General features: G+C 42.9%; 14 protein-coding genes, 1 non-coding gene and 1 pseudogene across 21 annotated transcripts; 8 read left to right on the forward strand and 8 right to left on the reverse strand.

Moving 5' to 3' along the window:
* The first annotated feature begins 34110 nt into the window (after nucleotides 1–34110).
* Nucleotides 34111–76373, forward strand: LOC119659308 (probable multidrug resistance-associated protein lethal(2)03659). Of its 2 annotated transcripts, none has more exons than XM_038067322.1 (11): nucleotides 34111–34394; nucleotides 57170–57253; nucleotides 57309–57394; nucleotides 60123–60285; nucleotides 64262–64628; nucleotides 64687–65104; nucleotides 68486–68786; nucleotides 68839–69660; nucleotides 74434–74930; nucleotides 74998–76193; nucleotides 76253–76373. In XM_038067322.1, the coding sequence occupies exons 2-11, from the start codon at nucleotides 57177–57179 to the stop codon at nucleotides 76280–76282; spliced, it is 3957 nt and encodes a 1318-aa protein (XP_037923250.1). In that variant the 5' UTR covers nucleotides 34111–34394; nucleotides 57170–57176; the 3' UTR covers nucleotides 76283–76373. The 2 variants fall into 2 exon arrangements, with proteins under 2 accessions (XP_037923250.1, XP_037923249.1); XM_038067321.1 differs by lacking the exon at nucleotides 34111–34394 and adding an exon at nucleotides 45969–46159.
* A 6088-nt stretch (nucleotides 76374–82461) lies between these two features.
* LOC119659438 (crossover junction endonuclease MUS81) lies at nucleotides 82462–88803 on the reverse strand. The gene is made up of 3 exons (XM_038067520.1): nucleotides 88305–88803; nucleotides 82934–83354; nucleotides 82462–82881 (listed from the first exon to the last, which is right to left on the reverse strand). The coding sequence occupies exons 1-3, from the start codon at nucleotides 88769–88771 to the stop codon at nucleotides 82516–82518; spliced, it is 1254 nt and encodes a 417-aa protein (XP_037923448.1). The 5' UTR covers nucleotides 88772–88803; the 3' UTR covers nucleotides 82462–82515.
* Nucleotides 88804–88882: 79 nt separating this feature from the next.
* On the reverse strand, nucleotides 88883–89324 carry LOC119659540 (probable 26S proteasome complex subunit sem1). Its single transcript, XM_038067684.1, has 2 exons — nucleotides 89150–89324; nucleotides 88883–89093 (listed from the first exon to the last, which is right to left on the reverse strand). Exons 1-2 carry the CDS (start codon nucleotides 89232–89234, stop codon nucleotides 88957–88959), a joined length of 222 nt encoding a protein of 73 aa, XP_037923612.1. The 5' UTR covers nucleotides 89235–89324; the 3' UTR covers nucleotides 88883–88956.
* Nucleotides 89325–89681: 357 nt separating this feature from the next.
* On the forward strand, nucleotides 89682–110020 carry LOC119659788 (formin-binding protein 4-like). Its single transcript, XM_038068055.1, has 9 exons — nucleotides 89682–89826; nucleotides 98471–98659; nucleotides 98718–99120; nucleotides 99175–99253; nucleotides 99588–100334; nucleotides 100441–100574; nucleotides 101394–101596; nucleotides 101655–101698; nucleotides 109612–110020. The coding sequence occupies exons 1-9, from the start codon at nucleotides 89823–89825 to the stop codon at nucleotides 109894–109896; spliced, it is 2088 nt and encodes a 695-aa protein (XP_037923983.1). The 5' UTR covers nucleotides 89682–89822; the 3' UTR covers nucleotides 109897–110020.
* Nucleotides 110021–118818: 8798 nt separating this feature from the next.
* On the forward strand, nucleotides 118819–212780 carry LOC119660387 (relaxin receptor 1). The gene is made up of 11 exons (XM_038068911.1): nucleotides 118819–119290; nucleotides 182195–182413; nucleotides 182469–182566; nucleotides 186985–187061; nucleotides 187192–187476; nucleotides 187710–187781; nucleotides 195702–195773; nucleotides 206189–206260; nucleotides 211111–212099; nucleotides 212168–212335; nucleotides 212445–212780. The coding sequence occupies exons 1-11, from the start codon at nucleotides 119203–119205 to the stop codon at nucleotides 212510–212512; spliced, it is 2208 nt and encodes a 735-aa protein (XP_037924839.1). The 5' UTR covers nucleotides 118819–119202; the 3' UTR covers nucleotides 212513–212780.
* A 43941-nt stretch (nucleotides 212781–256721) lies between these two features.
* On the forward strand, nucleotides 256722–257327 carry LOC119660386 (annotated as a pseudogene).
* Nucleotides 257328–258733: 1406 nt separating this feature from the next.
* On the forward strand, nucleotides 258734–260720 carry LOC119660052. Its single transcript, XM_038068431.1, has 3 exons — nucleotides 258734–259791; nucleotides 259867–260635; nucleotides 260694–260720. Exons 1-3 carry the CDS (start codon nucleotides 258734–258736, stop codon nucleotides 260718–260720), a joined length of 1854 nt encoding a protein of 617 aa, XP_037924359.1.
* Nucleotides 260721–300279: 39559 nt separating this feature from the next.
* Nucleotides 300280–801728, forward strand: LOC119659140 (uncharacterized protein CG43427). Its single transcript, XM_038067074.1, has 13 exons — nucleotides 300280–300947; nucleotides 315125–315145; nucleotides 506014–506081; nucleotides 595935–596005; nucleotides 631849–632529; nucleotides 650438–650644; nucleotides 690493–690638; nucleotides 717383–717524; nucleotides 754164–755468; nucleotides 785315–786125; nucleotides 793775–794870; nucleotides 800665–800837; nucleotides 801322–801728. Exons 5-13 carry the CDS (start codon nucleotides 632404–632406, stop codon nucleotides 801507–801509), a joined length of 4194 nt encoding a protein of 1397 aa, XP_037923002.1. The 5' UTR covers nucleotides 300280–300947; nucleotides 315125–315145; nucleotides 506014–506081; nucleotides 595935–596005; nucleotides 631849–632403; the 3' UTR covers nucleotides 801510–801728.
* LOC119660629 lies at nucleotides 357536–357683 on the reverse strand. The gene has a single exon (XR_005250462.1). It is a non-coding gene; the product is annotated as a U11 spliceosomal RNA (small nuclear RNA).
* Nucleotides 801729–837742: 36014 nt separating the features above from the next.
* LOC119659173 (transforming growth factor-beta-induced protein ig-h3) lies at nucleotides 837743–883896 on the reverse strand. The gene is made up of 8 exons (XM_038067129.1): nucleotides 883442–883896; nucleotides 861516–861589; nucleotides 861288–861450; nucleotides 845770–845958; nucleotides 845423–845690; nucleotides 844792–845296; nucleotides 838494–839203; nucleotides 837743–838431 (listed from the first exon to the last, which is right to left on the reverse strand). The coding sequence occupies exons 1-8, from the start codon at nucleotides 883519–883521 to the stop codon at nucleotides 837961–837963; spliced, it is 2460 nt and encodes an 819-aa protein (XP_037923057.1). The 5' UTR covers nucleotides 883522–883896; the 3' UTR covers nucleotides 837743–837960.
* A 35004-nt stretch (nucleotides 883897–918900) lies between these two features.
* On the reverse strand, nucleotides 918901–944615 carry LOC119660053. Its single transcript, XM_038068432.1, has 5 exons — nucleotides 944440–944615; nucleotides 930250–930382; nucleotides 929746–930170; nucleotides 919469–919601; nucleotides 918901–919389 (listed from the first exon to the last, which is right to left on the reverse strand). Exons 1-5 carry the CDS (start codon nucleotides 944613–944615, stop codon nucleotides 918901–918903), a joined length of 1356 nt encoding a protein of 451 aa, XP_037924360.1.
* A 337-nt stretch (nucleotides 944616–944952) lies between these two features.
* On the forward strand, nucleotides 944953–945727 carry LOC119660054. The gene is made up of 2 exons (XM_038068433.1): nucleotides 944953–945034; nucleotides 945224–945727. Exons 1-2 carry the CDS (start codon nucleotides 944963–944965, stop codon nucleotides 945725–945727), a joined length of 576 nt encoding a protein of 191 aa, XP_037924361.1. The 5' UTR covers nucleotides 944953–944962.
* Nucleotides 945728–981335: 35608 nt separating this feature from the next.
* Nucleotides 981336–982566, reverse strand: LOC119658868 (rRNA methyltransferase 2, mitochondrial). 4 transcript variants are annotated; one of them, XM_038066628.1, is made up of 4 exons: nucleotides 982458–982545; nucleotides 982234–982292; nucleotides 981816–982163; nucleotides 981336–981757 (listed from the first exon to the last, which is right to left on the reverse strand). In XM_038066628.1, exons 2-4 carry the CDS (start codon nucleotides 982234–982236, stop codon nucleotides 981380–981382), a joined length of 729 nt encoding a protein of 242 aa, XP_037922556.1. In that variant the 5' UTR covers nucleotides 982237–982292; nucleotides 982458–982545; the 3' UTR covers nucleotides 981336–981379. The 4 variants fall into 4 exon arrangements, with proteins under 4 accessions (XP_037922556.1, XP_037922557.1, XP_037922554.1 ...); XM_038066629.1 differs by lacking the exon at nucleotides 982458–982545 and adding an exon at nucleotides 982374–982392; XM_038066626.1 differs by having other exon boundaries at nucleotides 981816–982292; nucleotides 982458–982566.
* Nucleotides 982567–982595: 29 nt separating this feature from the next.
* Nucleotides 982596–1004435, forward strand: LOC119658867 (serine/threonine-protein kinase/endoribonuclease IRE1). Of its 2 annotated transcripts, XR_005250293.1 has the most exons (10): nucleotides 982596–982873; nucleotides 982959–983073; nucleotides 994526–994969; nucleotides 995033–995255; nucleotides 995322–996385; nucleotides 1002122–1002312; nucleotides 1002369–1002527; nucleotides 1002592–1002906; nucleotides 1002969–1003704; nucleotides 1004159–1004435. XR_005250293.1 is itself a non-coding variant. In XM_038066625.1 (9 exons), exons 1-9 carry the CDS (start codon nucleotides 982805–982807, stop codon nucleotides 1003533–1003535), a joined length of 3147 nt encoding a protein of 1048 aa, XP_037922553.1. In that variant the 5' UTR covers nucleotides 982596–982804; the 3' UTR covers nucleotides 1003536–1004435. The 2 variants fall into 2 exon arrangements, 1 of the variants encoding a protein (XP_037922553.1); XM_038066625.1 differs by having other exon boundaries at nucleotides 1002969–1004435.
* Nucleotides 1004436–1044613: 40178 nt separating this feature from the next.
* On the reverse strand, nucleotides 1044614–1049390 carry LOC119659439. The gene is made up of 5 exons (XM_038067522.1): nucleotides 1049342–1049390; nucleotides 1049217–1049283; nucleotides 1048813–1049154; nucleotides 1045616–1045739; nucleotides 1044614–1045554 (listed from the first exon to the last, which is right to left on the reverse strand). The coding sequence occupies exons 3-5, from the start codon at nucleotides 1049071–1049073 to the stop codon at nucleotides 1044737–1044739; spliced, it is 1203 nt and encodes a 400-aa protein (XP_037923450.1). The 5' UTR covers nucleotides 1049074–1049154; nucleotides 1049217–1049283; nucleotides 1049342–1049390; the 3' UTR covers nucleotides 1044614–1044736.
* A 50820-nt stretch (nucleotides 1049391–1100210) lies between these two features.
* LOC119660288 (sodium-coupled monocarboxylate transporter 1) lies at nucleotides 1100211–1133160 on the reverse strand. 2 transcript variants are annotated; one of them, XM_038068760.1, is made up of 11 exons: nucleotides 1132961–1133160; nucleotides 1112278–1112861; nucleotides 1110894–1111053; nucleotides 1105875–1105940; nucleotides 1105760–1105811; nucleotides 1105616–1105683; nucleotides 1105121–1105275; nucleotides 1104810–1105059; nucleotides 1101152–1101532; nucleotides 1100777–1100940; nucleotides 1100211–1100645 (listed from the first exon to the last, which is right to left on the reverse strand). In XM_038068760.1, exons 2-11 carry the CDS (start codon nucleotides 1112538–1112540, stop codon nucleotides 1100378–1100380), a joined length of 1827 nt encoding a protein of 608 aa, XP_037924688.1. In that variant the 5' UTR covers nucleotides 1112541–1112861; nucleotides 1132961–1133160; the 3' UTR covers nucleotides 1100211–1100377. The 2 variants fall into 2 exon arrangements, with proteins under 2 accessions (XP_037924688.1, XP_037924687.1); XM_038068759.1 differs by having other exon boundaries at nucleotides 1132824–1133160.
* Nucleotides 1133161–1153433: the final 20273 nt, after the last annotated feature.

A 1153433-nucleotide genomic window follows, 5' to 3' on the forward strand; every position in this document is an offset into this window, starting at 1 on the left:
AGTGATCCTGCTGCTTTTATCTGGCCTCGCACATTGGTCACGGCCAGTCTAGTCAGTCTTACCAATTTCTTCGGGATACCGAATTCTCCCATGGCCGTGTACAGTTTTACCCTGGCTATGCTACCACAGGCTTTAAAGTCAATGAAAAGATGGTGCAACTGATGTCCATATTCCAACAGTTTTTTCATCGCTTGCCACACAGAGATAATCTGATCTGTAGTTGATTTGCCTGGAGTGAAGCCTCTTTGGTATGGGCCAATGATGTTCTAAGCATATGGCGCTATCCGGCCTAGCAAGATAGAGGAGACTATCTTATAGATGGTACTCTGCAACGTGTTATTTCTATAATTGCTGCACTGTGTGATATCTCCCTTTTTATGTATGAGACAGATAATGCCTCTTTGCGAGTTCTCAGCCATAGATTCGCTGTCCCACATCCTGAGCATAAGTTGATGAACCACTTGGCGTGACTGGTCGCCTCCATATTTAACCAATTCGGCTGTAATTGCATCGGCTCCTGGCGACTTATGACTTTTAAGCCGAAGAATTGCATGGACTATTTCTTCTACACTTGGTGGTGGCAGCATTAGTACGTCGTCTTCAGTTGGCGGGACCTCCAAATCGGCGATGTTCTGGTTGTTCAATAGTTCATCAAAGTACTCAACCCATCGCTCTAATATGCCCATTCTGTTGGAAATCAGATTTCCCTTTGTCTCGCCAGGATGAGCGCCGAGGTGTGTAAGGCTTCCTCCTGCTGACTTTTCGGTAAAACTTTTGCGCCTGGTGCGGTTGCTCCTTGTAGTTTTCGAGTTCACAGACTTGTTGGTTCTCCCAGGCTTCCTTTTTTCGTCTGTGAAATCGCTTCTCCGCTCACCGGAGTTCGTGATAAGTCTCTGCGCGTGCCCGAGTTCTTTTCGAATTAAACATTACTCGGTATGCAGCATTCTTCCGTTCCGTATCTAGCTTACATTCGTCATTAAAGCAGCCGTTCCGACTCTTTTTGAGGCTGGGGCCAAGCATGTTTGGGGCCGTATTTATTGTAACGTTCTTCAGGTGATTGTGAAGATCATTAGTTGATGCTTCATCTCCAGGATCTCTGTTGACTGCGGTTACTGCGGCATCCATTTCCCTCTTATAGGTGTGACGGAGGTTGTGCTTCAGTGTTAACTCCTACCTGATTTTCAGAGGGGATTCTCGGAGGTGTTGTTATTCGAGCTCGGAGCACTATGCCAATCAGATAGTGATTCGAGTCTCTATTGGCCCCCTATATGTTCTGAAAATCATCAAGGCTGAGAGGTGGCGGCGTTCGATCCGATCAATTTGGTTGAAAGTGGTCCCGTCTGAAGAGGCCAACGTGTGTTTGTGAACCGCTTTTCACGCAAACCATGTACTTCCAAAAACCATTTCGTGTGACACTGCTAATTGAATAATCCGCAGTCCGTTATCATTTGTATTCTGATGTAAGCTATGGAAGCCAACGTATCGCCTGAATATGGGCTCCGTCCCTACTTGGCTGTTAAAATCCCCAAGTATGATTTTGGAATCATATCTGGGACAGACTTCGAGGGTTCGTTCTACTGCCTCGTAGAATGTATCCTTCTCCGAATCTGCAGTCTCCTCTGTAGGGGTGTGAACGTTAATGAGACTTATATTTATAAATTTGCCTCGCAAGCGCAGAGTGCATAGTCCTTCGCTTATGCTGTCAAAGCCGAAACAGCAGGTTTCATTTTTTGGCTGAATAAGAAACCTACTCTGAGCACATGGTTTACTGGATGACCACTATAATATATGGTGTAGCAACTCTGTTCCAAGAAACCGGCCCCCGCCCAACGCATCTACTGCATCGCTGTTGTATCAGCCTTATATTGGTACAGGGTATCGGCTAGCTGTTCAGCAGCATTCGGTCTGTACAGGGAGCGCACGTTCCATGAGAAAATGCGCAAATCGTTAATCCGTTGCTGTTGCCGGGTTCGTCGTTGTAAAGTCCATCCTCGCTGAGGCTCCTTCCGTGACTTCGTAACATCGGTTTTCCGTGTAGGGTGGTGAGCCCTACCCAACCCCAACCCCAACCCAGTTGGTACATTTTGTCTCGTTTTTAGGTGCGTGAGACTCGCCTTCATCCTTCACCGTCTGCAGTTTTACATGAAGAAAGAACTCCCAGCGATCACCACGTGGAAGTGGAGATAGGGTTTGGTAGTAGAGCTGTTGGTTTTGGTTCAGCAGACGTTTCCCCGGGTTTTTTTCTCCATCATGGGTACCAATCCACTTTTCGCCCTGGGACCTATACTACTCTTTGACCACCACCACCACCATTCTACTCAACATCCATTTTAAATTCCCCCAGTGAAAGGAGCTGTTGTAATCCATTAAAACAACTTATTTCGTATCATTCAAAATTTGCCAATATTGGCGTGAAATAAGAAGCACAAGAACATCTGTAGGTTGAGTTCACCTTTATGTTTTCAAAAATCCGCAAAATCTATGAATGCACATTGCCTTTGTACCACTTCAATTCCAGCCGGACCCTTACTTTATCTAGTGAGGATTGATCCTTTGATTGCAAGGAACGCCTCAGGCATTTATCTTCTCCTTATATTCTCCTTTGTCCCTGTGAGTCGATCTGATAACAAAGAAATTTGCTACTTTTCAGACAACAATGGCCCAAGTGGTTTCGATTTTTTTTGTCCCATGTAGTGTTGAATAGTTCAAAGAACTGCTTCAACGACTATGCGTTTTTAGAGTTTCGATGATCGGATTCTGTTCAAGGAAATCAGATAATAATCTTTATCTCATTCAATTCATATTGGCGAGATTCGTTTTTCGCTTCAGACAATAGGCAGAATAGGAGAAATGTGAACATGGATTTGCACACACACAGGTATCTCGCATTTTTTTTTTCTACGTTTTTGGATGACTTTCCGATAGTATAGAAGGAAGTGAAAACAATTATACAAGAAATACTCTTTCTATCTTCTCTAAATCTGTGGGGATTTAAATGAATAAGGTCATGCTAGTGTGATGTACATACATGCTGATATCCTTCCATCCTTCGTATCTGTTATATAACATTCAAATTGGACAACCTTTTTTGAATTTCAGATTTCCCTACGTCGGTCGTCGGCTTGCCCCTTTGCTACTTTTGACTACTAGTGAATTTGCATACCGTTCGTGTAAGCTCACAAATAAATATATAAATTCCTGGATTTACCTGAGTTTCTAATCGAAATTGCCTCGTTCTTCAGGTAATAGAGTTTTATCCGCGTTCGAGACCTACAAATGTTTACCTCCTTGAACAAAAGAAGAAGGATTCCGCGTACCAACAATAATAATCAATTCATCCTTGTCAGTGAGCAAAACTCATAAAACGGAAAAACAGTAAAGTCAGTCGATAAATATTTACCTGACCAGGTGACACCTCGGCTCTTCTGGATCCGACCACGTTGCGTTCTCTTGGGTTCTGTTTGCGAACTCAATCAACACCTCATTGACGCTGGGAATGATGGCCACTTCTTGTGAACAAAGTCGCCGAATGGTCAACAAAGCAGCACTTTGGGCCGGCCCCGTAGTTCCGTGGAACTGGTAACTAGTCGAACAGCTTGAACACGAGCAGGTGTGAATATTTTTAAGTAGTTTGTCGTGTTCTACACGAAATGTTAGATTGAATTAAAACGACATTAGTTACAATTTAATCGGAATTAAGGTGACATCAATGTTTCCATTCGGAATCAATTTTATGTGGGCTGCAGGAGTGTGGCTGAATCTAGAGGCACTCGTGCCAATCATTTGTAAGAGAGTTGGGTGGCTGGGATTATTTAGAATAAGCTATGAAAAAATTCCAACTCCATTCAACCAGATTTACTATAGAAACGCGCATGGACGTTAGTTGAGAAGATTCTGCACTATACAAGTTCGGGCGTATTCAAGCATCATCCATTAAAAATTGACATGCACATTTCGGTGTATTCTGAGAATTGATATGACTTTTCAAGTGTTTGAATAATGATTTGGCGTTATTTTAAGGACTAAATCAAAACCCACTCAGCATTCAGTCAAGGATAAAGCAGCATAAGACATCGGATTTAATAGAAAAGAATCTTGAAAAGCTCCAACCACAGAAATAAAGTGAATGATTAGGGTAGTAGAGAGAAAATTCGGGCCGGAGTGAAAATTATGAGAAAAACCTGAGTCCTGGGTGAAAACTGTGTTGCTACGCTATTGTTCCTTTTTGAATTGAAATATCAGTAAAGGTAGATCGTTCAATCCCATTCCCGGAGGTGGTGAGGAGTTAGTGGAAAGTAAGGGGGCAGGACTCCAATCTTCAAACCCGATGAAAACTTCCGCACCAGCGTAGGTGGGGAACTGGTTGAGGAACAAGGACACAGTCGGCCCTTGTAACCTCCCTTGCACATCGTGATGATGAATGCGCGGCCATGCTCAGGAGAGTGGAGCGAGGATAATGTTAACCGCATTGTACTTTTCCAGAAAGAAGAGCCTATGTTGGAGCTCAATAAATCCAAGGATGTAACGGCGAAGAAATTCTCGCCTCAAATAACAGAGTTCTTAAGACATCATCAACATCATTATCATCATCTTTAAGACATCATCATCATCAACGGCGCAATAACCGGTATCCAGTCTAGGCCTGCCTTAGTTAAGAACTCCAGAAATCTCGGTTTTGCGCCGAGGTTCACCAATTCGTTATCCCTAAAAGCTGTCTGGCATCCCAACCTACGCCATCGCTCCATCTCAGGCAGAGTCTGCTTCGTCTTCTTTTTCTACCATAGACTTACCGGACTGGATCATCCTCATCTATACGGATTAAGTGACCCGCCCATCGTAACCTGTTGAGCCGGATTTTACCCACAACCTGACGGTCATGGTATCGCTCATAGATTTCGTCGTTATATAGGCTACGGAATCGTCGGATTCTTTTGTAGGTAGGTGAATGCATTTACGCACATAGTGTTGGACTCCCGGTTAAGTACGTTGTCGGACTACCAACTAAACTCCTCCCCATCGTCAGAGAGCTAGCCTGGAACCGTTTTTCATATTATTATACTTCGGCCTAGTCCCTGAACTTTTCCGCCTTCCGGAGTCTTCAAACCAGGGAATTTCTTTCACCAGCGGAAGGTGAGAAGAGGAAGGGAACTGTCACTTCAAGGAACCCCCTGCCATCCGGCTCCTCCACCGGTCGAGTTCTAACTTCTTTGCAACGAGAAGGACCCGAACGAAATGGGCAACACGAATCCACCTATCAACACTCCCCAGCATCGCTCCGATAATGTTGTCTGGAGAGAGATCCCATGTGTTTAAATAGAGCTGCTGACGAACCCCATCCCACCTTTCACAGGAAAAAAAAAGTGTGATATACGTCGTCCACAACTCCATTGCAGAACACACAATCTGGAGATCGCGTCTTTAAAATTCTGTGCTGGTAAGACAGAAAACCTCCATGCCTACTTAAAAATTGGGTAAGGAAATAGTCAGTATTACCATGCTTCCTATTCAGACACGCACCTAAGTTGCCGATGAGACGTGCAGTCCATCTGCCTCTGGTTCCATTTTGTCAAACGAGATGCCACTCGTCTACAGCGCGTTGCCGTTCTTCACGAGCAGCAACCTCTCTTGGTTCATCTCCCTTGCGCTTGTATATGGCTTGGCGCTCCTTAGCGAGAAGGGCAACGTGGATTACTCCCGCGATCACCATTACGGCCGGTTCAGAGACAGTTCGGTACGCAGACGCCACCCGCAAAGCTCCCCGTCTCTGTACTTGCGCGAGACGTTTACGATATACCTTCTTGCCAAGAGCGCCAGCCTATACTTCTACGCCGTAGAGCAGGGCAGACTGTGTTGAATTCATCAGGAGACTTCGCCTAGTAGACGTAGGATCCCCCAATGTTTGCCATTAGCCTACTTAACGCCGAAACTCTAGCTAAAGCCTTGTTCGCTGCTGCTTTGATTTGCTAAAAAAAGCACATCTTTGAATCAAGAGTCAGTTCAAGGTACTTTACAGCTGATTTTAACTCGATTATCGACTCGTCGAACGATATGGGACGCAGGGTCGGAATTCTCTTTTTAGTCAGGAGGACTTCTTCCTTTTTTTTCCAGTGCAAAGTTGAAACCATCCTTCCACTTATCTGTCGCATCAATATGCTGAGTCTGCTTTGCGCCTGTTCGACAGTGCGTCCAGCAACAAGCGATGTGTGAAAGGCTGGAAACCAAAATTTTTTCTCCCAGAAATCTCGTGACTGCTTCACAGAACTTAACTTTATTTATTGTCTTCGGGCCTAGTTCGACTAGGACTCCACCACCCTTCGTTTTATGAATGGAAGACACTTCTGCTCCGTTGTCTTCGGGTTTAATCTTGTAACGAATTTCACTGAGGACTTCCGCAAAACATTTTTGTCTTCCATCGGCTTAATAAGCAGATCTGGTGATCTAGTCCTCCTTCGTCTCCCCACCTTTTATTTTGGTGCTCTGTTCTTCGTGTTCGCCTTCGTCAGGAGGTGCGGTTGATTCTGCTTCCTGCGGATTTTTTCTTACTCTCCATGTCCGCCTATAATATGAAATCCTGTCCAGGAGTTTCTCCAGTTCCATTAGCCCGTTTTCCATTCCCTTGCCGACGTTTTTCTGGAGGAACGTCGCAGATCGCACGCGCTTCACAATTGCCGCGCATTTCTTAATAAGCGTTTCCTCTTCAGATTGCGCCAGAGTAGTCGACAGCCCTCCCACTCGGTTGATATTCGAAACCATTTGGTTAGTTTCGGCAGTTTCCACTGTGCCTCTTTTTACAATTGTAGTACTCTGTGGTATGGTCTGGGCCCCTGTCTCCGTTGCAGGTGCCGCATCACTTTGCGAGTCCTTCTCTCCGTCTGCGCGTCCCGATGTCTCGTCGGATATTTCAGCCGTTGTTGTGTTCTTCACTGGGCGTTGAGGCGAGCGGCGCAATTGTCGTGCTGCAAATAAACGCAGTCAACTCACTCTCCACTTTCACTATCTCCCCGTTTGATTTGTTTTTGTTCGCCATTTAAATTGTTTACCAAGCGTATCGTGTGCAAGGGAGCGGGCCGCAATAGTCAGGAACGGGTATACCCTCGGGGACAAATCCATTACGCTTAAGAATTATGCAAGCTCTTGGTTTTTCACAAGAGGAGTCCCAAATTACCTGCATGCTTCCTCCTTACAGACTGCGAATCTGTCCCCGGTACACCCAGGGCTCCTGAGCCAACACTATTCCATTGTTCTCCTTGGAACTTGCCCTTGCAATTACCGCAGATGCAGCTTTCGCATGGTGCAGGTTTATCTGTTCTATCTTAGTGCTGGCTATTGGCCCCGTTATTGTTTGAAGCTCTTCTCCACTGTCGGATATCGCCCTCCTCCTCTGACATAGCGCTTTCTTGCGCGTCGCTGTCCACCTTGAACCCTAGGGGTCCTAGGTCTAGATCATCCAGCTTCTGCTCTTCACTGGGCAGCAGGTCTACTTCCTTGATTTATCCAGTCCTTTCCACCTCTATGGTTTTCGAGACTTCTTCGGAGGCCTCGGTATGCTTTTCACCCCGTGTCTCCTCCGAGGTGTCTTTCCTCGGATTTTCCCTGTGCATATGCACGGGTATGTTACCAAATCGGTAGTTGATAATGGCAACTCCGGCGTTTGATTGCCTCCAGGGATCGGTCATCTACCCCGGTCGTGAGGAGTTTACTCTTTCGTTTCGCATTGCTTCTGAAGACTCTCCATAGTCGCGTATGGAGATCCTCATTCTAAGCAATTAGGAGGCCTATAAGATCTTCCGTTTCTATTGTCGCGGCTTTTGGGAGAAAAACTGTCACCTCAAAACTGTCAACTGGCTCCTGGTATATCATGCCCAGCACGTGTTTACAGTCCTGCCCCTTCCCAGCCTGGCAATTTAGGAACTATGGTTCTAATCCACTCTGCAGTGCCTTCCGGCGCGCAGTCCACCTGTATAAGGCCTGGTCGAAAGCAAATCCCGATGAACATAAGTTTCGAAGTCCATCCCTTACAAATGTGCCTGACGACAAGGTCTTCAATGATTTCCTGCTCCTCACGAGTGAGTATTTGCTCCGGAAACATTTTTGGCAGTATGACCAGTCGAATATCCTTGGCCGCACTTGTATAGCTAATAGCGGGCTTCCTGAGTCCTGTCTTTATCCCTGACCTGCCCGGGTATTCTCCCCCCTTGGGTTCAGGTTTGGATGTTTTTGGAAGCATTCCCTTCATGCGGGCTAATCTCTGCTGCTCCCCGCTTTCTCGGCACCGGTAGAGATGCCTTTGGTCTATCCTAGGCCTTCTTAAGGGCCTCTTCTCGTTTCAGGTCTTTCTTTATGTAGCGCAGGTACCATTTAGCACCTGCGTCACTGAGACTTGTCTCCTTTCTGACGTTTGATATATTTATCTCAGACGTGCTTTTGCTGATCCCCGCTTTTAGGCAATGGCGCTTATGGGTTGTTGTTCACGCAGTCTACCAATATTAATTTTGGATCCACTGCTTGATGTCCCAACTTCTTGGGTGTAATCAACTCACAGTATTTCGAAGATGTGCCTCCATCTGATTAACCAGTTTGTGTGCGGTACGGGGCCCCGCTTTATTAATAATAATAATCGTTGGCAAACAATCCATATTGGATCAGGGCGGTGAAGTGTGTTAGACCACTTCATTCAAGACCGTAACGGTACGCTACAGTACACTGTAGGAGACAATGTGGTCAGCATTGCGCTCGCCTAAGATTATTACCCTGATTTGATTCAGGCACTCATTCACAGCTAAGTTAACTGGTATCCGACATCCGGTCACGACAACATATCTTTCTGCCGCTAGTGGGATTTGAACCGTGACCTTTCGCTACGACAGCCCAGCGCTCTAACCACTTGAGCTATCCGGACACTTTATTGGTTTTCGATTTTTTTTATTGTTAGTACTCATTTGATTCCCAGGAGTATGAGGGTTAGGTGGTCACTAAGGCGACCAGGTCTCAGTGAGGCTCGTTTACAGTTAGTTACCCGCGACTGCAAACTATTCAATGGGCACGGTTCGCATGACACCCTGGATTAGGGGAGGTATTTTTCGAATTCCCAGTCTAGATCCGTAGCGTTTTGTTAATAGTAGGGTCACTTCGTACAGGGTATGGCTATCACCACTCACTAACGGTCTTGGTAGACGAGAGGCTTGGTCCCTGAAAAGCCACGCACCGCCCTAGAGGAGAGATAGCTCATCCTCAGAGAAAGATAAGTTGGCCTCAGGGAGCTATTTTCCGCGTCGGGCTATCCTGCAGTGCACTGCTTGACCCCAAAAGTATCTAACCCTTCCCCACTTCCGTCAGACTTTCAGGTTCCGAAGGTCACGCGTGAACGACAACACGATGAAGTTCGGTAACTACGAAAAAAAATTGTGATTATTGCGCTGCGCCAATGTGGGAATATGTTGAAAAAGATTCATAGTTCGTTAAAAAAGCTGCCGGTAAAGGAACGATTCATTTTTAGAACATTAGCTCGATACGGCGAAACAGCTGATGTGGTTAACAGGCCGCGGGAGGGCGCCCGCGCTGTATACGTCATACGTGCATGCTGTGCGTGAGCTATATGTTAACGCCAAAACTGAAAGAAATACCGCGAACTCGGTGTGCTGTTTTTTTGCGAAGATTTCCCGGTAAAAAATATGGCAAAATTCTATATTCCGATGAAAATTGAGGAAAAATTCAACCGACGAAATAATCGAGTATTAGCTCACAATTGTTATGAAGCCAAAGGAAATGTTCCGCGAGTCCAACGTCGTCACCATCCGACTTCTGTCATGGTGGGGCGTCTTATATCACAGAGTAACTGATATTCATTTCTGCGAGGCCAGCGTCAAAACCAATGCGAGCGTGTACGAAATGAAGTTAGAGGATGTAGTCGAACCGTTGAGTGAATCTCTATTTGCTGAAAAGCCATGGACCTTCCAGCAGGACTCGGCCCCCGCTCACAAAGCCAAAATACGAGTAATTCAGCAGTGGTTAGCGGAAGATGTTCCTGACTTCATAACCGCGGATGAATGGGCCTCATGCAGCGCAGATTTGAATCCTGCGGACTACAGCCTTTGAGTGAAATTAGAGGAGAGTTTCAAAGCCAGCATCGTGTGTGCAACTTGAGAAATGCCGCTTCATGTCGCGCGTGAACGGATCGACGCATGGCCTCACAGACTTCGGGCTTGTATAGCTGCTAGCGGCGGCCATTTTGAATATTTTTTTTTCTTGTTTGAAAGCTCTATGTTTCCCTTTTCTAATGGTGTACTTTTCGATTGATTTGGTTTATTACTTCGAGAGAAATAAAGAGAACTTATAGCTATACTATATAGTATGTATGCAAGTTGATCTTAATCAGTGCAACGAGCGCTAATTAAAGTGGTGGTTGAAATAAGACGCTCTAAGATTCCTTCTTGTTATTGGTACATATGAATATTTGGTATAATGTAACGCCCATGTTGATAAGGTGGTAAGTACCGAGGGTTCTCTCTTCCTATATAAAAATCTGTATAATGTACTGCATATTTAGCCGAACATGTAAATGTATGTATATGAATATTTATGAATTCTCCCATTTACAATACAAATTTCAGAACAAAGCCTGTTGAGCTTGGCGTTGCTATTGAGACCAACCCAACCAGACTCCAGACCGCAGCAAGCCGCAACCAGTAGGAGCCAGGTGTGTGCGCATTTATTCGTCTTCTCACCCTCAAAATTGATGATGAATTCCGGTGAATTTCATGCGTCGTCGATTTTGTTGAGTCAATGACTGACGACGCAGAGGCTCCTTCTTGGTTGCACAGAATTCTCAGAATTTTTTCACTTGACCGCAGGCACTTTTCGTATACTTTTTGCATTCACATTCTTCATATTGTTCCTTTTTCGCTGGTATTTTGTCTGCAAGAGGAGCTCAGAGTCAACGATTCCCTTTGATAATCTCCAATTATGTACTGGAAAAGTTGAAAGCAAAAGGGTGGATGGTTACCAGACCGGCCGACACAAAGAGGAGCCACAAAAAATCATGGCTTGTTCGTTGTTCGGATGACCTCTTCTCAAGAAATTGCTTTTGGTAATTTGAGAGGAGCCATGCATGGAGCAAAAGTGGTTTAACGTTCTGAAACATGCACAATTATTCCGAAAATTGATAAGTCAGTGCACTTCTAGATAAGTCTGCACTTTAGATCTCATGAATGTCGGGAAAGTTATGCAAGTTACAATACTCGCCCAGTATCAAGTGATAGCCCGCACAATTCAAAGCGAGAATCCTTTCACTTATCAAATCAAGTTTAACTTCTTTTCTCCCCTAATTGGTATATGTGCGGACTCCCTTCTGAACTGTTCTGAAAGTGGTTCCTCGGGTTTTTCTCCTCTACATATTTCAGCATTCGCCTGTCTGCAATTTGATATATTTCCGGTATTCAATGGAAACATGCCTATCGTATAGCGCATACATAGCATGGATGGGCACAGGTAAGCCCCTATAGGTAAGTAAGTTTATGTGCTCAAATATATTTACACAGAACTTGCATAAATACCTACATATGTACATATGGGATGGACTTTTACTGATTGTGCAAACATTTGAATTTCGAAAATCCTCTTCCCCCAGAGTTGCGATTTGGCGTCAATACCACAGATCGTATCACCTTTTCCATTCTATGGGACTTCACAATGGACACACGTTGTAAAGTAGAATTTTCAATCAAAGGATTATTTACTCCTTTATGGCTTTTCTATAGAAATGAAATATGTATCTCTGGGCAGAGGGCAATCTATTTTGAATATTTAATTAGGAACATTTCCAACATTCGGGGATTAAAATTTTGCAGAATTTCACTACATATTAACTAAAAATAAAAATAAATATTATTTTTCAAGCTGCACATATAGAAGCCGGAGAGAGAGCAAGAAATCATAACCCAATGTTCATGACACTTTTTCAGCAGTAATATGTTAAATTATGGCAATTAAACGTTGAAATAAGCAAATCAGATTTTTATGGGTGACAAAAACCCTTATATGGGTCATAGCGTGCCAAACATTACGCACCATTATTGGTGGTTCCTAGAACTCCTCCATATTATTTACATTGCATGCTGGTGTTACGATGAGAGCTTACTTGACAGCTTTGCCAGTCGAGATAATATTTTGAGTCGGCCAGAGTTCTTGATTCAAAAACATTATCTTCTTGTCAGGACACATGTGCCTTGACTCAATACTCAAACAACTAAACCCACCCGAGGTAATCCACTATAGTAGAGTATCGAGGCGGGCTGATACCACTGAAAATTTTTCTCTCAGGGGCGAAAATCTGCCTAACGGTCTAACAAGGGAGGGGAAAAATTGCAAACAAAAACCAACGCGCAGAGGGATCGATGGGGAAGGATTAGCCCGAGTTGTTTCTCTTGCCTATGCGACTACTAGCCTCCGTCTTCCTTTCTTCTTCTTGGAAGCCCAATGACACCCACCTAAACCTTAATATTCGGCCGCTGCCGTTTCAAATATAATGGGGGGAACCATAAATATCTGGGAGGACTGAGGCTTTCCGGGAAAGGGTTAAGGAGAAACAAAACCTCAGTTCAACGCATGATTTTAAGTTAGATTGCCTTCTATAGTGAATATAGAGTGGTGGTCATAAAAATACCTTGATTTCAAAGTATCGACTCAGTTCCGCGTTTATTGTGAAAGTTGAGAAATGCATCATCATCATCAACGACGCACCAACCGGTATCCGGTCTAGGCCTGCCTTAATAAGGAACTCCAGACATCCCGGCTTTGCGCCGAGGTCCACCAATTCGATATCCCTAAAAGCTGTCTGCGTCCTGACAGGCACAGTCTTTGTAAGCTGAAATAGGCTCTGTTGGTTGACAACAACCGTGCGCGGATTTCATCATCGTAGTTGTTATCGGTTGTGATTTTCGACCCTAGATAGGAGAAATTGTCAACGGTCTCAAAGTTGTATTCTCCTATCCTTATTCTTGTTCGTGTTTGTGTTTGACCAGTGCGGTTTGATATTGTTGGTTAATTCGCCTTCGGTGCTGACGTTGCCACCATATATTTTGTCTTGCCTTCATTGATGTGCAGCCCAAGATCTCGCGCCGCCTGCTCGATCTGGATGAAGGCAGTTTGTACGTCTCGGGTGGTTCTTCCCATGATGTCCATATCGTTAGCATAGGCCAGCAATTAGGTGGACTTAAAGAGGATCGTACCCCTTGTATATACCTCAGCATCATGGATCACTTTTTACAGGGCCAGGTTAAAGAGGACGCATGATAGGGCATCCCATTGTCATAGCCCATTGTTGATGTCGAATGGTGTTGAGAGTGATCCTGCTGCTTTTATCTGGCCTCGCACATTGGTCAGGGTCAGTCTAGTCAGTCTTATTAATTTCGTCGGGATACCGAATTCTCTCATGGCCGTGTATAGTTTTACCCTGACTATGCTATCATAGGCGGCTTTAAAGACGATGAACAGATGGTGGGTGCAACTGTTGTCCATATTCCAACAGTTTTTCCATCGCTTGCCGCAGAGAGAAAATTTGATCTGTTGCTGATTTGCCTGGAGTGAAGCCTCTTTGGTATGGGCCAATGATGTGCTGAGCGTATGGGGCTATCCGGCCTAGCAAGATAGTGGAGAATATCTTATAGATGGTACTCAGCAAAGTGATACCTCTATAATTGCTGCACTGTGTGATATCTCCCTCTTTATAAATTTGGTGGTGGCAGTATTTGTCCGTCGTCTTCAGTTGGGGGGACCTCCAACTCGCCGATGTTCTGGTTGTTCAGTAGCTCATCAAAGTACTCAACCCATCGCTCTAATATGCCCATTCTGTCGGAAATCAGATTTCCCTCTTTGTCTCGGTAGGATGAGCATCGAGGTGTATAAGGTTTCATCCTGCTGACTTGTTGGTAAAACTTCCGCGCCTGGTGCGGCTGCTCCCTGTACTTTTCTAGTTCACAGACTTGTTGGTTCTCCCAGGCTTCCTTTTTCCGTCTGTGAAATCGCTTTTCCGCTCGACGGAGTTCGTGATAAGTCTCTGCGCGTGCCCGCGTTTTTTGAGAATGCAACATTACTCGGTATGCGGCATTCTTCCGTTCCGTTGCTAGCTTACATTCATCGTCAAACCAGCCGCTCCGACTCCTTTTGCGGCTGGGACCAAGTATGTTTGTGGCCGTATCCATGATAACGTTCTTCAGGTGATTGTGAAGATCATTTGTTGATGCTTTATCTCCAGGTCCTCTGTTGACTGCGGTTATTGCGGCATCCGTTTCCCTCTTATAGGTGTCGCGGAGGGTTGTGCTGTGGATGGCTTCAGTGTTCACTCTCACCTGATTGTCAGAGGGGATTCTAGGTGGTATTGTTATTCGAGCTCGGAGCACCATGCCAACGAGATAGTGATCCGAGTCTATATTGGCCCCCCTATATGTTCTGACATTCATCAAGACTGAGAGGTGGCGACGTTCGATCAACACGTGGTCAATTTGGTTGAAAGTGGTCCCGTCTGGAGAGGCCCACGTATGTTTGTGGACCGCTTTCCGCGCAAACCAGGTACTTCCAACAACCATTTCGTGTGACCCCTGCTAATTGAATAATCCGCAGTCCGTTATCATTTGTTTTTTCGTATAAGCTATGGGAGCCAACGTATCGCCTGAATACGGGCTCCTTCCCTACTTGGCTGTTAAAATCCCCAAGTATGATTTTGATATCATATCTGGGACAGGCTTCGAGGGTTCGTTCAACTGCCTCGTAGAAGGTATCCTTCTCCGACTCTGCAGTCACCTCTGTAGGGGCGTGAACGTTTATGAGGCTTATATTTGTAAACTTGCCTCGCAAGCGCAGAGTGCATAGCCGTTCGCTTATGTTTTCAAAGCCGATAACAGCAGATTTCATTTTTTGGCTGACTAAGAAACCTACTCCGAGCACATGGTTTACTGGATGACCGCTATAATATATGGTGTAGCGGCTCTTCTCCAGGAAACCGGTCCCTGTCCATCGCATCTCTTGCAACGCTGTTATATCAGCCTTATATTGGGACAGGGTATCGGCTAGCTGCTCGTCAGCTTCATCTCTGTACAGGGAGCGCACGTTCCATAAGAAAATGTGCAAATCGTTATTCCGTGTTCGTTGTCGGGTCCGTCGTTTTAAAATCCGTCCTGTCCGAGGCTCCTGTTGTGACTTCGTAACAAGTTGTTTTCCATGTAGTGTTGTCAGCCCTACCCAACCCCCAACCTGGAGGACCAGTTGGAACAATTTGTCCCGTTTTTAGGCGCGGGAGGCTCGCCTTCATCCTTCTCCGTCTGCAGCTTTTCGTTAAGCGGTCACCACGTGGAGGTGGAGATAGGGTTTGGTAGTAGAGCTGTTGGTGTTGGTTCAGCAGGCATTTCCCAGGTTTTATGCTCCATCGTGGGTACCAATCCACGTTTCGCCCTGGGACCTATACTACCCTTTGACCACCCTCAGAAATGCATAAAAAATCTAAAATTAGAGGAACAATCGGAAAAGCTTATTCAGTTCTCTATCTTCTTTTTCTTCAGCTTTTGTTTCGTTCACAAGCGGGGGTCGGCTCGTCGCGATCGGTTTCGTCATTTGGCTCTATCATGCCTGATCTGGATGCAATCTCGGGGCTTTTAAATCAACATCCAGCACACCAAGCCACCGTTGTTTCGGCCTGCCTTTTGGTCGTTTACCATCGACTTCGATGCCCAGACCAATCGAACCATACCATCGAAGACACCTCTCTCGCAGTTGTGATCAAACTGTGTTACGCCACTAGTCCAACGCAACATCTTCGTCTCCATCACCGCAAGACGCCGTTCATTGTCTTTTATAGTCGGCCAACACTCAGAACTATAGAGAGCGACAGAAAAGACTATATTACGGTAAATTTTAGATTTGAGAAGTTCGTTGATACGTCCATCACAAAGAACATTAGTTGTGGAATGCCACTTCATCCAGGTTGCGTTAATGCGTGGAGCAATTTCGTTACGTAGTTCTCCATTGGCTGATAGCATTTACAAGAGATATTTAAATCGCTCAGTTCTGCGCAGGTCATTGTCGCCTGTTTCATCGAGATCGGTCGTCAAAAACTCAGTTTTATTCAGATTCAATTTGAGACCGTGTTGCATGAGACGATCATTCCATAAATGAGTTGCTGGAGATTATTTTTGCTATTAGATACTATCATAGTAAAACATCATCTGCTTAAAGCAGTGTATAGGACGCTGGACGTTGGATGTCCCGTGTTACGGTGTCTATAACAATAACAAAGAGGAGATGAGAGGGCGCTTCCTTGATGAACACCAACAGATACACGAACGCGGTTTTGATACACCCACCATACTTCGAACTTTACTTTTCGGATCGTGACAGAGCGATTGAACCCAGCGCACGAGTTCTTCTGATACTAGGGGTTGTCGTAAAGCATACCAGATAAGTTCGTGTGGTACACGGTCAAACGTTTTCTCTGGATCCAGAAATTCAATTTAAATAGGCTTCGTCAGCTTTTGTGGCTTTCCCCGATTTAATTCGTTTTATGGCCTCATTGGCTTCAGTTGCGCTGACAGGTGGAATTGCTCCAAATGTCGGCAATGATTGTGGAAGTGGAGGATGAGCAAATTCTTCTTACCATCTATCCGTTGCGGCTCAACGGTTGGTAAGCAAAGTAGCTTTCTTGTCATTCGCAACAGAGTGTTCGATATCCTGTGTACGTTCGCTACGGCTTTTAGCAAGTCGATACAGATCTTTCTCGCCATCCCGAGTGTCCAGTTTATCATGAAGACTTTTGTAATGTTTCGCTCGAGTGACAGCAACTGCTTTGTTTGCTTCCCGGTTGGCATTCTTATAAAGTTGCCAATTGGCCGGTGTTTTATCGTCGAGAAATTTGTAGTAGAGGCGTTTCTCTTCACGGACCTTCATTTCAACACCATCATTCCAAAGCCAAGTATTTGGGTTGATGTACCGCTTATCCGGCTTGGTGACCTCCAGGGTTGCAGGAGCCGGTTTGTAGATCGTGTCTTTCATTTGGTTCCACGATTCTTCCACCTTCGTAATTAACACTGATATGCAAATAACTAAAACAAGCCGGGAAACCGGAGGCTGGACACTTCAGGTATGAAAGGTTTTGTGTATTTCTTTTATTAAAACATTTGAATGGACATTTTTCCCACTAGAACTTAGCACGTAATATATGCATATGTTATGTGAGAATATTCGTTTTCCCGTGATACTGGCATTCAAAGGGTTGAATTTGCACAGAAGCCACAAATTTGACCATTTGTAACTTTGTTAAAAATCGTCAATAATACCAAACTTGGTGGGATGATGCTCTGTATTATAGCCTATATTGCAGATAAGATAAATTTAAGGGGGTTTTTACAGTCAATTACTAAAAAATATAGTAATATACTATATTTTTATGGGTAGTTTCTGAGAATGGTTCCATAAAATAAATGATCACTTTCCTCCCCCCCCCCCCCCCCCCATTCCCCACCTTTCCAACAAATATCAAAACTAACATCGGCTTCGGAAAGTACTAACCAAGACCTTCCATTCACCCCCATTTTGCATGTATGGGGAGGAATCTCGGAGAGGTGCTGGTACCCGAAACTCTGGTGCCGAAAATGGTAGCACGTCAAGAGAATTGGGATGCGGTCAACTCGATGATCGCTTCTATCCAGAATAAATTGCGAGAGGCAGAGGAGAGAAGAAGCGGAGAAGACTCCGCTCCTTTTATTTTATGGTGGTTCCGCGGGGCAGGGAGGGAAGTGGGGTGGTTTTAGCGGGTAAACAACCCACATACTGGTATGTCCATGCTTACATTTAATATAGATGCATCACTGTGGTTTTTTTTAAAGATTTTTCGCTTAGATAGGTTCTGAAAACGAGACCTGATTCACTTTTTGGGGCACACATTTTGAGCCCTATCTCCCCTGTGTTTTACCCAATATCAGAAATAAGGTCAGTTTCGGGGAGTACTAATCGATACCATTTGATACTGCACATGGCTTTATTCTATGAAAAAAAAATGTCGATCTCTTTTTTGGATGTATGAAGTGCCTCCCTTCAAACTCAACACAAAATGGCGCCACTCGCTATATGTAAGAAGATACACAGACTACATGTATCTTACCAGGAGGATTGGGACGCGATCAATTCCATGATTGCAGCAACCCAGGATAAATTGCGAAAAGCAGAAGAGGTGAGGAAGACGTGGTTACAAACCCCGCGGGTAGACGGAAGGAGACCTAGCTAAATTAAGCAAACTCCGCCCAATGATGTAATAACTGCAGGTAGTTTCACGGAGGGGGGGAGTCGCTAGTGGTTTTACTAGGTAAAAATTCCACACTCTGGAGTGCCCAGGCCAGAATCTTTTGAAGATTTCCACCTCCTTACAAAAAAAAAATACAGACAGACAGACAATGAATCGATTTTAATAAAGTTTTGTTTTCAACAAAAACAAGTCGGAAAACCGGAATCTAAGCGTTTGAGGTATGAAAGGTTTTCTGTATTTCTTATATAAGCATTTTTAAGTGAGCACATGTCTCATTTGTACCTAGCTCGTAATGTTTATGCATTTCGTTTGCCAAACCACTCATTTCAGTATGACACTGACATTCAAAGTTCTGTGTGACAACTTCCACCAAACTTGGTAGTTTTATCCTTTGTGGTATAACGTATATTACTGTTATTCGTTGATGATTCTGGGATAAAGTTAAGGGATTCCCATTCAATTTCTCGAAAATATATCTATAAAAAATATTCGTTAATATATTATTATTTTTATTTAAACAAGTATTGGTATGAAGAGTATTTTGAAGCCTAGATACCATGTGCATGGACAATCATGTTTCTCTTCAGATAGTTGGGTTGGGTAGTTTCTGAGAACGGATCCTTCAAGTAGCTGGCCCTTTTCGGACCCCCGTACTACTCCGCTTTGCTGCCCCACATGACTATACTTGGTGAGAAAAAAAAATACGCACCCCTTTTGCATGTATGGGGTACAGCACTAAACAGGTGGCACTAGAGATAACTCTAGGGAATACTCTAATGAACGGGATGGTCAGGAATTGGAGCGTGTCGGATGAACCCTCTATGTTTGATCACAGGATAATCAGATTCGACATTGAGGGTAACTCCGAAATAAAAACAATAATAAGGAATCCCAGGAGAACGGATTGGGAATCCTATGCAACGCCCTTGAGCAACAACATTGTCCATCTTCAAGGGGGCAGTGACATCAGGATCGAACTGGAGCTGGAAACAGTGGTGGAAAGCCTCAACACAGTCGTCATTCACGCTTATGAGGCCAGCTGTCCGACTAAGACAGTTAAGTCATCAAGGGATGTACCATGGTGGAACAGGAACCTGGCCAGAATGAGAACAGAGATACGAAAACTCTTCAACCGGGCAAAACCAACCCGGGACTGACAGAGGTACAAAAATGCACTGACTGCGTTTAGCAATGCGACCAGGGAAGCAAACCAGAATAGCTTCAGGGCATTTTGTGAAGGGATTGAACAGAATACAGGCTGTAGCCAAAGCCGGGGGAATATCCTCTATCTGTTTGAAGAAGGAAGATGGGACATTTACCGAGAATGAGGAGGACAGGGTACACCTGCTTCTCGGAACTCATTTCCCAGGGTTCTACCCCAATGTGGCAGGCGACAACATTCTGCCTGACATCCCAACAACGAATCAAAGTAGAAAAAAGAAGAGCTGCAAACTAGCAAAAGAGGTATGCTCAGAAGCTAGCCTAAGGTGAGTAATGGGAACTTTTGAACCACTGAAATCTCCCGGAGTGGATGGCATTTTCCCAGCACTAGTCCAGAGAGGATGAGGATGGTAAGCGAAAGTATAGCACTGGAATACATACCAATGGCATGGAGATGGACAAAAGTGGTCTTTATTCCGAAAGTAGGTAAAAAGGATCCTTTTTACCTTAAATCTTTCAGACCAGAAGGTCTGTAGTAGAACTAACGTTCTAAAGCGTAATCCCTTACTTCAGTGTCAACACGCTTACCGGACAGGACGGTCAATCGAAACTGTTCTGTATCAACTGACGGATGTATTACGGGATGCCATAGAAACAAAAGAAATTGCACTGAGTGCGTTTTTGAATATCGAAGGAGAATTTGACAACACATCGCCCTGGCTTTCTGGATGGGCAAAATGCTAGAGAGCAGCAAATAGAAGTACCGACAGATACAAATTCAATTGCCATGAGCAACACTCAAGGCTGTCCATAGGGTGGGGTACTATCGCCACTGATGTAGAGTATGGTAGTGGATGAACCCCTGGACGTGCTAACAAATACTGGAATGCAAGTCCAGGGTTACGCGCACGACATTGTTTTCATCTGTAGGGGCAAATATGAAGATACCCTATGTGATAGAATCCAAATTGTACTAAGGGTTACTAGTGCCTGGTGCAGGAAGGTGGGACTGCGGATCGACCCATCCAAAACCATCATAGTACCATTCACTAGGAGACATAAACTTGATCACCTGAGAGCCATAAGATTACATGATATGGAGGTGAAACGAGAAACAGAGGTCAAATATTTGGGAATTACGTTAAACCAAAAATTACTCTGGAAGACATGTGTCTGAATCACTTGTCGGAAAACCACGAGGGCTCTGTTGCCTTGTAGGTCCATAACAGGAAAAAAATGTGTTGCAGTCCGAAGATACTACTTTGAATATATACTGGAATAGTAAAGCCAATGATTACCTTGGGAGCGGTAATCTGGGCAGAAAGAATCGAACTCAGCACACAAGCCAAGGAATTACACAAACTCCAAAGACTTGGCTTGCGTGGTATTAGTGGGACAATAAGGACATGCCGAATGGCATCCCTCGAGGTCCTTCTGGAATTAACCCCTCTCCATCTACACATACAGATGCAGGCAAGGAAGCAATATTCAGGATACCCGGGGGTATTAGTGAGGCAGGATGCTGTCGCAACCGAAGGAAGATTGATATTCTTTCTATGCGGCATCCCGAATTACTGATACCACGGGATAACATGAAAACGAAGTTTTACTTCGATAAGAAGTTTGAAACACGTTGAAATAACAAGGCAAACTGGAAGAGCGTGGCTGCGACATACGGCTTAAACCAGCAACTGATTACTTGGTACACTGACGGATCCCTCACAGCAGAGGGAGCGGATGCCGACGTCACTGGTCCAAGGAAAATGTACTTCAAGCCAGTGGGTAGGTACACTAGCATATTTCAGTCAGAAATATACGTCGTAGACAGATGTACCTCCTTTAATCTTGAACTACAGAGGGCAGAACATTGCTATTCGCTCCAACCAGGTGAACTGTAAACTGGTAAGGGAATGCCTTGAGAAACCAAATACACTTGGCGCGTCAAATAAGGTCTGGATACTCTGGGTTCTAAGCCATGCTGGGTTGGAAGGCAACGAGGCAGCGGATGGACTAGCCAAGAAGGAAGCAGGGACGCCTTTACACGGGCCAGAACCCTTCTGTGGAATCGGAAACGGTTTCATGGCGATGACACTAATAAATGAAGAGAAACAATTGAGGGAACTATACTCGGCAGGCCTTACAGGGATGGAGCATTCCAGGGTGCTTATTGGGGGATACGGACCCATGCGCACAAAGGATTGCTTAAACCTCCCCAAAAAGAATCTCCGAATCATAGTAGAAATTCTCATTGGTCACTGTCGGCTAAAGTATCGGCTAGGGAAGCTAATGATATCTACAGACGCTGCCCGCAGGTTTTGTGCGGAGGATGATGAAACCTCTACACACGTCCTGGAACAGTGTCCGGCACTTGTGCAAAGTAGGTCGATGCATCTGGGAGAATAATTAATACCAGATGCAAAGTTGAAAGATCTGTAAGTAAGGAATATACTCAAGTTCCTGACGGTTATAGGCTTGCTTGAGATACTATGATTAATAGGTACAATATAACCAGTAAAAGGGGCACAATAGTTCTTTAAGGACGCGGTGCGAATCATAAGAAAACTTTTCTAAGCGTCTCCAAGCATGTGCAAGTTTATTGACGTAATAGCACAGACTTTCCATTTTTTAAGCTCCCTTTTTGTTTCTTTTCAATGTTAGTGAAACTTATGCAAGTTAGTTCTTTGACCTGTTTTGTTTCAGGTTCTCTGAATTCTAATTCAATTGGCTATTTCAATGTCAAAAATTCTATTGTGATTTTGATTTCGATTTGGCTACCGACTGGAGTTCCTTTCATTGAATTCCTAAGGAAAACAATTCCCAGTATATCATTTTATTTTGTTTAAGGTGTGGCATGTTCAGTCATTGCATTCGATTCGTATTCCATTCTTGGCAGACGTTACTGAGAATTCTCGCCAAGCTCCCTATTGATATGCCACTGTTAAGGTAGGGAATTATTAAACCCGACAAATGTCGATATGAACTGAAAGTCACCTGTGGATATCCAGAAGAATGATTGCAATGCAACGCTATGCCCCTTTCTAAAGATAGAGTATATATATATATGCAAAAGTGTATTCTTGCAAGCCATGTAGGAGGCTTTGATTGTGGTTTGTCGACTGGTGTGGAAATTTTGTTGTTGTCGTTCACGCAATAAAAAATGAAGAGTGTCACTATTCTGTCAAAATGCAAGGCATATTTTGCATGCAAATTAATATCTGCTTACCCCCAATCCAGTAAATGTTTGAGGTTTTGTTGTAGGTGCGAACTTAAGTTAGATTCATTAGATTGGAAAAGAAACAAACCCATCGTGGCTCCCAGTCATATGGCATGAAGTTACTACATACGCAATATATATGAGAGAATATTATTGGCACCGGATAGAGGCAGGAGATTGGACTCCCCCATCTTCATTTAATTTCAAATAATTATATGATAAAAACATACAAGACCCTAATTTTCATATCCTGGCAAGCTTAACAGTTCTTGGAAACTATCTTAAGCGAATTCATTGTTTCTAGAAGGAATTAAACGTCTCAGAATCATCTACGTAAATGGTCGTTCGTCCCTGGGGTTATTAAAAACTTCAGCCTCATTTAATCATGCAACGTACATTTATTCGCCTATCTACCTTTCGAAAGGCTTTTGGTTCTCTTGAAAGTATTTTCGGCTGCCCACAATTTATGCAAAACAGACTTTCCACTTTTATTCGCTACTGTTGATTGGCGAATTAATAGAATTGCCAAAAAAACCTCAAAATTACAATGAAGGCAATACGTGCCATACATAACACATGAACTTGACTGAAGACCTAGCAGATGGTATCATAGTTATGGTGTTGTCGGATATCTTATCTTAAATTCATTGCCAAATTGGCGATTGTAAATTCAAGAATAAGCGATTCTCGACGTATATTTATAGATTTATGCCCGTGAAGCATATATACATGCACATATATTAAATGTGATGGATCGTGAATTACACGACCAAAAAGGCTCAGACCTGGGCTCATAGAAATTCCTCCAAATCAAAACAAATTTTAATTTAGTTTTAACTTTCCAACAATTTGCTGGATGATGTGAAAAATCAATAATTTTCTGAGACTTCAGTTCTCATGTTCCTGACAAAACCTTATCGCCCAACATACATAAGTGATCTGAATGATTAGCGCCCATTGTTACTATCATCCTGATCATCAACGGTGCAACAACCGGTATCCGGTCTAGGGCTGTCTTAATAAGGAACTCCAGACAACCCGGTTTTTCGCCGAGGTCCACCAATTCGATATCCCTAAAATCTTTCTGGCATCCTGACCTACGCCATCGCTCCATCTCAGGCAGCGTCTGAATCGTCTTCTTTTTCTACCATAGATATTGCTCTGGTGGTGGTCAAAGGGTAGGATAGGTCCCAGAGCGAAACGTGGATTGGTACCCACGATGGAGCATAAAACCTGGGAAATGCCTGCTGAACTAACACCAACAGCTCTACTACCAAACCCTATCTCCACCTCCACGTGGTGACCGCTGGGAGCTCTTTCTTAACGAAAAGCTGCAGACGGAGAAGGATGAAGGCGAGTCTCCCGCGCCTAAAAACGGGACAAATTGTACCAACTGGTCCTCCAGGTTGGGGGTTGGGTAGGGCTGACAACCCTACATGGAAAAAAACTTGTTACGAAGCCACAACAGGAGCCTCGGACAGGACGGATTTTAAAACGACGGACCCGGCAACGAACACGGAATAACGATTTGCGCATTTTCTGATGGAACGTGCGCTCCCTGTACAGAGATGAAGCTGACGAGCAGCTAGCCGATACCCTGTCCCAATATAGGGCTGATATAACAGCGTTACAAGAGATGCGATGGACAGGGACCGGTTTCCTAGAGAAGAGCCACTACACCATATATTATAGCGGTCATCCAGTAAACCATTTGCTCGGAGTAGGTTTCTTAGTCAGCCAAAAAATGAAACCTGCTGTTATCGGCTTTGAACATAGCGAACGGCACTCTGCGCTTGCGAGGCAAGTTTAGAAATATAAGCCTCATAAACGTTCACGCCCCTACAAAGGAGACTGCAGAGTCGGAGAAGGATACCTTCTACGAGGCAGTAGAATGAACCCTCGAAGCCTGTCCCAGATATGATATCAAAATCATACTTGGGGATTTTAACAGCCAAGTAGGGACGGAGCCCATATTCAGGCGATACGTTGGCTTCCATAGCTTACATCAAAATACAAATGATAACGGACTGCGGATTATTCAATTAGCGGGTTCACACGAAATGGTTTTTGGAAGTACCTGGTTTGCGTCGAAAGCGGTTCACAAACACACGTTGGTCTCTTCAGACGGGACCACTTTCAATCAGGATGCTGATCGAACGCCGCCACCTCTCAGCCTTGATGAATTTCAGAACATATAGGGGGGCCAATAGAGACTCGGATCACTATCTCATTGGCATGGTGCTCCGAGCTCGAATAACAACACCACCCTGAATCCCCTCTGACAATCAGGTGGGAGTTAACACTGAAGCCATCCACAACACAGTCCTCCGTCACACCAATAAAAGGGAAATGGATGCCGCAATAACCGCAGTCAACAGAGGACCTGGAGATGAAGCATCAACTAATGATCTTCACAATCACCTGAAGAACGTTATCATGGATACGGCCACAAACATACTTGGCCCCAGCCGCAAAAAGAGTCGGAACGGCTGGTTTGACGATGAATGTAAGCTAGCAACGGAACGGAAGAATGCCGCATACCGAGTAATGTTGCATTTTCAAAGAACGCGGGCACGCGCAAAGACTTATCACGAACTCCGTCAAGCGGAGAAGCGACTTCACAGACGGAAAAAGGAAGCCTGGAAGAACCAACAAGTCTGTGAACTAGAAAAGTACAAAAAACTGCACCAGGCGCGGAAGTTTTACAAACAAGTCAGCAGGATGAAGCCTTATACACCTCGATGCTCATCCTGCCGAGACAAAGAGGGAAATCTGATTTCCGACAGAATGGGCATATTAGAGGGATGGGTTGAGTACTTTGATGAGTTACTGAACAACCAGAACATCGGCGAGTTGGAGGTCCCGCCAACTGACGACGACCGCCAAATACTGCCACCACCAAGTTTAGGAGAAACAGTCCGTGCAATTCATCGGCTAAAAAATCATAAGTCGCCAGGAGCCGATGGAATTACAGCCGAATTGGTTAAATATGGAGGCGCCCAATTACACCAAGTGGTTCATCAACTTGTGTTCAAGGTGTGGGACAGCGAATCTATGGCTGAGAACTCGCAAAGAGGCATTATCTGTCTCATACATAAAAAGGGAGATATTATACAGTGCAGCAATTATAGAGGTATCACGTTACTGAGTACCATCTATAAGGTATTCTCCACTATCTTGCTAGGCCGGATAGCCCCATACGCCCAGAACATCATTAGCCCATATCAAAGAGGCTTCACTCCAGGCAAATCAGCAACAGATCAGATTTTCTCTCTGCGGCAAGCGATGGAAAAACTGTTGGAATATGGACAACAGTTGCACCATCTGTTCATCGACTTTAAAGCCGTCTATGATAGCATAGCCAGGGTAAAACTGTACACGGCTATGAGAGAATTCGGTATCCCGACGAAATTAATAAGACTGACTAGGCTGACCCTGACCAATGTGCGAGACCAGATAAAAGCAGCAGGATCACTCTGGAGACCATTCGACATCAACAACGGTCTACTGCAAGGGGATGCGCTATCATGCGTCCTTTTTAACCTGGCCCTCGAGAAAGTGATCCGTGATGCTGATTTAAATGCAAGAGGTACGATCCTCTTCAAGTCCACCCAACTACTGACCTATGCTGACGAAATCGACATCATGGGAAGAACCACCCGAGATGTACAAACTGCCTTCATCCAGGTCGAGCAGGCGACGCGAGGTCTTGGGCTGCACATCAATGAAGGTAAGACAAAATACATGGTGGCAACGTCAGCACCGAAGACGAATCACGAAGAAGAAACACGAAGAAGAATAAGGATAGAAGGGGCCAAAAATTCTGCGAAGGATTCTTCTCTCGAACGCGACCAAGAGTTCGCAATTTTTTTTTGCTAAAAACCCAAGTCTCCCAGGAATACATAAGGACTGGCAAGATCATAGTCTTGTACAGTAAGAGCTTTGACCCTATGATGAGACGTTTCGAGCGAAACCGTTTTTGTAAGCTGAAATAGGCTCTGTTGGCTGACAACAACCGGGCGCGGATTTCATCGTCATAGCTGTTATCGGTTGTGATTTTCGACCCTAGATAGGAGAAATTTTTAACGGTCTCAAAGTTGTAGTCGCCTATTTTCATTATTTTCGTTTGACCAGTGCGATTCGATGTTGTTCGTTCTTTTGGTTTTGGTGCTAACGTTGCCACCACATACTTTGTCTTACCTTGCTTGATGTGCAGCCCAAGATCTCGCGCCGCGTGCTTGATCTGGATGAAGGCAGTTTGTACGTCTCGGGTCGTTCTTTCCATGATGTCGATATCGTCAGCATAGGCCAGTAGTTGGGTGGACTTAAAGAGGATCGTACCTCTTGCATTTACTTCAGCATCACGGATCGATTTCTCGAGGGCCTGGTTCAAGAGGACGCATGATAGGGCGTCCCCTTGTCGTAGACCGTTGTTGGTGTCGAATGGTCTTGAGAGTGATCTGTTTTTATCTGGCCTCGCACATTGGTCAGGGTCAGTCTATTTAGTCTTATCAATTTCGTCAGGATTCCTAATTCTCTCATGACCCTGTACAGTTTTACCCTGGCTATGCTATCATAGACCGCTATAAAGTCGATGAAAAGATAGTGCAACTGATGTCCATATTCCAACAGTTTTTCCATCGCTTGCGCACAGAGAAAATTTGATCTGTTACTGATTTGCCTGGAGTGAAGCTTCTTGGTATGGGCTAATGATGTTCTGGATATAGATGGTTATAGATGGTACTTAGCAACGTGATACCTCTATAATTGCTGCATTGTGTGATATCTCCCTTTTTATGTATGAGTCAGATAATGCCTTTTTGCCTGTCATCAGGCATTGATTCGCTGTCCCAGACCTTGAGCACAAGTTAAAGAACCAGTTGGTGTAATTGGTCACCCACATATTTAACCAATTCGTCTGTAATTCCATCGGCTCCTGGCGATTTTTGATTTTTAAGACGATGATTTGCATGGACTGTTTCTTCTATGCTTGGTGGTGGCAGCATTGGTCCATCGTCTTCAGTTGGCGGGACCTTTAACTTGCCGGTGTTAGTTCATCAAAGACCACATATTCTCACCAAATTTCGTAACAAGTGATTCAGCCATTTTTGGGTAAATCGGAGCAGACAGACAGACATCGAATTCATTCTAGTAAGGTTTTGTGTAAAACAAAACGCGAGTTAAAAAGTAGAAAGGGAGTCGAAAGCTAGTGCAAGATGGGTAATGAGAACCTTTAAATCTCTGAAATCACGCAGAGTAGATGGTATTTTTCTAGCACTACTCCCGAGAGCCCCAAAAATCATCTTCTGATCTCTCCTAAAAATGGTAAGAGTCAGCATAGCCTTTGGATATATGCCAAGGGCATGGACGGGGACAAGGATGCCTTTCACCCTAAATTTTTAAGACCATTTTACGAGCTATTAGATCATAAGGCATGGAGGTGAAACTAGGAACAGATGACAGATGGGAGTATTAGTGAGCAGTGGAGATAAGAGATTAGATATTGTCTGCTATTTGTAGTTTAACCTAAAATTGATGGATCAGTAGCTTCCTCCAAACTACAAATTTTTATTTTTCAATGTAGATATATATTTCGGGAGCAACTCACCTCCGTCATCAGTACAAAGCTACAGTGGAGCTGCTTGAATCGAAGAAGATTAATATTCCCAACTACTAGGGATAACATGCAACGAGGTTTCATTTCGATAAGAGGTTTGGAACTTTGGAGCAGCGTGAGAAACTGGGAGAGCGTAGCGTTGACATACGGCATAAACCAGCAACTGGTACACTGATGGAGAGAGAGCGGGCGGCAGGGACATTCGTCCAAGGAAATCGTACTTTAACCATATTCTGAGTTCCGGGCCACATTCGGTTAGCCAATATGATATCTATGGTAACTGCGTGAAAGCCTCCAAGAGACAACACTCTCTTGCATTCATCAGTGAACTGGCGGTGGGAAGAAATGGGTTCTTGGTTACAATGCTAAAAGCGAAGAGGGCTGGGGGAACCGCACAGGGCGAACTTATCAGGAATGGAACAGTCTATGGTGCCTTTCAGGTGGATACGAACCCAAGCGATCGAAAGTTTATTTAAAACTCAGCGAAAAGAGCCTCCGGATCATAGTATGAATACTAACTGGTCATCGCCGGCTGAACTATCGCCCCCTAGCTGGCATAATACTTGCGTCCTAGGTAGTAGCCTCGAGAAAGTTTCTCGGTGAAGAGCGAACTGCTAATGACCGATACAAGCCGGAACACACTGGGAGTCCCCGGAGCCGTCGACAACTCCCTGTCGACGTCGATGGGGTGATGTGAGCCTAGCTCTGCCAAGGTGGTGGTTGTGGCGTGTATCAGGAGCCAGCCCCTTCGGGACCCTGGTCGGGTAGTGTGCATTGAACCGGTGTTAGTAGACCGCGTTGCCCCGAGCGAGCGCTGATCCGTCCGTGAATTCCGGGATCAGCTAAGCGTAGGTCAGGCCTCAGGGAACTGGGATAGGGGATGTGTCCCCGAGGGTATACCCGTTCCTAACTATTGTGGCCCGCTCCCTTGCACACGATGCGCTGGTAAACAACTCAAATGGAGAATAAAAACGAACGAAACGAGGAGATAGTGGAAATGGAGAGTGAGCTGACTGCGTTTATTCGCAGCACGAAAATGCGCCGTTCGCCCCAGCGCCCAGCGAAGGACGCAACAAGGGCTGAAATACCCGACGAGACATCGGGACGCGCAGACGGAGAGAAAGACTCGGAAAGTGATGCGGCACCTGCAACACAGATAGGAACCCAGACCATACCGCACAGTGCTGTAATTGGGGAAACAGGCACAGTGGAAACTGCCGAAACTAATAAAATGGTTTCGAATATAAGCCGAGTGGGAGGACTGTCGATTACTCGGGCGCAAGCTGAAGAGGAAAGACTTATTAAAAAATGCACGGCAGTTGTGAAGCACATGCGATCTTCGACGTTCCTCCAGAAAAACGTCGGTAAGGGGGTGAAAAACGGGCTAATGGAACTGAAAGAGCTCCTGGACAGGATTTCAAACTATAGGCGAACATGGAAAGTCAGACAAAATCCGCAGGAAGCAGAAACAACCCGAGGAGAACACCACGACTACCAAACGGATCGCTGACAGCCCATTGCAGAGCGAACTTGGTAAAAAACGAAAGGAGGAAGGGGCATCTGAAGGAGACTTCACTCAGGTACTCTCCAGGGCTGAAAAGAAGAAGGGGAAGAGGATCAAAAGACAACAACACGTCGCGTCATCAGAAAAACCTCTACCTAAAACTAAGGCGGACACGAAGGACGGAGTGCCAAAAGAAAAGGTGGGGAGACGAAGGAGGACAAGACCACCAGCTTTGCTTATTAAGCCGACGGAAGGCAAGACTTTTGCGGAAGTCCTCAGCGAAATCCGTTACAAAATCAAACCCGAAGACAACGGAGCGGAGGTGTCTTCCATACGTAAAACGAAGGGCGGTGGAGTCTTAGTCGAACTAGGCCCGAAGACTATAAATAAAGTCACGTTCTGTGAAGCAGTCAAGGGGCTTCTAGGAGAAAAAGCTTTGGTTTCTAGCCTGGAACCCACGTGTGCTTTAGAAGTCCGAGACCTTGACTGTCTCACGGAAAAGAACGAGGTAGAAGAGGCCATCAAACGCGAATGCCCGGAAGTAACCAATGTCCGGATTGGTATCACCTCCGCAAACTCCCGAGGTCAAAAACTCGCTGTGATGGAAGTTGCCAAGCAATACGCGAGGAAGCTTCTAAACAGCGGGAAAATAAGAATTGGTTGGGTAGTGTGTAGGATACGAATTCGGGCCGCCCCAACCAAATGTTACAGATGTTTGGATTATGGGCACACATCTGCAAACTGTCGGGGACCTGACAGAAGGGCAACATGCCGTAAATGCGGTCAGGCAGGCCATAAAGCGAACAGCTGCAATAAAAAGGAAAGCTGCGTCCTATGCAGGGACCGTCGCGCGACTGATGAGAGCATTGCGCACACTGCGGGATCGGGGCGGTGTCCAGTTTTCAGAGCAGAACTGGAAAGAGCTAGGATACGGTCAACATGATTCGCATCCTACAAATCAATATGCACCGGAGTGCAACCGCTCACGAGTTGCTAGCGCAGTTCGCTGCGGAGACCAAAGCTGACTTAGTACTCACCAGTGAGCAGTACGGAAACAAGGGCCCAGTTTCATGGCCCCCAGACATATCAGGTACCGCTGCCATCTGGGTTCGGGACGGCACCCTCCTGGGGGTTCTTGCCCAAGGCCGAGGGGACGGCTTTGTCTGGATTCGGTGTTCAGGGATAACGTTTTTTAGTGCTATCTTACGCCGAATGAGACGATGCCGGACTTTCGTCGGAGGCTTGATGCTTTGGAGGACGCTATCTTAAGCACGGATGGGCGGATCCTGGTCGGGGGTGACTTCAATGCTAGGGCACTTGAATGGGGCATGCCTCACACAGATTTCAGAGGGAAACGAATTCTGGAAATGGCGGCGAGAACAGGACTGGTAGTTCTAAACACCGGATCACCCCAACGTTCCGGCGCCCGGGCTGCGAAGGAAGCATTCCAGACGTAACCTTCGCGTCGGAATCACTGGTGTCGCTGGTGGACGGGTGGCAAGTTCTGGAAGACTTTTCGGCAAGTGACCACCAATACATTGCTTTCGAAGTGGTGGACACAAACTCTCGGTGTGCGCCACCCCAGCGATCTTTCTGTGTATGGAACGTCGCGAAAGTGAACACCGGGAAGTTTGTCGAAACTCTGGGAACAGGTGGGGTCACGCTGAATGGTACTCCTGGGTGCGGTGGCGCCGCGGCTGACACTGTCGTAAATTCAGTTATGAACCTGATAACGACGGTCTGCGGAGCCTCCATGCCCAGGAAGACATGGAGGCGCGGCAAACCTTCCATGTATTGATGGACAGTGGAAATCGCAGAGCTCCGGAAGGAGTGTCACAGGCTCTAAGCGGCGGAGCCACAACGTCTAGGCGACCGGGGGGAGTCATGTACCATAATGATGGAGTACAAATCAGCCAAAAGGAGACTCCGCAGCGCAATAAACAAGAGCAAAGCTCGCTGCTGGCAAGATCTGATCGACGAGGTGAATCCGTGGGGACTTGGTTACAAACTTGTAACCCGAAAAATCGGGGCTCTGCGGAAACCCTGTTCACTTAAGGCCGAACAGATGGACCGCATTGTGAGGGCACTCTTCCCTGCACACCCCGTATGGGATGGTGACGTCGGCGCGGAGAGCGCAGAGGACTGTCCACTTTTCTCTATAAAAGAATTGGAACAGGCAACCCTCTCTATGAAAAAAAGAAGGCGCCTGGACCCGATGGTATTCCAGCAGAGGTATACAAACTGGTAGTCCAACACCGGCCAGACCTACTGCTCGGCGCATTCAACGCTTGCCTGAAAGAGGGCATTTTCCAGTTTGGTTTTAGGGCAGGAAGATCGACAATTGATGCTGTCATGCAGGTCGCGGACGCCGTTCGAAGAGCAGAGGCACATAGCCGCCGAACTCGACGGGTGGTGCTCCTCGTAACGCTTGATGTCAGAAACGCCTTCCATTCCGTAAGATGGAAAGACATTCTAGGCATACTAGACAATACCTTCAACGTGCCGAACTATCTCTTACGGATTTTGAGGGACTATCTGAGGAACCGCTCCCTGCTCTATGAAACACTAGAGGGTCAGGGTGGATGGAGGTCACGTCGGGGGTAGCACAGGGATCCATCCTAGGGCCGGACCTCTGGAACGCTACCTATGACAGTCTGCTTAAACTCGACATGCCAGAAGAGTCGCGCCTGGTCGGCTACGCAGATGATGTCGCAGCGCTTGTTGTCGAACAGGCGCAAAGCAGACTCGGCACTGCGGCAGGTAAGCGGATGGATGACTACTCATGGTTTCAACCTTGCACTGGAAAAAACCGAAGTAGTCATCCTGACTAAAAAGGGAATTCCGACCCTGCGTCCCATATCGTTCGGCGAGTCGATAATCGAGTCAAAATCAGCGGTAAAGTACCTCGGGTTGACTCTTGACTTAAAGATGAGCTTTTCTGAGCAAATCCAAGCAGCAGCGAACAAGGCTGCGGCTGGAGTTTCGGCGTTAAATAGGCTAATGGCAAACATTGGGGGTCCTACGTCTAGTAGGCGACGTCTCCTGATGAGCTCAATGCAGTCTGTCCTGCTCTACGGCGCAGAGGTATGGGCTGGCGCTCTTGACAAGGAGGTATATCTTAGACGCCTCGCGCAAGTACAGAGACGGGGAGCTAGCTTTACGGGTGGCGTCTGCGTACCGCGCAGTCTCTGAACCGGCCGTGAGCCAAGGGAGGTGGTTGCTCGCGAAGAACGGCAACACACTCTAGACGATTGGCAGCTCTCTTGGCAAAATGAAACTAGAGGCAGATGGACTGCGCGGCTCATCGGCAACTTAGGAGCGTGGCTGAATCGGAAGCATGGTGAGACTGACTATTTCCTTACCCAATTTTTAAGTGGGCATGGAGGTTTTCAGTCTTACCTGCACAAGATTGGAAAGGCGCGTTCTCCGGATTGTGTGTTTTGCAATGGAGTTGTGGACGATGCCCACCACACTTTTTTCTCTTGTGGAAGGTGGGATGGGGTTCGTCAGCAGCTCTATTTAAACACACGGGATCTTTCTCCAGACAACATTGTGGAAGAGATGCTGGGGACTGCTGACAGGTGTGTTTTACTTCTGTATCCAATTTTATCAGTGCCAAATTTTCTTTTTTTGTAGTATGTGCGCGATAAGAATCCATTCATTACTTTCGCTCAACGTTTGTGCTGTGCAGGTCGATTTGAACGGCTGGTCGGTATTTGTGAAACAGCTGAGCTCGGGTCTAGTATACTATTTTCCCCAGATATGGTAGCGCTGACCGAACTGTTATCAGTCTAGAGTCTAACTTGTATTTAAATGTTATTTCTATTAATCATAGAATAAGAGAAACATTGAATTTATTATCGGGTCACTTCAGACAAATTTATACTTGCCCAAGCCCCTTCTTGCAAACTTAGGGTGCACAGGAATGGCGGGTTTCATATATGTGAAGTGTTGTGGAATCCAATCTCCAGCACGTTGTTGTAAATGCCGATAACAGTGTCCAATTTAGAAACTGAAACCAATTCGATTTGGCTTCAGTCCATTTTATTTTTAGCACGATTGCGTTTATTGTTATTACTAATATTGAATCCCATTATAAGCGCGTGATATTCTAATCTAAGCCCGCGCTTCCGAATACTTACAGTACGATGGCCTTGCATCAGTGTACTTTTATATTTGTAGTCGACTAGCAAATATCTTTATTGCACTTCATATCACACTTTCCAATCAAAAGCACACAATTGTGCCTAGTGATCATTCAGTTCTTTGGTCGAGAGAGAATTCGTGCTTTCACTGAAGAAATTTCGGTACTGTTTTAGCAATTATCAGTAAGCACACGGAACAAATAAAAGATCTTGAAAGTAGCATCTCTGATAAGCCCAGAATTGGTTGCCATTTTGCTGAGAAAAGTCGTGGAGTTAAAAAACGCCATTGTTTCTCGACAGTTAATCTATTAATGGAGTTCGGTTAAATGGTGTCTATTATAAATTAAAAATCCGGTAGACCGTGTGCAATAGTGATTTAAGTGAAGATTGTGCATTGTACCGAAAGCTGGGAAGGAATTAGCGTCCGAACTTGGCAGACTGCTGGTTCCCTTGATGTGTGGATAAACGTAAGTTTATCGCAAATCTACTGATTAATAAATTAAATTTACGATCTTAAACTGATATAGTCAGTCAATTTTTTAACGGTTGACTCATTATGGTCTTCGCGGCTAGCCAAGAAGACTTCTTCATGCGGCTGCCTTGAGCAAATTTATTGTTTGGTATGGGCACCATTATCGTACGAGTATGTCAGCCATTATGGTGATGAAAACAAATAAGTTTGGCAAATTACCTGAAATGAATTAATTTCAACTGGTCAGTTTATTCCATAATAGAGTTTCCCGAGATTTCTCGGGAAAGCAATCAGCAAGCAATCAGCGCTCAGCATCTTCCATTCAGCTATAGATTGAAATTGGTTTAAGAGTTACTAAGCCATTTATCCCTGTAAGATAACATACACTTTGGAACAGGTTCCATTTTAAAGAACTGTACGAAAAGCAATATTTTATCAAAATTAATTAAACACGCCATTCCGACAACTAATACGCTAGGATTATTCTTAACACTAACATATTTACTTTTATCAAATTATTCGTTGTTTCAAGAATGTGGATATCTTTTTGTGCAACATATAATATTAAGATGTAGGAGGGACTGGGGCAAAAAAGTAAATTTTCAGCATTTATTTTGTTCCAGATATTAAATGATAATTTACACACATACATATTATTATATTTATAAGTTTAAACGCTAGCGCCAAAACTTAGTCGCACAACACTAACGTTTATACGACCACACACGGAGAAGGATTTCAGTGAATTCGGCACCAACCGAGGACGGGCTTGGGACGATAATGTCCGCCAAGAGGACCAAGTTAGTGCTACCGGATGAAATTTCGTCCGAAGAGGAGGGAACCACGGGCCCTACAACGATGATGGAGGGGAACTCGAGCCTCCTCATGCGAATTGCGAAGCTGGAGCATGAAAAGGCCGACATGGCCCAGCAGTTGGAGTGCCAGTTGGCGCTCATCAAGGAGCTACAGCAGCAGATGGCTGAGATGAAAGCAGCCAACATGGCCGCGAAGCAGCCGGTCCATCATCAGCAGGAGCAACAGCAGCAGCTAATCATACAGCAACAGCAACAACAGCAGGAGCAGAGGTGGCAGCAGCGACAACAGCAGCAGCAGCAGCAACGACAACAGCAGAGCGAAGATGATGGCATGTGCCCAGAAGTCATCATCGAGGAGGAGGAAGGAGACCCCTTCAACTTTGTAGTGCGGAAGAAGAAGGCAGCCAATAGGAATAAGGTTAGTGCCACTAGTATAAGTGCCCACCAGCCACCCCACAGTCCTCTCCCCAAGCAGCTACTCCCAAAAAAATTAAAATCCCCCCGATAACTGGGTACAAGCTGAATGTACCATAGTTCTTAAAACTTGTTAAAGAAAAAGGGTTGAAAGCAACCCTGAAGAACGCGAGGGCTGGCAAGACCCTCATCTTCGCCGAGACGGTTGAAGACCATGCCGCGATTTTCGCTCTCATAAGAGAGAAAGGGCTTCACGCGACCACCAGCACCCCACCGACCCTAAGAACCAAGTCGCTGGTCATTCGCGGTCTCCACAGGGAGACAGATCCAGCGGACATATTGCGGGAGCTCAACGAAGATTACCCGCAATTAAAATTGAAAACCGTGGCCAACTTAGTCACGCGAGCAGATAAGCTTCTGCACAGCCAGAACCCGGCACTCCCGATGAGGTCACAATCGGGACTATTCATAGCCACCTTCGAGCCCTCCCAAGAGCTCAGTGAAGTACTGAAAATTAAATATATACCTCACCAGAAGATTTCGCTTGAGAAAGTCAAGCCAATTGAAGAAGTGCAGTGCTACAACTGCCAGAATTTCGGCCACATCGCCCCTAACTGTTCGATTGTGCACAGGTGCGTGAAGTGCGCAAAAAAACACGTCCGCGGGGAATGCCCCACACCATCGACAAAGGCGCCGCATTGCTGCAATTGCGGCCAGACCGGACATCCTGCCAACTACCGCGGATGCCCGGCATACAAAGATATGGTTGCCAGAAGGGAAGCTGGCAGGGCGAGAAAAAATGCAGAAATGGCGAGAACCAAGCAAACGGTGACACAGATGTCACAAAGCTTGTCCCGGCCAGGTGTATCGTACGCCCAAGCAGCTAGGAATACTCTTCCTAGAGCTGCACCTCAAGCTCCACAAGGCAACAAACTGGCCTTCAAGAACTTGGTCGAAAGCCTCGCTTCCGCCCAAACGAATGAGCAGCGGCAGATTGCCGCAATCCAATTACTGATGAATTTATGGAGTTAAATATAGTCACATTTAACTCCGCGTCCCTGGTCTCACACGCCCAACGTGCCGCTGCCCAAGCGTTGGTTGATACTCTGAAAGCAGACATATTTTGCGTTTCGGAGACCCACCTAAACCACAGACATAATGTCAATTTCACCGGATATACCACTATTCGGCATAACAGCAACACGGGCGCTGCCATTCTAGTCAAAAAAGACTACCATTTTGAGGAAGTCGTCATCGAGGGTTTACTAGTCTGTTCCGCTGCAGCGGCAATAGTTAAAACTATCGATAATAAACGGATTTTGGTAGTTTCCGTTTATTTCAAATACAATTCTCCAAGTGAGCAACTGGGCCATGACTTAAAAGTCTTGGGTGATCTCCAGTTAAAATCAAAATATCTTATTTTCGGTGGCGACTTTAACTCACGGCACAAATCCTAGGGCGATAAGGCAGAAAATTTAAATGGGAAAACCCTGTATAACTGGATCCACGACCCTTTCACGCCAGCCAACCTTGAGGTGGTCTCGCCGGATTCGCCGACAAGACCCACTATTCAATCCATCATTGACTTTTTCCTGCTGTCTGATGAAACCAAGCAAAGTTTTCAGGTAACTTCCTGTAAAACCTTGCCAGGCATGTCCGACCATTTTGCAGTTGAACTCAAAATGGCCTCAACTTCACAACTGCAGAAGCGAGTTAAGGTAACCATCAGGTCATTCGCCTACACTGATTGGGACAAATTCAAGTCAGATTTAGCACCAAGGCTGAACTTGAAGAAACTCGCTACAGATCGCAATCTGTCGGACAAAGAAATCGACGAAGCAATCATTTTGGCCACGGACGCCATCAATACTGCTACACGCAGAAATACCAGGCTGATCAAAGTCGATGAGTTTGTATACAACAAACTCCCGCATGACATCATGCTATCATACATATTATATAAAGGTCAGACAGATTTGGCGCAGGAACCTCAAGCGCAACTTCCATAAAAATGGAAATAAAGTTAATGCTGAATACAAAGCATTGCTCTCCCGGATTAATTGCCTGAGTACAATTATCCGGGAAATGGTGGCGCAATTCCGCAATAAAGAATTAACCCGTAATCTCGCAGATATTAAGTCCGGGTCAGATATGTTTCAACATATAAATAGGCTAGCGGGGAAAAATAAGTCCCGTAATTTCGTTCTTACCAAGAACAAGGAACCAATCTGCGGAGACGCCAGAAAGGCGCAAGTCCTTCCGGAATCATTTGAGCCTCAGCTCAATACCCCTCCGCTTCAAAGTAACCCGGCAATAGTGTCGATGGTTGAAACAACTATCGCCGACTTTGTTTCTAGGCATTCAAATAAATTAGTCACATTCTCCCAAACGAACTCCTCGGTAAAACCAACGGATTCGCAACAATTCCTGAGTTTATCACAACTCACCGCCTTGACCTCAAACCTAAACGGTAAAAAATCAGCCGGACCTGACGAAATTCCTAATTACGTAATTAGGCAACTCCCCGGAGTCTCCATCAAATTTTTGCTGGCAGTATTTAATAACTGCATAAATAATGGCTACTTTCCCACCACGTGGGAAGCAGCTAAAATAATTGCGATCCGGAAAAAGGCGGCTCTACTATGCCTAAAAATTTTAGACCCGTTTCATTATTATCGAATTTAGGCAAACTCTTTGAGAGAGCATGGACAATCAGGCTAGTCCAATATTGCAATCTCAAAGAGATTATACCGAACCATCAGTTCGGGTTCCGCAGCAAGCACGGAACTCAACATGCACTTAGCTACCTTCACGACACCGTCGTAGCAAGACTTAAAGTCAATAATAAACCGACCGTAGCATGTGCATTAGACTTAGAAAAGGCCTTTGACTCCGTATGGGTAAACGGACTAATCTACAAACTGATAGATCTTGAGTTCCCAATTCCGATCATTAGAATTGCACTAAGCTTCTTCGAAGATAGGTATTTCTACGTCAGCTTGGGAAATGAACTCTCCGATCTCTTGTCGGTAACATCGGGAGTACCGCAAAAATCCATTTCTGGACCCACATTTTATAATATCTTCACGGCTGACGTCCCAACTCCCGAGCCCGGCACCGAACTTATTCAATATGCCGATGATACTCTCATCTTCGCTTCAAGCCTCCACCCCAACAGGGCAGCCAAAGCGGTCGAGAGATACTTGAAAGACCTTGGCAAATATTACCTGGCATGGGGCATTAAGATTAATGAGGCCAAAACGCAATTCTGCACCTTCCGGAGGAAAGCTAGATACCTAGGTTCTAGAGGAATCCATAGAAAAGCTAAACGCTTGAAAATGAAGATCGGAAACACTATAGTGAGCAACTCCCAGACCATCAAGTACTTAGGAGTTAAACTTCACGAACTCCTTAAGTTCAAGCCACATCTTGAGCTCGCTATCGGTAAGGCACGCGGTGCATTCAGTAGGATCTGCTTCCTTCTTCGAAAGAAGGTAGGACTCAGCACCAAGGCCAAACTGACTCTCTACAAGACCCTGATCAGACCCATTATCTGCTATGGAGCGCCCACGTGAATCACTTGCTCCACCCGAACCATGTCCAAATGTGAGGATCGAAATCCACTAATCCGGCAACTCTACCAACAGGGTAGCACCTTCCCATTGGCCAACTTCCTAAGGCCCTGCCAAATAGTGAGCGAAGCTCTTAAACCCGCCATCCTTTCCCTATATGATTCTCCCTGCCTGGTAGGGGTACATCGAGGCTAAGCACAAGACATGTAATGTGCTATTGTATATAGTAGGTTAAGTATTTATTGTTAGATTAAGTTTAGACTTAGTTAGTTTTAAGTATTTTAAGTAAGTGATGCCTTCTGGCGCTTTTAGTGCAAGCGCAGTCTTTAAATAATTTAGTTGCATACAAAATAATTGTGAAGATTTATGTATTAAAATTAATACAGTTAAAGTAATAATTTACACAGAAGGCCGGATAGGCCAAACAATTGTAATAGCCACCCATTGAAATAAAGTTAAGTTAGTTAAGCTTAATATTTAAGCTAGAATTAATCAATTATGTATTAGCGTAAGTCACTATGATGAATAAAAAACTTAAAGCTAAAAACACGGAGAAGGCAGTACAGGAGATGACTTCGAGCTGCAAACATCGTGAAAGGCCTCACTCATAAGATTGATTTGATTGTTAATAACTTGGAAAATTAACGACAATTGTATTGATTTAGTTAGGCGATAAATTGTTATGTTTGTAAAGTAAGATTCCGTAAATAAATGTAAATATAGTTTTGAGCAACTACATATTACGTTGTTTGATTTTATAACATCAATTAATCTCCTGGTTAAGTTTCTGATCTCGAAACTTACATATTCATTTTGTAACGTAATCTGTCCTCTATGATTTTTGCTAATATTTTTTTCCAAAGTGTAAGTTTTTTACCATTTTGCCCCACTGTGGGGTAAAATGGTAAATGGGTGGGGTAAAATGGTAAATCAAGTCTGCAACCCTCGAAAACAACTTTTTGAGCTCAAATAAGTATGAAAAAGTTAGAATGTGCATCAATGAAGAAATTCATTACAAAAAACCGGATAGCTGAGTGGTTAGAGCGCAAGGCTGTCGTACGGAAGGTCGCGGTTCAAATCTCACTGGTGGCAGTGGAATTTGTATCGTGATTTGACGTCGGACACTAGTCGACTCAGCTGTGAATGAGTACCTGAGTCAAATCAGGGTAATAATCTCGGGCGAGCGTGATGCTGACCACATTACCTCCTACAGTCTACTGTGGTGTACCGTTACGGTCTTGAATGAAGTGCTCTAACACACTTCAAGGGCCTCATCCAACATGGATTGTTGCGCCAACGATTATTATTATTATTATTACAAAAAACGTCCATATTTAATTCAATACACAGCAAAACGAAAGTGATTACAGAGTCTGACTTTGCGTGGACGACCGTGTTTTTTTGGGAGCAGTGGTGCATCGTTTTCTCGGATTAAATGGGGCACGTTGTACCGCCTTTTGGATAAGGGCGAATTGATTCAAGAGCCCTTTCGAAGTCAGTTTTTTCTTCAATGCTTGAATCGATTTTCCACCTCATTGCTCAATCCCTCTTCTTTAGATGGTCCTTGCTGGTTCCTCAAAGCCGTAGATCAGCATGGGCCAGAGCTGACTGTTCAGTTACTTCAGAAGGCATGAAGTCGATGTCGTCAAAAATATATTCATTCATTGGCCAAATTCCTGTTCATCTGAAGCCGGAAATAATGTTGCTGCGTGTCACTCCAGCATCCATAGCTGAAGAAGCAATTCCAGGAATGTCGTATATTGACGTCGAGCGTCCAAGATTGGCATTAATACATCCATCAACAAAGTAATTGATAGCCTTCTTGAATGGGCCGAAACTGTTCTATGGAGCGGTTGGAGCCAATGACTGCACTGAGGTGGGAGAGAGAGGACAACAATGCCATTTCCAATGCAAAATTTTACATTGTCAATGGAAACGTGCGATTCGTGGTTGTCGAAAATGAGAAGAACTGAATTGTCTGTGGTTGATCCGCAATGTCTTTGAAAAGGTATTCCGCATTCATCTATCTTAAAATAATGCGAGTACTTGTAACTTCCAGGAACAATGATACATTCGAAAAAAATGTTACACTTAAATGTTTCAATTTGCTAGAAGGATTTGCAGCTCCTGCGTAGCCTTGCGGGCCACCGTTCAAAAAATGAGGCTTGAATTGGACCCGTGGAAAGATGAAAAATTATTATTTCCCACTGCGCTTACCGCCAGTGCCATCGTCACCAGTGTGCCACGCTCATTCGATGTTATACGTCCAACTTGCTTCTGCCCTTTACGACTTATGACTCGGTTAGGGCTTCAAATCGTGGTAATACCGGTCTCGACAACATTCCGAATGTTTCCAGGTTCAAAATGATAGCTCTCTTACAGTGTTTTCAAATGTTTGAAAAACTCTCCAACATTAGTTCGGTTGAGCGCTGTCGCTCGTTGAAGCCTCGTCGTTTCCAGTTTCCGTATGGCGAGCGTAGGATGACGCTTTATTAAATACCACAACCATTCTATTTTACCATCCAGGAACAGCAATTTGCAAACACTTGGCATATTGAAACGCCAGCCATCTCACATCCCTCGAAGCAAATCCAAAATAAAGATCGGTAAATTTGAGCAAGTATGCCATTAGAGCCAGCTGCTGTTCCTTAGAAAATATTGTTATACGTTCAGCCGACTTCAACGTAACTGGTATACTAGTGGAAGGAGTGGGTGAAGTAAAATGTGTATCTTTTTCCGGGGATATAACGCTCTGTCATTACCTCTTCACAGGCATATGAGCAAGGTCGAACTCTTTTGCAGCTTTGAACACCGACCATTCCTCTTTGTGAACTGCGTGAACAGCCCGGCCTAGTTTTTTATGGTCTATGGAGTTATTTTTTAAGGTTTTGTGTAAAACAAAACCTTATGAAAATCGGTTTACTGTCTGTCTTTCTGTCTATCTGTCTGTCACACGCATTTTTTTCGTAGACTGTAGCAGCGATTGACACCAAATTTGGTGGACATACAGTGAGTTACATTCTTTTACGTCTAATTTAAGGGGGGGGCATACATGCAAAAGGGGGGTGTCCATTTTTTTCACCAAATATTGTCATCTCCTTCTTCTTTTTCTTCAGCCTTTGTCCCGTTCACAAGCGGGGTCGTCTCGTCGTGATCGGCTTCGCCATTTGGCTCTATCGAATGCCTGATCTGGGTGCAATCTCGAGGCTTTCAAATCGCCATCCAGCGTATCAAGCCACCGTTGCTTAGGTCTGCCTTTTGGTCGTTTACCATCGACTTCGATGTTCAGACCAATCTTGGCAAGTGAATTCTCGTTTGCACGAAGTGCGTGACCATACCATCGAAGACGCCTCTCTCGCAACTTTTCCACGATCGGTGCAACCCCATAACGATCGCGGATATCCTCATTTCGGATGTGATCTAAACGTGTGACGCCACTAGTCCAACGTAGCATCTTCGTCTCCATTACCGCAAGACGCCGTTCATTGTCTTTTATGGTCGGCCAACACTCAGAACCATAGAGAGCGACTGGACGGACGACATTGCGGTAAATTTTAGATTTGAGACGTTCGTTGATACGTCGATCACAAAGGACACCAGTTGTGGAACGCCACTTCATCCAGGCTGCGTTAATGCGTGAAGCAATTTCATAACGCAGTTCTCCATTGGCTGATAGCGTTGACCCGAGGTATTTAAATCGCTCAGTTCTGGGCAGATCACTGCCGCTGACAGTCATTGTGCCTGTTTCATGGGGATCGGTCGTCAAAAATTCAGTTTTGTTTAAATTCAATCTGAGACCGTGTTGCATGAGGCGATCATTCCATTTTTGAACAAGTTGCTCGAGATCTTTTTTGCTATCAGATGCTAGGAAAACATCATCTGCATAAAGCAGTGTGTAGGGCGCTGGACGTTGGATATCCCGTGTGACGGTGTCCATAACAAGAACAAAGAGGTGTGGTGAGAGGGCACTTCCATGATGAACACCAACAGAAATACGAAGCGGTTTTGATACACCCGCCATACTTCGAACTTTACTTTTCGGATCGTGGTAGAGCAATTGAACCCAGCGCACGAGTTCTTCTGGTACGAAGTGTTGTCGTAAAGCATACCAGATGAGTTCGTGTGGTACACGGTCAAACGCTTTCTCTAGATCCAGAAAGGCAATATAAAGAGGGCGATGCTTCTCACGGTGTTTCTCCATGAGTAACCGCGCAGCGTGTATTGCGTCAGTAGTTCCGCAGTTCTTGACAAATCCGGCTTGATTCACGGTTATTTCAACGATTTCGCGAATACGGTTGTCAAGAAGGCGTTCAAAAATCTTCATGGTATGGGAAAGTAACCGGATCGGACGGTAATTTGAACATTCTGCTGGACTACCTTTCTTTTTCCATATTGGAACAGTGGTACTTTCTTGCCAGTCAGATGGTGTTCTTCCTTCCTGAATAACCCGGTTAAAGAATTCACTGAGCCACAGTGTTGGGTCCTAGCTCTTCGCTTTCCAGAGCTCAGATGCGATGTCGTCAGGTCCTGTTGCTTTCCCCGATTTCATTTGTTTTATTGCCTCCTCGACTTCAATTGCGCTGACTGGTGGAACTGCTCCAAATGTCGGCAATGATTGTGGAAGTGGAGGATGAGCAAATTCTTCAGTTGAAATCTGCTCGAAGTATTCTCGCCATCTATCCGTTGCGGCTCGACGGTTGGTAAGCAAAGTACCGTTCTTATCATTAACACAACAGAAATGTTCGATATCCTGTGTGCGTTCATCACGGCTTTTAGCAAGTCGATAAAGATCTCTCTCGCCATCCCGAGTGTCCAGTTTATCGTAAAGATTTTTGAAATGGTTTGCTCGGGTGACAGCGACCGCTTTCTTTGCTTCCCGGTTTGCATTCTTATAAATTTGCCAATTAGCAGGTGTTTTATCGTCGAGAAATTTGTGGTAGAGGGGTTTCTTTTCACGGACCTTCATTTCAACATCATCATTCCAAAGCCAAGTATCTCGGTTGATGTACCGCTTACCCGGCTTGGTGACCCCGAGGGTTGCAGAGGCCGCTTTGTATATTTTCATGTAGGGTATCAAATGAAAAGTTTCGGTCAGTACAGTCAGTGCAAAGCTTGTCTTAGTTTGTTGGAAAGGCGGCATGTTCGGGGGGTCGAAAGCTATTATTTTTTTAACGGGGACATTCTCAGAAACTGCCCAACTGAAAAATCTGAAAAAATCACGGGGCTGCCAGTATATGGTGCCTAGGCTCCGAAATACCATACCCATATCCTTTAAAATGAAGTTAAAAATAGTATATTACTATAATTTTCAGTAATTGGCTGCAAAACCCCCAATTTAGCACCACCTAAGCAGTAATATAGGCTATAATATACAGCTTGATCCTACCAAGTTTGGTGGAAATCGCATCATTACTAACAAAGTTATAATAGGCGAAAGTTGTCACTTCTTTGGAAATTCAAGATTTTGAATGTGAATATCACCCGAAAGTGAATATTACGTATATTACGTGTTAGGTGCTAATAGGACAAATTCACGCTCAAATGTCTTTATAAAAAGAATAGCGTCCAGCTTTCTGTTTCCCGACTTGTTTGCTCATATTCACGGACCATTTTTGCGAAAAATATGGAAAAAAAAATAATTTTTAACAAATTTAGGATTTTTCAATGAGTTGAATGACTGAAATCTTTTACTTCTTCATTTCTTACTGTTCCTATTATATATTATTATACTTTGATATCCTATACAGAACATCAATATTTTCACTCTCCAAAATTACACTCCCCTCATAGTATAAACTACCTTGTAAACACCCCACAAAAATAAAACATCCAAAACCAGCATATTTTTCCTATTTTATAAACCTCAAGTGCATAAATAACCCAAAATACGAAATAAAAAACACTGAGTAAAATAAATGAAGAAAACTTTATAATCAAATAAAATCTACCTGGAAAAAACGACTTTGATGCCCAAAAAACATGAAAAAACCTTTTCAACTGTCAAATTACACTCCCTAGGTACCTAGGTTTTACCTAGGTAGGTAAAACTAAAAAAATACCCCATACCTACACATCCCACAAAAATTAAACCAAAATAGTCATGTGGGGTATCAAATGAAAGGTTTCGGTTAGTACTTTTTGAAGCCGGTCTTAGTTTTGACATTTGTTGGAAAGGTGGGGAGTGCGAGGGTCCGAAAGGGAACATTGCTTTAGCGGACATATTCTCAGAAACTACCCAACCGAGAAATCTGAAAAAAATGAGGAGGCTGCAACTATACTATATGGTGTCTGAGCTCCGCAATAACTTTCATACCGATGTCTTTTCAAATAAAGTTAATAATAGTATATTACTATAATTTTTAGTAATTGGCTTCGAAACGACCCTTAAGTTAATCTTAGCACCACGAAATTTTGCAGTAATGTAGGCTATAACATGACCTTACGGAGTTTGGTGGAAATCGTACTATTACTATCGAATCGCGGCACCACTGTTAAAATACACTTTGGACTATGTACACCCCAGTTTTCAAGGGAGCAATTCACAACTATCGCCAATCATTCTTGGTACCCAAAGCCCCCTCAGTAGAAATTTCACGTCGGTAACTGTTATCGATCGAGAAATAATGCAGGTTATTGATTTCGACAATTTACCATTTTGCCCCAGTCTCCCCTATATAATAAATTTTATCAATACTTCGTGTGCATTTAGCACTTCTGACATTGATCAAACATTTGAAAACGCTAGTATTATTTAGGGTTGAAGTGAAAATTGCATCACGGACGGAAAAGATAACTTTGATGGATTTTGTTTAGTATCTTTTTTCGTTGGTGTGCTGGCGATATTGAGCTTCTTGTAAACCAGCTTCTAATTTAGTACCGGGCAGTATTCCATAGGGTGTGCGTATATGTCAGTGTTGCGAGTATAAAACAAGTCTGACACCGGGAGCTCGCCGCTTCAGGTATGAGAAGTTTTGTGTTTATTTTATCTATATAAGATATAGAATATTTGTGTGTCCGGATGGCTCAAATGGTTAGAGCGCTGGACTGCCGTAGCAAACTGACCCGGTTCAAATCTCACTGGTGGCAGACGGATTTGTTATCGTAACTAGATGTCGGACACTAGTCGACTCAGCTGTGAATGAGTACCTGAGTCTCACGGGCGAGCGCAGTGCTTATCACATTGCTTACTATAGTGCACTGCAGTGTACCGTTACGCGATCTTGAATGGAATGGTCTAACACGCTTCAAGGCCCTGATCCAATATGGATTGTTGTGCCAACGATTATTATTATTAAAAATATTTTAGGCGAACGATGGGTCCATCATATACCGTAGTGTACATTTAGTACGTGACTCAGACTATTCACTTTAACATGATACTTATAATCTATGCACATATGATGTCATAATATGGTTGCCATAACGCGTCAACCACGCCTACGTGCTATCATTCGCGGTTCGCTGAAATGTCTTCCAGTTCGTTCCAGGACTTCCCGAGACACTTGCACTCATCCTCCACTGTTCTGCACCCTGTGCTTCTAGTGTGGCCCACTTTTTGACCATCTTCGGATAGTGAATTCCACGGCATGGCGTAGCCAGCGATGGAGTTGTCCTCTTCCTTAATGTGCGACTTATCTATTGTTATTTCCGCCTTCTCGCCGGTAACTGGCCTCTACGGTCGGTCTACGCGGTCGGTAACTGGCCTCTGCGCGATGAAGTTCTTCGTTCGAAATTGTATCAAGCCAGAGTACTCCGTAACACTTTGCAGACAAGGGTTGACGAATTCGAGTAACACTGGTAGTCATTTTCCATGTGCTACTCCCATATAGCAACACAAAGAACACAACACATCCCGATACATTTTTAAGGGGGTGTAAATTTTTTTTCACAGAATATAGTCGTGTTGGATATCAAATGAAAGGGCTCAATTAGTACTTTTCGAAACTGATGATATTTTTGATACTGGGTGAAACATAGGAGAGTGAGAGCTCAAAATATGTGCCCAAAACGTGTAACCGGTCTCATTCTAGAACCCAAAAAAAAAGAAAAATTAAAAAAAAAAGACAATGGTGCATCTATAAGAAATATATGTACCAAAATACATCTCATTCTGATACCTGGTTAAATAAAGTATACTATTATTAACTTATTATTATTACCATACTTTAGAAATTTACCCAAAAACCAAGGAGGGTTTCAGTTCATTCTATTATAGAAGTAGAAAATTTGGTACAGTTATAATTAATAACATAATGCAAAGTTTGAGAAGTCTGACAAAAATCCAACCATTATTAGTTATAGAGCGTTAAAATTGTGTATTTTACTCTAAGAGGTGCATGCTTTCATCATCATATAAAGTGAACTCATACGAAGGGCATCAACTGATGCTCAAAGTATGGGACAGCGAATCAATACGTGACGACTGGCAACGAGGCATAATCTGTGTCATACATAAAAAGGGAGATATCACACGGTGCAGCAATTATAGAGGTATCACGTTGCTGAGTACCATCTATTAAATTTTCTCCGCTATCTTGCTAGGTCGGATAGCCCCATGCGCCCAGCATATCATTGGCACATACCAAAGAGGCTTCACTCCAGGCAAATCAGTAACAGATCAGATTTTCTCTGTGCGGCAAGCCATAGAAAAACGGTTGGAATATGCTCATCAGTTGCACCATATTTTCATCGACTTTAATGCCGTCTATGATAGCAAAGCCAGGGTAAAACAGTACACGACCATGAGCGAATTCGGTATCTCAATTAAATTGATAAAACTGACTAGGCTGAGCCTGATCAGGCCAGATAAAAGCAGCAGAATCACTTTCAAGATCATTCAACATCAACAACGGTCTATGACAAGCGGATGCCCTATCATGTGTCCTGTTTAACCTTACTCTGGAGAAAGTGATTGGTGATGACCATGTAAATGCGAGAGGCACCATTCTCTTCAAGTCCACCTAACTATTGGCTTACGCTGACGATATCGACATCATGGGAAGAACAACCCGAAATGTACAGTCTACCTTCATCCAGATCAAGCAAGCTGACTGGGCTGCACATTAATGAAGGCAAAACGAAGTATATGGGGGCAACATCAGCGCCAAACCAAAAGAACGAACAACACCGAATCGCACTGGTCAAACGAAAACAATGAAGATAGGAGACTAAAACTTTAAGACCGTTGATAATTTCTCTTATCTTGGAAAATCCGCGCACGGTTGTTATCAGCCAACAGAGCCTATTTCAGCTTACGAAAACTGTTTCGCTCGAAAGGTCCCACCATAGGGTCAAAGCTCTTACTGTACAAGACAATGATTTTGTCACTCCTTATGTGCTCCTCGGAAACTTGGGTTCTTAGCAAAAAAAACTGCGAACTCTTGGCGGCGTTCGAGAGAAGAATCTTTGGCCCCTACATAAGGATGGACAATCCCCTAGCCTACATAACGACGAAATCTATGAGCGATAGCACCACCGTCTGGTTGTGGATAAAATCCGGTTCAACAGGTTGCGGTGGGCGGGTCACTTAATCCGTATGGATGAGGATAATCCAGCCCGGAAAGTCTATAAGGCAGGTCCTGCCTAAGATGGAGCCATGGAGTAGGTTAGGACGCCAGAGGTATATCGAATTGGTGGACCTAGGCGCAAAACCGGGATATATGGAGTTTCATATTAAGGCAGGCCTAGACCGAATACGTGTTGTTGATGATGATGATATGAACGGCGGAGTTGGAGTTTCGAAATACATATGTATATCAACGAATATTTTGAATTGAAGTATACGCGAATGGGAAAAAGTGGCATCCCGATTCTAGTATTCCGACTTGTTTGATGTGGTATTCGGTTCTGATTCGATAAACAAGATGAATCTCCCACTTTTGAACGGGATCTGAGTCATATAAGTGATGTTAAACTTGGGTGGTTGAAGCTCTCTAACCCTGCTAGAAGCGCCGGTAGCAACACAGGAGCGAACGTAAGTAGTCATCGTTCAAGCCCGACGATGCCAGCGCCTCTTTTATTACGCTCGCCTAGAAAACAACTCCTCAATTACTGCTGATCGCAAGTTGGTCAATTTAATTAGTCAAGCGGTGTCGGTCAGTCGAAACCCAACTGAACTAATGGGAAGCTCTCTATTCGAACAGAAACCCACAAACCTCTTACCACCATCATTACGTCTGCTAAGAAAGTGCTTTCCGATCACATATTAGCGCAAGAAGTTGTCAGAGCCCATCTTGGCATTCAGAGCACCCATCACGATGACAATGTTACCTGTCTCCTGGATCGCAGTCACTTGTTCATAGAAGTCGCCTTTTACGACAAGCTGGGGAGGGGAGTGGATGGATGTCACACAGTTATTCAAACTATAGTGACTCGACCATCCTCCTTTAACCAAACGGGCTTGGGACTGTCTTTGGGGGAGTTAAGTTTATTTAATGGGGTTTTCTCCACAACCAAGCGATCGTGGATTTCATAAATTTCATCTTTATATAATTGCCCGTCCGAACGGCCAAAATTCTTCGGAAGATTTTTTTTTGAACGCGGCTAATAGTTCGCGATTTCCTTGCTAACAACCCAGGTCTTTAAGGAATACATGAGAACCATGAGAACTACCAAAATCATTGCCCTGGTGAAACGCTTCGAGCAGAATAGTTTTTGTAAGCCGAAATACACTCGATTCGCTGCCTGCAACCGTGAGCCGATTTCGTCGTTATAGCTGTTATCAGTTGTGAATTTCGACCATAAATAGAAGAAGTTTTCAACGATTTCAAAGTTGTATTCTCCTATCTTTGTTCTTTTGCTATTTGATGTTGGTCTCGAGAGCGATCCTACTGCTTCTATCTGATATAGCATATTGTTTAGGGTCATCCTAGCCAGCCTCATTATTTTTGTCGGGATACTGGATTCTGTCATGGCGATATGTAGTTTTATCCTGGCCATGCTTGAGGGAATCTGATCTATTCCTGCTTTGTCTCTATAATATCATAGCTTTCTACGATGATCTGGACGGATGGGATAGCTGAGACTATCTTATAGGTATTCAGCAACGTGATTCCTCTATAATTGCTGTACTACATGACATCTCCCTTTTTTTGTATGGGACAGATAATGTTTCGCTGTCCCAAGTCTTGATTTACCGCTTGGTGCATTTAGTCGTATCTATAATACATTTAATTAGTCCGCAATAAGTTCATCGGCTCCTGGCGACTTATGCTTCATAAACCAATAGCCCTAACTATGTTAGATTTAAGACACTTGCAAAGCTGTCGCACATTTGTCTTAATATGATTACATTTGCTGTCAAAACTTGACGGCAGCTGCGTTGACTATACAGACTTAAGACCTCAGTTTTTTTTTGGGAGTAGAGGTAGGTAAATGCGTTTATCCACAAAGTGTTGGTCTCCCGCAAGAGTACGCTGTCAGACTAAAAACTAAACACCTTCCTGTTATCAGAAAACCTTCTAGCCTGGAAGCATTTGACACATTACTTCGGGCTAGTCCCCCTGCTCTCCCGGCTTTGGGAGTCTTCAAGTAAGGGAATCCCTTTGACCACCGGAAGGGGAGGGGGGGAAGGGAGCTATTAGTTCAGGGAATCCCTTGTCATCCAGTCCCTCTACCGGTCGAGTTCAATTTTCTTTGCAATAAGAAGAGCCTGGGCATAATGTGCAACATGACTCCAGCTGCCGGGCGTTGGCAGGATGTCTCTGACAATGTTGTATGGAGAGAGCTCCCCTGTGTTTGCATAAAGTTGCTGACGAAACCCGTCCTACCTTTCACAAGAGAAAAAGGTGTGTTTAGCTTCGTTCGCCACTCCATTGCAGAACACACAATCAGGAGATTGCCCTTTCCTAATTCTGTGCAGGTACGAGTGGAAACCTCCATGCCTGCTTAGAATTTGGGTAAGGAAGTAATCAATCTGACCATGCGTTTAGTTCAGCCACGGATCTAAATTGTCGATGAGCCACGCAGTTTATCTGCCTCTTGGCTCATTTTGCCCAGATAGTTGCCACTAGGTAAGGGTGCGTTGACGTTCTTCACCTTTCTTAAGCTTTCACTCTCACGGCTGGAGATAGCTTTACGCTCCTTGGTAAGGAGGCCAAGGAGGGAGTTTCCGACTTTTTTATTCAGCAAAACCTTTTTGCCGCGACCAACGGTTGGCATTGAATTATGGCAGATTGCGCACTAGGAAAAGTCTAGAAAATACTGGTGGGATTAGAAATTGATTGAATGAAACCGAAAGGATTATAATAGAATCAGTCATGATATGATAAGCGTGTATGGTGTGTATTTATCTGAAGTTTTGAATGCAATGTAAACCACTGGCATCAACTGACCAACAGCACAACACTAATGTATTTGTTAGATAAAAAAATGTATAAAATCGATATTTAGGTAAGTACATACTGTATCATGTAATTAGAACGACTTGATAACGAATGGAATTTATTACTACTGCTGTATATTAACAAATTGTAAATTCGTATGAAGTGATTAGTCACAGGGTGCCTGGGAAGAAAACTACGATTTGTTTTATTAAAATCAGTTTCGGTCTGTCTTTTTTTTTTTGGAGGAGGTGGAAATCTTTAAAAGACACTGACCTGGACACGCTAAGGTGTTGGATTTTTACCCACTAAAACCACCCTCGACTCCTCCCAAAACCCGTGGAACCACCATAAGGGATTACATCACGAGGCCGAGTCAGCTCACTCTAGCTTGGTCCTCTTTCGTCTCTACGCGGCGTACGTAACTGCGCTTTTCTAGCCTCCTCTGCTAGCATTCTTCGTACCAGTCTTTCTGGCAGGAGCACCTCTCCTAGAGTCTCCTCTAATTTCTTCCTCCTTCCACAAATCTCGAACAGTGAAGAAATACGTGCTCTGGGTCCTCTGTCCATTGTAGTTTGGACAATTGGGGGAGGTATATAGTTTAAACCTGAACAGGTACTGGCGATATCATGCATAGTCCGTGAGAAATTCGGTATGATTATAATTAATTTCACCGTGTCGTCTCTCCAACCACTCCTTGATAGGAGGAATAAACCTGTGTGTCCACCGACCCTTTCCCGAGCGTTCCCAATGTTCTTATCACCTATTTAGAGATCTCTCACTTTCGGCGTTCTTCGTCTGCGATAAAAGAGAGATTGGCTTCGCATGGTATATATTCGTCATCTCATCTGCCAAGATGTCAATGGGCATCATTCCAGAGACAACGAATGCTGCATCATCTGCGACAGCCCTGAATGCCAAGCATAGCCTTAGGGCTGTTCTTCTGTTGACTGCATTCCGTTTGTAAGTATTAAATATAACCTGCAATGCCTTTCCCCAAATTGGAGCTGCCAGCGAGTAACCATTTTGATGGCATCAATGGTTGATCTGGCTTTACGGAACCCGTACTGTCGATCTGAGAGGCCTCCCTGGCTCTCATCAACCGGGAGTAGTCTATTATAGATTACTCGCTCTTGCATTTGCCCCACAGTGTCCAAAAGGCAAATAGGTCTGTAGGAGGTTGGCTCGCCTGGAGGTTTGCCAACCTTAGGCAGTAGCACTCACTTCGATCGCTTTTATGATGCCCCTCAGATATGCACGCTTCGAACAACCCAGCGAACATGTCCGGTCTGAATTTCACAGCAAATTTAAGGGCATTTGGCACGCCATCCAGACCCGGAGCTTTGTTATCTCCTATTATATCACATTGCCATCACTTTCAAGGTTGCTGGAAGCTGTCTGTGCCGTCATCTTGCTGGGGGAATAACCCCTGGATAATTTATAACAAGAGTGAAGATAAATTTTATCAAGAGTGATCGGCCTCTGAATCGCCTCATCACGATTCTATAGGCGTTCCCCCACGGGTTTACGGCCGCTTCCGAACAGAGCTCCTTAAAGCATGCTCCGTTGGATGGCGAGCTTGAGGGTTTTGCGGGCTTCCTTATAGGCGCGCTCTTTTTTGCCCTTGGTTGATTCTGCCTACGAGCCGCTGAGCCGCTCTTCTGGCTTGGTGATAGGTTGATCGAAGGCTGGCCAGCTCAGTATTTCACCAGTAGTTTGATCTTCTATTGGAAAATGAGCACATCCTAGGCATGGATCGGTCACACGCTTTGGCGATGCATTGGGCCACATGGACAGCTCTTTCCGTAGAGGCGCCTACTTTACTAGGTTAGTCTAGCCACACCTCTATGATGGTCCGCTCATCCAGAGCTTTAGCAGATCAGCCTGACATCTTTCTCGGTTTCAGACTTAATGGTCTTCTGCCCGGTGACTCCACCCATAACCCAAAGAAGATTGCCTCGTGACCACTGTGGGTGTAGACCTTGCTGAGGCACCAGGACATACAACGTGCCAGTGCAGGGCTGACGAAAGTTAGGTCTATGATTGAGGCAGACCCCCCTTTCTAAAAGGTATTTACATAACCTTCGTTGGCCAGAATTATATCCAATTGTGCAAAAGCGTCTAGTAGACTGCGGCCCTTTGAATTTGCCTCTCTGCTACCCTACTCACGGGCCCAAGCATTGAAGTCACCAGCAATCACCCTTGGACTACGACTCCTTGCGTCGGGAACAAGACTGTCAAGCATTTCCTCGAATTCGGACAGTGTCAGACTTGGTGGGGCGTAATAACTGTACACATATACGCCGTTTATTAAAACTGTAGTATGTCTGACTCCCAGATTCAGAGCAATACAAATTTCTCCTTTCGATGTCACTTCATTGAGATCCTTGCATTGTATATAGATCTCAGGTTTTTGGACACGCACCGCGGCATTCTCCCCAAGTGAGTTTTTGACTTGAGTGCGAAAGTCATGAGTTTTGCCCACGCTAGATCTTTTCAGTTCGAACATGAAATCCCTTTCGGGGTTCTTCGGATTCTGTTCAGATTTCCGCTTAGATTTATTTAGGTCCTGATCAGCTTTGACTTTTCTGAGTATCTCTGCGTAGGACAGATTGCACTTACTGGGGATAACAATTGCATCTGGACGAGTTCGCACTTTTGCTTTTCCTTTCGCTTTTTTGCTGGTAACTTTAGTCCATCCATCGTTTTCTTTCGTCTTGGGCTTCGCAGCGCTGGTCGACTTTCCTACATTCGCTGTATGTTTTGAGTTGCTGGTGCTGGTTTTCAGAATGTCCTGTCCGCCTTTTTTTTCTCTAAGGTGACTGTTGATTATTTAGAGGATCTCCCTCTTTTCCACGTAGTCGTTTATTTCGCCGTGATTCCATGGTAGATCGGTTAGGCGTCACTTGGGTCGCTTGAACACTGTTAGAACAACAGAGTTCGGCGTATCCTTAGTGTTCTTTCCCCCATCTGCGATCTAATAGCCCTCACCATATTCTTTTTGGTTTGGTGTATGTTGTGCTTGTCCTTGATAAACTCGGACAGCTCAACTATTTTTGCCCCAAGCTGGGTGAAGAGTAATTCCTCCGGATCCAGACTCTGCTCTCTATGAGCCCGGACAGGGTTACTCCTTTTATACGCTTCTTCACTTTTGGTGTTTATTGACCATGCCTGTATCTTATCCTATACTGTCTTTGATATTTGTGGAGATCTCATAGCCGATAAGCTTCTTTTAAATGAATCCCTTTCTTCGTCCTGGAGTGCCTCTTGATGTCGCGTATCTTGAACATATGTGGTGGGTGTTATAACAGTTTTTGTCGTCCAACAATCTGCCTTCGGTTCATCTTTGTTTGATCTTGTTACCGGTGTTCTCAGTAAGGTCGTACTTCGCTTGAACACCTCCTTCTCCGGATCCAAATCACTTGTAACATCATATGCCAAGGTGGCCAAGCTGTCCACCACCGAGGCACTGCGGTCGAGGGATATCGACGGCAGGGTGCCCCCTTGCTCACTCCAAAAAGCCGATACTGGTGTTCCGAGCCCCTGCACCGTAAGTTTCCTCCTTCTCTCGTCTTCCATGGTGGTTTTATGTTCTGGGTATCCTTCCCATAGCCATTTTTGTCCATGCACCAGAGATGAGCAAGCACTAGCCCATGCACAGTCAGAAAATAAAGTGCATGAATACATATTTACATATCAATAGGTATGCCCTTATCTGCCAACTGGGGTCGCGTCTGATGGGATATCTGGCAACTCATCTTTCTCCCTGTCTGTCCGTCACGCTCATTTTCCTCGAAGATGGTTGTAGCGATTCACAAGAAATTTATAGGAAAGGTGGAAATTGTGAACCCTCACGCATACAGTGAGTTACATAATTCTACCCCGAATTTAAGGTGCAAAAGGGGGGTGTACATTGTTTTTTCATCAAATATAGTCATCTGGAGTATCAAATGAAAGGTCTCGATTAGTACTTTCCGAAGCTGATTTTGACATTTGTTGGAAAGGTGGGGAATGCGAGGGGTTGAAATTAATCATTTCTTTAACGGACCCATTCTCAGGAACAATGTGCTCGGAGTAGGTTCCTTAGTCAGCCAAAATGAAACCTGCTCTTATCGGCTTTGAAAATATAAGCGGAAGGCTATGCACACTACGCGGGCCGCGCTTGCCCTCATTAAAGTTCACGCCCCTACAAAGAAGACTGCAGAGTCGGAGAAGGATACGTTCTACGAGACACTTGAACGGACCTTCGAAGCTTGTCCCAAGTATGATATCAAAATCATACTTGGAGACTCCTACAGTCAAGCCCGAGCTCGTATTCAGGCGATACGTCGGCTCCCATAGCTTACATAGGGATACCAATGATAACGGACTGCAGATTATTCAGTTAGCAATATCGCACTGAAATGGTTGTTGGAAGTACCTCGTTTGCGCGGAAAGCGGTTCACAAACATACGTGGGCCTCTCCAGGCGGGACAACTTTCAACCAAATTGACTATGTGCTGATTGAACGCCACTACCTCTCAGCCTTGATGAATGTCAGAACATATAGGGGGGCCAATGTGGACTCGGATCAATATCTCATTCGCATAGCGCTACGTGCTCGAATTGCAACACCACCAGAGTGAATACTGAAGCCATTCACAACACAGTCCTCCATAACACCTAGAAGAGGAAAATGCATGCCGCAATAATCGCAGCTAACAGATATCCTGGAGATGAAGTATCAACAAATGATCTTCACAATCACCCGAAGAATGTTATTATAAATACGGCAGGAGACATACTTGGCCGCAGCCCCAGGAAAAATCGGAACTCTTGGTTCGACGATAAATGTAAGCTAGCAACGGAACGGAGAATGCTGCATAACGAGTAATGTTGCATTCTAAAAGAACGCGGGCACGCGTGCAGACTTATCGCGAACTCTGTCGAGCGGAGAAGAGAACTAACAAGTCTGTGAACTAGAAAAGTACAGGGAGCAAGCGCACCAGGCAAAGAAGGCGGGAGTTTTACCAACAAGTCAGCAGGATGAAGGCTTACACACCTCGATGCTCACCTGCTGAGACAAAGAGGGAAATCTGATTTCTGACAGAATGGTCATATTGGAGCAATGGGTTGAGTATTTTGATGAACTGCTCAACAACCAAAATATCGGCGAGTTGGAGATCCCGTCAACAGAAGACAACGGACAAATACTGCCACCACCAAACATAGAAGCTTTTAGGGATATTAAATTGGTGGACCTCGGCGCAAAGCCGGGGTGTCTGGAGTTCCTTATTTAGGCAGGCCTAGACGGGATACCGGTTGTTGCGCCGTTGATGATGATAATTCTCAGAAACTACTCAACCGAAAACTCTGAAAAAAGTCATATAGGAGAAAGTATCGACCTGAAATGTTTATAATACTAAACGGATCAAGAGATATCCATATAAAAAGCTTACATTTATCTTATGACTCTTAGGTCATATTACCAATTTCTCATTAAACAGTAATGGACTTACATTTTGGGGGAAAAGTATTTCTCAATAAATAAATGCTTATTACCAGTAAATTGCAAACAATATTTTACCCTATCCAATCAGAGAGAACATCCCAATAAAAATCACAGCATAAATTTCTAGTTAACGCTTTGGTTTTTTATTTTTTTTGTAGTTCAACAATGGATTCACACCAGCCAGAAGAACTTCCTGTAAATCCGCGTGAAAAAGCGAACCTTTTATCTAATATATTTTTCTGGTATGCATTTTTTAGTAAAATTGTGGGAAACCAAATTAATTGATATTGCTTTCAGTTTCACTATACCTATATTCTCCAAAGGGCGAAAGAAAGATTTTGGAACAAAAGATCTCTATCAACCCCTAAAGGAGCATCGGTCTGGTAAGTCAAAATATTAAACAGATTTTATTGGGCTGAGAAATATAGTCGACGAACACGAGCGAAGATTTCAGCCAGAAAAATCAATGATTGCTGAAGCAAATAATTAAAAAATGTTGGAAATACAATGTTATATGGGTGCCAAAAGCCTCTTTGCGAACATAGCGTGTCCGCCACATCCACACGGAAAAATGTTTCAGCTCCCAGGACGATATTCCGAATAGCTTGCACTCTTCCTTGACTGTTTTGCAACCCGTCTTAAGACATGTAAATTCAGAGGGCTATCCCCGTTCCCAAGGTACCAGTATACGTATAGTACCAGTAAGGTTTCTTAACCTAAGCAAATTCAGATGAGCCTTCGTGCAGATTCGGGTTTGATCGCCTATATAAGCCTCGAAGCATTCGCCTACTGCTTCACGGCCAGCAAACTAAAGTGAGTACAGCGTTTCCTGGTGCCACCTCGTGGAGGTTTTCCTCGGCCACTTGGTTTTGATTTGGCAGACAGGGTTGCTGCCGCGTCTTCCTCGTCACTACCTCAGAGCACCACGTTAATGTATATGAAATACTCGGAATGTTCAGGTGAGCGTACGACAGTCTAGCTCAATTTACACTGTTTAAAAAGCTGAATAAATTTGGAGACTTCGTTCATCAGAATTGACATGTGTCATATGAAGGTGGGAATAACCTCGGATTGAAAAAAACATTAAACAACTCCTAAAAATATTCAGTGTTGCTGTCGAGCACATTATCCGAAAGATGCCGAAAGATGGCAAAGCAACGTTGAATCAAGTTGAACTAGTATGAGAAAAAAATCATGAACCACCCCCAAAAGTGACACAATCAACTTCTGGAGGAATCGGCGGACCGGGTGAAATCACCTCTTTCTCGACCACCTGGTATATAATATTCACTCACATTTTACCGCTTATATTCGTATACCCATAATACTTGTAACTCTGCCGGTTTGAGAAGGAAAGCAGGGCAGAGTCATTATAGTCTGAATAGCCCTCGGGCGTCTCACGAAGTAGGTATGGCCTTTTGAAAGGGTCTTTAACATTAATCTACCACGTCATTTTATGGTGAGGATTAAGAACTCTGTCAAAGTACTCGCTGCTTGTCGTAAAATTTGACTTTTCCAATAGAGCATGAGTTCCAGCGTTACAGGCTAGATATTTTGGGGTTGAGTGAGGTTGGATTGTAGCACTGTGAGGAGTACTCCACTCCCTCTTGCGATACTGTGTTCTGGTACTCCGGGAAGCCTGGCGGGAATAAGCGTGAATTAATGTTTATGGTAACCTCTAGGCACGCCTTGGACCCTGACTACACCTTACTTAGATAGGTGATGAAGAACCACGGTTTTAGCGATCGTAACGATAATGATAGGAATTTCGTGACGATAATGATAGGAAGTTAATGAATTTCTGCAGATTCCACTGTCTCGTCATTTGTTGCTAACATTGGCCTCGAAAGGGATCATCATCTACTACATACTACTGGAGAGCTTCGACCCCCAAAGTTCAAAACTGAAAGAGCTATCTTCCTTCCTTGTATACCTGGGAATATTGGTGGTACTCAGGTTTCCGGTAACGTCCCTGACGGGCATTAAACATCTGGCTGATTGCAGAGTCTTGCAGGTGGATCGATGAACGCCAGATACAGATGCTCTTTGAATGGTCTTATGAAGGGTGTTAACCGTTGACTCCTAACTTCTAACGATGATGAGCAGCTAAAGAACTGGAAAGAACATTTCACAACGGTTCTTAACCGTAAGACGTCCGTAAACTCCGCTTCTTGTGGATGAGATGACTAGTCACCATAACATGCGGATACGGGTTGCGTTCTGTATCTGGACCCGAGACTGTAGACTCACCGGGAATGAGTTAAGATCTAAGCTTCACCTGCTCCTCATTGATTTCGAGAAGGCTTTCGACAGCGTGAATAGGGAGTGTATCTGAGGTGCCCAATGAGGGGGGGGGGGACATTCCAGTTTCTCTGGAAGCCAGCTGTTTATCAGGGTGACATATTAACGATATTAATTCTTCTTGTTATCGGCGACGTTCTTTATGCTGCCATGTCTCGAGGACGCGGTAGATTTCCATGGACTCTGCCATCTTTTATCAAACACCTTCACTGTGCTGATGATATCTGTTTACTCTCCAACCGACTCCCCATAACCAAATAGCTCTAGGTTTGAAAAGAGAAGCAAGTAGAGTTGCACTACAGATAAACACCAGCAAAACCAAGGATCTCTGTCGGACTATTCACCACACTGTTCCCATGTCCTTTAATGGGCAGAACATCGAAAGCGTCGATCTATTTGTATATCTAGGAAGCATGGTTTTTGGCGACGAACTGTGAACGAACCTACAGTATTAATTTATTAGTGTTCCTTGTGTAATTGCACCCCGCGTACTTCAGCTGAATCGTCATGGACGAGGGCATGACCAAGCGTAGTTTGTGTGCATAATTACTGCGTGGACTTTTCGCTACGTAACCTCTTACGAATTGATGAAAAGTTTACCCACCTGTCAACCAAGATGCCTAAGTATGCCTAATCTCGAAAAATGTATAATTGAATAAAATAGAAAAGCCTTGGCCTGACCTGGGAAAACTCAGAAAAACTCAAAATAGACACACTTCCCGATAAATCGACGATACTTTTACTGTATATGTTTCAATGGGATTCATTACTTTCATTTCTTAATTTATACTTTTCCTATATTTCACTTAGGTCACTTAGGAGATGCACTTTCTGCAGCTTGGGAACAAGAAGTTGGTAAGGATCGAAAAGACGATGAGAATGGGATGATGATTCTTAGAGCTATACTGAAGGTGTTCGGTGGTGAAATTACTATGTTAGGAGTAACAATATTTTGCCTGGAATTCTGTGTGAAGTAAGTTTGGATTTTTTTAATTTTTTTTAGATTATAATAGAAAAGGTAAGTTATAATAATAAGAGATCCTATAAACAAAACAACCTGACAAGCTGAACGCCTTCCCTTGTTCATCATTATCATCAACGCCGTAACAACCAGTATCCGGTCTAGGCCTGCCTTAATAACGAACTCCAGACATCCCGGTTTTGCGCCGAGGTCTACCAATTCGATAGTCGGCGTCCCGACCTACTCCATCGCTCCATGTCAGGCAGGGTCTGCCTCGTCTTCTTTTTCTACCATAGATATTACCCTTATAGACTTTCCGGGTTGGATCATCCTCATTCATACGGTTTAAGTAACCAGCCCACCACAACCTCATGTAGGCTACGGAATCCTCATGTAGAGGGCCAAAAATTATTCGAAGGATTCTTCTCTCGAATATGGCCAAACGTGCGTAATTTTTTTTGCTAAGAACCCAAGTCTCCCAGGAATACATAAGGACTGGCAAGATCATAGGCTTGTACAGTAAGAGCTCTGACCCTATGGTGAGATGTTTCGAGCGAAACAATTTTCGTAAGCTGAAATAGGCTCTGTTGGCTGCCAACAATCGTGCGCGGATTTCATCGTCATAGCTGTTAGTGGTTGTCATTTTCGACCCTAGATAGGAGAAATTATCAATGGTCTGAAATTTGTAGTCTCCTATATTTATTCTTTCCGTTTGACCCGTGCGGTTTGATGTTGTTGGTTAGTTGGTTTTCGGTGCTGATGTTGCCACCATATATTTTGTCTTGCCTTCATTGATGTGCAGCAACTACTGAGTTGGGTGGACTTAAAGACGATTGTACCCCTTGCATTTCAGGTCCAGGTTAAAGAGGACGCATCATTAAAGAGGTCACATCCCCTTCTCGTAGATCGTTGTTGATGTCGAATGGTCTTCAGAGTGATCCTGCTGCTTTTATCTGGCCTCGCACATTGGTCAGGGTTAGCCTAGTCAGTCTTATCAATTCTGTCGGGATACCAAATTCTCTCATGGCCGTGTACAGTTTTACCCTGGCTATGCTATCATAGGCGGCCTTAAAGTCGATGAAAAAATGGTGCAACTGATGTCCATATTCCAACAGTTTTTCCATCGCTTGCCGCACTGAGAAAATCTGATCTGTTGCTGACTTGCCTGGAGTAAAGCTTCTTTGGTATGGACCAATGATGTTGTGGGCGTATTGGGCTATCTGACCTACCAAAATAGCGGAGAATATCTTATAGATGCTACTCAGCAACTTAATGCCTCTATAATTGATGCACTGTGTAATATCCCCCTTTTAATATATGAGGCAGATAATGCCCCTTTGCCAATCGTCAGGCATTGATTCGCTGTCCCACACGTTGAGCATAAGTTGATGAACCATTTGATGTAATTAACCGCCTCCATATTTAACCAATTCCGCTGTAATTTCATCGGCTCCAGGTGACTTATGATTTTTAAGCCGATGAATTACACAGGCTGTTTCTTCTACACTTGATGGTCGCGGCAAATGCTGCGTCGCCTTCAGTTGGCGAGACCTTCAACTCGCCGCTGTTCATCAAAGTACTCAACCCATCGCTCCAATATGCCCATTCTGCCGAAAGTCAGATCAGTCTCAGCAGGATGAGCATAGAAGTGTGTAAGGCGTCATCCTGCTGACTTGTTGGTAAAACTTCCGCCTTCTTTGCATAGTGCGGTTTGTCCCTGTACTTTCCGAGTTCACAAACCTGTTGGTTCCTTTTTCCGTCTCTGAAGTCGCTTTTCCGTTCACTGGAGTTCGTGATAAGTCTCTGCCCGTGCCCGCGTTCTTTGAGAATGCAACATTACTCGGTATGCAGTATTCGTCCGTTCCGTTGTTATCTTACATTCATCGTCAAACCAGCCATTCGGACTATTTTTGCGACTGGGACCAAGTATGTTTGTGGTCGTTTTTATGATAACGTTCTTCAGGTGATTGTGAAGATCATTTGTTGATCCTTCATTTCCAGGATCTCTGTTGACTGCGGTTTTTGCGGCATCCATTTCCCTCTTATAGGTGTTGCGGAGGGCTGTGTTGTGGATGGCTTCAGTGTTAATTTTCACTTGATTGTCAGTGGGGAAACTAGGTGCTGTTGTTATTCAAGCTCGGAGCACCATGCCAACGAGATAGTGATTCGAGTCCATATTGGCCCCCTATATGTTCTGACTTTCATCAAGGCTGAGAGGTGGCGGTGTTCGCCCTGCACGTGGCGAATTTGGTTGAAAGTGGTCCCATCTGGAGAGGCCCATGTTTGTCTGTGGACCGCTTTCTGCGTAAACCAGGTATTTCCAACAACCATTTCGTGTGACACTGTTAATTAAACAATCCGCAGTCGGTTATCATTTGTATTTTGATCTAAGCTATGGGAGCCAACGTATCGCCTGAATACGGGTTCCGTCCATGTTTGGTTGTTAAAGTCCCCAAATACGATTTTGATATCATGTCTGGGCCAGGTTCGAGGGTTCGTTCTACTGCCTCGTAGAAAGTATCCTTCCCCGATTCTGCAGTCTCCTCTGTAGGGGCATGAACGTTGATGAGGCTTGTATTTCTAAATTTTCCTCGCCAGCGCAGAGTGCGTAGCCGTTTTCTTATATTTTCAAAGCCAATAACAGCAGGTTTCATTTTGTAGTTGACTAAGAAAGCTACTCCGGGCACATGGTTTACTGGATGGCCGCTGTAATACAGGGTAGGCCATTTAATGTGGGCCCATTTGTTTCTGAAAAAAAAAACGTGGAAAAAAAATTTTTTTGCTGTTCATATTAAAAATTATTTATTTTAGTTCAAGAAGATTTGTTCCAGCTGTTTTTTGAAAATGATACCTTTTAAATGTTTGCTTTTGGCCTTGATAGCCAAATATGCCGTTTTTTAGCGTTTTCCATCATTTTGGCCAATGTTTCGGCCAATGGAGTGGACTACTCCATGCTATAAATCGACTTGGACTGATGCTTCGAACGCGGTATGTCATTAGTCAATCTGACATTCCTGTCAAAAGTTACAGGATTGCCAGATATGCCACATTATGGCAAACTTATAGTAGTTCGAACTTAGCAATTTCGCGCGAATTTACTGCTTCCAAAGCCAAGCAAATAAGATGCTGACGTCATAATTAACAAGAATAATTGACATTCGAGTGAAATATTTAAATTCCATTCATGAAGAACCTACTTCTCCCCAGCCATTATTAAGGTTTTGTGTAAAATAAAACCTTATTAAAATCGATTCACCATCTGTCTGTCTGTCACACGTACTTTTCTCCAAAACGGCGCATCGGCCTTTGTCCTGTTCACAAGCGAGGTCGGCTCGTCGTGATCTATTTCGCCATTTTATTTTATCAAATGCTTGATTTGGATGCAATCGCGAGGCTTTTCAATCCCCATATAGCATATCAATCCAGCGTTGTTTCGGTCGGCCTTCTGGTCGTTTACCATCGACTTTGATGTTCAAACCAATCTTGGCTAGTGAATTTCCGTTAGCGCGAATTAGGTAACAATACCATCCAAGACGCCTCTCTCGTAGTTTTTCCACGATCGGTTCAACCCCATATCGATCGCAGATATCCCCATTTCGGATGTGATCAAAACGTGTCACGCCACTAGTCCAATGCAACATCTTCGTCTCCATTACCGCAAGACGCCATTCATTGTCTTTTATAGTCGGCCAACACTCAAAACCATAGAGAGCGACAGGAGAGATGATATTGCGGCAAATTTTAGATTTGAGACGTTCGTTGAGTAAATGTAAATGTCTCGAGTCAATGCTATCAGCCAATGGAGAACTGCGTTATGGTACTCACATAGGAAACACATAACCTTTTATACCTGAAGCATCAACTTTCCAGATTTCCGACTTGTTCATCATATTTTTATCTTTCTGCTCTCTTTTATAGCACTACTATTTTCCCATAGAAGAGAAGTTAGTTATTAAACAAGTACAATCAAAACAACTTCTAATTTCAGAGTCACTCAGCCCCTGTTTTTGGGAAGCCTCGTTGCGTTTTATTCGAGAAAATCTGGTAGCATTTCGGACGCATACTTATATGCTGGAGCAGTTGTCATGTGCAGCGCAATTAACGTTTTGGTATATCATTCATACATGCTGAACCAAAGGCATTGTGGGATGAAGCTACGGATTGCATTGATAAGTATGATCTACAGGAAAGCTCTACGTTTGACCACAACTGCATTGGGAAATTCAACGACAGGCCAAATCGTGAACCTCCTCTCAAACGATGTTGGCAAAATGGATTTATCTACGATATTTCTCCATTACTTATGGCTCGGACCACTGGAAACAATTGTGATTACATACTTCATGTATCAGCAGGTAAACAAGATGGAAGCATCGTGTGAATACTTTCTAGGAAAACATTAATCTATTATAGATTGGAAGCTCGGCTTTTGTTGGCGTTGCTTTTCTCGTACTATTCATCCCGCTGCAAGGTTATCTGGGAAAAAAAACTTCGATATTACGAGAAAAGACTGCAGTCAGGACGGATGAGAGAATTCGATTTATGAATGAGATTATCAAAGGAATACAAGTTATTAAAATGTACACTTGGGAGAAACCGTTTGGTCTGCTGGTGGCGAAGGCTCGAAAACGAGAGATAAAGATGGTTCGCTACGGCACTTACATTATTGGAATAATAATCTCATTTATGATGTTCGTAACAAGGTTCTCGATTTTCTCGAGTCTTGTGGCGTATGCTCTTCTAGGACAAGTTCTAACAGCTGAGAAGGCATTCGTTATAACAGCTTACTGCAATGTTCTGCGAAATGCTATGACAGATTTTTTCCCAAAAGGTTCGTAAATGTTATATGTATTTCGTCTATTATATCTATGCATGTATTATGCAAATTTAAAACGATGCGGTCACATCGCTTCCTTTTATTGGATTGCTTAGCATAGGATCATACCCGAATTTGTAAGGGACTCATCTAAAGTGGCTCTTGCCGTGAAACCTTACCGGAGGTTATCTGGTACCATGGGTACTGAAATGGCCTGCTGAGAGCATAAGTTCCGGGAGAATTCCTGGAGCATGCGCTCTTGGCCCGGTTATTTGCGATTGGCAGATGTGAGAATTTTATGGTAGTTGTGCCCATATCGCGGGCAGAACTTCTTTGGGCGTCGTACCTCTTAGCTGTGAGAGAGATGTTAGATAGGCCCCGCAACCACTAATATGAATGCTGAGCCTGCAGCCAGTATAAACCTGTACCGTAATTTCTCTTGAACCGCCTACTTTTTTCGGAACAAGAAGAACCCGAACATGACCGCTCCTCAGCATTTCTTTGACAATGTTGTCTGCAGGGAGCTCCCTTGTATTTGCATTGAGTTGTAGGTGAATTCTACTCCACTTTCCACAAGAAAAAAATGTCTGATCGGTGCCGTCCACAACTCATTGCAGAATACACAGCTCCATACCCACTTGGAAACTAGGCAAGGAGAATAGTCCCGATTCAGCCACGTCTCTAAATTTCTAAGGAACCGTGCAATTTATCTGAGGAAGGACAACGGGAATCACTTCCACGACCACCATCCTGACCAACTCAGAAGCAATAAGATTGGAAAATCCCCACCGTAAAGCTCCCATCCCTGTATTTTCGCAAGGCGCTTACGATACACCTCCTTGCCAAGAACACCAGACGTGCCGCAAAACAACAGATTGCGTTGTACTTATTAGAAAACGTCGCTTGCTAGATGCAGGATCTTCAATGTTTGCCATTAGTGGCCGAAACGTCAGACGCACCCTAAAAAAATCCCCGGCAGCACCCTCCGCTTCAGCGAGTCTCCTTCTGATGACCTCTTCGAGCACTTTCCTGGCCGAGTCAAGTATAAAAAGTAGTAGTAGTAGGCACCTCAGACTCCCCTTCCTCTTTGCTAATAAGCGCAAGCCTCGCCAACTTCCAACGTTCACTTTCAAATAAACAATGAATGCGTCGAGCAATAGGTTTAGCCAATGATAAAACACCAGTTTACATCAGTTTACATACCTTTGCCGGGATACTATCGGATCCCAGCGTCTTCTTTTCATAGAGGCCTTTTTCAATTCTTTAATTTAGAAAAGTGAGCATCCGCGGTATCTTCCACGTTGCTATCATCAAAGCATTGCTATCATCAATACGGTCCATCTGTTTGGCATTAAGTGGACAAGGTTTCGAGCTACCAGTTTACAGCCGAGTCCCCATGGATCCTCATGCACTTCGTCAACTAGATCCTGCCAGCAACGAGCTTTACTTTTGTTTATCGTGCCGAGGACTCTTCTTTAAGCTGATCTGTACTGCATGCCTCCTCCTGGTCAATCAAACATTGTCTCAACCGGCGGAACTTATGACATACTTCCCGGAGCTCGGCAATTTCCATCGTATACCAATAATTAGAAGCTTTACCATGTCTGGGTGCTCTCCGAGTATGAAAGCCACGCATAACTGAATTAATTACTGTGTCAACTGCAGCGCCACTATTTCCCGCAGTGTCCTCCAGAAAGACTCTCCCTATTCCACGAGCTTCGACAAATCTCCCACGATGCTTCACGCACAAGGCGAATAGTGGGTTAGTGCACATCTAGAGGTAGCGCCAACCACATTGAACACGATGTATTGATGGTCGTATGCCGAGAAGCATTTCAGAACTCGCCACCCATAGACCGGGCGAGGCATGCCCCATTCGAGCACCCTGGCTTTGAAGTCACCCCAAGCAGGATGCGCCATTCCGTGTCGAAGACAACGTCCTCCAGAGGATCAAGCCTGCGTCGAAAGCCCGCCATCGTCTCATTCTATGTCAAATAGACACTGAAATCATAAATTCAGACAAAGCCATCCCCTCGGCTTTGAGCAATATCCCTAAGGCAGGTGCCGTGCCGAACCCCCGGTTGCGGGTCAAAATAACATGAGCGATAAGCAAATACCTGGCCCCTTCAACTAGATGGCAAGTACGAGTACATGTTATACCGACCAGATTTATGGTTCCCATTGAAATCTGCATGGCATATAGGACGCCAATCAAAACTACGTGCTCCATTTTGGCACATTTAGTAGCGTTGTATGCCGCACACATCGCAGATACCATCCCAGCTCATGCTGTCTAAAGCTTTCTAAAAATCAACGAAGAGCAAGTGAAGCAAATTGATGAAAACCTCACGTTGTTCCATAAGGATCCGAAGGGTGTTAATATGGTCACTACAGTACAATCTAGAAATACTTACCTTGTTCTTTGATACATTTTAGTTGGTGCACGCAAATACCTCTACAGTTGCCACGATCATCCCCTTCCATTCACTTTGTAGGAAAAGCAAGCGTTAAGCTCCATTTCAGCTCATTGATGGCATGAATGCTGGTAGTTTTATTCCGAGACATACTTTGTATCTGGATGTTGCAGTCACTAGCCATGCCATCCATGAGAGGTAGAATTTCATCGATTGAGATTCGTGGGGAAGCGGTTCTTCCAATATTTAAGTTAGTCATTACTGTAGATGAGATGGTTGACAAAAAGAGCCAGGCACATGGCCAGCATCCTCAGTCGCGCTAGGAAATAGAACATACTTGGTTATCACTATTCTCTGGAGGACCCTTTGGGACAACTGCCGTCTGATCAGCGAAATAGTAATTCCACAGTCTAAAGACAGCTAGATCATGCAAGCGATTTTTATTGTTTGATATTACGCTATAAATCCAAAACCTATCACAAATCGTTCATTATCTCTTTAGCTCTGGTTCCGAGTGTTGGACAACACACAACGACCCAGCCAGCCAGGGTTTGCCTCGTCTTCTTTTTCTACCATAAATATTGCCCTTATAGACTTTCCGGGCTGGATCATCCTCATCTATACGGATTAAGTGACCACCGTTACCTGTTGGGCCGGATTTTATCCACAATTTGACGGTCATGGTATCGCTCATAGATTTCGTCGTTATGTAGGTTACGAAATCGTCCATCCTCATGTAGGGGGCCCAGGAAAAAGTGATCCGTGATGCTGTACGATCCTCTTTAAGTCCACCCAACTACTGACCTATGCTGACGATATCGACATTATAAGAAGAACAACCCCTTTTAAGGATATCGAATTGGTGGGCCTCTTTGCAAAACCGGGATGTCTGGAGTTCCTTATTAAGACAGGCCTAGACCGGATACCGGTTGTTGCGCCTTTCTGCTTTGCTATGTTGTATCGCTTGTTGTTAACATTGCAGGAATCTCGACTCTTGCCGAAACACTTATTTCCTTTAAAAGGATTCAGAAGTACATGCTGTATTCCGAAACCGAACTCGAAGCTGATGAGAAACAAGCGAAATACAAAGCAAAAGTGGTAGAACTTAAAGAGATAAAATCTAAAAAACAACCTGAGGAAAATCAAATATCTTTGGAGTTAGCGAATGTAAAAGCTAAATGGGATCCTAAACATTCTGACTACACTCTCAGTGAAATCTCCTTCCAAGTGAAATCTGGAGAGTTGGTTGCTATCATTGGACCAGTTGGTGCCGGGAAATCTAGGTATTCTTTGGATTTATGGTTCACTATCACAGTCTTCATTTTGGAGTTTAAGTATTTTTCAGGCAATTTTAGGAGAGCTTCCTATTGAATCAGGTAGTATTCACACATATGATTCGATATCATACGCATCTCAGGAGCCATGGCTTTTTGGCAGTACCATTCAACAGAACATACTTTTCGGTGAAGCCATGGACCGGAATCGATATGAAGCTGTTATCGAGAAATGTGCTTTAGACCGAGACCTCATATTACTACCAGCAGGGGACCAAACAATCGTTGGTGACAGAGGAGCATCCCTTTCAGGAGGACAGAAAGCCCGAATTAGTTTAGCTCGCGCAGTTTATCGTCAGAGCGGAATTTATCTTCTTGATGATCCTCTGAGTGCTGTAGATACTAATGTCGGAAAGCATCTTTTCAATCAGTGCATCCGAGGTTTGTTAAAGGAAAAAGCAGTCATCTTGATTACGCATCAACTTCAATATCTGCAACAAGCTGATAGGATCATTATAATAGACCATGGTAAAATAAGTGCTACCGGAACCTATGAAGAATTGCAACTATCTAAAGTGAACTTTGCGCAATTGCTATGTAGTCCTGAAGAAGATGCTATGGAAGAAGTCAACAATCCTGCGAAGGAAATGACTGTTGTTCGGAAGGAAGCCCATATTGGGACCAAAAAAGCTAATGGAGCGGAAACTGGACCAGACACACGAATGTTGGTTAAGGAGACACAGAAGACTGGATCGATAGGGTTTCAATTGTACATTAAATATTTCAAATCTGGAGGTGGAGTTGCTGTTTTTTGCACAGTTATGTTTTTCTGCATTGCAGCTCAAGTACTGGCTTCAGGAAGTGATTATTTCCTCGCATATTGGTGAGTATTTAAAACACATAAATGTATACTCAAGAGGAAGTTATTGGTCAGGGGGGGATTATCCCGATTATCCCGTGCGTCGGATTCGAGGAATCGACTTTTTCTTGACGTCAGTTGTATTTAGATAATGTGTAAAATATTTTGGCGAAGTGATTTTTCTATATTCGTAGTCGTGCGGAAATTACAGTGTGAAACAGGTAAAATGTCGTGTGTCAGGTTGACGTCGACCGTCGTAATGAAGTGCGAATTTACATGTCCGAATGACTTCGCTAAAAGAGCGAAAATTCAGTTCATATGTTTTTTAAGAAACCGAAGGTTCATTGACTAGCTATAACAGATTAATGATCAGTTAAGATTTTGTGGCTAAAAATCACATTTTACTTTTTAAATGCGTTTTTCTCGAAATTGCATGTTGAAAATCTGCAACCACTATAGCCCAAAATCTATCCAACGAAATTCAAAAATTCAGTTTTATTCAGTTTCAATCTGAGATGGTCTTGCATGAGGCGATGATTGGATTTTTGGACAAGTTGCGCTGGATGAGGAATTGTAAGAGTTCGCTTGCTTAACCACACTTCGAACTTTACTTTTCGGATCGTGGTAGAGCAGTTAAACCCGGCGCACGTATTCCTCTGGTACTAGGTGTTGTTGTAGTGCATATCAGATGAGTTCGTGTAGCACACGGTCAAACGCTTTCTCTAGATCCAGAAATGCACGTCTGCAGGTCTCACGGTGTTCCTCCATGAGTAATCGCGCAGTGTGTATTGCATTAGTAGTTCCGCAGTTGTAATTCTTGGCAAACCCAGCTTTATTCACGGTTGTCTGAACAAGTTTACGAATACGGTTGTCAAGAATGCGTTCAAAACTCTTCATGGTATGGGACAGAAACCGGGACGGACGGTAATTTGAACGTTCTGCTGGACTACCTTCCTTTTTCCATATTGGAACTGTGATACTTTCTTGCCAGTCAGATGGTGTTCTACCTTCCCCAATAACCCGATTGAAGAATTCGCTGAGCCAAATTGTTGGGTCCTAGCTCTTCACTTTCCAAAGCTCAAATACGATGTCGTCAGACCCTGTTGGTTTCCTCGGTTTCATTCGTTTTGTTACTGCCTCGATTTCAGTGACACTGAGAGTTACGCCTCTGGTGATTAACGCGAGCACCTGCCCAGTGGACCTAGTCCCTCGGTCCTCTTACGACTCGGTTTGATTTCGTGACCACAATCAGAGCCCTGCTGAGATAAGCACAGCGGTACACTGAGTGCATGGCTTAGCATTCATACTGGTGGATATAGGCCCTACCTAAATCTCTACCGAAGTATGGAGTACGGCACCCGTGTTGAAACGTAACACCACATCTGAAGCCCGAAGGTCTCTGTTTCCTTGAACGCAGTCACAATCTTCACTAGGACAACAATGGAACTGAACGCACATACGACAGAAATTCTCCAGAAGTATGTGAATTCGAGGGCTATGCCGATTCCCATGGTACTAGTATACCCCTGGTAAAGTTACGTGACCTACTGCCACTTTAGATGAGTCCCTGTGCAAACTCTGACCGCCCTAATTAGGCCTTTGGAGCATCCGTCTAATGTATCACGACTGGCAAACTAAAGTGATACAGCGTCTCCCGGTACGACCACTATGGAGGTTCTTCTCGACCACTTGATTTTAGTTTGGCCGACAGACTTGCCGCTCCGTTTTCCTCACCGCCACCTCTGAGCACCCAGTGACACTAACAGGTGGAATTCCTCTAAATGTCAGCAATGTTTGTAGAAGTGGATGATGGACAAATTCTTCAGTTGAAATTTGCTCGAAATATTCTCGCCGTCGCGGCTCATCGATTGATAAGCAAAGTACCGTCCTTGCTATTAATGCAACAGAAGTGTTCGATATTCCGCGTGCGTTCATGTCGGCTTTTAACAAGTCGATACAGACCTCTTTTACCATTCCGAGTGACCAGTTTACTGAATAAATCTTTGTAATAGACCGTTCAGGTGGCAGTGATCGCTTTCTTAGCTTCCCGGTTTGCAATTTTGTAAATTTGCCAATTGGTCAGGGTTTTATCGTTGAGAAACTTGTGATAGAGGTGTTTCTTTTCACGACCCTTGATTTCAACATCGTCATTCCAAAGAAAGATTACTTTGGATGATAAGCCACTTACCTGACTTCGTTTCTCCTCACGAAATCGCCACCATTTAATGGATGGCGGACTAGTGCGTTCCTCACGATATTTTATCGGTGGCTTGATTGGCAAGACGGCAATCAACGGTCAACGTTGAGGTGCTATGGTCTCATAGGAAACGGATCTGTAGTCAGTGCCGGTGGTAAAATGTCGAAGTCTTATGAGCTTTATTATTATTTATTTATTGCCCTTGGATCTCTCTTAGACAGCGGCTATTCTCCGCTTCCTACTGTTGGCCCTCGTCATCAGACCTGCACTTTCCTTCCTTCTCACATTTTCTTGTCAGGTGCTCTTTTTCGCCTCACCCTCTGCATCAGGTTTATTGAACTTGCTGCCGCGCAATCGAGCTTGACCATACCCCAGATATCTTACGCAGGTAGCGGGAGACACTTTCTTGACTTTGCCAGCCTTCAGCAACTTCCACCGAAAATTGCTTACGTTGGCTAAATTGAGTTGGTTGCCCCTGCCGGCGAAACTGAATTAAAAAAGTGAGTATTTGTCCAAAAAAGAGAGGCTCTGCGCTAGAATATAGGAGGCAGTTACTAATCGGACATGCTAATCACCATCAAGCTGGTGGACTCAGGTGCGCGTGCCCGCGTTCTTCGAGAATGCAACATTACTCGGTATGCCGTATTCCTCTGTCCCGTTGCAAGCTTACATTCATCGTCAAATCAGCCGTTCTGACTCTTTTTGCGGCTGGGGTCAAGTATGTTTGTGGCCGTATTTATGATAACGTTCTTCAGGTGATTGCGAAGATCATTTGTTGATCCTTCATTTTCAGGATCTCTGTTGACTGTGGTTATTGCGACATCCATTTCCCTCTTATAGGTGTTGCGGGGGCTGTGTTGTAAATGGTTTCAGTGTTAATTCTCACCTGATTGTCAGTGGGGAAACTAGGCGCTGTTGTTATTCAAGCTCGGAGCACCATGCCAACAAGATAGTGATTCGAGTCCATATTGGCCCCTTAGATGTTCTGACATTCATGAAGGCTGAGAGGTGGCGGTGTTCGATCAGCACGTGGTCAATTTGGTTGAAAGTGGTCACGTCTGGAGAGGCCCATGTTTGTTGGCGGACCGCTTTCTGCGCAAACCAGGTACTTTCAACAACCATTTCGTGTGACACTGCTAATTGAATAATGCGCAGTCCGTTGTCATTTGTATTTTGATGTAAGCTATGGGAGCCAACGTATCGCCTGAATACGGGCTCCGTCCCTACTTGGCTGTTAAAATCCCCCAAGTACGATTCTGATATCATATCTGGGACAGGCTCGAGGGTTGGTTCTACTGCTTCGTAGAAGGTATCCTTCTCCGACTCTGCAGTCTCCTCTGTATGAGCGTGAACGTTAATGAGGCTTATATTTCTAAATTCGCCTCGTAAGCGCAGACTGTATAGTCGTCGTGCATAGTATTTGGCTGACTAAGAAACCTACTCCGAGCATATGGTTTTCTGGATGGCCGCGATGATATATGGCGTAGCGACTCTTCTCCAGGAAACCGGTCCCCGTCCAATGCATCTCCTGCAACGTTGCTACATTAGGCCTATATTGGGACTGGATTGGCAGCACCATCTCTGTACAGGGAGCGCACGTTTGGCAATAGAGCTGTTGGTGTTGGTTCAGCAGACAACAATAATCCGAAGGGTGTTGGTGCAGGAGGATTCAAAGTTTTCGAGGTGTTTTTTGCATGCATTTTAGGATGATTTTAGCTAATACCTTTGCGACAGCGCGACGTGCTCATTATTTTAACAGTTCTCTAGGGATTGCTACTTGGTTTCTTGTAGAGTTTTTTTCTTTGGGAGTAGGGTAGGTAAATGCGTTTACGCACAAAGTGTTGGACTCCTACTGCAGTACGCTGTCGGACTACCAACTAAACACCTCCTTGTCATCAGAGAACTAGCCTGGAACCGTTTGGCACATTACTTCGCGGTAGCCCTCCCGCTCTTCGGGCTTTGGGAGCCTTCAGGTCAGGGAATTCCTTTGACCAACTGGAGGGAAGGAGAAGAAGGGAATTGTTAGTTCAGGGAACCGCTTACCATCCAATCCCTCCGCTCGTCGAGTTCAATCTTTTTCGCAATAAGAATAGCTCGAATATAGTGCGCAACACGATTCCAGCTGCCAGCGCTCTTCAGTATCTCTCAGTCTGCATAAAGCTGCTGACGGAAGACGCCCCACCTCTTGCAAGAGAAAAAAGTGAAAGTTAGAAGTTGGGTAAGGAAGTAATCAATCTCATCGCGGGTTCGGTTCAACCACGGGTTTAAATTGTCGATGAGCCGTGCAGTTCATCTGCCATTTTGCCAAGAAAGTTCCACTCGGTAAGGATGCGTTGACATTCTTCACGGCAACCACCTCTTTAAGTTCTCACCCTTACGGCAGTAGATAGTTTTGCGCTCCTTGCTCCTTGTCTCCTTTACCCTTGCTGATCAGCGCGAGTCTAGCTACTTGGTTTCGTGTAGAGTGGCTTCTCAATAGGAGTACATACATGTATTTCATCATGACCTTAGTTCATTTCATTTAGATGGAAATGTTTTTTGATCAACTTAAATCGTTAAACATTTGCAGGTTATAATGAAGGTATTTAATTCATTTTTAGGGTCAACAAGGAAAAACAAGTCAGCGTGAATACCAGCGTAACTAACAACACAACGCACCAGCCTGATCCAATGACTGCACCTACTGAAAGAAGCACATGGGATATCTGGGTCTTCACCGGCTTAATTCTCGGCACCATAGTAGTAACGTTGAGCAGAAGTTTCCTGTTTTTCCACATTGCAATGAAAGCCTCAAGGAACCTTCATAATGCAATGTACAGCGGGGTCGTGCATGCGACCATGCTATTCTTTCACACAAATCCGGTAGGCCGAATACTAAACCGATTTTCCAAAGATATGGGACAAGTTGATGAACAACTGCCAGCTGTTATGATTGATGTGATACAGGTTTTCCTTTCGCTGGTAGGAGTTGTGATTGTCATTTCCATAGTCAACCCTTGGTTTTTAATACCCACTAAAATGATGATTTTCTTTTTCTACAAACTACGGAACTTCTACTTGCAAACAGCAAGAAATGTTAAACGAATGGAAGCTGTAAGTAAGTATAGTACAGTAGTAGTATTCTGAAGGGTACAAAAATCTTAATCATGATTTTAAATTCACAGCCCGGTCACCAATTTTCTCTCATCTTTCCGCTTCCCTGAGTGGTCTGCCAACTATTCGTGCTTTCCAAGCGCAGAAAGCCCTCATTAGAGAGTTTGACATACATCAAGATTCTCATAGCTCCGTATTCTTCGCTTTCCTTGCTACAACACGTGCCTTTGGGTTTTGGCTAGACTGCATTTGCGTTGCCTACATTGGGATAGTTACCCTCAGCTTCTTTACAATGGACAAAGAAACCGGAGGAAACGTGGGACTGGCCATCACCCAAGCTCTGAGTATGACGGGCATTGTCCAATGGGGAATGCGACAATCTGCAGAGCTTGAGAATTTAATGACTGCAGTGGAAAGAGTCATTGAATACGAGTCAATTGAAGGTGAAGAAGATGAAAGCCTGTCCCAAAAACAGATACCACCAAAAGATTGGCCCCAAAATGGTCACGTTCAATTCAAAAATTTATCACTGCGATACTTTGCTGATCCCGATTCTGACCTCACCCTCAAGGAACTTAATTTTGAGATTATGCCTAGTGAGAAAGTTGGAATCGTAGGACGTACAGGTGCTGGGAAAACCTCCTTGATCAATGCTTTGTTCCGTTTAGCGTATAACGAAGGAGCGATTATCATTGACGGAGTCGACACAACATATCTGCGACTAAATTCATTACGTGCCAAAATTTCAATCATACCCCAAGAGCCTGTGCTATTTTCGGGCTCTATCCGCTATAACCTTGATCCCTTCGCAGAGTATTCGGATTCAAGAATTTGGGAAGCATTGGATGAAGTTGAGTTAAAAAAAGTCGTTACAGATTTACCTCATGGATTACAAAGCAAAGTGACTGAGGGAGGAAGTAATTTTAGCGTTGGACAAAGGCAACTATTTTGTTTGGCACGTGCAATATTAAGAGAGAACAAGATCCTTGTTATGGATGAAGCCACGGCTAACGTAGACCCGAAAACTGATTCCTTAATCCAATCTACAATAAGGCAAAAGTTTAATCTTTGCACAGTAATAACAATTGCTCATCGTTTACATACGGTTATGGATTCTGACAAAATTTTGGTAATGGATGCAGGTCGAGTTGTAGAATATAACGAGCCTTATGTTCTTCTGACGGGAACTGAGTCGAACATATTTCTACAAATGGCCAAGGAAACTGGAAAATCAACTTTTAATAATTTACTAAACGTAGCCAAGAAGGTGAGTTAATATGAAATCTGGAAAGGTCGGTGATCCTCATTTATTTCCATTTCTTTCAGGCTTATGACGCGAAAAAGAAGAATAAATAAAAAGAGATTCCGCCTCGCGTCTATAATAATTTACAAATTTACAAAAAATGTGATATTTTTACTTAAATAAATATTTTCTGTTGTACATTTCCATTCGTCTTCCATCTTTCTTAAGGTTTTGTTGAAACAGTGTGTCTCATCCGCTAGAAGATCCAAGGGAATCATCCTCGCGGTTGCACACACTGCCTCACCAGATACCGTGCTATATGTATTGCACACCCTCAGCACGATTGGCCGGTATGCCGAACTTACCCTTCCCTGGTTCACTGTGTTATCCAGTGTGCAAGCCCATACAGGAGCCGCGTATAGCAGGAGTAATTTCACCACTCCTGCGATAAGCAGTCGGCGACTAGATTTTGGCCCTCCAATATTAGGCATCATCCTTACTAGAGATGGGCTAATCTTTGTTGCCTTTTCGCACGCATAGTCCAGGTGCCCCTTGAAGCTCAACTTGGCATCGATCATTGCCTACAGGTATCTAATGATCGATTTTGAAACGACTTCGTGATTACGAGCCCGGATTTTGAAAGTATTATTTTTCCTGCAATTGGTAATAAGGACCGCCTCCGTCTTATCTTCCACCAGGTCCAGTTTCACCATTTGAAGCCATGTTTTGATGCATGAATGCTTTCACTTGCATTCAGCTTCATGTCTGGTCATGTTTCGCAACTGCTACCACTACCAGGTCGTCTGCAAAACCAATCAATGTTGCCTCCTTTGGCACGCAAAGGCCGAGCACTCCGTCACACATTATGCTCCGCAGCAGGGGCCACAGCACAGAACCTTGGGAAACACTTGCTCCCACAACATATTCCTTCGGCCCGTCGTCCGAAGCCTCTCCGAAAAGTAACTCTCGATTATCCGAGCTAAGTAACCAGGGACACCCAGTTTAACCAGGGTACCCTTAATCCACCCCAGTTAGCCGAGTTAAAAACATTCCTGGCATCCAGCGTTACCACCGCACAGCACTTACCAGCGGCCGATGCCTGCCAGGCCAGGCCTACGACCGTTGCAATGGTATCGAAACCCGTACTGTCGCTCCGATTGACCACCGGCTAGCTTGACGAACGGAAACAGCCTTTCGAACATATTCCCCATAGTGTCTAAAAGACAGATAGGGCGATATGAAAAGGGTGAACTAGGTGATTTTTGGGGCTTCGGTAGCAGAACCAACCTCTGCCTTTTTCACTGAGCGGGAAACACTCGTTTGATCATGCAGGATTCAAATGTATTTATGAACCATTTAATAGTTAACTTCAGCGCTTTGTTCGGAATCCCATCCAATTCCGGAACCTTATTGTCCCGAATTCGTCCACAGATCTCCCGTAGTTCCTTCTCGATAACCACTAGTATTGTGAAGACGTCCTGTTTTGGCCGTTGCATGAGGTCCACCTTCTTCTTGTTGTGGGAAAAGAATTGAGATTATTTTGAACAAGAGTCACTTGGGGTGATTTTTGTCCACGAATCAGGGTTCGTATTTGCCTCAAGGCACAACTGTAGCAATTCCGCTTACTTTCCCGTATAAGCTTCTTAAGGCTACTTCGAAAATCGCGTTATTCCTTCTTCGACTGCCGAGGTTCTGGCTTTACTCTGGTCCTTTGGCAAAGCTTCCTCTCTCGCGGACATGACGCTCTTAAAAGCGCGATTTCCTGGTTCCACCAGTAGTTTGGTTTCCTTATGTAGTGAAACTTCCGTCGCGGCGTTGTAGAGTCGCATGCTTCAGTTACCCGTTGACATAACTGGCTCACTTTTTCCAGCGCCGTTCTCTTCGGGTCATAATCTCCTTCTAAAGCCGCGGGGAATGTGTCTTCTTCAATAGCTCCAATGGACCACCAGCTATCCCTGTTTTTCCGCTTCTGCTGCGCTCCTGATGTCGAGAAAGATGGCCTGGTGGTCACTGTGGGTGTAGTGTTCATTCACCATTCCTCTCGCCAACGTGGTACTGAGATAGGTTAGATCAACGATTGCAGCGATTGGAACATAACAGATGTAGATATGGACGCCGTTGACTTGCGGTCCCCATGCCCATATCGCCGCATTTCCCGAGGAGTCTTCAACGTAATTTCGGTAAGGTTCCCATATTACTGCGGCGTCCACATTCGACTCTCGAATGGTATGCCTCGCAATGGTTGAGGTTGATTTAAGTCAACCTCATTTGACCCCACGATTCAGCTCCATCCTATATGCCGGGCACCTGCCACCACCTAGAAAGTGCCGTTCGTCCAATCCCTTTTTCCTTTTGCACAACATGCATTGTGGTCCCTGTATAGATCGAATGCTGATGTAACAGCGTTACAAGAGATGCGTTGAACAGGGACCTATTTCCTGGAGAAAAGCTACTACACCATATATGCTCGGAGTAGGTTGCTTAGTCAACCAAAAAATGGAATCTCTTACCGGAATACCGACTTTGAAATATAAGCGAAAGACTATTCACTCTGCATTTGCGAGCAAAATTTATAAATATAAGTCTCATTAACGTTAACGCCCCTACAGTGGAGACTGTAGAGTCGGAGACGAGCCGGTGAAACGGACCTTCGAATCCTGTCCCAAGTATGATATCAATGTCATACTCAGAGATTTTAAGAACCAAGTAGGGGTGGAGTCCGTATTCTGACTATACGCTGACTTCCATAGCTTACGGTCCACAATCAAACGTGGGTTTCAACAGACGGGACTGCTTTCGACGAAACTGAACACATGTTATTTCAACGCCACCACAGCTTTGATGAATGTCAGAACATATAGGGGGGCCAATATAGACTGGGATCAGTATCTTGTTGGCATGGTGCTCCGGGCTCGAATAACAACATCGCCTAGAATTCACTCTGACAATCAGGTGACAGTGAACACTGAAGTCACACAGCCCTTCGTAACACCTCTATATAGGAGAAATGGATTTCGCAATAACCGCAGTCAACGGAAATCCCGGAGATGAAGCATCAACAAATTATCTTCACAACAATCTAAAGGCGAAGACCATTCAATTTTGAAGAAGGAACCAGTAAGCATCGTTCCGCCAGCTCGAGACATAATTTGCTCTAGCCGGTGTCACGATGGACACCACACAGTTTAACCACGTGCTCGTCGGGCTGGATGAGGAAACAGTTGAATTTGCCCTCCACGTGCTTGAGAACTGCTCCTACAAAATGATGAAGGGGTAGCTCATTAAATACCTGATGGTGTGTGAAACGGCTAAACTTAGTTACTCACGGCAGAGCTAACGCTTGGGGACCGTGCGCCAAGCTGACTCCTACGCGAAATAAAGTAGTTGGTTGGTGGTAAAGTCGGAACCGAGCTGTTACAATCTTTGTGGCTGCAGAGACTTCCGGAGAATACATAGGCCATCCTGGCATGCGCGGATTGCGGGGTGTTTGGACATGTTGGCCGCCACCGCTGATAAAATGCACGAAGTTCACGAGCGACCCGTCGTCGTTCTCTGAGCTCGTTAAGCATGATGTTCAGCACTACATCAAGACTACTGATTCCCATACCTTTTCTAAGGCGCGTCCATTAGCGCCGAAAAAGCATGCAGTTGCAGGGAAGGAGAACTGCTTAGGTAGGGTATTTGCGAACCTTCAGACAACTGTTGATCCTCACCATTTCATATGGTTCCTAAACTCAGTGGAGACCTTGTGGCCAGACGATTTCAGACCAATACTACCTTTCTCTCATTTACGACTTTGCGCACTCTATCTCAGACTGCCATATTTTGACTTAGTCGAGGCAAATCCCTGCAGCTCCCGAAGGCATTTGAAAAACGGCAATATGCATACCTTTTGGACTCTTCGAGTTCACTAGGATGGCATTTAGACTTTGCAATGCAGCGCAAACCTTTCAAAGATTGATCCACTCATTTTTGTTTTGTTTATTTAGATGATGTTCTGGTCGCGTCTTATTGAAGCCAGTCTGTTACTCAACGGTGAAAAATACAAATTCTCGTAACCATAGGTGAGATTCCTCAGCAGTCGCTGTCACCCGAGCGAACCATTACAAAAATCTTTACTAAACTGGACACTCGGGATGGCGAGAGAGATCTGTACTGACTTGCTAAAATCCGTAACGAACGTACACAGGATATCGAATGTTTCTGTTGCACTAATGAGAAGAACGGTAGTTTGCTTACCAACCGTCGAGCTGCAACGGATAGATGGCGAGAATACTTTGAGCAGATTGCAACTGAAGAATTTGCTCATCCTTCACTTCCACTATCATTGCCGACATTTCGACCAGTTCCACCTGTCAGCGCAACTGGTGCTCAGAGGTGGCGGTGAGGAAGACGGGGCGGCAACTCTGTCGGCCAAACCAAAACCAAGTGGCAGAGGAGAACCTCCATAGTGGTGGCACCGAGAGACGCTGTACTCACTTTGGTTTGCCGGCCGTGATGCAATAGGCGAATGCTCCAAAGGACTAATTAGAGCGATCAGACCCGAGTCTGCACGGGGACTCATCTGAAGTGGCAAATTGGTCACGAAACCTTACCAGAGGTATACTGGTACCATGGGAATCGGGATAGCCCCCGGACTCTCATACTTCGGGTGAACTCCCGTTGTATGTGAGTACAGCTCAGTTGTTTGCGGTTGGGTCCCCTAGTGGGAGTTTCATGGTGGTTGTGGTTGTGCTCAAGCGAGAAGAGAACTTCGAACCTCGGCGTGGTGTTGCGTTTCAACACGGGTGCCGTACTTCTTAGTTCGTTAGAGATTTAAGTAATTCTTGCATCCACCAATATGAATGCTAAGCAATGCACTTGGTATAGACTGGTACCGTTGTTGCTTATCTCAGCGGGGCTCTGATTGTGGTCACAAAATCAATCTGTGTCTGAAACGTACGTAAAATACTCATGGGCTTAACTGTCAGCGCAACTGAAGTCGAGTCGCATCTGGGCTCAGTGAATTCTTTAATCGAGTTATTCAGGATGGAAGAACACCATCTCACTGGCAAGAAAGTACCACTGTTCCAATATGGAAAAAAAAGGTAATCCAGCAGAATGTTCAAATTACCGTCCGATCCGGTTACTTTTCTATACCATGAAGATTTTTGAACGCATTCTTGACAACCGTATTTGCGAAATCGTTGAAATAACCGTGAATCAAGGGGGATTTATCAAAAACTGCGGAACTACTGACGCAATACACGCTGTGTGGTTACTCATGCATTTCTGAATCTAGAGAAAGTGTTTGACCGTGTGCCACACGAACTCATCTGATATGCTTTACGACAGCACTTAGTGCCAGAAGAACTCGTGCGCTGAGTTCAATTGCTCTAGCATGATCCGAAAAGTAAAGTTCGAAGTATGGCGGATGTATCAAAACCGCTTCGTGTCTCTGTTGGTGTTCATCAAGGAAGCGCCCTCTCACCACTCCTTTTTGTTCTTGTTATGCGCACTGTCAAACGATATATCCAACGTCCAGCGCCCTACATAGAAAAAATGATCTCGAGCAATTTGTCCAAAAATGGAATGGTCGCCTCATACAATACGGTCTCAGATAGAATGTAAACAAAACTGAATTATTGACGACCGATCCTCATGAAACAGGCACAATCACTGTCAGCGGCAGTGATCTGCCCAGAATTGAGCGATTTAAATACCTCGGGACAACGCTATCATCCAATAGAGAACTGCATTATGAAACTGCTTCACGCATTAGCGCAACCTGGATGAAGTCGCGTTCCACAACTGGTGCTCTTTGTGATGGGCATATCAACGAACGTCTTAAATGTAAAATTTAGCGTAATGTCGTCCGTCCTGTCGCTCTCTATGGTTCCGAGAGTTGGCCGAATATAAAAGACGATGAACAGCGTCTTGCGGTAATGGAGACGAAGATTTTGCGTTGGACTAGTGGCGTAACACGGTTTGATCACATCCGAAATGAAGATATCCGCAATCGTTATAGGGTTGCACCGATCGTGGAATAAGACGAGAGAGGGGTCTTCGATGGTATGGTCACGCAATTCGTGCTAACGAGAATTCACTTGCCAAGATTGGTTTGAACATCGAAGTTGGCGGTAAACGACGAAAAGGCCGGCCGAAACAACGGTGGCTTAATACGCTGGATGGGGATTTAAAAGCCTCGAGATTGCACCCATATCAGGCATCGGATAGAGCTAAATGGCGAAACCGATCACGACGAACCGACTCCGGTTGTGAACGGGAGAAAGGCTGAAGAAAAAGAAGAAGATAATATGATAAATAATTTATTGTGTCACACTCAATAGAACGTTTATACATTTTCCTAATCGCTTAAGTTATTATAGAATTGATAAATAATTTTACTAATCACTGGCCCAATTGGACGCTTCAAAACGCCTCCACGAATGTTGCTTAACAATTTCTCTGCTTCGTCAGTACTGTTACAGGCTCTGTAGGCAGCTAATAATGAACTAGGTGTAGGATACATGGCAGTTATTGCCAATGCCTTATCAACCGACAACGACTTCAATTGCAGCAACTGCTTGATGAAAATTTCTCTTACGGTGAAGCTTCGTGCTTTCGACGATTGTTCGTTGAATTCTTTAAATTTCATAAGTCCAACGAAGTTACTGTCTGTGATGTTAATTGGCTTAATGTCCTCCTTTGGAATTCCTAGCAGCACTTTATTCTGAAGTGACGAAAAGGTAATTTATGAAATATTTATGAAAATTTCAAATTACCTGGAATTGATCAATTAAAATTTTCGTTAGGGTTGCAATATACAACAATGAATCACGATGACTGTCCGTGAATTTAATTTGAAATCCGCTATGAATCTGGGTGTTCGTTGCTGCTTGTAATAAAGTTGTCATGGGCAATCCCACGTGCTGATTGCTCCCATAGCTTTCAATTAAATAAATTAAATTTTGTATTTTACTTTCACGCAAACGAAATTTTTGTTCGTGGAAGCGGCCATCACGAATACTGCTGGCGAAATCATCCATACGCTTTCGTTCGATTATATAAGGTAGAAGAAGTTCATGCTTAGCACTATCGACGCAAATCCAGCAGAAGTCACCAGCACCAAGTCGTCTTACTTCATATTTGATTTTATGGGAATCCAGATATAAGAGTGTTTCGTCAAGGGTCTTTTTGTTCTTCCTGCAGAACAGTAACACAATAAGAATTGTAATTAGTTTAGAGGTAGTGTCAATTATTGAACACTCCAAATTGAAAGGGTATGCTAGCTTTTCAAAATAATGTTTGTTGTCTTCCAAAGACTCTGACCTGGACACGCCAGAGCGTGGGATTTTTACCCACTAAAACTACTCCCCTCTGCTTGTGGATCCATCATTAGGTATTACATCACGGGGTGGAGTTAGCTCACTCTAACTAGATCTCCTTGCTTCTATCCGCGGCGTTTCTAACCACACCTCGCTGACTTCTTCCACTTTTCAGAGTTTATCCTGAATTGCTTCGATCATAGAGTCGATCACATTCGGTTCATAGGCCACATATTCTTACCAAATTTCGTGACGATAGAGGACGAACAGACGGACAGACGTAAGAAGTGAAAAGGAGTAAACTTACGGTGCAGCGGCTCGGAACCCTAGCCAATATCCCTCGACCGCATTACCTCGGTGGTCGACAACTTGGTCACAGCGGCATCTAATGCTACAAGTGTTTTAGATTTGGAGATAATGATAATAATAATCCTTGGCGCAACAATCCATATTGGATCAGGGCCTTGAAGTGTGTTAGAGCACTTCATTTAAGACCGCAACGGTATACTACAGTACACTGTAGGAGGTAATGTGGTCAGCATTGCGCTCGCCCGAGATTATTACCCTGATCTGACTCAGAAGCTCATTCGCAGCTGAGTCGACTGGTATCCGACATCTAGTCACGATAACAAATCCCTCTGACCTTCCGCTACGACAGCGCAGCGCCCTAACCACTTGAGCCATCCGGACACTAGATTTGGAGATGGTGGTGTTTAAATGAAGCACAACTCTGCCAAGAACATCAACTACAAAGGCAACGAGTGATGGGCTTAAAGGAGATAGCTGGCCAACAAGGCGATTTCGACATCCACCGCATCTGCTCAAGAGTTACTCCCGACCAGGAAATATATCCAGTCAGGAGAACCAATATCAAAAACGGCAGAAGAGAAAACTCATGGGAGCTCAGCAAATGATAAAAGTGAAGGAATTTATAAAAGGAGAGATCCGGCCAAGACTCACCGAAAAAGAGCCCTGACCCAAAAGAACCACCTTTCATGCAGCTTGGAGCTAAAATAGTTGAGCTGTCAGAATTCATCAAGGGTATGCACAGCGTGCGCCAACCCATTAAGAACATGGTGAGGGGTGCTTTATGATGGGTAAGAAGTAAGACGTAAGGAACCCCAGGGGAATCTCAGAAGTGACACAAGTCACCCCAGGTGATCGCAAAGCGTAAGTCATTGATCTCTGATCAGAGTCAGAGACAAAGAGGTGGAAGCTTTAGGGAATCAATAGGCACCAAAAATGAAAAAAGGCATCCTGGGTAGTCCAACAAACGGAGCTAAAAGCTCAGAAGGAGGAAACATGTGCTCAAAGTGGGAATGTCGGCTAGCGAAGTGAAGCCGAAGGAAGACAAGTCGGGAAACTGGAAGGTAGGTATAAAAGGTTTTGCATTTCCCTAGATGAGGAACGGTGAGTACATAACAGTTCCTTGTGTGCATAGTTAAAATTCAATTGCTCTCAATTTTTTGAAAACCCATTTACATGAATAATTTGATTTGGAAAGCACTGTATGGATAATAGTCAACCTCATACGCTACATATTAGGAGTTCAATATTATTAGCAAATGTGAAGAAGTTAACCTACAAGAGATACAGGGGGGAAGAAGTATATTCTTCATGAATGGAATTCCAATATTTCACTCGAATGCCAATTATTTTCATTAATTATGACGTCAGCAATTGATTTGCACGACTTAAGATGCAGTAAATTCGGGCGAAATTTATAAGTTTGAACTGCTGTAATTGGTGTTCTGCAGATTGGTCTGGTGTTGTAGGAATACGATAGGTAAGACCTGGGGATATTCACCAAACGGATACACTGGATGTATACATCCATAATAAAACCCATTTTTTTGTATGCATGCATTGTCCGGTGGTCGAGACTTAACTAACAGCAGGAAGCGGCTAACACAGATTCAAAGGGTTGGTTGCCTAAGTATTACTGGGGCAATGAGTACTACGCCGAATTCTAGGCTAAGCTAGGCTAAATCTATCCCCTCATTCACTTGGAGGTGAAACGGAAAGCAGCCAATGATGCATATAAACTCGATACCATTGGAAATTCCTTGGCAAACATCCGGTAGCCCTGATGTCGTCCGATCATATGGTTTCCAGATTTATCTCTGAAAAGACATATACTGTCGTAATCACCGAAAGAGAAGAATGGCCATGAGTTTTTTCAGATTACAGTCAGTCATGCAGGGCGGATCACAGGGGTGTTCTCGGGGAATCCGATTATAGAACTGGCCCGACTCCTTGGAATAATGATGACCATATTCCAGGCGGAGATATATGCCATTTCATTGGCAGCAGAAGAATGTCTGCGACAAAAATGGAGGGGTCGCACCATTTGAATCTGTACGGATAGTCAGGTAGCATTATCAGCACTAAACAGCAACGACATATCAAGCCAGTTGGTGTTAAGTTGTCATCAGGTGCTGCTGAAACTTGGCCGACTGAACGAAACATTCCTAATTTGGGTGCCGGGGCACTCTAGCATCGCTGGTAACAAGGAGGCTGACAGACTGGCTCGCCGAGGGTCCGGATCCACAATGGGCCTGAACCAGCTCTTGGAATCCGACTATCTATTGTCAAGTCTACTTTGAAGGAAGGGTAAAATTACAAGGATTCACGTAGCCGAGTGGAGAAATTTGAACTCTTTCCGGCAGACGAAAATCCTTGTGAAAGAACCTGGGTTCGCCAGAGCGGCATTTTTGTTGTCCCATAACAAGTGGGACATGAAAACCCTAGTAGGGCTTTTAACGGGATACTGCTCCTAAAACTACCATATGGAACAGATTGGGCTGGTGGTTTCGGCTATGTGCAGCTAATGTGAGGAAGAGCTGCCTGGCCTCCTCAGATGTCAGATAAAGACACCTTGGTAACTTTGGAATTTTTTTGACGACCGATCCCCATAAAACAGGCACAATCACTGTCAGTAGCGGTGATGTGTCCAGAACTGAGCGATTTAAATACTTCGGGACAACGCTATCATCCAATGGAGAACTGCGTTATGAAATTGCTTCACGCATTAACACAACCTAGATGAAGTGGCGTTCCACAACTGGTGTTCTTTGTGATCGGCGTATCAACGAACGTCTCAAATCTAAAATTTATCGCAATGTCGTCCGTCCTGTCGCCCTCTATGGTTCTGAGTGTTGGCCGACTATAAAAGATAATGAATGGCGTCTTGCGGTAATGGAGACGAAGATGTTACGTTGGACTAGTGGCGTGACACGTTTTGATCACATCCGAAATGAGGATATCCGCGATCGTTATGGGGTTGCACCTATCTTAGCGAGAGAGGTGTGTTCGATTGTATGGTCCCACAATTCGTGCTAACGAGAATTCACTTGCTAAGATTGGTCTGCACATCAAAGTCGATGGTAAACGACCAAAAGGTCGGCCGAAACAACGGTGGCTTGATACGCTGAATGGGGATTTAAAAGTCTCGAGATTGCACCCATATCAGGCATCCGATAGACCTAAACGGCGAAACCGATCACGACGAGCCGACTCCGCTTGTGAACGGGACAAAGGCTGAAGTAAAAGAATGAAGCTTAATAGGATTCAAGGAACCGCGTGTGCAAATGCTACCGTGGCTCTCTTGTCCGGCAGAAACTTTGGTGGTCTGTAGAGTCGGTGCGGGGGTTGTTGTTGTACATTCGTATGGGGTCCCAGGTTTCGAAAATGTATTCCAAGTGTAGGTACTAGCGATACTGGAAGGCTGTCGATGACTAGGTCATAATCCGAGCCCCAAGCAGGCAGTGCAGAAGCGCACTGAACGGTCTCGCCAGCAAGCTAAAGGTCACCCTTCTCTGGGTTCCGGGTCATAGGAATAAGCAGGCTGATGGATTGGCCAGGCGAGGCTCTGCTCTTGGCAGCCCTTCGACGGATACAGTCGGTGCCCCGCTGGCGACTGTCAATGGCGGAATCTACTCGCATTACTTAGCATCTGCGGACCTCAGATGGCGAGGGCTCACCACCTGTACTAAGTCAAGAAGGATTTGGTTCGCTTATAAAAAAACCGATCATGAGAGCTCCTGTGCCAGACGCGCGTAAATGCATACAAGACTAAAGCGATCTATACAGGCCACTGGCCCATAGGCTCGGCATACTTTATAATTCGCATTGCCGAAGCTGCGGAGAAGAGAAGGGAAACCCTCAGGCACTTCCTTTGCGATTACCCAACTCTGGCTTAAGTCAGACTATGGACACTGAGTAAACTGTTCTTTGGGAACCTCAGAGAGATTTGTAGCTGCAGGGTGGGAGGGCTGCTTTACTTGATGAATTCTACGGGCAGCCTCAGGAGATATGAATTTCTGCTTCTCTGCTCTCATAACAGCGTCACGGTCTTAGGAGTTTGTGGTATCAAACAGCGCTAATTGGGCTCCTCGGAGCGGGCACTGATACCTACCTACCTAAATTCATTTAAAAACAAAATTGTATCAAAAATTCAATATCTCACTCAAAAGCTTTTCTCCTGTAAAAAACGATCAGGCGCAGCCTTCCTTACCGGATCATTGACTGTGAAGCAGTGGCACGTCGTTGGGAGATAGTGTCACCGCAGAATACTACTTTCACCTCCAAGACTGGCGTTGGCGAAAGCTTAGTTCTTTCAAATGCCAGTCCTTAATGTCGGGATGAAAATAGCCGTGATGATATCAAACTCGATGCCACCGGGATGAGGGAAGGTTTATTTGATCGAAGTACAATGACACGAAGAAAGAGCAACCATGCCATTAGCATCATTGAAAGACTACATTTTTGGTAATTCATTTTTAGCTCATTTTGTAATTCTTTGAGGAACTTTAAAAGAAAACCTTACCCAAGGGTCTCCTGAGTGTCCACCAGTAACACAACATCAAACGAACCAGGACTCATCAAGACTTGCTCGTCTGCGCTGCAGTCTTCCGCGATGTTCTTCTTTCCTTGGGTCTTGGGTTTGGCTGGGCGTGCATCTTTTCTCTGCTTCTCTTTAACCTTTTTCGCAACTTCTTTGATCTGTTCACCGAAATTCACGCTCTTGTTGTATTCCTCGAGATGCCCTTCCTTATATTCTTCCAATTTTTGATTGAGGAGCATGCACAGTTTCGGTCCGAAACCTTTCAAAATCGCACAATCGCGGCCTGACTCTAACGGAAGTGGATACTTTTTTAACGACTCGAGTGCTTCGCGCAACGCGTACTGCGACTTGAGGCCCTTCTTTGCGGCTTCGGATTGCCATTCTTTTAGCCATTTGGTGAATAATGGGTTTGGGTCTTTAGGGATCACTTCGATACGCTGACCGGTCATTTGGAGCGTTGAAACGACAGACCCAGGTTGATTTGTGGTTATGTTTACGTAAATGTCATACCGGCTGACACCAAATTTTGGTATAACACCATGAAAACAACCTTAACATGATTAGTTTCCAAAATATTTATTCGAATAAGAAAAGCAAAGACATTACATTAGTAGAGTACGCTAAACTAAGAAATTCACGTTTCCATTTTCTGTTTCTCAATGTGGGCTCTGAGTTGTTGATTGAAGTCGTCCTCGACGTTATCGTCGTCCCAGTTATCTTCCCAAACGTTCACGTCGTCGTCCTCATCGCCTTCGGCCTCGAGAACCCAATCTGGATGGGAGAAATGCGTTCAATTTCGAAAAACGTAGAAACCTCAAATAACAAACCTTCGCATGGGAAGTCCTCGAACTCATCGTCCTCTTCCAGGAGGCCCAGGTCGATCTTTGACTTGTCCTTGTCTTTATCTGCCATTGCTCTTAGTTAATAGACGGAAGAAATCGCGACAAAATAATTCAGAGAAATCTGCCTTGACAGCCGCTTTGTCAAATAACAACAACCTGGAATGACAGAGCAGTAATGAAGTGTCGTTTTCGCGACTTGCCGCAGGAGGGATGCTTTGAAGTTTTGAAGAATCTACGTCGAATAGGGTTGGAACAAACAGAACTACCGCTTAATTTAATTTTCTACAGTTACTCGGCTGTAGATATAACGATTTGTTAAATCTCACAAAATTTGTTGACGAAATTAATTATAATTAGTTTATTTTTTAATTCGTCATTTTAAACCTTGTTTTCGCGTATCAAATCTCGATAATTTACCTTGTTTAACCGGAATTAAATCGCGGATTCTTTCGATTGTGCCTAAATTGGTTAGATGTCTCCGTGAGCAGCAAAATGATTTTTAATAATGTCAATTGGATGCGTGTGTGCGTGGAGAACATTTTCTGCAGGTGATAGCGTGATTTGTTTACGGTTTACGTTCGGAATTGAAATGCAGGTCGTGATTGTGTGTTTAGAACGTGATTTTGTTTAGAAATTTAAAGGAACCACCGCAGACAATATGAGTGAGTATGTTTGGAGTAACATTCGCCTTGATATCTCTACTCAGGCGGTCTCGTATGGAAGGCACCGATTTGACACTTCTGAAGGATGTCGTCGATTCCCCTAGAATCCGGGCCTTGCAGGCGGACTTCTATGCAAACATTGGAATTCTAGAATTAAAGTGATAAAATATTGTTCAGAGGCAATTCCGTCAAAGGTTCATTGTTTTATAGCGTTTCGCCACAGAAGATGTCGGACTTGAGATTTAGAAATATTGTGGGTGGGTTTATTTAATCTCGCGACGCACCGGCAAGCTAACCACGATCACGAAGGTTTACAATACCTCGGGCTATACGAATGGGAGGCAGTAGGCTCCATAAGATCATCATCATCGTCAACGGCGCAACAACCGGTATCCGGTCTGGGCCTGCCTTAATAAGGAACTCCAGACATCCCGGTTTTGCGCCGAGGTCCACCAATTCGATATCCCTAAAAGCTGTCTGGCGTCCGGACCTACGCCATCGCTCCATTTTAGGCAGGGTCTGCCTCGTCTTCTTTTTCTACCATAGATATTGCCCTTATCGACTTTGCGGGTGGGATCATCCTCAGCCCAATTAGCCCCATCCATACGGGACAAAGAGGGAAATCTGATTTTCGACAAAGTGGGCATATTGGAGCGATGGGTTGGGTACTTTGATGAACTACTGAATAACCAGAACATCGGCGATTTGGAGGTCCCGCCAACTGAAGACGATGGATAAATGCTGCCACCACCAAGCATAGCAGAAATACTCCGTTCAATCCATCGACTTAAAAATCATAAGTCGCCAGGAGCCGATGGAATTACAGACGAATTGGTTAAATATGGAGGCGACCAGTTACACCAAGTGGTTCATCAACTTGTGCTCAAGGTGTGGGACAGCGAATCAATGCCTGGCGATACATAAAAAGGAAGATATCACATAGTGCAGCAATTATAGAGGTATCACCTTGCTGAGTACCATCTCTAAGATATCCTCCACTATCTTGCTAGGCCGCTTACCAGAACATCATTGGCCCACACCAAAGAGGCTTCATTCCAGGCAAATCAGCAACAGATCAGATTTTCTCTGTGCGACAAGCGATGGAAAAACTGTTGGAATATGGATATCAGTTGCACCATCTCTTCATCGACTTTAAAGCCGCCTATGACACCATAGCCAGGGTAAAACTCTACACGGCCAAGAGAGAATTCGGTATCCCAATGAAATTGATAAGACTAACTAGGCTGACCCTGACCAATGTGCGAGGCTGATAATTTCTCCTATCTAGGGTCAAAAATTACAACCGATAACAGCTATGACGATGGAATCCGCGCATGATTGTTGGCAGAAAACATAGCCTATTTCAACGTACTAAAACTGTTCCGCTCGAAACGTCTCACCATAGGGTCAAAACTATAATCTGAGGGTTGGGCTCTTCGCAAAAAAAAAAATTGCGAACTCTTTGCCGCGTTCGAGAGAAGAATCCTTCGAACAATTTTTGGCCCCATATATGAGGATGAAGCAATACCATGACCGTCTGGTTGTGGATAAAATCCGGCTCAATAGGTTACGGTGGGCGGGTCACTTAATCTGTATGGATGAGGATGATCCAGCCCGGAAAGTCTATAAGGGCAATATCTGTGGTGGAAAAAGAAGACGACGCAGACCCTGTCTAAGATGGAGCGATGACATAGGTCAGGACGCCAGACAGCAACAACCGGTATCTTAAATACCAGTTGTTGCGTCGTTGATGATGATGAATTTTAAAAACTAGTGGGATGATGATCAGAAGAACGTCCTGAGCGGCCGGAGACCACAAAGAAGGGAGAGCTATCTGAGGAGAGGTCTGTCCACAAATATTGAAACTTCACTGAAGCATTCAGTCGACATGCGTTTGTTAGCCAGGTTCGGGAATGCGGGGACCCTTTGAATCTTTTAGTTTCTCACGAGTCATTTAAGAAAACTTCGCGAGTCCTTTTACTGATGTGTCGGTCAACACTGAAAATCAAACAACCATGGGATATCGTGCGGACGAAAGCTAAGGAGTGACCAGTGAGAATTCCCACTATGATTCGGAGGTTCTTTTTGATGAGATTTAAGTAATCGTTTGTGCGCTTGGGTTCGTATCTCCTAATAAGCATCCTGGACTGCTCCATTTCTGGTAGACCCGCCTAATATAGTTCCTTCAACCGTTCCTCTTAATTTTCTAACGTCAGTCATGAACCCCTCTCCGATTCCATTGAAGGGTTCTGGCCCGTGTAAAGGTGCCCCTGCTTCTTTTTCGGCTAGTTCTCCCTCGCTACCTAGTTAGTTTCAAACCCAACATTGCCTGCAACAGAGTATCCAGACCTTATTGAACGAGCCGAGCGTATTCAGTCGCTCAAGGCGTTCCCATACTAATTTAGAGTTCACCTGGTTGGATCTAAGTGCCTTGATCGCTACTTGGCTGTCAGTCAGAATAGCTATATTTCCTTTGGAGATTAAAGGAGGTACATCTGTCTATAGCATATATTTCCGCCTGGAATAAGTTAGTGTGCTTACCCATTGGCTCCAAGTACATTTTCCTTGGACCAATGACCCGGCCGACAGTTTTCCTTGTTACCCCAATGCGTTTCAAACTTCTTATCGAAGTGAAACTTCGTTGTCATGTTATCCCACGGTATCAATAATTCGGAGTACGCAAGGTCGCGGTTCAAATCTCACTAGTGGCAGTGGAATTTGTATCGTGATTTGACGTCGGATACTAGTCGACTCAGCTGTGAATGAGTACTTGAGTCAAATCAGGGTAATAATCTCGGGCGAGCGCAATGCTGACCACATTGCCTCCTAGTGTACCGTTACGGTCTTAAATGAAGTGCTCTAACACACTTCAAGGCCCTGATCCAACATGGATTGTTGCGCCAACGATTATTATATTAATACTCCCGGCCATCCTGAAGATTGCCCTCCTTGCCTGCATCTATATTTGAGGAAAGGGGTTAATTCCAGAAGGACCTCCAATGATACCTTCGGACATGTCCTCATTGCCCCACTGATACACACGCAGGCCAGTGTTTTCTGCCCAGATTACCGCCCCATAGACAATCATTGGCCTTATTATTGCAGTGTATATCTAAAGTAGTATCTTCGGTTGCAGCCCCCTTTTTAAGGTTTTGTGTAAAACAAAACCTTATTAAAAGCGATTCAATGTCTGTCTGTCTGTCTGTCTGTCACACGCATTTTTCTCCAAAACGGCTAAACCGATCCGAACGAAATTTGGTGGACAGATGGGAACTATGAAATCTCACGCATACAGCGAGTGGCATAAATTTAGGTGGAGTTTAAAGGGGGGCTCCCCATACATGCAAAGGGGGGATTCAACATTTTTTTTTCACCGGATATAGTTGTGTAGGGTATCAAATGAAAGGTCCCGATTTGTACTTTCTAAAACTGATATTAGTTTTGGCATAGATTGCAAAGTGCGTGAGTAAGGAGTCAAAATGTACGCACTTGAAGTGAGACAGGACTCATTTTCGGAAACTACCCAACCTTAAAATCCGAAAAAAATCAGGGTGGTGCGCCTAGATGAAATCTAGGCCTCAAAATATGTCCCATTCCGATATCTGCTCAAATAAATTTAGAAATTTACTGAAAAACCCCCCTTAAATTCATCCTAGGACTTCCGAATTTTGTACCAGCATAGGGGACAATATTTCGTATATATGTGCTAAATTTCATGGAAATCAGGCAATTAGCGCCAAAGTTATAGCAGTTCAAACTTAGCAATTTCCCGCGAATTTACCGCTTCCAAAGCCATGCAAATCAGATGCTGACGTCATAATTACCCGGAATAATTGACATTCGCGTGGAATATTAAAGTCGCATTTATGAAGAATCTGTTTATCTGCAGCCTTTTTTAAGGTTTTGTGCAAAACACTTATGCGAAATCTAATCTTCGAGAGATGTCCCATTACGGTATCTGCTCAAATAAATTTACTAATAGTATATTATCAACTTTTAGAAATAGACTAAAAAACTCTCCTTAAGTTCATCCTAAGTGCACTAAATTACGACATAGAGGACAGCCTTGTGCATACACATGCCAGGTTTCATGAAAATCCAACTATTAGTGGGAAAGTTATAGCAGTTCAAACTTATCAATTTCGTGCTAATTAACAGCATTCTAAGCCATACAAATAAGATGCTGACGTCATAATTAACGAGAATAATTGAAATTCGAGTGAAATAGTAAAATTCCATTCAAGAAGAATCTAATTCTCCCTAGCCCTTTTTTATATTTGATGTTGGTTAAATTGTTTTTATTCGCTAATAATATTAACCTGAGGGCGTGGAGCGTATGAGGTTGACTATTATCAACACAGGGCTTTCCATCAAATGATTTATTTAAATCGTTTTCTAGAAAATAGAAGGCAATGGAGTTTTTAGTTATATTATACGGAGCTGTCGTGCACTCGTCGCTCCTCACATCTTTTTCTTTTTCTTCAGCCTCCAGTTCACAAGCGGGGTCGGCTCGTGGTGATCGGTTTCGTCATTTTATTTTATCAAATGCCTGATCAGGATGTAATCGCGAGACCTTTAAATCCCCATCCAGCGTATCAAGCCACCATTGTTTTTGCCGGCTTTTTGGTTGCTTACCATTGCTTTCGATGTTTTGATCAATACTGGTTGTTGAATTCTCGTTAGCGTGAATTACGTGACCACACCATCGAAAACGCCTCCCTTGCAGCTTTTCCACGATCGATGCAAACCCATATCGATCGCGGATATTCTCATTTCAGACGTAATCAAAACGTGTCATGCCACCAGTGCAATGCAACATCTTTGTCCCCATTACCGCAAGACGCCGTTTATTGTCCTTTAGCAGATAGCATTGACTCGACATATTTATATCGCTGAGTTCTGGCAATGGCAGTAACCTGCCCTTCGATATATTTAAATCGCTCAGTTCTGGCAATGGCAGTAACCTGCCCAGAACTGAGCGATTTCAATATCTCGGGTCAATGCTATAAGCCAATGGAGAACTACGTTATACTCCTCACATAGGGAAACACAAAACCTTTTATACCTGAAGCGTCAAGCTTCCGGTTTCCCGACTTGTTTCTTACTATGGACGTACAAGTCAACAAAGCCCTTGTAGTTTTCCAACAACCTTATGGCTCTCAGGTGATCAAGCTTACGTTTCCTAGTGAATAGTCCAATGGTGGTTTTTGCTGGATTGATACGCAGTCCCCCCTTCCTGCACCAGGCACTAGAAATCCTTAATCCAGTTTTGATTCCTGATCTTCCTCTTTTTCTTCAGCCTTTGTCCCGTTCACCAGCGAGTTCGGCTTGTCTTGATCGGTTTCGCCATTTAACTCTATTAAATGCCTGATCTGAGTGCAATCTCGAGGCTTTTAAATCCCCATCCAGCGTATCAAGCCACCGTTGTTTCGGCCTGCCTTTTGGTCGTTTATCATCGACTACGATGTTCAGACCAATCTTGGCAAGTGAATTCTCGTTAGCACGAATTGCGTGACCATACCCCCCACACCAGAGGCATTTCTTTTCACGGACCTTCATTTCAACATTATCATTCCAAAGCCAAGTATCTCGGTTGATGTACCGCCTACCCGGCTTGGTGACCCCGAGGGTTGCAGAGGCCGCTTTGTGAATCGTGTCTTTCATTTGGTTCCATGATTCTTCCACATTCGTAATGGTCGGTAATTGTGTGAGTGAGATCGTTTCTTCTTTCTTCTCACCAAGTCGCCACCATTTAATGCGCCGCGGGCCAGTGCGTTCCTCACGCTGTTTTATCGGTAATTGGCACGACTGCAATCAATGGCCGATGTTGAGGTGCATTGGTCTCATAGGGAACGGCTTTGCAATCAGTGACAGTGGTGAACTGTCGGCGTCTTATGAGAATATAGTCGATTTGCGTTTTACTGTCCAACTATAAAATGTAGGAAGATGAGATCTTCAGGTGATTGCAAAGATTATTTGTTGATGATTCATCTCCAGGATCTCTGTTGACTGCGGATATTGCGGCATCCATTTCGCCCTTATAGTAAGAGCACGAATGAAGGGAACAAGTGGTTCTTGAAATAACGGTATTTGCAAGACCAATAAATAACACCACTGAATAGAAAAAGCAAGTTTTAATTATTTCGATTTACCGATATGAGCCGCAGGCAATATCTGATAGTTCTGCTTACAGCATGTATTGGGGCCGGCAAGATCTAACAGGTCGTTCAGCGTATAATATTGATATTGCTATCCTTCATAATAGCAACATTGAACGTAAAAGCGTGGAGAAGAAGGTGAACTATGAGCCACTGACTCGGGAAATGAAAGAATTTGGTGTCTTGAGAAAGTGGTTGTAGTTCCCATAATATTGTCAGCTACAAGTGTTGTACCTAAATCCATTACAGTTTCCCTCGAAGTCCTGGGACTCTCACACAGTCTGGTTCAAACCATGCAGAAGTACACCATTCTGCATACGTGCTCGATGTTGCGAGGAGTCCTCGACCACAAAAGCTTCTTTATCTTTTAAGTGGATAGGGTCGTCCAATTCTACATGCTTGGCACTTAGTGCTAGGATAGCTGGATAACGCGGATAACTTTTTGTGTTTGGAGGTTTGTGTGCCTGCCATGCTCTTCTTAATTTGTTCGATTTGGCTGTTAGTTTTCTACGTTTATTCCTTCTTATAAGTACGTTTGCAAGTTTCATAATTACGTGCAAGTGGTCTGAAAATAGCTGATAACATAGTTCGTTCGTTATCAGCTCGGGCTTCAGGATTCCCTGTAAATTAAGTATCGATTACTGCACTCATTCTGTTTCACTACATACTTTCCCACTGAGTTCCATTTCGTTGTTACATCAAGTAGCAGCGACTTACTCGTTTTGAGGTAGGTGGGTATTTGTTTGTCAGTTTCTCGGATTTTTTTAAAAGCTGCTTTCATTGTGCAATTTGGTCCAAGCAATATCTAACTTTGGTATAAATAGTGCATGGAGACTTTCTGAAATCCATGTAGTTATAATAAGTGGTATACATTGGCTTCTAGCAATACATTGGTATTGTCAGGGATCGTAGGTAGGGTCAGCTAAATCCCTTAAGTTCAGTTAATGAAGTATTTGGACTTCGGGTCTTCCCCGCAAGGGCAGACAGTGACGATGCACGGTATGATGCGGGCGAACATATTGAAGCTCAGATTACCCTTTCTTGCTTTAATGCGGAAGAAAATTTGATTTCGCATTTGCACTGACGATTTAATGCCATGTTGTTTATATTGGGTTGGGGAAAAAGAAATGTCGTATTATGTCAATAGTTGGCGACACTTAAACATGTCTTGTGTTGTACTTATCGCATCGGGTCATATTATACGGCGATTCAAAGACGACAATCTGTGCTACAAGTGTCTTTTTGACAGTGTTGTGATCATACGTTTCAGTCTCGCGTCAAAGATGGAGTCCACCAAGCAAGAAATTCGTCATATTTTACGTTTTCACTATGTGAGATTTAAAAATGCAACGAAAGCGGCCGAAAAAATTTGTGATGTTTATGGGCCCGATACTGTAACGATTCGCACAGCACAGCGTTGGTTCGATCGATTTCGTTCTGGTGCAGTGGATGTCGAAGATACACCCCGTACTGATAGGCCAATCGTCGTAGAAACCGATAAAATCGTCGAAATCATCCAAGTAGATCGGCATGTGAGCATTCACTCGATTGGCCAGGAACTGGGTATAGATCATAAAACCGTTTGGAACCATTTTCAGAAGATTGAATTCCAAAAAAGTTGAATGTTTGGCTACGACAAGAGTTGACGCAAAAAAATTTCTTGGACCGAATTAACGCTTGCGATGCACAGCTGAAACGGAACGAATTCGACCCATTTTCAAAGCGGATGGTGACTGGTGATGAAAAGTGGATCACGTACGATAACCTCAAGCGAAAAAGATCATGGTCGAAGCGCGGCGAGCCGACCCAAACCATCCCAAGCACGGATTGAGGGGCAGGACGGTTTTGCTGTGTGTTTGGTAGGATTGGAAGGGAATCATCCACTATGAGCTGCTCAACTATGGCCAGACCCTCAATTCGATCTTCTACTGTGAGCAACTCGGCCGTTTGAAGCAGGCGATTGACCAGAAGCAGCCAGAATTGGTCAATAAGAATGGTGTTGTGTTCCACCAGGACAACGCTCGGCCTTACACATCTTTGATGACCCGCCAGAAGCTCCGGGAGCTCGGATGGGATGTCCTATCGCACCTACCGTATAGTCCGGACCTAGCACCAAGTGACTACCATCTCTTCCAGTCCATGCAAAACGCTCTTGGTGCTACTAACTTGGCCTCAAAAGGGGCTTACGAAAACTGGCTGTCTGAGTTTTTTGCAAATAAGGCGGGGGAGGTTTTATAAGGGGATAATGAAGTTGCCTTTTGAATGGCAACAAGTTTGCGAACAAAACGGTGCACGTTTGATTTAAATCGGATAATTCTAAGTATGTTAAATAAAGGGTCAAATTTCGATCACAAATACATTTCTTTTTCCCCAATCCAATATTAGGAAGGTTATGTCTATTTGCTGGGTATCTAGTGCCCATGTAATAATCAGCAAAGTTTGGAATAGTTCAAAATAAAGCCAAAACTATTCAATTAACGTTTCAGGTAAACCAGCTAACAATAAAACAAACAGTCTGTCAACCCTTCTCGGTCAGTACATGTCCGACAGTGATAATGAAGAGGACCAAACATTGAAAACCTCAACTTTGAATGCCGTTGCTAACGAATCATCAAAAGGGAAGGGGTCTGAATGCAGGGCAACAAGCTCGGCTCAACGACCGCAGATGACTACATGTAATAGACACTTTTAAAATCTGATGAATCATTCCTTTTCATTTGCTTTTTTCTTAAGTTTGGACAGAGTGTCTAGACCAGGCTAGTGGCCATCCATATTATTGGAACACAGAAACTAAGGAAGTGACATGGGAAAAACCTGAACAATACATCAATTACCTAAACTATATGAAATCAGTCTACACAGTTCTACCAGAAGATTGTTGGAGCGTGGGCTACAGTGATGACACTCAAATTCCATATTATGTAAATGAGATCACAAGGGTCGTTTCGTGGGAGAAGCCAGCCAATTTCAAAGAAAACCCTGCGAAAGAAATGCTTCCAGCCAAGGGTACTTGCACAGATCAGACTAGGTCGAAGGGTGGAACAGATAAGAAAGCACGAACAAGCCGTACACGGAGTAAAAAGACAACAAAAAAATCGTTACCCAAACACCTCCAAGCAACTGGCAGTGATGATGAGTAAGAAATCATGCAAGACATTTTATTGGATTTTGTATTGTAAAAATTTTCTAGGAAAATTGAAATTATTTCTGAATATGTTGAATCAGAGAATACAAGTTCGGACGAAGGATCGCCTAACAAAAAACCGCGGGTAAGTCATCAATCCATGTTTTGCAAACCTACTGATCGGTGAGGACAATCTGCGCCCTGATCATGAACGTATGAATGTTTTCTTTTGGGAAACAATTCAACATATTGGTGTGATGGCGAAGTTTTCAATCTGAGGTCATTTAGCTAAAGTTGTGATGAAAATCGTTTGCTTGAGTCCTTATCTTCGTCCTGGGTCTTGCTGTTTATGACAAGACTTTTTAGGGATGAAGAATTTGTTGTAAGCGATTCGCAAACGTCTGACTCCCTTAAATCGATTTCTTTACCAGTGACCATGAGTGTTAGGCTTTCAGAAGAATATTTCTATTTTTTTGCAGGAAAGTAAGAATAACTCGGAAAAGTCATTGAATCTTGTAGCTGCTTATGATACAGACAGTAATTCTGATGGTGAAAATGATGCTGGAAAAGTTATCAAACCAGTTTCCGGTGATGATAATCCCAAAGTATTGGAAGAGCCTATCGTTGAGGGTTTAAAAGAGAATAACACAAATGTTCCCAATATTAATACGAGTTCGTTTGCCAGTATCATAACTGGCGGCAAAACGGACGGCATAGACATGGATGAGGAACTGAACAAATTCAAGGAAGAATTGGAGAAGGATTTACAAATGGCTGCTGCCGTGGAAAGTACTCAGGGAAGTCCAAATGAAGCAAAAGAACAAAGTTTCGATGAGAAGACTTTTCAACGCAAGCGACGTATTGAGTTCAGTGCAAATATGCCCGGTAAAATAGCTCCAGATGAAAGCCGTGAAAAATCTGGAGTTGACACTGAAATGGAGTCGAACGCAGGTAGTGCAATATCAAAAGTCAAATCGAAATTTATTTCGTTTCAAAAGAGTCATGTGGAATTTGAGTCGCGAGCATCACCAGAAATGGTGGTGTATGGTCCGAAACCGCAATCCCCGTTACAAACAGACGCAACAGAATCAGTGTCGGTGAATGATAGGACAGAGAAAAAAGCTGAAATCGATGATCTGTGTGACGTGATTAGTGGTAAAGTGAAGTTTCTTTCTGTTGGCAAACCAGAAGTGTCGGCCGTTCAGATTATGAGTATTCAGTTGGAGGTGAGTCTCATACCGAAGTAGTTGGTGGCGTATGATTGATATATTCGCCCGGACTGTCTTTGAGCTTCTTGCATTCTTAAATCTTTGTTGTTTTCCATTTCTACAGGCTCTACAGGTAGCTTTTCGGGCATCATGTCTAGACTCTGACTACTTTTTCAAATGGTTGAAAACCACTTCGGATGACCTCCAAACTCTCGAACAAAACGCAGCGCCCGAAGGATGGGAGTGTAAATGGGATAGGTACGCATCTGTTTCTATTTATGTATGGTTCACACTTGTAGTTAAGCGATCTCGTTACATAGTCAACGAGCTCACGGCATTTCTAATGATCGATCATTTTATTCATTCCTACTATTATTATTGCAATTATATTCTGTACTATAAACAATTATTAGCGATGATAGTGACTATTAATAAATTTGATGTTCCACCTGAAAGCAGATGGCTTGCGAAATGTCGTATATTATTAATTTAGATTTAATTTGCGTCCCCGAAAGTTCCAAATAGATGGTTTATAGACAACTTGGTTGAGAATCATGTCCGATTCTCGCTAGATTGACTTTTGTTGTTATTTACTTTTACTTTGCTGGTGTCTTGGGTCCCGCAGGTGGACAAAATATGTTGCTATATTGCCTTGCAGGTCCTCCTAAATTTTAAGTAGATTTATTCTGAAAATGCCGAAGATGTGTGACGGATGCCATTTATTGAATTGCGTCTAAAAAACAGATATTATGTATGATTCACATTAAACCGAGCGTTCAGGACGTACGGGGTAAGTACAAACACATTTTCAAAGAAATTGAAATTTTAGCGAAATTTCTGGAAATATTCCGAAATGGTTGTAACGAGAATTCTCTACATGACGATCTTAGTCTATTAAAGGCGTTTGGAGAAGCGATTGGCTACATCCGTTCCCATACTTGCATATGGAGTCGCAAAAGACACGACCAACAGTTATATTTCGTTTCGCACCACTCAAACAATGAACCCCTCAAACCCTTTTGATTTTCTCCTGGACGCATATTGTACGGTTCTATTTTTTCTTCTCCCTAATTGTAGAGACAATTCGCAGTACTGCTACAAAAACCTCCAAACCAACGAGACGCGATGGGAATTTCCCTGCGAGACCCCTGTTATTGAGCAAAAGGTAGAAACTGCGAATAGCAATGAAAAGGTGGAGAAGCCAGTTGTAGTTGCACATGACGATGACGCAATGGATATTAGCACAACCCCACCGCCGCCCCCGTCACCACCGCTAATGGGTGCGTTAAATTTCTAAACTTAATTTCAATGAAATTGTTACATGCGATTCTCTTACAGCCGGAAACGATTGGACCTGGGATCCAGGGAATTCAGCTATTCAGGTAAGCCAGAGGTTTTAGTTTCTATTTTCATTCGTTTGTCTGTACCAATATTTGTCAGGATTTAGAAGTCAGATTAATTGCCGTAAATGTCAAGCCTACGTTTTAAAGGTTAGGTCTTCCTCCTTGAAATGGGAGGGTTTTGACGTACGTCTCCTATTTCCAATTTTTTGTCTTTCTACTTGATGGTGTTGAAGCTAACAACAGATTTCCTTCCGCCCACTGAAACCAACAGGATACGACAGACCGCCTAATACACACTGGGAACAACTCGAGACGATAGAATATTGTTTGGTATATTTGCAAGATATACATATTGAAAACACTATTTACGTTATGTCTGGCTTAGACAAATGTGGCTGGCTCCCTCAAATTATAGACAGACATATGTCTATGCCTGTTTCAGGCACCAGAAAGACTGCAAATGTCTGTGTGATGTCAGACGAATGTCTGTCTCCCATAGAAGTATGTTTTAGATAGACTTCTGTGGCAGACAAGCATTTGTGCTTGTACCACTCAAATGTCTGTGCTTGTGTCAGATATCCAGCAGACAAATGTCTGTCTCAGCTAGGTTAAAGTTCGTTTTTAGACAAAGTCTATGGCTGTGTCAAACGGTTATGGGCTCTTACCCAATAAAACTGCAAAAACCCAGGAAATTAACTAGATGAATTTTGAACCGTGACACGAAGGTGTTGCAAGGGCAATTGGGAAACTGTGAGAGCGGTTGATACCAATGAAGAGGCATGAGCTGACGAGTTGCTATCCTTTGAATACTTCAAAGCACCTGGCATGGATGACGTAAATCCAGCGATGCTAAAGGACGGTAGAGAGCAACTTCTAAAAAATATTTTTCAAGGATGTCTTGCTCTGGACTACGTGTCTACCTCTTGGCAGAAGGTTATTTATATTATTCTGTTAAGGGAAAGGCGCACCCCGTCCTTAAAGAACTATTGTGCCCCTTTTACTGGTTATAGTGTACCTATTAATCATATTATCTCAAGCAAACCTATAACCATCAGGAACTTTAGTATATTCCCTACTTCCACATCTTTCAACTTTGCATGTGGTTTTAGTGTTCTCCCAGATGCCTCGTCCTACTTTGCACAAGTGCCGGACACTGTCTCAGGATGTGTATAGAGGTTTCATCACACTCCGCACAAAACCTGCAGGCAGTGTCCGTAGATGTCCCTAGCTTCCCTAGGTAATAGTTTAGCCGACAGTGACCAGTGAGAACTCCTACTATGATTCGGAGGTTCTTTTTGGTGAGGTTCCTGTGCGCTTGGGTTCGTATCTCCCAATAAGCACCCTGGACTGTTTCATCCTTGGTAGGCCCGCCCAATATAGTTCCCTCAACCATTCCTCTTCATTTCTTAGTGTTATAGCTATGAAACCGTTTCCGATTCCACAGAAGGATTCTGGCCCGTGTAAAGGCGTCCCTGTTCCCTTCTTGGCTAGTTCGTCCGCTGTCTTCCAACCCAGCATGGCTTAGAACCCAGAGTATCTAGACCTTGTTGGACGAGCCGAGTGTATTCAATCTCTCAAGGCATTCCCACACCAGTTTAGATTTCACCTGGTTGGACCTATGTGCCTTGATCGCTGCTTAGCTATCGGTGAGAATAGCAATGTTCTGCCCCCTGTAGTTCCTTTGGAGATTAAAGAAGTCACATCTGTCTATGACGTATATTTACGCCTGGAATATGCTAGTGTACCGACTCATTGGCTCGAAGTACATTTCGCGTGGACCAATGACACCGGCACCCGCTCCCTCTTCTGTGAGGGATCCGTCAGTGTACCAAGTAATCAGTTGCTGGCTTAAGCCGTATGTTCCAGCCTCGCTCTCCCAGTTTGCCTTATTACTGCAAGGTTTTTCAAATTTATTATCAAAGTGAAATCTCGTTGTCATCTTTTCCCTTGGTATCAGTAATTCTGTTGTCCGGATAGCTGAGTGGTTAGAGCACAAGGCTGTCGTACGGAAGGTCGCCGTTCAAATCTCACTGGTGGAAGTAGGATTTGCATCGTGATTTGACGTCGGATACCAGTCGACTCAGCTGTGAATGAGTACCTGAGTCAAATCGGGGTAATAACCTCGGGCGAGCGCAATGCTGACCACACTGCCTCCTACAGTGTACTGTAGTGTACCGTTAAGGTCTTGAATGAAGCGCTCCAACACACTTCGAGGCCCTGATCCAATATGGATTGTTGCGCCAACGATTATTATCAGTAATTCGGGATACCGCCTAGAAAGCATATCAATCTTCCGTCGGTTTAGGCAGCTCCCCGCCTCACTGATAATATCGGCCATCCTAAACATTGGCCTCATTGCCTGCATTTGTATGTCCAGATGGAGAAAGGTTAGTCCCAGAAGGACCTCCAGGGATGCCGTTGGGCATGTCCTCATTGCCCCACTGATACACAGGCAAGCCAGTCTTTGTAGCTTATATAATTCCCTGGCTTGTGTGCTGAGTTCGGGTTTTTCTGCCCAGATTACCGCTCCATTGGCCTTACTATTGCAGTATACATCCAAAGTAGTATCTGCAACCCCATTTTTCCTGCTATGGACCTACAAGTCATCAGAGCCCTCGTGGCTTTTCGACATGTATCTTCCAGAGTAATGTTTGGTCTAGTGTAATTCCCAAATATTTGTTCTCTGTTTCTTGTTTCACCTCCATGTCATATAACTTTATGGTTCTCAGGTGATTAAGCTTACGTTTCCTAGTGAATGGTACTATGGTGGCTTTGGCTGGATTGATCCGCAGCCCCACCTTACTGCACCAAGCACTATTAGCCCTTAGTTGAGTTTGGATTCTATCACACAGGGTATCTTCATATTTGCTCCTACAGATTAAAACAATGCCGTCCTCGTAACGCTGAACTTGTATTCCAGTATTTGTTACCACGTCCAGGAGTTCGTCCACTACCATACTGCACATAAGCGGCGATGGTACTCCATTCTGTGGACAACCTTGAGTAGTGTTCACGACAATAGAATTTGTACTTGTCGGTACTGCTATTTGCCTGCTTTCTAGCATTTTGCATATCCAGAAAGCCAGGGTCTTTCCCGCTCCCTTGCGGCTCAGGGCATCTTGTATATCTGTGTGCGATGTGTTGTAGAATGCTCTTTTGATGTCCAAAAACGCACACAGTTCTATTTCTTTTGTTTCTATGGCATCCCGCAGTACATCTGTCAGTTGATACAGAACAGTTTCGGTTGACCGTCCTACCCAATAAGTGTTACGTTAGTTCTAATATAGTTCCCCTAGTTGGTCTGAAAGATTTATGGTGAAAAGGATCCTTTTTGCCCGCTTTCGGAATAAAGGCCACTTTTGCCCGTCTACATTGCCTTGGTATGTATCCCAGTGCTATACTCCCCCTTACCACCCTCAGAAGAGACTCTAAGATGATTCCTAGGATTCTCTCGATTAGTGCTGGGAAAATGCCATCTACTCCGGGTGATTTCAGTGGTTTACAAGTTCCCACTGCCCAATTTAGCCTAGCTTCTGAGCATACCTCTTTTGCTAGTTTCCAATTCTCCTTTCTTCCCCTTTTATTCGTTGTTGGGGTGTCAGGCAGAATATTGTCGCCTGCCACCGTGGGGTAGGATCCCGGGAAATGAGTTCTGAGAAGCAGGTGTACCCTGCCCTCCTCATTCTCGGTAAATGTGCCATTTTCCTTCCTCAAATAGACAGAAGATATTGCCCCGTCTTTGGCTACAGCCTTGTAAAGCCTGGTTGCTTCTGTGATCTGTTCGATTCCTTCACAGAATTCCCTGAAGTTGTTCCGTTTTGCTTCCCTGATCGCGTTGCTATACGCAGTTAACGTATTTTTGTACCTCTTTCCAGGTTCCTGTTCCACTATGGTACATCCCTTGATGACTTAGCTGTCTTAGCCGGAGAGTTGGCCTCATAATCGTCAATGACGACTGTGTTGAGTGTTTCCACCACTGTCTCTAGTTCCAGTTCGCCCCTGATGTCACCGCCCCTTTGAAGGTGGGCCATGTTGCTGCTCAAGTGTGTAGCTTAGGATTCCCAATCCGTTCTCCTGGGATTCCTTATTATTCTTTTTATTTTGGAGTTACCCTCAATGTCGAATCTGATTATTTTATGATCAGACTCATCCGCCCCGTTCATTAGAGTATTTCCTAGAATTATATCTAGTGTATCCTGTCTAGTGCTGGTCACAAATGTTGGAGTGTTCCCTAAGTTAAATATTTATAATTTATTGCCTTGGAACTTGCCCTTGCAATTATCGCAGATCCAGCTTTCGCATGGTGGAAGTTTATTTGGCCTATCTTAGTTCTGGCCACTGGCTCCATTATTGTTGGGAGCTCTTCTCCACTGTCGCCCTGGGTCCTAGGAGTCGTAGGTCTTGGTCGCCCAGCTTCTGCTCTTCACTGGGGAGCAAGTCTACTTCCCTGGTTGATCCCGTCCTTTCCACTTCTATGGCTTTCGAGACTTCTTCGGGGACCTTGGTATGCTTTTCACCCGGTGTCTCCTCCAAGGTATCTTTCTTCGGCTTTTTCCTGTGGACATGCACAGACATGTTGCCAAATCGATAGTTGTTATGGCAACTCCGACGTTTGATTGCCTCCAGGAATCGGTCATCTACTCCGATCGTGGGGAGTTTACCCTTTCCTTCCTGATTGCTTCTGAAGACTCCATAGTCGCGTATGGAGATCCTTATTCTGATCTTCCATCGCGTCGATAATCCACTCGGTAGTGTCTTCCGTCGCGCAGTCCGTCAGTATAAAACCTGGTCGAAAACGTATCCTGGTGAACACAAGTTTCGAAGTTCATCCCTTGCACATATGCCTGACGATGGTTTCCTGCTCCTCACGAGTAAGTATTTGTTCGGAAAACATTTTTGGCAGTGCGGCGCGTCAAATGCCCTTGACCGCACTAGCATAGCTATTGATGGGCTTCCTGAGCCCTGTCTTCACCCCTGACCTGCCCGGGTTTTATCTCCCCTTGGGTTCAGGTTTGGATTTTTTGGGAGCATTCCCTCCATGCGGGCTAATCTCTGCTGCTCCCCGCTTTCTCGGCTCCGGTAGAGATGGCTTAGGTTTACCCTGAGCCTTCTGAAGGGCCTCTTCTGGTTTCAGGTCTTCTTTCAGGTAGCGCAGGTACTATTTAGCACCTACGCCACTGAGACCTGTCTCCTTCCAGAGTCTAATATATTTATCTCAGACGTGCTTTTGCTGGTCCCTGCTGTTTGAACAGTGGCGTTTGTTGATCGTAGTCCACGCAGAATACCAATGGTAACCTTGGATCCACTGCTTGACATCCCAACTTCTCCCTTCTTGGGTGTAATTACCTGGCTCTCAGTAGTTCGGAGATGTGCCTCCACCTGATTAACCAGTTTGTGTGCGGTACGGGGTCCCGCTTTATTGATTTTAGTTTTTTTATTTTTGTTGCTGATCATTTGATTCCCACGAGTATGGGGGTTAGGATGTCCGCCGTGCCATAGCCCCGCGTAGCGCGGTAAGGTCTAACTTACTGAGGCGATCAGGTATCAGTAAGGCTCCGTTCAAATACAGTCAGTTACCCCCGACTGCAAACTATCCAATGGACAATCTAGATCCGTAGTGTTTTGTTAATAGTAGGGGTGTGGCTATCACCACTCACTAACGATCTTGGTAGAGGAGAGGTTTGGCCCCTGAAAAGCCACATATCGCCCTAGAGGAGAGACAGCTCACCCTCAGAGAGAAATAGGTTGGCCTGCAGTGCACTGCTTGACCCCTGGCAGAAGGTTAAGATAGTCTTTATACAGAAATCTGGGAAAGATGACTATTCAAATCCAAAGAACTCCAGACAACTCAGCTTAACATAATTTTCACTGAAATGTCATTTAGAAGAAGGTGCTAAGATCACACCCAATAAATAAAAACCAACACGATTACCAACGTGGAAAGTCCTGTGAGTCTGCTCCTCACTCTTTGGTTTCAAAGATAGAGGATGTCACTCTGAAAGGCGAGTGTACGATGGTATTTGACTGTGCGCTTTCCAAAAAACTTTGCGATAATTGTGAAGTGGGTGTCGACCGCTACCTAACAGCAGAAGGAACGGAAGGCTACCCCCAAGGAGGTGTGCTATCGATACTTCTGTGAAGTATGCTGATCGACTCACTACTACTACTGGGTAAAGAGCCTGGACTATAACCATTAGGCACCCTATATTTTATGTTTTTTTCTAGTTTAGAGTAAGAAATGAAACTCTTTTAGTAGTTTAGCCGATTGCGTTATATAATTCATGCAATATGATTAATATTTTGTTGGTTCAACCTTGGCCTTTATTACAGCAGCTATCATTTACGTTATACTCCTATATTAGCTTCGCAAACTGGTGAGCGCTTGTGGCATTCCATTCGTGGAATAAAACGTTTTTGAGCACTGTTGGATGTGGATGTGTTTTAGTGTGCTCCAAAGATTTTCGATGGGGTTCACATCTGGGGAGTGGACCGGCCAACCTAAAAAGACAATGGGATTCTCTAGACCAAGCCATTGCGGTAGCTGATTTGTAATCTTGATAGAATCAAACATCACTCGAGCCGGTGTTACCGCAAATATGCGTTAATGGAGGCATCAAACCAGTTTCTAACACATCTATATACTTTTCACTGTTTATCTGACCTTCGCAGAAGACCATGCCCCCCGATTAACACCCACACATTTTAACAGCATAAAACTGTTTCCTCCGTGCATAGCAGTGGCCGTTTCACAATCCAGATAATATTCTTTACCAACGCGACGTCTTATGAAAGTTACACTCGACGTTTTTTATTCCTGCGAAAAAACAAAAATCATGTGGCTCTTTCGTGATGGGGTATAAACTTTTGAAATCATTGCGTTCTGCGGAATGTTCCGCTTCCCTGACCAGCGCAATAGCAAATTCTTTCTGGTTACGGCTACGCTACGCTGAACTTCTCGGAATTTCGCTCGGTTTCGGAGTTCGAGCGCGTCACGCCCACCATCATTCGCACCGGTCAATTGAGCTTTCAACCCCTTCTCTTCGTCGATCTGCTTCCACGATTCCGCAGTCAGCCAGATCTCATGGCGCAGGGCGAGATAAAAGGGCATTTTTGATGGTAGCCTAATGCTCATCTATATTCTCAGGCGACTTACTCAGTATATTTGCCATTCGCTCAGCAAGCTAGCTCTCCCACTATCGAGCGACAGTTGGACTTTACAAACGCTGAGCTTGAGGGGTGGCAGCTCTCCAAACCTGAGATAAGTGGCGGCCGCAACATGCAAGCGAAGGTAAGCGACCATCAGATGGTGATCCCTTTCGAGGTCGCCTCTCTTAGTATGCACTTCCAAGAGACAACTCCTAAATCTACTGCTGAACGCGAAGTGGTCGACCTGATTGCTCGTACAGTGTCGGTCAATTGAAACTTAATCGACCAGGCAGGCCCTGTGCTGGAACATTGTTCCACCAACGACGAGGCGGTGAAAGTTGCAGAAATTCACGAACCTCCCACCATTATCATTGCGGTCGCCAAGACCGTGTTTTCCCATCACATGTACGAGCAAGTTGTTGTCAGAATCCACCTTGCCATTTAGATCCCCCGTCACGATCACAATGTCACCTTTAAGAAGCTTCCCCCCAGCTGCATAAATTTGCACCACTTGGCTTTCTAGAATACAAAAGTACATTGCCGCAAGAGGGAGAGGAGTACTTTCCAGAATCCCACTATCTTACTTCGCTTAGGTTCAGAATATTCAACTTAAATCGTTGGAATCCTCGCTCAAGTCGGCGAAAGCGAGCATTCTGAGGGCCCTCGCTACGGTTGTTGAGGCGTGTGTGCACATTCGAGAAACCATTGCCCTAATTGGATTCATTTATTAGCTGTTTCTCCCCATATTTTTATTTTATAATCATAAGATTCCAGTTGATACATATTTTTTAACTTTAAATTCACAGATGGATGCATCTCGTCCGGCGGATATCAGTGGGGAATTGGCCTCATTCTACTCGGATATTGCAAGTATTGATCCAGCAGCGTCTAATATTCTTCAAAACGACAATGAGCCCTGCGCGGATAAATCTAAAGGCGATGAAAAAGTATCACTTGATGAGGTTTCACAGTCGACGAAACGAGGGAAAAAACGGAAAAAAGTTAAGGTTCCAGGCCTAGGATCGAAAATGCAAGAGGTCTCTACGATGGTAGCCAATTGGCAAAAAGCACAAAAGGAACTAGGAAATTAATATCCTCACGCAGGCGAATTGGTACATACAGGTTTAAATTTCTACAGTGATAAATAAGTTTACAATTATGGTTTAATGTTCAATATCATGGAGCAATTGTAAATATATATAAATATGCATAATATATCATATAATCATTCTTTAAATTGGATTCGATGAATTATTTTTTTAATTATCTAATCACCCGCTTTTCGAAGTGTTAAAGACTATTATCATATTTTATAATGCGGGAGTAATCTATTCAGTTTTAAATGATCATCATCAACGGCGCAACAACCGGTATCCGGTCTAGGCTTGCCTTAATAAGGAACTTCAGACACCTTGATTTGCGCCGAGGTCCACCAATTCGATATCCCTAAAAGCTGTTTGGCGTCCTGACCTACACCATCGTTCCACCTTAGACAGGGTGTGCCCCGTCTTCTTTTTCTATCATAGATATTGCCCTTATAGACTTTCCGGATTTTATCCACAACCGGACGGTCATGGTATCGTTCATAGATTTCGTCGTTATGTAGGCTACGGAATCGTCCATCCTCATGTAGGGGGCTGAAAATTCCTCGGAGGATTCTTCTCTCGAACGCTGCCAAGAGCTGGCAGTTTTTTTTTGCTAAGAACCCAGTGCGATTCGATGTTGTTCGTCCTTCCAGTTTTGGTTTTGGCGCTGACGTTGCCACCATGTACTTCGTCTTGCCTTATTAATGTGCAGTCCAAGATCTCGTGTCGCCTGCTAGACCTGGATGAAGGTACACTGTACATCTTGGGTTGTTCTTCCCATGATGTCAATATCCTCAGCGTAGGCCAGTAGTTTCGTGGACTTGAAGAGGATGGTACCTCTCGCCCTTACATCGGCAACGCGAATCAGTTTCTCCAGGGCCAGGTTAAAAAGGAAGGATGATGGGGGATCCCCTTGTCTTAGACCATTGTTGATCTGGCCTCGCACATTGGTCAGGGTCAGCCTAGTCAGTCTTATCAACTTCGTCAGGATACCGAGTTCTCTCATGGCCATGTACAGTTTTACCCTGGCAATGCTATCACAGTCGATGAAAAGATGGTGCAACTGATGCCCATATTCCAACAGTTTTTCCATCGCTTGCCGCAGCGAGAAAATCTGATCTGTTGCTGATTTGCTTGGAGGGAAACCTCTTTGGTATGGGTCAATGATGCTCTGGACGTATGGGGCTATCCAGCCTAGCAAGATAGCGGAGAATATCTTACAGATGGTACTTACCAACATACCTTGAGATATCACGCAGTGTAGCAATTATGCACTGCGTGATATCTCTCTTTTTATGTATGGGACAGATAACGCCTCCTTACAAGTTGTCAGGCATTGATTGGCTGTTTCATACTTTCAGCATCAGTTGATGAATTGCTTGGTGTAATTGGTCGCCTACATATTTAACCAATTCGGCTGTAATTCCATCGGCTCCTGGCGACTTATGATTTTTTAGCCGATGAATTGCACGGACTGTTTCTCCTAAACTTGTTGGTGGCAGTATTTGTCCGTCGTCTTCAGTTGGCGGGACCTCCAACTCGCCGATGTTCTGGTTGTTCAGTAGCTCATCAAAGTACTCAACCCATCGCTCTAATATGCCCATTCTGTCGGAAATCAGATTTCCCTCTTTGTCTCGGCAGGATGAGCATCGAGATGTATAAGGTTTCATCCTGCTGATTTGTTGGTAAAACTTCCGCGAGTGGTGCGGTTGCTCCCTGTACTTTTCCAATTCACAGACTTGTTGGTTATCCTAGGCTTCCTTTTTCCGTCTGTGAAATCGCTGCTCCGCTCGACGGAGTTCATGATAAGTCTTTGCGCGTGGCCGCGTTCTTTGAGAATGGAAAATTACTCGGGATGCAGCATTCTTCCGTTCCGTTGGTAGCTTAAATTCATCGTCAAACCAGCCGTTCCGACTTTTTGCAGCTGTATTTATGATAACATTCTTCAGGTGGTTGTGAAGATCATTTGTTGAGGCTTCATCTCCAGTATAGTTGACTATGGTTATTGCGGAATCCATTTCCCTCTTATAGGTGTTGCGGAGGGCTGTGTTGGGTATGGCTTCAGTGTTAACTCTCACTTGATTGTCAGCGCGGATTCTGGGTGGTGTGGTTATTCGAGCTCGGAGCACCATGTCAACGAGATAGCGAGTCTATATTGCGCCCCCTCCCCTAAATGTTCTGATATTCATCAAGGCTGAGGTGGCGGCGTTCGATCAACACGTGGTCAATTTGGTTGAAAGTGGTCCCGTCTGGAAAGTCGTACGTTTGTTTGTGGACCGCTCCCCGCGCAAACCAAGTACTTCTAACAATGATTTCGTGTGACACTGCTAATTGAATAATCCGGATTATGGGAGCCAACGTATCGCCTGAATACGGGCTGTTAAAATCGCCAAGTATGATTTTGATATCATATCTGGGACAGGCTTCGAGGGTTCGTTCTACTGCTCCGTAGAAGGTATCCTTCTCCGACTCTGTAGGGGCGGAGTACATAGCCGTTCGCTTATGTTTTCAAAGCCGATAACAGCAGTATTCCGAGCACAAGGTTTACTGGACCGGCTGGGTGTAGCGAATACCAGACATAGTACTTCTAACCCGAAACTTTCAGCGCCGTTGGATTCCTAGAAAGTGAAAACCGTCGGTCGCCGGAAACCGGCTAAGAAGCGAAGGTCCACTGGTGTCCTGCTCAAGAGCCAATACCAGAAAGCCATGCATATTCTCAGGAAGATTTCTAAGAATAAGGAGGCCGGTATTGTCGACGAGCGGGATGAAAAAGACCTCGCTAAATACCAGGCGATTGTTGACAAATTCAATAGCAAACGGCTGGCTGATGAGCAGAAGGCGAAGTTCATCGCTCTGAAACGCAATCGATCCCAAGCCGAGGTCGAGCAAGATAAGAAGCGGAGCAGAGCGCAGACGCTAAGAAACATCCGAAGGAAATTGCGTAGCAATCGTCAGCCGACGAGCCACGAACTGTGAAGCCCTTCAGCGACGTGGCCAGGAGCCACTTTCGTGTGGCGCTGGCCGATGATGATTCTATTAGCGGTAAACTAGCGCCGGAGGTGTGGACCAGTGTTGAGGCCAGGCTGTCGGACATGGTCTATGAGTATCTTCTGGACACCGAAGGCAAACACGTGGGACTCATCCCCCACTTTGATTCCTCTCAGGTGGCCGGTGGGTTCCACGTAATAACTTGCACTCTCGGTTCGTATGTCGCTAAGATCAGCGACGCCTGGGAGGGCGTACATCTCAAGGTCATCCCTTACGACGAGATTCCCAGGAGACCGGACGCTCGCATCTGGTTGCCGAAGATCCGCATAGATAAAGATAAGCTCATCCGAATCCTGCGCCTTTACAATCCCCGGATTCCCATGGACGACTAATCTGCTTGTCTTCCTCTTAGAGGAAGACATCGACATCGCACTAATACAGGAGCCCTGGGTCGGAGGCGACCGAACCATCAAAGGGCTCCAAAGCAAATATTTTAATTTATTCCACAGCACAGGAGACACTGATCAGGATAGACCTAGAGCATGTATTCTCGCGAGGAAGAGTCTGCACGCTTTTCTGTGTCCGGACCTGAGTTCCAGCGACCTAGTCGTGGTCAAGCTGGAGCAGGCAGGGGCAGAAAACGTGTATATTTCCTCGGCTTACATGGCTCACGACCGATCAGCTCCGCCAGAAGAACCAGCTCGGAAATCAACGAAAGAGGTGAGTCATTCTCTGATTTTATTATTACTTCAAATCTATCGGTGTGTAACAGGGGCAGTACACTAACCTTCCATTTCCCCTGCTCGGAGAACTGTGACGGTTGCCAGAAGGTCCTTGATATCACCCTAATAGCCGACAATGGGATTCTTAGGGTGGAGGACTGGAGAGTGTCTGACCAGATCCTTCTCGGATGACAGTTGGACACTTTTCAGTCTTGATCTCGCCGCAGAGGTCTCCAAACCCTTTAGAGAGCCCAGGAGGTCAAGGGGTTTGGTCAAGTAATTGAGAACAAAATCTCCGGTGCGCGAATTGGTAAGATTGACACGAGAAACGAACTGGAGTTAAAGGTCGGGGCTCTGGAAAAGGCATTCGATATCGCCTTTAAAGTCTCGTGCCCTACTAAGTACAGCAAAAAGACCCTGCCACCGTGGTGGAATGAAGACCTCTCCACCGTCAGGAAGCTGACCAGAGAAACCTTCAACATCTGCTACAGGCAAAAATACTGGCAGCCATACAAAGACTGCCTGAAGAAGTACAAGTCGGCCATCAGGACCGCCAAGAGGCGGTCTTGGTTGGACTATTTCAGAACATCGAAAGCACCAGTGAATCCGCGAGGTTCAGTAAGATTCTGTCCAAGGAACATAAGAGCCCATCCTTTCTTAAAAAGTTGGAAGGCTCCTGGACGAAATCTTCTATCGAAAACCTGGAGCTGCTGGTTCAAACGCACTTTCCCACCAGCGAGGAAGACTATGAGTCAGAACCTTGCTTGGAGGCTTTGCGGCAATCACAGCTTTGCGCGACTATCAAATCGGTAATCACCGAGGATAGGATCGGCTGGGCTATAAACAGTTTCTCCGCATACAAATCTCAGATGGCATAATGCCAGTCATGCTACAGAAGCAGCTAGAAAGGGTTGTGCCGTGGTTTGTTGAGATTTACCGGAGCTGCATCTTTTTAGGATACGTACCACAGTCCTAGAGGCGCGCACAAGTGATTTTCATACCGAAAGGCGCGGTCATGATTCCGGGAAGAATTTTCGACTGATCAGCTTGACCTCTTTCGTGCTGAAGACCCTAGAACGCGTCCTGGACATTCACTTAAGGATAATTATGGAGAGAACGCCTTTCTCTAAATCTCAGCATGCCTACCTCAAAGGAAAATCCACTGAAACCGCCCTCCACGAGGTAATTGGCACAGTTGAGCGATCGCTGCAGTACAAGCAGTATACCCTAGCTGCCTTCTTGGATATAGAGGGAGCTTTTAACAACGTCAGTACCAACGCCATCAAGGAAGCCTTGACCGGTATTGGATTGGAGGGGTACCTCACGCATTGGATTATATATATTATATACTAAGTACCTAATTGGTGATATTAGTATCAGGGATGTTTCTAACCATTATGAGCGACATCATGGAAGGAGCGTTGCGAAAGGTGTGCCTGTGGGCCGCAAGATGCGGACTCAGCATAAACCCAACCAAAACGCAACTGATGCTATTCACCACCAAGACAAGGATACCTGAATTCCATCTACCACGGCTGAATGAACAAAGATTGGTTCTCTCCTTTAATGTAAAGTATCTGGGTGTAATCCTGGATTCAAAGCTAAACTGGAGATTGAACATAGAGTTGAGGGTTTAAGAGGCCTGTATAGCCTCCTATGCCTGCAAGAGAACCTTTGCAAAGAAATGGGGTCTCCGGCCAAGGATGTTTCTCTGGATGTACACCGCTGTAGTGCGTCCGATTCTAACGTATGGCTCTATTGTATGGTGGCAGGCTTTGAAGAAAAAATACAATAGGATGAAGCTTAACAGGATTCAAAGAACCGCGTGTGCAGGTGCTACTGGTGCTCTACAGTCCTGCCCGGCAGATGCTCTCAATGTACTCCTGCATCTCCTCCTAGACCACCACATTAAATACGTTGCAGCGTGCAGTGCCGTCAGACTACGTGAGACCGGATGCTGGGCAGCGAAGTCCTACGACCGCAGAAACATCCTAGATGAAATACCTCGGGAAATCTGGACATTTCTCACGGACTATGTCACACGCAAGCTGAACTTCATGAGAAACTTTGCTGTGGATCTCTTCCAACCAGGGCAAAGTGGAAGACCGGTGGCGTGTTGCAAGGTTATGACACAGTATTCTTTATAGACGGATCAAAGATGGCCTGTGGAGTTGGCGTGGGGGGTGTTCTCGAATACACACAGTGTATCCAAGTCGTATGGTTTCTCAAGTTTCGCCAGTGTATTCCAGGCGGAAGTACTGGCGATATTGGAAGTCTGTCGATGGCTAAAGTTAGATTCGAGCTCCAAGCGCAATATAGCCATTCTGGCCGGCAGCCAAGCGGCCATCAAGGCCTTGTACTCAGCGACGACATCTTCCAGGCTGGTGGGCATGGCAGAGACGCGCTGAACCGTCTGGGCGGCATGCTAAAGGTCACTCTCCTCTGGGTTCCCGGACATAGGAACATAAAGGGGAATGAGCGGGCTGACGGATTGGCCAGGCAAGGCTCTGCTCTTGGTAGTCCTTTGGCGAATACAGTCTGTGTTCCGCTGGCGGCTGTCGAGGGCCGAGTCTACTCGCATTACATAGCAGCTGCGGGCCTAAGATAGCGAAGGCTTACGAGCTGTGTCAAGTCAAGGAGAATTTGGCCTGCTTTTAACATAGCCCGATCACGAGAGCTCCTGTGCCAGGCGCGTGCAAATGCATTCAAGATTACGGCGGTCTACACGGGGCACTGGGCGCTAGCCTCGGCATACCCTACAATTCGCATTGTTCGAAGCTGCGGAGAAGGAAGGGGAACCCTCATGCACTTTCCCGGCGATTGCCCGTTTCTGTCTAGAGTCAGGCTGCGGACACTGGGTAAACCATTCTTTGGGGACGTCAGAGAAATTTGTAGCTGCAGGATGGGAGAGCTGCTTTCTTCCGTAAATGCTACGGGCTGGTTCTGAACATCCGAGCTGGCTGGACTCTGCCTCCCTGCTCCCATAACAACAGTCACAGTCGTAGGAGTTTGTGGCATCAAAACGGCGCACCAAAGCGCTAATTGGGCTTCCCTACTTACCTACCTCGTAACCTACATAACGACGAAATCTATATGCGATACCATGACCGTCAGGCTGTGGATAAAATCCGGTTCAATATGTTCGGGTGGGCGGGTCACTTAATCCGTATGGAAGAGGATGATCCACTCCCGAAAATCTATAAGGGATCGATGGTAGAAAAAGAAGACGAGGCAGACCCTGCCTGAGATGGAACGATGGCGTAGGTCAGGACGCCAAACAGCTTTTAGGGATATAAAATTGGTGGACCTCGGCGCGAAACCGCGGTATCTGGAGTTCCTTATTAAGGCAAGCTTAGACCGGGTTGATGCATAGTTGATGATGATGAAAATTTTGACGAAAACGACAAGAATGAAAGTGATTGCTTTATGACAACTTGGGGTTAGTGTTAGTCAGAAAAATGCCACTGGACTCACAAAATCATATGGGATATCCGGAAATGGATCGAGCGACCCCACGGCGAAGTAGGTTTCGATCTAACTCAATTCTTGAGCGGACACGGAGGCTATCGCGCATATCTGTGTCGATTTGGACGTGATGATTCGCCATATTGGCCAAAGTGCCCAAATATTGCAAAGGACGCAGAACACGTCTTTTTTCATTGGCCCAAATTCGAAGCCCAAAGGGCTACAACCGGGAAGCACTTTACACTCGAAAATATAATGGAACTTATGGTGAAAGCAAAGGGGATATGGACCGAAGTAGAAAAAGTGATTGCAGCCATCGGAAAGAAGCTTAGGCAGGAAGAAGTCATCCAAAAGAATGAACGCGAGAGAAACACGAATATTAACATGAGCGCAGACTAAATTCTAATTCAGCCCCGCGACGTAATACCAAATGGAGGGGGGAGTGGAAAGAGAAGGAGGTAGTTTTAGTGGGTAAGAGTCCCGCATAACCGTGTTGCAGGAGCCTGCGGTAGTTTTTGAAGCTTTCATTCCATCGGCAAAAAAAGACAGGCAGACAGACAGATATTGATTAAAAAAGAAACGAAAAGCATCTCTAAAAACTTTGAGCACGTTTTTTTTCCTGGAACTATTGGTTCAATTAGAAACTTTTCATTTGAAATCGGATGAAGTGGTATTCCACAACTGGCGTTTCTGGTGATCGACGCATCAACAAACGTCTCAAATCCAAAAATTAGTGTCGTTAGTCCTGCCGCGCTATATGGTTCTGAGTGTTGGCTGACTATAAACAAGATTAAAGAGAGTTTTGCGATAATGGTGCCATGATAACCTCCGAAATGAAGATATCCGTGATCTATATGGGGTTGCACTTAATTCGCCCAAACGAAAACTCATTTGCCATGATTGATCTGAATATCGAAATCGATGGGAAACGACCGAAAGGCCGGTTGAAACAATGGTAGGTTGATACGCTGGACGCTGATTTGAAAGCCTCGCGACTACATCCAGATCAGAAATTTGACAGAGCAAAATAGCGCGATCAAGATGAGAACCCATTCAGAAGCGGAATGGGGCAAAGATTGAAGAAGAAGAGGAAGGATAGTGGTCGTATCTTATTTCACAACTAGTTCTTAGAGAAGAACGTCTGCTGCGGTGGTCTCCACTCGTTCAAGTGATACTCCCTGCTCTGTACTACTTTTATTGCAATGAAGGTTTTTTTTAAACGTCCTTATCAATGGAGGCGTTCCTAAATGGTACCTAATGGCGATGTTAATGTGAAGAGTAATATGTTAAATATCGAAAAAATATACATTATTGATATGTCAATATACAGATACATTCGAACTGCTAATAGCAGAATTTATGTACGTACTTGTCGCAGATATAGTACGCTCTTGGTCCACCCTACTTTGAATATATTGAATAGGAGCTAATATGCATCCAAACACTTTTTCACTTATCACTTTTCGCATAATCACGCTATTTTACATTCTTTTCAAAGGAAGCGTGAATACTTGTGGTGTCTTTCTTGAGATGGGCTCCAGGCACAGAGCGCGAAGTTATCTGCTTGGTGTTCATCTTGCAGTGCTTGATCCTTGTCCTTGCGTTCTGTAACATGTAACACTGCTCATCGTTGCTGACGTAGCTCCCTTTATAAGAGCCTTGTTGGAGGTATCCTTCGCTTCAGTTGGATGCTGAACATAGTCCTGAATGGTTCAGACGCTGGAGAAATCACATCCTCCGTCGTTTCGCTCCTACCAAGAAAGCATTGTTTTTTACGACAATAACGTGTGGGAATTTGAAGTGATTTCGCGGTTTGACAACAGTGAATAGTGGTGGTCGGTGGAGTATGGTGTTAGTAGTGCTCCTCGTCTACCACGGATAACAAAAAGAAAAGTGAAAGTTTGAAGTGTGTAACAGAATAACGGTCGGTAGTGGAGAAAGTGGTGTTTTGTGTCCTCCTTTCAGTTAGTTTGCCTTACAAGATGTTTTGTGGTCAAAGCTGAGGCTTAGTGTTGTGAGAATGTGAGACTTTTGGGGAAGGATATTGTGATGCTGTGTTGCTCTTTTATCACTCCTCAGATTGGAAGGTTGGATAAAGTAACGTCTGTGCTCGTGTTTCGCTGTGTTTCGCGCCAAAATGAGTTTCAAGCGGAGCATCCTAATCGGAGGACTTCTCGTGTCGATAGTACTGCTAGTATCAGGATTAACATTCTATATGAGTCTGGGTACGTATCCTTTGGTCTTCTACTCTACCTCTGAAACCGACGCTCCTTGTTTAGATTATTTCGCTCCGCTAGTTGGAACGTGTAAGACTATCTGGAGTATTTAGCTCGAATCATTGAGCAATATCGATACTTTACTTTAAGTAATTTGCGTGTGGTCAGGATCTAGGGTAATGTGTGTTGTGCAGGCGGTACAATCTCTTTAATGGCTTTTATTACCACAAATTGGAAACTATTTGGAGGATAGATTACAGATGTGTAGTTGATTGTAAGGAGGTAGATAGCCGAGCTCTTGGTAAGGACATTTTTCAAAGTCAAGTTTTATCTATGTAGATCCAAGTTTTATATCCCTTTGTGAAGAAGGATGAATGTTTGTCGTTTTGGTATTCGACCTTTGTTCATAAAAATTCCTCTTGTACGTTTCTGTCTCTCCATGTGTGGTATGACGATGGATTGAGTGGAATATATTACAACGGAATGGGCATTAACAGACAGATCATTAATCACACAACATACATAGCTCTCCTGATTTCTTCGTGTAAAACTACAATGAAGATGTTTTCGATGGAATCCGTTCTCTGGGAAATTGAGATTTGGACTTAGAAAGCTGTTCTGGATTCAGGATTGGTAGAAAGCATGTTTCCCAACTCAAGGAGGACATGTATTACCTGTCTGCCGGTGAGAATATAGTTCGGGGATGCTTAAAATTCAGTCGGCGAAATCGAAGACTAGCTATTGCGAAAATGAATAAGAAAGAACTGAGACGCCGGCATTTTTTATGTAGATGTTTGTCTGTGACGGGAAAGTTGGCCTTTGGGAAAATCAATGCATTTTTTCCTTGTTAACTTCCGTTCTGATGTAGCACGTAGTGGTTTTATTCTGAGATTCGAGTCTTTCTGTTCCGAATTCTAAATGTGATTTATGCTCTGAAGATATATTATGTGAAATTAAGTAGGCGTAAGTAGCTCGTTTGGATCTACGTGTGAGAAATTGATGCAAATGTCCTTGATTTCCTTCAAGACGTAGTAAACATATTTATTCGTAAAGAAGTGATGCTGACAAAGTGTTATGCATAGAAAAAAGTGCAAAAATTTATGATCAAGTTGCTGAAAAATGACTTGATTTGAAAATTCAATTTGATTGGATTAAGGAATTTCATTTATTTTTCTGTGTTGATTGAGAATTCTTTGGAGAAACAGTAAATATTTAGTGTTAATACAAACGTCTAATTGTAATTTGGTAACTCAAAATTTGATGCTTTTTTTGGTTAGAGACCCTTTTTGATATTTTCTTTGAAAAATGTTCCTATGTTTTTTGGTACATCTCAGCAGCCCACTTTTAGTGGTTTAACGTACTGAGATGGAGAATATTCTCGATTGTAGAGAATAACTAACTAATAACCTGGTTTCCAAGCAGAAATAGGAGTCGTTTTTGCAACCAATAGGATTGAAGTGAGTTGTCATTGCTACTGACGATCAAAGCATTTTCAAGAATGATTTACTAGAAAAGCGTTGATCGTCGGGATTTCGCAAAAAAAGATTTGTTTTAAGATAAATTCCTCACTGTCTTCTTTCTTCTTTTCTTCAGCCTTTGTCCTGTTCACAAGCGGGGTTGTGGAACACATTTCAAGGCCCAGATCCAATTGAATTGTTGTTATATTATTTTGGTTGCTCATCATCCATTTCGATATTTAGACCAATCTTGGCGAGTGAATTCTCGTTAGCACGAAGTACGTGACCATACCATCGAAAACGACTTTCTCGCAGTTTTTCCATGATCGGTGCAACCCCATATCGAACACGGATATTCTTAATTCAGATGTGATCAAAACGTGTCGCCTCCATTATCGCAAGACGCCGTTCATTTAGTGTCTTAGTCTTTTAAAGTCAACTAATACTCAGAACCACAGAAGGCTACAGGGCGGAGAACATTGCGGTGAATTTTAGATTTAAGACTTTCGTTGATACGCCTCTTCATCAAGTTTGGGCTACTACATGAAGCAATTTTATAAGGCAGTTCTTCACTGGCTTATAACATTCACCCGAGATATTTAAATCGTTCAGTTCTGAGTAGGTCAGTGCGACTGACAGTGATTGCGCCTGTTTCATGGGGATCGGTCGTCAAAAATTCAATTTTATTCAGATCCAAACCGAGACCGTGTTGCATGAGACGATCATTCCATTTTTGGACAAGTTGCTTGAGATCATTTTTACTATTAGACGCTTAGTAAACATCATCTGTATAAAGCAGTGTATAGGGCGCGGGTCGTTGGATGTCGTGTGTGACAGTATCCATAACCAGAACAAAGAGCAGTGGTAAGAGGGTCCTTTTTTGATGAACACTGATAGAGACACGAAGCGGTTTTGGTATACCCGCCACACCTCGAACTTTACTTTTCAGATTGTGGTAGAGCAATTGAACCCAGCGCATGAGTTCTTCTAGCGCTAAGTGTTGTCGTAGAGCATACCAGATGAATTCGTGTGATACACGGGCAAACGCTTTCTTTAAGATCCAGAAATACAATGTAAAGAGGGCAATGATTCTCACGGTGTTTCTCCATGAGTACCCGCGCAGCGTGTATTGCGTCAGTAGTTCCGCAGTTTTTGACAAATCCGGCTTGATTCACGGTTATTTCAACGATTTCGCAAATAGGGTTGTCAAGAATGCGTTCAAAAATCTTGATAGTATGGGAAAGTAACCGGATTGGACGGTAATTTGAACATTCTGCTGGACTACCTCTCTTTTTCCACATTGGAACAGTGGTACTTTCTTGCCAGTCAGATGGTGTTCTTCCTTCCTAAATAACCCGGTTAAAGAATTCACTGAGCCACAGTATTGGGTCCTAGCTCTCCGCTTTCCAGAGCTCCGTTGCGGTGTCGTCAGGTCCTGTGGCTTTCTCCGATTGGTGGAACTGGTCCAAATGTCGGCAATGATTGTGGAAGTGGAGGATGAGCAAATTCTTCAATTGAAATCTGCTCGAAGTATTCTCGTCATCTATCAGTTGCGGCTCGATGGTTGATAAGCAAAGTACCGTCCTTGTCATTAACGCAACAGAAGTGTTCCATATCTTATCTTAGCAAATCAATACAGATCTCTCTCGCCATCCCTAGTGCCCAATTTATCGTACAGATTTTTGTGATGGTCCGCTCGGGTGACAGCGACTGCTATTTTTGCTTTGCATTTTTATAAATTTGCCAATTGGTTAACGTTTTATCGACGAGGGACTTATGATAGCGATGCTCGTGTGATGGTCTCATAAGGCGCGACTTCGCTGCTGTAGGAAGTAGTGTACCCATGCGGCACATGGCAATACCGAATCCCTTACCTCCAGGAGAAATTTTTATTTTCCCTTTTTCCCCTGGTTTCAGCATTTTGTGTTTTTTTACTGAGATATAGTGTGTGTGTGTGTGTTTGAGGATAAACTTTTCAGTATGTTTGTTTGGTTCTAACAGGAAAGTTTTGTGTATCTAGCAGCATTAAGAGTTCGAACGGTTTCTACATTACTGGACGATTTTTGAAGTGATCAAAGTACTACACAATGTCCTCAATGCAGTTTGATTATCGCTACAGATTGCGATGCGCCTGCTCTTCAACTGCTCGTCAATCATCCAGATTGCCGCCCTTAAGATCGCATACACTTGAGCCTTAAAGACTGTTATGTATTGTCCCAAAGGAAAAGCCCACTTTTCGTTTTTATTCGAGAGGTAAACTCCTGCTCCAGATTCATTTTCTGTTTTTGAGCCATCGGTGTAGAAGACGTCAGTATATCCTGACACGCATTCTTCTGGTTCGTCCCAGTTGTCTCTTCGTTTCAAGATAACATCATATCTTCTACCAAACAGATGTATGGGGATCTGAGAATCGGAAGGCATTGCGAAAACTAGATTCCTTTCTCCCAATGACAATTCCAATGCTCTGTGCCCCCCATCCCATTCCAGACGGGACCACTTTCAACCAAATTGGCCACAAGCTGATCGAACGCCACCACCTCTCAGCTTTGATGAATATCAGAATATATAGGGGGGCCAATATAGACTCGCATCAATATCTCGTTGGCATGGTGTTCCGAGCTCGAATAACAACACCACCCAGAATATTCTCTGACAATCAGGTGAGAGTTAACACTGAAGCTATACACAACATAGCCCTCCGCCACACCTATGAGAGGGAAATGGATGCCCCAATAACCGCGTCAATAGAGATCCTGGAGATGAAGCATCAACAAATGATCTACGCAACCACCTGAAGAACGTTATCATAAATACGGCCACAAACATACTTGGTCCCAGCCGCAAAAAGGGTCGGAACGGTTGGTTTGACGATGAATGTAAGCTAGCAATGGAACGAAAGAATTCCGCATACCGAGTAATGTTGCATGCTCAAAGAACGCGGGCATGCGTGGAGACTTATCACGAACTCCGTCGACTTCACAGACGGAAAAAGGAAGCCTGAGCGAAGGAACAGGTCTGTGAACTCGATAAGTATAGGGAGCAGCACATCAGGCATGGAAGGCAGAAGTTTTACCACCAAGTCAGCAGCATGAAGTCTTACACACCTCAATTTTCATCCTGCCGAGACAAAGAGGGAAATCTAATTTCCGACAGAATGGGCATATTGGGGCGATGGGTTGAGTACTTTGAAGAACTACTGAACAACCAGAACATCGACGAGTAAGAGGTCCCACCAGCTGAAGACGACGGACAAATACTGCCGCCAACAAGTATAGAAGAAGCAATCCGTGCATCGGCTCATCGGCTTAAAAATCATAAGCTACCAGGAGCCGATAAAATTACAGCCGAATTGGTTAAGTATGGAGGTGACCAATTACACCAAGTGTTTCATCAACTTGTGTTGAAGGTATGGGACAGCGCATCAATACCTGACGATTGGCAAAGAGGCATTATCTGTCTCATAGGAAGATATCACACAGTGCAGCAATTATTGAGGTATAACGTTGCTGAGTACCATCTATAAGATATTCTCCTCTACCTTGCTAGCCCGCCGTCCGGATCGAGCCGGTGGCGCAAGATATTGGGCTGCAAATCAATGAAGGCAAGACAAAATATATAGTGGAAACTTCAGCACCGAAAACCAACCAACCAACAACATCAAACCGCACTGGTGAAACGAGAAGAATAAAGATAGGAGACTACAACTTTGAGACCGTTGATAATTTCTCCTATCTAGGACCGAAAATCATAACCGATAACAGCTATGACGATGAAATCCGTGCACGGTTGTTGACAGCCAACCGAACCTAAGAAGAAAAAATTGTCGTCACTTAATCCGTGTGCGTGAGCATGATCCTGCCCGAAAAGTCTATAAAGGAAATATCTATGGTAGAAAAAGGAGCTAAGGCAGACCCTGCCTGAAATGACAGACAGCTTTTAGGGAAATCGAATTGGTGGACCTCGGCGCAAGACCGGGGTGTCTGGAGTTCCTTACTAAGGCTGGCCTAGACCGGATACTGGTTGTTGTGCCGTTGATGATGATGATGATGATTCAGAGCTGCACCGTATGTGGTGCTCATGGCACCGGTAATACCCAGACACACAGTTCTTTGCAGCACCCCTCATCACTGGAAGGCAAACACCATTCAATTTCCTCCTTTTTGTAAATAATACTATTGTGATATGAGTAGTAGATATAGTATGGAGTAAATTATCCTGCTCCCTTATCTAAAAATATTATAAAATGGTGGAGTTTAGGAAAGACTATTGTTTGATTTCAAATTTGTTTTTTCCAACCCCTTAACTTCACTTCAAAACTGACCTCAAAACTAGACAGGTGCAGGACCAACAATACATCCTCGTAAATTATTTATAGATATATGTCTCCTCATTGTGCCCATTTCTAGAATTACTTTATCTGTATATAACCGATGTATCTACGATAACGCTTGTAGATTCATCACAGCCATATTACTGGCCATAATATCCGGCCCCTATTTCGGTAAGCACATCAACAGCCTTATTTTAACAGTCCACGGTAATTGGTTTCCTTAAGCTTTACGATGATGCCCGGATCGGCTTTCAATTGACCGTAAAAAAGGGAATAACTTCCTTATATATATCTGCTTTGATTGTTTCTAAATCATACTCCAGGGGAAAAAAATCGGTCAATTGCCCAAGGTGAAATGACTGCCTTTTTATCCTCCCTGGGAAAGTGTTTTTCGTCACTTGTGAACAACGATTTTCCTCTGGCTTTCAATATGCTCGTTTCGGCGTTTCTTTTAATTTAATGAATCAATTTGTTTTCAATTATGGCAAATTGTAGCCTCCTTAAATGGAGTGAATTTCTTTGAGTTATTTCTTTTTTACAATGCTCAAATGTTACATTGTCTAGATTTATTCCTTCCCAGATACGACTCTCTCATCTGTTCCTAACGTTCAGAAATCTAGAGTAGAACCAGTTTCACTATATCGACAGGGAGGGTGTGCTTCTTGGGGCGTAACAAAAACGTCGAATAAGGAAAGAATCATGTCAAAATTATGCAAAATAAGGCTTTAAATTTCTAGAAGTTCTGTCGGGGTAATCAGCTATGGAGACCTACTTTATTTCGATTTGTAATTTGGTCCTTTGGTCTGTTACTGCTAGCTTCCACAGCTCGCCCCGTCAGCTGAGAAAAAGAATCGTCGCAGTGTATGAAGCACGCATGGCACCCTGTGGATATCCGCCTTTGAAAAAAAGGTTCCTTTGAGATTGTAAAAAATTTTCCGAACAGTAAAAACAAAGAGAAATCCTAAGACATTATCCTGAATTTTATGGGTTGAATTACAGCCCCATCGATTAGAACTTTACGTTCAAGACCCCAAGCAGTCATTCCACCCTAACGTGACTAAATATGAAGCGAGAAAGGAGACTATCATATATCCACGAACATCAAAACTATAAATGCATTTTGCATTAGGATTTTTCCTTATCATTTGGTATTCTCCGATGTTATCCTTGGCCGCAGTAACTTTCTACGAGGATGAGACAATGTATTCTGAGTGAGATATCATCTTCCCGGGATGGCGATAAAAGCTTGTTGTAGTCCTGGGGTGGGCTAACAGCAATTTGGCAAATATCAACATGACGAGGGATAACCTAGCTCCCGATTCTATCCTTGGGCATGGGATGAATTCCCATTGAGAACCGTTAAAAGCCAGGCAAAAATAGGAGCGCTGGCTTGGGAAATCGGGTAAGGAACCAAATTGTAAGAGTCCTGGAGTGAAAGGATTTGATGTGTAGTGTGATGTCGTATTTATTTTTAATTTCCGACCAGTCCATATGTTGTCGGTACATATTTGACGTGCACTAGATTACGTCGAGTTTGACTCCTTTGGCGGTCACTAACCTCCTAGGTGGTTCGATGGGCCACTGTCATCAGAATGCTTTACATAGTTTGCATTATTGATGACTTCCATCAATTACTTGTGAAAGAAAGAAGATAGATTTCGTGTGGTGAATTTCCTGGGGTGGAGATTTAGTGGTTGACAAACTGGAAACTTGCACGAAATTTTAATAATTGATTGTGGAATGCTGGTTAGCAAATGGTTGCTGTCCGGGGGAGATTTTAGAAATTCACGATGGTAAACTGAAATTAGGGTAGGATACATCATAATTACTTTAAGTTACGGCAGTTAGTTTTCGTTGTCTACGCTAAGGAGGATGTGGTATGATTTAAATCCTGAGATTATTTATGATGGCCGAAAGTCTGCTCCTTGGTAGTCCTCAGCGTGTTTCGCTTGAATCATCCCTTAATTGAAAACATGTTGTTTTTTTTTTTTTTTTGGGGAATTTCTATTCAAGTTGAATTGTAATTCGTAAGAGGTAAATAAATAAGAATGAAATATCATATTTCTAATAAAACGCTCAAACAAGTGATGATCGCAGTGGATCCAAGGAAGGCCTGGAAGCATACATTTAATCAATTAGGAACAATGGTGTACCCCTTGAAGGTTATGATATCTAATCAAAAATCTGAGAATTTCACTTGGCCTCAAAAATCCACTCGGAATGGTGAACGTTGCAACTGAAAAACAAAGCGAGGTTGAATTTGACCCTTGTCCAATTTTGACCCAACTTTATTGTATTGATGAATGGGTATAAGACATGACAACTGCAACCGGACTGCAGTAATGCTGATGGTTAACAAAATTCGAAATCCTCGAAAGGGTCTAAATAATATGGAAACAGTTCTATTTTCCAAAGTGAGCTATTTATGTCGGAAATAGTCTCGAAAAAATTATTTTTGATTCTAAGTGCTTACCGTTCTCTGGTTGGAGTTGGGACATATAAAACCAATAACAATGATAATACCGCCGTAGCCGATCCCAAGTCCGGTTGTGAAAGGAGGTTGAATAGGTAGCTTCAATCTGAATGGCTGTATGCCACTGCAGCGTCTCAGGGGTATGTGAGAAAAGTGCAGGAACTTTGTAGATTACTCACTGAGGAAGCTACCACCACACCTGGAAGTTAGGGGTAAAATGCAAACCTGAAAATGAGGGGAAGGGAAAATTCGAGGTCCAGTACGGATAACCGGCGGGAGTCATCTGATTTGGTAACTGGAGCGGGCTTCCGTAATGGAGAATACGGCGTCGAAACTGCTAATCGTGGCGCGGTTCAACATCTAGGGGCCACGATGCTCAGGACCATTGCTCCGCTTGCTGTTGCTGTTTCGTCACAACCTGTCGTGGCCACTTCAGCAGGTTCTCGTAAGCAGCGGATGAAATGGACTGAGGAAATGAACCTCGTCATCATCCGTTCCTACTACGAAATAACGGCGGGGCATGCAGAAAATCTTACCGGACCTTATTGCACTAGAGATTCGCCGAGCGTTTCCCGCAATTCGTGCTTTATAAATCGCAGCGACACAATCCCGGCCATCATCAGGGAGCGTATTCAACTTGAGGACATCGCGGAAACTGGTGACCAAGAGTCGATGGGGGGAGAGGCGGCGGCATCAAGAACACCTCACCGCAGTGCAGGCAACTGTTTCAGTACTCGCCGAAGCACTCTTCTCCACCGTCTAGTTGAAGTTTCCGCTGAGGTTCGGGACGAATTCCAAAGAGCGTGTATAGAATTTTCAGAAATGGATATTTTTATAGACCAGGTATTCCCAGGCTCTTTGCATTTGCAGCCAATCCGAGAATTCTATTTCAAATCATATATATATGTGATATTGTATATGATATTGCATCTCGGCTGTCTGCTGATATGTCGCTGCTGCAACTACAATCACTTGTGTATTGTGGTGCAGTTTCAGCTGTCAGATTGCACGGTCAGAAGATTCGCTCTCGCGGTATTGGTTTGAGTGGCGATGCCAGCAGATGAGTGAAGAATGAAGTGCAGAGGGTTTACAGGAACTATGCTACCTCCAGTGAGATACCCGTAATTGAAAGTCTGTCGTACGCAGTCGGTTATGGCGGTATGGGAAAGTCACTTCAGACGTGTCCAGAGTGCAATATACGCGAGGAACCAGCGGAACTTTTTCAGATCACTCAACGAATACTAAAAGAGCGTCCAGACAGTGCAGTTTTCCGTGACGGAAGCGAAAGGATATTGGGGTGAATTATCGTCGAAGCCATATGCCTGGCATGAACTTTGCGGATGTTACCGAAGAAGATGTTCTGTGATCCATAAATAGTTCGAAAAACTGGAGGGATCAATGTCTGGATCGGATGCAGAAATTCTGGTACAAAAAGTTCACCAGTATACATGTTCAGTTGGCATACAACATAAATCAGGTCATGAACCTGCCGGAAAAATTTACACTTTCCTTACTCCGGGGTCCTACCTTATCTCTAAGAAGGACACGGTACAGAATCCGCCGACACAAGACCGATTACTTGCTTACCAACCCTCTACAACTCACAACGCCCATTATTAGTGGAAGGGTCAATGCGCACCTCGAGACCAATAACAGTCAATTCATTCTCGACTCGGTATTTGTAGGAAGCGCAATTGGAGGCCGAAGAAACCTCTTTTCTTGCTATATCGATTATGCCAAGGCTTTTGACAGCGTCCCATTCACTTGGCTAATCGATATCCTTCATCTGGTTCGGAATGATTCGAAACATCCTATCAGTACGTTCATCTGAGGGTACTAATACCTCAGAACCTATCCATATACGAAGGGGCATTTTTCAGGGGGGATCGGGCATGGTTTTGGAATAAAATATGGCCTACGTGCTAAGTGCGAGTTGATATACTTGATGTACTTAGATGACATCAAGTTGTGTGCTGGTACTGACCCCCTTAGAAGTCTGTCGCGAATAGTGGACATGTTTAGCCGTCATATTCGAATGGAATTTTGATTAGACAAGTGTCGAATCCAAGCCATCCATAAAGGTCATCATGAGCCGCATGCCGGACATAGCATTGGTGACCTCCACATCGAAGCTATGACCGAGATAGACTTCTACAAGTACCTACGAATTCTGCATGGAAATGCCCAGTGACGGATATGGACTACCATATCTGAATTCCGAATGCATGATCCAAACTGTGGAGCGGATGAGCCTGCCTCGTGACATTGGACATTGTGGGCTATCTCCACTTAACTTGAAGGATCGGTTTTTCGATCCTCTGAGTGGGCTAAATTCAGACAAAGAGTGGATCGATGAAATGAAGTCGAAGACAATGGGGGTGATTTCCCTGGTCACGTAGAACGGCCCCGTGAAGCCAGTTGGTAGACTGTGCCAATAACGTCAGCGATGTTGATAAGTTTGATTTTGGTTGGTGTGACTGCTATTAGATTATGTGTGCGTATTATTTTATGATCATGTGTTTACATTTCGGCCTGGTGTGGTATCACATTGATTTAGTAGCTGATGGAAGGGGATGTTGTTTCGGTTTCGTTTATGTCCAAAAAGTTGTTTCCAGGGTATGATTCAATAAACTGATGTATGCTGTGTGCTGTTAGATATCAACATTTGAGCCTTCAATGAAAGATGCCTGCTTAATTATATTCTCATGTTTCATGCCATTAGAAAGGTTAGCCAGATATTTCAGTTCTTTGAAGAGGGATTGCCGTGGGCGAAATTGCTGGAGTTTGATCGCAGTTGTCAGTGGTTGAGGTCCCTATCCTTGCCACGAAGACATTGTTGAGGGTGTGGTTGGTGACAAGGCGGTTAACTAATTTGATGGTCTCTGATTTAAGCTCTACCGTGGAGAACCAAGGCTTGGTTGGAGTTCGTGGAGATCTCGATTGCACGGGTTGATAATTGATGGCGGCTAACTCAGCAGTGGGGATCGAAGCTTCACGGAGATTGAAAAGTATGTGACTAATACGATTTCCTGATACCACCCACGATGAAACCAACAGGACTAGTGCCAGGCACTCAGGCTACGTTGCCAGGAACACACTTTCGTTATTGGCCAGACGGCCAAACGTTTATTTATCAAAATAGTATCTTTATCGTATAACAGTTAAGCTGTTGCAAACACATTGGTGTCGAAACCTTTCCGAGCAGGCTGAACAGGTGCTACAAGATTTTCCAAAGGGCGATATAAACACAAACTCACGCAATATTACCTGCTTCTACAAGCAATAGTATGGCCCATATTGCTCTAGAAATAGAGTCGGTAGCATCTCTGACGTCCCACTATTAGTTGTGCCCGAAGGGCTCAGAAGACAGCAAATTGGTCTGACTACAGTGTGGGTTTCGTCGCAACGAGGATTGAAAAGTAAACGTTTTCCAAATATAGAAACAAGTCGGAATATCGGAATCTGGAGCTTCAGGTAGAAAGTTTATGCAGTTATTTTGTGAAGAACTAACTAACAATTAAGATTTCAAAACATTTGTTTCCAAACTTTAAGATATATTTACATATTAAAGATAGAAATTGTGCTCATCCCAAACAAACAAACATTGCCTGTACCTCACACTGACGCATACAAATATGAAAGCAATGAATCAAAAGCATCTCAATATTTCCTCCTTAGTCCTCCTGAGTTATACATATGTGCGTAAATTGAATACCATTGGTATTGACTTCTATTCATCTTAATAAGATACTACCCGCAAATTTTAATTCATATGCAAATATATGTATGTATGTCTGTCTCTAATAAATGATACTGATACCGACAAATTGCTAAATAATTAAAAAAGGTTAAAAAAGGAAAAGTAAGATGTTCCTTTGTGACCCGTCGCTCATACGAGTCCATTTCATTTGATGAAGACACATACACTATAACTTTGTTAATAATAGATGGATTTACTTCAAACTTTTCAGAATGACGTTTTGTTTTATCAGTTATATTTATGCCAATTTTGTACTTCTAGGATGAACTTAAGGGGGTTTCTAGGTTGATTTCTAAAATATAGTAACATACTATTAGTGACTTTATTTGAGCAGATATCCAAATGGGATGTATTTTGAGGCTTAGATTATAGATGTAGCATTGCGATTCTTTTTTTGATTTTCCGGTTGGAGGAGTTCTGAGAACGAGACCTGTTTCACTTTTTAGTTCCCACATTTTAAGACCTCATTCCCCTATGTTTCAACCAATATCAGAAATAAGACCATTTTCGAAAAGTAATAGCTCTTTCATTTGATATCCAGCATGACCATATTCTGTGAAAAAATTTTACACTGCCCCCCTTTTGCATGTATAGAGAGCCCCCTTGAAACTAAACACAAAATGGCGCCACATGTTAATGGAGGAAGAAGAGAAAGGAATTCACAGACCATACTTTCCGCCAAATTTCGTGACAATCGGTTTAGCCGTTTTCGGGTCAATTGGGGGTGACAGATACACAGACGGACAGATAGACATTGAATCGATTTTTAACTTTAAAGGCAACAGCGCTGCCTGTGGAGCTAGCTGTTGATAGTGGAAGCTGCAGCATATTCTTGCCTGGATTTGATTAAGCTCCTATAAAGCATTAAGCTTTTGTTGGGATGGAGTCCACTTTTAATATTGGATACTGTTCGCAGAACGTTGGTTGGTTGGCTGATGCATTTGTAAAGATATCGTCAAAATGAAGTTTAATAGTGAGGGAGCTTGTTATCGTTCTGCCAAGGAATTTGATATGACTGGTATGTGAGATCAGCTAATCTGATGGTCCAAAACAGCGGCTTCCACTTATAATCAACACGTTTGGAATAGAAATGGCTGACTTACTTTTTTGTTTGTTGAAAAGAAAAACTACCCAATTAGGGCCAGCGACACTAACTAACAGAAAGTAAGCAGTAACAAGTCTGAAGTTGATAATTTATGTGTAAAAACCACATGTTGACTGCCGCTATCAGATGTGGAACTACAAAAAAGGAAATATAACACTGGAAATTATAAGCACTCCACTATAAACTTGTCAAAGCAAAGCAAAAGAAGAAACACCACGATCTGTACACAAAGGCGGCTGCATGACGATGTTCACCGCTTTGTGGGGTATAGCGTGTCAACCATACCTATGCGGCATCGTTCACGGCTTCAACTCAACCAGGATTTCCGGAAACGCCTACACTCCTCCTCTACTGTTTTGAGCCAAGTGCCCTTGGGGTGACCCACACGTTGGCCACGTTGTGGGAATGGCATGCATGTTACCTATCCATTGTCACTTTTGCCTTCCGAATGACGCTTTCTAGTGACAGTGGGGAGTTCTTTCCATGCGCTGCTCCCATAAAGCAACACAGGAGGAACATTAGCACTGAATAGTCCACACTTAATAATATTTCGAGATAACTTCATTTCCAGATTTTAGACAAGGCATCGAAAGCGGATCTATCGCTGATAACGCGTCGTGCAACATTCAGTTCGGTGCCACGCTTCCAAGATATTCAAATTGATCAACGCCTTCGATGCTCTTCCCATTAATGCAGATAGGGAGATGCAGATTTTCAGCTGAATGATTCTGGATTTGGAAAGAGAGACAAGTACTGTTTCCAAAGTCAGAGTCATTTCAACAAGAACAAGAAGAAATAATATCGGTGACAAGATGCAGCCTTGGCAGACTCCGCTTTGCACCTCCAATTCGTATGAGATTTCACTTCGATGTATTTCATTACATTTTGCGCCATCATATGCCGCTCCGATAATAACTATTCATTTCTGAGGAATGCCCATCCTGGGTACAGTACGCCAAATATTCATGCTGTCCAAAGTCTTCTCGAAATTGATGAAGAATAGGTAAAGTGCATATCTAAACTCAGCGTACTGTTCTAAAATGATCCGTAGGGTGTTGATATGGTTAATGCAGGAGGATCCGAAGCGGAAATCAGCGGAAATGTGTTGATTAAGCTTTTAAGATGTTCTTTGATGGGTTCAGGATTATTTTTACTAATGTTTCTGCGACGGCAGAGAGCACTCAGAGTCCCCTCCAATTTTTACACTCACAACGGGTGCCCTTCTTTCGGATCTTGACTATCATCCTCTTCTTCTACTCTCTGGGAAGGTGTCAGATTACTCAGATTTTCGTACGAGTGGAAGCAGAGATCTGCAGAAACTGTAGGCGCAGCGGAAAATAATTCTGCGGGGAGACCGTCAAGTCCAGTGACTTTGCTCCGTTAGAGTGACGGCCGAAACGATTTCTCTTCTGCTTAGAGTTTCGTATGTTACGATGACTACCCATTTCATTCGCATGAGGTGGAACTTTGCAGAATGTGACACCGTTAAAACAGTGGTGAAATGTTGCTTCCACATCTTCAATTGCCTGTCATCGAGGATGAGAAGTCAACCGTTAACGACCGTCACAGGACCTCATGCAGGTTCTGTCATGATGCGAATATTATCTTCGACTTCCCGGGACTTCGCACGGTATCGGAGTTTGAGTGTGTCACACCCGCAATCACTCGCAGCGGTAAATCAATACATTTCCACGATTTCGTAGTCAACCGGATCCTATACCAAACCTTCGGGACGTGACCGGCGGTAAAATAGCATTTTTAATACCAAGTTAATGCTCATCGATATTCGCAGGCGGGTTACCCAAGATATCCGCCGTCCGATCACTGTTCGACTGATCGACGTTCAACTTGGGAGGGGAGGGGCACACTTCTACGACCCTGTGAGCGGCCGATGTTATCGCCTCTTTTGTTACGGATATCCAGAAGACAACTACCAAATCTACAGCTGATCGCAAAGTGGTGAATCTGATTGTTCACATGTCCATTTGATTTTCAAAAATCCATACGCTTGACTGTTCGACAGGACTAACTGACAATTTATTAAATGCATCTGCTTGAGTTGGTTTTCAAAACTACAGTTTTGCTAATTTGTATCCCATATATCTTATGAGGTCTTAGTCCGTATTTCTTCCCTATGACCCGTTCTGTGGCTGTGTAGTGATACGAACTTGTAACATGAACCCTAACACAAACTTCAGTAAAACTAACCAATACTTTCGAGAGGAGGATATTGAGGACAATAATAGGAGAGGACAACCATGAGTTTTACCAAATTTTGACGACACTGAAGCCTCTAAATTATTCAAGCTTCGGAAACTACAATGGGCGACATTCTAATACCTAAAAGGGTATTCGACGGGAGAACAGAAAGACGAAGTTAGCGCAACTGTTGGAGGATGCAATCGATGAATCAAGATGGTTGAAGGAAGGATATCCTGCAGGCCAAGGCCTCAAAATGGTTGTAGAGCCCTTGACGACAACGACGAGATATATGGCGGGTAGAAGCCATTAATGGAAAGTTTAAGAAGCAGATTATGTAAGGTCGAAAACCTACCAGCCTCAATAGAAGTTTAGAGTACGTACATATTTGCAGCCTCATCTGCTTTCAAGTAGGCAAGTCAAGAAAGTACGTGTACCGGAGCTCTCAAAGCCGCAACGCAATAAACATGGCAAGATACTGTGAGACCCTTAAAACATTGAGAAGTACGATTCAGTATAAAAGGAGGGGGAAAGGCATGTTGACAAAGGGAATCTGCTTGCTGCACGATACTTCCAGACCTTAAATGGCCAACGCCGTGAAGAAGTGAGTGTGTATCTACAAATGTAACCATGAATTTTTTTGAAGTTGAGTTAAATTAAGTACACTTATATTCTGGACATTGTGCGTGCTATATTTGTAACGATTGTGATGCTTTTTTAGAGCCTTTTTTCTGTTCGTGGTGTTTAGTTTAAGGTAGAACAATGGCGAGGATTTAGTGGGTTCTAACAAGTTGAGCTTGAATTTTAGTTTAGATGGGATGAACATAAATCTCTATTTTTTTTTAACTAGTCAAACCAACTAAACGTTTAACTATCTTAGATATTTTAGATCTCCAATAATACTTCGCATATTCATACTACTCCCATACTGCTTTAGTTTCCACTCAACACAACCTGACGTGCACTTTCCAACGTAATCTCCGTTAAGCAACTCCATCCTGCATCATCTTATCAACCGCATTGAGTTATTATCGTGATATTGTCTGCGGTTCAGTCGCCATCCTATCTACAAGGATAATAAAGTGTTGTGAAGCTTTTCGGCAAGATGTTTCGTCCCTTGAGAGTAAGCTTATCATTCATCCCCATGAAATCTCCTTCACTTAGTAATTCGTTCAAGCTACTTCGCGCTTCAATTCTATTAGGATGGCATGAATGAAGAGGTCCTTGTCTGCACGGAATTATAAAACGTGCAGACGTAATCGCATTGTGATTACAAGAGAAGCGTTGTCATTTGCGCGCCAAAGTTTGCTTACGAAATCATATTTTACGTCATGTGAGTATTTTTGATGAGGGATTGATTAATTATCATTTGTACAGAAAGTGAGGGTTAGTTTTTATTCTCGATTAGGAGAGTATATTTAGGGTATCTATTTACGTATTCTTAAAGGACAAGTGATTGCAGATTTGTGGATGATGAATAGAATTCTCGGGAGGTACATCTGTTAGCCATCAATGATATGCTGAAATTAGCTGATGAAGTAGGTCATGGAGAAGCCTAGTTAGCGAACTAAATTGACTTTTTCAAGAGTTAAATGGGGGTCATTATTTTTTGGGGAAAAGACAATTGAATTTTATTAAAGTCGGTCGCAAGTTACTTCGAAAGAGGTCGGGAAGTAAGGGGGAAGCCACCATAGTTTGGATTAAAGTGAAACGTTTAGGCGTATCAATCGTTTTGGCCGCTTGGATTCCCAAGCAGAGTCAAATCGAAACGAGGTAAGAGGGAAGGATGTCTCCACAATTGAGCAAAGCGTTTACGATGCATCTCCTCGATAAGGGAGCAGCAGGGCGGACTGCGTTGCCCCCATAAGAAGACGTCTCCTGGAAGATACAGGGCTCCAATATTCGCTATTGGCCGACTCAAGACCGAGACTCCAGTTGCAGCCCTGTCCGCTGCTGCTCTGTTTTGCTTGAAGAAGCTCATTTTCGAGTCGTGCATTAAACCAAGGTAGTTAATCGCTGGTTTTCACTCTGTAGTTAACTTGTCGATCCATATGGGACGCAGGGTCGGGATTCTCTTTCTGGTCAAGAAGAACTACTTCGGTTTCTTCCAACCGTCCATCCGCTTACCCGTCGCATCAATATGCCAAGTCTGCTTGTTTAACTATGCGTCCAGCACAACGTCGTGCATAACCAACCAGGCGCGGCTCCTGTCGCACGTCGGGTCTTAGCAGACTATCGTAGCAAGCGTCTTAGAGGTCCGGCCCTAGGATGAATCCCTGTGCTACTCCCGACATGATCTCCATCCCCCTTTGGCAGGGAGCAGTCTTTCATATAATCCTGCAATATCCGCAAAAGTTGGCTTAACACGTGTAATGTGCTTTCTAATGTGCTCAACACATCTGTCCATTTTACGGAATTGAAGGCATTTTTGACATTTTTTTGACATCAACCGTTATAACGAGAACTATCCTTCGAGATCGGTGGCAATGTGCCCCGGCTGGATGAACCGCATCCACAATCTCCAGCAGCGCGGATGGCTTCAGCGACTCTATTCCTGATGAACTTTTCGAGCACTTTCCCCGCTATGTAAAGCATACACAGCGGTCGATATACAGACGGCAACTCCGGGCGTCCTTCTGGTTTGCTGATTAACATGCGATTTGCTAGGCAAGCGTTGGATGCTTCGAGCAGCATGTCTGGCCGTTGGCGGAACATCATTTTGTAAACTTCCGCTGGGATACCATCAGGACCTGGTGCCTTGTTGTTTTCCATAGTGAGAACTGCTACTTCGATACTTAGTACGCAAGGATTCCGCAGAACACCAATTTTCCAATTTTCACAAGTTTATAGCTAAGTTCCTATGGGTACTCATTCACTTCGTTGACTAGGTTCTGCCAGCTGGGAGCTTTGCTTTTCATTATCACACTGCGGAGTCTCCTTTTCGCTGATCTTCGCGCCTCTTCGCGGGTTTGTACACGTTGTGCCAAACGGCAGAACTTATGACACTCTCTCCGTAGTTTGGCAGGTTTCTGCCGTCCGTCAGCGCATAAAAGGCTTGCCACGGTTGGGGTCCCTTCCGCGTATGGAAGCCTCATACTCTATCGTTATGAGGTTCATCACTGAGTTAACGACAGTGTTAGGTTTAATGCTACCACCCCACCGGAGCGCACTCCAGCGCGACTCAGCCTGTTCCAAAAGGTTCGACAAACTTCCCTATGTTCACCCTCTAGACATTCCGCAGGGGTGAGGTGGTGTACGCCGACAAGTAGCGTCAACCACTTTGAACGCGATGTATTGGTTGTCAGTTGTCGAGAGGTCCGTTAGGACGTGTTTAAAACTACGAGCCCGGTTTTCGCCGCCATTTCCAAGATCCATTTCTCTCTGGAGTCTGGCTGAGACATGCCCCATTAAATTCAGGATTTGCCCCTCCGTGCCGAAACGCCGAAATTCCGGCATCGTCTCATTCGGCTTCAGGTAAACGCAAAAAACGTTATCCATAAACACCGAATCTGATAAGTCCAGATGCCATGAAGCCGGTTCCCTGTTCTGGTATTGCTCGCTGATTAGTACTTTATTAGCCTTTAACTGGTGAGCGGTTATACTCCGGTGCATGTTATTTTGTAGGATGCGAATTATGCTAGTCGCGCCCTAGCTCTTTCTATTTTCGCCCTGAAGATTGGACGCCGTCCCGAACCTGCAGTGTGTGCAACGCTCTCACCAGACGCGCTACGATCCCTGGATAGAACGCAATAAGGGTTTAAAGTTTTTCTGAGATTCCTCGAAATTTCAGCAATTTTCCTGGCAGTCAGACCCCCCAACCTATAAACCATTTTCAAGTTCAGACCCTCCCCCGATAGTAGTGATCACGAATTAAGCTCGTTTTCCCGAAATTCGCAATATCAACGAAGATATAAGCGTTTAAAGTTTTCCCCAAAATTCCTCCAAATTTCAGCAATTTTCCTGGCACCCAGACTTCCCAACCTATTTACCGTTTTGAAGCTCAGACCCTCCGCCGATAGTAGTGATCACGAAATGCTTTCTCGGAGACTCTCTCCGCGGCGAGTTTTTGGCGTGGAGTATTTACAGAGGTGTTTTCTATCCGGGCATGGGTTACCTTTGGAAATTCACGCTTTATGGTTTCCTCGACTTCTATCTTTTCTGAGAAGCAGTCAAAATCTCGGATTTCTAGAGAGCACTAGGCTGTAGACTAGAAATAAGAGCCTTCTCTCTCAATAGCCCCTTGACCGCTTTGCAGAAAGTACTCTTGCTAGTCGTCTTCGGACCTAGTTCGATGAAGGCCCCGCCATCCTTTATTTTTCATATGGAGGACACTTCTGCTTCGTTGTTTTTGGATTTCATCCTATAGCGAATTTCGCTAAGAACTCCGGCAATTGTCTTTCCTTCCGTCGGCTTAATGAGAAGAGCCAATGGCCTAGTCCCTCTTCGTTTCCTTGTCTTTTGAAAGACGGGTCTCTGGTGACGTAGCCAGTTGTTATCTTTTATCCTTCTTCGCCTTCTTTTTTTGGAAACTGGAAAATAATTGGATAAAGCCTCCTTCAAGCACGTCTTTCCGCATTTCTCCTAATTCGCTTTCCAGTAGGCTATCTGCGCTCCGTTTGGTGCATGCAGTGTCCTCCTCGCTGCCCCTTTCGCTTCTCGCTGCGGTGAGCGAGGCATTTTTGTGCTGGGCTCAAATGCAGTCAGTTCTTCCTCCTTTTCTGATTTTTCTTCGATCTTTTTTGTGTTATTATGATTATTCTCCACGGAAATTTCATCAGCGCATCGTGTACAACGGGGCCGCAGTATTCAGTAATATGTGTACATTCGGGGATAAAACCCTCCTCAGTTCCTTAAGCCCTGACCTACGCTAAGCTGATCTCGGAACTCATGGACGGATCAGCGTTTGCTTTGGGCAACGAGGTCTACTAACATCGGTTGAATGCACACTACCCGACCAGGGTCCCGAAGGAGCTGGCTCCTGATACACGTCATAGGCTAGCTAGGCCCACATCACCCCATCGTATGCCAGTCATTCGCAGTTCGCTCTTCACCGAGAGGCTTTCTCAAGGATGTTACCTCGAACCCACTGCCTGTGGGTCAGAACTACTTACTCCGGCACCTCGGGGACGTCACTCTTCGAATCATAAGCGGCCCATTAAAGATCGCTGAAGACCCCTAGACTTTTGAAGACGGTTTTGGAAATAGCAATCAACCCTGAAAAGTTATCATCTTTAGATAAATACTGCACATTATTAGCATTTGGAAAGTCATAGTAATTGTATTGGCTATATATGTATATATATTTTATTAAACAAAGATGTAAGCACTCGCATGTAAAGCCTTGTCTTCAGTATTTTTTTATCCCTATTTTAATAAACTAAACTCATTACCTAGAAAAATTTTGAATGACTGTTGAGATTTTTTCCTTGTTTCTGCTTTACTGGGCATCAAATATTTTTTGGTACATTTATCATTGTCCTTACATACAGTTGCAATGACGTGGATAACATAAGATCTTGTCATGTTTGTTCTGAATAGCCTTGGATGTTTGTTGGCATGCACATATAAGACTATCTATAAGGAAAGTGGTATCAGCAGAGCTTTGTAAAATAAATTTCATCCTTTTCATAAAGGTGGAATGTCGCAACAACCAGGTATTATTTGAACAATTTATCAGAACTCTGTGCCTTTGAGATAGTCTAGTTGTCAACCATTTTTTCATCTGTATATTTTCTCGGTAAATTAAAGATTTTTCCCTGTCAGCCAGTAGATATTACTTGAGAGCTTGTTATTGTAGAAATTTCCGTGGGTTTTTAAAAAGAAAGTATTATACTTCAGAGTACATATGTTGGAATATAATACAATATGTAGAAAATATATAATGCTTGTGTCCATGTAATATATATGTAGTTACGTTCTCGGATTAGTTGCCGTTATGTAAAAATTTGAAACTTTCAATGTTTATTTTATGCAACACCCCGAGGCTTTCGTAATCTGAATTCGTAATTCGCGACACTCGTATGAATTACACACAATATTTGCCAGACCACTTTGTGTCCCGCTGAATGCTTTGCAAAGGCTCTGCTCATTAAGCCGACGGAAGACAAGACATTTGCGGAAGTCCTTAGTGAAATCCAGTACAGGATAAAACCCGAAGACAACGGAACAGAGGTGCTTTTCATACGGAAAACGAGGAGTGGCGGAGTTCTCGTCAAATTGGGCCTAAAGAGGACTAACAAGAGTACGTTCTGGGAAGCGGTCAAGGGGTTATTGGGGAAAAAGGCTCTTGTTGCCAGCCTAAAGCCCATGTACTCTCTGGAAATCAGGGATTTTGACTGCCTTACATAAAAGATCGAAGTAGAGGAGGCGATAAAGCGTGAATGTCCAGAGGTAACCAATGCCCGGGTAGGTATCACCTCTGTAAACGCTCAAGGCCAAAAGCTCGCCGTGGTGGAAGTCCCCGAGCAATACGCGAGGAAATTCCTTAGCAGTGGGAGAATCAAAATTGGATGGGTAGTATGTAGGGTGTGAATCCGGATAGTCCTCATCAAGTACTACAGGTGTCTGGATTATGGACACACGTCAGCAGCTTGCAAGGGACCGAACAGCATGCAACAAATGCCGTCAAGTGGGTCATCAAGCGAAGACCTGCAATGAAAGTGAGAGTTGCGTTCCCTGCAGGGATCGTGGCGCGTCTGGGGAGAGCGTCGCATACACGGCGGGCTCGAACGGTGTCCAATCTTCAGGGCGAAATTGGAAAGGGCTAGGGTGAGAATGGCATGATCCCCATTTTACAAATTGACATGCACCGGGGTGCAACCGCTCCCCAGTTGCTAGCACAGTTCGCTACGGAAGTAAATGCCGATCTAGTGCTAATTAGCGAGCACAACAGAAACAAGGACCCCGTCCTTATGGCATCTCGACTTATCGGTTACCGCTGTCATCTGGTTTCGGGACGACGTTCGACTTCGGGTTCTTGCCGAAGGCCGAGCGAACGGGTTTATCTGGATCCGGCGTTTAGGGATAAATTTTTTTAGCGTTTACCTGACGAACGAGACGATGTCGGACTTTCGGCGCCGGCTTTATGCTTTGGAGGACGCCGTTTTGAGCACGGAGGGATGAATCCTGGTAGTCGGTGATTTTAATGCCAGGGATCTTGAATGGGGCATGCCTCAGTCAGACTAAAGCGGAAAACCGATTCTGGAAATGGTGGCGAGAACCGGGCTGCTAGTTGTAAACTCCGGATCCACGCCAACGTTTCGGGGCCCAGGCTGTGAAGTGGCATCATCGGTGGACGGGTAGTTCTAGAGAACTTCTCGGTAAGTGATCACAAGTACATCGCATTCGAAGTCATTGACGCTACTTGTCGGCGAGCACCAATGCAACGCTCGCCCTGCCGGTGGAATGTCGTGAGGGTGAACATCGGGAAGTCCGTCGAAACTCTTGGAGCAGGCAGGACCGTGCTGGAGGGTGATTCGGAGGATGGTAGTATTGCAGCTGACACCGTCGTAGATTCAGTGATGAGCCTGATGACGACAGCGTGTGAGGCTTCCATGCCCCAGAGGGGCCCAAGCCGCGACAAACCCTCTCTGGTGGATGGCAGAAATTTCCGACCTACGGAGGGAGTGTCATAAGCTCCGCCGTTTGGCACAACGTTTACATGCCAACGAGGAGGCATGTGGCATAAAGGCACAGTATAGATCAGCAAAAAGGAGACTCCGCAGCGCTGTAAATAAAAGGAAAGCTCGTGGCTGACAGAACCTTGTCATCGAAGTGAATGAGAACCCGTGGGAACTTAGCTATAAGCTTGTCACCCATAAAATCGGGTCTCTGCGAAGGCTCTGCATACTAAGTACCGACCAGATGGACCGCATTTTACTGGCATTATTCCCCAGACACCCTGTACGGGTTGATGTCAATAACGAAGAAAGCCTCGATGATTGCCCCCTTTTCACAATGAGAGAGCTCGAAGAAGCAGTTCTCACTATAAATCGCTCTTACTATAACGCGGAAGCGGATGGATGACTGCTCACAGTTTCAGCCTTGTGCTGGAAAACACTGAAGTAGTCATCTTGACTAGAAGGAGAATTCCGACCCTGCGCCCCATAACGATCGGCGAGTTGACCATAGAGTCAAAACCAGCCGTTAAATACCTTGGTTCAATGCTCGACTCGGACAGGACAGCAGCGGACAGGGCTGCAGCTGGGGTCGCAGCCTTGAATCGGCTAATGGCAAATGTCTGGGGCCCTATATCTACTTGGAGACGTCTCTTTATGGGAGCAACGCAGTCGGTTCTGCTCTATGGCGCGGAGGTATGGGCTGATGCCCTTGACAAGGAGGTGCATCGTAAGCGCCTTCCTCAAGTGCAGAGGTGGAGAGCTTTGCGAGTGACGTCTGCTTATCGCACCGTCTCCGAGCCGGCTGTGGTGGTGATCGCGGGTGGGATCCCCGCTGCCCTCCTTGCCAAGGAGCTCAAAGGTATCTACCCCCGTTAGGGCAAGAACTTAAGTTAGGTGGTTACACGTGAAGGGCGTCAAGGCACCCTTACCGAATGGTGGCAAAACGAGCCAAGGAACAGATGGACTGCGCGGTTCATCAACAATTTAGACCCCTGGGTGAACCGAACGCACGGTGAGATTGATTACTTAATTACCTAACTTCTAAGCGGGCATGGAGGTGTTCAGTCTTACCTGCGTAGGATTGGGAAGACGCGATCTCCTGATTGTGTGTTCTGCAAAGGAGTGGTGGACGACGCCACTCTTTCTTGCGAGAGGTGGGAAGGCTTTCGTCAGCAGCTTTATGCAGACACAAGGGAGCTCTTTCCAGACAAAATTGTCAGAGGGATGCTGAAGAGCGCTGGCAGCTGGAATCGTATTGCGCATTATGTTCGGATTTTTCTTATTGCGAAGAAGGTTGAATTCGACCGGCGGAGGGATTAGACGGTAAGGGGTTCCCTGAACTGACAACTCCTTTCCTCCCCTCCCGTTGGTGAAAGGAATTCGCTGACTTGAAGACTCCCAACGCCGGGAGAGCGGGAGGGCTAGCCCGAAGTAATGTGTCAAACGGTTCCAGGCTAGTTCTCTGATGACAGGGAGGTGTTTAGTTGGTAGTTCGACGGCGTACTGTTGCGGGAGTCCAACACTCTGTGCGTAAACGCAGTCACCTTCCCTACTCCCAAAAAAAAGGTTATACAAATACTTTCCTAGAAAGCATGGCTACTTGTGATTGCTGAAAATTTTAATACGTGCGTTGATTTTTCCCATGTGATTTTTGCCACATTATCCACCACCTGATCTTTTTCATCCCAAACAAGAACCGTTGCTATATGACTAGTGTTCTATTTGGTGCTTCGATTTCATTTCGTCCGTTTTGGTCCACTTTGTGTAATTCGATTAATAACATCATTAAATTTCTTGTTTTCTTCACACAACGAAAACGGAATAACGATTTGGGCATTTCACTACGGAACGTGGGCTCCCTGTACAGAAATGAATATAGGGTTGACGTAACCACGTTGCAGGAAATGCATTAGACAGGGGTCGGTTTTCTACAGACGAGTTACTACACCATATATTATAGTGACCATCCGGAACGGCTATCCACTCTGTGCTTGCGAGGCAAATTTAGAAATATAAACCTCAAAAACGTTTACGCCCCTACAGACGAGACTGCAGAGTCGGAGAAGGATATTTTCTACGAGGCAGTAGAACCAACCCTCGAAGCCTATCCCAGGTATGATATCAAAATTAGACTTGTGGATTTTAACAGCCAAGTAAGGACGGAGCCGGTATTCAGGCGTCAAAGTATCTCACATAGCTTCCATAAGGATAGCATGATCACGAACTGCGGATTATTCAATTAACAGTGTCACACGAAATGGTTGCTGGAAAAGCGGAAAGCGGCCCACAAACATACGTAGGCCTCTCTAGATGCAACCACTTTCAACCAAATCGATCATGTCTCGATTGAAACCTCTCAGCCTTGATGAATGTCAGAATATATAAGGGGGTCAATATAGATTCGGATCAGTATCTCGTTGGCATAGTGCTCTGGGCTCGAATAACAACACCACCCAGAATGCAGTCTGATAATTAGGGAAGAGTCCATAACACTTATAAGGGGGAAATGGATGCCACAATAACCGCACTCAACAGAAATCCTTGAGATGAAGTATCAATAAATGACGTGAATGTAAGCTAGTAACGGAACGAAAGAATGCCGCATACCGAGTAATGTTGCATTCTCAAAGGACGCGGGCACGCGCAAAGGCCTATCACGAACTCCCTAAAGTGGAGAACACCTTATTCATCTCGATGGCCATCCTGTTGAGACAAAAAGGGAAATCTGATTTCTGACAGAATGGTGGCAACGTCAGTACCGAAAACCAACCCAGCAACCACATCAAACCGCACTGGTCAAACGGGAAGAATAAAGATACTATGGTGGGTGGGTGGGCGGATGAGGATGGTTCAGCCCGAAAATTATATAAGGGCAAAATCTGTGGTAGAAAAGGCAGATAAGGCTGACCCTGCCTGAGATGAAACGATGGCGTAGACCAGGACAGGCAGACAGCGTTTAGGGATAGCGTATTGTTGGACCTCGGTGCAAAACCGGGATGTCTGGAGTTCCTTATTAAGGCAGGCCTAGACTGGATACAGGTTGTTGCGTCGTTGATGATGAAGATGAAGGTGGGGTCCGACTTGCACACACTCAATTGCATTTATGTATGTATATCATTCCCATTAAACTATTTCATAGAAAGATACAAATTAACAATGGCTTTATCTGAGATTCCTTTATAGTAGGTTTATATTGTTACCCAATACCTTCACTCTTTTTATGGTATAATGGGCGAATTTGACTCATGCTCGTATCCTTCTAATATTCTTATCAACCCTCATTACCTTTTACTCCGGAACATAACCAAGCAGTGAATGGCCAATGTACATTTACATTGACTAAAATGTTTGGAGTTTCGCATGCTAAAATTTGATATTAAAAACTATGTACACATCTTAGGTTTTATTAGATGGGCAATATCGGCTGTTCGCCACCTCGCTTCCTACTTATAATGTACCGTACTCATCTATGCAAATTTATTCCCGGACTCCTCATATTGCAAACCTTGTGACCCATCCCCTATCCTTAACAAAAATTTCCCAAAATTATGGAAAATTAGCAGCGCGTTAAATCGAAAACGCCACTGTAAGATGGTTACGGCTACATATATACTTTCTATCCATTTATGACTGTAACCGAACAACATCCTAAAAGCTCATCGGAAACATTAAACCACACAAAACTTTGAAATACGAACCCTGGCAGGGGAAGGATATACAACACAATAGTGGCAATGGTAGTGCTGGTGCCGTTAGGATGGCGCATTGGAATTCACTCAACTGGATATTTATTTATTGAATGACGGGTCAATATTTAACCTCATTCAGATGATACGCATTCTATTCAACCATATCATTCACTATGAGACGAAGCCGAAAACGGCCAAAGCCTGACCAGATAATGCCATGTGACAGACTACAATTGCCTGAAATTGGACTGGAACGATGCGATTATATCATTGTCCCTGTTCGGAATCTCTCCTAAATCGATGAGAATTTTTCTTTTTGATTTTTCGAAGTAGAGAAACAAACTGAACTGGCCTTCAAGAAAGTGAGTGAAAATATTTCAAGGAAGACAAAGTAGATTAAATGGAAAATGAACGGAGTGGTTTTTGGATTGTTTAGGATCCAATTTTTGATTTCGTCCATTTAATGAAGTTTTGCCCCCACCAGAAACATAGCTCAAAAGCAATAAACGTAATGAAGATTTTTGTTGAGTTACCAAAAATTCTATTGAAATCGTTTTATCTATTTCTAATTACCTGGGCCACAAAAAAAGCTTTCAAAGCTAGATTCCTGTTTCCAGATTTTTGTGGTAAGAAAATACAGCTAGCTATAGTTGTCATAGCAGCAAGATCCATTTATTACAATATTCTGCAACAACACAGAATTCAGGGTGAAGAAGGCTTGTATAGCCTTCTAAGCCTGTAAGAAGGCGTTTACAAGGAAATGGGGTCTCCGGCCAAGAATGGTTCTCTGGATGTATACACTCGTCGTTCACCCCATCCCAATGTATGGTTCTATTGTGTAGTGAGAGGCGCTAAGCAAAATGCACAATAGTATCAAGTTTAATATGATTCAAAGAAATGCGTGTGGAGGTACCAATGGGGCCCTGCAGTCCTGCCCAGCAGATATCCTCAATGTATAGTACTTTTGTATCTGCTCCCCTTGGGTTTCCACATTAAACACGTTGTAGCGTGGAGTGCTGTCAGACTATGAAAGTCCGGCCTTGCAGCCATAGTAACATCTTGGGAACTCTGGCATTCCCTACAGATTACGCCACACTCAAGCTGACCTTCACGAGGAACCCTGCTGTGGGCTTTCTAGCCAGGACAAAATGGAAGACCTTCGACGTGTTGCAAAGTTATAGCACAGTATTTTTCACCGACAGCTCAAAGATGGTCTATGTATTCGGAGTTTTTTTGCATACACACAACGTAACCGAGTCGTAGAGACTCCTAGGATTCACCACTAGATGCCTGTCGATGACTACGGCAAGTTTCGAGCCTCAAGCGTAACAGCCCCGATCGCGAGAGTTTCGATTACGGCGCTTTTTACGGGGCACTTACCTATAGGCCACTATGCTAACAGACTCAGCATTCCCTAGAATACGCCTTATCGAAGCTGCAGAGAAGAAAAGAAAATCCTCTGACACTTCCTTTTCAGCTGCCGTGTTCTAGTCAGAGCCAGGCTATGGACAATAGGTGAAGTATTCTCTTAGGACCTCAGAGTGATCTCTAGCTGCAGGATGGGAGAGCTTCTTTGTTTTGTGAATGCTACAGGTTTGTTCTGAAAATCTGAGCCGGCTGGACTCCGCCCCACGCTCTTATCACAGCAGTCGTGGTCCTATGAGTTTGTAGCATCAAAACGGCGCATCAAAGCGCTAATTGGACGCTTTGGATCACTATTATGTGCGTCCATATTTTCCAATGCCAATGTCGAGAAAGATAATTAATATCAGTAAGGACCTTGACCAATTGTCTAGATATCAGCCGAATAGTAGAAAGAAACCGTTCAGCAAATGCAGACAGCAGCAAACATTGTTTTACTTCCCAATTAGCTAATTATGTGTGTCATGTCAACAACTAACCTCACAATATTTACTTGGACAGCTTTGCTGTGTATTGCAGCCGCCTAACTCGGCGCCGGTTGTGTACAATAAATACTTTTGTTATCACTGTAACATCTAAGTTGAGTCCAAATAAAATCGTTAAAGTAAAGATGAAGTGTTTTTGATGGCAAGTGACCAAATAGACAGGTAAAGGAAAAATTCCAGTAATACTAACCCAGAAGGAGTGCCTCAAACGTTGGTAATCAGGACAGGGAGGAGGCGAGAAGGTAAATTGGTCAAGCAAGATTCTTTGATATAGCGTTTGGGACATCTACTTCGGCCAAACATAGTTAGCCGAGTCGGAAGGCACGTAAGTAAATTTTAATAGTGCGAAGTAACAGTGGCATGTTCTGCGATACGGCAATAGGTTGCCAAAGTAGTTTTAGTCGGGCTTTCGATCTTCTCATATGGAATGGTGACTTCTGGGTTACGGTTTTAAGGCCTAGGGTTGCTAATGTAGTTGCAAAGGATAATTGACGACCAGCAGATACCGATGGCGCAAGTTAAGGAGATAAGAGAGTCTCATTATAATTTGGGGTTCGAAAAAATCACAAAAGAATGGTAGTGCAGAAGGAGGCCATGGATATGGTGCATTTTCGTGGGGAGAAATTATCCATATGCATAAATTTTTGGTTGCCATTTACCTCTTGTTGAGGTTAGTGTGTCTTGGTGAGGCTAGTGTGTCAACGAAACCTGCGCTCCATCGTTTTCAATTATCTGAAATGCCTTTCAGTTCTCTCCAGGACACCCGCAGTTCTCCTCTACTGTTCTGCGCCAAGTGCACTTGGGGCGACCCACACGTCGGCCAACCAGGGAGAGTGCATTCCATTGCGTTAATATGTGGCCTATCCACTGCCACTTCCGCCTTCCGATCACATTCCGTACCAGACCTGTGCAAGAACAATTTCTTCGTTTGTTACAGTCTCAACCAGATCTCGCTATTGAGATAACTGCATTTCTAGATTTTAGACAAGGCAGCGAACGCGGATCTAGCGCTCGGGAAACATTCAGTTCGGTACTACTGTAGGCAGAAATCACGTTTCCTAGATATACAAATTGATCGACGTCTTCGATGCTCTGCCCATTAATGAGAATAGGGAGAGTGGGATGACCTATCAGACTGAGAATCTTGGTTTTCTTTATGTTTATCGTCAGCCCAATCCTACCTGTTTCTCTTTCCAAAGTCCATGACTAAATGAGAGAGCAAATATATGTGATCAGCATAGTCGAGGTATTTGAGGAAAGATGTCATAGTTAAATGAATTCCTCCACGTCCACTGGACAAGGCACCATGAACAATGTCAGTAATAATAAGAAGAAATAATCTCGGTGTTAGAATGCAACCCTGGCGGACTCTTCTTTGGACCTCAAATTCCCTGAAATTTTACCTCAAGGCAACACCTTTTGCACCATCCTATGTCACTCTGATAATAGGTATTAGTTTTACCTGAATGCCTCTTTTGCGCAAAGTATTCCACATACACTCTCTATTTACGTTGAGGAAAGTTTTCTCGAAATCGATAAGAGCAGGTGAAGCGAAGATTTAAACTCTGCGCACTGTTCCAAAACGATCCGTAGAGTGTTGATGAGGTAAGAAGAATCCAGAGCGGAAAGTAGGAAAGGATTATTTTAGCTATTATCTCAGATACCCCTTTTTTGTGATCTTAGTGATCATTTCCTTCTTCCACTCTGGAAAATGTCTCGGATTTCCAAGGATTTTGTACAAGTGGAGGCAGCATATCTGCAGTAATTGCAAGTACAGCGATAAATAACTTTGCGGGGAGACCGTCAAGCCCAGCGACGTTACTCCTCTTTAGTGCATTGATGGCTGAAATGGTCGCTCTTTTGCTTGGAGAAACAGTCTGTATCGCATGCTACGGTGACTAGCCACTTCATCCACATGAGAAACCGTGATGAGGGATTCTTCCCACCTCTTCAGTTGTGCATCATCGTGAATAAGAAGTCGAAAGTGACATCCTTCACAGGACCATCGAAGGATTTTCGACCACATTCAAGCCCTTTCGTGACGCAGTATACATTTATGAAATCATTGCGGTCTGCACCATCTTCCCCGTTCTTGACCAGCGCATTAGAAAATTCTCTCTTGCCACGTCGTACGTTATGGTGGATTTCTCGGGATTGCGCTCGGCATTAGACCAGATCTTATGGCACCCCTTCAGGAGATGGCCGACGATCTGTGTAGCCCCCGAGAAAAGGATATTTTTGATGGCAGCTCAATGCTCATTGATATTCTTAGGCGGGTTATTCAGTAGATCTGCCGTTCGATCAGCAATATCGTCAAGGGTCAGATGGGTCATTCAAGCAGTCGATATTGAATTTATTGGGTCGTAGCTCCCCAACCCTGCAAGAAGTAGCGGACATTGTTACGCACATCCCGAAGACAATCTACGGACGATCACTACGTGCTCCATCTGATTGCTCGTACGGCGTTAGTCAGCTAAAATCAAACCGACTTTACGGCAGGCTCTGTGCTCGAACAATGTACCATCAATAACGAGGTGGTGGAAGTTACAGAAATCTGGAAACCCCCACCATTATCGTTGGGGTCCTCATCACACGGCCGAGCCCGAAGGTTTTGTCAAATTCCCCTTGACATTCAGATCAACCATCACGATCACAATGTCATCCTTAGGAAGCTTCTCCTGAGTTGCGTATAATTTCTCGTAGAAAGCATCCTTCTCCACTCATTGTAATACTCCTTAGCCTGGACCGGAATCTTGCAGTTAGAAGTCTGTCAGAAACCGGCTCCAAGATTAAGAGAGCGCGCCTTGCGATAGCCGTGAGAAGCAACCAGACACCGGATTCGCGTCTGCTACCAGTTGGCTCTCCAGAGTGCAACAGTACATTGCCGCAAGTGGGAGAGGAATACTCTCCAGAGTCCCACCATCTTCGCTTAGGCCCAGAATGTCCAACTTATATCGCTGAAATTCCCACTTAAGTTGGAGGAAGCGAGGACTCTGAGGACCTTCGCTACCGTTGTCGAGGAGCGTCTAGAAACCGACCACAGTTCGTTTTCGATAGCCAAAGATCTAAGCCGTGAGGGGAGTCCCTATCCAAGGCGTTGTTGACGTTTCGGTAGCAATCAAGTTTCAAAATTTGCAGATTCCTAGCTGACAAATTTGTATCTCTTTTAGTCGTTTCTTACGATAAGCAGAGAAGGCTTTGAGTGTATTCTTAAGTCCCAACTCACAGGTCTATGTGGCTCTCTAAACTGTGGATTATCTTCAACGTTATAACAAATATTCGAATATTTTTATTACCCTTTTTACAGTGAAAAATGTGGGTGGAACTTTTCTGGCTTTATCGTTTTTTCGGGTTTTGGTATTGTTTGTTAGTTTAGAGATTGCTGGCAGCAACCACAGTATTATGTTTATAATAATTTATGATGCAACCCTATCTTAGCAGACTTACGATCTAATAAATTTTTAAGACGTGATTTATTTCGCTGACCCAGCAGCCAATAAGAGAGTCGGTCATTGTCACCATCATTATATTAAGCGATTTTTCCATTCTGCACACATTCAAATCCATTATTAATATCTTCCTGAGGCCATTAAACGAAGGGATCGCCCCAATATCAAACCACGCATATGTAAGTACCTCAGTGAATAGCATTCAACCTGACCCAAATTCAAAGCACTCCCAAAATACAAACTCCTGAATAAGTAATGGAACCGGCAAGCATTGCAAAACTCGTGGTATTAATACCTGCATTACGCCTTTCGTTTTTCATCCCTTCTCAGAGAACATTAATTCGCCGATGCCCCCGAAACTTTATTACCCTTTTATGTATGTGAATTCTGGCACATAGTCCTTTTCAGACCCGCATCCTGAAGTGCTATCATTGCGTATTATGTATTTAACTGTGAAGGATAAAATCTTTACGGCTCAATATCATGAGCTTTATGATTGTCATATATTTCTTAATGTTAAAAATCTCATGCCAACGTTCACACTTTACTGCAACTGAATTCCGTCAAATCTATTGCAGATTTTAGCTCCTTGCATTATTCAATTCCACGATGTCGGCGTAAACGGGTGTGATGGATGCATGTCATGTGAAGATGCAAAGGACCAAGCAGGGAAAAGTTTTCAAATGTTTTATGGAAATGCCAGACAGTCGTCAGACGAATTGCAATAATAGTTCTGCGATTTGATTATTTGCGAAAGTGGCATACAAGGACACCAAGTGTAAGACTGTCTATATTTAGCAGAACGTTGTTTTTATAGTCCATAAAGGTGGGGAAATCTGTCTGAAATTTTAAGTTGGAAGAAATGTCTGTCTTGAGCTGCGAGCCAGATGGGGACGCCCCGTCAGATCTGTTCAGCAGCATAGCAAACGAATTATTAGCTATAAAACTTACAAACTCTTAAAATCCGTGTGACAAAGTGTTTATTAAAAGTTTACAATTGTCGATAACCTTATGATAGTTATTTTGATAGCTTGACTGCTTTTAACGAACCTAGTGCGTTGGAGTGGCCAACGAGGAATGGGGGGAGGGAATCGTTATTCGAAGCTCTCAAAACTCAAATATTAGGCTCATTGTACGATTTTTAATCACCGACAGTCGTAATTATTTCTGAAGTTAAGGACGTTTCCTAAAGGCAGAGAGTGTGAAGATTCAGAAGAAAACCTTTTTACGTATTTTCTTATTAAGTCTGATTTTTCCGGGCATACGGTAAGGATTTTCTCCTCGTGATAGTTTGGAAAGAATATTGGAAACACAGTTTACGCATTACAGACAGAGGGGAAAGATATCAAAGCTTCCTCAGATTTATGAGTAGTAATTATTAGACTCCTTTTCCATACAATCCTTAAATCTGCTGTGGTAGCCGTATGTAGGATCCTTATCCAACCCCCAGTCTTCAGCGCATATCCTCGCTTTTTGGACTCACTTCTGTTCAAACTCCCTCTCTCCTTGATTAACCTTGGATAATGAAACATAACGTGCTCTGAAGCGATGCAAATATTCCCAAAAACCACCATATTCCTAAAGTATCTGCATTAGATGGTAATTAAGGTTTCCTCCTTTTTGTTTTACACATTTTTCACTATACGGTTTAGCGTACAGACGAGCAGCCTCTTTGGGAACAATTCCCACCGTTGCTGCTATCTTCTGTACAACTCTTTTCGGAAAGTCGCGTCACATCGGACGGTTTCGTCTTCCTTTTCAAGTAAAGATTGTGTGTGTTGTTGGCTAGAAGATCCATGGAGATTATTTGCACGATGGATGGAATCCAATGATGTCCGAAATATGAAGTAATTGACCGGTATGCCAAACTCAATTCATTAGTTTCCTTCGATAGGACTGGCCAAGGTGAATTTTCCCACTCTTACATTACACAGCTAGCGACAATACTTGCGATGTTAGTCATTATCTTTCGTAATCGAAGTTGGCTAGCATTTTGATTATGATTATTCGTCTCGAGGATGTCAAGCATGATCGCTTAATTATATCTCAGAAAATGGTGTTTACACTATCATCGCGAAGCTGGCACGCCGACTTGTTTGCTCGTCAACCAGTTCCTTTCGCGCCTGGAAGCCTTGACTAACTCAACCCTACATACGGACTTCGGGCTGTTATGTACTCTTGCATACGTACAACCTTTTCAGAGGTAGAGCAGCAAATCGGTACCGGGCCTACACCAGTCTGTCAGAAGAATCGAGTTAATCTCTTCTCTTGAGCCGCTTACCCGGTACCTCAATGATCTATTACATGACTGGAACTGATACGATGCCGTATCTAAGGACAATTTGAGGATTTCAGCAGTTGCCTTAAATCACAGCATTTGCTAGCTGTTCGGAATTCCTTAAAGGACGACAAGTTGGTAGAATTACAACGTAGTGGGCTGAAACTGGACCGAACGATTTGATGATCGGCTGATGAAGCTCACCATTATATCAGTTGATCGCAATATTCACTTCATCATCGCATACGCGCCACACACAGGTCGACTTGATGCCGAGGAAGATGCCAACTTTTCGATGAAAAGACTTGTCGCGTGCCTGCTGACGACTACATTATCATTGCCGGCGACCTTAATTGTCATGGGGTTGAACAGCAAAACGGTAACAGGTGCCATGGGGAAAGGTGTTCGGAGCGCGCAATGAGGGTGGCGAGCGTATAATTGATTTTGCGGACACCCATGACCTTTTCCTTATGAATACATGGTTCATCAAACGATTGTCTCATCTTCCTACACTTTATAGTGGGAACAGTAAAACGCAAATCGACTATATCCTCATAAGATGCCGACATTTTACCACTGTCACTGATTGCAAAGCCGTTCCCTACGAGACCATCGCATCTCAACATCGGCCTGCGAATTAAGCCACCGATAAAACCGCGTGAGGAACGCACTGGGTCGACTAGATTTCAACTGAAGAATTTGCTCATCCTCCACTTCCACAATCATTGCCGACATTTCGACCATTTCCACCAGCGCAATTGAGGTCGAGGAGGTAATAAATCGAATGAAATCGGAGAAAGCCACAGGACCTAAAGACATCGCATTTGAGCTCTGGGCAGCGAAGAGCTGGGACCCAACACTGCGGCTTAGTGAATTCTTTAATGGGGTTATTCGGGAAGGAAGAACACCATCTGACTGGCAAGAAAGTACCACTGTTCCAATATGGAAAAAGAAAGGTTGTACAGCGGAACGTTCAAATTACCGTCCGATCCGGTTAGTTTCTCATACCATGAAGATTTTTGAACGCATTCTTGACAACCGTATTCGCGAAATCGTTGAAATAACCATGAATCAAGCCGGAATTGTCAAAAACTGCGGAACTACTAACGCAATACACGCTGCACGGTTACTCATGGAGAAATACCGTGAGAAGCGTTTGACCGTGTGCCACACGAACTCATCTGGTATGCTTTACTATAAGACTTAATGCCAGAAGAACTCGTGTGCTGGGTTCAATTGCTCTACCACGATCCGAAAAGTAAAGTTCGAAGTATGGCGGGTGTATCAAAACCGCTTCGTGTCTCTGTTGGTGTTCATCAAGGAAGCGCCCTCTTACCACTCCTCTTCGTTCTTGTTATGGACACCGTCACAAAGGATATCCAATGTCCAGCGCCCTATACACTGCTTTATGCAGATGATGTTTTCCTAGCATCTGATAGCAAAAATGATCTCGAGCAACCAGCAAAAATGGAATGGTCGCCTCAGATAGAATCTAAACAAAACTGAATATTTGATGACCGATCCCCATGAAACAGGCATAATCGCTGTAAGCGGCAGTGATCTATCCAGAACTGAGCGATTTAGATACCTCGGGTCAACGCTATCAGCCAATGGAGAACTGCGTTATGAAATTGCTTCACGCATTAACGCAACCTGGATGAAGTGGCGTTACACAACTAGTGTTCTTTGTGATGGACGTATCAACGAACGCCTCAAATCTAAAATTTACCGCAATATCGTCCGTCCTGTCGTTCTCTATAGTTCTGAGTGTTGGCCGACAATGAACGGTGGCGTGACACGGTTCGATTACATCCGAAATGAGGATATCCGCGATCGTTATGGGGTTGCACCGATCGTGGAAAAATTGCGAGAGAGGCGTCTTCAATGGTATGGTCATGTAATTCGTGCTAACGAGAATTCACTTGCCAAGATTGGTCTGAATATCGAGGTCGATGGTAAGCGACCAAAAGGCAGACCGAAACAACGGTGGCTTGATACGCTAGATGGAGATTTAAAAGCCTGGAGATTGCACCCAGATCAGGCATTCGATAGAGCTAAACGGCGAAACCGATCACGGGGAGTCGACCCCGCTTATGAACGGGACAAAGGCTGAAGAAAAAGAGAAGGGCTGAATCCGAACGTTCAGAGGCAACTTCACTATTCTCCGGCCACTACGGTGTAGCACTGCGAACCAAATGTAGAGTTTTTTTTTCTGTTCAGCCTACAAAGGGAGTGGACATGTAGCGCATTTCAACATCTCCCCAGTTTGAGAACCGAAATTATAGGTTTGATTTATCTGATTAGTATTCACTCCTTGAGCGCGCATCAACCACATCTACGTGGTATCGAACTCGTTCCACTGAAATGCGCTTCAACTCCCACTAGAATTTAGCGAGACGCTGTACTCCTCCTCTGCAGTTCCGTAGCAAGTACTCTTGGGGCGTCTCGCAGGTCTGAGAGGTTTAAGAAGGAGGTAAACGTTATATGTCGGCCAATGCGGTCTGGCCCTGAAGGGGTCAACATTGTAGTTCCCGAGGGAACGGTGCTTGGGTTTCGACCAGAAGTTCGCTGACAGCAAGACAAAAGATCGCTTGTGTGCTCGTTACTTGCAGTGTGGCCATATACGTTCCGTGCAATTCCGGCTGGCATATGACACGGTGAATGTTGTGTCCTGTCAATGCCGCTAGGATGGCTAGGTTTAATGCCCGTCAGCGAGTATCATGTTGCTTCCTTTGGTACAGTTGAGATACGCTAGTGGAACAACCATGTTGTACGATCTCTGCTAAGACATTCATGAGTGCAACATTACCGTCTCTACGTTGGAAGAACCTCGGGCAGTCAATAGCTGCATCTGGGGTTTGCCCGCAGACATGTGGGTATTCACTGCTAGGGGTTCGGTCAAGGCAGCCGTTGTCATCAATGATACGCACTTAGATTGGGTCTATGTTGAGAGTTTCAATAATAAGTGGGGCGTGTGGGTCTCAATCATGAGGTCTTTGGGACGGACGGATACGGATACGGAGATATGTTACACGGTTTTGACCGACACCTTGCAGGTATTGCCGGGTGTTCCTCCTCTTAATTTAGTGGTAGTTTGGCGAGCTACGGCATACAGGATAAGGAAGTGTGTACCTGACTTGTTTAATGCTGATCAGGTGGTGGGGTTTGGACTACTTGTGATCAAAAGGCTGTTAGATGGGAGTGTAACATTTAAGTGACAGCTTAGATGGAACGAATGTGGAAAAGTTCAGGGCATATATAAGTACGTGAAATGTCTTTCTGCCAGGGATCGTGGACTTCGCACTCGATTTGGGCCTCCAGTCAGGGTTGTGTTCCGTGTCGGGTGTTTTTTTCCGGTGTGTCTCCCTGTGGGAGTTTCATGGTGGTTGTGCACATATTGTGGGCAGAGCCCTGAGTGGGCTCAAGCGTGGAGTTCCGCTGTACAACTCGGGGGCCGTACTTCTAAGTTGTGGTAAAAGTGTTAGGGCTGAGCCTGCACTTAGTATAAATCGGTATCGCTGTGCTAGGCATGGCGGAGTTCTGATTGGGGTGTTTGAATCAATCCGTGTCCGAAGAGGAAATTGGTATTATTCCTAGTCACTTTGACGTCAAACCAATAGGATCTTCATGCAGAGTCCCCACTCGTTTTTCTTCAAGCTTCAAGTTTGATGAAATAGAATTTACTAGGACTACCTTTTAATTAGTTGTAAGGGAACACTATCAAAGCAACTACTGTGGTAAGTCCTTTTATATCCGGTTCAATAATACCTATAAATATGTACATCTATGTATATACTTAGCAACCAACGTTGCTCTGCTGGAATGTAGGATTTGATTGGACCTAACGTGAGGAGAAGGCGCACATTCTGAAATAGAAAATAAAATTTCCAATATCATTGACAACATTCCTTCACTTTATCTGAAATTCAAATCCATTTATTTTACAAATTTCCATAAAAAAGGTTTGAGCGGAATTTTGAAATTTCTTGATGGTCTAAAGTAATACATCCACATCCTCTGCTACTTGCTATTACAAAATCTCGTTGTGACTCTCTCAGAGATAAATGTCCTCTTTTCTGCATAAAAGATGCTATCTGAAAACACAATCCAAATCCAAACCCCAACTAAATTTCTCTCCTGGGCACCGTAATTTATGCACAATGAGGATCCCTTCAAATTTCAATTATGGAAACACTCCACGATAGGAAAATCAATCGATAGCAGGATACACTGAGAGTATGTAAAATTTCTTCCTTAATGTCGGATAACGGACGCGATGAATATTTTGATCCAAGAAAGTTTTTCTCTTCTGATATATAACTTTCTCTGTTGCATGCATATTGACGCTAGAACAGACAGAATCCAAGTTTCCTGCGAAAATAAATTGATTTGGATAATCAAAATCATAAAGATTCACATTGACTCATTTTTCTCGTCCTACTTGGATAGGGATAAGATACACACATTTTCGTTGAGTAAGTAATAAGTTGGCTGCTTCGGTTTGTGTTGTGGGAATCTTTCGAAAAACCTTAAGAAGTTTTTGATATTTTCTTGTTTTTGCCAATATTTGCTATAATTTGCAGTAGAAATAATCCAATTTGACCTTTCGTAGGACTTAAACCCACGAAATTTTTTTGCCTCTGAAAAATTGATTCTTGCATTTGAGTTTTTAGGAGACTAGTCAAGGTAGGGTTTGGAATATGTCTGCTCACAGATGTAGGTTAAGGGGAGCTTATATCGATCAGTGCGAACATTCAAAAGCTTTCTTGATAATTGAGATAAACTGAAATTAAAGATACGCTAGTGAGAAACATTCCAGAATAATTAAATTAATGGCGCCTTGAAGGAGAACTAGCACGAAATAAATTTTAAATATTGAAAATTTATTGAATATTTCTTTCTTAGATAGAAATAGAAAAAAACAGTGTTGTAAGAAAATTCATCTTGATGTTTGTTTAGTCTGAATAGTAGTTACCGTGCATCGACAGGGTCGTTTTCGTTTTTCGATAATTAATTAGGCCAACCTGTGTTTATTTCTGCATTGGCTTCCCGTTCAAACCTCTCATCATGACTCTCTTGAACTGCTTAGTAACATGGTAAGTTTGTTGATTAATCAGCATCATCAATTGTTCTCACTTTTTTTAGTTTTTGTGGAAAACAAAGTCTTGTGAAAATCGGCTTACTGTCTAGAAAAACAAAGGGCAGACGACCGTTGGCCTTTCTTCAGGGAGGTGGAAATCTTCAAAAGGCACCAGCCTGGACACGCCGGTGCGTGGGGTTTTACCCACTCAAACCACCCCAACATCCACTTGCATGGAACAATAATCAGGTATTACATCACGGTATGGGGATAACTATTTACTTAGTTCTCCTTTCTTCTATATGTGACACTAGTAACTACCCTTTCTTGGCTTTATCTGCTCACATCGTTAGAGCTGCCCTTCTGTAGACCGTTTTCAATTTATGAGAGTTATATCTTCTTTTTCTTTCGACATTTGGCTTTATCAAATGCCTGATCTGGGTGCAATCTCGAGGGTTTTAAATCCCCATCCAGCGTATCAAGCCACCGTTGTTTCGGTCTGCCTTTTGGGCGTTTACCATCGACTTCGATGTTCAGACCAATTTTGGCAAGAGAATTTTCGTTAAAGCAGTGTATAGGGTCCTGGACGTTGGGTGTCCCGTGTGATGGTGTCCATAACAAGACCAAAGAGGAGTGGTGAGAGGGCGCTTCCTTGATGAACACCAACAGAGATACGAAGCGGTTTTCATACATCCGCCATACTTCGAAATTTATTTTTCGGATCGTGATAGAGCAATTGAACACAGCCCACGAGTTCTTCCGGCACTAAGTGTTGTCGTGGGACACGGTCAAACGCTTTTTCTAGATCCAGAAATGTGTAAAGAGAGCGATGCTTCTCACGGTGTTTCCCCATGGGTAACCGCGCAGCGTGTATTGCGTCAGTAGTTCCGCAGTTTTTGGCAAATTCGGCTTGATTCACGGTTATTTCAACGATTTCGCGAATACGGTTGTCAAGAATGCATTCAAAAATCGTCATGTTATGGGAAAGTAACCGGATCGGACGGTAATTTGAAAATTCTGCTGGGCTACCTCTCTTTTTCCATATTGGTACAGGGGTTCTTTCTTGCCAGTCAGATGGTGTTCTTTCTTCCTAAATAACCCGGTTAAAGAATTCACTGAGCCACAGTACTGGGTCTCAGCTCTTCGCTTTCCAGAGCTCAGATGCGATGTCGTCAGGTCCTGTGGCTTTCCCCGATTTCATTCGTTTTATTGGCTCCTCGACTTCAGTTACGCTGATAGGTGGAACTGGTCCAAATGTCGCCAATGATTGTGGAAGTGGAGGATTAGCAAATTCTTCAGTTGAAATCTGCTCGAAGTATTCTCGTCATCTATCTGTTGCCGCTCGACGGTTGGTAAGCAAAGTATCATTCTTGTCATTAAGGCAACAGAAGTGTTCGATATCATGTGTGCGTTCGTTACATCTTTTGGCAAATTGATACAGATCTCTCTCACCCTCCCAAGTGTATGGTTTATCGTAAAGATTTTTGCAATGGTTTGCTCGGTTGACAGCGACTGCTTTCTTTGTTTCCCGGTTGGCATTCTTATAAATTTGCCAATTAGCAAGCGTTTTATCGTCGAGAAATTTGTGGTAGAGGCGTTTCTTTTCACGGACCTTCATTTCAACATCATCATTCCAAAGCCAAGTATATCGGTTGATGTACCGCTTACCTGTTTTGGAGACCCCGAGGGTTGCAGAGGTCGCTTTGTGCATCATGTCTTTCATTTGGTTCCACAATTCTTCCACATTCGTAATGGTTGGTAATCGTCTAAGTGAGATCATATTAAATACAGAAGTTTATAGCCATTTTTGCCGCATTCGCGTTCAATGTTGCAGCTTTTGACATCAGACCATTGGGTTTCTTGGAGAGCGCAGATATTAAGCGCCTTTTCCGAAGGGCTCTTGCGACTTCCTCGGTCTTTCCAGTTAGGGTGCCAACATTTAACGTGCAGACACGTATTTGTTTTGTTCGGACTAACTTGCTTACGTTCTGACGTCGTCTATGCCTCAAGAACCCTTGCCCATTTCTCGACAGGGCTGGGGTTTGTCCGGCCATGTCGACTGAGGTGGACGCCCTAGCATTTTTCCGAGGCTTGTGACTCAATCCGATCATCTTGTTTCTAACGACATTGTCTGCATTTTCTTTGTCGACCTGTCGCGGGACCTGTTATCAAGAAAGATCTGGTAAGATTTAGCATAGTGGAATAACTCCAACTATACCCTATTCATGTCTTTCTCTGATCTCAGCATTCAGCATTCTCAGCCAGAAATGCCTCGGTCAAAAGATCGCTCACTAATTCAAGATGTACAGCCTTCGTGACCATACATACGAAAACGCAAACATACCCGTTCAAAGTATTGGAAGCTCGGCCTTTCGACATCCGCTTTCTAAGGGGGCCTTCTTAATCCAATTCACAGTGCATGAAGGGGGAGGGGCATCAATGCAGCTCGTTGCGAATCACCTTTAGATCGTTAAGGATCCAGTACCGCATCCTCAAATAGCTTCGAACAGTGGAAATGCCACCATGCAAAGTATTGCGACGAGCTTCCCGTATAATAAGGAAGGTGACATGATGATCTCTCGGCAAGAGAATCGGATGTTTATGTCGCCTGGTATATCTGCATTCTGCAGCGTGCCTCCAACCTTGAGCAAGCCTTGATGGTCAAGGAAAGGATGTAGGTTTCGTAACTTCTCGGTGATCGAACGGACCCTTTTCAATTCGTCAATTTTTTTGGCGAACTTCGTCTCATGTAGTAACCACAGGATCTTCAATCGACTTTCGTTGGCGCAAATTGGACCCTTGATTCGAGTGATGAAACGGGACATGTAGGCCACAACCCTCACCAGCCTTGAAAACGTTGAGTATCGCCCCAACAGATTTCCTTGGTCTGCAACGCCCATAAATCAAGCCACTTCCTCGGATACTCGTCCATTTAGAAGCCATGGCGGCCCTGCCACCATAATCGATGATTTAACAATTCGGTAGGGGAGATGCCTCTTGAAGCGCAGTCCGCAGGATTTTCTTTTGATCTGGTGTGACCCCAAACCCAGGATTGCTTACTTAGCTTGCGAATCTTAGCAACCCGGTTTGCAAGGTAGGGCTTTAGTTGCGAAAGCTCCTTCCTTATCCACGCCAATGAGATTGTAAAGACGAACCAGTGTTGACCTCGCCAATTGCATTAGTTCGGCGAGCAGCAAAGCATAGTTTCCAAGGCCGGCAGTTCCTCCTCAAGGTGTTTCCATTGAGTCAAAATCTCATTCGAGAAAATTTCATCCCCACCGATTTCTGACCGCCAAATTTTCTGCATCAAGACCTTGACCAAAACCGTCACCGGTGCGAGCCATCGAAGGGGGTGAAAATCCCTGCAATACTTGATAGAAGGCATCGCTTTGTCAGCTTCCTTACTTCAATAGTTTTAAGCGAAACTTCTCCTTCTTAGGGTTCCGTATCAGACCAAGGGTGGCCATCGTTGAATCTTGTATGCAACTTCATTCCCTTGGATTCCTTGGGAATCTCGCTCAAAAGGCTAGGATCATTTATTGCCCACTTGCACAGGTTGAATCCACCGGACCTTAACATATCCGACATCTGTTTGATGAGAACTCTCGCCTCTTGTCTCGTACTTGCACCACTTGCTATTAACATAGTATGCTATTCCCAAGCCCAGGTAAAGGAGGAGGGTTTGAGACAACGTACTTTATACTATCCTCAAGAGGTTCATTGCGAGACGAGGCCTGTGTTCTGAAATCTACAGTGATTACCTAACTAACTTTGTCGGAGCAAAAATTTTCAACTTGATTATGAAGCCTTGAACTTTTCATCAAGATCTTTTCGATCGGAATCAGCTTTGACCTCTTTCAATATCTGAACGTACAATATATGGCCTGTACATGGATTCGCATATTCGCTTCTTTTTTACCATTTTGCTCGTTTGGTTCTTCCACCGTTGTCTTTTTTCGTTTTTTTCCAGTACTTACATACATCTATATATCAATAGTTATGTTCCTATCCACCACCTCCGTTTACGACTACTGGGAGATCTAGCATTTGCTGATATACCGTCCGTCTGTCTACTACATGCTATTTCTTTACTACTAACTGTTTCTAAGGAAATAGCATGATTTTCTTAGAAACATCTATTAACATGAAATTCGGTGAGATGTTTGGAACGTTTATGGAAAGCAAGAGCCAACTTCCGCGAATCCTTGACAACTAAAGATACCTTGTAGTAGGCAAATTTTCCGTTGAGCTTATGCTTTTGGAAAAGTATTAACAAAGGCATCGCTTTCTTCAAACACTGAGTAAAAATCCTTATAACTCCATTCTTCCTTACAGTGCTTCTAATTACCTCTACAATATATGGTAATACCCCATACTCTCAAATATTGGCCATAATGATGTCATTTGTATTAATTACCGATTATATACATAGAATAACAAACTAAGTCTCCTCATCGAATTAGCAAACTCTCAACAGTGTCATATGTCTCTCAAAATGAACTTGTACTTCAAACGCAAACATTAACATCCTTTTCAGGACTCCCTCAGACAATATTATAAATAAACAACAGAATCTCGGATCCTTTACGTATTGTAAGATTTATACCGACTGTGAAATTAATTCCTGTGGACTTTCAAAGTTGTTGTAGAGAATTGAGATGATGCGGCGTTGTTATCCCCTTATCTAGTGACTGGTGCTTCTTTATTGTTCCCTGCAGTCTAACTTATCTTGTTTGTCCCTCCTGGTAATTTTTCTCTGACAATGAGGGCTCGAAAAGGAAAGAATTCAGGTTTATTTTGGCGGCTTTATGATGAGAAGCGTGTTTTTTTTTGTTTTCGTCCTTTTACTCCCTACGCCTTATTTTATGGGGCCTCTGTTTTTAAAGTCTTGCATACACAGATTAACGGTCCTATATGCAGAGTTAATAGTTACTGCGTTTCAACAGTTTCTAAGCCCTTCTATATATAATTAATAATGACAGAAGATACTATCTATATCAGGACTATGCAATTAAACACTCATTAGGATTTCTTCTACCTGAATAAGCGCTTTTTGCCGCCTCCCCACTATTCAGTAATTTTGTATGAACACTCAGCCAAAACTTACTAATCAGTGAACCCCGCACCCTGACCATAACATGTGCAAGGATTGCAGGCGGTATGAAAGGTATGAAAGGTTTTGTGTATTTCTAATATAAAAATTTGAGCATTTGTCCCATTTGTACCTAGCTCCTAATGTTTGTGCATTTAGTTTGTCAGACTATTCGTTTTAGTTGGACGAATTCTTAGATTGCCATAAATTTGCACAAAAGAGACAACTTTTGACTCATTATAACCTATACTCTATAGTAGGGCTTATACCACGGCAAAACTTCTATCATTCTAGGATAAACATAAGGAGGTTTCTAGCGAATTACTTTAAGTATGCAGCTAACCGCTTGAAAAAATACTAATCGAGACCTTTTATTTGATACCCCAAACGGGTACATTAGGTGAAACAATTTTACATCCCCCTTTTGCATCAACGGGGAGTCCCTCTTTAGACAGACAAACAGCGATTCGATTTTCAGGGCACTTTTGACACTCTGAGTGCAATTAGAGAGAGTGTGGGATTTTTACCCCCGACTCCTTCTTACTCCGTGGAACCACCTTTAGATATTACATCACGGGCGGAGGTAGCTTACTTTAGCGAGGTCTCCTTTCGTGCACCCGCAGGGTCCGTAACCGCGTCGTCCTCACTTCTTCTGCTTTTCGCAGTTTATCCTGGAGTGCTGCGATTATGGAATTGATTGCATCCCCCTTCTGGCAAGCTACTATTCCACGGACAAAATTTTCAGGTGATAGCACTTCACCTAGAGGTTCCTCCTTTCTTGCCCGAACCTAGGACATTGGAAGAATACGTGCGCCCGGATTTCTGGGACGTCGTTGTTGTTTGGATAATTAGGTGAGGTATCCAATTTAAACCTGTACAAGTATTGACGGTATCGTCCATGGCCAGTGAGAAACTGGGTGAGATTATAATTGATCTCATCATGCTTTCTCTCCAGCCCCAATGGAAGGGATCAACCTGTAAGTCCAACAACCCTTTTCTGACTAGTCACATCGCTGTTGCCATCTGCTTATGGATCTCTCCCTTTCGGCTTTTTTCACCTGCGATAAAGGAGAGATGGACCTAGTATTATATACATATGTTTATCATCTCAGTTGTCAGGGTGTCAATCGGCATCATTCCCGAGATGACGAAGGCTGCATTATCTAAGACCATCCTGAAGGCAGAACACACCCTTAAGGCTGTTTTTCTGTGGACCGCACTCAGTTTATGTGCATTGCCAAAAACATGCAGTACTTTTCTTCAAACTGGGATTGCATATAACAAGATAGAATTCACCAAACTCCGCCATGCTATTAACATAGTATGCTGGTCCCAAGCCCAGGTAAAGGAGGAGGGTTTGAGGCCACGTACTCTGTACTATCCTCAGTAAAACAAAAATAAAATGCTGAGATCAGGGAAAGAGATAAATAGAGTATAGTTGGAGTTATTCATGCCGACCCCGCTTGTGAACGGGACAAAGGCTGAAGAAAAAGAAGAAGGTCACTCCCAAATATTTGATAGCTGACTTGGAAGTGATACGATTCTCAATCCTAATGGAGGCTCAGGCTCTCAATCCTAATTGGTCGAGTTGAATGCATTCCTCACATCCAGGGGAATCACCACACAATATTTGCTGGTCCAGCCCCTTCCGTGAATTGCATTTTCGACTAAGGCAGTAACTATTTTGATGGCATCAATGGTCTTATATGGATCTGGTCTTATTGAACCCATTTTGCTGATCTGAAAGGCCCCTTGGGTCTAGATAGCCGGGAGTAACATATTATAAATTACTCGCTCCAGCATTGTTCCAATAGTGTCTAGAAGACATATGGTTCTACAGGAGGACAGTTCCCCTGGAAGGTTGCCACCTTCTGCCGCTTCCAAGGTACAGGATAGATACCCTCGGATATGTACGCTTGGAACAGCTCCGCGAACATATCCGGTCGGCATTTGACGGCAAGTTTCAGGGCTTGATTCGGTATCCCGTCCAAAGCCGCTTATTCGACAGCAGATCTCCAGCAGCTCGTCCCTGGTTACTATTAGAATCGGCGTCACATTCCAGGGGCGCTGGAAAGTGTCCTTGCTGGGGAAATAACCCCTGGATTATTTTCAACAAGAGCATAGGGCACGTGATCTGCGGACATGACTCAAAGGAGCTCCTTCAAACATTCCCCCTTACTCCGCTGGATGGCGAGCTTGAAGTTCTTGCGGGCCTTCTTACAGGCATGCTTCTTTTGCCCTTGATCGATCCCACCTATTGCCCTCTGAGCCGTTCGTCTGGCTCTGTGGCAAATCGATCGAAGGCTGGCAAGTTCACTATTCCATCAATAATTGGGTGTTCCAGTGGGGAATGAGCATCTCCTAGGCATCGACGGGTAGAACTACATCCAACTGGGCAAATGATTTTAAGAAGCACCGCCTCTTTGCGTTAGTCTCTTTGCTGTCCCACTCGATAGCCCACGCATTAAAGTCACCTGCTATCACCTTTGGACCTCGCCCTCTTCCGTCGTGAACAAGATCGTCTAACAGGTCTTCAAACTCAAGCAGTATGAGGCTCGACGGGGCATGGCAGCTGTATACGAATATACCGCTTATTTTTGCCCACACAAAGCCATTAGTCGCCTGATCCATACTATATTGTATGGCTTGACGACCGCACGCCCATATCGCTGCTCCACCAGTCGAATCTGTGAACCATACATCACCATAGAGATTTCTGTACGGTTCACTAATCATAGCAATCTCCATCGCCGATTGGTAAGTGGTCTGCGCAAGCAAATTTTGTGCGCCTCTGCAATAATTGAGGTTTATTTGTATTAACCTCATTTTTTCACTGCAGTTAACGCCTTTCGCGGCTGAATTCCGGGTATTTATCACTTCCGGCAATACGTCGGGTTTCCCGTTTCTCCTTTCCTTCGCACAAAATGCATTTGGGGTTATTGCACTCCTTCGTAATATGTACTTTCTCCCTACACCTTCGATATCGATCGAATCGATCAATGCTGCTAATGCATGCCTTCGCGAAGTGTCCACTGGCAGTCGCATTGTGGCCATTTGAGTACCATCATAAGCTTTTCTTAAGCTCACGATAGGCTCTTCCCTGAATTCCTCCAACTTGAATTGATTTTTCAAGGCAGTGCAGATCTCCTCCCTGGATGTTAACTCATTGAGATCCTCGCACTGTATATAGATCTCATGTTTTTGGGAACTTACGGAGAGATTCTCCCCAAATGGGCTCATAACTTGGTTACGAAAGCCGTCAGTTTTTCCCATGCTGGATTTCTTCAGCTCAAACATAAGATCCCCTTTCTGGGTCCTCCGGATTTTGCTGATGTATTCGCCTAGGTTTCTTAGGACGGGGTCAGATTTCACCTTTTTCAGTATCTCCGCATAAGATACATTTCCTTTCCTGGGGATTACAATTGTCTAGGCGACTTCGTACCTTTGGTTTCCTGTTCCTTTCTTTGTTTACGATCTTAGCCCCCTTTTGAACTTTTAGTTCCGATTGTTTGATTGGTCGAAAGGCCATTTTCCTAAAGCTCCCCCTCTTTTGAATGGATTGGATTTGCTCCTGAAGTACCTCTTGATCAGGGTGTCGAAACCGCCTTTTTTTGGCCAGCTATTTCCTTTCAGCCCATCATTCTTTGCCTTTGCAATTGGTGTTCTTGGCAGAGTTCTGCTTCGTTTGAACACCTCTTTCTCCAAATCTAAAACACTTATAGCATTAGATGCCACGGTTACCAAGTACCACTGCGATCGAGGGATATCGACGGCTGGAAGCGACGGCGTTGAATGTTCAAAATATTACCACCAAAAAGTCCAACAGGTTTCGTTCTCACACCCTATCCAACCAAAAATTCTGAAAAAATCACAGTGGTGCATCTAAACCAAATCTAGGTCTCAAAATACATCCCATTCCGAAATCTGCAAAAATAAAGTTAATAATAGTATATTAGCATATTTTGGAAATTTTGCCGGAAACCCCCCTTAAGTTAACGCTAGAAGTATCAAATTGGCAGTGGTATAAGGGATAGCATAACTTTGGAAAGTTTGCAGGAAATTCAACCAATATTAACGAAGTTATTGAAGGTGAAACTTTTATATTTTATGAGAATTTCGTACATTCGAAAACTTCTTACTTTTGACATTTGTTGGAAAGGGAGAGAGTGCGAGGGGTCGTAAGGTATCATTTATTTAACGGGCACATTCTCAGAAACTAGTCAGCTGAAAAATCTGAAAAAAAATAAGAGGCTGCCACTATATGGTGCCTAGGCTCCGAAATATCATCTATGCCGGTATCTATTCAAATAAAGTTAGTAATAGTATATTACTATAATTTTGAGTAATTGGCTTTTGGCTGCTTCATTCTAGCACCACCAATTGGATTGTAATTTATAACAATGTATATGACATAGAGCAAAGTCCTACTAAGTTTTGTGGGAATAATAGGTCAACGTGGTCGCTTTTGGACCAAACCAAACTAGAACTAACGTAATCGATTGAAAAATAGAATTTTTGCAGCGTTAAAAAAATAAATTTCAAATTGCCATATTTTTTTTAACTTTGACATTGGCAAAATGGCTTAATGTCAACAAACCTCGAAAATTCTAGCTTGGACCATGGGTGTTGGGATCATTTTCATAAAAAAAATTGTTAAAATCAATCCAGCAGTTCCTGGGAAAAAAGAGGTGAATGAGAAAAACGCGTTCAAAATTTCATAAGATGGTTGCGAATATTTACAATATAAAAACTTATTAAGTTTAAATGCAGGCTTTTGAAGACAGGTCTAGACAATAAAACAAAAAGGAAATATCCGAACAATCTTAAAAAGTGTCTGGAAAATGGTCGTGTTACATATACAATTCATATGAAGAATATGCTGTTAGTAGTGGCCTGCATGAAATTTTCTGGCGAAAGGTTTTTAAAACGCCAATCGGTAGCCTATCGATTGAACCCTCAGAGCTGTTTCAAGTCTACCTCAAAAGATGTTTTTCCCGGTCACTCGCCACAAACAAAACAAGCCAACATGAGTGGTACTTTCCTCGACCATTAGCCCTAAATTTTCATTTCATCCGCAACAATAATTTTAGCAGCATGCATTCAGCTGATTTAAAGCAATAGTTAAAAAAGCAAATGTTTCACAATTGCCAGAGACGGTCCGCTAGGCAATAACCCACTTGCGTTTACATAAGCATGTATATAGCCGAGCCATGTAGTTTGTAGGAAAAACAACAACAATAATCCCTTCTGGTATTTGGAAATTTTTATATTTTTGTTGCAAAAACTTGAAAAAGGAATTAAAGTTATTATTTTTATGTAAAATCATTCAAAGTACGTTAATGGTCTTGTGTAATGTGAAGTCAGGATGGAACTAAGCACGAAATGATGCTAAGTGATGTTAGATAGAGGGGGAAGAAAAACATCCGCATCCTTTTCATAATATGAGTGTATTTTCATGAAAAATGCAAAACTATGACTTGATGATAATCTGCGAATTACTTTTTGAATTCTGTAACTACTTTACCAGATCCTGTCTCAGGCGACTTTTTTGTTACCTAAGTAAAAAGTTTGCTGAGAGGACAGAGACTTTTTACGAATCAGAAGGTCATTAGCTTCGCAAATAACTACTTTGCAGAAAGTGACGCCAACTGCTAGTTGGAAAGTCAGCAGACTTAAAAGAAGACTATGTGCCAGAGCAAAGTAAAAATAAATTTAAAGAAAAAATACCTTGTTAGATTGTTAGGTCAGAAACTTTTCAGGTAACTCTCGTATATTTAATTATAAGCTGCAAGATTTCTGTTTTGACCTTTAGAATCTCGAGGTCAGATGTGTATGGAGTAGTATCTTGGACTTGCTATCACTTTATTCTCTGTTTTTATCCACTGACAAAACCGCAGAAATGAGTGGAATTAGTGACCGTTTCTCGAAGTTTTGCCAATTTTTCCGTCCTGATTTTGTGTCACTACCTTTTGCAAGCTTATTAAAATATTGTCCCTGATCCATCAATATCTGGCCATAAGGCTAGAGTGTCTTAACAGATTATCTAAATACTGTATATCTGAAGTTATCTAAACTTTTGAAGGAGAGTAAATCACCATATGTTCATTCCAGTAAAAGGTGTGAAGTTACTTGCCGATAGTTCCGGTAATAACGTTTTTTTGTGTAATCTTATTGGTATTTTCAGGTTCATCTTCCAACCCAGAATTAAAATATAGGTGGATGGACGTATCTCCAATCTATGCTGGTATATCCTTTACAGACTACAGAGTACCTGGGAAGGGCGTGAGAAATTGAATACAATGGCTAAGTAGTAAGAAAACAGAAATTCCAGAAAATAAATTTATTCCAACGTTCAATCTAAAAGTAGTACTTCCGCCCTATCAAACTATATATAGATCTAATCCAGTATTTTACTGACAATGAGATATCAATCGACATTCATTCGATTTTAGTGTAAATTGAGCAGAAGATTTGGAGTGAAATTTCCAGAACAGAACTTTTCATTCCCATTCGTTTTCCTTTTAGGAACTTCCTCAACATTAATTTCACACAAACAAGGCAGAAAATAAGGCTCAGCTGAGTTCCGATGGAGACGTTATATAATTGGCATGACCGAAAATTTAAGTGGCTCATAAAATTTAAGCTTTTTAAAGGCGTTCATACCGTCATAGACTTTAATGAAAATTCCTCTTTTATGACGCTATCAGGACCTTTCTTCAGAAATACAAGGTAGAGGATGGCAAATTGAAAAATTTTTCTTGGGAAAAAATGAAATGTGGTAAGAAGCGATAAGAAATTTAGGGAAGATTGATGATGCCATGGGTAGCTTCTGTCTTAAGGAAATCATAATTATACCTTCCAAAGGATATAAATTTGAGAATTATTGCGCGCGTTTAAAGAGCGGAGTTGCATGCTGCGAATTCTTCAGGGAAAATTATTATGCTATGTATGTAAATAGGATGGTTCTGAAGTCAAGTCATAATTATCTTACTTATAAGATATTGATTACCTTCAGAAGCTGACATAAGATTTATAGAAGTCTGTACGTTAATCTATTGTGATTTGTATTTATAGCATGTGTTGGATGGGAATTTCCATCTCATGGGGCTACCCAGCATTCTATAAAAGTTTTAAGAAAGTTATATATGTATGTGAAATGAGTGAATTATGATAATTAGATTCCATAAGTTTCTGGGTTATATGCATTCGTTATGATTACGAAATTACAACTGCGAGATAGCAACCAACCAAAACAATACTTTGAGAGGGGCTCAAATTTTCACCCTTAGTGGTAGAGAGTATTTGAAAGGTCGTGCTTCACGGGGAGAGATTTCCGGAAATCTATGGGGTGGGAAGAGTTTTGGTTTTGTAAACATTTGGAAGACAAAAAAAATGATAAATAAATTTTAGAATTTAATTTTAAATTAATTAAAAATAAATAAACCGTCGCTTCTGATGATATTCGATGATATTATGAAAAATTCAGGGACAGTATTCCGCGACAGTGTGGTATTCAACATCTAAAACTTTTTTAATCATGACAAAAGTGCATTGCGTCAAGTAAGTTTAATGATTTCTTTGAATTTTTAAATATACTTGGACTTATGACGATGTGAATTTACCGGGTTGCTTGCAGGCTATGATAGAGATCTAGACCCTGAAATATCTTAATACTCCTTAACCTCTGCACAGAAGAAAAGTTAATTGGTCGTAAATTGTTCAACTCAAAAAACAAAGTGGATCCTTGTTCTCACTAATTTCCATTAATCGCACAGTGCAGAATTATCCTGAAAGTCCACTTTTCATGCGTGCTCAATTAAAGCCTCGAGTGTTGGCAAAAGGCCTTTCTTATAGTTTCTATATAGGCTGTCTAATCCACAGTGCCTTCTAACAATATAATTTATCCAATACCACAGCTTGTAATTGCTTCCCCAGATCATAATGTGTAGAAAATGCTTTACAGTACTCAGCACTCATTCATCACTGTATCGTTCATTGCATATTCGTCGCATTATGGCTCACAAATTTGCTACTATATGGTGCCTAGGCTCCGAAATACCCCCCATACCGATATCCTTTCAAATAAAGTTAATAATAGTGTATTACTATAATTTTTAGTAATTGACTGCAAAACCTCCCTTAAGTTCATCGTAGCACCACGAAATGTAGACTATAACATAGAGCATGCTGCTGTTTAAGATTTTTCGGTTGGATAGGTTCTGGGAGCAAGAATTGTTACCCTTGTTGGGGCAGACATTTTGAGCCCTCACCCAGTATCGAAAATATCATCAGTTTCGAAAAGTACTAATGAAGCCTTCTCATTTGATATCCCACATGGCTATATTCGGTGGAAAACTACACCCCCCCTGTTTGCATGTATGGGAAGGCCTCCTTAAACGCAGTCGACAATGATGCTACCCATTGTATGTAAGATTCACAGACCACACGTGCTCACTAAGTTTCGTGACAATTGGTTTAGTCGTTTCGGAGTAAATCGGGTGTGACAGACAGACAGACGGACCGATAGGCATCGAATCGATTGTAATAAGGTTTTGTTTTACACAAAACATAGACGGTATATTTCTAGAATTGTCTGGTGCTCATGGAGGATGTTTTGCCTGATCCCATTCCCTCTTGTTTTTGGAGAATGGGTATACTAGCTGGTGGAATCTCCGAGGCATTCTCAGTGATCAAACCTTGGTTCAACTGTCGGACTTTGATCCCTGGCAACTAATCTGAAGCTGAACATGACAAGATCACAAGTCTCGCAACATTCGTCTCGGAAGATGGATACTGAAATCAGATTTGATAAAGCTGCCAGGGATTTGCCTAGCTGTATCAGCAATATTGAGGAAGGAGCTGATAGCTTGTTGCCCCATGAGAGCTTCTTCGTCAAGGGATCATCTTTCCAAAATCGATGCAGGCCATTGGCGAACGAAACTTTCCTAGAACCTTAGAAGCCTTAAGATATCTGCACTGGTGGGAATAGCGACAGGTGGGGCATGGTTACCAAGAGTACTTTAAGGAGGAGGAAACTACAGGGTAAGAGCCGGTTTCTTCATTTTTACAACTTGGACCGATAGATTCTGATACTGAGCCGTCCCCTCTTCTCTTCTTTAGATTTGATAGTATCATTTGCCGTTTTTTGAAAGTCGCTATTTTCTGATGTAGAGCGATTGAAATATCATTAAGCTGGGAGAGAGCGAATTATCAGAGTACTGAGAAAGCGGAAATCAAAGCGCCCTACTCTTCGCTGGCGTCTTTATTGGCGTAGCGTTAAGTGTACCCTGTTATTCTCGCTGGTCATCCCACCCAACCGCCTTAGGTCTGTCTTGCTTCAAACTATATATGAGATCGGAGGGAGTTAATGATGTCCTTATTCATCAAGTGTTCAGCGCAAAACTTGTATCTTGTACTTTAATACCAGTTGACGTTCTACCAACAAGCAAGGACTGTGAGTGACAGCTTCCCCTCCTTTGATACTGAGGCCTTATGTCGTACGAACTTAACCACCACCGCCAACGATGTCGAGACTCAAAACGCATCATCCCGAAACATTTCGCTGTCTCGCCTCTCCAGTCATGATAAAGCTGTCCTATTTTGACATTGACTGGATGCTGTCATTGGGGGTCGTTGAAGAGTCCCACTTAGCCGGCCTCTTTAAGGGTGAAGTTTGATAAAGTGTGTCTTTGTCCTAACGCTCGCAAGGTAAACACCGCCACCGTAGAGGACACTTACCCTCTCATCGTCGGAATTTCTAGGCGCTTTCCTAATCATCATCATCAACGGCGCAAGAACCGGTATCTGGTCTAGGCCTGCTATAATAAGGAACTCCAGACTTCCTGGCTTTGTGCCGAGGTCAAGAACCCGCGCGGGTTGTAGCAACGTCTCGTGCCTAACAACGCTTTACTGACTGCACAAAAGTGTTGCGGGGAAGCGTTTTTTGCTTGTTCAAAAAAAATTTCCTGGTTGTTTTCTTCCTTTGGTACCAATTCGGATTAGCGCTAAATCCACCAAACCTGTTGGAATTCATTCTGGCGAAGCTAATATAAAGCTGAAGCAGTGTTGATACAGACGACCGATAAGGAATGCAAATTTTCTGTAGCGTACATGTCAACAAAGCTTACTCAGCAAAACTACACAGTGACTAAGCAGGAATATCTGGCAGCGATAAAAATAGTACAGAAATAGTGTGTGTCCTGATATCCTCACCTAGCTGCGGCCGTCTTACAGTACCAGATTGAAGGTAAGAGGAAAAGCGTCATGTTGTCTCTATGTGCTTACCTTATGATTCTCTGTGCCCTCCACCAACGTAACAACTGAAATATTGCATCTTGTGGCGTATGCGGAAACAAATGGTGGAATGTTAATGAGTTGTGATGTGAATGTTTAACATATTTGTTGTGGAAGTAGCCAATGCAATACAGAAGAGAAGCTATTTGATTTCACTACTTCAGCTGCTCTCATATCTGCTGACATGGGGAACCTAGTTCGTCGGGCCAACGGGATGTGAAGTAATATACTTAACAATTTTTATGTCACAAATGTTACAGTTGGTTAGACGATAGTTGGTATTAGACGAACTCTCACTGTCAGTCCGCTTTTTCTTGGAATTTAGTCCTATGAGACTATTGCGTGCGAACTGATTATAATACAAATACAGAATCCTAGGAAAATGGGTTGACTAAAGTCGAATGGATTTGCAGGCAACAAAGTGCAATTGTCTAGGCGACTAAGCGCCCTTTGGCGATAGCAAATCAATTAGGAATACCGAATCGAATTCCTTTAGATACAAAAGGTAAGAGAATTGAAAGCATTTATCCCGCGATGTTAGAGGAAGGTACAGGACATTTAGAGAAACTTCTAAGAAATATTTTTCGAGCATGTTTTGCTCTGCACAACGTACCTACTTTCTGGCAGAAGGTAAAGGTAACCTTCATACGCATTACTGGGAAAGACGACTATTCAAAGAACTTCAGACAAATTCAAATTAAGTGGATCTCACGCCGATATTGTTGTGTCCTGAAGTAGTTGTTGATTGTTGCCTGGTGAGAGAAGGATCGAAGGACTACTCCAATGAGGTGTGGCGATATGTAAGTTGTGGAGCATGGTGGTTGAATCACTTTAAGGAGAACTGCAAGATCTATCCGTACACGCTCAAGCTTATACGGAATAAGTCCTGTGAATGTGCTCTCCATCCCATGGTTTCAAAGTTAGGGACCCAACTCTGAAATGCGAGTACGAATAGGGGCCTTCGTCACCGTGAAAACGCAAGGCTGCTGTACACGTTCAAGCTGAACAAGTGGTTGTGCAGTCGTTAATCCATATCTTGGCATTATTTACAAAAAGAAAGAAACTGGATGATATTCGCCTTCTAAAGATAAGAAGTACAATCCTTCAAGTATCTGAAGAAGTGAAAAACTTAAGAGTTATTTTAGACAAGAGGCCTTTTTGTAACAAACACGGTTTTGGAAAAAGAATCTACCTTTCAGATAAAAACAGAAAATGTTTTATTTTTCCTGATAAAATATACAATGGTGTCTCGGGGCTGAAATATTCACATACCATTCTAAGAGCAACAATCTAGATAATTGGCGAGTAATTAAAATCAAACGTATTACGATCTGCAGCGATACTCAGGTCCTTCGGCAAACTCAAAAATCATTCAAGAATGTTGAACTCTGCATGCGGATCCAATATGGTTGAAATACTCTAGGCACCTGATCACTTTAGTGAGGAGAGAAATGAAATTTCGGATGCTTTTGCAACCGGGGGCCTAACGTGTCCCATGCTGGGACCGGGAATCAGTAATTACAGTGTCAGTAGCATTGGTTACCGCTGCTGGTCAAAACTATTCGTAAACTTCCTATAAGGAGAGGTGGCAGAGCCTAAATGCTTAGATGCTTGGAAGAGTTAACAATTGAGATGATCGCACCGGGCAAACTGTCATCACTCCAGCTTTGACAGGAGAAGGGAGGGGGGGGGGGGGGGGGGAGTGGTCACATGTGGTTCAATTATCTAAGAAGGTATCTCAAGTCAAAGACTACATCACTATTTTGGAATGAGCAGAATGTAAAAAATTAAACGTAAACGTAAATTAAAGTAAACGCTCCAGCCTACAGGTAGTACGACACTATGATAGTTCGCTATTATTTTCCATTTGTTTGGAACCTCTGACTAGATGTCCTTAATCTGATACTGTGATCCAGTTCAGGTCCCCGCCGTTCAACGGATATCTGACGAAGTACGGGGTTACCCTCGCTACTCCTGTGGGGCCAATTCCCTCAAGTTCTCGAATAGGCTATTTGCCGCCAAAATCGAGTCTATTTTCAGGCCTATATTCACTAAAAATTCTTTGCAGATTCTTCAGTCGTTTCAGGATCTATTTTGGAAAGATATGTGTATTACCTGAGATATATTTTGCAAACATATTGCACACAATTAAAATGGTTTAATAAAAAGTTGTGATGTTAAAGTACCTCACGCGCTATTTTGAACCCATGTTGGGTACCAATTAGGAAAAGTGCTTGCTTCCTGATTTTTACCAATATAATTTGTCTAGGAAGTGATAGATTAATGAAATGGTTTCTTCTAAGGATCAGGATTGATGGGATATTTTATTTATAGACGCTGACACAAATAAAGCTACTGAAGCTGTAGTGCTAACGCCCAATTGAATTAAACGCGGAAGCTATTTATATCATAATTAACATAATCCTCCAGAATTCTACGAACGTGTGCACTAGCGACCCCAGCTTTTCGAAGTTGTGTACATACATTCTTCAAGACAAAATTATCTTTCTACGTATTTTGTATCTGCGTACAAAATTGATAATCCACCCAGAAGTTTTTGTGGTGTCGTGTAAAGCCAAACGACTGACAATCAATTAAGGACGAAGAGTTTGTATAAATAACGCAAAATAAGGGTAGATGTCAACGTGTCAAGAACTTGCGATTCGGAACTGACAATGACGGTTTTGGTCCAATAGAAAAGATAATTGAAAAAACACGGAGCTATTTTAGTGGGCGATTCACATCTTCAAGATAAAACCAATGAGGGTTGTCACTTTTCTGATTAGTCAAAGTAAAAGGACGTCTATGTTTTTCTGAAATATCTTTCTCTAAAAAATAAATAGGAAAAACAAATTGAATCTCTATACTACAATGTAATTATTTATTGCTTCTATAAGTTTATAAAGATACGAATATGCAACCAACAACGTATTCATATAGTCATAATGCAATTAACAACGCCAATCCAGGAGCTATCAAAGTAAATCTGGACAAGCAAGGATAAAAGATTTCAAGATGAGTTGCAAAGTCCTAGATACGTGAGTGCGGATTCTATCTGACGCGAGATCTTAGATTACGTCATACACCTATACGAGAAAATTTCATTAACTTGAATAAGACGTAAAACCTGGATCCAGACAAGCTAAACACTCCCGAAAAATGTTAAGGCCTGTCTGCTGTTATGCTAGACCTTATCCAATTAAAGTGTTACTAGCGAGAAGTTGATGATAATTAAGAGGATTAGGTCTTGTTCAATGTAAAGTGCAGAAAATCGAGTCAAGTACGTCTTAACGTCCAAACGAAGAAGATAAACTATCTAATATGAGAGCAAGGCTCCGAAACTCAAAATGAACAACCGGATTAAGTTTTGTTTTCCGACGAAAGTAACATTAGATAACAAGCACAGGCACAGCGAAGTTCGTGAGGAGTTTTCGGTGAAAGCGTTTCCGTTTGTACGAAGGATACTGCTTGGAGGACTCCAGCATCCACGAATGAATGCTCATTCTGAACTAGGGCATTCCCATTAATTACTACTGTCATACACTTTGAGAAATTTATTAGTTTACGTATATGCCCATTAATCCTGACATCTAAATTAGGACGTACATAGTCCGCAATGTGAAGAAGGAAAACAATTAAAGGATGGCTTGTGTAGACGTGAGGAAGTTGCTGAATCGGAGGAAGTGGTAGGAAGTTTACACATTTCATGAATGGTTTGTGGGAAAGGATAATGTTTTCGTTTGTCGGAGTCTCGTTTAACATTTCCTAGAACGAATGGAAAACAATTGAGATAAGATGTGAATAATAGAAAAGAAAAAAATAAAAGACAGGAAGATAACCTGAGGATGGAGTGTAGGAAATTTAAGTTGGTAACGTGATTCCATGATTGTTTTTAGTCCGTTTGTGTGATTCAGAAAATGTAGCACCTTTCAAGAATGTTCGAAGATAACTCCTTTTCAATGTGTGGGACTAAGCCTGAGGAAGAAGATATCTGATTCATATCAATCCTTTATAACTTTTTGGGGAAGGTAAAATGACCTCATATCTTGCAAACAGTTCCGTTTCTAGTCCGATTAGTCCTGATAGTACATGTGTATAATCAGGTGTTTTGAAAGTAGAGGATTTGGTTGGACATGTTCTTCGCATCATTAAATATGCCGGCACAATGCGAAGGATTTGCCTTTCCATGCGGTGCAGCCTCTCCACCTGATGAAGAGAGATGTTGGCTCAGAAGGTGAAACCAATAGTGATTAGTGCTTATAGCAGAAAATCTTGAAGGATTTTCATTAGGCTGGGTATGGGGACTTGCTTAGGAATATCTGTGGTAAAACAAACGAGAAAAGGATGCCGTACAGAACGGAGCCTTGTTTGATTCCAGCTAGAATGGTGTAATGAGAAGACAACTACTGAATCTTTGCTTAAGCTTAAGCTTTGCTTTAAGCTCTACTTAAAAGCCAAGAATTTGCTTGCAGAGCTGGAGGTGGATGAAGGATATTGTCTAGCTTATAAATCAGTATCCGGATGGCTCAAGTGGTTAGAGCGCTGGTGGCAAAGGGATTTGTTATCGTGATTGGATGTCGGATACCATTCGACTCAGCTGTGAATGAGCACCTGAGTCAAATCAGGATAATAATCTCGGGCGAGCGCAATGCTGGCCACATTATCTTCAACAGTGTACTATAGTCTACCATCACGGTCGTATATGAAGTGCTCTAACACACTTCAAGGCCCTGATCCAATATGGATTGTAGCGCAAAAGATTATTATTTCCGAGTTGTCACAATCTCGGCAGATGCCGGATTTTACCTAATGCTAGCACTAAGTGCCAAGTATTTAGGCTCGAACGATCCTACCTACTTAAAAACTAAAGGGGCGCTGGTGGTGGTGGCCGGTGGTAGGTCAATGGGAGAATCCGTCGAGAACTTCCCGCAATATCGAGCACGTATGCAGAATGGTGTACTTCTGCATGGTTTGAATCAGACTGTGCGAAAGTCCCAGGACATCAAGGGAAGCCGTCAGCGATTTAGGTACAATACCTGTAGCTGATAATATTTTGGGAACTACAAAAACCCGCTCGAGACTTCAAATTTCTTTGATTTCCCGAGCCAGTGGCTCATAGTTCACCTTCTTCTCCACGTATTTTCGTTCGATGTTGCAGTTATGGGTATAGCAACATCAATTATATACGCGAAGCGACCTGTCTTGTCAACTAACAGTACGTCAGACATGTTATGGAGTATGGCGATCAGTCAGAATTTGCTGGTCCCAATACATGCTGTAAGCAGAGCTATCAAGTACTACTTGCGGCTCATATCGGTAAACCGGACATGTTCCTGTGATCTGCTCAAGGTTGTATGTAAGGTTTTGATGGACAACCTTACATACACCATTATGCCTGGTGAAGCATTGCACCGGTGCCATAACAGTACAGCCAAAAATGATATGGTCCACCGTCTCTAACGCTGAACCACACATTCTGCACTGGTCGTTCTGCACCCGTTCTTTCATGATGAGTTTTTCATAAGCTCGGGTGGCGACCACGTCGTCGTGAATGGCACACATGAACCCCTCCGTCTCAGCAAGGAGCTCCCCGGCACACACAGTTGGCTATCTGTTCGACAAATGCAAATCGACAAACGGTTGCGAAAAACAATTGACGTGTTTACCGTGCATTGCCTTCGATTTGCATTCATCGACCCGCTCTTGGTCCGACTTCACCCCACTCAGAGGATTGAAAGATCAGTCCTTCAAGTTAAGTGGAGTCAGCCCACAATCTGGCTTACAGACAGCCGCATGCAAGGGACTCGCTTGCTCTTTGCTGTAAAAATAAGCGCGCAGCGAGTCGACTTGGCGATGATGTTGTGCCGTCACGTCAACCACGTCCCCACCTCCGATGTCACGAGGCAGGTTCATTCGTTCCACGGCAGACTTTGGATGATGCATTCGGAATTTGGACATAGTTGTCCGTATCCGCCGCTGGACGTTATCCAGATTGGTTTTCGCCCACGGAAATATTCCGAATGTATAAGCCAGTGAAGGGATAGCTTATACATTCAATGTGTTTATTTTATTTTTCCCCGAGATGTGCGATTTGAGTACCAGTTTTACACGTCGCAGAAATTTGGACAGCAGAACATCCTACACATCACCAACTCGAGCATGGGTTCCTTGCAGAATTCCTAGGTACTTATAGAAGTCTGTCTCACCATAGGGTCAAAACTCTTACTGTACAAGACAGTGACCTTGCCAGTTCTCATGTATTCCGCGGAGACATGTGTTCTTAGGAAGGAAAATTGTGAACTCTTGGCCGCGTTCGAGAGAAAAATCCTCCGAAGCATTTTTGGCCGCCTACATGAGGATGGACTATTCCGTAGCCTACATAACGACGAAATCTTTGAGTGATACCATGATCATCAGGTTGTGGATAAAATTCGACTCAACAGGTTACAGTGGGCGCGTCACCTAATCGGTATGGATGAGGATGATCCAGGTCAGAAAGTCTATAAGGGCAATATCTATGGTAGAAAAAGAAGACGAGGCAGACCCTGCCTAAGATGGAGCGATGGCGTAGGTCAGGATGCCAGACAGCTTTTATGGATATCAAATTGGTGGACCTCGGGGCAAAACCGGGATGTCTGGAGTTCATTATTAAAACAGGCCTAGACCGGATAGGCTCATTTATAACGGTACCACCTAAGTAACCAGACATAACCTTGGGCGTGTTCTAAATTAAATAAATTGGCCCAACAACTATAACCTGCACCTGAAATAATTGGATGTCCCCAATTAATTTCAAGGAAAATCTTTCCTCTTGGCGATTTATGGCAGAACACTTATTGGATTAAGATAATCCAAGAAGCAAGAAACTTCCCAGTTAATTCTACTTTGCTCTTTCACTATAAGTATCTGCAAGGGTCTATCTGTGGCATAAATAATTTTTAACAGTTTATCGCCCCAGGCGAATAAGAGAACATCCTACACCTGAATACTTGTTAATTCCATCTAACGAGTACAAATCACTGTAATCACCTTTGGGCCATTAACATTCACGACAGGTTTCGCCCAACAACCAATTGAAATTAATGTTCGTGTTACAAGCACACTTCGGAGATCAGCACGTGCTATTGAGAGTTTAACACAAGGACTAAATCGATAAACCGTACGAACATTCACATGCGAATTTGCCACCATGCACGAACGGCCCCAAAGTCCTTTTAAAATAACACCAGGATGAAATTCAATATCCTTGGGAAGTTTTCGGTTTACATACATTCTGTTTGGGTACCAGTGTAAAATCCGGAAAAAGACCTTATTGATGATGATATCGATGTTGTTGGAACTCTTCAGGACTTGATTTGACCTTAAGAGTAAACTTTTCTGTAAGTCATTGACTGGGCATTAGTTTTGCTCTGGACATGACTGACCCGAAAAATTTCTTCTCTATTGCGAATCATCGTAGGCCTCAGGATAAGCACAAGGACAACTTTGAGTGAAACGGGTAGAAGATAAACAATGTCACTTATGGTGAGGATTTATCCGTTTTGAGGCATTTCAAAAGTCTTACCGTTTTAAGATTTAAGTTGCTTAAGGTCTGTTTTTTCGCATCTAGGGTAAATAGATATCTGAGATACTTTTAGGGAAATGACAAGTAAAATAAGCTTAAGTAAAAGGCTGCATTCTTTAAGTTACTCCTCACATTCTTCAATAAACTTCAAATGGATTGTTGGTGAATAAATTTTTATTTTTGTCTGAAAGGGTAAGATTTATTGACAGGCTTAAAGTATGGGGTGGGGAAGGTCATCTAGGTGATATTTGCCATGCAGTAATTGTGTCCTACATAAACGTTTAATTGCCACTAGACTTGTTCCAGCCTTGAGGCAATGGATCTTTTTAGTATTTCGTTTGTATCTAATGTGAAGTAGTTACCATTGGAAAATTTCTTTCCATATTCTAGAAAATACGATTAATTTGACTTTTTCCAATCTAAACCTGGTGCTAGCAACTAGAAACAATAAATCACTTTGTTATCGGTAACACTAGGCTGATGATTCGCTAGCCCCTTCAATATCCATTTTTCTAGCCCCGTTTCCTTTAAGGATTATAGTTTTACGATGTGTGAAATGAAAAAAACGTGAGCCACGTCAATAATGCTCCTTTTATGTTTTTATCTATTACTTAACAGGGCCATGTCCGAGCGGAACATTTGCTTGTGACAATGGCACGGTTTGTGTTCCGCGACGTCAAGTCTGTGACGACCGTAGGGATTGTGCTGATGGTCAAGATGAGCATCCTGTAGAGTGTGGTATGTTCCACGGAAGTAATGAGTTGCTCCTGAAGATTGTATATCGTATGAATCAAACGAACGGGAGAAATGACGAGGAAGACAGTTCTAGTATGTGTGGTAAGTAAAAGTGGAAGCTTTCCAAGATATATAATTGATTTTATTACTATTTCAGATATTAAGACATATCCAAACGTTTGTGCATGTGTGAGACGTTCAATGCTGACCTGTAGTAACGCCGGGTTTCTGAAACTACCTCCAATAAGTACTGAGGTATGTATCAGCCATACATATTCAAATACGTCTTTAATTTAATAAATATTGAAGGTTAGAAGTTTTGAGCCCTTTTAGTTAATCTCACTGTTTATACATAAAACAGAAATATTCTTCTGGAAATTGTGGATTAACGGAGTAGTGAAAAAGTTAAAGGAAGACATTAGCACAACTACTACGAAGCCCTTGGTGATTAATCGAATATAGACATGGCACCCTACATCTTGTATAATATCCAATTCAGTGTCACCCTTCTTGAAAAGGAAACTAAGTTCTAACATAATAATCAGTGAGACTCCTCACATGCTAAACCAGAAGAACATCTCGTTTGTGATTATATGGAACTCGATTGCGGCAAGGGGTTTTAGGGTCTGTCGACATGGAGGGGTTTTCTCTCCCTAAAATTAATGTCTTCGTAACGGATTATTACAACATTGGAAACCCTCTGGTGTAATAAAACTGCAATAAGTAGGATCTCGGTATTTTCTTGCATAGACAGATAGGGGGGTTTGATCTTTGCTTATATCTATAGACTGGCCTACCTAAGTATTACTGGAGTAATGAGAACTACACAGTCGGCGACGTTATCTATCCTAAATCTTTTCATCAATGGCGCAACAACCGGTTTCCGGCCTAATCCTGCCTTAATAACGAACTTCAGACATCCCGGTTTTGCGCCGAGGTTCACCAATTCAATATCCTTAATAGCCGTCTGGTGTTCTGACTTACGCCATCGCTCCATCTCAGACAGGGTCTACCTCGTCTTCTTTTCCTACCATAGATATTGCCCTTATAGACTTTCCGGGCTGGATTATCCTCATCCATACGGATTAAGTGGCCCGCCCACTGTAACCTATTGAGCCGGATTTTATCCACAACCGGACGGTCATGGTATCGCTCATAGATTTCGTCATTATGTAGGCTGCGGAATCGTCCATCCTCATGTAGGCGGCCAAAAATCCTTCGGAGGATTCTTCTCTCGAACGCGGCCAAGAGTTCACAATTTTCCTTCCTAAGAACACATGTGTCCGCGGAATACATGAGAACTGGCAAGATCATTGTCTTGTACAGTAAGAGCTTTGACCCTATGGTGAGACGTTTCGAGCGGAACAGTCTTTGTAAGCTGAAATAGGCTCTGTTGGCTGACAACAACCTTGCGCGGATTTCATCATTGTAGCTGTTATTGGTTGTTATTTTCGACCCTAGATAGGAGAAATTGTCAACGGTCTCAAAGTTGTATTCTCCTATCCTTATTCTTCCCGTTTGACCAGTGCGGTTTGATGTTGTTGGTTGGTTGGTTTTTTGCCACCATATACTTTGTCTTGCCTTCATTGATGTGCAGCCCAGGATCTCGCCGGTCATTCATCCATCTAGACATTCCTGAGCAAACATCAGCTGCATTTGATGCCTGCTGATCATATGGTTTGAAGGTTTGTCTTTCACAAGACATATTCTTTGGCAATCGCCAAAAGAAAAGAATGGTCGACAATTGGCCACTAGTCTGTCGGGATTGTGGGCATAATAGTCTTTACGGACCCCTTGTCTGCAGAGATTACTATAAGTTATCGAACCAGGCTCAGGCTCAAAATGCTTTCGGAAAACCCGGTTGTGAAACTGACACGGCTTCCCAGAAAAATTGCGAGGCGGAGACATATGTCATTTTATTGACAGAAGGAATGATTGCGACAAAAAAGTTGGAGTTGCAACATTCAAATTTGTTTCAACAATCAAAGAGTGTTTGGAGTATTAAAAGACACCGTCATATCCAATCGGTTGGTGTGGAGCTGATACCAGTAACTGCTAGGATTAGACTGAATGAATAAAACATTTCTGATGTAGTTTTCAAAGCACTCGAACGCCGCTCATTAGAAAGCTGACAGGCTGGTTCGTCAAGGGTTGGCTTAAATAATGGTAGAATTGAAATCAACACGTAGCATCAGGCTATTCACTTCTTTGAGATGTGAAGCTCCTGGGACTTATGCAACTGAATGCAGAAATCTGAATTTCAACGAACAGGCGAAGAGATCAGATTTTCTCTCTACGGCAAGCGATGGAAAAACTATTGGAATATGGACATCAGTTGCACCATCTTTTCATCTACTTTAAGAACGCCTATGATAGCATAGCCAGGGTAAAACTGTACACGGCCATGAGAGAATTCGGTATCCCGCTGAAATTAATAAGACTGATTAGGCTGACTTTGACCAATGTGCGAGGCCAGACAAAAGCAGCAGGATCACTCTCGAGACCATTCGACATCAACAATGGTCTAAGACAAGGGAATACCCTATCATGCGTCCTCTTTAACCTGGCCCGAGAAAAAGTGATATGTGATGCTGATACAAACGCGAGGGGTGCGATCCTCTTTAAGTCTACCCAACTACTGGCCTATGCTGACGATATCGACATCATGCGAAGAACGACCCGAGACGTATAAACTGCCTTCATCCAGATCGAGCAGGCGACGATCAACGCGAAATTTTGAGCTGCACATCAATGAAGGCAAGACAAAATGTATGGTGGCAACGTTACCATCGAAAACCAACCAACCAACCCCATCAATCCGCACTGGTCAAACGGGAAGAATAAAGATAGGAGACTACGACTTTGAGACCGTTGATAATTTCTCCTATCTAGGGTCGAAAATCACAACCGATAACAACTACGATGATGAAATCCGCGCACGGCTGTTGGAAGCCAACAGAGCCTACTGCAGCTTACAAAAACTGTTCCGCTCGAAACGTCTCATAGGGTCAAAGCTCTTACTGTACAAGACTATGATTTTGCCAGTCCTCATGTATTCCTCGGATACTTGGATTTATAGCAAGAAAAATTGCGAACCCTTGGCCGTGTTCAAGAGAATTTTTGGCCCGCTACATGAGGATGGATGATTCGGTAGTCTACCTAACGTGAGGGATACCATGATCTTCTGGTTGTGGATAAAATCCGGCCCAATAGGATACCGGGGGTGGGTTACTTAATCCGTACGAATTAGGATGATCCAAAATCGGGATATCCAGATGTCTGGAGGCCTAGACCGGATACCGATTGTTGCGCCGTTGATGATGATGAAGATGAAAGATGAAACGAGCTCTCACAGCTTATGGGCTGTGTAGACAGACCTTTGCCTCGACATGGGAACTTAGGCCTCAGTTAGTAATATATATATGTTGCTGTCATTAGTCCGATGCTTGCATCCATAGTGTAGTGAGATAAGGTGGAGTAAAAGAATTTGCGCTGTAAATTAGCCACACTGTAAAGAACTGTGTGTCCGGGCTATTACCGGGTGCCAGGAGCACTACATCCGGCGCAGCTATGTATGCATTACTCAATTTGCAGTCCTTGGATTTATTTATTCAGAGTACTGCAATGCGAGGAGCTCATAGACTAATTCGATTGGATATACAGGGAAACAATGGACGTGAGGTGCAAGGTATTGGAAAAGCTATTGGAAGAACTCAATCCAGGTTTTTTCTGATTCTCGGATATCCATACATCTATTTGGTAGAAGATATGAGGTTATCTTGCAAAGCAGAGAAAACTGGGACAGAACAGAAGAATGATTGTCAGGATATTCTGACGTCTTCGACACTGATGACTCAAAAACTAAACAGGGTTCTGGAGCAGAAGTCTATCCTATCTAATAAAAAAGAATAATGGGCTTTTCCCTAGGGACAAAGCTAAAGGTTAAAATGTATGCGATCCTAAAGGTGGCAACCTGAATGATTGACGAGCGGTTGAAGGCAGGCGCATCATGATCTGTAACGATAATCAAGCTGCATTGAAGGTGTTGTGCAGTCTTTTGATCACTTGAAAAATCGTTCAGGAATACAGAAACCCTTTAAATTCTATTTCTTGATTCAATACGATGAGACTGCTTGAGCCCTACCTGGTCATTGTGGTGTAGAGGGGGAAATGGAATCTAAGGATGCCTTAGCAAAAGAGGGTTCAATTTCCCCCATTGCTGGACTGGAACCAGCAATTGGGATGTCAGTAGCATTGGGTAATGCTTCAGTCAAAAAATAATGAACTTTTCCTGTCAAAACCAAACAAACATACTTCAAAGTTTATCCTCTCGGAAAGCAGGAAGACTTGCAGAAATTTTATAGGCATTCTGACTTGACATAATTCACTAACTGGGCACATGTTCCAAATATGGATTCTTCAAGATGATACGTGTCCATTCTATAATGAGGAAACGGGATCCACGGAACATTTTCTATGTGTCTGTCCCAGCTGTGGATGTATCAGGCATCAGATTTTTGGCGCTGAATTACTCCAACTGCAGCAGGTAGCATCGCATCCACTAATGGAAATCCTGCCAAACATTGTCATTTTGACTTTACTAAGTTACCATACTTTCACATGCCCTGTTAACAGCATTTCTCATTTTCTTTCTTCTTCATGACTTCCAACAGGTTACTTACTTGCATCTTGTAGGGAATAATTTAACATTACGGAAAGATTCTTTCCAAGGATTCAATCTAGTCTATCTGTAAGTATTTTATGGACATACATTAAGAAATTTTATCTGAAATGAATGCATTATTAGAAACTTTTTCTTTTCTAACTATTAACGACATTTGCACTTTCCCACAAATTTTCTCTTTTTCAAAAAAAAACAGAAACTTACGAAGTAACAACATATCAACGCTGCCATCAGGGATTTTCTCAGGACTAAGTCGTCTGCAGAAGCTCTTTTTAGGTTTCAATCGAATACATAAGTTACCAACAGGAGTATTTAAAGGACTCTCATCGTTAAATTGGCTGTTCATCAATTCTAATGGATTGCACAAGTTCTCGCTGAGGGCGCTCAAGGAATTGAACAATCTACACTGGCTCAATCTCTCGCAGAATCACTTATTGCTGAAAAACGAAGAATTTCCACAACTGGAAAATCTCGTTGAACTGTAAGTATCTTTCTCTTGAAGGGAGGTGAAACTTCTCAATGCTGTTACCCCGATATTTCTTTCAAGACTTAGTTCTTACTATGCGTGGTCGGACTTTGATGATTTAAGATAGAGGATTTATACCAGACCACAAAGTAGAGACTCCCCTTATGCTGCACGGATGTTGTAATAGTTTCCGCCCGGTTTCTTATTTTTCCTTTTATTTCCATTTTTCTATTTGTGCAAATCTAAAGGACATTGGACCATAATGATATTGTTGAGGTATCGGAGAGTCTATTTTTGCAGCTAAGCGAATTGCAATTGTTGTAAGTAGAGAAATTTACTGATAGAATTCAATCGATTGTGTGGATGTGCATCTGAGTGGAAGGGATTGTTTGAAATTGATTATGTGTTTGTTTTTACGAAATAAAATGCTTTTCTTGGGATATAAAGATATTTTGCATTCACCGAATGGAAAAGGATATAATTCCTTGAGAACACTGGGTTCAAATTGATCACAAGGAAGAATTAGTCTACCGAGGGCATTTACGTAGCACTTCTAGGTCGACAACTCATGGCACTTTTAATTTTTTCATAAAGTAAATATGAATGTATATATTCAAAAAAAAGCCTTATTAGTTGGGGCTTAGTAATACACTCTAAGTCATTCCTGCTTGTCGTATGAGGCGACTAAAAGGGATACAAATTTATGGGCTAGCGACCTGCAAATTTTGAAACTATATTGCTACCAAAACGTTAACAATGTCTCGGATGGGAAATGACCTCAAGGGTATGAACTTTGGCTATCGAACACGGATTATGATTGGTGTCTGGAATGTGCGTACGCTCCTCGACAACATTAGTGAAGATCTGCAGAATGTTCGCTTTCCCCAACATGAGCAGGAATTCCAACAATATGAGCTGAACATCCTGGACATAAGCGAAGTAAGATGGTGGGACTGTGGAGAGTACACCTGTCCCTCTTCCGAACCTGTACTTTTATACCAACTGGTAGACGCGAAGTCAGTGTCGGTTTTTCAAAAACAAAAAAAAAATACCGAAATTCCACGCAACTGAACGGGAAGTAACTTATTTTGAAAATCCGACTTCCGTGTCGAACGCTTGGCCTTATCTAAGGAGACCGGTGAGCAATTCTTTGAAGCTTCAAATGCATTCTTTATCTCAGAGACGATTCTAAGACCATTATCGATTGTACCATGCTTCCCTTAAAAGCCAAATTGGCGCTGACCAATTGCTGTCTGTTTGTCTTTTTGTCATGGATGGAGGTGGAAATCTTGCAAAAAACTGTCGCGCCAGGTTGCAGCAGCATGTGGGATTCTCACCTATTAAAACCACCCCACTTTCTCCTTCTTTCTTCCCTGCGGAACCGTAGCAAAGCATTACTTCGTGGGGTCGACTGCACTTTAAGAGATCAAGCCTTCTGTTCTTCACGTCCTCCTTGCGCGCTCCGCTCTTCCAACTTCCTCCTGTATTCTTTACATTGCATAGTACACCGTACACCAGTTTCTCTCCGACTTCAACATTTCCCCGACAATATTCTGCAGGCTTAGGTTGTTTTTCAGGGAGTTTTCCAACCTCCTCCTCTCTGGGGAAAATCGTGGACAGTGAAATATAACATGCTCCGGGTCCCCAGCCTGAATTGGTGCAGATACTTCCTGTAACCATCATGTCCTGACAGGAATTGCGTCAGATGGTAGAGTTAATCTCGCCGTGTCGTCGCTGGACCCACTCTTCAATACGAGGAATCAAAGTATGGATCTAGCGACCCCTCTACGGGTCGACCAACCGTTGCTGTCCCTCCTCCAGCGACTCTCACCTTGCCGACTTTCGGTATTCTGCATCCTTTTCAGGAGAATTGATTTTCCTTTTCTCGTACAGGCAGCGTGTCTCACTTGCCAGAATGTCTATCCGGATCATTACCGCACTAACACACGCTGCGTCGCCTTATATTGTTCTGGAGGCGCTGCACACCCTTAGCGTCACTAAGCAGTAAGTCATATTTACCCTCCTCCGATTACTCTCACACGCTAGTGCTTCCTCCCAAGCTGGTGCCGCGTATAATAGTGTGGGGCGAACCACTCCGGCCACAAGTAATCTGCGACTGTATCTTGGGGCTCGAAAGTCAGGCATCATCCGCGCTAATGATATGCTGATATTTGCCACTTTCTCACAGGCATAGTCCAAGTATCCCTTGAAATTGATTTTAGAGTCAATCATCACCCCTAGGTATTCGATAATCGGTTTCGAAGTGATGATGTGACCACCAACATGAGCATTAACCGTGTTCCCCTTCCCACAGTTGGTAATCAAAACCGCCTCCGTTTTTTGTTCCACAAGGTCAAGCTGAACCATCTTCAGCCACGCTTTTATGGCGCTAATGCTTTCGTTAGCGAGCATTTTAACGTCTTCAGGTTGTTTCGCGACGACAACCACAGCTAGATTATCTACGAAACCCATTATCGTGGCCTCCTTTGGCACTCCTCCTTTGTACATGACGTTCCACAGGAGAGGACCCAACACTGAGCCCTGTGGTACTCCTACGGTGACGCTGTATTACTTGGATCCCTCATCCGTGTAGTTCCAAAGTGTCCTCTCCGAAAGGTAACTGTCGAGGAGTTAAGTCAAATAACGAGGGACACCAGTTTTAGTCAGTGAAGTTTTTATCCACTCCCAACTTGCGGAATTGAATGCGTTTTTGATGTCCAACTTCACCACGGCTCAGCATTTTTTAGACGACATCGCGTCTCGAGCCAGCTTCAAAGCAACATCTGCGGCGTCGATCGTTGAGTGGTTTTATCAAAATCCAAATTGTTGCTCCGATAGTCCATTTTTATATTCAATAATAGGGAGCAGACAATTATAGATGACCCTTTTAAGCATCTTTCCTGCCGTGTCTATGAGGCAATCGGTCGGTATGATGATGGGTATCCTGGGTGCTTATTCGGCTTCAGGAGCAAAACAAGTTTTCGCCTCTTCCACCGGTCAGAGAAAACTCCTCCTATCATGCATGTTTCAAAAACACTGATAAACCAGAAGAGCTCTATTGGGAACAGCGTCCAGACCGGGTGCTTTGTTATCACCAATTCTGCGACAAATTTGGGCAAGTTCCTCCTCAGTTACCGGTGGTATGGTGTAGATGCCCAATACCTGCTTGTGTTCATTACGCTCCCTTTTATCCGGGGGGAAGAGTGCCATCACGATATCGAGCAGAAGATGCGGGCAGGTCATTTGTTGTGTTCGCCCTCTTATCTTCTTCATAACTATCCTATAGGCTGTTCCACAGGGGCTTTGGTCTGCCTCTGCGTAAAGTTTTTTGAAGCAATCTCGCTTGCTGGTCCGTATAGCTTGCGTAAGCCTACCTCGAAGGTTCACATATCCTTGCCGTTTCTCGTCGAAGTCCCGTCTTCCTTTAGATCGTTGGCAGAAACTTCTAGCTCGGAAACATGCATCCCGTAACTCCGCGATCCCTTCATTCGACCAATATTTTGAGCGCCTTTTTGCGAGGACTCGGCATAGCAGCGTCGCATGCTCTCGTTATGCATCTCTTTAGTTGCTCTCCTTTTTCTGCAGCTTCACCACCGGGATTTTGGCCTCCAAATAGCATCTCTATGAATGCATCCTCTTCAAACTATTTCACGGATCAGCACCGGTTTCCAGCTCCGCGGAAACGCACATCGCCGCATGGCCCATATTCGATCTGGAGGAAAACTGCTTGGTGGTCGCTGTGAGTATAATGCTCACTAGTAAACCATACCATTCTCCACGCCAATGTGGTACTCACATATGTCAGATCGACTACTGAGCGCGACCCTGTCCCACGAAAAGTGGAAACATTTCTCGTATTGGCAAGCACCAAGTCTAGCTCCGCGAAAGCTTCGAGCAGGACACGGCCCCTTGTGTTCGTAATGCGATTGCTCCAATCCACGGCCCATGCGTTCAAAACACCCGCTATAATCTTGGGGTGTCGACTTCTTGCATCCGAGACTAGCATACCTAGCATCTTATTTTCGAAGAGATCGTGTTTAGTTAGTTTTTAGTTTAGTTTACGGAAGGGAGCCCCAGCTCCGAGCACTCAGCCCGTTGTTAAGCCCATTGTACTATCCCCGTAAATCACCTATTGACTCCCCGCCTACGGCATTCGCAGGCTTTAGCGAATCTGAGAACATTCTCCAGAGGCAGAGAGTGTGCAGATTCTTCATTGAAGAATACCTTGCCAAGGTGTCTTCGTCTGAGATCCTCTCCGGCCGTCTCCTCCTCCTCCTCACATTGGCTGCACATAGCCGGAATTACCATCCCAATCTCTTCCATATGGTAGTTTAAGGAGCAGTGTCCCCTTAAAAGCTCTACTAGGGTATTCATGTCCCCCTTCTTAAGGGACAACAAAAATGTTGCTCTAGTGACTCCAGGCTTTTTCACAAAGATTTTCGCCTGCTGACAATAGTTCAAATTTCTCCTCGCGTGAGTCCTTGCAATTTCACCCTTCAGAGTAGACTTGTCAGTGGATAGCCGGATTCCAAAAGCTGGTTCTGGCCCCACTATTGTGGATCCAGATCCTCAGCGAGCCAGTTTTCAGCCTCCTCATTACCAGCTACGTTTGAGAGCCTCGGCACCCACATCGCGAATGTTTTGTTCAGTCGGCCAAGTTTCAGCAGCACCTGTCATCACTCCACACCAACTGGCTTGATATGTCGTTGCTGTTTGTGCTGATAATGCTACCTGACTATCCGTACAGATTCGAATGGTGCGACCCCTCCATTTTTGTCGTAGACATTCTTCTACTGCCAATGAAATGGCATATATCAGCTTCCTGCTGTTAGCAAAGTTCAGTCTCGGCCATCAGATAATGTATGCATACATTAAAATGGGTTTTATTATAGATGCATACATCCAATGTATCAGTTTTGGTGAAAGTCCACAGGTCTTAGCTATCACATTCCTACAGCACCAGAGCAATATACAGGATTTCTGATATTGTTCCTGGATATAGTGCTTCCACGTTAAGTTGGTGTCGGAATGTACTCCTAATTATTTGACTGTTTGTGCCAGTTGGATTTCCGCCCCTGCTAAGGTGACTAGCGTATAGCTGTCCCACCTGACTTTCCTAGCCAACATAAATAGTCCAGTCTTCCTAGCGTTCACCGTGAGCCCATTGCGGAGGCACCAACTGTGGATTTCATTCAGACTTGCATTCAATCGGTCACATACTGTGTCCACAAACTTGCCGGTAATTATTAGGGCTAGGTCGTCTGCAAATGCTTGCGCGAAGACTTTTTGTCCTCTAGGAGGCACAGCAGGGTATCTATTACCAAGAGCTATAATAGTTGAGAGAGAACCCCTAAGACATCCTGCTTCAATAGGCTTCTGGTCAACCGATATGTGGATTTTTCTCCACTCTAGCATGTGAAGGATCCAACTGATTAACAGCGATTTGATTCCATGCTGCCTTTCCGCATCACAAATTACCGCGAATGAGGCATAATTGAAGGCATCTTCGATGTCCATGAATGCACCTGAGAAGTATTCTTTGTCGAACATCGCCATCTCAATTTTTGCCGTGGGTTCATGGAGTGCTGTCTCCGTGGATTTGCCTTTCTGGTAGCCGTGTTGCCTATGGTAAAGTGGCCACTTAGCAATGTGTGTATACCTTATGAAACGATTTACTAGTCTTTCTAGTCCTTTTAGTAGAAAGGAGATTAGACTGATCGGTCGGAAACTTTTTGCGTCTGTATAGGTGGGTTTCCCGGGTAGGTGAATGAATAACACCTTCGCATCACGCCAGTTAATTGGACTATTAGCGTGTGGTAGGCATGCGCGATATATATTCCGAATATGTAGACCCAGAGCATCCATTCCCCTTATTACTAGCGCAGGAAGGATACCATTTGGACCTGCAGACTTGTATCTATTATATGTATAGAGTTAAATGCCCATTTTACTCGCTCTAGTGATATTTTTTTGCATGCCAGGTTCCAGTCTCTCGGTTGAGGGCTGTATGCACCTGTCGGCTCCAAGATTAGATTTTGGATACTTCCTGGGAAGTGCACTTCAAGTAAATGGCCGTTTCTTCAGCGCTTTCTTTGTACCTCCCGTTCTGTAAACGTAAATAACCCAATTTCTGGTTACGTTCTTTAAACAGAATCCGCTTCAGTTTTGAGGCTGCCTCAAGAGAGTTAGTCTCTTCGCAAAAGTGTCTTCATGATGATCGTTTAGCCGATCTTATAATCTTCTCTTCCATGCTCATTACGAAATCAATGTGTCTGTGATCCGAGAGTGTGATATCGTTTGATACTCTCCGACAGGAGCCGCGATGTCAGCGGATGCGACCGTGATGTCGATGACCTCTCGCCTGATCCCGTTGAAGAAAATGAGTTCATTACCTAAATTAAGGATCTGCAAGTCGGTTCCGTTGACATGACATCCTGCTATTACCCCCTTACCACTACTTTTGGCATATTGGATAGCTCTGATGAATGTTCCAGTGGGAACGTCTTCTGCGTCATAAGGGAAATACGCAGAGTACCATAGTATTTCTTTATCTCACTGTTCACTTTTTATGGTTAGTTTAGCCGATGTGGTGTCGCCATCACATAGGTCTTTAACCAAATTGAGCTGGAAGTCTTTTGAGATTACCATGCAAGAGTGGGGTCAATCACTTTCATTGGCATACAATAGGTCAGCATGTTGGAAGTTTAGGCCCCTGACTATCCCACCAACAACCCACGGTTCTTGTATGAGGTATATAAAAGTCTTGCCGCTATTGTTCCGACGACTGATAAGTGCAGTCGCCGCTTTGCAATGCTGCAAATTTATTTGGGAAATGTGGGCCCTCATCTAGGTTTGAGATGAAGATACCGAGAGCTGCACGTCCCCTTAAATGGTTTTAGGAGCCGACACGACGTTCCCTAGCCCGTAGTAGCGTCGGCAACCGGATTTTTCCCGAACTTTCTTAACATCGGGTTCGGGAACGCCGATAGTGAGAAAAGTTTCCGGCCTATCGGTTCTTTCTCCTGTTTTGTTGCCTAGCAGAATCCAGGGGGAAGTGTTGAGCTTATTGTGCACACCAAGTTGTTCTAGAAGCCCATCACCATTCCGCTCTTCTTCTGGAAGCCAGAGGAAGCATTTTTTTAACGATGGTAGCTCAGAGACACTTTCCAGGGTTCGTCGCGCACCCTCCAACATACAGAGATCGTGTAGTGAAATTACAATAAACGAGTGGAGCAAACCTTATGGAGGATCTAAAAATTTGCGAATATACATACCGACCTACTTGCGATCTGGGTATACATTCTGCAGATTTTATCTGGTAGCAGTTACGCCTATTTTATACTAATACTGCTTTTTCCTGAAGGGTTCATAGGTATCATGCGCAATGATTTTAAAGCTGGGATCTTTCGTTTCGATTTTATATTTTTTAGTAGTAAGAGTATCTGCATACGCTGGATGGCAATTTAAAAGCCTCGCTATTGCATCTAGATCAGGCATTTGATAGAGCCAAATGGCGAAATCGATCACGATGAGCCGACCCCGCTTGTGAACAGGACAAAGGCTGAAGAAAAAGGAGTAGTCAGAGTATCTGCAGTATTTTAGTGTCACAGAAAATTACATCTAATTAGTAACCTGATTAAGCAGTGACCTTCCGAATATAGTTTTTATATGTTTTGCTCATCCTGGACCTCAATGTCTATTCCATTCAATTATGTGAAGAAAATATATCATTAAGAGGAACATCCTGTTTGTCTCGAAACAGAGAAGCTGGAAGACCCGATTGGTAACAAGAGGACCGACTTACAATGTCTCAAGGGATATCCTTTCCAGAGTATGTCGTACTCTATATCTATATGTGTGTATGGATAAGTAAGCAGAAATCAGTTTTCCTCTGCTAGAATCCATTCAATAAATCACTTTACTTTCCTTCGACACTATCACTCACTCCTCCCCATTCATATTCCCTCTATTAGGTTGGACGTATCTTAGTTATGGCGGATAGCAGATTCTCCCCAGACTTGTCTACTATTCTACAGTTTATTTGTGATCCTATTTGTCGTTTTGTGACACTATTCCTTTAATCTAGTTGGTAGTGAGTGTGTGTGTTAGGTGCGGCGTGTTGTGTAGCATATAAATTGGAAGTGGACAAAATAGAAAAAGTATTAATCATAATTTGATTTTTTCTCGATACACACATGTACTGGATGCACTTTGAACCATGAAATGATGTGGACATAAAGGAGTTTGACTCACAACCGGATCAAGACAGTACACCCACGAGCTTTCACTGAACTGCGAAAATTGCGAGAACTGTAAGTACTGAAAAGAATCTAGAGGTACTTAACCATAGTATATACAATATGAAGAAGCATAGATACATCTGAAAAGAAAAGCAAACATTAATCCCATTGTCTCCTGGTATTTAGTTTTACTGTTGTTTTACACTTCTTTTATTCGGACAGATATTTTACGTTTGTCTGCCGATTGTCTGGAGTTGGACATTGTCTTCCTTGCGAACAGCTTCTAATTCTTCTTAACTAAGTTTGAGATAATGAAATATAATTCATTTTTCGATGAGATTTATGGAGCAGACTATACCCTTCTGCCGGAGCAGATGCGACAGTTTTTATGCATAAAACACAATCAGATATGATACCCTCTCCAACGGGGGTGAATAATGTATGTGTCGTCATGAATTAAGCTCTGGTTTCAATGAATTTTCTTGCAGACCCAACAGGACGTGTCTGCTAAATGAGTTGCATAAATTTTCTCTGGAGCTTGTGGTAGTTTCTTGAAATTCATTTCGACTTTTATTACCAAATCTGATTTGTACAGTAAGCTCTAATCTGATGTTTTGTTAAATTTTTTTGTTTGATGACTTAGCTTTCCTTCCTCTTCACTAATTCGACATATCAAATCGGTCCTCGGCTACAAAATGGTTTTTGTTTGTTTAGGGTAGGTGAATGCATTTATGCGCGCAGTGTTAGACTCCCGGTTCGGTACGTCATCGGGCTACTAACTAAACCCCTCCCCATCGTCAGAGAGCTAGTCTGGAACCATTTGTCATATTACATCGGGCTAGTCCCCGAAATCTCCCGTCCTGCGAAGTCTTCAAATCAGGAAATTCCTTTCACCAACGGGAGGGGAGAGGATGAAGGGAACTGTCAGTTCAAGAAATCCCCTGCGGTCCGGCTGCTCCACCGGTCGGGGTTTATCTTCTTAGAAACGAGAAGGACCCGAACGTAACGGGCAACACGGCACCACCTGTCAGCACTCCCTAGCATCTGTTCGACAATACTGTCTGGAGAGAGATCCCCTGTGTTTAAATAGAGCTGCTGATGAACCCCATCCTACCTTCAACGAGAAAAAAAGTGTGAAGGGCGTCGTCCACAGCTCCATTGCAAAACCTCCATGCCCACTTAAAAATTGGGTAAGGAAATAGTCAGTCTCATCATACTTCCTATTCAGCCACGGGCCTAAGTTGACGATGAGTCGCGCAGTTAATCGGCCTTTAGTTTCATTTTGCCAAGAGAGCTGCCACTCGTCTCGGGTGCGTTGCCGTTCTTCATGAGCAACAACCTCCCTTGGCTCATCTCCCTTGCGCTTGTATTTGGCTTGACGCTCCTTAGCAAGAAGGGCAACGGGGATCATTCCCGCAATAACCATCACGGCCGGTTAGAGACAAAGCGGACGCTACCTGCAAAGCTGCTCGTCTCTGTACTTGCGCGAGACGTTTACGATATACCTCCTTGCCAAAAGCGTCAGCCCATACCTCTGCGCCGTAGAGCAGAACAGATTGCGTTGAACTCATCTGGAGACGTCGCCTGGTAGACGTAGGACCCCCAATGCATGCATTAGCCTACTTAACACCGAAACTCCAGCTGCAGCCTTGTTCGCTGCTGCTTTGAGTTAGCCCGAGGTACTTTACCGCTAGTTTTGACTCGATTATCAACTCGCCGAACGATATAGGAGGCAGGGTCGGAATTCTCCTTTTAGTCAGCATGACAACTTCGATTTTTTTCAGTGCAAGGTTGAAACCATGAGTAGTTATCCATCCGCTTACCCGTCGCATCAATATGCCGAGTCTGCTTTGCGCCTGTTCGACAGTATGTCCACCAACAATCGGCGCGACATCATCTGCATCTGACCAAGCGCGACTCTTCTGGCATGTTGAGTTTAAGTAGACTGTCATAGGTAGCGTTTTACAGGTCCGGCCCTAGGATGGATCCCTGTGCTATTCCTGACGTGGCCTCCATCCACCTTTGACCCTCTAGTGTTTCATAGAGCAGGGAGCGGTTCCTCAGATAGTCCCTCAATATCCGTACGAAATAGTTCGGCACGAGGAAAGTTTTGTCTAGTCTTTATATTTTACTGAATTAGAGGCGCTTCTGACGTCAAGCGTTACGAGGAGCACCACCCGTCGAGTTCGGCGGCTATGGGCCTCCGCTCGTCGAACGGCATTCACGACTTGCATTACAGCATCAACTGTGGATCTCCCTGCTCTAAAATCAAACTGCCGGGGAGATAAATTTGCCGCAGGGCGTATCACTTCTGATGAGCTTTTCGAGCACTTTTCCAGCAGTGTCAAGTATACATAGTGGGCGGTATAAATACGGCAACTCGGGGTCGCCTTTCCCTTTGTGGAACAGCGCAAACCTCGCCATTTTCCAACGAGCAGGGAAAGTGCCCTCTTTCAGGCAAGCGTTGAATGTGCCGAGCAATAGGTCTGGCCGGTGTTAGAATACCAGTGTGGCGCGGCAGGATTCGCAGCATTCGAAATTTATTTCGAATGTTGCGAATGCGAACAAATAGATGGTGCGGAACTATCCACTTTCCAGAGCTCGCCACGGGAGTGGAGGACTGGCGAGAAAAGTGTGCCATGAGTTAGGGGCAGAAAAAAAAACACATGAAGGAGATAATAATTTTCTTCTGCCTCTAACGAGCAAATAGTCACTTCACTTTATCTTCATTCTTTAAATAAATTATTTAATAAAGTCTAATTGTTAAATCTATCGAGTATTGATTGTAAAAACCCAGTCTATGTTTCGGTGTACCTAAAAAGTGTGGTTTGCAAAGAATTGGACTATTAAAGTTAAACCAGTTTGTATGCCTCTGCTGGAGTACCATCGGGTCCTGGCGCCTTCTTGCTTTTCATAGAAAGGACTGCCTGTTCCAACTCTTTTATAGAGAAAAGTGGGGAGTCCTCTACGCTCTCCGCGCCGACGTCATCATCCCATACGGGGTGCGCAGGGAATAGTGCCCTTACAATGCGGCCCATCTGCTCGGCCTTAAGTGAACAAGGTTTCCGCAGAGCCCCGATATTTCGGGTTACCAGTTTGTAATCGAGTCCCTACGGGTCATTCACCTCGTCGACCAAATCCTGCTTGCAGCGAGCTTTGCTTTTGTTTATTGAGCTACGGAGTCTCCTTTTGGCTGATTTTTACTCCATCATTATAGTACATGCCTCCTCCCGGGCGCTTAGACGTTGTGTTAAGCGATTTCCACCAATACATAGAAGGTTTGCTATGTTTCGATGCCTTCCTGGCCATGGAGGCTCCGCAAGCCATCGTTATCGGGTTCATGACTGAATTTACAACAGTGTCCACTGCAGCGCCGCCGCCCCCTAGGAGTACCCTCCAGCGAGGCCCCACCTGTTCCAAAGGTTTCGATAAACCTCCCGGTGTTCAGTTTCGCGACGTTCCATGCACAGAAAGACCGTCGGGGTGGCGCACACCGAGAGTTTGTGTACACCACTTTGAAGGCAATCTATTGATGGTCGCTTGCCGAGAAGTCTTCCAGAACTCACCACCCACCCACCAGCGACACGAGAACGCGAAGATTACGTCTGGAATGCTTCCTTCGCAGCCCGGGCGCCGGAATGTTGGGGTGGATCCGGTGTTTAGAACTACCAGTCCTGCTCTTCCTGCCATTTCTAGAATTCGTTTGCCTCTATAGTCTGTGTGAGGCATGTCCCATTCAAGTTCCCTAGCAGTGAAGTCACCCCCGACCAGGATCCGCCCATCTGTGCCTAACATAGCGTCCTCCAAAGCATGAAGGCTTCCCTCGAAAGTCCGGCATCATCTCATTCGGCGCAAGATAGACACTAAAAAACGTTATCCCTGAACACCGAATCCAGACAAAGCCGTTCCCTCAGCCCTGGCTAAGAACCCTAAGGAGGGTGCCCTCCCGAACCCAGATGGCAGCGGTACCTGATATGTCAGGGTGCCATGAAACTGGGTCCTTGTCTTGGTACTGCTCACTGATGAGTACTAATTCAGCAGCGAACTGCGCTAGCAACTCGTGAGCGGTTGTACTCCGGTGCATATTGGTTTGTAGGATGCGAATCATGCTGACCGTGTCCTAGCTCTTTCCAATTCTGTTCTAAGGACTGGACAACACCCCGAGCCGCAGTGTGCGCAACGTTCTCATCAGTCGCGCCACGGTCCCTGCATAGGACGCAGCTGTCCTTTTCATTGCAGGTGTTCACTTTATGACCTGCCTGACCACATTTACGGCATGTTGCCTTTCCGAGCAGGCTGCTGATGTGCGTTCATAATCCAAAAATTTGTAAGATTTGGATGTGCGGCACGGATTCGTATCCTACTCATTATCCAACTAATTTACATTTTCCCGCTGTTTAGAAGCTTCCTCGCGTATTGCTCGGCAACTTCCGCCACAGCGAGTTTTTGGCCCCGGGAGTTCTCAAATGATACCAATCTGGGCATTGGTTACCTCCGGACATTCATGTTTGATGGATTCTTCTACCTCGTTCTTTTCTGTGAGGCAGTCAAGGTTTCGGATTTCCAGAGAACACGTGGGTTCCAGGCTGGAAACCAAAGCTTCTTCTCCCAGAATTCTTTTAACTGCTTCACAGAACGTAATTTTTTTTATTGTCTTCGGGCCTAGTTCCACTAGGACTCCACCACCCTTCGTTTTACGAATGGAAAACACTTCTGCTCCGTTATTTTGAGGTTTAATCTTGCAACGGATTTCACTGAGAACTTCCGCAAAAGTCTTGCCTTCCGTCGGCTTAATAAGCAGGGTTGATGGTCTAGTCCTCCTTCGCCTCCTCACCTTTTATTTTGGTGCTCCGTCCTTCGTGTTCGCCTTAATTTTAGGCAGAGATTTTTCTGATGGCGCGGTCTTCTGCAAGCTAAAGAAATCCTCTTCAGGGTTAGGGTCACCCTTCCATACATCGTTTAATCATACTGATTGAGAACCAGAACTACAAACAATTAATGATCATATCCAAAAAAACTTTAAAACCAAGTATTTAGTTTCTATTCCTTTTTGAAAATAAAGGAAAATAGGAGAGTATGTACGTGCTTGTTTTCAGCCCCATTAAAATTTGAATGTAAGTACTTCGCAAACACCTTATTTCTAACAAATTCCCGCTGCCAACATACAATATTCGCTGTCACGAATCGCTAATGTTTATGACGCAGAGGGTGGCTTTCAGGAGAATTACGGTATTGTAACCAATTAAATCCCTCCATTAGCCACAGAACACGCCAAGTACACATTATGCCTGTATTCCACTTGCTCGGAAATTATCGCATTAATTACTCAATTAATAGAGTGTAAATTGCAAAGAAAATTCAATTTTAAGCACCGAAATTCAAGTCCATTACGAAGTGCTCCTCATAAAGTGGTATCAGAAAATTTACGAGAAATTGGGCGCAGTCCAAAACAAACAAGTCAACAAACGAAATATTAAGCTCCCTTAATTACCACCCCAATCAACTTCTGTATCCTCCTATTAAGAAAATCTTGTCCTGGAAATCCCTGCAAACACAATTTCGGCTCATTCTATCGCCTCCGTTTTTCGGATGCTTGATACAACCAGAAAAATTCTCTTCTCGGCGATGGAATGTGAATTATTAATTCGAAAAGGCTGGCTGACCTATTGCGGGCAGGACTAAGCCATTGGCAATCTCTTGGGTTCGTAATCATTAACATTTTAGCGAAATAAGCAAAACATTTTTTCGTCAACCCCGTTAAGGGTGAGGGAACTAGATGACGGCATTCTGCGCGAAAAGCAGCATCATGAAAAGGTTATCTGGGGAAGGACTCATAGGAGGTGTTTGATGGGTGCGTACTTTCGGACAGGGATCAAACCCTTGTACAAATAATAGTCAATATTATGGCCCTACTTGTCGACACGTTGCAAACAAATTGCCCGGAATTAATTACGTTGGGAACGCTACTCAACTAGGGATTAAGTTTTGTTTAATAAATTTATCGTCAATAAACTCAATGACACGTACGTGCAGCTCCAGGACGGAATAACATTACGACGAAGTATGAAACGATGACGTGAATTCTATTCAGAAAGGATCCCTAGTTGGCACTAATGCCATGTCAAATAGGCTGACAAGCTTTCTCCCACTGATGATAGGAGCAATTGAAATATGTGAAGCTATTTCGAAGATGGTCAGAAAATGTAGGATTCGATGTGATTGGGTTTGTGCAGAAATATGGCCTTGGATTTCGTAGTTATTACGCTCCCCTTTTCGTAATTGTGACAAATTGATAATCGATTGGACTGTCATTAACTTTTACTGTACTGAAAAATTTACACAGGAATGGGGATGAATATTGTATTCAATATTGCATAGTGGCAATTTTTTTGGTCCTAAGGGGTCGAGGCCATAGAACTTTCAACTAACAGCGTATAGTGTTTGAAGTATAAATGGTACGTTCCCATTATCTGTGGTGTTTCATGGACCTAAGTATATTTTCAATACTCATTCGCAGTGTGAGCGGGTGCCTCAAAAAAGTAAAGAGAAAATGGGTGCGTGCTTTACATGCACAGAATCTCGGTGGGGCTCCAAAACGAATATTATGGATATGACGAGGGGAAAGTCACATGGAAAATGTAGGTGATGCCTTCTCAATATAATCTCGAGAGGTCGAGAACATGTTGAATTCCCAAATAAGGGCCGGAAAAATTGGATCACCATCGATGGCTTATGTAAGATTCGCTTAAGAAAGATATCCTTGCTCATTTGAAAAGCAGCTCCGCGCTAGTAGTTTGGAATAAAAGGCTACCAGAAGCGAGACGGGTGGGGTCCGTTTATCCAAAGAGTACCGGGCGTCTTTTCTGTTACGCACTTTCGGCTAAACCTAAACAGGCACAATAATTGTCAGCGACAGTGATCTGTCCAGAACTGAGCGATTTAAATATCTCGGGTCAACGCTATCAGCCAATTGAGAACTGCGTTATGAAATTGCTTCAGGCATTAACGCAACCTGTTCTGTGTCTCAATTCTAAAATTTACCGTAATGTTGTCCGTCCTGTCGCTCTCTATGGTTCTGAGTGTTGGTCGACTATAAAAAACAATGAACGGCGTCTTCCGGTAATGGGGGCGAAAATGTTGCGTTGGAATAGTGGCGTGACACGTTTTGATCACAACCGAAATGAGGATATCCGTGATCGTTATGGGGTTGCACCGGTCGTGGAAAAGTTGCGAGAGAGGCGTCTTCGATGGTATGGTCACGCAATTCGTGCTAACGAGAAGTCACTTGACAAGTTTGGTCTGAACATCGAAATCGATGGTAAACGACCAAAAGGCAGGCCGAAAAAACGGTGGCTTGATACGCTGGATGGGGATTTAAAAGCCTCAAGATTGCACCCAGATCAGACATTCGATAGAGCCAAATGGCAAAACCGATCATGACGAGCTGACCCCGCTTGTGAACGGGACAAAGGCTGAAGAAAAAGAAGAAAGTAGATAAAAATACTTTGAGTGCACTATATTACCCAGTTCCAACTGCTCCAACTTTGCAGCATGGTTTCCATTAAGGTGTTCGGGAATACTTAATCCCCTTCGACAAAGAAGCGTTGGCATCCTAAGCGACCACGTTGCAGTGAAGCAAGTCGCGCAACCGCGATTTCACGATTTTGTGCAGGTTAGTCCGAAAATACTCATGCTCACTGGCTGAACCAAAGTCTTGTGTATAAATTGCGCCGTGCATCTACTTTATTTGCTCTCCTAGGAATGTTGCCATGCATTTACGTATGATTTCTTTCCTGATATCACTAATACCGTTGGCTCTGAAACAGTGGACTCACCAAATTCCTAAGCATCAGCCCATACTTTGCAATCGTAGAGAAGGACGGATATAGAATCTCGAACATAAGCCATTAGCTGCTAATCGCAAACTTTTCAGCTATAGATTTGTCCGTGATACTCCGAATCTGCTTTAACTAGCTCATTATTGAGTATGCCTTTATGCCGAGATATTTTCCTGCTGGCGTTGTTGTGATCTCCTCAACTTGTACAGGAAGGGCGGTTGGTATCTTCCATGGAGGTCAGAAAGATCACTTCGGTTTCCTCCAGTTCTAAACAGAACCCGTGTCCAGTCATCCATTTGTTGACTCGTATTACCATTGCCAGTTTACGCTGAGTATGTTTGGTGGCGTCCGGCAAACTGGTGCCCCAAAATCATCCATGTATCTGCTTAGATGCGTTAGACTGGAATTTCTGAAATTTCGGAAGTTGCTCATCTTCGGCTCGAATCTCTCTCTGCTGTGAACACCCGGAAATAGACCCCGGCCATACATTTCGGCCACCTTTCGCAAGGAAGTGATTCAAGCAGTTCATGACTTAGCGCATCCAGGCATCAAGAAGACAAATCGGCTAGTCACCGAGAATATTTCTGATCCTCCAAGAATAAGGACGTCAACTCCTGGGCCAGAGAGTGCATCGCATGCCAGAACTGTAAGGTAAAAAGGCATGTAAAAAACGAAGTGGGCTCATTCCCACGCACTACCATGCAATTTCACACAATACACCTCGACATCGTACACCCTTTGCGAGACTCGCACGGTTTCAAGTATTGCCTCACAATAATCGACAGGTTTACACGGTGGTCTGAGCCAATACCTCTGAAGAACATTACGGCGCAATCTTGTCCCGAAGCCCTCTGTCTAGAGTGGATCCCTCACTTTGGTGTCCTTGCGGTGATTATCACTGACCAGGGAATACAATTTGAGTCTCCCCTTTTTTCGGAGTTAGGCAAATTCTTGGGATTCAAACGCCAGCAGACTACTGCATACCACCTGCAATCCAATGGGATGCTAGAGCATTGGCAACGGACGCTGAAATCCGCCATTATGGCCCGCAACGATCCGTCCTGGACACAAGTCTTGCCTCTCGTCCTACTTGGCCTCAGAACAACCTGCCGAGAGGAATTTGCTGCCAGCCCCGCCGAGTTGGTATACGGGGAGAATCCAAGGCTCCGCCTTAAAACCACACTCCCCACCCGACACACATCCGCACCTGCCTGCGCTCCCAAGGAACTCGACTCGTGCACGCACGTCCTAGTCAGGACGGATGCTGTCCGGAAGCCGCTGCAACCCCCATACAAAGGCCCGTACCGTGTTCTCGAGCGGGGAGAACATTTCTTCCAGATTGAGATCGGGGGACACAGAAGGGCTATCTCCTTGTCCAGGCTGAAGCCCGTTTGCGCCCCAAAGCAACGTCGCGTTCGCTTCGCCGAATAATGGGGAACACAGTTCCGGCTTCGGTCACTGAAACCCCTAGGTTTCATCTGGGGGCGGAGTGATGTAGCGCAGCAGGGTTAGCAACATTCAAAATAAATTTCGAAATAAATTTCGAATGTTGTTAATTCGACTGACAGATGCCACGACCGGTGCTCTCCGTGGCATATTCGAACTCGCCACGAGGCCGATTAAAAAGACTAGTAGGCCTTTGCCAACTATTTTGACATTATATTAAATAATTGAATAAGGATTAAGTTGTTAATCATGGACCGGACTGGTCGACTTCATTTGTATTTTATCTAAAACTAAAATAATAATTGTAAATAAAGGTTGTAAAATGAATAAAATGTTTTAATAAAATGATCATTGAAAATTAAAATTAATCGTTAAAAGTTAAAGCTACAAAATGAAACTTAATTGAATGTACCCACGTGGAAGTAAGTAAGCAAGATTTCCTGTTTGATGCGAAAAATAAAAATCTTTCATTGAATTGAAAGCAATTTAATCCTGTCAAGGAAATCGCTTCTTTAATCAAAGAACAAATTGCTACCCCCAATGCAAGCATATTTCAGCAACCACAAATGTGTTATGTCCATGCACCCACTGCCGGTGAAAGCATAAATTCGCTCCAATATCACGCTGTGAAAAAAATTGGTGATCGGACGAGTTTTCCCATTCCAGGATCCTTCTTGCGTCTACATTGTACATCCATCCGCATTATTTAAACCGAAGTCCTGCAGATTATTCAAATTACGAAGCCATTGAGCCGAGAAGACGATAGAGTAACTCCTTGTAAATTTGCTTGTGCACAGTCACAGATTTACCACCACATTGTCCAGTGCGTTCTCGTCGTTGCTCTCTCCTGTTTGATATCCTGTTCTCTGGGTAATCGTTTTTTAACAAGTCTTAAAGATGACGCTTATACGTAGGGAACAACTTTTTAATGTTCCGCTCTTCCATTTTGCCAATGAACTTTTTGACTGTAACGTTTTCACATTATGCGTTCAGTGAACTCGATCTGGTTTTTATACCCGCAATGGTATTAGCGTCCTCCTGGAACGCACGAACATTTTCTTGATCCTGCGACATTTTTGTTTATTTTCAAGTCAATGATGTAGCGAGAACTCTGTATTACTTGGTTAGCTGGTGAAAGAGAGTTCATATCTCCTTTGAAAACGATTACTTTCCTAATAATTTGCGTTTACTTTCCACTTCCAGACGACTCACGAAGAACCCATTGAAGACGCTCTCCGGTCAAGCATTCACCAACATGAAGAGCTTGGAGGCACTGTAAGTATTGACGGTTAAGCAAGATTAGACAGAAAACTTGAAAAGAGTTGGGTTTTGTGAAGGAGTGAATTGCATGCTTGCTCCCTTTGTAACTTGGTTAACATTTCAAGCCCCATTAAATCGCAAATCGACCCCCGCATTTCAGTGTATGATGCATGCATTGATGGGGATGATTTTTGCTGTAGATAGCGTGCGTTTCTTCCTTTTGGTAAAAAGCGAATTTAAGTTGAGAATGTGAAAAAGTCTCATAAATAATTCAACTATAGTTTTCGAAAAAAGTGTTAGAATACTACAAATTGACCAGAGATAGTACAAGAATCACAATGTGTTCTTGTAACATTTCTTTCGTAGATAATAAGGTATGGTGTTACCACTGAACATCAATCAACTTTTTTCATAATAGAACTCCTCACCTGGAAAAGAATCGTTAGTAAATATAGAAATTTCCCATGGTTTTCTTTTAGCTTTAAATATGTCTTCTAGCATCCGTTGTTTTCACGACGTATGAAGAATCTCACAAATTCTATTGCCCCGCTCTGGGGTTTGTTGAAGTTAGGCTCATCCATGCCAACAGCATAGCATGTGTTGGATTCCATTTACTCCCAAATTCCTCTTCATCTATTAGGAATCTTTTTCCTTCCATTTCCAAAAAATGCCGACTTCACGATTATGGTGAATGGGACGGCATTCATAGTTAAGGGGACGTTAACCAAGATGGGCCCAAATTGTAACAACCAACTAAAAATCCAGTAATAGAGCGAATCCAAGATGTGAAAAAAGTCCGGTACGCAAAAGCGCCTAGGCTTATCAACATGGCTGAAAATGCCACTGCCTCTGTTCAAATCACAAAAATCCAAACCTTTTGGTTAAAACCCTTCATTCCTCAAAACTATGTCTATATATATTCTAACATCATTATCAACATCGGCGCAACCGGTGTCCGATCTAGGCCTACCTTAATAAGGAACTTCAGATATTCCCATTTGCGCCGAGGTGCACCAATTCGTTATCCCTAAATGCCGTTTGGCATTCTGGCCTATGGCATGGCTCCATTTCAGGCAAAGTCTGTCTCGTCTTCTTTTTTACCATAGATATTGCCCTTATAGACTTTCCGGGCTGGCTCATCCTCATCCATACAGATTAAGTGACCCGCCCATCGTAACCTATTGAGCCGGATTTTATCCACAACCAGACGGTCATGGTATTGCTTCATCCTCGTATATGGGGCCAAAAATTGTTCGAAGGATTCTTCTCTCGAACGCGGCAAAGAGTTCGCAATTTTGTTTGTTTTTTGCGAAGAGCCCAACCCTCAGATTATAGTTTTGACCCTATGGTGAGACATTTCGAGCGGAACAGTTTTAGTAAGCTGAAATATGTTTTAGTAAGCTGAAATGCCAACAATCATGCGCGGATTCCATCGTCATAGCTGTTATCGGTTGTAATTTTCGACCTTAGATAGGAGGAGTTATCAGCAGTCACAAATTTGTAGTCTCCTAGGGTTATTAGTCTTGTTTGACCAGGGCGATTTGATGTTATTGGTTGGTTGGTTTTTGGTGCTAGCGCTGCCACCATGTATTTCGTCTTGCCCCTTTGGATGTGCAGCCCAAGATCTCGTGCCGCCTGCTCGATCTGGATGCAGGCAGTTTGTACGTCTCCAGTTGTTCTTTTCATAATGGGGGCATAGTCAACGTAGGCCAGTAGTTGGGGGGACTTAAAGATGATGGCGCCTCTCGTATTTATGTCAGCATCACGGATTACGTTTTCCAGGGCATCCCCTTGTCTTAGACTGTTATTGATGTTGAATGGTCTCGAGAGTGATTCTGCTGCTTTTATCTGGTTTTGTACATTGGTCAGGGTCAATTTAGTCAGTGTTATCAATTTCGGATACCGAATTCTCTCATGGCGGTTTACAGTTTCACCCTAGCTGGGGTATCATAGATGTCCTTATAGTCGACGAAAAGATCGTGCAACTGATGTCCACATTCCAGCAGTTTTTCTACTGCTTGTCCCAGATAGAAAATTTGATCTGTTACTGGTTCGCCTATAGTGAAGCCACTTTGGTATGGGCCAATGATTTTCTGGGCGTATGGGGCAACCCGACGTAGCAGGATAGCAGAAAATATCTTATAGACGGTACTCATCATCGTGATACCTCTATAATTGCTGCACTGTATGATATGTCCCTGTTTATGTATGAGGCAGATAATGCCTTGTTGCTAACTGTCACACATTGATTCATTGTTCTATACCGTGAGCATCATTTGATGAACCGCTTGATGTAATAGGTCGCATCCAATTCGGCTGTAATTCCGTCGGCTCTTGGCGACTTTTGATTTTTAAGTCGATGGATTGCATGGACTATTTCTTCTCTTCTCTTCAGTTGGTGGGTCCTCCAACTCGCAACTGCAAGCAGTTCATCAAAATACTCAACAAATCGTTCCAATATGCTCATTCGTCTCCGCAGGATAAGCATCGAGGTGCATAAGGCTTCATTCTGCCGACTTGTTAGTAAAACTTCCGCGCCTGGTGCGGTTGCTCCATGTACTTTTCGAGTACACAGATCTGTTAATTTCCCAGGCTTACTTTTCCGGCTGTGATTGTGAAGATCATTTGTTGATCTTCATCTCCAGGACATCTGTTAGCTGCGTTATTGTGGCATCAATTTCCCTCTTATAGGTGTTACAGAGAACTTGTTGTGGATAGCTTCAGTACTTACTTTAACCTGATTCTAAGAGGGATGTGTAGGTCGTATTGTAATTCGAGCTCGGTGCACCATGCCAACGGGATAGTGATCCGAGTCTATATTGGCCCCTTATATGTTCTGACATTCATCAAGACTTAGAGGTGGCAGCGTTCGATCAACAGGTAGTCAATTTGAAGTATCTTTGTGGACCGCTTTCAGAGCAAACTAGGTACTTCTAACAATCATTTCATGAGATACTACTAAGTGAATAATCCGCAGTTCCTTATCATTGGTATCCTTATGTAAGCTATGGGAGTCAACGTCTCGCCTGAATACGGATTCCGTTTCTACTTGGCTGTTAAAATAGTCAAATAGGATTTTGCACCTGGGACAGGCTTAGAGGGTCCGCTCAACTGCCTCGTAGAAAGTATCATTCTCCGACTCTGCAGCCTCCTCTGTAGGGGCATGGATGTTAATGAGGCTTATATTTCTAAATTCACCTCATAGGCTTATGTTCTCAAAGCCCATAACAGCAGGTTTTATTTTTTAGCAGACTAAGCAAACTACTCCGAGCACATGGTTCACTGGATGGCCACTATAATATATGGTGTAGTGGCTCCTCTCCAGAAAACTGGTCCATGTCCAACGTATCTCCTGCAACACTGTTATATCACCCCTATATTGGGACAAGGTATCGGCTAGCTGCTTGGTAGCTCCTCCTCTACACAGGAAGCGCACGTTCCATGAGAAAATGTGCAAATCTTTATTCCATTACCGGCTTCGTCATTGTGTTGTCAATCCAGTCCGAGGGTCCTTTTGTGGTTTCGTAACAAGTTGTTTTTCATGTAGGGTTGTCAGCCTACTCAACCTCCGACCTGAAGGACCAGTTGATATAATTTGTCCTGTTTTTAGGCGCAACTTTTCGTTAACAAAGAGCTCCCAGTGGTCACCATGTGGGGGTGGAGATATAGTTTGGTAGTAAAGGTGTTGGTGTTGGTTCAGCAGGCGTTTCCAAGGTTTTATGCTGCATCGTGGGTACCAATCCACGTTTCGCCCTGGGACCTGTACTACCCTCACTTTACTAGCCTCATTAACTACTCCTCATATCGTACGACTTTTTTGATGGTATCGCAAGTACCCTCAGAGATGTCAATATCATCACCGTATTGAATGTGTTGGCTACCAAAATAGAGAAGTTTATAGCCATTTTTATCGCGTTCGCATTCTATGTAGAAGCGTTTGGCACCACACCATTGGGTTTCTAGTAGAATGCAGATATCAATGCGTCTTTTCCGAAGGGCTCTTGCGAGTTCCTCGGTTTTTTCAGTAAAAAATAAAATATTTCGGGTGCAGACAGGTATTTGTTTTGCTTGAACTAATTTACTTTACTTTGAGGACTCTTCCCCGTCTCTAGGCAAGAGCGGGGCCCGTCCTACTAAGTCGGCAGAGGTGAACGCCCTAGCATTTTTCCGAGGTTTAGGACTCGATGCTGCTTTTAACGACATTGAATGCATTTTCTTGGTTGACCTGTCGCGGGACCTGTCACCAAGAGAGATCAGGTAGGATTTAGCATAGTGGAATAACTACAACTATAGTTTATTTATATCTTTCCCTGATCTAAGCATTTTATTTTTGTTTTACTGAGGATAGTACAAAATGCGTTTTCACAGTGAATAGTATAATATGCTTCCTGAAGGGCCTGTGAGACCTTATTCACAGTTGATATAGAGATAACAGTTCTTCCTTTCCGACGCACTTATTTTTGAATGTCCAATTTCTTTGAAGAACTTATAGAAAAAAGATACGTAACATAAGCAATTCTCTCATACTTTAATCTTGTTGGAGTTTCATTGCATATCTAGATATTGTAGGCAACACAGGACCGGTTTAGTCTACGGAAGTCATCGTCAATAAGACAATATTTCTTTAAGTTAAGTTAGTTTAAGTTACCTTAAAAATTCAACAAACTCCCATATTTTCTGTCATCAATCATATGAAGCAAATAGTCACGTATATTTTGACACAAAACCCATATTCAATTCAAAATTCGTACACACTCGAAGCAGTTGACGTTTTGAATTCTTCCACCAGCTGACACAGTCTGAACTAATGAACTACTCCTACGCCACCATATCCATAATGTTATGAATTGATCCTTTCGTTTCAGATATCTCGGAGAAACACAAGTCACCATAGACAGGAATTTGCTGGGCACAACGAACGTGTCCTATTTAAATTTGCATGGTATCGGATTCAACAACATCGACTTTCAAGTGGTAGGCAATATTCCCGCTCTGCAATATGTTGTCTACGACAAGTTCTATTTCTGCTCAATGACGCCGCACATTCAGAAATGCAAGCCAAACAGCGATGGGGTGTCCTCGTTTGAGGACCTTCTCTCCAAGCCGGTCCTCCGCTATTCGGCTTGGCTTATGGCAGGATTAACCTTCTTTGGCAATATCCTGGTTCTGTGGGGTAGATTCATATATCGGGACGAGAATCGTGCTGTGACAATGGTCATAAGGAATTTGGCCGTATCCGATATCCTTATGGGCTTTTATTTATCCGTAATCGGAATACAAGATGCCCGCTACCGTAGTCGCTATCATGAAGTTGCATTGGATTGGATTACTTCCTGGAGCTGTGCCGCTGCTGGAGTTCTTGCAGTCACATCATCTGAGGTGTCAATGTTAATTCTGGCGTTTATGTCCTTGGAACGATTTTTGTTAATTGCCGATCCGTTCGGCGGTCATAGGAGATTAAATTCCAGGAATGTGTGCTTCTGTTTACTATCGATTTGGTTGGTTGGAGGAACAATAGCCGTGGCACCGGTAATCCTTTGGCGATCTAGCACCAGATTTTACGGAGCTTATTCAGGAACGTGCTTCCCGCTGCATATTCAGGAACGTTATCCAGTTGGCTGGGAGTATTCGGCCTTTTTATTCTTGGGGTTGAATTTGTTTTTATTGATTATGATTGCCTTGCTGTACACGGCCTTGCTGTTCTCTATCTGGCGGACGAGGAGCAAAACACCACTCGCCATGCTGGATTGCGAATTTGCTGTGCGGTTTTTCTTCATCGTCCTGACTGATATGAGCTGCTGGGCTCCGATTATCACCATGAAGATTTGGGCTTTTATGAGCTATGATATTTCAGGTATTTTACGCAAAGTGATAAGAAATTATGAGCCGAAAATTAAGGGAATATTTTCTTTTCTGTAACAGACGACACTTATGCATGGTTGGTGGTATTCATTCTGCCATTGAATTCGGCAGTAAATCCACTGCTTTATACTTTCACAACTCCGAAATACAGGAATCAAGTTCTACTTAGGGGATGGCATAAATTCACCTCAAGGCGTCGAACTGAGGGGTCCGGAAACTCTAATCCAGGTAAAGAACAAAGTAAACATTCATTAACCTTAAAGGTTGCGTTGGTTTTGTCGAAACAATAATTCGAAATCAAAGCTAGTATTGACACTTGGACAATTTTTCATTTCAGATGAGTCTCAAGGAAAGATAATCCCACTCCTCTACCAAACGGCCAACAACAGCCAGTGGAAAGGCTAGCATACGTTAGAGTGCCAATCATTTTGAAGAAAACTTTGATATTGGAACCCCATTTACAACCTTTATATACAATACGATATGTAAACTTAATCTAACATTTTTAAACGCTCGAATTTTTAAAAATTCTTCAAAAGATATTTTTAGCCTAAAATGGGATGAAAGTCGGCGTTTTGTATCTTCATCCCAAATTTTAAGATAACAGGAAAACTACTATAGCTAAAAGTAACATTGAATGTGATGAAACGTATTCTATTTACATTTATGTATAATTTAAGGAGGTTTGAAACAAAGAAGGATAATTAAATGCTCCATGTTCTTATATCTAGTGGCGGCAACGGTGATTTCTCGATGACAAGGTGTTATTTTTGTAAATTTATGTGACAATAAAGATGTTACTCTTTGTACGTGTATCACTGATCTCTTTCCTTTAGAGGGCTTTAAAGTCGCTACCGGTCATAGAAACGAAATAATGAAATTTCAGGTACAGTCAAATAGAGGTGAAGAAAACAAAACAGGTACGTCGTGCTAACAATAAAGTGTAACCATTTGTTGGCACTTTGGGAAGTAGATGGGACACAATTATGCAGACCAACTGTTAAATAAGGTGATCAAAAGGTAGTATAGGTCCCAGGGAGAAACGTGGGTTGGTACCCACAATGAAGCGTAAAACCTGGGAAACGCCTGCTGAACCAACACCAACAACTCTACTACCAAACACTATCGCCACCTCCACGTGGTGACCACTGGGAGTTCTTCTTAACGAAAACCTGCAGACGGAGAAGGATGAAGGCGAGCCCCCCGCGTTTAAAAACAGGACAAATTGTACCAACTTGTCCTCCAGGTTTGGGGTTGGGTAGGGCTGACAACCCTACACGGAAAACTGAAGTTACGAAGCCACAAAACGAGCCTCGGACTGGACGGATAACAGAACGACGAAACCAGCAACGACAACAGAATAACGATTTGCGCATTTTTTCATAGAACGTGCACTCCCGGTATAGAGATGGAGCTACTAAGCAACTAGCCGATACCTTATCCCAATATAGGATTGACATAACAGCGTAACAGGAGATGCGTTGGACATCATTACACCATAGATTATAGCGGCCATCCAGTAAACCATGTACTCGGAGTAGGTTCGGATCACTACCTCGTTGGCATGGTGCTCCGAGATCTAATAACAACACCACTCAGAATCCCCTCCGACAATCAGGTGAGAGTTAACAATGAAGCCATTCACAACACAGCCCTACGCAATACCTATAAAAGGGAAATGGATGCCGCTATAACCGCCGTCAACAGAGATCCTGGAGATGAAGCATCAACAAATGATCTTCACAATTACCTGAAGAACGTTATCATAAATAGGGCCACAAACATACTTGGCCTCAGCCGCAAAAAGAGTCGAAACGGCTAGTTTGACGATGAATGTAAGCTAGCAACGGTACGGAAGAATGCTGCATACCGAGTAATGTTGCATTTTCGAAGGACACGGGAACACGCGGAAACACCGGCGAGCGGAGAAGCGACTTCAGAGACGGAAAAAGAAGCCAGGGAGAATCAACAGGTCTGTGAACTCGAAAAGAACAGGGAGCAACCGTACCAAGCACAGAAGGCGCAAGTTTTACCAACAAGTCAACAGAATGAAGCCTTACATAGCTCAATAAATATCTTATCAGTCTTATTGATAAGACTGACTAGACTGACTTTGACCAATGTGCGAAGCCAGATAAAAGCAACAGGATCACATCTGGAGACCATTCAATATCAACCACATCCCCTTGTCTTAGAGATGCTTTACCATGCGCCCTCTTCAACCTGGCGCTAGAAAAAGTAATCCATGATGCTCAGGTAACTAACAATTAACAACATCAAATCGCACTTGTCAAAAGAAAACAGAAAAGATGGGAGACTACGACTATGAAACCGTTGATAATTTCTTCTATCTACAACAGATAACAGCTATGACGATGAAAACCGCGCACGGTTGTTGGCAGCCAACAGAGAGAGAGAGAGCCTATTTCAGCTTACAAAAACAGTTCCGCTCGAAACGTCTCACCATAGGGTCAAAGTTCTTTCTGTACAAGACTATGATCATGCCAGTCCTCATGTATTCCTCGGAAACTTGGGTTCTTAGTAAGAAAAATTGCGAACTCTTAGCCGCATTCGAGAGAAGAATCCCACGAAGAATATTAGCCCCCTATGGAAAGACGATTCCGTAGTCTACGTAATGACGAAATCTATGAGTGATACCATTGAAAGAACGGTGAATCAAGCCCAATTTATCAAAAACTGCGGAACTACCGACGCAGTACACGCTGCGCGGTTACTCATGGAGAGACACCATGAAAATCATCGCCCTCTTTACATTGAATTTCTGGATCTAGAGAAAGCGTTCGACGGTGTGCCACACGAACTCATCTTGTATGCTTTACGACAACACTTAGTGCCAGAAGAACTCGTACGCTGGGTTCAACTGCTCAACCACAATCCGAAAAATAAAGTTCGAAGTATGGCTCGCTTCATGTCTCTGTTGGTGTTCATCAAGGAAGCGTCCTCTCACCACTCCTCTTTGTTCGTTTTATGGACGCCGTCACACGGGGCATCCAACGTCCAGCGCCCTACACACTGCTCTATGCAAATGATGTTTTCCTAGCATCTGATAGCAAAAATGATCTTGAACAACTTGTCCAAAAATGGAATGATCGTCCAATATGGTCTGAGATTGCATCTAACCAAACTGAATTTTTGACGACCGATCCCCATGAAACAGGCACAATCATTGTCAGCGCCAGTGATCTGCCCAGAACTGAGCGATTTAAATACCTCGGTTCAACGCTATCAGCCAATGGATTATGAAACTGCATTATGAAATTGCTTCACACATTAACGCAACCTGGATGAAGTGGCGTTCCACAACTGGTGTTCTTTGTGATCGACGTATCTCAAATGTACCGCGGTGTAGTCCATCCTGTCGCCCTCTATGGTTCTGAGTGTTGGCCGACTATAAAAGACAATGAACGACATCTTGCGGTAATTGAGACGAAGATGTCGCGTTGGACTAGTGCGTGACGCGTTTTGATCACATCTGAAATGAGGACATCCGCGATCGTTATGGGATTGCACTGATCGTGGGGAAATTACGAGAGGGGCGTCTACGGTGGTATGGTCACGCAATTCATGCTAACGAGAATTCGCATGCCAAGATTGGTCTGAACATCGAAGTCGATTTTAAACGACCAAAAGGCGGGCCGAAACAACGGTGGCTTGATACGCTGGATGGGGATTTAAAAGCATCGAGATTGCATCCAGATCAGGTATAGAGCCAAATGGCGGAATCGATCACGACGAACCGACCCCGCTTGTGAAAGGGACAAAGGCTGAAGAAAAAAACGAAGATATCATGACCATCTGGTTGTGGATAAATTCCGGCTCAATAAGTTGCGGTGGACGGGTCACTTAATCCGTATGCATGGATATGATCCAGCCCGAAAATCTGTAATGGCAATATATGTGATAGGAGAAAAAAAAACGAAGCAGACACTGCATGAGATGGAGCAATGGCATTGGTCGGCAAAAGCATATTACTAGGAGGGGTTGCCGTTATCCAGCAGGCACCGCGGGGAGGTGACGGTTCGATTTTGCCTGGTTGTATATAGGTTATAGGTTGCCAATCCGCGGGCAGAGCTCCTCGTTGTCGTACCCCTTAGTGGCGGCAGAGGTGTTAGATAGGCTTCGCATCCACTGATATGAATGCTGAGCCTGCACTCAGTATAAACCAGTACCGCAGTCATGGTGGGGCTCTGATTGTGGCCCCCAAATCAATCCGTGTCCGAAGAGGACCGTGGGATTATGTCTACACGGCAGGTACTCACGTTAAACCCCCAGGACTTTCATCCCCTCCCCCTCCCTCCTTCTAAAACAGCCTAATTTCTTTATTTTCGTCGTTGGAAATACTATGGATAAAGAACGACCCTTTGGTCGAATTGAAAGATTGCAAATTAAGTGGAAAAGCAGTTTATATCGTATAATTCGAGAGCTAATTTGGAAAAGGCAAGTATTCTCGAATTAATAGATTCCGGAGATATTAAATAAGCCAGTCGACCATCAACTATTCAAAACTTCTGCATAAATAATTGGTTAATTGTGTCATCATTAATTCACCAAAAGATAATTGAACTTGAAATTTATGAAATGGTTGAATAGTTAAGGAGCTCGAAACTGATTTTCAAATCCTGTACCTTTATTCACAGGAAATGCTGTGCTATGCATATCTTCTCCCAGAAAATACTGTAAGAGGATCTCATATATCCTAACCAATTTCCTTCCCACATCTAACTAGGGATCTACTTGTCCAAGTCCTTAAACTTCACAAAAGAACAAAAACCCAAGTGTATTGAAAATTACATCATCCATGAAGTCGTTCCGAATCTCCGTAATTTGTTCAACTGCGGTATGCGGGAGTAAACAAGCAAATAGCGTTAAATTGCTCTATTTTACGCTTTCGCCTGTTTATTCTGTTATCCTTCAAAAAAATCCCCAAAACGTTTCCTAACGTATTTTCATCACTCATCATTACGGTCTGTTGCGTAAGATACTTTCGGATACTCTCACGTCCTTCATCATAGGGTTCTTGAAAATTACACTTTCGCCACTTTACCGACGGGAGTCTGATACGAATTTTACTGGTATCTCAATACAATCCATTCGGGGCTTTTCTAGAATTATTTATTACAAGCGCAGGTAATGGATGAGTTTTAGGGGAAGGAAGCAAGCGTGGAGCATTCAACCGTCGTCTCATTGGGGAACGTACATACATATGTATGTGCACAAGTTTCCTTTTGCCGTCCAAATACAGTAGTTGACCGCTTTTCCTGAAGGGTTGGAAAAGTTTTTTATTGCCAAAGTTGGATAAAATCTGCGCATATTGACAGGTTACCCGTGTCTCATGATATTTAGTTATACATTTCTCTTCTGTCATGGAAGATTGTTCTCAAATAAAGCCCATGACTGATGAAAAAGAGGAAAATATTATCCAGAGGTTTGAACCTCCATATAATGATATATGTAGGTGCAGATCCTTAGGTTTTCACGTTTTTTCTTTCAATTTAAAAATTTCACGATGTGAAGATGGAAGATTAAGGCTAGTATTAGGTCGCAAGGATGAGGTCTTTCAGTGCCTTAAGGAAGTGTTACTGCCAAATATACGCATACGTAAAGGGAAGAGAAATTAAATAGCGTATTATTTGAATCAAGAGGACAACGTTGTTTGCTTTCGTGTAAAATACAAACACTTTCTCTGACGATAATACGCCTCGTATTATGAGGACTCTCTCCAGCTGATATCTCTACTTTCTCACAATTTTTGACGTGCAGCATCGATGAGCTATCGCGTGAATATATATAACTGTATCTTGTTATGCTTAAGATATAAAATCAACCCATTGAGCCAGGAATATCAATCAATTTATTTTGTTTTATTTTCCGGTCACACGATAGTACAGTTATCGTAATAGGTGTAAGTTAATCCACCTGACTTTAAGATACCTGAAATTTCATAACCTCGCAACTCAACGTCTATCGTTTTATGTGCATTTCTTTTTGAACATAAATATTCCAGATGGCATCAATTGTTACCCGGATCGTGGACTGAATTTTCAAAACAAACCAACTTCGTACCTTTAGTTTCGACTGTCTAAAAACTGACCTGATCAATGGAAAACATTATTCACGGCATGATTACGGTTCGCGATTCCATAACAGATTGAAGATGCTATTTAAGTAATGGTCAATATTTGCTGCATGTGCCACGGTGTCGACGTACAACGAACCAGATACTACCTAGAAACCAGTGGCAAATATTTCCAATTCTGGAATTGTACATAATACAAAAATCTAGAATCAACCAAACAATTATTCAAAGATATTTTCATCTAAGTTGTTTGTCGACATAATTTACGTTCTTCAGCTCAGAAAGTGTAATGGACGGATGGATGACGCTTTGTTTTTGTATTCATAACCATAAGCGATATGAAAATATTTTTCAATTCGGGCCAAGACTGATTTCTTTCCAACCGAGATTCTGTCATGAATACCTTCCCGTAATAATGGCGGGTTTGCTGGACTTCTTTCGGCTCAAACTTCCCAATTGATTTCCACTTTGTCTGCGAGACTATCTCTCATTGATATTAATCTGTTCGCTTGATCGAATGCCTACTTATTTAGTTGAATATCAATTAATGAAGATATTTGCATTTTTAGTAAGCTTAGAAGACACAGGTGTTACAGGTGTGGTGAACCCGAGCGAAAAGCGAAGACTTGTGAGTCGGCGAGCTGCTGTCTCCTTTGCAGGGACTGACGTCTGCAGAAAGAAGATGTATCTCATGTTCCCGGTTCTGAGAGGTACCAAGTCTTCAAAGCCAAATTATAAAAATCGAAAAGCCAAGAACCATGATCCACAGCCGGCAAGCAAAAATGCATAGGAGTGCAGCGGCTCACGACTTAATGGAGCAGACGCAGGAAGAAAGATGAGCTGATTTATTGTTTTCAGCGAGCCGTGCCGAGATGGGAGCTCACTATCGTGGTATGCCGATATATTTGGTCGAGGAGATGGCTTCGTTTGGGTTCGCTGTGCGGAAGTGGCGTTTTTCAACGTTTACCTCACACAGAAGAAATCTATACAAGCTTTTTTGAAAAGGGGTAAGATTAAAAATATAGAAAGGAGAGTTCTAGTCGGAGGAGAATTCAATACCAGAGCCCTAGAACAGGGCATGCCTCAAGATTTTAGAGATAGCCGTCAGGGCAGTACATATTGTCCTAAATATCGGTAACACTCTGACCTTCCGATGCCCTGGTTGCGAGGACACTACCCCTGACGTAATCTTTACTACTGAGCCTTTAGTTTCAGCGGTCCAACGATAGAAGGTATCGGAAGATTTCACGTCAGTGATCATCAATACATTCCCTTCGAAGTGATAAACGAATCCTCCCAATGTTCTGACATCGAGTAAACACCTACCGGAGGGAACATCGGGAGAACCGATATTGTAAAATTTGTCGAAGCACTCTCAAGACGGGTAAATCAGCAGCAAGACCTAGGCGCAGGCAGAAGAACTGCGACTGAATTGATAGTTCATTCAACAATGAGCCTTATCATCGCAGCCTGCAATGCGTCCCAGGAAATTGCAAGCTTGCGAAGGAACTACCCCAGACTTTGGCGGATTGCTCAATGTGCATAAGTTCAAGACTAGGTGATCTAAGATCTGCAGAATATAATAGAAGGAAAAAGGAACCCATGGGAAAGAAGGCCCTGATCCAATTGGATTGTTGCGCCAACGATTTTTATTATTTTTCAAGAGGAACTCCGTCAAGAAATCAACAGACAGAAAGCATACAGTCACCACTGTCGTCGAGTGGTGCACCTTTTGAACCTAGACGTAAGAAACGTCTTTAATTTTGCGAGATGGTGTCACATGCTTGCGATTGAAAAATCGTTTTCATCCTCCAGGCTACCTATTCTGGATATTGAGGGACTATTGAAAGCGTCATGCCCTGCACTACCAGACTTGGGAAGGACAATGGAAAATGAAGGTCACATTGGAGGCGGCATAGGGATCTCTCCTTGTTCCGATGGTCTTCTACTATTCGAGATGCCTGATGAATGGCATTGGGTCGAATACTCGGATGGTGTTGCAGCACCAGTTCGCACACACGTGGTTGAGCAAGCTCAGCGCACATTGGGAATGGTGATGCGATGAGTAAACAGCTCTGGAAAACTTCGTTGTTCTACCCAGGTAAGAGTTCTCACAGTTCGCCCTATTTGGTGCTCAGAGGTGGCGGGGAGGAACACGGGGCGGCAAACCTGTAAGCCGAAACAAAATTAAGTGGCCGAGGAGAAACTCCATAGTGGTGGCACCGGAAGACGTTGTATCACATTGGTTTTCCGGCCGTGATGCAGTAGGCAAATGATCCAAAGATCTAATTAGAGCGATCAGACCCGAGTCTGCACGAGGACTCATCTGAATTGGCAATAGGTCACAAAACCTTACAAGGGGTATGCTGGTACCATGAGAACCGGGTTAGCCCCTGAATTTACATACTTCAGGAGAATTCGTGCTGTATGTGCGTTCAACTCTGTTGTTGCAGTTGGCCCCCCAGTGGGAGCTTCATGGGGGTTGTTGTTACGTTCAAGCGAATACAGGCACCCACATAAAACCATAGGCACGAGTCTTCCCTATTTATATTGGTGAAACAATGGTCTCGTCGAAGCCGACGTTGAAGTACATTGCCATCATGACAGACATGAAGACATGAGCTTCTTCGAGAAAATTCGCAACAGAGCGAATTAGGCTCTGACTAGAATGGTTTCGGTTTGCCCTTTGCTGTCCAATGTTGGAGGTCCCTTATCCAGCAGGCTTCGTTTGCTGGTGAGTGCAGTTCAGCCCGTCCTTCTTTACGGTTCCGAAGTATGGGCCAACTCCCTAAGGAAATGTACCGGAAGCGCCTATCGCAAGTACAAAAACGAGGCCTCTACGAGTTGTGTCCGCCTATCGTTCCGCCGCGGAACCAGCAATAACGTTAATAGTGAAATAAGGAAGTTATCGCTTATGAAGAGAGAGCCCGTACTCACTGCGCATAAAAGCAATCTTCGGAAAGAAAATGGTGGGGTAGATGGACACATCTCATCAAAGACGTCCGGCCGTGGTTCAATCGAAAGCATAGTGAGGTTGACTAACCCAACTGCTCAGCGGATATGGATATTTTCAATCTTACCTGTATGCAATTGGGAATTCACGGTAACCCGACTGCATTTATTGTAAGAATGTGGTGGATGATACCTGCCACACGTTTTTCTTCAGCAGAAGGTGGGAGCGCCATTGACATTACCTCTCGATGGAAGGATATCTTGCGTCCTTGGACACCGTGATTGAGGCCAGGCACTAGGGCAAGGACACAAGGAGCCGAGTGGCATGTTATGCTGAACGCATTCTTAAGGCGAAAAAGCGAAAAATGAAACCATGGGATTTTGCTCCTGTACTGAATAGGTCTTGCCTGAGCTAGGAGTCACACTGTACCGAGCTAGAGTCCTAGACGCGCCATGGGTTGTCTGAGACGATAGTCTGTCTTAGACGGGGACCTGGCACTTTGTGCATCAATGCATTCCATCTCCCCACCCAAAATGTTGACGTTACAAGTTCCATAGTTTCTTTAACTTAGTATTTGATCACATAAAACAATTGTCGGCGTCTTCAATGCAAAAATCGACCACAAGCAATGCTGGATTCACTCCCTTGACGATTACCTACCTTGTCGTGGTAAGAAAGTTCAGTATGGAGGATGCTCCTTGAAACCAGAGGTGACACCCGAAGCTAAGCGGTAATCAAAACCCCAAGCCAAGGTGTGACTACCGTGCCGAGGGTTGAATAGTTACAGGGGTTAAAATGTCGCCATCAACGGTCAACTCTGGAAACCAAGCAACCCCCAGTTTCAACTAGCCTTGTCTCGACAGAAAAGCGCTCCGCTGAAACCTACTTATTTTCCCCGGTAAAACAAAGGCCATGGGAGCCAACTATGAAAAAATTAAAAACCTAAAGCACAAAAGAAAGCAATAGCACTTAGATCATGATGATCTAACCGTGAACGAAGAAGCAACCCTGAGCTTATCGATGAAGAACCTGAGTCTTGACTCAGATTGACCACTTATTTAAATGTGAACCAACCCAATTGGAGCCCAGTCCTTGGCGAACGAACCGAAGTAGACCTCTTCTGTCAGCATTCCTGACCACGGGCTCCAATTGACGTCATCTGCTGAGGCTAAACTCTTGCCTACGGGTAAGCATTTGCCTTTCGGCAGCAAACAGCAATTCATCTTATATCTATTCTATTTCTATTCATCTTATATCCCACGGTTGCTCTGCCGGCTTTCGTGGCTGTCAACCCACTACCAACAGGAAGGCGAGCCACTCAGGCAGGTGAGTTTGATTTCGTGATGAATCACGCTACTCTGGTACGGAGCTCAGACGAACCTTCGGTAATCAATTCCACATTGCAGCGTCTCCACAAGCGTATTCCTTTAAATAGCGCAGATGTCATTGAGGCCAGTCTTCTTCCTGATGTCTGATATACAGATTTGCTGGTTGCTGCGTTTTGAGTAGGGACGTTTGTTCGTTGTGGTCTTCGCAGTTAGCCAATCTTGACCTTGGCAACACTAGTTGGCTTTTCAACTTCTAACTTCTTGGATGTGGTCCCCTGGCTCTCAGTAGTACGAAGATGTGCCTCCGCCTAATAGACCTCTCTTTGTGCGGTACGGATTCCGGGTTGTTTGTTATTGGTTTTTTTCTAAGTTTTTTGTAGGGAGATAAAACGGTTGCCTGCCAGCGAAATCCTGACATCCTGTAAAAATATATTTTCTATATTTTCTGCTATCTATGTTAGGTCTGACGCAAAATTGTATCGGAAACCTGATGTTTATGATTCCATTTTGAATTTGAATCACATGATTATGGAACTGTTCGCTTTCCCATGGCCACCAAAAGGCAGCAACAGGACCTTGCAATATTTATAGAGCATGTCACGTAAAAAGCCGCCAGAAACGTGTGACAAAAACTTGTCATATGTTGGAGAGAAGCCGAAAGGAGTTTATTGTTAAATAACGCTAACAGCTTTTCTAATGCACATTTCACTTGAGCACAATTTTCGAAAGTTAAATTTAAATTATCTGCGTTGTATCTATAATACTTATTTTTGGAATGTTTCCACGTTTCTCTCAGGGAAATAACAATATTAACATAAATCAACAATTTATCATTATTTCGTGATTTAAGTGCGTACGAAACATCCATGTTCCATGTTTGAAAACTACGCAAAACGTGAGATGTGCTTGAAAATATGTACGAAAAACTGAACTTTTGCCGCATATTGATTACATCGTCTTATTGTTATAGTTTCCTTCTTGAATACTAAACTTACTTGGCGGGGTTCATCCAAACAAAGCGGCATGTAATTCGCATAATAGGCGATACCTGCAAGATGGTTTTTTTACTTTCACACACCTTAGCAGTTCGTGAAATCACTTCCAATTACTTTAATTCTTTGAAGACTATAAACTATTTTACGGACTTTGGGAATGCTTCCATCCGCTTCGAAGTTGGATGCAGCATAATTCCACTATCGATTTTCTATTTTTTGTTGATTAGCCTCCACCTACTTTCAGGAATACCTTAATGCATACAGACAGGCCAATTAAGGCTCTCATATTCGCGATTACAGCATTGAATATTTCACTGCAATTGACTATAAACAATTTTCAATTTTACATCAATCTAACTACGATTGCCCAACGCTGCTTTGATAGATACTATTCCGTAATATCAAGACATTTGAAACTGGTTGTTAAAATACAAAGTTAAACATTTTATTGGGGGTCAAAAGGCGAGAATTTGGCCAGCAGCCATGCGACGCGCGGATGCTCAGTGCATCTTAAATAAAGTCTTGATTCGATCATAGACTTATGGAACCTTACGTACGCACGAGTACTTTCGTTTCATCGCTCAAACGACATTTTCAACTACTGACACTTTCTAGATTACGATGTTACCTAATACTATCATCTTCCATGCTCAAATAGATTGAAAACCATTCATCAGCCGTGAAAAATCAGTTAATCGGTTCCAAACTCCGCTTGGAGTTTTATTTTAACTTTGTCCTGCTTTTATCACACTTAACGTGATTACAATCAGTACTTGCAAAAGTAGATATTGAAAAGATGATAATGTGCAAGAATTTTGATTTGAAATGTGTGGAAAATATGATCGGAATGATGATGATAAAAATAGGAAGACCCTCTTTCCTCCTTACTTCATTGTCACATACTAAAGAGTAAACGACCTTAACTAATCAGCTAATTGCAAACATTTGTCGAGAAGATGTTGCACTCGTAAAACTGAAAATACCAACAGGAGTTTGAAAAGATGATTTTTCTTCAGAAAAGATACTGTAAAATTTCACTTTCCAGTCGAGGTTGGTGCAACGTTTATAATCTTTTATACTGAAAATATATTTTACGCTCAGCGGAGGATATACATAATATAAATCAGACATTAACCAACGATTACCCTGTAAGCTGGGGTTGAAAAATATACTCAAAGTCTTTTTTGCTTGTCGTAAAGGTGACTAAAAGGCATAGAAATTTATGCGCTAGCAACCTAGAAATTTCAAACTATACTGATACCGAAACGTCAACAACGCCCTATATAGAGATTGACCTCAAGGCCTAGACCTTTGGCTATTGAAAACGGTAGGAAGGTCCTCAGAATGCTCGCTTTCCTCAACAAGAGCAGGAATTCCAAAGACATAAGCCGGGGCTAATGGAAGTAAGATGGTTGAACTCTTGCGGCGCAGCAGGGTTAGCAACATTCGAAATTTATTTCGAATGTTGTTAATTCGACTGACGGATGCTACCACCGGTGTTCTGCGTGGCGAAGTAGGCCTTTGCCAACTCTTCAGACCACACAATCTCTCGTGTGTCTTTTGTTTTGGGGCCAGACAAGCACGCGTTCAAAACAGACTGGTGTTGGGCGGCCTTGGGAAGGAAGCGACGATAGAAGTTTAGCATGCCCAAGAACCTCCGCAAATCCTTACAGTTTTCGGACGCGGGAAGTTTGAGATTGCTTGCACCTTGTCTGGGTCTGACTGTATTCCGTCAGGGGAAATGAAGTGGCCAAAGAATCTCACCTGTGTCTGGATTAACGTTTAGGACTAAACCGGCCTCAAGGAGAGGTTGAAGAGTGCACTCGAGATGGGCTAAGTGCTCAGACTCTGAGGAAGAAGCGACCAAAACATCATCAAAATACACGAAACAGGTGTTGAGGTTTCGCAGGACCACGTGAATGAACCTTTGAAAGGTATGCGCCGCATTACACAACCCGAAAGTCATCTGTTTGAACTCGTAGAATCCAAAGGGTGTGCATATTGCCGTCTTTGGAATGTCTTCTGGAGCTACAGGGATTTGGTGATAGGCCTTGGTTAAATCCAAGGTCGGAAAGATGCGGCAGTTTGCGAGATGATGCGCAAAGTCGTGGATGAGTGGAATGGGATATCGATCAGGAACAGTCTGTGCGTTTAACCTTCTATAATCCCCACAGGGGCGCCTTTCGCCGTTTGGATTAGGGATCATATGGAGTAAGGAAGACCAGCAGCTGTCCGAAGGTCTGCAGATACCCTGTTGCATAAATTGTTCGAATTATTTCCGTGCAATAGCCAGCTTCTGGTATGGTAGGAGACGCACGTTCGAGAAGATAGGGCAACCAGTAGTGTTAATGTGGTGCTGCACATTGTGCTTCACTGGTTTAGAGAGACTACATTCGGTAGTAATCTGGCTGAACTTTTGGAGAAGTGCCCGAATATGAGAGTCAGTAATGTCCTCCAAAAGCACGGAAAGATTGTTGTTGGGAAGAGATGAGATTCTGCCTGATGAATTAAGGTTGGTTGTAGAGTCTATAAGGGACCTGATCTGCAAGTCCACTAGCAACCCATAGTGACACAAAAAGTCCGCACCTCAAATGGGGAAGCTGACATCCGCCTGAATGAATCGCCACGGGACCGTCCAACGCAAGCCAAGACTCATGTCCACTTGCCTGTATCTGTAGGTGTTAATGCGCGAGGAATTTGCCGCCGCAAGTTTCAAAGGTTGAAAAAGTAGCCGATGATGCCGGGGTACGGGAAGAACCGAAACCTCCGCACCAGTATCTACAAGATTACTGCGCCTGCTGAGAGGGTCATAAACTGTTAGGCGACGCGGCGCTACGTTCTGGGTGGCCGTCGCCAGGACCCTCCGAGGACCTAGTTTTATGAGGTAGGCGCGAATTTACACGGAATCGTACATCTAGCTTTTTCGCCGAATCTGCGATAGTACCAACAAATGCTTCGGTCCATAGGATGCGACCTGCTACCCGATCGCCCTTTTCGAGCAGTAAACTGCGAGTGAGCTCGCGACCTGCCGCCCGAATGCTAACCGTCCAGCGTCGCCCTCATCTCTGCTATGCTGACCACAAGAGCGACTATCTCACGCTTCAGCTCGCCTAATTCATCTGAAAGCTGCTGAGCGGCCGCTATAGTGGGACGTGCGTGCACCTCATGCATCTTGTCAGCCGCAGCTGCCAGTGCCTTCAAAGAAGCGGAGACACATGCAAGGATCGTCTGGAGGCTCTCCGGAAGTCGTCGCAGCCAGAGCGATTTCATCAGGTCGTCGTCGATCTTGCTCCCATCCAATTGCCTCATTTCGCGAACCAATTGGCTGGGAGTTCGATCGCCCATCGTAAAACCTATCAGCAAGTGATCCAGCTTAACTGACTCACTTACCGACACGCGCTTGATCAGCTCTGTTTCCAATAAGCTGTAGGAGGCCGACTTTACGATGTCCGCTACCAGGAGGATGGACTCCTCATACAGGCCCACAATGGCGTAGTTGAATATTGTCGCGTCCGCTGTGATTCCGGACATTTGCAATTGTGCCTCCAGATGGAAGAACGACAGCTCCGGGTTCCTTCGCCAAAAGAGAGGGACACGCACAGTGAGGGCGGTCACCTGAGGGTCCGATGGGCCTGCCGCATCTTTGTTGCCTAGCGTAATGGCAAAAGCTAAGTTTAACGACGCGAATTGATTCGAGGACGCGGCTGTAACGAATTTCAGCAGACCCTACTTTGACGACGGCAGACCGCACCCCCAAATACCCGTGCGAAAGAGAGAAGAGAAACCACCGACGCACTCCGGAGCAGATGCTTGAAGTGCAGACCAAAACAAATTTTAAAAAACTCGCCAAGAAAGCGGAACTCCAACGATGAGTTTTTTTAAAAAGAGTATCGATGTCGTCTCCTGCGGTGTTTGAACAATTATTATTAATTGTATCAAAAATGAAGTAATAAATAATAACAATAAGTACACAAAACTCCTTTTGAATTTTCCCTGCGGCGGCTTGCAGTGACAGCTTCCGCTTCTTAGAGGCTGGTGCTATCAGCTGGGGATCGAACTGCTACTGAGTTTCTGGCGGCAAGTCGTGTCGTCGGATTTCTTTCGAAGACTGCGCTGAGCTGACGACCTATATCCGGTTTCCGCTGTGTGGCTGCGGTCGGGTACGATGGAGCACTCGCACTTGCTCTGCTGGGACTCGAACGCGAATCCGGTTGCACGGCTCTGCCTGATCAGCTTCCGTTTCTCGATCGGTGTTCTGCCAACGCGGATTTGTGGGACAAATTGCGAGTTTACTTCAAACATGTAAACACGCGCACCAAAATCCTTCGTCTTCGCTCGGTTGCGGAGAACTCGGTCGGCCTTTGGACGTGCAATTGATCTTTGACGGCCGCTCAACGGATTGAACAATGATTTCAGCTCCCCTAGTCGGCGCTGATATGGGACGTCCTCGGCAGAATTCAACTACGGGACGGTCACGTCCACGAAATTAGTGCTGGACCTGGTTCTGAATTCCTTCTGTGGTACGGTTTAGCCATACGCGAGTCCTCCGGGGTCAGCAATTTAGGAATGTACCAATTTATTAAAATTTCAGGTTACAAATGGAAAGTTCCTCGTGAGCACTAGTCCTCCATACGACGTTCTAACGTATTTCTGTTTCGGATGTGATTCGTCAACTGACCCAAAAACATCCCCGGTGGTCAAAGGGTAGTATAGGTCCCAGGGCGAAACGTGGATTGGTACCCACGATGGAGCATAAAACCTGGGAAATGCCTGCTGAACCAACACCAACAGCTCTACTACCAAACCCTATCTCCACCTCCACGTGGTGACCGCTGGGAGCTCTTTCTTGACGAAAAGCTGCAGACGGAGAAGGATGAAGGCGAGTCTCCTGCGCCTAAAAACGGGGCAAATTGTACCAACTGGTCCTCCAGGTTGGGGGTTGGGTAGGGCTGACAACCCTACACGGAAAACAAATCGTTACGAAGCCACAACAGGAGCCTCGGACAGCACGGATTTTAAAACGACGGACCCGGCAATGACAAAGGAACAACGATTTGCGTATTTTCTCATGGAACGTGCGCTCCCTGTACAGCGATGAAGCTGATGAGCAGCTAGCCGATACCCTGTCCCAACATAGGGCTGATATAACAGCGTTGCAAGAGATGCGATGGACAGGGACCGGTTTCCTGGAGAAGAGTCACTACACCATATATTATAGCGGTCATCCAGTAAACCATGTGCTCGGAGTAGGTTTCTTAGTCAGCCAAAAAATGAAACCTGCTGTTATCGGCTTTGAAAACATAAGCCAACGGCTATGCACTCTGCGCTTGCGAGGCAAGTTTAGAAATATAAGCCTCATAAACGTTCACGCCCCTACAGAGGAGACTGCAGAGTCGGAGAAGGATACCTTCTACGAGGCAGTAGAACGAACCCTCGAAGCCTGTCCCAGATATGATATCAAAATCATACTTGGGGATTTTAACAGCCAAGTAGGGAAGGAGCCCGTATTCAGCCGATACGTTGGCTCCCATAGCTTACACGAAAACACAAATGATAACGGACTGCGGACTATTCAATTAGCAGGGTCACACGAAATGGTTGTTGGAAGTACCTGGTTTGCGCGGAAAGCGGTCCACAAACATACGTGGGCCTCTCCAGACGGGACCACTTTCAACCAAATTCACCACGTGTTGATCGAACGCCGCCACCTCTCAGCCTTGATGAATGTCAGAACATATAGGGGGGCCAATATAGACTCGGACCACTTTCTCGTTGGTATGTTGCTCCGAGCCCGAATAACAATACCACCTAGAATCCCCTCTGACAATCAGGTGAGAGTGAACACTGAAGCCATCCACAACACAACCCTCCGCGACACCTATAAGAGGGAAATGGATGCCGCAATAACCGCAGTCAACAGAGGACCTGGAGATGAAGCATCAACAAATGATCTTCACAACCACCTGAAGAACGTTATCATGGATACGGCCACAAATATACTTGGCCCCAGCCGTAAAAGGAGTCGGAACGGCTGGTTTGACGATGAATGTAAGCTAGCAACGGAACGGAAGAATGCCGCATACCGAGTAATGTTGCATTCTCAAAGAACGCGGGCACGCGCAGAGACTTATCACGAACTCCGTCGAGCGGAGAAGCGACTTCACAGACGGAAAAAGGAAACCTGGCAGAACCAACAAGTCTGTGAACTAGAAAAGTACAGGGAGCAACCGCACCAGGCGCGGAAGTTTTACCAACAAGTCAGCAGGATGAAGCCTTATACACCTCGATGCTCATCCTGCCGAGATAAAGAGGGAAATCTGATTTCCGACAGAATGGGCATATTAGAGCGATGGGTTGAGTACTTTGATGAGCTTCTGAACAACCAGAACATCGGCGAGTTGGATGTCCCGCCAACTGAAGACAACGGACAAATACTGCCACCACCAAGTTTAGGAGAAACAGTCCGTGCAATTCATCGGCTAAAAAATCATAAGTCGCCAGGAGCCGTTGGAATTACAGCCGAATTGGTTAAATATGGAGGCGACCAGTTACACCAAGTGGTTCATCAACTTGTGCTCAAGGTATGGGACAGCGAATCAATGCCTGACGATTGGCAACGAGGCATTATCTGTCTCATACATAAAAAGGGAGATATCACACAGTGCAGCAATTATAGAGGTATCACGTTGCTGAGTACCATCTATAAGATATTCTCCACTATCTTGCTAGGCCGGATAGCCCCATACGCCCAGAACATCATTGGCCCATACCAAAGAGGCTTCACTCCAGGCAAATCAGCAACAGATCAGATTTTCTCTCTGCCGCAAGCGATGGAAAAACTGTTGGAATATGGACAACAGTTGCACCATCTGTTCATCGACTTTAAAGCCGCCTATGATAGCATAGCCAGGGTAAAACTGTACACGGCCATGAGAGAATTCGGTATCCCGACAAAATTAATAAGACTGGCTACGCTGACCCTGACCAATGTGCGAGGCCAGATAAAAGCAGCAGGATCACTCTCAAGACCATTCGACATCAACAACGGTCTACGACAAGGGGATGCGCTATCATGCGTCCTTTTTAACCTGGCCCTCGAGAAAGTGATCCGTGATGCTGAGGTGAATGCAAGAGGTACGATCCTCTTCAAGTCCACCCAACTACTGGCCTATGCTGACGATATCGACATCATGGGAAGAACCACCCGAGACGTACAAACTGCCTTCATCCAGATCGAGCAGGCGGCGCGAGATCTTGGGCTGCACATCAATGAAGGCAAGACAAAATATATGGTGGCAACGTCAGCACCGAAGACGAATCAACCAACAACATCAAACCGCACTGGTCAAACACAAACACGAAGAAGAATAAGGATAGGAGAATACAACTTTGAGACCGTTGACAATTTCTCCTATCTGGGGTCGAAAATCACAACCGATAACAACTACGATGATGAAATCCGTGCACGGTTGTTGTCAGCCAACAGAGCCTATTTCAGCTTACAAAGACTGTTCCGCTCGAAACGTCTCACCATAGGGTCAAAGCTCTTATTGTACAAGACTATGATCTTGCCAGTCCTCATGTATTCCTCGGAAACTTGGGTTCTTAGCAAGAAAAATTGCGAACTCTTGGCCGCGTTCGAGAGAAGAATCCTCCGAAGAATTTTTGGCCCCCTACATGACGATGGACGATTCCGTAGCCTACACAATGACGAAGTTTATGAGCGATACCATGACCGTCCGGTTGTGGATAAAATTCGGCTCAATAGGTTACGGTGGGCGGGTCACTTAATCCGTATGGATGAGGATGATCCCACCCGGAAAGTCTATAAGGGCAATATCTATGGTAGAAAAAGAAGACGAGGCAGACCCTGCCTAAGATGGAGCGATGGCGTGGGCCAGGACGCCAGACAGCTTTTAGGGATATCGAATTGGTGGACCTCGGCGCAAAACCGGGATGTCTGGAGTTCCTTATTAAGGCAGGCCTAGACCGGATACCGGTTGTTGCGCCGTTGATGATGATGAAAAATTATTATTTGAATAAATGAGCATTAGCACTGAAAGATACTCAACTTGATGTGAAAATTGACATTATTGTACCAAAACAATTACAAACTCCTTTTTCCAACTTGAACTATATATAATCGTATTTATTGTAAGACGTAGCGAAACACGGTATACATGGCAAAACGGTTGTGAACTTTTTTCAATTATTTCTATTCTGTCAAAAATGGTTGGCAAAGGCCTACTTCGCCACGGAGAACATCGATGGTGGCATCCGTCAGTCGAATTAACAACATTGTTGCTAACACTGCTGCGCCACACGCTGAAGAAAATTCATTTTCCTCTTGCAACAATGTGTTTTTTACTCTGGAAAGCCCACTGGTAGCAGACGCGAATCGGGTGTCCGGTTGCTTCTGACAGCTACCACAAGGTGCACTCTCTTGGGGAAGGATGCTTCCTACGAGCAATTACAAGCAAACACGGTCTTGGTCATGAAATGGATCATTATCTTATGGTCGCTAACTTTCGCTTATGTGGTGCGTTCGCCGGTTTCTACAATTCAATATCGATCGCTCCTATGTCCGTCGATCAAACTGACCTTCAATAGTCCGCCTGAGAATATCAATGAGGAATGGGCAGCCATTAAAATTCCTTATTTTCCCGCGTGCTGCGCAGGCCGTCGGCCACTTCTTGAAGAGACCTAACAGGACTCACTATGGAAGCGGGCCGAAACACGTATCGAAGTCGAATATCTCTCTCAAACATTGGACAATTTGATGTCGCTCCGCCAGCTTCAAAGGTAGGGTCTAAAAGAAACAATAAATGCACTGCAACTGTATAAAATTTATTAAGGTTTTTTAGGAACTTGAATTATTACCGCCAATTCATTCCGAAGGCAAATGACCAACAAGCACCGTTGAGCGAATTTCGGGGCCTGTCCAAGGAGAAGGGCGTACAATACCCAATCAATCTAAGCCGACAAAGCATTCCGGCGATGTCGGGATTCGTTGCTCATTCATTTCTAACTTGATGCATCCACAGCGCTTATTACTGGAACTGACTTGAACGGAGTGAAGCTGTGTATATAAGATGTACGACACCAGTGTTCGTCATTTCAGACACTTACTTGAAGGCATTGATTTTGCAGTGAAATCTTATCATGAAATATTGATCTACAACTTTTTCATATGCAAAATAGGCTCTTACTTCTCAATTTAGGACGAGGATCTAGCATGCCTCTGATGAATCGACCATCATTGCCGAAGCTTTGCCCAGAATTGGATCCATCGAACGGAATTCAAAGATCCAGAGCTACAAGACTTTCTTTTATTAGATTTGACATCGTTGCTGTTATCACTAGTCATGTTGAAACATCTATTACAATAGTAAGACCGTTCGTTCACAAAGCGCTACGCAAAACCTAGTAGCCAAGTAATCGACAAATCCGTTAAAAAAGTTCATTAGGCCAAATATGTACCATGATGCGAAACTATAGTCTGACACCTGAATTAGCTGCAACGTTCAAAATTCGGAAGGCATACTAAAAACGACTTTCAGCAGTTTTGGGTGCCCAATTAACGTTTCCGCACCACGCTCATTTGGACATTGTCCGACTGCTTGTACTATCTCACAGGTTCAGATACGGTTTTACCATCCAGAACCAGCTCTCCCGTTCCGCAGAACCCATCCTTATTCCTGTGGTCATCACTACTGATCGAGGCCCACAGTTCGAGCCAGCTTTGTTCAAATGATTGTGCAAACTATGTGGGTGTAAGCAAACTACCACGACACTCTACCATCAAGCTTCAAAAGTTACGATCGAACGCTGGTATCACACTCTTAACTCGTCAATCATGTGACAACTCATTGGGTCATCATTCTACCTGCCATCCTACTGGGGCTTCGATGCAGTTTCAAGGAGGATCTCGACGCCAGAAATAGCTTTTGGAACAACGTTACGGCTGCCGAAGTCGGCATGGATGAAAGCACTCATCCTTACACTTTCTTCCAAAAAATTAGACAATATGTGAGGAAGCTTCGTCTGATAGGACTGCCTTTATACATAAGGACCTCCGTCCATGTTTCCACGTGTTCTTCAGACTAGATTCTATCAATAAGCCGCTAGCGCAACCAGATACGGTTCCACAACAATTGTTAGAGGCAAATATGGATTCATCGGACGTGTTCGCTACTTAGCCGTCTTCAATGATTTGACAAGTGTCAGATACTAGGAAAGACATCGAAATGACTCTTTTGGGCATGTTAGTTGTTGCAGTCGGGTATCTCACAGGACCGCCTAAATTGCGGAAATGTGGTGACAAATGGGTACTTTCATGGTCAATGTCAATGTGGCCACTATGACGTTGTTATTGAATGATATGTGTTCGACAGGACCAGGATGTGTTCGACATCCGCTTCAGGAAATGGGTGGTCAGGTAGCCGCGCACCGCACCCCACATCGAACTACAGCGGGTGTTGTTACCATCGCAAATTTAGAGGAAAAATTACTATATGTACCAGCTCATGTACGTTTACTGTGAGACAATAAAAAGACTAGGTTTGCTAAGCACGATATGCAATGTGTACCCAAAACGCATCCCCACGCCTCCTAAAAGTTTACGACCCACTTAACAGACGCAATTTCCTAGTGGACACGGGCACGAAGGTTTCGGTAATCTCCACCATCAGATGCATCAATTTGATTCCACAAAATTAGAGGCAGCTAAGGACGTGAGTCTTGACATGCGTAGGACTTTTCCATGGTGCTTCATTTCAGTAGACATTAGTATTCCCCCCTTATTATGGGCTGCTGGTAGCTATGCAGCGTAGATCCCTGATATACCCCACAACTTTTCTTAGGTCGTCAGGGAAAATTTAAACCCGCCAGAACAACATTCTTTCAATTATTTTTGAGAATGTTGCTGGTTCGCGTATTCGCACACTCTTCTAAAAATTCCGCAATATTACTACCGAATGTGGTATATCTCAGAAAGAATTTGCAGAACTCCATAAACCAGAGTATATGGTATGTAGATCTTCCAACAGCTGCATCTGCTCCCCAAGTCTAATGGTGAATAGCGACCTAGTAGATTTATAGATAGAACTTGACGCATTACTTAGCAAAGTATCGTATTTATATCACCAAATCCCGTAGCTTCCGAAGGTATTCCAAAAACAGTAATTTGTACACATTTGGGACGTTTCGAGGCCACATGGATGATTTTTGACCTGTGCAATGATTCGCAAACCTTCCAGGAATTCATCCACTCTGTACTACGAAACTTGGACTTCTGTTCCGTCTACTTGGATGATGTTCCGATCACCTTCTCCAAAGAGTCTAAGAATTTGGCACATCTCGAGTGCAATTTTCAACACTTCCTTCACCATGATTTGGTTTTCAAAAAAATGCTGGTTCCTCAACGTTATTGAGCATGAGATTTGATTCCAAGGACTTTGGAGCATGTTGTGTAAAACTTGTCAACCACATCTGTCTAAACGTCATCCGGGTGAATGATTGGACCATAGTTAACAGTCGAAATCAGCTTGTCTTCAACACGAGGGAGTAATGTAACAACACACTATTCACGTTGCCGTAAAATAACTTCGAAAGGCTGGTATGATGCGTCCTGACACTAGCATAGGTTTTCCCTATTCCCAACTTCTTTTTTTAGAAATATTCGTCTTTGAATTGCCTTCATGACTTCATTATAACTTCAGCTAAATACACTAGTTATGAATATCGTTTCTGCTTTCCTATTTTCATTTAATCTACATCTTAAACACTTTCTGTTATATACTTTTATAATTAAATCAATTTTATTAAAAGAAATAAAGTAATTTTTCTATTGTTATGTGGTTTAAAGCCCAAGCCAACTTCAGTACTTAGATTCCAAGGACTAATTTTAGCGCAGAATTTCGCATACATCACATTTTCGGGTATAATTTGTAACAGGTGCAAACAAGGAAATTTATTTTCATTAATTTTAATGAATGCTGTATTTCAAGCCTTAAATAATGCCATTCTTTATACATTTGAGATGGCACCAAGGACCTCTTGGTATTCTTTATCTTGTTGTTGATTTATGTAACTGAATTTGGCGAAAGGAGCTGTGTGTACAGGATAACCAGAAATTTGCTATTTTTAGAACAATCTCTTTATCTGTTGTATCTTTCTAAAATGGCAGTTAGCAAGGCTTAAATTTTATTAAGGTGCTAAATGGGGTCAATCGTATTCGAATACAAAGGGCAAAGTTGACATGCATTTGGGAAAGTATTTGAACTAAATCCGTCCCCATTTCTTAGCCTGCAGTTGTATAAGTATAATAGTGCCAATGTGAGTGGCAATCTTTTCGAATCCTTTTGAGACAGCCTCGCTATTTGGAAATACGATGAAAAATTTTTACACCTACGCCCAGCATCTACTGTAGGATTCCGCATAAGGACAAAATTTCATGTAAATAAATTTCAGGCTCATGTTGAAAATGAATAAAATTGGTAGAGCTGCAAAACTTTTAAAATCACCTGATTCTATTTCATGAAATGATGGCGCAAATACAAGGGTTAGAATTCCCTAATTTGCGTTGGTAATGACGATTCGATCGATTACATAATTATATACACATTCGAACTAAAATGGCAGTTGAAGGTTATTGTCAATGATAACACAACCGGTAAACTTGGAAGTTTAAAAGAAAATAGCAGAAAAGTTATTGTAACCGAAGATGTGTAGTAGCCGTGGCCTCGCGGCGGAAGCGGGATTTAATTCACCTTTTTCGGGGCTAATCTGATCAAATAATGGATTCTATAGTGTGCAATTACCTTAAATTTCGCCGCATATTGCACATTATTGTTGGCAAGATGAACTCTAGAAGCTCAAGGCCAGGTTTAGCGGAACCGGCTGATCGAGAGACAGCTGATAGGCAGAGGTGGTCATTTTTGGCTGTTGGTAAAAAAGGTGCAGATTTCGGACTTGCTAGAACTGAGTGTGATTTGACAGCTTCTTCTTTGTGCCGAAAAAACGAGGAGGTGGATTTTGACCGCGAGAAACCACACTTGAAAGTGAAGGAAGTGAAACGAAATCGGGAAATTTTATTGAGAAGTTGTAATTTCGGGGCGCATTTACTTTTTTGTTTCTATTTCGTACTTTTTTTAGATAACTTCACCAAAATGCGAAAGATTAGTGGGATTTGGTGAACATTTTCCGGACAGATCGTAACCGCTAAATTTCTATAAAAGCAACTACTTATTTTGGGTCGCTAAGAAGCAATTAAATCATCATCCTTTGTGAAGTCGAGCTCTCTAAGTTCTAGGAGTGGCACACTGGAAACGGGAAAAGGACTCCAAATTTGGAAACGATCGACTAGGCCTATCGTAGTCTCTTGCGGTTGCTTTTTGAAAAGTTATTGTTCTTCACGCGAGATCATTCACTTTAAAAACCCGCTGATAAAATTCAAAGATGTCCAGCAATATATAAGGAGGTGGGAAAAACGAGAAAATGAACGGAGAGCCTAGTGAAATGAAAGAAAAGTTGGTTTGCATATTAACCGATAAGTTTGTTTTCCTAGAAGTTTTCAAATAAATTTTCAGGTTTATTCCGTGAATCTGATTATAAACACAAATGGAATACGGAGTGTTTCTCAAGAACTTAAAATAACGAACCTCGTCTCCATTAGTTACCATTTATTGAATTAATCGTGCAGACCCAGCGTTGCAACACGCAGAGCTCTGGGTGAATCCGTAAGTTTTTAATTTTTTTTCTTAATTTTTTTTTTATCTATTTTTATTATTATTTCCGAGTTTTCACAATCTCGGCAGATGCTGGGTTTTACCTAATACTAGCACAAAGTGCCAAGCAATTAGGCTCGGGCGATCCTACCTACTTACAAACTAAAGGGGCGCTGGTGGTAGTGGCCGGTGGTAGGTCAATGGGAGAATCCGTCGAGAACTCCCCGTAACATCACAACACTCAGCAGGTAACCCCCAAAGTCCACCCCAATACTCTTTCGCTTCCGTTACCGAAAACTGCACTGTCGTTGAGAGATCTGAAAAAGCTCCGCTAGTTCCTCGCGTTTGTTGCATTCTGGACACGTCTGGAGTGACTTTCGCCATACCATCGTAGCCGACTGCATATGACAGAAAGTTTCTGCTTTATTGTGTCCAGAATTTCAACTACGGGTGTCTCACTGGGGATGCACAGTTTCTGTAAACTCTCTACACTTTATTTCTCACCCGTCGGCAGGCATTGCCGGTGCCGATTTAAATCAGTTTAGTGAGTCCCGCCGACGTTCCAGGCGAATTTCCATGGTGGATCTCTTTGGTCACTCAAACTAATAACACGAAAGCGAATCTTCTGACCGTGCTATTTGACAGCCGCAACTGCACCACAATACACAAATGACTACAATTACAGCAGCGACATATCAGCACATAGTTGATATGCAATCTGGTATATGGAAAGCATGAAGGATGAAGGATGTAGGTGACCAGTTTCCGCGGTGACCTCAAGTCGAACACACTCCCTGATGATGGCCGGGATTGTGTCGCTGCGAATTATAAAGCGGTACTGGTCTGCGACTCGCTATACAGTCACGTGCCCGAATTGCATGAAACTCTCGACGAATTTCTAGTGCAACAAGGGACGGTAAGATGTTGTACCCATCCCCACTGTTATTTCGTAGTAGGAACGGATTATGAAGAAGTTCATTTCTTCAATGAAGTGGTCATTCGCTGCCTACGCGAACCTGCTGAAGTGGTCGCCATAGATTGTGGCAAAAGAACTGCAGCATGCGGAGTAATGCTACTGCTCATCGTGGCGCCTAAACGTCGAACCGCCCCACGAATAGCGGTTTCGACGCCGTGCTGTCCATTACTGGAGCCTGACCCAGTCACCAAGTCAAACGACCCCTGCCGGTTATCCGTACCGGACCTTAAATTCCTTCTTCTTCTCATAGATGGGTTTGCATTTTATACCTAACTGCCAGGTGTGGGGATAGCTTCCTCAGTGGGTAATCTGCAAAGTTCCTGCACTTTCCTCACCTACCCCCTGAGACGCTGCGGTGGCGTGGAGCCATTCAGACTGAAACTATCCATCCCTCCGCCTTTCACAACCGGGCTTGGGGCCTTCTGAAATTCGTTTTTCATAGCATTATGTTAAAAATCTTTTATTGTTTTGTTTTAAATAAATCAACGTATGAACTTTAATTAAATTTGGAGCGATTTTGTGTAATTTTATTAACGTTTTTTTACGTAAAACTACCAAAAATAAAACAAAATTCAGTGCGGCTTCTTTTATCCTTCGGTGTACCTGTTTTTCTAGTTTCCAATTTTTTTCTTCCTCCCTCTACCTGTTATTGGGGAGTCTGTAGCTTTTGTATATTATAGATGTGTGTATGACTTTGTAGTTCTCCCATTGGGTTCCTATTTGTTTGTTTTGTTTGGTTGAAAAGTTTTTGGAGCTCTGTACACCAGGGTACATCCCTTGTAGATGTGATGTCCCAGCTGGACAGCTGGCTTCACATGCGACAGTGGGGGTTCTGTTGAGGTCTTTCACTTTTGTTTTGAGTTCCAGTTCTTAAGTGAGCATTATTCCAATGCAATGTTTGCATGGTAGAGGCTTACGTGAACTATCTTAGTGTTGATTAATGCTTGTAGCTTTTTTCCAATGTTGGAGTATCGTCCTTTCTCTCTGACATGATATTCCCTGTGTCTCCCTGTCAACCTTGAACCCTAGAAGATCCAGATCTAGGTCGCCCAGCTTCTCCTCCTCTATGGGCGTTAAATCCACAAGCCTGCTAGGTCCTGCCCTTCCGACTTTTCTAACCCTCGCGATTCCTTTGAGCCTTCACCCCCTCCCCCATCTGAAATATGTTTTCTTGGATTCTTCTTGCGCACATGAATAGGCATGATAAATCTATAGTTGATGCAGCATTTACGGTGTTTTCTTGGGATCTTGGGATCGGTCATCTGCTCCGACCCACCTTGCTTCTACAAACTCTTCACAAACGTCTGTAAAGATCTTCACTCTGAGCAATTAAGAGGGCTGGAAGTTGCTCCGTCTACATCGCCGCAGATTGGGAAGTTAGACTTTTACCATTTGTGCCGCTGATACAACGTTACCGGCACATGACGATATTGTTCCCTTCCATCCTGCCAATTTAGGGAATGTGGTCCTAAGCCATTCCTGTTACACGAAGTGCGATCTTTTGTTACTCACGCTATTCAATTGCAGGTTAGTTATGAAAGCAGTTGATAATTTTTAGGTGATTGGTTTCAAAAACGCCAATTGAATTTTCAATTGTTCCAAATTTTGATCAATCACTTTCCTTTAACGTTTTCCAGATGATAAGACGTGCTTAAATACAATAAACAGCAGCCACTCTTCACTGCTTAAATCACCACCATTTAAATTCATTCAATCGTATCTAAGGGGACTTTTCAATTGCATAATGTTTTGAGCACGCGAACGTCGATAGATACTTTGCATTCGCATCATCAAATCTTTAAAAGTTTGCTGTTTCATGGACACTTTGGATGACTCTCCGGAGAAAGAACTTCACTTTTTTCGATTTTGCTCTGTTCTTCAAAATAGAGCACGGATTGCCTATTCTGGTTCAAGTGCCAGCAAATTAAGAGTCATTTCGCGTAACTGGTATGTATCGTGTCTGTTTAGTTAGTGGTAGCACGTCCCTAAATAGTGCAACCATTCATCACATGCTAGATATCCGTAGGTGAAGATTACCAAGTTTTCATGGCACTAAAATATATAGTTGAAAGAAATGAACAAAAAGTATGAAAAAGATATCCAAAATGAAGACAATTTTTAAGGTTTTATTTGCAAAGCAAAACTTATTAAAATCGGTTCAACGTCTATCTGTCTGCCTGTCTTTTTTTTGGCGGGGGGAAATCCATTATGGATACGCATCTGGAATCTAGGACACGCATGCCTTACTCTTACCGACTACAACCTCCCATATTTTGTCCACACTCTCCCCGCGGGTCCACCGTTTCTGAACGAGCTGCTACCGCTTTGCGTGGCGTTAATTGCAATGGCTTCCCTTCTATGTCTCCGCTGTGCTTCTGCTGTTTTTAGCTGCTGGTGGATCTGTTTCACCATTGCGACTACCGCGCCCCATTTGTATTTGATTGCACCATGTACCTTATCAGATTTTCCACCGTTAAACGAGCTTTTAAATCTGGGGCAGGCGAAGAAACCGGGTTCTATTATATATTTTCGTGTGTACCTTCACACGTAGGGCAATCGGGCGATCATCTAGACCGAACCTATAAAGGTAACTCCTGTATCCACCGTGTCCGGTTAAGGAATGAGTCAGATCGTAACTCGTCTCACCGTGGTTCCGCATAATCCACATGCTTATGTCTGGGATACGCCTGTGGGTCCACCGGCCATTCTGCGCCTGGTCTCATGCTGTTTGGCATGCAGCCAGTGACCGCAAACGCTGACTTTGCTTGTTTAGGCTTGCTTCCTGATTTTCGTACAGACGACTTGCCTCATCGGTTAGAATATCTACCGGGATCATCCACGCAATCACGCAGTAGGCGTAACATGTTCGGAGAGCGTTTAATGGATATGCAGCTTGAAGCTGTCTGCAATTTTCTCTGATTTTTATCGCCGACGCCCATACTGGTGCCGCGTATAAGAGTACACAGCTGACGACTCGCGATAAGAGTAATCGTCCACTGTGCTTCGGGCCGCCTATATTTGGAAGCATCCTTGCCAGTGTTGAGCTGATTGTCACCGCTGGGCAGAAGCCCAATAAGTTTTAGATGGGGTTTAAAGCTCAGCTTGCAGTCGAATATTACTCCCAGGTATTTCAGCAATGGCTGAGAGCTAACAATATGTGCCCCGATGCATTGGATTGAATGTTATGACCACTCCAGCGTCATCTGCGAATCCGACGACAATGGCTTGTTTCGCTACTGGAAGCCAAAAATCGCCATTATACATTAAGTTCCATAGCAGAGGGCCCAGAACAGACCCCTGCGGAACTCCTGCCGTTATTACATACATCTTCGACCCTTCGTCCGTATCATAAAGTAGCTTCCGCTGTCGGAAGTAATCGAAGATTATATTTAATATGTATTTTGGTGTTTGTGCCGCGATGAGCGCTTCGGTGATATGGTTCCATCTGGCAGAATTGAACGCGTTCTTTTCTGGCTAGTTTAAAAACCAACCGCTGACTTAGCCTTCTCGAAGCCAAACTACCTATTCGATAAATAACCTCCACTATCAATTAATGGATATAACCGGTTAGAGATTACCCGCTTTTGCCGATTACCTATTGTATTCAGAAGACAGATAGGTCTATAGGATGTTGGATCACCTATCGGCTTACCTGTCTTCGGGATCAATACAAGCTTTTGTATTTTCCACTCTGCAGGGGAGGACCCTTCTTTTAGGCAGTCTGTAAATACCCGTGCGAACATGCTTGGTGCCATTCTCATTGCCAATTTCAGCGCTTAATTGGGGATACGATCCATGCCGGGGGCTGCGGCATCCCGAACCCTTTTCACTGCTTCCAAGACTTCGTCTGTGGTTAGTGGAGGTATGTCTTCGGCGCTCATTGGTATCATTGGGAAATTGTTCCGGATGTTGGGGGAACAATGTCGAAACTATCTCCCACAATAATCTGGGCCACATAATTGGAGGGGACCTTTTGCCTTTTATTGCTGACATAATGGACCTGTATGCTCATTTCCATGGATCTAAGTCTGCCTCATCACGGAGTCGTTTGAAGCAATCATTTTTGCTTTTCGTGATGGTCCAACTTTTTTCGGGCCTGTATATTTTCGGGGTACCGTTGCTCATACTCTGGAATGTTTCTTCGGCGTTGACTCTGCCTTCTGGCCTTCAAGTATTCCGTACGACACTTCGCTATTTCAGCGTTCCACCAGTAGTTAGGGTTACGCTTCCGAGAGTGTGCACGTCTTGGCATGGAAGCGTCGCATGCTCGGTATATCTGTTGGTCCAGCTACGATGCCTTTTCTATGGATGTTCCAGTAAACTCGATGTTCCACTGCAATACCTCGAGAAATGTATCTTCATCAAGTACTTTTGATGACCAACCTGTTTCTGGTTTCTTCAGGTGAGGATTTATTGTTCTAGGTCCCTTTTCAATAGTAACATATATCGCCTGGTAGTCGCTATGCGTGTATTCTTCGCTAACATGCCAGTGTAGATGCTTGACCAACGAGTCACTTACAAAAGTAAGATCTACAACGGAGCCTAGCTTTCTACGCCTAAAGGTGTTTACGCTTCCGATGTTTGGCAGGCAGGAGAAAACCTCGAGTAGGATTCTTCCCCTTGTTTTCTGGCTTCTTGTGGTTGCTATCTTTGGCGTCTCTCGCCAGTCTATCTAGCATGTTGCAATACTCTGGTATTGTCATACTTGGGCGGCATAACAGCTGTGTATGTAGAGGTCATCAATCTTAACCCTTATAAAATCGTGTTCGCGGTGCTTCATTGCTTGCTGTAAGGCTCAATTGCCGCAAGCCCACACGCCGTGATGGAGGCTTTTGTATTGCTCGCAGACAATAGCAACATCGATTTCCTCCTCATATACTTTCCGTGCTAGCAGGTACTGGGCGGTTTCGCAGTGATTTAGATTCAGCTGAATGACTCTCATTTACGTAGTGTACTTAAAGCTATCCTGTAGGCTGAACACCTGATGCTACCCTGTCTGTCTGTCTGTCACACGCACTTTTCTCAGAAATGGCTATACCGATTGACATGAAATTTGGTGAGATGGTGGGAACTGTGAACTCTCAGATGTGCAGTGAGTGATATTCTTCTAGGTTGAAATTTACGGGGGTCCCCATACATGTAAAAGGGGGGTGTAATATTTTTTTCACTGAATATAGTCATGTTGGATATCAAATGAAAGGTCTCGATTAGTACTTTTCGAAGCCGCTCTTAGTTTTGAGATTTGTCGGAAAGGTGAGGAGTGGAAGGGGTGGAAAGTGAAGATTTCTTTAACGGACCCATTCTCAGAAACTACCCAACCGAAAATTTAAAATTGAGTAAAACCCCCCTTAAGTTTATCCCAGAGTTATAAAAGTAGGTAGTAATATAAAATATAATATGAAGCATATTATTCCCAAGTGTGATCAAAATCATACTATTAGTAACGAAGTTACTGTAGCTCAACGTTGTCTTCTCCGTGTAAATTTACAACCCGAAGTACTAAATTTGACATGGTAAATGCATGTACAAAACGGGCTACGTACAAATGGAATAGTTCTACTCACAGAAAAAGCAAACAAAATCTGTCATACCTGAAGCCCACAGCTTCCGGTTTCCCGACTTGTTTAGTTTCTTAAAATCTTGGAACATCATAATCCATCCATCCGTCGTCAGGATTCAGTTATTTGGACACTTCCAAATAACTAAGCGCATACCATCTGCATTTTACGTTTACATACGAGTACTTGTAAAAATCGTCCTATTCATTACGTAACAGAATATTGGAACGTGCGCTTCATATTTAGGCCAAAATAATAATAAAAAGATTTCCAATAAATGACATTTATTGGGAAAAAACCATAGGAAAATCAAATTATTAACAACATTGCCCATTTACAAATTCGTTCACAATTCCATGGGATCCTCATAAAAATAGGCAATAACCACGCATTATTTGAAGGAATAACATTAGCAAATGGTATCAGCTCGTATTCTGCGTAGGTTTTATGTCCTTTATTCAGTGCCGTTATTCCAACATTCAACTGAGATATTCCAAATAATTTAAGACGAGCAATTGTGGATTATTGTGGGAAATGGTTTTCTGTGAGGATGGAAAATGGGCGCGCAAGGCATGCGATTTGTGGAAAGAAAAAGTACCGAAAAATATTTAATTTAAGATATTACCTGTTGGAAAAAAAACTGACTTTAAACGGAAAATTCCTGACATTGAAAGTGATTCTTGCACTGAAACAATTTAAAGAGTTTTCAACATTCAGTGCTGGTTGCATGTTATCAATTGACCCTCATTTGGTAGACACAATTAAAAGCTTCCACCAAAATTGAGTCTTTATTTGTGCCTTTGACCCAGCCACCCAAAATCACCCAATAGTTCACAAGTTAACCTTGATTGCTATATTTTACTTTGACTATTTATTTACATAAGTTCGTTTGTAACAAGATCATTAGTTACAATCAAATATGAAAAATGGCTTTATGAACACAACTCTCAATGGCATGTTGCACGACAAATAACTTATCTAAACACATCTTTGCTATTGTGCTCGTTAGTGTCGTCTATAAAGCTCCATCAATTTAACTAGAGAACAAATAGTAAATTGTTTAAACACTCCACCAGAAACTGCCAAATCATTCTCCATAGCCAAAAGAAGCTGCCATTAGGTCAGACTTTATCAGGAATATGTCAATTTTTTAACCATCAGTTGTTTGCCAATTGAACCAATTGGTGAGAGTAAATATGGAGAAAATTAAGTGCTATATCAATTTAGGCAGGATAGAGCTTTAGATTGTGGTTTCTATTTCACCCAATTATGAATACAGCGCAGAAAACCTGCTGTTGCTATATTTACTTTTAGCCAAATAGAGCCGAGCCATAAGGCCAAAATAAACCTTGATTTTGGAAAACAGATTTTACCTATTAAACCTTGGAACACTCACATCAATATGAAACACTAATTGTAGTTTTGGGGACTGCAAAGCATATTCTCACGATTTTAAACTTCTTTACAAACAGAAGAGTGCGACGAAGATAATATATGCCCAACGAAAGGAATGATTATTATACTTAAAATTCCATGTAAGTTCGTACTCGTATAACACAATACAACCCCTCCCCCATCCGCCACCGGCTAATTCTTGGCAATGCAACTTACGGCAATCAAAGAGTAGTATAGGTCCCAAGGCGAAACATGGATTCGTATCCACGATGGGACATAAAAACTGGGAGGTGCTTCCTAGAATAACACCAACAGCTCTACTACCAAAACCCTATCTCCACTTTTAAGTAGTAATCACTGGGAGTTTCTTCTCCTGAAACTGTACAGGGAGAAGGATGAAGACGAGCCTCCTGCGTCTAAAAACGGGACAAGTTGTACCAAGTGGACCAGGTTGGGGGTTGAGAATTTCTGACTGCCCTACATAGAAAACAACTTGTTAGGAAGCCACGAAAGGAGCCTCGGACTCGATTGACTACACAACAAAGAATCCGGCACCGAGAACGGAAGAACGATTTGCGCATTTTCTTATACCATAGAACGTGCGCTCCCTATTCAGAAAAGAAGCTGCTAAGCACCTAGCCGATACCATGTCTGAATATAAAGCTGATGTCACAGCGTAACAGTAAACGTGCTGAACAGGGACCGGTTTCGTGGAGAAGAGTCTTAAACACCATATTTTCTAGTGGCCATCCAGTAACCCATGAGCAAAAAGTGGTTTTCCTAGTCAGCTAAAAAGTGAAACCTTCTATTATCGGTTTTGAAAAATTTGCGTTTGTAAGGCAAAATTTCGAAATATAAGCCCCATTAACGTTCACGTCCCTGAAAAGCAGAATGCAAATTTAGAGGAGGATACCTTCTACGAGCAACTGGGAACGAACCCTCGAAATCTGCGTCAAGTATGATATAACAATTATATTTAGAGATTTTAAGACAAAGCCTGTAGTCAGGGAATACGATGGCTTCCACAGCTTACATAAAAATACCAAGTCGGGAAACGGGAACCTGAACGCTTCAGGTATGAAAGGTTTTGTGTATTTCCTTCATAAAAACATTTGCCCCGTTAGTACCTCGCACGTAATAATATGCATATAATATGTGAGAATATCCACTTTCACGCGATACCAACATTCAAAGTCTTGAATTTGCATAGAGGCGACAATTTTCACCTATTATAACTTTGTTAGCAATAGTGCAATTTCCAAATTTGGTAGGATCATGCTCTACGTTAAAACCTACATTGTTTCTTGATTCTAACATAAACTTAAGGGAGGTTTTGCAGTCAATCACTAAAAATTATATTGATCTACTTCCGGGTTATCACAATCTCGGCGGATGCCGGACTCTACCCAATACTAGCACTAAGTGCCAAGTATTTAGGCTCGGACGATCCTAACTACTTAAAAAATAAAGGGGCAGAAGGAAGGAAAGGATTTTACCAAATTATGGTAAAAGACAAAGGGGCGGTGGAGGTGGTGGCCGGTGGTAGGTTAGTGGAAGAATCCGTCGAGAACTCCCCGCAACATCGAACGCGTATGCAGAATGGTATATTTCTGCATAGTTTGAATTAGACTGTGTGAGAGCCCCAGGACATTAATGGAAGCCATGAGGGATTTAGGTACAATACCTGTAGCTGATAATATTATGGGAAATATAACCAGTTTCTCAAGACGCCAAATTTCTTTGATTTACCGAGCCAGTAGCTCATGGTTCACCTTCTTCCCCATGTATTTCCGTTCAATGTTGCTATTATGGAGGAGAGCAACATCAATAATATACCTCCGTCTCAGCAAAACAAATGTAAATCGACAAATGAAGGAAGGCACAACCGGTATATTGCCGGAAGTGGTAAATGTCCGGAATTCAGGAAGGTGTTTATTCAAATAAACCTCAATCATTGGATCGAAATACTTGAGTAGACCACTTATGAATCTCAGATGGAAATTGCCATTATAAGTAAACCCTACAGAAACCGTGACGGTACTGTATTGATCACTGACTCGACTGGTGAAGCGGCGATATGGGCGTGTGGTGGCCGAGCCATTCATGAGTCAGCCGGACAGTGGTTTCGTATGGGCGAAAATAAACGGTGTGAACGTGTACAGCTACTACGGCCAGCCAGTCTTACATTGTCTAAATTTGAAGACATGTTAGTCGACCTTGTTCTCGATGCAAGGACGAAGCTCAAAAATGATTGCAGGTGACTTCAACGCTTAAACCTTCGAGTGGGGAAGAAGGAGAGTAGCGCAACGGGCCGAAGTCTATTAGAGGCGCTTGTGCAGTTGGATTTAGTTTTGGCCAATGAAGGTGATGCAACCACTTTTCACAAAGGAGGTCTTTCTCAATCGTGAACCTGGCCTTTGTCAGCCTTGCACGTTTGCGAGGACAACATCAACAGCGATCACCAGGCAACTGAGAAGGCAGCCACAGGCTAGGGAAACAGGATACCTAAAGCCGAGAAGGGTATCAGGCTGATCTGCAAAAACACTGAACTAGGAAAGCTTCTTGGAAGTATTTTTTTTAAGGATTGCGGGGTCCTAAGTCCGCATCCACTTGGTCTCAAACTGTACCAAATGGGGAGCAACTATACAATTGTGATGGTATGTTTGAATCCCAACAGATCACGTGTCCTACTCTGTTGTTGAAAACCATGCAGAGGTTATTCCCCCAGTAAGACAGGGGCGCTGACACATTTCAGAGATCTCTGAATGTGACGGCAATTCGTGCAGTAACCACGGACGGCGGACGTCATACCGAACAGAGCCATTAAACTCGCCGTAAATTCCAGACCGGACATATTCGTTCAATTGTTCGGACCGTGCGTGTTCCTACAGCATGGGAGCGGCAGAAGCTGGTCCTCTAATCATCTAGCGTCGCATAGAGCAAGAAGCGGTTTCTCATACAATCCCTCAATATCCCTAAAAAATAGTTCGTCGCGTGGAAAGTATTGTCTAATTTTACGGAATTAAAGGCACTTTAAAGCGTTACGAGGAGCACAACCCATCGAGCTCGGCGTCTGTGTGCCTCTGCTCGATGAACGCCATCCATTACTTGCATGACAGCATCAACTGTAGATCTCCCTACTCTAAGGCCGAACTGCCGTCGAGATAAGTCTCCAGCAGTATGTATTGTATCAGCGGGGCTACTTCTGATGAGCTTTTCGAGCATTTTCCCGGCAGTGTCAAGCATACAAAGTAATCAGCATGAAAATGGCAACTAACGGTGGCCTTTCTCTTTCCTGACCAGCGAAGCTTCGCGACCTTTCAACGAGAAGGGAAAATGCCCTCTTTCAGGCAAGCGTTGAATACGCCGAGTAGTAGGTCTGACTGATGTTGGAATACCAGTTTGTATACCTCTGCTGGAATACCATCGGGTGCTGGCGCCTTCTTGTTTTTCATAGAGAGGATTGTTCCTTCCAACTCTTTTATGGAGAAAAGTGAGCAGTTCTCGGCGCTCTCCGCGCTGTCGTCATTATCCCGTACAGGGTGCGCAGGTAATAGTGCCCGTATAATGCGGCCCATCTACTTGGCCTAAAGTGAACAGGGTTTTCGCAGGGCCTCGACTTTTTGGGTTCATTCACCTCATCGGCCAAGTCCTACTAGCAGCAAGCTTTTCCTATTTATTGTGTCTCCTTTTGACTGATCAGTACTCTGTGATTATGATACATGTCTTCTCCCGGTCGTTTACATGTTGTGTCGAACGGCGGAGTTTTTGACACTTCTTCCCGAACTAAGCAATTTTCGCCGTCCACCACGTCTCAATGCCTTCTTTTGCATGGAACCTCCGCAGGTTGTCGTTATCAGGTTCATAACTGCATTAACGACAGTGTCAGCTACAGTGCCACCGCCTCCAGAGGTGCCCTTCAGTGCGGCCCGTACACCGAGAGCTTATGTCAACCACTTCGAAGGCAATGTATTGATGATATTGATGCCGAAAAGTTTTTCCGGACTTGCCTCCCGTCCAGCAGCGACACCAGTGATTCCGACACGAAGGTCACGTTGGGAATGCTTCCCACGTAACCTGGGATGAGTCGGGTATTTAAAACTACAAGTCTTATTCGCGTCGGCATTTCGAGAATTCATTTTCCTCTGCAGTCTGGGTGATGCTTGCCTCATTCAAGTGTTCTGGCATTGTAGTCACCCCCGGCCAGTATCCCCCCATCTGTGTCCAAGATAGCATCCTCCATTGCATCAAACCTGGGTCGAAAGTCTGCCATTGTCTCATTCGACGTTAGATAGACACTGAAAAACGTTACATCTAAACACCGATTCCATACAAAGCCACCTGCTCGGCCTTGGGCAAGAATCCTAAGGTGGGTGCCCTGAACCCAGATGGTGGCGGGGTCATGTCCAAGTGCCATTAAGCTGGGTTTTTGTTTGTTTGTTTGTTTCGGTCGAGCGCAATGCTGACCACATTGCCTCCTAGTGTACCGTTACGGTCTCGAATGAAGTGCTCTAACACACTTCAAGGCCCTGATCCAATATGGATTGTTGCGCCAACGATTATTATTATTATTATTTGTTTCGGTACTGTTCGCTGAAGAGCACAAGATCAGCTTTGGTCCCCGCAGCGAACTGCGCTAGCAATACATTTATCACACATTTATCTGTAAGATGCGGATCCAGTTCTGCTCTGAAGACTGGACACCGCCCGAGCCCGCAGCGTGCACAACGTTCTCATAAGTGTTGCTAAAAGTGTTGCCTTCCATTTGGCTAACAAGCAGAGTTGGCAGCCTAGTCTTCCTTCGTTTCCCCACCTTTTCTTTTGGTGGTCCATCCTTTGTGTTCGCCTTAATTTTAGGCAGAGGTTTTTCTGATGGCACGTGTTTTATTGCCTCTTGCCCCTCTTCGCGTTCTGTCTTTGAGCCCTGAAAAGTACCTGAATGAGTCTGAGTCTCCTTCAGATGTCCCTTCTTTCTTTTGGTTTTTCCCCAATTCGCTCTGCAAAGGGCTGTCTGCAATCCATTTGGCGTTTGCGGTGCTCTCAGCGGAGCGCGGTTGTTTCTGCTTTCCATTATAGACTTGCATGTTTTTCGAACCCAGTCCCCCAATGCCTTTGGGTAATCCAGAATGGCAGGAAGTCGATGTTTCATATATGTATGTACATGGATTTAAAATATTTCGCGTATAATTTTCGTTGAGTGTAAGGAAAATGTATTTGCCTCGAAGTAATAAACCGTTTTCCCAAGTTTTTAAATGCCTGGTCAATCCATAAAAATAGGACCTACTCTTACTCATAATTGTATGAGGTTTACATTCTTTGCTGCAGTCGCAGTCATGATATAAATAGAATTCTAAGCTTCAATCAGAAACAGCGAAAACTCATTATAAAAGGAACATGATTATGCCTGGTTTTCTCTCTCTACAGTTTTACAGAATATTCCGTCTAGACGTGATTTCGAATAAATAGATAGCAAACAAAAGGATTTTCATATGTATCGTGAAAGGACACTCCTTGGCTCCCGTCCCTTTCATTTTATTTTAATTTTTCTTCAAGGGAACTTTCACTCATAATCCAGGATAATTTCACTCAACCGTCTGTCCATTAACCAAAATTTCCATTAATGCATATTACCCTCAAGTGTAACATGGTGACTTAGTCTTTTGCCTCTACAAATTCCTTACTCGAAGTAGAAAATTATATTTTAAGGTTTACGTCTTGCCGGTCTCCTTGTTTTTCGGAGCAGAACATTTTGCTTAATTAGTTGGGTAAAGGGTAAATAATGGCTTAATCATGAGCTGCAAAACGGTACTTTGCATAATAACGAAAATATGAATTTTTCCACCCTCAGCTCATTTTCCTGCTAAAAAAAATCCCGAGCAAGTGGCTTTTGTTTGGTTGAAAATGCTAACATAAAGTGTGTCATCTTTCAGAGGGTGGCAAATAATTGGAATGAAAGAAGAAGGGAGTAGAGCAGTTCTATATGGAAAACTGTTGTTCAAAATATATAAAACAATGCCCTTTTTTGGTTGTCGGACTTTCCTACATTTATTTTTTCATGCTTTGTGTTAGACTGTTAGGACCATACAGTCACATATTACATTGGGACGAGGGTGACTATTAGGAACCATTTTAATTAGGGTTCCCTTCATTGCGTTTGTACTTTTCTGAAATAAAGTCACCGAATTTGTCTCCACACTCCGCCCAATACCTCCGCGACATCAGTCTGAAAGGGTACAAGACACTTACGCCTTCTCCTCACTTTTCCTAATTTCAAACCAGCTCCCAAGACAACATCCCACTACTAAAATTTATCAGTTGGTATCCATGCAGTATTCTTCTTCTTCTGTCGACTTTTTCCCATTCACTAGCAGGGTCGGCTCTGGTTCATTTGCCTGATCTGAATACTCTCTCTCTCTTGGCAATTCAACCCAACCTGTGAGTTCTTCTGCTCCTAGGTGTTGCCGCAGAGCATACCAGATGAGTTTGTGTGGCATACTGTCAAACGACTTCTCTTTCTCCAGGAATGTAATGTAAAGAGGGCGATGATGTTTCTACGTGAGTAACCGCGGAGCGTGTATTGCGTCAGCAGTTTCACAGTTCTTGACAAACCCGGCTTGATTCACTATTATTTGGACGATGTCGCGAATACGGTTGTCAAGCATGCGTTCAAAATCTTCATGGTATGGGACAGCAACCGGATCAGACGGTAATTTGAACATTCTGCTCAATTACTTTCTTTTTTTGCATACTGGAACTGTGGTACTTTCTTCCCAGTCGGATGGTGTTCTACCTTCCTCGATCGAAAAACTCACTAAATCACAGCATTGGATCCAAGCTCTTCGCTTTCCAGAGTTCAGATGCAATGTCGTCAGGTTTTTCCCGATTTCATTCGTTTTATGGCTTCCTCGACTTCAGTTTGTGGTGACAGCTACGTCCTTCGTGGTTTAAGGTGAGTACCTATCGAGTTGACTTAACCCCACGGTCCCGCTTTGACAAGCAACGACGGTACTTATCTATACTGAGTGTATGGCTCAGCATTTATACTGGTGGATGCAAGACATACCTAAATCTCTACCGATCTAAGGACTACGGTACCCGACTTTGAAAGCAACTCCACGGTTGAGGTCCGAAGATCTCTTTGTTCCTTGAACGTAACCACAACCCCTATGCAACTTCAATTAGGGGGACTAACCGCTATAACCGAACTGTAAGTACATGAACCAAGAACCCTCTTCAGAGACATGTAAATACAGAAAGCTATCCCACTTCCCAGTTTTCTGTTTCATGGGATTTATTACATTTAAAACAACAACAACATAGAAGTAGTACAATATACTTCATACAGAACCTTGCCCCCTTCTTTATAAAAAGGCTTCGAGCGTATATGATCTACAAAACAAAAACAAAATTTTGAACAAAATCGGGTTCTCGAGTAAATCTCATGTAAATAGGTCATTTGTCGACTTACACAGAGCAGACAGATGAAAATAGGTCAACGGAGTATCGCCTTAAGCAATCAACTTAACAGCAGATGATGGATGAACGTGTCTCAAACTTCGACCTGCAAAATGTGATCTTGGGCCGATTTAAACAGATACCATTCAACTCCCTATCTCTCATATTTTATGCATTCTCTCTGTTCTTAATACAGATGGAGACCCAAGAGAGCCAACTGCTTATGACCGATACACGTCAGGAGTCTCCGGAACCATCCAGAACTCCTTGCCGACATCGATGAGGTGATGTGAGCTTAGCTCTGCTTGGTAACTGTGGCGTGTATCAGGAGGCAACCCCTTCAGGACCCTAGTCGGATAGTAGGAACAAAGATAAAGTTGGATGCGTTTGTGCGCAGCACAAAAATACATCACCCGCTGTAGCGCCCAGAGAATGAGGCAGCAAAGGTTGAAATACCCGTAAGCACCGTAGCCCGTTACTGAGCGAAATGGAGAGAAAGCGAAAGGAGGAAGACGCATCTGAAGGAAAGTTCCTCCAGGCTCAAAACAAGAAGGTGTGGAGGGACAAACGACAAAAACATGCCAAGTCATCATAAAAGCCCTTTGCCTAAAGTTGAGGTGGACATGGATAGAGGAGCACCAACTTTGCTTATTAAGTCGATGGAAGGCACCACCTTTGCAGAAGTCCTCAGCGAGATCTATTATAGGATCTAGCCTGAAGACAATCAAGCAGAAGTGTTTTCCGCTTGGAAGACGAAATCCTCGTTGAATTAGGTCGAAAGACGATAAATTAATGTATGTTCTGTGAAGGGGTCAAGGGACCATTGGGAGAGAACACTATGGTTGCTAGCCTAGAAACCGCGTGTTTTCTGGAAATCCTAGATCTTGATTAATCATAATAATAATCGTTGGCGCAACAATCCAACTGGATCAGCACCTTGAAGTGTGTTAGGGCACTTCATTCAAGACAGTATCGGTACACAAGTACACTATGTTGCACTGTAGGAGGCAATGTGTTGTGCTCGCCCGAGATTATTACCCTGATTTGACTCAGGTACTTCTTCACAGCTGAGTTCACTGGTATCCGACATCAAATCGCGATACAAACCTCACTGCCACCAGTGAGATTTGAACCGTGACCTTCCGTACGACACCCACTGAGCACATCCGGGCAGATCTTTATTGCCTTACAAAAAAAAAACTGGAGTTGAACAGGCCATCAAGCGCGAATGTCCAAAGCTAACCAATGTCCGGATTGGTCTCACCTCGGCGAATTCTCACGCCCAAAAACTCACAGCGGAATTTGCCTAGTAATACGCGAGGAAACTTCTTAATAGCAGGAGAATCACAATTGGTTGTGTAGTAAAATTGGGACTGCCCCTATCAAGTATCACAGATGCTTAGATTATAGGTGCACGTTTGCAGCCAAGCACGGACCTAACAGATGGGCAACCTGTGATGAAGTGAATACCTGCAACGAAAAGGGGTGTTGCGTTCTATGCAGGGATCATAGCACGGCTGATGAAAGCGTTACACGTGCTGCGGGTTCGTGGCGGTACCCAGTTTCGATCCACATCCGGTAGACCAATATGCACTGGAGTGCAACCGATCATGAGTTGCTAACACAATTTACTACGTAGATAAAAGCGGATGTAGGGCTCCGTGTGAAGTAGTTCCACATTTTCCAATTACCTTCGTGGCAGGTTGCCCTCTCCCTCAATGCGCCCGGCATAGTTCCGACATAGCACTCTGCTCCAGCTGAAACCCAGGGGTTTCGGTGAGAGAGCCTCTGACGCTTTAATTTGGTTGCGTGTTCAGATCACGTCGGGGTCACTAGTTTAGTAATCACTCTAATTTAATATTACAGCAGGCATCAAGGATATACGAGATTATTTTTTAATATTTTCTCAAAGTGCCAAATGAGACGGCAAGGCCTACTACATACGATTACTCCGCGTGAAGTGGCTGGTAGTGGCTGGTTGTGCTCTGTCTCAGTGCGCTCTGTATGATTCCCCCACAAGACGGTACCTGGCTTTCAACGTTAATTGGACGTTCTGAAGGACTCTGCCTTGGGCACAGAGAAGTGGATCCTAGTTGGAGGGGACTAAAGTACCAGGCCACTGGAATGAGGCATACCTCACCCAGACTCTAGATTCGCACAATGGCAGCGAGAACAAATCTCATAGTTTAAAACAGCGAATCCATACCAACGTTCCACACCGAGGCTGCTAAGGAAACATTCCCAACATTGCCTTTACGTCGAAATCCCTGGAAAACTTATTGATCAATACATATCGCGTTCGAACTGGTTGTCGCTACCTCTAGGTGCGCCACAGCCCGGGGCACTTCTCTAGTGTGAAACGCGTGAAAGTTAACACCGGGAGGTTTGTCGAAGTCTGAAGCAGGTGGAGCCGCGCTACAGGGCACTTTGGGAAGTGGTGGCACTGATCCTGTCGTAAATTCAGTTATGAATCTGATAACGATGGCCTGGGAGCTTTCCAAGTCAAAATGGCACCAATACGTACCAAACCTATGTACTAATGTACGGCAGGAATTGTCGAACTTCGGAAGAAGCATGATGGACTCCGCTGCTTGACCGGGAGGAGGTAACAGAATACAGATCATACAAAACGAGACTCCACAGTCCGATAAACAGAAGTCGACAAAGTGAAAGGGGACTAGATTATGAAGTGGTAACCCGAAAAATCGGAGCTCAACGAAAATCTTGCTCCCCTAAGTCCAAGCAAATGAACCATATTGTACCGGCATTATTCCCTGAACACCACGGGTTAATGGCAGCAGTGTGGAAGGCAGCAAGGATTGCTTACTTTTCTCTATTAACGAGTTGGAAGAGGCAATCATCTCAATGAAAAAGAGAACATTCTTCCTTTCCGCTGAGAAGGAGCGAGGCTTGCGGTAATCGTGAGGGGAATCCTGAACTGCAGTCTCCATGCCGACCACTCTACATACTTAGCACAGACGGGAAGGTACTCGCAAACCTTATCAAGAATGGACTCGTTGAAGCATTGGAAGTTGACGGCGACATATCCGCAAGATAGTTCGGATTTAGAACAGGGAGATCTACGGTGGATGCTGTCATGCAAGTCGTGCAAGCGGTTAATCAAGCGGAGGCACACAGCCGTCGTTGTCGACGGGAGGTGTTCCTCGTAAGACTTCATGTTAGAAATGCTTTTAATTCCATATGTTGGTAAAACATTGTAGACACACTAGACAATACGTTTCTCATGGCGAGTTATTCCTGACGGACGTTATTGGAATATCTGAAAGACCGCTCACTGTTCTATGAGACGCTGAGGGTCAATAGAGGATGGATATTACTTCGGAGGTAGCACAGGTTTCCATCCTGGAGCCGGACCTCTGAAACGCTTCTTTCGATAGTCTGCTAAGACCGAACATGCCAGAAGAATTACACTTAGTCGGTTATGCAGATGATATTGCGGCATTTGTCATCGAACACTCCGTCGAATATAGCAGCCTTTGTGAGGAGTAAGCGAAAGGATGACTAAAAATAAAATTCCGGCCCTATGTCCCATATTGATCGGCGAATGGATAATTGAGTCAAAACCAACGATCAAGTACCTCAGATTGACGCTCGACCCAAAGATAAGCTTTTTCGAGCAAACCAAAGCAGCAGTGAGCAAAGCTGCGTTTGGAGTTTCGACCTTAAGTTGGCTTATGGTAAACATTGGGGACTCTAGATATAGCAGCCGACGTCTTCTAATGAGTGCCACACAGTCTGTTTTGCTCTACGGCGCGAAGGTATAGACTGATGCCTTTGGCAAAGAGGTATATCGTGAGTACGTTGCACAAGTACAGAGACGGATAACTTTGCAGGTGGCGTTTGCTTACCGCAGTGTCTCTGCACCGGAGATAACTCCCGTTGCCCTTCTGTCTAAGGAGAGTAAAGTCATGTACGAGGGCGGTCCGATAAGTACCTGGCCTCTCCGCCCGATGGCGCTACTATCGCAAGAAGTATTTACTGTCGTGTAGAACATTCTCGTAGACGGCTACTGTCAAAATTTTAGTCGAATAGGACTTGTAGTTTTGTTTTTAGCGCGTGTAGAAGCGGGCGTGCGGGCGAATTTTAGAAAAATGGAAAAAGAACAATATCGGTCGGTGATTCGATTCTTGTTTTTGGAAGGGAAATCGCGTAGCGAAATCAAAGAACGCTTGGATGCTGTGTACAGTGACGCTTCTCCTTCGATGGCGACCGTCAAAAATTGGTTTAATGAATTTCAACGTGGTCGCACGTCAGTTTTTGATGAGCCACGCCCCGGTGCCCCGAAAACGGCTACTGTGGAGAAGAACGTTACAAAAATCCATGACCTTGTATTGGCAGACCGCCGATTGAAGGTACGCGAGATAGCCGAGACAGTAGGCATCTCAAAAGACCGCGTGGGTCATATCCTGCACGAAATTTTGGGCATGAGAAAGCTGTCGGCGAGATGGGTGCCGCGTTTGCTCACTCTGGACAACAAGCGCAATCGTGAAACCACTTCAGAGCAGTGTTTGACGCTGTTTAAGCGCAATTCGAAGGAGTTTCTTCGTCGTTTCGTGACCGTCGACGAAACATGGATCCACTGGTACCCTCCAGAGACCAAGGAACAGTCGAAACAGTGAACTTTACCCGGCAAACGTGCTCCCAAGAAGGCAAAGACTGTGCAATCGGCAGGAAAGGTGATGGCCGCCGTTTTCTGGGATTCACAAGGTGTGATCTACATCGACTACCTGGAGAAGGACAAAACGATCACAGGGCTGTACTATGCCGAATTATTGAGCCGATTTGACGCCGAATTGCGGAAACAACGGCCGCATTTGGTGAAGAAAAAAGTGCTCTTCCACCACGATAACGCACCGGCTCACACTTCCGCCGTCGCCACGGCCAAATTGGTCGAATTGGGCTACGAACTGCTGCCCCATCCACCGTATTCCCCAGATTTGGCCCCGTGCGACTATTATTTATTTCCTAACTTGGAAAAGTCACTCGCCGGGCAGAAATTTGAGTCGAATGAGGAGGTTATAGCCGCCACGGAAGCCCACTTTGCAGACCTCGAGAAAACGTATTTTTCAGACGGGTTAAAGAAGTTGAAGCATCGCTGGAAGAAGTGTATCGAGTTAAAAGGAGACTATGTCGAGAAATAAATCGCCACTTTTCAAAAATTTTCGTTTTTTTTTTGGTAGGCCAGGTATTTATCGGACAGCCCTCGTATATGCGCTAGGGATAGGTCTCAAGGAACGCGGTTGCTTGTAAAGAACGGCAACGTAAGTAATAGCACAATATAAATATTTAGGGTATACATATAGAATAAATATTATTGGGTGCAGGCATAATGTATTTTATATTGCCTGTACCATAGTTGTAGACATATTCTTATCTTAAGATAATAACAGGACCTTGTTCGAAGAACGCATCTTGTTTTGTAACATGTGTGAACGGGCCTGATAATAAAAATGGTACAAGCATAATGTTATTTATATTGCTTGTACCCTATTTCGTAAGAAATGTGTCTTCATTAATGAAGACACTTTGACCTGCGCATTGTAAAATGCAATATGGACATGTGCGCGACACATGATAAAGATAGGATAATGTTTACAAGATAGGTTACTTTGTAAGAAATAGTGTAAGTAGTCTTTAGTCTAAATTTGGAACTTAAATAAAATGGTCATACGATCCTTTCCAAACGGACTCAAAGTGAATTTTATTTTAATTGGCGCCCAACGTGGTTTGAACCACAATCTTTAATCCTTGTATAAGGAGTCGGTATTAATTTCGTAAAAAAGTGTGTGAAAATTTAGTTATATAAATGTTCACGATCGTGCGAATTTAAAACGAAACAATAATCGAGTGAAGCGGCTGGCAGCGGAGTTTTCAGACGTACCTACATATTGCAACAAGTGACTGTGACTGGGTGAACGAGATATCTAATCAAAGCGAATCGAATCAACTGGTGGTATGCAAACAGATATGAATATCTGTACGAGTATTATGTATGTATAATTAATTTAAAAACATCCTAATATATTAAATTGAGAAATTTAAGCTTAAAAAGGGCCGATTACAGGGTTAACCGAATCGACAGTTTAAATTTTTTAAATCTCTTAGAAAAAAAGTAATAGAAATGTCTTTATCTGCCGAAGCTATTTCGAATATGATTGAAAGGGTTAACCTTTCATTAGCTGTTCAGCTTAGGAAGGAATTTCAAGACGCAATTGCGGAATTGAAATCTCAGCCAGGTCCGTCAACTCAAGGGAGTGACATTCACAGTGTTGTTTCTCAGTTAAGGCAGGAATTTCATTCTACCATACAGGAACTGCGAGCGTCAGCACCACCTGTTGAAAAACAGAGTGATATTAATGTGGTTGTTTCGCAATTAAGGGAAGAATTTCAGTCTTCTTTACAGCAACTGAAGACACCAGGTCCTTCTGTACAGAGGTATGAGGAAATTGCCATCACAAGTAGGGTTGTTGGTGGTAATATGAGGCTTGACTTACCAAAATCAATGCACGAGTTTAGCGGTGTTATGGATAAGTATCCATCATGGCGACAGTCAGCCAAAGCTGCAATAAAGCCGTATCAACCATATGTTGGTTCTGACATATATTATCAAGCTGTTGCTATTATCCGCAACAAAATAACTGGTTCTGCTGATATGGTTTTATCGTCGTTCAGTACACCACTGAATTTTGACGCTATATTGGCTAGATTGGACCATACGTATTCCGATAAGAGACCACTGTATTTACTCGAGCAGGAATTGTCTACTCTTAGACAAGGTCGTTTTTCTATTCCACAATTTTATGATATGGTAGAAAAACAATTGACTTTAATAACCAATAAAGCTATTATGCAATATGGCGATGAAAGCGTAGTTTTGAAATCCTTGAATGAAAAGTATAGAGACGACGCATTGCGTATTTTCATTTCTGGTATTAAAAGACCTATCGGTGATACTCTCTTTGCGAGTCAACCAAAGGATTTACCATCTGCCTTGGCTCTCGCACAGGAACTAGAGTCTAACAGACAACGCTATAATTTCGCCGCTGCTTTTGCTAATTCGAACTCTGATAGGGAACATACGAGTAATTTGGGTAAAAGTCCACATTATAAAGTGGTTAACAAAACTACCCGAGATGAAGCTCAATCTCCACCTGAACCAATGGATGTAGATCCATCAACGTCTCGATTTAGACAAAATTCGGGAAAAAATAATAATTTTCGTTCGAAATCATCAAACAATAATTTTTCAAAAAGACATCAATTGAACACATTCCGGGTAGAGAAATTAAAGGATAGTTCTGTTGTAGACATTTTACAATCAAAAGCATGTCTTCCATACGTTCAATACACTTTGTTAAACGGTGAGAAAATTAAACTTCTTTTGGACACAGGTGCCGAAAGAAACTATGTGAAAAATCTTCCATTTCTAGTTGGTGTATCTAAATTAAAAAACGATGAATTTGATGTACATTCCATTCATGGGGAAACACGTATCACCGCGAAATGTCAGATAAGCATTATGGGACGTACTTCTGATTTTTATGTATTGTCTGAAATAAATGATATGGATGGAATTATAGGTTACAGATTTCTAAAGGAAATCAATGCAATGATTGATGTCACTGGTAGTAAACTTTATTATATAGGTGGAATTCAAGAGGTTTTTCCTTCTAATAGCACACAAATAAATCTCCTACAGGATTTAGATTACAATTCTATTCCAGAGGAAGGTGTAGACGGGTTTAAGAAAATCGTTACGGAAAATCAAAAAGCATTTGCTGATCCAAATGAAGCATTGCCTTATAATACTAACATTGTGGCTACGATTAAAACTACCACTGACGAAGCAATATATTCAAGGAGTTACCCATACCAGATGACGGCAACTAAATTTGTAAATTCTGAGGTTGAAACTATGCTACGTGATGGTATAATCAGAAAGAGTTCTTCTCCTTATAATAACCCAATTTGGGTAGTTAATAAAAAGGGTGTAGATGAAATGGGAAATCCTAAACTACGTCTGGTAATTGACTTTCGAAAACTAAATGCGAAAACTGTTTCGGATAAATATCCTATTCCAGATACTTCAGTTATATTGTCGAATTTAGGAAAATCCAAGTATTATTCTACTTTAGATTTAAAGTCAGGTTTTCATCAAATCTTGTTGTCAGAAAAAGATCGTAAGAAAACGGCGTTTTCCGTTAATAATGGCAAATACGAATATTGTCGAATGCCATTTGGTCTGAAAAATGCTCCGAGTATCTTTCAGAGAGCGATCGATGATGTATTAAGGGACGACATAGGAGTCCGTTGCCACGTCTACATTGATGACGTTATAATTTTTTCTTCCGATATTCAGAGTCATTTAAAAGATATTGAAATAGTAATAAAAAAGCTTCGAGATGCGAATATGCGCATTTCATTGGGAAAATGTAATTTTTTCAAAACGCAACTCGAGTTCTTGGGTTTCGTTGTATCTGAAAATGGTTTAAAAACTGCAGATAGCAAAGTAAGTGCTATTCTTAATTTCAAAGAGCCAACTACTATTAAGGGCCTTAGATCCTTCTTAGGATTATCGGGTTACTATCGACGGTTTATACGTGATTATGCAAAAATTGCAAAACCTTTGACTCAATTATTGCGAGGAGAAAATAGTAATGTTAGTGCAAAAAAGTCAGAGAAAAAGAAAATTACATTGTTGAAGGATGCTCAAGATGCCTTCAACAAGTTAAAGCAGATTTTAGTATCAGAGGACGTTACTTTACGTTTTCCGGATTTCAGCAGACCATTCGAGCTCACAACTGATGCCTCATCGGTAGCAATTGGTGCTGTGTTATCTCAGGACAAACATCCGATTACTTTCGTATCACGAACGCTTAGTGCGACTGAGCAAAACTATGCGACCAATGAGAGAGAAATGCTTGCCATAGTATGGGCATTGCAGTCTCTTAGAAATTATCTCTATGGAGTAAACAATCTTCACATTTATACCGATCATCAACCACTAACATTCGCGATATCTGATCGAAATCCTAACACCAAGCTAAAGCGTTGGAAAAGCTTTATCGAAGAATTCACACCGACTTTTCATTATAAGCCTGGGTCTCAAAATGTTGTCGCAGACGCGCTATCTCGCCAGTATATTCAGAATCTTACTGGAAATGGTGAATCTAGCGGAAATTGCTATAACAGTGAGGTATCCCTATCTCAGGTCATTAGGACAGTGTCAACGCCTATAAATTGCTTTAAAAGTCAGATTATTCTTTCGGTGGGCAAGGATCTAAAAGTAACAACAATTAGATTGTTTAATGGGTACCTACGTCACGAAATTGATTTTTCGAACACCGAAAGTCTATATTCAAAGTTAAAGGAGATAGTTGACGCGAAGGTAGTTAATGGACTCCACTGTTCTTTGGAAATTCTTGGAAAAATACAGAATGATATTATCAATCTGTTTCCCTCGGTTCGTTTTAAGCATACCGAAAAGATTGTGATGGATTTAATAAATGAAAATGATCAGCTGGAAACTATTGCAATGGAACACAATAGAGCGCATCGTTCAGCGAAGGAGAACTATGACCAAATTCTGGATACATACTTTTTTCCTGGACTTCGTAAGGAAATAAAAAAATTCGTTAGTAATTGTAAAATTTGCGTAGAGTCTAAATACCAAAGACATCCGAAAAGGCAAATTATGAAGTGTACGCCATTACCCAAATATCCTGGTGAAATCCTGCATATGGATATTTACAGTACTCAGAATAACTACTTCCTTACGTGCATAGACAAATTTTCAAAATATGCTCTAGTGGAACAAATTGATTCACGTTCAATTGTAGATATTAAAATTCCTCTTACGAAAATAATTGGTTTCTTCAAAAATCCGAAAACATTAGTTACGGATAATGAGCCATCACTCTGTTCAAATGTTATACAATCCCTTATTAGGGACCACTTTGGTATGTCTCACCATAAAGTTCCAGCTATGCACAGTACAAGCAATGGACAAGTCGAGAGATTCCATTCAACTCTAGCAGAAATATCGAGAGCGATAAAAAAGGATATGCAACTAACAGATCTTAGTGAAATTATCCAATTAGCGTTAATAAAGTATAACAATTCTATACACTCTGTAACAAAAGCAAGACCTATTGACTTACTTTGGAACATCTCTGATTCAAATAAACTTAATACGGAAAAACTTTTGTTAAATGCCCAAAAAGCTCAAAATAATTATCACAACAAAAAAAGGGTCAATAGAAAATTTAAAAAGGGGCAAGAAATATTTGTCAAAAGGAATAAACGTTGTGGGAATAAGCTTTCGAATAAGTATGATAGGAAAAATGTGCAGAAAGATTTAGGTACTGCGGTACTAGTAGATGGTAAAGAGGTGCACAAAGATAATATTCGTTAATGTTTCTCTATCCAGATTAACATTGGTCACCACCGTCGCCGGTAAAATCTTTGACTATAGTTCATCTAATAATATATCATTACGAAAAGGGGACGTGGGACTGTACGAAGATTATATATACCTTATCCATAATATTGAATTTGAAAGTATAATAGGAGATATTAGTGATTTAAGATAAATGTTTTCAATATCGGAACAGAAGGAATCACTGGACGCAGATGCGAATGAAATGTCTAGATTATTGTCGTCTCTAAAGCTTCGTGAACGCAGGCATAGACGATCAATCGACTTCCTTGGTTCTGCTATCAAATTTATTGCTGGTACACCTGATCACGATGACTTTGTTTTGTTAGGAGAACGAGAGTCTAGGCTAGTAGGCACACAAAATCAGCAGGTAGAAGTTAATTCTGAGCTAACTGAGAAAATTAATGAATTGACAGAGCGCATAAATTTAATAAAAAAAGAGTATTATGATATCAGCGAACCAAGATTTCCTGAGTTATTTCAAATTATTACCATTAGAAATCAAAGAGTAATATCCTTATTAACGAACGCTGTCTACTCGGTTACCCTTGCTCAATTAAACATTGTTAATCCTGTCATTTTAACAGACCAAGGGGTCCTCTCAATCGTAAAACAGGAAGAAATGCCCATTACTATAAGTGAATTGACGTCATCTTCTACTGTTCAAATATATATTAGTAACAATGTGTTTAAATATTTAAAATATTTAGTTAAAGTACCAAATATAATTACTATTTGTTCTCTCATAGTTGTGTACCCTGTAATTCATAACAATACCATATTAGATTTAAGCAATAGGTATGTTGCCGAGTGCAAAAAAAAACACACAGCCACTGGTTAATTGTAAGGAAGGTAAGGGCAAAGCAGTCTGCAAGCACGATCGTTTTGATAAATGCCTTGCAATGATCTTCAATGGAAACGTCGCAACGTGTAAAACGGTCACTTCATATCACATCTCACCAATCGAAAGGGTTGATGATGATACATTGATCATTAATGATGCAACAGCCACAATAGTAGAGAAAAATCACTCGGTGACTGTTACGGGTACATTCCTCGTACAGTTTGAAGAGGATATTCTCGTCAACGACACACTGTACAAAGTTACAGGTAAGGTGTCATCAGTGGTTCCGCAAATTTCAAAGCAGTTCCAGCTTAATGTGTCAGCACATTCGACACAGCTGACATTGCCGTACCTGCATAAGATACATCTCCGCAATTTGGAGAAGATCCGACAATTTGATGCCGACAAAGTCAACAACAATGAGTATGCATGGTATGCATTTGTCCTCGTCGTGGCAACAGTGATTCCGGCTGGTATCATAGTAATGCGTAGAAAATGCCGTGGTAAGCCGACGATCAGACGACCTAACCGACCTGTGAATTTCGACGTCGAAAATGAAATCGAACGTATCGTACGCTACATCGCCGATCACAAACAGATTCGGGACGAATCAGCTTAAGGGGAGGGGTAGTAATAGCACAATATAAATATTTAGGGTATACATATAGAATAAATATTATTGGGTGCAGGCATAATGTATTTTATATTGCCTGTACCATAGTTGTAGACATATTCTTATCTTAAGATAATAACAGGACCTTGTTCGAAGAACGCATCTTGTTTTGTAACATGTGTGAACGGGCCTGATAATAAAAATGGTACAAGCATAATGTTATTTATATTGCTTGTACCCTATTTCGTAAGAAATGTGTCTTCATTAATGAAGACACTTTGACCTGCGCATTGTAAAATGCAATATGGACATGTGCGCGACACATGATAAAGATAGGATAATGTTTACAAGATAGGTTACTTTGTAAGAAATAGTGTAAGTAGTCTTTAGTCTAAATTTGGAACTTAAATAAAATGGTCATACGATCCTTTCCAAACGGACTCAAAGTGAATTTTATTTTAATTCGTACACTAAATGATTGACAGCTCTCTTGGCAAAACGAGATAAGAGGCAAAGGGGTGGCACAGCTCATTGGCAACTTAGGTGCGTGGCTGAATCAAAAGAATAGAGAGGCTGACGGTTTCATTGCCTAGCTTCTAAGTGCGCACGGAGGAATTCAGTCTTACTTGCACAATATTAGGAACGCATAATCTACTGACTGTATGCTTTGCAATCGCATTGTGGGGGACGCCGATCACACCTTTTTGTGGAAAGTTGGAACCAATACTTTTTTAACACAGACTAGTTCTCCTCAGACAGCATTGTCATAAAGACACACCTCAGTATCTGGCAGGTGTACCGCTCCAGATTTTCCCCAATATCTCGCATTACGGATGTCGGAGCGTCAAAATTCTTGCATTTCCTGAATTTGGGGCGCCTCCCCGTTCGAACGAGGTATCTCTCGTGGGAATCCGTCGGGTATCCTGCAAATTTTCAATTTTCCTCAATTTCAGCCAGACCCTCCAGCTCCAGATTTTCCACAACATCTCCCGGTCCCCTTGTCGCAAGGTGAAAATTCTTGGTTTTCCTGAAATGAGGGGCGCCTCCCGGTTCGAACGAGGTATCTCGCGTGGGAATCCGACGATTTTGCATTTTTCGCCATTTTTGCGACCCGGGTATCGTGGAAATTTTCAATTTTCCTCGATTTCAGCCAAACCCTCCAGCTCACGATTTTCCCCAATATCTCGCGTTCCGGATGTCGCAGCGTAAGAAATCGTGCATTCGCGGAATGTGGGACGTCTTTTTGTTCGAACGAGGTATCTCGCGTGGGAATCCGCCGATTTTGCATTTTGCACGTTCCGGAAAGGAGCGTAAAAATTCTTGCATTTTCTGAATGTGGAGCACCTCCCCATTCGAACGAGGTATCTTGCGCGGGAATCCGACGATTTGACATTTTCCGCCATTTTTGTAACCCGCGTATCGTGTAAATTTTCAATTTTCCTCGATTTCAGTCTAACCCTTTCTCTCCAGATTTTCCCCAATATCTCGCGTTCCGGATGTCACAGGGTGAAAATTCTTGGATTTCCTGAATGAGCGCTGGCAGGTGGGCCGCACTGCGCATTACGTTCGGGTTCTTCTTGAAGCAAAGAAGATAGATGAGGAGGATGAGGATGAGCCGAATGGCTAGGAGTTCTTTGAGCTAAGAGTTCTCTTTTCTTGTTCTCCTACCGTTGATGAAAAGACTTCCCAAACTTGAAGGCTCCCCAAGATGGGAGAGCAGAAAGGCCAACCAGAGGTGATGTGACAAACGGTTTCATTCTAGGTCTCTAGCGGGAGGGAGGTGTTTAGTTGGTCCTCCGAAATCGTACTGTCGCGGGAGTCCGACACCAGGTGCATAAACGCATTCACCTATCCTACAAAATAATTACGTTCAACGCTGTGCAAATTATAATCGTAAAAGACGGACATGAACATCCATGACGAACCAGGATTCAGACCCCAGATGACGAGATTGAGAGATTGGTGCCCATTCAACTCGACAATTGCACCGGCATGGAACAGGGTAAGCAAAAGTGGTCTTCAGTCCGAAAGCGTATAAAAAGGATCCATTTCAGTTTGAATCTATCACAACCGATTCGCCGGACAGCCTTTGTACTTAAAACAATTAAGGAGATCCTGAGCATGTTGAGGAGGAAGGGAGGATGTCCACTGTGGTTTTCTATTGACGCTGGTATAAGTTTAGGGAAGAAGACGGATATTTCAAACAGGGAAAACGTTGAGTAGAGCTAATCGACATGCATCCTTCCTTACTCTGTTTCGCTAAAATTTAATCCACTGGATGATGCAGCGTTTTATTCCTTCGTTCCCTCGAAGATTCCCCTAAAGAGACATATACTCGTACCTAATATGCATCAAAATCGAAGATGCAAAATGTACATTTTCTCAATCAATCTATTTAATGGAGTTCAGATACTGCAACGGTCTCGTGAGAAATTTCAAGGCGTAAGAGACTAAATTTCATTACGAATTCCAGAACTATACAGAATTCTGCACACTCCACCATTTCACATTTGACCTATAAACATATATCTTATTATTTGAAAGACATATTGTATTTTCCCTAGAAACCCATATATTTATTTGTTCCGAGGCACACATGCGGAATTTATCGCATCCATCCTAATCAGTCAGAATTTATGAATGAAACTAAATCTTCGAGAAATTGAATTAGTATTTCATAACATAACCAACAGTAATCCTTTAATTCAGCATCAATTGAGGCGGACGTTTGAATGTTACCGTTTTGGGGATGTCTCATTCCAAAGACATCAGCATCCCTTCTGGGAGATGTGTTTTGTCCTTTCAAATCCATAGAGTTGGAAAAAAGTCCTTTTTTGGTTGAAGGATTTTAGTTGAGGGAATGCCGTTCGTAAGACCGTCATCTCGCCGAAATATGTTTGTAGTTTCAACTTTAAAAACCACCTTAGCAAATTGACTACCAAAGAATATTTCTGGAACTATGTATGCTGTTCAAAGATGGATGCGGTAACATCGACCAAAACATCATATTAGAAAAAAAAGCAAGGACGAATGTGACATTTCTTATGGCTACCTTCGCCTTAGGCAGTATTATAACCGAAACATTGCGGTGAAGATGAAAGGATACTAAATAAGGACAACACGAGGGAAGGGACTAACTCATGTAGATCCCATAAATATATTAGATTTACATTCGTTCTTGGCAACATACTAATGGCTAGCAAATAGCCTGGGAAAGCAAAGCATGTCCTTGCGCATGTTTTTTAATATTTCATTCAACCGAATCCATCACACACGCCAAAAGATTAACCGAAAATGATAACACAAGATTTATGGGAATTTTATTTGCTTGGCGAATTCAAGAAGTTGCTAAGTTGGGATGATGCTGTCAGGATTAAAAGGATTTGATTACAGCTATAAACTGAACAAAATTTATGATTTATAGACATTGATCGATTTCTCTGATGCAGTGACGTGAGTATTGAAATTCGTAAAATGAAAGAGTTATCACTTTTGTTTAGTATTCAAGTAGTAACTCTCGGTACAAGCTGCCATTTTGATACCATATCGAGAAAAGGTGAAGAGGACATGGAACTTTATGATGTGATTTTGCGAGACGTTGCCTTGTCAAATGAGCGGTTTTATTACCGTTTTATTTTACTGTTCAGAATACTGAGAAGCCTTTATACTACGGGGCCAGACTTCTCTTTTGAAACAGTACAAGGCAGATAGGGTGAGCGTGCCGACTGTAACAAATATCTGGAGGATTGCCACAAATTGATGTTAGTTTTATTGCTATTCTTCGGTTCTCGCTAATTTTCCTATTTAGATACAGCAAATATTACAACGTTCCGCCTAATTAAACTGCAAGTAGTCCACCAAATCCCGACCATTTCCAACTTTATATTAAGTCCGAGAAAATTAATAACTATTATAGAAGCATGTACTTCTGCCGTTAAGCGTAGTCTCTACTAATCCACCTGATACAACAGGGTAGAACTAGGGTAGAACAGTCATAACTGCCCAAAAGCAAACTTCCATCCTCTCATTTAGAACTTTAATCTCAGAAGAACTGCAAGTCCAAGCTAATAATTATTCCAAGCTCAGCATACAACTTCACTCCTTCCGAACAAACATTTTCGTGTAAGGACTTCCACTGAGTATAAGCAATGCCAAATGACATAAATTTCAATTGTCCTAATACCACTTGGTAGTAACACTTATTTTTAATTGCATCCACAAACGGTAACAAAGGATTAGTTTGCTTGCAGTTAATTTCATGGCAACGTGTTGGCTTGTTATCAGGAGCAGGACACAATTAAATAGGCCGGGGGATGACAAGCATTACTTGGGCTATTAAAGTTTAATGGCCAAGGAATAGAGTTGTGATGACCACTAATATACGGAGAAATGGTCAGGTTCGAGGCGAATATAGATGTCTAAAGGAGTGAAAATATCTCTAAGTTTTTTTTTCTTCAGCTTTTGTCCCGTTCACAACCGGGGTCGGCTCGTCGTGAACGGCTTCGCTATTTGGCTCTATCGAATGTCTGATCTGGGTGCAATATCGAGGCTTTCAAATCGCCAACCAGCGTATCAAGCCACCGTTGTTTAGACGTGCCTTTTGGTCGTTTACCATCGACTTCGATGTTCAGACCAATCTTGGCAAGTGAATTTTCGTTAGCGCGAATTGCGTGACCACACAATCGAAGACGCCTTTCTCGCAACTTTTCCACGATCGGTGCAACCCCATAACGATCGCGGATATCCTCATTTCGAATGCGATCTAAACGTGTCACGCCACTAGTCCAACATAACATCTTCGTCTCCATTACCGCGAGCGTCGTTCATTGTCTTTTATAGTCGGCCAACACTCAGATCCATAGAGGGCAACAGAACGGACAACAATGCGGTAAATTTTAGATTTGAAACATTCGTTGATACGTCGATCACAAAGAACACCAGTTGTGGAACGCCACTTCATCCATAACGCAGTTCTCCATTGGCTGATAGCGTTGACCCGAGGTATTTAAATCACTCAGTTCTGGGCAGATCAGTGCCGCTTACAGTGATTGTGCCGGTCGTCAAAAATTCAGTTTTGTTTAAATTCAATCTGAGACCGTGTTGCATGAGGCGAGCATTCCATTTTTGAACAAGTTGCTCGAGATCATTTTTGCTATTAGATGCTAGGAAAACATCATCTGCATACAGCAGTGTGTAGGCTACTGAACATTCGATATCCTGTGTGACGGTGTCCATAACAAGAACAAAGAGGAGTGGTGAGAGGGAGCTTCCTTGATGAACACCAACAGAGACACGAAGCGGTTTTGATATACCCGCCATACTTCAAACTTTACTTTTCGGATCGTGTTAGAGCAATTGAACCCAGCGCACGAGTTCTTCTGACAGTGTTATCGTAAAGCATACCAGATGAGTTCGTGTGGCACACGGTCAAACGCTGTGTCTAGATCCAGAAAGGCAACGTAAAGAGGGCGATGCTTCTCACGGTGTTTCTCCATGGGTAACCGTGCAGCGTGTATTGCGTCAGTAATTCCGCAGCTTTTGACAAATCCGGTTTGATTCACGGTTATTTCAACGATTTCGCGAATACGGTTGTCAAGAATGCGTTCAAAAATCTTCATGGTATGGGAAAGTAACCGGATCGGACGGTAATTTGAATATTCTGCTGGACTACTTTTCTTTTTGCATATTGGAACAGTGGTACTTTCTTGTCAGTCAGATCGTGTTCTTCCTTCCTAAATAACCCGGTTAAAGAATTCACTGAGCCACAGTACTGGGTCCCAGCTCTTCGCTTTCCAGAGCTCAGATGTGATGTCGTCAGGTCCTGTGGCTTCCCTCGATTTCCTTTGTTTTATTGGCTCCTCGACTTCAGTTGCGCTGAGAGTTAAGCCCTTTGGTGTTTAACGTAGGTACTTGTCGTGGAGACTTAACCCTACGGTCCTCTTCAGGCACGGATTGATTTTGTGGTGCCAGTATACCCCTGGTAAGGTTTCGTGACCAATTTGCCACTTCAGATGAGTCCCCGTGCAAACTCGGGTCTAATCGCCCTGATTAGGCCTTTGGAGCATTCGCCTACTGCATCACGGCCGGCAAACCAAAGTGAGTACAGCGCCTCCCGGTGCCACCACTGTGGAGGTTCTCCTCGGCCACTTGGTTTTGGTTTGGCCGACAAGGTTGCCGCCCCGTGTTCCTCACTGCCACCTCTGAGCACCAGTTGCGCTGACAGTAAAGCCCATGGTGTTTTACGTAGGCACCTGTCGTGAGACTTAAATCCTACGGTCCTCTTAAGACACGGATTGATTTTGTGACCACAATCAGAGCCCCGCTGAGACAAGCTACAACGGTACAAGTCTATACCAACTGCATGGCTTAGCATTCATACTGGTGGATGCAAGAATTACCTAAATCTCTACCGAACTATGGAGCACGGCACCCGTGTTGATAAGCAACACCACGTTGAGGCCCGAAGGTCTCTTCTCGCTTGAGCATAACCACAACCACCTTGAAACTCCCACTAGGGGGGCCAACCGCAAATAACCGAGCTGTCCTCACATACAATAGGAATTCACCCGAAGTATGTGAGTCCAGGGGCTTTCCCAGTTCCAATGGTACCAGTATACCCCTGGTAAGGTTTCGTGGCCAATTACCACTTCAGATGAGCCCCCGTGCAGACTTGGGTCTGATCGCCCTGATTAGACCTTTGGAGCATTTCCCTATTGCATCACGGCCGGCAAACGAAAGTGAGTACAGCGTCTTTCGGTGCCACCACTATGGAGGTTCCCCTCGGCCACTTGGTTTTGGTTTGGCTGACAGGGTTGCCGCCCCGTCTTCCTCACCGCCACCTCTGAGCACCAAGTTGCGCGAGGTGGAACTGCTCCAAAGGTCGGCGGCAATGATTGTGGAAGTGGAGGATGAGCAAATTCTTCAGTTGAAATCTGTTCGAAATATTCTCGCCATCTATCCGTTGCGGCTCGACGGTTGGTAAGCAAAGTAAGTCTTGCCATTAACGCAACAGAAGTGTTCGATATGCTGTGTACGTTCGTTACGGCTTTTAGCAAGTCGATACAGATCTCTCTCGCCATCCCGAGTGTCCAGTTTATCGTACAGATTTTTGTAATGGTTCGCTCAGGTGACAGTGACTGCTTTCTTTGCTTCCCGATTGGCATTCTTATAAATTTGCTAATTAGCAGGCGTTTTATCGTTAAGAAAATTGTGGTAGAGGCGTTTGTTTTCACGGACCTTTATTTCAACATCATCATTCCAAAGCCAAGTAGAGGGTTGCAGAGACCGCTTTGTGAATCGTGGCTTTCATTTGGTTCCATGATTCTTCCACATTCGTAATGGTCGGCAATCGTATGAGTGAGATCGTTTCTTCTTTCTTCTCACCAAATCGCCACCATTTAATGCGTCGCAGGCCAGTGCGTTCCTCATGCTGTTTTATCGGTGGCTTAATTCGAAGGACGTCAATGAATACCCGATGTTGAGGTACGATGGTCTAATAGGGAACGATTTTGAATATGAGAATATAGTCAATTTGCGTTTTACTGTTCCCACTATAAAATGTAGGAAGATGAGACAATCGTTTGATGAACCATGTATTCATAAGTACAAGGTCATGGGTGTCCGCAAAATCGATTATATGCTCGCCACCTTCATTGCGCGCTCCGAACCCCTTTCCCCCATGGCACCTTTTACCGTCTGCCTTTTCACCCACATCACAATTAAGGTCACCGGCAATGATTATATAGTCGTCAGCAGCAGCACGTGACAAGTTTTTTTATCGAGATGTTGCCAGAAGGCATCTATCTCGGGATCAGGTCGACCTGTATTTGGTGCGTACGCGGTGAAGAAGTGAATAGTGCGATCAGCTGATATAATGGTGAGCTTCATCAGTCGATCATCGAATCGTTCGACTTCGTTAATGGCATCACGGAAACCCTCTAAGATGGCAATGCCAACCCCATATTGAGTGTGTGGGTTACCAAAATAGAGTAGTTTATAGCCATTTTTACCGCGTTGTCGTTTTATGTCGCAACTTTCGGCACCACACCATCGGGTTTCGTGCAGAGCGCAGATATCAATGTGTTTTTTCCGAAGGGCTCTTGCGAGTTCCTCCGTCTTTCCAGTTAGGGTACCAACATTTAGCGTGCAGACACGTATTTGTTTTGTTCGCTTTTTTCGGAGTAACTTGCTTACGTCCTGACGCCGCCCATGCGTCAAGAACTCTTACCCATTTCTCGACAGGACTGGGGCCCGTCCTGCCGCATCGACTGAGGTGGACGCCCTGGCATTTCTCCGAGGCTCAGGCAACTTATCATGTTTGTAACGGCATTGGATGCATTTCCTTGGTCGACCTGTCGCGGGGCCTGTCACCAAGAGAGATCAGGTAGGATTTAGCATAGTAGAGTAACTCCAACTATACTCTATTTACCTCTTTTCCTCATCTCAGCATTTTATTTTTGTTTTATTGAGGATAGTACAGAGTACGTTGCCCCAAACCCTTCTCCTTTACCTGGGCTTGGAATCAGCATACTATGTTAATAGCATGGCGGAGTTAGTGAAAATATCTATAAGTCTTCAGCAAATTAAGATAAAGGAATAACACTGAAAGTCGAGATACTGCCAAACCATTTAAAGATTTGTATAAATAAACATATTAAATGCTGCTTGAAAAAAAAATGTTCTCATTGCGTCCGCTTCATTCAATTTTTCAGACAACTTGAAGGGAACTCCCACGAGAAAGGCAGTCTAGTCATTCAAAACGTTAATTTTCAAATCATTGCATTTTCATTCACAGATTTTAACTTCGTAATCAAATTTTTAAAGGTTCGTTATGAGAGCGTAGGACCTCCCCAGTGCCTCTCCATTGTGACCTACCTTGGGTGATTGCCCGCGTTTCCATACAGTTGACACTGCTTGTCCTTAGTTCAAGAAGACTACATAGAAGAGGAGTAAATCAAGTTTCAAGGCGGCACGGAATGTCATTGCATAGATGCGGGTTAGGTACGAAGTTGCTAACTGACGCGTGTGTTGATGATGACTAGATGGTTTTCTTCAGGATTTTTCCTCATCCCATGCATCACATATATCACACCAACAACATCAAAAATGCAGTAATCAAATGCAATGGGAGAAAAGCAACATACAATTTCAAGCAAAACGCCGGGAGAAAAAGCTCGACCTCTCCAGCTCTTTCTCTCACGGTTCTTCTCTATTTTCGTGAGCCCGGATTATAAGTCTATCAATCATTGCATCAACTTACTTGACTGATAGGAGACTGTTCCTCTAATCAGGTTATATGTATTTCGAGTTATAACCAAACTTGTTTTTCATTCCCACTTGATTCAGTGCTTACTAGTCTCCGCATTGCACCAAGTTATATGGCTATATCCTCCATTATATAGACCCTGGTTACTTCCGTAGCAGCAAGGGGCGGGGTCCAATTATTCGCTAATTCCAGAAGTTCACATCATGCTCGTCAAAGTTTCGAGGCGATCTAAGGGACCTTCGGAACTATCATCGTGTTTTCCGAAGTAGGATGATCGCTTGCTACAGAATATTCAGCCCAACTGCGTTTGCTGGGAGCGGGGCAGCCTGTCCATGACGCTTGTATCCCCTTTCCGTTTCCAAAGCGACTTATCTTTTTTTAAGGTTGTTACGTTCACCTATCTCGATTTAGGCTCAAACCGTTTTCCAGTATTCTCCCAATGAAATTTTTCTGCACCTAAACCTTTAAGGTACTCAGCATTTATCCTTCCTTTGACCTTTCTAAAAGAAGGTCTTAGTTTGAATTGTTTGGTCTATTTTCTTGCCAAAAAAAAGTAAATCGAAAGATATCAATCTGCTCGATGATTCTAAACAATTTCGCTCAATTGAATATTTTTTACTTGTTTGCGCTTTTTCCCACAGAAATTTTATTTGAGTTGAGACAACTTCTTAGAAGTTCTGATTTGTCACTTAAACGAGGATAATATATTCATGTGCGAGTTCAACCAGTCGAGAAGAATTTTTTCTCCAAACTTTTGTAATAAACCGAAAGGACATATCAACAACAGGAGCTTTATTGCTTCCAGACGAATCCGCATTGTAAATCAGTCGCTCAATTTGGTTAAACTGTTCTTTTCCATGATAGCTTTTCGTCGATTCAAAGGTCATCGAATTTTTCCGAATCTTCGATTCGAAGTGTGTAGATTGAAGTCAGCTCCGGAGACACTTTAAGTTTATTTTATTAATTTGCTGCCACGTGCTTTCACTAGCGCCTAATAGTCCTGTTTTGATGATGATACCTCCATCCTGACCAAATGTGTTTCACGTGGTTATCTTGTGATAATCGATTTATTTGAAAGGAATCTTTATCCTTGTTCTGGTTTTCCATTCATTTTTCAACCACTAAAAAAATGTTCTGGACTCAATTAGAAAATGTATGAGAAGTTTTATTTTGGGTAGGACTCTCACCGGCAGTCATAAAAGCTGTTAGAATATCATACTGTATTATTCGCACATTAAGGACTTAAGTTAATACTTTACAGATTTTAGGGGTTTTTTTTTCATTTTCTGAAAGTATTAGCTCCCAGTCCTTAAGGATGATTAATTCTAGTTGGCCAATTTACAATAGGGCTTTATCATGAATTTTCTTTTAGGTCCTTTTTGGCAGATATACCATACAGAACCAGGTGACCTCGTTTGAAAGTTATTACTATTCTGGGTGTGCCGATCAGGACACTATAGACTAACTTTAATGACCTTTTTAGGGATTAGGGGTCTTAAGTCCCTATCCACTAGATACCGGGCCGAACTAAATGGAGAGCAACTTGCTCTCGCTCCTGATGATCCACGGACTCCTTTTTTTAGATTTACCACCCAAGTTTCCAAAATTAAAAGGGGGACGAAGACGGCTACGGTTTCTTACCCGGGCAGAGGCTGCCTCACCTCGCTTCGATCACGCTGCTCCTAGGGCAGAGGTGAGGCAGCGTCTGGAGAGTTGCCTCTGCCCTGGTAAGAAACCGTAGCCGTATTCGTCCCTCTTTTAATTTTTAACTTTATTGGTTAGCTCGACCCAAGGACAATTCCAAGATCCCATATACCTGCTAGATTTCTGCCTCTCACTAAGATAGAAAAAAATCATTAGCACATTTCGCAAGTTGACCCATAACATGACTTTTGAAGATCGAAGATAATACCCTTTTAAGGAAAAAATATGCCTTCGTTGAAAATAGTTTCATTTCAATTTCTCAAACTGAGACGTGGTAAGGACTAACAGAATTACTTTTCTTCAAACCACGAAGAAAAAAAAGTATTTAACGTTATTCCAACAAAAAACCCAAAAAACTTTTTCAAATGTCAAGCCAATATTAATAAGAAAGGAGATGGAAAAATGTCAAACCAAACGTATTCTCCGATAGGGGTCCTTTCGAGGGTGTTTGCACTGCCTTCGGTAGCAAGTCGTAACTATACGCTCAAAGTCGTCTCTGCTCGGATACGTCTGGACAACTATGCACATCAGTCAATGAGTTGGCGGAGAGTTGCACATCCTTAATCAGCTCGATATCCCCTATATGGAGGTCGAAATACGTCGTCGATGCTCATAGAGTAGTTATGTACTCGTCTTGCGAGCGTCGCCAAAAGTCCTGGTGAATTCGACAGTGCCACTGCCAATGGTTGAGTTGGTGGAATATGAAGCAGACAGTCGACTAAAGATAACGTGAACTTGTCGTCTGGATTATCACGTAGAGGTGTAAATAGCCTAGAGTTAAGCCAAGCCTCGAAGGGTTTGTAACTTTCCCAGCCAGAAAGGGGAGGTAGTCCCCACCAGACGAATTAAGTCCTGTTTGACTGATATGATCACTGCCTCTCTGAGGACCACGTGGAGCAATGACATGTCAGGTAATTCTTAAGTTTGCAATCTCTGCTGATTCTAGCAAGAATTAAAGACAGCCAGATCATGCTGAAGCATCCCATCCCTCCCGCTGGGACGACTTTAGTATATGCAGTAATGAAAGCGATCCGCAGTATCTACCAGCGTCCGAAAATTCATGAACATCCATCATACGACCAGGAGCATATTTGACCATAGTGGAATGCGTAGCTAATTGAGGTCACCCAGTCCATTCCGAAAATTAAGCCATGTTCGCGCCGTTGTATCCGGAAGAGGCGTATTTTAGTTGTTTAGTCAGTTGCCAAAAAGGCCAAACGATAATTTTGATCAATTATGGATGCCACAAAGCAAGCAGGATCAAAGAGCTTTACCACTTCCTTAGGTACTTGCGGTTTAGTCGGAGTTGATGTCAAGGAGCTGGGAGGAAAAGGCCGGATCTCATCATAAGACAAGTACCAACGTGGGGAATTAGACGATAGCCAACTCGTTCAACGCGGCAAAAATATTAAAAATTGCTTTCATCACTAAAATCCCATTGGACACCTACTTGCGTGCCTTGCTGAAAGGATGCCAACGATATCACGAACCATATGTATCATCAGCTGCTCAGAATCGAGGCTTATTAAGGGGTCGTTCACATAGAATGGTAAAGCGATAGCATCTCGTAGCGTTGCCACCCCTCTCAAATTTGTACTGATGCTGCAGTGGGCGTCAGCGCCGAAGCATTAAAGAGGAGTCGATACCTCTGTGGCACAGCAGGATGCGGAATGTAGTAGGGGACTGTTCTGGTAAGTGATCAACATACAACATGTTTCCGAATATCTCATACTTCCTCACGAAGGTCACATATTTATCCTGTATGTCGGGATTGAATACGAAACACATTCAAAGCGTTAAAAATGTCGTAAAGCTGTTTGCCAACAGTCACCCAAGTATGGAACCTCCATTCAAAACGGGATCTGGACGACACAGCTACTATTCATAGTTCGTCAATGGGTGTCTATGAAGACACGAGCACAGTAATGTTCTTCGTCCTGATTGCTAATATCAGGAAGCTTCTCCTGTGTGAAAAACTAGGTCATCCAAGCGTAGCTCATCGTTGATAAAATGCACAGTGAAAGACTGTAGCTGCGCTTGTGTGAGCGATGCCGCAGAATGTAAAATACTGTAAACTTATCCACTTTATCATTGCCTACTATGTAATATTTTCTCTAAAAATACTGTAAACTTATCATTGCCTACTATGTAATATTTTTCCTAAAATACTGTAAATTCATATGTACCGGCCTACTAAGTATAGGTAAAAATTGTATAAAATAGGAAATATAAATTAAAAATACGTAGTTCGTTGGAACTATCAAACTCAAGCTTAACGTGTTTTATTCTGTGGAGTCCAAGCAATTTGCTGCTCCCAAAATTTACACTGCTTGACTAGATCATTGTGGAGTTCAGGCAATTGCTGCTCCCATAGCTGGTTAGTCTGGAGTTTTGGCATTTAGCTGCTCCGACTAACCATAATCTAATCTAGAAAGAAAGAAGAGTAAGGTATTGCCAAGTGGACTGGCAACAATCACATAAGGTGGCACATCACAGGGATTGCCAAGTGGACTGGCAACAACCACATAAGGTGGCACATCACAAGAAGCTGTACCAAACACAAGCCAACCAAATCGAATTGCTGTGCACAGGGTTCACTGTGAGGTCCGAGTCTCACTATAAAAGCCCAAAGATCAGCTTCAAAAAGGATGTCGACGCCTGCTGATGCTTCGACTGTTGGATCCGCTAATTGTAGTCCTCGAAGACGCTGCCATTTCGATTGGAATAATTGCCGCCAAGACCACCACCAAATGGGTGGTGGTGTGTAAATTTTGAATGCAGTATATGGAGAACAAAACTGGTTGTGCCAAAGCAGGGAACAAGAGGTGTCAGCCCAACGCCTACCACATCCATATTTGCGTAATTTATTCATAGTTGAAGTTACCGTGCCAGTTTTAACGCAATAAAACTCGCCAGTAGTCCCGGATTGCAAAGTGATCAGACTGAATGTAGATAGTCTGACCAATAATGTAGGCGCCGTCATCGAATGGACTTTTGCCCTTGCCAAAGAAGAAGCCAAAAATTCCTCTCAGACTGAAGTACACTCCTTAGACGGATGGCCGGATGTAAGCTAGTTGACGCCCCACAACGCTTAGAGCCTCTAATTCAATGGGACCCTGACAGAAATGGCAAAACCCTTGGTCCCCTTGTGTCAAAAAAGTAGGCTTTATTTGCACTCCGTTGATATTATATCGGTTGATAATCCTACCAGTTGCTACAAAGGGCATTGCCTCAACAGCCTGAGTGTTTCCAAAGTTAAGCTCCATAAACCTCAACAAATCCGGAAACTGGGGATATCAGATGGAGATGCTTAAATGCCCCTAGCGAACAGTGCTAAGATTGGCAGTTTCGCTACGATATTTGAAACAACCAATGCATCCCTGTAGTCAACGGTAAACTTCATGATCCGCAGGGCACGAAATGACGCTTCCACCTCGTAAATTACCCCCTTTATCGATGTTAAAGAATTGCGCAATATGGATCTGCGCATCTCTCTCTGTCTCTAATGCAATAAAAGCAATAAAAGAGGCAACCGCGGAGAATTCCTCGCCATTGCAAAACCAAATTCCGTACTTACTACCTACCAATGACAACAAACCAAATATCCACCCGTTGCGTTGGCTCAGATAACAGCTCGAAATTCAAAAATATCAACGCAGAGCCCCGATTTTCCGGGTGACAAGCTTATGGCCAAGTCCCCACGGGTCATCATTCACCTCGTTGACAAGGTTCTGCCAGTCGCGAGGGCTGGAGTCTGCATTTTGCTGATCTATACTGTGCCTACATGGTACATGCCTCCTCGTGCTATAGACACCTTGCTAAGGCTCCTGGAAAACATAAAGATCTTCGCACACGCGTTTGCGGACAGGTCATCCACCGTACCAATTATCGGAAAGTTTGCGAGCACAGTATGTGACCTGAATACAATATTGTATAAGGCGGCCAATCATACGGTCATACGACCGACGGGTCAGCCATGAAAAACGGATCGGATGCAGGGGTGTTTTCGGAAAATCCAAGCATGAAACTGACTCGACCTCTCGGAAAAATAACGACCATATTCCAGTCCGGATAGCTCAAGTGGTTAGAGCGCTGGGCTGTCGTAGCGGAAGGTGGCTATCCTAATCTCGCAGGTGGCAGAGATTTGTTATCGTGACTGGATATCGGATACCAGTCGACTCAGCTGTGAATGAGTACCTGAGTCAAATCAGGGTAATAATCTCGTGTCAACGCAATGCTGACAACATAATCTCCTACAGTGTACGGTAGTGTACCGTTGTGGTCTTGAATGAAGTGCGCTAATACGCTTCAAGTCCCTGATTCAATATGGATTGTTGGACTTCTCAGTGATAGATCTTTAGTTTTTAAACAGGAACCGTGGGTCTCTGTAGCTATTCTTGCCGCCCCTCTTTTGCTGTCAAGAATAGACACCCTCTAGGAGAAATGAAATGGAATCATCAAAAACCGAATACTCACTGCCGGCTGCAGTTTTGGCTATCGACGAGGCTCAATTAGAGGGCACGTTTGGTTTGTCGTTCTCCCGATACTTTTGTTGTAAGTGCTGTGTCCGACTGGCTGTCATATAGGAGGTGCTGGTTCAAATCCCACTGGCAGCAGTGAGAAATTAGATTGTGGCGATTATTATTATTTGTTATTAATTTGGGAGTTCCCGGATGACGCTACTGGTTAGCAGATAAATTCAAAAAAAAGGCCTTGTATATAGTTAGGTTACCAGTGGACTTTTGCTAGGCCCATTGTACTATCCCCGGAGATCGCCTATTTATCGGCCGACAGCGTTTGCAGGCACTCGTGAATCATTCAAGACCGTAACTACACACTACAGTACACTGCAGGAGGCAATGTGGTCAGCATCGCGCTAACCCGAGATTATTACCCTGATTTGACTGAGGTCCGCATTCACAGCTGAGTCGACTGGTATCCGACATCCAGTCACGAAAACAAATCCTTCTGTCACCAGTAAGATTTGAACCACGGTCTTCTCCTACGACAACCCAGAACTCCCCACTTGAGCCATTCAAACACTGACAAAATATTACAAGAGCAACAAGTACTACGCCGACCACAGCACTCGAAGCTATCCTATCCCCTCTCTCTCCCTTCCCTCTCCTGTAATGGAAATGACCCCACCTCTCGGAAAAACGAAGGCGATATTCCAGGCGCAGGTACATATATGACACTTCATTGGCAGTGGAAGGACGTTTTGCCAGCAGCTCATAGACTAATTCGATTAGATTTTTGGAGAAAAAACGGATGTGGGGGGCACAGACCATTGGAAGAGTTACTGGGAGGACTGAATTCAGTTCATATAATGCCTTCCGATTCTCGTGTCCCCATACATCTATTTAGTAGAAGATATGAAGTTATCCTGAAGCGTAGAGAGAACTCGGAAGTCCCAGACGAAGTCTTCTACACCGATGACTCAAAAGCAGAAGAAGGTTCTGGAGCCGGAGTCTACCTCTCGAACAAAAAGCAGAAGTGGGTTTTTCCTTTGGGACAATATGCAACGGTGATGAGCGGTGGAAGAGCAGGCGCATCGCAATCTGCAGTGACAGTCAAGCTGCATTGAGGGCATTGAGCAGTCCTTTGATCACCTCGAAAATCATTCAGGAATGCAGAAACCGTTTTAACTCTATCTCTAGATTCAATACGGTGGAACTACTCTGGGTACCTGGTCACTGTGTCGTAGAGGGAAATGAAATCTCGAATACTTTAGTGAAAAAGGGGTCAATCTCCCCCATGTCGGGACCGGAACCAGCAGTTGGAGTACCAGTAGCTTTGGCTAAGTCTGTTTTCAAAAACTAGGAACAAGCTTTTCGCCATGACAGGGGGCAGAGCCTAAATGCTGCTCGACACACCAAACTTTTCCTACCAGAACCGAACATGCGTACCGCAACGTTTATCCTGTCGAAACGCAGGAGGACTTGCAGGTGTATTGTGGGCATTCTGAGAGGCCATAATTCACTAGCTCGGCATATGTTCAGAATAGGAATTACTCAAGATGATACGTGTCCCTCCTGTAATGAGGAAGAGGAGTCCACGGAGCATTTCCTATGAGAATGCCCCGCTATGAACGAATCAGGCATCAGATCTTTGATGCCGATGCCGATGTTCTCCAGTTGCGACGGGTTGCATCACATCCACTAACAGAAATTCTGCGATACACCAACGAATCCGGAATATTCCGTTAGACGGGGGTGGCGAGTACAATGGGCTAACAAGGCCTGAGTGCTCAGAAGCTGTAGCGCCTCCCCCACCAAGCACACATACACCCTCTCCCTTGCGGCTGAAGTTTCGTTCTGCCGGACCTTGCTCTCCAATTTTCTGGATGAATTAGGCAATAGTGTCACCAAACGGCCGGCCATAGTCAGGTTTCCACTTTTTTCATTAAGATCGTTACCGTACTATTCGCCACAGACACTGGATGCAGGCTTTCCACTGAAATGAAGAGCATGTCCACAGATTTCTCTGTGGGGGAGCATGAATCTGGTGGAGCCCCTAGATTCTCTATCTCTCAAAGTTGCGGGTAGATCCCTACTCCCTGCCCCTACTACACTAACTAAACTAAGGAAAAAAGAATTGGTTTAACTTCAATTTGTCTGCTTTCAGAACAGATACAGTGGTCAGCTCTTCATATCCAAAAACCTCTACAAATATACTTAATTGTAGCCAATACGCATCATTTCATCACCATTATGACCTAGATGGTCCATTGGAGTCTTTTTTCTGAGACTATTCAAAGTACTTAGAAGCCAAGTATGTGTAGAATGATCTGCTCTTTCTAATTATTGTAGCCGTTGACCTACAAAAACTAGTTACCTTCGATAAAAAGATACAGAAAGATACAGTGCAGATAGATCATTGAATGTCCAAGGCAAAGGTGTTGTGTATCTTCGATAGATGTTGGAGCTACAAACGACTCTTAGAGCAGATGTTAGATTGTCTAGTGACGCCCTTCACGAGCCTTACCTAACTTACACACGCTATTTACATTTTTCTGTAGCTTGCATAGATTATCTATGTATATATCTATCTGCACTTCACTTAGGTCTAGTAACTGTAATCATAAGAACCGATTATTTTTGCATTTTTCATGAATTACTAGCCAAGATTCTTTGCATTTCTCGTATGAATCCAATGTGTATGGAGAAGCCGGCTGCTGCGAGTCACGGTGATATTTGTGTAATTTGAAAGTTAGTTGGTTAGGGTTTAGCAGCAGGGGATTAACTTCCGATACTTCTATCTCAGAGTTAGGCAATGGTGGACATTTGTAGGAAATCACAGTCGAAGGGCCGTTAATTTGTGATAGACAGTCTTGGAGGATTCTAGTTTCCGGCCTTATTGCAGTAACAAGTAAAGCTTTTCGTCTTCGCTGAATCATATCTGGATTTATCTAGCCAAGTAGAAATTTAGGGAGGACTAGACGAGAATATACTGGTGAAGACTGACTCAACCCTGTTTTTATCAGTTTCTCATCTCAACTGATACTCAATAGCATCAAACGCCTGCGTGTGATGTTACAGTTCACAGGAGGTATGCAGTGCACCTACATTTCGATCCGCATTGGATTACCTGCAACCAACTAAAGTTGCTGGGCTGGAACGTTCGCAGCCACAGCTCCATCGGGTTGCGTAATCATGCAGCCTCGAGTTATTATACTTAGGCAGCCGCTGGAGAGCCAGCCAACAGTAGCTCACTTAGATATGAAAGAAAGATCTTATGACCGTTAGAAGTCCAAGTCTTTGGTCGCTTTATGGAATGAATGACTGATTATCGTCTCTGGGATCTAACTAATTATAAAATCTGAAACGCGCACACAAACATACTTCGGTACCGAGATACCTAGAAGAAGAAATGGGACAGATGAAATGCCTCCAATATCTTTGATTTGTCATTAATTAGGAGAGCTTATTAGGTAGATGATAAAGATAGCGGCCCTGAGAATTTCATGAATGCCCCATTCCTCATTCAATAAATCTCAAAAGCTGAAAATTTTAAATCTAATCAGAAACGTGCTCGAACGGCAAATATATGATAACGTATGCACATCGTTTCTTCAAAAGCTGCCTCTTATCGAATTGCAGGCAGATTATCTAACCACTTTTTATGAAATGAGCTCACACTCAATTAGCCCCAAGATATGGGTTCATCATACAATTATAATAATTAGGTGCCTTATAAAAAAAATTCAAAGAATTGTATCTAAAAACACTATGGGTCGCGAAAATAAAATATAAATTAACCGTGGACTAGCTTGTATCCGACGTGAACGATTCCGTCCCTATTAGTTCAATACATCTTACGCGCCAATAAGATCCTGGCTTATGATAAAAGGGACTTAAGGAGGCAGACTAACGATCTACAACTTTCAAATTATACGTACGCACTGGGTAGGGAGGGTAAAATGCATTTACGCACAAAGTGCTGGACTAATGTCTCAGCCAGACTACCGGCTAAAACATCCCCCTTGGAGCTTCTAGGATTCTGATCCGGAACCGTTTGACACATTACCCCAGGCCAGGCATACCAAGTCTAGGAGCAAAACCATATAGATTCAGGGAATCTCAGCTACCCTGGCATTTCTTCTATCCATCTCCCTTTTTAAGGTTTTGTGTACAACAAAACCTTATTAAAATTGGTTTACTGTCTGCCTGTCTGCCTTTTTTTTCAGGAGGTGGAAATCTTCAAAAGACACTGGTCTGGACACACCAGCGTGTGGGATTTTTACCCACTAAAACTACCCCCGACTCTCTCCCTGCCCCGCGAAACCACCATAAGGCATTACATCACAGGGCGGAGTCAGCTCATTCTAGCTTAGACACCTTTCTTCTATACGCGGCGCACATGTCCACGCTTTACACCTCTCCTCTGCCTTTCGCAGTTTGGTTTGGATAGATGCGATCATGATGTGCATCTCTCCTAAAGTTGCCTCTAAAGTCCTCCTTACTTCCACAAATCTCGAACAGTGGAAGAATACATTCTCTGGGTCCTCTGGAACTCCATCGCAATTTGGACAGTCGGGTAAGGTCTCCAATTTAAACCTGTGCAATTATTGGCGATATCCTCCGTGCCCCGTGGGAAACTGCGTGAGATTATAATTAATCTTACCGTGTCGTCCCTCCAACCGCTCCTTGATAGCAGGAATGAGCCTGTGAGTCCACTGACCCTTTGCCGAGCGTTCCCACCGCTCTTGCCATCTATTTATGGATCTCTCCCTCTCAGCGTTCTTCTTCTGCGATGTGGGAGAGATTGGCTTCGCATTGTATATATTCGCCATTTCATCTGCCAAGATGTCAATCGGCATCATTGCAAAGATGACGAATGCTGCATCGTCTGAGACAGTCCTGAAGCAGAGCATACCCTCCGGGCTGTCCTCCTGTAGACTGCACTCAGTTTGTTAGTGTTATCCTGTTATCCGCAACGCCTTCCTCTAAACTGGGATCGCATAGAGCATGATTGAGGCCACCACCCTGGCTACAAGCAACCTAGAGGTATGCCCTGGCTCTTCCACGTTCGGCATCATCCTCGACAGGGCCATACTAGCAGTTGATGATTTACCGCAAACATACTGTACGTGTTGCTTATAGCTTAGCTTCCTGTCTATCACCACATCCAAGTAAGGGTGCGGCAGCATAACTTCCTTTTTTAAAATGCGCGCCACTCAGTTAGTTGATGTCATAGCGGAGCGCTAGTGGTCTCGTTCAAAAGGGGATACTGTAAAGTTTTGTCCCGACACGGTTCAGTCGCCATCATGCGTTGGAATAGTGAGAAGCGTGCCTTTGCCGTTGAGGTTTACTTTTCAAGCGGATGTTCGGTTATTGCAACACAGCGTGCATTTCGGAATCGCTTTAATTTAGTCCCGTTGGCTCCCGGCCCAGACCGCAAATCAATTGTTACATGGATCACTACATTCAGACAAACTGCAAGTGCGACAAAAGGAAGAACTGGAGTCCCTCGGCTCGTTAGATCACCTGAGAACATTGAAGCAGTGAGAGCGTCAATGTTGCGATCGCCACGGCGTTCTGCGCGCAAACAAGCATCTGCCCTTGGACTATCCGATCGTTCTGTGAGAAGAATTCTTCGTGATGATCTTCATTTTCATCCCTATAAGATGGCGATAGTGCAGGAACTTTCAGAACGTGACTTCAATTCTCGGATGAACGCGTGTGAGCTTCTTCTTGATGTCGTTCCCGAGGGTGCTATTGTTTTTTTTAGCGAAGAAGCCCATTTTCATTTGTGTGGGTCGGTTAACAAACAAAACATGCGCTACTGGGCTGACACCAACCCTCGAGAATTGCATCAAAAGTCTTTGCATTCACCCAAAGTCACAGTGTGTTGTGCAATTTCCTCAGCTGGAATTATTGGTCCCTGGATTTTTGAGGAAAATGAGGTTACAGTGACAGTGAATTCGGACCGGTATGTAAACATGCCACAGAATTTTTTTTCCCACGGCTAGAAAATTTGGATTTGGGGGACACTTGGTTCCAACAAGACGGTGCAACAGCACACACTTCAAGAGCATCGATGGCTGTTTTGAGTGAACACTTTCCAGAGCACCCTATTTCAATTAGAGGCGATTTGGAATGGCCGGCACGCTCTCCCGATCTGTCCCCTCGTGATTTTTTTCTATGGGGTTTTTTGAAATCCCGTGTTTATGTGAACCGTCCAAGAACCCTACAAGATTTGAAGACCAACATCCAAAAAGAAATTGCCAATATAACACCTGCTATGCTAACAAGAGTCATGACAAACGCCAGAAATCGGTTTACGCAATGTATGGAGAATGGGGGACGTCACCTAACAGATTTAATCTTCAAAACAATGTAAATAAAAACTTTAGACATGTACCTACATTATAAAAAATAAATAAATATTTTCCGATGCATACAATAGTTTTTATTGAGTTTTGAAAAAAGGAAGTTATGCTGCCGCACCCTGTATTTGATGGTCGGCTTGGAAGTGATGATATGATTCCGGATTCTAATACAGGCGAAATTTCTCTTCCGGCGCTTAGTGATGAGGATCGCTTCTGTTTTTTCCTCCGCAAGTGTTAGACCAGAGCTCTCTAGCCAACTTTTAACGGCACTGATTGCCTCGCTTGAGTATAGCTCAGTATCTTCGAGATGCTTTGCAACAACAACCAGCGCTATGTCGTCAGCGTAACCCACCGCTGAACGCACCAGACTCTTCTGTCAGCGGTAATTTGCGCAAGAAGCATAAGACCAACACGTCTGTGGTGGGCAACATCCACGGGTCCTGTAGGGATCAGAACCGCTGTGCCGGGAGGTGCACAAATCAGCGAGAGAGATCTCAGTGAAGCTGGTCCCGGGAAGGAAGATGACGAATGCGCTAGCTGCAGCCTCAGTTCTGACTGATGCCGTGGGACTTTCATCCAAGGGTGAAAAAAACATCAGAAGGACAATTTATCATCAAGCGGGAATGCCTTTGGAAAAAATACTGGAGCCTGGAACGAAGCCACGATTTAACAATCAAAGTTTTCGCGATGGGCTTCTCAATTTGGAGTTCACTGATGGTTCCATGAGGTAATCCCGGCTTTGAGTTCTGGCGGTCGCCCAAGTTCACTATTGTGAACACTGAGCTGCACAGGGCAGAAGATGTCGGATGTTGGTTACCGAGCCCTCGAAGGAAGGCAGAGGACATTATCCGCATGTTCGGTGAGCAGAACCCGGGCATGAACTTTGGACACTGGAGGGTAAAGTTCATGAATGCCAAGAAGGACAAATCTACAAACATGGTGGATTTCAGCTTGGTATTCGAACTGAACCGAAAGAGTCTAAATGTGCTCAAGGGAAGTCACCATATGGTGCTCCACAGCACCCTGAGCTCTAGGAGTCCTAGGTCTAGGTCGTCGGGCTCCTGCTCCTCACTGGGCAGCAGGCCTACTTCTCTGGTTGATCCAATCCTTTCCGCGTCTATGGCTTTTGAGACTTCTTCGGGGACCTCGGTATGCTTTTCACCCGGTGTCTCTTCCGAGGTGTCTTTCCTCGGCTTTTCCCTGTGTACATGCCATCCCTCCATCTTGCTTCTGAAGACTCTCTATCGTCGCGTACGGAGATCCTCATTGTGAGTGATTAGGAGACCCATAAGATCTTCCGTTTCTATTGTAGTGGTTTTTGGGTGTGCTCCTGGTATATCATCCCAAGCACATGTTCACAGTTCTGCCGCTTCCCAGCTTGGCAATTTAGGAACTATGGTCCTAATCCACTCTACAGTGTCTTCCGTCGCGCAGTCCACCAGTATAAGATTTGGTCGAAAGCGTATCCCGGTGAACACAAGTTTCGAAGTCCATCCCTTGCCCATCTGCCTGACGACAAGGTCTTCGATGGTTTCCTGCTCCTCACGAGTGAGCATTTGCTCGGGAAACATTTTTAGCAGTATTGCCAGTCGAATGCGCTTGATCGCACTAGCATAGCTAATGGCGGGCTTCCTGAGTCCTACCTTTACCCCTGACCTGCCCGGGTTTTCTGCCCCCCCCCCCCGCCTTGGGTTCAGGTTTGGATTTTTTGGGAGCATTCCCTTCATGCCATGGTCTGTCCTGAGGGCCTCTTCTGGTTTCAGGCCTTCCTTCAGATAGCGCAGGTACCATTTAACACCGGCGCCACTGAGACCTGTCTCCTTTCTGACGTCTGTTATATTTATCTCAGATGTGCTTTTGCTGGTCTCTGCTCTTTGAGTAGTAGCGTTCGTTCGCTGTTGATTACGCAGTATACCAATGTTAAGCGTGGATCCACTGCTTGACGTTCCAATTCTACCTTCTTGGGTGTAATCAGCTGGTTCTCAGTATTTCAGAGATGTGCCTCCGCCTGATTAACCAGTTTGTGTGCGGTACGGGGTCCCGCTTTATTGGTTTTAGTTTTTTTATTGTTATTGCTGGTACTCATTTGATTCCAACGAGTATGTTGGTTAGGAGGTCCGCCGTGCCATAGCCCACCGTAGCACAGTAAGGTCTAACTTACGCACTGAGGCGACCAAGTATCAGTGAGGCTCCGTTCGAATACAGTCAGTTAACCCCGACTAAAAACTATCCAATGGGCAGGGATGACATGACACCCTGGATTGGGGGAGGTGTTTTTCGACTGCCCAGTCTAGATTCGTAGCGTTTTGTTACCTTGCGCAGGGTGTGGCTATCACCACTCACTAACGGTTTTGGTAGACGAGAGGCTTGGCCCCTGAAAAGCCACACATCGCCCTAGAAGAGAGGCAGCTCACCCTCAGAAAGAGATAGGTTGGCTTAGGGAGCTATGTTCCGCGGCAGTCTATGCTGCAGCGCATCACTGCTTGTGGATTTCTAAATTGAAGGCCGCGATCGATGAATCGAAATGGTTGGAAAGAGGACATCCTGAAGACCTGAAGACCGAAATAGGCTATAGAGCCTCGACGATGATAGAAACTATGTATGTATATAATGAAGTTAATTGCTAGCATAAGAGTAGCCAAGGAGTGACTATGGATATAAAAGATTGGCAATTACTAAATGCTATACCTACCCTGAGCTCACGTAGTATTCGCCTTCACTTAACGTTCATTGCATTACTGTAAATAACGATAAACCCGTACTAATTTCAAACAAAACATATTACGTAAACGATTTTGCAATTATCTCTAAGCACAAAGCATACAAAACTATAATTTTCTTGACACGCGGATATCACGCAAATTAAAGCTGAAATGAAACTGAAAACAGTTCTCGTCGTATCTGCGTAATAATATAACTGTCTGAATGACCGTGCATGCGTACAATTGCATTATGCACATTAGATAAAATGCATTGAACGAGCGCGAAGCACAAAGGAGAGAAACTCAATTATGACTTTCCAATAAAGTGCATTGAGGTGAGGTTCGACTTCATTCGAGCTGCAGAAAATGTCATAGTTTTCCTATCAACCGGCGAAAAGGCGTGCACTCGAAATAATTAGGTCCATGGTCACTACCTTTGAAAGATCGATCGTCACGACGTTTGCGTTGATGTGGCCATATTCGATTATCAACCCGCGCAAAGATCAATCGATGGTAATCCAATATCCAGAGAGCTCGACCGACCGATAACTTTACAATGGATGAGGAACTGACCATTGGAGTAAGATAAATTTACAATTGGAACGTTAACAAACTAAGTACGAACACTAATCTGTGCAACTAGAAGCCAATCTAGGATCTAACTATAAGTAGTTGTGTGTGTGTGTATGGTGGGGGAGAAGCTACAGCTTCTGAGCACTCAGGCCGTGTTGGCCCATTGTACTCGCCTCCCCCGTCTAACGGAATATTCCGGATTCGTTAACGTATCGCAGGATTTCCGCTAGTGGACGTGATGCTACCCGTCGCAATTGGAGAACATCGGCACCAAGGATCTGATGCCTGATGCGTCCATAGGCGGGGCATTCTCATAGGAAATGCTCCGTGGATTCCGCTTCCTCATTACAGGAGGGACACGTATCATCTTCGGTAATTCCTATTCTGAACATATGCCCAGCTAGTGAATTATGGCCTGTCAGAATGCCCACAATACACCTGCAGGTCCTCCTGCTTTTGGACAGGATAAACTTTGCGGTACGTATGTTGGGTTCTGGCAGGAAAAGTTTGGTGTGTCGAGCAGCATTTAGGCTCTGCCACCTGTCATTATGGGAAACTTGTTCCCAGTTCTTAAAAACAGATTTAGCCAATGCTACTGATACTCCAATTCCTGGCTCCGGTCCCGGCATAGGGGAGATTCGCCAAAGCGTCCGAGATTTCATTTCCCTCTATGCCACAGTGACCAGGTACCCAGAGTAGTTCCACCGTATTGAATCTAGAGATAGAGTTCAAACGGTTTCTGCATTCCTGAACGATTTTCGAGGTGATCAAAGGACTGCTCAATGCCCTCAATGCAGCTTGACTGTCACTGCAGATTGCGATGCGCCTGCCCTTCAACGGCTCGTCAATCACCCAGTTTGCCACCCTTAGGATCGCATAAACTTCGGCTTGAAAAACCGTTGCATATTGTCCCAAAGGAAAAGCCCACTTCTCGTTGTTATTCGAGAGGTAGACTCCAGCTCCAGAGCCCTCTTCTGTTTTTGAGCCGTCGGTGTAGAAGACTTCCGTATACCCCGCCATGCATTCCTCTGGGTCTTCCCAGTCCTCTCTACGCTTCAGGATAACTTCATATCTTCTACTAAATAGATGTATGGGGACACGAGAATCGGAATGCATTGTAAGAACTGGATTCAGTCCTCCCAGTAACTCCTCCAATGCTCTGGGCCCCCCACATCCGTTGTTTTCCCATAGATCTAATCGAATTAGTCTATGAGCTGCTCTCATTGCAGTGCTTTGAATAAATATATCCAGGGGCTGCAAATTGAGTAGTGCATTCAGAGCTGCGCCGGATGTCGTGCTCATGGCAGTTCTTTGCAGTGCGGCTAGTTTACGGTGAAAACCTTTTTTCTCACCTTAACCCATCACACTACGGATGCATATACGAACATCGGCCCAATGATGGTAACGTATATCCACATTACCACATGAGGCCTAAGTCCCCATGTCGAGGCAAAGGTCCGTCTGCACAGCCCATAAGCTGTGAGAGCTCGTTTCATCTTTACCTCTACATGTTTGTTCCAAAGAAATTTTTTATCTAGAGTGACTCCCAGATATTTCACTTCTTCGGAGAGTTGAAAGGTAGTACCCCTAATCTCAGGGAGGCAAAGTCCATCCAGTTTTCTCCTTTTTATGAATAAAACAATTGTGGTTTTATTTGGATTAACTGACAGACCATGTCTAAGGGACAAACTGTCTAACAAATCAACGACATGTTGTATATTCCTACACACCGTTGCAAGATCCCGATCAACAGCAAGTACAGCCACGTCATCAGCATAAGCTTGAGCGTGTATTGGCAAATTTTGCAGTTCGCATAGCAGTGAGTCGATCAGCATACTCCACAGAAGTGGCGAAAGCACACCTCCTTGGGGGCAGCCCTTCGTTGCTTCTGTAGTCAGGTAGCGATCGGCCCCTACCTCAGCGCACAGCAATCTTTGCGTTAGGATAGCATGGAGCCACTTAGTTAAAGCATCATCAACACCATGCGCTCTGGCGGCATCACAAAGTTTTTGAAAAGGATCACAGTCAAAAGCTCCTTCAATGTCCACGAACACCCCCATCGCATACTCACCATTCAAAATTGCATCCTCCATCTTTGTGACCAAAGAATGAAGAGCAGACTCACAGGACTTTCCACGTTGGTAAGCATGTTGGTTTTCACTAAGTGGGTGTGACCTAAGTGCGTTTCCACAAATGTGACGCTCCACCAGTCTCTCCAAACCTTTCAGCACGAATGAAGTCAAGCTGACCTGTCTGAAGTTCTTTGGATTAGAATAGTCATCTTTCCCAGGTTTCGGAATGACGACTACCTTAACCTGTTGCCAAGAAGAAGACACGTATCCCAGAGCAAGACATCCTCGAAAAATATTTCTTAGAGGTCGCTCTAAATGCTCCATACCCTCCTTTAGGATTGCCGGATAGATGCCATCCATGCCAGGTGCTTTGAAATGTTCAAAGGACAGTATGGCAGCTCTCACCTTTTCATGGGTAACAACCGCTTTCGCAGTGTTCCAATTCCCCTTGCAACACTTGCGTATTGAAGGGGTTGCAAGAACCGTCAACTCTCCCCTACCACTTTCCTCACCCGTTCTCTCGGGTGGTGTACTTCCAGGAGGGTCTGTACTGAATCCAGTCTGGAGCTCGTGAAAGTACCGTCGGGTTTTCTAAGAGAATCCAACTTGGCTGACTCATCCCTTTTGAGGACTTTGCACAGCCTTGAAGTCTCTCTTTCGCCTTCCAGTTCTTCACAGTACGCTCTAAAGGAGTCTCGTTTCGAACACCTAACTATATAAGTAGTTAGTATTACATGCAACTGGCATTTACTTTCAGCTTAGTACATATAGTAAGAAACGATTTCGATGGGGTAATACGGGTTGTAAAAGAAATGTGAATATAAAGGAAATTCCAATACATTTGGGGGTAGGTATCAGTGGCCGTTCCGATTAGCCGGATCACGTTTTGACACCACAAACTCCTGACACCGTGACTGCTCTTGGAAGGTCAAAAGGAACGGAATCCTGCTGACTCGAATCTTCCAGCCGGTAGAGTTCACAAAGGACAGCAACTTCTCAACCCCGCAACCAGAAAACCCAAAGAATTTTTCAGCTAATGGGGGTTGAATAGGTTCAGGGGGTTGAATAAAGTACCTGATCGCTTTTGACAAGGCAAAGGCCACCTCTCAGCCTCGATGAATGTCAGAACATATAGGCCAATATAGACAAGGAACACTATCTCGTTGGCATGGTGTTCCGAGCTCGAATAACAGCACCACCCAGAATCATCTCTGACAATCAGGTGAGAGTTAACACTGAAGCCATCCACAGCACAACCCTCCGCGACACCTATAAGAGGGAAATGGATGCCGCTATAACCGCAGTCAACAGAGGACCTGGAGATGAAGCATCAATAAATGATCTTTACAACCACCTGAATAACGTTATCATTGATATGGCCACAAACATACTTGGCCCCAGGCGTAAAAGGAGTCGGAACGGCTGGTTTGACGATGAATGTAAGCTAGCAACGGAACGGAAGAATGCCGCATTCCGAGTAATGTTGCATTCTCAAAGAACGCGGGCACGCGCAGAGACTTATCACGAACTCCGTCGAGCGGAGAAACGACTTCACAGACGGAAAAAGGAAGCCTGGGAGAACCAACAAGTCTGTGAACTAGAAAAATACAGGGAGCAACCACACACAGGCACAGAAGGCGGAAATTTTACCAACAAGTCAGCAGGATGAAACCTTATACACCTCGATGCTCATCCTGCCAGAACAAGGACGGAAATTTGACTTCCGACAGAATGGGCATATTGGAGCGATGGGTTGAGTACTTTGATGAGCTACTGAACAACCACAACATCGGCGAGTTGGAGGTGCCGCCAACTGAAGACGACGGACAAATACTGCCACCACCAAGTTCAGGAGTAACAGGCCGTGCAATTCATTGGCTAAAAAATCATAAGTCGCCTGGGGCCGATGGAATTACAGCCGAATTGGTTAAATATGGAGGCGACCAGTTACACCAAGTGGTTCATCAATTTGTGCTTAAGGTATGGGACAGCGAATCAATGCCTGACGATTGGCAACGAGGCATTATCTGTCTCATACATAAAAAGGGAGATATCACACAGTGCAGCAATTATAGAGGTATCACGTTGCTGAGTACCGTCTATAAGATATTCTTCGCTATCTTGCTAGGCCGGATAGCCCCATACGCCCAGAACATCTTTGGCCCATACCAAGCAGGCTTCAAATCAGCAACAGATCAAATTTTCTCTCTGCAGCAAGCGATGGAAAAACTTTTCGAATATGGACAACAGTTGCACCATCTATTGATCGACTTTAAAGCCGCCTATGATAGCATAGCCGGGGTAAAACTGTACACGGCCATGAGAGAATTCGGTATCCCGACGAAATTAATAAGACTGACTAGCCTGACCCTGACCAATGTGCGAGGCCAGATAAAAGCAGCAGGATCACTCTCAAGACCGTTCCGCATCAACACGTCTACGACAAAGAGATGCCCTATCATGCGTCCTCTTTAACCTGGCCCTTGAGAAAGTGATCCGTGATGCCGAGGTAAATGCAAGAGGTATGATCCTTTTTAAGCTTGATAATTTCTCCTATCTAGGGTCGAAAATCACAACCGATAACAGCTACGATGATGAAATCCGCGCAAGGTTGTTTGCAGCGAACGCAACAGAGCCCATTTTAGCTTACAAAAACTGTTCCGCGGTCAAAGCTCTAACTGTACAACACAATGATCTTGAGACTCCTTATGTCAGCCAACAGAGCCTATTTCAGCTTACAAGGCAAGAAGAATTGCGAGCTCTTGGCCGCGTTCGAGAGAAGAATCCTCTGAAGAATTTTTGGCCCCCTACGGACGATTTCGTAGCCCACATAACGACGAAATCTATGAGCGATACCATGACCGTCAGGTTGTGGATAAAATCTGGCTCAATAGGTTACGGTGGGCGGGTCACTTAATCCGTATGGATGAGGATGATCCAGCCCGGCAAGTCTATAAGGGCAATCAATATCTATGGTAGAAAAAGAAGACGAGGCAGACCCTGCCTAAGATGGAGCGATGGCGTAGGCCAGGACGCCAGACAGCTTTTAGGGATACCGAATTGGTGGACCTCGGCGCAAAACCGGGATGTCTGGAGTTCCTTATTAAGGCAGGTCTAGACCGGATACCGGTTGTTGCCCCGGTGATGATGATGATGAAAGGCCAGTGATGATCATTGTCCATGTCTGGATCAAATCGATTCACACCTCCCAGTGGTGGTCCTGAGTAACCATTAGACAATCGTCGTGTGGTGAACAAACGTGAGCGACGTTCCAGCGCACCCTCTAATACAGAGACCGCTGAGCCTGGCAAGAGGTATAAATTGCACCCACCCATATGTAATGGAACAAAACAATGGAGTATATACCCCAGGTGGCAAACCAGTTGTACTGGAAAATCCACCATTTCAGGAGATCGGTCCTACGGATTTTGGAGAGGACCTTTTATTGCATTTGATCGACCTTTTTAGTATTAATTCGAGAGTTACAAGATCACCACCATCGATTAAAAACGTAACCCAACTAACAAAAAAAATATCATTAACACAAAAGGAAGGAAAACTTAACAATATAAAACCAACCAGTAATATAGCACCAAAAAGTTAAAAGCCTCCTATCGGCAGTCATAATAAAGGAGTACTCGATAATTGCTCGAAACAATGTTTGGAATGTACATACTGTAAACGCAGATGACTACAGAGCCCTATCGAAAAGCCTGAACATGGAAAAAATCATACACGCATAAAGACAAGAACAACAGGCCTCTCAAGTTTATGACTAGAGGGCTCCACCCAACGCGCCAAAAAGGCGACATTGTAGAAGAGGAAAAGGGTTTTAAGATCCTAGACGCAGTGAATATATTGAAATAAGTCGGAAAACTTGGCGCTTCAGGTATAAAAGGTTTTGTGTTCCCCTATGTGAGGAGCATAATGCAGTTCTCCATTGGCTGATAGCATTGACACAGGATATTTAAATCGCTCAGTTCTGTTAACGGCAGTGACCTGCCCAAAACTGAGCCATTTAAATATCTCGGGTCAATGCAAACAGCCAATGGTCGTCCCCTCAGAGGTCGTTAGCGACCTTTAACGGGTCGCTTACGATACGGCGTGTGGCGTCCCCGAGGTGCCCGAGTAAGTAGTTCTGACCCTCTAGCTGGCAGTATACCTACGTCCTAGGTAGTAGCCTCGAGAAAGCTTCTCGGTGAAGAACGAACTGCGAATGACCGATACACGCCGGGGCACACTGGGAGTTTCCGCAGCCGCCGACAACTCTCTGTCGACGTCGACGGGGTGATGTGAACGTAGCTGTACCATGGTGGTAGTTGTGACGTGTATCAGGCGCCAGCCCTTTCAGGACCCTGGTCGGGTAGTGTGCATTGAACCGGTTTCAGTAGACCGCGTTGCCACGAGCGAGCGCTGATTCGTCCGTGAATTCCGGGATCAGCTAAGCGTAGGTCAGGCCGCAGGCAACTGGGGTACAGCTGTGTCCCCGAGGGTACACCCGTTCCTGACTATTGCGGCCCGCTCCCTTGCACACGATGCACTGGTTAGTTTTTAATGGAGAACATACATAAATTAATAAAAAAATCGACGAAACAACAGGGAAGGAGAAAGAACAGCGAAAGAGGCAGCGAGGGCGGACATACCCAATGTTACACCGGGGCGTCCAAATAAAGAGGAAACCTTATCAAGTGGCGCGACTGACCGTGGGGAGATGGCAACTCCACAGTACTACAGTATGTTCCCAAAGAAAACTCAGCCAGAATCGCTAGTCCTGAGCAAATGGATTCGGACACAAACCGAATGTAAGTTCAATCGATCGTTCTAGCTAGAGCCGAAGAGGAAAGGCTCATCAGGAAATGCGTAGCAGTGGTGGAGCGTATGCGGTCGGTAACGTTCCTCCAGAGGAACGTCAGCAATGGCGCCAAAAACGGGCCAATGGAACTGGAGGAACTATTGGAGCGCATCTCCTTCTATAGACGATAAAGCGTGAATGTTCAGAGGTAACCAATGTAATGTAAATGTTCGAGGCCATAAGCTCGCCGTGAATGGGGCATGCATCAGTCAGACTCCAGAGGGGAACGGATTCTGGAAATGATGGCGAGAACTGGGCTCGTAGTTTTAAACACCGGATCCACGCCAACGTTTCAGCGCCCAGGCTGTGAAGGAAGCATTCCTGACATCACTTCTACGTTGGAATCTCTGGTCCTAGAAGACTTCTCAGCAAGTGATCACCATTACCTTGCACGGTATAGATCAGAAAAAAAAAGACTCTGCAGCGCTATAAATAAAATCAAAACTCCTAGCTGGCAGAACCTTGTCAACGACGTGAACGAGGACTATTGGCTATAAGCTTGTCTCCCGGAAAATCGGGGTTTTACGGCCATTATTCCCCAGACATCCTGTACGGGTTGATGTAAATAGCGCGGAAAGCGTCGAGGATTGCCCCCTTTTCACAATGAGGGAGCTCGAAGAAGCGGTTCTCACTATGAAACGCAAGAAGGTACCAGGTCCTCATGGCATCTTGGCGGAAGTTTACAAACCGGTGTTACGCCAACGACCAGAATTGCTGCTTGAGGCGTTCAACGCTTGCTTGAAGGAGGGCATTTCTCCTTGTTGCTGGAAAGTGGCGAGACTCGCGTTGATCCGCAAGGGAAAGGAGACCCGGAGCTCCCGTCTGCATGCCGACCGTTGTATATACTTGACACAGCCGGGAAAGCGCTAGAGGAGCTCATCAGGGCTGCAGCGATTTGCGTTGCTGCTAACTTATCCCCAAGGCAGATCGGGTTCAGATCAGGGATATCCACAGTGGATACTGTTGTGGCGCAGCGGAGTTAATAAAATTCGAAATTTACTTTACTTTGTTACTTCATCCATCATCGGTATCCTCCATGGCGGCCCGCCGAGAGGAGTTGGCTACCAGCCCCGCGGACCTGGTATACGGGGAGAACCCAAGACTCCCAAGTGATCCGGTCTTCGACAGGAGATCGGGTCTCACAGATTTGGGATTGCTGCGGCTGCTGGAAGACAACCTCCGCCTCGGAGAACACCGATCGTGGCCGCCTGCCACACTGTTATGGAGGTGGTAGATGTCTTTCATCGAGCCGAGGCACACAGCCGCCGATCTCGAAGGATAGTGCTCCTCATAACGCTTGATGTCAGAAATGCCTTAAATTCCGTAAGATGGACGGATATGCTAGGCACAATAGAAAACTCATTTGACGTGTCAAGCTATCTCTTGCGGATATTGAGGGATTATCTAGAAGACCGCTCCCTGCTCTATAAGACGCTAGAGGGCTAAAGGAGGATCGAAGTCACGTCAAGAGTAGCACAGGGATCTATCCTGGGGCCGGACCTCTGGAACAGTCGCGGCCTTAAGTCGGCTGATGGCGAATGTTGGGGGCTCTATATCTCTACTAGGAGACGTCTTCTTATGGAGTTCTGCTCTATCGCGCGGAGGCATAAGCTAATGCCCTTGACAAGAAGGCGCATCGCAAGCGCCTTGCTCAAGTGCAGAGGCGGGGAGCTTTGCGAGTGGCTTTGATGGTGATTGCGGGAGTGATCCCCGTTGCCCTCCTTACAAAGGAACGCAAAGTATCTAACGCGTTAATATAAGAGATAAGAGATAAGTCTGAATGCCGAGGTACCCGTGAAGAACGCCAACGCACCCTTATCGAGTGGCAACTTTCTTAGCGAAATGAGCCAAAGGGCAGATGGACTGCGCGACTCATCGACAATTTAGACCCGTGGTTGAACAGAACGCACGATGAGATTTATTATTTCCTCACCCAACTTCTGAGCGGGCATGGAGGTTTTTAATCTTACCTGTACAGGATTGGGAAGGCGCGATCTCCTGATTGTGTGTTCTGCAATGGAGTGGTGGACGACGCTGAACACACCTTTTTCTCTTGCGAGAGGTGGAACGATTTTCGTCAACAGCTTTATGCAGACACAGGGGAGCTCCCTGCACACAAAATTGTCAGAGAGATGCTGAAGAGCGCTGGCAGCTGGAATCGTATTGGGCATTATGTTCGGGCTCTTCTTATTGTGAAGAAGAAGAAGATTGAACTCGACCAGTGGAAGGCTCGGACGGTAAGGAGTTCCTTAAACTGACAACTCCCTTCCTCCCCTCCCCACTATTTGAAGGCTCCAAAAGCCGAGAGAGCGGGGAGGATAGCCCGAAATAATCTGTCAAACGGTTCCAAGCTAGTTCTCTGATGACAGGAAGGTGTTTGGTTGGTAGTGCGACAGCGTTCTGTTGTGGGAATCCAACTCTCTGTGCGTAAACGCATTCACTTACTCTACTTCCAAAAAAACAACTTCATTAAGATCAATTGCAGCATATGATGTGAAAGTAGCCAAGCTTTCCACTACTGGGGCACTGCGGTCACTGGATATCGACGGCCAGCAACTCGCTTGTCCACTCCCAAAAACCGCCGGTACTTGGTTTCCCTGCACCGTAAGAAAAACTACCTTTCTCGCTCTTCATATTTAGTTTAATTTCTGGGTGTCCTTCCCATAGCCAATTTTTATCCACCTACTCGGCCTGCACGACCCATCGTTCCCTTATCCGCACGAATGATCGCACCTGATGGGAGATCTGGCAACTCTACACAGGTCTTTACCTGTCTTTGGAACCAGTATTCTATGTTCTATCCCTTGATATCAGTAACGCGAGATGACACCTGTAAAAAATATCAATCTTCCTTCGATTTAGGCAGCTACCCGTGTGACTGCTATTCTCGGACATTCTGAACATCGTCCTTCTTGCCTGTATCTGTATGTGCAGGTGGAAACGAGTCGATCCCAGAAGGACTTCTAGAAATGACGTTGTGCAAGCTCTTATTGGCCCACTGATAAATACGCAAGTCAATCCTTGAAGTTTGTGTAGCTCCCTGGCTGTTGTGCTCCATCCCCATTTTTTCTCTACTACGGATCTGTTTTCAATCTGTCTTCCAGAGTAGTTCTTAGTCTAATGTGATTCCCAAATATTTGACCTCTGTTACTCGTTTCACTTTCATGCCATGCAAACTAATTGCTCTCAAATGATCAAGCTCTCTAAGCCTAACCCGTGCAAATATCTCGCCCAACCACCAAAAAGCGTTCAATGAATATTTTTCTTGTAAGGGACTCCTCTACGCCCTTACATTGATGAGAACGTGACCCACCGATCTTTTTAGCAAGGGCTCTACTTGTAGCATCGGATCCAATGGTGGTCGTGTACTTCACAAACGAAAGACTCCAATCAGGGAACATCAATAGCCTGTACCCCTATTAGCCATCAACACCGGGACTTCCGTTCCGTTTTCAGCTCTATTTTCGTATTTACTTCCACCTTTTTTTGAATTTGATACTCGTTGCCATCGTGTCGCTACCGCAATAGAAACTTAACCTGTTCACTTTTCCGCAAAATTTCCCTCGAATTCTGATATATTTCCCACAAAATCTCGAAGCACTGGCGCCTGAACCACGAGCTGCCTCCATCGGAAATCGGTTTCTAGTGTTTTCGTCGCTACGCGAATTCAGCAGTTCAGCCGGCAGCTAGCGCCGCGGCGGCGGGGATTGTGCGCGCTGAATGGCGGCCGCGCAGCCGTGCTCCGACTGCACCTTTCGTTCAGTTTTCAGTTTTCTGAGTGCCGCTGAACGTGGCGAGAGTGTCGTCTGTTGGTTTCCTCGCGTGGATATCGTGCATTTGGATTTGTTTTTGTGCCGTTCTCTGGAGCAGAACAGAAATTCACACACGCCATCGTGGCGCAGTGGAATTCCCTTGTCGAACTCCTTTCCAATCACTTCGAGCTTTCTCGAGACGTTTTCTGGTAGTTTTGCCTCTTGTCGCGGTGGACTGTCGTGCGTGCAATTCTGTGCATTGGCTCGTGCACGGCTCCTAATCAGACCGAGGCGAGTGTCTAGTGTTCTCCGCCCGCAAGAGCGTTACGCGAATCACGGCCCGCAAAGTGGAAAATTCTGATCACGGAAGTGCACCCGCCGCTCTCCTGGCACGAAATCCAGGTGTGCGCCGCCGCTGACTTTGTCAACGGCCAAACGTCATTGTGCTCCCGTGGAAAGTGACAGGTGACAGGTGAAAAGGCAAAAGTCGTGAGTGTGGGAGGTTGTGATTTCACAGATAATTCCTCGCAGGAAAGTTGAAGTGGATTCGAGTGCGAAAATTGCTTGTGTCCTGCAGGAGTTGTGACTACTGCCGACGCTCTGTGGTGTTGTTATTGTTGCAAGTGTTGTCAGCCAGTGAGTGCTGCCGAAGGGACTACAGTTGATTCCCGGCTACTAGAACCCAGGTAGGACTCGACATTCCTTTTTCCAATATTTGCCTGGTAGGCGGTGGGATCACTTGCCGTCAACGCATTCACGTCCAATTGTATTGCCATCGAGGTAAATCTGAATGCCGAGGACTCTCCCACTGCCTTGAGGCAGTCAACGGCTGCCCCTTGACCCGCCGCGACCCTATCTGCTCGCACAAACGGAGCCGTTCAAGAAAACTCCACAATAATTCTGGGAAAATGTTCATGGATTCCGGTAGATTTACAATTTTGTAGCTGTTTGTGACCGTTTGCCTACCTGCTTGGTGCCGCAACCTCTACAGAATGAGGTCCGGTTTTTTGCGTAATCGCCCAGCGTGTTTTATTGTCACTTTTGGGCGAAATCCGAGACCGCTCACTGGGTGTTTTGTCGCGCATTGCTCGCTTATTGTAGCGGTGATTGCCCTGCCCGTGTCCACTCTGCCAGAAAATTAATTAGCATAAAAACTTTAATGTGGACTTGGTTGAATATTAGGGCTCGTATCAGCCACCACGGTCACGGCGTCTTTCCCACTTACAGATGTGATCTATGCAGCCTGTATTGCTCACCACACAAGGTACCTTTTTGGGCGATTATTTGCTTTCCGGGGCCACCACAGCCTCAGTCGGTGAGAAGACTTTTCCGTCGTTCGGTGGAAGTGTTGTCGCCACTCCAATTCGTTTGCTGGACTTGTTGCTTGCTCTGCGTCTCCGATTGTATTTTCATATGCAAATTTCTTGTTTTGGTCCCACAAAACCGGTCCGGGAAGTCACAAAGGGAGCAACCAACGGTATTACGTCAGAGGTCAGGCTCGACGAGGCCGAGGCACATTTAACGAAGGGCTCGTGAGGGACTCTGCGCAAGCGTTGCGCCTCCAAAGGGAAAATTGCATCGAAAATGACAACATGTGAATTGTAAACAAACAATGTTAAGTTTTCCATGGCATGAAGGCGTGCGGAGAAGAGGTCATCGGACGAATGATGGCCTTTGGTTGGGAGATATTGTGCCGTAGACTGCTTTCTTCTACTTGAGTTCAAGTGACTTCTTGTAGGTGGAAACACGAGGAATGTTGGAGGCACTTCTCATCGGCTGCATAAGGAGGCAAGTCTGTCAAGGAAACTTCAGATTTTTCACTTTTGAGTAAATTTGAGAGCTCGCGAAAACTTAATTAAGAAAAACCTTCGATCTCCTCATATAGTTCGCCTGGGTCTTTCTGTGTTTTTTTTTGTTTTCAGAAGAGACTTTCATGGTCTGTGGCAAGAAGAGAACAATTTTTGAAATTTTTGAGCACTGAATTCGAAAAGGGCAATATACCTAAGCGCCCCATCTCTTCTCAAGCGATTGCTGTTTTGGGAGCAGGGATTGCCTCCGAGTTAATATTGAATCTTGTGGTTTTGTGGGTATGTCAACACGACGAAAGTTTCCGCTGATTTGGTTACTGTTGTGATTTTGGCAGCTTTTGTAACAACTTGAACTAAATGTTGAGATGAATAACGTCAAAACAATTCCTGAGGTAGTGGATTCACATGGACGATTCAGAACAATTCTTCATAACCGAACATTTTGGTATTGTATTTGTCTGAGGGGGATATCATGCAATTGTGGAGGTATCACGTTGCTGAGTACTACCTGTAAGATATTCCCTGCTATCCGCTCCGAACTCAGCACACAAGCCAGGGAATTACATAAGCTCCAAAGGCTGGCTTGCGTGTGTATCAGTGGGGCAATGAGGACATGTCCAACGGCATCCCTGGAGGTCCTTCTGGGATTAATCCCTCTCCATCTGCACATACAGATGCATGCAAGGAGGGCAATATTCAGGATGGCCGGTAGTATGAGTGAGGCGGGGAGCTGCCTGGCAAATTGACATTGTTTCTAGGCGGTAGCCAGAATTACTGATACCAAGGGATAACATGACAACGAGGTTTCACTTCTATAAAAAGTTTGAAACACGTTGGAGTAACAAGGCATACTGGGAGAGCGTGACTGCGGAGTGTCTTGAGAGACTGAATACACTCGGCTCGTCCAACAAGGTCTGGATACTTTGGGTTCCAGGCCATGCTGGGTTGGAAGGCAACGAGGCAGCGGACGAACTAGCCAAGAAGGGAGCAGAGACGCCTTTACACGGGCCAGAACCCTTCTGTGGAATCGGAAACGGTTTCATGGCTATTAATCTAAGAAATGAAGAGGAACGGTTGAGGGAACTATACTGGGCGGGCCTACCAGGGATGGAGAGGTCCAGGGTGCTTATTGGGGGATACAAACCCATACGCACAAAGGGTTGCTTAAACCTCACTAAAAAGAACCTCCGAATCATAGTGGAAATTCTCACTGGTCATTGCCGGCTGAACTATCACCTAGGGAAGCTAGGGATATCTACGGACATTGCCTGCAGGTGAGGAGGATGACGAAACCTCTATACACGTCCTGGGACAGTGTCCGGCACTTGTGCAAAATAGGTCGAGGCATCTAGGAGAACACTTAATATCAGATGCAAAGCTGAAAGATTTGGAGGTAGGGAACATACTAAAGTTCTTAACGGTTATAGGCTTCCTTCAGATACTATGATCAATAGGTACACTATAACCAGTAAAAGGGGCACAATAGTTCTTCAAGGACGCGACGCGACTTTCCCTTAACAGAATAATAATAATAATCCTGCTAGGCCGGATAGCCCCACATGCTCAGAATATCATTGGCCCATACGAAAGGGGTTTCACTCGGGGCAAATCAGCTACAGATCAGATTTTTTCTCTGCGGCAAACGATGGATAAACTCTTGGAATGTGGACATCAGTTGCATCATTTTTCATCGACTTTAAAGCCGCCTTTGACAGTATAGTCAGGGTAAAACTCTACACAGCCATTGGAGCATTCAGTATCCCGACGAAATTGATAAGACTGACTAGGCTGACCCTGCCAATGTGCGAGATCAGATAAAAGCAGCAGGATCACTCTCGATACCATTCAACATCAACAACGAGCCAAGACAAGGGGATGCCATCTCATGCGTCCAGGTAAATGCGAGAAGCACCATCATCCTCTTCAAGTCAACCCAACTACTGGCCTATGGTGACGATATTGTCATTATGGGAAGAACAGCCCGAAGCATACAGTCTGCCATCATCCAAATCGAGCAAGCGGCGTGAGATCTTGGACTGCACATTAATCCTATACCCATCCCTCGTCATTACAACTTAACCCCGTCCCTCGGACACTCAGTGCCCCCGTTGTATTTTACAGGGAAAATCGCAGTTTTCACGCCCTCCTTAGTAATTATAGCATAATCTCGTCTCTAGGGCACTCAGTGCCTCTATGTATTTTGCATGCCAAACCCCTGTTTTTCATAGGAAATCTATGTTTTCCCACAAATATCCAAAAATAAAATTGTTATAGGGAGGTTTGCATGTATAAGATACAGTACAATTCAAATGAACTATAGTGTTTGAAAACTAAAAAAATATTTAAATTATATTATTTTATTTTTTTGAGAATTGTGGGGTTCTAAGTCCGCATCAACTTAATGCTGGACCGGACCAAATGGGGAGCAACTTACTCCCTCTTTTTTTGGTCCACCGACCTCTCGCTTAGGGCTTGCACCCAAACTTTACAAAAATGTCAGGCGATGACGGCTTCTGACGATTTGCCTCTGCTCTGGTAAGAAATCGTAAAGCCGTCATCGCCTGATATTATTTTAAAGTAATGATCGAGTGACGGTGACGTTTGATGTTGATGGCCGTTGTCGATCATCCTCGTCGAAATCATCACTTCCTCCGTCACTACCGCTTGGTCGTTACAAACATGGTGATGAACATATCATGGCCCCGGTCCTGCCGAGAAATGGGCAAGGAAGGGTTCTTGACGCACCGACGGCGTCAGGACGTAAGCAAGTTAGTCCGAACAAAACAAACACGTGTCTGCACGCTAAATGTTGGTACCCTAATTGGAAAGACAGAGGAACTCGCAAGAGCCCTTCGGAAAAGGCGTACTAATATCTGCGCTCTGCAAGAAACCCGATGGTCTAGTACCAAAAGCTGCGACATTGAATGCAAACGCTGTAAAAATGGCTATAAACTTCTCTATTTTGGTAACCCACGCACTCAATATCGTGTTGGCATTGCCATCTCAGAGGGTTTCCGTGATGCCATTAAAGAAGTCGAACGATTTGATGATGAAGCTCACCACTATATCAGCTGATCGCACTATTCGCTTCTTCACCGCGTACGCACCACAGACAGGCTGACCTGATGCCGAAAAAGATGCCTTCTGGTAACTTCTCGATGAAAAGACTTGTCACGTGCCTGCAGACGACTATATCATCTTTGCCGGCGACCTGTGTGTGGGTGAAGAGGCAGATGGTAACATGTGCCATGGGGGAAGGGGGTTCGGAGCGCGTAATGAAGGTGAGCGTATAATCGATTTTGCGGACACCCATGACCTTGTAGGTATAAATAAATGCTTCATCAAACGATTGTCTCACCTTCCTACATTTTATAGTGGGAGCAGTAAAACGCAATTCGACTATATTCTCATAAGACGCCAACATTTTACCACTGTCACTGATTGCACAGTTGTTCCCTTTGAGACCATCGCACTTCAACATCGGCCATTGATTGCCGTCCTGCGAATTAAGTCACCGATAAAGCAGCGCGAGGAACGCACTGGCCCGCGGCGCATTAAATGGTGGCGATTTGGTGAGATGAAAGAAGAAACGGTCTCACTCGTACGATTGCCGACCATTACGAATGTATAAGAATCATGAAACCAAATGAAAGACACGATCCACAAAGCGGCCTCTGCAACCCTCGGGGTCACCAAGCCGGGTAAGCGATATATCAACCGAGATACTTCGCTTTGGAATGATGATGTTGAAATCAAGGTCTGTGAAAAAAGAAACGCCTCCACCACAAATTTCTCGACGATAAAACGCCTGCTAACTCGCAAATTTCGCCAACCGGGAAGCAAAGAAAACGGTCGCTGTCACTCGAGCCTTACAATAAACTGGGCACTCGGGATGGCGAGAGAGATCCGCATCGACTTCGCATCTGAGCTCTGGAAAGCGGAGAGCTGGGACCCAACACTGGCTCAGTGAATTCTTTAATCGGGTTATTCAGGAAGGAAGAACAACATCTCACTGGCAAGAAAGTACCACAGCAGAATGTTCAAATTATCGTCCGATTCGGTTACTTTCCCAAACCATGAAGATTTTTGAACGCATTCTTGACAACCGTATCCGCGAAATCGTTGAAATAACCGTGAATCAAGCGGGATTTATCAAAAACTGCAGAACTACTGACGCAATACACGCTATATGGTTACTCATGGAGAAACACCGTGAGAAACATCGCCCTCTTTACATTGCATTTCTGGATCTAGAGAAAGCGTTTGACCGTGGGCCGCACGAACTCGTCTGGTATGCTTTACGATAACACTTAGTACCAGAAGAACTCGTGCGCTGGGTTCAATTGCTCTTTCACTATCTAAAAAGTAAAGTTCGAAGTATGGCGGGTGTATCAAAACGGCTTCGTGTCTCTGTTCGTGTTCATCAAGGAAGCGCCCTGTCACCACTCCACTTTGTTCTTGTCATGGACACCGTCACACGGGATATCCAATGACCAGCGCCCTACAGACTGCTTTATGCAGATGATGTATTCCTAGCATCGGATAGCACAAATGATCTCGAACAACTTGTCCAAAAATGGAATGATCGCCTCAGATCGGTCTCAGATTGAATCTAAACAAAACTGAATTTTTGACGACCGATCCCCATGAAACAGGCACAATCACTGTCAGCGGCAGTGATCTGCCCAGAAGTCAACGCTATCAGCTAATGGAGCGCGTTACGAAATTGCTTCACGCATTAATGCAACCTGGATGAAGTGGCGTTCCACAACTAGTGTTCTTTGTGATCGACGTATCAACGAACGCCTTAAATCTAAAATTTACCGCAATGTCATCCGTCCTGTCGCTCTCTATGGCTCTGATTGTTGGCCAACTATAAAAGACAACGGCGTCTTGCGGTAATGGCGACAAAGATGCTGCGCTGGGCTAGTTGTGTGATACACTTTGATCACATCTGAGGATATTTTCAATCGGTATCGGGTTGCACAGATCGTGGAAAAATAGCGAAAGAGGCGTCTTTGATGGTATGGCTAACGAAAATTCACTCGCCAAGATTGGTCTGAACATCGAAGTCGATAGTAAACGGTCGAAACAGCGGTGGCTTGATGCGCTTGATGGGGATTTAAAAACCTCCCGATTGGATCCAAATCAGGCTTTTGATAAAACAAAATGGCGAAACCTATCACGGCGAGCCGATCCCTCTTCTGAACGCTACAAAGACTGAAGAAGAAGAAGAAGAAGCTTTACTTGTGTGGTTAAGTGGAATTTCAAGAAAGTTACCGATGACAAGAAGAAATAATCAACCTCATCAACGATGCAAAAACCGGTATGCTGTTTGGGACAGCTTTAATAAGGAACTTCAGATATCCCGGTTTTTCGCAGAGACCCACCAATTAAATATCCCTAAAAGTTGTATGGCGTCGTGACCCACGCCATTGCACCATCTGAGGCAGGGACGTCTTCGTTTTGGATTATCTTCATCCGTGCGTATTAGGTGACCCGCCCACCGCAACCAGCCGAATTCTATCCACAACCCGACGGTCGTGATATTGTTATAGAAGCTACAAAATCATCCATTCTTATGTAGGGGCTAACAATTTTTCGAAGATTTTTCTCTCGGACGTAGCCAAGAGTTTGCAATTTTTCTTGCTAAGAACCCAAGTCTTCAAGGAGTACGTGTGGACTGGCAAGATCATTGTCTTGTACATGTTGATGAACCACTTGGTGTAATTGGTCGCCTTCATATTTAGCCAATTCGGCCGTAATTCTATCGGCGACTTATGGTTTTTAAGTCGATGAATTGCAAGGACTGATTCTTCTATGCTTGGTGGTGGTAGCATTTGTCCGTTGTCTTCAGTTGGCGGGACCTCTAACTCGCCGATATTTTGGTTGTTGAAATACTCAACCCATCGCTTCAATATGCCCATTCTGTCGGAAATCAGATTTCCCTGTTTGTCTCGGTAGGATGAGCATCGAGGTATATAAGGCCTGCGCGCCTGCTGCGGTTGCTCCCTGTATTTTTCTAGTTCACAAACTTGTTGGTTCTCCCAGGCTTCCTTTTTCCGTCTGTGAAATCGCTTCTCCGCTCGACGGAGTTCGTGATAAGTCTCCGCGCGTGCCCGCGTTCTTCGAGAATGCAACATTACTCAGTATGCGGCATTCTTCCGTTCCGTTGCTAGCTTATATTCAACGTCAAACTAGCCGTTGCGACTTTTCTTGCGGCTGGGACCAAGTATGTTTGTGGCGGTATCAATGATAACGTCCTTCAGGTGGTTGTGAAGATCATTTGTTGATGCTTCATCTCCAGGATCTCTGTTGACTGCATTTATTGCGGTATCCATTTCCCTTTTATAGGTGTTCTGGAGGGCTGTGTTGCTGATGGCTTCAGTATTCACTCTCACCTGATTTTGATATCATACTTGGGACAGGCTTCGAGGGTCCACTCAACTGCCTCGTAGAAGGTATCCTTCTCCGACCCTGCAGTCTCCTCTTTAGGAGCGTGAACGTTTATGAGGCTTATATTTCTAAAGTTGCCTCGCAAACGCAGAGTGCATTGCCTTTCCTTCTCCGCCTACAGTTTTTCATGAAAAAAGAACTCCCAGCGACCACCACGTGGAGGTGGAGATAGGGTTTGATAGTAGAACTGTTGTTGGTTCAGCAGGCGTTTCCCTTAGCACTTAGTAGGTATATATATTATGTGAGAATATACACTTTCGGGTGATACTGAGACTTGAAGTCTTGAATTTTCAGATTTTTCAGTAAGGTAGTTTCTGAGAATGGGTCCTTGAAATAATGATCAATTTCGACTTTCGCTCTCCTCACCTTTCCAACAAATGTCAAAACTAAGACGGGCTTCTTAAAGTACTAACTAAGACCTTTCATTTGATGTCATACAGGATTATATTTGATGAAAAAAATATTTACACCCCCCGTTCTGCATGTATGTTGATCCCGCTCACTGTATGCGTGAGCGTTCTCAATTCTCAATTTTCCACCAAATTTGGTGTCAACCGCTGTAACCATTTCCGAGAAAAGTGCGTGTGGCAGATACAGGCAGACATACAAACGGTTTTGTTTTAAACAAACAAAACTGCCGGATATTTACTGATTTTGCTCCTGATGTAGCCAAGAATGTCATCGGAAGAGGTCGAATAAACCAGTCTGAATATGAATGGTTGCTTTGGTGGTGGAACAACTAACAACAAGGGGTCGTTGCGGCAAATAGACAAGTCGGGAAACCGGAAGCTGGACGCTTCAGGTACGAAACGTTTTGTGTATTTTTTAGTACGTAGCATGTAATATATGCATATATTATGTGAGAATATCCACTTTCGGATGATATTGACATATAGTCTTGAATTTGCAAGGAAACAACAATTTTGACGTATTATAACTTTGTTAGTAATAGTTCGATTTCCACCAAACTTAGTGAGATCATGCTGTATGTTATACAGCACGAACACGCGAAATTTGACTATCCATCTTACTCTAGCGTCCGAACACACCTCCTTTGCTTGTTTCCGATTGTCCTTCCACCTCCTTTTGTCTATTATTGGCGTGTCATTCAGAGAGTTAATGCCATCCTCCACCGAATAGAATCCCGCGAAATGAGTATTGAGAAACCAATGTAGTCTGCCATCCTCATTCTGGGTAAATGCCCAATTTTCCTTTTTCATGCAGTCAGGCTACAGCTTTAAATATCTGTCGGCTAGTGAGTTTTCGGACGTCTGCTATCATTCTGGCTAGGTTCCTGTTCCATTTGGGTACGTCCCTTTATAGTTAGTTCCCCCCACTGTCGGATAACGCCTCATATCCAATGTCAGTTTGCTCTTGATATCATCCACATCTAGATGACCGGTTTTCGATGATTTCCCGATTGTCACCCTGTCTGTACCTAATATTGTATCCTTGGCAAATGTAGTTCTGCTCCCTCCCAGTCTGGCAATAGTCTTAAGCCATTCCACCGTGTCACCTTGAATTGTTATCGGTATGGCGGAAGAGTGTCTTCACCTCATGGACCAATTTTTGTGCAATATGGAGTCCCACTTGTTTATTGAGAGTTCACCAGTTTGTTATCCCCAGCAGCAATCTACCGTATATTATCGCTCCTTCTGGAGCAGCTTCCACCAGGTCTTCTTTTTCTACCATAGATGCTGCCACAATAGATTTTCCGCACTCGATCGAGCCTTGAAATAGGTGTAGTGTAACATTTTGAGACCTTTTGCAAGCTAACAAAAATTAAATTAATGAAAATTAATGACAGAATCGGCGCCCTTGTTTGTCCATATATCCAACCCAGCAGAAATGTCGAGAAGGCAAAACCTCCCTGCATCCAGAAACTTCCACACATGTTGTCTCTTTTCGTTTATGTCTCAGGGACAAGTATGAATTGGTAGATGATATAGTTGAAGCAACACGTTCTAACAAGTATTATCGCCACTAAGTAGAAGGTCAGTGACAGTTCCCAAAAGAAATACCAGTCATGGTACTTATGCACCTGGAGTGTCCAATTTGAATTGTTGTTTTTTTTTGTGAGAGCGAGTTTCATTCAGAATTGCATTATCCTTTGAGGGCAGAACAGCCACGAAAAGATGGGAGCTCGACTTTTTTTCATTCAGATCAGCAGAGAATTCTTGACGCACTAGAAAATGAGAACTATAGACTAAGGCTCTGAAATCGACTGACAGTGATGTGGTGTACAACGCTATACAACGAACTTGGTGAGCTCTTTTCTAGTTTTATTACAACTTCTATGTGCGACTGCAGTGTTTCTGTGGTAAGAAAGTGGGCTTCCTCCAACGTTATCCCTCGGCAGGTTTTCGAAAAGAATGCGGATATTTCCCGATCGATATTAATGCTACTGGTGTACAAGGCGAACATAAAAGCCAGTAAACAGGAACAGCACTTCTTTTACACACTAAGTTCGGTTTAGTTAATCGAGGGAAGACAAAATATATGTCAAAACATCAAGAACTTGACACGGGGCATTAAGTTGTCCTATATTAGGACCTTCTTCTTCATCTTTTTCTTCAGCCTTTGTCTTGTTCACAAGCGGCGTCGACTTGTCGTGATCGGTTTCGCCATTTCGCTATTATTAACTATATTTGTGCAGATATCAGTATGGAAGGTATTTCGGAGCCCAGGCACCACATAGTGGGAGCTTCCTGTTTTTTTTCAGATTTTTCGGTTAAGTAGTTTCTGAGAATGGCTCCCTTAAAGGAATGATCACTTTCAACCCCCCGCACTCCCCAACTTTCTAACAAATGTCAAAACTAAGACCGGCTTCGAAAAGTACTAATCGAGACCTTTAATTTGATACTCCAAATGACTATATTTGATGAAAAAAATTTACACCCCCCTTTTCCATGTATGGGGACCCTATTTAATTTCGACGTAAAAGGATGTAACTCACTATATGCGTGAGCGTTCCCACCTTTCTACCAAATTTGGTGTCAATCGCTGTAATCGTCTCCGAGAAAAATGCGTGTGACCGACAGACAGACATAAACCGATTTTAATAAGGTTTGCATTGCCATTATCGGTGGGACATTGAAGGGGAGACACATCGGAGTCGGTTTATCGTCAACTGGATGATTTGTGGTGGGACGCTAAATACGTATCGAAACGGAGTTGCTTCAGTGGCTGAGGAAACACCATTGCCCGATTGAGCAGTCAAGAGTAGTTGTGGGGCGGAGGAGGTTAGTAATCATGGGAATCATTTTTCATTGGTTGGCCATCTTCCAAATTATGGAGGTATGATGTAGCAGCTTGTCTAGTTGATTCCCCTGAAGTAAGTGTTGTTAGCGAATGGATGTCCTGGTGTTGCATTATCTCAGTGTCGAGTTGCACACTGGCAGCGTTGCCCGACTTGGTTTGGTTACTACATAGAATCTTAGCGGAGTGTGCATACTGCTAAGAACCCTACGAGCCTATATTAGTATTCATTGTTGTTAATGAGTTTACTCGAATTATATCCTGTTACGCGTAACATTGCCAGCTGTTTAAATAGTAAATTAAAGTCTGTTCAATGGCTATCTTCAAACCCTGCCACCGTGCTCGTCTAACAAACAATATTTCCAATCAAAACTCTATTAACGTGACAATACCCCCGAAATCAAAAAAGACAAATGGCCCAAATATTCTCTATCAATTCCTCATCAATTACTCAACACCAGCCGTTATCAGAGTCAACTTCCAAACAAACGCCACCAAAATACCCAGAAAACATGCCATCATCGTTGCTGTTGTGTTTTTCACCTTTCGCTGCCGCAATTTTTAAGTGCTAAATTCCATGACAGGAAATTGATAAAGTCTTTGTAATACCAGGCTCGCCTCTTCTATCAACAAACAACCACGTCGGCGTAAAAAGAAAAGACTAATCACACGAAAGTCCGATGAAAAATAGGAAAAAAAATATCTGAAGAATTGCTTTTTCTAAGTGGCTCCAATTTGCTTGTCATGTAAAAAAATTAAAATAGATTTCCGTGCCTGGAAATGGTGTGACACGGTGATTTCCATGGACGGTGCATCGCCAAAAAGTCATTACAGTAGTATTGCGACATCGAATCAAAAATCTTCCTAATTATGGCAATGGGTTGCAGCGATCAATGGCAAGTTTGTCCGCCCCCTCTTTGTGGATTCGTGTCTTTCAAATTAATTCGGCCGAAAATGGACCTGCTGACGGCTCTAATCCATGAAAAATGTCGACTTCCATTCAAGAACGCGCAATGTGTGTAAAGTGAAAGGGAAAATTTAGTTACGAAAAATAAATTGTTTTTTTTTTTTGCTTTCCTCGTTCCAGCGTGTTTCTGTCTTCTGATTTCCACCGTCAGACTACAACGTTTGAGTGCACTTCAAGCTCATTACCTTTGCCAGTTCATTACATTTCCCGGCCAATGTTATCACGAGTAGAAGACCAGATGAAACTCATACAGAAGAAAGTCTCTGAGGTTGGAAATGGGCGGACTACCTGTTCCCCTCAAAGCGGAAATTTTCCTTGAGATAGTGCAATTACGCCGGTGTGAAATGAACGCAATGTTTCCCACGGAATTGTGTTGGAGTGTTAGGTTTGTTGAGGCCCAGAAAAAATAGTACCTACACTGCCACCCGTAACAAAGGGCCCCTTGATTATAGGATTGTGTGTCAAGTTGCACGGAAGAGAAGATGAAATATTCAACTTTTAATTGTGTAAGATACAACCATCTTCTCGGAAACGATTGGATGTTTCACAAGAGAGTTTTCGAAGGGAGGATGGGGCTGTGATTGTTTACCACGAGAATTCGGTCCCAAACCGTCAATGATTCATCGAAGTGAGTGTTTGACGACATTTGCTTTTCTGCAACATCCGCACCTTTCTAGCATTGGAAAGGTCATCATCTCCGTAACAATCAGTCTGAGTTTCAGGCCATTCACTCACCTGATCCCAACCTTCCGTTCGAAAATACCAGCACGAATGGGTTGGTAAATTGCCTTTATACATATCGAAATCACTTGTACCATCTCACCTTCCATCAAACCTGTCTCCGGGAATGGTCAAAAGCATAACTACCTTAGTTCTAGGCTCTCCTCTTAGTACGTCTCAAAAGAACATTTCCATGTTTACTTCTTTCCGGCTAGAGTAAGAACTACCGTTGAGAATACTGTAAAGTACCGTACAATGCGTGTGCACCCATAGCGAACCTAAGAACGCCTCTTATATGTACATGGATCCCGCGGAGGCTTGACAGCCGACACACTATACTCTTCTATTTCCCCGTAGAGTTGAGGTAACTCATATTACAAGAATCGAAAATTACTGATGACTCTGCATTTAATGACATTTGTGTCCGGTTCAGCTCTTCACCGATCGACAATTTGACTAACCGTCCGGTCCCAACTTCAACCAGTCAACCGACGGGGGATCACCCCTCTTCTAAGTGCTGATTTTCAACGAGTCATTCACAGTAAATTAAACAAAACTGAGGAAACCTGAAAGACGTTTGGATATGCCTCGGAAAGTGTTGAGTCCAATGCATCAAGGCAGAGGCAGTGGTTCGAAGACTATTTGGCTTCAACCCGAACTCCAGGAAAATTGAAAAGCGACCGGATTATCTTATTGGTGCTTATCTACTCACTTTCTAAACAAATAAGTCCCAGCACCTCTTTCTCCCATAGAATCTTTTGAGAAGTGAACACACCTGCACCTATTTTGATCCCAGTGCGCTCCTACCCACCTCATCTCACACAGAACTGCATTCGTCGACTGCAGGTTAAGAGTCAAATAATCCACAAAGCAACATTAGCAATCTCCAAACTCACCATGAAGAACTCGTAATGGGATTCTACGCTCATACGAGGTCATTCTAGGTAGTTTGTTTCTAGATAATGGCCGTACCTAAACTCTCTAAGCCATCATCGATGAAACGAAGATGCCTGGTCTGGCTAGTTTTTATGTTTCTACATGGATGGATTCGTTAGGGCGCTTAAAAGTTGAAGAGCCAGTCTTGAACGAATTTCTTGATTTTATTTGCATTCCGTTTGAATTTGGTTTATATGCGCACAGGTAGAATGGGCCGGACAGCATGGTGGCACTGGTACAGGTGTGCAGCATCCGAAATATCCATGCACCTTGCATCGCCAAACTAGACAGTCTGCAGACGTGTTGCCCCTGAATTTTAAGAGGTTTATGGAGTCAGCTTTTGAGAAGTTTTGAGAGTCTGACCAAATGCATTTTCACATATGACTTCTTCCGCTCTCTCCTCTGACTATTGGCAACCGGATTTGTTTTGTTGTGATGTTCTGGAAGATCGAGCAGAAGACGCCTTGTTAGCTTTCTCACGTGCATTCGTACCCTTGATCCCATTATTGTGACTCATGTGACTTGGCGAAAAATTCCATTCTGGCCAATTTTTGCAGTATTTTCTCACACTTGCATTTTTTATCGACAACTGCTTCTAGAATTTGAATTAAAAAAGATCTTTTTATATAAATATCTTGGAAAAGATTTATTTCTTCTTTAGATTTCGATATTGTTAGATTCAAAATTAAAACCTGCGTTTTGTTTGTTCTCATTTCAGATCCATTGCTGAGGATTAAAGGTACGGGAGTGTACAACATCAACTGCTCATACCAATTAATCAATTAATAAGCCAGAGAAAAATGCGTGTGACGGACGGACAGACAGACAGTAAACAGATTTTAATAAGGTTTTAGTTTACACAAAACCTTAAAAGTCACAGGATAAATTTACTCCCATTACGAACAAAATATGGACATTCCCAACCTCTATTGGGTCGCATCTATCCTTGTGCACCATCTTAGATGTCGCCTTCTTCTTGATACTCTAAGTAATAGTTTGAAAAGTCGGAAACTCGGAAGCTCGGCGCTTCAGATATGAAAAGTTTTGTTGATCTTTTATATAGTAATATTCATAGCTCGTAGTGTATTTACGTTGAACGTACCCGATATTAAATTGGATGTGATACTGACATTTTACCTTTTACGAAGTACCAACTTGACGTAAAAGAGACAACTTTGTTAGCAATGGTAGGATTTCCACCAAACTTTCCAGTATATCCATATTGAAGCCTACATTAATGCAAAATCAGACGAGCTTCTGATGAACTTAAGGGAGTTCGGAATCTTCTTCTTTTTTTTTAGCCTTTGTCCCGTTCACAAGCGGGGTCGACGCGCCCTGATCGGTTTCGCCATTTAGCTCTATCGAATGCCTGATCTGGGTGCAATCTTGAGGCTTTTAAATCCCCATCCAGCGTATCAAGCCACCATTGCTTCGGCCGGCCTTTTGGTCGCTTACCTTGATTTCGATGTTCAGAGCAATCTTGGTAAGTGAATTCTCGTTAACGCGAATTACGTGACCGTATCATCGAAGACACCTTCCTCGGAGTTTCTCCACGATCGGTGCAACCCCATATCGATCAAGGATGTCCTCATTTCGGATGTAATCAAAACGTGTCACGGCACTAGTCCAGTGCAACATCTTCGTCTCCATTACCGCAAGACGCTGTTCATTGTTTTTTATAGTCGGTCAACACTCAGAACCATAGAGAGCGGCAGACGGGCGACATTGTCGTCGATCACAAAGGAGACCACGCCACTTCAGCCAGGTCGCGTTAATGCGTGAAACAATTTCATTACGCTATTCTCCATTGGCTAATAACATTGACCCGAGATATTTAATTCGCTCAGTTCTAATCAGGTTACTGCAGAAAAAACTTAAATGGAGAATTAAAACAAACGAAACGAGGAAATAGTGGAAGTGGAGACTGAGCTGGCTGCGTTTATTCGCAGCATGAAAATGCGCCCAGCGAAGGATGCAACAAGGGCTGAAATACCCGACGAGACATCGGCACGCGCAGACGGAGAGAGGGACTCGCAAAGTGATGCGGCACCTGCAACGCAGATAGGAACCCGGACGATACCACACAGTGCTATAATTGCGGAAAGAGGCACAGTGGAAACTGCCGAAACTAATCAAATGGTTTCGAATATAAGCCGAGTGGAAGGACTGTCGACTACTCTAGCGCAAGATGCAGAGGAAAGGCTTATTAAGAAATGCACGGCAGTTGTGAAGCACATGCGATCTGCGAGGTTCCTCCAGAAAAACGTCGGCAAGGGGGTGAAAAACGGGCTAATGGAACTGGAGGAGCTCCTGGACAGGATTTCGTACTATAGGCAGACATGGAAAGTAAGACAAAATCCGCAGGAAACACAAACAACCGACGAGAACACTACGAGTACCAAACGGATCGCTGACAGCGCATTGCAGAGCGAACTTGGTAAAAAACGAAAGGAGGAAGGGACATCTGAAGGAGACTTCACTCAGGCACTCTCCAGGGCCCAAAAGAAGAAAGCGAAGAGGAACAAGAGACAACAATACGTCGCGCCATCAGAAAAACCTCTGCCTAAAATTAAAGCGGACACGAAGGACGGAGGAGCAAAAGAAATGGTGAGGAGACGAAGGAGAACTAGATCCTCAGCTTCGCTTATTAAGTCAACGGAAGACAAGACTTTTAACGAAGTTCTCAGTGAAATCCGTTACAAGATTAAACCTGGAAATAACGGAGCAGAAGTGGCTTCCATTCGTAAAACGAAGGATGGTGGAGTCCTAGTCGAACTAGGCCCGAAGACTATAAATAAAGTCACGTTCTGTGAAGCAGGGGCTTCTGGGAGAAAAAGCTTTGGTTTCCAGCCTGGAACCCACGTGTTCTTTGGAAATCCGAGGCCTTGACTGTGTCATAGAAAAGAACGAGGTAGAAGAGGCCATCAAACGCGAATGTCCAGAGGTAACCAATGTCCGGATTGGTATCACCTCTGCGGACTCCCGAGGCCAAAAACTCGCTGTGGTGGAAGTTGCCGAGCAATCCGCGAGGAAGCTTCTAAACGGCGGGAAAATAAGAAGTGGTTGGGTAGTGTGTAGGATACGAATTCTGGCCGCCCCAACCAAATGTTACACATGTTTGGATTATGGGCACGCATCTGCAAACTGTCGGGGACCTGACACAAGGGCAACATGCCGTAAGTGCGGTCAGGCAGGCCATAAAGCGAACAGCTGCAATGAAAAGGAAAGCTGCGTCCTATGCAGGGACTGTGGCGCGACTGATGAGAGTGTTGCACACACGTGGGATCGGGGCGGTGTCCAGATTTCAGAGAAGAACTGGGAAGAGCTAGGACACGGTCAACATGATTCGCATCTTACAAATCAATATGCATCGAAGGGCAACCGCTCACGAGTTGCTAGCGCAGTTCGCTGTGGAGACCAAAGCTGATTTAGTACTCATCAGTGAGCAGTACCAAAACAAGGGGCCAGTTTCATGGCACCCTGACATATCAGGTACCGATGCCATCTGGGTTCTGGACGGCACCCTCCTTAGTGTTCTTGCCCAAGGCCGAGGGGGCGGCTTTCTCTGGATTCAGTGTTCAGGGATAACGTTTTTTAGTGTCTATCTTACGCCGAATGATACGAAACGAATTCTGGAAATGGCGAGAACAGGGCTGGTAGTTCTAAACACCGGATCCACCCTAACGTTCCGGCGCCTGGGCTGCGAGGGAAGCATTCCAGACGTAACCTTCGCGTCGGAATCACTGGTGTCGCTGGTGGACGAGTGGCGAGTTCTGGAAGACTTCTCGGCAAGTGACCAACAGTACATTGCTTTCGAAGTGGTGGACATAAAATCTCGGTGTGCGCCACCTCGGCGATCTTTCTGTGCATGGAACGTCGCCAAAGTGAACACCGGGAAGTTTGTCGAAACCCTGGGCGCGATTGCGCCGCAGCTGACTCTGTCGTAAATTCAGTTATGAACCTGATAACGACGGTCTGCGGAGCCTCCATGCCCAGGAAAGCATCGAGGTGCGGCAAACCTTCCATGTATTGGTGGATAGTGGAAATCGCAGAGCTCCGAAAGGAGTGTCACAGGCTCCGTCGCTTAACACAACGTCTAGGCGAGCGGGAGGAGGCATGTACCATAATGACGGAGTACAAATCAGCCAAAAAGAGACTCCGCAGCGCAATAAACAAGATTAAAGCTCGCTGCTGGCAAGATCTGGTCGACGGGGTGAATGGGGATCCATGGGGACTCAGTTACAAACTGGTAACCCAAAAAATCGGGGCTCTGCGGAAATCCTGTTCACTTAAGGCCGAGCAGATGGACCACATTGTAAGGGCACTCTTCCCTGCGCACCCCGTATGGGATGATGACGTCGGCGTGGAGAGCCTAGAGGCTGTTTACTTTTCTCTATAAAAGAGTTGGAACAGGAAGTCCTCTCTATGAAAATCAAGAGGGCGCCAGGACCCGGTGGTATTCCAGCAGCGGTATACAAACTGGTATTCCAACACCGGCCAGACCTACTGCTAGGCACATTCAACGCTTGCCTGAAAGATGGCATTTTTCCTGCTCGTTGGAAGGTTGCGAGGCTTGCGCTGATCCATAAAGGGAAAGGCGACCCCAAATTGCCGTCTTCATACCGCCCACTATGTATGCTTGACACTGCTGGGAAAGTACTCGAAAAGCTCATCAGAAGTAGACTTGGCACACTAGACAATATTTTCAACGTGCCGAACTATCTCTTACGGATAGTTCCGTCAGGGTCAGGTCGGGGGTAGCACAGGGATCCATCCTAGGGCCGGACCTCTGAACGCTACCTATGATAGTCTACTTAAACTCAACATGCCAGAAGAGTCGTGCTTGGTCAGATGCAGATGATGTTGCAGCCCTTGTTGCTGGACGCCCTGTCGAACAGGCGCAAAGCAGACTCAGCATATTGATGCGACGGGTAAGCGGAGGGATGACTACTCATGGTTTCAACCTTGCACTGGAAAAAACCGAAGTAGTCATCCTGACTAAAAAGAGAATTCCGACCCTGCGTCCTATATCGACTCAAAATCAGCGGTAAAGTACCTCGGGTTGACTCTTGACTCAAAGATGAGCTTTTTGAGCAAATCAAAGCAGCAGCGAACAAGGCTGTAGCTGGAGTTTCGGCATTAAGTAGGCTAATGGCAAACATTGGGGGTCCTACGTCTAGCAGGCGACGTCTCCTAATGAGTTCAACGCAGTCTGCCCTGCTCTACGGCGCAGAGGTATGGGCTGACGCTCTTAACAAGGAGGTATATCGTAAACGTCTCGCACAAGTACAGAGACGGCGAGCTTTCGCGTCTCTGAACCGGCCGTGATGGTGATCGCGGGAGTCATCCCCGTTTCCCTTCTTGCTAAGGAGCGTCAAGCCATATACAAGCGCAAGGGAGGTGGTTGCTCGCGAAGAACGGCAACAGACTCTAGACGAGTGGCAACTCTCGTGGCGAAATGAAACTAGAGGCAGATGCGCGGCTCACCGGCAACTTAAGTGCGTGGCCGAATCGGAAGCATGGTGAAAGACTATTTCCTTACGCAATTTTTAACTGGGCATGTCTTATCTGCACAAGATTGGAAAGGCGCGATCTTCGGATTGTGTGTTTTGCAATGGAGTTATGGACGACGCCCACCAGACTTTTTTTTCTTGTGGAAGGTCGGATGGGGTTCGTCAGCAGCTCTCTCCAGACAACATTGTCGAACAGATGGTGAGGAGTGTTGACAGGTGGAGCCGTGTTGCCCATTAAGTTCGAGCCCTTCTCGTTGATGAAAAGAATTCCCTGATTTGAAGGCTCCGCAAGTCAGGAGATTTCGGGGACTAGCCCGAAGTAATGCGACAAACGGTTCCAGTCTAGCTCTCTGACGATGGAAAGGTGTTTAGTTGGTAGTCCGACGTCGTACCGAACCGGGAGTTCACTGCGTGCGTTAATGCATTCACCTACCCTAACCCCCAAAAGAAAAACTGCAGTTGACCGCACTGAGCAATTTAAATATCTTGCGTCAATGCTATCGGCCAATGGAGAACTGCGGCATTCTCCTCACAAAGGGAACACAAAACCTTTTATAACTGAAGCGTCAAGCTTCCGGTTTTCCGACTTGCGGCGTTTTACGTCTGACTCCTTAATGATCTCTACTTCGACCTGACCCTTGGTTCGCTCGGAACGGTTACTTGGCGCTAATCTTTTCGAATCCTTACTTTTGATTGAAATGAATTCGTTCACTTAGGAGTAAGTTATAATAATGGCATTATGGTGTCCTCATTGCAGAAACAACCCTCTTTTTCATATTCGCTCATTTGGGTCCCATGATTTCTAAGCTATTTCAAACCGGGATCTGTTTCAACCCTGTGGAGAATATGAATCTGCGAAGCGAACTTTTTGCTGTTGTTATCAATGACTTGGCTTCTGAACTAGTTTGTGTCGATAGTTGTCCCGCTTACCTTTTTCTTAACTATGGTCCACTTCAGGCTGCGCCACTTTTAATGCATTGCGTTCGAGGCTGCTAATATTAATTGGCATCAGAAAAGACAGTTATTCCACGAGAAGAGAAATGAGTTTTGATGCTTTACATGTCATACTCTGGCCAAATCATACCAAGATACCTTTTTACACTTTGGTGAAAGCCCAGTCACTCCTCCCTATTTGAAACTCAATTAGAGTCCAATGGAACAAAGAACTCCATTGAAGCCAATCAAATACTAACCGATCTAACGGATCATTAAATTGTATTACCTATTATCATTGTAAATAAACCACTATCTCTTGTTGAGAAAAAACAGAAGTAGCCATTTAGTAACTTCTCCATCTTAACCGTTTCCCGCACTGTAGGGTTCTAAGTTGAACGTTCTAAGTTGTGAATTGTTCAACACGGGGAAAATTATCTTTTTCTTTTTGTTTAAAAAAAAAAAGTAGCAGCATAACAGTTCTGCCTTTTTTCCTTATCCATGCTCCTCTGTTTTTCGCACATTGCTAAAATGAGAACCATTCGGGACTGAGAAAAAGAATCAATCCCCGTCGATTCACCCAGAATGAAGCGAATGTAACGACCAAACATCCAAACAAAAAGATAAAAATTATGATGAGTTAGCTAATTTGAAAGTCATACAGCGCACAGAATGCGCTAAGGTAAACCACACTAAAATGTTCCAATGGCCGTTCTTGGAGCAACACTAAATTGCTGACTGTGTAGAAAACATGATAATGGATTGCCTGTTCCGTTACACCAAGATATCATAGGCTGATAGTAGTCATCACACGAGCAGCCAAGGAGGAATACGATTATAATATGACGAATAAAAAATATGCATAGATGTGTGTACGTATTTAAAATGCAAATCCCGAGAAGATAGGTTCGCTCAAGTTTCTGCATTTAACACTGCTTTCATAAACATCTGACGGGTTGCGGTGGTTCTGCTTCTAATTCCGTCTATTTTGCACGCTCATCAATCATACATTCTATTCTACTGGGCGGGGTACCATCTTCATATTAGTCGACCTGGTTTAGAAAATTGTGCAGGCGAAATGCCCTTAAAACCTAGTGGTTTTGGGGTTCTCGGATGTGTGGCGTTTTGTCTTTAGTTTTCCTCTTTGTTAGCGTAATCGGAATAGGTAGAAACTTGAAGCATTTAGAGGTAAGTTCTTGCCGGAGAAGAAGACTAACGAAGACAAGGTCGTGAACGAACAATGGTGGTTTACGACTCGTCGCCATTGGACTTTCTGATCAAGAGGAGACCTCGTTTCGAGATGTTTTGTTAGACTTTGTTTCGGTGTTCTGTTTCATTTGCTTAACATTGGACCGACCTCCATTTATTCTGATTAGGGGAGAGTTCTTAGAGTTTAGTAGGAAAACGGCCATAATTCGTTTTCACTGCGATTCCGATTCTGTAGAGTTGCATAATACCTCTTCTAGCCTAGTTTTATTTACGAATAGTAGACGAAAAGTAGACCTGTCCAGGTATTTGTCAACCTTCATTGAATTGGGCCTGTAGGCACAATGACTTCCCTGCAAGAGATTCCTTCTTCTTCTTCATCAAGGGGTTGACAAACCAAATCGGTCTTTGACCTTGATCCCTTCACTGTTCCTTTTTACTTTGGAGTTCCTACCTTTTCGCTATTGATTATCCGCCGTTTCTTTTTTTTTTATCTAAATTTCCCCATGCTCTGGAGCGTGGTAACTCTCAAATCTCTGGTGCAATACTAGTGGCCTTACACACCTCGATGTTCATCCTGCCGAGACAAAGAGGGAAATTTTCGACAGAATGGGCATGTTAAAGCGATGGTTTGAGTACTGTGATGAACTACTGAACAACCAGAACATCGGCGAATTGGAGGTCCCGCCAACTGAAGCCGATGGACAAATGCTGCCACTGTAAAGTATAGAAGAAACAGTCCGTGCAATTCATCGGATTAAAAATCATAAGTCGCCTAGAGCCGATGGAATTACAGCCGAATTGGTTAAATATGGAGGCGACCAATTACATTAAGTGGTTCATCAACCTGTGCTCAAGATGTGGGACAGCGAATCAATGCCTGACGACTGGCAAAGAGGTATTATCTGTCTCATATATAAAACGGGGGATACCACGCAGTGCAGCAATTATAGAGGTATCGCGTTGCTGAGTACCATCTATAAGATATTCTCCGCTATCTTGCTAGGTTGGATAGCCCCATACGCTCATTTGCCCATACCAAAGAGACTTCACTAAAGGCAAGTCAGCAACAGATCAGATTTTCTCTCTGCGACAAGTGACGGAAAAACTGTTGGAATATGGACATCAGTACAACCATTTTTTCATCGACTTTAAAGCCGCCTATGATAGCATAGCCAGGGTAAAACTGTATACGGCATGAGAGAATTCGGTATCCCGACGAAATTAGTAAGACTGACTGGGGTGACCCCGACCAATGTGAGAGGTCAGATAAAAGCAGAAGGATCACCCTCAAGACCATTTGACAAGGAGATGCCCTATCATGCGCCCTCTGTAACTTGGCCCTGGAAAAAGTGATCCGGGATGCTGACGCAAATGAAAACGATACGATCCTTTTTAAGTCCACCCAACTACTGGCCTATGCTGATGATGTCAACATCATGGAAAGAACGACCCGAGACATACAAACTGCCTTCATCCAGATCGAGTCGGCGGTGCGAGATCTTGGGCTGTACATCAATGAAGGCAAGACAAAATATAGTTGGCAACGTCAGCGCCAAAAACCAACCAATCAACAACATCAAACCGCACTGGTCAAACGGGAAGAATAAAGATAGAAGACTACAACTTCTCGTATCTAGGCTCAAAAATCACAACCGATAACAGCTACGATGATGAAATCCGCGCACGGTTGTTATTAGCCATCAGAGCCTATTTCAGCTTACAAAAACAGTTCCGCTCGAAACGTCTCACCATAGGGTCAAAGCTCTTACTGTACAAGACAATGATCTTGCCAGTTCTCATTTATTCCTCGGAAACTTGGGTTCTTAGCAAGAAAAATTGCGAACTCTTGGCCGCGTTCGAGAGAAGAATCCTCCGAAGAATTTTTGGCCCCCTACATGAGGATGGACGATTCCGTAGCCTAGATAACGACGAAATCTATGAGCGACACCATGATTGTCAAGTTGTGGATAAAATCCGACTCAATAGGTTACGGTGGGCGGGTCACTTAATCCGTATGGATGAGAACGATCCAGCTCGGAAAGTCTATAAGGGCAATATCTATGGTAGAAAGAGAAGACGAGGCAGACCCTGCCTAAGATGGAGCGATGGCGTAGGCCAGGACGCCAGACAGCTTTTAGGGATATCGAATCGGTGGACTTCGGCGCAAAACCGGGATGTCTGGAGTTCCTTATTAAGGCATCCCTAGACCGGATACCGGTTGTTGCGCCGTTGATGATGATGATGAATACTGTTGGTACTAATTTAAATGTAGTCCTCTATTGCCGTGCTCATGATTGACGTTGTGGCGAAATTCGGTCTTTTATTTTCCCTGTTTTTTAACCCTGAAGATCAATCATGCGGTTATGCACTTTTCTGGTTTACTGTCTTACAGGGGCTCTCTTTGTATTAAACTTTTCTCTTGATAAGGGAAATTAAGTGACTGGGTACAACAATCATCGCTTATGGCTCTCAATCATTTTCGCAGTGTTTCCCATTAGCTAAATTCACTGAGTCCCTGGCAGCCAAAGTAATTGGCTGAACAATTGTCCCTTTCCGTGTGCACATATTTCGTTTTGCAATAATGGCTGCGGTATTTTAAATGCCTAAAATAACGAGAAGCAATTTATTCAGACTGTCACGTACAGTCTAATGACTATTCGGGACTATTCATGAACAAGTCGGGAAACCGGAAGCTTGAAGCTTCAGGTATAAAAGTTTTTGTGTTTCCCTATGTGGGGAGCATCACGCAGTTCTCCATTGGCTGATAGCATTTACTTGAGATATTTGAATCGCTCAGTTCTGGCAATGGCAGTAACCCGCCCAGAACTGGACGATTTAAATATCTCGGATCAATGCTATCAACCAATGGAAAACTGCGTAATGAAATTGCTTCACGCATTAAAGCAACCTGCGTGAAGTGGCATTCCACACGTCTCAAATCTAAAATGTACTGCAATGTCGTCCGTCTCTCGCTCTCATATTTTGGAAAATATTTCAACGCCTAGATTTCATCTAAGCCCACCACCATGATTTTTTTCAGATTTTTAAATTGGGTAGTTTCCCAAAATGAGTCCTGTCTCACTTTAAGTGCGTAGATTTCACTCGCGCACTTTGTAATTCACGATAAAACTAATATCAGTTTCGGAAAGAACTAATCGAGGCCTTTCATTTGATACCCTACATGACTATATCCGTTGAAAAAAATTGTTGAATCTCCATATATCCATCTCCCCCTTTAAACTCCACCTAAATTTATGTCATTCGCTGTATGCGTAGGATTTCATAGTTCCCATCTGTCTACCAAATTTCGTTCGGATCGGTTTAGCCGTTTTGGAGAAAAGTGCGTGTGACAGACAGACAGACCGTGAATCAACTTTAATAAATTTTTGTTTTACACAAAACCTTAAAAATGGACGGTTTGCTCGCGACGAACAATTAACTCAAAGTCCTTATTGGTGCTTTGCTTTGTTCTATATTACCCGCGGGAATTTGGCGCCACCCTGGAACGGATCAGGGAACACTTCGAAACTTTGGTGAACAGAAAGCAGCTTGTTTGCCGCTTTGGATCCTCCTGCATTGACTACATTAACATCCTGCGGGTTATTTTGGAAAAGTCCGCCCATTTTGGATTTTCGATTCACGTGCTCTTCATAGATTTCGAGAAGGCTTTCGACGGCACCGGCAGGTAGTGTGTCTGACATCCTCTACGCAGGATGGGCGGTCCGGAGATTAAAGAGCGACAAATGATGGTGCAAAATGAGTTCCAAAAGGGAGTTCGTCAAGTTGCATCTTGTCACCGATATTTCTTCTTATTAACGGTGACATACAGCTTTGCGGAGGACCTGGAGGAGTTTAATGGGCCATGCTATCTTTCCTCTTGATGAGAAGGCGGAAGGTCACACATTAAGGAGGGCCGACATTTCTTGATTTCATTGCCTTAGTTACATCAGATAAGTAGATAGTATTTTAGGGGCGTTCGGTAATAAATGTGTTCAAACCATATGATCGGCCGGAAGTTAGACGCATGACCGTATGATTGGTCGCCTTTCTACGATTCAATTCTATCGAGTCTATATGCGTTGTTGGGTGCTTTCCGTTTCACCTCCAAGTGGGGCGTAGACTTAGGATGGCTTCAAGTGCCGCAGGCGACGTAGTACTCATTGCTACAGTAATACTTAGGCAACGAAGCCTCTGTTTCTACGATAGCAGCTTCTTGCTGTTAGCAAAGTTCAGTCCCGGTCACTAGACGATGCATGCATTCATCAAAATGGGTTTTATAATATTATGGATGTATACATCCAATGTATCCGTTTTGGTGAAAGTCCACAGGTCTTAGCTATCACATTCCTACAGCACCAGAGCAGTCTGCAGGATTTCTGATATTGTTCCTGGATATAGTGCTTCCACGTTAACTTGGTGTCGAAATGTACTCCTAAGTACTTGACTGTTTGTGCCAGTTGGATTCCCGTCCCTGCTAAGGTGGGTAGCGTATAGCTATAGGCCAACTCGACCAGCGCTTTCTTTCGTGACCTCTTGAGACCAAGAAGGATCGTCTTGGGGCATTATGGCAGCTTTCAGTTCCCTTTGCCATCTTTCAAGCGTCCCATTGGACTGCGGATGATACGGGGTTGTCCGGTGGCGTTTGGAACCGAGGAGTTTTCCCAACTGCAAGAAAAGGGAGGACACAAAATGCATTCCCTGGTCAGTGATTATAACTTTCAACACACCGGATCGTGGAATCCACTCTCGACTGAGGGCCTCAGTACACGATTGTGTAGAAATGTCTCTTAGAGGTATCGTCTCAGGCCACGAGGTGAACCTATCGATGATTGTGACCCAATAATTGAAAACGTGCGAGTCTCGCAAAGAATCAATTAAATTGAGATGGATTGTGTGGGAACACTTGGTGGGCCGAAGGAACACACCTACATCTTTGCTTGCATGTTTCATAGTCTTGAACTCCCGTCATGCGGTGCGTTGTCTGGCTCAAGAGTTAATGTTCTTGTTCATGGACGGCCAGAAATATTTTGCAGCCAACCGATTTGTTGTCCGGATGCATGGGTGCATTAGATCGCAAACAGTGTGAAATACTTTCCTTCCGAAATCGACCGGAATATATGGCCTTGCACCCTTGTCTGAGGTTGAGCCAAAGATAGGTAATTTCCTAAGCGTGTATTTGGAGTTGATTTTAAGTCTCTGAAGAACCACCTAGCCTTTCTCTACAACACTTGACAAAGCGTCAGGAACTACGTTTTTCAGACATGTATTGAATGTCAGAAGTGAACTGGTTGATAAAGCTCGGCTGTCGAAGTTGGTGAGGACACGCTTTATCGGGGTCCTGTTTCAAACCAAAAGTGATGGTCCGTGAAAACTGTAAAAGCATTAAACTTCGAGGTACGCGGCTAATAACTTACCTTTGTAAGTACTGCAGTTCCGTTGAGCTCGGTTCATTTGTTTGGATAAGAATCCCAAAGGATGCCAGATTTGGTCTATCTTGGCGTAGGACACGTACGGTGTTGTATCTTGCTGAGGGAATGTCGAAGTGTAACTTCCATCAGTTGTTGCTTAATGATCTCAAATGCTTGGATAGCCTCTGAAGACGAATTAGGCATGAGCGTTTGGACTTCGGCAATGACAAGTAGGCATTAAGGATAGAAAAGGGGTAGAAATTTAACATGCCCAATAGCCTTTTCAAATCCTTAATTGTTTTCGGAAGCGGAAAGCTCGAAATTACTTGCGCTTTTACTGGGTCCAGTTAGATGCTTTCAAGTGTAACCATGTGGCCGAGGAATCGCACTTACTCTCACTTACTTCTCGTTATCGAGTATTGGACCGTTTACAAAGATACGTTGAAAGATGCACTCGAGTTGCACTAAATGCTCGGACTCAGGGGTGATATCTTCTAAAAAAATTCCGAGTGTTTTTTGCTGCAAATTTTCCAGACTTCAATGATTGAAAAATGGAATAAAAAAGATGTCCGGAACGTCTTTTAAAGCAAAATGAACCTGAGTTCCCAACTGAACCATGTCTGGAATTCCTTATTAAGGCAGGCCTAGATCCGATACCGGTTGTTGCGTCGATGATGATGATTCACTGACGTTTTGGAAAAAAGAGCGAGCTCAGGCAACACTTCTTCCGAATTTCATCGATGATCACTTGAGTCGCTAATCGCAACTGTAAATGGAAACTACGTTTATGGGAATATTCTTCAAAATAGATATTTTGATTTTAGCGTCAAAGGCTTTAGGTTGCGAATATATTTCGAGCGCAAGGACAATTTTTTAATATTCTCTCCCTAACCATCCCAAATGCTCGCAATAAAACTCACTCGCCAATCTATTCGCACAATATTTCATTGCAACTTTTTCTCGGTAAAATTAACAGGTTGAATGGCGGTGATGCATTGGTGCGAGGAATTAAGAGGAGCGCAGTATCGTCTACGCGACGACAGTCATGAATGGTTAATATTAAATTTACGTAACACACTTTGAAATTGCAACTAGCACTCAACGTCAGGGTTAAAATTTCTAGAAATGGAAACATGGTTCCCATCAGTGTGATGTATCATGTCTCTAAGAAACTTGTTGGGATGGCATCCTATAGTGAAGGAACTTGAAAACCTACACTACGTCATTACAAATGTGACTTTTGTATCTACTTCAACATTTTCTCAATATCAATTTAGCACTTGACTGAAGAGACCACCAGCGTTGACCTCGCCGGACAACACCACGTAAATACTACCTCACACGTGGGTTTTTCTCTGTCCTCCTGAGTATCAACTTCAACATTCTCTCAATTCAATTTGACACTTGTTTGTAGAGACTACTGCGTTGACCTCGCCGTACAATACCACGTAAATACTACCCCTCAGTTGAGTTTTTCTCTCTCCAGCATCGTTATATGTCAGTGAAAGACCCGATCGCGATGACATTCTCTTAATGTCAATTTGGCACATGTTTGTAGGGACCACTGTCGTTGACCTCGCCGGAATATACCACGTAAATACTACCTCCCACTTGGGTTTTCCTCTCTCCACCCACCTTCTTTCTGAGCTTTTAGATACAACATAAGCATCGTTATATGTATGTCAGTGAAAGACCTGATCCCGTCCTAGTGATGACCATGCTTTGGATTTGGTTTGCCCTTGGAGGCTTATTTAGACTTTGTCTTTATATATTTTCCTGGTTTTAATTGGAGATAGCACTTGCAGTAGTAGGAGGAGGGATTATGCCTATACGGCTGATCTTGCTCCTTGTTGAGTCCTTGATCTTATCATTCTTAAAACATCCTTGAATCACAAGAGCAAAATTATTTATCAGCATTTAAATGCTTGCTTATTTGCTAACTGCACAGACACTCACCATATGAGTCATAATTCGATTCTTTGATTGCTTTTCCACTTTGTCTGTCAGCTCATTTGGGTATCTGCCTATGCGCCTGGCAAGTTATTTATTCTTCAAAAGATGACTTTTGTTCGGTAAATTAAAAAAAAGACCAAAAAGATGGAAAAGCATGCCTTCAGCTGGCAAATATTCGAGAGAAAGAAAATCCGGCAAAAAGTGTGGACAATCCGTTGATGATGACAAAAAATTTCTGAAACTTCAACCTTTACCTGGCCTACCGGGTAGGTCGAATTAGTTCATCTGTCATATGAACGGAACATAGTCTGTCATAGCTTCGGAAGTTACACCTGCATCGTGCGTGAATGTGAAGCACTCACTCTTCTAATACTCGACATTCTTACTGAGCGACACCGTACTTTGGCTGATCTTGAATAAACATCAATATGTACTCTTTGGTTTCGTTTTCCTTCTCTACTTTTTGAATAACTATTTCGCCTACACCATGTTGTCTTTCTTGATACTGGATGATTCAAGGCTTGGAGAAGTAAAGACTATACAAAATCAAAGACGTATTTAGACTCAATGTTAGAGCCTCACAGTCGCAACGGTCTACCAAACCAACAAAACTGAGGTTTCTATATAAACCACGTCTGTAAAACCCGCAGAAGGGACACAAGCCGCTGACTCCAGCAGACACATTCCAAGGAATCGCTACAATTGCTTATCCGTTTTCCGTTAAGATTATCCAGAATCTGGGCGTACTTTGTTTTGGTAAGCAGAAATGGTCTAGACTATTTGGTAACTCTCTGTGCCAGCATGCAGGTAATTTTAACATAGAGGAGTTTCTCCTTATTACACTGATGTGACTTACGATCTGCATCGAAAAAGGTGAAGTTAACCAACCTGTGGTGCCTTCGGTATCTCCATAACTAGATCTGCATATCTATGTCCATTACAATGGTTACCATATCGTCAGCATTGCAATGAACAGCTGACTTGTTACTTATCATAACATGCCTGCTATCTCTAAAAAAAACACCTCCTTCAGCATAACAAATTACCTTAATTTTATTTAAAATATTTTAATAAAGTGTTATGTATGAATCAGCGGACTAAATCTCCCAATATCGTGTTCAGCGCAAAATAAACAACACCCATGGTTCAAGTTTTGACAAGGGTGGTATATTTTTTCTGAACATCTCCGGCTGCCCAAAAAAACATAAGATTGAATCAAAAAATAGATAAAATACCAGCACAACAGGATGTTCTGAGTGCATTTGGTATCTTTCCTGTATTAGCTGGCGCTCAAGATTAAAATCACTGAATGACACTCTTGAAATATAGTCACAGGTTGTGCCACAATGACACAACATTTGACGGGAAATTACGTAACTTATTGCCGAAGAAAGATACAATAAACTGCATTTGAATGCAATCGGATTGTGCGCTAGTTTGTACGTATCTAATCGAAAATGATACTATGATGTGAAAGATATTAGCGGGGCATCACTTAGAATTAAGGGACTGGTTGCCGTTCAAGTTTATGATTTAATGATTGCAAGTGTTCATCGAAGAAATAGAATTTCAAAAAAGTTAGATAACAATCTGAATCGTATCTATTTATTCTCAATATATCTAATCCACCTTGTTATAGTATTTCAGAATGTTCCTATCAAGAGATGATCTCTTCAAATTGAATGAGGCTTGAATGCTCTCCGCCCAAGTTCATGACCTTATAAAGAATCACTTAGGCTATCGGCTTTCCCAAGCGTTTCTTCAAAAAAGTACTATCAGTATTAACCGTTATATGGTTGCATTAAATGTCATAAGTGCACTGATAGCTAATTGCGACCTCCACATAGACATTTGTTAATTGACAGAGACTATTATCAGCGAAACAATCGCTTCATTTAAGTTATTAATTGAACAAAGGGATTCCGGCAATGTTCTCATATTTTCCAAGCTATTTAGATAAGATTTTAATGGGCACTCGCCACGAGTGGGAAGACCTTATGTGGTGTTTCGAATGTCACCTTTGGTCTAGTGACAGAACGATTTATTGTTACTGTTTTTAGATAATGGTTGAATTTTTTGTAAATGACGAAGCTTAAGACAAAGACGTTTTATAGGTTATTGTTTTCTAAATGAATCCTTTGTTAAAGCAGCGCTTCTAATGTGAAGGAGATTTAAGTGAAATTAGTCAGCTTTCGAGTGAGAATTATACACAAAAGTGCTAAAATTTGCGGGCGGTGGAGTGGGGTGAGCAGTTTTGATATTTTTATTATTTCACGTTGTAATAATTTTCTTAGAAAGTTGTATGGCTTTCATTGTTTATGAAATATTACCTCTGTGTGATAAAGAAATGCAGAAGGTAAGTTTCAATTGCTGAGATTACCGTGCATGCCCACACTTCCACTTCTTCTATGGTGCCACAACCCAAATCGAGCCTTGTTCTCCCGAATGCATCGCCTTCAATTACCTGGGTCCAAAGGCTGCGTCCTCCCGTAAGAAAATCTTAGAATTTCTATGCAATCTGCATCCATTGTGACCTACCAACGTTTGCTTGACTCCCCTTTTGGTCGGCTACAATCCGCTTTCCCTTTCAATACTCGTTTCAGATTTTGACTGGTGTCCATACAGGCGGGTCGTCAAATAACTGATACAGTTCATGATTGCACCAGATTCGCCAGACATCTTTTTCCTTTACGGCTCCAACAATTTTTCGGAGGACTTTTCTCTCGAAGATATCGATCTGCATTTCCGACATTTGCATCAAGGTCCACGTCTCCCTTCCATACAGCAGCGGGGACGAATTAATATCTTGTAGACGCATAGTCTATTACGTATGCACTTTTCTCGATCTCATTATAAGAAGACCGAATAAAATGCTTTATCAGCAGTATTAATCCGCCTTTGGATTTCGTCGTGATCACTTTCCTGACGACGTATTCGAGCACCAGAAGCAGAAAGTAGGGCGAGACAATCCCCTTGCTTAAGTCCTGATATTGTAGGAAAGCTTTGTGCCAGTCCATTTTGGATTTTTACCTGGCCCTTAGTATTAGTCATTGTGGCTTTCACTAGCCAGACTAGCTTAGGTGGGATTTTTAGCTCGATAATTATTCTGTATCGATCATTACGATTTAAACTTTCGTACGCCTGACATATGTCATATTCCCAGTACTTTTCAAGCACATATTTAACTGCGAATATCTGGTCTGCTGTAGATCGTCCGGATCTGAAGACACGTTTATGTTCTCCGATTATGCCTGTATACTCTCTCAGTCACCGTCGTCAGTACCTTGTCGCATGTACACAGCAATGAGATCCCCCTGTTTTCTCAACGCAGGCGATCACATTTTACGTACACTGGATAAGTTACATTTTTCCCTGATGTCTTTAGGTATTTGTTCCGTTGTCCAGATTGTACTGATTAGTTTGTAGATTCGACTAGTGAGCTCTGTCTTTTCTTCTATTAAGGGCTCGGCTGGGATGCTATCTATTCCTGGAGGCTTGCGTTATTTTAATTTAAACGAAGTTGGCTCTACTTCATATAAAGTCGAGGGTGTGGGCACTTGTTCTTCGTTTGAGTTATCCGGAATGACAAAGGGGCGGGAATGTGTCTTCATTGGGTTTAGAAGATCTTGAAAATGCTAAACCTATTTTGCTTTTATTTGAGTCCCGTCGCTGATAATATTGGCATTCTGATCTCTGCAGAGGGTGATTCGCGGTTTCAAACCTATACTGATATATTTCACTGTGGTAAATGCTACTCGTATCTCGTTGTCAATTGTTCAAATTTTTTGTTGTTATTGAACTTTAGTTACTCTCGTCTGCAGATCTCTTTAGCATATCGCCTTAGTTCGTGATACTTGTCTTCTCTGGCACGGGTTCGTCTTTCGATTAGTAGTCGGTGAGCTTCATTTTTCTTGTTAATCGCTTTAAAATAGGCGTTTGTTAACCGGTTTGAAATCAGTTACCAGCAGTCTAAATGTGTTGTTACGAAAAAAGCGACACCGAATTCTCTATTTCCTCGCTTTTTGCCTCTAGTAAATATTGATATTGATATTTACCTCACCAGAGGGGGATGCTAATGTTGTTACGGGATACTTTCTGGAGAAGCTCCCGCAGTGCACCCGTTCGAAATAGGGATCACACATTTAGTGTGCCGTTTGATTCGTCCAATCCGCGGCTGTATCCGGAGCTCCTGGAGACGTTGATATTTAGATAGTGATAGTGATCAGCGCGTGGAGGTAGAGATGGGATTCGATAACAGAGCTGGTAAAATACAGGAGAGGTTTCACAGGATTTGTGCTAGCCGTGTACTAGATCACCGTGTCGCCCTGTAATTCTTACTATCATGTGGCCCTACCACTCACTAGGTTTCGCTATAGCTGACCTAGAGAGTGGGTACACTTTCCTGACAGACTCATCAACCATTTCGTTACCTACTATGCTGTTATGGCATAGTGCGTCAACCATACCTCTGCACCATCGCTGTTGGTTCCTGGCAATGTATCTCAACTCTCTTTACGATTTTCCTAGAAGTTTGCACTCTTCCTCCACTATCAGTAACTCGCCACAGAATTGTCATCCTTTCTCAATATGCGAATTCCAGTTACATGTAAGGTGCCTATTAACTCCCGCTCAGGATTACTACCAAAAAATTTGCCTTGGTTTGTGAGGATCAGTTTGAGGTCAATCTATCGTCCTTTTGGCGTTTCCTTAGTTTTCTGCGGATTGGTATTTCCTCCTTCTGCTGCTTGCTTGATTATTTTATTTAAAACCACTTTCAAGGTTCTAATAATATCCTCCTCTGTCCAGCGGGAATTTATTGATCGCAGATAGGACTACATCGTCTGATTGCGTCATGATTGCTACCATTCCCCTTCTGGGATATCGATTTTTTCCCTAAATGTACATTCATAAGATTGAAGTATTGAGATAAGCAAGAATTTCGTTCGTTCGTTCAAGTTCATTCGGTGAGGTAAGGGGCGGTTCGGAAATTTGCTCGTTCAGCAACGTTTAGCGATGGTTTCTAGGTCATGGGCATAGGTCGCATTGAAAGAAAGAAGGAATGATGCCAGATGTAGCCTGTTGCGATGGTGTGAAAGCGGATGGGGTCGGTGCCGATATAACTTCATGAGTTGTTTAGCGCTTTCATTGCCGGGTAAAAGTCATGCTTGGGTCGACGTATCGGCGAATGTCTCAAATCTTAAATTTACAGCAGTGTCGTCTGCCCTACCGCCCTCTATGGTTCTGAATGTTGGCCGAATATAAACGACAATGAACGACGCATCGCGGCAATAGAGGCGAAGATGTTACGTTGGATCAGTGGTATCACATGCCATTATCACTTACGAAATGAGGATATCCGCGATCGATATGGAGTTGCTCGATCGTGGAAAATTGACGAGAGAGGCGCCTTCGATGATGTGATCATGTAATTCGCTTCCAAGATTGGTCTAAACATCGATGAAAAAGGGGTTAAAAGGGCAGTCGGAAAAACGGTGGCTTGGTACCCTGGATGGGGATTTGAAATTTATCCCTGACTGGTACGGCTATAGAAAAAGCCACCAAGGTCACCCAAATGTTGCCAAAAGCATGCAACGCCACTATGCAAAGAAGTCGACTGTTCCCCAGTAGACAGCCCAACTACTAGTGGAACAACAAAATGTCAATTTTGCGAGCCGCATGTTTCCAGGCAAGAAGTTTTTTCCAGAAGCTCAAGAGAAAATCCGTAGTGATGATCGTGAACAGATGCAAAGACAACTGCGAGGCCGCTTTAAGGAAGCGATTCGCAAAACGAAAAGGAAGTGCTTTAAATAGTTGTGCGAAAATACCGACATAAACCCTTTAGGTGGGGTCTACATGGTGGTCATGACAAGGCTCTGAAGATCACGCCGGGTAACCTGTCTGTTTCCTCACCACGAAAATCCAGGTCATCGAGTGTGTGGTACCTCCAGTTACCGAGGAGGCGCTACGGGAAATATGTGGTAAGATAGATGATAATAAGGCCCCAGATTTGGATGGCATCGCCAACAGAGCCTTGAAGCTGGCAATGAAGGATTAGGCTTGACCTTTTCGCAAAAACCTTCGAAGCGTGTCTAAAAGAAGGAATAATCCCTGCCCAGTGGTAAAAGCAAAAGTTAGTAGAGGGTACCACAGGGCTCGGTACTGGCTCCCTTGCTGTGGAATGTCATGTATAATGGAGTGTTTACGCTTTTCATCACAGGCGAGGCTACGATTGTAGGCTTTGCTGATGACCTAGCTGTAGTTGTTGCGGCAAAACAACCAGCGGATGTTGGAGGTCTACGCGACTGAGACGTGAGAGCGGCATAGACCTGGCTATTTAGAGCCGGATTCACCTCGGCGGATGAAAAAACAGAACCGGCGTTAATAACGGACCATAGAAAAAAACACCGTGAAGGTGGATATATGGTCGTCTCTAAGCCGGCTATCAAGTGCCTGGGGGTGAAAAATTGATGCCAGACTGAGCTTTAGGAAGCACCTAGAGTATGATCCCAGTCGATATTCTGGTGAATGAAATGAGTGTGCTATACCATGCAAGATGTATGGAGGGGCACACCGAGCGCAGCAACATCGCAAGGTGGACGATTGAATTGTCCTGCATGCAGTGAGACACCAGGCGATATCGAGCATGGGTGCTTCACTGCCCAAGGTTCGCGATGGAGAGAAGGAGTCTGAACCAAGCGCTGGACAGGAACGTGACTCCGGAAAGTTGAGTTGCGGAGATGCTGAGTTCAAAGGAAAACTGCCTTACGGTCTGAAAAAGTATAGAATGAGCTAGCGAAGGAAGGAAGGAAGGAGAGAGGAAGCCCCAAGAAAGAGAATTGTGAGTCCCGCGAAGTAATACCTAAATGGTAGTCCCGGGGGACTGGGCCTGGAGAGACCGGGGGTAGTTTTTAGTGGGCGCGATTTTCCACCTTCGTGTACAAACAAAAAAATGCGGCCCCCATCTCGCGTAAGCACTAGTTTTTCTATTCATCAATTTAGAGTTAGACAATTGAACCGCTCCCTAACAAACGCAACCTATTTCAAGGCTGAAACATTTAAATGATTCTCTTGTTGCAAATACTAAAAATTTAGGCTCTCTTTTCCGATGCTGTTCAATTAACAGTTGGCAGCTTCATGACGGGAAAGTATTCTAGTAACCTCGAATTTGCTGCCGCTCGAATTTCACGGTGTAATTGAAATTTCCGCAATTCAATTTTCATTAATTATTTATCATTGGTATTAATTTTAAATCAATAAAAACATAATAACTTTCTCAAAACATACCCGTGGTCCCCTGGAAATAAATTCCTTTTTGAATAGAAAAGCTTGAAAAACGCTAGACATCGAATCGAATCATTTCCGTACCAACAATCAATTTTGAGTGAGATTGGCCGCGGTTATTTTCGGTAAACATTGAAGTCGGTCAGTAAGAACACTTCTCCGTTGTAATTGCAAGTAATTTTGCACCTACACAAAAAATATTTAGGTGTACAATTACTACATATTGCGTTACTCTGAAAACGAGTTCATGGAGTTGATTGCACAAAAAACGTAACTAGAGCATGGATGGACGGACAGAACTCTCTTGGCTCCTCGCTAATAAGTTGGATTTAGCATCTTAAGTTACACATGCGCCGCAATGTTCCGAACCAGGCATTCCTTAGCGAGATGGAAGATCGTGCTTGGCGGCATGGATCAATTAAATGATCACCATCCGAAGATACCAACCAGCTATAAAATATCGTTGATATCACATCTCGCATTGGTATGGATCTGATGCTGCTTGGCCAACCTTGAATGCCTTCAATTTGCACCGTTCCTCATTTGCGCCCCCCGGAAAGAAATTCCTCGAAAAAGAGAAGAAAAGTTGTTGACCTTACCACTTCTGGCTCATAAATTGAAAGGCCGCGAAAGATCAACACCATGATGCGCCTTACTATGCCATTATGTGCCACGACGCGCCACTAAGACTGAACATAAGATGATTCAACCTGGTCCCGGACTCTGCGAGATGTTGCTCTGGGTTCTTTAGAATTCCACTGACGAATTGTTCGATGCCCTTTGTATACTTCGCAGAAGAATCTTTTATGTTAGATTTTGGAGGAACCGGTAGACAACAAAAGGTGCGGGTAACATTGTGCTGGTGATGGCAAGTGAACTTTCCTTACATTTTAGACAATGCGGAGGTCAGGATTCGATGATTTGGGGGATTAACTAGAAATTTGGGAGCAATCGACCACTACCGCAGACTGGGATTATATTCTGTCCCTTGTCCAGGTCTGCGGAAATGATTTCATTCATTCCTTCCCATATCTTTTCAGTCGCAAACTTTCATCGAAAAACTTTATATAATTTTATCCGAGTAAATCCATCCAGGCCGCCGTCACTTAAGCTAAATTATTGGGGTCAATCGGGTTAAGACAGAGTTCATCTTTCCATCGAGTCAAAGATACTTAGAACGATGTTTGTCTGATCTGCTCGCCCGTCCCCCTCCCCTTCTTTGGATGTGTTTCCGACTGTTCAGACTTCATTATATTACACCAAACTTGGGGGCCATCAGCATAAGCCGTTTCCACTCTTGTGGTTTTAATTAAGCTCATCTTTTTTTTATTCTGAGATAGCCTTATAATGATCGCCCAGATATTTAAACACTATGCGCGCGGAGCATAATGGGTGCTTGCGGACAAAAAACAATGGTCTTACCAAGTTATTATGTGAATTTGTTGCCAGCCACCGCGAAACCATAACAAAGAAATTCGCTGAAGCTAGTTTGAATCTTTCTCTAGCGAAATGCTAAGAAAATAAATATTTATTTGAAATTGGCGATTCCTTAAGACAAAAAATTGTCTGAGAGTGCCAAATAATTAGCGGCGCCTTCTTTTCATTGATTCGGACTGCCTCAGAGAAATGATGTTGATTTTGTATGTTTTTTTCTAATTTTATAATTGATTTAATGACTTTAATTGTTAAACATAGCTAGCATGTGAAAAAAAATTGCCAGAGATACTTTATAGATCAATTTGATCAATTCCATTTCAAGAGAAACAAATTTTTATATTTGGTATTTCATAGAAATCATTAATTGAGCTTTCATCTTTTTTCTATCCCGTAATATTAAGCAGCATGCTGCTCGCGGGAGTTACTGGGTTCCTTCCAGGGAGTGACTTACTTTAGTTGAGAAAGCGTCTCGAAACTATTTCGTAAGAATTTTTGGCATGTCTATCGTTTACCATTGGCTACACGCCGCCATGTTTGGTTCAAAACTCATTTGAAAATGCGATATGTGAATATGGAAGGCAAGCCAGAGAAAAAACAATAGAATTCTTTAGAGCCGGTTTTATAAGGGCGAAAGTCAACGGTGTTCATATCTACAACTGCCACGCCCCTCCTAGTGCAATATTAGCGCAATATGAGGAGTCGCTAGTTAAAATTATTGCCAGCAATTTCAAGGCGTGGGCCTTGGATTGGAGAAGTCCAGTGAAAAGCACCAGGGACCAAATCTTACTAACCCGGAAACCCGGAAATTATATGAAGGCGCTACCACCCTTCCTGCGAGTGAGGAGCCTTTGCCAAAATACGAGAGGAAGCTAGAACATCGGCGAATGGAGAGAGAGTACCGTGATTTTTGAAGCGGCCTCAAGGAGGCCATACGGCTGTATGTTGAGGCAAATAAGAACCCTAAAAGGTTGTAATAAAGCAGATTTGTGGACACAAATCACCTCAAATGACGTGAACGCAACTTTTGTTCAAATCAATTGCAATTCTTTTATCACAACAGGAAAAAAGTGTACCTCAGTCAACGGTTAAACAGGACATCTTCTCGATCTCCGGGGTGACCGAGTCGAAACTGCAAGAGAGCTATGGATGAATCAGGGACAATAAGACTCCGCGGTTGGTCGGGATTCCGAACAAAGCCCTGAATTTGGCTGCTACAATCAGACCCACAGGGTTCATAACCACATTTGAATCGTGCATGTTAAAAAGAAGAATGTTTCCCAGCCAGTGGCAGACGCAGCAGTCGATTCTGCTACTGAAGCCCGCAAAACCGCCTCACACCCTCTTCATATCACCCTAACTGTCTTTTTGATACTATAGCGAATAATTTGGAAAGTATCATATGCAACAGGCCGCTTCCGTTCGTCGAGCTAGCGGGTATTCTATCGTTTCGGCGAGCCCGTTCTACAATCTATGCAATAGCAATGATCGTGCATCTGGCTACCGAGGCGTCAGCTGTTGATAAGTACCACGCAATGGTGGCGCCAGGTGTCAGGAATGCCCAGTTAGGGTTGAATTAAAGGCACTCTGGATGTCCCGGGCTACTTAACTCGGATAATTGAGAGACTTCTTTGATACGAAAGACTGGAAACATATTTGGAGGATCGGCATTAGGTCCCCGCTGTGGAACATACTGTATGACAGAGTGCATGGCCTTCGCGTTGCCATATGAAGCAATGTTGATTTGTTTTGTAGATAACCTGGCGGTGTTTGTAGTTACGAAGCATCCAGAGGACTTGGAACTTGAAAGAAGGGGAACCATTCATGCCATTAAAACATAGTTATGCATGGTTAAATTGGACCGGGCAGACGGAAAAACGGATGTAGTTCTTATTACCAATAATGGCTGGAAAAACAGTACTGTCAAATTCTGATTTGAAAATCACGATGTCGTTCCAAAATCGATCATCATATACGTGAGGATAATGATAGATGAGAAGTTGAGCTTCAAGGGCTATTCCCAAGAAAAGGTGGCAAAGGCTAGTTCATTTATGGCAAGGATGATACCTGATATGAGACGGACAAAATATAGTAACCAGCTGCTTCTCGCAAGGGTGGCAAAATCCATCCTGCTATACTTGGCTCTTGTTTAAACGGGTGCACTTAACAGCTTGGTGAACCAGAGAATGATAATTTCGGAATGCCGGTGTTTGGCGGTCATTACTAAAAATTATAGTAATGTACTATCATTAACTTTTTGAACTGATATCGGTACGGAAGGCATCTCGGAGCCTAGGCATCGTACGGTGGTAGTTTCGTGTTTTTTTTTTCAATTTTTCAGTTGAGTAAGTTCTGGGAATGGGTTCGTGGAAGAACTGAACAATTTCCAGTCGCTGTCCTCCGTCTTTTTGCATTAAATGTCAGAAGTGAGGCGGGCATGGAAATACAATGGGACCTTTCATGTGATACCCCAGGTTACCGCTGGAAAAAAAATTGACATTCCCCTTTTGGATAAGTTCCAAATAGAACGGTGTAACTCACTGCGTACATGGGGATTCACAGTTCTTCTTTTTCACAGGGGTTGTACCAGCAAATATTGTATGCTGGTGACCCTGGGCGTGATGAATGCATTCAGCTCGCCCAATTGGAACCTTATACGAAAGTTTCTTGCGACTATTGATGTTTCCACCTATCTTTCTATTATTTCCGATAGCTACTTGGGAAAGCGGATTCTTTGGTATGGCACCGATGATGGACCCAAGAAGTACGTTGTCTTCGTAGGTATCTCACAGGACCTCGTTATGAGCCCACTGTTGTGGAACGTCATGTACAATGATGTACTTAACCTTCCGGCTCCGGAGGAAACCACAGTGGTGGGTTACGCCGACGTCATAGTTCATGGTTATGATCGCAAAGCATCTCAAAAAAGCTGAATTCAAACGAAGCAATCGATGCAGTGAAGTCTTGGCTAGAGAGTGCTGGACTAACACCCGCAGTGGGGAAAGCGGAAGCGGTCATCGTCACTAAGCACTGGAAGAGAAATTGCGCCCGTTTTAAAATTAGGAATTATATCATCACTTCTAAGCCGGCCATCAAATACTTAAGAGTGATGATGAAAGAGAAACTCAATTTTAAGCGGCAGGTAGAGCATACTTGCGAAAAAGAGTGGTGAATTATATCTTTCTGTATGCAGTCCTAGTTTAGAAAAAGCGCTGCATGTTTTAGGCAATGTACATGAACTAAATGCGCTCTAAAGGTTTATTTTGCCTGCAAGACTGTCGTAGATGATGCAGCCTTCGTCATCTCGGAAAAAATACCGATACCGATACCGATACATCAGATCCATCTGTCCTTTATATTAGGTAAACAATTCGAAAGGGAAAGATCCACAACTGCGATGGGACCAGTCAGAAAACGGTCGCTGGACTTACAGGTTCATCCCTTTCTTCAGGGAGTGGTTGGAGCAGCATGAGGAGATCAATTATAATCTCACCCAGTTTTTCATCGTCCATGGAGGATATTGTCAATATTTGTATACATTTAAATTGGCCACCTAACCTGGTGTTTCAAACTGCAACGGGATCCTAGAGGGCCCAGCGCCCGTATTCTTCTATCCTTCTTTTACACAAAACCTTAAAAAGAAAGCAAGCAAGCGTATTGTAGTATTGTGTTGTAGCACAACCAACTTGCATGAAGAAAAAAAATAAGACGAACTACTGCGAGTAGAGCACCAGCCTCTCAATGTTGTTGCCCTAGGTAGGAATCTCAGTTGTCATGGATCCTTGTGTTCGTCTTGTGTGTGTCTCGCTCCTGTGAACTTATCCTTTGCAAAGCATTAAGTGTGATGACACTGAAATTAAAGCACTATCTCACTGAAAATGATGGGGGAAACAATAACAAGACTGTGTGCTCTATAATCTTCAAAGGAGTCAATAGGAGACATACAACCTTTAGTTATGCAGATGAGTATTATTTAGAATTAGTTTCTGTTCTATTCCCAAATTGATCCTCAAAAGCACTTTCGAAATATATCATATCTAAGAATGACATTGGAGACAGTCCAAGAGATTGAACCATCTCTTTTCCGTCAGCGTTGGTAAATAATGTTCTACTCACTTTCCGTCTTGACGAAGCTAGTGAATACTGATTTTCAGGAATCCATGCTTTAAGCGAAGAAAGTTTGGAAGGATTTAAGGATTTTGTTGAGTTGAACCAGTGTAGCGTTTTGGGAATTGTCGTCAGTATGCTAGTGGACTTGAGTCGCTTGGAGAGCTCTTTCGAGCTGAACAATCCCATGGCGTTTACAGTAAGTATTACAATAAAAGCTATGTATATCATAGGTACAGAATATGCTGTACTTAAATGGCAGGTGAACCTTCCGTATTAAAGATCCTCTTACCTTGAAAGGCCCATGTCTAAACAGATTATCGGACGAACTAATCAAAAACTCTCGTCTAAAGACCGGGGGAGGAGGTTGATGATGATTGATTTGATTAAAAACAGGATGGAAGCTGGTGTTTTCGTCCCAGGCAGTGGAATTTAATCAGACGCGGCCATAATTCTCCCCATTTCTGGAAATAAGTTGGGTACTTAGTCCAGGTTTTCTTCAGTTGGTCCGGTCTGTCATCAAATGGATTCCGGATTTATTACTTTCTAAATTCTTAAAGGGAAACTTGCTTAGGCCTGAACAAAGCTTGGTTGTAATTCGCACTCAAGTTTTCGAACTTTTACAGGTTGGTACAAATTTTAACGGTGGATAGGAATTTGAGGAAAATTGATCCATGGAATGGGCACTCTATCTTTTACCCATTAGAGGATTACAGCGTTTCTCGTGGATAATGTCAAATTGGATTTCGTCATGTCCTGCCTTTTAGTATTTTTCCACCTTAGCTTTTCGTACCTTTGGAGAAACTTATTAAAATGTCAATTTTTTTTTCGAACTTCAGCTGGAAACACAATTACGATGCGTGCGAGAGAAGCTGCGGACCGCACGTAGCATCGATGTACAATGAAGATTTCAGGTCGGCAATGTTTGCTTGACAAAGTGCTTTCTGATGACAGATTACGTCATTTGCAATTTGGCGGCGCGCTCCACCTTCGGCCGCTATTTTTGAATGTAATTAATTTGAATGAATTCGTTTTGAAAACTGCGGAAGCCCCTATTTGCGTGGCAATTGCTAATTATTAATGCCACTTGCATTAGTTCCGTCGCTTTCATTCGTAAGAATTGAATTTAAGACGGAGGTATGTTCACTCTTAGTGGCATTTAATTGTATGATTTTCATAACATGAAATATGCACGCAAGTCGATTGTCCGCGCTCAAAATTGTGGCATTGAATATAATTTTCAAATTTTTACAATTAGCGTATGCATTTTCCTATATTTTATTCATACAATTAAATGCCACGCAACGGGCTTGATGTATATTGCCTCATACAAGTCCGTGTAACTTCATTTGACAGCTCTCTCACACCGCACGCACTTAGTCATTCCGCTGTTGTGTTTGGGCCTTATCTATGTTGGACGATGATGAAAAGTGATTATTTGACATTATGAGAATGAGGATAGCAACCTAGAAATCAATGCTCCGAAAGGATATCCTAACATAGAGATTACCTGGTGATAGGTTCACTGTGGTCATGGTTATGTACAGATCGTGAAATGGGATTTCTATCACAAACGATGGATTTGGGCTCTCCAGACTTTATGACGAACCACTTAATTGCGGCGCAAGTAGAACCTAGGTCATGCCTCCACTAGAGTCCATGCTGAGATTGCATTCAATACTGATCGGTATAGTAGCGAAAATCATGGTACGAGTTTAATTGCGAGCTCAAAGTCTATCTTTGTCTGCGGACGAGTGTGGTATTATACGTTTTGGACATTCATTCCCCAACAGTACTTTCGTGCGCCTTATGGGCATGGTTAACAGTGCTATAAGGGTATGATGGTTCCATATGCGAAACCACTTAGTGGGAGAGGAGAGAATCATTCGTTGTATATTTTCAGCAAAACCTTAAAAATTGCGCACTAGCAAACACACAACCAATCAGAGGACGAGGCGTGGTTCGAGTCAGAAACGGACATAGTTATGGCCGTTGTTACTGCCACGCCACCTCCCTTTTTGGAAGGAAAATGCTGCTTTATGGTGCTATCAAATCTAAACGATTTGCACCGCATCAAGCATTACAAGTGAGCCACACGATGTTTCCGTATGTAGCATTATTCGTTAGTAACTCGAAGTAAAGCAAACTATACACGGAATTTAGAGTTAAAAATGTTAAACTGGTCGCCGATCCCTTTTCAAAAACTGCTAAACGAAGAGCTTAAAGAGGAAAAACCTTCTCTCTTCTTGGAAAGGTATCTCGCTGGAAACACATGCTCCAACGAAAACATGTGCAGCAGATACTACTGTTTAGTCAAGCAATAGAGTTAGCTGAAATCGTAAAACAGGCAAACGGTTAGGAAGCCATAAACTTGGATTATATGAATGCAAATACGTCATCGATAACCTGTATGCAGAATTCGAAACATCTGTGTTGACCTTAGACTTGGCTGCAAATTACCATGAGATTTCCATGTTAGTGATGTTTACAAGCTGATTATTGGTGCGGATTTCCTAGCCCACCATGACATTTTAGTTGGCCTACGAAACGAAAAGTTATAGACGGAGCTACAAACATGGAGAAGCTAAAACCAGCAACCGCCGGCATTTGGAAAGTAACTTCCGAAACGTCACAAGCAAAACTAAGTAGAGCATCGTACATCAAAGGCCAACCGGTTGAGGAGCCTTCGCGGCGCTTACCTTCCGACTAACTGCCGCTGGCTGGACGCATCTACAATGTGGGTTGACAGCGTTAAATTTTCACCATAATCCTAAAAAGAACGTAAAAACAAATCCTACTGACCGAAGAGGACATGAAGAAAACCGCGACTACAACACCTGTTTGAGTTTCCGGAGATAATATTTGCGGTCCAAAACGCTCGTCAGATCTTTTAGCGTTTTAGGCTGAACTTCGCGAAACGCTACACTGACACTACCTAGTGTTCTCAAGAAACGAAAAAGAGCACTTATTCTAGCTGCAATGAATGTATGGAAAATTCTTGCAAATCCCCGGAGTTCATATTCATAGACATCGATGCGCTTGCCTGTAAAATAGGCCATCGTTGTTCTCCTTTTGTGAAGTACTTTCAGTTCTCTTTGTGCGGCTTTGGTTGCGTTATTGTACTTTTCACTTTGTCTGGAATATACATCGGAAATTTAAGATATCTTGGATCTAAGTATTGATAATGAGAATAAGTTTTCGCCCTCGTAAAAGAGGTGTCGCTGCTGATACTATTTTGGTGTTCGCTCTAGTACCATACTTCTGATTTGATCGCAGTAGTTGACATTCACTTGAAGCGTAAATATCGTTTTTTTATCTGGCGTCAAAAATGTTAACGTTTGCATCGCATTTGGGGGAAGTCAAACTTCATTATTACCTCTCAAAGAAAAGTACGGCTGGATCGTATCCTACATTGAGCAACATTTGCAGTGATTACGCTCCATTAAATACAACTTATAAAGAGTGGTTTCGACGATTCCGAAGTGGCAATTTCGACGAAAGTAATAAACAAGTCGGGAAAACGGAAGTTTGACGCTTCAGGTATAAAAGGTTTTGTGTTTCCCTTTGTGAGAAGCATAACTCCAGACAGCATTGACTCGAGATATTTAAATTGCTCAGTGCTGTCAGCTTCAATAACCTGCCCAGAACTGAGCGAGTTAAATATCTCGGGTCAATGTTATCAGTAAACGGAGAACTGCGTTTTGAAATTTTTTCACGCGTTAATGCGACCTGGATGAAGTGGCATTCCACAACTGGTGTTCTTTGTGATCGAAGTATCAGCGAACGTCTCAAATCTAAAATTTACCCCAATATCGTCCGTCTGCCGGTCTCTATGGTTCTGAGTGTTGGCCGACTATAAAAAACAATGAAAGGCGTCTTGCGGTAATGGAGACGAAGATGTTGCATTGCACTGGTGGCGTGACACGTTTGGATCACATCCGGAATGAGGATATCCACGATCGATATGGGGTTGCACCGATCGTGGAAAAACTGCGTGTGAGACGTTTTCGATGGTATGGTTACGTAATTCGCGCTAACGAGAATTCACTTGCCAATATTGGTCTGAACATCGAAATCAACGGTAAACGACCAAAAGACAGGCCGAAACAACGGTGGCTTGATACGCTGGATGGGGATTTAAAGGTCTCGCGATTACATCCAGATCACGCGTAAAATGGAGAAAACGTTCACAACGAACCGAGCCCGCTTGTGAACGAGATAAAGGCTGAAGAAAAAGAAAAAAGATGTGAGGAGCAACGAGTGCCCGACAGCTCCCTGTCACATAGTTAAGAATTCAATTGCCCTCTAGCTTTTATTATAGAATAATAATAAATCATTTGATAGAAAGCCCTGTATTGATAATAGTCAACCTCATACGCTTCGTACCCTGAGTTTAATATTATTAGCAAATGCGAAGAATTTAACCTACGGCAGACATAAATATGTCGGAAAACAAGCTGGACGCTTCAGGTACGAAAGGTTTTGTGTATTTCTTAGTATGTAGCACGTAATATACGCGTATATTATGTGAGAGTATCCACTCTTGGGTGATATTGACATTCATAGCCTTGAATTCGCAAAGAAGCAACAATTTTCACCTATTATAACTTTGCTAGTAATAGCGCAATTACCACCAGACTGGTAAGATCATGCTCTATATTATAGCCTACATCTCTGCAAAATTTCGTAGTGCTAGGATAAACTTAAGGGGGTTTCGCAGCCAATTACTAAAAATTATAGTAATATACTATTATCAACTCTATTTGAACAGATATCGGTAGAGAAGGTATTTCGGAGCCCAGCTACCATATAGTGACAGCCTCCTGATTTTTTTCAGATTTTTCAGTTTGGTACAGGGTGCGGCACTCAGTTAGTTGATGTCATAGCGGAGCGCTAGTGGTCTCGTTCAAGAGGGGATACTGTAAAGTTTTGTCCCCCATCACCCTAATGTTTTTCGGATTTTTAGGTTGGGTAGTTTCCGAAAATGAGTCCTGTCTCACTTTAAGTACGTACATTTTGACTCCTCACTCACGCACTTTGCAATTCACGACGAAACTAATATCAGTTGTACTAATCGGGACCTTTCTTTTGATACCCTAGACGAATATATTCGATGATAAAATTTTTTTAATCCCCCCTTTTCGTGTATGGGGAGCCCCCTTTGAACTCCACCTAAATTTATGCCACTCGCTGTCTGTGTGGTATTTCATAGTTCTCTTCTGTCCATCAAATTTCTTTTGGATCGGTTTAGCCGTTTTGGAGAAAAGTGCGTGTAACAGACAGACAGACAGTGAATCGATTTTAATAAGGTTTTGTTTTACACAAAACCTTAATTATTGTACTTATTTCCTACAAAATGTGTATGTGCTTCTGAATTCAAATCTTTTGAACTTGATCGCTTTCGATATCAAAACAATATAAAACCATTTTAAGTATCTCCCTAGTTCCGTAGACTGAGCGTCTACTTTCATCTATGCAAAAGACAGATACATATTCCCTAACTATGCTTGATGCAAACCACACTCTGAGAAATTCAGTAAACCGCGCAGTTTTCATGTATCGAGGTGAGAGTCATGTAATTGAATACGTTACTCGTTTGATTCGAGGGAATTCTTTTGCAATTAGTGCCTGCAGTGTTTACGAAGGTATAAAAGTGAGAAATATGAAGTTTTTCGTAATGAAATTTGATAGAGCTCATTTTCCAGATGTAAAAACAAAAGTTTTCTCTCATTTTGCATATGGAGATATGGTCACATGTTTGTAACAGCTATTTTATATTTTATTTACTTTTATGGTACACAGATCCGTGCGCAAAAATCTACCCAGTGTGGTTAGAATTTATTTATTTGAATTTTGTTATTATGATATAGTGTATAATATCGCTCATGAGCTAAATTCTGCGGCTGTCGTCCATCTCCAGCGCGGGCTCAATGTTTGCATTGATATAAAACCGTTTTGGGATTTTTCTAATCCTACTTCCAGGATTTCAAAATTGTCAAACCAAAATCAGTTAGGTCCTGCTCCAAGGATGGTTCAATTATGGCAAAGTAGACTCGGGCAACTTGGAATGTTTCAGTCAGAAGCCTTAACGTATTCTCGAACCGGCTACTACAATGCAAGTGTATTAAGGTATTCCTGTAGAACTGCATCGTTCAGGCCCTAATAGTGGTGTCAACCAACTGTCAGTTTTTAAATTAGAAACCTATCTAGATGTTTCCTGTTCACGCTTTTGTGGAGCATACAATATTATTGCAACAGGTTTCTTCTTTGATTTTTAAGGCAACTATGCTCGAGTTCCCTTCAGCTCTAAGACAAGTAAAAAACTGAGTAGAATCATTCTAGAATTCATACTTTGACGTCGGCCATCGTATCGTCAAAGTAAAGAAAAAATCTTACATAAGATTAGATAAATAATAAATTCGTAAATAAAATGAGTTAGTTGAAGGACCGATCTTTCAATCCTCTGAGGGGGAAACCAGGTCAGGACCACCCACTTTCGGGCTCCTAAGAAGCTAATAATTAAGGGCGGATGGAAAACGACTAGTACAGAATGTGTGGCTCGACGTTAGAGACCTTGGACCGTCTTACTTTTGACTGGAGTGTTATGGCGCTGACGTAATACACGGATACTTTGTGCTGTATATAAAATGGACAATCAAAACTTTGCATACAAGCATGGACTGATCACGTCCGAGTTGGCAGATGGCACCGCATATATTATTGATGTTGGAGAAGAAAGTGAACTATGAGCCATTGGCTCAGAAAATCAAAGAAATTTGACATGTCGGAAGGGTGGCTGTAGTTCCCATAATATTATGAGTTATAGGTATTGTACCTAAATCCCTTATGAGCTTACCTACAGCTGCTGTGACTCACTATTCTGCTAAAGTGCCCCATGTTGTGGGGGTTCTTGACGGATTGTCTATGTATAATATATACATATTTTTAAGTAGGTAAGATCATCCGATCTGCTTAGTGCTACTATTAGATAAAATCCGACATCTATCGAGATTGTGACAACTCTCAAATAAATCAGTATTATATTATATTTGGAACAAAATTTACGTATTTTTTTAATTAAAATTAATTTCTTCCTTCCAGGTGAGCAAAGCAACTTGCCATTTTGAAGTGATGATTGAGCTTGTGAGTATAACATTGTTACATACATATCTAACATTCATCATCCATCATCATTATCAACGGCGCAACAACCGGCATCCGGTCTAGGCCAGCCTTAATAAGGAACTCTAGACATAACGGTTTTACGTCGAGGTCCACCAATTCAATATCCCTCAAAGCTGTCTGGCGTCCTGACCTACGCCATCGCTCCATCTCTGGCAGGGTCTGCTTTGTCTTCTTTTTCTACAATAGATATTGCCCTTATAGACTTTCCGGGATGGATCATCCTCATCCATATGGATTAAGTGACCCCCCCACCGTAACCTATTGAGCCGGATTTCATCCACAACCTGACGGTTATGGTATCGCTTATAGATTTCGTCGTTATGCGGACTACGGAATCGTCCATCCTCACATAGGGGGCCAGAAATTCATCGGAGGATTCTTTTCTCGAACGCGGCCAAGAGTTCGCAATTTTTCTTGCTAATAACTCAAGTCTCCGAGGAATTCATAAGGACTGGCAAGATCATAGTCTTGTACAGTAAGAGCTTTGGTGAAACGTTTCGAGGGAAACAGTTTTTGTTAGCTGAAATAGGCTCCATTAGCTGCCAACAACCGTGTGTAGATTTCATCCTCCTAGCTGTTATCGGTTGTCATTTTCGACCCTAGATATCAGAAATTATCAACGGTCTTAAAGTTGTAGTCTCGTTGTTGTTTTCGGCGCTGATGTTGCCATGCTTGATCTGGGTGAAGGCAGCTTGTACGTCTGGGGTCGTTCTTCCCATGATGTCGATATCGTCAGCATAGGCCAATAGTGGGGTGGACTTAAAGAGGATCGTACTTCTCGCACTTACCTCAGCATCACGGATCACTTTCTCCAGGGCCAGATTAAACAGGACGCATGATAGGGCATCCTCTTGTCGTAGATCGTTGATAATGTCGAATGGTTTTGAGAGTGATCCTGTTGCTTTTATCTTGCCTCGCACATTGGTCAGGGTCAACCTAGTCAGTCTAGTCAATTTCGTCGGGATACCAAATTCTCTCATGGCCGTGTACAGTTTTACTCTGGCTATGTTATCATAGGCAGCTTTAAAGTCGATGAAAAGATGGTGCAACTATATTCCAACAGTTTCTCCATCGCTTGCCGCAGAGAGAAAATTTGATCCGTTGCTGATTTGCCTGGAGTGGAGTCTCTTTGGTATGGGGCAGTGATGTTCTGAGCGTATGGAGCTATCTGGCCTAGCAAGATAACGGAGCAAATCTTATAGTTGCTATATCTTCCTTTTTATGTATGAAAGAGATAATGCCTCTTTGCCAGCCGTCAGGCATTGATTCGCTGTCCCGGACCTTGAGCACAAGCTGATGAACCACTTGGTGTAATTGATGGCCTCCATATTTAACCAATTTGGCTGTAACTCCATCGACCCCTGGCGACTTATGATTTTTAAGCCGATGTATTGCACGAACTGTTTCTTCTACAGTTGGTGGTGGCAGTATTTGTCCGTCGTCTTCAGCTGGCGGGACCTCCAACTCACCGATGTTCTGGTTGTTCAGTAGTTCATCAAAGTATGCAACCCATCGCTTCAATATGCTCATTCTGTCGGAAGTCAGATTTGCCTCTCTGTCTCGGCAGGATGAACATCAAGGCGTGTAAGGCTTCATCCTGCTGACTTGTTGGTAAAACTTGCGCGCCTGATGCGGTTGCTCCCTGTACTTTTCAAGTTCACAGACTTGTTGGTTCTCCCAGGCTTCCTTTTTCCGTCTTCGCTCGACGGAGTTCGTGATAAATCTGTGCGCGTGCCCGCGTCCTTAGAAAATGAAACATTACTCGGTATGCAGCATTCTTCCGTTCCGTTGCTAGATTACATTTATCGTCAAACCTCGGACACTTTTTACGCCTGGGGCCAACGACGTTTGCGGCCGTATTTATGGTGATTGTGAAGATCACATTCATTAAGACTGAGAGGTGGCGGCGTTCGATCAACACGTACTTCCAACAACCATTTTGTGTGACACTGCTAATTGAATAATCCACAGTTCGTTATCATTTGTATGTTGCTGTAAGCTGTGGGAACCAACGTATCGCCTGAATACGGGCTTCGCCACTACTTGGCTGTTAAAATCCGCAAGTATGATTTTGATATCATATCTGCGGCAGGCTTCGAGGGTTCGTTCTACTGCCTCGTAGAAGATATCCTTCTCCAACTATGCAGTCTCCTCTGTAGGGGCGTGAATGTTAATGAGGCTTATATTTCTAAATTTGCTTCGCAAGCGCAGAGTGCATAGCTGTTTGCATATGTTTTCAAGGCCGATAACAGCAGATTTCATTTTTAGGCTGACAGAGAAACTTACTCCGAGCACATGGTTTACTGGATGTCCGCTATAATATATGGTGTAGCGGCTCTTCTCTAGGAAACCGGTCCCTGTCCAACGCATCTCCTGTAATGCTGTTACATCAGCCCTATATTGGAACAGAGTATCGGCTAGCGGCTTGGCGGCTTCATATCTGTACAGGGAGCGCACGTTCCATGAGAAAAGGCGCAAATCGTTATTCCGTTGTCGTTGCCGGGTTTATCGTTGTATAGTCACTCCAGTCCGAGGCTCCTTTTGTGGCTTCGTAACTTCGGTTTTCCGTGTAAGGTTGTCATCCCTATCCAATCCCCAACCGGGAGGACCATTTTGTACACTTTGTCCCGTTTTTAGGCGCGGGAGACTCGCCTTCATCCTTCTCCGTCTGTAGCTTGTCGTTAAGAAAGAGCTCCCAGCGGCCACCACATGGAAATGGAGATAGGGTTTGGTAGTAGAGCTGTTGGTGTTGGTTGAGCAGGCGTTTCCCAGATTTTGTGCTTCATCGTGGGTACCAATCCACGTTTCGCCATGGGAGCTATACCACCTCCCAGATATCACTAAGACACAAAGCCGTGCAACTGGTGCCTTCAAATCCCTTTAATAATAATAATAATAATAATTAGCGCAACAATCCATAGCAGAAAGTCAAGCTGTTTTGCTACAAGCAGCTTGTCCGTCCCCTCCTCATTTTCGGATTCGTCTTCTTGTCCCTTAATAAATCGATCGACCCCGTCACAAAGAGCGCAGAATCCTACGCCACTGTTACAACATCTACAAAAACGAAGACCGCTCCAAATACATCTCCAGCCAGATCCTCTACAACTCCTGTCAAACGCCCCGCATCCACGCCGTCCTAGCCCGTCATCCCCTCAAATTCCTCAACAAATGCCTATCTCATCCAAACCCCCTTATCTCCCAGGACATGTAGATTAAGATCTTCGAAGAGAATCTCATCTGTTCCCTCAAATTCTCCTCTCTCTCCAGACCCGAAATCTCTTTTTCGACCCGACGGTAGAGTAATCTTCTACAACGGAATCTACTCCTCATCATAATTTTCAAAATCCGCCACCCAAACTTCGAAACGCCACTTCTAACTTGCTTTGCCGAATGCTCCCCATCCCAACCCACATCCTAGCTCCTTCCCCCGCCCGCCCGTTTTTATTATGTTTGCAAAACAAAACCTAATTAAAATCGGTTCAATGTCTATCTGTCAGTCTGTCCGTCTGTCTTTTTTTTCGTCGTTAGAATGAGGAAAGGTTCAAAATCTACTGCTGGCTCCTGCCATGCAGTGATGTGAGACTCCTACTCACTAAGATCACCTCCTTCTTCTTCCACTCTCCCTACGGGACTGCTATAAGCATTGCATCGTGGGGCTGGATCAGTTCTTAACTGCGGCGCATTATTGTTCGCTGCCTTTCTTGCTTTCTTCGCAATTCTTCATGCCTTAACTGTTGATGAATCATTTTCAGCTCAATTACCACTTGATTCCAAGCTTCCGTTGATTCCAACATAAACTCGACTATATTTCCAGGTGCTAAGCGCCTGTCTGCGATTGTCGTATCCAAATCGATGTAGATAAGCCCGATAACTTCCATGTCCACTTAAAAACTGTGTTAGCTCGTAGTTTAGTTCCCCGTGGCTCCTTTCAATCCATCTTCGACTGTGTGGAATGATACGGTAGGTCCAACGGCCAGTTTATGCCTCATTCCATCTCCTTTGCCATTTTGCGATGGATTCGCGCCGTGCGAGTTGCCGTCGAAATACAATAGACTCGCCAATTGCATAAATTTTGTCGTAGAGTCGCCGACCTTCATCCGCCAAGATGTCTATGGGGATTGTCCCTGCCAGTACATATGCTGCTTCTTCTGATGTCGTTCGATAAGCACTGCATACCCGGAGTGCACCTAGTCGATACGCCATTCCTAGTTTTCCGCAGTTTGATTTGTTTTCCAGAACGCTTACCCAAACTGCAGCTACCCTTGAAATAAGACGACGTTGACTTTCTCTTGGTCCACCAATGTTTGGTAGTATCCTCGAGATCGTAACAGCGATGGAAGATGCTTTAGTTGCAGCGCACTCAATGTGTTTTTTAAAGTTGAGTTTTTTGTCAATCATTTCTCCCAAATATTTAAGCGACGCTTGGGAGCTAATTGTTTTTTCACAAAATTTTTCACGGTTGTGTCTTTCCTTCTTTTGCTGATTAACACTAGTTCTGTTTTATGTTCAGCCAATGATAGACCGGACTTTTTCAACCAGGAATTGATCTCCCATATCGTTTCATTTGCATAGATTTCGATCTTGTTTAAGCGTTTTGCCACTATTGTTACCCCGATATCGTCCGCAAAGCCAATAGTTGTCACGCCGTTAGGAAGGTATAGCATCAGCATAGCATAGCATTGTACATAATTAACCACAATAAAGGACCTAAGACAGACCCCTGTGGTACGCCGCACGTCATTGGGAATAATTTCTGTCCATCGGACGAGTCGCAATACAATCTTCTTCCAAGAAGAAATGCAACAACGATGTGTACAATGTACTTCGGAGCCTGTAGCTTGGTTAGAGCCTCTACGATTTTCGTCCAGTTGGCGGTGTTGAATGCATTTTTTACATCGAGTGTCACCCCTGCGCGGCATTTGTCATCTTGTGTTGCAGCACGAGCCAGGTCAGTCACCATGTTGATTGCATCGACGGTTGATCTCCCCTTACGAAACCCGAATTTCTTGTCGGATAGGCCTCCTTTCTTTTCCGAAAGAGCGACCAGCCTGTTGTGTAATACTCGTTCAAATAGTTTATTGACCAAACATATCGGTCAATATGAGGAGGGATCTCCCAATGGTTTACCTGGCTTCGGAATAAGTATCAGCTTTTGCAGCTTCCATTGCTCGTGGAATTCTCCTTCTCTAAGGCATGCCGTAAAAACTTTGACGAACGTACCTGGTGCTGACCTGGCTGCCACTTTGAGGGCGAGGTTCGCTGAAAATAAGCCCCAGGGCCAGATAGAATCCCGAATATCTGTCTGTCTGTCACACGCACTTTTCTCAGAAGCAACTATACCGATTGACACGAAATTCGGTGAGAAGGGGGGAACTGTGGACGCCCAGACATGCAGTGAGTGATATCCTACGTTGAAATTAAGGGGGGTCCCCATACATGCAAACGGAAAGTGTAACATTTCTTTTCACTGAATATAATCATGTGGGGTATAAAATGAAAGGTCTCCAAGCCGGTTTTAGTTTTGAGATTTGTTAAATATATTATCAACTCTATCAAATTCTTCATTAGTGATAAGTTAGTTTAGGTAATAGTTCGTACCTTAGATTAAACCAAGCTGTTAAGGTAGTCCATAAGTTAGGTTAATTTAGTTTTGTAGTCATATAAGCAAATAAAAAATGTTGTCTTATACAATTCTTGTGTTCCCGCTAATTATCATTACTGTCGTCATTCATCAACGGTGCAACAACCGGTATCCGGTTTAGGCCTGTTTAAGGGGATCATCCCGTGTGTCAGCTTGGAGAAATCGACTTTTTTTTGCATGAATTGTATCTATATATAGAAGAGAGAATATGTGGGCAAAGGGATTTTCCGATATTCCGAGTCGTTCAGAAATTACAGGGTTAAACAGGTAAGCAGTTTGCAGCCGCGGCTAGATTACTCGATGAGAAAGAGCATCGAATCTTTTTTACCTGTAAGTTTTTTACCTAAGCCTTATAAATTCGAATATACGTATAAATATAAAAAGATGGAAAACCAATCAATTGTCTAAACTTATTTGCTGTTTGGAATAAAAAGGATAATTCAGTCTGGAGTGAGCACTGAAAGGCTTTCAAGCTATACTCAGTTATATTTTGTTGTAAGTAATGTGCTGTTTGTGTGTTCAGTGATTTTTTTAAATGGATCGTACGAAGGGAGATCGCTTTAACGTTCAACGTCATGCTCGCACTAAAAAACGAGTATTTCATGGGAATCGGTAGTTATCAGAGAAGAAAAAGGACTTCGCATCAACATCAGCAAAGAAACTTTTAGCAAGCATGAACATGGATGTTCCAGTTGCGACAAGTTTTGCATATTGTATATTGGATTTTGCTGGAGTTTCCTCCGGTATTTCTGCAAATACATAATAAAATATTCGTAGTAGTAAAAAAGGAATGCCTAGGACATGTCGAAAAAAGAATGGGAACGCGGCCCGGAAATGTAAAGAAGAATCACAAAGGCATTGGTGGAAAAGAGGCTGGAAAACTTACTGATAAGGTTATTAACGACATCACTACATTTTTTGGGCTAGCTATTCGTCGACACGCAAATTCGATAGAAGGAATGAAGCAAGAAATTTGGGCAACTTTCTTCCATAAATATTCTACAGACGAAATTCCTCAGCATCAAAATTGTCCAGCAGGCGAGGACAGTTGGTGCAAATGGCGCAAAGCGGAAGCTAAACGACAACTGGATAGTTTCCACCAAGAGAAGGCACCTTTGACTGAAGAAGTTCAAACAGTCATCAAACCAATCTACGAAGATTTGTCACGAGATGATCTGTTGAACAGATGTTTAGGAGCAGAGACCCGGAATAACAATGAGTCGTTAAATGCACTGATCTGGACTTTCGCTCCTAAACACCTTCATTCTGGGGCCATGGTCGTAGAAATAGCCACTTTTCTGGCTGTAATTATTTTCAATGAAGGATTCAATGTCAAGTTGGCCACATATGTCAGGTTTATGCCGACCGCCGTAATGAAGCGCGAATTTGGCGGTCCGAACGACGATCGACTGACCTCGCTAAAAGAGCCAGAATTAAAACCAGAGAGCAACAATCGTCCTTACAAGACTTTTTGAAGAAACGGAGGGTGCTCTCTATGGAATAGGTATAGCAGATTAATAGTGAGTTTAAATTTTACTGCTGATAATCACATTTATATTTTCAAATAAGTTTTTCTCGAAACTATATCTTGAAAATCGGCTGCCACCGTAGCTCAAAATCTATCCAACCAAATTCTTTGAAATTTTCACGACTTCTTTAATACATATTTCTACGGTCCGCAAACTAGGATAATTGCAATCGGACGGGTTGTTTTTTTTTTATTCATAAAAAAAGCCATAAAAAAACACCAAAATCCAAAAAATTCAGTTTAAAAGCCCGCCAAAAATTCACCTTTTAATATTTTCTAATTATCCTAGTTTGCGGACCGTGGAATATTGTCCACATTAAAATGCCGTTTAGTTTTTTTTCCTCAGATGAACACAGCGCCCTCCAGCGTGGCAGCAGAAAAACATCTTTTTTTGGAGATGGGTGCATAAATTGACACGTATTCCGAAAACTAGTTACGATATCAAGCTGATATCACATATACTAGAGATATCAATAAACATAAGGCGAAAAAATCACGTTTCTATCTTTATCCAGTCCTCCAAAATAATTTTTCAAAAAAAGCCAAAAAAAAAGGCCTTCACACGGGATGACCCCTTAATAAGGAACTCCAAATATCTCGGTTTTGTGCCGAGGTCCAATAATATCCCTAAAAGCAGGTCTGGCGTCCTGACCTACGCCATCACTCCATCGCAGGCAGGATCTGCCTTGTCTTCTTTTTCTACCATAGATATTGCCCTTATAGACTTTCCGGGCTGGATCATCCTCATCCATACGGATTAAGTGACCCGCCCAGCGTAACCTATGAGCCGGATTTTATCCACAACCTGACGGTCATTGTATCGCTCATAGATTTCGTCCTTATACAGGCTGTCGTCATTGCATTCAGTAATTATTCATTCATCACCATGAACACAACAATCTAACTCCCCAAAGTCAAATCTTATGAATAAGAGATAAGGAGCGTCCGCGCGAAAATAGCAGCCAACAGCCCCTTGTTCACAAAAATTATGTGCTGGATATGTCTTGATAGCCATACCCCACCGAAGCACCAGGAAATCCAAGCACTTCGACGCGCTATTGAGAGTAGTAGCGAGCACCCTTTTTAAACGCGCTCGCCCGGAATCTCGCACTTTATACCTCGAAAAACACAACATGGGTATGAATTATATCGAGGAGTAATTTTACTTTCAGCGTATCTCAGATACGTAGTGTCGTTCGCAAAGTATCTTAAGCGCTTGCGGTTCGAAACTGGTTTGGGTCTTGCACACACGTCAGCCATTCGAGATTTTTTCAAAGGAGATTCATTCTAAGAAGTTCAAATGTTATTTGGCAAATGCAATGATTCTTTTAGATTTATTTCGCAATCACAGGAAACTCAATTTCCAACCATAGAGGAAATAGTCAATTGCATTCCAATTAAAATGATATCAATCGCGATACATTGGTATATTGCAAAGTGATTTTATTACTAACTCCATCAAGAGAAAAGCTTGCAACTGTTCCATTATCAATCGCCATAATTTCTATTAAAAGTTCTCCCACTTCGGCACTATTTGATTATTAAAGCGTCGCGAAAGCAATCTGTAAACATTTTCAAGATAATAATAACAAATTTTTGCTTTAATTGAAACATCACGCGCCCAAACTTATCTGACGTCAGCTGGAAAGAATTTATGTCTGTTATATTATCCTTTTATTGTGCCAACGAACAGCAAAATACTTTTGTCTCGATTATTTGCGTTGATAGATACATTTTTGGAATGAGTTTTGTTTCTGGACTGTCAGATGTGTTTTTGTAATTATTTTGAGGGGTTGATAACGGTAACAGGGTAATACCAAACCAAATTGGTATCTCAACGGGGATGAACTCCTAATATTAGATTAGTTGTTTGCACATTATTTCTCTCTGTTAGAGACAAAGTTTATCCGCAGTGAGGATCGAATAGCGTTCCATAGTCAGTTAGTATTACTATTGTATCTTTTATTGATAAACCTGTACTTTAGTTATCTTTCAAACTAATGCGGTGCAACAAATAAACGCAAAAGAGCTTGGCAGAGTCAAAACCGCATATACCCGCATAATCTAGGTCAGGATTGTAACCGGAGACACCTGTACTCACGCGGATTAGGAACTGTTTTTGTATCCATACGCCCACTGCGCTTTCATGATACATCAAGAACATAAAAATATATAGAAATCTTGCAGCTGCTCCATGCCACCCTCTTCTATCAACCAGACTCCAATTTGCCATTGACAAGGTGAAATCTAAATAGTTACCAACGACCTTCCTGTTATCGTCCCATCAACGCTATCTACTTGTCTATATTTATTTTCACTCAATTGCGTTTCAACTGGGTGGCGATGATAAGTGTGAATATTTTGACTCAACATCTAATTAAATTAATGTGTCAGTTGTTGCCTTAGCTTGCGTAATTGTCAGTTCGTACGGTTTGGGAAAGTTACTTGGGGCTAGACTCTTTGTCGGCGGTCGATTGACTCATCAGAAAATATGCCCTCCGAGGAGGTCACCTTGAATCGTGAGGCAAGAACGATTAGTAAGCTAATAAGTGAATTAGATGTGGCTTCCATAATTCATAATTATAATTTGCTGTGAACATTTGATTAAAGGACTTTGCCTCGTAATGTGGGAATGTGGAGAAAACATTTTTGTATTTTCTTTGAAGATTTTGTTATCAGAATGTGGGTTGTGAGTTTGTTTACTCTATGCAAAGATTGTGTGGTAAGTAAAGGTAAACCATCTGAGCTAAGGTGGATGATGATAAGAGCGTTTGAATAAGACGCTTTAGATTATCGTCTGAAGAAGGGGTGCTTGTACTGGGATTATGAGAATTTTTTTTCTTTTCAGGTTTTGTGGTGGTTAAGAGTTGTTTCGATAACGAGAAGGGATACGATGGTCTTTCCTCTCCCATCGTTGATAGTCTTTCCATTTGCTCCAGTTGTAAGAAATTCATTGTTCAGAATGTCTTTCAGAAGGAACGATTGGGAAACATATTTGTTGCCACTGCGAATAGTGGGTCAAGTATCTTCTTTTTGTTCAGCCCTTGTTCCATTCACAAGCGGGGACGGCTTCGCCATTTGGCTCTATCGAATGCCTGGTCTGGGTGCAATCTCGAGGGTTTCAAATCCCCATCCAGCGTATCAAGCCACCCTTGTTTCGGGCTGCCTTTTGGTCGTTTATCATCGACTTCGATATTCAGACCAATCTTGGAAAGTGAGTTCTCGTTAGCACGAATTGCGTGACCGTACCATCGAAGACGCCTATCTCGCACTTTTTCCACGATCGATGGAACCCTACAACGATCGTGGATATCCTCATTTCGGATGTGATCAAAACGTCTCACACCACTATTCCAACGCAACATCTTCGTTTCCATTACCACAAGACGCCGTTCAGTATCTTTTTTAGTCGATCAACACTCAGCACCATAGAGAGCGGCAGGGCGACATTGTGGTAAATTTTTGATTTGAGATGTTCGTTGATACGTCGATCACAAAGAACACCAGTTGTGGATGCCTGTTTCATGGGGATCGGTCGTCAAAAATTCAGTTTTGTTTAGATTCAATCTGAGACCATGTGGCATGAGCCGATCATTCCATATTTGGACAAGTTGCTCGAAATCATTTTTGCTATCAGATGCTAGGAAAACATCATCTACATAAAGCAGTGTGTAAGGCGCTGAACGTTGAATATCCCGTGTGATGGTGTCCATAATAAGAACAAAGAGGAGTGGTGAGAGGACGCTTCCTTGATGAACACCAACAGATACACGAAGCGGTTTTGATACACCCGCCATACTTCGGACTTTATTTTCCGGATCGTGATAGAGCAATTGAACCCAGTACACGAGTTTTTCTGGTACTAAGTGTTGTTGTAGAGCATACCAGATGAGTTTGTGGGGTACACTGCCAAACGCTTTCTCCAGATCCAGAAATGCAATGTAAATGATGCTTCTCACGGTGTTTCTCCATGGTTAACCGTGCAGGGTGTATTGTGTGAGTAATTCCACAGTTCTTGACAAATCCGGCTTGATTGACGGTTATTTCTACGATTTCGCGAATACAGTTGTCAAGAATGCGTTGAAAAATCTTCATGGTATGGAAAAGTAACTGGATCGGACAATAATTTGAACATTCTGTTGTACTACCTTTATTTTTCCATATTGGAACAGTGGTACTTTCTTGCCAGTCAGATGGTGTTCTACCTTCTTGAATAACTCGATTGAAGAATTCAATGAGCCACAGTGTTGGGTCCAAGCTCATCGATTTCCAGAGCACAGATGCGATGTCGTTAGGTCCTGTTGCCTGCCCCGATCTCATTCGTTTTATTGCTTCCTCGACTTCAGTTGCGTTGACAGGTGGAACTGGTCCAAATGTCGGCACTGATTGTGGAAGTGGGGGATGAACAAATTCTTCAGTTGAAATCTACTTGAAATGCTCGACGGTCGATAGGCAAAGTACCGTTCTTGTCATTAACGCAACAGAAGGGTTGAATTTCATGTTTGCGTTCCTTTCGGCTTTTGCCAAGTCGATATAGATCTCTTTCGCCATCCCGAGCGTCTAAATTATTGTAATGGACCGCTCGTTGGATATCTTGGACAGCGATCATTTTCTTTGGTTCCCGGTCGGCATTCTTATAAGTTTGCCAATTTGCGAGCGTTTTATCGCCAAGAAAAATGTCATTTCCATATCGTCATCCTAAAGCCAAGTATCTCGGTTCATGAAACGCTTACCTGCCTTGGTGACCGCGTTCCTAATGGTGGGTAATCGCGTACGCGAGATAGTTTCTTCTTTCTTCTCACGAAATCGCTACCGTTTAATGCGTGGCGGGCCAGTGGGTCCCTCACGCTGTTTTATCGGTGGCTTGATTCGCAGGACGGCAATCAACGGCCGATATTGAGGTGCGATGGTCTCATAGGGAACGGGTTTGCAATTCGTGATGATGGTAAAATGTCGGCATCTTATGAGAGTCTTATGATAGTCGATTTGCGTTTTGGTATTCCCACTTTAACATATAGGAAGATGAGACAATCGTTTGATGAACCACGTATTCATAAGTATAATACAATGTATCCGTAAAATCGATTATACCCTCTAAGATGGCAATCCCAACACCGTATTGAGTGGACCAGGGCTCGTCCCACCGCGTCGAATAAAGAGACCCCCTAGCAAAAGTGTTACCCGATCCGATCATGTTGTTTCTAACGACATTGGGTGCAGTTTTTTACTGAGGATAGTCCAAAGTACGTTGCTTCAAAACCTCCTTCCTTTCCTGGGCCTGGGACCAGCATGCTATGTTAATTGCATGCCGGAATTGGTTTTCACGGATTAAAGTTTGCCACAGGATAAATATCTCACTCATGGCAAACTGTGTTTATACTGAAAAGAATCGACCCCACTTGTGAACGGGTCACAGGCTGAAGGAAAAGCAGAATAAAACATTGCTTTTTGGCGAAGAAAATACTGTTGAAGCCAAGATTTGGCTTGATAAACATTATTGGAGCTTTGTACCAGGACGATCGATCGTTGAGAAGTAATTTGTTAAGTTTAAACGAGGCGAAATGATCATCGAGGACGATGCACGGAGTGGACGCCCCAAAGAAGCTGTTATCGACGAAAAATCCATAAAATAATTTTGGATGACTGCAAAGTGAAGTTGATCAAGATAGCTGAGGCTCTAAAGATATCCAAGGAGCGCGTTGGACATATCGTGCATGAATGTTTGGGTATGCGAAAGCTCTGTTCAAAGTGGATGCCACGTGATCTCACAATCGACCAAAAACAACAACGAAATGACGATTCTGAGCAATGTTTGAAGTTCTCCCTGGATAAAAAACCTGAATTTATGCTTCGATAAGTGCAATGGACGAAACATGGCTCCATTATTTCAGACCAGAATCAAAACGATCGACATTTAAGTGGACGGCACGTGGTGAACCAACTCCAAGGCGTGCACAGACGCAACAATCTTCTGGCATAGTATAATAATCATCGATTATATTGAGAAGGGAAAAACCACCAACAGCGACTAACCCACAGTATTATTGGTGCGTTTGAAGGATGAGATCACAGAAAAATTGTCCCGTTCGAAGATAAAGAAATTGCTGTCTCCACACAGCCAAGCAAGGGCAAGTCTTACGTACTGTATAGGTCGAAGACTCTGTAGATGTTAACCATTCCATTGCATTATCAACTGAGGTAACTGCACTAGAGGGACCTCTTGTTTTATTAGTTACCGCACTCATCAAGATAGTAAATTAAAAAGGAGAAGGAAAATCAGTAGAAATAAGAGCCTTGTTGGATAGTCTCTCTCAAATCAGCATAATCACAGAAACCGTCGGGGATTACAGCCTACCAGGTACCAGGCAAGCAAAAGGTTACATTGTCATTCCAATTATGAATCACCAAAGAAAATAGATGCTATTATCTTACCATGAATAGGATTCTCCCAACCATAGCAAAGCCTGGATAGCAATGTTTGGAAGCTACCGGCGACATTCTGCTAGTCGATCCTCAGTTTGACCAAGAAGGACTCCTTGACGTACTTCTCGGGACTGACCTCCACTACAAACTTTTAACAGCTGCGCAGATACGGCTATCAAGAAACCCTTCACTATTGCAAAATACGGTTTTCGGCTGGGTAATTGCCGGAAGAGTTACAACACCTCGGAAACATGTTACTAATGGCATTCTCAACACCGATCATTCCAAGCTTAGCGAACAAATGTTACGTTTTTGGAAATTAGAAGAAACAGAATCTGCAGGAAACTCTGCAATGACAGCACAAAGTGAAGTGAGAGAATCGTTTCGCACAAACTACGAGAAAGATTAATAACGGTCGTTTTATTGTGAGACTTTCGTTCAAAGAAAATCCTCGGTGCACCCAAGCACATCGCTATGAGCTGCTTTCCCCAACTAGAACGGATGTTAGCACGCAACCTGGAATTACATAAACAATATAGTAAGTTTATGGACGAGTGCAAGAAACTAGGACATATGTCTGAAATCAATGTGAAAGGTATTCCGAACCGTCATGATTTTCTTCTATATTACGTGCTCAAACCAGGGAGCACAACTACCAAGGTTAGAGTGGTTTTTGATTCTTCCGCGAAAACTTCCTCTGCTTACAGTTTGAACGAGATACTTGCTCCGCCCAACCATCCAACCAGGATTATTCACCATTCTCGTACCATTCCGGCTTCCCTGTTTCGTTTTTACTGCTGACATCGAGAAGATCTATCGGCGAGTTATGATGTCGAAAAAAGACAAAAGATTTCAATTAATACTATGGCGAGATGAACTTAGTGAATGTGAGATGTTATCAACTGAATATGGTCACGTATGGTACTTTCGCTGCACCATATTTGGCCACCAAATGCTTACAAAAGTTGTCGTCACAAACAGTGCATAAATATCCATTTGGCTCAGCTGCATTGAGACAGGGTTTTTATATGGACGATGTGATCTGAGGTGCAGAAGCCATTGAAAAGCAACAGCAACAGGTTCGCAAATGGTGGTGGAAAATATTTCGATTGAACTCCAAGTGGACATAACGCAAGAAAAAGAGGGGAATATAAAGACACTAGGTTTAATTTGGACACCCAAGACAGATTATTCCAAATTAGATGCCCTTATGTAGATTCTGAGGAGGTTACGAAGAGGTCAGCACTCCTATCGCCCATCTATTAGATCCGCTAGGATTGATGGCACCAGTTAAAGTTACTGTCCAGGTCATCAATGGCGCGACAACTGGTATCCGGTCTAGGCCTGCCTTAATAAGGAAGTCCAGACACCCCGGTTTTGCGCCGAGGTCCACCAATTCGATATCCCTAAAAGCTGTCTGGTGTCCTGACCTACGCCATCGCTCCATCTCAGGCAGGGTCTGCCTCGTCTTCTTTTTCTATCATAGATATTGTCCTTATAGACTTTTTGGACTGTATCATCCTCATCCATACGGATTAAGTGACCCGCCCACCGCAGCTTGTTGATCCGGATTTCATCCACAACCGGACGGTCATAATATAGCTCATAGATTTCGTCGTTATGTAGGCTACGGAATCGTAGCCGAGGACTTCCTTCAGAAGCTGTGTAGCCTCAAAATGGACTGAAACGAAGAAATTCCTCTAGGACTACAGACGGAATGGTTGAAATATCGTAAGGTAGTGCAAAAGGTAAATAAAATTCGCATCCTTTCGACAGAAGGTACTTAAAAATATACAATTACTTGTCTTTTCGAATGTTTCGAAGAAGGCGTATGGTGCACCAGCATATTTACGAGTGCTTCATTCAAATCGAGCTCGCACTGTTCATCTTTGGTGTGCAAAGTCGAAGATGGCACCATTAGAAACAGGAACCCTCCCAAGATTGGAACTGTGCCGAGGAAGATTAGTGGCTGAACTCGTTCATTGGCTTAAACTTGACATTGAAATCCCTGAAAATGCTTGTTTCTATTGGACAAACTCCCAAATCGTTCTAAATTGGATTAATGCGGAAGCATTGTTATTCTATATGTTTATAACTACTCGGGTCGCTGCTATAAAAAACATCCTCGCCAAATCAATGGAGGCACGTTTATTCAAAGAACAATCCAGCAGACTTGGTATCAAGTGGTGTCGCTCCCGAAAGACTATAAAATTTGGCCTTCTGGTTCTACGGGCCTATACCATATTCTTCTGTGGAACGGAAGAAGGTTTGGCGGAAAGGTTTGAAAGTGTAGTATCAAACGTACGAAGATAATATTGGCAATGGTGCAGGACACAACCTCGTTTATTAATCGCAATTACAACGCGTTCTAGCATATGTGCTACGTTGCGTTAGGAATATACGAACACTAAACCACAAGGAACAGAAAAATCGCTTTTAACTATAACGGAAATAGAGCGCGAATGATAATCAAAGAAGCTCAATAGAATGTTTGTTAGGAGTCTGTACAACAACTGATATCTACCAAGCAATTAAACAACAGTGATCCGTTAAGTAGTCTGCATTCATTTTTGGAGGATTTTGGACTTCCAAGAGTTGGTGGTCGGCTCGAAGCTTCAAACTTAACCTATGATAATCATCCTTCGTAACGCGTATTACGTTGATTTTGAATGACCCGAATCATAAACATCTTGATTCCGGATCACAAGCGTTACTGGCGATAGCGAGATAAAAAATTTGGCTTATCAAGGGAAAGATAACCATCAATCGTGCAGAACTGTGTGACATGTGTGAGGGCTAAACCAAAACTCATGACACTGTGTATGTGAGGCCTACTCGCTCATCGAGGGCCACCAGCCAGACCATTCACATATTAAGAAATGACAACTTTGATAATCGAAATCGAAGCTATATTGAATTCACGACCATTAACGTTTTTATCAGCTAATGCCACGGACCTTACGGCTTTGACTCCAGGACATTTCCTAATCGGGGAACCACCAACAAACCGAGTAGATGTCTACGTTCAAGCAGTAAAATTTTGACAAAGATGATCGCGCGAATATTTGTCGGAAATGCAGCAACGCCAAAAATGAAGACCTAGGACGTTGGTGGTCATCAAGGAAGACAATATCCCTGCTCTGCAGTAGAAATTGGTACGAATAATAACGGGCATAAAAGATCGATGTGGTTTAGTATGGGTATCCGAAATTAAATCATCTTCAGGAGTCCTGCAGAGAGCGACTCATAACCTAGCACCGTTATCAGTAGAACCTGAAGTCAGAGAAGAAGTCTTCCAACAAGAAGCGTCAGCACCACCAGAAAAACATGCAGTATCGATGTCTAAAAACTAAGAAGGGAAAAATTCACGCTCCCAATTAAATTGTCTACTATGGAGTAGTTTAATCCTACCGGTTTTAGCCAATCCACCAAGGATCACATCTGCCCAACCTCCACCAGGGTTTTAATTGAAAGGCTTAGGAGCAGCTCATTTGATCGTAAACTTACTGGTATTGAAAAACTTCACAGTGTTTGTAATCAACTGCCCAACCGCCATTCCGGCTCAACTACCATATAGCAGTTTAGTCATCTCTAAACTGACATAGCGGCTTACAACGAACCATTCCGACCTTCCAAAAGCGAGATGTCACGAAGACATAAAAGAGGAGCTTGAAATATTGTTGGTAACCTTGCGAACTCACTCTTCGTAGTGTTGGATTCAGCCTATGCGACAAGGACGACAGAAACTATAAAGAGCTTAAAGGAGAACGACGAACATCTGCAATTAATGATTCCCGTCAAGACAATGTTGAATTTGGAGAAATCAAGCCAAAAAACAATGCAAGCGCTCAATGCCATATCAGTACAAAAACAAGATAGCCAGGGTAATGTGGGAGCAAGATGTGATGCAAACATTTTCATCAGCAGCTTTGCAATTCTTACTATCAATCAACCACTGTCAAAAGGTACAAACAAGTTTACTAGACATCTTTATTGACACACGTCATGGCAAATTTAACCCTGTGTTGTTGATACAACAACAACTACAAAAGGAGCTATCGAACATCGAAGGGGAACTGCCTGCTCATTTGCAAGTCGGGCGGCCTATTCGAAATGTATAATATCATGACTATTGAAGGATGTATCATAGCAGAGCACACTATCTTCCGATTAAAACTATCATTAATACCAGTGGAAACCTTTGAGGTCCAAATCGCCACCAATAGAATTGTCTGTATAACTCCAACCACGCTATGTTACCTGATCACTAGTTGGGATCGAAACCAATACTATCCGATGTCTGAACAGGAGGTGAAGCATTGCCATCGAACACAAAAGTTGAATTATCCCTGCAACAACGGCACTCCCTATATTGAATAGGATCAAATACAAATGCGTGTGAAATAAGCTTAATCAAGCACACTCCCTTCAGAGAACGGTGCAAAATGTTGAAATCAGATGACCCGCCATGATGGATCCAGTTGTTAACCGCAAATCTTTGGATTTATTATATAGAAGACAAGGAGATAAATGTAGGCTGCGGTAGAACACTTACTCAGATGAATCTAGTAGGAAGTGGTATCATTGCACTGCCTGATAATTGTGCTATAGGGGAAGAATTTGGAACTATCCAAGCACATCAAGTATTCTCGAGCCACCTTACGATTACTATATTTCAGTCACACCGATAGGAAATCTTACCAAATTCGTTGTACCATCACATCTTGTCAAGTCAAGCTACCACTAAAACATGGGTGAATCCTTTCTACGAAATTCGACCAAGTTGAAAGGTATGGCTTGCAGCACAAGCAGAAAAGTCTAGACGCAAAAATACTACTGAAGAACTACATTGGGCTCTGCAGTATCCTGATCCTAGTAATTTATCTTTACTGGAGACACGAACGAACAACATCCAATCCTCCAAAATTCACTGTCACGAAGCCGATACCCCTTTCGACTCTTTCGAAACCAGCCTTCCCGATTGTCGTCGATCAAGAATAACCGTTGATCTAACGCTCGACGGAGGGGAGGAGTTAATTTAAACCAAACAACGATATCTTTAATTTGTGAATTGATAGAAGCTTCCAGTCCTGAATCAAACAGCGCATTATAAAGAAATCATCCTAGAAAACCAAGTTGCTATAGTAAAGCCAATGCCTAAACAAAATGCTTCGAAGCGAACCACCTTACTGAAAGGCCCATCGGGTTATCTATTTTCCTCTTCTTAATTATGTCCGAAAAAATACTTAATTCTTGGATAGTCTAAGAATACGTTACGCTACGTACTAAAAAATAAACCAGTTCTAGCACTCCACGCCGCATCCCGACTGTGGTCTAGCCATGCTCGAAGCAGCCAAACAAAATTGGTGTCAAGATCATTAAGATCATGGAAATATGGAGCGCGTTGAAAGAAGTTGAACAGATTTGGGATGAAAACTCCACATGTTCCATTATATACCAGAAAATATCTTTAAGAGTCAAAATAACTTCCGTTCAAATCACCGGAATGCCAAATTTCATCAGACTTTGAGGAATTTGTGAATGGTCCAACCAATACTGCGAAGTACGCAGTAATGTTTGGCTTTACTGACAGAATTTACAAAACAATTTAAAAATTTCATTTTCAAGCAATAATTTCAATAAAAGAACATCCAACGAATGATGTGTACGTGTCCATACATAGGCCCCGGGAAAGGTCATCTAAATTTAGGAGACATACCAATCAGAATCCACAACTGTAGTAGGTTCTCAGTGGATGCTTTGTGTTTCTGCATTTGATTTTGTCTTACTTTTGAATTTCTTGACTACACAAGATCTGTGGATCGGTTGCTTTGTCGATGACATCGACTGCCCAGGGTACATGCAGAAACTGAAAATGTTCTGCTTCTTGAGAATTCTGACTTGGCGTATGTGCGCGTGCAGTTTACAGTACCCTTGAAAGATTACCATGAACAAATGACGCTGTTTCAGTACCGATATACACATGCAGGCATTAAGGAGGACATAAAAGAAACTTTGAAATTTACATACCAAACTGATGAACTGATCTGATGGCTTTGACTTTGTTTAGATTTTAAGAATTTATGTATTCACAGTTCAGCTTAGTATGGTACTTCGATGCTGAAGATAGTTTTGGGCGTTCAAGGGTAACTAAACGTGGTATATTTAGACTTCCGCGCATATGTGAAACTTTTTACGATCCAAGTTGGTAATTAAAATTTTCAATGGAGCTCGATACACTCTAGCAGAAATATTGAGAGAAGAACTTTGAACATCAAAGTTCAATTAGAATTAGTCTGAAGATTCTTCCCTGCAACACTGTAGTTTGCTTCAAGCCTTGGTCCCGGCTCAATGATTGCGGCGCCGCAGACAGTTGTTGGTTTCATCGCTTCTTTCACTTCTCAGCGAACCCAACACTGCAGAGTTTTCTCTTAAATATCGTTTGAGGGTCTATTTAGTTCGTCCGTTTCTTATATGTGGGTGACCCATAGAACCTTAGAAGTTTTATTGTTGCAGAAATTGTTGTGGGCTATGTGCGTATGTTTGTGAAATTTTTTGTTGTATTTTATTCACTTTCCATCGCCCTTCCGCGCTGCTCCAAGGATCAATTCCCTCAAGAGTGAAAACAGGCTTTTAGTGGCCTAAGTTGACCAATATATTTAGTTCGGAACTTTCATTCATTTCTATGAAAATGCATATTTGGTAGACCTCGATGCCAAATTCCTAGAACTTCTCCAGTGATAAAACTTTGATTACCATCAAAGGCCTCTGAGAATTTTCATCCTGAGTATTACTAACAAATAAAGAGCCAGAAGCCGCGAAAATCAACTGTACAACTCTGCAAGAAAAGGAGCTGAATATCGATACGTCGCACACTCTGTGTGCTAAAGAACTTGTTCTCCAGAAGGACTTTTTTGAAGACTACCGCGGCTGCCGGCGTTGTCGTGGAGGAGGATCACTTAATCTGTTCGATTCGCATTTTTTTGAGTTCATTTCTTCATTTTATCGTTACAATTACGGGGTTCAGCTTTTTAAAAAGATCACCCAATGGGGCATGCCCCAGTTGTCCCAGTCTTTGGGATGCAAATTTTAGTTTATTCGCCGCTTCCACCTCTCACCTGGGCTCACTCATAAATTGTTTTGTCTCAAATTTACATAAAAGCACAGCTTCTCATCTCCTATGACCTCTATAAAAAATTGGTGGAAAGACAGAAATGTTTTCTGAATTGAAAAGTAACGTATCTGTATCTGATTAAAAGTCCCCTGATATGATGACATCCGGTGCTTGTACAAGTAAATTTGCGCGGTTTGTCAGCACACATCTTCGGCATATCACACTGTGAGTGACCTAAGGGAGTACCTTTCAAGCAAGTTCAGTCTTACGTCCCTAAGTCGCTACTGCAAGGACTTCCTTCGCGATCACTTATAATATCGAGGTGGTTGTGGATTAATCAAACAGGACTGGAAGGAAACGCTATGGCACAGCTGGTGGAATAAAAATTTGGCAAATCAACGGAATGCGTCTCCACATTACTATAACTGAATATTCTGCCCTCTTGGGACATCGAACAGACCCGCCGGAGCGCACATAAAATATCAAAAACAGGTCCCAGAATTCTAGGAATCCTTTTCTAAAATAATAAATAAGTGGCAAAATGAACCAATTTTGAACAGCACGGCGAGTATCGCCATCTGGAAACTTTCATATTCGATCGCGACATTGTATAAGGTGAAATGGTGGATAACATTATTTGAACCTTATAAACGTCCTGACCCAGATGGTGTTTACCCCATTTTTCTTACAGCAGGAGATTCCATTTCTTGACCAACATCTAGTTAAAATCTATAAAGCCAGTGTTGTATTAGGCGATATACCCACGGCTTTGATCCTTTTCTTTTTAAAAAGCTAGGAAAACTGGTTGAGAGGCAGATGAGATTGAAGCAGATATGCTCCCCGCTGCATAGAGCTTGCATATCAATCGGGAGAATCTTGTAAGGCGGCATTTCACATGGTATCGAAAATTCAGACCGCTACAAACAACGAACAGAGGATGTTGCAGTCTTACTGGAAATAGACACCTTCAATAGATACATTCGCTTTGGAACAATAGTTTCAGTCAACTGGAGGCACGGTGTAGAGGATATGATAGGTAGGCTTCTACAATTATTGTTGGCTCAAGTACATGTGTGTTGTGAGGCTCTGTACGCTAACAATAACAACAGTCTTATCATCTTGACTCTGGAACCTTGTAGCGGACGAGCTGAACCTGAATATTATGCCGAGGGGTTTATCTGTGAAATCCGCATGGTGCTCAGAGGTGGCGGCGAGGAAGATGGGGCGGCAACCCTATCGGCCAAACCAAAACCAAGTGGCCGAGGAGAACCTCCATAGTGGTAGCACCGGGAGACGCTGTAATCACTTTGGTTTGTCGGCCGTGATTCAGTAGGCGAATGCTCCAAAGGCCTAATCAGGGCGATCAGACCTGAGTCTGCACGGGGACTCATCTGAAGTGGCAAATTGGTCACGAAACCTTACCAGGGGTATACTGGTACCATGGGAACCGGGAAAGCCCCTGGATTCACATACTTCGGGTGAACTCCTGTTGTATGTGAGGACAGCTCGGTTATTTGCGGTTGGCCCCCCCTAGTGGGAGTTTCATGGTGGTTGTGGTTATGCTCAAGCGAGAGGAGACCTTCGGGCCTCGACATGGTGTTGCATATCAACACGGGTGCCGTACTCCATAGTTCGGTAGAGATTTAGGTAATTCTTGCATCCGCCAGTATGAATGCTAAGCCATGCACTTGGTATAGACTGGTACCGTTGTTGCTTGTCTCAGCGGGGCTCTGATTGTGGTCACAAAATCAATCCGTGTCTTAAGAGAACCGTAGGATTTAAGTCTCACGACAGGTGCCTACATAAAACACCGTGGGCTTCACTGTGAAATCCGCATATTCATCTTAGGAAAATTCCTCCAATCTTTCTTTTTATGGCAGAAGGTGAAAATCTTAGAAAGGCATTGCTGGTCGTAACAGTGTCTGGTATCCTTACCCACAAAAACAACCTTCACTTTCCCTTTCTTTCCCTGGAATTTCCGCAAAGCATCAGTCCGCGAGGAGGACTATGCTTGAAACGACCAATCCTTCCACTCTTCACGTTCTTGCTAACTCCGCTTTCTCCATCATTCCCCCGACGGTCCCCTGCGATTCTATAATTGCCTGACTTTCAGAGAGTTCTTCAGGCTCCTTCTCTTTGAACAGTAGAACATAACATAAAATACTCCGGGTTCCAGGTGCGCAACCAGATTCTGGGGCAAAAAAGAATCGGTATAGGCGCTACCTGAAACCACTGGGTCGGGTGGTAGCTAATCTCGCAATTTCATCGCTGCGGTGAATCAATGTGTGACGCCTTTGCGGGTCATCCCACCGTTACTGCTACTTTTTTAATATCTTTCGCCTTGCTGCTCTTCGGTATTCTATTTCCTTTTCAGGTAGATTTATTCTCCTTTTCTCGCGCCACTAAGTGGTAAGTCATGTTTGCCCTCCTCGGATTACTCTCAGAGGTTAGTGATTCCTTTTAGATTGACGTTTTATTTTCCTACAAGTGGTAATCAAGCCCTCTTCACCTTTCATTTCGCAAGATCAAATTGTACCGTCTCCTGTCGCGCTTTTATGGTTCTAATGCTTTCAGTCTGATCATCCGGGAGACAGATTATCGTGTCCTTCTTCGGTACGGGAAGGTTACTTTCGACTAGCTTAATCAAGTAACTAGAAACTCCAGTGCTAGCTAATGATCTTTTTATTCATTCTAAGCTAACTGGCTGCATGAAGCATTTTTAGCGTGCAAAGTTGCCACGACACAGTGTTTATTGGAGGATACCACATCTCGAGCCAGCTTCAAAACTACGTCTATAGCGTTGATCATCTGTCGTTATGGATCTCATTATTTGTCTAACTGGAGCCGCACTATCGACATAGTGGTCTCTCAACAGTATCTCTATGAACGCGTCTCCTTGAAGTGTTTTCACGGACCAGGCTTAATTTCCAGCTCCTAATCCGCGGGAACTCACATCAGCGCAAGACCCAATTTCGATGATCGCTGCACGGATTGGGCAATAAAAACCAGGACCAATCTCCCTGCCAATGTCGCACTCATATATGTCAAATCGAATATTAGGTTCGAGCGTATCTCATTTAAAGTGGTTTGCAAGCATCAAGTCTTAGTCTGCGATCATTTCGAGCAAACTGCGCTCACGTTGAAATCACCCGCTATGATTTTGGGGTTGTCTCTTTTTGCATCCGAAACTAGCAGGTGTGAAAAGGTCGGGGCCGCGGTCTCGACGGATAAAATGGTCGCAATGATGCTGAAAGGCAATTTACGTCGTTCGCAATCCTTTAAATCGAACGGAGTATGGTTAAAATATCTAACGAAAATTGCATACTTGGAAGTCAGAATTATGGAGCGTTCCCGCTCATATGCCCGTTCTACTTTCATTTTCATGCATATGTCGAGGGGTTTTACGAGGTACGAATGTAGTCCAAGCAGGTGTGAACGGGATCTAAGCTGCTAGATTGAAATATGTGGAACTCTCTATTGTGTGTTATACCTAGGGGTCCCCTGTGTCCTATGGCTTTGCGGTGACGGGGTAGCGCAAGAAACTTCTCTACGTTTGTCAGCGAGTGGTACTGTTGACTCGTTTTCCTGTATGTCGCACTATTTCGACCGACGCCATGCAGGTCTCATTGGGTATTCCTCCTTTTGATCTAGAGGTAGTCCAGCGTTCCAGGGCCTACAGATTCAGAAGGGCGTATTATTGCTTCAAACGGACCTTATTGGGAGTAGTGAAGTGGAGGATCTAAGATCTTGCCTAGAATCTGCTTGCGATCAAAAATTTGTTAGAATAGAGTGTAACGTCTAAGTGGCAGCTTAGATGTAATGAAAGTGAGAAATGTTAGGTCACATATTAGTACGTGAACTTGAGCTTGAGAGGGGTTTCTCTTCCCACGGAAACTTGCCTCCAGTCAGGGCTGCGTGCTGTGCGGGGCAGCTGACATCCGTGTGTTTCATTGTGGTTGTGATTATGTCCATATCACGAACTCCTTGTGGACCCAAATTATGGAGTTACGCTTTACAACTCGAGTGTCGTACCCCTTAATTGCAGACGAGGTGTTAGACCTCGCATCCACTGTTATGAATGCTAAGCCTGCGCCAACCACATACCTCAAACCCAAAACCGTGGTGCCAGTCATGGCGAGGCTTTTATTGCGGCCTCCAAATTAATCCGTGTCGGAAGATGAGGGTAGAATTAAGCTCCCAAGACCTTCATCCAAAACTAGCATATCTAACATTGTGCTATCGTCGCGTCATACACAAGCTCAAATTTGCATTCCTTTTTGGTAAATAGTTCTAAGTAACAAATGTTGCAAAATATCTGGTTGTGATTGTGGATACAAAACTAAATTGGAACGTCCTTAATATGTATTTGAAAAGGGCGAACGGACATTTTTCGCCACAAGACATGAAGATATGAATAAGTGAGCGAATGAAACCATGCATGGTATTGAAGTCCCTACTTAAATATGGAACAATAACATGGTAGTCGAAGGTGAATCAGAGGCAAATGGGTCAAGAAACGGTCCTGATTCAAAGACTTGGCCGCCTCTGCTTTAAGGGTGCCATGTAGAGCACATCCATCATCGCACTGATGACTGTTCTGTAATTGCCCTCATCCTAACTCATGGTAAAAGGGGAGGTGAGGTTTGAAGAGTCCAAGCTGGAGTTCAATTGCATAGGAATGGCATATCAGAATTCACAATGTAATCACAAACCAAACCTGACAGGTGGGTTTGATTTTTTTTATTACAAAGTTCAGACTACAACAATTTCAGAGGACTGGAATTATTGGAATGATACAGGCATCTGAGCAACTACATACAACAAATAGAGTGGGGCTAGCATATATAGCCCTCTGTTCTGAGGAGGACATACGAAGGAAGTACGAGCGTGCTATACATTTTCCCCGAAATTAGGCGGTGTTAAGAGCTATAATAATAATACATTTTTCAGGCGGCAGTCCATTCGGACCAGGGGTTTGAAGCGCGTTAGCATTTCATTCAAGATCGTAATGATGCACTAGAGGATTACAGCAACCTTTAGGAGGCAATGTGATCAGCATTGCGCTCCCCGTCTTTGTTACCCCGATTTAATTCAGGTACTCATTCACAGCTGAGTCCACTGGTATTCTACGTCAAGTTTCGATACAAATCCTAGTGCCACCAAGGAGATTTGAACCGCGACGTTCCATACGAGAACCTACTGGTCCGCCGCTATTTGAACTATTGGAAACTGAGGTATTGGTAGAATATAGACGTAGCAAATTACCCAAACTCTTTATGTGTTTCGGCACGCTGGACGAGTTATTTCAGAATTTCGGACCTAATATGAAGTTTTCCTTTTTCGTTGGAGGGGTGTTGCATTTCGTAAACAGTCGCATAACTCCTTTCATGTTAGAACCAAGCTGGTATTTCTCAGTGATTGGTTTGCGTAGAGATCAAAACCTGGATAAGCAAATTCATCTCTTGTGGAGTGATTGTAGCAAACTCTTAAATAAAAAAAATCTCTCAAGTTCCAAATACCACATGTATCAACTGGATACATCTATCTTTTTATGGAATGAAAATTGTACTACAACTCCTTTGAAGGTCTATATTGACATTTTCCGGGCATAGTGGATAAGCTCGACCTTCATTTAGTTTCTGCGCTTGCTCAAACTTAAAACGCAGAGATTCATTCGATAGTATCTGGTAGTTTCTGCAATTTCTGAACCCTGGAAGCTTGTGTGGTTAGTGGCAGTCATTAGCAAATCTGTGCACAATTTTGGACCTTTCTCTAATTTGCATTGCGATAATTTCACCCACGTTAGATTTGATAACTAACACCTTCAGTCACAAACTGCTCTTACAAATGAAACAGTCATAAAACGCCTTCACTCTCCACTGTCGTTAACTAATATACAAATCCAATTAATTCCCCATTTAAGCTCCAAATTGTATCTTCAAAACGTAAAACGTCGATTTATAGTCAAAAATGGATGCACACTCAAACTCGTCGCATTCTTTGTTTAATTTAGTTCGATGTTTTCAATGGCATTCATAAAAGGGCTGAGAAATCACAGATCATCAATCAACACAAAATAAAAACACTTCAAACATTTTCACAAACTTTAATGCATCTTCAACCATTTTCCTTTATCATTCTCAAGTAGAGGGACTAATAAATAACACCACAAAACACATCACATTCCGCTGAACCTTCAATTTTCTCATCGATTTCTATGAATTGTTCATTAATCACAGCTCAATCAACAAAAGGTGCAGGGAAATTTAAAATGTGTTAATTTGCCTCCATATTTTTCCACTTTACCAACCTTTGATGAGACAAAGCCTCACAATACCACAACAGCGGAAAAATCAAATGTATGCCATCCAGATTAGATGAAAAAAAAACAAACATTGCAATCGATATTGAATGAAAGTGTAGAGAAAGTAATGCAGCAGCAACCAACTAACAATCAAGAGATTTGGTAAAAAAAGCAAGAAAAGTTGTAGAAATGATTATTCTAAATTACCAACAAAGTATACAATTGCTTGGTAATGTAAGAAATTGCGTGAGGCTATGTTGGACTGTGTAATGGAGAAATTATTTGGTGACCGGAGAATTTTCCAGGGCTAATAATGAATGTGAATGGCTGCAATTTAAAAGAAGGTCAAAAGACCAGGCAGGGAGGGTAATTTTAGAATTTGTGTAGATCTGGCCTTATTAGGTGTACCAAAGATTTGATTTGACCAAAAACTTTGCTGGAAACCTTGAATTAGTACTGGATGCTAAGCACTGCAATTTTTTTCTAGATTTTTATTCTCAAAAGGTGTCCGGATCGCTGAGTGGTTGGAACACAATGCTGTCATACAGAAGGTCGCGGTTTAAACTCACTGGTGGCAGTGGAATTTATATCGTGATTGGACGTTGGGTACCAGTCGACTCAGCTGTGAATGAGTACCTGAGTCAAATCAGGATAATAATCTCGGGCGAGCGCAATGCTGACCACATTTTCTCCTATAGGGTACTGTAACCCCCTACTGTACCGTTACGGTCTTGAATAAAGTTGCGTGGCCTATGGGGAGCTTGGTCTTTAGTATGCGCACTCTGAATACTTTGGGCACCTTCAGTTTCAAATAAGACTCTTACTGTGGTGGCCGGGCTAGCCAGAGTGGACATTCTTTCCGGACTACTCGTTGGACCAAGACATGGACTCAATTTTAAAAATACAAAGAACGACGATAGAAGAAGAGGGCGTGGTGCCAAGTGCATTTTCGGAAGACGAGCTGTTGGCATCCAGCCAGGAGACAGTAGTCGTACACTCGGTGCCAGCCACTGGTATGCTGAAACCAACCGCAGGGACCCCTCGAAGCAAGGCGGCAGACGGAGTAGTGGCTTCGTCTGGAAAAGGAGGTTATAGCTTGCGAGGATCAATTCTCTAGGGACTTTCTCGGTTCGTGCGTCACTAAGATCAGCGGCGCCTGGGGGGCGTAAAGTTCAATGTCATCCCTTACGACGAGATTCCCAGGAGACTGGTCGCTCGCATCTGGTTGCCGACGATCCGCATGGATAAGGACAAGCTCGTCCAAATCATCCACCTTCGAAACCTCAGGATTCCCATGGACGACTGGGTTGTTAACAAGGAGGAGGAACCTCAAACAAATAGCCAAACTTTTCTACTCGGTATAAACGAAGAGTGCTTGGAGGCACTGGAAAAGGTCGACTATAAAGTGTGGTTCGGACTCCTGACCGCCAAGGCAAAAGTTTTCACTCTGCAAAACCGAACGACAACCTAGACTCAATCTACGCCGCCAACGAGCTGTTGGAGGAGGTTACGATCGACGGTCCGACAGGGGCTGACGAACTCCCCACGTAAGCAGATCATGTTGAGCGTAACGCAGATAAATCTGCAGCACTCGAAGTGCGCTTCGACTAATCTGCTTGTCTTGCTCTTAGAGGAAGACATAGGCATCGCACTAATACAGAAGCCTTGGGTCGCAAGCGAGCGAACTCTCAAAAGGCTTCTAAGCAAATATTTTAATTTATTCCACAACACAAGAGACGTTGATCAGGACAGACCAAGATCATGTATTCTTGCGAGGTAGAGTCTGCACGCTTTTCTGTGTCCGGACCTGAGTTCCAGCGACAGTTATGGTCAAGCTGGAGCAGGCGGGGGCAGAGAACGTGTATATTTCCTCGGCTTACATGGGTGACGACCGATCATCTCCGTCAGAAGAACTACAACGTCTAATGAACACCATAGCAACAAGGAAGGTCAACCTGTTGATGGGCTGCGACGCCAATCTAAGGTATACACTTTGGGCCAGCTCAGAAATCAACGAAAAGGGTGAGTCATTCTTCGATTTTATTATTTCTTCAAACCTATCGGTGTATAACAGGGGTAGTACACCAACCTCCCATTTCCCCAGCTCGAAGAACTGTGACGGTTGGGAGGAGGTCCTTAATATCACCCTAATAACCGACAATGGGATCCTTAGCGTGGAGCACTGGAGAGTGTCTGACCAGAGATCCTTCTCTGATCACAGTTGGATACTTGTCACTCTAGATTTCGAAACGGAGGTGTCCAAACCCTTCAGAAAACCCAGGAGGATCAACTGGAGAAAGTTTGGTCAAGTAATTAAGAACAAACTCTCCGGTGCGCAAATTGGTAAGATTGGCACGACAGACGAACTGGAGTCAAAGGTCGGGGCTCTGGAAAAGGCATTCGATACTATCTTTAAAGTCTCGTGCCCTACTAAGTACAGCAAAAAGGCACTGCCATCGTGGTGGAATGAAGATCTCTCCAGCTCCAGGAAACTGATCAACATGTGCCACAAGCATAAATATTGGCAGCCATGCAAGGACTGCTTCAAGAAGTACAAGTCGGCCATCAGGACACCAAGAGGCGGTCTTGGTTGGACTATTGCCAGAACATCGAAAGCTCTAGTGAATCCGCGAGGCTTAGTAAGATTCTGTCCAAGGACTATAGGAACCCATCCTTTCTTAAAAAGTCGGAAGGCTTCTGGACGGAATCTTCTTGGAGCTGCTGGTTCAAACGCACTTTCCCGCCAGCGGGGAAGACTGTGAGTCAGAACCTTGCTTGGAGGGTTTACGGCCATCCCAGCTGTGCGAGGCTATCAAATCGGTAATTACCGAGGATAAGATCGACTGGACTATAAATAGCTTCTCCGCATATAAATCTGCAGGCCCAGATAGCATAATGCCAGTCAGGCTACAGAAGCAGCAGGAAAGAGTTGTGTCGTGGCTTGTTGAGATTTACCGGAGCTGCATCTCTTTAGTATACGTACCACACGCGCACGGATGATTTTCATATCGAAAGGGGGAAGGTGCGATCATGCATTCACGAAGGACTTTCGACCAATCAGCCTGACCTCTGTCGTGCTGAAGTCCCTAGAGCGCGTACTGGACATCTACTTAAGAACGATTATGGAGAGAAAGCCTTACTCTAAGTCCTAGTATGCCTACCTCAAAGGAAAATCCACAGAAACCGCCCTCCACGAGGTAATTGGCACGTTTGAGCGGTCGCTGCAGTACAAGCAGTATGCCCCAGCTGCCTGCTTGGATATAGAGGGAGCTTTCATTAACGATAGTACCAACGCCGTCAAGGAAGCCTTGACCAGTATCTTACGCATTTGATTATATCCGTGCAAAGTATCAGGATAATCCAGTTCGATCTGGGAGGCAACCACTTGACCAGAGCTGTGAACAGAGGCAAGCACCATCTCTCCGGTGCTCTGGTAATAGTAATGGACGAAATTTTACGAACATTGAACAGCAGCGCGGTGAAGGTGGTGGCGTATACCGACGACTTGGTGATATTAGTGTCAGGGATGTTTCCATCCATTACGAGCGATATCATGGAAGGGGCGTTTCGAAAGGTGTGCCTGTGGCCCGCAAGATAGGGACTCAGCATAAACCCAACACAACGCGGAACTGATGCTATTCACCACCAAAACAAGGATACCTGAATTCCATTTACCACGGCTGAATGAACGAAGATTGGTTTTTCCTCTAATGTAAAGTATCTGGGTGTAATCCTGGATCCAAGGCTAAATTGTAGATTGAACATAAAACTGAGGATTAAGAAGGCTTGTATATAGAACCTATGCAAAGAAATGGGGTCTTCGGCCGAGGGTGTTTCTCTGGATGTACACCGCTGTAGTGCGTCCGATTATAACGTACTGCTCTATTATATGGTGGCAAGTTTGAGCAAAAAATACAATAGGACGAAGCTTAATAGGATTCAAATAACCGCGTGTACAGGTGCTCCTGAGGCTCTGCAGTCCTGCCCGATAGAAGCTCTCAATGTACTCCTGCATCTTCTCCCCTTAGACCTCCAAATTAAATAAGATGCAGCGTGCAGCGCCATCAGACTACGTGAGTCCAGATGCTGGGCAGCAAAGCCCTACGTCAACAGCAACATCCTTAGACGAGGTACCTCGGGAAATCTGGGCATTCCCCACGGACTATGCCACACGCAAGTTGACCTTCACGAAAAACTTTGCTGTGGACTTTCCAACTAGGGTAGAGTGGAAGACCGGCCGCGTGTAGCAGGATTATGGCTCAGTATTCTTCACCGATAGATCAAAGATGGTCTGTAGAGTCGGCACGGGCGTTTTCTCGAATACACACAGTGTATCCAAGTCGTATGGTCTTCCAGGTTTTGCCAGTTTATTCCAAGCGGAAGTACTGGTGATATTGGAAGTCTGTCGATGCCTGGAGTGAGATTCGAGCCCCAAGCGTAACATAACCATTATGACCGACAGCCAAGCCGGCATGAATACCTTGTACTCAACGACGACATCTTCCAGGCTGGTGGGGCAGTGCAAAGACGCGCTGAACCGTCTGGGCGGCACGCTCAAGGTCACCCCCCTCTTAGCTCCCGGGCATAGGAACATAGATTGGCCGGGCGAGGCTCTGCTCTTGGCAGCCCTTAGATAACTACAGTCGGTGTTTCGCTGGCGGCTGTCAGAGGCGCAGTGTACTCACATTATCTAGCAGCCGCGGGCTTTAGATGACGAAGACTTACGAGCTGTGCCAAGTCAAGGGGAATTCGGCCTACTTACAACATAGCCCGATCACGAGAGCTCCTGTGCCAGACGCGTGCAAATGCATTTAAGATTACCGCAGTCTGTACGGGGTAGAGAACCATGCCTCCAGGCTCGGCATACCCAACAATTCGCATTGCCGAGGCTGCGGAGAAGGAAGGGAAACCCTCATGCACCTTCTCTGCGAGTGCCCAGCTCTGGCTAGAGTCAGGCTGTGGACACTGAGTAAACCATTCTTTGGGGACCTCAGAGAAATTCCTAGCTGCAGAATGGGAGAGCTGCTTTCCTTCGTGAATGCTACAGGCTGGCTCTGAAGATTCGAGCCGGCTAGGCTCTGCCTCCCTGCTCTCATAACAGCTGCCACAGTCTTAGGAGTTTGTGGCATCAACACGGCGCTAATTGGGCTCCTCGGAGCAGCCACTGATACCTACCTACCATTGACGTATTTGACCTTGGCATTATATGCATAGTGTATTCCGATTTTTTGATAGACGAGTAGATTAATAGATTTGTTTTGATAACACAGTTTCCTATATAAAAGCTAGAACTTGTGAATATAAACTCAGTTTGAAAAATGGATCAATTGCACCACGATCTAAATTTAAATATGTCTGGTACCTTTCTAGTAAATACTATTGAATCCATTAAATAAGTAGATTGAGGCTAATTGCAATTTGAGATATAAAGTAAGGAAAATATCTGTTGCTCATTCAATGGTAACCACATCTATTCGTTGGATATAAATCCAACTGAAACTGGCAAAAAAGATATATACAAACATTGTTATGATGTTTTTCAGCAATTGCTATATTTAACCTTCAATGGCTCAAATTAATTTGATTGGCATACTTTTCTCGACCCATACCGCCCGCTGTTGAAGCGAAATTAATAAATTTCGACCTAAACGGACGCAAAAACCCATTGATTTCCGTATGAAGTCTGAACATTGCAGTGAATTGTAATATTTTCGCTAAGATTTCTGAAAATAGCTTGGAAATTGATGAGATATTTACTATATCCTTGTCTTTGTTTTCAACTTTAGATACAGTCAGTGCATGACATTTATATCCGCCTAGTTTATTCTGCTCTTCTTTTGTGTGTGCACTTATGGTATTTATGGATTTTTGCAAGGCTGACGGGTTTCATCTGATTCACCTTTTCTACTTTGCAAGATAGCCGGAAGTTTACAGATTACAAGAAAGAATTTCAGATTAATTAAATCCACTAAATTTATATTCATTCGAATTTCATTTTTATTTAAATTTTTTATTTTTCTTTGATTTCAGGTATGTTCTGGTTTTGGACGAATCTAAGCTGCATTCCAGTTTTGGTTACGTCAACGCTAGTCGCAGTGGAACTAGTATGGTTGGTGCATGCGTAACCATTTGACGGAGATTTATTTATTTTGTTTCGCTAAATATCAACTGAAACAAGTAAGTTGAGCGCCTAATATGGATCAGGTTAGGAATGGGAATACATGCGATTGTGGTGCTACTTTCTCTTTATGTATTTGATCTGGTTTAAGGAGTAGCTTTAATTGGCGATACAAAAGTGGCAACTTGCTTTAACAACGAAAAGTTATGTAGTTATCAATCTCAGCAGTAGGTATACAATTTTCGACTATTCAGTCAATTTCTCGCTCGTAATTTTATCACAGAGTTCGGTGAAATTTATTTCTACGTTGCCAGAATGTTTAAATATCAGAGAATATGGTGAAATTGTTCTAGACAGTGCATTCCTCATTATTCGACTCCATCATAAGCGAATAGTTCAAAATCACAATGTCCATCTAAATCTAACTAAGCAATATTTCGTTTCGATGTTGAGCCGACTGAACTATAGATTCTGGTCCACATTCATTTCTCAGTGAACTTACAATAACTATATATAATTAGCATTTTGTCATCAGCTCATTCCTAAACGGGCTCTCTGCCAAAGAAAAAGAAGGTGAATTATCCACACGAAGTTGACGTCCTTGGCAACCCTTTTTTTGACTTGAAGGTGTATTCATCAAGCCATATAAGCGCCCTAATTCGCGGGTAAATTTCAGGGCATCCTGGCCGCCTCGCCGAGCTATATAACTGGATTCATGTTTACTGTCCGTCCGTTTTATCAGAACGTTAGGGGTTCAACTTATCCTGCTGAATCAGCACCATGCCATCTGTGTCTCCGAAACCTGGCTGGACGACGCCATATTAAACTCGGAGTTCCCCGAAGGATACTCCACTTTCCGCTGTGACAGGGTCCGGGATGCATCTCGTAAGTCCACTGGCGGTGGGGTCCTAATTGCAATAAAAGATATCCTCCCCGCCGAACTCATCTTCTCCTCCTTTGGCTTGGTTTATGATTGTGTTGCTCTTTGTGTTTCCCCGCCCAACTTCCTCCCGTTCATTGTATCTTGCGTATATGTCCCCTGTGCTTGCCCTTCTCAGCTGTGTGAAGAATTGTTTGACAGTTTCTCTGAACTCCTTAGTGTCAGATTCCTTTCCCTCCCTTTCTCCCTTTGCGGAGATTTTAACCTTCACATGCTCCACTGGCCTAATCATCCTAGTCTTAAATTCCCTCCCAACTACCTCTCTCATTCTTCCCTTCCACTTTCTTCCTTTATGAACATTTGCTCTGTCCTGAATTTTACCAAAAACTCCTTGGGCCGCAGTCTCGATCTCTTCCTTTCCAACCTCCTTGCACATCCCCGTATGTCAAAACTTTGGCTTACCACCCCGCGGTTGAATTTGAAGCGGTGCTCACCAGTTCAAAGTGCAAAACCAAGCGTAAATCCACTAAGTTCAACTTCCGCAAAGCCAATTTTGGCGGTCTGAACTCAGCTTTAGTGTCTTTCAACTGGGTACATATATTAAGCAACTCATGGTGTGAACAAGCTCTAAACACCTTTTTTTGTCCGATCTTCTCATCTTGGTTCACAATGAAAATTCTTATTAACATTCGCTTGAAACATACACTGCGGAAGTAGTTTCGGGCTTCTAAGAATAACGCCGACCTTGCTTACTGTTGTCTATGCCTTGCCTATGCGCTATACTGTGAAGTCAGTGCTCAGAAAACCGCGTAAAAGGTACTTATTGAGTGTCGAAGCCGCTCTTGTTCGCAGTAACTTAAAACCCTTTTCGTCTCACGCTCGCAATTCTCGTAATCCCACTCAATCTGTCCCTTTTTCTGTCAGTTTTGCTGACACCATGGCCAGCTCCCCACAAAGTTAAAGAATAATTAGCGAAACTCTGTCAGTCGAAAAACTTCAGAACTTTTTATAATTAGTTCTGCTTCATTGAAATAAAAAATGTTGAAATCCAACTTTTAACTTCAATTATTTTTCTCGACAAATCAAGGCCTACTTCGCCACGGAGAACACCGGTGGTGGCAACTGTCAATCTAATTAACAACATTCGAAATACATTTCGAATGTTGTTGACCCTGTTGCGCCACAACCCCAATGTCGGACCTGGCCCTGGTGCGTTTCCTAACCTCTTCCTCCTTAACTGTAGAAAACACATTTCCTTCTCCCTGAGTGACTCCCGCAACAGTACGGTGTCGGACTACCAACTAAACACCTTCCTATCATCAAAGAAATAACCTGGAACTGTTTGACACATTATTTCGCGCTAGCCCTCCCTTCAGGTCAGGGAATTCCTTTCACTTACGGGAGGGGAGGAAGGGAGCTATCCGTTCAGGGAACCCCTTACCATCCAATCCCTCCGCCGGTCTAGTTCAATCTTCGCAACAAAAAGAGCCCGAACATAATGCGCAATACGATTCCAGTTGCCAGCTTACTTCATCAAAGCGCTCCTGCAGTACCTCTACCGTCTGAACAACGCAATCATCGATAACTTTTTGTACTATTCTGCGTTGATAGCGCCGCTTAGAAACGAAAAACTGCCTATTTCTTTGGATGTTATGCATCCTCACATCATTACTGAGGGAGAATATCGTGCAGTTCGAACAACACATTGGGGGTGAAATCTCTCTCCTTTTCTTCTTCGCACTGGGAACGGACTGTCAGATCCTAGCAAATTGAATTTAGACTCATCAGAGAACACAACTCGCTGCCAATTGTCCACAGTCCAGTCACATCGTTCCAATGCCCAATTCAGCCTTTTTTCGAGCATTGCGTTCATTAAAATCGGCTTTTATGCTGGTCTTCGAGCTCTGAGTCCTAATTCATTCAACCGTCGCTGCACCGTTCTCACACCAACTGACATATTTTCCCCTTCCAGCAATTCACTACGTAATTGAGGAGCAGTTGCAAATCTATCTCGCAAAGATACTCGCTCGTAATCACCTGCTTCCTCCCGCTCCTTTGTTTTCGTCCCAGACTGTTTCACTCTCTCTCTCTTTCCAAATCTCTAAGCAAACTGATACTGAACTAAATCTGAATATGACAATCCTTTTAAGACACCAACATTTAACTTTCAATATCAAAACAGACATCATCAAAACATGTTTTTCATGATTAGAACCGCTTCTTCTAGCTCTTTCATTGTAAAAAGGGGGCAATCTTTGACGTTTTCCGCGCTGTTGACATCAACCAGTGTCGGGATGGCTGGCGAATAATGCCCGTACAATGCCGTCCATCTGGTTGGTATTTAGTATGCAGGGTTTCCGCAGCGCCCCGATTATCTGAATGACAAGCCTATAGCCAAGTCCGCACGGGTCCTCCCTCATTCACCTCGTTGACCAGGTTCTGCCAGCCGCGAGCTTTGCTTTTATATATCGCGCTGAGGAGTATCCTTTTTGCTGATCTATATAATAATAATAATAATCGTTGGCGCAACAATCCATGTTGGATCAGGGCCTTGAAGTGTGTTAGAGCACTTCATTCAAGACCGTAACGGTACACTAGGAGGCAATGTGGTCAGCATTGCGCTCGCCCGAGATTATTACCCTGATTTGACTCAGGTACTCATTCACAGCTGAGTCGACTGGTATCCGACGTCAAATCACGATACAAATTCCACTGCCACCAGTGAGACTTGAACCGCGACCTTCCGTACGACTCCTCTCTATACTCTGCCTTTATGACGCATGCCTGCTCGTTGGCGTGTAAACGTTGTGTCAAACGGGGGAGCTTGTGGCATTCCCTCCGAATATTGGTAATTCTTCCGTCCACCAGCACATAGAAGGCTTGTCATGCCTGGGGCCCCTACGGGGCATGGACGCCTCACACCCTGTCATTATCAGGTTCATCACTGAGTTTACGACAGTGTCAACTGCAACGATACCACCACCTGCCCTCCAGTGCGACTCTGCCTGTTCCAAGAGCTTTGACGAACTTCCCGATGTTCAACTCGCGGCATTCCACAGGTAGAGGAGCGTCATATTGGTTAACGCCGGTAAGTAGCGTCAACCACTTCGAACGCGATGTACTGGTGATCCCTTGCCGAGAACTCTTACACCCACCCACCCCGTCCACCAATGGTGCCAGAAATTCCGACGCAAAAATTATTTCAGGGATGCTTCCTTCGCAACCTCGACGCCGAAACGTTGGCTTGGATCTGGCGTTCAAAACTACGAGCCTGTTTCTCGCCCCAATTTCCAGAATCCGTTTTCCTAGACGTCAGGTAAATACTCCCATCATCCCTAAGCATTCCGTCCCCACGTACTCGAGGAGGGCGATCAGACCCGAATCTGCAAGGGACTCATCTGAAGTGGCTCTGCCACGAAGCCTCACCGGAGGTTATTTAGTACCATGGGAACCGGGTTGGCCCTCTGAGAGCATATGCTCCAGGAGAATTCCTGGAGGATGTGCTCTCGGCCGGTTATTTGCGGTTGGCCCCCTAGTTGGAGTTTCATGGTGGTTGTGGTTATGCCTACATCGCGGGCAGATCTTCTCGGAGCTCGAGCGTAGAGTTGCGCTGTACAACTCGGGTACCGTACTCCTTAGTTGCGGCAAAGGTGTTAGATAGGCCTCGCATCCACTGGTATGAATGCTGAGCCTGCACTCAGTGTCAACCAGGACCGCTGTGCTTGCATGGCGGGGCTCTGATTGTGGTCCCAAAATCAATCGGTGTCCGAAGAGGACCGTGGGATTATGCCTTCACGGCATGTACTCACGTTAAACCCCCAGGACTTTCATCATCCCTAAGCACCGAATCCTGACAAAGCCGGCCTTGGGCAAGAACATGAAATCTTTTCGGTATTGCTCGCTGATTAGCACTATATCAGCCTTTTCCTCCGCAGCGAACTGTGCTAGCACCTGGTGAGCATTACCCCGGCGTATGTTAATTTGTAGATGGAAACAATGATGTTGGAAGCAATTGGGAACGAGTGACGATATGTGGAGCATTCGTAAAACTCATCCAAGGGAACTGTATCCGTTCCTCTGTACGAAATGCGACCTTTATCGTATAGAATGGTAGATTCATTAAGCTTTAGGTGATAATCTAATCAAAAAGGTTATATCTCCGCTTAGATATTTGCTGCCTAAAATATCTTAGATATACTGTATGTTGATTAGAAATGACGATGACGAAGGCCACAATGTTGGTTCTGAGGTGTATTGCTGCTAACAGGACTGCATAACGAAGGGTTTCTTTGAATCTTTAAGCTATGCCTTAGGCTTTTGGGACAAGTCTTGGGCATGACCATTCCCATCAAGGAGGCACATTTTCCACAGTGATCACGCTTTGTGCCTTTGATCGCTTCCTTCCGTTTTCGTAAAGTTTTCAAGTGTGAAAATGACAGAGAAATTCTAGTGTTGCAGCATAAGTGAAGTGGTTGTCGCTCGCGACTTAAAATTTAAGATACGCCTTGCAATGAATAACACTCTCATGTCATGTCAAAATAAAATGCTGATCTGTGTAGTGCATGTGCAATTTTCAAAGCATGCAAGCGGTTACTAATAACCTATAGCATCTGTGGCCATCCAGTTCAAAAATGGTTCGAAACATGCAGTTGAGAAAGTTTTATCCGTTTGCCTCACCAATCTCTAATCTTTGAGCGAATTTAGCTTCTCAAATGGAACCTACCTCCTTAATTACATAGCTAGCATCTATCCTACTTGCCTAACATTACACTGATTAATGTTTTTACCACATACATTCTACGGTTGCCATATGAGTTATCTACGAAAATGGGTTGCTTACCAACCGTATTTATGTGCGAGTAAATTATATGTCTGAGCATTATGCAATATTTGAATTATTTATAGACACGAAATGGTTTCTACCAACGTCTCAATACCACAGATTACCCATTCAGACCCTAAAATGGATGGCATACCGTTTAAAAACTGTCAGTTTGCTTTATTTTATACAATTAATTAGAGAATCTAATGTGCATTATTTTCGAGAAATTTCAGATTCGAAAGACTGTGATCAAAATCCATAAAAGCGATAATGGTATTTTCTCGCACACTAGTATGGCCTTCATTGGACGCATTGCATCGTTATGAAAAATGCAAAAGCAAATAGAAAATGGATAATGGGATTTTTCCACATCGCGTAAAACGATACATCAGCAATTATTAATTAAAATGACTGAAATGTAGGTTCTTCGTTCATATATGGAGACGATTTGGACCGATACATTAGCGGCAAGCAACTTCAATGCAGCGCTTTATTATGAAGTATGGGTTATTAGCGAAAATTTAGCCCAAACAGGTAGTCATGCGTAAGACCTAATGCGCCTCTCGAAATTTCTCCACCTGTGCTAAAATTTCATTTTAATATCATGTTTGTGATTTTAGTCATTAAAAGTTTGTGACTAGCGAGTTAGTACGTAAATATGCACTTGCTGTCTGCTACTATTCAGAGTATGTACATGGCTACTTCGCTAGTTATTATATTTCACAAGACTACAATTTTCGCCGCTGGTGGCTGGCGTTATCTAGATTGGGACAATTTTATCTAACCTACAACAGCTTCTGGTTTTGCTGCCGTTCGTATCTTAAAAGGAGAATTTGCGATCCTCTTTAAGTTCACCCAACTACTGGCCTATGCTGACGATATCGGCATCATGGGAAGAACCACCCGAGATGTACAAGCTGCCTTCATCCACATCAATGAAGGCAAGGCAAAGTATATGGTGGCAACATCAGCACCGAAAACCAACCAACCAACAACAGCTACGATGATGAAATCCGCGAACGGTTGTTGTCAGCCAACAGAGCCTATTTCAGCTTACAAAAACTGTTCCGCTCGAAACGTCTCACCACAGGGTCAAAGCTCTTACTGTACAAGACAATGATCTTGCCAGTCCTCATGTATTTCGCGGAGACTTTGGTTCTTAGCAAGAAGAATTCCGAACTCTTGGCCGGGTTCGAGAGAAGAATCCTCCGAAGAATTTTTGGCCCCTTACATGAGGATGGACGATTCCGTAGCCTACACAATGACGAAATCTATGAGCGATACCATGACCGTCCGGTTGTGGATGAAATCCGGCTCAGTAGGTTACGGAGGGTAGGCCACTTAATCCGTATGGAAAGACGGAAAGTCTATAAGGGCAATATCTATGGTAGAAAAAGAAGACGAGACAGACCCTGGCTGAGATGGAGCGATGGCGTAGGTCAGGACACCAGACAGCTTTTAGGGATATCGAATTGGTGGACCTCGGCACAAAATCGGGATGTCTGGAGTTCCTTATAAAGGCAGGCCTAAATCGCTATACACTGCTTTATGCAGATGATGTTCTCCTAGCATCTAAAAGCAAAAATGATCTCGAGTAACTTGTCCAAAAATGGAATGATCACCTCATGCAACATGGTCTCAGATTGAATCTAAACAAAACTGAATTTTTGACGACCGATCCCCATGATCTATTCAGAACTGAGCGATTTAAATACCTCGGATCAACGCTATCAACCAATGGAGAACTGCGTTACGAAATTGCTTCACGCACAACTGCTGTTCTTTGTGATCGACGTATCAACGAACGTCTGAAATCTAAAATTTACCGCAATGTTGTCCGTCCTGTCGCTCTCTATGGTTATGATTGTTGGCCGACTATAAAAGACAATGAACGGCGTCTTGCGGTAATGGTGACGAAGATGTTGCATTGGACTAGTGGCGTGACACGTTTTGATCACGTTCGAAATGTGGATATCCACGATCGTTAAGGGGTTGCACTGATTGTGGGAAAATTGCGAGAGAGGGGTCTTCGATGGTATGGTCACGCAATTCGCGCTAACGACGATTCACTTGCCAATATTGGTCTGAACATCGAAGTCGATGCTAAACGACCAAAAGGCAGGCCGAAACAATAGTGGCTTGATACGGATGGGGATTTAAAAGCATCGAGATTGCATCCAGAGCAAGCATTTGATAGAGCCAAATTGCAAAATCGATCGCAACGAGCCGACCTCGCTTGTGAACCGGATAAAGGCTAAAGAAAAAGTGCTAGTTTACGCATTCTTATCGCTTTCGCTCATAAATTTCCAGCAAAGTACCATCCCCTGGATGGGTCGTATGTTTGGTATCCATGTTCTCAAATGGCAGTGGCTAGCAGGGTGCTCTTGACGGTCCGATGGCCGAGATCGTTGACCTTTCGGTCTCGTGTTTCAAGTTCAAATCGTTGTTGCATGTTGGACGCTAGGTTAAAGGCTGATGAGTACCCAAATGGAGATGATTATTAGATTGCAGTTGAATATTTTTCAATATAAACTTGCCGGACGCGATCCTCAGAGAAAGCAAGAAGACCAAGAATGCTGAAGAAAATAAATTCGAGGCGGTCACAGTATTGTATATCTAAGATTCTAAACGCCTATAAGTAGCTCTAACCAGGCTAAAATCTAGGACTAAGCGTTTTAAGAAGGTAATGACAACTGTTTCCTAGCGCAACAAAATGCGAAGAAAACTTATTTAAGTTCAAGAAAAGTCGAATAAATCTGCCAACACTATAAACTCTGTTAATTGCATAGGATTTGCTGGAAAAAATAGTCCCTTGGTAAATCATTGAATACATCATACATCTGCTCGTCATGGATATTTGTATTCATCAATGTCCTGTACGGTTGTTGTAGGCATCTGCACAAATGTGATTTTAATGAAACTGAAGTACAGTCTTATTGAAAACTGAGATTGTCTATTTGTTACTCTTGTTCTTCTGCGGTAGTACTGCGGGCCAACTTGTCTCCCACACCTCTTTGGGACATTGTTTCCTCGATCAGTTAACGGCGTCCTCCAGTTTATCATATTTAGCAGAGTTAGGCTACTTCCATCAATCAGGTTCTTTCCTCCTTTACCCGGCCTTTATTCTTTGAATACCTTTCGAGGTGTGACATCCATGGATAGTTTAATTGCTTCCAACCCATTGCCATTTGCCGACCTCAATTACAGTAGACGCTGAACTGCCATCAAAAAGTTTGTAAAGCTTAACGTTCCACCCTATTTTCCAAAAATTTGCGGGAATGATGGGCCGAGACATCTTCCAGACAAATTTGTCATTCGAAGGCGTAGATTGACTCATAACGATAAAGACGATAAAGACTATCGTTGTTAAAGCTCTTAACTCATTTTCTGCAGAAAATTTGGTTGCCGGCTTCCGCTGAGTACCTCGAAGAGAAAGCCCAAAAGGGTCCTATATCATCCATTGAAAGCAAAGATTTCATACAAGTGCTACTCCGTGTGCCTCTAATGTAACCGGACTCATTCACTAAGGAAACAAGCGTCTCGTAGCAAGAGACTTCAATGGCTGACTACGACTGTGACTGTTTCCTAAAAAGGAGGTCTTTCTGAGGACAAGAAGCTTAACCATCAGATCAGGTACATGGCTACCGACTGCTGCCAACGAAAAGCAACAGATTAATTGACTTTGGAATATCGAAATGCACATATCTTATGTTAATGCATAACAGCACAAATAATCATGCCTAACGAGAAGGAGACGGAAAAAGAATGATTTCCTCGGGCGGGAAGTTTTCGCGAGGGTCCAGAATCAGCACTCTAACGACATGTGATGAAAAGTGATTGGTCAGTTCGTTCGATAGGGATATGCGGTAGCGTCTCAAATGGGCTTTTGCGGGGCACACGTTTTCCGCAGTGTTCTCTGGACGATATACCCAGAGAAAAAATCACCCAAATCGCCCAATGGGTGATGGAGACGTATGATGCTACTATGCCCAAAAGGCGATTGCTCCCCAGTAAGTAACTATTGATGGCACCACGCATTTGTAACTTTACGGCCCGTATATTTTCGGACGAAGAGGATTTACCAGAGGCTTAGGGAAAACAGGCAACTGCGGATGAGCAAAAAAAAATGCTTCAAATGGATGTCCTGCCGCGCCGATATAAACTCCGTAGGGGGAGCTTGCAGGTGCTTTCTAAAAGAGATTGTTCTTACTCTGTTTTCTCATCACCAAAACAACGGAAGGCAAAGGTTGGGCCAGCACGACGAGGGCGTAATGCCTACCGTATCCAAGGAGGAGCTCATAAGGTAAGATCGCCCAAAACAAAGCTCCAGCTTTGTATGCCATTAGTAACAGAACTGGCAGTGAAGGCCAGGCTTCTTCGGTAATACCTTTAAAGTTTGCTCAAAAAAGGGATAATCCTTGGTTCTTGGAAAAAAAACTTGCTTTTGATTTCCAAACCCAATAGCCCAATAGCCACTTGGAAACCCAACATCATATCATCCGATCTGTCTGTTGAATACAATGAGGAAGATGATGAAGAGAATTATCTACAACAGACTTTTACCCATTGTCGAAAGCAGAAATGGCTTGTTGTAGCGCCAGTATCACTTTTGGGGTGACCACCCTACGGTGGATGCATAGTGGTGAATCTGACAAAAGACACGTTGAATTCTTGCGGCTGTTGTACCCTGTTGGCATCGGTCAAAAATGTCTTCAACTACATATTCGAACGTCCACTGGATCCGAATTAAATAGATGTTGGTTGACATAAATGCACCTGGATATTTGACAAATATGGTCAAGAATGATCTCTCAGAGAGAACTCTCTGGACATGTTCACAACGGGGGCAACACAGTGCTCGGTATTGGCTCCTCTGGTGTGGAATGTTATGCGTGGCAGTGTCCAAGGCTAGAATAAGGATGAATGGTGAGGAGGACCTTCCTTGATAAACCCTGACGTAGACGTGAAGTGGTTATGATATACCGTCGAATTCTATTCTCTAGGTCGCAGTCGAAAAACTTAATCTATCGGATAAGTTCACGAAACGGGAGTATGAGAGTACAGCAGATTTGAATAATATTTTCAACATTTCGTTTGGTTGACAATTTTCAATCACTGCGAGGAATGGGGTACTACCGTTAATTCTATAGCACTATGTATTAACGGCACAGAACGGGTTAGTATTAGAAAATGTGAGTGTGTGTGTCTTTGAGGTGGAGGGAGAGGCAAAGCCTCTGAGCACTCAGACCTTAGTGGCCCATTGTATTTGATTCCCCTGTCTAACGGAGTATCGCGGATCCGTTTATGTATCGCAGAATTTCCGTTAGTGGATGTGATGCTATCCGCTGCAGTTGGAGCACATCAGCACCAAAAATCTAATGTCTGATGCGTCCGTAGCCAGGGCACTCACATAGAAAATGTTCCGTGGATCTCGCTTCCTCATTACAGGATGGATACGTATAATCTTGGATAATTGCTATTCTGAACATATGCCCAGCTACTGAATTAGTCACAGTGTCCACAATACTTTTGCAAGTCTTCCTGCTTTTCGACAGGGTAAACTTTGCAGTATGGTTGTTTGGTTCCTACAGGAAAAGTTTGGTCTGTCTACCAGTATTAAGGCTTCGCCACCTGTCATTATGGGAAGCTTATTTCCAGTTTTTGATAGCAGCATCAGCCAATGCTACCGACACCCCAATTGCTGGTTCCGGTCCGGACATGGCGATAATTCAAGCCTCTTTTGCTAAGGCATCGGAGATTTCATTTCCCTCTACACCACAATGACCGGGTGCCCAGAGTAAATCCACCATTGAATTGAATTGAATTGAATTTAGAAACAGAATTCAACCGGTTTAAAGTGTTCAAAGTACTACTCAACGCCCTCAATGCAGCTTGATTATCGCTACAAAGTGCGATGCGCCTGCCCTTCAGCCGCTCGTCAATCATTCAGGCTGCCTCCCTTAGGATCGAATACACTTCAGCGTGAAAGACCGTTGTGTATTTTCCCAAAGAAAAGCCCGCCTCGCGTTTTTATTCAAAAGGTAGACTTCTGCTCCAGAACCATTTTCTGTCTTTAAGCCATCGGTGTAGAAGACGTTAGCATATCCTGACACGCATTCTTCTGGTTCGTCCCACTTTTTGCTCCGTGTCAAGATAACATCATATCTTGTACCAAACAAATGTATGGGGATCCGAGAATCGGAAGGCATTGCGAAAACTAAATTCAGTTCTCCCAATGACTCTTCCAATGCTCTGTGCTCCCACGTCCATTATTTTCCCCTAGATCTAATTGAATGAAGTCAACATTGAAATAAAAGAGTGGAAAGCAGACTCACAGGACTTTCCACGTTGGTAAGCATGTTGGTTTTCATTTTGGGGGTACGAATTTAGCGTCTTCTTGCGCATGTGACGCTCAACCAGTCTCTCAAGACATTTCAGCGAAAATGATGTTATGCTGTTCTCTGAAAAGTCATCTTTCCCAGGCTTTGGTATGAAGAGTACCTTCATCTTTTGCCAAGAGGAAGGTACGTAGGCTAGAACAAGACATCTTCGACAAGTATTTCTTAGAAGCTGCTCTAAGTGCTCTATACCCTCCTTTAGTATCGCTGAGTAGATGCCATCCATGCCAGATGCTTTAAAGTGTTCAAATGATAGTATAGAAGCTCTCGCCTTTTCATTGGTAACAACCGCTCTCGCAGTGTCCCAATTCCCCTTGTAACACCTTCGTGTTGAAGGGTTTGCAGAAACCGCCAATTCACTTCTTCCTACTTCTAAGACCTGTTCTCCCGGGTGGTGTACTTCACAGTGAGTTTGTGTAGACTCATCTCTGGAGTTGGTGGAAGTTCCATCCGGTTTTCTAAGAGATTCCAATGTGAACGACTCATCCTTATTAAGGACTCTGCATAACGTGGAAGTCTTCCTTCCACCTTCCAGTTCCTCACAGTACGCTCTGAAAGAGTCTCGTTTCGAATGTTTCACGAGCCTCTTATATTCACGCTCTGAGTTCCGGAAGTTTAGCCAATCTTCGTCTTTATTGCCTTTACAAGCACGATTTAGAAGTCGTCTGGTTGATTCCATGAGTCTGCTGTTATCGGTTCCACCATGGAATCGTTTTACCACGTTGGCCTCGGGAAATAGGACAAGCCTCTTCAGAGCACACTAAAAGTGTGCGATTCAGGGTTTTCAGTTGATCTTCAACTGCTAAGGGTGTTGTATCCTTAGTCGCCTAGGGCGCTCAACTTTGTCGCCAAGAAGTTCATTGAACTTCATCCAGTCCGTTTTCCTAGGATTCCGTCTTTATATTACAGTACTAGGAAAAGTAACCCGCCTACCTCATCGCATTCGTGGAAGTCTTTACCGCAATTGTTCCGGCTAGCTGCCGAGAGGGACAGCGTAACTCCCTATGTCGAGAATCTCCTAGAATGCGTATTTTTCGGTGTCGAGTAAACTTACTCATGACTTATGAGTCATGACTTATGAGTCATGAGTAAGTTTACTCGACACCGAAAAATACGCATTCTAGGAGATTCTCGACATAGGGAGTTACGCTGTCCCTCTCGGCAGCTAGCCGGAACAATTGCGGTAAAGACTTCCACGAATGCGATGAGGTAGGCGGGTTACTTTTCCTAGTACTGTAATATAAAGACGGAATCCTAGGAAAACGGACTGGATGAAGTTCAATGAACTTCTTGGCGACAAAGTTGAGCGCCCTAGGCGACTAAGGATACAACACCCTTAGCAGTTGAAGATCAACTGAAAACCCTGAATCGCACACTTTTAGTGTGCTCTGAAGAGGCAGTGAAGGAATTAATGTCGCTGTCATCTGGAACGAAAGGCTGTGAATCGTTCCACTTCGCAGATAAAGCAAACTCAGGACTGACAGTGCCAGTAGAGATATATTTCACTGGAGGCGACTAATTCGTGCGTTTTGACCAAATTTGATTCCAATAGAACAACTCAAAAGTCAAAAATTGAATCATAATTCAAATCTTAATATCCATGAAAATTAAGATCTTTACTTCCAGGAGTCTGCATTAAATCTCCAATTGGACGTTTACTCTTCGGTCCTAAATATTTGAAAGCTGTCTCAATAATCAAAACTTTTGACAATGGATTTCTCCTTGAATTCACGATTATATTTGACCTTGTCCAGGTTCATTAAATCTCCGAATTGGAAAATATGTCAAACCAAGCCCAATCAAATCAATCAAGTCAATCGTCTGTAAATAATCTTTTATATCCCACATGATTTATTATTGATCATATTCAACTCACGAGCAAACACAAAAATCTTCATAGATTTCAATTCAACATTTATTTCAATTTGAGCAAATTAGCAAGGAAAGAATTACGATCAACGTCAAGGAGCAACAATGAGCGGACCTACTTCTTCTTAAGACCGTCATATTCCCAACCTAATCCGATTAAATAATGACACGATCTCACAATCAATCTTTCTATTCTTCAGCCAATCTTTAGCAAGCTGGCTAGATAAATACCATTCTGTCGGGCATACAAGCACTACTGCTAGTGCTGGTGCTTCAATTTGCAATCTGTATTTGTTTGAGTTGATCTTTGATATGTGTTGTATCTTCTGTTGCAATAATCGAACGTTATCGATTACGAACTACGATACGGTTCCTCGTATACTGATCTCCCTCGAGAGGCAATTGAACTGTATGGTATGATGGTTTTTCAAACCAAAAATAAAGAAAAATCCACCGAGTATACACGTAATTCATAAGCAACTCGTTGCTGTTGGATACCATACAATACGATACGGTTACGCGTAGAATAGTTTCACATAACCGCAGATAAGCATGTGTAATAGATACAGTCATGCATGGTATAGGACATAACGCACGTTACACTTACGGCTTCTGTGCGATAATAGCAAAAAGATACAGACAACACAACGATAAACACAAGTGAATATGATCACAGATCGATTGGAAACTATAGATTTTTGCTGGAAAGATGCTGGAGTGAATGATACAGCAATGAATCTATGCAGCAAGTTCTTCGCATAGTAGGAAAAAAGTTCAGTAGCCTCTTGTAATGAGCGGTTTTCGCATGGTACGTAATCTGCGGAAGAAAGTAGCGTTCTTTCACAGATGTATCTGTGTCTTTCTGAGATTAGCATGTCCAGCCAATGTTAGTGTTTGGGGGATCTTTTATGCGTCCGCTCGGATTTCTCTCTTGGATTTACAGTGGCGTCATTTTGGCTAGACCAGATTAGGTTTACCGATCGTTCCCCTCAATATCACTGAGATTGTTGGCTTCCCCTGAGGGCGTGTCTACTTTTATGGGGTTAGTTGATTGAAGAATTTTTTGGGAAACCTGTGGTTGAAATACAGCTATCAAGCAGGTTTCATTAAGGGGGTGCAAAGGCAGATATCGTTACTATAGACCTGTAGGTGAAACATTGGGCGATTACTGTGCGTCATGTAGTTCTACATCACCCGATCGTCGATCACCCTGTAATAGTGGCTTCCATTGGATAGCACAACTATGGACTTGTCGCTCCTTTTTAGGCAAAATAGTGTTCATAATAATCGATATAAGAATTCTGTCAACTAGCGAAGTTTGCTATGTTACTTTTCGTAGATTTCAGTTTTTTAAAGCCTTTTAAGGGTTTTGTGTGAAAGAAAACTTTATTAGAATCGATTCAATGTCCACCATATCTGATTTATTCGGAAAGGGCTGAGGCTATTGTAACGAAATTCGGTGAGAACATGTGGCCTGTAAATCCCTTTACATACAGCAGGTGACACCATTTTCTGTTGAATTTAAGGGAGCGCCCCATATATGGAAAAGGGCGGCGTACATTTTTTTTTCACTATGGTCATGTGGGTATCAAATGAAAGTGTTCGATTAGTACCTTTCAATTCTAATTTCGTTTCTGATATTGGGTGAAATCACATCAAAAAGTGTAACAGGTCTGATTCGCAGAACGTATCCAACCGAAAAATCTGAGATAAATCACGAAAGTTAATAATAGCATATTGCTATATTTTATAAATTCGCCTGAAAACCCCCCTTAAGTTGATACTAGAACTACATAATTTGCGGCCGTAACAACTAGTAATATAATACATAATTTTGAATTCAACCTTTGTTAATACAAAGGTTCAGAAGGTCAAAATTTTATATTTCACGTGAATTTATCGCAATCTTAGACGTGTATGACGTCATTATTGTATAAAGTGAACTTGTATGAACGGGGCAGTTGAATACGTCAAGGAATATTTTGAACTTTTAGCTATACACGAATGGACAAATGTGAATATTTCACATAATATGAATGCAAGACCTTTATACCCGACGCGTCCGGCTTCCGAAATTTCGATTTGCTTGTCTAACAAGAAAACTTTATTAAAATTAGTTTATTAGTCGTATGTGTATCTCGCTCACTTTTTTCCGGAATTCGCTACATCTATTGATATTATCTTGTATAAAGCTTTAGCGATAGGTAGCTGCGGTGGGAAAATGAGGTTGACACAAATCAACTTCAATCGTTGAGTCACTCAAGAATTGCTTCCGTAGACCACCTCGGAGGTGCAAGTGCGTGTAACAGGTGAACGGCATGGGTTGCAAATCTTACAGGTGAAGCGGCTTTGTGAACATGTGGTGACCAAGCCATACACGAATGTATTAGGCAGTGTACAACTGGGATCTGGATCTACAGTCACTATATATTGTCTATAGTCAGATTGATCTTGAGCGTAAAAGGACGGAGACGAAAAGTCATTGCCGATGACTTTAATGCATGGGTCACATGGAGAATGTCACTCTCGAATGCAAGAGCGCGTCGTCTCGTGGAAGCCTTCGAGCAGTTAGAAATTATATTGGTTAATTATGGTCAGGTTAATATTTATCGGAGAGGAGGGTCCGGTTTGGTTGTGTACCTGACTTTTCTTAGTACTTTCCTAGCTCGTGATATATCCTAGAACGTCAGTGAACACTACAAGTCGTCAAGTGCAATCATCTTAGCCAATTGGAACCTTATGAGATGATCTTTGGCGATGAGGGTTGTACTCGCTTGTCAACAGCTATCTAACAAGACCCAGGGAATACATTATCTCGGCGGGTGTTCCACCGGGTTCTGTGCTGCCACCAGTATGGTGGATCGATGTTGTCAACGTTTCAGTTGGTAGTGAGACCACAATAGTGGACTACGCCGATGACATAGCAGTATTTGATGTTGCAGAATATCTCGCAAATGTGGCGTTGGATTTACCCGAACTAATTACTGTGTGTATTTGTGGCAGACAATACAAAGGCAACGCAAGGAAACGAATGCTCGTATCAGCGTGGGGAACCATAGCATCTCTGTTAAAATAGCAATATGAAATACCTAAATGGATGGGGGGAATTTGCAACATTTCTACTATGCTTACATCAAGGAGCTAACCCCAGTTTTTATGCCAAAAATAGGTCATTTAAATTTTTTAAGCTTTCTGAACTATCATTATATTATCTTAAAGTGCCCACATTGAACAGCCTTCAGAGATTTTTTTGTCGAAAAGTTGTGTTACAAATGACCGTCAAAAAATAATGTATTTTTATTTTTATCTTTTGCGATTACCAAAATAATGGCGAACAAGATCATCTAAACCAAAAAATGTGCATGGATTTAGTGAACAACTAAGTTGAAGCTAGTATTTGATTGAAGCGTTTAAAAAATATGCACTTTCAAAATGGTGGATAATTAAGGGCTCGCCAACCAGAAAATGGGCTGACCGCGCGGGCAAGGCGAACTTACAACTTGCAAGAAGATTATTTTGAGCTACTGTAACTTTATAAGTAATAGTACGATTTTGAGCAAACTTTATATTATAGTCTATGTTACTGCAATGACCCTAGAGTAAACTTAAGGGAGGTTTCTAGTCAATTTTCCAAAAGCATGTCCGGATAGCTGAGTGGCCACATTGCCTCCTACAGTGTTACTGTACATTCAAGGCCGTGTTCCAATATGGATTGTTGCTCCAACGATTATTATTATTATTATAGTAATATACTGTTATTAACTAAATCTTAGAAGATATCGGTATGAAAGGTATTTTAATGCCTGGACATCTTATAGGGACAACTTCGTGATTTTTTTCAGATTTTGCGGTTGGAGAATGGGTGCGTGGAAGAAATGATTATTTCCGACCCCCCGGACTCCAAATCTTTCCAACAATTGTCAAAATTAAGATCAGTTTCGGCAAGTACTAATCGATACCTTTCATTTGATCCACCCCACAGAAGATTTACACCCCCTTTTGCATGTATGATGACCCATTAAACTGTGACTCACTGCATGTATATATGGCCGTTCACAGTTTCCATTTTCCCATCAAATTTCATGTCAATTGGTACACCCGTTTCTGAGAAAAGTGCATGTAACGAACAGACAGACATTGAACCGGTTTTAATAAGGTTTTCTGTTATACAAAAGCTTAAAAACGGTCATTTTTGCGCTATAAAGCGGCCTTTTTTTCGAGTATGTGAAAAACGCCAAAAGGAAGGAATCATTGAGCAGGTAACACCAACGATGAGAACAGGTGGAATAGGCTCAATGGGCCCATAGATTGATTCTTCGCACCAAGATTTGGGCGCAGAGAGCGCATAGTGATATAAAATATGATCTCAAGAAGTGGTCTCAAGGGGTATGGCAGATGCCGTAAATTTCTGTATAGGTTTAAAATGGACAGCTCATTTAACTGTCCCAGTGGTGGAGCATGTTTTCCTCCATTGTCTTCCATGCGCAAAGGAAAGGAACCGTCTAGAGGAGATATTGGAAAGAACATTAGTCCCGCCGACATGGTGGGGCAGATTGTTGAGAGAGGTTGACAAGGAGTGAAAGGAGTGGCTGCTCTCCCGCTGTTTTTTTTTTTCAATGACCATCCAGTATTTCAACCGTCATCCTAAGGTCTTCGTGGTGAGGTTTAAACAATCCTACGAGTGCTGGATGATTCCATTCCCCAATATAATTCCTGTAGCCGTTTCTCTTTATGCTCTAGATCATAGCAATGAACCCCTTCCGGATTCCAACAAAATAGTTCTTGTCTGTAAAGCGGCGTTCCTCTTATTTTCCTGGCTAGCTCATCCACTGTTTCATTGGTTTCTATTCCATCTGCAGCCATCAGTATCCTCATAAGACCTTTTTGTGCTAGTCGCCTGGTTGAACACCTGGTGCTTGGTCAGAGTAGCAATGTCTAGCCCCGTAGAGTTCATTCAGAGGCTGAAGAAGGTACATTGTTCCTATATTTCCGCCCGAAATATGCTAATGTACTTACTCAGTGATCCATTCCCTTCCGTTGTGAGGTACCCGTCAATGTACCTGGTAAGCAGTCGCTGGTTTAAGTTTCTGTCATGTTCTCCTAGTTTGCTTCATTTTTTTGTCAAAATGTGGAGATCGAAGAAGAAATATGTAAGCAGTGAAGAATGATTAGAATTTCATCTCATTTGGGGAAAATGAGAGAACAATTTCAAACGGTGGAGGCAAGGTAAAAAGAAGGAACCTAGCCTTAAAAAGAATATTCGTTCAAGAAGAGACATAATTTGAGACGGTTAGCAGAACAATAAGATCACATTTGTGATTTGAATTTTAGATTTTGGACAAATTCGAATTGGAATTCCAATTCTTAGGCACTTCCACACAATAGAAGCTATAAGTATTGCCTGAGCTAACTGTGTGGGACTCGCCAACGTTGTGACGCTATTTTCGTATTTTCCTACCTTGCCGAAGCGGCTACATTATACCTGCCTTCAGCTTCAATAATTCATCATCTGAAATTTCATCGACCCTTTTCGTCTTGCTATACCCGATCAATCCATTTACGAACCACTGATTCGAGTCTATAGTACACACGATCTTGTTATAGTACGTGTACTATTCTCGCAGTAGGCGAACGCATTATAGAATTAATCATATGTTTTTTTTTTGGGGGTCTGGGAGGGTAGGTTAAGGCATTTACGCACTCAGTGTTGGACTCCCGGTTCGGTACGTCGTCGGACTACTATTGTCAGAGAGTTAGCCTGGAACCGTTTGTCACATTACTTCGGGCTAGTCCGAGTACCCTCCAGCGCGGTCCCGCCTGTTCCAAGAGTTTCGACAAACTTCCCGGTGTTCACTTTCGTGACGTTCCATACACAGAAAGATCGCACGGGGTGGCGTACACAGGGAGTTTGTGTCCACCACTTCGAAGGCAATGTATTGATGATCGCTTGCCGAGAATTCTTCCAGAACTTGCCACCCGTCCACCAGCGACACCAGTGATTCCAATGCGAAGGTTACATCTGGAATGCTTCACTCGCAGCCCGGGCACCGGAACGTTGGGTTGGATCCGGTGTTTAGAACTACCAGTCCTGTTCTCGCCGTCATTTCTAGAGTTCGTTTCCCTCTGGAGTCTGTGTGAGGCAAGCCCCATTCAAGTGCCCTAGCATTGAAGTCACCCCCGGCCAGGATCCGCCCATCTGTGCTTAGGATAGTGTCCTCCAAAGGTAACTAAATCGAGCTCACTCAATATCAAATGTGTCTTCCCTTGCATTTTCTGTCAACCAAAGTAGTCTGTTTGGTGCAATGAACATGGTATTACCTGGAAAGTTAAATATGCTGAAAGTTTTAAGAGTGACACAGCTAAGTGATCACGAACAGTCGATAAACTGTTCAGTTAATATCTAAATTTTGACTTACTTAGCTAAGAAATAGTATCTTATCCAATATATTCGCACATTTATTTGCACAAACTTCATCGACTCAGTGTAGTCAGAAAGGTCCGTATCACCAGCCATCACGCAAGTTAAACCATGGACATGTGATATAATTTCCAAGTACTCGCAGTTACTTCATCTGCCTCTCTGTAGCATTGTATTCTACATGGCGAATATTCATTTCCGCGTTTAATGTGAAATTTACGACTTATGCAAATTTCCCCGACTACTATGTTGCGCTCGGTGTCTGCAAAGTGATGAAAAACGAGCCTTCCTTTCGTAATGGCCATAATCTCCTGTAAAAAGATCTGTTGGGTGCGTGTTGTTTGCAATATTTTCTGATTGCAACAATACCGCTTTCCAAGATGACTATCAATGGTGAGTACAGATGCATTAGCTCGCATTTTATTAACGTTTATGATGAACAATCAATAAGATTGCGGGATGCATGTATCCACTCGTATATAGTGTGCATATGCATGTTATTTGAGTATGCATGGATTCCATAGGTTCTGAGGGGCTTCATCAATTGCGTGTTCCTCAAATCGTATGACTTTCTCATCTCCTCAAAGCATCCATCAATTAAAGCATCTCTGGACGTTCATTACAAACTCAAGTAATGTCCAGAATGCATCTCAAGATTACGGTTTTTACGACAATTCAAGTAATTTATTGCATCTGAAATGCCGATCATGCCATGGAAGATCTAATTCTAACTTTGTACAATGAATTTTACGGCACTCGAAGCTAGGCCAAAGTTTTGGGTTTGAATCCGTTTGGTCGATACTATGATCGATGATTGTGCCGGGTTTAGATAAGTCAATCGATCATTTAGATTAGATGTTAATGACGTGGATGCCTTTTATATGATGCGGCCTAATAAATTTATAGCTTTTCTAAACTAGATAAAATGTGACAATCTTTGCTGTGATAGATAATAAATATTAATTTATATTTGGATTGTGTCCAAAGATCACGGCAAAATGTTGGGAATTTGTATGCTCCGTTGCTTAGTAACGGAACATAGGACATTCACAAAGCCTCTTCAATCTTTTTTGTCTTCTTTTATCATAATAAATCGATGGAGCGACAGTTTAATTTAGATTTAAAGCTTGAAGTGTGTTACAGAACTTAATTTTGGGACCGTAACGACACACTAGGAGCAATGTGTCCTCATTTGACTTAGGGACTAAGATACAGTTGAGTAGACTGGTATTCGACATCCAATCACGATAGAAATTCATCTGCGAGATTTAAACTGGGACCATCCGATGCAACAGCGTTTTGTTCCAGTCGTCCGTTAAAATCGATTCAATGTCAGTCTGTGACACGCACTTTTCTCCAAAACGGCTAAACCGATCCGAACGAAATTTGGTGGACAGATGGGAACTATGAAATCCCACGCAGACAGCGAGTGAAAAGGGGGGATTCAAACAATTTTTCACCGGATATAGTCCTGTAGGGTATCAAATGAATGGTCTGATATTAGTTCAGGGTGCTGCGCTTAGAGGAAATCTAGGTCCCATCCCGATATCTGCTCAAATAAACTTACTAATAGTATATTACTAACTTTTAGAAATTTATTGAAAAACTCCCCTTAAGTTCATCCTAGGAGTATTAAATTTTGCACCGACATAGAAGTCTCGTTCATACACATGCCAAAATCTGACTATTAATGTCAGTTATAGCAGTTCAAATTTATCAATTTACGAATTTACTGCATCCTAAGCCATACACAAAAGATGCTCCCCACACATACAAAAGGAGAGTGTACATTTTTTTTCATTAAATATAGTCATGTGGGGTATCGAATTAAAGGTCCCGGTTAGTACTTTTCCAAGCCGGTCTTAGTTTTGACATTTGCTGGAAAGGTGGGGAGTGCGGGGAGTTGAAAATGATCATTTCTTTAACGGACCCATTGTCCTCCCAAGTCGACTTGTTTTTATTTGGTGTAGGTTAAATTCTTCGCATTTGTTAATAATATTAAACTCAGAGTGTGAAGCGTATGAGGTTGGCTATTATCAATACAGGGCTTTCCATCAAAAGATTTATTTCAATCGCTTTCTAAAAACTTGAGGGCAATGGAATTGTTAACTATGTGGCACGGAGCTGTCATGCACTCGTCACTCCACACATTTTCTTGTTTTTCTTCAGCTTTTGTCCTATTCACAAGCGGGGTCGGCTCGTCGTGATCGGTTTCGCCATTTTATTTTATCAAACGCCATCCAGCGTATCAAGCCAGGGTTTTTTTCGGCCAGCTTTTTGGTCGCTTACAAGTGAATTCTCGTTAGCGCAAATTACGTGACCATACCACGGAAAACGCCTCACACGCAGTTTTTCCACGACCGGTGCAACCCCATAACGATCGCGGGTATCCTCATTTCGGACGTGATCAAAACGTGTCACGCCACCAGTGCAATGCAACATCTTCGTCTCCATTACTGCAAGACGCCTTTCATTGTCTTTTATATTCGGCCAACACTCAGGACTAGAGAAGGTGGCAGATAGACAATATTGCAGTCAATTGTAGATTTGAGACATTCGCTGATACGTCGGTCACAAAGAACACCAGTTGTAGAATGCTATTTCATGCAGGTCACATTACTGCTTTAAGCAATTTCAAAACGCAATTCTCCATTGGCTGATAACATTGACCCGAGATATTTCATTCGCTTAGTTCTGAAATTAAATATCTCGAGTCAATGCTCTTAGCCAATGGAGAACAGCGTTATGGTTAGGGAAACACAAAACCTTTTATACCTGAAGCGTCAAGCTTCCGGTTTCCCGACTTGTTTTCTAATATTGTTTTTCAGTGATGACAGTGATGATGACTACGATCGGGGTTCAAACCCGGGGGACAAGAATGGAAGGCTTACAGAAGAACTACAGTTTGCTTATGATCACACTTAATGCTGTCCAAGCTGTAAAGTTACACCAGACAAATAGCCCAAAGATGAGTATAAATATCCAAGACCAAACTGGATTCGAACTCGGGCAAAGAGACCGATCGCACCGTCGGATTTGAACCTACTCAATTCTTCTTCCTTCATTAATAGTGTATTGATTTCTTCGCAAAATAACGTAAAAATGTCAAAATGGAGATAAATTGAATCACATTTATTGTTATTATTTTTGAAAAAATATAAAAAATAAGGTTTGATCACGTTGGATTTATCCGATAGGTCATGAGCAATGACTATCGAAAGAAAAACAGCTATCAACAAAGTGTTGGTCCCTTGATTGCCGTATTCTATTATAATATAATGGAGTAATAATTTTGGAGCTTATGCCTCATGTGTAGGTCCTGAGTGGGAGCCAGGATGGAAGACATGATTTTAATCAACTGCCCCAACTAGTAAATCTGTACGCTGTCATTTTGTGGAGATCCCTTCATATATTGGCGGACTTGAAAGTTCAATTTTCATGCCCGGAGGAAGGAGCATATAAGTCATATGGCATATTCCCAGGACTACTTCGGTCATACACTTAATCAAATCTGATAAATTAACTATCATGGCTCTAAAAAATAGATGCCAGATTTGGAAGATATCCTTGGAGAAGACTACTATGCGGTACTGCTAGTATAGCTTCCAAGAGCAATGGAAATAGGAACAGAAAAACAAGTGGAGCAGAATTTACAAGAGCTCGAACGCCAAGCAACCTCTGCAAGTAGCGAATCAATAACAGCGGCGCTACGTAGCATGCATTGCGAAACTTTTTAACGTCACTTATGGATGACGCTGGTGGTAGGAAATGTTGGCGGCGCATCTCGCGGGAACCACTTCATAGCATGTGGGAACCAATTCTCTAAGGACAGTGACATCTTTGAGTCCTTAAAGCTCAAAACTGTCCCTTACGACGAGATTTCTAGAGACCGGTGGTTCGCACCTGATTACCGAAGGTCCACAAGGATAAGGAGAAGCTCGTTCAATTTTTGTGTCTTCAAAATCGGCATAGACGACTGCGTGGTGATCGAGGATGAGGAGCATTTGGTAAGCCTTTTCTTTTTCTTTAGACTTTGTCCGATTCACAAGCGGAGTCGGATCGTCGTGATCAGTTGCGCCATTTTGTTCTATCAAAGGTTTGATCTGGATGCAGTCGCGAGGCTTTCAAACCTCCATCCAGTGTATCAACCCAACGTTGTTCCCTCCTCCTTTCTTTTCGTCATTGACCATCGATTTCGATGTTCAAGCTAACCTTGGGAAGTGAATTCTCATTAGCGTAAATTACATGACAATACTATCAAAGACGCCTCTCTGCCAATTTCCCCATGATCGGTTCGACCCTGTACGCAATCAAAGGTTTTAAAAGTAAGTATTAACACACCACGGAACAGCCTTAGAGAATGTATCCCCGCCAAAAGAAGCCTGCACGCCTTTATGTATTCCGACCTAAGTTCCAACAACCTAAATGTGGTTAAACTGGGGCAGGCGGAAACGGAGAACGTATATATGTTATCTCTTACATGGCTTCCGGCTGATCAGCTTCACCAGAAGAATTACAACATCCGAAGTCCATCATCTCATCGTGGAATGTCAATCTACTGATAGGCTGCGATGCTACTGTGTGGCACAGTTTTTGAGGCAGCGCGGAAATCAATGAAGAGAGTGAGTCTCTCTTCAATTTTAGTATTAACACAAAGCTATCGATGTATAACAGGGGCAATACAGTAATCCTCCATTTCCCCAGCATGGAGAATTATGACGATTGGGAGAAGCTCTTTGATATCATTCTATTTACCGATAATGGAATTGTCATGGTAGAGGGATAGAGAATGTCGGTTCAGAGATCTTTCTCAGATCACAGTTGGATACTTTTCACTTTAAATCTTGCTATAGAAGTGTTCCTGTCCTTTCTGATAATCTAAGATCAACTGATGGAAGTTTTGTCAAGTTATCCAGAGCGAACTCTTCGGTGCTCGCAATGGCTGCTTTGGCATGACATCTAGGAGGGATGAAGATCGGCATACTTTATCGAAACGAATACTGGCAGCTATGTAAGGACGACCTGAGGAGGTATAAGTCGGTCATGAACACTAACCAGAAGCGATCCTGGCTAGAGTGTTGTTAGAACATTGAAAGCATTAGCATGTGTGCGAGACTCAGTAAGGTTCTGGCTAGAGTTCTTAAAAAGTCGGAAAACTCCTGGATGGAATGCTAGTCCATACGCACTTTCCCTCGTTATGGACACATGGGTTAAGATTTAAAAATCTTGATTATGCTGCCAAATGGTGAACTTTCCTTCGATAGATTGGAAATTTAGATTTCTCCTGGTTTTGGATAAAAAATTGAAAGTTATTTTGGATTGTGAAGTTTTGAGTCATCCATTTGGCTAATCGTTGAGAAAGTGTTTCCCGCTTTTGCGATTCACGAGTTCCTCGCTTAGCATTAAGCACATAGTCTTTAAAAAAACGTGACTGATAATTTTGACAAGAGCAGAGGTAACTCATTAAACTCTGCCTCACTTTTGCCTTGAGGACGTACGCATGCGATAGTTGCTTTCCTTTATTCTTTTGAAAACATGCAACGGTTGCACATTACATTGGTTCAGGTCCAAATAGGTCGAAGAAAAGACATCATTTTGAATTTCGAGGAAACGCCGGTTTTCAGTTCTTTAAAATGTGATGATAAACCGAGAGAGCCAGAGACAAGAATAAGTGGGAGGTAGGCTCTCTCCAATGGGTTGGGTTTTTAACAGCTGGATGCAGACTCAAAACTCTTTGTATCCAAAATATAATTATGATTATTTCGGCCAACTTAGGCCCCAACTAGACAGTTTTGCCCTACTGTAATTCGCAGTCATTTTGCACTTTTGAAAGAAGATAAAGAAGCAATCAACATTTGGGTGTGATTTTGGCTCGCGTCGCTCACAGTACAAAAGCAATTTGCTTCAAATCTATCTATGAAAATGTCAGCTAATTTACGTGAGTTCTATGAACATCATACAAACTTTCCCGGGTCCTGGGGAGGAGGATGTATTGTTAGGTTTTTGGATAAAAGTTAATTTGTAACTTACAATTTCTACAGACATGAGGTTAGACCAAAACAGAAAATCATCTAAGATTTTATTTTTCTAACGTTTTGCCGGAGTGTCTCAGCATTATTAGGAATACTAAAAGTGTTTTTCCTCTTTTAGTATCCCTGATGATGCCTAGATAATTTGGGGAAACTTTGGAGAAATATATAATATATTTTTCTTAATTTTTTTTTCTTTTATCTATTTTGGACTAAGCTGTTGGTTTTAGGAAGACTATACATTTTTTGATTTTTCTTCAATAGGCAGACATTGCTTTGTAGACCAAAAAGGGAGTGGAGGCAGCTGATCACTTCTCCTTCTAAGTAATTAGTTTGTTTCCATAGCCCACCTTATTGAGGATTACTACTACGTTGCCGAGAGAGATTGGTAGGGATTCGCAACTCCAGGCTGGCTAGGTTTGGAGTGTCCTGGTGAAGAAGCCACACTTATTTTCAAAATTGGAAACTTCCTTCATGGCATCATTTTCTTTGAATGATTGAAACTATTCTAGAGACCTCACAATGTCAAAGTTATAGTGAGCAACATGACCATGAACAAAGAAATGTAGACTTTAAAAACATAGTGACAAATGGCTCAAATATCCGAGCTTCAATGCTCTACAGCTTCACAATTCAATCCATATTCAAAGTTTAAATCTGACTTACAACAACGAACAAACCACTCCGCAGTGCTAGACCAGTAGTAACCTCCAGCGAAAGAGGTACCTAGTTAAAAATGTGAACAACGCGGGGGGAATAAGTAATTACTTGAAAGTCATCCCGGTTAACGTAACATCAGTACCAATAAAAAGGGCGTCAATCATCTTGTCGGCCCAGCCAAGAGGAGTGTACAGTAAACATTTAAAGTGGATGCCGAATCCTTCTAAGAGCATAAGCAAGGCCTCAAGAGGTCTGGACCTTCTTTTCACGATATGGCCTTATGAAATTGTTGGCTTCAGATCACCAACACCACATTGCAAAACCAGTGTTGAAATATTTCATTTAGGTTCGAGTTTCCTATGGAATGATTTTTGGCACCGGGAAAGCGGGAAACTTGAAGGGAAAATCCAGTTAGTGGTTTTCTCCAGACGCCGCAAAACTGCGTTTACAGCAGATAGTCTCGTCATCAATGATTGTATTCTAATCAAGGTGAGAGCTGTCAGTACAAAAATCACTGTCCTTTTTAGGCTTCCCTTGGGGCAAGCATTAGCTTCTGATTCTCTTATTGCGCGTAATATCATAGGAGAATTGTAGTTGGTATCCATATGCAACTGATATCAATCGTTTCATCAGTGAGACGTGCAGTCCATCTAAAATGAGAGTGTGAGCCGACAACCTTCATTTTCTTTTGTCTTGCTGGGGGCTAAGTCTACGCACAATAACGAAACCGTCTTTCTCAGAGACGGTACATTGTACTTGTCGGGTTTTATTATGGTCTCCAATCTTACGTATCTTTCGCTCTCTCGTTTTCAATTCTTTGCTTTGATTAGTCCCCTTTCACCCTTTTCAAGCGAGACAATTCTTCCGCTGTTCAACGACCGCTTGATCGTCCAAACATTTCTTGTTGTACTGAGGAACCTTAAGTTCGAATCGAACATCTAGAAACTGTCACTGGTTTACTAAAGATATGATGATGCCAGGACGAAATCCACTTCCATAATCTCATTCAATTTATTATCTGCTCTCCAGAAAGCAATAGATTCCACCATGGATTTCATTATATTGCCCATATAAATTCCTGACTAGAATCAAGCTTGACAGATAGAAATCAAACACACATGCTGCCAACCGTAATTACCCGAAGAACCCGCTAAAATCAGTTCACTTATTACTTACACTTATTTGAATTCCATGCGCTAGGTAATGCCTTTACCTTGAATCTTTACTGCCAAGTGAGACAAGCTCATTTAACACTCTTAATCCGAAAGAAATCTAGATGAGATATATGAAACATGAAAAGTCGCACGACGTCCTATAAATGCGCAACTAACAAAAACCAACAACCATCGAGCAAGTGTGAATGGTATTGGGGGTATTAAGACTTCTGTGTGTGCATATAGTTGCTAATGCCGAGCCCAAGATAATTAGACTGTAACAATGCGAAAAAAGACCCACTGAAGCTATGCTGCTGTGACCTTCTTTTTCCCCAATAAACAACAAGTTCTTTTAAGGTTACAAGATAGCCAGTTTCTTTTCTTATGGCTGTGAATAGAATGGTTAGACTTAAGAAATATGTATGTCGGCTTCTTGATATGATTTCTATGCTTAATGACCTTTATAGTTAGCTGGATGAAAAGTTGCATAAATTCAGATGTTGCTTTTACGGGGGACGTTGTTGCTCGGAGATGTGATTCGAGATAAAGTCGCTGTAATGAAAAGTTGTTGATATCTGGTAGAATATGCTAATGTCAGCACATGATTAACACATGAAGAATCAGTGACATAATTATTAGATTTTGAATTTTTGGTAGCATAGGATATTGGGATGGTTCGAAAAACCAATAAAAAAGGCTCATAAGGACAACACGGCGAAAGCTAGAGAAACCTGATCCACGTTACCTCTAGGTGAGACTCGTGAAACGTCAATGTACAATTCACAATATCTTGCAGGAAATTAAAAAGTTAAGGGCTTCATTGAAATGTTGGGCAAACTCGCGGTATAACGAAGTATCCGTCTCTTCCGACGTGAGAACTCTGAATCCGAGCAAGCCAAAAAAAGAAAATGAGGCAATCCACATAGTAAAAGCTTCAAGAGCGAGTGAGTAACAATTTGGGGAGGAAGACCAGATCGTAGAAGAAAGATCTTCCTAAACAAGGAATGCAAGAGTTCTGACGGACGACTGGGGCGAGTTGAAAACCATATAAGAGGAGCGTAAGATAGAATCAAGTGTTCTGAAAGCATAACTGAACAGTTCAAGATGCTGGTAATCGAAATTGAACTTATCGTCGAAGCTTACCTCTGTGACCTCATAGGAGCTCAATATGATACACGGATAGGCCGAAGGAGAAAATGACAAGTTGACAAAGAGTTTTGACGAATATCATCCCGGGTGGCATTTAGAGATGGTTAATGCGAAAGGATGACTGACCATTCCATCTATGGTGAAATCAACTCATCGGACGCTGCCACCTTCGGAGCAGCGTAATCGGGAATGGCTACATATATGCGCCCCTTTATATAATAATTGCAAATACGGCGTGAATGCTATATGAGAAAGGCATTATTCAAGCATAAACTGAAACAGATTTTTTTAAGAATTGAGGGAATGTTGAGGAGAGACCGGACCAATTGGGAAGAAACTTTCTCTTGCAACTTGGTCCACAGGCCCTGGGAGAAAGTTTAGGATCACTAATTGTATTTTTTAGAAAATGTTCTTTTGGATGTCTGTGATGGACAAATTGATAAATTAGATAAGAACGCAGAAACTTTCACACACATCAATCCACACTTTTGTAAGCTAACCTTTAATTTTTTAGAAGGGCGAGTCCAAGTTAAATTTCAGCAACAACTGTCATCGCCTTCTTCAATATGCCGATGACCGCATTGTTTGAACCATCGTTAGGGCATAATACAGGGCTCATTTGAATTAATATAATATTTAGGCGAGCTCTATCGATACTACACTAAGTGCAAACTAGCCAAAGAATAGTATCAAAATGACAAACAATCGTACTTCAAGGAGAAATAAAGATGAAGCCGAAAATAGTTTCCGGTATCCGAAAACTGTTCTCAACTGTCTATGCGTCTCCCATCCCAATAGTCAACTAAGTCTTTACCTTGGTGTCACTATTAACCCAAAGCTGTCTAGCATCAATAAGACTCGAGTCCGCACAAACGCCGCCTTCAAATCGCTGCACCCCATACTCCGCTTTAGCAATCCCACTCCACCTAACGTCGAGATTTTCTGTTATAAGCAATTAATTAATTAAAATTTTATTTTAAATTAATTAATTAAAAATTAATTAATTAATCTCTAGTCACTTTCGATTTCATTCTCTGGACCTCTCCCTATCATACGGCTCAAAAAAATAAGGCAAATTCTCCGCTACTTTAGCGGCATATTAAAAATCGGCGATGGTAGATCCTCTATGAAACCCTCAAAAAACCCTGCGCTGATGCCTTCTGGGTGGGTACACGGTAAAGTTCCTTGAGAAGGGTTTGCCATTTCCAAAATTCCGTTCATGCCCTTTGTTGCTAAGTGTTTTAGGATTCAGATCAGCGAGGAAAACCTCTTCGTCTCGAACCAATTCTCTCAAATCTCCCTTTCTTATAAAAGCGGTAATCATCCTTTCGACAGATAAGGCAGAGTAATCCTCTACATAATAGAATGGCTCACACCTTGATAAATCCCTTTTGCCCCTTTCGCCAAGCTGTTGTAGTTCAGAGAACTTAACCATGGCCAAATCTTATCCTCTAATTGCAAGAGATCCATGTTCGGTTCCAGTTCGACTGTACCTCGACAGGGATATTACTGGTTTGAGTTTAGCACTTCATTGAATTGAAGGGAACTTCAATTGTGGCAATATTGCTAGTGTACAGTTCAATAACGTCTGCATTCTTTGGCTATATTCGCCTCCATATCACTAATTCTTTTTCTGTTTTCTACAGGATAATGCCTTTGTTTTATCCTCATTTATTAATTTATTCTACCAAGACTACCATTACGGGGAATCACGCTGTGAATTTTTGAAGTGTGTAAGTGTTCGCTGTAACACTCAAAAGCGGTCGTTAATGATACTGGGATTTCGAGACTGGGTTATGACCCTTTCGATCATGATTCAAACGTATCCTTTTTCTTCCTCTTCTTCAGCCTTTTTTCCGTGCGGTAGCTACTAGTCTGGAATGGGTTCGCCACTTCAGTTTCTTGCAAAAATTTCACGATGAGTGAGGTGTCATATCGGTCACGAAAGTCCTGATTACAAAAGTTATGAGGGGTTATGTCACTAATCCTTTGGACCAAAGCTTATTGATTTATGTAAACAGTCAGGTTTGAGCCAATGAAAAGTAACCTGATTTATTTTTTAAAACCTTGAAATGCACTCCCTCCTCGCACTTTGTCCTTTTTCGAAGAAATTGTATCTGACTGGACTCGGCAATCGTGCAAATTTGATTCTTCTGACAACAAGAGCATTTTCGTAGTTGCAAGCGAGCCAGTGATCTTCTTCCTTGACTCCTCTCAAAAAGTATTTGTCAGATTTTTATTGTATACGATTTGCTCTCTGGCAATCAACCTTATATCCAAAATGAACGCTTGAGTCTTTTTAAAGGCTTTCCTATCAAGTTTCCCGAATCGTTCCTCGTCTTGCTGAAATGTCAGCAGTCGCATTAACAAATGGCATTCAGCATCAAAGTGCAAGAAGGGGAATCCAGTTCTTTCAAACGACGTCGAAGTGGCCCAAAAGGGGTATGATGTAATTTGACAAATATTCTTGAAAAGATTTTCCCGTTATATTCTTTGTCGAAATTCGCGCAAATATCTTACCAGTCGGTCCTAAGAATTAACTTTTGATTTCAGGTTTTTGGATTACACAACACCCATTGTAGCGCTCCAGAGTTTAGAATTCTAGTGCCTCTAGCATCAATCTGAAGTCGTGTGACAGCGAAAGCGTCATGCCGGCAGTAGCTCCAAATTGCCGTTTATCGTGGAACATGTAAGGCTTTCGCATCAGTTCTGCTAAACCAGGAAAGGTATTCCATAAATAGTCTGGATAAAAAGTGTTCAGAAAATAATGCAGCGTAAATTCTCTAGTTCAAAATCAAAGTCCCCTAACATCCGACTTAGTAGCTATGATTCCCAAACAGAATCTATGAGGTCTCATCTCTTCTATTTTTACTTTCGAGCAAATCACCTCTACTTTCAAGTGCCCGGCGTAAATCCTTTTAATAATCGCGGATTTATTCAATATACTCAACAATCGAGTTCATTATTCTGATCATTTTGTGGTGTCAGTTTCTTATATAAAGCATTAAACTAAATTTAATGCCACCAATGAAATCTTGTGAAAGCACAGTATGGAGGGGAACGCCAAAATTACACCGTCCGGATTTATTCGACGACAGCGACAGGCCCTTTCTATTCTCCCACTGCAGACTCAAGGAAGTAGATTGTTGTATTTTTGCGGTTTATGCCAAAGATTTTTAGTAGAACTTCGTCACTTCTTTCTACAATATTTCAGGCACATACCCCAACTCTGCTGTATTTAGTTTGCTACCGTTGCCGGTAATATCATGGCAAAAGTAACGTGGGATTCAACGCAGGTTTGTTGGTTGAATATACGTGTCCTGACAAACATTCCAAAACTCTTAAATACGTAAATCTGAAGGAAAGTTGTAACAATGGCCGCAGAATATCAATCGAACTGTGCGTCGATTTCCTGCAAACATCACCACACAAAGATCCTGTTGTTCGTATTTGGTATCCAGTAATTACCACTTGTTTCTCAAGGTGAACGAGCATTCAGCGATAAGGCACTTTAGCTTCAATGATAAGCTGAAAGATGAGCTCCAACGTTTCTGCAGGAATATGACGACATCTTGTTTAACATGGGCATACGAAAACTGTCACCACCATCATCAGGGCGCGATAACAGGTCTGAGCCTGGTGCAAATTTTCAGACGCGTTGAATTTCTACTCCTAGTATGATATATTCCTGCTCCTGCTCGTCTCCCTCGTCGCTTTATGGGCTTCCTGGGCAGGGCCTTCCTTCCGTTCGAACCAAGTGAGCCACCACTAACCATGTTCATTCAAAACCAGGCCGAACCATATATGACAGTAGTATAAATTGAAATTATAAAAAAATCTTGTTTTTTCTTATTCGCTGGTGTTGATGTTTTTATTTTTGCAAATACCGATATTTCGGGAACCACTTGTTCCCTTCATCAGTGCTAACAAGTCTGTGTGTGTGTCTGATGAAGGGAACAAGTGATTCCCGAAATATCAGTGTGTTTGCAAAAATAAAAACATCAACACCAGCGAATAAGAAAAAACAAGTTTTTTTATTATTTCAAATAATTAATCCCTGGAAACACCGCATAATTACACTCAGATGTAGTATAATGCTCAAAAATGCCCACGTTACATAGTCGTCGAAACCTATGACTACCACAGCGCTTACAAGTCATTGATTATTTAGAAAAGTAGACAAATGTTCAGAGTTTTGTATATCTTAAAAATTAGGGGATCTTACTGTTGAAACTATCCTCTTAATATATTGACTAGTGGGTGGTGTTTAGTTAAAAGTACTCAGTTAAGAGAGGTTGCAGTCGACCTAGTTTTCAGATTACGAAGGGCCCCGGACAAGTTACTAACTTCATCCTATGTTCGGGGCCGATTACCACAAATTGTTTCCAGTAAAATGGTGAACAAACATTGAAAGGTGTGACTTATATGAACCTAGGAAAATGCTAAACGACCGGTCCAAATAAAGCCACTATCCCTGCCAGTGACAGTGACCTGCCCGAACTGATGAATTTAAATATCTCGGATTAATGCTATGAGCCAATTGTGAATTGTGTTTTGAAATTGCTTCACGTATTAGCGCAATCTGACGTCTCAAATCCAAAATTTATCGTAATGTCATTCGCCCTTCCGCCCTTTATAGTTCTGAATGTTAGCCGACTATAACAGACAAAGAACTGCGTCTTACGGTAATGGAGGCGAAAATGTTGCGTTGCATTAGTGCCGTAACATGACATGATCACGTTTCTAGTTAGGGCATCCGCGATCCATGTGGGGTTGCAGCGATCGTGGAAAATCGCAAGAGCGGCGTCTTCGGTGATATGATCAGAATTCACTTGCCGAGATTGGTATGAACATCGAATTCGATGGGAAACGACTAAAAGGCCGGGCGGAACAACGATGGCTTGATGCGCTGGATGGTGATTTGAAATTAAGCCTTCAACTTAGAGAAATGACACAACCGATCACGGCGAGCCTACCCCGCCTCTTAACTGGACAGACACTGAAGAAGAAGAAAACTGATGCCAATTTTCAAGGCAAACCATCCCATGCTATTCCTAAGATATTTCTTTCATTCTTGAAAGTATTTTCTGACACTGAACAGTCATACATGAATTAGGGAAAGCGCTGTTCCAGTCCTAGTGTCATTACCTCTAAGTACATAGGAAAGCGAAAGGTACAGCAAGTTCATAGATCAAATTGTTCGTCGAAGGAGGTTGACAGTATGTACGAACAGCACTTCAATGTTCGGTTGGACTGAAAGACACGGCCACAAGATAAAGAGAAGGGCTTGCTACAACTGAACTAATTTTCTGATGCTCGTGTTTTTCCAAAATTAAATATGATTCGCTTGTTTTACCATTAAAAGGCGGAAATATGTACATACATCAAATGTGCCCAAAAGATGTGATAACCATCCAGTAAGTTTGTGGGTATTCAGTTGGTAGTTGCTTTTTCGCTTCACTACTTACTACTTTTCTGATTCATAATTTTCTGTAGAGCGATAAATTACCTTTCCCAATCAACCGTTGCGATTTTCTTCATTGCGAACCCCCTGCAATCATTCAGAAATGCCAGAAATGCATAACTTCAGATATTTAACATTTATGACCTTATCCATCTAACAAAAATAGCATAAGATACATTTCTAATGTCCAAGACGAAGATCAGACATTTCAATACTAAATACCCCAAGTGCATTGTTCGTCGATCAAACGTATTGTGTGCTATTAACTGTCTATGATTAGTTGAACCTTTGAGACGGGTGGAAATTATAAGGTTACGCTGGGCAGTAATCTTTCATTGTTAAATCAACGTTACTCCCGAATGTTGACCTTGATGTTTTCAATTTTAAAATGATCACAATTATAGTTATGTCGGTGAGTATTGAATGGTTACTTATTGCATTAAAAAGTCATTGTTGTATATTGTTGATTTGACCATTGTTTATTTAATAATGAGATAGGAGTTGCTTACATAAGATAAATTGATATGTCGTTATCTGAATGGTTTGAAAGTTATGATATATAGTCTTGATGCTTGTTTTATTTGCTTTGAGTTACACCTTTCCCTCTTGAAACTATACTTGGCGTGACACTTGACATTTGTAGAGGAAAAAATGTGTCGAAAGGAAGTACTTGAAATTCCGATGATGCACAGATATTTATTGCGAAATAAAGATTATATATTGGGAGAAATTTTGAAGATTGGTTTTGATTTTCGCTTTTCATCGTAATATCATGCAATCGTTTTGTAACACTAGAATTGTTGACTGTTTACCATGTTTCAATTTCATTGATTTTGTATGTATCTTATTTACTCAAACTTCAGTTTGATTTCAATTCCACCGACTGCAAGTAATAAGCCTACAATAGCGGAACACGCCCAAAGATATACATAAAATCTGTAACCGCAACTAGGATTCAAACCTTGGGAGTAAGGATCGACAAAATTGACGCTCAACTGTCTCGACCACAGTATCGTCAATTCAATATAACACTGTGTCGTTATAACCATTAAAAAAGTTAATTTTTTTACTTCTCTATTTTGAACAAGGTTTTTTAACGATGTCTTATTTTTATTTCAGGTAGGTACCGCCAACGCTGAATGTAAATCGTGAGTATCCTGTCTGTATAAAGAATCAAACTTTCGCAATTGTTGCTGAAAAATTTATTGGGATAAACCAAGTGTAGCTGACAATTCCCTTGTACTTCAAGTATCAAGGTCAAGTGGCTGCTTTTCTAAGCCGCCGCGCAAGGTGTCATTGGCTTTGGTTATAGGAGGTGCTTTCTTAGGATCTTTTCCAACGGGTGGACGACGTTCATTGTTTGTCGACTGAGCAACGTTCAGAGCTTCTCATGAAGACTCCAGCACTTGATTTGTATTTTCATCCTTCAACGCTTATAAATCCATATCTTAAAATGTTTGTGAGTTTCCTAGATATATCCCGTCTTTTACATCAAAATCCCCTCTCTTGAAATTTTATGTCGTAGAGCATGTTCGCTATAGATTGCAACCAGCATCCAATCGTTTTGAGCACCCGTTCTCTTCGAAAGACAAGTCTGAAACCGGAAGCTTGGTGCTTCAGGTATGAAGGATCTTCTGTTTATTTTACGTAGGAAACTTTAGGGAAACAAAGCTAATATTTTCTTCGAAATTGATTTATTTACTAGGTTGAATTGCCTTTGGTATCGCGTGGGCTTTATTGCAATCTCATAACCACGAGTTTCTTTAACGAACGGGGGCAGTTTATTATAAATAGCCCCCTTCAACATTTTTTCCATTATGTCTAAAGGAAATTGGAATTTAAGTTGTGCAACATTTATCTTTAAAAAAAGACTCCTTTCCTTTATATAGGAATCAAAACTGCTAATACACTAATCGGGCTTGGTCTTAACACCCAGTTTAAGAACTTAATATCTCCAATATGACGTCCGGATTCCTGTAGTTCTCGTTTGATAACTGAAGCTATTGAGACGCCATATTTTTTATTACTTTGAGCAGGAGCCATGAACAGACAACTTAAAGTGACTTTTATCCACGTAAGTTATTCATAACTGCATACGCTGCATTTTGATACAGTTTCATACAGAATTCTCGCTTACTTCCCTACATTGCTCACATAAGGCTACTGTGAAGATTTCGGTAGTGTTTTATTAGTTCTTGGTACACCAACCCCTACCCGGCCTTTGAATAAAATCGTCTTGCTTCAGGGCAGAACCTTCATATCTCAATTTTCTATTTCTACCAGCATTTCGATTCAACTCTGGGGTCTTCCCATAGTAGCATGACAATCCTTTGCTAATAGTTGCGACAACTGTTCTCATTTTTTCGTTGGCTGTGCTTTCCGATCGGGTGCCTCCTTCCAAAGTTCCTGGAAATATATTGCCTTTGAAAGCCCTTCCAATTAACGAAGCGCGATGAAGGCTATCTTATGAAAATGCCTTGCGTCGCCGAGTCTTTCGCCTCGAATGCCAAGGGAAATGACATGGAGGTCATTGTGGGCGTGGATCTGATGTACGTTAGGTCAATAATCAGATCCAATTTCTTCCCTCTCCCAGTAGCATGTTTACCACGGCATTTTTCGGATATGCCCCCCACACTATTTTCTACTAAGAGGAACGTAATAGCTACAAATGTGAATGGATGCTGTCGATTTTTATCTCTACCAATCTGCCTTTTGGAAGAGAGATGGTTTTTTGAAAGGTATCTTACCAAAATGGCGTTATCATAATCAGTATTTAACTAGTGGATGTCAGTGGCTCTTGCTTTTTTTTTGGAGCGTACGCTGTAGCTTTTCAGCTTTTCTTCATGCCTCTAACACTTTTTCAACCTGTTTACCCTCTTGCTCCTTTTTAAGGTGTATAAAACATAAACTTATTAAAATCGATTTACTGTCTGTCTGTCTGTCACACCCATTTTTACCGGAAACAGTTACACCTCTCGGAACCAAATTTGGTGGGAAGTGTGTTACATTGTTCTACGTGGAATTTAAGGGGGGTTTCCATACATGCAAAAGGGAAGTGTACATTTTTTGCTCCAAATACAGGTCTCGATTAGCGCTGGTTTCAGTTTTGACATTTACTTCGCAAGGGAATAATCAGGAAGCTGCCACTTTATAGTGCCTAGGTTCCGAAATATTAATTGACTGCAGAAATCCCTTAAGTCCATCCTAGAATCATGAAGTGAAGTAACATAGGCTATGCTAACGTTGGTGGAAATCACACTATTACTAACAAAGTTACAATAGGTTAAAGTTGTTGCTTCAGTGCAAATTCTAGGGCTTTGAATGTCAGTAGCAGCACCCAAAAGTGGATATTCTGACATAATGTATGCATATAAATTACGTGCTAGGAGGGGGATATGTTTTTATAAAAAAAAATACACAAAACCTTTCATATCTGAAGCGTCCGACTTGTTAGTGATTATGTTTTTTTTTTGTTATACTCATTTCTAGTGGTCCTCTCGTCACAGCATAAACTAAATGCGCCAGCCTATGGGAGCCATCCATATTCCTTTTCGACGCTGGCAACAAGTTTTAGCTGCTAAAATCCATTGGCGTCTATTGACCTCATGAGCATGGAACTCCAGCATCTGGTGGGCATACCTATCGAGGCAGCTTTCATAACGAATACCAAATGGTGTAACTTTGAAAGTCATTTCTACCAAGGGGCAGACCAGATAATGACTTTAAAAACATGTTCAAAACAAATATATGTTAAAACAGTCGGTCCCTGTTTATACTATGCAAGCCTGAATAAAAGCGAAATTTAATCTGAAGAATGGGAATTAAACATTATGAATTACTGAATCGACAAGCAGTGGATCAATGAGTCGTTGGAATTTTAACATAGGCAACTATTCGTGGATTTGTACCAATATATCAACCTCGCACTTCTTCGAAACCCAAAGCAACTACTCACTCAACCCTAGAAAGAACTTTAGCTGGGCGTTCATTTGCGAATTCCTTATTTTTCTTATCGTGTTAGGAACCATATTGGTTCACCATATATCTCATTTAGTCTCAAATTCAGGAAGCTGCGGGTATAGTTCTTGGCCTGGGAAACCATTTTAGGCCGATAAAACCACAACCGCAGTTTACCCAAGGTTATACCAACCTTCTTTGATGGCGTTCACCTTGTCGGGTTCGGTACAATTCGTCCCATTACCGATGATGTGGCCCAAGTATCGAACCTCCTTCATGACAAACTTGCTCTTCCGAATGTTCAACGCCAAGTCAGAGCGTTTCAAGCAGAGAGCCCCTTCGCTTGAGAGCAGCGAATGCTGGTCAAAGGTCTCTGTGATGAGCAACAAGTCAACCAGATATACAAAGACTTGATGACGTAAGTGGGCAGGAACGACCTTGTCCATCAGTTGCTTCATGGTTTGAGGTGCATTGCAGAGTCCAAACGGCATGGTCAGGAATTGATAGAGCGGAAGTCCTGGAACGGTGGAAGTAGTCTTATCCTTGGACGCCTCACCCACAGGAATTTGCCAGAACGCCTTCTTCAGATTGAGACTCGTGATGGATCTAGCCTTCGGGAAACTGGTGTTGATTGTCGTCTCGATATGTTCGATGGAACATATGAAAGGTGCAAATAAGTGCTGTGCGAGTCTGAACTTGCGCACAAAATCAGCTCCAAGGGGGGGATAAGGAGGAACGACATCGATTCTGTGCGATCATGAAACGTGATGTTAACCGACGCTCTGCCTAGTCCCTTCGGTTGTCCTGAGATCGATGCATAATCTCTTCCAGTTGTACCGACCGTCGTTAATAATTTTTCGGGGAAGCAACTTACGGTGGCTCCAGTATCTATCAGTCCCGAAACACGTTCACCTAAGACTGTGAAATCCGCATACGGGGGAATATCATTGCTGGGCGGACTTGTGAGAACGGCATAGTAGTAGAGACGTCAGTTGCGCATTATTCGCCACCAAAATTGGACACTAAGTCTTAAGAACCAAAAGCATCGGTTTTCTCGAAATAATTGGTGGTAAGGTCAAATCCGGGTAAGCTTCAACACGGAAGGCGGACCGGGAGTCGGGGAGACTAGTGTTGAGGTGGCAAATGAGGTTTGCGGCTCCCTTCCTCGAGGGAACGAGTCCTCCAGTTTTTTTTTTGCAACGAGCAGCGGGGGCGTTGTGATTAGGAGTTCCATGGCCATACCAAAAATGACGTAACTCCCCCGCGCAATCGCGTCCCAGATCCCCACAGTTCCAACACCCCCTGGGCTGTACAGTTTCGACCTCTGCTTAGTCCATGTCATGGCGATCCGCACTGCCCCGTTCACAAGGTTTGGTTGCGTCTACTTCCGACAAATGACGCTTTGGACCGGAAAATTTAACCAGCTGACGTACGGCGGTCTTGCTGATTTTCAAAATTTTCGACCCATCCAAGTAATTTGTGAATTGTAGTTATGTGAATAAGGAAAATTGCCCGCATGACCTCGGGTCTCAGGTTCCGACGCAGAGTTTCGACCAGTTTAGCCTCCTTAGGCGGTTGCTGGAATCTGGACGCCAAATGTCGGATGTCTTTGTAAAATTCCGCGAAGGGTTCATGGGCTTTTCGGGTCCGGGTCCGAATCCGCTCCCAAAGATCGATATCTGGTAAACGATCCCGGAATTAATCCCGGAGATCGTCTCGCAGATCCGGCCATTGAGCATCCAGGTTGCCTTACCGATATTCTCAGTACCAGTCCACCGCTCCTCCGGTAAATTGTGTGTAGGCGTATTCCAACAAAAGAGAAAAATTCTTTTGCAGAGTCGAATGAGCTAAGGATTCGACTCGGAAAAGGAATCTATCTATTGGTAGAGATCCCTAGAGCCGTCATTAGGCCCCAAGGTTCATTACACGCTTTTATTTCGACCTAAAATATGAGAAACTCCGCTATATGAGGTAGGTGCAGAAAATAAGTGTACATCATATATGTATGTAGGCTTCAAAATTTTTTTTAAAAAGCATGGTTGCATCTTATGTGAACAAATGTAAGTTATTTTTTAACAATCCATTTCGATGCAGGTGGTGAAGCGGGGAAACAATTTTTAGGTGCCTCTTCGAAAAAGTCTCCCGCGAGCTCCTTCACTTCTCCCTTAACTTCTTCATTTGTTTGGGACCTTTTCCACTCATATAAACTTTCAGGAAAGAGGAAATATGGTAATCCGAAACTGGAGCTTCTCCCTTCACAACGAGGTAGTGGATCACGTCGGGAATTACACTTACCGGGAGATTGGATCGACATTTTTCGCTAGAGGTAATTCTGGGTAAAGGGTTTTCAACATAGTAAAAGACTTGGTTGGATTTTGAAGGGATGTAGTCAGGGTACACGCCAGTATTGCCAGTATGTCATGAAAATATTCTCTACGGTTGTGAGAGCCCCAGTAGACTTATATTCTGAACGCACTCCATTTTAATACGTTAAAATGGCAGGATTTCGACTAATTACTCTAATATTCACAGTTGTCTGAAGAAGCATTTACTAATGTTACCGCTTACAGGCCCCTTGGACTTCCTACCATCAATTCGGCGCCAATTTCTTCAGAGCACAGGAATGATAATTTCATGTTTCAAAGAGTTCTTTGAAAATATTTTTTTTATCGAAGCGCTCCCTTACATATGTACAAACCAAGAGATGACAAGCCTTCTGTTTTGAACGAGGTGTTTTTAGTGTTTCTTGAATACATGTTATTAGTTTGGGTCTTGGCTAATTTCACTTTTCTTTACACTCCATGTGTAAACAACCCTCATTACGAGACAGAGAGGGAAGAAGTAAGGAAGAAATCGCATATTATCGAACTCTTTCAGTTGGTCTGCTCATTGCCCTTGTATGAAATTTGCATAAACAAAAGTCTCATCGCAACTAGTGTGTGTTCTGAGCTTTTAGTTAGCTTAGTAGGTAGTGTGATATCACATTACTTTTTAGAAAAGTGATATTACAAAGTGATGTCACAAACATTACGTTCCATTACCCTAACTCATTCAGCACATTGTTAGCGTAAAATGTGCAGATGCGATAAGCCAGGAATGAAGTATGATGCAAGGCATATACATGTACATAAGTAATACATTCCATGGAATTGCATATAAAAGAAAACCACTTATCACTTAGAAGATATTTATATATTTATATTGCTTTGCTCGGCATTGCAAAGAATTCCTATAATTAAAAGCAATTACAGTCAAAATCGAAATTTCCTGGCCAAAAGAATCGACAATAATCCGCACTCAGCACTGGACAGCGCAATCACCATTTTTACTGAGAAGAACGGTGGTATTTGGTGTTGTTTTATAATCTTGTAATGAATCACATTGGCGCGGAAGTTGTGAAATATTACTTATCACGCATTATTATCACTTCTCTACTGATGCGGTGAAGTTGTGATTTTAGGTGATATTGTAATATTAAGTGATGTGATGATGTTAAGCAATGTTAAGATGTTTGGATCGGATTCAGTGATGTTAATGAGATATTGTACTTTAAAGTGATATTACATACATTCCCTGCACATCTTCAGTTATCATTCTATGTTAAATAGCGGATTTATGGGTGTTTATACTCCTGGGTCAAACTAGCAAAATCTAGGAATGTGCTAATAGAGTCGACTTTGAACTTAAGTAAAAAAAATAAATTAATTGAAGTATTATGTGCATATCAAAGAACTGTCGTTGTAAACAGTGGATTGCAGTTGGATCTTTAACTTTACCTAGTATAGGCGGGTTTATATAAGGTTCAGTACTACTTATATTTACGGGAATTTATCAAACAATCTATTCGTCTACATTAATATCTAAGTCTTTATTTCCATTCTCACAAAGGTTTATTAACTGACCACCAGATACAATCGAGAAGCAAAAAATCGATACGTGATGACGTAATCTTTGAACTAAGATAGACACCTCTTGTTTATAACATAATTCACCTTTCCTCGTTTAATAATTAACCACTTTGATGCCGGTCGATAATGGCCTTAGTTATGCAACCAGTATCTCTCAATATATCGCTTTTGTGCTATACTTTTTATTAGTTTCTTACGAGGCTTGAAAGGTACTTTTCGATTTCAATCTGGTCTATAGATACATCCATCATAGTTTCCGCCATTCTTTTATTAAAAAAAATTAATTAGAGCTCTTTTTAGATGCTTTTAGCTACTTGTTACAAATTACAACTCCAAGGAGAATTCTTATCCAGTCAAACTGGCCAGTTCCACTTCTTTGATGAATGTTTTCTTCTCCTCACTAGTCTTTTGCTTGGTGCTGAAACACATTTAGTTTTTTCGCGAATGGTCGCGAAAATGAAAAAAAGATCGCGAATAACAAACAATAGTAAGTCTTGTCGTGACCCATGATGACTTGCCGGTGGCGGGAACTGGCCAAATTACAACATAACGAACATTTTGAAAAATGGTTTTTCTTTGAATATTTGTTGTAAATATTTGGAAACTGTGAAATCTGCTCTTATTGCAGTAGCGCAAAATTTTAGCTTATCGACAAAAATATCGGTCAATTGTTGGGGAAACAGCAAAGTAAGATTGAACGACTAAATCCAATCTGGGATTTTGATTGTGAAAGACAGTAGCGGTGAAAAATTAAAAATAGAAGAAAAAGTGCGTATCTCTGACTCTGATAAATCTTATTGGATATGTAGAAACCAATTAATCATCTTACATCGAAGTAATAAGCCTCACATGGCCTATCATAGGGTATTAGGGTCTATTCGAAACCTTTTTTGTCAAAGCAAAATATTTTATTTTCATAGTTTCTGTTTGTGTATCTGACTGAGTACCAAGTATTTCCATTTTCTCTTGAAGGCAGAACTTTCACCGTGTTCACGAACTAAACTCGGACAAAGGGTTTCTTCGACAACTTCGACAGTTAGCCTACATCACCCAGTTAAGTCGAACATTCAGCATGTGTCTGGTAGAGATAGCGTAGTCGCTGATACATTGTCCCGGATTTCCGAAACCAACATCTCAGCCGCAGGCGATTTTTCGGCAATCGCTGTGGTCCAGAAGGATGAAGCAGCTCAGCAGAGTACAGTAGTGCAGTAGAACTCCAAGTACAAGATCAAGAAGTTCCCACCTTCGGCTCGTCTTACTTCCTCTATCTGCTGCGAGATCTTCAAAAAGGGACCTAGGCCATATATTCCTATCGCTTTTCGTAAGGAAGTGTTTCGCCTGGTGCACGATTTTGCATACCTCAATGTTCGGACAACGAATTGGTTAGTCTCCAGCAAATATTTCTGGCTGTCTATGAAGAAGGATGTGCATCCTTGTGCCAGAGAGTATATTGCATGCCAAAAGTGAAAAATCACTAGTCATGCTAGGAAGGAAGAAGGCGTATTCCCTAAGTCAACAAAGCGATTCCACTCCATACACCTCGACATTGTAGGCCCTTTGCGTTATTAGCACGGCTAACTATTGCCTCGCGATCATTGATCGGTTTACATGGTGGTGTGAGGCAATACCTCTAAAGGATGTTATAGGACAGTCATCTGTTGAGGCCCCCCACAGAGTAGATTCTGCGCGGTAATTATCACAGACCAGGGAGTGCAATTAGCATCTTCTCGAAGTTTGCAAAGTTCCGTGGATTCAAACGTCAGCAGATAACCGCAACGTTGACATCGGACGCTAAAAGGCTTGCCTTTCGTTCTGCTTTGCCTCCGTACAGCAGTCCGCAAAGAGTTGGCTACCAGCCCTGCTATTTAGTATACGAGTAGAACCTGCGACTCACGGCGACCTGGTCCTAGACAAGAGAGATGGGCTTGGAGAGACCGGATTGTTGCGCTTGCTACAGGAGGCCGCTCCCAAGTTGGAAGGAAAGGTGAACAACCAGCCATTCGACGGCGGCCGGGGTTCTCTCGCCGAAACTCCTTGGTTTTAGCTCGGCGCGGAGTGCTGCAGCGGGGTGATACTAATCACCTGCTCTATGGGGGACGGTTGAAAAGCGGGACTCAGCCAAACCGAGCAGGATCTCGCGAAATAAGAAGCCTTAAAACCGTAAGAATGGAGTTGATCCATTTCGGTGCTTTATTTTCAGCAACCTGAATAGTACAATATATTAAATTAAATTAGATTAATTTGTTTAAAAAGAAAGCAGAAACCATGCTTCCTAGATATATAAATTGATCAACGCTTTCGATGCTCTACCCATTAATGCAGATGGGGAGAGTATGTTGAATCTTCAAACTGAGGGCCTTAATTTTGTTGGTGTTTATCTTCAGGCTAACTCTACTTGCCTCTCTTTCCACACCCAGATCAATTTGTCCAAGGTCCATAACCCAGTGGAGAGAATTCATAGTCCACTGAGCTTCTTCACATCTTTCGAACAAGGCAGCATGAAGAACGTCAAGGACAAAAAATAAATATCGATGACAAGACAACAACCCTGCGAACTTCCCTTTGGACTTCAAAATAATAATAATAATCGAAGTGTATTAGAGTACTTCATTCAAGACCGTAACGGTACACTACAAGATTACAGAACCCTGTACGAGGCAATGTGGTCAGCATTGCGCTCGCTCGAGTTTATTACCCTGATTTGACTCAGGTACTCATTCGCAACTGCGTCGACTGGTATCCGACGTAAAACCACAATACAAATTCCAATGCTTCCACACTGCTTCCAGTGAGGTTTGCACCGTGACCTTCCGTACGACAGCCTTGTGCTCTAACCACTTAGCTATTCGGACCTGAAAATCCTTCCAGGTTTTTGCCCCGGTACAGCACGAGACATTTTGCGCCGGAATCATATATTGCTCTTGTAATAGCTATTAGCTTTTCAAGAATGCCCTTCCTCCCTAGAACACGTCAGGCGCACTCTCTGTTCACACTGTCGGAAGCTTTCTCGAAATTAATGTAGAGCAGGTGAAACAAAGATCTAAACTCCGTGCACTGTTGCAAAATGATCCATAGGGTATTTAAGTCGTCTGTCGATCAAACTATCGACAGGTTCTTTGATGCGTTACAGGATTATTTTAATTATTATCTTTACGACAACAGGGCGCACGCCGATACATCTCCAATTGTCACAATCAAAACGGGTGGCCTTCTTTTGAATCTTAACGATCACCCCCTTCTTCCACTCTCTGGGGAAGGTCTGAAATGATTTCTCTTCTGTTCGGAGGAACAGTCCATATTCACATGTTACGATGAGTAACCATTTCATCCAGAAGGCGAGGAACTTCACCGGATATGATGTAGTTAAGAACCGTGTAAAGTGTTCTTTCCACGTCTTTAGTTGTTCATCATCATCGAGGAGTCGACCGTTAACGTCCTTCACAGAACCATCGAAACGTCATGTTGTATACACTTCTCAGATTATTGTGTTCTGCGGCATCTTCTTCTTGTCTGAGTGTAATTATGCGATGTTTCCAGCGATTAATTATTTGAAATAATAAAAAAAAATTAGTTTTTTCTTATTTGCTAGTGTTGATATTTTTATTTTTGCAAATACCGATATTTTGGGGAACCACTTGTACCCTTCATCGTTGCTAATAAAATAAAAATATCAATACTAGCAAATAAGAAAAAACAAGTTTTTTATTATCTTCTTCTTGGCTGCTCCCTAGCATAATAACAAATTCCCTTTTGTCACGATGCACATCACGCTGAACTTCCTAGGATTTTGCTAGGTATCAGTATCTGAGCGCGTCACGGCTGCCGTCAGTCGCAGTGATCGCTGCGAGTGTTGGCAGGCGAGTCTTCAAACCTTTCGTTCATAGAACCATTTCCACGATACCGCAGTTTGCCAGAACTTATGACTACCCTTCGGGACGTGGTCACCGACCTGTGTAACATCCGAGAAAAGATCATTTTTGACGGCCTATCAAAATCCTTAGGCAAGTTATTCAGTATATATGCATTCACCAGATAGCTCTCCCACTGTCGGTGTTGAACTTGGGGGTTTGCAACTCCAAGCGAAAGTAAACGACCATCAAATGGTAATCCCTTTCGATGTTACCGCCTATCATTTTATATATATCCAGCAGACAACTCCTAAATCTACCGTTGATTATAAAGTGGCCGGTCTGATTGTATGCGCGGTGTCGGTCAGTTGAATCCTAACTAATCTTATGGTAGGCTCTGTGCTCTAACAATGTGCCATCAATGATAAGGCGGTGGAAATCGCAGAAATTCCTAAACTTCCCAAAATTTTTTTTGTTGAGGATGTGGGGGGAGTCCTGAGTCCGCATCCCCTTGATGATGGACCGAACCACTTGGGAACACCTCTGCCCTGGGAGCAGCGTGACCGAAAGTGGTGACAGGTGATGATGGTGGTGATTATTTATACATAATCGCTAACACGACATGAGTGCGAATTATATTGAAGTTCAAACCTACACCAGGTCGAAGTGATTTTTTTCTCCTTTGCTGAGGATGCTGGCAATCCTGAGTCCGCATCCACTTGATGACGGACCGGACCACTTGGGAAGCAACTTACTTGCGATTATATATAAATGGATCCATTACCACCTGTCGACACTTTTGGTCACGCTGCTTCCAGGATAGAGGGGAGGCAGCGTCTGATGAGTTGCCTCTGCCCTGGAAGAAACCGTCAGTCAAGATTTTTTCTTTTCTCCCAACATTATCGTTACGGTCGCCAATACCGTGCTTTGCCCTCACAGATCCGAGCAAGGTATTGCCATAGCCCACCTTGGTTGGTATTCAGACCATCCATCACGATCACAAAGCCACCCTTAGGCAACGCTCCCTGAACTGCATGTAATTGCTTGTAGAAAGCGTCCTTTTCCAGTGTGTAGGAAGTCTCCGTTGATGCATGGTGCTCCTTAACCTGGACCAAAGTCTTGAAAGCAGAAGTCTATCAGGAAACGGCTCCCAGGTCAGAATCAACCCCACCACTACGCTTTCCAGCGTACAAAAACACATTGCCGCAAGAGGGGAGAAGTACTCTCCAGAGTCTCACCGTCTTTCATCGGTTAATCAAATTAACTTTTTAGGAAAAAGTATTTCGAAACAAGTAGACTTCGCTCTGAAAATCAGTCTTACTAAATATAATAAAGAAATCATGATGATGGCTCCATAAGTGGTGAAGTAACGCCTCTGTTCACCATACAGGATATGAGCTATTTTGCCGTAACTGACCTGATTCTGGTCTCTGTTGAGAAAACATATTTGCAATTGTCTCGGTCGATTGTTGCCTCCCACTGGCTCTAAAATTCTAAAAATAGTTAATTATTATTGAAAAAGGGTCGGACCCTCACTTGGATTGATTGGGAGTGTTTGCACTCATCAAAACTTCAGCCAGATTTTCCTATAAACCCCCAACCGGAAATAGTGAAGCCAAAATGAGTATAACCGATCTTTGTGGCTAGACGTTGCGCAAGATCTTCTACCGGAACCGCCAGGAAGTTAGTCTCCTATTGGGTTACTGATTTTATTCATGCAAGTGTAATAGGCGAATCATGCTTTCAACGGGTATTGTCTGCCAACTGTGGGCTATTTATAATTCGTGCCGGACGGAAATCCATCAGATTACTCTTTCTAGTTTTGCTGAATTGAATTGCATTTTGATAAAAATTAAGCCACAAATATCTTTGTTGTGAAAATACTTAGAAGACTGATATCATCTAATTTTTAAGCAATATAGGAGAAATTGTTACATGTCATTATAGCGGAGAAATTATCCGGACACGATACGACTTCATAAACATATGTAGTGGACACATAGCCATCTGCAGCTGCCTAAAGTACTCCGAAACACCTCAGAAACCCACACAAACATCCGAATAATTTAAAAGTGATTTGGATTCATTATGTTCCGATGGCACGAAATAATTCCCAAACGCTTCTCTATCTGTTCAAGAGCATCTTCGGCCATAATTCAAAACCATCCAAAAGATACAGTTCTCGATTGCACGCTACCGTGGAAATAGATAAAGCCAGCACAGTAGTCAACTTAGAAGTTGTTGTTGCTGCATCTAGATCTTCCGCTTCTGCCGCTAATGCTATCCACTGTTGAGAACCTTTCAATTAAGCTGTGCCGTGTATATTCTTCACTCGAACGTACACACTCTAAATTGGGCAGAAGGTAAGAATGCATCGACTTGATTCCCTTGCGGCTATATATAGCAGCAAATTGTCTTATAACGAGCCCTAAATAACAAAATTTCTCCACTATTTTCTACGCCACAGCAACAACTTCTGTGCACACTATCTCACACTTTGATTTCTGATGTAGTTCACGAGATTTGTTGTTGTTCGAGTATCTTTCGTTATCACATTAGATACATCTTATTCTGGTTTGCACATTCTCAAAGCAATGACGACTACTATCGTTTTCAACACGTCATCAGTTGCTTGAGAAGAACAAAACTGAATACTATTTTTGGATTGAATGCAGTCTAATTTCGAGTTTTGGGAGGTGAATTTTTGGGAAGATTTTGGTGTAGAGGAAGGTGCAATAAATGGGTCTGGGAAGTCTTTAAAGTGGATGAGTATGTAAAAAAGTTTTGTAATCTGAAAATGAATCACCGTTATGTGTGTTCTACTTCCAAATTAGCTGGAGCTTCTTTGTTACTTTGCTATGCCTCTTACTTAAGATTCAAAAGTATGAAACCTCACGATTTAGTGCTGGGTTAGGTGAATGTAACAAACCACCCAAAGACCGGAGCTATGCGCGTGATTTCCTGTACCCTGGATAACTTGACCATGTTTGAGGTAACTGCCGTACTCTACACGAAAAACGGCGTTGAACCTGAGGGTAGTCTTACTGCCCACTGTTGAGCGAAGTTGCTGGAAACGTGCGCTACAGCCGCGATTTCCTTTTTCGATCGTAATATGTGAGAACCAGGTCGGACAGCATCACCTTTTGGAGCTGCTGAAAGGTTTGCTCTTGCTCCTTCTGCCAAACAAACTTAACATCTTGCTCATCCTTCCTTCATCGGTCAGGGTAAACTTTTGATTGGCTTGGTGTTATCGGGAGCCGGGCGAATTCCTTTTTGCATCGACGATGTGCCCACAGAATGGAATCGACGAAGTATTTCGTAGAGTTGCTTATTCTAGTCTCTGAAATCGATTCCGCAACAATTATATCGCCGATGTAGGCCAAAGTACCATCCACTTCAAACAGCACGGTGTCCATCCACTGTTGGAAACTGCCTGGGAGCGGCTTCACTCCCGGTTGCAGCCGATTGAACGTGAAGGGGTCACAATATGTGTTTTTTTATCAACTAATGTAAAAAATCAATTCTGGATCAGGATGCGGATATTAGTTAAGCCCAAGAATATCGTTAAAGCACATCGAGCAGTTAACGCCTTGTTGTTGTGCTTCCGGATGGCCACAGATAGTGCAACTAGTTGGGAGAAGTCGGCAGGAGTAATGATAACCAAATTCTAGAGACTCTTTAGGTGGGGGTACAAATCGAGCTTGGCGAAACACAGGCTTGGCTCTCTGTCCCCTTTTAGTATAATTTTTAAGTCCGTCAGCGAACTGTTACGAAAATTTCGTCTCGATTTCGGCTATAAATCTACGTTAGCGTTAACGTTATTGCAGGCTAGTGCATAGATTGGAACATCCCACAATCTAAGCAGCTGCAAGAAATTAATGCCCAGCAGATTGAGTCGAGTGGATACGTGGCATCTTCCGGAAGTCCCTGGGCCGCTGCACTCGAAGTACCCACAGATATCGGCAGTGTGCCCTGAAGCGCTAGTCGGTTGAATATGACAGAATTTGAGCTTTGGCTTACCTAACTTCTCCCAATTATCATACGAAATTATTGTAATCCGATGCACAATTGAGTGAAAGCTGGTCTTGGCTTTATTAATTTGCGTGAGGGCAAACTTTTATTCAGCATTGGCTAGTGTCTCGATGTCTTTAATTTGATTGACTTGACCTAGATCTTGGCTACCACGCTCAAAATTGGCCTGTTGAGTCTCCTTAAACACGGTTTGCACTGGAACAAAATCTGGTCTTGTGACTCATTTGCTTACAGACTTTTCAAGTTTTGTAAATGAAATCGCAGTCGATCACGAAATGGTTGCCCGTACAATATAGACGCAGCTGCCGTGGTATTCGCGATCCTCTTAATGGCTTCGAGCTCGAAATATTGCTCAAAATCGGTGAATACCGTTTTTTTCGGTTTGTTCTATGGCTTCTTTACTTGGACTGCCTTCATAGTTTGATGATGGTTCTGCAATGACTCAGTTGTCCTTTTTGAGGTAGATAAGGCGGTCGGCTTCATTGAAGCGACTCTGCAGATCGAGCGTAACAATTGATAGGACTTCCTCTGCGTCGGCCAGCAACGTGTGAGGCACTTAAATAGATCAAACAGTTTGAGTTTTGTCGGCCTTTGCGGTAGAATTGAATCGGCGAAATACTGGTAGTCAGCTTACGATAACTTCCCCATTAGAAGATAGCTCTTCAGCGCGTTATTAAGCTCCGGTGTATCAGAGTAGCCACCACCATCCACCATTCGAATATAAGGTTGCTATCGGACTGATATAAAAAATTTTCCATTACATTGTAAAGATCCTTAGTTGTTGCGGCTGTGTCCTTGTTGGAGAAGAAAACAGAGAACATCCGCTAGCGTCCTGTTCGTTACAGCACGTTTGTATTAAAAAGTATATACCGAACCCACTTCTGGTTGATATTGTCATTCAAAAAATGTGATAAGGAGGACTCGTGAGATTGCGCTATAATGCAATTATGGTTTGGGTAACTGCTGACCCTCACAATGCAAACATTGTGGCGCTAAACTCTTAAAGAATCTCGTCCCCTGCTTCAACGCAGTTGCAATAACTTCAATCTTAGCTTTCACCCCGGATTTTCCGGAAATCCACTATCAGTCCTAGGAATCAGTTCTTCTGGATGATGTCGAGAAGCACTAGTTAAGGTGCTTGGATCAGCTAGGAAACTATTTTGTGAAGAATGACCCGCTGCGTCGACAGTAGTGAAGTTCGCCACAACGGAAATACGGCTGCTGAGCTGCCTTTCGGTTCTGTCAATGAAAGTTGCCAACGGATCAGTAGTATCTCCAGAACCAGTACAGTGCTTTATATATAAACAGCATGTTACGATAATAGTACAAAATTCCCTGCCAAAGTGGATCGGGCAAAGGTCTTCACCTGAAAGGAAAATCCCTGGATAGGAATACGGAGACTGGCCAGAGAATTTGAAATTTCATTAGAGAATCATATGTAGCCACTGCACCATGGGGACGAGCTTGAAACACCAGAAGGACGGGCAATGTTGCGGTGGAAGTGCTAGATGTACTCTTAATTGCTGTCGGTGAAGAGCAATTAGAGAAATTTCCCCTAACTAGATCCATGTGCTGAGGAATAGTTGGAGAGGTAACCACTCTGGAGTCTTGCTGCCCGGCTGTGGATGGGAACATGGTGATTGATGGCGAACAATTTCTTCTACCATAGCGTGCAGTCAGTTAGTATGAACGAAAGGTGAGTTTTCACCTGCAGTGGTCTTGCAGCTAAGTCTTGTTCCTCTTTTCATCGATTGGTTTGTTGTTATATTTTGTTAGGAAAAATGAAGTTTTCAAAAAAAAAAAATTGAAAAGAAAACGGCCATGACCTATCGATCGACCCATTATTTAACTATCGAATTACTAACCAGTTGTAGGAAACAGCTCTGCGCTGAGCTTGCAAATAACCCCTCTCGCAATACGTTCTCTGCAATGTGAGCTGATTACCAAGGACGTAGGGGGCCAGGAGGCAGGAAAATCGCGCAATCAATTGCTTTATTCTTCTCCTTTTTGGTTCTGCATAGTGAAATTTGTTCCTTGTGTTATTGAGGGTCTTTATTAAAAATATTATATTGTGTCAGCGCAATGAAGTCGAGAAAGCAATAAAACGAATGAATTCGGAGGAAGCAACAGGACCTGACGATATCGCAATCGAGCTCTGGAAAGCAACGAGCTAGGACCTTACACTGTGGCTCAGTGAATTCTGACTGGCAAGAAACTACCACAATTCTAATATGGAAAAAGAAAGGTAGTCCAGCAGAATGTTCAAATTATCGTCCGATTCAGTTACTTTCATATACTATGGAAATTTCTTAACAACCATATTCGCGAAATCGATCAGATAACCGTGAATCAAGCTGGATTTGACAAGAATGGTCGAACTACTGACGCAATACACGCTGCAATGTTACTCATGGAGAAACACGTGCGAAGCATCGCCCTCTTTTCATTGCATTTCTGGATCTGGAGAGTGCATTTGACCGTGTGGCACATGAACTGATCTGGTATGCCTTACGACTACACTTAGTGTCCGAAAAGCTATTGCGATAAGTTCAATTGCCCTACCTAGTTCGAAGTTTGACGGGTATATCAAAACCGCTTCGTGTCTCTGTTGGTGGTCATCAAGGAAGCGACACCGTCACACGGGACATCCAACGTCCAGCGAACTCTACACTGCTTTATGCAAATGATGTTTTGATGACGTCCGATAGCAAAAATGATCTCGAGCAACTTGCCCAAAAATGGAATGACCACCTCACGCAACACGGACTCAGACTGAATCTGAATAAAACTGAGTTTTTTAGGACCGATCCCAATAAAATGGGCACAATCACTGTCAGTGGATATGAGCTGCCGAGAACTAAGCGATTTAAATGTCTCGGGTGAATGCTATCAACCAATAGAGAGCTGTGTTATAAAGTTGCTACATGCATTATCGCAACCTGGATGAAGCAGCGTTGCACAACTAGTGTTCTTTGTGATCAAAGTATCAACGAACGTCTCATATCTAAAATTTACCGGCATGTCGTCCGTCCTGTCGCTCTCTATGGTTCTGTGTGTTGGCCGAATATAAAAGAAAATGAAGCGGTGCCTTGCGGTAATGGAAACGAAGATGTTGCGTTGGATTAGTGGTGTGACACGTTCTGATCACACCCGAAATGAGGATATCAGCAATCGATATGGGGTTGCATCGATCGTGGAAAAACTGCGAGAGAGGCGGCTTCCATGATATGGTCACGCGATTCGCGCTAACGAGAATTCACTTGCCAAGATTGGTTTGAACATCGAAGTGGATGGTAAACGACCAAAAGGCCAGCCGAAATAACGGTGGCTTTATACGCTGGATGGGGATTTAAAAGCCTCGAGATTGCATCCAGATAAGACATTTGATAGAACCAAGTGGCGAAATCGATCACGACGAGCCGACTCTACTTATCAACGGGACAAAGGCTGAAGAAAAAGAAGAAGATTTCCTGCTGCACGTTTGTCAAATTAAGCCTTTTGTAGGGTACGCGAGGGTTTTCATTAGCGTTCACTTTTAGCATTTTAGTGTGATATTCGAAACAGGTGTAGATAGAATACCTTTCAGCATCATACATCGAGCAACTACTTGAAAAATGCAGATTAAAGTTTTGGTTTTTTCCGTAATGAATTAATCAATGCCATAAACATGTCGTTTCACCAAAAATCGATGAGATTTCGAAGAAGTTGGTCGATTTTCAGGGCATCCGTAGCTGTTGTTAAGTCCCTCAAGGTGGTATACAATTGGTGCGAAATTCGGAAAATGCGATACATGTTGAAACAATCAAGCGCTTGCGTAGCGGTTTAAATGTGTTGTGTCGAGCTAAGGCTAGCATTGTCATGAACCATTATTGCTAGGCCATTCCAATTGGACCCTTTTAGTTGAATATACATAGTTGGCCTATATGTAAGTGATTGCCTTTCAACATCTACCAGTGCCCCTTTTCAGTTTCATCAGATGTATATCATAGTGTTCTTTAAGTGATCTTATGAGTTTTGTGACTATCTCTTTCTAAAATTACCTCGAGACGATTCTTATCGAGTTTTCAAAGTTGTCCAATAGGCGGCGTACCGTCCAAGTCAAACGTTCCGAAAATTACGACGATTTTTCAAACCTTAGTCATGTATAAATCATTACAGAATTAAATCAATAGAAGTACCCTTCAAGATGACTGTCTCCGGTTCATTCGTTTGTGGAGTATAGGGGGAACACGGTCTCATTTTTCCCCCCATTCGCATTTCTAACAAGACTGTGTTCCAGTTCCATTATTCTCACACTTAGTGGACACCCATACAGCGAACCCCAAACATCCATGACGGCTGGTATCCGAATTCGAGGCGGAAAGACCGAGGGACTGGCCTTCAACCAACTTCATCATTGTACCTTGTCTTGAAGATGATCTATTTAATATTTTTAGATGGCAAGTCAGCTCTTACTATTTATGTTTTGTCCACCATTCTTCAGCGGAGTTAAAGTAAGAGGACTTTGCATTTTTCTCTTTCCATGCCCTTCCTATAAGTCTTGAGGCACCATACCCTTTTAAGGGGGAGAGATTGCCATACTTTCGGCGGAAAATTCACCTTGCTAATATTATAAAACCACACTTTGAGGCACCATCACTTTTGAAGGGGATGACCACCACGAGTTTTCATCAGAGTTGAAGAGGAGAAATCTCCCCATTCCACCTACAAAAAAAATCAATATTTACTTGTATTTATATAGCCTAATATCAAAATTGCATGCTTGAATTGTTGTGTGACCTTAAGCCTGATTTCTTAATTGATGTTGAACATTTTGAACCTTTTTTCGAAAAGATATTCAAACCCTTTTAGAATATATACTCTTTATACTAAAACTTCAATGGATTTTTTTTTTCAAATTTCATTTGTACTTAAGACCATATAACCCATAAGTTTAAATTTTCACTACGCTCTCGTATTTACAAATAAACACATTAGCCCCTACTTTGGAAATTCATGATCATCATCAACGGCGCAACAACCGGTATCCGGTCTAGGCCTACCTTAGTAAGGAACTCCAGACATCCCGGTTTTGCGTCGAGGTCCACCAATTTGATATTCCAAAAAGCTGTCTGGCGTCCTGGCCTACGCCATCGCTCCATCTTAGGCAGGGTCTGCCTCATTTTCCTTTTCTACCATAGATATTGCCCTTATAGACTTTCCGGGCTGGGTCATCCTCATCCATACGGACTAAGTGACCCGCTATTGAGCCGGATTTTATCTACAACCGGCGTAACCGTTTTTAAGGTTTTGTGTAAACACAAAACCTATAAGTTTTGTGTTTTGTGTAAACACAAAACCTTATTAAAATCGGTTTACTGTCTGTCTGTCTGTCCGTCTGTCTGTCTCTTTTTTTTTTTACGTTAGAAGGTGGAAAGGTTCAAAATCTACCGCTGGCTCCTGCTATACGGTTATGTAAGACTTTTACTCACTAAAATCACCTCCTTCTCCTTCGCTTACCCCGCGGGACTGCCATTTCGGTATTACATCGCGGGGCAGGATCAGTTATGAACTGCGGCTTCTGTCGTTATTTGTCATTTTCCTCCGGAGCTCCTCCCTCCTCAGCAGATTGTGGATCGCCTTCATTAATTTTTCCACCGCCCTCCAAGATGTTTCAGAGGCTAGCATGTAGTGCACGATATTCTCGGGTGTCAACCGTGCCTCGGCGTCAATTTCCGCCTCCGCTCTGTGTACGGCGAATCGCGGGCAGTTAAAAACAATATGCTCCGCATCTTCTGGAGTCATCACGCATGTTGGGCAATACGGGAAGTCATCACGCCCGAAGCGATAAAGGTATGCACGGTACCCTCCGTGTCCGCTTAGGAATTGAGTTAGGTGGTAACTAACCTCACCGTGTCCTCGCTTGATCCATTTAGAGACATCTGGAATAATCCTGTGTGTCCAGCGTCCTTTAGGTGAATCATCCCACCTTTTCTGCCATTCCAAAATAGAATCACTTCGTGCCAATTGCCGACGACTGGTATAAGACTCACCGATTGCATATGATGGGTGATACAGGCGTCGACTCTCATTCGCTAAGATGTCGATGGGGATCATACCGGCTATCACACAAGCTGCTTCATCTGAAGTTGTACGGTAAGCGCATGACGTACGTAATGCGCTCAATCGGTATGGGGCTGCGATTTGCTTTTGTTTGCTTTTACCTTCAAAGACGATGCCCAGGCTGGAGCTGCATAGAGCAAGATAGAGCTAACAACTCTCGAGATCAGGAGCCGACGGCTTTGCCTAGGACCACCTATATTTGGCAACATTCTTGCCAACAGTGTAGCCACTCCGGAAGCCTTGGTTGCTAAATTTTAAAGATGAGACTTGAATTTCAGTCTTTGGTCAACCATAATTCCTAGGTATTTAAGCGTTGGCTGCGACTGTATTATGTGTTCTCCTATCCTGATCTTTATCGACGTCTGGTTCCTTCGCTTTGTAATCAAAACTACCTCGGTTTTATGCTCCGCGATTGTCAGACCAGCTTCCTCTAGCCAAGACCTGATTTCAAAAATTGCCTCGTTTGTGAGTACCTCGATCTCATCAATGTCTTGTGCGACGATAGTTACTCTGATATCGTCTGCGAAGCCAATGATTGTCACTCCTTTGGGTAGTTGCAACTTTAGAATTTCGTCATACATTATTATCCACAGGAGAGGACCGAGGACTGATCCTTGTGGAACCCCGCAGGTTGTTGTATACGTTTTAGGTCCATCGCCCGAATCGTAACACAATATCCTCTCCCGGAGAAATTCCATGACTATGTGCACCAGATATTTAGGAGCGCCCAATTTGGTTAAAGCCGCAATTATTTTGTTCCATTTTGCCGTATTAAAGGCATTCTTCACATCGAGAGTAACTACCGCGCAAGATTTATTGGCCTCCATTGCTTTTTCCGCAATTTCCCTCACCGTGCTGATGGCATTGACAGTAGATCTTGCCTTTCGGAATCCGAACTGCCTGTCTGAGAGACCACCCTTCCTTTCTGTGATTGGTACAAGCCTATTGAAGATCACCCGTTCGAAAAGTTTGCCGGAGCCGTTTAGCAGGCATATAGGTCTATAAGACGAAGGATAACCCAAAGGTTTATTTGGCTTCGGAATTAGCACAAGCTTCTGTTTCCGCCACTTTTCCGGGAAAATCCCATCTTTGAGGCACGTGGTAAATGTTTCAGAGAACCACCTTGGAACTGTCTTGACGGCCACTGTCAGTGCTTTATTCGGAATGCCGTCTAAACCTGGGGTTTTATTTTCGGCAATCTTCTTCGCGGCTTCCAGGACTTCTGTCGTGGTTACCTCGGGAATTTCACCGGGATCTACCTGGACAGCGGGCAGGTTCGACTCACTTGAAACATATGGGAAGAGAGTGCTAATGATTTCCTGCAGCAAATCAGAGTTGGTGATGGGCGGTGAGCGCTTTCCCTTGATTGTTGCCATAACTGCCTTGTATGCACCTCCCCATTGGTCGAAGTCCGCTTCCTTGCATAATCTTTTGTGTTCAGTTTTACTTCTAGAGATGGCCGCTTGCAATGCTTTCCTCGCCTTCTTATATTGGTTGTGCAACTCTTGAGACTCAGACCGGTTTCTGCTGCGTTGGCTGTGTCTTCTGGCTTTACGGCAAACTTTACGAAGTTCTTCGATTTCGGCATTCCACCATTCGTTTTTTGAGCACCGTGCGGCGAGGCATGGAAGCGTCACAAGCTTTATGTAACTTTTCAAGGACCTGCGCCACCTTTTCTCGTGCATTTCCCACTGGCATCGCTTCCTGCAGAAGTATTTCCTCGAACATTTCTTCATCAAGTTTTTTGGAGGTCCAACCCGATATTGCAGTGTTCTTGATTCGCTTTGCTCCTGTCGTACGCTCCATCTGCAAGATGATAGCCTGATGGTCACTGTGCGTATATTCCTCGCTCACATGCCATTGGAGATCCTTAGATAATGAATCGCTAACAAAGGTGAGGTCTATTATCGATCCCATATCCCGTCTCCGAAAAGTATTGACGCCGCCAGTATTTGCCAGAACAACGTTCAAACGTGAAAATACTTCGAGCGATATGCAGCCTCTAGCATTTGTTTCGCGACTTCCCAATCTTCGGCCCAAGCGTTAATATCGCCAGCTATTATTATTGGGTTGTGGCGGCTTGCTTCGGAAGCTAATTTTTCCAACATCAATGCGAATTCATCTAACGTGAGGCTCGGCGCAGCTGAATACGTGAATGCCGCCTACCTTAGCTCGTGTGAATCCGTCTTCTATCCTATTGCTCGTATTTTCGATCGCTCGGTTTCCGCAAGTCCAGATTGCAGCTTTGCCGCTTCTGTCTGATACAAAGACACCACTGTTAAAGTCTTTGTAATATTCGCATATAATGGCAATGTCAATTTCATGTTCCAGCACGCTTTGAGAAAGCAGCTCCTGAGCTGCCTGACAATGGTTTAAATTCAACTGTAGGAATTTCATTTGCGAAAAGCTGAAATCGCCTTTTTAAACGCCGGACCTCGGTAACTGTCTGTGACATGATCGACGTTACCCTCCTGTGTTTCTTTGCCTGTCCGTCTGTCTGTCTGTCCGTCACACGCATTTTACTCGGAGACGGTTACAACGATTGACACCAAGTTTGGTAGAAAGGTGGGAACTGCGAACGCTCACGCATACAGTGAGTTACATCCTATTACGTCGAATTTAAGGGGGGGGGGGGGGGGGGGGGGGTCCCCATACACGCAAAAGGAGGGTGTAAAATTTTTTTTCATCAAATATAGTCATGTGGGGTATCAAATTAAAACCCTAAACGTTGGGAAAATTACCTGCTAAAAGCAAAAGGGTCGAAATCCTTACTAATTATAATAGTAAGTATGATGAGTGTCCGGATAGCTGAGTGGTTAGAGCGCAAGGCTGTCGTACGGAAGGTCGCGGTTCAAATCTCACTGGTGGCAGTGGAATTTGTATCGTGATTTGACGTCGGATACCAGTCGACTCAGCTGTGAATGAGTACCTGAGTCAAATCAGGGTAATAATCTCGGGCGAGCGCAATGCTGACCACATTGCCTCCTAGTGTACCGTTACGGTCTTGAATGAAGTGCTCTAACACACTTCAAGGCCCTGATCCAACATGGATTGTTGCGCCAACGATTATTATTATTATTAAGTATGATTTGAGGGTAATAATTATGACTTGACTTCAAATTTACAAGTGGAAGGACTTCCCTAAATGTTATTCCTTTTTCTAGGAAATGTGAACGCTCACGCATACAGTGAATTGCATCCTTTTACGTCGAATTTAAGGGGGGTCCCCATACATGCAAAAGGGGGGTGTAAAATTTTTTTTCATCAAATATAGTCATATGGGGTATCAAATTAAAGGTCTCGATTAGTACTTTTCAAAGCCGATCTTAGTTTTGACATTCGTTGGAAGGGTGGGGAGCGCGGGGGGTTGAAAATGATCACTTTTTTAAAGGGGCCATTCTCAGAAACTACCAAACTGAAAAATCTGAAAAAAATCAGGAGGCGGCCACTATATGGTGCCTGGGCTCCGAAATACCTTTCATGCCGATATCTGTTTAAATAAAGTTAATAATAGTATATTACTACAATTTTTTGTAATTGGTTAGAAACCCCCCTTAAGTTCATCCTAGTACCATGAAATTTTGCAGTGATATAGGCTATAATATAGAGCATGATCTTACCAAGTTTGGTGGAAATTGCACTATTACTAACAAAGTTATAATACCTCAAATTTGAAATTTTCTTTGAAAATTGAAGGCTATGAAGGTCAATATCACCCGAAAGTGGATACTCTGACATAATATATGGATATATTACGTACTACGTACTAAGAAATACACAAAACCTTTCGTACCTGAAACGTCCAGCTTCCGGTTTCCCGACTTGTTGTAAGCTGAAATAGGCTCTGTTGGCTGACAACAACCGTGCACGGATTTCATCAACGTAGCTGTTATCGGTTGTGATTTTCGACCCTAGATAAGGAAATTGTCAACGGTCTCAAATTTGTATTCTCCTATCTTTATTCTTCCCGTTTGACCAGTGCGGTTTGATGTTGTTGGTTAGTTGGTTTTCGGTGCTGACGTTGCCATCATATATTTTGGAAATTACCAGGCGAAATCATTTATTTATTCTATTATTATTCGAAAATACTCACCTCTTCCTTGAAAATACCAGTGAAAGTCATCCAATTCTCTAATGCCTATTCTGAGGGAAAAAATACAAGCCATTTGTGTTGCTGCTACTTTTCTCTCTCGAATTTCTAATAAATCTCTTTGGTTCATAGAAGGGGTAAAGATTTTTTTATCAATTGTAAATATCAGGTTTAAGTTCCCCAAAATTCAGCAATTTTTGGTCAATTCACGGCAATCTTATCTTCAATATTCCTATCTGCCAGCTCAATAAATGACGCAAATATAATTAGAGCCCAATCATGCCAGCTCAGCTCTCCTGTACTCATCTAAGTTTTCGATTAGCTTCTACGAAATCGATTCCAATCTGCATCGGAATTCCAAACACTATACACAAGCGCATGACTCTAGAGTAATATCAACGCAACATTCTAGTGAGCGTAATCACTTCAGACATCCCTAATTTATAGGGAAAACACTAGTCAATTCTATAGCGCATGCATAAGTATAGTAGGTTCTTGGTCCTAAATTGCTTCGATTCCCCATCTCGCGCTAATGGAAGGAACTACGACTGCAATATTTAGGAATTTCACTCTCGTTTTCACTAATTTTCTCCCATTTGAAAATAGCAATAGCATGAAATGGCAAGACGACAAACGACATTAAAATTAGTTCTTATGTTTTTGCATCATTCGAAGTGCTCAGGATGCACTATGCCAAATTGTTAGCGTCTTTGATTTAGGAGACTACCAGATTTATTTTTGACAAATTAATTAGCATCGAAAATTAGTGAAATCTATGTTTTCAGATTGAAATCAAATTGGGGAGTGAAATAATTATAGATTTAGTGCGGTACTTAAATTTTGAGTTAGGGGGACATAATGTCTATTTTTGAAATGCTATTTCAAATACGAATAGTTTTGTCGGAAAAAAATGGAACATTGTCATTGTAAGGAGATTTCCTTCTTCTTTCTTAATTCTGGAATGGGTGTAACCGGTCTAAGGGGGATGTTGTATGTTTTGTTTAGACTGTGCCCAATAAATAGATTGCCATTCTGAAAGGTAATTTGAGGTGAATTTTATTAACTTTTCACACTCTGGTTCACCTGTAATAAGGACATTCAATTTCGGCTCATCACTTCTCGATCCCGATTGAATTACCAAGGCGAGTTGAAAAGTAGGGACAGTTATAATATATATAATATCCAGAATGTGCCTGCCTTTCAGAACAAATAAGATCATGCGGTATGAAAGGATTACTGGAAAAATGAGATCATAAGGTATGAAAGGGTTACTGGAAAACTTTTGGTGCACACCCGGCACGGAAGAAGGTAACAAGTTGTTCCCGAAATAACGATATATGCCGAATAAAAAATGCTACTAACAATAGCGACGGCGTTGAGTTTTAATTCCTAAAAGCTTTTGCGATCATATTTCTGAAGGGAAGTCCGAAATCACATTAGTCTGGAATAACCCACATTTGATAATTCCTGCGGCCTTGTAAGTTGTATCTATGCTGCCAGCTGTCACGACCGAGCGGAAGATACTTCAATTACATATGTTCGATCATCAAGATGTTGTCCTTTTTTCGACAAGATACCATTGAAACCATTTGTGCCATCACGATCGCTGTTTCCTCATATATTGCTTGGTAAGCGCAACAGCAGAGAGCAAGTTCTATTTCTTCCTTCTTTGTTTTTTCTCCAGGGCTATTGCCTATAATAGCGTTGCATCAGTATGAATGAGCTCTGCCTCCGGCCCCTAAATTTTTGGTAGGATTTTCATGAGTTCTCTTACGGTAGAACTTTGGTTATCGTACGTTTCAGGTGTAGTTTGAAGATCAGCTTCTGGTTCATTATTATCCCTAGGCATTTGAACGCAGGTTGCGAATAATCAGTTTATTCGATAACTTTCATCTTTATAGATGTGACTCCCTTTGTTTTTAGTACTGCTTTTATCTTACGCTCAGTTAGCGAAAGATTATCTTTCTCCAAAACGTTCACATAAATTGGGATTTTTCGGATAAGCATACAACAACTACCCGTCCATACTATCAATACTCATTTATACATAATTATCCAAATGAGTGACCTAGACAGGACACTTGTGGCGTACAACATGTTGTCTGGTATATTTTCATTTTTTCATCTGAATGTGTTCATGGCCGATATTATCATTTGATAACATTTCTTCTTCTTGGAGTCATATTCAGCTATGTTAGTCAACATTTTTACCGAATCAGCCAATATTTGGTCTTTTGGAATCTTACTTGATTTGGGGGAACAGTAAGACCCAAGAAAAATTTGAAGGTTTGGGGTAAGCAGATTACTTATCACGAAGGAGTTGCTGAGTTATGGAGGGTTGAATCGAGTCCAAATCCGAGCAGGAACGAAGTGTAAAATTATTGATTTGACCCTTTCTAATAGCACTACTCAATTTCATACGATCACCGATTTTGCATCATTTTGCTAGCCAGAGCCCGCGATGTATATCTGCATGACGCTTGACGGCGATAACAACGTCGATTTTGTTTCTGAGTACAACCAGAGGAAACCTGTCCTTTTCTTAATTTGCCTGCAGAACACTTTGTCGGATCTGGCATTCTCCCTCGTATTCTCGGTGCAGCTCCGACCTGTAATTTTCACTGATGCAGTTCTCACCAAGCGCTCAATTCCAAACATCTCCTGTCAATTTCAATCTACATTGATTCGACGGTGGAATGCCTGGCTTAAATCTTCCGCACTGTATCAGCATTTGTGTGGGTACTTTTCATATTATCAATTCGTGCCAAATAATCTAAGTAGATCTTTCAGTTTTACACTCATTTCACGAAAAGTTTGGTAATTTTTTATGAGACAATACCTTTGTTTCGTGGTGCTCCGCTTCCAGTGATACCGAGCGATTTCCCGAGAAGTTCAAAGTGGTGTGCGTCGTTAGAAAAGGGAATTCGCCGTGGACCTCAGATGGTGAAGGTTCAAAAGCCATCCTTTGCGGACCTTTGTGAGATCTCTGACTACAAGTTGGGAGAGCTGCTTTCGTCTGTGAATGTTGCTTTCTTGCTTTCATAACAGCAGTCATGGTCTTAGGAGTTTGTGGCATCCAAACGGCGCACCATATAACTTATCAAATTGTCCACCTTTAGACGGATCTTTGGTTCTGCTTCCAGGTTTTTCCGCCGTTTATGCCGCCTTATAGGATGTTGTCCCGTAGGCGCAGTTTGAAGGGCGCTTAGTCGATACACAGCCTGAAGCTGTCTGCGATTTTCTACGATTTTTATCACTAATGTCAACACTGGTGCCGCGTATAAAACAACAAAGTTGACTACTTGCGATAAAAATAATCGTCAGCTTTGTTTCGGGCTTCCTATATTTAGAAGCATCCTTGCTAATGTTGATGTAATGGTCTCTTCTTTTTGCTCAATAAGCTTTAATTGGGATTTGAAACTCAGTTTGGAGTCGAAAGTTACTTCCACGTATTTTTGCAAGGGCTGAGAGCAAACAAGATGTACTCCAATGTAGTTTTCAACAGTTTTCTATTTCCTCGACTTTGTAAAGAAGACCATCTTCGTCTTGTGTTCGCCTAGTGTTAACCTGAAATCTTAAAGCTAAGACTTTGTCGTCCGTATAGTCTCGTTTGCATAGATGTCTATTTCGTCGGAGTGATTGAATTGTTATTTGCGAATCCGACAACAACAGCTTGCTTAGGTACTAGGTGCCGTAGAACGCCATCATATATTATGCTCCATAGCAGAGGACCCAGAACAGACCCCTGCGGAATTCCTGGCGTTATATCGTACATCTTCAATGTTTCGTCCGAATCATAGAGTAGCTTCCGCTATCGAGAGAAGTCGACGATAATACTTAAGATATAGTTTGACGTTTGCGCCGCGATGAGCGCTTCAATGGTACAATTCCATCTGGCAGAACTGAACACGTTCTTGATGTCGAGAGTCACCAGTACGCACTACTTTCCTTCGTTAAAGGCTTTCCTGCCAAATTCAAGAACCATTTTGGTAGCATCAATCGTTGGCCGAGCCTTCCGAAATCAGAAGACAGATAGGTCTATACGATGTTGGTTCACCTATCGGTCTTCTGGCTGCTTTCCGATCAATACAAGTTTTTGCAATTTCCATCCTGCGAGGAAAGACTCTTCATTTAGGTAAGCTGTGAACCTATGTGCTAGGTGCGATTCTAATTGACAGTTTCAGTGCCTTGTTGGGAATTCGATCAATACCGAGGTCTGCAGTATCCCGGAATCTTTTCACCGCATCCAGAATTTCATCAGCGTCTTCGGTGCTCATTGGTATTGTCAGGAAAATAGTTTCTCGTTGTTGGGGAAACAATGTCGAAACTATCTGCTAGAACAATGCAGGACACATGATTTTTTTTTTTTGGAGTAGGGTAGGTGAATGCGTTTACGCACAGAGTGTTGGACTCCCGCAACAGCACGCTGGCGGACTACCAACTAAACACCTCCCTGTCATCAGAGAACTAGCCTGGAACCGTTTGACACATTACTTCGGGCTAGCCCTCCCGCTCTGCCGGCTTTGGGAGCCTTCAAGTCAGGGAATTCCTTTCACCAACGGGAGGGGAGGGGAGGAAAGAGTTGTTAGTTCAGGGAACCCCTTACCGTCCGATCCCTGTGCCGGTCGAGTTCAATCTTCTTCGTAGTAAGAAGAGCCCGAACATAATGCGCAATACGATTCCAGCTGCCAGCGCTCTTCAGCATCTCTCTGACAATGTTGTCTGGAGAGAGCTCCCCTGTGTCTGCATAAAGCTGCTGGCGGAGGCCATCCCACCTCTCGCAAGAGAAAAAGGTGTGTTCAGCGTCATCCGGCACTCTATTGCAGACCACACAATCAGGAGATCGCGCCTTCCCAACCCTGTGCAGGTAAGACTGAAAACCTCCATGCCCACTTAGAAGTTGGGTAAGGAAGTAATCAATCTCACCGTGCTTTCTGTTCAACCATGGGTCTAATTTGTCGATGAGCCGCGCAGTCCACTTGCCCCTTGGCTCATTTTGCCAAGAAAGTTGCCACTCGTTAAGGGTGCGTTGACGTTCTTCACGGGCAACCACTTCTCTTAAGTTTTCACCCTTACGGCGATAGATAGCTTTGCGCTCCTTGGCAAGGAGGGCAACGGGGATCACTCCCGCAATCACCATCACAGCCGGTTCGGAGACAGTGCGATAAGCAGACGCCACTCGCAAAGCTCCCCGCCTCTGCACTTGAGCTAGGCGTTTACGATGCACCTCCTTGTCAAGGGCATCAGCCCACATCTCCGCACCATAGAGAAGGACGGACTGCGTTGCTCCCATGAGGAGACGTCTCCTAGTTGATATAGGGCCGCCCACATTCGCCATTAGCCGACTCAAGGCCGCGACTCCTGCTGCAGCCCTGTCCGCGGCTGCTTTGATTTGCTCGAAGAAGCTCATCTTCGAGTCGAGCATTAAACCAAGGTATTTAACCGCTGGTTTTGACTCTATAGTCAACTCGCCGATCGATATGGGACGCAAAGTCGGGATTCTCCTTCTGGTCAGGATGACTACTTCGGTTTTCTCCAGCGCAAGGTTGAAACCGTGAGCAGTCATCCATCCGCTTACCCGTCGCATCAATATGCCAAGTCTGCTTTGCGCCTGTTCAACAGTGCGTCCGGCAACAAGTGCCGCAACGTCGTCTGCGTAACCGACCAGGCGCGACTCTTCAGGCATATCGAGTCTCAGCAGACTATCGTAGGAAGCGTTCCAGAGGTCCGGACACATGATAGAACCGACTTGTACACACCTCCTCATAGGTCAGAATCTGCCTCATCAGAGTCGCTTGAAGCTTCACTTCTGATGATGCAATGTATTTTTTGTGAATTGATTGCACCCTAAAACTCAATTCATACGATCCAGCAGCTGGTGTATCCAGTACAGCTTAGAGGACAGTATCTAGAGTATTTGTCAATTGAATTACGAACGCTAAGAAAATATGCATAGTTTCAATTTTAGGCCGCGATAAAAAAGACTTTGAATTTAAATTAACAAAACATCACTTTATTATTTGAGTAACATGTGTTTTTAAAATTGTTGAAGCCAAACATGTCCTCACAGTCAGTACTTTGTAACCCCACCTTCATTTTTAATTCCATCTCTCATGCAATCAGGTATAGTGCCAATACAATTTCAAATCATTGTTTTTAAATTAACGTCATTATACCATACCTATGTCCTTAATGTTTTTTTTTAAATTTGTAAGCGCAGTGTTCGTTGATATACCTTGGGTTTCAGATAAGCCCAACAATTCTCTATCGGATTTAAGTTCGAAGAATTATCGGGATAAGGCCGGTATATTTAGATAATTCATGATATCTATGGATATACGACAAGGTGCGACATTCTGCTTGAAGACATATTCTGTACGCAGAAGCTGCAGATGTTGATATATGACAGAAAGACCTTTTGTATTACATTAATGTACTGCTCAGATCGCATTGTATCTTCAGTAAATTGTATGGGATCAAGTCCTTTTTTCAGGAATGTAGCTACAAATCATTACTGTTGGTGGATATTTAATCCTTTCCACCAGGTATGAGAAAAGTGTTCACCCCCTTTCCCCCCAGTCCCCAGGCCTCTAGACGACATTCGTCACTAAAGATAACCTGGAGAAAATTAAGAAAATGCAAATTTGAAATTCGAAAAAAAAAACGAGAAAAAAATATTTTTAATCAATTTAACTTTTTTCAATAGCTCGAATTGTAATCGCCGTTGTCGTGTCGCTTTGTTCACTTCGGGTTTTTAGTTTTTAGCCCCCCCCCCCCACCGCCCTTTCGCAGAATTAGTCGGTCTTCCCTTTGACTAGCCTTCCATTCGCCAACTCCGAAAAACCTTTGGATTATCACGAGCTATGCTGAATTTTTTTGTTATTTCAGCCACTGATGATTTACGGACGTCGACATTTAAAGTAATAGCTACATAGGTTCATTTTCCCTCTTTCAAAAGGGGCACAATTAGCATCTTCTATTTTACCTTAATATCTCATTGTTTACCAATTTCCTGTTAATTTATCGTTCTTAAAAAAATAGGGTGTTTATACAAAAACGTGTATCGTTAAGCACACTACAAACATTGCAAATAACTATTTTAGGCTTAACTTCCCGATTTTCCCGAGAAAAGCTACAAAAAGTGCAACAATATTGATAAATCGACCAGGTTAAAATATGATTTTCGGCAGAATTAAATGACAGGCACGAAAGTAACAGTGCTAATTCTAATTTAACAGAGCACCCCAGGTAGTGGAAAAACAAATTTATCCTCACAATCAAAAACCCAGTAATACAGTAAATTTTCTCAAAATACCTAATCGTTCCTAATTCGATGACCGATACTGTATAGGTTATGATTTAGTAGCTACCGTGCCCAGCACGTACCGTTCTTAAGAGTATTCATACGATCCAGCAACAGGTGTTCCGTATCCAGCATGGAGTTAGTCATCTTCGTTGTTTCTTTCAATGGAGTTGGGTGGCTTATGTCAAGTTGCTCGCGATTTTTATTGTAGGGTGCTCTGATGAATTTCATTTTAAATCCAATGAATGTAGTGGAAGCGTTTTCCATGGGCAGTGTCTCTTTGGAGCGTCCACATCGACGTTGATTAATCTTTATTTCAAACTATTTGAACTTCATACGTCGGGTTTTGCAAGTTGAGAATATCCTCCTGAAGCCAAGGATAAATTTAGGCACTCTTCTCTAGCTTTACTATTGAAGTGAAGCTTAGGTCTTTTCATTATGATCATATATTATGAATTTCTGTAAATAATCCTCGAGATAGACTCCACATAGAAGCAAACTAATTTGGAAAGAGCATTTCAGTTTTCATCACCCACTTTTTGATAATTTTTATCATATTTTTGGCCCAAATACATAGAATGTCACATGCAGATTATCTTTTTGCCTCCGCACAATCAATTCATACATTTCTAGCCAAATGAAGAACCCAGAAATTATTTCACGATCGTCATGAAGAAACGTGATCTGAAAACCTTTGAATCGCCTGCATCAGTTTTAGATCGTTCGTGCCAACCTCGTTCGCGAAAAACTTTATACGTGGCTCCACGTACTATGTCTCTCAGAAATTTCGGTTAATTAGTGCCATTTGTCACCGCGTCGGCCAATTCAACGGCAATTATTGCGTTCAATTGGAGGACCTCTTATCGCAAACAGTTTCGACAGAGTAGATGCAGATAGTTCTCTTCGGAATTTCCCTACTCCAGCAATATCAAAATGGCACACAGCGTGCAACTGCGTCAATGTCCTCATAAAAAGTCATCATCATCAGCATCCCATTTGCCCAAGATGAATGGCTTGCTCCTTTGATTTGCAATAGGAGTGCGATAAGAAAAAGTCATCAAGAGTTAGTGCGGACTAGTGGGTACATGATATCGAAATGTGAACAAGCTGTAGAGGAGATTTATGCTGCAATATTGTCTCGTTACAAGAGGCCACAAGGTCGGATGATCGATGAACTTTTAATTGCATAACACGACTGAGAAAAGTTTGCTTAGATCTTCTCGAGTGCCACCAAACTCCTATGGACATGGAAAGCTGTTGGAGAATGGCATAACATTGTGAGGTGCAGACAATATCTTATTGTATTCACCTGCCTTGGTTCAGATGAATTAATTTCTGTTATGCACCGAGCATGATGATCGTAAAATTGTGGTATTGATCGATTCGGTTTTTTTACACCCAGAGTGAGATATTTCAAGTATTGGCTGTCATAGATTAAGTCATCAAGTGGTTTGATATGTGTAAAGTTGATGGTTCTCGAAAAGAATTGGATATGCCTCGAAGTGCTACCTCTAGGTAACCATTTTTCGGGGGCTTGTCGCTGGTTTGTGCTCCAATCGGTTAGAGCTTATGGAGCGTCAAATTCGGTCCCCAAGTAGTCATCACAGAGAAGTTGATATTGAACTACTCTAGATTAGGAATTCCGAACGAATATAGCTACTCGCGTATGATTGCTATCTAAACTAATGAACCTAACTTGAAAAGTACGTCCAAAAAAAGCCAGTTTACCAAGTTCATCCATCCATACCAGTTTGGTGACAAATTTGAATGGGTCAGTCGTATTTACTCCCCATATGTGCACACGTACATGCAGTATGAGTTAATTATGAAACGTTCACTTCGTAAGCAAATAAGAAACACATCATTATGATAGCGGCTACTATCCCCTGAATAACCCTCTTATGAGTTTAGATGTGTATTTAACAGCACCAGATTTAACAGTTATAACAATTCATTTGGTCATTTATCACTCGAAAAATGGACAGTCATTGCGCATGTTATTCTGTTTAACTGTCTAATAGGTAGATAAACTCAAATCTTATTGTAAGCCGCTTATTCTATCATCTAAGTGCGTTTTTCCTATAAAGATGTTGAATTTGTTACTTATATTCCGGTGAAAAAAGGTCAATGTAGCGAGATGGGACCCAAAGTCGCACACGTTTAGCCCAATTCTGATTTGCAGAGATCTTCTTAAAGCTTCAAGTTAAATGTTTTAATTTCAAATTGTTTTTCTTAATAAATATATTTGTTGACGACCAACAGCGAGAACCCTCTCTAAATAACTGGGCTTTTGTTTGGGGTGTCTGATTTTGTCCTTAAATGAGGGCACTGTGATGATTGGCAAAATAAATAGTTTTTCTTAGGTTGTAGAGGTTAGTGTCAGTCACCAACCGCAAGGATAGTTAAGCAAATACCCGAAAGTTTACGGCGGCAATCCTCCAAAACGTCAGTGCCAAAACTAGTTTCAAAAATTCGGCCCTATTAATTTCAGTATTAAAGATCTTCCACGGTCGCGACGAGCCACCGAAATTGATGGCAACAAAATTGTGGCAGTGATCGAAATCCGCTTCACCATCATCATCAATGGTGCAACAACGGGTATCCGGTCTAGGTCTGTCATAATAAGAAACTCCAGAAATCCCGGTGTTGCGCCGAGGTCCACCAATTCGAAAGCTGTCCTCCTGACCTACGCCGTCGCTCCATCTCAGGCAGGGTCTGCTTCGTCTTCTTTTTCTACCATAAATATTGCCCTTATAGACTTTCCGGGCTGGATCATCCTCACCCACACGGATTAAGTGACCCGCCCACCGTAACCGATTCCGCCGGATTTTATCCGCAACCTGACCGTCATGGTATCGCCCATAGATTTCGTCGTTATGTAGGGGGCCAAAAATTCTTTGAAGGATTCTTCTCTCCAACGCGGCCAAGAGTTCACAATTTTTTTTGCTAGGAACCTAGGTCTCCGAGGAATACATAAGTACTGGCAAGATCATTGTTTTGTACAGTAAGAGCTTTGACCCTATGGTGAGACGTTTCGAGCGAAACGGTTTTTGTAAGCTGAAATAGGCTCTGTTGGCTACCAACAACCATGCGCGGATTTCACCATCATAGCTATTACCGGTTGTGATTTTCGACCATAGATAGAAAAAATTTTTAACGGTCTCGAAGTTGTAGTCTCCTATCTTCATTATTTTCGTTTGACCAGTGCAATTCGATGTTGTTCGTTCTTTTGGTTTTGGTTTTGGCGCTGACGTTGCCACCATGTACTTCGTCTTGCCTTCATTAATGTGCAGCCCAATATCTCGCGCCACCTGCTCGATCTGGATGAAAGTAGACAATACATCTCGGGTTGTTCTTCCCATGATGTCGATGTCATCAGCGTAGACCAGTAGTTGGGTGAACTTGGAGAGGATGGTTCCTCTCGCATTTACATTCTCCAGGACCAGGTTGAAGAGGATGCATGACAGGGCATTCCTTGTTATAGACCGTTGTTGATTCTGCTGATTCTGCTGCTTTTATCTGGCCTCGCACATTGGTCAGGGTCAGCGTAGTCAGTCTTATCAGTTTCGTCGTTATTCCAAATTCTCTCATGGCCGACGTATGTTATCATAGGTGGCTTTAAAGTCGATGAAGAGATGGTGCAACTGATGTCGATATTCCAACAGTTTTTCTATCGCTTGCCGCAGTGAGAAAATCCGATCTGTTGCTGATCTACCTGGAGTGAAGCCTCTTTTTGTATGGGCCAATGATGCTCTGGGCGTATGGGGCTATCCGGCCTAGCAAGATAGAGGAGAATATCATGGTGGTACTCAGCAACGTGATATCTCTATAATTGCTGCACTGCGTGATATCCCCCTTTTTATGTATGAGATAGATAATGCCTCGTTGCCAGTCGTCTGGCATTGATTCGCTGTCCCATACTTTGAGCATCAGTTGATGAATCACGTTGTGTAATTGGTCGCCTGCATATTTAACCAATTCGGCTGTAATTCCATGGGCTCCTGTCGACTTGTGGTTTTTAAGCCGATAAATTGCACGGACTGTTTCTTCTATGCTTGGTGGTGACAGCATTTGTCGGTCGTCTTCAGTTGGCGGGACCTCCAACTCGCCGATATTTTGGTTGTTGAGCAGTTCATCAAAATACTCAACCCATCTCCTCAATCTGCCCATTCTGTCGGAAATCAGATTTCCCTTTTTGTTTCGGCAGGATGAGCATCGAGGTGTATAAGGCTTCATCCTTCTGACTTGCTTGCCTGGTACTGTTGCCCCCAGTACTTTCCGAGTTGACAGACCTGTTGGTTCTCCCTGGCTTCCTTTTTCCATCTGTGAAGTCACTTCTCCGCTCGACGGAGTTCGTGATAAGTCTCAGCGCGTGCCCGCGTTCTTTGAGAATGCAATATTACTGGGTATACAACATTCTTGCGTTCGGTTGCTAGCTTATATTCATCGTGAAACCAGCCGTTCCGACTTTTCTTGCGGCTGGGGCCAAGTATCTTTGTAGGCACATCAGTGATAACGTTCTTCAGGTGGTTGTGAAGATCATTTGTTGATGCTTCATCTTCAGGATTTCCGTTGACTGCGGTTATTGTAGATCCGCTTCATAGAGCTGAAGAACTGAACTGTATCGTTGGAAGTTTATGCTCTCAGTGTGATGGAATTGGACGGTTTTGGTATTTTCTGAGCTCCAATCAATAAACCAAGCGATCAATCTGGAAGTGTACTATCAATTAAATAATGTGAGCACATCCTTCATCCAGAAACGCTCGGAATTTGTCAATCGTGAAGGGCGAACGGCAGTGCGAAACCCCAAACTTCTTTGGTGATCCGTCAAAATTTATTGGAGCTTGAATAGGACTTGGTTCATCACTCGGTATGCTCACCTAATCTTGTGCTGTCAGACATACACTTGCTTCACTCTCTTTAAAACTCCTTAAATGGAGTAACATTAAGCTCAGATGAGGCAGTAAATCCGCACCTTCCTTAGTTTTTTTTTTTTTTCAAATAAAAACAGGTCCTTCTATGCGCGGGGAATTATGAAGCTCATCGAAAAATGGTAAATCGACACTGAACAATTTTTTTCCTTTTTTTTTAAAGACGTATTTATTTTATTGAATCTTTCTAAATTGGAACTAAAAATTAATTTTCAAATCTTAGAGCTAGTCAGTTAGTTAGTTTAGTTTAGTGCGAGAAGCCGCAACTGCAAACACTCAGACCTTTGTTAGGCCCAGAGATCGCCTATTCATCAGTCTCTCGCCAGGCAGAGAATGCGCAGATTCTTCGTTGAAGAAAACCTTACCAAAGTACCTTACTTTGAGGTCTGAGAAGGCCGCGCAGCTGCATACGAGGGGCAGTTTGTTCCTGCTCCTCACATTGGTTGCATATGGCCGATTTTTTCCAAGTGGTAATTTAAGGAGCAGTGTCCCGTTAAAAGGCTTACTGGGGTTTTCATGTCCCACTTCTTAAGAGACAACAAAAATGCGGCTTTTGCGGCTCTGGATTGCTTCACAAAGTTTCTCGGCTGTCGGCAGAAGGCCAAATTTTTTCCATTCGGCTGCGTGAATACTTGTAATGTCCCCCCTGATAGTAGACATGATAGTATATGGCCGGATACCAAAAGCTGGTTCTGAGCCCACCATGGATTCAGAATTTGGCGAGCCAGTTTATCATCTTCGTCATTACCAGCGATGTTTGAGCCCCCTCGTACTCATAGCAGCAATGTTTCGTTCCGTCGGCCAAGATTCAGCAGCACCTGATTACAACTCCACACCAACTTGATAGGTCGTTAATATTTAGAGCTGATAATGCTGCCCGACTGTCGGAATAGATTCGAGTGGTGCGATCCCTTCATATTTGCCGTACACATTCTTCTGCTGTCAGTAAAATGACATATATCTCCCCCTGGAATATGATCGTTTTTCTTCCGAAAGGTCGAGCCAGTTCCATAATCGGATTTTCCAAGAACACCCCTGCGTCTGTAATCCCAAAAGACTCATGGCTATTTATCGACCATTCTTCTCTTTTGGTGATTACGACGAAATATGTCTTTTCGAAGACGAATTTGGAAACCATATGATCATCGGGCATCAGAGCCACCTGATATTTCCCCAAGATATTTTCAGATGGACACTTGACCGTATGATTGGCTATTAGTATCTAGCCTATATGCGTCGTTATCTGCTTTCCGTTCACCTCCCATTGCATTGGGAGTAAATTTAGAATAGCTTCGGGTGTCGTGATCGGCGTACTACTCCTTGCTCCGGTAGAACTAAGGCAACCGATCCTCTCAATCTGCGTCAGCAGCTTGCTTCTGCTGGCAAAGTTCAATCGCGGTCACCAGACGATGCATGTATACTTCAAAATTGGCTTTATTATGGATACGTACATCCAATGAATCCCTTTTTGGTGACAGTCCCCAGGTCTTAACTATTTCAGTCCTGCAGCACCTGAATAATCTATTGGATTTCTGGTATTATTCCTGCATATGGTGTTTCCACGTTAACTTGGAGTAGGAGGAGGAGATGTACTCCTAAATATTTCACTGTTTGTATCAGCTGGATTTCCTTTCTTGCTAACCTGACGTTCCTGGTGAACATATTTAGTCCAGTCTTCCTAGCGTTCACCGTGAGTGCATTATGGACGCACCAACTGCGGGCTACATGCAGTGTTGTGTCACATACGGTGCCCGCAAACTTACCGATAATTATTACGGCTAGATCGTCCGCAAATGCTTATGCGAAGACGTATGTGTCTTCCAGGAGCCATATCAAGGTGTCCATAACTAGAAGCCATAATAGAGGAGAGAGAACTCCTCCATTCCTTAATAGACTCCTGTCCGACCAATATGTGGATTGTTTTGCTTTCTAACGTATGAAGGATCCAGCTGATTAACAGCGAATCGATTACATGCTGTCTTGCCGCGTTACAAATCGTCGCGAATGAGACATAATGGAATCGATATCCATGAATGGCGTATTCTTTATCGGACATTGCCTTTTCAATTTTCGCCGTTAGCTCATGGAGTAGTGTCTCCGTAGATTTGCCTCCGTGCATGTTGCCTACAGTGAAGTGGCCACCTAGGGATCTCTTTTGAACTAGTAGTCTTTCCAGTCATTTTAACAGAAAGGAACTAAGACTGATTGGTCGGCAGATTTTTGCGTCTGTGTAAGTGGGTTTCCCTGGTTTGGGAGTAAATATTGCCTTCACATCACGTCAGCTGGTTGGAATAGAAGCGTGTGCTAGGGAAGCACAGTATATATTTCGAATATATAGACCCAGGGCATCCATTCCCTCTATTACTAGTGCAGGAATAATGCCATCCGAATCCGCAGATTTGTATCTTTGGAACGAGCTAAATCCCCATTTTACTAGTTCCAGTGCATAGCAGAGTACAATCTTCCAGTTTAGGGCTGTATGTATCTGTCGGCCCCGAGATGAGATTGTGGATACTGCCTGGGAAGTGCGCTTCAAGCGAATGGTTTGCCGTTTCTTCATCGCTTTGGCCCCCCTCTGTAAACATAGATAACCCAACTGCTGGCTACGTTCCTTGACAAGGATTCGTTATAGCTTTGAGGTTGCCTCAAGAGAGTTGGTCTCTTCGCAAAGCGCTCCATGGGAATCATTTGGCCGACCTTATGCACTTTTTTAGAGTTTTTGAGCCTCCTTATACCGAATCCAGTCAACGGCTCAATCACACTTTAGAGCTCGATTGAGGAGCACCCTTGTCGTTCTCCTCTCTTTCGCCAAATCCGAGACCATGTTTCACCTTTTTTGGCACCATGAGTGGAGAGTTCTCTTCGAAAGCTTCTTTTATGCCAGTTGAAGTTATGAGATTGGAATTAGTTGGTAGATCCGAGGTATAGATGAGGTAGTGCGGCTCAAGGGCACTGACTTACGGGAGCATAGCTTGGATGTTGTATTCGCGCGGCGTGAAGCTTTTGTATTTCATCCTAAATTTGCGCTCCAAGAGAAAACGTTCCCAAATTCTACGAAACTGTACTGAAAGCAGCTTCTTTATTTTAAAAATCAAGCCTCCGTGTCACACTTTGTTCAAGTAAACTCCATGTTCCAGAGACGATCCTGTGAACTTGTTCGATTGTATATTTGTTTCTCGCGAAAGCTGAACTCGCGGTGAAATTTTACTTTGTTTTTTATTAGATGTGATATTTTTGAAAGTAGTAATTTTTAACACCACTTGAGAGTATGGATATCAGATTTATAGGCCTGTAGGATGCAGCCTGCGTTTGGTCCTTCCCACATTTGGGAATCCTTGTGACTTGTGACTCGTTAGTGATTGTCATACCTGGAATTTCATTTAACGTTTTTCGTGTGATTAATTTATATCCTGGAGCTTTCTTTTGGTTCATTTGTTCTCCAAAGGCATGAGCAGCTTGTTTGGCTCTAAATGAAAAGTTTCCCTTTGGTACAGCTTTGGCTATTTTTGGAAGTCTCTCATCTCTGGTACGTGGGGCAGGAATACCTTTTTTCAAGTGTTTTGCAAATGTCGCCCCTTTTTCGGAATCGCTTCTTGTCCAGTTACTGCCTGCTGATCTCAGTGGCGATTCGGATTAAGCAGGTCTCTTCAACTTTCTTGTAGCTTTCCGTAGGAAAAAATCAGTTTGTGCAGTGGGCAATAGACCTCGTAAGTAACTTTGTAACTCCTGTCCCCGTTGATCCTTAAGGACTTCATGGAGCGACCGACTTGCTCCGACTAATTGTTTTTTTTAGGTCTGTGAACCTGCCATTGTCTTGTCAACTTCCGCTTTACTTGGACCAGCTGTAGTATGCTATGCGATGTACTATTTTATGGGAGGTTAGCAATACATAGGCGTGAATAGAGAGCTTCAAATCTCACTGGTTGCAGTGGGATTTGTATCGTGATTTGACGTCCGATACCGGTCAGCTCAGCTGTGAACGAGTTCCTGAGTCAAGTCAGGGTAATAATTTCGGGCGAGCGCAATGCTGACCACATTGCCTCCTACAGTATACTGCAGTGTACCGTTACGGTCTTGAATGAAGTGCTCTAACACACTTCAAAGCCTTGATCCAATATGGATTATTATTATTACTATGCGTATAATTTTCTTCGCTTAAGGGGGAGAACGTGTTCTTAAAGCAAATGACATTTGTCAGCCCCTTCACTCCTTTCCTTTATAGCTAATGTCAAATCTTATATCTGCTTTGAAAAGTACTAATCTAGATCTTTAATTTGATACCGCCCATGGCTATATATGGTATATACCATCTGTCGTTACTTTCGGTCACGCTGCTCCCAGGGCAGAGGTGAGGCAGCGACTGATGAGTTGCCTCTGCCCTCGAAGAAACCGTCAGTCAACTTTTTCGCTCTTTTTTAAAACTTGGGTGTTAAACCCAAAAAAGAGGAGTCCTTGGACTACCAAAGAGGAAGTAAGTTGCTTCCCAAGTGGTTCGGTCCGTCACCAAGTGGGTGCTGACTCAGGACTCCCAGTATCCTCAACAAAAAACTTTTTTCAATTTCAACATTTCTCGTTTTGAATATTCTAATTTGTCTTTCTTTGTTTTATTTACCACTTCATGTTGAACTAACTACAATTACTATGGAAGATATTTGGAAGGGTTCCTTTCTGTAACATGCTAGCGATTTCAGTTTGGAAGTTTCGTAGTTTCTTAGGATTTTTTGTCGTATTGCGTCGCTATATGGTGCTTTATAAGCCTTACTATATCTAAAATAAGATAACTGCTCGAAATGATTCCACTCAACTTAGCCATTGCATCGCGAATTAGTCGAACCCAATTCGACATCAACAGCTTTACGCCCGATTCATATGCATCAATTTTATTTATGATTCAGTATCTGAAATATCACAATATTACAAACATTCCTATTTCCCAATTATGCTTATTCCCAATGAAAGACTTTTGGTATCTTTCCAAAAAAAATGCATAGATTCATCCTTCAAACTTCCTTAGTGAATACAGTTCAACGAGATCATGGAGGAATATTGCTCGAGCATCTGCGACTATATGAAGCTTGGAGCTGAGCAAATAGTCAAATGGCGAAATTTGAGATGGATTTTGTCATTCGATCTGTCGATGGAAATCTTCACGATTCAATGAGCTATCCTAAGTTTCTGTTTCAAGAGGGACAGCTGTTAGATACCGCATAGTTGACGTCAACACACAGATTTCTTTAGCTCGTGCATCCTTCTCCGGTGCCTTCTCCCGAACTTGCTTTAAACTAACATGGATCATCGTTATCTTTACTCCTTCTGATCGGAGAAAGATGACTGGAATGAAAGCGTATCTTGGCTAGACGCTTACTGCTTCTGACATCTTATACTGCGGAAGATGCGGACAGGGTTTTCAATTTCCACCAAGTTAAGTTTAGCATAGGTCTGTTGGATGACTTAGTACGTATGGTATGATAACGCTACTAAAACGCCACCAGAAGATGTTTATTGTTACTGAAAACCTAACCGGGAGAAGAAAATTGAACTCAACTTTTGCGGTTTCGTATCTTGGTTGTATTGCAAATGTTTGTTGGTGTTATTAACAGACTTCCGGCATTTTTATCTTTGATGCGTATTTGAATGTTGGGCTACAATCGATATAATGTGATCGATATTTCCACGGCTAGAATTTCAAACTTTTCCAGTAAAGATACAAAGTATCTCTAGGCAGAGAAATGCAATAAGTAGATGTTTGTGGTCTTTGCACCGTTTGTTTTGTGAAATGTACGTGTTTGATGCTGCGGTGTTCGAAATTGATCGCAAATTGCTTAGAGGTTTTGAAATTATGGAGATAAGTATCGAGTTAAGACCTTTCTAGTTCCAATGGATGGAATATGTATTGATAAAGTGGTTAATGCACGTTCATTGACGTAGTTGGATGGTTGGTAATTAAGATTGTAAAATGTGGTGAAAGATTATTATTATTTACTTTGTACTGTACTACTCAATAAGACGCACAAATTAACGGTATTTTTTTCTCTTTACAGGTATGTCATTCTGCAACTATGCTTAGAAACTTAGATGCAAATGTAAGTAGTATTGAAAACTGTTAACAATCATTCGATGGTCTTTAACTTCACGAAAATATCATCATCATTATCAACGGCGCGACAACCGGTATTCGATCTAGGCCTGCCTTAATAAGGAACTCCATACACCCCGGTATTGCGCCAACGTCCACCAATTCGATATCCCTAAAAGCTGTCTAGTGTCCTGACCTACGCCATCGCTTCATCTGAGGCAGGGTCTGCCTCGTCTTCTTTTTCTACCATAGATATTGCTCTTATAGACTTTCCGGGTGGGATCATCCTCATCCATACGGATTAAGTGACCCGCCAACCGCAACCTGTTGAGCCGGATTTCATCCACAACCTGACGGTCATGGTATCGCCCATAGATTTCGTCGTTATGTAAGGCTACGGAATCATCCATCCTCATGTAGGGGGCCAAAAATTCTTCGGAGGATTCGTCTCTCGAACACGGCCAAGAGTTCGCACTTTATTTTTCGAAAGAACGCAAGGCTCCGAGAAATTCATAAGGACTGGCAAGATTATTGTACTGTACAGTAAGAGCTTTGATCCTATGGTGAGACGTTACGAGCGAAAAAGTTGTTGTAAGCTGAAATAGGCTCTATTGGTAGCCAACAACCGTGCGTGAATTTCATCGTCATAGCTGTTATCGGTTGTGATTTTCGACCCTAGATAGGAGAAGTTTTCAACGGTCTCAAAGTTGTAATCTCCTATCTTCATTGTTTTCGTTTGACCAGTACGATTCGATGTTGTTCGTTCTTTCGACGGTGACGTTGCCACCATTTACTTTGTCTTGCCTTCATTGATATGCAGCTAGATAGCCGATGCACAGTATGTACGAGTATGGCCAAATTTCTCGAGGGACCAAGTCAATCAAATGACCTCTGTTTTGAAGACGTTTCCTATTTTCCAATTTTCGTTAATCCATCCTGCTTGCAATGCAATCCATTACCCTTCGCGCAGTCTTATTATAAAAATAATCATTGGCCCAATAATCCAATTGGTTCTGGGCCTTGAAGTGTATTGGAACACCTCATTCAAAATCATAACGGTACACTACACTCGTCCGTGATTATTAGCCTGACTTCACGCAGCTGAGTCGACTGGTATCCGGCAGTCAGATTTGAATCGTGACCTTCCGTACGACACAACTCTTGTGAGTAGTGAAGCAGAATAATTTGACCTTGTCGATTGGGTCGTTTTTTCGAATTGCCTCACTTACGCGGTACAGCTAGGTAATGTAGAGTCCTTGTTGATCGTACTGTCTTCTTCGAGCATCTCTCAATGCCAGTTCCACCAGACACAAATCATAATCTTCTTTGGATGAAGGTCTTGCTTGACTTTTTGACTTTCGGCTTCGGCGTTTATCGTAGAGTGGCATACCCTTTCTTTTGCCTCATATTGACGTAAAGGTACGATTTCGCACAAGAAATATTCCTTGTTTCCACCTAACGCTCGGGGGCGGGCAAGACGTTGAGCGGTTCATCTTTTTCTGATCTCTTCGTTGAGCTCGTTATTTACCTATGCTCTCAATTGTTCGGCAAATCCCTTCGAATGAAGATGGTTGAGCTTTGTTACATAATCGGAGCTCTTTAGCCAATTAACCACTCGTTTGGCGACTATCCTCTTGGAAAAGTGCTTTGAGATTATCTTCGTCACCAGGCGTATCGGTGCCACTTTTGAATTGTCTTAACATTTCCGTTGCCACTCTACTTTGGAGGCTTGTAGATGCTCATTTTGAAACCAATTATGTTTTTAAAGATACCTCATAAAATAGAAGGGTAAATTTTCACGAAGCTTGAACAGTAACAACAATAAGAGCAAAATCTCTTACTTTTCCACAGTCAACACTGGTGCCAAGACAGTAGGAAACTATCATTCACTCCTCTTATGTGACTATACACATGCTGCTGCAGAAATAGTAAAGACGCTTCAAAATTTCACCATAGGTAGTCGGTTTGAGCCAAAAAGTGTTGCTGAATTCACTCAGCCAAATTGGAGTGAGTAGCATTATTTATTTTGTCAATTAAGCTACTGCTGTAGACCCAATTATTTTCTTGTTTTCATCAAGTGTTTCGCGGTATAATCTCCAGCTGTTATCGGCTGTTTATTGACCTTACCCATCCAAGGCACTTCGGAAAATCCCTAAGGATGGCAGTTCCTTCGGTCACAAAAGTTGAAGTAGCCTGTATCCCATCATTCAGGACGGTGTTGAGGTAAATATATCTATGTGTCCGTAACAACTCGCAATTTTGTGTTCTCCGTGTGTCTGTCTGTCTAATTGTTTTTCTGTCCGTCTGTTCGATCGTCTGTCTGTTTGTTTTGAATAGGTTACGTCTATTATTTTGAAATTTGGTGAAGGTGTTGTGACTGTGAACTCACACATTCAATGAATGAGGGGGGGGTGGGGAATTGTTTTGCTCCGTATATAGCCAAGCGGGATATCAAATGAAAGTTCTCAATTAGTACTCCCAAAGAGGTCCTAGTTTTAATGGGAATTAACTGGAAACCTGCAGATCCTCGACGAATCACAATTTCGAATGCTGTTTCTTCTGCCTCTGGTGTTTATTGAGGCGGGGATTCTGAGGTTCCCTCCCTTCTTCGACCTCCTCCTCCAAAATAGGTACATTTGAATAAAGATATAATAGAAACGAAAGAAAAATAATGAAATAAATCAGAAAATAAAATATAAAAATGAAGAGAAAAAGAACAAATAAAAGGGACCACAAAAAAGGAAAGAAAATAAGTAGTAAAACCAAAGAAAAATAAAACCTTCACCCAGAGCTCTGGTAATCACAATTTGTTTTCCAAGAAAAAATTCACAAAATGCTTACCTCCTAAGTGTCCGCTTCATGCCCCTTGTCCCGCGCTGAAGACCAGTAGCAGCGAACCAATACCACCTTTTGCACATTCGAAACTAAAATCCTCGCGTCGCAATTGTTCTGCTTTCGTCGAACCGGTTGTTACTTCTTCTTTGTCTTCCGAAGATTCTTCCTCATCTGAACTTTTACGTCTTATTCAAAAATCAGCTGGAGCCTTTCACCGCTGGCGTATTGTCAAAATTCTTTTCTCAACAATGGACACTAACTTAACGCCAGAGTTCAGAAGTTCCTCAGCTGTTCCAAATCGTTAGTTTTCTGATAGACAACAATTTTCATGACTCTTTTCACGAACGTGCGACCTTCTGAAAGATAACTGTCATCATCCACTCCTCGCTCGTGAAGTTGACAATTCACCGGCCGTTAATCAGCTGTCCACCATGGCATTGAACTTCTAGAGTTCATGTTGTTAGCAACGTACCCACTGGCGTTGACGGATGCGGCAGATCATTCCCCTCTGTCACGATCAATTCGCCAGAATGCATTCAATAATGTGCAACATGGGGCGAAATTTGAAATAATTGCACATTATAGAATGCATTATTTGACTAAATTAATCCCGAAAAAGCGAATAAAACCCCGCTACCGTCGCGAAGAAGTAGCCACTACACGCATATGGATATAAATACTATGCCCTCAGAAGTTTTTCCTTCCAATTTCTTTCAAGGTGTAATTCCTTCGTTTTGAGAATGAAGGGGGTCCTAAGTCCGCATCAACTTAATGCAGGACCGGACCAATTGAGGAGCAACTTACTCCTTCTTTTCTGGTCCACGGACCCCTCGCAGGGCTTGCACCCAAACTTTTTTAAAAAAAAAGTCAAGCGACGACGGCTTTACGGTTTCTTACCAGGGCAGAGGCAAATCGTCAGACGCTGCCTCACCTCTGCCCTGGGAGCAGCGTGACCGTAGCGGTTCGCAGATGTTGAATGCTCCTTTATATAATTCGTAAAACACGACATGCCTACGAATTAATTCGACATGCCTACGAATTAATTCGTAGGCATGTCGTGTTTTACGAATTATATAAAGGGGAGCATTCAACATCTGCGAGCCGCTACGGTCACGCTGCTCCCAGGGCAGAGGTGAGGCAGCGTCTGACGATTTGCCTCTGCCCTGGCAAGAAACCGTAAAGCCGTCGTCGCTTGACTTTTTTTTGTAATTCCTTGTTTTTATGATGTTCTATGGTCCAAACTTTCCTTCTTTGTCGTTGGGATGAAAAGGATGCAATTGGATGTTCGTGGAGGTACTAGGTAGTTGGTAAAGGCTGCACATTTCTATCCACAATATCTTATTATCACTTTGTTTTCTGATTTCTCGCGAACAAAAATATATTTTTGTGTTCTAAGGTTTCGTGTAAAACAAAACCTTATTAAAGTCGACTCACTGTTTGTCTGTCACACGCAATTTTCTCCAAAACGGCTAAACCGATCCGAACGAAATTTGGTGGATCGATGGGAACTATGAAACATAAATTTATGTGGACTTTAAAGGGTGGCTCCTTATACATGCAAAGGGGGGATTTAAAAAAAATTTTCACCGGATATAGTCGTGCAGGGTATCAAATGAAAGGCCTCGATTAGTATTTTCTGAAACTGTTGGCGTGAATTGCAAAGTGCGCGAAATGAGGAGTCAAAATGTACGAACTTAAAGTGAGACAGGATTCATTTATGGAAACAACCCAACCCAAAATTTCGAAAAAAAATCAGAGAAGTGTGCTGTGATCTAGGCCTCAAAATATGTCCCATTCTGATATCTGCTTAAATAAACTTACTAATAGTATATTACTAACTTTTAGAAATTGACTAAAAAACCCCCCTTAAATTCACCTCAGGAGTAAATCCGACTATTAGTGTTAAAGTTATAGCAGTTCAAATTTATCAATTTCGTGCGAATTTGCTGGATCCTAAGCCATACAAATAAGATGCTGACGTCATAATTAGCGAGAATAATTAACATTTGAAGGAAATATTAAAATTCCATTCATGAAGAATCTACCTCTCCCCAGTCTTATTAAAATCGGTTTACTGTCTGTCTGTCCGTCACACGCATTTTTCTCGGAGACGGTTTTAGCGATGAACACCAAATTTGGTAGGAAGATGGGAACTGTGAACGCTCACACATATAGTGAGTTATATCCTTTTACGTCGAATGTAAGGGGGGTCCCCATATATGCAAAAGGGGGGTGTACATTTTTTTTTCATCAAATATAGTCATGTGGGGTATCAAATTAAAGGCCTCGGTTAGTACTTTTCGCAGCCGGTCTTAGTTTTGTCCTTTGTTGGAAAGGTGGGGAGTGCGGGGGGTTCAAAGTGATCATCTTTTTAACGAATCCATTCCCAGAAAAAAATCAGGAGGTTGCAACTATATGGTGTCTAGGCTCCGAAATACTCTCCATACCGATACCTGTTCAAATAAAGTTAATAATAGTGCATTACTATAATTTTTAGTAATTGGCTGGAGAACCCCCCTTAAGTTCACCCTAGAATCACAAAATGCAATAATGTAGGCTGTATCAAAGAGCATAATCCTACCAAATTTTCTGAAAATCACACTATTACTAACAAAGTTATAATACGTGAAAGCTGCCGCTTCAGTGCAAATTCAAGACCTTGAATGTCAATATCACTTGAAAGTGGGTATATGCATATATTACGTGCTACATACTAACGGGACAAATGCACACTCAAATCTCTATATAAAAGAAATACACAAAACCTTTCATGCCTGAAGCGTCTAGTTTCCGGTTTCCCGGATTGTTTATATCTGCTGTAGATTAAATTTTTCGCATTTGCTGATAATATTAAACTCAGATTGTGAAGCGTATGAGGTTGATTACTATCAATACAGGGCTTTCCATCAAATGATTTATTTAAATCGCTTTCAAAAAAAAAAAGAGGAGAATGGAATTTTTAACTATGGGTCACGGAGCTGTCATGCACTCGTCCGACTCCGTTTATTGTCTTTTATAGTCGGCCAAGACTCAAAACTATAGAGAGCGGCAGACGGACGACATTGCAACAAAATTTAGATTTGAGAGGTTTGCTGATACGTCGATCACAAAGAACACCAGTTGTGGAATTCCACTTCATCCAGGTTGTGTTAATCCGTGAAGCAATTCCATTACGCGGTTGTACATTGGCTGAAACCATTGACTCGAGATATTTAAATCGCTTAGTTCTGGGCAGATTGTTGCCATTGACAGAACTGAGCGGTTTAAATATCTCGAGTCAATGCTATCATTCAATGGAGAATTGCGTTATGCTTCTCACATAGGGAAACACAAAACTTTTTATATCTAATGTTGATACTTTTTACACTTTTGTGCTTTTTTGTGAAAGCCATGTGAAACCAAGGACGGAGTTTAACCAAAGAACCGCAGCAATCAAAAGTTGAAAGAAATCAATGGGTGTGTGGAAGCCCTTACAAAGTACAATAGAGTTGGATAAGTCCAATGAAGGTTTTGCTATGCTTGAAAAAGCGCGTTATAAGAATGTCCGCCTTTATTCAAGGGTGTCCTGAATCCGATTTTTGAGGAGTGGGTGATGTTATGACGCCTTATTTCTTTAGCAGAGGGGAACATATCAGAAAGAAATTAATTTACTTGCTGTGAAGAATGTAATGAAGTCGTGGATGAATACTGTACCGTCTGGGAATCTGTATTTTTTCCAGCAGGATGGTGCGTCTACCAAGCTGTTTGGTTCACAATTGGTTGTCGGACAACACCATTTGTTTGTGAAAAGAATTTTGGACTCGCAACGGTCGAAATTGACCCGGCATTTTCCGATTTGGACCGGGACATTTTAATGCACGTCTGTATATGTTTCGGACCCAGATTGGAGGCGATCATGGAAGCTGGTGGGGAATATATTGGATAAATGTGTGCCGAATGGCCTTTTAAATGATGCGACTAAAAAAGTTTCAAAACCCTGTTCAAGAATTGTGACCCAATTTCTTCCCGACTTATAGAAATCAATGGATTATTCTTTGGTATTCGGCAAAATTTGGAGCGAGTTAGTATTCTTTCGGTAGAAAAAAATAAATTTATTATCAACAAATATAAGACTTGGCATTAAATTTGAAAAAAACGTACAATTCTCGTGTTCATTCAGTCAATCATTAAGGTATCCATTTATTCAGAAGTATCGATTCTTCATTATCCTTTGGAAGTTAGCTTATCGCATCTAAGAATCAAAAAGAAAGACACTCTATTTGGCGAAGATACTAAAATGTACTTGAAAGCAACTTATGTTAATCTCATCAATAATTTCTCACGCATTAATCAACTTTCTCTTCTTTGTCATTATCAAACTAGCCTGTTATAGGCATAGCTCCAAAAGTCCCAGGAAGTGAAAGAAATAATTAGTTTCAAGTTAAATTTCGAAAATTATAGGTGATAAAATTAGAAAATTAGTTTTGTAGTAATCCCTACATATATAATGTAAATTATCCAAAAATGCTAGATTACTTCGTGGAAATCCTCATTATAATATTATGTGTAATTTTCACAGTAGTGGCTTACCGCAAAATCTTGATAAACTGTGTTTCCCCATGGGTCCATTTGTTCATTTCATTCCTCACACCAAGTCAAAATCAATGGGTTCAGAGTAGATGTTGCCTTGGTTCATAGTCTCTGGTGATTATGCTGATTGAATCATCCCAAATCTGTAGGCCTTATAATATATCTTAAATCTTTATAGTTGCTTGGTTTAAATGAGTATAAAATACCTTTTAAACAAAGAAAGATCATAAATAATTTTCAGATTTTTTTTCTTTTGCGAGTTCGTCTGCACATGAAACCTCCTAAATTTCTACATGGCTATGCTCACCCATACACAAGAAAGAGGATCAAATTTAAAAATTATTATTCATGACTGAAGTTTGGTTGCTTCTTTAACCATTTCGCTTTGATATGCAGGGGAGGCTGTTTTATGAGATATGCCAATAGAAAAAGTGCTGAAAAATATCAGGTCAATGACTGTCGGTCATTATCATCATCATCGAGCCTAAAAGTTTATTCAAAGTGTTTTGTGTTGACGGAACCATTGATTGAATCTATAGAGTCTGAAAAGATACATTGGAATGACCAAACAGAGCCGTTGAACATGCATACATTCAAATAAGCTTTCATAGTTTATTGAATTCACGCATAGTTTCACATGTGCCTTGCTGTTTTTTTTGGTAACGCTCGAGTTGTTATTCTGGCATAATTACGTTGCTATACTTGTTTTTGAAGATAGGAACGTTATGTTCAGTGACCATCATACATTCAGTCATTTAATAGCAATGACCAGTAGAAAAACTCAGTTATAAAAAGATCATTGCATCGACCCCAGCGGTAACAAACTTAAGATATTGCTATTTCGACCTGGTTGTGTCAAAGGATATTCTAAAAGTTTCTCCTGAGGATTTTGTATTAGACCAACTTTGTCCTTCCATCTCGACTGCAGTACAGTCTGAGAAGCTAAATCCCAAACCGACTTTAAAACATAGTAGCTTTCTGGATTGCAACTTTAACTTCAATGTCAGGGTAATGTTTGATAATGGCGGCTAGAACGGCTGTCGAAATTTTAAACATTGGATCCAAACCAACGTTTCGGCGTTAAGGTTACGAAGGAAGCATTCTTGATGGAACTCTCGTGTCGGAGTCAGCTTGCAAAGGGCGGTCAATTCTAGAAGACTCCTTCGAACTTTTATCAATAGACCCCGTTCACAGTGATTGACGCTATCTTGCGGGTTGTGCCAACCCAGCGCTCTGAAGCTGGCAGTGTCGTAAATTCAATTATGAATCTGGCAATGATACCCTGCGGGGCTTCCATGCTCCGGAAGACACCAGACCGTGTCAAGCCTCCTATGTAGTGGTGGATTTTTGTACTTCTGGGATGAACGTAAGGGGGGTGCCGCGTAAATTTCTAAAATGTCGAAATATAGTATTATCAACTTTATTTGTGCAGATATCGAAACCGGATATATTTTGAGGCCTAGATTTCATAGAGATGCACCACTGTGATTTTTTTCAGATTTTTCGATTGGATAGGTTCTGAGAGCGAGACCTGTTACACTTTTTGATGGTCATATTTTGAACACTCATTCCCCTATGTTTCACCCAATATCAAATATTGAACCAGCTTCGAAAAGTACTAATTGAGATCTTTCATTTGATTCCCCACATGGCTACATTCTGTGAAAAAAAATGTTGCAGCCTCTTTTCATATGTATGGGTAGCCCCCCCTTAAACTTAACACAAAATGGTGCCAGTTGCTGCATGTAAAGGGCACGGCAGAATAAATCGGCTGTGACAGACAGACGGACAGACAGGCAAACAGATAGACAGACGGACAGACAGACATTGACTCGATTCTTTTCACACAAAACCTTAATTACCATTAGCTGGAGCTGGTTGACGAGGTGAATGGATATCTTGGCTCTAAACCCGTAAAATCCAGGACGTGTGCAAACATTTTTCCTTAATGCTGAATTCTCCGGATATCATTCCCTGCGAATCCTTTCCGTAGTAGGCGACGGAAGTAGCCCACTTTTTCCTACGAAAGACTTAAAGAAGGTAGTCCTCTCTATGAAAAATAAGGAGGTGCTAAAACTAGAAGGTATCCCGGTAGATGTATATAAACTAGTGTTTCGCCATTGGTAGGACGTATTGCTCAGTGCATTCAATGTTGACTTGAAGAGAGGCGGTGAGGAAGACGGGGCCGAACCAGAAACACGTGGCCGAGCAACCCTCTAAAGTGGTGGCACCGGGAGACGCCGTATCATATTGATTTACCGGCCGTGATGCAGTAGAGGAATGCTCTAAAGGCCTAATTAGGGCGATCAGACCCGAGTCTGTACGGGGACTCATTTGAAGTGACAATAGGTCACAAAGCCTTGCCAGGGGTATACTGGTACCATTTGAACCGGGATATCCTCTGAGTTCACATGCTTCAGGAGAATTCCTGTTGTATGTGCGTTCAGCTTGGTTGTTCCGGTTGACCCCCTAGTGGGAGCTTCATGGGAGTTGTTGCTTACATTCAAGCGAACAGAGACCTTTGGGCCTCGAGGTGGTGTTGCGTTTCAACCCCGTACTCCTTAGCTCGGTGGATATTTAGGTAGGTCTTGCATCCTCCAGTATGAATGCTGAGCCATGCACTCGGTAGCTTGTCGCAGGGGGGCTCTGATTGTAGTCACAAAATCAATCCGTGTCTGAAGAAGACCGTGGGATTAAGTCGTAAAGCCATAGTTGCGTAACTGTCGTTGGAAGGTGGCATGCCTCGTGCAAATGAACGGAAATTGTCGAAAAGAAATTCATACGTTCTATCGGAGATGCTGTTCATCAAGCTGAAGCATCCAGCATTTATCTCGCGAAGTAGTGCTTCTCGTAACGCTTCATGTCAGAATGGCGTCGATACCATAGGATTGCAAATATGTTAGTTTTACTAGAAATTAGAAAATTCCACGCGCCGGGCTATCTCTTGGGATTATCTAAGTAAACGCTCTCTGCTCAATGAGATACTAGAGGGCCAGGGGTAGACGGTGATTAAGTCGTTATAGGGCCTAAACCTTTGAAATGCATCTTATTATAGTTGCTAAAAGTCAATATGTTAGAAGAGTCGCGTCTGGTCCTTTATGCAGATTATGTTGCGGCAGTTGTTGCCTGGCGCACTGATGAACAAACGCTAGGCAGTCTTGGCACATTGATGCGTTTCAGTCTTACATACAAAAAACCGAAGTAGTCATCTTGATTAAAAAGAGAGTCCCGATCCTGCGCTCCTTTTTGATCAACGGTTAAGTACCTTAAATTGACGCTCGACCCGAGCAAATCAAATCCTTGCTAAAAAGCATAAGACCATCCACAAACGCAAGGGGCGTGGCTACTCGTGAAGAATAGCAATATATCCTAAATAAAACGAGCCAAAAAGCAGATGAACTGTACAGTTAGCAGATCCAAAAATATAGTTAGATTGTTTCCTTATCCAGCATGTACAAGATTGGGAAGGTACAATTTCCTGTCCCCCGGACTGTGTGTTCTGCAATGGATTAGCGAACGACGCCGATTATACATTTTGTCCTTGTGGATGGTGGTCTGGTGGAATTGGTAAGCAACTTTATGTATTATAGATACAGTGGAGGTTCTTCGGACAACATTGTCAGAAAGATGCTGAGGGGCACTGGCAGATTGAGCTGTTTTGTGTATTACATTTGGGTTTTTATTCCCGCGAAGAGGATTGATCACAGTCGACAGAGAATCCAACTGGGTCTGAGGATGACTAGTAGCTGGTACAGGAGGGCAGAGTTGAGTTCTGCTGCGCCTCTTCTCTGGCTAGACCTCTGCGCAAACTTTTTCATCTGTCTTACGCTCAGGTTATCTTTCCATCGGCTTGGAAAATTACTCATGTCCTTGATAGCAAACTCGTCAAATGGATTGAAAGCTTCCTCAATAACCGTTCCATTCGAGTTGTATTGGACGGTGTTGAGTCACAAATTCATACCCAAAATGCCGGGGTACCTCAAGGTATTGTTCTGTCACCCACCCTCTTTCTCATTTTCATTAATGACTTACTAAGTAGCACTTTTAATCCAATCCACAGTTTTACTGATGACAGCACCCTTGACTTCGCGTATTCGTTTGATTCGCTGGCTGACTCTCGTCGTAGTACATTGCGTGTTAACCGGGAGCCCGTGTTTGAGTCATTGAATGAGGACATGTCGTCTATTATTGTTTGGCGCAAAGCAAATCGTGTTCAGTTCAATGCTTCTAAAACCCAATGCTGTCTCATTTCAGATAAACTATCTGCTCCTCCCTCCTCACAATCTATTTTTGTCGATGGTGGGAATATTGCCGACTCACCTTCACTCAACATACATGGTATTAACATCTCTAGTAAACTCAGCTGGACCGACCGCATCTTCGGCGTTTCGAAAAATGCGATGAAATGTTTGAGGTTTCTGAATCGTCGCAAAAAATATTTTTCACCATCCGACCTAGCGCAGATCTACAAGACGCAGACTAGACCTAGACATTTGGGCGGGTGCAAGTATACATAACTGCACTGTCTTCTCTTGATAAAGTTAAACGAAGAGCTTTAAACCCATCGGGGATGCGACATTACATCACAAATTGAGCACAGACGAAATGTTGGATGCCCTTTTCTCCTCTGTTGTTACTATAACGGTCGCTGCTCCCAGGAAATATCAGGTCTTATCCCTTGTACAGCCTCTCCAAAATGCAACACCCGGCTAAGTAGCCGCTCCCACCCCCATACTCTAAACGCCGGTGCGACTAGCACCGTGAAATACCATGAATTCTTCTTATCTTGAATGTAGAAATCAACCCCTTCTCCATTCCAACCCGTAACTTCCTGCCTTTTCGCCAAGGCTGTGCTATAGCTTAATAGCATTAAATGCTATCCCCTGAGCTTTGGCACCATAAAAAAATATATTTGCTTTCCTAAGAAATCCGGAGCAAATAAGTAGATGCATCCAATCTCTTTCTTTCGGATGTATCTATTTCCTGCTGGAATAGGATGTGGAAACACATATGAGAAAACAATTTAGGCGACATCGGTATACCAATTCATTAACCACATGGGTCAGGGGCTACTTACCTACCTCGTTCCTACCCGGAAGGTACACAATGAGATTCTATACCCCTTTGCCGCTGGATTTGCTTCTCCTGTAAATAGTCTTCTTGGTTGAGAGGCACTTATGGCAAGTTTGATGGTGGGGTGATCAGCAGTTGAAACGGTGCGCCTGGTCTCCACTTCGATATTTCCCTTAACATAGAAAGTGTCGATGGGTAATAGTAGAGGTACCAATACATATCACTCCTCCTAGCTGTAAGGACTGCGTCCGCACAAGGCATTTAGCTTTGCTTTGAGTCGGTAGGTGTATACCGTAAAATGTTACGACTGAACTTTGCCGACGAAGACACGAACGAGTGGCTCAGGCAGTACTGATCCTCCCTCAACGATGTATGGGAGGATGCGCGACTAACCTTGAAAAGGGTCTTTGAACTTTCATCGATCAAAAAGTGTTTTCTCTGGCTTCCAGAAGAAGAGCGAAATGGTGCTGGGGTTCTGGAACAACTTGGTGTACAGAACAACCTCAACACTTCCACCTGGTTGCTGCTAGGCAGCAAGCAGGAGAGAGAGCCGATAGGCCGGGAACTTTTCTCACTATCGGCGTTCCCGTGTTAAGAAGGTTCGGGAAAAATCAGGCTGCCGATTCTGCTATGGGCTGGGGACCGTCACTTTACAAGTGTCGGCTCCTAAAACCATTGAAGGGGACATGCAGCCCTCGGCATCTTCATCTGAAACGTAGGTGAGGTGCCACATTTCCAAAATAAATTTGCAGCATTGTAAAGCGACGACTGCAATTATCAGTCGTCGGATCCATAGATGCAAGACATTTATATACCTCATACAAGAACCGTGGGTTGTTGGTGGGGTAGTCGGGAACCTAAACTTCCAACATGCTGACCTTTTGTATGCCAATGGAAGTGATCGACCCCACACTTGCATGGTAGTCTCCAAAGACTTCCAGGCTAATTTGGTTAACGACCTATGTGATGGCGACACCACATCGGCTAAACTAACCATAAAAAGTCAACAGGGAGATAAAGAGATACTATGGTGCTCTGCATATTTTCTCTACGACGCAGAAGACGTTTCCAGTGGAACATTTATCAGAGCTATCCAATATGCCAAAAGTAGAGGCATGGGGATAATAGCAGGATGTGATGTCATCGCTCACCACATATGCTGGGGAAGTTCGAATATCAATGCAAGAGGATCGAGACTACTGGAGTATCTAGTAGGAACCGATATGCAGAGCCCACTTTCTTCAACGTGGTCAGGCGAGAGGTCATCGACATCACGGTGGCATCTCCTGACATCGCGGCTCTGATCAGAGAGTGGAGAGTATCAAACGATATCACACTCTCGGATCACAGACGCATTGATTTCGTTATGGGCATGGATCCACCTCCACCCACTCCATTTCGGAATCCGAGGAAGACAGATTGGGGATGTATCAAATAGAATTGAGCGCCCGAGTCACGATCCTTGGGAAGCGCATCAAATCCATTGCTGGAATTGAGAAAACAACGCAGATGATCACAACTAGCATGAGAGAAGCTTTCAAAGAAAGCTGTCCACTCAAGATGCCAAAGAAGGGTAAAACACCATGGTGAAATTCGGATTTGGCAAAACAGAGGAGAACGACAAGGATGCTCTTCAATCGTGCTCTGAAGGGTGAATCAGGCGCTAGCTGGAATCACTATAAAGAGGCACAGAAGGCTCTAAAGAAGAGCATAAGGTCGGCTAAACGATCATCTTCGAGACGCTTTTGCGAAGAGACTAACTCCCTTGAGGTAACCTCAAAGCTGAAGTGGATTCTCGTTAAAGAACGTAGTCAGAAGCTGGGTTATTTACGTTTACAGAATGGGAAGTACACAGAAAGCGATGAAAAACCGGCAAACCATTTGCTTGAAGTGCACTTCCCAGGCAGCATCCAAAATCTAATCGCGGGGCCAACAGGTGCTTACAGTCCTCAACCGAGAAACTGGAATCTGGCATGCAAAGTAGTATCATTGGAGCGAGTGAAATGGGCATTTAACTCGTTCCATATATACAAGTCTACAGGCCCGGATTGCATCATCCCTACGCTAGTAATAGAGGGAATGGATGCCCTGGGTCTACACATTCGGAATATATATCGTGCATGCTTAGCACACGCTTATATTCCAATTAACTGGCGAGATGTGAAGGTGTTATTCATTCCCAGACGACGAAAACCCACCTACACAGACGCAAAAAGCTTTCGACCGATCAGCCTAACGTCCTTTCTGCTAAAAGGACTAGAAAGAATAATAGATCGGTTCATAAGGGATACACATATTCCTAAGTGGCCACTTCACCATAGGCAACACGCCTAACAGAAAGGCAAATCCACGGAGACAGCACTCCATGAACTCACGGCGAAAATTGAAAAGGCGATGTCCGAAAAAGAATACGCCTTAGGCGCATTCATGGACATCGAAGGTGCCTTTAATTATGCCTCATTCGTGGCAATTTGTGATGCGGCAAGACAGCATGGAATGAAACCGCTGCTAATCACTTGGATCCTTCACATGCTAGAGTGGAGAAAAATCCACATATCGGTCGGCCAGAAGTCTATTGAAGCAGGATATCTGAGGGGCTGCCCACAGGGAGGGGTTCTCTCTCCACTGTTATGGCTCTTCGTAATGCTGTGCTGCTGTGGCTCCTGGAGGACAAAAAAGTCTTCGCGGAAGCATTTGCGGACGACCTAGCCGTAATAATTACCGGCAAGTTTGCGGACACAGTATATAACCGCCTGAATACAACTCTGCATGAAATCCGCAGCTGGTGTCTCGGCAATGGATTCACGGTGAACGCTAGGAAGACTGGACTAGTTATGTTCACTAGGAACGTCAGGTGGGGTAGCTATACGCTACCCACCTTAGCAAGGGCGGAAATCCTCCTGGCACAAACAGTCAAGTACTTACGAGTCCATTTCGACTCCAAGTTATCGTGGAAGCATCATATCCAGGAACAATATCAGAAATCCTGCAGATTGCTCTGGTGCTGTAAGAATGCGGAAGGTAAGACCTGGGGACTTTCACCCAAACGGATATACTGGATGTATACCTCCATAATAAAACCCATTTTGATGTATGCATGCATCGTCTGGTGGTCAAGACTGAACTTTGCTAACAGCAGGAAGCTGCTAATGCAGATTCAGAGACTTGGTTGCCTAAGTATTACTGGAGCAGTGAGTACTACGCCGACTGCGGCACTGGAAGCTATCCTAAATTTACCCCCCATTCACTTGGAGGTGAAACGGAAAGCAGCCAATGACGCATATGGGCTCGATACCATTGGGGCGTGGAAAGGCGGTCATGCGTTCCATCTGGAAATTCTTTGAAAAAACATCCGGTAGTCCTGATGCCGACCGTTCATATGGTTTCCAGATTCGTCTTTGACAAGACATACACTGTCGTAATCACCGAAAGAGAAGATTACAGACCTAATAATCTTCACCGACGGGTCAGTCATGAAGGATGGATCGGGCGCAGGGGTGTTTTCGGAGAATCCGATTATAGAACTGGCTCGACCCCTCGGAAAAATGACGACCATATTCCAGGCGGAGGTATATGCCATTTCATTGGCAGCAGAAGAATGTCTGCGACAAAAATGGAGGAATCGCACCATTCGAATCTGTTTCGACAGTCGGGTGGCATTATCAGCACTAAATGGCAACAACATATCAAGCCAGTTGGTGTGGAGTTGTCATCAGGTGCTGCTGAAACTTGGCTGACTGGACGAAACATTCCTGATGTGGGTGCCGGGGCACTCTAACATCGCCGGTAATAAGAAGGCTGACAGACTGGCTCCTGAGGGTCTGGATCCACCATTGTGGATTGTGGAACCAGCTCTTGGAATCCGACCATCTACTGTCAAGTCTACTCTGAAGGGTGAAATTGCAAGGATTCACGCAACCGAGTGAAGAAATTTGGATTCTTGCCGGCAAACGAAAATCCTTGTGAAAGAGCCTAGGGCCACTAGAGCGGCATCTTTGTTGTCCCTTAAGAAGTGGGACATTAAAACCCTAGTAGGGCTTCTGATGGGACACTGCTCCTTAAACTATCATATGGGAAACATTGGGGTAGTGGTTTTGGGTATGTGCAGCCAATGTGAGGAGCAGAAGGAGACAGCCCTGCACTTTTTATATAGCCGCCCGGCATCCTCAGATCTCAGACGAAGACACCTTGGCAAGGTTTTCTTCAATGAAGAATCTGCACACTCTCTGCCCCTGGAGAATGTTCTCAGATTCGTTAAAGCCTGCCATTGAATAGGCGATTTAGGGGGATAGTAGAATGGGCCCAACAATGGCCTGAGTGCTTGGAGCTGCGGCTCCCCCCAGTAAACTAAACTAACTATTCGTATTGGTATTTACTAATACAAATATGCCCAATATGCTCATATCAAAATTTCAGATGAATACGATCAGAGGGGTGTCATCTACAGTGTGAAGCATTGAGTGGAGAAGAGTCGCTCAGTTGTCATAGTGGACGTCGTTGCATATAATCTCGACTCGGTTATCTTTGACTAATTTCTTCTAGGTCTGTTATCCCAACATTTGTTATTGGTTTGGTTTACTCGCAATTCATTATAGCTTTACAAATTAAGATCTAACGCAATCCTACCCAATAATTCGACGCTTCCTGTATCATCTGTTGGTCATTATCCCTGTTATCAAATAATGCAACATAATCAAAATAATGGGCAACGCTAGACTTACAAATGCGTCACATTGAATGCAATAAAATGAAGTCACTAATCGACGAAAAGCTATACATTCCTCAATAACCGGATTAACACCCAAATTTCCTGTTTTAGTTGCTTTTCTCCAAATCCGCCATCAAATAACTTCTGGCAGTCGGAACGCTTGCAGGGAAAAAGTCATCAAAATTATCATTAAAAATTCACTGAAACTGGCTAACGGTTAGTCATGCATTTGCTGTGTCATTATAATGAATGTTTCCATTATATGATATATAGTGTATGTGGGCGTATGGAAATGATATTGTTCAAAATTTACAACGCTTAAATTTTCGTATTTTACTGATTATTAATGTTAAACCGCAGCCAAGGACATTGGCCATCTTCGTAAGAAGAGGCAATTATAGATGCATACTTGACTGTGGGGACCAATGTATGGATGAGACCGAAGTATCGATATTTGGATAATTTCCAATGACGTTAATGTTCAGTATTGAAATACTATCAGGAGAATCAACAGAAGATTGGCAGCTGTACAATTTTTCAGCATAATTGACGTTATGCGATAGGAATCGTAGAGGGTTGTGGGGTCCTAAGTCCGCATCAACTTGATGTCGGACCGGACCAAATGGGGAGCAACTTACTCCTTCTTTTTTGGTCCCCGGACCCCTCGTTTAAGCGTTAGCATTGGTCCAGTCATATATAAAAGGGAGATATCACACAGTGCAGCAATTATAGAGATATCACGTTGCTGAGTACCATCTATAAGATATTCTCCGCTATCTTGCTAGGCCGGATAGCCCCATACGGCCAGAACATCATTGGCCTATACTAAAGAGGCTTCACTCCAGGTAAATCAGCAACAGATCAGATTTTCTCTGTGCGGCAAGCGATGGAAAAACTGTTGGAATATCGACAACAGTTGCACCATCTATTCATCGACTTTAAAGCCGCCTATGACAGCATAGCCAGGGTAAAACTATACACGGCCATGAGAGAATTCGTCTGGTTGTGGATAAAATCCGGCTCAATAGGTTACGGTGGGTGGGTTACTTAATTCGTATGGATGAGGATGATCCCACCCGGAAAGTCTATAAGGGCAATATCTATGGTAGAAAAAGAAGACGAGGTAGACCCTACCTAAGATGGAGCGATGGCGTAGGTCAGGACGCCAGACAGCTTTTAGGGATATGGAATTGGTGAACCTCGGCGCAAAACCGGGGTGTCTGGAGTTCCTTATGAAGGCAGGCCTAGACCGGGTACCGGTTGTTGCACCGTTGATGATGATGATTGGTCCAGTCCGGCATCAAGTTGATGCGGACTTACGACCGCACAATTCTCAAAAAAATATTTTTAGCTCTGGCCAAGCTTGGGTCAATATAATTGGCCGATTTGCGTTCAATTTAATTCATAGTCATATTGTGTTCTGCGAATTATATAAAGGAGCACTAACATCTGCGAGCCGCTTCGGTCACGCTGCTCCCAGGGCAGAGATGAAGCAGCGTCTGACGATTTGCCTCTGCCCTTGTAAGAAACCGTAAAACCGTCATCGCCTAACATTTTTTAAAGTTTGGGTGCTAAGCCTTAAACAAGGGGTCCGTGGATAAAAAAAGGAGGGAGTAAGTTGTTCCCCATTTGGTCCGGTCCAGCATCAAGTCGATGCGGACTTAGGACCCCACAATTCTCAAAAAAATAATAACCTCATTTTTTCTTAAAGCTAAGGGTTTAATCAAAGAGCTAAATAATAAACAAATTTGATTTCGTGGAATAATTGCATGATGATGAAATTGTCCTACGTTACAAATCGATGATGTCGATTTTGCTACTGACAAACTGCAAAGATTTTGTAAAAGGATAGATAATTAGAACATATTCGCTGTAAAATGGATGAGTGGTTGGAGCACAAAGTTGTCATACGGAAGGTCACGGAGGAGGAGTAAAAACGTCGGTTGAAGTGTGCCAATGGAATATACAGAAAGATATTGTAGCGCCTCTTATTCAATCACTGTTCGCCAATAATCCTTGAGCCTAGCAGCAAGACTCTGGTCCAGCGCAAAAGCAAAATCAACTTAGACTTGGCTCAGGAACATCATATTAAATTTCATACCAAGATAAGAATGATCAGCTGAATCAAAACTCCAATTCACTAGATTGAAAATTGTGGTCTGTACTAGAGGCTGTGGTCTGCATTACTGGTTGACCCATCATTGAGTTATTGAAGCGTGTTCTCAACTGTGAAGTGAGTGACTTCTCGATGTAGGAGGTCTACGCTGCGTTCGACAAAGTGTTTTTGTGGTATGTTACGTCCCTTATCTTTGACTGCGATGGGTACTGTGGTGCGACCTTCCACGCGAAGTGCTTGGGTATTCCCTGTGCGTTTATAGACATTCGGCCTAAATTTTCCCCTAACGTTACCTATCGTTGTAACGCCTGCTGCGGTACCACGCTATCGGATGCAATTCAGCTGCTGCATCAACACACGGCGACTTTGTCGTCGATTCAACTTGCTGTTTCAAAATCGCCGACAATTATGCCCCCGCAAGCTGCTGGTTTATCGAGCACCAGCGTAGTCTCAGTTCCTGAGATGCCGCTGACTGGCTCTGCTCATACCTCGCCGGCGACTGCAGCCACCAAAACTGGCGCCATACCTAAGTCGCCCCGGTCGACTAATTCTAATTCTCTGCCTCCATCTGCCTCGCTCTATTCCAGTGTGTCCATAAAAGATGGTATCAACCCGATGACGTCCGCTAGCCTACTGAAAAATCCTCCATCCGACGGACAAGTTCCCTACGCAACATCGGATGCGCTGCGAAGTTCTGACGTTTATACTACAGTCGCTACATTAGCACCACCGCACGCTTCCTCCTGTGTATCATCGACGCTCGCCACCGCTGAACCGCAGGCCCTTCCGACCTCATGTCGTCCGAGCGGCCCCCAATTGAACGTCGCCTCGCCACCGAAACAGCTGTTCGTGTCAAGGCTAGCGTACTCCACTACGCCCGACGAAATTCTGGCCTATATCAGAACCAAAAGCAACTCAACTTTGTCACCTCTTTCCTGTGTGAAGCTGACGAAGGATGGCTCTCCTGACCGAGTGATAGCTTCCTTCAAAGTGACAAATCCCCATGACTTCGATGCTATCATCCAATCCTGCTTTTGGCCACAGGGGGTCTTTGTTACGCTTTATCAGAGGTCTAAGATTCGCGAAAATTTCCGGCCCGCCCGCCTGCCTCGCCGAACTTGAATGATTCCAATAACTATACGCTATTTTATCAAAATGTAAGGGGTCTAAGGACCAAGCTGTCGGATTTCGAACTGTCTGCCTTAACATTCCAACATCATGTCATCTGCATTTCTGAAACCTGGCTGGATGACAGGATTTTAGATTCTGAGCTCCTCGAAGGTTACTCTGTCTTTCGTTGTGACAGAGACTGCGTTGCGCTTGGCAAGACAACTGGCGGAGGTGCCCTAATAGCTGTTAAGTCCCCTCTCCGTGCCGAAATCATCTTTTCCTCCTCCTCCTCCTCCTACGATTCCGTTACCATACGTGTCCTTCCGCCAAACGTATGTCCCTTTATCATATCGTGTGTATATTTTCCCTGCCTAAGTCCGCCTTCTCTGTACGAGGATTTCTTCGACAGATTATCAGAGGCCCTAGCCGTTTTGTTTCCCTCACTTCCTTTCATCCTCTGTGGTGACTTTAATCTTCCTATGCTCTCCTGGCCCGTTACTCCTGGCCTTCCCTCCCTCCCTAATAACTCGACCCACCCTTCCCTTCCTCTATCCACTTTCATGTACACCTGTGGGGCCCTCCAATTTAACCTCTCTAGAAATCACTTAGATCGTACTCTTGACCTTGTCCTCTCTAACCTTTCTGTACGTTATCTTTCCCAATCCCTTCATGCTCCGTCTTACGTTGCCCCTGACGCCGATCATCCTGCTCTCGAGTTCGATGTTCAGATATCCCGACTCCACTCTCCTGTCGCTCGCAAGCCTACCAAGTTCAACTTTCGTAAGGCGAACTTTGAAGGTCTGAACTCAGCCCTGGCGTCAATCAACTGGTTCCCCCTGCTGTCTCCATTTACATGGACCAAGCAAAACAGCTTGGTCCTTTTCACTTCTCTACTTTAAGTAATTTTAAACGTAGGATAAGTTTTTTACTTTCTCCTCCTCCTCCTGAGGACAATAATTAATTGGAATTCTATCTGTTTGTTGTCCGTTAATTAAATAAATAAATAATTATCTTGTGTACCAGCGATATGTCTATATTAGGTTCCTGCGAAGCTATCCAACATTATGCCCATGGTTTTTTTGCTCCAAAAACTGTTCCGTCTTGCGCCATATGTCTCTTGACCGTCTTTTCTTAAGTAAAGGGTCTGATTTGGCCTGATTTCGTTATCATAACAATTACTGTTCAAGTCATGGTCACCGGTGTAAACACAAACGACAAATTCGACAATTCCGCCATGATTTGTACGCGTTTTATTGCAAAGTTTCCTGATGCTCTCGAGGGAAGTTTTGATATACTGCCTGACTGTAATTAAGAATCGCCCCGATGAGCAGTCGAATCTTTTATCCGCATCCAACATTAAACTGAAAAGGTATCAAAACACCTCTCTCCAACCTTGCTTTGTGAAATGTATTCAAACAAAAAATGTTGACATAAAAGGTTCTACAATAACGACAAGATAAAACACTAGGGAATGAGACAGCTGGTTTCAGAAATACCGTATTTGCTTACATAATTATTAGCCAATAAAGGAAACTATCCTCAAAATCAATCTTTTACTTCTACAGAGAAAACCGCATTTAGTGCTACTACTGTTTCATTTCTCTATTCATTACAATGGATAACAACTATTTCATCGTTTTTTCCTATGGAAACTCGACTCTTTCAGCTAAAAACTGATAGTTTCCAAACTAAACAGTTGAACCTCTCTGTCTACTCGTCCATTGATTTCTGTATCATTAGTCAAGCTTAATTGGAGTCCCTCGAAAATCTTTGACCATAAAGTCAAGATATTGCTCCAACTACAGAGTTTCGCTGGATCAGAGTATGTCGCAGGGCGTCATATGATTAGCAGAAAACGAGACAATTATAGTCGTTATCTGTATTCTCATGTTTTCTTTTACTTCTCATGTATTCTTTTACTAATGATAATATTCTCACCAAATTTCTCAATTTCGTAGCTTTACTTACTATTGGTTCTCTAAGAAGATCTTATGCTTTTTGAATATTTTTAGCGAAATTTAGTGAATTTCCGGTTTCCAATTTCTTTCCCAATTTTTTTCACTTTACCGAATTTTCAGTTTCGTCCATTGCAGACCCACAATCTAGTATTCGAGAAAGCATTTGCAAGTTAGTCGGTTTTGGTTCAATCAAGTGTGTCATTGCTTGCTTATTTCAATTGAAAATCGCCGAGAGGTTAGCGATCGAGAGTAAGAGCTCAGTTTGATTTAACTTACAAGAAACATGCTGAACCTCAGACACTGTTCTGAACACCTTAGGCTGTTTTTACCCGTATTTTGGAAGATCAAGATTGCCCGGAAGACTTTCAATTCGCTAAAAATATTAAATTCAGTGTACTGTCTGTCTCACTCATTTTGCTCGGAAACGGTGGTAGCGATTGACACCAAATTGGATTGCAAGGTGGGAACTGTAAACGCTCACGCATACCCAGAATTACCACATTTTAGGTCAAACTTAACAGGGTCCCCATATATGCAAAAGTGGGGTGAAATTTTTTTTCCACCAAATATGGTCATGTGGGGTGTCACATGAAAAGTCTCGGTTAGTACTTTCCCATGCCGGTCTTAGTTTTAACATCTGTTGGAAAGGTGAGGAGTGCGGGGGCCGAAAGTGATCATTTCTTTAAGGAACCCCTTCTCAGAAACTGCCCCACCGAAAAATCTGAAACAAATCAGGAGGATCCCACTATATGGTGCCTAGGCTCCAAAATACCTTTCATGCCGATATCTGTTCAAATAAAGTTAATAATACTATAATTTTTGGTAATTGGCTGTAGAATCCTCCTTAAGCTCATCCTAGAATCACCAAATTTTGCAGCAATATAGAAATTGCACTATTACCAACAAAGTTATTACAGGCCAAATTTGTCAGCTCCCTGCTCCTGCTACGTTTAAGAACATCTTGATCTATCCACTAAAATGTCAAGTAAATACGTGGGCCCATCGCAATATTTTCTATCTTTATCTTTGTGGTTTAGAGGAAAGATATTGGCAGTGCATGGTGCCATTAACTTCAGTGTAAATCAATGCTTATGTGATCTGCATGATTTCCGTAACTGGGATGCTTTTAGAGAGGATTTTTAAATTTAGTCTTCAACGGTGTTCTTTAGTTTTTCCCGAGACTACAAGTTCCCGTAGCTCCATTAGAAATTCATGCTATATACGATTGGATTGGATAGAACTCACGAATTGTCCTTGGTTGCGGGCAAACTCCTTTTATAAATGAGCTGTGAATGAACACTTCTGGCCAATTCCAACATAAAATACTGAAGGGGGAGGAGCAAGGGATTCTAACCCATCCTTAATCACTGATGACTTGCAACGTTGAGATTGTCGTTTGATAAGGGAAAAAATTGAATATTTCGGGTGAAAAAAATTAAGTTGAAAGCACACTACAAAATGTTTTCGAATGAATTAAGGATCTGTGCGAAATTGGGTCCGAAAATCATCCCCAGAATCAAAAACAAATATCAGGAGGAAAGTGTTTTTATCGAATCAACCGAATCAATTTTCCGTTTTCTGTAAAGTATAGTTACTGGTGATGAGTTCTAGATATTTAAATATGCTAGTGTAGAATAGCAACTTCTCCAATGTCGAAAAGAATATCGTTTCTTCCTGCCGGAAAAAGAGGAAGTTGCCAGCAACTTCATCCAGGCTCAGGGGAGCTCTCTCCGTACACCACGGTCAGAGAAATGCTGAGCAACGCTGACAGATGGAGCCTTGGTCTGCGTTACGTTTGAGTTCTTTTTAACTCGAAGAAAACTGAGCTCCATCAGCAGAGGGAATGGGTGGTAGGGGATTCTTAGAACTAACAATTTCCTTTCCTCTTTATCTTCCGTTGGTGGTATGGACTTGCCTGAAGTAATATGTTAAACGGTTCAAAGCTAACTCTTTGACGACAGGAAAAACTACTACGAACGCATTTTTATATATTTTACTTAAGGATTGAGGGACCCTAAGTTCGCATCCATTTGAAATCGGACCAGACCAAATGGGGAGCAATGTACTTCCTCTTTTTTTGGCAAAATACGACATGATTGCGCACTATATTGAGCGTAAATTCGCCAACACTTTAAGCCAGAGCTGAAATATTCTGTCTAAGGACTGAAGGATGTTAAGTCCGCATCCACTTGATGTTGGACCGAACTAAATAGGTGGTACTATTACGAACAATAGTAGAAACAATTATATCCCGAGTGGTCGTATATTTTGGGTCAGTAGGTTAGCTATTACGAGGTTAAACAATTAAGTAATGAGACTGATTTCATAAAAACCGTATATTTAAAAATTATTCTACAACTCTAAAGTTGTAAAGTCCCCATGGGCAGCTGTACAGTGATTCCGGCGCATTTTCCACTCTTCGTAACATTTCTAGAACGCTTCGACTGTGGACGATTCCACGGCTATCAAAAAAGGTAATAATCATCGTTTTCACCTTCGACTTGCTCATCCGAGCGGGGCGCTTGCGGAGACAAGCATTGTGAGCTTTGGCGTTTGGTTTCCAGGTCGTATTAGAAAAACGAGCCCTCATCGCCTGTAATAACTCAATCAAACAGCGTGGGATCGTTTTCTATTTGTTCAAAACAGTCTTCTACAACGGTCATTCGATGCTGCTTTTGCTCCTCACAAAGGTTCTTTGGAACCATTTTTGCGCAAAACTTTTTCATCCCGAAATCGCCTGTTAAAATTTGTCTGACTGTTTCACGGTTCCTACCCAGTTCCAAGGTCAATATTCGAACTGTTAAACGCCGATCTTCACGGATTAGGGCGCGCACACGCTGTGCATTCGCGTCAGTCCGCACCTCGACTGGTCTCCCACTCCGCGCCTCGTCTTCCACGCTTTCACGCCCGTCCTTAAACTCTTTATGCAATCGAAACACCTGGGAGCGACTAAGACCACTATTAAGCTGACATCCGCCAGGATGAAACGCCACGAAAACGTCCTACGCAAGCCAAGACTCACGTCCACTTGCCTATACCCGTACGTGTTTATGCGGGAGGAATTTGCTGCCGCAAGTTTGAGCGGTTGAGGGAAAAGTTGATGTTGCCGAGGTACGGGAAGAACCGAAACCTCCGCACCAGTATCGATGAGGTAGCTGCGCCCGCTGAGGGGGTCGAAAATAGTTAGGCGACGTGGCGCTGCGTTCTGGGTGGCCGCCGCCAATACCCCCCGCGGACCTAGTTTTTTGCGGTAGGAGAGAATCTACACGGTAGCGTACATCTTGTCGCTTTATCCCCGAATCTGCGGTGGTACCAGCAAATCCCTTGGTCCGTGGACTGTCTTGACGACCTGCTACCTGATCGCCCTTTTCGGGTGGCAGACCGCGAGCGTGCTCGCGATCTGGCGCCCGAACGCTGAGCGTCCAACGTCGCCCGCATCTCGGCCACACTGGCTGTTAAAGCGGCAATCTCGCGCCTCAAGTCACCCACCTCATCCGACGGTGGTTGAACGGCCGCCAAGGTTGGGCGTACGTACACCTCCTGCACCTGGTCGGCCGTCGCTGCCAGTTCCTCCAAGGAACCGGAGACGCAAGCGAGGATCGCCTGGGTGCCCTCCGGGAGCCGACGCAGCCAGAGCGACTTGATCAGGTCGTCGCCGATCTTGCTCCCACCCAATTGCCTCATTTCACGAAGCAATTGGCTGGGAGTTCGATCACCCAACGTTAAACCCGCCAGCAAGTGGTCTAATTTTGCCGACTCGCTTGCCGACAGGCGCCTGATCAACTCGCTCTTGAGCTGCACGTACGATGCCGACTTCACTACGTCGGACACCAGAAGTATGGACTCTTCGTCCAGGCCGACCACCGCGTAGTTGAAACGGGTCGCGTCCGATGTGATGCCGGACATTTGGAACTGTGCTTCCAAATGCACGAACCACAGCTCGGGGTTCCGCCGCCAAAACGGAGGAACGCGTACGGCGAGGGCGGTCACTTGCGGGTCCGATGAGCCTGTCGCGTCTTTATTGTCAAACGACATTTTTCTTACCGAGAAGTACGAGATTGAGATGCAAACGCGGTGAGTTTATACTGAAACGCGGTGAACTTTACACCGACACGGCAGGCCGCACCCACAAATGCACGCACGAAACGAGAAAAAAACGACGACCGAAGCGGACGCTCTCCAGCGCAGACCAAAAACACCACCAATGAAATGGAGAACTCGCGATGCTAAACACCTCCACGCCGTCTCTTGCAGCGGTTTCAATTTTTATTACCACTTTTTAACTTTTAATATATTGAACACTTTGTTAATTGACATTGTAGTGAGGTAGTCGTACTAAAACTGCATTCAAATCTCTAAGAGAGAATAATTACAAACGATATTTTTAGTTTTAAGTCACGAGTTCAGAGTTGGATACCTCATTTCCCAAACGTTAGAGGCAGAAGAGAAGTCTCGCTTCATCTGTTTCTTTTCTGCCCCTAACTCATGGCACACTTTTCTCGCCGGTCCTCCACTCCCGTGGCGTGCTACGCAAAGTGGATAGATCCGCGCCATCTATTCGCTCGCACTCGCAACATTCGAAATAAATTTCGAATGCTGCGAATCCTGCCGCGCCACAAATGTATGGTGAAAAATTCGTATTTGTATCTTTATCCAGTTCTTCACAACAAATTTCGAAAAAAAGCCAAGAAATGGTCTTCACACGCAATGACCCCCTTAATGATTGATTAAAGCTAAAGAAAAGGTTGTTTGAGGCGTCATTTTGGTTTCAAAATTGACTTACTCAGGAAAGCAGAGTTTCTGACGACCAACCCAAGTAAAATAAATCTCATCACGATCAATGACATTCATTCAGGATAAACTGAGCTCTCAAAGTATTTCGGATTAGAGTTGCCACACCATTAACTTAGTAGGTGATGTGATATCACGTTTGGGGAAAGTGATATTGCCAAGTAATATCACAAACATCTTTCATTGTTCTAACCGTGGAAGTGATGTTATATTGCCAACATCACATATTAAATTCAGCAAGCGATATTATGAAATATGATTAATATTTGGCCTACTTAGGTATGAGTGAAGAATTAACTTTTCGTGTAAGAGAAGAAAATAAAACAAAAAATCTTCATATACTAAAGTATGATATGTATTTTCACAGCCAAAAAATAGGAAATCATGATTCTTGAAAACAGACATTCCTTATTACGTGCTTCGCTCTTTGATGTTGTGATGTTAAGTGATGTTATAATGTTAAGTAGTGAGGGCAATTGCGGTGAAAATGGCGTGGCGCCCATCGTGGAGAGAGATTCTAAGATTGTCCTGAAGATAGCAGCCATCGAGCGATTTGTAGTTTCTTTTGGGTTGATAGCTAGAATCAGAGCCTGTTATTTTCCGTTTCTCTACTCTTTAATTTATAAGAGTATAATGCCATCAAAACATCGATATCCATTAAGCCCTAATAATATCAGCTCCCAACCCTAATGGCACGGGAAAAAGTTGTATTGCATCCCCATATCGAATCAAGATTAGGTTGACACTTATTGCACTTTGTAACAAATGGACATTAAGAGTCGAGTCGTCCCATTAAAAGACAACAAATTAATAGTTGTCGCCTTGGACGATGCGTAATATCACATAATCTCACCAAAGTCCACTCAACCAAGTGTTAAATCACCTCAATATCAAATGGAACCTCAGTTTGGTCAATTTAAGTAATTGCATGTTGGTCAGTTTTGTAATATTGCCTTGCGGAGGCTGCCTGCTGGCTGTCCACTCTAAAATTTATGGGATTTTGATTAATTTAAGGGCCACGTAAGAGGTTTTTTTCTTCATTTCAGACGCATGCATATGCATTCCGCGACCTCTTCAAAACTGAAAGAAAAAAAATCCAATTTTTCCTTGAAATTAAATATGCAAGTTTTAATCGAAGGTGAGATGCATAAGATTTCGGAAAAGATACGACAGAGTTATGATATATCTACGCATAGGTATGTATGGCGTCGTATCCGAGATGGATGAGTGGAGGATACTAAAAATTCCAGTAGCTGGAAATATCTGACAAGTAGTTGAATGATACTCATGCCGGGTAATTATATATTCAATGACTGCGTTTTGCAAGGTTATTATTCAAATTAAGAACGGCCGCATCGAGATCCACGTTTAGAGAAATCAAAAATTCATTTTACTAAAATGTTACCAATTCTTGTTAGTTCTTGTGTCTCAAGCCCCCGCTTTTGGACGAATTTTAATTCAAATGAGTTCTACATATTTGTAAATTCCTTTCTAATTTAAGATGATGATTTTTCTGTTTTGGTTTTCCACCAACTTTCATGCGTCCATAACAACAATAGTAACTTTGCACCGTAATCGTCTACACTGCAAATGATCCATTAGCAGGCTCGTGACATTGTGTATGGTGAAAGTTCAAAACTGAATAATTATTCTGGCAGTACACTAGAAAAACACACTTCATCTTGGACCCGACTTCTCTTCTACGACTACGGTGAGAGTTAGAAGAGTAGAATAAAGTGTTCACAATGGCATCATATACTTCTAATCGAATCTTAAGTATCGAATTAAGGTTGAGGATTACTCATTAGCTTCTCTTCAAGTCAAGATATATTTTTAGGCTTATAACTCATTCCTGTTCTAGTTTTCTATGAGGTCCAAGCGTATGGTAAACTGAATAGAAAATTTGCAATTTATACTTGAAACGAAAGCAAATAGTGATAAGATGAATTAAAAAAAATATAGTTACGATTTCTAGATGATCCTCATGGAGACAGGTTTGACAATTTCGCTATTAATATGTTTCGATTGCTATAACTTCTTTGGTGGTTAGGTGAAATTATACTGAATTTCTGGGTGATTAAGACGGAAATATTCGAATACAGAAGTTTGGAACTCATTTGCATCTAGTTTCTATGTGAAAGTCCCTCAGTTAATTTTTCGATTAAGTTGTCTTTCTCTCTGATGACAGAAGTCGTCTTTGCTAGAGAACTGGCCTTTGATTAGGTAGGGTATTCTTTTCGTATGTCACCGAGAAAAAGCTGGTGTATATCAGATATATTCAATTCGGTCAGGTATTGAAAGCGTATGTTGGTGACTACCAACTGGACACGTGCTTACAACAGAAAGGGATAGATGATCTTCAACGTAATGTAATACCAGGCAGTTTAAAGGTTTACATCCATTGCATGGAAATCTCTTGCGTGCCCTCAGCTTTTTCAGGATAACGCTCCTTACTGGTGTACATTGTCTGCCCATGCTTGTTGTGATAACCTTAGGTTCTCTGCAATCAAAATCTCTTGTGACAACTCAGCGCATTTCGAAATAAACAAACCATCGTCCGCTTCAAAAAGCAAAAATTGATTTTATTATCAAATCTGAATTTGACAGCGAGAAATGATCCCATATCGCATGTACTACAATTTTTGCGCGTCTTACCCGCAGTTTAATTCGAATCGTAAGTGGTGAAGACAATATCGTACAATTGGCACCATTTTTAATGGGGATGGATTGTTCAGTTAAGCGTCAGCACAGTCATCAACTTTGTTCACTCGTCATCGCTCTTTGTGTTCGTTTTTTAAATTGTAGCGCTGCTGCGGGCTTATCATTTGCACAACATTGGTGACACTGAAACACCGGATTTTATCCACAACCCGACGGTTATGGTATCGTTCATAGATTTCGGCGTTACGTAGGCTACGAAACCGTCCTTCCTCATGTATAGGACCCAAACATTTTTCCGACGATTCTTCTCCCAAACGCGGCCAAGAGTTCGCAATTTTTCTTGCTAAGAACCCAAGTCTCCGAGGAATACATGGGGACTGGCAAGATCATTGTCTTGTACAGAAAGAGCTTTGACCCTATGGTGAGACGCTTCGAGCGGAACAGTTTTGTAAGGCTGAAATATGCTCTGTTGGCTGCCAACAACCGTCCGCTGATTTCATTGTCATAGCTGTTATCGGTTGTGATTTTTGACCCCAGTTAGGAGTAATTATCAACGGTTTCAAAGTTGTAGTCTCCTATCTATATTCTTCCCGCTTGACCAGTGCGGTTTGATGTTGTTCGTTGGTTGGTTTGCGGTGCTGACGTTGCCACTATATATTTTGTCTTGCCTTCATTGATGTGCAGCCCAAGATCTCGTGCTAATCGCCGCCTGCTCGATCTGGATGAAGGCAGTTTGTACGTCTTGGGTGGTTCTTCCCATGATGTCGATATCGTCAGCATAGGCCAGTAGTTGGGTGGACTTGAAGAGGATCGTACCTCTTGCATTTACCCCAGCATCACGGATCACTTTCTCGAGGGCCAGGTTAAAGAGAACGCGTGATGGGGCATCCCCTTGTCGTAGACCGTTGTTGATGTCGAATGGTCTTGAGAGTGATCGTGCTGCTTTTATCTCGCTTAGTACATTGGTCAGAGTCGGCCTAGTCAGTTTTATCAATTTCGTTGGGATACCGAATTCTCTCATGGCCGTGTACAGTTTTACCCTGGCTGTGCTATCATAGGCGGCTTTAAAGTCGATGAAGAGATGGTGCAACTGATTTCCATATTCCAACAGTTTTTCCATCGCCATCCAGAGAGAAAATCTAATCTGTTCCCCCCCTTTTTATGTATGAGACAGATAATGCCCCTTTGCCAGTCGTCAGGCATTGATTCGCTATTCCATACTTTGAGCATCAGTTGATAAACCACTTGGTGTAATTGGTCGCCTCCATATTTAACCAATTCGGCTGTAAATGCATCGGGTTCTGACGACTTATGGTTTGTAGGCCGATGAATTGCACGGACTGTTTCTTCTATGCTTGGTGGTGGCAGTATTTGTCCGTCGTCCGACATCCAACTCGCCGATATTTTGGTTGTTGAGCAGTTCATCAAAATACTCAACCTATCTAAAATTGATAGGCCAGTAGTTTACTCCAAACTACAATTTTATTTTATTATGTATATATATATTTCGGGAGCAACTTACTCCCTTCATCAGTAGCTTTGTACTGATGAAGGGAGTAAGTTGCTCCCGAAATATGTATACATAATAAAATAAAATTGTAGTTTGGAGTAAACTACTGGTCTATCAATTTTAGACTTAACAACAAATAGAAGACAATATTTAACATTTTACTCAACCTATCGCTCCAATCTCCCCATTCTGTTGGAAAACAGATTTCCCTCTTTGTCCCGGCAGGATGAGCATCGAAGTGTATAAGGTTTCATCCTGCTGACTTGTTGATAAAACTTGCGCGCCTGGTGCGGTTGCTCCCTGTACTTTTCTAGTTTACACTAGACTTGTTGATTCTCCCAGACTTCCTTTTCCGTCTGTGAAGTCGCTTCTCCGCTCGACGAAGTTAGTGATAACTCTCTGTGCGTCCCCGCGGCATTCTTCCGTTCCGTAGCTAGCTTACATTCATCGTGAAACTAGCCGTTGTAACTTTTTTTGCGGCTGAAGCCAAATATGTTCTTCAGGTGATTGTGAAGATGCTTCATTGTTGATGCTTCATCTCCCAGATCTCTGTTCACTGTGGTTATTGCAGCATCCATTTCCCTCTTATAGGTGTTGCGGAGGGCTGTGTTGTGAATGCCTTCAGTATTCACTCTCTCCTGATTGTCAGAGGAGATTATAGGTGGTGTCGTAATTCGGGCTGGGAGCACTATGCCAACGAGATAGATAGTGGCTCCCTATATGTTCTGACATACATCAAGGCTGGCAAAGGCAAACCAGGTACTTCAACAACCATTTCGTGCAGTACTGCTAACTGAATAATTCGCAGTACGTTATCATTGGTATCTTTATGTAAGCTATGAGATCCAACGAATCGCCTGAATACGGGCTCCGTCCCTACTTGACTGTAGAAATCTCCAAGTATGATTTGATGATGTAGTCCGGATAGCTGAGTGGTTAGAGCACAAGGCTGTCGTACGGAAGGTCGCGGTTCAAATCTCGCTGGCGGCAGTGGGATTTGTATCGTGATTTGACGTCGGATACCAGTCGACTCAGCTGTGAATGAGTACCTGAGTCAAATCAGGGTAATAATCTCGGGCGAGCGCAATGCTGACCACATTGCCTCCTACAGTCTACTGTAGTGTACCGTTCGGTCTTGAATGAAGTGCTCTAACACACTTCAAGGCCCTGATCCAATATGGATTGTTGTGCCAACGATTATTATTATTATGATTTTGATATCATACTAGGAACAGGCTTCGAAGGTCCGCTCAACTGCCTTGTAGAAGGTATCCTTCTCTGACTATGCAGTCTCCTTTGGAGGGGCGTAAACGTTTATGAGGCTTATATTTCTAAACTTGCCTCGCAAACGCAGAGTGCATAGCCTCTCGCTTATATTTTCAAAGCCGATAACAGCAGGCTCCATTTTTTGGCTGACTAAGAAACCTACTCCGGGCACATGGTTTACTGGATGGCCACTATAATGTATGGTGTAGCGGCTCTTCTGCAGGATACCGGTGCCTGTCCATCGCATCTCTTGCAATGCCGTTACATCGGCCTTATATTGGGACAGGGTATCGGCTAACTGCTGAGCAGCATTCGGTTCCATGAGAAAATGCGCAAATCGTTAATCAGTTGTCATTGCCGGGTTCGTCGTTCTAAAGTCCATCCTGTCTGATGCTCGTGTTGTGGCTCGTAACATCGCCTTTCCGTGTACAGTTGTCAGCCCTACCCAACTCCCAGCCTGGAGGACCAGCTGGTACATTTTGCCTCGTTGTTAGGCACGGGAGACTCGCCTTCATCCTTCTCCGTCTGCAGTTTTTCATGAAGACAGTGGGTTTGGTAGTGGAGCCGTTGGTGTTGGTTCAGCGGGCGTTTCCCAGGTTTTATGCTCCATCGTGGGTACCAATCCACATTTCGCCCTGGAACCTATATTACCCTTTGACCGCCTTACCGCAAGATGTGCATTATCTTTTATAGTCGGTCAACAGGGCGGACGACACTGCGGTAAATTTTAGATTTGAGACGTTCGTTTATACGCCGATCACAAAGAACACCAGTTGTGGAATGCCACTTCATTCACGTCGCGCTAATACGGGGAGCATGGAGAATTTGCCCGAAATATTAAAATCGCTTAGTTCAGGCAGGTCACTGCTATTGATAATGTTGTGCCGTGTTTGATGTTTTCAATCCGGTCATTTTATTTGTAGCGTCATTGAAGGCATTTTTTTGGTCGCCTGTCGCGGGACCTGCCACCAAGGGAGATCATGTAGGATTTACCATAGTGGAATAACTCCAACTATGCTTTGTTGATCTCTTTCCCGGATCTTATCATTTTACTTTTGTTATTCAGAGGATAGTACGAAGTACGTTGCCTTAAACTCTTCTCCTTTACGTGCTAAGCTATGTAAATAACATGGCGGAGTTCGCTTAGCACTTCTACAATCATAGGAATTCGGGCCGTGAGATTCGAGGATAGACTAGGGGACATATGCACCATCATCTTGTGTATCTGTACCTCATGTACCAAGGTGTGGATAACTTGTAGCAGCTGATCTAGAATTATATGGCTCCGAATGAAGCGCCTAACTTGCGGCTTAGTTAAGGCGTCTAATCGAGGATCTATAGTAAGAGAGCGTAATAGAGAATCTATGTACAGTAAAAGAGTGAAATCTCATCAATTTAAAGTTTTTTACACCGTATTTCGAGACACTATGCTCTCACGCCAACGTATTTCCTGATTCTCGAAACAATGCAGGATGGCTTTCAGAGTGCATAGCGATTCTCGTGGTATCCTTTCTATTGTTTCAAAACGACTTCCTGCAGTGGTCTTTGAGTTTCGGGAATTGCCTATGGCTGTGGAACGATATGCCCTGAATTTTTGGCGAGAAAGTCACGAACAACGAAAGCAGTGAGAGTTAAAATCAAGGATTGTTCGCCCACAATTCAGGACGAATAGCTTTACGCAGACGATTCTTCGAATTCAAGTAATAATCTTCGTTGACGGTTTGACCGAATGGAAGGAATTCTGAATGGGCAACTTCACGATAATCGAAGAAAACTGTCAAAATCAAAATCTTTTCAATTTGGCATCACCTTTTGCACGATATCTAAGTTTCATCTCCACCAATAATTCATTTCACGACCGATTGATCCTCAGAAAGCATCTCTTCACAGATCTTAATGCGATGCTTTTTTTTCAAAGAAATTAAGTTATTTTGGCACAGTGCTTTACGTTTCAGGCCCTAAATATCTTTCAAAATGGTATTGACAGATCTTTTCGAAATACCAACAGCATCAGCAAGGTCTCTAGCAGCTATTCGACGATTGACAAGTACAAGTTCTTCGATTTCCTTGAGGTATTGTTCATCGGTAGGGGTTGATGGGCCTCCGGAATGCTTCTTTGAACTGTTATATCACTGGCAAACATTCGTTTGCGACTAAATACGATCTCCGAAGGCTTTCTTTATCATCTCAGACGTTTCTCCGCCTCTTTGATCTATATATGATTAGATATTGCCAAAAGTAATAAATGCTTTGATATGAAATTTTGTCACGGATGCCTGTCATAATGCTACCAACTTGGAAAATATGCGAATTATCGACGCGATTTAAATTGAAAATTGGTCTTACTTTTTGGGCACCGTCTCTCTCTTCCCCAAATCATATGTCTTTGTAACATTTATCGTTCCCCGAGGATACTACAGTGCTCGTACGTTCTAGTTTGACGTTTCTAGTATGGACGGTTTTGTGTATTTCTTATGTACGAATACTTTGTTCCGTGACCATATCCAATCATTCCATTTTCAGATAATCTTAGGATACTGAATATCTACAAAGAAAAGGGAAAACTGTAATCTATTTTAACTATTGTTAATGGTGAAAGCATTTCCACCGAACTTTCCAGAATTATGCTCCTATAGTATAGTAACATTTTGTACGTCTGCGACGAACTTAAAGAGGTTCCTAATAAATTTATAAAAGTATAGAAATCTGCTATTATTATCCTTATTTGAGTAGACATCAGAATGGAGGGTTTTTATGTCCTAAATGTCATAAAGGGTTCTCTCATTCAAAGATGCGAAATTGATAATGCCTTTCAAGTACAATTCCATCTTCAAAAGCGGATTCGTGACAAAGTACAAGTTCGAAAATCTGTAATCTTCAAGAAAAATTATAATTCTCATAGTACGTCACGAATTCCACACTAACAATCAATATTGTGTGCGCTCACAAGTATTATGTAGAAATTGCATCTGATGAGAACTTCCACCGTCTCAAGTGGGTGTTCTTCAATGCACAGTGCAACTTGCAATATGCAATACGTTCCATTTGCGTCTAGAACGAAGAACATCATTCCAAAACACCGACGCTTTGCGGAGTTGTCTGGTGAGTTGTTGTAGGTCACATAATGGTTATTTGCAGGGCCTAAAATCTGGCATTTGTATTGAATCGGGGGTAGGAAATTCGGTCTAAATATCCAATATATAAAGAAAGCATTGCGGCGTAAGTGCTTAAGGGAAAAAAGTCTGCAAATCTCTTTGCGGGGATTACTGCAAACGATCTCTATTTTTAGGAATATGTCACTTACGAATTTGGTTGCATTTGCACCCTATGGCATGTTGAGAAGGAATACAGTCTTGCTAACCTTATCTTCATACTTACATATCTATATTGCAGTAGAAGAATTGCTACTGCTGAAATGTTCTCTATTAAAAAACCGGAAAAGCTCTGTTAATGAATTTGTCATAGTTCTCCCATTGTTTTAGTGCAACTTCTGAAAGTTAATGATTCAGCCTTAAAAATGGGACCATCTGAGAATATTCAAGATAAATTCTAGCCCGCAAACCGCCTATGGGGTGTATCTTTGCAAACTTCCCAAAGTTGACTCAACACTGCATGACAAATTTGATAAAAATTGTCAACACTGAAAACCAGATCATTCGAATTATATTTTTAGAAGTCACAGAACACACGTCGTCATGATCAGCAAGCCAAAGTAGCTCCGCTTCGATGGAACAATTTTGCGGATAGTTGCCAGTTGTCACACACATTCCTACAGTTCCGATCATATATCAGCTACGATCGTTTGTTCTGGCTCCCTATGTAGCATCATCTGAGATGCTTTGATCCCCGAAATGACGAAGCACCCGCGCTAATTATTCCCGGGTGACATATGACGATAATATGTGCGATTGACACGAATGATTCTGATGTCCGTGATCACTATGCCGGGTTGCACTATGCTGGGTACCTTCCCCCATTTGACTCGATGCAGTAGAGATAGGGGACACACTCATACGTGGCTTATTTTTAGCTGCCAAAATGAACAGGTGAAATGATTCACTGCCGTGATATGTGACTGTGCCTTACTGAATCATGTTCGGTAGATGTTGCTTAAATTGTTGGCTAAGAACATACAGAGACGGACAATGGGGTATGGTAATTTTTTCTTGCATATTTTGGCGTTTTGCTAAGCACTGAGGAGAAAGATTTAATTGTCATGTATGTTTTCACAGGCATGCCGTCGTACATGACATGATTTTATGAATTCCAAACGAATGGGGAAGACATTCTTTACACTGTAATTATGAGGGAAATGTTGCAGGTGTTGGTCGGGGCGCCAATATTGTACGCTCTTTCGAAGTGGCCTGATTTGTGGTGCTATGTCGATTTGATGGATTTGTTCCATTGACTTATGAGCGATTTGGAAAATGTTGACAGCGATGCAAAAGCATTTCAAGAATGTTCAAAATTTGTACTAATTTTTTGTGGAAGGAAAACGTGCGGAACATTTGGCCTTACATAAGGACTGTTTCTTATTAGTTATAATTGCTTTTAACTATTTATTTTTCCCCTCCTCTTTCCACTTTATTTATAAAACAAGAGTCCCTAGGTTTCTGGATATCATTGCCTCAAATATCAGTAAACAAGTCGGGAAACCGGAAGCTGGACGCTTCAGGTGTGAAAGGTTTTGTATATTCCTTTTATAAACACATTTGAGTGCGCATTCGTCCCATTAGTGCGTTGTATATGCATATATTATGTGAAAATATCCACTTTCAAGTGATATTCACATTCAAAGTCTTAAATTTGCAAAGAAGCGGCAACTTTGATCTATTATAACTTTGTTAGTAAGAGTGCTATTTCCACCAAGCTTATCAAAACCAGACTATACCCTACATTACTACAAACTTTGGTGGCACTAGGAACAGCTAAAGCGGAGCTTTGCAGTCAATTACTAAAAGTTATAGTAATATACAAGGTGCGGCAGCATAACTTCCTTTTTTAAAATGCGGGCCACTCAGTTAGTTGATGTCATAGCGGAGCGCTAGTGGTCTCGTTCAAGAGGGGATACTGTAAAGTTTTGTCCCGACACGGTTCAGTCGCCATCATGCGTTGGAATAGTGAGAAGCGTGCCTTTGCCGTTGAGGTTTACTTTTCAAGGGGATGTTCGGTTATTGCAACACAGCGTGCATTTCGGAATCGCTTTAATTTAGCCCCGTTGGCTCCCGTCCCAGACCGCAAATCAATTGTTACATGGGTCACTACATTCAGACAAACTGCAAGTGCGACAAAAGGAAGAACTGGAGTCCCTCGGCCCGTTAGATTACCTGAGAACATTGAAGCAGTGAGAGCGTCAATGTTGCGATCGCCACGGCGTTCTGCGCGCAAACACGCATCTGCCCTTGGACTATCCGATCGTTCTGTGAGAAGAATTCTCCGTGATGATCTTCATTTTCATCCCTATAAGATGGCGATAGTGCAGGAACTTTCAGAACGTGACTTCAATTCTCGGATGAACGCGTGTGAGCTTCTTCTTGATGTCGTTCCCGAGGGTGCTATTGTTTTTTTTAGCGATGAAGTCCATTTTCATTTGTGTGGGTCGGTTAACAAACAAAACATGCGCTACTGGGCTGACACCAACCCTCGAGAATTGCATGAAAAGCCTTTGCATTCACCCAAAGTCACAGTGTGGTGTGCAATTTCCTCAGCTGGAATTATTGGTCCCTGGTTTTTTGAGGAAAATGAGGTTACAGTGGCAGTGAATTCGGACCGGTATGTAAACATGCTACAGATTTTTTTTTTCCCACGGCTAGAAAATTTGGATTTGGGGGACACTTGGTTCCAACAAGACGGTGCAACAGCACACACTTCAAGAGCATCGATGGCTGTTTTGAGTGAACACTTTCCAGAGCGCCCTATTTCAATTAGAGGCGATTTGGAATGGCCGGCACGCTCTCCCGATCTGTCCCCTTGTGATTTTTTTCTATGGGGTTTTTTGAAATCCCGTGTTTATGTGAACCGTCCAAGAACCCTACAAGATTTGAAGACCAACATCCAAGAAGAAATTGCCAACATAACACCTGCTATGCTAACAAGAGTCATGACAAACGCCAGAAATCGGTTTACGCAATGTATGGAAAATGGGGGACGTCACCTAACAGATTTGATCTTCAAAACAATGAAAAATAAAAACTTTAGACATATACCTACATTATAAAAAATAAATAAATATTTTCCGATGCATACAATAGTTTTTATTGAGTTTTGAAAAAAGGAAGTTATGCTGCCGTACCCTGTACTATTATTGACTTTATTTTAAAGGATATCGGTATGGGGGTATTTCAGAGCCTAGGCACCATATAGTGGCTGCCTAATGATTTTTTTCAGATTTTTTGGTTGAATAGATCCGTTAAAGAGATGATTATTTTCGACTCCCCGCGACCCCAATGTCAAAACTAAGACCGGCTCCGGAAAGTACTAATCGAGACCTTTCATTTGATACCCGACATAACTACATTTGGTGAAAAAAAATTGCACCCCCCTTTTGCATGTATCCCCGCTCAAATTCGACGTAAAGGATGTAACTCGCGGTAGCTGTGAGAAATCATAGTTCGCACCTTTCCACCAAATTCGATATCAATCACCATAACCGTCTATGAGGAAAATGCGTGTGACAGACAGACAGTAAATTGATTTTAATAAGGTTGAAATGGAATCCTTAATATCTGGGACATTAGGGTACATACATAAAAAGATAAATGAGCTTCGATAACGCCTCTGCCACCAATAGAACTAGATAAAAGTGTCACACAAATGATAGATGTTAAGCACGAAATTCACCGTGCCATTTGGTTAATTTGCTGCACCTTACCGGAATCATACCAGGCTTCAAATTGTCTGTCTTACCTAAGAAAGACATGGTTGCGGAGGCCAAAAGACCAAGCTGTAATTTTACATACAGTTGACATTACGATAGTTATAATTCAAGATCTTTAAAATACTTGGTGTGAGATGAGTCTTTGGAAATAAAAAAAAATTCTTTGTTAGAATCCTCGATAAGAACGGGCCAATTTTGGTCTTATCCTTTGGAGAGCGCTATCCTATTATTTGTTTTGACGACTGCAGAGACTGATGCCTTGACGGTGCCATAAAAGAGGCGGAAAACCGAATGCCATGCGCTGCTGTGTAGCACCTTTATGCTCTACAGATACCCCGGATAGTAAGTGGAGGCGCATAAGAAGGGTACCGCCAGTTGGGGCTGTAATAAAGTAACATACGCCAAAAGTTGACTGAAGTTTGGGTAGATTTCAGTTTCAACTGCCAACTAAGGGAGCTACATCCTTCAAAAAATGTTTACCTCGTTTGTTTAACGTTTTAGAATTCCTCGCGTCCGTCATAAGTACTATAATAATGTGTGTTGACACGAATGTGTTAACGTATTCTTAAGATCCAATATCAGTTATCCAACGTAAAACCTCAGAAAGGCCTTCTGTTTTTATGAAGTAAAAATGACTGTAGGAATACTTTGCCATTAAGTAGATGGCGGACTCAGAACTCCCTTTAATTTCTAAACCAAATTTAGATCCGGATGGCATTAGCGGTTAGAGGGCTGGGTTTTCGTAGCGGAAGGTCGCGGTTCAAGTCTCACTGGTGGGAGAGGGATTTGTTATTGTGACTGGATGCGGGATACCAGTTGATTTAGCTGTGAATGAGTACCCGAGTCAAATCAGGGTAACAACCTCTGGGAAGCGCAATACTGACCACATTGCCTCCTACAGTGTACTGTAGTGAATCGTTAAGATACTTCAACGCCCTGTTCCAATTGGAATGTTGCGACATAGATTATTATTATGAATTTAGGTCTGCCTCGGTCGCTTTAGGTCTGGTTTTTTGGGACGCTTTTTGTTATGAATGTAATTCAGATTTACGTCGTGTTTATAGATTGTGTATAAAGGGATAAACAACACTTGGCAACTAGTTCGTCCATGCCTGTCCCAGGACAGAGGTGTCATTGTTATTCACTATGAAAAATTGAGGGCTGCGAAGACAATTGGCTTCAATTTGCATTAAGGAGCTATTGGATCTGTGCGAACCGAAGAAAGACTCGTGATCTACACGTAGAGCTTTCCACAAGGAATCTCTCATTTTCACAAGGAGTTTGGTATGTGATCGATACAGAATTAAAGGTGTGTCTGTAATGTGAATTTTTGCATCCCTACAGGACGAGGGATGATTTTGCAGTCTACGGGCGGGGTCATCTGATCCGTATGGGGGAAGACGGCAATATCCGCAGTAGAAAAGGCAATCGTGGCACACCACGCCTTACGTGGAGGGATGCCGTAGACCAAAACGCCAGACAGCTGCTAGATATATTGCCGGAGACCGGTTACTGTGCGGTTAACGCTAATGGTAATATGGAACCTAATACATTGACAATTGTGCAAGGTTGTAACGAGTTAATTGATTAATGACAATAAAGGCAACATAGTGAATTCTTCTTGGAACCGTATCGTAACGTGTGTATACAAGTGGCAGTATGGCAGTATTCCTGCTATAGTCCCTCTATTACTATGGATGAATGGAATGGATGCCTTGGGTTCATATATTCTGAATATATACCGTGTTTGGCTAGCATACGATTGAATTCCAATTAACTGGCGTGATGTGAAGGTAATATTTATTCCCAAACCAAAAAAATCAACCTTTACAAACGCAACAGGCTTCCGACCGATCAGTCTAACTTCCTTTCTGCCAAAAGGACTGGAAAGACTAGTAGATTGGTTCATAAGGGATGTATACATTCCTAGGTGGCCACTTCACTGTAGGCAACATGCCTACCAGAAAAGCAAACCCACGGATACAGTACTCCATGAGCTAACAGCGAAAATTGAGAACGCGGAATCGATCCGCTGTTAATCAATTGGATTCCTCACAAGTGGCGAAAAAATCTATATATTGGTCGTACAGAAGTCTATTGAGGCAGCGTATCTTAAGGGTTGCCCACAGGGAGGGGTTTTCTTTACTCTGTTATGGACGCTTTGCTATGGCTTCTGGAGGACATAAAGGTCTTTGCCCAAGCATTTGCGGACGATCTAGCCGTAATAATTATCGGCAAATTTTCCAAATTCCAAAAGCCCAAAGTTGGTACTTCCGTAATGGAGGAGATATTTCATTGGCAGCAGAAGAATGTTTGCGAGACAAATGGAGGAGTTGCACCATTCGAATCTGTTCCGACAGTCGGGTAGCATTATCATCAGGTGTTGGTGAACTTTGGCCGACTGAACCAAAAATTCACACAAATATGGCTGGTAATAAGGAACCTGATAGACTAGTTCGCCATAGGTTCTGGAGTCACAATGATAGGGCCAGAATCAGCTTTTGGCAACGGCCATCTACTGATAAGTCCACTGTGAAAGTAGAAATTGGAAGGATTCACGCGGCTAAATGGTGAAATTTGTGATCTTTGTGATGGAACCCGGGGACGCTAGGCCGGCATTTTTGTTGTCTCTTGAGAAGGGGGACATGGAAACCCTAGTAGTGCTTTTAACGGGACACTACTCCTCAAACTACCACATGGAAAAAAATGGAGTAGTGATCTCGGCCATATGCAGCCAATGTGAGGAGGAGGGAGGGATAGCCCTATCCTTCGTATGCAGCTACTCGGCCGCCTCAGATTTTAGACGAAGATATCTTGGTAAACTTTTCAACGAAGAGTCTACGATTCGCGAAACCCTACGAACGCCGTAGTCGAGTTCTGAGGTCGAGGTCTGAGTTCTTGGAGCTGGAGCTCCCCCCACTAAACTAAATTAACATTTGTAAAATTGCATTCTTTACGATATCTGGCGACGATGAAATTATCATAGGAAAATCACACTGCACAGGATCTAAAAAAGTGAATGAGAAAACTAGTTCTGATAATCTTTACGTTTTTCACCGACCACATTTGATAAGGACCTCACAATACGCAGCGATGAGGATCGCTCGCGATGAGGTAATTGTTTTGCGTATTGCAAGTTAATATCAACTACTACCCGCTAGGTCAGCATTTCGTTAAAGATTGCTCAACATTGGTCCAATATTCTGATGCATATAGAGTAGTGAGTTAATCTTCGTGAATCGGAATAAATACAGAGCTACGGTTTTTCGACTTCTAAGGATAAGCCGGGATCGATAGGTTTTGCAGCAAATTTGTTTACAACTTTATCACGTCATGGATAAAATTATCAAAGAACACCTTCAAAGCTGGTTTCCTCTTTGGATCGTCCTGCATTGACTATACCCCCCTTCGGATCATTCTCGAGCAGTGCGCGGAGTTCGGATCTCCGATTTTCCTGGCCTTCATGGGTTTTGCAGAAGGCTTTCAGTAGCGTGGATAAAGAGTATATATGAAATATTCCACGCGCGAGGGGCATTCCGGGGTAAATAAATTTTGTCAGAGCAATATATGTCTTCGCTTTGAGAGAATTTCAATTCAAAACGGAGTTCGCCATGGTTGCATTCTGTCGTCGATGCTACTCTTTTTAAGGTTTTGTGGAGAAAAGTTATTGGACTCGATTCAATATCTATTTGACTGCCTGCCACACTCGATTTATTCGGAACCGGCTGAACTAATTGTCCCGTAATTTAATGAGAAAATTTGGTTTGTGAAAAGGCGGGGGGGGGGGGGGGCCCCCATACGTACGAAAGGGGAGTGTAATTTTTTTTTTTACAGAATCTGGTCATGTGGGGTATCAAATGAAAGGGCACATACTATAGTACTTTTCGAAACTGATGACGACACTAGATGTTTCATTCATATGGGGGTGAGGACTCAAAATGTGGACTCCGAAAAGTGTAACAGATATTCGTTCTCGGAAGCTATTCAATCGAAAAATCTGAAAAAAAAACAATGGTGCATCCATACGAAATCCAGGCCTCAAAATGCATCTCATTTCGATATCTGCTCAAATAAAGCTTATAATATTATATTATCATGATTTTGAAATTTACCCCCCTTCATATTAGAAGTAGAAACTTTGGTACGGTTATAAGCAATAATGTGCTGCAGAATTTTGGAAAATTTGAAAAAATCCAACTATTATTAACAAAGTTATAGAATGTTAATATTATGTATTTTACGTAAATTTATCGCACTATACCACGTATATGACGTCATCATCATAGAATCAGTGCCTTGAAGTGTGTTAGAGCACTTCATTCAAGACCTTAACGGTACACTACAGTACACTGTAGGAGGCAATGTGGTCAGCATTGCGCTCGCCCGGGATTATTACCCTGATTTGACTCAAGTACTCATTCACAGCTGAGTCGACTGGTATCCGACGTCAAATCATGATTCAAATTCCACTGCCACCAGTGAGATTTGAACCGCGACCTTCCGTATGATAGCCTTGTGCTCTAACCACTCGGCTATCCGGACACACAAAATGAATACAAAATCTTTATACCCGAAGCGACTTGTTTGTTATTGGTGATGTTCCTCATGCTGCCTTGTCTGGAGAAGATGCAGGGATAGACCCTGCCAGGTACATACCTATCTGCTCTCCCACCAAGTTATGGACCTAGACCCTATGGTTTGTACTGGATTAGTTGCAATGTTGAAAGAAGAACAAGTACTGGTAGACACATTGGTGGCAAAGTGGTACTGGCAGGTCACACTAGCAATTGATAGATCATTATTTACGCCTTCTCCGCCATGTCTTTCTATTAACGTATTATTAATAATAATTCTTAGAATTTATAATAATACGACATTTTCTTTTGTTTCAGTTTAAATCGGATTTACCTGCATAGTCGCGCTGCCTTCCTAAAGTTCGACGTCAGATGGATTAAACGAGGTCAGTATCATCCTGCGATATTGTTGTGTATTAATCACTTCTAGTAGAAAGCTGTGTTCACTGTAGTCGCGGTAGGCATGAACTCAAGATAAACAGAGCCTCTCACGGCCACATCGGCTGCCGATGTGCGGCTAATCCAGTGCAATATTTTCGTCGCTTCTCCTTTTGGCTTATTCTTTGTCCCGTTCACAAGCGGGGTTGGTGGGCCATGATCGGTTCCGCCATTTTATTTTATCAAAGGCCTTCAAATCATTATCCAGCGTCTCAAGCCACCGTTCTGTTAGCGGTAGTGACCTGCCCAGAACTCAGTGATTTAAATATATCGGGTCAATACTATCAGCCAATAGAGAACTGCGCAATAAAAATGCTTCGCGCATTAACGCAACCTGGTTGAAGTAGCATTCCACAACTGGTGTTCTTTGCGATCGACGTATCAACGAATGGCTCAAATCTAAAATTTACCGCAATGTCGTCCGCCCTGTCGCTCTCTATGGTTCTGAGGGTTGGCCGACTATAAAAGACAATGAACGTCGTCTTACGGTAATGGAGACAAAGATATTGCGTGGCGTGACACGTTTTATTCGCATCCGAAATGAGGATATCAGCGAACGATATGGGGTTGGACCGATCGTGGGAAAACTGCGAGTGAGGCGTATTTGATGGTATGATCACGTGATTCGTGCTAACGAGAATTCATTTGCCAAGATTGGTCTGAACATCGAAGTCGATGGTAAGCCACTAAAAGACCGACCGAAACAATGGTGGTTTGATACGCTGGATGGGGCTTTAAAAGCCTCACGATTACATCCAAATCAGGCATTTGATAAAATAAAATGGTGAAACCGATCACGACGAGCCGACCCCGCTTGTGAACGGAACAAGGGCTGAAGAAAAAGATGTGAGGAGCGATGAGTGCCTGACAGTTCCGTATCACATAGTTGAAAATTCTGATTTTCGGGGGATTTAAGGATTTAAGGGGGGCATCCCGTTTGAAGGCTGTTTTTTGCTTTTTTTTAGAAATTTTTTGTGACGAACTGGATGAAGCTACAAATACGAATTTTTCACCATATATTTATTAATGACTTCGTTGTTGAAATACAACGTATACACCCATCTCCAAAAAAGGGTGTTTTTCTGCTGCCACGCTAGAGGGTGCTGCGATGATCTTAAAGAAAAAATGTAAAAGCCGATTTTCAACATGCAGTTTCGATAAAAGCGCATTTAAAAAGTAGAATGCGATTCTTAGCCATAAAACCTTAACTGATCCATTAATCTGCTATAGGGAACCCTAGGTTCTCCAAGAAACATGTACAGCCTTAGCTTCAATTTTTGTCCTTTTAGCGAAGTCATACGAACGTCATTTGGGCTAGGTTTCATCGAAAAGCACCACCCTGATTTTTTTCGGATCTTGGGTTTCCGAAAGTAGTTTCCGAAAATGAGTCCTGTCTCGCTTGAAGTATGTAGTTTACAATCCACGTCGAAACTAATATCAGTTTTGGAAAGTACTAACCGAGACTTTTCATTTGATACCCCACACGACGATCCGGTGAGAAAAATGTAAATCCTCCCTTTGCATATATGGGGAGCCTCCTTTAAACTCCACTTAAATTTATGTCACTCGCTGTATGCGTGGGATTTTGTTCCCATCTGTCCGCCAAATTTCGTTCGGATCAGTTTAGCCGTTTTGGAGAAACGTGCTTGTGACAGACAGACAGTGAATGGCTTTTAATAAGGTTTTGTTTGATACAAAACATGTTTGATGAATTAAACAAAAAACAATTACGTTTTAAGTGATAGGCAATTAGGAATTTTTACGAAATGGATAAGGAAGATTTGTTTGGATGCTCATGTTATTAATTAAATGATAAATTTAGCGTATTAAAATTGTTTTTAGGCAATATGTATGTCAAAATACTTTAAGAAATTTCAAAATGTAACGACATTTTTTGATTAATTGATATTTTGTACAATGTAACGCATTTGTAATTTTTAGCGGGTGTCTTTCTTTGTAAAATATTCCCTTTGGGGATATTTGCGGCTTTTTAACCTAAAAAAGAACGAAGATTTCACCAAATCCTAAGAGGTTCATATTGTATTTTCCATTGTATTGGATGACCTTTGCACCGTTCAGCAATGACCGCAAACAACTATATAATTATCAATTAAATCATTCTCTGAGCAACACTGCCTTGATTCGTTTGTCCTTTCGCTTTCAGTGCCCATACTGGTTTCGCTCGTTGGTAGCTACCCAATTTAGACTCACACTTCTATTTTCACTTAACATTCCGCAACAGGTCCCCATTACATACAAATCACTCTTATGTTAATTTATTTGAAAATAATCTCCGCAGATAAAACTTTCATCTGACGGCCTAAGCCGATATAATGCTCACAAAGAAGATGTACTTGCGCACATATGTACGAAGGTTGTATATCATGTTATTATCTTTTGTTTGTAACTTCCACTAGCAAGTATCTAATTGCCGTTGATCATCTGAAGCTGATTATCAGCTAGCGTAAAGTGCGAATTAAATTTCTCAGCCTGTGCACTGGCAATTACCCGACACTGGTTAATCTAATATATGAGCTCTATGCGAACATAATCATTTATTACTTTTATGGTTTATGTTTCAAATGAAATTCCAATTGGTTTTTTTTCATTATTGTGGAACTCTAAGACATCTGTAAGTAATAATCTTGCTACTTTCTCGAAACTGAAAAAAGATTAAATTTTCAGTAGAAAACCTGCTGCCGAGATGAAGGTTTTAATTAGTGCCATTAAAAAGGACGAGTATCACTCGGAGGTGGTCTTGATTTTGCGGAACTGCTGGGTATCATTGCATATTACATGGACAGGCTCATACGTTACCTCAATTAATTGAATGCGATGCCTATTGTTTTAAAACAGGTTAATCTAGAAATCCCTTGAAACTCAAATGCTGTGCCGACTTTTTATCTATTTTGAAAGCCAATGTGAGTTATTATTTTTGAATCTAGGAGAACCATTTTACCTTAAATTCCATTGTCTTTCGGGGTCGAACCTTCAGTCGTAATTTCAACAAAGGCGAAATTTTCAAAAAGTAAAAGATGGTTCGCAATTACACATTTTTCAAGAATGGCGGTCATAACTTATCAGTGTAAGAAATTGCAGATAATAGAAAATGGAGGAAATGCTTTCAATTGTTGTGATAGTCATTTCGTATCATCATTTTGTTTTTAATTAATAAACGCACTTTCTACTATTGATTCGGTGATTTCTTTTTATAATTTAACTTTCGACTTGCAAGTTTTGTGGTTCAACTTTGAAACAATTCGAAATTCAGTAATCACTTCAACAACTCATTGGAAAATTGGACCCTTTCCTTTCTTTTTTCTTCGTCATTTATTGGACTATTATGAATAAATATCATTATCATGAATTTATATATCCAATTTTTGAAGACAAACATTCCGTGGATGTCGTAAGCGTCAAACCTTTTCGTCGGCTATTCCTTTAGATATACTGAATAGTTGCAAAGAGCCTGGTTCAAGATTCCGCTCAAAAACCTAGAAATTTCTACGTTATTGTGGATATTATCATTCCTCAAGTACCAGCATGGATTTCTAATTTGGTCAGACACTAGGATTTTCGTATCCCAAAAGTCCTCAAGTGAATTTGTTCAACGTCTATATTGTAATGTCGTACTTTGTCAATAGATGGCGACACTTAAATATATCTTGTGTTATACTTATCGCATCGGGTCATACTATACGGCGCATTGAAGACGACAATCTGAGCTACAAGTGTCTCTTTGACACTTTTATGATCGTACGTTTAAGTCTCAAGTTATAGCACGTCAAAGATGGAGTCCACCAAGGAAGAAATTCGTCATATTTTACGTTTTTTCCACCTGAGAGGTAAAAATGCAACGAAGGCGCCTCAGAAAATTTGTGAAGTTTATTGGTCCGATACTGTTACGATTCGCACAGCACAGTGTTGATTCGATCGATTTCGTTCTGGTCTAGGGGATGTCGAAAATACAACCCGTACTGGTAGGCCAATCGCCGTAGGAACCGATAAAATCGTCGAAATCATCCAAGTAGATCGGCATGTGAGCATTCGCTCGATTGGCCAGGAACTGGGTAAGGACCATAAAACCGTTTGAAACCATTTGCAAAAGATTGGATTCCAAAAAAAGCTGGATGTTTGGGTGCCGGAGTTGACGGAAAAAAATCTCTTGGACCGAATCAACGCCTGCGATGCATTGCTGAAACGGAACGAATTCGACCCATTTTTGAAGCGGATGGTGACTGGTGATGAAAAGTGGATCACGTACGAAAATCTCAAGCGAAAAAGATCGTTGTCAAAGCACGGCGAGCCGGCCCAAACCATCGCCAAGCACAGATCGACAGCCAGGAAGATTTTGCTGTGTGTTTGGTGGGATGGGAAGGGAGTCATCCACTAAGAGCTGCTCAACTTTGGCCAGACCCTCAATTCCCTCCTCTACTGTGAGGAACTCAACCGGTTGAAGTAGGCGATTGACCAGAACCGGCCAGGATTGGTCAATAGGAATGGTGTTCTGTTCCACCAGGACAACGCTCGGCCTCACACATCTTTGATGACCCGCCAGAAGCTACGGAAGCTCGGATGGGATGTCCTATCGCACCCACCGTATAGTCCGGACCTAGCACCAAGTGATTACCATCTCTTCCGGTCAATGCCAAATGCTCTTGGTGCTACTAAGTTCGTCTCAACAGAGGATTGCGAAAATTGGCTGTCTGAGTTTTTTGGAAACAAGAACGGGGGGGGGGGGGGGGGGGGGGGGGGGGGGGGGGAAATGGAGTTGCCTTCTAAATGACAACAAGTCTGCGAACAAAAGGGCGCATATTTGACTTAAATCGGATAATTCTAAGTATGTTAAATAAATTAAAATTCGATCACAAATACGACATTTCTTTTTCCCCTACCCAATATTAGTACGATTAGTACACAGCGGTCTAGGTGAGTAAAATAAAAATATCAGCTGCGGAAAATCACATCACTTGGGTGGCAGTTATGTATTTTTGTCGAGGCATTCTTGTATCATGGTAGGCAGAACTCGAAATGTGGGTTTTGCAAGAGCTTGAGCTCTAAGCTAGCCATGTAAGAAATGGTCACTAGGTGTAAGTTACATACCCACACAACGAAATCAAAGGTCCAGGAAAATATTCCAACAAAAAAGCCAATATTGCTCTCGATGTATGCCAGGTTTTGTTGTCCTTTTTTATCACAAAATAATTTCCAATGCTGCGAGTTCAAGATAAACAACATCAGAGTGTGTAGAAGTCACTGATGCCGTTCTTGTGCCTAATAAATGGAAATGGATCTCGTTACTCATTATCCAAGTAAGACGCTTTTACAGCAATTTTGGCATTCTCTCTGGGAGCCTCAATCGTCTTTTGAAGCTGTTCCCATGGAGTTCTTGAACAATCAAGAGTTTATGTGCATGTACATGTGCAGCGATGATCCAAGTCGGATATCCGAAGACGTATGACGAGGACTAACTTCTACCGTTGGTCGCACCTTTCCAATGTTTTCTCGGACTCGTACAGTTCTATCATCAAACGATTTACCCACTTCATAATGGTATCCTGTTTTGATACGCGACGTCAAAGTGGGTTCGAAATCGGGAGTCGTGTGCACTACAGAAGGACCCGTGTCAACAATTTTGTTATGAACAAAGAGTTGCTGTGCTACGAACCACAGCTCCATTGCGATTGAATAAACCCTTTGAAAAAAGTTAGATTCCCCAAATGTACTGGTTTCGGCGACCAACTGAAAGGCCTAGATTAATACTTTTGCAAGGGGATATAGGAAACGCAAAAATGAGGCAGGTTATATAATACTGGAAAATTTGGTGTATATGTGGCACGACAGCATGGATTTTAATTTCCTGTGTGGAAGTGCAGCTACCGCACAACAGATGTCACCACTAGAGTTCTTCACAGCGGGTGGCCACTGAACTCGCTAGACCGCGTGGCCATGCCCGGAAACCGAGTGATTAAGAAAGTATCGCTTATTTGACAATGGGCCGATTCGATTGGAAAAGAAGCGGGACTCGCCCAGTCTTTCAATAGCCGCCAGCGAGCACGGAGCTCACACATCCTAGAAAAGGATAAAATCGCTCCACCCCAGCAGAGTTTTGACATCCATGAGGCCGATAAACTAACCGAAGGCGTAGATGCCAACATATAAAACGCAGCTTTAAGTCAATATAACCAGACGTAAAAACGAAACGCGTCCTACATTATCTACCATATACCAGCCCACCGAGGAATTGACTTCATTAAAAAGCGAAATGGCCGCTCTTGTTGCAAGCATGGCCGATATGAAAACGACGTGGAACGCTAAGCTTTCGGGTGGTAGGTCGCAAGCTCGTTCACGGTCCACCACCCGAAAAGGTCGATGGGGTAGCCGGTCGTCTGGACAACCTACAGACCCAAGCATATGTTGGTATCATCGTAGATTCGGGGATAAAGCGGCACCACTGATAAATATCACAAAATTTGAAACTCGCAGTAGCGAACCCCTCATAAATAAATACCTACGGGTACAAGCAAGTGGACGTGAGTCTTTGCCTGCGTAGAACGTTTTCGTGGCGTTGATAGTGGACCTGCAGAACAGGTGTCATTTCGCCAGGGGGAATTTCGACCCACCTAAGTAACAGCCTTTCCGTACTCTTGGAGGACACTACCGACGCTCGTGTTCGGGCACTCCTCCAAAAGTTCAGCCAGGTTACTACGGAATGTAGTCTCCCGAAACCAGTGAAGCACAATGTTCTGCACCACATCAAGACCACTAGCTATAGCAAATGTGATATTGGCGGCATATTCGCCATAGATAGGAGAAATTATCAACGGTCTCAAAGTTGTGGTCTCATTTCTCTATTGTTCTCGTTTGACCACAGGGAATTGATCCTCTTGGTTCTTTGGGTTTTGGTGCTAACATTGCCACCATGTATTTGGTCTTGTCTTCATTGATGTGCAGCCCAAAATCTCACGCCGCCTGCTCGATCTGGATGAAGGTAGTCTGTACGTCTCGGGTCGTTCTTCCCATGATGTCGATATCGTCAGCATAGGCTGGTAGTTGGGTGGACTTAAAAAGGATAATGCCCCTCGGATTTACCTCAGCATCACTTTTTCCAGGGCCAGGTTAAAAAAGACGCATGATAGAGCATCCTTTTCTCTTAGATGTTGTTGATATTGAATGGTCTCGAGAGTGATTCTGCTGCTTTTATCTCGTGTGTAAACACAAAACCTTATTAAAATCGGTTTACTATCTGTCTGTCTGTCTGTCTGTCTGTCTGTCTGTCTGTCCGTCCGTCTGTCCGTCTGTCTGTCTGTCTGTCTGTCTGTCCGTCACACGTATTTTTCTCGGAGACGGTTATAGCGATTGACACCAAATTTGGTAGAAAGTTGGGAACTGTGAACGCTCACGCATACAGTGAATTACATCGAATACGTTGAATTTAAGGGGGGGTCCCCATACATGCAAAATGGGGGTGTAAAATTTTTTTTCATCAAATATAGTCATGTGAGGTATTAAATTAAAGGTCTCGATTAGTACTTTTCAAAGCCGATCTAAGTTTTGAAATTCGTTGGAAGAGTGGGGAGCGCGGGGGGTTGAAAGTGAGCTGTTGATTTATGGCTTTTAAGCAGATGAATTGCACCGACTGTTTCTTCATGCTTGATGGTGGCAGTATTTGTCCGTCGTCTTCAGTTGGTGGGACCTCCAACTCGCCAATATTCTGATTGTTGAGCAGTTTATCAAAATACGCAACCCATCACTTCAATATGCCCATTCTGCTGGAAATCAGATTTGCCTCTTTGTCTCGGCAGGATGAGTTTCGAGGTGTATAAGGCTTCCTTCTACTGACTTCTTGGTAAAGCTTTCACGCTTGTCGCGGTTGCTCCCTATACTCTTCAAGTTCACAATTTTGTTTTGGAAGTGTTTTTTGTATGTCACTTCTTGCTCAGCAACATTTCGGAGTCTTGTTTGAGTTGTCTTGTCTTTTTGAAGAGCTTGGTTCTGACTTTTGTAATTGCAAAGAAAACTATAAGTCTCGTCTTCTTGTAACTTGCGCATCTATTCAATTTTATTATCGGAACACAAGTCCGTCTTCAGTGCCTCATTCACCTTCTTACTCTCAGCTTCTAAGTTAGGGCAATGGTCGTCCTCTGGATCCTCGTAACTTCGTTCAGTTCATTCTCTAAAATAAGGAATGAGTTTGTGCGTCCGCCGACCCACCGCTAGGCACTTATTTTTTTTTATACGTTGGAAGGTGGAAAGGTTCAAAACCTACCGCCGGCTCCTGCCATACGGTTATGTGAGAGTTTTACTCACTAAAACCACCTCCTTCTCCTTCGCTTACCCCGTGGGACTGCCATTTCGGTATTACATCGCGGGGCAGGATCAGTTATGAACTGCGGCTTCTGTCGTTATTTGTCACTTTCCTCCGAAGCTCCTCCCTCCTCAGCAGATTGTGGATCGCCTTCATTAATTTTTCCACCGCCCTCCAAGATGTTTCAGAGGCTAGCATGTAGTGCACGATATTCTCGGGTGTCAAACGTGCCTCGGCGTCAATTTCCGCCTCCGCTCTGTGTGCAGCGAACCACGGGCAGTTAAAAACAGCATGCTCCGCATTTTCCGCATCACGCATGTTGGGCAATACGGGGAGTCGTCACGCCCGAAGCGATAAAGGTATGCACGTGTCCGCTTAGGAATTGAGTTAGGTGGTAACTAACCTCACCGTGTCTTCGCTCGATCCATTTAGAGACATCTGGAATAGTTCTGTGTGTCCAGCGTCCTTTAGGTGAATCATCCCATCTTTTCTGCCATTCCAAAATAGAATCACTTCGTGCCAATTGCCGACGATTGGTATAACACTCACCGATTGCATATGATGGGTCATAGAGGCGTCGACCCTCATTCGCCAAGATGTCGATGGGGATCATGCCGGCTATCACACAAGCTGCTTCATCTGAAGTTGTACGGTAAGCGCATGACATACGTAATGCGCTCAATCGGTATGGGGCTGCGATTTTTCTTCTGTTTGCTTCCACCTTCAAAAGACGATGCCCAGAGTGGAGCTGCATAAAGCAAGAGGGAGCTAACAACTCTCGAGATCAGGAGCCGACGGCTTTGCCTAGGACCACCTATATTTGGCAACATTCTTGCCAACAATGTAGCCACTCCGGAAGCCTTGGTTGGTAAATTTTCAAGATGAGACTTGAATGATGGCATTGATGGCATTGACAGTAGATCTTGCCTTTCGGAATCCGAACTGCCTGTCTGAGAGACCACCCTCCCTTTCTGTGATTGGTACAAGCCTATTGAAGATGACCCGTTCGAAAAGTTTGTCGATGCCGTTTAGCAGGCATATAGGTCTATAAGACGAAGGATCACCCAAAGGTTTATTTGGCTTCGGGATTAGCACAAGCTTCTGTTTCCGCCACTCTTCCGGGAAAATCCCAACTATGAGGCACGTGGTAAATGTTTCAGAGAACCACCTTGGAACTGTCTTGACGGCCACTATCAGTGCTCTATTCGGAATGCCGTCTAAACCTGGCGCTTTATTTTCGGAAATCTTCTTCGCGGCTTCCAGGACTTCTTTCGTGGTTACCTTGGGAATTTCACCGGGATCTACCTGGACTGTGGGTAGGTTCGACTTACTTGAAACGTATGGGAAGAGAGTGCTAATGATTTCCCGCAGCAAATCAGAGTTGGTGATCGGCGGTGAGCGCTTTCCCTTGATTGTTGCCATAACCGCCTTGTATGCACCTCCCCATTGGTCGAAGTCCGCTTCCTTGCATAACCTCTTGAAGTGTTCAGTTTTACTTCTAGAGATGGCTGCTTGCAATGCTTTCCTCGCCTTCTTATATTGATTGTGCAAATCTTCAGACCGGTTTCTGTTACGTTGGCTGTGTCTCCTGGCTTTAAGGCAAACTTTACGAAGTTCTTCGATTTCGGCATTCCACCAGAAGTTTGGCATTCGTTTTTTGAGTACCGTGCGGCGAGGCATGGAAGCATCACAAGCTTTTTGTAACTTTTCAAGGACCTGCGCCACCTTTTCTCGTGCATTTCCCACTGGCATCGCTTCCTGCAGAAGTATTTCCTCGAACATTTCTTCATCAAGTTTTTTGGAGGTCCAAGCCGATATTACAGTGTTCCTGATTCGCTTTGCTCCTGTCGTACGCTCCATCTGGAAGATGATAGCCTGATGGTCACTGTGCGTATATTCCTTGCTCACATGCCATTGGAGATCCTTAGATAATGAATCGCTAACAAAGGTGAGGTCTATTACCGATCCCATATCCCGTCTCCGAAAAGTAGGCACTTATCTGCACGTGATTGTAGGACGTTATGCCATCGTTCCCTATGAGTCCATCAGGTTTTTCCTGTCTAAAACTGTATTTCCTATGAAACTAGGTCGATTGTAGACATATACGTTTTACGCTGTTTCTCCTGTTATTGTCTTAAAGACACTAAGCCTGTGCTATATACCTAATTTATCTTCTTTCTGGATTCCAAATTTGTCAGTAGATTTTCCCACAAACACGTCAGTTCCACCATTACAGCTATGATTTAACCCTGGTTGCGTTTCCTCATACAAATATTAGGCACTATCCTTAGAAATGCCACAGTGCCATTGGCTGCCTTTTGTGAGACTAAGGACTCCTTGAAGCTTAGCTTAGTTTCGATCAATTCCCGCAGATATTTACTAGCTCATTTCGAGATTGCCCTACATCTGCCTATTATCACTTCGATAGGGTCCCCTTTCTAGCGGTGGTTATCATGATTGCTTCCATCTTTTTTTCGACAAAAATTAAATCAGCTCATTCCAATTAGGACTTTACTTCTTCTTTTTCTTCAGCTTTTGTCCCGTTCCCAAGCGGGGTCGCCTCGTCGTGATCGATTTCGCCATTTGGTTCTATCTTCATTGTATAAATCTCCGCATCCGCCGGGTGTTTTACGGTAGCTATCACGACCAAATCACCTACCTAGCCTTCGCAGTCCTTCTGACCAGAACTTTTTTGGTTAAACTTGTGTGATTTACACGGTGACGGTTGTAATCCTTTCCTTGATGTTTCATGGCAGTGTAGAATATGTAAGAGACCACGAAGGCAGTGGAAGAAATAGTTTTGCGAAGTTGACTAATGGGAGATGGCCCCAGAATACTACTGTAATTTGCTTTCTCGTTAATTATATTTTGTTCAACATACACTCTACACTGATTTAGATAACCGCTAAACAACTAAAGGCAGATTTTTTCAATTGCCAGTAGGCCCTACCGTAATCGAAAGTAAAACAATTTCTTTTCAAAGTTACATAACTTCTGCATATAACCAGCAGCCGTCTGTTTCGGATCAAATTTCCATATTACTAACCTATCCATCTTCGTTGATCTTCAGTGAGGCGTGTTATATCTTTAAAGTCAGTTTAAAGGAAATCATTCTTTTGGCTTCCAATTTCAATTCAACCCACAAAAACCGTTGCGGCACCGACGAAGATTAGACTTAACCCAAAAATCAAAGTTACATCACTTATCTTAAATCTGCTCATCTAAATTCAGCTTTTCTGTAAATTAATCTGATTTCTTTCTTGTGGTAATTGGAATTGCACTTGCAACGTACGTAATCGTATTCAACGAGAAGTTTTTTAAAAGCTGATTAGTGAAAACTAGTTTATAAGCGAAATATTAGGCAATGCTGTCAACAATCAGCGTCTGATCAATGAACCCAGTCGAGGCAAGGAGATGAATGCATGCCAAGATCACACCGCCTACCAGAGACGTAAATCGCGATAAGACGCTTTTTTTGTAAAACCACTGATTTACCGAGATTAAGGCGGCTTTCAATTTGGTTAATTCCGCATAGTTCATTGAATTATGTAAATTCATTCATGACTTTTTTCGTTATGCCTAATTGCATCCATAATGCGTTTATGCAGAAAGGGGGCATGAGATTGTATCTATGATAGTGTAGAGTTGTTTTTCTTTGGGTTTTGGGTTCAGATTTTTCGCCCCATCATGTTTTTGTTTCATAAGTTTTTGCATATTTTGTAATGAATTTTAAATAGTTTAGAGTTTCATGTAGGATTGGAATGGACGTGGGCTAATAGAAGAATGTTTCTGTGAGGACGTCATTAACAATCACCAGACAGGATTAGATCGCAATAAAAGGTCAATCACCTAAACAGATCTTATAAACCTTATCAGAGATAAGAGCTGGAAAGTGAGTAAATATGGACTGCTGAATAGCCGTCTAAACCAATTGCTTGACGTTAGACCTATTAAGTGCGCTGTAAAGGGTGTAACTGCAATAGTTCACACAAACGGAAGCTGAAATGTATTAAAGAACCCGATGCTGGAAGAGCGGCATTTTCATGGCCTCTGAAGGAGATGGCCCTAGCAGAGCTTTCAATGGATGACTACTCTCCCTAAAGAAACACATGAAAATTCGGTGTGGCCGTTTCCGCTATATGAAACCAATGTGCAAAGCAGGAGAAAGCGGCCCCTTGATCGTCCCTCGTAGGAAGCCATTCGAATAGATATTCCAGGAGGCTTCCTATCTGGGACACTCACAGGACCGAGTTTGAGAACATTTCCCAGAAACAGATTCTTCGCTAATGAAAACCTTCTCAACATATCTTTGCCTCCTCCTCTTTCTCAAATTGGTTTCATATAGCCCTAATATGTGTGACCTGAGTACTTGGGATTGTGGCTTCCCCAGCTGCTGTTTGAACGCCGCCATTTCTCAAGCATAATGAACGTAAGATCATATAGGGTTATATATTGATCCAGATCATCATTTCGTTGATATGAAATTTCGAAACAGGCCTAATAATTTGAAGAATCAAAGTAGCACAAAGCTTTAGATTAAAGTCAGTACGACCGCGACATAGGACGAAGTGCTGCGAAGCACGATCTATTCTTGGTTACAGCAATCCAAATTCAAAGCACATTGCCCAGGGACTAAAACCAGTCTGGAAATACTTGAAGGAATTTACCATTACCACGGATGTGGACATTTATGGGGTGACGTGAGCCTAGCTCTGGTAGTGGTAACGTGTATCAGGCAGCTCTTTCGGGACCCTGGCGGATTAGTATGGTCGCGGTCTGCTAACCGCGTTTCCCCGAGCAAGCGCTGAGCGGTCTTTGAGTTCCCAGATCAGCCAAAGCCCCTCAGGGAAAGCGCGACAGTGGTGAAGTGTATGAGGTCCTCAATGTTCCTTCAGCAAAACGAGAACGAGGGCGTCAAAAACGAACTGATAGAATTGCAGGAACTACTGGATCGCATTTCCTTCTACAGGCGGGCGTGGACAGTAGTAGATGATGTACGTGAAAATCATAAACAGCAGCACTTTCCGTTGAGAACACTGTAAGCGTCAAACGAATCGCAGACAGCCCACTGCAAAGCAAACTGGGAAAGACGCGCCTGACGGAGACTTTATGCCAATAGTTTCCAATTCCTAAAAAAAAAAGGCGAAGAAGGACGCTACTCCGTCAGAAACCTGTTCGTTCAAAGAGAAGGAGGCTACCAATAAAAAGCTACCAACAGAAAAGACTAGGAAGCGATGAACTAGATTGTCGGCTCTGCTTATTAAGCTGCCAGAAAGTAAGACATTTACGTAGGTCCTCAGTGAAATCCGTCCGAAGCTTTAAGACAGTGGAGCAAAAGTGTCTCCCATACGGAAAACGAAGGGAAGCGGAATCCTCGCTACTGGGGGAGAAGACTCTTGTTTTTAGTCTAGGGCTTATGTGCTCTCTAGGAATCGAAGACTGCCTCACAGGAAAGGACGAAGTGGAGGAGGCCATAAAGTACCAATGCCCGGAGAGGTATCACTTCTGTGAATACACTAGCCCTAAAGTTCGCTGTGGTGGAAGTTGCCTAACGACACGCGGGGAAACTTCTCAACAGCTGGAAAATCAAAATTGGATGGGTATTATGCAGTGTAAGAATGCGGATGAAACACACTAAGTGTTACAGTCGTCTGGATACTATAAGAGGACAGCATTCCGTAGATGTCACCTGCAAAGAAAGCGAGAATTGCGTTCTCTCACTGCGGACTGGAGGCGATGTCAAGTCTTCAGGGTAGAACTGGAAAGGACTACATCCAACCGGTCATGAGCTTCTAGCGCAGCTGGACTTAACAGGTACCGCTGCCATCTGGATCCGGGACAGCATTCGATTTAGGGTTCTTGCCCAAGGTCGAGGTAATACTTTTGTGTGGTGTTTAAAGGTGATGTTTTTTAGCGCTTACGCCCGATGAGACGATGCTGAAATTTTGACACAAGCTTGATACCTTAGAAGATGTCGCTTTAGACACGGAGGGGGGAATCCTGGTAGGCGGTGGCCTTAATGCTAGCACCCTTGAACGGCTAACCCAAATTTCGGATGGAAACAGATCCTGGAAATGACGGCAAGAACCAGGCTCGCAGTTGTTAACACCGAATCCACGCCAACGTTCCGGCGTTCAGGTTGCGAAAGAAGCATCCCCGACGTAACTTTTGCGTCGGAATCTGACACCGTTAGTGGACGTTGGATGAGTTCTAGAAGACTTCTTAACAAGTGGCACCTAGTACATCGCGTTTGAAATGGTTGACGCTATTTATCGACATGCACTAATCCAGCGGTCTCATCGCGCGTGGAACGCCTAAAGGGTAAACATCGGGAAATTCGTCGAAGGTCTTGGAACAATTGGAATTGCACTGGAGGGCACTTCAGTGCTGCAGCTGAGACTGTCGTAAATTAAGTGAAGTACCTGAAAAGGACAGCCTGTGAAGCTGCCATGCCCCGGAAGGTCCCCAGTCGTGACAAGCCTTATATGTACTTTCAGGAATTGCCGACCTACGGAAGGATTGTCATAAGCTTCTCTTCCGTTTTGTTCTAAGTTTGTGATCAGATGGACCGCATTATTTGGGCACTGTTCCTTAGACATCCCGTGTGTGTTGATATCAACAGAGCGGAAGGTCTCGATCACTACCCCCTTTTTACCATGAAAGAGCTCAAAGAGATAGTTCGCACTATGAAAAGTAAAAACGCACCAGGTCTTCCAAACTGGTGTTCCACCAACAGCCAGACTTATTGCTTGGAGCGTTCAACGCTTGTCTGAAGCGGGGCATTTTTCCTTGTCGCTAGAAGGTGGCGAGGCTTGTGCTAGTGAACAAAGAGAAAGAAAATCCTCAGCTGCCGTCTGCATATCGATTGCCGTGTTGTTTGACATGGCTGGGAAAGTGTCCGAAAAACTTATCAAGAGTAAAACTGCCGAAGCGAAACATGTTGCCGGGATTTGTCCTCAAATCAGTTCGGGTTCGGAGTAGCGAGATCCACGGTGGATGTTAATATGGAGGCCGTACATACGTATTCATACAGCCTGGGAAAACACCCGCCGATTTCGACGGATAGTGCTCCTATGAAAAGTCGCCGCCAACGCTTGATGTCAGAAATGTCTTCAATTCCGTACATTGGACATACATATATACTCTGCAGAATCGAAAAATAACACATGGGTCTTTAAGTCCCGAGACTAACCAATAAAAGCAAAATTCGACTTCATTCATGAATGCAAAATATCTCTAGGTGGAGTGGAGTGGAGTGGTATCACTGAAAATGGCGTTTCCTTTCCTTCGAAATAGTTGTCAACACCAAAGCAACCACCGCAGTCGCGTTACTTAAGATTTAAATGGATGCGAAACGAGATTGCTCCTTGCCTGTATTAGGTTGTTGCACATGAAATGGCCGATTTGATACTAAAATTTGAAATTAATTTAATTAATCAAAATAGGTGCCAGTCGATTCAAAACGCTTCTCCCAGCGAGATACAAGAGCGTGTATGCCAGTTTCGTAGAAGTTCAACTGTATGGTGTTGATAAATTCGTCGAAGGCAATTTTGACAGTCTCTTCGTTCCTAAATTGTTTTTCCGCCAAAAAAAATGGTAGTCGGTTGGCCAAACGTCCGGTGAATATGGTGGATGAGGCAGAGTCTCCTACTGCAATTCGTTCACCTTTTGTACCGTTGTTCTGAGTACATGGGGTCGTGCATTGTCGTGAAGGAGTATCACACCATCTCTGTTGACCAATCTCGGCCGTCGAATACTCAATTTTTGGTGCATTTCTTCGAGTTGGGCACAGGATTTCTGGGCATTTATCATTTCTCCGGGTTCCAAAAAAGAATAGTGGATAACTCCAGCTTTAGACCACCAAACAGTCACCATTAGCTTCTTCGGATGAAGGCTCGGTTTCGGCATATGCTTTGGTGGCTCATCAACATCTAACCATTGTGCTGAACGGCGACGATTGTCGTATAACATCCACTTTTCATCACATGTCACTATTCTGTGCAAAAAGGGATCGCTTCTGTTGCAGGTGAGTAAAGAACTGGAAACTTCCATTCGAAGCGCCATGTTTTGCTCCGTAAGGGCATGTGGAACCCATTTGTCGAGCTATTTCACCTTTCCAAGTTGTTGCATGTGCCGGGAAACTGTCGAATAGTGTATGCTCAGTTTCTCTGCAATGTCTCTCATAGACTGACGTGTGTCGGATTTGACTAGCAAGCGCAACTCGACATTGTCAGTCGATGGTCCTGGATGTCCACGTGGCTCAGTCATTTGTGTGACTAACTGAACTTATGGCTATACTATGTACATATTCTCTCTGGAGAATTTGAAATTAATGGAAAAGCTTCTGGTATACCGTCAGAAATTGCGCCATATTTTCATCCACTACAGAGTCTCCCTTGGTAGCATAACCAGGGCAACAATTTATATGGCTAGGAGAGCATCCAACATCCCAACTGATCAGTTTGATTGTGACCAATGTATATTGCCAGATCAGGACACTGTTGGCCATATTTGATATTTCCAACACAAAATATTCTGTTTTCTTGGGTCTGGGGTTGGAAAAAGTAATCCAAACTATGGAGTGAGTATGAGGAAGCCCATTCAATTGTTGCCCTTAAAGAAGGATGTTGTCTAAATTGACCAAGCGGCGCGGTATCAAAGGGTCCAAGCTTTTATCGTATAAGACCCTGTTCTTGCAACTAGGATCATAAACAAATAAAATTACGAACTCTTATCCACGTTCGACACCCCGTCGAGAATCTCCGGCTTACCGCTTTGTAACGCTTAGCTTATATGTTCCCTGGTCGCACCTTCGTGGAGTAGACGGCATCCACATAATCTCGTTTTCTATTATGATTTTACTCCAATGTAATTTTGAGTGAGACTTCGCTTCAATTTCATTAACATCACACCTAATGCTGTGTAAGTGACAAGCCTACAGCACAGGGACAGCACAAAGATGAACAGAAACAGCCGTGACGAATCGGGACACCATTCCTGGGCAACGAAATTAAAAGGCTCACATTCAACCAATTTGACTGTTGCTGGGTTCGGGATCCAAAAAAGAAGGAAAAGATCCAATGCTTGGCTTTGGTTAGAGTTAGTCATTGAATCTGGACAAAATTTTCCAAGACTCTCTTGGATGTTCCAAACAAAAGGATCAAGTAACTCTTGTCGACCCTGAAATCTAAAGATATATCCCTGTTGCCAAAATACTTTCTCCACTGATTGAGCTTTGTTTGTTTGTTTATCAGCTTAGATACTATCGCCATAGGAACCTACTAACCTCCATATGGACCTACAATCACGACTTTTAACCGTGCATTCTATGAGGAGTTATTGGCGAAAAACTCAACTACATAAATTCGACCTTGCGATTCTATATCGGGACAAATCGTCAATAGAGCTGATCCATTCATATTCAGATCTTGCAATCTTTACATGTCTTTCAATTTATGAAAATATCTTTTTTATTCTAAATCCAAAACCGCTCACGTTTTCTTAACAAATCCTGCGTGTTTTTGAAGAACTATTAAATAAACATCTGCCTTGGGTTCTAGAATCCCTTTCATCACTTCCAATATCTAGTGGATGCTCTTAACTAACTTCATGATTATTTGCAACATAGTTGCTGCTAACAAGAAAGATACCGCATGATGCGTAATGATGTGAAATCTTGAAATAAGCCGAGAGATTGTGGCTTCCTTTTGCTAAAAACATGGTGTACAATGCATTTAGCAAAAGATATATGTAATTGAAGGTAACTCGGGCAAGTATCTTGTTGGAATTTTCATGTCAATTTTTTTTTCTGGGTATGTAATTTTTGATTGAGGGCAAAGATTTAATTAGATAGAATGGAGAATTGAAGGGTATGCGTTCTCTCTTGTTGATTTGTGGAGAAGAGTGTGGTTTTGTGGCTATATGAGTTGGTATGTTGTTGGATGAAATTGTGAGTGGTTTCCATTGTTCACTTGCTTCAGTTCTGAACCCTCTTTGTCTGGAATATATGATATTAATTGTCTTGACTTTGTGATACGATTCTAACCATTGGCACTACAATTTTGGTGAAAAGCTATTGCCTTCACAATTAAACATCACCTTAGGAGATGCTGCTTTACAAAGGTCAAACTTCAGGTCTATTGTCTAAACCAAGGCGCAAATAGTTTTCATTACATTTACTGAAGATACATTAACTGTTTCAATCAAAATGTCACCAAAAATTAAATATATTTCTTCAACATGAGTGTTGGCCGACTTTAAAATACAATGAACGGCGTCTTGCGGTAATGGAGACGAAGATGTTGCGTTGGACTAGTGGCATGACACGTTCTGATCACATCCGAAATGAGGATATCCGCGATCGTTATGAGGTTGCATCGATCGTGGAAAAATTGCGAGAGAAGGCTCTTCGCCTTCTCAACAGCCACACAATTCGTGCTAACGAGAATTCACTTGCCAAGATTGATTTGAACATCGAAGTCAATGGTAAATGACCAAAAGGCAGGCCGAAACAATGGTGGCTTTATATTTAAAAGCCTCGCCAAATGGCGAAACGGATCACGACGCGCCGACCCCGCTTGTGAATGGGGCAAAGGCTGAAGAAAAAGAAGAAGAAAAACCTTATGTTATGTCTCTCCAGGGTTAACCCAAAAAAATATTTTTCTACATTTCGTTTGAAGACTCGAAAAGAAAAATTAGACTCAGATTGAGTAATGAAGTCCTCATTGATCGCTAGTAAGTTTGATTCTAACTGGGTGCTGTCTAAATTTCTCAGCCTAGTTATCCACATTTCAGACCTACGAGACTCTTACTAGTTTTGATGAAGAACTAGACCAACTTATCGTAGATTGCGTGATATGTATCCTTTTACATGCTCATCCATGTAGAACCGTATTTCTCCTAGTCTAGTTTTTAGCGTTTGTAGCTACGTTCTGTGTTTCTACAAGATTATAATATCTATAACAGTGTTATGTATACGTTGAGGGGTTAGATATTGTCTTCTATTTGTAGTCTAAAATTGATAGACCAGTAGCTTACTCCAAACTATAACTACTATTGTGTATATACAGGGTGCGGCAGCATAACTTCCTTTTTTAACATGCGCGCCACTCAGTTAGTTGATGTCATAGCGGAGCGCTAGTGGTCTCGTTCAAGAGGGGATACAGTAAAGTTTTGTCCCGACACGGTTCAGTCGCCATCATGCGTTGGAATAGTGAGGAGCGTGCCTTTGCCGTTGAGGTTTACTTTTCAAGCGGATGTTCGGTTATTGCAACACAGCGTGCATTTCGGAATCGCTTTAATTTAGCCCCGTTGGCTCCCGTCCCAGACCGCGAATCAATTGTTACATGGGCCACTACATTCAAACAAACTGCAAGTGCGACAAAAGGAAGAACTGGAGTCCCTCGGCCCGTTAGATCACCTGAGAACATTGAAGCAGTGAGAGCGTCGATGTTGCGATCGCCACGGCGTTCTGCGCGGAAACACGCATCTGCCCTTGGACTATCCGATCGTTCTGTGAGAAGAATTCTTCGTGATGATCTTCATTTTCATCCCTATAAGATGGCGATAGTGCAGGAACTTTCAGAACGTGACTTCAATTCTTGGATGAACGCGTGTGAGCTTCTTCTTGATGTCGTTCCCGAGGGTGCTATTGTTTTTTTAGCGATGAAGCCTATTTTCATTTGTGTGGGTCGGTTAACAAACAAAACATGCGCTACTGGGCTGACACCAACCCTCGAGAATTGCATCAGAAGTCTTCGCATTCACCCAAAGTCACAGTGTGGTGTGCAATTTCCTCAGCTGGAATTATTGATCCCTGATTTTTTGAGGAAAATGAGGTTACAGTGACAGTGAATTCGGACCGGTATGTAAACATCCTACAGAATTTTTTTTTCCCACGGCTAGAAAATTTGGATTTGGGGGACACTTGATTCCAACAAGACGGTGCAACAGCACACACTTCAAGAGCATCGATGGCTGTTTTGAGGGAACACTTTCCAGAGCGCCTTATCTCAATTAGAGGCGATTTGGAATGGCCGGCACGCTCTCCCGATCTGTCCCCTTGTGATTTTTTTCTATGGGGTTTTTTGAAATCCCGTGTTTATGCGAACCGTCCAAGAACCTTACAAGATTTGAAGACCAACATCCAAGAAGAAATTGCCAACATAACACCTGCTGTGCTAACAAGAGTCATGACAAACGCCAGAAATCGGTTTACGCAATGTATGGAGAATGGGGGACGTCACCTAACAGATTTGATCTTCAAAACAATGTAAATAAAAACTTTAGACATGTACCTACATTATAAAAAATAAAAAAATATTTTCCGATGCATACAATAGTTTTTATTGAGTTTTGAAAAAAGGAAGTTATGCTGCTGCACCCTGTATGAGGTATATACATGTCTTGCGGCTATTGTGGCCGTATTACAGTGCTACAAATTTATCTGAGAGATATGACACCTCATCTACGGTTCAGATGAAGATGTTGACGGCTGCATATCCCCGTCGTTGGTTTTAGGAGCCGACACTTGTAATGTAATGGTCCCAAACCCGTAATAGAGCCTGTAGCCCGTTTGTTTTCGAACCTTCTTAATATCCGGTTCAGGAACGCCAATAGTGAGGAAAGTTGCCGGCCTATCGGCTCTCTCTCCTGCTTTGCTACCTAATAGCATTCAGGTAGAGGCGTTGAGGTTATTCTGTACTCCAAGTTGTTCCAGAACCTCAGCACCATTACGCTCCTCTTCTGAAAGCCAGAGAAAGCACCTTTTAAACAATGGTAGCTCGGAAACCCTCTTCAGTGTCAGTTGCGCACCCTTCCACACATCGTTCAAGGGGGAGTAATACTGTGTGAGCCACTCGTTCGTGCTTTCGTCGGCACAGTTTATCCATAACATTTTACGGCATACACCTTCTGACTCAAAGCGTAGTGTAATCCTTTGCAAGGTTGCAGTCTTTACAGCTAGGAGTAGTTTCCTCCTAATCCGGTCTGTATGGTAACCGGAAGGATTGGGGTAGTCATAGAAGACCCATCATCACAGCCGTGGTTCCAAATGAAGACTTAGCCGTTGCCGAGTCTTCTTTGCAGCCATTTGAGCCGAAGAGTTGGGGTCGGTTTTTAGGTTTTCAGCTTCTTAATAGTTGGTTGTCATAGCGTTTGTTTTACAAAGCAAAATAAGCCGATGTCGGCGCAACCCCTTTTTGCCGAAACAAGGCTAGTTGAAACTGGGGGTGGCCTGGTACCCAGAGTTGACCGTTGACGGCCACATCTTAACCTTTATGACCATTCAACCTTCGGCACGGTAGTTATATCTTGTCTTGGAGTTTTGATTACCGCTTAGCTTCTGGTGCCTCTTCTGGTTTCCTGGAGGATCCTCCTCACTGAGCTGATGATAAAAGACTAACATGTCTAATTTATTGAAACGTTGGACAGATGCGTGCAAAGGATCTTCTGGCAGCGCCTTTGAGCAATATCAGTCCGAATATACTGTAGTAGAAATTTACAGAGTTACAGAAGTCATTTTGCTTCCAATCACTTGGGCAGCCCCTAGTGCCTTTTGTAACTGAGTTCTGACCACTTTATTGAGCAGCATCCTAGGATGAAGCCTGTGAAATCGGCGTAAAAATATCTTTTTCGTCCTGCTTTGCAACCAGAATTCCATAAATATATAAAGAACGAAGACCAGATGAAGGAAGTGGATGACTCGGAGTGTTGTGGCATTTTGTTATCTCCAGATGTGTCGTTCTAGATTTCTACCTTCCATCACTTACGTGCGGTATTAAGTTTTATCCAATTGCTAGTAATTGTCTTTGGATGTAGTGCCTATTACCATACACCTCCCCAGAAAACTCTAAATTTGTCTTTTTTGTAGGAGAATCTCAGAAATTGGTCCATAAATGTCAGATCAGTGGATGCTCTAAAGAGGTTGTTAATTCAGAAGGTGGCTTAGGAATGGCTGGTTTCTACCAGTTGAAATCGAACCTGTCAGATTGGTTAAGTGTTCTCCAGTTCGCACTGAATCGGTTATTCAGGATTTTCTTTCCCTGAAACAAACGGACTTTCAGTGAATTGGACCCGAGGCTAAGCGGCAGGATCATCGGAATTGAAGTTGCTGTGTACGCTGTCAGCTTACAGTGATTTTGTAGAGGCTCTCAGGTATAGATAAACATAGGCTCGAATTACAGATGCTACAAATCCGCAGATATCAATCCAGGAACATTGCCAATATTTGCAATCCAACTGCAAATACGTAAATTCCAAAGAAAGTGAAGTTGAAATCCATCACAAACCATGTATTGCTCAATGAGATTTATTTGCATTCCGCACATTCGTTTGCGAAATATCTAAACCTCACATTTCGATATTGAATCCTACAATTACACAATTATAGTTACAATACTCAGTGGAAACCTTACGTGCAAATGTAATTTGCTACACTATGTGCAGGAAAAAATAAAATTACCTTAAAAATCAGATCACGATATTCCACTTAAAATTTCCTGTGATGTCTGCATAAATGCATAACAAAGATATGCGGAAAATGGTAATCTTACTTTTCAGACCAATAATATGTGAACACTCTTCCAATATGTACGTGATATTATAATTTGTGCATACCAAAGAGGTCGACTCCAAGGTTTGTCAGAAAATTCAAAAATTGTAGATGATCTCATCGGCCAGTGTTCGGTTTTTCTTTCAGAGATGATGGATTTATGCATAGTATTGCCACCAGTTGCCATGGCTATTTATGTTTTTAATTCGATATTTAAATTATAATGGACCGGAAATATTCAATTATTGGCGAGAATCTAGTTGGGAGTTGAGTTCTCCAATTTCTTCTTCCCACGAATCCCTCTTTCAACTGGAATCACCAATTCAATGTCTGCCAAAAAATATTTGTGTTGAAATGTGCTTCTAGGTCGAAAGCAAGAAATAACCATCCATAGCACTGCTGAGCAGTGGATGGTATTCACAACATGGAACAACATTATGATGAGCTGATGGTCAAGGTGAATGAGGTCTCATACTTCCTATCCTAACAATCCGAAAACATTTAAATTCCAGCTTCACATGCCCTTTCAATAACTATCAGCATCTTTTTTGCACTAAATAGTATCTATACTGAATGCAAACCCCCGCCTCGATATAGTCATGGAAAAGTACCATTCGCTGATAGTTTCAAGAACGAATCAAGAAATCCATAGTTCAATTAAAGTTAAACATTTAATAAAACGGATAAATTTTTACCGCTGTGGAAGCGTAGAAAATTAGAATCTAACCAAAGTAAAACTCATTTCACACTCGATTAGTTTCGAACATCAACAAAGATACTTTGGATCAAAGATTTCATCGAGGCTAAACGAAATGGACGCTGGAGTCTAGACTAAAGTAATCAAATATGCAAACGAATTTCATTAAATATATCATCGAGTGCTATCTTGGGTCGGGAAGCTGAGTTTGGTATTGAAAATGGGCAAAAGTAGTAGCGCAGGAGTAATATAAACTTGATTAGTGTTTTAGGACGACAAAAAGTGATGGATAATGAACAATGTAAATTATGCATCAATTCACTGCCATTTGCGGCTTATTAATCCGTTGATTCACCGTATTCTCACAAGGACGAAATGATCCCTTAATAAGTCATACCTGTCGGCAAGATTTGACGGAAATGGAAAGTTTCTCCATGCACTGCTTAGTAGAGCACAAGAAGAAATTTAATCACACGTGCCTCGAGTATCCAAAATTGAATAGAGATACATTTTGTTGTTCAAGGTTGTTCCTAAGATAGTTGTAAGAGTAAGTGATTTTGGGGGTCTGTATATGCCTTCAATGCCTCTGTTTTCTTACGCAAAAATAAAACTAACTTTCTTCGGAAATAGAAGGCACTTTCCATACTATTACTGATTTGTGCTACTCCCTTTTTCCGAATAAATAAAGTAGCAGATTCTTCGTTTTTAAGGTTTTGTGTGAAACAAAACCCTATTAGCATCGAGACGATGTCTGTCTGTCTTTCCTTTTTTTTATGCGGTGGAAAGGTTCAAAACCTACCGCTGGCTCCTGCCATACGGTTATGTGGGACTTTTACTCACTAGAACCACCTCCTTCTCCTTCGCTTACCCCGTGGGACTGCCATTTCGGTATTACATCGCGGGGCAGGATCAGTTATTAACTGCGACTTATGTCGTTATTTGTAACTTTCCTCCGAAGCTCCTCCCTCCTCAGCAGATTGTGGATCGCCCTCATTAATTTTCCCACCGCCCTCCAAGATGTTTCAGAGGCTAGCATGTGGTCCACGATATTCTCGGGTGTCAACCGTGCCTCGACGTCAATTTTCGCCTCCACTCTGTGTACGGCGAACCGCGGGCAGTTAAAAACAACATGTTCCGTATCTTCTGGAATCATCACGCATGTCGGACAATACGGGAAGTCGTCACGTCCGAAGCGATAAAGGTATGCACGGTACCCACCGTGTCCGCTTAGGAATTGAGTTAGGTGGTAACTAATCTCACCGTGCCTTCGTTTGATCCATTTAGAGGCATCTGGAATAATCCTGTGTGTCCAGTGTCCTTTAGGTGAATCATCCCATCTTTTTTGCCATTCCAAAATAGATTCACTTCGTGCGAATTACCGACGATTTATATAGGACTCGCCGATTGCATATGATGGGTCATAGAGGCGTCGACCCTCGTTCGCCAAAATGTCGATGGGGATCATGCCTGCTATCACAAAAGCTACTTCATCTGAAGTTGTACGGTAAGCGCATGACGTTCGCAATGCACTCAATCGGTATGGGGCTGCGATTTTTCTTCTGTTTGCTTCCACTTTCAAAGACGGTGCCCAGACTGGAGCTGCATAAATCGAGATGGAGCTAACAACACTCGAGATCAGGAGCCGACGGCTTTGCCTAGGAGCACCTATATTTGGAACCATTCTTGCCAACAATGTAGCCACTTCGGAAGCCTTGGTTGCTAAGTTTTCAAGATGGGACTTGAATTTCAGTCTTTGTTCAACCATCACTTCTAGGTATTTAAGCGTTGGCTGCCACTGTATGATGTGTTCACCAATCCTGAAGTTTATTGACGTCTGGTTCCTTCGCTTGGCAATCAAGACGCTTTTTATCCTCCGCGAGTGTCAGACCAGCTTCCTCTAGCCAAGACCTGATTTCACAAATTGCCTCGTTTGTGAGTACCTCGATCTCATCAATATCTTGTGCCACGATATCGTTTGCGAAGCCAATGATTGTCACTCCTTTGGGTAGTTGCAATTTTAAAATTCTGTCATACATTATTATCCACAGGAGAGGACCGAGGACTAATCCTTGTGGAACCCCGCAGGTTGTTGTATACGTCTTAGGTCCGTCGTCCGAATCGTAACACAATATCCTTTCCCGGAGAAATTCCATGACTATGTGCACCAGGTATTTAGGAGCGCCCAATTTAGCTAAAGCCGCAATTATTTTGCTCCACTTTGCCGTATTAAAAGCATCCTTTTCGTCGAGAGTAACTACCGCGCAAAATTTATTGGCCTCCGTTGGTTTTTCCGCAATTTCCGTCACTGTGATGATGGCATTGACAGTAGATCTTGCCTTTCGGAATCTGAACTGCCTGCCTCCTTTGCTGTGATTGGTACAAGCCTATTAAAGATGACCCATTCGAAAAGTTTGTCGATGCCGTTTAGCAGGCATATAGCTCTATAAAACGAAGGATCACCAAAAGGCTTATTTGGCTTCGGGATTAGCACAACCTTCTGTTTCCTCTACTCTTCTGGGAAAATCCCATCTATGAGGCACATTTCGTAAATGTTTCAGCGAACCACCTTGGAACTGCTTCGACAGCCTTGGGGCTTTATTTTCGGTAATCTCCTTTGCGGCTTCCAGGACTTCTTTCGTTGTTACCTCGGGAATTTCACCGGGATCTACCTGGACAGTGGTTAGGTTCGACTCACTTGAAACTTATGCGAAGGAAGAAGTCAATCAGGGCTGGTGATCGACGGTGAACGCTTTCCCTTGATTGTTGCCATAACTGCCTTGTATGCACCTCCCCATGGGTCGAAGTCCGCTTCCTTGCATAACCTCTTGAAGTGTTCAGTTTTACCTCTAGAGATGGCTGCTTGCAATTCTTTCTCCGCCTTCTTATATTGGTTGTGCAACTCTTCAGACTCAGACCGGTTTCTGCTACGTTGGCTGTGTCTTCTAGCTTTAAGGCAAACTTTACGAAGTTCTTCGATTTCGGCATTCTACCAGAAGTTGGGCATTCGTTTTTTGAGTACCGTGCGGCGAGGGGTGGAAGCATCACAAGCTTTTTGTAACTTTTCAAGGACCTGCGCGCCTTTTCTCGTGCATTTCCCACCGGCATAGCCTCCTGCAGAAGTATTTCCTCGAACATTTCTCCATCAAGTTTTTTTGATGTCCAACCCGATACTGCAGTGTATTTGATTCGCTTTGCTCTTATCATACGCTCCATCTGGAAGATGATAGCCTGGTGGTCACTGTAGTCAGAAAATAGTGAGTGAAGGGGCCGCGCGGGACTCCGGGAGTTACGAATGTGGGACTAGAATGGTTTGGGATTTCCGTGCTCTGGTGAGTATTCAACACTAGCCAAATATTGCTTTCTGGACTTTAGGAAAAATAAAGTCAGCATAGGTTGTAGAGGAGAGGAACTTCTTACTAGCAGTTTTTGACGAAATTTTTGTGTGGGCTTCAGTAGTGAACCAAACAGGGTAAGAACACAGGCGGGACGAAGATTTTCTCGAAGCTTAATCCTCTGAGAAGGCTTAATGAAGACCCCTTGCGGGCAAAAGTATATTGGACGACAGCGCCGGAATCGTGGTGATATGTAACTTTAAAGGAATGATGTTGTCAGTAAGGACAGTGCAGTCCATCAAGTTATTACAGAGTTTCAAAACAGGAAGTTCAGTTTTTCCTGATAAAGAAAGACCAGATTGAAAGAATAATTGAATTTAGTGCTCCTAAATTCGAGGAGTAACGTAAGAAAAAAGTATATTTTTCAATACCTATGAACCATGTCGATATAAACGATGTTGAGTAAAACGAAGTATGCTTAGCTTCCTCCATTGGCCAGATTATTAAAATCCGTTTACATTTTATCCAATGAAAAACAGATGTTAATGATGAAATCTATCTATAGATGTTGTTGGTGTGAGAGAAAAAATAATGATATCGTTTCAGCGGCAGCGGCAGTGGCAGTTTTTTTGATAAAAAGCATCGGAACGGTAATGGGTCAATGTCAAAAATTTGAATATTACTGGGTCACAATTGCTTTTTTAAGGTTTTGTGTAAAACAAAGCCCATATCGCTGCTCCACCAGTCGAATCTGTGACCCATATGGTACCGTAGCGGTTTCTATACTGTTCAATTATGATAGCAATTTCAATCTCAGATTCGAACGTGGTCTGCTCAAGTAAATCCTGAGCGACCCTGCAGTGATTGACTTTTATTTGAATAAACCTCATTTTCTGATTGGAGTAAGCGCGATATTTACAACTTCCGAGAATACGCTGGTGATCCTGTCCCTCTTTTACTTCGCACAATAGGCATTTAGGGTCCCTATTGCACCCTCTGGCAATATGGCATTTCTCCTCACACCTTCTGCATCGATTGAATGCTGCTGGTGCATACCTTCGCGAAGTGGCCAAACATAAGGCATCTAAAGTACCTCTTTAGTGGCGTTTGCTCTCTTAAACGGCAGGCAACCGATCCAATCTGAACTTTTCCGGCAGCCAACAATATCCGCGCAGCCTCCGCTGGCACTCGTATTGTGGCCGTTTGAGTACCACCATATGCTTTTCGTAAGCCCACAACAGACTCCTCGGTAAGTTCTTTCAATTTGAATTGTTCCTTCAGAGCAGTACAAATTTCTCCTTTCGATGTCACTTCATCGAGATCCTTACATTGTATATAGATCTCAGATTTTTGGGCACGCACTGCGGCATTCTTCCCAAGTGAGTTTTTCGCTTGAGTTCGAAAGTCATCAGTTTTGCCTACGCTGGATCTTTTCAGCTCGAACAACAGATCCCCTTTCTGGGTTCTTCGGATTCTGTTCACATTTCCGCTCAGATCTTTTAGGTTGGGATCTGCTTTGACCTTTTTGAGTATCCCCGCGTAGGAAAGAACGCCCTTACTACAGATAAAAATCGCATCTGGACGAGTTCGCACTTTTGCTTTCCGTTTTGCTTTTTTGCTGGCAACTTCACTCTATCCATCGTTTTCGTTCGCCTAGGGCTTCGCAGCACTCGTTGACTTTCCTACATTCGCTGTACGCTTTCCTCCTTCTGAGCTGTTGGTACTGGTTTCGAGAATGCCCTGTCCTCCTTTTGTTCTCTTAGGCGCCTGCTGATTACTACTTTGTACTCGTTTGTTTCGCCGTGATTCGATGGTAGTACGGTTAGGCGTCACTTGGTTCGCTTGTGACACTGTTGGCACAACAGGGTTGGGCGTATCTTTAGCATTCTTTTTCTCCTTCTGCGATCTATTATAAAGGACGCTAAGAGGCCTCACCATATTCTTTATGGCTTGGTGTACGTTGTGCTTGTCCTTGATAAACTCGGACAGCTCAAATATTTTATCCCGAAGCTGGGTGAAGGCTAATTCCTCCGGATCGGGACTCTGCTTTCTATAAGCCCGGTCAGGGTTACTTCTTTTATACGCTCCTTTACTTTTGGTGTCTATTGACCTTGCCTGTACCTTATCCTTTATCGTCTTTGACATGGGTGGAGATCTCATAGTCGACGAGCTTCTCTTAAATGGGCCCCTTTCTTGGTCCTGGAGTACCTCCTGTTGTCACAGTTTTTGTCGTCAAACGATTTGCCTTCAGTTCATATTTGTTTGGTCTTGTTACCGGTGCTCTCCAGATCCAAATCACTTGTAGCGTCCTATGCCGAAGTGGCGAAGTTGTCCACCACCGAGGCACTGCGGTCGAGGGATATCGCCGACCGGGAGCCCGTTTGCTCACTCCCAAAAGCCACCGGTACTGGGGTTCCTTCTCTCGTCTTCCATTGAGGTTTTATTTTCCGGGTATCCTTCCCATAGCCATTTTGGTCCACGCACCAGAGATGACTAAACACTGAACTGACTGACTGAACACATATTTACACATCAATAGGAATGCCCCAATCCGGGGAGATCTGGCCACTCCTCACAGGTTTGTCTGTCTGTCTGTCGTACGCCTTTTTCTCAGAAACGGTTATTCCAATTGACACGAAATTTGGTGAGAAGATGGGAACTGTGAAAGCCCCTTTCATACCTGAAGCGCCGGGCTTCCAGCTGTTACAATTGAAATGAGTGACATCGAACACCTAATACGAAAGGGGCCATCTAGTTCAGTGGGGTCATTCGACGGTAGTAGAATTAGCGGAATTACCATGTAGAGTTGAGGTTCAAGTACATAAGCTAATCCATAAAAAATATATTCCTAACTTCAATCATTAAACAGAAAACATTCAACTATTATGAAAATACATAACGAGCCAAAAATAGAGCAACAAACGCAACATCATCTAATTGAAATAACCAAAAAAGTATGCTTCACCAAATGCACGTCCATTACATAAAATACGCAACTTCCAGCAATCTCCTAAACTCTTTAGCTCTCGAAACTGAAATAACCCGTAATAATACCTGATAAATCTCGTATAAACTCAAGGACTTAAATCTGTTGTAATGAGCCACTGAATCAGATAATAATCAGAGATCCCTCCCTCATAAACAAATTCCAAATTCCAACATAAAATTTCAATGGAGGTACAAAAACATTGTGGTGACTCGAAACCATTCTTCTTCTCATTTTCACCAATCATAATCCCAGGGGATTACACAACGATTATGATCATTCTTTTAATAGCCAACGCAGCAGTAACTAAGCCCCTTAGAAAGATAGAAAAAAATGTATTTCAAAAAGGTAAAAACTTCTCAATTAAATAAAAAAAAATCCAGGAACTGCGTACGCAGTCGAGTTTTGTATTCCACTAGTGGCCCATGAATGAGGTTTACAACCAAATTATGAAAACTGTAATATTGTAATGAAATTTTCCCTTAATCATTGCAAGATCCGAAAGCTATGATGGCCATGGAAATGGTCTCTTAAAAAACTGGAACTTTGAAAATCTTATCTGGAATGGCTTTGTGTGGGGTTCACCCTAATCTCGTTTGAAATTTGTTGAGCACCGCGTAAGATGGTAATTACTCACACCTGCGGAGAAGTGTTTTTGCATATCTGCGTACTTTTTTGCCTACACAATTGGTAACGTGCAGATTGTTGTATCTTTTTAGAGTACTTTCTTTATTAGTTTGTCTCGTGCTTCTCTTGTTATTTAGCGCTGATTTGAAGACTATGGCCTCTGGTAATGGCTTGCGGAAAATGTTTGAGGAATGTATTTTATATTTATGTTTCTCCGTTTTTATCCCGTGCAAATGTTTTGATCGCCAAAGGCCTGACGCCGCATAAAAAATTCATGACAGTCGGAATAGTAAATTGTGGAGTCGTTAGTTGTTCAGAGTTTTTGCCAAAGTTGTAATTTGTCTTCCGAAGAAAAAGAACAAGCTCTGGAGTATCCAAAAAATATATTGCTCCTATGATCACTAAATTACTACAAGTTCCATTCACCAATCACATTTTGCATAATATGAAAAGATACTTGTTTTCCCTTAATATTTTGCCCTAAGTACTATGACGCCACTCTTCCAATCTCCAATTCCTAGAAGCCAGTCATTAAAATTTGCCATGATCGAAAAATGCATCTATGCCTTCTGGCATAGATACTTTGCAATTTTAGTACCCACCTTGAGGTCGTGATCCATTTAGTCGGTCGGGCTTTCACTTTCAGTGAATATGGGGCTAGTTCTCTCCACGTAATGGATTGTGATTTATTTCACATTTCGTTGAACGAATGCAAAATGCAGGGTTATTTGCGGTGATCACCGAACGCCGCGTAACCTGCTATTATCGTGGTTACCTAAAAAGAGCTAATATAGCAATAACGAACGTGCCTAACCTCTTGTTAGGTCAATTACAAAGCCTATGCCGCCCGAAAATGTGTAATTAGTCGATCAAGTGTCTGAGAAATGTTACTAATTATCTTTTTAAATATTAGTCATAAATACTAATGTACCCGGCGGAATGAAGCCATTGGAAATGTGGTCCAAGGCTCAATTTGTGCAGTGGCGGCTAGTTGATGTGTTTTGAAATGAATCGCGATAGGATCGATCATCAAATTGCCGATTAGTGCGGTATCTGTTTGAATATGACTCCATAATTGAATTATCATGCAAATTGTGCATGCGCTGCCGACTAATCAGCTTAAGTACTCGTTACGAGGCCGGGGTTTCAATTATCATTTGGTATTTTGGAATGTTTTAATTTTTTCTGGTTTCTGGGGACATCTCAATTTTGCCGATCGACCTCAAATTTATTCCAAGGGGCCTTCCTCAATGTCGTAAAATAGTTGCTATATATAGATAACAAACAGGATGGCTTACAGGGCTGCACTTCGATGGCATTTTAAGGACCATGAAAGCACTAAGCCTTGTGAAGTGATTCTAAATATCACGCTTGGTGTCTAATTTAGCATTTATCCTGCCCAGCAGAGAGTTTACCATGAGTGGTGTGATAGTCGATGATGATTCCTTTATTTTCCATAGATCTGACTGGACTTATGGTGCTCGTAACGTTCAGCAGGGAATATTTTTTTGATAATTATGGGGTCCTTAGTCCGCATCAACTTGATGTCGGACCGGACGAAAAGGGGAGCAACTCACTGTTTTGTGATGGATTGACGTATCACAGATCTACCCTATTTTCCCCGGTTCTCCCCGTATAACAGCTCCGTAGGGTTGGCAGAAAATTCCCCTCGGCGGGTTGTACGTAGGGCGAGTAGGACGAAAGGCAAGACTTTATTTATTTATTTAATAAGGACAATACACAGAAAGCAAATTTCTTATTACATATTGTCCTCAGAGAGAGGAGCAAGTGAATGGCTTATTTTACGCTTAAAGCTAGAGAGGGACATAGATTCAAAGGACCCAAGCTGTAGGGCATTGTAGGACCGGCAAGAGTCCAGGACTGATCGTCACGTACCATAATGGCGGCTTTAAGCGTCTGGTACCAACGTTCTAGCATCCCATTGGATTGCGGATGGTATGCCGTAGTCCGCTGGCGTTTGAAACCCAGGAGCTTGCCTAACTCCGAGAAATGTGTGGACTCAAATTGCATTCCCTGATCAGTGATGACCACTGCAGGGACGCCTATGTTCAATATTGTACAATGCATTAAATTACACTTAACTGGAAGATAGGCCCCAACGGCATACAACTGGCCTCCAACGCCTAGTTTGTTAACACTAGCCGGACTTATGAGCAGTTTGACGCTGCCACACTTAGTATCCACTAATCCACTATCGCACTAATTAAAAACGTTTTCTTTTTCTTTTAAATTCAAAAGCGATGTGTTTAATTTAGATATGAAACAATGTGTTTAATTTTCATATGGCACCGACGGTGTCTTCTCACCGACGGGTGGAGCAGAAGAGACCGGTTGGTTTTCCACGCGGTCCCTCTGTCTCCAATCAACGGAACTTTCTCACCGTTGGCTCTCCATGTCTATCCGTTCGCATTAACAACATTCGAAGTAAATTTGAATCTCCGATATCAGGATACGTTGTGCCGAGGCCACATCAATATTGAAGCTAAGCTAAGGAGCATGGGGACACTACTTGCAGGAAACGCAAGCATCCGTATGTTAGGAACATAATACCATAATAAAATGCAATAGGAAAGGAGTGAGGATGAAAAGTTAGCCATGGAAATTTTCTAACCAAAAGGAAGCCAGTATGAGGGTAGTATGTATGAGAACTAGGCTGAGGCTAGCAGCCTGCAAATTTTGAAACTTTATTGCTACCGAAGGATTAACAACGCTGCGGGTAGGGACTGACCTAAGGGCCATGACTTTCGGCTATCGAAAATGGACTATGATTGGTATTGATAACAATGCTCAGAATGGTCGCTTTAATCAACTTGAGCAGGAATTCCAACGATGGGTCTATGCCAAGTAATATGGTGGAACTCTGGAGAGTACATTTTAAGTGGTGAGTAAGAGCGGGCCGACAGGCAATTCAGCGGGGTAACAGTAATTCGTGCAAAAAAAGCACAACTTGTGATTCTTTTTTTGGACGAAACAGTTAAAACCTATTTATTAAATCCAATATCTTGCTAAGCCGGATAGCCTCATATGCTCAGAACATAATTGGCCCATACCAAAGAGGCTTCACTCCAAGCAAATCAGCAGATCTGATTTTCTCTCTGCGGCAAGCGATGGAAAAACTGTTGGAATATGGCCATTGGTTGCACTATCTTTTCATCGACTTTAAAGCCGCCTATGATAGCGGCCAGGGTAAAACTGTACACGGCCATGAGAGAATTCGGTATCCTGACGAAATTGATAAGACTGACTAGGCTGACTCTGATCAATGTGCGAGGCCAAATAAAAGCAGCAGAATCACTCTCGAGACCACACTTAGACAACGGTCTACGACAAGGGCATGCCGTATCATGCGTTCTCTTTAACCTGGCAAAGTGATTCGCGATGCCGATGTAAATGCGAGAGGCACCATCCTCTTCAAGTCTACCCAGCTACTAGCCTACGCTGACGATATTGATATCATGAAAAGAACAACCCGAGATGTATAGTCTACCGTCATCCATATCGAGCAAGCGACGCGAGATCTTGGGATGCACATTAATGAAGGCATTAGTCAAACGAAAACAATGAAGATAGGAGACTACAACCTTGAGACCATTGAAAATTTCTCCTATCTAGGGTTGAAAATCACAACCGATAACAGCTATGATAATGGAATTCGCGCACGGTTGTTGGCACAGCCAACAGACCCTATTTCAGGTTTCAAAACCTATTTCGCTCGAAACGTCTCACCACAGGGCCAAAGCTCTTACTGTACAATACAATGATCTTTCCAGTCCTTATGTATTCCTCGGAGACTTGGGTTCTTAGCAAGAAAAATTGCGAACTCTTGGCTGCATTCGAGAGAAAACTCCTCCGAAGAATTCTTGGCCCCTACGTGAGGATGGACGATTCTGTGGCCTACATAACGACGAAATCCATGAGCGATACCATGACCGTCTGGTTGCAGATAAAATCCGGCTCAACAGGCTGCCGTGGGCGGATCACTTAATCCGTATGGGTGAGGATGATCCAGCCCGGAAAATCTATAAGGACAATATCTATGGTAGAAAAACAAGACGAGGCAGACCCTGCCTAAGATGGAGCGATGGCGTAGGTCAGGACGCCAGACAGCTTTTAGGGATATCGAGTTAGTTGACCTCGGCGCAAAACCGGGATGTCTGGAGTTCTTTATCAAGGCAGGCCTAGACCGGATACCGGTTGTTGCGCGAATAATTTATTAAGGCATGGCATTCGGAGAATATTGAAGGAATCTTTAAAAATAAGGCAATGGCAGCAGTTATTTAGAAACACTTCGTAAAAAAATTGAATTGCCTTGCCCCTCCTGACTTGGCGTTGCATTATTTCAAATCAAAAAATCAAAGTCCTTTCAATAGAAGATCGCTTTCCCCAGGCAACACTGGAGAAGTTTTTTCGAAATTTCAATTTTTCACTTTTTGGGAACACTTTAAATTTAAAAACCCTATTTCTGCCGAGAAAAATCGACTAGCCTATTATTGGAAAATAAAAAATATTAACAAATTTGAAAAAAACTCTTTAGTGTTTTCGTCAATTATGTTCAGAAATTCTCTTCAAAATTTCAAAAGGATCGGTTGAGTCATTTTGTAGTTATGCCTCGACTTTGAAAATATGTTGTGGGAAAAACGCTTTGAAGCTTCAAACACTAAAAAATTTGAAATGAAACGTTCATAAGCGAGTGGAGCCAGCTCCCTCCAGGTTTATCGATGAGTTTCTAAAGCAACCTACCCGTTGGCCAATCTATGAAAGCGGTTTTAATTGCATGGCATAGACAGCAATACATTCGCCGCCCTTTCTTAAAATGCGGTACTATCACTTTCGCCATTTAATTGACATACAATGGACACACCGGCGCAGCTTTATATTCGAAATTTTCTTACATGGCAAAGGCAGGCGTTAGCGAGTAACAATAACGAGTAACACTGGTGTTTACTTTCCATGCGTTGCTCCTATGTAATGGTAAAGTGAGAATAACCTTAATTTTATGTTGGTGTTGGGATGCAACAACAAGACCGATTTGGTTGAGCTCGGTGCCACCATCGATGGAAACAACGTGACAAAGGTTGATAAATGGATCGACACCTTCGATCTTATGCCCATTATAGCAGATAGGTAGAGTACGGTGTGTGGCCTTTCCCCGCTTAGTAGCTCAAACGTATCACTTTCACTCCCACTCGCAGCGCCAATGAGAGTCAATTCCCTATGCTCCTCAATCCGCCTTCAAGCGCCCTTCAAGATTTGGGCCAAGAACTTCAATTGCGCCGGAGAGAAGAGCACTTTTGATGGTGGCCCAGTGGTTATCATAATCTCCTGCGAGATGTTGAGGATACCTTCACTCCGGTCAGCAAGATAGTTTTCCCAATATCGAACGACAGTCAGGCATCTACAGGGCCTGACTGTCGAGGGGATATGGTCACGATAGTTGAACGAATCCAGGCGAACATCAAATGGTGATCCTGATCAAGGCAGGTGTTATCCTTTTTCTTGTTTCGCACACCCAGAACATGTCTATTAAATCTGCTGCGCTGACCATAATATGAAACTATACTCGAACAATTTCTACCAATGATCAGACGGTGGAAGTTTCAGAAATCTGCACGTCCGAGCAAGATGTTATTATAGATATTCAGATCACCCATCACGACTCATAGAAAGCCTCCTTCTCTTCTGCATTCAAAGTATCTGTATAGCACTCCACAATTGAGGCGCTCCTTTACCTGGACCGGAATCGCGGAGTTGGTATCCTATTTCATATCGGTAATGATGAGGATTGGACTGCTACCAAAATTGACTGTGTTTATCTTGCGGGTAAGATTGTTGGCTAGGTGGTAAGAGCTCGATAAACATGGAAACGTGGAGATGGATCAATGAATGGAAGTAGCTGGGTCGGTACACTGCAGGGGATTGATAGTCCCGTGGGGGACGGTAATGAAAAGCATCTCACCCGTCATCAGACCAGCTCAGAAGAAGAAAGTTCGCCATAATTTTGGATTGTATAACATTCATTGAAGTTCCAGCCTTGTGGATGGCATGGCAAGCCCCTATAACATGCGGATATGGACTACTCCTCCAAACAAAAGCGAAATTATTCTTGGCATCAACGCATTTGAACGGTGTAAAGTTGCCTGCCTTCATGATCGGTACTGAAGTTATCTTTGCCGTCCCTGCAGAATGGTTACTTCTATTCATTGGTAAATGTAGGGAATCAAAGATCTTTCCCAAGATTGAGACGATCGTTAGGACTCGGAAGAAGGGCTCCGTGAGTGTAACAACCGGAGGAGTAATTACATGCTTGCTGCGGTCCCGAAAATATTAACTAAAATCATCTAGAATGTATCGAGAAACGTTTCGAAACCGTAATGGATAAAGTGCAGGTTGGTTTCCGCTCTGGTTTGGATTACTAGGAAGGGAGTTCAGATCGTGGAGGGAGTAAACCTGGAATACTCTCTTCATTCCGGGCATACTGGAGAAACTATAATAATAGTCTTTCTCTGAGCGACATATAATCTAAAATCTCAAAGGAATTTGAAGTCAAAAGGAGAATCCATCAGGGTTGCATCTTGCTACCGATATTTTCTTTTTTTTTGTTACCAATGATGTCTTTCCTAATACTTCGGTCAGCGGATGCGTCATCTTTCCTCAAACAATTCAGCGAGGTTCGTGATATTTGCTTGCTTTCTTGAGTGGGTACATTCCCCAATTGGTTCTAGACTTAGGGAAGACAGAGAAGGTAGACCTACAATACTAGGTTTCTTAGTCTTACTGGTCATCGTACTCTTCCTATTTGCGTTACTAGGCAAAACATGGGCGGCGTCGCTAGCTCTATATTTCTAGATAGATAGCGTTGTTTTCGCTTTTTTGTTCAAAACCTGAAAATGCAACTATCTCAAAGCCAACATCAAGTTGAGGTTGTTCCCTCACCCCTCACCGTTACTCGGGAGCTCCAAACTTTCATCAATTCGTGTCTGCATCGTGTTATCGTAGTCTTTCGTTTGGGGGAATAATAAATGGGAAACTGCGTCGGCTGCCGAACAGACCTGTCATTGGATAACTCACATATTGAGGAAGGGCAGCAACTCCATTGCAATATAAAACCATTAACTCAATAGGGCCAATGAGTGGGTCGCCCTGGAACTATGTGGGATAGAATAGTGGAGGAAGAGGGCAAACTTCTCGGGAAATCGTGGGGTAAGTTGAACCACATTGCCGTGACCTGACAGCGATGAAACGTAGATGTTGTTAACGGCCTGTCCCTCAATTAGGGGTTTGTGATAACCATTATTATAGGCCAAAATCAATTTGGAGAAAATTCTACCATTATCACAATAATCTGAACAGTCTCCGTACAGTCGTACAGAGAAATATTCGTACATAAAAAAGGAAGAAATATTGAAAATTATCAACATTTGTTTCAATCTTCGCTGATAGGTAAAAATATGGGTTTTAAATACATTTTACGGGATAATATATCCTTAAGTACAATGTAGAATTTAGTTAATTTTTTTATTATCATATTCAATTAGATAAATAAGTCAAATATAAACTCGAAGATTTTTTGACGGTGTTTCTTTTCCTTTTCAGGTAAAATTCAAAATTTTTGGGAAAATTTTTTGTAAAAGTTTGGTGTCTGTGTAAGTTTTGATTTACAAACTGTGATTATTTTTTTTTTTGCTCTCAAATTCAGCTCCAGGCCTAAAGATATCATTTTGCCTTTTTTGATGGTTGTGAAAAAGCTTAGCAGAAGGAGTGTCTAAGAAGAGTCTAAGACATCCCATTTACGAAATAAAAAGGTTCTCCATAAAAGCCCGTCAATTTTTTTTTATTAAAAAAATTAAAAGTTATTAAAAAAAAATTGTATGCCTTGAGAACCTTAGTGCAATTTTTATTTTGGATTTAAGTACAATCGGAGTTATTGCTGATAGAATAGGACATCGTTCATATGTCGTTCACGAAATCGCCTACAAGTATGGGTGCGCCGAATCTACCTTGATATGACTTCCCATAAATAGATTCATATTCCATTATTTCAAAAGGCAAAGGCGAGGCTGTCAACTGACAGGGCCATTTCTTACGATAACACAATTAGGAATCCTTTTTACCATTCTGTTGAAATCACATATCCCTTGAGCGGTTGAACTCCAATATGTCAGACAAATAATCAGCCAAGATGAAGGAATAGAGTCGTCTTCCGTAACTGTGACTGGTCTGCATGATATACTCTCAAAAAAGTGTGGTTCACTGGAGTATTTTTTCGGATAGAATAGCTATTGGACCATTTGTAGTTACGTATTTAAGTAAATGCCACCATTTTCCTCATTTATGGCAGCGTTCAGAAAAAATGGGTTTTTTTAGGGATTGGGGGCTACAAAGTTCGCATGCATTTAATACTGGGCCGGGCAAATCTAGAGCAACTTACGCCCACTTTTTTTGGTCCACGGACTCCTCTTTGGACTTACCACCTAATTGTCAAAAAATTAAAAGGTATCGAGACGCCTTACGATTTTGTATCAAGGCACAGCCTACTCATCAAACGCTACCTCTGCGCTAGGAGCAGCATGACTGGAGCAACACCTACAAACCGAGGTGTTATGCGCTGCTCCTTTATAATTCGCAAAACACAACGTAGGTACCGATCATATCGAAGACGAAAACTTGGCCGGAACTAGAAATTTTATTATAGTTTAGGCATCGTCTCGAAAATGATTTTTCGGTGAAACTTAGGATCTGTTTTTTATTTTGATGAAGCTCACTTAGAAAAAATTTCACGTACACGATGGTCCTCTAGGGGAAAGTGATTCGTGATGCAAGTCCTCTTCAACTCCAACCAACTGTTGCCTACGTTGACGATTATGGGAAAAACAACCCGAGATGTACAGTTTACTTTCATCCAGGCGGTTCGAGATCTCGGGCTGCACATTAATGAAGGCAAGATGAAGAACATAGTGGCAACGTCAGGACCAAAATCTAAAGGACGAGCAACATTGAATCGCACTGATCAAGCGAAAACAATAAAGATAGGAGACTACAACTTTTAGACCGTTTAAAATTTCTCCTATCTAGGGTCGAAAATCACAACCTATAACAGCTACGAGGATGAAATCCGCGCACGATTGTTGGCTGCTAACTGAGTCTATTTCAACTTACAAAACTGTTTCGTTCGAAACGTCACACCATAGGATCAAAGCTCTTACTGTACAAAACAGTGATCTTGCCATATAATGTAATGTATAAGACTATGATCTTGCCAGTCCTTATGTATTCCTCGGAGACCTTGGTTTTTAGCAAAAAAACTGCGAACTGTTGGCCTTGGAATCCTCCGAGAAATTTTTGGCCCCCTACATGAGGATGAACGATTCCGTAGCCGACGAAATCTATTGGCGATATCGTGACAGTCTGGTTGTGCATAAAATTCGGCTCAACAGGTTGCGGTGGGCGAGTCAACTAATCCGTATGGAAGAGGATGATCCACTCTCGAAAGTCTATAAAGGATCTATAGTAGAAAAAGAAGACGAGACAGACCCTGCCTAAGACGGAACGATGGCGTACGAATTGATGAATTTTGACGCAAAACCAGAATGTCTTGAGCTCCTTAATAAAGCCAGGCCTAGATCGGATGCCGGTGTTGCGCCGCTGATGATGATGGTCCTCTAGTTCATCAGTATTGTGACCGTATGTGGACATATATCCGAATCTTGTCGCAAATGATGCCACAAAGCTTACGAGGCCAAATCCTGATGAATTTATGTGGGTACTCGCCGTGTCTGCCTAGCCCCACACTTCTTTTCGGATACAGATTGATTTGAAGACCACAATCAGAGCTCTGCTGTGATTGATGCCGGTTTATATTGAGTGCAGGCTTAGCATTTGTACCGCTGGATGCAAGGTCTACCTAAATCCTCCATCGCAACTAAGGGTGGGGGCACCCGAGATGAACACCGCATCTCACAAGGAGTTGTGCCCGTAATAAGATACAACCACAACCCCCACGACAGGTTCAACTGCAAATAATCGAGTCAAGAACACATCACCCAGGAATTCTATTGAGACCTATGCCCTCGGAGGGCTATCCCGGTTCCTATAGTACCATATTTATGCATGGATAAATTCAATCTGTCGAGAGAAAGTCTATCTACAAAGTGTTTAGAATATTTTGCGGTTGGAACTGAACCACACGAGTGCCCCAAACTTCAAATTTAGTTCTGGTAAAATTTTGCACCAAGACTTTGAGCCAACAGTGCAAGCATCTACACTGGAACACTCACCATATTCATACGTTCCCTCTTTGGCTAGCACCACAATTATTTAATTGCTAGCCAAGTTAGCGGATTTAATCCAATTGCCTCATCCAACCTACCTGTCTGTCTGCTTTTTAGGTGCTTGAAGTGCTAGTGACTACGATGGTCAATTATCATGTCCATAGTCGTCTTGTTTTGAAACCGATTAAAAGCGGTTGGCCTCCATGGCAGGAACTCGTCTTCTTGCAAAACTTTAATCTCAATATCCACTTAAATTACTGCTCTAATTTCGGGTAATGTGCATTATTCAGTGCTTTGCCAGTTCTTGGCTGTTCGGACCTACATGTTTAAAAGACATTTCCCTCCCCGTCCAGGTGCTTTGTACAGTTCTTTCGAAATTTTCTAAGAAAATATTATGTCTTACGAAAAAATATGTTGCAATATTATCGCCTGGACGCTTGCTCTCCAAAGCAGAAATTTAACAAATTAAAAACATATCCCGAACCACGTTGCCCTAAGAGTCACACTGAGTCGATAGTCTACTTCACCCATAGCCCAAATGGTCACGTTGGAGTATTTTTCACCTGAAAAGTATCATTTCGATCTTATCCGGCTAATTGTAACCTTCCGTTCAAATTAATTTTCCTGGGCATGATACCACGGGCGATTTTCCAGGCGGGTAGCATTCCTTTTCCACTGTTGAATTCTATTTAGGGAGACAATTTGTTGTCGGCATGAAACCAAGTCTTGAATTGGATAGCGGCTGAGGGTATTGGATTTGTTATGTGATCAGTTAATGGCGAAATGTGCGGGTATCATAACAAATAGAGAATTTGTGCAATTGTTTATCATTTATATTGATGGGGTCTGAATAAGCTTTGTTTATTCCAAGATTGGGCTAGCTATATTGTAAAATGGGCTCGAATATAAATACACAGCAATCAATAATTGCTCCTTTGGAAAGATAATATTTCAACCATTCTTTAGGCAATAAATAGTTTTGTAATAGGATAATGATTGTTGAACTATTTGTAAAATGTTGCAAGCATTTTGCTCTTGAATGTAGGTGACATCACTTAGGTTTTGTTTCCCGTTGGTCCGGATAAAACCCAAATCTAGATTCTCTACTCTTATCTTTACCAGTTTAGTGTGTTGACTTTAAAAGAGAGACGCCGTTCGACCAATTTTCTTTCTAATATAAATTTTCCCAACTGTGTTTACACCGAGGACAAAAGAGTCAAAAGAAAACGGGGAACTTGTCCGAAATTTGGGATAAAGTAGAGGTTCCTGGATGGTATCTTTCAAATAGTACTGCGCTCTTTCTGCCTCTTCCTTAAGACGTACTTAACGGACCAAATTTATACGGAATATGACGCATTTTTCTAAAACCAAAATCACGGAAATACTGGTAGTGGCGTCACAATGATTGACAACAGGGATAACATATGCTAAGAGAGCAGTTTCTTTGTTCAAACATTCTCAGCTCTTCTAAGGGTGAAGAGTTAATTATTATTTCGACGTACTCCAGGTGATCCTCTGTTCTAGAAGCGGGCTCTGTTTTCTCCTGAACATCGTTGCACCTTTCTCCAATAACTTCAACAACTCAAGAAATCCGAAAGCAAGTTATGTACTACCACATGTAGCAGTCGTAAATATCCAAAAATTCCTTCAGTTCTCTAGTGGTTGGTTTGATGGTTTGTTTTGTCGCTGTTGGAAGGTGGAAAAGTTCAAAACTTACCGCTGGCCCCTAAAATGCGGTTGAAACTCTTATTCACTAAAACCACCTCCTTCTTCCACTTTCCCCACGGAGCTGTTTTCAAGTACTACAAACTTTTCCTGCCCTTTGCGAAGTTTCCTAGTTTCCGTTGCATCTATCATACGAAATGCACTAGACTCTCCTGTTGCATACATTTTATTGTAGAGACGCTGGCCTTCATTCCCAGGACCTATAAGGGGAGCATTCCCTGATGTTATCCGGTAAGCACTGTGGTAATCTTGACTCCGAGGTTGGACCTGGTTCCGATGAGCTTCCTAGTCTCTTCCTTCTTGACTATAAACAAGTCGGGAATCCGGAAGCTGGATGTTTCAGGTATGAGAGGTTTTCTGTATTTCTTTTATAAAGCCATTTGAGTGTTCATTTATCCCATTAGGACCTAGCACGTAATACAGGTATATATTATGTCAGAATATCCACTTTCGCGTGATAATGACATTCAAAGTCTTAAATTTGCAAAAAAACGGCAACTTTGACCTGTTATAACTTTGTTGGTAGCAGTGTAATTTCCACTAAACTACGCAGGATCATGCTCTATACTATAGCCAACATTGCTGCATTTCGCCTCATGAATCTAGAATGAACTCAACTCAACTTTGCAGTCAATTACTAAAAATAATAGTTATATACTATTATTAACTTTATTTGAACAGATATCGGTATGGAGGGTATTTTGGAGCCTAGATATCATATAGTGGCAGCCTTCTGATTTTTTTCAGATTTTTCGGTTGGGTAGTTTCTGAGAATGGGTCCGTTAAAGAAATTATCACTTTCCACCCCCGGACTCTTCATTCCTCACAACTAGGCCCCGCTTCGAAAAGTACTAACCAAGAACTTTCATTTGATACCTCACAAAAAAAATTTACACCCCCCTTTTGCATGTTTGGGGGCCTCCCCTTAAATTCAACATAGAAAGATTGTTTACACAAAACCTTAAAAAGACTGTGTATAGTCTACAACAAAAGTCTAGAAAAGTGCCACTTTCCCCATATCTGGAAGGAAGACTCTTATCTTGATGTGAAGTACCCGTCCCATTTACCCTCTCCTCTTGCTCCAAAATTATCGAGACATACTTCAAAGACCACGCACTTCGGTCACCTCATCGTCAAAGAGCAGCAATTTCGATGCTAAATGCTTCCATCTACGATAGAATAGCTAGGATAACTATTTATATTGATTTCTCTAAAGTCTTTGGTACCATAATAATATTCTCCTCTCCAAGCTCTCTCTATTCAACTCTCCCCCACCCCCCCTGACTTTCCTCCTATCTCTCATACCGTTCATATAGAGTTTCTTTTCATGGTTACTTATCTCGTTCCTTCTCTCCTCTGGTGTTCCCTAAGGCTCTATACTTGGTCCTCTACTTTTCCTGTTTTTTTTCAATGAATTATTTGCCTCTGTTTCGTCTCCGCTGGACTGTGCTCTTTTGAAGTCCAGCCTTGATACACTGGTCCGCTGAGGTTCGGTCAACAAGCTGGCCCTGATCGTCAATAAATGTCACTGGATGTACTATTTACTTAAACCCTCCCCAACATCCTTTTCCCATTTTCTTAGTGGACAACTCCTTTCACTACTGACCTCTTTTCAAGGCCTGGGTATAATATTCGACGACGATCTTCGTTTCAATTCCCACTTCGTTGACATCATCAATCGAGCTTCCAAAATGTTTGGTTTTATCCCACGTTCCTCTTTCGATATTTCCTCAATTCAACCCTCCTTGCCAGAAACATCCTTGAATATTGCTGTGTAGTCTGGTCGCTCTGCCGCATCCATGACTATCACACTCTTGAAGTTGTACAACGCGTATTCGCTCGGACCCTCTTTTTCGAAAGGAACCTTTCACAGGCGGACTATCCGTGGCGGCTCCGCATCCTCAATCTCCCTTGCCTGCAGCAACTCCGCACCATCCTTGACATGTGTACTCTTTACAAATTCTATTCTGTAATTGATATTATTTTTCGCACCTCCTCTCCGTGTACTATACACGTAATGTAGACATTTTTGAAGTACCCTTCGCGGAGCTCGACATCAACTTTCACTCCCCGATCCCGAGGCTATGCCGGTCCTAAAGCTTGTGTCCTTTAACTCTGTCTCCTCCCTTAGCTTTAAGCGTAAAGTAAATCATTTACTTGCTCCTATAGCAATATAGTCGTCTGCCAAGTAGAAATTTAACAGCAATGCATACAATGTATTTTGGAGCGCAGGCCAGCCACCATCGACAGTTGATTTCGTGTTACGAAATCCGACCGATATTCGAAATTCGCTCCGGTCCCAGGATCTCATTTCTAGCGTCTGAAACTACCTTATTTGACAACACTGGAATTTCGTGAGAGTTTACATGAACGGTCAAGCATCATCATCATCTTTTGAGAAAAGAGTGGTCACTATATTTTCCAACAAATTAGGACAAGTAATCGGCGAGGTGTGCTTAACCTTTAGTAATGAAATCTTTGGCCTGCATGCGCCTTCCCATGAAATAAAGCCGACTTCGTTGCAAATCCGTAATTTTTTTTTATGCGTTTTTGTATTTACATGCCCTAAACCCAATGGCGAACGGAGATCTACCGACCGGGTGGCTACAGTCGTTTAAATTCTCAGAGGATTCCAGATCGATACCCTATCTCATATTTTCTCCGACCTTGGACTTAGTTAAGACAAACTATTAAATCCCTCCAACCCCCACTTCTGTTTCGTTTACTTGGATGCTGTTCTGGTCCCCACCGGACGACCGCGTATCACTCGTAGTCCAATGGGGTGCTCGAAAGGTGGTAGAAGCTATAATCGCCCAAGATACTCTTCCTGGTCGCAGGTCCTGCCACTGATTTTGCTTGGCCACCGAAGAGCCTGAGACTTCCCAGTGATCCTGTTCTCGACATCAGATCGCAACTCAACACCACCGGTGTGTTGCGTCTGTTCAGGGATGCAACTGAGGCCGCCACCATCCGCCAATCATGGGAAAACCGTGGCTAATGTGCCCAGGGATCTCGAATCTTCCACGCATTACCCAATTAGGACGGACGCCTCTCGGAAGCCACTGAAGTTACCGTGGGGGCGAGACCATTATAACTTCAAAGTCGGGGGTACGGTCAAACGGATTCCTTAGCTCGACTAAAACCCTTCGTCCAGCAAAAAAGCGTAACCAGGAGGAGAGGCACGCGGAGCGTTTATTTTTGCTTGCGGCAGCTGATTTGAGGGAGCTCGCATATCGGACGCATGAAAATGCAAATCGCGGCATCGAAAAATAATTTTTGACAGCGAAAATTGTTTTTCGATTAGTTAGTCATAATCAGTGAATAATTTATGCTAATGAATTAAATTATAATTCTAATAAAGTGTTTTGACACTAGTTTACAAGACCTCTTCTATCATATCCCGATGGTTCCCTCGGCATGCTAGCCTAGTCCGACTGAATATTCAGCAAAGGGCTTCCAAGGGGTCAACTTGACATTCTTCATACAAGCCTTCCGATCTCTCCAGATCTACTACCTCTCTGTTACCACCATACTTGTTAAATATTTATTAGGTGGGAAATGAAAATTATAAAAATTCCCATAAGCGACATTTGTCTTGTGAGCAATAATTTGAAGAGCTTTTTGTCCTTCCAGATCTTTAAAGAATGGTAATACTTGAACCTATGGACGAATAAGTCATAAGTTTGAAAGACAGAAAGTAGCCTGCTCTCTATTGTGGGTATTTCGACAGACGACGCCAACACCCTGAAAAATTTTGACTCTTTTTAAACTAGGTACTGTTGACTCTTTTAATACTAGGTACTGGCACAAAAGTTCGTGTGCTGCGTCAATGTAAAATCTTGGAAAAATCTGAAGTGGAGTTTTTGTTTTTTCTTGATGACCGGGAAAATGGTCTACTTTGCTTTTTCCTGAGGCCTGTTGTTGTTGCCTTGATTCTAATCAAGATTTTCCTGGCGGTTTCTCATCAATGTTTTCTCTAAGTGGCTTTGTTGTTTGTTTGGAAACAAAACCTAAGTAAAATCGGTTTACTCTCTGTCTGTTCGTCCATCTGTCTCACTATCTGTCTGTCTGTCACATCCATTTCCTCAGAAAGATTTACTCCTACGAATACCAAATTTGGTGGAAAGGTGGGAACTGTGAATCTCTTCCCATATAGTGGGTAACATCGCTCTCATTGAGTTTAAGATGGTTGTACACTTTTTTTTACCGAATATGGCGTGTCAATGGAAGATCTCGATTAGTTAGCTTTCTGAAGCTGATATTATTTTTGACATTGCTTGGAAACGGAAGGAGTGAGAGGATTTGAAAAGTCATTGATTTCAAGAAACCGTTCTGAGAAATTACCGTACCTAATGTGTGATTGTCCGTACACATTTTATCTAAGTCTCAAAATATTCCACTTTACGAATCTGCTCAAATAAACTTGATACTAGTATATTTTTCGATTTGTCACAATCTCAGCGGATGAAGGATTTTACCTGATACTAGCACTAAGTGCCACGCATTTAGGCTCACACCATACTATGTACCTACTCAAAAACCAAAGGGGCGCTTCTGGTAGTGGCCGGTGGTAGGTCAGTGGAACAATCCGTCGAGAATTCCCTGTAACATCGAGCATGTATGCAGAATAGTGTATTTCTGCATGGTTTGAACCAGACTGTACGAAAGTCCCAGGAGATCAAAGGAAGCCGCGAGGGATTTAGGTGCAATACCTGTAGTTGACAATATTATCGAAACTACAACCACCCGGTCGAGACGCCAAATTTCTTTGATTTCCCGAGCCAATGGCTCATAGTTCGCCTTCTTCTCCACATATTTCCGTTCGATGTTGCAATTATGGGGGATAGCAACATAGCAAATATACGCGGACCGACCCGTCTTGTCAACTTACAGTGCGTGTTATGTCGAATATGACGATCAGTCAACTTGCCGGTCCCAATACATGCTGTAAGCAGAACTATCAAGTACTGCTTGCGGCTCATATCGGTAAACCGAACATGTTGCCGTGATCAGCCCACGCTTGTATGCAAGGTTTTGATGGATAACCTTACATACAACATTATACCTGGTGATGTATTGCACCAGTGTCATAACAGTACAGCCAGAAATGTGGATGGTCTAACGTCTCTAACGCCGAACCACATATTCTGCACTGGTCGTTCTCCACCCGTTCTTTCATGATGAGCTTTTTATAAGCTCGGGGGCAACCACGCCGTCCTAAATAGCACATATGAACTCTTCCGTCTCAGCAAAGAGCTCCCCAGCACACAGCCGTCTGTTCGACAAATGGTTGCCAAAGACAATTCACGTGTTTACCGTGATTGCCATTGACTTCCTTTCATCGATCCGCTCTTGGTATGACTTCACCCCACTTAGAGGATTGAAAGATCGACCCTTCAAATTAAGGGGAGTCAGCCCATACTGTGCCTTACAGATAGCCGCATGCAAGGAGCTCGTCTGCTCCTTGCTGTAAAAATAAGCGCGCAGTGAGTCGACTTGGCGAGCATGTTATGCGATCACGTCAACCACGCCCCTACCTCCGATGTCACGAGGCAAGTTCGTCCGCTCCACGGGAGAGTTTGGATGATGCATTCGGAACTTGATCATAGTTGTCCGATGTTTTCTAGGTCCGTTTTCGTCTACGGTAATATTCTGATTGCATAAGTCAATGAAGGGATAGCGAATATATTCAATGTGCTTATTTTATTTTTCCCCGAAAGATCCGATTTCAGCACCAGCTTTACACGTCGCAGGAATTCGGAAAGCAGAACATCCTTCAGATCATCAACTAGAGCATGGGTTCCTTGCAGAACCCCTAGGTACTTGTAGAAGTCTGCCTCGGTCATAGCTTGGATGTGGAGGTCACTAATGCTATGTCCAGTGATGTGGTATGATGAGGATTGTATGTCATCCATCCATGACTGTCGCTAAAAACTTTATTAGTATCGGATCAATGCGATATAGATGTAGGACATGGATTAGTCAGGTATATGGGATGCTATGGAAAGCCTTGGCATAGTCGATATAGCAACTAAAGAAGTGTCTTTCTCCTCTACTTGCTTATTCTACAACTACCAAGTGGATAATGAGTTGTTCTTTGCAACCCCTTGACCCAACTCGGCAGCCCTTCTGCTCCTCGGACAGAGTGTTGTTGGTTTCGATGTGCTCATTGACCCTTCCACTAATAATGGACGTTATGAATTTGATAAGATTGACTAGGCTGAGCCTGACCAATATGCGAGGCCAGATAAAAGCAGCAGGATCACTCTCAAGACCATTCGATATCAACAACGGTCTACGACAAGGGGATGCCCTATCATACGTCCTCTTTAACCTGGCCCTCGAGAAAGTGATCCGTGATACTGAGATAAATGCAAGAGGTACGATCCTCTTTAAGTTCACCCAACTACTGGCCTACGCTGACGATATCAACATCATGGGAAGAACCACTCGAGACGTACAAACTGCCTTCATTTAGGTTGAGCAGGCGGCGCGAGATCTTGGGCTACACATCAATGAAGGCAAGACAAAATATATGGTGGCAACGTCAGCACCGAAGACGAACCAACCAACAACATCAAACCGCGCTGTTCAAATAGGAAGAATAAGGATAGGAGAATACAACTTTGACACAGTTGATAATTTCGATCGATAAGGTTGATGAAACCCTTGGTGTAATTGGTCGCCTCCATATTTTACCAATTCGGCTGTAATTCCATCGGCTCCTGACGACTAATGGTTTTTAAGCCGATGAATTGCACGGACTGTGTGAACCGTCATGAAATATCATCAACATTAATCCAACGCTAGATTCACGTACACACAATAAGCAAAACTGAAGTCCGAACACCGTCGTACGAAATACATAAGTGCTCAGAAAAGGGGTAAAAGGAGTGGTATGTGTTTTGTTTTTTACAAGAAGGTAACAGACAGTTTGTTGGATACAATGCAAAGAAGATTAATGACAAAGTAAAACTCCTACTGGGGACGAAAAGCAAAAGAAATTCTATTTTCGTAAGCAGCAAATCCGGAGCCAAAAAATCCTAATAATGACATTAAAAATTTAAAAAAATTACTAGTTAATGCTCCAAATGGAGACGCAAGATTTTTGCTTTGGCCAATTAGCCACCTCTCCATTTCAAAAGGCCTCCCCTGGCAGCTAAATAACTTTTTAAATTAAAGGAAAGACATCCCAAAACCTATCATTTCATAGTTCCAAACCCGGATGCTGAAAATGGCCTTTCCTCAATCTATAAGTCGTTCCGCAGCTTGTTTGCTACCGTAATCCCCAATGTTATTCCCACAACCTCTAATAAGATTCAGATTATCCGGTCGCATGATTTGGGGGCCACCTGTGGCGATTGTGTGTGACAGGGCGGTGGAGGGCCTCAAATCAAGAGGTTTTCTGGTCCTGGCGTCTGATGTTGCGTTCATAGGTGGTGGGTCTGCCAGTGCGGTGGTTGGTCCGGATGGGACGCAAGTCTCACGTTTTTCCTTAGATGTCAGTTCAGGTTTTGGGGCTAAACTTTTTGCCGTGCTTCAGGCCATCAAAGTGGCTTTCAGGATAGGAAAAGAGAAGGTTGCTATCATTACAAACTCTCTCCATACTTGCGCATTACTCGAATAAAATACACCATCGCATCACCTTGTTGGCAAAATACATACAATTGCTTCTGACCCCCTTTTTAAGTCTTCAAAAGTTCTATAGTGCCCGTCGCGCACGGGCACCCACGAAATGAACTCGCCCATGTAAAGGCCCGTAAGGCTCTGGGGTCTAGTCCCACAAGTTTGGTCGAGCTCTCCTACAAAGAGTGGGTGGATGACTTTTTGGCGATATCAATTGCCGAAGGGCCATTTCTCTCTAGTTAGTTTAGTTTACTGGGGGGAGCCACAGCTCCGAGCACTCAGGCCATTGTTACACCCATTGTACTATCTTCGTAAATTGCCTATTCAATAGCTTCCCGCCTACGGCGTTCGGAGGCTTTAGTGAATCTGAGAACATTCTCCAGAGACAGAGAGTGTGCAGATTCTTCATTGAAGAAAACCTTGCCAAGGTGTCTTCGTCTGAGATCTGAGGAGGCCGGGCAGCTGCATAAAAAGTGCAGGGCCGTCTCCTCCGCTTCCTCACATTGGCTGCACATAGCCGAAACCACCACCCCAATCTTTTCCATATGGTAATTTAAGGAGTGTCGTAATTTAAGGAGTTCGATAAGGTCGAAAATCACAACCGATAACAGCTACGTTGTTGTCAGCCAACAGAGCCTATCTCAGCTTACAAAAACTGTTGCGCTCGAAACGTTTCATCATAAGGTTAAAGCTCTTACTGTACAAGACAATGATCTTGCCAGTCCTCATGTATTCCTCGGAGACTTGGGTTCTTAGGAAGAAAAATTACGAACTCTTGGCCGTGTTCGAGAGAAGAATCCTCTGAAGAATTTTTAATTTTTGGCCCCCTACATGAGGATGGACAATTCCGTAGCCTACATATCGACGAAATCTATGAGCGATACCATAACCATCAGGTTGCGGATAAAATTCCGCTCAATAGGTTACGGTGGGCGGGTCATTTAATCCGTATGGATGAGGATGATCCAGCCCGCAAAGTCTATAAGGGCAATATCTAAAGTAGAAAAAGAAGACGAGGCAGACCCTGCCTGAAATGAAGCGATGGCGTATGTCAGGACGCCAGACAGCTTTGAGGGATATCGAGTTGGTTGACCTCGGCGCAAAACCGGGATGTCTGGAGTTCTTTATTAAGGCACGCCTAGACCAGATACCGGTTGTTGCGCCGTTGATGATGATGATTTCTTAATGCAACGAATTTAGACTTATATTAAGCAAGAAATTTGCCTGCTATGCTCATGATAACGAAATTATTGTGGCTTGTTGATTCAGGCGGGCTTTTCAACAAACATTTAAAATGGCTCACTTTCCTAAGCAATCTTTATGTTTTTGCCCTGAATATTCCTCCAGAATCTTTGCCCTTTTTATGCGAGTAAGTTTCGCTGATCCCTTTGGGAAGAAAGCAAAAATTTGTGCCTGTATCTAAAACAGGTTTGTATAGTTTATTGTGGTGTTTATTGAGGTATCCAGGAAAAGTTGGTTGTTGACTCTCACTGGTACGCATCCGAAGCTTTCCAAGAAACCCAAGAAGTAAGCATACTCAGCGTTTTGACCGCAATGAAAATCATTATGCAAATTCCCGAACGCAATTTAACCTGTCACTAAATACGTTCAGTTTGACGTCAAATTTCACTTACCACTAATTTTTAAATAAAGGCGCCAGAAAGCTTCAATTTTCGATATTGAATATTTAAAAAAATTGGGACCCAGTGGAGAAGATTATCGCCGCCAAAATAATTTGTTCCACTTCCGATTGAACTCGCTGAAATGCAAATTTTTTTAATTAGGTTCATTGACTTGCAAATGATTGAACTGATTTGCATATCTTCAAAAATTACCTGAACAATTTTTCGTGAGATGTAACTCAATTGAGAATGCTATCCAGAGTCGCCATATTGCAACAGGAGAAGTTCATCGAACCCCCTAGCGTATCATATCCATCGAACATTAAAACCACCTACAACGAGGTTAATGCACTCTTGTCAACGCTGTCATCTCTTTTTCTGTTTTTTCTTTCTTTTTTCACAAATATCTTGTGCTTCAGCTACTTGATCACCAGCAGGAGGCTACTATGGAACCCAGAATGAAACATTAAACATAACGATCGTTGTACGCTATTAAATCGCATGCCTGACACACAACACAACGTACTTTATCCATTTAAAGGCGATCCGCGCAGCATCACATTCACATCACAAGCAGCAAAATACTTGCAACATCAATAAATGCATCCCAGGAAGGAGATCACTTTTCAATCAAGTCGATTGGTAAAAGATACATCTCTTTCTATTGGGCAATCTATTACCTGCGATCGTGCCGATATGGTGACTAGAAAATACCATTTTTGGCAATAACATCAGCAAATATCTTGGATAAGGTTTTGTATTCGTAGGGAATGACAACAACCGTTTTCAACGTCTGCAGTCGGGAACGGATAATGCTCCTCAATCTAAATGTACAAGAATATCTTTGGTATACGATTAAGAAAAAAACACAATCGATTTGATTGAATCAAGGAGACTAGCAGTCGCGAGATTTATTTTGTTTTGTTTTGATCTAATCGTATTGGGTTTGAAGTGGATTTTCAGATACTCCCTCAGCAGAAAACCCAGAGAAGTAGAACTACTCAGTGAAGTATAAGCTTTCCTGGTTTCGGACATTTTCATTCAATCTTTGGGAACCGACTGCCAGCTTCCTTAGTATACGTTCTCCTGTAAAAAGATTTCTGACTGCTTAATTTTTGTTGTACATGGAGATGGTACAGACTTCTTTTTTCGAAGTGACCGTACTTTACAGAATCTTGATTCATTTCCCTGCAATATGTCAGTACTATTTGGAACATTCCACATTAAGCCCAGATAGTAGTATAGAGAGGTATAGAGGTAGTTTTATGATTGCCGCCAATTTAAAGGAATTATTTGAAGGAGTTGAAATCGTCTTAACACAAGCCATAAAATCGATGATTATTCAACCAGGTCAATCACACTTACGGGCCATCGCTGGCGGTTACCTGTAATGCCCTTCAGCTCCTCCTACGGCTTTCTGAAACGCCCTCATTCCTCTTCTACTGTTCTGCGACAAATGCCCTTGGGGCTACCCACTCCTCGGTCATCTTATTAGAGTGGAGGCAATGCAAGTGTGACCTATCCACTGCCACTTCGGTCTTCCAATCACAGTGCGTACTAGTGGCAGGCCTGTGTGCCGATCAAGTTCTTAGTTTGAGATTATGTCAGGCCAGCGCACTCTGATGACACGACACAGCAGTCTTGATGAAAGCTTGGAGCTTTTGGGTAACAGTAGAGTTCATCTTCCATGTGATATTCTCGTGCAGCAACACAGAGAGAGCACTAGTACAGAACAGTCTCAACTTGATCTTGGTGTTGAGATAACTGCATTTCTGGATATTAGACAAGGCAGCGAAAGCAGATCTAGCACTGTTAATGCGTCGTTCGGTGCGACCATCCGCAGAAATCACGCTTCCTAGATATTCAAATTGATCGACTGTCGATGCTCTGTCCACCAATGCAGATAGGGAGAGTGCGATGACCGGTCAGATTTAAAACCATGGTGTTGTTGGTGTTTAACTTCAGTACAACTCTACTTGCCTCTCTTTGTCCATTTGGCAAAGGTGCATGACGCGATGAGCGACAAGCTGATATCGTCAGCGTCGTCGAGATGTTTGAGGTAAAATGTCATTTTCAATTGAGCTCCTCCACGTCCCCCGGACCAGGCAGCATGAAGAACGTCACCGATAACCAGAAGAAATAATATCGGTGACAGGATACAACTCTGGCGGACTCCGCCTAGGACCTCAAAATCCTCTGAGATTTTACCTCGGTGTAGCACGCAACATTTTCCGCCATCATGTGTCGTTCTGATAATAGCTATTAGTTTCTTTGGAATGCTACTTTTGCATGGAACACTTTAGATAAACTTCCTGTTCACGCTATCGAAAGTTTTTTCGAATTCGATGAAGAGCAGTGAGGGTCTAAACTTCGCGCATCGTTTCAAAATAATATGTAGGTTGTTGATATGGTCAATGCAGAAGGATCCGAAACGGAAATCAACCTGCGTTCTGTCGATAAAGCTTTCGAGATGTTCTTTAATGCGTTCCCGGATTATTTTAGCCATTATCTTTGCGACGGCAGGGAGCACGCAGATACCCCTCCAATTGTTAAACTCAAAAAGTGTTCCCTTTTTTAAGATCTTGAGAATCATCTTGACGGTTGACATCCTTCACAGGACCAACGAAAGATTCACGACGATTTTTATTAGAGCCTACCATAGCATTCAAATCACCCATCGTTATTACAATGTCACTTTTAGGAAGCCTCCATAAGTAATCTTGCTTTTCAGAGTACAGTCAAATTTTCCCCCGAAATAAACCAGTCGTAGAAGATGCGCTTTGGTCCTGAATTCCCATCTACTGTATGGTTGATCGCAATCATTTTAAGAAGCAATTAACTTCCAAATTTTAGTGCACGGATTACTCTTTTTTGAAGCTCGAAAATCAGGTGGTGATTACATTGTACGGACCGAGGCAATTTTCTTGGTTCTATCTCACCTCTGCCCTGCAGGTAGTACTTGCTCCGATTATTTTGATTCATAGACACAGAATGGATGGTGTGCCATTCAGAAACAAGACGAGGTGAATACCAAGCGGAAAACTAATTAAAAAAAACCTTTCCGGTAAGTATTTCATCTGCGCAAAATCTCATAGTCCGAAATTCGGCGAAGGCGATATCAAAGAGGGGCTACTGCAGCATCATAGTCTTTGCATATATTACACGTCACACAAATACAGAAGCGAGGCGAAAAGTCCTCAAGTGTGACATCCTGTCCTGCACCAAACTAAGAGATAGATAAACTTAAGATGGAAGTACGTCGCATCTTCCGGAAAACTCCACAATTTCAGCCTGCTCAGACACTGTTCTCCCTACAGCATTCGTTAAGATAAAGGTGAAATACGGTCAGAAATAAGGTTCACAGTAACTTACTGGTTTGATAGCCCTCTGGACACCGTAGGTTTCCATACTAAGCAAATTCCTCGTCAAATAGTTTTGAACTGGACGGAACAATCTAATCCAGTTACTCTTCATTATATGACTTTAGAGGATACTAGAAGGATATCACCCCAATTAGACTAGTGGATCGTTACCATCCTAAGAAAAGAATTAGGAGGAATGGTTCATGAAAATAATTTGGCTAACAACATTACCCACGGTTTCGTCGCAGGGGGCCTAATAATAATCTCTATACTTATGGGAATAGTCGTGTGTTTGCAACGGAGGAATTGAAACGGTCAAGAGGCATCCCCAGTTCGGTCAGCTATCTCTCTGGAGAAAATAAATGTCAAAGAATCTGGAAAGTGCCTCTTGAAGAAAAGAAGAAGATAGTGGAAAATTGAAAAGTTCTCCAAGCACGAATTGGTGGTGGCAGTAATTCAGAGGCTTGAACCTGAAACCATCATACACATATGTTGTCCGCTGCTGTATTAACGCGGAGTTGATTCATGAGGATTTTCTCGTCGACCCTACAAGCGGAGTCCTATAAAGAAATTCTGAAAAGACGAAGGGAGAAGGCGATCCGTTGGCAAGCATAGTGATATTCCATGAGAAAGGATCTATTGGATAAACAGACGGAAAAGGAATCATGCCATTACTTGGATAATCATCATCATCAACGGCACTACAACCGGTATCCAGCCTAGGCCTGCCTTAATAAAGAACTCCAGACATTCTGGTTTTGAGCCGAGGTCCACCAATTCGATATCCCTAATAATGGTGCGCCTATACTGACATGGCATGATCGTGTTTGGTGATGACGCTAATGTTTTGGGAAAACTTCTCCCTCTATTGTATTGTGCGACCAAAGAGGGCATAAAGAGACTTAGGTTTCGGAAGCAACCTCGTTGCTATGTGATAACTGACAAGATGTGCAAGTCATGACCCACGTCTGTATGGGTGTGTTTTAAGGAAGCTCTATTTTCAAATAAACTGCCAGTTTTGTTGTGCTATAGTTGACGAACTATCAATATTGTTGTGATTCTAAAGTCACCGGAGAAGGATAGGAGTAATCTTCGGTCGTATAGGGGTATATGTCTCGCCTCGGCTTTTGGAGGGAATTATGGTCCAGCGACTGGAGGTTATCACAATGATGTCTCATCTATTGCCAGACAGGTATTACGACTTTCAATCTGGCGTGGCCACCAATAACGTCTTATTGTCCCGAGTATAAGCAGATTAGTTCATGGTATGATAAAGTCCGCATTTTGGTTTCAAAAATAGCGTCGTGCGCCACGAATCAAACTAAATAGTAGATGCCTGAAATACATAAACAACACTGAATACCTAGGGATGCATATATCCTTGTACCCGTTATTAATCAAGCTCAGGCTACATCTTATGAAACTAGTCTATATATTGAGGCCAATGATGAGAAGTGAATGAGATTTTAAGAGAAACGCTGCTAAATCTATATATTTGGGATTATTTACGGTGTATAGACCCCCTGTGTGATGACTGTTCGTCACAGGAATCTGCTTTATGTCTGCCAACGCTTTGCCTTGTTAGCATGTCGCATGGTTTTTACCGACGTGATGTAGTTGCGGACTTTCTTCATCTTTATCTAGAGATAGTCTGGCGTATTGCGATCAATAGAATCAGGTGGATGAAACAAAAGCGGTAATGATCGTTTACACATGAGTATGCCAGATCTTTTCCTTCCTGAGGAACTTTTGTCGGGGACTTCTGTCTTGATGTGGACATCCTCCTGACTGGATGTGATTTCCTGAATGACTTTCTGTTCTCGCGGAGTGCTGCTTTTCGTCCAGGTTGTAATTTATCTGCGGCATCCTAAGGGGGTTAATTGGATCTTCTGGTCACTCTGACATCCGTAGTTTAGACGAAATGGGCGTCCATGCAGTGAACGGAGATATTTAATGTAAACCAGTGCTTTTCTAGTAGTGAAACCCTAAAATGCGTTGGTGTATACGCGCCTGAAATCTTCAGTCTCGCTATGCTGCTTCAACTGTAGTATAATGGGCGAAGGGTCAAAGTGGCCGTGATGGACAGCAACCAGTTCAACGTATTTAACGTTTGTCTCCGTCTTCTCCTGTTATATCTCACGCGTTGTATTGAACACAGAACGGCTTGTCAACGATAGCTGGCACCTTTATGAGAATTGTATGGTAGTTGTGGTTACCTTCATATTGTGGACTTTTGGGTTCAATGTGTGGAGTTGCGCTTTACAACTCAGAGGCCTTAATTGCGGAAGGGGTGTAAAATAGGCCTTGTATCCGTTGATATAAATGCTGGATTTGTACTCACTAAGAACTGATGTCGCTGCGCTTCTCACTGTGCGGCTTTCCGTATCCGAAGGGGAATCATGAGCTTATGCATACACGGCGGATACTCAAGTTGAATCCCCAGGACACTCATATCCTTAAGTTCCTAAAATAAAACGTTATTAAAATCGGTTTACTGTCTGTTTGTTTGTCACGCATTTTTCTCAGATGCGGTTGTCAATCGATGACACCAAATTTGGTGAGAAGGTGGGAACTGTGAACGCCCATACATGCAGTGAGTTGAGGGGTTGGGGTCCCCATATATATTAAAAAGGGGTACAACATTTTTTTTCACCGAATATAGTCATGTGGGGTATTAAATGAAAGGCCTCGATTAGTACTTTCCAAATGTTCCAAATGTTATTTTTGAAATCGATAAAGTTAATAATAATTAAAATTTACTGCGAACCTCCCTTAAGTTCATGCTAGACCCGTGAAATCGCGTCAAAATAGGTTTTTATATAAAATAGCCTACTGGAAAGTTTGGTGTAAATCCTACTATTATTAACAAAGTCACTTGTCTGTAAGAGCAGAAGAGGCAAATTGGTACTCCCTAAGAGATAAAATGTCAGCCCCACATCGTTTAACGTACTATATATGGTATACACTATGAGTTATGTGTAAATGAAATTATCGTATATCAGAGTATTATTACATGAAAGATGCACAAAACCTTTCATATATGAAACTTCGAGCTTCCTGTTTGCTTGGGTTTGCATTAGTTTTAGGGCAATGGGCATTTGGGCAATCCTCGATGCGTTAGATGGGGTGAGTCAATTGCAGCTCTTGCATCGTCATGCTTTTGAAGAATTTAGGTTCGTTGAATATTTTCTCCTGTTCATTATTGGGTTTAACTTGCTATTGATCTCAAACACACGGTGTATCGATGATTTCGCTCAAGACATTCCTACTATTGGCATCGCTATCATTATTTCTTCCTCTCAAAGAAGTCCAGTATTTTATTGAAATTAAGTATTTATCGTTGTGATTGGGGAGAGAATGCAATTAGTTACCAGGTAGGTAGGTAGGTATCAGTGGCCGCTCCAAGGAGCCCAATTAGCGCTGTGGTGCGCCGTTTTGACGCCAGAAACAGACGCAGGGAGCCAGAGTCTAGGCGGCTTGGATCTTCAGAGTCAGCCCGTATCATTCACGAAGGAAAACAGCTCTCCCACCCTGCAGCTAGAAATCTCTCTGAGGTCCCCAAAGAATGGTTTACCCAGTGTCCGTAGCCTGACTCCAGCTAGAGCTGGGCAATCGCAGAGAAAGTGCATGAGGGTTTCTCTTCCTTCTCCGCAGCTTCGGCAATGCGAATTGTAGAGTATGCCGAGCCTGTGCCCCATGCAGACCGTCGTAATCGTGAATGCATTTGTACGAATCTGGCACAGCACTCTCGTGACCGGGTTATGTTGTAAGTGGGCCAAATTCTCCTCGACTTGGCACAGTTCGTAAGCCTTCGCCATCTAAGGCCCGCGGCTGCTGGGTAGTACGAGTAGACTCGACCCCCGATAGCCGCCAGCGAAACACCGACCGTATTCACCGAAGGGCTGCTAAGAGCAGAGGTCTGCCTGGCTAATCGGTCAGCTCGCTCATTCCCCTCTATGTTCCTATGCCGGGTAACCCAGAGGAGGGTGACCCTGCGCGTGCCGCCCAGACTGTTCTGCGCGTCTCTGTACTGCTCCATCAGCCTGGAAGATGTCTTCGCTGAGTACAAGGCCTTGATGGCCGCTTGGCTGTCGGTCAGAATGGCTATGTTACGCTTGAAGCTCGAATCTCGCTCCAGCCATCGACAGACTTCCAATATCGCCAGTACTTCCCCTTGGAATATACTGGCGAAACGTGGGAGACCATACGACTTGGATACACTGTGTGTAGTTAACAGGATGCATTTACATTTTTGTTTAATAATTGTGAGAGTCCTGACTCCCCAATTCACCTGATGTCGGACTGGATCAAGTGGGAAGAAACTTTCTCTCAATTCTTTTTAGTCCATGGACCCCTGTGTTTTGGTCACCCTGCCCCCAAGGCAGAAATGAGGCAGCGTCTGATGAGTTGCCTCTGCCCTGGATAAAACCCCAAATCGCCTATAATGACGCATTTGATTTTGACTTTAATTTGGGAAGGCAGATAGTTTGTATGCAGCTGATTTTCTCCACTGAATATGCCTACAAATTTTGATTTTAAATGTCTGTACTTACTATTGATTCAACATCACCAGATATCATTGAATTCATCTCCGCGTCCACAAAGAAGCATCAATACGGACAATAATCATTCTTTCAATCAGGATAGCTTCTTTTGCAGGCTTCTTACATTCAAAATAGTCGAGGATGCGCATCTTCCAGACTAATCAACAAAGTGCAGCGTAAACAGTGAGAAAAATCAGCAAACCATCGTGACCACCATCAAGACCAAGATCAAGATCTTGTGGAAGACGGGATGAGCTGACCTGCAAATTTTGCTGGGAATGATAATAATAATCTTTCAATAAGACGTCTTCAATTCTGGCTGAGAAAACAAATAGGTTTCCTGTGATTGTCATGTTCGTTTTGACCAGACGTAACACTATCGTGTACTTGCTTGGTTGCACTTCAATTTTTCCTCGGTCGTCTGGTATTTTCCTTCAAGATTGCTTGTGCAGACGTTCAGGGTGGATTCTTTGGATACTTTGTAATTTTAGATACTCTTAGAGACTCCAAATAAATGTTCCGCATTGGACACTCGTATGTGCCAATCGCCTCACTTGAATTATAGAGATCTTTTTCTCCCGAGATTAGTCATTACCTCTGAATTTATTGGCCTTTCCTGCACTGTCCCGGCTCCCATCCAATTATTTCCACATAATCTGTTGGGAATCCTCTGCAGTTTGTTATGACTTTCATTGTCATTAATGGTTTCGTATAATAATTTCGAGCAAATTTACTTTCATGGCTGGCATTGTGGTCAAGCAAGACCATTTCGACCTATGCCTGTAAGAATAAATTATTTTTATTATTTACTTCCATTAGGTGCGTAGGCAGAGGCTCGGAAGGAAAAATCACACCAAGCAGGCAATATGGCACCAGTAATCCTCTGTGTGGAGTGAATCTGCGTAATTTTCGTAATAAAGGTGAAGGTCAGGTGAGTCACGGAATAAATCATTCTCTGTGAACGCCTCTGTACACCTCCGGGTACACACAAAAATTATACAATGCACCACATGGAGGCATGTGATTAAGCCCCCGAGTGCTGCCAAAGTGGATATGAGGAGGCGAACGGACTTCAAAAGTCGTCGGACATAAGATGGGGCTTGTTCGTGATTGATTTACGTACAAGCAATTTACTTATCAGCTCAAATCATTTCATTCGCATCGAATCGGATTAATTTGAAGTTATCGCTGCCAGTTCCTATCGACGGGTTCAGTTTACGATTTTATGGTTTGCTCAGTGATAAGAATCGTTTGGGTGTTTTTAGTGGTTTCGCTTTTAAATTCGTTTTGATTTATGTCGCTCAAAGTCGGATCTAGTTGAAGTTGCGGTAGGCAAGGTCGTTACGGCTTGATTTACAGGTGAATTTATTATTTCTCGTTAAAGTTACTGTAGGTTCAGGGATTTGTGTCCAATCTACATGCAATGGCAAAAGTGAAAGGAAGAGTAACTGTAATGAAGTTGTAATACATTTTTTTAAAAAAGTGGTTTAATTTTTCTGTAACTTCTAAAAGGTCAGTTCACACAAAACATTTAATTTCAAACCAGTTTCCATCAATGAACCAGCTTATTTTTCTTGGACTCGTAAGTCTATGATATCAAGGCTGACATATACCCTATTTACGCACACAGTGTTGGACTCTTGGGGCTCGGTACGTCGTCAGACTACCAACTAAATACCTCCCCATCGTCAGAGAGCTAGCCTGGAACCGTTTGTCATATTACAGTTCGGGCTAGTCCCCGAACTCCCCCGCCTTGCGGAGCCTTCAAATCAGGGAATTCCTTTCACCTTTCAGAGGGGAAAGAGAACTGTCAGTTCACGGAACCCCCTGCCATCCGACTCCTCCACCGGTCGGGCTCTATGTTCTTCTTCTTCTTCTACCTTCTTGCTAAGAGCATCAGCCCATACCTCTACGCCGTGGAGCAGGACAGACTGCGTTGAACTCATCAGGAGACGTCACCTGCTAGACGTAGGACCCCCAATGTTTGCCATTAACCTACTTAACGCCGAAACTCCAGCTATACCCTTGTTAGCTGCTGCTTTGATTTGCTCAAAAACGCTCATATTTGAGTCAAGAGTCAATCCGAGATACTGTACCGCTGGTTTTGACTCGATTATCGACTCACCGAAGGATATGGGACGCATGGTCAGAATTCTTTTTTAATCAGCATGACTACTTTGGTTTTTTCCAGTGCAAGGTTGAAACTATAAGTAGTCATCCATCCGCTTACCCGTCGCATCACTGTGGCGAGTCTGCTTTGCGCCTGTTCGACAGCGCGTCCACCAACAAGCGCTGCGACATCATCTGCATAACTGACCAGGGGCGATTCTTCTGGCATGTCGAGCTTAAATAGACTATCATAGGTAGCGTTCCAGAGGTCCAGCCCTAGGATGGATCCCTGTGCTACCCCCAACGTGACCTCCATCCTCCTTTAACCCTCTAGTGTTTCATAGAGCAGGGAGCGGTTCCTCAAATAATCCCTCAATATCCGTAAGAGATAGTTCGGCACGTTGAAATTATTGTCTAGTGTGCCTAGAATGTCTTTCAATCTTACGGAATTAAAGGCGTTTTTCACGTCAGCGTTACGAGGAGCACAACCCGTCAAGTTCGGCGGCTATGTGCTTCCGCTCTTCGAACGGCATCCATGACTTGCATGACAGCATCAACTGTGGATCTATCTGCTCTAAAACCAAACTGCCGGGGAGATAAATTTCCGGCAGCGCATATCGCTTCAGCGAGTCTACTTCTGATGAGCTTTTCGAGCACTTTTCCAGCAGTTTCGAGCATATATAGTGGGCAGTATGAAGACGGCAACTCAGGCTCCCTATTCCCTTTGTGGATCAGCTCAAGCCTCGCCATCTTCTAACGAGCAGGGAAAGTGTCCTCTTTCAGGCAGGCGTTGATTGCGCCGAGCAGTACATCAGTTGGTATACCTCTCCTGGAATACCATCGGGTCTATAGAGAGGACTGCCTGTTTCAACTCTTTTACAGAGAAACGTGGACAGTCCTCTGTGCTATCCGCGCCGTCGTCATCATCCTATACGGGGTGCGCAAGGAATAGTGCCCTGACAATGCGGTCCATCTGCTCGGCCTTAAGTGAACAGGGTTTCTGCAGAGCCCCAATTTTTTGGGTTATCATTTTGTAACCGAGTCCCCACAGGTCCCCATTCACCTCGTCGACCAGATCCTGCCAGCAGCGAGCTTTGCTCTTGTTTATTGCGCTGCAGAGTCTCCTTTTGGCTGATTTGTACTCCGTCCTTATTGTGCATGCCTCTTCCTGGTCGCTAAGACCTTGTATTAGGCGGCGGAGCCTGTGGCACTCTTTCCGGAGCTCTGCGATTTCCACTGTCCACCAATACATAGAAGGTTTGCCACGTCTCGGTGCCCTCCTGGACATGGAGGCTCCGCAGGCCGTCATTATCAGGTTCATAACTGAATTTACGACAGTGTCAGCTGCGGGGCCATCGCCCCCAGGAATACTTTCCCACATGTTCCAAGAGTTTCGACAAACCTCCCGGTGTTCCATTTCGCGACGTTCCATGTACAGAAAGATCGCCGAGCGCACACCGAAAGTTTGTGTCCGTCACTTCGAAGGCAATGTATTGGTGGTCGCTTGTCGAGAAGTCTTCCAGAACCGGTGACACCAGTGATTCCGATGCAAAAGTTACGTCTGGAATGTTTCCGCGCAGCCCGGTCCCCGGAACGTTGAGGGGGGGGGAATTTAGACCTACCGGTCGGGAATGGCGGCGGCCATTCCCTTCGGCAAGTTCCTCCAACTTGAACTGTTCCATCAAGGCCGTGCAAATTGTATATAGACCTCATGTTTTTGGGTCCGTACTGTGACATTCTTCCCAAGTGAGTTCGGAAGCCATCAGTTTTCCCCAAGCTGGTTTTTTTTCCCGGTGCTCAAACATGAGGTCACTCTTTTGGGTCCTTTGAATCTTGCTGACATTTCCGCCTAGATCTTTTAGGTCGGGGTCAGCGTTGACCTTTTTCAGTATCTTCACGTAGGACAAACTTCCATTGCTGAAGATTACAATCGCTTCTGGGCGAATTCGCACTTTTGCCTTTTTTGGCTTTTTTCTTAATCACCTTGGTTCATCTACCGTTTTCATTCCCCTTGGATTTTGCCAAGTCGATTGCCGGAGCTCGCACTTGGGGGACTTGCTTTCTCTCTTCGATGCTTTTAGTTTCGTTTTTCAGAATTATTTGTATGGCTTTTTCCCTCTTAGTCGCCTGTTGATTTCCCAGAGGATCCACACCTCTTTCCCGCACTCTCTTGTTTGGTGGCAGATGGTTGTAGGTGCTGGCATCGTTTCTAAGCATAACAGATGACTTTGAGAGTCGGCGCCGGCTAGACTCTGCCCCCTTGTCCTTCTCATAGCAATCACGGCCTTTGGAGGTGGTGAAATCAAAACGGCGCACCATACCACTAATTGGGCTACTCGCAGCAGCCACTTATACCCACTCCATGAATATAATTAGGTTTCGATTCTATCTTTCATGATAACTCCAATCTGATTTTTATTTTAGATTTTACGATGCTTGCTTCGTTGGGGTAGTCCATGTAGTTAATGACGTAACGCTTAAGATGCGGGATGTAATCAAATAAAATAACGAATATTGTTAACTACTTGAGGCAACCTTGACTTAACATTATGCTTGTCTTAGCATGATTCCGACAGTGTCTGGAGTGTTCTTGCCATTATAGCCATTACAGCAACAATTGCTCGAATATGTACCAAATTTCAGATCCAAATCTTTATTGTTTTTATGCAACTTCCTCTTTAGAAGATAAAATTTACTAATGGAGTTTGCTGTGCTTTCAATTCTGGTTCAATCATAAAATACGAAACCATCTAAATTGCTATGCACTTTCAAGGTCAGGTCAATTATAATCGGTGGATATACAAGTAAACCCATGGCTTTTAAAATTCACCTTGAATCCACCTAATTCCAATTACCATTTGGAGTTTTTAACAATTTTAACATTTAGTCAGTCAGCTGGATTGATCCCTATTGTGTGCCAGTTTATAGAAATTATCATTTGAAATGAAAAGTCATAAACAACATATCTTCAGATATTTCCATTAGATTTGAACTTGCGTCATTCGCTATATTTAATTTATTGTCTAAAGGTGATAACAGTCACTTCTTTCTATAATATTATGGATTTCCTGTACAAAATCGATATTTCGCCATAAAACATTCATATTTTCTTTATCAGAGAAATTTCGGATATTCGAAAAGTGGACATAAAAAGGTGTTGTATATCACCTGTGACTGCATTCCAATGCCAATGCCGGATTGTAACCTTCGAATAATCGGTACACAAAAAAAGATACTTTTGTGTGTTTGGGTGTTGCATGTGAGATATGGGAATGTGAAGGCATATCAAATTGCAGCGGCTTATGATATAATCGAATTGTGTTTGCTTACCTGTTCTCTGCGCCCATTTAAGGGGGAGAAATTCCACTAATATAACAAATAGGAATGACATATTTGTGTATTTAAGCTCTGCGGATTTATAAGTATCGATAAGATAAAATTGTTTAGTATCGCTAAGTATGAATGCACATACATAGGGGGTGAGCAAGATATTGGAGATTGATTTTAATCGAGCCTTCCAAGAAATATTACAGCAACGTTCAAACTATGTATTATAATTGAAAATAGTATTTCGAAAATTGTTAACATTTTGAAAGTTAATCAAATACTATTTTTACCATTATCGGAAATCAAATTCAGAACAGCGAAAAGTTTCGATGTTAAGTGCCATTTGATCATTCAAGATAGAAACGCTTCCTGTCACCAACGGTCTAACATGTTTTTTTAATGAAATATGTATAAGACTATTTCCCGTGGAAATGACATATGACAATCAGATGTTAGAAAGATAATTTCCATTCCGTTCGCCCGCATATGTCTCCCCTATGGAATAGTACATTACGGAAGCATCTTCACAACATGCCAAAAGATAAGACACGAACTAAAAGATAATGAGAAGCATCTTCCTGTATTCGTCTAAATGGCATTGCATTCTTGACCATTTTAATCGCTCAATCAAAACTAAACCCCAAATGAAAAACAATAAGAAATCAGAATTCCGTTAAAATTTTCTAGGTATGACGTTAAAGATACGTAGAAAAAATTTTATTCGTTGGTGGCTTAAGATGATCGTAAAGTTGTCTGTATATCTTCCAGTGTTCCAGTACAAATACCAATTGAAATAATAAATTAAATTCTGTACACGCAAAATATAAAAGACAAGAAGATCAATGACTCATCTGAAGTCTGAGCGCTTGGACATACAGTGAATATTGAGGTGCTGGAAGATGTCGACAATCTATCATGGCACCAAGTCTACTTGATTACGAATTCAATAATGCAAGAAATTTATTGTAGGAAACCGTCAACTTCGGTGTGTTTGCGTGACTTGTTCAGAAATAAAAAGAGGTATTTTTCAAATGACAAAATAGTAGGAAGATACTTTGTCTTTGGTTGTTCATTCAAAAATCGATCAAAATAAAATGAGTTGCATATCAAACTAAGAGATCTTCAGACAAAGAGAGCACAGGCATTTTTAGTTATTCCTAAATAGTCTATGACTAGTTTTTCTATCATTCTATCATTGTATAATAACAAAATAGTATCAGAGTGCTCGGAACTGAGTGGTTGGAGCACAAGGCTATCATACGGAAGGTCGCGGGTCAAATTTCGCTGATGGCAGTGGGATTTGTATCGTGATTTGGCGTCGGATACCAGTCGACTCAGCTGTGAATGAGTCAAATCAGGGTAATAATCTCGGGCAAGCGCAATGCTGACCATATTGCCTCCTACAGGGTACTGCAATCCCAGTGTACCCTTACGGTTTTGAATGAACTGCTTTAACACACTTCAAGGCCCTGATCCAATATGGATTGTTGCGCCAACGATTATTATTTTCCGAGTTATCAAAATCTTGGCAGATGCCGGATTTTACCTAATACTAGCACTAAGTTCCAAGCATTGAGGCTCGGACGATCCTACCTACTTAAAAACTAAAGGGGTGGTGGTAGTGGCTAGTGGTAGGTCAATGGGAGAATCCGTCGAGTACTCCCCGCAACATTGAGCACGTATGCAGAATGGTATACTCCCACATGGTTTGAACTAGACTGTGCGAAAGTCCCAGGACATCAAGGGAAGCTGACAATATTATGGGAACTTCAAGCCAAATTTCTTTGATTTCCCGAGACAGTGGCTCACAGTTCACCTTTTTCTCCACATATTTTCGTTCAATGTTGGTGTTTTGGGGGATAGTAACATCAATAATATACGCGGAGCGACCCGTCTTGTCAACTAACAGTGCGTCAGGCTTGTTATGTGCAGTATGGCGATCAGTCAGAACTTCCCGGTCCCAATACATGCTGTAAGCAGAATTTTCAAGTATTGCTTGCGGTTCATATCCGTAAACCAGACATGTTCCCGTGATCAGCCCATGCTTGTATGCAAGGTTTTGATGGATAACCTTACATTCAGCATTATGCCTGGTGATGTATTGCACCGCTAACATAACAGTACATCCAGAAATGAGAAATGAGATGATCCAACGTCTCTAACGCCGAACCACACATTCTGCACTGGTCCTTCTCCACCCGCTTTTTCATGACGAGCTTTTTATAACCTCGGGTGGCGACCACGCCACCCTGAATGGCACACATGAGCCCCTCCGTCTCAACAAAGAGCTCCCCAGCACACAGCCACCTGTTCGACAAATGCAAATGGACAAATGGCTACCAAAGACAATTCACGTGTTCCAACTTCACCCCAATAAGAGAATTGAAAGATAGATCCTTCAAGTTAAATGGAGTCAGCCCACCGTCTGCCTTACAGATAGCCGCATACAAAGGATTCGCCTGCTCTTTGCTGTAAAAATAAGTGCGCAGCGAGTCGACTTGGCAATGATGTTGTGCCGCCACGTCAACCACGGCCCTACCTCCGATGTCACGAGGCAGTTTCATCCGCTCCGCGGCAGACTTTGGATGATGTATTTGGAATTTGGACGCGGTAATATTCCGAATGCATAAGCCAGTGAAGAGATAGTGAATACATTCAACGTGCTTATTTTATTCTTCCCCGAGAGATGCAATTTCAGCAACAGCTTTACACGTCGCAAGAATTCGGATAACAGAGCATCCCTATGATCACCAACTCGAGCATGGGTTCCTTGAAGAATTTCTAGGTATTTGTAGAAGTCTGTCTCAGTCATAGCTTGGATGTGGAGGTCACCAATGCTATGTCCGGCATGCGCTTCGTGATGACCTTTGCGGATGGCTTGGATTCGATTCTTATCTAATCTAAACTCCATCCGAATATCACGGCTGTCATGTCAACATGTCAACTATTCGCAACAGACTCCTAAGATGGTCGTCGGTACCAGCATACAACTTGATGTCATCTAAGTACATCAAGTGTGTCGCTTCGCACTTAGCACGTAGGTCACACTTCATTGCAAAACCATGCCCTCTAGCATCATTCAGTAGCTATGAAAGGGGGTTCACTGCCATGCAAAACCAAAGTGAAGTCAAAGAATCCCCCTGGAAGATGCTTCTCCGTATACGGATGGGCTCTGAGATATTAGCACCCTCATGCACGGCAGCATGTTATAAAACAAGTTTATCCGCCCCACAATAGAATTTCGATATGGTAGTCCGTAAGCGCCACAGGACAGCAAAATTTGGATTGCTTATATCAGTGGAGGTTAGTTATTCTTCCACGATGCAGAAACCGCAGGAATTCAGGCAGTAGAGCATTCTTCAAATCATCAACTTGCAAAATTCCTTGGTAATTATAGAAGTTTGGCTCAGTCATGAGCAGGGAGGCCACTAATACTATGCTAGACTTGCTCCTGCTGCTAGACAAATTCCATTCAAATATCATGATTGAACATATAAAATATGGACAACAGACTTATAATATGGCTAGCAGTACCAGCGTACGACTTGATGTCGTCTACATACATCCAGTAGTAGTCCAGTAGCCGTCGGAGAGGGTTTAGCGTCATTTAAAATTAAAGGGGGCTTAATGAATATCCTTACAAATTGTTCGCTCTTCTTTGGATGGACTTTGGGGTGTTGCTATCCGCAGATGAACGCACTCATGGGGTGATATACCAATTTTTTTCATGCTTTTCATCAAAAACTTTACTAGTTTCAGTAGACCAAGTTTTTTTCCAGTTCTTCGATCTGTTTATGGGTCATCAAGTCTCCCTTTCAGTAAGATGCGCATAATTCATATCCGGAATGATGGCATGGTATATGTTTTCTGTGGTAGCATGCTCAGCATACCGGATGCACCACCTCCAGATTTCACCCTAATGATGGGTATTAGTCCAAAACAGAGGGGTCCGTGGACCACAAGCAGTCGGAGTAAGTTGCTTCCTATCAAGTAAAAGGCGTACTCAGTACGAGCTGCAAAAGCTGAAATGTGAACCTTAGGAAGCCTCTCATAGACTGCATGTGGTTACTAATAAAATTCACTCTTCTCTTCTTTACTGGAAATCTCAATTGTGCATATCTTTGCACTATCGTAAAGCTCCTTAATTTGGACCGTAACTTCGCAATCAATATCCTGGTCCGCAGGGGCTACTAACGTCAATCTGACATTGGATTTTTGCCTATATTGTAAGGCCACCCAAAACACGAAAACAAAGTGCTTTTCAGAGTCCTCTCAATTTAATTCGGAAGGTTCAGAAAGTTTGGCCGTTATCGCCAAAATTTTCCTTGGAATTGAAGAGAATGAATATTTGGTAAACCTTCGAATATGATTCGTATAAGCGCGTTTGCATTTTAAAAAAATCAGTAATAGTCTTGACAGGATATTCGAAGTTCATAACGTTGGATAATGTTTCGTTAGCAAGTTAGAAAGTTGCTAGCCCACAAACTTCTATCCCTTTAGTCATTTTTTACGACAAACAAAGAATACTTTGAACGAATTCTCAATCTACAACTCAAAGTCGCTATATCAGCGGAATGAACCGTGGCTGTTCCCCCTTACTTTCTCAAACATACCAGGAACGGTCCCTGTCGAAGTTAATTGATAAATGCATGTTATTATATCTTGTAACTAAATGTTATTTTATGTTTATTTAATACTAAATATTTTATTTTTTTTTATTTCAGGTGAGTTCCTCTGGCTGGATTCCTTTAATTGTATATACAACGAAATTGACTTCACAGTATGTATAATATTTGCGATTAATTTTCAAAATGCCATATACTACGTTTTGGGGGTCTTTTCTTTCAAAATTTCCATCCCCAGCTTGAATTGTTACACTTTCCAGGTTTTCATCTTGGACTTTTCTAGATAGTCTAGATATAATAGTAACTGGACGGCTTGGAGATGTACTAGTTAGTATGCGCCTAGATAGTACTGCCAAGGCGGTGTCCAAGTTTAGCCCTAGATGTTTAAAAAAAGGGGAAATATTCCATTTGTATGCACTTTACGTGAAATTGCAAGACGAGCAAACGCGTACGTAACTGGCCGGATTTGAACCCGGACTACGAGAGTTAGAAGAAAATGTTCCAAAAAATCAGCCAACACATCGATGAAACCTCAAAAATTGATCATTTTGCTTATTTTTTTATCCTAACTTTATCAGGAGGAAACCAACCTATTCAGAATGTTTTAAGCAATGCTAGAAAAAGAAGCAGTTGTTGCCAGGGCCTGCTAGTCCCAAAATAATGAGACTGGTTAGGAAACTTCTAAAGAAAGTTATCCAGTCAAATCAAAGATATTTTAGACAATGCCAGTAAAGAGCCAATTCCAACTGGCGCCAAATTAAATTAATCGACTTGAAATTTGCCAGACTTCTTCCTGTCTAACCCCAATCTATGGTGGACATTTTTATATTATTTATATTGCTAACTCCACTTAGCATCAAACTAGCTCACTAGACTTTCCTGGGTAAATTTCTGGGTGGCCTTTAGTCAGGAATGGGTTCATTGGATAAAAAGTAACTTTTAAGGAAGTTGTTGGGGTTATATTTTAAGATGTGGTTAGTAATTATGGTACTAAAAGTTGGCTTGTGTCTAGTAAAAGAGTGTTTATCTCTGTAGTTAGCATCTAGTTTATTATTTTGATAATTAAGGCCAATTTTCCATGACCTATGTAGAGATATTTACTTGACTTTACGAAACTATGTCCTTCATGTATTTCATGAGGTATGATCTTCAAACCATTACTAATAATCCCTCATTGCTTATTCTCAAATGAGATTGAATTTTGACATTTTACTTTGTCTTTTTGGTTTTTGATTTAATGAAAAGGAGAAATTTACTATTTCCACTTCCAGAAGAAATTCCAAACATTCTGGATTTTTCTAGAAAAAGGAATAACATTTAGGGAAGTCCTTCCACTTGTAAAATTTGTCAAGGAATAATTATTATCCTCAAATCATACTTACTAATTAGTAAGGATTTCGACCCGGATTACTAGAAAGGTTTAGGAGCATTTTTAGGTACAGGTAATTAAATAACCCATATCGATTCTAACGTAGTTAAACAGGATTTATCCTGCCAAGAATCAGGTAAAGCAATCTTAATAATTTCAATATAAAAATCAAGGATCTCGGATCGATCATTCAGTCTGCAAATAGCATTTGCTTTCGTAAGAACACGACAAAAAGAAGTCAGAAATTAATTGTTCAGCGATCACGCCTTGATTTATCTGCCAAGAAAATGACATTCAGAAATACTTTAAACGTCACTGAGCTTGCAACCGATGAATTCGAAATGTTTGTCGATTCCGTTGAAGCAATCCCAAAAATCAGGCAGCGGAGGTTGCAAAACAAGTGTAAGCCGAATCCGCTGACCAGCATTAAAGTTTACGAAGTACGACGTTTGCCCAAGTTTTGCAAATCTATGAAGTTTTACAAGAAGGAGATTGAGATACCTGTCAACTATTCGGACAGTGAAGAGGATGAGTCTGAGAGAATTGGATCCCTGATTCGTACTAGTTCTATACGACGAGCTTGTCGTAAAAGGAACGGCGATACAAGTGATTCGAATCTGGGTAAACTGAAGACAATCCAGTTAAAACGTGGACGAGGCTTGCGATTCAATAAGGAAGGATACGCCTACAGAATGTGGAAGAATATTATTAATATTGGCGTTCACAAGGACTGATCAATAACATACTTTTACCATAGTCAATATATGCAATAGTTTAAATAGTTTAGTTTTCCGAATAGTTGTAGAACATTAATTTGTAATCTTCATCTTTGTAAACTTTTCCCTATTTTTGTTTCAATCAAATTTCTTTTCGCTTCCATTAGTAAAATAAACACCTTAGCAACCCAACCATTTCTGCCTTTTTCTTTCAAAGTGGAGGCAGTTGACTGACGGCAGAGCGAATTCCAGCCGAATTTCATGAAAAACAAATGTCACATGAAATATGGGTAAATATTCGTTAGAAGCTCGACTTGCAAAGTGGCTTAGTTGCAAGAAAATAAGGCTTCAATGTCGTCAATTGAGGCTGCCTGTTCACGTGTACTATGCTGTCATCGATTTTCGTGACAAAAAAGACTCCCTCAACGAAATGAACTGATCTATTTAGAAGCCTTTCTGATGGCAGTTGTGCCAATATTTGTGCCTGTAACAGATGGTGAAGATATCCCTGGGCAGGACTTTATTCCATGATGCTGGCAGTGTTTTCTAGTTGTATTTAGTAGGGTACGAGAGTTTAAGGGCGTTCGCACATTCTCAGCATGCCTCACACCTCAAAGGTAAATGCAAAGAAACTGCTGTTAATGAGACAATTGATTGGGTTGAGCGGTCGCTGCACTTCAATCACAGACCTTAGATGTCTATCAAGTGAGCATTTAGCAACGGATTGGAAAAATTGTTCACCATAAATGGTTGAGTTTACCTCTCCATTTACTGTTCATGAGTAGCTTTCGAAGAAGGCGTAGGTAGCCGCAGATAAATCACATCACATCATCACAGCACATCATATGGTAGTTAACTGACTATTTTTTCTATTTGCTTCCTTTGGATCTATCGAAGTTACAATTGCATATATACAGTAGTTGTGGCTTGTAATTTTGCCATTCGAGTTTGATTTGAGAATTTTGTAACCTCTTGAGGGTTTGACATGAGCTCCTTCTTTTTCTTCAGCTTCAGGTCGGCTCGTCGTGATCGGTTTCGTGATTTGGTTCTATCAAATGTTTGATCTGGATGCAATCGCGAGGCTTTTAAATCCCCATCCAGCGTATAAAGTCGCTGTTGTTTCCGACTTCGATGCTCAGGTCTTGAGGAAGTGAATTCTCGTTAGCGCGAACTACGTGGCTCCTTTCTCGCAGTTTTTCCATGAACGATGAAACCTCATATCGATCGCTCATTTCGGATGTGATCAAAACGTGTCACGCCACTAGTCCAATGCAACATCTTCGTCTCATTACCGCAATATGGCGTTAATTGTCTTTTATAGTCGGCCAACACTCACCAGACGGATGACATTGCGATACATTTTAGATTTGAGACGTTTGCTAATACGCTGATCACAAAGAAGACCAGTTGTGGAACACCACTGCATTCAGGTTGTGTTAATGCGTGAAGCAATTTCATAACTTAGTTCTCCATTGGCTGATAGCAGAGGCAGATCACTGCCGCTGACAGTGATTGTGCCTCATTTAAGGGAATCGGTCGTTAAAAACTCAATTTTAGTCAATCCGACACCGTATTGCATGAGGCGATCATTCGCGCCAGGCGCTAGGAAAACATCATCTACATAAAGCAGTGTATAGGACGTTGGGTGTTTCCTGTGGCAGTGTCCATAACAAGAACAAAGAGGAATGATGAGAGGGCGCTTCCTTGATAAACACCACACATTACCACCACCACCACTTTACGAATATATCATCTGTAATAATGCCTCTAACACCCACCTTCGCTCTTCCGTATTTATATCATCATCATCAACCACGCAATAGCCGCTATCCGGTCTTGGCCTGCCTTAAAAAGGAACTTCAGACATCCTGGTTTTACGCTGAGGTCCACCAATTCGATATATCCCTGAAAGCTGTCTAGCGTCCTGACCTAGGCCATCGCTCCATCTCAGGCAGGGTCTGCCTCGTCTTCTATTTCTATCATAGATATTTCTCTTATAGACTTTCCGGGCGCCCACCGTAACCTGTTGAGCCGGATTCTATCCACAACCAGACGGTCATGGTATCGCTCATAGATTTCGTTGTTATGTAGGCTACGGAATCGTCCATCCTCATGTAGGTGGCCAAAAATTCTTCGGAGGATTCTTCTCTCGAACGCGGCCAAGGGTTCGCAGTTTTTTTTTGCTAACAATCCAAGTCTCCGAGGAATATATAGTCTTGTACAGTAAGAGCTTTGATCTTATCGTGAGACGTTTCGAACGAAACAGTTTTTGTAAGCTGAAATAGGCTCTGTTGGCAATCAACAACCGTGCGCGGATTTTATCATCATAGCTGTTATCGGTTTTGATTTTCGATCCTAGATAGCGGAAATTTGCAACGGTCTCAAAGTTGTAGTCTCCTATCTTTATTGTTACCGTTTGACTAGTGCGACTTAATATTGTTCGTCCTTTTGGTTAAGATTTTGGCACTGACGTTGCCACAATGTACTTCGTTTTGCCGTCATTAATGTGCAGCCCAATATCTCCTGCCGCCTGCTGGATCTGGATGATGGTAGATTGGAGATCTCGGGTTGTTTTTCCCATGATATCGATATCGTCAGCATAGGCCAGTAGTTGGGTGGACTTGAGGAGGATGGTCCCTCTCGCAATTACATCGGCATCATGGATCACTTTCTCCAGTGCCACGTTGCAGAGGACGCATGATAAGGTATCCCCTTATCTTAGACCGTTGTTGATGGTGAATGGTGTTGAGAAAGATCCTACTGCTTCTATCTGGCCTCGCACAGTCTTATCAATTTCGTCGGAATACCGAATTCTCCACTGGCCGTGTACATACACAGCCTGGGTAGGCTATGCTGTCATAGGCGGTTTTAAAGTCGGTGAAAAGATAGTGCAGCTGGTGGGCATATTTTAGCAGTTTTGTCATCACTTGCCACATTGAGAAAATCTGATCTGTTGCTGACTTACCTGGACTGATGCCTCTTTGGTATGGGCCAATGATGTTTTGGGTGCATCGACCTAGCAAGATAGCGGAAAATATCGTATAGATGGTACTCAACAAGGTGATACCTTTATAATTGCTGTATTGTGTGATATGTCCGTTTTTATGTATGAAACAGATAATGCCTCTTTGCCAGTTGTCAGGCATTGATTCGCTGTCCCGTACCTTGAGCACAAGTTAATGAACCACTTGGTGTAATTGGTCGCCTCCATATTTAACCAATTCGGCTGTAATTCCAACGGCTCCTGGCGACTTATGGTTTTTAAGCCGATGAGTTGCACGGAATGTTTCTTTTATGCTTGGTGGTGGAAGCATTTGCCCATCGTCTATTTTGGTTGTTGAGCAGTTCGTCAAAATACTCAACCCACCGCTCCAATATGTCCATTCTGTCGGAAATCAAATTCGATCGATCGAGGTGTTTCATCCTGCTGACTTGTTGGTAAAACTTGCGCGCCTGGTACGGTTGCTCCCTGTACTTTTCGAGTTCACACACCTGTTCCTTCTCCCAGGCTTCCTTTTTCCGTCTGTGAAGTCGCTTCTCCGCTCGCCGGAGTTCGTGATAAGTCTCTGAGCGTGCCTGCGTTCTTTGAGAATGCGGCATTCTTCCGTTCCGTAGCTAGCTTACATTCATCATCAAACCAGTCGTTTCGACTTTTCTTGCGGCTTGGGCCAAGTATCTTTGTGGCCGTATCAATGATAGCGTTCTTGAGGTGGTTGTAAAGATTATTTGTTGATGCTTCATCTCCAAGATCTCTGTTGACTGCATGCGGCATCCATTTCATCCTGATTGGTGGTACGGAGGACTATATTGTGAATGGCTTCAATATTCACTCTCACCTGATTATCAGAGGGGATTGTAGGTGGTGTCGTAATTCGAGCTCAGAGAACTATGCCAACGAGGTAGTGAACTGAGTGTATATTGGCCCTCCTATATGATCTATATGACATTCATCAAGGGTGAGAGGTGGCGGCGTTCAATCAGCACGTGGTCAATTTGGTTGAAAGTGGTTCCACATAGGTTTGTGGACCGCTTTCTGCACAAACCAGGTACTTCCAACAGCCATTTCGTGCGAAACTGCTAACTGAATAATCTGCTGTCCGTTATCATTGGTTGGAAGCCAACGTATCGCCTGAATACGGGCTCCGTCCTTACTTGACTGTTGAAATCGCCAAGTATGATTTTGATATCGTACTTGGGACAGGCTTCGAGGGTCCACTCAACTGCCTCGTAGAATGTATCCTTCTCTGATTTTGCAGTCTCCTCTGTAGAAGCGTGAACATTATATTTCTAAACTTGCCTCGTAAACGGAGAGTGCATGTCCTTTAACAGCGGGTTTCATTCTTTGGCTGACTAAGAAACCTACTCTGAACACAAGGTTTACTGGATGTCCGCTATAATATATGGTGTAGCAGCTCTTCTCCAGATACAAACGGATATTATTCGGAAATGCAAATAATGGCTAGTGACAAGTTCTCCAATTTGAAAACTGTCGTTTCTTCCTCTTGCGGCTTTGCAACTGTCATCCTAGTATGAATTTTTTTATTCCGGACAAATTGCTTGAAAGTCACGGAGACTCATCGTTGCTTCAGATGCATGGCAGGAGTAATGATTGATGGATCGTCTCACTGAGGTTATTTTCCTTCGCTGCATGAGCTCAAGAATGCTAGCTTATTCAGTTAGAGAATTCTATTTTACAGGAAGACAATGTGGACAGTTCTCTTTGAAATGCAAACAATGCTAACCGGCAGTTCAAACACAGCTTCAATCAGTAGGTCATCAAATTAACTCGACTTCAATGACAATGACAATGATCAATAACCAAATTCTTAAAACTGTGTCACTGGAACGTGCAAGAAGCTAACAAAGCATAACGCTACGTATCTACCTAGAAGTCAATCTTGTGAGGCTAATCCACGTAGTATGATTATCACAGTGCGTACATACAAAAAAAATCGTCGAAAAACGCATTAAAGCGTGTACGCACGATCCTCTATCATGCATCGTTTAAAGTGGTTCTCATTTAAATCGTTACGCAGCTTGTTCCGCATTCAAAGCAAGCAGTCTCGAAAAACAGCTGTTCCCCTCTACGTAGCGTAACTTATTTTTCAAGAAAAGTAATCGCAGAAGATGCATCGCTTCCATGACGGAAAACTGGAAAAACGTGACGCCAGCAAACCAAGATATATCGCGATGGGGCCATAAGATGGTTGGCAATGAAAAGCGTGGTGGCTAGCAAAGCGGTGAGAAAGCAAAATTAGGTTTTATTTATATCTCCTGGTTGACCTGAAGACATAGACACGATGAATCGGCTTCCCTCTTTATATGACTGATTCTGATAAGAGACCGAGTACCCTAGACCTAGTAGATTACTCACTCCTGTAGTTCAGGTAAAATTTTCTACTTTTCGACCAGCTCCCCGTATGCAGATAATGACCATGGTTGCACACCTGTATAAGGTGCCAAGATGATAGAAATTACCATTTGGATTCGTGTAAATAAATGAACACTCGGTACACATTTCCATTAGTTGTCGTTAGTGAGTGTGAGCTCAGCAAAATTGCAGCGAAATTGAGGTTGTTTCGCTGTGCATACCAGCGGAAAATTTCAAGAAATTGTGAATAAGACTTGATTTTTCTTTCATTTTCCCCTCCTTGACCGAGAATCAGACTTGGGCATCGGAAGTCTATGGGAAAGACTTTCGAGAAGCTACGTCGTTCTAAAATGATGCTAAGTTTGTGGCTGCATTTTGAACGAAACATCCCGGATTCATTTGCTTTTATGCAGACTCCCGTGATTTGGTCGGCGGTTAGCTGTGCAATGCTTCTTGGAATCACGCATTGATGCTTCCATTTGATGAACATATGTTTTCCGCCAATATTCGTTTCATCTAAAATTACTCGAAATGCATCTCGTTTTTATTGAGTCTTGCACATTCTAAAAATAAGTAGAAAAATCTCGACTTCCGCTTTTCTTGGTCCTTCTTCTGACACCCACCCTTTCGATCCTATCCGGCATATCTTTTTGGAAAATAGGTCAAGTGAAATCCATTCAACCAGCTGTACATTCACTCGAAACCGCATTGTTTCTACGATAGCCAAGTTAATCTTTAATGTAGTTTAAGATACAATTGCAAATGTTAGATTGTGGGTGTTTCCAGAGTCGGCTGTTCTTCAGTTCAAACTAGACGAGTGTTACCTTCGCTTTTGAATGAAGACTTTATGTTGACTTTATATTCGAGTACCGCAGCATCCGATCTTTGGGGCGTGCAGCATCTCAGATGGTCTTGAAACATAAGCATTTAAGTTAGATACTTCTTTAGACCACAAATATGAATTGTAGGTTTGAAGTGAGCATTGAATTACCGAAAAACCCTTGAGTTAAGACATCACACTTCGAATGCATACAACATGAGCATGAAGAAATTCAATACTTGATTAGTTTAGAGAGAATCCAGGTCGTTCAATGGTTGAAGGTGGTCATAAAATGCGCATTGAAGTTGTACTATGTCAGCAATATGTTGTGATGTTTTCATAAATGTTGGCGTGATAAATATTTTTTTTCCACATTGACCTCTTTAGCGAAAATATGTGGTTAAGATGTTTTTATTATAGTAGCGAACACTATGAGAATGACTATCAAGTTACCCTAGAAAATTTGCAATTGAGCCTTTCATGTGTAAAATCTAAAGTGAAAGGCTTTAGGATGGTCAAATACTGCAGAGCACAATTCCAGTAACAAATTTTATAGTCCAACTTTTAGGATCGACAGACTCTTATCGACCACCCAAGATCATTGTGTCATTGCCGTTTCACTCATTGGCCCAATTGAAGGTTGCTATGCTGTGCCTGAGGCTCTTAACAATGACTCGAATCGGAGAAAGTGTCCCAGTGATATAGAAAGCGCCCTGTTAATACTATCGAGTTCAAATTTCTAAAGCCATCTTTCTTGCGTTGACTGGATCCTGTGGCATGCTTACCTATAAAGCAAGATCTAGTGGGGATTCATTCTGTTGCTTGTTAGTGTTCAACTCTACCATCCACATTGTGGGATCGTACCCAACAAATACGCTTGGTAACTCCCTTCAAGTTCATTCATTATGTCCTATCTCGCTAGGAAATGTATTTTAAAATGGCAGATTTCAAGGCCTTTATAGCCAGCTGGTAAAATGGTGTTGTTACCGTGATGAATCACATTTGTATTACGTTTGCATCAAAAGTAGCGAAAAAATGCAACTCTTCTTACTTTGACGTTTGTTTTGTACCTATGCGGGGAGAATGTCATGAACCAACTCGGACGAAATGATCATATTGGTTGTTATGCCCTAGCTGGTATAGCCCACAAGATTTGAAGCAGGTTGCGGAACGTATGTCTGAAATTGTGAAGTCAGAACGTGGTTTAATTCTCTCCGAACCAATTCTTTAATCCGTGATGCATTCTCGTCCCAGGACTTTGTGAGAAGCATCAATTTGAACGGACACGGTGCTCTCTTACAGCCTCTTGGAAATTTAAATTTCAATAACTGGACCGAACCCTACCCGGGTTTCAGTAATAAATGCCAAGGTCGTGGCTCCTTTTCTAGACCCCGCTGCTATAGGGTAATTCAGGCGAATTCGCTATGTTTGAAACATTTGAGGGAATGATCGTCGGAACACAGGATTGTGAAAAAATGGATTGGAGGTATTGAGAGTTTAAGTGAATACCAGCCATCTGGTCATAATTCCACAATCCTCTTCGAGCGCGGATTGATTTGTCGTAGTACTAGTTTATACTGATACAAGTTCAGTATTCATACCAGTAAATGCGAAGTCTATCTAAGACTTCTACTGCTACTAACGGGTGTGGCCCCCAAGTTGTACAGCACAAATCCACGCCCACCTGAACCACCATGAAACTTCACTAGAGAGCCAACGGCAAATGACCGGGCCGAAAGCATGAACTCTCGAAATTGTCCTGGAGCATATTTTTTTCAGAGAGCTATCAATTTCAATGCTACCAGGTAGCCTCCGGTGATACCTCTTGGTAAGAGCTACTTGAGGTGAGTCCCTTTCAGACTTTTGTTGATGAGGGATACAGTGAAAGTAGTGTGTCCAGACTGCCACCTTGTGATAAACCAGCTTTAGAGGGAAAAGGAACAGAATATGCAAGCATCCAAAGAAACGCGCCAGAAACGGTTGGGGATATGGGAGGCAAGCCATGCAATGAGTGGCAGAGGAATGTCAAGAGCCGAGTTTGGACAAAAGTACCATGTAATTGAAAGCGAGGTAGAGAAAAAGAGGAGTTATGCACCAAAAAAAGAATAAAGTAAGTCACACGATAATTGCAGTGAGTCGGCAGGGCCTGCAAATTTGATGAAATTCGGTGAAATCTGGGCAGGATTGTGAGTGTTACCGAGGAGATGTCGTCGTGAAGGCAGACGTTAACGGAATTCTGAAGCATTTAAATAGCAGTGCCCATTACTTTCCATATACTGCTCCAATATAAACACTGGTGAACTTGATATTGGCGTGGGGACAGCTTCATTTATAGACTTTTGGGCAAAATATCCAAAGGGGGCTCAATTCTGTTTATGTGCAGAATAACATCAACATTCAATGCCACCGTCAGCGAAACCAACGCTACCCAGATATTCAGATTAATCGACGCCTTCAATGCTTTGCCCATTAGTGTAGACAAGACTGACTTCAACTGAACTTTAATCCATCCTCCCTCCTTCAAATTTTGTTATTTTACTAAAGTTCTTTATTAGATAAAAGAGCAAGCAAACATTATCAGCGAATTCTACGTGTTTCCTGACGCACGCGACTCTCGACAAAACATTACCACGAAATAAATATCCAATGTTTTGGTAGCCGAAAAAAATTTTCAGAACGAAATTTTATATAACTCCTTACCAACTTAAGGAAAAAGAAAATATCCCTATCCCTAATGGCCGGGAAATTTCAATTCAATTGTCTTACTACTTTTTGATCACAGTAGTATGACATCTCCGTCGCATTTAAAGGCTATAGCTACGGGTTGTAAAGCGAAAATGCACGCATTGAGCCATAAAACTCTCATAGGGGCCAACTGTAATTAACGGGGTCGAGGTTATATATCCCAGTTCCCGTAGTACCAGATAACCTTCGGTGAGGCTTCGTGGCATGAGCCACTTCACATGAATCCTTTGTAGACTTAGTTCTGATAGTCTTTCTCATGTACGTGGGGACGCTTTTGATTGGAGTAATTGAAAGACAAAAATAGACTGAAAGTCAAGTTATGAAATTTGAAGGAGATAAATCCTTTGGAATTGTATGTGGGTCGTCAAAGGATAATATAGGTCCCACGGCGAAACGTGGATTGGTACCCACGATGGAGCACAAAACCTGGAAAATGCCTTCTCAACCAACACCAACAGCTCTACTACCAAACCCTATCTTCACCTCCACGTGGTGACCGCTGGGAGCTCTTTCTTAACGAAATGCTGCAGACGGAGAAAGATGAAGGCGAGTCTCCCGCACCTAAAAACGGGACAAATTCTACCAACTGGTCCTCCAGGTTGGGGTCTGGGTAGGGCTGACAACCCTACACGGAAAACAACTTGTTACGAAGCCACGGAAGGAGCCTCAGGCAGGATAGACTTCACAACAGCGAACTCGGCAACGAGGACGGATAAACGATTTCCGCATTTTCTCATGGAACGTGCGCTCCCTGTACAGATCGAATGCTGCTGAGCAGCTAGCCGATACGCTCTCCCAATATAGGGCTGATGTAACAACGTTACAGGAGATGCGTTGGACAGGGACCGGTTTCCTGGAGAAGAGCCACTACACCATATATTATAGTGGCCATCCAGTAAACCACGCGCTCGGAGTAGGTTTCTTAATCAGCCAAAAAATGAAACCTGCTGTTATTGGCTTTGAAAACATAAGTGAACGGCTATGCACTCCGCGTTTGCGAGGCAAGTTTAGAAATATAAGCCTCATTAACGTTCACGCCCCTACAGAGGAGACTGCAGAGTCGGAGAAGGATACCTTCTACGAGGTAGTGGAACGAACCGTCGAAGCCTGTCCCAAGTATGATATCAAAATCATGCTTGGGGAATTTAACGGCCAGGTAGGGAAGGAGCCCGTATTCAGGCGATACGTCGGCTCCCATAGCTTACACGAAAATAAAAATGATAACGGACTGCGGATTATTCAATTAGCAGTGTCACACGAAATGGTTGTTAGAAGTACCTGGTTTGCGCGGAAAGCGGTCCACAAACATACCTGGGTCTCTCCAGACGGGACCACTTCCAACCAAATTGACCACGTGTTGATCGAACTCCGCCACCTCTCAGCCTTGAGGAATGTCAGAACATATAGGGGGGAGGGGGAGAGGTAATATAGACTCGGACCACTGTCTCGTTGGCATGGTGCTCCGAGCTTGAATAACAAAACCACCCAGAATCCTCTCTGACAATCAGGTGAGAGTTAACACTGAAGCCATCCACAACACAGCCCTCCGCAACGCCTATAAGAGAGAAATGGATGCCGCGGTCAACAGAGGACCTGGAGATGAAGCATCAACAAATAATCTTCACAACCACCTGAAGAACGTTATCATCCTCAAAAGGAGTCGGAATGGCTGGTTTGACGGTAAATGTAAGCTAGCAAAGGAACGGAAGAATGCCGCATACCGAGTAATGTTGCATTCTCAAAGAACGCGGGCACGCGCAGAGAATTATCACGAACTCCGTCGAGCGGAGAAGCGACTTCACAAACGAAAAAGGAAGCCTGGGAGAACCAACAAGTCTGTGAACTAGGAAAGTACAGGCAGCAACCGCCTCAGGGGCGGAAGTTTTACCAACAAGTCAGCAGGATCAAGCCTTATACAACTTGATGCTCATCCTGCCGAGACAAGCGATGGAAAAACCATTGGAATATGAACATCAGTTGTACCGCCTATGACAGCATAGCCAGGGTAAAATTGTACACGGCCATGAGGGAATTCGGTATCCCGACGAAATTAATAAGACTGACTAAGCTGACTCTGACCTAAGTGCGAGGCCAGATAAAAGCAACAGGATCACTCTGAAGACCATTCAACATCAACAACGGTATACGACAAGGGGATGCCCTATCATGCGTCCTCTTTAACCTGGCCCTCGAGAAAGTGATTTGTGATGCTGAGGTAAATGCGAGGGGTGCGATCCTTAAGTCCACCCAACTACTGGCCTATGCTGACGATATCGACATCATGGGAAGAACGGCCCGAGGCGTACAAACTGCCTTTATCCAGATCGAGCAGGTGGCGATAAGCGCGGGATCTTGGGCTGCACATCAATGAAGGCAAGACAAAGTATATGGTGGTAACGTCAGCATCGAAAACCAACCAATGAAGCATCGAAAACCAATCAACCAACAGCATCAAACCGCACTGGTCAAACAGGAAGAATAACTATAGGAGAATACAACTTTGAGACCGTTGACAATTTCTACTATCTAGGGTCGAAAATCACAACCGATAACAGCTACGGTGATGAGATCCGCACACGGTTGTTGTCAGCCAACAGAGCCTATTTCAAATTATAAAAACTGTTCCGCTCGAAACGTCTCACCATAGGGTCAAAGCTCTTACTGTACAAGACAATGATCTTGTCAGCACCAGTCCTCATGTATTTCTCGGAGACTTGGGTTCTTGGCAAGAAGAATTGCGAACTCTTGACCGCGTTCGAGAGAAGAATCCTCCGAAGAATTTTTGGTCCCCTACATGAGGATGGACGATTCTGAAGCCTACATAACGATGAAATCTATGAGCGATACCATGACCGTCAGGTTGTGGACAAAATCCGGCTTAATAGGTTACGGTGGGCGGGTCGCTTAATCCGTATGGATGAGGATAATCCAACCTGGAAAGTCTATAAGGGCAATATCTATTGTAGAAAAAGAAGACGAGGCAGACCTTGACCAAGATGGAACGATGGCGTAGGCCACGACGCCAGACAGCTTTTAGGGATATCGAATTGGTGAACCTCGGCGGAAAATCGGGATGTCTGGAGTTCCTTATTAAGGCAGGCCTAGACCGGATACAGGTTGTTGCGCCGTTGATGGTGATGATGAAATCCCTTGGAATTCCACCATTGAAGAGAAGGCAAAATAAAGGGTGGAATCGTTTTATAAAATTTATCTTAGAAGTTAGAAACTGAGAAATCACATGTAATTAACAGCGAATGAGTTCAGATCTATGAATCTCGTCATTCTCTATTATATTCATACAAGTGACACGTCTATGCATCTATGCGTTCTACAAAACATTGTTGGGTGAAGATCATGCGTTTTAAGATCCATTTGAAACTTAAAAACATTGACAAGATCAGTCGATAAGCTCTAAAATAGCATCCAGTATACAGTCCTCCTATTCAGAGCATAAATATGCATAAGGTTTTTCCACATGCATCGAAACATCCATTCGTAACGCTATAATGTATAAGCATCCGTTCCATCGGAATACAGCATCAATTCCGAGCAAAAACTGTCAGTTCCAATGTAGTTTCCTATCCAGTATTTTAATGTGAATGTTCAGTGGAAACGGGCGGTCACTAGCCACTCTAGAAAAACCTACAACTGTTCAGATTGAAGATATAGTTACTAGAAAGCTGTGTTAGATATCAGTTGGTAGGTTATGCGATTTTCGAATGGCTAATTGCGGTAGGTATCAAATTTGTCAAGATAGGAAAGACAACAAGTTTTTTTTACTATCAAAGATGCAAATTTGTCGGTAATATCCATTAACTAATTCTTTGTCGTGTTTCACGAATTATCGAACATCTGGATATGCATCTGGTAAATAGTCAAGATTGTAGAGTTAATTCACTGAAAGTGGTTTCCTATTCGAGGAAGGGGATGGGAAGTGCTCTGCAATTAGCAGTAGAGGCACTAGAGCTGACAGTTCCAAACTTTTTCGTAAGCAGTAAATCAACCTTTCTTCTGATGGGAACAACAGCCGGGCAACCTGGGGATTAGACACACCTTTAATGGGGTCCATTGCTAAACTAAAAGAATTGAAAATGGAGTAATTTCCGATTGAAGGACCCAGAATAACCATGACAAAATGCGATAGAAGCCCGAAAGAGAATCTGTAGCTGATTTCAAGCATGTAGACCGCCTTTTTTCCAGGCAAGTCATCGAACTCAGCATACCGTAAATACATTTCCTATTACAATCGGTCCCGACAGAAATGCCAATTCGTTCTATACACGAAAAAAAAGTTGTTCGTCTCCACCCACAACTGACCGACCAGCTCTGAATGAGTTGGAATTTTTTTAGTGAACTCAAAAACATGTTTTAAGCCATAAGCCACGACGAAAAACCGTACATTTACTATCCAAACCACGGCGTTGATTCTACTCGAATGGAATTTAAAAATATTGGATATTATATCGTAACTAACAATGATAAAATGAAGAAATGAAATTTGCCTCTGTAATGGGCGTGTTCCTCCAATCAGGCATTGAGTCAGAGCTACAAATCGAAAATTTCCGTGCTTTTTACCTGTACCTACGTAATCGCACTAGCGTCTTGTGATGTGATTCAAACTAATACATTATTTTAGCGTTCGATCGTGTTGCTGATCGTGCCATAAATTCGCCATTAGAATTTTAATTCTAAACATTAAATGACTAGATAGTATCTGATGCCTGAGCATGCTTTTGAAACAACCATAATGCAATGCTCCCTCACAGGCAAGCAAATCACTGCAGAACTAATTTAAATGACATTTTCGCTTGTTTCACTTGATCTTTTCTATGATCATATGCGGAATATGGTCGCAATATCGTGATCGTGCCGCATTGAATAAAAAAACTTGATAGAAGCAGTAGGTATCCAAAAGGTAGGTAAACCATAGGAAAATTACTAATAACGAACTTGACATTTAGTGCAGAGTTTTTGAATTGTAATTTGGTCTGGGTAGCCCTGATCGTTATAAAGTTGGGTATAGCTAGCATCTGTGTTTGCTTGGTATTTGTGTTAAGAAAACCATTATAAACCCAACCTAACTGCTATAAAATGCACTTACATTGATTATTTAAGGATATCTAGTTGTTCATTTAGAACACGGCCTCCGTAATCATACGATCGCCAGGAGTTGACAAGATTCACAACTTCTGGCTGAAGCGGTTCAAGAGCGCTCACAGGATATTGGCAAATCAGATGATTGCCGATCCTGATTTAGTTCCACCATTTTTCACCAAGGGGATAACTTTCCTCATCCCCAAGGAACAGGGTGTCTCTTGCCCTTCAAAATGTCGACCAATTACTTGTCTTCCTACCATCTACAAGGTGTTCACTTCAGTTCTGTGCGCGAACATCTCAAAACATCTTGATGTTCATAAATTGATAGCTGAGGAGCAAAAAGGATGCGCAAAAGGCTCCCGAGGCTGTAAAGCAGGCTGTCCACCAAAAACGAAACATCTCGACAGCCTACATCGATTATAAATCAGCCTTTGACTCCATATCACATTCGTGGTTACTACAAGTGTTACGCTTGTATAAAATCAACCCGACTGTCGTTCTTCTACTGAGAACAGTAATGAAGAATTGGGGCACGAAGCTATCGGTATCTTCGCAAACATCAAGAGAGATACCAATCAGGCGTGACATTTTCCAAGGCGACTCTCTAAGCCCACTGTGGTTTTGTTTGGCTTTGAATCCGCTATTCCATCTTTTGCATGAAAGCAAATACGGGTTCCAAGTCAGGCATGGCATATTGTCGAAATGTACATTAAGCCATTTAATGTACATTGACGACATCAAATTGTATGCCAAAGACGACAACCAACTTCGCTCCTTGCTGGACATAACCATCCAGTTCAGCAGGGATATCGGCATGCAGTTGGGTTTGGAGAAATGTTCCTAATGTCATTTCGGCACTAACCAAACAACCCTGGAAAACCAAAAGAGTGTCATTCATAAACAGTCAAACTGAATTTGGCCTTCTAGAAAACAGGCACGTATTTTATGGGGCCGGGGAAAAAGGTTGATTCCTAACTGATAGGCGTTGCACTCTAGATTCAGGAATCCGCTGGTGATATTTGCAAATCGGCAGGAGACATTAAACGAGTCGGGAAACCGGAAGCTTGACGCTTCAGGTATAAAAGGTTTTGTGTTTCCCTATGTGAGGAGCATAACATAGTTCTTCATTGGCTGACCCGAGATATTTACATCGTTCAGTTCTGGACAGGTTACTGCCATTTCCAGAACTGAGCGATTTAAATATCTCGAGGAGCAGGTTGCTTCACGCATTAACGCAATTTGGATGAAGTGGCATTCGACGTATCAGCGCACGTCCCAAATCTAAAATTTACTGCAATGTCGTCCGTCTGCCGCTTTCTATAGTTCTGAATGTTGGCCCACTATAAAAGACAATGGATGGCGTCCTGCGGTAATGGGGACGAAGATGTTGCATTGCACTGGTGGCGTGACACGTTTTGATCACGTCTGAAATGAGAATATCCGCGATCGATATGGGGTTGCACCGATCGTCGAGAAACTCTGAGAAAGGCGTCTTCGATGGTGTGGTCACGTAATTCATGCTAAGGAGAATTCACTTACCAATATTGGTCTGAACATCGAAGTCAATGTTTAGCAAACAAAAAGCCGGCCGAAGCAACGGTGGCGTGATACGCTGGATGGGGATTTCAAGACCTGTTTAAAAATATAGAAAGCATATGACGCTTCTATGCAACGCCGCACGATAATCAAGAAACGAACACCCAGTTTAAAATGGAATTCAGAAATTTAGCAATTCATGGAGAGTTTCCTACAAAGCAGTCATGTCATCGGTAAACGCTCATGCCTATCCCAAACTCTGATTTGTTGCGGGCGGGATATTAGTATTGCTATTTTTGTCCAGAAGTTTAAAGGACCCCAAGATAAGCACTGTGCAGATAGATCCCGTTGAAATTTCCACAGAAAATCTCCCAGAGGTCCCGGGAAAAATTGCCTCGCGCCCGGGGGCCTTAAAAACTTTTAAAGTTGTCAATCTGCAAAGTTCTTTCTTATCGTTAGCGCCAGCAAGCTCAAAATAACAAATGATTGCTTTAAATTTTCAATCCTCCTGGTCTCCTTTTTGTAGTTCATGTTTCATAATCAAGAACATATTATCCCGAACGTATTAAGGAAAGCCTATTTTTTTTTTATTTTTTCATTGCCTTAATTCGGAATAGTCAAGTTTTGCTTTCTTCGTCCACACCGCGAGGCATTTTCAGCGTTCGAGGGTGAGCGCTTGATCTCGGTTGACTATTAAATTATTTTTACTTAGATTATTCACTGGAACTTCGGCCAGTCGGTACTGTCCCTTCAAACGCGATGAAAACTCGTGGCGTTTATTTCCCTTAAAAAGTAATGGCCGCTCAAATTGGATTTTTTTTTAAATTATTATGGTAAAGTTTGCATTTTCAACACTACCCGGTGAGGGGAAGTGAATGGTGCGGATATGTAGAAGCAAAAAGGAAAGTCTCTTTTTCTAATTTTGGTAAATACCCTTAAGAAACCACGATGCTTCAAAGTGGGCTTATTTTCATGTCAAAATTTTAGGGTTTCATTTTAAACCCCTACCAATTCAAACTCCGTTGAAAAATCGTGGTGGTCGCGTCCGTCAGAATGCTATGATACTTCAAATAGAGAGTTATTGTTGAGGAGGTGATGGTAGAGAGGGTCCTGCCTTTCTGCCGCCATAATAATCACTACTCCGGAAAAATTATGACGCCTTGAAAGAGGGTTACTTTCGTATCATTAAGATAATATAATTTTGGTAGGAAACCATCGTCCCACACTCGCGTAGATGGGGAGTAGTGGAGGAGGCAGAGGGATTCACCTTTGTTACCCCTCTTGCACATTGCGACGATGGTTTCCCTACCAATAAGTTTATTGATGACACAAACATAGCTAGAGAAAAGGCTTTAACTGTGTTAGTCCTATATACCTTCTTTATCCCTTCCCTCTCCGGGGGAAGGGTTGGCAAATAAAACTTTATTGTGATGGTATCGAAATACCCCCATTCGGAGCGTCATAGCTTCTGAGAAGAGCGGGGGTGCTCACTACAATTTTCCAACGAGGTTTGAGAGAGAGGGCCTGTCGATTTTTTCTACATATCCTCTTTTGGGGTTCAAAATTAAACCCTATCTTTTTGACATTAAAATAAACCCACTTTGCGATGCCACGGCTTTTTAAGGGTGATGACAGCTGCATTTATTTAATGGACTTAGAAAGGGGGACATTCCTCTTTCTTCTATATATCCGCACCATCCTCTTCCTTACACGCGGTAGAATTGAAAATTCTAGGTTTACCATGGTGATGTAAAAAAACTCCAACCTGAAGGGTCATACCTTTGAAGGGGGAGTGATTACCAGAAGTTTTCATCGGGGTTGAAGAGAGGCCCTCTTTCTTCTCCCTCAATTCAGGAAAATTCAAACTTTACTCTAGGTATAAACAAAATATCTTTTGTTTCGAAAGTGAACACCCGAGAAATTAAGGAAGTAACGTATTTGAAGCGTTTTGACACTTTTTTTTTTACTTTTTGCAATCCACGTTCAAATAATGTTTATTCAGAAAAAAAAATCGTGTAAAGTTTCGAAATTTTCAAACAAGGTGACAATGCAATTTCATTATGCATTCGATATGCACTTAGTAAACATCGAATTTGGCATCGAGATTTCGACCAGTTTATATTGTTTTTGGTCGGCGTCTGAGGTCGGCCCCTGCGTACTGTCCATGAATTTTAAATCTTTTTTTTTCGTCCAATGTGACAATATGCAATGTCATTTTTGATGCAAAATTAACTACGCATAAACTGATACGGATAGAGTAGCATTTAATTTTGACTGCAGCTCTTTTCTGGTCTCCGAAGGCTTGAGTTGATAGATGGCTAAAATATAGCAAAAGATTTGAAATAGCAGCCTGAACATATGGTATTGTTGAAATCTGTGTCATCAAACACAACATAATCCATCTTTTTTCCTTACAGGTGAATGATGTCAACGACGCTACTTCAAAACCTTTAACGGAAAATAATGCAGAAATCATGTTTAGAAAAAGGTAAGTAAATGAAAAATCATCTAAATTCAGGAATGTCAAAAGATTGTTTTTTGCGGAAAAGTATTTAGTATAACTGAGAGCTTCAGTCATTCAGCCCGAAAGATCTAAAGGCCACTCTTTTTCTCATCTTGATTACTATAAACATAGTTTCAATGACTTGTTCCTGTTCATTTTTATACAATTCGTCAGATTAGACCAGCTTGACTATGAATATTCATTCAACGTATTCATCCATACTTTCAAAATTCCATGGTTTTATCTTCTTCTTCAGCAAATATTATGGTTATTTGTTTTTCCTTCAAATAAAAAGTCATTATTGAGTTTATTTAAATAGATTTCGATATAATTTTTGGTTTGGGGTGCATGTTGTCTTTAAATTTATCGACTTCTTTTGGTTATCCTTAAGATGCCTTTTAGATTTATCCACAGCAATTCTATAAACATTAAAGTAGGGATAGCCGGGTGATTAGAGCGCAAGGCCGTCGTACAGAAGGTCGCGGTTCAAATCTCACTGGTGGCAGTGGGATTTGTATCGTGATTTGACGCCGGATACCAGTCGATCCAGTTCCTGAGTCAAATCAGGGTAATAATCTCGGGCGAGCGCAATGCTGACCACATTGCCTCCTACAGGGTTCTGTAATCCTGGAGTGTACCGTTGCGGTCTTGAATAAAGTGCTCTAACACACTTCAACGCCAACGATCATTATTATTATTAAAGTAGGGTAGATATATTCAGAAACCTGATTTATTTATATGCCAAACTGTACTGTGTTCGGTTCAAGGCAACTTTCTGTGAAGTAAGGCTAACTGCGCCATATCAATTGACAGATATATTAGGTGATGCAGCAGAAACAAAAAATAGCTTTGTGTGCGTTTCTGTTTATCGAAAATACCTTCGATAATACTTCGGGTATGGGAGCTTGACTTCTACATAGACAACATGCTGATGTTAAAAATTTGCCTGCGGAAGTACCGATAGAAACCAATGTCGTAGTCGAGAACACAATCCAAAGATGTTCAATGAGTGGAGACCTTGAAAAATGGTCCAGCTGACTGCATGGTATTATCCTGTAGGAGCATTTTGTGGGTGCCATATAATATGAAAAAATTTTATTGGGATTGGGGATAGTACTATTCAGTGGGAAGTTATTCCTAAAACACTTGAGGGTGATTAGGTAAGAGAGGGAGCTACAATTTTTTTCAGTGAGGTATTAAATTAAATTAAATAAATTAAATCATAAATTGGTACTATACGAAGCAAGTCAAAGTTTAATTGGAATTGGTAGTACAGGGGTAGTACTTGATGGTTAGGCGTCAAAATAATCTCCATTCCAATATTTGTTGAAATATATGTGTGTATGATTCCCGTTTACCTCTCGGCGGGGTATAGTGCGTCAAAGATACCTGCGGGTCATCGTTCGCTGTTATTTGAAATGCGCCTCAGCTCCCTCCATGACTTCCCAATATACTCCTGCTTCATTGTTCTGCGCTAAGTGCCCTTGAGGCGACCCACTCGCCGGCTATCTTGTGAGGTGGATCTCACTGCATGACGTAGTCAGCAATGGAAATGTCTTCCTTTATATGTGTGTGACCTATCCATTGCCACTTTCGATCACATGGCGTACAGATAAAACTGGCCTGTGCGCTGTCCAACTTCTTCGTTTCGCCAGTATTAAAGGTTTGAAACCTTTGAGTGACAGTGGGGTTCACTCTTCATATGCTACTCCCATATAGCATCGCAGAAAGAACACAAGCACAGAGAAATCTAAACTTAATCCTGGTGTTGAGATAATGGAATTTTCCAGATTTTAGACAGAGCACTGAATCTAGCGCTGTTAATCCGTCGGGCTGATAGCTTTCATGGTGAAGTGCTCCTTCCACCTCTTCAGCTGCTCGGCTTCGAAGATGAGGAGTCGACCAGTATACACTTCGGAAATCATTCCGTTTTGCAGTATATGCCGCTTTCCTGACCACAGCAATAACAAATTCACTTTTGACAACGTGCGCACTACGCTGAACGCCCCGCGATTTCACACGGTATCGAAGTTCGATCGCGTCACACCCGCCCTGACTCACAGTGGTCAATCGAGCCCTCAATCTCTTCTATTCAGCAATCCATTTCCAGGATTTCGCAGTCAGCCAGATCTTATGCCGCTCCTGCGGGACGTGGATGACGATCTGAGTAATACCCGAAAAAAGAGCATGTTTGATGACGATCCGCCAGGTAAATTATTCAGTGTATCGGCCGCCGATCAGCGAGATGGCTCTTCCGCTATCGAGCGGCAACTGGATCATGCAAGTGGACGGTGTTGAATTTGGAGAATCGTAGCTCTCCAACCCTACGAAAGCTGGCGAACATAACACGGAAGGGAAGATAAGCGACCATCAAATGGTGATCCCTTTCGAAGTCAATGTCTATGCCTCTCTTGCTGCGCGTATCCAAGGGACACCTCCTAAATCTACTGTTGATCGCAAAGTGGTGTACAGTCGTACAGTGTCGGCCAGTACAACATTTACAACAAATACTCAAAATTTTCTCTTTGGACCTCGAAGTCGCTGCTGATTTTGCTCGCACACTCATCCTCCGTGATATCATCTCAGGCTCGCATCAGTGCCACTGTCAGCACGTCAATGGTGATGTATTATGCACCCGAGGGTTTTCCTTCCTGAATAGACCAGATGGAGTAGTTATTCGAGTTCAGAAAAACATGAAAACAGTTTTTTGCAGACGGCGATATTTGATTGGGCCGAATGCGTTGGTAGCTAGTTCTTTTGAAGCGGTACTCGAGTGTTGAATGGCCTACGGCTCCAGGACGTCCGGTGAAACTCACTGGTGATAGCTGGCATAATTGATCATTACAGATATTTTTTTCGGTAAGACCAGTGGGGTCATCCCACTGCCACAGGTCTCGGCCCACAACATCATCGCGACTGGAAGACGACTACGGTCAAACCTTCTGTTGGCCTTTTTTGAGCGTTTAGTTATTGTGTAGCTTAACAATACAATTTTTTTCGTCAGTGAAAAACACAAAATCTTTTTGCTGTGCATTTTCAGTGTTTTTAGACAATGTTTCGGAGGCTATCACTGCTGACCCTGGGCTTCTTGTTCCTTTAATTTGGTAACAGATCTTCTGTATCTTTTCCGGAGTAGAAAAGTTAGATGACCGCTCTGGGGGCTTAGTGGCATTGGATGTGTGAGGTCCGGCATTGTTGTTTTGTTTTTGTTGGAAAAGTAGGCGAAAGAATCTACTCAACCGAAAAATTTGAAAAAAAATAGGAGGTTGCCCCTATCTGGTGCCTAGGCCCCAAAATACCCTACATAACGATACCCCCCTTAAGTTCATCCTAGAAGTTGAATATCTTATGGTAAATATTTTCTTCTTCCCCTATTTTTACGCTCTGATTTAAATGTCAAATGTATTCCTAATTAAACTGGTAAACTTTGTAGTTAGTTGAGAAATATTTGTTAGTAGCAAAAAAAGCGGTTTCAACTGAAAGGTGTTCCCTTTTAAAATAGTTTTTTTGGTATAGATATACATATGCTTATAAATTTTCCTTGCCCTGTCACTGACATTGCATTCCATTAATTTATATCTTCTTTTACAGATATACGAGCCGCCTATAAGTCTATCCTCTAACTCGCATCCCACATGTGTGCAACATTGTATCTTAATTGATTAATGCAATTTACATTCTGTCGTTCTAAAGTTTTCGTGCAGCATATCTAAAGTGATATCACATTTAACGGAAACGATTAATGCGTTGCCCAGTAGACGTGAAATTCCTTGGACCTCCGATTTGTACTTGTACATTCGACTGAGCGCATGTGGAATGAGGTTACCAGAAACACGTACTGGTTTGACAAATGTGTTCTGTAAGTCTCAATGTCCATTACACTCCCATGCGTAACCCATTGTATTCCAGCTGGGCTGTTTACGAGTACGAGTTGTAACCCATTTCGATTCCAAGATCGTTAACGGGGCTCGAATGTTGACTCTCACACGGGGAAATAACGACGGTCATAAACTTGAAAATTGTGTCAATACATATCTTATCCTTTCGTTTCGGCTATCAAGAATTATGCATGGGTTTCCTGCTCAATTGCCGGCATGCATCCTATGTGCCGCCCTTATATTTAGGTCGGCACGAGCCCAGGTGAGCTACGTATCTTCTGGACTGGTCAGTTTTTATATCACAATTACACATTGCTCCGTGTAATTGGTGGGACGCAATGGGCATTCGAATTAGGTCACATCTGCGGTTTGTTAGAAGGAATGGTTCAGAAGTTTGAAATTTGATTACAGAGCAAATAGGCACCTACGCTTGTGAGATTTGTCTTCCAACTCGCCTCCAGAAATTGTTTAAATTGGCAAAAAATTTAGTAAAATTTCAAAAAACCTTTGGGAATCACCAAAAACGGATCAAATTCCTCCTGTCTTCAAAAATATCATATGAATACGGATCGGTCCACTTCGGTAACATTAGCTTGATTGCCTCAGCTCGTGCCATACATTTCTTATTCTTCTCATCCCTTACAAAAAAGATTCATATCTTGCGATGCAACTACAATTTTGAACGTAATTGCACGTAATTTGTGCCATATGTGCTGAAATAAAGTGAAGCGCAGATGGTGGGATGCCATTACTTGCCAGATTAAGTAGATGGCATGAGCACTGACGATGCAAAGCAACAAATTATGGTGAAAAAAATTTAACAGCAATTAGTTATGAGATCCTATATGTATGTCGTTCAGGTGTATTTTGAAATTTAAGAGCACTTTTTTGTGGCCAGAATTCACGCATCGCTTATGCCCCTAATATCGGCTGGTTGGGTTTGAATAATGAACATTGAGTGATGAGATACCATTCAATTAGGGGCTGAACAACAAAACTGAGGAGCAAGACAATGATATAATAGATATTATGTTTCTCCGGAAATTTATAATGGTGTGGAAAAATTTGTTAAGGAAACTGCGTTTATCTCTATGACAGTTTGGTTAGAAATTTGAATTATATCACGAAAGTCAGTATGAAAACTGATGGGGGCTGTTGCTATGAGCCTCAGCAAATTTAACTAGTAGGTAACCTCAGAAAACTGTTACAAGATGGCTGCAGTTCCTGTAATTTAGAGTATCCAGTGGGTGAGCCTTTTTCACTGTTGAACAGTTTACCCACCCAGGTTTTATTAATATTAACAATGCAAATGCATCTGAATGAAGACAGAAAGACTAACAAAATATGGTCCTAAGCAGTAATAGAATTCATGGTAAAAATTAAGGTACGGGATTTCGTTAGTATTCCCATAAGTTACCCAATCCTTCCGATAAGTCATTATCATCAGCGACGCAACAACCGGTATTCGGTCTAAGCCTGCCTTAATAAGGAACTCCAGACATCCCGGTTTTGCACCGATTTCTACCAATTCGATATCCCTAAACCCTGCCTGGCATCCTGGCCTACGTCATCGTTCTATTTCAGACAGGGTCTGCCTTAGTTTTGATATTTGTTGGAACGGTGGGGAGCGCGGGGGGTTGAAAGTGATCACTTCTTTAAGGGGGCCATTCTCAGAAACTACCAAACCGGAAAATCTGGAAAAAATCAGGGGGCTGCCACTATATGGTGCCTGGGCTCCGAAATACCTTCCATGCCGATATCCGTTTAAATAAAGTTAATAATAGTATATTACTGCAATTTTTTGTAATTGGTTAGAAACCCCCTTAAGTTCATCCTAGTACCATGAAAGTGATATAGGCTATAATATAGAGCATGATCCTACCAAGTTTGGTGGAAATCGCACTATTACTAACGAAGTTATAATACCTCAAATTTGTTGCTTCTTTGAAAATTGAAGTCCATGAATGTCAATATCACCCGAAAGTGGAAACTCTCACATAATATATGGATATATTACGTGCTGAAATACACAAAACCTTTCGTACCTGAAGCGTCCAGCTTCTGGTTTCCCGACTTGTTTTTTTCTACCATAGATATTACCCTTACAGACTTTTCGGGCTGGATCAGCCTCATCCATACGGATTAAGTGACCCACCATCGCAAACTATTGAGCCGAATTTTATCCACAACCTGACGGTCATGGTATCGCTTATAGATTCGTTGATTCGTAGGCTATGGAATAAGTCACCCGACCAAATCCACATCTATTTTTTCTATTTCTGATCCAAGCGATTTCTACTTTTACTATCCTTTTAAATAAACACTTGTTTTCATTGGTATTTTGACCAGAATTTCTGTTATTGGCTCAACGTTTTTTGTTAAAGTAGCACAAAAACTGTATTTCGGGAACCAGTTGTCTTCTTCATCTACTTTCTTTTTTGTCCTTTATTGATGTACTCTCTTCAGACAAGATACAGTGTCCTCTTTTCCTTTTCTTGGTCCTAGAAATATAGTTTTGTGTTACTTCCACAAAACATTGTAAAACTCGTAACGTCCTCAAAAGGACAAAAATTGGGTAGCGTGTGCAAAGACCTTCCTGTAAATCTAGACATCAACAGTATCCCTTATCCCTACGTGCGGACGATTAAATAGTTGAACAAGATTGCGACTGTACGATTAAGGACACAGACGTATTACTAAATTGTTATTGGCTTGTTATTGGATCATCTCAATGCCGTGAAATCGAGGGCAATCCCCATCCTGAGTAATTGAAAAAAGTTTGTTGGAGCCAAACTAGAATGGTATGAAGTTTGATCAGGGTTACCAAATTATGCTGTTCCAGAAACTCAGATTGGTTTACCTGGGAGTATTATGACGATGGAATACCCAGGCAACGGTGGTCTTCTTTCACATCGAAATGATCACTTTTTAATCATATGTGAACGGCTATCTTGTAGCAAGCTTTGACCTTGCCTTAGTGTCCTTAACTTGTTCTACTCGACTTTTTTTGAATTGGAGTTCTTTGGCAAGTGGTCTCCGAATTGTACTCAAATGTCCATTTTTTGTTTTCATAGAGCTTGTCGCCTACTGTTCTCCGATCGTTTGCTTCATTACGCATTACGTTCCGAAATCGATAGCATTAAGGCAACCACTGCTCAGAGAACACTAATCTTGGGTGAATTGAGAAATCAAGGGTGCTCCCATTTGGTCCAAATGGTTACGACGCGCTACATCTTACAGCTAGTTCCCAACAAAGTTGACAGCGCGATCGTTGATGAGGTAGAGTGTTAACCTCTCGATCTTATTTTTCGGGGTTTGAATCCCGCTCGTCATTGATGTATTGTGTTCGTCTACTGTAAACTTATCATTTCCAGAACATTAAATAGGAGGACAATCTCAATGAAAACAAATTATTTAAGTTAAACTATTAAAAGGAAAAGTTTCCAGTTTAACTATAGAATTTTATTTTTTTTTTTAAAGGCAGCAAACACGTGTTTCGGATACAATATGTGTCCTTTTTCATTTTTTTGTAATAATGTATTTTATTTAACTCTAAGCCCCCCACCCTATTAGACCAATTAACGCGGATCATTAAACAACTAAACCAGAAACCAGTTTTTTACCTCAGAGCAGATAAAGGCAACAAACTGGTAATATTAGACCGAACGACCTACGAAGACCTGGCACTCCAGAAACCTCTTCAAACTAAGAATAAATCCTTTACCAGAGTCGATCAAAACAGTGGAGAAAACACTAAGGAAATGTGTTGGCTTTGTCAAGAACATAACCGCATTACACATGCCTAAACCCCTTTTCCTGCCATGGTACATAAAAATGGTAAGGAAACACGGGAAATTATCGCGGACACTAATTTCCCTACCTACAATATTGCGAAATGGTTACTACAAGAAGTCAACGCAATCGGTGACTATCGTTGCAAACATGCCGTAAAAACCAGCTTGTAGGTGGTCGAGAAGCTGAATTTAGATTTCTTGCCTTCCGTATCGGATGAGTAATTGAGTCCTTATCAAGTCTTTCCCCCTAACTACTTGTCTGGTGGATGAAACAGATGTTGTAATTATTCTCTCAAGTATGTCTCTTTTTCCTGGGAACTCTGCCTCCTTAAGGTACCCTCCGAGACGTGTTTTCACTTTAATTCTCGTCTGTTCAATGTACACTTTGTGGCACTATGCCCATGAAGTTTCGGATATCGGCTTGATTTATCTTTGTAATTAGAATATGATTAAATTTTAAAACTATTCTCTTTTTGGGTTTTGATCTTTTGTTTATCAAACTGATCATGATCTGGTCGATGTGACCGTTCATCCAAAATGTGCTCCGAGGATATGGAAAGGGCTAGCATCCATTAGATCAGGCGTTTGGAAAAGGCAACTTTGTGCTGATGAGCATGGTGCGAATTGCTGTGGATAACTCGTTTGGCATCCGTGGATTTCCTGAAAATTTCCAGCTTTAACATCTTCCGTATGCTGCTCAATAACAAGCCTAAGAATAGAAGTTTCCCTTTGCTTTCGATCTCCAGGGTGAATTCGATATTTGAATGCAGTTGTCTTCTACGCAGACTCCGGCAAACTTCATATATTGTTTGGTTTATCTTTCATTGTGGGCCATTTTGTTGTTAATATGACCATTCCTTTACTCGTGTGGTCATTTTGCCTTGACATCAAAAGACGCCAAGACTTTGGTTTCCTCTATTTTCCCAATCAATAATTTCCATTTCCTTGTAATCTGGTGTTCCTCTAGATCGCTGGCAGAATTTTCTCCTGTAGGGGTCACACAAATCGCAGATCAACAACTACATCGTTTCATCATCAACTTAACAAGGTACTGGAGAGGAGGGTAACCCATGGTGTTCCTATAAGTCTCATGATTTAGGAACCATTTGATGAAGGTGTGAGCTTGCAGCAACATTGGGCTGAGTCACACCTAATCTTCAGTGTACCAGAGTTGTCCTTGCAGAAACTATAATGATCCACCTTCCGCCTACGTTAGCATTGGTGGTGAGTAATGCCTAAACGTCGAGTCTACTATTCTACAGTTCTTACCAGTAAAATCATTCATGTCATCTAACCTTGTATGAGAATCAGAGTCCTGGCTCTACGGGCCTCGCAATTAGCTGTAATTCGAACAATGGTAAAATACTCCTTTTCAAATTTAACGGCAATCAGCCTACTGGATTAACCGACAACAGTGGTCAGAGTGTCAACGTTATCAAGAGAGAGGGAGATTTTCGGCTAGGATCTACTGCTCTCGGTATAGGTCGCACTGAACTGACATTGATCAACAAAAAATGCAAGTTCGTAATGGAAGACGTCCCTCACTTTGGATATATAATTGATGACTGGACGATTACCAACAATTCTCAATTCTGAATTCTGAAATTCTCTACGGCTATTCCTTGAAATATTTGGGTGGTACAAAGTTTTCGCTAGACATGCTTCAGAGGAAGCCGCCAAAGTTTTATTGACCTGGAGAAATCACCTTGGGGTTTCAACGCACCAAAAACAAGTTAGTCTTCGGTTTCGGTCTTGCGGGTTTGACTTTCATTTTTCAGATCATTCTAAATTGTTCCTAAGGGGAGGCAGAAGGGAGTATTATCAATTTCTTAATTTCTTCTCCGTCAGTCACGGGTTTCTGCTAAGCAACTTCTAACATCGTTTTGCTCTGAATTATATGCCCTGCCTTCTATAAATTCAGATGCATTGGATACAAGATTCTTCTTCTTTTCCAGCCTTTGGACTTTGTCCCCGTGGAATTGAGAGGTTTTCAAATCACCATCAAGCCAATGCTGTTAATGTCAGTTTTTGTAGTTGTTTACTATCGGCTTCTTCGGGAATCTTCATCTAAGTTGTGCTAATGCGTGAAACAGTTTTATGGCAGAATTCACCCTTAGCTAAGAGCATTGATGTGAAATGCTTAAATGGCTTAGTTCTGGACAGTGTGATAGAGCCTGCTCTATTGAAGTCGATTGTCTAAAACATTTTTTTACATTCAGTCACAGGTCGGGCTGCGTGGGCCAATCATTTCACTTCTGGGCAAGTGGCTGACGCTGACGCTTTCTTAGTGAACATCAACAAGCATTTCTGATATATCTGCCTTCTTCTAACTTTACACTTTGTATAACGGTAGAGCAAATAACCTCAGCGCACGAGTTCTTCTGCCACTAGGTGCTGCAATGAATATCAGATAAATTTTCTAGTCCACGATGAAATGCCTCTCGAATTAGTTCAAAAAGAGGCAAGCAAGTGCATTTCGATGAGTACTTTGGTTGATCTATGCTTAGGTAAAGACGGACCTCTCAAAATTTGATACTTTTTGGCTTATTTAGTACATGGCTGACAACTCCTAATAGTCGCCATCCGGTTGAAGCTACAAGTTTGTTATTGATGTCTTCTTTTGCACATTTTCAAAGTAATAAGGGCCAATGATACCGTCGAACTAGAATGCACACCAAACATTTTTCAGAGTGTAGAGGCATTTGTAGAATTTTGGCGAAAGTTTCGTCGTTTCAAATCTGTCAGTTTTACTTATTTACGAAGCCACTTAACCAGAAAGGGAACTCATCAATGATGATTATTTTTTTTGAAGTCACGGCCATATTGCTCTGAAGGCAAACACACGACTTCCTTTATGGTTGTTAGGCCTTAGTTTCTGAACCAATTGGACTTTCCCGATGCATCAATCGTTAAGTTGATATGGATTATCAAGCGTTATCGTTGTCAGTTTCGGTGCTTCTGTGTTTTCCAGTACCTTTCAAAACGCCTTCGAGCCTTCCTGCCTCCTTTTGTATTCAAAATATTTGAAGAACAACCAATTCGTCACCCATTCTTGGGTAGTAACTTCCAATGCACGGCTTCGTCAGCAATGGATTTGCTATGGGATTCCGATTTCTGCTTATGCTATGATTTTTAAAATTTGTCTGAATTTCACTGAAGGAGTGGTCAAAGTAGCATTCGCCATTAAGGTCATTGACTGCGACCAGATAATTTTATTGTTCCCGCTTATTTGCATCTTCAAATCGTTAAAACTAGCAACTTTTTCAATTCGAAAATCTGTTTAGCCATATTTAATTCTAGACTTCTGGAGATCCAAAGTTAAGTGCGAAATTTTGTAGCAATTAATGAGAAAGTCACAACTTTCGGTATGCACTTCCTCAAAAGCGTCATTCCCTTTTTAACTCTTTCCGGAGATCATATTTCTGGAAAATTTCTGTGAAAGAAGTTACTTTTCAACAACATTGTCGTGATTGAAAGTGAACTCACCTGGTGATCAGTGGTAACATCGATGCGATTAATCTTGCAAAGGCGTCGAAGTTCACGCTTTTCTCACATTAAATTAATTTGATTTCGCCGAGTCGTGTCTAAAAAACATGCATGCCATTCCTCCGTATGTTTGCATAAATCAATTGGCAATAAACTTGAAAAGTTATTAGAGAGATTAGAAGGGAAATCTTCTCATTGTTTATCCACACCTGCTTGAAATGTGATGCTACATACACCGGTTTACTAAGAGTTTGATTCTTTTTGAATGATTGCTTCATTTGGTCCACTGACTGAGGTATGTAAGGAAATATTTTCTAATTTCTACAGGAAAGGTGCGTCTACGTAACTAGTAATTTGTCATCATAATCTTGTCTGCACTTTCCAGAGAGGAGGTTAAAATCGTTTGTGGTTTTAATATCTAATTGTCTTCAATTGGGAGATAATTTCTTTCATTCCATTCAAACGCTTAAATGACGAGAGAAGCTAAAATGGCCTACGGTTACCACAAAATGCGTAATAATTACCGGTGTCCACACCGCGGAACTTAACATATTTCAACATTTAAGGTAAATTTCGATGTTATTGGATCTTGTGGGTTGAAAATGACTTAAGTTATATTGCGACCACGAACGCTTTATTGCATTCATTGGATTCGTCGCATTTTGAACCGCGGTTTGAATCCACGTGCGTTGAATAACAGTCCGCGGAGAAGCCAGTAGAGCTTATTATTATTAATCTCCTGTTCATTTTTAATAAGACTATCTTCAGTTTCTTTATTTTCACACTAAATGGGCAATTGATAAACCTACGAGATTCGAACCCGTTAGACGAAAATCAAAAGGTTGCCACATAACCATCTCGGCATTTATGGAGAGAAGAGAGGATAATCCTGGGTTTCGTTCATCTAACCAACATTTGCCTGTAAACAAAGGGTATATCAGAGCATTCCATTCTCTTCACGCATCTATAGTTGCGCACTTATCCCGAAGATTCATTACAGATGAGGAATGGCTTTAGGGTGCCCACCCATCTTTGATATATCGTGGTCTACAATTTGAAAAAAACCGGAAACTAAGATACATGAATATTTCCAAAGGAGTCTCTTAGGATTCTGAGCTATCTTAAACTTACTGCTGATTTAGATATTAAACCTTAGTCATTTCTATCTAACTTGTAAAATAATTTCTTTAAAGCTAATATGCAAAAATATGACCCCTGGTTTGGGGTCTTCCACTCCCATTCCCCTTCGTGAAATATACATCATCTACACAGCCTTTTTCAATGGGACTGTGCGCTTCGATCTCATTTTCACCCCGCAGGCCTGTCACTTACTAAAGGTTAAGTGTGATGATAATGTGATTAAAGCCCAACCTCGTTAAAAACGGAAAAACACCTCGTGCTCACAAAAAAGGTAAACAGGAGACAGCTCCTCACGTCATGTTGGGCAATTTTGCACCACCATCGTCTGGGGGCAATTGGGCGCTTTGTTTCCTGAGTGCTTGCATACATCAACACTTGGTTCGTCTGGTAAAATCAAGTTAGCATTGCTTTCCGAGCACAATCGAGCCTAGTTAGGAACTCAGCCTTGCAGCTCCCTTTACAATTTTTTCTTCAACTAGGTTTCTGTTCAGATTTCTGGAGACCGACCGACTGACTCTATCGCAGATGGTCATATCACGAGTTTCGGAACTTTTTCATCATCAACATCTTCAAGAGTCATGTTTTTTCGTATATGAACGGTGGCACATTCTCCTGTTTCAAATTCAGCCTACCCAACCACTTAATTCCGAAGTTGTCTTTGATTCATTCCTTCATTTGAGCGAGATATTCCAATATGAGATTCATGATGCGTTCCAATCTGGCATTCCTTCGTTCCTCTATTGTTAACTTGGGTGATTCGGCTGCTGAGACGATCTAACCCGAACATTATCTCAGGAATCCACGCAAGAGGACTCCATACAACAGTGGTTATAACTGAACGGACTTTACTTAGAAACCAGAATCTATCGCCATTTTAGCTGAATTGCGAATGTGATCCACGTCACCAAATGGGACTTCCTCAGTTCCAGGCATTCGGCACGCCTGTCTGTACGATTATTACCAACCAAAAGATGATATCCTACCATGATTTCTCTGTAGCGATTCGTTGATGGCGGGAATAAGGTTCGAAGCGTCCTTGTACACTTTATTTTCAATGGTACAGAGATGGATTTTCCATTGCATAAGATATCAATCGACATACCTCTGATGGTAGAATAAGCCTTTATAACTCGCCTTCTATAGATTATACTAAAGGATAGGCCTTGCATAAACTACCTAGCGTTCTTTTTCAAAATAACGCTGAATAGAGCGACTTAGTACTCAGCACTCTGGCTATAGGCAACCTATAATACAATTATAAAGCAGCTCCCGGACGTTGGGGACATCCGCTGACCGCGTACCTTTACAACTGTCGTCGCCCCTATGAATTTGATGGCCGATCCGGAGGTGATTCACAATTCTCACGCGAATACGTGCTTTGTATTGAGAAATGCCTTATTGTTCTCTTTCGGAAGTGTTAGTGTAGAACTATCTAATCAAATCTTTCTTCTTTGCAAGAGTATAATTCAGCATCTTCGAGATGCCTTACAATCACGATAGTACTCGGTCGTAACAAGACATAGAAGGTTGACTAAATAGTTGTATCTTACGTGCAATAGTTAGTCTGAACGTTTCGATGGGGACTTTCACGATACGGAAAGATACTTTTAGTGTTCTTTTTCTTCTTTTTCTTCAGCCTTTGTCCCGTTCACAAGCGGGGTCGGCTCGTCGTGATCGGCTTCGCCATTTGGCTCTATCGAATGCCTCGAGGCTTTCAAATCCCCATCCAGCGTATCAAGCCACCGTTGTTTAGGTCTGCTTTTTGGTCGTTTACCATCGACTTCGATGTTCAGACCAATCTTGGCAAGTGGATTCTATTTTGCACGAATTGCGTGACCATACCATCGAAGCCGCCTCTCTCGCAACTTTTCCACGATCGGTGCAACCCCATAACGATCGCGGGCATCCTCATTTCGGATGTGATCTAAACGTGTGACGCCACTAGTTCAACGTAGCATCTTCGTCTCCATTACCGCAAGACACCGTTCATTGTCTTTTATGGTCGGCCAACACTCAGAACCATAGAGAGCGACTGGACGGACGACATTGCGGTAAATTTTAGATTTTAGACTTTCGTTGATACGTCGATCACAAAGAACACCAGTTGTGAAACGCCACTTAATCCAGGTTGCGTTAATGCGTGAAGCAATTTCATTACGCAGTTCTCCCTTGGCTGATAGCGTTGACCCAAGGTATTTAAGTCTCTCAGTTCTGGGCAGATCACTGCCGCTGACAGTGATTGTGCCTGTTTCATGGGGATCGGTCATCAAAAATTCAGTTTTGTTTAAATTCAATCTGAGACCGTGTTGCATGAGGCGATCATTCCATTTTAGTACTCCGGCGTAGAACCCCGTCGTGGTTAGTACGGGGGTAGGTAGGTATCAGTGGCCGCTCCGAGAAGCGGTGGTATTGGTTTTCAATCTCACCATTCATAACAGTGGACGTGAAGTCTATTTCCACGCTGGAACCTATGAGGAGCTTTGCCCGCGATATGAGCACAACCATAATGAGATTTCCACGAGGCCACTCGTAAATAATCCGGTCGAGAGCATATTCCCAATGACCGCTGCTGGAACATAGGCGTTCAGAGGGGCATTCCGGTTCCCATGGTATCAAATAATCTCCAGTGCCCCTTGTAGATTTGGGTCTGATGGCCCTCCTAAAGTACGTGGGGGCGGCATTCCCCAACGGAGTTCGTAATGAAACCTTTCTCTATCACTACGTTGACGCCCAAGTGGTTTAGATTGCGGATGTCGCAGAACACTGGACATACCCATATCCCGCCAGTCATACCATCTCAGTCAGATGACTTCCGAGACCCGAGCCTGGTCATATTTTCCTCGATTTCACAATACCTTATAGGTGGAATTGCTGCTCAGGAAACATAGAAGGCTCGAATCTCGGAAATAGTTCGCCCAGCAAAGTACAAATACTATTACACCATGTCAACATTGGGTCTCCCTTCATCTTGATGCCTGCAATGTCCCGACTTCATTTCCCTTGCCATAGCCGCTCGACTCTTCTCTCTGATATGACGAAGGAGATTAACTTCACATTGATGACGAGCTCTTTAGAATCTCTTTTTTCAGCAACGGATTTGCCTCCACTTTGGTACATGATAATGAAAGAAGTACTATCCCGAAGGGTACCAGTAAAAGAAGTGAATACGCACATTCGCACGCCCACTAGTAGCAGTTCATGCATATTGATTGAATGCGATTTGCATGCCTACGTAAGATTGATGGCTGAGTTTTTCATACGCAATTACGGGATCGGCAATTATCCACTTTTCCGATTCTAACAAACAAAAAAATTGTATTAAAATCGAGTCCAAGGTAGGAAGACGGGCAGTCTTAGGTAAAAGCTAGACAGGCAGGTCATCGGTTGGTAAGCCGATTTTGACAATAGTCTTTAGAATCACATCTCAGGTAGCTGTCTTGGGTGATTCCCAAATCGGAGGCGGGCAACTTTTTAGGTAAACTGTAACTGTATTAGCTCATTCTGTAGTTACAGGGGCAGCTGGTTCTATACCCGCCAAAAGTGTACGCGGACGGACTGCATACCGAGGCTGCCGGGAAGTAGATGTGGCAATCAAAACCATGTTCACATAGAAATATAATAAAAATAATATATGAATTTTAACTTAGGTAATGTTCAACTTCGCGAAATAGGTCCCAAGGGGCATGGTTCCAGCAATTAATAGGTTCAATACAGAGCCTTGTGCAGTCGACCTCTCTATTAAATTTAATTTACTCCAGAAAGGCTAAATCATTGTTACGTGGTATGTGGTCATTAGAAGAATTTATATGCATTTGTTGCATATAAATAGTTTAAGGGGCATATATGAGGAAGGGAATGTAGTAATTTTTCCCCAGGGCGTAGGGCGCAACCTAAGGTGTAGCAGATTTCGATCTCGGAAAGTATATTTCATTTGAATATTTGCTCATCACAATTTTTTGAATAATTACTAGAAGCCCGACAGAAGTATAGTCGGTAATATAGGGTTCCATACTGGAAAGTTTGGTAGAGATCGCACTATTATTAACTAATAAAGTTATATTAGATGTCAATTTACTGTATTCGGAAGCAATAGAAAATGTTGATATCACATGAACGTCGAATAGCCGTGTATCTAAAAATTTCTGCATTTATTTCTCTCTTCCATAAGAGCCACAAAATCTTTGATATCTGAAACATCGAGACTCCGATTTCGGGCAACGGCAATGATCTATATTTACTCAACCTATTCATCCTTCCTTCCATTACTTACGGGAGCCTGACTTTGGCAAAAGGACTGTGCTTACATTTGCATTATCTTTACAGGTAACTCCCTGCAGTCGATATAAGTTCATGAAGTTAACTTGAATCTAAGTTCGTTCTTCAGGGCACACCTTGAAATCTTGATATTTTACTCGCTTGACAGAATGCCACGACATTTCGCTTAATTTCTATAAGGGACACTCGCTACATTGTTGCTGATTTTCTAGTTTATATCTCCCACAAAAAAAACAAGAAATCTAAATTGCACTTATCTCTCCCGCATTCCACAGCATTGATTCCTGCAATCCCGACCATCAGACATTCTAAATTATTTTTCCCTCATGAAAATGCCATTGCAAATCATTCGCAACCGAGATAATGTATAAAATAGTGTGTTCTCCATGCTGGCCAGCATTCTGAGGGAAAATGGGACCACGACCGTTGGTCAGTACCTCATGAAAGTACACAGAGTACAAGAATTTATTCGCAATATGATGTCAGCAAAGGCATGACATAAGATTCATTCATCTGGCGCCACCTTTAGATTTAATTAAAGCAATTAAAATTCATCGAGAATTGCATTGAATGATGCTATTGAGTGCATGTTTACATAAGTCGTAGATTACGCTCTTACATCGATTTCCGTCCACGATGATCGATAAAAGGCAATTGATCTTGTACATTTCTTAGTATTCTTACATAAATGGGAAGTTGTGAAACCATTTCACAAATAGTTATTTCCTCGGAAATTATGGGATCTTGAAGTCACAGGGTCAGTAATTTGCTTTCAGATTACTATGACTCCCGAATGGCCTATTAATAAATCCTGTACACAATAGCCACCCTTAACGCAATATTCTGTACGTAATGTATTTAAGTTTTTAATCATCATCATCATTATCAACGGCGCAATGACCGCTATCCGGTTTAGGCCTGCCTTAATAAGGAACTCCAGACATTCGGGTTTTGCGCCGAGATCCACCAATTCGATATCCCTAAAAGCTGTCTGGTGTCTTGGCCTACGCCATCGCTCCATCTTAGACAGGGTCTGCCTCGTCTTCTTTTTCTACCATAGATATTGCCCTTATAGACTTTCCGGGTGGGATCATCCTCATCCATACGAATTAAGTGACCCGCCCACCGTAACCTATTGAGCCGGATTTTATCCACAACCGGACGGTCATGGTATCGCTCATAGATTTCGTCATTGTGTAGGCTACGGAATCGTCCATCCTCATGTAGGGGGCCAACAATTCTTCGGAGGATTCTTCTCTCGAACGCGGCCAAGAGTTCGCAATTTTTCTTGCTAAGAACCCAAGTTTCCGAGGAATACATGAGGACTGGCAAGATCATAGTCTTGTACAGTAAGAGCTTTGACCCTATGGTGAGACGTTTCGAGCGGAACAGTTTTTATAAGCTGAAATAGGCTCTGTTGGCTGACAACAACCGTGCGCGGATTTCATCATCGTAGTTGTTATCGGTTGTGATTTTCGACCCTAGATAGGGGAAATTGTCAACGGCCTCGAAGTTGTATTCTCCTATCCTTATTCTTCTTCGTGTTTGACCAGTGCAGTTTGATGTTGTTGGTTGATTCGTCTTCGGTGCTGACGTTGCCACCATATATTTTGTCTTGCCTTCATTGATGTGCAGCCCAAGATCTCGCGTCGCTTTCTCGATCTGGATGAAGGCAGTTTGTACGTGTCGGGCTGTTCTTCCCATGATGTCGATATCGTCAGCATAGGCCAGTAGTTGAGTGTACTTAAAGAGGATCGTACTTCTCGCACTTACCTCAGCATCGCGGATCACTTTCTCGAGGGCCAGGTTAAAGAGGACGCATGATAAGGCATCCCTTTGTCGTAGATCGTTGTTGATTTCGAATGGTCTTGAGAGTGATCCTGCTGTTTTTATCTGGCCTCGCACATTGGTCAGGGTCAGCCTAGTCAGTCTTATTAGTTTCGTCGGGATACCGAATTCTCTCATGACCGTGTACAGTTTTACCCTGGCTATGCTATCATAGCCGGCTTTAAAGTCGATGAACAGATGGTGCAACTGTTGTCCATGTTCCAACAGTTTTTCCATCGCTTGCCGCACAGAGAAAATCTGATCTGTTGCTGATTTGCCTGGAGTGAAGCCTGTTTGATATGGGCCAATGATGTTCTGGGCGTATGGGGCTATCCGGCCTAGCGCGCCTGGTGTGGTTGCTCCCTGTACTTTTCTAGTTCACAGACTTGTCGGTTCTCTCAGGTTTCCTTTTTCCGTCTGTGAAGTCGCTTCTCCGCTCGACGGAGTTCGTGATAAGTCTCTGCGCGTGCCCGCGTTCCTTGAGAATGCAACATTACTCGGTATGCGGCATTCTTCCGTTCCGTTGCCAGCTTACATTCATCGTCAAACTAGCCGTCCCGACTCCTTTTGCGGCTGTGGCCAAGTATGTTTGTGGCCGTATCCATGATAACGTTCTTCAGGTGGTTGTGAAGATAATTTGTTGATGCTTCATCTCCAGGTCCTCTGTTGACTGCGGTTATTGCGGCATCCATTTCTCTCTTATAGGTGTTGCGGAGGGTTGTGCTGTGGATGGTTTCAGTGTTAACTCTTATCTGATTGTCAGAGGTGATTCTAGGTGGTATTGTTATTCGAGCTCGGAGCATCATGCCAACGAGATAGTGATACGAGTCTATATTGGCCCCCCCTATATGTTCTGACATTTATCAAGGCTGAGAGGTGGTGGCGTTCGATCAACACGTGGTCAATTTGGTTGAAAGTGGTTCCGTCTGGAGAGACGCACGTATGTTTGTGGACCGCTTTCTGCGCATACAAGGGACTTCCAACAACCATTTCGTGTGACCCTGCTAATTGAATAATCCGCAGTCCATTATCATTTGTATTTTCGTGTAAGCTGTGGGAGCCAACGTATCGCCTGAATACGGGCTCCTTCCCTACTTGGCTGTTAAAATCCCCAAGTATGATTTTAATATCATATCTGGGACAGGCTTGGAGGGTTCGTTCTACTGAATGTATCCTTCTCCAACTCTGCAGTCTCCTCTGTAGGGGCGTGAACGTTAATGAGGCTTATATTTCTAATCTGCCTCACAAGTGCAGAGTGCATAGCAGTTCGCTTATCTTTTCAAAGCCGATAACAGCAGGTTTCATTTTTTTGCTGACTAAGAAATCTACTCCAAGCACATGGTTTATTGGATGGCCACTATAATATATGGTGTAGCGACTCTTCTCAAGGAAACCGGTCCCTGTCCAACACATCTCTTGTAACCTGTTACGTCAGCCCTATATTGGGACAGGGCATCGTCTAGCTGCTTATTAGCTTCATCTCTGTACAGGGAGCGCACGTTGCATGAGAAAATGCGCAAATCGTTATTCCGTTGTCGTTGCCGGGTTCGTCGTTGTATAATCCGTCCAGTCCGAGGCTCCTGTTGTGGTTTCGTAACAAGTTGTTTTCCGAGTAGGGATGTCAGCCCTACCCAACCCCCAACCTGGAGGACCAGTTGGTACAATTTGTCCCGTTTTTAGGCGTGGGAGACTCGCCTTCATCCTTCTCCGTCTGGAGCTTTTCGTTAAGAAAGAGCTCCCAGCGGTCACCACGTGGAGGTAGAAATAGGGTTTGGTAGTAGAGCTGTTGGTGTTGGTTCAGCAGGCATTTCGCAGGTTTTATGCTCCATCGTGGGTACCAATCCACGTTTCGCCCTGGGACCTGTACTACCCTTTGACCACCTCAATTTTTTAATAAATCAGGTATATGTAGGGTTCTACTAAGCCTCCTCCAACATCAGGAAGTCCTGTCTCTGTTTCTATAAAACAAATGGGTCGAACGTTTGGACATTCATTTGCTCAAGACGGGGTTTCCGAACTAAACTATCGTTAAAAGAAGGAGTTTCCTAGAAAATGATCTGTATTAATAACAGAGTTCTAGATTGTTGTAACGTTGGCCAAAGGAATCCTAAGTCCATCATCAAATCAAACAAAATCGGGGCTACAGTTACTAAAGTTCAATCTATACGATTAACCAAGTACCTCATTTGGGAGCACATTCTTCAACCTTACAATACCAGCAATATCTAATCCACTACAGCTCGACAGGGTACCGTTGGGGACTAGCGTATACTAGAAGAACTCCATCACAACCAATCCGATTGCGGTGGCAATGTCAGAAGAGAAATATAATCTCTTTCCAAGATAAATTCCAAAAATGGTTTTGAATGACCCAATCTGAAATGCAGGCAGCATTAATTACTAAGTCTACGGCTTAACTGCTTTTAATTGTGTGATTTACTTTACTGTAATGTCAGAATGATTGACATGATCATGCTTCTACTCTGTAACACAGACCGGTTTATTTTCACTGTATCTTCAGGGCTCTCGAAACCATTCCTTACTAAAGATACAACAGTAGCTAATCGTAATTATAAATAGATGCCGATGCAAAATTATGAACGCCGAGATACAGAAAGAATGAAATCTGATCGGTTTGAAATAATCGCCCTGACATGATCTCTGCGTCATTGATCTTGAAGATGATCGCATCAGTCAGCTTCTGATCTGGGTTCGGACAAATTTGCTTTTTATTTTTAGATATTACTACAAATAATTTAGTGCGCGGCTAATTCTATTTTCTAAGATAAATATGATATTTTCCTTGATACGAAATTTAGTTGGGATTTTCAGTAACAACAAAAATGACGTGATTGTTGTGATCATTTCCGTTTAGATGAGTTTTATGATATTATTTTTCGGTTAGATGAATTTTATGTTTTTTTTAAGCTTCTTACCAAACAAATGTGTTTTAAGAAGTATGAAGAGCAGCGAGGAAGAATTGACTGTGTAGCTTTCTTTTTTCATATTTTGAAAAAGCGATGAGCCTGATAATCGGTGGGTGCTTCTGTAGGGGAATACAGATATGCCTGCCATATGAGAAAGCAGTTCCCACCTCTACTTATTGACAATAGATTCGTGGACGCTATGCTTAACACGTAGATGTTTATTTTTATGGTGGAAGAGGCTGGGATTCTTTTGCCGTGGTCCTTTAGTTTCGATTGGAGCTTGAAGGTGATCGACCTGAGTCTGAGGGACATTGCCGTTGATGCTAAATTGGCACCTGCCCTATTAGACCGAAGTCTACAGTTTGGCCTTTCGTCTCCCTTCACAACTGTCAAAAATGGTTATCAACCATTTTCAAAGATATTTTCAAAGTTAGCATTATCAACGACGCAACAGCTGATGTCTGGTCTAGACCTGCCGTAATGGGGAGCTCCAGGCATCTCGACTTTGTGGCGAGGTCCACCAAATCCATATGCCTAAAAACTGCCTGGCGTCCTGGTCTATGCGATCGCTCCATCTAAGACAGGATCTTTCATGTCTTCCCGGGTTGGATCATTATCACTTATACGGATTAAGTCATGATGTCGCTCATAGATTTTATCGTTATCGCCTTCGAAATCGTCTATTCCGTTGTAAGGGGCCAAAAATTCTTGCAAGGATTCCTCTCTCGAACGCAATTTTTCTTAGCGAGAACCCAAGTCTTCGAGGAATACATGAGGACTGACAAGATCATTGTATTCTTTAGTAAGAGTGTTCGTTGGCTCGCAAAAAAGGAGAATCGCAAAAATATTTTACACCCCATCCAACTCGTTCCAGCAAAATAGCTATCATTAAATTTCTTCCTTGTTTGCTCTGAGAAAACTAATCGAAATTGAAGTATTAGGAATGGTGAGCGCAACAACTAGTTGAAGGCCTCCGTTTCTAACTCAATTCTCATCGATAATCAGCCTTCTCCTCGCAAAAATGAAGAAAAGATCTGTAATTAAAAAGGAAAGCGAAAGCGGTTTGATTTCTTACCTGCTTCAAATCCAGAACAATTGGACTAAGTTCCAAGGCTCGGTGCCAAATGTTTTAGGAAGGATGCCATGGTTGATTAAAGCGTTTCAGTCAAGGCGATATGAGGAATTTCACCGATACCAAAATGAAGAAGTATCAACAACAGAAGACAACCTTGAGGGAATCCGCTTTGGACCCCAATTAAACAGATGATATTTCCCGCTGCCACACAATGATGTCATAAAAACTTTTAATTCGTTCAGAAAACTCCTCATGTGTAAAGCACTTTAGTTACACTCGTTGCTAATGCTAACGAAAGTCTCCCCGAAATCGATGAAGAAGTGGTGGAACGGTGATCTAAACCCCGTACACTGCTAGGATTGTTAGCACAGGGTCGGAAAGCAGCTTACTCACGTCGATCAAGCTTTGGAGATATTCTTCTTGCGACGGCGGGAAACATGCAAACCTCTGTCCAATTGCCACCTTCAAGGCAGATGGCCGGTTTCGGGATCTTAACAATCATCTCTTCCTTGCACTCATGATGGAAGGTCTCAGATTTCCAGAATTTCAATACAATCAATGTGATAGCTCTGCAGAAAATGCAGGAGCTTCAAGAAATAATGCTGCAGGCTAATATAATTTCACTTTTGTTTGGACCAAGCGGAACATGTTACGGTGACTGACCATTTCTTTCAAAAGAGATGGAACTCCACCGGCTGCGAACCCGCGGTGAAATGTTCCTTCCGCCTCTAGAAGTAATTTTCAACGTGATAGCAAGATTGACATTAATGCCCTTGACCGGACCGTTGGATGACTTACGACCACCTGAAAGTTCTTGCGTGGTGCGATAGACGATGTCAAAGTCATTATTATTTGCAACAGATTCCCTGATAGTTTTAGGGGAGGCCCTATGCTCTTACACTGTGCCGTTAATGACGAGGCGGTGGAAATTGCAGAAATTCAGAAATCTCTCAAAATTATCATTACAGTCCCCAGGATCATATTTCCCTACCACATGTCCTAGTAAAGTGTTGATATTCAGACCACCCATCATGATCGCAGTGTCACCTTTAGGAAGCCTCTTCCACGATGTATTCAGTTGATCAAAGGTATTATTATTATTATTCTGTTAAGGGAAAGTCGCACCGCGTCCTTGAAGAACTATTGTGCCCCTTTTACTGGTTATAGTGTACCTGTTGATCATAGTATCTCAAGCAGGCCTGTAACCGTTAGGAACTTTAGTATGTTCCCCACTTCCAGATGTTTCAGCTTTGCATCTGGTATTAAGTGTTCTCCCGGATGTATCGACCTACTTTGCACAAGTGCCGGACACTGTCCCAGGATGTATATAGAGGTTTCGTCCTCCTCCTCACAAAACCTGCAGGCAGTGTCCGTAGATATTCCTAGCTTCCCTAGGTGATAGTTCAGCCGACAATGACCAGTGAGAATTCCCACTATGATTCGGAGGTTCTTTTTGGTGAGGTTTAGGCAATCCTTTGTACGCATGGGTTCGTATCCCCCAATAAGCACCCTGGTCTGCTCCATCCCTGGAATGGATCAAAGGTAACACATACTATTGAGTTGTTTCTCATTCTGGACCGCACTTCCGTAGTCAATGTCCTGTCTAATACCGGTTTATAGGACATGATGGCCCGCGTAGCGAATGCGGTAAGCATTAATTCGACATCGGATTTATGCTTACTTATAAAAGTTGCGCTGAAGTTGGGGCAAGCGAACATTTCCGGCGCTGCAGTGTCATCGGTGTGGGCCATTCGCACATTCCATAATCCAATCATAAACGGCTAAGGGACGCAAAAGGTCGGTGCCAAAAATCAGTCCGCTTCAAAGGGGTACTAGCGGTTTCTGAAGTGTAATAATATTCGAAGTTTGCAATTTGCTGGCCCAAAAAATTCGATTCCTTTTGCGAAAAGCCGAGGATACTTTAAGTGTATTCTGAGGTCTAGGGAGTCACTATCTCAGTGGATACTGTTAATAAGGCCCCACCGAGCAACGTGTGGCTAATGAGTATCATGGAATAAATTAATTTTATTGTCGGCTGCTTTCCTGCATAGCTCAATTCAAACATATTAGATATAGCCGGTAACGATCGCGAGTAAACTTGTTTTTTTTTCTGCAGTTCAAGAAGCACCTTGTATGTCTCTCGATTTTCCGCTCCTTCAAGTGATGTAAACCATTCCCATCGCGTGTAAACCTTTACCGACCATCGAATTGTCAATATTTAATTCTTCGACCAAATCTTCTCAGGTTCGACTTGCATCATTCAATAATTCTTTCAGTTGTACATTTTCAAATTTTTTCGGTGCCCCTTTCCGTTGTTTATCACTCACCTCACTTCTTAGCCACCAACGTGATTCTCTTCATTGCAGTCGTCTCTTTCTTCTGGAGTTCCCCAAGACTCGATACTAGCCCGCCCCATACTATGTGTAAAACAAAACCTTATTAAAATCGGATTACTGCCCGTCTGTCACACCTCATATCTCAGAAATGGTTTCTCCTGTTGGAAATCTTGGAAAACTTAGACCTTTCCCCGAGAGTAGAAGATGAGGATGATCGTTAAAATTCCGAAAAAAGCAAACGTTTTGAGTCTGACAATTGGAGGGGTATCTGCGTGTTCCCTGCCATCGTAAAGATAATAACTAAAATAATCCTGAAATGCATCAAAGAAAAACTCGAAACCTTGATCGGGACATAGCAGCCTGGTTTTCGCGTCGGATCCTCTTGTAATGAACACATCAACACCCTTCGGATCATTTCGGAACAGTGTACGGAATTTAGGTTTTCGCTGCATCTGCTCTTCATGGATTTCGAGAAAGCTTTCAACAACGTCAACAGGGAGTGTATCCGGAGTGCTCTACGTAGGAGAGCAATAAATGGCTAATATCAGAGCGACATATGATGACGGACGGGAGTAGCATATGGAGAGTGAACTCCAATGCTTCTCAAAACTCCAAGCTTTCGTCAATTCCTGTCGGCGCGGTATCATCGTATGCGAAGTGATAGAAAGACAGAAGTGGCAGTGGATACGTCACACATAGGTCACAATTGCATTGCGGTGTATGCCATGAATTGGAATCCACTTTTTCAAGATGCCCGATGAGTGGGTCGCTCCAAGGGCACTTGGCGTAGAACAGCATAGGACGAGTTCGAGCGTCTCGGGAAGTCGTTGGGGTAGTTGAAGCGCTATGCGCCACCAAGGGGTCGGGGTAACCATATAGATTGATTTATCAATTTGTCCTGAATGTGTACTTAAGTAGAGTTATTAGTGTTCTGCAGAGTCGATGGGTTTAATACTTTGATCATCACACGGAGTTTGACTTGACAGTAGGAGAACGGGGGTAGCTTTCTCAAGGTGACCCTAGCGGTAAGCCTTCTCGTGAAAGTTTTGTGTCAGCTGGGGTTGATATTCTAAACTTAGGGCCTGTCCTTTTCGGCCTCCAGTCATGATTTCTTCATTTGAGTCCTGGTGACCCTAACAGACAGAGGCGTTTAAGGCACCTGCCTTAGTAACAAACTCCAGACACCCCGGTTTTGCGCCGAGGTCCCCCAATTCGATATTCCTAGAAGTTGTCTAGCATCCTCACCTGCACCATAGCTTCATTTCAGGTAGGGTCTGCCTCGTTTTCTTTTCCTACCATAGATATTGCCCTTCTAGATTTTCCGAGCTGGATCATCCTCATCCATACGGATTAAGAGACCCGCCCACCGCAATTTATTGAGCCGGATTTTATCCACAACCAGACGGTCGTGGCATCGCTCATAGATTTCGTCTGCTACGGAATCGTTCATCCTCATGTAGGGTCAACAATTCTTTGGAGGATTCTTTTCTCGAAGGCGAGCAAGAGTTTGCAATTTTTTTTGCTAAGAACCCAGGTCTTCGAGGAATACATGAGGACTGCCTAGATCATTGCCTTGTAAGCTTGCCGTGAAATCCAGGCCGGACATGTTCGTTGAGCTGTTCGAAGCGTGCATGTTCTCATACCGACTTTGGCTTTTGGGCACTGTGAGGAAAATGTTAGAGCGGGTAATCTATAATATATTACTCCCGGTTGTTGAGAGCCAAGGCACCCTTTCAGATCGGCAGTATGGGTTCCGTAAAGCCAGATCAACCATTGATGCCATCAAATTGGTTACTGGCTTCGCCGAAGACGCAATCCACGGAAAGGGTAGAACTAGCAAATATTGCGCAAATTCCTAGCGAAGGTTGGTATTCCCGCCTATCTCGCTGCAATCGTCGATAGTTATTTAACTGAAAGAAGGCTATGGTATGACACTGATGACGAACCCCAGGTGTACGTTATTTCCGCGGGTGTCGCAAAGGGCTCCATATTGGGCCTACTGTGGAACATCATGTACATTGATGTACTTAGTCTTCTCCTTCCAAGGGAGACAATAGTGGTGGGTTACGCTGACGACATAGCGGGGGTTGTTATCGTGAAGCATCTCAAAGATGCTGAGTTATACTCAAGCGAGGCAATCCGTGCGATTAAAAGTTGGCAAGAGAGCTTTGGTTTGACACTTGCGGAGGAAACAGAACAGAAGCGGTCCTCATCAATAAGCGCCGGAAGAGAAATTACGACTGTATTAGAATTGGGAATCATATTATCACTTGCCAGCCAACCATCAAATACTTTGGGGCGGTGATAGACAGGAAGCTCAGCTATAGAGAACGCGTACAGTGTGTTTATGATAAATCATCCACTGCTAGTATGGCCCTGGCAAGGATGATGCCGAACGTGGGAGGGCCACGACATACCTCTAGGTTATATATAGCCAGAGTGGTCACCTCAATCATGCTCTATGCGACCCCAGTTTGGAGTGAGGCGTTGCAGATATCAGTTAACACTAACAATCTGAGTGGAGTGTACAGGAGGATAGCACTGAGGGTATGCTCTGCTCTCAGGACTGTCTCGGATGATGCAGCATTCGTCATCTCTGAAATAATGCCCATTGGCATCTTGGCGGACGGGATGCCGAATACATACAATGCGAAGCTAATCTCTCCCGTATCGCAGACGAAGAACGCTGAGAGGGAGAGATCCATAAATAGATGGCAGGAGCGTTGGGAACGCTCGGAAAAGAATCGGTGGACTCATAGGCTCATTCTTGCTATCAAGGTAGTGGTTGGAGAGACGACAGGGTGAGATTAATTATAATCTCCCCCAGTTTCGCACGGGGCACGGAGGATATCGCCAATATCTGCACAGGGTTAAATTGGAGACCTCGCCCGATTGTCAAAATTGCGAGGAGTCCCAGAGGACCCAGAGCATGTATTCTTCCACTATCGAAAATTTGTGGAAGAAAGGAGGAATCTAGAGGAGACTCTAGGAGAGTTGCTGGTACCAGAATTGGGATGCGGTCAACTGTATGATCGTATCTATCCATAATAAACTGCCAAAGGGTGATGAGAGGAGAGAAGTGTGGTCACGTACGCCGTGTATAGAAGAAAAGTGATTAAGCTGGAATTAGCTGACACCGCCTCGTGATGTAATATCTTATGGTGGTTCCGCGGGGCAGGGAAGGAGTCGGGGGTGGTTTTAGTGGGTAAAAATCACACACACTGGTGTATCCAGACCAGCGTCTTCTGAAGATTTCCACCTCCTCAACAAAACAAAAAACAAAAAAAAGACAGACAGACGGACAGACATTGAACCGATTTTAATGATTTTTTGCAGACAAAACCTTGAAAATGATAAAATTCCCCAACATAAAATGGTCTTCTTTATGCATATAATAAACACTTCGTTGGTGCACAAATGTGCTCATGTATGGTCCCAATGTCGTTTCTTCGATCAATACGCACACGAAGTTGCAATTCTAAATAATAATTTCACCATTGAGATCTTTCGCGATCGATTTTCCACCAATTTATGCTGCAGTGAAAGTAGAGATTGGGGCTAGCTTGGCAAAATTTGCAATCACTTAAATAGCGAGTTGATTACGAAGAGTAATAATCAGTGATTCTGTTTTTTGTATCTTAACAATATCACGCAAATTGGAGTTAGTGTAAACATGAGCGAGCAAAATTAACTCCAATGTATTCAACTATTCGCCTTCATGGTGCAGTTGTTACAACAATAACACAATAGTGTCGTTAGTGCATATAATAGAGTTGGGTTTTTGCAGGTGAAATTTTAGATTGCACAGAAAGGAGTTTAGTCAAGATAAAATTTTAAACAATTCTGGCTCCTTCCGGTGGTAATTATGGGTCGCAGGAGAAGAAGGGGTATTTGATAAATTCTTTCATAAAGATATATTCCGGAAAATGAACATTGAATCTTTAGGCTTCGCTAATAAAAAGATTCAAATTAACCGTTGCTCCATTTTACTCTGCAGACCTGAATTTTATGCAAATTCTGCATTCACTGCTTCATGCGACAGTTTTAAGAAGCATAATATATCATTGAAACTGAAAGTAGGTAATTCAGACAAAGCTATAAACCCAATTGAGGCAGTTTCAATTCTTTTTTCGAGAACGCAGACCGAACGACCTTCAAGTGGACCCACTGCCGTCAACAGTCCTCCATTTAATTACCACCTGAAAGATTCTGTTATTCAGAGTAGGTGACTTTAGGGAAACACATTGCGAACAAACATCAAAACTGGATTACAGGCGACATTTAAATTAAGTCTACTTTCACTGCATGAAACCATTCCGTTTGAAGTCTCACCAATCCAGTTGTAATAGCACAATTCGACGCATTCCTGATTCGATGTTTTTAATGAAATGTAGTTTCTTCTCGTTTTTATCACCTCATCTTAATAAGATTATGCTAATTAAAAGAGCAGAAGTTGTTTGACAACGTGAAGAGATTGTTGCTGGCCATTTAGTATTAGTCGGAATGGCGTGTTAGCCTTGATTCCAGAATTAGGTGAGCTTGAAACCGAGTAGGTACGGTATGCTTCTAACATATGTAACTGCAATGGGTACGATGTGATGTCAAAATTAATATTATTTAGAGTTCACTTCCTGGTAGAAGCGCCAAAACAATTACTTCTGCGTGAATGGTTTGACGAATTACTAAACATTGGCTTGATAGGAGACGAAGTAAATGAACGTGTGATGGCGGAGTTAGGCTTGGGCTTGTAAATCGATGTGTAGCGTAAGGTCTATTTCGATCCAAATGCATGTACCTCTCATTTACGGCTCCAAGGTTTCTCGGAAAAAGGAGTTCCGGTTGGATAGTTACTCCCATTTTTTCTAATCACTTGAATGCACAACATTTTTCACCGACATCCCGCTCCATAAAAACCACAGGATACGTTGCCTAATCAGAAGGCCATTGAATATAATTTTCAATTAAAATCGGACGAACTAAATTCCGCTCGCAGCCAGCCCCATTCTGTATCCCAACCTTAAGAATTAATCTCACCCTCCTAGACACATTTTTCACAGCAAATTCCCTTCTCCAGCTGCATCTAATGAACCCAGAGCATTCCAAAAATAATAGTTTTCAACAATTTATATGACCGCCAGGTTGAAATCGGCATTACTTAAAGTCATCGCTTACGAGTCCATTACGTTAAAGACAATATTCACCGTCACGGATGCAAGGTCACCGTCTGCTAATTAAATGCTGGCCAAGTGAACTGCAAATAATCATAAGAGCAGTTGCCAATGGAGAAGTCTTGTGAAAAGTATTTACGGTGGAATTCTAAAGTGCTAGAGAAGTCCAAGTCTAGAAGAGCTAAGTAAGTACTAGAAACGGAGGCACAACAAGCGATAATAAATGTCTTGTGATACTTAATAATGTTTTAAAAGGCTTAAGAACACGTCTAAGGAGAAGAAAGACCCTGAACTCAGTAGTAATGGGCTAGAAAGACCACAGCCAGCAAGAAAGATGCGAAACAATTAAGTATTAGAGTGGATAGACGAGAAGAATGGAGGCCATGGCAAGAACGATAAAATTGGAAAGTCGACATGTAGCTCATATTAATTGAATGCTAATTGCAGTTTAGCAGGAAAATAATCTTGACATTAATTGGGATGGAAAAAGCTGTTTTTGAGTGTGTTAATCTGATAGTATTATCGGCTTTGTCATAAGTGGATTAAAGGATTGTAATTTTATCATATCCATTTGCTTTGGTGATAAGAGGTCCTTGTGAAACATACACCCATTTGAGCCCAACACAATCTGCTTACAGCGATTCTCACGCGTCAAGACAACAAAAAAGACATACATTCCTAGTGAAGCTAGATTTATATTACGAAATTTTCCGTGAAGAACTTCCACAATGTGAACATTTTTCCTAATTATTGACAGGTTGTAAGAGAAATTCTAGAGCTTTAGATTAGACTCCATCCGTTCGAGCAAGGTACGTTCTTTCTCTCTAGCATGAAATCATATGTGCGTGTGTAGTTGCCTATTTTGGTGATAATCATTTGTAGTTTGTTCAAGGTAATTGGGATAAACATATTGTCCCTGTGTTTCCTCTGCCACTCTGCAATGTAGTATAATATCACGTACGTCACCGCAACTTTTGATCTTTTCTACTTTCCATAGTTTACTCTGGATCGCTACGATCGCCGAGTTTATCGTGCTCCAATCCTCCTGGTATGCTAACATTTTTCGGACAAAATTTGCCGGTGATTCCATTTCACCAAGGGTTTCCTTTAGGATTTTTCTTGATCATCATCAACGGCGCAACAACCGGTATCCGGTCTAGGCCTGCCTAATAAGGAACTCCAGACATCCCTGGTTTTACGCCGAGGTTCACCAATTCGATATCCCTAAAAGCTGTCTGGCGTCCTGACCTACGCCATCGATCCATCTCAGGCAGGGTCTGCCTTGTCTTCTTTTTCTATCCTAGATATTGCCCTTATAGACTTCCCGGGCTGGATTATCCTCATCCATACGAATTAAGTGGCCCGCCCACCGTAACCTATTGAGCCGGATTTTTTCCACAACCTGACGGTCATGGAATGGCTCATAGATTTCGTCGGTATGTAGGCTACGGAATCGTCCATCCTCATGTAGGCTTCCAAAAATTCGTCGGAGGATTCTCTTCTCGAACGCGGCCAAAAGCTCGCAGTTTTCTTTGTTAAGAACCCAAGTCTCCGACGAATACATGAGGACTGGCAAGATCATTGTCTTGTACAGTAAAAGCTTTGACCTTATCATGAGACGTTTCAAGCGAAACAGTTTTTGTAAAATGAAATAAGCTCTGTTGGCTGCCAACAACCGTGTGTCATAGCTGTTATCGGTTGTAATTTTCGACCCTAGATAGGAGAAATTTTCAACGGTCTCAAAAGTATAGTCTCCTATCTTCATTGTTTTCATTGTTTTGACCAGTGCGATTCGATGTTGCTCGTTTTTTTTTTGTTTTAAGGCTAACGTTGCCAGCATGTACTTGGTCTTACCTTCATTAATGTGCAGCCCAAGAGCTCGCGCTCAATGCTGCCTGCTCGACCTGGATGAAGGTAGACTGTACATCGGGTTGTTCTTCCCATAATGTCAGTATCGTCAGCATAGGCCAGTAGTTGGGTAAACTTGAAGAAGATGGTGCTTCTCGCATTTACATCGGCATCGCGAATCACTTTCCCTGGGGGTAGGTTAAAGAGGACGCATGATAGGGCATCCCCTTGTCGTAGACCGTTGTTGATGTCGAATGGTCTTGAGGGTGATCCAGGCTGCTTTTATCTGGTCTCACACATTGGTCAGGGTTAGCCTAGTCAGTCTTATCAATTCCGTCGGGATACCGAATTTTCTCATGGCCGTGTACAGTTTTATCCTGGCTATGCTATCATAGGCGGCTTTCGTCGATGAAAAGATGGTGCAACTAATGTCCATATTCCAATAGTTTTTCCATCGCTTGCCGCACAGAGGAAATCTAATCTGTCGCTGATTTGTCTGGGTGAAGGCTCTTTGTTATGGGTCAATGATGTTCTGGGCGTATGGGGTTATCCCGCCTAGCAAGATAGCGGAGAATATCTTATAGATGGTACTCAAAAACGTGATGACTCTATAACTGCTGCACTGTGTGATATCTCCCTTTTTATGTATGAGACAGATAATGCCTCTTTGCCAGTCGTCAGGCATTGATTCGCTGTCCCACACGTTCAGTACAAGTTGATGAACCATTTGATGTAATTGACCGCCTCCATATTTAACCAACTCCGCTGTAATTTCATCGGCTCCAGGTGACTTATGATTTTTGAGCCGATTAATTACACGGGCTGTTTTTTCTACACTTGATGGTGGCGGCAAATGCTGCGTCGTCTTGAGTTGGCGGGACCTCCAACTCGCCGATGTTCTGGTTGTTCAGTAGCTCATCAAAGTACTCAACCCGTCGCCTCAATATGCCCATTCTGTCGGAAATTAGATTCTCCTTTGTGTCTCGGCAGGATGAACATCAAGGTATGTGCAGCTTCATCCAGCTGACTTGTTGGTAAAACTTCCGCATTCTGTGGCTGGTGGGGTTATTCCCTGTACTTTTCGAGTTCACAGGCCCTCCAGGCTTCCTTTTTCCATCTGTGAAGTCGCTTCTCCGCTCGACGGAGTTTGTGATAAGTCTCCGCACGTGCCCGCGTCCTTTGAGAATGCAACATTACTCGGTATGCAGCATTCTTCCATTCCATTGCTATACGTTCATTGTCAAACCATCCGTTCCGACTCTTTTTGCGACTGGGGCCAAGTATGTTTGGTGCCGTATTTATGAGTACGTTCTGCAGGTGATTGTGAAAATCATTTGTTGATGCTTCATCTCCAGGGTCTTTGTTGACTGCGGTTATTGCGGCATCTATTTCTATCTTATAGGTGGTGCGAAGGGCTGTGTTGTGGATGGCTTCACTGTTAACTCTCCCCTGATTGTCAGAGGGAATTCTGGGTGGTGTTGTTATTCGAGCCCGGGGCACCATCCCAACGAGATAATGATCTGAGTCTATATTGGCCCCGCTATATGTTCTGACATTCATCAAGGCTGAGAGGTGGCGGCGTTCGATCAACGCGTGGTCAATTTGGTTGAAGGTGGTCCCGTCCAGAGAGACCCACGTATGTTTGTGAACCGCTTTCCGCGCAAACCAGGTACTTCCAACAATCATTTCGTGTGACATTGCTAATTGAATGGTAATTCATGTCGCTTTCCCCTTCCGAAATCAGCAGATTTCATTCTTAAAACTGAACTCAGACATTTATTGGCTATAGGCCGGTCTCAAAATTCCATCCCAAACCTACATCAGTCGTTTTTTCATTCCTTCAGCGGTCAACGACGATCTTTCCTCGAATACATCTACTATGCTGAAGACATTTGTTTGTTCTCTTATCAAGGTATAGACCTTGGCCAAATGGCCCTGGATTTGGAAATAGAGGCAAGTAGGCTTGGACTGAAGATACTCGTAAATACCAACAAAACCTGCGTTCTTAATCTGACGGGTCATCTCACTCTCCCTACCTGCAATAATGGGCAGAGGATCGAAGGCGTTAATGAATTTATTATCTAAGAAGGGTGGTTTCTTCCCTAGCTTGCACTGAACTGGATGTTGTTCGACGCATTAACAGTGCTAGAGCCGCTTTCGGTGCCTTATCTAAAATCTGGAAAGGCAGTTATCTCAGCACCAAAATTAAGTTGAGATGTTCTGTGTTAGTGTTTTTTCTATGTTGCTATATGCGAGCAGGACAAAGAAAGTGAACTCCACTGTTACCCAAAATCGTCAACACCGGTCTGCGTCATATCATCCAAGTGCGTTGGTCTGACACTATGTCAAACGAAAAACTTGGCTTGGTGCTCAGGCCTGCCATTCGTACGTACTGTGATCGGAAGGCGGAAATAGCGGTGGATAGGGCACACATTAAGGAGGGGCGACAATTGCATTGTTGGCTACGTCATGCAATTTAATCCAATTTCTTTCTTCTTTTTACTGCAACTTTCATGTTTGCAAAATCAAATTATAATTGTGGTTGATACCAGGTCACAGCTGCTGTTTATGGCATATACATATAGATTTCGCATTTACCAATTTAGATGTTACTTTAAATCACCTGAAATACTTACAATAAAAGTTGACAAGGGCTTAATATTAAAATATTTTCTACTGATTAGTACTAGGTCTCAATCGCATAGCACTTGTTGCTGCTGAAAGTACCTACACCAATTGATTCACTTATTCACTCGGCGAACGAATCGGTGAATCCTGGAAATATAACAAATTCTGTTAGAGACTTGTCAGATGGTTTTAACATTGGGATTCCAGTGTTTTTGCTACTTTTGGCAGACGCCCCATATAACACGTTTGCGAATTTGAGAAATAGAAAATTTATTGAGATCCCGGAGAATAGTTCCGAAAGTGCTTTATTGGATTTTTCATTTAAAACTTAGCGTGACTTTTCTGCGTCGCTGCGACCGTATTGGGTAAAATGTCGACCTAAGTATTGCTAGTGTAAAAGATGGTAGTTTTATTTTATAGCATATTTCTAATTAGTAACTAATAAAATCAAAATCTACCATTTAAAATTTAATTAAGACAAATTTATAACAAATACAAATAAATCATAAAAATCATGATTTATTTGATTTTTTCAAAAAAATCAAAAAAGGAATCTGTCAAAAATAAAAAAAAACATGATTTTTATCAACTCTGATGGAAAGTGACCACCTCTTTTATTCTGCATCTGGGTATTCCAGCCTGGGACAATAACAAATGAAAACTTCACCAGCAGTGAATACATTACATAAAGGCGATAGCTCGACAGTCACCCACTATTCACTATTCTAGGATAGCCGACGAGTGTGTCGTTCGATAGCTACTTGGCGCAGATCAGTGGAGGAATGGTGTTAAAAAAATAAAATGGTGGAAGCTCCTCGGAAAATCGCGGTGTCAGTTGAAGCACCTTGCCAAGAATCGACAGCGGTGGCGCGGAGGTGTGGTTAATTTACCATCATATAATAATCGTAAACCCATATCAAAATGACGTCTTCTGATTATGCAACGTCCTTCCCCGCATTGAAGCACCACCTTCTGTCGTTACATAGACCATTCATGAATTGTTGGTATATTTTGCGGTTTCGTACAGATTAAAGTTTTTTCAAAGTTTGTTACTTTCAGTCAGTTGAGACAACTTCTGAATCCTATCAACAAACTTGTAGCGTTTTTAAGCTACCGAAATAACAGCCGTGGACAGTTGCCCACTCATAGGTCAATATTCCTCGGTTGAAATGAATTCCTATTACCTCCAATTATCTAGCAACTTATTTTTCCGTTGGGAAGATAATTTTAAAACCTAAGCGGCCTTTATGCCCTATAAAAAAGACAATAGTGCTATCTTAAAATTTAAAGGTCTAATAACTTTTTCAGAGCTTTTTTGAATATGAAATTTGTAATAATTTCGGCAGTAAAACCGAATAACAAAAGCCTAATGTGATATTACGACTTCTCATATTCAAATTCCTTTCAAGTCGTCTCATTTGCATTTCCCATTTTCTTTCTTTACAGATAACGATAAGCACATCATGTATCAATGACCTAGCAACGACCCACAACAACCTCTTACAACTAACGGCAGCTACTTAACGATATACTTACCATAGAAGGTCTCCTATTTCTTCGAATTGTTACATTCACATTTGTACCTAGTTGCCACAGGTGTCATCAGGGACGGAAAATAAAATGATATGTTCAGGCAATGGCTTGACGAGCCTGCAACACTACAAAAGCGACGTTATTAGATACTTGTAATATCTGAAGCTAAGGAACACAGAAAGAATCAGCCAGCAAGCACCGTCAAACGTGGAGGAATTGAACTGAAGAAAAACACACAAAACCCATACAAACGTTGGATATACTTCAGAGACTTCCGCAGTCAATTGCGACATTAGCCTTAACGTTAGAGCAAATATTGTAAAGCTGTAAAAAGTCAAGGGAAAGTAACCATAATAACAACAATAGATCCACAATAGCCACAAGCAAATAACAGAGAGTCTCGCTCTCGTTGGTGGTTCAAGAAAAGAAAAATAAGAACGTCTTGGGAAAGAAACAAAACAGAGAAAAATGCCGACTGGAAGTGGACCTATTTCACCTACGCCACAGAATAATTTAAATGGAACCGATCGTAAGACTTCCGCCGATAATAATGCAAGCAGCAGTAGCGGACACAGTAATGGCAGTTCGAAATTGGTAAGTTGTCGTTTATTCTTATTTATTGGTCTTTTACGCAGATTCGTTTGTATGCAGACAATGTTACGTGGAAAAAGTGAAATGCTCCGACGGTGAATTTTCATTTCTAAGCAAAACCAGAATCGATTCAGTAAAGACTTGACGAAATATGAATGTTCTTCTTGTAGGAATCTTCTGGGAAATCGAAATCTGGAAAACCTCCCTTCAAAGTTCATTGTTCCGTCTTAGGTTTTAGCTCTGTGATACTTTGACTCAGTGAATGATTCTGATAAGAACTACGTCTTTGTGCTCTGGATTGAAATGGTAAAGTAAAGTTCGCTTTACATCTTCAACACCTGATTCCATGCCAAGATACATTTGTGATGTTTTGAGCCCCTTCTTTATGGAAATTGCCAATTGCATCCTTCTAGGCCATATACAAAATAAATCCCTACCACGCTCTCTTAATATCTAAATTCTTCTCCCACCCTTGACCCAACGGCTAAGTTATGTGTCATGAGGGTGTAATAATGTCGACCGAAATGTGTGATGCTATCATTTCCTCTATTCCGGTAGGCAATGAAAATTGATCGACCCAAATGGTCGTAAAGACGTTTCATGAGCCTGTAAATAGCCACTCATAAAATCCAACCGATTTGACCCACCTTGTTAGTAGTACTGTGATTGACTACTCGTTGTGTCGACGATATTTCACTTCTGGTTATTGGCCCCCTGCTCTACGGATTGCCTGTGCGAATTTATATCCCTCGCAGAGTATCTGTTGGAGTGTCGTAATATCGGAATCAAGGTTCGATGATTTTCATCAATGGAAATGGGGGAGTTTCCGTATGACAGTTTCTTTGATGATAATTGTAAAACATATGGTTTGGATGGGTAATATTGAGCTAGCCAAATGGGAAAACACGCGTAATGCGGTGGAGAGAAAACTTACGGATTGTTTCTAGGTATTAGTTGGCTTTCAGAGCTTAATTTTCCAAGAAAAATGGTAGCAAATAACGTTTTAAAATGTAAATTGGACTTTGATTAATTTCATGAAAAGATATGTAACGAAATTGCATTATTGATTTCCTCAAAAAATCGTATTAGTTGATTTTCGTCTATCTACCAGTCAGAAGAATATCGAAAAATAACGGTGAGATAGTTACCATTCCTGTCGCTCAAGGTAATCAATCAAAAAAATACTTTTCATCAAACATGACTATTGAGAATAGAGCACGGTAGCCTTTTGATCTCAAAATCCTTTGGAACCATGAGAGGAGTGCCTGCAAAAAGTAAATAATGTAAGTCCATAAATGAGGCTAGTGCGCCCATCACGCCTACGTTGTCGGTTCAACAGCCATGTGCCTCTTTTCTCTACCGATTTTCCCGAGAAGGTTTTATTCCTCCTCCATTTTCTACGGAAGTGTTCCTAGCGCGACCTACTTGTCGTAGCTCTGGGATGATGAATAGCTTAGCATAGAAAGTAAAGGAGTGGTTGAACTTTAAAAAAATCTATCTACACGCACTTTCGCCCTCTAATTAGAACATCTTTTGCTGCTAGGCCTCTTCGACGATTGAGCTTTTCGCTCAAGATTCTCTCCGGACAGAGTACACCGATGACATGGCGGAGAAACAAGGTGAACTATGGTGATGTTCATTGATGCTCTCCACGTTTTGTGGACAAGGCACCCTGCAGAGGGTTGTCAACAAAGGAGAAATAGTATCGGTGATAGAATGAAACTTTGGTAGATTCCGCTCTAGATCTCTCATTCTTCTCAAATTTTATCTCAGGGCTGCATGTGGTATTTAATATAATAAATAATTATTAATTTCTCCGGCCCTGCTGCGTAGAGCATTCTAGATACATTCCCTGTTCATGCTTTCGAAAGGCTTCTCGAAATCGCGAAGAACTACTGAAAAGGAGATTTAAACTCCGCGAAAAGTTCCAGGAAAGTGGATGTCAGGGGATCCAGAGCGGACCCTAATCTGCTATCTGTCGGTCAAGCTTTCTAGATGTTCGGCGACTTAGCTATGATCTTTGTGACGGTAGGAAGCACACAAATACCTCCCCAATTGTCGCACCTAAGGTGGGTTCCTTTCTTCGGAATCTCAACAACTAAATCCTTCCTCCGCTCACTGGAAAAAATGTGATTCTTAGGATTTACGAATGAGTGGAAGAAGCGGCTCTGGATAGCCAGCAGGAGCTGCGATGAACAGTTCCGCAGGGGACCGTCAAATTTTGCGGCTTTGCATTGCTTATGCGCGTTATTGGCCGAGGTGATTTCACATTTGTTTGTAGGGCTGAATCGTGTTGAGCCTCGCGGATCAAGGCTCTTTTCCTTGCGAGACGATGCGAACGCAATACCCAAGCGAATATTATCAACCGTGAAGTGCTGCTCTTCATCGAGGCCGATGTTAACACCTTTCTTGTTACAAACATCCCCAACACAACTACTAAATCTTCTACTGATCATGATGCTCGAACAATGTGCTGGCAATGGTGACGTGGTGGAAGCTGCAGAAAGCTGCGAACTCCTTACCATTATTGTTTGGAATATGACGGATCTTAAGCCCACATCCAGTTGATACTGGATCGGACCAAATGGAAAGCAACTTACTCCCACGTTTTATGGTCCGCGGGCCCCTCGTTTTGGGCATAGTAGCCAAGCATTCAAAAAAGGGACTAATAGTTTCGCCCCAAACGGGGGGTTCATGGACCAAAAAAAAAACGTGAGAGTAAGTTGCTCTCCATTTGATCCGGTCCAGCATCAAGTGGATATGGACTTAGGATCCCTCCTATTCCAAACAATAGGCGATTTAAACTTGGATATAATTCGCAACCTTGTCGTTTTACGATTATATAAAGGAGCGTTTCCACCTGTTGCCACTTTCGGTCATGCTATTTCAAGCGCAGAGGTGAGACAGCATCTGATGAGATGCCTTTGCCCTGGATGAAACCGTTGGTCCCTTACCTTTGTTACTACGCTCTGCGGTTAGCAAGGCACTGCTTCTCCATCTCATGTCGAAGCAGGTTATCAAAGATCTTGTAGATCACTCATCACGATTACAATGTCACCTTTACGAAGTCTTTCCTGAACTGCGTTGGGTTGTTCATAGAAAGCCTTCTTCTTCTCTATATCGGACGTCTTCATCGTTGCATAACACTGCACTGTTGCTGTTCATCCTGGAAATTTCGCAGTTACTATTCTGTCCGACACTAGTTTGTATGATATGAAAGTGTACCTAGCGGATGCGGTAAGCATCAATCCGATATCGGATTCATGCTTATTTCCTTCAGACTTTCTGCAGGACAGTATCACAGTGGCGCAACAGGGAATGGAGTGATACCCAGAGGCCCACCATCTTACTTCGCTGAACTCCAGGTTGTTCAGATTTTATCGCTGAAATTGTCCCTGGAGTTGAGGCAAGCAAGGATTCTGAAGAACGTGGACATCGTCGACAAGGAGCGATCGCAAAGGAAAAAGAGCCATCCGAAGAATCAGTCTGATTTCGTGTTGTGGTAGCTGTTTCCGAAGCGTAAGTAATTTTTAGAGTTGCAAGTCGACTTTTATGACAAGCATCGAATACTATGGAGGCAAAACATCGAATTCAAAGTTCAGATTCGTAAAAAGAGTTCAACATAAAGAAAAAGTAAAATATTTCGGACTTACAGTGATGCAGGTTATGAAAATTGGAGGAATTGCAACTCATATACTAGGTTGGTTGTACTATTCCCTGAATCATCTGTTTAGACTGCTTGCGCCTTGCACCTTCAAAGCACAGAGACACTTCCGTTGCTTTTTTTATGCATTGTCGCTCAATCCGTCTCGAAATATCCTATCTGATTCTGTGGGTCCAATAGCTTTTAGGACTCATTCCGCCTCTCCTGCCACTTAGTGACAGTTTCCTTCAATACGAACTGTCACTGGTCGGCAGATGATTCTCCAGCGTTATATGTCAAGAAGACTGTATACAAGAGATTCATCTCCTAGCGCAGCCTTCGGAATTTTATGGGAAGGAAAATCATTGCTCATCTTCGGTAATTGCGGGAGAAAAATTCCGCACATAGCGTCTCGTGTTAGTGCCGTGTATGTGATGCAGTGCGTGGCTGCGAGATTGTGGCATTGCTCAGCTATTTATGGCTTGTCAGATGGGATGGGGAAATTCATACAAGGAAGCCATCTAAGCGTCATCGACACACTGAGACACCAATATATTAACAACATGGCCGTGGCCGTGGTGTTGAATTTGCTCCTCCTGTATACAATCTTCTTGGCCCGATCATAACGACGGTGCTTTTCTTTTGCCAGAATATCGTATACAGTAAAGATCATCTCTGCGCTCACGCGCTGTTGGCAAAGTGGAACATGTTTAAAGTGCACTTAAATGGCAGTTCCAATTTTTCTTCTGCTTACTTTTTCAGGGCATTTACCCATACTGAAGCTGCATATAGTGGGATCGTGCTCAACCTTTCAAATAAAGAGGCAACAGCCCTTCGGTAACATATATTTGGCAGCATTCTCGCGATCAATGCTTGGTTTTTATATGCCTTGGTTACTGCACATTCTACATGTAATTTGCAATTCAGTCTCTGGTCTTCCTGGCAGGAATATCCTATACAAAATTATCCAAAACAAGAGAAGAACGGGGTTAGGACGGAGTCTTATGAGACTCCATTTGTTCTTCGAAATTATTTTATCGATTAAGAAGTCAGGTGTGGTACGCACCGAGTGCTTTGGCCTGCCTTATTTGTTTAGGACCTCAAGTTTTTTGTCCCCCTCGCGGAAAGCGAGGCATTTTTCTCTCTCTCATCCTGTGTTATCATTGCGCAGCATTTATTCTTTTCGAGTGTGATTTTAGCTATGTTCGAGCATAGCGTAACTACACCGGTGGGAGACATTCTCTGCCGAAATTCGAACCGATTTTCAAAGAGGCAACCCCTTGGTGCTGCATAGCATATGTAGATCGATACCATTCTGGACGATTTTCAATATTTCTTCTATGGTTCGTTTTTCGAATGACCATATCGCCGCTCCTTTGATCTTCTTCGAAATCCATATCCTACTGTATAGATTTTTATACTGTTTCCGAACAATGGCGACTTTGATTTTTTTTCGAGTATACCCTGAGAGGGGATGATTGCCAATGACACAGTTTTAACTGTCAGAAAAACTTTCTATAAATTTCTAGTTTGAACTGGGTAAACTGACAATTTCGGTTCTCGACTAGTACACGGACGATTTCCCGCAGCAGAGTCTCCTTTGAAACACTGAGACTCGCCTTCTTGTCTAGTTCGTCCGCTGCCTCATTGCCTTCCAACCTAACATGACCTGAAACCCAAAGTTTGTGTAACTCCCTGGCTTGTGCGCTGAGTTCAGTTCTTTCTGCCCAGATTAGCGCCCCATAGGTAATCATTGGTTTTATTATTGCAGTGTCCAAAGTAGTATCTTCGGGCTTTTTTTCTGGCTATGGATCTACAAGTCATCAGAGCCCTCGTGGCTTTCCGACTAGTGTCCGTCTGTTTCTCGTTTCACCTCCATTTCATGTGACCTTATGGCTCTCAGGTGATCAAGCTTACGTTTCCTAGCGAATGCTACTATGTTGGTTTTGGCTTGATTGATTCACAGTCCCTTCCTGCGCTGGAATCGTATTGCGCATTATGTTCGGGCTCTTCTTACTACGAAGAAGATTGAACTCGACCGGCAGAGAGATCGGACGGTAAAGGGTTCCCTGAACTAACAACTCCCTCAACTCCCTTCCTGCCCTCTCCTCCCCTCCCGTTGGTGAAAGGAATTCCCTGACTTGAAGGCTCCCAAAGCCGGGAGAGCGGGAGGGCTAGCCCGAAGTAATGTGTCAAACGGTTCCAGGCTAGTTCTCTGATGACAGGGAGGTGTTTAGTTGGTAGTCCGCCAGCGTGCTCTTGCGGGAGTCCAACACTCTGTGCGTAAACGCATTCACCTACCCTACTCCCACAAAAAAAAAAAAAAGAAGTAGTATCTTCGGGCTTTTTTTCTGGCTATGGATCTACAAGTCGTCAGAGCCCTCGTGGCTTTCCGACTAGTGTCCGTCTGTTTCTCGTTTCACCTCCATTTCATGTAACCTTATGGCTCTCAGGTGATCAAGCTTACGTTTCCTAGTGAATGGTACTATGATGGTTTTGGCTTGATTGATTCACCGTCCCTTCCTGCACCAGGTACTAGTAACCCTTAGTCCAGTTTGGATTCTCTCACATACGATATCCTCATATTTGCCCCTAAAGATTAAAAGAATGTCGTCCGCGTAACCCTGTACCTGTATTCTAGTACTTGTTAACACGTCCACAAGTTTGTCCACTGCCATACTCCACATAAGCGGCGATAGTACCCCGCCTTGTGGACAACCTTGAGTAGTATTCACGAGAATAGACAGGTACAAAACCTGTCGGTACTTCTATTTGTCTATTCGCTAGCATTTTGCCCATCCAGAAAGCCAGGGTGTTTTCCACTCCCTTGCGGCTCAGGGCATCTTGTATCTCTGTGTGCGATGTGTTGTTGAATGCTCCTTCCATATCCAAAACGCACACAGTGATATTTCTTTTGATTCTATGGTATCCCATAGTGCATCCGTCAACTGGTACGGAGCAGTTTCAGTTGACCGGTAAGCGTGTTGACAGTGATCTAGGAGATTATCGTTTAGAACGTTAGTTCTAATATAGTCGTCTGTGATCTTCTCCACCGTTTTGCGTACGAAGGATGTTAGGCAAATTAGTCTGAAAGATTTGGGGTGAAAAGGACCCTTTTTTTGTCAAGTCGGTAGTTGATATGGCAACTCCGACTTTTGATTGCCTTCAGGGATCGGTCATCTACCTCGATCGTGAGCAATTTACCCTTGTCCTCCACCTTGCTTCTGAAGACTCCATAATCGCGTATCTTCCGTCTTTATTATTACGGCTTTTTGGAAAAAAAATGTCACCATGTGTGCTCCTGGTGTATCGTCCCCAGTACATGTTGACATTTCTGCTCCTTCCCAGTCTGGTAATTTAGCAACTATGGTCCCAAACTACTGTGCAATGTCTTCCGTCGCGCAGTCCACCAATATATGACCTGGTCGAAAGCGTATCCCGGTGAACACAAGTTTTGCAGTCCATCCCTTACACATTTACCTGACGACAAAGGTCTTCGATGGTTTCCTGCTCCTCACGAGTGAGTATTTGCTCGGGAAACATTTGTAGCAGTATGACCAGTCGAATGCTCTTGACCGCACTAGCATAGCTAATGGCGGGTTTCCTGATTCATGTTTTCATCCCTGACCTGCCCGGGTTTTCTCTTCTCTTGGGTTCCGGTTTGGATTTTTTGGGAGCGTTTCCTTCATCCGGGCGAATCTCTACTGCTCCCCGTTTTCTTGGCTTTTGCTAGTCCCTGCTTTTGGAACAGTAGTGTTTATTGGTTGCTGTCCTCACAGTATACCAATGTTGACTTAGGATTCACTGCTTGACGTCCCAACTTCTCTCTTCTTGGGTGTAATCACCTGGCTGTCTGTATTTCGGAGAAGTGCCTCCGCCTGGTTAACCAGTTTGTGTGCGGTACGGGGTCCCGCTTTATTGGCTGTAGTTTTTTTATTTTCTTACGGGTACTCATTTGGTTCCCACGAGTACGGGGGTTAGCAGGTCCACCATGCCATAGCCCCCTGTAGCACGGTAAGGTCTAACTTATTCACTGAGGCGACCATGTATCAGTGAGGCTCCGTTGAAATACAGTCAGTTACCCCCTACTGCAAACTATCCAATGGGCACGGTTTGCATGACACCCGGGATTGGGGGAGGTGTTTTTCGACTCCTCAATCTAGATCTGTAGTGTTTTGTTAATAGTAGGGTCACCTCGAACAGGGTGTGGCTATCACCACTCACTAACGATCTTGGTAGACGAGAGGCTTGGCCCCTTAAAAGCCACATATCACCCTAGAGGAAAGACAGTTTACCCTGAAAGAGGGACAGGTTGGCCTCAGGGGCCTGTATTCCGCGTCAGTCTATCCTGCAGTGCACTGCTTGATCCAGTGATGATAGTATACTGATTCGCCTAAGAGTTTCAATTAAGCCGCATCCAGAATGTATCTCTACGCATATCATGATGAAATTCCCAAAGAGGTAAGGTGCAAGGTTGTGACTCCGCACTATTTCGGGAAAATTGGAACCTTGTCATAAGTCGAAGTTAGTGTACACCAGAATGCAGAATTTTCATTAAATTCAGTGGTATTTATAACTACTGTCTAATTGGGTGAGGAATTCGAATAGGACGCTACAGACCATAAGCGAATTATATGCGAAAGTTCATATACAAAGTGCAGGTCTTTTGATGGATAATTGGACTATTGTTGTCATCCAGTATTGTCGAGTTGATTAGGCCCAAAATATTGCCTAGTATTCATTTCGCATATATATTCCTTGTAAGACTACAATGATAGGTTTGCGTTAAGAAAAGATGCAAAAGGCAACCACAATATGAGCAAATGAGCCTTTATAAAGTGGACATAGTTGACCGGGCACGCGTTCACCTCTTCATATCTTTTTTGCCAATACCGGCACGAAGCTTCAATTGAGGCAATTTGCGAGGCTCATATTGGGAGAATATCAAACCTGAAGTTTCGAAAAGTGTTGCAAAAGAGTTCCCCATAGATAGCCCGCATACGCGCCGTTTTCACTTTCATGTGTACCTACATATGTTGGACGTGAACGACCTGAGTGATCGTGCGATACAAAGTTTAATGTGTTTTATGTGCGAGCAAGTAACATACGATCCTCTGGCATTATGATTTCACATAAGGTAACGAACTATCACCGAGTAGTACTAGCACTATCACTCTACTCAGGTTGGCCTTCATCAGAAGCCAATACTGGCTGTGCGAGGAGTTTCACCTGACCGAAATGTTGAACAGGTGCCGCGAGAGAGTGATACCGCGCATTCCTTTTGGAGTTTTTCCAGTATGAATTCTGCTGGAATGGTACTTACTGTTTTGCTCGGTGCATTGGTACATGATGACAATCCTCTCGAACTTGCTATCTGCAGCTTGTGCAACATTTTCGCTTTTCATTCGCAATGGCATTTTCCAGTTGAAAATTTACGTCACAATGTGAAGTATGGCAAGAAAATTCGAGTCATAGCGCACGTTCACAAAAGGGGATTGATCTCGACTATGAGGAATTATATCTCGTGTGGCTTTTCAAATAGTTTTCCAAATAGTTCGAATCATCGTGAAAATGAAAATTGCTCAGTGGGATAGTTGAAAGATGCCGGGGTTTTTTTTTCAACGAGCATGTTCCGATATCTATATATCTTTGTCGTAAGTGCATTGAATTTTGCACATTTTGCTTAGTAACTTTCAAGCAATTTATGATCAGATTACCAAGCGCAAAATGGTTCCAATGCTCTGCATTCAATCGGTTGAATGCTTCTGTAACTTGAGCTTCAAGACCTTCGGCACTGATAGTTTCGACACTCTTTCGTTATGAATGGTATGGTTTGTAGTAATGAAAAATATACCATAACCTTCAAATATATGAGTAGGCGACGGCGATCTAAACATCCTCTTGCAGCGTTTTCTCTTCCCATCACTTTCCCGGATTTTCCCCCTTGAGTTGTCTCTTTTTCCTCTTGAATTTCAAACATCAAGAAATCAACAGAAACAAATGTCTTCAACCTTATCGAAAGATTTCTTACAGCATCCGACATCATGACAGTGAAGACGATTATTACGATCGTAAAGATAAAGACGGTCGCACAGCAAGTGTAGCATCTCCATAGAAGGTGTCTCGAACCCTTGAAATAGTACTGTAATCTCAATTGCTGATAGTGATAATTGTCAATGCAACACTTGTAACTCATCATGTATCAGTCAATGGCCTGCCTTTTCTCGGATAAGATTTAAAACAGAAACGTCTCATTTGGAGTGCGAGCGTCATGGGAAAGTAATTTACATGAATGCTGCTCGTTGAGTCTTCCACTGAGATACAATTTTTTTCCCTATCAGATGGGATGTAACTGCAATTACATGTGTCGAACAATTGGTGGTTACGGAACCATGACGCTAGTGATAGTCGTGTCTTTTAGATACATATGAATGAACCTATTGATCTGCAATGCGGTAGGGAAAGCAGAATTGCAAAGCAGAGGTGATTGGAAGCGAAGTTTTTCTGAATGCATGATTTCACATGGAAATCATCGAAGATTCTGGATCAGTGTCAATCGACTGCACTCACTGCTCGTTAAAGGTGCATATTGTTATTGCGAAAGGTGGCCTTCATCAATGGGATTGGCTGCTCTTTAGCGCTTTCCATTGAGAGGGAAAAGTACTTTGAGCCAAAACGTAATTTTGTAAAGCACTTGTAGTAATAGTTTTAACTATATCACATCTATCAGGTGGTTTGTTTATTTTGAAAATGAATGGTTACCTAGCCCACCTCATATCAGGAATACGGTGTCTCTCGTGCCTTATTTTCACACATGACCTGAGTTCTTCCATCGGATTAGCCATTCGTTTCTTACAATTCACTGCAGTACCTCATTCACGGGTAATTACCGAGGATAGGATCGGCTGGGCTATAAACAGCTTCCCCGCATACAAACCTCCAGGCCCAGATGGCATAATGCCAGTCATGCTACAGAAGCAGCAGGAAAGGGTTGTGCCGTGGCTCATTGAGATTTACAGCAGCTGCATCTCTTTAGGATACGTACCGGAGTCTTGGAGGCGCGCACGAGTCGTTTTTATACCGAAAGCGGGCATGCGCGGTCCTGAGTCCGCGAAGGACTTCCAACCAATCAGCCTCACCTCTTTCGTGCTGAAGACCCTAGAGCGCGTCCTGGGTATTTACTTAAGGATAATTATGAAGAGAACGCCTTTCTCTAAGTCCTAGCATGCCTACCTCAAAGGAAAATCCACAGAAACTGTCCTCAATGAGGTAATTGGCACGGTTGAGTGGTCGCTGCAGTACAAGCACCCAAGCTGCCTTCTTGAATATATAGGGAGCTTTTAACAACGTCAGTACCAACGCCATCAAGGAAGCCTTGACCGGTATTGGGTTGGGGGGTATCTCACGCATTGGATTATATCCATGCTAAGTACCAGGATAATCCAGTCGGATCTGGGAGGCAACCACTTGACCAGAGCTGTGAACAGAGACAAGGCCCAGGGTGGCGGCATCTCCCCGTGCTCTGGTTAATAGTAATGTACAAAATTTTACGTATATTGGACAGCAGCGGGGTGAAGGTGGTGCTGTATGCCGATGACTTGGTGATATTACTATCAGGGATGTTTCCGTCCATTATGAGTGACATCATGGAAGAAGCGTTGCGAAAGGTGTTCCTGTGGGCCGCATGATGCATAAACCCAACCGAAACGCAACTGATACTATTCACCACCAAGACAAGGGTACCTGAATTCCATCTAGCACGGCTGAATGAACAAAGATTGGTTCTTTCCTGTAATGTAAAGTATCTGGGTGTAATCCTGGATCCAAAGCTAAATTGGAGATTGATCATAGAGCTGAGGGTTAAGAAGGACTGTATACCCTTCTATGCCTGCAAGAGAACCTTTGCAAAGAAATGGGGTCTCCGGCCGAGGATGGTTCTCTGGATGTACACCGCTGTAGTGCGTCCGATCCTGACGTACGGCTCTATTGTATGGTGGCAGGCTTTGAAAAAGATATACAATAGAACGAAGCTTGATAGGATTCGAAGAACCGCGTGTGCAGGTGCTACGGGGGCTCTGCAGTCCTGCCCACCAGCAGATGCTCTCAATATACTCCTGCATCTCCTCCCCCTAGACCTCCACATCAAATATGTTGCAGCGTGCAGTGCCGTCAGACTACATGAGTCCGGATGCTGGGCAGCGAAGTCCTACGGCCACAGCAACATCCTAGATGAAATATCTCGGGAAATCTGGGCATCCTCCACGGACTATGCCACACGCAAGCTGAACTTCACGAGAAACTTTGCTGTGGATCTTCCAACCAGGGCAAAGTGGAAGAACAGATGCGTGTTGCAAGATTATTGCACAGTATTCTTTACGGACGGATCAAAGATGGCCTGTGAAGTCGGTTCGGGGGTTTTCTCGAATACACAGAGTGTATCCAAGTCGTATGGTCTCCCAAGTCTCGCCAGTGTATTCCAGGCAGAAGTACTGGCGATGTTGGAAGTTTGTCGATGGCTGGAACGAGATTCGAGCCCCAAGCGTAACATAGACATTCTGACAGCCAAGTGGCCATCAAGGCCTTGTACTCAGCGACGACATCTTGCAGGCTGGTGGGGCAGTGCAGAGACGCGCTGAAGCGTCTGGGCGGCACGCTCAAGGTCACTGTTCTCTGGGTTCCCGGGCATAGGAACATAGAGGGGAATGAGCGGGCTGACGGATTGGCCAGGCAAGGCTCTGTTCTTGGCAGTCCTTCGGCGAATACAGTCGGTGTTCCGCTGGCGCCTGTCGGGGACCGAGTCTACTCGCACTACGTAGCAGCCGCGGGCCTAAGATGGCGAAGGCTTACGACCTGTGCCAAGTCACGGAGAATTTGGCCTGCTTATAACATAGCCCGATCAAGAGAGCTCCTGTGTCAGACGTGTTCAAATGCATTCAAGATTACGGCGGTCTGCACGAGGCACTGGCCAATAGGGGACCATGCCGCCAGGCTCGGCATACCCTACAATTCGCATTGCCGTAGCTGCGGAGAAAAAAGAAAAACCCTCATGCACTTTCTCTGCGATTACCCAGCTCTGGCTCGAGTCAGGCTGCGGATTCTTTGGGGCCTCAGAGAGATTTCTAGCTGCAGGGTCGGAGAGCTGCTTTCTTTCGTGAATGCCTACGGTCTGGCTCTGAAGATCCGAGCCGGCTGGACTCGGCCTTCCTACTTCCATAGCAACAGTCACGGTCTTAGGAGTTTGTGGCATCAAAACGGCATACCAAAGCGCTAATTGGGCTCCTCGGAACGGCCACTAATACCTATCTACCCTACCTGATTCACCATTTGTTGCTGTTACGACTTTCTTACCTTTCCTCTTTAGTTTTTGCCCTGTTTGATAACGGTGTCGACTCGTCAGGATCGTTTTCGCCATTTTTCTCGGCCGTAAGATGGGTCTAGATAAAGTCAAAATTTCGTCAGGATGGGTTTTCAGGAATTTGGTGTGACCAGTGTGAATTCGAAATCTTCCTCCTCATATCCCTCAAAAATGATGTCTTCTAAAACCATTAAAGATATTAGTTTACTTCAACCTAATAGACACGATTGGAGCAGTTGGCTGAACGTTTGGTTAGTCGAGAAGAATCGGCAATAATAGTCAAGAAGAATCGGCAATAATAGTCGAGAAGAATCGGCTTATTTTTGTAATACTCTTGTTTTCATTATTCCCTAAACTCTTTTTTGTATCCAAAGTCCCCCGGTTGTTCAGTGGACGCAATGCCAGTAAAAGAATAATTGGAGATCGAGACCTTATGAGAAGGGCGGTAATCCCGTAAGACTCCGGATTATCTAGCGAGGAAGCTTCAAAAACGCGAGGAACTTATCGGAAGCTAGTTTTCAAATCACCAAAAACTGGTGCTCACTCTGCCTGCTGATGACCCATACTTCAACATCTATGAGGAAATCTATGATTACCGCCAAATCCGATTCCCATTTTTACTGGCCAAAGTAGGGAGTAGAGCCAGTTCATCTGCTTGATGGATTCTTGCAAACCGCTGGACCTCAATTAGGTACCTGAAGGTGCGATTAACAGAAAATTCTAACGCCTCTACAAGCCGACATGCCTCGTGTATGCTGAACCAAGTAACAGGGAGACTTGGAAGGAGTTAATGGCAGGCAATAGGTGATTATATGTCGCCAACGGAGCTGCAACGATCTCACTAGCTTGCAATGGGCAGCGCTTCGAGCTTACATTGGGGGTTCCATTACACAGACGGACCACAGCTATAGCATCTAGTCAGACGGAAGACATTTGAGATTTATGTTTTCATCTGGTGCTTCGTCCTGTATAGATCGAGGTTCTTTCTGCAATCTGGCTTGATGACAATATACTGATTTGACAATATTTGATTGTGTTGCCCTCCCTTTCGTTTCTTGTGCTTTGTATGTAAATCCCCTATGCTAGCCCTTCCCACCTGTACGAAGAATTGTTTTGACTACTTTTCGGGTCTCCTCACTATCAAATTTCTTCTTCCTTCAAATTGAGCCGCTTGAGCACAAACGAAGTGTTGGATGTTTTTCTCTCCTCTATCATTATTATAACGGTCACTGCTCCCAGGAAATGTCAGGTCTTATCGCTTGTAGACCCTCTCCCAAACGCAACCCCCACTCCTATCTCCATACTCTAAGAGTCGGCGCTAGTCACACCGTGAAATGCTACGAATCCTTTTTATCTTGAACTAAACGAATGTGTAAGAGACTACCATCTTCTCCCTTCTAGTCTGACTACAAGCAAGGACTGCATCGCCACTTCCTTCACGCTTAACCCCTTCCCTATTCCAACCTCTAACTTCCTTCCTCCTCGCCAAGGCTGTGCTATAGCTTTATAGCATCAAAGGACATCCTCTGAGCTTTGGCATCATCATAAAAAAAAGTTTAGTTTAATGTCCTGTCGCTGAGCCCTCTTGCCAAAAATATGATTAGACCGATCTCGACGGATAGTGCTCCTCATAACGCTTGATATCAGAGATATCTTCAATTCCGTAAGATGGACGAGATATGCTAGGAACACTAGAAAACTCATTTCACGTGCCAAGTTATCTCTTGCGGATATTGAGGGATTATCTGAAAGACCGCTTCCTGCTGTACGAGACGCTAGAGGGTCAAAGGAGTATGGAAATCACGTCGGGAGAAGCACAGGGATCTATCCTAGGGCCGGACCTTTGGATCGATTCCTATGATAGTCTCCTGAGACTTGATATGCCCGAAGAGTCGCGCCTGGTGGGTTATGCAGACGATGTTGCGGCACTTGTTGCCGGACGCACTGTTGAATAGGCGCAAAGCAGACTTGGCATATTGATGTGATGGGTAAGCGGATGAATGACTCCTCAGGCTTTTAGCCTTGCACTGGAAAAAACCGAAGTAGTAATCTCTCTCTATATCTACTAGGAGACGTCTCCTTATGGAAGCATCGTAGTCGGTTCTGTTCTATGGCGAGGAGGTATGGGCGGATACAAGGAGATGCATCGTAAACGCCTTGCTCAAACGCAGAGGGGGGAGCCTTACGAGTGGCGTCTACTTATCGCACCGTCTCAGAATCGACTGTGATGGTGATCGTGGGAGTGATCCTCTATCTACCGGCGAAAGGGCGAGAACTTAAGGGGGTCATCCTGTGTGTCGGATTCGCGAAATCGAACCGTCCGGATGACGTTCGAATGAGTTCGCTAAAAGGACAAGAATTGAAGCCAAGGCTGTACTTGTGTTTCTTGAAGACACCTAAGGTTTATGGACTAGGTATAGCAGATTAATGGTCAGTTATGATTTTATGGCTAAAAATCGCATTCTACTTTTTAAATGCGTTTTTCTCGAAACTGCATATTGAAAATCGGCTGCCACCGGAGCCTAAAATCTATCCAACGAAATTCCTTGAAATTTTCACGACTTATTCAGAACTTATTTCTACGGTCCGCAAATTAGGATAATTGTGATTTATTCATTATTTTTTTTTTATTCATTGAAGAGGCCGTTAAAAAACACCAAAATTCACAAAAAAAGGTTTAACACGGCACCAAAAATTTAGTTTTTAATTTTTTTTAATAATCCTAGTTTGCGTATTGGGCTGTACGTCAAAATGTCGTTTACTTTTTTTCTTTAAGCTGATCGCAGGGCCGTCTATCGTGGCAGTAAAAAAACACCTTTTTGTGGAGATGGGTGTGTAAATTTCTCTGTATTTCATGGAAAAATTACCATGCACGCTCAAAATATTATTAAATCTATGGTGACAAATTCGGATTTGTATCTTTATCCAGTTCTTCATTTTAATAAAATCCAAAAAAAGCGGCGTTTACACGGGATGACCCCCTTAAGAGAGGTGGTTGCCCGTGAAGAACGTCAACGCATCCTTACCGAGTGGCAACTTTCTTGATGAGCCAAGGGACAGATGGACTGCGCGGCTCATCGACAAATTAGACCCGTTGTTGAACCGAACCCACGGTGAAATTGATTACTTCCTTACTCAACTTCTAAGCCGTTATGGAGGTTTTCAATCTTATCTGCACAGGATTGGAAAGGCGCGATCTCCTGATTGTGTGTTCTACAATGGAGTGGCGGACGACGCTGAATACACCTTTTTCTTTTGCGAGAGGTGGGACGGCTTTCTTCAGCATTTTTATGCAGACTTTATGCGGGTCTCTCCAGACAACATTGTAAGAGAGATGCTGAAGAGCGCTGGCAGCTGGGATCATATTGCGCATTATCTTCGGGCTGTTCTTATTGCAAAGAAGATTGAACTCGACCGGATGAGAGATCGGATGGTAAGGGGTTCCCTGAACTGACAACTCCTTTGCTCCCCTCCCTTCCCGTTAGTGAAAGGAATCCCCTGACTTGAAGGCTCCCAAAGCCAGGAGAGTCGGGCTAGCCCGAAGTAATGTGTCAAACGGTTCCAGGCTAGTTTTTTGATGACAGGGACGGGTTTAGTTGGTAGTCCGACAGTGTGCTGTTGCGGGAGTTCAACACTCTGTGCGTAAACGCTTTCACCTATCCTACTCTCCGAAAAAAAAAGATTACTGGCCATTTGCTTGTTTTTGCATGTTGTTTCTGACCCTAATTCTTATTTTTTCTTTTTTATTTGATAACACTCTTCAAAAGCATCATGAGGAACGACAGGTCTCTCCTATGACTATGGTGAAGATCTGTTCAGGGTTGGCATTCTGCAGACTAAGGCGTTGATAGTTTTACCTTTGATGATTAGTACATTCTTCTTTTCATGTAATTACGTGACGAAAATACCCTGTACCTTGTAGCAGATTTTACCTATATAGCAATTTAACCGATAGATTTATCGGTGACATAACAAAGCAAACTAACCAGAGCCACAATCCAGACTTTCCAACCATTGAGTCCAAACATCATTTGATATACTTAATTAGCTTTCCCTGTTCAGGTCGAAAAAGCTGTCATCCAGTCAATAAGTTCACAACAACACGTTTGCAAATTGAGACCTCGAATCACCTCTCGTAGCCATTTGTGGAATTTAAACTTTGACAGGAAAGTCGATTTCTTAAGAGATTCCGCGTAATTTATGAGGCGCCTATTTGATTAAGTACGCGCACAACTATCCGGAGTGGGTTCGTAGTACGCGAAGGTACTCGGCAACGTGTCTATCATTGCACTGACAAAGTGAGCAAAGGATTTTAATAGTCTGCCTTTGCCAGTAAATATTATCTGGGCTCAATTGTTGCTCGTCGGCCAAGCTACTTTCGTCTGCGCGGAGAGCACGCTGTAAATTTACAATGACAAGACATTGGATTGCTCGTAACGAAATAATTTAAGACTAGGTGCATAGATCCATTTATTATAGTAATCTTTGTTTGTTGATAACTACGTGCGAGCTTGTTCCGAGATAAGATCGAGGAATCGTAATGATTGATGATATCACGGCAATAAATTGTCCCGGGGCTCTGACGGACTGATCTGAATAGTCGTCCTCTAGAACTTGTTCAAATATTTGTTCCAAGCTGTAATAATAACGCATGCCATTGCTTACTAACGTTCTTGTCTTCTGCACACCTTCTGAGCGATTTACTTCAATATTACCTGGAGAAGGTGAATCACTTGAAGTGAACGTCGGTTATGTTTTTTTAGCTCTGAGTCAAGTTCAATTTCACCCACACAAATCTTCACTGTGACGTTGTGTTTTTCTGTTCTGCTTAAGAGATAATGTTTGTGAATCATTGAACTTTTCAGTTATCCCGACTTACACTCATTTGTAATTTTCAATTTTTGTTTTTACAGCCAACAGTGTCATACGATCACACATCTTATGTGCAAAGGGCACGAGCGACACGTCCAGCACCGCCAAAGCCTTGCGCCAATCCAATGCAATTTGTACAAATAAAGCCATGCAATTTATATCAAAGTGCACAGGAACAGTTGAAACGTGCTGAAGAGGTGAAAAAAGTCAAGGAAATCAAGAAAGAAGAACCTGAGGATTGGCAAAATGTAAGTAAAAAGACCATTTTATATTCTTAAAAAAAATTGAAAACCATATGTAGGAAGGCTTTCTGTAGCCTTGCGAATAGAACTTATATAAGGATGGAGTCAAAATGTTGAATCCTTCTTACAAACGAGGACTGGTCATTAGATTTGTAACTGCCTAAGGCAGCTCTCGATATTTAGAAATCGAAAGATTCCTGAGTCAAGTCCTAAGGATCATGTCATCATCATCAACGGCGCAACAACCGATATCCGGTCTAGGCCTGCCTTAATAAGGAACTCCAGACATCCCGGTTTTGCGCCGAAGTCCACCAATTCGATATCCCTAAAAGCTGTCTGTCTTCTTTTTCTACCATAGATATTGCCCTTATAGACTTTTCGGGCTGAATCATCCTCATCCATACGGATTAAATGACCCGCGCACCGTAACCTGTTGAGCCGGATTTTATCCACAACTTGACGGTCATGGTATTGCTCATCGATTTCGACATTATGTAGGCTACGGAATCGTCCATCCTCATGTAAGGGGCCAAAAATTCTTCGGAGAATTCTTCTCTCGAACACGGCCAAGAGTTCGTAATTCTTCTTGCTAAGAACCCAAACCTCCGAGGAATACATGAGGACTGGCAAGATCATTGTCTTGTACAGTAAGAGCTTTGACCCTATGGTGAGACGTTTCGCGCGGAATATTTTTTGTAAGCTGAAATAGGCTCTGTTGGCTGACAACAACCGTGCGCGGATTTCATCATCGTAGCTGTTATCGGTTGTGATTTTCGACCCTAGATAGGAGAAATTATCAACGGTCGCAAAGTTGTATTCTCCTATCCTTATTCTTCCTGTTTGACCAGTGTGGTTTGATGTTGTTGGTTGGTTGGTTTTCGATGCTGACGTTGCCACCATATACTTTGTCTTGCCTTCATTGATATGCAGCCCAAGATCTCGCCCCGATTGCCGCCTGCTCGATCTGGATGAAAGCAGTTTGTACGTCTCGGGGGTTCTTCCCATGATGTCGATATCGTCAGCATAGGCCAGTAGTTGGGTAGGCCTAAAGAGGATCGTACCCTTCGCATTTACCTCAGCATCACAGTTCACTTTCTCCAGGGCCAGGTTAAAGAGGACGCATGATAGGGCATCCGCTTGTCGTAGGCCGTTGTTGATGTCGAATGGTCTTGAGAGTGATCCTGCTGCTTTTATCTGGCCTCGCACATTGGTCAGGGTCAGCCTAGTCAGTCTTATTAATTTCATCGCGATACCGAATTCTCTCATGGCCGTGTACAGTTTTACCTTGGCTATGTTATCATAGGCGGCTTTAAAGTCGATGAATAGATGGTGCAACTGGTGTCCATAATCCAACAGTTTTTCCATCGCTTGCCGCACAGAGAAAATCTGATCTGTTGCTGATTTGCCTGGAGTGGAGCCTCTTTGGTATGGGTCAATGATGTTCTGGGCGTATGGGGCTATCCGGCCTAGCAAGATAGTGGAGAATATCTTAGTGATGGTACTCAGCAACGTGATACCTCTATAATTGCTGCACTGTAATATCTCCCTTTTTATGTATGAGACAGATAATACCTCGTTGCCAATCGTCAGACATTGATTCGCTGTCCCATACCTTGAGCACAAGTTGATGAACCATTTGGTGTAACTGGTCGCCTCCATGTTTAACTAATTCGGCTGTAATTCCATCGGCTCCTGGCGACTTATGATTTTTAAGCGGATGAATTGCACGGACTGTGTCTCCTATGCTTGTTGGCAGTATTTGTCCGTCGTCTTCGGTTGGCGGGACTTCCAACTCGCCGATGTTCTGGTTATTCAGTAGCTCATCAAAGTACTCAACCCATCGCTTCAATATGCCCATTCTGTTGGAAATCAGGTGTCCCTCCTTGTCTCGGCAGGATGAGCATCGTGATGTATAAGGCTTCATCCTGTTGATTTGTTGGTAAAACTTCCGCCCCTGGTGCTCCCTATACTTCTCGAGTTCACAAACTTGTTGGATCTCGCAGGCTTCCTTTTTTCGTCTGTGAAGTCGCTTCTCCGCTCGACGGAGTTCGTGATAAGTCCCTGCGCGTGCCCGCGTTTTTTGAGAGTGCAACATTACTCGGTATGCGGCATTCTTCTGTTCCGTTGCTAGCTTACATTCATCGTCAAAGCAGCCGTTCCGACTGTTTTTGCGGCTGGGGCAGGATCACTTCTTCACGACTTCCTATGTATATAAAGAAAAATACATAATAATATTGTTGTTCGTGTTTAACTCCAACCTTTTTTCTAGGAGCTCCGATCGGAATATACGGGATAAATTCGTGAGGTCATGTTTGATCATTTAGAATAACCAATTCATCATCATCATCACCAACGGCGCAACAACCGGTATCCGGTCTAGGCCTGCCTTAATAAGGAACTCCAGACATCCCGGTTTTGCGCCGAGGTCCACCAATTCGATATCCCTAAAAGCTGTCTGGCGTCCTGGCCTACACCATCGCTCCATCTTAGGCAGGGTCTGCCTCGTCTTCCTTTTCTACCATAGATATTACCCTTATAGACTTTCCGGGTGGGATCATCCTCATCCATACGGATTAAGTGACCCGCCCATCGTAACCTATTGAGCCGGATTTTATCCACAACCGGACGGTCATGGTATCGCTCATAGATTTCGTCATTGTGTAGGCTACGGAATCGTCCATCCTCAGGATAACCAATTGTATCGTCTTAATCACTTTACCAAGAATTTTAATCATTGATTTTATTCATGTGATATTAGCTCATGATTAGATGGTACTCTAACCAACTATCCGTACCATCAGAAAATAAATATATTCCTCAATCAATGGCCTTAGTTCTAATTAGCTGTTTTGGGCTATGCAACTATCTCTCTCTATCCGAATGGCTTAAGTGGTTAGAGCGCTGGGCTGTCGTAGCGGAAGGTCGTGGTTCAAGTCTCACTGGTGGAAGAGAGGATACCAGTCGACTCAGCTGTGAATGAGTACCTGAGTCAAATCAGGGTAAACATCTCGGGCGAGCGTAACGCTGACCACATTGCCTCCTGCAGTGTACTGTAGTGTACCGTTACGGGCGTGAATGAAGTGTTCCAACACATTTCAAGGGCCTGATCCAATATGGATTGTTACGCCAACAGCGATTGCTATTACGAACGCATTTTCAACGCTTCTTCCGCTCTCCCAGCCTACTTTGAGGGCGACCCACTATCTATTTAACTGCAATGTAGGTTGCAGCTGGGACGCACCCTTTTCTCAACAAGTTTCTCCAATGCTAACATCCTATACATCCGAAATCCTTCTTCCATTTATAGAACAATAAAAGATGTACTGCGCATTTTCCAAGATTATGTTGTAGCTGGGAAAATTTGGTGAACTCTCCAATATAAGCTTATGGTGGGTATTTGCGACATCACCTGTACTCAGTGAGGAATTGGGTGATTTTATAGTTAATTTCATCGCGCCGTCCTCGCATGTAGGTCTTGATGTTGAGAATTAGTCCGTGCTTCCAACGACCTTTTTCCGAATATTTTCATCATTGTTACCATTTGCTTAGCGATTACTTCCTTTTTACGTGGTACATGTGGCGATTAGGGGGCTCAACATAAGTACATACCATCTCATAAACCAGAATGTCGGTTGGCATCATTTCAGCGAGGTCTTATTCTGCGTCGTCCGATATGGTCCTGAAGTTAAAACACATTCTTAATACTCATTATTTTTTTGGGCATTGCATGCAGTGTTGTGTGCAACTGAGAGTCAACGTTTTATGCGAAGCACTGTCTCCATTTTGTCCTCCGAAAGTGTCAGCCTAGCATTTTTCAACCACTTCTTTCTAGCAGTGATTGTTTTGAATACAATATTCTTGCGATGTTTTGAAGTGGAAAAAGGATCGATATTCCTTGGCTATAATTTGCTTTATTTAAACCAACACCGAATTTCGGGAATCAATTGGGTCTGCCCTTTATTTGCAACGAAGAAGCAAACAATTGATTCCGGAAATATGATCTTTTTTAAAATGAAGCAAATTGTAGCCAGAAAGAGAAGATACATATATCTTCTTTTTCACTTGAAATACTGGCTTCCAGATCACTCCAAAAGTGGCAACTTTGATAAGTAGTGTTCCTTTTTAATACATTTCGCATAAAGGGTAGTGCGCAGTAATTGCAACAGTACTTTTTACATGCATTGCATTTTCAGTCAAGCCAGTACCTTATTTGACTCTATGTGTGGCTGTTCTATGGAAACCGAATTATCAGTGTGATAACTCTCCAATATGAAGTAATCTGTTGTATTTCTTGTGTGAAATATTTTCTTTATAGCGTCTAAAAGGGATATGAATCAATAGGACGATAGAGGTTTTAAGCGTTTCAAATTTTTTCGGCCTCGATTAAATAGCTAGTTTAAAGCCCTTACTGGACATACCAGCCTGATGCTTTTTTGTCTCCAATCCAATCGAAAATCAGAAGCAGTTCTTCCATCGTTACTGTAGGTAATACTAGCGCGTCCGGTGGTCTTTAAAGACCGGCCCATTCCCCTGCCTTCCTAAGGGAACAATTCTTGAATAATCCTTCAGAAGACATCGGCGGACATTTGTGGCGGCCGCGTGGAGTTGAGTAGGCTTTGAAGAAATAAATTGCTTATTTTGAATTCCCGCCACCTCATGCCTCAACCTAGATTCTCTACTCTGTAAATTTTGGGAGTGCACACAAATTTTCAGCGGCAGTTGCTTTTAGGGCCTTATGTACCAAAAGAGAAGTTTGTGTAAGCCAGATTAAGGATTTGTTCCCATTGTTAGTAATTATCTCCAGCAGTTGCTAAACGGCAAAGCAAAGAGCAGATATTGCAAACAGTATGAGCCTAAGGATAAGTTGCTTAGAGCATAGGAATACTTGGTTTGATGAACTAAGTTCACCAGGGGACTAATAAACTTCATGGAAGCGAAGCATAATGTGCAACACTGCTGAAGGAAGATCCCTCAAAAACTGCTAAGTCCAATACTGTTACTGGTACTCGACCATATCAGAATGTGACGGTCAAGAAAAAGATATAGGACGTTTCCTAATTTGAAGGCTGGGGTCATGATGTACGGAATTTTAGATTCATCTTATATACTTTATTTTACCAATAAGAGCTTCGGAAACTATAGTTATCTGTCTGACCAGTACTGTGATTCGATGGGTATAGTTGGTGTCAACAACAGCAAGCCTTTCATAAGGGAAGGAAGTCAGCAAACAAAATTTCTCCCAAATTTGATCTACATGATAACAATAATACCTTCGTGTTTACCAGACAGAATTTTTGAATGACTACTCAAAATTCCTAACAACTTATCGAGTATTCAAATACGGATCAGAGCTGCTGGTTTTAAGGACAAGAAAAATAAAAAAAAATGTTGCCAACTATGCCCTGCAGTCGGATCCACTAAATCATCATGGTCAACGAGTCTGTACGAGACGTGTAAAGACCCAATGAGTCTTTACGAGCCCTTTAAAGACGTGATGCAGAACAGTAGGAGAGGACTTTAGACTGAGAAGTTCTGAAGGAAGTTGAATTGCGACGGGAAATATAAGATGCCATGTGCGTAAACTGTGGGGCAAGCGACCACCCTGCAAACTATCGCAAATTCCTTACGGATCATCCGGTGTGAAAGTCGTTTTTTCCCTTTTTTAACGCTTTGTTTTACATAAAACCTCAAAACGATTCACTGTCTGTCTGTCTGTCTGTCCGTCTGTCACACACACTTTTTTCAAAAACGGCTAAGCCGATCCGAACGAAATTTGGTGGACAGATGGGAACTATGAAATTCCACGTATACAGCGAGTGGCATAAATTTAGGTGGAGTTTAAAGGGGGGCTCCCCATACATGCAAAGAAAGGATTTGAGAAAATTTTTCACCGGATATAGTCGGGTACCAAATGAATTATGCTCCTCACATAGGGAAACACAAAACCTTTTATACCCGAAGCGTCAAGCTTCCCGTTTCCCGACTTGTTTAGGATTTTTTTTTTTTGTGAAGAACTAGATTAAGATACAAATATGAATTTTTGACCATATATTTATTAATATCTTCAGCATACGTAATAATTTTTCCAGCCCAATATCATAGCTCATTATTGAAGTACAAAGCACAGAACACAACCCATTTCCAAAAATGTGTTTTTCTGGTGCTAGGCTAGAGGTGCTAGGCTATGTGGACTTAACCACGATTCGCAAACTAGGATTATTTAAAAATATTGAAAGGCAAATTTTTGGTGCCCTTGTTAAGCTTTTTTTTTGCAAATTTTGGTGTTTTTTTTCACGGTTTCTTTAATGCATAAAAAACGGCCCAATTAATCGTAACTATCCTAGTTTGCGAACCGTAGAAATATGTTCTGAATAAATCGTGAAAATTTCAAAGAATTTCCTTGGATAGATTTTGGACAATGATGACAACCGATTTTCAATATTCAGTTTCGAAAATAAAACCCATTTAAAATAAAACCCATTTAAAAATTGAAATGTGATTATTAACTAAAACTGACCATTAATCTGCTGTATCTAGTCAATAAACCTTGTAGGCACAAGCTCAAATTATTTCTAAACGAACATACTCCATAAATGGTAGTCCCTGTGAAACTAGGTCGCACTAAATATGCAAACCTACTTCTCCAAACCTTAACCTTTTCCTTCTTCCCGCTAGTGCCTTTAATTGTTAGAGTTTACCATCACTTCCTAGTTGGACACTTACGTCTACAATACCAATCACAAACTGGCTAACTAAATACCCCGCTGGAGATAACATTTTCCGTTATAGCCTGATACTTTGTGTCAACCCGCTGCCTCAACTTTCGTTACTTACCGTGACCCGGTATCTAACCACCTCAATAATCGCCTCTCCAATATCGAGATAAACTCAAACACATGTCTGGTGTCCTGACCTACGCCACTGCTCCATATCAGACAGGGTCTGCCTCGTCTTCTTTTTCTACCATTGATATTGCCCTTATAGACTTTCCGGGCTGGATCATCCTCATCCATACGCATTAAGTGATCCGCCTACCGCAGCCTGTTCAGCCGAATTTTATCCATAACCTGACGGTCATGGTATCGCTCATACATTTCGTCGTTATGAAGGTTACGGAATCGTCAATTCTCATGTAGGGGAGCCAAAATTATTCAGAGCATTCTTCTCTCGAATGCGGTCAAGAGTTCGCAGTTTTTCTTGCTAAGAACCCAAGTCTCCGAGGAGTACATGAGGACTGGCATCCTTCCGGATAGGTAGTTTATAGGCCTATCTCTATCCCTTCAACCTCCGCTAAAAATTTGGAACGGACAACTCTATCCCGGACTTTCAGTTCGCCAATTGGATGGGTCATTTGATAGGGTATACTCTCGTAGTCCTGAAAATCGACGTCCTGCTCAAAATTAATCGTAAGATTAATTCCAAGTAAAAGTTCGGCAGCAATTGTCCTGCCCTTACACCAATTCATCTGTAATATCGTAAGGTTCTGTGCTTTCCTTAACTCTTTTCTCATTCTTTGCTATGGATATTCCAAAATCCGCTCCCTCATCCAACCCAAGCAAATATATTACAATATTCCGATCACCTCATTGTTTACATCGCCACGAAGGATTAGAAGCGTGTTGGCTCGGATTTCCGAGTTGGATATTTAGTTTTTTAAATGATAATGCAAACTATGATGCAATGAATTTAACTATTATTTATTCGTTGCTGCGGTAACTTGAATCTACATTAACCTTTTCAGAAATTATGAAATTGGAAAATTAGGTAATTTCCATCGTGATCCATTAGGTAATTTCAACCATTATCATTAAAATTCTCTTTACTGTTTTTGGACCCCATCTACTTTGCCCTGTTGAGCTTTTCTTTAATTCACGCAAGATTTCGCACAATCCCTCAAACACGTACTACGTAATAATAATCAATGCTGATGAGCCTTTTGAAACTTGTTATTTCATATAATTAACAATTATCAAAATATTTTGAAAACGCTTGACATTTTTAGAAGACTTGACCTGACTCTGTAAACATCACGTAAAGAAATTCCTCATTTTCAGCTTAATCATCGCCTTTTCTTTAAACTGTCTGTCTCCCATAAGCCGTAATGAAAATAAACGAGGCACAAGATAATCAAAAAATGCAAAATTAAACAACATAAGATATTTAGCGAGCCTGAGAATGTTATTGGATTTCGCAAGCTATTTACAGAGACGCAGGCCGGAATCAACCATCATCAGAAAGAAGATCGTGCTGCGCAGTCAAATTGGCCATATAATGTAGTAAAGTCGAAGGTGATTGTCAAAACCATGCCCGCTTACCTTTGTAAGATCCTTTTACATTTTTCACTTTCAAAAAGATCCTATACCATATAGACTGGAAGTGTATCGGAATACGCACTCACTACTTTAATGAGTGAAGTGATTTTGCGGTTGACTATGAATGCTCAAAAGTCTTGTCTTGTCCGGGAAAATTTCTATTCTCACATGATCGTGAATATTGGATACGATTTGTGGTATTCTCAGTGAATTACCAGGACGGAGGATGCGGAGGATGCTCTTCATCGATGATGAAGATACTGGTGATGTTAATGATAATGATGGCCAAAGGTTATCAACAGCCACTGAATGAATGAGTAATTTGGATTTCGATGTGATCAGAAACAGAGGTAAAAGGTCAAAGGTTCAGACATGTTTGCCGCAAGCCAAAAAACTTGAAAGCCTGCGCATATTTATGGAATTTAATAAGATCGTACAAATAAGATACGTTTTGTTATGATCATGGAAGGTTTTTTTACAGAGGATGGAGACTAAAGCATTGCTTAAAATTACGAAGTCTTGTTTCTTCAGCTTTTGTCACGTTCAGAAGCTGGGTTGGCTCGTTGTAATCGGTTTCACTATTTGGCTCTATCGAATGTCTGATCTGGGTGCAATCTCGAGGCTTTTAAATCCCCATCCGGCGTATCAAGCCACCGTTGTTTCGGCCTGCCTTTTGGTCGTTTACTATCGACTTCGATGTTCAGACCAATCTTGGCAAGTGAATTCTCTTTAGCACGAATTGCGTGACCATACCATCGAAGACGCCTTTCTCGCAATTTTTCCACGATCGGTGCAACCCTATAACGATCGCGGATATCCTCATTTCGGATGTAATCAAAATGTGCCACGCCATTAGTCCAACGCAACATCTTCATCTCATTACCGCAAGGCACCGTTCATTGTCTTTTATAGTCGGCCAACACTCAGAACCATAGACGGCGACAGGACGGACGATATTGCGGTAAATTTTATATTTGAGACGTTCGTTGATACGTCGATCACAAAGAAGGTGGTAAAACAATTGAACCCAGCGCCCGAGTTCTTCCGGCACTAAGTGTCGTCGTAAAGCATGTCAGATGAGTTCGTGTGGTACACGGTCAAACGCTTTCTATAGATCCAGAAATGCAATGTAGAGAGGGAGCGATGTTTCTCACGGTGTTTCTCCATGAGTAACCGCTTGGCGTGTATTGCGTCAGTAGTTCGCAGTTTTTGACAAATCTGGCTTGATTCACGCGAATACGGTTGTGAAGAATCCGTTCAGAAATCTTCATGGTATGGGAAAGTAACCGAATCGGACGGTAATTTGAACATTCTGCTGGATTACCTTCCTTTTTCCATATTGGAACAGTGGTGTTTTCTTGCCAGTCAGATGGTGTTCTTCCTTTCTGAATAACCCGATTAAAGAATTCACTGAGGCGCAGTGTTGGGTCGCAGCTCTTCGCTTTCTAGAGCTCAGATGCGATGTCGTCAGGTCCTATGGCTTCCCCCGATTTCATTCGTTTTATTGCCTCCTCGACTTCAGTTGCGCTGACAGGTGGAACTGGTCCAAAAGTGGAGGATCAGCAAATTCTTCAGTTACAATCTGTTCGAATTATACTTGCTATCTATCCGTCCCGGCTCGACGGTTGGTAAGCAAAGTACCGTTCTTGTCATTAACACAACAGAAGTGTTCGATATCCTGTGTGCGTTCTTTACGGCTTTCGGCAAGTCGATACAGATCTCTCGCCATCCTGAGTGTCCAGTTTACCGTAAACATTTTTGTAATGGTCCGCTCGGGTGGCAGCAACTGCTTTCTTTGCTTCCCGGTTGGTATTTTTATAAATTTAACAAGCGGTCAATGTTTTATCGTGGAGAAATTTCGTTTCTTTTCACGGACCTTCATTTTAACTTCGTCATTCCAAAGCCAAATATCTCGGTTGATGTACCACTTACCCGGCTTGGTGACTCCGAGAGTTGCAGAGGCCGCTTTGTGGATCGTGTCTTTCATTTGGTTCCACGATTCTTCCACATTCGTAATGGTTTGTAATCGCGTCAGTGAGATCATTTCTTCTTCCCACGAAATCGTCACCATTTAATGCGCGGCGGACCAGTGCGTTCCTCGCGCCGTTTTATGGGTGGCTTAATTTGCAGGACGACAATCAATGGCCGATGTTGAGGTGCGATGGTCTGATAGGGAACGGCTTTGCAATCAGTGATAATGGCAAAATGTCGGCGTCTTATGAGAATATAATCGATTTGCGTTTTACTACCTAATGCCATGGGGAAATGGAAATGGGTGCATTTTCTATTTTTTGAAACCCTTCTCATATTGTGTCAAGTGCCACCTAAGGGTTGTCTAGTTTGGAATCAGCGGAACGAATTTGTCATTGATTTAGAACGAAATCCTGCAGGGTAGAGACATTAACTCCCTGTCCCCGAAATAAATCCTATACCTGACGAAAAATAATGGAGATGTCCCTCCAACAAGTGGGCTGATGAAAGGAGAAACTCGGATACTCAACCTGTAAGACACTTTGTGAAGTCAGCTGAATTCACTTGCCAAGATTGGCCTGAAGATTGAAACCGATGGAAAATGGCCAATAAGTCAATCAATGGCCGATGGCTGGATACGCTGGATGGTGATTTGAAAGCCTCGCGACTGCATCCAGATCAGGCAAATGACAGAATGAAATTGTACACTCAATCATGATGAGCCGACTCCGCTTGTGAAAGGGATAAAGCCTTAAGAAAAAAAGATTTAGTTGGGGAGATTACTGCATCAGCCGTAGAGTACTACGTCACGTTAATATCTTGGAGCGAGTAACAGAGGTATGCGTAGCATCGGTTTACGGTTCTGGGTGTTTTGATTTAATAAAAGGGCTGAAAAGTCGAGTAGGGAAATTGGTCGGATTACTTAAGAACTCCTTGTAAATTGATCACAAAGAGTGCATAGATGTGTTGCAGACACCATTGGAAACTACTGGTCGTCACTATCGTTTCCCGATAATTATCAAAATAGTGATCAGAAGTGTCTTTTGGGAAGCATCTCTTACAAGATCAACAAAAAAAATTTAAATTTTAAATCTTTGAGCCTTTGAGCTCTGCTTGTAAATCAATACGAGGATCTTTATTACTTTCGTTATAATTGTCAGGACACTTTTGAAGTAGACGAGCAGGGTGTCTCCAGAAGTATAAGTTTTCACGTTTTGAAACCTAGTCCTGTTTGGTGGCTAATATTTTTGAAAGTCTAAATCCGGGGTTTGAGCAAAAAGGGGGGGGAATTTTAAAAATGGATGAAGGACATTTATCAAGAATGTAATAGTGGTATTACAAAGGAAGAACTTGGTCGATGCACAGACCTTGTGATCCGACAACGGAAGTGGCAGTGAATAGGTCACACATTAAAGATGGGCGATAATTGCATTTCTGGCTACACCATGCAGTAGAATCCACTCTTCCAAAATAGCCGAGGCTATCTTAAAGAGTGAAGTATAATCTGTTTTTTTTAGTTTAGAAATAGAATGGGAACTTTTTCATTGTCGATTATGGTTCACATCCCGCCGGCTCTTGTTGTCTCTAAAAGATTATGTATCCTTCGAACGTTGGAAAGCCAAGATTCAAAACAGATTCGTAACAAGCGTACACCATTCGGATTGACTACACTCAACCACGAAGCAGAGCTATCCTAGAAAATTAACGAAAGTTGTAGTTTCAATCCGCCAAACATTTAAGTATCGTCCTTGTATTGGAGGTAGATGGTTATGGATTATCATTTAGTTCTCTACTATACCATTGCAATTGGGAGAGCTATGACACTCAAATAAAGCCCAACAAAAGAACTCAAAATGAAAATAAAGAAAAATGAGTAAAGGGCAGTTTATATCTGTTGCGCTTTCAAGTACGCTGGAGAACTAATTTATTTCTTTAAATTTGTTTCTCCTTCATAAAAGAATAAAAGAATGGTTGATAATCAGCTGCTTCAAAAGCACCAGGTGTTTACTTAGGGAAAATCTAAAGATGTCAGTTAAAATTTAATTTGCTGTAGTTTTTCCTCATCCATGATTTTGTATCTGAAAATTTAATCCATGGCGCCAATAAATACTGATGATACCTGGTTCCATCAAACACATAAGTGCTATCATAAAAACTGTATATACGCGTATAGCCTCATCTGAAATCATTATTTCCATAATATGTTAGTGACTTAACTTGCTAACTGGTGTCTTGATATGCGGAGATAAGACATCGTAGCCTCCATAAACAACCTGTCGATCTATAAACATTTTCTATCATGTTAGATACTTTTGTATGCACAAAATACAGGTTGGTTTCCTGATCCGAGCAATCGATCTTTTCATGCTAACATACTTTTTCTCGGAATCTTGTTTGGAATAATTATTACCTAATGCAAAACCAGTTTCCTATTTCAAGCTTCTTGACTGAAATTACTATATCGAAGTGTTTATAACATTTTGCGAAATAGTTCTAGATCGTTGACGAGACAGCTAACAGCTAAATATAAATAATGACTTTCGAATTTAGCTGTATATTTACACGTATAATTAAGTCTTCTGTCAATAGAGTTAAGAGAAAAAAAATGGTTCGATTAACGCCAGTTAGTACCTAGCCTCGCTCAGTGACTTAATGCTGGTAAATGGTAACCTTGACCATATTAAAGACATGAACTCACCACACGATACGACACAATTCAGAGCAGTTTTTACCATTTTTCAGCTTTAACTGCCTCTGCAATGTCAATAATTTGACGGTGATCGTATTACCTGTTTAAGATATGAATTGACTTACGATCAAGGCCATCGAATAAAAGTTTAAGTGATGTTGAGTGATGGATTTACTATCGGTCGATTTTGCCATTGCCTCCGTTGCAGAACTAGAATCATGCTAGGGGCTTGGGTTTTGAATTAAGCAGCTAATTCAATAATTGTTGAAAATATCTGATATGAAATCTAAAATAGAAAGATAATATATTTTGTGAGATATATTTCACATGATTTTATCATTCTTGTTTTCCATCGTTTCACAATAACATTATCCATATTCTTCCTTATTTCAATACACCAATAAGCGACCTGCCTACATCACACATTTTCAGTCTTTTCGTTTACTATGAAATTGTGATTTGCTGCAAGACTTTATATGTTTGTAATTGGAATAAAAATAAAGAAGATGGCTAGACAAACTTTTCTGAATTAGATGGACGTGTAGAATATCAGTTAAGAGGAGGGAGATCGGATGCTCTTCCAAAAAGAGAGTTTGATTTAAGTCTGGATTGTAAAGGTTCAAAATGTTAAAGAAGTAAAGAACAAGGTGTTTTTCCTTATCCTATAAATATTTTTATTTTTTCCCCTCATACAATTGTTTCGGAGACCACGTGCCTCCTTCCTCAGTGCTAGCACCTAATTAGTTAACCTATCTTAAACTACTCCTATTTATATCGAAGCTTTTTAGCTCTACTAATTACGTTATAATAAATTTACTGATCCTACCCATATTTCCGACATCTTTTTATTTTTTTAATTATTACTTGCTGCATAGCTTTGTTACCAGGGTCCTTGCACAGTTTCTTTCGTCGTGATTTAAAGTTACCTGCCTCACTTCGTTGATGATGTATATGCTTTCTGCTGCATCTAAAATGGGGTTTCCGCACGCGCTTTATAACATCCACATTGTCCATCGTTAGAGTATGTCCCTCTTCCATCATATGCCTTGCAACCATTAACTTGATGTTTCCAGGGTCATCGCTTTTTCGTTTGTTGTACTCTCTTAAGTGTTCCTCGAATCTAGTGGTCACTAGTCTTTTAATCTGCCCAATGTATACTTTTTCACATTCTGGACAGTCGACCTTGTAGATTCCACTAATCTGTTCTTTTTAAGGTTTTGTGTAAAACAAAACCTTATTAAAATCGATTCAATGTCTGTCTGTTTGTCACACGCACTTTTCTCCAAAACGGCTAAACCGATCCGAACGAAATTTGGTGGATAGATGGGAATTATGAAATCCCACGCATACAGCGAGTGGCATAAATTTAGGTGAAGTTTAAAGGGGGGCTCCCCATACATGCAAAGGCGGGATTCACAAAATTTTTTCACCGGATATAGTCGTGTAGGGTATCAAATGAAAGGTCTCGATTTGTACTTTCCGAAACTGATATTAGTTTTGACGTGAATTGCAAAGTGCGTGAGTAAGGAGTCGAAATGTACGCACTTAAAGTGAGACAGGACCCATTTTCGGAAACTACCCAACCTAAAAATCCGAAAAAAATCAGGGTAGTGCGCTTAGATGAAATCTAGGCCTCAAAATATGTCCCGTTCCGATATCTGCTCAAATAAACTTACTAATGGTATATTACTATGTTTTAGAAATTTACTGAAAAAGTATCGTGCATACACATGCCAAGTTCCATGAAAATCCAACTATTAGTGTCAAAGTTATAGAAGTTCAAACTTGTCAATTTCGTTCTAATTAACAGCATCCTAAGCCATACAAATGATATGATGACGTCATAATTAACGAGAATAATTGACATTCGAGTGAAATATTAAAATTCCATTCAAGAAGAATCTAATTCTCCCTAGCGCTTTTTAAGGTTTTGTGTTTACACAAAACCTTATTAAAATCGGTTTACTGTCTGTCTATCTGTCCACCTGTCTGTCTGTCCGCCTGTCTGTCTGTCCGTCACACGCGTTTTTCTCGGAGACGGTTATAGCGATTGACACCAAATTTGGTAGAAAGGTGGGAACTGTGAACGCTCACGCATATAGTGAGTTACATTCTTTTACGACGAATTTAAGGGGGGGTGGCCATACATGCAAAAGGGAGGTGTAAATTTTTTTTCATCAAATATAGCCATGTGGGGTATCAAATTAAAGATCTCGGTTAGTACTTTTCGAAGCCGGTCTTAGTTTTGAATTTTGTTGAAAAGGTGGGGAGTGCGGGGGGTTGAAAGTGGTCATTTTTTTAACGAACCCATTGACAGCTCCTGATCAAACCGAAAAATCTGAAAAAAATCAGGGGGCTGCTACTATATGGTGCCTAGGCTCCGAAATACCCTCCATACTGATACCTGTTCAAATAAAGTTAATAATAGTATATTACTATAATTTTTAGTACTTGACAGGAAAACCCCCCTTAAGTTCACCCTAGAATCACAAAATTTTGCAGCAATGTAGGCTACAGTATAGAGCATGATCTTAACAAACTTGGTGAAAATTGCACTATTACTAACAAAGTTATAGTAGGTCAAAACTGCCGCTCCTCTGCAAATTCAAGACTATGAATGTCAATATCACTTGAAAGTGGCTATTTTCACATAATATATGCATATTTTACGTGCTACATGCTAATGGGACAAATGCATACTCAAATCTCTTTATAAAAGAAATACAGAAAACCTTTCATACCTGAAGCGTCTAGCTTCCGGTGTCCCGACTTATTTATATTTCATGTTGGTTAAATTTTTGGCATTTGCTAAACTCAGAGTGTGAGGCGTATGAGGTTGACTATTATCAATACAGGGGTTTCCATCAAATGATTTATTTAAGTCGCTTTCGGAAAAGTAGAACGTAAAGAAATTTTTAGCTATGTGACACGGAGCTGTCGTGCACTTGTCGCTCCTCACATCTTTTTCTTTTTCTTCAGCCTTTGTCCTGCTCACAAGCGGGGTCGGCTTGTCGTGATCAGTTGCGTCATTTCTTTTTGTCAAATGCCTGATCAGGATGTAATCGCGAGGCCTTGAAATCCCCATCCAGCGTATCAAGCCACCGTTGTTTCGACCGGCTTTTTTGTTGCTTACCATTAACTTCGATGTTCAGACAATATTGGTAAGTGAATTTTCGTTAGTGTGAATTACGTAACCACACCATCGAAAATACCTCTCGCAGTTTTTCCATGATCGGTGCAAACCCATATCGATCGCGGATATTCTCATTTCAGATGTGATCAAAACGTGTCACGCCACCAGTGCAATGCAACATCTTCTTTCCTATTACTGCAAGACGCCTTTCATTGTCTTTTGTAGTCGGCCAACACTCAGAACTATAGAGTTGTGGAATGCTACTGCATTCAGGTTGCGTTAATGCGTGAAGCAATTTCATTAAGCAGTTCTCCATTGGTTGATAGCATTGACCCGAGGTATTTAAATCGCTGAGTTCTGGCAATGGCAGTAACCTGCCCCGCGAGGTATTTAATTCGCCCAGTTCTGACAATGGCGGTAACCTGCCCAGAACTGAGCGATTCAAAAATCTCGGGTCAATGCTATCAACCAATGAGAACTACGTTATGCTCCTCATATACGGAAATACAAAACCTTTTATATCTGAAACGTCAAGCTTCCGGTTTCCCGACTTGTTTCAATTGTTGTTTCTTATTTTGCCCGTTAGCGATGAAAATGTAATGCTCGCTCTAATAGGAGCATTATCCCTTTTCTGTTGTTTGTAGAGTGGATAGGGACCAACTCACAGTCCCTATTTATTCTATTTCGCTTTTTGCGTAATATTCTGTCTCTCCCTACTATTTCCATTTTTCACCGCTGTGTCTTTTATGTAAGTTATCTCTTTTTTGAATCGCTATTCTGTCAATAGTGTCACTAGCAACCGATGTATCATACTGTAGTAAGCCGCCATTTTCTGCCCATATGTGTGTTTCGATGTCCTTGGTATGGTTCGCTGTGTGTGAATTTTCTTTCTGTATATGTCAAACTCGAGTTTATTGTTGTTTCTTATTAGTGCTAGGTCCAAAAACGCTATCCGTTGGTCATCTGCCTTTTTCATTGGGAAAGTTATGTTGCGGTGTATGTTGTTTATTGCTTCGAGTTTTTTCTCGATGTCTTCATCTGGGATTATAACCAATATGCCGTCTACGTAACGTGCCCAAAATGTTGGCATGATGCCCCGTTTTTCAATTTCTTCCTCTATGCTTTTCATGAAGATTTCGCTTATCAAGAGGAATAACGGGTTCCCCATTGCAGTTCCTGAGGTGGTTTTGAAGAATTGGTCTTTGCAGATAAAGTAGTTCTCATTCATGCAGAGAACTGCTAATTTTGCGTAGACTTTCGCCTTTTTCCTCTCGTTCATTTCCCCGCATTATTCCGGGAGCCAATCCTCGAGTTGCCAAATGGCTTCTTTGGTTGGTATGCTCGGATATAATTCTTTTATATCGAATGATACCAGACAATCGCTTTCCTCCAGGTTTTTGTGTGCAACAAGTTTCAATCGTGATTCGATTGTCAATTATTCTCCTTAATTATGACTTCAGCATCTTATTTGCATGGCTTAGGATGCGGTAAATTCGCACGAAATTGATAAGTTTAAACTGTTATAACTTTGACACTAATAATTGGATTTTCATGAAACTTGGCACGCGTATGCACGATATTGTCCGCTATGCTGGTGTATAGAGCGCTCCTAGGATGAACTTAAGCGTTTTTTTTTTCAGGCAATTTCTAAAAGTTTATTTGGGCAGATATCGGAATGGGACATCTTCCTAGGCTTAAATTTCAGATAACTGTTTTACACAAAAAAGGCTGGGGACAAGTAGATTCTTCATAAATGCGACTCTAATATTTTACGCGGATGTCAATTATTCTTGTTAATTGTGACGTCAGTATCTTATTTGCATGGCCTTAGAAGCAGTAAATTCGCACTAAATTGCTAAGTTTGAAATGCCAGATTTCCATAAAATTGCATATGTACCTGAAATATTGTTTTCTATGCTGATGCGAAAAAATTTTAAATCCGCTCTTTGCATGCATGGGGAATCCCCCTTTAAACTACACCGAAATGTATGTCACTCGCTGTATGGGTGGGATTTCATAGTTCCCATCTGTCCAAAAAAATTTCGTTCGGATCGGTTTAACGGTTTTGGTGAAAAGTGAACGGTTTCAACCATGTTCTTTTTGCACAATTAGACATTTTTTTTTTGGAAAAAAGTAAGTTCAGATAATTTGATAGAAGGTGTGACCTATTTTTCAGAAATTCTTTTCATTGTATGAGCTTTACGGCCATGAAATAATTACACGACACGTAACAAATGTAAAATAATGCAGCTCGATCTTGGGATAGCAATTTTGTCGAGACTTATCGTCGGTTTCCTGTCTGTATGTCTATCTGTCTGTCTGTCACACACATTTTTCTCGGAAACGGTTATAGCTATTGGCACAAAATTTGGTTGGTCCACATATATAGTGAGTTACATCATTCTACGTCGAATTTAAGGGGCTGGTCCTCATAAATGCAAAAGAGGGGTGTATATTTTTTCACCAAATATAGTCATGTCGGGTATCAAACGAAAGGTCTCGATTAGTACTTACCGAAGCCGGTCTTAGTTTTGGAATTTGTTTAAAAGGTAGGCAGGGGCACAAACATTTTTTGAATACAGTTTTGAGTTGTTGTTCTTCGTGGGATGCCTTTCATCAAACACGATGTGAATAGTTTGACGGTCAGCGCGAATTACATGTCCATACCATTTAAGGCACCTTTCTTGCAATTTTCCCAAAATCAATGTAGCCTCATATCGATCGCGGCTGCCCTCATTTCGGGTGTGATCATGATCTGCTTAGTTGTTTCCACTATGAACAGTTATGATATCAGAAGTAGACAGCCCGCTCTAAAATCCTTGAATATTGGAAACCTGATCGTCTGTAAGGGTCAATTTAACAAACTTTATAGTTTCGCTGAGTTGGATTCTCAATCAGGAGGATCTACGAAGTTGCCTTTTTTCCGTGTTCGCCTTTTATCGCGGAAAAGCATCTGAATTGTCTATAAATGGGTTTCTTTGAAGAAGAAGATTTTGATCAAACACCTAGGTGGATTTGAGTATAACGCCGTTGAATTCTCAGATACTGGGAGCTTTTGCGTTGGCTTTTAGACAATTTGTGTAATTGTATACTGACGAGATATTCCTTTTAAATTTCCGAATTCGACTAGATTTAATGTTTTGTTGACGTCAGCCATTAGGGAGACGGGCCTGCGGATATGTGGTAAAGGTTTTGATTAGTACTTTTCGAATCAGATATTAGCTTTGGCATTAGTTGCAAAGGGGAGGAGTGCGCTTGCCCGAAAAAGAATAATTACTTCAAGCACCCGTTTTCAGAAACTACTCAACTGAAAAATTTGAAAAAAATGTGTGGTCCGTGCATATGGTATCTAGGCCTCAAAATACTCTCCATTACTATATCAGCTCAAATTAGATTAATAATAGTATATTTAGTTATTTATTTAGTCAAAATGTATTTTGAAAATTTACTGCAAACCCCATCTCCCCCTTAAGTTCAAAATTTTGTAATAAGATAAGTTTTAATACTAATTAATAGCACCATACTGGAAAAGTTCAAAGTTGCTCTTTTCGCGTCAAATAACTACTCGCTAAGAGATGAAATGTCAGTATCACGCTTTGTATTGTTTTTTCTTAACGTTTTGTGTAAAGCAAAGCCTTATAAAAATTGGTATACTGTCTGTCTGACTATCTGTTACACGCATTTTTCTCATACACGGCTTTACCAATTGGCACCGATTAGTGGAAAGGTGGCATCTGTGAACACACGCACATGCACACGCGGGGAATGCAAAAGGGAAGTGTACTTTTTTTCCACCGGATATAATTATGTGGCGTCTCAAATGAAAGGTCTCAATTAGTACTTTTCAAAGCTAGTCTTAGTTCTAAAATTTAATCCACATGGGGGGAGAGCGAGTGCTGAAAAATGGTCATTTCTTTCATGAATCTACCCAACCGAAAAATCTGAAAAAAAAACACAAAACTGCTACTACCCATAATTGCGTTTATGCCATTCTTCTGTACAAAACATATTGAAGATTATATATCGGGAGAGGTTTTGGATTTAGCTAAACTTTGAATAAGGGGTATATTTATATCGAAGGATATGCGCTCGGCCCGCTGCCGTTTGACCTACATATGGCAGTTCTTGTTTCGTCTATACTGCGGACTAGGTTCCTAGTAGGTTCAATGCGTGGTGCTGCGCCTTCCAACTCGAAGTTAGTGTTCCTTTATTACAGCACTGGTATAACTGCTAAGCCTGCACTCAGAGTGCGCCAGTATCACTGTGGCATTTACTCGCTAATAAATACTGAGGTAACTGGACGAAGACGCAGTAAATACCTTCGAATTTCATGATTTGAAAAATATGCTTTGTCCTCCCTATCAAGTATATTTGTTCAAAGTTCTGCCTTGTTTTTATTTACAGCAGGTGAGGACCCTGACGCTACTGATTGTCGGTTCACTTTTTACCATCTATACTTGATGTCAATCACAACTGTTCAATATTTTATCCAATCATGTGTACGAAAATATTCGAATTCCCTTAATAGACACAGACAACCAATCTATTTATATCTAACATTTATCAAAAAAAGTATTTCTAACGCTGAAATCTGCTTAAAATATTTGCCTCGAAATCCTATTAGATTACAACAAAATGATTGATGGATATGCCGTTCGCGACTATCTGCATTTATTGTATAAATACAGGCATCTCTCACTGGTCCACATCAAAACCCAAACAAATAAAACTGAGTGATTAAATGAATCCGTCTGATGATATATATTTTAGCTTTTATTGCATACTTTACATGCACAGATATGTGTATGAAAGTCGCTGACCGTGATAATGAAAAATGTAGTTTATTCAGATGTAGGTTTGTTGCATACCATTCCAAGACTAGACTTTCCGCATTTCAAATTCGGGATTAAATCTGCATGGTGTTGCTCCAAATTCTGTTTAAATTATCTATGACCTGAACTGAAGGTCGGGGACGTGGTAGTAGCATGGACGAAGTCACTACATATCATTTTTAAAATAGCCTTGGCCTTAACCTCTGTAAAAAAGTTAGTGGAAACTGGGTTAGGGTTAGCTGGTTTGTTTTGATATGTTGGTAATTTAATGGTTATAAGATTCACTTAGAAACTATTTGCGTTTTTTCGGCATGGATGAAACCTAGCCAACAAATCGACGTGGAGAAGTATCCCAAACTTAGGATATTTCAAATCAGCCTACATAAGCAACGTATTTTTCTGGAACATTAGTATATCCTGCTTGAATTTTACTTTTAAAAAAACAAGGTCCGCTAGTGATATGTCAAAACAATCTAGGTACCACAAATTAATCGAGATTAAAAGATAAAATTGGATTAAAACGACTAATTGACACTACATGAGCGCCCCTGAATGTTTTGCTTTCCAAATGTCGACCGGCTAATTTGTCATTGTCTACTCCAAACTAGAATCCGTAGACAATATAAAAACTCATCAGAAACCGGAATGGAACGTTTTCTTCACCAACTCTTTTTTCGCTAATATCAATTAATATTTTCAACGCTACATCACTCATGGCTATAAAAGATTTATTTGCAAGTAGCTGTGACCTTCGCCAAATCAAACATTCTAAACAACATACCATAACAAGAAAAACATATAATAACTCCTAACGAATATTCCCAAGACTGCGTAAGAAAAAAATTTGCATAAGATGGCAATTATTCATCATCAAGCTAATGTCCAAGGACACAACAAAGATACAATTCAATCGCATGAACTCTTTGAAAACCAATAAAAATTCTGTACAAGTAAATTTATTTTCTGCACGCCTTTACCTAACAGAAGTGTTCTTACATATTCTTCTAAGATTCTAAAGAACTGGAGAACCACCTTTCAACAGTAAATCGCCTTGACTGCTTTTGAGTCATTTACATTTCTTGTGACTATTTTTCACAAATTACCATTTCATATATGCATTGAAATAGTCTTCGTTGTATCATATAAAAGATATTCAGATACAATTATTGAATGAGCTGTAAATATGTCACAGATAATTTTATGGGGTTGGCAGATAAATATGTTAATTTAATTAAAAGTATTTTGCTGTTAACGGAATCGAATTGTCTAACGCTATTTCATGTACAGTGGAAATGGTCGTGAGATGACGCTATAAATTGCATTTAATAGTAATGCAAAAATTACCAACGCCAAGAGCGAAATGCAAACAAGGTGTGTTTATTATTATTATTATTGTCAGTATGGAAAGCAAATGTAGGTTGGAGCGATTGCGGTCACAAACGGTCTATCTCCTCAAACGGATGTTCATGCAGGTGATAAGCGTCACAAATTTCTTTAATATTGAAAATTGTTATAAAAAGTTTCAATTCACGCTTTCTATTTAAAACAAGTGGTATAACGAGAAGGCTATATATTATATTATAGCAGAAATGACGCGAGTTTTTAATTGATATCAAACCCCTTCGGAAAGTCTTAAATGCTAGGGGGAATCCCAGCCTTTCACTTGGACATGTGATATCTAGACATTATCTTTGTGATCGTCTAAATTTCACTACCTTATCAAAGTTCAGTTGAAAGACCTTGAAAATTATTCTCAGTATGTAAGCCGCTAAAGGACGTTCAGGATTTCTGTTGTATGGAATACCACACACAACAACAAATCACTCATTCAGATTCAAGCCGTCCACGTATCTCGTCAGTTGATATTAATGATTAGGAGCCTTCTCCAAAAAAGAATTTGTTTCTTAACGATCGGGATAAGTAGAGGCATGTGGGTAATAGCAGGATGTGATGTCAACGCTCACCACATATGATGGGGAAGTTCGAACATCAATGCAAGAGGATCAAGGCTAATGGAGTATCTAGTAGAAACCGATTTGCAGATCCTAAATGTGGGTAATGAACCCACTTTCTTCAACGTGGTTAGGCAAGAGGCCATCGACATCACGGTGGCATCTCCTGACATTGCGGCTCTGATCGGAGAGTGGAGAATATCAAACGATGTCACATTCTCGGATCACAGACGCATTGATTTCGTTATGGGCATGCATCCACCTCCACCCAATCCATTTTGGAATCCGAGGAAGACAGATTGGATGATGTATCAAATAGAATTGAGCGCCTGTGTCACGATCCCTGGGAAGCGCATAAAATCCATTGCTGGAATTGAGAAGACAACCCAGATGATCACAACTAGCATGAGAGAAGCATTCGAAGAAAGCTGTCCACTCAAGATGCCAAAGAAGGGTAAAACACCATGGTGAAACTCGGATTTGGCAAAACAGAGGAGAACGACAAGGATGCTCCTTAATCGTGCTCTGAAGGGTAAATCAAGCACTAGTTGGAATCGCTATAAAGAGGTACAGAAGGCTCTAAAGAAGAGCATAAGATCGGCTAAGCGATCATCTTGGAGACGCTTTTGCGAAGAGACTAACTTTCTTGAGGCAACCTCAAAGCTGAAGCGGATTCTGGTCAAAGAACGTAGCCAGAAACTGGGTTATTTACGTTTACAGAATGGGAAGTACACAGAAAGCGATGAAGAAACGGCAAATCATTTTCTTGAAGTACACTTCCCAGGCAGCATCCAAAATCTAATCTCGGGGCCAACAGGTGCATACAGCCCTCAACCGAGAGACTGGAATCTGGCATGCAAAGTAGTATCACTGGAGCGAGCGGAATGGGCATTTAACTCGTTCCATAGATACAAGTCTGCAGGTCCGGATGGCATCATCCCTGCGCTAGTAATAGAAGGAATGGATGCCATGGGTCTACATATTCGGAATATATCGCGCATCCCTAGCACACGCTTATATTCCAATTAAATGGCGTGATGTGAAAGTGTTGTTCATTCCCAAACCAGGAAAACCCACCTACACAGACGCAAAAAGCTTTCGACCGATCAGCCTAACGTCCTTTCTGCTAAAAGGACTAGAAAGACTAGTAGATCGGTTCATAAGGGACACACACATTCCTAAGTGGCCACTTCACCATAGGCAACACGCCTACCAGAAAGGCAAATCCACGGAGATAGCACTCCATGAACTTACGGCAAACATTGAAAAGGCGATGTCCGAAAAAGAATACGCCTTAGGCGCATTCATGGACATCGAAGGTGCCTTCAATTATGCCTCATTCGCGGCAATTTGTGATGCGGCAAGACAGCATGGAATCGAACCGCTGCTAATCAGTTGGATCCTTCACATGCTAGAATGGAGAAAAATCCACATATCGGTCGGCCAGAAGTCTATTGAATCAGGATGTCTCAGGGGCTGTCCACAGGGAGGAGTTCTCTCTCTACTGTTATGGCTCTTGGTAATGGATACCCTGCCGTGGCTCCTGGAGGACAAAAAAGTCTTCGCGCAAGCATTTGCGGACGACCTAGTCGTAATAATTACCGGCAAGTTTGCGGATACAGTTTGTAACCGCTTGAATGCAACTCTGCATGTAATCCACAGCTGGTGCCTCCGCAATGGACTCATGGTGAACGCTAGGAAAACTGGACTAGTTATGTTCACTAGGAATGCCAGGTGGGGCAGCTATACGCTACCTTAGCAGGGGCGGAAATCCAGCTGGCACAAACAGTCAAGTACTTAGGAGTACATTTCGACTCCAAGTTAACGTGGAAGCATCATATCCAGTAGCAATATCAGAAATCCTGCAGATTGCTCTGGTGCTGTAGCAATGCGATAGGTAAGACCTGGGGACTTTCACCTAAATGGATATACTGGATGTATTCATCCATAATAAAACCCATTTTGATGTCTGGTGGCCAAGACTGAACTTTGCTAACAGCAGGAAGCTGCTAACGCAGATTCAGAGACTTGGTTTCCTAAGTATTACTGGAGCAATGAGTACTACGCCGACTGCGGCACTTGAAGCTATCCTAAATTTACCCCCCATTCACTTGGAGATGAAACGGAAAGTGGCCAACGACGCATATAGGCTCGATACCATTGGGGCGTGAAAAGGCGGCAATCAAACGGTCATGCGTCTATCTAGAAATTCCTTGAAAAACATCCGGTAGCCCTGATGCCGACTGATCATGTGGTTTCCAGATTCGTCTTTGACAAGACATACACTGTCGTAATCACCGAAAGAGAAGAATGGTCGACAAGTGGCCATGAGTATTTTCAGATTACAGACCTAATAATCTTCACCGACGGGTCAGTCATGGAGGATGGATCGGGCGCAGTGGTGTTCTCGGAGAATCCGATTATAGAACTGGCCGGACCCCTCGGAAAAATGACGACCATATTCCAGGCGGAGATATATGCCATTTCATTGGCAGCAGAAGAATTTCTGCGACAGAAATTTAGGGGTCGCACCATTCGAATCTGTTCCGACAGTCGGGTGGCATTATCAGCACTAAATGGCAACAACATATCAAGCCAGTTGGTGTGGAGGTGTCATCAGGTGCTGCTGAAACTTGGATGACTGAACGAAACATTCCTGATATGGGTGCCGGGGCACTCTAACATCGCCGGTAATGAGGAGGCTGACAGACTGGCTCGCCAAGGGTCTGGATCCACAATGGTGGGGCCAGAACCAGCTCTTGGAATCCGACCATCTACTGTCAAGTCTACTCTGAAGGGTGAAATTGCAAGGATTCACGCAATCGAGTAGAGAAATTTAGACTCTTGCCGGCAAACGAAAATCCTTGTGAAAGAGCCTAGGGCCACTAGAGCGGCATTTTTGTTGTCCCTTAAGAAGTGGGACATGGAAACCCTAGTAGAGCTTTTGACGGGACACTGTGCTTTAAAGTACCATATAGAAAAGATTGGGGTAGTGGTTTAGGCTGTGTGCAGCCAATGTGAGGAGGAGGAGGAGACGATCCTGCACTTTTTATGCAGCTGCCCGGCATACTCAGATCTCAGACGAAGACACCTTGGCAGGGTTTTCTTCAATGAAGAATCTGCACACTCTCAGCCTCTGGAGAATGTTCTAAGATTCGCTAAAGCCTGCGAACACCGTAGGCGGGAAGCCATTGAATAGGAAACTTACGGGGGTAGTCCAATGGGCCTAACAATGGCCTGAGTGCTTGGAGCTGCGGCTCCCCCCAGTTAACTAAACTAACTAACGATCGGAGCTGTTAGTCTGGTAAAAGAGTTCACCGGATGGACCAGTAAAATACGGGAGCTCAGGCGGCCTTCAATGTGATGCATTGAAGTTTAGGTATCAAGGCTAAGATTACGATGCTTTGGGCCATGGTAGGGGGCATACACAAAAACTTACAGAGAGTAGATGTAGTGCAGTCTCCACTGCTGGGGAGATCCGTGGAGGTTTCTTTCTGCCCGTTTTGGTGTTGACTCAGCAGACAGAGTTGCTGCCTCTTCTACCTTCTCGCCACTTTAGAACACCGGTGGATGAGTTAATGGTCAAAGACCATCCTGGTTGGACGGGGTCGACCTAGCGAGGAAAGTTATCCGAAACACTACAAAATTTGGCTAAATCGATCTGTCTATCCGCCCACAAATTTTGAAGCTCCACTGAAATGTTCCGTCGACACGCACTAGTTCGCCTTTGCACCAACCAGACTTAGGAATGTTTCCTTAAACCGATAATAATAATAATCGCTGGCGCAACAATCCATATTGTATCAAGGCTTTGAAGTGTGTTAGAGCACTTCATTCAAGACCGTTACGGCGCACTACAGTACACTGTGGGAGACAATGTGGTCAGCATTGCGTTCGCCCGAGATTATTACCCTGATTTGACTCAGGTACTCATTGACAGCTGAGTCGACTGGTATCCGATATAAACCGATGCATGAGAATATGATCCGAGTTTTACAATTCTAGGCACGTGGGCGGGGGGCTATTTTTTCATTTTCCAGCTTTAGCTGGCGTGTTTTCTTCCGTTAGATTCAGGCGATATCCCCTATGTTTGTTTGGTTTTCAGGTTCCGGTGCATACCTACGCATCGATCTTTTACTACTCCCAACTTAATTTTGGCGTGTCGAATAGAGAAACAATATTTTCTCAACTTTGCTCATGGCTAGGCTCTTCGACTATTTGACTTCTTTTTCCTAGTTTTGGACGCCTTTTCCCAGGAAACAAGTCTTCCTGGTTCTCGCTTCCGCAACCTAACTTGTAGAGGTTCCTAACCTTTCCTTGGTAGTATATCTTAAGAGCCTGTCGTTTCTCGTGTTTGCCATGAGACTTAGGGTCTCGCAGGTGATTGTCTTCCAGAAGTCTCTAAATCTAGGGGCCGTTGCGGTTATATATATGAGAGGTATTACCGGCCGAACTACTGAGGAGTGGCCTTCTCTACCTTTGGAGGGAAGTGAAACTGCCTCAGGGTTTCCCCCTCTTCTCCGTAGTTTCGGCAGTTCAAATTGTAGTGTATGCCGAACCTGGCGGCAGATCTATTATGGGCCAGTGCCCCGTCCAGGCCGCCGTAATCTTGTATGCACGCGTCTGGCACAGGAGCTCTCGTGATCGGGGTTTTTTTTATATGCGAAGTAGTGCGAGTTGATTTTGCCCTTGGCAGTCACTAGCAAGGCACCGACTGTGCCTGTCTAGGGACTACCAAGAACAAAGCCTCACCTGGCCAATCTGTCAGCCCGCTCATCCCCCTTTAGGTTCCTATGACTGGGAACCCAGTGAAGAGTGACCTTGAGCTCGCCGTCCAGACCATTCAGCGCGCCAGTACTTCCGTTTGGAATATACTGGCGAGATCTGGGAGACCATACGACATACACTATGTGTGTTGGGGAAAACCACCGCACCGACTCCACTGAATATTTTTTCTCCGCCGGTGAAGAATACTGTGTCATAGCCTTGCAACACGCTGCCGGTTTTCCATTCTGGCCTGGTTGGAGAGTCCACAGCAAAGTTTCCCGTGCGTGTGGTATAGTCCATAGAAAATGCCCAGATTTCCCAATTTCCCGATTTCGCGCCAAGTATCTTTTCATTGTAAGTTGCCCGATCGAGATATCGATACGGGTGCCTTTGTTCTTCTCTGTCGCTGATTGTTTTACAACGAAGGAAAGGAATTTGGGGTCTCCATTGATGACATAAATTAAGATTCACTTTTGTTCTATTACATACTACACGACCAATTTTCATCACTTTTATCAAATTCTCCTAGTGAAAGAACATAATTTATTTCTGAGATCCCCTATCCAACTAAGCTTCACCAAAAAGTCTTAGACCGTTAATGATTTTGTTCCTTTATTTTTCTAAATTTAACTCTCAATTTAATGTGTTGATGATATCCATGGTAGGGTAGATCATATCGCAGCTAGTATGTTACTGACCGAAGTTATGTATTGAAGCCAATTTTATATTTTCTGTGCAATGCCATACAGAGCGAGTAAGTTATCATAATCTTGGATTTGTTGAAGAAATTTTAGACTTTTTGAGCGATAACGCCTATATTTCTTAAATTTCTCCAGATATTTCCGAAGAGCCCTTGCTTCGACTGTTTTGGGTCACATAATTCTAGAGCCACCTATATGTTAACCATCTTCGTATAATATAATCAGTAATCAAATTGTCGCCCTTTCGTTATTACTTATCCTTCCGCTTATTTATCACTATTATTACAAATCCTTTTGATCTCATGGATATTTAGTCCGTCCGTCAAAACAGTTTTTCGATGAGGCAGATTGCTTCGACGGCAGAGAGGAAGGCTTGCAAAAGCTGCTTTTATATAGCAGCGTAGGAATAATATTGGTGCGGAACAACCTCAACTTAATGTTGGTCTTAAGGGGGTCGTTTCTTTTCGGGCCGAAAATTGAAGCCTATTTTTGGTACTTAATTATGAATATGCAATATAATTAATTTCCTTTTGAGGGTTTTTATATATAAAAGAAATACACAAAACCTTTCATACATGAAGCTTCCAGCTCGCGGTTTCTCGACTTGTTTTATTTTTTGATACATGCTTCGTCTTTACAATTATAATTTTGACAATTAATAATAAGCACACCTCGTCACTAGAGCACTGTCAAAAGTGAGGGCCTTACAGTTCATCTTCTCTGTCGTTGGGATCGGTTATAGTTTGTTAACAATTGAAGGGTTAATTCTCCTGGGAATGGATTTATACCTGAAAAAGGAACTATAAGGGTAGAACATCCATGCGCTGCTAAAGCGGTGAAAATGGCGCTATGCGGCTAGGTTCTAGGTTCCATTTCACAAAACCCTCTATATGCCGTACATCGAGATTTGTCAAGATAAGCAAACCACATAGGTCCGGTAAAACAAGATTTAGTATGCCTTCGGGTGAAATAAAAGGTTGTCCGCATCCCCCATCAGAATGGCCTCCAGCCCAGGCTAGAAAGCCAACAGCAACTTGAAATAAAGAATGGAAAATGTCAAGAGAATAGCGAAGACTAATTTGCTTGTTCATTACTTCGAACTCAATGTCATTATTCACAGGACCAATCCTTTTTAAATATAATACCCTCACTATTCTGTCTCTTAAATTAGATAGAACAAGTTGGGAAACCGGAAGCTGGACGCTTCAGGTACGAAAGGTTTTGTGTATTTCTTAATACGTAGCACGTAATATATCCATATATTATGTGAAAGTATCCACTTTCGGGTGATGTTGACATTCATAGTCTTCAATTTTCAAAGAAGCAACAACTTTGACGTATTATAACTTTGTTAGTAATGGCGCTATTTCCACCAAACTTGGTAGGATTATGCTCTACACTATAGCCTAGATCACTGCAAACTTTCTGGTGATAGGATTAACTTAAGGCGGGTTTCCAGCCAATTACAAAAAATTAGGCACCATATAGTGGCAGCCTTCCGATTTTTTTTAGATTTTTCGGTTAGGTAGTTTCTGTGAATGGCCCCCTTAAAGAAATGATCGCTTTCAAACCCCCCGCACTCCCCACCCTTCCAACGAATGTCAAAACTAAGATCGGCTTCGAAAAGTACTATTCCAGACCTTTAATTTGATACCCCACATGACTATATTTGATGAAAAAAATGTTACACCCCCCTTTTGCATGTATGGGGACCCCCCCTTAAATTCAATGCAAAAGGATGTAATGTGTGTGACGGACAGACAGACAATAAACCGATTTTAATAAGGTTTTGTGTAAACACAAAACCTTAAAAAGTGTACTATTCCCCACATAGGGGTGTATGGCAACCATGTTCGGATCGAACATGTTATTCATTTTTTCATCATTGCAATTTTCGCAGAGTGACCCTGCATCATGCAAATTTCAAGGCTGCTGAGCTTGGTCGATTGATCTTGCGATTCGACAGAATGATCTTCTCTTCCTGCGGTTTTGAAATTTCCACCTGTTTTAGTTAATCGGCAATCCTCAATTATCCTGTATTTTTGCTAAATTTCTTCTGATGGTCAGTTTCGTCATTTTATCTGCGAGTACCACTTGTACTAAAACAAAACATCACGACCAATACTTTCTCCCCATATATCATGCTGTGATCCGTCATATTTATCTGGTTCATTCTGTCATCTACTACAAAGAGCACTTAGAGGGGGGGGGGGGCTGGGCTATCTTGGGCGTGCTGGGCTATCTTGAGCGTGCATTGTAATTTTTCCAGAACGATTACATAATTCGTTATTGAAATAAAAAGCAATTTATACACCCATCTCCAAAAAAGTGTTGTTCTGCTGCCACGTTAGAGGGCGCTGTGCTCATCTTAAAGGAAAAAAAGTAAACGGCATTTTAAAGTACAGACTTAACTACAGTCCGCAAACTAGGATTATTCAAAAATACTAAAAACTAAATTTTTGGTGACATGTTAAACTTTTTTTTTTTGAATTTTGGTGGTTTTTTTACGGCTTTTTCAATGAATAAAAAAAAACTACTGAATGAATTGCAATTATCTTAGTTTACGGACCGTAGAAATATGTTCTGAATAAGTCGTGAAAATTTCAAAGAATTTGGTTGGATAGATTTTGGGCTATGGTGGTAGCAGACTTTCAACATCGAGTTTCGAGAAAAACGCATTTAAAAAGTAGAATGCGATTTTTAGCCATAAAACCTTAACTGACCATTAATCTGCTATATCTAGTCCTTAAACCTTAGGTATCTTCAAGAAACACATGTATGGCCTTGGCTTCAATTCTTGTCCTTTTAGCGAAGTCATTCGAACGTCATTGGGACCGATAAATACGAGCTTTATTACGGCGATCGACATAAATCTAGCATGTGACTTATCACGTGTTTAACACTATAATTTCCGAACGACTCCGAATATCTAAAAATCATTTTGCCCATATGTTCTACACTATATTTAGATACAATTAATGCCAGAAAAAAAAATTCGATTCCGCGGATCCGACACACGGGATGACCCCCTTAAGTCATCCAAGAATATTGTGTCTATATCGCAATCTTTTACTAATGGAAAATGTTGCAAGTCGTCGTTGTTAGGAATAGATTAATTAAAATAATCTACCAAGAAAGCCTGGAGATCAAGTCTGTCGAAATGTATACATGATCCTCCGGCCTTTGGTGCTACATTTTCAAGGTGCGGTGACCACCACTAAGCGCTATTGTCCGAAATCTTCATGTCAGGTTGTATGTGTATACTAAGAACTCATCACCTATTCCTGTCATTCTTGTCATAATTAATTGCTTTTTAAACAAACGCAATTGGGTTTACTAAATTTCACACTACATATTATTGATAGTTCTCCGAAATGTCATACGCTATTAGTTCCAGCCTCTAATCCTATATTAGTTTGTTAATTTGTTAATTTGTCATGAATACCTAATATTTTAAATATTCCAATGACTTTCATCCGTTCCCCTAGATAGGACTGTATATCCTTTAAATATAATTCGATGTATTCCAAAGCGTTATTTCCAGGCCCTACCACCGAAGACTCCTAAGAGTTGAGATTCTACCGTAATATCGTGATTCACCTATTATCAACTCCAGATATTTGCAATTTCAATGAGATAAGCTTTTCCACGCCATCTAGTCTCCAGCTCCACGAATTGATGATATAGTCGTTTCAAATGCAAATTATCCTATTATGTGATTTGAATAAATCATTCCTCGTTCCTATTTTTTCTATTATTTTCCGAAGAAGTACCTTCCTCTGGGCTATTTGATTCCCCAAGTAACTTCATGTAACCGCAAACATATTTCACGCAGGTTGTAAGTCATAGATGTTTGCTTACTACCATTCATTTATTTGTTTGTTGGTTTGTTTGTTTGCGTTTTACCTTAAGAATTCTTTAGAGGTTTTTCTTATTGCATTATTACCCGATGACTTTAGAGGCTCTTGAAGAGGTAATGCAACAGGCACGGCTTTTGCCCTTTGATGGTGCATTATAAATACCGCATACGTGAATTTAATGAAAGTGTATTGAAAATGATTGGACATAGCAAATAAGCCTGAGGGTTTTCTTTCAGATCTTATGTGCGAACGCTGTTTCTATATCTTATCAATTTATTTGATAGGAAATTGACTTTAGTCTCGCGGAAAACGCATATTTGTTTATGACAGTTGATATATAGTATAATTTATTAGCTAGCATTCAAAGAATGAACATGAAAAAATAAATTAGTTCCCTTTTCTAACGTTAACAGTTTTTATTTTCGAAATATTATATTTCGTAAATCGGTTATTCTCTTCATCATACGAAGTACTCGCAGTGATTAAGGGAACAACTGCATTACGGAAAATACGGCATTTGCGAAACAGAAAATCCAAACTCCCAGATTCAATTATCATCATTTTTTACCCCTCCCACTCCCTGCCTTTCCAACAAATGAGAAACTAAGATCAGCGTCGAAAAGTACTAATCAAAACCTTTCATTTGATACCCAACATGATTATATTTGGTGAGAACAAATTCTACACCCCTCTTCTGCATGTATGAGGACCCCTCCCCCCCCCCCCCCCCCCCCACTTTAATGTCAACCTTGAGAGATATTACTCCCTACATGTCTAGGCGTTCACAGTTCCCGCCTTTTCACCAACTTTCGTGCCAATCATTATAGCCGTTTCTGAGAAAAGTGCGTATGACAGACAGAGAGACAGACATAGAATCGATTTTAATAAGGTTTTGCTTTGCAAATAAAGCCTTAAAAATGGTACTTTAAATATAATTATCGGATTATCCCGGCTTTGGCAAAGAAAAGGGTATCATTTTTCACAACTAATTATTTGGTTTGAGGAGGTCATACTGAAACAAAGCAATATCCTCCATTTTTAACGTTTTGTGTAAACACAAAACCTTTTATAGCGATTAGCACCAAATTTGATAGAAAGGTGGGAACTGTGAACGCTCACGCATATAGTGAGTTACATCATTTTACGTCGAATTTGTAGTGTAGATGTAGGCTACAGCATAGAGCATGATCCTGCCAAATTTGGTGAAAATCACACTATTACTGACAAAGTTATACTAGGTCAAAACTGTCGCTTCTCTGCAAATTCAAGACTATGAATGTAAATATTATTTGAAAGTGGAAATTTTCACATAATATATGCATATTTTACGTGCTACATGCTAATGAGACAAATGCACACTCAAATCTCTTTATAAAGGAAATACACAAAACCTTTCATACCTGAAGCGCTGAGCTTCCGGTATTCCGACTTGTTCTAGCTTGAAGAAGCCAAGGAAGTGTGGGAACCCAAAATGGAGCATCTGCTAAAAATCTGAGGCAGGAAAGACATCCACTGAGGATGTGATCCTGTCACGAATTTTCAAGCTCCACGCATGAAGTCGAACAAGTATTTTTGTTTTATTTTCCATTTTTAGCTTCGGGTTCGTTAGTTTTCAGCTTTGCGGTCGTTTAGCTTCAACTTCGTGCGATGATGCATTTTAAAGGTTTTTAGTAAATACAAAACCTTATTAAAATCGGTTCAATGTCTGTCTGTCCGTCTGTCCGTCTGTCCGTCTGCCCGTCTGTCCATCGTGTCCGTCTGTCTGTCTGTCTGTCACACCCGATTTACACAGAAACGGCTGAAGCGATTGTTACAAAATTTGGTGACAACATGTGGTCTGTGTGCATAAAATGTGTGCCCCAAAAAGTGAAATAGGTTTCGTTCTCAGAACCTATCCAACCGAAAAATCTGAAAAAAATCACGGTGATGCATCTATATGAAATACATCCCATTCCGATATCTGCACAAATAAAGTTAATAATAGTATATTACCATGGTTTCGAAATTTTCCGGGAAGTCCCCGTTAAGTTCATCCCAGAAAAACAAAAATGGCAACATCATAGACGATAACATAGAACATAATCCTGCAAAGTTTGAAGGAAATTTGACTATTTTTAACAAAGTTATAGAAGGGTAAAATTTTCGCATTTCAGGTAAATTTATGACACCCATGTACGGTGTCATCATCATTATAAAGTGAACTGGTATGAACGGCGGGGTCGATGGGAACGTTTTAGTTCTCCTTTTTTGACTTTTTTTTCAGTTATTTGCATTTCAGTGTCAATTACTTCAGGTAGAGATGTGTATGGATATGTATGCACTAATAAAACTTGCGGGTAGCAACCAATATAATAGACATGTACGTTCCGGTTACCAGCGGTTTTTGAAGTTTTGTGTAAAACAAACCTTATTAAGATCGGTTTACTGTCTGTCTGGCACACGCGATTGACACCAAATTTGCTGAAAAGGTGGGAATTGTGAACGCTCACCTATGTCCTATGTCCTACGGGGGGGTCCTCATACGTGCAAAAGGTGCGTGTAAATTTTTTTTTTCACCAAATATACTCATGGGGGGTATCAAATAGAAAGTCTCGACGGCAGTCTTAGTTTTGACATTTGTTGGAAACGTGGGGAGTGAAGGGGGGGGGGGGCTGAAAGTAATGATTTCTTTAACGGACCCATTCTCAGATACTGCGCAATCTTGAAAAAAATCAAGAGGTTGCCACTATATCGGCTTTGAAATATCCTCCATATCGATATCTGTTCAAATAAAGTTAATAATAGTATATTGCCATCATTTTCGGCTATTGGCTGCAGAACATCCTTAACTTCATCCTAGCACCTCGATGTAGTAATGTAGGCTATAATGTAGAGTTTGGTGAAACTCACACTATTCCTAACAAAGTTATAATAGCTCAAAGTTGTCACTTCTTTGCAAATTTAGGACTTTGAGTGTCAATATCACTTGAAAGTGGATATTCTCACATAACATTAGGTTGGGGAGAAAGTAATGTCGTATTTTGTCAATAGATGGCGACACTTAAACATATCTTGTGTTATACTTATCTCATCGGGTCATACTATACGGTGAGTTGAAGACGAGAATCTGGGCTATAGGTGTCTTTTTGACAGTTTTATGATCATACGTTTCAGTCTGAAGTTATAGCTCGTCAAAGATAGAGTCCACCAAGGAAGAAATTCGTCATATTTTACATTTTTACTACCTGAGAGGTAAAAAGGCAACGAAGGCGGCCAAAAAAATTTGTGAAGTTTATGGGTCCGATACTGTAACGATTCGCACAGCACAGCGTTGGTTCGATCGATTTCGTTCTGGTTTAGTGGATGTCGAAGATACACCCCATACTGGTAGGTAAATCGTCGTAGAAACCGTTAAATCGTCAAAATCATCCAAGTATACCGGCATGTGAGCATTTGCTCGATTGGCCAGGAACTGGGTAAGGACCTTCAAACCGTTTGGAACCATTTGCAGAAGATTGGATTCCAAAAAAAGTTGGATGTTTGGGTGTCACACGAGTTGACGGAAAAAAATCTCTTGGAGCGAATCAACGCCTGCGATGCACTGCTGAACGGAACGAATTCGACCCATTTTTGAAGCGGATGATGACTGGTGATGAAAAGTGAATCACGTATGAAAATCTCAAGCGAAAAAGATCGTGGTCGGATTGACGGCCAGGAAGGTTTTGCTGTGTGTTTGGTGGGATTGGAAGGGAGTCATCCACTATGAGCTGCTCAACTATGACCAGAATCTCAATTCGGTCCTCTACTGTGAGCAACTCGACCGTTTGGAGTCAAATATGATGGAATATTTTGTATTTTTAGCTATATAAGAATGAAAAATTGTGCATAGCAAGTTTCTCACATAAGATGAACACAAAATCTGTATCCCTGAAGTGCTCGGCTTCCGATAACCCGACTGCTTATATTTCAGATTTTGGGTGGGAAATGTTCAAAAGGATCCTTCATAGTATTCATACGAAGCGCAGTCCTTTGCATAAACTCTATCGTCAGTCCTCTTGGGAATGTTTCTCTCTTTTAGATTAGCAGAGGATCAGGATAGATTCAATGTAAAATTTAATATCACGCCCCAAAGGATTTCTGCATGGTTTCGAAAATTTTTCATCGAAGTTTTCATAAAACATGAATTGGAATATTTTTTACTTCACGCATACGGTTTCATATATTTGGAAAGAGGAAAATTGTAAGATCCTCTTGGTCTATATGTTTCCTTTCTTAAACTTCACATTGAACCATACCATTCATCACTTTTAAGAGGATTCAAGGTTTCTAGACAATTATTAAATTTAATGTCAATGTGCACCCGTTTCCAAGAGAAGTGCGTGTGACAAACAAACAGTCCAGTGAAATAATTATGAGAAGGCATCCACAATTCAAACCAACAGCAAAAAAAAGAAGAACGAGGCTTACGATGCACGGACTTAGAGCACATTCTTTGACAGCAATATTTCGGTTGTGGAGAATTTGGCGACCGTGTCATCTACTCCCTTAAGTACTTTCAAAAAGAAGGCGTTTATTCGAGTACATCACTACCTAGGGCACCAGTCACAAAAGTGCAGGAGGATGATACAAGCTCTAGTAATGCCAAACACAGAAGGTATTCGTCGAGTTCGAGATCTTCATCAATGTCAAGGATGGAAGTAAGGACAAGATCATCGCGTTATAGAGAAAATGGAACATAGTTGTGATTTAGACTCGTCAATCGTCACTCTGCTTGGAGCTGAAATTGTTAAGTTGTCTGAATTTATCAAATATGATACAAATAAAATATGTAGTAGACATATAGGGCAATGGAGACAACAGCGTCCTGTAGAACAAGTTGCGAGAGGAAGATAAACAGCCGAAGGAAAGGCTAAAAAGCTGCTTTCTCAATATAACGGACAATACAAGCGGCACTCATTCCTAAGAGATTAAAAATCATGTCGACCATTCCTCCTCCTCCTCCAGGTGGTAGACGGGTAAATAATGCTTAAAGTGATAATACGTCACTAATAATAATAATAATCGTTGACGCAATAATCCATATTGGATCAGGGCCTTGAAGTGTGTTACAGCACTTCATTCAAGACCGTAACGATATACTACAGGATTACAAAGCCCTGTAGGAGGCAATGTGGTCAGCATTGCGCTCGCCCAAGATTATTACCCTGATTTGACTTAGGTACTCATTCACAGCTGAGTCGACTGGTATCTCACGCCAAATCATGATACAAAGCCTACTGCCACCAGTGAGATTTGAACCGCAACCTTCTGTTCAACACTCTTGCACTCTAATCTCTCAACTACCCGGACACGCCAATATCCAAACAAAAAGTATATGGTGGTTGGGCTAAAATTGACTCAGAGAAGGCTGAGATTCGGCACGAGGCATTTCCAGCACAGGAAGAATGCTCGGCTCATGGGGAAAATGTTAGCAGATCTGGAAGAGACGAATCTTATCTTGGAATCTATGATAAAGTTAAGGATTGAGGCTCTAGCAGAAATGGAAAAGATGTACCTGCCCATATACAATATGTGCTCTAGACAGTGAGATCTCCATCGAATGCAAATCCAGATAAGGTCATATATAAAGCAGAAATCTACTGGTTTGATGGAGCAAAAAGGTGTCTAATGCAAGCTTCAAGAAACAGATGGTGGTATAGATGGCGACTACTCGATTACTAAAGAAAAACATAGTATAGACGCTGCTGGATAGGTCAACGGTCGTTATACGAGTAGATTGGAGGCCAATTTGAAGAGATGCTTCAGGTGACATTTATACGGCCACATAGCAAGTGCCTGTAAAGGTATTATTAATCCATCTATAGAAAGTGCCGAGAAGGATCACACTAGCAACGAATGTCTTAGCATATTTTTTGAGGATGAACAAAGATAAAGTTCCGGCACGATCAAAAAACTTTCGATAGGCGTGCACTTGTTTGCGAACACTGACAGTTCACAGATAAACGTTTTCGATCTGAAAACCAACCAAGCGGTCGGGGGCTTGTATGGCTAAAAATGAGGAAGTTCAGGAAATATTAAGCAGGATTGGTGGAAAAGCTTGCGCCTATAAAAATTGCTTCAGGAAATTCAAGTGAATCAAGAGGGACTGTCGAGGCTCGGTGTTATTTCCATCTTTAAATGCAGTATCAGATTAATCTTTCAAGTTAGTCGAACATATTTTAGACGGGAAGGGGAGTCCCAGCAATTATTGCACTTTTTCACTTCTTCAGTAGTGCTCCCTCCATGCCTATCCCATCGCTAAGATTTTCTGAAAGACGTTTGAGGGGTCATGTGTTATCTTCCGGCCTGTTTGTGCTTCATCACCAAATGTAGATCTCATCACTAGGATTTGAGGTACGTAATGATTCGAATATATAGTTAGTATGGATTCACGGTCTTTCCAGCGAAAAAAGAGTGATGAAATTGATGAAGTTGATGAAGTGGTGTCGTTTCTGTCACTAGTAACGTTCTAGTTACCGCAAATACTGATATTTCGAATGTTCAATTCGACTCATCCGCTGAAACGCTTTTATTGACATTGTAGTGGGATGCTTAGATAACAAAAAATTCATAAGAGCATTTTATCTTGATATTAAAATGACATTCAGTATGGTCTGGGCTTATAAAAATTCTGGATGGATATTATTCTCTGTGGTAAATCCACTTTCATATATTATGACTGCTTTCATTCTCAAGGAACCTGCTGAGACTACAACGTTAACATTAGAGAATTATGTGAAGTTACTGGACAAATATTTCTACAAATGGAACATAAAATAAAACGTTGACAAAACCCAGGCAAGAATTAAAATTACAAATTTTTCCAGGAGCGGATAAGCTCGGTCAGACCTGTCAAGTATTTAGAAAGTATTTGAATGAGAAAGTCTTACACGTTATTGAATACCTTACGAAGCAGGATGTCTTAATATATCTTCTTCTTTTCCTTCAGCCTTTGTCCCTTTGTCGGGGTTGGCGCGTCGTGATCGGTTTCGCCATTTAGTTCTATCAAATGCCTGATTTGGATGCAATCGCGAGGCTTTTAAACCCCCATCCAGCGTATCAAGCCACCGTTGTTTTGGCTTATAGTATTGATCCGAGATATTTAAATCGCTTAGTTCTGGGCAAGCCACTGACACTGACAGTCTTAATATATGTATCTTTAATAAATCAAAAGCCATTGCTTGGCTTAGAAAATAAGTTCAAAATCTCCAAATTAGTATTTTTTTCCAATTTTAATTTATGTTGAACCAATACTGTTTTTGGCATCTAAATCAAAGTTTAGAAAGGTACAGGCGGCCCAAAATGAACTCAATGAGCTCTTGCTGAATTCTCCGCCATGATGCCCGAGGATCCATGTCGCCCTTTGTATTACCAGGTGAAATAAATGAAATAATTAAATATCATAATCGTGAATTTCAAGATGGAAATGTTTGTTTTGAAATTAACTTCGGACTCCATCTTAGCTGCAACGGTTGCCAGTCTCTAGTTAATTTTTCTAAATTATATTAAAACGTTTATATTTTAGAAGTTCTGCATTAAGTATACACTTTTATCTTAACGTCTTACTGTTTTTATTTTCTATTTTTTCTAATTTGAAAATATATTTAATTTTTTTTCAGAATTTGGATAACTGGAAATCATCAAGAAGAAAACGTGTTGAGCACATAATTGATCGTGTTGTTGAAGTGAAGAAATTAGAATTGGAGGAGCATGATCGCACGCGAAGGAAATCAAAGACATTTTCAGAAATGATGGAAGAAAAGAAGTAAGTATTTCATATGTTTAATATTTGCAATTGGTATACGAATGGATACCTACTTATTCCTACAAATTTTCTCTAGTCGATTAGAACTAATTTAATAGAAACATCAGAGTCAGTATTTTCTTAAGTTATCTAGTTTGGTCCATCCTTCCTTCGTCCTTCAGTCAACATTGACGAAAGAGGGCAGAAGAGTCAAAGAAATGGAAAAATGTCTTTTGTTCAAGACAATTAATTCTGAATCGCTCAATCAAGGTGGCTAGGCAAATGACAAGGAAGGTTTTCGTCGTTTTTTATGCACATTCTATCGTTGTTTGCTCTGCAATTGATCTCCTTTGATCCCTAAATCCGAATCGGAATCCACATGCATAAGGTTTATCAACCAAAACAAAAATGTTTTTGGTTGCAGGTCAAATTTCTTGGTCAGTATTCCTTAAGTAAGACCACAAATGCACCAATTCCTTGAGGAAGAAGTTTCAGTCAAAGTGCTGCTTACGTTTCCATCCGTAGTTGTCAGCAGAAGTGAGACAGACATTGAAGTAATACCAGTAGTATGAATCATTGGATGTAAATCATTTCTTTCAAGAACATGTTTTTACACTTTTGTGAACACCACGACGAAAATGAATTTAATCGAATGATAATACATCGTTAATGACAACCAAGGATTCAGCCAAATGATATCACTATCGAGTAAATTAAAGAGGGCAAACGAACGTTCGGTGTAATGGTCGAGGCGGTCGAATTTCATCATCATCATCACTATCAACGGCGCAACAACCGGTATCCGGTCTAGGCCTGCCTTAATAAGGAACTCCAAACATCCCGATTTTGCGCCGAGGTTCACCAATTCGATATCCCTAAAAGCTGTCTGGCATCCTGACCTACGCCATCGCTCCATCTTAGGCAGGGTCTGCCTCGTCTTCTTTTTCTACCATAGATATTGCCCTTATAGACTTTCCGGGTGGGATCATCCTTATCCATACGGATTAATTGACCCGCCCACCGCAACCTGTTGAGCCGGATTTTATCCACAAGCGGACGGTCATGGTATCGCTCATAGATTTCGTCATTGTGTAGGCTACGGAATCGTCCACCCTCATGTAGGGGGCCAAAAATTCTTCGGAGGATTCTTCTCTCGAACGCGGCCAAGAGTTCGCAATTTTTCTTGCTAAGAACCCAAGTTTCCGAGGAATACATGAGGACTGGCAAGATCATAGTCTTGTACAGTAAGAGCTTTGACCCTATGGTGAGACGTTTCGAGCGGAACAGTTTTTGTAATCTGAAATAGGCTCTGTTGGCTGACAACAATCGTGCGCGGATTTCATCATCGTAGTTGTTATCGGTTGTGATTTTCGACCCTAGATAGGAGAAATTATCAACGGTCTCAAAGTTGTATTCTCCTATCCTTATTCTTCTTCGTGTTTGACCAGTGCGGTTTGATGTTGTTGGTTGATTCGTCTTCGGTGCTGACGTTGCCACCATATATTTTGTCTTGCCTTTATTGATGTGCAGCCTAAGATCTCGCCCCAATTGCCGCCTGCTCGATCTGGATGAAGGCAGTTTGTACGTCTTGGGTGGTTCTTCCCATGATGTCGATATCGTCAGCATAGGCCAGTAGTTGGGTGGACTTGAAGAGGATCGTACCTCTTGCATTTACCCCAGCATCACGGATCACTTTCTCGAGGGCCAGGTTAAAGAGGACGCATGATAGTGCTAACTTTGTCGTATACCGTTGTTGATGTCGAATGGGCTTGAGAGTGATCCTGCTGCTTTTATCTGGCCTCGCACATTGGTCAGGGTCAGCCTAGTCAGTCTTATTAATTTCGTCGGGATACCGAATTCTCTCATGGCCGTGTATAGTTTTACCCTGGCTATGCTATCATAGTCGAATTTCACCCGCTCGAAATCGTTGCTCTGACTTCGAATCTACGTTCGTCATTAATGTTTATGTTCGTCTTTGTGTTGTCTCGCTGTTGCAGAGTCTTTTGCACAGCAGCATTAATTAAACAGAAACGTAGAAAAAAAAATCAACTCGAAAGAAAACTACATCAATGCGCCATATTCCACACAGAAGTGAACAGAACGGAAATACTAATAAAAATTCATCAGCCATCAGTCATCTCCACTAATCTCGAATTTCTGTAATGAATAAAAAAACGGCAGTTTTTTTCCAATGCCGAATAGTGAGTTTTATATTCCTCACATTCCGGTAATTCGAGGATCAGTGAGTTTTTGTCGCAAACAAAAACAAGGACTTGTTAGCACTGATGAAGGGAACAAGTGGTTCCCGAAATATCGGTATTTGCAATGCCAATAAATTAACACTAGAGATTAGGAAAAACAAGTTTTTATTATTTCAAATGATATTTTATGTCTTAAGTTGCCGGACGTCTTGTTTTTGATTATGAAAGCAAACGTCTCGTCGTAGTCTTCATCATAACGTTGGGGAAACTCCCTTCGGGTCAAACGAACCTTGCCTGTGTAGATTTTTCCGGATTTGATGTTCGTTAAATTATTTCATTTCTTCCTCTACTGCTGATTGCCGCAGATCTTGTTCTCTAAATGCCACCTGTAACAGATCATTCCAATCTTTCAATTCTCTCACCTTTACCTTGTATCCTAATATCAGTAGTGTATTGCTGGGATACTCTTCTCTACACTGGTGGCGATATTCGAACCTCACCGTCTGTTGATTCTTCTTCTGCTGGAAGATTTACGCTTTCCTCTTCTTCTAGTTCCTTATCTAAAAGCATTTCAATTGTGATATACTACCCTCATGATGTCTTATTTTTCTTCCTTTCATCGTAGTTTTTCTTTCGTTTGCTGAGTATCTTCTAGAGATATTCTCCACTATCTTGCTAGGCTGGATAGCCCCATACGCCCAGGACATCAGTAGCCCATACCAAAGAGGCTTCACTCCAGGCAAGTCAGCAACAGTTCAGATTTTCTCTCTGCGGCAAGCGATGGAAAAGCTGTTGGTTTATGCACATCAGCTGCACCATCTTTTCATCGACTATAAGGCCGCCTACGACAGCATAACCAGGGTGAAACTGTACACGGCCATAAGAGAATTCGGTATCCCAACGAAATTGATGAGACTGACTAGGCTGACCCTGACCAATGTTCGAGGCCAGTTAAAAGCAGCAGGATCTCTCGAGATCATTCAACATCCACAACGGTTTAAAACAGGAGGATGCTCACCATGTCCTCTTTAACTTGGCCACAAGAGGCACCATCCTCTTCAAATCCACCCAACTAGTGGCCTAGGCTGACGGGGAACCAACTGGGAAGAACAACCCGAGATGTACCATCTGCCTTCATCCAGATCGAACAGGCGGTGCAAAATCTTGGGCTGCACATTCATGAAAGCAAGACGAAGTATATGGTAGCAACGTCAGCGCCAAAAACCAAAGAACGAACAGCATTAAATCGCACTGGTCAAACGAAAACAATGAAGATTCGAGATAGGAGAGATTTTGAGACCGTTGGAAATTTCTCCTATCTAGGGTCGAAAATCACAACCGATATCAGCTACGATGATGAAATTCGCTCACGGTTGTTGGCAGCCAACAGAGCCTATTTCAGCTTACAAAATCTGTTTTGCTCGAAACGTCTCACCATAAGGTCAAAGCTCTTACTGTACAAGACTATGATCTTACCAGTCCTCTTGTATTCCTTGAGAACCTGGGTTCTTAGCAAAGAAATTGAGAACTCTTGGCCGCGTTCGAGAGAAGAATCCTCCGAAGAATCTTTGGCCCCTACATGAGGATAGACGAAGTCTATGATCGATACCACGACCGTCTAGTTGTGGATAAAATACGGCTCAACAGGTTGCGGTAGACGGATCACCTAATCCGTTTGGATGAGGATAATCCAGGGCGGAGAGTCTATAAGGATAATTTCTATAGTAGAAAAAGAAGACAAGGCAGACCCTGGCTGAGATGAAGCGATGGCGTAGGCCAGGACGTCACACAGCTTTTAGGGATATTGAATTGGTAGACCTTGGGACAAAACCGGGATGTCTGGAGTTCCTTATTAAGGCAGGTCTAGACAGGATGCCAATTGTTGCGCCGCTGATAATGATGATTCAGTGTGCTCTGCAGACAGATGGGCATTGAAGGATAGTGTTGCGATTGAAAAATTTTCCTACTGGAGTTAATCTGTGACCAAGGCAGTTCCATATATGTAGTAGTAATATAATGCAGGGTTTTTCTTCGCTCGGATAAGTCACTCTGAGAAGGATAGGGACCAGCCATGGAAGGATTGAAATGCGGTGTCTGCAACACTAAAGGTTTTTTAAATTGCCGATCAACCGATCCTCAAAGAGGCAACAAAAGCACTGTTGATGTGTACTTACACTGGCTGGCTATAAAAAAACTGTGTGGCATTACGTAACTGAGGCGAACTAAGTGTGTTATGCATAACAATAACAATGAAAAATGGAGAAAAAAAACTTTATTGCAACCCTGAACTAAAAATAATTTGCATGCAGTAAGAAAACAAACTACTCATATGGAGGTTCCTCGCTCCACTCTCCACGTGAAATGTAATCCTAGTTCTCTGAAATAAGATGCTATTCTCGTTCACACTATTCAATTTTTCATTTAGTCACCTTATATGTGAATACAAGTATACACCAGTTCTGCCTATGTTTGTCAATGTACGGGCTCGTGTTTGTATACAATATTATTCACACAAATATTTACTTTCGGAAATGCCAACGCAAAATTATTCAAATTTAAAAAGCGTTTGGGAAAATGCCGGAGAGTAAATGTGGCCCGACCTTCGGAATATGCTAATTTTCCAGTAATTTGCAAATAATTATTCTCCTATTGTAAACGCCAGCTGAAGTGACATCGTTGATTGCTTGTAACGATAAATAAGTGCTGATATAGTAGCTTTCTACTTGGAATTCAGATAATTATAGTTCGATTTGAAAAGTACAATGAATAATGAAAATAAAATGCATTTTATTATAGTTGGATGGACATACAGTGACTCAAAGTCAAAATGATCCACCCGGTATAAAGCAGTTAAAATGTGTTGCACTGATTGAAAATAAGTAAATCATGAACTACTATAAATAAAAACATGTTGCTTAAGATGAACTCGTTTACTTTTAAGTTTGTAAAAAATAAAAAATTTATTTCATTTATAAATATAATAACATAAACATAAAAATGCATAATTCCTAGTCAAAGTGAAAATGATCCATTAAAATAAAAAAGGCAAGAACAAAGTAAATTCAAAATTTTTTTTAGCTAATTAATAATGGTCAAATGAAAACATTTTAGTATGAAGCCCTTTAGCCACCCTAACAGCTGATAGTCTTCTTGGCATTGACTCAACAAGTTTTTTTGTGAATTCTGATGGAATTTTTGCCCATTCCTCCAAAATAACCTGCTTTAAGTGATTTCGGCTAGATATTCTATGTTGCCTGATTCGATCGTCTAGAAAGTCCCACAAATGCTCGATAACATTCAGATCTGGTGATTGTGGTGGAGTTTCGATAACCTTAGGACAATTGTAGAGCATCCATTCGCGAATGAGAAACGATTTGTGTTTGGGGTCGTTATCTTGGTAAAACTGGAAATTCCCTTCAAGACCCAAATTTCTGGCACTGGCATGTAAATTGTCCTTTAGAATTTGAAGATACATAAATTTGTCCATATTGCCGTCTATGACATAAATATTCCCGACCCCATTGGCTGCCATGCAACCCCAAACCATTACTGAACCGCCCCCATGTTTTACGCTCGCTTGTAAATTTTTCAAATTTAACTCTTCATTCTTCTTTCTCCATACTCGAACTTTTCCGTCGGATCCAAAAACATTAAATTTGCTCTCATCTGCAAAGATAACGTTGTTCCAGAATTCTGGACCGTGTGAATAGTAACGATTTGCAAATTCTAGCCGGCGTTGATTATTTTTTGGACTAATTAACGGCTTTATTCGAGGGGTTCTGTTGTTAAATCCATGATTTCTCAAAATGATTCGGATTGTTTCGTCGCAGACCTTGATACCTAAATGCTTTTCAACTTCTACACGTATTTTTGGTGCACTTATTTTAGGATTGTCTCGAACCAAATTTAAAATCCATCGTTCGTCACGCTCGGAAAAAGCCTTTTTAGGACTTATACGAACTTTATTACCGATGCGATTTTCTCTAAATCGCTCAATTATATGTTGTACAGTTGAAGGACTTTTATTAACAATATTCGCTATCGCTCTTTTACTTTTTCCAAGCATACAATGATGGATCACTACCTCCCGCTCTTCGTACGTCGTGTGTCGACCCATTTCACTAGAAAACTTGCCGAAATAGAAATGTAACTGATGACTGCACTCAGCGAAGGGCTATAGTCAACTGCACAGTTGCACAGCTACGCATTTTAACAGTACATCACAAAAGTTTAGTACCAAGTTCATTGGAATAAGTTGCCTGGATCATTTTCACTTTGACCCCATATTCGGACCAATGACAAATATTAACAAGTAACTGCAAAGAAAATACACTAATTTCAAATATATCTTGAGTATTTATTACTAACATATCAAGAATTATTATTACGTTGAAATAAATTCATTTGTATTAACTATACTTTAATCTAACTCGACTAAAGTCATTTTCAATGGGTGGATCATTTTCACTTTGAGTGACTGTATGTATTCTATTCTTCTCTTGAAGCTACTTAAGATTCTGTGATGAGCCTTTGAATTGTCACTTTCAATATTGTATTCTTATGCTTTTTGAATCATTTGTAAATTATGTGTTTGCTGGCATTGTCGTCAAAGTAATCACGTCCTATCCTCACAACTTCACTGTCTTTTTCTATTTTTTGTTTGGAATAATGCGAATGTTGTGGATAATTATCCAATTCTGTTTCCAAAAATAGACGAATTGAATAAGGTTCACAGGTCTCACTTCGACAACAAAGGATGTTTTTTTATTCTAGTCTCATATGTACACCATAGCTCAGAGCTTTCATGAAATCCTTACAGGGTAGGTGTCATAACTTGAAAAGATATGCCATGAAAACCTTGCCAATATGGGTTCAATTTGAGAATAATTTATCTTGATCGAAGCAATTCTTCTGTGGTTGAAAATGTGGTATTCCCGTTACCGGAAATTTCGCGATAACAACAGATATATAGTTTTCATTCTGCACCAAACTCTTACTTCCTTGCACCTCAGCAGTGTTTTTAGTCCTGACCATATGCCACCAAGCAATCAGGAAGAGAAGAGAGGTGGGGGATGTACATTTCGGTACCTTTTTACCCCTACTGAAGTCTCTGGAGAATATTGAGAAAAATGTCATAATTCTCAAAATGATTTTCATACTGTTTGACGATCTAGGTTTTCCTGTGAACTTATGGTGCTCTTCTTACAAATTCCCTTGATCAAACAAATGGCCTAAATTAGATGTATTTACGGTTCTGTCGAATATTAATATTTAAATTTTATTCAATTTAAGAAGCAGCACAACTTTAATTCCCCCAGGTATAATTATTTCCCCCTCCTTGCCAGTCTTCTAAGGAAAATTCATTTTCCTGAAGTTCTATTTTTCTCCCATGACCCTACATATGCAAGGCAAGTGATTAGCCCCTGTGACGTGAATAGAAGTTCCACTATACACTATACTGTTTCGTATATCCTACGGTGATATTGGCGGGTGTTGCCATTGGGAGTTAAAGATCTGCTCCTTAATGGACCAGAAAAGTGGAAGTAACTTTCTGTCCAGTTGGTCCGGTCCGTTGTCAAGTGGTTGGCGGACTCATGACCTCACAATTCGTAAACAAAAGTTAGTTCAGCTTCGGCTGACTTTAAGGCAGAACTACGAGGCGGTTTTCCGTTTGAATATAATTCGCACCCATGACGTGTTTGAAAATTAATATAAAGAAGCGAATAACATCCAGGAACCAATTCGGTCACGCTGCTCCCAGTGCGGAGGCAAGGCAGAGTCTGATGAGTTGGTATGTTTGGTTGAAAATTATGCAGCGTATGTCTCTCGAATGCTTTGACTTGACTTTCAGTCAATTTTCGACGTGAAAATCTGAAAGACTGAATTTTTACGGTTCTCTGCTGTAACAACATCCTTTTCCTATTCTCAGTGGACAACCCCTTTCACTACTGACCTCCTTCAAAGACCTGGGTGTAATATTCGACGATAAACTTCGTTTCAATTCCCATTTCGTTGACATCATCAATAGAACTTCCAAAATGTGTGGTTTTATCCTACGTTCCTCCTATGACTTTACCTCAATCCTCGTTAACACTCTTCAATTCCTTTGTCAGAAGCATATATTGCTGTGTAGTTCGGTCTCCCTACCGCATCAGTGATTGCCGCACTCTTGAAGCTGTACAACGCAAATTCACCCGGACCCTCTTTTACAAAAAGAACCTTCCACTGGTTGATTATCGACAGCCAACTCCGCACCCTCAATCTCCCCTCCCTACAACAACGCCGTATCTTCCTTGATATGTGTACTCTTTTCAAACTCTGCAATTGTCTGATGAACTGCTCCGCCAACTCGGATATTAATTTTCGTATCGCCTCATATCATAACACATGTAGTGCGGACATTTTTGATATAGCCTTCGCGGAATTCGAGATTTACTTTCACTCTCCGATCCCGAGGGTTTGCCGGTCCTAAAATGCCCTACAGCTTGGATCCTTTGACTCTATTTCCCTCACTAGCTTTAAGCCTAAAATAAGCCATTCACTTGCTCCTCCCTCTGAGGACAATATGTAATAAGGAATTTGCTTTCTATGTATTGTCCTCATTAAATAAACAAATAAATAAATAAACTTGTTCCCGGATAGACGGCAAGTGCACTCAGGAGTGTAGGCGATGTGACGGTCGGTGACAGGCATTAGTCTTAGCCATTCTTGTGGCGTAAATGAGGCATAGTATCAACCTGGGCATATACCCGACCGGTTGTCCCCGAAATCCACAGTTCCGGCAGTGTATTTCGTTGCTGCAAGAAAAGACCCTGTGGTCACTCTGCAAGCAACGAGCCCAGATATGGTCCATGGCACTGTATTCCTAGCGATCCAACTCTAGACTTCACGTATGCCCTTTCGGTAGACGTCAATTTGCCGATCATGTTAGGTGTGCCTTTAATAATGGCATTGCTGATCACCTCCGAACCTTGGGTAACTGACGATCTTCGCCTTTTTCTTGAAACACTCGCTCGTTGAGTGAACAATTTCAATGCGGCATTGTCACTTCAACGTATATAATTATCCACAGTAAAGGACTATCCCATAACCTTTCGGAATGCCGTAAGTTGTCGGGAGTACTTACCGTTCATCATCTAAGTCATGAGTATGCATTTTTTATCAATGGTAGCGCAATCGTTATATTGACATCGACAGTTAATTTTGCCTTATGAAACGAACTGTTTGTCAGAAGGACCTATTTCCCTTTTCTCAATCGGAGGCAGTCTATCATGTGCTTGAATAATTTGTTAATGATATTAGCTAAAATATTGGTTTGTATGAGAAAGTTTCGTTAAATCGTTTGCCAGACTTCGGGATGAGGTGCACCCTTTTTAGGTTTGATTGCACAAAGAGTACTATTTCGGCGCCTTATTCAGAATTACATTCGGTCTCCAGGTATTATTTTCAGTTAGTTTCTTCGTGGAATTTCGATCATTACATGGATTGCCAGTAAGCCACCAGAGCTTCCGGAAATAAAGTGATCACTGCGTTCAGCAAGAACTTAGGCGGGTAGAGTTCATTTTTCAGTGACTTATATGTGTTGACTTCATTATATATCTGCTTGGAATTTTCAGTTTGGGTTTTCGAATTAGTTACTCCGTGTACGTTTGTCGGTCTGTCTGCTTGGTAGTCTTGGAAAATGCTGAATTCGTTGTAGCAATATTTGTGAGGTAAATGATGTCTGTATACATGCAGCGGTTGGCAAGATTTTGTGTTAAGTCTAACAAGTCCTTTTTATGCATACGAAAACCAAAACAAAATCTGAAAAAAAATCATAGGGATGCATTTTATACAGGGGAAGCATATATAGGTTTTGCAAGTCTGATTCAGAATTTTCCAAACAATTTCAGATTTTTCCAAACTGATTTTAGATTTTTCCAACTCAATTTCAGAATTTTTTATTTAAAATTTTGAATTTTCCATTCCAAATTCATGATTTTATATTTCAAATTCAGAAATTTACTAATGTTCTACTATAAGGTTTTATGTCAACATTTTACCACTGGATAAGGATGTAGCTTATGCATTGGGAAAATTAGCTGACCATTAATTTTCTATTAGTTAATGAAATCAAATGTGGGAAAAAATGTAATCTCCTCTCGTTTGTTATTTTTCGTGACTTATAGATATAAAATCGTGTACTTATGACTGACCGTCTGTCTGTCAATTTGTCTGCCACATGCGCTTTTCGCAGAATTACTCTTTTGCACGTTGAACTTAAGGGGGCCCCCCATATATCTAAAAGAGAAAGAATATAGTCATCTGGAGTATCGAATGAAAGGTCTCGATAAGCACTTTTCGAAACAGATATTAGTTTTGAAATTGGATGCAGAGGGAAGGAGTGCGAAGGTGGGAAAAGGGTCAGTTACTTCAAGGATCTGTTCTCAGAAACTACCCAGCCGAAAAATTAGAAAAAATTATGGTGGTCGGCGCACATGACCTCAAAATACTCGGCGTTACAATATTACATATGTTGAAATAAAGTTAATAATAGTATATTTTTACATTTTGCAAATTTATTGGGACCTTTTAAGTTATAAGACAACAACGTCAGGCTGCAGATTCCAAAATTTAAATGTCTTCATGTTATTTATGAATTTCTCCGTTCAGTATTCAAGTCCTGATTAGGTACAGTTTTTATTGTAATTCAAATTACTATAATATTACTTTTTACATAACTCTTTCACTATACTTATGAAGAACAACGCAGGCACTAATAATATTCGCCATATTACAATATTCGATACCCGTCTCTTTTTTTTCCTGTGACATAAGTTGAAGATTGCATGAGTTTACTTGGTTACTCAACGTTGAGCGAAAAAAATAATTGCCAGGAAAAATATGAGTTTGACATCTCACATTTTTTCCCAGGGACAGGGAGACCGCCTTTTTGTGTCCACCGATCTCGAGCTGGAAGAACTGTTCTCCCCGCTCGAGAACGCGGTACGGGCCTTCATAAGGAGGCTGCAGCGGCTTCCGGACGGCATCCGTCCTGACCAGGACGTGCGTACACGTGTCCAGTTCCTTGGGCGTACAGATAGGTGCGGACGAGTGTTGGGTGGAAGGAGTGGCCTTGATGCGTCGGAGATTGTCTCTCAGCAGACTCCCGACTCTGTGAGACCCGATCTCTTGTCGAAGACCGGATCATTTGGAAGTCTCGGATTCTCCCCGTATACTAGCTCCGCGGCGCTGGCAGCAAATTCCTCTCGGCGTGTTGTACGTAAGCCAAGTAGCACGAGAGGCAAGAATTGGGTTCAGGACGGATCGTCGCGTGCCAGAATGGCGGCTTTCAGCGTCCGGTGCCAACGTTCTAGCATCCCATTGGATTGCGGGTGGTAAGCAGTAGTCCGCTGGCGTTTGAACCCTAGGAGTTTGCCTAACTCCGAGAAAAGGGTGGACTCAAATTGCATTCCCTGGTCAGTGATGACCACTGCAGGGACGCCAAAGCGAGGTATCCACTCTCGACAGAGGCCACCCCACAAGTTCGCGTCATAGTTAGTCTTTTGAAATGTCGGTTGACGGCAAAGACGCGGCAGGTCCATCGGACCCGCAAGTGAGATGTCAAACTCATATTTTTCCTGTCACCTACTCTGCTCTTCACTCCTGTAGCGAAGCCTGAACTGGAGAGCGCCGGTGACATAATCTGTCCGCTGGTATTCGCAACATTCGAAATAAATTTCGAATGCCGCGAATCCTGCCGCGCCACAGGACTCTTCCTTAATTCCTAGATCCGTAAAATTGCAATAAAACAGGTCTTAATAAGGATTGAATATCGGAAATATTCAACATATTGTAATACGAACTATATACATATAAGTGGAACCATCGTGTAGGGTGAAACGCCGAGCTTCTTAGACAAGTTCCCAATGACAACTGTGGCAGAAAGATAGTATCGGTACCCAATTTATTGACGTGTTCAGCTACACGCATCTGATGGGGCCGTCAATTTTTAACTCTTTTCCATTTGTATTTGACCTGTACTAGTTTTATCCCGATGTTGGTTGATATTTGGGTGGTGTGGTTAATTCCTTTGTCAATGCAATGGTCATTTTATTTGAACATCACCCTCCTGGTCTCTGGGTTCAAATTCCAGTTGTCATGATTGTTGTGCTAGTCTTTTTGCTTACCTCTGCTGTAAACTTGTCTCTAGTACAACATTAAGTGTAATGATCATTAAACTGAAGGACATTTCAAATAAAATGTGGAGAAAACTATGCCCATAAAAAGGAAGCAATTGTAATTGGCTGTCCTATACTCCATAAAATGACAAACAAGAAACGCATCAATACCCATTTGTTTGTAAATTCAGAATTGCCGGATTTTAGATACATAGGTTTCACTAAATTATTTATTTAGGAAATACCAATATCCTGGCAATAACTCCTTGCATTAAGTAAAGAAACAAGTTGTTACCGAAATATCGGTGTTTACTAAATAAATTTCACACTAGCAAAGGGAAATGTCTTTCATTGTTCTATTTTCGGTGCTTAATGCAACCTGGAAGAAGCGTTCCACAACTGGTGTTCTTTGTGATCGCCGTGTCAACGAAAGTCTCAAATCAAAAATTTACTGTAATGTCGTCAGTCTTGTCGTTCTTTATGGTTCTGAGTGTTGGCCGGCTATAAAAGGCAATGAGCGGCGTCTTGTGGTAATGGAGACGAAGATGTTGCGTTAGACTAATGGTGTGGCACGTTTTTATCACATCCGAAATGAGGATATCTGTGATCGATGTGGAGTTGCTGGTATGTTATGGTCACGTAATTCGCGCAAACGAGAATTCACTTGCCAACATTGGTCTGAACATCGAAGCCGATGGTAAGCGGCCGAAAGCCCGGCCAAAACAACCGTGGCTTCATACGCTGGATGGGAATTTGAAAGCCTTGTGACTGCATCCAGATCACACATTTGATAGAACTAATGGCGAGACTAATCACGGCGAGCCGACCCCACTGGTGAGTGGGATAATGACAACAAAAGATTTTCGGTGCTTAAACTCCCCTTTGCATCAAGCTCGAAAACATTTAAATCGCTTCGCTTTTGACAATACCTCAATCTTTTTATAGTAACCAAGTATTCAGAGCCTGCGAAGATTCAGCATTTTTTCGATGTTATATATTATATAATAAATAACTTACGATGAGCTCCCTGAATTGAATCGGAAACGCTCAACTTATAACGCTGCTGTTTAATTCCATTTTGATATATCTTAATACCTTCAACCCGGCTCAATCTCGAAAGCAAGCACATTCAAACTAGTCCAACGATTATTTGCAAAAAATAAATGGTCTACCTCTTCCAAATAAATGGGTCTACCTACGGAAATGTTTGTATTTCCATAAGAATTATGACTTAATGCTCTGAAGTGGTTAATTATACGAATATTTAGAACTAACAGGAAAAGCAATTGAAGTTATTAATTGTTAGAAAGACGCAAAGGAAACTGTTGGCTTAGTTTAAAATTGATTGAGGCTTTATTTTAGATCTATGGGCGAAACTTGGTCGAGGTTGAATAACTTAGCTTTGTCTATTTAGGTAATATAGTAATGTTAACGGTGTTCAAGTAACTTTTCTAATAACATTAACTTCTAAGTAACAACATAGTAACTATGTGGGCGCAGGTATAAACGCAAATAGAATTTAATTATTCCTGGAAATGTTCTGCGAATGAAATTAGTTTAGCATGCATAATTCTTACTTAAAACGCAATTTGATTTCCAGAAAATGTAATAAGGTACTCGTTTACGCAACACGCAGTTCAGGGGAGGCTGCCTAAGTGTCACACTGTGATCATGATGGGTGATCTGAATGTCAAGCTGCCCTTTGACAATACTGTGCTCGGGCATATGATGGGGAATCATGGTTTTGGTAACTTCAACAACAGCGATGTAGGCTCGTGTAACTTGTACCGCTCTGTCATTACCGGCACATTTTTGAGCACAGGGCCCGCCGTAAGTTTAGATGAATCTCAATTGACCACCTACGAATATCTATCTAATCTAATTAGATCGACCTTATCTCGAGCAGCAATAGATTTAGAAGTTGTCTTCTGAATATCCGTAATAAAAGACATACTGAAATCGGCTCCGAAAGTGTTCGTCCAACGGAAAAAACAAGGAAAAGTGACTAAAAATCCTTGATAATAAGAATAACTTTCAAGGGGACTAATTGAGTGCTCTTTAATTCTGTATGACCCTCCACGCCCTTTCATAGCTACTGAATGATGCTAGGGAGAATGGTTTTGCAATTAAATATGGCCTACGTGTGGGAGCTGGTACACTTGATGTACTTAGATGACATCTAGTTGTACGTATGACTATTTTAGAAATTTGTTGCGAGAAGGAGATATGTTTGACCGGGTATTCGGATCGAATTTGGTCTAGACAAGTATGGAATTCAAGCCATCTCCAAAGGTCATCACAAGCTGCATGTCGAACGTAGCATCTGTGTGACCTCCACAGTCAAGCTATGTCCGACGCAGAAGTAGGTACTTATGCTCTAGTTGGTGATTTGGAAAATGCCCTGCTATTTGAATTCCTGCGATCAGTGAAGCTGGCGCTGAAATTGCACCTCTCGGAGAAGAGTAAAATAGGCGCACTGAATGTGTTCGCTATCCCTTCACTGGCATATGCATTCCTCTGAGTGGAGTGAAGTCAGACGGGGGCAATGAATAGAATTGCCTCTGGCAGCCATTTGTCGAATGGGTGGCTATGTCCTGCGGAGCTCTTTACTGACACTGGATCACACTCATCATCCGGGCTTATAAAAAGCTAGGATAATGTTAGGACGGGTGGAGAATAATCACTGCAGAGTATGTGCTTCGGTGTTAAAGACGTTAAAATACTGCAGGAGTGCTCGACAGTTCTGCTTTTGGCATGTATTAGGACCGGCAAGTTTTAATCCATTGCCATATTGCAGACTACAAAGCTCATGTTTTGCTAGTTGACAAGACATTATTGATGCTGCTATCCCTCATAATATAGGAGTGAACCAATCGTTTTCTTTCCGATTTGTTATGTCTTTCTATCTTATTGTTTTTTTAACTAAACAAAGGAAGTTATATACTATTTTAAAGGTCGTGAACTGCTCCATCATAGTGTAATATTTCTAATTGATCGTTTATTTTTTTCTTTAACTCATTGAAAAATAATGGAAAAATATGCAATTCGAGTCCTTTCATGCCATTACTGGAAGCAAGGCTTTAGTGCAGCGGCAGCAACAAAAAAAATATACGAAGTTGAAGATGAGAACGTGGTCTCAGATTGTACTGCGCGCAAATGGTTCAAAAAGTTCAGCGGCGGTGACATTGAAGCCAGTGCAACAAATCCCTCAACCAGCACTCGTAGATTATCCGCTAGACTCCACATTCGGCAAACTTCAGTCATGTGGTATCTTCACGCTCTTGGCGTTGCCGAAAAGTTCCTCTCGAATTGACTAAAATCCAAGCTCAACGACGTGTCGAGAACTGTCAAAAATTGTTACAAAATCCACGTGACGATCGTTTTATCCGCAGAAACAAAAGCCACTTGAGATGAGTCCCTTGCAGACTCGGGTCTGATCGCCCTCCTCGAGTACGTGGGGACGGCACTGCCCAACGGGTACTTTCCAGCGGTAACGAAAAATGCCTTCCTTCAAGCAAGCGTTGAAGTCTGAAGCAGCAATTCTGACCATTAGCGGGACACCAATTTGTAAACTTCCACCGAGACGCCATAAGGGCCTGGCGCCTTCTTTTTTTTCATAATGATAACCGCTTCTTTGAGCTCTCTCATTACGAAAAGGGCGCAATCCGCGACGCTTTCCGCGCTGTTTTTTTTTACGTCTGGGGAACAATGCCTGTAAAATGTGGTCCATCTGATTGCGTGCAAACTCTGTGCCAAATAGCGGATCTTATGACACTCCTTCCGTAGGTCGGCAATTTCGGCTGCCCACCAGTACATAGAAGGTTTGTCTCTGCTGGGGCGCCTCCGAGGCATGCAAGCCTCACACGCCGTTGCTATCGGGTTCTTCACTGAATTTACGACGGTGTCAGCTGCGACATTACCACCCCTCGGAGCGCCCTCTAGCGCGGCTCTGCCTGCTCCAAGAGCTTCGATGAACTTCCCGATGTTTACCATCGCGACATTGCACAGGCAAGGGGAGCGTTGGTGCTCGCCGTCAAGTAGCATCAACCACTTCGAACGCGATGTACTGGTGATCACTTACCAAGAAGTCTTCTAGGACTCGCCACCCGTCTACCGATGATGCTAGAGATTCCGACGCAAAAGTGATGTCAGAAATGCTTCCTTCACAGTCTGGGCGTCGAAACGATGGTGTGGATCTGGTGTTTTAAACTACAAGTCCGGTTCTCGCCGCCATTTCCCGAATCCGTTTCCCTCTAGAGTCTGACTGAGGCATGCCCCATTCAAGTGCCCTGGCATTAAAATCACCGCCTACCAGGATTCGTTCCTCCGTGTTCGAAACGGCGTTCTCCACAGCATCAAGCCGGCGCCGAAAGTCCGTCGTCGTCTCGTTCGGCGACAGGTGCACTCCGGTTTATTTTAATTTGTAAAATGCGGATTATGCCTTTCGTATCCTAGCCCTTTCAAATTCTGCCCTAAAGATTGGACACCGTCCCGAGCCCGCAGCGCTTGATGACCTACTTGGCCGTATCTCCGGCCTGTTGTCCTTCTGTCCAGTTCCTTGCAAGCTGCTGATGTGTGTCCATAGTTCAGACGCCTGTAGGACTTGGTGGGGACTATTCGCATTCGTACCCTGCGTACTACCCATCCAATTTTGATTCTCCCGCTGCTAAGGACTTTCCTCGCATATTATTCGGGGACTTCCACCACGGCGAGCTTTTGGCTTCGAGCATTTACAGAGGTGATATTTATCCGGGCATTGGTTACCTTTGCACATTCACGCTCTATCGCCTCCTCAGCTTTGACCTTTTTTGTGAGGTAGACAAGATCCCGGATTTCTAGAGAAGACATGCGCTCTAGGCTGGAAACAAGAGCCTCCTCCAACAATAACTCCTTGACCGCTTTGCAGAACGTACTACTGCTAGTTGTCTTTATGCCCAGTTCGACGAGGACTCCGCCACTCCTCGTTTTCCGTATAGAAGACCCTTCTGCTCTGTTGTCTTCGGGTTTCATCCTGTAGTGGATTCCGCAAATGTCTTGCCTTCCGTTGACTTAATGAGCAGAACCGACGGTCTAGTTCTTCTTCGTTTCCTCGTCTTTTCTGCTCCTGGCTTTTGGTTTGCAGCCTCCTTGTCTTTGGACAGATATGTCTCTGGCGGCGTAGTTAGCTTTTCCTTTTTTTCTTCTTTGCTTTCTTTTTTTGGACCTTGGAAACTACTTCGATAAAGTCTCCTTCAGGCACGTCGTCCTCTTTCCAATTTTTTTCCCTAATTCGCTTTGCAATGGGCTATCTGCGGTCTATTTGTTAATATTGCCGTGCATATTTGCAACCTCGTGGATTTGGACATAATGAAATTTCTTCACAGCTTATGCTGATCCGTTAGCTAAAACGCATTTAATTGCATATTGTCCTGGGCGTGTACATAACATTGTGATGTTTACTATTAGAAAAGGCAAATAATCTAAATGGTTCTATACAACCTATATATGTATATTTATGAGTCACCTTTATTCATTATTTTCTAAACGTTGGTCCAATTTGGCTCTCCTTGGCAATCCTTTTAGTATTACTTTAGTTCGATCGTGGCAACGTTTCTACACTCCACCTTTACTACTTTCTATTCAGGTTTGGAGGTGGTTTATTTCAGAATAAAGAGTTCAAAACCCCTGAATAAAAGGAAAGTATTTTCTATGTCGATATTATATCTCTTGAGCGTCTTGTTTCGAAGATCAAAAATAGTTTGGATAATTTGTACTCATCACAGGTACTTTTTTATATAAAAAAAATTTCACCTGTTAATTCTCAAAACTACAATTTTTGTTTTATTACAAACAAAACGAAAGCTAACAAACAATAATTCTTCCTACAACAAAAGGGTGATATTGTTTAAAAGCAGTAATCCTGAAAGTAACATCTCATGTTTAGCTTAATCGTTTTATGATCGCATTTGTTTTCTTTTCACCCATCTAACTTGATTTAGCTTCATCTATGATAGAGGGTCGGAAATTATGTTTTATTTTCCGGTATTTGTAGGAAGTTTACATCATAAAATTGACTGAGAAGCACATTTCATTCAGTAAGTTAGGCTCTACGCATTCAGCGATAACTTTCTACTTAAAGTTCGACGTACTTGAAGTATCTTAACGATTACATGTTAATAAAAGAGATCTGGTAGCGGTACATATAATTACAACACTATCATCGAATATTGTGTGCACTCCTTACTCGGTTTTATCGTTTCACTTTCAACTAATCAGACTCGATAAAATTATCTAACACAATATTCGAGTAATTACTTGCAGTAGATACAATTGCAAGGCTGTTGAGAAAATTAAGTGGTTTTTGTGGTTACTTTCTTCTTCTGAAATTCACCGGAGAGGGAATCTTTCCATGGTTTGAACCAGAAGGGGTGACTAATTTATTGACTTTAATTTGATCCATTCATTGGCGGTTTGAATCATCAAATGAAAATATTCATTGCACTTCAGATATGAATGGCTGCCACCACCTGAGTATCTCTCAAAGCGCCTTTTCATGCAATATTTACCTTCCACTAACTAACACATCTATATACATTTTAAAAAGCGAAATTTATCACCGTATTTATTTATTCATCCAGATAGCGAATTGTGTATTGTTTGCCTGGCCATATTTAAGTATGAATACTCCTTCATTATCATACAATACATCAGTGGGAGAAAAATATCTTAGCTTTTTTGCGAATGGTGTCAAATATATTGTTTCTGTATTTTTCACGGTCTTATTTTGTTTTTCTGAAAATAAATTTTGCTTCAATGATATTATCCTAATTTCACATGGTATTATGAAATAAGTAGAACGTTGGAAGAAAAATATAAAACTTCTGTGATATTACTGAATTGGTTGGAATTGGCTGCAGAATATGCGAGGATTGTAGAATAAAATTATGCCAGATATTCAATTTTAGAATCTTTTGTTTTGCATTAAAATTTGCCTTTGGGGAGAGAGTCTTCTATATCCAATATAGAAAATTGAAAAAGATTTTTCAAGGTTTGTTTCGTCGGTCGAGGACTACCTTAAAAGGGAACTTCAAATATCTCGGTTTTGCGCCTAGATCCATTTATTCGATACCCCTAACAGCTGTCTGTCGTTTTAGTCTACGTTTTCGCTCCATCTAAGGGTCTTCCATGTCTTCTTTTTCTATCATAAACGTTGCGCCTACTTACTTTCTAGGCTAGATCATCTCCACCCATACGAAGCAGATGATCTGTCCGCGGCAATCTATTTAGCCGGATTTTATCCTGGCTGATCCTTCATGCATTTTTTTCTTTTTTGTGGACCAGAACTTACAACCTAGTTCAGGAGCCACTTTGCAATTTTTTACGTGGGTGAGTTAGTTGCTGCTATTATTTCCCTAAATTTATTAAAATCTTTGTGGATTTTGAAATCTTCCCAATACTTACTTTACAGTCACTGAGGATCGTTTTAACACTTTCTATGGATTCCGGGGAGAGGGATATCTGCTTCGATGACCATAATAAATTACTCCTTTGATATGTTTTACCTATATTTTGTCACCCATCCCATTAGGGGGTATAGATATTGAGTAATGTCAATTGTTCTCTGAAAAACACCAACATGTAACACTGTGGTCTCATGATATATTAAGTTGGGGATAAAGTATTTGAGATATATCTTTAAAGTCGATTAACTCTGAGAATTCTCATTCTATTTTACTTAGTGGTAGCTATTGGAAAGATGAAGCTATGAAGAACAAAGAAATCTTAATATTTCGTATCCTGAAATTAAATTTTTGTTATTTTGCACATTTGATAATTCGCATGAAATCGTCCTCAGTCCCTTGAGTTTTACTTCTAGAGAGATAAAAACACTTGGAAAAAGAAATTATGAGGTTTGCAGACAAGATACTCTTTAAGTCTGAGTAGAAACGTACTGGTTCCAACAATTACATTCTGAGAATTTTGATGTGAAAGAAGGGGGGGGGGGGGGGGGGGTTCATCATAAATACAAATAGCTCTGAGGAGCTAAATCTTAATCATATAGCTGCTTTGAATCTTCTTCGCGCATGATTTTTTTAAGAGGTGTCTTCCATAGTATGGTCGTGTAATTCATGCTAATGAGAATTCACTTGGTAAATTTGGTCTGAATATTGAAATCAATAGGAAGCGACCAAAATAACAATAATAATCGTTGGCGCAACAATCCATATTGGATCAGGGCCTTAAAGTGTGTTGGAGCAGATCATTCATTTTAAACGACCAAAAGGCCAACCGAAAAAACGGTGGGTTGATACGTTAAACTTCGTCAAGCCTTATCAGAGGACTAAGCTTCGTGAAAATTTCCGGCCCGCCCCGCCTGCCTCGCCGAACATGAATGCTTCCGACAACTATACACTGTAAGGGGTCTAAGGACCAAGCTGTCGGATTTCAAACTGTCTGCCTTAGCATTCCAACATCATGTCATCTGCATTTCTGAAACCTGGCTGGATGACGAGATTTTAGATTCTTAGCCTCTCAAAGGCTACTCTGTCTTTCGTTGTGACAGACAACTGGCGAAAAAGCCCTAATACCTGTTAAGGCCCCTCCCCGTGCCGAAATCTTTTCCTCCTCCTACGATTCTGTCACCATACGTGTCTTTCCGCTCCTAAGCCCGCCTTCTCTGTACGTGGATTTCTTTGACAGATTATCAGAGGTCCTAATCGTTTTGTTTCCCTCACTTCCTTTCATCTTCTGTGGCGACTTTAAGCTTCCTATGCTCTCCCGGCCCATTACTCCTGGCTTTCCCTCCCTCCCTAGTAACTCGACCTACCTTTCCCTTCCTCTATCCACTTTCATGTACACTTGTGGCGCCCTCCAGTTCAACCTTCCTAGAAACCACTTAGATCGCATTCTTGATCTTGTCCTCTCTAACCTTCCTGTGCGTTGTCTTTCCCAATCCCTTCATGCTCCGTCTTACGTTGCCCCTGACGCCCATCATCCTGCTCTCGAGTTCAATGTTCAGATATCCCGACTCCACTCTCCTGTTGCTCGCAAGCCTAGCAAGTTCAACTTTCGTAAGGCGAACTTCGAAGATCTGAATTCAACCCTGGCGTCAATCAACTGGGTCTCCCTCCTCTCTCCATTTACGAGTGATCAAGCATTCAACACTTACTTTCTATACCATTTTATCTTATTTTCTTCCTTGTTACGTTCCCTCCTCTCCTAAGTGCTTACGCTCTTACCCCGTCTGGTTCACCACTGAAGTTCACAAAAAACTACGTCAAAAACAGACTGCGAGGAAGAAGTTCCTGTTTGCTATAAACGATTCTGACTTAGTTTTTTTTCAAATCTCTACGTTCCCCGGTCAAATCCTTAATACATAAGTCCAGAAACGAATAGTTGACCAGTGTGGAAGACTCACTAAAGCGCGGAAACCTGAAACCTTTCTAGGCCCACGTTCGCAGCTCCCGTTGCCCTGTCCAGTTATCCCCTCCGTCCATGAAATTCTCTGGCTTCTCAGCTAACTCCCCCCAACTATCATGTGATTTACTCTGCCGCTACTTTTCGTCAGTCTATGTTCCCTCTCCTTCTTCCGAATCCCTCCCGATAGTGGATGTAGCCCGCCTCGCCTACCATTCCCCTTCTTACCCCTATCTCCTGTACCTCATTGGCAAACTTGATGCCAATATCGGACTTGGCTACGATGGTCTTCCAAACCTCTTTTTGCTCAAAACTGGTAAGTCTATCTCCCTTCCCCTATCTCTTATTTTCAACAAAAGCCTCGAAGAGAATCATTTTTCCGGCTTGTCGAAAGAGACTCTCATCTCCGCCACAAAAGTGGCGATCGAGAATTACCGTCCCATTTCCCTCCTCTCCTCCTGTTCCAAAATCCTAGAAAGATATGTCAGCGACTGGTTGTCCACCCACTTTGGAGTCACTTTCGACAATAAGCTCCGCTTTGATACCCATTCCCTCGATGTCATCAATCGAGCAGCAAAATTGTCAGGCTTTCTACTTCGCTCCTCCTCTGATTTTGACTCCATCCAACCCTTCTTAGCTCGTGAGAAATACCCTCGAGTATTGCTCCGTGATCTGGTCACCCTCCTGTAACTGTAATTGTCTTGCCCTTGAAAATAATAATAATAATAATCGTTGGCGCAACAATCCATTTTGGATCAGGGCCTTGAAGTGTGTTAGAGGACTTCATTCAAGACCGTAACGGTACACTAAGAGGCAATGTGGTCAGCATTGCGCTCGCCTGAGATTATTACCCTGATTTTGACTCAGGTACTCATTCACAGCTGAGTCGACTGGTATCCGACATCAAATCACGATACAAATTCCACTGCCACCAGTGAGATTTGAACCGCGACCTTCCGTACGGCAGCCTTGCGCTCTAACCACTCAGCTATCCGGACAGAGGAGATAATGGAAAAAGCAAAGATGGCTCTAATGGAAAGCGTTGGCATAAGTGCCTTCCAATCGATGGGGGCTATTTTGAAGAGGAAAATATCGATTTTCAACAATGAACAGATATTGCAACAAGCACGTACAGAAGGGACACTGCAGGGGAGCTGCTTTTAGGTGCTGGTATACCTGCATGACAAACTTTCACCAGTTTTGCTTTTTGCTTTTGAAATAACTTTGTCCTCGTGTTTTATCGTAGTCAATCAAGATAGTCATTCCGGCCATCCCAACACCAAAGTTCAGTTAGTCGCGGTTAATAGTTAACGACGATTAACTTTTCAAACGTTAGTCGTGATTAACTATTAGCAATCAGCCATCAAGTGGATGACGGATTCAGAGCTCCCTCAATTCCAAAGAAAAATTATTTCAATTTCGGCTGGCTATGCTAGGAAATATTAGGCGGTTTTTCTCCTGGATATTATTCGCCCCCATTACGTGTTTCCGCATTAATGATAGACAATTTTGATGGTCCCAAATTGTTTTTCCGAAATGATCCAAATGAAAGGTCCGGTGAATATGATGGATGAGGCAGAGTTTTATACTGCAATTCGTTCAACTTTTGAACCGCTGTTCTGGATACATGAGGTCGTGCATTGCCGTGAAGGAGTATCACACCATCTCTGTTGACTAATACTCAAATTTTTGGTGTATTTCCTGGAGTTGGGCACAGTATTTCTGCGCATTTATCGTTTCTCCTGGTGTAAACAAAAAGAATAGTGGATAACTCCAGCTGTAGACCACCAAACAGTCACCATTACCTTCTCCGGATGGAGGGTCGATTTCGGCATATGCTTCCGTGACCCATCAGTATCTAGCCACTGAGCTGATCGGCGACGATTGTCCTATAATATCGCTTCTGTTACGGGAGAGTAAAGAACTGCAAATTTCCATTCGAAGCTCCATGTTTTGCTCCGTAAGAGCATGCGGAACCCATTTGTCGAGCTTTTTCGTCTTTCCAAGTTGTTGTAAGTGCCGGGAAACTGTCGAATAGTGTACGCCCAGTTTCTCTGCAATGCCTCTCACAGACTGACATGTGTCGGATTCGACTAGCAAACACCATCCTTTTTAAGATTTTGTGTGTTTACACAAAACCTTATTCAAATCGATTTACTGTCTGTCTGTCTGTCCGTCACACGCATTTTGCTCGGAGACGGTTATACCGATTAACACCAAATTTGGTAGAAAGGTGGGAACTGTGAACGCTCACGCATGCAGTGAGTTACATCCTGTTACGTCGAATTTAAAGGAGGGTCCCCATACATGCAAAAGTGGGGTGTAAAATTTTGTTTCATCAAATATAGTCATGTGGGGTATCAAATTAAAGGTCTCAGTTAGTACTTTTCGAAGCTGGTTTTAGTTTTGACATTTGTTAGAAAGGTGGGGAGTGCGGGGGTTGAGAGTGATCATTTCTTTAAGGGGCCATTCTCAGAAGCTATTCAACCGAAAAATCTGAAAAAAATCAAGAGGCTGCATGGGCTCCGAAATACCTTGCATATCGATATCTGTTCAAATAAAGTTAATAATAGTATATTACTATAATTTTTGGTAATTCGCTGTAAAACCCCCCTTAAGTTCATGCTAACACCATGAAATTTGCGGTGATGTATGCTATAATGTAGACCATGATCTTACCAAGTTTGGTGGAAATCGCACTATTACTAACAAAGTTATAATACATCAAAGTTGTTGCTTCTTTGAAAAGTGAAGAATATGGATGTCAATATCACCTCAAAGTGGATACTCTCACATAATATAATATATGGATATATTACGTGCTATGCACTAAGAAATATACAAAACCTTTCGTACCTGAAGCGCCCAGCTTCCGGTTTCCCGGCTTGTTTTCTTCTTATTCACCTTTATCACAACGATGGTCAAAACTGAACTGATTCCTTCATTAAATGTAGGAGTATTTATACTTCATTATCCGACACAATCAGCACCAAGTGGTGGTGACTTGATACAGCAAAATCGCAACTAACTTCACTTGATTGCGAAATCGGCCATTTCATGTGCAACGACCTATTATAATAATTGTTATTTATGATTAATCAATTAGTTTATGTTATTCATCCATGATGATTATCTTATGTTAATGGCAATTTATTCGTTGATATTCAGTTTTTAAAATAACGGGTTGCAATAACTACCTTTAAAAGAAAATTAAAAATAAAGAAAAAATAACTTTTATTTGAAATGTAAATAATCAATTTACCGATTAAAAACTAACAATTCACAATTGTGATTGCACATGATTAACTTATAATAATTTACTATTCCATTGATGTTTTTATAGCTGAAATTGGCAGCCTGTAAACAATTTATTCCAAAAACAAATCCGGAAATCGGTTGTTAGAAATGAAAATTACAGCATTTATATTTAAAATTGCCAGAATGTTTCCAAATTATTTTATTTTTCATTCCACAAACTTTGTCTATTGTACAGTTAATAAAATTCAATTGATGTTGAACATACTTATATTGTTTCAAAATTGATAAAGAGGAAGCCCAATTCGATATGGTCAGAGGTTCCCAGAATGCGGGTGCTAAACAATTCGTTTTAAGAATAGCAATTAGAGCGTGTTTAGATACGATTGATAGCCATCATCTTCACTTTAGAGTTGTATCTGGTATAATTCCGAAAATATCTTGTTGCGTCTAATATGAATAGTAATTTGTATGTAAATTTTCCGAGAATTAACAATGATGTAACAGTTTCTTTTTGTTAGCTGAATTTGAAAAGTCATAGTCCATTATTAGGGAGATAAGTGATATGAATTGTGAAAGGGGCATTTGCGTGAATTAAAATAGGAACAATGTGTTCATATTCAACTGAAACAAGTGACTTCTTTTGGAATTTGCCTAAACCCTAGTTGTTTATCTGAGGTTGAAAGTAAGCTTTTTTTGCTTTTCATAAATATTTTCTACCCGAATTAATTTTAAACTCAAATTATGGTATTGTTTGGCCGATAGTAACAAAACTAGCCAATGGCAGGAGAGATTAGTATCAAAGAGAATCCCCTTATGTGCCAAACGTTACAGGTTGCACTTTAATATTTGGAAGTGACCAGGAATCCTTTTTGTGGTCTATTGTTTTATATTATCGTATATGACCGGAACTTCTACTTCTGTAGAGACGTTAAAAAACTCCTCAAGTATCTGATAGTTGGTTCAATGAAATTTATGCTGTAGGGTTTCCATAGGAGCCGACCGACTAATTCAACACATTTAGGAAAATACAATAATTTGGAAGATTGACAGTCACGTGGGGTTACACTTCACTTCATTTTTGGTTCCACGGAATCGCTACGCCTTCCACGTTAGGGTTATTCATTATCCCTATTCGCCATTAGACATTCCTATGGTTTGTGAATAATTAAACATTATTTTTTTTGCTTAGAACTTTCTCTTCAAATTGTTCAAAATACTAACATAGATTTAGTAAGAGAAAATAGTTCTTGTCTCTGCATTCAAAATCAATTTTTTTTCTAAAAATTTCCAATGGAATATTTACAATCACTTCCTATATTACATATTCAAAATATCTTTTTGAGAGAAATATGATTTTTAACCGCCGACCTAATCTTTGTGGCAAACTGTTCACAGTTTCATCTATTTTGAAGATACGTAAAAAGTTAAACGACTGGATATGCGTTGAAGTGGTTTCAAAAGGTCTTTTGTGTTTATGATTGCAACACTCTAAAAAGGTGGAAAATCTTATTTTTTTTGAGAAATGTTAGTGGAAATATGCTTCTTATTCATACAATCCTCATTTATCATTATTTTATGGTTATTACAAATAATAAAATTATAATCAGGAATAATTCAGCAATCATTCGAATTTAAACGATTTCCTCTGAAATTTTAACAATAGAAATCGATTAACCATTTAAATTTACGAATCTCATAGATCTTTTCTCTGACAAATCATAAAATGCATATATTCTTGTTTTTATTGTAGATGTTCACGACGCGTTACAAAACTAGCCGCCATAGTGTATGCAGAAGATGAATCGAACGATTTAAGTGATTTGGGAATTGGAACTAGTAGTGCCAGCGGAAAGAGCAGCCTCTCAGAGGATTGCGACAATCAAAGTGTTATGGTAAGTAACAAACAAGAGCGTTAATTTTAATTCAGTAAAGACTCGTCAAAATTACACCTACGGAGCGTTTATATCAAATTATCCATAAAACACACGCCTACTTGTTACCGGTACTCTTTATCGTAAATTTGAAACTGGTCATTTGCAGCTACAAACCTAGAGAAATTATTTTAAACGTAGATGTGTTCTTAGTTCGATTGGAACTGATGCTTGTTAGGTTTAGATATTTGAAGGTCGGGGCGATGTGGATAAAGATATTGCCTTCTATCCACGGAGGGTATAAAAGTTCACCAGTTCATTGAGCAAGCTCATATGAATGTACAGAGTTTGGACGGAACATAATACGAAACTGCAATCTTTAATGAATTAGTGCCAAAACGAATACTTTTGACATATATTCTGAATCAATATGTGCATATTCCGGGTTGATTTCAGAAATTCCAAGCGGCAAAAGATAATAACTAGGGATAACTTTCAAACTGTTTACCTCTGGCGTGTACAGTGCATCTTTATGGTTTGATGTAATGGAAATGGAAAAGCCTTCAATCAGTTGCTTACATGTAAGATTTTACCAGAATAGCGCTTTAAGTAAAATATCATGCGAATAATAAAAGCCAGAAGACGGAATTAACAAATCTATATGATGAGTGCTGTAGCCCTTTGACTCTGACTGGGAGAACTGCTATTTTTCGTAAACGCTACAGGTTGGCTCCGAAGATCTGAGCCGGCTAGATTCTGGTTCCCAAGTCCTTCTCATTATAGTCAGCGCTGATCGGACTCCTCGGAGTGGCTCTTGATACCTACCATGGGCCATAATATGAGACCAAAGTTGAAAATTTCGTTGAAAATCTTACTATTATTAGCAAAGTTATAATAAGCCAAATTAGCTTTTTTTTCACGTGAAATTACTTTATTTTGAACCACTCGACCAACCACATATTTTGAGATATGCTACGTATACTTGAAAGTGGAAAACAGCGAGATTAGCGCGTGGAGAAAGGTGAAGGAAGAAGGAGGAAATATAAACTGGGAAAATTGTAAGGGAAACCTAAAAATTTTCAGTGGTCTCCACCACCATGGCAAGTTCTGTTTTGTAAATAATGCTGAGAACGTTCCATTCAAAGATTTATTTATGATTCATTTCTTTGTTCAAATCATGATAACGACACAGCGGAATCCGCTATTGGGTTACCAGTTGAGAGATCAGATGTAGGCTGATTACTTATCATCATCATCAACGGCGCAAAAACCGGTATCCGATCTAGGCCTGCCTTAATAAGGAACTCCAGATATCCCGGTTTTGCGCCGAGGTCCACCAATTCGATATCCCTAAAAGCTGTCTGGCGTCCTGACCCACGCCATCGCTCCATCTTAGGCAGGGTCTGCCTCGTCTTCTTTTTCTACCATAGATATTGCCCTTATAGACTTTCCGGGTGGGATCATCCTCATCCATACGGATTAAGTGACCTGCCCACCGTAACCTATTGAGCCGGATTTTATCCACAACCGGACGGTCATTGTATCGCTCATAGATTTCGTCATTGTGGAGGCTACGGAATCGTCCATCCTCATGTAGGGGGCCAACAATTCTTCGGAGGATTCTTCTCTCGAACGCGGCCAAGAGTTCGCAAGTTTTCTTGCTAAGAACCCAAGTTTCCAGGGAATACATGAGGACTGGCAAGATGATAGTCTTGTACAGTAAGAGCTTTGACCCTATGGTGAGACGTTTCGAGCGGAACAGTCTTTGTAAGCTGAAATAGGCTCTGTTGGCTGCCAACAACCGTGCGCGGATTTCATCATCGTAGTTGTTATCGGTTGTGATTTTCGACCCTAGATAGGAGAAATTGTCAACGGTCTCAAAGTTGTATTCTCCTATCCTTATTCTTGTTCGTGTTTGTGTTTGACCAGTGCAGTTTGATGTTGTTGGTTGACTCGTTTTCGGTGCTGACGTTGCCACCATATATTTTGTCTTGCCTTCATTGATGTGCAGCCCAAGATCTCGCGCCGCCTGCTCGATCTGGATGAAGGCAGTTTGAACATCTCGGGTGGTTCTTCCCATGATGTCGATATCGTCAGCATAGGCCAGTAGTTGGATGGACTTGAAGAGGATCGTGTCTCTTGCATTTACCTCCGCATCACGGATCACTTTCTCGAGGGCCAGGTTAAAGAGGACGCATGATAGCGCATCCCCTTGTCGTAGACCGTTGTTGATGTCGAATGGTCTTGAGAGTGATCCTGCTGCTTTTATCTGGCCTCGCACATTGGTCAGGGTCAGCCTAGTCAGTTTTATTAATTTCGTCGGGATACCGAATTCTCTCATGGCCGTGTATAGTTTTATCCTGGCTATGCTATCATAGGCGGCTTTAAAGTTGATTAACAGATGGTGCAACTGTTGTCCATATTCCAACAGTTTTTCCATCGCTTGCCGCAGAGAGAAAATCTGATCTGTTGCTGATTTGTCTGGAGTGAAGCCTCTTTGGTATGGGTCAATGATGTTCTGAGCGTATGGGGCTATCCGGCCTAGCAAGATAGTGGAGAATATCTTATAGATGGTACTCAGCAACGTGATACCTCTATAATTGCTGCACTGTGTGATATCTCCCTTTTTATGTATGAGACAGATAATGCCTCGTTGCCAATCGTCACGCATTGATTCGCTGTCCCATACCTTGAGCACAAGTTGATGAACCACTTGGTGTAACCGGCTGTAATTTCATAGGCTCCGATGAATTGCACCGACTGTTTCGTTGTCTTCATTTGGCGGGACCTCCAACTCGCCGATGTTCTGGTTGTTCAGTAGCTCATCAAAGTACTCAACCCATCGCTCTAATATGCCCATTCTGTCGGAAATCAGATTTCCCTCTTTGTTTGGGCAGGATGAGCATCGAGGTGTATAAGGTTTCATCCTGCTGACTTGTTGGTAAAACTTCCGCGCCCGGTGCGGATGCTCCCTGCACTTTTCTAGTTCACAGACTTGTTGGTTCTCCCAGGCTTCCTTTTTCCGTCTGTGAAGTCGCTTCTCCGCTCGACGGAGTTCGTGATAAGTCTCTGCGCGTGCCCGCGTTCTTTGAGAATGCGACATTACTCGGTATGCGGCATTCTTCCGTTCCTGTTGCTAGCTTACATTCATCGTCAAACCAGCCGTTGCGACTCCTTTTGCGGCTGGGGCCAAGTATGTTTGTGGCCGTATCCATGATAACGTTCTTCAGGTGATTGTGAAGGTCATTTGTTGATGCTTCATCTCCAGGTCCTCTGTTGACTGCGGTTATTGCAGCATCCATCTCCCTCTTATAGGTGTCGCGGAGGGTTGTGTTGTGGATGGCTTCAGTGTTCACTCTCACCTGATTGTCAGAGGGGATTCTAGGTGGTATTGTTATTCGAGCTCGGAGCACCATGCCAACGAGATAGTGATCCGAGTCTATATTGGCCCCCCTATATGTTCTGACATTCATCAAGGCTGAGAGGTGGCGGCGTTCGATCAACACGTGGTCCATTTGGTTGAAAGTGGTCCCGTCTGGAGAGGCCCACGTATGTTTGTGGACCGCTTTCCGCGCAAACCAGGTACTTCCAACAACCATTTCGTGTGACCCTGCTAATTGAATAATCCGCAGTCCGTTATCATTTGTTTTTTCATCTAAGCTATGGGAGCCAACGTATCGCCTGAATACGGGCTCCTTCCCTACTTGGCTGTTAAAATCCCCAAGTATGATTTTGATATCATATCTGGGACAGGCTTGGAGGGTTCTTTCTACTGCCTCGTAGAAGGTATCCTTCTCCGACTCTGCAGTCTCCTCTGTAGGGCGTGAACGTTTATGAGGCTTATATTTCTAAACTTGCCTCGCAAGCGCAGAGTGCATAGCCATCCGCTTATGTTTTCAAAGCCGATAACAATAGGTTTCATTTTTTTGATCTGACTAACAAACCTACTTCGAGCACATGGTTTACTGGATGACCGCTATAATAATATATAATAATATATGGTGTAGTGGCTCTTCTCCAGGAAACCGGTCCCTGTTCATCGCATCTCTTGCAACGCTGTTATATCAGCCCTATATTGGGACAGGGTATCGGCTAGCTGCTCGTCAGCTTCATCTCTATACAGGGAGCGCACGTTCCATGAGAAAATGCGCTAATCGTTATTCCGTGTTCGTTGCCGGGTCCGTCGTTTTGAAATCCGTCCTGTCCGAGGCTCCTGTTGTGGCTTCGTAACAAGTTGTTTTCCGTGTAGGGTTGTCAGCCCTACCCAACCCCCAACCTGGAGGACCAGTTGGTACAATTTGTCCCGTTTTTAGGCGCGGGAGACTCGCCTTCATCCTTCTCCGTCTGCAGCCTTTCGTTAAGAAAGAGCTCCCAGCGGTCACCACGTGGAGGTGGAGATAGGGTATGGTAGTAGAGCTATTGGTGTTGGTTCAGCAGGCATTTCCCAGGTTTTATGCTCCATTGTGGGTACCAATCCACGTTTCGCCCTGGGACCTATACTACCCTTTGACCACCTGAGGCTGATTACTTATAACAAGGGAGGCTGATTACTTATAACAAGGGAAATTTTGTAGCATGTAGTGTGTTAAAGTTGATAGGTAGGATCACGTTGATTGGTCCATTTTTCTGCTAATGGGTTTAAGGTTACCTTCGCGTTAATTATAAGATCTTACATTAAGAAAGAAAAAGGTGTCTGAAATCTTGCCTTGATTAACAATTTCCTAACAATTCAGAAAAATTTAAAATAAAATTGTCCTTTTCGAAGTAATCCTGATCCAATGCATTTTTGGGGTTCGCTGGCAAACACAACCTTACTAAAATTTGTCAATATGTTTGTTGAGAAACTTCAAAAGACACTGGCCTTCATATGCTGCATCTCTCGTAGAGTTTCTTCTAGATTTCCTCTTTCTTCTAGGGATCAGAGTCACTGGTAGAATACGTGCGCTGGGTTCCCCGGGATACCATCGGGTGAAGTGTCTAGTTTTAATCTGTACAGGGACTGGTGAGGCACGGAGCATGCTCCGCGGTAAATTGGGCGATATTATAATTAATCTCACCATATCGTCTCTCCGACTGCTCCTTGATGGTAGGGATCAATCGCCTCTTTCCCGAGCGTTCCCAACGCTCTTGCCATCCTCTAGCAGATCTCTCTCTTTCATCGTTCTTCGTCTGCTTTGAGAGAGAGATATACTTCTCATTGCATCGGCCGTCCCATCTGCCAAGATGTTACTCTGCACCATTCCCGAGGTGACCAAAGCTGCATCATCCAAGGCAGTTCTGAAAGCAAAACACACCTGTTGTTAAAACTTCTATAGACTGCACTCAGTTTATGAAAATTAATGACATCTGCAATGTTCCTTCCCAAAATGGGGCTGCATAGAGCAAGTTCAAATTCATTGTTCTGGTTGTAAGCAGTCTCCACGTATACCGTGGTCCTATTACATTCGACATCTTTCCTACTAGAGGCAGACTTACCCTGGATCCAAAAATGTTGTATTTGTTACCTATAACGGTTTAGAAATGATTGTATGATTCCCAGCTTTAATGTGAGCGTCATTTATTTTCGACGCTTGGTGGCGGCGATCGTTTCAATTTCATAAGTGTCAGACCAGAACTATCACATGAATATAACTCAACATTTTCTAGATGCTCTCCGTGGCTTTCAATGACGAAGAGCAATCTACTGAAGATTATCCACTCTAGCTTTTTACCCATAATGTCTAGAAGACATATGAGTCTGTAGGATGATGCCTGGCCTTGAGATATAACAGCTTTTGCCGCTTCTAAGGGACAGGAAATATCCCCTCAGACTTGCATGCTTTGATCAACTCAGCGAACATCCCTCGTTTGGACTTCACGGCGAGCTTATTCGTTATGCCGTCCAGGCTGAGGCTTTATTGTCAACTATTTTACCGACGATTCTTACCAGATCGTTTTTGGTTGGTTGTGAACAAAGAAGATTGCTTGGTGATCGCTGGAGATACCGCGCGTCAGTACAAGGCTAGCAAAGGTCAGGTCTACAATGGAGCTAGTCACCCCATTCCGAAAGGTGCTTGTATCATCTTCATTGGTTAGCCCTATATCCAATTACGTAAAAGCTCACTTCTAATGACACTTCGGATTCGTAGGTGGTGTGCACGGGCAAATCTTGTTCGGCTCTGCAATGAGTGCTTAATTTGAATGAACATCATTTTCTCATTGCAGTTAACTCCTTCCTAAATTGTGGCCATTTGAGTATCGTCATGAGCTTTCCGCAAACTCACAATAGACTCCTCCTCAAGTTCCTCCACCTTGAATGGTTATTTCAAGTCAGTGCAGATTTTTCCTTTCGAGGTAACCCCATCAAGATCTTTCCGCTGTATATAGATCTCATATTTTTGGGCAGGCGATATTCTCTCCAAGTGAGTTGTCAACTTGAATGCGAAATTCATCAGTTTTGCTCACGCCTAAGCTGGAACATGGGAGCAACTTTGTGGATTCTTCGTATGCTGTTGACATTTTTGCTAGGTCGGGATCTGTTTTGACCTTTTCGAGTATCTCCACATAGAGCAGATTACCCTTGCTGGAAATAGTAATCGCCTCTGGGCAAATTTGCACTTTTACCTTAGTTTTCACTTTTTTGTTCTCCGTCCATTATTTTCGTTCCCTTTGGGGTTTGTTAAGCTAGCCGATTTTCGCATTTGGGCCATATGGTTTTCCCTTCTGAACTTTTAGCTCCGCTTTTTGAAACTGCCTGTATTCTTTTTTCCTTTGAGAGAGAGAGTCTCCCGCTTTTTCAATGGCAGTACGATTAGGTGTCGCTTGGGTCGCTTGTGGTGTTTTTTTGGGGGCAGGCAGTTTACGCTTCTGCCTGGAATTTATTTCTTCCTGCTACGATCTGTTACGAAGGAATTTAATAGGTTTCACAATATTCTTCATGGTGCACGTTGTGCTAGCCCAGCTCAACTATTTTTACCACAAGCTAGGTGAAGGGTAATTCCTCGGGAATTTCGTCCGGATTTCTCCTTTTATACAGTGCTTCACCTTTGGCATTCATTGAGCTTCCTTGTGCTTTATGTTTTATGGTCTTTGGCATTGACAGAGATCTCAGAGTTGGGGGTTGGGTTTTTCTTTTGGTTCTGGAATATCTCCTGCTGTCGTCCCTCTTGAACGAATCTAGTAGGTTTTGTTAGCGTTTTTGTCTTCCAAAAACTGCCTTTAATTCATCTTTTTTCGGTTTTTAAATAACGATCCATCGTCACACTGAAATCATATTGAAAGCTGATGGACTTTTTTAGGATTTCAAGTATCAGAGTAAAATTATGCGGTGTTTCCAACGATTAATTAATTGAAATAATAAAAACTTGTTGTTTCTTATTCGTTGGTGTGGGTTGGTGTGGCAAACAAGAAACTTGTTTGCACTGATGAAGGGAACAAGTGGTTCCCGAAATATCGGTATTTGCAAGAATAAATACCCACACCAACGAATAAGAAACAACAAGTTTTTATTATTTCAATTTCAAGTATGATTTTATTTATTACTTTCTTTAATATTAGATATTTTGTATTTTGGCCACTTTTTATATTATTATGTAATAGTAACTCCTTCCGCAATTCTTCGTTGGGAAGAGTTTTCTGCTATAGTTTTGATTGGTTTAATTGTTAATACTATTGACGCAGTTGATCCTTATCCATTTTACAATTTGGTAATTTCATCTGTAAAAAGTATATATATACATTCTCCACAGTAAGCCCTTACTGTCGGTACTGTGGGGTCTCAGTAATCTGTGACATACTCTGTATTTTTTCCAGAATATTGACTTACGTTTACTTTCTCATCTTCTTATCCTTTATCTCTAACAATTCCTTTGAAACTCTCTCTGCACTTATTTCATAAATTTACCCAAGATCGACTGCCAATGTCATTGTGATTAATTCTCGTTTGGTTTCCATTAGATCTTTCCTTTCCATCACACAATTACTTTGGTCAGTGAAATGAATACGTATTTGCTGATATCCTGCTTTCGTCGTCCACTTTGTTGGGATATTGAAAAGCTAACATGTCTAACCTGTCTGTACTTCGGCATAGAGAATTTCTGTGCTGAAGATTATTACATTTTCCTTGAATAGCTTTTTTCTCTCAGGAATGTGTTCGAACGGATATGGTCAGTTGGTTGGCCTCTTTCGTTTTTCCCGTCAATAAGCCTGTAACGTTTGTTGCAATATTTATTATTGGTCTATTACTGCGGAGGTGGTAGGTTTATCCTTCAATGACTATGTGAAGAATATTGCTACCGTGATGTTCCGTTTATGTAGAAATAGAGATTTTTCCAATCAATTCAACACCTTCTAATAATATACTTGAGAAAGCTATTATACCTCTTGCGTCTTGACACTTCTCAGACTTCTCTCCTCCATAGAAAAATTATCCTTAATGAAGCTCTGGAAATTCGAGCTCAAACTGATTTACTTGAGGATTCATTTTCTTCTTGAAATCAGATACGCGTTCGAGTCTAACTACTTTTATGGGACACTGAATTATATTTTTGTAACTCGGTTTCATCTTGTAATTAATCATCTCAACAAAAGAGCTATGAATTTGAGAAGAAGGAAGTGGTTATCTAATGGGTTGTAGAGAGTATTTACTTTATTGACTAAATTTTTATATTAAAAAAAAACGTTTATAGTATTTCGGGAACCAGTTGTCTACTTCTTCAAAGCACTATTGTCAATAGTAGCGGCGAAGTAAGACAACAGCGAAAAATTCATCCAAAAATGTACTTTCCTAAGGGATCACCGTCAACCGAATATTTGCCAACATTTTTATCATTTCATTTTCTGGAAAGAGAAATCGCGAGAGATTTTCAGACTATACTTCTTCAAAATTGTTTGGACGACTTGAACGAAAGAAGACTATTGGCGGGAACTATCCACCCGGAAAATCTAAAAAAAAAACATAATAATACTCTAATACTATTTAGGCCTCAAAATACTACGCTGATATGTGCTTAGTTAAAATTAATAGTAGTAGTATTTTAGAAATATAGTAGAAAGCGTTTTAAAGTTCATTATAGAAGTAGAAAATGATGTAGTTATATAGATCATAACATCGAGCGTCATATTGGAAAGTTTGGTGGAAATCCTGTTATTATAATATTAATGAAACGCAGAGCCCCGGTCTCGGACTTCTTTTTGTTTTTTGCAATCAAAGCGTAACAAAACAATACTTGGTCTTAGAATAAAATGAGGAATTCAATGATATTATCTGAATTACCAAAAAGCACATTTACAGAAAATAAGACTTATGAAATAAGCGTCCGTGTCTTCCAGCCACTAATAAATTCTGCTTGTTGAACAAACGCCTTTGCTGTAACATTTATGCATATAATGTCAATATCACGCATAAATATCTAACAGGTCATTCAAATAAAATAAATTGGACTTGAACAGCATTTCAGACAATACTTCTCCCCAACGTATAGCAGGGTCGAAGGATGTATGCTGGACAATTTTGCGACACATCTCATCCAAGTGCGCCCCAGGTCGTTTGTGGTTGTACTTGCTTACGTAAAACTACCGCCCCAAAGGCACCGTGATTGAGATATATACGCTCCACTCATTAGTGAAACTCTCAACACCTACGTAATCTAGACGGCTATCATTAATGGCGACGGCCGCCTTGGCCGCCCTTTACCAGTGGACACTCACATGTCTACATGTTAAGTCCTAAGGCAGCGTTTGATTGCTCAGGGTTCCTGTAACAATGGGACGGTAATGCAGTAGTTTGATCGACATGGGACTTGGTGTGGATTAGCGCTACCCACCCTTGCGGCGTAAATAGAATACAACATGGACCGTAGCATATGCCCGACCGAAAATCTCCTGATGGCGCAGTTCTGGTAGTGCACCTTATTGCTCCTCCTACGACAATAAGGCGGTATGACCACTTTACCAACACGTGAGCATATGGTCTTTCGCCCGACAATTAGCTCAGGTAAAAAGCGAGGCATCTAAAGCATACAAGGAGCAAGGCATGCGACTTGACATTTCACATGCCCTCTTACAGTGGACGTCAGCTTGTCTACTACAACATTATTGGTGACTGTTTCAAGAAAAGGCAGTCAGCAATGCTGGGCGACGGATAATTTTTGCCACTTTCCCTCCCCCCACTTTGCCTTGGAACGATATATGGTCCGCCAACTGGTTATCGCAGATTTCCTGCATCAATTCATCGGCACTGGTACAATATATCAGATGATGGCACGAGGTCCCCCTGATCTATCATCAGCAAGATCCTTAACCAGATAAAGTACTGGAATATGAGTTTTTAGCACTGTGAGCAGCCCGACCGGTGTCTGCAAATTGCGGACGAAAATTGCGATTTCAAGTCGAAATTGTCTCTTCGATTTCAGTTTCAAATAAAAAAATTTGACTAGTATTATTTTATGTTACTATACTTTGCTCGTGACATTTTCCACCACATTTTTATCAAATGAAATTATAATATGCTCTTGAAGCGCTAAAGGCTGATACTTTATTTCGATAGATAGCGAAATGAAGCGGCCTGAATACCGTATACAGGAAAAACTATGATTTTTTTCAGATTTTTTCGGTTGGGTAACTTCCAAGAATGTGTCTTTAGACTTAGTGACAATTTTGTAACCTCTCACTTCCCTATTTTGCAATTGATGTCAATACTAAGATGCAGAAAATATATTTGGAAGAACAATTTTAGAGTACCCCTTAAACTTAACCTAGAACAATGTGTCCGTTGTCAGACTTCACCGTTTCCACCAAATTTCATATCAATAGCCGTAATCGTTTCTAAGAAAAGTGCGATGCTTCTCTAAATGTATTAAATGGAAATATGAAGTTTATGTCATTGCATAACCCCCTTAAAAAGATAAATCGAACCGAATTTGGGGATTAACTACAAAAATAAGAATTGGGCCTTACTTCCACTAAGCAAATCTGTTCTTAATTTTTTTCTGTACATATTTCGAAATCTACAACTCTTAGTTCATGATCCCATCATGATGTTAATTGCGTCTCTCAGTCAAAATAGTAGGACACCTATGGTTCATTCACTCCCATATCTGTATGCTTTCGTGCAGAACGTGTGCATTATAGATAAATGCGTACATGTGGGAATACTTAACTTCAGCATAATAAAAGACAATTTATGATGATGCAAATTATTGGAGGAGGCGTTTTATAAGTCTAAATGCAAACGAATGCGGAGATGATTATTGGACACGAATTGAATCAACGACAAATTATCTTTTTATTATAAAATATACGATCTACTATAAAGTATGTTCAATAAATTTTATCTGAATAGTGTAATTAAATGACTTAGTGGAAATTGCTTGTTGGTGTCGGTTTCAAAAAGAGGTTATCGAGTTGTTGTTTGTAAATGGATAATCTGAAGAGTAATGTTTTGTGTCTCAATTACAAATTATTCGTGTAATGTACAAAGATTTTATTATTGTTGTTGGGGCTAAATTTTTGTATACTTTTTCTACCATGAATCCGCCTGAAATTATTTTCTTCTGGGGCCTTACATTCCGAACTCCTGAAGATGAAAACTTCGGTTTCGAGCCACGATGTCCTCCTTCTTCTTTTTCTTCAGCCTTTGTCCTGTTCACAAGCAGGGTCGGCTCGTCGTGATCGGTTTCGCCATCTGGCTCTATCGAATGCCTGATCTGGGTACAATCTCCGGGCTTTTAAATCCCTATCGACCGTTGTTTCGGCCTGCCTTTTGGTGGTTTACCATCGACTTCGATGTTCACATCAATCTTGGCAAGTGAATTATCTTTAGCACGAATTGCGTGATCATACCATCGAAGACGCCTCTCTCACAACTTTTCCACGATCGTAACATCTTCGTTTCCATTACCGCAAGACGTCGTTCATTGTCTTTTACAGTCAGCCAACACTCAGAGCCATAGAGAACGACAGGACGGCCGACATTGCAATAAATTTTATAATAGATTTGAGACGTCCGTTGATACGTCAATCACAAAGAACACCAGTTGTCGAATGCCAATTCATCCAGGTTGCGTTAATGCGTGAAGTAATTTCATAACGCGGTTCTCCATTGGCTGATAGCGTTGACCCGAGGTATTTAAATCGCTCAGTTCTGGACAGATCACTGTCGCTGACAGAGATTTTGCCTGTTTCATGAGGATCGGTCGTCAAAAATTCAGTTTTGTTTAAATTCAATCTGAGACCGTGTTGCATGAGGCGATCATTCCATTTTTAGACAGGTTGCTCGAGATCAAGTTTGCTATCAGATGCTAAGAAAACATCATCTGCATAAAGCGGTGTGTATGGCGCTGGACGTTGGATATCCCGTGTGACGGTGTCCATAACAAGAACAAAGAGGAGTGGTGAGAGGGCGCTTCCTTGATGAACACCAACAAAAAGATACGAAGTGGTTTTTATACACCCGCCACATTTCGAACTTTACTTTTCGGATCATGGTAGAGCAGTTGAACCCAGGGCACGAATTCTTCTTGTACTGAGTGTTGTCATAAATCATAACAGATAAGTTCTTGTGGAACACAGTCAAACGCTTTTTCTAGATCCAAAAATGCTCTGTAAAGAAGAATATGCATTTCACGGTGTTTCTCCATGAGTAACCGCGCAGCATGTATTGCGTCAGTAGTTCCGCAGTTCTTGACAAGTCCAGCTTGATTCACGAATATTTCAACGTCAAGAATGTGTTCAAAAATCTTCATGGTTTTTGGAAAGTAACCGTATCGGACGGTAATTTGAACATTCTGCTCGATTACCTTTCTTTTTCCATATTGGAACAGTAGTACTTTCTTGCCAGTCGGATGGCGTTCTTCCTTCCTGAATAACCCGATTAAAGGCTCAGTGAACACAGTGTTAGGTCCCAGCTCTTCGCTTTCCAGAGCTCAGATGCGATGTCGTCAGGCCCTGTCAGTCCTGCCAGTTGTGCTGACAGTTAAGTCCTTGGGTTTTAACGTAGGTACCTGTCGTGGAGACTTAATCCTACGGTCTTCTTAAGGCACGGATTGATTTTGGGTCCACAATCAGAGCCCCGCTGTGACAAGCAACAACGTTACCAGTCTATGCAAGTACATGGCTTAACATTCATACTGGTGGATGCAAGACCTACCTAAATCTCTACCGAACTAAGGAGTACGGCACCCGTGTTGAAACGCAACACCACGCCGAGGCCTGAAGGTCTCTTCTCGCTTCAGCATCACCAACAGCCCCCATGAAGCTCCCACTAGGGGGGCCAACCGCAAATTACCAAGCTGTCCTCACATACAACAGGAGTTCACCCGAAGTATGTGAGTCCAGGGGCTTTCCCGGTTCCCATGGTACCAGTATACCCCTGGTAAGGTTTCGTGACCAATTTGCCACTTTAGATAAGTCCCCGTGCAGACTCGGGTCTGATCGCCCTGATTACGCCTTTGGAGCATTCGCCTACTGAATCACGGCCGGCAAACCAAAGTGATTACAGCGTCTCCCGGTGCCACCACTATGGAGGTTCTCCCCGACCACTTGGTTTTGGTTTGGCCGATAGGGTTGCCGCCCCATCTTCCTCGCCGCCACCTCTGAGCACCAGTTGCGCTGACAGGTGGAACTGGTCCGAATGTTTGGAATGATTGTGGAAGTGAATGATGAGCAAATTCTTCAGTTGAAATCTGCTCGAAATATTCTCGCCATCTATCCGTCACTGTTCGACGGTTGGTAAGCAAAGTACCGTTTTTGTCATTAACGCAGCAGAAGTGTTCGATATCCTGTGTATGTTCTTTACGGCTTTTAGCAAGTCGATACAGATCTCTCTCGTCATCCCGAGTGTGCAGTTTATCGTACAGATTTTTGTAATGGTTCGCTCAGGTGAGAGCGACCGCTTTCTTTGCTTCCCGGTTGTCATTCTTATAAATTTGCCAATTAGCAGGCGTTTTATAACGAGAAATTTGTTGTAGAGGCGTTTCTTTTCGCATACCTTCATTTCAACATCATGATTCCAAAGCCAAGTATCTCGGTTGATGTATCGCTTACCCGGCTTGGTGACCCCGAGAGTTGCAGAGGCCGCTTTGTGTTTTATCGGTGCCTTAATTCGCAGGACGGCAATCAAAGGCCGATGTTGGGGTGCGATGGTCTCATAAGGAACGACTTTGCAATCAGTGACGGTGTTAAAATGTCGGCGTCTTATGAGAATATAGTCGATTTGCGTTTTACTGTTCCCACTGTAAAGTGTAGGAAGATGAGACAATCGTTTTATGAACCATGTATTCATAAGTACAAGGTGTCCGCAAAATCGATTATACGCTCGCCACCCTCATTGCGCGCATCGAACCCCTTTCCCCCATGGCACCTGTTACCGTCTGCCTTTTCACCCACAGGACCATTAAGATCGCCGACAATGATAATATAGTCGTCAGCAGGCACGGGGCAAGTCTTTTCATCGCGAAGTTGCCAGAAGGCATCTTTCTCGACATCAAGTCAACCAGTCTGTGGTGCGTATGCGGTGAAAAAGTGAATATTGCGATCAGTTGATATAATGGTGGGCTTCATCAGCCGATCATCAAATCGTTCGACTTCTTTAATGGCATCACGGAAACCCTGTGAGATGGCAACGCCAACACCATATTGAGTGTGTGGGTTACCAAAATAGAGAAGTTTATAGCCATTATTACCGCGTTCGCGTTCAATGTCGCAGCACCATACCATGGGGTTTCTTGCAGAGCGCAGATATCAATGCACCTTTTCCGAAGGGCTCTTGCGAGTTCCTCGGTCTTTCCAATTAGGGTACCAACATTTAGCGTGCAGACACGTATTTGTTTTGTTCGTTGTGTGCGGACTAACTTGCTTACGTCCTGACGCCGTCCATGCGTCAAGAACCCTTGCCCATTTCTCGACAGGACCGGGGCCCGTCCTGCCGTGTCGACTGAGGTGGACGCCCCAGCATTTTTCCGAGGCTTGTGACTCAATCCTATTATCATGTTTGTAACGATATTGTTCAACATCAGATTAATATGAAATTCTCTGGAGTAGATGAACTGAGATAAATAGAATGATCGGAAGTCACTCCCTAATCATTTTTCGTGTACTGAAGTGTAATTATTCGAGTCAATATGTGTCCACTGTTCTTTGTTATCAAGGCGAAGATATTAGAAGAGTAAACGATTTGATAGTCACGACACTCCCAAATTTGGTTGCTTCTCTGAAAAGTTGAAGGGCATGTATTCCTTTAGTATTGACTTTTTGAACTTCGTCACCGATTCGACTATACTCTTGAAAGGTGGTTTCTATCGACATTTAAGAAACATATACCTAATCCCACACCATACAATTAGAGATTTCTGTGTAGTCATCAAATGTTTATTTGCTAGCGCTCGCAACGAGACGGTTGCAAAGCAGGTGCTTGGTAGCCTCTCCCTCCTCTCCGTAACTTCGGAATTACAGTTTGCAGGGTATGTCAAGTTTGGCAGGGTGGTTCCCTATAAGGCAGTGCTTTGCATAAACCCTGTAACCTGGTAGACATTTGCGGCCGTCTAGGCCAAAAGCTTCTCTGATCAAGTTTTTTTGTGGGAAAGCCAGATGCTCCTTGACTTAGTGAAAGCAGCGAGCCGCCCACCAGCCGATGGGATCCAAATCGCTCTCACCGAGGGGCTGTTAGGAAAAGAACTCTTTCTGGTCAGTCCATCAGACTGTTCATTTCTCGGGAACTCAGAAGAGGGTGACTTTGAGCGTTTCATCCTGCGCAGCGCATCTCTGCGCTGCTCCACCTTCTTGCGGGGATGACATAATTGAGTGTAAGGCCTCGATGGCTGCTTGATTGTCGGTGAAAATGGTTATGTTAAGGTTGGCGTTCGCATCATTCCCTAGCTATCAATAGGCATTTAGTACCACACACTGGTGAATTGTCTTCCACTAGGGCTTGGTTGGAAGTGGCATAGCAGAATTCCTCTTTGATTTAGATGGGGATGCTCAGAACTTCTGTGGTACTTTGTCTATGATCTTGCTATGTAGCACTACACGATGCAGGAGTATATTAAGGGCATCGTTGCAGATCATTGTTCGACAATTTTGGCACAAAAATCTGGTCATAACAGATGTATCTTACATTCGAATCTACAAAAAATATAGATTTAAGTGTTAATATACATTAGAAGTTCAAATTGAATTTCTCAATAATATTATAGCATGTCGAGTTTATTACGTGAAGCAAATCATGTTCAACCGCAATTATTTGATTTTCAATGCCAAATTAAGCATCATATTTGCAATTCCAAATCTATCTTCATTTCGTTTCCATAATTGTATCTGACGCACTGCCAACTGTATATTGGAAACCTTTGTTTTTCCTCAAGTAACAGTAAAAAGAATATAAAAAATGCGAGCCTATCAAAGAAATGAAATGAAACTATGAAAATTGTTCCACAGTTTCATCAGAATACATTACAAAATCCATTGTATTGTAATTACAGGCAAGAAGAAGATGTATAATTTCTGATAATGTAACATTGGCTTCATGCAATAGCGAAAAGCTGAAACCTCTCAACATTACACTTAAAGCATTTACTCAAAAATTCAGATCACAGCTTCCGTCAAGATACTTGCAAGGTTTAATCGATTCGTAATTATCGGAAGTCCATTAACGAAAACGTTAGAAAATTTAGAGATTATTAGCGAATAGTTTTCAGGCCTCGTGGGGTAATTTTCAAGCTATTATAAAATTCTTGAGTTTTTGCTTTTCCATTTCAAGCTTCTAATCGAACTCGCAGATACTAGCATTCATACTTATCAAATCTCGTAAACAGAGGAATTTAGCTACCAAACTGATTTTTTCAGATAAATTAGAAATGATTTAATGTTTAGAACGAAATTGATATTACGTAATGTTGTGTGTTAAATCATATTTTCCTCACAGTTTCTCACACCATATACTATACAATTATTTTTTCGCTCTTAATCAATTTATCTTTGACTTGTAGATTTTTTTACAGTGTCCCGTCGTAAAGAACTTATTCTCTTCTCTATTAAGTTTTTGTGAAAAATTGACCAAATATATGATTTTGATAAATATCAAATTAAAACAGCAATGGGATAATATTGCGATGCATTAAAAGGATATATTTTCGAGAGGTAGAGATTAAAGGTTTATTTCATCTGATTAGTAAAAAGCAAGAATTGTTTTGCTGTAAAGCCGAGACGTCGTGATGTCAGCGTTTTCTTTTAGTGATAAACGCATTTCTCCAATTCCAAAACAATCAAAACTACAGCTCTATAATCTTCTTTATATATTTTGGGGCTACATCGAACATATTTTATATTTTCTACATGTTCAACACTTTCATTACGGCATTGAGAACCCTCGAGTAATAGGTTAGATATTGTCTTCTATTTGCAGTTAAGTCTAAAATTGATAGACCAGTAGCTTACCCCAAACTACAATTTTATTTTATAGTGTATATATATATTTCGAGAGAATTATCAGTACAAAGCTACTTACTACCTTTGATAATGCTTGAGACCTATTATTTTATTATCTATTTTGTGGTTTTCAATATTTTATGAAACACTTGACAAGCTGATTCCTTGAAGTTCTAAAAAATATCCGAAAAAATATACATAACAGAAATAGTGTCTACATTTCGAACGATGATTTTGTTCAAAACAATCATTTATCAATCTCATTGACAAATAAACTACTTCTTCTTCTTTTTCTTCAGTCTTTGTTTAGGACTGCTTTTTGGTCGTTTACCATTGACTTCGATGTTTAGACCAATCTTGGCAAATAAACGTTTTCTAAATTCCTTTAATGTAGTTATGTATCTGGTGAAACAATTTTTTTTTAACCCAAATTCTTTCCACAGTTACTATTCTACCAATTTTAAAGGGACCCAGTTACAGAAAGTACCAATTAAAGGCTGATCTGAAATATGATATTCTATATTTGTTAAACCATCCATTTGCAGAGTAGCGGACTCCTCAAGGCGCATCAGACGTCTTGAATCAAAACAAGTCCTAAGATGAACCATTCCAATAACCTGATCGGGGTGTTGACCGTTACCCCATCAAGCCTTACATTGTAAAGGCCAAATTTATTATTTAGGTTCGTCATATTTCTGCATGGAGTTGCCTAATATACAAAAGCGTTAATCATTGCCTCATACAGGTTCCTTAATATTCGTGTTCTGGGTTGTCAGTTGGTCGGCCGCTTGAATTACCTCTTAAATTTTGTTTTGCTATACGGGGGCTTGTTCTATTCCATTCAGAGGTGCAGCAAATTTTGGCTGGTGCATATCGTCTGAGCTACTAACTCATGATTTGCAAAGCTCGTGTTCGCTAGGCTGGACCTATACTCGCATGTACTTAAAAAGAAGTACCCAGAGGATCATTCAACCACTTTCTTTTTCACGTGACGAAGAACCGCTAATCTTGCGACTTGCAGCGGAAAGATGATTCATAGGTGACTTGATTAACTAAATAGGTGATCTAATTGATGGTTAAGCACCAACTTCACTACTCTCTTATGGAGCCCATCCCATCTTATTGTTATTTGTTCCCTCATCTTGGCAACTTAGGCGTTGTGTGACTGTTACTCCAGTGATAGTGATCATTAAAACATCTTAAATTTTCAAAATACTCTATTGATCTTAGTACCTCAAGCAAGGCCTTCGCATTGGTTTACTGAATAACTTTATCCAAAATATTTTTTTGTTCAAATTTGCGTGTCTGTCAGAAGCTTTTCGAATTCCATTTGGAAAAAATAACCCGACTTTTGAGGCCTTCCACGGTTGGAACCAATTTTCTAACTCTGCAAAAGAAGTAAACCGGTAACCTATCAAATCGTGCAATTTCCATTTGGGTGCTTGCAAATACTAGATAGGACATTCACAAAGCCTCTTTTTCGTCATCTTCAGTTTTTCCTATTTGACATTCAATGAGACTGTGCTAAGGTTCCATTATCATCATACCTAATGATGTGATAAACCTACCAAAGCCGAGCAATACAAAAATGAACGCCCATATCCGGGACCGAGCGGGGTTCCAATCAGGGGTAACGGGATCGTGAGGCCGACATTCAACAAACTCGATCAGCGCGACCAAATTTTAAGGAATATCACCTCCTCATCTCCGGTCGCAATATGAGGCAAAAACCGTCATTTCGAATCATTTCTGCGGAATTTAAATCTCGTCTTTCAATGTCTCGCGGTTTCAGCTCATAAGGAACCTAATTTCCTTGTTTTTGAATTACTCCTATGGCTCCCAATTGCACAGAAACGGCTTTTTGAATCACTCCCAATGATTTCAGCCGTCTTATCTCGCATTTGAATGATGTAACCTTCCTCGAGTAATGATTTTGAATTTTTTAGTTTCGACTTTTTGGCTTTCTGGAGCGAAGTCATTCCCTAACTGGTTTCTTAGGACCAGTGTCAACATACATTTCAGCAGTCATTCGATCAGCCTCAGCTGCACTTTTCTTCCAATTAAAACAGAAAATTATACTCTCCTGAAAATCCTGCTTGTTTAACACGAAACATAGTATGAAATTAAACGCCACAAATTCATATGACGTATGAACAATTGACAAGAGGCGATGCAATTTTTTGAAAACGAACTGAATAATTCACTATTCGACGTGGTCGCTCAGAGTCGATAATCAAACTTTCCAAATAATTACTGATGTCCAGATATAGCTGGCGCATTCCTTCATGTCATCCTAAACCTCTTATTTTTTGTGTTTTTCTCACAATACGTCGTAGAGGGTTATCATTGCAAAAGTTGACTTTGCCCTACTTCCCAAGTAAAGCCATAGCATTCAGTTAATTGTCTCCAATAAACTTAAGCGGGAACAACGGTGTAACGGTCGGTAACTATTAAGCTTAAGGGCCTCGATTTTCTGAGGTATCCGTATATGATCTGCCAGAAGTGCAGTTCCCAAACTGCCTAAATAGATTAATATGAAAGCATTAGAGCACTGAAATCCTCCTCATATATAGAATTCTTATCAGTTAATAACTAGTCATAATCCCCTTGCTTTTCGCTACCACTTGTCATAACTGCGACATTTGAAGAGAGCGTTGAAATCCCCTGAAATCAGTATCATTGCTTTGCATTTCCATCATTGTATTGCCGGACATTAAGTTTGTCCTGCAGGGGAAACTTAGGTCCATTGAATGTGAGAGAGTCCTTGTATTTCCACGTACGTATTTGCTAAATTTTTCCCACACGACTGTGTCACGACTTTTCATTTTGAATTTCTTTGGTGCTTTTCTTCTCTTTTGTTCACTGCATCACCCCTCGTTTAGACTTCGAAACTTACCGACAAGCACAGGCTCGGAGAGTTCGTGTTCCCAGGTTTTTCTTCGTTGTTGAAAAAACCGAGCTCATTTTTGTACCATTGAGATAATGAGTCATCGCTAAGTACCTTAGGATGCGAGCTTATCAGCCGCCCTTCGTACTTTCCATATCTCATTGTCTCTCAACTTTGCAGGAAGCGCAATGCCTTCCTCTCTTCCCTTTATTATTTATTTAAATTCAATTGCTTCAATCACACGTTTACAGGAACCTACGGGAGTGTTGTCACCAGGGTTTGATACAAATCAACCTGCTAAATTCAAATTTTGAAAGACCGATTTCGATGGTTAATTATTCTTAACACCAATTAATCTCATTTGTATCCAAATTTAATCAAAGTGCAATCAAAGATTCAGCATCTTTGATACCATTCTGGTTTGGATTCTTATCCAATTTGGCTTACTGCTGACATCCAGGATAAACTTCACAAGTTGCAAAGCAAAAGCTGTTGACAATAGGTAGTTTAACTGACTTTGCTCATTTCGATCCTATGCCCTTCTTTTTAGCGTCTAATAAAAATGTACAGATTGCGGTGTCTGGCTAGTGTCGTAGTTGCTTTGGAGCGCGAAAAGCCGAAAATTCTACTCTGAGTGAAAATTACCGTCCTATTTGACTATTTGAAAAATAGATCAGCTACTAGTTGACCAGACACTATCACTACCTAATAGACGACGAGCAATAAAGCTTTGCAAAACGTCAGTCTATTACTACCAAATTATTTATGTTCACGAGCTTTACCATCAAATATTTTGACATGTCGACAGGAAGTGTCTACTACCTACCTTAATTTTTTTGAGAACGTCGTCAATTTTCCTCCATGAATTATTATATGATTTTCCTGATACTTTTGAATCCGAGAAGGATTTGTTGATACTAACATATTCCGTTCTTCCTTTTCCTCTGGAATTGCACAGAGCTCTATTTATGGCCTCTTTTATTTTTATCTTTTATCCACGATTTTGCCTCTAACCGAAACTGTCCCAGCCTATTGTGTGCTATTGGTCTTGAATTATTAATAATAATAATTGATGGTGCAACAGCCCAGTTTTGACTAAGACTTTGAAGTATTTGTAGGCAGCAACTTTACACTAGAAGGCAATATCCCTTCCCATAATCTAATCTGGTCAATTTAGTTCATTGGTGTTCTTTAATAGGTTAGCACTAAGCTCTGCCACATTCCATTTCCACCTTGTAGAAAAGAGCTTCCTTTCCCATTGTCGTAAAACACCATCAATCAGCATTTTTGCGTTTGTCTTGAGACTTGGATTCTGCAAGCAATTCTTCCAGAAGTCTCTGGAAACATGCCCCTTAGTGAGCATATAATGTGAGATATATCCCGTTCGAACTTTGTTTGATGACCCTTTTCCATCTTTCGGTGAGCTTCATAATTCCCTGTTTGCAGAAGAATCTAGGCGAAAAACTGGAGAAGATGCTCATTTACCGTTATTCTATTCAAGGAGTCCTGAAGGAAGCGAAAGAACTGAAAGTCTAACGGCGCAAGGGTGAAGCATGAGATTCCATCCAAACTCCAATAATTTTTAACGATTGACGAAATCCGAGGGATGTATCCAAACTGTCCAATTAGGATATTACTCTCTTAGATGTGTCATTGGGTACTTTGGCAGGAGCTCAAAGCACACCAATCCCTCCCGATCTCACCACATTATCTTCCTTTCATCACGGTCTATTTTTGAAGTCGTTTGAGATGAATCTTCACGTCAGAGCCAAGATCGTTTGCGTTGCCCATTTTAAATAATATACCAAAAAAGGATCAAATCTTGAGGTTTCAATGAATTTCTTAGAGTTCATGAGAAATCCAAATATTGAGTTTGTCCATGTTTCAAAGTTTTTTCAGGTGCAATTGAACACTTTTTTGAACCTTTAATGTTTCGCTCGTATAATGGAGGTTTCACTCGTTCATTGTCACAATTCTGTCGTAATCAATTCTTATGGGCCGTCCTGACAGAGGTGGGTCTTTGATTTTAAAATTTCCAACGGGTAATTTCTTAAATCAAATTTGGCAACATTTATTTTGAGCATTGTCACCCTAAACTTTGCCCAATTTTTCATGAGCTTCCCTCACCCCTTCTCTTTACGGAAGTAAAAGAGTGAAATGTAGCAAAGATGCACAGTTTGGTTGACCATTTTCAGTTTATATTTTTGTTTTATCTAAATCTCAACCAAACCGTTCAATTTCTTTTAAAGAATTAACCTCAAGGCGCCGGCTGTCAAACGATATACTATTTGTTACATAAGAGCATGGTCACTGTTAAATAATAACAACAATTGATTTTTCAAAAATTCGCAAATTCATTGATAATTTGGTCGTCAATACTCAATGCAAATACCTCAGTAGCAAGTTCAATCTCCTGCATTGTCAATTATGGCCTGGCACCGTCGGGGCATACTTTCCACTAGTTTTTCTGCATATTCTACCGGAAAAGACCTCCAAATTTTCCGAATTTGTCGAGAAAGTTGATGTAAATTACATGGCTTGCGTCTGCGAAGCTGCATTTTCATCAGAGCCCACACATTTTCTATGGGATTTGCATCCGGTGACTGAGATGGCCAATCTAAAGTTTTGCGCCTTCCACTCACTACACGCTCGACTCCGATGTTTCGGATCGTTGTCCTCTTGAAGGATCCAGCTTTCATTTTTCTTGATATACCATTGCTTAGCAGATGGTAACAAAGCCTTTTGATATATTTTATTCATTTTTTCGGCATTTAAATTCTCGGTAAATAAGAACAAAGTACCGAAACCTTTGTTTGAGAAGCACCCCCAAACTTGGACCTTGACGGGGTGTTTAACAGTCCGTTGAAGCATCCTACTGGTGGAGGTTGTCCAGGCGTGTTTGATGCTCGGAAATGCCCAGAAGGAGGATTCATCAGAAAAAATTACGTTTCTCCAATCGCGGTCCAAGTTTTCCTTCGCTCGTTCCACTCGTTTTTCAACATGTTTTACACTCAACATTGGTTTTTCCAAAGTACTGCGATATTTCAGTTTATTGGCAAGCAAGTGCCTGCGAATCGTTCCGTAAGATATGTCAACACCTTTTGCTTTCAATTTCACAGCAGCTCCACGTAAAGTCAAAGTTGGATCTTTCAAGAACAATGCGAGAATCTTTTTTTCGTCTTTTTTTGAGACTTTCCTTGCACTTCCGAGATCAGGAAAATCATCAACGTTACCGACCTTTTTATAGCGATTTATCCACTTGCTAACGAACTGCTTCGACTTTCCCATATATTTCGCAGCAGCAGTTTGCGTTAATTTGGGTCGTTTTTCATGCAAACATAGAACAATTGCCTCAAAGCGAGAGGCGTAAACAGCACTCATTTCGAAAAACCACTCAATTGAAGACTAAATTTGACAGAGAGCTGACTTTTTACAAAAAGCATGAAGGAGTGAGGTGCCCTCTATGTCAGAGAAAAAGAAACAGGACGCTCTGATTTTTTATCTACCTGTAACAGTGATCACGCTCTTATGTAACAGACCGTATGACAAACATACGATGGATTCTAGTGGTGCTAAAACTATACCAACATCATTATTGCACAAAAAAATGCAATCACTTTTTTCTCAATCCAATATTTATCTTATTTATTTCGATACACAGTGCGTGATTTTATGCTCCTTTTGGATCTCAGTTCTGAATTTTGCCTTTTTTATTTCAAGATCTGCTTATTTAACGCTTAGGAAATTACTAGTAATTACGACCTATTTTTAAAAAACGTTCAAAGTTTTTGCTATCACAAACGTTGGAGAAGATGAACTTGTACCACTGCATCAGTAGATAACAATGCAACAAACGCGCAGCCAAAACAACGCTTTCGGACGCCGCTTGAAGATTCGGCTTATCACAACACAGATTACGCAACAACGGATACCACAGAGGTCAACGCTGAAAGCTCCACAATTGAAGCAGTGTTTCTATGCATCCATCCCTTCACTAAGTATCTAGAGTCAACTGTGGGACTACCTCCGCCGGCCTCTTTCACCATTTGCGTCAGGTCTTTCCTGTCATCTGATCCTATTTCGCAAATTATGTATTCTCGCAGGTTATAGTTTGCTAGGACGGAGAGTCGCTGCTGCAAGAAGTGGAATTAATTAAGTTTAGAAAGTAGGATTATTCCAATTTCTGGCTGAGCATGCTCAGATACTTTTTGGAGATTGACGTCACTGATTGGCTCGTCGAATCCCATCAACCCAGGGGAGGTTGTAGTTGAAAAAATCTTTGGAAGGCCTTTAAAAATCAAAGGGATTCGTTGTCAGACGTTAACCTCTAGGAACGGATCCAAACTTCATCCATACCCATCAAAGGAAAGAATCATTCGAGGTCTATGATCAAGGGGTGAATAAAATGATGTCATATTTCCAGCATCCTCCAAAAGAGACGAGATTGAACTTCTGAAATCGCTACGGCGAGGTTTGGGTCCGGTCCGGTTCAGGGTTTCTTTCCTGTAGCAAAACTTACCGCCAGGGAGCTACCCGGTGGGGTATACAATTACGGGTGCCAGTAGGATCCTCTGGTCGGTTTGTACTATTTTCAGTTCCCACTTTCCAAATTTCCGGAAGCGCCTTAGGCTTTCGCGTCTATAGGGTGTTAGTAATGTTGCAAACGCGCGGAACATTTATGAGCCAGAATTTTTACATGATCTAATATAAAAATAAAAATCGATCCATCAATATCATCATATCAACAGCCAGTGACGTATGTTAGTTATCATTGCTTTATTGTAGTCGGCAGACCAACAAAGATACAAGGAAAGTTTGATAGCAGATAAGAAAGTTTTACCCAGTGACTGTTTTTCAATTCAGCTTCAGTTTGTTAGTGGTATCCAACTACCTCCACACGAAGTATATCAAGATTCTCCAGGTGCTGTGTTTTGTGCGTTTCTGCATTTTCGAATTATTTTTTTTGAATAGATATAGTTCCAGTATCTTGTATCTATCAAAAAATTTGATCTTTTAATTTAGTAGTCCTGTAACCACAGAAAGAAGTCATTTCTGCACTAATTAAAACGTCGACAGAGTGTATGTTCAGTTCCTAATTACGGATTCGACAAAGTGAATTGTAATTTGATTACATGCCAGTAGCAACTGCCCTCCCATGGCATCTAAATAGTTGTGTAAGGAGAATTGTTTTTAAAATACGTTTACAAAAGGTTTAATGCTGATATGAAAGTGATACATTTACAATTTCCGTTTGAACGTGTCGAGAATGATGGATTAATAGTTTGATGGACAAGTGGTTAATAGAGTGAGGCTTTACCTCATGTCTGCAAATGGATTCGAAAAAAATAACATAAGGTGAAAGAAAAACAACAAATAATAAGCAACCTTTCAAATGTTGGACGACTGCAATGAGCTTATGTGGAAATGTATGGAGAATAACAATGAAATTGCAATGAATCTTTTAATGACCGCAAATTGCATAAAATTTTATTTTGCCATAATACTAATGGTTGTGTTTATGATAGCTCCTATTGAAGTATAATTGTATCAGGTGAATCGTTACGTTATTTGAAGTGAATCGCGGCGGGCTGAGGTATGGATGTAACACTGAGCACCTAATCTCTCCAATTGCCTGCAAATGTTTTTTAAACATTGATGGGCGTGCTGCAAGTAATAAAATGTAGATCGCCGGACAGGAAACAATAACTTCTTCGGATTGCGAGGTTCAATTGCAATTGTCAATTAAACGTTTTGAAATTGTAAAGTGTATCCTGTTTGGATGCTTAAGTTCTTTATATATATATATATATATATCTTCCACCAGGTTAGTGGGCTCGATGTCCGCCCCCAAGATGCTGTTCAACGTCCTTTTCTGCTGCAGAAATCTGGGACAATGGAACATAACGTGCTCCGGGTTCTCGGGTGTATCATCGCATTCAGGTCAGTTGGGAGACTCGTCCAACTCGAAGCGGTGCAAGTACTTCCTATAGCCATCGTGTCTCGCAAGGAACTGTGTCAGGTGGTAATTCAATTCTCCGTGCTTTCGGTCGACCCATTTCTCGATACACGGGATCAATTTATGGGCCCACCGACCCTTGTCGGAGTTATCCCAACGTTGTCGCCACTGGCCACACAATTCTCTCCTGATGGCTTTTCGGGAAACCTTCCTTCCGTTTTTTGTAGAGCCAGTGTGCCTCGTTCGCTAGAAGATCTATAGGGATCATTCGCGACGCGATGACACACACTGCCTCCGTCGACACCGTCCTAAATGCGCCGCACACCCTTAGCGCGATTGGCCGGTATGCCGAACTTATCTTCCTCCTGTTTACAGCGTGGTTCAACGCTCCCGCCCAGAGAGAGGCCGCGTATAACAGGATGGACTTCGCCACTCCCGCGATGAGTAGCCTGCGTCTATACTTCGGCCCTTCCACGTTAGGCATCATCTTGGAAGGGATGAGCTAGCATTTGTTGCCTTCTCCCGCGCATAATCCAAGTGTCCTTTGAAATTCAGCTTGGCATCGATCATTACCCCAGGTATTTGACAATTGATTTTGAGACGACCTCACGATTACCAATTCGGATATTAACCGTGTTGTTCTTCTTGCGGTTGGCAATGAGGACCGCCTCGGTCTTTTCGTCCACCAGGTCTAGCTTGGCCATTAGTAACCATGACTTGATGGCATGAATGGCTTCATTTGCATACAGCTCCACATCCTCGGGATGCTTTGCAATTACAACCACCGCCAAGTCGTCCGCAAAACCAATTAGCATTACCTCCTCTGGCACGCGTAGGCCGAGCACTCAGTCGTACATTGTTCCACAGCAGTGGTCCTTGCAGAACCTTGAGGCACACTTGCTGTCACAATGTACCTCTTCGGCCCGTCGTCCGTCTCGCACCAGAGAAGTCTGTCCGAAAGGTAACTCTGGATTAGCCGAGCCAAGTAACTAGGAAAACCCAGTTTGGCCAAAGCGACTTTAATCCAGCCCCAGTTGGCTGAGTTGAAAGAATTTTTGACGTCCAGCGCCACCAAAGCACAGCATTTGCCCGCGGCCATTGCATTTCGAGCCAATTTGCTACTGCGTCGACCGTAGAATGGGCTCGCCGAAACTGATATTGCCGCTCTGAAAGACCACCAGCAAGCTCGATGAACGGGAGCAGCCTGTTGTATATCACCCTCTCCAACATCTTCCCCATAGTGTTTAAGAGATAAATAAAGCGATATGAAGAGGACACACCAGTAATACCAGGGATCGAGAAGACTGAGCTGATCGACATGCTGAGCTGTCAGTTGGGGTTCACTTTCATCCTGCTCCCGCTGCGGGAAAAGAGTTGTAATTATTTGCAACAAGAGCCGCGGGCATGTCACTTGAGGTGATTTTTGCCCGCGAATCTTGATCATTACCACTTGGTAGGCTGTACCTTACGGATTCGTATTAGCCTCCATGCAGAGCTTCTGGTAACATTCCCGTTTGCTTTTCCATATGGCCTTCTTAAGGTTGTTTCACAGATCCCTGTATTCCTCCTCACGCTCCTGGTGTTCCTGCCTTCCCCTTGTCCTGTGGGACAGTCTCCTCGCTCGGAGATAAGAGGATCTCAAGACAACGATCTCCTTGTTCCATCAGTAATTTGGCTTCTTGCCGTGGTGCAAATGTTGTCGTGGCATCATAGCGTCGCATGTTTCAGTTACACGTTGAGACAGCTGTGTCACCCTTTTCACTGCTGTTCCATCCAGATCATGGGCTTCCTCCAATGCCGCCAGGAATGTCCTCGAAAGCTCCAATAGTCCAGCCAACCGCTTTAGCCTTTCTATCTCCAGAGCGTCGTTGATTGCTTTCTCGGTTTTTAACGCTGAGGAAGATGGCCTGGTGGTGACTATGGGTGTAGTGCTCACTCACATGCCAAGCCATCTCCCTCACCAGTGAAGTACTAACAAACGTCAGGCCAACAATCGAACCCAATCCTCTACCTTGAAAGGTGGGCACGCATCCCACGTTGGCCAGCACAATGTCCAACTCTGCAAAAGACTCCCAACACAATTTGACCTCTGATGTTCGCCGATCGGTTTCCCCACACCAGGGCCCACGCGTTAAAATCGCCCGCAATGATTTTAGGGCTGTGGTCTCTAGCGTCCAACACCAGGCTGTCTAACATCTCCTTATATTGAGGTAAGGTTGCCGGGGGGGCCATTACTTCCTGAATGGCCTGTCTTCTGCACGCCCAGATTGCGGTTTTGCCAGACGCATCCACCGCCCAAGTCGCACTGCCATGGTTTCTGTACGGCTCGCAAATTACCGCGACATCCACATTCGACTCTCGAATGGTTTGCGAGAGCAGGTCCTGAGCTGCTTCACAGTGATTGAGATTGATTTGTGTCATATATATATATATATGGCGTACCAGGTTTATCCTCACCTGAGTTGCAAACGCAGAGCTGCATGCGACCAGGCGCGTGTCATGGGTTGCGGATAATGACATGACCCACCGGGTCAGCTACGAATATCGCAAGTTAATTTTGTAAATAAGTAGCCGCGGACAAGCAGAACGTTTCCCTTTGTGTTCGTCCTCCCTTACCGATTCTTCCCGTTCAGGGGGAGTAAACCTCCTTAACAAATCCGTAATCCGGGGTGAAGGGATCGACGCGCCTATCGGATGAATTGCAGTGACGTTACACTGTATTTCAGCGGCTCCCCTCCAAATACCTTCCCTACCTTTGGAGGTAACCATGGGGCATTGCAACATTGGGGCTCTGTTGCAGGATTGACTGCTTCCCCAATACTCGTGGGAATAAAATTGGGGAAAACAATTTAAATTCTCTTAATGGGACCCCAGGGCACGAAGACAGTACCCAACACGGTTAAGGGTCGTTCAACAACATCAGAGCGGCTCTTCGCCCTTGGATGTTTTGGCGGTTATGCCGTCAACCACCAGGGACGGGAGACCTAGGCGTCGTATGGTTTGGACGAACCAACTCAACGAATTTATCGTCCGCGCCTATTACCGTGTCACGGATTTGGAAAGGAATCCATCAGGGTACAGACATCGACTACATGACGCGTTCATAACCCGATTTCCGGAGCTAAGTCATGTTCCGGAACAGAACGTCGTCAACCAGCACCGGGTGATAGTGAATAATAACCGAGTTGCCTTACCAACTAGGCAACAAATCTTCCAAGAGGTTTCACTTGAGCTCGGGCTGGAGTCATCAAATTACCGGACTAGTCAAAGGAGTAACACAAGCACTCCACTTGTAAGGCACTCCATGAATCCAGTAGTCAGGAGAAGCTTAGTAACTGGGGATGTCGACCCAATTTATAATGAAGCTTTGACCGCATTCCAGGTCGCATTCACAGAGTATGCTGAGATTCTCCCAGACGCTAGGCCAAAGATCCCAAAACTGAAGTTTACTTCGGCAACTACTAACATCATTGCTGCCGTTGACAGAATTTTGGCTGATCGTTTGGCTAGCGAGATTACTGCTACAGAGGTTCACAGCCTGATCTACGTTGCAGCTGCCACGGTTATTCGTCTCCATAACCAACATCTTAGAGCGAATAACAGAGGTATGCGCAGAAGGACTTTACCGTTCTGGGTGTTTCGACTCAACAAAAGAGTCGAAAAGTTGAGAAAGGAGATTGGTCGTGTGACGCAAGCACTCCTTGGAAATCCATCACCAAGAGTGCACAGATGCGTTGCGAACATCATTGGAAACTACCATCTGTCCAATGATATGCCAATCGAAGAAATCCTCGAGGTGCTGAAGCAGAAACTTGCGGTATGCTCCAATCGCATCCGTAGGTATCAGAAAAGCTTTCAGCGAAGGACAGACAACACCTTGTTCTTCCAGAACCAACGGGGATTCTACAAAAATCTCACCAGCTCAGATAGGGAAAGTAACCTCAATCTGGATCAGGCAGAAGACTTCTGGAGAAGTGTTTGGAGCGAATCCAGTCGTTGCAATTTAGAAGCAGCGTGGCTCCCACACCTTATGCGTTCATGCGAGGCCCTCCCCGAAATGACCATGCCTGACGTAACTGAAGTCGACGTTAAAGCAGTCCTTGACAAGGCAGGTAACTGGAAGGCGCCAGGAGTTGACAAGATTCACAACTTCTGGCTGAAGCGGTTCAAGAGCACTCACAGGATATTGGCAAATCAATTTAATCAGATGATTGCCGATCCTGATTTGGTTCCACCATTTTTCACCAAGGGGATAACTTTCCTCATCCCCAAGGAACAGGGTGTCTCTTGCCCTTCAAAATGTCGACCAATTACTTGTCTTCCTACCATCTACAAGGTCCTCACTTCAGTTCTGTGCGCGAACATCTCAAAACATCTTGATGTTTATAAATTGATAGCTGAGGAGCAAAAAGGATGCGCAAAAGGTTCCCGAGGCTGCAAAGAACAGCTTATAATCGATACGGTAGCTGTAAAGCAGGCTGTCCACCAAAAACGAAACATCTCGACAGCCTACATCGATTATAAATCAGCCTTTGACTCCATATCACATTCGTGGTTACTACAAGTGTTACGCTTGTATAAAATCAACCCGAATGTCGTTCTTCTTCTGCGAACAGTAATGAAGAATTGGAGCACGAAGCTATCGGTATCCTCACAAACATCAGGAGAGATACCAATCAGGCGTGGCATTTTCCAAGGCGACTCTCTAAGCCCACTGTGGTTTTGTTGGGCTTTGAATCCGCTATCCCATCTTTTGCATGAAAGCAAATACGGGTTCCAAGTCAAGCATGGCATATTGTCGAAATGTACATTAAACCATTTAATGTACATTGACGACATCAAATTGTATGCCAAAGACGAGAACCAACTTCGCTCCTTGCTGGACATCACCATCCAGTTCAGCAGGGATATCGGCATGCAGTTGGGTTTGGAGAAATGTTGCATAAAAACAATTGTTCGGGGAAAACACACCGACAACGAAGGATACAGCGAAAATAACATCCGAATTGAGGGCATGGATTCGGACGACGTCTACAAATACCTCGGCATATTGCAAGCAACAACACCTGCTGTGGCAATAATTAAATCTAAGTTGCTGGGGGAATTTGAGCGGCGTCTGGATCTTGTCCTTAAAACTGAGCTGTACGGAAAAAATAAAATCATGGCAATCAACACCTTTGCCATTCCCGTCCTTCTATACACTTTCGGTGTGATACAGTGGAGTAATACCGATTTAGAATCTGTCAATAGACGGGTAAGGGTAGTTCTTGCAAACAACAACATGCACAATAGAGCTGCCGAAAAATTGAGGATCACTATCCCACGTCATCAGGGAGGAAGGGGAGTACTTGATTTAAAAACGTTGCACTACAATCAAGTGCATTCTCTTCGTGAGTTTTTCTATGAGAAACAATCCTCTAGCCAAATACATCAGGCTACCGTCATGGCAGATAATAAATTATCTCCTTTGAACTTGAGAAGCCGAGAATGGGATCCCATGTCGAATGTTACTTCAGTCCAACAGAAGATCGACATGTGGAAAGAGAAACCCATTCACGGAGGTCATATAAAAAATTTGTTGTTGTCAGGCATTGACATCGAAGCCTCCAACAAATGGTTGACAAATGGTGTACTTTTCTATGAGACCGAAGCATTCCTATTCCTTCAATTCAGGATGCTTCGCTCCCAACAAAAAATTATAAACGGTACATTCTTCACGACTCCTCAATCACCACCTAAAGTTGTAGGTTATGCAACTGTGAAGAGGAGACCATCGAGCACATAACATCTGCGTGCAGGATGTTGAGCGGTACCGAGTACACCAATCGTCATAACTCCGTCTGCAAGATTCTCCATCAAAACCTTGCGTTGAAGTATAACTTAGTGGCAACCTACCATCCTTACTATAAGTATACTCCGCAGAGAATCTTGGAAAATGATCGGGTCAAACTACTGTGGGATCACACTATCGCCACCGACCATAGTGTTAATCATAACAGACCCGATCTAGTTCTGCTTCTGAAGGAAGAACGAGCGTGCTTTATAATCGATGTAGCCGTACCGTTGGACCGGAACACTGTTGAAAAACAGCACGAAAAAATCCGGAACTACGGCCCCTTGGCAGACGATATGAAGCAGACTTGGAGACTACAAAAGATCCAAGTAGTCCCAGTAATAATTTCAGCGACGGGATTAGTCCCGCAGAACTTACATAAAGCGCTGAAAACGCTCGATCTTAGGGCTGGACTATACATGGAGATGCAAAAAGCAGTTATCCTTGCAACCTGTGCTATAGTCCGAAGAGTCCTGTCCGGTAACAATCTGACCTAATGGGTTTCAGTCTTGATCCGCACTGTCTTCAATATAAGATCCATGTCTCTGTAGTGTAGGACCTCCGCGTCATTGGCTGAAGTGTTTGCGACAATCGGGATGTAGCAATACATTTTCGCATGGTCGCACACACTTTGCGTTAAAACGCATCATCGCTGTGATGCGGGCCTTTGGATGTTGCCTTCAGCCCATCCTTAGGTTGGTCGCCCCTCGGTCCGGTTGGGCGGGAAGAGGGTCCGTGGGCTTTTTGATATATATATATGTATATATATACATATATGTGGTTGCCCTTCGCCCCTAGGTGGGGTATAGTGCGTCAATCAGACCTACGCGCCATCGTTCGCGATCCCTTGAAATACCCTTCAGTTCCCCACACGACTTCCCGAGGTGCTCGTGCTCGTCTTCTACTGTCCTGCACTAAGTGCCCTTGGGGCGATCCACTCGTCGTTGGGAGAGTGGATACCACTGCATGGGGTAGCTTGAAGTTTTTGAGTAACAGTGGAGTTCACTTTCCATGTGTTACTCCCATATAGTAACACAGAAAGAAGACTAGCACGGAACAGTCTCAACTAAATCTTAGTGTTGAGATAACTGTATTTCCAGATTTTGGACAGGGTAGCGAAAGTGGATCTAGTGGTGCTAATGTTTCGAGCAAAATCTAGTTCGGTGCCGCCGTCGCCAGAAACCGTGCTCCTTAGATATACAAATTGACTGACCGCTTCGATGCTCTGCTCATTAATGCAGATAGGGGGAGTGCGATGACTTGTGAGACTGAAAGCATTGGTTTTGTACGTGTTTACTATTAGTCCAATTCTGCTTGCCTATCTTTCCAAATCCAGAATCATTTGGCCAAGGTGCATGACCCAGTGAGGAGCAAACAGTGGTCATCAGCATAGTAGAGGTGTTTAATAAAAGATCTCTCTACACCACAGTGACCATATACCCAGAGTAGTTCCACCGTATAGCATCTAGAAATAGGATTCAGTCGGTTTCTACATCCTTGAACGATTTTTGAAGCGATCAAAGTGTTTGAAGTAATCAACACCCTCAATGCAGCTTGACGTCGAGATTGCGATGCACCTACCCTTCAACCGCTCGTCAATCGCTCAGGCTATTGCCCTTAGTATCGCATGCACTTCAACCTAAAAGACTGTTGCATATTGTCCCAAGTTAAAGCCCACTTCTCGTTTTTATTCGAAATGTAGGTAAGCCTTGTTCTGTTTTTGAGACATTGAGCAATGCATTTAGAGCTGCGCTGGATGTCGCACCCATGGCACCGGTAATGTGTGTGTGACTAGTTTCCAGGGAAAACTCTATTATTTCACTACGGATGCAGAGGCAGACATCGGCCTAATGATAACGACATAGCTACATTACTACCTGAGGCACAAGTCCCCATGTCGAGGCAAAGATCCGCCTACACAGCCCAGAAACTGTGAGAGCTCGTCTCGTTTTAACCTCTACATGCTCGTTTCAAGGAAGCTTTTGTTGGCTAGAATAGCTCCAAGGTATTTCACTTCTTGAGGGAGTTGAAAGGCTGCACCCCTCATCTCTGGCGGGCAAAGACCTTTTTCCGCCGTTTTCTAAGTAATACCATTGTCGTTTCATTTGGATGTACTGAAAGTCCATTCCTGAGACACCAACTGTCGATTAAATCGCGTTGTGTATTTCTACACACGGTTACAAGATCTTGACCAAGAACTAGCACAGCCACGTCATCTGCTTGAATGTGTATTGGCAGATTTTGCAGTTCGCATAGTAGTGAGTTGATCAGTATACTCCACAGAAGTGGCGATAGTACACCTACTTGAGGGCAGCCTTTCGTCGCTTCCGTTGTTAAGTAGCGATCAACACTTACTTCAGCGCGCAACAGCCTCTGCGTTAGCTAAGCGTAGATCCACTTTATTAGAGTTTCGTCACCACCATGCTCTCTGGCGGCATCACAAAGCTTTTGGATAGGCGTACAGTCAAACGCCCCTCCAATGTCCATGAACACCCCATCGCGTACTCGCCTTTCAGCGTTCACCCCATCTGTTGCGTGTAGTGTAGTGTAGTGGGTGCAACCTTATCGTCTCTCGTAAATGTCGCGCTCAACCAACTCCTACAGACATTTCAGCGAAAATAATATTAAGCTAATTTGCCTGAAGTTCTTTGGATTTGAATATTCATCCTTCCCAGGTTTAAGTATGAATACTACCTTAACCGTCTACAAGGATTCTCATTTCTGTCTCCTACTCTCTAGGGTGGTGTACTTCTTAGGGGATCTTTACAGACTGAACTCTGGATTTCGTCAAAGTTTCGTTCGATTTACTAAGAGACTTCAATTTGGTCGACTTATTTCTTTTAAGGACTCGGCGCAGCTCGAAAATCCCTCTTTTGCCTTCCAGTTCCTCACAGTAAGCTCAAAAGAAGTCTCGTTTCGAACGTTTTACATGTCTCTTATATTCACGCTATGGATTTTAGAAGTTTAACCAGTCTTCATTCTAATTGCTCTTACGAACAAGATTCAGAAGGGGTGCTTTATTGAGTCTTCGCAGTTTGTGGTTCCGTTTACAAGGCACCCCAAAAGTGTGCGAATCAGAGTTTCCAATCAATCTTTTATCGAAAAAGGAATCCTTAGTCGCTTAGAGAACTGCACTTTGTTGCCAAAGAAGTTAACACAACTTTGCCCAGCCTAATACTGTATTCTTTTGAGGTTGCTGCATGCTTGTTTCTAATTGATAACCATGGTTGTTTTCTAATTGATAACCTTCATACATCATAACTGATCTATGAGCAGTGTAATTAGCCGGAAAAGTCATTTTAGATGGATCTGGTCTACTTTTGAACTTTTGAAATTTGTATCTCAGATTTAACCCTGATTTCAATGCAGTTACTTATAGTAAAAAGTGAAACGCTTTTGTGCCTAGGACGGGCTCTAAACACTGATAAAAGCGGCCAATTTATCAACAATTCCAGTAAATGAAACCTGGATTTCCTGAGATTGGTTTGTTCCCTGCCTCAGTCTAAAAATTGTAGAATGGTGACGAATGTGGTTTTAAGACATATTTAGGATACAATGGTCTTATAGGCACGATTCATGGAGATGAGGTTGTGTGGCTGCAGTTGCGAATTTTCGTCGATTTGCCAAGATTTATCAGGTTCGTAGTATTCGTTATTATGGGCCTATCTGCTATAGAAGTAGTCAAGTCCATTGGTAGTCAGTGTCGCACAAGTTGGGGTAGCTTGCTGTTCTGCCACTTGATATGCCGAACAGCGTTCAGATTAAAAACTTGGTGCTGACCCATTTCGACTCGCATTGACACTATTCAGACACTGAACACTGTGTCAATGGATTCTGACACTGTGTCAGTGTATCCTGGTTGCGATTAAAACTGCCTTGGATCGTATCCGGAATGCTCACGTTGGGAGCGGAAGGACGAAGACATGATTGGGTTTCTCTAGTAATTAAAAATTTGTAACTAGAAAAAAATGTGTTGCTTGAATGCCAAAACTAAAACTAGTTGTCAAGTGTTGAATTCGCAAACATGAAATTAGTGCAAATTATATTGAACGAAAATCGCCCCGTTCAAACCTATGCTGGCAAAATCAAAGACTATTTTCTTTTGGGATGACTCTGTTCCCCATGGCAGGATAGATAATGCACCAACTACCACCTCCTGAATTGGTACAGCTCTTCTTTTTTAGATGAATGCATTTGTGCTTGTTGGTTATGAAACGTTTGTTATCTCTATCATATAATCTAAAAGACTTACGAGCCAAATATGCATATCTATGGTTGGCGTTCCCCAGCCCCCCGTTAGCTTTCATTTGACATGAACCTGATGTGTTTCGATAGTTAATAGACTACTGATGTGTTCAATTTTGTCAAGCTCAACGAACATCTGCAGTTAGGTACGAGCGGACCTGTAAGGCCATGATTCAGCACATTTCACAGCTCCACTTTTGAGTCACTTAGAGATACAAAAGGATGGAAAATTGAATTAAATCTGACTCTGGTTTGTTTTTTTCAATTGTTTCTTCTAACAATTAGTTTCGATTTAGTTTAAATATCTCACTAACACGCTCTTTAATTTTCTCATTTTAGAGTGATAACGTCGACAACGATAAGCACTCAATCGATTTAGATCATCAATCCAATCACGACGGTGAAAACGGTGGTACAAGTCGCGGTTATACATCATCACCCGGTTACGATACATCCTCAAGTACAGCACCAGCAAGCTCACCCGATCCATGTGAATACACATACGAAGGTGCCATTCAAGATTACAAAACACGCATTTCAAAAGCTCAATCCTCCACCTACAACAATGGCTTCCGCAATAATCTAACAGTAACAGGAAACTACTCAAAAGATTCAACGCCGGAGAGGATCATAAGTCAAACTGAAACAACCACGACTTTCCATAATACAAGACGGCCCTCTGGAACCAAAATCGAAAATCGTTTGATGAGCTTTGAAATCAAATCGGCGTGTGATCTTCAAAGTGACAATTCATTGGGAGGAACTAAAAAGGATCTTCCAAAAGTTGATATTCTGAAGCGGCGCGAATTGTTTGAAAAGGAGAACTCAGCGACAAATAACACCGTTGCTGCCTTGAATAAGCAAGGAGGAGGTTCTAATGACTTTTCAAACAGCAAAAGCATTAAAGAACGCCTCTCTCACCTTGAGAAAAATAAATCATCTGCTACTCCTGCGCAGACTGCAGACGAAACCAAAAAGACACCATCAAATCGTCTATCTGGAGACATTTCAAGTATCAAAGATCGCTTACAAATTCTCGAGAAGCAACCAACAGCCGCAGACAAAGCACCGAAGATCGATGTGCCCGTTGTTTCACTAAAAGATCGTCTCTCAAGCCTACAAAGTGCTGTTACTAAGGAGGAAACCAAGAAACCTGTTGTTCTTATTGACGAATATCAACTGGAAATGATGAAACAAGAGGATATGATGAGACAACAACAGCAACGTCAGCTTTTGGAATTGAAGGATGATGCTTCTCATACTGACGAGGAAAATATTCATAGCTCTCAGGAAATTCTCAGCATTCAGGATGAATCCAATGTTGATACTGATCGTGAGGATAGTGGTATTCACACTACTGACGTTTCCTGTTCAGTGTCTCAAACTGACGAGCAACCTGAACTGCTCATCAACGAAGAGACCCATCATCATCACCATATCAACGCTAATGATTGTTTATATGATGAACACCAAGAAAACGATCATACCATAGACCAGCCAGCTGTATCTGCAGAGGTTGACGAAGTCAGTACCTCAGAACCACCAACTTCAAAATTGGATGAAACATGTCAACTTGAAGCAACAGTCGAAGATCGATCGCTGTCAATTACTACTCCGGAGCCTGTAAACGACCTGGATGCAAGTGTAAGTCTTTCTTTATCTGAGTCGCCAACTACTTCTTCGCATACAGTTATATTCGATGGTGGATGCGATCTTGTTCATCAAGATGAAGATCAACGGCTAACTACTCATACGGTGGCGGGAACATCTGTTGATTCGTATAATATAGTTTATACCAGTAGCCAGAATAGAGATAGTAGTAAATCGATGGTTAGAGAGTATAATGCTTCACTAATGCCTAATCCTAGTTTTAGTTCTAACGACAGCGACAAACAAACGAATGAAACCGAATTTACTAACGTAGGTCATACTAACACTGAACAACACCCTTCAGAAAACACAAATACAGATAACAAGGTGGAAATTACTCCTATTCAGCCAATCGGGCATAACATTTCAAAGAGTGATAGTCCGCTTAGTCCTAAAGATCGTCGTAAAACAGTCGTTGAAGTATGTGAGAAGCGAAATTTGAAATCTGTGGAAGACGCAAACAACTTCCCTACTCCTTTTGTTAATGTAAATTTCGAGGATATTGGCGAAGAGTCACCAGTGACTAAAAGAAAATTAGAGCCGGTGAATATCGTACAAGAAGTGCAGGAGGTAGACCAAAGTTATGATAAGCAGCGTCAAAGTCCAGTAGCAAAACGGTCGCTAGAGAAGGTAGATGAAGAAATTCAACAAACGAAAGTCGATAATTTCGAGATTGGTGTGGAGTCAAAAACAAATGAAGCTTTTCTTATTAGTAAACAAGGTGACCAACTCCCAACTGTGTTGGATGTGATTCCAAAGCGAAATATTTCTTCTAATCAAAATCAAATAAGTGAAACCCAAGTTGAGCGGAATGCACCCCAGAACATTGTAGAGTGCAAACCAGAAAGAGATTGCAGTCAAAATGAGACAGCAATGGTCATTCAGACTGACGTTGTAACTGAAGAAAAGGGTATAGTTGTGGCGGAACTCGAAGTTGTGACAACTGAAATAAAAGTCCGACCACAAAGCCCAACCAATTCATCAGGTCTCACCTCTCCAACATCTCCCCCAATTAACCCAAAAACCCATCCGCTCGCACTAAAACCTAAAAACATATTCGACTTTATCAAAAAGAATTTCAACTCCAATACTGAAAATACTGAGCCTGTAAAAGAGGCTTCTACCACGATCAACCGACGTGATACCATTGCAATCGATAATTCGAAATTTTATGTACCAGTTGAGGTAATGGAGCCAACAACGTCAATTTCAACAGTTCCAACTGCTCCACCAACAATAGCTCCGTCACCAAGTGGTTCCGGAAAGAATGAGGTCAACATTCAAATAACAAAAACCACAAAAACAGAGAAAATTGTTGAAAAAACCGATTCGCTAGATTCAACGAATACAATGACTTCAGAGATTAATCAACTTCTCGATGAGGAATTATCAAAGTTAACAATTGAAGATACACGACTTTAAGATTGAATTGCTCACCGTTTGCTCTCTTTGGGTACTTATGATTTGAGGTTTCATAATTAGATATTGCATTGATTGCGCGGAATTGATAATTGCTAATTGAACAATTTTGGAGCATTGTCGGGTCTTTTAGATAAGATTGTAGACAAGAAAATTTCCGGGAACTTATCGGTTTTGTAATTTTCTTTGCTGTTTGAGGTATATTAATTTGCCTGAAATTACGGCGATTTCCGACTATTCGTGCTATTGGACAAATTTCGACCTTTTTTGTAGATAAAGTTTTCCTGAAAGCTCTAATATTTGGGGAAATTATATACTATCAATTCCGGCCAGTTAATTTATTGTATATAGTATGTACATTAATTTTTACATAAAAAGGCGGAGACCTACAACTAACATTTTATATACTCCTTAGTACTTATTGTATGTATTTATATTAGAACAGTGTAACGAATTATATGCCTAAAAACTGAAGTATCAACTTATATTAGCAGGAAATCAACACTAAAACAAACTCAAAAATATTGGTATTCCCATGATTCTGTTTATGTCTTCCTTTGAGTTAGATAAAATTCTTTTCTTCCCAAGAACGTATCTAAAAATAGACGATAAGCGAGGAAACATGTATCTTGTTAACGATAACAATAACACAAAATCTTTTTATGGGAAGTAGTTTATCAATCAGCTTATTGGGCAATGACCCCTTGCGAAACTGAGGATGATGTTTGTTGGTAATTGGTACTCGCATCTATGTATGGTTTCGTTATCAAAAATATTCATGTGTCTAGTCCGCTTGTCCCGAAAACTCTATTCTACGCATAGTATAGCCTTAAGTTCTGTCAGTCAAACAAATCTTTATTTCTCACGAAGTAATAAAAAGTATACCAGTAGAAAAGAGAAACATAGAGCTTTCAAACGAAAAAAAATATTCAAAATGGCTGCCGCTAACAGCTATACAGGCCAAAGACTGTGAGGTCATGCATTGATCGCTTTACGCACGGTATGAAGCGGCATTTATTGAGCTGCACGCATGATGCTGGCCTTCAAACTCTCCAAATCCGTGTAGGTTCGATCGCAGGCAGTCTCCTCTAACTTAACTCAAAGGCTGTAGTCCAGACGATTCAAATCTGGGTTGCCTGAGACTCATTCATCCGCGGTTATCAGGTCAGGGACATGCGCCGGAAACCACTGCTGAATTATATTGGCTTTGTGAGCGGGGACCGACTCCTGCTGGAAGCACCACCAGCAATAGAGATTCACTCAATGGCTCGACTAGATCCTCTAACATCTTTTTCCACACGCTCGCATTGGTTTTGACGCGGGACTCGTAGAAATGAATATCAGTTATTCCGTGAGAGTATGAGACGCCTCACCATACCAAGACAGAAGTCGGATGGTGACGACGTTGGACTCGCGGAGCATTTTCTTTGGCTTCATAACAATTGTGAGCATATACTCGATCATTTTGTCGGTTGAATTTTTCCTCGATGGTAAAAATTTTTTCATCAGAAAATAGAATTTTGCGATATTTTTTACCGGGAAATCGTTGCAGAAGAGCAGCACACCTAGTTCGCCGTATTTCCTTCAGTTTTGGCGTTAACATATGGCTACGCACCGCCGGTACACATCGAGAGCGAGATCTTCTCGTAAAATACGACTCATACGTCGAGTTGAAACGCCCATTTCCGCCGACATTCGTTTCTGCTTGCGGAGAGGATTGCGACGAACACGCTCATGCACAGCATACACGACATTCGGGCGACGTACGGAGTGCGGCCTGTCAACCACATCAGCTGTTTTGCGGTATCGAGCTAATGTCCTAAAACGAATCGTTCGTTTACCGACAGCTTTTTTAACAAACTATGAATCTTGTCGTCGTATTCCCACACTGGTGCAACACAATAATCACGCTTATTTTTGCGTAGTTACCGAACTTCGTCGTGTGGTAGTTCACGCGCTACTGACCTTCGGAACCTGAAAGTCTGACAGAAGTGGGATATGGTTAGGTACTCTTCGTGCGTGTTATCAGTTTCGGCGGCCTGACATTTCTCGCTGTACGCATCGACTGACTTATGGCTAATACATAGGACTCTGCTGAAAGAGAGCTAATACAATCTACAGGTTTAATTTTTATGATGCGTCCAATTCGTCTGGTGTAGATTCATCCACTTCCTATTTCGAAATGTTCACTAAATTCTTAGTAGTGGGCCCACATAAGCTTTTTCAACATAGTTGAGACTCTAATGAAATAAGTACAGTGAGCAAAATTGAAATTCGGATACCGGAATACATGAAGCGTTCAGAAAGAGATTAAAAGGACTTGTATATGTTTTTACAAGTATGTAACGCACAGTCTGTTGGATATAATGCAAAGAAAATTGGCGAAAAAGGATAAAATAAAACTTTTGGTGTGGGCCAATAACAAAAACAACTTTATTTTCGTAGAAGGCAAAATTGAAATCCCTTCAGAGCTAAAAAATCGTAATAATGACATTAAAAACTCAAGAAATGGCTGGTTTATATTCCGTATGGAGACTTTTCCATCATATGCAGCCTTCACTGGCCAGTGGCATGGATTCGATCAAACATTGGACATATTCCCCATTATTCGAGAAGACGCCTCATCAAATATTTTTTGCTCGAAATGGGACATTCGCGAATCCTATCGTCGACATAATATTCTCATCAATATTGTAGTCCGAGGATTGTGAAAAGGTTTTGAGTTGCTTTAGATGATTAAACACTATCATATGCGTGTTTTTCACGCTTTAGATTTCGGATCACTGTGTTGGCATGCCTTGAATGTTTGACAAATATTCAATCTCCGGAGAATATTATCTTAATTTGATTGAGATACTCAGCTGGTATATCAGATCCAGCCAAGGTGCGAATCTATCCGCGATCTTCCGCTATGATAGCCTATCGCTCTAACCTCTGAGCCATCTGGACGCCACCATTTTGCTAAAACTTTAATGAAATTGAACATGTCACAATTTCTGTGATTAGGGACGCCATTTTCCAGTTTAATGCGTCGTTTTTTCCGCTCGACGAATTTCGTGGAAGTTCTCCGAGCGTATCCGTGTTCTTTGAGATTGCTGCATTGCTCGGCATATAGCATTCTTACTTTCCGTCGAATCAGTTGTTTCGACTTTTTTCCAGCAGAGTGGATACGAGATGGTGTTGTTATTCGAGCCCGAAGCACTATGCTAACAAGATAGTGATCCGAGTCTATATTGGCCCACCTTTATGTTCTGACCTTCATCAAGGCTGAGAGGTGGCGTCTTTCGATTAGCGAGTAGTCAATTTAGTTGAAAATGATTCCGTCTGGAGAGACCTACGTTTGTTTTTGAATTTCTTTCCACGTAAACCAGCTGCTTCCAATGACTGTTTCGTGTGACGCTGCTAACTGAATAATTTGCAGTCCGTCGTAATTGATCATTATATGCAAGCTCAATGGGAGCCTGCGGCCTCTGTCCCTATTTATCAGTTAAAAACTGCGGAGAAGGTATTTTTCTCCGACTTCGGTCTTTTCTGTAGGGGCATAAACGCTAACGTGGTGATGTTTCGAGATTTGCTTAGTAGCTCCTATTCTTTACAGGGAGTGCACATTCCGTGAGAAGATTGGTCCTTTTTTTGCCACGTCTGTTGTTGTGTATACAATCTAGTCCACTTCTCCTTTCATGATTTCGGAGCAGCTATTTTTTTCGCTTAAGATTGTCAGCCCTACCTCAACCCCCAACCTATTTAGTTTTTAGTCGTAAGAAACCCGCTTTCATTTCTTTTCTTCTCCCAATAATTACCACATGGAGGTGGAGATTGGATTTGACACTAGAGCTGTTGATGTGGTTTCTGCATTTAGGAGGCGTCAATGGACTATGGGCAATAAACCTAATATAGGGCGGGATCAAACTTGTTCCAAAGGCTTGCTACAGTTCTTTATTTGCCCATGAGAAATCCCTCTTAATTGTGATTGAATTAAAAATCATGGCTACAAAAATGAGCAAAACTACAACTTGTATCATCAGCTGGAATAGGAAATTTGGAAATGTTATACTTAATCATGAAGACACAAAAAAATGTATAAGCGAAGAAGAGAAGATTGCGAAAGCAAGAAGCAAGAAATTCAGAAAAATACACTTTACTTGGTCGTTTGTTTTTTTCATTGAATCTATTGCGATTTGCTACAATGAAGCCTTACCCTTCCAACATTGTGAGTCGTGCAATGTTGTCGGGATTTACATAATACAAAAGGCTATAAAGAGATGGGACGGTACAAGCGATCATTGTCTACTTCGGGCCTTCTTCAAGATGTCCTTCCTCCAACCATATCCTCCGATTTCGAAATCCGAGCTATGATGAGTTGCCTTCGTCAAACGAATCTCTTATTTAGCCCCTAATATTCTCCTCAGAACCCCCTTCTCGAAGGTATTTGCAGTTTTTGGGAAATTTGTGTTAGGGTTCATGTTTCAAATCCGTAGCATAGCACAAGTCTTACTATCGTTTTACATACTCGGAACTTTGCTTTCATGTATATTCAGCCGGTTTTTGAAATCGACAAGATCGCGTAGATGGTTTATCTCTATTTGGTACCAACATTGTCGCGGGAAGATGCACTCCTCAATGACTTCGCTGAAAGTGGAAATAAAACAATGTGCATTGGCTATCACTACATCTTTTATAGCTATGCCGGGTATTTCGTTCATAGCGGGTGTTCTGTTGTCCACACAGATGAAAATGTTTTTGAAGAATATGATCTTAGAGCTAATCACTCGGTTCAATATGGAAACAAAGTTGTCGCTCTGCGCAACACTATAGGACATTTAATCTGAGATGCTTGGCTTTTCTTTGGCATATCGCTATATAGACTCCTCTTCACGGAGTAATATCGGCCATTCGCATAGTTATTTGAACGATTTACTATTGCAAATAACTTCCCATAACTTTCTCTGCTAGTTTTTGCATTCTTAACAGTATTATTTTCTAATCTCAGGCCACTCGGTGCCGCGTCGTTTTTTTACTTTACAAAAGAAATCAGAACATAGGACAATGCCGGAAAATTTGGTAGGGATGCTGCCTTTATTAAGACTATATTGTAGTAAGCCAAATTTGAATTTTCCACGTAAATAAACTGCACCCCAGTCATCGTTAAATGTTAATAAAAAAAATCACATTGGAAGTCTATTAAGGCTGAGAGCATTTTATAGTAGCTGGAATTGCATTTAACCTAAAATAAAATTGAGTTTCACTACTTATATAAAAAACAAAGAATCTTACATCCCTTGGGCGTCGAGATTATGATTTCCAATTTGTTCCTTATTTCTGAAATTTCGATCATGAAGAAGGAAGTTTTGAAATAGATCAGAAAGATGAAGTGAAATTGTCCTTTTGGCCCGATGCTTTATGGCTGATATTGTCGTGTGAATTTCATGCTGGGTTTTCCAACCGCGTGCCATTCATAGATAGCAGGGTTATTAGATAAGTTTTTCATTCGTTCATATGAACCTTAGGCAAAGCAAAATTGGGTTGTTTTCCTTGTTACTTAAAATTTAGAGACACCTCCTTCCGAATTAGAAACTTTTTTAGATGCGCACACGGTGCTTTATGGGTGTCAGAGCTAAACTTCGTGTATATGCAATTCACACTCACCAACAGCCGCCTCCGGTCCTCCAGGCCCGATCCTACTCTGGATCTTTCGGTTAGTCACCCGATCCAGGACAATTCGGCAAAATATCTAGTCCAATGCGATGTAGCTATTGCCTGGAGCAACTACCGTATTGCCTAATGATAGTAATAAGGACGAGATCAGGAAAAACAAACACACCATTATATATAACACAGAAGCAAAGGACCCAGTAGCGACCCCTGTGGTATTCTCGTTGTGACGATGTAGTCTCTGAGGCCATCATGTCCCCCATACCAGAGAGTCCTTTCCGAGAGCTCATTATCGACCAAACGTGCCAAGTATCCAGGAATATCTATTTCAGCTGATGTGCTTCTAATTCGGTTCCAGTTGGCGGAGCTGAATGCGTTTTTAACATTTTGATATCCAACGCCAATACGACAGAACTTCCACTAGAATTCACTTTTTGCCTCTTGCCAGGTTCACCATCATGCTCATTGCATCCATATTGAGGTAGGCGCCTAGAAACTAGTCATTTGTTTTAGATGATTCTCTCCACCATCTTCCGCATTGCATCCAACAGACAGATTGGGCGATATGATGTTAGGTTTTTGGGTGGATTGTTGGGTTGGAGAAGAAACACCAACTTTTGGTTTTTCCACTGGGCAAGGAATTAGGGACTCAAAAGAGCTACAAAACATTTTATATATAAGTACAAACTTTCCATCTCTCACTGGCTCAATAATTGCACTAGAAAGAACAACTTTGATAAACATGGTATACATATGTCACGTGAACTGTTGCTGCCATCTTTTGGGATAATGTCCCAAAATACCGTAGCAATCTTTTTATGCTATGCTATTTACGCCTAAAATAAATAGAATAAGTGAACATTTTTCGGAAAAGTTGAAGTACAATCCGAATGACCCTCGAAACACTGCACAAACACTTCATAATTGAATTGTTTTATTTTGACATGTTCATAGTTGCTATCTTCTAGTTGCTTTTATCAATTTATCGAATACCACTCACAGCGATAACATCTTCATAATAAAAGTTGGTAAAAATCAAAACACTGTAGATTGTGTATTCCATAGTGGGCATCCCCTAGTAAAGTCACTATCAAGAGTGTGAATTCTATGAAGGAAATATTATTTTTAAATTGTGAAAAAATGTGAATTTTGTGGAAAACTTGGGGGGAAAAAAGAATCGAAAAAGTATCTACCATCTTTGATCGAGATAGTAGAGAAATTTAGTTCTTTTGATGAAGTGATTTCCACAATCGTTTTAATGACGGAACCTTGGTATTTTGGATAATAATAGACTTTTCAAGAAATTTATTGAATTTATCTAAAATATGTTCAAATAAAATTAAAAATTAGTATCCTTCCTTTAATTTTACTATCCTCAATAAGTGTTTATTGGCTATTGGCTTTAATTTCCGCTTACTCTCTACTATCCTCTATCATATATATAATACATACATAAATTCCTTCACTTCTTGTACATCTGCATATTTCATAAGGAAACAGAACTTTTGAAATGAAGTATAACTGAACATGTGTGCCGAATAAATAAACAGAATATAAATTTGACAATAAAAGCTGAGCTTCAGGAGCCTAAAGATGAGGCTAAAATGATCCTTAATACCTAAACAAAAGTTGTGCTTCAGTTCGTGGTTCAGCTGCAGTTCTGTATCCTCTTCTAGACACCTACTCTCTCTATACAGCGCACTAAAACATATTAACGAAAAAATACGAATATCTTATATTGTATAGTTACGCTAACATTATTGATAAAACATGTTTCCCAAGGGATGTTTAGAATGTGTCTTAAAGCATAATATGGTGTAAATTTAATAAGAAAAAAGAAAAAAATAAACGTTAGACGTTACTGTTAAGCTGAGGAAAAAGTATATCATCAAAATAAGCGTGGACGCAGATACAAACTAGTTGAGAAAAAAAAAGATATCGAAGAAAAGTATGAATAACGTGTTTTACTTGCTTTATGTTATTTTTTTTATTCATTTCTGTCTAATGGTGTTGGGATGTTTGTACTGTATCAAACTTTAATGGAAAGGACCATATAAGCCTGCAACTAGCAAAATTGACAAATATTAGCAAAGGCACTCAGTTGAAAGTGACTGCAAGAGGCTAACTTTCAATAGAGGTACAGTAACCTCGCTAGTGATCCATATGTAAGTAGTAGTTTGGAGCATCTGACATCTAACACAATTACAATGCATGTCTATGAATTTGAATTGACTTGAAGAGTTTATTGTCACGTACTTATTGCTTGCTAACAAAGTAGAATTATTCTTAAGAAACTTAGTGAGATTACATAACGAATGCATATTCATTTCATCTCAAAATGGAGTACCAACATCGTTTTTCGAGCTATCCTTTTTTTACTGGCTTTTAGTGTTTGCTATTGAACTGTTTAAAAGTAGTTTCTTTCTCTGATTAATTGCTGAAATTGAAAGGTTTATTATAGAAGGATATCTTGAACGTTTTCTTCATCGATGGCGCTCTAAACCAATTCGGGCCTCCTCCGGTCTCCTGGATTCGCCGCCAACGTTTGAAATCGTAGAACCTTCGGGAGAAAATCCCGGCCAGGGGTGGAATTTATGTTATGCCCTATTATCCTTTTTCGTTGTTGACAATTATGCCCCTCCCATCCCCCTTTCTCGGCAGACCTGTCCATATCAAACAAGTCCTCCTAACGTTTTCGTAATTTTGTGAGCATCCATGCACTATACGTGTCCAGCCTAATGCAATTTGAGCAATTTTATCATAATGGATGCAGATGTTTGATTAATACAATGTACAATATACAGCTCATTGTTGTATTGGATTCACCAGCCTTGCATATCGCACGGGTCCAAGTATACGGTGCAGTGTTTGACTTTCAAAAATCTTTATTCAGTTTTCGGGTGTCTTCGCCGGAATTATCGTTTTGTATATACGAAATTTTCTTTTTTACTATGCACAATGCGGCAAGATAGCATGGAGTCGAACCGCTGCTAATCAGTTGCATCCTTCACATGCTAGAGTGGAGAAAAATCCACATATCGGTCGGCCAGAAGTCTATTGAAGCAGGATGTCTCAGGGACTGCCCACAGGGAGGGGTTCTCTCTCCACTTTCATGGCTCTTGGTAGTGCTGTGCTGCTGTGGCTCCTGGAGGACAAAAAAGTCTTCGTGCAAGCTTTTGCGGACGTCCTAGCCGTAATAATTACCGGCAAGTTTGCGGACACAGTATGTGACCGCTTGAATGCAACTCTGCATGTAATCCACAGCTGGTGCCTCCACAATGGACTCACGGTGAACGCTAGGAAAACTGGACTAGTTATGTTCACTGGAAGCGTCAGGTGGGGCAGCTATACGCTACCCACCTTAGCAGGGACGGAAATCCAGCTGGCACAACCAGTCAAGTACTTTCGACTCCAAGTTAACGTGGAAGCATCATATCCAGGAACAATATCAGAAATCCTGCAGGTTGCTCTGGTGCTGTAGGAATGCGATAGGTAAGACCTGGAGACTTTCACCCAAACGGATATACTGGATGTATACATGCATAATAAAACCCATGTTGATATATATGCATCGTCTGGTGGCCAAGACTGAACTTTGCTAACAGCAGGAAGCTGCTAACGCAGATTCAGAGCCTTGGTTGCCTAAGTATTACTGGAGCAATGAATACTACGCCGACTGCGGCACTTGAAGCTATCCTAAATTTACCCCCCATTCACTTGGAGGTGAAACGGAAAGTGGCCAACGACGCATATAGGTTCGATACCATTGGGACGTGGAAAGGCGGCCAATCAAACGGTCATGCGTCTATCTGGAAATTCCTTGAAAAACATCCGGTTGCCCTGACGCCGACTGATCATATGGTTTCCAGATTCGTCTTTGAAAAGACATACACTGTCGTAATGACCGAAAGAGAAGAATGGTCGACAAGTGGCCATGAGTCTTTTCAGATTACAGACCTAATAATCTTCACCGACGGGTCAGTCATGGAGGATGGATCGGGCGCAGGGGTGTTCTCGGAGAATCCGAATATAGAACTGGCCCGACCCCTCGGAAAACTGACGACCATATTCCAGGCGGAGATATATGATATATATCTACTGTCAAGTCTACTCCAACCGAGTGGAGAAATTTGGGCTCTTGCTGGCAAGCGAAAATCCTTGTGAAAGAGCCTAGGGCCACTAGAGCGGCATTTTTGTTGTCCCTTAAGAAGTGGAACATGAAAACCCTAGTAGGGCTTCTGACGGGACACTGCTCCTTAAACTATTATATGGAAAAGATTAGGGTAGTGGTTTTCGGTATGTGCAACCAATCTGAGGAGGAGGAGGAGACGGCCCTGCACTTTTTATGCAGCTGCCCGGCATTCTCAGAACTCAGACGAAGACACCTTGGCAAGGTTTTCTTCAATGAAGAATCTGTACACTCTCTGCCTCTAGAGAATGTTGTAAGATTCGCTAAAGCCTGCGAACACCATAGGCGGGAAGTCATTGAATAGGCAACTTACGGGAATAGTAAAATGGGCCTAACAATGGCCTGAGTGCTTGGAGCTGCGGCTCCCCCCAGTTAACTAAACTAATTAAACTAATGTACAATTTTCGATTTCAGTATCGGGAGAACCAAGAAAAGGCCCTCATTTGTTATACATATTTATTGACTATTCGGTTTTGTCCACTTTATTGCTGACTTTTCAAAGTTGCCCGTCAGGGAAGGTGAATGTACCCGTGTATTCAATGTTGTAGTTTCCCATTGTTAGATGTCATATCACTTCAGTCTGACCTCTTTTGTTCAAATGTAGCTGCTCGAATTCTTCGCTTTCTATGTTTGTTTCTTGTGAAAAATTTATCTTTGCAATGAAGGCTTTTGGTTTCTCAGATTGGCAGAATATTGGCGCTATACTCTGAAATTATAGTCAGTAAATTCATGCCTCACATTTCCCATTGCTGTCGCTAGCATTATCCATACCACATGGAGGTGATGATTTGATTTTCCTCGCCGTACCCCCAAAAACTGTTCGATCTGGTGTCGAAAATCTGTTTGGGCCAGTTTTTGAGGTCCTCTTCGTTGTCAGAAGTAACGTCTCTTTTTTGTTCGGCTGGGACCAGAAAAAATGAAAATCTTTTGGCACAGGATCTGGAGGGCATGGTGGATGATGCCACTCAAGCTTGTGGAGTGCGACTTTGACGACTTGTGAAACATCGGACCTGAAGTTATTGTGAAACAGTATAGTTTCCCCTTGTCCGTCAGGTCTTTTTAGCTGAATTCATTTCTTTGACGCATACGACTGATTTCTCATCCGCCATCACGACTCGGTACAAGAAATGTCCACGTGTCGCTTGGTGGTGGACAAGACGTTCAGAGTCAATTTGAAAGCACCTTTTGCTTCTCTTTCCGTTGAGTTGGCGTGGCACCCATGTTCCCTCAATTACTTGCAAATCCCATCGAACGAAGATGGTTGAGTACTGCTGCATACTAGTGTTGTGCAAATTAATTCATTCAAAAGTTAGTTAAAATTAACAATTGAAAATTCAATTCAATTTCCGATTTCATCTTTCATAGGCTCCAATAACGCTATGTAATAGCCGTTGTTGATTGTTTTTCGCTTTTCAAGATAGTTGATGAACAGTATACCATGCGCATCCCAAAATATTGATGTAATAGCCTTGCCAGTCGATTATTGCGTCTTCGCACGCTCTGTAGTCGGTTCACCACATACAGTCCACTCAGATGACGATCGTTTTGATTTTGATGTGAAATAATAGAGCCATATTTCATCCATTGTTACATACCGACGCATAAATTCGAGTTTTTATGGAGGAAGAGCTTCAAACACTACTCAAAATCGTCAACTCGTTGTTTTGGGTCGATTGTAAACCAGTGCGGCACCCACTTTGAACAGAGCTTTCGCATACCCTAACATCCACGCACGATATATCCAACACGTTCCTTTGATATCTTTAAAGCCTCAGCTATCTCGATGAACTTCACTTTGCGGTAATTCAAAATTATTTTGTGAACTTTTCTGTGTTCTCGTCTGTAACAGCCTCTTTGGGGCGTCCACTGCTGTATCGTCCTCAGTGCTCATTTCCCTTTCTTTTAAATTTCGCAAACCCCTTCTCAATGGTTCATTTTCCTGGTGCAAAGTCCGGGTAATGCCAAGCCTTGGCTTCAACAGTATTTTTTTTTGCCAGAAACTAATGCTTTATTAACACACGAAATTCCGTTTTATCCATTTTCTTCAAACTAACAAAAGTTGCTTCTCCCAAAATGTTCTATCTCACAAATTAATAATCCGAAAGCAGCCAAATTTGTACACGTGTCCTTTATATAATTCGCAGAACACAACATGCCTACGAATTATATTGAGCGCAAATCCGCCTTATTGACCAGAGCTTATCCAGAACTGAAAATTAATTTTTTTTTTTGAGAATTGTGCGCTCAATATAAATCGTAGTCATGTTGTGTTCTGCGAATTATATGATATAAAGGAGCATTGAACATCTACGAGCCGTTTCGGTCACGCTGTTCCCAGCGCAGAGGTAAGGCATCTTCTGACCACTTGCCTCTGCCCTGGTAAGAAATCGTAAAGTCGTCATCGCCTGACATTTTTTAACATATTATTGCTTTGCTTATCTGTGTAATTATTTGCTTATTTTAGTTATCTGCATAGTTTTTTTTACCTTACACTATCTGTAGGACTGAGTAGTAGGATTTCTTGCCTATTAGTGTTTGCCACTGAATTTCGTCCTGTTTCTTACGATCCTTTGCTTTATTTATCGTGAAGTAAACGAAGTTGTTCATTTAAAATCTATCACTGTAGCGTATGTCACTCGCAGGGCATTGTTCTGTTTTTACTATTTTTCCTGCACGTTCGTTTTGTTATTTGTTTACATTTGTCATAAGTTCTTTGTTTTTCCGTTTTGAGTAGTTCGATGTATTTTCGGTCAAATTTGTTACTTTTGTTAATTGCATCACGGCATTTCTCGTTGAAACCTATACTGTAGCTTTGATGATTAGTGGCTGCCTAAATAAACGGGAATAGTCTTTTGTACATGATCTTCTCAATTATTATCCCTATGGTGTTTAAAAGGCAGATCGGATGCTTTTATGGATATACGTCGGGGGTTTTCGGTTTTCGATGCTTAAACCTTTTCCACTAGGGGTAAAACACTCCTTCTGCCATAACGAATTCAAAAGTGCTTATCGACGGTAGAACAATTGAGCCTGGTCTTACCAGTCTTTAGAGTTGTACATATTCGAAATTCCATTCAATACCGAAGTTTCATTTTTTTCCACAATACACCCGGAAATTTCCTATAATTCTTCATTGGTACCTGCAGCTATCAAGATATCGTCTCGCCAAACTAAGCTCAAGGGTTCACTCTCTCGTTTGCTTCCTCATTTAAAATCAGAAGTATTCATGCTCCAGTTATGGTGAATAAGCTTTCCTCTTGCTCTTCAGCAGTGTTCCCTTGAATTACCAAACGAGGTCAACGTGTCGACTGATTGGTTCTGGTCGAGGAGTTAATGCCTTTGCGGCACCGAAAACGTACAAATCTAAATACGACTCAGCTTATCAGTCTGTCGTGATCAATTTAAGTGCTGATTCCACCGATAAATTGATAATAGCGGTTTGGTTGGGAGGATTGTCATAATAGAGCATTTAGGGTATCATACATTTCTTCTCTTCCTGAATGTACCATACCTATAGTGTCGAAACAACAGCCGCCAATATTTCCACTTTTGACACCTTAATTTTTGTAATCTTTTATTCGAGGTTATTCCCAGGGTGAAATCCCAGGCTGAAATCTCTCGAATGGCTTTTGTTAGTAGAATATAGCTTTCGCAGGCTATGCTTGGTTGTCATAAGGATATGCACAGTAGCTATTAGACGATCAGAGTTTAAAAAATCCCGTATTGGAACCACATTTTGTTCGATGTCGCTAATTGTGCACCATGCAGAATAGGGACCGTCTGCCATCTTCTCGCAATATTACTTAAATTTCTTTATTTGCCTTGGAAGTTGTAGAGATCATAGATCAGAGCTTCTTTAGGTGTAGTCGATCAATTGATTGATATTGCTATAAGTTCTGTCGAATTAGGTGCAGAATTTGCGCCAATTCTGCTGGTCGGCTTTTTGTCCCATCATGCATCGGAATACTCTTTAGGACAAGTTTAACAAGCCCAATGTGACCAGCGTTCGAAGCACTGATCTTGGACGCGTAATACCAAGGGTGCTAGAAACGGTCATCTTCATTTTTTTTTGGGAATATTTGACCGTGAAATTGCAGTTGTAAAGTCATTAAAATTCGTCCTTAATGGTGGTCGGTTTCTGGCTCCTAGGATTACCATTTTGAAAATTTACTGCCTGTATTTATGCACCAGGATTTGCAGTTATTGGGATGGTTTTAACGAAAGACGCAGTGTAGGGTAAAGCATTTACAAAAGAAAATATAAAAAAAAGTTAATTTTCTCAGGTTTCAGGTCTCGTATCACTAGTAGTGTATCCTTGAAATCAAACCTCGAACTCGACCAAGCTGTACATTTCTTCACCGAGTATTAACATAAGGCAGTTGATGCAACACCAACGTGCCAATGTGCATTTCTTCGGTTCTGAGTGTTGAAATACCGGTATATGAGGAATAAAAAACTCACTATTCGGCATTTAAAAAATGAAATTTGTCCTTTTTTTCATTCCCAATGTGCAGTTTCACACACTCCAAAGTGCTCAAAATTATTAATTCAGCAGTTTACATCGCCAAATTCGAAACAGAATTTGGCAGCAGCTAGAAAAGCTACTGACAAAAAAAAGCTACCGGAGAGAATATTTGTTTTGGAGCATCCTGAACAGTGCAGCTATTGCGAAAAGCCCACTTTTGCAGCCCTTTTTGTTTGTAATGATCTTTTATTTTAGGCCGGAAATCAATACGATTGCGGTAATCATAATAGCCATACATGATAATATGCGTATAATTTGACCGCAACAATGTCAGATGATGCCCCGACCCTATTGTGGTGAAACAACCACTTCCTCTTTCGAAAACAGGGAAATGCTATTCCCCTTGACTTCTACATCTTTTTCATCCCTTTTCGAACGTTATTGAAATATCTTCGAAGCATGGCGATTATACCAGTGGCTTACAATTAAGATAGTTTTCTTTGGAATTCCGTACAAATCGTGGTCGTATTCTGTATCGCGGCAAAAATGTAATAATGTACTATTATTAAGTTTATCCAAGCAGATATCTACTAATCGAGGTCTTTCATTTGATACCACACATGGCTATATTCGGTGGAAAATAATTTTGTACACCACTTTTACGTGTATGGAGAGATCCCCCCCCCTCCCTCCTTAAGTTCAATGTAGAACAACACTGCATGTGTGGGGGTTTGCAGTTTCAAACTTTCGACCAAATTTCATGTTAATAGGTGTAACCGTTTGCTAAAAAAGTGACAGAGGGCCGATTTTAATAAGATTTGTTTTCTATATATCACTTATGCGAAGTTAGTAAAATTGGAGCATACATTTATCAACCATGAAACAAACACAGACAATGGGGACAAAGCATATTCCATCAAGGATTCCTATATATGTATATGAAATCCTTGTTCATTAGGCGTCAAACCGATTATAAATGCCGTTGTAATACCAGTTGATTTCTCTCCCACTTTTTTGCTACTTCAAATCCCACATTATCCTCTTTATAAGCTCTGAAGTCAGTATTGACATCATAATAAGATTAGAATTACATGTCAGTGTGTCAAGGCTCATTAGGTCGTATCGCGACAAATGCAATGCAATTAATTCAGCAAATTTATCGAGAGTGCATTAACATCAACAGCACAAAAAAGTCAGACAGACAGACAGGGCATGTTATTTTTATCACTATGTCAGCACTTTTCACTTTCAATGTGAAAACGAAAGTACGCTTGATTAAATTTGCTTGTGTCGCAAAAAACCCTGCAAATTACAAAAGGCTACACCGAACTAATCGAAAGAGCTTACTTTGTTATAATCACTTTAAAGAGGAGACAGTGGTTCGTATCTTAAGCATTTGCTAAATATAGTATTAGTCGCTGCAAATAGATTCTTTTTTTTTCTTATAGTTTTCATGTATAATTTTGGCTTTTATGAGTCAGCCCAGGCTCAGGCACTCTGTTATTATTATTGAACTTGATGGCCATCCATGGCGGAAGTTAAAAATAAATATTGCCAACGATAAATAACCTTTTTCTGCAACAAAAGCTAATTCATCGCCTGTTTGCAATTCGATAAAGAGCCTATTTGCCAAGCAATAGTCGCACCTTGCATTGAACCGCGTTGCATTGAGAAGGGCCAAGAAAATGTTCTAATCCTCTTAGAGCAATCGTTATTATTTACGTTATTCCCGCAAATAAGAACTGATTTGCTGAAAGCTCTTTTTGTTTGTCTGACTAACTGAAAGAGTGACGGAAAACGCTCAAACTTCAACTTTAAATCCACTTTAATGCCCTAAGACCAGTGTAGTGATTCCGACAAGGGAAGTACTCATTCAATGTTTTTACAGGTGGGGACTGCGCAAACATGAATGAGTAAATAATTAAGCCAGATAGGTTACTATTATTTAATACCTTCAGTTAATGTGGTATGAAAGCCGGGGAACAACGTGATTTGAAGCGGAACGTTTAGAAGACTACGTGTTGGGCGTTAGAACTGTTTTGTTTTACAATAGGTGACTGAAAAATATTTCAGCTGGAAATTTCGAAGTACATGCTGTATTTCACTTTCACACACCAGAATGTTGCATATGTCATGATTTGATTTCTATAATCGGTTAATTGAGTCGCCTTTCAGCTGCTTTCCATATTATATCAGGTTGTTGCACATGAAATGGCCGATTTGGCAATCAAGTGAAGTTAGTTGCGATTTTGCTGTATCAAACCACCACCAGTTGGGCTGTTGGTGTCAGATAATCAAGTATAAAGACTCCTACATTTAACCAAGGAGCCATTTCAGTTTTGACCATCGTTGTGATAACAGTGAATAAAAAGGAAACAAGTCGGGAAACTGGAAGCTAGACGCTTCAGGTATGAAAGGTTTTGTGTATTTCACACATTTGAGTGTGAATTTGTCCCATTAGTACGCAACACGTAATATACGCACCTATTATGTGAGAATATCCACCTTCGGGTGATATTGACATTCACAATCTAGAATTTCCGAAGAAGTGACAACTTTCACCTATTATAACTTTGTTAGCAATAGTGTGATTTCCACCAAACTTGGTAGGATTAAGGTCTATATTATAGCCTACATTGTTGCAAATTTCGTGTTAGGATGAATTTAAGGGGGGTTCTGCAGCCAATTACTGAAAATTATAGTAATATACTATTATTAACTTTTTTTGAAGAAATATCGATATGGAAGGTATTTCGGAGCTTAGGCACCATATAGTGGCAGCCTCCAGATTTTTTTCAGATTTTTCGGTCGAGCAGTTTCTGAGAATGGCCCGGTTAAATAAATAACCACTTTCGACCCCCGAACTCCCCGCCTTTTCAACAAAAGTCAGAAATAAGCCCAATTTCGGAAAGTACTCACCGAAACCTTTCATTTGACACCCTAAATGACTATATTTGGTGAAACAAATTACACCCTCCTTTTGCATGTATGAGGACCTCCCCTTAAATTCATCGTAACAGAATGTAACTTTCTGCATGCGTGACGGTTCACACTTCCCACCTTATTAATTTGGTGTCAATCGCTTCAATAGTCTCCGAGAAAAATGCGTGTGACGGACAGACAAACTTTTTCTATATGAGTTCAAACTCGGTCATAAAGCAGCGGAGGCGACCAGGAGCATTAATAGCGCATTTGGAGCTGATACAGTAAGCGAACGAACCTCACGACGGTGGTTCGAAAAATTCCGATCAGGCGCCGTAGACCTTCAAAGTGAGTCACGTGGACATGCAGGACCATCGATTGACAACGACGAGCTGCGTTTGCTAGTCGAATCCGACACACGTCAGTCTGTGAGAGACATTGCAGAGAAACTGGGCGTGCACTATTCGACAGTTTCCCGGCACTTGCAACAACTTGGAAAGCTGAAAAAGCTCGACAAATAGGTTCCGCATGCCCTTACGAAATAAAACACGGTGCTTCGAATGGAAATTTGCAGTTCTTTACTCGCTTGCAACAGAAGCGATCCCTTTTTGCACAGAATAGTGACATGTGATGAAAAGTGGATATTATAGGACAATCGTCGCCGATCAGCACAATGGCTAGGTGCTGATGAGCCACCAAAGCATATGCCGAAATCGAGCCTCCATCCGAAGAAGGTAATGCTAACTGTTTGGTGGTCTACAGCTGGAGTTATCCACTATTCTTTTTTGGCACCTGGAGAAACGATAAATGCACAGAATTACTGTGCCCAACTCGAGGAAATGCACCAAAAATTGAGTATTCAACGGCCGAGATTGGTCAACACAGATGGTGTGATATTCCTTCACGGCAATGCACGACTTCAAGTATCCAGAACAACGGTTGAAAAGTTGAACGAATTGCAGTATGAGCCTTTGCCTCACCCACCATATTCACCGGACCTTTCGCCAACCGATTACCACTTTTTTAAGCATTTGGATTACTTTTTGGCGGAAAATAAATTTAGGAATGAAGAGGCCATCAAAATTGCCTCCGACGAGTTTATCAACACCTGAAAATTGGACTTATACGAAACTGGCATACATGCTCTTGTATCTCGCGGGGAGAAGTGTTTTGAATCGAATGGCACCTATTTTGATTAATTAAATAAATTTTTGTAAGCTTTACAGTCGTTTCGAATTTTAGTACCAAATCGTTCATTTCATGTGCAACAACCTAATACTATGCATCATTGTTCCTACTAAGTAAGCTTGCATTACAAAGTTGGGAAGTGATTCATTTCTATTTTTCTTTCTGATAACCCCTTCTTCTGTTGCTTTTCATCATGTGAACGATTGTTTGTTCCCATTCCTATACTGGCCGTTTACCATCCCTACCATTATGATTTAAACCTTCCTGTGTTCGGCTGGTCTGATTTTCATGATCTTCTACCCTTTTCAACAAATATTCGCCTATCCCTTACCGGCAACTGTTTGCACCACCCTTGCTCTAAAGTTCACTCCTATTTGAAACAACCTTGGCTACTTATCACACCGTACTTTTTCAAAGCGTCACTTCTAGTTTCTCCATTATTCGTGGAAGAAACTTAGATGGTTTAGTTGTTTTAGGGTGCTACTACTAGTGTACTGTGAAAAGTAATAAAATAGAGAGCCGGTCAAAAGGAAGGTTTCTTACATAACAATGCTGGAAAATGCGGGATGCTGGAAGCTGGGCGCTTCAGGTATAAAGGTTTTGTGTTCATCTTATGTTGGAAACTCTCTATGTATCATTTCCCATTTGTAAATAGCTAAAAATGCAAAATATTCCTTTACATTTTGCGAAATTCTAAGATGCACATATGTACATACATTTGAAAGACACAAAAACATTGCCTATTATCGCATGCCGATGCATACATATGTATGTATGTACGCAACTAAATTGATCTAAGGCATCTTCACGCATTTCCACTGCACTCTATTCACAAAAAGATACATACACATATGTCTTTCATACTGGTTACTTCCCACAAGCTTTATTAGCACCTGCATATGCATATACCTGGCTACCTTGAGCAATTGACACTGCTATAAAAAAAAGCCAAAAAACGAAAACTTTGAATTTGTTGAAAGTAACTTTTGTACTTCTAGCATCAACTTACGAAGGGTTTTCCGGTAATTTTCTAAAATATAGTAATCTACTATTTATTATTAACTTAATTTGTGCAGATATCGGAACGGGATGTATTTTGATGCTTAGATTTCATATGGGTGCATCGTTGTGATTTTTTTCAGATTTTTCGGATGGATAGGACCTGTTTCACTTTTTGGTGTTAACATTTTGAGCACTATCTCCCTTATGTTTCACCTAATAAAAGAAAGATGGTCATTTTTATTCGAGCTCTTTCATTTGATACCCAATATAATCATATTATGTGAAAAAAATGTACACCCTCTTTTCGCCTGTATGAGGAGCCACCCTTTAAACTCAACACGTCGCTTGCTATATCTCCTTCTCACCAAATTTCATGGCAATCGGCTCAGCCCTTTGTTAAGTAACACGGGTGTGATAGACAGACAGGCATTAAATCGATTTTAATCAAGTTTTGTTTCACACAAACCCTTAGAAATCAATGAAATATAAAACAAGTCGGGAAACCGGAAGCTGGACGCTCCAGGCATGAAAAGTTTTGTGTATGTCATCGCCTACATTGCTGCAAAATTTCGTGGTTCTAGGATCGGCTTTAGGGCGCCTGTGCAGCCGATTACTGAAAATTATAAAAATATACTATTATTAACTTTATTCGGTATCAATAGCCACCATACAGTGGCAGACTTCTGATTTTTCTCAGATTTTTCGGATGGGTAGTTTTTGAGAATGGGTCCGTTAAAAAATGACCATTTTCGACCCCCCGCACTCCCCACCTTTCCATTTAATATCAAAACTGAGACCGGCTGCGGAAAATACCTTCGGAGACCTTTGACCATGACTACATTTGGTGAAAAAAATTTACACGCCCCTTTCCCTTTCCCCCCTTAAATTCAACGTAGAAGGATGTAGCTCACTGTATGCATGAGCACTCACACTTCCGACCTTTCCACCGAATTTAGTGTCAATCGCTATAACCGTCTCCGAGAAAAATGTGTGTGACGGACAAACAGACGGACATACAGTAAAGCGATTTTAATAGGGTTTTGTTTTGCACAAAACCTTAAAAAGACAAATGTTTAAAACAAAAGTCAAAAATATCGGCACTTTTTTTCCACGTTAAATTTTTATTTTTTAATTTTGGATTATGTTCCGGTAAATTGTCGCTTCGGACACCCAGTATAGAAGACACAATAAAATTTATTAAAATTGGTCGGTTGAATCCTGTCCGCAGTTTGAAAAAATCTGAATTCGAGGAAGACGGGTTTAAGTTTTAATATTTGCAATTGATCAATTTACTATCCTTAGATCAAAAATGCAAAAATACTGCCGAGTCAATATATTCCTGCTCCTCTACTTGTTGGGCTACTTTTTTGGACGAATTCACTTCTATTGCGATCCTGTCTTATTGAAAAAAGCTAATTAGACGCACACCCTTGAAATAAAAAATAAAGCCTGAAAACCTCTCCTAAGCTCTGTAGTCGGCTATGAAGTATACCCACCGCTCGCTACAAGTCTGAATTTTAATAATTGCAAGAAGTCGTCTGCTTCAATTTTCAGCTACAACAGTACAACAGTTTTTCATAAAGGGGAGTTGAAATCTATTTAGCGACTTTAGTCCATGCGATCTTCATCCATCCATCCATGCCATCGGTGGTGGAAAAATTCAATATTTTACACTAGTTAGTTACACTTACAATCTCCAAAGGCTGGCTTGCGTGTGTATCAGTGGGGCAATGAGGACATGCCCAACGGCATCCCTGGAGGTCCTTCTGTGATTAACCCCTCTCCATCTGCACATACAGATGCAGGCAAGGAGATCAATATTCAGGATGGCCGGTAGTATGAGTGAGGCGGGGAGCTGCCTAAATCGAAGGAAGATTGATATCCTTTCTAGGCGGTATCCCGAATTACTGATACAGAGGGATAACATGACAACGAGGTTTCACTTCGATAAGAAGTTTGAAACACGTTGGAGTAACAAGGCAAACTGGTAGAGCGTGGCTGCGACATACGGCTTAAACCAGCAACTGATTACTTGGTACACTGACGGATCCCTCACAGCAGAGGGAGCGGGTGCCGGTGTCATTGGTCCAAAGAAAATGTACTTTGATCCAATGGGCAGGTACACTACCATATTCCAGGCGGAAATATACGCCATAGACAAATGTGCCTCCTTTAATCTGCAAAGGAACTACAGGGGGCAGAACATAGCTATTCTCAGGTCCAACCAGGTGAACTCTAAACTGGTATGGGAATGCCTTGAGAGATTGAATACACTCGGCTCATCCAACAAGGTCTGGATACTTTGAGTTCCAGGCCATGCTGGGTTGGAAGGCAACGAGGCAGCGGATGAACTAGCCAAGAAGGTAGCAGGGACGCCTTTACACGGGCCAGAACCTTTCTGTGGAATCGGAAACGGTTTCATGGCTATGAATCTAAAAAATTAGGAGAAACGGTTGAGGGAACTATATTGGGCGGGCCTACCAGGGATGGAGCAGTCCAAGGTGCTTATTGGGGGATACGAACCCATGCGCACAAAGGATTGCTTAAACCTCACCAAAAAGAACCTCCGAATCATAGTGGGAATTCTCACTGGTCATTGTCGGCTGAACTATCACCTAGGCAAACTAGGGATATCTACGGACACTACCTGCAGGTTTTGTGAGGAGGAGGACGAAACCTCTATACACGTCCTGGGACCGTGTCCGGCACTTGTGCAAAATAGGTCGAGACATCTGGGAGAACACTTAATACCAGATGCAAAGCTGAAACATCTGAAAGTAGGGAACATACTAAAGTTCCTAACGGTTACAAGCCTGTTTGAGATACTATGATCAATAGGTACACTATAACCAGTAAAAGGGACACAATAGTTCTTCGTCACCTATCAAATGTGATTGTATTCATGTAGGTATTTCTTGTGTCAAAGGTAAGTCGAGTCTTTTTATGTGATTCCTCCGAGGTTCTTTTTTTCCCACATCAAGGGTTCCTGAATCATTTTTGCTCTCGTTAATCATACACGATCTCTCTTTGTTAAATAACTGTGTCTTCTCTATGCGGGCGATTCAATTTTTTTCTCAATTGTTCATTTATTTATTGAACGATAAAGTTTCCAAACAAACTTTGAACATCATCTAATGGTGCGTTGAGAGGGTTTTCCTATGTGGCGGCCGATATTTTAACTTTCTTTTGTTGAAAACAAAACCTTACTAAAATCGGTTCGCTGTCTGTCTGCCTCTCTTTTTGTCACACCCATTTCCTCGGAAACGGTTACTTATATTGACACGAAATTTAGTGTAAAGGTGGGGAGGAGGTGCAAATTGTTTTTTCACTGAATATAGCCATTAAATGAAAGGTCTCGCTTAGTACTTTTCGAAGTAAATATTAGTTTTGACATTGGTTGCAAATGAGGGGAGTGCGGGGGTCATTTACTTCAAGGACACGTTCTCAGAAACTACCCTGTTGAAAAATCTGAAAAAAATATTACAGTGCACATCATATCCAGGCCTCAAAGTACTCTCTTTTACACCGCCCATTCGAGTTTATACTGAATGCATTACACATTTCGGGTGCAATTATGGGATATGGAGAACTTAGTCATCTCTGGTGCGCGGCGCTGTCCAACGGTCTCAAGTAGTCTGCGGCTACATGTCGGTCCCCCGACATAAAGCAAAAACATTCTTGCCGCCTCCTTTCGTTTTTGAACCAACTGCGCCTGAAAACTCTGCCAGGCATCAATCATCACCTCTTGTGCTCACCAATCTAATTAGTGATAATATTGGTTTTTTACGGTTGGTGATACGGACCATCCTCAATCCATGATTTAATTTCATGAATCTTTTCATATTGCGTGTAGACTGACGTCTTGAGTGTGCTTTGAAATTACAGCCACAGCCAAGTTGTCTGCATAACTTACCCGAAAGCCGACCATTTTATTGTACCTAATATTCCACTCTTGCTATAACAATTCTCCACCCTTTCATCTGTCTCGTATCGCAGCGATCTAACCAAGAGACTCTCAATTAGCTTAGCTAAGTAGCCAAAGACCCAATTTTACCAAAGTCCTCTTAATTAAAATCTAGTTGACTGAATCGAACACATTTTGGACATCCAGAGCTACCATTGCCCACTCTTACTAGCGCATCCTCTACGAAATCTACAGCCTTTACTATTATAACGACTCAATTTCCCAGTTTATTAGTAGTTCGAGTTACTGCTGGAAAGTAAACGTCGCCTCAGCATGGCATCGCCGGACTCATTGATTGTTACACATTGACAAAACTGTTCCGCCTTCTTCACCACAGTTCCTTTTGAGTCACTGTTTCCTTCTAAGGTGATCAAGAATATATCCTAAAAAATTCTGACACAACAGGCAAGCATCCTAGCTGCCTTGTAGCGGTTATGGCTTCCGTTGCTGCTTTGTCTACCTTCAATGTCACACTTGCCAAATCAGTCTCCTCGGCATGGAGACATTGGCAAGCATCAGCCCAATAATGGAGGTCATATTTACAACGACTACCCCGCTCCACAGCATGCGCGTTGAAATCATAGGATTGGGCAGTTTTAGCTCAACCACCGCGAAGTGTGTTTGAAAATTCGAGTCTGTGGGTTTCTTAGAGCAATGGATTTGTTATATAATACTTTCCAAATCTTGTGAAACCTACGAATATTCCCTATGGCACCAGTTCTGAACAGCTAGTAGTAAAATTCAGCCTGCGTGGAGCCTTAAGAAATATAGTTGAAATCTACATGCGAACTATGCTATTTCTTGGAAAAGACCATTTTGCCATGTTGCATGCCAACGTTATTAGAAATGCAACACTAGCCTTTCATCTAGTTGAGTGAAACCTCAACCACCGCGGGTCTGACAGCATTGTCTGTGCTATACGCTCTTTATAAGGGGATTCTGATGTTCAGATTTACAAAAAAAGCAGCTCCCCATCCCGTAATTAGATATCGTTTTGAGGTCTCGCTCGATTTTGTTATTGTAGGACCAAATTCGCCTCGATCCAACGAAGACTTGGTCTAGGATGTTACTATGGTGGTAGGACTTCGCTATCCAACATCCGCACTCCCGCAGTCTGACAGCACTGCACGCTACAGCAGATTTAAGCAGGACTGCAGAGCCCCAAGAACCCCTGCACATGCCGATCTTTAAATCTTATTAAGCTTGATTTCGCGCACGGTTATTGGCAGCCAATAGAGCCTATTTCAGCTTATAAAAACTGTTTCGATCGAAACCTCTCACCAGAGGGTTAAAGCTTTTACTGTACAAGACAATGATCTTGTCATAAGGAATGTATTCTTCGGAGACTTGGGTTCTTAGCCAGAAAAATTGCGAACCCTTGGCCGAGTTCGAGAGAAGAATCCTCCGAAGAATTTTTGACCCCCTACATGAGGATGGACGATTCCGTAGCATCTATAACGATGAAATCTATGAGTGATGCCACGACCGTCCGGCTGGGCGGGTCACCAATCCGTATGGATGCAGACGTGGCAGACCGTGTCAGAGATGGAGCGATAGCGTAGGTCAAGACGCCAGACAGCTTTTAGTAATATCAAATTGGTGGTCCTCGACGCAAAACCGAGGGAAGTCCGGAATTCCGTACTAAGGCAAGCCTAGATCAGATACCGTTTGTTGCGCCATTGATGATGATGATGAATCTTGTTTCTATTGTATTTTTTGGTCAGCGTCTGCCACCACAACATAGAACAGTACGTTAAGATGGGACGAAACAAGTTGTGAACCTCAAGAGAACCTTTTTTGACCTCTTGCAAGCGTAGAAGGTTATACAAGTCTTCTTAATTCTCAGTTCTATGTTTAGTCTCCAATTTAACTTAGGATCCAGGATCACACCTAAATACTTAAAATTGGAGGAAAGTGCCTATGTTTGTCCATTCCGCCCAGTCGTGAGCATATGCCATCACTCCGCCCATGCCCAATATACGTAGAATTTTATCCATAACTATCAACCAGAGCACCCGAGAGATGGCCCCACACTCGGGCGGCCTACTGCTCACAGCTCTGTTCAACTGGCTACCTCCCAGATTAGACTGGATTATCTTGGTTTTTAGCATGAATATCATCCAATGCGTGAGACACTATTCTGATTAGAGCATCTTTGATGATCTTTATGTTTAGAAAGGCGTGTATATGGGTTATATTGCAGCGACCCCTCCACCGTGCTGATTATCTTGTGAAGAGTGGTTTTTGTGGATTTGCCTTTGAGGGGAATGCGATACGTATTCGAACGGAATACCCTTTCTTGCTGTTTCTGGAGCATGACTGCCACTATGCAGTCTGGAGATTTATATGCGGAGAAGCCGTTCATGACCTCGCTGGTTTTCTAATTGGTAATTACCGATTTGATAATCTCACACGACTGGCTGACTACCATACAAGTAAGGTTCTGACTACAGTCCCCTTCGCAGACGGCCAAGTGGGTATGGACCAGCAGCTTCATGGTCTCACCAGAAGTTTTTAAGAAAAGGTGAACTCCGATATCCCTTGGCCAGAATTTTATTGAGTCTTGCAGACTAGCACTTGTTTTCAATGTTTTGACAATAGTCCAGCCGAGAGTAATTCCTGGCAGTCTTGATGGGCGATTTGTACCAATTTCAACCAATTCTGCTAGCGACGGCGATCTTGCCACTTTAGTTTCACAGCTGGATATGTAGAATGAAATCTAGGTTCAAAAAGTTCAGATTCTGGAGCATACTAACGATGATCCATAAGCTTGATGTATAGAAGTACAAATATAATGATAAGCTTAATTTCTTTTTCTACATAATATTCAAAAAGGTCAAGGTATCTGGTCCATCTTTTTTCTAAAGTGTAAACACTACCTAAAAAATATATTGCCCTATCCGTAAAAAAATACTTCTGCAGGAGGCATTATCCGGATATTATTTTCACATTTCGATCCTCGAAGTTGCTCCTTAAGTTGAAGAAACAGGATGAGGCTGTTGTGGATCTGATTTCGAGAATAAGAGGAACTCAGAGTCTAATTTATGAATGGCAACCATCACAACTTCGGGTTTGTAGGCAGACGCGTTGTGCTCGTGAAATACCAAATCCAGTTTGCAATTAGTCTTGATGTGTTCTGAGGACTAATAGTTAGTTATAGTGAGCACCTCTTCTAGATAAATGATCTGATAATTCCCTGTGTAGCCCGGAAAACGGATGCCAAATGGTCACCCCACTTTGACAAGATGATCGCTTCCAAGCCATCGATATCGATTGTTGTTTGCCCTCCATGGCAATTCCAAGATTAGTCATGAATCGAAACGAAAGACCAAGACCACTTAGTTAGCGTGGAACAAGATTAGCCCTCAAAATGTTAATATAATATTTTTTGGATATTATCATATTAGATCCATACAGGGCCGTAGACAAAGTCAGAGTCCTGCGTGAAAATTATGCGGAAAAAAGAAGCCCGGGTTGAATATTATACGAGTCTGAGGTGAAAATTAAATGAGTCCCCTATGATTTCCTCTTTCATTGAAATTTCTTCTGTGGGCTCCCGAGAAACTCAGGGCCCGAGGGAGAATTTTCCGCTTTTCCCTCACTCTCGTTAGGCCTGGATCCATGTGACTTCAACTAAATGTTCGTTGGTTGCTTTGCTGTCAATTGCAACTAGGTTTCCACTTTCTATACATTATTCTCTGTGTGGGGTATTATTGGGTGGCCTCCGTGGTATTAATCCTCTATGGATGACAAGTCACCTTAAGTCTTCAAATTCCAGCATACGACCGTGGTATAAAAAGAAGTAGAATCCTCTACCGTTTCCACGGGACGGGAGAGTGGAGAAGGGGGTGATCAATTGGGGCCTGGAGATATATTAGGGACCAGGAATATAGGTACATCATAAAATTAGCTAAAGAGGTAATAGATGGGCCTGCATAACGTTTTCCCTGGGCCTTCTCAATTTTCTCTCTACGGTCCTGAGAGGGTTTAGTAAACAACATATCTACCTCCGGACTTAAAAATGTTATCCTTTTTTGTGCAATTGTGCAGAATTTTGCGATTAGCCCTTAAATGCAGCCCTTAGTTTTGAGATACAGATATTAAATTGTGTAGTGTTTAATAATACGGGGGTATCTACGATAAAATTGTGCATTCAAGCAACAGTCAGATTTTTTTACTACAAAATTAGGCTATCAGACTATTCCTCAGGGAGACCAACAGAAATCAGGTCATTGTTCGTAAGTCTTTTTGAGTCCACAACTCTTCATTAGAAAAGCGTTTATAAAATATCGATTCCGATATGCTTTGTCCATTTCAATCATCGAATTGTTGGCTTGTGTTTCTTAATTTCTGCGGGCTCAGGTATTTTTTTCTGCTTCGGTTTTGCTGTATTTTTTTATGTGCATTTGACCAAATCTCAAATTCTGTTTTCGAATCTATTGCATAATGAGCACCTGATCTGAATACTAATGCTGCAAGTAAGACGAATTTTTCGTTCGCTCAGTGTACTTACACACCTTTGGCATAGCATCACCTGGGCACATTGTTAATTCATACATGCTGCAGTCGCGACGTTGAGCTTTTGCACATTGTGCTTTACCAATAATAATAACGTGAGTAACGGCTGAAACGCGCTTTCACCGTAAAAAACACGTTCGCTATTTGTAGGTATTCAACGGCCACTTGGCGTGAGTCTGGCCATAAAGCGGACTCAATTTTTGGGTTATTCTGGTTTGCTACTCACTTTGTTACATTATTGAGCTTTACCTGCAGTTACACAGTGACCTTCCGTTTGTGTTATTATGCGGAACAACAATTTGAGCAATTTTAACAAAATTTGTTGGCCAACCAATTATACGGAAGTGAATTCGGTGTAATGTTGAGATATGTCTAATTCCCTTCCCGAAAATTTGACTAATTTGTGAGTGGATGGTGTTGTTTGATTAAGTTACTGCATGCATGTGTCCATAGTGTTTTATCTTTTGAAAAATGCTGAAATAATTTGGTGAAACTGAAATACAACTTAAATTTTTTTAAAGGTGAATGAAGCCCTTGAGATTGCCTTACAAGCCATCGATAGTGAAACTTCAACCTCTTCATCAACGTCGTCGCAAGTATCGCAGCCGGCTGAGAACAGCACGGAGGTGATCACTCAACCGAGATCATCAGCAGAACCAATCTACGAGAACATCGGTGAATCTGTGCGCAGATCATCCCCGGCGAAACCTCCAATGGAACCACCGCTGCCCGCACCTAGATTCCCACAAACAACAGCACCCTTGACACAACATAAACAACCGCAGCAACAACAACAGACGCTGCACCATGATAAACCCTCTTCTGACCCAGAAGATGACCAAGAACCGTATTATCAAGTGCCGAAAAAAATAGCCGAGCCTCTATACGAAGTACCAAAGTATCAAAAGCCAATTCCCGTGTATGAAAACATCGAAATTTTCTACCCGGGAACCGGGATCACAGCCCCACTATCTCCACTTGATAGTGGTGTAATGGAGCCACCAAAGGAAAAACCACCGCCACCACCAATCGATGATGCCACCGATGACGAAGAGGAGACCACGGTGAGGAAGTCATCAACCAAGCCTGCAATGGAACCACAAATGATCAATGATCAACCAATGAAACGGATGAACTCAACAAAAAGAATCAAGAAGGAGCTCCGCAATAAGAGGTCAAGTTTCTTGGGAATCGAAGGGTCAAACGATGATGAAACCTATTTGGAATTGACCGTGGCTCCACCACCTGATATGGCACAACTGTTGCAGGAGGAAAGACGACTAGAGAAACAGCTTTATATGAAAGCGGGACTTTACGATAGTTCAGATGCAGGTGAGTTGTTTGTTGTTATGGTTTAATGTTATTTGTTATAGATTTCTGGCGTTCGAAATTTAATTGAAATGGTTAGTAGCAGTGCAACATGCATTCCAGCTTTATTTCGTAATCAGAAATGCAGTGAACAGGCTTGTTGATATTTTCTTCTGACAAAGATCACTTTTTCGTTCGTGTAATTCTTGTTTTAAAAATCTTATCAACCTCGTTGTTGTGGTTTTAAGGGAATATTTTGAATATGTTTGGATAGTGAAGACCAACCTAACGAAAATGGAAAAATTAATTCTCTGAAATCGAAGTAAGTCAAATCGAAGTCAGTAAGACTGCTTGAAGACAAAGTTCCAAAATTTAATGTGAACCTTTAAATCGCAATGAATATATGTCTCATTCTGGAAGTAAAATAAGCGGCTGCAATATCGGAATCTTAGGCACTAATTCAAGATATACAGATGTAGGTCCCCCTAGTGTTACAGCCAAAACCTATCTAAACTTATATCTGGGTTTGATATCCGATGGTCTTATTGAAGATCCTAATAGTGTCGATTGTCTCTTTGGATACAACTGAAATTCTCAAGAGTTCAAACTCGATAACCAGGTCGTAGACAAGCTTATAGAGGGTGATATTGGTCTATTGAGTGCTATATTAGATACTCTTGTGGTGTGGTTTCTGGTATCGCGCCGTTCGGGAAAAATTCACCAAGTCAGTCAGTTCTATCTCGCAAGGGCTGTACTCCGTAAAAATGACATGAGGTGATTCGAAATAAAACGAGCTCTGAATCAAAAATTGTTCTGCCTCACAAATTTCTTCAGGCGTATATATGGGTCCCAATCATTGCTTTGATCATGCCTACGTGCCATCGTTCGCGGTTACGTGAAATGCTACTTTCGCCTTCGCCTATGCGTCGGTCACGGCCTTTGTTTGAGATAGTATCAGGCCAGCGCACTCTGATGATACGAACGCAGGTGTTCATGAAGGTTTGGAGCTTTTGAGTAAAAGTGAGGTATACTTTCCATGTATTACTCCCATATGGCAACACAGAAAGAACACTAGGACATCAATTTGATCTTGGTGTTGGAGATAACTGCAATTCCAGATTTGAGACAAGGGAGCAAAAGCGGATCTAGCACTGTTAATCCGTCGAGCAACATCCAGTTCGGTGTCACTGCCGGCAGAAACCACACTTCTGCCCATTAATGATCTATCAGACTGAGAACCAACAACTTTAGTCCAACTCTACTTGCCTCTCTTTCCAAATCCAGTGCTATTTGACCTAGGTCCATGACGCGGTTAGAGAACAGATGTCATCAGCGTATTCGAAGTATTTGAGGAAAGATGTCATAGTCCATTGAATTCATTACGAAGAATAACTGATAACAAGTGCGAAGAAACAATATCGGTGACAGAATGCAACCCTGGCGGACTCCGTTTTGGACCTCAACTTTCTCTGTGATTTTACCTCGGTGTAGCACATGATATTTCGCACCATCATATGTTGCTCCGATAATAGCTATGAGTTTCTCCGGAATGCTCGTCCTGTGTAGAGCGCTCCCTGCTGTTCGTACACGGAGGTGGAAAGTCTTAGAAAGACACGTCTGCCCCAGCTCCGCCCCCAAACACCGAAGCGCGTGTGTAGGATTAACACTAAAAACCACCCTCCGTTACTCCAGTCCCAACCTCGCGGGACCACCGTTAAGGTATTACTTCGCGGGGTAGGTTTGCCCTTAGGCACTCGTCCTTCTCCTATTTGCGGCTTTCCTCGTTCTTTGTTCCTTCAGCAATTCCTCCTGCATTTGGATGATTGCGGAGCAAACTATAAGGCACTTCTCCTCGGACTTCAGCATCTTCGCAACCAAGCACTCCGTGGTCACGCTCCTGCCCAGCACCTGGTTTAAGCTCCTCTTCTCCATCGCAAATCTTGAGCAGTGAAACATCACATGCTCTGGATCCTCCGGTATGCCATCGCATCTGGGACAATTCGGAGAATCATCCAACCCAAGCGGTGCAGATACTGCCTGTAGCAACCATCATGTCCCGTGAGGAACTGGGTAATGTGGTAGTTGATCTCCCCATGTTTCCGCTTAAGCCACCGACCCTTCGTAGACTCGTTCCATCTGCGTTGCCACAGATCATGCGCCTCTGACCTTGCCGCATTTCTCCCCTCCATACATCTTGCATGGTACAGAACACTCATTTCTTTAGTCAAAATGTCCACAGGGATCATGCCTGCCACCACCAATACTACCTCATTTGATGTGGTTCTAAAAGCGCTGGAAACCCTTAAAGTCATCAGGCGGTAAACCGAGTTCATCTGCTTCCGCCTCTGAGAGCTTGCAAGCGCCTCTGCCCACACAGGTCACGAGTAATGCAGGATGGAACGCACCACTCCGGCTAGCATCAACCTCAGCCCACAATCTTCGGGAACATGTTCGCACTGGCTGACTTTGGGCATGCACATTCTAGGTGCTCCCTAAAGCTTAATTTGGTGTCAATATTAATTGGTGTCAATTGGTGTCGGTTTTAATATGAACGTGTAGCCACCGACTACAACTTTCACAGTGTTATTTTTCCTGCGATTCGTTTTCGCGTCTGCCAAGGTCAGCTCGGCCCTTTCTAGCCAAGACTTTACCGCTCTCATTGTTTTCGTCGCGTAGACGTTCACATCTTCTGGGTGTTTTGCTGCAACAACCACAACTAGGTCATCAGCAAAGCCGATGGAATGGGAAAAGCATGCACCCCATTATACATGATAGTCCACAAAAAGTACCGATACCTGTGGTACCCCGGCTGTGACAATGTACTCTTCGGGACAATCATCCGTCCCGTACCAGAGAGTCCCCTCTGAGAGGTAGTTTTCCATCAAATTCGTTAAATATCCGGAGACACCTATGTCAGCCAACGCCCCTTTAATTCTGTTCCAGTTGGCCGAGTTGAATGCGTTTTTGACATCCAGCGCCAACACGGCACAGCAGCCGCCGGAAATCAGTGCACCTTTTGCCAGGTTTACCTCCATGTTAATTGCGTCCACTGTACTGTGGGCACGTCGGAAATCAAACTTGTGTCCCGACAAACCATTACTGGCTTCGAAGATGGGCAGGAGTCTCTTATATATGACTCTCTCTATAATCTTCCCCAGGGAATATTCCTCCTTTTAGGCCCGCCTCGAAGGTGTTGGCGAAAAATCGGGCCTAGTCTTCAGTTCCAAAGCTCGGTTGGGGATACCATCCATCGGGGCCTTATTGTCACCGATCCTACCACATATTTTCCGCAGCTCCTCGACAGTTACTGGAGGTGATATGCCCTCAGTTAGCTGGACAACCCTTCCCCTATTTTCGTGGTGAGGAACAACCACTAACTCTTGTAGTCCGGCAAGATGGCACTGTTTCTCCAACGCTTTCTCGAACTTCCTCCTTCGTCGTGATTTCATCTATATCTTTGCAGATTATAGTGATTTCCGGCTTATTAGACCTTATGTCGGCTTCCTGTCCTAAAGACTTTTCGATTTGGCTCAAGAATTTCTCCGCGGTTACATCCTTGGATTTCTTAAGCTCCAATATAAGGTCTCCCTTCTTGGACCGTCTAATGCGGCTGACATTGTCTCCCAAGTTGGTGAGTTCGGGATCTGCCTTCACTCCCTTGAGGATGTCGACATATGACCCTTCACCTCGTTTGGAAATGAAAATCACCTCCGATCTTATCTTCCTCCGATCATTTCTTTTCCGTGATTCCACTTTCCTCCAAGCTTCCGCATCCGCCTTTGAAGGTCCGGTCCCTTTTGTCGAGGTTGCCGCTGCAATAGTTTCACTGACAGCTACAGTCGTAGTTCTCATGAGGTCCGCCTTTTTGGGAGAAGAATCCTGATCTTAATGTAGTCTATGGAGGATGATCCGAAGCGGAAACCAGTTTGCTTTCTGTCGATCGAGCTTTCAAGATGTTCTTTGATGTTTTCCAGGATTATTTCAGCTATTATCTTTGCGGCGGCAAGGAGCACACAGATACCCGTCCAATTGCCATATTCAAACCGCGTGCCGTTCGGCTGATGGTCTCGGATTCCTAGGTCTTCCGTACGAGTGGAAGTAGCAGATCTGGAGTAACTGCAGGTACACCGATAAATAACTCTGCGGAGAGACTGTCAAGCCCAACGGCTTTGCTCCGTTAGAGTGGATTGATGACCGAAATGATTTCTCTTTTAGTTGGAGGAACAGGCCACACTCGCATGCTACGGTGACTAGCCATTTTATCCACAAGAGGAGGTATCACCGGATTTGATAAGGTTAAAAATCGTGGTGAAGTGTTCTTTCCACCTTTTCAGTTGCTCGTCATCGTATATGAGGAGTTGATCGTTGACATTCTTTACACGACCATCGAAAGATTTGCGATAACATTCAAGTTCTTTTGTGATGCGGTATACATTTCTGAAATCATTACGTTCTGCGGCATCCTCCAACTCCCTAACCAGGTTAATAGCAAAAACTCTCTTGTCACGGCGTACATTACGCAGAATTTCTCGGGATTTCGCTCGATATCGGAGTTCGAGCGCCCCTTCCCGTTCCATTCATTGATCCGCTTCCACGATGCCGCAGTCAATCAGATCTTAGGACTCCCCTTCAGCACGAGGACGACGACTTGTGTATCACCCGAGAAAAGAGCATTTTTAATGCCAGCCCAATGCTCATCGATATTATCAGGCAGGTTACTCGGTATATCTGCCATCGGATCAGTGGTCAGCAATAGCTCTCCCACTATCGAACGAACCCACCTTGGCATTCGGATCACCCATCATAATCACAATGTCACTTTTAGGAAGCCTCCCCTGGACTGCGTGTAATTATTCATAGAAACCATTGTTCTCCACTACATTGGAAGTCTCCGTTGGTGCGTAGCGTTGTACAATTGTAATGCTCTTTAACCTAGACCGGAACCTTACAGTTAGAAGTCTGTCAGAAATTGGCTCCCATGTCAAGAGAGCGCCCCTTGCGGTAGCCGTCAGAAACAACCGGACAGCGGATTCGAATCTGCTACCACTTGGCTTTACAGAATATAATAGCACATTTCCATATGCTACACTAGCAAGAGGGAGAGGACTTCTCACCACAGTCCCACCATCTTACTTCGCTTAGACCCACAATGTCCAGCTTATATCGTATCCCGCTCAAGTTGGAAAAGCGAACATTCTGGAGACCCTCGCTACCGTTGTCGAGAAGCGTGCGCACATTCCAGACGCCAATCATAGTCTGTTTTCGATAACCAAAGGTAAGGTTTTCGGCTTGAGGTCCGAGGCGTTGTTGACGTTTCGGTAGCGATAAAGTTCGGAAATTTACAGGTTGCTACCACACAAATCTATCCCTTTTAGTCGACTTTTACGACAAACAGGAAAGACTTTTCGATGTATTCTTAAGTCTCAACCAAGATGATAATAATGAGTAGTAATTTGGCACAAGAGCGGCAAAATTAACCATCTGCAACTCTGTTGATAACGGTAGAATTTCCATCAAACTTCCCAGTGTGATGCTTCTTATTAAAACCTATATTACTGCGCGTCATGGATCTAGAATTAAATTAAGCGCAGTCTCGATTAAATTGTCCAAATATAATAATGTGCTGTTATTAACTTTATTTGAGCAGATATCGTAGCGGAGATCATATTGAAGCCTAGAGACCTATGGACCCGCATAATTTTTTTTCACATTTTTCGCTTGGGTAATTACTGAGAACGGGTCCTTAAACCAATTGACATTTTTCGACCCCCTCACTCATCTCCTTTGCAGTTAATGCGAGAACTAATGCCTGCTTTATAGCACTAATCGAGACTTTTCTTTTGGTACCCCACATGCTATATTTTGTGAAAGAAGATTTTGCATCCATCCTTTATGTTTGTGGGGATCCCCCTTAAGTTCAACTTAGAGAGTACAGAGTCGCACAGGGTCCTTTTATTTAAGACCCCACATGACTATATTTGGTGAAAAAAGCTGAACGCGAATGATTTGGTGGAAAAAGCTCAACTCGAAACAATATGTGTGGGCTCACAATTCCAACCTTTTCATCAAATGTTGTGTCAACAGGTATCACCGTTTCTAAGAAGGTGCATGTGACAGGCGAACGGATAGTGAGCCGATTTAAATAAAGTTTCGTTTTCTACAAAACCCCAAAATGAAATGAGTTCATAATAATCCAACGGAAAAGATTGCTTTCAACGGCAAGCAAGGAAACTTTCAAAAAGGTTGGCGGCTATGTTTTTAGCTCATGCATTCTGAGAGTTAATAGTACTACAAAATCAGAATTCGGCTATTTTCAAGATCGCCTCTTTCGATTGAACTATCGTTTTTGAATTCCACATTGAGTGCCATTTGTATTAAACCAGAGCACGTGAGACCACCACCAAGAGACCTATGTATCTAAAGTTAGGTGTTGATAACTCTTCAAAAGATAATGACTCAACTTCGAGTACTCGAAAATCATATTTTGTGGGCTGATAACTCTTACCATTATCTTTATGCTTTAGCTTCTCAGAGTCTCTCCAGTTATAGCAGTCTGGGGGTATGCACCTAGAAGATAACCACTAAACACATGCAGTGTTTATCGTAATAAGATTCATTGAGAGGGGCACATTTTGCTGGTTAGCCAAATTTATGCTCTGTCTTCCTTCCTCTTCCTTTCGTTTAGCATCCCAGTTTGACCAAATGAGGAACTAATTTTCTAACCCATTTTAGAAAAGCTACCCTTTCTTCTCGGTCTCGTTTATTAGAACAGCAGAATCACTCTACTTACTTCATGCGCGGTGGTTCATGGCTCTTATACCCCCACAGAATCTCATGACATCACGTAAGCTAATATTGTTAAAATTAGAACTCTATTGAATTTTCATTTCCAACAACGTTGCTAGTACATCCGCAGACCGTTTATTGTTAATCCACACCTAGCACGGAAACACCATGTCGGTAGATTTTAGAATCAACGAAACGGAAACTTATCTCCTATTACACTTTATAACAATTGCATACGAGTATCGCATGGAGTAACGTATTAGTTATACATATATTACCCATGCATTAACGTACTTTACAACAAAGCGAAAAGAGTCAGTTTTTCTCGGATCACCGATACACCTTACCCTTAATTCCATTACACAAAAAGTTCAACTTAAGTGGATTAGATAAGTCTAGTTAGGTGTGTCGTGCATTTGTTTTACGCTTTGAATGGTAGGCGCAGTGTTGGGATCGTTTTCCATTCGGTTATTAGAGATACTCGTTATTGCAAAGTGGGATAAAGGATGGGGCAATAATCGAAGATAATCCTAATAATGTGTCGACGTTAAAGCTGTAAATTATTGAGCCCCGAATAAAAAGATTATTTGAAAAATATACTAATGCCCACGTGCTAGTGAAAGATGGTTCGAAAAGAGAAGAGTTTTGGAGTGCACCCCATCAAAATGTTGCTAGTTTAAGTGTTATTGTACTCAAATTTTAAGCAGAGTAGAAAGAAAGAACCACGTTCCAATAAAAACACTCCGGTTTCACGGTAATCATGGTATGAATGCCCTTCGATTGCATCTCAATATAGTTGGTATGTAATAAACTTCAACATTAGCACAATGTTCAACTATATACGTCCTTTCCTACCATTTTACTTATCATTTAACTACTTTTTCCAGGAGACAGCCGCGATTCTGGAGTTTCTGAAAACCATTCCCGACAAAGCAGTGAACCATTTACAAACTCCTCCGAAGAACATGAAGATTTGCTTGTCAAAAAAGAAAAAGAAATTATCGAGGTCCTTGAGAAAGAAGAAGAAAAACAGCGTAACGCTCAAAATTTAAAACCAGCCATGGAACTACCACCCAAACCACTTTGCATCGATGACCAACTACATGAGAACGACGAAGTTCTTCGTGTCGAGCGAGAACTCCTCCAACTCGAGCAAGAAGAGTTGAAGCGCCAACGTGAAAATTTAATTTTACGTGACAGTTTGGCTCGTCACGATTTAGGACATGGAGCGAAAATGCTTATGTCGGCCAATCGTCGATCTATGAATGACATCAACACAGTTTCAAATGGAGTTAGTAACGGTCACTATGCCAACATACCAAATCAGATCTACCAAATCGAAACGGACTATTGCAAATCAATGACGGACTTGCATGAGACAAAATCACATAGAATGCCTCACGCTCCGCCACCAGTGCCCCCAGCAAAACCAATGCGATCCAATATTATAATTGATTCCCGTCACAGTTCAGGACTTGTAAAGATTGCCAGCCCGACGAGAGTTCAGCATTCACAGTCCATTGACGAGTTGGCCCCGCTTCGTAATTATCAGCCAAATTATTCATTGCATCCGGGCAATATGTCTAGGCACACCCTGCATGCCTTGAGTGCAGCTCCAAAACCAAAATTCACTGATGGATGGGTGCAATCTAGAAATGGAATTGGGTCAGACAAATATAATAATAACAACAACACATGGTTGTCGTACCAAGAGAAACGACGATCTGTCCCGGAAGGATTCAACTGCAACAAACACTGGTTAGTACAGGAAGCTGAGCAGAGACGAATTGAACAGCAACGAGGAATCCGAAGCAGCGCTAGTAGCTTAAGCAATGGTTGGTCGAGCAATAGTTCTTTAACATCGTCACCAACAAAATGTGCAATACAAAGGAATGGAAGTCATGATAACAAACCGCTTCCGGATGCTGTTATTCAGACATTAACACAACGTGTCCAAAGCAAAGGTATTGGCGAGAGAAGAAGGTAAGGAATATGTTTTCAAAAGCAATCCTTGTCGCCATCTGTAGTTGAATATTTACTATAATATATTACGAACCACTACACTCCCTCGTCCTATTTTAATCTTGCATCCTATTTGAATCATCTTTTTGGGGAACCTTGCAGCTTCTCATCTTAAGAGATTTTCTGAAAAAGGAAGTCTCTTGATATACCTAATATTTGACCTATTTACTGCTGCTTTCGGCTCCTAATCAACCTTTGAAATGGAATAACTCCGAAAATGTCACATATTTGGTATTATTTGCCTTGGTTTCTTCCGTGGCACTGAAACTCTCCTCAGATCTTAACTTCATTCAAAAGCGCCACCAGTTCGTATACCGCGTCCTCCAGTAGCGAAACCTGAGCAACGGTGCGCAATCTTCCCAAGCTTAAAATCCTGAATAGCTTTTGGCTTGTCGAATGGCTGGTACAACTTATGGTTATACCTCATTCGCTATTGATTGCGTTCTCGGTTTCGTCCAACACTTTGTCTAACAACAGCTACCTATTCAGCAAACTATTGGAATCTCATCGATGATCAGCCCTTGATTGTTCTGAAGTTTGAATTCTTCCACAAGTTGGAAATTTCAACGCAGATTCGATAATGACGTCTAGGACATCTACTTGCCCCGACATTCTTGAGCCATGTCCTGAATTAAAGAGATCTTTGCTATTAGCTCATATTTCCTTAATCTTATTGCCTCCTGCCTTGTTTTATTTGAAGGGATGCTATCGCCAACATTGCTCAATTGTTTGGGATATGAGTGCACATCTACTTGATGTTGGGCAGAACCTCTCATTTTTTTGGGCTACGGACTCCTCATTTTGGGTATAGCACCCAAGTATTCAAAAAAGCAAAAAAAACAACTAACAGTTTCGTCCGGGACAGAGGCAACTAATCAGAGCGGAACGATTTCCATTTATTGTCACTTTCGGTCACGCTGCTTCCAGCGTCTGATAAGTTGACTCTGCCTTGGACGAAACCGTTAGTCGTCTTTCTTGGTTTCTCAGTACATTATGTTAATATCTGTTTTCTTACTCTTTTGTTGATATTGTTTGAATACCTGATCCTTTTTGTTGAAGCATTCTAATATTTGAAACCACAATACTCGTTTCCTAAGCCATCTGTTTCAGATAAGAACGTGGTCAATTTGGTCGAAACTGCTGCCATTTGCTGATGTCAAAATTCTTCCACAATTCCGTCTTTGTGGAAAGCAAGTTGAGCTTATGACTTATGTTTCCGCTAGATGTGAGATCAATTTTCTGCATTTTTTCTTGCGTTTTCCATATAATGGTTCCTATTTTGTCCCATTCAGAAGGAAGAGTTTTCAGGAGCTGCTAATCTGAGGTACAGTTTACTTTGTGGATAGAGTGGGTGAAGTAGGAGTATTGGACTCTCGCAATGATATGACGTCGGACTACCGTCTAAACACCTTCCCGTCGTCAGAGAAACGGTTAAGGAACGTTTGACACATAATTTTGGGCCACCTCTCCTATCTTAGCGAGTTTTCAAGTTAGGGAGTTCTTTTTAACAACGGGAGAGGAGAGGTTGAAGGGAATTGCTAATTCAAAGAACTCCCTCCCATCCGATCCTTCTCGCCGAAGTTGCGATGGCTGCCGCTACCCTATTGAATGACAGACAATGGATTGTGCCTTCCCAATCGTGTGCAGGTAAGACTGGACACCTTCATGCTCGCTTAGAAGCTGGGTAAGAAAATAATCAATCTCACCATGATTTTGGTTCAATCACGGAATTTGCCGATGAGCTACGCCGTCCATCTTAAAATGTTTTGCCAAGAGAGTTACCGCTCATTTAGTGCATGTTGCTGTTCTTCACGCGCAACCACTTCCCTCGAGTCCTCTCTCCTGTCCTTGCAGTTAGTTTTACGTTCCTTGACGTTGCTGTACATGAGCTGCCCACACACCATCTTGCCAAGAGCATAAGCCTATACCTCCGCACCACACTTCAAATGCTCATCTCCGAGTCGAATGTCAATCAAAAGTACTTTATTATTGATTTTGACTCTATTATTAACTCGCCAATCAACATGGGACGCAGGGTGGATGTTCTGTTGTTAGGCAAGGCTGAAAACGTTAGCAGTCATCCATCCTTCGCATTAATATGCCAAGTCTGCTTAGTGCGACTCTTCTGACATGTCGAGTCTTAGCAGACTATTGTAAATATTCTCTTTGTGGCAGCAATAGAAAAACTTCTCAAATAGCAAAAAAAAGTTATAGAACGTTTTTATCAACTTCTGGACCACCTACGAGAACCGAAGCTAGAGCGAAACTTTACCCGTTTATTACAGAATTCAACATCTCAGTAAAGTTTCTTAGACTGTTTGGGTCGGAAACAGCGCGAGACGTAGTGTTCAATTATAGATAGGAAGGTGCAACTTTGAAGAAGTTAAATTATTGTTCTTTCTGCGGCAAAAAGTTGTAGACGGTCTTTGGCCAAGTGTCTGTATATAAGGTCAAACCCTTTCACTGTATGAGGCCATGACATTCTCAGTCATCATATATTTACCGGAAACTTCGGCCATGTACAAACAAAATTATGATGCCTTACCCGCGTTCGAGAAGAAGATTCACGGGAAAATCAGGATAATTCCGGCGCTAGTATAACTTCAAAATCCTTCTTTAAGGGCGGTATCTATGTTATGACACGACGAGAAAGTCTTGCTTTCGGTGGTGTGATGGTCTAAGGCAGGGTACACAGACTGAGGCATCTAGAACTCCAATTCGGTTATCGCTTCATTGATGAGGATGACCAAAACTGAAATGAGTCAGCTGGGAACCCGAAGTTAGCTAGTGCGGGGCATTGTCCCAACGATACCGATGATAGATATGTTTGACTTCACATGCAACAGAGACCTGGTCACCACGTTTCCTCAAGAAATCCACAAGGGAAAATGTGTCTTAACAAATGAGAGGACAAACAAAAAAAATGCAAGCATATAAATGAATGATAATTTTAAGACCGAACTTTTCGAAGACAGTATTCTAAGCCTAAATCCTTTTTATACAAATATCGTAGAGCAGTTCAAAAACTGACGGGTTCAATACTTTAAGGAAATACTTAACATTACAAAAATGTGGACTGGCCGCTTCACGGGATTCGCTTGGTGCCACTAGGTTTACACTGATCAGCTGATAGAAAGCCATTTCTGATTGCAGATATTTCTACGCGGTTTAAACTTCGTTTAGAATTTTACAATAAATCATCAGGAGGAGCAATGACGTGCTGTGAAATATTATTCGTTTTGGAATATTTGTGATTGAAATAGAAATTTCAATTTAAAAAAAAAATCGAATATTCTCTCTACGCCCTAACTAACCTCAAGGCAGCAGTGATATGTCTATGCAGCATACTGAATATTTCAAGTGGCATGAACGTTTTAAGAGTGGTTGACAAAAATTGAAGACGATGAGCGTCCCGGACGTTCTTTCACGTATACCGGCGGCCCACATCTAAACAAAACCAAATAGCAAATCGACTGACTGATAAGGAGCTTCCTGAAGGGTGGGATATATTGCTATGAGATGACCATAAATTAAAGATGCACCGTGATGTTACCAAATTTGTTTCACTCTTAATGAAGAAAGGCCAAAAAACGCAATCAGGTTTGTCAAGAACGATTGAGCAGAAGAAACTTAAAGAAGATGAAAACTTTTTGTGGAGGATCATAACAGGTGCCGAATCATGAATCTACGATTTTGACATTGAAACGAAGGTTGAATCTTCCCAATAGGTGGGTGGAGCTTCTTAAGGAACCAAAAAAGCTCTTCAAGTTTGATCCAATGTCAAGATGATACTCACTGTTTTCTTTGATGTTAACTACGTCGTTCGCCACAAATACCTCTTGCCAAACTTACAGCGTTTAAGTTTCGAAACATCTGATGGAAACTATTTGTTGCAAAATGCCAGAAAATGGATGGGTGGGCGACTGATTTTTCTATCACAATAACGTGAAGCGTTATTTAGCATTGAGTCCTGTGCATAACCAAACATTTAACTTTTCTTTTCATCTACATTCTTTTCTTATCATTCTTCAGTGCTTGGGTTTGAATGAGAAAGAAAAGACGGTTTTCCGAATAAATCGGGTATGACAGATAGACATACAGACAAACATCGACTCGATTCTAATGAGATTTTGTTTCTTGCAAATCCTTAAAAATAGGCTTTATTTCGGATGTATATTTTCAATCAACCTTTTTTAGCGAAAATCCCCAGGCCCTAATTATTGGAGTCTTACAGTTTCAGAGCAATCTCCAGGACATATTGTTCTTAGATATGGTGTTTCCATATTAGTTTGGAGTCGAGATGCATTTTAACATACTTTCCACTTTACACTAGCTCGATTTCCACCCCGATAAAGTGGGTAACGTACGTTGCTCCATTTAATGTTCCTAGCATTAGTCCGTAAATCCTCTCGAAAACACCTGCTTGTTCTCTAGAGGCCATAGCAGGCTATCAATTTCTTCAACCTTTGTCCCGTCCAGAAGCGGGGTCTTCTCCTCTGGGTCGGTTGCGCTGTTTTGCTCTAGTAAAGGCTTGGTCTGCATGGAGTCGCGCGGCTCTCAAATCACCATTCAGCGTATGAGGCCACCGTTGTTTTGGCCGGTCTTTTGTTCGTTTCCTATCGACTTCGATGTTAAAACCAATCTTGGCAAGTGAATTTTCGTTAGCGCGAATTTCGTGAATATACCGTTGAAGACGCCTCGGATATCCTCATTTCGGATGTGATCATAGCATGTTATGCCACTTGTCCAACGTAGCATCTTCGTCATCATTACCACGAGACACCCTTGGTTGTGTTTTATAGCCGGCCAACATTCAGAATCATAGAGGGTGACATTGCGGTAGATTTTCGACTTGAGAAGTTCGTTGATACGTTAATTACAAAGAACTTCACTTATGGAACGCGAATTCATCCAAGTTGTGCTGACGCGTGAAATATTTTATGATGCAGTTACTCATGGGTTGATACTTAAATCACTCAGTTATCGGCAGATCACTGCCATTGGCAGTGATATTGCGTTTCATTTGGAGTTGGTCTTTTTCTGTTTTGTTTAGATTCAGTCTTAGGCCGTGCTGTGTGAGGCCACTTTTGGAATGTCATGAGACGTTAGGAGGCAATATTGCATAGGACAGTGCGTACGGCGCTGTCCCGTATGGCAGTGTTAATAACAAAAACAAAGAGAAGTTTCGAGAGTGTGCCTCCTTGATGAATATTGACAGGGATACGAACTGGGTTTGATATACTTGCCACATTTCGAACTTTACCCTTCGGATTGCAATAGAACAATCTAACCCAGCGCAGGAGTTCCTCTGGCACAATGCGTTGTCACGGAGCATAGCTGAGGAGTTCGTGTAGCACACGCCTTCTCTATTTTTCGATATCTTGTATCTTTGTACATCCATATATTGTGTATAATGTCAAATTTATGTGTTTGTTCCTTACTGGGTTTAAAATGGTCAAAGAACACGTGCTTATCTGAAAAATGAACAATGTTTTTTCCTCCCCTGCTATCATATGTTCAGCTATATCGAACCAGCTGCTGGTGAATCAAATTTCAGTCCTCTTCTAATTCAAAAAACACTCTTGCGATTTGTTGCATTTGCTTGTTCATTATCCATCTGTAAAGGTTATTCACATATCTTTTCGTTTCTTCTCCAGTTTTGTTATCACGAGTCATCATGAGTGGTGACGGAATTTTCTTTAGAGTTTTCACTATTATTTTCATTATTTGAAAATAATTAAATTTATTTTTATAGGTTCGATCCGATGCAATCCAGCGTTCTCTCATCCACCACATCACTGTTGTCTGTTTCAACACCGCAATTGAACCAACTAAACGCGAATACAGCAATGATACCCGAAGGATCATCAGATAAAGTTTTAAGTGTGAGTGGCAAAAAGAAGTGTTCACATTGCGGAGAAGAATTAGGTAAGATATTTTCTTTGTATCTAAAGTCACTAAATTTACTAACATCGGTTAACTGTTTCTTTGATAATCTAAATACTATTCGGGATCAAGGTGTTTACTACTAAATGAGTTTGTTTTTCGGGCAACTTGAATAGAATATTGTCACTACTTGGTGTTTCCTGATGCAAGCATATGGTAATTGTTCAAAAATGTATCTGTTTACACAAATGTACGCCAAAGAGATGTATGTGGTTGCCCTATCGTTGAAGTTGGTTGTCGTAATGATCCATCCCTCAATCCTTATCGATTGTCTTTAGCAGTGTTTGACTAATTTAATATACTAGAGTAGTTAGAAAATGCGCTTCTGCAGAGGCCATCCTTTTTCTATCGGGGCCTAAGTCCACTATTTGTACTTTAGTTTCCTCTACATTAGGACAGTGTCGTTTATTTTAACAGAATTTTCCCTGAAAAAAATCAACTCACCAACACCGAAACATTCTTTCAGGTCGTGGAGCGGCAATGATTATTGAATCCTTAAGACTCTTCTATCACATCGATTGCTTCAAATGCTGCGTGTGTCACGTACAACTGAGCGACGGATTGAATGGAACCGATGTCCGCGTACGCAATCAGAAGCTCCACTGCCAAAATTGTTATTCTAGTGACGACGGCATAAAATTCAGTTGTGTCTAACGAGAGACATCTATTTTTTAAGCAGCCTAAGAATAAACAAATTCAACTTTGCAACATTATATTATCATTTTACTATTGGCGTTTTCCCTCTTACTTTCTTTTAAGGCCTTGTTTCCATGTGTTTATGTCAATATCAATGCTTTTTGTGTTACTCTCTATATCTTCAGTTGTTATATGTATACGTATATGTAGTTACTTGGTAGTTAATTTAGATGAGAAGACAAGAAATAAGGAGAAAGACGTACATCCCAAAATGGTTCAATTCAGATTGGAAACTATGCATATGATGGCTGCAAAATCGGCCCCATTTGCAGAATAATTCACATTCAAAAATTTGAAATATTGTAGAAATATATTTTGCTTAGAGGTTAAAAGTAATTTAGGTTATTTAGATTGTCTTGTGAGTTATGGTACTTCTTGTTCAGTTGGTTGAATTTCCAAAAGTTCCCTATGCGCAAAAGGAGAACAAAGTTGATACAAGTAAAACTGTAACTAGACGGTTTCCACGAAGAAATTCGCACCTCCCCTGAATTGAAATAATTACAACAGACAGGAAATGTAATATGCTTTATTTTGTACAATATTGATAATATATTTAATTTAATATAAATGGAAATAAATATATCTTTTTATTGTTATTCTGCTTTTTTATAAACCATCCTGAACTATCAAATCAGACATTTAAGCCATGAGGATGGGACATAGCATGGCTCTGTACATTTAAAAATCGTTCTTAGTTTGTAGCTTCATCTTTCGTTGAAAGTAGTTTTGCAGGTATAGTAAGCTATGTTGGCTTCGTTAGTCAGCAGTTTTTTGCTTCCAACTAAGTTTTGTTTTCTGTCCCTAGTCATTCAGTCAGGGTAGACTGAAATTTCCGTCTATGGTTTGTATGGCTCCCCCACTGATAACTTACGTTATCTCGCGGAAGTAAAAATAAGTATTACATTTAAAACTATAGAGCTTAACATCGGTGCTACAAGTCTGGACTTATTTCGAGAACCAATACAAGTCCGGACTTGTAGTACTTTCTTATTGTTCAACATTAGAGACTGGTTACATTTAACATTTTAATAAAAGATCAAATGAAAACACACGTCCTTTAATTTTCATTCATCAGTGTCCGTTACCTTATTTTGGCCATTGCAAATAAATTTCTTTGTTATTTTGCGATGTTCCGTTTTTTACGGCTTAGTGCAAAGCAAAGCCTTATTAGAATCGAGTCGATGCCTGTCTGTCTTTTTTTTCGGAGGTGGAAATCTTCCAAAGACTCTGGTACACATGTTCCAGCGTGTGGGATTTTTATCCACTAGAACCACCCCTTAAGTTCTGTTCTCTTCCCTGCGGAACCACCGCAAAATATTTCGTCGTGGGGTGGACATGACTCTAACCTTTCCTTTCGCTCATCGATTCCATTCGCAACCGCGCCTTTCTCACCTCATCTGCCTCCTCTAGACTCTGGATCTAGGACAATGGAAGAAAACATGCTCCGAGTCCACTGGAATACCATCGCAGCTGGCACAGTTAGATGGGCTGTCCAGTTTAAACCTATAGAAATATTTACGGTAACCGCCATGTCCCGTAGAAACTGCGTGAGATCATAATTTATCTCACCATGCATTCTCTGCGTCCACACCTTGATGCCGTGAATTAATCTGTGGGTCCATCGACCTTTTTTCGCCAGTTCCAACTGTTGCATCGTGGGCCCCCAATATTTGGCATCATCCATTGAACGCCTTAGTGCAAACATTTTGTAAGTGTTGCTCGAAATTCAGCCTGGCATCTATCATCACTTCAAGGTATTTCATTGCTCGCTTTGAAGTGATGATATGCTTCACCAATCTGATACGGGTAGTGGTTTCCTTTCGCCGCTTCGTAATAAGCACCGCCTCTGTTTTATCCTCCGCGAGTGCAAGACCTGTATCTTTCAGTAGGGATTGCTTCGGATGAATATAATTCCACATCCGCCAGGTTTTTGCAACAACAATCACCGCTATGTCATCGGCTTAACCCACTATTGTTACCTGGCTAGAAACTGAGCATTGAGGACATCATTATACATGATGTTCCATAATAGCGGTCCCAGCACAGAGCCCTCTGGAACACCCACGGAGACAATATATTCTTCGGTTCCATTTTCTGTGTCGTACCAGAGCCTTTTATCTGTTAAGTAGCTATCGACTAGCGCAGTTAAGTATTATTATTATTATTCTGTCCTTGAATAACTATTGTGCCCCTTTTTTCACGTCAAGGATAATCATAGCACAATACTAGCTAGTGGCACTCGTTCCGCATTGCATTTTCAGCTAAACCAGTGACCAGTTTGATGGCGTCGACCGTTGATCTGGCGGTACGGAAGCCAAATTGTCGGCCTGATAAGCCTCCCAGACTTTCTACAGCCGGAAGCAATCTGTTGTAGATTATTCTCTCCAACATTTCCCCCATAGTGTCCAATAGACATATATGCCTGTAGGAAGATGGTTCACAAGGAGGCTTACCAGGTTTAGGCAACAACACTAACCTTTGTTTTTTCCATGTCTCAGGAAAGATCCCATCCGCCAAGCATGCTTCAATTCTACGAATATATCTGGCTTCGTCTTAACGGCCAGCTAAGGGCTTTCTTTGGTATACTGCAACGTACTTCTTCCGTCGTTACGTATTACAGCCACATGATGTTTGTAGACCGTAACCCCTTGTGTTCTCCTGAGGCAACAAACGCTGAATAATTTTCAGTAGGAGATCGACACATGTAATTTGTGGAGCTGCTTACTCTCTAAATCTCCCCATCACAACCCTGTAGGCGTTTCTCCATGGATCTATATCCGCCTCAGCGCAGAGTTGCTTGAAACAGTCCCTCTTGCTTTGTTGTATAGTCAGCTTCAGGTTTCTTTGGGTTTTCTTGTAAGCTCGTTGCTTTACCTCCTGGTCAATTCTACATATTGCTCTCTGGGCCGTTAATCTGGCTCGATGACACGCCGACCGAAGGTCAGACAGACAATTCACTAATCCACCAGCAGTTGGGCTTTCTGCTGGGGAAAGTATAACGTCTCGGCATCGATGAGTCGCATGCCTTGGCGATACACTCCGTGATATGGATGTGAATGTTTGCTCGTCGTGCTTTCGCAGACCAATCTGACGTTCTCCTCATTTTTGGATGAGTAGATTTCCAACCGCTTGGCTTGCTCTTCAGGTCAAAGCCTATTGCCTGGTGATCACTATGGGTGACTGTTTACTGACGCTACAGGATATATCGCTAGCTAGTGGACTAAAAAAAGCCAGATCAACCGAACCGGACCCCCCTTTCCGGTAAGTAATAACCTGATCATCGTTAGCCAATATGATATCTAACTTCTCGAATGGCTCCAAGAGACAACGCCCTCTTACATTGTGTGAACTTCCCCATTCTGTAGCCCATTTCCGTCCTTTTGCATTCAGAACCAATCTATCCATCATGTCCTCAAATTCGACCAATGTCAGGCATGGAGAAGCATAGCAGCTGTATACGTATATGCCGTCTATTTTCACCCATCTGAACCCACTTGCGGACTGCCTCATACATTCCTGTATGGCTTGGTTCCCGCATACCCACAAAGCCGGGGATCGGCTACCTATACATTATTGTTACGGTTTCTACAGTGTTCGCTTATTATAGCCACTTGCACGTCTGATTCATGAGTGGTCTGCAAGAGCAGATCTTGCGCGACCCTACAGTGATTGCGACTGATTTGAATCAACCTCATTTTCTCGCTGCACTTAGCGTCTTTTTGAGCTCGGGCCTGCTGTCCAGGCCCTTCATTCCATCCCACAACATGCATTTGGGATCCTTGTTATAATCCCGAGCAATGTGACTTATTTCACCACAACGTCTACGTCGGCTTGGGCTGCACATCAATGAAGGCAAGACATATATGGTGGCAACGTCAGCACCGAAGACGAATCAACCAACAACATCAAACCGCACTGGTCAAACACAAACACGAAGAAGAATAAGGATAGGAGAATACAACTTTGAGACCGTTGACAATTTCTCCTATCTAGGGTCAAAAATCACAACCGATAACAACTACGATGATGAAATCCGCGCACGGTTGTTGTCAGCCAACAGAGCCTATTTCAGCTTACAAAGACTGTTCCGCTCGAAACGTCTCACCATAGGGTCAAAGCTCTTACTGTACAAGACTATGATCTTGCCAGTCCTCATGTATTCCTCGGAAACTTGGGTTCTTAGCAAGAAAAATTGCGAACCCTTGGCCGCGTTTGAGAGAAGAATCCGCAGAAGAATTTTTGGCCGCCTACATGAGGATGGACGATTCCGTAGCCTACATAACAACGAAATCTATGAGCGATACCATGACCGTCCGCTTGTGGATAAAATCCGGCTCAATAGGTTACGGTGGGCGGGTCACTTAATCCGTATGGATGAGGATGATCCCGCCCGGAAAGTCTATAAGGGCAATATCTATGGTAGAAAAAGAAGACGAGGCAGACCCTGCCTAAGATGGAGCGATGGCGTGGGTCAGGACGCCAGACAGCTTTTAGGGATATCGAATTGGTGGACCTCTTTGCAAAACCGGGATGTCTGGAGTTCCTTATTAAGGCAGGCCTAGACCGGATACCGGTTGTTGCGCCGTTGATGATGATGATGTCTACGTCGGCTAGACTGATTAACCTCACTTGTGCACACTCTCGCTAGATGTCCGTACGAGAGACACTTGAAGCATGTCTTCAATGAGATTTGCTCTCTAAGGCGACAAACTACCCATCCAATACGGATCTTCCCGACATTCAGCAGCCTGTGCGCTGCTTCTGCTAGCAGCCGTATGCTCGCCGCCTGTGTACCTCCATACGCCTTTCTCTTCTCTTTCTTCTTCTTCTTTTTGGCTTCTTCGGTCCCACCTTAGTCTAATCGTCGTATATCTTTTGAGAAATCGGCTCCCTTAGTGTTTTAGGCACTATTTCCCTGCCTATACCAAGGTTTTAGGCCCCTTCTTCAAAGCGGGTGGTATGCCTTTTTGTTTTTTGGAAACCTGCTGATGTTCTGGATGTTAGTCCTCCTTTTCCCGAACCCTCCTTTTCCTCTGCCCATCCGAGAGTATACGGTTGAATGTCACCTGCGTCACCGTCGAAGGAGTAATTTTAGGGCTCTCCTCCAATTTTTCTCATCTTCTCGCGATTTGTTATATAGAACCCGGATTGCTCTCAGCATATGCTTGATTGCTTGGTGCACGTTGTATTTATGTTTGATGAATTCCAACAACTCCAATCAAAACGAAGGATGATTCTTCCACACATTCTTTGGCGTCAACGGGAATCTTGTGGTCCAGGTCCTTTTCCGCCTTAGATACTGGGGGAGATCTCATAATCGTTGAGTTTCTCCTAAACGGGTCCGGCTCTCGATACTGACGAGCCACCCGCAACTAGAGTGACGTCCCAGCTGCCATTCAACGTTTATTTAAATGCTCTAGCTACCGTATTCAGTTATTACGATTTTGATGATGTAAGGACTGCTAGGTAGGTAGGTAGTTACCAATGGCCGTTCCGAGGAGCCCAATTAGCGCTTTGGTGCGCCGTTTTGATACCACAAACTCCTAAGACCGTGACTGTTGTTATGGGAGCAGGGAAGCAGAGTCCAGCCGGCTCGGATCTTCAGAGCCAGCCTGCATTCACGAAGGAAAGCAGCTCTCCGATCCTGCAGCTAGAAATCTCTCTGAGGTCCCCAAAGAATGGTTTACCCAGTGTTCGCAGCCTGAGTCTAGCCAGAGCTGGGCAATCGCAAAGAAAGTGCATCAGGGTTTCCCTTCCTTCTCCGCAGCTTCGGCAATGCGAGTTGTAGGGTAAGCCGAGCCTAGCGGCATGGTCCCCTATTGGCCAGTGCTCCGTGCAGACCGCCGTAATCTTGAATGCATTTGCACGCGTCTGGCACAGGAGCTCTCGTGATCGGGCTATGTTATAAGCGGGCCAAATTCTCCTTGACTTAGCACAGCTTGTAAGCTTTCGCCATCTCAGGCCCGCGACTGCTAGGTAGTGCGAGTAGACTCGGCCCCCGGCAGCCGCCAGCGGAACACCGACCGTATTCGCCGAGGGACTGCCAAGAGCCTTGCCTGGCCAATCCGTCAGCCCGCTCATTCCCCTCTATGTTCCTATGCCTGGGAACCCAGAGGAGAGTGACCTTGAGCGTGTCGCCCAGATGGTTGAGCGCGTCTCTGCACTGTTCCACCAGCCGGGAAGATGTCGTCGTTGAGTACAAGGCCTTGATGGCCGCTTGGCTTTCGGACAGAATGACTATATTACGCTTGGGGCTCGAATCACGCTCGAGCTATCGACAGACCTCCAACATCGCCAGTACTTCCGCCTGGAATACGCTGGCGAAACCTGGAAGACCATACGACTTGGATACACCGTGTGTATTCGAGAAAACCCCCGCGCCGACTCCATAGGCCATCTTTGATCCGTCCGTAAAGAATACCGTGTCATGGTCTTGCAACACGCCGCCGGTCTTCCACTTTGCCCTGGTTGGAAGGTCTGCTATTTTTTTTAGAAATTAAAATGCCTGCGGCAGCTAAAAGATTAAGAAATCGAAAAAAAAAATACTGAACATTTGGCATAAAGTTTGCCCGGTTTGTGAATTGTCACAACTTACTTCTTAATCTGGAACTTTAAGCCCTTTATCTTTCATCTAGCCTTTTGGCAATATTTGGTGGTCTTTGCAGGATATCTCTGCAAAAAATTCAACCGTGCAAGAGTCAGTTAGTTTTTAGCGAAAATTTGACAGGTTTGACAGCCCGCCCACAACTTAGTCTGAGTCTTTCAGTAGACCTTCTGATTGTTTGATTCATTGTTGGAATGAGACATATGGAATTTGAGAGGCAGGCTTCAAATATCGGAAACCATTTTTACTGTCATCATAATTTTTCTAACCACAATTGTTTCGTATTTTTGCTTTGAGTGCTAGTTTCCACTTGGTAAAGAATCGGCAGAGGTAGCCTAAATTTGAATTCAGGCGCACCACGTCGCGTAATATTTCCGCTATGATAGTGTAAACGATGAGATCATCGCCATATTGCAGAATTTTGATTGAGTTGGGAGTCGGAGTGGATCGGTCGGAGTGGATCGGTCGGAGTGGGAACCAGTACCCTAGATAGGAGAAGTTATCAACGGTCACAAAGTTGTAGTATCCTATATTTATTATTCTGGTTTGACCAGTGCGATTTGATGTTGTTGATCGGTTAGTTTTTGGTGCTGACGTTGTCACCATATATTTCGTTTTGCCTCCATTGATGTGCAGCCCAAGTCGTCGCGCTCTGGATGAAGGCAGTTTGAACTGTTTCTTCTATACTTGGTGGTGGCAGTATTTGTCCGTCGTCTTTAGTTGGCGAGTTGTTGGTTTATGGTTGTTGAGCGGTTCATCAAAATAATCAACCCATCGTATTTTTGTGGCCGTATTAATGATAAGTTCCTCAGATGATTGTCAAGATCATTCGTTGATGCTTCGCCTTCAGGACCTCTGTTGCCTGCGGTTATTCCTGCATCCATTTTCCCTGAATAGATGTTACGGAAGGCTGTGCTGGGGATGTGGGAGGCTGAAAAGTGGCGGCGTTCGATCAACACGTGGTCAATTTGGTTAAAAGTGGGCCCATCTGGGCCTGGGCATGTGAACCAGGTACTTCCAACAACCATTTTGTGCGATACTGCTAACTGAATAATCCACAGTCCATTATCGTTGGTATTTTCATGTAAGCCATGGGAGCCAACGTATCGCCTGAATACGGGCTCCGTCCCTACTTGGCCGTTAAAATCTCTAGGTATGATTTTGATATTATACCTGGGACGGGCTTCGAGGCCGTCTCGTAGAAGGTATCCTTCTCCAACTCTGTAATCTTCTTTGTAGGGGCGTGAAAATTAATGAAGCTTATACTTCCAAATTTGCCTCGCAACCGCAGAGTGCATAGCCGTTCGTTTATGGTTTCAAAGCCGACAACAGCAGGTTTCATTTTTTGGCTGACTAAGTAACCTACTCCGAACACATGGTTTACTGGATGACCGCTATAATATATGGTGTAGTGACTCTTCCCCAGGAAACCGGTCCCTGTCCAATGCATCTCCTGCAACACTCTTACATCAGGTCTATATTGGGACAGGTTACCTTCTAGCTGCTTGGCAGCTCTTTCTTAGTACAGGGAGCGCACGTTCCATAAGAAAATGCGGAAATTATTATTCCGTTTTCGTTGCCTGGTTCGTCGTTGTGTTGTCAATCCTTTTGTGGCTTGGTAACAAGTTGTTTTCCGTGTAGGGTTGTCAGCCCTACCCAGCCCCCAACCTGGAAGACCAGTTGGTACAATTTGTCCCGTTTTTAGGCGCGGGAGACTCGCCTTCATCCTTCTTCGTCAGAAGCTTTTCGTTAAGAAAGAGCTGGCAGCGGTCACCACGTGGAGGTTAGAGATAGGATTTGGTAGTAGAGAAAGAAAATGTTGTTTAGCTTGTAAACGATTCGGTATTGCCATACGAAGTCAAAGCTTTCGTTATGTCAAGGGGGCAAGCTATTGTAGGTCACTTGCGATTAATTCCGAGCGCAACGTCGGTTCTCAGGACTAAAAGGAGATGCTCAACCAAATGATCCGTTCGGTTGGCAAAGTGGATGTCCATTTGGGTGGAGGCTGAAACGATGGAGATAGGTCTGTACCTATTCGTAAGCAAGAATTCTCGCTTTTCTTTGGGATGAGTGTGGTCTAAGTGCACTTCTAGCTCGAAGGGAAATGGGTGTTTAGCGACCAACATTTTTTAAGAATTATGTAAGGGATTTTGTAGAGCCCGGTGAATTTGTTGCTTTTGCTCTTTTTGAATATTTCGAGCATTTTGGACCAATGAGTCTGTTCGGGAGAGGAGGATAATTGAAAGGTCCAGTCTGGCTGGTTGTTTGAGAGTAGGACAGAGTGGATTGAAGAAAGTTAATTCATGTAATGACGTCAACTTCAAAGTTTTGGGGTGAGTGGAGTGGTAGGCTTTCAAAAAATGATTAGCAAATTTGTTGTGGATATTTGGCTGAGTTTACTGTATGTGTTTGAATTTAGTCTGATATTGGAGAGGTGGTTATGAAGGTGGCTAGTAAACAGGGTGAAGATCTATGAACGAACGGAGATATTTCTATATAGCTTCCGCGGTGGGGTTTTCTTGAGGTGTATGTCATTCAGGATATCATCCGGGAGAGAGATGAGTTTATGTTGAAGGAGAAGTTGAGGGAGCATGTTGGCACGAATTCGGCTCGTACCTCCTGAAATATTTGAGTATATTGACGAACCATACCGTCAATTATGTTGTTAGAAACCTTCTATTCTATGGAATTGGGAGTCGGAGAAGCCTGGCTTTCAGGAATTGGCCACTTATGCCAGGCACGGTTTAAAAAAAAAATATGACGATGTTCGCAATTACCGGGATGCTGTTATTACTAGGAAATAGTCGAGGTATGAATGGCTGTTCCCTACATTGTAAATAGGGAGTGCCGAGCTATCTTAATTACAGCGGGGTATGTGATCAGCCATTGGTGAAGTTTGTGATCATTATCATTGATGTAGATGTCCACCCATGAGCCAATAAGAAATATGGGCCCGATTACGGCGCCGGTTGTGAAAGTAGGAGAGATAGATAGCTTCAGTCTGACTGGTGGCTGTACGCCACCGAAAAATCACAGGGGTTAGGTGACGAAAGTGCAGGAACGTTGCAGTCTTGCAGATTACTCACTGAGGAAGCTAACACCAAACCTGGCAGTTAGGTATAAAATGCAAATTCATCTATGAAAAGAAGGAGAACCCTGAGGTCCGGTACGAATAATCGGCGGGAGTCGTCTGACTTGCTGACTGGGTTGGGCTCCCGTAATGGACAGCACGGCGTTGCAACCGCTAGCCGTGGAGCGCCATCTACGATCTACGATGACCAAGAGCATGTCTGCCTACTGCAGCTGTTTCGCCACAGTCTGTGGTGATCAGCAGGTTTGCGTAGCCAGTGGATGAATTGGACTGAGGAAATAAACCTCTTTATCATCCGCTCCTACTACTAAATAACGGCGGGGGAAGGGTGTGCAGCGGGTCACAAACCAGTACCGCTTCATTACTTGCAGCGACATAAACCCGGCCGTGATCCGGGAAAGTGTTCGATTGGGGGTCATCGCGGGAAATAGCGACCAAGAGTCGCTGGGGCAGGGGTGGCTGCGTCAGTAAAACCACGCGGCACTGTGAGCAACAGTTTCAGTACTTGTCGAATTCCAAACAGCATGTATTGAATTTTCGAAAATGAATCCTTTTGGTAGACCAGGTCCTCCCAGGCTCTATGCATCCCCCGCAATTCCGAGAATTCAATCCCAAATCAATGATGAGATTGCATCTCGACTATGTGCTGATATGTCGCTGCTGCAACTACAATTACTTGTATATTGTGGTGCAGTTGCGGCTGCCAGATTGCTCGGTCAGAAGATATACTTTCGTTATTGGTTTGAGTGACCGAAGAGATCCACTATAAAAAAATATGTTGGAACGTCGGCGGGACTCACTTAGGCAGGACAATGCTAGCCTGATTGAATTCAGCACTAGCAATGCCAGCAGAATCATCTGAAATCTGGTCGCTTGCAGATTATTTTTACTTTAGGTAGTGTCCCTTTATTTATATTTTTTATGTAGCGTTTCTCTATATTTTGATAAATAATCGGGAGTTTGATCTCTGCAGGGGTAGATACGAGTTTGGTTGTTAAGACTTAAGGAAAAAAACTTAACGCTGATAGATTCAGTCTATCAGTGGATTTTTCAAGAACCAAAAATGTCAAAAGTGCAAAAATCCCCTCTGATTTCTTATTTTTATTTTCAAGTTTATTTTCTCTCTTATTCCCAGAGTTAAATATAGTATTTTTTTTACCTGGGATTTCACGCAATTAGTATATCCAAATGTAGTGGTGTTGTTCCATATCCATAAAATAATTAAAACAGCGGAAGACTGAATTTTTGGTTAATTTCTCTTACATTTCTTATTAATAAGAAAAGCCCATTGAGAATATGCTATTTCTGTTAAATTCCCGAACGGAATTTGTTCATAAAAAGTGAGCATTACGATAACATACGAGTTTAGTTCATAGAAGAGTCGCAAGGGAAACTCGTCCCCTAAGGATTTGATATTTGCTCTAATATAAAAATTCCCTACTAAGAGGGGACAAACCATAGTGAAGTTCGACCAAAGCGGAACCAACCTCATAACAGCAGCGATGATAGGATTTCTTGGTGCCCTACGAGCCATGTCGCATAGTCGCATTGTACTGTTCCAGAGCAATTGACTGCTTCCGTTGTCTTTCAACTTAGAAATTTTAACGCCCCAAGTCGGATTTTGTATATTATGTAAAATGCTGACATCCATTTTAATTCCTGTGTTATTGTGGCTGGACTTGATGATACCGAATTTTCTACCTAAGCCATAATTGAAGCTGCCGAATTCAATGTCGAAACATTTCTGGAAGAATTATATGAAAAAAATTTGTTATTAGCATACTACTTCAAAGATATTTATCTTTCCAGTGAATAATGTCTGATTTTAAAAATACCCATCTTTTATAACCTCGGTTTGTGCTGTCATAACGGAAAGTCGTGACTTAAATTTTGTTGTCTGTAAAATATATATCTATGGTTGCCATTTACCCATTAGTGGATTCCACTGCATAACGTACCCCGTAATGCATTTGTCGTCCCTCTTTAATGTGTGATCTATCCACTGCCACTTCTGCCTTCCAATCACATTGCGTACAACTGGTAAGCCTCTGCGCCGACCAAGTTCTTCGTTTGCGATAGTGTCAGGCCAGTGTAGTCCAATAATACGACGCTGACAGGTGTTGATGAGGGTTTAGAGCTTTTGACTAACAGTGGAGTTCATCTTCCATTTGCTACTCCCATAAAGCAAAACAGAAAGAAAAATAGCACAGACCAGTCTCAACTTGATCTTAGAAAGAGATAACTGCATTTTCAGATTTTAGACAAGGTCGTGAAAGTGGGTCTACCGCTGCTAATGCGTCGGGAAACATCCAGATCGATGCCATCGTCGGTAGAAACCACACTTCCTAGATATGCAAATTGATCAACGCCCTAAAGCAGATAGGGAGAGTGAGAACTTTAGTTTTGTTGGTGTTTATCTTCAGTCTAAATTTACTTGCCTTTCTTTCCAAATCCAGAGCTATGTGATCGAGGTCCATAACCCGGTGAGCAGATGTCAGCAGCGAAGTCGAGGTGTTCGAGGAAAGATGGCATGAAGAAGGTCACCGACAAGAAGTAGAAATAATATCGGTGCCAGGATGCAAGTCTGGCGGACTCCGCATAGGGTGTTGACACGATCAATGCAGGAGGAGGAAAGAATTCTGCCTGATTCTCTGTCGATTGAGCTTCCTAGATATTCTTTGGTGCGCTACAAGAGTAACAACTAACTGTTATCTTTACGACGGCTGGGAGCACGCAGATACCCCACTCTCCCCATTGTGACACTATAGGCGAGTCCCTACCTTTGGTATCTTGACAATATCTCCTTCTTCCACTCTCTGGGAAAGGTCTCGGATTCCCCTCCAAAGTAGCAGATTTGAAGTAACTGCAGGTGCAACTCAGTAGGGAGACCGTGGAGTATAAGGGGTTTAGTCCTTTTGCGTGCGTTGCTGACCAAAATGATTTCTTCTCTGTTTGCTTAGAGGAACGGTCTGCATCCGCATGTTACGGTGACTTGTCATTTCATCCATAAGAGGAGGAATTCCACCGGATGTCATGCGGTTAAGAAGACTTGGTGATGTGTTCTTTCCACGTCTTCAGTTGTTTATAATTATAGATGAGATGCCGACCGTTAACATCCTTCACATGACCATCGACAGGTTTACGACCACATCCAAGCTCGTTCGAGATGCGTACACACTTCGGAAATCATTGCGATCTGAGACACCTTGCTCTTCTCTGCCCAGCACAATAGCAAATTCGCTCTTGTCGCGGGGCACACTTCGGTGAATTTCCTGAGATTTCGCCCGCTATCGAAATTCGACTGTGTCACGCCCGCCTTCACATACAACGGCCATATACTTTCAACCGCTGCTGTTTATCGATCCGCTGCCGCGATTCCACTGTCAACCAGATCTTATGACACCTCTTCGGAACACTTTCGATGACTTGCACAACACCCGAGAAAAAAGCATTTTTGATGGTAGCTCAATGCTTATCGATATTCTCAGTCGGATTACTCAGTATAGCTGCCGTCCGATCAGCAAGGTAGCTCTCCCACTGTCGAGAAAAAGTTGGATCCTACAAGCGGTTGATGATGATTTTGGGGGGTCAGAGCTCTCCGGCGACCATCAGATGGCGATCCCTTTCGAGGACGAGCTCAGCAACTCCCACCATTACCGTTACGGTAGCGAAAACCATGCTTCCCCATCACATATTCGAACAAGGTGTTGTCAGAGCACACCTTGGAATAATTGCTCGTAGAAAGCATCCTTCTCTGCTAGGGAACGCGGCAATACCCCAGAGAAATATTTCTTATATGCTGTCAATAATATTTGGCAACCTCAGCAGAGCAAGCGAAATACGCCTGCGTGTCATCATTAATAGATTCTGGCAATGCACATCAGCTTCCTTTAGAAATTTCCAAAAAGCTTTCACCCTCCCTCCACTATCCTGCGTTATGTCAATCTAGGGCGACCCATTCATCGGCTATCATAAGATGGTGAGAGCCTTGATAAGGAACTCCAGAGATCTTGGTTTTGCGCCGAGGTCCACCAATTCGATATCCCTAAAAGCTGTCTGACGTCCTGACTTACGGCATCGCTCCATCTCAGGTAGGGTCTGCTTCGTTTTCTTTTTCTACCATAGATATTGCCCTTATAGACTTTCTGGGCCGAATCATCCTTATTCATTCGGATTAAGTGACCCGCCCACCACAACTTATTGAGCTGAATTTTATTCACAACTTGACGGTCATGAAATCGCTCATAGATTTCGTCATTATGTAGACTACGGAATCGTTCATCCTCATGTAAGGGGTCAAAAATCGTTCAGAGGATTCTTCGCAATTTTTCTTCCGAAGAATCCAAGTATTCGAGGACTACGTAAGGACTGGCAAGATCATTATCTTGACGGTAAGAACTTTGACCAAAACAGTTTTTGTAGGCGGGAATAGACTCTGTTGGCATTCAACAAACGTGCGCGGGTTTCATCGTAGTAGCTCTTATCGGTTGTGATTTCCGACCTTTGATGGAAGATGTTAGTCTCCTATTTTGATTATTCTCATGCGACCATGATGTTGCTGATTAGTTTGGTTTTGGTGCTGATGTTGCCACCATATATTTCGTCTTGTCTATCCAGCCCAAGATCTCGTTGCTTAGTACCATCTATAAGATATTCTTCGCTATTTTGCTAGGTCCGATAGCCCCATATGTTCTGGGCATTGGCAATTGGCCCATACCAAAGAGGCGTCCCTCCTGGGAGAACCAACAGGTCTGTGAACTTAAAAAGTGCAGGAAGCAACCGCACCAGGTGCACAAGTTTTACGAACAAGTCAGCAGGATGAAGCCTCATACACCCCGATGTTCATCCTGCCGAGACAAAGAGGGAAATCTGATTTCCGACAGAATGGGCATATTAGAGCGATGGGTTGAGTACTTTGATGAACTACTGAACAACCAGAACATCGGTGAGTTGGAGGTCACGCCAACTGAAGACAACGGACAAATAATGCCCCCACCAAGTAAACGAGAAACCGTCTGTGCAATCGCCCATCTATAAGATATTTTCCGCTATTATACTAGGCCGGATAGCCCCATACGCCCAGAACATCATTAGCCCATACCAAAGAGGCTTCACTCCAGACAAATCAGTAACAGATCAGATTTTCTGTCTGCGGCAAGCGATGGAAAAACTGTTGGAATATGGACATCAGTTGCACCATCTATTCCTTGACTTTCAAGCCGCCTACGATAGCATAGCCAGGGTAAAACTGTACACGGCCATGAGAGAATTCGGTATCCTGACGAAATTGATGAGACTGACAGATAAAAGCATCAGGATCACTCTCAAGACCATTCGACATCAACAACGGTCTACGACAAGGGGATACCCTATCATGCGTCCTCTTTAATCTGGCCCTCGAGAAAGTGATGCGTGATGCAGAGGTAAATGCGAGGGGTACGATTTCGATCCCCGCTCAACTACTGGCCTATGCTGATAATATCGACATCATGGGAAGAACGACCCGAGACGTACAAACTGCCTTCATCCAGATTGAGCAGACGGCCCGAGATCTTGGGCTGTACATCAATGAAGGCTAGACAAAGTATATGGTGAGAAAGATACGAGACTACAACTTTGAGACGGTTGATAATTTCTCCTATCTAGGGTCGAAAATCACAACCGATAACAGCTACGATGATGAAATCCGAGCACGGTTGTTGTCAGCCAACAGAGCCTATTTCAGCTTGCAAAAACTGTTCCGCTCGAAACGTCTTACCACAGGGTCAAAGCTCTTACTGTACAAGACAATGATTTTGCCACTCTTCATGTATTCCTCGTAGACTTAGCAAGAAAAATTGCGAACTCTTGGCCGCGTTCGAGAGAAGAATTCTCTGAAGAATGTTTGGCCCCCTACATGAGGATGGACGATTCCGTAGCCTACATAACAACGAAATTTATGAGTGATACCATGATCGTCAGGTTGTGGATAAAATTCGGATCAATAGGTTACGGTGGGCGGGTTACTTAATCCGTATGAACGAGGATGATCCTATCCGGAAAGTCTATAAGGGCAATATCTATAGTAGAAAAAGAAGACGAGGCAGACCCTGCCTGAGACAGCTTTTAGAGTTATCGAATTTGTGGACCTCGGCTCAAAACCGGGATGTCTGGAGTTTCTTATTAATGCAGGCCTAGACCGGATACCGGTTGTTGCGCCGTTGATTGTGATAAAATTCCACTTACTCCATGTTTTGAACTTAGTCAGGTGCTGTGGAGGTTTCTGACAGTTTCAAGTTTACCAGGACTGAATAGGATGAAATCATTCTTTTTTGGAGGACACTGCTTGATCTTACAAGGTCTGGGCCGAAAACAGCTAAACTTTACGAAGAACAGTCGACCAGCCAATAATTTGTTCGGTTTTCGAGCGCGATGTCCAGCTGATGTAACCATATTAAAGGTCTTTAATAGATTAAAGATCACCAAAAATGCTTGGAGGTAGGGAAGGTCAGTTGAGGTTTAGCATCCAATGTTATCGGGATGCTGCCCACCTTTTGGAAACCGTGCTGATGGTTGACGGATTGAGTATGGGTCGCAAGTATAGGATGAAATAGCGCGCTGAGCATTTCTGAAAGAGGCGATAATAAGGTAATTGTCCGATAATATTCGCTAGTATTGGGGTTCTCCCATGATTTTGTGATAACTTTCCTTTCTTCCAGATTTCGGCAATGGTTAGAGACCACACCGAGAGGTTTAGGGTTCCCCTTGGCACCAATTTCTTCCAATTTTTTGAGTGTTCTCCTGGGGACTCTATCAAAAGCTAGGGTTTTTAAGCTCTTAGTTTAGTTGAAACAGCTTTAACAGGGGTGTAGTGATATTTGGTTGATTAGGTTACTAACCTTCCTGTATATCTTGTGTTCATGCTTTTCAGTGGGTGAGGTTTCGGCAAACTATCTCTTAATATTGCAGACTTATTTTTAGGCTCGTGAGCCATATCGTTGCCGAATTTAATAGCAATATTTCCAGTATGTTGAGGTGCGTTGATGAGGGCTCAAATAGCGGATAATATTTTACTTTATTCTACCAATTCGGCAGCTGATGCAGGAAGATTTGGTGGGATCTTTAGAATTTGTTTTGCCGTAAATACTAGTAAACGTTGAAATCGTCGAAAATAAGGTGATGTTCTCCTGTTAATAAGGGAGTAATTGAATCTAGCTGGACCATTATTTTCATGTTGTATGACTAGTGGAAGGTGAATTCCACTAAGATGACGTTGGCTCAGGAGATTCAAGGATGTGGGCACAACTCAATCTTAGCGCAGGTGAGAGGAATTGAAAGTAGTTGCGTTGAGATATATTGCATCTAATTTACAGATAAAACCAATGACTTTCTCTCTCAACTTGTCTAATATTTTGGATCTTTAATTTAGGCTTAGCACATAAAACAGGACATCATATTTGATTAGTCAAAGTGAATGAGTTGTCAAAAACTACCAAAAAGCTACGTATGGGTGAACAATTTGCCTACCTGTTTGGTGACTCCCACAACGATAAAAAGAATTAGAACTTCGGAAATCTTAGAATTCATTTTTGAAATCACTTGCGGTCAATAGTGAACTTGAATCAAACAAAAGCAGCTATTAATTTTTCAGCACCGTGAAGTGATAACCATTATATTTCCATTATTACTGAAGCGTAGATTTTGGAATAAAAATTACAAAAATGATGCAAACTGCATTTATTGGGGTAATATTCTAAATGTAAAAAGCAATCAGGCTTAAAAAATTACTTGGCCATTAAAAGATAACCGTTTTCCGCTGAAACTTGAGAGGATTAATTATTTTTCTGACGAGCACGCTACTCGACATTTAACATGTAGTTAACCATGCAATATTTGGTCTTTTAGTTTCAAATTGGTGATGCCCTGCCAGAGAGGCTAATTTTAAAATCGCCAATTATGAAAGGCACCTACTCACAGGAGCAATTGGCCTGATGGAGTTATAATAATAATAATAATTTTGTTATTAGGGAAAGTCTCATTGCGTCTTAAAAGGGGGTTAACGGGATAAAGGTTAACATTATGTACCTATGCTTAATAGCATGTTTTCAATTCTATAACCGTTAGGATACGATAGTTCCTACTTTCATATGGTTCTGCCTAGCATCTGGTATTAAGTATTATCCCAAGTGTCTCAGAACATGTATGGAAGTTCTGTCACTCACCTTACAGATTCCGCAAACGGTGCCCCTAGGTATCCCTAACTATCCAGGCGGTCCTTAAGCCTGCAGTGATATATGAGTAGTCCCATTATGATCTTAAGGCTCTTCTAGGTGAGGTTTAACCAATTCTACAAGCACTTTGGTTTATGGGTCCACATTCGAATTTGTTCGGGGTTTTGGTTCGTAAAGCGGCGTTTCTGCTCCCAGCGAGCCAGTTTATCCGTTATCTCATTGCCTTCTAACCCAATATGCTCTGAGTTGAGAAGTACTCAAAGCTTATGGTATACACCAAGTTAGAGTTCATCTGGTTGGACCTAAGTTATGTGGATAGCCAATACAAAATATAAATGTATAGTTCAAAAAACATTTTTCATGAACCAATGACTCTTGCGCCTATTCCCTTTACTATGAACGACACACCATTGTACCAAATAATCATTATTCATCCCTGCCACGCTCCCCGCTGTTTGCTTGCATCTCTACCCTCCTTGACTGCATTTGCATGTGAAAGTCAAGAGGAGCCAATCCCAGAAGTACTAGCAGCGATGCCGTTGGCCATGTGGTCATTACCACGGATTGGTTAACTGTTCACCGACTGTTGCGCCTTGGTTGGTTCTATCTTCCCAGATGACTGCTCCATAGGTAATTATTGGCTTTACTAGTACAGCATACATATACATTTTTTCCCAGTAATGAACCGGCAGATTGTGAAAATGTTACAGCTTTCCGGGTAATCCTGGACTTTTATTCTATATTTATTAGCTCTCCTAAGAGCTTATAAACTTTTCTTGTGCTTTTTTTGTGGATGGATGTGGAAATCTTAAATAGATGCAGCTGCGTCAGATGGCAGAAGCATATGGGATTCCAACCCAAACTACCCCCACTTCTCTGGCCATATCCCCGCGGGACTATCGTGAAATATTACTTTTTGAGGACGATTGTGATTTACACCAGCATAATCAAGGTTTACGTCCGTGGCGTTTTCTGGACTTGATGCAGTAGCTGCGGTTTTTCGTGTATCGCAGTTACTGTTGCGTTTACCACGCTCTAATTTACTTCCGACCTCAACATCTCCTCCACCAGATGATGGGGTCCGATAACCGAATTGAGAACGTCGTTTAACCTCCCTCATTTAATCGCAAATCTCGAACAATCTCGGGTTTACCACCACATGTGGGACAGTTTACGGTTAGAGCGCTGCGCTGTCATAGCGAAAGGTCGCGGTTCAGATCTTACTGATAACAGAGGGATTTGTTATCGTAACTGGGTGTCGGATACCAGTCGACTCAGCTGTGAATGAGTACCTGAGTCAAATCTGTTACCCTGATCACAGGCGGGTGCAATGCTGACAACATTGCCTCCCAGAGTGTATCGTTACGATCTTGAAAGAAGTCTTTTAACACACTTTACATACTATGAATTATTGCGCACCGATTATTATTCATCTCTCAATACACGGGATTAGAGTGTGGGTCCAGCTTCCTTCTTCGGAATTATCCTACCGTTGCTGCCATCTCCTGTATAGCTCCTTCCTAGTTGTTTTTCGAAGTCCGCAATTACATCGGCCAGATTCGCCCTCCTTTGGTAGAGATAGTGTGCCTCATTCGCTAGAAGATCCAAGGAAATGAAGACGCTGCCTCACTCGATACTGTTCTATATGCGCTGCACACCCTCCCACACACCCTTCTCTAGTTCACCGTGTAGTCCAGTGCGCATGCCCAGACGGGAGCAGCGTATAGCAGGATGGATTTCACCACCCCTGTGATAGCAGCTGGTAGCTATTATAGAATTTGGCCTCCAATATTAGGTATCATCATCATGAACTACCCTTTGTTGCCTTTTTCTTGTCATTGATCATTACCCCCAGGTATCTTATGATCGATTTTACATGACCTCGTGATTACCAATCTGAAGTTTGTTTTTCCTGCGGTTGGTAATAAGGACAGTCCGTCCGTCAAGTTCAGTATAACCATTTGTAACCATGCTTTGATGGCATGAATGGTTTCACTCCCATACAGTTCTGCATTCTCGGGGTGATTCGCAATTACTATCACCGCCAGGTTGTCTGCAAAACCAATCAACGTTGTCTCATTTGTCATGCGAAGGCCGAGCACTCCATCATACAGTATGTTCAATCGCAGGGGCCCCAATACGTAGCTTTAGGGAACACCTGCTATTACAACATATTCTTTCAGCCAGTCATCCGCCTTGTGCCAAAAAAGTCTCTCCTAGAGGTAACTCTCGATTATCTGAGCCAGGGCCCCAGTTTAGCCAGGGTGCCTTTAATATAACCCCAGTTGGCTGAGTTTAAGGCATTCCTGACATTCAGCGTCATTATCGTGCAGCACTTACCAGCGGCCAATGCTTCCCGAGCCAGGACTACAGCCATTGTTATTGCATCGACCGTAGACCACGCTCTCCAAAGCGCATACTGTCGCTCTGATAGACCTTCCCTTAACTTTACGAACGGAAGCAGCCTATTGTATATTGCCCTCTCCAACGTGTTCCCCATAATGTCTAAAGGACAGAGAGGGTGATATGAAGAGTTTGCGTCAGGTAGTTAGGACTTCGGTAGAAAAACCAACCGGCACTTTTTACACTGGGCGGGAAACACTCCTTCCACCATGTACGATTGCATAATTCTAGCAGCCAACTTCAGGGCTTTGTTGGAAATCCCGTCCAATCGCTTGCCTCCACAGATCTCTCGTAGTTCTTCCTCAGTGATCCCGGGGATTGAGAAGGCATCCTGTGGAACCGTTGACTGAAGTACACTTCCTTCTTCTTGTGAGAAAGGAACTGCGATTATTTTGAACAAGAATCGAGGGCACTTCACACGGTGACTTTTGTAAGCAGCTGCCACGGGTTTGTATTTGTCTCAATGCACAGCTGCTTGTAACAATTCTGCCTACTTTCCCATATAGCCTTTTTAAAGCTACTTAGAAGATATCGGTATTCTTTCTCGTCAAATGATATTCTGGCTTTCCTCTCGTCCTTTTGCAAAGCCTTCTCGCTCGCAGATGCCATGAGCGAGATTTCTTGGTTCCACCAGTCATTTGGATTTCTACTGTGGTGGAACCTCCGTCGCGGCATTCTAGAATCACGCTGACATAGTTGGCTCATTTTTACCCCTTCGGGTCATGATCTCCTTCTTCAGCCACCAGGAATGTATCTTCCTAGAAAGCCAGGTATCCTGGGTTTCCATTTCTGTTCCGCATTCGATTGTTGCCTCCTCAGTTTCTGAAGTCAAGAAAGACGGCTTGATCCTCAATGTGGGTGTAGTGTTTACCCATCCGCTAGACCGTCCCTCTAGCCAAACAGGTACTGAGGTAAGTTGAGTCGACAGTCGAACCTAGCTCTCTGCTTCGAAAGTTGGGCAACCATCCTACTTTGGCTAGTTCGGTGTCCACCTCCGTGAAGATTTCAAGTAGGATTTAGCCAAGGACCACGCGTTGAAATCGCCGCCAATGATTTTGAAATTATGGCCTCTAGTGTGCAACACCAAGCCGTCCATCATCTCCCCATATTACGCTAGCCGGCTCCCGGGAATGCCATTGTTTCTTAAATGGGTTGTCGTCCGCATGACCACATCGATGCGTTTCCAGATGAGTCTTTCACCTGGGTAGCAATAGCGTAATTCCGGTAAGGTTCCTAGATTACCGTCGCATTAACTTTTGACTCTCGAATAGTTTGCGAGAGGAAGTCTTGAGCTGCATCGCAATGTTTGAGGATGATTTGTATCATTATGTCCGCGAATTTTGTCGTCGTAGCTGTGATCAGTTCTGATTTTCAACCTTATATAGGAGAAATGCTCAACGGTTTCAAAATAGTATTCTTTTGTCTTTATTGTTTTCAGTCGAACAGTACCATTTCATGTTATTGTTTCGTGCACTTTTGGTGCTGACGTTGCCACCATGTACTCCATCTTGTCTTCATTAATGGGGTAGCCTAAGATCGCGAGCCAACTGCCGCATGGTGGCTGGTGATGTTCTGGGCATAAGAGGCTATCCGCTCTAGCAGGATGTCAAAGAATGTTTTACAAATGGTGCTGGGGAACGTTATCTTTCTAGAATTGCTGCGCTACGTGATATTTACTTTTTAATGTAGGGTTGTCTGCCCCCTGTCTCTTTACAGGTCATCGAACATTGGTTATCTAACATCTTGAATATAAATTGATGAGCTCCTTCGTATATAACAAAGTTTGGCTGTAATTCCATCGACTCCTGGCGTTTTATGATTCTTTGCACTGACCGTTTCTTCAATGCTTGATGATGGCCGCATTTGTCGTCTTCAATTGACAGGACCTCCAATTCGCAGATATTTTGGTAGTTGAGCAGTTCCTCAAAGTACTCAACTTACCAGTCTAATATGCCAATATTGTCGGAAATTAGATTTCCCTCTTTGTAGGATGAGCATCGAAGTGTAAATGGCTTTATCCCACTGACTTGTTGGTTCGTGGTTGTGAATTGGTGGGGTTGTTTCCTGTGCTTTGCCAGTTTACAGACCTTCTGGTCTTCCCAGGTTTCCTTTTACTCTCTGTCAAGTCGCTTCTACACTGGAAGGAGTTCGTGGAAAGTTTCTGCATGTGCTTCCTCGGGTCGTTAGCTAGTTGCGATTATTGGTATTCCTTCATGGTTTTATGGAGTAATTTGTTGTGGATGGCTTCAATGACGCTTTTTATACGAGATTCGATGTAGTGCTGTTATTCAAGTACGAGATCTGACATACCTCTTGAATACGAGCTCGCTCCCTACTTGGCTCGTGAAATCTGCAAGTATGAGTTTAGTAGCATACTTGGCGCAGGCGTGGACAGTTCGTTCTACTGTCTCGTAGACGGTATCCTTCTCTGACTCTGTAGCTTTCTCTATGGGGCATGAAAATAAGTGAGTAAAGTCGATAACAGGAGGTTTCATTTTTTTGGTAATTAGGAAACCTACTTTGGTAACGTGGTTTACCGGATGGCCACTATAATATATGTATATGGTGCAGCGGAACTTCTCTAGGAAGGCTGGTCCTCTCCAGCGCTCTCTTGTAACAATGTGGCGCTCGCCGTATATTGGGACTGAGTATCGGCTAGCTGGTGATTTGCATAGCGAGCGCATATTACATGAGAAAGTGGGCAAATGGTTTGCCCGTTTTCGTTGCCGGCTATAATCATCATCATCAACGGCGCAACAACCGGTATCCGGTTTAGGCCTGCTTTAATAAGGAACTCCAGACATCTCGGTTCCGCGCCGAGGTCCACCAATTCGATATCCCTAAAAGCTGTCTGGCGTCCTGGCCTACGCATCGCTCCATCTTAGGCAGGGTCTGCCTCGTCTTCTTTTTCTACAATAGTCATTGCCCTTATAGACTTTCCGGGTGGGATCATCCTCATCCATATGGACTAAGTGATTAAGTGAGGGGGCCAAACATTATTCGGAGGATTCTTCCCTCGAACGCGACCAAGAGTTCGCAATTTTTCTTGCTAAGAACCCAAGTCTCCGAGGAATACATGAGGACTGGCAAGATCATTGTCTTGCACAGTAAGAGCTTTGACCCTGTGGTAAGACGTTTCGAGCGGAACAGTTTTTGTAAGCTGAAATAGGCTCTGTTGGCTGACAACAACCGTGAGCAGATTTCATCTTCGTAGCTGTTATCGGTTGTGATTTTTGACCCTAGATAGGAGAAATTATCAAAGGTCTCAAAGTTGTATTCTCCTATCCTTATTCTTCCCGTTTGACCAGTGCGGTTTAATGTTGGTGGTTGGTTCGTCTTCGGTGCTGACGTTGCCACCATATACTTTGTCTTACCTTCATTGATGTAAAGCTCAAGATCTCGCGCCAACTGCCGCCTACTCGATCTGGATGAAGGCAGTTTGTACGTCTCGGGTGGTTCTTCCCATGATGTCGATATCGTCAGCATAGGCCAGTAGTTGGGTGGATTTAAATCGTACATCTTGCATTTACATCAGCATTACGGATCACTTTCTCCAGGGCCAGGTTAAAGAGGACGCATGATAGGGCATCCTGTCGTAGACCGTTGTTGATGTCGAATGGTCTTGAGAGTGATCCTGCTGCTTTTATCTGACCTCGTACATTGGTCAGGGTCAGCCTAGTCAGTCTTATTAATTTTGTCGGGACAGCGAATTCTCTCATGGGCGTGTACAGTTTTACCCTGGCTATGCTATCATAGGCGGCTTTAAAGTCGATGAACAGATGGTGCAACTGTTGTCCATATTCCAACAGTTTTTCCATCGCTTGCCGCAGAGGGAAAATCTGATCTGTTGCTGATTTGCCTGGAGTGAAGCCTCTTTGGTATGGGCCAATGATGTTCTGGCCGTATGGGGCTATCCGGCCTAGTAAGATAGTGGAGAATATCTTATAGATGGTACTCAGCAACGTGATACCTCTATAATTGCTGCACTGTGTGATATCTCCCTTTTTATGTATGAGACAGATAATGCCTTGTTGTCAGCCGTCAGGCATTGATTCGCTGTCCCATACCTTGAGCACAAGTTGATGAACCACTTGGTGTAACTGGTTGCCTCCATATTTAACTAATTCGGCTGCAATTCCATCGGCCCCAGGCGACTTATGATTTTTTAGCCGAAGAATTGCACGGACTGTTTCTCCTAAACTTGGTGGTGGCAGTATTTGCCCGTCGTCTTCAGTTGGCAGGACCTCCAACTCGCCGATGTTCTGGTTGTTCAATAGCTCATCAAAGTACTCAACCACCAATTTGCCCATTCTGTCGGAAATCAGATTTACCTCTTTGTCTCGGCAGGATGAGCATCGAGGTGTATAAGGCTTCATCCTGCTGGCTTGTTGCTAAAACTTCCGCCTTCTGTACCTGGTGCGGTTGCGCCTTGTGCTTTTCGAGTTCACAGACCTTCCTTTGAGTATGCGGTATGCGGAATTCTTCCGTTCCGATGCTAGCTTACATTCATCGAAAAACCAGCCGTTCCGACTCGTTTTGCGGCTGGGGCCAAGTATGTTGGTGGCCGTATCAATGATAACGTTCTTCAGGTGGTTGTGAAGATCTTTGTTGATGCTCCATCTCTAGATTCTCTGTTGACTGCGGTTATTTCGGCATCCATTTCCCTCTTATAGGTGTCGCGGAGGGCTGTGTTATGGATGGCTTCAGTGTTAACTCCCACCTGATTGTCAGAGGGGATTCTAGGTGGTATTGTTATTCGAGCTCTGAGCACCATGCCAACGAGATAGTGATCGGAGTCTATATTGGCCCCCCTATATTTTCTGACATTCATCAAGGCTGAGAGGTGTCGGCGTTCGATCAACACGTGGTCAATTTGGTCCCGTCTGGAGAGGTCCACGTATGTTTTTGGACCGCTTTCAGCGCAAACCAGGTACTTCCAAGAACCATTTCGTGTGACCCTGCTAACTGAATAATCCGGAGTCCGTTATCATTTGTATTTTCGTGTAATCTATGGGAGCCAACGTATCGCCTGAATACGGGCTCCTTCCCTACTTGGCTGTTAAAATCCCAAGTATGATTTTTATGTCATATGTGGGACAGGCTTCGAGGGTTCGTTCTACTGCCTTGTAGAAGGTATCCTTCTCCGACTCTGCAGCCTCCTCTGTAGGGGCGCGAACGTTAATGAGGCTTATATTTCTATACTTGCCTTGCAAGCGCAGAGTGCATAGCCGTTCGCTTATATTTTCAAAGCCGATTACAGCAGGTTTAATTTTCTGGCTGACTAAGAAACCTACTCCGAGCACATTGTTTACTGGATGGCCACTATAATATATGGTATTGCGGCTCTTCTCCAGGAAACTGGTTCCTGTCCAACGCTTCTCCTGTAACGCTGTTACATCAGCCCTATATCGGGACAGGGTATCGGCTAGCTGCTTATCAGCTTCATCTCTGTACAGGGAGCGTACGTTCCATGAGAAAATGCGTAAATCGTTATTCCGTTGTCGTTGCCGGGTTGGTCGTTGTGTTATCGGTCCAGCCCGACGCTACTGTTGTGGCTTCGTAACAAGTTGTTTTCCGTGTAGGGTTGTCAACCCTACCCAGCCCCAACCTGGAGGACCAGTTGGTACAATTTGTCCTGTTTTTAGGCGCGGGAGACTCGCCTTCATCATTCTCCGTCTGCCGCTTTTCGTTAAGAAAGAGCTCCCAGCAGTCGCCACGTGGAGATGGAGATAGGATTTGGTAGTAGAGCTGTTGGTGTTGGTTCAGCAGGCATTTCCCTGGTTTTATGCTCCATCGTGAGTACCAATCCACGTTTCGCCCTGGGACTTATAGTACCCTTTGACCGCCTGGTGCAGCGGATCTTCTCTAGGAAGCTGGTCCTCTCCAGCGCTCTCTTGTAACAATGTGGCGCTCGCCGTATATTGGGACTGGGTATGGGCTAGCTGCTGAATTGCATAGGGAGCGCATGTTACATGAGAAAGTGGGCAAATCGTTTGCCCGTTTTCGTTGCCGGCTATAATGTAATCACAAAACCAAAAACAAACAATGCAAGGCAGGATAATCGAGGGACAAACATTTCTATCTCGGAATTGGAAGTGGTATATATTTTCAGTTCCACATTACTTGATACTATTCGAATTGTACTGAAAGGGAATGTTAATTCTAAATCTTCAGTTTTTTGCTTTTAAAATACCACACATATATCATATATTTAAAGGTAAATAGTTTTATTTACATTATTCATGGAAGTTCAAAACGGAGACAATCTTTTATATTTCAGGTAAGATTGAAACAAGTTGAAATGAATTATGGAAGTCAGCAAATCCGCTTAATAATTACTCCTAACTTATAAAACGCAATCAATGTTAGATTACCGATTGGAATCTGGTCGTAGAAACGAAACATAAAAAAGGCGAGCGTATTTGGTACGTAGAAGGGACGAAAAATTATTGCATTAACAACATCTGCATAAATAACACAAACGTGGTAGATGTTGGCTGTTAGCGGGCAACCTAGGGTAAAGTTCGATTGAGCTTTAACCAGGTGCACAAAACCAGCTACAAAAGGATTTTTTCGAACCATTTCTTTCATATTGCAAGTACGGAAGGTCCTGTTGTAAATTTTCATCGTTCCTTTGTTCGTCGAATATAAAGACACGTCTATATTCCAGGTTGGATTTTTTATTTTAGTTAAAATGTCTACAGTGGCAACAGCTGTCGTCAGATTGTTATAACTGGATGTAATCCGGACGTTTTTTCCATCATAGCCGTAGTGTAGATTTGCAAATTCAAGGCGAAAACACCCCTGGAATAAAGCGTAAAAAAGCGTTTATTAGTCTCGTCTCGACAAAACTCTTAGGAGTTGATACGCTCGTATAATGCTATGCTCTGTACGCAAAGGAACAAATGCAAAAATAGTATTTACCAGTGCATATTGAGCGGTTGATTTGGACGGTAACAACAGAAGCAGCACGATTAAATCCATTCTCGATTCTCATCTGCCAAATGAAAAGATATTTGAGATGTGTGCCTAAGTCGACTTTAATAATCCACTATCCAAAACCACTTCCGGAACAACTTTTAGCTGTCGAAAACGATGTTATCGGAAAAATAAATAGAATTGGTTTTTAATAACTGAGCTCCCTAATATCATATGTTATCCAAACGGAGACTAAAAAAATGCTTCACACATTATTGAACTAAAGCAGGCGCTTTAGTAGTGCCAGTGTAGCAACTGTAGCAAGCGGGGCCAATTGGAACTGAAATGGTTTCGCTGCAGGTAATTAATTTGTTTTTTTCAAAAATCCTTTCAAAGAGCCATGAAATAGTCAAATACCTGCTGCGGCGAGGAAAAACGCTCAAAAACAGGCGTTTCTATCCTGGACTAAACTGCGTTCTTTCACTCAGCAATCCGCATCCCTCGCCCATGCAATTTCTAGCAGCAACTCAACTACACCAGCTTCTCCAACACCGACCAAACAAAATATACCGAACTTCTGTCCGCCGAGTAATCCCCCTCAAATAAAATCCAGTCACGGATGTTAGAATCATTGAATTTAAACATCAACTCTTTTGTCCGTCAATGTGGTCCTCCGTCAACACGTTTTTTGTCCTAAACAAATCTTTGATCCGAATGACCTCTACTCTTTCTGCGCGGACCAACCACACCCACATGGAAAATCGTGGTCCCTAATTTTAGAGGGTGACTTAAACACCAGATATACTTTCTGGTTTGATTCCTATGTTAACAACAGTTTCGTCGTACGAAATATCTGCCATTTTAATCCCGCACTCTCTACATACAATGTAAGGAATTGTCAGTCCTACCTTGACAACAAGTTGATTACTAGCAACAACATAATTAAATCCAAACCCAAATACGTTCCCATTCTTAAAAACTGTCCCAGACATCAATGATTATGATGCCATCATCCTCAACATGCAACCTATTGGTCGATCCTTTTTCACACTGTCTCTTACAGCGCCTAATTTCTTGAATTTAGACTTTCCCAAATCCAGCTTCTGCAAAACCACCCCTTATCGACTGATAATATTAACAGCACAGTTCGTCAGTACACTAAAGCAATTCAAGAACGATGCGACGAGCTTCTGCCGACTCGCATCCTCAATTACATAATCCTCATCTCACTCCTGGACAACAGCCTCCAGGACATCTTCTACAAAACATCCTACTGGTACTATTTAGAAACATGTGTATCACCATTATCAACGGCGCAACAACCAGTATCCGGTCTAGGCCTGCCTTAATAAGGAACTCCAGACATCCCGGTTTTGCAAAGAGGTCCAACAATTTGATATCTCTAAAAGCTGTCTGGCGTCCTGACCTACGCCTTCGTTCCATCTCAGGCAGGGTCTGACTTGTCTTCTTTTTCTACCATAGATATTGCCCTTATAGACTTTCCGGGATGGATCATCCTCATCCATAAGGATTAAGTGACCCGCCCACCATAACCTATTGAGCCGGATTTTATCCACAACCTGGCGGTCATGGTATCGCCCATAGATTTCGTCGTTATGTAGCTTACGGAATCGTCCATCCTCAGGTTGGGGGCCAAAAATTCTCGAACGCGGCCAAGAATTCGCAATTCTTCTTGCTAAGAACCCAAATAGTAGAGGAATACATGAGGACTGGCAAGATCATTGTTTTGTACAGTAAGAGCTTTGACCCTATGGTGAGACGTTTCGAGCGAAACAGTTTTTGCAAGCTAAAATAGCCTCTTTTGGCTACCAACAACCGTGCGCGGATTTCATCATCATAGCTGTTATCGGTTGTGATTTTCGACCCTAGATAGGAGAAATTATCAACGGTCTCAAAGTTTTAGTCTCCTTTCTTTATTGTTTTCGTTTGACCAGTGCAATTCGATGTTGTTGGATCTTTGGTTTTTGGGGCTGACGGTGCCACCATGTGCTTTGCTTTGCCTTCACTAATGTGCAGTGCAAGATCTCGCGCCGCCTACTCGATCTGGATGAAGGTAGACTCTCGACTCTAGATATCTCGGGTTTTTCTTCCCATAATGTCAATATGGTCAGCACAGGCCAGCAGTTGAGTGGGCTTGAAGAGGATGGTGCCCCTCGCATTTACGTCTACATCGCGAATCACTTTCTCCAGGGCCAAGTTGAAGAGGACGCATGATAGGGCATCCCCCTGTCTTAGACCGTTGTTGATGTTGAATGGTCTCGAGAAGGATCCGGTTGCTTTTATATGGCCTCGCACATTGGTCAGGGTCAGCCTAATCAGTCTTATTAATTTCTTCGGGATATCGAATTCTCTCAAGGTCGTGTGCAATTTTACCCTGGCTACCATAGACGGCCTTAAAATTGCTGAAAAGATGGTGCAACTGGTGTCCATATTCCAACAGTTTTTCTATCGCCTGCCGCACAGGCAAAATCTGGTCTACTGCTGATTTGCCTGAAGTGAAGCCCCTTTGGTATGAGCCGATGATGTTCTTGGCATATGGGGGCTATCCGCCCTAACAAGATAGAGGAGAATATCTTATTGCTAGTACTCAGCAACGTAATACCTCTATAATTGGTGCACTGTGTTATATCTCCCTTTTTATATATGAGACAGATAATGCTTCTTTGCCAGCCGTCAGGCATTGATTCGCTGTCCCACACCTTGACACAAGTTGATGAACCAGTTGATGTAATTGGTCGCCTCCATATTTAACCAATTCGGCTGTAATTCCATCGGCTCCTGGCGACTTATGATTTTTAAGCCGATGAATTGCACGGACGGTTTCTTCTATACTTGGTGGTGGCAGTCTTTGTCCGTCGTTTTCATTTGGCGGGACCTCCAACTCGCCGATGTTCTGGTTGTTCAGTAGCAAATCAATGTAGTTAACCCATCGCCCCAATATGTCCATTCTATCGGAAATCAGATTTCCTGCTGACTTGATGGTAAAACTTCCGCGCCTGGTGCAGCTGCTCTCGGTACTTTTCGAGTTCACACACTTGTGTGTTCAGGCAATACGTTGGCTCCCATACCTTACACCAAAATGCAACTGATAACGGACTACGGATTATGATGAATGATTGTTTGCATGGAAAGCGGCCCACAAATATACGTGAGCCTCTTCAGACGGGACCACTTTCAACCAAATTGACCACGTGTTGCTCGAACACCGCCACCTCTCACCCTTGATGAATGTCAGAACATATAGGGGGTCAATATAGACTCCGATCACCATCTCGTTGGCATGGTGCTCCGAGCTCGAATAACAACACCACCCAGAATCCCCCCTGACAATCAAGTGAGAGTTAACACTGAAGCCATCGACAACACAATGATCTTCACAATCACCTGAAGAACGTTATCATAAATACGGCCACAAACATAATTGGCCCCAACAGCGAAAAGAGTCGGAACGGCTGATTTGACAATGAATGTAAGTTAGCAACGGAACGGAAGAATGTTGCATATCGAGTAATGCTGCATTCTCAAAGAACGCGGACACGCGCGGAGACTTATCACGAACTCCGGCGAGGGGAGAAGCGACTTAACAGACGGAAAAAGGAAGTCTGGGAGAACCAACAAGTGTGTGAACTCGAAAAGTACAGGGAGCAACCGCATCAGGCACAGAAGGCGGAAGTTTTACTAAGAAGTCAGTCAGCAGAGAGAATTCGATATACCGACGAAATTGATAAGGCTGACTAGGCTCACCCTGATCAATGTGCGAGGCCAGATAAAAGCAGCAGGATCACTCTCAAGACCATTCGACATCAACAACGGTCTACAACAAGGGGATGCCCAATCATGCGTCCTCTTTAATCTGGCCCTGGAGGAAGTAATCCGTGATGTTGAGGTAAATGTGAGGGGTACGATCCTTTTTAAGTCCACCCAAATACTGGCCTATGCTGAGGATATCGACATCATGGGGAGCACGACCCGAGACGTACAAACTGCCTTCATCCAAATCGAGCAGGCGGCATGAGGATGGACGATTACGTACCTTACATAACGACGAAATCTATGAACGATACCATGAACGTCAGGTTGTGGATAAAATCCGGCTCAAAAGGTTATGGTGGGCGGGTCACTTAATCCGTATGGATGAGGATGATCTATCCCGGAAAGTCTATAAGGGCAATATCGATGGTAGGAAAAGAAGACGTGGCAGGCCCTGCCTGAGATGGAGCGATGCGTAGTTCAGGATGCCAGACAGCTTTTAGGGATATTGAATTGGCAAAACCGGGATGGCTGGAGTTCCTTATTAAGCAGGCCTGGACCGGATACCGGTTGTTGCGCCGTTGATGATGATGATGAGACCAAGGCAGAACAGGCACTTCCCAGGCGATGTTCAATGCATAGCTCAAACTTAAAAAAAACCATCAAACCAAGAAGCAGTCAACCTTAACTGGCTGGCTCGATAACAGGTCCAGTTTTTTATGTTGTGATCAATGTACTTTTATTTCGGTTTTCGCTGTATTTTTGATGAAAAGGTCTAGTCTGGTACAAGTACCAAATGTGCCTTGCTTAAGACAATGAATTTTGTTTAATGCCGTAAGAGGTACTGGAGTATCAAGGACCCGGCCCACCTTCTTGAAATGGCTAGAAAAGAGGGAAACAATTGGGCTTAAAATATTCTGCGTCGTAATACGTCAAAATTAAAAAAGATATACAGACTGTTAATTATATTCCACTTCCTCTTCTTTCATTTTTTATTTATTTACAATTAATGCCATTCTATAAAAACCTAAATTAGTCAGATTCCCAATGGGAAATTGCTCATAGAACTTGAAAGCTACGACAAGATATGAATTAGGCTCATAGAAGATTCGCATTGGGATGTAGTCGTTTATGGTTTTGACATTCAGATTAAGATGGAAATGTCCTGCTAATATTGGGTAAGTCATGGAAAAATTAGACATAATTGGAACCAACTTGATAACAGCAACCAGGATAGGATTTCTTGGTCCTCGACGACTCATACACACATACACACATACTCGGAGTGTGCTGTTCCATACTAACTGCGATCTTCCGTTCGGTCTCCATCTGAAAATATTGATGCCCAAGTTGGATTTTGGACGTTGAATAAGATTTCGACGTCTAGATTGACCAACGTAGCATTGTCGAAGTTCTTTGTGACGATAACGAGTTGCCTATCATACTCAAAACTGAAACTCCCGAGTTCGCTGTCGAAACATGTCTGTGAAATGTTTGGAAAAGATGGTATCATTACTATTCCAGGTAAATTTCTGCTTGCGTTAAGTAATACGGAAAATTTAGTATTGATTTCATATAAATGAGAAATATTCGAAGACCCTTATTGGTTGGGATGTCACAAACTAATAATGACTTCGAGTTGGTGGCAACAACCAGCTAAAAGCTTCCATACCTGTTCAGTAAAATCTGTAACTGCTAAAAGGATTATGAAAAACTGAAAATGCATTTGGATGAACCGCAACTAGCTTGGAACCAAGACAAACTGCTGCAATCGATAAAGTTGATATTTAAATGTCATTAAATTCTCCTCAAAATGCTGGCATGTGGGTAAATGTATTTTAAGAATCCAAATTTTGAGCGGCATTTGCTACTTCCGTTGCAGCTTGCCTGCACTTTACGACTGAATTATTATGCCTTAAGTGCAAATCTAAATTGTCATTACTTGAGTGCACAATTATAGAAAATTCAAGCATAAAATGCAGCCAAAATGCAACGAGCAAATGCCCGTATAGTAAATTTCATTTAATCCGGCACGTGTGGGACTTGAAGCTTGCCAGATTGCCAAATATTCCAGATTATCGGATGTATGTCACAGGGTAGTATAGGACCCAGGGCGAAACATGGATTGGTACCCACGATGGAGCATAAAACCTGGGCCTGCTGAACCAACACCAACAGCTGTAGTACCAAACCCTATCTCCATCTCCACGTGGTGGCCGCTGGGTGCTGTTTCTTAACGAAAAGCTGCAGAGAGAGAAGGATGAAGGCAAGTCTCCCGTGCCTAAAAACGGGACAAATTGTATCAACTGTCCTCCATGTTAGGAGTTAGGTAGGGCTGACCACACTGCATGGAAAACAACTTGTTACGAAGCCAAAACAGGAGCCTCGGACTGGACGGATTATACAACGACGAACCCGGCAACGACAAAGGAATAACGATTTTCTAATGGACCGTGCGCTGCCTGTACAGAGATGCCAAACAGCTAACCAATACCCTGTCCTAATATAGGGGTGATGTAACAGCGTTACAGGAGAAGCGTTGAACAGGGACCGGTTTCCTGAAGAAGAACCTTAACACCATATATGATAGCGGCCATTTAGTAAACCATGTGCTCGGAGTAGGTTTCTTAGTCAGCTAAAAAATGAAACCTGCTGTTATCACTCTGCGCTTGCGAGGCAAGTTTAGAAATATAAATCTCATTAACGTTCACGCCCCTACAGAGGAAACTGCAGAGTCGGAGAAGGATACCTTCTACGAGGCAGTAGAATGAGTATGATATCAAAATCATACTTGAGGAATTTAACAGGCAAGTAGGGAAGGAGCCCGTATTCAGGCGATACGTTGGCTCCCATAGCTTACACCAAAATACAAATGATAACGGACTGCGGATTATTCAATCAGCAATGTCACACGAAATGGTTCTTAGAAGTACCTAGTTTGCGTGGAAAGTGGTCCACAAACATACATGGGCCTCTCCAGATGGGACCACTTTCAACCAAATTGACCACGTGTTGATCGAACGTCGCCACCTCTCAGCCTTCATGGATGTCAGAACATATAGGGGGGCCGATATAGACTTGGATCATAATCTCGTTGGCATGGTGCTCCGAGCTCGAATAACAACACCACCCAGAATTCTCTCTCACAATCAGGTGAGAGTTAATGCGACACCTATAAGGGAAATGGATGCCGCAATAACGGCAGTCAACAGAGGTTATGGAGATGAAACACCAACAAATGATCTTCACAGCCACCTGAAGAACCCGGATATGGCCACAAACATACTTGGCGTCAGCTACAAAAGGTTTGACGGTGAATGTAAGTTAGCGATGGAACGGAAGAATGCTGCATACCGAGTAATGTTGGATTTCCAAAGAACGCGGGCATGCGCGGAGACTTATCACGAACTCCGTCGAGCGGAGAAGCGACTTCACAGACGGAAAAAGGAAGCCTAGAAGAAGCAACAAGTCTGTGAACTCGAAAAGCGCAGGGAGCAGCCGCACCAGGCACAGAAGGCGGAAGTTTTAGCAACAAGTCAGCAGGATGAAGCCTTATACACCTCAATGCTCATCCTGCCGAGACAAAGAGGGAAATCTGATTTCTAACAGAGTAGGCATCTTGGTACAATGGGTTGAGTACTTTGATGAACTACTGAACAACCAGAACATCGTCGAGTTGTAGGTCCCGCCAACTGAAGACGACGGACAAATACTGCCACCACCAAGTATAGAGGAAACAGTCTGTGCAATTCATCGGCTTAAAAATCAAGTCGCCAGGAGCCGATGAAGTTACAGTCGAATTGGTTAAATATGGAGGCGACCAATTACACCAACTGGTTCAACTTGTTCTGAAAGTGTGGGACAGCGAACAAATGCCTGACGATTGGCAAAGAGGCATTATTTGCCTCATATATAAAAAAGGAGATATAACACAGTGCAGCAATTATAGAAGTATCACGTTGCTGAATACCATCTATAAGATATTCTCCGCTATCTTGCTAAGCCGGATAGCCCCCATACACCCAGAGCTTCATTGGCTCATACCAAAGAGGCTTCACTCCAGGCAAATCAGCAACAGATCAGATTTTCTCTGTGCGGCAAGCGATGGAAAAACTGTTGGAATATGGACAACAGTTGCACCATCTCTTCATCGACTTTAAAGCCGCCTATGATAGAATAGCCAGGGTAAAACTGTACACGGTCATAAGAGAATTCGGTATCCGGACGAAATTGATAAGACTGACTAGGGTCACCCTGACCAATGTGCGAGGTCAGATAAAAGCAGTAGGATCACTCTCAAGACCATTCGACGTCAACATAGACCGTTGTTGGAGGAGGGGGTGCCCTATCATGCGTCCTCTTTCACCTGGCCCTCAAGAAAGTGATCAAATGCAAAAGGTACGATCCTCTTTAAATCCACCCAACTACTGGCCTATGCTGACGATATCGACATAATGGGAAGAACGACCCGAGCCTGCAATGGAAGGAAAAGAAGACGAGACAGACCCTACCTGAGATGGAGCAATGGCGTAGGTCAGGACGCCAAACAACTTTGAGGGATATCAAATGGACCTCGGCGCAAAACCGCCCGCATTCACATACCCTAACCCCTGGTGAACTCAGCTATGAAATCTTAACGCGCAATTTGGATAAAGTGCCGTTTGACAAATGAATTTCGTTTTTTATCGTAGTATCGTCCACCATGTCCTTGATTCTGAGTTCTGGCTGACTTTTAAAGATAATGAACGGCGCCTCGCGATAACGGAGACGAAAACATTGCATTATAGTGCGATCATCATCGAAATGAGGACATTCACGGTTGAAATGGGATTGCCTCTAACGTGGAAAAATTGAGGTAGGCGTTTCCGATGGTATGGTCACATAGTTCGCGCTGATGAGAACTCACTTGCTAAGATTGACCAAAGCATTGTAGTCGACTACCAAAAACACGACTGGTGGTGGTGATTTGAGAGTCTCCCGATATCACCCAGCCTAAGATGAAGAATAGTATATACAGCCCATTAGTTAAGCTTAGCCGGCTCTTTTGCAGGACACTTACCTTAAGTGGAGGGACATCGACGAATGCAATTTGTCAATCTCGTACGGTTACGTTTCAGGGTGCAGCTCAGACCGCTTGAGTGGATAGTCTCTGATTACATTTGTGTCTTATAAATATTTTGAAATAAAACTAAGATTCAATTCCAATGTTATATTTATTTGATGTATCTTCTAGGCTTTATTCAACTTTCGGTTTATCAGTTTTGGGAAGCCCATAAACATATCAAGAAGACCCACACATAAATCTCAAACAATCGAAAATATACTCGTGTTTGTCATAACTCCATCGTCGTCGTTCAAATAAATATTACTACGATTTAAAAAAAGGATTACAACTGGTCATACAACTACATTCTACTTAAAGAAGATATCTTCAATGTCATGGAAATTATGACTCTGAGGTGGTCGCTGCTGTTCAACGTTGGCAATCACATCATTGATCTCGTGGATGATACCGTTCTTTCCAATAATATCACATTTTGTAACTCCAGCATTCTCAATTTTTGGTCTTCGATCCCGGCTCAATCGTAACTTCCTATTGTTGATGGTCTCGATAGTTCGGACGAATGGCCAATTGGTAGGGATGATTCCTGCGCAGCAGATAACGTCGTTTACGATGTGAGATTTGACAAGAGCTTCTAGTGCGGCTCGATTTTCCGGCAGGTTCTTGAAATAGTCTTCAACTTCAAGGAATACATCATTTTTGGGTACCAGAAGAGTGAAACTGTCATCCTCTTTCCGTAGAAGGTGTGTTAGGTTGGCATCTTGAATGAGTTTGTAGAACATGCTATAGTTGGGATTCGATTCGAGGATTTCGAGAAGATTCTGCAGAGGATGATAGGCAATATTAGGCTATCGTAACATGGATAATTTATTAAAGTGTTTACCTTTTCTGGTGGTGCAAGGATTTTGTCTACTTGGTGTAAAACTGATCCGCAGCTTTCGTCATCAAAGTGCACCAATCGAGCGCAATTTACTGTTGCTCTGTTCATGACGTTATTGAACAATGCATGTGTGGAGTAAAGGTTGACCCTGAGTGGCAAACCGGAACGTGTTGGCATCATCTTTTCGCTCAGGTCACATGTCTTGATCATCGGCTCTACCACGTGATATCCCAGGAAAGTTTTCAGTTCTTCATTACCTTTCAATCCTTCTGGATTTTGCTCCAGCTCCTTAGCCCATTTACTTCCCTCCAATGCTCTGTCGCTTGGGGCGAAGAATGTAACGTTGTTGAGATCATCGTATTCATCTTGAAGATTTGAAGCTTCAATTAATTTCTTGAAGATGGTGAGGTTTTTCTTTTCTAAGAGGGAAGAAACCGGCAAAGCAGTGTCAGTAGGCATGATAGTGTCGACAATGTGGATTACGCCGTTTGTGCCCATGAGATCGGTTTCAAGAATCCTAGCTTCGCCATTGATAATGATATCCTGAACTCCGGCAAGATCTGAAACTTCTGTTCCTTGAAGTTTCTTGTCGTCCATTCTGCTGCGTTCGAATACCATCGCTTGACCCATTAGGTTATAAGCGGTTGTTTTGGCATCAGCTACTGCTGCTACAGAGCAGAAAGTCAAGTCCAAGATATGGTTTTTGAGGATGTCTGCAAAGTAGAAAAAAGATATTACTGTCGTATCATCCGATGGTTCGAATAAAAGTAACTGAATAGCCAAAATTCCGAAATTTGACTGCATTTGATGATAAAAATTGGAAGGGCCTTATCTTGAAAATACTACATTAACCAGAGCCAAATTCAATTTATTTATTTGAAACCTTATTTAGCTTTATATGTAGTTCAGGCGAAATGATTCAGAAATCCCGGGCCTGAGGTGAAAAGTTATGTACCCCTTTCTCCCAAATTGAGCCACTATTATATTTCGGGCCCCAAAAAATCCCGGGCTATCACCCTTTTCGCAGGGCTTGCGACTAGTATTCTAGGTTTACATTTTAACTGTAATGTGTATCAAGTTTTCTACTATCGTAGAAAAGTGAAAATAGTTATAATGAACCTGCATTTTACGAGTTGTTTAGAAAACTATCCTGAGTAAACTTGTCAACTATGAAAACAAAGCTCCACCTTATTGAAAAACCTAAATACAGTAGGACGAACACAAGGTAAGCTTTGGCCTTACAAATAATAAAAATTAACTCGAGATGCTGTTTTAATCAACTATAACCACCCAGACTCATTACGAATATCGCACGCCGTAAACCACCTATGTTCAATCGCTGTCGATCCCTGGCAGTGTGCTTCAGTCGCTCCCACGATCTTTTGAGAAGCCTGCACTCCTCCTGCATCGTTGTGCGTCATGTAGTGCAATATAGTCAAACTTTATTTCATCGTCGCTTAGAATATAGTTTCAATATATAATAATATGAGGAAATCCATTCCATGACAGAAGTCCCCGAGTTGTTTATTTAAATGTAGGAAATGTTGAAGCAAAACGGGACGTGCTCCCGGAATGATGGAACCAGCTGGAGTATGGCCGAAACAAAAGTAACCACCAGAGACCGAAGTTGAAGCTGTTGGTCCATATAAACTGTTCTTTCGACTATACCACTTATCACAACTCTGCTACCACTTATTGTGAATTCCCACCAAATGTTCCTACTATTTCGTTTTTGAAAGAGCGTCTCATGCCTCTGCATATATTGTAATTTACGTTTAGAGAAAATCCTCCACTCATCGCGCAATGAGTTGGGATTTAGGAAAACACTCAAAGTCTTCCCTGCATGTCGTAAAAGACCCCTAAAAGGTACAGACATCTATGGGTTTGCAACCTGCTGATTTCGAAACTTTACTGCTAACGAAAAGTTAACAACACCTCGAATAGAGACTGGTCTCACGCCTACGACCTCTAGCTATCGGAAATTGTTAAAGACTGGTCCCTGAAATGTGCGCACCCTCCTCAACAACGGTATCGAGGGTCCTCTCGCATTTCCAACTCAAGCGCAAATTCCAGCGTCATAATCTGGAGATTCTGAGGCTAAGCGAACCGAAATTGTGCGACTCTGGAGAGTATTCCACTCAGTCTTCCGGCACTGCGTTTTTATATTCTAGAAAGCCAAGTGGTAGCGGACGCTCCGAGAACACCTAACTCGAGCATGTGATCGGGCTTGTCTTACTGATCAGACAGCAGATAGCTTGAACAGCTCGCCTGATAATATTGGTGACTATTGACCTGTCATCAAAGATGCTCTTCTCTCAGGCGCTACGCAGGACAAAGAACTTGCATGTGATCGCCATTCTTTCAATGGTCCTGTGAAGAACATTATCGGTCGACTGCCAATTGACGATGGCTAGCAGTTGATGAGGTGGAAGGAACACTTCAGCACAGTCCTTAACCAGAACACATCTGGTGAATTTCCGCCTCTTGCCGATAAAATGGCTAGCCACCGTAATATGCGGATACAGACTGTTCCTCCAAATAGAAGAGACATCATCTCGCTCATCAATGCACTCAAACGGAATAAAACCGATAGGCTTCACGATCTTCTCGCAGAGTTATTCATCGCTGTATCTGCAATTTTTGCAGACCTTTCAGGTTGAGTGGAAGACGGGGATGAAAGCCATCCATATTTGCAAGCTCTCTGCTGTTGCAACGATAATAGCTTATATAGTCCTGGAATGTATCAAGGAACACATTAAAAGCCTGATCGACAGAGATCAGGCTTGTTTTCGCTTCGGATCCTTCCGCGATGATCACATCAACACCCTGTGGACTGTGCAAAAATTCGCAGAGTGCTCTTCACCGATTTCGAGAAAGCTATCGACATGTGCAAGTAGAGTGTTTTACGTAAGAGGGGCATTCTGAGGAAAGTAGTATTTGTTATCAGAGCGATATATGATGGCACAAAATGTCACGTTCTGCATCGAGGTAAAATCTTAGAGCAATTTGAGGTCTAAAACGGAGTCCGCCAGGGTTGTATCTTGTCAACGATGGTCTTTCTTCTTGTTGTAGTTGACGTTCTTCATGTTGCTTTATCCGGATGACGAAGAGGAGTTCAATGCACTATGACATCTTTTCTCAACCACTTGGACTACGCTGATACCATCTGGAGGCCATCGAACTTGGCGAAATGGTTTTGCATTTGGAAAGTGAGGCAAGTAGAGTCGAACTGAAGATAAACACCTACAAAATCAAGGTTTGTAGTTTGACTGACTCAGCTTCCTAGGCATTATTGCTGGACGTATTAACAGCTCTAGATCCGTTTTCGCTGCCTGGTGGCTTGATATCATTTCGAGCAAAGGATATTTTCGGCTAGCAGGCCAGTTACCCACGGATGAGAAGGCGGAAACGGTAGCAGATAGGTTACATATTAGGGAAGAACGACAACCCTGAACGCTACGCCACTATCCGAAGATGGCCGATGGGTGGGCCGCACCAGGGACATATGGCGCAGAACAGCCTCAACGAAGGATGACTCGTAGGGGTGGTTGACAAGCTATGCTCCAGTAAGAAGTAAATGGTGACCATATGTCATGTGATCCTACGCTCATGACACCCTCGCTTTTCACAAAAGACTTACGCCCTCTTCTGATTAATTGCTGCAAATCTTAAATTCTTAGAACTATGTTACCGAAAAGAAGGCGAAAACAACGAAAGTCGGTATTAGTGTAATTGTCCATCCGGGGTCAATAACAGCGGTCACAGATAAAAGGACACTTAAAATCCAATTTCGGGTCGTGCACTGGACCTCGCTCGAAAAATATCTGTGAGGTTTCAGCAAAATTATAACTCGCTTAGCACATTCACGACAGGAATCCGAAATGGTTGCAACTTTTAGTCTTCAATATTATTAGACATAGAATGTCAAAATCAATGAGTACATCAAGTCCGAATGGGCAAGGAGCCGAGTTGACCCGAACGAAGGAGCTACGCGATTGTACTGGGTAGATTTATGGGTTCATTTTCCTCTGTGCACGCTATCGATTTGAAGAACATCCCGTTGTGGAGCTAAGAGGGACCGGGTTAGGATAGGCGCTTTTTCTCTCGCTTATTCTCGATGCGCTGTGTCCGGATAGCTGAGTGATTAGAGCACAAGGCTATCGTACGGATGGTCACAGTTCAAATCTTCCTGGTGACAGTTGAATTTGTATTGTGATTTGTGAATGAGTACCTGAGTCAAATTAGGATAATAATCTCGGGTGAGCGCAATGATGACCACATTGCCTCCTATAAGCTACTGTAATTCTGTAATGAACCGTGACGGTCTTGAATGAAGAGGTCTAACACTTACCAATCGAAATCCAGTTGAATTGTTGCGCCAGCGATTATTATTATTATTATCGATGCCACAGCAGCATGGCTTCGCGTATCGACGTCGAAAGATTTATGTGTATTTGCATTGAGGTACAAGCAATTACTGAGTTGAATGATGATGGAAGAGCATAGTCAATGAAAGTCGACTCATACTTTTCTACCGACGTGAATAATCTAGGCTCCTAACATGGTCTTGGATTCAGACGCGAACAAATCCAATATATTACATAATACAATCTTGGAATAAGTACAGACTTGCATTAATACAAGCTCAGCCACTGTTCCCCATTTAAACGCGACTGAACTTGACGGTCTCCCCGCAGAGTGATGTATCATTGCGACAATTACATTGTACCCGCAAGTACCGCAGATCCGCTAGTTCCACTCGTGAGGAAATTTTAGAAATCCGAGACTTTTCCACAGAATGGAAAGGGGGGATGATCGTTAAGATTCCAAAAAAAATCTGCCGCTCTGAGTGTGATTATTGGAAGGTTATCTGCATGCTCCATACCGCTACTCCTGGAACTCCTTAAAGAACATATCGAAAGGTTGGTCGAAAAGCAACAGGCTGGTTTCCGCTCTGGATCCTCCTGCATTGACCACATCAATACCTTACGGATCATTTTGGAACAGTGCGTGGAGTTTAAATCTCCACGTTGCCTGCTCTTCATCGATTTTGAAAACACTTTCGATAGCGTAAACAGAGACCGCATCTGGCGTGCTCTACGTGAACTCCGGAAAAACTAATAGCTATTATCAAGGCGACATATAATGGCCCCAAATGTCACTTGCTGCACCGAGGTAAAATTTTTGAGGTTTTGAGGTCGAAATCGGAGTCCACCAGGGTTGTATCTAGTCACCGATATTATTTCTTCTGGTTATCAATGACGTTCTTCACGCTGGCTGGTCCGGGGAACGTGGAGGGGTTTAGTGGATGGTGACAGCTTTCCTCAAACATTTTGACTATGCTGATGACATATGTTTAGTTTATCACCGGGTCATGGATTTTAGCTAAATGGCTCTGGATTTGGGAAGAGAGGGAAGTAAAGTTAGACCGAAGAACTTGGTCAGCGCAGAGTCCTGTCACTGTTGCGAACTGTGATCGGAAGGCGGAAATGGCAGTGGATAATTGACACATTATGGAGGGGCGACAATTGCATTGCTAGCTACGCCATGTAGTGAAATCGACTTTTCCAAGATGGCCGACAAGTGGGTCGTCTCAAGGGCAAAATGGGGCAAAAGAGCAGAGAAGGAGTGCGGGCGTCTCGGGAAGTCGTGACGAGAGCTGAAGTGCATTTCACGTAATTGCGATTGATGACGCGTAGGTGTTGTTGAGGTGCTATACCCCACGAAGGACTAAATGACAACCATATATAGTATATGCAACGTTATTAGTGATTTGAAGCTTCTGCACTATGTTGAGGGGGTCAGCTGGGAGTCATTTATGAGGATCATCTGCTCGACTTAAATGAAATCATTAGGGAAGTTTACCCTCGACTAAAATTGATGTTTCAGTTGCGGTTTGAAGGAAAAGCGGCTGCTATTGCCTGCAAAGTGATTTAACCATATGTATAATATAAACGTACCCAAATAGACTTAGGTGGGGTGTACTATGCGGCCATATTTACTAATTATCACTCCTTCGCTTTGTCACTTGTTCCGATCGATAGCAATTGGTCAAGGAACATTTTCATCAAATGGAATTTGAGCCTGCAAAATATGTGTAATTTTTCAAATAGGGAATAGATCACTGTTGAGCTGCTTAAACAAGTGTCCAGCCTAATCTAAAAGCACGGCAATAATCTTCCTGCTTACTTCAAACGGGTATATGCCAAATGCATCAATACTGAATAACACTTAACAATTATACATTATCCTCTTAAAAATAAACAAATTAAATATAAGAAAAAAGATTAAATCAACTTACTTGTTGCACAGCCACGTCCTTCCTTCAATGTCCTACGCAAATGCATATCCAACTTCTCAAAGGCCTTATCTGTAGGAGCGAAAATCGTTACTGGCTTATCACCTTCCAACAATTCGTTCATTTTTGTCTTCTCAAGGATGGTCCTCAGAACAGCCATATCACTTCGTGATCTAATGATGTCCATCACGTTCATTGTAACAGGAGAAAGCACCTTGTCCACAACATGTACAATTCCATTCGTAGTGACCCTATTGGCTTTCACTATTGGGGCACAGTTTGCAGTGTATCGGAATGGATACTCATAGTGTTTGCTATTTGGAGGTCGTGGGAAAATGTTGATGCGGATTGTGGCGTTATCAAAGTTCGTCTGAAGAAGTTCCTCGTTCTTCACATCCTGGATATTCACCCAACCGTCGACCATGTGATAAAGGGCCAAATCTTTAGTTGTAATTCCAGATGAATCGGCAGCACGTCGTGTGCGTCTCAATGGCAGGACAACGAGGTTCTAGGACAATTATTTATACATTAAATATATAGGTATAAAGTAGCTACTGTATCGAGTAGTATCAACTCCAAAAAGATAGCACAAGTAGCTAAGCCTAACACTACTGGAATCAATCTATTAACTTACATTCTCAAACATCTGCTCAGAGAATTCAGTAAATGCCTGATCTGTTGGCAAGAATAAAGTGATATTAGATAGAAGTTTCTCTTCGAGTCCATTGTTTCGAGCGGTTTTGATAAACTCTTTGGCACCCATTTCTTCAGCTGTGAGAACAATTGATTTCAAATCAATTTTCTCGCAGGGAGCAGTAACATCAGCATTTGGGGCGCGTCCGTAGCCGTGACAGCATTGGTGAGTTACGGTCATTGTCTTCTTTGCGCCGTTCTTGCTAACACTAGAAAGAAGGAAATAGGATTTAGTATGGAAGCTTACTTCTTTGGGTATGTTTGAGGAATTGGTTCCTAAGTACTTACACTTGTTTGCAAACATGCTTATGCGGTTTCTCTGTGCAAGAATTGACGCTGAATAATAGTCCACCAAATATTGGGGAAGGTTTCCTGATCACTTCAGCATCGCCGGTTCCAGCTACGTCTTCAACTCCTTCGATTTCGGTATCCTTGTCGTCTTCGATGTCTTCTTTGCGTTCTGTGCATACGTTGGGACTGGAAGTAGTAGGAATAATTACATTTAGCATCACTCACGGAGCAAGATAAATATCAAGAAGTAAAAAACGTATATTTTCTATAGAATGTATATGTTAGTGTGTTCAGTAAGACAGCCTTTGAAACATATCAACTCATTATGATATATGTTGTCACTCATTCTGATGCGATTTTTTTAAGGATGGTACTATCATTTAATTGAGGTACTCAAGAAGCAGAGTTCAGTAGTTAACCAATTTACATGATTACAAGGATACCTCTTTATTCCATAAAAGATATCGAAGATCTCTGAAGTCGTATTCCTGGTGAACTGGACAGTCCACGCTGTAACGTTTTTTAAAAGGTTTGCTGTGGGCTACACTAAAGTAGAAAGGACGTCTGATGGTTTCGTCCAGGGCGGAGGCAACTCATTATACGCTGCTTCTCCTCTGCCCTGGGAACAGCGTGACGGAAAGTGGTTAAAATGTGTTGTCTGCTTCCTTATGTGCACAACATTGATGCTGCGAATTATAATCAGAGCGAAAACCATGTTGTTCAGGCCTAAGCTATCAAAGCAAACTAGGATAAAAGTTTAGTTTGATTTCGATTCAAAGAGTTACATTAACGAATTTGCATTTTTAGTAACGCTTCAACCCAATACGAAGCGAAAAACATGAGTGACCAGCACCCTGTCTACATCCTAAGCTAGTTGATGGTTGTTGGCGTATTGAAGCTCTACTTAGGTGGGTATGAATCCACAAGGGGCCAATGTGAATATTTTGCCTCGAAATCTGATACTTCCTAAAGAACGTTAAGAACTTTCAGGACTCCGTCATGAGGAACTAGGACGTCCATAGTTTGCCGTGCCTTAAAAATAGCTTCATCTAAATCAAAAATTGTAATTTCACCTAGAATATAATATTATCAAATCAAATCAACTGAGTTGAAAATAAAGCCATGTTTCGCTTAGATCAGGTCGGCTGTTTCTATACCACGCATGACCGTTGTAGTGACAGCGACCATAAAGCGAGGGAATAATTAAACTACAAGGGTAATGGGAACCACTATGCATGCGTGGTTTCGTGGTAGGCGGACCATTTTGGTTCACCTTTTTCCTACTCCGAGTTGACGTAAGATTCATTTGCTGGTATGTGACATTTTGCTTACTATTACATCTCCATTATTCTTTTTTCGCATTCCTAATTCCCATTCCGACTTCACGTCATGCAAAAATATTAACGTCTTATAAATAGTGGCTTCAATTCCTTTTTGAAATATTTATAATATCACAAAACCCCTTAATTCGCCGAAACCCTAAACCTATTTAAACTTTATTCATTTAGATCCTCAAATATGAAAAATGATGATGATCAACCTTTTCATTTATCATTCTCTCTATAAATTGCATCGCCCGACCATATACATATCCATGCAAATGCAAACATATCATATTTTACCTAGCGAGTCATCTCAGGTAATTACGAAGCATTTATATATTTAAGTATTGCTGCGAAACAGCTCAACACATATGTCGCCTAGAATTTTTATTGCTGAAACTGAAATGAACATTCCAGATTATTCTTCGAGAAAAATACTGCCGGTGGTGGTCTCTGGTTATTAGCCTGCGATTTCAAGGAGCTTTTTTTGGAAAGCGGAAAAGAAGCGTTGGCCGGGAAAACCGTACTTGAAACTTATTTCTCCACAACGTTTTTCGTAGAGAAATTGAACTCCAGATTGTAAAATTTGTATTTTTTTCTGTTTTCGCATGACCAAGCGATATCCAATTTATTTTTTGTCGTTTTCGTTGGATTCCCCCCTAATTTTGCTTGTATTTGATGGTGACTTTTTGAAACAAGTTTTAAAACTTAGACGTGTAGGGTGGTCTAGTGAAAAACCGTTTTTAAATATCTTGAAAATTGTTGTTGATCGTGTGTGTTTCGAAAAATTTCACGTTTTCAGTACTTAGAAAGTACTAATCAAATTTGACTTATTTTTATAAAAAGGAAAAAAAAAAATTAACATTGCACACTCCACCCTCCGAATGAAGGAGCACGAGTGTTTAACTTCTCCTGTAAAAGAGCATCTACAAAAAGAACCATTGCGGCAATGCAAATTGTCCTTGAGATAAGCCCACCTTGTTGATCCATTCTCGGTTCTCCCTACACCTCGACCTTTAAACTTATCAATAATAAATGCAACGCATCCATATCGTCTATGTTATTTTCAACGGCGTGGGTAATTACTAGTCGACAGGATAGTAATTCTGACTCAGATTCAGATGAGAAATTGAATCAATTTCCAACAGCTGCGTTGGCTTGACTTGCTACGACCAGCAATGAAAGGATTATGACCCGCAGAAAATTACCTAGGGTTGGACTATCTAAAAGGTTACATTTATTTTGAAGCAAGATTTAAAAATGGATGGAATTACAGCCGAATTGGTTAAATATGGGCAACGAGGCATTATCTGTCTCATACATAAAAAGGGAGATATCACACAGTGCAGCAATTATAGAGGTATCACGTTGATCAGATTTTCTCTGTGCAGCAAGCGATGGAAAAACTTTTGGAATATGGACAGCAGTTGCACCATCTGTTCATCGACTTTAAAGCCGCCTATGATAGCATAGCCAGGGTAAAACTGTACACGGCCATGAGAGAATTCGGTGTCCCGACGAAATTAATAAGACTGACTAGGCTAACCCTGACCAATGTGCGAGGCCAGATAAAAGCAGCAGGATCACTCTCAAGACCATTCGACATCAACAACGGTCTACGACAAGGGGATGCGCTATCATGCGTCCTCTTTAACCTGGCCCTCGAGAAAGTGATCCGTGATGCTGAGGTAAATGCAAGAGGTACGATCTTCTTCAAGTCCACCCAACTACTGGCCTATGCTGACGATATCGACATCATGGGAAGAACCACCCGAGACGTACAAACTGCCTTCATCCAGATCGAGCAGGCGGCAGTTGGCGAGAGATCTTGGGCTGCACATCAATGAAGGCAGGACAAAATATATGGTGGCAACGTCAGCGCCGAAGACGAATCAACCAACAACATCAAACCGCGCTGGTCAAACACAAATACGAAGAAGAATAAGGATAGGAGAATACAACTTTGAGATCGTTCACAATTTCTCCTATCTAGGGTCGAAAATTACAACCGATAACAGATACGATGATGAAATCCGCGCACGGTTGTTGTCAGCCAACAAAGCCTATTTCAGCTTACAAAGACTGTTCCGCTCGAAACGTCTCACCATAGGGTCAAAGCTCTCACTGTACAAGACTATGATCTTGCCAGTCCTCATGTATTCCTCAGAGACTTGGGTTCTTAGCAAGAATAATTGCGAACTCTTGGCCACGTTCGAGAGAAGAATCCTCCGAAGAATTTTTGGCCCCTTACATGAGAATGGACGATTCCGTAGCCTACACAATGACGAAATCTATGAGCGATACCATGACCGTCCGGTTGTGGATAAAATCCGGCTCAATAGGTTACGGTGGGCGGGTCACTTAATCCGTATGGATGATGATGATCCAGCCCGGAAAGTCTATAAGGGCAATATCTATGGTAGGAAAAGAAGACGAGGCAGACCCTGCCTAAGATGGAGCGATGGCGTGGGTCAGGACGCCAGACAGCTTTTAGGGATATCGAATTAGTGGACCTCGGCGCAAAACCGGGATGTCTGGAGTTCCTTATTAAGTCAGGCCTAGACCGGATACCGGTTGTTGCGGAGACCTTCAACTCATGTTTAGTTTCCTTTTTAAAACATCTTCACTCCCAAACGTTAATTTCCTTTGCTCGTTGTTTTTAAAAACATAGGCTCGATTATTTTGTTTGAAGAATTGTAGACGAAAATGCGCCATTGCATGCCTGATCTATCTATAATTCATGAAACACTTAGTTATTCACCTAACTTATGTGCGGCTCAATAAAGCGGCACCCTCCATTTTTATGGCATGAGGACATCAACGAAAGTTAGGTACCCCCAAAAATCCGCGCCACCTGAAAATCTGAGGTAGAGGAGGCATCGACTGAAACTGTGATTGGTGGAGAATCTTCCCTCTCGATCGCGGCATTTGAGTCTTGAGTTCTCCGGCTTCATGCGTGTGGTCGAGCCGGTATCTTTTTTATTTTGTCAGTACCAGCTTTGCATCTATTGCGTTTTAACTTCGTGTCATATACCTTTTTATGTTTCAGGATCCGGTGCGGTCCCCACATCGTATCGATGGATACACGAAAAATTTGATAATAACGTGGGAGGAGCTTATTTAGTCCAAAAAAGGACCTCCTCTGCAACATTCCCAAGCCTGATTAGCATGAAGGCGTGCAAATGCATGTGATGGAATACTTCAGTGGAGCTGCATTAGTCATTCTTCGTTAATTTCGCTACTTTTTTAGGTTTTGAGAGAGATCTCCGCTCTTAGTTAACCTTGGTCGGTTCGGATGGTCACCAGGAGCACTTTTATATGTATGTGTGTGTGTGTGTGTGAAGGGATGAAAATGTTTTCATTTCATGGGGTTCTACCTAACTGAACTTGCGATTTGATTAGGATATGCATGAGCTTAAGGATCCATACTGAAACTCTAATGGAAAGCAGGATAAGAGCTGCTACTTTGTAAACTTTGTAAAAGGAGAAGCCTGATACTTAATTTCTCATTTGATGATGCATTTATTGCTTGAATGTTTGCAACAACGTCAAAAATCAAGAAGTTCTCACAGGTAAGTTAGCCTTAACTGTTTGTTCAACTGTGAACGCCAAGAATTTTGAGATGGGTCCAAGGATCTTAGGATGTGGATTAAAAAATTACAATCAGCTATGTGTCGTTCATTTATTCTATTATTCTGCCGTAAAAAGCGGTGCCAAGTTCTATGATACAAGGAAGCACTTGGGCCATGAAAACTGTAATATGCCTACATACAGTCCACTTGATTCTTGAGGTAAGAAACCAGGACTGTTCCCTGGACAAAAAAAAACGATACGAGGTTGACAATGTCATAAATTTGTTAAACTTGGAGAACATAAATCGGTATTCGGCCGCGTTATCAGAAAGAAAACTTAGCAGCTTCTCAAAAAACAAGAACTAAAAATCGAAAATATTATTTGTTAATAGGCCCATCGAGAGGGGGGGGGGGGGGGGGCAAGGGGTTATTGGCAAAATTAGGTTGTTGGTTCAATAATTTTAGTTCATAGTTTTTACTCCAAATCCGATTTTTTTCTCTCTGACCTTGCCCGAAGGACATAATTGTTTGGCGACATGGCTTTAGCTGCTTTGAGAGGGTGGTCTGCAGTGTTTCGAAGGTTAATTTCAAAATACAGAAGAAGCACGGATCCTTGTTGAAAGACAATCTAAAGAATCTCGTAGTAGTCAAGCACGTCCTGAATCTCGGTAACGCTTCGCAATTTTGACGATCTAATTATGAGGAAACTATTTCTCACCTGGATCTTTGCACCAGAGATCTTGGTAGCACTCACATATATGCGAATATCCAACGGCTATCAACATAAGGCCTTTCGGGACTATTTAGAACTAAGCTCAGAACTCTGGCACGTTTAGTGTATGTACTTGAAACTTTAGAAAGGTCAACGAAGGTAGATTTGCCAAAGCTTCTTATCAGACTCGAATGTGGATAAAAGGGCGGCCGCTAAACACTTCTGCTCAATGATAAACAAGTTGCGGGCAGCGCCACCGAGAGGGGAGGGGAAAATAGGAGTAATTTCCTCCTGACTTGGGGGATTTTCTCAGTAGGTCAGGGCAAATCCCCTTTAGCATGAAATCCTAAAGCGAAATCAATGGTGAGTCAAGGGAATTTGAAAACGCGTTGTATATGTAAATAAGTCCCCAAAAGAACCTCAAGTCCACCCATAGCAATATATATCTTACTCCTTGGCTGGAAGATCTGGGCTAAAAAGTTACAGAAACTCCTGACAACTGACAAGTTGCCACGTATGTTAGAGTTTAATGCTTCAGACTATTTGTTTAAAATTTTGCAGAGGTTAACGTAGGCAGCTTGAGCAAACCTGTTTTAATAAGGATCATCTGGGTATTTCTAAAACACACTCGAAGGTAAAGGAAAGTTCAGGTGGCTTTACGAAAGTTACGTGGGATTTAATAAATCACGTCCTGCATAGAGATAGAAATGGAACTTAATAACGGTAGGTGACATAACACCAGGACTGTCCAGAGAAAATCTACTAAAAATCAAGGCCCCCGAAAAAATATCCGGCCCTGAGGGAATCACCCTTTTTTTCCCCTCTCTTTTATTATCTCTTTATTATTAGTTATCATACAGACGCTCAGCAATAATTGCAAAGATTATCGGGACTTTTACTAGGTTGTTCAATAAGTTTTGCGGTTCGATAAGAGAAGGCGTTACTACTAGCCTAATTTTTGTTACGTTGGTACACTCTTTATATGAGCGTATACGAAGTTTCATTCCAATCTGTCAATTCATTCTTCGTTTACAAACCATTTAGTATCGACTGGCCCCAGTATTTTTTTACAATGCAACAAAATTATCGTGAGTTAATGAATTTTTATTTTGCGAGGTTTAAAAGCAAAGGAAATTTATGAACGTGTATTGAAAGTGCATAAGGACTCTTCGCCTTCGATTAGCACAGTAGAAAGTAGGGTGGCTGAAATTAAACGTGGTCGTACAAGCCTTGAAGGCGATCCACGTCAAGGACGTCTAAAGCAATAACAACACCAGATATCGGATATCGTATTGAAAAATCGTGGAGTGACTGAAATAAATTTAGCAGAAGCCCTAGGCATCTCATTGGGCAGTGTAAACAATATTTTGACTGAAGTATTGGGTTTCAGAACGCTTTGTGCACAATGGCTGCCACATTCGCTAACAATGGAACAAAAACATATTCGAATGCGACTTTCTCAGAAACATTTAGAGCGTTTTGGAAAGGATGCAGTCGATTTTGTGGGTTGATGCACCACTACGGATGAGACTTGGGTCTATCACCATAATCCTGAATCAAAACAAGAGGCAAAGAGTGGAATGAACCTGGTTCTTCGGCTCCGAAACGAGTTCGTGTCCAGAAGTCGGCCAACAAGGTGCTACCTTCAGTTTTTTGGGATGCGAAAGGAATTTGGTTTGTGGATTACTTGCAAACTGGTAACCTTTTAAATCAACTGAAGGAAAAAATTCGTGAAAAAAGACTAGGTTTGCAGAAGAAAAAAATCCCTTTTCATCAGGGCAGTGCGCTGCGTCACAAGAGCATTTTAACAATGGATAAAATCCATGAATTCAACTTCGAATTGTTGGAGCATCCACTGTATTCACCAGGTTTGATCCCTAGCGACTTCCATCTGTTACCAGACCTAAAAAATTCATGCGTGGAAAGCGTTTTTCATCAAATGATGAGTTCATAGCAGCTGTGGAAGCGTATTTTTCAGCCCTTCCAGATTTTCACTTCAGGGATGGAATTCATAAATTGGAATCGCATTGGAACAAGTGTATTTATGTTCACGGAGACTATACTGAATAATAAAGTGTATTTCAAACCATAAAATTATGTTTATCTTGTCGAACAGCAAAACTTAGTGATCAACCGGGTATATTACGTATGAATAAAAGCCACTTAGCAAAAATGATTAGAAATTTTCATGATTTTCCGGTATTTTCCCAATCGTTTTATAACTTTAATACACTTGGCTAGAAAAAATAGTCTGCTTCCAAAATCAAACATAAGTTCAACAGCTCCGACGACTAAACAATGGCGCAATAAATTCAACAAATTCAGATAAAGATTGGTGAACCCATGAAACGGTGACAATGTAGGGCGAAGAAAACCACATCATAGTCCAGGACAGATAGTATTATATTAACAACTTCATATAGTGGCTCCGAACAATAAGAATTGCAGGCTTTGTTGTGCATCCATGTTCCGTAACCATGAACCCAGCGTAGTTATTCGATGTGAGTAGATTGCATCAAGTAGTTAATTATGAATGCCAGCGTGCAGAAAGCAGACGACATACATACATAATTGAATTTCTCTTCATCTAACATGGAAAATGCGGAATAGCTCGACAAAATTAGTTCTGGTGATATGCTCTTATGATCACCGGAGGCAATTTCTTTATAAAATCTTCATTGATGTTTCCACAAAGACGATTTTCAGGGTGCTATTAGTTAACAGTTTGCTGTGTTCAGTCGAGTATCAAAAGATACAGTCTGAATTGTGTACTCCCGCATACCAAGGAGCGCCAATGAAATTTTGTGGTGTATATATTTTTTGCCATTAATTCAGAATTTTCACCCATGTTTGTTCGACACATAAGTTTCATTTAAACCAGGTGGTTTCCCCAAGAATATTTGCAAGTAGAATCTGTTGACTTGGAAGTCAACATCGGCAAGTGTGAATGAGTTGAACCAACAAACATTATTGGTTTTTGGCAAAAGCTGTACTTCCAGATTATTACAAAGTCGCGGTTGGTTACATCTCCAGTGGCAAAGAATGTTTGGTAGTATCTTCGTGACCGTATTTACATTAACACTTAACCGCGAATTGCATAAAGTGTCATACTTTATTTTTTGAATTTTTACTATTGGCCCCAGAATAGATGCTTCACCTTCTTGCATTATATAGTGGTAGATATTTGTGAAGTAGATTTAATTGATGGATAGGTAAACATCTCTAGGCTGCTATTTTAATCTTGACATCGGTTGTTAGCTGTTAGGGTCACGGAAAGTCTACAGGACAAAAATTTATAGCACTGCTGTTACTGCTTCATTATTATATTCAGAGACTCAGTTTAAAGCAGCGAAATCCACCTTTAAACGATACAGAAAAAATCATCATTGACGGCGCAACAACCGGTATCCGGTCTAGGCCTGCCTTAATAAGGAACTCCAGACATCCCGGTTTTGTGCCGAGGTCCACCAATTTGATATCCCTAAAAGCTGGCTGGCGTCCTGACCTACGCCATCGTTCCATCTTAGGCAGGGTCTGTCTCGTCTTCTTTTTCTACCATAGATATTGCCCTTATAGACTTTCCGGGTGGGATCATCCTCATCCATACGAATTAAGTGACGCGCCCACTGTAACCTATTGAGCCGGATTTTATCTACAACCTGGCGGTCATGGTATCGCTTATAGATGTCGTCGGTATGTAGGCTATGGAATCGTCCATCCTCATATTGGGGGCCAAAAATTCTTCAGAGGATTCTTCTCTCGAACGCGGCCAAGAGTTCCCAACTTTTCTTGCTAAGAACCCAAGTCTCCGAGGAATACATGAGGACTAGCAAGATCATTGTCTTATACAGTAAGAGCTTTGACCCTATGGTGAGACGTTTCGAGTGGAACAGTTTTTGTAAGCTCAAATAAACTCTGTTTGCTGAAAACAACCGTGCGCGGATTTCATCATCGTAGCTGTTATCGGTTGTGATTTTCGACCCTAGATAGGAGAAATTATCAACGGTCTCAAAGTTGTATTCTCCTATCCTCATTCTTCTTCCTGTTTGACCAGTGCGGATTGATGGTGTTGGTTGGCTGGTTTTCGGTGCCGACGTTATATATACTTTGTCTTGCCTTCATTGCCTTCATTGATGTGCAGCCCAAGATCTCGCGCCAATCGTCGCCTGCTCGATCTGAATGAAGGCAGTTTGTACGTCTCGGGTGGTTCTTCCCATGATGTTAAGTGGACTTAAAGAGGATCGTACCTCTTGCATTTATCTCAGCATCACGCATCACTTTCTCGAGGGCCAGTTTAAAGAGGACGCATGATAGGGCATCCCTTTGTCCTAGACCGTTATTGATGTTGAATGGTCTTGAGAGTGATCCTACTGCTTTTATCTGGCCTCTCCCATTGGTCAGGGTCAGCCTAATCAGTCTTATCAATTACAAAGATATACAGAAAAAAAACCGTTTGAAAATTAAATTCACTTCGGCTATGTAAAGTTTGATAGGTTTATTAGGTAAGGTCCCTTACAAACCTATGTTAATCCATTATTGAAAACTTAAAAAATTGGCAGAGTGAATTCTAGGCGAATTTTTTTGTACCTCTAAAGTGTATGGTATTGAGAAGATCAGCTTTAATACTCCTTTGTGAATCTTATTATCAGACCTCAACTTAACCAGGAAGAGTGTAGCAACAACATCAGCATCGTTGCATTCCAAGAAGTTGCAATGATATTATGAATTGTTGCGTGGAGCCCCACAATCGTTAAGTTTCTCAGAAGTCAATCTCTGGATAATAGTTTATTATGGTTCCAAAGTTCGGTTTTCAATTTCTGGATAGAAATGAAACCGGTTTATTATCTATCTTTTTTTGGACACCACGGGGAGGAAACTCATCGGATCTTCTTCTTAAGGCTTTGTCTCGTACGTAAGCCAGTAGGTCAAAGGCCTGGTCCAGCTGGAGTTGAGAGGCTCTCAAATCACAGTAGTGTAGTGTGTATCAAGCGATCGCATCCTATTGACTTTGATGTTCACGCTTTCATCTCAATAGTCCAATATTACGAAATAAGTCAGACTTCCAATACAGCGAGAGATGGGGGCAACTCAGTGCAAACCGGGTGAGGCTTGTAAAGGTGCAATGGTGATGGGTGGTCCAACTGCCAAAGTCGGTTCTGATAACACGTTGCTCGAGCATGTGATGAAGAAGCATGATCTTGATAAACGCAACAAAGATGGTGAAAGATTTGAAGACTTCTTCAATACTAACGGCACAAGTCCATTAGGTTTCAACTGTCGAGCAGCAAGCTTTAAAACTAATTGATCAAATCGACATGAACAGTAAATTCAGGAATTGTCTTCTGAATGTACGAAACAAGAGAAGTGCTAACATCAGCTTTGGGTGAAATCATCAATTAATGGTTGCTTGCCTTCAGCTTCGCATCTCCTTGAAAGGGTAGAGAGCCGCGACCTGGTCCGTTTTCAATACCGACTGTCGTTCAGTAGCCGACCGAACGGCAAACATATTGAACAGCTTGTCGAAGAATATTGATGAAGGGCACCAAAAATACCCTTTTCTCGAGCGCGTGTTAAGTTGTTGGCCACGTTCCAGAGGGTCGTCCTAGAGTGAGGTTGACTGCTGAAACTTGGAAACGGTTCCGCAAGCATGTGAAACTGAAGGCTTCGATTGCTGCTTTAAGTCTGAGCAAACGTAATACATTTAAGTTCCGGTATTGAGACAAATCTCGTTATTATTGCACTGATCAGGGAAGCGTTACCTGCCACAATGGTTCGGCCAGTGATGTTAGCCATTGGCGCCTCAGGGGCAAGTCTAAGCGGTGGAAAGAGCATTTCACCACGTTTTCAATGGTACAAATATGGTGAAGTTCCAAATCTTCAGGATGAAATGGTTAGTCATCGTAATATGCGGATACAGATTGCCCTCAAAAGTGAAATCACATCTACCACCAACCAATGCACTCAAGCGGGGTAGGGTCACTGGATTTGACGGTCTCTTTGTGAAAGTATTTCTTGCAGTCCCTGGAAGTTTGATCGACAGAAAACCGGGCGGTTGTCGCTCTGGGTTCTCTAACATTGACCATACCAACACACCTTCGATCATTTTGGAGTATCGTGCTCTTTATCAATTTCGAGGAGGTTTTCAAAAGCGTGACTAGGAAGTGCGTATGGAGTTCTCTATGCAGAAATAGCGTTCTAGAAAAGGTAGCAATTATTGTTAGGGAGACATGTCCTGCGCTGCATCGAAGTTAAATCCCAGAGGAGTTCGAAGTCCGATATTATTTCTTGTTGTCGTTTATGTCCCTTATGTTGCATTAGTCAGACAACGTAGAGGACTTCAACGGTCTACGAAATTTTCCCCCAAATATCTCACCGAATCATAGATCTTCATCAAATGGCCTTGAATTGAAAGGAGGTAAGCAGGACTGAGCATATGACGTCGAGGTGTAAAGTTCCCTGCCTGTTAGTTGAAAACATTTTTGTTTTTTTTTTATTTTATTTTTCAACATAATCTCCATTGAGACTTGTACATTTTTGATATTTTTTATGGTGTAAATCAAATTCAACAAATAATCTTCACAATCACCTGAAGAGCTTTATCATAAATACGACCACAAACATACTTGGCCCCAGCCGCAAAAAGAGTCGGAACGGCTGGTTTGACGATGAACGTAAACTAACAACGGAACGGAAGAATGCAGCATACCGAGTAATGCTGCCTTCAAAAAGACGTGGGCACGCGCGGATACTTACCACGAACTCCGGCGAGCGGAGAAGCGACTTCACAGATAGCAAAAAGAAGCCTGGGAGAACCAACAGGTGTGTGAACTCGAAAAGTGCAAGGAGCAACCACACCAGGCGCTGAAGTTGTACCAACAAGTCAGCAGGATGAAGATTTATACACGTCGATGTTCATCCTGTCGAGACAAAGAGGGAAATCCGACTTCTGACAGAATGGGCATATTGGAGCGATGGGCTGAGTACTTTGATGAACTACTGAACAACCAGAATATCGGCGAGTTGGAGGTCCCGCCAACTGAAGACGACGGACACCACCAAGTTTAGGAGAAACAGTCCGTGCAATTCATCGGCTTAAAAATCATAAGTCGCCTGGAGCCGATGGAATTATAGCCGAATTGGTTAAATATGGAGGCGACCAATTACACCAAGTGGTTCATCAACTGATGATCATGGTGTGGGACAGCCTGTTAATGCCTGACGACAGGCAAAGAGGCATCATCTGTCTCATACATAAAAAGGGAGATATCAGGCAGTGCAGCAATTATAGAGGTACACGTTGCTGAGTACCATCTATAAGATATTCTCCGCTATCTTGCTAGGCCGGATAGGCCCATACGCCCAGAACTTCATCGGCCCATACCAAAGAGGCTTCACTCCAGGCAAATCAGCAACAGATCAGATTTTCTCTGTGCGGCAAGCGATGGAAAAACTGTTGGAATATAGACAACAGTTGCACCATCTATTCATCGACTTTAAAGCCGCCTATGATAGCATAGCCAGGGTAAAACTGTACACGGCCATGAGAGAATTCGGTATCCCGACGAAATTTATAAGACTGACTAGGCTGACCCTGAAGCAGCAGAATCACTCTCAAGACCATTCGACATGAACAACGGTCTACGACAAGGAGATGCCCTATCATGCGTCCTCTTTCACCTGGCCCTCGAAAAAGTGATCTGTGATGCTGATGTAACTGCAAGAGGTATGATCCTCTTTAAGTCCACCCAACTACTGGCCTATGCTGACGATATCGACATCATGGGAAGAACCACCCGAGACGTACAAACTGCCTTCATCCAGATCGCGCAGGCGGATATCGGCGCGAGATCTTGGGCTGTACATCAATGAAGGCAATGAAGCCATGACAAATGGTGGCAACGTCAGCACCGAAAGCCAACCAACCAACAACATCAAACCGCACTGGTCAAATAGGAAGAATAAGGATAGGAGAATACAACTTTGAGACCGTTGATAATTTCTCCTATCTAGGATCGAAAATCAGAACCGATAACAGCTACGATGATGAAATGCGCGCACGGTTGTTGTCAGCCACCAGACGACCTCGGCGCGAAATCCGGATGTCTGGAGTTACTTATTAAGGCAGGCCTAGACCGGATACCGGTAGTTGCGCCGTTGATGTGGATGATGATTGAGAAGGCGGTGGAGTATTTAGAGGATGATCGAGAAACGAAGGAAGGCAGGCGGTGTCCTTTTCAATAAGTGAAGGTATTGAAGGTGATCGGGAATTGTACAAATCGAGAAAACTTAAAGCAAATCAGACAACTTTAACTAAATTTTTCAAACCGTCAAATCTGGAACAGCTTCCCAATTGCAAAATTCTGCAGGGATTCAACGTGATTTGTCATCAAGTGACATTTCAGCGTTGTGGATAGCTAAACGAGTACCTCATCAGTGAAAGTACATTTGGCTCAGACATCACCGATATTTTTTAGGACCCACTTGATTAGAAATTTCTAAAAAGATTGGTCGTCTTTTCCTGTTCTGTTTAAAAATCGATCTAAGATTCATAAGTTTGCTCTTATGTAAAATGCAATTTCTCGTCACAAAATAGTTATCAAAAAAACTTCCAAATTCGCATCGTCTAGCTTCGGGTCCCCGTGTTGTTAATTTATATGTAAAGCTAGTAGCACCTCCTAAATATGTAACCAATCAATAGATTTTAACTAAAACTTCAAAAAAATCGAATTCTATGCTCAGCGACCTACGAGTATCTATGTTATACTAGCAAATGACGCATTGCGCTAACAATTGTTTCGTTTTCTATTTGCAAGTCTACCAAAGGCAACTGACTAGCAAAAACGCATTAAACACTTCTCGGTCCATCCAATTCCCTAACATGATCACGTATTGTTCTCATCAAATGCAAATCGCTTTAAATTGAGGAAATCACTTAATAGTATGTAGCCAGTGGAAGAGGGTCGGCTAGGCAATCTGTGTCGTCCGTGTATCTAAATAGTTAATTGAATTGTTTATAGCCGCGCGAACATTTGCTAATTCTCTCAGTTCGAGCCCCTTTGTTGATAAACTGTCCGCGGCGCTGTTATTATGCAGATGAGGGGGAAACACTCAAAAAATATCTTTTTCTAGAACAGAAAATTAGATGCAAAAGTTGTATGTATACTGGTCCATATTGGTTTGACTAGCAGCTGGTCATATTAATAAAGATTAAGCGGAGAAATCTGATTAGGAAAGTATAATATATTGAATCAAAATCAAATCAAGTTAAAAACAGTTATTCACAGCAAAAGATATTTCTATGAGGTCCATGATCTTCCTCAAAATAAAAAATAATGAAAAAGTACGGGGTTTAACCCACGAAGAATTGGAGCATTGAATTCGTCGAAATCAGAATTGCCGACGTTTTTCGTTGTGCGCAGATAAAGCTCATCATGGCGGAGGTCATGGGTCGTTTTAATCAAACTCTTAGTCTACTTAGTGCCGATGAGTTTCTGGAAAGTTTTCATTTCTAATCAGAACTTAAATGCAATAATTAAACGGTGATTGTTTGGTTTGTTTGGAGGGGGCTTATAATTCATATAGAAATATCTTTGAATTTCTTTGAATGTCAATGTTCAGGAACCTCTTTTTCTGGGAAGTCAAAGAGATAATTTCAAGCTTCAACCAGAGTAGACCGGCTCAGAGACCGTTTCAACGAATAATTAGTTATTTAGATAAAGAAAAAAACTATCTAATTCTAACTGATAACTTTTGAATTTCATGTTTTATGAAATAAATAGGTTGGATGTAAGTCATCGAAGGTAGCACCTAAAAAAATGTCATGGTGCTGATCAAAACCGCTGGTTAGGTTTCTTTCAGTCGAATATTCTATTTATTGTTGACGGAAAATACAGAAAAACATTCACTTACCCCTTCCACCATGGTTCCTTCCTCTTGGTAAAGCCAAATCCTCCGAATGTTGAGAAGAATGGATAGTTCTCAAAGAACGGTATCGAGTGATGGAAGAAGAAATTGGGATCCGTTTCGCTGACAGGATTTTGAGGATTTCCACCTGTCTCAATTACATCAACCTCTGCAAGAAAATCCAAATATCCATGAGCAACCTGCAGGCAGATTTTCCGGATATTCTCAACTTACCAAACGGATTTTCATGTTCTTCCTCAGCTGGCGCCTCGGTTCGTCCTTCTGCTGAAAATCCAAAGTCGGCATCCCTAAAAGCAGGCACATCATCATTATAAAAATTGTTTACCCAAAATGGGGATGCTGATGATTCATCGAACGTAGTTGATGGCGGTGGTAGTGCGAAACTTTTACGCCAAGCATCAAATGGTGAAAGGAAATTTGGAGTAAAGTGATGAGAAGTAAGTCTAGAAGTAATTTTTGTATTCGCCAATCAAAATGAATGAAGCGTTGATGTTGTGTTGTTTTGTTGTTGAATGTTCTTATTAAAGTTGAATATTGAATTATTTACAATATGAATTAAAGTTTTAATATCTACAAACAAATCGTTAAGGTTAGCTGGATGATTTTTGGAAAATTAAAGAAGATAGAAAGAACAGTGTCTTGTGTACAATGTATTTATGACTGATAGTGTGAAAAGTAGTAGCGGTCTTCTGATACCCACCTAAAAATACTAATATACCTAAAAATCAAATCAAATAACATATGTTTCATCATCATCATCAACGGCGCAACAACCGGTATCCGGTCTAGGCCCGCCTTAATAAGTAACTCCAGATATCCCGGTTTTGCGCCGAAGTCCACCAACTCGATATTCCTAAAAGCTGTCTGGCGTCCTGGCCTACGCCATCGTTCCATTTTAGGCAGGGTCAGCCTCGTCTTCTTTTCTACCATAGATATTGCCCATATAGATCCTCCGGGCTGGATTATCCTCATCCATACGGATTAAGTTACCCGCCCACCGCAGCCCAAGATCTCGCGCCGCCTGCTCGATCTGGATGAAGGCAGTTTGTACGTCTCGGGTGGTTTTTCCCATGATGTCGATATCGTCAGCATAGGCCAGTAGTTGGGTGGACTTAAAGAGGATCGTACCTCTTGTATTTACCTCAGCATCACGGATCACTTTCTCGAGGGCCGGGTTAAAGATGACGCATGATAGGGCATCCCCTTGTCGTAGACCGTTGTTGATGTCGAATGGTCTTGAGAGTGATCCTGCTGCTTTTATCTGGCCTCGCACATTGGTCAGGGTCAGCCTAGTCATTCTTATTAATTTCGTCGAGATACCGAATTCTCTCATGGCCATGTACAGTTTTACCCTGGCTATGCTATCATAGGCGGCTTTAAAGTCGATGAATAGATAGTGCAACTGTTGTCCACATTCCAATAGTTTTTCCATCGCTTGCCGCAGAGAGAAAATCTGATCTGTTGCTGGTTTGCCTGGAGTGAAGCCTCTTTGGTATGGGCCAATGATGTTCTGGGCGTATGGGGCTATCCGGTCTAACAAAAGAGAGGAGAATATCTTATAGATGGTACTCAACAACGTGAAACCTCTATAATTGCTGCACTGTGTGATATCTCCCTTTTTATGTATGAGACAGATAATGCCTCTTTGCCAGTCGTCAGGCATTGATTCGCTGTCCCATACCTTGAGCACAAATTGATGAACCACTTGGTGTAACTGGTCGCCTCCATATTTAACCAATTCGGCTGTAATTCCATCGGCTCCAGGCGACTTATGATTTTTAAGCCGATGAATTGCACGGACTGTTTCTCCTAAACTTGTTGGTGGCAGTATTTGTCCGTCGTCTTCAGTTGGCGGGACCTCCAACTCGCCATTTTCAACCTATCGCTCCACTATGCACATTTTGTCAGAAATCAGATTTCCCCCTTTGTCTCGGCAGGATGAGCATGGAGGTGTATAAGGCGTCATCCTGCTGATTGGTTTATTGAACATTAAAACGACTACGACTGGCTATAATCCAGTTTATCTAACTGACATCTAATAGATAATGATAAAAGGAAAAGTAAGTAAAATGACTGACAGTGTTCAACTGACAGGACCTGGTTTGTCAAAATAAATAAATAACTAACTTAACCTAGCCCCCCCCCCCCCCCGCCGTTTGTGGGCTGAGCATTAATAAATAAAATTTAGAGATACATCTGTTGGGTTTTGTCAAACAGAAAAGATATTAACTGATGCAATCTTCCTTCTCACGCGGCACAGTTTTTTTTTCTTTTTTCCCCCTTCTTATCTTAAAGTTTTGTGTCACACCCGATTTATTCTGAAAGGGCTGAACCAATTATCACGAACTTTGGTCAGAACGAGTGGTCTATGAATCTCTTTACGTACAACGAGTGGCATCATTTTGCACTGGGTTTAAGGGGGAGCTCTCCATACATGCGACAGGGTGGTGTACATTTTTTCTTCCCAGAATATAGTCATGTGGCATACCAAATGAAAGGGCTCGATTATTGCTTTTCAATAATGATAATGTTTTTGATACTGGGTAAACATAGTCATTGTTACATTTGTTGTGTAATCTATGAAAAATTTTTTTTCTTCGGTTTAGCCAGTTATTTTTTGGACGATTATGCTCGTGCCACGTGTATCTAGAGAGACAATCGTACTTGAAATAAGAGCACACCCTAGAGGGATCGTGCAAGTTAATTGTGTCATTGATAGTAGCACATATTATGTCGATCTAGTTTATCATTTGAGTGAACTGAATGAGATGTTAGCGGTGGGTTATGTTTGTTATTTAGGTCGTGCCTGAACCGAAACCAATCTAGTGCTTTGAATTGTCTACTAGAGCTGGAGACTACAGGAGAAGAGATGAATTCTTTGGGGTTCAAATTCATAATCGCGTAAGGATTTGAGTGGCAGTTTGTAATAAGGTAACTAATGAATGCAGAAACAATAAAGGCGTCGATAAACGAAGTTCCCCTAGGAAAGAATGGAATAACCATTTTTTGAAATCAGCTCGCAAGTGTGCACTATTATTTAGTCAATTATAAATACTATGTCCATTAGAATTCGATATAGAATCCCTCCACGTGGGATGTTAATTGCTTGATTAATATGAACGTGACTGTGGGAGGTGTTTGCGATGGCTGTGTAGGAAGGTTTGAAGGGAGATTCAAAGTGTAAGGCAGTGGTTGCATTTTGGGCTAGAGGCGTTAATGTTGGGGGGGGAGGGGATTTGAAGGAAGTCCCTGTTCGAGTATACGAAGTCTTGTCTAGCGTTGTTCTTGGTTTTAGCCTCTTTGATTTTTTTAATAGATTCCAACCTGATCTTGCATTTGGAGAGGCTTGCAGGGTGGCCAACTTCTCCGAAGTTTACACATTTGGGTGGTTTCTGGCCATCCTTCGACTGTGAGCAATTTTACAATTCAATTTCACCTTAGATTTTTAGGTACCATATATATCCTTCATTAAGCTAAGGAGAACAACTAATTTAAGTTATTTGAATTCGAAGGATAAATCAAAAATAGTTCAAGTTCCCAAGCAGAATATATTATATTTTGTAACGAATAATAACTAAAAATCGGCTCTAATTTGATTTATTTTGATTTTTACCATAAATGATTTCGAAGCAGCAAACTTTTATAAAGAAAACATAAAGACAAAAAGAGGAAGTTTTATGTTGAAAGGCACCTCGAGAAATTGATTTCTGGTAGAAAGCCACCGAAATATATACTTTTTATTCCACTATGGCCGAATCTTGGTGACTGGCAATAAATCATAAAACATATATTACTCAATATTTAAACAGTTGATTTCTGTTATTCATAAATGCAATCAAACAGGCCTCGACGAGATCGCAGTTGAGGAGCTGACGGAAGAGCTGGGACTCAACACTCTGATTCAGTAAGTTCTTCAACCGGGGAAGGGTAGAACATCATCTCACAAGCAAGAAAGCATGACAATTCCTATACGTAGAAAGAAAAGCAGTCTAGGAGAATGTCCAAATTGCCGTACCATTCAGCCATTATCACATACCTTGAAGATTTTTAAATGCATTCTTGGCAACCATACCGTTGTGTCCAAAGTACGATAAACCAAGTAATTATCTTCATTGCATTCCTGGAATTTGGGGAGACGTTTAACCCTGTGCCACAAAAACGCAACTGGTATGCATTGTGATGACTCATGGTGCCAGAGGAGCCCGTATTCCAGATTAAATAACTCGGTCGTGATTGGAAGAGTAAACTTTGAAGTGTGGCTGGTATGTACACAGTCTAGTCATAAATACTGTCAGTACTCTGAAACGCCATAACTCATGAGCACACCGTCCAACGCAAAATGTTTTTAGTTATTTTTCCAAAGAGGAAGAACAAACAATTCTAATAAGCTATAAATCATTCCAAATGAAAGCCTTCTTACTGATTCAGACCCTCGGGTCATTTAGCGATAAACGTACGTACAGTCTCTAACTGTATTCTTCCGACTTGAGACGATACTTCCATTGAACGATTCGAGATTGGCATGACGTATTTGGCATGCTGATAGAGCATGATAGGCATGATAGAGCGTAAAACCTGGGAAACGTCTATTGTATCTCCACCACCTAACCCTATCTCCACCTCCACATGGTGACCGTTGGGAGTTCTTTCCTAACGAAAAACTGCAGACGGAGAATGGTGAAAGTGAGTCTCCCGCGGGGGTAAGGTTGACAACCATACATAGAAAACCAAAGTTACGAAGCTACAAAAAGAACCTCGGACTGGACGAACCCGGTAACGAAAACGGAATAATGATTTGCGCATTTTCTTATGGAACGTGCGCTTCCTCCCCAGATCGAATGTCTGTCCCAATATAAGGCTTATGTAACAGCGTTAGAAAAGATGCGCTGGATAAGGACAAGTTTCCTGAAGAACTATACCACACCTTATAGTGGCCGTCCAGCAAACCATGTGCTCGGTGTACGTTTTTTAGTCAGCTAAAAAATGTAACCAGTTGTTATCGGTTTTGAAAACATAAGCGAAAGGCTATGTACTCTGCGCTTGCGAGACAAATTTAGAAATATAAGCCTCATTGACGCCTATACAGAATGAACTGCAGTCAGAGAAGGAAACCTTCTATGGGGCAATGGAACGAACCCTTGAAGCCTGTCCCAGGTATGATGTTAAAATCATGCTTGTAATATGATTTTGATATAATGCAATCATGCTTGGAGTATGGTTTTCATATCATACCCACCAGCCAAGTAGAGCAATACGTTGGCTCTCAGAGCTTACATCAAAACACCAATAATAACGGACTGTGGATTATTCAATTAGCATTGTTGCACGAAATGGTGGCAGTACCTGGTTTGTACGGAAAGCGATCCACAGACAAACGTGGACCTGTTCAGATGGAACTACTTTCAACCAAATTGACCACGTGTTGATCAAACGCCACCACCTATCAGCCTTGATGAATATCAGAACTTATAGGGGGTCAATATAGACTCTCATATCTATCTCGTTGGCATGGTGCTTCGTGCTAGAATAACAACATCGTCTAGAATTGCCTTTGACAACCAGCCATCCCCAACATAGCCCTCCGTAACACCTATAAGAGGGAAATGGATGCCGCAATCACTGCAGTCAACAAGGGCCCTGGAGGTGAAGCATTGACCAATGGTCTTCACAATCACCTGAAGAAAGTAATCATTGAGATAGCCACAAACATACTCGGCCTAATTTACAAAAAAGTCGGAACGGCTGGTTCGACGATGAATGTAAGCTAGCAACGGAACGGAAAATTGCTGTATATCGAGTAATATTGAATTCTCAAAGAAAGCGGACACCCGTGGATATTTGTCTCGATCTCCGGCGTGCGCAGAAGCGACTTCACAAACGGAAAGAGGAAGTCCGTCAATTCGAAAAGTACAGGGAGCGACCGCACCAGAGGTGGAAGTTTTACCAACAAGTTCGCAGGATGAAGCCTTATACACCTTGGTACACATGCTGCCGAGACAAAGAGGGAAATCTGATTTCCGACAGAATGAGAATATTGGAGGGATGGGTTCAATATTTGAATGAACTGCTCCACAACTAGAATACCGGCAAGTTAGAGGTCCCCCAATTAAACGATGAATAAATACTGCCACCACCAATCTGAGAAGACATAGTCCGTGCAATCCATCGTCTTAAAAATCATAAGTCCCCAGGAGCCGATGGAATTACAGCCGAAGTGGTTAAATATAAAGGCGACCAATCACACCTAATGGTTCAGCAACTTATGCTCAAGGTGTGGGACAGGGAATCAATGCCTGATGACTGGTAAAGAGGCATTATTTTGTTAGATCGGATAACCCCATATACCCAGAGCATCATTGGCCCATACCAAAAAGGCACCCTACATGAGGATGGACGTCTCCGTAGTCTTTATAACGACGAAATCTGTGAGCGATACAATGACCGTCTAGTGTGGACTAAATCCGGCTCAATAGGTTATGGTGGGCGGGTCACTCGATCCGTACCGAAAAGCCCATGAGGGCTATATCTATGGTAGAAAAAGAAGATGAGGCAGCATCTGCCTCAAATGGAGAGATGGCGTAGTCCAGGATGCCAGACAGCGTTTAAGGATATCTAATTGGTAGAAGTCGGAGCAAAATCTTTTATGATTTCAAGGGAGATGATTAAACTCCGGTTCAGAAAAGAGAAATAGAATGATCTCAGTTAAGGGGTAGCTGCAATCGAAAGAGCCGAAAATACGGAAAGCGAAACATCCACCAACCATCATTATGAGGATATGGACCTATCCCAACTTCACGCTTGGCATTTATATCAGTGGGTTCCAGGCCTATCAATACCAACTTCGGCTTTGGATGATGTCACGCAGGCAGTACGAAGCCTACTTGCTCAGTGCAATCAAGACCTTATGTGACTTGACATCGGCAACCACCCACCGTGTTTTCTCCACGTGCTCAAACCAGGTGTGAACTATTGAAAATATTACGCAATAAAAATTATTTACGTCACAAATGACGAAAATGAAGAAGCTTTTTCCGTTTTCCACAACAAAGTGATTTATTAAATAAACATCGTATTTCGGGAATCAGTTGTTCCCTTCTCCATAGAGTGTTAATTGCAGATATTGCGGTTAGCCACCGACTTGATTTCAATTAATGGTATGAACCAATAAGCAATAGACATACCTACAGCAAAGTAGATACTTGAGAGTTTGGTTGATTAATTAATATATTGATGAGGCATTTACTTCATTTAAGAAAACGGTTAAATGCAATCAGGATTTGAAGAATGTTGATGCCCCTTCCTAAGAAAAGTCTGCAACAATTCGGTAAGAAAATCCATAAGAACCACCAGCAATTGTACATAGTCGTACTTCCGCTAGTTTTATTGAATGCCTCTCTGCACTACAATATTGAGCAATTTCAATCGACTCTTCAATTGAAAGATCTAATAATTTAGTCACTCTTCCTGCAACGCCATCCCCGTTTTTTACTCCATTCAAGCCAAGTATTACAAAATTATCTGCAAGAACACACTCTTCCAATTATCGAGTTTCAACAAAGTCGATGGAGTGCTTGCAAAAGATAATAATGAATCTCGCAATGTTCAATAAAAAGCAACAAAGATATTGAAGAAGAAATCTGAAGAAGATCCCAAGTATCGTGGAAAACTCAGGGGTTACTGTTATTTCACGTTTCTTTAGCAACACGACTTTTATATTTTTCTTTTGCTTCCACCTGAAGTGCAGGTTGTCGCTAGCTTTCAAGATAAACATTCCGTGCTCCAATGTACGGGGTTTAGCTGTGCTGCAGCAACATTTCAAGAAATGGCAAGTAAAGGTTGGTAAGAAAAATTATGCACAGTAAATAATATAAGACAGTCGCATTTCTTCATATGTACATACGTAAGGTACGGGAGGTGCACTGACCTCGAATATATCTTTCTCTAATTTACAAGATTTTATGCTAATTGGCCTGTTCCACATTTGAGTGGAATAATCACCAGAAATGGTTCGGACGATAATTTTCCTGGTGGAACCATCTCGAATCGGTGACTTATCTACAGAATCGTTCCAAAACCAGCGTAGAAAAACTTAATTAACAAAATGTTTAATAAGTTGATGTTTTTGCAATGACCTCCAGATAAAATTCAAAGAACAATCTGTCTAGTTCTTTCTAACTAAAATTGGCACGGATACTGTCACAGATAATGGGAGTTTAATGCATGTAGGAAGTGTTGCTTTTAGACGTACATTCCGCCATTTCACAGTCCCATGGTTCATTTAAGTTGATCGCAATTTCCGAAAATGAGGGTGGATCATGGTTTGTGCACCCGCGGAAGTGTAACTGACTCAGTGGCTTTGTTTATTCACAATAAACAGTACACATTTTTGTAATTTAGATTTAGGTGATAAAATAAAAAAAAAACTTGAATTGCACTAGGCAACATGCGGTCTTTTCTAGATTTGAGGGTATTAAATTGAAAATTTCCAATAAGAGGTGCTTGTGTTTTAATATTAACCTCTTTCATTCGTTTATAGTACATAGTCGTGCCAACTTATAATTTAAGCAAATAATCGGAGATTTTTCATGCTAATCACAAGGTCACCACTTCACATAGTTTTAAGCCATTGCATGAGAGTCTACCTGAAGAACCTGAAGAAACTTCCAGGAAACAGTTCGATTTGATCCATTGCATTGCATCCTTCAAGATCGAGAGACAGCTCATCATTCTAAAATCTCGACTCACCCCTCTACCCTTTGTCTTCATGATGATGGTCATCTCTAATGATAGACCTCTAACAATTTTTGCATTTAATGCATGGTTGCGAATGGCATGCTTGGTTTATTTTTATTACACATGAAATATTAAAAATCGAATTCGTTGATTAGATGCCTCGAAGACATTAATTGTTCAATGTTGCAATATCTTCAATCCAAGCCTCTCAAGGATAAATACTTATACCTTCATAGAAAGTGGGGTGTTCTTCTTATTATTTTTTATTCAATCATTTAACCTTTTCCAAACTATTTGGAATCAGTATCAGTATCAGTAAAGGAGTCGTGAACACTCCATGGTATGTATCTGAGTATTTTGGGAAGTAATCTAAGGAAGGGCAGGACGCCACTATTCGTTCCCATAGTCAATCAGCTCATACACATGAAAAGATATCTAGAGTCCTTCTCGATTCATTCTCCATAGACCTTCATGACATTGAATGTATGTTCTTAGTCCAGAACAGTCTAAGATACATTTGCGTATTTTTGGAAAGATACTTATTTCGTAAGATAAAGTGCCTATAAATTCGTCTGCTTTTTACCAATATTTTTCTGGTCACTGGGAATAACCAGATAAGTCCGCTTTAGCGCAATTGAGTTGAATTGATTTATGGTTAGCTACAGCTGCAATCTGAATTTTGAATGGTTCTTTAAGAAAATTTTGTAAATTCAACTTGCAAGCTTTTCACGTACCATGAGAACGTACGAAGAATAAATCAAATGAATTCAATTTGGGCAAAAGTTTACTTAACTGGTTATTCCCAGTGACCACAAAAATGTTGATAAATAGCAAACAAATGTATAGCAATTTGTCTTGCCAATAACTATCTTCCCACGAATACGCAATAGTACCTCAGATTGCTCTAGACCCGGAACATGTATTCTATTTTGATTTGAGTGTAAATCCGTGGAACTTAATGATGACTATTATCCTGGTTCAATTTAGCTGCCATGCGATGCCCATAGTTTATCTAACGGCCACAGGTATTATATGTTGTATATATATATATATATTCTACGTAAAAAAATATGTGGGACTTGACTAAATCAGCAAAGGCAACTGAGTGAAGCACGCTGGCCTTCTATGATAGATGGGTAAAATGCTAGAGAGTAGGCTAATACCGACAGGTCCAAATTTTCCACAAGGTGGTAAGAAGAAAGAGCTAACAAACACTGGAATACAAGTCGAGGGTTACGCTGATGACATTGTTTTAATCTGCAGGGGTAAATATGAGGCAAGGCTGCGCATCCATCCGAACGAAGCGGAAGCGAAATGTTAGTCACTTGAGAGTCATTGGGTTACATGGCGTGGAAGTGAAACGAGAAACAGAGGTCAAATATTTAAAAGACAATGGAGCAAAAGTGTCTTCCATACGGAAAACGAAGGGTGGCAGAGTGTTCGTCGAACTAAGCCTGAAGACGAATAGCAAGAGTACGTTCTGCGGAGCGGTCAAGGAGTTACTGGGGGATAAGGCTCTCGTTTCTAGTCTAGAGCCTGTGTGCTCTCTTGAAACAGAGATTTTGACTACCCCACAGAAAATGTCGAACTGGGGGTCAAAAACTCGCTGTGGTGGAAGTATCTGAGCAATATGCGAGGAAACTCCTTAGCAACGAGAAAATAAAAATTTGGATGGGTATTATGAAGTACTCCATTAAGTACTACAGTTGTCTGGACTATGGATACAAGGAGCTTGCAAGGAACCAGACAAGAAAACAGTATGTCGCAGATGCGGTTAGGGAGGTCACCAAGCGAAGACCTGAAAAGAAAGAGAAAATTGCGTTCTCTGCAGGGATTGTGGCGTGCCTGGTGAGAGAGTTGCATACACTGCAGGCTCGAGACGGTGTCAAATTTTTAGCGCGGAACTAGAAAGGACTAAGACGCGCTTGATCATTATCTTACAAATTAACATGCACCGGAGGGAAACCGCCCACCAGTTGCTAGCGCAGTTGGCTGTAGACCAGTATATCTCGTTCGAAGTGCTTGACGCTACTTGTCGGCCTGCACTAACTCGGCGCTCCCCCTGCATACGAAACATCGCAAGGGTGAACATCAAGAAGTTTGTTGAAGATCTTGGAAAAGGCAGTGATGAACCTGACAACGACTGCGTGAGAGGGTTCCGTGCTCCGGAGATAAGCCTCCTATGTACAAGTAGACGGCAGAAAATGTCGACCTACGGAGGGAGTGTCATAAGCTCCCCCGTTTGGTACAACATTTACACGTTCGCGAGGAGTCATGTCCCATAAAGTATGGGTCATCAAAAAGGAGACTCTGCAGTGCCATGAATAAAATCAAAGCTCGCGGCTGGCAAAACCTAGACAAAGAAGTAAATTAGGGCTCTGCCGAAACTTTACATACTAGGCACCAACGAGATATACATAATGTACTGGTATTACCCTATACATCCCGTACTGGTTGATGTAAATAGTGCGGAAATCGTCGAGGATTGCTCCTTTTTCACAACAAGAGCTTAAAGACGCAGTTCTCAACATGAAAAACAAGAAGGCGCCAAGTGCTGATGGTATCCCGGCGAAGTTTACAAACTAGTGCTTCGCCATAGGCCAGACTTGCTGCTCGAGGTGTTCAACGCCTGCGTGAAGGAGATTTTTTGAGATTTTTTGTTGTGATTGGAATGTAGCGATACTCGCGCGTATCAGCAAAGGAAAAGGAGACCCGTAACTGCCGTCTACATACCGACCGCTGTGTATGCTTGACACGACCGGGAAAGTGCTCGAATAGCTTATCAGGAGTACAGGGTGCATTATGAAAGTAATGCGCATTGTTTTATTATGACGCAACTATACATCGCAGTGCGATCTGACTATTTGGAGATTGTGGGTGGGGTTCTGCCCTTTCAAATGCGTCTAGTCTCAGTAGTAGGAGTGTTAGGACGTGTCTTTGCGCGAAGTCTGTTTTTCGATTGTGTCATTGCGTAATGGAGCGCTCACTGGAGCAGCGGTACGCGATCAAATTTTGTATGCGGCTTGGGAAAGAATATAACGGAAACTTATCAAATGCTTCAATAGGCCTTTAAGGAGGGATGAATTTCGAGGTTCCAATGCGAAAGATGGCACAAGTCTTCAAGGATGGCCGGGAGAAGGTCACTGATGAGCCTCGTTCCACACGTCCAACAACAGCCCGAACAGGTGAAAACGTCCACCTTGTGCGCAAAAACAAACTGACAAACTGTCAACGCAGCCTTTTACCTTGAGGTGCTCAAGAGACTGAAACGACGGGTCGCACGCGTCAGACCTGACATCAAAGACGTTTTCAGGCACCACCACGACAATGCCCCCAGCCACACGGCCTTCTTCGTTACCGACTTCCTGACCAAGAACAAAACCTCCGTGGTACCCCTCATTACAGCTCTGACTTGGCTCGATGTGACTATCTTTTGCTCCACCGATTGAAAAAACCGATTGAAAAAAAGGGAAGGGAAGGGAAAGCACTGGTAGTCAATGAATATGCAAGCTCAAGTTACAAGGTTCCTGAGAGGCATTCCAGTCGAGGAGTTTCAGGGTGTTTTTCGGGCGTAGAGGAATCATCTCCGCAGGTGCATTGATGCCGGAGGAGACTATTTCGAAGAATTTCAACCGTCTGCACCAATCGGACGAATAAATCTATTATTCTCAATAAATGCGCATTACTGTTATAATGGACCCTAGAGACTCGCTGAAGCAATTCGCACTGTCAGGAACTTATTCCCAAGTTCGAGTTCAGAGCAGGGATATTCACGGTGGATGCTGTTATGGAGTTCGTGGATGCGGTTCGACGTACCACCGATCTCGACGGATAGGGCTTCTTATAATGCTTGATGTCAGAAATGCCTTAAATTCCTTAAGACGGATAGACATGATAATCACATTCTCATTCCACGTGCTAAGATATCTCTTGCGGATATTGAGGGATTATATGAAAGGCCGCTCCCTGCTCTATGAGACTCTAGAGGGGAGATGACCGTTACGTCGGGAACGCTTCCTATGATAGTCTGCTAACACTGGACATACCAGAAGAGTCGTGCTAGGTCTGTTATGCAGACGAGGTTGCGGAACTTGTTGTCGGACGCACTGTTGATTAGGTTTAAAGCAGACTTTGCATATTGGTAAATGGATAGATGACTGTTCATGATTTCAGCCTTGTGCTGGAAAAAACCGAAGTAGTCATCTTGACCAGAGAGAGAATCGGGATTCTGCGTCCCATACCCATCAGCAAGTGTTTAAACGAGTCGAAACTAAGGGTTCGAGTCTTCGGATAGCTAAGTGGTTAGAGCACAAGGCTGTCGTACGAAAGGTCGCGGTTCAAATCTCACTGGTGGCAGTGAAATTTTTATCGTGATTTGTCGTCGGATACCAGTCGACTCAGCTGTGAATGAGCACCTGAGTCAAATCAGGGTAATAATCTCGGGCGAACACAATGTTGATCACATTGCTTCCTACAGGGTGCTGTAATCCTGTAGTGTACCGTAACGGTGTTGAGTGAAGTGCTCTAACATACTTCAAGGCATTGATCCAATATGGATTGTTGCGCTAACAATTAGTATTATTATTATCGGAGTTCGAGCTCATCCCGCCCGCCATCACTAGCAATAGTCAGTAGTCCCTCAATTCCTTCGCTTATCGATGCGCTTCCACGATTGAGATTTCACGATCTTATGTCACCCTGCAGGACATGGCCGACAACCTGCGTAGCATCCGAGAAAAAAGCATTTTTAATGGCGGCCCAACCCTCATCGATATTCTCAGGCGAGTTATTCAGTGTACCTGCCATCCGATCAGCAAGATAGCTTTCTCACTGTCGCACGACATACAACCGGTCGATGTTGAACTTAAGGGGTCATAGCTCGCCAACATTGTGAAAAGCAACGGACGCAACACGCAAGCGAAGGAAAGCAACCATCAGATGGTGATCCCCTTCAAGACAACTCCTAAATATACTGCTGATCACAAAGTGGCTAATCTCATTGTTCATTCAGCTTTGAATCCCAACTGACCTTAGGGCAGACTCCGTGACTGAACCACAGCCAACAATGACGTGGCTGTAAAAACTTCAGAAATCCACAAACCTTTCACCATTATCATTATGGTCGCCAAGAACGTGTTTCGCTATCACATGTCCGGTGTTGTCAGAACTCACCTTCGAATTCAAATTTCTATCCTTTTTATTCGCCTTTTACGAGAAGCAGGGAAGACTCTGACCCCCATCTAACAGCGTTACACAGGGTGTACCTTTGCAAAAAAATATTCATCCGTAAGAAAAAAAAAATTAAAAAGATATGTTTTTGATGACCGAATGCATAAACCTAGCTGTATTAATGCGTCCACAATACTATTATAAGTTAACCCAGTTTAATGGCAACTTAAGGTACTGGACTATAACAAACAGAAGGTGAGGTCAACCATTAACACTGCTAACTGCCTCTTCACTTATATATTTTAAAAATCTAACTTTATGTTTTTTGGCGTTGCATTTCAAGTTCAGCAATATTTTTAATAATAAATGAACTTTATTATATGTAACGCTGCAAAGTCACACTTTAAGTTGAAATCGTTTGTGAACTTAGTAGCTTCAAATCATAAATATATTCATATATTCTGCATTAAGTATGAGTGTACGAAACACTTAAAAAATGTATCTTTTCACACATGCATGCTCATTATTTATGCATATAACAATGAGACACGTTCATGTACTTACAAACCATAAACATGGATCGTCGCTGACCGTAATAACAAATCAAAAGTATTTTATTTACTTTTAAATGTTATGTCGAAACACCATTTTTTCCATTCATTTTAAGAGGATCATCTGAGAACTGGATGATCTTCTTTTAGTATCTTCAATAGACTATTGTCTTATGAAGTCACTACAGCAAATCCTCTTTGAAACGAGACAATGTCGGGATTTATTGCTTTTGGTGCGGATTTATTTCACGCTTTGAGTGTTATTGCAAAATAGTTACCTCGCATATAAATTAGAGAATATAATGGAGGCAGAGGTTTGTTTTATAAACTTCCATTTGATCCAGTGCAAAACTCTGAAACGTTTCGGATTGCAGTAATTTTCTGTATTGATTTTAAATATGTTAAGATTGTTTCTTCCAGAAGAAGACGATTAACACGTTTAATGCGAATAAGGTTTCCGCTGTCAGAGCCTTCATGGAGATAGATATTCGTCTTCAACACTGAATGGATCAACATGAAATGGCATTCACTATGAACGTTTAACAATTTGTTTAATTAACTTTCATAGTATTTACAAAGCATGAGAAATTAAATTTAACAATGGAAATGTAGTACTCATCTGAGCGAAGCTAAGCTTACGAACACCGACTACGTATCTTTTTATAAAAAAGATGTTACTGATTTCTTAATCCGATTATGCTCAGATATTCATTCTCTATTCGCACAATTTAAATTTTGACTCACAGCATTTTCATCAGGGTCAGAAATTATTCGAGTTACCTTTGGAGTAATTACCAGCCTTGAAGGGGCCGAAAAAATATTGGAAGAGAATTATTGGGAAACTCTTTTCACACGTTTATTTTAAAAAGATAGAACTGAAGAATTGCCATTTTAATAGCGATAATTCAATTCAAGAATAGAAACCATGAATTTATTTTCGCGATTCATGTTTCTCCCATAATTTTCCTAATTTTCTTTTACCAAAGATTTACTATTCCTCCAAGTTGGGATTATTAAGTCTTGCTTTAGTCATGTCTGCTCATCAATTCTGAAGACGTTGATTTTAAGTTTTAGTTAAATTTACATTGAATTATGGCGAGGGCAAATATGAACGATCAACTGCTTGGTCTTGAGAACAGTAAAAATAGGAAACCATGATGCAATTTATGAAGAACGAAATCACTTGGCCGTTAAACAATTTAAAGTGCTAACAAGCAGCTTCTTTCCTAAGCAATTCAATTTACAAAAGCAAATAAAGTGGCGGGTCCAAGGTTGAAAGAGTACCATCTGCTTCGTTACAAATCGAAGGCGCAGATTTTTATGACAATTCATTTAATTATTCTCATAGAGCTGATAATAAATTGTTAACTATTTAATAGAACAGAAATGAATAACTAAAAACTCACGTAGTGACTTGATCTGATGAATTGTTAATGATGAATGTAAATCATCGGCAAATGAGAGGGCGTGAGCTAGGAGTTTAAGCCATACCCATTAAAGAATTGAGATTTTGGTGTAATAATTTTCGTCGTCTAGACTCCTTCGCTATGAATTATGAATAATTTCAATACAACAAAATTAAGCTTTTGACATGTAAGGCACTGAAAGATTGATTTAGCAACGTGCGATCGAGATACTTCAGTTTGACGGGAGCTGCTACGCTATACAACCCCAACATCCCTAGGGGTGTTGATTAGAAATAGGCAGTAGCAGTGGATAGGTCACATATTGGGAAACAGTGCCAATTTATAAAAATATTTTGGTTGTACGAGTTAACATTTATAACTTTCAGTCAGAGAATGCAGCGCAAACGTCCCAGTTATTCTTCAAAGGGACTATAAGATGGTTGGACTTTTATTATGCCTACATCGTCATTTGAAGAACACGCCAGTCACTTACGAAGCAAGAGGTCAGTTTCATCGGATAATAATAATAATAGCCGGTCCCAAGCCCGGTTGTGAAAAGAGGAGGGATGGGTAGCTTCAGTATGAATGGCTGTACGCCACCGCAGCGTCTCATGAGGTAGGTGAGGAAAATGCAGGAGCTTCGCAGTCTTGCAGATTACTCACTGAGGAAGCTATCCCCACACCTGGCAGTTAGGTATAAAATGCAAATCCATCTATGAGAAGAAGAAGGAATTTAAGGTCCGGTACGGATAACCGGAGGGAGTCGTCTGACTTGGTGACTGGGTCGGCCTCTCGTAATGGACAGCACGGCGTGGAAACCGCTAGTCGTGGGACGCCAGGACGACCAGGAGCATTGCTCTGCCTGCAGAGCTGTTTTGTCACAATCTGTGGTGACCACTGAAGTGGACTGAGGAAATGAACCTCTTAATCGTCCGCTCCTACTACGAAATAACGGGGGGGGGGTACAACATCTTATTGACCCTTGCTGCACCAGAGATTCGTCGAACGTTTTTCGCAATTCGGGCACGTGACTGTGCAGCGAGTCGCAGACCAGTACCGCTTTATAACTCGCAGCGACACAATCCCGGCCATCATCAGGGAGCCTGTTCGACTTGAGGTAACCACGAAAACTGGTGATCGAGGGTCGATAGGGGCAGAGGCGGCGGCATCAACATCACCACGTCGCACTGCAGGCAACAGTTTCAGTACTCGCAGAAGCACTCTTCTCCACAGTCCAGCTGAGGTTTCCGCTGAGATTCGGGACGAGTTCCAAAGAACGTGTATAGAATTCTCGGAAATGGATCCTTTACATAGACCAGCTATTCTCGCAGGCCCTAGGTATCTCCAGCAACTCTGATAATTCTATCTCAAATCAATGATGAGATTGCATCTCGGCCGTGATATGTTCCTGCTGAAACTACAATCACTTGTGTATTGTGATGCAGTTACGGCTATCAGATTGCACGGTCAGAAGATTCGCTTTCGTGCGATCAGTCTGAGTGACCAAAGAGATCCACCATGGAAAATGCGTCTAGAACGTCGGTGGGACTCACAAAGACAGGACATTGCTAGACTGATTCAGATCAGCACTGGTTTACCGGAACTATGCCATCCCCAGTGAGATACCCGTAGTTGAAATTCTGGACACACTAAAGCAGGAACTTTCTGTCATATGCAGTCGGTTACGACGGTATGGCGAAAGTCATTCCAGACGTGTCCAGAATGCAACATACGCGAGAAACCACCGGAGCTTTTTCAGATCTCTCGACGCATCCCAACAGAGCGTCCAGACAGTGCAGTTTTCGGTGACGTAAGGGAAAGAATAATGGGGTGGACTTTGGGGGTCACCCGCCCAGCATGCTGAGTGGATCACCACCGAAGGCACCCGCCATGCCAATACGCCTTGCAAGAATTTTGCGAATGTTACCGTAAAAGATGTTCGACGAACAATAAACAGCTCGAAGAACTGGAGGGGCCCAGGTCTGAATCGGGTGCATAATTTTTGGTAAAAGAAATTTACCAGCGTACACAGTCGGTTGGCACGCAGTATAAATGAGGTCATGAGTCGGTGGGAGGGATTTCCACCCTCGCTCACTGCGGAGATTACCTACCTTATCCCTAAGAAGGACACGGTGCAGCACCTCACAGACGCAAGACCGATTACTTGCTTACCATCCCTCTACAAATTCATTACACCCATTATTAGTGGAAGGATCAATGAGCACCTCGAGACCAACAACATTCTGTCCGAGAAGAAGAATGGCTGCCGAGCTGGGTTAAGGGGTTGCAAAGAGCAACTTCTTATCGACTCGATAGTTGTAGGACAAGCAACTAGAGGCCAAAGAAACCTCTTTAGTTGCTACATGACTAATCGATGTAATACATCTGTATCGTATTGATCCGAAACTAATAAGGAGGATTCTTTGAGTCCCCTTTGGTTTTGTATGGCACTGAACTCCCTTTCATGGCTACTGAATGATGCTAGAGGGCATAGTTTTGCAATAATGTATGGCCTACGTGCTAAGTGCGAACTGACACATTTGATGTACTTGGATGACATCAAGCTGTATGCCGGTAGTGACGACCATCTTAGAAATCTGGTGCGAATAATAGACATGTTCAACCATGATCTCCACATCGAAGCTATGACCGAAACAGACTTTTACAAGTACCTAGGAATTCTACAGGCGAGTCCCTTGCATGCGGCTGTCTGTAAGCCACACTGTGGGCTGACTCCACTTAACTTGAAGGATCGATCTTTCAATTCTCTGAATGGGGTGAAGTCGGACCAAGAGCGGATCAATGAATGGAAGTCGAAGGCAATGCCCGGTAAACTCGTGAATTGTTTTTAGCAGCCATTTGTCAATATGCATTTGTCGAATAAATGGCTGTGTGCTGGGGAGCTCTTTGCTAAGACGGAGGAGTTCATGTGTGCCATTCAGGATGGCCTGGTCGCCACCCGAGCTTATAAAAAGCTCATAATGAAAGAACGGATGGAGAACGACTAGTGCAGAATGTGTGGTTCGGCATTAGAGACGTTGGACCATCTCATTTCTGGCTGTACTGTTACTTAGAAGAAGCGACTCCCAAAAGCAAAGGGAAAAGGGCGTTTTTCACCTATTGCCACTTTCCGTCACGCTGCTCCCAAGATGATGAGTTGCCTGTGTCCTACACCAAACCGTTAGTCCCTCTTTTTAAAGAGAACTGCTTTAAACAATTGTGTGATAGTGCTGATATATTCCCTTGGGGTGGGGCTTTCAATTTATTGCCACTCGGTTTCCTTAATACCAGAACAAGTCAACGAGTTGTCAGAACCGAAGAGGAGCTCGTGAAATACCTAGTAGGACCGACAATAATAATGTCACTGGTTTGGATGGCATACCTAACAGAGCTTTGAAGTGGGCAGTGAAGATTATGCCCCCCTAGGCGTGACAAAAATTAGTTAGTGCCCCTCGGCACTTGCAAAAATGTTGTGGAATGTTAGCGGGTCGAAACACTGTCGGAGATTGCTTGTAACCGGAGTGATAAGATCCATTCTGCTTTACGCGTCAAGTGTGTGGGCAGAGGCGCTCTCATAGAAGGAAGTATGCGAATTCGGATAACTGGCTGATGACACTATTTTGAAGCACTTTTAGAGCCACTTCAAATAAAGCAGTACTGGTGGCAGCGGGCATCATTCCAGCCGATATTTTAGCGAAAGAAATGTGTGTGCTCTACCACTCAAGGAATGCTGCAAGGTCTGCGCCGCATCATTTCTGGGCGATGGAAGGAACCTGAGCGCAAGGTGCAGAGGTCGAAGGAGAGTTAGTTTACGATTTTGCCCGCAATCGTAAAAATGCAGAACGAACTACTGAAGAAATTAAAGAGGAGGAAAACTCAAAGGACGAGAAGCGCAAGTACCCCAAGCCTAACCTACTTTGGGATGTAATACTTGCATGATGGTCCCGCGGCAGTGGGGCTGTATAGTGGGGATCCCACACCCGCCCGCTCTTATTCAGACACTTGCGCGGCCGAACTGCAATGAATGCGTCTTTCTTAGATTTTTCCATCTCCATGGGCGAACAAAACAAAAACATATTCATATTTGAGACTTGAAAAAGGATAGGTCAGAGGATGCATTTCGTCATGGATTTCGCTCACTAGATCGTATCTCCAGGTTTACAAATAGTCAGAAAATTTATTATTCAAATCTGGGAATCGGTGGTGCATTTTAACGCAATGTCGTCTGTCGCCCCTTATGGTTCTGAGTGTTGGCCGACTATGAAAGACAATGGACGGCGTCTTGCGGTAATGAAGACGAAGATGTTGCGTTGGACCAGTGGCGTGACGCAATGTGGATATCCGCGATCTTTATGGGGTTGCACCGATCGTGGAAAACATTGCGAAAGAAGTGTCTTCGATGTATGGTTACGTAATTTGCGCTAACGAGAATTCACTTGCCAAAATTGGTCTGAACATCGAAGTCGATGTTAAACGACCAAAAGGTCGGCCGAAACAACAGTGGCTTGATACGCTGGAGATTGCACCCAGATCGGACATTCGATAGAGCCAAATGGCGAAACCGATCACGACGAGCCGACCCCGCTTGTGAACGGGACAAAGGCTGAAGAAAAAGTATAGGATGCTAATCAGTCCGCCACAATGAGATGAATAAAGTCACTCACAGAAATAAGTAAGTGAATCATGAAGTGCAAAAACTCCAAAAGTGTTCAATGTAAGCATGCACTATATATTCGAAACTGTTTTGTTAAAAAAAGGAAGGATATAATTTCATTTAAATGGTCATTTGGATACATACTTTGGGAAGGCACTCAAATTAATGACCGGAAAGGGACTCGTCATTTTATCTGCCTGCATAGAGGTATATTCACTTTTAAGCCTGGACGTCTCATTTTCTTCAAAATTTCCAGGAAATACCTAAGGGCTCAATTTTCATAGTTTTCGGTTAGAATAGCCAACATATGATTTAGATAAGGCGATTCTTAGGGACATATATTTATTGCAAAGTTTTATATAATAGGGCCTGCTTTTGTAGTAACATAATTTTCAGGTATGCTTTCGTCCCTACCAGGAATCATAGCTTACCTGGCGTTCAAACATTTTGAGAACCTACAAATAGTTTTTGGAAATAATTCATGTGTATATTAGGGATCTTTATTTGCATACAGCTATATTGTTTGGTTACCAGGCCATAATTAAGTCATTACCCTTACATTGGTAGTAATGAGCAGGTAATTGATGGCGCCCTCGAGGACGCTCCTAATGTGAAGGTAATACACAGGTAAGGGTAATACTTAATATTAAATCAGGGTATGAAGAAAGGGCACGAGTCACCCTGTAACTAACTCTAAATTGAAGGTAACAATTAAATTGAGAAAGTAAAATTCATTGTTAGTGAGAAATGGGCTGCATTAGATTTTTTGGAATACCTTTAAATGTACAATTAATAGAAGTAAAGTGCTATCAGTAAAATATTTAAAAGGCTAAAAGGCCCCATAAGATTCTTCACTGACCGCGCAGAAAACAAATCTTCAAATATCATTTCTATCTAAATTTTCATGAATATGTCATTAATCTCAATAAAAAAAATTGTTCAAAAATGAAGCTGAAACAGTAGTCTATCTAGTGATTACCGTTATCTATGTACAGTGCAATAAATTTTATTTTCTTACCGGACACTAGTATTATACAAATAAAGTTTAATTCAACATTATCTTTCTAAACGAATATTCAAATCAACCAATTCTGACCTTCAAAAAGATTATTTGATGTTTCTTGACCTACGAACTTGAACCCACTGTCCATTGGGGCACTTCCAGTCCATTAAACAATTCAAGACACTTCCATTCTATTAAACAATTTCATTCTTGTCTGTTGACATCTGTACATAAATATTTGTTAGAATTTAATTGACAACCCCCATCTTGAATTTGTCCCATTATCTTAAATTGAAATTATCCACACAAAGTGAAATTGCACAAATACAAAGTTTTAATTAACCATGTTTATATCAGAAAAATAATTGCTTTTCCGTAAGCTAAAGTCTTTTCTGTATTGTTTTGAAGAGTATCTAAAGTGAAAACGCATCAGAAGACCGTTCATAGTTTATAAAGTGAAATAATTAATGTTAAATGATTCTTTAGATACTTAGAGATAGATAAATTACGTGTTTCCACAATTTATAATCAGTAATTACACTGCAAGTACACCTAACTAGCAAACTCAAGGTTAATGAAAATTATTAGTCAATGCAAAGGAAAAACTTAATAATCATATTTACTGGTCATACGCCTGGCACTCAATCCGATTAACGACAAGCACTAGTAGAATAGTGCCCAGAAGGAGAACACTTTTTAACATTTTCGTAGACAGTCCCAAGTCGTTGCGATCCAACACTAAATTTCTCCTTTGAAAACTCCACTCGTCAAGTAGAAGAATCCAATCTAATTAACCAAAAAATTTTCCCAAATTGGCACTTTCTTATTTTCGCTTCTTTCTTCTTGCGCACTTTCTATTGGAAATGGTTCAACACTACAAGCTATCTAACTAAATGTATGTAAATCCGCTAGAAGAACTCACTGAATCACTTTTCACTTGAGTCTCTTTGTCTTTTACTGTGTATCTTATGGTTTGAGTGGAAATATTGAGTGGTTTCCACGTTTCAGACTGGTGGAGGACGCTTGGGTTTATGATCGGCTTAAAATCGACTTTACAACTAACTAGAAGTCCACAGCGATCCGCTCGTATTTATAAGGTCTAGCTAGCCGGATCGGTTCGACGCGGCTGTATCTAAAGTTGTGGAAAGTATCTGCTGCTCTCATGTAAAGTGTCTCTGAGAGTATTATATGGTAAAGTTCTGGAAGTTTAGATGGCAAACTTTGATGAACTAGTGGATCGTATTGCGTTGCAATCAGATCTGGGACTATCTGTAGAAATTGGAGACGTTGTGTTCATTGTTCGAATAATTCAAAATAAATGGACCGAAATCTAGAAACATCTTCATTATCTTGTTGATGACATTGAAAAAGCATTTGGAATTTGGTTGGCGATTGGTTGATTACTCACTTGTGATAACAGTGTTCGTATTTTTTAAAGAGAATTTTCGCGACGCAGACTTGCAAAAATTAACGATGATTATTTAACCAGGTGCAAACAATATCACTTTCTAATCATATGTGTACATTGGTGCATATATTGAAAAAATTGGTGTTTAGATAGTAACAGGATATTAGAACACATTTCTTAACGACAATATTAAAGATGCTTCCCCTCAGGGGTCGTTAGCGACCTTTAACGGGTCGCTTACGATACGGGGTGTGACGTCCTCGAGTTGCCCGAGTAAGTAGTTCTGACCCCATAGCTGGCAGTATACCTGCGTCCTAGGTAGTAGCCTCGAGAAAGCTTCTCGGTGAAGACCGAACCGCGAATAACCGGTACAGGTCGGGACACACTGGGAGTCTCCGGAACCGTCGACAAATCTCTGTCGGCGTCGACGGGGTGAAGTGAGTGTAGCTCTGCCAAGGGGGTAGTTGTGCCGTGTATCAGGAGCCAGCCCCTTCGGGATCCTGGTCTGGTAGTGTGCATTAAACTGGTGTTAGTAGACCGCGTTGCCCCGAGCGAGCGCTGATCGGTCCGTGAATTCCAGGATCAGCTAAGCGTAGGTCAGGCATCAGGGAACTGGAGTAGGGGCTGTGTCCCCGAGGGTATACCTGCTTCTGACTATTGTGGCCCGCTCCCTTCCACACAATGCTCTGGTTAGCTTCTCATGAAGAATACATACATACATTAATAAAAAAAATCGGATGGATTCGAATACAAACCGAGTGGAAGTGCAGTCGACCATCCTAGCTAGAGCCGAAGAGGAAAGGCTCATCAGGAAATGTACAGCAGTGGTGAAGGGTATGCGGTCGGCAACGTTCCTCCAGAAGAACGTCAGCAAAGGCCTTTAAAACGGGCTGATGGAATTGGAGGAACTATTGGACCGCATCTCCTTCAATAGGCGAACGTGGAGAGCAGCGGAAGACGATTGGAGAGCAGAAACATCCGCACTCATCGCTGAGAACGCTGCTTACGTCAAACGACACTGAGAAACAACTGACTCCACCACCAGAGACACGTCTGTCCAAAGACAAGGAGGCTGCCAACCAAAAGCCAGGAGCAGAAAAGACGAGGAAGCGAAGATGGACTAGACCGTCGGCTCTGCTCATTAAGTGTTTTGCGTTCCGTCCTTAAGTCCTTAGTGAAATCCGCTACAGGATGAAACTCGAAGACAACGGAGCGGAGGTGTCTTCCATATGGAAAACGAGGAGTGGCGGAGTTCTATCGAACTGGGCCCAAAGACGCCTAAGAGTACGTTCTGCGAAGCGGTCAAGGGGAGGGGGATCTTGACTGCCCCACAGAAAAGGTTGAAGTAGAGGAGGCGCTAAAGTGTGAATGTCCAGACGTAACCAATGCCCGGGTTGGTATCACCTCTGTAAATGCTCGAGGCCAAAAGCTCGCCGTGGTGGAAGTCATCGAGCGATATGCGAGGAAACTCCTTAGTAGCGGGTAAATCAAAATCGGATGGCTAGTATGCAGTGTGCGTATGCGGATAATCCCTACCAAGTGCTACAGGTATCTGGATTATGGACACACGTCAGCACACACTGCGTGCTCGGGACGGTGTCCAATCTTCAGGGCGGAATTGGAGAGGGCTAGAGTGCGAACAGCATGATCCGCATTTTATAAAGTAACATGCACCGGAGTGCAACCGCTCACCAGTTACTATCTGCGGAAGTAAATGCTGATCTAGTGCTGATGACCCGTCCCCATGGCGTCTCGACTTATCGGGCACCGCTGCCATCTGGGTTCGGGACGACGCCTTCTTGCCGAAGGCCGGGTTTGTTTGGATCCGGTGTTTAGGGATAACGTTTTTAGCGTTTACCTGACGCCGAACGAGACGATGCCGGAATTTCGGTGTCGGGTTGATTCTTTGAAGGACGCCGTTTCGAGGACGGACAAATCCTGGTAGGCGGTGATTTTAATGCCAGAGCTCTTGAATGCGGCATGCCTCAGTCAAACTACAGAGGGAAACGGCATCGTCGGTGGACGGGTGGCGAGTCCTAGAAAACTTCTCGGCAAGTGATCACCAGTACATCGCGTTCGAAGTGTCTGGCGCTACTTGCCGGCGAGCAGAGTGGAAGACGGGTGGCGTGTTTGAAGGACATAGTATTCTTCACCGACGGATCAAAGATAGTCTGTGGAGTCGGGTGTTCGAGTCGTATGGTCTCCCTGATTTCGCCAATGTGTTTCAAACGGAAGTACTGGCGATACTGAAAGTCTGTCGATAGCTGAAGCATGATCCGAGCCCCCAGCGTAACATAGCCATTCTGATCGACTGCCAAGCTGCCGTTAACTCCTTGTACTCAGCGACGACATCCTCCAGGCTGGTGGGGTAGTGTGGAAACGCTTTGGACAGTATGGCGGCACATTAAAGGTCACCCTCCTCTGGGGTCCTGGTCATAGGAAGATAGAGGGCAATGAGCAGGCTGACGGATTGGCCAGGCGGGGCTCTGCTCTTGACAGTCCTTCGGCCTGTACAGTCGGTATCTCGGTGTCTAGAAACCGCAGGCCTTAGATGGCGAAGGCTTACCATCTGTGCCAAATCAAGGAGGATTTGACCGGCTTATTACAAAACCCAATCACCGATAGCTCCGGTGCCAGACGAGTGCAAATGCGTTCCAGATTCCAGTGGTCTGCACGGGGCATTGACCCATAGGGGATCATGCCGCCAGAGTCGGCAAATCCTAAAATTCGCATTGCCGAAGCTACGGAGAAGAGGGCGAAATCCTTAGCCACTTCCTCTGCCAATGCCTAGCTCTAGCTAGAGTCAGGTTATGGACACTAGGAAAATCTGGGAGATTTCTAGCTGCATTGTGGGAGTGCTGCGTTCCTTCGTGAATGCTACAACCTGGCTCTGAAGACCTGAGCCAGCTGGACTGCCTCCCTGCTCCCCTAATAGCAGTCACGGTCTTAGTAGTTTGTGACATCAAAACGCGCATCACAGCTCTAATTGGGCACCTCAGAGCGGCCACGGATTCCTACCATAGCCATACAAGACAATGATCCTGCCAGTCCTCAAGTATTCCTTGGAGACCTGGGTTCTTAGCAAGAAAGCTTCTGATTGTGGCTAAAATACGGGTCAACAGGTTGCGGTTTGTGGGTCACTTAATCCATATGGGTGAGGATAATCCAGCCCGGAAAGCTTATAAGGGCAATATTTATGGTAGAAAAAGAAAACGTGCCAGATCCCCCCTGAGGTGGAGCGATGGCCTAGGTCAGGACGTCAGACAGCTTTTAGGGATATCGAGTTGGTGGACCTTGGTGCGGGATCTCTAGGATTCCTTACTAAGGTAGGCCTAGACCGGAACTCCTAAATATAATTTTCGAAGATGTCTTGCTATGGGCTACGTGCCTTCCCCTTGGCCGAAGGTGAAGGTAGTCTTCATACCAAAGTCTGGGAAAGATGATTATTCAAATCCAAAGAACTTCAGGCAAATCAGCTTAACATCATTTTCGCTGAAATGTCCGGAGAGACTGGTGAAGCGTCACAATCGCGAGAAGGCGCTAAAGTCGCACCTCCTAAATGAAAACCGACATGCTTACCAACGTGGAAAGTCCTGTGAGTCTACTCTTCATCCTTTCGTTTCAAAGGTAGAGGATGCCACTCTGAATGGTGAGTTCGCGATGGGGGTGTTCGTGGACATTGAAAAGGTTTTTGACTGTGCGCCCTTCCAAAAGCTCTGTAATGCCGCCCGAGAGCATGGTGTTGACGAAACTCCAATAAAGTGGATCTGCGCTATGCTAACGCAAAGATTGTTGTGTGCTTATGTGGGTGTTGATCGCTACTTAACAACAGAAGCGACGAAATGCTGCCCTCAAGGAGGTGTGCTATTGCTACTTCTGTGGAGTATGCTGATCAACTCACCACTATGCGAACTGCAAAATCTACCAATACACGTTCAAGCTTATGCGAATGACGTGGCTGTACTGGCTGTTGGTCGAGATCTCGGAATGGTGTGTAGAAATACACTACGCGCCGTTGATTGATCGACAGTTGGTGTCTCAGGCATGGACTTTTAGTAAATCCAAATAAAACCACAATGGTATTATTTAGAAAAAGGGGGAAACTGAATGGTCTTTGCCTTCCAGAGATGAACTCTTCAACTCTCCGAAGAAGTGAAATATCTGGGAGTTATTTCTAGACAAGAAGCTTCTTTGGAACAAACATGTAGAGATAAAGATGAAACGAGCTCTCACGGCTTATGGGCTGTGTAGGCGGAACTTTGCCTCGGCATGTGGATATATGTGGCTATCAAAAAGCCGATGTTCGCCTATGCGGCGCAGCTCTGAATCCATTACTCAATTTGCAGCCTTTGCATTTGTTTATTCAGAGCACCGCAATGAGAACGGCTCATAGATTAATTCGATTTGATCTACGTGAAAACAATGGACGTGGGGGGCACAAATTATTGGAAGAGTCATTGGGAGAACTGAATCTAGTTTTCACAATGTCTTCCGATTCTTAGATACCCATACATCTGTTTGGTAGAAGATATGATGACGGACCAGAAAAATGCGTGTCAGGATAATCTGACATCTTCTACACCGATGGGTCAAAGACAGAAAATGGTTCTGGAGCAGGAGTCTACCTCTCAAATAAAAACGAGAAGTGGGCTTTTCCGATTAAATTCTGTTTCTAGATTCAATACGGTGGATTCACTCTGGGTACCTGGTCATTGTGGTGTAGAGGGAAATGAAATATCGGATGCTTTAGCAAAAGAGACGCATCAGGCATCTGATTTTTGGGGCTGATGTGCTCCAACTGCAGCGGATAGCATCACATCTACTAACAGAAATCCTGCAATACACAAACGAATCCGGGATATTCAATTAGACGCGGGAATCGAATACAATGGACCACTACGGTCTGAGAGGCTTTACCTCCCCTCCACCTCAAACACACACATACACACATATTTGCGAGCCGCTTCTATCACGCTGCTCCCAGGGCAGAGGTGAGGCAGCGTCTAATATTTTTAAAGTTTGGGTGCTAAGCGCTAAACGAGGGGCGCGTGGACCAAAAAAAGGGGAAGTAAATTGAACTCCATTTAGTTCGGTCCGACGTTAAGTGATTGCGAACTTAGGACTTAGGAGATAGAAAACAGGAAAGCAGCAAGACAGTCCCCAAGCAGTTCCGTTAAGTAAGAGTCATTTCTAATATGGCATGGGAGTAGTAACTATGCTAGCGGTAGCTGATAGTGTGACTTCAACAATCACCATTTAATATTCAATAATCAAAGTCAATTAAATTTCACCTGTTTCATTCACGAAAGCTATTATTCATCCAAGTCATTGATATATGTAAATAGTGGAAAAGTCAAAAGTGACAGCATTAATTGTGAGTGCATTTGGGTCGCACTTTAGAGAGTGGCATTTAGTGTCATTTCACCAACTGACACCTTCTTGGCTCTTAATTTGTCCTTACAATCTTACATACTTAGCTGCGAACTTTCAATAGCAATAATTAATTGTGTTACCTCTACATCTACTCTGTTAGCTCTCAAAATCAGCAATTATTAAGGCAAAGGTATACGAGATTCTTAGAAGAAGATAATCATGGATGAGTCACACATAGAGAAGAAGCAACAATTTTTTACTGATTGAACTATTCAGTAGAATTCCATTTCTTAACAAGGTCCACGAGAGGATTTTTGAAAATACATTTTTAATTAAGTTCTGGCGAAATATGGGACACATTCTCAAAAATTGTAATTACTTTCAGTTAATGGAAGTCGAAACATGGAATCGATAGTAATTTGTGCTTATTTCATTTAGATATTTTTGGCAGCAGTCCCCCTTAAAGGACTTTTGTAAGCAATAAAGGCCAATTTTTATGGGCTATGCTGTAATGTGCATCCAAACTAATTCAAAAAGGTATTAAGACAGCAGCCATTAAAAAATCAATCAAAATTGTTGAGTCACTATCCAATTGATTTAATAACTCCTTTATATTTTGGAAAGAACATTTGAATATGAACTTTGTTTTTTATTATTAGATGTTAAATTTCGCACTATGTTGAGAATACGCATTATTTTTTAATGATTAGTAAGAACAGCATTGGGCCCGCACGCGAAAAGAAGTTTACAAAATTTACTCATATGAGTAAACAACAGACTTACTGAGACTTTAATTGAGTGGCAACTAATTTAAATTTTGGAAAATGCAAAAAAATTGGATGAACATGAATGCAACTTCTCATGAGATATCAGAAATCAAAATGTATATCAAACAGGACGTGATTTTCGCTCCATTAAAGTTGCAAATGTCCACACTGAAAACGAAAGACTAAAGCGAGAAACCTGAAATAAAAATAAACAATTTGGAGTATATATGCCAAATGAACGGTGAATGGAAAATTATTCACATACATATATACCCAAAAATTTTCCATTATCAGCACTTAAAAAAATGACAGGATATCGAAAAGAAATCTTCATTTTACTAGAGTTTAAAATGATATGGGATTTACATACATCATGTCACTTGATTTCCATTTTGTGACTTCTACGACCTTTCTTTATAATTCCCTCGTACATATTCAAAGGAATGACTCACTCAATAACTGGTTAGGAGGTACCAAGTTGAGCCATTTTTCAAAACCGACTCCAAAGTCAAGACAAGTGTGATCTTGATCTTGAAACCCGTCCTGCAGGCAACCTGGCATTACGTCTACGCAATAGGTGTAATCACATATTTTATAGTAATTAGATGGAAGTGTAAGAGGACAGCAGCTGCCTGATACACATCCACTAAAACTAGTATTCAGTTCGCGGTCCAGCCCGGCCGTCGTGACCGTGACTCGACTGCAAAACGACTTCTTAATAATACCATGAAAGTATAAAGATCTACAATGTAGTGTATCCATTGCTGCTTCGTTTGGTGGAGAAAATTCTTCTTGGACCTCTATACTTCTTACATATATTGTTATGTATGTTATTAATTAGCAGAGATAAATACATGGAACAAAAAATGGAATCTGATTATTGGAGGAGTCGTAAACAAGCATTTCACAATGGTAAGTGAAAGCATAAGTGAAACGAAAATGGAAAGGAAGCTGGGATAGTCCAGGCAACGACCTTATCAATGAATCATGTGGGCAGCTTTCACATTCAGCTCTTAGCAATCTAAATCTAAATTAGCAATTTGAAATCAATAATCAAAATAAATTATTGATGTAAATAAATTTTACGGTGACATTGCAGAAGAAATTGTGTTATTGGAATGAATTTGAAAATAGCACTGAAAGAAAATTATCTCTCCAGACGTTTCATTAATTTTTAACTGTCTTCCTTTAAAGTGTAAAGAAAATCATGTTCAAATCCATTGAATGCTACATGAAGAAGATCGTGCCGATTTGTTTGCTTAATCTAATCTTCTTTCAAATATCTTTGACATCTAAATAATAATCATATCAAAGGAAGTTGTAGTGCGGTCTAAAGAACCGTCCCTAGCTTTCTCCCAAGTGGTAGTTTAACAGGCAATTTCCTATAAGTATTCACTATGGTCTCTCTGGTGGCTCATCTTTGCACGGTTTGAAAGATCCTGCGACTACCTCAGTTAATATTTCCTCATGAGTATTCTGGACTATTCCATTTCCAGTAAGTTAGACTAGTGTAGTTCCCTCAACCATTCTCCATCTTTCCTCAGCGTCATTATCATGAACCTACTTTCATTTAGTGGCTCATTCGCTGCCTCAATGACCTCTAATCCAATATGGTCCAGAATCCAAGTAACGTAAGCTTATTGTACGAGCTAAGGTGGTTTCTGCAAACCTTTCAGCAAGAAACTGTCGCAAGGGGAAGAGAAGGCAAGAACAAGAATAGTGGTGACCAATGAAAAAGTGAGACTTCTCCGGTTCAGTTCAAACTATCTAGAATGGATAGCATCAATTTAGAAAGGCTACATGCTGCTCTGGACTACTTGCCTATCTCTTGGTAGAAAGTTAGGGTAGTTTTCATGCCAAGAGCTGACATCATTCTCACTGAAATGGGATGGGAGAATAACCTTCCTTAATAGTTCGTTACCTAGAATGTCTCCGTGGATATTTTTATTTTTCATTTACGAAGATATACCGATGATCACCCCTAGTTTCCTGGACTGTAGCAACTCGATGTTAGATGTGCACACTGGACCCCACAGCTGAATTCTGTATGTCCGTATTATGACGGCTTTGTAGAGCAGTGGTCCAAGGATGCTGCGTTAAGGGACTCCAGTTTGGATGTTACACACGCAAAGCTGTGTGTGTGGTGGGGGAGAAGCTACAGCTTCTGAACACTCAGGCCGTGTTGGTCCATTGTACTCGCCACCCCCATCTAACGGAATATTCCGCAGGATTTTCGTTAGTGGATGTGATGCAACCCATCGCAACTGGAGAACATCGGCACTAAAGATCTGACGCCTGATGCGCCCCCCTCACTTCCTCATTACAGGAGGGACACGTATTATCTTGAATAATTCCTATTCTGAATATATGCCTAGCAGAGCGAGGAGTATTGTGGGCATTCTGACTGGCCATAATTCACTAGAATTATGGCAAGTCAGCAGAATGCCCACAATACTCCCCGTTCTGCTTTTCGACAAGATGAACTTTGCGGTACGCATGTTCGGTTTTTGCAGGAAAAGTTTGGTGTGTCGAGCAGCATTTAGGCTCTGCCACCTGTCATTGTTGGAAGCTTGTTCCCAATTTTTGAAGACAGACTTAGCCAATGCTACTGATACTCCAATTTCTGGTTCCGGTACCGACATAGGAGAGATTGACCCCTCTTTCGCCAAGGCGTCCGGGACTTCATTTCCATTTCCCTCTACCCCACAGTGACCAGGTACCCAGAGTAGTTCCACTGTATTGAATCTAAAGATAGAGTTCAAACGGTTTCTACATTCCTGAACGATTTTCGAGGTGATGAAAGGACCACTCAACGCCCTCAATGCAGCTTGGCTATCACTGCAAATTGCGATGCCCCTGCCCTTCAACCGCTCGTAAATCACCCATTTTGATCGCGTAAGCTTCTGCTTGAAAAACCGTTGTCTATTGTCCCAAAGGAAAAGCCCGATTCTCGTTTTTATTCGAGAGGTAAACTCCGGCTCCCGAACCCTGTTCTGTTTTTAAGCCATTGGTGTAGAAGATTTCCGTATATCCCGCCACGCATTCCCAGTTCTCTCTACGCTGCAGGGTAACTTCATATCTTCTGCCAAGCAGATGCATCGGGACAAGAGAATCGGAAGGGATTGTAAGAACTGGATTAAGTACTCCCAGTAACTTTTCCAATGCCTTGTGCCCTCCACCCATTGTTTCTTAATAGACATAATCGAATTAGTCTCTGAGCTGCTCTCATTGCAGTGCTTTGAATAAATATATCCAGGGACTGCAAATTGAGTAATGCATTTAGAGGTGCGCCGGATGTGGTGCTCATGGCACCAGTGATATCCAGACACACAGTTCTTTGCAGTGCGGTTAGTTTACGGTGAAAACCTTTTTATCTCACCTTAACCTACCACACTACGGATGCATAAACGAACATCGGTCTAATGATAGCAATGTATATCCACATTACCACATGAGACCTGAGTCCCCATGTCGAGGCAAACGTCCGTCTGCAAAGCCCATAAGCTGGGAAAGCTCGTTTCATCTTTACCTCTACATGTCTATTCCAAAGAAGTTTTTTTATCTAGAGTGACTCCCAGATATTTTACTTCTTCGGAGAGTTGAAAGGTAGTACCCCTCATCTCAGGGAGGCAAAGTCCATCCAGTTTTCTCCTTTTTATGAACAATACCATTGTGGTTTTATTTGGATTAACTGGAAGGCCACGCCTGAGGCACCAACTGTCTATCTGTCTGCGTTAGCATACCATGAATCTACTAAATTAAAGCATCAGCACCATGCCCTCGGGCGGCACCACAAAGTTTTTAAAAAGGCGCACAGTCAAAAGCCCCTTCAATGTCCACGAACAGCCCATCGCGTACTCGCCATTCAAAGTTGCATCCTCTATCTTTGTAACCAAAGAATGAAGAGCAGATTTACAGGACTTTCCGCGATGGTAAGCATGTTGGTTTTCATTAAGTGGGTGCAACCTAAGTGCGTTTCCACGAATGTGACGCTCCACCAGTCTCTCCAAACCTTTCGTCAAGAATGAAGTCAAGCCGATCTGTCTGAAGTTCTTTAGATTAGAATTGTCATCTTTCCTAGGTTTCAGTATGAAGACTACCTTAAAATTTTGCCAAGAGGAAGGCACGTAGCCCAGAGCAAGACATCCTCGAAAAATATTTCTTAAAGGTTGCTCTAAGTGCTTCATACCCTCCTTTAGCATTGCGGGATAGATGCCCTCCATGACAGGTGCTTTGAAATGTTCAAAGGACAGTGTGGCGCTGCCACCTTTCCATGGGTAACAATCGTTTTCGCAGTGTTCCAGTTCCCCTTGCAGCACTTGTGTGTTCAAGGGGCTGCAAAAACCGTCAACTCTCCTCCTGCCACTTCTCTCACCCGATCTCCCGGATGGTGTACTTCCAGGATGATCTGTACTTAATCCAGTCTGGAGCTCGTGAAAGTACCGTCGGGTTTTCTAAGTGAGTCCAACTTGGTCGACTCATCCCTTTTAAGGTTTCTGCACAGCTTTTTCCTTCCAGTTCCTCACAGTACGCTCTAAAGGAGTCTCGTTTCGAACAGCTAACGAGTTTCTTATATTCACACTGTGAGTTCCTGAAACTTAACCAGTTTTGGTTCTTATTACTTTTGCAAGCACGGTTCAGACGTCGCCTAGTTGATTTCCTGAGTTTTTGCAATTCCCGGTTCCACCAAGGACCCGTTTTAGCGCTTTGGCCTCGGGAAATAGAACAAGCTTCTTCATAGCCCTCTAAAAGTGTGCAGTTCAGAGTTTTCAATTCATCTTCTAGCGCCAAAGGAGTCCTTAGTTGGCTCTCCAAGAGAAACGATTTCAAAATTCTATGAAACTGTACTGGAAGCAGTTTTAGTTTCAGCGTCCAAGGCTTGCGCCACATCCAAAAGTACATCTGAGCAATACTTTCTACTCTTCAGTGCATTCCTTAATTCAGAGACGATCCGGTGAACTTTTTCGGTTGTACCAAGAGAAAAGTACCAATCGAACAAGTTCACCGGATCGTCTCTCAAAAGTCAATCTGGTCGTGAGGAATCACTTTGTTTTTCGCTTGATGTGATGAGGTTTTTGAAAGTATAGTTTTACCAACCCCACTCAGGGGATGGGTAGCAGACTTATGGGCCTGTAGGATTTAACCTGCGTTAGTTTCTTCCCACAGTTAGAAATCATTGTAATTTCTGAAACCTTCCAAACCTTGAGCCTGGCTTTGTCTTCTCAATTTGCGCCTTACTTAGACCAGCTGTAGTACGCTGTGCAGGGTACTATTTGTACATTGGATATAGAGTTATACAAACACGATTTTCCTTTCGTTAAATTTCAACAGGGCTTTGTCTACTTCACCTTTTGTTTTAAAAAGAGGGTTGATTTCCAGATGGGGCTTATATACTAACGGAAATTCAACCAGTTCCTTGATTTGGTTGTTGGTTTCCTATTATTGTTTCTTGCTAGCCATATCATAATGATGATGTGAAAAATGCTCATTGCATCGGGACCATAAACTGGTTCATCGTTTGAGCCACTTGCGACTTGTATTCGAATGGGTTCGAGGTGAGGATTTCAAAACACTAGCAGAGCTACGCTTTATTGCACTATGTCGTTGGAACCTTCAACTAAAAGTGTGCTGCCGGAAGTGGTATATAGTTTCCTAAAGACCTTGATAGTTTATTGTACCTATAACTGTAGCACGTCGATTAGTTCAATGGCCGACAGGGGGAGAATAATTCCTCCTTGGTTTAGTTTTGGACCAGACATTGAGTATTCCCTTAGATACCTACTTTGCACAAGTGTCGGGTATCATCCTAAAACGTGCGGAAGTTTGATTACTCTCATTACAGTATCTGCAGGAAATGTTTCCACCAGGTAATAGTTTAGCCTTAAGACTTATAGGTATTCCCACTATGATACTGAAGCTTTTCTTTCCTGCATGCGCCTCAGTTGATATTTCTCCATAAGCACCCCACCCCCAGCTCTCCGCAGGAAGTTAAGGTAATTTTCATTGCTAATGGACACAAAAGGTACCCTGCTCGATAAGTAAGTGAAGTTGGCCTAGGAATTAACAAGAATAAGAGGAAAATTATGACGCAAACGAGAAGAATGACTGCCACCAGATAAAATATAAAGATTGATGAGTACACCATAGAAAATGTAAACAACTTTATATACTTAGCTGTACAGACCGCCAAATTCTGCTTATAAACAGTGGCTTCTACTCGGTTCTGTTGATTTTAAGAGCCGACACAAGAAAGTAGAGCTGAGAGTACATAAGACCTGCCCTATGTTACTAATTTAAAACATGGCCCCTAACTCAAATTTCCGAAAAACTAATCAATACTTTCGACAGGAGGGTCCTAAAGACAAAAATTGAAGCTGAACGAGAAGACGACCAACGGCGAATCAGATACAACTATGAGTTACGTCAAATATTTAACGACCCAGAAGTTTTCAAATTAATCAAAAGTTCGGAAATTCCAGGTTTAACCACGTTCAGTGTATGGACGGCGCTCGAATACCTACCGTGGGTATTCGAAGGCAGAACAAAAGGACAAAGACCGGTAGAAAAACTCCGAAACCATGGGGGAGAATCTTTTGACGAACTCAGCGCGTGTAGATCGAAATGGTTAAAGGACGGACATCCTGAAGTCCAAGGCTCCAAATGGGATTCTGGATACCTGGTCATTGTGGTGTAAAAACAAAAGAGAACCCCCCCCCCCCCCCCCAAAAAAAAACGCCATTGGAGTGTCAGTAGCATTAGATGATGCTATTATAAGAAACTGGAAACAAAAAAAGCTTATCCGTGCAGAAGCGTTATGTTAGACGGGGGAGTCAAATACAATAGGACAAATGCTTATCCGCTCCTCTACAGCTGGACATGCCTAGAGTTCATCTAGCTGACCCCGAGTACTATAATGGCAGCCGATTAAGAGCACACTGTTCTGGTTCTCTATAGTTCCTTCGGATGTTTAAGTAGTTATTAATATACTGTTGTGCGGAATATGATTCTGTCCGCCTAGAAAATCGGTCCACAAACAAGCGTGAGCCTCTCCAAATGGAACCACTTTCGACCGAATTGGCCACCTGCTGATTGAACGCCGTCACCTCTCAACCTTGACGAATGTCAGAACATATAGGGGGCCAATATAGAATCCGATCACTATCTCGTTGGCATAACAACACCACCCAGAATCCCGTCTGACAATCAGGTGAGAGTGAATACCAAAGCCATTCACAACACAACCCTCCGCAACACCTATAAAAGGCAAATGGATTCCGCAATAACCGCAGTCAAAAGAGATTCTGGAGATGAAGCATCAACAAATGATCTTCACAATCAACTGAAGAACGTTATCATTGATACGGCCACAAACATAGTTGGACCCAGCCGCAAGAAAAGTCGGAACGGTTGGTTTGATGATGAATGTAAGCTAGCTACGAAACGGGAGAATGCTGCATATCGAGTAATGTTGCATTCTCAAGGAACGCAGGCACGCGCAGGGACTTATCACGAACTCCGTCTAGCGGAGAAGCGACTTCACCGACGGAAAAAGGAAATCTGATTTCCGACAGAATGGGTATATTGAAGCGATGCACTAATAAATTGATGAGCTACTGAACAACCAGAACATCGGCGAGTTGGAGATCCCGCCAACTGAAGGTGACGGACAAATTCCGCCACCACCAAGTATAGAAGAAACAGTCCGTGCAATTAATCGGCTTAAAAATCATAAGTCGCCAGGAGCCGATAGAATTGGAATTGGTTAAATTTGGAGGCGACCAATTATACCAAGTGGTTCATTAACTAATGCTCAAGGTGTGGGACAGCGAATCAATGCCTGACGACTTGCAACGGGGCATTATCTATCCCATACATAAAAAGCGAGATATCACACAGTGCAGCAATTATAGAAGTATCACGTTGCTGAGTACTATCTATAAGATATTCTCCACTATCGTGCTAGGTCGGATAGCCCCATACGTACCGAATATCATTGACCCATACCAAAGAGGCTTCACTCCAGGCAAATCAGCAACAGATCAGATTTGCTCTGTGCGGCAAGCAATGAAAAAACTGCTTTAATAGCATACCCAAGGTAAAACGGTACACGACCATGAGAGACTTTGGTATCCCAACGAAATAGATCAGACTGACTAGGCTGACCCTTTCCAATATGCGGTGCCAGATAAAAGCAGCAGGATCACTCTCTCTCATTCAACAACGATCGAATGGGGTATCAAGGGGGTAACCTATCGTTCATCATTTTTAACCTGACCCTGGAAAAGGTGAACCGTGATGCTGAGGTAAATGCGAGAGGTACGGCCTATGCTGATGATATCGACATCATGAGAAGAACGACCCGAGACGTACAAATCACCTTCATCCGCCACCAAATCTTGGGCTGCATATTAATGAAGACAAGAATTTTTGGCCCCTTACATGAGGATGGACTACTTCGTAGCCTACATAACGACGAAATCTATGAACGATACCATGACCGTCCGGTTGTGGGTAAAATCCGACTCAACAGGTGGACGGGTCACTTAATTTGTAAGAATGAGGAGGATCCAGCCCAGAAAGTCTATAAGGACAATATCTATGGCAGAAAAAGAAAATGAGGCAGACGCGTAGATCAGGACGCCAGACAGCTTTTAGGGATATCGAATTGGTGGATTTCGGCGGAAAACTAGGATATCTGAAGTTCCATATTAAGGCAGACTTAGACGGGATACCGGTTGTTGCGCCATTTATGATTCTTATGAAGAAAAAACGGTGCCTCGATTAACGATTACGAAGGCCGAATCAGCTAAGCCAGTAGGTTTTCAAAGAAGCAAATCGAAGCCGAGGACTTCAACCAGTCTTTGAAATCCTTACCGGCAAGCGTACATCCAGCCATAGGTATGGCTAAGAAATAGACTCACCCGAAGTAATTAGAAACCGGTTCCTCACTGTAGAGGAAGAGAATTTGGGAACGATGTGTTTTTAGTCGTAAAAGGAGTCTGGCGCACCTGCCGAGTGATGACCTGGTTGATGGTGCATCAAGCAATTCATTTACCAGAAAAGCCCCCTTCCCTTTTGTCAAGAAGACTTGATATATTTGGAATAATTTCTAGTGATTCAGCGAAATGTAGCCAATTTCTTTGCATACAATTTCACTGAGAAACGTATCAAAACCTGCCATCATCGCATAAATCCGACTGGTATCAATGAGCAATATCGAAACAGAAATGGTATTATCTCATTTGGTGACTTTTCAGGTTCACCAAGGAATTACGGCAATGCATGGACGTAATAATTGTTGCTTGATGATCTTTTGTAAGAGCAACTCAACCGTTGATTTTATTGGGGATCATTGGACAAATTATTCCTCCTTAATCTATTAAATAATTGTTTTACAGGCTCAAACGTGCAAATATTAATTTTCGAAAGTTTTTGCTGTTGCTACAGTTGCTTTTTGGCTTCTGGTAATTTCTCTTTTGGTATTTCTGTGAAATTGGTTAGATCTTTTTCGATAATTAAAAATACAAATTTTGAAATGTTTGTTTCAAATGAATACCATAAGCTTAATTTGCTGCCCCTAATTAAGAAAGATTTTTAAACAAAATCAAATAGTTGAATTAACACAAGTTATGCATGTTACATTTGAATACACAACAATATTTAAATCATTATTTGAATTAACAGTTGAACGAAGAAATAATAGCTGTGGATTTCCACAAATATTTTTTGAGGTTTTGTGTAAAACAAAACCTTATTAAAATCGGTTTACTGCCCGTCTGTCTGTCTGTTTGCCTGTCACACACCTTTTTCTCGGAAACGGTTATAGAAGACTGACACCAAGTTTGGTGCAAAAGGTAAGGTGGTAAACGCTTACGCATACAATGAGTTACATCATTCTACTTCGAATTTAAGGGAGGGGGGGGGGGTGCCTACGCTCCTTCATACCGATATCTGTTCAAATCATCACATTACTATAATTTTTAGTAATTGACTGCAAAACTCAAAACTGTGTGGAAAGTGGTCCACGAAAATACAGGGACCTTTCCAGACGGGACCACTTACAACTAAACTGACCACGTGCTAACACCACCACCTTTCAGATTTGATGAATGTCAGAACATATAGAGGGTCAATATAGACTCGTATGGCTATCTTACAAGGATGGTACTCCGAGCTCGGATAACAATACCACCTCGAATCCCCTCTGACAATTAGATGAGGGTGAATCCTGAAGCCATCCAAAACGCAGCCCTCTGTTACACCTATAAGGGTGCAATGGATGTCACAATAACCGCAGCTAACAGGCGTCCTGGAGACAAAGCATTAAAAGAAATGATCTCCACAACCACCGGAAGAACGTTATCACTGGTACGGCCACAAATATATTTGGCTCCAGCCGCGAAAAAAGTCGGGATGACTCATTCGACGATGAATGTAAGCTGCAGACCGGGTAATTCTGCACTATCAAAGAACGCAGGCACACGTAGAGATGTATCACGAACTTCATGGAGCCTGGGAGAACCAACAAGTCTGTGAACCTAAAAAATACGCGACGTAACCACACCAGGCGCGGAAATTTTACCAACAAGTCAGCAGGATGAAGCCTTACACACCTCGATGGTCACTCTGACGAGACAAAGAGGGAAATCTAATTTCGAACTTTCGTGAACTGCTCAATAACCAAAATATCGGTGAGATGGAGGTCTCACCAACTGAAGACGATGGACAAATGCTGACGCCCAGACATGCAGTGAATGATTTTCTTCTACGTTGAGATTTAGGGGGGGGGGTCCCCATACATGTAAAAGGGGGGTGAAAACATTTTTTTCCACCGAATATAGTCATGTGGGGTATCAAATTAAAGGTCTCGCTTAGTACTTTTTGGAGCCGATATTAGTTTTGAGATTTGTTAAAAAGGCGGGGAATGGGAGGGGTGGAAAGTGATGATTTCTTTAACGGACCCATTTTCAGAAACTACCCAACCGAAAAATTTGAAAAAAATCACGAAGTTGCCTCAAAATACTCTTCATATTGATATCCATTCAAATTAAGTTAATAATAGTGTATTACCATATTTTTGGGAAAATTGAGTAAAACCCACCTTAGGTTTATCCCAGAGTTATAAAAGTTTGTAGTAATATAAAATATGATATGAACTATATTATCCTCAAATTTGATCAAAATCATACCATTAGTAACAAAGTTACAATAGCTCAAAGTTGACTTTACTGTGTAAATTTACTGCAACTAAATATCAATATCACACTAAAGTGGGTAGTCAGACATGCTAAATGCATATACATAACGGTTTAGGTACAAATGGGATAGTTCTACACTCAAATATACTCACAGAAGAAGCAAACAAAACCCTTCATACCTGAAGTGTCGAGCTCCCGGTTTCCCTACTTGTTTGTATCTGTTATAGGTTAAATTCTTCGCATTTGCTAATGATATTAAACTCAGGCTGTCGTACGGAAGGTCGCGGTTCAAATCTCACTGGTGGCAGTGGAATTTGTATCGTGATTTGACGTCGGATACCAGTCGACTCAGCTGTGAATGAGTACCTGAGTCAAATCAGGGTAATAATCTCGGGCGAGCGCAATGCTGACCACATTGCCTCCTAGTGTACCGTTACGGTCTTGAATGAAGTGCTCTAACACACTTCAAGGCCCTGATCCAACATGGATTGTTGCGCCAACGATTATTATTATTATTATTAAACTCAGAGTCTGAAGCGTATGAGGTTGACTATTATCACTACAGGGCTTCCCATCAAATGATTTATTTAAATCGCTTTCTAAAAACTAGAGGGGAATGGAATTTTTACCTATGTGACACGAGGCTGCCATGGACTCGTCGCTCCTCACATCTCCTTTTTTTTTCTTCAGTCTTTGTCCCGTTCATAATCGGGGTTGGTTCGTCGTGATCGGTTTCGCCATTTTATTTTATCAAATACCTGATCTGGATGTAGTCGTGAGGCTTTTAAATCCTCATCCAGCGTATCAAGCCACCGTTGTTTCGGCCGGCCTTTTGGTGGCTTATCATTGACTTCGATGTTCAGATCAATATTGGTAAGTGATTTCTATTACGTGACCATACCATTGAAAAAGCCTCACTCGTAGTTTTTCCACGATCGGTGCAATCTCATATTGATCGCGGATATCCTAATTTCGGATGAGTCCTTGAGGATTTTACGTGAACACCTGTCCGGAAGACTTAATCCCACGGTCTTCTTAGGACACGGATTGATTTTGTGACCACAATCAAAGCCCCGCTATGACAAGGAACAACGATACCAGTCTATACCAAGTGCATGGCTAAGCATTCATAATGGTGGATGCAAAACCTACCTAAATCTCTACCGAACTAAGGAGTACGGCACCCGTGTTGAAACGCAACACCACGCCGAGGCCCGAAGGTCTCTTCTCGCTTGAGCATAGCTACAACCCCCATGAAAATCCCACTAGGAGGCCAACCGCAAACAACCGAGCTGTACTCACATACAACGGGAGTTGACCCGAAGTATGAGAGTCCAGGGGCTATCCCAGTTCCCATGGTACCAGTATACCCCTGGTAAGGTTTCGTGACCAAATTGCCACTTCAGATGAGTCCCCGTGCAGACTCGGGTCTGATCGCCCTGATTAGGCCTTTGGAGCATTCATCTAATGCATCACGGCCGGCAAGCCAAAGTGAGCGTCCCCCGGTACTACCACTATGGAGGTTTTCCTCGGCCACTTGGTTTTGGTTTGCCCGACAGGGTTGCCGCTCCGTTTTCCTCACCGCCACCTCTGAGCACCTCATTTCGGATGTGATCAAAACGTGTCACGCCACTAGTCCAATGCAACATTTTAGTCCCCTTTACCGCAAGACGCCGTTCTTGCCTTTTATAGTCAGCCAACACTCAGAACTATAGAGAGCGGCAGACGGACGACATTGCGGTAAATGTTAGATTTGAGACGTTCGCTGATACGTTGATCACAAAGAACACCAGTTGGGAGAAAGCCACTTCATCCAGTTTGCTCTAATGGGTGAAGCAATTTATATACGTGCATATATGTGTACAGTATTCGGAAATAGGCAGTTTGTTTGTTTAGGGTAAGGATAATATCTATGGTTGTAATATGTACGTATGTCTTGTAGTTTGGAAAAATATGAAGGAATATATAGGATTTTTAGCTATGTACGGATAGAAAAATTTGCGTTGAAGTTTCTCACATAAGATGAACACAAAACCTTTATACCCGAACCGTGAGCTTCCGGTATTCCGACTTGTTTATTATTGAATTTTACCCGTTCTTCCGCAAGAATAATTCGTTTCGGAAATTTCTTGGATTTTCTGATCACCATATTTTGTGGTCGTAGTGAATCCTTGGCACTAAAGTAAAATTGACGCTGGAAAGTTTAGAGCTGGAAATTCAAAAGAGAGTCCTCGAAGTTTCCATTCACTTTTTCCCAACATGAGATTCCAGAGGCGGTGTTATTTTGGCGTAAATACAATGATGGGCAGAAGTATCGAGAACCCCGATATATATACATAGATGTATAATACTTCAAAATTATTTCTTTAATAAATTATGGCCTCCACGATTCCAACTAGGATGGCATGTACCGAAAAGGGTCTTCAATAATATTTTAAATTCCCACACTATATGGCAGAAGACAACTCCTGAGCATCTCTATTTCCAATTTACCAATTTTCTGCTTTATCTCCATTTGCTTGACCAACCCCGCCATGCTATTAACATAGTATGCTGGTCCAATGCCCAGGTAAAGGAGGAGGGTTTGAGGCAACGTGCTCTGTACTCTTCTTCTTTTTCTTCAGCCTTTGTCCTGTTCACAAGCGGGGTCGGTTCGTCGTGATCGGCTTCGCCATTTGACTCTATCGAATGCCTGATCTGGGTGCAATCTCGAGGCTTTCAAATCGCCATCCAGCGTATCAAGCCACCGTTGCTTAGGTCTGCCTTTTGGTCGTTTACCATCGACTTCGATGTTCAGACCAATCTTGGCAAGTGAATTCTCGTTTGCACGAACTGCGTGACCATACCATCGAAGACGCCTCTCTCGCAACTTTTCCACGATCGGTGCAACCCCATAACGATCGCGGATATCCTCATTTCGGATGTGATCTAAACGTGTGACGCCACTAGTCCAACGTAGCATCTTCGTCTCCATTACCGCAAGACGCCGTTCATTGTCTTTTATGGTCGGCTAACACTCAGAACTATAGAGAGCGACTGGACGGACGACATTGCGGTAAATTTTAAATTTGAGACGTTCGTTGATACGTCGATCACAAAGGACACCAGTTGTGGAACGCCACTTCATCCAGGTTGCGTTAATGCGTGAAGCAATTTCATAACGCAGTTCTCCATTGGCTGAAAGCGTTGACCCGAGGTATTTAAATCGCTCTATACTATCCTCAGTAAAACAAAAATAAAGTGCTGAGATCAGGGAAAGAGATAAATAGAGTATAGTTGGAGTTATTCCATTGTGCTAAATCCTGCCTCATCTCTCATGGTGACAAGTCCCGGGGCAATCAAGAAAATGCATACAATGCCGTTAGAACCAAGATGATCGAATTGAGTCACGTGCCTCGGAAAAATTCTAAGGCGTCCTCAGTCGACGTGGCAGGATGGGCCCCGGTTCTGTCGAGAAATGGGGAAGGGTTCTGGACGCATGGGCGGCGTCAGGACGTAAGCAAGTTAGTCCGAACAAAACAAATACGTGTTTGCACGCTGAATGTTGGTACCCTAACTGAAAAGACCGAGGAACTCACAAGAGCCCTTCGGAAAAGGCGCATTGATATCTGCGATCTGCAAGAAACCCGATGGTATGGTGCCAAAAGCTACGACATTGTACGCGAACGCGGTAAAAATGGCTATAAACTTGTCTATTTTGGTAGGCCGTACACTCAATATGGTGTTGGTATTGCCATCTCAGAGGGTTTCCGTGATGTCATTAAAGAAGTCAAATGATTTGATGATCGGCTGATGAGGCTCACCATTATATCACCTGATCGCACTATTCACTTCTTCAGCACGTACGTACCACAGACAGGCCGACCTGATGCTGAGAAAGATGCTTTCTGGCAACTTCTCAATGAAAAGATTTGTAACGTGCCTGCTGACAACTATATTATCATTGCCGGCGACCTTAATGGTCATGTGGGTGAAAAGGCAGACGGTAAAAGATGCCATTAGGGAAAAGGGGTTCGAAGCGCGCAATGAGGGTGCCGAACGTATAATCGATTTTGCGGACACACATGACCTTGTTCTTATGAATACATTGTTCATCAAACGATTGTCTTATCTTCCTACATTTTATAGTGGGAACAGTAAAACGCAAATCGACTATATTCTCATAAGACGTCGACATTTTACCACTGTCACTGATTGCAACGCCATTCCCTATGAGACCATCGCACCTCAACATCGGCCCTTGATTTCCGTCTTACGAATTAAGCCACCGATAAAACAGCGTGAGGAACGCATTGGCCCGCTATGCATTAAATGGTGGCGATTTGGTGAGAAAAAAGAAGAAACGATCTTACTTACGTGATTACCAACCATTGCGAATGTGGAAGAATCGCAGAAATGAAAGACACGATCCACAAAGCGGCCTCTGTAACCCTCGGGGTTACCAAGTCGGGTAAGCGGTACATCAACTGAGATACTTGGGTTTGGGATGGTGATGTTGAAATGATGGTCCGTGAAAAGAAACGCCTCAACCACAAATTTCTCGACGATAAAATTCTTGCTAACATAATTGGCAAATTTATAAGAATGCCAACCGGGAAGCAAAGAAAGCAGTCACTGTCACCCGAGTGAACCATTACAAAAATCTTTACGATAAACTGGACACTCGGGATAGCGAGAGAGATCTGTATCGACTTGCTAAAAGCCGTAACGAACGTACACAGGATATCGAACACTTCTGTTGTGTTAATGACAAGAACGGTACTTTGCTTACCAACCGTCGAGCCGCAACGGATAGTTGGCGAGTATACTTCGAGCAGATTTCAACTGAAGAATTTGCTCATGCTCCACTTCCACAATAATTACCGACATTTGGACCAGTTCCACCTGTCAGCGCAACTGGTGCTCAAAAGTGGCCGTGAGGAAGACGGGGTGGCATCCCTGTCGGCCAAACCAAAACCAAGTGGCCGAGGGGAACCCCCATAGTGGTGGCACCGGGAGACGCTGTACTCGCTTTGGTTTGCCGGCCGTGATGCAGTAGACGAATGCTCCAAAGGCCTAATCAGGGCGATCAGACCCGAGTCTGCACGGGGACTCATCTGAAGTGGCAAATTGGTCAGAAAAAGTTACCGGTTGGCCCCCTAGTGGGAGTTTCATGGTGGTTGTGGTTATGCTCAAGCGACAAGAGACCTTCGGGCCTCGGCGTGGTGTTGCGTTTCAACACGGGTGCCGTACTCCTTAGTTCGATAGAGATTTAGGTAAGTCTTGCATCCACCAATATGAATGCTTAGCCATGCATTTAGTATAGACTTGTACCGTTGTTGCTTGCCTCAGCGGGGCTCTGATTGTAGTCACAAAATCAATCCGTGTCTTAAGAAGACTTTAAGTCGCAAGACAGGTGCTAACTTTAAACCCTCAAGGACTTAACTGTCAGCGCAACTGAAGTCGAGGAGGCAATAAAACGAATGAAATCGGGGAAAGCCACAGGACCTGACGACATCGCATCTGAGCTCTGGAAAGCGAAGAGCTGGAACCCACCACTGTGGCTTAGTGAATTCTTTAATAGGGTTATTCAGGAAGGAAGAACACCATCTGACTGGCAAGAAAGTACCACTGTTCCAATATGGAAAAAGAAAGGTAGTCCAACAGAATGTTCAAATTACCAACCGATCCGGTTACTTTTCCATACTATGAAGATTTTTGAATGCATTCTTGACAACCGTATTCGCGAAATCGTTGAAATAACCGTGAGTCAAGCTGAATTTGTCAAAAATTTGTCACAATATACGCTGCGCGGTTACTCATGGAGAAACACCGTGAAAAGCATCGCCCTCTTTACCTTGCATTTCTGGATCTAGAGAAAGCGTTTGACCGTGTGCCACACGAACTCATCTGGTATGCTTTACGAAAACACTTAGTGCCAGAAGAACTCGTGCGCTGGGATAGGTTGCTCTACCACGATCCGAAAAGTAAAGTTCGAAATACGGCCGGTGTATCTAAACCGCTTCGAGTCTCTGTTGGTGTTCATCAAGGAAGGGCCCTCTTACCACTCCTCTTTGTTCTTGTTGTGGACCCCGTCACACGGGACATCCAATCAAGATGCAGATGATGTTTTCCTAGCATCTAATAGCAAAAATGATCTCGAGCAAATTGTCCAAAAATGGAATAATCGCCTTATGCAACACAGTCTCAGATTGAATCTAAATAAAACTGAATTTTTTCCGACCGACCCCCTAAAACAGGCGCAATCACTGTCAACTGCAGTGATCTGCCCAGAACTGAGCAATTTAAATACCTCGGATCAATGTCATCAGCCAATGGAGAACTGCGTTATGAGATTGCTTCACGCATTAACGCAACCTCATCATTCAGGTTCAGTGGCGTTCCACAACTGGTGTTCTTTGTGATCGACGTCTCAAATCTAAAATTTACCGCAATGTCGTCCGTCCTATCGCCCTCTATGGTTCTGAGTGTTGGCCGACTATAAAAGACAATAGACGACGTCTTGCGGTAATGGAGACGAAGATGATGCTTTGGACTATTGGCGTGATACGTTTTGATCAAATCCGAAATGAGGATATCCGTGAAAAATTACGAGAGGCTTTTTCGATGGTCACACAATTCGTGCTAACGAGAATTCACTTGCCAAGATTGGTCTGAACATCGAAGTCGATGGTAAACGACCAAAAGGCTGGCCGAAACAACGGTGACTTGATACGCTGGATGGGGATTTAAAAGCCTCGAGATTACACCCAGATCAGGCATTCGATAGAGCCAAATGGCGAAACCGATCACTATGAGCCGACCCCGCTGTGAACGGGACAAAGGCTGAAGAAAAAGAAGATCTCCATTTGCTTGACCACCATTCCAATTTCCTAACCCATGTTCGCACCATTCTTTCTCCATGAAGTACTTACATGCGGACTTATTGGAAGTAAAGCCATGGAAATTTCGCTTCATTACAAAAACATACACTCGTGAGGTTTAACAGTCATGAACTTGACTTAAAAACTGCATAGTTTGTACTTTATTTTGCACATTCACCTTTTGTTCCACTTGTAGATACGTAGATATGAGTATACACCGCACACAGCGTCATACATATGCCCCGGTCAGCTTAATGGCCCATATTCACCTCTCAGCGATGTACCTTTGAATATCTGGAAAGTCCGTACTAATGTTAACCTGTAGCTTGGCATACTCCACCTCTTGAAAGTTTCACGACTTCTCCATAACTTTATGAGTAAACAACGTTCATAATTTTTTGTGGCTTTTGTTATTGCCATTGCGGTTACCGCTGCGCCTGCTCTTAGTGTCATTTCATTTGGTGGAACCTGGTGTCAACACCTTTCAGTCTGAAAGTAGCACATTTCACTTGCTTTCAGTTAATTTTACTAATTCAAATGAGCGTGTTAGTGACGCATACCGCGTACATCCACATTCATACGAGGCATATGTGCATTATTTATTGTTAACGTATATTTGGACCTAAGAAGTAATAATGCGAAGAAAGTCGCTTGGCTGAACCTGAATTCATTAGACCACGATCTTAAGCAGTTGATTTACCGTAAATTACATTATTTCAACATTCATTTCTAGGCGCTCTGGCGCTTTTGAATTTGGCTACAATTTCGGGTAATTCAATTGAAGAAAAAGCTCTGATTCCGCTGTGGAGCCGTTGATCCCAAATATTGCATGCAAACGGTTTGCTAACGAGGGTGAGCGACCTTCCTATCATTATTGCTATTATTGTTACTCCAAACAATAGCTTTAACGTCTTTGTTTTAATTCTGACAATTTTCGCCAATTGTTTACTGTATGACTCCTCAAATATGTAGATGCAGTGCAGAATCAAGAAATAATTTTGCCAGATAATCCAGGCAATGTTGAAGAAGCAAAACTTGCTTAAGATGACTGTGAACTCAAATTTAACAATTGAATAATGATAATTCATGTTATAGGTTAGACAATAGTCGATTTTATGTGATCATATAGCTTTTCAGCCTAATTCCAAACGTTTCATCATCCTAAATTATACTATCGCCTACTCTTGGTGTTTTGATTGTCTTGTCAAGATTATTCCTCCCATTGTCTTCATAGATCCTCTTAGTTTCATCCATGAAAATGCTGAAGAATAAGAAAAACCACTGCAGGGTATGGGGGTTTTTCGGTGTCTTCACATGCATCCTAATTTTTCACCAACATCCGTTAACTTCTACTGCCACGTGAATGGTATTAACACCCAGATAATGTAGCTATCACAAAAGGAGAACAGTGCAGTGGCTATGCAGCACAAAACATCATCATCAAAGGCGCAAAACCGGTATTCGGTCTAGGCCTGCATTAATAAGGAACTCCAGACATCCCGGTTTTGCGCTCCACCAATTCAATATCCTTAAAAGCTGTCTGGCGTCCTGACTTACGCCATCGCTCCATCTTAGGCAGGATCTGCCTCGTCTTCTTTTTCTACCATAGATATTGCCCTTACAGACCCTCCGGACTGGATCATCCTCATAAATACGAATTAAGTGATCCGCCCACCCTAACCTACTGAGCCGGATTTTATCCGCAACCTCGCTGTCATGGTATCGCTCATAGATTTCGTCGTTATGTAGGCTACGGGATCGTCCATCCTCATGTAGGATTCTACATCTGGATTCTCTGGAGGATTCTTCTCTCGAACGCGGCCAAGAGTTCGCAGTTTTTTTTTGCTAAGAACCCAAGTCTCCGAGGAATACATAAGGACTAGGAAGATCATAGTCTTGACCAGTAAGTGCTTTGACCCTTTGATGACACATTTCGAGCGAAACAGTTTTTGTAAGCTGAAATAGACTCTGTTCGCTGACAACAACCGCGCGCGGATTTCCTCGTCGTAGCTGTTATCGGTTGTGATTTTCGACCCTAGATAGGAGAAATTATCAACGGTCTCAAAGTTGTATTCTCCCATCTTTATTCTCCCCGTTTGACCAGTGCGGTTTGATGTTGTTGGTTGGTTGGTTTTTGGTGCTGACGTTACCACCATATATTTTGTCTTGCCTTCATTGATGTGCGACCCAAGATCTCTCGCCAATTGCCGCCTGCTCGATCTGGATGAAGGCAGTTTGTACGTCTCGGGGTCGTTCTTCCCATGATGATATCGTCAGCATAGGCCAGTAGTTGGGTGGACTTAAAGAGGATCGCATCTCTTGCATTTACATCAGCATCACGGATCACTTTCTCTAGGGCCGGGTTAAAGAGGACGCATGATAGGGCATCCCTTGTCTTAGACCGTTGTTGATGGCGAATGGTCTTGAGAGTGGTCATACTGCTTATCTGGCCTCGCACATTGGTTAGGGTGAGCCTAGTGGGTCTTATCAATTTCGTCGAGATACCGAATTCTCTCATGTCCGTGTACAGTTTTACCTTGGCTATGTTATCATAGACGGCCTTAAAGTAGATGAAAAGATGGTGCCACTGATGGCCATATTCCAACAGTTTTTCCATCGCTTGCCGCACAGAGAAAATCTGATCTATTGCTGATTTGGCTGGAGCGACGCCTCTTTGGTATGGGCCAATGATCTTCTGAGCGTATGGGGCTATCCGACCTAGCAAGATAGCGGATAATATCTTGTAGGTAGTACTCAGCAACGTGATACCTCTATAATTGCTGCACTGTGTGATATCACCCTTTTTATGTATGAGACAGATAATGCCTCGTTGCCAATCGTCAGGCATTGATTCGCTGTCCCATACCTTGAGCACAAGTTGATGAACCACTTGGTTTAATTGTTCGCCTCCATATTCAACCAATGCCACTGTAATTCCATCAGCTCCAGGCGAGTTATGATTTTTAAGCCGATGATTTGCACGGACTATTTCTTCTATACTTGGTGGTGACAGTATTTGCCCGTCGTCTTCAGTTGGCGGGACCTCCAAAACGCCGATGTTCTGGTTGTTCAGTAGTTCATCAAGGTACTAGTTCATCGCTCCAATATGCCCATTCTGTCGGAAATCAAATTTGTGTGTAGGGCTTCATCCTGCTGACTAGTTGGTAAAAGTTCCGCCTTCTGTGCCTGGTGCGGTTGCTCCCTGTACTTTTCTAGTTCACAGACCTGTTGGTTTTCCCAGGCTTCCTTTTTCCATCTGTGAAGCCGCTTCTCCACTAGACGGAGTTCGTGATAATTCTATGCGTGTGCACGCGTCATTCTTCCGTTCCGTTGCTAGCTCACATTCATCGTCAAACCAACCGTTCCGACTTTTCTTGCGGCTAAGACCAAGTATGTTTGTAATCGTATCAAGCAGACAAATAGAGGTACAAACAGGTACAAATTCTATTATCATGAACACCACTCAAGGCTGTCCACAGGGTGGAGTACTATCGCCGCTGATGTGGAGTATGGTAGTGGATGAACTCCTGGACGTGTTAAAAAATACTGGAATACAAGTCCAGGGCTACGCGGACGACATTGTTTTAATCTGTAGGGGCAAATATGAAGATACCCTATGTGATAGAATTCAAACTGGATTAAGGGTTACTAGTGCCTGGTGCAGGAAGGTGGGACTACGGATCAACCCAACCAAAACCACCATAGTACCATTCACTAGCAGGCGTAAGCTGGATCACCTGAAAGCCATAACATTACTTGATATGGAGGTGAAACGAGAAACAGAGGTCAAATATTTGGAAATCACGCTAGACCAAACTATTACTCTGGAAGACACATGTTGGAAGCACTTGTCGGAAAGCCACGAGGGCTCTCATAACTTGCAGATCCATAGCAGGAAAAAATGGGGTTGCAGCCCGAAGATACTACTTTGAATATATACTGCAATAGTAAGGCCAATGATTACCTATGGAGCGGTAATCTGGGCAGAAAGAACCCTACTCAGCACACAACCCAGGGAATTACATAAGCTCCAAAAGCTGGCTTGCGTGTGTATCAGTGGGGCAATGAGGACATGCCTAACGGCATCCCTGGAGGTCCTTCTGGGATTAACCCCTCTCCATCTGCACATACAGATGCAGGCAAGGAGATCAATATTCAAGATGGCCGGTAGTATGAGTGAGGCGGGGAGCAGCCTAAATCGAAGGGAGATTGATATCCTTTCTAGGCGGTATTCCGAATTACTGATACCGAGGGACAATGTGACAACGAGGTTTCACTTCGATAAGAAGTTTGAAACACGTTGGAGTAACAAGGTAAACTGGGAGAGCGTGGCTGCGACATACGACTTAAACCAGCAATTGATTACTTAGTACACTGACGGATCCCTCACAGCAGAGGGAGCGGGTGCCGGTGTCATTGGTCCAAGGAAAATGTACTTTGAGCCAATGGACAGGTACACTAGCATATTCCAGGCGGAAATATACGCCATAGACAAATGTGCCTCCTTTAATCTGCAAAGGAACTACAGGGGGCAGAACATAGCTATTCTCACCTATAGCTAAGCAGCGATCAAGGCACTTAGGTCCAACCAGTTGAACTCTAAGCTGGTATGGGAATGCCTTGAGAGACTGAATACACTCGGCTCGTCCAACAAGGTCTGGATACTTTGGGTTCCAGGCCATGTTGGGTTGGGAGGCAACGACGCAGCCGACGAACTAGCAAAGAAGGGAGCAGGGATGCCTTTACACGGGCCAGAACCCTTCTGTGGAATCGGAAACGGTTTCATGGCTATGAATCTAAGAAACGAAGAGAAACGGTTGAGGGAACTATAATATATTGGGTGGGCCTACCAGGGACGGAGCAGTCCAGGGTGCTTATTGGGGGATACGAACCCATGCGCACAAAGGATTGCTTAAACCTCACCAAAAAGAACCTCCGAATCATAGTGGGAATTCTCACTGGTCATTGTCGGCTGAACTATCACCTGCGGAAGCTAGGGATATCTACGGAAACTGCCTGCAGGTTTTGTGAGGAGGAGGACGAAACCTCTATACACGTCCTGAGACAGTGTCCGGCACTTGTGCAAAGTAGGTCGAGAAATCTGGGAGAACACTTAATACCAGATGCAAAGCTGAAACATCTGGAATTGGGGAACATACTAAAGTTCCTAACGGTTACAGGCTTGCTTGAGATACTATGATCAATAGGTACACTATAACCAATAAAAGGGGCACAATAGTTCTTCAAGGACGCGGTGCGACTTTCCCTTAACAGAATAATAATAATCGTATCAATGATAACGTTCTTCAGATGATTATGAAGATCATTTGTTGATGCTTCATAAGCAGGATCTCTGTTGACTGTGGCTTTTGCGGCATCCATTTCGCCCTTATAAGTGTTGAGGAGGGCTGTGTTGTGAATGGCTTCAGTATTGACTCTCACCTGATTGCCAGAGGGGATTTTGGGTGGTATTGTAATTCAAGCTCGAAGCACTATGCCAACGAGATACTGGTTCGAGTCTATATCGGCCCCCCTGCATGTTCTTACATTCATCAAGGCTGAGAGGTGGTGGCGTTCGATCAGCACGTGGTTAATTTGGTTGAAAATTTTCCCATCTGGAGAGGACCACATACGTTTGTGGACCGCTTTTCGCGCAAACCAAGTACCTCCAACAACCATTTCGTGTGACACTGCTAATTGGATAATCCGTAGTCGGTATCATTTGCATTTTTATGTAAACTATGGGAGCCAACGTATCGCCTGAATACGGGCTCCATCCCTAATTGACTGTTGAAATCCCCAAATCTAATTTTGATATCATATCTGGGATACGCTTCGACAGTTCGCTCTACTGCTTGATAAAAGGTTTACTTCTTCGACTGTGCAATCTCCTCTGTATGGGCATGAACGTTAATAAGGCTTATATTTCTAAATTTGCCTTGCGAACGCAGAGTGCATAGCCTTTCGGTTATATTTTCAAAGGCGATAACAGCAGGTTTTATTTTTTGGCTGACTGGGAGCATATGGTTTACTGGATGCCGCTATAATATATGGTGTAGCGGCTTTTCCCCGGGAAACTGATCCTTGTCCATCGCATCTCATGATCCTTATATTGGGACAGGGTATCGGCTAGCTGCTCAGCAGCATTCAGTCTGTACAGGGACCGCACGTTCCATGAGAAAATACGCAAATCGTTAATCCGTTGTCGTTGCCGGATTCGTCATTGTAAAATCCACCCTGTCCGAGGCTCCTTCCGTGGCTTCATAATATCGGTTTTCCGTGTAGGGTCGTCAGTCCTACCCAATTCCCAACCTGGAGGACCAGAATCAGGACAACCATGGAAAGACGGTTTTTATAGCCATAAGAACGTAAGATAAAATTGTTTATCAATAGACCTTATGAGAGAGAGGTTGAAAGGGGAGGATACTCCCCTGGCCCGGAGTTTTCTTTAGAGCCCGAAACAGAAATTTCCGTAAAAACCAAGTTGGAAACCAGAAACTCAGTGCAACAGGTTGTTGTTTGTATAATGATCGGCCAAAGTTGCGGATATGATGCTTCATACTACAGTCTTTATTATTCCAATATATAACTCTAGGATAAACGTAAGGGGAGTTTCTAATCAATTTCCCCCAAAAAGTAGTAATACATTAATTATTAACTTAATTTGGGGAGATATCGATAAGAAGAGTATTTTGAGGTCTGAGCACCGTACAGTGAGGCAGCTTCATAATTTTTTTTTTTCAAATTTTTTTGTTGGATATTTTCTGAGAATGGGTCCATTATAGAAATAATCAGTTTCGACCCTCCGCAGTCCCCGCCCTTCCAACAAATGTCAAAACTAATACTGGCTTCGGAAAGTACTAATAGAACCCTTTTATTTGATACCCAACATGATTGAATTCGGTAAAAAAATTCACACCTCGCTTTTACATGTATGAGGACCCCCTTGAACTCAACCTACAATGGATGGACGATTCCGTAGCCTACATAACGACGAAATCTATGAGCGATACCATGACCGTCAAGTTGTGGATAAAATCCGGCTCAATAGGTTACTGTGGGCGGATCACTTAGTCCGTATGGATGAGGGTGATCCCACCCGGAAAGTCTATAAGGGCAATATCTATGGTAGAAAAAGAAGACGAGGCAGACCCTGCCTAAGATGGAGCGATGGCGTAGGTCAGGACGCCAGACAGCTTTTAGGGATATCGAATTGGTGAACATCGGCAGGCCTAGACGGGATACCGGTTGTTGCGCCGTTGATGATGATGATGATAAACTGGACAGAAGCGAAGTAAGACCGTAGGACTCAGGAGAGTACTCCTCTCTCTTTTGCACACTCTCTTCACTTGGAAGCTGGTTTCTGACAGACTTTTAACTGCTGGATTTCGGTAAAGGTTAAGGAGTTTCACAATTGTACAATGTTACGCACCAACGGCGACTTCCGATATAGTAGTGAAGGATGCTTTCTACGGTTGATGGAAGGTTCGTAGATTTCTGCAATTTTCGCCGTCTCGTCATTGGTGACACATTATTCGAGCCTGCCGAACGACGTCGTACAAGCAATCAGATCGACCACTTCATGATCAGCAATAGATTTAGGAGTAGTTATCTGTTGCTGTACAGCGCGGGAGTTTTCTGGCTGATCGACTGACAGATGAGTAACCTGCCTGAGAATAACGATGAACATTGCGCCACCATCTAAAATGCTCTTCTCTCGGGTGCTACACAGGTCATCGGGCTGACTGCGGAGTCGTGGAAGCGGGCCGATGAACGGAAGGGATTGAACACCCTACTGAACGCTGCAAGGGATGGCGGGCGTGATATGCTCAAACTCTGATACCGAAAGAAATTCCGATAAGTTCAGCATAGTGTACACCATGGCAAGACAGAATTTGTTATTGCGTTAGTTAGGACTACAATGATGAACGACTGAAGAGGTGGAAAGAACGTTTCACCATGATTCTCAACCGTATTACATCTGGTGAGGTTACTCCACTTGTGGATGAAATGGTTAGTTACCGCAAAGTGCAGATACGGACTGTCCGTCCAAACAGAAGAGAAATTCTTTCGGGAAGGAGTGCATTTAAACAGAGTAAAGTCGCTGACGGTCCTCCGCAGAGTTATTTATCCCGACACCAGCAGTTGCTGCAGATCTGCTGCTTCCACTTGTAGGGAAATATTGGTACCGGCAACACTAAGGTTCTCAGTCTGACAGGTCATCGCACTCTCCCTATCTGCATTAACGGGCAGAGCATCAAAGACGTTGATCAATTTGTGTATCTAGAAAGCATGGTTTCTGCCGACGACAGCACGGATCTAGATGTAGCTCGACGGATCAACAGCGCTAGATCCGCTTTCGGTGCCCCGTCTAAAATCTGGAAATGAAGTTATCCCAACATCAAGATCAAGTTGAGACTGTTCTGTGCTAGTGTCTTTTCTGTGGTGCTATATGGGAGTAACATATGGGAAGTGAACTTCATTGTTACTCAAAAGTTCCAAGCTTTCTTCAATACCTGTTTGCTTCGCATCATCGGAGTACGGTGCCTGACTCTATCTCAAACGAAAAACTTGGTCGGCGCTCAGGCCTAGCACTCGTATGCGATGTGATAGGAAGGCGGAAGTGGATGTGGATAGGTCACACATTAAGGAGGGGCAACAGTTGGATTGAGGGTTATGCCATGCAGTAAAATCCACCCTCTATAAATGGTCGACGAGTGGGTCACTACAAACCCCCCTAACTCAGAATAGTAGAGGAGGAGTGCAAGCACCTCGGGAAGTCATGGGGGGAGCTGAAGCGCATTTCAGGTAACCGCGAACGATGGTGCATAGGTTTGGTTGTCGCAGTATACCTCACTAAGGGGTGAGGGGCAACCATATTGGAGATATACCCCCAGGCCCCAGCGCTAACTTCAGCTGTTTCTATAAAGCAGGATAGTCCAATATTGCGTATATCAACTGACGCATTTCTTTGTCATCATTTTCTGTTCTTGTAACAGTTTATGATGGATGTTGATCACGCTTTGTTAAGTTATACCATGCTAAGCACACAAAGGTACGGTATTGAAAATGGTTGCATTGCTTGTCCATTTAAACGTCAATTACACTTCTAGGTATGGACATTGCATACAGGACTAGCCTACAATAGCAGGCAGAAATCATCATCATGCTTAGCACAATGTAGCGCCTCCGTAATACGTTTGTGCTTCATAGTTTCCGCCCATTAGATCTGGGTAGTATGCCATACAGAGACATGTTTCCCAGTAACACGACGAGCATATATTGTTTCGCTCGCTGCGCGGTGATGCTGCTGTGAAAGGTGTTCCACCACCACCGCTTATATAATACTATAACTCTTTTCATCCATATGTCATCCATACTGAAGAATTCAGCAAATGTTTCCTATCTAGTCTTCTTTATGAACTTGTGAGTTCAAGTATACATATTCTTACTGCAAATTTCCAGCAGCTCTTCAATTGTTGCTGCTTGATTATTACTTCCACGCCAGGTTTCTTTGTTAAGCAAAGTCATGTTACTTTGCCGAACCCTTGGTTCTGCTAAGTATTAACATCACCTTCATTGACCGCTTACTGCTCTACCTTGCTTATTCCCCACTCTAGAGGACAGTGGTAAAATCCGCAGGAAATATTTTTCAGATCTCCTACGTCAAAGATATATCCTCAAATTTCGATAAAGTGACATTTTGAGACTCGTAAGGACTAAACTCAAAAAAAGCATACGTGATACAAGGAAAATTTTCACCTATCTCATATAATCCTGTATAGTTTGGTAGCCGCGTGGCCATAACTTTACAACAGACCCACATATTATTACCTCGAGATTGCTTCTGCTGGGTTTACCTGTTACCTTTCCTTCGCACCGCATGCTTCGCTGCCTCAATCCTGTCATCGTCCATCCTAAGGGCTCATTATAAAAGCCTCTTCTAGTTGCTAGAGTTTGAATTCTTTCCCCAAAGCAGTGTAAATTTCTCCTCTAAAATGCGCATTTAGCTTGTTCCATTCAGCACCAGCAGTATTCCCCAGGTAGTCCTTGGAAACTTGGGTTCTTGCGAACTGTTAACAGCGTTTGAGAGAAGCAAACTTCGAAGGATTTTTGGCGCCCCACATGAGGATGGCTGAGTGGTTAGAGCGATGGCATGGGTCAGGATGTCAGATAGCTTTTAGAGATATCGGATTGGTGGGTCCCGTTGCAAAATCGGGATATCTGTAGTTCCTTATCCTTGAAGATCGCTCTTAATTCGTCGAATTAATGTCTAAATCAGGATTCGATTTGCTTATTGGGTCTCCCAAGTCAAAATACCCTAATTTCACTAACGATCTGTAATGAAACTGCTACACATAGTAAGCCATTACAATTACCAAGGGAAAACCTAGATTAGAAATGAGGAAAGGGCTTAAAGTTCGATAAGTTCACCTTTCGAATCTAGACGATTGTAGGAAGCAACCCCCAAAACTATTTATTAACCCATTGTGAACAATATATTATTACATGTTGTAAACTAAAATGGGCTATATACTCTTTATTATCCAGAAATCGATGGTTCAAAATAAAAACCGTACCTGGCTTATAGAACAACCGCAGCGGAAGGGCTTGCTGCAATAGTTTATATTCAACAGCAACTAAGAATTTGTTGGCCGGGAAAGGACACGCCAACGACATATTGGACATGCTGGAAATCAATGATCTGAATGCATTCACAAACGGATTCCGATAAGCGAACCGAGAAATATCGCAAGCACGCAAGGTCCAGTTAGCAAACACTTTGGTTTCCTTACCAAAATTCCATCGACTGGCATCCAGGTTCCAAAGTGGGTTGCTAATAGAACGAAGAGTGCTGACATCCGCAAATAAAAATGACTCATTCGAAAAGGTGATATTGATGTTAACGTAGTGACTATTCTGTCCATAGTGGAAATTTGCAAGCTTTACACACAGACGACCCTGCGAAGATGGAAAATGAAAACTGGATTTGTAGTTAAAAGATATTTAAACTAAAGTCAAAAAATAGCTGGATACCTACTGGTCTAGCTGATTTGGCGGACGCCAATGGGGTAAGTAAAATGAAGGCTAAAAATTGAGCAAACATTTTCATCTCCGACCATTCGTTATTTAGAAGTACTGCGCTAATTTTTCCGAATTGAAAAGCTTCACACCTGGAAATGATAAGTGTTCATTAGTTTAATCAACAGAGCCTGAGGATGGGCTTGTATTTAAATTAAAGCAAGTCGGGAAATCGGAAGCTCGGCGCTTCAGGTATGAAAGGTTTTGTTTACTTCTTTTTGGTTGGATAGTTTCTGAGAATGGGTCCGTTAAAGAAATTATCACTTTCCACCCCTTCCACTAGCCACCTTTCTAACAAATGTCAAAACTAAGATCGGCTTCGTAAAGTACTAATCGAGACCTTTCATTTGATACCCAACATGACCATATATATTATATTTGGTGAAAAAAAATGTTACACCCCCCCTTTTGCATGTATGAGGACCCCCCTTAATCTCAACGTATAAGGATATCACTCACTGCATGTCTGAGAAAAGTGCGTGTGACAGACAGACAGGTAGACCTGTGAGGAATGGCCAGATCTCCCATCAGGCGCGACCCCATCTCGCGGATTGGGGCATACCTATTGATGTGTAAATGTGTGCTCATGCACTTTTCTTTTCTGACTGTGCATGGGCTAGTGTTTGCTCATCTCTGGTGCGTGGACCAAAATGGCCATGGGAAGGATACCCAGAACATAAAGCAACCATAGAAGACGAGAGAAGGAGGAGACTTACGGTGCTTGGAACTCCAGTAGCGGGCTCCCGGTCGTCGATATCCCTCGACCGCAGTGCCGCGGCGGTGGACAATTTGACCACCTTGGCATATAATATTACAAGTGATTTGGATCTGGAGAGGGAGGTGTTCAAGCGAAGTACGAACTTACCGAGAACATCAGTAACAAAACCAAACAAAGATGAATTGAAGGCAGATCGTTAGACGATAAAAATCATCATAAATCCCACTGTATATGTTCAAGATGCGCGACAGCAGGATATGCTCCAGGAACAAGGAAGTGATCCATTCAAAAGAAGCTGGTCAACTTTGAGATCCCCACCAATGCCAAAAACGGTGAAGGATAAGGTACAGGCAAGGTCAATAAACGTCAAAAGTGGAGGAGCGTATAAAAGGAGTATCCATGCCGGGGCTTATGGGGAACAGAGTCCCGATCCGGAGGAATTACCGGACGGGACATTCTGAAAACCAGCACCAAGTGTTCAGAAGGAAGAAAGCGTATAGCGAATGTAGGAAACTCGACCAGCGTTGCGAAGTTCAATACGAACGAAAACAATGGATGGACTAAAGTCACCAGCAAAAAAACGAAACGAAAACCAAAAGTGCAAACTCGTCCAAATGCGATTGTTATCTCCAGTAAGGGCAATCTGGCTTATGCGAAGATACTCAAAAAGTCAAAGCTGATCCCGATCTAAAAGATCTGAGTGGAAATGTGAACAGAATCCGAAGAACCCAGAAAGGAGATCACATGTTCTAGCTGAAAAGATCCAGGGTAGGCAAACATGATTTCTGACAGAATGGGCATATTGAAGCGATGAGTTGAGTACTTTGATGAACTGCTCAACAACCAGGAGGTCCGGCCAACTGAAGACGATGGACAAATACTGCCACCACAAAGTATAGAAAAAACATTCCTTGCTATTCATCGACTTAAAAATCATAAGTCGCCAGGAGCCGATGGAATTACAGCCGAATTGGTTAAATATGGGGGCTACCAATTACACCAAGTGGTTCATCATCTGATGTTAAGGGTGTGGTACAGCGAATCACTGCCTGATGACGAGGCATTCTCCGTTGCATACATAAAAAGGGAGATATAATGCAGTGCAGCAATTATAGAGGTATCACGTTGCTGAGTACCATCTATAAGATATTCTCCGCTATCTTGCTAGGTCGGATAATGCCATACGCTCAGAACATCATTAACCCATACCAAAGAGGCGTCACTCCAGTAACAGATCGGATTTTCTCTGTGCGACAAGCAATGGAGAAACTGTTCGAATATGAACATCAGTTGCACCATCTTTTCATCAACTTTAAGGCCACCTATGATAACATAACCAGGGTAAAACTGTTCACGGCCATGAGAGAATTCAGTATCCCGACGAAGTTGATAAGACTGACCCTGGCCAATGTGCCACGCCAGATAAAAGCAGCAGGATCACTCTCGAGACCTAAGACAAGGGAATGTCCTACCATGCGTCCTCTTTAACCTGGCCCTGGAGAAAGTGATCTGTGATACCGAGGTAAATGCAAGAGGTACGATCCTCTTTAAGTCCACCTAACTACTGGCCTATGCTGATGATATCGACATCAAGGGAAGAACGACCCGAGACGTGCAAACTACCTTCATCCAGATCGAGCAGGCGGTGATTGGCGCGAGATCTTGGGCTGCACATCAATGAAGGAAAGACAAAATATATGTTGGCAAAGTCGGCACCAAAAACTAACCAACCAACAACATCAAAAAGCACTGGTCAAACAGAAAAAATAGCTTTGAGACTGTTGATAATTTCTCCTATCTAGGGTCGAAAATTGCAACCGATAAAAGCTTATCATCATCATCATCAACGGCGCAACAACCAGTATCCGGTCTAGGCCTGCCTTAATAAGGAACTCCAGACATCCCGGTTTTGCGCCGAGGTCCACCTATTCGATATCCCTAAAAGCTGTAGGCGTCCTGGCCTACGCCATCTACGCTCTATCTTAGGCAGGGTCTGCTTCGTCTTCTTTTTCTACTATAGATATTGATCTTATAGACTTTCCGGGTGGGATCATCCTCATCCATACGCATTAATTGACCCGCCCACCGTAACCTATTGAGCCGGATTTTATCTACAACCTCACGGTCATGGTATCGCTCATAGATTTCGTCATTGTGTTGGCTACGGAATTGTCCATCCTCATGTAGAGGGCCAAAAATTCTTCTGAGGATTCTTCTCTCGAAAGCGATCAAGAGTTCGCAATTTTTCTTGCTAAGAACCCAAGTTTCCGAGGAATACATGAGAACTGGCAAGATCATAGTCTTGTGCAGTAAGAGCTTTGACCCTATGGTGAGAGTTTCGAGCGAAACAATTTTTGTAAGCTGAAATAGGCTCTCTTGGCTGACAAAACCCGTGCGGGGATTTCTTCATCGTAGCTGTTATCGGTTGTGATTTTCGACCCTAGATAGGAGAAATTATCAACGGTCTCAAAGTTGTATTCTCCTATCCTTATTCTTCTCGTTTGACTAGTGCGGTTTAATGTTGTTGGTTGGTTCGTCTTCGGTGCTGACGTTGCCACCATATATTTTGTCTTGTCTTCATTGATGTGCAGCCCAAGATCTCGCGCCGCCTGCTCGTTCTGGATGAAGGCAGTTTGTACGTCTCGGGTGGCTCTTCCCATGATGTCGATATCGTCAGCATAGGCCAGTAGTTGGGTGGACTTAAAGAGGATCATACCTCTTGCAGTTACATCAGCATCACAGATCACTTTTTCGAGGGCCAGGTTAAAGAGGACGCATGATAGGGTATCTCCTTGTGGTCAGGGTCAGCCTAGTCAGTCTTATTAGTTTCGTCGGGATACCGAATTCTCTCATGACCGTGTACAGTTTTACCCTTGCTATGCTATCAACCGATAAGAGCTACGAGGATAAAATCCGCGCACGATTGTTAGCTGCCAAGAAAGCCTATTTCAGCTTTCAAAAACTGTTCCGCTCGAAACATCTCACCATATGGTCAAAGTTCTTACTGTACAAAACAATGATCTTGCTAGTCCTCATTTATTCCTCGGGGTCCTGAGTCCTTAGCAAGAAAAATTGTGAACTCTTGGCCATGTTCGAGAGAAGAACCCTCTGAGGAATTTTTGGCCCCCTACATGAGAATGGACGCTTCTCTAGCCTACGTAACGATGAAATCTATGAGTGATATCATAACCTTCTGGTTTTGGATAAAATCCGGCTCAATAGGATGAGGAGAGGATGATCCAACCCGAGAAGTCTATATGGTAGAAAAAGAGTACGAGGCAGACCCAGCCTGGGATGGAACGATGGCGTAGTTCAGGACACCAAACAGCTTTTGGAGATATCGAATTGGTGAACCTCGGCTCAAAACCGGGTTGTCTGATGATGATGATGATGTCAGTTTCGCTGCTATGAAGCCGCACAGAATTCGTGGATACTACGATTTCGGTTAAAATAGTATCGCGACTGGGCGCACATTTGCTACCGAACGACGTAGTTCAGACTGTGTAAGAACAAATGGAGCCTTGGATGTCTTTTTGATTTTGTGACCCTGTCTGTTGGACGTTGAAAAAGCCAACTAACGCAGTTGAGGGTGGAGTGAGAAAGGTAACCGGCCTGGGTATCTTTTGTTGGCGTCGAAGCAGTTGCTGGTGAATTAAATGTTGAGTTAAATTGAAGCTTATAGTTGCGCCGAATTGATGTCAGAATAATGATCCAGGTAAGGTATCGCATTTATAAACGATGCCTTGAGACTCAGCTCGTGTAAAGCAGGAGGACAAGCAAAAAGCAAATCATAAGCATTTATGACTCACCCGAGGACATTCGCATTTTCTTCTCATCGGGATTGATTTATTTATATATGTTAACCCCCGGCTGAAAGGTTGTATTAGGTATGGAACCTAAGTTTGTACGGGAATACTATAATACATCTCCTGTCAGCATGTTGCATTATGGAGATAATGCGGTGCTCGGTTGGTGGAAACAAAAAACGCACCCCTGAACGACAAACGCTATGAAAAGTATGTCTAAAAAATAAATTAATCAAAAATAAAGAAATAGAGAGCTAAGCCTTTTTCGGTGCAGGGTTTCGAAAACCCAATAAGGCCGTTTTCAGAAATTTGCAAGTGACCTTCTGTATCTGCATCTAATAATACAAGCGCATGGAAAAGAGTGGTACTAAAGTCAATATCATCATCAACGGCGCAACAACCGGTATCCGGTCTAGGCCTGCCTTAATAAGGAACTCTAAACATCCCGGCTTTGCACCGAGGACCACTAATTCGATATCCCTAAAAGCTGCCTGACGTCCTGGTCTACGCCATCGTTCCATCTCAGCTAGCGTCTGCCTTATCTTCTTTTTCTACCATAGATATTGCCCTTATAGACTTTCCGGGCTGGATCGTCCTTATCCATGGGGATTAAGTGACCCGTCCACCAGCACCTATTGAGCCGGATTTTATCCAAAACCAGATGGTTGTGGTATTGCTCATAGATTTCGTCGTTATGTAGGCTACGGAGTAGTCAATATCAGGCTCCTTTAAAAGAGCTGCTCCCTATATCTCCAGATCTACGAGCAATAGCGACTGTTACTCATGAAAAGTGTCAGGAACAGCAATAAGCTAATTGGAGGAGGTACTTATTGATGTAACTATCTCAATCATCTGTCAGAATATAGAGGGTATCATTCGAGGTCCAGGCTAGCGTACTGGAAGATTCAGCATGAAAGAAGGATTGCGAGGAAAAATGAAGGAGCGACACAGATAACACCCGCCTTAAAGCACGAAGTCGGATCGCGAAAAACCCGTTTAGAAGCTACGGGAATAATTGAGCTCCACTGGGCAACAAACTCCAATAAAGCAAAAGAGAACAGATGGAAGCAATACTGAAATTGTTTACAAAAAAGCAAGTTGCCCCCGTGCATGCGAGGATTAAGGAAAAAAATATTCTAACATTCGTCGAAAGGCCCCACCAGGTCCGCCTGTCACGATCTCTCGCCCACCATTCTCCCATCTCGAAAATATCCGATATATTAGAAGACCTCAGAAAGTAATAACCGAAAAGTTCTTGCATCGGTCCATAAGATACCAGGAGGTGATCACGATGAAGATTGCACCTAATTTGAAGACTCAACAGATAATTCAACGTCATAGGTGTTGGGGAAAATGATGTTTCAGGTAGTCGTGGAACACACTGGGGTCCATTTCATAAAAAGAAGATAAGAAGAATAGGCATCTATTAGCTATTCTCCTCCTAGCGGAACACTTCCTAAATATTATATTAGGAGATGCTTAGGACTATAGTGATGGATGTGAGACACTTTTCATGATTGGGTTTTTGAATGGGGCAGCAGAATGACAAATGCATTTACAGAATCGGACATATTACCTGGAAATTTTTTTAAGACGAACGCTTTCTTAGGAAACGGACTAACATTTATTGCTGACTCGACTTTTGGAGAATTGGTTGGCAAATTGGTAAACCCCATACCCATAATGGTCCATAAGCAACCCGTATGCACATCAAAGGTGAATCTGAGGATCAAAATAGTATCTGCAGAATGCCGGGCATGCTACACGAATGAATTATACATTTTCGAAGTTCCGTGAAGAGAGTCATTGGACTTACCTTGCGGGTTGCAGAGGATTTCTTCTTCTTCTTCTTTTTCTATTGAATTTTATTAGAGGTTTGGAGGGAAACCCAATGATGCTAGATAGGAGAACGCATACAAGCAGACACAAGGTCGTAATGAAGAGACTTCGCTCGCTAATAAAATACCCACCTTTTTACTTCGCGATGAAAACTGAGGGAAACAATCGGCTGTGCAATCCAACGAGTGCTTGATATCTCCAGTCATTACAGAGCTATTGGGGGAAATGGGGAAGGTAGTGGATGAAATCATTCATATCAGTTTTCTGTCCGAGGTATAGCATGGGTATTATCGCGTCCATTCCACTTCACCGTAAGGAAAGGACGATCACCTTCAAAACTATATCAGGCAGGACCATACCTAGAAGAGATCACTATTGTCAGCTGTACAAATGGCTCGTTTGTTGAATGATGAAGGAGAAGACCCTACCGAACGCTTCATATATCTGAGAGTAAGTTGCTTATAAAGCGAAAATAGCAGCGAATAGGTTACGAGAGAATAGGAAGCAACTCCATTATTAACAACAGTGCAACAATCCAATTACAAGGCCCAGAGATTATCAATTTCTTATAGGGCTTTGCTAGGAGTCGAATCCCATAGTTAAAAACTAACGGCGCGGTTAATGCACACTTAGTCATGGATTTAACCATTGTGTTCCATAAACGGGAAAACTATCTAATTTCAAAGGAAGGACAAAAGAATTTGAACTATTTATGCTTACCAAACAACTGAGAGTAATTAACCCTGTCCAAAGATACGATGTGAACTCGGCCACTACCATATCGGCAAAAGTAATCATCCCCGGTTGTTTCAAGGCAATCATTAGTACTGAATGTATGAATACGAAGGAAATGAGCGAATAAGTAATTGCACCATCAAAAATCTACCTAATATATTACCACAATTAATTTTTTGGCTTTTAAAAAAATACTACGAATGGGAGAGTATTTCAGTGCAGTCAAGCAATTAAGCTCAACCCTAATAGGTGAAATAATGAATGGCTGAACATGTAATGGATCTGATATTGATCCGAAGGTGAGTGGAATTCAGACATAGAAAAGTTATCACTTCCAATGCTAGTGTTCTTTCAAATACTTGTTGGATTGGTCGCAGAGATGCATTAGAACCCACCGTTTGTCTACTATTACTCATAGTAACGCTTCCCTACCTGGTGGTGGTCTGGATTCTTTCTGCCACACTTTCCAATAAAGAGAAGTTGTGACTATAAAATTTGTGGATAATGTAAAATGTCGGATAAAAATCAAACTAGAAATTCTTCCGAGAGACGTAAAGCTTGGGTTGATTCCGCCAGAACACGACTGATTTTAGCAGACGAGATTCATACTGCAAAACAAGGTAAGTTGCCGCAATTTACGAAGTCATTATATTTTTACACTGGAAGAATAGTTTAAATGCGACCAACAAGAGCTGAAAAAGATGTCAATTTGGGGGATGAAACTTTCCAGCCGCAGAGAAAATGCGGTGCCTAACCCGGTTTACTGTAGATCCGTTGGAGTAAGAAGCTCTAAACGTGTTGTGGAAAAATGAGTACAGCTTTCTGTGCCAATCAACAATATGGTGCTGCCACGAAATATGGTGTTGCCAAGGGGTCAGGTTAAGGAACACAGATATGTCTACTCAGATAGTTTTGTACCACTTTCACTCACATGTCGTCTCCCAAAGGCATAGTTCTTGGAGATTTTTTATTAAAGAAGACCTTTCCTAGGCACTTCTCTAAAAAGTTCAATAAAATATGTCCATGCTACTCACCGGTCACACATATATACAGGGTGCGGCAGCATAACTTCCTTTCTTAAAATGCGCGCCACTCAGTTAGTTGATGTCATAGCGGAGCGCTAGTAGTCTCGTTCAAGAGGGGATACTGTAAGGTTTTGTCCCGACACGGTTCAGTCGCCATCATGCGTTGGAATAGTGAGGAGCGTGCCTTTGCCGTTGAGGTTTACTTTTCAAGCGGATGTTCGGTTATTGCAACACAGCGTGCATTTCGGAATCGCTTTAATTTAGCCCCGTTGGCTCCCGTCCCAGACCGCAAATCAATTGTTACATGGGTCACTACATTCAGACAAACTGCAAGTGCGACAAAAGAAAGAACTGGAGTCCCTCGGCCCGTTAGATCACCTGAGAACATTAAAGCAGTGAGAGCGTCAATGTTGCGATCGCCACGGCGCGTTCTGCGCGGGTGAGGGGCAACCATATTGGAGATATACCCCCAGGCCCCAGCGCTAACTTCAGCTGTTTCTATAAAGCAGGATAGTCCAATATTGCGTATATCAACTGACGCATTTCTTTGTCATCATTTTCTGTTCTTGTAACAGTTTATGATGGATGTTGATCACGCTTTGTTAAGTTATACCATGCTAAGCACACAAAGGTACGGTATTGAAAATGGTTGCATTGCTTGTCCATTTAAACGTCAATTACACTTCTAGGTATGGACATTGCATACAGGACTAGCCTACAATAGCAGGCAGAAATCATCATCATGCTTAGCACAATGTAGCGCCTCCGTAATACGTTTGTGCTTCATAGTTTCCGCCCATTAGATCTGGGTAGTATGCCATACAGAGACATGTTTCCCAGTAACACGACGAGCATATATTGTTTCGCTCGCTGTGCGGTGATGCTGCTGTGAAAGGTGTTCCACCACCACCGCTTATATAATACTATAACTCTTTTCATCCATATGTCATCCATACTGAAGAATTCAGCAAATGTTTCCTATCTAGTCTTCTTTATGAACTTGTGAGTTCAAGTATACATATTCTTACTGCAAATTTCCAGCAGCTCTTCAATTGTTGCTGCTTGATTATTACTTCCACGCCAGGTTTCTTTGTTAAGCAAAGTCATGTTACTTTGCCGAACCCTTGGTTCTGCTAAGTATTAACATCACCTTCATTGACCGCTTACTGCTCTACCTTGCTTATTCCCCACTCTAGAGGACAGTGGTAAAATCCGCAGGAAATATTTTTCAGATCTCCTACGTCAAAGATATATCCTCAAATTTCGATAAAGTGACATTTTGAGACTCGTAAGGACTAAACTCAAAAAAAGCATACGTGATACAAGGAAAATTTTCACCTATCTCATATAATCCTGTATAGTTTGGTAGCCGCGTGGCCATAACTTTACAACAGACCCACATATTATTACCTCGAGATTGCTTCTGCTGGGTTTACCTGTTACCTTTCCTTCGCACCGCATGCTTCGCTGCCTCAATCCTGTCATCGTCCATCCTAAGGGCTCATTATAAAAGCCTCTTCTAGTTGCTAGAGTTTGAATTCTTTCCCCAAAGCAGTGTAAATTTCTCCTCTAAAATGCGCATTTAGCTTGTTCCATTCAGCACCAGCAGTATTCCCCAGGTAGTCCTTGGAAACTTGGGTTCTTGCGAACTGTTAACAGCGTTTGAGAGAAGCAAACTTCGAAGGATTTTTGGCGCCCCACATGAGGATGGCTGAGTGGTTAGAGCGATGGCATGGGTCAGGATGTCAGATAGCTTTTAGAGATATCGGATTGGTGGGTCCCGTTGCAAAATCGGGATATCTGTAGTTCCTTATCCTTGAAGATCGCTCTTAATTCGTCGAATTAATGTCTAAATCAGGATTCGATTTGCTTATTGGGTCTCCCAAGTCAAAATACCCTAATTTCACTAACGATCTGTAATGAAACTGCTACACATAGTAAGCCATTACAATTACCAAGGGAAAACCTAGATTAGAAATGAGGAAAGGGCTTAAAGTTCGATAAGTTCACCTTTCGAATCTAGACGATTGTAGGAAGCAACCCCCAAAACTATTTATTAACCCATTGTGAACAATATATTATTACATGTTGTAAACTAAAATGGGCTATATACTCTTTATTATCCAGAAATCGATGGTTCAAAATAAAAACCGTACCTGGCTTATAGAACAACCGCAGCGGAAGGGCTTGCTGCAATAGTTTATATTCAACAGCAACTAAGAATTTGTTGGCCGGGAAAGGACACGCCAACGACATATTGGACATGCTGGAAATCAATGATCTGAATGCATTCACAAACGGATTCCGATAAGCGAACCGAGAAATATCGCAAGCACGCAAGGTCCAGTTAGCAAACACTTTGGTTTCCTTACCAAAATTCCATCGACTGGCATCCAGGTTCCAAAGTGGGTTGCTAATAGAACGAAGAGTGCTGACATCCGCAAATAAAAATGACTCATTCGAAAAGGTGATATTGATGTTAACGTAGTGACTATTCTGTCCATAGTGGAAATTTGCAAGCTTTACACACAGACGACCCTGCGAAGATGGAAAATGAAAACTGGATTTGTAGTTAAAAGATATTTAAACTAAAGTCAAAAAATAGCTGGATACCTACTGGTCTAGCTGATTTGGCGGACGCCAATGGGGTAAGTAAAATGAAGGCTAAAAATTGAGCAAACATTTTCATCTCCGACCATTCGTTATTTAGAAGTACTGCGCTAATTTTTCCGAATTGAAAAGCTTCACACCTGGAAATGATAAGTGTTCATTAGTTTAATCAACAGAGCCTGAGGATGGGCTTGTATTTAAATTAAAGCAAGTCGGGAAATCGGAAGCTCGGCGCTTCAGGTATGAAAGGTTTTGTTTACTTCTTTTTGGTTGGATAGTTTCTGAGAATGGGTCCGTTAAAGAAATTATCACTTTCCACCCCTTCCACTAGCCACCTTTCTAACAAATGTCAAAACTAAGATCGGCTTCGTAAAGTACTAATCGAGACCTTTCATTTGATACCCAACATGACCATATATATTATATTTGGTGAAAAAAAATGTTACACCCCCCCTTTTGCATGTATGAGGACCCCCCTTAATCTCAACGTATAAGGATATCACTCACTGCATGTCTGAGAAAAGTGCGTGTGACAGACAGACAGGTAGACCTGTGAGGAATGGCCAGATCTCCCATCAGGCGCGACCCCATCTCGCGGATTGGGGCATACCTATTGATGTGTAAATGTGTGCTCATGCACTTTTCTTTTCTGACTGTGCATGGGCTAGTGTTTGCTCATCTCTGGTGCGTGGACCAAAATGGCCATGGGAAGGATACCCAGAACATAAAGCAACCATAGAAGACGAGAGAAGGAGGAGACTTACGGTGCTTGGAACTCCAGTAGCGGGCTCCCGGTCGTCGATATCCCTCGACCGCAGTGCCGCGGCGGTGGACAATTTGACCACCTTGGCATATAATATTACAAGTGATTTGGATCTGGAGAGGGAGGTGTTCAAGCGAAGTACGAACTTACCGAGAACATCAGTAACAAAACCAAACAAAGATGAATTGAAGGCAGATCGTTAGACGATAAAAATCATCATAAATCCCACTGTATATGTTCAAGATGCGCGACAGCAGGATATGCTCCAGGAACAAGGAAGTGATCCATTCAAAAGAAGCTGGTCAACTTTGAGATCCCCACCAATGCCAAAAACGGTGAAGGATAAGGTACAGGCAAGGTCAATAAACGTCAAAAGTGGAGGAGCGTATAAAAGGAGTATCCATGCCGGGGCTTATGGGGAACAGAGTCCCGATCCGGAGGAATTACCGGACGGGACATTCTGAAAACCAGCACCAAGTGTTCAGAAGGAAGAAAGCGTATAGCGAATGTAGGAAACTCGACCAGCGTTGCGAAGTTCAATACGAACGAAAACAATGGATGGACTAAAGTCACCAGCAAAAAAACGAAACGAAAACCAAAAGTGCAAACTCGTCCAAATGCGATTGTTATCTCCAGTAAGGGCAATCTGGCTTATGCGAAGATACTCAAAAAGTCAAAGCTGATCCCGATCTAAAAGATCTGAGTGGAAATGTGAACAGAATCCGAAGAACCCAGAAAGGAGATCACATGTTCTAGCTGAAAAGATCCAGGGTAGGCAAACATGATTTCTGACAGAATGGGCATATTGAAGCGATGAGTTGAGTACTTTGATGAACTGCTCAACAACCAGGAGGTCCGGCCAACTGAAGACGATGGACAAATACTGCCACCACAAAGTATAGAAAAAACATTCCTTGCTATTCATCGACTTAAAAATCATAAGTCGCCAGGAGCCGATGGAATTACAGCCGAATTGGTTAAATATGGGGGCTACCAATTACACCAAGTGGTTCATCATCTGATGTTAAGGGTGTGGTACAGCGAATCACTGCCTGATGACGAGGCATTCTCCGTTGCATACATAAAAAGGGAGATATAATGCAGTGCAGCAATTATAGAGGTATCACGTTGCTGAGTACCATCTATAAGATATTCTCCGCTATCTTGCTAGGTCGGATAATGCCATACGCTCAGAACATCATTAACCCATACCAAAGAGGCGTCACTCCAGTAACAGATCGGATTTTCTCTGTGCGACAAGCAATGGAGAAACTGTTCGAATATGAACATCAGTTGCACCATCTTTTCATCAACTTTAAGGCCACCTATGATAACATAACCAGGGTAAAACTGTTCACGGCCATGAGAGAATTCAGTATCCCGACGAAGTTGATAAGACTGACCCTGGCCAATGTGCCACGCCAGATAAAAGCAGCAGGATCACTCTCGAGACCTAAGACAAGGGAATGTCCTACCATGCGTCCTCTTTAACCTGGCCCTGGAGAAAGTGATCTGTGATACCGAGGTAAATGCAAGAGGTACGATCCTCTTTAAGTCCACCTAACTACTGGCCTATGCTGATGATATCGACATCAAGGGAAGAACGACCCGAGACGTGCAAACTACCTTCATCCAGATCGAGCAGGCGGTGATTGGCGCGAGATCTTGGGCTGCACATCAATGAAGGAAAGACAAAATATATGTTGGCAAAGTCGGCACCAAAAACTAACCAACCAACAACATCAAAAAGCACTGGTCAAACAGAAAAAATAGCTTTGAGACTGTTGATAATTTCTCCTATCTAGGGTCGAAAATTGCAACCGATAAAAGCTTATCATCATCATCATCAACGGCGCAACAACCAGTATCCGGTCTAGGCCTGCCTTAATAAGGAACTCCAGACATCCCGGTTTTGCGCCGAGGTCCACCTATTCGATATCCCTAAAAGCTGTAGGCGTCCTGGCCTACGCCATCTACGCTCTATCTTAGGCAGGGTCTGCTTCGTCTTCTTTTTCTACTATAGATATTGATCTTATAGACTTTCCGGGTGGGATCATCCTCATCCATACGCATTAATTGACCCGCCCACCGTAACCTATTGAGCCGGATTTTATCTACAACCTCACGGTCATGGTATCGCTCATAGATTTCGTCATTGTGTTGGCTACGGAATTGTCCATCCTCATGTAGAGGGCCAAAAATTCTTCTGAGGATTCTTCTCTCGAAAGCGATCAAGAGTTCGCAATTTTTCTTGCTAAGAACCCAAGTTTCCGAGGAATACATGAGAACTGGCAAGATCATAGTCTTGTGCAGTAAGAGCTTTGACCCTATGGTGAGAGTTTCGAGCGAAACAATTTTTGTAAGCTGAAATAGGCTCTCTTGGCTGACAAAACCCGTGCGGGGATTTCTTCATCGTAGCTGTTATCGGTTGTGATTTTCGACCCTAGATAGGAGAAATTATCAACGGTCTCAAAGTTGTATTCTCCTATCCTTATTCTTCTCGTTTGACTAGTGCGGTTTAATGTTGTTGGTTGGTTCGTCTTCGGTGCTGACGTTGCCACCATATATTTTGTCTTGTCTTCATTGATGTGCAGCCCAAGATCTCGCGCCGCCTGCTCGTTCTGGATGAAGGCAGTTTGTACGTCTCGGGTGGCTCTTCCCATGATGTCGATATCGTCAGCATAGGCCAGTAGTTGGGTGGACTTAAAGAGGATCATACCTCTTGCAGTTACATCAGCATCACAGATCACTTTTTCGAGGGCCAGGTTAAAGAGGACGCATGATAGGGTATCTCCTTGTGGTCAGGGTCAGCCTAGTCAGTCTTATTAGTTTCGTCGGGATACCGAATTCTCTCATGACCGTGTACAGTTTTACCCTTGCTATGCTATCAACCGATAAGAGCTACGAGGATAAAATCCGCGCACGATTGTTAGCTGCCAAGAAAGCCTATTTCAGCTTTCAAAAACTGTTCCGCTCGAAACATCTCACCATATGGTCAAAGTTCTTACTGTACAAAACAATGATCTTGCTAGTCCTCATTTATTCCTCGGGGTCCTGAGTCCTTAGCAAGAAAAATTGTGAACTCTTGGCCATGTTCGAGAGAAGAACCCTCTGAGGAATTTTTGGCCCCCTACATGAGAATGGACGCTTCTCTAGCCTACGTAACGATGAAATCTATGAGTGATATCATAACCTTCTGGTTTTGGATAAAATCCGGCTCAATAGGATGAGGAGAGGATGATCCAACCCGAGAAGTCTATATGGTAGAAAAAGAGTACGAGGCAGACCCAGCCTGGGATGGAACGATGGCGTAGTTCAGGACACCAAACAGCTTTTGGAGATATCGAATTGGTGAACCTCGGCTCAAAACCGGGTTGTCTGATGATGATGATGATGTCAGTTTCGCTGCTATGAAGCCGCACAGAATTCGTGGATACTACGATTTCGGTTAAAATAGTATCGCGACTGGGCGCACATTTGCTACCGAACGACGTAGTTCAGACTGTGTAAGAACAAATGGAGCCTTGGATGTCTTTTTGATTTTGTGACCCTGTCTGTTGGACGTTGAAAAAGCCAACTAACGCAGTTGAGGGTGGAGTGAGAAAGGTAACCGGCCTGGGTATCTTTTGTTGGCGTCGAAGCAGTTGCTGGTGAATTAAATGTTGAGTTAAATTGAAGCTTATAGTTGCGCCGAATTGATGTCAGAATAATGATCCAGGTAAGGTATCGCATTTATAAACGATGCCTTGAGACTCAGCTCGTGTAAAGCAGGAGGACAAGCAAAAAGCAAATCATAAGCATTTATGACTCACCCGAGGACATTCGCATTTTCTTCTCATCGGGATTGATTTATTTATATATGTTAACCCCCGGCTGAAAGGTTGTATTAGGTATGGAACCTAAGTTTGTACGGGAATACTATAATACATCTCCTGTCAGCATGTTGCATTATGGAGATAATGCGGTGCTCGGTTGGTGGAAACAAAAAACGCACCCCTGAACGACAAACGCTATGAAAAGTATGTCTAAAAAATAAATTAATCAAAAATAAAGAAATAGAGAGCTAAGCCTTTTTCGGTGCAGGGTTTCGAAAACCCAATAAGGCCGTTTTCAGAAATTTGCAAGTGACCTTCTGTATCTGCATCTAATAATACAAGCGCATGGAAAAGAGTGGTACTAAAGTCAATATCATCATCAACGGCGCAACAACCGGTATCCGGTCTAGGCCTGCCTTAATAAGGAACTCTAAACATCCCGGCTTTGCACCGAGGACCACTAATTCGATATCCCTAAAAGCTGCCTGACGTCCTGGTCTACGCCATCGTTCCATCTCAGCTAGCGTCTGCCTTATCTTCTTTTTCTACCATAGATATTGCCCTTATAGACTTTCCGGGCTGGATCGTCCTTATCCATGGGGATTAAGTGACCCGTCCACCAGCACCTATTGAGCCGGATTTTATCCAAAACCAGATGGTTGTGGTATTGCTCATAGATTTCGTCGTTATGTAGGCTACGGAGTAGTCAATATCAGGCTCCTTTAAAAGAGCTGCTCCCTATATCTCCAGATCTACGAGCAATAGCGACTGTTACTCATGAAAAGTGTCAGGAACAGCAATAAGCTAATTGGAGGAGGTACTTATTGATGTAACTATCTCAATCATCTGTCAGAATATAGAGGGTATCATTCGAGGTCCAGGCTAGCGTACTGGAAGATTCAGCATGAAAGAAGGATTGCGAGGAAAAATGAAGGAGCGACACAGATAACACCCGCCTTAAAGCACGAAGTCGGATCGCGAAAAACCCGTTTAGAAGCTACGGGAATAATTGAGCTCCACTGGGCAACAAACTCCAATAAAGCAAAAGAGAACAGATGGAAGCAATACTGAAATTGTTTACAAAAAAGCAAGTTGCCCCCGTGCATGCGAGGATTAAGGAAAAAAATATTCTAACATTCGTCGAAAGGCCCCACCAGGTCCGCCTGTCACGATCTCTCGCCCACCATTCTCCCATCTCGAAAATATCCGATATATTAGAAGACCTCAGAAAGTAATAACCGAAAAGTTCTTGCATCGGTCCATAAGATACCAGGAGGTGATCACGATGAAGATTGCACCTAATTTGAAGACTCAACAGATAATTCAACGTCATAGGTGTTGGGGAAAATGATGTTTCAGGTAGTCGTGGAACACACTGGGGTCCATTTCATAAAAAGAAGATAAGAAGAATAGGCATCTATTAGCTATTCTCCTCCTAGCGGAACACTTCCTAAATATTATATTAGGAGATGCTTAGGACTATAGTGATGGATGTGAGACACTTTTCATGATTGGGTTTTTGAATGGGGCAGCAGAATGACAAATGCATTTACAGAATCGGACATATTACCTGGAAATTTTTTTAAGACGAACGCTTTCTTAGGAAACGGACTAACATTTATTGCTGACTCGACTTTTGGAGAATTGGTTGGCAAATTGGTAAACCCCATACCCATAATGGTCCATAAGCAACCCGTATGCACATCAAAGGTGAATCTGAGGATCAAAATAGTATCTGCAGAATGCCGGGCATGCTACACGAATGAATTATACATTTTCGAAGTTCCGTGAAGAGAGTCATTGGACTTACCTTGCGGGTTGCAGAGGATTTCTTCTTCTTCTTCTTTTTCTATTGAATTTTATTAGAGGTTTGGAGGGAAACCCAATGATGCTAGATAGGAGAACGCATACAAGCAGACACAAGGTCGTAATGAAGAGACTTCGCTCGCTAATAAAATACCCACCTTTTTACTTCGCGATGAAAACTGAGGGAAACAATCGGCTGTGCAATCCAACGAGTGCTTGATATCTCCAGTCATTACAGAGCTATTGGGGGAAATGGGGAAGGTAGTGGATGAAATCATTCATATCAGTTTTCTGTCCGAGGTATAGCATGGGTATTATCGCGTCCATTCCACTTCACCGTAAGGAAAGGACGATCACCTTCAAAACTATATCAGGCAGGACCATACCTAGAAGAGATCACTATTGTCAGCTGTACAAATGGCTCGTTTGTTGAATGATGAAGGAGAAGACCCTACCGAACGCTTCATATATCTGAGAGTAAGTTGCTTATAAAGCGAAAATAGCAGCGAATAGGTTACGAGAGAATAGGAAGCAACTCCATTATTAACAACAGTGCAACAATCCAATTACAAGGCCCAGAGATTATCAATTTCTTATAGGGCTTTGCTAGGAGTCGAATCCCATAGTTAAAAACTAACGGCGCGGTTAATGCACACTTAGTCATGGATTTAACCATTGTGTTCCATAAACGGGAAAACTATCTAATTTCAAAGGAAGGACAAAAGAATTTGAACTATTTATGCTTACCAAACAACTGAGAGTAATTAACCCTGTCCAAAGATACGATGTGAACTCGGCCACTACCATATCGGCAAAAGTAATCATCCCCGGTTGTTTCAAGGCAATCATTAGTACTGAATGTATGAATACGAAGGAAATGAGCGAATAAGTAATTGCACCATCAAAAATCTACCTAATATATTACCACAATTAATTTTTTGGCTTTTAAAAAAATACTACGAATGGGAGAGTATTTCAGTGCAGTCAAGCAATTAAGCTCAACCCTAATAGGTGAAATAATGAATGGCTGAACATGTAATGGATCTGATATTGATCCGAAGGTGAGTGGAATTCAGACATAGAAAAGTTATCACTTCCAATGCTAGTGTTCTTTCAAATACTTGTTGGATTGGTCGCAGAGATGCATTAGAACCCACCGTTTGTCTACTATTACTCATAGTAACGCTTCCCTACCTGGTGGTGGTCTGGATTCTTTCTGCCACACTTTCCAATAAAGAGAAGTTGTGACTATAAAATTTGTGGATAATGTAAAATGTCGGATAAAAATCAAACTAGAAATTCTTCCGAGAGACGTAAAGCTTGGGTTGATTCCGCCAGAACACGACTGATTTTAGCAGACGAGATTCATACTGCAAAACAAGGTAAGTTGCCGCAATTTACGAAGTCATTATATTTTTACACTGGAAGAATAGTTTAAATGCGACCAACAAGAGCTGAAAAAGATGTCAATTTGGGGGATGAAACTTTCCAGCCGCAGAGAAAATGCGGTGCCTAACCCGGTTTACTGTAGATCCGTTGGAGTAAGAAGCTCTAAACGTGTTGTGGAAAAATGAGTACAGCTTTCTGTGCCAATCAACAATATGGTGCTGCCACGAAATATGGTGTTGCCAAGGGGTCAGGTTAAGGAACACAGATATGTCTACTCAGATAGTTTTGTACCACTTTCACTCACATGTCGTCTCCCAAAGGCATAGTTCTTGGAGATTTTTTATTAAAGAAGACCTTTCCTAGGCACTTCTCTAAAAAGTTCAATAAAATATGTCCATGCTACTCACCGGTCACACATATATACAGGGTGCGGCAGCATAACTTCCTTTCTTAAAATGCGCGCCACTCAGTTAGTTGATGTCATAGCGGAGCGCTAGTAGTCTCGTTCAAGAGGGGATACTGTAAGGTTTTGTCCCGACACGGTTCAGTCGCCATCATGCGTTGGAATAGTGAGGAGCGTGCCTTTGCCGTTGAGGTTTACTTTTCAAGCGGATGTTCGGTTATTGCAACACAGCGTGCATTTCGGAATCGCTTTAATTTAGCCCCGTTGGCTCCCGTCCCAGACCGCAAATCAATTGTTACATGGGTCACTACATTCAGACAAACTGCAAGTGCGACAAAAGAAAGAACTGGAGTCCCTCGGCCCGTTAGATCACCTGAGAACATTAAAGCAGTGAGAGCGTCAATGTTGCGATCGCCACGGCGCGTTCTGCGCGCAAACACGCATCTGCCCTTGGACTATCCGATCGTTCTGTGAGAAGAATTCTTCGTGATGATCTTCATTTTCATTCCTATAACATGGCGATAATGCAGGAACTTTCAGAACGTGACTTCAATTCTCGGATGAACGCATGTGAGCTTCTTCTTGATGTCGTTGCCGAGGGTGCTATTGTTTTTTTTAGCGATGAAGCCCATTTTCATTTGTGTGGGTCGGTTAACAAACAAAACATGCGCTACTGGGCTGACACCAACCCTCGAGAATTGCATCAAAAGCCTTTGCATTCACCCAAAGTCACAGTGTGGTGTGCAATTTCCTCAGCTGGAATTATTGGTCCCTGGTTTTTTGAGGAAAATGAGGTTACAGTGACAGTGAATTCAGACCGGTATGTAAACATGCTACAGAATTTTTTTTCCCACGGCTAGAAATTTTGGATTTGGGGGACACTTGGTTCCAGCAAGACGGTGCAACAGCACACACTTCAAGAGCATCGATGGCTGTTTTGAGGGAACACTTTCCAGAGCGCCTTATCTCAATTAGAGGCGATTTGGAATGGCCGGCACGCTCTCCCGATCTGTCCCCTTGTGATTTTTTTCTATGGGGTTTTTTGAAATCCCGTGTTTATGTGAACCGTTCAAGAACCCTACAAGATTTGAAGACCAACATCCAAGAAGAAATTGTCAACATAACACCTGCTATGCTAACAAGAGTCATGACAAACGCCAGAAATCGGTTTACGCAATGTATGGAGAATGGGGGACGTCACTTAACAGATTTGATCTTCAAAACAATGTAAATAAAAACTTTAGACATGTACCTACGTTATAAAAAATAAATAAATATTTTGCGATGCATACAATAGTTTTTATTGAGTTTTGAAAAAAAGTTATGCTGCCGCACCCTGTATTTTCGCCTGCCCGCAAAAGTTGGAAAAAAAAACTTCACCACGGTTCTTCGCCATATCACATCTGGTGAAGTTCTCCCTCATGTAGATGAAATGGTTAGAGATAGTAGAAAAACGGGATGATCGTTACGATTCCAAAGAAAGATACCCGTTTTGAGTGTGACAATTGCAGGGGTATCTGCGTGCTCCCTGCCGTTGGAAAGATAATAATCAAAATAACTGTCCAGGGTTATTATATTATATATATATTATAGCAGATTAGTTTCCTTCGCCTCCTGCATTGGCCACCTCAGCACCCTACGGATCGTTTTAGAGCAGTGCGCGGAATTTATATCTTCGCTACACCTCCTCTTCATCGATTTCAAGAAAGCTTCCGATAGTGTGAACAGGGAATATATCTGGAGTGCTCTACGCAGGAGAGACATTCCGGAGAAACTAATAGCTATTATCAGAGTGGCATATCGTCATTATTGACCAGTGCGATTCGATGTTAGTCGTTCTTTGTTTTCTGGCGCTCACATTGCCACCATGTATTTCGTCTTGCCTTCATCAATATACAGCCCAAAATCTCGCGCCGCCTGCTCGATCTGAATGAAGGTAGACTGTACATCTCGGGTTGTTCTTCGCATTATGTCAATATCATCAGCCTAGGCTAGTAGTTGAGTGGACTTGAAGAGGATGATACCTCGCACATTGCCATCGCGAATAACTTTTTCCATCATCATCATCAACGGCGCAACAACCGGAATCCGGTCTAGGCCTGCCTTAATAAGGAACTCCAGACATCCCGGTTTTGCGCCGAGGTCCACCAATTCGATATCCCTAAAAGCTGTCTGGCGTCCTGACCTACGCCATCGTTCCATCTTAGGCACGGTCTGCCTCGTCTTCTTTTTTACCACAGATATTGCCCTTATAGACTTTCCGGACTGGATCATCCTCATCCATACGGATTAAGTGACCCGCCCATCGTAACCCATTGAGCCGGATTTTATCCACAACCGGACGGTCATGGTATCGCTCATAGATTTCGTCGTTATGTGAGCTACGGAATCGTCCATTCTCATGTAGGGGACTAAAAATTCTTCTGAGGATTCTTCTCTCGAACGCAGCCAAGAGTTCGCAATTCTTCTTGCTAAGAACCCAAGTCTCCCAGGAATACAAGAGGACTTGCAAGATCATTGTCTTGTACAGTAAGAGCTTTGACCCTATGGTGAGACTTTTTCCAGGGCCAGGTTAAAGAGGACGCATGATAAGGCATCCCCTTGTGTTAAACCGTTGTTGATGTTGAATGGTCTCGAGAGTGAGTCTGCTGCTTTTATCTGGCCTCGCACATTGGTCAGGGTCAGCTTAGGCAGTCTTATCAATTTCTTTGGGATACCGAATTCTCTTATGGCCTTGTACAATTTTACTCTAGCTATGCTAGATTGTGCAACCGATGGCCATATTCCAACAGTTATTCCATCGCTCTTCGCAGAGAGAAAATGTGATCTGTTGCTGATTTGCCTGAAGTGAAGCCTCTTTTTTATGGACCAATAATGTTCTGAGCGTATGGGGCTATCCAACCTAGCAAGATAACAGAGAATATCTTATATATGGTACTCAGCAACGTGATACCTCTGCACTGTGTGATATCTCCCTTTTTATGTATGGGACAGATAATGCCCCGCTGAAAGTCGCCAGGCATTGACTCGCTTTCCCATACTTTGAGCATCAGTTGTTGATCCACTTGGTGTAATTGTTCGTCTCCATATTGAACCAATTCGGATTGCACGGACAGTTTTTTTTATGCTTGTTGGTGGCAATATCTGTCCGTCGTCTTCAGTTGGCGGGACCTCCAACTAACCGATATTTTGGTTGTTGAGCAGTTCACCAAAATACTCAAAATGTCTAAGGCTTCATCCTGCTGACTTGTCGATATAACTTCGGCACTTCGAGTGGTTTTCGAGTTCACAGATTAGTTGGTTCTCCCAGGATTCCTTTTTTCGTCTATAAAGTCGCTTCTCCGCTGGACGGAGTTCGTGATAAGTCTCCGCGTGTGCCCGCATTCTTTGAGAATGTAACATTACTCAGCATGCACCATTCTTCTGTTCCGTTGCTAGCTTACATTCATCGTCGAACCAGCCGTTCCGAGTTTTCTTGCAGCTGGGGACAAATATGTTTGTGGCCGTCTCAATGATAACGTTCTTCAAGTGGTTGTCAAAATGATTTGTTGAGGCGTCATCTACCGGACATCTGTTAGCTGCGGTTATTGCGGCATCCATTTCCCCCCTCATAAGTGTTACGGAGGTCTGTGTTGTGATTGACTTCACAACTCACTCTCACCTGATTGTCAGAGGGAATTTTGGGTGGTGTTGTAATTCCAGCTCAGAGCACTATCCCAACTAGATAGTGATCCGACTCAATATTGGCCCCCCTGTATGTTCTGACATTCATCTAGGATGTTCGGGGACATTGAAGGGGCTTCTGACTCTGCACCTTTTCAAAAACTTTGTGATGCCGCCAGAGAGCATGGTGTTGATGATGCTTTAAATAAGTGGATCCATGCTATGCTAACGCAGAGATTGCTGTGCGCTGAGGTAGGTGTCGATCGCTATCTGACTGCAGAAGCAACGATGGGCTGTCCGCAAAGAGGTGTACTTTCGCCACTTCTGTGGAGTATGCTGATCGACTCACTACTATGCGAAATGCAAAATTTCCCAATACACGTTCAAGCTTATGCTGATGACGTGGCTGTGCTTGCTGTTGATCGGGATCTTAGAACGGTGTGTAGGAATATACAACGTGCCGTTGATTTGATAGGCAGTTCGTGCCTCAGACATGGTCTTTCAGTTAATCCAAAAGAAATCATAATGGTATTATTCACAAAAAGGAGAAAACTGGGTTAATTCTGCCTCCCTGAGATGAGGGGTATTACCCTTCAACTCTCCGAAGAAATGAAATATCTGGGAGTCACTCTAGATAAAAAACTTCTTTGAAGCAAACATGTTGAGGTAAAGATGAAACGAACTCTCACAGCTTATGGTCTGCGCAGACGGACCTTTGCCTCGACATGGGGACTCAGGCCTCATGTGGTAATGTGGATATGCGTTGCTATCATTAGGCCGATGTTCGTTTGCGCATCCATAGTGTGGTGGGTTAAGGTGAGACAAAAAGGTTTTCACTGCAAACTAGCTACACTGCAAAGAACTATGTGTCTGGGTATCACTGGTGCCATGAGCACCACATCCGGCGCAGCTCTAAATGCATTACTCTATTTGCAGCCCCTGGATATATTTATTCAAAGCACTGCAATGAGAGCAGCTCATAGACTAATTCGATTAGATCTATGGGGAAACAATGGATGTGGAGGGCACAAAGCATTGGAAGAGTTACTGGGAGTACTGAATCCAGTTCTATAATGCCTTCCGATTCTCGTGTCCCCATACATCTGTTTAGTAGAAGATATGAAGTTACCCTGAAGCGTAGAGAGAATTGGGAAATCCCAGAAGAATGCGTGGTGAGATATACGGAAATCTTCTACACCGATGGCTCAAAAACATAACAGAGAGCCGGAGTCTACTTCTCGAATAAAAGCGAAAGTGGGCTTTTCCTTTGGGATAATATGCAACGATTTTTCAAGCCAAAATTTATGCGATCCTAAGGGCGGCAAAGTGGGTGATTGACGAGCGGTTAAAGGGCAGAGGCATCGCAATCTGGAGGGATAGCTAAGCTGCATTGAGGGCCTTGAATAATCCTTTGATCACCTCGCAAATCGTTCAGGAAAGCAGAAACCATTTGAACTCTATCTCTAGGGTCAATACGGTGGAACTACTCTGGGTACCTGATCACTATGGGGTATAGGGAAATGAAATTTCGAATGCTTTAGCGAAAGAGGGATCAATTTCCTCTATGCCGGGACCGTCTTCAAAAACTGGGAACAAGCTTCCCACAATGACAGGTGGCAGAGCCTAAATGCTGCTCGACACACCAAACTTTTCCTGTCAGAACCGAACATGCGTACCACAAAGTTCATCTTATTGGCAAGCAGAAGGATTTGCAGGAGTATTGTGGGCATTCTGACAGGCCATAATTCACTAGTTGGGCATATGTTCAGAATAGGAATTATTCAAGATGATACGTGTCCCTCCGGTAATGAGGAAGCGGAATCGATGGAGCATTCCCTATGTAAATGGCTCGCCTATGGACGCATCAGGCATCAGATCTTTGGTGCAACGGGTAGCATCACATCCACAGTACATTCTTTGAAATTTTATGGAGACGGAAAAGTATTGCACACGTTCGACTGCGACGGAAGTTGTGCAAGCAAAATTCCATGCATTAGAGTTGGTGTTAGTGCCGTGTACGTGCTGCAGTGCATTGGTGTGCGCTCGCGTGGTTGTGAGCTCCGAGCACGTGGTAGCATTTGTTTTAGCAGCAGACATTGTACAACTGTGAATTCTTGCCACATCCCAGCGGGAACAAAAGGCAGACCTTCTTTAAGGAATCATTTCGGATTAATGGTAATGGATTTTAATAACATCAGTGTGCGAATGATGCTTCAAAATTGCAAGCTGACAAGCTAGATCCATGTTTGCTCTCTCAGGAAGTAAGGAAGGAATAATTAGATGCATCCAGGGATAAGATAAAGAAACACACACAAGAAAAACCACCTAGGCGACATCGACACACGAGTACCTACCTACCTCGTCCCTATCCGAAAGGCGCGCATTGAAATTTCGCGTCCCCTTGTCGCTGAAATTGTTCCTCCTGTGTATAGTCTTTCTGTCGCGGGTAGATTAGTAGTTTGTGTCTTCTTACCACTTCGACTCATGCTTTCAAGAATCTTAGTGTAGTACTGAACTCCTATAACCAGCTTCATTACGTCAAGGTGGTTTCCGGCCTACTAACTATTTATGTTCTTATTAGTAGTCGTAGAGTCCCAAAAAAAATGTGATTAATGATCATCTTTTTCGCTACTGAATATCTGCCTTGCATCTTGTTCCAGGTGAACAGCGGGATTTATTCAGCATAAAAAGCCTAATTATGCTTTCCTTCCCCATTAAAGGTTATCAGAAAATTTATCTAAATATTCGGATGTGTAACTTGGAGGTTTGTAATCAAATAATCATCATTTTTCAAATTCAATTGCGCAACAAGTAAAACAATTTAGATTAGTAATCAGCTATCATTCCGAATTGTTAGTCATTCCGCAACAGTTGGCCAATAATGGTTGACCACACTAGGACCTTACTTTTTATAGTATGTTCTATGAAAGTATTAATGAGCGATGTGACACCGGTAAGCCTTTGTAAATGAGACTATTCAAAATTGAATAGAATTGGAAGTCAAGCAGAAGTGGTGAAAACTAATTCCATCATTAAACCTGAATCTAATTTTGTTTTGTGATATTTTTAGATATTTTATTTGAAAGTTTGTTTTATATCTGTAGCTAATGCGCCGTTTATCTATGTACATATCTTGTTTCAGGCATGTTTCCATGTTGAGTTGGGAGCAATGAGGGTCGTCGCCAACAACGCAATAATTATTTTCAACTCAACCAACTACACCCTCACCTACTTTGGCTTCACATTGGACCTACTTCAAGCACTCATAAATCCGACTTTCAAATTAATAATTACGCGTTGGAAACCGGACAAAATAGAGGAAGAAGTCCTGTTCAATCAAACAACCCTCGTTTGCCAGCTGGTTCGTTTATCCAGACGTTTCCCTTTTATGGAGTCGGCTCTTCGCGCCACACTTTTATTTACCAATATCACACTAAAATGCCCCATTCCGCCTGCTCGTTACGCTATTTTCAACGCAAAGCTTGGAAAAGTATTTCCAGCAGGATTTTTCTACAAACCAAACACGATTGTGACAATGGATTTAAGTTACCATGAACACGGCCCAAGTGATAATGTTGATTTTATAGCTCAAGTGTTAATTAATTTTATTATAAAACAGCAGTGCAGGGGAGGAAACCGATTTTAAGGTGCACAATTTTTAAATTGGATTAAACTCCATTTGTCAGTTACTAAATCCTCTGTCAATTAACTTATCTTCCTAATTCAGTCACTACTTTTGACTACGAAGAGTGGCACAACCAAAGTACCGGAGAAAGAACCATTATACACTTACTTCCTAGATAGCAGCCTTGAGAAAATTTCTCTGGGAAAAGTGAATCGCTAGCACTCGGGACACACTGGAAGTCCCCGGAGACTTCGATAATATCGGGACCCTGGTCGAGTAGAATACATTAGGCCGGTATTAATTGACCGCGACGGCACGAGCGATTCAACCTTGAGTTCCAGAATCAGCTAAGCATAGACCAGACCTCACAAAACTAGCGCTAGGACTTTGTCCCCGAAAGCACACCCGTTGCTGATTTTGACCGCTCACTCCCGTGCACAGAATGCGATTGTATAAATACTTTGGAAAATACAAGACCACAAATCAAGGAGGTGGGGGAAGGCGGTTAGACCGCATTTGAGCGCGGAGTTAAGGAGATATCGATGTCTGAAACACCTGAAACACCAGATGAGACGCCTGGGTTTGCACAAGTAAAAGCGAAGGAAGTCTCGAAAGTGATATGACTGCCGGTGCAGAAACGTAATCTACAACGCTCCCGTTTCGGAAGGAAACTCAGAAGAGATTGTCGCAACCCAATCGACCTCTCTTATCAGAGGCGAAGGGAGAAACGTTTTTTAAGCAATGAAGCGCATGCAGTCTGTAACCTTCCTCAATAAAAATATCAGTAAAGGTGTGAAGACAAATTTATGGAACTGAAAAACTACTGGATTGCATATTCATTTACAGGTGGTGAAGAACAGCAGCAGAAGATGTCCAAATTCAGTAGCATTCCTAATCCTGGCTGAGGGCACCGTACGCAACAAAACAACTGCAGATAGAGCCCGCCGAACTCGAGGAGACTCCAACCAGGCAGTTTGTATGACACAAAAAAGGCGAAAAAGGACAATGAAAAGCAGTTTGTAGCGCCGATGGAAGACCGTCTGCCTAAAGTCAAGACAGATATGAATGGTCGAGTAACAAGAGAAAATATGATAAAACGACGGAGGACGAGACTAACGGAAGGTAAGCCCTTTGCGGAAGTCCTGGGCAAGATCAAGTTCAAAGACAGTAGAACAGAAGTGTCTTCTATAAGGAAAATGAAAGTTGACGGAATTCTCTTTGAATTAGGTCATACAACAGTCAACAAGGGTACGATCTATACGGTGTCCAAGGGGCTGCAGGTCGGGAAAGCTTTAATTTCTAGTCTGGAACCTACGCACTCTTTGAAAAACCGAGATCTTGACTGTCTTATAAGAAAAATTGCAATGGAAGAAGCCATCCAGCGTGAATACTAGGATAGGTATCACCTCTGCGAACTCACGATACAGAAAACTTGCTATGGTGCTAGTTCCTGAACATTGGAGCGGGAACACCACAAATAGCTAATATCCAGTATGCAACCTGCCCTGGATCTGACAGGAGTACAGCAGGCCGTAGAAGCAAGCAGGTAGGTCACGAAGCAAGGACCCAGGGCGTTGTAGCCAGCCTGTTGTTTGTTTTATATCTGTAAGGTGGAACTTGTAAAGGTCTAGGACGCGGTTAACATAATCTGCTGCGTAGGTAGAATCTGCTAATCAGCGAACGACACCGAAGTAACAACCAGTCATCTGCGGATACGATGAACTTTGGATTCAGAACCAATCGAGTGACTTTATCTGGATTGGGTGTTTAAAGAGTACGTACGTACGTACGGATAAAACGATAACTTAAGCATGGCGAGCGGAACCTGACTGGGAAAAACTTTAATGTCAGGATACTTGAGTAGAGGACATGGGAAGGGCGCGAAGATGTCGCCCGAGGTCTTAAATATCGGATCCACGCCAACGTTTCGACGCTCACAGGCAGAAAAACATGACCATCGCATCAAAACCATTGGTACCGTCGGTGGAGAACTGACGAGTTCTACAAGACTTCTCGGTAAGTGACTATCAATACATTGTGTTCGAAGTTATTAGAGCTATCTCTCGACATAAACTGACCCGGATCTATCCTTACGGATGTAAGGCCCTGAATGTGTTAGATTCTCCAAACCCCTTGGGACAAGCTAAACCACGCCGGAAAGTACTTCGAAGGCGAACAAACTGCGTCTGACATTGTCAAATTCATTTATACACCTGATAACAACAGCTTGCGCGCCTTCCATGCCCGAGACAGAACCCAGCCGCGACAAATCTTCAATGTATGTAAGCCAAGTCCTTCAAGGGGGAAGGAGGAGATTCCCAATTCGTACCCTCTCTTCTGTACATTCAAAACCCCCTCTTCTTGTCGCTGGAAGGTAGTAACGCACGTGCTGATGAACATAGACAAACGAGACCCTGAATTGCCCTCTGTATACTGACCGCTCTATATGCTCGACACAGCCGGGAAGTAGACTCGACGAAGCAGTACGTGCTGACCAGGATTTACCTCCAAGGTAGTTCGGTTTTCGGAAAAGGGGAGGTCTCACAGTTGATATTGTCCTGGAAGCCGTGAATACTATTCACCGACATGGTGAAGAGCGGTCAATCTTCCTACACAAGACAGACTTGAAAATTCTTTCATTTGTCGAGTTACCTCGCTCGGGAATTGAGCGATTATCTGAAAGACCTGAACCTGCTCTATAAAATAATTTAGGGCCGGAGGAGAGTAGAAATTACAGCGAGGTAATCCAGGCGTCCATCCTAGTGCCAGATCTCTGGAGTCCTTCTTACAATAGTGGACTAAGACTCGATATTAGAAGAATTGCACCTGGAAGGTTACGCCGGAAGTACTCTTGAACGGCCATAAAGTAAACTTGGCATACTGATACGAGAAGCAAGTGGACGTATGACTCATGGATTGGATGGACCTTGCGCTGAAAAAAACAGAAATAGTTATTTTTCCCCGTGGGGAGCCACTGCTGTGGAACATAATGTACGACGGAGTGTTTGGCGGACGACAGTGCCAACAAGTCAAGGTTACGAATGGCCAAGCTAGCCATGACGGACGAAAAGACGGAGCCGGTCCTCATTGCCAACCACAAGAAGAACAAGACGGTTAATATGCGGGTTGGTAATCGTTAGGTCGTTTCAAAATCAATTGTCAAATATCTAGGGGTGATGATCGATGCCAAGCTGAATTTCAAGGGACACTTGGATTATGCGCGGGAGAAGGCAACAAATGCTAGCTCATCCCTTGCAAGATGATGCCTAACGTGGAAGAGCCGAAGTATAGACGCAGGCTATTCATCGCGGGAGTGGTGAAGTCCATCCTATTATACGCGGCCCCTGTCTGGGCGGGAGCGTTGAACCACGCTGTAAACCGGAGGAAGATAAGTTCGGCATACCGGCCAATCGTGCTAAGGGTGGGCGGCGCATTTAGGACGGCGTCGACGGAGGGAGTGTATGGCATCGCGTCGTGAATGATCCCTTTAGGCACACTGGCTCTACAAAAAACGGAAGGCAAATCCAGCCGAGGTGAATGCGGATTTCCGAAAAGCCATCAGGAGAGAATTGTGTGGCAAGTGGCAACAACGGTGGGATAACTCCGACAAAGGTCGGTGGATCCATACATTGATCCCGTGTATCGAGAAATATGTCGACCGAAAGCACAGAGAATTGAATTACCACCTGACACAGTTCCTTACAGGACACGGTGGCTATAGGAAGTATTTGCCTCGCTTCGAGTTGGACGACTCTCCCAACTGTCCTGAATGTGATGCTACACCCGAGGACCCGGAGCACGTTATGTTTCATTGTCCCAGATTTCTGCAGCAGAAAAGGAGATTGAACAGCATTTTGGGGGCGGACATGGATCCCTCCAACCTGGTGGAAGAGATGCTGAAGTCAGAGGAAAGTTGGATGGCGGTAAATGAGACAGTAGCCGTGGTGCAGACAAAACTCCTCCGACGGAGACGCCACATGGACGTGCTGGTATAGCAAACCATAGCCTCTCCCGCGAAGTAATACTTCACGGTGGTCCCGCGGGGAGGGGCGGAAGAGTGGGGGTCGTTTTAGTGGGTGCGAATCATAAGATTTCCATGTAAGATTTCCACCTCCATCCATAATGGGAGTTGAGCCTTTAGTTCCCTTGCCTGCCACGTGAGGCATGTAGACGATTTCTCGGAATACCAAACTGTGTGTGGAGAAAGTAACCTTCAATTTTTAGGCGATCTGAATAATCGACAGCGAAATAATAATAAAATCGGTACAGTAGATCAATTATAATTCAGGGTTTGCATTTTTCATTTGTCAGAATATTACAATAAAGCTAGAACATGATTCACAATCTGACAAGCTCTTCTGCGAATCAGCCCACACTTTTCTTTCATTGTGTGAATTAAATTCGTTTGTTGAATTCAACCGATTTGACCTGTGAATCAGGAACTGCAATAGATAGTTGTATCTAGTATGTTGAATGAAAGCATTTGCTATTCATTTCAGGTGACTAAGAGATAAAAATTTGATCAACAATTGTGAGATCATCATTGATACGTTTGGATCCAATCAAGCGGGCCATGATCGATATTCCATACAAAAGACACGAGAGCAATCCAATCCGACATGATCCAACTAGAGATTAAAGACACGTTAAAAAGCACTTCTTCATGTCAGAACCCATTGTCCGCAAAAAAGTGCCAGCTGTTAGAAGACCATTAGAAGTTGTCTTACTCAGAATTCCCAATCTGATCCTCTGTTGCCCATACTGATCAGCTTCAAACGCTTTTTTCGGCAAGTCAACTGGAATTCCTATGGGGGTCACGTTAGAGACCCACTGACACAAGGAGAATACGAAATTAGGTCTTCGGGAACTTTGAAGCGGATAATGGTCTTCTGACCAGTTTGGGGGGCATTTAATTGTTCATTTAGTATGAGATATGAGAGGTGGCCTTGATACTATGATTGAATATGAACTGAAGGATTTGTTTGTTTTCATAACAGGGTCATCGCTCTGGGTGTTGCCTTTGACTTTTGTATGTACAAACGTTAGGCTTATTGTTAACATATGTTGAATTAGCAATTATTTAATTTAATAAAAAGTAGGCACTTTTGCAAGTTAGTAAATGAGGCATAATTAAAATTTCTTCATTTATCAATTGACCCTAGGAATTCAATAACCAACCATTGCTCAGTAGTAAAGGTACCTTTGTGGAAATATGTACAAGCCAGAAATTAGGAAGTCTTCATCTAGCTCTATCGAAACCTGGAATAGAGGACCGACTTTTCGACTGTCGCTTTTGCCTATCGGATAAAGAAAAATATTCTTGATAATGATATCGATAATCCCCTCCATCCCATACTGCACGTTACTAACGTAAAGAAAATCATTACATCCCCGAAGAAAATGTACAGAAATGTTTGCTCTTCCTTTAGAAAATGTCACCATTTCACTGCACAGATCCACAGAGTCCCTTCTTTCTTACTATCCATTTTGAATGTAGGTCTGCGTTACTGTTATGCAGGTTCTAACCTACAGCAGGGAGACTACCACAACATCGAATGAAAATATCCATGACCGGAATCAGAATTCGAATCCGGGGCACTAGATCGTGAAGCTGCCGTTCGCCCACGTTAGCCAAATTATTATTCCAATCATGTGCGTTAAGTTTCATAACTCCCACATTAATACTAATTTCCGTGATTATATTGAAGGTTAACCCGTATCTAGATAAATTATATTTTAGAGACAATTAGAATTGACCCGGAAGGTAGATTGGAGCAAATATATGTACATGTCATGCCAAGACTATGGAAGGGAAGTCCGGAGAAAGGAGACTTGCAACGCCAATGAACATTAAACGTTAAGCGGTGCGGTTAAGCAGTTCCATTTCGTCTAAAAGCATACCACGTGCTAGGACCACATATTCATTTCCGTTGTTGTTGTGAAATCCTGATTCAGACAATAGACCAACGTTAATATACGCGATGGAAGAATCCAGTAGCAATCGTCGGAAAATTTGAGAAAGAAACAACAAAATACTTCAATGATAATGATTAATGAGCCTCGATGTTGGAGATGAGCATAATAGCCATCCGGATTGTCTATGGTGGCATAGATCTTTTTGGACACTTCAGTCTCTCTGTGCAAAACTTCCCGTGGTGGCATAGATCTTTTTGGACACTTCAGTCTCTCTGTGCAAAACTTCCCGTGTCTTATATGTGGCGCCTTGAGACCACACCAGAAAGTGAAATCAAAATTTTAGTCCAGTTATTAAAGACTCTAGCCTCCGAATTCCTTCAGTCAAGACCGATTGACATGAAAGTGGAGAGTGGAGTGGGGGTAGTGGGTGGCATAAGAAACAAAAGCTATACAGTGCCAATGTGGGCCTCCCTCTCGGGATAACCACAGAAATCGATTAAATAATCAATTCTAAGCAAAAAACGCCATCCAGACACGGAGCTTTTTTATCTCCTCCTCCTCTGGCCCGGTGACAGGCTGATCGAAGGCTGACCAGTTCAGTATTCAATAGTTTCGTCTTCTACTGGGAAACCTCCTAGGCATGGGATCATCACATGCTTTGGCGATGCATTGGGCCACATGGACGGCTCTTTCCATGGAGGCGCCTGCTTATGCTCTATGAGGTCTCTATTGAGGTCTGCTCATCCAGAGATTTACCAGACCAGCCTGACTTGATTCCGGACATGATGGTCTTCTGCCAGGTGACTCTACCCATAGTCAAAAGAAGATTCCCTAGTAATCGCTATGGGTGTAGTCGTTGTTAACGCACCAGGACATACCACCTGCCAGTGCAGGGCTGACAAAGGTTAGGTCTAAGATTGAGGCAGGCCCCCGCCTCGGGTGTTTACATAACCATCGTTGGCCAGAATTATATCCTACTGTGCAAAAGCGTCTAATAGACATTTGTCTCTTTGCTACCCCACTCACAGGCCCAAGCATTGAAATCACCAGTAATCCCTAACGCCAAAAACAAGACTGTCCAGCATTTCCTCGGATTCGAACAGTGTCAGACTTGGTAGAGCGTAAAAGCTGTACACATATAGCCCGTTTTTTTCGCCCACACAAAGCCGTTGGCTGTCTGATTCCCAGTACATTGTATGGCATGTCGACTGCATGCCTATATTGCCGCTCCACCAGCCGAATCTGTAACCCGTACGATACCGTGACGCCTTCTATAGGGTTCGCTAATGATGCCAATTTTCACCTCGAATTCGAAGGTAGTCTGCTAGAGTAAATCCTGAGTGACCCTACAATGATTGAGGTTTATTTGAATAAACCTCATTTTTTCATTGAAGTCAGTGCCTTCCTAAATTCTGGGCATTTAGCACTTCCTGCAATATGCCGGTAATCCAGTCTCCTGTTCCTTCACACAATAAGCATTTGGGGTTCCTATTGCACTCTTTGCCAATATGGCCTTTCCCCCCACACCCTCTGCATCGATCGGAGCGATCAATGCCGCTGGTGCATGCCTTCGCGAAATGATCAAACGCGAGGCACTTGAAGCAACAACTCACCCGGTTCGAACTTTTCCGGCCGCCAATCACTTCTGTGCTGCGTCCACTGGTAATCGCAATGTGGCAATTTGTCTGTCACACACATTTTTCTCGGAGACGATAATAGCGATTGACACCGATTGGTGGAAAGGTGGGAACTGTGATCGCTCACGCATACAGGGAGTTACATCTTTTTACGTCGAATTTAAGGAAGGAAAGGGGGTCCCAATATATGTAAAAAAAGGAGTGTAAATTTTTTTCAGCAAGTATTGTGGGGTATCAGACGAAAGGTCTCGGTTAGTACTTTCTAAAGTCGATCTTACTTATGATATTTGTTGGAAAGGTGGGGAGTGCAGGGGGTCGAAAGTGATTATTTCTTTCACGGAACCATTCTCAGAAACTAACCAAGCGAAAAATCTGAAAAGTAATCAAAAGGCTGCCTCTATATGGTGCGAAATACCTTTCATATCGATGTCTGTTAAAATCTGCAAATCAATAATAGTATATTATTATCATATAATTTTCAATAATTGGCTGCAAAACCTTCGATAAGTTCATCCTAGAACCATGAACCACAGCAGCAATGTAGGCGATATAGCCTCTATATAACCCCACCACATTTGGTGGAAATCGCACTATTACTGACAAAGACATAATATGTCAATGTTGTCACTTCTTTGCAAATTCAAAACTTTCATTGTCAATATCACCTGAAAGTGGATAGAAGGATAGACATTCGCGCAAAATTTTCACCGAGCGTTACTAATCGTTGTAACGCCTGCTGCGGTACCACGCTATCTGATGCAATTCAACTACTGCATCAACACACGGCGACTTTAACGTCAATTCAACATGCTGTTTCAAAATCACCGTCAATTCTGCTCCCACAAGCTGCTGCTTCATCGAGAACCAGTGTAGTCTCAGCTCCTGAGACGCCGCTGACTGGCTCTAATTATACCCTGCCGGCGATTGCGGCCAATAATACTGGCGCTTGACCTAAGTCGCCCCGGTCGACTCATTTTCTGCCTCTATCTGCCACACACTATTCCAGTGCGTCTATAAAAGATTGTAGCAACCCGACGACGTCCGCTAGCCAACTGAAAAATCGTCCTCCATCCGAGGGATATGTTCCCTACTCAGCATCGGCTGCGCTACGCACTTCTGGCGATTATCCTACTGTCGCTGCATTAGCATCACCGCACGTTTCCTCCTGTGCATCATCGACGCCCGCCACCGCTGAACCGCAGGCCTTTCCGACTTCATGTCGCCCGAGCGGTCCCCAATTGAACGTCGCTTCGCCGCCGAAACAGCTTTTCGTGCCAACGCTAGCGTACTCCACCATGTCCGACGAAATTCTGCCCTATATCAGAAGCAAAGCCAACTCAACGTTGTCACCTCTTTCATGTGTGAAGTTCACGAGGGATGGCGCTCCTGACCGAGTGATACCTTCTTTCAAAGTGACGTATCCCCACGACTTCGATGCTATCGTCCAATCTTCCTTTTGGCCACAAGGGGTCTTCGTCATGCCTTATCAGAAGACTAAGCTTCGTGAAAATTTCCGGCCCGAACGCCCGACAATTATACACCCTTTTTATCAAAATGTAAGGGGTCTAAGGACCAAGCTATCGGATTTCAAACTGTCTTCCTTAGCACTCCAACATCATGTCATCTACATTTCTGAAACCTGGCTGGATGACAGGACTTTAGATTCTGAGCTCCTCGAAGGTTACTCTGTGTTTCGTTGTGAAAGAGACTGCGCTATGCTTGTCAAGATAATTGGCAGAGGTGCCCTAATAGCTGCTAAGTCCCCCCTCCGTGCCAAAATCATTCTTTCCACCTACTCCTCCACCTACGATTCTGTCACCATGAGAGTCATTCCGCCAAACGTATGCCCCTTTAACATATCGTGTGTATATATTCCCTGCGTTAGCCCGCCTTCTCTGTACGAGGATTTCTTCGACAGATGATAAGAAGTCCTAATCGTTCTGCTTCCCTCACTTCCTTTCCTGTCCTCTCTAACCTTCCTGTGCGTTGCCTGTCCCAATCCCTTTAGGCCCCGTCTTACGTTGCCCCTGACGCCCATCATCCTGCTCTCGAGTTCGATACTCAGATATCCCGACTCCGCTCTCCTGTCTCTCGCAAGCCTACAAAGTTCAACTTTCGTAAGACGAACTTCGAAGGTCTGAACTCAGCCCGGGCGCCAATCAACTGGGGCCCCCTCCTCTCCCCATTTACGTGTGACCAAGCACTCAATACCTTCTATACCATTTTATCTGATCTTTTACCTTGTTATGTTCCCTTCTCTCCTAAGTGCTTACGTTCTTACCCCGTCTGGTTCACCACTGAAGTTCACAAAAAACTACCAGAGCAGCAGAAACAGGAGAGGAAAAAAGCGGGATTTACCGAATAACGTGCAGCGACTATAATAAAATATACATAGGACAGACGAAACGCCTGATAACGACTAGATTTAATGAACACATTAAGGAAGCGGTAAGTAGTGTTCGGAAAAAAAGGTCGTGCGTAAGATCGTCAGTCGCAGCGCACATAGTCGAGCAAGCCCATACCATTCAACGCGAAAATCTTGAACTCTTGCGTCATACAAACAGAACGACAGCCTTGGACCCTTGGAAAAGTCTAGAAATTCTGAGAGAAGATGCGACGCGTTTATTAAACACAGATTCCGATAATTGCCCTCCAAAATTAATAAAACTTGCCGCGGTAATTAATAGATAATTAGGTTAATAATTTAATATTTTTTTTTTGTTTGTTTCGTTAAAAAGTAATTTAGGTAATTAGTGTTTTTAGTGTAAATATAACCGTAGAATCGCAAAATTCAAATATGATAGTAAGAGCAGTGCGGATGTCGATTGCTTTTTGGGGTAGTTCCTCAGTAGTAGGTAGAAGCTTAGTAATTATTTTTTTTTATATGACATTCTGCGGTCCACTCATGGCACTCTGCTCTCCACTCCTGTGGCGAGGTCTAAACTGAGTGGAGAGCGCCGGTTGCGTCATCTGTCCACTCGCATTCGCAACATTCAAAATAATCCGTTTTGAGAATGATGGGGTCCTAAGTCCGCATCAACTTAATGCTGGACCGGACCAAATGGGGAGCAACTTACTTCCTCTTTCCTGGTCCACGGACCCCTCGCTTAGGGCTTGCACCCAAACTTTTCAAAAAAGGCAAGCGATGACGGCTTTACGGTTTCTTACCAGGACAGGGGCAAATCAGCGTCTGGCGATTCGCCTCTGTCTTGGTAAGAAACCGTAAAGCCGTCATCGCTTGACTTTTTTATTCAAAATAAATTTCAAATGCCGCGAATCCTGCCGCGCCATAGACACACTGCACTCTGTCAGGATATACTGACGTCTTCTACATCGATGGCTCAAAAACAAAAAATGCTTCTGGTGCAGGAGTCTACCTCTGGAACAAAAACGAGAAGAGGGCTTTTCCTTTGGGACAATGCACAATGGTCTTTCAGGCTGAAATATATGCGATCCTAAAGGCAACCTGGATGATTGACGAGGAGTTGAAGGGCAGGCGCATTGAATTCTGTTTCAAGATTCAATACGGTGGATTTACTCTGGGTATTTGTTCATTGTAGTGGAGAAGGAAATGAAATCTCGGCCTTAGCAAAAAAGGTTTAAACTTTCCCCATGCCCGGAGTGGAACCAGCAATTGGGGTGTCCGTAGCATTGGCTAATGCAGACCAAACTTTCCCTGTCAGAACCAAACAAATATACAGCAAAGTTTATCCAGTCAAAAAGCAGAAAGACTTGCACAAGTATTATGAGCATTCTGACCGACCATAATTCACTAACTGGGCATATGTTCAGAATAGGAATTATCCAAGATGATACGTGTCCATCCTGTAATGAGGAAGCGGAATCCACGGAACATTTTCCATATGAGTGCTCCGCTTAGGGACGCATCAGACATCAGATTTTTGGTGCTGATTTGCTTCAACTGCAGCAGGTAGCTTCACATCCACTAACGGGAATCCTGCGATAGATCAACGAATCTGGGATATTCCGTTAGACGGGGGAATCGAGTACAATGGACCACTAAGGTCTGAGTGCTCAGAAGCTTTGCTTCTCTCCCCCACCTCAAACACACACACAGCACATGGAAAGTGAACTTCACTGTTGCCCAAAAGATCCAAACTTTCCTCAATACCTGCCTGCGTTGTATAATCGGAGTATGCTCGCCTGACACTATTTTAAACGAAGAACTTGATCAGCGCGCAGGCCTGGCACTCGTGCGTACTGCGATTGGAAGACGAAATTGGCAGTGAATAGGTCACACATTAAGGAGAGGCGACAATTGCATAGCTGGCTACGCATTCAGTGGAATCCACTGACCTAAGATGTTCGACGTGTGGATTGCCCCAATGGCGCAGAACAGTAGAGGAGGGGTGTGAACGCCTCGGAAAGTCATGGAGAGAGCTGAAGAGCATTTCAGGTAACCGGGAACGATGGGTTGACGCGCCATACCCCACCAAGTAGTGAAGAGCAACCATATATTTGGTTTCCTTAGTCACCAAGACATCAATCATGTATACCTCGACATGTCCAACGAGTGCTCTACAAATGTCAGTTCCGGATAGGAATCACACGTTCCAGGCTCCAGACACGGGATCGTTGGTTTAGGTATTAGTTGAGAGTTGCATTGCCGAATCTTCAACCCCCTTGTGATTATTTTTTAGCATTTATTATCAATTTTTCTCTAGCATTTACCATCTTTTAGAGCCTAAGGAGATAATACAAGTAGTAGCTTAGAACTATTATCAACAAACTCACCAAACGTTAGAAATTCGCTAGAAGTAAATTATCTCATAGTGGATGGATGCTAGTCGCAATGAAAAAAATTCTGGGTTTTGATGAATCAATCTCTGTCAACGAGTGCGTCATCCCTACGCCTTTTTTGTGCACTTCACACTTTTCTGTTTATTTCTCCCCCCATCTGACTTGAGGTCTCATATTTTATCATTATAATGGCACTCAGCCGAGCAAAAAGTTCATACCGCACAATTTATTTCCATGCTTTGAATTCAAATGAGATTGCCATCATTGTAAAAACTTGCACACATACCGGCACAGTTAGTTTAGCCCATTCAGTTAAATGTTTAATTAGTTTTGAAAATCAAATGACCGAAAAATAAACCAAGAAACCGCACAGTCTCTGTAGAATGATGAACACTTATAGGCATACTCATATGCCTCCTTACATAATAATTTCGCTGGAAAGCTTAATTACAACAATGCTAATGGTATTCGAATGGACACAGAAAAAGTCCACAAAAAATGTGGCTTTGTTACATGGTGTCTTAGTGCAGAAAATTTATGGCCAGTTAGAATAAACAGAAGCAGAACCCTGAGGCGAATCGAGATTAACACGACAAGAGCGGTTTAAAATAGAAAATAGACGACTATGGAGATCTGAAATGCAGGAAGACCCTCATAGAGTCACTAAAGCACTAAAAACTTATAAACCTCGAAATTCTGGTAGGATTATTAAAATTTAACTACTATAAGTGGAATATGCAGTAAATACTACACAATATATAACAAGTCGGAAACCGGAAGCTCGTTTGTTACTTATGTAGCCCATAATATACATATAATGTGAAAACTAAGACCGGCTTCGAAAAGTAATAAAGGAGACCTTCCATTTGACGCCCAACATGACTATATTCGGTGAAAAAAACTTGTACACCCGCCTTTTGCATCTATGAGCACCCCCCTTACACTCAATGTAGAATGATTTAACTTGCTGCAGGGGTGGGCGTTTACAGTTCCCACCCTCTCACCAAATTTTGTATCAATCAGTATAGCTGTTTCTGAGAAAAGTGTGTGTGGCTGATAGACAGATAAAGTCTAACATCGAAGGGCAAAGAGGATATTGATACCATTCTTATTGATTATGGGTAACATCAGAGTAGATGCTGCAACAAATAATAAGTAGGAGGTAACGAACCTGGATCCCTTTGAGTGAAATGGGAAAATGCTACGCTCTCCACCTAGGCCCATTAAGACGGATGGACGACCAGGTATTGATAGTGGCAAGGGTGGTCAAAGGCTAGTATAGGTCCCAGGGCGAAACGTGGATTGGTACTCACGATTGAGCATAAAACCTGGGAAATGCCTGCTGAACCAATACCAACAGCTCTACTACCAAACCCTATCTCCACCTCCATGTGGTGACCGCTGGGAGCTCTTTCTTAACGAAAAGCTGCAGACGGAGAAGGATGAAGGCGAGTCTCCCGCGCCTAAAAACGGGACAAATTGTACCAACTGGTCCTCCAGGTTGGGGGTTGGGTAGGGCTGACAATCTTACACGGAAAACAACTTGTTACGAAGCCACAACAGGAGCCTCGGACAGGACGGACTCTAAAACGACGGACCCGGCAACGACAACGGATCAACGATTTGCGCATTTTCCCATGGAACGTGTGCTCACTGTACAGAGATGAAGCTGATGAGCAGCTAGCCGATACCCTGTCCCAATATAGGGCTGATATAACAGCGTTACAGGAGATGCGATGGACAGGGACCGGTTTCCTGGAGAAGAGTCACTACACCATATATTATAGCGGTCATCCAGTAAACCATGTGCTCGGAGTAGGTTTCTTAGTCAGCCAAAAAATGAAACCTGCTGTTATCAGCTTTGAAAGCATAAGTGAACGGCTATGCACTCTGCGCTTGCGAGGCAAGTTTAGAAATATAAGCCTCATAAAAGTTGACGTCGCTACAGAGGAGACTGCAGAGTCGGAGAAGGATATATTCTACGAGGCAGTAGAACGAACCCTCGAAGCCTGTCCCAGATATGATATCAAAATCATACTTGGGGATTTTAACAGCCAAGTAGGGAAGGAGCCCGTATTCAGGCGATACGTTGGCTCCCATAGCTTACACGAAAAAACAAATGATAACGGACTGGGGATTATTCAATTAGCAGGGTCACACGAAATGGTTGTTGGAAGTACCTGGTTTGCGCGGAAAGCGGTCCACAAACATACCTGGGCCTCTTCAGACGGGACAACTTTCAACCAAATTGACCACGTGTTGATCGAACACCGCCACCTCTCAGCCTTGATGAATGTAAGAACATATAGGGGGGCCAATATAGACTCGGATCACTATCTCGTTGGCATAGTGCTCCGAGCTCGAATAACAATACCACCAAGAATCCCCTCTGACAATCAGGTGAGAGTGAACATTGAAGCCATCCATAACACAACCCTCCGCGACACCTATAAGAGAGAAATGGATGCCGCAATAACCACAGTCAACAGAGGACCTGGAGATGAAGCATCAACAAATGATCTTCACAATCACTTGAAGAACGTTATCATGGATACTGCCACAAACATACTTGGCCCCAGCCGCAAAACGAGTCGGAACGGCTGGTTTGACGATGAATGTAAGCTAGCAACGGAACTTAAGAATACCGCATACCGAGTAATGTTGCATTCTCAAAGAACGCGGGCACGCGCAGAGACTTATCACGAACTCCGTCGAGCAGAGAAGCGACTTTACAGACGGAAAAAGGAAGCCTGGGAGAACCAACAGGTCTGTGAACTCGAAAAGTACAGGGAGCAACCACACCAGGCGCGGAAGTTTTATCAACAAGTCAGCAGGATGAAGCCTTATACATTTCGATGCTCATCCTGCCGAGACAAAGAGGGAAATCTGATTTCCGACAGAATGGTCATATAGGTCCCGCCAACTGAAGACGACGGACAAATACTGCCGCCACCAAGTTTAGGAGAAACAGTCCGTGCAATTCATCGGCTAAAAAATCATAAGTCGCCAGGAGCCGATGGAATCACAGCCGAATTGGTTAAATATGGAGGCGACCAGTTACACCAAGTGGTTCATCAACTTGTGCTCAAGGTATGGGACAGCGAATCAATGCCTGACGATTGGTAACGAGGCATTATCTGTCTCATACATAAAAAGGGAGATATCACACAGTGCAGCAATTATAGAGGTATCAAGTTGCTGAGTACCATCTATAAGATATTCTCCACTATCTTGCTATGCCGGATAGCCCCATACGCCCACAACATCATTGGCCCATACCAAAGAGGCTTCACTCCAGGCAAATCAGCAACAGATCAGATTTTCTCTCTGCGGCAAGCGATGGGAAAACTGTTGGAATATGGACAACAGTTGCACCATCTGTTCATCGACTTTACAGCCGCCTATGATAGCATAGCCAGAGTAAAACTGTACACGGCCATGAGAGAATTCGGTATCCCGACGAAATTAATAAGACTGACTAGGCTGACACGGACCAATGTGCGAGGCCAGATAAAAGCTGCAGGATCACTCTCAAGACCATTCGACATCAACAACGGTCTACGACAAGGGGATGCGCTACCATGCGTCCTCTTTAACCTGGCCCTCGAGAAAATGATCCTAGGTACGATCCTCTTCAAGTCCACCCAACCACTGGCCTATGCTGACGATATCGACATCATGGGAAGAACCACCCGAGACGTACAAACTGCCTTCATCCAGATCGAGCAGGCGGTAATTTGCGCGAGATCTTGGGCTGCACATCAATGAAGGCAAGACAAAATATATGGTGGCAACGTCAGCACCGAAGACGAATCAACCAACAACATCAAACCACACTGGTCAAACACGAACAAGACTATGATCTTGCCAGTCCTCTTGTATTCCTCGGAAACTTGGGTTCTTAGCAAGAAAAATTGCGAACTCTTGGCCGCGTTTGAGAGAAGAATCCTCCGAAGAATTTTTGGCCCTCTACATGAGAATGGACGATTCCGTAGCCTACACAATGACGAAATCTATGAGCGATACCATGACCGTCCGCTTGTGGATAAAATCCGGCTCAATAGGTTACAGTGGGCGGGTCACTTAATCCGTATGGATGAGGATGATCCCACCCGGAAAGTCTATAAGGGCAATATCTATAGTAGAAAAAGAAGACGAGGCAGACCCTACCTAAGATGGAGCGATGGCGTAGGTCAGGACGCCAGACAGCTTTTAGGGATATCGAATTGGTGAACCTCGGCGCAAAACCGGGATGTCTGGAGTTCCTTATTAAGGCAGGCCTAGACCGGATATCGGTTGTTGCGCCGTTGATGGTGATGAAGGCTGTACCGGGTACAGCAAGGAGGAAGCGATGCATGCCAACGTCGAGAGATTTGATGCAGTGGTAGCAAAAGTACTCAGGGTGGAAAATTTCATGGAAGAAATAATTCCTTGAACACGCTATACGAATTCATCGGACCGAAGTATATGGTAATGTTCACCGCTACATTTAGGTGGTTGTTGGAAACCTTAAAGACACCTGTAAAAAGGCCACAGGCTAGGTTCGACGAACTGATGCTCTCTAAATATAGGACAGCTACAAACACCTACGGTACTCCATTGCGACAAGTACCTTTTGCTGTCAACAGGATGACACAACCCACTCAAATAAGTCCAAAGTGGAAAGTGGTAGAGGACGTAAAGAGGAGCAGAGAAGGAATAGGGGATACTGGTATAGAGCTTCCAACACCAAAAAAACCCGAGGGTTCAAAAAAACAGTAACGGAATTAGCAACGTTCAGATTCCAAATCGGGATCACAAATGAAATCCCAGAAAATGAGAGTAAATGTTTGGATAACTGTGAAACCAAGGAAGCATGTAAAGCAAAGGAAGCCTCTTCCGGATGCAATTGTTATCAAAAGAAGAGGTGACCTCTCTTATGCTGAGATTCTACGGAATGTCAAGGGAGATCCGACGGTAAGCGGCTTGGAAGACAATGTCTCATTAATCAGAAGAACGCAGAAGGGAGAATTGCTGCTGGAGCTTCGGAAGATGCATGACGAAAGGACGCTCAACTACCAGAACTTGGTGGATAGATTCTTAGGTGAGGGGGTTACAGTGAAGTAGTTGACCCGCGAGATAACTGTGTATTGCAGGGACCTTGGCGAGTTCACAATGAAGGAGGACATATGAAGAGAACCGGTGCGGCAAATTAACATTGTTTGTGCAACCAAGTGGCTGGCAAAGAGATCGGATGGGTTGTCTGTAGGATTCGGGAGAAAATATCCCCTCCTATATGGTTTAAATGTCTGAAGTATGGTAATATAGCCAAATATTGTACAAGGAAGCACCATAGGTCTGACCGATGCAGGCGGTGTTGCGCGGTACAAATTGTGAGAAAGACCTTGAATGCAAGGTGTGTAAATATGATTGCTGTTGCTGTTTTACACCAATCGGTACAGGTAGAGAAAAATTGAAGCAAATTATCAGAAACGTGGTTGCAGCCTGTGATGCCTCAATGCCAAGGGATAGAAACAACGCCGACAGTTTACCGACACCGCAGTGGAATGACGAAATCAGGCGACTGCGTGCCGTATGTCTGCAAGGGAAAACGAGTGAGAAACCGGAAGCTCGCGTTTCAGGTATGAAAGGTTTTGTTTGTTTCTTATGTAAGATATTTGAGTGCAGAACTATCCCATTTGTACGAAGCTGGTAATTTATATGAATAGTTAGCATATTAAACTACTCACTTTAATATTATATTCATATTGATATTGAATGTTATTCGCCCTGTAACAGAAGGGAAGGATACGACGGCAACTTCTGTAGTCACCAGAGACGAACTGCTTGAAATCTGCAGTAGAATGAAAGACAATAAAGCTCAAAGCGTGTAGGTCATAATATGGCTACAAACTAGCGATGAAATCTAGATTAGAATTGCGCGAAGCATGCATTCTCGAGGGAAAATTTCTCGGAAGCAACAGAGATTGGTCTGGGACGCTAGTAATCCTCCAGACCAACCATCCTCCTATAAATTCACAATAGGCGAAATGCTAGAGAGGCTTTTAACTTTAATATTAATTTCTTTGTAAACCACACTTTTAGGTACACCGGAACATAGACTGGGTTTTTACAATCAATACACGATATATTTAACCATTAGACTTTATTAAATAATTTGTGTGACTTTATTAAATAATTTGTGTGACTTTATTAAATAATTTGTGTGACTGTATGCTCGTTAGAGGCAGAAGAGAGTCTCGCTTCATGTGTTTCTTTTCTGCCCCTAACTCATGGCACACTTTTCTCGCCGGTCCTCCACTCCCGTGGCGAGCTCCGCAAAGTGGATAGATCCGCGCCATCTATTCGTTCGCATTCGCAACATTCGAAATAAATTTTGAATGCTGCGAATCCTGCCGCGCCACAGGCTGATCTGCAAAATAATGTTTCGAATTGTTCAAAGCCAAGAAGACCTTTGGGACAGTATGGGAATAATTTTAACATATTGTCTAGACAGATCTACCCTGTATCTGAGTACAGCTGCTCAAAAATCCGGTCCAGAAGAAAAAATTGTCCTCGATGTTATCCACCCCTCTTACGAAACACACTGTCAAGAGATTGTGTTGGATGTTGGATTCTTCACGTGGTTAAATGGAGGAACATCCGCATGTTCCATTATGGACCTGCATTATGATGAGCTGCTTTGATTTGTTAAAAAAAAAGGCCCTTCTTCCAGTCGAGTATTAGTCCAAGATAATTAACCATTGATTTAGACTCTATAATCGCCTATCACTATGGGACCTAGAGTCGAGATTTTCTTTTTAGCCAAGATTACAACTTGGGTTTTTCCATTCGCTTACCCATTAAATCAATAAGCTAAGTCTACTTTGCGGCTGTTCAATAGTACGTCCGACAAAAAGTGCCAAAATATCGACTGTATAATCAACTAGGCACGACTCTCCTGCCAGGATGAGTCTTAACGACTATCGTAGAAATCATTCCAAAGGTGCGGACACAGGATCGATCCCTGTGCTAAACCTGAAGTGATCTATTCTCTTCTATCCCTCTAGAGTCTCATAGAGCAAAGAACGATTTCTCAGATATCCCCTCAATGTTCGCACGAATATTCTGGTATACCTAGCATATCTATCCACTTTACAAAAGTGAAGTCCATGACTAACAGTATCCACCATGGGTCTGCACGCAAGTATCACTTTGACAAATCTACTGTCTACTAGCCTGATGAACTTTTCGAACACTTTTTAAGCCGTTTCAAGCAAATAGGGTGATCGATATTCAAACGGCAACTCAGAGTCTTCTTCCCCTTTGCTGATCTCCACCTTTCAGTGGAAAGAAAAAATGCCCTCATTCGGGCAAGCTTTGAATGCGACGATGGCGCCTTCAACACATGAAGGCGCGCTTCGAGTACCATTTGTGAAGCATTTAAATTCTATTCTATTTTCATTAATTTTGTTAATTATGAATACGAAGCTTCACTTTTCAACCTTAATCAGCTGTCTACCCTGGCTGTCTGGCTGGCTGAACGGATACACCGACCAGACCAATGGTAGTTTGATCAACAAGCGGAATAGGACTCCTCGACGACAGGTGCTCACCAAGGAAAAACATCATCATCATCAACGGCACAACAACTGGTATCCGGGCTACGCCTGCCTTAATAAGGAATTCCAGACATACCCCACCCCCCCCATTCTGTCCCAAATCCGATTTGCCCCTTTGTCTCGGCAGGATGAACATCGAGGTGTGTAAGACTTCATCCTGTTGACGTGCTGGTAAAACGTGCGCGCCGAGTGCGGTTGCTCCCTGTACTTTTCGAGATCACAGACGTGTTGGCTATCCCAGGCTTCCTTTTTCCGTCTGTGAAGTCGCTTCTCCGCTCGACGGAGTTCATGATAAGTCTCTGCGCGTGCTCGCGTTCTTTGAGAATACAACATTACTCAGTATGGAGCATTCTTCCGTTCCGTTACTAGCTTACATTCCGACTTTTCTTCTTACTGGGGCCAAGTATGTTTGTGGCCGTATCTATGATAACGTTTCCAGGTGATTGTGAAATTCATTTGTTGATGCATCAACTCCAGGATCTCTGTTGACTGCGGTCATTGCATCTATTCCCCTCTTATAGGTGTTGCGGAGAGCTGTGTTGTGAATGGCTTCAGTGTTAACTCTCACCTGGTTGTCAGAGGGAATTCTGGGTGGTGTTATTCGAACTCGGAACACTGCACAAATCGTTATTCCGTTGTCGTTGCCGAGTTTGTCGTTGTGTTATCCACCCAGTGTGGCTTCGTAGCAAGTTGTTTTCCATGTAGGGTTGTCAGTCCTACCCAACCCCCAACCTGGAGGACCAGTTGGTATAATTTGTTCCGTTTTTAGACGCGGAAGACTCGCCTTCATCCTTCTTCGTCCGCAGTTTTTCGTTATGAAAGAGCTCCCAGCGGTTACCACGTGGAGGTGGAGATAGAGTTTGGTAGTAGAGCTGTTGGTGTTGGTTCAGCAGGCGTTTCCCAGGTTTTATGCTCGATCGTGGGTACCAATTCACGTTTCGCCCTGGGACCTATACTATCCTTTGACTTGATTTTAACCAAATCTACCTTTCATTGAAGAGCAAGCTGGGAAAACATTGTTTGGTCGTCGTCTTAGGTAGCAGGAACATCAGCAAAAGTCTTCTGGGATCAACAAATTGCCAAATCTGGATATACAAAATTTCTCGCGCAAATTGCGGTAAAGTATACAGCGGATAGAGAACAAAGAATGTGGAAGCATTTCTCGAAGAACACCTGAAGCAGGCACAGTTGGCCGAAAAAAGCAACGGCCGACTTCAGATTGAAAGAAGCAGAGCGTACCCTTCTGGAACATCACAACATTTTTAGGGAGAACATGAGATTGATGAGATACATAAGGGATACAGGTAAATTAAACATGAAGTTTGGGAATTTATAGAAGCCAGAAACAAGTTAATGAGGATTTATTTACCCACCCCAGACGTGAGACAATTTAAGATTTCTTTCCTTATTCAAGCAAAAGCACTGAGAAAGAGTACAAGTAGTCACCGAGGTATGCATACCTGCAAAGAAAGAAAGAACTCTAGTAAAACAAAAGGAAACGGTTCGGAATTTTTAAATTAAAATCGGTTTACTGTATGTCTGTCTGTCCGCCACGAGCATTTTTCTCGGAGACGGCAGCAGCGAATGACACCAAATTTGGTAGAAAGGTGAGAAAACGAATACGAATACGAACGAATGCCCACGCATGCAGGGAGTTACATCCTTTTCGTCGAATTTAAGGGGAGGTCCCCATACATGCAAAGGGTGTACATTTTTTTTCACCATATATAGTCATACGGGATATCAAATAAAAGGCCTCTGTTAGTACTTTCCAAAGCTGGTCTTAGTTTTGAAATTTTTTGGAAAGGCGGGGGTGTTCAGGGGGTCGAAATTGATCATTTATTTAACGGGGCCATTCTCAGAAACTGCCCAACTGAAAAATCTGAAAAAATCAAGAGGCTGCCACTACATATGGGCTAGGCTCCAAAATACCTTCCATACCGATATCTGTCCAAATAAAGTTAATAATAGTATATTACTATAATTTTCGGTAATTAACTTCAGAACCCCTCTCCCTTAAATTCGTCCTAGCACCACGAAATTTTCCAGCATAGCCAAGAAATTAATTTCGAATCTATGTTGCTAACCCATTTACGTAAAGTAGGGAATATTTTGAATTAATTCAGAATTCTCAACTTACTGAAGATTGCCCATCACCATAAGGCAATTAATATGTTGAGGTTAATAATATCTGCAATAAAAACATCTTAATCAATAGTGTTCTAGGTTTTTCACCCCCAACAAATGTTTATCAGCTATCATCACTTTTTGTGTAGTTAACTCAAATATTCCCGCAGTCAGCTATCAACGTTTCGGGTGTACACTCCTCTACCTCTTTCCATTTGCCTTATGTAATACGGCCTTCCTATTACCTTCAGCCACTTTCGACTATCTTTCGGTTTTAATCTCTATATCATAAATTTTAAATTAGCAGTCATTTTCCCACTTCCAAGGCGTATTCAGGAAAAGACCTACTTCCTTTTTTGAACCCATCCCGTCTTCATAGTGTTAGGGTGCAATTTTCTTGATTCAGAAATCTTACCCAGTCTTGAGAAGTTGAACGATATGGTCCACTGAAATGATTATTACTGGCTAATAAAACCCAAATTTAAATCTGAGAGTGATTCTTTTAATTGCTTACGGTCTGCAAAAATATCTCGCAAAATTATGATATCATCAAGAAATTTCTCAAGCGTTGGAAAGAGTCATTTAAAGTATTCTTTTCATAACCCAGAAGCACTTGAATCGGAAATGGAAATCAGTTAAAGTCTCTGGCCAACTACAATGTAATTTAAGACACACATGCACGAGTTTACTATATGCAAAAAGGCTTCACTGGTATAGTCGGTAATGGTTTAATGAGAAAACTCGTGAACAAGCGGCAATAACAAACACATAACTACAATTATCTTGCAAGACACCAAATTCCAATTTACCACTCATAGCTGACCTCCCCATGATAGGTAGGTAAGTATCAGTAGCCGCTCAGGGGAGCCAATTAGCGCTGTATTGCGCCCTCATGATGCTACAAACTTCTTAGAGCATAGCTGCTGTTATAAGAATAAGGAAGCAGAGTCCACCCAGCTCAGATCTTCAAAACCAGCCCGTAGTATTCACAAAGTAAAGCAGCTATCCAACGCTGCAGTTAGAGACCTCCCTCCGGTCCTCAAAGGATGGTTTGCCTAGTGTCGGTGCTGGGTCTAGCTGGAGCTAGGTCCGTGCGGACCGTCATAATCTTCTATGAATTTGCATGTGTCCGGCATCGGGTTTTGTTATAGGCGGACCAAATCCTGGCACAAGTGGTAAGCTTTCGCCATCTGAGGTCCGTGCCCGCTAAGTAGTGCACATAGATGCCACACTTGACCGCCAGCGGGACACAGACTGTACCCGCCGGAGGACTGTCAAGAGCAGAACCCCGTCTGGCCAGCCCGTCAGCCCGCTCATTCCCCTCTACAGGGTGCGGCAGCATAACTTCCTTTCTTCAAAACTCAATAAAAACTATTGTATGCATTGGAAAATATTTATTTATTTTTTATAGTGTAGGTGCATGTCTAAAGTTTTTATTTACATTATTTTGAAGATCAAATCTGTTAGGTGACGTCCCCCATTCTCCATACATTGCGTAAACCGATTTCTGGCGTTTGTCATGACTCTTGTTAGCATAGCAGGTGTTATGTTGGGAATTTCTTCTTGGATGTTGGTCTTCAAATCTTGTAGGGTTCTTGGACGGTTCACATAAACACGGGATTTCAAAAAAACCCATAGAAAAAAATCACAAGGGTACAGATCGGGAGAGCGTTCCGGCCATTCCAAATCGCCTCTAATTGAGATAAGGCGCTCTGGAAAGTGTTCCCTCAAAACAGCCATCGATGCTCTTGAAGTGTGTCCTGTTGCACTGTCTTCTTGGAACCAAGTGTCCCCCAAATCCAAAACATCCGCTTCAAAAGTAAACCTCAACGGCAAAGGCACGCTCCTCACTATTCCAACGCATGATGGCGACTGAACCGTGTCGGGACAAAATTTTACAGTATCCCCTCTTGAACGAGACCACTAGCGCTCCGCTATGACATCAACTAACTGAGTGGCGCGCACTTTAAAAAAGGAAGTTATGCTGCCGTACCCTGTATAACCGAGAACCCAACGGAGGGTGACCTTGAGCAAGCCCCGAATATGTTCAGCGCCACAGACGATGTTTGATCCATCGGTAAAAAATGCTGTGTCATAGCCTTGCAACACGCGCTGATCTTCCACTCTGCCCTGAATAGAAAGTTCACAGCGAAGTTGCTCGTGAAGTTCGGCTTGCGTATGACGTAGTCCGTGGGGAATCCTCAGATTTCCTGAGGTATTTCGTTAAGGATGTGACTATGGCCGTAGGACTTCGCGACAACGTATTTAATGCGGAAGTCTAGAGGGAGGTGTAGGACTAAATTGAGCGCATCTGCCGAGTAGGAGTGCAGAGCTCTGGAGCTTTGAAACCTATTAAACTTCTTTCTATGCTGAATTATACATATTTTTTGCTCAAAGCCTGCCACCATACAACAGAACGGTACGTTAGAATGGGACGCATCCCAGCTGTGTATATCCAGAGGACCATTCTCGGCCGGAGACCCCATTTCTTTGCAAAGATTCTCTTGCAGGCATAGAAAACTAGCATTAACCCACAGTTCTGTGTTCAATCTCTACTTTAACTTCGGATCCAAAATTACACCCAGATGTAAAGTATAATACATTGGAGGAAAGAACTAATCTTTGTTCATTCATTGGCAGAAGGTGGAATTCGAATTTGGTTTTGGTTGGATACACCTTTTTCAAATCTTTCCATGATGTCACTCATAATGACGGCAAACACCCGTGACACCAATATCACCAAGTCGTCGGCATACACCACCATCTTCAGCCCGCGCCTGTTCAATATCCGCAAAATTTCGTCCATCACTATCAACCAGAACACCGGAGAAAGGGGACCACTCAGGGAAGAGCCTCTGTTCACAGTTCTGATCGAGTGGCCACCTTCCACACTAGACTGAATTAGCCTGCTTCTTAGCACGGATATTATCCAATCCGAAAGATATCCCTCCAACCCAATACTGGTCACGACTTTTTTGATAGCGTTGGAACTAATGTTGTTGAATGCTCCCTCTATATCCAAGAAAGCAACTAGAGCATACTGCTTGCATTGCAGTGACCGCTCAACCGTGCCAATTACCTCGCGAAGAGCGGTGTCTATGGGTTTGCCTTTGAGGTAGGCGTGCTGGGACTTAGAGAAAGGTGTTCTCTTTATAATCGTCCTTAAGTGGTTGTCCAGGACGCAAGCATCTTGAACACAAAAGAGGTGAGATTGAATGGTCGAAAATCCTTCGCAGATTAATAGCCGCGCCTGCCCGCTTTCGGTATGAAAATCACTCGTGCGCGTTTCCAAGACGTATCCCAAAGAGATATAACCCCGGGAAATTCCGATAAGCCACGGTACAATGCCTTCATGCTGATTTATATACGTAGATTTACCGATTTGATAGTCTGGGCTGGGGCAGCTGCATACCCTTCAGGCAAGGCACTGACTAATAGTCCTTCTCGCTGACGAGGAAGTGCGTCTGAACCAGTAGCTTCAAGGTTTCACCAAAAGAGTCCGTCTGGGAGCCGTCCTACTTTATAAGAAGAAGAAGACCTTTCTTATAAAGTAGGACGGCTCCCAGACGGACTCTTTTGGTGAAACCTTGAAGCTACTGGTTCAGACGCACTTCCCCGTCAGCGAGAAGGACTATTAGTCAGTGCCTTGCCTGAAGGGTATGCAGCTGCCACAGCCCAGACTATCAAATCGGTATAGGAGACCTTCCTATGTTCATTGACAGTCCTTATATGGCTGATAAGTATTTGTGTCTGTAGCAGACGTTTAATATCTCCCTGGTCAGCTCCCTGAGGCTGGATAGGTCTTCATTCCACCCAAGTGGCAATGTCTTCTTGCTGTATTTAGCAGAGCATGAGACTTTTAAAGCGGTTTCGAATGGTCTTTCCAGGGCCTCGACCTTTGACTCCAGTTCGTCTGTCGTGCCACTCTTGCCAATTGGCGCTGTGGAGAGTTTGTTCTTGATAGCTTGACCAAACTTCCTCCAGTCGACCCTCCAGGGGTCTCTGAAGGATTTAGATATCTTTGCGACGAGATCTAGACTGAAAAGTATCCAACTATGATCTGAGGAGGATCTCTGGTCAGGTACTCTCCAGTTCTCCACTTTAAGAAACCCATTGTCGGTTAGTAGGGTAACATCGAGGACCTCCTCCCAACTGTCATAGTTCTCCGAGCTGTCATAATTCTCCAAAATGGAAAATCGTATACTGCCCCTGTTACACGGTGTATATTGATAATAAAATCAAAGAATAACTTACCTATCTGATCTGATCTGATTTCCGAGCTGCCGCAAAGCGTATGCTGTGCATTGGCGTCACAGCCTGTAAACAGGTTGGCCTGATAGATCGTGAGCCATGGAAGCTGAGGAAATATACACGTTCTCCGCTCCCGCCTGCTTCAGTGTGACCACGAATAGAAAATCGAACAAACTCTTCCTCGCGAGAATATATGCTCCAGGTCTGTCTCGATCAGCATCTCGTGTTCTTTGGAATAAATTATAATATTTGCTTTGGGCGAGGACGAGGATCTGCTTGCCTGCTGGTCATGTGTTAGAGACAAGTAGATCTGGCGGGGGATGGACTGAAGCAACAGCCCGGGGATCGTCCTCCCTGTACCGGAGAAGGTGCTAATAGGACTCCAAGCCAAGGTGGAACAGCATACGCCGAGGGCTGCGTGGCCAATGGGGAGCTTGGCCTTTAGTATGTGAACTCTGAATACCTTGGGCACATTCAGTTTCAAATAAGACCCTTACTCTGGTGGCTGGGCCAACCAGGGTGGACATTCTTCCCGGAATACTTGCGGGACCAAGACATGGACTCAATTCTTAAAAAACAAAAAACCACGATAGAAGAAGGTGAGGGTGATGCTAGGCGCATCATCGGAGGATGAACTGCTTGCCTCCAGCCAGGAGACAGTAGCCGTCGAGAGCAGTACACTCGGTGCCAACCGTAGCACCGCTGTGCTGAAAGCAACCCCAGGGACCTCCCGGTGCGGGGCAGCAGATGCAAAAGACCTCGCTAAATACCAGGCGATTGTTGACAAATACAATAGTAAACGCCTGGCAGACGAGCAGATGGCGAAGCCCATTGCTCTGAAACGCAATCGATCTCAAGACGAGGTCGAACAAGATCAGAAGCGGAACAGACTGGGCAAGAGCTCAGACGCTAAGCAACATCCGAGATTCCCAGGAGACCGGTCGTTCGCATCTGGTTGCCAAAAATCCGCATGGATAAGGACAAGCTCGTCCAATTCCTGTGCCTTCAAAACCCCGGGATTCCCATGGATCACTGGGTTGTTACCATGAGGATGAATCTCAGACAAACAGCCAACCTTCACTACTCCGTATAAACGAGGAGTGCCTGGAGGCACTGAAAAAGGTTTACTATAAAGTGCGGTTTGGTGTCAGGAATGCAAAGGTAAAAGTGTTCCGCTCTGCAAAACCGGATGACGACCTAGACCCAATCGACGCCGCCAACGAGCTGTTGGAGAAGATGACGATCGACGGTCCGACGGGTACTGACGAACCCCCCACGCAGGCAGATATTGCGGGGGTAACGCAGATAAATATGCAGCACTCGAAGTGCGCTTCGGAAAATCTGATTGTCTTCCTCTTGGAGGAAGACAACAACATCGCACTAATACAGGAGCCCTGGGTCAGAGGCGACCGAACCATCAAAGGGCTCCAAAGCAAATGTTTTAATTTATTCTACAGCACAGGAGACGCTGATCAGGACAGACCTAGAGTATACATTCTCGCGGGGAAGAGTCTGCACGCTTTTCTGTGTCCGGACTTGAGTTCCAGAGACCTAGTCGGAGCAGGCGGGGACAGAGAACGTGTATATTTCCGCGGCTTACATGGCTCACGACCGACCAACTCCGCCAGAAGAATTTCAACATCTGACGAACACCATAGCAACAAAGTAAGGCAACCTGTTGATAGGCTGCGACGCCATTTCAAAACATACGCTTTGGGGCAGCTTGGAAATCAACTCAACTTCAAACCCATCGGCGTGTCACAGGGGCAGTACACCAACCTTCCATTTCCTCTGCTCGGAGAACTGTGACGGTTGGGAGGAGGTCCTTGATATCCTTGATTCTTACGGTGGAGGACTGGAGAGTGTCTGACCAGATATCCTTCTCTGAAGAAGTACAAGTCGGCCATCGGGACGGCCAAGAGGAGGACTTGGTTGGACTATTGTCAGAATATCGAAAGCACCAGTGATTCCACGAGGCTTGGTAAGATTCTGTCCAAAGAACATAAGAGCCCATCCTTTCTTAAAACGTCGGAATGCTCCTGCGACGGAATCTTCTAGGGAAACCTTGGAGCTGCTGGTTTAAACGGATTTTCCCGCCAGCGAGGAGGACTGTGAGTCAGATGCTTGCTTGAAGGGTTTGCAGCCACCCTAGCTGTGCGAGACTATCAAATCGGTAATTACCGAGGATAAGATCGACCGGGCTATAAACAGTTTTTCTGCATATAAATCTCCAGGCGCGGATGACATAATGCCAGTTATGCTATAGAAGTAGCCGGAAAGGGTTGTACCGTGGCTTGTTGATATTAACCGGAGCTGTATCTCTTTAGGATGCGAACCACAATCCTAGAGGCGCGCACGAGTGGTTTTCATACCGAAAGCAGGCAGGCGCGGTCATGAGCCCGCGAAGAAGCCTGACCTCTTTCGTGCTGAAGACCCTAGAGCGCATTCTGGACACTCTCTTAAGGACGGTTATGGAGACAACGCCTTTCCCAGTCTCAGTATGCCTACCTCAAAGAAAAGTCCACAGAAACCGCCCTCAATGAGGTAATTACGGTTGAGCGGTCGCTACAGTACAAGCACCCTAGCTGCCTTCTTGAATATATAGGGAGCTTTTAACAACGTCAGTACCAACGCCATCAAGGAAGCCTAGACCGGTATTGGATTGGTGGGTATCTCACGCATTGGATTATATCTATGCTAAGTACCAGGATAATCTAGTCGCATCTGGGAGGCAACCACCTGACCAGAGCTGTGAACAGAGGCACGGCCCAGGGTGGCGCCATCTCCCCGGTGCTCTGGTTAATAGTAATGGACGAAATTTTACGTACATTGGACAGCAGCGGGGTGAAGGTGGTGGCGTATGCCGACAACTTGGTGATATTAGTATCAGGGATGTTTCTGTCCATTTTGAGCGGCATCATGGAAGGGGCGTTGCGAAAGGTGTGCCTGTGGGCTTCGGACTCAGCATAAACCCAACCAAAACACAACTGATGATGTTCACCACCAAGACAAGATACCTGAATTCCATCTACAACGGCTGAATGAACAAAGATTGGTTCTTTCCTCTAATGTAAAGTATCTGGTTGTAATCCTGGAAGCAAAGTTAAATTGGAGAAAAGAACATGGAACCGAGGGTTAAAAAGACCTGTATAGTCTTCTATGCCTGCAAGAGAACCTTTGCAAAGAAATCGGGTCTCCGGCCGAGGATGGTTCTTTGGATGTACACCGCTGCAGTGCGTCCGATCCTAACAAACGGCTCCATTGTATGGTGGCTTAATAGGATTCAAAGAACCGCGTGTGCAGGTGCTACTGGGGCTCTGCAGTCCTGCCCGGCAGATGCTCTCAATGTACTCCTGCATCTCCTCCCCCTAGACCTCCACTTTAAATGCGTTGCAGCGTGTAGTGCCGTCAGACTACGTGACTCCGGATGCTGGGCAGCGAAGCCCTGAGGCCACAGCAAAATCCTTGACGAAATACCTTGGGAAATCTGGGCATTCCCCTCGGACTATGCCACACGCAAGCTGAACTTCACGAGAAACTTTGCTGTGGACTTTTCAACCAGTGCAAGGTTATGACTCAGTATTCTTAACCGACGGATCAAATCGACGGATCTCGAATACAGACAGTGTATCCAAGTCGTATGGTCTCCCAGGTTTCGCCAGTATATTCCAAGCGGAAGTACTGGCGATATTGGAAGTCTGTCGATGGCTGGAGCGAGAATCGAGCCCCAAGCGTAACATAGCTATTCTTACCGACAGCCAAGCGGTCATCAGAGACTTATACTCAGCGACGACATCTTCCAGGCTGGTGGGACAGTGCAGAGACGCGCTGAATCGTCTGGGCGGCACGCTCAAGGTCACCCTCCTCTTTGTCGCTGGGCATGGGAATATAGAGGGGAATGAGCGGTGAATACAGTCGGTGTTTCACTGGCAGCTATCGGGGGCCGAGTCTACTCGCACTACCTAACAGCCGCGGGCCTAAGATGGCGAAGGCTTACGAGCTGTGCCAAGTCAAGGAGAATTTGGCCCGCTTATAACATAGCCCGATCACGAGAGCCCCTGTGCCAAACGCGTGCAAATGCATTCAAGATTACGGCGGTCTGCACGGGGCACGGGCCCATAAGGGACCATGCCGCTAGGCTCGGCATGCACTACAGTTCGTATTGTCGAAGCTGCGAAAAAGAAAGGGAAACCCTCATGCACTTTCTCTGCGATTGCCCAGCTCTAGCTAGAGTGAGTTTATGGACACTGGGTAAAGCATTCTTTGGGGACCTCAGAGAGATTTCTAGCTGCAGGGTGGGAGAGCTGCTTTCCGCGAATGCTACGTCCTGGCTGTGAAGATCCGAGCCAGCTAGATTCTGCATCCCTGCTCCCATAACAGCAGTCACGATCTGAGGAGTTTGTGATATCAAAACGGCGCACCACAGCGCTAATTGGGCTCCCCGGAGCGGTCACTGATTATTATTATTCTGTTAAGGGAAAGTCGCACCGCGTCCTTGAAAAACTATTGTGCCCCTTTTACTGGTTATAGTGTACCTACTGATCATAGTATCTCAAGCAGGCCTGTAACCGTTAGGAACTTTAGTATGTTCCCCACTTCCAGATGTTTCAGCTTTGCATCTGGTATTAAGTGTTCTCCCAGATGTCTCGACCTACTTTGCACAAGTGCCGGATACTGTCCCAGGACGTGTATAGAGGTTTCGTCCTCCTCCTCACAAAACCTGCAGGCAGCGTCCGTAGATATCCCTAGCTTCCCTAGGTAATAGTTCAGCCGACAATGACCAGTGAGAATTCCCACAATGATTCGGAGGTTCTTTTTGGTGAGGTTTAAGCAATCCTTTGTACGCATGGGTTCGTATCCCCCAATAAGCACCCTGGACTGCTCCATCCCTGGCAGGCCCGCCCAATATAGTTCCTTCAACCGTTTCTCTTCGTTTCTTAGATTCATAGCCATGAAACCGTTTCTGATTCCACAGAAGGGTTCTGGCCCGTGTAAGACATCCGTGCACCCTTCTTGGCTAGTTCATCCGCTGCCTCGTCGCCTTCCAACCCAACATGGCCTGGAACGCAAAGTATCCAGACCTTGTTGGACGAGCCGAATGTATTCAGTCTCTCAAGGCATTCCCATACCAGTTTAGAGTTCACCTGGTTGGACCTAAGTGCCTTGATCGTTGCTTGGCTATCGGTGAGAATAGCTATGTTCTGCCCCCTGTAGTTCCTTTGCAGATTAAAGGAGGCACATTTGTCACGCCTGGAATATGCTAGTGTACCTGCCCATTGGCTCAAAGTACATTTTCCTTGGACCAATGACACCGGCACCCGCTCCCTCTGCTGTGAGGGATCCGTCAGTGTACCAAGTAATCAGTTGCTGGTTTAAGCCGTATGTCGCAGCCACGCTCTTCCAGTTTGCCTTGTTACTCCAACGTGTTTCAAACTTCTTATCGAAGTGAAACCTCGTTGTCATTTTGTCCCTCTGTATCAGTAATTCGGGATACCGCCTAGAAAGGATATCAGTCTTCCTTCGATTTAGGCAGCTCCCCGTCTCACTCATACTACCGGCCATCCTGAATATTGATCTCCTTGCCTGCATCTGTATGTGCAGATGGAGAGGGGTTAATGGAGAGGGGTTAATCCCAGAAGGCACACATCTGCAAACTGTCGGGGACCTGACAGAAGGGCAACATGCCGTAAATGTGGTCAGGCAGGCCATAAAGCGAGCACCTGCGTTCTATGCAGGGACCGTGGCGCGACTGATGAGAGCATTGCGCACACTGCGGTATCGGGGCGGTGTCCAGTTTTCAGAGCAGAACTGGAAAGAGCTAGGATACGGTCAACATGATTCGCATCCTACAAATCAATATGCACCGGAGGGCAACCGCTCACGAGTTGCTAGCGCAGTTCGCTGCGGAGACCAAAGCTGATTTAGTACTCATCAGTGAGCAGTACCGAAACAAGGGCCCAGTTTCATGGCACCCAGACATATCAGGTACCGCTGCCATCTGGGTTCGGGACGGCACCCTCCTGGGGGTTCTTGCCCAAGGCCGAGGGGACGGCTTTGTTTGGATTCGGTGTTCAGGGATAACGTTTTTTAGTGTCTATCTTACGCCGAATGAGACGATGCCGGACTTTCGTCGGAGGCTTGAGGCATTGGAGGACGCTATCTTAAGCACGGATGGGCGGATCCTGGTCGGAGGTGACTTCAATGCTAGGGCACTTGAATGGGGCATGCCTCACACAGATTCCAGAGGGAAACGAATTTTGGAAATGGCGGCGAGAACAGGACTGGTAATTCTAAACACCGGATCCACCCCAACGTTCCGGCGCCCGGGCTGCGAAGGAAGCATTCCAGACGTAACCTTCGCATCGGAATCACTGGTGTCGCTGGTGGACGGGTGGCGAGTTCTGGAAGAGTTTTCGGCCAGTGACCACCAATACATTGCTTTCGAAGTGGTGAACACAAACTCTCGTTGTGCGCCACCCCAGCGATCTTTCTGTGTATGGAACGTCGCGAAGGTGAACACCGGGAAGTTTGTCGAAACTCTGGGAACGGGTGGGGCCACGCTGAAGGGTACTCCTGGGGGCGGTGGCGCCGCTGCTGACACTGTCGTAAATTCAGTTATGAACCTGATAACGACGGTCTGCGGAGCCTCCATGCCCAGGAAGACATCGAGGCGCGGCAAACCTTCCATATATTGGTGGACAGTGGAAATCGCAGAGCTCCGGAAGGAATGTCACAGGCTCCGCCGCTTAACACAACGTCTAGGCGACCGGGAGGAGGCATGTACCATAATGATGGAGTACAAATCAGCCAAAAGGAGACTCCGCAGCACAATAAACAAGAGCAAAGCTCGCTGCTGGCAAGATCTGATCGACGAGGTGAACGGGGATCCGTGGGGACTCGGTTACAAACTTGTAACCCGAAAAATCGGGGCTCTGCGGAAACCCTGTTCACTTAAGGCCGAGCAGATGGACCGCATTGTGAGGGCACTCTTCCCTGCACACCCCGTATGGGATGGTGACGTCGGCGCGGAGAGCGCAGAGGACTGTCCACTTTTCTCTGTAAAAGAGTTGGAACAGGCAGTCCTCTCTATGAAAAACAAGAAGGCGCCAGGACCCGATGGTATTCCAGCAGAGGTGTACAAACTGGTATTCCAACACCGGCCAGGCCTACTGCTCGGCGCATTCAACGCTTGCCTGAAAGAGGGCATTTTCCCTGCTCGTTGGAAAGTTGCGAGGCTTGCGCTGATCCCTAAAGGGAAAGGCGATCCCGAACTGCCGTCTTCATACCGCCCACTATGTATGCTTGATACTGCTGGGAAAGTGCTCGAAAAGCTCATCAGAAGTAGACTCGCTGAAGCGATACGCGCTGCCGGAGATTTATCTCCTCGGCAGTTTGGTTTTAGGGCAGGAAGATCGACAATTGATGCTGTCATGCAGGTCGTGGACGCCGTTCAACGAGCAGAGGCACATAGCCGCCGAACTCGACGGGTGGTGCTCCTCGTAACGCTTGACGTCAGAAACGCCTTCAATTCCGTAAGATGGAAAGACATTCTAGGCACACTAGACAATACCTTCAACGTGCCGAACTATCTCTTACGGATTTTGAGGGACTATCTGAGGAATCGCTCCCTGCTCTATGAAACACTAGAGGGTCAAAGGTGGATGGAGGTCACGTCGGGGGTAGCACAGGGATCCATCCTAGGGCCGGACCTCTGGAACGCTACCTATGACAGTCTGCTTAAACTCGACATGCCAGAAGAATCGCGCCTGGTCGGCTACGCAGATGATGTCGCAGCGCTTGTTGCTGGACGCACTGTCGAACAGGCGCAAAGCAGACTCGGCATATTGATGCGACGGGTAAGCGGATGGATGACTACTCATGGTTTCAACCTTGCACTGGAAAAAACCGAAGTAGTCATCCTGACTAAGAAGAGAATTCCGACCCTGCGTCCCATATCGTTCGGCGAGTCGATAATCGAGTCAAAATCGGCGGTAAAGTACCTCGGGTTGACTCTTGACTCAAAGATGAGCTTTTCTGAGCAAATCCAAGCAGCAGCGAACAAGGCTGCGGTTGGAGTTTCGGCGTTAAGTAGGCTAATGGCAAACATTGGGGGTCCTACGTCTAGTAGGCGACGTCTCCTGATGAGCTCAACGCAGTCTGCCCTGCTCTACGGAGCAGAGGTATGGGCTGGCGCTCTTAACAAGGAGGTATATCGTAGAAGCCTCGCGCAAGTACAGAGACGGGGAGCTTTACGAGTGGCGTCTGCGTACCGCACAGTCTCTGAACCGGCGGTGATGGTGATCGCGGGAGTTATCCCCGTTGCCCTTCTTGCTAGGGAGCGTCAGGCCATATACAAGCGCAAGGGAGATGAGCCAAGGGAGGTGGTTGCTCGCGAAGAACGGCAACACACTCTAGACGGGTGGCAGCTCTCTTGGCAAAATGAAACTAGAGGCAGATGGACTGCACGGCTCATCGGCAACCTAGGTGCGTGGCTGAATCGGAAGCATGGTGAGACTGACTATTTCCTTACCCAATTTTTAAGTGGGCATGGAAGTTTTCAGTCTTACCTGCACAAGATTGGAAAGGCGCATTCTCCGGATTGTGTGTTTTGCAATGGAGTTGTGGACGATGCCCACCACACTTTTTTTTCTTGTGGAAGGTGGGATGGGGTTCGTCACCAGCTCTATTTAAACACAGGGGATCTCTCTCCAGACAACATTGTGGAAGAGATGCTGAGGACTGCTGACAGCTGGAACCGTGTTGCCCATTACGTTCGGGCCCTTCTCGTTGCTAAGAAGATAGAACTCGACCGGAGGAGGAGCCGGATGACAGGGGGTTCCTTGAACTGACAGTTCCCTTCCTCCTCTCCCCTCCCGTTGGTGAAAGGAATTCTCTGATTCGAAGGCTTCGCAAGGCGGAAGAGTTCGGGGACTAGCCCGAAGTAATGTGACAAACGGTTCCAGGCTAGCTCTCTGACGATGGGGAGGTGTTTAGTTGGTAGTCCGACGATGTACCGAATCGGGAGTCCAACACTGTGTGCGTAAATGCATTCACCTACCCTAATAAAAAAAAAAAAAATCCCAGAAGGACCTCCAGGGATGCCGTTGGGCATGTCCTCATTGCCCCACTGATACACACGCAAGCCAGCCTTTGGAGCTTATGTAATTCCCTAGCTTGTGTGCTGAGCGGTCACTGATATCTACCTACCTACCTTCGTGCCTTTGACTCTGGTTTTTTCTTAGTTTGAAGCGTAAATTAGGCTAATTCTATTACTTCCCTTTCTGAGGACAATATATTTTCATTTTCCTGCGGATTGTTAACTAATTTAAACAAATATTTCACAATAAAATAGAAAATTTATTTCGAACTGTGACCTCTTTTTAATTTCCTGTCTTCTCCGTCCCTTTAAATCCCCTGCCTAACAGGAAAAACTCCGATGAATTGCTTCTGCTCGACCGAGGCTTTATCCGCTTCACGTTGTCGTAAAATCGCAACATATCCGCCTCCAGCTTGGGAACTTCTGCATTGTCCCAAACTTTGACCACAAGGTTGGAATTCGCGGCCGCCATGGAGACTGCAAATTTCAGAACTGAATAGCAAAATCTCGTAATGTTCTCCTGATCGAGGAGTCGAACCCCTGTCGCGTTCGGAGCCATATCAGAAAGGACGCAATTAATTTGCTTTCCGGCGAGGATCGACCGGATTTTCTCCTGGGCCGTCGGCAGTGTGAAGTCCATTCCACCCAGAGTTATCGCGCCCTAAAATGATAATTCCTTTGAAAAAGAGTGTTTAAAGGAATTTGAATAATTCTTTTACCGCAACTGGATGAAATTGGAGGACATCAACGCTCACGACGGTTCCTTTCGGTAGGTGAGATTTCGCTCCACTGGCATTTGTTCGTGTGGCTGCTATTTGCGTCCAGCTGCCAGGGGCTGCTCCACAGTCGATTACTACATCTCCTGGCTTCATGATTTTGTACTTGTCATCTATTTCAAGTAGCTTGAAGGCACTGCGGCAGCGGTAATTCATAATTTTCGCCTTTTCCACGTATGGGTCGGATAGCTGCCGGGTGAGCCATTCTTGGGAACTTTTGCTTTTACCTTTGAGGTTGTTCGGCACGACTTTGGCATGCAGCCGCACTGCAGTCGAGAAACAACGTAAAAACTGGCGTGTCATGTGAAATATGTACTCATTTATTAGAAAATACGACAAATTCTCGTGAAACTTTCAGTACCATGGGGGACAGTGTTAAGGTGACGTTTCTTTTGTTTACAAAATATTGCTGATTGGAACCTATGGGAATGTAGTAGAGAATGCCCAGGTGATGGGCACACATTAATTCGGATGTTGTAGGTAATGAACCCGGAATCTTACTTGTCGACGCCGCATGCAATTTTGTTTGCTTATGCGTAATTTACGACTTTCAGTCTTCAGAGCTTAAGACCCGGCTTATCTTACCTTTTAAAGAAGCAATGCCAATCTCCACTCAGCAGCAGCATTAATACACCCCTACATAACTGCGACGTACTAGATCAATTCCAATCAGTAGTTTTGAGGATGTGTCAGTTTTTAGCCGTAAACGTCAGTGTCACATTTATCTAAACAGCAAGTTCGTGAGCAAGAGAAAAAAAGTTGCAAATGCGTCGGAAAATATTCGCATAAATTATTTTAGCGATAAAGTAAAATGTAAAGAAGCCGGCCCAGCGCAGGTCGCAAGTATTTTGCACTAATTTAAAATTGTTTTGTTGATATTTATTCGTCCAAATACTGCTCGTTGTTGTGGAACTTTTTGACCAGCACAAACAATGCGGCAATTGTTGCTCTTGTTGTGTGTTAACTTGCTTTTGGTCGCTGTTGCATCAGCGGAAAAAGAGGTACGTATGGCGCGCTCAAGGACATCGCTTGAGTGGACCGTCTGATGTAGGGGCGGACTGACATGGGATCCTTCATGCTTTTCAGGATTGCACGGATTTGGCGCGGGACGAGGAGACCTTGCTCGTGTTCTCGACTTTAGGGGGCGGACTCACGGCGATAGACCCGCTAACGAGTGAGATTCGGTGGACAATTGATGACGGTGAGTGCACGCCCTACACTATGAAGCCGATAGTCCTCTAAATCTTTTATCAGACCTTGATTGGAAGCCCGACTTGCTTCCGCCGAAATGGCCACATCGTCCCCAATTTCTTGAGACTTATCAGTAATCATGGCCAATAAGAATTAGAGATAAATCTAAAGTCTTTAAGCACGTCTCGGTCGTTATCTGGATAATTATTCCGTGGCGAATACGAGTTTAGTCGCTTTTGAATCCAGAAAATACCATTTGTTGGGCACATGTGGATATTTTAGGCACAGCTACGTGCTGCCCAGTTGGCTCCGCTTCTTATCAGCTCTGTTTCTAATAATATTAGCGACATTACTCTTGGGTACCACGTTAACATTTGTTTTCGCTTAGGAGCAAATAGCAGAACATCTTCGAGAGATAGCGCCGGTTTGCATTTAGTAATTTTGCGAAGCTGCCGATAAGAGCGCTAAATGTGATGTAGTTTGTTTGCCAATTTGTGCAATGTTGGAGCGATAAGAAGTTCTGCAATGCTTACAAGTGTGATCGCTTTATTGGTGGGTTGTAATTGGCGTGTACGCGTAGGAAAATCTGAGCTTTGAAGTTGCAATCAGGGCAAGGCACTTTATTAAATGGTTTTTACAGGCGATTGTCTGCGGTTGCTTTGTTATATTAACTGAGGATGGTGCATGGGGTTCCATTTGTAATCTGATGCTCTGAAACGGTGGGCAAATTCGTGCATTTCAGTACTGGGAGATATAAAATAATATTGCATGGTACACGCCGTCTCTAGATCGTATTTGCTGAAGATCTCGGCGAAACAAGTTAGATGATAACTGCAGCTCTGCCTGTTGTTGTGCCCCATGGGCACCCTTCTGATCAGCGTGATCTCATGATTTACAGATACGTAATTGAAGGTGATTCGGAGAATCCATGATGTCGACATTGTATCCGTTCTGATTGTGCTGTGCGCTGTTGTGGCTTGGCATACCTTTAGCTATGAGATCGTCGTTTGTGGGTCAAAATAAGATGCATCTATTTTGCATTCTGGTTGAGGAAAATTCGTTGCTTATTCGAAAGTGAGGTTTGGTGTTTGTTTCTTGATTAAGAACGAGAACGACATGCTTGAGAAAAAAATGGTCACGGTTTTCAACGCCCTGCTCTCACTCCAGTGGAAAGAGGAAGCGGTTGCTCCCACCCAAGCCTTTTATTAATGATATGAAGCCAGCCCCACTTTGGAACGTGATAGCTTTTTAAGGGAGGCTCCTCTTCTTCCTGTTACTGCTTCCTGTGGGGAAGGTCGGGTCACGTATAAGTACGTTAGGAATGTGTCTGCCAGAGGAAGTTCCGTTGTGGACTTCGGGCTTTAGATGGGCTTCCTCCTGACTGGGCATGGTAGCTTGAATGAGTCCTCTTCAAGCGCAACCTTGCCTCCAGTCAGGGCTGTGTTTTGTGTGGGGCCGACTCGGAGGACTGGTTACATGTTCTCTGTGTCTGTCCAGCGTACAGTGACATCCGCAATCTAGACGACATGGGCGTTCACGCATTCAACGGTATCTACGATGTTAGCCAGTACCTAGCTAGCAGTGGGACGCTTAAACCCGCTAATGCATTCGCGAGTGCTGCCTTCCGACGAAGGAAGGCGCTCCTCGACGCTGCTTCGCTTGCAGTTGATGGGCGAATGGCCTAGTGGCCGTGGTGGTCAGCCACCAGTTTTGTGTGTTTGGTGTTAGTGTTGTCTTGTGATGTCCTTTGTGTTGTGTTGTACGCAGAGCGGTAGTTAGCTGGTTAAAGGTTCCGTTGCGGTTCTCCGCCTCGGGCTGATTCCAGTTAACCCATTGGGGAGTTCCGTCCCCACGTACTCGAGGAGGGCCATCAGACCCGAGTCTGCAAGGAACTCATCTGAAGTGGCTCTGCCACGAAGCCTCACCGGAGGTTATCTGGTATCGTGGGAACCGGGATGGCCCTCTGAGAGCATATGCTCCAGGAGAAATCCTGGAGGATGTGCTCTCGGCCCGGTTATTTGCGGTTGGCCCCCTAGTGGGAGTTTCATGGTGGTTGTGGTTATGCCTACATCGCGGGCAGAGCTCCTCGGAGCTCAAGCGTGGAGTTGCGCTGTACAACTCGGGTTCCGTAACCCTTAGTTGCGGCAGAGGTGTTAGATAGGCCTCGCATCCACTGGTATGAATGCTAAGCCTGCACTCAGTATAAACCAGAACCGCTGTGCTTGCATGGCGGGGCTCTGATTGTAGTCCCAAAATCAATCCGTCTCCGAAGAGTACCGTGGGATTAAGCCTTCACGGCAGGTACTCACGTTAAACCCCCAGGACTTTCGTGTTACTCCTTCCTCATCAGCATCGACAAAAATGCAACGTAATACTCGCTGCCTCCAACTTGGATTGAATTTCCAGCGCCCCAAGCTTCATATTCTGAGGTTAAGCATGGTTAGTTTGTACAACTCTGAAAAGCGATCCTCTCTGTTTTGTACTCACGGAAGCCTGCGAGAAGTAAGCGTGGATCTTGTGGCGGTCAGTTGGGTTTCAACTGACAAGCAACGCACGAACAGTTAACTTGACCACATTGCGATTAGTGGTAGATATCAGAGCAGTTTCCTGGATATTCGTAACAAGAGGGGCGCCGGTTTTGGCATTAAAAGGGGTCATTTTATGATCGCTTGCCTTCATTTGCATGAGCTTGGACCCACAAGACTCAGTAACGACAACTTATATGATCCAGTGGAAGAACTATTCTCCTGAGCAAAGGGATTTAAATAATCCGCCTGAGATCGTTGTTGAATTGACAAGAACTGACTGACTGTGAAAGCAAGGCGCATCACTGGTGGCAGAGGGATTTGTTATCGTGACTGGATGTCGGATACCAGTCGACCCAGTTTTGAATGAGTTCCCGAGTCAAACTGTAGTGTACCGTTACGGTCTTGAATGAAGTTCTCTAACACACTTCAAGGCTTCAAGGCACTTCTTCCAATATGGATTTTTGCGCCAATGATTATTATTATTATCCGCCGTGTAGGCATAATACCACCCTCCTCTTCGGACACGGATTGATTTGAAGATCATAATCAGAGCCCTGCCGTTGCTGGCACAACGGTACTTATTTATACTGAGTACAGACTCAGCATTCATACCAGTGGATGCGGGGCCTATCTAATACATCTGCCGCAACTAAGGGGTACCGTGCCCGAGTTGTACAGCGCAACCTCACAGTTGAGCCGACAAGGAATCTGCCCTGATATGGGCATAATCAACATCATCCCACAAGGGGGCCAAACGCAAATAACCTGCCTGAGAGCACATCCTCCAGAAATTCTCCTGGAGCATATACTCTCATAGGGCCATCTCGGTTTCCATGATACCATATAACCTTCCGTGAGAGCCAATTCGAATAAGTCCCAATGTAGGCTCGGGTCTGACCGCCCTCCTCATGGGGGCGGCACTTTCCATTTAGTCAATTGGAATTGGCCCGATGAGGAGAATCGCAATGAATCCTTTCAACCAGTCAGCTATCGCTCTGCGGGCAACACAATACATAAGACATCACAAGCAACACTAACGTAAAACATGGAACTGGTGGTTGTCCATTAGGCCACTATGGCCAGTCGTCCATCATACTTCAGATGAAGCAGCGTGGATGGAAGACAGCGCGTGTATACATCAGAGCATCGAAGTGTATCACTATTAACAATTTACTCGTATGGTTGCTATTCACATCTTGGTGCGCTTAACTCCTTCCAGAATTGTCTACGATGCTCGCACTCTTCCTCTACTGTTCTGCTTTAAGTGCTTTCGGAGCGACTCACCCGTCGGCTATCTTGGGATAGTGGATTTCGCTTCATGACGTAGCCCGCAATTGTCGCCTTTCCTTAGGGAGGCGGAGTAATCTTTTTGATTTTTTTCTTCATTTTTTTGATTTTCTGAATTCGGTAGCCAACAGAGCGGAACATTTTAAATGAAATAGTTTACAAAAAATGCTCCGCTCTGTTGGCTATCGTAACCGTGCGCGGATTTCATCGCCGTAGCCGTTATCAGTTGTGTTTTCGACCCTAGATAGGAGAAATTATCAACGGTCTCAAAGTTGTATTCTCCTATATTTATTCTTCCTGTTTGACCAGTGCGTTTTGATGTTGTTGGTTGGTTGGTTTTCGATGTTGACGTTGCCACCATATACTTTGTCTTGCCTTCATTGATGTCCAGCCCAAGATCTCGCGCCGCCTGCTTGATCTGGATGAAGGCAGTTTGTACGTCTCGGGTGGTTCTTCCCATGATGTCAATGTCGTCAGCATAGGCCAGTAATTGGGTGGATTTAAAGAGGATCGTGCCTCTTGCATTTACCTCAACATCACGAATCACTTTCTCGAGGAAGTAAGGATCACAATATATTAGTCCAATTGTTTATTCTGAAATTAATTTATATGTGTTTTATTGTTTTAAGCTGATTTTTAAGTTTTCGATATGAAATTTTGCTCAAAGTGCTATGAGCGAAGTGAAAATAATGCCGACTTTTGAGGCGCTCTTTTGAGTCGACTCAGCTAAGAGAGTGAGTCGAGATGAGTCGCTCCACTGAAAAGAATCATATTTTCCATCATTAACCAGTGGGGGAGGAAATGGAAGAGATCAATAAAGCTCCCACCCTTATCTTTATGGTCGTCAAGACCGTGTTTCCTCCATCACATGTCCGAGCAAAATGCTTTCAGACCCATCTTGCCATTCAGGCCATCCATCAAGATCAAATGTCATTTTTAGGAAGCCTCTCTTGAACTGCGCATGTAATTGTTCGTAGAAAGCATCTCTCTCCACTATATCGAAAATCTCCGTTGGTGCAGTCAGAATCTTGTCAGAAATCGGCTCCCAGGTAAAAAAAGTGCGTCTTGCGGTAGCTTTACTACCACTTGCCTTTCCAGAGTGCAAAAGTACAGTGTTATAAGCGGGGCAAGGGGGAGAGGAGTACTCTCCAGAGTTCTACCATCTTACTTCCATGTATGTCCAGCTTATATCTTTGGAATTCTTGCTGGAGTTGGAGAAAGTGAGCATTCTGGGGACCCTCGATATCATTATCGAGTACCGTGCCCACAACCCAGAAACGAGTAAGAGTCCGTTTTCGATAGACAAAAATCTTCGGCATGAGGTCGGTCACTATCCGAGACGTTGTTGACGCTTCGATAGTAGTAGAGTTTCGAACCCCCTTTAGTCGTCTTTTACAACAAGCAGGGAAAACTATGTGTTTATTCTTAAGCCTCAGCTCACAGAGCACTTCACGCTTTCAACTTCAAATTCTTCTAAAATTTTACCTCGATGCTGCTCGCGACATTTGGTACCGTCATATTTCGCTCTGATAACAACCTTCAGTTGGGTGGAAAGCTTTCTCGAAATACATGAAGAGTAGGTGAAGCGGAGATCTGAACTTCGAACACTTCTCCAGAATGATTCGAAGGGTGTTGATGTGGTCGGGAGGGGGGAGGGGAGGGAGGAGAATTCAGAGCATAACCTACCCTGCTCCTTGTCCATCAAGCTTTTGAGATATTCTTTAATGCGTTCCAGGATATTTTTTTTCGCAATATTTTTGACGGTAAGGAACACGCAAATACTTTTCTAATTGTCGCATTCGTAACGGGTGCCTTTCTTCGGAATCTTAATGGTCATCCCCCCTTCTTCCACGCATTGAGAATGATCCCAGATTTTCAGGATTTATGGATGGATGGAAGAAGCAGTTTGGCAGGGATAACAGGATGGCTGAAATAATTTCATTTTTGTTTGAACTAGTAGTCCATATCCGTATGTTACGGTCACTAACCACTTCATCCACAAGGGGTAAAAGTTAATCAGATATATACGGTTAAGGTCCATGGTGAAATGTTCCGTTTACCGCTTAAGCTATTCGTCGTCGTGGAAAGCCGTCGTTGATGCCATCTACGGGACTGTCGGAAATGAGCAGCTAACAAGATACTAAACTAAAAGAAATGTGAGCATTTTGACCATGAACCAAATAGAATTAATAACAGCTTTTCGAGTTACAAGACAAACCTACAAAGTAGCGGAAAACCTGGGACGTGGTAATCAATTTAAAACTATGTACATCTTTGCTGAAATCATCAAATTATTATAGATGATCAACGGACCATAAGAAGAATTTATAATTTGGTTGTTTTTATCTGGAACCAAAAGCAAATATTTCAGGAGTGGGCAAAACGTGTGATCTGCCCTATGTAGATAGGGTAGATCACACCTTTTGCCCAAAGGAAACAAGTTCCAATAGGAAATTGACTAGCTATTTATGATCAACCAAGTGCTGGAAATTTAACATCGTTGTTCACCAAATATTCCCCGGCTTCAAGCAAAGTAGAGACCGAAAGTTATGCTCAACCTGGGAGTCCTAAGAAAGACAATGACAACAGCGTGGATTAGAATCAACAACATTCTAACTAGATAGAGCGCTGCCAGCCAACACCAAAGGCAAGTCCTCCTAAATTTTCGTATATGCGGGCGACAAATTATGTATTAATTATCCATATTGCGACTAGGGGATTTTAAGGGTTCGCGCCTCATAAACGCCTGAGACCTAAAGAGATTTCCTTTTCTCGATCGCGACTCCGTGTACATGACAGATATGTCGCGCGGCCAAGTCGTGGATTTTCTTTAGTTGGGACGCTTATGTATCTCCTTGATTTGGATCTTGCATTGGCGTGTTTTCGCTTTTTTTTTCAGAAGTAAGTCGCTGATAAAATTATAGTCAACGAAATAGCAATATAGAAAAATGACACCCGCGAATAATTCAGAGCTATAAGATACATACCAGTTGCATATGAATGTAAATTTTCCCAAAAACTCTGGTGGTGGTGGAAGATGTCACATTTACTACATGCCAGGTAAAAGATTGGTGCAGTTCCAGACGGATGGTAAATCAAGTACAACAATAAATCGAAAATAAAATGCTGAGATCAAGGAAAGAGATAAATAAAGTATAGTTGGAATGATTCCACTATGTAAATCCTACTTGATCTCTCTTGGTAACAGGTTCTGCCCCAGGCCGACCACGCAAATGCATCCAATTTCATTAAAACAAAATGCTCGGGTTGAGTTACAACCTCAACCCACGCGCCAGGGCGGGCCTCGGTCCTGTCGAGAAATGGGCAAGGGTTTACAACGTGCACCGTGCCTGCTGACGACTATATCATCATTGCCGGCGTGCTTAATATATGGGTGAAAGGTAGACGGTAACAGGTGTCATCGCATAATGAGCGTGACGAGTATAGTCGATTTTGCGGTCACCCATGGCCTTGTAATTACGAATACATGGTTCATCAAACGATTATCTTATCTTCCTACATTTTATAGTCGGAACAGTAAAACGTAAATCGATTATATTCTCACAAGACGCCGACATTTTACTACCGTCATTGGCTGCGAAGCCGTTTCCTAAGAGACCGTCGCACCTTAACATCGGCCGTTGATTGGCGTCCTGCGATTCAAGCCACCGATGAAACAGCGTGAGGAATGCACTGGCCCACCGTGCCTTAAATGGTTGCCATTTCGTGAGAAGAAAGAAGAAATGATCTCATTTATGCAATTAGTTACCATTACGAATTGGAAGAATTGTGGAACCAAATGAAAGGTATAATCCACAAAGTGGTCTTTGCAACCCTCGGCGTCTTTGATGATATGGTCATGTAATTCGCGTTAATGAGAATTCACTTGCCAAGACTGATGTGAATATCGAAGTCGATGGTAAGCGACCAAAAAGGCAGCCGAAACAACGGTGGCTTCATACCCTGGATGGTGGTTTGAACGCCTCGTGACTGCATCTAGATTAGAGCCTTTGATGAAATAGAGTGATGCAACCGCTCACGAGGAGTTGACCCCACTTCTGAACATACAGAATAAAGAAAAAGAACATCCTAACAATGACAATCGACACAAAATGAAATTGAATGAAGAACTTTAAAAAGTTGACGAAAAAGTTAAGTTTCTAGAGTTTCCTGTGGTGGTGGAAGCCTAGTTAACTTTTCCGTATATTTAACTTGTACGAGTCTTCAATTTTGTTAATCTCTACTGTATATAGTATTAGGTAGTATAGTATTAGGGTGGCGATGTGATATCAAGTAATGTTGTAATTTTAAGTGATGTTTGGTGCTATTCGGATCGCGCCCGGTGATAGTAATGTGATAATACACTTTAAGGGGGTCATCCCGTGTGAAGGCCGTTTTTTTTGCCTTTTTTTGAAAAATTATTTTGAAGGGCTGGATAAAGATAGAAACGTGATTTTTTCACCATATGTTTATTGATATCTCTAATATATGTGATAAATTTTTCAGCTTGATTTCGTAGCTAGTTTTCGGAATAGGTGTTAATTTATGAACCCATTTCCAAAAAAAGGTCTTTTTCTGCTGCCACGCTGGAGGGCGCTGTATTTATTAAGGGAAAAAAACTAAACGGCGTTTTAATGTGAACAATATTCCACGGTCCGCAAACTAGGATAATTAGAAAATATTAAAAGGTAAATTTTTGGTGGGCTTTTAAACTTAATTTTGTGGATTTTGGTGTTTTTTTACGGCTTTTTTTATGAATAAAAAAAAAACTACCCGTCTGATTGCAATTATCCTAGTTTGCGGACCGTAGAAATATGTACTAAAGAAGCCGTGAAAATTTCAAAGAATTTGGTTGGATAGATTTTGAGCTATGGTGGCAGCCGATTTTCAAGATACAGTTTCGAGAAAAGCGCATTTGAAAATTTAAATGTGATTATCAACAGTAAAATTTTAGCTCACCATTAATCTGCTATACCTGGTCCATAGAGAGCACCCTCCGTTTCTTCAGAAAAGTCTTGTAAGGCCGATTGGTGCTCTCTGGTGTCAATTGTGGCTCTTTTAGCGAGGTCAGTCGATCGTCGTTCGGCCCGCCAAATTCGCGCTTCATTACGGCGGTCGGCATAAACCTGACATATGTGACCAATTTGACATCCCATTGTCACTAGGATTTTGAGAATGCCATTGAATCCTTCATTGAAAATAATTACAGCCAGAAAAGTGGCTATTTCTACGACTTTGACCCTAGAATGAAGGTTTTTAGGAGCGAAAGTTCAGATCAATGCATTTAACGACTCATTGTTATTCTGGGTCTCTGCTCCTAAACATCTGTTCAAGAGATCATCTCGTGACAAATCTTCGTAGATTGGTTTGATGACTGTTTGAACTTCTTGAGTCATAGGTGCCTTCTCATGGTGAAAACTATCCAGTTCTCCTTAACTTCCGCTTTGCGCCATTTGCACCAACTGTCCTCGCCTGCTGGACAATTTTGATGCTGAGGATTTTCATCTGTAGAACATTTATGGAAGAAAGTTTCCCAAATTTCTTGCTTCATTCCATCTATCGAATTTGTGTGTCAACGCATAGCCAGCCCAAAAAATGTAGTGAGGTTCTTATCAGTAAGTTTTCCAGCCCCTTTTCCACCAATGCCTTTGTGATTCTTCTTTGCATTTCTAAGCCGCGTTCCCATTCTTTTCTCGACATGTCCTACGCATTCCTTTTTTACTACTACGTATATTTTATTATTTGCCGAAATTTGCAGAAATACCGGAGAAAACTTCAGCAAATCCAATATACAATATACAAAACTTGTCGCAATTCGAACATCCATGTTCATGCTTGCTAAAAGTTTCTTTGCCGATGTTGATGCGAAGTCCTTTTTCTTCTCTGATAACTATCGATTCCCATGAAATACTCGTTTTTTAATGCGAGCATGACGTTGAACGTTAAAACGATCTCCCTTCGTACGATCCATTTAAAAAAATCACTGAACACACAAACAGCACAATACTTACAGCAAAATATAACTGAGTATAACTTGAACGCCTTTCAGTGTTCACTCTAGACTGGATTATCCTTTTTATTCCAAACAGCAAATAAGTTTAGACAATTGATTGGTTTTCCATCTTTCTATATTTATACCTGTGTTCAAATTTATAAGGCTCAGATAAAAAACTAACAGGTAAAAAACGATTCAATGCTCTTTCTCATCGAGTACTCTAGCCGCGGCTGCAAACTCCTTACCTGTTTAACGCTGTAATTTCTGAAGGACTTGGAATATCGGAAAATCCCTTTGCCCACATATTCTCCACTATATATAGATACAATTCATGCAAAAAAAAATCGATTTCTCCAACCCGACACACGGGATGACCCCCTTAAAGTGATATCACTTTTGTGGTATTATATATGCGTTCAGCTACCGATCTCCATACACGCGATAATACCCAAAAGGATATTCAAAAGGAAAATCGATGGCTACAGTGCTTTATGATAAGGTGTAAAGAACTGACGGATGCCGTCATTGAACCGAAAGAAAAAGAAGAAAGGCGCTTGATGTGTTCTACTATCCATAAAGGCAGAAGTAATGATTGATACGTCATTCATAACCAGTAACTGCGAAAATGTCATGCTATGAGCTCTTTCACCTCTCCAAATCGATGCAATCGATTGAGGACATCAATTTTTAAGGTTTTGTGTAAACACAAAACCTTATTAAAATCGGTTTACCGTCTGTCTGTCTGTCTGTCTGTCTGTCTGTCCGTCTGTCCGTCTGTCCGTCTGTCCGTCTGTCTGTCTGTCTGTCTGTCTGTCTGCTGTCTGTCTGTCCGTCACACGCATTTTTCTCGGAGACGGTCGCAGCGATTGACACCAAATTTGGTAGAAAGCTGGGAACTGTGAACGCTCACGCATGCAGTGAATTACATCCTTTAATGACGAATTTAAGGGGGGGTCCCCATACATGCAAAAGGGGGGTGTAAATTTTTTTTTCATCAAATATAGTCATGTGGGGTATCAAATTAAAGGTCTCAGTTAGTACTTTTCGAGGACGGTCTTAGTTTTGACATTTGTTGAAAAGGTGGGGAGGGCGGGGGGTTGAAAGTGACCATTCCTTTACGGGGGCCATTCTCAGAAACTACCAAACCGAAAAATCTGAAAAAAATCAAGAGGCTGCTACTATATGGTGCCTGGGCTCCGAAATATCTTCCATACTGATATCTGCACAAATAAAGTTAATAATAGTATATTACTATAATTTTTAGTAATTCCCCCCCCCCCTTATGTTCATGCTAGGACCACGAAATTTCGCAACAATATAGGATATAACATAGAGCATGATCTTACCAAGTTTGGTGGAAATCGCACTATTACTAACAAAATTATAATACGTCAAAGTTGTCGCTTCTTTGCAAATTCAAGACTATGAATGTCAATATCATCCGAAAGTGGATATTCTCACATAATATATGCATATATTATCTGCTACGTACTAAGAAATGCACAAAACCTTTCGTACCTGAAGCGTGCAGCTTCCGGTTTCCCGACTTGTTTCTCTTGAACTCTATTTTTTATTTTTTCCTCCGTAGCTTGTTTTTGCACAGCACAATTTTAAGTTAATAACTAAATTTTCTGGCTTTTTATTTTTGACAGAGCCAGCCATTAAATCAACGTCGCAAACTGATTTTCCTGTTCCACAATATTTGCCCGATCCAAGAGATGGAAGCCTCTACCAACTAGGAGACATGGGCGACTTGAAAAAGCTCCCGTATACGATTCCACAACTTGTCGCTAATGCGCCATGTCGTTCATCTGATGGAATCCTCTATTCTGGTAAGAAGAGCGACTCCTGGTTTCTTATCGATCCCAAAACGGGTCGTCGTGAAAAGCTCATGGGATTCGAAAACGTAGACGGGCATATAAAATCTCATGAGTCTATTGGCTGGGCTACATCCCGTTCAGTATATTTGGGTAGAACCCAGTATACTGTTATGATGTTTGACAGCCTCTCGAAGGATAAAAACACCAAACCCTGGAATATTACATTTTTTGATTATTCATCACATTCGATGGCTCCGGAAATTTCTAGTGATTATGGTAAATAGAGAATGAGTAGCTTTGATTTCGAAAAGATTTTTTTATCATAATTTTATTAAATAGAATATCTGCATTTAACGGCGAGCTCCAGTGGACTGACAGCAACTCTGGATCGAAAGCATGGAAAATTCATTTGGCAGAAAGATTTATCAAGTCCTGTGATTGCAGCATTCCTTCTGAGTAAGGAAGGGTTGCTTAGTGTGCCTTTTACCACAGTATCAGATGAGACTCTTCGAAACGTAGTTGAGGATGCCAAAGATGGGAACACGAATGACATCAAATTATTGTAAGTAATCTAAATTTATATTTTTTCGGATTTGGAAATTTTTATTGATATTTCTACATTTAACAGTCAATCTTTGTACATTGGAGAGCATCCTTTCGGACTTTACGCCCTCCCATCCTTAGTTGATAAGAACACTGCCACAATTTCGTCAGATCCGCCCGTGAAACTTATCGAAGGTCCACATAAAACGCTTAAGCCAAGCGATCAGAATTTGGTTTATTTAAATGACCTACTAGAGAAGGAGAAAGAGAAGAACCGAAATATTATTGTTCTCGGCCATTATCAGATGCCCAAAACAAGCGAAGATATTAAAATTTCGTTGATGCCTTCAAGTACTCGTAATGTAGATAATAGAGAGCTCGCGACTATAACAAATATGGAACTGCTCAAAGCAACTGATTTCATTCTCGTCGACGGCGGCAAAACCAATTCAATTGGGGTTCAAACCGATGAAAGTTATTCGAACTCAGAACGACCAACAAACAAATCGAACGACACCCACAACGAAAAGATCTTTCTTATGCGGATATACATCAAGAAGATTTTTACTGATTCGAAGGCGTGGCTGACAGACAAACAAAGTGGCCTCCTACACCAGATCGTTCTCGTCCTCATCGTTACGGTCCTGACTATGTTCTGGTATATGTGGAGCACTGTCCGCGAGCTGCGTCATAGTCAACACGGGTCGCAATCAATGAATCGAAGCTCCGGGAGCAGTAATGTGAACTATCAGGATCTAATTGACTTGGGCGATGGTGAAGTTCAAGTTGGGAAAATTTCATTCAATTGCAACGAATTGCTCGGCAAAGGTTGCGAAGGCACTTTTGTTTTTAAAGGGACATTTGAGAAACGCAAAGTTGCAGTGAAACGTTTGTTGCCGGAATGTTTTACGTTTGCAGATCGTGAAGTGACATTGCTCCGGGAAAGTGATGCACATGAAAATGTAGTGCGGTACTTTTGCACTGAACAAGATAGACAATTCCGATATATTGCAGTGGAACTTTGCGCTGCAACGTTGCAGGATTATACGGAAGGAGCGATAGCAGAACAACTGAGGCAACAGATTAATGTGAGAGAGGTGTTGAAACAGGCGACAAGCGGATTAAATCATCTGCATTCATTGAATATAGGTAAATATGCGTTTATCTTCACTTTACATTTCATATCTTGATATCAGCGTGTGCATTTTTTCATTTCATTTTTCGGTTTCCTGTTTACTTTTCTCTAAATAATATTATACATTCGCTCCTTTTTTTGCACAAAAACGGATATACCGATTTTTTTTTTTTTGATCCAAGTTAGTGATCACGAATTTCGTCTTGGTTTTTGAAAATGAATTTGACTGTTCGTCAATTTTCCTGAGTTCTGCCATCAATACCTTCACCGGGAATCGTCTAATACTTTTCGTTTGGCCGAATTCCACGTTATAATAAAAACAAGCACTTACCGTTTTGCAAATGCCGGAAGCATATTATATATTTATCAGAAATAAAAATCGGCGATGATGAACGCTGCCTGATCTCAACTTGTTCTAAAAATGCAGCCGCTTATCTCAAATAATTAGTTGAAAGGGTAATTTTCCTTCTGGTAGCTTGTTTCCCCGATATTGCCCATCATCTTCACTAGGGATAAACGAGCTAACCATTATTTCATGCGCTTGGGGGAGTCAAATGTATTTTACTTATTCTGCTACTAAAATAGTGGAATAATTTACAGCCAGTGGCCAATAATCAGATGTTAATGGTTAGTCTAACGTGACGAAAATTATCGGTAAACTCTCGGCCTCTCGATTTTTCCTTTTTCTTCAGCCTTTGTGTCGCTCAATAGCTGGATCGGTAGGGCTTTTGAGTACTTAACCCGAAAAGAGGGATCCGTGGACAAAAAAAGGGGAGAATTTTTCCCAATTGGTCCAGTTCTTCATCAAGGGGATGCTAACTCAGGGCTCCTCAATCATTAGCCAGCAACTTGCCATCAGCGTAGACGATATGTTCGTACCATTGAAGGCGCGTTCTTCATAACTTTTCCATAATGCAGCGGACGCTATATCGAGTGACGTCGCTGATCTGGCGCATGATCTGTATTTTTATAATTGTGGAGCGGCATTCGTTGTCTTTGGTGATCGTCCAGAACTGGAAACTACAGGACAATGGAAAGTGGCGAGCAATGACCCGTTTTGAAAACATCGGCGGATATACAGAGCAAATTTAATGTATCCCCCATATTTCGAACTCTGCTCCTTGGGTCGCGGTAGGGTACTTTGTCGCAGTGGATGAATTCGTTCAACTCTATGCAGAGAAGATGAGTTTTGACGGAACGCGATCATACACTTTCCGTAAATGGAAGAAAGTATGCAGACGGCGAGATGCCCCTTATAGGGCTTCCTACGAAGTAGATTCGACTGATTTAAATTATTTTCCGGCAGAGCCCCGAGAATGTTCCGGGAGGATTACACAGAAGCACTAGACTGGTTTAAATAATAATCTCCCTTTATTATGGACTATAATTGTACAACACAGAATTGTTTTTTTGTCATGCAACTGAAACAATCATGCACTTGAGCTTCGGTGTTCTTTCCTGCTAGAAAAAAAGTGAGCGGTCACATTTCTTTTGTTTAGATGCTGCGACAAGACGGTTATGTGAACTATTATAATTTGAAATTTGCATGCATGTGAAGGGGCACGTATGGGGTTTGTAGGAAGGCATTAGCGAGGAGCTCAATCTCTTTGGGGTATCTGAAGGATTGTTTACCTAGTGTCCATAGCCTAGGTGCCTAGTTGGGCATTTTCAAAGGAAGTGCTTGCGGGGTTCTCCCTTCTCTCCGCAACTTTGACAATGGAAATTGTAAGGTATGCCGAGTCTGGCGGCAATGCCCCTAAAGGTCAGTGCCTGGTGCACAAAAGCTCTCGCAATTGGGACTTGGTCTGGCCAGATCCTCCTTGACGTACTGCAGGTGCTGAGCCGTGATGGAAGAAGTGGTTGCCGAAATATCGGTATTTGCAAGAATAAATATTCACACTAACGAAAAAGAAAGAAAGAAAGAAAGAAAAATAAAGTTTTTATTATTTCAGATAATTAATCGTTGGAAACACCGCATAATTTCACTCAGATCGAATTGAGTGTTCAGTTTATCGTAAATATCTTTGTAATGGGTCGCTCCGGTAATAGCAAATGCTTTGTTTGCTTCCCGTTTGGCATTCTTGTAAATTTGCTAATTGGTCGGTGTATTATCATCGAGAAACTTATGGTAGAGACGTTTCTTTTCACGGACCTTCATTTGGACATCATCATTCCAAAACCTTGGTTGATGAACTGCTTAACTAGTTTGGTGACCCTGAGGGTTGCATAGGCCGCTTTGTGTATCGTGTTTTTAAGTTTGTTCCAGAATGTTCCCGCTATAAAATGTAGAAAAATGAAAGACAGATATAATTTTATGAGTGTTCGGACAATAGACACTCGCCACCCTTATTGCGTGCTTCAAACCCTTTTCTCAATGACATCTGTTGCCGTCTGCTTTATGGCCCACAGGACTGTTAAGATCGCCCGCAATGATGATATAGTCATCGGCAGGCGCGTTACAGGTTTTTGCTTCTAGAAGCTGCCAGCCATCTTTCTCGGCATCAGGTCCACCTATCTGCGGAGCGCATGCGGTGAAGAACTTCTTTAAGTGGAGTAACTCCAACTATACTTTATCTTTTTCCAGGATTTCAACAATTTACTTTCGTTTTGTTAAGGGTGGTAGAAAGTACGTTGCCTTAAACCCCACTCCCTTACCTGGGCTTGGGAGCAGCATGTAAATACCATGGCGCAATTTCGGTTTCAATGGTTTTGATAGTTAGCAATTGTATGAGTAAGCTCTTTCCGAAAAAGAACGAAAAAGCTGACTGACGGTTTCGTCCAGGGCAGAGGCAACTCAGCAGACGCTGCCTCACCTCTGCCCTGGAAGCAGCGTGACCAGAAGTAACGACAGATGGTAATCGCTCCACTTAAATAAAATCGCAAACATGTAATGGGTACGAATTATATTCAAATGAAATCCGCCTATGAGCGATACCATGACCGTTCGGTTGTGGATAAAATCCGGCTCAATAGGTTACGGTGGATGAGTCACTTAATCCGTATGGATGAGGATGATCCAGCCAGGAAAGTCTATAAGGGCAATATCTATGGTAGGAAAAGAAGACGAGGCAGACCCTGCCTAAGATGGAGCGATGGCGTGGGCCAGGACGCCAGACAGCTTTTAGGGATATCGAATTGGTGGACCTCGGCGCAAAACCGGGATGTCTGGAGTTCCTTATTAAGGCAGGCCTAGACCGGATACCGGTTGTTGCGCCGTTGATGATGATGAAATCCGTCATAAGTCCAGACCTAAGCCAGGCCGAAGTAAATTTTTTGTTGAGGATGCTGGTAGTCCTGATCCCTGGACGAAACTGTCAGTCAGCTTTTTCGTTCTTTTTTTGAAAACTTGGGTTTAACTCAAAAAAGAGAAGACTGTGGACTACCAAAGAGGAAGTAAGTTGCTTCCCAAGTGGTCCGAATCGCCACCAAGTGGGTGCGGACTCAGGACTCCTAGCGTCCTCAACAGAAAAGGTCATTCCGCTTATTTTGTTATGAAATTGCCACCATGGCTGGTGTGTTTAATGCACCGAATGCCGTTTAATGGAAAATGTTGAGGTGTGATGATCTCGTAGAGTTCGACCTTGTGGTCAGCCAAGGAATATAGTCGTGCTGCGCAGATCTTTGTTTTGAGCCAGTTGTCGAAAGAGCTCTTTCTTCGCGTCTGGTTAACCTATCTAGGGCCTGAACGCGTTGCAGAAATGGATGGTATCGCTTGCTGAAACGATAGTGACCTTCATTATTTGTTTATCGACGTTGGGAGGTCAGGGATAAAATAGTGACACTATATTGATTGCGTGGGCTACCAAAGAAGAGTGGTTTATAGTCGTTCTTGTGGTGTTCATGCTTCGTGTCGCAATGCTAAGTACCAGTTCATCAGTTTCCTGTAGAACGCAGGTATCAATATGATATCCCTTCCGGAGCTCTCTTGCAAGATGCGCTCCTTGCTGGCAATGAGCCTTCCAATGTTGAGTGTTGACTGTGTAGTGGCTACTCTTGCAGGTTTTCCTGGCTTGCTTATGTTCGACTATCTTACTTATATTCTCACACCGCCCTTGCATTAAGAACTCTTGCTCATTTTTCGCCAGAACTAAGGTTTGCCAATGACATCGGTGCACATCTTATTAGGACATATTTTGTGGCATCTTCATTAGTTAGCGACATTAAATGCACTTCCTTGGCGGCCTATCATGGTAATATGGCACCAGGAAAGTGTAGGTAAGATTATAGTGTGTTGGAATTATTCTAGATATGCTGATCAATTGCTTGTACTTTCTTTACCACTTTCTCTAATTTCTTTATTTTTCTTTACTTGCTATATATACGAAGGGGGACCCAAAAACGGGAATTTCGTCATAACTTCTTTATTTTACAATATTTTTACACCAAATTTTGATTACCTTCAAAGTATTTGCCTTTGACTACAACGCACTTCTCCAAACGATTTTTCCATTGTTCAAAAATTTTTTTAAATTCACTCATCGGGATGTCCTTCCTGCGATTTTTGTTTCACCTCCTCCACAGGGGCAAAACGTTTTCCTTTCATATTCTTTTTGAGTCGTATCCATAGCGTCACGATTCATCACCAGTAATCAGCTTCGAAAAAAATTCAGGGTCCTCTTCGAGCTGATTTTGAAGCTCAAAACATGCCTGAAGTGGACGCTCCCTTTGCTCATTTGTGAGAAGGTGCGGGACGAATTTGGCTGCAACCCTTCTCTTCGAATAAAATTCTCTGAATTGAACTCCATGACATTCCCGACATCTCACAGAGTTGATCAATGGTTCGGCGACGGTCTTCACGAACGAGGGCATTGATTTTTATCAGTTCTTGACGTTGAGGGGCGTCCTGAACGAAGTTGGTCTTCAATAGACATTTCTCCATTTTTAAAACGTGGAAACAAATCGTAAACTCTGGTTTTACTTAAGGCAGCATCTCCATAAGCAATCTTAAGCATTACAATAGTTTTTGCAGCCGATTTTCTCGTTGTTCTCGACAATCTAAATTACGTTTTCGTCGAAATGTAAAAAGTTGTTTTACTAAAAAAATTTCACAGGGGAACCGATGCACTCACAGCGACACAACTTCGCACACTGACGCAGGTGGCGTAATACTAACGGACATGTGGTCAAACAATAAGTTCTCCCACTCTCCCTCCCCACCACAGCGTAATTCCCGGAACTTATGGGTCCCCCCTCGTAGTATTAGGCATGTTGTTGCAAAGGCTTTTGTTTCATTTCGGCTTGGGACCAGAATAACCGAATTAACTTCTCGACTATGAGGAGTTTTACGCACCCACACTAATGTATGGTGATTATATAATCCGAGTAGGAATCACCTCCAACAACTGACAGCTTAGAGAAACCCGATGAACGTGTTTAGCACAATTTTCACATGCAGTTCAAGGACCTCGATTAGTTCTGGTTCTTTGTCATTTAATCTACTTTTAATTTCCAGAAGACTTTATTTCGGCGTTAGGAGTGTCTCGCTATATTCTGGTGTGTCCTCATTTTTCTCAGGCTTATTAACATTTCGACATGGCTACGATTAAGTGTAACCTGTGATGCCTGTGCGCTTTCGGCAATTTCGGGGAAGCAGTCTTTGTTATTTTTCTATTTTCCTTTCGCGACTTATTTCAGGATTCTCTTATGGTTCCCACCATATATTGCATGATTTGGCGTGCAATATGCCTAATTTTCATAAATTTGCTCAAACTATCTAGTTTCCGATCTAATTGAACTTTTTTTCCGTTTAGTTCACAGAGATATCAAGCCACAAAACGTTTTACTTTCTTTACCGGATGTGAATAATTCCGTTCGGGCTATGATATCTGATTTTGGCTTATGTAAAAAGCTCAACTACGGCAAAACCAGTTTTTCAAGACGCTCTGGAATTACAGGGACAGAAGGTTGGATTGCTCCCGAAATGGTCAAGGGGCAAAGAACTGTAAGTTTTATCAAAATGTTGTGAAAAGATCAGATTTAAATGTGTTAATTTTGTAGACAACGTCAGTCGATATATTCTCCTTGGGCTGTGTGTTTTACTACGTACTCACTGACGGGCGTCATCCATTTGGAGATAACCTTAAACGCCAAGCGAATATTCTGTCGGGAGAGTATGATCTCGATTATCTCATGGCAGATGATGTACAAAGTGAAAATGTAAGAACACTTATTATCTTGTGAAAGTGGTGTTCGCTAAATTATTTTTAACTCTGTTATTTAGGTGTTAGCTCAGGAGTTAATTGCAGATATGATAAACCATGATTCTCTGAAGCGACCTCCGACTCGTGCGATTTTGCAGCATCCATTTTTCTGGAATCAAAAGAAAATCTTAGCATTTCTGCAAGATGTCAGCGATCGCGTGGAAAAACTGACATTCAGTACTGATCCGCTGAAAACATTGGAGAAAAATGGGCGAGAGATTGTTCGAAGAAGTTGGCATTTGCATTTGGATACAGAAATCACAGCAGATCTGCGGAAATATCGTGGCTACATGGAGGAGAGTGTGCGAGATTTGCTGCGTGCAGTAAGAAATAAGGTGGGTTCCAGGATTTCCGGTTCAAGTGTTCCGCTTTGCTTTGACTTATTTCTATTTAACAGAGACATCATTATCATGAGTTGACTGAAGACGTTCAAAAAATTCTGGGGGCAATTCCTCATGAATTCACCAACTACTGGATTCAACGATTTCCCCATTTACTATCCCACACTTATCATTCCCTGAGCATTTGCTCACACGAGAATCCTTTCAGGTCGTATTACGACCCACATTACAAGTTCACACGGCCTGAATATTTTTATAGGAAAACCGACGACGTTGAATTTGTCGATAGTCCTAAAATAATTGCCAAAAATGCGCCACCGGGGGCAAACAGTGGAAACGCATCGGCCGGCAATAGCCCTGCCAAAAAGCAGCAAGACAATACCCCAAAAGATAATAAAGTGCAAAAACAGAACCGCAAGGGGGTTTACAATTTTCGAAGAAATCAAAATGACAACTTTGCGAATTTTGATCCACCGAATCGGATGGGAATGCAACCGGACGATTCTGGTTATGGGAACTTCAACAGATTCCGAAATCGCAGTAGTAACTTTCGACCAAGGCCTACCCAAACAATTGAGAATTTTGTTTGGCGGATACCCAAATCTGACGATGCTCAAAATTGAACACGAACTTTTTTAGTATTTTAAAGAAAGCTTGGAGAAATCTAAACGTTCAACATGATTTTATGAGAAATATACAACAAAAGCATTCAGGGACGGCTCGTTTTAAATATAAAATCACATTTTGTGATATTTAAACTTTTAGAAGCGGCAGCGCGAGCGATAGCAAAGAGTAATGTCCTGAGTTTTATGTACGGTTTTTATTGTTAGTTTACTCGTACAATGGCAGATAAATCAAGTTTTTCGTTTACGTTATAGTTATGTTGGTTCCGGGACCAGTGCTCAAGTTTTTCGGTAGGAATAGGAAAATATTCGTGTTCCAGGATATTACGGTTTACATTTCTCGTTTTCAATCATATTCATCTGCCATTGGAAAACCCTGTTCCTTTTAGATATTTAGCCAAAGTGGACGAGCGGTCTGAATTCTTCACATTCCTGTCAACACAAATGTCTTATGAAGTTTTTCGTTCGTTTTCTGGGTCAGTTCCAACGAACTTTTGGGGTACAACTTTCCATTCAATCTTCACAGATTTTCTACAACGTCCGCTCGTCTCCTTTTCAAAACATTCTAGTTGTACAGTGGCTTTAGTTTATTATTTTATTAAATATAATTCTTTTTTGTATAGTCGACCAATATTGAGGCATCCTCACACCCGAATTGAAACGAAAATCACGAAATAAGAAATGTTCCAATTATGGAGTCATAAAGTATAGAACTTGCTGTGTAACACATATTTTGTATGTGTTGTCTTTTGTGCGTCTTTGATATCGTTTTTGCACTTTTTATCTGTGATAACAAAACTTTTTAACTTAATAAATTAAAATTTATTGTAAAGTTTATATCGTTTTAGAGAAATGAATGAAAAATAAATAATATTTAATTTACAAATAATGAATCTTGTTTTTCTTCACTCTTTGCCCCATTAACAAGCGGGGTCGGCTCGTTGTGATCGGTTTCGCCATTTGGCTCTATCAGATGTCTGATCTGGATGCAGTCTCGAGGCTTTTAAATCCCCAACCAGCGTATGAAGCCCTTTTCGGCCTACCTTTTGGTCGTTTACCATCGACTTCGATGTTCAGACCAATTTCGACAAGTGAATTCTCGTTTGCGTGCCCATACCATCGAAGATGCCTCTCTCGCAATTTTTCCACGATCGGTGCAACCCCATAACGATCGCGGATATCCTCATTTCGGATGTGATCAAAACGTGTCACGCCACTAGTCCAACGCAACGTCTTTGTCTCCATTACCGCAAGACACGTTAATGCGTGAAGCAATTTCATAACGCAGTTCTCCATTGGCTGATAACATTGACCCAAAGTATTTAAACTCAGTTCTGGGCAGATCACTGCCTGTTTCAGGGGGTCGGTCGTCAAAAATTCAGTTTTGTTTAGATTCAATATGAGACTGTGTTGCATGAGGCGCTCATTCCATTTTTGGACAAGTTGCTCGAGATCGTTTTTGCTATTAGATGCTAGGAATCATCTGCATCTGGAGGTTGGATGTCTCGTGTGACAGTGTCCATAACAAGAACAAAGAGGAGTGGTGAGAGGGCGCTTCCTTAATGACACGAAGCGGGTGTACGCCATACTTTGAACTTTACTTTTCAGATCGTGGTAGAGCAATCTAACCCAGCGCACGAGTTCTTCTGGCACTAAGTGTTGTCGTAAAGGTCTCTAGGTCCAGAAATGCAATGTAAAGAGGGCGATGGTTCTCACGGTGTTTCTCCATGAGTAACCGTGCAGCGTGTATTGAGTCAGTAGTTCCGCAGTTTTTGACAAATCCGGCTGGATTCACGATTATTTGAAGAATTTTGCGAATACGGTTGTCAAGAATGCGTTCAAAAGTCTTCATGGTATGGGAAAGTAATGGGATTGGACGGTAATTTGAACATTCTGCTGGAATACTTTTCTTTTTCCATATTGGACTGGTGGTACTTTCTTGACAGTCAGATGGAGTTCTACCTTCTTGAATAACCCGATTAAAAAATTCACTTAGCCACAATGTTTGGTCCCAGCTCTTCGCTTTCCAGGCCTCAGATGCGATGTCGTCAAGTCATGTGGCTTTCCCCGATTTCATTCGATTTATTGCCTTCTCGACTTCAATTGCGTTGACAGGTGGAACTGCTCCAAATGCCAGCAATCATGGAAGGGGGGAATGAGCAAATTCTTCAGTTGTAATCTGCTCGAAGTATTCTCGCCATCTATCCGTTGCGGCTCTACCGTTGGTAAGCAAAGTACCGTTCTTATCATTAACACAACAGAAGTATTCGGTGACCTGTGGACGTTCGTTACGGCTTTTAACAAGTCGAAACAGATCTCTCTCGCCATCCCGAGTGTCCAGTTTATCGTAAAGATTTTTGTAATGGTTCCCTCGGGTGACAGCGACTGCTTTCTTTGCTTCTCGGTTGGCATTCTTAGAAATTTGCCAATTGGCTGGTGTTTTATCGTCGAGAAATTTATGGTAGAGGCGTTTCTTTTCACGGACCTTTATTTCAACATCGTCATTCCAAAGCCAAGTATCTCGGTTGATGTACCGCTTACCCGGCTTGGTGACTCTGAGGGTTGCAGAGGCCGCTTTATGGATCGTGTCTTTTATTTTTCCACGATTCACCTATTACCGTCTGCCTTTTCACTCACATGACCATCAAAGATCGCCGGCAATGCTGATATAGTCGTCAGCAGGCATGCGACAAGTCTTTTCATTACCTGTCTGTGGTGCGTACGTGGTGAAGAAATGAATAGTGCGATTAGCTGATATAATGGGAGCTTCATCAGCGGATCATCAGATCGTTCGACTTCTCTAATGGCATCACGGAAACCCTCTGAGATGGCAATGCCAACACCATGTTGAGTGTGTGGGCTACCAAAATAGGGAAGTTTATAGCCATTTTTATCGCGTTCGCGTTCAATGTCGCAACTTTTCCGAAGGGCTCTTGCAAATTCCTCGGTATTTCCAGTTAGGGTGCCAACATTTGGCATGCAATAAACCAACCAATCTCGGAAAATGATCTGCTCATCACGTGTAGCGTGTGGTCCGATAGTTTTTCTTATCGCCTAGTGGCTGCTTAGTATGACCTTTCGTTCAAATTTTATTGACTCACTTGATGATCTTCATCGGTAGTGAAATTCTTCTTGCAGGCTGGTCTGATTATGCTACAGGTTAAGGTTACATAATTGGGCAAGTCCTCATACGACCTTCTCGCGGCCGCTGGAAGCCCTCTTTAGACGGGCCAAGAGTGTGTGTGGTCAAGGTGGGAGTAGGTTCATCCAACTAGCGTGGACCTGCTTGCCGGTTGGTCATATTTTAGGGACGAATGGATCTGAGGGGGTGGATTAAAGCAACCACTCGGGGACGGTCTCCCTGCATCTGAAAAGGTGCTAATAGCACCACAAGCTGAGGTGGAACAGGATATGCTGGGGGCTGCATGCAGAATGGGGAACTTGCAGCCTCTGAATACTTAGGGCATTTTCAGTTTCAAGTAAGACTCTTACTCTGGTGATTAAGACTAACCGGATTACTCGTGGTACCAAGCCATAAACGCAAACAAAAACAGGTGACAATAGAAAAGGAAGATGTTAGGCGCATCATTGAAGGCCAGGAGGTAGTAGTCTGTGGCAGCCGTAACACCACTATGCTAAAACTAACAATAAAAATCTCCGAGAGCAAGGCGGCAGACTAGCGGCTTCCAGTATGAAAACCACTAACCCAAAACTGTTGACATTGGGGGCTCCCCAAGGAACAAAGGCCGATAAGAAGCCACCGGAAGCCAGCGAAGATGCGGTGATCCACTAGAGTCCTGCACAAGAGCCAGTACGAGAAGAGATGGTGAAGAATAAGAAGGCTGTCGATGAGTGGGGTGAAAACGACTTCGTTAAATACCAGAGAAACACAACAACAAACGCCTGTGAAACCAGCAGAAGGGGAAACCTGCCGCTGTCAAGCGAAATCGATCGAAAGGTCGAAGAACAAAGCAAAAGTAGCAGAGCGTGCATGGGTTTGAACGCCCAAGCAACCTCTGCAAACAGTGAAGCAGCAGTGGTCGGCCGATGTGGTACGTACTGTGAAACCCTTCAGGGACGTGACCAGGAGTCACTTACGGATAGTGCTGGCGTATGGTAATTCTTGTACCGGCCAACTGGTGCATGAGGTGATCGAACATCTTCTGGATGGCAAAGGGGAGCAGGGGGATGTATCACCTGCTGCCTCAGAATCTCCATGGACGACTGAGTGGTCATCAAAGAGGTACCACAGATGAACACTTGACTTTCTTCATCATCATCAACGGGCATCCCAGTTTTGTGCCGAGGTCCACCAATTCGATATCCCTAAAAGCTATCTGGCGTCCTGACCTACGCCATCACTCCATTTCAGGCAGGGTCTGCGTCGTCTTTTTTTCTACCATAGATATTGCCCTTATAGACTTTCTGGGCTGGATCATCCACATCTATACAGATTAAGTGACCCGTCCACCTGTCATGGTATCGCTCATAGATTTCGTGGTTATGTAAGCTACGGAACCGTCCATTCTCATGTAGGAGGCCAAAGATTCTTCACAAGATTCTTCTCTGGAACACGACCAAGAGTTCGCAGTTTTTTTTTGCTAAGAACCCAAGCCCCCGAGTAATACATAAGGGCTGGCAAGATGAAAGTTTTGCACAGGAAGATCTTTGACTCTATGGTGAGACGTTTCGAGCGGAACAGTTTTTGTAAGCTGAAATAGGCTCTGTTGGCTGCCAACATCCGTGCGCGGATTTCATCGTCATAGCTGTTATCGGTTTTGATTTTCGACCCTGGACAGGAGAAATTGACATCCCAACAACGAATATACAGGGACGAAAGGAGAACTGGAAACTAACAAAAGAGGTATGCTCAGAAGTTAGGCTGAGGTGGGCAGTGGGAACTTTCAAACCACTGAAATCACCCGGAATAAACGGCATTTTTCCAGCATTAATCCAGAGAAGCCTAGGAATCATCTTAGAGTATCTTCTGAGGGGCATGGAGACAGGCAAAAACAATCCTTTTCACCCTAAATTTTTCAGACCAATTTGCCTAACATCCTTCATACTTGAAACGGTGGAGAAGGTCATACACAACTATATTAGGACTAAGGTTCTAAAGCGTAAACTCCTACATCACTGTCAATACGTTTACCGGGTAGGACGGTCAATTGAAACTGCTCTGTATCAGCTGACAGATTTACTACGGGATGCCATAGAAACAAAAGAAATTGCACTGACTGTGTTTTTGGATATCGAAGGAGCATTCGACAACACATCGCACACAGAGATATAGGTATCCTGATCCGCAATGCGGTGGAAAACACCCTGGCTTTCTGGATGGGCAAAATGCTAGAAAGCAGGCAAATAGAAGTACCGATAGGTACAAATCCTATTGTCATGAATACTACTCAAAGTTGTCCACAGGGCGGGGTACTATCGCCGCTTATGTGGAGTATGGTAGTGGACGAACTCTTGGACGTGCTAACAAATACTGGAATACAAGTCCAGGATTACGCGGACGACATTGTTTTAATCTGTAGGGGCAAATATGAATATACCTTATGTGGTACAATCCAAATTGGACTAGAGGTTACTAGTGCCTGGTACAGGAAGGTGAGACTGCGGATCAATCCAGCCAAAACCATCATTGGTACTATGGTTCACTAGGAGACGTAAGCTTGATCACCTGCGAGCCATAATGTTACATGACATGGAGGTGAAATGAGAAACAGAGGTCAAATGTTTGGGAATTACGTTAGATCAAAAATTACTCTGGAAGACATATATCAGAAACATTTGTCGGAAAGCTACGAGACCTCAGATGACTTGTAGCGGAAATCTGGGCAGAAAGAGCAGAACTCAGCACACAAGTCAGGGAATTACACAAGCTCCAAAGATTGGCGAGAGTGGGGTAATGGGGACATACCCAACGGCATCCCTAGAGGTTCTTCTGGGATTAACCCCCCCCCCCCCCATCTGCACATACAGATGCAGGAAAGGTGGGCAATATTCAGGATGGCCGGGAGTACCAGTGAGACGGGGAGCTGCCTAAACCAAAGGAAGGTTGATATTATTTCTAGGCGATATCCTGAATTACTGATACCAAGGGATGACACGACAACGAGGTTTCACTTTCATAAAAAGTTGGAGTAACAAGACAAACTGGGAGAGCGTGGCTGGGACATTCGGCATAAATCATATTACTTACTTGGTACACTGACGAATCCCTCACAGTAAAGGGAGCGGGTGTCGGTGTCATTGGTCCCACGAAAATGTACTTCGAGCCAATAGACAGGTACACTAGTATATTCTAGGCGGAAATATACGCCATAGACAGATGTGCCTCCTTTAATCCCCAAAGGAACTACAGAAGGCAGAAAATTGCTATTCTCACCGATAGCCAAGCAGCGATCAAGGCACTTAGGTCCAACCAGGTGAACTCTAAACTGGTATGGGAGTGCCTTGAGAGACTGAATACACTCGGCTCGTCCAACAAGGTCTGGATATTTTGGGCTCCAGGCTATGCTGGAGGCAGAGGACGAATTAGCCAAGAAGGGAGCAGAGACGCCTTTACACGGGTCAGAACCCTTCTGTGGAATCGGAAACGGTTTCATTGCTCTGATACTAAGGAAATTATACCGGGCGGGCCTACCAGGGGTCCGCATATATGCAAAAGCGGGTGTACATTTTTCACCGAATATTCCCTCTGCTCTGGGAGTAGTGTGACCGAAAGTAGCAACGAGTGCTCCTTTATATAATCGCAAAAATACGACAAGGGTGCGAATTACAACCAAATTTAAGGTGAGGCGGCGTCGGATTTGTTGCCTCTGCCCTGGACGAAACCGTTGGTCATCCTTTTTTCATACATTATAGGCCAGGTACAAATGAGGTAACATGCGCGCGAATATACTTACACAAGAAATACGCAAAACCCAGTCATAATTCGTTTTCACTACGCTACATGAATCCTACTATTTGCAGAAAAAAGGGGAAGCTATCCCTGATTTTCATTCATCTAGAAAGCTTTCCTCTTTCGGACTTCCAAGCTTTCCATTGAATATTTCTCGCCCTGCCGTTTACTACTGTTTACCTGCTTTCATGTGCGTTTTCACAGCCAAGCGGGTGGGATGCTTCCTTGCGGGCCCAAGAATAATGTGCACACTTTCCTTATGAGCAATCCTCAGCAAAATGCGGCAGCTGTCCTTCCATCTCTACTTTCTTTTTGATGCCGGGAGAAATTTTTATCGCGGAGTATTTTTAAACTCGAATTGCTTGCATTTTATGTGCGTTCTTTTATTCATTATGTTCTGGGTTGAGGAATGTTGAAAGATTGTGACCTCATTACCGCGACCGAAAATACTTTTCTGCATATTTACGAAGTGCAATTTGTCATTATTAAGCCTTTTTGTTGAAAGGAATTTCAATATACTCTTGTTACAACAAGAGGATTGTTTATAAGGATGGCGAATACGATTTATTCCAGATGTTGTACAAGCAAGCCCCGCAGCATATTGACGGTTTCTGTTGTGTAGACAATTTACTGGATCATTGGACTTCATGAATTGTTCCAACTTTTCCGAATTCATAGAAAAGTCGTCAGCGTCCAGTGCATTTAAGAAAAACTCATAAATGTGTTCTGGAAGTAATTATTCGAAAAATCATTCTGATTGTCCATATAAACTGATAAAAGATACAAGTTGGTTACTTTGTTTCTGGGCATTGTAAGTTAATAGTCATATAAATTGTGTCAAATGAAAGATTTTAGGGACTATTAATTATTAATATCAGCTGGAGATGAGGAATGAAACAGGTCTCATTCTCAGAGCCCATCCAACCTCAATATCTGAAAAAATCGCGATAACGCACCCATATTAAATCTAGGCCTCAAAATAAATCCGATTCTGCCACTGGCCCAAATAAAGTTACTATTCGTATATAATGGTCAAAGGGTAGTATAGGTCCCAGGGCGAAACGTTGATTGGTACCCATGATGGAGCATAAAAGCTGGGAAATCCCTGCTGAACCAACACCAACAGCTCTACTACCAAACCTTATCTCCACCTCCATGTGGTGACCGCCGGGAGCTCTCTTTTAACGAAAAGTTGCAGACAGAGAAGGATGAAGACGAGTCTCCCGTGCTTAAAAACCGGACAAATTGTACCAACTGGTCCTCCAGGTTGGGGGTTGGGTCGGGCTGATAACCCTATATTGAAAACCGAAGTTACGAAGCCACAACAGGACCCTCGGAATGGATGGATGTTACAACGCCGAACCCAGCAACGGCAACGGAATAACGACTTACGCATTTTCTTATGGAACGTGCGCTGCCTGTACAGAGATTGAGCTACGAAGCAGCTAGCCGATACCTTGTCCTAATATAGGGCTGCTGTAACAGCGTTGCAGGAGATCCGTTGGCCAGTTTCCTGGAGAAGAGTCACTGTACCATATATTATAGGAGCCATCTAGTAAACCATGTGCTCGGAGTAGATGTCATAGCCAGCCAAAAAATGAAACCTGCTGTTATCCGCTTTGAAAACATAAGCAAACGGCTATGCACTCTGCACTGGCAAGACAAATTTAGAAATGTAAGCCTCATTAACGTTCACGTCCCTACAAAGGAGACTGCAGAGTCGGAGAAGAATATTTTTTATGAGGTAGTTGAACGAACGGTCGAAGCGTATCCCAGATATGATATCCAAATCATACTTGGGGACTTTAACAGTCAAGTAGGAACGGAGACCGTATTCAGGCGATACGTTGGCTCCCATAGCTTACATCAAAATACAAATGACAACGGACTCCGGGTTTCTTAATTAGCAGTGTCACACGAAATGGTTGTTGGAAGTACCTGGTGTGCGCGGAAAGCGGAATACAAACAAATGTGGGCCTCTCCAGACGGGACCACTTTCAACCAAATTGACCACGTGCTGATCGAACGCCGGCACCTCTCAGCCTTGATGAATGTCAGAACATATAAGGGGGCCAATATAGACTCGATCAGTATCTCGTCGGCATGTTGTCCCGAGCTCGAATAACAACATCATACAAAATCCCCTCTGACAATCGGGTGAGAGTTAACACTGAATCCTTCCACAACACAGCCCTTCGCAACGCCTATAAAAGGCGAATCGATGCCGCAATAACCGCAGTCTATAGAGATTCTGGAGACGAAGCATCAACAAGCCGCCAAAAGAGTCGGAACGGCTGGTTTGACGATGAATGTAAGCTAGCAACGGATCGGAAGAATGCTGCATATCGAGTAATGTTGCATTCTCAAAGAACGCGGACACGCGCAGAGACTTATCACGAACTCCGGCGAGCGGAGAAACGACTTCACAGACGGAAAAAGGAAGCCTGGGAGAACCAACAGGTCTGTGAACTCGAAAAGCACAGGGAGCAACCGCACGAGGCGCAGAGAGTTTTACCAACAAGTCAGCAGGATGAAGCCTTACACACCTCCATGTTCATCCTACCGAGACAAAGAGGGAAATCTGATTTCTGACAGAATGGGCATATTGGAGCGATGGGTTGAGTATCTTGATGAACTACTCAACAATCAAAATATCGGCGAGTTGGAGGTCCCGCCAACTGAAGACGACGCACAAATACTGCCACTACCCAGCATGGACGAAACAGTTCTTGCAATCCACTGCCTTAAAAATCATAAGTCGCCAGGAGCCGATGGGATTAAAGCTGAACTGATTAAATATGGAGGCGACCAATTACACGAAGTGGTTCATCAACTTGTGACAGCGAATCAATGCCTGACGATTGGCAACGAGGCATTATCTGTCCCATACTTAAAAAGGGAGATATCACACAGTGCAGCAATTATAGAGGTATCACGTTGCTGAGTACCATCTATAAGATATTCTCCTCTATCTTGCTAGGCCGGATAGCCCCATACGCCCAGAACATCATTGGCCCATACCAAAGAGGCTTCACTTCAGGCAAATCAGCAGTAGATCAGATTTTGTCTCTGCGGCAAGCGATAGAAAAACTGTTGGAATATGGACATCAGTTGTAACATCTTTTCATCGATTTTAAGGCCGTCTATGATAGCCAGGGTAAAATTGTACACGACCTTGAGAGAATTCGATATCCCGCGAAATTAGTAAGACTGACCAAACTGATCCTGACCAATGTGCGAGGTCAGATAAAAGTAACAGGATCACTCTCAAGACCATTCCACATCAACAATGGTCTAAGACAAGGGGATGCCCTAACATGCGTCCTCTTCAACCTTGCCCTGGAGAAAGTGATTCGCGATGTAGACGTAAATACGAGGGGCAACATTTTCTTCAACCCCCCTCCACTGTTGGCCTATGCTGGCCATATTGACATTATGGGAAGAACAACCCGGGATGTCTAGAGTCGAGAGTCTACCTTCATCCAGATGGAGTAGGCACATTAATGAAGGCAAGACGAAGTACATGGTGGCAACGTCAGCCCCAAAAACCAAAGATCCAACAACATCGAATCGCACTGGTCAAACGAAAACAATAAAGATAGGAGACTACAACTTTGAGACCGTTGAAAATTTTTCCTATCTAGGATCGAAAATCACAACCGATAACAGCTACGACGACGAAATTGGCGCACGGTTGTTGGCTACCAACAAAGCTTGTTTCAGCTTAGAAAAACTGTTTCGCTCGAAACGTGTTACCATAGGGTCAAAGCTTTTACTGTACAAGACAATGATTTTGCCAGTCCTTAAGAACCCAAGTCTCCGAGGAATACCCTCCTTTGGGCGTTTTAATCCTTCACGCGTCATTATTACAAAATTAGCGTGTCTTTTCCGATGCCGGGGTCCGCACCGGATTTCAAAAAGACAATAAACGAAGGAATTCGCGACGGTCTAACAAATGTTATATTTGTTAGGCCGTCGGGAGCTAAAATTGAAAAATGAAAGAAACGGCTCGACTGCGCACGTAGAGCCGTAGGTCTCCGGACCCGGGTGCCGCGATCAAGAGGGGGGATCCACGACGTATCACAAACCCGATCATTATTTCTTCTGCCTCAGATCGTGATTGAGGCGCGGTCCCTGACGTTCCCACCCTTCCTTGACATCCTCAGGCCCTAATAAAGGTTTTGTGAGATCAAGGAGGAAGTCCTCAATTCAATCAAAAATTATTTTAAAAAATCCATTGTATACTATTCATGCCAAAAATAACCAAATATAAAAAAAGTAAAAGAAAAATTGAAATAATAATTTATACCAACTACCCAATGAAATCAAAATAAAAAAAATAAAAGGAAAAGAAATTAACTTTAAAGAAAAGAAAGAAAAAAAACTTACACTTGAATCACTCCTAGCTTGGCGTGTTCTGTGGATTTGATGCTGCTGATTTTGATTATTGGCTTAAAGAAAAAATTTTTCCAACATTACTATGGGAATTGCAAAACTTTACCATCGAAACCCTTAGTTTTCCGTTCCCGTGAGTTCGCGGTTGTGAAAACAACACTTTGGGTTTGCAAGAAAAACCGCAACAATCGTAAGTCGACTCACGAACTTTCTGCACCGCGAGTAATTGATGTTTTTTGAAGGTGGCTGTGACAGGAATATTTATTTCTGTAATTATGTAACCGCCGACGGCACTTATTAACTGGTCCCAGGAGCATCCGCTATCAACTCCAAGATACAGTTATTCGCTAACGCGACGGGCACACGCTAATTCTTAGAAAGTTAGGCACTGCAGTAAAGTGGCACTGGCGGAGTTCCCGACAAGTAGCTAGAATTGAATCAATATTTACCAAGAATTTCGTCAAAGTTGGTGGAAGTATTTCGCATTGCGCGTTGCTCCCGTCTTCATTTCCTCCTCCAACTCCGCTTTCTTCCCAGGCTAGAACGATCTCCTTTTCTTCGTCCTCCTTGAGTCCAGCTGTTCTTTTCTCCTCACAATTCCCCAAAACTTTTTTCTCTTCTCGACTTACCAGTCCAGTTATTCGTTCCTCGCCACCGTCCAAATAAAACTCTCTTTCTCGATTCACCAGTCCAGCTGTTCGTTCTGTGCCACCGTCCAAGGAAAACTCCTTCTCGACCCACCAGTCCAGCTGTTTGTCCTCGCGACCGTCCAGCTCTTCTTCCCGAGAACCGGTCCCCACGCCGCTACTTTCGCTTTGAATTCTCTTGAGTTCATGTTGCAGCAATATGCGCGTGCGCTTACGGATGCCGCAAATCATTCCCCTCTGTCAAGATTAATTCGCCCGAATGCATTCCATAATGTGGAATCTGCGGCGAACATTATGGTGATTGCACATTATGAAATGCATTATTTGAACAAATTAATTCAGAAAGAGACGAATGAGATTTCGCCCCCGTCGAGAAGCCGCGGTCACTACAGGATGGACTATTCCGTAACTTAATCCGTATGGATGAGGATGATCCCACCCGGAAAGTCTATAAGGGCAATATCTATGGTGGAAAAAGAAGATGAGGCAGACCCTGTCTAAGATGGAGCGATGGCGTAGGTCAGGACGCCAGACAGCTTTTAGGGATATCGAATTGGTGGACCTCGGCGCAAAACCGGGATGTCTGGAGTTCCTTATTAAGGCAGGCCTAGACCGGATACCGGTTGTTGCACCGTTGAAGATGATGATGATTCCGTAGCCTACATAACGACGAAATCTTTGTGCGATACCACGACCTGCTGGTTGTGGATAAAATCCGGTTGAACAGGTTGCGGTGGGCGGGTCACTTAATCTGTGAGGATGATCTAGTCGGGAAATCTATAATTGAAAAAGAAGACGAGGCAGACCCTGCCTGAGATGGAGCGATGGCGCGGGTTAGGACGCCAGACAGATTTTAGGAATATCGAATTGGTGGACCTCACGCAAAACCGGGATGTCTGGAGTTCCTTATTAAGGCAGGCCTAGACCGGATTTCAGTTGTTGCGCCGTTGATGATGATAATGATGATAACTCCATTGCTACCCACACCATGCGATGGAATCGAGGCGATGACTGGAGGCGCAGAATAGTGGAGGAGAAGTGCAAGCTTCTTCTACAACTATCAGGTTGTTAAAAAAATTGATTTGTGTTAGCTCGTGTGAGAAAAGGTCATTAGAAGCAGTTTTCAATTCAATTCAATTAATAACTTTACTGGGAACAAATCGAACAGAATGTTATCATAATATATATGGTTGCCGTTCATCTTTTGGTGAGGTATTGCGCGTCAACTACATTAGCTTACCATTGTTCACGTTTCCCTTAATTGCGTTTCAACTTTCCCAGGAACTCTTGAAACACCCGCACTCCTCAACTGTTCTGCGCCAAGCACCCTTACGGTGACCCACTCATCGGCCTGGCTTCTACTGCATAGCGTAGCCAGCAATGGAATTGTCGCCCCTTCTTAATGCGGGACCTATCATTGCTACTCCCATATAGCAACACACAAATAACATTAGCACAGGACCGTTTCAAGTTAATGTTGGTGCTGAGATGACTGCATTTCCAAATTTTAGATGAGGAATCAGTTCGGTGCAACAACCGGCAGATACTACGGTTCCTAGATTTACAAATTGATCGATGCCATCGATGCTCTGGCTCTTAATGAGAACGTTGGTTTAATCGGTGTTTATCTTTAGTCCGATTCTATTTGTTTCTATCTTTTCAAATTCTGAGCCATTTAGCCAAGGTCCAAGACTTGGTAAGAGAGCAAATAGGTGCGATCAGTGTAGTTGTCCATTGATGTCCTCTGGACATGGCAACATGGCGCCACCGATAACAAAAACAAATCATGTTGATGTCGGTGGCGGCTTTCGATTTCGACATCAAATTCTTCTGAGAGTTTACTTCGATGCATCATGTGACATTTGGCACCATCATATGCCGCTCTGGCGATAGCCTAAAACAGACCAGATACACTTCCTGGTGAAGTGTACCCTCCACGTCGTCAGCTGATCTTCGTTGTGGATGAGGAGTTGACCGTTAAAGTTTCTCATAAGACCAGTGTAATGACAAATTTTTCTTTTTTGCGGTGCACACTGCGTTGGAATTATCAAGATTTTGCATGGTATGGGAATTCGAGAGCATTACGTTCGCTATCATTAGCAGCGGTTCCGTGCAACGATTCCTCAATCAGCCAACGCTTGCGAAGCCTCTTCGAATCCTATATCAGCGCCTCTTTTGTTCTCTTGATACGCACATTCAGAAGACAACTGCTAAATCTACTGCTGATGGTAAACTGCACGTACTGTGTTGTGCAGCAGCAGCAGGGTTAACAACATTCGAAATTTATTTCGAAATTAATTGAAATTTGAAAGTCAATAATGACATTTTGGGATTTTAAGAAAGAGTTGTAAATATTGATGCAAATAAAAATAAAATGTTTTTAATTTAAACTAAAGTGTCATCTTTAGGAAGTCCCTTCAGAACTGTGTGTAATTGGGCATAGAAAGCATCCTCCTCTACTATATCGGAAATATCCGTAAGTGCATAGCACTATACAATTGTGCTCGAGGTTATTTACCGGAATATTGCAGTCAGAATCTTGTCAGAAAGTGGCTGCCAAGCCGGCGGTAATCGTCTGAAACAACTTGACACCGGATACGTTTCTATTACTCATCGATTTTACAGAGTGAAAGCGCTTTGTCACTTAGGGCTAGAATGTTCAGCTTATATCGCTGGAATTCTCGATCAAGTTGGAAAATGTGAACATTGTGGGGACATTCGATACCGTTGTCGAGGAGCGTGCGCACGTTTTAGAAACCAATCATAGTCCGTTTTCAATTGCCAAAGGTATTCTTCGTGACTGACGTCCCTTATCCGAGGCATTATTGACGTTTCGATAGCAGTATAATTGCAAAATTTGCATGTTGTAGCCCACAAATTTCTATCTCTTTTCGTCGCCTTTCAGGAGAGGGCCGCGGTCCACCAATTCGATATCCCTAAAAGCTGTATGGCGTCCTGGCCTAAACCATTGCTCCATCTTAGGCAGGATCTGCCTCGCCTTCTTCTTTTACCAGAGATATTTGTTTTACATACGTCAGCGTAATATGAACACGGAGCTATCCTCTTATTGTAATTCCAACGACTCCTACCAAATTCTTTCTTGACAAGATTATTAAATGTTCTGAATTTTCATTACTTCCCCCGCTTCATCATTGCCACTATTAATTTCCAAATACCGTTGAAGTAAATAAATTAATTTTAATGAATTGCAAATTTTCCCCTAATTTCATTAAAAACTTTCTTCTTCAGAAAATGTCCTTCCTCACGAAAATTCAGCTTTTCCCATAATAAATTCATCCAATATTTTTTCCAGTTTCATAATCGTCATAAACCAACAAAACAACATAATTTTTAAGGGTTCCCTGCGAGCGTTTGAATTGCCTTATTTAGTGTGTCCTTCATCTTTCCCATTCTCTTATGCTTTAAAATCAGTGAATAGCCTTCGTTGGGACCAACGCAAAATCTCACCATGTGGACCGTACTCAGTACGTAACTAATGACCCATTGAGAAAGGCAAAAAGAAAAATATTTGCAGGATATTAAGTAGGAAAGCGAGGAACGACGAATATGAAAAAGTGGGCAAGTCAGATGCCATGGGGAAAAGGCAAACAAATGGCTATCGTAACGGAAAAGGGAGAAAATTTCGATCTTTCACAAATGTGCTATTAGGATTTGAAAGCCGCTCAACAGGATGATTTCCTTTTTTGCATACCATCCAATAACTGTTAGGGGAGTGGTCTCTTAATTATAGGTGGATTGCGCTCCAAAGTTTGTTCTTCGTAAAGTTTGCGTTAATGGTTTACATATAAGTATGGTATAGTAGAGAGTGGGACATATTATATTTATGATTTTAGATAAATTTGGACAAACAAACAAAATGATTTGGCAAAACCCGGAAAGCTTTGCTTTACAAAATCGAGCTTGGCTTTCTGAAATCTTTGCTTCTTGCTTTTCTTGGCTGAATGTCAAATGTTGTTGTTGTTGTGGGTTAAGTCGTTGTTTGTCTGTCTATCAATCTGTCTTTCTCTGACGGTGACATGTGGTTCTCCAAGAGCCTAGCCTGTCGTTTACCAAAAGCGTTAATGAGGGTGATAGTGAACTGTGTCCATTAGATAGTTTAGAGTCGGCGGTAACTGCTACGGGGTGTGAGGCTATGGCAAGGCAGAGACGGCATGAACAGGTAATTTTTAAAAGACCAAAAAGGAGAAAGATAAAAACAAAAACAATCGGGACCTCGTACCGCACGCAAAATGACCCACCAGGCGGAGACATGTCTCCGAAACACTGAGAGCCAGGTGATTACATCTGAGGCACAAGTTTTGGGATCCAAGCAGTGGCGTCAAGGTCAACATTGGCTTACTACGAGGATTACAATCAATAAATGAGCAGTGATGAGAAAGGCCTCAGTGGCGCGGTTTCTAAATGCGTTATCTGAAGGAAGGCGTGAAACCAGAAGAGGTCCTTGAGAAGGCTCAGAATAGACGTAAGCCATTATAATCGAAGTCAAGAAAGCTGGGAGCAGCGGAGGTTAGCCCACATGAGGGGAATCTCCCAGAAAACACGAACATGAACACAAGAGTCCCCCCTGAAGTCATTAAAGAAGCCGAACGATTTGACGACCGGCTGATGAAGTTCACCATTACATCAGCTGATCGCACTGTTCACTTCTTCACTGCGTACCCACTACAGGAAGGTCGACCTGATGCCGAGAAAGATGCCTTCTGGCAACTTCTCGATGAACAGACCTACAACGTACCTGCTGATGACTATATTATCATTGCCGGCGACCTTAATGGTCATGTGGGTGAAAAGGCAGACGGTAACTGGGGCGATAGGGGAAAGGAGTATGGAACACGCAATGAGGGTGGCGAGCGTTTAATCGTTTTTGCGGACACCGATGACCTTGTACTTATGAATACATGGTTCGTCCAACGATTGTCTTATCTTCCTTCATTTTATAGTGGGAAAGGTAAAACGCAAATCGACTATATTTATGACGCCATTTTACAATCATCACTGCCTGCAAAACCGTTCTCTATGAGACCATCGCACCTCAACATCGGCCATTGATTGCCGTTCTCCGAATTAAGCCACCGATAAAACAGCATGAGGAACGCACTGGCCCGCGGCGCATTAAATGGTGGCGATTTGGTGAGAAGAAAGAAGACATGATCTCACTCACGAGATTACCAACCATTACGAATGTGGAAGAATCGTGGAATCAAATTGAATATACGAACCACAAAGCGGCCTCTGCAACCCTCAGGGTCACCAAGCTGGATAAGCGGTACATCAATTGAGATACTTGGCTTTATATGTTGAAATGAGGGTCCGTGAAAATAAACGACTTTATCACAAATTTCTCGGCGACAAAATGCTCGGCAATTGGCAAATTTCTAAGAATGCCACCCGGGAAGGAAAGAATGCGGACGCTGTCACCCGAGCGGCCCATTACAAAAATCTTTACTATAAACTGGATACTCGGGATGGCGGGAGATATCCTTATTGACTTGCCAAAAGGCGAAACGAACGCACACAGGATATCGAACATTTTTGTTGCGTTAATGATGAGAGCGGTATTTTGATTAACAACCGTTAAGCCGCAACGGATAGATGGCGAGAATATTTTGAGTAGATTTCAACTGAATTTGCTCATCCTCCACTTCCACAATCATTGCCGACATTTGGAGCAGTTCCACCTGTCAGCGCAACCAAAGTCTAGGAGGCAATAAAACGAATGAAATCGGGGAATGCAACCGGACTTGACGACATCGTATCTGAGCTCTGGAAAGTGAAGAACTGGGACTGAATACTGTGGCTCAGTGAATTCTTCAATCGGGTTATTCAGGAAGGAACACCATCTGAGTGGCAAGAAAGTACCACTGTTCCAATATGGAAAAAGAAAGGTAGTCCAGCAGAATGTTCAAATTACCGTCCGATTCGGTTACTTTCCCATACCATGAAGATTTTTGAACGCATTCTTGACAACCGTATTCGCGAAATCGTTGAAATATCCGTGAATCAAGCAAGACTTGTCAAAAACTGCGGAACTACTGACGCAATACACGCTGCGCGGTTACTCATGGAGAAACACCGTGAAAAGCATATTCCTCTTTACAGTGCATTTTTCGATCTAGAGAAAACGTTTGACTGTGTGCCACACGAACTTATCTGTTATGATTTATGACAACACTCAGTGCAAGAAGAATTCGTGCCCTGGGTTTAACTCCTCTACCATGATCCGAAACGAAAAGTTCGAAATGTGGTGGGTGTATCAAAACCACTTCGTATCTCTGTTGGTGTTAATCAAAGAAGGGCCCTCCCACCACTCCTCTTCGTTCTTGTTGTGGACACTGTCACACGGGATATCCAACGACCAGCGCCCTATAAACTGCTTTATGCAGATGATGTTTTAATAATAATTATAAGAATCGTTCTATATTTGATCAGGGCCTTGAACTGTGTTAGAGCACTTCATTCAAGACGGTACGGTCCGACGGTACACTACAGGATTATAGTATCCTATAGGAGGCAAGGCGGTCAGCATTGTGCTCGCACGAGATTGATACCCTGATTTGACTCAAGTACTCATTCACGGAGTCGATTGGTATCCGACGTCAAATCATGAGACAAATCCCACTGCTATCAATGAGATTTGAACCCCGACCTACCGTACGACAGTCTCGTGCTCTAACCACTCAGCTATCAGGACTCATGATGAGATTTTCCTAGTGTCTAATGGGAAAATTTATCTCTGCCAACTTGTTCAAAAATGGAATAATCGCCTCATGTCTCAGACTGAATCTGAATAAAACTGAATTTTTGACGACCGATCCCTATGAACCCCAATTGCACCATCTATTCATCGACCTTAAAGTTGCTTATGATAGCATTTTTTTTTTTTTTGAGGTAGGATAGGTGAATGCATTTACGCACACAACGTTGGACTCCCGGCTCGATACGTCGTCGGACTACCAAGTTAACACCTCCCCATCGTCAAGGAGCTAGCCTGGAACCGTTTGTCACATTACTTCGGGCTAGTCCCCGAACTCTCCCGCCTTGCGGAGCCTTCAAATCAGGGAATTCCTTTCAACAACGGGAGGGAAGAGGAGGAAGGGAACTGTCAGTTCAAGGAACCCCATGCCAGCTGGCTCCTCCACCCGTTGAGCTCTATCTTTTCAGCAACGAGAAGGGCCCGAACGTAATGGGCAACACGGCTCTACCTGTTAGCACACCTCATCATCTCTTCGACAATGTTGTCTGGAGAGAGATCCCCTGTGTTTAAATAGAGTTGCTGACGAACTCCATCCCACCTTCCACAAGAAAAAAAAGTGTGATGGGCGTCGTCCACAACTCCATTGCAAAACACACAATCTGGAGATCATGCGTTTCCAATTTTGTGCAGGTAAGACTGAAAACTTCCATGTCCACTTAAAAATTGGGTAAGCAAATGGTCAGTCTCACCATGCTTCTGATTCAGTCACGCACCTAAGTTGCCAAGGAGCCGTGCAGTCCATCTGTCTCTAGTTTCACTTTGCCATCTTCACGAGCAACACCCTCCCTTGGCTCGTTAGCAAGAAGAGTAACGGGGATCACCCCCGCGATCACCATCACGGCCGGTTCAGAGACAATGCGGTACGCAGATGCCACCCGCAAAGCTCCCCGTCTCTGTACTTGTGCGAGACGTTTACGATATACCTCCTTGTTAAGAGCGTCAGCCCATACCTCTGCGCCGTCGAGCAGAATAGTCTGCGTTGAACTCATCAGGAGACATCGCCTGCTAGACGTAGGACCCCCAAAAGTTGCCATTAGCCTACTTACCGCCGAAACTCCAGCTGCAGCCTTGTTCGCTGCTGCTTTGATTTGCTCAAAAAAGCTCACCTTTGAGTCAAAAGCCAAACCGGGGTACTTAACCGCTGATTTTGACTAGTTTATCGATTTGCCGAACGATATGGGAGCCAGGGTCGGAATTCTCTTTTTATTCAGGATGACTACTTGGGTTTTTTCCAGTGCAAGGTTGAAACCATGAGTAGTCATCCATCCGTTTACCCGTCGCATCAATATGCCGAGTCTACTTTGCGCCTGTTCGACAGTGCATCCAACAACAAGCGCCGTGACATCATCTGCATAGCAGACCAGGCGCGACTCTGCTGCTATGTATGTCGAGTTTAAGTAGACTATCATAGGTAGCGGTTCGGAGGTCCAGCCCTAGGATGGATCCCTGTGCTACCCCCGATGCGACCTTCATCCTCCTTTAACCTTTTAGTGATTCATCGAGCCGGGAGCGGTTCCTCAGATCATCATCATCAACGGCGCAACAACCGGTATCCGGTCTAGGCCTGCCTTAATAAGGAAATCCAGACATCCCGGTTTTGCGCCGAGGTCCACCAATTCGATATCCCTAAAATCTGTCTGGCGTCCTGACGTGCGCCATCGCTCCATCTCTACCATAGATATTGCCCTTATAGACTTTCCGGGTGGGATCATCCTCATCCGTACGGATTAAGTGACACGCCCACCGTAACTTATTGAGCTGGATTTTATCCACAACCAGGCGGTCATGGTATCGCTCATAGATTTCGTGTTTATGTAGGCCGCGGAATCGTTCATCCTCATGTAGGGGGCCAAAATTCTTGGGAGGATTTTTCACTCGAACGCGGCCAAGAGTTCGCAATTCTTCTTGACCCAAGTCTCCGCGGAATACATAAGAAATGGCAAGATTATAGTCTTGCACAGTAAGAGTTTTGACCCTATGGTGAGACGTTTTGGGCGAAACAGTTTTTGTAAGCTGATATAAGGTCTGTTGGCTTGCGCGGATTTCATCGTCGTAGCTGTATCGGTTGTGATTTTCGACCCTAGATAGGAGAAATTATCAACGGTCTATCAAGTTGTAGTCTCCTATTTTTATTCTTCTAGTTTGACCAGTGCGGTTTGATGTTGTTGGTTGGTTGGTTTTCGGTGCTGACCTTGCCACCATTTGCTTTGTCTTGCCTGCATTGATGTGCAGTCCAAGATCTCGCACTGATTGCCACCTGTTCGATCTGGATGAAGGCAGTTTGTACGTCTCGGGTGGTTCTTCCCATAATGTCGATATCGTCAGTATAGGCCAGTAGTTTGTGGACTTAATGAAGATCGTACTCCTCGCATTTACCTCAGCATCACGGATCACTTTCTCGAGGGCTAGGTTAAAGCAGACTCATGATAGGACATCTCCTTTTCGTAGACCGTTGTTGATGTCGAATGGTCTTGTGACTGATCCTGCTGCTTTTATCTGGTCTCGTACATTGGTGAGGGTGAGCCTGGTAAGTCTTATCAATTTCGTTGGGATACTGAATTCTCTCATGGCCGTGTAGAATTTTACCCTGGCTATGCTATCATAAGGCGATGAATAGATAGTGCAACTGATCCATATTTCAACAGTTTTTCCATGGCTTGCTGCAGAGACGATATCTGATCTGTTGCTGATGTGCCTGGAGTGAAGTCTCTTTGGTATGGGCTAATGATGTTGTGAGCGTATGGGCTTTCCGGCCTAGCAAGATAGCGGAGAATATCTTATAGATCAGCAACTTGATACCTCTATAATTGCTGTATTGTGTGATATCTCCCTTTTTGTGGATGAGACAGTAAAGTCCTCGGTGTTTAACGTAGGTACCTGTCTTGAGACTTAATTCTACGGTCCTCTTAAGACACGGATTTATTTTGTGAACACAATCAGAGCCCCGCTGAGACAAGCGCAACGGTACCAGTCTATACCAAGTGCATGGCTTAGCATTCATACTGGTGGATGCAAGAATTACGTAAATCTCTGCCGAACTATGGAGTACGGCACCCGTGTTGATACGCAACACTACGTCGAGGCTCAAAGGTCTCTTCTCGCTTGAGCACAACCACAGCCCCCATGAAACTCCCACAAGGGGGCCAACCGCAACCAACCGAGCTGTACTCAGATACGACAGGTATTCTCCTGAAGTATAAGAGTCCAGGGACTACCTCGGTTCCCATGGTACCAGTATACCCCTGGTAAGGTTTCGTGACCGAAGCCACTTCAGATGAGTCCCCGTGCAGACTCGGGTCTGATCGCCCTTGCTAGGCCTTGGAGCATTCGCCTACTGCATCACGGCCGGCAAGCCAATACGATACAGCGTTTCCCGGTGCCACCACGTGGAGGTTCTCCTCGGCCACTTGGTTTTAGTTCAGCCGACAGGGTTGCCGCCCCGTCTTCCTCCCCGCCACCTCAGAGCACTTGTGGATGATACAGATAATGTCTCTTTGCCAGTCGTCAGGCATTGATCCGCTGTCCCACAACTTGAGCACAAGTTGATGAACCACTTGGTGTGATTGGCCGCCTCCATATTTAACTACTTCGGCTGTAATTCCCTCGGCTCTTGGCGACTTATGATTTTAAGCCGATGAATAGCACGGACTATTTTTTCTACACTTGGTGGTGGCAGTATGTGACCTTCGTCTTCAGTTGGCGGGACCCCCAACTCGCCAATGTTCCGGTTGTTTAGTAGTTCATCAAAGTACCCAACCCATCGCTCCAATATGCCCATTCTGTCGGAAATCACATTTCCCTCTTTGTCTCGGCAGGATGAGCTGCTAGGTTGCATTATATTAAAAACTTTCGAACTTAGAAGTTGCTGTCCTGAAAGTTCCTTTTCCTTTTATAATTAAGAAAGGCAGTTGCTGAACTCTCGTTTCCCCAGAGTCCAGTATAAAAGTCAAAAGGCGAGAAAACAACCTTATTCAATTATTTTTTGCTTTTCCGGTGAACCAGATTCTGCAATAAATAAAGATAGATATGTGGAATGGAACCAAAATTGGCGAATTGACCTCCGTCTTAGCACTTTCCAAGTTCCTTCAACTCAAATGAAAACTTTCTGTTATAGTATGTATATACTTTGGAAGCAAACACCGCAATGATTTTCCTAGCCAGTTTTCATTCATATCCTTACACGTCGATTGAAATGAAATATCCGTGCAGCGACTGAATAGAAAGACAATTTCATTGAATCCATTGAATCTCAATGAATTTTTTCATTCATTAATTCATTCACCAGTTGAGAAGTACACATTATCGAGGAAAATAGAAGGGGGAAAATTCAAAGAAATTCAATAAAAACGCTTTCATTCATGAGCAAACGGGCTTTTCCCTTTATTTTTATCAGGTGAATTCAGCAAAATTTTCACACCAGACACCCTCCGTTTTCGATTCTGTATAAACTTTTAATGCTCCTTTTTTAACTTATCGCTCACCAGATCGATTGCAATTTCCTCCAGTTTGAAAATTTAGATAGCAACTTTGGAATTTTGCTAACATCTTCTTCTTCTGTTTTACTGTCTGGAGTGGGATAAATAACTTTTGCCTATTAAAATTGAACCATCAATCTCAGTGTTCCTTTGAGTGGAGATAGTTGCAAAAGTATCAATTAATAAATGTCCTTTGTACGAAGTATATATTTTTATGAGATGGATACTATTCGATAATAGATTAGAATTAGCTTGGGATGTTTGGGACAAGCCCATACAAGCTGCAAAATCTGAGTGACTGAGTGGCAGTACATTTCCACAATTTTTCGATTTTTAAGGTTTTGTGTCAAAGAAAACCTTACTAAAATCGGTTTACTGTTTGTGTGTCTGTCACACTTGTTACACTTCTTGGTGGGAAGGGAACTGGGAACGCTCACGTATACAGTGAGTTACATCGTTCCACGTGGAGTTTAAGGAAGGTCTCAATACACGGAAAAGGGGGGTGCAGCACTTTCTTTTCCCAAATATAGTCATAGGCGGCCAAAGGGTAGTATAGGTCCTGGGAAACGCTTGCTGAACCAACACCAAGAGCTCTACTACCAAACCCTATTTCCACCTCCATCTCCACCTGGTGGTCGCTGGGAGTTCTTTCTTCATGAAAAACTGCAGACGGAGAAGGATGAGGCGAGTCTCCCGCGCTTAAAGACGGGAGAAAATGAACCAACTGGTCCTCCAGGTTGGGGGTTGGGTAGGGCTGGCAACTCTACACGGAAAACCGATGTTACGGAGCCACGAAAAGAGCCTCGGACAGGATGGGTTTCAAAATGAGGAACCCGGCAATGACAACGGATTAACGATTTACGTATTTTCTCATGGAACGTGTCCTCCCTGTACGGACTGAATGCTGCTGAGCAGGGCTAATATAACCGCGTTGCAAGAGATGTGATGGACAGGGACCGGTTTCCTGGAGAAGAGTCACTACACCATATATTATAGTGGGCATCCAGTGAACCATGTGCTCGGAGTAGGTTTCTTAGTCAGCCAAAAAATGAAACCTGCTGTTATCGCCTTTGACAATATAAGCGAAAGGCTATGTACTCTGTGTTTAAGATGCAAGTTTAGAAATATAAGCCTCATAAACGTTCACGTCCCTACAGAGGAGACTGCAGAGTCAGAGAAGGATACCTTCTATCTTCTCGAAGCCTGTCCCAAGTATGATACCAAAATTATACTTGGAGATTTCAACACTCAAGTAGGGAAGGAGCTCGTATTCAGGCGATACGTCGGCTCCTACCCTACCATAGGGATACCAATGATAACAGACTGCGTATTATTCAGTTAGCAGTATCGCACGAAATGGTTGTCGGAAGTACCTAGTTTGGTTTGGTTTCAACCAAATTGACCACGTGCTGATTGAACGTGACCAGCTCTCAACCTTGATGAATGTCAGAACAAATACGGGCGCCAATATAGTGCTGAGTGGTTAGAGCGCAAGCCTATCGTACGGAAGGTCGCGGTTCAAATCTCACTGGTGGTGGTGGAATTTGCATCGTGATTTGACGTCGGATACCAGTCGACTCAGTTGTGAATCAGTACCTGAGTCAAATCAGGGTAATAATCTCGGGCGAGCGTAATGCTGACCACATTGCCTCCTACAGTGTACTGTAGTGTACCGTTACCGTCTTGAATGAAGTGCTCTAACACACTTCAAGGCCTTGATCCAATATGGATTGCTGCGTCAACGATTGTTATTATTAATATTGACTCGGACCATTATCTCGTTGTCATAGTGTTCCAAGCTCAAATTACGACACCATATACAATCCGCTCTGACAATCAGGTGAGAGTAAATACTGAAACCATTCACAACAAAGCCCTGCACAACACCTATAAGGGTGAAATGGATGCCGCAATAACGGCAGTCAACAGAGATCCTGGAGATGAAGCATCAACAAATGATTTTCACAACCACCTGAAGAACGTTATCATTGATGCGGCCACAAAGATAGTTGGTCCCAGTCGCAAGAAAAGTCGGAACGGTTGGTTTGACGATGAATGTAAGCTAGCAACCGAGTAATGCTGCATTCTCAAAGAACGCGGGCGCGCGAACAGACTTATCATGAACTCCGGCGAGCGGAGAAGCGACTTTACAGACGGAAAAAGGAAACCTGGGAAAACCAACAGGTCTATGTACTCGAAAAGTACAGGGAGCAACCGCATCAGGCGTGGAAGTTACACAGCTGGAGGTTCATCATGCCAAGACACAAAGAGGGAAATCTGATTTTCGACAGAATGGGCATATTGGAGCGATGCGTTGAGTACTTTGATTAACTACTGAACAACCGGAATATCGGCGAGTTGGAAGTCCCGCCAACTGAAGACGACGGACAAATACTGCCACCACCAAGTATAGGACAGTCCGTGCAATTCATCGGCTTAATCATAAGTCACCAGGAACCCATGGAATTACAGCCGAATTGGTTAAATATGGAGGCGACCAATTACACCAAGTGATGCATGAACTTGTGCTCAAAGTATTGGACAGCGAATCAATGTCTGACGACTGGTGAAAAGGCATTATCTCTCTCATACATAAAAAGGGAGATCTCACATAGTGCAGCAATTATAGAGGTATCACGTTGCTGAGTACCATCTATAAGATATTCTCCGCTATCTTGCTAGGCTGGATAGCCCCATACGCTCAGAACATCATTGGCCCATATCAAAGAGGCTTCACTCCAGGCAAATCAGCAACAGATCAGATTTTCTCTGTGCCGCAAGCGATGGAAAAACTGTTGTAATATGGAAACCAGTTGCACCATCTTTTTATCGACTTTAAAGCCGCCTATGATAGCATAACCAGGGTAAAATTGTACACCGCCCTTATTCTTCTCGTTTGACCAGTGCGACTTGATGTTGTTGGTTTTTTGGTTTTTGGCGCTAACTTTGCCACCATATATTTCGTCTTGCCTTCATTGATGTGCAGCCCAAGATCTTGAGCCGCCTGCTCGATCTGGATGAAGAAAGTTTGTAAGTCGCGCGTGTTCTTCCGATTATGTCGATATCGTCAGCATAGGACAGTAGTTGGGTGGAGGGAAAGAGTATGGTGCTTCTCGCATTTACCTCAGCATCAGGTACCAGTTTTTTTCAGGATCTGGGCCGTTTTTACATTTTTTGCGATTGGGGCCAAGTATGTTTGTGGCCGTATCAATGATAACGTTCTTCAGATGGTTGTGAAGATCATTCGTTGAGGCTTCATCTCCACGATCTCTGTTCACTACGGTTTATGCGGCATCCATGTCCCCCTTATAGCTGTCACGGAGGGATGTGCTGCGGATGGTTTCAGTGTTTGTTCTCACCAGATTGTCAGAGGGGAGTGGTGTTGTTATTCGAGCCTGGATTACCATGACAACTAGATAGTGATCCGAGTCTATATTGGTGCCCTTATATGTTCTGACATTCATCAAGGCTGAGAAGTGGTGTCGCCGTTCAAATACGTGGTCAACTTGGTTGAAAATGGTCCCGTCTGGAAAGGCCCACGTTTGTTTGTGGACCGCTTTCTGCACAAGCCAGGTACTTCCAACAACCATTTCGTGTTACACTGGTAATTGAATTATTCGCAGTCCGTTATAATTGGTATCCTTACGTAAACTATGGGAGCCGACGCATCGCTTGAATACGGACTCCGTCCTTACTTGGCTGTTAAAATCCCTAAGTATGATTTTGATATCATACCTGGGACAGGCTTCGAGGGGTTCATTTTGCTGCCTCGTGGAAGGTATCTTTCTCCGATTCTGCAGCCTCGTCTGTACGGGCGTGAACATTAATGAGACTTACATTTCTAAATTTCTCTCAAGTGCAGAGTGCATAGCCGTTCGCTTATGTTTTCAAAGCCGATAACAGTAGGTTTCATATTTTGGCTGAATAAGAAACTTACTCTGAGCACATGGTTTACTGGATGGCCACTGTAATATATGGTGTAGTGGCTCTTCTCCATAAAACTGGTACCTGTTCAAAGCAGCGCCTCCAACGCTATTACATCAGGCTTGCATTGAGACAGGGTACTGGCTAGCTGCTTGGCAAAGTACCAAAAATACTTCAATTTTAGTCACTCAGATTTGAAATTTGTAGTTAATAGTCCCTAAAATATCTTCTTTTTTCAATTTCATAAGTTCTATTAGTCGATGCGTATGGCGAGAAGTGTTAGGCCGCCGAAACTGGTAACACTGCGCACGGAGAGTACGTCACCATGCCCCACTTCCGTCGGACTTTCAGTTTGCCAAGATCAGTAGCGCGTGAACGACAATACGATGAAGTTCGGTAACTACGAAAAAAGCATCGCGGATATTGTGTTCCACCAATGTGGGAATACGCTGAAAAAGTTTCATAGTTTGTTGAAAAAGCTGCCGGTAACCGAACGATTCGTTTTTGGGACATTAGCTCGATATTGCGAAACAGCTGATGTGGTTGAGAGGCTGCGGAAGGGATGCCCGCGCCCCGTACGTCGCCCGAATGTCATGCATGCTGCGCGTGAGCGTGTTCGCCGCAATTTTCTCCGCAAGCAGAAACGAATGTCGGCGAAAATGGGCATTTCAACTCGAAATATGAGTCGTATTTTACAAGAAGATCTCAGTCTTGGTGCGGACCGACGGTGCGTTAGTTATATGTTAACGCCAAAACTGACGGAAATACGGCGAACTCGGTGTGCTATTCTATTTTCTGATGAAAAAATTTTTACCATCGAGGAAAAATTCAACCGAGAAAATGATCGAGTATATGCTCACAATTGTTATGAAGTCTAAGAAAGTACTCCGCGAGTCCAAAGTCGTCATCATCCGACTTCTGTCATGGTATGGTGGTGCGTCTCATATCACTGAGTAACTGATATTCATTCCTGCGAGGCCGACGTTAAAACCAATGCGGGCGTGTACGAAAAGATGTTAGAGGATGTAGTCGAGCCATTGAGTGAATCTCTATTCTCTGGAAAGCTGTGGTGCTTCCACGAGGACTCGGCCCCCGCTCACAAAGCCAAGGTAATTCAGCAGTGGTTCGCGGCATATGTTCCTAACTTCATAACCGCGGATGAAGGCGCCTCAGGTAGCCTAGATTTGAATTCTTTGGGCTAAGTTAGAGGAGACTGCCTGCGATCGAACTTACACCGATTTGAAGAGTTTGAAGGCCAGCATCGTGTGTTAGCTTGAGAAGTGTCGCTTCATACGGTGCGATCGATGCACGGCCTCACAAACTTCCGGCCTGTACAGTTGCTAGCGTCGGCCATTTTGAATAATTTTTCGTTTGAAAACTCTATATTTCCCTTTTCTAATGGTGTACTTTTCGATTCATTCGGTTTATTACTTAGTGAGAAATAAAGATTTGTTTGACTGACAGAACTGACAGAATGTATATTAAAAAGTACATTTTACTGTAATTCTAAAAATACTGTATCGCTAAAAATAATGATTCCGGAAACAAGAGGAACAATCAGAGCGAAGAGCCGTTTGCTTTTCATCATTTACTTGGACTAAAAACCAATGCCGAAAGGAAGCAAAACAAAAACATTTGAACAAACTTTCCTTCTCTACCTTTGATTTAAAATGATTAAAAAGATTCTCCCCTTTCATTGAATCTGGATTAAACTTTCTTCCAGGGAGAGAGCGTAGAACGCAAAATAACAAAACAAACGAACTTCAATTACTTTATGGCTGCAGGACGAAGAAAAGGCTCATACATTTTCCAGTTAAAGTTAAAGTATGTGGGTAAGAATGTTATATCTATGTATCTAATATGTCGATTTCATAGACATGTATCTATTTCACTACATATGTATAGTGACTTGCTTTGTATCTACTCTATATTAGATACATCCTTCACTGCTCCAGAGCGGAAAAGCAGCTAAGGACGATTCCGTTCGCGCAAAGTTCTGGTTTGTATGAATTCCTGTTCAATGTGGAACATATGAAGAAAATTTCCGTGGAAAGAGGAAAATACTAGAAAAGACAACAAAGTTCAAGTAAAACTTGGTGTGGGACCCATTATTGTCCGTATGATAACCTACTTCTGATGGGAAATAATGTTTGTTGGCTAAAATTAGGATTATTTTCCAAAACTTCTCTGCTTCATAGTGTTTTTCGTGATATCAACTTCTTTTTGATGTTTTTACTGGATTAAAGTTTTTCTTTTGATTCGAACATTTTTATAATAATTCTGGTGGAAAATCAAAGATGAAATACTAGATGATAATGCAGATGGTAACATGCGGATTTCTTTTTTCATAAGGAGAAATATTTCATTGTGGACCGGCGCAAACATTTTAACCAGTGTCTCTCTCCAATTGGTCTTAATCAAAAGGATAGTGGGAAATAGTTTCCCCAGCCACTCCTTGATAGTAGGGATCAGCCTATGTGTCCACCGCAGTGATCTCAACGCTCTTGCCATCTATTTACAGATCTCTCCCTTTCGGTGTCCTTCGTCTGCGACAAAGGAGAGATTGACTTCAGATTGTATATAATCGTCATCTCATCTGCCAAGCTGTCAATTGGCAACATTCCGGAGACGATGAACGCATCCTCATCTGAGACGGTTTAATATGTTGTAAATTAACTGCTCCAATTTTTCCCCCATAGTATCTAGAAACCATATGGGTCTATAAGAGGATGGTTCACCTGGAGGTTGAGCTTTTGCCGAACAACCTGCCTCCTCAGTTCAAAGATGATTGCCTGGTGATCGCTGTTGCTGTAGTCCTGATAACGTGTCAACATGGTCTGCTCAAGTAAGTCCTGAGCGGCCCTCCAATGATTGAGGTTTATTCGAATAGACCTCATTTTTTCTTTGCAGTCATTGCCTTCCTGAATTTACCGCTTTCGATAATATGCCGGTTATCCCTTCTTTCCATTCCTTCGCAGAATAAGCATTTGGGGTTTCTATTTGCACTTTTTGGCAATATGTCCTTTTTCCCAACACCTTCTGCATCTGATCGGATCGATCAATGCCGCTGATGCATACCCTTCTCAAAGTGTCTAAACATGAGGCACTTGAAGCGTTTCTTTAACGAAATCTGCTCTCGCGGGCAGGAGACAACCCATCGAATTCGAACCTTTCCGGCCGACAATAATTTCTGCGCTGCCTTCACTGGTAGTCCATTTTGCCCAAGCTGGATTTTTTTAGCTCAAATATGAGACCGCCTTTTTGGGTCCTTCGCATCTGGCTGACATTTCCACCGAGATATTTTAGATAGAGATCAGATTTCATCTTTTTTAGAATCTTCGCGCAAGACAGATTAGCCTTACTGAAGATAACAATTGTCTTTGGGCGACTTCGCACTTTTTCCTTGTTTTTCGCCTTTTTATTAACGACCTTCGTTCATCCACCATTTTCGTTCCCCTTAGGTTTCCCTTCAATTGACGACGCTTGTACTTGGGACACAGGCTTTTTGCCTTCGTTCTTTTAGTTCCGTTCTTCGGAACTGCTTATCTACTTTTTTTCTTCTTAGGCGCCTGATCACCGTCTTTCTCCTGGACTCTCGTGCTTACAAACCGCTAACACTATGATTGGTTGTTACTTGGGTCGCCTGTGACACTGTTGGAATGGCAGGTTTCGGTTTTTCCTTAGGACCTCCTTCTCCTGCGAACTATTATAGAGGACCCTAATGGCTCTCACTATGTTTTTAATAGCTTAGTGCCCATTGTGCTTGTCCTTGATGAACTCAGCTCAATTATGTTTGCCTAAAGCTGCTTGAAAGGTAGTTCCTCCGGGTCAGGGCTTTGTTCTCTATGAGTCTTTCCCGAAATAATCCTTCTAAATGCATCTTCCTGCATGGTATTTAATGTGTTTTCTAGGGTTTTATATTTTGCCGTGTTTGGCATTAGTGGAAATCGAAGAGCTTTTCTTGAATGGGCTAATTTCTTGGTCTCGGAGTAGCTTCTGTGGTCGTCCCTCTAGGACAGATGCGATGGGTGTTTAAACCGCCTTGATCGGGCAGGGAGATCAACCCATAATTTTTAAGGTTTTGTGTGAAACAAAACCTTCTTAGAATCGAGACGATGTCTGTCTGTCCGTCTGTTACACACTATTTATCCGGAAACGGCTAGACCGAGCCTCACTTCTGCCCTGGGGCCAGGGTGATATAGTTTACTAGATCGGGTGATTTAAAAGTGTTACCAGTATATAGTGAATCCGTAATGAGCCTAATCTTGACTATGCTTCTCGCATGATTTCGGTGTTTTCAATATGAGAAACTACTGCACAGCCAGCAAGAAAATCTAAAAGCTGTTTTCTCTCAGATTAAATAAAATTTAATTAATTAAAGCTAACCTTTAATTGAGTAGGTTTGGAAAGCTCATCCCGTGGGTGTGAACTGCTGTCATCATATGTGGTAACAATTCTGAAATGTGAAGAGATTTCTGGTCGATTGTCAACTGTTAAACAGTCAAGTATTATATTAGTCTTTCTGTTTATTAAGTAGAGGTCACTTTTGGGAACCAGGTAGTTTTCTATACAACCAAACATAAGAGGTTTGTTTATTTCTGGAGAGAGGCTTTAAGCTTGTATGCCACTACCCTTTATTCTAAACATAAACCGTACATCAACCATCCATTTCTCTATCTTGGAAATCTATGACGGTTGGGAGGAGAGCCTTGATACCACGCTACTAACCGATAATGGGTCTTTCAGGGCGGACAACTGGAAAGTATCCGACTAGAGATTCTTAGCAGATCATGGTTGGATACTCGTTAGTCTAAATCTCGCTTCATGACTGAACATAGAACTGAGAGCTGAGAAAGCCTGTATATCCTTTTACGCGTGTAAGAGGATGGAGAGGAAGGCCAAAGATGGTTTTCCGGATGCTCGCAGCCTGGTTTCGTCCCATCCTTCGCTGAGCAAGAAGTGTAATAGAACCAAGTTTAAGAGGATTCGAAAAAACTCGCGTGCAAGTGCTACCGGCGCTCCACAGTTCTGTTTGGCAGGTGCTATTATTGTGCTCCTACACTCCCTCCCCTTCTGTAGCGTACTGTACGCTACAGAAGCGCTGCGTAAGTCCGGTTATTGGACAGTGAAGCCACATAGCCATAGTAACATCGGGATGACCGGGTTGACAGACTGGCCAGGCGGGGCTCTTGCCAGTCCTTCGGCGGGTACAGCCTGCGTCCCATTAAAAACTGCCAAGGGTGGAGTCTATTCGCCCTACTTAGTAGCCGCGGACCACAAATTGAGCACCTGCGCCAAGTCAGGGAGGATTTGGCTTGTTCATAACAAAACCCGATCGTGTGCCAGATACGTTCAAATGCATTCAAGATCCGATCTTCTATACGGGGCACTAGCATATAGGGGACCACGCCGTCAACCTCGCCGTATCCTACAATTCCCATTGTCGAAGCTGGAGAAGAGAGGGAAACCCTCAAGTACTTCCTATGCGATTGCCTAGCTCTAGCTAGAGTCAAGCTACGGGCACTAGGTAAACAATTCTTTAAGAAACTCAGACAGATCTCTAGCTACAGGGTGGGACAGTTGCTTTCCTTTGTGAATACTATGGGCTGGCTCTGAAGAGGGCTCAGCTCTGAACTCTGTCTCCTTGCTTTCATCGAGATGCAAGCATTTAAAATTTTTCCCAAGATTCTTCAATTTTTCCACAATTTTTATGGTACCCAGACCCCAGAGCCTACACACCCTCTTGCAGCAGTCGTGGCATCAAAGCGGCGCGCCACAGCGCTAACTGGGTCCTTGGGGCGGCTACTGATACCTACCTGCCCTACCCCACCAAGATCGAGTTGGAACTGTTCCGTGTTAATTTTCTCACTATATGGACAGTGGCCCATACTCTAAATCTTCGTCAATACCGGAATACAGCTGCTTGATACCATCTGGAACAAAGAACTTGGTCGGTGTACATGCCAGGTACCAGTGGGTATTATCAGAAGGTGGAAGTGACAGTGGATAGGTCATACATTAAGGAGTGCCAACAATTGCCCTGCGGGATATGCCATGTAGTGGAACCAACTCTCCCAAGATGATATCTACACCACAGGGACCAGCTACCCAGAATAGTTCCACCACATTGAATCTAGAATAGAGTTCAATTTCTGAACCATTTTCGAGGTAATCAAAGGACTACTCAATGCCCTCAGCGCAGCCAGGCTGTCGCTACAGATGGCGATGTGCCTGCTTTCCAATCGCTCGTTTATTTCTCAGTTTGTCGCCCTTAGGATCATATCTACTTTAGCTTGAAAACCGTTGCGTTCCCAAAGGAAAAACCCACTTCTCGTTTTTATTCAAGGGGTGGACTCCGGTTCCAGGGCCTTTTCTGTTTTTGCGCCATTGGTGCAGGAGACCCCAACGGATAGTGTACTACCAAGAGTGCCTGTACTGATTCTAGTTTGGAGTTCGTGAAAGTACCGTCCCATCTTGGTTGACCATCCCTTTTAAGGATTCTGTACAGCGTCGAAGTCTCCCTTTCAAACGTTTTACGAGCCTCTTGTTCATGCTGTGAGCTCCGGAAGTTTAACAAGCATGATTCAGAAGTCATCTGGTTGATTTATTGCCAAGAAATTCATTGAACTTCCTTCAATCTGTTTTGCTAGAATTCAGTCTTTGTATTACAGACCAAATTCTAGACTTCGGTGATCTGATAGTGAGAATTTGTCTAGCACCCACCCACATGTCATCACCTCTTACACCGTCCAAGTACAGATGGTTATGTCAATTACTTGACTTCTTCTCGGTCGCACGAATGTAGGGGCGCACCCTATGTTTGCAGTTATGAGCCCAGCTGAAGTGGTGAAACTAAATAGCTTCTCTCCTCTGGGATTGTATTTGTTACTGCCCCAACAAAAATGTCGAGTGTTCGCATCGCAACCTATTAAGAGTTTGAGACCACTTGTTTTTGTATACGCTAAGCTGGTAACAGAGCTGCCTCAGTATGTTTGCCTCTAAGCTCTCGGTCTTACCGGTCTTTCGTCGTGAAAGTTTCTAGCCCCATTTACTGATTTAATGTCATCGATTTTATCAAATAGAACCCCATGGCTTTTGCAACAAAAAATTGTATGGCGGTCTTGCAGTTTGGTCAGCCTTTGCTATCATCGGAGAGGAGGAAGCTTTGGGGTGCTGCAGGTTAATTTGACCAACTTTTATGCTCTTTGAAATAAACTTAGTCCAATGTGTAATGGAGAACAGTCAGAGGCGTATGCTATGGTCGGCTAGATTTCCGTCACATCGTACCGCCCGAGACTTGATCCATTCGTGTTTGATTTCTCTGAGAATGACTGCATTCGGGGATGCAGCAGATCCTATGTTCTCATTCATAAAAGGTCCCACCTCATCACCCAGGGCATTCATTAATTCGCAGTTTCCAGTTTGCGTAAATCTAATCACACAAGCAAGCATTAAACCGGTTCCTTTCACGTCGCTGGCTGCGCTTTCCTCCGTCTGTTCGATAAAGGGTGTATATCAAGAAGTAGTTGCAGAAAAATCATGGGTATATCTATTATAATGTCGTTTAGTTTCTCACGTGGTATTGAGAACACTACTGTGATGAAGTCCCTACAGACCCGGAGGACTTAGCGTTCCCGATTTGTGGATGTGACGAAATACCTAAAAGAAACTCTTAAGTGGAGTGTTGGATAATCTGGTGAGGAGGATGCTCAACTATAGGGGGGAATAGAGTGGGATCAACTCAATGGTAGGATCCCTTCAATAAACACAGATAAATTTAAAGGAGACCAGAAAGGCTGACACATAAGTTTAATAACAATAAAATATTAACACTTGACAGCTTGAAGAAGCGACAAACGAGTAGCACTTATCACAGCGAAACAAATGAGGACAAGTTTTAACCCGAGCACCATTCTCTGCAGGGATCAAAATGGACTCAAATAAAAGCAAGATGCGTTCAGTATTTTGAAGACCTCTTGAACCCAACGACGACAAATTCCCACAGCTTTGTCATTCTGAATGACCCAAACGAAGAAGAAATATTCACACCCTCCGCCTCACGCTCCCAGAATCGATGGTACCTCACCCGAGCCCTTAAAAGAAGGGGGCCAGAGCTCACCAGTCGAACCTACAAACTAATCAGCAGAATTTGGGCAACCGAACAAATACCTAGCGATTGGAGGAAAAATGTAATTTGTCCAATCTACAAAATGGGTGATTGCCTGCGTTGCGGAAACTACAGGGGGACCTCATTGCTGTGGACGTGTTACAAGATGCTGACAAATATAATCGAACGAGGACTGGGAGAATAGACAGATAACATCATGGAGAATCAAGGTGGCTTCAGATTCCCATCATCTTCAGCGACGCAACAACCGGTATCCGGTCTAGGACTAAACAAGGAAATCCAGACACTCCGGTTTTGCTCCGAGGTCCACCAATTCGATATCCCTAAAAGCTGTCTGGCGTCCTCACCTACCTACGCCAACGCTCCATCTCAGACAGGGTCTGCTTCATCTTCTCTTTCTTTTTCTACCATAGATATTGCCGTTATAGACCTTCCGGGCTGGATAATCCTCATCCATAAGCGACCCGCCCACCGCAACCTGAGCCAGATTTTATCCACAACCTGACGGTCATGGTATTGCTCATAGATTTCGTCGTTATGTAGGCTACGGAATTCTCCTTCCTCATGTAGGGGGCCAAAAATTCTGCAGAGAATTCTTCTCTCGAACGCGGCCAAGAAAGAGCAGTTTTTTTTTGCTATGAACCTAAGTCTCCGAGGAATACAGAAGGACTGGCAAGATCATAATCTGGTACATCGGTTGTGATTTTTGATCCTAGATAGGAGAAATTTTCAACGGCCTAAAAGTTTCAGTCTCTTATTTTCATTGTTTGCGCTTGACCAGTGCGATTCGATGTTGTTCGTTCTTTTGGTTTTGGCGCTGACGTTGTCACCATGCACTTCATTAATGTGCAGCCCAAGATCTCGCGCCGCCTGTTCGATTTGGATGAAGGTAAACTGTACAGCTCGGGTTGTTCTTCCCATAATGTCGATATCGTCCGCATAGGCCAGTAGTTGGGTGGACGCATTTACATTGGCATTGCGAATCACTTTCTCCAGGGTCAGGTTGAAGAGGACGCATGATAGGTCATTCCTTTGTCGTTGCCGTTGTTGATGTTGAATGGTCTTGAGAGTGATCCTGCTGGTTTTATCTGGCCTCACACATTGGTTAGGGTCAGCCTAGTCATTGTTATCAATTTCGTCGGGAGACCGAATTCTCTCATGGTTGTGTATAGTTTCGCCCTGGCTATGCTATCATAGGCGGCTTTAAAGTCGATGAAAAAATGGTGCAACTGATGTCCATATTCCAACAGTTTTTCCACCGCTTGCCGCACAGAGAAAATTTGATCTATTCCTGATTTGCCTGGAGTGAAGCCTCTTTGGTATGGCCAATGATATTCTGGGCGTATGGGCCTATCCGGCTTAGCAAGATAGCGGAGAATATCTCATAGATGGTACTCAGCAACGTGTACTTCTATAATTGCTGCACTGCGTGATATCCCCCTTCTCATGTATGACACAGATAATGCCTCTTTGTCAGTCGTCAGGCATTGATTCGCTGTCCCATACTATGAGTATCAGTTGATGAACCACTTGGTGTAATTGGTCCCCTCCATATTTAACCAATTCGGCTGTAATTCCATCGGCTCCTGGTGACTTATGGTTTTTAAGCCGGTGAATTGCATGAACTGTTTCTCCTACACTGGTAGTGGCAGCATTTGTCCGTCGTCTTCAGTTGGCGGGACCTCCAATTCGCCGATGTTCTGGTTATTCAGTAGCTCATCAAAATACTCAACCCATTACTACAATATGGCCGTATCAATGATAACGTTCTTCAGGTGGTTATGAAGATCATTTGTTGATGTTTCATCTCCAGGATCTCTCTTGACTGTGGTTATTGCGGCATCCGTTTCCTTCTTGTAGGTGTTGCGGAGGGCTATGCTTTGAATGGCTTCAGTATTCACTCGCAGCTGATTGTCAGACGGGATTGTAGGTGGTGTCGTAATTCGAGCTCGGAATGCCAACGAGATAGTGGTCCAAGTCAGCACATATAGGGGGGCCAATAAACCCCCTATATGTGCTGACAATCATCAAGGCTGAGAGGTGGTGGCTTTCAATCAACACGTAATCAATTTGGTTGAAAGTGGTCCCGTCTGGAGAGGCCCACGTATGTTTGTGGACCGCTTTCCGCGCAAACCAGGTACTTCCAACAACCATTTCCTGCGATACTGCTAACTGAACAATGCGCAGTCGGTTATAATTGGTATCCCTATGTAAGCTATGAGAGCCGACGTATCCCCTGAATACGGGCTACGTCCCTACTTGACTGTTGAAATCTCCAAGTACCTTCAAGTGCTCGGGGCAGGCTTAGAGGGTCCGCTCAACTGCCTCGTAGAAGGTATCCTTCTCCGACTCTCCAGTCTCCCCTGTAGGGGCGTGAACGTTTATAAGGCTTATATTTCTAATGTTGCCTCGCAAACGCAGAGTGCGTAGCCATTCGCTTATATTTTCAGAGCCGATAACAGCAGGTTTCATTTTTTGGCTGACTTGTCGTTGTCGGGTTCGTCGTTATAAAATCCATCCTGTCCGAGGCTCCTTTTGTGGCTTCGGAACATCGGTTTTCTGTGTAGGGGGGACGAGTTTGTACATTTTGTCCCGTTTTTATGCGTGGGAGACTCACTTCTCCGTCTGCAGTTTTTCATGAAGAAAGAACTCCCAGCGATCACGTGGAGGTGGAGATAGGGTTTGTTAGTAGAGCTGTTGGAGTTGGTTCAGCAGGCTTCTGCCAGGTTTTATGCTCCATCGTGGGTACCATTCCACGTTTCGCCCTGGGACCTATGCTACCCTTTGACCTTTGGACCTTGTCCAATCTACAAAAAGGGTGATTGCCTGCGTTGCGGAAACTACAAGGGGACATCATTGCTGTGAACGTGGCTACAAGGTGCTGCCGAATATAATTGAACGAGGACTGAGAGAATACACAGATAATATCATGGAGAGTCAAGGTGGCTTCAGATGTGGACTATAGAAAGACTAGATATTTGCAGTTAAGCATGTGTGAAAAATGTTGGGAATATGACAGCAATGTGCACCAAATTTTTGTTGACTTTTGACAGGCGTACGATAGTGTAAATCTTAATGATTTGTATAAAATAATGATCGAGCTAAAAATTCTACCGAAGCTAGTTCGGCTATTGAAAGCCACAGGGGACGTAACAACGAGGGCCAGGTAAAACTCCAAAATGTACTGACACAAAACTTTCCTATATTGTCGGGACTTACCCAAGGGGATGGTCTCACCCCCACCCTCTTTAGATTGGTGCTCGAATACGTCTCAGTTGATACCAGCGGTATTTTACTGGTAGAATCCGCGCGACTGTTGGCGTATGCAGACGATGTGGAGACTCTTGCCCGATCGATGATTCGTGTGAAGGAAGTGTCCAAGCAGTTCGAGTAAGTAGCCGGTGAAGTGGGGCTCAGGGTCAATGAATCCGATACATGACCTAACCTGCAATGGGCGAGCATAATTTCAAACAGGTGGACCAATTCGTCTACCTAGGAATCTTACTCTAAAAGGGCGGCTGATAAAGCATTTTATGTGGTCTTCCCCATAATGAGGTCAAGAAAAAGGCACTAAACTAACTAGCTACAAGATATTAATTCGTCCTGTACTGCGGTATGGACGCAAGGCGTGGAAATTGACGCAAATGTTGCAGAAGCAGATGGATATCTTTGAGAGAAAAGTCATCCGGAAGATTTTCGGAACCGTAAAGGAACGATGGCTGGCGAATTAGATACAATCATGAATTGTATGAATTTTTTTGCGACCTACCATCATCGACACTAGTCAAAACCCGGAAATTGAAATCGGCTGGCCAAATCGAACGAATGTACAAGGGAAGGATTTCGAGATGAGTGCTAAAAGACAGAGCTGTTGGTAGCCGACCAAAAAAGAAACCCAATCAAACGTTGGGAGGACTCAGTGGACGCAGATTGCAGATCAATTCTAACTGGAGGACGCGGTCTTTGGGTTGAGATAATTCTAGGCGATGCATCCCGGAGGTCAAGACTCGGTTTGGACTGTAGCACCAGCAAAGACAGAAAGACACAAGTGCTGTGACTGGAGAAAAGGAGATCCAACTATACTAAGTTAACTCCACCCCGTGATGCAATATCTTATAACGATTTCACGATTTCACATACTGTCATGTCTGGACTAGTGACTTTTAAAAATGTAATCTTTTTCGCTAGAAAAATGATAGACGAACCCACAGCAAACCGATTTTAATAAAGTTCTGATTTGCACAGATCCATAGAAGGGTCAAACCGAGTAAATATTTACAACAATTTTCTGAACTAATTTGAATGCATTTTGGGATTCAAATAACACATTGATGTAGTGTTAGCGTCAGACCCTCCGTTCAAATTTCTATTTTTGTTTAGTCCTTTATTAAACATTTTAGTTTAGAAGGAGCCAAGCTATCTTTGAAATGAAGTTGCCTAACCGAACCAGTCAGAATTCAGTAGTCCCCAACCGGAAGTCAATATTTAAGGACATGTCTGCCCGAAACCGTTGCAGCTTTCAAACTTCTCAACTTCAACTATAAAAGTGGAAGTCATATCAAATATGTATAACACGAGAACTAGATAGTTTCAAAGTCAATCAGTGGGTCACCAGCCAAGAAAGGATGTCATAAGTTTTACAGGCGAAAATTGCATTTGGAAGAATCCTAAATAACCGAATCCATCTTGTTTACACGAACGACTAGCCTACATCAAGAAGTATCCAAATTTGAATACATGGAGGTTACGGCGTACGGGGAACCTTTAGTTGTGCTCCCTTTTAATTTTGGATGAAAAGTTTAGAGAATAAATGCCAGACTTTGCTTTGAAAAATTAAAAAAGTTTCTTCATGGGAAAGTTTGCAATGTTATTTGGAAGGCTCCGTAGACGAAATGACTAACGAGGGTTGAAGGAGCTTTACATGGGCTCGACATAGTTGGATAAGTTTTATTTGGAGAAACATAGCATGACTGGGTTCGCTGTTACAATCCTGATTTATTGTCATGGATTGACAAAATTCGGGGTCGTGTAGTCTTCTGATCATTTAATCCGATTGCAATCATTGCAAAATTCCCAATAATATCGATTTCAATCAAACTTCGGTGGTGAATCCAAACACTTCATCCCGTCATTATCTTTTCCATTTTATTTCTTTCCTCCCTGTTTAAAATGGATATTTTTCGTGCCCTGGGAGCACGGCGAGTACTCAGGGGGCAACTCTTAATCCGCCAACAATGACTTTATGTTCTACTTTACAGCCACTGTGCGCCTTAGACGGGAGGTAGAATGTCCCTTCTAGACGGCAAAGAAAAAAAAATACATAGCGAGCGCAAGAACCCAGCATCCTGCTAGAATTTTTTTAACTGACTTTTCGCGACATAACAGAAAAGTTATAAAAATTTTCCCAAGCCCACCGCCACCGCCAGCCGACCGAAATCAAGATTTATATCATGCGATATCACTTTACAGGCAATTTCTGAAATGGTTCACTTTTTTGTCGAATCCTTTGTTCTCCATGGCGAGGACTTCATGAGCGGGTGGCAGTGACTGTAGAGGAATTCGTTTGAGGACATTTATTGTGATGTTTGGTGAAGGGGATAACCCTTGCCTCAAAGAGTTGTAAAATTTAATGGGGAGGACCACTTATGTAATGGGATGTCGAATGTAAAATTTGGTCGCTGGTTGAAGCATGATTATAGGAGTTTGCTTTAAAAAAAGGGGCGGGTTGGTTTTATGTCAAAGTGGATAATTTGTAGCGGCCATGGACCAGTTTTTAATTATCTTACTTTCCAGGTTATTACAGGTAATACGAAAAAGCAACCCGCAAATTTAAAAAAGTATTTATTTGAAAGGCACTACAAACGAAAACTCACTCAAAATAATATATATATTCATACATATCCTGGAGACAATGCCTACCGGATATACTTTTGAGATTATTCATTCATTAATCTGGTGGAAGGGGTGTAGAGTCACCTTCACTGCTCAGTATTGACATTCCATTACTTACCAAGCATTCAGAGCTTGAGTCATCGGTATCCATCAGACTTAGAGTGGAGGCCTGTTTGACAGGATTCACTTCCTCCACCCCTACAGGGTCATTCTTATCTCGCGATGGCCTATTATTTAAGTTAGACTGAAACACCTTCAAAGTATCTAAAAACTCCTTGATTCCTAGTTGTGCCTTATTGTCTGATCCGGGAGATACGAAAGCCACGTCCAAAGACTTGCTCTGCCCCAAACTATTCGCAGGATCACTCATTTCATTCGGTATGGTTTCAGGGTTTGATTTCGCTTTTTCAATTTGCTTGTGACAACTACGGGTTGTCTGACAAGCCATGACTCGCTGGAAAGGCCCAGATGGGGAATGATTGAAAGGTCTTGCTGTTTGAGATATCGGAGGAAGTTGTGCAGTGAGGGCCGAGTCCCCAGCTTGATGTGGCCATCCCGTAGTTTGGTGGATAGTGTTGACTTCGTGGGAACTCAATAAATTCTGATTGTGCGAACAGGTTGGAATTGTTGCAAAAACATCAATGCCCTGTTGTCCTGCGATGGAATGTTGCGAGGGTGGTGACAATTTTCGAGTGATTTGATGTGGCTCGTGCGGAGTCGATTGTTGCATGGTCTGTTGACCACTTTCTGATGTTTTAGCTGGGTCTGGATGGATTAGATTGTTGATGTGCTGGTAGAATATTTTGTCGTATTCTAGCTTCATACAAATGTAGCGAAAATGGCGACTGTGTTCTTCTCCATAGTACATTATTTCTTAGAAAGAGGTTCATGAGTTTTTCTGGTTTAGTTGAGTGAAGATGATGTTTATACTTACTGTTACTTAACTCTCCACACATTGCGGCCAAAGTCGCTTCAACTTTTTGTGATTTGTTCGATACTTCTTCAATTTTTTTGGTTAGACTATCAACAACAGAATTCACCATGTTTGCTAATTTTGACTGGAAAATTAATAAAGTTATTAATGTGTCTTAAGTTGTCTTTAAATACTAACTAATGAAGACTTATGACAGCCTACCAGACTTTCTCGAAACAAATCGAAAAATATAGTAACAATCTATTAAACCGGTTTGGAAGATTAGATAGTAATCGGTGAGTGATCAGTAGGTTGGTATGTGACCGGCTGACGAACATACCTCTTGATTTTACTTCATAACGTCATAAACATAGAGAGATTGACACGAGTGCTGGACTAAATCTACTTCACATTCATGCGAAGCTCAGGGTTAGGCGAAACCTTAACCCTCCTCAATTGGTTAGAGCACGACCTGTGTGGGACCCGCAGAGAAAAGAGCATTTTTGATGGTGGCCCAATGTTCATCGATATTCTCAGACGATCTCCTGTCTCATCAGCAAGATAGCTCTCCCACTGTCTGGACCTTACAAGCGCTCGATATAGGGGGAGGAAGGGTCGCAGCTCCCCAATCTTACGAGAAGTAGCGGACGCAACAAGCAAGCTAGCAGAAGCGACCATCAGATGAGGATTCTTCTCGAGATCGATGTGAGCGCCTCTCCTCCTCCTAAATCTATTTTCGGATCACGAAGGTCACGAACTCCCACCATTATCATTGTGTGAAATTGCTCGTAAAGAGCCTCTTTCTCCACTCTTGGCTGGTGCGTAGTTTTGTACAATTGTAATACTTCTTAGTCTGGATCGGAATCTTGCAATCAGAAGTCAGTCAGAAATCGGGCTCTAAGTCAAAAGATCGCGGTTTGTGGGTATTCGTCAGAAACAACCCGATTCCCGATTCGCTTTTGCTACCACTTGGCTTTCCAGAGTGCAAAACCACATTGCCGCAAGAGGGTGAGGAATACTCTCCTGAGTCGTACTATTTTATTTTGCTTAGGCCTAGAATGTCGAAGTTATATCGTTGGAATTCCCGCTGAAGTTGGAGAAAGCAAACATTCTGAGGATCCTTGCTATCGTTGTCGGGGAGCGTGCCCACATTCCAGAAACGAATCATGTTAGTTGCAGGACCCTATTCGGGGCATTGTTGACGTTTTGATAGCAATAAAGTTTCAAAATATACAGGTTGCCAGACTAGAAATTTCTACCAATTTTAGTCGTCTCTTACGACAACAAAAGAGTTTGACTGTAGTTTTAATCCCCAGCTCACAGGGCAGAGGGCAGGATTACGAAAAAGCGAGAGCTGTTTTTTGGATGAACATAGTCAGGTCTATTGTGTGGTGGCAGGCGCTGAGCAAGAAGTACAATAGAACCAAGTTTAATGGCATTCAAAACCCGCGGGTGCAGATGCTATTGAGGCTGCCTGACAGATATTTTCAATGTACTCCTGCGCCTCCTCCGTATGGACCTCTGCATCATAGGCATTGTAATGTACATTGCGCTCAGACTACTTAAGCCCAGACGTTGGACAGTGAAGCCTTGCGATTATAGTAGCAGCATCTCAGAGACGCGGCGCTCGATGAACTACGCCACATGCAAACTGAACTTCACGAGGCTATTTGCAGTGGACTTCCCAAGATTCGCCAGTTGTAGAAGTACTGGCGTTCCTGGAAGCTTGATGATGGCTGGGGAATGGCCGAGTCCCAACTGTAATGTAGCCATTCTGATCGAGAGTCAGAAGTGCGTCTTCCTCATGCTAGTGACTGTTAAGGGTGGTCTCTGTTCGCACTACTTAGCAGACGCTAACTTGAACTGGCGAAAGCTTAACACCTGCTTCAAGCCAAGCAGGATTTGACTCTCCAATAATAAGACCCGGTCGTAATTGGGTTAGTCGCATGGAAATGGGCAGAAATTTACGGTGGTTTGAACCGGGAACTGGCATATAGGGGATGATGCCACCAAACTCCGAATATCCAATCATTCGCATTGGCGAAACTGCGAAGAGGAGGAGAAACCTTCAATACTTCCTTCGCCATTGACCAGCTTAGCTAGAGCCGGACTGCGTACACCAGGTAAACCATTTTTTGAGAACCTTAGAAAGATGTCTAGCAGCAGGGTGGAGCGCTACTCTCCGTCGTGAATCCAGTGGGGTGCCCTTGAAGAGCTGAGTCAGCCGGAATGTTCTGTATTTGCTCTTAGCACAGTAGTAATAGTCTTAGGAGTCAGTCATGGTTTTGTGCCATCCAAACAGCGCAAATGCAACGAGTAAATGGTGATGGATTCTAATATACACGTTATTTACAGTCACCGCGGGAAAACCTCGGGAAATATATGGGAGGATCAGCAGAAATAAAACTTGAGGTGTTGATAGACCAAAAAATTGTAGCATCAGATAATTAGGACTAGGCTGGATTCATTCGCCAAAACCTACGAGGTGAGGATAAAAAAACTATATTGCTTACCTATAGGAAAAGCGAGGGAGGAGGAAGGACAAGTGTTGTTAGACAAACCACAAGGTTTAGTTTTATATCGTTCTAAAAAATAGAGAAGATTGCGCAAAAGTTCATTCACTACAGGTTCCCACCAATCGTTGAAAACAGATACACCCTCTGGGCGTATCAATATGGGTTTTGCCGCACTTTTTCTTTATTGATGCAATAAACATGGCCATGGACCTGACAAGAGGGCCTTACAGTTTTGGCAAGTGTTGTGGCCTACATAAGACATCGGGGGTGAATAACGCGTTCGTTTACGCACGGCTTCCGGAGGATGTAGAAGTCTATCCAAAGCACGTAGAAAGAACAGTGAAATTTGGGTTTCTGCATGCAGTGATATCCTTAGAACTGAGCAAAGGCGAGCAAACTAGAGGTCCGCTGAATACTATAAGGAGAAAAATATTCTTTAACTATTTCAGGGCAAACAGTTGAAGGAAACAACTCAAACTCTACTCCATTAACTAATTCTCAGCTGACGAACCACCGGTTTACAGGCTTAAAAGGCGGCTGAGTCGAATATCTGTTGGGGGTGAATATTCGATAACTCGTCTCTCCAGCGAGTGGTCCTTCAAATGTCTTAAACGGATCACATGGAGAAAATTTGCCCTTTGTTTTGATTTCAATACGAATAGGAAAACATGAATAAACTTTTGAGTACTTTTTCACACCTACTTGGACAACTTCTTCCACTGTTTCCTTGAGGGCATCGAAGAAACATTCGATTTCGTCAGCCTCAAAAGTAACTTTCTTCTCTGGAGAAATACAATATTCTTCTAAATTTTCCACTGGTTTCCTTTTAGATGAGGCGGTCTTCGGTCGCATTTTGCTCCTCGAGCTTTGAATATCGACAGATGGCTTAGACCTTACTTGGCTGGCAATTTTGGACCGCTTTGTATCCAAAGTACCCCCTAATCCGGGTGTCGGACGCATCATCTTCGGAGTTTGCTGATGACTATACTTTTTTGGACCTTTAGCTGTGGTGTTGGCCGAGGAATCTTTGGGCTTTGGAGTGATCTGCAAATTGTGAATATATCGATGATACAGACGAAGCGGGTCGTACTCATCATCAGTTGCACCGTTTTTATTGTTCTTTGTAACTGGAATTTCGCGATTTCGTAGGCGGACCATAGTTTCGTCTGGTTCCTGTCAAATGGGCACTAAAGAAAAATTTTAATTTTAATTTTTTTTTTTTAAGTTTAACTGAATTTTTTCTTCGTTTTTAGTTGTTTCCTCAGCGTCAACGTATACGTTGCCGGTGGCTTCTTAAAAATTTTTTGTTTTTAGGAGAGAAAATCGTAAAATTTTTCTAACCAAGCACAAGCTTGACTACACACAAATTATAGAAAATAAAAAACACACTTTATTTCACACTAGTAAACCTGATTCGGGACAATTTATCTTCAGCCGAGACCGAAAGAAAATAATTAAAAACGGTGGACTGTCGTTGAGAACATATGTGTCATACAGCATTTGTTTTTGTTTTATGATTAGCTTGATTTTTCGAATATTTAGCTATGTTTGCTGAGTTCGATATATGAAAAAAAGGTAGAATAGGTCCCAGGGCGAAACGTGGATTGGTACCCACGATGGAGTATAAAACCTGCGAAATGCCTGCTCAACTAACACCAATAGCTCTACTCCCAAACCCTACCTCCACCTCTACGTGGTGGCCGCTGGGAGCTCTTTCTAAACGGAAAGCTGCAGACGGAGTTGGATAAAGGCGAGTCTCCCGAGAATGACAAAGACTCCCGAGAATGTACCAACTGGTCCTCCAGGTTGGGGGTTGGGACTGGCAATAGGAACCTCTGACTAGAATGACGACACAACGACGAACTCGGCAACGAAAACGGAATAACGGCTTGTACATTTTCTCATGGAACGTGCGCTCCCTGTACAGAGACGGAGCTGCCAAGCAGCTAACCGATACCCTGTCCCAATATAGGTTACATTATAACAGCATTGCAGGAGATACGTTGGACAGGGACGGGTTTCCTGGAGAAGAGTCGCTGCTCCATATATTATAGCGGTCATCCAGTAAACCATCAGCTCCGAGTAGGATTCTTAGCCAGCCAAAAAATGAAACCTGCTGTTATCGGCTTTGAAACATAAGCGAACGGCTATGCACTCTGCGCCTGCGAGGCAAATAGAAAGATGAGCCTCATTAACGTACGCGCCCTACAGAGTAGACTGCAGAGTTGGAGAAAGATACCTTCTACGAGGCACTAGAACGATCCCTCGAAGCCTGTTCCAAGTATGATATTAAAATCATACTTCGGGATTTTAACAGCCAAGTAGGGATGGAGCCCGTTTTCAGGTGATACGTCAGCTCCAATAGTTTACATAGAGATAAAAATGATAACGGACTGCGGATTATTCAATTAACAGTGTCACACGCTATGGTTGTTGGAAGTACCTGGTTTGAAAACGGTCCACAAACAAACGTGGGCCTCTCGAGACAGGACCACTTTTAACAAAGTTGACCACGTGCTAATCGAACGCCGCCACCTCTTAGCTTTGATGAATGTCACAACATATAGCGGGGCCAATATAGACTCGAATCACTATCTCGTTGGCATGGTGCTCCGAGCTCGAATGACAACACCTTCCAGAATTCCCTCTGACAATCAGGTGAGAGTTAACACTGAAGCCATTCGCAACACAGCCCTCCGCAACACCTATAAGGGCGAAATGGATGCCGCAATAACTGCAGCTAACAGAGATCCTGAAGATGAAGCATCACCAAATGATCTTCACAATCACCTGAAGATCGTTATCAGTGATACAGCCACAAACATACTTGCTCCCAGTTGCGAGGTAAGTCGGAACGGCTGGTTTGACGATGAATGTAGCAAGCAACGGAACGGAAGAATGCTGCATTCTCAATGGACGTGGGCACGCGCAGAGACTTATCACGACCTTCGGCGAGCGGAGAACCGACTTCACAGACGGAAAAAGGAAAAAGGGAGGATCATTACGCCTGTGAAGTTGAAAAGTACCGGGAGCAGCCGCACCGTGCGCGGAAGTTTTACCAATAAGTCAGCAGGATGAAGCCTTACACACTTCGATGCTCATCCTGGCGAGGTAGAGAGGGAAATCTGATTTCCGACAGAATGGGCATATTGGAGCGATGGGTTGAGTACTTTGATGAGCTACTGAACAACCAGAACATCGGCGAGTTGGAGGTCCCGCCAAATGAAGACGACGGACAAATACTGCCACCACCAAGTATAGGAGAAACAGTCCATGCAATTCATCGGCTTATGATAGCATAGCCCAGGTAAAACTGTACACGGCCATGAGAAAATTCGGTATCCCGACGAAATTGATAAGACTGATTAGACTGACCCTGACCAATGTGCGAAGCCAGATAAAAACAGTAGGATCACTCTCAAGACCATTCAACATAAACAATGGTCTACGACAAGGGGATACCCTATCATGCGTCCTCATTAACCTGGCGCTGGAGAAAGTGATCCAAGATGCGAGGGGTACGATCCTCCTTAAGTCTCCCCAACTACTGGCCTATGCTGACGTTATGGACATCTTGGGAAGAACGACCCGAGATGTATAAACTACCTTCATCCAGATCGAGCAGGCGTGATCTTGGGCTGCCCATGAATAAAGGCAAAACAAAATATATGGTGGCGACGTCAGCACCGAAAACCAACCAACCAACAACATCAAACTTCACTTGTTACCTGGGAAGAACAAAGACTGGAGACTACATACAACTTTGAAACTGTTGATAACTTCTCTTATCTAGGGTCGACAATCACAACCGATAATAACTACGACCATGAAGTCCGTGCACGGTTGTTGGCAGCCAACATTGCCTATTTCAGCTTATAAAAACTGTTCCTCTGTTCCACTCGAAACGTCTCACCATAGGGTCAAAGCTCTTACTGTACAAGTCAATGATTTTGCCAGTCCGCATGTATACCTCGGAGACGAGTTCTTAGCAAGAAGAAGAATTGCGAACTCTTGACCGCGTTCGCGAGAAGAATCCTCCGAAGAATTTTTGGTCCCCTACTTGAGGATGTGCGATTCTGTAGCCTACATAACGACGAGATCTAAGTGCGATACCATGACTGTTAGGTTGTGGATAAAATCCGGTTCAATAGGTTATGGTAGGCGGGTCACTTAATCCGTATGGATGAGGATGATCCAGCCCGTAAAGTCTATAAGGGCAATATCTATAGTAGAAAAAGAAGACGAAGCAGACCCTGCCTGAGATGGAGCAATGGGGTCGGTGACAGACAGTTTTTAGGGGTATCGAATTGGTGGACCTCGGCGCAAAACCGGAATGTCTAGAGTTCCTTATTAAGGCAGGCCTAGATGGATACCGGTTGTTGCACGTTTGGTGATGAGGATTAACATCAACTATACGCTCGGCACCCTCATTGCATCCCAAACGTTTTTCCCACAATATAACCACTGGCTGGCATGTGTGTGAAGCAGTTTCCATAATGTATCTTCTTCGGTATCGGGTCAACCTGCCTGTGATGTGTATGCCATTAACTGATGTTATAGTGAGCCTAACCAAGCGGTCATGTGGTCATGGGAATACCAAAACCATATTGAGTGGGTCACATACCAGATTGAAGGAGCTTATAGCTACTTTTACAGTGTTCGCGTTCTAATTGGCAACTTTTCGTACAGTACCATCGAAATTCTTCCAGAGTGCAGATATCAATACGCTTCTTCCGACGAGCTCTTGCGAGTTCGTTCGTCTTCCTAGTGAGGGTGACAATATTTAGCTTCCAGGCATGGATTTGTTTCTGTCGGGCTAATTTGCTTAAGTCCTGCGGTTATACCTTCGTCAAGAACCATTGCTCATTTCTTGATGAGGCTAGGGATTGGGCCTGTCATCAGGAGAGATCAGGTAGCATTGTGAAATAACTCCTACTATGTTATAATGACCCAGTTTGAAATAAGAAACGTTTCAAGTATGGGAGGTTTTGCGTATTCCTTAAGTACAAATATTTCGTAATTTACAGTGTATAGTATTTCGTAGTATCCCAGACTATTCACTTTAGTGCTTTTGTGTACAGTAAATTTACTCGGAAGAAACAGTTTTGAGCTACTATAACTTTGACAATATAGGTGGGATTTGCGCTAAACTTTTCAGTATCACGCTCTACATTGTGATATATATTATAGTCAACTTCGACTGTCTGATTTTAAGGAACGAAGGTTTTATTTGAAAGATTTGAACAAGTACAGTGCAAGCGATCCATCTCAAGTGAATATCTGCTTTGTTTTTGTTTGGAATATGACTTCCATCCAGGGTTAAATTGTTCAATAGTCCGAACAAGTACTGTGTGCGTCAGAAGCACTAGATGTACTAAACTCCTCTAAAAGATCCAATGCAGGCTATGTCCTCATTTAAAATTATCAAATGAAGGAGTGAACATTGTCTATATATACTGGTTTATGGGCTTTTATCCCTTCCTTGAGTTGTTCAAAATTTCAGCAATTGAATTCAGTATTTCTAGCATCAATTGAGTGAATGGACAAAGAGTAGGAGCCTCTCTAATAACATCACAAAAACCACCCCCAACTGTCACGAAAATGACATTCCAATTGGCGTTTGATATCACACTATCATACGAGTATATGGTTGACGTCATGCCTTCAATATTCATCATTGATTCTATTGAATGTTTTCATTTCATTGTTCCACTTTATAATTTCCCACTTCCCATTGTGTGTACTTCGTAAATTCAAGGGACGAGGTTTGTGTGTTTGCTTTTTTGTCCTTCTGGGCTATAATGTTCATACAGGTATTAAATGCAGGTGAGATAAGGGCATCACTTAATTGATATAAATGCGGCAAGTGTCAAATTTGAATTCCGATAAGTGCGAATATGAAGTTAGCTGGGGCAATGGTGAAGCAGAATAGTGTACAACTATGACTATCAGTTAGGTCCCGCAGTATGACCTGTGGAGAATCTGGGAAAATCTCCTCGAATCAGAGTGATCAAACGCCAAAGAACTTCGCAGCGGAAAAAGAACTGCCAATATGAAACCTACAGTGAGGGATTTCTATATAAGCCAAGTACTATACGATGTTTCCATTTACCCCTTAATGGGGCATAGCGCGTTAACCACACGCGCGCACATCTTTCACCAGGACTTTCTTGAGGGACTTGCACTTTTCCGACACTGTTCTGCGCTATGTGTTTCTGTGGCGACCCACTCGGTGGCCATCTTGGGATAGTGAACTCCATAGCTAGGGGTAGACAGTGGTGGAGTTGTCACTCTTCTTTAATGTGCGACGTATCCATTGCCGCCTTCAACAAATCCAAGGGTAACTGACCTGTCATCCGCTGAAGTTCTTCATTCGAAATTGTATCCGACCAGTATACCATGGTGGCATGTCGCAAAAAAGTGTTGACGAAGCCTTCGAGCTTTTGATTAACAGTCAGGGTCCCCTTCCATGTGCTACTCTCATATCGCAACACACACATAACATTAGCACAAAACAATCTCAATTGGATGTTGGTGTTGAGATAACTCCATTTCCAGATTTTATACAAGGCACCGAAAATGGACTTAGCGCTATTAACATCTGGGTTGACATTAAGTTCGGTGCCATCGTTGAAACGACGATTCCTAGATATACAAATTGATCAATGCTTTGCCATTAATGCAGATAGAGTGTGACGACTCGTCAGACTGAGAACCTTTGGCTTTGTTGGTGTTTACTTTCACTCCGACTCTACTTGCCTCTCCTTCTAAAGAGCGTACAGATGTCATGAGTTTAGTCGAAGTTGTTGTTGTTCTGGCCACAAAGCATGCTATGCTCGAAATTTTTCAGTACATAATGTTAGCTCCCTTTGGTAGGCAATAAGAGTCTTCAGCTACCTATGCCCACTCATCCGTTTTTAATTGTTGGCAGTCAGTCAGATCCTATGTCACCCCTTCGGGATGTTGCCGAAAACTCCACTGGGGCCAGGGAAAAGAGCGCTTTGCGTGCCAGCCCAGTACTTATCAATATTCACCGGTGGCTTAATTTTCCCACTGCCAAGCGACAGTCCGCCCCCTGGAAACGGGGAATGTAGCCGCCCATCCTTGCGAGAAGATGCGGAGTACTTAAGCGACTGTCAAATGATCACCTCGCTCGATTTACTTGAAACCCAAATGATTTTATGACAGGCTTTGTTTTCAAAAAATATACCGGCAGTAACGAGGCAGTGGAGGCTACAGCAAATCGCAATCCTTTCAGTATTACCATTTCATCCCTCATGACACTGCTTCCCCATTATATTGGTACCTTGGCATTCAGTTTCTCCTGCACCTCATTATGTTACTCGTAGAAAGACTCTTTTTCCTCTGTACACTGCGCTATCGAGATGTTCTTCATTCTGGACCGAAATTTCGTAGTTAATATTCTGTTCTGTTCTGATAGCAGCTCCTAAGAAATGAGGGAGTGCCCAGCGGATCCGTAAACCTTAAAACGCTTGCCAAAATACAATAGCATAAGAGAGTAGGAGTGCTGCCTAGAGTCCCGTCATCTTAACTTGTTTAACTTCAGAATTTCAATTTCGTATAGTTGAAATTCTCTCTGAAATTGAAGCGAATATTTGGAGGGCTTCGATAAAGCAGCCGAGGAGCATTGACACATTCCAAAATTGAATCATAAACCGTTGACGAAAGTGAAAGTTAATAACTGAAATGTCAATCCGATTCCGAGATGTGTTATCCGTTTTGGGGAGCAGTCTTTATGCGTTTCCAGAATAGTAGGGTGCTAGCCCATAAATCTTTGTTCCTTTCAGTCACCTTCTATGGCAGGCGCCATTAAGGGGATCCTTAACGGGTCGCTTACGATGCGGGGGTCGTATACCCGAGGGGTCCCAAATAGCTCTGACCTCCTAACTGGCATAATACCTGCGTCTTAGGTTATAGCGTTGAGACAAGCGAACTGTGAATGATCGATATACGTCGAGGCACACTGGGCATCAGAAAACCCTCTGCTTAAAATTAAGGCAGACACGAAGGACGGAGCACCAAAAAAAAAGTTGCGGAGACGAAGGAAGACTAGACAGGTAGCTTTGCTTATTAAGCCGACGGAAGGCAAGACCTTTGTTGAAGTCCTCAGCGTCTAGGTTCGATGTTTGGAGCGTTTTTCAGTGTTTATCTTACGTCGAACGAGGCGATGCTGGACTTTCAACGCAGACTTGATACTCTGCTATCTTGGGCACAGAGGGGCAAATCCAGGTCTGGCCAGGGCACTTGAATGCATGTCTCACTCAGACTTCAGAAGGAAAGGAATTCTCGAAATTGCGGCGAGAACAGGACTTGCAGTTTTGAACACTGGATTCGCGTCAGAATTACTGGTGTCATTGGTGGGTGGGTGGCGAGTTCTGGAATACTTTTCGGCAAGCGACCATCAATATATTGCCTTCGAAGCGGTTTACCCAAACTCTCGGTGTGCACCACCCTGGCGCTGTTTCTTTGCGTGGAATGCACAAAGGTGAACACCGAAAAGTTTATTGAAACACTTGGAACTGACGCTCTGACGGGCGCTCCTAATGGTGATGGTATCGCAGTTGACAATGTCGTAACATCAGTTACGAATCTCATAACGACGGCTTGCTTCCATGCCCAGCTGGGCATCGAGACGTGGCAAACCTTCTGTGTATTTGTGGATGGCGGAAATTGCAGTGCTCTGGAAGGAGTGTGACAAACTCCGCGGCTTGACACAACGTCTAAACGACCGAGAGGAGGCATGTACTATAATATAATCATAGAGCGTAGATCAACCAAAAGTAGATTCCGCAGCACAATAACCAGAACTAAAGCTTGCTGCTGGCAGGATCTGGTCGACAAGGTGAATGGGGATTTGTAGGGACTCGGCTACGATAAATCGGGGTCTTGCGAAAACCTTGTTCACATTAGGCTGAACAGCTGGACTGCATTTTACGGACACTATTTCCTGCTCATCCGGTACGGGATGATGACATCGGCGCCGAGGATTGCTTACTTTTCTCTATAAAACAGTTGGAACAGGCAGTTTCCATGAAAAGCAAGAAGGGACCAGGACCCGATGGCATCTCAGCAGAGGAATACAAACTGGTATTCCAACATCGGCTAGACCTACTGCTCGATTCATTCAACGCTTGCCTGAAAGAGGGCATTTTGTCTTCTGAATGGAAGCTGGCCAAGTTTGCGCTGATTAGCAAAGGGAGACTTATCCCCACGGCAGTTCGGTTTTAGAGCAGGGAGATGCTGCCATGCAAGTTGTGGATCCTGTTTGTCGAACGGAGTTACACAGCTGCCAGGCTTGACGGGTGGTGTTCCTCGTAACACTTCACGTCAAAAATGGCTTTAATTCCCTAAGATGGAAAGACATTCTAGGTACACTAAACAATACTTTCCACGTGCCAAACTATCTCTTACAGATGTTGAGGGATTGTCTAAGGAACCGCTCCTTGACGCTAGAGGTTAACAGGAAAATGGAGGCCACATTGGGGGTAGCGCAGGGATACATCCATGATAGTCTGCTTAGAATCTACATGCCAGAAGAGCCGCGCTTGGTTGGTTATACAGATGACGTCGCGGCGCTTGCTGCTGGACGCACTGTTGAACATGCGTAAGGCAGACTTGGGAAATTGATGCGACGGGTAAGCGGATGGATACAACGTTGCACTGGAAAAAACCGAAGTAGTCATCTGACTAAAAAGGAATCCTGACCCTACGTCCTATATTTATCGGCGAGTGTATAATCCCGTCAAAACCAACGGTAAAGTACCTTGGACTGACTTTTGACTCAAAGATGAGCTTTTTCGAGCAAGTCAAAGCAGCAGCGGTTTCGGCCTTAAGTCGGTTAATGACAAATGTTGGGGGTTCTATATCTAGTAGGCGACGTCTACACATGAGATCATCGCAGTCTGTTCTGCTCTACGGCGCAGAGGTATGCACTGACGCTCTTGGCAAGGAGGTATATCGTAAGCATCTTGCACAAGTACAGAGATGGGGAGTTTTGCGGGTGGCCTCTGGCTACCGCACTGTCTCTGAACCAACCGTGATGATGATCGTGGCAGTGGTCCCCAATGCCTTTCTTGCTAAGGAGAGCAAAACTATATCCAAATCTAAGAGAGAAGAGTCAAGGGATGTGGTTGCTCGCGAAAAAAAGGCAACGTACACTAGATGAGTGGCAATTCTTTTTGCAAAATGAGGCTAGAGACAGATGAACTGCGCGGCTCATTAGCAACCTAGAAGCGTGGCTGAATCGGAAACATGCCGAGACTGACTATTTGCTTATCCAGCTCCTAAGTGCGTATTGAGGTTTTCAGTCTTACCTGCAAGGAAGATAGAGCTCGAGCAGTGGAGAGATCGGATGGCAGGGGGTTTCTTGAGTTCAAGAAGTTAATATTTCCCTTCTTCCTCTCCCTGCCGTTGGTGAAAGGGATTCCCTAGTTTGAAGGATCCGCAAGGCAGAGTTTGGGTGTTACACGGTTAAGGTTTTCATTAAAAGAAAACTGATATTGGAAGTTCGTAGAGTGCATTCAATGTATTACCCACCTCTTTTAGGCAGTATCAAACTTTGCACCATTTATATACACGACTTCTTTCCTGTGGTGCCCAGTAAAGTCAATTTCACTACTTACACTTCGCTTCTATGGTTTTGACCTAGGCGAATATCATGGCATTTCGTCACTTCGTCTGTTTTGCTTTCTTTCCCTAATCGGCGGCCTGGTCTTATTATGATTCACATAATTCGACGCACCATCTTCGGACAGGCCGGGCTAGGAGTAGGTTCATCCAACTGAGAATCTGCTTGCCTGTTGGTTATGTTTTAGGAACAAGCGGATTTGGCGGTGCAAGAACCGCAATATCAGTCAGACGACGGTCCTCCTTACATTGATAAAGGTACCCCAAGCCAAGGTGGAATGGCATACGCCGAGGGTTGTGTGGCTAATGGAGAGGATAAAGACATGAACTCAAGAAACCCAAACAAAAAACGGACGACAATAAAAATAGGGGTCATGATGCTAGGCGCATCGTCCAGCCAGCAGACAGTAGTCGCAAAAGGCAGTACAGACGGTGCATCCCAGAGCACCGCTGTGCAGAAACCAACAACAGGGAACGGGGCGGCAAATGGACTAGTGGAAACCTCCGTCATCGAACTGGTTGTAGTGAAACGACAACCTAAATCCAGACCACGCCGCCAACGGGCTGTTACAGGAGATGGAAATCGAGATCTGACGGGGAATGACGACCCCCCACGCAAGCAGATCATGCTAAGAGTAACATATATAACCAGATGTGCAGATATTCAGCGCTCGAAGTGCAACTCAGCTGGTCTTCGCCCGACAGGAAGACGTCGCAGTAATACAGGTTCCGAGGAGGCCGAAACATGAAACAGCTAAAAAGTAAATATTACAATTTATTCCACAGCTGAAGCGATACTGATCGTAAAGTGCCTAGAGTTACTTTGTTCGGAACTCAGGTCCAGCTATCTGATGGTGGTCAAACTGGAACAGGCGGAAGCGGAGTACATTTATATTTCTACGGGTTACATGGCTCATGACCGATCAGCATTATCTTGAGAGCTGTTAGACTTCGACGCCAATGCAAGGCATACGTTTTTGGGCAACTTGGAAATCAACGGAATAGGTGCTTTAACTTTATTGTCAACAGAAGCCTATCGGTATGATACAGGATCAGTATACCATTTCATTTCACTATCTCGGAGAATTTTGATAGTCCTTGATATTCTGCTACTGACCGACAATGGGATTTTCGGATTGGGGAACCGAAGAGTGCCTGACCAGAGATCTTCACCCTCTGAGTTGGTTACTGTTCAGTTTAAATCTCACGGTAGGGGTCTCGAATCCTTTCAAAGAAAGCAGGGTAATCGACTGGAAGAAGTTTGTTCAAGTTGTCATGAACAGATTTATCGGAGCGCAAATCGGTAACATTTGTACGACAGAGAAACTGGCACGACAAACGAACTGGCACAGATATCGGAAGGCATTCAAGGACTCCCAGGAGGTATCCTTTCTTAAAACGTCGGAAGGTCGGTTACCAAATCGCTAATCACCGAAGAAAATCGGTTGAGCTATAGGCAGTTTCTCCTCATATAAATTGTTGGGTTCAGGTGTCTTTAGGCCAGTTATGCATTTAGCTCTCCTGTGGTTTATATGTGTTTATTGGAGGTGCATTTCTATTCGATACGTACTGCCCTTTTCAAGATGCATACGCGTGGTTTTCATACTGAAAGCGTCAAGGCACGGTCATGAGTACGCGGAGGACTTTCAGCCATCAGCGGTATCTCTTTTGTGTTGAAGATCTTAGAGGGCATCTTGGACATCCACTTAAGGACGATGATGAAGATGACGCCTTTCTCCAAATTTCAGCATGTTTACCTCACCGACAAATGCATAGAAACCCCTCTTCACGAGGTAATAAGCACAGTTGAGCTGTCGTTACACTACAAGTAATATACTCCAGCTGCCTTCGTGGATACAGACGGAGCATTTAACAAGGATAGTACCAGCGTCATCAAGGAAACTCTAACCAATATAAATGAAGAAAGAGTGGTTCTTTCCCCTGATGTACAATCTCTCGGTATGATCCAGTTGAATTGGAGACTGGAACTGAGCGTTAAAAACTCCAGTATAGCCTTCTATCCCTGCGGGAGAATTTGTGTAAACAAATTTGATCTTGGTTCGAGGATGGTTTTTTGAATGAACACAGTCGTAGTCGGTCCTAGCCTAACGTGCCGCTCTATTGTGTGGTGACAAGAACTGAACAGTAAGTATAATATAATCAAGCTTAATAGCATTCAAAGAATCATGCCTGCTGGTGTTACTGCTAGGTTTATTTTCTTCTCTTTAGCTTTTGTCTCTTTCGTCTTGATCGGTTGTGCTATTTTGATCCGCCAAAGGCCTGATCGGGGTGCAGTCGCGAGGTTTTCAGATCACCATCCAGCGTTTCAAGCCACCGTTGCTTCAGTCGGCCTTTTGGTCTTTTCCCATCGACTTCGAGGTTCAGACCAATCAGGGCAAGTGACTTCTCGTTAGCGCGAATTACGTGACCATACTATCGGAGTCGGCTGTCTCGCAATTTTTACACAATCGGTCCAATCCCATATCGATTGCGGATATTCTCATTTCGGATGTGATCAGGGTGTGTTACGCTACTTGCCCAAAGTAACATTTTCGTCTCCATTGCCGTGAGACGTCGTTTATTGTCTTTTATAGTCAGCGAACACTCAGAATTATAGAGGGTGACACTGACAGTGATGATGCCAATTTTATTAGGATCTTTATGGTATGGGACAGCAACCGGATCGGGCGATAATTTAAACACTCTGCTGGACTACTTTTCTGTTCTAAATTAGAGCTGTGGTGATTTCTTGCTATTCAGATGGTTTTCTACCTTCCCCAATTACTTAATTAAAGAATTCTCTGAGTTAAAGTGTTGGGTCTTAGATCTTCGTTCTTTATAGGTAATATGCCCCCGGTTTCATTCGTTTTATTATTTTCTCGACTTCAGTGCCACTGGCAGGCAGAATTGCTCCAAACCAGGTAGAATTTCTCCAAAGTGCTTGTGGAAATGAAGGATGGACAAATTCTTCAGCTGAATTCTACTCGAAATACTCTCGCCATCTCCTGCACCTACTCTCCCTGAATCTTGTTGCGTGCAATACTGTCACTACTGTGGCCCTCGTAACATCCTAGAAGAAGTACCTTGGGAACTGTGGGCTTTCCAACCAAGGCAAAGTGGGGAACCGGTAACATGTTGCAAGGTTACGGTACAATATCCTTCACCGCAGGATTAAAGACGGTTCGCGAAGTTGTTGCGGGAGTTTTCTTGGATAAGCACAGTGAGGCTCCGCCGGATGGCTGGCTAGGATTCGCCAGTGTATTGCAGGTGGAAGTGCTGACGATTCTGGAAATCGGTCAATGGCTGGGGCATGATCCAAGCTCCAAGTGCAATAATTCTAACCGACAGCTAGGGACCATTAAGGCTTTGTACTCAGTGATGAAATCGTCCAGGTAGGTGGGGCAGTGGTGGAGCGCGTTGAATAGCCTGCGCAGGATATTCAAAGTTACACTTTTTGGAGGTTCCGGTTAAAGGAGCATAGTGGGGAATTAGTGGACTGCCTGGGCTTGTCAGGTGGAGCTCTGCCCTTAGCAGTCCCTCGGTGGGTGCAGTTTGCATTCCACTGACGGCTATCATGAGTGGAATCTACTGGCACTACGTAACTGACGCTAACTTTAAATGGCGAAGGCTCACCACCTGCACCAAGTCTAGGACGATTTGACTAAGACTTTATTGCGAAAGCTTTTGGGCCTCACGCTTGGAAATGCGTATAGTAATATGGCGGTATGTACGCTGCACTAGCCTATAGGGGACCAGACTCGACATTCCGTACAATTCGTATTGTCAAAGTAGCGGAGAGGAGGGAGAAACACTCGGGTATTTGCTTTACAATTTAATTGGAGTCATTTGTAGAGTTCGCTACTGCGGTGGTCAAGTAATTCATCAAGCAGGGGCAATATTCTCGACAAGCGTTACTAAGCTAGGGTCTGGTCTTCCTTGCATGAAAGTGCAGCTAATTTCATTTAAAGTGATAAGACTTAATGTGAAATCCCAGCATTTTAAAGATTGTTATATATACGGTAATTTATATCTTGATTGCTTCCACTTTCACGTCATTAACAATTTTCCACTCCTTCTGAATCCCACGCGAGAAAAAGCTGCACAAATGCCATTTGCATTTTTTCCTAGTGATTCTTGATCTCCCATTGTTCGCCCGTGAACTTTTATTATTTTTATTGCGTTCAACAGCAATTGAAAATGGAAGTCGTGCAAGTTAAATAGCTAGCAATAAACTACAATGTCTTCCTGAATTATGCACTCAGGTCCACGACCATGCGACAATAGCAGAATGCAAAGGGAGTACCATTTACGTATCATTCTTTCGTATATCCTTTGTATGTCTTTGATGTTGTGCCTTCGTGTTTGGCTCGAAGCTCCTTATCCACCGTCTATCTAGACTAGTCTAGACCGCAGTGAAGCTGCGATGTTTCCATTTTCTGGGGGCGAAGTTTTTCCGTATCTATTGGAATTCTCCTTTCACCCACAGGATATTGACCGTAAAGCAGTAAACATGTAATGACGACAGCGTACTCAAGTTCTGCTGGGATCAGTACAGGAGCGGACAAAAGCATTAGTTAACAGATTTATGAGATTTGCAAGAAAACTGGATTCCTTGGTACTTTGTGGGTGGAAGTATAATGCGTTTTCAGCATTGCGTTCGGATAGGAGTTCGTAAGAATTTTGCTTCTAGGTATTTTTCGATTTTTATAAACGAGAACTGCAACCTTCTTTGGGCTTAAAGACTGAGCTGGTTTGGGGATTGCTACATATTACAATTTAATTTCCATTAATTTTCGGGGTCAGCTTTTCTAGTGATTTGAAATTAATTTAGAACAATCAAAACAAATGAAGTTAGAACAATCAATTTCAGTTATTGCCATGCAGCGTGGGATGCAAGAAAATTGCCGACTGAACCATAACCAGCGGACTATATCTGAATTACGGAGTGGTGTTTGGGCAGAAACGAAAGAAGTTTGGTTAGATAGCGTCATAGGAATGTGAAAACAAGCCCCTCTCAAGGTCATTATCTCTCTTATAGCAAAGCGTTTGGAAGCCATGTTCAGGCGATACATGGACTCCCATGGACTGGGGGTTATCCAACTAGCAGTGTGACAGAAAATGGATGTTTGAAGTACCTGGTTTGCGCGGAAAGTCGTTCAATATATACTCGGGTTACGATCCCGTTGCTATAGTGTTCCGAGGCTGAATCACAACACCACCCCTCCCCTTTGACAATCAGGTGAGAGTGAATACTAAACCCATCCACAACAAAGTCCTCCGTAATACCTATGATGGGGAAACGGATGCCGCAATAATCGCAGTTACCATAATGGACAATGAATGTAAGCTAGTAATGAGATGAAATGCTTCACTGGCAGCATTAAGGAGACACTGACTGCACCGGTGCTAGATGGCAGAAATTCAGTTCTAGAGTTATAGCTAGCGATCCTTGAATTCTTGAAAGGGTACGTCAAGGGTTTCAAAGTGTTTGTGAAGTGTTAACATCGGAGGATACCAGTTCCGAATAAACTAAAAAAACCAGAGTCACACAATGCCATCATTAAAACCACAGTATGGCCTTTTCTATTGTGGGGTGGCAGAGGACTCAGCTCCAAATGACTATATCCACCAATCTAAGCAGAGCTGAATTCAAGCAATCTAGGAATTTTGCAAATAGTGCTAAAAAAGCCCTTGCGTCCTTGTCGTCCTTTCGTCAAAATTTGGGGGCTTGGCCCAAAAGCCTGAAAGAAATTTTCTACCCCAATAGGTCCGGTTCATCATAAAGTAAATGCGGATTCAGGACTGACTCAATTATTAAAGAAAAATTTTCTTCGTCAAAGTTTAGGCCTGAGCAAAAATAGTTGGAAGTGTCCACATATGTGTCGTGTCAAGGATTGAAATACTCGACGAGACATTGGGATGCGCAAACAGAGACGAAGACAGGAACCGAGACAGTACGACGCAGTGCTATAGTTTCGGAAAGAGGCACAGTGGAAACTGGCAAAACTAACCAAATGGTTTCGAATATAAGCCGAGTGGGAGGGCTGTCGGCTACTCTGGCGCTGCTGAAGCTGAAGAGGAAAAGCTTATTAAGAAATGCACGGCAATTGTGAAGCGCACGCAGTCTGCGACGTTCCTCCTGAAAAACGTTGGCAAACGGGGTGGATAACGGACTAATGGAACTGGAGGAGCTCCTGGACAGGATTTAATATTATAGGCGGACATGGAGAGTACATGAAAACCCCAGGAAGCAGAAAAAAACGCGCCCCCTGACGAGAACACTACGAGCACCAAAAGGATCGCAGACAGTCCATTGCAGAGCGAACTGGGGAGAAAACGAAAGGAGAAAGGGACATCTGAAGGAGACTTCACCCAGGTACTCTCCAAGGCTCAAAAGAAGAAGGCGAAGAGAAACAAGAGAGAATAACACGTCGCGCCATCAGAAAACCCTCTGCCTAAAATTAAGACGGACAGGAAGGACGGAGCATCAAAAGCCAGTTCTGCTTATTAAGCCGACGGAAGGCAAGACTTTTGCGATAGTCCTCAGTGAAATCCGTTACAAGATTAAACCCGAAGATAACGGAGCAGAAGTGCTTTCCATTCGTAAAATGAAGACTGGTGGAGTCCTAGTCGAGCTAGGCCCGAAGCCAATAAATAAAGTTACGTTCTGTGAAGCAATCAATAGGCTCCTGGGAGAAAAAGCTTTGGTTTCCAGCCTGGAACCCACGTGTTATTTGGAAATCTGAGACATTGACTGCCCCACAGAAAAGAACAAGGTAGAGGAGGCCATCAAACACGAATCTCCGGAGGTAACCAATGTCCGGATTGGTATCACCTCTGTAAACTCCCAAAGCCAAAAACTCGCTGTGGTGGCAGTTGCGGAGCAATACGCTAGTTTTTAAACAGCGGGAAAATAAGAATTGGTTGGGTAGTGTAGGATACGAATTCGAACCGCTGTTGTCAAATATTATAGATGCATGGGTTGTGGGTACATGTCTGCTACCTGTCGGGGACCTGGCAGAAGGGCAACATGTCGCAAATGTGGCAGGCCATAAAGCGCACCCTTGCAATGAAAAGGAAAGCTGCATCCTATGCAGGGACTGTGGCGCGTCTGATGAAAACGTTGTGCACACTGCGGATTCCGGTCGGTGGTTAGTCTTCAGAGCTAAACTGGAAAGAGCTAGGACACGGTCAACATGAATCGCATTCTACAAGTCAATATGCACCGGAGTGTAACCGTCGAGTTGCTAGCGCAGCTCGCTGCGGAGACCAAAGGTGATTTAGTGCCCATCAATGAGCCGTACCAAATCTAGAGCCCAATTTAATGGCCCCCTGATATATCAAGTACCGCTTTCATCTGGATTTGGGGCGGCACCCTCCTTAGCGTTCTTGCCCAAGGCCAAGGGAACGACTTTGTCTGAATTCGGTGGTTAGGGATAACGTTTTTCAGGGTCTATTTTATGTTGAATGATACGATGTCGGATTTTCGATGGAGGTTTGATGGTTTGAAGGACAATATCTCGGACAATATCGGATGGGCGGATTCTGGTCGGGGGTGACTTCAATGGCAGGATAGTTGAATGGGGCATGCATCACTCAGACTCCAGAGGGAAACGAATTCTGGAAATGGTGGCGAGAATAGGACTGTTAGTTTCGAATACCAGATCCATCACAACGTTTCGGCGCCCAGGTTGCGAGGGAAGTATTCCAAACGTAACCTTCGCGCCTGAGTCGCTCGAGTCACTGGTGAACCGATGGTGAGTTCTAGAAGCTGAAGTCCTGCTGTTCTACTATGTTCTTCCCATGTAATCCTTACGCTTTCGTCCTATAACCTTTTAACGGAAAGCGACCCTAATTCCAGCATCTAGGAACTCACGATATAACTTTCGTGCTACTTAAGAGCAAAAGGAGGTACACACTAAGAGTACATGCTTGGCGTCGGTTCAAACCGTATGACATACAAAGGTAACGTGCTGGGAAACAAATGAAAATCCCAAGGTGATAGGCCCGCCTGTAGGCACGATAATTTGGTGCAACCCAATATACTTAGTTAAAATTGGGGACTGTTGCAGCTGCAGTATGGAGCCCAGATCGATTAGTTACGTCTCTTGTACTGATATGCAGCCTTCACCTTTGCAACGGCTCGCAAGCATCGTTGATTCTGCGTCTTCCATGCAGAAAGCCGATAAACAAAATGCCTATACTGGTTAAGGAAGGTTCATTCATTACAGCTAAGTTTCGGTTTCACTGAGTCTCGGTTTTCACTGGGGTTCATTCTAGCTCTTTTCGATTCGGAAGTGTTATGGGGGAGCCATGCTTCGTGGCAGGTGGTGACTCGAATCAAAAATGTATTTACTACTGCAGAAAACCTTCCTACTATTCTCCAATGACTTCAAAAGGACAACCATTCTTTCAGTATGCTTAAAAATCGTCAAGCAGACACTGGACTTGAGATGGGGTGGCCCGTCATAGAGCTTTGAGTATTTTACCAGTCATTTGATCCTCTCCCAAACAAATGGCAATGCACGATTCTTTACTGCAGGGATGGAAACGGGAATACTTGATCCTTATCTTCATTTTTTTGCGTTCAAGGATTCCGTTCCAATTTACTCCTTCGCAATGAGATTTCCAACGCAAGACAGAAGGGAGGGTTTGGATGGGGGAGTTTTAGATAACTTTTATTGAAAACGATGCTGAATAGAATTGGAATAATATACGAACGATAATTGTGATTTTGATTAGCATTGATTTGGGGGTTGCCTTTTCCCTTCCCAAACTAGTGATCACGGAATTTGCTTTTTTCCCAGACTGTGTATTCTAAAGTTAGTTACCGATCAGGGAAGTTGCCAATCTTTTGGCTTGTCAAATCAAGATAATGATCTCGGAGGAGCGCAACCACAGTCTGGAATGAAGTGCTTCAATGCCCTTCAAGGCCCTGATCCAATTCGATTGTCGCGTCAACGGTCATTATTATTGGTTTTCTACTAAGGGTTCCTTTCCTGTTATTTCTTGTAACCATAGCCAATCCTACATTCCGCCATCTTTCCAGTATGCTCCAGACTTTATCCTGTCTAGAGAAAATTTCGGAACACAACGGGCATTCTCAAATCTTGATGAAATCCTAAGAGAAAAATTCCGAAAGGACAATTGCCACGATTCTCTATTACAGACAGATTGCAAGATACATCCACGTCGGATTGTTTTCTGTCACCTACAAATCGGTTTGAAACATGGAAAAGGCGTCAATAATTAATTTTGGGTGGAAAATGATAGATAGGAACATGTATATTTTCACCTAGATTCAGATTTGCATGTTGGCTGTAGTTGATCCATCATTTCATGTGGTGGGAAATAAAGTTTTCTATTTTCTGTAAGGTGAGTTTTTAAATTGGGGAAAAGATATTATTTTTTAGATAAGATGTTTCTTCTTTCCGTCGACGTTATTCTGACGATTTGGTTATTTACTTTCCAGGGCGAATTATATTGCTAGATAATTTGAGTAAAAGATGCAGCGCCGGAGGGACACAGAAAGCGACAAAGAAATGTCAAACCATTTGCTTGAAGTACACTTTTCAGGCAGCACCCAAAATTTAGTCTCTGTGCCGACAGGTGCATCCAGCCCGCAACCGAGAGACTGGAATCTGGCATGCAAAGTAGTATCACTGGAGCGAGTGAAATGGGCATTTAACTGGTTCCATAGATTCAAGTCTACAAGTTCGGATGGTATCATTCCTGTACTAGTAATAGAGAGAATGGATGCCTTGGGTCTATATATTCGGAATATACAATATATCGCGCATGCGTAGCACACGCTTATATTCCAATTAACTGGCGTGATGTGAAGGTGATATTTATTCCCAAACCAGGAAAACCCACCTACACAGACGCAAAAAGCTTCCGACCGATCATTCTAACGTCCTTTCAACCAAAAGAACTAGGAGGACTAGTAGATTGGTTTTAAGGGATACATAGATTCCTAAGTGGCCACGTCTCCATAGGCACACTACCAGCAAGGTAATCCACGGAGACAGCACTCTATGCACTCACGCCAAAAATTGGAAGGGCTATGTCCGCCTTAGGCGCATTCATGCCTCAATTTGCGAGGCAGCAAGCCGGTATGGAATCGAACCGATTTTAATCAGTTGGATCCTTCACATGCTAGAGTAGAGGAAAATCCACATATTTGTCTGCCAGAAGTCTATTGAAGCAGAATGTCTTTGGGGCTGCCCACAGGGAGGGTTTCTCTATCCTCTGTTATGGCTCTTGGTAATGAATACCCTGCTATGCCTCCTGGAGAATAAAAAAGTCTCCTCGAAAGAATTTGCGGACGATCTAACCGTCATAATTACCGGAAAGTTTACAGACACAATATGTGACTGCTTGAATGCAATTCTGCATGAAATCCTCACTTGGCGCCTCCGCAATGGACTCACGGTGAACCCTAGGAAGACTGAACGAGTTATGTTCACTAGGAACGTTAGGTACGATAGCTATACATTACCCACCTTAGCAGGGGCGGAAATCCAGCTGGCACAAACAGTCAAGTATTTAGGAGTATATTTCGACTCCAAGTTAAAGTGGAAGCACAACATCCAGGAACAATATCAAAAATCCTGCAGATTACTCTGGTGCTGCAGGATTGCGATAAGTAAGGTCTGGAGACTTTTACCAAAACGGATATATTAGATGTATACATCTATAATAAAACCCACTTTGATGTATGCATGTATCGTCTGGTAGGCGAAACTGAACTTTGCTAACAGCAGGAAGCCGCTAATGTAGATTCAGAAGTTTGCTTCCCTAAGTATTACTGGAGCAATGAGTACTACGCTGACTGCGACACTTGACGTTATCTTAAATCTACCCCCCCCCCCCATTTACATGGCTGTGAAACGGAAAGCAGCCAACGTCGCATTTAGACTCGATACCATTAAAGCGTAGAAAGGCGGCCAATCATACGGTTATGCGTTTACCTGGAAATTCCTTGACAGATATCCGGTAGCTCTGATGCTGACCGATCATATGCTTTTCAGATTCGCCTTTGAAAAGACACACACTGTCGTAATCACCAAAAGAGAAGAATTGTCTATAAATGGCCGTGAGTCTTTTCAGAGAACAGACTTAATAGAATTTCCCGAAGGGTCAGTCATGTAGGGCGGATCGGAAGTTGCCGTGTTCTCGGGGTATCCGATTATGGAACTGGCTCGTTCCCTCGGAAAAATGATTACGGCGATATATGTCATCTGCGACAAAAATGGAGGGGTCGCACCATTCGAATTTGTCATCAGCACTAAACAGCAACGACATGCCAAGCCAGTTGGTGTGGAGTTATCATCAGGTGCTGCAGATATGGCTGCCGGGGCACTCAAACATCGCTGGTAATGAGGAAGCTGACAGACCGGTTCGCCGAGGGCCATCCACTGTCAAGTCTACTCTGAAGGGTGAAATTGCAGGGAATCACGCAGCGGAGTGGAGAAATTTCAACTTTTGCGACAAAAAAAAATCTTTGTGAAAGAACCAAGGGTCGTCAGAGTGGCATTTTTGTTGCCTCTTAAGAAGCGAGACGTGAAAACCCTAGTAGGTCTTTTAACGGGACGCTGCTCCTTATCTGTTTGCTGTCTCACCGGGCAGAGCAGGCAGATCATCGAAGTCGTCGATCAATTTGTATATAGTATTTGTATATAGTATAATAGTATAGTATAGTTTCTGCCGATGGCCGCACCGAAATGAATGTTACCCGGCCCATTAACAGATTAGATCCACTTTCGCAGCCCTGTCTAAAATTTTGAGATGCCATTTTTTCAACACTAACATCATGTTGAGACTGCTCTGTGCTATTGGTCTTTCTGTGTTGAACATGAAAAGTGAAACTCAACGTAACCCTAGAGCTCCAAGCTGTCGTCAATACCTGTTTGAGTCATATCATTGAACTGCGCTGGCCTGATACTCTCTAAAACAAAGGACGCAAGTGTACGCACTGTGGTTGGAAGACCGAAGTGGCAGTGGATAGGTCATACATTGAGGAGGACCAAGAATTGCATTGCTGACTACGCCATGCAGAAAGACCGAGGCGAAAATGATACAGAACGCAGCTAGTATGCAGTAGACTTGCAAGTAGGTTTACCAGGCATGATGAAAGTGAAAGAAGGAAGGTGATTACGGTCGGATTCAGTATAGAGGTAAATAACGAAGTAACTAACGTTAAAGTGGTAATAGAGGGCCCGGACAATTTTCACCACGGACCCCTAATTTCTCTCCACGTCTCTGGGGCCTACGTGACTATTTATATAAGTTCCAGGCTGGTAGCCTCACACAAGACCTCAAGACTCAAGTCCTTTTAATGATTTATTCAACGGGAATGTTTTCAGGTCCCAGTTATGACAAACATTTTCCATTGGGTGGTTAGATTTAAAATAAATTTCTACAGATGATTATCTGGATTCCTCAAGGTATAATCAATGTTCAGGAAATATAAAACATAGAAGTCATCTACTATCAATTTCCCATCAGAGAAGCATCTTAATTCATACATATCTGCAAGTCTGCAGACAGCGAATAGTGCCAGAATCGAAAACATGATTGATGTGTTGACGTCCTTTCATGTTCTGTTGATTTGAAATTCATTCACCAGCTGAAGACGGGAAGGTGTCATCCGTAATCGATTTTTGTGTTGTTGAGGAAAATCGCCTCCTGAACGTTGTCTATGATGCGATTGAATAATTCTAGACGCATTTGATAGTGGCGCCTGAATACGGGAATGGAATGCGGAATCCGAAAATACGTACATATAAAGCCGGCGAACTGGAATAAGTGTGATACTTAGTATTATTTCCATTCCAAACAGCATTTCAATTTGTCAAACCTCAAAATAAAGGCCATCCCTAGGGGTCTTTCCTCAAAAGCACCCCGAAGAGCAATTGTTGCTTGTACATATTTGTATTGAATCCGAAGCGCACTTTATTTTGCAATTCAATTCTGTTAGAATTTAGCGTGGAAAAGAGCGTACCCTCTTGAAATCTATTCGTTTGTGTGATTTAATTTGTTCAGTTCCGTGGATAATTTTACACTGTCTTCGTATTATCTGATGGCTACAGGTCTGATGACATAACAGATATCTTGAGTTCATACTTGAAGCATCTTTCCATTGAGGCATCTGGATATTTTCAACCACTCTTGACTGGATCAGTTTCTTTGTCAGAGGAAAACACACGTATCAGCCGCATGAACAACGTGAATCTTTCAGATGGATGCGTTTACTTCATAATATTATGATTAATGGCTCTTGGGATTTGAACGGTAAATCTGAGGATAACGCTGTTATAGTTTCTTGTAGCGTTCCAATCAAATTTATCATAGTGGAAAAATTTATGGCAATCTTCACATGTCGCAATAAAAATTGTTAAGATACTTATCTTTTTATGGGTTCAAGAAAATTCTAGCGCAAATAAATCACAATGGAACAGCTAATTGTCTGGTACTTTATTGTTGAGATACACTGCCATGGTAGCTTCTCCTGATAAAGATTTTGATTGATTTACGTTAATTGTTCTGTGCGAATGTCTCTGAGCTCCGCAGTAAATGCACAATAAAGTAACTTTTCGAAATTCTCCTAATAATCATCATTTCAATTAAGACATTACAAATAAAACTTGGCAGAGAGCATTAACATTTATAATGCCATTACACAAACAATTGACTACTAATAGCCCATTAATTCAGAAGAATACACAACCGTCGGAGACACCATTCCAAGTCGGAGCATCCGGAATATCTTCCTCCGTATTAAATTAACACACAATCCTCTAGAGATAAGTGTCGGATAAACACAAACCCAGGGAATACATCACTTTTAAGTAATATTACCCGCCTTATCTTATTAATCTGATTGCCTCCAATATTCTGATTATGTTGTCTTCTTCCGTCCGCTTCAAGAATTCGAAGACCCTCGACATGGATACAGCCCACAATTGAATGGAAACTTTCCTTGCAATGCTAAACAGGCGATAACTTCCAAGCATAACTGCTTATCCCACCTCCGTTCTAGGCAAAACCGAAGTAGTTTAACTACTTCTGTTGCCATTTATCCTTTAATTGTCTATTTACATTCGATTTTAGGGAACCATCAAATTTGCGCAAAGAAAGCTATATACTCCTATCTACGTAGTTGAATGGATTTAGTTTTCTAGGCTTCCTTTCTTCAGGTCCTCAGGGTAGAAGGGGTAATTAAATTCTTTTCTAGACTAGACAAAACACTTATCAAAATTAACGGTATGTCGTCTATGGACGGAATCCCCGAATCTTGAATGAGGGATGGAGGGAAATTCATATCATCATAAAGACATTCCAAGGAAAATTTTATGTATCCTTGCAATGACAGTTGTGGGCCTCTACCCATAATATTGAAGTTCTTCGAATATTATTGATCAATATATTGCTGGAAACACAGTTGCCTATGAAATAATAACCCGAACTCCATACAACTAGGAAGCGAAGTATTGGGTTTTCGGGGACTTCATCCCAGTTTGGGCAATTGAGTGAATTCACCAATTTCAATCTTTCATGTCTCCGCCATCCTATTAACATAGTATGCTGGTCCCAAGCTCAGGTAAAGGAGGAGGGTTTGAGGCAACGTACTCTGTACTATCCTCAGTAAAACAAAAACTAAAACAAAAATAAAATGCTGAGATCAGGGAAAGAGATAAATAAACTATAGTTAGAGTTATTCTACTATGCTAAATCCTACCTGATCTCTCTTGGTGACAGGCCCCGCGACAGGTCGACCAAGAAAATGCATGCAAAATGTCGTTATAAACATGATGATCGGATTGAGTCACAAGCCTCGGAGAAATGCTAGGGCATCCACCTCAGTCGACGCGGCAGGACGGGCCCCGGTCCTGTCGAGAAATGGGCAAGGGTTCTTGACGCATGGACGGCGTCAGGACGTAAGCTAGTTAGTCCACACACAACGAACAAAACAAATATGTGTCTGCACGCTAAATGTTGGTACCCTAATTGGAAAGACGGAGGAACTCGCAAGAGCCCTTCGGAAAAGGCGCATTGATATCTGCGCTCTGCAAGAAACCCGATGGTCTGGTGCCAAAAGCTGCGACATTGAACGCGAACGCGGTAAAAATGACTACAAACTTCTCTGTTTTGCTAACCGATACACTCAATATGGTGTTGACATTGGCACCTCAGAGGGTTTCCGTGATGCCATTAAAGAAGTCGAACGATTTGATGATCGGCTGATGAAGCTCACCATTATATCAGCTGATCGCACTATTCACTTCTTCACCGCGTATGCACCACAGACAGGTCGACCTGATGCCGAGAAAGATGCCTTCTGGCAACTTCTCGATTAAAAGACTTGTCACGTGCCTGCTGACGATTATATAATCATTGCCGGCGACCTTAATGGTCATGTGGGTGAAAAGGCAGACGGTAACAGGTGCCATGGCGAGGGTATAATCGATTTTGCGGACCCCCATGACCTTGTACTTATGAATACATGGTTCATCAAACGATTGTCTCATCTTCCTACATTTTATAGTGGGAATAGTAAAACGCAAATCGACTATATTCTCATAAGACGCCAACATTTTACTACTGTCACTGATTGCAAAGTCGTTTCCTATGAGACCATCGCACCTCAACATCGGCCGTTGATTGTCGTCCTGCGAATTAAGCCACCGATAGAACCGCGTGAGGAACGCACTGGCCTGCCGCGGATTAAATGGTGGCGATTTGGTGAGAAGAAAGAAGAAACGCTCTCACTCATACGATTGCCGACCATTACGAATGTGGAAGAATCATGGATCCAAATGAAAGACACGATCAACAAAGCGGCCTCTGCAACCCTCGGGGTCACCAAGCGGGGTATGCGGTACATCAACCGAGATACTTGACTTTGAAATGATGATGTTGAAATGAAGGTCCGTGAAAAGAAACGCCTCTAAAACAATTTTCTCGACGATAAATAATAATAATAATCGTTGGCGCAACAATCCATGTTCGATCAGGGCCTTGAAGTGTGTTAGAGCACTTCATTCAAGACCGTAACGGTACACTAGGAGGCAATGTGGTCAGCATTGCGCTCGACCGAGATTATTACCCTGATTTGACCAGGTACTCATTCACAGCTGAGTCGACTGGTGTCCGACGTCAAATCACGATACAAATCCCACTGCCACCAGCGAGATTTGAACCGCAACCTTCCATACGACAGTCTTGCGCTCTAACCACTCAGCTATCCGGACGACGATAAAACGCCTGCTAATTGGCAAATTTATAAGAATGCTAACCGTGAAGCAAAGGAAGCGGTCGCTGTCACCCGAGCCAACCATTTCAAAAATCTTTACGATAAACTGGACACTCGGGATCGCGAGAGAGATCTGTACCGACTTGTTAAAAACCGTAATGAACTTACACAGGATATCGAGCACTTCTGTTGCGTTAATGACAAGAACGGTACTTTGCTTACCAACCGTCGAGCCGCAACGGATAGATAGCGAGAATACTTCGAGCAGATTTCAACTGAAGAATTTGCTCATCCTCCACTTCCACAATCATTGCCGACATTTGGAGCAGTTCCACCAGTCAGCGCAACTGAAGTCGAGGAGGCAATAAAACAAATGAAATCGGGGAAAGCAACAGGACCTGACGACATCGCATCTGAGCTCTGGAAAGCGAAGAGTTGGGACCCAACACTGTGGCTCAGTGAATTCTTTAACCGGGTTATTCAGGAAGGAAGAACACCATCTGACTGGTAAGAAAGTACCACTGTTCCAATATGGAAAAAGAAAGGTAGTCCAGCAGAATGTTCAAATTACCATCCGATCCGGTTAGTTTCCCATACCATGAAGATTTTTGAACGCATTCTTGACAACCATGTTAGGATTTGTCAAGAACTGCGGAACTACTGACGCAATACACGCTGCGCGGTTACATATGGAGAAACACCGTGAGAAGGATCGCCCTCTTTGCATTGCCTTTCTGGATCTAGAGAAAGCGTTTGACCGTGTACCACATGAACTCATCTGGTATGCTTTGCGAGAAGACTTAGTGCCAGAAGAACTCGTGCGCTAGGTTCAATTGCTCTATTACGATCCGAAAAGTAAAGTTCGAAGTATGGCGAGTGTATCAAAACCGCTTCGTGTCTCTGTTGGTGTTCATCAAGGAAGCGCCCTCTCACCACTCCTCTTTGTTCTTGTTATGGACACCGTCACACGGGATATCCAACGTTCTGCGCCCTACACACTGCTTTATGCAGATGATGTTTTCCTAGCATCTGATAGCAAAAATTATCTCGAGCAACTCCAAAAATGGAATGATCGCCTCATGCAACACAGTCTCATATTGAATTTAAACAAAACTGAATTTTTGACGACCGACCCCTTGAAACAGGCACAACACTGTCAGCGGCAGTGATCTGCCCACAACTGAGCGATTTAACTACTTCGGGTCAATGTTATCAGCCAATGGAGAACTGCGTTATGAAATTGCTTCACGCATTAACGCAACCTGGATGAAGTGGCGTTCCACAATTGGTGTTCTTTGTGATCGATGTATCAACGAACGTCTCAAATTGAAAATTTACCGGAATGTCGTCCGTCCAGTCGCTCTCCATGGTTCTGAGTGTTGGCCGACTATAAAAGACAATGAACCGCGTCTTGCGGTAATGGAGACGAAGATGCTACGTTGGACTAGTGGCGTTACACGTTTAGATCACATCCGAAATAAGGATATCCGCAATCGTTATGGGGTTGCACCGATCGTGGAAAAGTTGCGAGAGAGGCGTCTTCGATGGTATGGTCACGCAATTCGGGCAAACGAGAATTCACTTGCCAAGATTGGTCTGAACATCGAAGTCGATGGTAAACGACCTAAAGGTAGACCTAAACAACGGTGGCTTGATACGCTAGATAGAGATTTGACAGCCTCGAGATTGCAAAGAGATCAGGCATTCGATAGAGCAAAATGGCGAAGCCGATCACGAAAAGCCGACCCCGCTTGTGAACGGGACAAAGGCTGAAGAAATAGAAGAATCTTTCATGTCCCGTGAGAAATTCAATGGTATTATGATTAATTTCCCTATGCCGTCTCTATATGTCCACCTACCCTTTCCTGCCATCTATTTAAAGATCTCCCCTTGTGTGTGTGTTTGAGGTGGGGGAGAGGCAAAACTTCTGATCACTCACACCTTAGTGGTCCATTGTACTCGATTTCCACTTCAAACGGAATATCCTGGAATAGTTTATGTCTTACAGGATTTCCGTTAGTTCATATGCTGCTACCCGCTGCAGTTGGAGCACATCAGTACCAAAAATCTGATGCGTGCATAGGTAGGGCACTTATATAGAAAATGTTCCGTGCATTCCGCTTCCTCATTACATGATGGACACGTATCATCCTATTCTAAACATATGCCCAGCTAGTGAATTATGGCAGAATCAGAACGTCCACAATATTTCTGCAAGTCTTCCTGTTTTTTGACAGGATAAACTATGCAGTATGTTTGTTTGGTTCTGACAGGAAAAGTTTGGTGTATCTAGCAGCATTAAAACTTGGCCCCCTGTCATTATAGGGAGCTTGTTGACAGTTGACACTCCAATTGCTGATTCCGGTCCGCGAAGCTGAAGCCTCTTTTGCTAGGGCATCCGAGAGTTCCCTCTACATCACCCAGAGTAATTCCCCCGCATTGAATCTAGAAAGAGAGTTCAGTCGATTTCTACATTCCTGAACGATTTTTAAAGTGATCAAAGTACTACTCAACGCCCTCAATCCAGCTTCACTACCGCTACAGACTGCGATGCGCCTGCCCTTCAACCGCTCGTCAGTCATCCAGAAAAAGAAAAGAAAGAAAAAGAAGACGAGGCAGACCTGCTGAGATGGAGCGATGGCGTAGGTCGGCACATCAGACAGCTTTTATGGATATCAAATTGGTGGACCTCGGCCCAAAATCGGGGTGTCTGCAGTTCCTTATTAAGACACGTGTATTGCAGATTTAGCAGTTCGCATAATAGTGAGTTGATCAGCATACCCCACAGAAGTGCGTTAACACACCTCCTTGAGAGCAGCCTTTCGTCGATTCCGTTGTTAGGTAGCGTTCAATATCCACTTCGGTACACAGCAATCTTTGCGTTAGCATAGCGTACATCCACTTTATTAGAGTTTCGTCTACACCGTGCTCTCTACCGGCACCACAGAGCTTTTGGAAGAGCGCACAGTCAAAGCTCCTTTAATTTCCCCGAAATACTCCCACCGCGTGCTCACCCTTCAGGGTTGCATCCTCTATCATTGAAATCAAAGAATGAAGAGCAGACCCACAGGACTTTGCACGTCGGTAAGCATTTAGTGGGTGCGACCTTAGCACCTTCTCGTGAATTTGACGCTCAACCAGTCTCTCCAGACATTTCAGCGAAAATGATGTTAAGGTGATTTGCCTGAAGTTCTTTGGATTAGAATCTTTCCTACGCTTCGGTATGAAGACTACCTTCACCTTCTGCCTAGAGGAAGGCACGTAGCCTAAAGCAAGACATCCGCCAAAAATATTTCTTGGAAGTTGCTTTAAGTGTTATAGACCATCCTTTAGCACTGTTAGATAGATGTCATTCATGCCAGGTGCTCTGAAGTGTTCAAGGGGTACTGCCCTTTGGTAGGCCTTTTCATTGTTAACAACCGCTCTCGCAATGTTCTAATTCCCCGTGCAACACCTTGGTGTTGAAGGATTTGCAGAAACCGTCAATTCATTTCTTCCCACTTCAGAGACAGCTCTGTTCTCCCGGGTGGCGTACTTAAAAGAGAGTATACACTAAACTCTGGGGTTCGTGCAAGTACCATAAGATTTTCTAAGAGAGTCCAACTTGGCCGACGCATCCTTATTAAGGACTCTACACAACCTTCCATTTCCTCCAAGTATGCCCTAAAAGAGTCTCGTTTCGAACGTTTTACTAGCCGCGTATATTCACACCGTGAGTTCCGGAAATTTAATCAGTTTTCATTTTTGGTTCTTTTTGCAGATTTAGAAGTCGTCTGGTTGATTTCTTGAGTCTCTGCAGTTCTCGGTTCCACTATGAAACCGTTTTACCACGTCGGGAGATAGCACAAGCCTTTTCAAAGCACTCTAAAAGTGCCCTATTCAGAGGTTTCAATTGATCTTCTATCGCCGTCCCTTAGTCGTCTAGGAAGCTCAACTTTGTTGTCAAAAAGTTCATTTAACTTTGTCCAATCTGTTTTCCTAGGATTCCGTTTTTATATTACAGGCTGTTCACCTGCAATCGTCAGATTGAATTTTAGTCATCGGTGATCTGAGACTACATCTAGCACTCGCCAGTTTTGTAATCAACTCTTACAACTTTGAAGTGCAGATTGTTAGGTCAATTACTTCATTAGATTAGCTGAAGTGATAAAATCAAACAGTTTCTCTCCTCTGGGATTGCATTTGCTACTGCCCCAACAAATATGCTGAGCGTTTTCATCACAACCTATTATAAGTTCAAAGCCACTTAATTCTGCATTACTACCAAATCTCTTAGTTCTTGCGTCGGCGGAAGGCGCAAAGAATCATATGGTAAGTAAGCAAAGGGAACTATGACGTTTCTCCTCTTACCATTAAACTAGTATTGTTAGTTGACCACAACAAGGTCCTGGGAACGGAACTATCTCAGCATGTTGCCTCTAACAATTTTGACATCCGAACGCAGTCCCTCGATCTCGAGGATCTTTGATCGAGCAAGATCCTTATCTCGTTGACTGATCCAATACCACAGATTCTGTTAAATCGAACCCATGGCTCTTGAACCAGAAATATATAAAGACAGTCCTGCAAACTTTGGCAGCTTTGCCACCACTAAATGGCATGTTGCAGGTTGATTGACTAATCTTATGTTTGTAGGCCATAAGTGCAGTCTAATATAAAAGCCGCCGCTAACTGCCTCCGGTTTATTGGGATATCGTCACAATTGCTGGTATAGTAACGTCGATGTGCTCATTTCCAAGAAACTTCGCCTTGTTTCGCAGTGCCTTCCGTTGTCGTCGTCTAGGAGCCCTCCCAGATTCATGGTGTTCTGGCTGTATGAGTCTGTTTTCACATACCGGTGTTAGATCAGTTGCGTCTACATTATCAGTTTTCCTTTGTTCTGTTTTTGCAGGTCCAGCGAAGGAGAAGGTTCTAACAGGCAAGCCAGTAGTCCCTTCTCCTTTGCGCTAAAGTTTTTTTCTGCCGAGCCTTCCTCTCCCCAGAGTTAGGGAACAGTGTCACCGACCAGCCGGCCGTAGTTTGATTTCCAGTTTCTCTCATTAAGGGAGTTGCCATACTATCCTTTTGGGCTGACTGCGCCGTAGACACCGGATGTAGGCTTATCACTGAAGTGGAGAGCCTGTCTCTCACAGATTGTACCGTGGGAGAACATAAATTAGATGAGCCTTCCAAAATCCGACCTGATTTCTTAAAGTCGCGGGTGGATTCGAAGTCTGTGACTTCTCACCACTTGGAGAGTTGTAATCCTTTGTTTCCATCTTCATGTGTTTTTGGATACCCTTAGTGTAGTAGTAAACTACCACAAGCTTCCCTACCACGACAAGGTGGTGTCCGAGGGAAAGTGGGGTGTGGGGGGGGATCTCCCCCTTTCTCCGCCCTTTATTCGCGGTACTCTCAAGTATCTGATGGCCGATTCGGAAGTGAAAATATGACACCTAATTCTAATGAGAGCGTAATTTGGGGTGTTTGGGGATTAGAACCTATTCTGTCTTTTCCTCTCACTATATCTAATCAAGTTTAAATAGCAGTGATTACCTGGCGTAAGTGCAAACCACCATCTCCAGGATAATTTGTGACCACAATCAGCGCTATGTCCCTGACGTAAACCACCACCGTGGTGGGCCTAGTACGGAGCCCTGGAGGACACCCGCGGAGACAATTTAGTTTTGGGGTCCATCATCGGTGTCATTCGAGAGCCTTCTTGATATCGACAGAAGCAGGTAGGTAGGGGGGAACACTTATCGTTCCCAGGGACTTCCGTGTAAGGCCTCAATATTTGCTAGCACTACCCTTCCTGTGAACTGAATTTCCATCAAAGCTAGTATCGAATTTGATGGGATCAATGGTTGACCCACCTTTCTGGAACACATGCTGTCGATCTTGAAAATTTCTTGTCTTCTCAACACCTGATAGCAATCTATCATTCTTTCCAAATTTTTCCCATGGTATCTAGGCGACATATTGGTATATAGGAGAGCCTTAGGCAGCAATACCAACTTCTGCCTCTTTCATTATCCAGAAAATATTCCCTCACACATACACGGTTCTATCAACCCAGAGAGCATGATTGGTCTATATTTTACGGCGAGCTTAAAGGGATGCTGGCCTATGCTGACGATATTATCATTATGGAAGAACAACAACAACCCAAGATGTGCAGTCCTCCTTCATCCAAATCGAGCAGGTGGGGCGAGATCTCGGGCTACACATTAATGAAGGCAAGACGAAGTACATGGTAGCAACGTCAGTGCCAAAGAACAAAGAACCAACAGCATCGATTCACACTGGTCAAATGAAACCCATAAATATAGGCGAATACAACTTTGAGACCGTTGAAAATTTCTCCTATCTAGGGTCGAAAATCACAACCGATAACAGCTATGACAATTTCAGTTTACAAAAACTGTTTCGCTCGAAACGTCTCAAGATAGAGTCAAAGCTCTTACTGTAGAAAACTATGATCTTGCCAGTCGTTATGCATTTCTGGGAGACCTGGGTTCTTAGCAAAAAATTGCGAATTCTTGGCCGCGTTCCTGAGGAGAATTCTCCGAAGATTTTTTGGCCCCCTACATGAGGATGGACGATCCCGTAGCCTCCATAATGACAAAATCAATGAGCGATGCTATAACCGTCAAGTTGTGGTTAAAATTCAACTCAAAAGGTTGCGGTGGGCGGGCCACTTAGTCCGTATGGATGAAGATGATCCAGCCCGGAAAGTCTATAAGGGCAATATCTATGGTAGAAAAAGAAGATGAGGCAGACTCTGCCTGAGATGGAGCGATAGCGTAGGTAAGGACGCCAGACAGCTTTTAAGGGGGTCATCCCGTGTGAAGGCCGTTTTTTTTGCCTTCTTTTGAAAAATTATTTTGAAGGACTGGATAAAGATAGAAACGTGATTTTTTCACCATATGTTTATTAGTATCTCTAGTATATGTAATAAATTTTTCAGCTTGATTTCGTAGCTAATTTTCGGAATAGGTGTTAATTTATGCACCCATCTCCAAAAAAAGGTTTTTTTCTGCTGCCTCTCTGCTCTGTTCATCTGAGGGAAAAAAACTAAACGGCATTTTAATGTGGACAATATTCCACGGTCCGCAAACTAGGATAATTAGAAAATATTAAAAGGTAAATTTTTGGTGGGCTTTTAAACTTAATTTTTTGGATTTTGCCGTTTTCTTACGGCTTCTTTTATGAATAAAAACAAGTCGGAATACCGGAAGCTCGCGCTTCGGGTATAAAGGTTTTGTGTTCATCTTATGTGAGAAACTTTAACGCACATTTTTCTGTCCGTATATAACTACAAATCCAACATAATCCTTCATTTTTTTCCAAATTACGAGACATACGTACATATTACAACCATAGATATCACGCTCACCCTAAACAAACAAACTGCCTATTACCGAATACTGTACACATAATATGCACGTATATAAATTGATCGTACCCATATTTCCGATTTACTTCTTATATCTATTTGAATTAGGCACTACCCGCAAAGTTCATTAGCACGCATATATTATATACCTACATACATACATGTCTGGCTGCCAAATAACTAAAAAACTAAAACAAAATAATTCTCTGGGACCCAATTCATAAGAACTCATTTCGTTGTGGTATTGACGAATTGATATGTGATGATGACGTCATGCAGGTTGTAGAGTGCACGAAATTCACAAAAAATTGTAAAGTTTCACCCCCTATAACTTTGTTAATAATAGTTGGATTTTCTTCAAACTTGACCGAGTTGTGCACCATGTTCTTCATTATACGCATGCCAAATTTTGTACTTCTGGGATGAACATAAGGGGGGGTGCCGGGTAAATTTCTAAAATGTGGAAATATACTATTATTAACTTTATTTGTGCAGATATCGGAACCGGATATATTTTGAGGCCTAGATTTCGTAGAGATGCATCACTGTGATTTTTTTCAGATTTTTCGATTGGATAGGTTCTGAGAACGAGACCTGTTACACTTTTTGTGGGTCATATTTTGAACCCTCACTCCCCTATGTTTCATCTAATATCAAATATTAAACCAGATTCGAAAAGTACTAATTGAGACCTTTCATTTGATACCCTACATGGCTACATTCTGTGAAAAAAAAATTTGCACCCTCCATTCACATGTATGGGGAGCCCCCCCTTAAACTTAACACAAGATGGCGCCACTTACTGCATGTAAAGGGATCACCAGATTACATACTCTCACCAATTTTCGTTACAATCGGTCTAGCCGTTTCCGAATAAATCGGGTGTGACAGACAGACAGACAGACAGACAGACAGACAGACAGACAGACAGACAGACGGACAGACGGACAGACAGACACCGTCTCGATTCTAATAAGGTTTTGTTTCACACAAAACCTTAAAAACTACCCTTCCGATTGCAATTATCCTAGTTTGCGAACCGTAGAAATATGTACTAAAGAAGCCGTAAAAATTTCAAAAAATTTGGTTGGGTAGATTTTGAGCTATGGTGGCAGCCGATTTTCAAGATGCAGTTTCGAGAAAAACGCATTTGAAAATTTAAATGTGATTATCAACAGTAAAATTTTAACTCACCATTAATCTGCTATACCTGGTCCATAGAGAGCACCCTCCGTTTTTTCAAAAAAGTCTTGTAAGGCCGATTGTTGCTCTCTGGTGTCAATTGTGGATCTTTTAGCGAGGTCAGTCGATCGTCGTTCGGACCGCCAAATTTGCGCTTCATTAGGGCGGTCAGCATAAACCTGACATATGTGACCAACTTGACATCCCATTGTCACTAGGATTTTGAGAATGTCATTGAATCCTTCATTGAAAATAATTACAGCCAGAAAGGTGGCTACTTCTACGACCTTGGCCCCAGAATGAAGGTGTTTAGGAGCGAAAGTTCAGATCAATGCATTTAACGACTCATTGTTATTCTGGGTCTCTGCTCCTAAACATCTGGTTCAAGAGATCATCTCGTGACAAATCTTCGTAGATTGGTTTGATGACTGAACTTCTTCGGTCATTCCTTTTTTACTACTACGTATATTTTATTATTTGCAGAAATTTGCAGAAATACCGGAGAAAACTCCAGCAAAATCCAATATACAATATACAAAACTTGTCGCCATTGGAACACCCATGTTCATGCTTGCTAAAAGTTTCTTTGCTGATGTTGATGCGAAGTCCTTTTTCTTCTCTGATAACTATCGATTCCCATGAAATACTCGTTTGTTAGTGCGAGCATGACGTTGAACGTAAGCGACCTCCCTTCGTACGATCCATTTAAAAAAATCACTGAACACACAAACAGCACAATACTTACAACAAAATATAACTGAGTATAACTTGAACGCCTTTCAGTGCTCATTCTAGACTGGATTATCCTTTTTATTCCAAACAGCAAATAAGTTTAGACAATTGATTGGTTTTTCATCTTTTTATATTTATACCTGTGTTCAAATTTATAAGGCTCAGGTAAAAAACTAAGAGGTAAAAAAAGATTCAATGCTCTTTCTCATCGAGTACTCTAGCCGCGGCTGCAAACTCCTTACCTGTTTAACCCTGTAATTTCTGAAGGACTTGGAATATCGGAAAATCCCTTTGCCCACATATTCTTCACTATATATATTATAGATACAATTCATGCAAAAAAAAAAAATCGATTTCTCCAATCCGACACACGGGATGACCCCCTTAAGGCTATCAAATTGGTGGAGCTCGGTGCAAAACCGGGATGTCTGGAGTCCTTTACTAAGGCGGGCCTAGACCGGATACCGGTTATTGCGCCGTTGATGATGATGAAGAGGCCGGGAATGGAAAGGTGCTGAAAGTGGTCAATATGGTTTTTCTAAAAAAATCAATTAAGGAAAAATACACCAAAAGAAGAGAGTTCAATGAACGCCTTGAATTTAATTAGGTTTCCTCAAATCGTATGCCTCCACGAGGCTATAGGCGGCTACTATTCCGGTATCCAATTTTGTAAAATCATTCACAAATTGCCACATTATACCCGCACTTGTGTTTCAATTTTGAGATAATTAAATCCCCGACTTCATTCAATGGAGACATTGTCTAAGTTTACAACTTGCCAGCATTTATTTAAACAGCTGTCATGAGAAACTTGCGATTCTAGAATTTATATGAGCGTCCAGAATAAATTCGTTTTGCGTCACAGAATCGTGGGGGCGCCCGGGACTCATTAAATGGGAGCGGAATGACGCTCATTTGAATGAATTTAATAACAGTCACGTTGGTCACATGAATACATATTATTAATACAATATTTGCAGTGCGTAATGGAAATGCATGCCTGTGTCCTGAATGCGGGACTATAAGAATTTGCTCAGCTGCAGGACAGTAAGTTCCCCTTTTGCGGTAGTAATGAGGCAGAAATATTCCCGCACTCGCTTTTAATGAATGGGTCACGTCACGCAAATGGTAGCAATGCGTTGTTTGCGAAGAAAATAGCTTGAAGATCTTGGATAAATATAGTTAATCATAAATGAAATATTGAAGTTTTATATACACATTCGTACATATATGTGAGTATATAATAGCAGCTAAAAGTAACGCGCAGCACTTTGGGGTCCATTGATTTAATCCTTACTCTCCTACTTGTCTCCAAAGCTTAGAAGAAAGGTCCATTTTATGGATTTCAGTTGGTGCTTCATATCACTATCTTCATGTAGAAGTTAATAAAAATATCGGGTAGTTATATTAAAAAAAACAATTTATTACTTCATGCCTGTTTGGCATTCTAATTACAACTAACTACAATTTTTTGAAATATAAAAGAAATTAATATGATTTTGCCTAATGTGCAATCATGCGATTTCATCGATTGCACCGATGACCCCAATAGTTGCAGACGTCGCTTTTGGATGTGGTGCTGACACAGGTGTGTTTGCGCGTGCAGCATTTCCGTTCGGGTTAACTCGCCCGGCTTTAAATGCGATAGTCCCCAATCGCTAAAAGAATCGTATGTCGTTGAACCTGACCTTGGTAGTTGCTGATCGTGGATCTGATGTTGGAATTGATGTTGGCGGTTCTGGATCGGATTTCGAAGACGACGATGATGTCGGAACCGGTGATGGTAGTTCCGTCGATTGCTTAACCCTTATTTCTGAAACGATATTCTTAGTTTTGAATTTTAAGCATAACTGGAAGGAAATGATGAAAGCGATAAAAACGCCAATTATGGTAAGTGTTGAGTATGTTGTTATTCGATGGATGCTAGTTTCGGTACGCATAAGTTGAATCTCGCTGGTGTTGTTTATATGGAGATTTTTCATCATTTGTAGTGAGAGTACTTCCTGGTAAGTGTTAACTTCTGGAGATGGTTGTAATATGGCAGGTAGCACATTCATCGTTGTTATATCGCGATTGACAAAGGTCCTTCCATTTACCGTTAAGCTCGTGTTATGGATTTTAACTAAATAGGTACCGTTTAGTTTATGGGCTATCTGCTCAGCTTCGATTGTACCAGTAAATTGGTTCAGCAAAATGGTACCGGATGCAATCTCTTCAATAGTTGGTATGTGCGCATTGCTGGTTGTCTTGCATGTGGCTGTAAGGCTTTTCATCAGGTTTGGTATGCAAGAGGTGTTTGAGATATTCAAAATTTCATCCGATTTACAAATGGTTAAAGAATTTACATTTTTACAATTTTCAATTACGCCAAATATTTGTTCATCATTTTTCAAAATTTTACTAAATTCGATGAAATTGATAATATGTTTTTTCTTTACAGCTTTAATTAATAATGTTTCATAGATAGGCTTAGTCGTCAAAGGAATATTTATAATGTACAGTAAACATGACAAATTTGTTATTATTTTTACTTCCGCGAAATCTAAAGCTTCTTCTATTGTGGAGTACAGTACAAATTCTTTATCTAAAATGTCAGTAGCTAATTTCATTTCTATTTTTGATAAAATAATTGAGTTAACGACGCCTAATTTTGCCCAATGAATTGCTAGGTTTATATTTTTCAATTCTTCTTTAATTATTGACAATCTGAATTTAACATCTAATATCATATCATAATTTGTTTTGTTGCTTTCCTTAAATAATTTCTGAATTTCGTTTGCAATTTGTGTAATATTATTGATTCTTTCAGTGTACATTTGATTGATTAGAACCTGTCTATTATTATTTTCTAACATATTGTTAATTTTTGCTTTTATAGTGACAAAGTCCTCGTGATGTGGATTACCTGCAATCCATTTCCAAGTACTGCCGATAAAATCAAGTGACCTTTTAATTTTTCGTGGTTTTAAATTTCGAATAAATTCCTGAATTTGTTTGAGCTCGTAAGATAAATGAGATGAGAAAGAATAGTGTCTGACTTCTGGGAGATTAAGAACAGGTTCAATATCTGTTACGAAGCGCTCGTATTGATCGACGTTGATAGTGTGGATCAATTTAAAATTTCCGTCTTGTATTTTTGCTCTTCCTGTGTGAAACAAGACGATTTGGGAGTTCGAGAAGTCCAAAATCTCAATTTTGGCGTTTACCAAGTAGGGTAAGATCCTGAAAAGGGAAGATTAGTTACGTATGTGGCTTTTATGTATGATTTTTCCAGATTCAGTTAAAACGGTTGTATTATTGTTTTCTTTAACAATTTCTTGTTTGTATCGTGCTGTCAATTTTGATCCTTTTCTTTTGTTTTGTTTTACGTAGATAGTTTCTCCAGTTTCGTATTGCTTAGTGGGCTGTCTCGTCTTATTGTGGTTTTTTATGTCCGTCTGTTGTTTCTGTCTTAATTTCTCAATATTTGATAGCCGAATTCGTTCTAATTCGTCTGGGTCTATTCTTGGAGTTCGGCCGAAATGTAGCTCAACTGGTTTTTTTCCCGTAGTGGAGTGAATAGTAAGGTTGTATTCGTAAACAGCACGCTGCAAGAGATTTTCGAAGGATCTAGGTGGTCCTTCTTCCTTTAGGCATCGCATAATCTCAGTAAGCGTACTGTGCCAGCGTTCAACTTGGCCATTTATCTCACTTTTATAAGGGGGAGTCTTATAGATTCGGATTTTAAGGTCATCTTCTAATAAGGAGGTTATGGAGGCGGACCTAAGCGCTCCTTCATTGTCGATGACAACGATTTTTGGCACACAGTAAAAGAAAAGTAAGTCTGTAAGGGGTTGTTTAATATCCTCGATGGATTTTGAAGCAATTATTTTAGCCTGGGCAAATTTAGAAAATTTATCGACGGCAGTTAGAACTCTATGTCCCTCAGTGCTAAAGAGATCGATATGAATTGTATGACCTGCGTATGCGGGGATAGGAGTAGCGTTTAGTAAGGGTTTATTAGGGTGTCGGTCGTATTTATTTACTTTGCAAGTACAACATCGTTTTACTATGCTTTTTATTTTTGCCGACATTCTCGGAAAATAGAAATGCTCTAATAGCTGTAACCGATTTTCCTCGGCATTGCGGTGCGCTCGTTTATGTACCTGTAGTATTCTCTCTTCTTGCTCGGCCTCGTTAGAGACGTCCTCGACAAATTTCTGCGTATAGCGTATTCGGTAGCTACTGAAATGTTCAGGGTAAATTTCTTGGATGCGGCCCATATTCTCTTCGGCAGTTAGAAGACCATTTATGGTGTTAGGATTGAGGTAACGCTTGAAGATACTTATTAATTCATTATTTGAATATTGCGCCTTGATAAATATGTGTCTCGAATAATTTGGAAAAGGGTTTTGTAGCTGGTAGCTGTCTTCATTGCCGAATTTTAAAATAATTTGATTCCTGAATGCATTAATGGGTGACTCGACAGTAGGGATGAGGTTGTGTGACGAGCTCTCATCACTATGTTCTGTAGGGGTAAGGGAATTGATTAGGGTTGATTTAGGAGGCCGCGAAAGCGAGTCTGCGACAACGTTAGCTCTACCCGGCTTGTACTCTAGCTCGTAGTTGTATTCCTCTAGGATGGCTTTCCATCTTTTCATCTTACTGTTAGTGTTCTTATTGCTAAGAGCATAGGCAAGTGGTTGATGGTCAGTGTATATTTTAATCTTTCGAGAACCATAAAGGTAGCTTTGCAATGAGGTCAGTGCCCATATAATGGCAAGCATCTCTTTCTCATTGGTAGCATAGTTTTCTTCGGTGTTTGTTAATGTTCTGGAAAGGAAGACGATGGGTTTTTTATCCTGAGAGAGTACTGCACCAATGGCGTAGTCAGAAGCGTCTGTTGTTAAATGAAATTCCTTTTCAAAATTCGGATGAGTCAGTACTACTTCTTTAGACACAAGACAATTTTTTAGATTATTAAAAGCATTTAAGGCTTTCGAGTCGAGGTGAACGATTTTGTTTTTGGATTGATTTTTGGACACTCGTCCGTCTACCCCTCTTAAAAGAGACGTTAGGGGTTTTGCAATTTTTGTATAATCCTGAATAAAACGTCGATAATATCCTGACATTCCTAAAAATGATCGAAGATCTTTCAATGTTTTAGGTACTGCCATATTCGCAATTGCCTGGACCTTTTGAGGGTTAGTTTTGATACCATCCTTACTTACTACGAATCCTAAGAATTCTATGTCCGTTTTCATATCATAAATTCGCATTTATCCGACTGGATTTTCATGTTGGAGGCTTCTAAGGTTTTCAACACTTTTTCAAGATTACTAAAGTGTTCTTCCTCGTTTCTTCCAAAGATGATAATATCATCAATGTAAACGTAACAGCACACCCCTATGTGCTCTCGGAGAATATCATCGAGGGTTCTCTGAAAAATGGACGGAGCATTCTTCAACCCAAACGGAAGACGGGTAAACTCGAATTTACCGTTGTTAATGGAAAAGGCCGTTTTTGGTATGTCGCGCTCCTTGAGTGGGATTTGGTGGAATCCACTCTTCAGGTCGATTATAGAAAAAAATTTGTTTTTGCCCAAATTCGCTAAAATTTCACTTATTTCGGGAATGGGGTATCTCTCTGGGATAGTAACCGTGTTGAGCTTGCGATAATCTATTACCATTCGATACTTTTTCTCACCGGATGCGTCTTGCTTTTTAGGAACGATCCAAACTGGTGAATTATAAGCGGATTTGGAGGGTCTTATTATTCCATCTTTGAGAAGCTTGTTTACTTCTTTCTCAACTTCTCCTTTCAAGGCCATTGGGTAGGGATATGACCTGGAGTATACAGGGTCGTCGGTCTTCGTACGTATCTCTCCCTTTATTGTGCTAGTATACGTTAACTTTTCGTCGGGTTCTGTGAGTAGTTTCGAGCAATTCTTAAGGATTAACTTTAACCTACTCGATTGCTCCTGGCTTAGATGTGTTGTTCTGATGTTAATGCTGTTAACAGTCTCTGAGATATGCTGTTTCAAAGGAATGTGTAAGTTAGGGTGAAGTGTCATATAGTTTTCGTCTGTATGAATGATAGCTTTCATTTGTTTAAGGGTGTCATTACCAATTATACCATCGAATGAAATCAAACTTGGAAGGATAAAAAATTGAATTTTCGTTGCATCAGGGCCAAATAAGTTTACAAATGCATGATGCGTAATTTCGATGCTACCTCCTACGGAGTTAGCGTAGAAAGCTCTGTTGTTTGGTATATGGTTTCGGATGTGTCTAGGCTGTATATAATTTTTGTTAGACCCTGTGTCCACAAGAAATCTGAGACGCTCTCCACTACATGCTCGAAATATGGGAGTGAAGAGCGTGTTAATCTAAAAAATAGATATCGTCCAGCTGTTCGGATTGGTCGATACTTGGTTCGTCACTAGTGTCCACATAGTCAGTTAGGGTCTGGTCATAATTAAGGTCCTCTTGGTTCATGTCTTGTTCGTATTGTTCCTCTGTAACATCATTGGTTTCATCAGGTTCTGTGTAGTACACTCTTTGTATCTTAGGTGGAGGGTGATGCCTCTGGGAGGCTTGTTGGGGACGTTTTGGTAGCCAACGTTGGTTTTGGGGTCTATTGGCATAATTTATGGCGTGAGACCTGATGGATTGGTCAACATCCATAGGTACTGGTCCTCGTGGTGGTCGAGGAGGAGGTAACTTATTTTGGGGAGCCTCATGTTGGGGTTGTTGGTAACCTTGTGAGTAGAATCGTGGTCTCTGTGGCACTTGAGGATTATGGACCAATTGTGGATGAAAATCGCGCCTAGGGGCTGGTATTGGTGCCTGTCTAGAAGGAATAGACATCATTCTACGTGGTGGAACAAGAGGTGGAGTATTATGGAGAACCTTCCGTGGATTGGTGCTGGAATTATTCTCGTATTGGGCACGATAATCCATGTTTTGAAGTTTGAAACACAAATGTAAGGCCTGCGGTAGGTCTGCCGGTTCGCGAATGCTAAGCAACCGTGGCAAATCACCTTTTAGTCCTCTGATAAACGTATCAAGTGCTTTTTCGCGGTACGATTGAGTCATGATATTCATCGCGTCCTGACTCATTTCAATCGACCCTAATTTGTTAAGTATAAGAGATAGGTGATTATACACTTCTTGATAGAATTGGGAAACGGTATTCGCACCTTGGACTAAGGTTGTCATCTGGTACTCTAAGGTACCAAGATCTCTTTTATCCGCGTAATGCAGATTTAAACATTTGGAGATTTTAGTCCAATTCAGAGGGGTTTTGTACGATTCTAATGCTATATCTGCGTTACCTACAATTTTGTTTCTTATAACCGATAGTATACCGTAATATTTCGGCGTGCCTCTTAGATGGTCATAAATATGAAGGATTCTATCAACGTTCTTTCGCCATGAGCTGAATTCACCTGGTTCCCCAGAAAATGTCCTCAAGCTCTTAACGACGTCAGGAATTCTATCCATTTCGGACAGATTCTCATTATTACTGATATTAACTGGTACGTCTACTTCATCTCCAATGTCAGATGCGGGATTCAATAATGCACTAAACATTTGTCTCCCTTGAGTACGGAGAGTTTCCTCAACTACTCGCGAAATAGTTTGGAGCAGTTCGTAGTTCGGAGCATTATTAGACTCATTATGATTGCCATTAACCGGTGGTTCTAAAGTGGGCAAAGCATCAGCAAGGCCATCGAGATTTAATCGCGGTGGTTGAATCAAATTATGAGGATTCGACATTTTTGAATAACTAAAAGATCACCTTTCCCGATAAATTCAAAAAGATTGCAGATATTCACTATTCACTTCCTGAATTCAATCACTTTTAATTATTTCACTTTTGATTATATCAATTCAAACGATTCGCTTTTCGAGTATTTTTCTTTTGAATTAAAATAAATTAAAAATTTTTGTATATAAAAGACAATTTAGTGACAATAATGCAATAGCTTTAATAAATGAATATAAGGTAAAACAAAACATACAATTCTTAATTGAACCTTTAAAACTTTGAATTTATTCTAATTGAATCTGGTTAGTTTTTTTAGAGAAATCAATTTGGCGTAATTTTACAATAATAATTTGTAATTACTTACATTAGGAACGCTCTTGCTTTCATATCGGATGAAATTTTGTTTTGTTCGAATTTTATGGTGAACTGCTTCGGATCCTTAATCAGCGATTGTCCTTTTTGCCTCCTTTGGTTATTCAAAGGCTACTTGGGGCTAAATCAGGAAAAACACGCGTGCTTCGAAATTTTGGTTAATTCCGGTTTTATCTTTTCCACTCCGAAAACTTTTCATTCGCGTTTACACGAAAACGATTACTTGGTTATCGCTTATCGTTTTAAAATTCGCGGAAACTTTGCGATAATGTAACGAAGTTACTAGAGATTCTAAGGATAAGATTTATCAAAAAAATCACACGTGCGAAGCGGTCCCTGCTCGGGCGCCAGTTAATAAAAATATCGGGTAGTTATATTAAAAAAAACAATTTATTACTTCATGCCTGTTTGGCATTCTAATTACAACTAACTACAATTTTTTGAAATATAAAAGAAATTAATATGATTTTGCCTAATATGCAATCATGCGATTTCATCGATTGCACCGATGACCCCAATAGTTGCAGACGTCGCTTTTGGATGTGGTGCTGACACAGGTGTGTTTGCGCGTGCAGCATTTCCGTTCGGGTTAACTTACATATGCTGGTCAATGTTTCAAACTATCATATATTACGTTCGTCCTAAATGGATGCAGGTGAGGATCAGCCAACCTATGTGATTGAATATCACATATGTTATATGTGATTTTTTGAGACTGTGGCGACCAGTTAAAACTTACCGGTCGCAATACATGCCGTAAATAAAACTATCGAGTAATGCCTGCTGTCCATATCGGTAAACCGGACACGATTCCGAGATCAGTGCATGCTTGTATGAAAGGTTTTGACGAATTACCCTGCATACAGCATTATCCTTATTCATATATTAAACTAATGCCATAGCAGGCATCGAGGAATGAGATGGTCCAACGTCTCTGAATCATCGTCATCATCAACGCCACAACAACCGCGGTTTTGCGCCCAGGTCTATCAAGTCGATATCCCTAAAAGCTGTCTGACATCCTGGCCCACGCCACCGTTCCATCTTAGCCAGGGTCTGCCTCGTCTTCTTTTTCTACCATAGATATTGCCCTTATAGACTTTCCGGGCTGGATCATCTTTATCCATATGGATTTACCGGAGCTGCATCTCTTTAGGATACGTACCACAGTTCTGGAGACGCGCACGAGTGGTTTTTATACCGAAAGCGGGCAGGCGCGCCCATGAGTCCACGAAAGACTTTCGACCAATGAGTCTTATCTCTTTCGTGTTGAAAACCCGAGAGCGCGTCTTGGACATCAACTTAAGGGTGATTATGGAGAGAACGCCTTTCTCTAAGTCTAAGCCTCAAACGCAAATTTTACAGAAACCGCTCTCCACTAGGTAATTGGTACGGTTGACCGGTCATTGCAGTACAAGCTATATACTCTAGCTGCCTCCATGCTAATAACCAGGATACTCCAGTCTGATCTGCGAGGCAACCACTTGACCAGAGTTGTGAACAGATGCACGACCCAGGGTAGCACCATTTCTCCGGTTAATAGTGATGAACGAAATTTTGTGAATATTGTTTAGCAGTAGGGTGAAGGTGGTGGCGTATGCCGACGACTTGGTGATATTAGTGTCAGCCATGTTCTCCCCCAATATGAATGACATCGTGGAAAGAGCATTGCTAAAGGTGTGCATGTGGGCCTTAAGATGCTGACTCGGTATCAACCCAACCAAAACGGAACTGATGCTATTCACTGCGAAGACAAGGGTACCCGAATTCCACCTATCGCGGCTGAATGAACAAAGATTAGTTCTTTCCACCAATGTAAAGTATCTACATAGACGTAATCCTGGATTCAAAGCTAAATTGGAGGTTGAACATCGAACTGCGAGTTAATAAGGCTTGTATGCACGTATATGCCTGCAAGAAAACCTTTGCCAAGAAATGGAGTCGCCGGTTGAGGCCGGTTTATCTGGATGAACACAGCTGTGGTGGGTCCCATCCTAACGTACGACTCTATTGTATGGCCTCTGAGCAGAAATATAATAGAACGAAGTTTAATAGGATTGAAAGAACCGCATGTGCAAGTGCTACCGGGGCTTTACATTCCTGATCGCTTGTTGCTCTCCCTAGACCTCCACATTAAATGTGTTGTAGCGTACAGTGCCGTCAGACAACGTGAGTCCGGATGCTGGACAACGAAGCCCTACAGCCATAGTAACATCCTACACGAAGTATCTCGGGAAATTTGGGCGTTCCCCATGGACTATGCCGCATCCTAAGGGGTACAAATATGTACAGGATTACGTGGTCTGCAGGGGCACTGCCCATAGGTGACCATGGCGTCAGGCTCGGCATACCCTACAATTTACGTTGCCGAAGTTGCGGAGAAGAGGGGGAAACTTGGCACTTCCTTTGCGATTGCGCAGCCCTAGCTAGAGTCAGGCTGCGGACACTGGGTAAACCATTCTTTCGGAACCTCAGGGTGGGAGAGCTGCTCTCCTTCGTGAATGCTACGGGATAGCTCTGAACAGCGGTCACAGTCTTAAGAGTTTTTGGCACCAAAATGACCTACCGGCCTACTCTACAGTGCTACACTTGGTTGATACGGTTGATAGTCATTCAAGAGCCCCTTGACATATCCATACCAAGCTTACAATCGAGAAGATTGCTTCACTGAACGAGGCATAGACAAAGGAAGAAGGAGAAGAGTACAGTATTACACACCAACAGAGACTTCCCATGCAGAGGAGGACGGCTTCCTTTCAGAAACGGAATGCAATGCAGGAGAGGGGTCTCAAAGCGATGGTGATCAGTGACCTGAATGCCATGGTAGAGTTTGATAACACCTTGCTCGAATATTTGGCGGAAAAACGCGGCTTTGGGGAGCGTAGTACAAGTTTGTAGCTTTCTGCAGCTGACACCGGCTTTCTGTTACTTCGGGGACAGAGTTTGATTCGGAGTTAGTTAGGCTTTAATTGGCGGGCAACGTACATCTAATCAGATCGATCACAAATGGGTATTAGCATTAGATTTTGGAGTTATTTTCTGAATGTGGTGAAACAAGAGAGATGCTGATTGCATATTGCGTCCGTTTCTGTTGGAAGGAGTGAGAAATAGTGATCCTTTCAACTCAACGTGGTGCACTTTCTGGATCAGGCTTTCGTTTCGCAGTGGGAAACTTCTCTTGGAGACCGGACAAGAGACACCTTGAACAACTTACCAGAGAATATTGAAGTATATTGGGGATTGGCATCTAAAGTGATCCTGTAATGTTGTTTTATTGGAACTGCTCTCTGGTTGAAGTTGAATTTTCACATTAGAGGAAACTTAATTTTTCTCATTTCCGGAGATTTAATTTTCACTGTTAATAATCTTTTCCTTCCAAATAAAGGAAATTTTAATCCTGCTAGTAATTAGCTGAAAATTACAAATTTACCAATCATTTTGTAGCTAAAGTTTGTAATTATTCTTTGGGCAAAAGCAAAGGCTTTGTGCATATTGAAAATTACTCATTTTGCTTTAATTAGCACAGACGTTTCCTTCGTATCCCAGGAAAGATGAAACCTAGTGTGATTATGCTCTTCAGTAAAAAGTTGGCGACATATTTGATACTTTTGTGAGGAAAAATGCCTGGAAACTAGCAAGAGAGGTATGCCTAGAAGTTAGGTTAAGATGGGCAGTGTAGCTGGCATTTTCCCAGCACTAATCCAGAGAGGCTTAGGAATCATCTTAGAGTCTCTTTTGAGGGTGGTAAGGGGGAGCATAGCTCTTGGATATATACCAAGGGCATGGAGACGGGCAAAAGTGGTCTTTATTCTGAAAGCGGGTAAAAAGGATCCTTTTTACCCTAAATCTTTCAGACCAATTTGCCTAAAACGGTGGAGAAGGTCATAGACAACTATATTAGAACTAAGCGTAATCCTCTACATCAGTGTCAACACGCTTACCGGGCAGGACGGTCAACTGAAACTGCTCTGTATTAGCTGACGGATATATTACACATAAATAAAAGAAAAAGCACTGAGTGGGGTTTTGGATATCGAAGGAGCATTCGACAGCACATCGTACAGATGCCCTGAGCCGCAAGGGAGTGGGAAACGCCCTGGCATTCTGGATGGGCAAAATGCTAGGAAGCAGGCAAATATAAGTACCGACAGGTACAAATTCTATTGTCATGAACACTACTCAAGGCTATCAACAGGGTGGGGTACTATCGCCGTTGATATGGAGTATGGTAGTGGACGACTCTTGGACGTGCTAACAAAGGCTGGAATACAAGTTCAAGTTTACATGGGCGATGTTCGTTAATTTGTGGAAACTGGACTAAGGGTTACTAGGGCCCGGTGCAGGAAGGTGGGACTGCATATCAATCCAGCCAAAATTACCATAGTACCATTCACTAGGAGACGTGAGCTTGATAACCTAAGAGCCATAAGGTTAGAGGACATGGAGGTGAAACGAGAAATAGAGGTTAAATATTTAGGGATTACGCTAGACCAAAAATCACTGTGGAAGACACATGTTGGAAAGCCACGAGGGTGCAGTTCGAAAATACTACTTTGAATATATACTGCAATAGTTAGGCCAATGATTACCTATGGAGCGGTAATTTGTGCAGAGAGAACCGAACTCAGCACACAAGCCAGGGAATTACAAAAACTCCAAAGACTGGCTTGCGTGTGTATCAGTGGGGCAACGAGGACATGCCCAACGGCATCCCTGGAGGTCCATCTGGGATTAGCCCCTCTCCATCTGCACATATAGATGCAGGCAAGGAGGGCAATATTCAGAATGGCTAGGAGTTTCAGTGAGGCGGGGAGCTGCCTAAACCGAAGGAAGATTGATATTCTTTCTAGGCTGTATTCCGAATTACTGATACCAAATGATAACATGACAATGAGGTTTCACTTTGATAAGAGGTTATAAACACGTTGGAGTAACAAGAAAAACTGGGAGAGCATGGCTGGTACATACGGCTTAAACCAGCAACTGATTACTTGGTACACTGACGGATCCCTCACAGCAGAGGGAGCGGGTGCCGGTGTCATTGGTCCAAGGAAAATGTACTTGGAGCCAATGGGTAGGTACACCAGCATATTCCAGACGGAAATATACCCCATAGATAGATATGCCTGCTTTAATCTCCAAAAGAACTGCAGGGGCCGAATATTGCTATTCTTACTGACAGCCAAGCAGCGAACAAGGCACTTAGGTCCAACCAGGTGAACTCTAATCTGGTATGGGAATGCCTTGAGAGACCGAATACACTCGGCTCGTCCAACAAGGTCTGGATACTCTGGGTTCCAGGCTTCTGGGTTGGAAAGCAACGAGGCAGCGGACGAACTAGTCAAGAAGGGAGCAGGGACGCCTTTACACGGGCCACAACCCTTTTGTGGAATCGGAAACGGTTTTATGGCTATGACTATGAGAAATGAAGAGGAACGGTTGTGGGAACTATACTGTGCAGGCCTACCAGGAATGGAGCAGTCCAAGGGTGCTCATTGGGGGATACGAGTCCATGTGTGTGTGTGTGTGTGTGTGTGTGGTGGAGAAACTACAGTTTCTGAGCACTCAGGCTGTGTTGGCCCATTGTACTCGCCAACCCCATCTAACGGAATATTCCGGATTCGTTAACGTATCGCAGGATTTCCGTTAGTGGAAAGTTTTGCTACCCGTCGCAATTAGAGAATATCGGCACCTGAGATCTGATGGCTGATGCATTCATATGTGGGGCACGTAATATCTTGAGTAATTTCTTTTCACAACATATGCCCAGTTAGTGAATTATGGCTTGTTAGAATGCCCAAATTAGGCCTCCTGCTTTCGACAGGATAAAATTTGCGGTACGCACGTTAGGTTCTGGCAGGAAAAGTTTGGTATGCCGAGCAGCATTTAGGCTCTGCCACCTGTCATTGCGGGAAGTTTGTTCCTAGTTTTTGAAGACTTAGCCAATGCTACTGGCACTCGAATTGCTGCTTCCGGTCCCGGAATAGGGGAGATTGACCCCTCTTTCGCTAAAGCATCCGAGATTTCATTTCCTTCTACGCCACAGTGAGCAGGTACCTAGAGTAGTTCCACCGTATTGAATTATTCCCAGTTCTGTCTATGCTTCAGGGTAACTTCATATCTTCTACCAAACAGATATATGTGGAGACGAGAATCGGAAGGCATTGTAAGAACTGGATTCAGTACTCCCAGTAACTCTTCCATTGCCCTCTGCCCCCCACATCCGCTGTTTCCTCATCCTCTCCTCCTCTTGTTGCAGTACTTTGAATAAATATATCCAGGGGCGGCAAATTGAGTAGTGTATTTAGAGCTGCGCCGGATATCGTGTTCATGGCACCAGTGATACCCAGACACACAGTTCTTTGCAGTGCGGCTAGTTTAAGGTGAAACACTTTTTATCTCACCTTAACCCATCACACTAAGGATGCATAAACGAACATCGGCTTAATGATAGCAGCGTATATTCACATTAACACATGAGGCCTGAGTCGCCATGTCCGGGGGTTCCATTTTTGTACTGCAGACTAATCAACTCTAACACTTTTAAGGTACAGATTGTTAGGTCAATTACTTCACTTCTTCTCGGTCCCACAAACGTAGGGGCGCACCATAAGACCAACTGAGGTGATAAAATCAAATAGCTTCTCTCCTCTTGGATTGCATTTGCTACTGGTATATTGAGCATTCGATTGCAACCTGTTAAGAGTAGTGTATGATGTTCATTTATCTGATATTGCATGATGACAGTAGCTACGTCCTGGGAACAGAACTGTCTCAGCATGGTTGCCTCTAACATCAGGACTCAAGCTCTCGGTCTTATGGATCCTTCATCGTAGAAGATCCTAGCCCCCTTTACTGATCCAATGCCGTAGATTCTGTTAGATCAAATCCACGGCTCTTGCACCAGAAAAATGTAGGGGAAGTCTTACAGCTTTGTCGTTATGGCTGCCAGCAGATTTGAGGAAGCTTTGGCATGCTGGAGGTTGATTTGACCAATCTTCATGTTTTTTCGACATAAACTTAGTCAGTGTTGTAGAAAACAGTTAGAAGTGTATGCCGCAGTCCACATATGATGGGGTTTCCCCCACACTGTGCCGCCAGAGATTCGATCCCCCGTGTTTTATTTTTCTGAGAAAAGCCGCACTTGGAGGTACCGCAGTTCCCATGTCCTCATCCATGAAAAATCTCATCTCATCCCGCAGGGTATTTGTCTGTTTTCCACTTAGTACCTTGATTGGTTTGTGGTGTCCGGTTTGCATAGATTCGATCGCTCCAACTGGTATCAAGTCAGTTCCGTTCACGTCTCAGGCTTCCCTTTCTTCCGCCTGTACCTTGGAAGGTGTAAGAGAACTCACCCATACGAACTCATGCGCACAAAGGATTGCCTAAACCTCTCCAAAAAGAACCTGTGAATCATAGTGGGAATTCTCGCTGGTCACTGTCGGTTAAACTATCACCTAGGGAAGCTAGGAATATTTGCGGACATTGCCTGCAGATTGTGTGCGGATTGTGATGAAACCTCTATACACGTCCTGGAACAGTGTCCGCACTTGCGCAAAGTAGGTCGAGGCATCTGGGAGACCACTTAATATCAGATGCAAAGTTGAAACATCTGGAAGTAGGGAACATACTAAAGTTCCTGGCGGTAATAGACTTGCTAGAGATACGATGATTAATAGGTACACTATAACCAGCAAAAGGGGCACAACAGTTCTTAAAGAACGCGGTTCGACTTTCCCTTAGCAAAATAATAATAAGGAAAATGCACCTCGAATTATATATTATTGGAAAATTTATTCAAACTTACAAAACCTCTTATCAACTATTGCAGCCATTCTCTGAATGGAAGTCACCTTCATACAAAACACCCTCTCCTTCACATTATGCCTTGTAAATTCACTTCGACCTCCAACCAACTTCTCCTTTTTTCACTTGTTGAGCTAGGACTAGCTATCGTTTCCATTCACATTTCGACTGGGCAACTCGTATCCATGAATAATGCTCTCGCGTTCCTTTATATCTGGCTGAACACTTAGGTACTTCCGAGATTTAATGAATTTCCGTACGAATGGAGCAAGGAGCTTGGAGTCAACGTCCCTCGGGTCTAATCGGCCATATAGGAACGAGGATATTACAGCCACCAAAATAGTTATGGAACTTCCAATGGTGATGAACAGAAGATGGGAGATGGGGCGAAAACCGTTGGGATCTTGCCTGCAAGGAAGAAATCAGGACCAATGGTAGCAAAGTGCAGGGCCAAGGAAGCCGGATAAGGAGGGAAAAGGGGATGAACATACATTAATTCAATCCAGAGGAATTTAGAAGAACCATTTAGCTATTTATACTCGTGTAATGTTTTGTTCGCTGGGATTGTAAAGTTGTAAGTACATCCATCTGTCCGGAAGGGTTTTTCGGGCCATGTGAATTCTCCGGAAGCTACTGATAATTGACATCGTAAGCAAACGTACGCCATTATGAGTAGCGATGTAATGCCGCCCGTTAAAGCACTCTGTAATGTTGTTGAGTTTTAGTCAATGATGTGGAAGGAATATATGTAGGTCAAAATTTTGTAGATTTGAGCAAAGATATTATGTAACAGATTTACTTTTGTGAGCCAACTATTAAGATGTTTTATAATTTCTAATTTAGCAATTACAGATCATACAGTAAGAAAATTGTAAACCCAAGCGAAACTGGGCAACATAATTGAAAAGAATTACCTTTTTATTTATCCATGGCAAGAAAAGACCAATCATATACAAACCGCATTCAGGACCCATAGAAATGGCACCCATAGTACCTGACAACTGCAACACAGATCCCAGCTTTTCAACAACGAATACCATTCCAATGCAATACAGGCCAAACACAACAACAATTAGACGCATTACGATGGCAATTTGCCTTTCAGACATTGGCCGAGACATCATGGGTTTCCAAAAGTCCTCCAAAATGACTGCTGTCAATGAGTTCAGCCCTGTTGACAATGAGCTAAGAGCTGCACAGAGAACGCCTGCGATAAAAAAACCTGGCATGCCAGGAATGTGTCCCAATTGCTCCATCACGATTAGCGGAATCATTTGATCCTTAGCAGCGGCGAGCTGTAATATATAGTAAAAGAAAAATCTAGAGTTTTAAGGACTACCAGGTAGTGTTCAATGGATGTTGTATTTTTCATTCAATCAAGTTTTTTCGTAGTATAAGGAAACAATGTATATACTTAGGATTGCTTCGACCCCTCTCCTCCTATTTTGTGCGGACATGCTTAATCGCAGGCTGGGTAGATGGAGACAATATTCGTCAGAATATGAGGGCCAGGATAACAGGCGTCAAATTGTAATGTTATTTGCACAGGAACCCGACATAAGGGCTAGTAGGCCGGAGTTTAGTGATTTTTGCCTCCAAGGATATAGATGAGATCACCACGAAAGAGGAGGCTCGCGGGACCTAAGAAAAGCTTACGGTGGAACACAGACGACCATCACAGGAAGACTAGGACTAGGAGCGGGTGGCACTGAAATGATGCTTTAGATGCCATGGCTTTGGTCACGTTGCAAAGGCATGCACCAGTTTGAATGGCAGGTCGAAGCAATGCGGAAAGTGTGGATTGGAAAGGCCATATCAACAAAGCTAACCCACATTGCCTACTTCGAAAAGAGGAGGAGGCTGAGGACTTTCGGCACATTGCAGTCATCAGCCGGTGCCCAGAATTCAGGGGAATCCTGGGGGGGGGGGGGGGGGGGTTGATACAAATCAACCTCAACAACTACGAGGTGATGCAGTATTTACGTTCGCAAATCATCTGCTAAGAAGATATTGATGTGGTAATGATTAGTGAGCCATATCAAAATTACGGTGGGGGCATTTGGGTCCAAGATCACATGGGCTAAGCAGCGCTAGGGAGTTTGGAAGAGATGCCTTCCAGGACATAATGAAGCATCTGGAAAATGGGTTCATTAGAACAAAAGTACGACGAGCCTTCGTATGTAGCTGCTATGTTTCACCCAGCGCTACACTTGCCGAGGATGAACAGATGTTTTGATTCTCAATGCGAGAGGGCGTTGGCCGAAAAGCAAGGACTATACTCACAATGACCACCGAGGAATCTGTATGGAGATCAAGGGAAAAATAATTTTCGATAACGAGCTCTCAAAGAATGCCGGTAGTTTGCTTGTGTCGACAGTGAAAGCTTTCGAGCTTTTTCGTGGCGCTCAAAGCCGATATATCCTTCTATGGTACGACCACTCAGAACGTCATCGCTCCTCAGTGGGCAATCTAAATGCTAGTGGAACAACGTATTCATAAGTCTGTGAGCCGCGGTTTAGGTAAAAACCCGGTAGCGATGATCGAGAGGAGACAAACATATAACTGCGGGCCATTTAAAAGAGGCCATTCGAAGGAGCAAAAAGAATGCTTCAAACAGTTGTGCCACCATCCGAATATATCTCCTTTTGAGAAACCTACAGGGTTTGTTAAAAGAGATTGTTGTAACTCTGCTTCCTCAACCCCAAAGTAGCGTAAGGTAAATGGTAGTCTAACTCAACGAGAACGCGTTACATCTAGTAACCGAGGACCAGCTGCGGGAAATATGTAGTAGCATCAGAGACATGATAACAAAGTTTTCAAGTTGGCAGCGAAGACTAGGCCGCCTTTTTTCTGAGACCCCTGACTTTGATGATGAACTTGTAGTTGTTGTTTTTATAGTTATTACAGCAAAGCGACCAAAGGAAGTTGAGGTCTACGTAAGGAAGACAGAGAGGGTGAGTCCTGCATAAAAAGATCCGGTCTGACCTTGGCGGATGAAAAACGGAAGCGGCCTTAATAACTAACCGTAGAAAGAAGAATTCCTGCTTTACGTGTCACCTGTGTGGACCAAGATACTTGCATGAGTGGCAGATGAATTCTGTTTACTGACTGACTCGGAGTGTTTGCAGCCTTTTTATACCAACATCAGATGAGTCAGAGTCGTAGGATTCCTGGCCAAGAAGATGGGACGGGTCCACGAAGGGCCGTAGGACTCGCAAGTCCATTTTCAACATAAGGGGCTGGCTTGGACGAAACAAATACCAGATCTCCTAGTTTGGCTATTTATCCTGGATGCGGTGATATAGCGGAAGGTGCAGAGCATGTGATGTTTGACTGCTGAGGATTCGCGATGAAGAGATGGAAGCTGAATCAAGCGCTATGAAGAAAGTTGTCGAGATGGTAAGATCAAAGAAGAATTAGTTTACTTGTTTCTCGCAGTCGTATAAATACATGACTAGTTGCTAAAGAAGGTAAGAAGGAGGAATGCAGTAAGGAGCAGAAGTACGAGTGCCTAAAGGCGAACTTACTCCGCGAAGTAATACGTCAATGGTGGTCCCGGAAGATAGAGGCTGGAGAGACTGATGGAGGCTTTTAGTGGGTGCGAATCCCACACGCGCCTGCTTGTGGACTTGTGTTTATAAGATTTTTATACCTCGTAGTACGAATAAAGAAAAAAAAACAAAAATATCTGGCCGTTCAGAATAGGTGACTTTCCTATCAGCAGCGCTGGCAAGTGGTAAAGTAGAGGGTACTTATTGATATGTAGCCAGCAGCACAACCAATCATGGCAAAGTGTATTCTATTTGCGTCTGATGAGTAACCCGAAAATGGCTGACAATTTCATCCAGGACAAAGGCAACTCGTCAGATCCAGCCCCACTTCATACCAGGGAATAGCGTTGGGGAAAGCCATTCCACATTCGATATAGTTAATAGGTTAACTATAACCAGTAAAAGGGGCACAATAGTTTGTTAAGGACGCAATGCGATTTCCCCATAACAGAATAATAATAGACATTATCATCAACGGCGCTACATCCGGTATCCCATTTAGGCCTGCCTTAGTAAGGAATTCCAGAGAGTCTGGTTTTGTGCGGAGGTCCACCAACTCGACATCCTTAAAAGCTGTCTGGCGTCCTGGCCTACGCCATCGATGCCTCCTACATTGACATCTGAATCGCGAATCACATTCTCCAGGGCCAGGTTAAAGTTGACGCATGATAAGGTATCCCCTTGTCTTAGACCGCTGTTGCTGTTGAATGGTCTCGAGAGTGATCCTGCTGCTTTAATCTGGTCGAGCACATTGGTTAGGGTCAGCCTAGTCAATCTTATTAATTTTTTCGGGATGCCGAATTCTTTCATGGCCGTGTACAGAATACTAATAATAGCACATACTAAGTTTCCCGGGACCAAAAGGGCCACAGGATACCAAGCTCAGAGTAGAAAAATTGATAGAAATATGAAGTCAAATATGATTACTTAGAATTAAGGGTGATGAGGGAGTACATAGTAGGCTCCAGCCTTTTCAAAGCAATGACCTAGCGAGTACTTTAGGCAGATCTATACAACTTACCTTCGTAGTTATTGGATCACAATCGAAGTAGGTTGCATAAAGTAAAAGGCCGTTATAGACACAAAAGGCCAATAATATGCCAAGTCCTATCACAAATATTGCCAAAGCTTTGCGCGCTGATCGTGTTGTTGGTAGCGAGGAATATCGCTGCATCATAGTCTGGTTTGTTGTTGTGGATTGTACCCAATATATACAGCCTCCACCAAATATCGAGAACAAGGAATATCGTATTGTCGGGTCAAATGTTGCCCTGAAATGATTAATATTTGGTATTCATATAAGACTTCCGTAAATAGAAAAGATATACGTACGGTGGAACGTCCAAACGACCACTCTCCAAATTTCGATCCCAAACTACATCAAATCCGCCAACTTCTATGGTTCCTTTGACCATCACCGCAATTATCGCTGCCAGCATTATTACAGCCTGCAGGACGTCTGTCCACACAACTGCCTTGATGCCGCCCTGTTAAATTATTAAATGGGGTGTGAAAGCGATTTCCTGAGAAAGTACTTAATATGCATAAAGATAAGTGTTAATGTGTGGATACCAGTGGAGGTTTTGTGCAGATTCATTGTGGGAGCGAAGGCGTTTCTGAGCTTTGCCCATTAACGAAACAATTTCAAATGGAATCAGAAACATTCTTCTCTGGAAATGTTTTTGTTAATAGCGAAAGTGATTTTGTGAATAATGAAAAGGATAAAGTGATTATTAGGAATTTTGTCGTTAGTTTTTTTGTTATTTTGAAAATGGAAAGGGTCGATTGCTGCTATGAAACAAAGGCAGGTCCTGAAGCGATACTTACTACGCAGGTGTAAAATATGCATACTCCACATACAATTGGAGAAATGATGTGTATGCTAATTCCGGCAACTGCGCAAGGGAAAAGAAGTGAGAGTAAAAATTAATTTAGATTCTTTGGGTTATCTGGCTGAAAAATTTGTTATACTTTGATTCAAGGCCAATGCTGGAACAAATATCACAATTGGTAACCATAACATCTGAAATGATAATGAATTCATGATAATGTTTCATTATCACTTCAATTTTCTGCTGAGACATACCATATTGATACAGAACATCACTGATCCGAACCGCCGGACACCTTTCGAGAATCTCAGCTCCAAATACTGTGGATGATAAAATGGAGGTGAATTAGTTGAAAGATTTCGGTTTCTATTTTTGGTCAAGCAGTGCACTACAGGACGGACTGACACGGAATATAGCTCCCTGAGGCTGCCTCTCCTCCAGTGGCCAAGCCCTCGTCTACCAAGACCGTTAGTCTATTACTACTACTATTAACAAAACGCTACGGATCTAGATTGGGGAGTCGTACCACCTCCGCCATTGGATAGTTTGCAATCGGGGGTAACTGACTGTATTCGAATGGAGCCTCACCGATACCTGGTCGGCTCAGTGAGTAAGTTAGACTTTACCGTGCTACTGAGGGTTATGGCACTGCGAACCCCCTAACCCCATTATCGTGGAAAACAAATGAGTATCCGTAGTAAAATAAAAAAAAACTACAGCCAAACAAGCGGAACCCCGTGCCGCATAGAAACTGGTTACCCAGGAACACTGACAGCCAGGTGATTACACGCAAGAAGGGAGAAGTTAAGACGTCAAGCAGTAGTAGATTCAAGGTCAGCATTGGTATACTATGAGGACAAAAACTAACAAACACCACTGTTCAGAAAGCAGGGACAAGGAAAAGCACGTCTGAGATAATTATATATGTACCGGAAGCAAATTTGCGATCTGCAAGGGGAAACATGCAAGTAATTTGGGACTCCTCTTGAGAGAAACCAAGAGCTTGCATAATTCTTAAACGCAATTTAAAATATGTATGTCTTTCAGAGTTCCTAGCAGGACACGTTGCGGCTATTAAAGTCTCACTGCAAGCCGGAAGGAGGCAGTCGTGGCATCGGGATACTTCCCAGAAGACGACATCCGGGTTTCACCGGAACAAGTCGCTTAGCTGGTAAAGTACTGTGAGAAGAGGTCTTTACCACTTCTCCTCGACTGCGATGCCAACGCCCATTACGAAGTCAGGAGACGCAATCGAAGAATTTGTTCTTAACAATAAGTTGGCAATCCACCAACATTTGTGACCAGCAATAGATTGGAGGTACTAGCCATAACTTTAGGAAATATTCTAATGAACAGCCTGGTCAGGAATTGACGGGTGTCGGATGAGCTCTCTATGTCTGATCACAGAATAATCAGATTTAACATTGAGAGAATCTCTGAAATAAAAAGAAAAATAAGAAATCCCAGGAGAACGGATTAGGAATCCTATGCACCGCACCTGAGGAACATGGCCTACCTTCAAGGGGGCGGTGACATCAGGAGCAAACTCGAACTAGAAACAGTGGTGGAAAACCTCAACACAGTCGTCATTGATGCTTGTGAGGCCAACTGTCCGGCTAAGGCAGTCAAGTCATCATGGGATGTACCATGGAGGAACAGGAACCTGGCCAGAATGAGAACAGAGGTAGGAAAACCCTTCAACCGGGCAAAACAAATCAGGGATTCGCCGAGGTACAAAAATGCACTGCCTGCGTATAGCATCGAGATCATGGAAGCTAAATGGAACAGCTTCAGGGAATTCTGTGATGGGATCAAACAGGTCACAGAACCAACTACCTTTAGAACGCTGTAGCCAAAGATGGGGCAATATCCTCTGTCTGTTTGAAGAAGGAAGATGGGATATTTACCAAGAATGCGGACGACAGGATACACCTGCTTCTTAGAAATCATTTTCCGGGTTCCTACCCCATGGTGGCAGGCGACAACATTCTACCTGATACCCCAATAGCGAATGACAAGGGAACAAGGGAGCACCGAAAACTGGCAAAAGAGGTATGCTAAGAAGCTAGGGTAAGGTGGGCAGTGGAAACTTTTAAACCACTGAAATCACCCGGAGTAGATTGCATTTTCCCAGCACTAATCCAGGATGGCCTAGAAATAGAATCTTCGTAGAGTCTCTTCTGAGTGTGGTGAGGTGCAGCATAGCCCTGGGGTATATCAAGGACATGGAGACGGGCAAAAGTGGTCTTTATTCCGAAAGCGGGTAAAAAGGATCCTTTTCACCCTAAATCTTCCAGACCAATTTGCCTAACATCGTTCATACCCAAAACGATGGAGAAGGTCATAGCCAAATATATAAAGATTAACGTTCAAAAGCCTAATTCCTTAGATCACTGTCAACACGCTTATCGGGCAGGACGGTTAACTGAAACTGCTCTGTATCAGCTGATGAATGTACTACGGGGTGCCATAGAAATATTATAAAAGAAATAGCTCTGCGTACATTTTTGGATATCGAAGGAGCATTCGATAACACATCGCACACAGATATACAAGATGTCCTGATCCGTAAGAGAGTGCGAAACATTCGTTCGGTTACTAGCGTTTGGTGCAGGAAGGTTGGACTGCGGATCAATCCAGATAAAACCACCATATTACCATTCACTAGGAGACCTAAGCTTGATAACCTCAGAGCCATAAGGTTACATGACATGGAGGTGAAACGAGAAACAGAGGTCAAATATTTGAGAATTACGCTAGACCGAAAATTACTGTGCAAGACACATGTCCGAAACGCTTGTCGGAAAGCCACCAGGGCTCTGATGACTTGTATGCGCATAGCAGGAAAAAAATGGGGTTGCAGCTCGAAGATACTACTTTGGATACACACTGCAATAGTAAGGCCAATGATTATCTATGGGGCGGTAAACTGGGCGCAAAGAACTGAACTCACTACACAAGCCAGGGAATAACGCAAACTGCAAAGACTGGCTTGCGAGTGTATCAGTGGGGCAATGAGGACATGCCTAACGGGATCCTTGAAGGTCCTTCTGGGATTAGCCCCTCTCCATCTGTGCATATAGATGCAAGCAAGGAGGGTAATATTTAGAATGGCCGGGAGTATCAGTGAGGCGGGGAGCTGCCTAAATCGACGGAAGATTGATGTTCTTTCTAGGCGGTATCTCGAATTATTGATATCAAGGGATAACATGGCAACAAGGTTTCACTTTGATAAGGAGTTTGAAACACGTTGGAGCAACAAGGCAAACTGGAAGAGAGTGTCAGGGACATACGGGCTAAACTAGTAACTGATTACTTGGAACAATGACGGGTCCTTCACAGCAGAGGGAGCGGGTGCCGGTGTTGTTGGTGCAAGGAAAATGTACTTGGAGCCAATGGGCACGTACACTAGCATATTCCAGGCGGAAATATACGCCGTAGACAGATTTGCCTTCTTTAGTCTCCAAAGGAACTACAGCGAGCAGAACATTGCTATTCTTACTAGCAGTCAAGCAACGATGAAGACACTTAGGTCAAACCAGGTGGACTCTAAACTGTTATGAGAATACCTTGAGCGACTGAATACGCTCGGCTCGCCTAACACGGTCTGGATACTCTGGGTTCCAGACCATGTTTGGTTGGATGGTAATGGGGCAGACGGCGAACTAGCCAACAGAGCAGGGACGCCTTTACATGGGCTAGAACTCTTCCGTGGAATCGGAAACGGGGTCATGGTTGTGGCATTAAAAATAAAAACGAATGATTGAGGAAACCTTATCGGGGGGGCTACCGCTAATGGAGCAGTCCAATGTGCTTATTGGGGGATACGAATCCAAGCGCACAAAGCATCGCTTAAACCTCATCAAGAAGAACCTCCGAATCATATTGGAAATTCTGACTGGTCACTGCCGGCACTGACTGGCCACTGTCGGCTAAACTTCCTCCTTTCAGGTTTTGTGCGGAGTGTGATGAAACCTCTATGCACGTTTTGGGACAGTGTAGGTCGAGGCATCTGAGAGAATACTTAATACCAGATGCAAAGTTGAAAGATCTGGAAGTAGGGAATATACTAAAATTCCTAACGGTTATAGGCTTGCTTGAGATACCATGATTAATAGGTACATTGCAACCAGCAAAAGGGCCACAATAGTTCTTTAAGGACGCGGTGCGACTTTCCCTTAACAGAATAATAATAATAGTTGACATTCGCGCTCAAATCATCAAATTAGGCTCTCCATGGACCATGAAGGTTAGCCATAGTTTGAGTTCTCTGCATCTTGAACTACACCACAAGGATGGTCGAAAAGAGTGATGTGCCCTATCCTCAAAAAGTTGGCAAATTGACATTTGGCAATTACTGAGGCATTTCACTACTTTGTACGACCTATAAAGTTTTCACAAAAATTCTAGAGAGAAGAATTAGACCGTTTGGCGCTAAAAAATTGATGAAAACCAAAAAGGTTTCCGCACTTGAAGATCTACAATTGACCAGATATTTACGGTCAAACAGGTACTAGAAAAATGTTGGGAATTTAACATCGATGTCCATCAAATATTCGTTTACTTCAAGCAGGCATATGGCAGCATTATAGTCTATAAAGTAGTGGTTGCCACGGGAATTCCAGCAAAACTAGTAAGCTTTACCAAAATGGCAGACGGGCGCAAATCTGAGTCAATAATAGCCTGACAGATGCGTTGGACACAAAAAGTGGGGTTGCAACAAAGATATGGGCTCACACTGGACTAAGGCTCCTGAGGAGAATAATAGGAGTTAGAGGAGCAAGAGGACAATGACGAATTAGATACAACCATGAGTTGTACCAAATATTTGACGACCCTGAACCCTGCAAATTTGTAAAACTTAGTATGCTAACCACGTTCAACATATGGACGGATCAAGATCCTAGAGGCCAATGCTCAAAATGGGCTATAGGGTATCGACTTTCACGATTACTAAATGAAATGCCACGACTATATCCTATTGCAGGAGGGTCTTTTTTCATATGTTTTCTTTCGAGCTTTCATATAGTGATAATTTGATGTCTTTCTTGACATTTTATGCAAACCTAATTCATAAATAGAATAGAAACCCTCTTTACGAGCAGTGTTTCTTCTTAAGGGAACTCAGATTAACTGATAATGAAATCAATTTGTTTTTATCACGCTAAAGAAAGATTCTTATCACTGCTCAATAAAATACCCCGCAATAGATAAAATATAGCACTCAACCCTATAAAGTTACCCCGGGCTCAACAATGTAAACAAGTACATACCTCATAGGTTGACGTCAATTGCAGCTCATGAAAGACCGGCAGATAGAGGTGCCATGAAGCTATTGACGATATAGCCAATGCCACTACCATATACAGATAGTTCACACCGTAGATATATACTTCAGTCGATGTTCCAAGGAGTGCAATTCCTGATACCCAACTGCAAAAAAAAAAGGAAAAATAAGATTAAAACGATAAAATTCTTCCTTCAGCTTAGCTACGGTTCAAGATAAGTTTCCTAAATGTTTTGCCCGGACAGGAATGTAAACTAGGGAAAAAGTGTAAGGGAAAGTTAAAGAATAGTGTTATCCTTGCTGCCAGGGATGAGTAAGGCCATAATCTCTCTTAGCAGATAGTCCAAATAGTAGAATAGTGTTTCGCTGTAATTTGTTTGCAGATGACTCCATGTCGGAGGAGACTTTATATCATGTTAAATCTGAAGGACTTTCTGTGGTTGGAGTGTATCCAGTGTGGAGCAACAATGGCACAAATAGTTTGAAGACGACCGATAAATTCTGAACCAGAAGGTTGGATTTTTTGGATTTGGAAGGCTGTTTTATGGACTTCCTATACTGTTAGATCGAGATACTGACAGCGTGCCAATATGTTTTATCTTTATCCTTCATGGCTATGGTATATATGTTATTATGGAGTTAAAGGGACGATGTTTTAAGAAAAACCTCTCAGCGAGGGGAAAATTTGAATCCCTACAGACCAACCCCTGGGAAATGAGTCTTCGCGGCTTTGCAGGATTTCCCCCCAATGAGCCAAAAATCTAATTACATAATCCAAAGGCATATATACAGCGCCTTTTGTGCAATTCTCCACACGATTTCTCATCAGATGCTTTTCGCTTGAATCGTGGGCTATTGACTTCTTATTATGAATCTTCCGCAAAGAAACCACTTCCAGGATAACAAAGGAGAAAATGAGGATAATGTTCATGTATTCAAGCTCAATCGGCCAGAAAATGTTGAAGCTTGCTTCTGGCTTATGTGAAATATATAATTTGATACTCCAGATAATATTTCTGGCATTTAGATAGTTCTTTCCTGAAATGTATTTGCTTGCCAGATAGTGATTATTGTTTGCTCAACTTCCACTTGATACTTGATACGTTCGCTTCCGGAATAGATAATAGATCGTAATTTACCGTTGATGCTCTGCCTGGAGAGGCTATTATCTTCTAGATTTCTAGATAAAGAGATTCGATTGCGGAAACGGCGGCTTGGGAATCCAACCATGCTGAAAATGGGTAATTGTTGGAAGAGATTTTGGAAAATTGGATCACATTTGAGCCACCTTAAAATATTGTACATGTAAAGGTCTCCATTGTATTTATGTTTATGATTTATGTATTAAACTTGATTTGAGGTTCACTTACCTGGCAATTAAAGAAATGGCTATGGGAAGAGTTTTCATTTTCCGTCCTCCAACCAAATAATCCAGTTCCTCTGTCGACTCATATCTGCGGATATTCTTTTCATTTCCTTTGCTTTTCAAATTTTTCTTTTCCAGAAAACCAAAGTAGACTCCAATCCCTCCACATATGACGAGCATGAGCATGCATGCTGCATAATCAAACAAATTGAAGTGTTTCAAAGAAGCACTCAATTCCTCGACGGTAATTATCGTTTGGTTCATCATTGTGGTTGCACGGTTGATGAGGATAATACATTTATTCAGTCAAATTCGCTTATATTCCAGCTCCACTGACTGGTAATTTGAAGCTCATTCACCTACAGTGTCGCTAATACACTGCAGATTACACTAATCTAAAAAGATCCGAACTACTACCGTACGACCTGATTTGACCCTTATCCTCGCAAAAGGAAATTTGGGGTTTTTCCCTAATTTCGCATCTTTTTGGTTCCTAATTAGAATTTAATTCGCGCATTGATGGAGGTCGTCCTGTTTGCTAGACTGTAGGCTATAAACACTTCTCAGAAGACGGAAGAACTGTTGGAACTGTAATAAATTTAACTCAACATTAATTCAATCAAGCAGATTTGAATTGAAAAGGTCAGTTTACGGTGCTGTGAAAATTTATCTTCTTGTGAAGTAAATTGTTATTTTTTCCCCTAATTTATTGCTGTTTTAATGTAAGGGTGTTGTAAAATTTTCATTTTTTTATTAAAGTTGTCAGACCTGCATTGGGAGGTAGGGAATTCCGGAAGATTTAAGTTTGGCGATTTCTGGATATGAAGGAGAGCCCACTCGAAAATCGTTATTTAATCTGGAGTAGATCCTCGTTCGAATTACGTAAGGAAATTAATTATTTATTATGTTTATTGCTAATTACATTAAGCACTTCAAACACTATTCGTTTTGTTAAAGTGAGGGAAGAATAAGTTTTTGGAGATTTCTGGCAGTGAATATTGGACAAAACCACGGACGCCGGTAGTTTGCTGTGGGGAGATCTTGCGTTTGCATCACCCCCATGAATATTTGCCAGTCACTTCTCAAAATAAGCCCATTGACAACTGTACAAAGAAATCTTATTTTCAGTTTAAAAATGCTATTATTCTGGCATACATGCAATTGATTACCTAACAATAGGCAGCAATTGTGCCACGAATCGTGCCATTACCGTCTTAATCTAATTGAGTTGAGATCAAAAGAACTTCCATTTCATTGAGGTATTCTTACCAGTTCGCGATTGTAGCTCATAAAAAGATAATTCTTTGTATTCTATAGTTTAATGCCAGTATTTAATAATGATTAGTATAAGTTTCTGTTCAGCCAAACAATTGCTACCTTTCATAGTAAAAGCTTATACTAACCTCGCCATGCTACCAACATAGCATGCTGGTCCCAAGCGCAGGTAAAGGAAGAGGGTTTGAGGCAGCGCACTTTGTACTATCTTCGGTAAAACAAAAATAAAATGCTGAGATCAGGGAAAGAGATAAATTGAGTATAGTTGGAGTTATGTCCACTATGCTAAATCCTACCTGATCTCTCTTGGTGACAGGTCCCGCGACAAGACCACCAAGAAAATGCATACAATGTCGTTACAAATAAGATGATCGGAATGTGTGACAAGCCTCGGAGAAATGCTAGATCGTTCACCTCAGTCTACGCGGCTGGACGGCCCCGGTCCTGTCGAGAAATGGGCAAGGGTTCTTGACGAATGGACGGCATCAGCACATAAGCAAGTTAGTCCGAACAAAACAAATATGTGTCTGCACGCCAAATGTTGGCACCCTAACCGGAAAAACCGAGCAACATCGGCCGTCACTTATGCAATTACCAACCACTACGAATCTGGAAGAATCGTGAAACCAAATCAAAGGCACGATCCACAAAGCGGTCTCTGCAAACATCGGGGTCACCAAGCCAGATAAGCGGTACATCAACTGAGGTACTTGGCTTCGGGATGACGATGGTGAAATAAAGGTCCATGAAAGAAACGCCTCTACCACTAGTTTTTCGACGATAAGATGCTCGCAGATTGCCAAATTTATAAGAATTCCAAGCAAAGAAAGCAGTCCCTGTCATCCGAACGGACTATTACAAAAATGTTTACTATAAACTGTATAATCGGTTTCGCGAGTGAGATCTGAATCGATTTGCCAAAAGCCGAAATAAATGCACATAGGATATCGAAACACTTCTGTTGCCGCACCAGGCGCGGAAGTTTTACCAACAAGTCAGCTGGATGAAGCCTTATACACCTCGATGCTCATCCTGCCGAGACAAAGAGGGAAATCTGATTTCCGACAGAATGGGCATATTAGAGCAATGGGTTGAGTACTTTGATGAGCTACTGAACAAACAGAACATCGGCGAGTTGGAGGTCCCGCCAACTGAAGACGTCGGACAAATACTGCCACCACCAAGTTTAGGAGAAACAGTTCGTGCAATTCATCGGCTAAAAAATCATAAGTCGCCAGGAGCCGATGGAATTACAGCCGAATTGGTTAAATATGGAGGCGACCAGTTACACCAAGTGGCTCATCAACTTGTGCTCAAGGTATGGGACAGCGAATCAATGCGTGACGATTGGCAACGAGGCATTATCTGTCTCATACATAAAAAGGGAGATATCACACAGTGCAGCAATTATAGAGGTATCACGTTGCTGAGTACCATCTATAAGATATTCTCCACTATATTGCTAGGCCGGGTAGCCCCATACGCCCAGAACATCATTGGCCCATACCAAAGAGGCATCACTCCAGGCAAATCAGCAACAGATCAGATTTTCACTCTGCGGCAAGCGATGGAAAAACTGTTGGAATATGGATAATAGTTGCACCATCTGTTCATCGACTTTAAAGCCGCCTATGATAGCATAGCCAGGGTAAAACTGTACACGGCCATGGGAGAATTCGGTATCCCGACGAAATTAATAAAACTGACTAGGCTGACCCTGACCAATGTGCGAGGCCAGATAAAACCAGCAGGATCACTCTCAAGACCATTCGACATCAACAACGGTCTACGACAAGGGGATGCGCTATCATGCGTCCTCTTTAACCTGGCCCTCGAGAAAGTGATCCGTGATGCTGAGGTAAATGCAAGAGGTACGATCCTCTTCAAGTCCACCCAACTACTGGCCTATGCTGGCGATATCGACATCATGGGAAGAGCCACCCGAGACGTACAAACTGCTTTCATCCAGATCGAGCAGGCGGCGCGAGATTTTGGGCTGCACATCAATGAAGGCAAGACAAAATATATGGTGGCAACGTCAGCGCCGAAGACGAACAACATCAAACCGCACTGGTCAAACACAAACACGAAGAAGAATAAGGATTGGAGAATACAACTTTGATACCGTTGACAATTTCTCCTATCTAGGGTCGAAAATCACAACCGATAACAACTACGATGATGAAATCCGAGCACGGTTGTTGTCAGCCAACAGAACCTATTTCAGCTTACAAAGACTGTTCCGCTCGAAACGTCTCACCATAGGGTCAAAGTTCTTACTGTACAAGACTATGATCTTGCCAGTCCTCATGTATTCCTCGGAAACTTGGGTTCTTAGCAAGAAAAATTGAGAACTCTTGTCGCGTTCGAGAGAAGAATCCTCCGAAGAATTTTTGGCCCCCTACATGAGGATGGACGATTCCGTAGCCTACACAATGACGAAATCTATGAGCGATACCATGACCGTCCGGTTGTGGATAAAATCCGGCACAATAGGTTACGGTGGGCGGGTCACTTAATCCGTATGGATGAGGATGATCCCACCCGGAAAGTCAATAAGGGCAATATCTGTGGTAGAAAAAGAAGAGGAGGCAGACCCTGTCTAAGATGGAGCGATGGCGTAGGTCAGGACGCCAGACAGCTTTTAGGGATATTGAATTGGTGGACCTCGGCGCAAAACCGGGATGTCTGGAGTTCCTTATTAAGGCAGGCCTAGACCGGATACCGGTTGTTGCGCCGTAGATGATGATCTGTTGCCTTAATGACAAGAACGGTACTTTGCTTACCGATCGTTGAGCCGGAGCGGATAGATGGCAAGAATACTTCCAGCAGATTTCAACTGAATAATTTGCTTATCCTCTAGTTCCACAATCATTGCCGACATTTGAATCAGTTCCACCTGTCAGCGTGCTCAGAGGTGGCGGGAGGAAGGCGGGGCGACAACCCTGTCGGCTGAACCAAAACCAAGTGGTCGAGGAGAACCTCCACGTGGTGGCACCGGGAAACGCATTGGGTTGCCGGCCCTGATGTAGTGGGCGAATGCTCCAAGGCTTAATTAGGGCGATCAGACCCGAGTCTGCACCTGGACTCATCTGAAGTGGCTTCGGCCACGAAATCTTACCAGAGCTATACTGGTACCATGGGAACCGGGGTAGCCCCTGGACTCATATACTTCGGGAGAATTCCTGTCGTATATTAGTACAGCTCGGTTGTTTGCGGTTGGCCCCCTAGTGGGAGCTTCATTGGGGTTGTTGGTGATGCTCAAACGAGAAGAGATCTTCGGGTCTCGGCGTGGTGTTGCGTTTCAACACGGGTACTTAGTTCGGTAGAGTTAGGTAGGTCTTGCATCCACCAGTATGAATGCTAAGCCATGCACTTGGTATAGACTGGTACGGTTGTTGCTTGTCACAGCGGGGCTCTGATTGTGGTCCCAAAATCAATCCGTGTCTTAAGAAGACCGTAGGATTAAGTCTCCATGACAGGTACCTACGTTAAAACCCCAAGGACTTAACTGTCAACGCAACGAAAGTCGAGGAAGCAATAAAACGAATGAAATTGGGGAAAGCAACATGACCTGACGATATAGCATCGGAACTTAGGAAAGCGATGAGCTGGGATCCAACACTGTCGCCTAGTGAATTCTTTAACCGGGATATTCAGGAAGATAGAACACCAACTGACTGGCAAGAAATTACCACAGTTCCAATATGAAAAACAAAGGTAGTCCAGCAGAATGTTCAAATTACCATCCGATCCGGTAGTTTTCCCATAACATGAAGATTTTTGAACGCGTGAATCAACTTGAATTTGCCATGAACTGTGGAACTACTGCGCAATACACGTTCCGCAGTTACTCACGGTGAAACCCCGTGAGAAGCATTGCATTTCTGGATCTAGGAAAAGCGTTTGGCCTTGTGCCACACGAACTCATCTGGTATGCTCTGCGACAACAGTTGCCAGAAGAACTCGTACGCTGGGTTCATTTGTTCATCCACAATCCGAAAAGTAAAGTTCGAAATGTGGCGTATGTATAAAAACCACTTTGCGTTTCTTTTGGTGTTCACCAAGAAAGCACCCTCTCTTCGCTCCTCTTTGTTCTTGTTATGGACACTATCATACGGGACACCCAACGTCTAACTTGCAGCGCTCTATGCATTGCTTTATGCAGACTATGTTTTCGTAACGTACAATAGCAAAAACGATCTGGAACAACTTGTCCAAAAATGGAATGATCAACACGTTTTCAGATTGAATCGAAATAAAACTGAATTTTTGCTGAGGGGGGGGGGGGAATCACTGCCAATAGCAGTGATCTATTCAGAACTGAGCGATTTAAATATATTGGGACAATGTTATCAGCCAATGGAGAACTGGGTTATAAAATTGCTTCACGCATTAACACAAACTGGATGAAGTGGTTTTCCACAACTAGTGTTCTTTGTGACCGACGTATCAACGCTCGTCTCAAATCTTAAATTTACTGAAACGTCGTCCGTCCTGATGCTTTCTATGGTTGTACATGTTGGCCGACTATAAAAGACAATGAACGGCGTCTTGCGGTAATGGAGGCGAAGATGCGTTGGATTAGTGTCGGGACACGTTTTGATTACATCCGAAATGAGGGTAACAGCGACCCTATCCCTGCTGAATTTGATTCGTCTCCACAAACTTGCCTGGTGAATACAGGGACATGCTAGAAAGTATTCTAGTAGGTGACGCTTTCTCCTTCATTTTCCACCATAGATATTGCCCTTACAGACTTTCCGGGGTGGTTCATTTTCATTCATACGTATTAAGTGGTCCTTTCATCACATCCCATTTAGCCGGATTTTATCCACAACCAGGCGTTGCCTCATGTAGGAGGCCAGCAATTCTTCTGGCTGAAAGTTCGCAATTTTTTTTGTTAACAGTGCAGTTCTCCGAGGAATAGATGAGGACTGAGAAGATCGATATCGACAGCATGGGAGAGTAGTTGGGTGAGTTTAAAGAGGATGGTGCGTCTCGGATTAACATCTGCATCGCGGATCACGTTTTCCAAACCCGAGTTAAAAAAGGGGCACCTCAGTCTTACCAATTTGGTCGGAATACCGAGTTCTCTCATGGTCGTGTACCATTACCATTACTTGATGAACCACTTGGGCCGCCTCCATTCATCAAAATACTCAGCCCATAACTCCAATATGCCTGTCTGTCGGAAATCAGATTTCTCTCTTATTCTTATCAGGACGAGCATGGAGGTGTATGTGGCTTCATCCTGCTGGCTTGTAGGTAAAACTTGCGTGGTTTCTCCCTGTACTTTTCGATTTCGGACGTCTCTGAGGAGCATTCTACTACTCAAAGGGTATCCAAAGCACATGAAGATGGAAGCGGCGGACTGTAACTGTCCAAGGAGTAAGAAGTTACAGATTTTGAACTCACTCGGGTTTTGAGCAATAAAGTCGTGGGTGAGGCGCTGATTTTGGAAGATTCACGAGGCTCATGTTCCTCACGGAGAAATCTGTGGAAGACATGCTCTCCATTTTAGTGGAAAGTTTGTACCTAGTTTCTATGGTGCGGTCAGTTAAAACTAGGAGTACTGGAGATTCTATAATGAGAGGCACTGGTAACCTGACTATATCCCGTCTGTCGGGAGGCAACCATGCTGAGACAATTCTGTTCCCAGGACCTTGTTGCGGTCAACTTACAATACCAGATTAATGGTAAGAGGAGAAATGGGGGGGTCAAGCAGTGTACTGCAGGATAGACTGATGCGGAACATAGCTCCCTGAGGCCAACCTATCTTTCTCTAAGGATGAGTTGTCTCTCCTCTGGGACGGTGAGTGCCTTTTCAGGGGCCAAGCCTCTCGTCTACCAAGACCGTTAGTGAGTGGTGATAGCCACACCCTGCACGAGGTGACCCTACTATTAACAAAACGGATCTAGACTGGGGAGTCGAAAAACACCTCCCCCAATCCAGGATGTCATGCGAACCGTGCCCATTGGATAGTTTGCAGTCGGGGGTAACTGACTGTATTCGAACGGAGCCTCACTGATACCTGGGGTCGCCTCAGTGAGTAAGTTAGATCTTACCGTGCTACGGGGGGCTATGGCACGGCGGACCTCTTAACCCCCATACTCGTGGGAATCAAATGAGTACAAAACTGGAAAAAAAAACAAAAACCAAAAAAGCGGGGCCCCGTACCGCACCAAAACTGGTTAATCAGGCGGAGGCACGTCTCCGAATTACTGAAAGCCAGGTGACTACACCCAAGAAGGGAGAAGTTGGGACGTCAAGCAGTGGATCCAAGGTGAGCATTGGTATACTGCATGGACTACAGCCAACGAACACCACTGCTCAAAGAGCAGGGACCAGCAAAAGCACGTCTGAGATAAATATAACAGACGTCAGGAAGGAGACAGGTCTCAGTGGCGCCGGGGTTAAATGGTACCTGCGCTATCTGAAGGAAGGCCTGAAACCAGAAGAGGCCCTTAAGAAGGCTCAGGACAGACCTAAGCCATCTCTACCGGAGCCGAGAAAGCGGGGAGCAGCAGAGATCAGCCCGCATGAAGGGAATGCTCCCAAAAAACCCAGACCTGAACCCACGGGAGGAGAAAACCCGGGCAGGTCAGGAGTGAAGGTAGGACCCAGGAAGCCCGGCATTAGCTATGCTAGTGCAAATACTCACTCGGGAGGAACAGGAAATCATTGAAGAACTTGTCGTCAAGCAGATGATCAAGGGTTGGACGTCGAAACTGGTGTTCACCGGGATACGCTTTCGACCAGGCCTTATACTGGTGGACTGCGCGACGGAAGGTACCGCAGAATGGGTCAGAACCATAATTCCTAGATTGCCAGGCTGGGAAGGGGTGGAACTGTCAACATGTGCTGGAGATGATATACCAGGAGCCCACATGGTGACAGTTTTTCTCCCAAAGGCCGCGGCAATAGTAACAGAAGACCTCATGAGACTCCTAATTGCTCAGAACGAAGATCTCCATACTCGACTATGGAGAGTCTTCAGAAGCAAGGTGGAGGGAAAGGGTAAACTCCTCACGATCGGGGTAGATGACCAATCCCTAGAGGCAATTAAACGTCGAAGTTGTCATATCAACTACCGATTTGGCAACATACCCGTGCATGTGCACAAGGAAAAGCCAAGGAAAGAGACCTCGGAGGAGGCATCGGGTGGAAAACTTACAGAGGTCCCTGAAGAAGTCGCGGAAGCCATAGAGGCGGAAAGAACGGGATCAACCAGGGAAATAGACCTGCTGCCCAGTGAAGAGCAGAAGCTGGACGACCTAGACCTAGGACTCCTAGGGCTCGGGGTGGACAGCGACGCGCAGGAAAGCGCCATGTCGGAGGAGGAGGGTGACACTCCGAAAGTGGAGAAGAGCTCCAAACAATAACGGAGCCAATGGCCAGCACTAGGATAGCCCAGATAAACCTCCACCATGCGAGAGCTGCATCTGCAGTGATTGCAAGGGCAAATTCCAAGGAGAACATTGGAATACTGCTGGCTCAGGAGCCCTGGGTGTACCGGGGGCAGATTCGTGGTCTGCAAGGAGGAGACATGCAGGTAATTTGGGACTCCTCTTGTGAAAAACCAAGAGCTTGCATAATTCTCAAACGTAATCTAAAATACATATGTCTTTCAGAGTTCTTAACCGGGGACCTTGTGGCTATCCAAGTCGCATTGGAAGCCGGGAGGAGCACTCGAAAGGTAGTGGTAGCATCGGGATACTTCCCAGGAGACGAGAGCCGGGCTCCACCGGAACAAGTCGCAAAGCTGACGGAGTATTGCGAGGAGAGGGCGTTACCACTTCTTCTCGGCTGCGATGCCAACGCCCACCACGAAGTGTGGGGAAGCAGTGACACTAATCGTAGAGGTGAGTACCTTCTCGAATTTATTCTTAGTAATAAGTTAGAAATATACAACGTAGGGAACACTCCAACATTTGTGACCAGCACCAGACAAGAGGTACTAGATATACCTCTAGGAAATACCCTAATGAACGGGATGGTCAGGAATTGGAGGGTGTCGGTTGAACCCTCAATGTCTGATCACAGGATAATCAGATTCGACATTGAGGGTAACTCCGAAATAAAAAGAATAATAAGGAATCCCAAGAGAACGGATTGGGAATCCTACACAATGCACCTGAGCAACAACATTGCCCACCTTCAAGGGAGCGGTGACATCAGGAGCGAATTAGAATTAGAAACGGTGGTGGAAGACCTCAACACAATCGTCATTGACGCATATGAGGCCAGCTGTCCGGCCAAGAAAGTCAAGTCATCAAGGGATGTACCATGGTGGAACAGAAACTTAGCCAGAATGAGAACGGAGGTACGAAAACTCTTTAACCTTGCAAAACGAACCGGGGACTGGCGGAGGTATAAAAATGCACTGACTGCGTATAGCAACGCCATCAGGGAAGCGAAACGGAACAGCTTTAGGGAATTCTGTGAAGGGATTGAACAGATCACAGAAGCAACCAGGCTGTACAAGGCTGTAGCCAAAGACGGGAGAATATCCTCTGTCTGCTTGAAAAAGGAAGATGGGACATTCACCGAGAATGAGGGGGACAGGGTACACCTGCTTCTCAGAACTCATTTCCCGGGGTCCTACCCCTCGGCGGCAGGCGACAATAATCTGCCTGACACCCCAACAACGAATAAAAGGGGAAGGACAGCTCTCTTTCCTTCCTTCCGGTAACTAGCAAAAGAGGTATGCTCAGAAGCTAGGCTAAGATGGGCAGTGGGAACCTTTCAACCAATGAAATCTCCCGGAGCAGATGGCATTTTCCCAGCACTTATCCAGAGAGGCCTAGGAATTATCTTAGAGTCTCTTCTGAGGGTGGTAAGGAGGAGCATAGCACTGGGTTACATACCAAGGGCATGGAGACGGGCAAAACTGGTCTTTATTCCGAAGGCGGGTAAAAAGCATCCTTTTCACCCTAAATCTTTCAGACCAATCTGCCTAACATCGTTCGTACTCAAAACGGTGGAGAAGGTCATAGACAACTATATTAGAACTAACGTTCTAAAGCGTAATCCCTTACATCACTGTCAACACGCCTACCGGGCAGGAAGGTCAACTGAAACTGCTCTGTATCAGCTGACAGAGGTACTACGGGACGCCATAGAAACAAAAGAGATTGCACTGTGCGCGTTTTTAGATATCGAAGGAGCATTCGACAACACATCGCACACAGAGATACAGGATGCCCTGAGCCGCAAAGGAGTGGGAAACACCCTGGCACTCTGGATGGGCAAAATGCTAGAAAGCAGACAAATAGAGGTACAAACAGGTACAAATTCTATTATCATGAACACCACTCAAGGCTGTCCACAGGGCGGAGTACTATCGCCGCTGATGTGGAGTATGGTAGTGGATGAACTCCTGGACGTGTTAACTAATACTGGAATACAAGTCCAGGGCTACGCGGACGACATTGTTCTAATCTGTAGGGGAAAATATGAAGATACCCTATGTGATAGAATCCAAACTGGATTAAGGGTTACTAGTGCCTGGTGCAGGAAGGTGGGACTGCGGATCAACCCAACCAAAACCACCATAGTACCATTCACTAGGAGGCGTAAGCTAGATCACCTGAAAGCCATAACATTACATGATATGGAGGTGAAACGAGAAACAGAGGTCAAATACTTGGGAATCACGCTAGACCAAAAATTACTCTGGAAGACACATGTCGGAAACACTTGTCGGAAAGCCACGAGGGCTCTGATGACTTGCAGATCCATGGCAGGAAAAAAATGGGGTTGTAGCCCGAAGATACTACTTTGGATATATACTGCAATAGTAAGACCAATGATTACCTATGGAGCGGTAATCTGGGCAGAAAGAACCCAACTCAGCACACAAGCCAAGGAATTACATAAGCTCCAAAGGCTGGCTTGCGTGTGTATCAGTGGGGCAATGAGGACATGCCCAACGGCATCCCTGGAGGTCCTTCTGGGACTAACCCCTCTCCATCTGCACATACAGATGCAGGCAAGGAGATCAATATTCAGGATGGCCGGTAGTATGAGTGAGGCGGGGAGCTGCCTAAATCGAAGGAAGATTGATATCCTTTCTAGGCGGTATCCCGAATTACTGATACCGAGGGACAAAGAGGTTTCACTTCGATTAGAAGTTTGAAACACGTTGGAGTAACAAGGCAAACTGGGAGAGCGTGGCTGCGACATACGGCTTAAACCAGCAACTGATTACTTGGTACACTGACGGATCCCTCACAGCAGAGGGAGCGGGTGCCGGTGTCATTGGTCCAAGGAAAATGTACTTTGAGCCAATGGGCAGGTACACTAGCATATTCCAGGCGGAAATTTACGCCATAGACAAATGTGCCTCCTTTATTCTGCAAAGGAACTACAGGGGGCAGAACATAGCTATTCTCACCGATAGCCAAGCAGCGATCAAGGCACTTAGGTCCAACCAGGTGAACTCTAAACTGGTATGGGAATGCCTTGAGAGACTGAATACACTCGGCTCGTCCAACAAGGTCTGGATACTTTGGGTTCCAGGCCATGCTGGGCTGGAAGGCAATGAGGCAGCGGATGAACTAGCCAAGAAGGGAGCGGGGATGCCTTTATACGGGCCAGAACCCTTCTGTGGAATTGGAAACGGTTTCATGGCTATGAATCTAAGAAACGAAGAGAAACGGTTGAGGGAACTATATTGGGCGGGCCTACCAGGGATGGAGCAGTCCAGGGTGCTTATTGGGGGATACGAACCCATGCGCACAAAGGATTGCTTAAACCTCACCAAAAAGAACCTCCGAATCATAGTGGGAATTCTCACTGGTCATTGTCGGCTGAACTACCACCTAGGGAAGCTAGGGATATCTACGGACACTGCCTGCAGGTTCTGTGAGGAGGAGGACGAAACCTCTATGCACGTCCTGGGACAGTGTCTAGCACTTGTGCAAAGTAGGTCGATACATCTGGGAGAACACTTAATACCAGATGCAAAGCTGAAACTTCTGGAAGTGGGGAACATACTAAAGTTCCTAACGGTTACTGGCCTGCTTGAGATACTATGATCAACATGTACACTATAACCAGTAAAAGGGGCACAATAGTTCTTCAAGGACGCGGTGCGACTTTCCCTTAACAGAATAATAATAATAAGAGGAGAAATGTCATAGTTGACTCTGTTTACTTATGCTATGATTCCTCCGCCTATGCACTCCGCCGACGCAAGAACTAAGGGATCTGGTAGTGTATGCAGAATCAAGAGGCTTTGAACTTTTAATGGGTTGTGATGCGAACGCTCAACGCGCTGCAGCAGGAGTCTACCTCTCGAATAAAAACGAGAAGTGGGCTTTTCCTGTGGAGCAATACACAACGGTCTTTCAGGCTGAAGTGTATGCGATCCTAAGGGCGGCAACCTGGATGATTGACGAGCGGTTGAAAGGCAGGCGCATCGCAATTTGTAGCGATAGTCAAGCTGTATTGAGGGCGTTGAGTAGTATTCGATCACTTCAAAAATCATTCAGGAATGTAGAAACCGATTGAATTCTGTTTTTAGATTCAATACGGTGGATTTACTCTGAGTACACCTGGTCATTGTGGTGTTGAGGGAAATTCAATTTTGGATGCCTTAGCAAAGGAGGCTTCAACTTTCCCCATGGCCGGACCGGAACCAGCAATTGGAGTGTCAGTAGCATTGGCTGAACCTGCTATCAAAAGCTGGGAACAAGCTTGCCATAATGATAGTTGGCGAAACCTTAATCCTGCTAGACAGACCAAGCCTTTCTTGTCAAAACCAAGCATCCATACTGCAAAGTTTATCCTGTCGAAAAGCAGGAAGACTTGCGGAAGTTTTGTGTGCATTGTGATTGACCATAATTCACTAGGTGGGCATACGTTCAGAATAGGAATTTTCGAAGATTATACGTGTCCATCACGTAATGGAGATACGGAATCCACGGAACATTTTCTATGTGAGTGCTCCGCCTATAGATAGACATCAGCTTTTTGGTGCTGATGTGGTCCAACTGCAGCGGGTAGCATCACCTCCACTAAAAGAAATCCAGCGATACATAAACGAATCCGGGATATTCCGTTAGACAGGGGAATCGAGTACGATGGACCAATAAGTTCTCCGTGCTCAGATGCTTTGCCTCTCCCCCACCTGAAAGATATACACACACACAAATCCCACCTTGATTTCCGTCTTGAAAAACGCAATGGGAGGAGTTCAGAAGGGAATGTCCCATTGAAAATGAAAACCATTATACTGACTCTCGAAATTTTTTCAAAACCGCAGCTGAAGCCTTCAGCCATCAAATATCTAAATGAAATTAAACAGGATAAGTGATTGGTTGGAAAACTTCATTGCCCACTATGGAAATTGCAACCCTTGCTTTGCTTCCAGTTAACAGGCAGTTCCGTGGAAGCCCTTTCTAGTCATCCCACGGACTTCCATATTTACTTCCACGGAAAGATTATGATGCACAGAATGATGGTGACTTACAGATAAATGATGCACAGAGTGATTGCGCTTAGGATTACCACGCCCCAGGAACAGTTTTTTCTAGGAAATTCTATAGGGGGAGAGGGAAATCAAAGAACCAATTGCTCCGGAGTTTCATTCATTGACAAGGATCAAAGTCTTTCCAATATTTCAATATCAATATGTATGTAGATATTCAGCCAATAATGCAGTTTGGAATAGACTGCAGGAATAATGCAGTCAAGAGGAGGCGCTAAGGTGCAAGACTCGTAACTGTGGATAATAAAATAACTTCCGTGAAACTGTATGCATATATATTTTCCTTCTCGATATAGACCATCCACACATTTCCGTATGCATGGCTACATAGGAGCCAAAGGATGAGAAATGCATATGTATTCAGATTCATGGAAACAAAGTGGATTGATTTGAGTTGAAGTTTGTAACTTTAGTTAATACCGTCAAATATAAAGTTAGTGTTTCCTGATAATCCCAACTGCTCTATTGATAGTTGTTAACTTTGAAAATTGTTTTGTCATAAGTGAATAAAGTAGTTTATAAGGCAGGAAGGTGCCACACCAGAAATAAGTTAGAGAAACAGAAGAAAAGAAAATGTTTTTGCGGGATTAAAAGGAAAGCAGTCGCCTTAAGGGTATCAGAGTCAACCAGAAGTATGACGAGCTTGTGATGAGGTCAGAAAAAGTCTTTGAGAAATTCGATTGGACCAATAATAATAATAATAGTTGGCGCAACAATCCAATTGGATCAGGGCCTTGAAGTGTGTTAGAGCACTACATTTAAGACCGTAACGGTACACTACAGGATTACAGTATCTTGTAGGACGCAATGTGGTGAGCATTGCGCTCACCCGAGATTATTAATCTGGTTTCACTCAGGTACTTATTCGAAGTGCTCGGAACTCCGCCGGAGCCGATCCTAAGCCCCGTTGTGAAAGGAGGAGGGATAGATAACTTCAGTCTGAAGGGCTGTATGCCACCGCAGCGTCTGACGGGGTAGGTGAAGAAAGTGCAGGAAATTTGCAACCTTGCAGATTACTCGCTGAGGAAGAGCGCCTGTCAGTTAGGAATAAAATTCAAATCCACCTAATGAGAAGAAGGAGAAATTTGAGGTCCGGCATGGATAACTGGCGGGAGTCGTCTGACTTGGTGACTGGGTCGGGCTTCCGTAATGAACAGCACGGCCTCGAAACCGCTAGTCGTGGGGCGGTTCGACGCCTAGGCGCCACGACGGCCAGAAGCATTGCTCCGCCTGCTGCAGCTGTTTCGCCACAATCTGTGGCGATCACTTCAGCAGGTTCGCGTCGGCAGCGGATGAAGTAGATGGAACAAATGAACCTCTTCATCATCCGCTCCTACTAGAAAATGACGGCGGGGGCGGGTAAAACATCACTAGAGATTCGGCGAGCGTTTCCCGCAATTCGCGCATGTGACTGTGTAGCGAGTCGCAGACTAGTACCGCTTTATAACTCGCAGCGACACAATCCCAGTCATCATCAGGGAGTGTGTTGGACTTAAGGCCATCGCGGAAACTGGTTAGCGAGAGTCAATGGGAGCAGAGGGTACCAATTCCAAAGAACGTGTATAGAATTCTCGGAAAAGGATCCTTTGCATAGACCAGGTATTCCCAGGCTCTGTGCATCTCCAGCAACTCCTAGAATTCTATCTTAAATCAATGATGGGATTGCGTCTCGAATATGTGTTGATATGTCATTGCTGCAACTACAACCACTTGCGCATTGTGGTGCAGTTACGGCTGTCAGATCGCACGATCAGAAGATTCGCTTTCGTGTTATTGGTTTGAATGACCGGAAAATTCACCTGGAACGTTGGCGGGACTCGCTAAGGGAGGACATTGCTAGACTGATTTAGATCAGCACTGGCAATGCCAGCATACGGGAAAGAAATAAAGTGCAGAGGGTTGGAAAAAACTATTCCATCTACAGTGAGACACCCGTAGTTGAAATTCTGGACACACTACAGCAGAAATTTTCTGTCATATGCAGTCGGTTACGACGGTATGGGGAAAGTCACTCCAGACGTGCCCAGAATGCAACATACGCGAAGAACCAGCGGAGCTGTTTTAGATATCTTAACGCATCCTAACAGAGCGTCCAGACAGTGCAGTTTTTGGTAACGGAAGCGAAAGAGTATTGGGGTGGTCTTTGGGGGTTACCAGCCCAGCATGCTGAGTCGACCACTAGAGCCCAAACAAGCCTCTTTAGTTGCCATATGGATTATGCCAAAGCTTTCGATACCGTTCCGTATACCTGGCTAATCAATGTCCTACATCTGTATCGCATTGATCCGAAACTAATAAAGTTTTTGGCGACAGTCATGAAAGGGTGGCATACCACCTTATCAGTACCTTTATCTCAGGGTGCCAATACCTCAGAATCCATCCACATACGCAGGTGCATCTTCCAGGGGGACTCTTTGAGTCCCCTTTGGTTTTGCATGGCACTGAACCCCCTTTCATGGCTACTGAATGATGCTAGAGGGCATGGTAAAGGTCACCACCAGCCGCAAGCCGGACATAGTATTAGTGACCTCCATATCGAAGCTATGACCGAGACAGATTTCTACAAGTGCTTAGAGCACTTCATTCGAGACCATAACGGTACACAGGATTACAGTACCCTGTAGGAGGCAATGTGGTCAGCATTACGCTCGCCTAAGATTATTAACTTGATTCGACTCAGGTAGTCATTCGATTGGACGAATAGTGATCGACTAGAAGGAAACCTTTGCTGAGGGCGAATAACAAAGGAAACTCCATTTCCGTAAGCAAAATTCGGACAGTGCTAATAATGACATTAAAAACTCAAAAAATGACTAGTTAATACTTCGTATGGAGACTTTTAGCATCATACATACACTTCCACATATTTGGCTGGAATTTTTCTCTCATTATTCAAGAAGACGCTGCATCAAGTATTTTTTGTCCGGAATGGGACCTTAACGAAACCTACTGTTTACATAATCCCGGCAGGTTCTCAATGATATTGCAGTGCGAGGATTGTGGGGAGCTATGAGTAGCTTCGGACAATTGAACACTACCACATGCCTGTTTTTCTGGTTTTATGTTTTAGGTCACTGTTTTGGCATATCTGTAGCCATCCATAACGGAGTCCTCCGTGATATTCATCGGCTTACTGAACATAAGTCGCTAGAAGCCGATAGAATTGCAGCCGAATTGGTTAAATATGGAGACGATCAACTACAACAAACGGTTTATCAAATGATAATGATGTTGCATAATTCGTTCCTCACTTGACTTCCTCGTTGTGGCCGCTGGAAACCGTCTTTGGACGGGCCAAGAGTGTCTAGGACCCGGGCTGGGAGTAGGCTCATGCAACTGACGAGGATCTGCTTGTCTGCTGGTCATGTATTAGGGGCAAGTAGATCTGGCGGGGGATGGACCGAAACAATAGCGTAGGGATCATCCTCCCTGCACAGGAGAAGGTGCTAATAAGACCTCAAGCCAAGGTGGAACAGCATACGCCTAGGGCTGCATGGCCAATGGGGAGCTTGGTCTTTAGTATGCGAACTCTAAATACCTTGGGCATCTTCAGTTTCAAATAAGATCCTTACCCTGGCGGCTGGACTAGTCAGAGTGGACATTCTTCGCGGACTACTCGTGGGACCAAGACATGGACTTAATTTAAGAAAAAAACCACGACAGAAGAAGAGGAGGTGATGCTAGTAGCATCATTGGAGGACGAGCCGCTGGCATCCAACCAGGAGACAGTAACCGTCGAGAGCTGTATACTTGGTGCCAGACGTAGCACCGCGAAAGTCCACTGGTGTCCTGCTCAAGCATGGATAAGGTCAAACTCTTCCAATCCCTACATCTTCAGAACCCCAGGATTCCCATGGGTTGTTATCAAGTAGGAGGAACCCCAGACAAACAGCCAAAGGGGCAGAGAACGTGTATATTTCCTCGGCTTACATGGCTCACGACCGATCAGCTCCGCCAGAAGAACTACAAAATCTGACGAACACCATAGCAACAAAGAAGGCCAACCTGTTGATAGGCTGCGACGTCAATGCAAGGCATACGCTTTAAGGCAGCTGGAAAATCAACGAAAGAGGTGAGTCATTCTTTGATTTTATTATTAGCTCAAACCTATCGATGTGTAGGATCGACTGGAGGAAGTTTAATTAAGAACAAACTCTCTGGTGGGCAAATTTTTAAGATTGGCACGACAGACGAAATGGAATCAAAGAGAGCCCCGGTGGCATTCGATACCGTCTATAAACTCTCGTGCCCTGCTATGTACGGCAAAAAGACACTGCCACCGTGGTGGAATTAAGATCTCCACAGTCTCAGGAAGCTGACCAGAAAAATATTTAACATCTACTACAGACATAAATATTGGCAACCATACAAGGACTGCCTGAAGAAATACAAGACGACCATCAGGACCGCCAAGAGGCGGTCTTTGTTGAACTATTGTTTGAACGTCGAAAGCACCAGTGAATCCGCGAGGCTCAGTAAGATTCTGTTCAAGGAACATAAGAGTCCATCCCTTCATAAAAAGTCGGAAGGCCCTTGGATGGAATCTTCTAGCGAAGCCTTGGAGCTGCTGGTTCAAGCGCACTTTTCTAGGAGGAAGACTATGATTCAGAACCTTGCGTGGAGGGTTTGCTGCCATCCCAGCTGTGCGAGACTATCAAATCGGTAATTACCGAGGATAAGATCGGCTGGGCTATAAACAACTTCTCCGCATATAAATCTCCAAGTTCAGATGGCATAATGCCAGTCATGCTTCAGAAGCAGCAGGAAAGGGTTGTGGCTTGTTGAGATTTACCGGAGCTGCATCTCTTTAGGATACGTACGTACGAGTGGTTTTCATACCGAAAGTGGGTAGGCCCGGTCATGAGTCCGCGAAGAATTTTCCACCAATTAACCTGACCTCTTTCGTCCTGAAAACCCTAGAGCGCGACCTGGAGATATATTTAAGGACGATTATGGAGAGAACGCATTTCTTTAAGTCCCAGCATGCCTACTCCAAAGGAAAATCAACCGAAACCGCCCTCCACGACGTAATTGGCAATTGCTGCAGTACAGTATACTCCAGTTGCCTTCTTGGATCTAGAGGGAGCTTTCAACAACGTTAGTAGCAACGCCATCAAGGAAGCCTTGGCTGGTATTGGATTGGAGGGGTATCTTACGCATTGGATAATATCCATGCTAAGTACCAGGATAATCCAGTCGGATCTGGAACCACTTGATCAAAGCTGTGAACAGAGGCACGCCCCAGGGTGACGCCATCTCTCCGGCGCTCTGGTTAATAGTAATGGACGAAATTTTACGAAGGTGGTGGCGTATGCCGACGACTTGGTGATATTAGTGTCAGGAATGTTTCCGTCCATCATGTGTCTGTATCCTGGAAATTAAAGCCAAATTGGAGATGGAACATAGAATTGAGGGTTAAGAAGGCCTGTATAGCCTTCTATGCCTGCAAGAGAGCCTTTGCAAAAAAAAGGGGTCTCTGGATGTACACCGCTGTAGTGCGTCCGATCCTAACGTATGGCTCTATTGTATGGTGGCAGGCTTTGAGAAAAAAATACAATAAGATGAAGCTTAATAGGATTCAAAGAACCGCGTGGGCAGGTGCTACTGAGGCTTTCCAGTCCTGCCCGCCAGATGCGGGCCGGCGGATGGGCCAGACGAGGCTTTGCTCTTGGCAGCCGTTGGGTGAATACAGTCGGTATTTCGTTGGCAGCTGTTAGGGGCGGTGTCTACTCGCACCACTTAGCACCCACGGGCCTTAGATGGCGAGGACTTACGAACTGTGGAAAGTCAAGAAGAATTTAGCCCGCGTATAATATAGCCCGATTACGAGAGCTCCTAGGGGACAATGCCGCCGGGCTTGGTATACCATATAATTCTCATTGACGAAGCTACGAAGAAAGAAGAAAAACCATCATGCACTTTCTCTGCGGTTGCCCAGCCTTAGCTAGGGTCAGGCTACGGACACTGGTCAAACCATTCTTTGGGGACCTCAGAGAGATTTCTAGTTGCAGGGTCGGAGAGCTACTTTCCTTCGTGAATGCTACGGGCTGGCTCTGAAGACGGAGCCGGCCAGACTCTGGCTCCCTGCTCTCGTAACAGCAGCCACGGTCTTAGGAGTTTGTGGCATCAAAACGGCGGATCTCAGCGCTAATTGGGCTCCTCGGAACGTCCACTGATATCTACCTACCTACCCTTTACTCAAGCTATCTCACTTTGAAGTTGTACTGATGAGTTCTTTTTATCAATTTGACCCTCGCAAACAAGGAGGAGGTTGGTTAGATCAGAAACTGAATAACGAAAAGCGCAGCATAACAGGGCCGTTTTCCCCAAGTGTTTGCCAAAGAAAAAGCGAACCAGATCATCAAATTCAGGTGCCTGTGCTGCATACGCATTGAAGTTGACTGGGCTAGTGGACCGAGAAAAAAGGAAGATTGTAAGATTACGACCTCACAGGATCTGCATATTAATTTTCAGCAAAAGCATTTAAAACTGTTTGGAGAAATAGACTTGATCGAAAAGGATGAGGACCTAATTCTACTAGTGATAGCTACTAGAAAGTGGTGTATGCTAGAGAATATAGTAAGGATGTATAGTTTGTTGGGCATTCGGGATTTCAATAGACAATGATATCTTTCTTCCAGTTTCCCAATTATCCAGATAAATCCTGGCTATATCCTTAATTAAGATGTTCAGCCTTTCTTTATAATTTCACAACACTGTGAACTCTTCACCTCTATATTATCCAGTTAAATACTATAATATGAATCTGGGTACGTACTTCAATACGCTAAAACATACTGGAAGCACTAGACATTTCCAACAATCCGAATAAATCAAAATACACTATCATTAAGAAAACTATAAATAGTGAGCAGGAAATGCAATCAAGGGACACACTGAATTGCTATAAGCCACCTTTGTCACAATTTAACGGATGCAGCATAAATTAAATTCGATTCAGATACTCTAGAATGGAGAAATGTACCGCAGAAATACTTTCGCTATTAATGGGGGCTACACGAACTCGAGAACTACTGGGTGGATGTTGTGATTGATGCCACCCTCACCGCCAACTGAGTATCCATTTCACCAACTAGTTTAAATCTAATTCAGCGCAGATAGTCGCGTTTTATTTAATATTGGACAATGTAGACTGGGATCATGTAATAATTTGAATTTACTACAGAATGAATTCGATTCAGATTTGCAGTAGGAGAAAGAAAGATGAGCTTATTTAGATTGAAAACGTTATCAATCAACCGGCTACGGCGCTTGCGACATTGTTCTGGAATAATCGTTGTTTGTTGTTGTTAAACTAACCAGATAAGCATAATTATACAATCTTAGAATGTAGCACCTAAATTATACAAAAGGGGGAAAGAAAGGGTTCGGCCACTTCTCCCTTGTGTTTTAAGGGCAACAAATGGCGTTAAGTGTGTAAGACGGAGTAGAGGCTTAATATTTCTCGGAAATTTCGGAGTGGGCCGACTAAACTTTGTTCAACAGTAAGAATATACATAATCATGGAAAATCTGAGATTCATTATCTCTGAATACATTGTATGCCTAACAACATATCTATCTTTCTTTCGATACACGCACAAACGCATGGGACTCATGTTTTTTAATCATGAACATCTGATGCAATCGAGGGGCAAAAGCGGATCCAATTAGGCAAGGAAAAGAAAGATTGCAAAATATAAAAATATCTAAATCTACCGTAAAAAAACGAAAATATAGAAATAGAAAGAATTAATTAATTTATCTCAAGACATTCATAAGATTCAATAGGACATGGAATTTTATGGAAGTGCAAACTTTATGCAGCAAACCATGGTTACAAGTGGTTAAACTGGACCTGGCGAACGAAAAAACCAAGGCGGTCCTTACTACCAATTGCAGGAAAGGCAATAAATTCGGGTTGGTAATCACTACGTTGTTTTAAAATCGTTCATTAGATACCTGGGGGTAATAATCGATGCCAAGTTGAGCTTCAAGGAGCACCTGGATTATGCGCCAGGAAAGGCAGCAGAGCCTAGTTCATCTTTAGTACGGATAATGCCTAATATTGGAGAGCGAAAATTCAGTTGCTGACTGCTTATCCCAGGGGTCGTTGAATTTAGCGCTGAAGGATACGGTGAACTGGAGGAGGGTTAGTTCGGTATACCGTGTACTGTGTGCAGCGTTTATATGACAGTCCCGGATGAAGTAGAGCTTGGCGGGAATGATTCACTTGGATCTTCTAGCGTATGAGGCACACTCTATCTACCAGAGAAGGAGCACGAATCCGGCCGATGTGATTGTCACTAGGAAGGCGATGTATAAGAGATGGAGGCCACAGCGGGATGTGTGTGTTTGAAGTGGGGGAGAGGCAAAGTATCTGAGCACTCAGACCCCGTGGTCCATTGTACTCGATTCCCCTATCTAACGGAATATCCCGGATTCGTTTATGTATCGCATGGCTTCCGTTAGTGGATTTGATGCTACCCGCTGCAGTTGGAGCACATCAGCACCAAAAATCTGATGTCTCGTGCGTCCATCGGTGGGACATTCACATAAAAAATGTTCGCGGATTTTGTTCCTTATTACAGCATGGACACATATCATCTTGGATAATTCCTATTCTGAACATATGCCCAGCTAGTGAATTATCGCCAGTCAGAATGCCCACAATACTTCTGCAAGTCTTCCTGCTTTTCGACAGGATAAACTTTACAGTATGTTTCTTTGGTTCTGACAAGAAAAGTTTGGTTTGCCTAGCAGGATTAACGGTTTCCCACCTGCCATTATGGGAAGCTTGTTCCCAGCTTTTGATAGCAGCATCAGCTAATGCTACTGACACCTCAATTGCTGGTTCCGGTCCGAGCATGGGGAAAGTTGAAGCCTCTTTTGCTAAGGCATCCGAGATTTTATTTCCCTCCACACCACAATGACCAGGTACTCAGAGTAAATCCAGCGTATTGAATCTAGAAACAGAGTTCAATAGGTTTCTACATTCCTGAACGATTTTTGAAGTGATCAAAGTACTATTCAACACCTTCAATACAGTTTGACTACCGCTACAGATCGCGATGCACCTGTCCTTCAACCACTCGTCAATCATCCAGGTTGAGGCTCTTAAGATCGCATACACTTCAGCCCACTTTTCGTTCTTATTCGAGAGGTAGACTCCTGCTCCAGAACTCTGTTCCGTTTTTGAACCATCGGTATAGAAGTCGTCAGTATATCCTGATACTCATTGTTCTTTTTCGTCTCAGTTTTCTCTTCCTTTCAAGATAACATCCTATCTTCTATCAAACAGATGTATGGGGATCTGAGAATCGGAAGGCATTGCGAGAACTAGATTCAGTTCTCCAAATGACTCTTCCAATGTTCTGTGCCCTCCACGTGCATTGTTTCCCCATAGATCCAATCGAATAAGTTTATGAGCTGCTCTCATTGGAGTACTCTGAATAAATAAATCCAAGGGCTGCAAACTGAGTAATGCATTCAGAGCTGCGCCAGATGTGGTGCTCATGGCACCGGTGATACCCAGATACACAGTTCTTTGCAGTGTAGGAAGTTTTCAGCGAAAACTCTTTTGCTTCACCTTAACCTACCACACTACCGATGCATAAGCGAATATCGGCCTAATGATAGCAACATATATCCATACACTACTACATTACTACCTGAGGCCTAAGTCCAAATATCGAGGCACAGGTCCGCCTACACAGTACATAAGCTGTGAGAGGTCGTTTCAGCTTTATCTCTACATGTTTGTTCCAAAGAAGCTTTTTGTCTTGAATTACTGCCAGATATTTCACTTCTTCGGAGTGTTGAAGGGTTGTACCGTTCATCTCTGGAAAGCGAAACTCAAACGGTGGGATAATTCTGCAAAATGCAGCTGAACCCATGCACTTATCCCATGCATTGACAGGTGAATCGAGCGAAGAAACGGAGTATTGAATTACCACCTAACGAAGTTCCTTACCGGACACCGTGGATGCAGGAAGTACTTGCATCATTTCGAATTCGACGATTTCTTAGACGTTCGCGAATGCGTCGTTGCACCCGGGGACCTTAAGCATGCTATGTTCCATTGTCCGAAATTCGCGATTCAAGCAGAGAGGTTATCCCCCCCCCCCCCCATGTGGTATCGGAGAATGCGAGGTCTGTGAAAATAACGTGCTACTTAAATCAGTCACTCGTTTCGAAGTGCACCTTGTAACTGGATACAATGGTTGTCAGCAGGAATCTGAATATTCGGCTTAAATTGGGTGAACTGAATGCATTTCGCATACTATGGAAAATTCCTGCGGAATACTTCTTGTACTAGCTTTTCACGATATTTAATTTCCGGTCAACCCAACAACCAATTTGATGGCATTAAGAGACCAAAATATGCTATAATTTCCACGGCTTTTTTTCGTCGTTTTCCATCACTTTTTTGAGTGTTTCTGGTTCAGTTCCGGCAATTCCGCTGAACACATTGGCCTTAAGTTGTTCGACTCTTGTTATGTTGGCATAAACCTTGACTTTTGAGCACTCCAGATTCACCAACAAAAATGACGCGACGAGGCTTTTCAGGTGGCATTAATTTTTGTGGCAATTGTCATTGTATTTAACATGCAAATCGACATTTAAAATTATCCATTAAGTCGATGAATGCATCACAAACTGCTGAGAATCGGTTCCTACGGCCTCGATAACCTTATACTCCCGTATGTCGTGGATCTGCCTTTATTTTAGGCTTTGATGTCACTACAGAACCACTCTCATTAAACTTGGTCATTAAACGTTGGTTGGCGATCAAAAGGTAGTATAGATCCGAGGTCGAGACGTGGATTGGTACCCACGATGCAGCATAAAACCTGGGAAACGCCTGCTCAACCAACAACAACAGCTTTATTACCAAACCCTATCTCCACCTCCACGTGAAGAATGCTGCGAGCTCTTTCTTACCGAAAAGCTGCAGACAAAGAAGGATGAAGACGAGTCCACCTCGCCTAAAAACGGGACAAAATGTATCAACTGGTATTGGTTGGGGCTTGGGTAGGGCTGACAACCCTACACGGAAAACCGAAGCTACGAAGCCACAATAGGAGTCTCGGACTGGACCGGTAACAAAACGACGAACCCGGCAACGAAAAAGGAATAACGATTGGCGCATTTTCTCATTGAAATTGCGCTCCCTGTACAGAGATGAAGCTGTCAAGCAACTAGTCGATACTCTGTTCCAATATAGGGTTGATATAACAGCGTTACAGGAGATAAGTTCGACAGGGACCGGTTTGCTGGAGAAATTTCGCTAATCCATATATTATAGCGGACATCCAGTAAACCGTGTGCTCGGAGTAGGGTTCTTAGTCAGCCAAAAAATGAAACGTGCTATTACCGGCTTTGAAAACATAAGGGAAAGGCTATGCACTCTGCGCTTGCGAGGCAAGGTTAGAAATATAAGCTTCATTAACGTTCATGCCCCTACAGAGGAGACTGCAGAACCGGAGAAGGATGCTTTCTACCAGGCAGTAGAACGAACCCTCGAAGCCTGTCCCAGATAAGATATCAAAACCATACTTGGGGATTTTAACAGCCAAGTAGGAACGGAGCCTGTATTCAGGCGATACGTTGGCTCTCATACCTTACATAAAAATACAAATGATAACGAACTGCCGGTTATTCAATTAGCAGTGTCACACGAAATGGTTGTTGGAAGTACCTGGTTTGCGCGGAAAACGGTCCACAAACAAACGTGGGCCACTCTAGGCGGGACCACTTTCAACCAAATTCACCACATGTTGATTGAACGCCGCTACCCCTCAGCCTTGATGAATGTCAGAACATATAGGGGGGCCAATATAGACGCGGATCACTGTCTCGTTGGCATGGTGTTCCGAGCTCGAATAACAACACCACCCAGAATCCCCTGTTACAATTAGTTGATAGTTAACACGGAAGCCATCCACAACACAACCCTCCGTAATACCTATAAGGGCGGAATGGATGCCGCAATAACTGTAGTCAACAGAGACTCTTGGAGATGAAGCATTAACAATTGATTTTAACAACCACCTGAAGAATGTTATCATTGATACGGCCACAAACATACTTGGCCCCAGCCGCAAAAGGAGTCGAAACGGCTGGTTTGACGATGAATGTAAGCTAGCTACGGAACGAAAGAATGCTGCATATCGAGTAATGTTGCATTCTCAAAGGAGGCGGGCATGCCCAGAGGCCTACCAAGAACTCCGGCGGGCGGAGAAGTGACTACACAGATGGAAAAAGGAAACCTGGGAGAAGCAACAGGTCTGTGAACTCGAAAAGTACAAGGAGAAACTGCACCAGGCGAGCAGGTTTTACCAACAAGTCAGCAGAATGAAGCCTTATACACCTCGATGTTCATCCTGCAGTGCAGCAATTATAGAGGTATCGCGTTGTTGAGTACCATCTATAAGATATTCTTCTCTATCTTGCTAGGCCGGATAGCCCCACACGATCAGAACAGCATTGGCCCATACAAAAGAGGCTTCACTCCAGGAAAATTAGCAACAGATCAGATTTTTTCTCTGCAGCAAGTGATTGGAAAACTGTTGGAATATGGAAATCAGTTGCACCATCTTTTCGACGACTTTAAATCCGCCTATAACAGCATAGCCAGGGTAAAACTGTATACGGCCATGAGAGAATTCGGTATCCCGACGAAATTGATAAGACTGACTAGGCTGACCCTGACCAATGTGCGAGGCCAGATAAAAGCAGCAGGATCACTCTCAAGACCATTCAACATCAACAACGGTCTACGACAAGGGGATGCCCTATCATGCGAAATCTTTAACTTGACTCTCGAGAAAGTGATCCGTAATGCTGAGGTAAATGCAAGGGGTACGATCCTCTTTAGGTCCACCCAACGACTAGCATAGGCTGACGATATCGACATCATGTGAAGAACGACCCGAGACGTACAAACTGCCTTTATCCATATCGAGCAAGCGCCGATTGATGCGATATCTTGGGCATATCAATGAAGAGCAAGACAAAATATATGGTGGTAACGTCAGCACAAAAAACCAACCAACAACATCAAGTCGTACTGGTCAAACGTTAATAATTTCTCCTATCTAGGGTCGACAATCACAACCGATAACAGCTACGACGAGAAAATCCTCGCACGGTTGTTGTCAGCCAACAGAGCCTATTTCAGTTTACAAAAACTATTTCGCTCAAAACGTCTCACCATAGGGTCAAAGTTCTTACTGTACAAGACAATGATCTTGGCAGTCCTCATGTATTCCTCGGAGATTTGGGTTCTTAGCAAAAGGAATTATGAACTATTGACCGCGTTTGAAAGAAGAATCCTCCGAAGAATTTTTGGCGCCCTACATGAGGGTGGATGATTCCGTTGCCTACATAAAGACGAAAGCTATGAGCGATACCGTGACCATCAGGTTGTGGATAAAATTCTTCTCAATGGGTTACGGTGGGCGGGTAACTTAATCCGTATGGATGAGGATGATCTAGCCCGGAAAGTCTACTCGTGTAAGGGCAATATCTATGGTAGAAAAAGAAGACGAGGCAGACCCTGCCTAAGATGGAGCGATGGCGTAGGTCAGGACGCCAAAAAACTTTTAGGGATATCGAATTGGTGGACCTCGGCGCAAAACCGGAATGTCTGGAGTTGCTTATTAAGGCAGGCCTAGACCGAATACCGGTTATTGTGCCCGTAGATGATGACGATGATATAGGATCGCATGAAGCGCACCACGGAGACTTGGTCGAGAACTTTTCGCAGGTATCGTTTTTAGATTACACCTATGGCAATTGTCTTTTTACTGGGGAGGCAGCGGAATCGGTAGAACGTTAGACTATTATGACCCTGTTTGATAGGTGAGTAACTATTTTTCGATGTGTGTGTAGACTAATTCGTATAAAATAAAATTGGTTATTCGTTTGGTTGAAAAAACAGTTAACTTTGACTGTAGTACCAATAAATATTGAGCCTGAATTAGAAGCGAAACTTCCCAACAGGTGAAGCCCAGAAAACCCCAGATGAAGGAAAAATGGACACGACATACAACTATTTAAAACGCCTCGACTTACTCCACCGCTAAAGGAGGTCTTAAATGAAGAGAAACTGAGTGACTGACCAATGGCGTCAAGAGCTTTGGAGAAATCACTTTATATAATTCTACAGCGAACTAATGGCAACTATGTTTACGTAAACAAGTAAGAGAGAAGTGAATAAAACAGGAAAGGACATTTTGAGAAAGGGTGCCCAGTGCCCCTTGCCCAGTGTGAGAAAAATAGGCTGGGAGCAAAGCAAACATCCGTAAGGTCAATGAAGTACTCTCCGACTAGATAAGAAACGTACCCAATTCGGGGTGGGGCGATAAGGGACGTCAGAAACATGAAGCAGTCAAAAGTTTTAAGAATCTTACCAGAACTACTGACATCATCGAATAATTCCCCGGGACTAAGTGTTATCTTTGATTGGCCTCAACAGTTACGTCAGTGTAGGTTGTTTTGGTACAACATTAAGAGGAATTTTTTATGAAAGACATTAGAGAAATCTAGGAGTTCCTGAGTAATATGGGAGATGTTAAGTGGAGAGAGTCATGCCATCCATAACGAATACGCAAAGTTTAACTTTCACCCAAAATAAGATGTTCTGTTGCCTACTAATAGGATTAAGATGGATGCTGAACGAAGAACTTACGGAGGTATCATCATATGTTTCCGTTAAATTCACCAAAAGTTTGACTATAAAATCTGGAACGTATGTACACAGGGATATAGACCAGCATCTATATCGAAAATTTCAAAGTAGTGATAGTTTCCCTATACTTAGGGGTATACAGCACATCTCCATTTACAATGTCCCAATTTGGCTGTATCTACTTCATCCTTGTGTGTTCGATTTTCACGAGCATAAATCAAATGGAAAGCAGAAGAGAGTTATCGGCATCAGCCGTAGACATTCTAGGAAACCGAAGAACTAGTGTCCTTACCCCCACATTGGGAGCGTTCAAATTATGTGTTGGACAAGGAACAGTGTCATTGATACGAAAATTAGGATAGAAATCATAAAATGTTGAGGATGGGAAATTGATGGTTGTGCGGATGTGGAGATGAGAATCACGCGCGTATGTCATAGCTTTGTTTTATGGATCTGTGAGTTCAGATTTCAGCTAAGGCAAGGAAGTACGTTGACCTCCTTCTGGCGACATTCTTGGAAAATCTATTACGAAGCGAAATAGTTTCATGCAAGCAAAGAGTTTGTCAGGGAGCTTCCGATCTTCCAGTGAATATAACACTTCCGTCGATTTAATATCCAAGTAAAATTACTATCGCCGCCCTTGGCGGTATTTTTTACGACTTTATTATATCGTCAACTGAAGAGTTAATGCACAACATTCGCAACACGAACAACATAAACAATATTAGTGGAGTTGATTTTTAGTGGCTGCGGACAATAATATCGCATCGTATCGTACACAGGAGTCGACCATGAGGAAGTTTTCTAGCAATGGAAAGTAGGGAAATGGATAGCTCCATAAATTTTTATGAGTTGGATTTTATAGAGTGCTTCGTATTTCAATAATCTTTGCTTAAGTGGAAATTATTGAAAATATCGCATAAAATATTTAATATGGACAACAAACGTACCTAAATTGACAGGAGCAATGTTGGATCGAGTGAGCACTGCAGGAATTATATTGTGTCGTTAGGAAGCTCTATCGTATCCTTACCCTTTCTTCTTTGTTTCATTGGAAACATCATTCGAGAGAATACTTGCGGGTATTTTATAGGATTGTGTCTCTGTATGGATTGTCGGAAGGTAGGGAAGCCCTCAATTTATGTGAATGGCAATTGAAGTTGCTCCTGACAAAATTCTTGATCAAAGGTTAATTTTTAGCCACACCCTTGAGAGACCATCCTTTTTCCCTGAGACGCCTTCCTTCTTCAAACCGTCTAATGTTTTAAATGAGAATAGGAGATCAAGTCGATCATCCTGAGTGGCCGATAACGACCTAGAGGGCAGAGCTATCCCAAAAATTTGAACGAATTGGCTAAATTGACCGTGAAGGTCCGCCCACAAAGATTGAAGCTCCATCAAAGTGCTCGGTCGACACGTTCTTGCACGCCTCTGTGCTAGCCAGGCTCGGGAATGTGGGGGGGTCCTTTGAGCGCTTTGATCCCTCACGCTTCATTACTCAAAACAACGTGTCTATTCCGATGCGTGGGTCCGCACCGGATTATAAACTCGACATTAATGCGGATTTCGCGACGGCCTATCGAAGGACAAACAGAACGCGAACTAAAATTGGAAATTAAAAGAAAAAAAAAACAAAAACGGGTCGACCGCGCACGTGGAACCGTAAGTCTCCGGACCCGAGTGCCGCGATCAAGGAGGGGAAGATCCACGACGGTTCACCGTCTCAATGATCGTCTCTTCCGCCTCAGATCTTGTATGAGGCACGGCCTCTGAGGTTCCCACCCTACCTCGACATCCTCAGGCCAGTTATTCACTTTGAGGATGTCCCTTTTGCAGCAGTTCCGCGCGGGGGGGGGGGGGGGGGCGGGGGAGGAGGATTCGAAAGGGAGGAAGTCCTCAAACTACTATTGAATTATTTATGCATTAATATTCATTGTTCCAATCAATTTCATAACAATAATTAAAATAAAGAAAATGAAGATAAAATTCAACGAAGGAAAAGAAAATAAATAAAAGAAAAACAAGAAAAAAAAAATAAAAAAATAAGAAAATAAGAAAAAGAAAAATAAAAACAATAACTCACCCAGGACGTCACTCCGAGCTCGGATTATGGCTGGTGTACAAAGTTCTAAAAACAATTTTATAAGGAAAACGATTATAAAAAAATTAATTCATATATATATAAATATTATTAGCGGGCGTATTGATTAAACTCTTACGTAAACGATTACTCATATTATGCTAGAATCCACACGTTTCTCAGCTGTACACATCGGTCTTTTCCTATTAGCGAAGATCTTTCTGGGATTTCTCCTCAATGTTTGACACTCACGATCAATCCCGTCACAAAGTAAAGCACTTCACCTTCGTCGGCTTAAATTTATTCATAATAATTCCTTCCAACTGCCACTTCTTCCTTCTTTTCCTTCATCCCTCCAGTCTGGACTGCTTCGCCTCCTTTCTTTTCTTTTCTCTCCCGGCGCACCGCTTCAACACTTCTTTTCTTCTTCTTTTCTTTTCCCTAGTCTCACTTCGCGGCTCTTCCCCGGTGCTCCTCCAACCTTCCACCTTCTCCTTTTCTTTTTTCCTAGCCGCTCCAGCCTTTCTTCTTTTGTTCTCCCTAGTCTCACTTCGCGGCTCTTCCCCGGTGCTCCTCCAACCTTCCACCTTCTCAGAAAGTCAAACCGAAACTATCCGTTCTTTTTTCCTGCACCGCTTCACTTCCCGCTACATCGCCACTCTCACTCGCTAGGCAATGTTGCGGCAACATGCGCATGCGCCTGCGGATGCGGCAAATCATTCGCCTCTTGTCAAGATCAATTCGCCCGAATGCATTCAATAATGTGCAATCTGCGGCGAACATTAAGGCAATTGCACACTATTAAATGCATTGTTTAAACAAATTAATTAAGAAAGAGCCGAATGAGATTCCGCTCTCGTCGCGCAGCCGCGGTCACTACCACAGTAGATCTACTATAGGCAGTACCCTTACAAAAATGACCCCACTTGCAAATGTGCTTGCAGAAGCTTATCTGTACACATCAGAGACGCTAAACAAGGAAATGGCATAATCTTCGTCAAATCGTATTGGTAACAGAGAGATCGGTGAGCTTTTGCTATTCTGGTACTACGGCGTGCTCACCCACATATCAAAAAGTTGTTTCACGTATTCACTTATGCTTAAGCAAAAACTTGCCAATCTCATCAATACATTGGCAAGTCCGGGCGGTATGTCAAACACAGCTGATCGGGTTTTCGGTACATCTCGCTCATGCTCAAGGGCAAAACAATTTGAAATCGTGTGTACTCGCACTGATTTCCCCCCTTGAAGGGCAAGGGGGAGTGAGGTAGCTGTCTAGTATCTAACTGTGGTCACTACAACTGGCTTTAAATAGGTTTAAAGACCACCTCCCTCTTTATATAAAACCAATGGCACGGCAAGTGGGGTTTTTCGATATCATTATGATGAAGTTTGAATTTTCAACCTTATCCCCGGGTGTAGGAGAGGATGTGAATGGTATAGAGGAGGAAGACGGAACTCTTTCTGTGTTGTCATCTTTCCAAAGAGTTATGGCGCCTTAAAATGGGGCTATGAGGTTAAAAAGCGAGGATTTAATTTTGGACCCCACCGGGAGAGGACGGAATAGTAAAATGGAACCCTATTCTCAGAGGTGGACGTCAGGGCAAGGAGGGTGCGTAAGGGGGAGGACCCTTAAATAATTGCCAACCGATCACGAAAAGTTGCGGTGCTCCTAAGAAGGACTGCTTTCATTTCATTAATAAGCTTGTGGGTAAGGCAATAATCGGCGTGATTTAACAAAATCTTCAAATTATTCTACTAACTAATTCGAAATCGCAACAATTGTACTTCCATTTGACGTTAGAAATTTCCACCCTCACTATATATTTTAATTTAATAAAAGCTAAAGAAATCTGGTGGTCAAAGGGTAGTATAGGTCCCAGGGCGAAAAGTAGATTGGTATCCAAGAGGGAGCATGGAACCAGGGAAACACTTGCTGAACCAACACTAACAGCTCTACTACAAAGCCTTATCTCCACCTCCACGTGGTGATCGCTGAGAGTTGTAGACGGAGAAGGATAGAAGGCGAGTCCCCGCGTCTAAAAACGGGACAAACTGTATCAACAGGTCCTCCAGATTGGGGGTTGGTAGGCTAGGGCTGACAACTCTTCACGGAAAACAACTTGTTACGAAACCAAAAAAGGAGCCTCGGATTGGATTCACAACACAACGATGAACCAGGCAAAGAAAACAGAATAACGATTTGTATATTTTCTCATGAAATGTGCGTTCCCTGTACAGAGAAGAAGCTGCCAAGTAAACAGCTGATACCCAGTCCCAATATGAGGCTGATGTAATTGCGTTGAAGGAATTGCTTTGGACAGGGACCGACTTCCTGGAGGAGAGCCGCTACACCATAACTTATAGTAGCCATCCAGTAAATCATGTGCTCAGAGTAGGATTTTTAGTTAGTCAAAAAAATGAAACCTGCGTTATTGGTTTGGAAACATAAGCGAACGGCTATACACGCTGCGTTTGCGAGGCAAATTTAGAAATATAAGCCTCATAAACGTTCACGCCCCTATAGTTGACTGGACACTCGAAGCCTGTCCTAAGTTTGATATAAATATCATACTTGGAGATTTTAACAGCCAAGTAGGGACGGAGCCCGTATTTAGGCGATACTTTGGCTCCCATAGCTAATGACCCTTAAGCTCGCTGTGAAATCCAGACCGAACATATTCGTGAGTTGTTCGAAGCGTGCATGCCCGAGGAGATATTTCCAGCAGCATGGAAGCAGCAAAAGTTGGTACTTCTGCCCAAGCCTGGTAAACCTCCAAGTGAACCATCCTCATACCGACCCATATGTCTTTAGGACACGGTAGGGAAAAGGTTGGAGCGGGTAATCTATAATAGATTACTCCCAGTTGTTGAGAGCCAAGGCGTGGTAGTAACCTTGGATGTGAAAAGTGCATTTAATTCAGCTAACTGGAATGCAATACGCAAATACCTTGCGAAGGTTGGTATTCCCGGCTGTCACGTTGCTATCGTCGATAGTTATTTAACTGAAAGGAAGCTCTGGTATGACACCGATGAGGGGCCCCAGGAGTACGTTGTTTCCGTGGGCTCTGTATTGGGCCCACTACTTGGAACATCATGTACAACGATGTACTTAATCACAGTGGTGGGTTACGATAACGATATAGGGCTGGTTGTTTTCGCAAAGCATCTCGAAGATGCTGAGTTATACTCAAGCCAGGTAATCAGTGATGGTAAAAGTTGGCTACAGATCTCTGGTCTGACACTTGCGGAAGAAAAAACGGAGCGGTCCTCATCACAAAGCACCGGAAAAGAAATTACGCCCGTATTAGAATTGGAAATCATATCATCACTTTCAAACCGACCATCAAATACTTGCGGGTGGTGATAGACAGGAAGCTCAGCTATAGGCAACATGTGCAGTAAATTTATATTATCAACTGCTGGTATGGCTCTGGCAAGGATGATGCCGATCGTGGGAGGTTCCTTATAGTCAGGGTGGTGACGTCAATCATGCTCTATGCGACCCCAGTTTAGAGGGAAGCGTTGCGGATGTCAGGTAATCCTAACAAACTGAGGGCAGTCTGAGGGTATGCTCTGCCTTCAGGACTGTCTCAGATGATGCAGCATTCGTCATCTCTGGAATGATGCCGATTGACATCTTGGCAAATGAGATTGCGAACATATACATCGCGAAACCAATCTCTCCCTTATCGCAGACGAAGAACGGTGAAATGGAGAGGTCCATAAATAGATGGCAAAAGCAGTGGGAACGCTCGAGAAAGGGTCGGTGGACTCACAGGCTCATTCCTGCCATCAAGGAGTGGTTGGAGAGACGACACGGTGAAATTAATTATAATTTCACCCAGTTTCTCACGGGGCACCGAGGATATCTCCAATACCTGCACAGGTTTAAATTGGAGACCTCACCCGATTGTCCAAATTGCGATGGGGTTCCAGAGGACCCAGAGTATGTATTTTTCTACTGTCTGAGATTTGTGGAAGAAAGGAAGAATCTAGAGGAGACTCTAGGAGAGGTGTTGGTACCAGGAAATGTGGTGCCGAAAATTGGGATGCGGTCAACTTCATGATCGCTTCTATCCAAACTAAACTGCGAAAGGCAGAGAAGAGGAGAAAAGCGCGGTCACGTGCACCACGTATAGAAGGAAGGTGAGGAAGTTAGAATGAGCTGACTCCGTCCCGTGATGTAAAACCTTATGGTAATTCCGCGGGGCATGGAAGGAGTCGGGGGTGGTTTTAGTGGGTAAAAATCCCACACACTGGTGTGTCCAGACCAGTGTCTTTCGAAGATTTCCACCTCCACATAAAAAAAGGACAGACAGGCAGATAGACGGACAGACAGACAGACCTTGAACACGCAATACCTACAAGGGGGAAATGGATGCCGCGATGACCGCAGTCAACAGAGGTACTGGAGGTGCAACATCAACTAATGATCTTCACAACAACATGAAAGGCGTTATCATTGATACGGCCACAAACATACTTTCCACGATTCGCAAAAAAAAATTAGCATGGCTGGTTTGACGATGAATGTAAGCTGGCAACGGAAGGGAAGAATACCGCATAAAGAATAATGGGGAAATTTATCAGGAACTCCGTCGAGTGAAGAGGAAAAGGTGAACGGCGCGTGAGATTCGATCAGCACCCTTTAAGTTGGCGAGCCAGGAGTCGGCTTTGTCGCTGAACACCAGTATCAGCTGGGGCTGGGGTAGTGTGGCCGGCGTAAGTTGATTAACGAGGATTCGTCTGCCCTCCTCATCAGGAGGTTGCGTTCAAATCACGTCGGGGTCACCAATTGTAATTAAACACATTAAGTAGTTTTAAACATTTATTAATTGTCAAACATAATTAAAAAAATTTATTCATTTTGAAGTCAAAAACCCAATTCAACTTTTTTTCTCCGACCAACTTATTCTGGACTAAATTTCCACGATTGCTCTGCCGGCCTCGTGACTATCACCCTGCTATAATCAGTTATATTATCCTGGTGCGGAGATCGGACGAATCCTCATTAATCAGCTCGCGCCTCCACTGCCAGATAAAAGTAGCAGGATCTCTTTTGAGACCATGGTAGCAACGTCGGTGCGAAAAACCAACCAACCAACAACATCAAATCACAATGGTCAATCTTGAATAATAAAGATAAGGGACTACAATTTTGAGACAGTTCATAATTTCTTCAATCTAGGGTCGAAAATCACAACCGATAATAGCTATGAAAATGAATTCCATACATGGTTGCAGGCTGCCAACTGGGCCAACTTAAGTTTATACAAACTATTTCACTCGAAGCGTCTCACCATAGGGTCAAAGGTCTTACTGTACAAGATAATGATATGGCCACTCGTCATGTATTCATCGCGACTTGGGTCGTTAGCGAAGAAAATTGTGAACTCTTGGCCGCGTTCGAGAGAAGAATCCTCGGAAGAATTTTTGGCCTCTACATGAGGATGTACGATTCCGTAGCCTACATAACGACGAAATGTATTAATGATTCCATGACCGTCAGGTTATGGATAAAATCCGGGGCAATATGTTGCAGTGAGTGAGTCACTTAATCCGTGTGGATCAGGATGATCCTGCCTAGAAAGGGCAATAACTATGACAGAGAAAGAAGATAAGGCAGACTTTGCTTGATGTGGAGCGATGGCGTAGACCGAACACCAGACAGCTTTTAGGGATATCGAATTGGTAGAGCTTTTTGCATACCGGTTATTGCGCCGTTGATGATGATGATGAAATGTGGACCCATGGGAACCCGGTTACAAATTGGCAACTCGCAAAATATAGGCCCTGCAAAAATCATGCTCACTTAAGGTCGAACAGATGGACCGCATTGTATGAGCACTTTTCCCTGCGCGCCCCGTATAGGATGATAGCGGCAGTGCAGAGAGCCTCGAGAACTACCCACATTTCTCTGTAAAATAAATGGAAGAGGTATTCCAGCAGAGGTATACAAACTGATGTTCCAACATCTGCCAGACCTACGCGGATGCAACGCCTGCCTTAAAGAGGGCATTTTCGCTTCTCGTTGGAAAGTGCTTGCACTGATCAGCAAACGGAAAGGCGTTTCATAGTTGCCGTCTTCATACCGCCCACTTTGTATGCTTGACATTGTTAGCAAAGTGCTCGAAAAGCTCATCAGCAGTAGACTCGCTTTAGAGCAGGGAGATCTACAGTTGGCGCGGTCATGCAAGTCATGGATGTCGTTCATCGCGCGCAGGCACACAACCGCTGATCTCGACGGGTGGTGCTCCTAGTAACGCTTATTGGTGGACGGACTATCAAACAGGTGTACAGCAGACTTACCAAGGCAAGCGGATGGATGACTGTTCATAACTTCAACCTTGGACTGGGAAAAACCGAAGTAGTCGTCCTGACTAAAAAGACAATTCCGATCCTGCGTCCTATATCGTTCAGCGAGTCAATAACCGAGTCAATAATCGAGCCAGAACCAAAGGTAAAGTACCTTGGCCTAACTTTTGACCCAACGATGAGTTTTTCGAGCAACTCAAAGCATCACAGGACAAGGTTGCTGCTTCAGTTTCGGCGTTAAGTCAGCTAATGGCAAATATTGGGGGTCCTACGTCTAGCAGGCGCCGTCTCTTGATGAACTCGAAGGTTTTCGGTCTTACGTGCATAAGATTGGAATGGCATGATCTCCTGATTTTGTGTTTTGTAATGTGGTTTTGGACGACGCCCATCACACCTTTCTTTGTTATAGAAGGTGGGATGGGATTCGTCAGCAGTTCTATTTAAACACAGGTGATCTCTCCTCAGACAGCATTGTCGAGGAGGTGCTGAAAAGCGCTGACTGGTGGAGTCGTTTTGCGCATTACGTTCTTGTTCTTCTCGTCGGAAAGAAGATAGAGCTCGACCGGTGGGGGGCCGGATGGCAAGGGGTTCCTTGAACAGTTATCTTCCTCCTTTCCCCTCCCGTTGGTGAAAGGAATTCCCGGATTTGAGGGCTCCACAAAAAGGAAGAGTTCGAAATAATGTGATAAACGATTCCAGGCCAGCTCCCTGACGATAGGGAGGTGTTTAGTTGATAATACAACGGCGTACCATTGCGGGAGTCCAACACTCTGTGCGTAATTCATTCACCTACCCTATCCCCTCCCTAAAAAAATGCTTATACATATTTTCTGGCGAGCTATCCGAGATAGCTGTCATTCGGTCAGCAAGATAGTTTTCCCATCGCTGAAGGACATTCGGGACCCAAAACTAAAGCATGTTGAGCTTCGGGAGTCGAGACGTTGGTGTCATTTTGATTTCGCATGTATCTGAACCTTTTCACGTTAATATATATCGAAATAACCAAAAAAGGCTAAAAACGTAAAAATAAGATGTTCCCAACAAGCCTTCATACATACATGCTTTTTATGCTCTTAGTGTCTCCAATTTGTCGCCTATTTTCAGTAAACGTCAACGTCAACAATGTTCGGCCGCTTATTCAACTGTGAATTGCCTGATCTTTGGTGGCCGTGGCATTGTTCCAAACGAGAGGCCCAGGAAGTCAGTATACGGTGAAGTAAAATGAACTATTTTAAGCAACTTTTCGGAGAGGCTAATATAAACAAATGAGGAAGCAGCTAGAGGATTTCAGTGAAAACAAGGAAACGTCGTTCAGACTCGCAATTTACCGATTTCTTCCTGGAATTTGTTGTTGAAAGTCGTGATAACAGCATCCAAGGACTTTTAGATGGATCAATAATACTCGGAGTAGCGACGAAAAGGTAGTGGAAATTTACAGTAAGAGAGTAAACGAAGTATCAAACATAACCCTTAAGTTGGCTATGAAGTCGAGGCCGGACATATGCATGGAGTTATTTGAGGGATACCTGCTATATGGGATTTTTTTCTGAAGTGAAGAAATATCAGAAGCCAGTGTTGTTGACAAAAGCCGGTAAACCTTCCGGGAAACTATTCTGTACAAGCTTTATACATCTATTAGAGACAAGGGGCAAAAACGACTGACAATGAACCCAGGGAGAACAGTTTTCTGGAGGGTGCCCCTCAGAGCTCTGTATTAAGACCACTATTAGAGATGCTCTCAACTTTCCATTTGCTAGAGAGGCAGCGGTAATAGACGCCTATGACATAGCGATGACATTGCTTTAAAACACCACGCGTGTGGGGTTCCATTCATTCGAATCACTCACTGCTATAAAAGAGTGGCTGAAAAATATTGGCCATCCTTAAAAGTGGGCTAAGGGAGAGACATCTAGAGCTATGTCCACATCACTCAGGATAATTTGTTCGAAAGTCACTCCGCCAGTGCATTACTCTATTAGTGTTATGCCTTCCAAGCTGGGAAAATACCATTCTCTTTCATTGAATTTTCTCATCATTCATTCCTGCTGGTTTTTGTTTCTCAGGATCAAATACAATCTCGACAACGCAGAATTCAAAATAACTTCTCCTTAGTGCAGAAAGGAACTTCATCTCGCCATAGTAACCTTCGATTCTACTTAATAATTTCTTCAATGCAATCCCGGCGAGCAGTACGAGAGTGATTGCTATTCGAAGTCTGTAAAAATATTTCCAAGGATTAGGATAATATATATCACAAGAAAACAAGTGGGCTGCTGGGTAAAATTATTAATTTATCGAAATGAAGCAGTTCATTTTTACGAATGGTCCTTTCTAAGTACTCAGAAAGGGAATGAAATGTATCCTTGGTGCTATGGCAAACGACTGAGCTCGTGCAGAAATGATGGTGTAAAAAGGCTTATAATGAAGATATTAATCAGTAATCACGGCTAAGGACTTATGCTTTATGTTCTAAATATAGTATTTGGCGAAATTCAACAAGTCTAGACAGTTACTAATGAGGGATAATTCCTTCAAGTAAGTATGAGTTAACGCAATAAGCAATGCAGGCATATCCAATGAAGATATGTTTCGGCACAGATTTTAAGGAACGTTTTCGGTCCAGGTTAAGATAGATGGCAGACTACGAGTTTCGGATACAAAAGGGTTTGTATTTCTTTTAAGTAAAATTTATACCCATAGCTTTTGAGTGTGTACACAACCAAATATATTACCCAATAGAAGGTTTTATATTTAGAGTGATTTCCTATTCCATCTAGAGTGAGGAGTCAAAACGCACCTTCTCCAGTTCAGGCTGTAATGCAAAAAACACCCATTGGGTAGGTTGTCGGGATAAACACATTCCTCAAACGGAAGCTCACCAATACCTGCCCGCCTCAGTGAGTAGCCTTGACCTTGCTGTGGTGTAGGGACTATGATGCGGCCGACCTTCTAACCCCCATACATCTGGAATTCAAATTAGTACAAAAATCCGATCATCATGTTTGTAACGACATTGTATGCATTCATTGAAATTAGTACAAACGTTATACAAAAAAATAATATTAAAAATTCAAACAGCAAACAAGCGGACCCCGTACTGCAAAAAACTGTCCCATTAGGCGGGGGACATCTTTGTAATACTGAGAGTCAGGTGATTACACCCAAGGGAAAGTCAAACATTGAAGCCCAGGTCACCATTGGCATACTGGAAAGACCGCAACCAACAAATATCCCAGCACAAACAGCAGCAAGGGACAAGGCTACCATATCAGTCGTCAGGAAGAAGACGGGCCTCAGTAGCTCAGTTGTTAAATGGCACCTGCGCTATCTGAAGAAATGCCTGAAACCAGAGGAGACCTTCAAGAAGGTTCAGGACAGACTGCAGCTCAGTTTTTCGAAGGAATCGGGGAAGCCATAGAGGCTGAAAGGACAGGACCGACCAGCAAAGTGGACCTGATATCTACAGAAAAGGAGAAAATGGAGACCTAGACTTAAACCTAATCTCCTAGAGTTCAAGTCGGGCACTGTAAGGATGTGTCATGTCGGGGGAGGAACATAATACGTCGACATTGGAGAGGAGTTCATAATAAAATTTCTGCCAGTTATAGGCTTAAACAGCATAATGTAGCTTACAATTTATAGGTATACCTACCCTTGCCCCGACCATTAACTACCATGTCGTGATGAGGCAGTTTAGTAAGTAGGATCCCCCGAAAACCAGAGGTGAAATCTGACGCGAAGCGGTAACCGAAACCTCCAAGCCAAGTTGTGACTACCGTATCGAGGGCTGTAAGGTCAGAGGGGTTAAGGTGTGGCTGTGAACAGTGAACCCTGGGTACTAGGCGACCCTTAGTTTCAACAAGCCTTTTCTAGAAAAAAGGGCTCTTCCGGGATCGACTTATTTCCTCGGTAAAATAAAGGTCATGGCAGCCAACTATGAGCAAATTAAAAACCCAAAGCACAAAACAAAACAAAAGCACTTCGATCATGACTATTCAACTTTGAGCGAAGGGCCAGGCCTGATCTAACACTAAACTCAGATTTTCCACTTAATCAAGTGGGAAGCAACCCCCTTTGGAGCTGACTATTCGGATACGTGAAGGGAATGTTCCCAAAAAATCCAAACCTGAACCCAAAGGGGGAGAAATGCCGTTCAGATCAGGGGTGAAGGTAGGAATCAGGAAGCCCGCCATTAGCTAAGCTAGTGCGGTCAAGAGCAGTCGACTCGCTACACTACTAAACATGTTTCTTGAGCAAATACTCACTCGTGAGGAGCACAAACTATCGAAGACCATG

The sequence above is a fragment of the Hermetia illucens genome, chromosome 6, assembly GCF_905115235.1.
Source record: "Hermetia illucens chromosome 6, iHerIll2.2.curated.20191125, whole genome shotgun sequence".
In the NCBI taxonomy this organism is placed as follows: domain Eukaryota; kingdom Metazoa; phylum Arthropoda; class Insecta; order Diptera; family Stratiomyidae; genus Hermetia; species Hermetia illucens.

Coding starts and splice junctions, on each gene's coding strand:
- LOC119660052 (XM_038068431.1), top strand. CDS start 258,734: ATGTCTTTATCTGCCGAAGCTATTTCGAATATGATTGAAAGGGTTAAC. Junction 259,792..259,866: donor ATGGATGTAGATCCATCAAC/GTCTCGATTTAG, acceptor TTTTTCAAAAAG/ACATCAATTGAACACATTCC. Junction 260,636..260,693: donor GAAATCCTAAACTACGTCTG/GTAATTGACTTT, acceptor ATCCTATTCCAG/ATACTTCAGTTATATTGTCG.
- LOC119659140 (XM_038067074.1), top strand. CDS start 632,404: ATGCCGACTGGAAGTGGACCTATTTCACCTACGCCACAGAATAATTTA. Junction 632,530..650,437: donor GTAATGGCAGTTCGAAATTG/GTAAGTTGTCGT, acceptor TTGTTTTTACAG/CCAACAGTGTCATACGATCA. Junction 755,469..785,314: donor TAAACGACCTGGATGCAAGT/GTAAGTCTTTCT, acceptor ATTTTTTTAAAG/GTGAATGAAGCCCTTGAGAT.
- LOC119658868 (XM_038066626.1), bottom strand. CDS start 982,175: ATGACACGCCAGTTTTTACGTTGTTTCTCGACTGCAGTGCGGCTGCAT. Junction 981,758..981,815: donor TCCAATTTCATCCAGTTGCG/GTAAAAGAATTA, acceptor TTATCATTTTAG/GGCGCGATAACTCTGGGTGG.
- LOC119660387 (XM_038068911.1), top strand. CDS start 119,203: ATGAGTTTCAAGCGGAGCATCCTAATCGGAGGACTTCTCGTGTCGATA. Junction 182,414..182,468: donor AGACAGTTCTAGTATGTGTG/GTAAGTAAAAGT, acceptor TTACTATTTCAG/ATATTAAGACATATCCAAAC. Junction 206,261..211,110: donor ATGAAGAGCTTGGAGGCACT/GTAAGTATTGAC, acceptor CTTTCGTTTCAG/ATATCTCGGAGAAACACAAG.
- LOC119659439 (XM_038067522.1), bottom strand. CDS start 1,049,073: ATGATGCGTCCGACACCCGGATTAGGGGGTACTTTGGATACAAAGCGG. Junction 1,045,740..1,048,812: donor CAGTGGAAGAAGTTGTCCAA/GTAGGTGTGAAA, acceptor TTAATTTTCCAG/TCAAAATTAGCAAACATGGT. Junction 1,045,555..1,045,615: donor GTGTGGAGAGTTAAGTAACA/GTAAGTATAAAC, acceptor CCTCTTTCTAAG/AAATAATGTACTATGGAGAA.
- LOC119660054 (XM_038068433.1), top strand. CDS start 944,963: ATGGTTGACCACACTAGGACCTTACTTTTTATAGTATGTTCTATGAAA. Junction 945,035..945,223: donor TAATGAGCGATGTGACACCG/GTAAGCCTTTGT, acceptor ATCTTGTTTCAG/GCATGTTTCCATGTTGAGTT.
- LOC119660053 (XM_038068432.1), bottom strand. CDS start 944,615: ATGAAGCTGGTTATAGGAGTTCAGTACTACACTAAGATTCTTGAAAGC. Junction 930,383..944,439: donor GCCTTTCGGATAGGGACGAG/GTAGGTAGGTAC, acceptor TATCATTTCCAG/GTGTGAAGCTTTTCAATTCG. Junction 919,390..919,468: donor CCGCCAAATCAGCTAGACCA/GTAGGTATCCAG, acceptor CCATCTTCGCAG/GGTCGTCTGTGTGTAAAGCT.
- LOC119659540 (XM_038067684.1), bottom strand. CDS start 89,234: ATGGCAGATAAAGACAAGGACAAGTCAAAGATCGACCTGGGCCTCCTG. Junction 89,094..89,149: donor CGAGGACTTCCCATGCGAAG/GTTTGTTATTTG, acceptor TCTCCCATCCAG/ATTGGGTTCTCGAGGCCGAA.
- LOC119660288 (XM_038068760.1), bottom strand. CDS start 1,112,540: ATGATGAACCAAACGATAATTACCGTCGAGGAATTGAGTGCTTCTTTG. Junction 1,105,276..1,105,615: donor GCATATTTTACACCTGCGTA/GTAAGTATCGCT, acceptor ATAATTTAACAG/GGCGGCATCAAGGCAGTTGT. Junction 1,100,941..1,101,151: donor TGCCATGGATAAATAAAAAG/GTAATTCTTTTC, acceptor ACAACATTACAG/AGTGCTTTAACGGGCGGCAT.
- LOC119659308 (XM_038067322.1), top strand. CDS start 57,177: ATGGATTCACACCAGCCAGAAGAACTTCCTGTAAATCCGCGTGAAAAA. Junction 68,787..68,838: donor GTTGGTGCCGGGAAATCTAG/GTATTCTTTGGA, acceptor TTGGAGTTTAAG/TATTTTTCAGGCAATTTTAG. Junction 76,194..76,252: donor TACTAAACGTAGCCAAGAAG/GTGAGTTAATAT, acceptor CATTTCTTTCAG/GCTTATGACGCGAAAAAGAA.
- LOC119658867 (XM_038066625.1), top strand. CDS start 982,805: ATGCGGCAATTGTTGCTCTTGTTGTGTGTTAACTTGCTTTTGGTCGCT. Junction 994,970..995,032: donor GGAAATTTCTAGTGATTATG/GTAAATAGAGAA, acceptor TTTATTAAATAG/AATATCTGCATTTAACGGCG. Junction 1,002,907..1,002,968: donor TGCGTGCAGTAAGAAATAAG/GTGGGTTCCAGG, acceptor TCTATTTAACAG/AGACATCATTATCATGAGTT.
- LOC119659788 (XM_038068055.1), top strand. Junction 99,121..99,174: donor GCAACTGGCAGTGATGATGA/GTAAGAAATCAT, acceptor AAAATTTTCTAG/GAAAATTGAAATTATTTCTG. Junction 99,254..99,587: donor CGCCTAACAAAAAACCGCGG/GTAAGTCATCAA, acceptor ATTTTTTTGCAG/GAAAGTAAGAATAACTCGGA.
- LOC119659438 (XM_038067520.1), bottom strand. CDS start 88,771: ATGACCGGTCAGCGTATCGAAGTGATCCCTAAAGACCCAAACCCATTA. Junction 83,355..88,304: donor GACACTCAGGAGACCCTTGG/GTAAGGTTTTCT, acceptor ACTGTTCTGCAG/GAAGAACAAAAAGACCCTTG. Junction 82,882..82,933: donor TTTTAATTGATCAATTCCAG/GTAATTTGAAAT, acceptor TCGTCACTTCAG/AATAAAGTGCTGCTAGGAAT.
- LOC119659173 (XM_038067129.1), bottom strand. CDS start 883,521: ATGTTAAAAAGTGTTCTCCTTCTGGGCACTATTCTACTAGTGCTTGTC. Junction 839,204..844,791: donor AGGACGTGGCTGTGCAACAA/GTAAGTTGATTT, acceptor TCTACTTTGCAG/ACATCCTCAAAAACCATATC. Junction 838,432..838,493: donor TCCTTGCACCACCAGAAAAG/GTAAACACTTTA, acceptor CATCCTCTGCAG/AATCTTCTCGAAATCCTCGA.